The 1,153,433-nt window shown below is 35.2% G+C and overlaps 2 protein-coding genes and 1 pseudogene across 4 annotated transcripts; all 3 read left to right on the forward strand.

The window, feature by feature from the left end:
• The first annotated feature begins 57,370 nt into the window (after positions 1–57,370).
• Positions 57,371–63,199, forward strand: PCDH9 (protocadherin 9). Its single transcript, XM_087435995.1, has 2 exons — positions 57,371–57,897; positions 59,114–63,199. The coding sequence occupies exon 2, from the start codon at positions 59,249–59,251 to the stop codon at positions 62,345–62,347; it is 3,099 nt and encodes a 1,032-aa protein (XP_087292121.1). The 5' UTR covers positions 57,371–57,897; positions 59,114–59,248; the 3' UTR covers positions 62,348–63,199.
• Positions 63,200–283,766: 220,567 nt separating this feature from the next.
• Positions 283,767–946,850, forward strand: LOC101405925 (protocadherin-9). 3 transcript variants are annotated; one of them, XM_087435996.1, is made up of 5 exons: positions 283,767–283,957; positions 392,893–392,994; positions 642,665–642,740; positions 643,323–643,359; positions 944,663–946,850. In XM_087435996.1, the coding sequence occupies exons 1-5, from the start codon at positions 283,848–283,850 to the stop codon at positions 945,034–945,036; spliced, it is 699 nt and encodes a 232-aa protein (XP_087292122.1). In that variant the 5' UTR covers positions 283,767–283,847; the 3' UTR covers positions 945,037–946,850. The 3 variants fall into 3 exon arrangements, 2 of the variants coding, with proteins under 2 accessions (XP_087292122.1, XP_087292123.1); XM_087435997.1 differs by lacking the exons at positions 283,767–283,957; positions 392,893–392,994 and adding an exon at positions 558,694–558,838; XR_015553401.1 differs by lacking the exons at positions 283,767–283,957; positions 392,893–392,994; positions 642,665–642,740; positions 643,323–643,359; positions 944,663–946,850 and adding exons at positions 558,665–558,838; positions 642,539–642,601.
• Positions 946,851–1,081,724: 134,874 nt separating this feature from the next.
• LOC101394042 (elongation factor 1-gamma pseudogene) lies at positions 1,081,725–1,082,730 on the forward strand (annotated as a pseudogene).
• The last annotated feature ends 70,703 nt before the right edge of the window (positions 1,082,731–1,153,433 follow it).

Here is a 1,153,433-nt window from a genome sequence, read left to right on the forward strand (position 1 = left end):
TAAACAGAGAATAACAAACAAACAGAATAGAAAGAGGAACTCAACAAATATTAGAAAAACATGCAGAAAGAAAAATAACATTTTAATCTCAAATTAATACTATCAGTATTAGTTATCTAATGCTGATTAATAGATTATCTCAAAATTTAGTGGTTTAAAACAAAAATAAATATTGATTATCTCCCACTGTTTTTGTTAGTTAGGAGTTTGGAAGCAGTTTAGCAATGTGGTTCTGACTCAGGATTTCTCATGGTGTAACAGTCACGATGTTTTCTGAAATTTCAGTCATCTGAATACTTGACGGGCTGGAGGAGTCCTTCACATGCTTGGCAGGTTGGTGCTAATTTTTTTTTTAAATTATTTTATTGAGGTCATATTGGCTTGTAACATTGTATAAATTTCAGGTGTACATCACTATATTTCAGTTTCTGTATAGATTGCATCGTGTCCCTTTACCCCTTTCACCCTCCCCCCAACCCTTCCCCTCTGGTAACCACTAATCTGTTCCCTTATCTATGTGTTTGTTTATCTTCTGCATATGAGTGAAATCATACAGTATTTGTCTTTCTCTGACTTGATTTCACTTAACATAATACCTCCAAGGTCCATCCATGATGCTGCAAATGGAACAATTTTTTTTATGACTGAGTAATATTCCATTGTATGTATATACCACATCTTCTTTATCTATTCATCCATTGATGGGTACTTGGGTTGCTTCCACATTTTGGCTATTGTAAACAATGCTGCAATGAACATAGGGGTGTGTAAATCTTTCTGAATTATTGATTTCACGTTCTTTGGATAAATAGTAGTGGAATAGATGAATCATATGGTATTTCTATTTTTAATTTTTTGAGAAATCTGCATACTGTTTTCTATAGTGGCTATACCAATTTGCATTCCCAGTTGGTACTAATTTTTAATGAGAAGCTTCAGTTCCCCCCCATTTGGGCCCTTTCCCAAGGCTACTTGAATGTCCTCATGACTCTGGTGGCTGCTGTACCGCAGAGCAAGTGGTCCAAGAGAAGCCAACACAGAAATTACGACGTCTTTTATGGCCTAGCCTCAGAAGTCCTACAGTTACCTCCTCAATATTCTATTGGCCACACTGGCTAATCACTATTCCTTGTGGGAGGGCTATACACAGGATGTAGATACTAGGAGACAAGGATCATCAAAGTTCATTTTAAAGAATGCCTACTGCATCATCTGTAAGAGAAAAAGCAAATATTAAGCTGGAGAAAAAAGGGTAGTATACATACTCCAAAAAAGAACTTCTTAAAAATAAAAATGAATTCTTAGAAATTTAAATTTTCATGTCAAATAATAAGAATTCAATGGAAATTAAAATGTAAACAAAATTTATAATTTTAAAAAATTTTCAGATGTTAGAACTAAAAGACAAAGAATTGGAAAATTTGAAAGAAATGAATATTTTGATAAACTGCCTGGAAAGCTGCCTGCCAAGAACTCCTCCCATCCCTGTATGTACATGCAACTGCTCCAGGGATGTGATAGAGTCTATTTCCACTCGCTTTGAATCTGGGCTGGCTCTGAGATTTGCCTTGATCAATAAAATTTCGGAGGAGAAAGATCAGTGATAGGAAGGGGGAAAAAAGGTCAATTTTCAAGTTGGCCACTGATTTCAATAAACAACATTCAGTTGTTTGTTTATGCAAGGCATTTTGCAGAGGGTATGAAACTACCACACAGGCGTATGAAGATACCATGCTGTGTGGACTACTGGGGGAAGGAAGAACAAGTATTTATCTGCTAACTCCCTCCCATGTCCTTTCAGGGTTTGAAGCTTACCTCATGGGGTATTAACTTCCCTACAAGTCTAGGTTGTTAATCATGCCACTGGACAGTTACTGAGGAAGTCAGATTCCCTACCACCACCGCCACCCAGCAGAGAGGCACTTTATATGAGCCTGGAAATGGTGAGACGTGAGAATATCCATGGGTTCACTAAGGCAAAACTTGGCTGCTGCAGTTGCTCTGCTCTCCCTATAGAAGGTGCAGTGGAGGCCAGGTTATCACTTCAACGACCTCTGAGACAGATGGTGGTGTTAGGAGATTAGTGGACAATAGTGGCAGCTAAGGATCTCCATTTTGTGAGCATCTCATTTCCAGAGGCAGATGGGACTGAGCAAATCTGCTGGGAAAGCACATAAATTAGATTTCATACAGTCCATCCTTTGCACCACTCAGATGTGCTCACATTCTCCCATATTTTGGCCACACTTCTCCATCAAGAATGGAGGTACAAATCCAATCATTTAGCAGCCAGTTGCAGAATTCTAAAAAGTATTGTGGAGGGTTAGCAGACCACGCTACAGTCCCTATTGCTGCAGCTGCTCCTGAGCTATAATTGATATTCCTCTTCCAACCAATTCTAGATTCACCACCCACTTCTGCTTTGACTAATACTTCACCTTACTTAATGAAGTAGTGAAGTGACTGAGATCTACAGATATGAAGGGTCTGAGTGTAGTTGTCTTGCTCATGTCCAGATGAATTTGCTGCATAGACGCACCATGTCACCCAGATTCTCTTGCTAATCAAAGTTAACTATGCCAGGCAGTCCAGTAATTCTTTCTTTCCCAGTTAATGCCCTGGAATGAGGAGCCCAATATGGCCTAGTGATATTCGCGTCTTCCATTTCAGTGAAATTCTTACAATTTCCTCCGGTGGAAATTACCCCCGTAGTAACAGAACCTCTATTTCAGTAGTGACTGAGAGAAAGGCTGTAAAAGTTCTACAAGTTGGTCACTGGGAGCTATGATGAGGGAATCAAGCCTTTTTCTTCCTCTTGTTACCTGAACCCTTTGGGAATACAGCTCCTTATGTCAGCCATTGGATCAACTAATATACCATCTCCAAGAGGACAATGCATTTGAACTCACTGTATTTTCCAAAATGGCCACAATAATATCTCCCCTTCCATAAGCTCTTCTGCAATGTTACTTTGTCAGTCTCACATCAGGAGATGGAGTTTATTCCCCTCCTCATCCACTTCCATGAATCTGAGCCAGCCTTATTGAGTACTTTGACCAAAAATAGAGCCAGGGCTGATATTATAGGCTGGATCATAAGACGTCTTGCAGCTCCCACGTGTGTCTTTTAGAACATCCAGTATTGGAATGCTCACTTCCTGAACCTAGCCATCAAGCCTGAGCTACATGGAGAGGCCATGTGTAGATACTCCAGTAGTCAGTTCCATTTGAGCTCCTGACATCAGTCATGTGAGTGAGCTATCAGCCACATCAAGCCTTCTGCAGACCCAGCTATAGCCTCAGCCTCAGCCTCCAATGAGAACACTCCAGCTGATCTTAGTCAACCAACAGAAGAGGGAGAGATAATACTTCGTTTAAGCCACTTGGTTTAAGGGTGCTTGGTTATATGGCAATACGCTACCAGAAGAGTGCCCCAAACACTTCCTGTTGTTGATCCCATGTTGATACCTTAGGAGAGGCTTCAGTAGGCCATTCCATCACTCTATGGGAAAAATCATTTTGAATAACAGAAAACATTTAAGATCAGAAAATCTCATGGTCATACACCCATTATCGTAAGTCATTCCCATCATATGGCTCCCTTAGTTAGAGGCAATGTTGTGTGGGATCCTATGTTGTTAGATCAGGCATTCTAAAGATTATGGTCATCAAATGGTGAAGCTGGCAGGAGTAGAGAAGGCAAACCTACATCCACAATGTGTATCATTTCAGTGAAAGAAATCTCTGTTTCCTCCAAAGCAGAAGGTGCCTGATATAATATACCAACTAGATGGTTGCCCTGAGTGAGAGAGTCATATCTAAGAGCCACCAGCTCTGGTGGTCTAGTAGTTAAGATTTGGTGTTCTCACCGCCATGGCCTGGATTCGTTTCTTGGTCAGGGAATTACACCACCCATCTCTCAATTGTCATACTATGGTGGCTGCAAGTTGCTGTAATGCTGAAAGCTATGCCATCAATATGTCAAAGGCGGAGGGGTTTCAGCAGAACTTCCTGACTAAGACAGACTAGGAAGGAGGACTTGGCCACCCACTTCTAAAAAAAATGACCATGAAAACTCTGTGAATAGCAGACAGAGAACTATCTGACATAGTACCAGAAGGTGAGAGCATGGTGCAAAATGACTGGGCCAGGTTCTGCTCTGTTGCACACAGAGTCACTAGGAGTCAGAATCAACTCAACAGGACTAACAACAAAATTGAAGAGCCAGTACTGTTCTTTATTTCAGTGGTTGGATATTCTGCAGGAGCTAATTCAGCCTTTGTGATAGGTAACCCACAATTTTTGACAAATACATAGCTTCCAGCCACGCCACCATAGCTATTCTGTTCATAGGTCCATTTTGCAGGTAATGAGATGTTTGAGGGGAGAGATTTGCTAACGTGCACAGTACAGGTCATACTGTTACCTAGTTTCTGAAAGCCTGTTCCTCAGTAAAAACACACTGGTGGGCATTAATATGAGACACAAAGATCTTCATACTTTGTGCCCTCTTCCATAAGTCCTTCTGTATAACTTTTCTCTAGACATCCTTATCCCCAGTCAGTCTTCCATTCTTATTTCTTCCCAGTCATTATCCACTACAGAGCATTTCATGTATATCCATATATTAGATGTTACATTCTTCCATACAAAATGGATGACTGAGTATTTTGCTCACAGCTTTGCCCCCTGACATGATTTAATTTGACTAGTATCTTTCAAGACCAGCTATGAATGGGGCACAACATGGCAGCAGCCCTTTTCCTGATAATGCCAACATGTTATGTTGGTCTACCTGTGATTCAGGCCTAAGTCTTTTCTTGCTCTGTCAATTGGTCAAAAGTTACCCTCCATAAAGACGTAGTTGTGAGCAGAAGGATAAACATCAGATATACAGAAGTAAGTGACAAGGGAGTCTGGGCCATCTGTTCATTTAATTTACTTGTGCTTTCTGAATCTGCTTCAGCCTACTTCTAAATGTGTCACTTCCATTAAATATTTGATTGCTATAGCACTTGCCTAACCTTAGGACTAGCTGAATTCAAAATAAGTTAGTTCACGATAGAAAGTTCTGGTTACGTAATCTCTTGGTATTCTTTGGTCAGGTCTTCAGAAAAAAGCAGTTGCTCAGATAAAAACAGTAGCTGGCATATGCAGACAACACTGTACTTTTCAAATGGAGAGTCATTCTCTGCCATGGTGGGCATGGCTTTGCTCCAGGACCCCATGTGATTATCCCATATTCAGAGACCCAACACAGCATCCTTATCTATCACAGATTCCTCTAGCATAAATTGGTCAATGGAGGAAATGACTATAACAGCAGGGAAGCCCTCACTAAAGACTGGATCTTTGAACCTAATTCAATACTGACAGCTTTCAGAATCTCCTGATCAATGCTTTGGAGCTGTATTCTCAAGTGATGTACATGCTGCTTCCATAATGCAAAGAGACTTATCAAGTACAATGGTTCTTTCTTAGCTGTACATAGATCTATGAGCAACAATTTGTCTTTAACGCAGAATATCCTGAAATGCCCCAGATCTCTGAAACTCTAAAAATTTCACTTATCTAGCAGTCCTCCAGTTTCTACAGATTTATTACCACCTTCTGGCACTATTTCACTGTCACGTCTCTCATTTGAATATAAGACGCTTGTTGAGACTTCCACAAAAAAAAAAAAAGAAAAAATCACCCTTTTTTGCAATCCTAAGAATTCTATAATCAGATCTTTGGTCTGATCTTCAACGGAATCTGTCCAGTGGCTACAGAAGATAAAAGTCTTCTTAGAATCTGCCATAGAGGCTCCTTGGCTTTGACAGCCTACCTTAAGTTGGAATTAGCTTTTTATAAGGTCTGAAAGCCATAAGAAAGGTCATACTACATTATTAAATGTTTAATTATCATTGGCCTTATACTGGTCAACTGCACTTGCCTTACACTTACACCTCAGGTGAAAATATGACTAATTATGATGTTGTTGAATACAAGGGATTATTAACATCCCACTTCATAAGAAACACGGCCCTATTTCATTTAAACTACTCTAAAATCCCATCCCACAGATTGATTTTCCAGGGCCAGCCCTGGTCAGTTGTTGCAGCCAAGTTCCCATGAAATTGTGGCTGTTACTTTGTTGGTGGTTAAAATTCCAGATACTGAGAGGGAGGTAAAAACGAACGTGCAGCAAGGATGGAGAGAAAGAAAATACAAGGTTTGCTGCCAAACTGGCCCCAGCTTCACAAGATATCATATGTGGGCTTGGTGTTTGGACTTACTACAATTCTCACTGCAGTAGAAATGATGGAGAATGCCTAGTCCTTAATCCAGGAGAGGTGAGACAGCCACCACTGTTTAGAGGTTTATTGATGAGGCAGAGGAGGTTGCTGTGGTTGTATCCTCTATTGGTCAAACAATAGAGAAGGAAAATGAAAATTAATGAATCTAGGTACGTGAATAAATTGGACCAATAACATAAATCATAAAGTCTAAATATAAATTCCGGACATTGTTCTTGGAATTATATTTTGGTTTTTATTGTTAGATTACGCCAGTCGTACATGTATTAATGGTAGCAATAGGTGTCATTTTCTCCAGATATTCTGTGTACTGTACATTCACACACACTTTCCTTCATCCTTACAACTGTAATACAAGATCTTTATCTTCAGTTTATAGACACCATAACAAAAACTAAGAGAGATGAAACAACATCCTGCTATGAGATAATTAGTGTCTGTGATTCCAACCTAGGTCTGTCTGAGTCTAAATCCCATGCTCTTTCTACTACATTGTGACAACACAATAAAAACAAATTGCTGCTTGTTCATTGCTTTGTAGTATTAAAAAAAAGTCATGAAAATCTATTTTGTCCCCTTTAAAACTTGTAGAATGAATATGGCATAAGTTATTACTCTTATTTTACAAGTCAGAAACCTGCAGCTCGGAGAGGCTAGCCACCATACCCACGTTCACGTTCCCGGAGAGCATAAGGCTAAGGACACACCTCTTTCACCAATCTGAAAATTCAATAGGCCACCGCAAGGACTCTAGGAAACACAGAAACATTTTGAAAATGTGGCTCAACTTTATATTATGCATCACATTTTGCCAACGTTCATTCTTCACTTCTGCCTGGTGATTTCATTATCTTTTTCCTATGAAAAAGAAAGAAAAAACTTTGTGAAAAGCTGCCATAATATAGACTTTACTCAGAAGGCATTCCTACAAATGGAAAAACACAGAAAAATACAGTAATTCATAATGTCTAAGAGAAGGGAGTCTCTGTAAATTCTTCTGCAATTATTACTAAATCAGTTTTATCTTCCTTCATTAATAGAAAGTTCTAGAAGTAACAGGATGGTCTGTGGTAATAATATAGGTGCTTCTGGGATTTTTAGTGAGGTTTCCAAATATGAATACATGCTCCGAAGATAGACAGAACTGGTATCTAAACTTTGTACAGCCATTTAATAACTATGAAACTTAGGGGAAGTTAATGAGTCTTTCCAATCTCAATTTTCTAGTATGAAAAATGGAGATTTCTAACTGGCATGTAAAATGGAAATAAATATTCAACTTGTATCAGTGAAAAGTATCATTTGCAATGGGTTTAGTAGATGCCTAGTTGCAGATTTCTCAATACCCGGCAGTCCTGCGGCTTACTTTCAATGTTTAAAATTTCCATTTTATTGTTTATATATTTCAGAAAAGGCAGAGTGTTCATTCATTTTACTATCATTCCTCATATATTCCCACAAAGCTGGACAATAATAAGGTTAACTCTCAGTTGCTAACCAATTAATCTGAAATGCTAAATACTCACATGAATTAAATCCTTATTTTCATCATGAGTCACTCACTAAAAATGAAGAGCTGTTGAAGGTTGTGTAAAACATTGATTAATTATCTATCAAAAATAAGAGTCCAGGGATATTTAAACTCTGCATTTCAATAGTAGATAGTGTTTAACTCAAATCACTGAACTAAGTCATTTTATGACTGAGGATGCAAAAAATAATCTCTCGACTGTGAGAGAGGGATAACATGACACAGGAGAATGACCCTATTCCCCATTTTTGTGTCAGCATGTGAAGTGTGTTGCTGTGAAGTAAACAAACACAGTCACATAGGGAGAGAGGCAACAGCTGTCTCCATAAAGTCTTTGGCCTCCTGCTGCCCTCCATCCTAGAAGCAGACGTGGAGGTTGATGGCTGCCCACCATGCTATACTTTATTGCTTCATTGATTGTGTTGCAAATGCTGACAACAGTTTACCAGCCACAAAGAAATTATTTGGTTGACTCAAGTTCTTTTGCTACCATTTCAGAGTCTTGCATGTCCTTGGTTAAATGGTGCCCTTGTAAAATTGTGAGGCAAAAATAAACTGTTTTCTCCGTAACCAAATAGAGATAGTGCTGTGATGTGAAATTACTGAAAAAAAAATGTGATTTGCGGAAATTACAGTTCCTTGTTTAGTATGTCTTGTGTATGCCCTACAGCCTTCCCTAACCAGTAGCTCCCAATTTCATTTAAATTGTAATGATTTCCTTTAAGGACAATTAAGTTGCCTAAGAGCAGTGCATGCATACTAATGAAGCAGAGGCAAGGCTTAGTGTAGAAGAGAGTAATAACTGTTTATTAATATGATAATTAAGTGTTAATGCTTAGCAATCTAATGATATCTGTTAAATAACTTACATTTTGGAGCCAAATCCTGGCAAATGGAATTCGATTACAAATAACAAAATGCAGTGAATATAAAAATAAATGATGCTAATCTGCCATTAAATCACATATATTTTCCGATTTGCATCTCATAAAAGAGAAATCCCCTAGTCTCTCTTTCCTACCAAATATGCAAAACCAGTATAATTATCCTTGCCCATTTTGGAGTTTTTTATGTTTGTGGATGTTTATATATATTCCAAAGGAAGGAGAAGTAATAATAAGTAGAGATGAAGACGAATACCATTTTAGAATATTCTTTTTAAAACTATCCTTTTAAAAGTATGCATTTTCTAAATTTTCAAAAAATTCTAATATAAGAAAATGAAACATCCAAAATGTGGTATTCAAAATTTTAACACTTTCCATGGATCCTCATTCTCCAGCCTCAAATTAATCTTTCATCTTTTCACAGACTATTCCATAAATAATAAATACTTCCAGTTTCTCCAGTATTATCTGTATTTTTTCTCTTTTTAAAGCTCACTTGTAAATTTTAAAAGGTATATCCTTAATCCTTCATTATCATTACACTTTTAGCGACATATACATTTGAGAGTGTGATTAGCTATCCATTCTTAATTTAACAGAGTTCTACTCAATGTTTAACATTGGGAGAACAAATAGAAATTATTGTTCTTGCAAAATGAACAGGGAAAATTTGTTCTGCAAGGGTGAGGTTGCACTTCTATAAATATAATGAACAACGATTCATGAGTTGCTTCCTTTTGGAAGTTGTCAAACTACTTCCTAGGTTGAAATGAGACACCACAGTATCTTATTCCTTGAGTGATTGGTCTCTGATCTGCCATCTGAATCCAACAATCAAAGGAGGAAAATATCCCATCCAAAGTCACATTCCTGAGATCCCATTTTTTCTTGCACTCTCTCAGACATCTCCTGTTTTCACTGTTCTGCTGTCCATGTGGTAAAATAGACACAAACTGACTGAGCAAAGTCCTTTGAAAGAAGACAAAAAGCCTGGTGAAGTTCTTTCCAGAGAGTGACATGTATAAATGCTGATAGAAGTAAAAGAGAAGTCAATGCTCAGTGGATCAAATAAAAATGAGGAGTAGGAAAACTCATTGGATTTAATCACAAAGAACTCCTTACTGGCCTTTAAAAGGGCAATATTCTTAGAGTATTAGGAGATAGGTCAGACTGCAATGGACTGAAGTGTGAATTGGATTAAATTAAATCACAAAGAAATTAAAACAAAAAATAATTTTCACAAAGCTGGGCTATAAAGGGAGAAAGAGATATAGAGCATTAGCTAAAGAGAGAATATAGAATTGAGGACTATTCTAAAGATAGAGTATATGTTTACTTAAATATATTAGAAGTTAAAGAAATACTCAGGAGAGGTCGGTTGAAGATTACCAGGAAGAGAGCAAAAAATGATGAAACAGTCCCTGAAGAAGTAGGAGGAGATGAGACTCAGAGCACAAATGGAGATGTCAGCCTTGAATCCTAAGGAGCAGCTCTTTCTCCGAAACTGAAAGAAAAGGGATGAAGTGGTTATAACTGTATCGCGAAGGCAGGCACCTCTTACGGAATCATCTCAAACTTCCAGTGAAATAAAATAAAATAAAAAGCACTGTTATCTAACTTTTTCTTTACCATAAGTAGTTTTATGTTTAGTGTATTTCTCTTTAAAATACTAAGCAGTGGAGTTTTCAAAATACAGACTTTCACAGCACACCTGTCATTCTCCTTTAGTCTCCAGACTAAAGGTTGTAGCTGGTCTAGTTAGTCTTTTCTGTTTCCAACTTCTGGCCCAAGTTATCGTCGTGTGTCTTTCTTTGGATCTCTAGGGTAGTGAGGAATTCTTTTCTGTTTGGCCCCAGGTTCATCCCTTTGGCTCTGGTCAAAATTATACTGACATACTGTCTACCTCCTTGCAAACTCGGCTAACATCCATGATACTAACTGGAGAAGGCTTCTGTCTCTTGGCTAACTCTTCCATTCAGACAGGGGCATAAGCCCTGCTCCCTCCATTAAAGCATCCTACCTAGATATTCTGTTTTTCTGCCTGAGTTTGGCTATTCCTATCTTATCTTTTATCAAATGTAATACTGAAGAAAAATACAGATAGAAAAAGAAGATTGCTTTTGTTGTAAATGTTAGTTAGCTATTTATGTTGATGAGTTTGGACTTTCATTAATATTCCAATAGCTTGGAACTCTTTCATTATTTAATACATGTCTTCTGGGAAACAAGTAAAGAATAGAATCCAGAGCTCTAGAAATGGAGATTAATGGTTTGATTAATTTGGAGTTTAAAAACTTCTTTGATTTTATGATTGAGTAGAGTAGAATTTGTGTATAAGGGCTAGCCATGTGAAAGTAGTAAAAAGTAACACACTCCAATAAAAATATTTCCAAGGAAAATCATGGAGGGGGCCAAACGCACATCAGGAAAAGCTAGAACATTAAGAAGTCTGGAGATATAACACAAAAGTCTTCCTTATCAGCGTAATGAACAAACATGTGTCAATGGTCTGGGGTTAGGTAAATTGATATCTAACAAGTGCGTATACTAAGAGAGTCTAAGTGTGCACAAGAAATTTATCCCTCAATGCTAGGTGTTTGTATTTATTGTATTTTTGCTTAATCAGATTTCCTAATACAACTTTGTGTCAGAGTGCTTATAGAAATTTCATGCACTGCCTAGTCCAATGAGGTAAATTACTTTAGGTAGACCTAAAATTATAAAGATAAATTGTAAGACACAAAACCAGAAAGTTTCATGCTAGTGGAGGCATTGTGAATGCTTTATTTTTACAAGGAAACAAAGACAATAAACTATTGATTTCAAGATATCAAATTAAGCCCACATATTTACATTTCTTCCCTTTAGGTGTAATAGAAATTATCAAGTAAACATGATAAATTCTAAAACAAAGCTAGAAAAAATCAGTGCTATCAATAGAACAAAACTTGGATTCCTTTTTATAACAGAGGGATCAAACAGGATTGGATTAAGAAAAAAGCCAGTTGGTTTCCAAAACACTTGATTAAACACATCAAAAGAAGGACAAAAAGAAACAAGTGAAATTGTTTCCCTCTGGAAAAAAAAATCACCAGTTTGAACTACGAAGGAGTCAGTGTACCTGTGAGTATATGCTTGTGCATGTATCTTTAAGTGTGTGTGCACCTGTGTGTGTTTTGTGAGTGACGGGGATTGAATAAGTCTGAAAACTTCACCAGGACCAAAACTGATTGTGACTTGCACTCTTCAGGCTCACTTGGTGAGTCAAGTGGATGGTCCAAGGTGGAGAATCCAGTACAAAAAGACAAGGAAACAGTTTTCCAGTTAGGGGTGGGATTGTGACTACCCCAAAAAATACAGAAGAAAAACCTTCAGTAAAGCAGTGAAATCTCCAAATCAGACTAGTCTCCACATTTCTTCCTTTCCTATGTCCTACTCATAACTGCATGTAGACTGAAAGGCATTCTCAATACCCCACAGGCAGAAGATGAAAGAATGACAAGATTATTGAGCAGTGGATGGAGACTAGATCAAAGACTTAAGGAATCCCATTACCATCCTTCACTGAGAGCAGCCAGATTTGCCCACCAGCTTATATCATCAGAGAAAGTGTCTGCCCCACCCTATGACTCATTTGGAGGATAATTCTCCAAGCATAGGAAGAGAATTCAAATGATGAGCAGCCAAAAAATTCACTATGTTGCTCATGTCTTTGGCACAAAAAAAAAAAAACAGACTTAATATAGTTCCATAGTCCAAACTCATAAATGTCACCTTCTCTGATCCCATTATAATAAGACTAGAAATTAACAACAAAAAGCCAAACAAAACAAAACAACTAACCACTCAGAAATTTAACAGCACTTCTTAATAAATCTGGGATCAAAAACTAATTCAAAATTACCCTCCAGATGTACTCTACAAGGGGACTGCAGGAGAAATGAGAGCTAATCTACTCTTGAAAATCCCAGAGGGCCACTGAACTGAAAGTCATCATATACCACGTGGGCAAGAGTCAGAAGCAAAGCTGAAAACCAGAGGACTAATTGAAGATCTATAAAAAGGAACAACTGTGCACAATGCCTGTCACCATCCAACCAGTATACACACACACACACACACACACACACACACACACACAGCATAACTTCTGGCAAAAAGAACAGTGGCTCTTCTATAAAGAAATTGAAATAGAAATAAGGTAAAAGCAAAGGTCTCTAATGGTGTGTTAGAGTCTCAGAGTAAAGCCTTCTCAGTTCTGGGGATTTTAGATCCCTGCTTGACCTGTCTGTTCATCCTAAAGTGAAGGCTGCCAGTCAACCCCAACTTTTCCCCACACATAGAGGTCCCTGCAGACTTCCCAGTCGGGGAAGGTGAGAAATCATCCTGTATATACAACGGAAGAAGAAACCCATGCCACCCTTCCAGTGCTTAATTATTGAATATAAATGGATAACCAAAGATTACCAGATAGATATATAAAGAACACTGGTAGCATGAAAGATAGCAACCAAGATCAACAAAACAAAAGCTGATTCCCAGAGAACTGTGTAACTCAAAAGAGGATATTAAAAAATATCTAATTAATATATCCAGAGAGATTAGGGGGAAAAAGTTACATCATTAACACAAAAATAGAATGCCAAGGGACAGTAAAAGGGAAAGATTAGAGAACAAACAAATCATATGAGAATATGGATTTTATGTTCAAAACATGAGAGATTTATTATTTCACCCATTCAACAATTACTTATGGAATGTCTACTGTGTGTCAGTGTGTCTGGCACCTTCTCCCCATGTTCGCTTACATTTGAAAATTGTTTTGTGGAAGAACCATGCTGAAAATTCAGGCTTAAAATGCCATTATCATTAAGAAATGAAAAAAAAATTTCTAAAATGCCTCATAATGTGCAAATGATAAAAATCAAAATTTTAGGTGAGAGAAGCTAGACACTAGAGTGAGTAGGTAGGGCAAAATCCTCAGGCAAATGATAGAAATGAAATAACAGGCCAGCCCCAGTGGCCTAGTGATTAAGTTTGGTGTGCTCCACTTCAGTGGTCTGGGTTTGGTTCCCGGGCACAGACCTACACCACTTGTCTGATCCATCACTGGCCATGCTGTGGCAGCAGCTCACATACAAAAAGACGAAGATTGGCAACAGAAGTTAGCTCAGGGTGAATCTTCCTCAGGAAAAAAAGAAATGAGATGAAGAAGGATATTGGATATTGAAGAAATTTACCCACACCAAGTCAGTTGTGGCCCAGCTAAGAGCCATCAGCCTGGCAAGGCAGCAGGCTCTCTGTAAATTTCCCCACAGCTGGATAGTGTTTTCTAAATACTGCGTCTAGGCCTCCTTCTCAAGTGTACTGAACCAGAATCTCCAGGAGTAGGGCCCTAGTAAAAACCTAGGATCCAAAGGGGAACTGAGGAGAGGAAAGAAAGGGAAAGTGGGTGGGTGGACTTGCAGGCGCTCCAAATCTACACCCGGAGTTTAAAAGGGAAACTTCAGTTCAAGGAACTCATGAATCCCCCGGGCCACCAGCAGCTTCCGGCATCAGTGCTTCCTGGGTGCAGTGAATAGGCTCCTCTCTTTCTGCCTTACTTCTGCTCTCTTTTATACTATTAGTTTCTCTAAATGTGAAATTCAAACTCTCTGAAAGGAAGAAACTAATTGGGGTGATGTTGGAGCACACACCTTGTTTTTCTCACCCTCAGTCTCTTCTTTAGAATGGAGACACATTCCTTCACATAGTGCTGCCTTGAATACTTACTAAGATAGCAACATAAAGATTACCTGGCATAGTGCATCATGCATACTGGGAGCTTGCAAAAAGGGAACTATTAATGTTAGTGAATTTGTAGCTGCTACTGACAAATACTATAGCCATTTTTATGACTTTTCTCTACAAATATTCATTGCATTGCCTTTTTCCTGAAAATATTTTAAAATGCTATTATCAATAAAACTGCTACAGCTGCTGTTTTTATTTCTCTTAGAACTCTTTAGTCAGTAGTCAATGTTGCTAAATTTTATGGGGCAAAATGCTTGAGTTAAGATAATGCATAATCATAATTAAGGAAATTTTTCTTTAACCAATAGGAGAAACTGTAAGGAATGGTTGACAAAATTTAGAATGTACAAAAACCACCAGGAAAACTTGTTAAAAACGTAGGTCCCTCTCCCAGAATTTCTGATTTGGCCCTTGGAGTAATTGGTGCAGAACCCACAGTCCCTCGATTCTATACCTGGGGAATCAGCTCCTGCATTTGAATTGTTGAGAAATTAAAATATCTTCGTCTGTCTCTGAGTCAGCTATTTCTGGTTGAGCCATCTATTACATCTTAAACTATTAATAGAGTTTAATATCCCCATCTTTACTCTTACTTTAATTCAAAAGGAAGAGAGTTCTGCTGTAGGGAAGTCAATTAAACACTAATTACTATAAATATGATGAAGGTAGAAAAATTTTATATTACCATAATCCTGGAAGGTACTTTCAGGCAGATTTAAGAGAAAGCTTAGCAGAATATTTATAGTTCGTCCAACTTCACAGGTGTAACTGTGAGTAAATCTGCATTGGGTGTATTTGATTAGTGCTCATGCTGTGGCTGTGATGGTTCAATACACAAAAATGGGCTGGAATAAATTGAAGTGGGAAAAGGGCCCAATGTAGTCAGACTGTCAGTTCATGTTATTGTCGGGAGCTCTATAAAAGCAAAGTCATTTACTTTAACTTTCAATTGGTTGTTTTGCTATCCAGAAACCATTTGTTCCTTTGTTTATTCAATAAATAACTACTAAGTACCTACCACATGCTAAGGAATATATAAGAGATTAATTAATTCTTACACAAAGGCTTTCAATGAAAATTGACAGAGTTCAATATTGTCTTGACCTGAGAGAATAACACTGTTATTAGAAAGTAAAACTCAGTACGACTACTTCCATTTGAAACCTAGTTCAAATTATCTTTGCAAGTCTGTCCCCAGGGGAAGCAGGTAAGTAGACTGGTTCTAGAATTTTGCATTTATGAACCTCAGCCAGTTACATTCAAATTATCAATTCACCAGCACATAGACCCACACAAATGATTTCATTCTAATCTATAGTTTGATTTGCTTATCAAAGGATCCACTCCATTTTAAATCCTCAGCATTCTTTTACTTCTCCACAGGTCATTTTTTAAAGGGCTTCAGGGAAAACTACAAGTCTTCTCAAACATGTCCATTATTATTACTTACCAAAAGAAAAAAGCGTTTCAGAATACTTTGACCTAGTAAAAAATATTTATTTCCTCTTTATTTTTCCAAAATAAATATGTTAAAATTTAACTGGCAAAATATGACAACTAAGTCAGTACTAAGTAATATATTAAAATTGTATATGATTGGTAAGCTTGTTTCACTAAAACATTTGAAAAAATTTAGTATTCTGATTTTTAAAAATTATTCATACTGGTTTAAATATGAAATATATGGGCATTTGTTTAAAAAAAAATTCAATGTTAGGCCTCTCAGTCAGAAATATTTTACCATTATTTCTATAGGGAAATCAGATTTGATTTACATCATTTTGATTTAAATTACCTTTTATAGGTGTGTAACACATCTTATATATCAAGACTATGCTTGCCTCAGTTTTTTTTTTTTTTTTTTGGCAAATCCAACTCAGCTCAACATTTTTTCAAGGACATCAGCATTACAAGAGCTAGATCATCTGAGGAAAACAGAAAGGAAACTTTGAAATGGCCTGAAAAGATTACAACGGCTGTCTGAATGCAGTGAGGTGCAAGTAATAAAACCGGTGGAAGGAAATAAAACTGATCAGATATACAGATAGCAATCTGCTAATGAAAAAATGAATAAGTTCAAGGAAGATCTCAGAGATAATGGGAAATAGAGTGAAAAAGACGATCCAGACAGAAAGCCATTTTGATGACAAGTTGATTCTAGTAATTAGAAATTTTGACACTGAAAAAAGCAATCAATATAAACAAGGAAATGATGGCAGTTTGAGGGTTATGACTCACTTGCAGTGAGTACTGTGGCCCCCAAAAAGTCCTTGATTATATAATAGTCTAAATAACTACCCCATTTCAGTGAGCCAAGGATTAAAAACAAACGGATTCATGGAATGAGTCAATATGAAGAATGCAAAAAGTTTACAGATACTCAAATGGGTAAAAACTGTTCCAAAAAAAGAAATTCCCCAAACCAAGAGAATATATGATGGAAGGGTGAAGGGCATGATGAAAATAATATGTGCAGTATTTTAGGGAGCTGTACATTATTCAACCTCTTTTGTTTGGTCCCCACATTCATCAGGTAGGAGATGAGGAAGATAAAATCCCTTCAACAGATGAAAAGGCTTACACTCACAGAGGCTGAATTTTCCAGACCATCTTTGTATTTCTCAGATACACCCACAACTTCCAGCATCTCTTATTTTGTTCCTTTCTTTTGATTCCTTCTATTATGCCTTTTTTTTTTTTTTGAGCCAGAAAACAGTAAGTATCATGATATGATGATGATATTCTATGGGATCTCTTATGTCTTCCTTCCAGCAGAGGAAAACTGGATGGTATGAGCAGGTCTTACGTTTTCTACCAACACATGGTGGTGTAGAGGGGTTTCTAAACCAGAGTTATATGCTGTGTCTTTGTCTCTGAACTGCTTTCTCTCTGTACTCTAGACTCCCTTCCTTCTAAATTTTGAGATGAAGATTTTTTTCCCATTTAAACATCTGTTGGGGGTTGAGACTGCTAATAAATTACTCCCTCTCCTTCCTACCTTCTAAACTAATGGAGAGACATGAAATAGTGGTATTCCAAGAGAACATGTCACGAGCAGAAGAGCTGGACAAAGGAGTGCAGAGTGAACCTAAATTGGCTAGGCCCACAGTCTCGCCATGGCCCACTTGAGGATAAATTTGAGTCTACACAGCAGAAATGTTTTCGTAAACCACTGTCTCTTTCTGGTCCCAGATAGAGAGTAAAGAGGTAACCATTTTGCAATATATATGTATCAAAACAATGCGTTGTACACTTTAAACTTACAGCCCCTTCCACTTAGGAACTTTGATTGGTACATTCGATTGAGTCTCAGTTAAGAATGAGGAGTAAAATAGAAGACAGGAGTGTTACTGTAATTGAAGTCTTTCCACATCAAAAATGGGATTATTTTCAGCTATGAACGAATCCAAAGAAGTGTCTAAAACATGATAGAAGTTTAAATTCTTTATCATTAAATCCTGTAGGTAGTACAAGATTGTTAGGACAGCTCCAGGATCCTGAGGGATCTAATCCTTTTCAGCTTGAGTCTGTTTCATTGTTTTACCCAAATTCCATTTTGTGATTCAAGAAAACTGCTTCCTGTTGAGCCACTACATCCACCAGCTAACAGAAATGGGAAAAAGGAGGGAAAGATTATGCCCCCTCCCTTCAAGGAAACCCACCTACAGTTGCACACACCACTTTATTCTATAGCATATTGGTTAAAATTAAGTCACATTCACTACTTATTTGAAAGAAGACTAGAAAATGTAGTCTTTATCCTGTGTGCTCATGCTCCAGGCTAAATGTAGGTTTCCATTACAAAAAAAGCAAGGGACTCATAGAAAGCCAAACTCGTAGAAACAGACTTGAACGGTGGTTATCAGGGGCTGGGGGATGGAGGGAAAAGGGAGATGTTGGTCAAAGAGTACAAACTTTCAGTTGCAAGATGAATAATTGCTGGAGATCTAATGTACAGCATAGTGATTATAGTTAATAATACTGTATTATAAATACTTGAAAGTTGCTAAAAGAGTAGATCTTAAATGTGTCACCACAAAAAATGGTAATTATTTGACGTGATGCAGGTGTTAGCTAATACGATGATGGTAATCATTTGCAATACATGTGTGTCAATCAACACATTGTACACCTTAAACTTACACAATGTTATATAGGTCAATTACATCTCAATAAAGCTGGAAAAAAAGGCTTAGGAAATATTTTGCTTCTATAGGACACACTTGCATTGCAAAACTGTGGATTATCATTTTTTGTTGATTTTAAGCAATTATTTAGCATGAACTCTTTTGTTCAAGAGGATAGTTCTCTTCTCATTCCTGCCAGCTAAACAAAATATGTCATCGTGTACATTGTCAGGTCTGCCACAAACATAGTAAACTGCATGAATTAGAACAGGTAGGGGCATAAAGGGGAGAGATGAGTGCGGTGGGCAATAGTGATTTGCCTGCCCATTAGCCAAAACCCCTTATTGTGGTAACAGCACCTCAATTTTTCTTTCTCCCACTCTCAATTCATATGATTTAGATTTCTGCTCCTGTCACTTTCCCCCAGATTACAGGAATGGGTGAGTGACCAAGGACTGGTCAATTGGGGAGTTCTATTCCCCCTGGCCAAAGGGATGGGCATGGAGCACAAGACAGATCAATAGAATCTATTCAGAACTATTTAGGGAGCAGATTTACGTATTGAGGGGAGAACAGAATCCTGCCGGATCTACGATTAGGACAACTCTGAGACTTTGAGACTTTTTTGTTAAATAAACAAATGACTTTTTTTTTTTGACTAAAGCCAGTTTGAATTTTTGAATTGGGTTTCTGTAACTTTTTCCCTAAAATGTCTACACAAGGTGAAGATCAGACTGTTGGAGTCTTATTTATTTTAATTTACTATAGTCGAACAATAGCATTTAATATCAATGTGGTACCCAGCCTTAGGGTGGCTCCAATGATTCTGGCCTCTTAGAATTCACAATCTGGTGTAATCTCCTTCCCTTGAGTGTGGACTGACCCAATGACACTCTTCTAATGAATAGAAGGCAAGAGTCATGGGTTGTCCCTTCCAAGATTAACTCATGAAAAGTTATGGCTTTTGTCTTGCATGCCCTTTCACACTCTCTCATGACTCCCTTGCTCTGAGAGAAACCAGCTGCCATGTTTGAGCTGCCCAATGGAGAGGCCCAAGTGGGAAAAACTGATGTCTCCAACAGATAGCCAGCAAGGACCTAAGAGCTTGGAAGGGGCTCCCCATTCCAGCCTTGAGATTACTGTAGCCCAGCCTATACCTTGATCGCAGATTTATGAGACACAGTGAGCCCAAGGACCCAGCTAAGCTACGCCAACATTTCTGAACCACCGAAACTATGATGCAATAAATGTTTGTTTTAAGCTGCTAAATTTGGGGGTAATTTGTTATGCAGCAGTAGATAACTAATAGAATGGAATTAATCCCAAACAGGTTAACAATAAAATACTCATCCTTTAAAAAAAATGACAAAGAAACTGTTTAATTGGAATGATGATACTTATCAAGCACAATTTAGTAGTGGAATTTAAATTATTAAATTCATGCATAGTCTCTGGTGTAATATAAACACCTTGAACAGTATAAAAATTTTTAAAAACTGGGGGACTGGTTAGTGGGGACAACCAGCAATTTCTACTACCCTCACCACCAACTTCTTACACACCAACATGTTACTGGTAGGGTAGAGCAACATTCACATGTTTATTCATAGCTTTTCTTTCTCTGGCCAATAATTTTCAGACGTTCTGATATAAATTTTTACTCTTGCTTAGTTTAAGGCTAGTGTGTTTTCTGCTGTTTTTACTTCTTGTTTGCTTGTTTGCTTCATTAGGTGTAGAGAATAGGAATGTTATGACACTGTTTACTCTACCATCTTTTCTTTGTCAGCTTTCTTTTATTTATGCTATTATGCTCACTCAGGATACTTTCTAGTCTTTCAAGCACGTGAAGTCTTCTCTCACTCTATAGTTTTAAGGAAAGAAGTACACATGTAATAGATTCATCCTTATATTATCCTTCTAGTTGTGGTGGCAGTTATAAAAAGAAAATAGTATTTCCAGATTATTAATTTGTCATGATTGTCAATGAACTTTTAAAACGCATGCATCTTCTTTTCTCTTACTAAATTAAAAGCTTCTTGGGCCGGCCCCGTGGCTTAGCAGTTAAGTGCGCACGCTCCGCTACTGGCGGCCCAGGTTTGGATCCCGGGTGCGAACCGACACACCGCTTCTCCAGCCATGCTGAGGCCGCGTCCCACATACAGCAACTAGAAGGATGTGCAACTATGACGTACAACTATCTACTGGGGTTTTGGGGGAAAGAAAAAAAAAGGAAGAGGATTGGCAATAGATGTTAGCGCAGAGCCGGTCTTCCTCAGCAAAAAGAGGAAGATTAGCACAGATGTTAGCTCAGGGCTGATCTTCCTCACAAAAAAATTTAAAAAAAAAAGCTTCTTGTGGGCTGAGATCATGTATCTTTCTTAAGCCCCAAATGTGCACAGCTATACAAATATAGAGAATCAACAAATATTTGTAGAAATAAAGAAAACTAAATAATAACAAAAGAGATGAGAAAGCAGGTTCAGGTAAAAAGAAGGAGAAAAGGAAGGGGAAGGAAACATGGGTGAATAATTTATGCTAAGTTTCATGAAATAGAAATATTTGGTGCATAAGTAAGAACAGGCTAGACCACTATGGGAATCAATTAGGGAAACAATGAAACTCAATTTAAAGTATTGACCCGTGTTACCTATCAATTCACCATTATTCAAAACGTATAATTAAAAACATTACTAAGCCTGTAAATAGTAGTCAAAATAGGCAGGAAAATAAAAATAACACATTTTTATTAACTTCCATAACAGTAATCAATTGATGCATAAAATAATTGAATAATTGCCCTTGTAGGTCAATTTTTTTTTCTTTAACTAATATAAATAAATCCAACTCTCAGGCTTTTATGAAAAGTGCAAACCAAATACTACTGAAGAGAATCTTATACCTTAATACCAAAAGGCAAACCTCTGGCCAATATTAGGAGCAGACACACATTATTTATGACAGGTGTGGTTTGATTAACTCCAAGGCTCAATGATCAATGTTGTGTGGTCTGTTTTACCAAACTAAACATACCCAAAAAAGCAAACCTAGATTTATCAAAACAAATATTTTATTAATGCCTCCCTTGAAACTGCTTTTTCTCCATAAAACTAAGGATACTGTGCAAAAAAGGGTCTCTAACCTTTTGTGGTGCATAACCCAGGACAGGAAGATCGAAGATTTCTCCTTGCACCTAAATGCATTATTCAACAGGGTTATAGCCAACTTTATGAAATAGCATAGAGAATGTTAAATAATAATTTCTTTGGAAAGTGATATCAGGCAAATGGGTTTTACTCAATCTACTTTCTCCATGTTCTTATTCTAAACTAATGAATTTCTATTTTCTCTTCATATGAATGTAATTCTCCATCATATGTGCTAGGTACCTATATTATCAATTATTACTATCATCATATCATATTTGAGTGCTACTTGACAAAGGGAGGCTTAGATGCTATTCTTGGTCTCTAGGGTCCCGGCTACTAGAAAGGAATAATACAGTCTATAAAGGCATAGTAGATAAGATTATCACTATTAAACTATACAGATATACACACACGTATATATATATATGTATATGTACACTACACACACACACACACACACACACACACACACACTATATACATAAAAAAGCAGGCTACATAGTGTTGCACTTTCACTCTTGTTTTCAGTACCCCCTACCATAGCTACAGTGAAGCTTCCAGAGTCAATGAAGTGGGTTGGGTATGGCACATTTTTAATTCTACTTAGACAGGACTGGACATCTTGGTGCCCAAGATTAGGAAAGCTTTTTTCAGAATTAGAGTGCTAGGGGAGATGCAAGCAGGGTGATTGTCAGAATAGAAGATGCATGGTATAGTCATTACCATCTTATCGGAAATTCAAGATTGTGGCACAATTGTCCACTTAGAGTCAAGACTTTGTATAATCCTTGTTATCTGGTCATGAGATACACCGAGAAAACTGAGATATTTGTAAAGACTGGTTCCAGAGGTATATCAAGGCAGACTGGAAGCAGAGGCCAAGTAATTTGGGAATATCCATATAATCTCAGACAGTGGTGAGCAACAGGTTTTCTGTGACAGATAGGAAAGTTTAATATCCAAGGTTCAGACAGCCATGGAAGGCAGAACCCCAATGCTATAGGATTGAGGGGTAGGGAAGAAGCTTCAACCAGACAACCAACTTCAGGACTGCCCTCCTATCTTGGAGTGAAACTAGGATTCTAAGACATAATCTAGTTCCACCACTATAGAGGAAGTAGAAAACTGTGACTTGGGAACAAATGGACTCCTACCTGTTCATCCATGGGGTTCTAATCTGGGTCTACATATGAGTCAAGAAGACTAAAGGATAAGTGAGGAACACATTCCGTCAACGCTACAGTGACAGAGCATCAATAGTCCCAGATGGGGGAGTTTGAGGAAGACGTGGCCAGAGGAAATAAGGTAAAAAACTGAAAAGTAGGAGAAGATGATCAATATTCATCATTTGCTTTTGCATAGAATAAGGATGGCCAAAACAAAAATAAAGAGCTGAAAACAAGGGAAATGGAGGAAGTTTTCAGATTTAATAAAAATGTTAAAGGCAAATATTATATAGAACATCTAATTTAAACAACTTTCAAATTAATTATATGAAATTTGACATATATTGACATCAAGAATGAATTTAAAATGGAGGTGCCAAAAATGAAATTATAATGTACTTTGTAGCTGTTACAGATTTGGAGAGAATATGCTAATTGGGAGAACACTCTAACAAGAGAATATGATTTACGGGAAGGGACGTGTGATGTGCAAAAGGAGATACTGTGACATGACACTGTCAGCAAATTTAGGGCTATCTCCAACATTTAAGTTGCAATTAGAAGGAAAATTGTTAAAGATTTAGTATAAAGAGATCCAAGAATAGTTTGTTTATAAGGAGTAGCTGGCCTAGACCTATTTAGCAACTATAGGTTTTATTTTAATTTTCCTTACAAATTAGCCATCTAAATATCTTTTTCTACCTGAATAAGAGGCCAATCTTCAATATTTATCATTAATATCCAGCCTTGCTCATCTTCTTTAGCTATATTCAGGCTTTCTGAGCTGAGGAAATCTCAGCTTTGTAGTCATTAGTGATCATTATCCTTAAATGAAAATGTACTGGAAATAACTTTTATATCATTCTTATTGGGTAATTTAAGGGAGAAAATGGGAATATTAATGTTGAAAAAGTACAATGTAATAGCCAAAAAGCTTGTTGAAGAGAATATCAAACTACTAGGATGACCGGGAAAGAAGTGTCCTTGTCTGATATTTCATGTAAGGTCTCTACTATTCCATTCCCCTTACCAGAAAAAACTCATCCCTGCCTTCCAAAGCAAAGAGAGTGTCAACCAGTACAAGCTAACACCAAAGTGGCGCTCTTAGCTCCCAGTTACTTGAGATATTAGCATGCCTTAATAACCAGATTGAATTATTCACTAAAACCCTAATTCATGCTTGAATTCTCCATCTTTTAATCCAATAATTTAATATCACTTTTGCTCTCAATCTGGACAAAACATTCATAAGTATGAAGCCCCACTTGCCAGATGCTGCCTTTATTTTTCAGTGAAAACAGAGAACTCAGAATACTATCACTTTGTGGAAAGCATGTGATCTCAGCCGAAGAATATATAGGACTCAACAAGGCTAGACTGAAACCTTGGACACAACACAGTGACCAGCCCAGAAGACAGGAAGCAGCTCAAGACACTCAACACTCTTTTCCACTTAGACTTGAGTTAGGCAGCACCTGTTGAGATTGTGCCACCTGCCAATCTAAGCTGCCTGCAGATCAGCTCACCAGCACCCCCTCTGTCATAGGCAATGACATTCCACTGAGTCAGCCTTACAGATCTTACTATTCGTGGGTTGATTCCACTATATTTTGCACTGCTGTAAGTCTTGAGGCTCCTATACCCTCCAACTTGCCCATTTCTCCATTCTCTTATTCATATACAGATTTCCACTCCTTCTACCTCGTTGTATAATCCACCTTCATTGCATTTCAAAAGAAATTCTCTATAATTGCAATCTCTTTATAAGAACTTTCTATTTACTTCCTTCTTCAAACTGAATCCTGGATTTCCTCTAGAAATTTCTGCTGTTTCTACAGTCTCCAAAAGTGGAAATTGGTCTTTCTCTCTCACCTCACATTATTGACCATGAAGTCAGGAGGCAAAGTCAGTATTCTTCTCATTATGCTTTTCAAAGCTTGATCATTATTCTTTCACCCTCATGTAAAACTCCCTCCTTCGAATTCATACCGTCTTGCCCTCCTTTTCATTAGTGTCTGTTGATGGGTCATTTGCTCACATTCATTTAGGAGTTAAACTGAACTAAAGGACTTTCATCATCCTGACTCCTGCCCTAAGACTGAGAAATATGCATATCTATTTAGATATCCATCAAACAACCAAGTCTTTTTTAATTTTCTTCATTCAGTGACCTCTATTGCTATTCTATTTCAGCAGCTCACTCTCAAGAGGATACCTTAAACTTCTAAAAACTTAAAGTCATTATCCTAATTCCTCACCGCAACTTTCTATTCCTTTCATAACTTCAGTTTTTAAAAAATAGAATGCCTGATATATAGTGTATGGTGTAAAATACTTGATTTTGCAATGGGGAGGAAAGAGATGAGAAACATCTTAAACTTTGAGGATATAAATGTCAAAGAATTAAAATTGTAGAGAGGATATAAAAAAGAATCTTTTAAAAATTAATTGTTTAATAGAGATAATGAAATGTTAAAAATCTGATTACTTGTAATGTCAAATAAAACAAAGAACACTGGTGAGATTAATCCAGAAAAACACGGAAGGCACAATTAAAAGGAGATATAATCACACATTTTAAAAAGAGTTAAAATAAATGAGAATGTCATAAAATATATGCTATTAAATCAGAATCTTAGATAAATGAGCAATTTCTTGAATAGAGTTTACTAAAAATAGATTCAGGAAGTCAAAGACAATGGAGAAGTCTATAATTATTATTGAAATCGAATTTATAGCTGAAAATTTATGCCATGGACACAAATAAAATACACTAGGCCCAGATACTTTGTGTTCCTCTTTATCATGTGGTTGATTTTCAAACTTTTAAACAAGATTTTCTGAAATAAAATTTTAGAATTTTTTTGAATAGTTTTATTTTTCAGTGAAAAATGTTTCTGGGAAGACAAAATCCCCACATTTCACAAATGAGGAAGAAACCTAAAGTTAAGGTGAGCCAGGTGATCAAAGGGATGTAATCGCCATGATTGATACAGTCACTACAGCTGCAAAACAAACTAGCCCAGAATTTAGTGACTATTTTTAAAACAATAACCTTAATTTGGTTCATGATTCTGCTACCTGGGACAAATACCAGAGCATTTGCAGACATGTTCTAAAGCCATCACAGTAACTAAGAAGATGTGTTTTTCCAAGATGTGAACGGATAGAAGGAAGACGGCCACTTAGAACCTAGACTGTCTCCAAGAGAACGACCCAAAGAGATTGAGAACCTAGGAGTTTTACTGTCAATGAAACAGTCAAGACCAACCCAATCAGTAGGGAGAGAATTAAGAAACGTGTCTGTCTTAACCAGGATTCTAGAAAGAAAAAGAACTTGTATTTCCCCCCTTTAGATTCATAACTGATCCAGCCCTCACTTGAGTTTGGTTCTTGGTGAACCTGAGATCACAGTGTAACATTGCCAATAAAAATTGAAAAATATCTTCCTGAATGAAAGTAAAAAGTTGCTCCCAAATTTTCAAGAGAATAGTAGGGGAAAAAACCAATCTCATTTTATGAGATTCATATTATAATGATAAAGTGGCAATTTTCCATTCAATATTCTCTTCTCCTTCCTATTTACTAACAGAAATCCAAAGCTGTTGGAGTAGCACTATACCAAGATAAAGAGGTATATTCTTCAGGCTCCCTCAAAGACAGGGGTGGACGTGTGACTATTTTGGTCTAGGTACAGGGTACTAAATCAGGATCCTAAGAAGACCTCTTAAAAGAGAGCTGACTCGACTTCACTTGCTCTTTTATCCATTTCTCATCTCCTACTTCCTGCCCGGACTGTAGATGTCATGACTCTCGAAGTTGTTTTTGGAGCATGAAGATAAGGTTCACAATTATTGCCTACTTTAAAATATTTAATTTCCTCTGTCTAAACAACATGGATTTATTGTCTTCCTTCCTCTTCTCCTTGCTCTTCTCTTCTCTTTTTCTAGCATTGTATGAGAGAAAAGTATAGAACAAACATTGCAAAAGTGATTTATTTTCCTGATAGACAATAATCCAGAGCGAGGGCAGCGAACCTAAGATGTCGTCAGTGCTTCAGGCACCATCTACCCATGGGTCCTGCAATTTTTGAAATGTGACTTTTATCCTCAATTGCAACATGGCATCTGTGCTCCCATGCATCACAAAGACATTCCAGAAAATAAAAGGCGAAAGAGAAAACTAGAAGAGAAATGGCAGCTAAATCGGTCTCAATTAATCCAAGAATAAACAGCTCTCCTCGGAGTCCTGCTCTGTCTTGTTCCCCTTACATCTTATTGGCCAGAAATGTGTCACTTAGGCCACACCTCTGGGCAATAGCCTGGAAAATCACTTATTTACTAAACCAAACAGAAATGAATTTCTGTTAGTGGAAAAAAAAGAAGGGGAAAATGAATATTGAGTGGACAGCCAGGACTGTCTAATTACATCTGCTTTTTCCTCAACATTCTGATCTTGTTTGATTACATGTAGCAAGCCAAAGTCATTGAAATATTTAATATTTAGCCCAAATTAGACGAATGGATATGATTTTCAAGATACGAAAAAAAGTCATGGAATTTCAGTAATGATTTTAATTACTAATACATATAGACCATTTGCCCAGTCTTTTAAAGAGATTACATTAGTATATGTGGTAGCATTTAAATTATTGTATTTATTCAATATTAAATTGGTATTCTGCCCCAATTTATTAAAAGAAAACTAGGATAACTTTGTCTAACTTCCCAGTGAAAGCTTTCGAGTATTGCTATATTCTTAACCCAAATGTCCTTATTATAGTTTCCTCAGGCATTTAGCCATTTTGTTACATCTTACAGCAGCAATAATTCTCTATTCCATAAAAAATGGAATTTTACAAGCAGGACAAATGGTTCCATAAATTAGGAGGAATACCTGCCTATACTGAAACAATGCATTTCTTTCTTATTCACACTTTTGTGATGTATTTGTCTTGGAGTCACATTCTCATTTTTCTTAAATTTACAACTCCTTTTTATGGGTTGAAAATCTGGTGAAAAATTGGTTGACACCTAGAATATCAAGAAGCAAGGAATTTATAAATAAAATGCGTATTTCAGATATGAATGTTTTCTGAAAACATATATCTCATCCTAAAACGTTCCCGAATGTAATTAGTAAGTTAGTAAGGTTTTTTTCCTAACACACTTTCAAAGGTTAAGCTGTGTGTGTAAGCACATATATATACACACACATAGTTACACATGTAGTTGAGAATTTTAATTGTTTTTCCAAGACAAAATAATCTCATTGGAATATTCTTTTTTTCTGTAAGGGAAAATTTACTAGTATTAATTCAAATCTGTACATGACAATTGCTAAAGGAAATTAATCTGTATAAACAATAATATACAACAATAACTATATTTTGCATTTCAATTAATTTATTCCATCTGATTATTTTCTCACATGTTACAAGTGAGGCACCTGTATTAGAATGAGTAAGCACTTCTTATATTTTCACATTTGAATTATGTAGTTATTGATAGTCAGGAACAGAACCCAAGTGCTTTTCACAAGCCAGACACTTCAATAAACTATGCAAATACTGAAAATCACATTTGTAGAACTATGATTTTCTAGCATTTCTTTCCCTCTCATATATAAGTGCCTATTAAATTTCAAGAAAGTATAAAAATTCAAAAATTACTAAATTTCTTCAAAATGTATATGGTTTAAGAACTTCAACTTCAAAGCTCTGAAATATTTCTCTTCTGATATTCTTAGGACAACTCTTCACAAAAGCCAATACTCATTTATGTTTTCATAGATGTATAATTAATATCTCTGAACTTATATAGTTTCTTTGCAAATGGATCAGACTTCATTCATAAATATGTATTAAGCAACTACTATATGCCAAGTCCCGTGCTTACTGAAAGAAAGTTAATCTATAAATTTTAGTAAAAAAAAATCCAGGTTTGCAGGAGAGAAAAGTTAAAGCTAAAATTAGTAATGCATTTATACTTCATATGACTTCTTAAAAATAAAATGCTAAATGTTTTATTTCTATTTCAGACTAACTACAGAGCTAGACCTGCAGAGAACCCATAGAAAGCCATTTCCGTATTGCAGAATCATGAGTTCTCTCCAACAAGTGTTTTTAAGTGTCTCCTGGAAACTATGCTAGGTGCTTAGGTGCTTACACAGACATAAGAGTGAAAAAGACACATGATGTGACCTCCAACATTTAAAATCTAGCAGGCCAAAAAGTAATTATAGTACAAGTCAAAATGAGAGGTAGAATATGTTTGTATAGGTGTTCAGGAGAGAGGGGAGAGTAGAACAGGGAGCTCGAGAGAGAGAACAAGAACGTTCTCTTTGGGACATCACAAAAGTGCTTTATGTATTTAATCTTCATGACAGACTTGCAAAGGTGGACATTCTTATTTCCATTTTATTGATGAGAAAATGTAGGGAGATGAAGTAACTTGCAGAGTCTGCATCAATCTGTGTCTCTGAGAGACTTTGTGAAGCAAAGTCCCTCTGCCTACCTTCCCCGCATAAAAATATTTTCATAAAGAGTTAGCAAGAAATAAACTGTTGTTGGGTTATGTCACTTAGGTTTGAGGCTGTTCGTTACTGCCATGTAACTTATAATTAGATTGCCTTCAATCAAGGGCATCCTGGATAGAGGAAACAGTAAATATAAATGTTTAAATGAGCACATCAAGAGTGTAAAATGGTGAGAAATTTAGTTTGGCTAGAGCATTCCACCTGCGTAGAGTGCTAATGTAGGATGAGATTGTAAAGGCCAGTTGCGTCAATATTACAGAAGTCCTTCAATGCCAAATGGAAAGCAACATCCTCAATTCAGTAGGTGTAATTCAGTATTTAGGCAGCAGGCTAAACATATCGTATGAAGATGTGTTCACGCATAGAATAAAAATGCTTTCTAATCTAATGAATCTATTATCCTAATCTATATTTTGAAGCTCTTCTCTGTATTTTTTCCAAAGTGAACATAAACAATCTTTCTCTAAAATGATTTTACAAAAGACATGCAATGAGATAAGCTGAAGATAGTCATTTGGGAAATAATATTTAAAATAAATATATTAGCTATATTTATTGGATAACTAATAGACGGCAATAACAAATATTGTTAGAAACATAAATATACTAAGGCAGACACAGTATCTATTCAACTAACAGATGACTTGAAGAAATGCCAAAAGCTATTTTGGCAAAGATATGGTTGCTTTTTCTTAAATCATTTTTTTTAGAGTTATTGATATACTACAAAAAAACGGCCTTCCCATAGCTTGGATCCAATGAGCAGTGGCTGGTTACCATCTACAGCATAATATATATTAAATATTGGTCATCTCTCAAAGTGGAGCTACACAGGGGGATGGATACTGGGCCTAGAGAAACTGACATTACTGCAAACAAAAACTGACCTATGGGGAGCCTGGAAGTGAAAACAGAAAAGGCTGGTGTCCTATAGGTTATAGCAATTACAAATATCAGAGCAGAGAAGCAAATGTCCAACAGTAGGAAATAGGGATGAGGGCATTTGGAAACTCACATAGGATAATAGTGCACATCCAGGAAATTAGAAGAAAGGTAGAAGATCCTGCAACACACATCACGGCCCCCAGGTCTCCGTATTCTGGGATTATAGACAAAACTAATCTGTGAAAGAGTTACTAAAGATAGAAAATAAAGTTCCATTCAGGTCTGTGGAAATGCTATATTATATAATTGACCAGAAGAAGACCTGGGAAAGGAGGCACTAGCAGAACTGGTAAGAGTAGAACCTGATGCAATGTCTAACATGCATTTCCCTCAGCCCTAGCTCCTCCCCTGCACAAATAATTGAGACATGCATACGGTCTCTTCGCAAATTTCAAGTTCCAGATGCCCTATATATTATTCCAAGACCTCTATAATAAATGATCAAGAAGAATCATTGTTGAAACAGAGACAGTCTAAATTACAAAGGGTAAGGCATATTTTTAGTACATTTGATTTTGTTTGAAATTAGGAAGATGAACTCTGATTTTTTTTTTTAAGTTTACTAATTTGTACATTTTGCTAAACTCAATCCTAAGAAACCTTAGGATCAAAAAATATTAATCCAGGGGCTGGCCTGGTGGCGCAAGCGGTTAAGTGCGCGCGCTCCGCTGCGGCGGCCCGGGGTTCACTGGTTCGGATCCCGGGCGCGCACCGACGCACTGCTTGGCAAGCCATGCTGTGGCGGCGTCCCATATAAAGTGGAGGAAGATGGGCACAGATGTTAGCCCAGGGCCGTCTTCCTCAGCAAAAAAAGAGGAGGATTGGCGGATCTCCTCACAAAAAAAAAAAAAAAAATATTAATCCATTGGCCAATTACTGCAGAATTAACTCCTCTCCTGTAGCTTCCTAATAAGATGTTAAGATGTTAAAGTTTCCAAGATGTCCCACAGTAAAGAAACATCTTTAACTTGATTTAAATTAAATAACCCTACTTCCTCAGGGGAAGTTTTTTGTTTATTGTGTCTTTGAAACAAACCTAGTAACATCGATTTAGTGCTAGACTAGAATACTTAAATTATGGTTTCTCAAATTTGGTCCTATTGACATGTTGAGTCTATATTTGTTTTCTATTGTTAATCAACAAATGACAAATTTGGTGATGAAAACACCCATTTATTAACTCACTGTTCTGTAGGTCAGAAGTTCAATACAGTGTAGGTGGCTGCTTTGAGCACATCTGCTCTGGCTTGGGCTAAATTCTTACCTAGAGGCTCAAGATCTCTTCCAAGCTCATTTCTATTGTGGGAAGAATTCAGTTCCTTGTGGTTGTGGGAACAAACTTCCTGTCTTCCTGCTGGAGTCATCCAGGAACTGCTCTTGGCTCCTAGAGGCCACTTGCAGATCCTTCACCATGGGCCCCTGAATCTCAGCAACAAAGAACATCCTCACATCTGTCAAACCCCTCTCACATTCCAAATCTCTCTGATTTCTTTTTCTGTGACCATCAGGAGAAACTTTTTAAAGGACCTATATGATTAACCTACGTGACTATCTCCCTATCTTGAAGTCAACTGTGCCATACAACATAATCGTGGGCGTGAAATCAGATTATAATCACAGTTCAGGGATCATACAGGGTGCGTACACTGGGAGGGGGTAATAAATCTTCAGGGACATCTTAGAATCTGCCTACCACAAGGTGAAGATAGGTCTTTGTTGTGGGTGCTGTTCCATGCATTGTGGGATATTTAGCAGGATCTCTGGCCCCTACCCACTAGGTGATAGTTACACCCTCCACCCCAGTTGTCACAATCAAAAATGTCTCCAGACCTTACCAAATGTCCCCTGTGGGACAAAATTGCCCCTTGTTAAGAATCACTGGTTAATAGAAGATATACAGATAGCCAATAGGCACATGAAAAGATGTTCGGCATCACTAATTATTAGGGAAATGCAAATCAAAACTACAATGAGATCACCTTATACCCGTCAGAATGGATATAATTAACAAGACAAAAAAAATAACAAATATTGGAGAGGATGTGGAGAAAAGGGAACCCTCCTACACTGCTGATAAGAATGCAAACTGGTGCAGCCACTCTGGAAAACAGTAGGGAGATTTCTCAAAAAATTAAAAATAGAAATACCATATGATCTAGCTATCTCGCTACTGGGTATTTAACAAAAGAACATGAAAACAACAATTCAAAGAGATTTATGCATCCTTGTGTTCATCACAGCATTATTCACAATAGTCAAGACTTGAAAGCAACCCAAGTACCCATCAGTGGATGAATGGATAAAGAAGATATGGTATATATATAAACAATGGAAGACTACTCAGCCATAAAAAAGACAGAACTGTACCATTTGTAACAACATTGATGGACCTTGAGGGTATTATGCTAAGTGAAATAAGCCAGACAAACACCATATGATTTCACCCATATGTGGAAGATAAACACATGGATAGGGAGAACAGATTAGTGGTTACCAGAGGGGGAGGGGGAGGGAGGGAGAGTGAAAGGGGTAAGGGGCATATATGTACAGTAAGAGATAAAAACTAGACTATTGGTGGTGAGCACGGTACAGTCTATACAGAAACTGATAGATAATAATGTATGCCTGAAAATACACAATGTTATAAGCCAATATGACCTCAATAAATCATTAAATTTAAAAAATCACTAGTTAAAACTCTATTGTTATGAAACTTTGTGCAAAATAAAAATATACAGATTCTTATTTTTTAAGTCCAGTAAAATATGGATTTTGTTAATTTATTACAATGCTCTTAGTAACTTGGTGCTGATTTTTAAATACACTACTTATTCCCTACCCTACATCAGTATGATGATGGTTTTTACTCATAGAACTACAGCAGTGGCTTAGCTTTGCTAGTGGAATAGCAACCATGATAAACGCCAGTTTTAAAAAATTAGGCAGATGGGAGGCAGAGTAGCAGGAACTTCAAAGAAATTGGACACTGCTTAAAGTATTGAGATAGCTCATTAATAGAAGTCATAGGTTGGAGCCATATCGGCCTTCAAGTCCTAGTTTCCCTTTAATTTGTTCTGAATTTATCAAAATTGTTATGAAGTTTTCTCTACCCACTTCAAAGTTATTTATATATCTCCAACATGGAGCATTTTCAAGGTTTTAAGTTCCACAGTTTTACAACTAACTCTGTAAAATGGAAGTGTCTTTTATTAGTTCTAAAAAGTATCTTTTGTGAGTTTCTGGGGACAGCTTCTTCAAATGTTCTCAGATTGCTAAAAATTTTCATGTCCATCCTCTCGTAATATTTTTGAATTTATGGATTTTATAACATTCCTTGTTGACTTTTATTTCTCTAGGTTGAAGAATTCTAATTTTTTTTTAAATCTCTACTTATATAGAAGTATTTTTTGGCTCCATAATTCATGAGGCCTCAAGCTTTTGTGATGAAGGTGTAGTTTGCTTTTTTGAAGCCTCGCTATCAGCAGTATGGAGAGAAGGGTTGTGGGCTAACACTGCCAGAGCATACACTGACTAGCTGTGTGACTTTAGACAACTTAAACTTGGGTCCTCATCATCCTTATTCTAATCTAGAAATTATATCACATATCTTTTAGGATTGTTAAAAAAGAAAAGCTGTAATATAGGCAAAGGCCTAATATAGTACTTAGCTCCTACGTGTCACGAGTACATTTATTCTTTCTTTTAAGAATTAGGTGTTGAAAACTAGTCTGTGGTAATGCTGAGTATTCAGGGGTTGAAAACATACACACAGAACAGGCATGGCCCTGGTCCTCATTGGTCTAGTAACTGTTATGCTCATGTGAAGATGAGGGAGAAGAGGGCGAAGATGTTAGTTGTGATGTTCTTGCCCCAATGGTGGAAAAATTGAGATTTTTTGGAAGATGTTATGCAGGCCTAGGCACTAATGACAATTCTCAATCGTTCTCTTTTTCCACACTTTAACAAGAACTACTAGTAGGCAACAAACTAGTAGTTTATACCCTAACTATGATCATCATCTATGAGTGACTTTACAAAATACAGGCATCAAAGATATGGGCCACACCCCAAGATATTCTGTTTCATTAAGTTTCTAGTGGGGAATACTATCTGAATATTCCAAAAGGACACAGGGGAGTTTGATGCATAATTCAAGTCCAGAAGTTACGGCCATGTGGGCAATGATTTATGGCTACGTATAGCATCATTCATTGACCAATTGGGGGTTACTGCCTTAAGAATTTTATTACGTTGTATGGACTTTTCTCAGTGTGATAATTTCCTGCCTGAAGTGCAGTTTCCAGAAATGCACATAATATTTCAGGTCTAGATGCATCATTATTTTCTATTTTCTGTTTTCTAGAAGTGTACAATAATATTTTGTGTTCAATGCTTCTCATTAAAGATTCTCAACTTTCTGCCACACTGTGATGCTATCTTCTAGGCAAAGCTCACAGTAACTATTTTATCCTGGAATATGACTGATTAATAGAGAATCAAATTAAAAATGAAGTAATTCTTTTTTTTTTTTTTTTTTGGTGAGGAAGATTAGCCCTGAGCTAAAATCTGTTGCCAATCCTCCCCTTTTTGCTGAGTAAGATTGGCCCTGGGCTAACATCCATGCCCATCTTCCTCCACTTTATATGGGACGCCCCCACAGCATGGCTTCATGGGTGGTGCGTAGGTCCGCGCCTGGGATCCAAACCTGCAAACCCTGGGCCACCAAAGTGCAGCACGTGAACTTAACCACTATGCAGCCGGGCTGGCCTGAATAATTTGTTTTATATCTAGTATAGGTCTGTATATACTATCTACTATGAAGTTCATGTGCTTCTCCTTCCTCCATCCATATGATCTCTCCTGATCATCTTTAGATTTTGCTACTCATATGCCATTTCATTCTCCATAAATTCAGTGACATCTACAAATGTAGCAGGTTTACTAATCACTTTAGAAATATTGTTAAAAATAGTAAATGATGATGGCCTCATAAGCAATTTTTAGAACAGCTTTCCATCTATTTCTAATCTGTGTTCATTGACTTTAATTCAATTTTTTTATCCATAATCTACTGTTTCCTTGTTTCCCTTAATCTTTTAATTTTTCAAGATTGTGTTTAACTTTTCAAAAATTTTTGAATGTTGTTAGTCTGATTTTTCTATTTCTAAGAAAAAGTAAGTAAACAACCAAAAAAGACACACCTCCAATTATTAACCAAAGTGATCTCCACTTACAGAAGTTTTGCTTTCTTTTCCTCAATATATACAATTACATAAATGTCCTCTAAGTCTGTCTTTTATTGCATCCTACTAAGCGGAAATAAGTATGCAAATGAGACTTAACTGGGCTATAATTCATAAAGTTATCCAAGGAGCCCCTCTCAGGAATAAAATCAATTGGTATTCTTAAAGGAACTGCTTGTTAATTACATGGTACAATATTTTCATAATTTTACCCTGACATTTTTTTCTCCAAATTCTTAGTAATTGCCTATTTAGTAGTCTCTAGTGTTTCCTTAAAATGCTGGCTTTCAAGTGTTTTACCACAGCCATGCGTAACATAGCTGTAAGATATATATTTCACATGGTGACCAAAAAATGTCCAGCACAATGGTTTATGACCAGAGGCATCTTCCCAGCCCAACCTTCACACTTCCCTCCAATTTTCTTGGATAATAATAGCCCCAGATTAGTGTATAACCCAATGTCTATACAGGCATGTATATCATTGAGATTTTTGCTGACCTTTGCAAATGGACATCTAGAACTGGATTTGATTTGCTTGGCAGAAGAGAAATGTCACAATTCTTCCACTTCTAGTGTTTTGGAGCAATTAATACCCATTGCAAATGCAAATGCAAAGAAGCAGAACATTGGTTCTTTGCCGCCTTCTAGTACTGTTGCTTCATACTGATTCTGAAATTCACCTTTTTCTCTAGAGACTAGAGACCAGGTTCTATAATTGAGTAGAAACTGGATGTGATTTGAGCTTTCGTGGTCTTCTAGAAGATACGCATGTGAAGCCCTTATTATAATGGTGGACAGAGTCCTAAAAAGTTAAGAATTCTAAGATTGGTAAACTTTGCATTTTTTTTAAGAAGAGAAGTAAGGCTCTTTGCCTGTGACTATTTGCCAAAGGCACTAAAAATCATTTATTTTTACGAAGGTTATTCAAGGCAGGACCAGTTTGGAATTTTCTTCTTAAATATACAAAGGATCTGCTGCATTTTCTAGGGTGATGATGAATTGCTTCCAAAAATATATACTTTTGAATTGAAATGTCTCACAATTGAAGAAAGCCTAAAGGCAAGTAAAGTTTAGATATTTGAAATTACCAAGTTTTATATGCTAACATATCATCAACTGATATGTATGTTATGTTAAAAATGTAAATATTAGTAAAAGATTCTTTCTCACATAGAGGTTTTCTCTCAACTTCTCGGAATGTTATATTTATTTTTACAGTTAAAAATCAGGACTCATAAAATTAAGTTGACTACCACAGAAGATAAGACTGGAAAAATTAAAGTAATTTATAGGAATGAAAGTCACAGAAGTAAGGTGGAAATGTCACTGCCCAAAGATTAAATATTTGCTGAATTCTGTCATTAAGCAAAATATAGTAAAGGCTTCAACATCTTTCTAATCTACTTACTTATGCTATCTCATCACAGGATATCATATTTGAACAGCAGACATAATGAAAACACAGTGAGGTAGAAAAAAAGGGTCATTAAAATACATGTAAAAACGGGAACTAGGCCACAAAAATTCATTTAAATATTTGTATTCAGAACTGTGAGATTCTCTTTTATCTAGTACTTTGGTTTATGCAACTGTTTTTATTTGACAAACTTTTCCAAGTAATAAATATGTATCTTAGGCAGAGTGTTAAGAGTTTCAAATATTTTTTAAATGGGATAACTACTCTAGGAAATTAAAAATTTACTGAGAAACTAACATGTAGACTAATAAGTACAATATATTCAACTGATTGCTACAGATTTGGAAGAAAGTCTGTCTTAGAGAAATAGCCTGGGCTTCTAAACAAGAATACAATAATGTTGAATCCCTATTCTACCACCAACAAGCAGCCAGAATTTGTCATGGAACTTAACCTCTCTAAATATGATTGTTCATCTGCAAAATGAAGATGTCAGCGCCTAAATGCGTGAAAAGGTTTACATGAGACGTGTCATTTGTAAAGTACTTAGTGGCATGCCTAGCACACAGTAGGCATTCAATAAGGGTTACTATTATGTTCAACAGTGAGTAATTTTTTCCAAGGTGAAGTGAATGGGAAGACATGTTAGAAAGGCTTCAATGAGGAGATATTGTTGGAAATTAACCTCAGAGGATGGCTTTAATATTCTGTCTGCCATCAATAGCGTTAATTTGCTCTAAAGTTGTACTTGTCCCTGACCCTATAGAAAAAGGGTACAACATAAAACTAAAAACTTGTCTCTATGTTCATTTAAAATTTTAGTTGGATAATGGAGATTAAAATATGATAACCAGAAGCGGCTATTCAAAATACAAAGAGTGACATTGAATCAACTACTTTCAACATATCTAAGTCCTATCTCCTTTGAATAACACATACTTTCAAATAAACCAATGTTGACTTTATAAATTTGGTAGGGACCAGAACAACTTCAACTATGTTGTAACAGCTTTCCTGAAAGTATCTCTTGATATATCCAGTGAGTTGCCAGGAAGAGATTACTCAGGTTGAAAGTAGGGAAATATAGTTAATTTCCAAGTTGAAAACAGGGAAGGTCAGAGACTGCGGCCCTGCCATTTGGAAGACCTCCAGTCCTATCAACCCTCTTATCATACTGGGACCTTGTTATTTCGCCCTTTTCCAAAGAGTCCTGGAGAGAAACATTTGGAATAGGGACAGTGGTTATCACTGTGGTTTTGAGAAGAGGTTGGAAATGGGTGAAACTGTTAAGAAGGGCTGAAATCAAAGTAATGTAAAAGAATGATTAGCTCCTACTCTTTAGTTCCCTTTTCTAATGTGAGTTATGTATCTACTTTGCTGTGAGAATATTTGGAAGTGTTTACATTATTCACAAAATCATTTGTCAAACGTAATTACTAAGTGCCTATTAGGTGCCCAGGACTAAGCCAGAAGATACAGAGCATCCAAAAAAAAAAAAAAAACAGAAGAAAATGTAGCACACTCTCCTCACCTTTGATATATTAATTTATTGGGTCAAAAGAAACGCCTATTATGTGTTGATAAATATGTATACAAGGCATTCCATGAAATAGAAGAAGACACAGAATGAGAAGAGTACATGACTAAAGAAATATGTTGGGGCTAGGGGTACAGGGGAAAAAGGGATGCTACTCAGAGAAGGCTGAAGCCTTTCTAGAAGAAGGGACGCCTTAGCTGAGATTTCCTTGCCATGGAGGAGTTGAGGAAATGAAGAAAGGGAAAACAGTATTGCAGGGAAAAAATGCAGTCTTAGGGCAGGAGAGAAACATCTTTGATAGAGAGTTGAACTTTAAACTGATTAAGTAAATACTTAAAATGTACATTCTTAAATAAGAAAGACTGAGATACTTTTAATTGGCAAATTTAAGTCCTATCTGCCCTCCAACCATGTCCCTATCCATCACTGTTCAGTATAGAACACTGGGTGTTAGAAGACAAAGTTTGGATCAAACATAATTAACTTGCTTAACTGAAAGTACTGAGTGAATATACGCCATCACTTCTTGGGCACAGAGACACAAATATTGAGTGCAAATGTTGGGCTCCTGTACCTTTCACATCCCTTCTGTCTCTCTAGGTAGACAGAGTGGTTTTATAAACATTCTGCATGGCTGAAAAGAGAAGGTTGTCCACATGGATAGTTCAGATGATCTGAGCAAAGATTCAGACTCAAAAGACATCAACTCCACTTAACTTTCGGGGGGGTTAGACTAATGTCACAAGAGTCCATCGCAAAACAGAAATGAGAAGGACAAAGTAGTTTTTGGCCATATGGTTGTGGGTAGTGTTCACTCACATAGCGAAAGAGCTCTTATTCGCTGGGCTTCTGTGAAGCTGCCCAGTGCTGGCACTGGAGACATGCAGCGCTTGATCACGTGAAGCTGGCATAGACTTTTAAATGATGATTCCACTGGAGCTCACATCTAAGACCTCACAGACTTTGAGGGCTTAGCTCTCAAATCCAAGCTTTTGGAACTCAATTTTTGTTTCTCTCAAATTAATGCCTTTGAGATGAATATTAAAGCATGTTTTGAAATTCAAAAGATAAGCATCGTCTTTCTAGCTGTCTGAACTTTTCCTTTCCCAGAGACAGGCAACGTGGAAAACCAGAATTTCCCAGACTACAGAATAATCAAGTTAATGTATATACATATGCAAATATACAAACACACATATATCTAGATATATGTATTTAAGTCTTTATATATCTATATATACCTACACACATACATATATAGCAATATGTTTATATATAATATATATTATAAAACATTGTATCTATTTTGTTTTCTGAAACACCATTGCTGATTGGTGCTCCTTTGTGAAAGTGTTCCATCAAGAAATAAATTTGGTAAACATACTTTGTTTTTTTAGTAAGTGATAATACATATTACCATATGAAATGTTATGTGGAGCCCTGAAATATACATATTTTTAAATATAACATTGCAAACTTATTTGACTATGGAACCCAATTCTCTAGATCTATGTTTTATCCTCTCATAACTGCTGAGGAACACCTTATGGGAAATGTTGCTAGACAGTGTAGAAATCAGCTTTTTAAGTGAGCTTTTTCTTCTCTCCCATCACCTACCTCCACCTAACAGCTCTGAGTGGTCAGAAATGCTATCTTGTTTATCCTATATTCTCAACATCTGACATGTTATATAAGTTATAGTTGAACTCAATACCCACTTTGTTCAAATTTTCTTGATATATTGGATATTTTTCTGGTAAAAATGTACCAACAACATTCATTCCTTGATAAAATATTGTACAGGTTTAAAATTTGGCTTTTTATCATTATTACCATGTTAGTATAGCTTTCAATAAAGATGAAGGATAATTAAGTAAAATATGTTTAAAAGTCTGTAACTGCTTAATTAACAATTTTCTTATGATCTTGGGATAGGTAGAACTCTTGCAGCCATGAGGTAAAAACTCAGAATTGGAAAGAACACATACCAGATTTGATTATATTTAGATTTAAACTGATTCTATTGTAAAAAGATAAATTTAAGTTGAAAGATAAGAGACAAAAATAGTTGCATTATCTGACAGTCTTACTTTTCAAATGCATTATTAGCTCCTATATTTCAGTAAGAAATACATAAATTTGTTAGAAAACAAAATGAGCATCTATCAAAAGAAATACAAACAAAATGTACATTGTTTAAAACTCTCAAACTAATGATCAAATAAATGAAGAGTTGAAAATAATTTATCGTTTTTGCCTATCTGATGGATAAAAATCAAAAGGATCGATCACACTCAGTGTTAGAAAGGATTTGAGCATATACGATTGGTACACCTTTAAGTTGTTCTCTATCTGGAAGGCAATTTGGAAATACTTATCAACATATGACATGCATTTCCTTTGACCTAACAATCTCAGTTCTAGATATTTATCTACAGGGAAACAAAAGAAACAAAGATATCTGTATTGTGATGGCCAATATAGCATAGATTTTTAGAAAAAAATAAAGTATATAGCAATGGTTAAATTTCTAGAATGTTCTCATCAATATTGGTAAAGTTGATTTCTAAGTATTTCCATACAGAGATGTCTTTTAAAATAGATATAAACATCTAAAGCATATTTAATTGTATGCACTTGTGTGGTGGGAGTGAGAGTAGGGGGAGAGCCTAAGAGAGCCTAGAGTTATTGTACATCAATCTGTTGGTGGCTAAAGTGGGAAAATAAGGAAAAGGCAATGTGAGAGTAGACATTCACTCTCTACATTATACTGTTCTTTAAGATTTTCCTTTTCCCTAAGGAGTTTGTATAGCTTTATAATTTAAGAAGCTATTGCTACTCTGAAAAGCACTTTCATAGATGAATGCCGCATTGTGGTGAAGAAAGAAGAGTATTAAAACTAAGATTAAGGGCCGGCCCCATGGCTTAGCCATTAAGTGCACGCGCTGGGTTACTGGTGGCCCGGGTTCGGATCCCGGGAGCGAACCGACTCACCGATTCTCTGGCCATGCTGAGGCTGCGTCCCACATACGGCAACTAGAAGGATGTGCAACTATGATGTACAACTATCTACTGGGGCTTTGGGGGAAAAAAGGAAGAGGATTGGCAATAGATGTTAGCTCAGAGCCGGTCTTCCTCAGCAAAAAGAGGAGGATTAGCATGGATGTTAGCTCAGGGCTGATCTTCCTCACAAAAAAAAAATAAAAAAAACTAGGATTAAATTAAAAGTGGAATTTAATCACTAATATGAATAGGTAACAATTCTCTTTGAACCATACGAAATTAAATAATCATGTTACTAACCTGGACTTGTTAAAATATTTGAAACACACTTGCTTAAGTTATATGGGGAAAATACTATTTCTCAAACCATTGAAAGCATTTTATTAGAGGTTTGAATTTAGATGGATTATATAAATTTAAGCTCCAAAGTGCTAAACAAAGACGATGCAGCCTAACAGATTATTAGAATTGCAAACGGCAGGTATGATTCATACTTATAATATTTTAAAATATAAAAGAAATGAAAATACTATTGAAACGAAATCAAAAAAAATGGCCAAAATTGGAAAACAGCAAAATCCATGTAATTAAATACTCAATGTATGCGATCCTTTTTTTTAAGAATAAATTATTTCAGACTTGGCAATACCTCTATGAATTTCATAAAATACAAAGTGTCAGTAATAAAGTATATATTAAATAAAAATTACATATATTTTTTCAAGTATATATAATTTCCTGAATTCTTTTTCTAAGCCTTTAAAAAGATTTCCAGAGAAAAATGAACCATTTTCATGCTGGGTGATTTAGACCTCAAAAAAGTTAACAGAATGCTAGAAACCTGATCAGTGCATGTATTTGTTTCAGTGTAGGAAGCTGAATTTTATGAAAGTATATAATTCTATGCTGCAAGAGAAAGGTACATGGCATATAGACCTGCTGGCCACTGTACGGCAATGCCACATATGTCTTTAGTTGGGGCCCAACCCTGAAACCTCAGAAAAGTATCAACAATAGACCTCACAGTCAGGTGACACTAGCTCTTCAAATTGTGAGTAAGCTGTCTACAACGTATTGTGGTCTTTTAGGTTTGTTTGTCTAAAGTACAAAAAATTACCTTTTTTAAGTGATAAAATTAAAGAAAAAAACAATTAAAGAGCAAACCTTGTGAGAAGTATCTGTGCAGTAAGTTTAAAAGCCAGAAGAGAATGCCCTCAAATTCATTTGAAAACCACTACAACCTCAATAGAAGAGTTTTCAATATTTGTAAAGGGAGGGAGAGAGGAGGAGAGGAGGAGGAAGAATGGAGGGAGGCAGAAGGCGTGCAGGTGAGAAGGGGATCCTGTCAGTACCTGACGTTTAATCTGGTTGTGGGAATGTACCCCAGGAAGTGCAGAAGTGGGAGTGAGGGATGAGGATGAAAAAGGCAAGCATTACAAATGTTAACATCCAAGACAAATTGATGAATCTGAGTCCAAATCAAAACACGTAGGACACAGGATCTAGCAGGTCTGTATTTGGTGGTTGTAGTCCCTGCCTCATGAAGAGGCTCAGAATCAGGCCTATGACAGTATTTGGTTCCTCTGTTGCTCTATGAATTAAGGCTGACTCCAAACAAGGAGAGGTAGGGACAAGAAGAGACCCTAACACACCAGGAGGCAGGGATTCAGGATGCCTGACAAGGCAGGCTGGGATTCTGCACAGGTGTCAGAACTTGAGGGGAACTGAAGGGAAGACCAGGAGGACAGCCAGGGCTGGGCAGGCAGAGAGGGACAGTGGGGAGGCTGCGCTCCGAGGTGGTAATGCTCAGGGGTCACCCTGTCACTGAGGATTCCTGGTAAATTCTCAGGTAAGTGGCAGCGCCCGCCCCTCTGCCCTGTCCCATGACTGCACCACCACCCCACCCCTCGCCTTGGTGGATGGGCTCCCAATCTATTCCAGGTAATGCTATTCATTTAGGACTGAGTGGGCTGCCTGTAGCAGGAAGGACTCAGGTAGGAAGGAACTCACCCCAATCTTTTAGCAGAAACCCAGAGAGCTCATTGGCACTTCAGAGCCTTGGGAGGTCTTTCAGTTTGGTTTGTTTTTTGTTTTGTCTTGTTTTTGTCACCTATTTTCTTTGTATTTGTCTTCCCATATATTAGCAGTGATTATACACAACGTTTTCAACGCCGTACAGAAGCCTTAGCAACTAAAATGGCAGAACAGAGATTCCCTTTCTTCAAGTGGATTTGCATAGAAAGTTACCTAGCCTTAAATTCATTTGTTCAATTACAAGGTGACCTTCTTTCTTGTGTTTAATTTCTGCTGAACAGTAAAAGGAAAACTGTCTTATATTTAGGACTATTTTCTTCTATCAAACAACAAGCTGGATATCACTCTTCATCCTGGGGAAATGGCATGCACAAGAGCTATGGAGAGTGAGCAAGGGGCCATGACAGAGCCATGAGAGGTGACATTTTTAAAGTATTTTCTCTGAACCACACGTTCTATGTGCAAAGTGACAGAGAATTAGATCTTTGCTGAATTTATCCTCTTAAGGTAAAAATAATCAGATGACTGGGGTCTGTTCTAAGCGCAACCAGCACAAGTGATGCTGTATTTGCATTAATGTAAATTAAACAACTCCTTTCTGGGATATATTTCTAAATCTAATATGTTCAGATAGTATGTGTATATGTGTACATGCGTATGTATATTTCTTTTTCCAGATAGGATTGTATGTTTGTTTTTACTCCTCCAAAACCCATCTCACACTGACAGTAAAGAAATGAAATGGGGCAAAAGCCACACGAGTGAAGAGTACAGATGGAGGTCAGAAGCAGATGTGAAGTTTCAATAATTATGGAAGGTCAAAAAACAAAAGAAGCATATGTTCAGATAAAGTGGAGACAGCTGTAGTTCAGGATACAGGAAGTTTAGGGCTGAACCTAGAAGAATCCCAGACTCACAACAAGTTTAGGAATAAGAAAGACACTAGATGTGACTTTAGGTTTTGCTAGCTGAAGTATAAGAGAACCTTGAAATCTCAATCTTACCATTTCAGGTTCACTCTTATTGGGTACTCCCGATCAGGGCTTGGGACTCCTCTAAGCCCTGAATCCAGGATCCTGGCTGCTTCCATTCTGGCCCATCTTCATAATATGGATTCAAAATTAAACCAAATCAAGAACCATCTAGGACACAAAGAACAGTTTGGTAAAAATTTACCTTCAAGTAATATGAACATGATACTACAAAAAAGGAAGTCTCAGAGAATGTGAAGGAGCACTGGAATTTAAAAGTGTGATTGCTAAGGAATTATTTAAAAGTGATAGTAAAAGAAAAAGGAGAAAATTTCTTCTCTATTGAAAAGTGACATCTAATAAAAGAGGAAATGATAATATTAGAAAATCCCTATTTTGCAACATGAAATTATTGATTCAGGTCAAAGATCATCAATGGATGTTAGAATCATTTGTTGCCAGTTTATCAAGTAACCAAATATTCAAATAGAACCAATGCTTCTTCCCACAGATCATTTACTAATTGAAAGGAGAAACATCCTCTACATTGGAAAGGATTGCAGTTACTTCTTGCATAAAATGACCATACTTCACACCACGAATAGTACAACCGTCTGACGTTATGAGTCTCCTGGTATAATTGAATATGAGGAACACAACCTCATCTATGAAATATTATTACCCAGAATTTTCAGCTTTAATCAAGACTCTAGTCCTATGCTATACAATATATTGGACTCTGGACACGTGTGACTATTGAGAACTTGAATTGTGGCTAGTCCAAAATAAGATTTGTTATAAGTGTCAAGTACACACCAGATTTGATTTCATAGATATAGTACTTGGAAAAAAAAAGGTAAAATATATTAACAATCTTTTTAATATTGGTTACATGTTAAAATGATTGTTTTGGATATATAGGGTTGAAAAAATATCTTATTAAAATAATTTCACCTTATTTTCTTATTTTTTTAAACTGGCTATTAGAATATTTAAAATTATATATGCGGTCCAAATTATATTTTTATTGGACAGCACTATTTTAGATCCCAGTTTACAAAAATACAGGTCACAGAGAATCAAGTTAATGACCCAAGAGGAAGTAATTAAGCAAATTCAGATTGTGGAATAGTCTATTCTACAACTGTCCTAAATTCATCGGAAATAAAATGTCAAGGCAAAAAAACTGAGGGAACTGTTTTCAACTAAGAAAGTAAAGAGATAACAATAAAGGCAATGTGAACATAAATTAGATTGGATTGAATTTAGAAGAGAGAAAAAAAAATACAAATGCCTATAAACTTCTTTCTGGAAATGAGTATAAAAATTTGAATATAAACTAGATATTAAATGATGTTATGGAATTATTACTACTTAAGCATGATAATGATATTGTGGTTATGTAGGAGATTGTTCTTATTCTTAGGAGATGCATTCTGAATGATTTTGCAATAACAGGTCTGTATCTTTCAAATGGTTGAGCAAATACATGAGAAAGAGCTCAAGGAAATTGGACAAAATATTAAAAATTGATGGATCCTAGATAAAGGACTGTGCTATTTTTCTGCACATAAACATTTTCTTATTGAAAAGGCAAGAGTCCATGGGGCAGGCCCGGTGGTGTAGTGGTTAAGTTCGTGTACTCGGCTTCAGTGGCCCGGAGTTTGCGGGTTCAGATCCCAGGCGCGGACATATGCACCGTTTGTCAAGCCACACTGTGGCAGGTCTCCCACATGTAAAATAGAGGAAGATAGGCAGATTTTAGCTCAGCAAAAAGAGGAGATTAGCTCAGGGCTAATGTTCCTCACCAAAAAACAAAGACAAGGGTCCAAAGTTTCAAGTGGAAAAGGATGGCCAAAAATTTTACATTTTCTGTTCTTCTGTGGTATACTATTGTCTTTCATATGTATTTCTTACACTGATAAAAATAAAATATATAAATGTATAGTATCAAATAATATAAAAATATCAGAAGTCTCCACTGGAAAAGAAGTAATTATTCCTATGCACATTGATATTGATTCAATTCCTTCCTTTCTCATCAGTGATCATTTACAATTGAGACACCAGATGCAAAATGGTGATTATACCAGTCAGTGTTCTACCACTATCATTAACCCTGTAATTTTTACTCTTGTAAATGTAAAATAATAATAAAAGTGTATTGGACTCTATCATGGATATTCACTGTAATTAAAACATCAAATTAGGAAAAGAAAAATTACTTGTATACTAACTTCTCATAGATTTCCCCTTCAATTAGGTATCTCTACAGCTTTAGAGTAACTTTGCAGAACTACATTTTAATGCTATGTTATCTGTCTTGTTTTATTTGATTTGAAATTTACACTCTCTTTTGTCTTCCTAACAACAGAATAATCTCTAGTAGTTTAAGAGCAGATCTAACATAAAGAAGACACTAAAATAGAATTCTAGTCATCTCAAAAAATTGCAAATACACATAGTATGGTTACAAGTGACACAAAGTAGACCATTTCACAAATTTCATTAGCAACCAACTTGCAATTCAGGGAGCATATAAAAATAAATATCAGTAAGCAACATTTGCAGAATTTTTAACTATAAATGCGTATATTTGATAGCCACAACTTTAAAATGGATGCTATTAGTATTTGAAAAAATTGTCATAGAAAAAATATGTTTTTCCTTTTTTTAACCAATTTTTGACAATGGAAACTTCATAAGTGTTAAGGTGCTAATATTTCTATTTAAATATTTCTATTTAAAGAGACAACACATGGGGCCGGCCCCGTGGCTTAGCGGTTAAGTGCGTGCGCTCCGATGCTGGCAGCCGGGGTTCGGATCCTGGGTGCGCACCAACGCACCGCTTCTCCGGCCATGCTGAGGCCGCATCCCACATACAGCAACTAGAAGGATATGCAGCTATGACATACAACTATCTACTGGGGCTTTGGGGGAAAAATAAATAAATAAAAAATTTAAAAAAAAAATTAAAAATAAAAAATAAAGAGACAACACAGCAAGGTACCTTATTTTTTTACACCTTTTTAGGTCCTGAGTACCCCGCAGAGTCTCAGCCACCATTGATTAATGAGTAACTCCTCAAAAAGCAGACCTTAGAAATCAGCACATTGTGTTAGTTAATGAAACAGGACTGAGAAATGTTCACGTTAAAACTAACACACAAGAGGTAAGAAAGGAAGAAATAACAAGAATAGCACAGGTCATTTTATCGCTTCTCTGAAAGAAATATCTGTTGTAAAGTTTATATATTATATATTATCATTGTATGGCTAGTTTTTCTAGCCATTGATTCTAATATCTTTTGCAATAATCTAACTATAATTCTGATATTATAAATAGCTTATTAAATATCAAAATTAAATTACTATCTGACGAATATGAGTAAACAACTTAAAAACATCATGATTAATAAAAATTATTTCATTCAAATATCTGATAATATATTAGTATTCATACTTGAAATCATAGCAAAAAAATTCTTAATGAATTAATGTTTCATTAAATTAACTTCATAAAAGATAGAAAACTTTGTCATATTTATGAAATTTATAAAATAAAAATTATAGCAGAAATCCATACATTTAATATTTTTAGGTATTTTAGTTTTGATATGCATTACTGAAAAAGTCCTCTAGATGGCAATGTTTACCACAGTTAGAAATTATTTTAGCAATATTTTCTTATTTAAAATGATTCTCAAGTGAGCCAAATAGTGCATAGTTAAAAATTTATTTCTCGGGTACTCAATATTTCTTCAGCATTTTTGTTTTACTCTGAATGAAAGTTTAACTTAATTCAGCAAGTTTTTGCTCTTTTATTAGGTTATTTAATTTGCAATTTAATTTGCAAATTTCCGGGAACAATTAAGTTGACCCAAAAACTTTAGAATAAACATATATGTGATCTCTATTCTTTGGAGGAATTAAAATAAGTTATTGAGACTATGGTAATCTGAATGAAAGAAATCTTAGCAAGTAGTCAAATGAATTACATTACTTTTGTTTTTCAAGCTTGCGTATAATCATAGATGTAAATGGAGTGATAGATGGTTTATTGAGACTATAGTCTTATAACCAAGGGAGGCTTTCATCTTTTATTTGAAATAATTGTAGTTGTAATTTTTTCACCTGATTAACAACCCAAATAAGTCACAGATGTATAACAAAATGTAGGGCAATCATATTTTGTCAGAGAACTTGTGGGTGGGGTAGACTTTTTAAAATTATGAAATTGTAGAAATAATGATAAAGATATAATACAAAATTAATTTTTATGGTGATAATATTACACACTAGAAAAAATAATAAAAATGCCTTATATATACTTTGAAGAATCTTACATTTTCTGAAAACAAAAATGGACAGAAATTTAGGCCAAGTTTAGACCCAATGGTTGGTTTATCGATTTGCTGTGCCATCTATAAAGATAGAAAATTTGTCACTAAGGGTTAGGAGAGAGATTTATTTCTTCATATTTCAACTAGTATTTCAGAGGCACAATTTGTAATGTATTTCGCCCGTTTCCCTATAGGTCATCGAGTGAATTCCTGTGATATTTTAACTTTTGATTTGGCTATTTTGGAGACTTAATTAGATATAAATTTGCTTAAATAAATCATAATATATAAAAATACAAATGCTACTCATCTAAAGCAGAGTTCCTCAACTTTGGCACTATTGCCAATTTAGGCCAGAAATTCTTTATTGTGTGTATGTGTGTGGGTGGGTGGGTGAAGGTAGGCTGGGGAGCTAATCTGTGCATTACAGAATAATTAGCATCATCCTTGGCCTCTACCCACTACCTGACAGTAGCAACACTCACCTTTCTACCCATATTCCAGTGTGACAATCAAAATGTCTCCAGACATTGTCAAATGTCCCCTAAGGGGCAAAATCACCCTGAGTTGAAAACCACTGATATAGACATTTGATTTTTTTCCCACTCTTCTTATTTTCCCTTACAATTATAAAATGCCAATCATGTTATTACAGTTCACGTTTTAGTCATTCAGTGGATAAATTAATCAAAAATAAGGTCAAGCAAAATTACCAAGTTGCTATGGTTAGTTCTTATACTAGATAGGACTCTGGCTGCAAGTAACAGCTGTTATAAAGGCTACTAGGGTAACTCTTAAGAAACATTTGCAGGTACACGACTGGGTGGGTACCAACAATCACCCGGAACCAGATAATTAACTATCATAATGAATCCCCCCTCTGTGCATCATCTTCATTTTTCTTATTCTCTCTCCCTCAATCTTCCTTTGGTTTTCTGGTCTGTGTAATGAAAAACTGCTTCTAATTACACCTACGTATACATCACTTCCAGTTCACAGAGCAAATAGATTGATCTTGGAGTATCTCTGTTACAGACCCAGGTTCTTTGGTGAAGGGGTTCATGGACCATCTTGAATTCAGTAACTTCATAAATGTCATCAAGTGTTGGCAGAAACTGATGGATCTATCAATTTCTGGCAGGGTGGGAGGAGTCCACACCATGTGAAGACAGCTGCTTTGCTTCCATGTGGATGGAATATGGAAAGAAACATCTCAAAAAATGGAACACATGAGCTTTGGAGATGACCCATATGTGTCCACACATGTATTCTATCACCTTCTTGTCGACACCTTCTATACTCATCAGTGGCCTGGTCCCCTCACATTGCTCAGCAAGCGCCCTAAGCCCACCATTCAGTTCCATGCAGTCCCGTCTTCCCCTAAAGGGTGCCAAGCTCCAAATAGACTTCTTCCTCACTCCTAGTCCAAAGTAAAACTAAAATTTAGCTCAAGATATCTAATCTCTGTGAGGAAGAAAACAAACAAAATCAAATTAATATGTGAGTAATGTGTAAATTCCTTGAGCCTCCAAGCAGTACTTGCATCAAAAGAATACTTGGGGGCCCAGCCCCGTGGCATAGTGGTTAAGTTCATGGACTCTGTTTCGGTGGCCTGGGGATCGCGGGTTCAGATCTACACACCACCCATCAAGTCATGTGGCAGTTTCCCAAATACAAATTAGAGGAAGATTGGCACAGATGTTAGCTCAGGCCCAATCTTCCTCACCGGAAAAAAAAAAAAAGAAAAAGGAATGCTTGGTAACGGAATCAATCCCTGCATGGTACAATGGTAGGTACAATCCTTTCTCCAGTGTTCTCTTTTTGCTTTTTTTTCCCGTAAGCTATGTCACTTTGTATCTAAGATGCCTTTTAGGTCCTTGCTACTTATGTGGTCCACAGATCAACAGCATCAGGATCCTCTGGGAACTTGGTAGAAATGCAGGACCTCAGCACCCCCCAACCCCCGATCTAGTATATCGGAACCTGCATTTTAATTTAACAAGATCTCTGGGTAAAAATATTCACATTAAAGTTTAAGAAACACAGAACAGGTTAATTGTTGTTTAAATCATGAAGTCAACCTTAATATAATATTAGGCTTAGAATAATAAACTCAGTAAACATTCTGGAACAATATGAAGATAAACACAACTGGATTACTAGCATATTTATTTATGTATATTATCAAGAACTTGCTACTGAGCGTTCAAACTATTAAGATTAGTGTAACAAGGAAAATTCTTAAAATCTAAAATATAAAGGAGAGATATTGTGATGAGAATTAGCAAAGAAGAAAGGACTCATAGGATAGAATGCCTCTATGTAAAAAACAAACAAAAAATAGTAAGACGCCTCAGCTGAATTATACCTGAGATATGGATATTTAACTATCACTGTGCTGAGCATATAGGAAGTTTTAAAAAATATGATGGGTATTTTTTTTTTTACATACTATGGTTTTTAAAGTAGATTTTTGAATGAACTAATGAATAGACTTATGACACTAAATTTGTCCCCTATGTGTTTTATAATCATTTCATGTAATTCTCCCTTTCCACTTTTTCCCACTAATTGCGGTATTTACCTGAAATGTCACCTAGTCTTTAGGATCTACTTATCTGTTGTAATATACCAAAAAGTCAGCCTAGTTCCATAGTGAGGAACAAATATTACTGGGAAATGGTCTCATTACTCTCTGTCAGCATAGCCACTAAAGACACCTCCATTGGTATACTTACTTCCAGAAATTAAACAAAATAAATTTGCAAGTAGGCCACAGATATACTGATACTGCATTCAAACATGGGTGCTATTTACTCTCCCAAATCAGCACATTGTATGAATATTTTTGTGACATAAAGAAATATTTATAATCTTAAAATTATTACAAGAGGTATTTATTGCTTTTTCGTACATTTTATGAGTGATCCTTCTCCAAGGACAATTTTCCTAATCAGGCTTTCTTATAAACTCCACATATGTTTCTTATACTATTTTTAAAATAAATCTCTCTTATGAGGTGTCCTGGCTTACTTTAAGGATCGACCCCGTTCCATACAGCCAAGAAGTTTCTCTGAGGCTCTTTTAATCCTTTCTGAAAATTTCACCAATCTGCTTGTAGCTGGAGCACAGTAAATTCATAGGCATAGGATTGAAAAGATGACGTGCACTTTAGGACCTTTTAAAGGATTGTATTAGTGTGTATTACAGGATAAGATTTTCATTTAAGAAAAAATTATTTTAAATTATGTGTATACACACACACAGTTTTTGTAAGCAGTGTCGTATTGACTTAAATCCCAGACAAAGCATAGCAGTACCTTTTAAAGGCTGAGCAATCCCTATCTCCATTACTTGGGTGTTATCAGTGATATGGAATTAAGCCAGGGCTGCAAGAGTCAATGGAATATGCATAGTCTCCCTGACTCATCCTAATTCAATTAGAGGGGGACTGCGGGTTGAATTTGGTTCCTGAGAGGAGACTATAAGAGAAAAATGAGGCTTATCCATCCTGCCCTATATTAGTAAGTCTATTTATGTGCACATTATATAACAAATTGGGCTCCTACAAGAATATCATGTGAGTTTATTTAAAAAAAAAAAAAAGGGACGGGAAAAAATAGTCATGAAGTTGGGGGGCAGGGAATAGGGAATGAAAGTTCCTAAAATGATGTTTCAAGTAATATGAAGTTCTGTTTTCAACAACATACTCTTATTAATAAGAATGTACTGAAAGATAATAAAGAAAAACTCATACTATATTTATTTTAACTGGGGGAAAAGTCCTAATATCTAAGAAAATCATTTTTCTAATTATCTTTGGACAAATACTGTTGTGCTTGAAACATGGACTTATCTCACCATTTTTCTATCTCTATTTTTAAGTGTAAATAGAGGTACTTCCAAATAATGTGCATGCTATTTCTGCATCTTTGGACATTTATCATTTATATAAATATGAATTGAATAGATCATACTTAATATTCCAATCTAACAGTTCTTATCCACAAAAATATCATAGACACAAGAAACAGCAAGTTTTGTATGTTATATTTCACTTGAGACTGCATGACTTTAATCAAATTATTTAAGATTAAACATATATTTATTCTCTCTTTATCATCTTAAAACTACTTTTTCATTTTTTCCTGAGTGATTACTTGAGCCCTACCTGTGAGGGCGTAAACACTTGTCTATATATAACCTGAAGTCTTAAAAAACCAATAACGAAACTTGAAAATTCAATATTTTCTTTATTTATACAGTAATCATGATAAAATAGTGGTGCTGGAAAATGTCAGTTTATATTGTAATAACTGTTAGAGCTACAAATCTGACATCTATAATAGTTGTCAGTCATAAAAATACAGCAAATTGGGATAAATTTAGTTCCGTCATTCAAACAGAATGAAGCTGCTTGTCACCTGCTTTCCTTTGTGATTTGATTACCTTGGACTGGGTTTTCCTTAAAAAGAAAGAAAAGGGGGAAAGAAGGTATTCAAAGGAAAGAGCTAATAAATAGTGAAGCAAAAGAATTATTCAAAGAGCTTACTACACTTTGCCAGTTTGCACAGCCTTAAAAGGTGTTAATTTTCTTTTTGTGGTGTTAAAATTCTGCATTGTCATTTTCTAAGCAGTGATAATACAAATAACCCTTAGCATTTTTCACACAATTTTTCCCCCAGAAGTACAGTACAATAGTCTAGTCTTGTGTGAAATGGGGACAATAATACCTGCTGTGACATAAGAGCTCCTGTGATTGATTGATTAATGTCTTTTAGACACAATAAGACATCTGGATTAAAGGAACTTTAGAAGTAGAGGGCATAAAAGTTTTTATTTTTAACTTTGATTGGAATATAGAACTGGTATATCAGAGTTGAAAATATGAGCCATGAAATCTTTGAGGAGGTCATTTGATCATTGTAAATACCACTGTCTATGTCTTTTATATAAAATGTAACTTTAAAAAGCCTTTACAATCTTTGTGTGAAATGTAATTTTAAAATGCTGAGTGGTAACTAGAAAATCATAGATGAAAATCCAATTAACAAACTGACTACTTAATAATTTAGGTTATTAAATGCCATTACATGGAAATTATTGTTTAGGGTGCCCTAGCTTCACAAGTATCCCATGACCTATATAACCAGCAGAGAACATGAAGGCAATTTTACTATAGCCCAGAGGGCATAATTCCAAAATACTAATCAGGTACAACACAGGTGAGAATATCATAATTCCTTGCTGTAGCAAACATGCATTGACAAAGACAAATAAGGGTTAACTAAGGAGCTCTAAGTGGAAGACTCACATACGTATTGGAAGATCTCTATTGGAAGTCATATAATTGGAAATATATTATTAAATTCACTAAAAAAGGATTAAAATACAGAAAAAAATAGATGTTCCCCTACAAAAACTAAAATTAATGAATATCATTTCCCTAATTCATAATTATGCAGATGTAACTTTTTTAAAAAAAATAAGAGAGGCAGATTTTGAGCTGTTCTCATTATGCAAATGCTTTATATAGTGTTTTGGGCAGAAGCCTCAAGTTATGAGAGCAGAAGGTTAGGAATATGACCCTTTATATTTAATTTTCTTCCAAGAATATTAATAAGATCTCTAATAATAGTTCTCATTCTGGAAGTTAGCAGTTGGAATATAATAGGGCAAACCATAAGCTTCAATTGAAGAGCAAAACTGGTATGATTAGTTAAAGAATCCCAATAATTTAGATATGCCAAACAAATGCCTACAAGATAGAATGCCCCGAAGTCAGTAGCTCTATTTCTGTATTATATTCAATCTCCTTTGATAAGAATCTAGACGTACTTCATTTTGGGGCTTTGACCTTTGTTTTCTGTTAATTGAAGTCTCGTGGTCAAAAATTCAATCATGTGTGGATTCTTCTCTTCCCTCACCTTCATCTGTGTTCAAGCTAAGATTTCACTTACCAGCATAGGGTAATAATGGGCTCTGACTACAAGGAAAGCTATCCCTTAGCAAACAGAAACAATTCCACGTAGTAATAATGTTAAATAATTATTGCTAAGCTATGTGTTGTGACTACAACATGACTTTGAAATGACTGCAATATGATGAGAATAAGAATGTGAGAGACTGTGATGCTTATGAAACGAACTGGAAAGTGGTGGTGCTGCTATATTTATTGTAAATGTATCCGAACAATGGTTCATTTATGATTTTAAAGTAGTTCAGAGCGTAAAACAGATGACAATTGGAACAATGCACTAGCTTTAATTGTAAATTTTGTGAATGGCAAAAGGATCATTCGCTGTGGTTAGATAAAGGAATCTTCCTTTAATTCACTGGCATTATTGTATGAGGGAACTATTTTTCTTTTGACTTTTAGATACTTCAGCAGTCCTTTTTATTCTTAAATTTTGTATATTCTGATCACACAAAATACTACTATCATAAGAGTTGTTTGGCTATTTAAAAACAGTATCAACCTATTGCCTGCAAGAAACCTGTTTTTATACTTCACATATAAGGGATTAATGAATTTTAAAGTGGGCTTTTACTGTGAATACTCACCTGAAGAAAAGTTTGCATAAAAAGGAGCTTACATTTTCATAGATGTGGGGAAATTGTCATGTCAAATGAGTTGGTTAAATAATGGAATTATTTATACAATATTTAATTTGGTAGGTTTGCTTAGTGATTTTTTTTTTACTTAAATATCTAAAAGTAAGTATTCATATTGAAACTGAAAATCATTGTATTCAAAAACAAGACTTATCCCTGATCACACCATCATAGCGCATAACTAGGGGAAAAGCCTCGGATACATATACAACCCACTACAGAGCGGGGAATACGGAGATTTAAAATAAATGCCCTTTATCTCTGTAAGGTAGAACGAGTTACTCAATCATGAATTAAGACCTTCTCAGACCACCTTTATAGGTCATTCAAAAAATTAAATTTTTTGTTCCAAGTGAACTATTATTAATGCTTCAAACTTTACTCAGGTATCTGGCGTTGTAGGTACAACACATTGCACAAACCTTCGTGGTTTACTGATTTTAAAAGATCAATCAAATATAGATAGCACTTTCTGGGCCAATACTTAAGGAATAAGGTTAATCCTTTCGGGAGTCATTCCATCCGGCTCTTGTATGAAAATGAGGAACGTGTGTGCACACGCTACAGAACTGGAGTCCTAGAAATGAATTGCAAGGGGAAAGACAAGTATTACACGTAAAGTTGGAATCAGCAGAAAGTGCAAGGGGAAAGGAAATGTTCCGCAGCTTTGGGAGCAGCTGGAAGGGACTCCTTCCAGCCTTTAGCAAGAAAAGTTTGCAGTTAGGTGAGCTGGAAGCGGGTTTTGCCGCAGCCGCGTGTCCGGGCGAGCTCGGGTTCGCAGATTTCTGGGCGCGGCGGGAGCAGAAATTCAAGGACAGCCATGATCGGCCGCCGCAGCCCGTCCTGCTCCACCAGATGAGACTTCGCACCGCACAACCAGACCGGCCAGTGCTGACCAAGGCGATCCCAGAGGCTGCCACTTTCCCTTGCCCCCGGGCAGCTTCCGACACCCTGCATGTAGGGAGTGCTCAAATTAATTTTCTTTCCGGTCTCGACTGAGATTCAGATATTCTCTGCCCCGACCTTTAGCTATCCGCCCTCTCCGCCCTTCTCGCCAATGTCCCTGGCAGCAAAAGCCTGCAGTTGCAGCACCGGGCGTGTTGTCCGTTTAACGCGCTCCGGGAATCTGCTGGCCCGTGCTCCCCTCGGAGAAGCCACAATGCGCCTCGCGCCTCGGACCCTGGGATGACTCTCTGATCTTTGCATTTTGGCCCCTCCATTTAGCAAAGAGAAGCGCGCGAAACGTGCGCCCAGAGATGAGCCGCCTCGGCGTCCCCCATCCGCCCTCCGCCGCGCCCGAGGCTCCCTAGATCCGCGCCCGCACGCCTCGCTGGCCTCCCGCGCCGCCCCAGCTCGCCTGACTGCCGGGGCTCGGCAGTGCGCTGCCCCGCGCGGCCCCGAGCCGCCGGCCCCGCTCCCGCCTGCGAGAGACCGGTCCGCGCGGGCCCGGGGACAGCCGGCGCTTCCCTCCGGGCCGGACCCTGCTGAGCATGCTCAGTGCGCCTCCTGGAAGCCGGCTCTCCCGAGGCCAGGATCACTTCTCCGGGTTTTCACGGCAGCCGTGGGGGCGCTGAGGAGGGGAGGCTGGGAGACAGTCTGCGCCTTGTTCCGCGCCCCCTCCCTCGTGCCCGGCTGCGGCCGCCCGCACCGCAAGATGCGGGCCAATCAGGGGCCGGGGGCGGGGCCTATGCCGTCACGCCCTCCCTCTGGGCTTATTGAGAGTTATATCAAGAAATTCAGTTCAGAGAGAGGAAAGGAGAGGGAGAAGGAGAGAGGGGCAGAGGAGAAGAGAGAGAAGGAGAGCACGCAAGAGAGGAAGGAGCGCCTTAGAGTCTCTGAAGCACGCAAGAGATAACCAATTAGGAATTTTTTGGGCAACTGTCACCCAGGAGAGCAGCCAGAGAATCACCATCACCCCAACTCTGACGTTTCCTACAAGAAGTTAGAGACTTAAGCAGTATTAACATCGGAGGGAAATGATATGCTTGACGCTGTGGAAAATACCCCTGAACTGAAGAAGTGCAACTGGATGTTGTGTGTGTGTTAAATACCAGAAGATCCCAGACCCCGTGGGTAATAGAGACGAAATGTGGAGAGAATGACTAACGACAAATCTGTGAATTTGTTCTCTGGAGTTGCTAATTTGCCAGCCCGAAGCAACACATTTTACAAGGAGGAAACGTTTTGCTGCTTCTGATTTCTCCCCAAACTGGTGCTACCAGATGCATGGCTTTCTATGTGTTGGAACAAATCATTCCTAACTGCAGCATACCGGGAAAGGGGAAAGGTTGAGGCAACTAACGTAAGTGTAAAGTTTTGCATGCACAATTGTAAATTCTGTGTTTGGATATGTCCTCAGTGGAGACGAGGGATGTTTGTAATTGGGCAGACGGTTGGGGCAGAGCTCACCTACTCGGCTGTATCTGCATCCCTACCTGCATCACTCTGCCGGAACTAATCGCGGGCATCAGCTACCGTGCAGCCTAATGCAGATAAGATTAGAGCTTGGGAACTGACCAGTTCTACTCAAGTAGGAAGCTGCCTGGAGCCTTGCACCCATTTAAATTGCAGTTAGAGGAGCATCTAAGCAGAAACCTTTTTACCTGCATTATTGGTTTGCAGTATTTATGTGTGGGAGATGTTACTTATATTTTAACCAGAGATCAGGGTTAAGCAACTGCATTTTTTTTTTCTCTTTTATACTCAGTCGAAAATATTGTGCTGTTACATGGAAATGTTAGCTGCGTTTCATTTACGTCTTGACACTCTCTTCCACCTCTAGTATAAGGAATCATATATTATTCTACATTTTTAAAAGTTTTAAGGTATTTATTAATTCTAATGGGGATAATTTGACAATATGGAGAAGTGAGAGCAAGGTCTGGGGAAGAGATCTGAAGTCTTGGTATTGTGTTTTTAGGCGATGAGCATGTGTAGTGGCCGGTGACTATTGCCTCTGATGCTGCAGCAGCATTTCCGTGAGCTTGTTTCCCAGTAAGATTGTACTAGAAGGCAGTTGAAGGACTGGGAGGAAAGAAAAAGATAGTCTTTGTAGAAGAAAGAGATGACTCAGTGTGGCAGAGAAGAAAACACATCACATTTGACATGTGACAAAGCAATTAGCAAGAACCGTAGCTAAATACTTACTGTTTTTCACTTGCACCTAAAAAAACTGAGGGAGGTGGGTTAGAAGCCAGGAGGCGGGTAAGACGGGGGAGGGGAAGAGGAGAACAAGAATGCATGTTTCGAATTAAACAGTATCCTGAAAAACAGTGTGGGTGAAGACAGGTAAAAATAGCAGCTGTCCTTAATTCAAAAGTAGAGAATTTCATTTTCTCTGGGCAAATGCAACAAGCAGGGGATATTTAGTGTTCTTTATCCACAGAGTTAACTTGCAAACAGTAGCAGAGCAAACTGCCATGTTTACTAATATGCAGTGGAAAATGTGTTGTGATATTTTGTGACTGTGTGTTTTTGTTTACTGAAGAATAATATTGTCTATACGATTGTGTTGACAGTGGCTGTCTCCAAATAAGCGATGAGAGGTAATGCGTCCTCCAGTCCATGCACACTTCCTCTTGCAGTTCGTGCATCATTCCTCAGTGGAAACCTTTAAACGCTAAAATCCAGGAAAAGAAAATAAATACATTATCATGGACCTGAGGGATTTTTACCTGTTGGCTGCTCTGATTGCCTGTTTAAGGCTGGATTCCGCAATAGCTCAAGAACTTATTTACACTATTAGAGAGGAATTGCCTGAAAATGTGCCCATAGGAAACATACCAAAGGATCTGAACATTTCTCACATCAATGCTGCCACAGGGACCAGCGCCAGCCTTGTCTACAGACTGGTTTCTAAAGCTGGGGATGCCCCTTTGGTGAAAGTCTCCAGTAGCACTGGGGAAATTTTCACAACCTCCAATAGAATAGACAGAGAAAAACTCTGTGCTGGAGCCTCTTATGCTGAGGAGAATGAGTGTTTCTTTGAACTTGAGGTGGTGATCCTCCCCAATGATTTTTTCAGGCTGATCAAAATAAAAATAATTGTTAAGGATACCAATGATAATGCCCCCATGTTTCCATCTCCTGTCATCAATATTTCCATTCCAGAAAACACTTTGATCAACAGCCGCTTTCCAATTCCATCAGCTACAGATCCTGACACAGGCTTCAATGGTGTACAGCATTATGAATTGTTAAATGGGCAGAGTGTTTTTGGACTGGATATCGTGGAAACTCCGGAGGGAGAGAAGTGGCCGCAATTGATTGTTCAGCAAAACTTGGACAGAGAACAGAAAGATACCTATGTGATGAAAATCAAAGTAGAGGATGGAGGCACTCCACAGAAATCCAGCACAGCCATACTGCAGGTCACAGTAAGTGATGTAAATGACAACAGGCCAGTATTTAAAGAGGGTCAAGTGGAGGTGCATATTCCAGAGAATGCTCCTGTAGGCACCTCTGTAATTCAGCTCCATGCCACTGATGCAGATATAGGCAGTAATGCTGAAATCCGGTACATTTTTGGTGCCCAGGTCGCCCCTGCAACCAAAAGACTCTTTGCTTTAAATAATACTACTGGGCTGATTACAGTTCAGAGGTCCTTAGATCGAGAGGAGACAGCCATTCACAAAGTGACAGTGCTGGCTAGCGATGGCAGCTCCACTCCCGCTCGAGCAACGGTTACCATCAATGTCACTGATGTAAATGATAACCCTCCAAACATAGACCTCAGGTACATTATAAGTCCCATCAATGGCACAGTGTATTTATCTGAGAAAGATCCTGTCAATACAAAGATTGCCCTAATTACAGTTTCAGATAAGGACACGGATGTGAATGGCAAAGTGATCTGTTTTATTGAAAGAGAGGTCCCATTTCATTTGAAGGCTGTATACGACAACCAATACTTGTTAGAGACCTCTTCTTTGCTGGACTATGAGGGCACCAAAGAATTCAGCTTTAAAATTGTTGCCTCTGATTCTGGGAAGCCCAGTTTAAATCAGACTGCCCTGGTAAGGGTTAAGCTTGAGGACGAAAATGACAACCCACCAATTTTCAACCAGCCTGTAATTGAGCTGTCAGTTTCTGAAAACAACCGACGTGGGTTATACTTAACAACTATTAGTGCCACAGATGAAGACAGTGGGAAAAATGCAGACATTGTTTATCAGCTTGGACCGAATGCCTCCTTCTTTGATCTGGACCGAAAGACAGGAGTTTTGACAGCCTCCAGAGTCTTTGACAGAGAAGAACAAGAACGATTCATTTTTACAGTAACTGCCCGGGACAACGGGACACCTCCCCTCCAAAGCCAAGCAGCTGTGATAGTCACCGTTCTGGATGAGAATGACAATAGCCCCAAGTTTACTCATAATCATTTTCAATTTTTTGTGTCTGAGAATCTGCCAAAGTATAGTACTGTGGGGGTAATCACAGTGACAGATGCAGATGCTGGAGAGAATAAAGCGGTGACTCTTTCCATTCTAAACGACAATGATAATTTTGTGTTGGATCCCTATTCTGGAGTCATAAAGTCAAATGTCTCATTTGATAGAGAGCAGCAGAGTTCTTACACTTTTGATGTCAAAGCCACTGATGGAGGACAACCACCTCGTTCCTCTACTGCAAAAGTAACTATCAATGTCATGGACGTCAATGACAATAGCCCAGTTGTCATTTCTCCACCTTCTAACACTTCTTTTAAGTTGGTGCCCCTCTCAGCCATTCCTGGCTCCGTGGTAGCAGAAGTTTTTGCAGTGGATATTGACACTGGGATGAATGCTGAACTTAAGTACACAATTGTGAGTGGGAACAACAAAGGCTTGTTTAGGATTGATCCTGTCACAGGTAACATTACTCTGGAGGAAAAACCGGCACCTACTGATGTGGGCTTGCACCGTTTGGTGGTCAACATAAGTGACTTGGGATACCCTAAGTCTTTGCACACACTTGTGCTTGTTTTTCTTTATGTTAATGACACTGCTGGAAATGCCTCCTATATCTATGACTTGATTCGCAGGACTATGGAGACCCCATTGGACAGGAACATAGGGGATAGTAGCCAACCCTATCAAAATGAGGACTATCTCACCATCATGATCGCCATCGTCGCCGGCGCCATGGTGGTCATAGTCGTGATCTTCGTCACTGTTCTGGTGCGTTGTCGCCATGCATCAAGGTTCAAAGCAGCTCAGAGGAGCAAGCAAGGTGCTGAATGGATGTCCCCAAACCAAGAGAACAAACAAAACAAGAAAAAGAAAAGGAAGAAAAGAAAGTCTCCCAAGAGCTCTCTTTTGAACTTTGTTACAATTGAAGAGTCCAAACCCGATGATGCAGTTCACGAGCCTATCAATGGGACAATAAGCCTGCCAGCTGAGCTGGAGGAGCAAAGTATAGGAAGATTTGACTGGGGCCCGGCACCACCCACAACCTTCAAACCTAACAGCCCTGACCTGGCCAAGCACTACAAATCTGCTTCTCCACAGCCTGCTTTTCATCTTAAACCGGACACTCCAGTTTCCGTGAAAAAGCATCACGTGATTCAGGAACTCCCTTTGGACAACACCTTTGTCGGGGGTTGCGACACCCTTTCCAAACGCTCTTCCACTAGTTCAGATCACTTCAGTGCCTCAGAGTGCAGTTCCCAAGGAGGCTTCAAGACAAAGGGCCCCTTACACACCAGACAGGTAAACGAGCACTTTTACTGGTCTATAAGTACTGCATACAAGTGCCCAGTCAACCAGTATTAACGCGCCAGTGTGTCTATTGTTTTGGTCTAACTTTAGCTTAGTTATAAAGAGGGAAAAAAAACTTGACCCCTTTTTCTATTCCTCTGGGGCTCAGTCAAGAATTTTTAGAACAGCTTTGAAATTTCTGAGTTCTGAGAATTATTTAACCTCCCAGTTTCCTTCAAATGGCAAAAGATGAAAAGAGGAAATTATTCAAAAATGTCCCAAGATAATGTTTGCTGAAGAAGAAAACCTGTTCTGATATGCCAAATTCTGCTCCTGGGGTTTCCAAATTGACTGCTTCCAGATTTTCACATTACCTTTTGATCTCGAAAGTCACCTTCAAATCTCAAGTTTTAAGTGACGTTTGAAGGTCTGACTATAATGATGTCAGAGCTGTGGTTGCTAAAGGGGTTAATTTTTTTTTAGTCTCTAAACAAGATAGTAGAGTATGAAATGTACATCAGTTGTGAAGCACATGATTGTTGATAGATTGCAACTAAGCCATATAGGAAGTCTTCTCTTTGATTTCAGATGATTTTATTGTAATATAGTAGATTGGGTATTGAACAGAGAGGTTTGCAGATTGTCCACAATGGCCAAAGTACTCTTCCAAAAAGAAAAAAAAGAAAAGAAAAAAAATAGAAGGAATGCTTTCTCCCTGATATAACTGATTTATAGAGAAAAGAATGAATCCATTGTAAATATTCTCTCATCTTAGTAATGCATAAGTGATCTGTCATAACTCATACTAAACCGTGAAATATGCCATATGAAGAGGGATTAAGAGGCTGAGCAACTCATATTTCAGCCAAATCCAGAATTAGTTTTTCTTAGGTCTAATAATTCCTTGTTAATAAAGATTTAAATGCAGCGCTGTCTAATTTATTTCACTGGTGCTTGTCTGTTGCCACGGAAGTTGAGTGTCAATAATATCCTGTAGATGGCACTAGGGTATCATGTCGCTTGTGCTGGCTAGGTGCCAATCCTGCAGTAGCAAGGAGATGGGGGAGGGAAGGATCAAGCTGGTACTATAGCCAAAGATACCTTTTATTTAATGATAGTTGCTCTGGAGCAACTGTTTAAGTTCATTTGCTTGCTCTTTTGTGACTAGCTCTCACCACACCAACTTCCTAGGATTTCGTAGTCTAAGTTCTATCTTTGTTGGTATTGAGTCCACCTATGGTGATGACCCATCTGAATTTGTTAAAAATAAGGAACATATAGATTTCAGAAAATCAAGTAAAGCAAAATAAGTTTGCAGGATAGTATTGACAGTTGTTGAATAGTGTTTGAAAACTCAAGAGTTTTTCTTTTCCTTTCTTCTTTTTATGGAGGGTTGGGTGGGGGGAGAAAGTCTTATTGAAACTCTATCTCCTTCTCATCATCTAGTGTTTATTGCTCTGGAGTGACTTTAAGACTTTGTGGTAATAAGATATTTATAAAAATAATTTTGACAATGAATCACATAGGTACTCCCAGAACATTACAACTAAAGTCTCCATTTCTTAAAGTAAAAGATTAAATATCTTGGATATTTCAAAAGCACATATATTTAGAGTTTGAATGCACAGAATGAAAGGAATTAAAATAAGTCAGTCTAGAAGTTGTAGAGGAGAATATGATGTTATTAGACGTAAGTTGAAGTTGGAACAATTTATTTTCATGTTAACTTCATCAGCTTTAAAAGAGGTTGATTTAAAAATTTTGAAAATTTCCAAGCTTAGTAAAGGTTTGTAAAAGTTGGTAAATAGTTAATCATGGTAAGAAAAGTAATGTATGAAACTAAATGGATTTAAATATGAAGTTTCTATTTAATGAAAAGAAAGAAAATGGCCTTTTTTATTAGTTACTCTTAATGTGAATGTCACTCACAATGTACTGATTATATTTTATGATTTGCATAATATCTTGAAAAAACTAACATGATTTAAAACTTTTCTTATAAAATCTGAAATTTATTTTCCAAAGAAACATACTGATATTCTTCCACATTATCTTTCTTTTCAAATAAGTGTGGTGGGTATTAGTAGCGATGTGCAGACCCACTTTTTCTGACTTCTCCTCAAAAGTTGAAACTATATATAGTACAGTGACATAAATGTTAAGAGCATTTCAGCAAAGTATGCAAAAGATCATTTGTTGAGGCTTAGTCAGTCATAAGAACATTTGTTTGTATGATGTAATCTTTGAACTAGGATGCTGAGTAATTCTCTAACTGGAACTAAAGTGCATTTTAGACATTCCTTGAGACCATGTGTCACTGTGCACTTCTTGTAGGCATTTCGATGTTCAAATGTAGCTATAATTCACTATTATGATAAAGAGCTATTGAAATGGCTTTGCTTATACCTTTTAGAAGTTTTCATGCTGAGACAGAAAAATTGCGATGTTGGAGAAAAAGAATATTGGAAGTAAAAAGAGGTGATGGTGGTAACAATATGTACAGTTTTAGTATAAAAGAGGCATATTTTCTATGAATACAACCCTTTTATTGTTTTTTCACTGAAATATATGATTGTTATCTGAAGATGTTCTAGTTAAGCTAAAAAGTCAAAATTCTGTTTTTAGCTCCTTCAACTAGTGGCTTTTCTACAAAATGTGCTCCTGACACTGCACAATTTTGAAAAAATAGACTTTATTACAACAACAGCTTTCAAAGGAATTTGTAAACTAACATATAATCTGTGAAGATTTTTAGTTGAGTGGGCACGGATTGCTGTTTACAAGGACATCTTTTCACTTTATGGTGCTAGTTGATGTGTGGGTAAAATGCAAGATTCTTGAGTGGAGGGTTACCAAAGTTAAATATCATTAATTTGTACTGTCTATACAATGAAAACGTGATGTCTGACTTTTACCCCATGAGTTTGCTCGTAGTGCATTGATTCTTATTTTGTCTGACTTTCTTCCCCCTGCTGTTTTCCTTGTGTGCCCCTGCAAAGAACGTTATGAAGCAATTGTAAACCACGTTCCTCATCCACTCTATTTTACTAAGCTTTCATTTTCCTTGAATATAACAAGTCTGTCACTGAATTTTCCACAAATTATTTTTTATGAATTTTTGGAAGTATCCTTAACATTCACAGATTGAGTGAAATTTCCTTTTTTTTAAAGCAACATCATGTCTTGGTATTTATTCATAAATAAGTAAATTTCACTGTTATATAGTTAAGAGTATGGCAACATAACCAGTACCAGTAAGGCTTTAAATGATAAGCTCATCGGGGTATTTTCTCTAAAAGGAAAAAATATTCTTAATGGATGTGATTTTTAAAATATGATAATAAGTTCTCAAATTTTAAGGTGTCTCAGAATCACCCAGAGGGTTTCTTAAGATATGGGTTGTTGGGCCCCACTCCCAGAGGTTCTCATCTGCTACCACTGGAGTCGAGCCTGAAAATTCACATTGCTGACAAGATCCTAAGTGATGCTGATGCTGCTAGTCCAGGGTCCACACTTTGAGAACCACTGCCTCGGCATCTCAGAACAATAAATGTCAGCTCCTTTCCCTTTCAGATTATCATTTCCAGAGGACCTGTTTTTGCACAGTCCAACTCACAGCTCACTTATTGACAGCCGTTTTATTGTAGCTGGAGGCTTTATAGTAAGCTGTTTATTGCTGTTTCCCAACCCAGTTGACAACATTTAGGGAATTAATTTTCTTGGCCCCAGTGTGCTTTTTGTGGGGGTGTAAATGAAAATGTTAAAGAAAAAAAAAGTGACCTATTTACATTTGACAACTTCTTCCAGTAGTAAAACAATCTGTGATAGTTGTACTAGACTTTGGTTCTGGGTAAACAGTCATGTTTAATTTTTAAATGCAATGCTCATTTTAGAGCTTAAACATCCTTTAACTTTTCACAGTCTAGAGTATTTGCTCATATATACATTTGTGTGTATATTGAAGAAATTATACGTTGAAAATGTGATCCATGCTGTACTCCAGTGTATACATGTACTTTTACAATATAAAGGGAATTGCTTATATTCCCAATCATTTATAGACACTATATTACATTTATGATTACTTTTCATTTTTGAGTAATCCCACTACAACCACTACTGAAATGCTATGTCGTGTAAAATGAGCAAGACAGTTATAGAATTGCTATTTAGAATAGTGAGAAAGAAAAATACAGTTGAAAGTGAAGGGAGAAAATATTAACTAATGTGAGGCTGACAGAAACTTTAAGATATTTTAAACTACTAGGTTTTGGAGTATAAGGTGACAGTTAAACACAGGTGGCATGTGGAGAAAAATTGCTCCCCAAAATGCAAATTATATTTAAAATGTTATCAGTTGTGATTTTTATTTCTATCTCTTCCCTTTGGCTAAGTGTTCTATGATTGTGAAGTCAGTTTATGGTCATGAAGTCAATTTATGAGGTAGAAGATACCCAGACTCCTTAGATACTGTTTCAAGAATTTGAAATGAGAATGGGCCATCCATTCAAATTGGTTCTCTTTCCTCTTGGGTTTGTAGGACAAATATTTGATGACTTTTTTTCAGGTTGATACACCTAAGCTATAAAATTCAAGGTACATCTTAGCATTCATTGCTAATAACCTTAAGGAGGTAAAAATAAAAAGTTGCTGCTGTATTAAACATAGACATGTCTGCTGATTCCTGAACATTTGTTAACATAGAGAAAATAATTTCTGTAGTTAAAATATTCTATTATCTTATTTTCTAAATTTTGCTGCAATTAATTCTATATATAGAAACACTGTAAACTGATGTTCCCTTACTTTCAGATGAGTCATCCTCATAGTGTCACACAATAGGCTTTGGCATCATTAAAGTTACCTTGCAAATATTGTACTTGTAATAATGTTATATTCTTATAGTGTATGCATAGTCTTATTAGTTAAATATTTCAAGCTATAATTTATCTTCTCATAATAGCACAAATTAAATTATGATATGTGATATAGTAAAATAGAGAGAATTTGGATTTAATGCAAAACCTCAAATCTAAAATCAGATTTCCTCATAACAATTGTGAACTTATTTGAACTCTCAAAGTTTCATTTTCTTATTGAAATACATGAGATGTGTGTAAATTAACACTCCAAATATTAGAAGTGGCATCTTAATGAATTATTTTTCACATTACATTATTTTACGCGACAGTACCGAGGTATGAAAGTGACACCTTTAAATCACGTTTTCTCGTAAACTCTGTTCCTATAATTACTTTTATTTTATTATATAGATTTTTTTTTTGATTTCCAAAATTTTTTGGTTGGGGGGAATGCGGAAATCCAACAAATGCTAAAAGCTACGGTGGTTGTGTTGGTCCAGTTATACCAGACTAGGTTGTTTGGTTGTTTACAGGATTCCAGGCCATGCCAACTATATTGCTCTTTTTCAGTACTTTCTCAGTTTGACTTTATCAGAGTCGAACTCTTAACTTGTGTATAGTTAAAAAAGAAAAAAACAAAAATGTGAGTCTGGTGGATTGTTTAGCACTTTTACTTAAAATCCTTGGAGTAAGCTTTCTCTGAATTTAGTCTGGTGTTTTCTTGACAGGGATCCTTTATTAAAACTATAAATTACTCTCACTAATATTAACAAATCAGTTAATATCTTATATATTTAACATAGTTGGAAATTAAGTAAGAATTACTTACTGTGGATTTTTAAATTTTGGCTTTCTCAACAGGCAGAGTTAGGTTTAATATATTTTCCAGAATTTATTACATGCCAGAGCCCTAAATTTTATATCAGGTTTATTGAAATATGACTCTAATCACAGGCCAGGCATTAGTGAGAATTTGAAAATGCAAGTCAGTGGTTTGCTCTCAAGTTTTCAATATCTGGAGGCCTAGGAGTCATGTTCAGTAACTAATAATGCTAATGTGTTATAGCCTTTTTAATAGTTAGCACCCCCAAGATCTGCATCAGATCACAGAAGCAAATCCAAATGTAGAAATATAATCTCTCATGTACATTAGGAGATATACTCCACTGTTTAAGATTTCATCAGTTATTTCAGATAGCTGTTAAATCTGTCAAACATTTCATTTGAAAGGAACACATGCTTTTTGCCTTTGTTTGATACAAACCTGTAGGGCTGTCAGTCATCAGAAACATACAACAAGAAAGATATATTACCATGATTGACATTTTGGTTTTGATTTATATTCTTTTTTCCCTAAGCCAAGATTCATTAAAATGTGAAATTCCTAAATAAGTTTAACTACCCTTCCTTAATATAGAGTGATGGCAGGAATAAACTGAGAAAACAACCCATATTTAATCTTTCTCACTCATATTTTTGTCCTACAGACACTTTGGCTCCTATAGACAAGAATAGTGGCAGAATCAGTAAACTTTTCTGAGCCATAATATATAAGTTTAAGACATTCAAAACTCGAAGTCATTCATTAGGGATTTGTTTTTACATACTTATCCATTATTTAAATGGCATGTGAAAATATTTTCCCTCGATGTTTAACAGTTTGATTGATTACAGTGCCATAAGCACATATCACATTTAAAAAGAATGGACTTGGGACCACCTCTATAGCTGGCAGTTGTGAAGATACAAGGACAGGCAAGATCTTTAAGGCATATTTGATTGATTCTTTCTAGTCATTTTACGCTAATTATTCTGGAATTCCTTGAGAAAATATATGAAGTTATCCTTTCTAGAAAGGAGTCTACTACGCCTCACCACTCATTAATTTATGTAGATTTTTAATTATTAGGCTGCAGGAAAGAATGAAAATTTGGTCAATTTTACTATGTTTGTATAATATCTTCTATTTTAACATTCTTCCATAGTTTGTCTTTTTTCTGACGATGTCTACATTTTAGTATTACAGTGCTTTGTTAATATCCAGTCTCTGGCCTCTTTCAGTCTGTTAGCAGTTGATTAAGAAATACTCTAATCCCTTCCAGGATATTGAGAAACTGATGGATTGCAGAGTATTTGGGTCTTTAAGCTTCAGTTGTAAATGGTATGAAGAATTGTCATTGAGCTGATATTTGCATATATCTCTCCCGGTGCTAGTTACTTTGCCTCCCTTTTTGTCTTCCTAATCTTCAGCTTTCATTCCAAGAATATTTATTTTAGTCGGAAATAAGCACGCCAGTGATAGAAATTTGGGATTCACCTCCAAATGAATGCCATCACAGACAGGGAAGTTCTGGCACATTTTGCATAGATCTGTATGAACACAGTGAACCCTTCATAAGCTCTTAGATTGCAGGAAATCAGTGCTGAAAATTAAGTGGGGTTTTAAAGATTTGCAAAGTAGAGAGCTTTGTATAATGCTGGTATTGCAGGTGCCTATTAAATATGAAGTAAAGGCTTTGTAATACAACTAGCTAGCACATTTCCCTCCACATTAGAGTGATTTATAGCCTAGGAAATTAGTCTTGCCTATTTTTTTCAAATGCAGGAACATTGGATGTGCCTGAAAGAATAAAAATCTCAAAGACGTGCTTTAGAATGGACAGATTTACTCTTTGATGATTCTAGTTATTCCAGGTAGACGATGCAGGCCTGCTCACACTTACCTGTGGTACCTCTGACGCCTATGATCTGACCTTCATCTGTCTTGAGAAGAAACTCTCCATTGTGTGTGTAGACTCTCCTCTAAATGTAAATCAGATTAAAACCCTAGGTATCTATAAAGCTATAGCATTACTATAATGAAGAGGGCTGGCTACTAAGTGAGTACTTTGATCCTCGTAGGAATTGCTATTGAATCATTTCTCAAAGTGTATTTTTAGAAGTCGTCTTTGCTCCATTTGTAAATAGTGTGTATTTGTAGCACAGCATTTCATTCCAGACATACATGGTTTCAATATATTTACCTTCCTGACAGTGTTCAGTAAAATGTCTCCCGGTTCTTTAAAGCTTAGTGTCTTTGGCTCTGTTAGCTATAAATCGGTGGAAATGGCCATGCATATTTTTTAATGATTTCACAAATCCTATATTTTTGCCTACTAGAAAAAGTATATAATCCATGTGCAGTCCACAGTAGGTACAGTGGACTTGCTGAGAATCATCACAGATGATTGATTTTGAGAACAAAACAATTTTTGTGTAAGACAATAGCAACCACAATTCAGTGAATGAGGTTTTTTCACATTAAACAAACCTCAACAAGGAGAAGAATGGAAACACAGAAGGAAATATAAAATGAAGCTGTATCTTTTAGAGGAAGAAAATGTCTTCTGCTGACAGTAGTTCCCTAGTAGATCTTTTCTTGAGAAAAAAAATACTGGTGCTTTTTTGGATTCAGAGGATGCAACCAATCTGTGCCTCTGTGTGAGAGCAGCTGCATGCTGAGGACTTTCAAATACACAGCAACATAGGATTCTGCAGGAAACTTTTGTAGAAGGTGGGAGTGACAAATGGAGACAAAATGGAGTGAGTTCTGAGTTGTGAGTTGCTGTCCTCCTGTGTCATATATTCTTGTCATTGAACCGATTTTCATGTTGGAAGCCTAGGGTCACAATAGCCTTCCCTGTTTTCAGCTGTGAACACACCTGGGTTGGCAACTTTTCTTTGCTTCATTTCTTGTCGTTCACTAGGTGGACTATATTTATTTATATTACTTAATATACATCTCCTTTATTAGTTTCTTGATAGATTTTTAATGACCCAATTATTTCTGCATACCTTCCCTCAAAAAAAAAAAAAAATTTGGCTCAAGAAACATCCATAGAGTGTCAAATAAAACACCCACAGTGTGTCTTTTCTTCCTAGAAATAGCAAATCTCCATTTATGTTTTTCCTTTGCAATTTTTAAAATTGAGTTTTTTTAGCGATATCATTTTCAAAGTTAAAAAATAACATTAAATTTTAGCTATATGGATCAATAATGTTTTAATGCATTCCCAGTCCAATCAAATTTCCATTATAAAAAAGATGTGAGAATTTTTATGGAAAATTCTTTTTTGCTGCAAAATTGAAATGAGTATTAAAATTACATTAAAGCATAGTAAAAACAGACACAATCTTTAGGATATTTTAGTTTGACATGAACTCATTTTCGTTCTTGGTCTTGACAGCAAAAAATCTTCTGCCAAGCAGTAATGGCAAAATATGTTGAATTCATTGATTGATTTTTAAACATGGTAATAATTAAGCAAAATCATTTTGACACCTAAAGTCTCTGTTTTAGACACTTAAATTCTGCTTTAGCTAGGGGTTATTGACTTTTGGATGATACTGGGAGCAACACTCCTCAGGGTTTAAACTATTCCTGCAGGACCATCTGTTATTGGCAGGGCTGTGCATCCTCTCCAGCAGATACAGTGTCAACCCCAGGCGTATATTCAGGATTGTTCAAAACATGACTCTGGTTCCTCATGATCTTCAGTCTCAAATGGCAACTCAGTCAAATCAAATTCTGATATGTCATAACTTAAAGCATAATAATTACGGAGAATATAAGAAAGACCCTCAAAGTACAAGACTATGTCTTACTTACCTTTGTATTTCCAAGAGTAAACCTATAACATTGTCTAGAAGAGTGAATTTAGTAAATATCAATAAATGTTAACCTTACCTGAGAAATCAACTGATATTGGAAGCATGCTTTATATATGTATAATATTTCCATCGATTTAATCTCAATGACAACAATTTAAAGAAAACCTTATCATTCTTATTCAAGTTACATAGAAAATGAGAGTCAGAAATATAAGTGCTTTTTTCAAGTCACAGGGCTAAAGCCAGAGGCTTTTATTTCCAGAGCCCTACCTCTACACTGGTATTTCTTCCTCATATGTAGTCTACTTTTACTTGTAAAACACTGTTTTTAGGCCAGATATAAGTTTGAAACTTTTTTTTTATTAGGGACATTATTTTTGTTAGAAAAGATTGCAGCCCACGTATAAAAAATAAACCCATATTCCAAGGCAACTCATTGCACCAAAAATTGTTCTTCATGAGTTACCTCCCAGTAAACTAACTCTAGATCATAAGATTATATTAAATATGGTAGGCATATGACACACAAAAGCTCATCTGGATCTATTGCTGTGACAGAGGCCAGATGAATAAAGTGTATATGGAGAGCATTCTGAATGTCTGGTTTCAGCTGCCGTCTGTATTTTCCTCTACAACAGATGATGACAAAACCTCTAATTAGGTTTAAGAACGGTTTGTGGCTGAGGAGTCCCCATGCTCTCCAATACAAGAAATGACGACCTCCCTTGCACTCTTCCATATTTCTGGAGGTACAGTGAAGATTCACCTAACCTAACCTAGTCTTATAGATGAGCAAGTGTAGGCATTCTTAGACTTTGCATTTTGCCAGTTTGATTTTTTTAATGGGGGAATATAATTAATACCTCTGTATCATCTATTAGTGTCTTGACTCACTAATGATTTCTGCATATAGATCAGAGAAAGAAGCAGAGAATTAGAAAACTGCTGATTCTGATGTACGTAAATATACTCTTCTATCATTTAATCAGAGATATCTGTGGTTTCCATTTTCTCCCTCATTTCTTCCACACCACTATGTCTGCCCATCATAACATCTTTTTTCATGTTAGGATATAAGGGGAAGGGAAAAGGTGAACCAAATATACGGGATCAGATTCCATCTCTTTCAAGCCTCCACATCCAAAATTTTTTTTAAACCTTTGAATACGTAGATTATTGAGTGATAACTTCTAAACATAGTGATCAATAGATTAACATTGCTACCTGCTCGATAGAGACAAGTCTTGGAGGAAAAAAAGTCTCGCATTAAAGTTCCCTTAATAGACTTTTGAGCCATCCAGACAACACCCTAGAATCACGTATGAATTCTATAAAAAGAAGCAAAATAATAATTGAGTGGTGACTGAAACAGTGTCTAGCTACTATATTAATTTTAGAAAGGTAAATTTAGTGTCTAATAGAACTCATAGAATAGTTTCTCAAGACTCAAATGGACCTTTGAGATTATTTGGCCTATTTAATTCTTTTTCTAGATGGCAAAAAAACACCTGAGACCCAAGAAGTAGTTTGATATTTGGAGTAAGAAAAATGACTTGATGAACTGCTACTTAAAAACTTACAAAGCCCGTGTGACATTGGGCACATCATTCAAGTGTACTGGTCCTTGCTTTCCTCGTCTGTAAATAGATGTAATCGTGCCTAACCCACAAGGTTGTTATGAGATTAAGTGAGCAGGTACATGGGTACCTGTAAATGTCTGGCCCATGGTAGGCAGACTCAGAAAAAAAAGCTACGTTTTTTTCCCACCTCTTTTGTTCAAGGACACCGGGTTTGCCACTGACAGAGGTGCCTGATTTCACTTACTGTGTGCTCTTTTAGTTTTGCTTTTTGAATCTGAGTTTTATTATATCTTTTTAATAAGCAAGTTATCTCTGTTAATCTGCTTTTGGTTTAAAACACTGTTTTTGGGTTATTTAGGATTTCTGAAAAGTTGATCTTTGTAACAGCCTCAGAGTCCAGCAGATAGGATGTTATGTTTTCTTTTGATCTTAGTCTCTATTGTTTCACATTTGTATAATTGCTTCATTTTTCATTTTGAGCATTTCACCATTTTCATTTGCATGTTGTGTTTTAAAATTGTTCTACTTCTTTTAGTATTTGTTGTTAATTTACTTCCCCGTCGATTACCCATAGGAACTCACCCGTCTGGGGATTTTCACCTTATACATCATTCCTGTTACAAAACAACATAAGAGACTGAATCTGTTTCACAGTCAGTACTTAACACAGCTGGAGCCATTTGAAACCTGCTGGTTTTTGCTTCCAATTATTCCATAGACCAGAAAGCATCTCTGTTGAAGTAATGGCATGTATGGTGTAATCAAACTAGTTAAAATGCCTTGGAGTACATGGATCATATGTTTGGGATTCATCAAATGTGTGCCAGAATCATAATAACCAATAATGTTTTTAATGATTTTTCTTATTTTAAAATAATTTTAAGATAAATTTTTACTTTATGAATATATAACTTTATAATGTTTGAGTATGTGGATGACATAATAACATAAATGAGACCCAACCAATAAAAATATAACATAATATGACACTATCTTAAAAACACTTTTTCTCAATATCCTGGCGCCAAAATCATTGCCTTATGTTGGAATACCTGAAATCATCAAGAGAAAGTTAATGATTTGGATTTGGAGTAGAATGTAGGGGGGATTTTGCTACTATTTCAATTAACTTTATCAACTAAATAAGTAGATATAGTCAAATTTCAATTGGTCTCATTGTGACTTAGATTGTAGAAGTTAAATTTTTAATTTCTTCCTGACCTTTACTACTCTCTCAGTGCAATTCCATTGTTTTTAGATTGGCCTTTTGGTTCACTTCTAATTTCAAATATAGACAGTGGCTCAGTAAGAAGAAAGGACCTTAAAAAAAATCAAACAATGACAGGAAAACTCATTCTTCATTCCTGGAAAAATTTAATCAGACAGATAAAACATGGCAAAGTGGCATGGTTTCCTTTAGACTACTGCTTGTTTTATGCTATGATATCCATCTTATAGTATTGGGATACTAGGCAGGGTGGGACATAGTGTGGATATTGCTGTGAGTATCAGACTTCATGGAGTTGTTGTAAAGATTATAGCATGGCTTATAGTAGATGATCCATAAATTCTACTTAATCACAACACGGGGGCATACATGGAGATAATCAGGCAAAATGAGGGTATGGAACATATTTTAAACGGCAAGAATCAGGCTTTGAGAATTTGGATTCATTGTTTTATTTGAAATCTGTAGGCTTCTCGTGACATCAAGTACATATGCATATATACTGTAGATAGCTAAATGTAAATTAAGATGGCCACCATCTTATGTTGTCCATATCAGTGATATCCTCTATTAACTCTTATAATGGAGAAGTGATTGTGCATTTGAGGAAGACGATGCAAATTCTAGTTCAGACAATGACCAAATACTCATTCTATGAAGAGAATTATATTTCCTGTACTGCACCTCTCACATCTTTCCCTACGTGAACAGGGTTCACTTGGTTTTCTCATTTAGCAATGTGAAGGACTTTTTCTGCCTCATGAACACTTATCTTATTTGGGTGTAAGCCTAACAACTAGATAATATCCAGCCTGATCACTAGGCTACTTAACCATGTTATGTTTTCCTTAATGGATGTTAAAACTTATTCCAGAATTATATCCTAAAGTTTTAAATGTATATACTTTGTAATTCTCTGATTTATAATGAAATTTTTCTGCTGCCAATGACCTGTGATATGATCCACTGATAGATACACAAATTAATCTTTTTTTATTTTTCATTAGTTCTCTTATTCAACAGACATCTATTGAGTAACTGCTGTGACATAAGGACAGCATTAGACAATGGGAATTTTTTAAAAAATGAATAAGACATTGTCTTTGCTTTAAAAGATTCCAGTAGGTTTTAAACATGATACTTTTTTCCTTGGAATTCCTTTATTTTAAAAATATGAGTTCCCTCTCAGTTTTAAATTGATGTCATCATTTCCCTGAAATATATTTTTGAAGTCTCTCTTTTTTTAAACTAGTGCTGGAGACTTGATCTTTCAGTAGGGTAATAAAATTCTAAGATCTATTACTCTAATTATAAGGATGCCAAGTTTAAATTTATCTTTTGGTTAATTTAGGGGGAAATATACTTTTTCATCCTTAAAACCACACTTCTTCTACAGGCAAAGGTGTTAATAAAATATAGTGCAAGTAAAATTTCATTTTTGTAACTATATGAGATTAGCATATTTGCTATATTAAAAATCACTTTAAAAACATGGCACACATTGATAATATTGAGTAATAACCCAAGTTAAAAAAGACAGTGTTCTCTGAAGATGGAATGCCACTTATCTAGGGATCCATTTTGAAAGGGGTATTTTGAGTCATGATATTCTGGAAAAGAATATTCATCCGTCACTCTTCGAAAAAACATAATCTTAACATAGACATGGAACATAGATGTTAAACTCTGGGTAGAATAAATGTTTGATTTGATTGACTTTTACCTCCAGATGGTTCTGATTTGGGCAAGTCTATTTTCTTATGAATATTTATCACAATATTTCAAGGAATCAGTGCAATGACATAAACATTGAAAATAGAGACCTTTATTGTATATAATTTTTCTTAAATTGAGAAATATTCATATCCCGAAAAGTTGATTTCCTTTAATGAAAGAAAAAATGTCATAATTGGGCTTTACATTTTAAGCAAGACAGACTATGTTATTTTTAACATACTTAATCATTTCTAAAATGTTAATTTACATATGGATGAATGTTTATATGAGCAGGTCATTTCAAAATTTTAACATAATATTGAAGCAAAAATCTTTGTTTTTTTTGGAAAACAATGCATTTAATATCTCACCTGCCCATTTTTATGCAAATATATTTTTAAGATAAATTTTTGCTGCCAGCAAATGTATATTTTAATTGCAGTTAGGCTTCAGTGATAACCATCATGTTGTTGCCTAACTCCGAAAAGGTCTTTCCAACTTTTCTGTGGATGCTTAGGCAACTATCTCCAAGTAATTACTATAATGTAAATGAACTACAAAATTGAAACTTGGTAAACTATGTAGACCTCAGAAATAAAATGTGTAATATCACTTGTTAATTAAATATATTGATTAAAATCTAAACAATTTTTTGGGAAATCATAAATTTATTGATATTACCAATCACGTAAGTAAATGTAATCCACTTTTCAATAATGTGAAAATGTACACAGTTTGGCAAGCTTTTTTAGAACCAAGGAACAGGAAAGATTAAGCTTTGTATAATAGATACATTTAAGTAAAGGTTGACGTGGAAATCATATGAATGTTACCCTGTCTATAGTAACCAATTTCTACATAAAATTAGAAATGTGGCAATCTCACCATTACTCACAATGACAGTAAATTTGGTATTTTTACAGTTTTACTTCCTTTCTTATTATGATTTTTATAAGTCACTATGCATTGCTTTACCAAAGAAAATAACCAGTAAGCTTTATTAAAATAAATACTTAGATTTTCCCATTTTCAAAACTTTGAGACACATTACTTTCTAATTTTTGGCAACAATAATATCTATTCAAAACCATTTATAGTTTGCTAAAATTTCACTTAGCATCTTGAGAATTCAATTTTCTCCTCTGAAAATTAGATCATTGGATTCGGCCATTTTTCCATTTCTATTATTAAAAATTGAACTACAGCTTTTGTTAATTACTTAGGGAAACATCACTCTTTGGCAAGTTGCCTCTTACCACTCGACGTTCGTCTGGCCTACTTCTTTTTATCATCAGTTGATATATGTTCAAACAGTGCAAATCAGTGTTAACATTGGCTCAAGAAAAGCAATTACAAAGTAAATCATATGGTTCAGTGTCTCCCGACAATGAATGATTTGCAATATTCCCATTGTTTGTATTATCTCTGTTATTACTCTCTGCATTAGTGTCGATAACAGAGCATTGCCTTTCTCTTCTTTGAGGTCTTTGCCTGATTAATTTTCCCCTTCTGAACTAGAAAATTAATGTTTTCCTCCTAAATCAGAAATCACAAAACAGAAGGACTATAAAATCTCAAGCAAATTTTTGGTATTTATAGTGTGATTGGAAAGCTATCTACTTAAAATAGGATTTAGCTATCATATTTTTATCAGTAATATTACTCTAATTATGTTTGATTTTTGTCTATAGTAAGGCATTAAGATGAACTGAGTTTTTCAACTTTTGTGAATATTGGAGAATTACACATGGTTGTGGGATAATATGTAAATATAATTTTAAAAAGTCAAACAGTAGTAATTTTGATTGATGGTATCATTTATCAGGATAAGTCTTAGAAAAGCTAATTAAATCTAATAATGCTCATTGATTTTATTGGCAGCCTGTTCATTCCAAGACAAAATAAAGTTGAAGAAATAATGTAAATAATCAGAACTGTCAATCAATTGCTGAAGGAAAATCAAGTTTGAGATTAAAAAGACTAAATTACAAATTACCTGAAGTAGCCCCCAAACATACCACCTGAATGTCAAACAACAAGAGCTATTTGCTTACAAAAACGTAAATTAGAACTATGTTTTGCCATAGCAGAGCCTACCACATTCTCTCCAGAACACTGCAGAAACAGAGCTCTATAGGATGGTTCTGAAACCTTGGCAGTAGCCTAGGAATGCTTAATCTTCTAATATCTCAATGATTTCTGAATCTCAAAATATGTTTGCATTTATCACTACTTACTGCCCTGTGCTTTTTCATCTTATAAAAACTTTAGGAAAACTTAATTCTATCTGTTTTTGATGGAGATATTACAAAAAGACTATTTTACGTTGTAGGTGGGTGGGTTTAGGAGTTACTTTGCAAGTTTGGGAAGTTGACATAGATGGAGGAGGTGTAGTTCCAGAAATACAACATGTTGGCCACAAGACACTTTTTTTTGTTTTTCATCTGAAGCAACCTCATCCAGTGTTCATATTCTGAATGTGCAGCAACAAAGACACCTTCCTTAACCGTATGGCTGTATGGACATGATATATTTTCTACATGTTCATTCCACGGGTAAAGGTGATTTGAAGGTTATTCAAAATAAAATCCCAAAACCATTTAATGTTAGTAATGCAGGTGACAGCAAATTATAAGGAATCTGAAAGTAATATAAAACAAAAAAAAAATAGATCAGTGTCAAATGAATACCCTATGATTTTTGCATAATAGGCGCTTTAGTAATTTGGGGCAGCAATTGATGGAATGAGATCTAAGCTGTCTCTGGCAAGCTGAGAAGCTGGACCGGCCTAGACTTAAAACCCTGTGAGTTTTGGGAGCTTTCTGGGGACTATACAGGGAATCACACTATAAGATTAATCAAATCAGTTCTCTATTATAAAAGAGATGATGTCCATTGGCATCTGATTTGGAATTATTTGCTTGTAGATTAATGAACTTGTGTAGATTGTGCCTTCGAAAGTTTTGCCTGGAAAAGAAATAAATTCATTAGGAATTTGGACAAAAACAACATTAGATAACCATAATAGAGTTAGAGTAGTCTATATAGGGGAAAAGCTAATGTTAAAAAGAATAAAGTCATTAATCTTAATAGTATATTATTGAGATTGAAACTAATTATTGGGTACTTTAACATGATTAGTCATTACTTTACTACTAAAATATGTTAACATGCTTTTAAACATATATAAAAGAAACTGCCCAAAATAAACCACAGTAATTCAGCTAAATAAACAATTTCTCAGGAGAAACAGAAGATATTTGGGGCTCTGTAAACAGAAGATCACAATATTCACTTTGGCACTGTTATCTCTTTATTTCTAGAAACTTAGTTTGCAATGCTTTGAAACTGATTACCAACACCAGATAATGACAATAGCCAGCATTTACTGGAGTGCTCACTGTGTGCCTGGCATTCTTTTCAGCCCTTTACATGTATTAGCTCCATATAGGAACAATGACCTTGTGAGTTAGGTGCTATTATTAATGTCCCTCTTTTACAGCTAAGGAGAAGTTAAATGATTTGCTTAAGGTCACCGTTCCTGTAAGTGGAGAGTAGCCCAGGACTTGAACCCTAGCAGTGTTACACCAGATGCTTTACTCGTGGTTGCTAAGCAATTACTGCCTCTATGACTGAACTTTTATTTAAAAAAATAAAATTGTGGTGCATCACCAAGAGTCAATTGTGCCAAAAATAAATTCTTTGTGTAAAGGTGATAAAGGATAGCTGAAGTCTAATTTAACATATTTTGTTTTTAATTCCTTTAGTGTCTAAATTCTGCCACTGAGCACGTGGCATGATGATACAACCTTCCTGAGGAGTGTGTGGTTCTTTCCAGTGTACAATGAACACTCACAGACAGTACGTAGTGAGAGTAGTAATAGCATTTTTATTTTTTTATTTTTTTTTTTTTTTAAGATTTTATTTATTTTATTTTTTTCCCCCCAAAGCCCCAGTGGATAGTTGTATGTCGTAGCTGCACATCCTTCTAGTTGCTGTATGTGGGACTCGGCCTCAGGATGAACGGAGAAGCGGTGCCTCGATGCGCACCCGGGATCCGAACCCGGGCCACCAGCATCGCAGCGCGCGCACTTAACCACCAAGCCACAGGGCCGGCCCTGCATTTTTAAATGTATCTTTTAGGCAGTAGGATTCTGGGTACTTTTCACAAACAGTGGGTTTTAGTAATGAATTACAGTATTTTGCTCATTTCAAAATAGAACAAGAATTTTGTGATTATCTTTTTTTTAAAACTACTTGTATTGGAGAAGAAGGGATCTAGAAGAGGGGAGGGTCAAACTATAATGATAGCAAAAAGATCTCTCTTCTCCACTAGACTAGAATGATGCTTTCCTTTTTTTTTTTTTTAATTTTTATTCCAGCCTCTGTTCCTAAATAAGTCAGAAGTGCCATCCACCTCTGCACAAACTTGCCGGTTAAGATCAGCATGGGCCTTCTCCCAACTTATCTGTAATACACTGGCAGAACACATCTTCACCTCTATTTAGAAATATGTGTGTAATAAGTTATTTTATTATTGTTTATAAAATTTTAGCCCTTTTCCTAGACTAGGTTTTCCAGTTTTATCATCCACAATCACAAAAATTATCCAGTAATTTTATACAGTTCTATAAATACACCAGGTTTTATAACTGGCTTCTTAATGCCTCCTTGCTGAAAACTCTAACAATAGGTCGTAAACACTTTCAACCACATGTTGGACTTTCAAGATCCCCCTTAAATCTGAGAACTGGAGAGAACTATTTCAGCCATCTAGTCAAATAAAATTTGTTTATCATGGATTATTATAATGGATGCATTTGAATAAAACTTCTAGGTGAGAAAGTTGCAGTTTTAATTTGAGGTGCGTTTGAAGGTTAAAATGAGATAGCTGAGAGTTATGGATGCACAGCTTTCGCTATTCCACTTGGCAAAGGAAATTGATTCTTGGAACAACATGTTTACGTTTTTCGCATTGTATGTAGTGTGTGCAGATCATTGGATCACTTTCATGAATGCTATTCTTATTTAAAACATAAATTCTGTCACATTCCAAGAGAATAAAAAACATCTGCTCTTTCAAAAAGAGTTTCTTGATATGAGATAAGCAGATTGACTTATAACTCCAAAAACCTACAGTTTTGAAGCTTGCGTTGCTTACGTTTTGATTGTGGGAACCCAGTTATTATTTAAAGCTTAGTTTGATTTGGAGGCAGCAACTTTTTCTTGATGACACTTACAAATAAGCTTTAAGAGGCAGAAAAATTTCAATTATTCTACTTAAAGAGCAGAATTGAACATGTTGACCGAAAGTAGATTTTATGTTGTTAATTAGACAAGAAGAATTTGGCGAGGGCGTACTTTTACATCAACCATTAATATAAGAAAGCTAAGTTCACCTGTTAATTTGTCAATGAGCTAGAGTGGCAAGATTTTCTTAGTTTAAATTATTAAGGTAAGATATTAGAAAAGCATAATTCTTAGATATTAACTCAAAGACAAACAGGCAAGTTGACTTTGAACTCAATAACACATGCAAGGGTAGAAATGAATTTGTGATGTGGATGTGAGGAATAATTTTTGTCAGTATATTTGTTTAAGAGTCATTTTTTGAGAGGTAATTTTTTTAAATGATACTTTTTGATGGAAATGACTTACCCGGTATCACTTTTACAGATCCACTCACTTAGGCAATGGATTCTAGTAATTCATGGTATTGTTTAAAGCATGTTTTGTTTGTTTTTTTTTTCAATTACCTCTTAGAATAGTAATATTAATGCCAAAAGGATCAGGAATATGCCAAATTTAAGATGATCATTTGAAAAAGAAATCACAAACTTGTTAACCATACTATAATTGAGGTAATTGTAGATGAGTCTTTGATATATAGAATGGCATTAAAATATAATAAGTCTGTTAACCATAATGGTGGAGTTCTAGATGTAGATACAGTGAGTGATTGTCTTTAAATTTTCAATAAATTTGTTACCCAATTTAGGGATATTTGTAGCTTATGAAACCTTGTTTATTTTCATTTAACTTTTAAAGATTAAGAAGGAATTAGTTAAAGAATATTTGAAGTTCTATTATTTAGTTTCTAACATTCTGAGAGAGTGGTGAAGAGGCTGGAAATGTCTTAACTTAGTGTGAATGTATACATCCTTTACAGTGAAATGAATCATTGCTTTGCTACTGTCAAGAACTTAAGCCACAGAGTGCTGAGAAGGCAGCAGTTTGCTGCCTTCAGATTCAGGTAGAAGAGTGCCAAACTGTTTTGGTTTCACAATAGGTTACAGTCTTGATAGAGTTGCCATTTGGAGTTTGGAATCCTGGCATGCAGAAGTTAGTGGCCTAACCTAATGTGTTGAGTTAGCTTTCTGGATGACTTAAAATATACCTGGAGGTCTCCTTTATCTAGGGACTAAACAGACAAGGCTATATGAAAGACTAAATTAATTTTGCATTGACATTCTGGGTGTTGGTAATAATTTGTGGTGACATTATGCCTATTGGTTATGATTGTGACAGGTAGTCTCTACCCAAATGGACATTACAAAAGCCAAATTTAATAGTCTTAGCAATGGAAATTTCTGCCTTGAGGAGAGCAGAAGCTTTCCAGCATGTGCTTTGTTTTCTACCTCCACGGTTATGGATTAATTGACATCACTTCTAGGCAGCTGAGTAATGACATGAGAGGATTAATGGAACTGGACAACATTACACTAGTGGAGTGAAAATTCTGTAATGGTTTTTCTGCAGTGATGTGGTAGAAAAGGCAAATAGACACGAATTCCTAGCTTTTGCACATTCAGAATTTCAAGAAAGTGAATGAAAAGGGAAGCAGAAAACAACTATGAGACTCAAGCTGGTGTAAGTAATTTTTCTCGTCAAATACATAAATCATTTTTCACAAATATCAAGAATTGGTTCAATGGAGTGGCCCAACATTATATGTAGTGTGTGATTTTTGTCCATTTAATTACAACCACTTTTATCTCCGAAAAATACTCCCAGAAAAGATATGCTTAGTCTGTGATCAGAATAAGAAAATTAGATGCAATGAATATACACAACAAATCTAATATACAATCATATACATTTTGCTATATGAAATGTCTCTGAAGTGAAAAGATTTTTCCATACCTTACCAAAAGTTTTAATAAAAATGTTTTAACTACAAAATATTGAAGGCTCCCATAACTCCAGCTGTTTTTTGTTCCCCTGCTACAAAGCTTATCCATCATAGCAGTAGAATTATGGTAATATTTTCTTTCTTTTTTTTTTTTTGTGACGAAGATCAGTCCTGAGCTAACATCCATGCCAATCCTCCTCTTTTTTGCTGAGGAAGACCAGCTCTGAGCTAACATCTATTGCCAATCCTCCTCCTTTTTTTTCCCCAAAGCCCCAGTAGATAGTTGTATGTCATAGTTGCACATCCTTCTAGTCGCTGTATGTGGGACGCTGCCTCAGTATGGCCAGAGAAGCGGTGCGTCGGTGTGCACCTGGGATCTGAACCCGGGCCGCCAGTAGCAGAGTGCACGCACTTAACTGCTCAGCCATGGAGCCTGCCCTGGCAATATTTTGTAATACTAAGGCTGTGTATTTATTTTTTCAAGTTATCCGAGAACTTCTTAACTGTCTTTATTGCAAATTGATTGTTTCCTTAGTGGCGCTTTTAAAAAATTACTGTTTTTGGACTTTAATTTGGCAAGCTCTTGAATATATTTTTACATAGATTTCTGATGGGGTGCTAATCTTTAGATTTTTGACAATGTGATTTTTTGAGATATCTGTTCAGTAGAAGATTATTTCTTTTCCTTAACTGCATGAATCCTATTTTTTTTAACCACAAAGTGTATTTGAATGCTGTGCGCAGATTGGCAAAAATGAACTATAGCGATATGGAAATGACTTACCCGGTATCACTTTTACAGATCCACTCACTTAGGCATGGATTCTAGTAATTCATGGTATTGTTTAAAGCATGTTTTGTTTTTTTTTCAATTACCTCTTAGAATAGTAATATTAATGCCAAAAGGATCAGGAATATGCCAAATTTAAGATGATCATTTGAAAAAGAAATCACAAACTTGTTAACCATACTATAATTGAGGTAATTGTAGATGAGTCTTTGATATATAGAATGGCATTAAAATATAATAAGTCTGTTAACCATAATGGTGGAGTTCTAGATGTAGATACAGTGAGTGATTGTCTTTAAATTTTCAATAAATTTGTTACCCAATTTAGGGATATTTGTAGCTTATGAAACCTTGTTTATTTTCATTTAACTTTTAAAGATTAAGAAGGAATTAGTTAAAGAATATTTGAAGTTCTATTATTTAGTTTCTAACATTCTGAGAGAGTGGTGAAGAGGCTGGAAATGTCTTAACTTAGTGTGAATGTATACATCCTTTACAGTGAAATGAATCATTGCTTTGCTACTGTCAAGAACTTAAGCCACAGAGTGCTGAGAAGGCAGCAGTTTGCTTAATTAACCCCTGCTCATTTTACAGGGCAAGAAATAAGATTACTCTTTGGCAATCACATGTTGCTTGAATTATATTTAATCTTTTATTACCCTGAAAACATACCAACACACACACACACACACACACACACACACACACTCTCTCTCTCTCTCTCTCTCTCTCTCTCTCTCTCTCTCTCCCTCTAAGGCAAATATGGATGGAAGGAATACCCCCACTCGTAAGTGAGTACATTTCTTCCTAACAGAAACTGAATGTTAATAGCTCTGATGGCGTTTCCTCTCTGACAGAAAGATAAGGTGCCGTGGTTAGAAGGCAAAGCTCATGATTTACAGGTTTATGGCCTGTGCTAAAAGTAGATTGTCTCCATTTGCCTGTGTCCTCTACATAGCCTCCCTAATATCAACTGACTTCTTGCAGAAAACATATATGCTTTTCATTCTGACCAATAAACAGGCAACTTGGTGAGTTATAGAGATTGACTGGGTGCTTGACATGTGGTGCTGCTCCATTAAAACAGCAGATAATCTGTACTGGGGAGGTTTAGGAGAATTTAACTTGTTTTGCTTGCTTGTTTTTAGATATGCTTTTAGATATGTTGATATCCTAATATTCTAAAAATATAATAATGCAACATCAGTTCACATACAACAGGTTTCCTTATACTGCTTTTATAGTCCAAATGTAAAAAAAAAAAAAAAGATAAGTGTGCTCCTAGTCATGCTATAATTGTGTTCTGATATTACCAGGCAATTTTTGTAGACATAGATAAGCACATTTTTCATTACTTAAATGCAGAATGCATCTTTTTAATCATGATCGCCTAAGTAATTTTTAGAAAATGATCATTGAGTGGTACCTCTCCCCACTTCACCACTCTAAGACAGGTGGATGTGTTTGATTCCTTTTCCATTCTTTTGTTTGTTATCAAAAGAACCCTATAGAAAATAAAACATTTGTTTTCAATTACAAAAAAACACTGGTAATTTATATTTAGTTTTACTTGTGCAAAATAGCCACATTTTTACATACTGCAAACAAATTGTCATGTGTAACTGTATGCTAAAAATGATGAAATGTGGCTGAAAATAACTTCCCTTATCATGCTACAATGTATGAATAATTATAAATGTAAACACTGACATCACGTGTTCCTGTAATACATTATTCTGTAGGCAGCGTTCATCATACTGTATATTCTGTTGCTGCTTTGTGAAATGAATTCTCGAGATTCATAGTAAGGCACTACACACAGCATTTTTCTTAAAGAATTATAGGGAAAATTATCCCAATTGAAAACTGATAATTAAAGGTATTATTTAAAATAAGTATATTGCAGAGTAGATAAGAAGTACGATGTAGCAATATCTTTCTATTTTGATTTCAAATTAAATTTTTATATATTCAAAATTTGGCTCGAGAATTAGGTGATATATTTTAGAAGATTTAAAATAGCTTAAATAATGTTGCAGTGTGTTATATTGATAATTTATCAATAACAATTATTACCGTTAATAATTGGTCGAATTTTTTCCTCCCTGTGGTAGTGATTTAAGTTGAATGAGAATTTAGTAATATGTATAGGGATGCATCTTAATATCTATATTTGCTGAACAGTGTTAAAAACACAAAACTTGTCCTCATTACACTGGACTTTTGTACGCTATAATTTGAATTAAGTAATGAATATATGAAGTATTTAAAAGTTGTATATCAAAATGTATAACGTTCCATTTTTGGCTATATTTTGTAAAACATTTTTGGTGTAATCAGTATGACTCACATATGTCAAATCAAGTATTCTACTATTTATTTAAACAGATATATACCTAATGTATTTGGAAGCTTATTGCACTCATATAATTGTATATATTGTGGCTTCAAAAGTCTGTACTTATCCTTGCTTTAAAAAAGTAGTATGTGCATTTCTTTCCAATTTATTTTAATTAATTATATTAAGGAAAACATCCTTTACTAAATGTACCTTAAAATTCACAATAAAGTTTCAGAAATTGTTTTGTACAATGTTGAGATTTTGTGTTGAATTTGTTTGTGACCATTTTTTGAAATTGTTGTCTGGTTTTCTAATAAGGATTCCCTGAACTTAACCTTATTGAAAAAATGATGAGTTAAAACATATGGTGTGGTGAATAGCTAGCCCCCGTTTAATTGGGCAGCTGTTCTCCTAAGTGATGAATCGCTCACACCTGTAGAACCTTGGCTCAAAGACACCAAGTGGGCTCCCCCCTCAAATCTCTAGTTACTTATTATGTCCACTTTTCGGCATTGAAATTTCAAGCAGTTTGCACTTGGAGTGTTCTAGACTGTAGAGAAGCAGTTACATGGAGCTAATGTGAAGAAAATATATGCAGATCTGTTAGTCAAATGTTTTTATGCTCTATTTACAGAAGTTAAGTAGATATTTAAGAGTAAAAGTTTGGCATACATTACTTTTGACATCCCATTAAAATACAAGTTTAATCACTCAAATATATTAAATATAAATATCCATATTTGGTTCAGGTTAGCTCACTGAGGGATAGACTCACTTATTTTGCTAACAAAATACAGATTTCTGGGCTGAGGACAAGCCCCTTACCATTGTGAGTTCACCACAGTGTTTAATGTCACCCTTGAACCTTGGCGGGACACAACCACTTGGCTGTTTCCACAGAGAAGCACATGTGTTCCGCATGGCTGGGTAGGAATAAATATGTGTTTGCTACGTCTTTCATGTTTTGATTCCCTACAATAAGGAGTAGGGAGTTGAGTTAAATTTTCATAACAAATAATCTTCTCAATTGCAGATTGATTATTTTATTTATATACTTCTTAAAAACAAGCAAAAAAATTGTTGATTTCATTAAATGGTCCCAGCGTTTTTCATATGAAACGGTTCCAGAATATCATTCTGTAATGATATTCATTTGAACAACCAGGGATAAAAATTTGCTAATCATAAATGTGGAATTCCTCTTATAAAATTGCTGTTGGTCTTAAAGTTATCTTTATTTTAGCCCAGAGAGATTTAGCCCATTCTGCCATATCGTCCAGCTGTTTTGTTTTGCTTTGCAAATGTTTTTCACTTGGAAACAGTAAGTTGGTCAGGTCCATTCAACAAATGTAGTTGAATGACAATATTTTTAGCTTGCATTGGCATTCTGATGCTACATGCAAATCAGAACACTTTTTTACTCTCCACCCATGTGATGAAAAATATTTTGAGTGCCAAAGTAGTCACATGTGAGGACGAACAGGAGCTGGGCAAGTGGCTCGCTGGTATCTTAGTTAAATATTATACAACCAGGGATAACAAGGAGCTTTTTCCGTAGGAGGGGAGAAGTGATCCCAAATATGTATGTTCCCCTTTGATTAGTTCTTTGAAATTGTCTCCTGTTTTAATGCTGTCCAGCAGCTCTACCCACTCCTGTCTTCTGTCGTATTTTTTCATGAGATATAATTCCTCACAAAATTTTGCCCACATTTTTATTCATAAATAGTGCATGTTTTAATACATTAAAACACATTAATACAATACATTATCCAAATCTTTTTCACCACTTAATTTCACTTTAAACATGCATTCTGATATTAACAACTTAGAGGGTTAAATGAGTATTTTTAGTCACATTTTAGAAAAAGCATGTGATTTTTAAGAATTAGAGGGGAAAAAAATAATAAATATTATGCCTAACAAGATAGTCTGATAGACAGCACCAGCTAATTTAGTCTATAATTTTAATTTAATTATTTAAGGACTAGAAATAAAGTACTTAATCTTAGAGTTGTATATGTATGTATGTTCATATATTTATGTATACATATACAAATATATTATAATCTAAATGCATATATGTATAGAAGAATATATTTATATGCATATGGTTAGATAGATTGAGAAAGATTGAAATGTTAATTCTATGCAGTAAAAACCTAATTTTTGTTATTTATTAAATATAATGTTAATTAATATATAATCAGATTTTAACACGTATTTTAAGGCCAATAATTACTTTTGATATTATTTGAATAATGTATCAGCTTTCAGTTTTAAATTTTTTAATAGAGTCTTTGGAATTATCATCAATTAATATTCTTATTAACGTATCATAGGCTATCATTATTTTTACTATAGCTGCTTTTGATAGTTAAACATATTTCTTTTAGTAGACCACAACACCCACTTAGTTTTCAAAAATGTACAAGTAACCGTTTACTCATGTGAATATATAAATTCAGAATTCTCTAATTAGTGTAAATGAATCAGTATTTTAAATTTTCTTACTTTAAAACACTATATCAGAAAAAAAAGATGACCCCACATTTCATTTATTTAATAAATATTTATTGATCACCCATATTATGTTGTATATTTTTGCCAAGTGGATCTTTACTCATAATTTGATGTGTTTCACGTGCTGCACTTATAACCTACTGAATAGTAGAAGATTTATAAGATGATTGGGTTTTTTGGGGGGTGTAGGGGATAAAATTAGGAGTTTTGTATACCAAATGGGATTTAATAATATGTTGCAAATTCAAAAGAGACCTGGGAGAATTCCTGATATTTAGTAGACACTCATAAATACTTTATGGATAAATGAATGACTGAAGACTCCTAATGATGGAGTTGTTTTTATTAACGTATATTAGCAATTATAATTTATACTTTTTTCAAATAAAATTTCAATTAATCTTGTTATAGGGTAAGATGCATGCTAAGGTTAATTTTATTATTTCATTTTATTTATTTATCCTATTAACATACTTACAAGATAGAACAAAGTGTGTTCCCTATACAATGGGGAAAATAACTAATTTTTTGTTTTGTTATACAAAACCCATACTTGATATTTAAAATAAAAGTATATTGTTGTTTGAGTCCAGAAAAGTCATCGTCCAACTGTTTGCCATTTTAAATAGAAATATATATTTAATAAAATGGTATTCTATTTTTAAAATATTGAAAACAACAAATACTGGTGAACTTTTATATTGATAAGCATGTGTCACTTTGTATTATTACTTCATGTTTTATATAGAAGAGTAAGAGTGTTAGAATTAACTCATTATAAGTCATAACTATTAATTGGTACATTTAAGAGACTATTTTTAAATATATGTATTAAATGTATGCATTTAATATTGTGCCTTTTGGCAATTACTTATTTTAATCATTTTAGAAATGTGCAATAGTCTTAAGCATACAGATGGTTATTAATATAACAGAAATATATTTGTTACTTTAAATATTTCATTTTAAAACCAGCAGTGCTTAAACTTTTTGTGTTCTGGACTGCTTTGAGTGTCACCTAAAAGCTACAGGCCCACTCAGAAAAAGTCATATACCTGCATTTATTTTTTAAAAATCACAAATCATTCCAAGTTTCCACAGACCCCGTAAAGCCCATCTGCGAAATCTTCCAGGGGCCTATGGCCCTGGGTAATAACCAAATATATATAAATTATTGGACTTTCTATGCAACTTCCACTAAATATTCTTTGAAAAGAGTTTGAAGTATTTCAAATAAAAGGAATTTAATATTCTTCTCTCACCACTAGCTATTTTTTACAAAATGGACTCTCTTTTAGGAGTTCCTCCTATAATAATGGCTAAAACCTCAAAATATTTTTGCTTCCTTATCTTGTGCAGTAGAAAAATTAGATAACACATTAAAAACATACATTTTGCCATAGGACTGAATACATTGATCACATTAATGAAATGCTCTTCATCGCATGTATTATTGATGCTGTTAGCAGACATGCAAATAAGGAGCTAGACAGAGCCAAATGGAAAAGGGCAGCTTTAAATTTAAACTCGCTTTCATGTCTACAGTCCTCACTATTAGATTTGATTTCTTTTTTATATTTTGTCCATTGTTCTTTGGCTGCTGTAAGGTGCACAGACACTCCCTATGGAGTCACATAACAGAGGCGTAATTTCCTGTTCTTTCACATTTCCAACCTAGACTTTGCCTGACATCTTCTTTCTTCTCACAAAGAGAATAATAAAAACAATACTTTTTTTGCCTATAGCCATATAAATTTATAAACTAATGTCACATTAAATAGTGTGTTTGAACTCCACAAAAAATGTGTAAATTTGGTTTCCATCCTTTTCTGAGAAAATGAAAGATCAGTGTTTGAGCCTTTTTCAAGGTCACACAGCTCCTCTGTGACTCAGCTAGGGTTTTTCTTTTAATCTTCTAACACTAGTCCCAGTCATCAGAAGTGATTTGAAAAAGAGACAAAAGTATTTTAAAGGCAAGGAAACAAAACATTACATAAGGATACATCAAAATGTATGTGCCCAGAATTTGTCTTTGAAAATTCGTACACAACTTTAAACATTATTTATAATATTTTAGTAGTATTTGTCATATATGCAGAAAGACTTTTCACTCTACTTTTGCACTCGCTGTGATTTTCTCTAACTCATGATCAGAGACACTTCAAACTTGGTGAAGTAGCAAGGGTTTCTTGCTTTCTTGTGTGTGTGTGTGTGTGTGTGTGTGTGTGTGTGTGTGTCTGTGAACCTTCCGCCAGAATTGAGATGAGAGTAGTTTCTCTCATCACTCAGGAGTAAGAAGTCTTAGGAAAGAATTCCAAACAATACAAACCTATTTCCATGTCCTGAGTGCCGTTCTCTACCAGTTCCTTTCTTCAGGATGGGTTTCTTTATCCCTATCCCCTCCAGTTACGATTTCTCTTTAGTTTTGGCGAATTCATTTCAGTACCAGAGCTACTGTACCTAGTAACTTTTATGTGTTAAATACGTTCCACATATTCCTTTATTCGTGCATTTTTTTAACCCTCAAAACAGCGCTAAGAGGTAAATGTTATTCTTATCCTCATTTCACTGATGAGGAAACTGAATTTCATAGACATTAAGTAATATATCCAAAAAGTTTGCTTCAACTTCACAACAAACTATTACAGATTAAGTAGTAAAGCATTTCAGTTCTACTTCTCCTGTAAAAGTTAGCGATCCCTGTATTTTTAATAACTTTATTGAGACATCTTACATCACATAACTCACAATCTATAGTGTGCAGTTCTACGATTTTTAGTAAATTTAGCAAGTTGGGTAACCATGACTACAAATCAGCTTTAGAATATTTTTTACCACCCCAGTATGCCTATTTACTATTGATCGCCACTTCCCCCATTCCGTGGCCCTAGCAGCTACTCATTTCCTATCTGTCTTTATAGATTTGACTTTTCTGGACATTTCATATACATGGAATTATACTGTGTGTATGATTTTTTCTCTTGTATTTTGATTTCTAGTGATCATTTTTGACACTATTTTTGAATGAATACATCTTTATATATCATTACAATTATTACTCCTGTGAAAATATAATAACACACATCTAATTCTCCATGAACATGAATCATTTCCCTTCATAGCTTTTCTGGCATAGATTCTTATTTTTCTCAAAAAGATCCAGTAAAATCAAATTACTCTTCTTCTTTTTTTTTTTTTTTTGTGAGGAAGATCAGTCCTGAGCTAACATCCATGCTAATCCTCCTCTTTTTGCTGAGGAAGACCGGCTCTGAGCTAACATCTATTGCCAATCCTCCTCCTTTTTTTTTCTCCAAAGCCCCAGTAGATAGTTGTATGTCATAGCTGCACATCCTTCTAGTTGCTGTATGTGGGAGGCGGCCTCAGCATGGCCGGAGAAGCGGTGTGTTGGTGTGCGCCCTGGATCCGAACCCTGGCCGCCAGTAGCGGAGCGCACGCACTTAACCGCCAAGCCACAGGGCCGGCCCCTCAAATAACTCTTCTTGAGAATAACAAATTATCACTATTACACCCCAAACTGGTGTTTCCATCCTCCATTACTTATCAAATAATAGATTACCTATGAAATAATAGGTTAATTAATTACTTTTAAAGATCTCAAAATGTGTGAAAACTAACAACATTCAAAACAATATTAATTTAGCCAGTGAGACTGTATTTGTTACATTTTCATAAGCATTTTTTGGCAATGGTTTGGATGTGGCTCTGGTGACCTCTCGTTATGAAGATTTCTCAGTTGACAGAAATGATCCAGGTTTCCACTTTCAGGTAAACCAGCAATTCTTCCTTGACACATATCATACCCATTATAACTACAGCTGGCTCTCTTGGTAGACATTCCATCCTTTGTATTAACAGTGTCTCTTCATTATGCTTTTGAAGTATTTTGTTTTTTACTATATTTTAGCTCGTACTCTAACCACAGAGTGGTTCCAACTGCACCACTCTTGTCAAAAAAGTTACGGAACCATGCAACTTATCAGTCCTCCCATAGTAAATTAAATGAGTAGAAACAAAATACTTACCATTTCCTTGTAATTATTTATAGAGATCATTAGAAAACAAAAACTTCACGTTTTAAAAATAATCTAATAAAATAATAAATATGAATATTGTTGTAAAAGAGAAGCAATGATAATATAATCTGCAAAAAAACATGATCCAAGTTTTATTTGTTTTTATTTTAAGATGCCATTCCTCAGTTTTTGGTAGGGTATTTAATTCCTCAATGGTAATTTTTGAGCAAATATTTAAACAATTTTATTTTGTGAGCAAATATTAAACAGGTAATATGAGGAGATGACCAGACATGGTCACTAACTGAGAAATAGTTCATTGAAGACTCATCATACCTATGAAGAATGAAGTACATAAAGATAATGGAGATGAAAGTACAGTTACAAAGCTTATTTTAGTCTTCCGTGGTCACTATTGAATTCTTAGTCTTTGTCTCCTATGTTTTAATTTGGAGCCAATGATTTTGTGAGTGTCTCAACATTTGTGAAACAGAGAAATATGAAATGTGTTAACATTTCTATAGTGCTTATATGAGTGCAATAATCAATAAATTAACATTTGAAAGAGCTTAGACTAGTACCTGGGACATAGTAAGCATCATAAAGTGTTTGATAAATAATATTGCTGAAACTCCCAAAACAAAGTTTTCCTCTCAATTTAACTTTAACAACTATTTTTACCTGAATAGTATTCTGTCCAACCAGCTTTTTAAAAAAAAAATTCATCTTGAGTCATATAGAAGGAAAAACTAAAATAATCTAAATTTTCAAAATTTGGAAGTTACATTGTTTCTTGTTCCTATGTGTGTATGTGTGACAAATATTAGTGACACTGAAGTTAAATGTTAGCCCTATATATATAATAAAATATGATTTAACAGAAATATTTAAAACTAGTTTCACTTCCATAGAAAAATGGACAGAATTACCAAAAGGTTATTGCCATGGGGATTACAGGAGACTATCAAATTGAAAAATTAAAATAGCCTTTCTTTGAAACCTCCATAAACTCATAATTGTAAGCTTTCTCTTTAATCATTACTTGTAATTAAAGTATTTTTTCTTACTTATAAGGAAGTGAACTAAGAATATATATCCAAGGTAATCTACAGTAATGTAGGCTTTCCATGAGAGGTTATTTATTTTTATGATTTACTTCTTTTAGAAAAATTCATGTTTATCAGATAGGTAATATAGTTGGGATTCATGTTCATTTCTTAACTCTGTTCAGCATCAGGCCAGATTTGCAATACTGTGCTTTATTTTCTGCATTAATATTTATTATATTAAATATAATGAAACCTAAATAGAAGAGAAATAGATAACTGACTATGCAAAAAGAATTGTATGAATGGAAGAGATGAAATTATAAGGCTTTCTTTTTTTTCTTTTTCTTTTGTGTGCATGTGTTTTTAACCTCCTGTAGCACACAGCATGATTCCTTATGTTTAGTTGACCAAGAACTGAAGCCTCAAGGAAAGGGAAGATCTCATGATACTACCACTTTGGTATGGGATTAATTTATCAAATATCTTTATTTCAGTAGGCTAAAGAAATTTATCCTAGATGTAGTCTGAGTCTGGCATGTCACTGGATATATGTTTGATTACAAACAAATATGACTGTGATCAGGCATATATGGGCACAGTCTTAATGCTTTGTGCTATAAATGGGTTTTCACGTCCATATTTTCAGTTTGTCTCTCGAGTTTTTACAAAAGCAAATTGAGTGTTGACAAATAGAAAAAGGAACAACAGGAAGAAGGAGCTTGCAACATAATTGGGCAGAGAGGATGGTTCCTGTTAAACAGTCTTCCCTTCTGGCTACTTGTTGAAAGATATTAGACTCTTACATAGACATTCCTTACAAACACATGGAAGTTATGCATGCTTCTGGCAATAATTCAATGAACAGGGTATTTAAATTGAATGATTTTAAAAGTTGCAGCTTTGTACACAAAAGTAAGGAAGGGACTATCCCTCTTATTGATGATCTGTATTATTTTAAACATCTCCTGAGCCATCTGCTTCACTCACGATGCATGCTGCTTTTCTGAGTTCAGCCACCAATACTTAGTTATTCTGCCTCCTTCCATCTCATGAGATAGCCCAGAACACTTACATTTCTAACACTGCCCCTCTAGTTTTGAATTTGTTTTCATTAAAGCAGTCTGAGTATGTTCTTGCCATTTGGAATCAAAGGATCCTAAAAATATTTTATAAAAGCACTTATAAATTCATTATATCTGTATAAGGCAATATATATGCAGCCAACAGGTTCTATAGAAAAGTAAACTATTATTTATGACTGTGGTGGTTAGGAAACCTTCATGGAACAGACTGAAACATAATAAAAGTGTTTCAAAGTTTAAGTCAATAGTAACTTATATTTGTTTGGTTTTCAGTCTTTTCATATCGTTTTAAAATTTATTTTCTCAATTATTCACAAAAGCGTTATGAGTTTGAGGAGTCAGGTATTTTTTTCCCACAACTTATCATTGACAAAATTAAGACTGAATGATGGAATGCATTGTGGAAGAATAGATATTATATTCTTAATATGTACTAAGAACGGTGTTAATCTCTTTTAAGTCTTCTACAATCCTTTTATAGATTGATTTGCCCCAATTTTTATAAGAAATCAAAGTGGTAAAGTGACTTGCCTAGGTCACACGGAAAGCAAGTGGTTCAATTCCAGTAAGAACCCCTTGTTTCTAATTTAATTAAGATTTCTTTCCTTTTTTTTTTTTTTTTTGAGGAAGATTAGCCCTGAGTTAACATCTGTTGTCAATCTTCCTCTTTTTGGCTGAGGAATATTGGCCCTGGGCTAACATCCACGTCCATCTTCCTCTACTTTGTATGGGACGCCACCACAGCATGGCTTGATAAGCTATGTGTAGGTCCGCCCCTGGGAGCCAAACCCACAAACCCCAGGCTATAGAAGTGGAGTGCGTGAACTTAACCACTATGCCGCCAGGTTGGCCCCTGAGATTTCTTTCTTTCATACAGTTTCTTGAAGCAGAATTAGCAGAGTTTTAACAGAAAGAAAAAAAGAGGGAGCACACTCTTGGGAGCTGCCTGGGTCAGGGCAGGTAGAGGAAAGAGAATAGCATGCAGAAGAATATGAGGCAGGTCCAGTATGGGTGCTGCTGGTTTGACCAGGCAAAGATTTGTGCAGAAAGGAGGTTAGAAATATGTCTGAAGTGGCAGACTGGTGTTAAGTTACAATAAGGACATAATAAACTTTTAGATGTTTCCATTGTTTCCAAACTGAAGTATGGGGATATGTTTCTAACATTATATAAGATTATACATTGTTTTATTTAAAAATATTAGAAATAATTTTGACCAGTAGAAAGCAATTCAAGATAGTGAACAGGAAAGGGCATGAACAAAGTAGTAGATTGTAGAGATAAATGTTTCAAATTCATTCAAATACTTATCAAATATTTTCTGAGAGCCTATTATATGCTAGAATCTGGGGCAACAAAATAAGCAAGACATCCTCCCTATTTTCAAGGAATTAATATTTTTCAAGGAATGTATATTCTCCAAGGAATTTGCATTCTAGACACAGAAATATAATAGTTAAATAATGTGTTAAGTATTTATTTGTATTACTTATGGAATTAGGATTTAGCCCATTGTAAAAATTAAAAGCTCAAAGAATAAATTATTTTCCTAAAGGGAGTATTTTCAGAGCATTCACCAAAGTATTAGTGGATATTAAAGCATCAAAAACAAGTTTCATTGGGGGCCGGCCCCATGGCGTAGCGTTTAAGTGAGCGCGGTCGGCTGCTGGCGGCCCCGGGTTCTGATCCCAGGTGCGCACCGACGCACAGGCCATGCTGTGGTGGCATCTCGCATAAAGTGAAGGAAAATAGGCATGCATGTTAGCTCAGGGCCAGTCTTTCTCAGCAAAAAGAGGATTGGCATGGATGTTAGCTCAGGGCTGATCTTCCTCACTAAATAAATAAAGAAAGAAAAAGACTAGAAATGTTTAAAAAAACAAATTTCGTTGCTTTGAGAGATTCAGTCTTAAGAGATCTCATATGAGTAAAACGGAGGCCAAGGTCTCGAGCACTTCTTGTGCAATCATTTCTCAGTATTTTTCGGTAGGATAGAAAATGGAAATTACCAATTTGACTTTTTTCTCCCATTTTCTACTTATCTCTAAGAAGGTCAAATGAAAAATTAGCTTTCATTTGACATTTTAAAATATTACTGGGAAGGATCAGGAATTTAAGGGAAATAGAACACTATAAAAGCAATGTGTATCCTAACTAGAAGATAGAAAAAAATTTTTTGCTCTGTTTTAAAATATATCATTTAAAATTACAGAAAAGTTTGTTATAAATAGTAAAACTATTCATATTAGTAAAAATCTTTGTTGACAAATCTATACTATTTAATACATTTGAGTGCTTCTTCTATTTATAATTTAATTACTAATTTTACATTAACAGCTTTTACTGGATTCTGACCACCAGTATGCTGGATTCACAGCATTTTCAAAGTAGAAATCCAAAGTTCTATCATCTTGGAAGCTACATTATTTAATTTGCTAGTTCATGTTTCTCAAAAGGATCCATTAATTGCTCAATTTCCTCTTGATATTGAATTCATTATGGATAAAACAAAATAAAATTTTTCTTCTTAATTTAAGTTATCAAAGTCTAGGTGAACTTACCAAAAGAAATCTGTTAGTTTCAAATTTGGGAGAAGTAAAAATTAGCCCCGCTACCATTCATCCATTAACTCATTAACTTAACAAACATTGACATTCTGTTCGCAAGTAGTCTTCACCTGTCTTATTTTCTGCCTATCTAATGCTTTGACCAGGCATAGCACCATTATATGGCAAGTGGGACTAGATGTTGAAGGGCCTAGTGACAGGAATCAAGTAATATTTTTATGCTTCAGGGTCTTTATCTGTACAATCAGGAATTTTGAGTAGAAGTTCCAGGATTCTTTGCCTGTTAATGTTCAATGAGCACCTCCCCAAAACTTTTTGAATATTATTAACCTTATAAAACAAGATTGACAAGTAAGCTTTTAATGTCAGGAGTGGCATAAATGTTTGATGTGCTTTCATGACAGTATCTAAACTTGTATTACTTTTCATCATTTTATTTGGAGAATATTTATTTTATTTTAACAATATTTGTTTCAGTGGATTACATTCACTAATTGTATTTATATAGATAAATTAAAACCATGTTTATCTCTTGAAGCTAAGTTACTTTTTCCTTGAAGTATTAGCTTAGTTACACCTTTTTCTCTTGCTAAGTTCCTTATCTTTACCTGGAACATTCTTTTTCCTCACTTCACTCATGTCTCTGTTCAGTACCCCTCCTCCAATGCTGTCTATCATTTTAAATTGTTATCTTTAGTAACACTTATACTACCTGACCTTATATTGTACTTTTATTTTTTAACTGTATGTATTTTTATGACTATGAGAAATAAGCTTGATGAGGCTGATTTCTTTATTTACAGCAAAGCTACATGCCTATTGTTCAGATTTGTTATGCTGTTCAATAAAGTAGACCCTAGCCACATGTGGCAATTTAGTTCAAATTAGTTAAAAGTAAATAATATAAGAAAAATATTTCCTTAGTCACACTGGTCACATTTCAGCTATTCAATATGACATGTGGCTAGTGACTACTATATTGGACAGTGTAGACGTAGAACATTTCCATCATCCCTATGGACAGGTCTATGAACAGCACTACAGTGATGGACATACAATATGTGCACAATAAATAATGAGTGATCAAATCAAAAATCTTACACAAAAGTTAATATTTTGAATTAAGACCTATCATTTTTGCCTTCTTTAGATAGAATTATTCCCACGCAATATAAGATATTGTAAAAATTGAAAGGTGAAGCCTATTTCCCAGACTCTTCTTCACCAATAAAGTCAAAGATTTCCAGGGCAAATAACTAGTTTATTCCTCTTTTCAAGTGTGGTTCCAAGTATTTCACTAAGAGAAAATGTACATTTCTTTATTGATAAATAACTTGCTGAAATTAGCAGAAAATTAATTTGTTAGTAAAATAGAATTAATGTACCATACATGATCACATGAGAAATTACTCCTCCCTTGCCAATTAAAAAATGCTTTTAATAAAATTGTTTCCTATGATCTCATAAATAAGAGCACTGTCAAAATAAAGGTACCAAAACTTTGTTAAAAAATAAAACCACCTACATTTGCTTTATATTTGTAGATTCAGTAAAGATTTTGACAAAATTTAGAAGATAGGAATTGGGAAGGCTACGTATTTATGACAGAAAATAACCTCTTTTATAATAATACGAGCATAGCATTGCTGACACAATAATTAAATTATTGTCAGTAATTATTATCAGTCAGTAATACTATCAGTCAGTAAATTATTATCAACAGAACTATCATAAAGTCAGAAATCTCACATAGATGCATAGAAATTGGTATGATAAATAAAGGCACAGGTTTTTTTTTCCCATTTCTGCTTAAAATTCAACTTCATTAGTAAACTATAACATATAAACTGCCTTGTTAGTTTTATTACTGAATATTTCCTATACAATTTTTACTGTTAGATTTTACTTTTGAAATTGAGTTCCTCATCTGAAGAACATGGCCTTTGAAATCACTATATTGTGGAGATAGTTGCATTTTCCCTTAGCCTATATCAGTAAAATAAAAGTAGATGTGAAGTCTAAATTTCATTACAGTCAACGGACATATACGTGTGATAACATTTAGGATTGTATGCATTTATATATGAAAGTCGTATAAAATCTATGATGTACTTTAATGAGAGCATTTTTTAGATCAGTTGTACTTCAGAGAAACAGAATTTTTTAGATGTACCATTTAAAGTTACTAGAAGATCTGCTGCTGGAAACGGAAACTATACCTCAGAAAACCCATTATCTAATCTCCACAGGTTATAGCAAGTATAAATCAAATCCATCCATGGACATTTGGGGGCACGTTTCTATATGCTGCCTTCCCTCTAGCCCCAGAAATTCAACAAGACTCCAGCAAAGACAGCTATGATTGTTTTCATTTACTGAAGAATGTGGCTTTTATATTTACTGGGAGGATCAGAGAGGCGTCATGCAACCTGGAGAGCTCCCTTGACTCCAGGTTTTAAGTTGTTGAGGTGTGTTTGTTCTTTTGTTTGTCTTTCAGGGCTGCCTGGATTGGCATGACCATAATGTTCAGCTCTGAAGCCTCTGGGGGATAAGTTAGATACAAAACACAGTACAGAGAAAGACAGACGCTTGCTGCATTTGTGTGGAAAGTTTAAAGTAGAAACTTTTTAAAAGCGTTTGGGTTCACCTAAGTTGAAACAAATGAACAAACAAAAATACTTATAAATTGCTAGCCAAATTATCAATGGTTCCCTCTCTTTTACTTATAACATATACTATAGAAAATGGCCTTAATATTTCAGTTTTTGCTGTACAGTACTGTTTTTCACCGAGGCTTTAACAGCTGTGATTTACAAAGCCCCCAAATTTTCCATGTCTGAAGCTTAATGGGAATCTAATGTGCATGTTCGTTGTGCAGTTGTAGTAAACCCATACGTTAAAAAATGAACATTAGCATATCTAACTAGTATTACACATTAGTTAGAGTTATTATCCAGCTGATCTTTCACCAGAGAAAAATAACTCCCTTTACTCTTCCCTTCATTCATCTTAATCTTTTTCCCTTATGGTAGATCATTAAAACTTAACCAACTCTATTTAAAGTCTTGCTATTAAAAATGCAGTTCGCCCATGAAGCATAAGCATCTGCATTACCTGGGAGCTTCTTAGAAATGCAGAATCTCCATACCTACTGAACCAAAATCTGCATTCCAGCAAGATTTCCAGGTGATTTGAATACATATTAAAGTTTGAGAAAGAATATTTTAATGTATGCATTATATTGTAGTAGACATTTCCTAATCCTATATAAATTTTTGATTCCTGAAACGAAATTATGCTTTTCTATTATATAAAACCATCAAGTCATGAATTTTTAACTTCATTGTCAGGAAACATACTCAAAGGTGAATCAACATAAATTATTTTAACTTTACACTTATCCATCAGGATCCATATTGTTAATTTAGGTATATGCTCTTAGGATTCAAGAGAGAGTGAGAAGTATAATTCTTTCCAACCACAGATTGTTTCATATTTATTGGCACCTTAATTAAGTTTTTGTACACCATAACAAGTTTTAGCTTTTGAAAAATCTTAAATGCTTATTAAAAATATTTCCAACTAGTTGAAGAATATCAATGGTACAGTGTCCCCACAGTACTGACTTTAGTTGTTGTTAGTGCTGTGGAGTGGATTCCGACTCCTAGCTGTGTACAGCAGAGTGGAACCCTGCCCGTTCTTTTTGTGCCATCCTCTCACCGTCTAGCGCTATATCAGACAACGCTCCGCTGATATTCACAAGGTTTTCATGGCCAATTTGTTCAGAAGAGGGTAGCCGGGTCCTTCTTCCTAGTCTGTCTTAGCCTGGAAGCTCCGCTGAAACCTGTCCACCATGGGTGACCCTGCTGGTATTTGCAATACTGATAGCATAGCTTTCAGCATAACAGAAACATGCAGCTACCACAGTATGACAAGGACAGACCTCGTGGTCTGGACCATGGTGATGGGAGTGCTGAATGTTAGCCACTAGACCACCAAGGTTGGCTATTATACTAAGAGAGATTTTTTCAGAAGATTTGAGATCTATGATCTCAGTCTCATGTCTTTGAAAACCCTTAAAAATAGTAGATTAAATATCTGAGCAAATTGAAGATTTCAAATGATCAGTTATGGTTTATTAACTCCAGATTATATTAGCTTCAGGTGTAAAGATTTCTTGGCCTATTATAGGTGATGAAGCACATTGTTTTAATGTATACTTATTTTATACATTGTGATCAGTTATACCATATGTTACATGTTTGTATATTAACAAATTTTCACACAGACAACTATAATCCTGATTCATGACATCACATCTATCCTCTTACACCCAAAATATTATTTTTTAACTTATATTCATCCTCCTCTCCTAGTTCTACTTTTAACCATCTTATATAATTTGAGAAACACTTCCTCCTGTCATTTTTAACAAGTTTCTTAGTTAAAAAACTAGTTTTTTGAAGTCATCCATACATTCAACTGTTTTTAATCCCAGAAAATAACTTGTAAAGGAATACCATTCCAATTTGTTTATCAAAGGCCTCATCATTAATTATGAAACCTGATACATTTAATAAACATTTCTTTTTAGCTTAACCAATTAGCTTCTTTCTGGGCCATACAGCTTTAATCATATAAGAGATGCATTGGATTCTCAGATTACAATATTAGGTTGCATAGAAATTTTCAGAATGTCATAAAATTCTTCTTAGAAATCTATTGTATCTATATTACACAAAGTTCTATATTTTAAGAAGCTCAGTTATGAGTAGCTACTATATCAGAGCTACGTTATTAATATTGAGAGCTATATATATTAATATTAGAGCTACTATATTAATATTGAGCTACAACACTAGCTTAATATTAATGTATTTAATTCTAAGCAAAGACTATTTAATTTTTATGTTAGTCTACACTGTTTATCTAGAGTTAGTGATGGCTTTTCACTATTCCTCACTAAACAAATAAGATAAAGGAATGCTCAGAATTAAGCAATGCAAGTAAAAATCTATATTGCAGAAATATTGTTAAAGACAATGTCACACAAGTTGTCCTTGGTGGTGGTGTTTTCTTTTCTTTCTGTTTATTTGTATGTGTGTTTGTGGTAAGAACACAACATAGGATCTTCTCGCTTAATGTACAATTTTAAGTACCTAATACCTTGTGTCCTGTTCTTTTTTTTTTAATGAACTACAAATAATACATTTATTTTCATTGCCAGTCTCCCTAATGGATCAAGAATTTAGGGTAATATTCACTCACTCTGCTCAAGGACATTGCTAGATATAAGAGCTAGGAGAGCTGAATGCACAAGTAATTATCATAGAAGGTAGTATATGAAAATAACATAGTGAAAATCTTGACCATGTAGTGTGGACATTCTGAGGAAGGAGTTCTTATAGTAAGCTGAGAAGACCAAGAAGAGCTGCATTAAGATTTGGTTTGGAGGATGAATCGCTTTTGACAGGTCGGGAAAGGTCACTCTAAATGAATGGAAAATAGTGAAAAACTGTACTGTTTCTAGAGTTCATGGTTTTATTTGCAAAGATAATAAAATTACTTTCCCCATAACACAAGAAGTGAACTTTTCAGGGTAACACTGTCATTTACAATTTATCAACATCCCTCACCCTGCCCGTGCCTTAGTTTTAAAATCCTGTACCTCCACAAATTCAGAGATCTAAATGGATATCAAATAAGGTTATACATGGACAAAAGGTATAATGTTCAGAATTAGTACAGAATTCTTAACATCAATAGGACCTTGACCCCTTTTTCCCTTATAACCTTCATTTTCACAATTTTTGCTGTTAAAGAAGCTGTGAGACTTTTATTGCCAGTGTTGTTCCCTGTGTCACTTGATAGGAGGTTCAGACACGAGCCACCTGAAGGAAATTTTATCATACATTTCCACTAATCCAGTGTTTGTGAAGTAACCACTAAGGAGAGAGACACTGATCTCTTTCTTCTTTGGGAATGAAACAGAAAATTTAGCTACACACACAGATTACCAGATGTTTTAGAAAAAGTAGTATTAGGGCATTAGTTTTCTCATTAGCACCATGCGTTTAAGTAAGAAGAGAATTATCAGTGCACCGTAGAATGAGTTGCAAATGTATATGAAAAGATACTGCAAATCTATATCTTAAACTTTAATTTTTAATCACAATGTTATTTTTGTATATTTACTTGAATTATAATTTTTTAAATAAACAATAATCTTTAATTATAAAAGTTAAAATTAGTCAAATTGCTTAAACCACTTCTCTTTACCTCAAACATCAGTCATAATATCTTCATTTTTTCTTTTTAACTTTTGGAAAAAAGTATAAAATGTATGGAAGTTTTGTAATTGAAAGTGACTGCCTTTATCCTTTGAGACATTTCTCTTTTTTTTTTTAATTTTTTTTTTTTGTGTGTGAGGAAGATCAGCCCTGAGCTAACATCCATGCTAATCCTCCTCTTTTTTGCTGAGGAAGACCGGCTCTGAGCTAACATCTATTGCCAATCCTCCTCCTTTTTGTTCCCCCAAAGCCCCAGTAGGTAGTTGTATGTTATAGTTGCACATCCTTCTAGTTGCTTTATGTGGGACGCAGTCTCAGCATGGCAGGAGAAGCGGTGCCTCGGTGCGCGCCTGGGATCCGAACCCGGGCCACCAGTAGCAGAGCACACGCACTTCACCGCTAAGCCACTAGGCCGGCCCAGAGACATTTCTCTTTAACAATCCCAAAGACTCAAGAAAGATGTAATAAAAATAGCAATAGAGATGTTTAGGGTAATGGCTTCAGAAGAAAAGGAAGGAAACAGGCTGTGGATGCAGGAACTTGTAAGAGGTATAGTTCATACCAAGCTTTTTCAAAAATATATTTACCTACACTGCCCAAAATTCCACCTGACATGTTAACTGTGTATTTTTTCTTACTAGTTGAGTCCAGGCTTAGTAGCAGCAGAAGTGGATTTCATTCTGGCTAATTGCTTGCTCTCTGGTGTGGGGCAAAATTTTAGTCCCACTGATCCTTACTTTCTGAAATGCATCACAATGAGGTTCAAATGGAAATAAAAGGCTAGACACTCAATCCATAGTAATTATTATTTTTATTATCATTGATATTGGCTATAGTAGTAACAGTAAGTGTAGCAATCATTGAAGTCTGTAGATAAATTAATTGAATCCAATTATTTCCTCCCAACATCTAGCTAAGAAAGCTGCACTGAGGAAATAGAGACATTCATTTTGTTCATTTTCCTTTTTCAAGAGATCGAAAGGAGAGTAACTTTAGAATTTAGGTCTTTCCTGCCATGGCACCTTCTGAACCCTCTATGAAAGTTAAGGATAATAGGGAGGAGCTTCAGATATAAGGAGAGCACTTGAGGATGGGGACAACTAAAGTAGGAGGGTGCCCCAAAATAAATTTCATCTGTTTCCTAACTTTTCCAGGAAAGACTAGTAAACATTTTATTCTACTTCCCTTCCACCAATGGTTCCTTAGTTTGGGTGGTGAAAATTTACTCTCAACGTATTGAGGGATGTTGATGAACTGAAGAGTTGGCAGAGATCAGTTTATCCAAGGTCTAATTGGCAAAGATTTGGGTTGTATTTTGAATGGGAAGCAGAGTGACTGAAAGTTTTCAGCAGAGGGATAGGTTGATCTGACCTATGATTTTAAAAAATCATCCCAATTGTTATGTGGAGAACTGATTTGAGTGGGTAAAGAGTGAAAACAAGGATAGAGATAATGGTAGTTTGACCAGGTTATATAGCCAAAGAAGTGGTAAAGAGTGGTGACATTTGGGATATTTACTACATATATATAGTAGAGCTGATATGACATGATGGCAGGTTAGATATGGAGTGTGGAGGAAAGAGACAATTCGTGTCTAACCACTTGACTCCTTGGTTTTTGGCCTGAATGAGGGGGAATGGGGGAATTATGGGGCTGCAGTAGATTTAGGATAGAAACTAAGAGTCCTGTTTTAGTTAGAAGTTTAGGATGCCTATTTGATATCTAAATAGAAATATCAGGAAATAGTTCAATTTATGAGTCTTGAGAGGGAGGGAGGTTGTATCTGGAGATATGTATTTGGGACCCATCATTGTAAAGTTTAATGCCCTGAAACTAGATATCAATCTAGGTATCAGGTAAGAGAAGAAATCCAAAGACGAGGCCCTGAGACATGCTCACATTCAGAAGCAGGAGGAGGGGAGCTACCAAAGTACACAGAGAAGTAGCCAGTAAGGTGAGGGGCAAATCAGGGACAGTCATGTCCTAATACCAAGTGAAGAAAGTGTTTCTGGAAAAGTGAGTGATTAGCTGATAAAATTCCACTGAGGGTGCATGAGGGCATTAAAAGACAGAGAATTGACCACTGGAAGATAGAGACTGTTTGTGGCCTTGAGAAGAATGGTTCTAGAACCCATTTTTTTGTATTTTTTCATGTTCTACATTTTCAGTCACTTCCCCTTGGTGACTTTAAAGGAGACATCTTTTCAAGATTGACCGACATTACTCTGATTTTCCACCTACTAATAGAGCTAGCACCCACTGTAATTCTCACCACTTTTAGGATATTTATATGGAATATTCACTTTATTCTGCCTCCATTACACTATTACCTACAAAAATTCTAATGCTATCCCATCTTAACCAGTTAAAAAAACTATTTTAAATTCCAATGCTTTCTAGCTGTCTTCATATTCGTTTCACAAACATATTTTTTAAATGATCCATATCCTTTTTCTACCAGTTCCTCTCTATTCTCTCTCTCCCAAATCTCTTGCAATATGAATTTCTTCTACAACTCTCCTGAAAATGCTCTGCTTAATGACACCAATGATTTCCTAAACATTGAAACCAGTGGCTTTTTATGATCATTCTCTCTGTGCAGCTACTTTAAGTGGGAAGTCGAAAAAAAATTATTTGCACTATTTGCAAGTTTGATTTACCATGACTTAAATTTCAATAATAAATCCCCAGGAGCTCCTCTTTTGACTTAACGCTTTTCATAGACCCTAGTTTGAAAGCCACTGATCTAGAAAACGAGCATTATGTTAATGTCTTTTACAGAGGACAACACCTAAGGTAAAGGCCAAGCTGATTGTCTCTGGGTTCCTGCACATCTCCCACTGTTAAATTTTACATTAATTTGAAATTGATTTTTAGTAATTAAAATCACAGTTTTATTAGCCTCTTGACACAAATTTAAAATGAAGAGCTTTAACTTTATAAACGATAATGCTTATTGCAGTTGATGGTGCTAAGAGGTAACAATACAGCTCTGTAAACACATTTGGAGTTGCTGTCCCCGAACATGAGCTAGCATCATAATCTGCTCATCAGTGAGAAATGTTCAGGGAGTGTGAAATTCAACAAGACAAGCCAAAGAAAATTAATTCAGACTTGCCTCAGAAATGCCAATTGACCTAATCTTCCCAATCTATTAATTCTGAAGGTAGAAGGAGCAAATAGATAGAAAAGCCTAGGGGGTAATCATAATGACACAAGACTTAGGAGCAGCTCACAGAGTCAGCTCAGTTCCTGAAGACCAACCAGGGAATTTTGAGTAGTTATTTTAAATGTGCATAGGCCATGCAGAGTCTTAGAGGTCAAAACCAAAATCCAAAAATCAATAACAAAAAGTGAATTAGGAAACTTGAAGACATAAATAATGTGATAGGTTGATTTAATACAAGTGACTCTTAGAGTTGGAGGCATCCTATAATAATAGCAGAACCATGTCTTCCAGTGAGCCATACGGGAACCCAATAGTGAGCTTCACTGTCAGATTTGGAGATAATACAAGCTTTGAATCATAATGCTTATAAAGTGGTGTAACTGTAAAAAATGTTCCTGAAAACTAGTGCCAGTTGCATAGCATACAGATTGTGGTTGTGATTGTGCGTTAAAGTTTGGGCCGCACGCCCCATATCCTGTCCATTCTTTCATTCTCCATTAGAAATAATAAAGCAGAGAGCACCTGTAATTAAAAGATGAAACTGATCTTCTAGGATATACTATAGATTGTTAAAAAGCATTTCAGTATATCATACTTAAATCAAATATTCATTAGCTATTTCATCTAACTTTCCAAGCAATCAAATTTTGTAGAAAGAATTTCTAAGAAATAATATCAAGTGGTAGTTTGGAGATTTAAAAGAAGTTCTATTCTAGGTGACTAATTGAACATAAATACATGCAATGATAGATACATTTTAGTTTGGAGTTTTCTTGGGTGCCTGAAATATGACCATGGATTTCTTAGCAAACCATAGTTTAAAGTCTGTATTGCAATCAATATTTGCTTTTCTGTTCTACTTCTCTTTTCCCTTCCCTTTAACCTCGAGTTTGAAATCGTTTTTGAAAAGATGATAGAAACAGATTCCCATAAGAAGTAATGAGGGCACATCCAAGAAACTGGGCAGAAACATTGTACCCTAGCTTAATTTTTTATCATTTTTCTCCAAAATAACAACTCTTGGTTAAAGAAGATCTATAGAATATTTACTTCATAAATGATGACCTCAAAATGGCTTCTGGTGTTTTTAGCTTTAATTCTAATAGAGTATGACAAGCATAAAAACCAGATTTAATACCAGTAATTATTATAATTATTATAAATTAAACAAATAGCAGTTAACACTAGAAATCTGTTTTTGCTTAACCTGGTTTGTTAGGACATAGTCCCTGTAGTCTTGATTTGACCTATAATCTAGTTACTTTAACAACCTACTTCATAGTCATTTAGCAGTTGTGTATGGAACAGGCTCTGGTTGATGGCCTGTGGACAGATTGCAAAGGATCAGTCCCAGCCACTGACTCTTGTGGCAAGCACTTTCATCTACTTAAGCTTCAGAGACCCCATTATGAGGATTAATTATGCAGATGTTTAAATAAAAAAAATAAAATTTCTACATGGAATTTTGTGTCTGACAATTCTGAAAGAGAGTACTGGCTTTGAGAATTACTATGGGCATTGGACAATAACTAGGTGCTCTCTCAACCTCAGTTTTCTCTTCTATAAAATAGGGATTTTACTACCTAACTCATAGAGTCAAGGAAGGCAAACTCAGTACAGTGCCTGGGACGTAGTAACACATTCACTTACGTCTTCATGACTCAAAGCTTTATTGTGCAATTACTATGCGCCACAACTATGTCTAATTGGGTATATGGGCGTAAACACACAAATTATATTTAAAGTCTCTATCCTCAAAGACATCACAGTAGAACGGAAGAAAATTAAGCAAGCTGTTGCATTGGGCTATTTCTGCTAAGTATAGAGTACCAAAGGGTTTTATAGCCAGGATATCTATTTGTCATTCTATTTCAGCTCAGGAAAGTCTTTCTTTCTCCTTCACAGGATTGTTTTGAGGAATTTAAAAATGAAATTTTTTGTGTAAATCTTTACCCAGTGTCTGGCACAAAATAAGCATACAGCAAATGTTACCTATCATTAACATGTTTAAGATGAGATTTAAAAGATCTAAATCCAGTAGGATTTAACTGGCAAAGATGGAGGGAGGATGATTCAGGAAAATGCAAAAGCATGTGCAAAGACTTGGGGTGAATGAGAGTGGCACTTAAGAGGAGCTAAAAAAAAATGGATATGGCTACTGCATTCAGTAACAAGTTCAGACTAAAGGGGATAAAGTATTCAAGGCTAAAGTTATGAAAAGTCCAATTATAAACTAAGTTAGAAAATGTAGACATTATTCTAAATTCTAGTGGGAACTCACTGAAAGTTTTAATGTGAAGAGTTGACATAATCAAATGTAGAGAAAACAACGAGAAGGAATGGTTACTGAATGTTAGAATGAACAGTTTTGTGTGCTAAGTACTTCATATGCAATATTTCATTTAATCCTCTGAACATAAGATATTAATTGTCCTCATTTTACAACTGAAGAAATTGAGACACAAAGAAATAAGTAATTTGCCCAGGATCATACAACTACACTGGTGAAAATGGAATTCTAACCTATTTTAGTCTGACCTTTAACTTCTATGATACATTTTTTCCCATCTTAGTGATCTTAGCAAGATCTCTCTCAGTGTACAGAGAGGTAAGTTGGGAGTTGGCAGCAACAAGAATTCAAGAAATAATATCACATGGATTAAGACAGTGGCAGTGAGATAAGGAGAAAAGAACAGCCTTGAGCAATATTTAGAGTCAACAGCACTTTGTACCTGAATGTATAGTATTGTGTTTGAATGAGAAGGATGATTCAAAGATGACCTTCAGGCCTGGGTTGGCAATTGGGAGGGTGTTGCTTCTCTTTATTGAGCTAGAGAATATATGAAGAGGACTGATTTTAGGAGTGGAGTTTAGACATCATGGGTTCAATTTTGGACATGCTGAGGTTGAGACATCTGGGACATATCCTAGTTGAGAGGTCCAGTGTAATAAAGTATATCTTCCTGTCTGAAGGCGAAGATTTGACAACTGTCAGTGGTAAATGGTAACTGAAGTCTTGCCCTGCAAGACGTTATGAGAGAGAAGAGGACAAAGGAGAGAAACACCAACACTGGGGAATAAACACCAATATTTAAGGTTATACACAGTAGTAAGATTGTAGAGTTGTGTGTTCGGAGATGGACAGAGGAACTGGGAGAGGGGTGAAATGTAGAGAGAGTATTATCAGAGAGGTCAACAAAAGGAAAGAGTCAAGGTGTCAAATGCAGCCAAGATATTAAGTAAGGTAAGGGCTGGAAAATCAACTGGATTTGGTGAAAAGACTCCCGTGAGAGAAATTCCAGCCTAGTGGTGGAATCCAGGTGGTACTCAGGTGATGAGCAGCAAGTGATGGTGACAAAATGGATGATGAATGGGGACAGTTTCTTCAAAAAGATAGTTTCTGAAAGGGAGGAGAAGATATAGCAGCTTGGGTGGGTCACAGATAGCAGAGGATATAATTTAAAGACAGAAAGTGTTAATTATTTAATACTTTGATAAATCATAAATACCCAATTTTAATTTAAAAAAGTAAATCTTAGTTCTGAAAGTGGTAGATCAATATCTGAAACTTTGTATGACTTATGAATATTCAGAGCAATAATAAAGGCACTTTGTTAAATGTATACTATGGGCTGGACACAGTATTCCTTATTAACAATAGGTAGCTGAATTCTCCTAAAAACCTATGAAGAAAGTGTGACTGTTGCTCCCAGTTTTAGAGGTGAGGGAATGGACTATGAGAGATTACACAGTTGGTACCTAAGGTAACTCAATAGTTTCACTGTCTTTCCCCTCTGGCAGCAAATCAGTGTAGCATATTTTTCTTTATTTTTTTTGTAATAAGATCATAGGAATAATATCTTATGAGAGTAGATAAAAGTATGCTCACATGCTCTTTAAAAAAAGGAATGCTTATGTTAGTGGGAAAAAAGAGAAATCTCACAAAAGAACCAGGTGTGTAATGGAATAGATGAGGCTAGATAAAGGGAGAAAATAATCTTTTTTAACTTAATGTTGTAGATATATATTCATTTTTGCTTGGTCTAAAAATATTAGTACTACGGAATAAGTGAAGCTAGGTAGCACTGTCATTTGAAGCATCTCTAAATACGTTTTTCAGTCCTAATAGAGACTCTTTTTGTTTTTGCTTTGTGTTTTTATTTCTGGAAGCCACTCAAAAGATGCTTTAACAATAATACTTTGATAGTAGAATGATTTTAGTCAAAAACTTGAACATTGAACAGAAAGTATCTTTTAGTTGAAGAGGAAATAAGTGAAGAGAGTGGGGCAAGATGCATGTGCAAAGATCCAGGCAGATCATCTGGTTAAGCATGGGGGATTGAACCTGAAAAGATTTATGGAACCCTGAGCAATTTGCTTTATGCTGGTAATAATTGCAACACCACTCACTCCCTACTTGCCTTATTAACTTTCTCTGCATCACCGCTCTTTTTGAGTTCATCTATCTTAAGGAAACATCCATCTTCTGTCTTTCTTTCCTCCTTTACATTTTAGACCTTATAGGGGATTGAAACTAGTTTTCTCAGCTGGACACACTCACTAGCCAGAGGCAGACTTGGCTTCCAAGTAAGACTCTGTGCAATTTCCCCCATTAAGCATTTGTTTCATTGTCTACATGACAACAATAAAACTTATCAGCTAGCTCAATCAAACACATCAGCTGGAAACATCTTCCTGCTGTGAATGAACAGACCAGTTAAAAAAAAAAAGGTTTCTCTGGATTTTCTCGTTAGAACAGTCTGGATCTGTTGTTTGAACATTAGACATGGTTTCTATGTCTACACATTTGTGCATTTCCAAAATCTAGTGCTGGCATTTTAGAGAAGCTAGTACTATCATATTTATATACTCTTTATAATTAGTTAAGGCATGGAATTGGAGTTATGAGTTTTAGGTGAGTTTTGAGAGTCGGAGAAATAAGTATTTTATTCTATCTGTAATCAGTATGAGCAGATAACCTATTTCCAGCAACAGTTAAGTTTCCATTCTCTTTCTCATAATAAGGGGAAACGTATTTGTGAGATCTTTTTCACTCATCCAGGACACTCCCTCAGCCTTGAATGGAGGGATCATTGGTACAGATGGTACCATGAGCAAGTGTGAAGTGAAGGCTTAGGTGAAAATAGATGCAGAAGTAGGAAATTGGGTCTTACCCAAAGCAATCATCAATATATGTATATATACACATACATACAGGGGGCTTATTAGGATATAAATTTTTTTTCCATTTTATAGCCCCTGTTTGTTGCAGGCCTTGCATATGGTGTTCTCATGGATAGTTAGGGTGGTTTATATGTGAGAGTTCAGATAACTTACACATCAGGACGATTTATATCCAATGAATATTGAGTTGCGGTAGGTAGAAGCTAAACAAGACCCCTTTATTTCTGGGGATGTGAAAATTACTTTTCTATAAGTAATAATTACTTTTAGTCATTAAAAAGCTAATTTCTCTGAAGAATATCATAAATTTCTCAGGCATATGCACCATATTGTCCAAGCTTAGAGGTTCATTAAAGACGAGTCAAATAACAAAGGATGTTTACTTCTACCTATAACTGGATATTTCATGGAAAAGTGCTCAAAGGCAAATTTTCCTGCAACCTTTCTATCTGTGGAAATGCCTGTTTAGCAAAGAGTATTTAGCTTTGTTTAGATCAAAGTCAATGCATAAGTATTTTTCTGACATAAAAGATGCTTAAGTTGTTTTCAAATTTACAGTGACTCGTTAAACATAAATTTGACGTTAATACAAAATAAATAAAGACCAATTTAAGATGGAAATAAGAAATCTGTTATGAAAGCATTGGCCTTGTATTTAATGCTATGGCATCTCTCCCCCACGCAAGCCCAGCTCACCTCACCTCTTGTTTACCTGAACAATGTAGCTTTAGCTATTGGTTCAGTGAACAGATAAATTTATCATCAACGATGTTTATAATCAGCAATTCAAGCTGGGCTTTCTGTAGACAGGACCATTGTAATAATAAATTTCTTCCCTTCCCCATACCCCACCATGTATGGAGGTATGTCTGTATTTATCTGTCTGTCTATCTATCTATCTATCTATCTATCTATCTATCTATCTATCTATCTATTATCTAGCTATCTGCTATCAGTAGTATATTTCAAAATTAATATTTTATATACAAGTACACAAGGACAAATTGCATGCATATTTGGAGTGTGTGTGTGTAAAAGAGATATTTAATTTTCCCACAAATAAGTATTCTCATTAATCAATGTTTTGTCATGGAGATCATATAGTCTATGGCATATTAAATTTTCTTCCATCCAAAAAATAAAATAATAATATGAATAAATTAATTGTAAAATTTAATGTCTATAAATTACATGGATTGTTCATTTTTTTGCCCCCTTTAATGGAGGGTTTCATCCAAGTTGTTGAAAAGAGTTAGCTTTTGGTTTTGTACAAAATGATTTTTTTAAAAAGCACAAATAATTCATGCATGCAACTCTACAGATCAAGCCTCTTGGAGGAAGCTTATGGTTTGATACGAGGGTGGTGGGGTTCTGTTTTATTTTTGTCTTATAGCTAAAGGCATAAAACAGCATTTTCTGCCTGTAAAGAGTACTTAGAATTCGAAATTCAAAACATATCGAGGCACACACTTCCTGCTGCCTTGCTAACCTATTTTCCAGGGTCATTTTCTTTCAAGTGCAGTTAAAATTTTTCTCTGTCGTACTGAAGTACGTACCAGAGGCTCTTGGGATTTGAGTTCACCATTCCAGACTTTTATCTAGAGCAGGAAACCTAAGTGAATTTTGCATCTTGTGAAACTCCTGCAGTGAGGCTGCAGAGGGGAAAATGGAGCTAAGTACTGACAGATGCGCCATGAGTCCCTATTCTGTGAATCAGGGTGGCAGTGGGAAAAAAGATGTATAATTTCCTGATCTTAAAGGATATATCTTTCAAGGGGCTAAGCTATTCACCCCTACATTTGCTGCTTTAATACTTTTCACGGGAAGGTGGATTCAATACCTATACTTCTCAGGTGATAGAGTTCTCCACCATCCACTCCTGCTCCTAGTTCTTTTCATATAACAAATTGCAAATTCTATTTATTCAAGAAGATCACTGTGGGGGAAAAACAAGTCTTAAGGTGGGTAACTTTCAATCCTCCCAAACCCTGCTCCAATTTGTTGGTCTATCTGTATAGGTTAACCACAATGGTCTAAATTTCCCTCCTTTTGATTTATGCTTAAACAAAGATTTTTAAAATTATTATTGTTTTGAGTTTCCTGAGCTGTGAGGAACAGAGTTTCAGAGAGTTGAGTGACACTTTGCTTTCTGGATTTTAGCTGCTTATGGCCACAAAGGTATGAATTTGTGCCTGAGGTCTGAATATAGCTGGTAGATTTATTTGATTTGGTCCTGCAGTGTTTTAAATTTGAATTAGCTGCCAGTATTTAAGAATTGAGAAATGTTAGCTTCCCTTGACTGTTTGGATGAACCAGCAACACCATCTCATTCTTGAATGTTCACAAAAACCCTCTAGAATTTACCCCCAGCTACCACTTTAGAAAGCACAGGCTCCCTCAGATTTGAATGGTTCCTACCACTGCCTATTATTCCCTCGCTTGAGGCCAAGTCTCCATTGCCATTTTTCATCTTACTCCCCATTTAGCTTCACTTATTTACTTTAACTGCCTGTTCATTGAACTCATTTGAGTTTTCTGCTCATTCTATAGGAGGGAATAGATGTTACAAATTTTCTGCTAACATTTATGAATGAGTATGTGCTGCCTGGAGAGATATATTAAGAAGGAGACTGGGGCTCTGTCTGGCCTCAGCAGGAAAGTATGCCTTCAAGAATTGCACCATCTGCCAGGGGAGCCGTGAGAGCAATCTTGCTAGACATAGTTGACATACATTTGAGATGAAGGACGGCAAGGTTGACTGAAATAGTCCCATTACAGCAATTGGAAGAGTAGCTGAAGCTTACTGAACATTTTTTTTTAAGACAGATTAGCACATACTTGTTGATTTTGGCTGTGTAATAATCCTGTTAGCCCCTTTGACAGATAAGAATCTGAGGTTCAAGGTCCTGTCTGATGTGATAGAGCTAGTAAGTGGTGGTCTTAAGTTTTGAGTGTGCATCTCTGTCTATTATATTGTGCTTCCTTAGTGTTTTGAAAACTTCCACACTTTTTAGAGAAGCCAATGAAATCCAGATACTTATAGCACAGAATTAGATACTAAAAGTAAGGCCTGTTAGGGAAATCAATTCCACTGCTCTCATTTATTGAAGACTTATGACGTGTCTACAATGTTGCTTGGACCTTTATAAAGCTTATCTCATTTACCTCTACAATTTCCCAGTTTGTAGGAAAGTATTATAATCATCACTTTATAGAAGAGGAAACGCAGGTTTAGTGGCCTCAGGTAATATATCCAAGATCACATAACTAGTAAGTCACTGAGGCAGGATTTAAGTCCTGAGGGATAATTTCTTCAATGTCCAGTGTCTATGCACTACACCATTAAAGATCTTGGCTAAAATGTATAATAAAATGGGGATAAAACCATATTACCAAAGATAAATTACTGCTGTCACAATTTCACCCGGGTCTGGTTCCCGAGATTTTGGATGAGATCATAGGTAGCTCAGTGTTTCAGCTCAAGGGTCCCAGTTTCACTTCTGACACATATGCAAGAAGTATATTAACTTGAGACAATATTGAATGAAGGAGATTGAGTGTCTTAACGATTGGTGACAATCTAGTGCCCACACCGTCTTCTACTGTTAATGGGAATAGATCACCAAGTCCCACCCTGACCTGGAAAAGTCAACTATTACCCTCATTTTAAAGTTTTACCTCCATTTGTAAATATTTCTGCTTGCCTTTATTTAATGTAGATGCTCTGTCTTCACTTTTGTCTTTTAAATATTGTTTGGGTTGGAGTACATACAATTAATAACACAATTTATTCCCTGTAGGAAAATTTACTTGGAAAAATTAAAATAAAAGTGACAAAAATCACTCAGTGAGAATATGGAACCAGTTTACAGTAAATGGATTTTGGTGTGCTATATTTAATACAGGAGACATATTTTACTTGGGCTAAGAATTGTCAAACTTTATGACATCACCTTTTAATAGCTCCAAGGATATGGTGACCATATTTCTCCCTTAGTCATGATTACATATGACTTTTATCCCTGTGGTTCTCATTTCTTACTTTGGTAAGTATATTCCAATATGTACCCCCATTATTATTATAACATTCTAACGTTGTATTGAAAAAGTGATTCTTCAGAGAGGACCTCTCATAGAATCTCCTTTTTGCTCTCATATCAAATGGTATTTCTCACTTTAGACTTCCTGTCATCCTTTCTAGGCAGTCACTTTCCATATCTGGTATGGAAACAATCCTTTTATCACAGAGTTTACCCAATTTTTAAGTAACTCTTAGCAAATATTTTTTGAAACCTTATGTGAAATGCAGTCTTCTGTGTTAGGAAAACAATCATGATCTCCATTCACAAGCAGAGAGTTATTGATAGTCTACAGCAGTGTTATATGTGTTACTATTTCTTTATGGGGGACATTGGAATACATGACTATGTAAGTTTTAAACTTTCTAATTGAAGCATTAAATTCGAATACAAATACTGAAAAGAACTTTTCAAAAGAATGTAAATAAAAGCAAACTGGTGTTTTTACAATGCTATAGCATCAATACCTCTGAATAACATAAACCAGTTCTTGTCCTCAAAGAATGTATCATCTATAAGGAGAGACCAGCTTGTAAATAGGCAAGATACCTATTTTATAATAAATGATATAAAAAAGAAACAGGATTATAACAGGATGCTCTACAAGCATATGGAGGTATACTTAATCTAAGCATATGGAGGTATACCTAATCTATTCCTGGGATCTGGGGAGCTGGGTGTGTTGCCAGCATTGTAGTCTGACATAGTGAGATACAGCAGAAGAGAAGCAGAGACCTATGTGAGACTTTCAGCAGTGAGCTAATTGGTCAAAAAATATAGAAGAGGAAAATAAGGGCTAAATAGATCAATTCACTTGCTCAAGATCTCTTAAGTGGTTAGTAGAAGAAGGTTTCATTAATTTAGTCATAAAAGTGCCATTTTAAAATATTTTGTTACATAGACACTTTGTTGGATTTTTTTTCAGTAGCATAGGGTTGCTAAGATTCTATATGAGTTAACATTGACATGACAGTTTCAATAGCTCCAAAGTAAATTTAAAGTATTGTTTAGTTTACAAAATAATCTCTGAGTCTGTTGTAGAGCTTTTTGATGACAATAATTAAGAAATGAACACTTCAGAATCTACTATAAAATTCTATTTAAAAGAAGCCAAAAGAAACATAAACAGCAATAATTTTAGGAGCTAAATCTATGCCAGAGCTTTCTATTAAAAAAAAAAAAAAAAAAAAGGAAAGACTTTTCTATAGTAGATCATTGGAACACATGAATGTGTAAGTTTTTAATTTTCTTATTGAAGCGTCAAATTTAAATACAGATACCACATTGTAAAATATACATAAATAATTTGAACTGATGATTTTGGAATGTCATAGCTTTGATTTCCTTAAAATGTGAATTTTCAGTAATTGCGCAGTTCTTGTCTCATATTTGCCATCTTGGTTTTCATGTCACATGCAGTCATCTGTGTAACAAATAAAAGTGTGGTCTCCATTCATAAACAACCATTGATTTTCTACAGTGACACTGATGACTGCCAGTGTCACCAATGTGAATAGGGTAATGTCTCTACACCTCAAGATTTTGCGATGTCTTGTGAATATGTGAGGAGTAGGAAAGAGTAGATAAATTATTAATTTATTTTATTATTAGATTAATAACTACTTGTTCAAAAAACATTTATTAAACATCTACTGGAACTGTTGCTCATCCTTAGAAACACTAAAATGATCCAGACTTACTCATGAATGGTGCCCTAAAAGTCATTTTTAAAAGTGTTGTAGAAATTCAGTGGAAGTTGAGCACATTCAAGCTAGAGATAACAAAAGTTTAAAGATTGAGATAGCATTTTAAATGAACCTTGAAAAATGGCTGATAATTGGTAATCCTTTTTTTTTTTGGTATCTTCTGTGTTATTAATACCACTTTTTAGAGTCACTGAAGTCCTTTTTAGCCTTCTTGGTATGGATCTATTTCTCTCCCCGTATTTCCTCTTCTTCCCTATTTATTTCCCCATGGTTATGAACATTCTGTATCAGCCTTTAGAATCAATGTTCTTGAACTATAGCAATATAAGATGGTGATATGATGCTGAGGCTTAGCAGAGAGATTATATATTGAAATCCTTTCCATATCAGATATTTTACATTAGAAGAAGGCTGCAAGAATAAAGGTTTTGTCACGACTTGTCATAAATGTGAACATGGATTGCCACCTGCTTTGGATAACAAGTGATTTTCTAGAGAAGTTGTCTACAATGTGGTTGCCTTTATCAGCATGTTTTCTTCTCTCCCGGCATTGTATTTGTCATTTTTAATATAAGCTTTGTTATCTATTGCTGTAAAGCAAGCAATTTGTTTCTGCATGAAATAGTAGGGATGTGACCTCAAGCTCCTGAAGGCAGCTCTGTCTCCCTTTCCTTTTTCCTTGGGTATATTAGGAAGAGCTTGGTTTCTGACTTTTTCATGTAAATCTAAATTCCTGTATACATTAATTTTAACACTTTTGCTAATAAATTGAATTATGAATATAACTCCAGACAGCTGATCTGTTCTAAGTTTGGTCATAGCGTAATAACTACTGTCATGGCATAATCATGAAGAAAAGGAAAAAGAAAACCACTCTGATGTTTAGATGGAATGGGACTTAGAACTTCAGCATATTTAAAAGGCTGTTGAAAACAAGTTGGAAATGGATAGGTGCCGAAGCTGGGCCTCAGTCCGTTATTTAAAGCAGTGACTCAAAATGTCGATTTTCCTGCCACAGGGGAATGTCAACACTTGTAAAGAAAGAGATATTGACTTAAACCAAATGACTCAGAAGGCTACATCAAAAGTTTTTCTATGGTTAAGTGAAAGCTTGATGAAGAGTGGCTCTTCTCCTTATGAAACACTAAATTTGACTTTACGTACTAGAGAATTATATGATACAGTGCTTACCAAAGTCAGCTACTGTCCTTATCGTTTTTTATGTTAACATCTTAAATCTTCACAATCACACGATGAAGTAAATACAGCTATTATCTTCCTCATTTTAAATAAGAGGAGATAGAGCTCTAAAGCATTTAAGTAATTTGCGGAGACCTATGTAGTTATTAAGTGGGAGAAGCAGATTAAAACCTATATAGTCTGGCCTCAGATTCTCTTTGCTCCTAACCATTTCATTCTGCTGTTTAATGACACACATAGTCCCTTTAAAGTCAAATATTGTGGCCTAAATAGTTTATACTTAGATTGGACCAAGGATTTTAAAAAATCATGATGAATTCTTATGAATTTATAATTTTAAGATAGAATAATGAAGGGTATTGTTCTAAGGCAAGAAACCAGAATTAACTAATTTAATTACTAATGACACAGTATTAAGAACTCTTACATTTCAATGATCATTTTTTAAATTTATGTCAGTATTAATGTCAGGCAAAGATCTTTTCATGCAAAGAAAGGATATTTTCCACATAACAGAAATAATTATACACTTGTGGTCTTTTAGACAGAAACGCGTAAGAGATAGACATAGACTTTGACCACTGATTGTAGGCCATTTTATTTCAATATTATACATTTTTTTAATCATAACAGAGAGAAGGAACTTTATTTCTCCTATTACCACTATAATAATATAGCATAGAATAAAAAAGCACAACAAAACAATCAAGATCCTTAAAAATTCTTATTGATCGTGCTTCATGTATGGGTCTAGTAAGCAGATATTTTAATTTGCTAGGAAATATCAATTATGCTGTGTTACCAAACTAAAACAATGTCCTAACCAAATAATTTATATAAACTCATTACAGTCAGAGTTAAGGTACATATTTAAATGTCCACATTTTGTATAACATGAAACAGTTTTCAAAGAGGTTAAGTAACTTGTTCAAGGTTATCCAGTGTAGGGAAACTAGGCTTCCAATTCAAAGGGATGCTATGAATTCAGCCCATTCATGGTTATCTTTTGGATGCCTGTTCTATGTTATGTAACAGAGGTTAAGAATATAGCGCCAAGCTAAACCAAGACTCTACCCACAAGGCACTTATTCATATCTAATAGAAAATAAAATCTAATAACAATATATTCTATGTCATGTGCTCATAAAGGTATCAAAGCTGAATAAAGCAATATAAGGGGCCAGGGAGTTACGGTGGATGTGAAAATTATCATATGTGGAGTGGTCGGAGGAGGCCATGCTGATAGGGAGAATCCAAAGGAAGCCATTGCAAAGCCCATGGTCTTAACCATTCAGGCCAACTGACCTCCTACTACAGCATTTCCAACTAAGAAGAAATAGATTCAGAAAGCCTAATGAATCATATGGGTTTAAATGTGGTTAAATCATTACTTGTAATAAATATATTCAGTCTGCAAAATGGGTAGAGTTATGTACCTTCTAATTTACAGAGCATAATTGGCTGTTAAGACGTAATCATAAATCAACAAATCAGTCATTCAAATATGATTTATTGTGCTAATGAAAAATGCAGATGCCAATACATCTTGAAAAATTATTCAAATTCACTTGGAAAGGAAATTATATTAAAAAGATAAGATAATAATTAATGCCTTCCAGCTGTCAAAAATAAAGTATCCAAAATTGATTTTGTTTCCAAAAACAGACATTTCTCATAAAGAGCTGATGACAATATAAATTGGAATAACTTTTTTTTTCCTGGAATGCATAGATAGATGGAAAGAGAGAAAGAGAGAGGAAGGAAGGAAGGAAGGCAGGCAGGCAGGCAGGCAAGAGAGATAATAGATAAAGGAAGGAGGGGAGGAAGGGAGAAAGGAAGGATAGAAAGAAGGAAGGAAGGAAGGGAAGGAGGAAGGAAAGAAATGTTTTCTTTGTCCTGAGTTCAATCTCAATTCTGCCATTTAATCCTAAGGCAGTCTTGACAATTCATAAAATGGAGCAATATCAGAGTTACTGAGAACATAAATAAGGTAATTAATGTAAGATTTTTAACACATAACATAGTACAGTAAGCACCCACAAAATATTAGCTATTATTATTGTAAAATATATAATATTATATTCTACAGCCATAAAATTCAGCTTTAGAATTCAATGGCATGCCGAAATTTTTATTAATATATGTGTAAATAAAAATTGCAGATTGCCAAACAATATTTATAGTATAATGTCACTTTGTAAAAGTAATCATACATATTTTATCATGTATAACAATATTTATATTTAACTTACCATTTAACTCACTCAAACTCTTTTTATGCATTGTCACAGTTCACTAATGATAAAAATAAAGTGAGAGAAATAAATAACACCAAAAGAATTAACAGTGTTTTTTTCTGAGTGATAGGATTATATATGATTTTTAATTTTTTAATTCATTTATTCCTTCATACATTGTTTTCTAATTCACATTATCAAGTACCTATGCCTTGCTAGGGCCCTGTTTTAGATGCTATATTGCTGTGGTCAATAAGATGGTTAAGGTCTCTGCCCTGATGGGGATTTCATAGAGGTATATGGTCAACAGGTAAATAAATTCATTTGTAAGATAATTTCCATAGGGTTAGTGCTATAGGAACACAAAACAGAGTGATGAGATAGAAGGCGACTGAGTAGGGAGAGGGAGGCAGAAGTTCCTATATATAAAGCGTGGTCAGAACAGATTCCAAGGAGTTAAGAAATAAAGTGAGACCAGGATGACAAGTGGAAGACAGACACATGAAGAGCAATCTGCTCAAAGGCCTGAGGGAAAAAACGAACTGTGCCCACGTAACAATTGGAAAATGACCAGGGCAGGGTGCCAGTGGTCTGGAAGGGAGGTGGGGGTTTGACAGCACTTAGTGAGGCCAGTGAATGTTAATTCTTCTTAATACTTACGTTAATTTTTGAATTTTTCTATACTAAACAGGTTACATATTTTTGACTATTTTAACTGAAATATAGATCTATTTAAAAGAGGCAGAAATAAAAAACATAAAAATGTTTATAGATGAAATAAGAATAGCAGAACTTGGAGATGCATTATAATGGCATTATGCGCAAATGTACATGCATTTGGGCAATGACTAGAAGATATCAAAGCACATAATTGTGTTTGAGTGGATTAATAACTTTTTAAAAGCTAAATCCTTTAATCTTTCAGCTAATTAATTTTTACAATAAGGTAAGGGAAAAGTCATGTCAGTTATTCCCTTCACAAACTTCAGGAACCCCTTTTATCATTTACTTCAAAATTCCTGTTGGCTGTTATTATGCTTCTCTTTATTGTAATGGCCTGGTTTCAGATCACGAATAAACAAACCTGGACATGTTTATTAATCGTTTTCCTGACTATGTATAAGAAAAAAATAACAATGTAAGTCACTGATTATTACTTAAGAATTGTACATTTTGGCCACCTCAATATAAAGTTATGTGATGATACATCTTTGGGAAATATTACGCCATGTTTAAATTCAGTTACTTAACACAGCAAGTGTTGGGATAAAAATAAACATTTTTTGGTTTGCTTTGGCATATTAATAACTAAAACTAGAAATTATTATTACTGTCTGCATGTCTTCCTACAAGATATAATGAAATGTTACAATGATTTGAAGTTAGGGAGTTTAATGTTTTTGGTGTGATCTTGTTACAGAAAACCTGCACTGAAATTTTAAATGGTTAGAATATAATGACAGGGAAGCAAAATTAAGATGGAAAAGTTAGAGCACATATAGAAAATAATTTTAATAACTGTGTTTGACAAACGAGATTAAAGTGCTTGATCTATCTTCTGATAGCACTGCTCAAGATATTGTATTCTGTATATATATTTAAAAATATATTTAAATATATATTTAAATATTAGTTTTAGATATTTTTAATACACATTATCCTTGAGAGTAGCTTGATTCCTCTCCACTGAGGACTGATAAATTTATGACCATTGTTGTACAGCAGATCGCTACAACATTGTTCCTATAGACAACAATACTGTATTGTACCCTTAAAAATCTGTTAAGAGGATAGATATCATATTACGTGTCCTTACTTCAATACAATTTTTTTAAAAGAATATAAATAGATCTTTATAATACCATGACATTAAAATAATAAAATAGATTGATTCCAAAAAGAAATTATGAACAATTAGTGGAATTTTAATGGAAAGCTATGGTCTTTACTTCCACATTTTTATTTATCAGGGCTGAGTAAGATCTGTGTGAGCTTCTTTATATTTGATTCCTTTTGATTCTCATTCATGCACATGGAGTTGCTACAGTAACCAAACATTTGAGAGCCCAGACTTGGTTCCTTCTCTGATTTTATATGCCAAACATAAAAGTGTTACTATTTATATATGGTAACTAACTAGTTGTCCTGGCTATTTTGCGTCATGATATGAATGTGGGAGAATTGGATAGCAGTAAAGAATTGTAAAAGTACATACATGATTCTGCCCATATTTTCTTGGTTGCTTTTCTCAATTTCACAACTAAACTTAATGGCATACTTGAAAAAGATTTTCTCTTTTAGTGGCCTAAAATTGAAGTGCTATTTTCTCAGTTCAGAATAGTGCAGGTAGTTGTATATTCAACAGTTATCTTTTTTCTGAATATATTATTACTTAAACAATATGTCCAGGGGATGCACAATCAGTTTTCCTTTCTCTTGATGTGAGGAAAGATGTTAAAGACTCTGAGGCACCTTATCTTCTCCAGTCACTCAGGAGTTTTAGAAGAGCGCGTTGAAGTATGTAGTCTCCTACAGGCCAGATACTAGGTCAAAAATTTCTGATCCTCTTCTATGAACAGTTTCTTCTGGTGATCAGATAAGAAAGGCTTTTGAAAGTTGTTCTGTGAGTTAGGAGTCCAGCAAGTGGGAGTCAACACTGCTTGTGGTAGTTGGTATGTGAACTTTAATAAAAATATTTCACACTGAAATTCCCAAGAGAATATATCTAGTTCTCTTTAATCAACTGAAATTTTGAAACTAAAGTTCTAGAGAGAAGCTTTCCAAGAGGCAAATGCTTTGAAAGTTAACATGTATTTTGAAATACTTATGTTTTGGGAGAAATCTGAACTATAATTCAATTTGAGAAAGAGATTGGTATATTTTTCTATTTTATCAAACATTATAATCTGCAAACATTAGTTTTGTGCAACTGTATATTATTTAGGGTAGCTATGTAGGCCAGTAAGTATTAATAAATGGAAGGAATAAAGCCAAGGAAAATTTAGCCTGAATATGAAAAATTAATAACACTAAAAATTATTGGCTTTATAATTGCTTCCCAGAAGATGTGGCAAAATCTGTACTCCTAGGGTCATTTAAGAAGGCTGACTTGAACAAAATGCTTAGACTGTGGACTAGGCCAGCTAATGAGTTTTGGCCCTCGCCAATTCCCAAGCACTGTCGACTGCACATAAAATATCACAGTTATCACTTTAGTAAGTCCAGAGAAGGGCAAAACCCTTCATAATCCTTGGAGGAATTGTGTTGTTGCTATTATTACAACATCTTCTCTAGTTACAAACTAATAAGAAGAGGCACAGATTACAGACATTTGGCAAGGGGAAATAGTTTCATTTTCTACTGTTCTCCCTTATTAATTGCTAATTCTGTCTCCCTCCTCACGTTAACCCTGGCTGACAGTCCCTAGAAATTAAAGCGTTTTCAGGTCCTGGTCTTCTATACACTGTCAGTGGTACTTTCTACAATCAACAGTTCCCCACCATAAATAGTAGCTCTGCATGTGGGTCTGTGACCTGCAGAAAGTGACTTCCTCCTCTTGGAGTTCAGTGGTTCTCTTTGGAGCTTACCCTCAGATAAGCTGCAAGAGCCATGGGCTCTATGGATAAATTACGTTTAGAACAAGAAGGAAGAAAGATTTAGCTCTTCAGAGGAAGCTAGAGTCAGCGGGGGCTAAGCCAGGTGTTTCAGTCGCTGAAGATCTTTAAGCATGGAGGTAGCAAGAGAGCAGCAAATCAGGCCTCCTGAATAATTCATCATGGCCCCACACTCTTCCGAGGCTGTACTCTTATTTATGAACATAGATTATACTGTTATTGATTGCAGTCCTCACGGAGGCATTTCATTAACTGGGAGGTTTGTCTGTTTGCATATGCTTTGTTTCCCAGAGAGTTTCCTTGTATTTGAACAGAAATTTATAGCTGAAGTAAAATTAAAGAGAATTGTCGAACAATTCTGGCTCATTCTGCAGTCAGAAAGGGGACTGGAAATAGTTTCCTCTAGATACCCAGATTGTTAAATCATTTTATTCCATTAATTGTACTGTGATCTGAAAGTGTGATAAAAAAAACACCCAAGAAATGTACTCTTCCCAAGAATCTCTCTACCAACCTCATTCACTACTGCTGTTCTGGATAGATTATCTGAAATTTCAAATAAATTTTCCCATGGTACTTGGATTTCAGAGATGCTTAAAATATCTAAGTGACTAGAAAAATTGTTTGACTGTTCCACACACTAGCTCCTAACTACATTAATTCAAAAGGTATGATAATTCAATTGTATTTGGTGCTGCATGAATGTTCAGAGGGAATCCAGAATCTGACTCACTAGGACAAATGGTTCTCTTAGGTGCTTGTGAGCAAAAGTAACTTTCCGTTAAAGGGTTGCTGAATGATGCTCATGGCTCCTGACATTGCAGTAGCTGATTAAAATGAAATGCTAGTTTATATTTGATAAAAGGACGATGGTGTGAAGAGTGCCACAGCCTGAATGTGGTCTTGAATCATGGTATTCAAAACACAAACCCTAATATAAGAATAGCATTAGACTACATAGGATTGGGTTTTTAATCAAAACAGAAATAAGATAATTTTATTTTGCAGGAAAGAAAACTTATGAAACTTTTAGAGTATTTGTTTTTGTTACATTTTGTTGTTGTTGTGGATGATGATTTGTTTGTTTGAAATCTACAAGGCTGAAGAGAAATGAATCAGAAAATCTCAGAGGAGTCAGGATTTCCCAGATGGTAGTGATGTTCATCTGAGGAAGCTCTTCAGAATGTTTCTGAGCTGGAGTACTTTGACAATGGAAGAAATAGGAAAGAAGTTCATAGCAAGAGTTGATTCATTTCCGCAGCTGCAAAGAAGCCTTTAAAGTTCTAGTAACTGTGCAGAAATAATATAAAAAAAGAAAAAAGTAAGCAGGCAAAGGCTCCTGTCTAACAAAAATGAAAATATTTTGGTTGCATAGTTTAGTTTTTTATTACAGTATTGGTTTTCTTTGCACTAATTGCTATGTTTTTTCAGTGTCAGGTTTATTATTTTTCCTGAATGAATTGTTCCTAAGAGTCAGTTACTGAATGAATCAATTCTCTAAGAAGATACGTTGCCACTTGTTAGGCAAGATTTATTCACCACCTGCCCCTTCATTTCTCCAATTAGCTTAAAGTTTTTAATGAAAATGTTTAAATAAATTGCAAATATAAAATACTTTATTTTTTTTTTTTAATTTTTACTTTCACCTTCCAGAGATCAGTCTAGTTTCTCTGACCTCCATCATTTCCTACTCGAGGTCCAAGAACTCACTCTACTGCTTTTCCTTTTGTAAATTCCATTTGATTTCAAGAAGAGTTGTGAAAGGCCAAGTATGCCAATAGTGTGCCAGATATGACCACACTGGCTTCAAGTCAAGTCATTCCTGTGTCATTCCTGTGTTAAAACACTGCAGTGGCAAACCTTTTCCTTTAGAATAAATTCTGAACCCCTTGCCATGGTTTATATGTCTCTACAAGGGGTGCCCCACTATCATCCTTTGCCCACGACTGTCCTGGTTTAGCCAAAAGTCCTGTGTCTCAGTCAGTTCAGGACAGTTGATCACTCTATATGGCAACCTTCTTCTCTAACACCCTCCCATTCAAATCCCTTCCTTCCAACAGTTTCCAATTGTATGAGAAGAAATCATCTTATTTTGCTCATCTTCAATTTCTTCCCTTGTAAAATAGGAATGATGGTAACATTTCCTCTCATGGTTCTTTTGAAGATTAAAGATAGCGTCACTGGGCCGGTGTCTGTCTTATTGTCCATAAATAGAATGCTATCTTTCCTCTTTTGGAGTTTGATGTTGTTTTGGACCAAAGGGAGATTGTTATTTCCTCTTGCTGATAGGAGAAAAGCTCAAGTAGTGTAGTTTCAACATGGCAGCTTACGTATCTATTGTCTGTAATTCATTCAGTGTACCTAACATTAGATAGGTGTAGTAAAAACACCATAGAAGGTAAATCTCTTATTTCATAAGGGGTGAAGATGTATCAAAAACAGGTTATTTTGTTTTTGAAAGGCTTTGAGACCTTTCAGCCATTGAGATAAAAAACATTAAAGGAGCAAGCCAACACTTCTAATTCCTGCTCTCGGTTTGCAAGCTACATAAACATTCAAGCCAAGAAAATATCGAAATAAACAGACATTTTGTTTTATTAGCTTATATTGTGTGAAAAAAAATGAAGAGGCAGATACATTTATTTTCTTTGGGCCTCAAATAAGCACTAATACCTATACTCTTGTAACTTGTCTCTTAGGAATATTATAAGGTCTAGTGATACCAATTATATCAGTTATAAAAGCTTGCCTGTGATATACTACAGAAAGATATTGTAATTACCATTATTTAAGAAAAAAAAAATTATATCCTGACATTCAGTTACCTTTGTAAGAAATTTACTTTTAAAATTGCTCCATCTCATTTGGCATCTAAACTCACCACAGATGCTTTATGATTTCATGTTTTTAATTAATGTCAACCCCCAGGTTGCGGTGAGAGTTGTCCGATTTCCCTGCCAGAGCCCAGACTGAGAGAATTATGCTGGCAATGAAGAAATGAGGATGCCCATTAAGGTTTCAAACTCAAGTTTAAAACTTCTCGAAAATCTGTGTCTGTTTATGCGTTAGATTTAAGTTTGCCTTTTGCTAAGGGCCCTTTTGATTGCCACAGAAATATCTTTAATAAACATTATGACTAAAAATTGACCACATTCATAATTATATTACGATTTCATTAACTTACATGGCATGTTTTATTTCCTCTCCAGTTCCTATTCAATAAAAGAAAGTATTTGGTGGTATAGATACTTTTGCATGATCTCGCATGCGTTTGAGAGCCAGTAGGGTTTACTCAGTGTAGACCAGTGCTATAGTCATATATGTGCCATCTCAGAGACTTTCAGAAAACTGAACTTGTTTAAGCTGCTGGGTATAATAGAAATAATCATTCTTATACTTGCCAGTAATACAATTTACATTGATTCATTTAAACAATATTATTTGAACACTTAGTGTGCGTATGTCTTAAAGGCATGAATGTTTCAATAATGAATGAAAGAAACTCAACTGTCAAGAAATTTGTAGTTTAATAGAGGAAATTTTTAAATTACATAAATCCTGAGAGTGATAAGTGGCTGAGGTGAGATATATACAAAGTGTTGGGGGAAGGATGACTATAAAGAAAAAAGATATGATGCAGTTAAGATATATTAATACTCAGAAAGGAGTGTGTTTCTTCATTCATTCAATCAATTAATACGTGTTCAATATATGTTAGGTATTGGTGTAGGCACCAGGGATACAGGGTTATGAAAGATAAGCAGCTTATTTTATAAAGCAAAGAAAGAAAAAAGAGATAAAATACTATCAGATAATATTAAATACTCTGAAGAAATGTGTTAGAGAGTGAGGCTAGGGGGAATGTATTATATCGGCTAGCCTCCTTAAAGATCTGACATTCAAGTTGAAGGATGATATTAGCCACCCATATGAAAATCAGGGAGGTCAATGTTCCAGGCAGAAAAGAGAGCAAGCCAAAAAGTTGTGAAGCGGGCATAGGTTTGCCAGTTGTGTTAGTATTTGAGTTAGGTTTTAAGGTATGGATAGAGTTTAGACACGTAAGCAAAAGCCAGATGAGATTTATATTGCTTTTTTTTATTCCCACAAAGCGGCTTCCTTTTGTTGGTTATTTCAGAGTGAGTCCGATGTTTTACTCCTCTTTGTACAGCTCTTAGTATTCCGGATATTTCCTTTAGTGTATCTAGCGTCTGTCAACAGTGAGTAATTCCTCAGCAAATACAGTGGGAAGAAAGAGACTGCCCCTGGGACTTAAAGAGAAAATGACTTAAAAATAGAATCACCTAATGGAACACATCATGCATCTGACGTATGCTCTATTGTTATAAAAAATACAAGAAAATTTGTTTTCCATACATTTGATAATTACTACTTAGGATTATGATTCAATTTTAACATAAATAAATTTTGTTTTCTCCACCTCTCTTTCCCATTTGGAAACCTTCCCATGTTTATTGTAATGCTATAGACTCTGATACAGTAATATCAAGTAATCACTAAACCAAAGCCTTATAACAGATTTTAAAATATTAGAAAAGCCTGAAGCATTGAACTATCTCTGAAAAACCTGAAAGATTTAGAAATGATACTGGAATTACTTGAGCCTTCTGGCCTATTGCATTCAGTTCCAGACAGAGTTTTAGTTTGCTTCTGAAAAATAACTGATATAAGTTTTAAAAAGCAAGTTAGTGAGATATTGTGAAATATCTGATAACCTGGGATGGGATGCCAAAATACGAAATTGAAAATCATATGTATAGTAAGCAAAATCCCTTTGACAAAAGACATATGTTAAGAGAATGTGATGAAAATTAGGTAACAAGAAATCATTGTAACATTTCTTAACACAGTATAAATTACCAAAACAAGATAGTATCTCTTTCTTGCACATTCTAAACTGGTGGTGGATCATTTTATACACTTTTTATGTCTTATATGAGCAGGACTTTTTGTCATTTTTAAGTTTCTGTTTGTTTTTTATTCTCTTCTTCCTTACATTTGTTTCAATTCATGCACCAATTCTTTTTAAATTAGTTGCATAAAACAATATATGCCTTGAGCAAGATGCCAAAGTGTATATGTGTATTCATTGTGTGTCTTTTTAATTCTAAGGTTACAACAAGGCCAAATGAGATTGGTATTGCTTTTGTCAGTCACACAAAATGATTTCCTTTAGCAATTCAGTTATTTCAGGGTGAACTAAATTTTTCATCAGTGCATATTATACTGTAAGTGTATTTTTTTCAGCAAATAGTACATCTCCAGTAACTGCGGAAGAAAGCATCATAGAAGATTAGAAACCTCTTGGTAAGCAAGGGACGTAGACATTAAAGGGTTTATATATTTTTTTTCCAAAAAACCTACTTAATTGTATGACTTCCATCAACACATATGGAATACCCTAAATATGTAAGGCATTGCAAAGTATACAAGGATGAAAATGACACAGCTTTTATAGGTAAGAAGCTCACAATTTTACAAACAGAAAGTATGTTTAAGCCTGTTGTTAGGTATGTTATAAGAAATGCCATAAAATATATATATTTTTAAATATTGTAGAAGGGACAACTGATTCTGTTAGAGAAGGAAGATTAAAACGGGGAGCTTGGACTGAGTCATAGGGCCATGCAGGTACCCAAGGGCAAGCAGAGTAAGGGGAGAAGACAGCATGGCCACAAAGCCAAGAGATGAGAAAGAGCACAGCAGAGCAGGTCCAGGTGGTGGTGATTAGGGCTAGTTGGGGAAGTGTCTGGAATGAGCCCTGAGGGGTGAGGCGTGGGGCAGTGGCTAACCACATCCATTTAAAAAGGAAGAGACATAATCATATATGCATTTATTTTTTTTTCCCCCCAAAGCCCCAGTAGATAGTTGTATGTCATAGCTGCACATCCTTCTAGTTGCTGTATGTGAGATGTGGCCTCAGCATGGCCAGAGAAGCGGTGCGTAGGTGCGCGCCCAGGATCCGAACCCGGGCCGCCAGTAGCGGAGCGAGAGCACCCAACCACTAAGCCATGGGGCCAGCCCCATATATGCATTTAGAAAAAGGCTCTGATTCCTTGAGATCTGAGCCTCAGTCCTCTAATTAGCACCTTAGATTTATTCTTCCCAGGTATGTATAATGTAAAACTTTCTCATCTTCCTCATTTTCATTTCTGGAGTATAATTTTGAAAGAAGTTCCCCCAAATAAAGTGAGTTTTAAAGTAACATTAAATGTTGCTTCTTTTTTCACAGTGATCGATAGAAGGTTTTATTGTTTTTCTCTTGTTTGGAAAAAAAAGGCACTGTTTTTGTTTTAAGCGTAGAAAGACAAGACAACATGCCTTTGAACAGAGCTGATATTCCTTCCTTTCCGAAAAGGCATCAATCATTTTGAAGCGGCAGACATTTTGTTGAGATGCTTAAGTCTGTCATGTCGAAGGGGATTTAATTTAGTCAGACATTTAGAAATATTCTGTTATCTACCCAAAGAGATGCTGATTCCAACTGATTTACTGTTGTTGTTGCAAAATTGAAGAAATGTTCAAAGATTTAGCTTAGAAAAATATGTTCATAATTTTTTCTTTATCAATAAGGTAAAATCAGAAGTCTAGCAATGTCATGCTTTTTACTCTGAAAAGTACAGAGAGGCCTAAGGCACAAGTGGATTTCTGGAAGCAGTAGATTTCATAAATTTGAATTAAATTGTATCAGGCATGGAGTGCTGCCAAATTCTAATTCATTAGTTCACTGCTTGGCAGAGTTCCGTTTCCTATCAACAGTAAAACATACAGGTTTCTTCTGGGGGTATGGAATGTTCTCACTTCTAAAAGGCAGCTTGTGCTTTTATTTAACAGAAAAGTATAATTCTTAAAACAAGTATAACACAAAAAGGTCTTACAAGTTTTTAGTTATAAGAAGATGAAATATGGGGTAATTTGTGAAATATTGCAATTTCTCTCATGTAATTTTGGACGAGTGTTTTAACAAATGAAAAAGTATCCTTTAGAATTTTTTAATTCACTCTCATCATCTTGCAACAAAAGAATTACCTCTTTGGGCACAATGATGATACAGGAACCCTGAGTGCATCTGGGCCATGGTGCCTTAAAAATGAGTGTGGTCCAGAACTGAGTGGAGATGTTTGATTGAAAAGACAGAATTTTTTTCTTCATCTAGGTATTGAGCAAAAAGCTTTCTTAACTTCTAGAAGAAAAATATTCCCCATTGTTAGTCTCTGTATGAAATGAGGTCCTTGGATCAGATGAGGTCTTCCAGTTCTAACGTTATAGGATTTTAGAATGCAGTGCTTCCTCTTAGATTTCCTACTCAAGTCAGAATCATGCCCATTTCTTTAAAGTAGATCATCAAAGTGCAACTCTTGATTTACCAGTAGAACCTGACCCTGTTCCCTTTGCATTGCCCACATACGCCTACATCCAGCAACCTGTAAAGAGATCTGGCAAGGGAGGTAGGAAATAAGGTCATGTTCTTTCATTACATTAAATATTAATATCCCTAAAGAGGAAGAAAGGTTATTTTTTCTTCAAGTATTTTTTGGTCACCTGCTATATGCAAAGTATTGTATTAAGCTGCAATGGGGGAATATAAAAGTGAAAAAAGATTGTCTCACTTACCAAAAGTTTATCTGTAGTAGCAGAAAAGACACAACAATAAATGGCTCTATTTCAAGATAATACAGAGATAAAACCCACCAATGTGATATAAACAAAGAGCTCTAGATATTCATGGAAGGAATTGTTTTGAACAGAATGGCCAAAGAGACCCTGATAAACCCTTTCACTGGACTTTGAAAAACTTGGAGGACTTTTCTGGATCAAAATAGGTAAGGGCAGAGGACAAGGCAGTGTAAGGCAGAAGTCATATACAGTGAATGTTGAATTCAATTGTTCTGTAGATTGTTTTATTTGTTCAGTGGCCAGTGGGGAGCACTTGGAAGGTCTTGGGGATGGGAGAGTCACGATTAAAACTGGTGAGATAAGGTTAATCTGGTTGTAGCAAGTAAGTTGGATAAAGGAGATTAGTTGCTAACTCTGCTTGCAAAGAGTTGTGCAGCAGAAAGATACAGGCTTCCTGGAGTTCTGTTAGATGAGTGAACAGCATTGAATGCCTGTGGGTACAAAGGGTGAGTACTAGTTACTCTGTTTTCTAGTTTTTTTTGTTAAATTAAAAACAAGTATGCATTAGTTGTAAATAGTCTCTATTTACAAACCATTGTTCTCATTCCTGGATATAATTACAGGCATTTATTTTTGGGGTATTGTGTTTAAGAATCACATGGCTTAAATAAATTATACTTATTGATTTAGCAAAATCAAGGATGGGGGAGCAACGTGGGGCCATTGAAATAAACATGAAACCAATGATTATATTTCTGATTAACATTTGTTCAAGATATTTTAGTTATGCATCATTTTTACTTGCTAATGCAGTCAAAATATGGCTTAATAAATATAACAATCTCTCTTAGTTACAATTTTTTCTGACTTGTTTTGGAAAGCAATGCCTTGGACTTTTTATTTTGATTAAAACTAAAATTATGTTTGTAAGGATTTAATCCATTGTAAGGATTAAATATGCTAATTTGTGTGAAATTGTTCCACTAAAAGCAGAGTTTTTAAAACTCAAATGCTAGGGGCCAACTGGATGGTGTAGTGGTTAAGTTCGCACGCTCCACTTCAGCAGCCCGGGGTTCGCAGGTTTGGATCCTGGGTGCAGACCTATGCACCGCTCATCAAGCCATGTTGAGGCGGGGTCCCAGATAAAGTAGAGGAAGACAGGCACGGATGTTAGCCCAGGGCCAATCTTCCTCAGCAAAAACAGGAGGATTGGCAATGGATGTTAGCTCAGGGCTAATCTTCCATACAAAAAAAAAAAAAAACCCCAAAACAAAACTCAAACACTATACAAATGTGTTTTTATTACTACTGCCATTACCTAGTTTTAAAGTGAATAATCTTAGATTTATTACAGGAAGTAAAAGCTTTTAAAGTAATTTTTCTTTGTGGAAGTAGAAATTGCAATTTCTTTGTAATCTTAGGGTAACAAGTAATTATAAAAAAATCAAATAAAAATTTATGGCCATTAGTATTTATAATTTGATTTTTTCTTTAACGTTACTTTGTTCTATATTAAAGTAGATGTTTTGTTCAGGATTGTTTATTTCCTTTCTTATAAAAATAATGATGATGATAATCATAATAAAATTTATCAGGTCCTAACAGTGTGCTGGGCATTATGCTTAAAATAAGATATCTCATTGAATTCTCACCACACATGTAAAGTGAGCACTATTATTGTACATATTTCATAAATAAAATGAGACTTGGAAGTATTAAAATGAACATGTCCAGTATGACCGGACAGGGGAGTGAGGCAGAATTCCAGCTTGGGTGGTCAGCAACAGGAACCCATATCCTCGCCGTAGTGTGCTTGCTGTCTTCATACTGACAGGTAGGTATTCAAAGATCATAAACTCTAGGAGGATAGATCTGTCTTAGCACTTTTTCTACATAAGTTTTCATGGTAATATTCCTTCACAATACCTGGCATCATTGTTAGCACATAGTTGGTCAATAAATATAGTTGAAGGGTTATTGGTGCCATACAGTCCACAAACCTGAGGGTGAAAACCTCCTTTAATTTTGCCCCATAGATGCCTCACTTGCCTTATCCTAGTTGCAGCCCTGTAGTAGATGCTCAATAAAAATTTGTTTCATTGGGTGACTCCAAGATTAGATTAGAACGCCAAGGTCATGCAATAGGTTTACATCATAGGAATCAAAAACAATATAATACATTTTTTAAACATCAAAAGAACTCTATTATATTCATCCTTGGACAGTGTCCAGTGGCTGTATTTTTGCAACTTAGCGTGTAGATTCAAATCTTTAAGAACATGAAATCTCCCTGCCTTGATCAGCTTTTCTCAGGCTTTTAATGGTAAATAAAAATGTCTTTATGACAAGTGTAAAGAATGTGGAGAAGGACTTCAAAGGACGTGGAAGAAAAATATGACTGAAGCAAGAAATGCTAAGTTTTAAATGCAAATGAATATGTTGATTGATTCAGAAAAGTGGCAATTTTAAAGAGAATGTTGGCTTCTTTTGCCTTAATCTTTTCATTTAAAATTAAAACTCGCACGGACATTCTAAGCAAATGCTGGTTATTGCATATAACAAGGAACAACATAATTACTTTTTTCTTTTCTTTTTTTTTCCTTTCCTTTTTCTCATTGCACATGTGCATGCTGCTGTTACCTAGGAGAGAGATGAATGTACATCAGCTGTAAAATTCCAGAGAATATAGGAAATTCCTATAATCGGTCCTTAACTGTCTGGGGAGAGCTGCTTCACACAAAGAAATGGTCTTGAACAAATCTTATTTGGTAGTATGTTTCCGCCAAATCACAGAGGGGAAGAAAAATACAAATTCCAATTAATGTAAGTTTGCAGAAAGAAAAAAAACACATAGAAGGTATCCTTAACATCCTAGATATGCTTGTAAATTCTCAAAGCCACTGAGACTTCATGACTTGTGAAGATTTAAAGTATGTTAAAAAGATAGACCCACATTTAAATGCTGATCTCAACTTTTCACTGGGGACCACTAAAAAGCCTTTCAGAAGAAAAGACCAGGATCAGCAAAACATGAAATCGTTATAGCAGCAGACTTTCTAGGTCTGCTTTATATTATACTTTTGAAAGGACATTTGTTTAAGGATATGATTGTTTTATCCTGCATGTAGCGCATACTTACTTCGTGGGGGGCTGGAGAGGGTTGGAGGGGAAGGATGGAGTGCTTTGACAATGAGGTCACAGACCAAAAACCACAAGAGAACTGGCTCAGACCCCTGATGTTTCTTAGCAATTCATCTGCAAGGGCATTCTTCTAAGACCTAATGAGGGAAAAAAATAAACAGTGGACAGTCTCTGCTTATAAAAGTGCCCCTGAAATATAAGGCAATGATTTTGGCTATTGAAAAGGTGGCAGTTGTGGAATAGTCCCCAAGTGTCCTTGCCTTCTTTCAAAATTGCTCCATTGCCGTTATTATTCCTTTTGGTTAAAAACAAAAAAAGAAGAACTGATAAGGCACCCTCTTCAAGCTTTTTAACATGGCTGTGAACATTAGCCAAAGAGGTCACTTTAAAGTAAGGCAAGCACACTCTCCCTTCAGGAACAGCGCAGACTGTGTGGTTGGAAGAGACCAAACAGCTGATTGTTGCTGTGCTGGTAAATACACATCATGGTTTTATATTTGTGATGTGGGCTTCCTCTCACTCTTTCCTCTTGCCCCACTCTCACCTCTGCTTTTAAAAACGATACCATAAGTAGATTTGAATAATTGCAAAGATAAAGCCATTTTATTTTTCCAAAAATTATCATCTCTCATTCAGAAAATGCAGGTCTGATAAAAAGTTTAAGCATCCTACTTTCAGCTGTGAAATAAGAAATTGAATAAAAAAGAAGGCTAAATCTAAAAACTGGTATATGAAGCCTTTTCAGATGAACTGTAATACTTGCGGAATAGATAAAACACTGTAGGCTAGATGAGAGAAGCAGAGAAACGGTCCATTAGAGCATCTTTCCTACATTGTTTATCTACTTTGTATGTATAAAAATGCTTCCACTTGCCTCTGGGCACCTATATAGCAAAATTCAGAACCATGAAAGAATAGCTAAACTAAAAAAGAAAGGCAAAATCATAGTTGTTCCTTGCCAAATTAGATTCTCATTTCCTATCAGAAAAGAGAGAGGAGGGAAAAAAATGCTTCACTATGTACAAAAATGTTTAGGAAAAAAGCTGCTCTTCAGTAGAAGTTTGTTTTGACTGAAGTAGCCTTTTCTGGCAGAGTACTTTTAATAAAAGAGAAAGAACTTGCCAGTTATCCACAAGCATTGAAAGCATTTCAGAATTGGAACCCTTTCATAAGTCTTTAATGTAACCACCGTCGCTTCTAAATGTGAACAGTCGCAAAGATTCCTGGAAGGATCTATTTTGGAGAGGGTCATTTGCCGGTTTCCGATGTTCCGTGCATATTTTTTGTGCACTTTACAAAATTTACTGAGCAGATGATTTTTCAAGATTTCCATTGACATAAATAATGGCAGAAAGCCTGAATCAAGATGTCCATCAGAGCAAACCAAGGACAATCATTCTGTTATGTTTGTTTGTCTTAGTTTGGTTTGTTTTCCAGGAATTTGGCTTCAAAATTACACTGAGAAATTTCATTTGGAAGAGAGAACGTATGTCATGTGTGATATTCTCCAGTGTGTAAATCATCATATATCCACATATTAATTTATATGCACTTTATATTTGCTTAGTTTTGTAAGATCTTAATTAGCAAACTAAGTTATCATGAGCATGTAGCTTCATTACACGGAATCTTAAGAAAGGCTTTATTAAATACAGGCATTTCTACTGTTATTCATTATCAAATACAATGGAGAGACTGTTTAGCGTGAATTTCCTGGAAACATTTGAAGACACTTCAATGTCATTTTATGTTGACTGAAATGGAACGTGGACTATTTCCTCAATTACCTGCCTAAAATATTCAGCAAAAAGAGACCTATTAAATCTGAAGATTAAAGGCAAGCCAGCTTTATAGCAGACATAATTAATTCTTAAACTTATTGCCTTTCAAGTTAAGAGCAAAAGACTTTCTGATTATAGATATTAAGACACTATAATGTCATCCTTCAAAAGCACATGTTAATATAAAATCTTTATAAAATATGATTTTGGTGTCATTTTATTGACAGATATATCATCTATTCTGAAGTTTAAGGAATGTCATTGAAGCGACTTTCTAAACACTTTAGGACTTTTCATTCATTATACTAGTATATTTTATATCCTATAAAAAATAGTACAGTAACCATCAAGTAATAATTTGACTTTGAGCTGGACTAGTTTGTATTAATGCTGTTCTTAGTCTTTATCCATAAAAGACTCCTGTTACTTATTCCTGGATTTGAAAAGTTGTGGGATATAGCTCTGAATTTATGATTGAAACCTTAAAAGGTTTTCTTTGTGTAGTCTACTATTTTATACTATAAAACCTGTAGTATAAACTGTAGTGTGGATGATAATTTAATAGGGTAAGTTATTCTTTCCTATTAGGCATGAACAGTCTCTTCTTGTTATTGAGAAATCATATTTTGTCTTAATTAAGACTCTTGAGCTTCAGTGGTACTAAATGAGGTGCCTAAAATCCCTCAACATTCTTATCATGTAGGAGAGGAAGAACAAAAAAAATTGACAAGGTAAAAATAATTAATTCAAAGCACTTGGAAGAAACCTAAGAATCTTAATAGAGAGATACTTCATTTATAAGTATCTTGTTCAGATCAAATCATGAGTTCTTGAAGAATTCTGTTTCTTTGGTATTTGCTGCTAGTATTTAGACAGTCATCCAAAGAGGGCTTTGGGCAGTCATCATGCAATACACGTCGGGGTGGATATTTTTTGACTATCACCATTGCATGGTACAATGGTGTGTAATAGATTTTCCCTTTAAAAACAGTTAAGGAGACTAACGAATGTCTGATTTAATAGAACTTTCATTTTCCTGTTGTTTTTATGTCAAACACCAAAGATGATGGGGAATCTAAAAATCTGTTAACACTCCCAACTCCCAATTCAATCAATGGATGTACTTATAAAATAGAACAATTTATGTGATTTAGTGTCTAGAGGAGTTTTTCTTAGGAATTAAGGGGGTCAAAATGACAGGTGGGATTTGAATAATTGACAAACATAATTCAAAAGAATATGACTGCTGAGACTATTTCCCATTTCATCCTATTTTTGTATAAAAAAAAGTACGTAGTGAATTGCAGAACATTTGTATGTGCTCTTTGCATGTTTTCCTCCCTAATGCATATCATACTCACCTTCTATCAACAGCTTTAAAATGTAAGTGGAATGAATCATAAGCAACAGTGGATCTGATATACAAAGGTATTCTCTAGACACTCTATTAGCATTCCTTTACAGTGAATGATAAAAGTTGTTCATCCAGGGATTTAGGATCCTTGACATTTTTTCTCTTTCAATGTCAGTTTGGTATATAGCAAGTGCCTAATGTTTTACACACTTAATATGTGTACTTGTTCCCAGAACTATAGATATTTCCTACTATGAATATTTTATAAAATGTATGAATGTTTTGCTAATTAACTGAGGTGGTTCAAGATTAATAGACACTGGTTCTTTATTTGGACTGTATTTTCTTTAGTTTAGTAATAACATCACCAATAATAAGATATTATATACAGCAAGCTCTTCTTCTCACATGAACACTATTAATTAGGATGAAAAACAAGGATGGAAAAAAAGATCATTGTTCCTAAGAGATCGTTACAAATTTTTACAAAGTGGTAGCACCCTCTTTGTCCTTCCTTTTAAAACGTTTTCTTCCCTAAATTGTTCCCTGGCAAATAAACTCACTACCATTAGAGCAAAGTAAAAATCTCTTTTGGAAATGGTGTGGCAAAACCAGGAATGGGAATTTGTCGCTCTAATGAGTTCTATTTGCATTTCCTCTTTACACATTTTTATGTTAGAAAGCTCCTAAAATGCACCAAATTTGCCTTTCTTAGACTAAAGAGGGTTCTTCTATGATAGTTACTATTGCCCTTCAGGGAGATATAGGATCTGTTTCCTCAAGGGAAGAAATGGGAAGTGTATTCTCTGGCAGTGTCTACTCTCCCAAAATATACAGGTGAATAATGCTGATGACTCACCTAACTATCTATAAGGATGATTTCTTCTTCAGTTTCCCTTTCATAGCCTACTTGAGGCACGTTAACAGCCTTGATATCTTTAAATGGGTTTGAACTGAATAGGACTTGAGTTGGAACCCTCTGTCCCGGAGGAGGCCGTACGTGTATGATGAATCTCATCTCTTTCATCAGGTCCCTAGTGGTCTGTTGTTCTGTCCAGCTTCTTTTCTTACCAGATCTGCTGTGACTTTCCTAAATTGTAAGCCCAACAGAGAAGGAACACCTTCCCAGAGAGCTCTCCTAGCTTTTTCAATTCAAATACTACAGATGTATTTTATGCTAGATGTATTCATATTAAATCAATTTATAATACACTTTATAAATATCTGCATTATGAAATTAGTGTGACCAGAACCAATTTTTTAATAACTAGCAGAAGGAACACTAGAAAAAAACCCCAAAACTGGAGCAGATCGAACTTAACCACAAAGTGTCTTAATTCTAAGCCTTAGATTTCTTAATATTAAATCCTATGTCTGTCTCATAGCATTGCTGTGAAGCTCAGTTGGGGACATTTATGGAAAAGTATAAAGAGTAAAATTGTGTAAAAATTAATTATTGAAACAATTATAATCCTGTTACTGTCCATGATACTAATGATGTATTTGATGAAATAGTTTTATTTTTATCTTTTTGCTGAGGAAGATTGGCCTGAGCTAACATCTGTGCCTGTCTTCCTCTATTTTATGTGTGGGGCACTGCAACAGCATGGCTTGATAAGCAGTGCGTGGGTCTGTGCCCAGGATCCAAACCTGTGAACACTGGGCTGCTGAAGCAGAGCATGTGAACTTAACCACTATACCACTGGGCCGGCCCCTGAAATAGTTTTAATTTGATGTATTTAATATATATTTCAAGGAAAATAAGTCTAATTCTTCTATGTCTGTGTCCTCATTTCATTTACTCTCATAAAATTTATCAGTTATTTCTAAATTTTGCAAGGAATTCAGTTTCAGAAACTCTAACATACTAGTATTTATTTGTATTTTTTTTAATATTTTAATTTTACCTTTCCTTAATATCATTTTGCACTCTCAGAGCTTATGTTTTTTCATTCTGTAACATTTTCTTGAGCACACATGATGTGCCAAACACTCTTAATTGCCAGGTGGAGAGTAGTGAACTAGGCCATCACCTTCATTTTTATTTAAAGTTTGAACATTGGGTAGGAATGGGGCCATTGAAAGTGTTGCTGATTTAAAAGCCACAAAATCAACATGAAATATAAGCCATAATTGTTAAGATAGCAGTTTTTGATATACAATCAGTTTGAGCCCTTTTTCTAGGTCTTTGATGCAGAGCAATTTTTTTTCCATATTGAATCCATGTAAGATCTTCACTGAGACGATTAATATTGATAAATGGAACCATATAAAAGTTTATTAAAACTTATAAATTTACTAGACCATACAGAAGTTTAATTCTGTTTGATTTTCTTAACATTTACAGTACCAAAACAGTGGGATTAAATGAGATTAATTGTCCGTATTCTGGATTCAAATGAACAATATTCTGATATTTATATATATCTCCAGGCTTTCATATCAGAATCTTGTTTGTTCTATTGATGGTAACATAAAAAACCTGTCACCAATACCACCACAATATTTCCTAACCCAAGTGCGTTTAGATAGTCATCTAAAATTGTTTCATATAAAATTTTAAACCCCATATTTATAAATGATACACAGGCAAGTCTTACAGCCACTGAAAGTATGAGCCCTTTGTAAATAAAGAATTATTGATGCAGAATGGACTCCATAAGATGTTGCCAGAAAATAAGGAACGAAAAAGGTGGTGGAATCACTTTGTTGAGACTCAGGATCATGGTTACCCCATAAAATCCCAAATTGACTCACCATTCTGCTTCCCTATCTTTCTTATACCCACTACTTAACTTTCATGACTTCTGCTTTCCAATTCTTGTTTCTCCTTTTCCCACTCACTCGTAACACTTAGCCCACCATTCCTATTGTATATGTGCTCTTGTCTCTCTTTTTATTTTTTTCCGTATTAAAAGGTTTGTGGAGTTCCAAACAAAATATATGAAGGTATCCTAAACTTCTTTCTTTAGGACTCATTGCTTTTAATCACATATTTGTCTTCTCTTTTTCTCCACTGTTAGGGATCTAGTTCCTTATCTTTTCTGATGTCCCAAGCTGTTCTTCAAAGTTAGCTTCCAATAAAACATAAAATAGCAAAATAATAAATATTACAAACAAATGAGGAAAACAATGCAAAAGAAAGAAAAGGTAGCGCCATAACTGAATCAGAAAAGAATGTATGCCCTGGAGGACCATGCAGACACAGAGCGTTCACTGCAGACTTGACGTTAAGCTTTCCAGCAGCCAAGACAGCAAGAGAAATGTCACACATGATCCACAGTGTCCAGAGCATGTATTTCTCAAAACAAGAACAAATTCTTTCTGATACTAAGAGAAGAGAAACCTTTCAGGAGATATATGGTATAAATAAGGAGATCAAAGGAGAAGCTACGCTGGAATTAACCCGGGGGCTTTTAAGAAACACCAGTTATAGGCTCCACCCCAGATCAATTAATTCAGAAGCTTTGTGGTGGAAACCAAAGAATTATTATTTTTAAAAATCTCTGGGGGTAATTAAAATGTGCCCTCAGTGTTGAGAACACCTGACCTAGAGTAGAGAGGACTGGTTTCTAGACTTGAAGCAGCTAAATACCAGATGTGTGTGCTTGTCGGTATTATTTTTCTGGGTTTTCTAAATCAAAGAGTTTGAATTAGATACTTTAAAGGGTCTTTCAAGTTTGCAATGTAATGTTTTTCTCCTTATTCTTTCATCAGTGGACTTTTGCCTCTAATAGTTCTCATGCTGCACATTTTCCAGAAAAAGCTAAGATGTACATGGATTGCCACCTGTGATCATCATAATTAATGGTCAATTCTGGCAATGTGAGCCAGACACTGTATGACTAAATTCTGGACCCCAGGAGGTACATTTAATCTTTCAGACAATAATTGACTAAAAGTGCTCTTGTCATAAATCAGTAGCCATTGACGCTAGCAAGCATGTTCTTTTATGATTTATCCTTTCCTTAAACCTCAAGAATATTGTTGTTTTAAAAAATAAGGCAATGGGGAGTGAGAAGAAAATAGCATTTCCAGTAGTAGAAGAGAAACCAGCGTATGGAATTACCTTATGAAGGATGTGTTTCAGATAAAGAAAAATATTCAATCCTGTCATAAAAATAATCCCAAAACACCAAAAAAGACTACTTGAAAATAATTCAGATGGCTTAATTAATGACTGTATCATTTGTGACCAAATATCAGCTGATGGGAACTGTTTTGGAGTTAATGAAAGCATAATTACTTTATTTCAAGTGTTCGTAACCAGAGTCAGATTGGGTACAGTACAGCAGATGTCATGCTATGGTGCAAACTGAACCCATTACAACGATTGTCTCTCGACTGGATTGGGTAACCAGATGTACAAGTCATACACTTTGAAAAGCAAAACTGCTGATTGTCAAGATGCTTTTAATTTTAAAGTAATAGTTACATATTTGGGATATGTTCAAATCCTTGGTGATACTGCATATTAATAGCCGCTGCAAATTCAAAGAAATAGCAGCTTACAAATAAGTCCCTATCTTGTTTCATTTTTATTCACAGAGACTTGGGAGAAAAGGAGATGAAGTTAGAGAATTTTGTATTATCACTCTGTTAGCTTCATTGGTAACTTCTGTGCTGGAATCATATGGGGAATTTGCTCGGATTGCGATATCCAACTGTGCTGAATCTCTGAGTGATTAAGACTTGCTAATAGTGGTGAAGAGTCAGTGAGACTGCTCACAGATTCAAATGGCAACATTGAGCAGTCAGAACAAAAACCAAATTATTTTAATAGAGCAAATTTGATTCACACATAGTGTGACAGCCGATGTCAGAAGAAAGTCTTCTGTTAATGTTTCAGATGGTTATGTTATTACTCGGGTGATTTGACAGAATCCACCATGGCTTATGCAAAATAGGACGTGGCAGATGTCAGGGCAGAAGAAGATACACATGTGATAGCATTGACTAGAGTTTTGCCCTTGAGAATTGTGGGGAGTGGCATTTCTTGCCTGATACAGGTATTATCTTAATGATTTGGAGTCTGACGATGGGAGATCTGTTTCCTCAATCACACAGATACACATACTGTTGATATGGTTTCATACTATTTTACTTTGAACTACAACTGTTCCATTTTGTTTCCTGGGAGAATTTTGCATTATTTGATCAAAGTATTTAGTTACTGGATTTAGTTACTGGATTATCAATGATATATGAACAGATTACCATTAAGTTCAGCACTTTAGATCAACAGGTGGCACAGACTGTACATAAAGCATAAACACACAAAAGCCATCATAATCATATTTTAAACAGTTCATGTAATTTATGTAACTTGCATAAATAATGGACACCATGTATTGAGTGCCTATGATGTGCCAGACAAATATTCCATATGATTTGGTCCTCACAACAACTCAATGAAAAGAGTATGTGTTATTTTTGCTGTTTTATAGAGGAGCTACTAAGTCTCAGTGATACAAAGTACTCTGCTCGGAATCTCTCAAATAAATAGTAAAAATGGGATTCAAATCCACTTCCTATAATAAAGAAGTTCATGTATTTTCCATTGAGTTAAAATGGACTTCTTCCCAGTCTCTCTGTCTCATAGAAAATTTCCTTTTACTTTACTATATGATCTGCCCATGACTACTGAAAATAAGACTGGAATCAGATTGTTTATGGGCATTCCTTTTAGCTTCAAGAATTTTTAGAAATTTCTGACATGGAATTCAACAGATTTTATCTACCTTTTGGGCATTTTTAAAGTTGTGCTTTTCAGTAAAAGCCTAGTAATCGATTATGGACAAAGGAAATCAAATAATCCTTGTGGTTGATGACATTTTTAGGCCAAGCAGCTTTTTGAGTAGCTGTAAGAGACCACCGGTGAAGAAAGAATTCCCTTTTATTCCTGTATATTAATAGCACATAAGTAGCTTTAGCAGAATCTCTAACAATAGCGCTACCTCTCACTATTGCAGACAGAGCTTAAAAAAATGTGGATAGGTTAAATGCTCTAAAATGTATTATAAAATTACGTGTCATAGCAGCTGAAAGCCAATTTCCATTACAACATAGCTCCACTGTGCAGAAGTTGAGTCATCTCTATTTTGGTAACTGTTCTTTATCACTAAAGATAATTCACACTATATTTTCATCCTTGTGATGGAGGCAAGAGGATCACCCCAAAGTTTTGACCTACAAAATTGCACTTGATAAAGCAGATTGAGGAAACAGTGATAGATACTCTGGGGCTTTCATTGAGCTTATAGTTGGAGATTTCAATAAGGCAAGATTTGATTTAAACAGACTACCAACCACTCTTCATCCTCACATTATTACCTGAATATGACTTGGCTTACGTGTATCAGTCCCCGGCTCTTTATAGGCAATGATAAAATATTTACTGAGTAAAATGAATGAATGAGAAGTCCTTGCTTCTCGCATTGCTACACGATAACATTGCAGCGTAGATAAATATAATTTCCATAAGTCATTTTATGGAGCCTTCTATTTATAAACATATTGTGTAAAATTGGGGGACAGAGAAAACGGAGCTACAGATATTTTATGTTCTTCCCTATTATTATTCTTGCCTAATTTGTAAAATGTCAAATTAACGTCCAAGTGATTGATTCAGATGGCAACTTTAGTCTCCATTTCAGGATGTTAGACAGTGAAACTATCCATCTGAAACTACAGCATTTATGTAGTTTAGTTAGACTTCATTTCTTACGGGTGCGATTAAATATAGCATGTCGAATTCTCAAAGCATATACTCAGTCCCTCCTCCCAACCTTCGTCACTCTAGCATATGTGGTGCAGCAAACTCAAAGGACCAACCTCAGCTCTAGTCTATGATGCCATTTGGAATTCAGGTACTCTTGGAGAGGAGCAGGTGCTGCAGTGAAGGACTGATTCGTCTCTACCTTATCGCCTTGACTTAGAGTTTAAGAATGTGCAGCATGGATGCGGAGCAAGTAACAGCAGTTGAAGACGCCCCATAGCAGACATGTCAGAGAAGCCCTTTCTTGCTTTCTAGGAGGAGGAAATGTTATTGTAAACAAGGATAACACAGCTTCACTGCAGTCAACACTACCAGATCTCCAATTCTCCCACTGTCCAAGAAGGTATTATACTAGAGAAAAAATATGATGGCAAAATACGCCAACACCTTTCTCCACTTTGCAAATGTACTAGAATTTCTCCCACTTATATTTTTCTACAAGCTAAATTTTTTTTAAAAAATTGACTCGTGACAAGTTTACTGCATGCATTTTCAAATTCTCCTTGACTATTCTTATTGTTCATCCTCTCCTCGGAGCACTACTTTTTATAAATTACTAATTGTTTTTTTCTTCTAAACACTGCCCACCAGTGTTCTTATTGTGACATTACCCTGGCTACTGAAGTACTGGTATTTGGTTAGATGTTCCACATCATAATTTTAGAAAACCTTAAGCTTTATGTGAAAGTGAGACAGATTGAAAAAAAGAAAAAAAAATACAGGAAATACCCCTTATAAAATGCGATCTGTGGGAAGAAAAAGAAGGGAGATGTAGAAAATATAAACTGGATACACACAGCTGGAGTTTAGATTATTTTTTCCCCAGCTGAGCTCTGAAGCCAAATGTCCAGTTTGAGCTGAATATAATATCCCCCAAGTACCTCCACCCTCCCCTAAGTCATAGCATCATAAAACAGCAAATGAAATAAAAACTAAAATATTATTAATATATTTTAACAATTCACAGCAGACATCTTGATATTTCTGAAATTGTGCTGCATCTTGCAATCAATGGCATCTCAAAACAAATTGATAACACTTTTAGTGGCACATAAAATCATAGTGCGTTGTACAATTGATGGAATCTTAGAATTAATGAAATGTGTTATTATTAACAATAATAGTTAATAGTAATCTTCTCTGCCCAAGAATGATTTTCAGAAACCTATGCATATTATACAGGGACCCTGAAATTTCTCATTCCTCTTATTGTTTCCTCATACCTACAGCTTCTTTTCAGTTTCTGTGGCAGAAAAATCAACCAACGCAACATAATTTGTTTTCTCTTTAAATAATCAGTTGTTTAAAGAGTTTTAAGCATAAATTTGGATGAAGAGTCAAGGAGTTTAAATTGCCATCTCACCCATGCCAGATGCCACTTTTACATTGTTTTAGAAGGTCCTGGAGTATATTTAGAGATGGCTTGTTTGCTCTCATACATGTTGCTAGGTTTATATACGCTGCTGTTTGGAAGTATTTTCAGATGTACTGTAGCAGCAAGCCACCTTGCAATTCAGCTTTTATTCTTTTTTTTTTTTTATAATTTTATTTATTTATTTTATTTTTTCCCCCAAAGCCCCAGTAGATAGTTGTATGTCACAGCTGCACATCCCTCTAGTTGCTGTATGTGGGACGTGGCCTCAGCATGGCCGGAGAAGCGGTGCATCGGTGCGCGCCCGAGATCTGAACCTGGGCTGCCAGCAGCGGAGCGCACGCACTTAACCGCTAAGCCATGGGGCCGGCCCTCAGCTTTTATTCTTTAACAATGTGCTTTTGGAAAAAAAAAAAAAAAAAGCTTTAAATGAAGAAGCACGCATATGTTAGAGGAAAATGCAGCAAGAGAGAATTGGCTGTGGGACCAAAATTTCAGCGACTGATTCTCCAGGGTCATCTTAATGCTGTGTGAGCAGCAGGCTGGTGATTCTAGGTCCCCTTGGGGTGGCCATGTATACGACCCATGCTGAAGTAGCGTGCCAAAAAGAATGGCGTATTCTGGATTATTAAAACAGCTAATTCTGTGATAAAGCGTGATTTATATCACTTATATTACAAGTTTGTGTTTTTATCTAAATGAAATGACCTATATCTAAGAACCTCAGGGAGTGTTTTGAATTTTAAATTCTCCTGAATCCTGATCTTTGCTACATTGAAAATAGGAAAAGAAGAGGATACAACCATTAGGGCTTTTGTTTTTTAAATTGCCTGTTTTTGTCAACATTGGCTTTCATAGTTACTTTGAAAACACTTGGAGGCTGTCTTAGAAAATTTTATGAAAAATAGGCACTTTTATTAGAAGTTAAATTGCTCAACCTGAAAATATAATTACTGGATATAAATATTTTAAAATCATCAAAATGCTATTGATGCAAATTTCCAAGAGTGCAAATTTTTAAGAGTGGGAGTCTTTTTGTCTTGCTTTGATAAATTTCATTTCTACATCTTTTAAGAGACCTATCTGACTATGAACATTGATATGTATCTTTAGGTAGATGTCTTTCCCATACAGCCCTCACTGTGGACTATTTAAAAGAACACATGAGACATCCATGCATTCCTAAACTGAATTAGTCCATGAAATAGTCGCTCTTTCTAGCGTTGCTTTTAAATTAATTTATTGCAGGAAGAGTCTAAGCTTGACTATTAAGGTATTTTCTTAGCGATGTCTTTTTATAACCTTTCTTTTCTAGATGAGCAACATAAGAAGAGGTAATTCAATCATTTAGATAAAACACAAACTGCCTGCCACGGAACTGGGTTTGTTCCAATTCTCCTCTTAGGCAAATCTTTTATCTCCCTTTGGTATAGACCTGGGTTCTACAGAGCACTAAACTAATGAAAAGGGGTTGTCTTTTTCTCTAATGTTATGACCTAGAATCTGAATTTGAAATTATAGAATTGTAGAGTTGAAGAAGACCTTTCAGTCATGTAATCCAATCTTTCAAACAATGTAAGAATCCCAATTCAGAATTCCTTGCAGTCTCATTCAGCCTCTAGGCAAATGTATCCAGATGTATGAAACTCATCATTTTTAAAGGTAGCCTTTTTCACTATGGGGCTTCAGTTACAAGTCAAGCTAAAATCTACTTCTCTTGTTATTTTTATCTGTCATTCTTTTCTACCCTCTGAAATAAAAATGGATAAAGCAACTGTTTTTCCGACTTAAGACCTATCAAAATTTTGAAGCAACTTATTGTGGCCCTCTTCTATTGTAGATAGATTGAGATGTCTCATTCCAAAATAATTTTATTTTTTATTTTTTAAGATCTTGCATTTCTTGTTTGAAAATCTGATGTGCAGATTTTATATGGGCACAGAATTGCCTCTATATATGGTCTGACTGTGGGAAAGTCTTGTTTCTCATGATATGGTACCCAATCTATGAATTTATCTTTTGAGGAGCATCACTGAAATATCTTACAAGACAATGTCATCTTAAATTCTGGTACATAAAATGAGTATTGCAGGAATTCAGAAAACGCTTAATGTGGTCTGGATAGACTTCCTGGATATAATTGGATCTGAGTAGCGCCTTAAGAAATGCGTAGAGATTTAACTAGAAAAAAGGATTAGGAGTATTTTTCCTTCTGTCTGACACAATGCTTTGTATTGAATTCTTAAATTTTATTGACCATGTGATACATTAAGGACCTCAATCTTTTTGACATATGCTTTGTCAATCATATCTGTAATGATATATTTAAAGTCACATATTTTTACCGCTACGTTCTGTACTTGGCATGAATTACTATTAACTTTTATAAGTTCTTGTTGATTTTGACTGTTGACTAAAATAAAGAGTCCGGGTAAAGGTTAACTAAAGGAGTTTATTTGATAATCAAGGTGAGGAATTCAAATACTGGGAAGCTGTCCAACAGAGTATTCTGAGGAACTACTCTGAGGTCTACAGGTCTGAGTACAGTTTATATACTTTTTAACAAAGCTGTGTATGTGCAGGAAAGTGCTTACACTTCTAATAGTCATATACTTCAAGGATAACAAGAACTTTTTGGTTATATGTCAAATAAGGCTTGTAATGTCAGTGTTATCTATGTGTGGAGGGAGGCAAGGACCAGGGTCATCACTTTTTCCCTCAATTTCTAAGAAATGTAGTTAGATGTGAGAGAGAGGTATCCATTATCTCTTCCTGTTGCCCATTCATCCTGCTGGTGTCTTCAGTCATGGGACGAGGGGTTGCAAGGTCATTTAGACACAGGCTTATGAGGCCTGCATGGCTGCTTCACAGTACAGCGTGTGTTTTTATTGTACTGACTTTAAGCCTATGCAGCTCACTTGTTAGATTTGCCTGTTAGACCAGGGAGTGGGGTCCCTGTTTCATTCACATGACCCACTATTACAGCCTGTTAAAATTATCTTGAATGTTTGCAATCTGCCATTATTGCTATGAACTATGTGGTGCCTTCTGTTTGACATACATGCCTTCTATATCTTCATTGAAGTTATTCATTTAGACACGGTGAGAATAGAAGATCTTTAAACTGCACTTTTGGTTTGCATAGATAACAGAAAGTAAACTCAGTTGTGAACCCCTAAGATATTTCTGGCTGGAGAAATCAGGAACAATTTCTTGAAAGGTGTAATATTTTCATTGTGTATTGGAAGATGAGAGGGGAAATGGGGAAGATATTTCAAGTAATTCAAATATATTCCTGGAGGTGGGAAGGTGACTAGGTAATATGGTTAAATGGGAGCATTGGTTGCTAGTTGGGAAGAAATAAAAATTGAAGTGAAGTAATGTCCATTCTTTCTTTCCTTGTTTCCCCTGATCAGAAAATCAACTTCAATTTTTTAACTCTCTGATTCCTCATACTTTCATAAAACTTACCATTTGATATTTAAGTCATATCTATTGGTACATAAAGAAATTTTGTGGATAATCAAGCTGGACTAGACACTTGCATTTGTAATCCCTGTGAAAAGAGAGCACCTCCTTTCTAATATTAGCTATGGACATTCCAGGTAGGCATGGGACTGACTTGGTGTGGGATCACAGAACCAAACGAGCAGATGGTTGGATGGGCAGGGGTTGAGTTCTCATTGAAAGGTGGTCTTCTATTTTCAGAACAAGGATGGGGGTGTGCAGGCCATTACAAAGTCTGTTGTAACTGGAATCATGTGTTTATCATATCCATAATCTCTGTCTCAGAGGCACTTGTCCCAGGCAACATCCAAAAGCTCACACTGTACTTAGTTGAAGATGACTATTGAGGTAGAAACTGAAAGCTTTGTGAAAATAAGATAAAGACATGTACTTAGTTTCTTTGAATTTTATTTATTTCCTGAATTTTCACAAATTTTTCTGCTACATTTCTCCTTGATTGTTATTAATGCTTTCTGCTAAGCGATGTTGAAAAAAATCATGTCACCGAGATCGTGTGAATGTAATATTTTCTATCCTTATTTAATCTTAGAAGCAACAAATTGTAGGGCTAGCAATCAAGATGTCAACAAGTTCAGGGGCTGGCCCCATGGTGTAGTGGTTAAGTTTGGCACACTCTGCTTCAGCGGCCCAGGTTTGCGGATTTGGATGCCGGGCATGGACCTACACCACTCATCAGCCATGCTGTGGCAGTGACCCACATACAAAATAGAGGAAGTTTGGTACAGATGTTAGCTCAGGGCTAATCTTCCTCAAGCAAAAAAAAAAAAGAGAAGAGGAGGATTGGCAACGATGTTAGCACAGGGTGAGTCTTTCTCAGCAAAAAAAAAAGAAAGAAACAAAAAAGATGTCAACAAGTTCAGAAATGCACAAAAAAAAATTGGAAGGATTTGCTATGTTAAATAACACACACTCAACCTTTAAGTTTAGGAACAATGTTTGTAAAGTGTGCCTTCTTTTCCTTCCAAATCAATTCTATTTTCCAGGAGCAATAAACCAGTCATAGAGAGGCAAAGTGCCTCTAATGATTCGTGGAGATGAATTTATCACAGATGGGACTTCTTGATCCGGCCACTTCCTGGATCCTTTTTACAATCCCTGCTTTGTGATAAGTAATACATTGGAGACCAGAGTTCCAAATGATAGTTTAAAATGTAAGTCAAAATTTCACATTTAATTATAAAATATACATCTGGCCCAAACTATAAGTATTGCAAATAGGCTCCAATTTGAATTAAACATCTAAATATCCAATCTTTCTTTTCATTGTTCTCAATTGTTATTTCTGTATTTTAATCTGGCAGCATTTTATTATTTTTAATTATTATTTTATTCAGTTTCCTCACTGGAAAAAGCATCGTAGAAAATGAAAACTACTCTAACATGTCTTCAGCGGTATACCATTTTGGAGTATTAGATCTATGAGTTTTAGATAATTCATACATAAAAAACATGAGTGAAGAATTACTTTATTTACTACATTTAGGATTAAGGATTTATATTATACATGACAGCAATCTTATAGTTTGCATTTTTTTGTTTTGATTTTAAATGTTTATTCGTCTTTGATGTGTTTTGTTTCTAGTAGCAAGTTGGTATCAGAGACACATTGAAATAATCCTTTTCTGCAGAGCTAAGTGACTACATCTATCTCCTGTTTCTTTCTTTGTGTGTGCAGAAAGTGAAAATGCTCATTCATAATAAGAAAATGTAAGTCTGGTAGGCACCAAGGTTTTAATATTTAATTTTCTACATTATAAAGCAGACTCTTCTCTGCCTTCCCATAAATGCAGAAATGGATAAGATTAATTAAACATTAAACCATTATTCTTCGTAAAAGAAAAGTCCATTGCTAGTCATGTTTGATATACTTTCTTTCCAAGGTGATCTTTCCCAAATGTAGCTCTCATCCCTTTTTTAAATTTTTAAAATAATTAATAACAAGGAATGTAGTCATTTTACTGTCATTTTTCTTTTTTATTTTTTTCTTGTATTATTATGAAAGACTTTAATATGAATTGTGGATTGATTCCAGATAGATAATTTATTTGATATTATTAGACCCAGCACTTATTTTGTAGTAGAACTGTCTGGCAGGACAGAAAAACAAATTTCTTTTTCAGATCTTTTAGCTCTGGAGAATATATATATGTATAGATTTGATAAAGAATATATATATGTTTGATTCTAGGGAACAGCAGGTGTTTGAGCACTTAGCTGCCAATCTTGTTGAGATTTTTGATTATTCTATTTTAACCAGTGACTCATTCCTAATAGATTCACAAGGTAAAAAAAAGCCAAGAAATATTGGACCCAAATGTAGAGTTTAAATAAGGCCAGATTGTTGGATTGAAACACGCACACACACAATGTTTTATGCATATAATTTCTATGCATTGTTACCTTCTAACATGTATAAACATAACTCGTAATTGCTTGCACTTTTTAAACCATGGGCATAATTACCATGAACATAATTATAGCATTTGCCCGATTCCATTCATCACAGAGAGGTTTTCTTTCCCTCTCTCTCCTTCTTTTGTTAGGTAAGGTTATTAGCTATTTTCACTGTCAAATGATGATATACTTTCTGTATTTTACAATGATATGAAAGAGAAGCCATGGAAACATCAGCGTAAAATATAAATATAACAGAATTGCTGGTAACTATTGTTCATGGTTATGTTGCAGTTGTTCTCAGAAGCCTTGACTTCCGTCCTGAGGTGGCATCAAGTCAAAAAAAGAAAAGACGAGTTGCCAGTAGTCAAGTGGTTAGCACTAGGCAGGAGAATATGTCTGCCATTGGGAAGAGACAAAATGATTAGGTAAACCAAGATCAAACTTACCTCTACTGTCCCCTTTCTGACCCTTTCTTAGAGTATGTAGAGTTTCAGTAAGTCATTAAACTCATGCACTAGTAAAAGTTCTTTGAACAGGATTGTAAACTAGCTACTCCATCCTCCTCTCCTAGGAGGCACATCATATTGGAACCTAATTGTGGAAGCTCCAGATCTCCTAGGGGAATTCAAGCAATGGAAAGAGATGTAACACCTGCATTATCCTCAGAAACCTCACTAGTAACAGAGACTCTGCTTCCTCCTTTCTAAACAGTAACCAAAGCAAAGTTTACAACCAATAAGCAGACTGGGGTTTAAATGCTAGACAGAGAGAGTAGAGGGGTGATAATAAACCCACTGAGTAATGACTTAAATAAAATAAATAAATAAACTTAAGGGAGACCTTTGTTGTACCCAACTGCCATAACTTTGATTAACCCCGCTGTGTTTCAGCACTGGGTCATGCAACCCTTTGACACCTTTTCCTTGAGATGTCAGTCACATTTCAATAACTTTTCAGCATGGGCTTGTAAGTCCTGTCTCTTCATTGACTTTGAATGAGGCAAGTTGCTTATGAATGCAGTTTGAAGTGTCACTCAGCGATACTTGCATTGTATTATCTTTGATTGGCATGTCTGGGGTTGTGGAAAAATTCCAGCATATCCAAATGCGCTTCTCTAAACACTGAATATCTTTACACAAGTGTCTTTTCCCAGAGAGTCAGCTCATACCCTTGTGATGATAATCTGTTATTGCAGTGTTCCCTCTCACTACAGATGAGGCATATCCTAAAGGGTAGGTTCATGGGACTTAGGAACTCAGATTGTGTTTGCAATTCTGATCCCACAAGCCTTTGGGGCTACAATTTAACTAATGTTATCACATTAACTGCCACATGCAGAGCCTATCCAAAAACCTAATTACTTTGATGAGAATACCTGTGTAATATCCTCCTACTTGGCAAAAACAAGTGGTGTTAAAAAGATCCCAAAGCATCTACTTCGTCTAGAAAAAAATAATAAAAGCATTCTCTTCATTAACAAAATGCCAGACATATAAACAACTAATTTGCAAATGATCCTTATGGACAAAGAAGTGATCTTGTCCCCAGTATCCACTACCTTCAACAGATGACGTGAGCTGTTGGTATCCACAGTAGTGCAATTAGAAAAACTATGGCTTGATATATATATACGTATATATATACGTATATATATATATATATATATATATATATATATATACGTATATATAACTAAAACAAAAATCCTTGAAATACATAGAGGAACTGACTCCAGAGATGGCTGGAGTAAGGTCATGCTCAAAATACCCTTCCCCACAGAATGAGCCTTTGTTCTGTTGTAGTACAAAGAGGGCACTCACACACACACACACACACAAACACCCGACACACTAGCACCCTGCAGTGTATTAGGTTATCAGAGAAAGAGTCACTAGCAAGGTCCCCCAAACTCTCATCGTCCCACAGAGACAGATGCTTAGGCTGGGCATAGCTAGACCAGTCACTACAGGGAAAATGCTCCAAGAGGGGGTTCCCCACCCCAACAATGCTTTACATGTTAGAGACCATGGGACAGAAACATCTGGACAACTACGTTCAGCTAGAATTTCCTGTCAATGAGTGGTCTTGGAAGATGAAGCCTTCAGAGAACACCATGTCACCCTGCTCCTCCATTGAGCCTGTTGGGTCTGTTGAGCCAGCTTCTTATGAAACTACGCAAACCAGGGAGAAAATCTGCCTCCAGGGCCATTTGGATTTGTCTCTCCTCCTTTAGAGCCCAAATTTAATTAATTTACTCTTAATCTTGGTAAGAAATATCTTTTGGTAATACAAATATCTCTGGGTCCATCCTGGGACAATTGTGGTTTATATATTATTATTCATTTAAATTCCATGCTCGCCATCTAACACATAACGAAGATCAATTGACTTAAGGAAATAAAAAATCTTGATTGCCATGGAAATGAAATACCATGGGTTAAAATAGCTTGAGGACACTAGGGATATTTGGGAAGTATCAAAGTCAAATTTCAACTATTTAAAATTTTTGCCTGGAATCAGCCCTATTCCTCCTCAGAAAAAGGAAGAAACTTGCCTGTTCTCTTCTTTCCCATGGCTGCCTCCCTGCTGCCAGGATATAGGAACATTAAGGCCTTAATAAATAATTAGTTAGTTAATAGTGGATTAAACAGGTCTTTGTAACTATACTTAGCATCTAACCACCACTTATAATATTGTTTCCATATTTAAACAACTGATCCACACATTAAATCTTTTAAAAACTAATGCATTTATAAACTAATATCTTGGCTACACTGATCTGTTGAGCACTTATTTAAAACAGGTAAAATTTCAATCTATTTATAAGTGTACTAGAGTTGACTAGAGAAAAATGTTATTAGTTGATTAAGATAGTTAAATGAAAAGTGAAATAGCTTCAGTGTGGTAATTAACTTGCTACAATGTAGTGGCTAAAAGCCCAGGCTCTGAAAGCACATGGTCTAAGTTTGAATCCTCATCACTACTTACTAAACACATGGCATGTCTAAGTTTGTTGCCTTTTTTTTTTTTTTTACTGAGGAAGATTCGCCCTGAACTAAGATCTGTGCCAATCTTCCTCCATTTTGTACGTGGGTCGCCACCATAGCATGCGTGCCGATGAGTAGTGTAGGTCCGCGCCCAGGAACTGAACCTGGGCTGCCGAAGTGGAGCGCGCTGAACTTAACCTCTAGGCCATGGGGCTGGCCCCTCATGTCTAAGTTTTTTTAACCTCTTTGCACCTCAGTTTTCTCATCTGGAAAATGGGGATATTAATAGATCACTAGAAATATTAAATGAATTAGTACAAGTCATACACTTAAAACAGTGACTAACACATGATAAGCACTCAATAAGTGTTAGCTACATTTGATGTTAAATATTAGTGGAGAATTTGTAGATTATTTTCAAGAGTTTAATCAAGAAGTAAATGTCATATACTAATATATTAATAATACAAAGTTAATAATTTATACAAACTATATATATTTTAATTAAAAAATTAGGCTATTCATTTTAAACATAATACCTACTGTATTTTGTCATGTAAATCTTTTCTTTATCATATTTTGCAAAACTCTCAACTCTTTTATGTGTGAATACACGAAGAAAAAATGTAGAAAGAGATGCTTTGAAATTCTTAACTTAAAATACAAAGAATATTGCAGCAATAGGAGATTAGGGTACTTAAAATATTAAATAATATTCCCATTGTTCTCAACTCATTAGTATTAGTCATGCTTAACAATGTGGATATGTTCTGAGAAATGCATCATTAGGTGATTTTATTGTGCAAACATCATAGAGTATACTTATGCAACCCTACATGTTATAGCCTACTACACACCTAGGCTATATGGTACTAATCTTATGGGACCATTGTCACACATGAAGTCCATTGACCGAAATGTCGTTATGTGGCACACGACTGTATATAAAATTATACATAAACATATATAAACTTTAAGAGGAAACCTTCTTTAATTGCAATTTATTTGACATATAACATTGTTTAAGTTTAAGATGTACATGTTAATTTGATACATTTATATATTACAATATGATTGTCATTGTAGCATTAGAAGAATCTTTTTCTTTGTTTTTTTTTTTTTTTTTTTTTTTTTGAGAGTACAGAATTAGACCCATCCATATATGGACAGATTATTTTTTTTTAATTGATGTTTTAATAGTTTTTTACATTGTGAAATTTTGGGTTGTACATTTTTGTTTGTCCATCACCATATATGTCTCCCTTCACCCCTTGTGCCCATCCCCCACCCCCCTTGCCCCTGGTAACCTCAATACAGTTTTCTCTGTCCATGTGTTGGTTTATGTTCCACATATGAGTGAGATCATACAGTGTTTGTCTTTCTCTTTCTGGCTTATTTCACTTAACATAATACCCTCCAGGCCCATCCATGTTGTTGCAAATGGGACAATTTTGTCTTTTTTTATGGCTGAGTAGTATTCCATTGTATATATATATACCACATTTTCTTAATCCAATCGTCAGTAGAGGGACACTTAGGTTGCTTCCACTTCTTGGCTATGGTGAATAATGCTGCAATGAACATAGGGGTGCATAAGCCTCTTTGGGTTGTTGATTTCAGGTTCGTTGGATAGATTCCCAGTAGTGGAATGGCTGGGTCATAGGGCATCTCTATTTTTAATTCTTCGAGGAATCTCCATACCGTTTTCCATAGAGGCTGCACCAGTTTGCATTCCCACCAGCTGTGTATGAGGGTTCCTGTTTCTCCACATCCTCTCCAACATTTGTTGTTTTTTGTCTTGGTGATTATAGCCATTCTAACAGGCGTGAGGTGATATCTTAGTGTTGTTTTGATTTGCATTTCCCTGATGATTAGTGATGTTGAACATCTTTTCATGTGCCTATTGGCCATCTGTATATCTAGAAGAATTTTTTTAAAAGGACACTATAGATGGCCAGACTAAACGGAAGAAAAACATGTGAAAATGTCTGGTGAATCTAAGACAAATTAAGCAAAAATAAGTGAGACTATAAGAGAGACAAGCCCATTGGAATATATGAGAGGTTATTATGGATCACTTATTCTACATTTTATTGAGTTCAAAACTAAGAAGAAATAAATTCCAAGTACATCATAGACTGAATGATGGTGATATTTATTGATAAAGAATGAGATAAATAACATTGCTTCCAAAATTCCCACAATTATCTCATTTCTCCTTCTCCATGTATGTCACATCCGCCATTATGTTGTGATTTTTCTGTAGCTTAATATTTCTGCAAGAAAGGAGAGAGGAGAGTTTCTTCCTCTTTTGCCATATATTTGTTCCCTCCTACTCCCAGCCAGGTAAAGTCACAGAGCTTTTATTGTAAGCCATGTCCTCCACACCACACCCATACAAGGTGTGCGTAAGGGAGATAAAGATGAAGAATAAAGGATAAAGGAAAATGTTTAATCATTCCCTAGCAAAGCTGTATTATTCCATTGGCAATACTAATGCACATGCACTGCATTCAGGCTGCCAAATCACAAAGAAACTGCAAAATATCACAGGTCCAAATTCACGTCTGTATGACACCATGTCAGGAGACTACTGACACCATGGAGGCTATTGATCTAGGAGCTAGGAGGAAAAAGGGTGAATATTTTATGGATGTCTGCTCTGTGTCAGACACAGACACTTTACATCCATTATTCCACTAAATTTTCACACATCTCTGAGCATTCCAAATTTTGCAGAGAAAGAAACTGAGGCTCAAAGATTTGCCCAAAGTCAGAAGTTTCATGAGTTGTAGACCCAGGATTTGCACTCTGCACTGACTCCAAGCCCAGGATCCTTCTACTTCCACGCTACCTGGTTTCTAGTTCCAGGCTTGCCATTGGCTATGTTGACATAAACAAGTCACTTTCCTAATGTGTTAATTTGGGGAGTTGTATCAGGACCTACCTGGATCTTGGGAATATCTAAATTAGTAAAACCCAATGAGGTGAGACTAAATACATCCATGTTATCAACACAAATGCGTCACACAGAAGGTACACAGAAATCTCCTTCTCAACACCAATGAAATGGTTCTAGCCCCACAGGGATAAAGCTTCCTGAACAATTTATTACTCTGCCAGGTCAGCTGAAATCTACTCTAGACAGCAATAACCATAGGGGGGAAAAGATGTAAAATCAAAGAGAATCCAAAATCTGTCTTCTATACCCCCTTCTAATTCACTGTGTATTTCAAAGGAAGATTCCTTTTGCTTCTTCCTCCTCCCCTTCTTCCTCCAAAAATTCAAAATAAGAGAGAATTACTGCAGGTGATGTCAACGATTTACATCAACAAATAATACCACTAGAATGGTAGGGGTGATATGCTAGTAGATGTTAGGTTATTAAATTTAATAAATAATAATGTACCTTGGAAAGTGCTTTGGGTTTGTCATAAATTAATACTGGGCAGCCAACAATATGTTTATTGTTTTACAGCTAAGAACTGATTAAGAAAGCCCATAGGACCTTCTACCTTGTTACAGAATTAATTTTTAACATCCTTTTCTACTTCAGAAGATTGAAAGATGCTTGAGGAAAGAGAATGGATTATTTATATACTCTTATTTTTCATTACACCTATAATATTCTTGTACACATGTTGGGTATTCAGTAAGTGTATATTGAAGTCTTCAAATGAATATATATACCTACTATATCTGAGACACACTCCAAAGTCATTCATCCAGTTGAGTTTAAAGTTTTCATTTGTTGTATTTATTAGCCATGAATGGCAAAGACCTGAGCATGCTTAAAACTTCAGTTTGATCTTCCTTGTCTCCAGTGGATAGCAGGATGGCATACTACAGATGCCATTGCTTTGAAAATATTTGGTAGTTATGAAATGCATGCGTTTTACTCCTTTGAATCTGTGGATTCATTATTATTTAGTATTTAAAAACAAAAAACCCCACAAAGTTATGATTCACAATAATTGTGTAAATTACAATGAAAGTAAAGACTTGTATTCAGTCATGGGTAAGCATGATAACAAGAATTTTTGTTAATTTTTCCATTAACTCTTCAGATGAAGCATATTTTGAGATTTAAGATACAGTTTGGGGCAATTCTTTAGTATTGACTATCTAATTAGTTAATCTGAACCAATTTTGAGCAATATATAACATACATATAAATAACAGATGTTTTATAATCTACTGTGACTAGGTGTTTTGTGAAGGAAAAGTACAAAAATCAACTAACTTGGATTTTTTTTCATCACTTCTTGGAAACTTTTTATTTCTTCTTAATATTCAGAACAAGTCAGTTCTCTAATACCTTATATTTTCTTTAAATTAAACAAGAATGAGATAACAGATAATAAGTTTAACTGTAGACACAAATTCTCTCCTAATAGTATGTTCGTAATTTAATAATCATACTTACCAACGGCAGGTGGCATAAAATTGTTTAAGAAAGACACATATCTTAATAAAAGAAAATCAAAGTAGGGCTTCAGCTAGCACTCAAAATAAAAGAGATAGAAACATAAGTAATGGAAACTTTTCTTTCCAACCCAGTGTATGTTTATAAAGGATAGAGAGCATCCTTCTTCGCCTTAAACATGTGAATAGAAGTGCTATGTTGGAGCACAGCCTTGTCTTGATTTGCTCTACCTGGAGACAGGCTAGGAGAGGAAAGGAACGAGTTCTGGGTGGTTACATCTCTCAGCATTTCTTGCAGAAAATATGCTACCATAAATGTCCATTTGAAAGCAGCAAACGATGGCAGTCTTCATTTGCTTTATGCTCCTGGGAGCTTATCTTTCATGATTCAGGTAGGAATATAAAGATGAGTAGAAAGAGATCTTTTACTGCAACATGTCTATAAAGGTGAAGATTTTGTTCTTCCAAGTTTGAAGGGAGAAATCAAGCTAATTTAAAAGCAATTATATTAATACCTGAATGAGTAAATGAATGAATGAAAAAACCTAAAACAAAATTAGGGAATTTGCATACTAACTTTGATTAGTTCTATTGAGTAACTGTTTTCAATGTTTGTGTCACTAACAAAATCGTGACAAAATTGTTTCTTAAAAAGAATAAAATTAATTTCGTGAGTGAACTAATCTACACATTAAAAGCAATAGTATTTGCCCAACCTTCCTGGGTGACTTTCTGGTATGGTGAAGTTAACATTCAGCTAAATAGGGCCCTTGCTTCCTAATTATGAATTTCACACTGAGCCTCAACTTTCCCGTCTGTAAAACGATAACATATTCCTCATGAGGTTATTATTAGGAATAACCTAGAAAATATGTATAACATGCCGAGGAGCTAAAGGCATTTAAGAGGTATCGATCCCTTTTTGCAGGCATCTCTACTATCTAAGAAAAATGCTTGGTGCTTACAATTAAGTGCCATGTTTTATTTTATGTAGACATTAATTTCCTTTATCGCAGTTGGAACTGTCACATTTGTAGTTCAGTTATTCATAAATAAGAAAAAATAATCAGGAATCTAGACCAAATAATAGACATAGGGAGAGCCCTTGTCAATAAATTCAACTTGGCCATCTTAAGACAGGTGCAAGTTCTTCTTTAAGACAATGTGTTTAGAGTGTATTCATCATGATCCATATTTACAAAAGCAGAACAAAACAAACAAACAATCTAGAGCTAGGTGAAGAAACTGATGCCCAGGGCAATTACGTGAGTTTTATAAGATTACATACATTTATTTAATGGCAGAGCCCAAACAGTGGCAAGTCAGTTGCACTCTCAAATCCACTTTACAACAAAAGATTTTTCTTACAGACAGCAATATTCAAATGATCTTGCATCAAGAAGATTCTGTTCATCACTATGATACAAGTACTTTTTCTAACTAAAAATTCTGAAAGGGGTACATTTAAGTGGCATTTTCTTGAGATTGCTGATAATATGTGAGAAAGATTAGACAGTGTGATACAAAGTAATGTGGAAAAGGGCAGAGAAAAATAATTATTCTGTATGATGGGAAAAACAAAACTTAAGATACCACAACAAAGACATTAAAAGTTAACATTGCTCCAGGCAGCAATATGTTGTAATTCTCTGGCAGAACACAGAGCAGATTTCCCCAATCCAATACAGTAACTCATGGAGCCTGCATGTTCAACACATTTTAAAATGACGGCTCATGCTTATTGTTTGCTTGTGGGACAAATAGTCGAAGCTTCTAGGAGAAGCAAGAATAAGAGTCTGTATGTCCCAGACTACACTTAAGGCCAAAATAAATTATATTTGCAATTCATAGTGTATATTGATGCTTATATTTTATAACAATCCTTAAATTTTAAAAATAAATATTTATATAAAAGAATACCCTGAAAGAGATGAAGATTATTTTACAAGAACTTTATATATAGTCTGTCCCACAACTCAACTCCGAGTTGTTTGAGGGACGAACTTTGTCCTTAATTGGTGTCTTTAGAATCTTGCCGAGTATACGGTAGGAAGTCAGTAGTTGTTAAACAGATTAATAAGTAGATAGATTTTGTTAACGATGGAATGTTCCTTCTCAATGGAATAGTTACTCAAGGCCCATTTCCTCTGTGGTAGTCCAAGTAATTTTCTCAAAATAAATAGCTCCTTATTACAAAATCTATATTTCGTGTGTCATAATATATGGGAAAGTAACTTGAAAACTATAAAGTATTACATAAATGGGAAAAAATGACTATCAATTTATTTCAGCAAGTTTTTAAAGAGGGCCTAATACGTGACACTGAGGATTGAGATTTTAATGAGACCTACTCTTCGTCATATTGGATCAGGCATTCCTGTGACTAAACACTGATATGATGTAATTGAACTATGTGTAAAGTTGTGTGTAAGCAATAATGAGAGAGCGATTGAGTTTGTTGTTTGGGGAAGAATTAGAGATAATTACAGAGAAAGTCATACTTTAAATTGGATCTTTAAGATTGAGTGGTACAAAGATTAAAGGAGAAAAAGAGAGAAGCAAAAGGAAAAGGGTTGGGTAGGGAAAGCCGAGCTGTTGGGTGGCAGAAAAAGGAATTAAACACTCATCTCTATCTCCTAATTCCAGGTGTTCTAGCCCTGAGGGCTAGTGAAGAGTCACATTCATAATGTATAGTACCTGCAACCACAGGGGTGTCCTGTGTACAAAGAAAAATCTATATTGCACATTTCATTATGTAATTGCATGTAGACCCAGACTAAGAACTATGACATAACTATAAATACCTTTTCTGGATGTACCACCAGCCTTCTTCAGGGCATTTATGCAGACCCTTACTATCTCAACGCGTGGGCATGATATGCAGTAGAGTTTAGAAGACTTGCTTTTAATTCACACACCACATACATATATAGGCTTGGGAAAAAATAGAAAATCTTCTTAAATTCCTCATATATTTAAATATATTTTCTGTTCTTAGGGACAGCATGAGATTATTAAAGAAGTGGCATATGAAGTTATAAAGTTAGAGTAAGATGAATACATAATTGTTGTTGTTTTCTGCATATATTTACATATTTTCTGAGAAACATAAAAAGACAATGGAAGATCTGGCAACATAAAACAAAAGCCACTAAAGTCCTTAAAATAGTGTTCCCAGCCCAACTTACTTATGACTACTTGGCCCACTATCTTCCTAACCATTCTTTGCACCGTTCTTTGAGGTTCTGATGATATTTATCTGGCTGACTCCTCCATACCCTGTCCTACTAGTCGTTGAAGAGCCATTACAAATCATTGCTTAAGCATTTCTAAGACACATAGGTTTCCATCTCTCAGGGTAGAGTGCATCATTTGGCCAATCAATGCCTGAGTCTAACTTCCACTCCCGAAGCCTGAAGAAACAAGTGAATTTGTGTCATTTCCCTATGTAAGTCACCACACTTTCAGACTGCACAATTTTTTTTTGTCTACTGGACTCTAAATTTTGTTCCATGACTCTTTTCTGTGCTAGTTTATTAGGGAGTAGCATGTTCTGCATTTACCTATCTTATATTAGACGGTATAGACTAGTCTAAGAATCTGTTCAAAAGATATTTTTAATGGTCATATTTAATTTTTAAAAAGAAGTAAGATTGATGTGGAAATGAATAATCTTTCCTTACTTACTAATGCAATGGTAGTATTCAGGATGAGGAGGGCGTGATATGTTGATCCTAACAATTATAAAGTCTCATAGATGATTGCTTAGAGACAATGTAAGTGTACATCATGTATTTTATTCCAGGTTAAAGTCCTGGAGATCCAAGCCCAATTGATTAGATGATGATGATAATAACAACAACAAAATCAGCAAACAAACCCAAAAAGCAAAAAGAAAAAAAACAACCCCAAACTTCTAAGTCTTGTAAGGCTTTAGGCTCGTAATGGATTTCAGGATGTAGGCCTTTTATTTTTCTATCCACTACAACCTTGCTAAAAGGACATTCTGTTTCTTAGTTGATATATTCTAAACATGTTCTTAACCGTTTGTGCTTTAATTCACTGTTATAAACCACCTGCTACGGCAGAGAAGATGTTTTAAATCCCGAGCACAACTAAATTAACAATCATATGATGCATGCCAGGTCATATAGCTTTTTTCTGACCAAATAAACTAATATAAATAAGTTACTTGTTCTACATTTGGATGCTGACCCTGGTAAATTGTAGTGACATCCAGAAAATTACTTGTTAGGAAAAGGTATTTAGGATAAATAGGTTGCAGTGTGAGGTGCTGCAACGCCATAGATATAAATATTTAGGAGCTTGATTAGATTTTGATCCTGAGTTCAGGCCAATCTTGAGTTGAATACTATTCTATTCTATGGCTTCTTGCTTTGCAAAAAGCTATGGCCACTTGGAAAGTTAATTTAAGGCGTATGTTAAATTAAGGTGTATGTGTATATTTCACCTGCTTGGCTTGCAGGAAGTCACGTTTATAATACATCTTTCACAGACAAAGAAGAAATGCTGGGAGCTCACTTTAATGAAGCACAGATAAACAAAATCCACCGTGCCATATGGCAATTATGCCATACAATTGAATTTATTACCAAATAAAACTGTTGGCTTATGCGTTTCACAGTTTTTACTATACAGATCCAGTGTTTTTTACAGATTTTCTGTAGGGTTATTTGCCCAGACTTCTACAAAAATGTTAACAATGTGTCCTTGTTGCAGGAGGTGTAAGAAAGTGAAATCCAACTAGAACAGCGAATAAAATTACAGACTAGTTCCCTCCAAGTCCTGTTACAAGTAGCAAGAGATATGAAGACATTTAACCTAACGAATATAACATTCTCTCTGTTTGGTTATGGTGTACCCTTGTATCCAGTATCCACAGCAAAAGTTTCTACAGATTATAATCTTTTGTTCCTAAAGAGAAAGCAGATATTTTCTTACCTTAAAGTTATTTAACATTGCCCATATGAACTCGTAACTGCCAATTAAGCTGCTAAATTTTATCGAGTTCAGACAAACTCAGTGTTGAAAATTTAATGTCATTTTTCACTTATTTAATGATGTTATACTTTTCTTAAAATTTCCTATATTCTAACCCTGATAATCCAGTCAATTTACCCACATTCCTCATGGTAATTATACTAGCATGTCCTTTTCTTGGGGAGTCACTGAATAGTTCTTGCATTTTATGTGGGTTATCTTCAAATCCTCAAATAAGTTATATTTGAGATCTGACATTTTTATGGCTCAAAATCCTTTTTAATTTACACCCTTAATTAGGTCACATTAAGGAAAGTGCTTTTTTTTTTTTAAATCCATTCATCTATGAAAGTGGACATTTGTATTATTACTTCAGATAAGATTGCTCTCTGTGGTTTAGAGGCTCTGATGCATTTCACAGGCGCAATGTCATCGCATACGTACACAGACAACATTATAAATAGCATTCAGTGTAAGTTTTATTCGGGCTATAAATTTATAGTTTATTCTTTTTCCTTTCTCACTCTTACTTCCCTGTTCCTCATTTTTCACACTTTCAAAATAAGCTTAAAAAGTGATGCTCAGTGATGCTTAGGTTTAGAACCCATCCCAACCCCTCCCCCAAGAACAAAGCTGGATGTGAACTCCCCTTACTTCCACTTGGATATGTGGTTTGACTTTCTCAATGAAGTTGGCAGTGATCCTTAAGGCTGAAAGGGAATCCTTCAAGGAGGACAATAGTGCTTTTCTTTGGCAGTAGGAAAAGATGCAAGAGAACACAATTAATTCCCTACTCTCGCCATCAATGGCTCAATTCAGCTGGGCCCGTTCACCGGCATTTTCGGTGATTGGCATGGAAAGGAATACAGACAAGTGGATCTACAGAATTGCTCCTCAACAGAGACAACTCACTTATCTATAACCTGTCAAATTTACCACCAATTAGTGTCAGTATCGTAAATTCTTTACAAATTTGTCAAGACACTCTTTTTCTGTGTTCTCTTTTTTTAAGTTTGGTTCTGTTATCAGGGCATATCCTTAAAGTTCATCCTTCTCCGTTATATAAATTTCTTTCTTTTTTAGATGGATAATGTAAAATATAATAATATACAGTTGTGAATAATATTTGGCCCAGCTCATGTGGAAATGGAAATTCCCTGAGAAGCAACATTAATAATGGGTTGGCACGATAAATTTGCTGGAATGGTTTTGACGCCTTGATTGCATTTCTGAGGTGCATTTGTTGTTGCTTTGGGGAAAGTATGTATATTGGGTTCAATAGAGCATAGAATTTTAAATTAACCTCTTATTTTCCTCACCTTGAACATAATGATTTTAATAGTATCTTCTTGTCTATTTAAGGTGAGTGGAACAAAGAGTAATGTGTTTGCTTTTACCAGTATCGCTAGCCTTATTTCAGTCAGCTCAACTTAAAAAGAGAAAATATCAAAGACTGCTCATCCATCTGTTTTGTAAGTTGCTTGACTAAGCCTCATTCCCAAGAGGATTTTTTTTTTATGAAGTTGAATTCAACAGTAATTTATCCTGTTCAGGTCCTAAGAGTGGGAATGATCAGCACTTCATTTTTCAACTGGCTTTCCTAATCTTTTCTCCTCCTCCGCCTCCTCCCCCACTGGATAAACTTTTGAAGAAGCTGGGAAAATCATGAGTTGACTTTTCAAAGTTATACCAAACTTTATCACGATCTCCTTTTGAGATAAATAACATTTTTTTTTTTTAGATTGGAGTGATGTCATTAAAAGCAATTTATAAGAATGAAGATAATGTAACACTTGCATCTAATTTCCTCTGATTCTGTGTGGCTGTGGTTCTAGCATTCTCTGGTTGATATTGTGATCTATATTAAAATATCTGGGTTTGGGAGTTTCCATCTAGTGTTGGGGAGTTTTCACATACCAAATGAAATGACAGTCTTTGAATATCAGGCATATAAGAGAAAGGAGGTGAACAGAAGAAGTTGTGTGATTTGACAGATTATATCATTCCTCTCAGGAGATCAGCAATTTAAAGCGTGTTGGAATAAGGCAAAAAAGAAGAAAACCAACATTGTTAGTCAAAAATAAAGGGAAAAAAAAAGAAATGATAGCAACTCAAACACCATTACTTCTCCCATTGCTGCTCTAAGAAGTTCCTAATATTGGAGATAAATGTTATTACCTAATTTATCTCCAACCATTTCCCAGTTTACATTCATTGAATGTATTTTCTCATTTACTCTTCTCAAAATCACATGAGATAGGAGTTGATAGTATTTCCAATTTTGCTGATAAGAAACGAAGGCATATTGATTTAAAAAAATTATAAGAAAGTTACGTTATGCAACCCCTTTCTCTGTTGCTGAAATGGATACTTGAAGGATTTAAGTAACTTAGCCAAAATCATATAGCTGGCAGCATCTGGATTCTAACCCAGGTAGTTGGCCCAGTGCCTTTGGTCCTAATGACTATGCTATGCTGCTGCTCCTTATTTAAGCTGATAAAGGATAAAATTTAAAACAGGATATAATTATTAATCTCATTCAGATATAAAATGAAAACATGTCGAGCCAGCCCTGATGGCCTAAGCCATTAAAGTTTGGCGCACTCCACTTCAGCAGCCCGAGTTCAGTTCCCAGGCATGGACCACGCCACTCATCTGTCAGCAGCCATGCTGTGGTGGCAGTGGCTCACATAGAAGAACTAGAACTTACAACTATACACAACTATGTACTGGGGCTTTGTGGGGGGAGGAAAAAGAGGAAGATTGGCACAGATGTTAGCATAGGGCAAATCTTCCCCCACAAAAAAAAAAAAATGAAAACATGTCAAAGATTTTCTTTAATTCATTAATTAACATGAGAATCAGTAAGTTATTGCATTTGGTCCAAAGGAGAATCCAAAATTCCACACATTAAAGTCAAATTAGGAATGCTGAAATAAATTTACAAATGGATGCAAAATTGGCAAAACAGGTCAATATCCAGAAGGGCATAATCAATTGCATTGTGTTGGACACAATTTGTATTTTTATGGACAAAAATTATTTCTGTTACTAGCTGTGTTAATTACACATTAATCACCTTACATGTCCCATTGGTTAAAGGACTCACAAGAATCACTTTATTCTTATATGACACCTGTATTACAGGCAAAAGATACAGAACAGCAGCAGCAGCATATTTACATTGAAAAGGGTCCAGAGATGTCAGGAACAGACTCTTTTGTCTTCCCGTTCCTGAGTGGGTTGCACAGAGCCTGCATTGTCTCCAGGACCACCACTGGTGGTGAGAGAAGTGCTGTTCAAATAGGCATATCCTTGCTATAGGACCAGCATTAACCTTTGAAACCCCACCCCAGGCTTGACCAAAACTAGACGCAAATCATAAATCCACTCATTATTACTTAACAATGGAAGCAGCTTGATACATCGTACTCCAAAACAACATATAGACTCATGGTTACAGAACAGCATTTGTCTTTTGTTAATAGACTCTATAGCATTGGGTTAGTAGCCATGGAGGTCACCGTGTGGTCAGTCCAAACCAGTTGAAATTAACCCATGCAATGCACTATCATTTTTCTACAGTTTAAAATGTATCTGTACAGAGCTGTAAAAAAAATCGTGAACAAAAACAGTGAGATAACAATGAAGCAGAGATAACATAGATGGGTGAGAGTCAGGACACTAATCAGATTTTAAAGCCTTTACAATTTTTTCATATAAAGTGTACTCAAATGTAAGACAATTTCTATATAATATCAATCTAACCAGGTAAAACGTCAAAATTCCAGGTAATCTTCTTTATGTTTTTATCTAGAACCGAAGTTTCTGCCACACAGATATATTTATTACTGACTTTGTCTTTTCTCTTTTTTCCCCGCATACCCCCCTAACATACACACACCCAGACTATAGTTTGCAAAATTAGAATGCACGGGAAGGAACTGTTGCATAGCTCTGGAGTTAATTTAAAACTCTTTCTTTGTAAATATAGTTGAAATCTTATATTCAGCCATACCTTAGTCTCACGGAATACCTGTGCAATATATTGCTTTAAAGATCGCTACAAAAAAAATGTTTCTCTGCTTTTCTTCATTTCTCTTTTCTTCATTTCTTTCATTTAAAATTCTCTGCAAAAAACTGTAAGACCAGTTTAAACTATATAAGCTGGCAAATGCCTCACTGAAATTAAATGAAAATGTATTTTCTACAATTTGAAACTTTGAGCTTTGTCTACTGCATACATTCTCAATGGGAGATGTACCCAAAGGGGGCTAAAATTGGTTCCTGGAAGAGAGGGGTGAAAAAAATCTTACTGTTTGTGTGTATAAAGCACAGATATACATACATTATAGAAGCAGATATGCACTTTATCTGCAGTCTTAAAATTTCATGGGGTTGATAATTAAGAAAAAATATCTTAAAAAGCTACTTAGGAGAGAAATGAATAAAACAAATTAACAACACAACTCTACTGTAGTTCATGGAATAGTAAATTACAATATGGTCAATAGATGATTTTTTTACACTTTTCTTTTACATTAAATTGTCCAATTGTTTTCACTTTAAGCAGATTGAACTCAGACTTTTCTACTAAGTTATAATTATGCTATGTTACGTTCTCTAATTTGATTCAAAAAAATAAATAAATAAAACTTGGGTTACATGTATAAAGCATTACTCTCTGTGATGTACCAATTGAACACCTTGACTTTTAATTAGCTCTACCTAGCAGAACAAGTACATTTTATTGCCTACCTCAGTGATTGCTTTTCTCAGTGTGATCCAGGTGTTTGATGGGCAAAGTTTTGGCAGTTACTGTATCAGAAGGAGACATGATTTGGCAATACATAAACTAATGTACGGTGTTCTTCTTGTTACCATATGGAACAAAAGCAATTATTAATGATGAAAGGGAGAGCAATTTTATCACTTGCAGTTTGTTGAGGAATATTCCTGATAGCTGACAGCGTTGTGGTTGAAGTTCTAAGACATGGAACATTGGAAGTCACCTGCGTTAGGAATGTAAAAGAGATTTTTTTTCCTTTTTTCTAGGGACAAAGGCAGAAGAAATACAGTCACAAATATTCTGTGTGATTTTTGTTTGGATAAAGTTATGTTTATCTAATTAAGATGACAGGCTGATTTGATCCACTTCACTACGTTTGAGTATGATACTTTTACTCAGTATTATATTGTGGATTCAAAATTAATTCCAATAAAATTTCAACCCAAAGGCAAAATATTAGTGCGGAGCTAGAGTCTAAGAGTAGGAAATAAGATCACACCAAGGTCAGTAATTTGATTCTAACTGGAAAATTAAGTATTCTAGTGAGATTGGGCTAAAGTCATAAGGCAAAGGAGGTCCAAATTGATACACAACATTATCTTGCAGAGGCCTTACACATTTTTGCATTTTAGTCAAACAACAAGATGTTATTCAGTTTTTTTAAAAGTTTGGGAAATTTGTAGCTTACATTATTCTTTTAATTCTTTGATAGATACTTAATGAGTTAATGTGCTTTGTTAGGCTCAGCCGATCAGGGCAAACGAGAATCCCTTTCCTGGAAGAGCTGTGATACTGAGGATGAAACAGCAGTGTACACGGGGAGTTATCATGGAATGTACCTGCTGTGGATAAGAGTTCTGCCACCGAATGCAGTAAACGTGGCTTTAAATATGGATCCTCCACACAGTATCTGTGTGTCCTTGGACAAACGTGTTGTCTCACCCATTGAATGACAACCATGATAATAGTGTCATAAAGCTACTTTGAAGGTAAAACATACAATGTGCCAAACACCCTGCCTAGCACAGAGTAAGTGTTCAGAGAAAGTTTAATATAAGGGATGAAGAAAATTATCATGATGGGAAAGATATTAATAATAATTGTATACACAGTATTGTAAGGAATACTGAGCAGGGACACACGTGAAACTTGGGACCAGGCTCTACTCTAAGTTGGTTATGACTTAAGTGCAGAAAATGACAAAGGAATAATTAACTGGCATTATTCTGATGTCAAATTGCACTGTTAAAAGCATGTACAAAACTAATGTGCTTACTGTTAAGGCAAGAAGGATAGTGGAATGACATATCTAATGACTGGATCATCTAAATGCATCTAAAATTGTGTGTGAAATTCCTGAAATTTAGTCCCAGTTTAAGACAGTAACAGCATTAGTTATTTAAATTAATAATTTTATTATAAATAAATGACAAGAGCAGCATGGGAGGCTTAATTAGCATAAAGAGATGAAAGTTATATATAATCCCACATTTTTGTAACTATTATATTAATATATCTTATGTTATATATAAATATTTATAACAACATTAATATTATATATTAATAGCTATTTTGTAGCTATTACACATATTTTTTCTTGTTCCATTAGTCTTGTCACAGTCAGTCAAAAATAAGACTTGCCGTACTAATTTCCCATGACTGGTCCCACCCATCTCCATTGAAATAACTAAGAAAATATGCCTTTAAAAGAATGAGTGGCAAAAAAAACCTGTTAATTTTTAGTGGATAATTAAAGATAAGTAATGTGACAGTGAATTTTAAATTTCTCCCATATTCCTTAAAAAAACCTAAACAACTATTTGGTAGTGGTGACAGGAATTTACCATTTTCATGATAGATCACTGCTTGGCTAGTATTTATCTAGCTCTTGCAATAAGCAAGGGCATGTACATACATAGTACAACCAAAGAGTTGCCTTTTTAGCCTAGAGCTCATCTATCCTGAAAACAAGTATGTTTGTTTATTTGTTTATGTAAATTTTTATATAGCCCGTGGGGTCATTTGCCTAAAAGAATAACATGGAAATATTGTGGAATGTTAATATCTCAGACTGATAATAACTATATCTAAATTTCACATGTTCTTAGACTCATTACATCTCCTATTTGCTATCCCAGGTTTGTGTATTTCCCTGTTATGACTGCTTTACAAAAACGGACTTGAAAATATGATATATAGAGACAGAATTAGAATTTTAACTCACTTTGGTAAAAGAAGTAAAGAAATGTTATTCCAAGAAGCCATCTGAAAGAATGGCAAGACATATAATGAAAGGGACATGAGATTCAATTAGCTCAAGCTGTTTATTTATTTAGATAGTCAATCAACCAATATGCATTGAGTAGTCACTCTGTTCTAAATACTAGGAATGCAGAAGGTATTGACCTCATGGAATTTGCATTCTAGTGGATAAGACTATAAATCTGTAAATAAATTGTGTAATTTCAGATAGTGACCACTGCTATAAAGAAACTGAAGCAGGATAATAGGATAAAAATGGACTGAGTGAGAGTGCTTTATTGGGGGATAATATAAAAACAAGCATAGGCCTAGAGTCAGAGAGATAAACAGACATATGTATCAATCCTGGTTCAGCCATTTCCTGAATGTGTTTGTTACTTAGGCTCAGTGAACATCTGTTTCCTTATCTGTAAAAAAAGGATCACACCACCCTTGCAAAACTGTCATGAGATTACAAATATTATGTGTATAATGCCTGGTGCATAGGAGGCCTTCAGTAATTGTCAATCATGAAGAACCACATAACAAAATCCACAAAGGTACCTCATGTGGTGGTGTCTTGTCTGTAATGTCCCTTTCTCTTAGAATTGCTTTTTCAAAGGCCTCATAAACTAAGTACATAGTCAGGTATTTGTATTTAACTTTTAATTCTCACTGTAAATGGAGTAATTATTCTGTGGTCAGGAGTTTTGCTCCTCTACAAGGATGAAGAGAGGGTGGTCACATGCTCATTGGGTATTTTGGGAAATTATTTATCTCAGTGAACCTGGTTCAAGTGCATCACTACCAGCTTGCTTTTCAGGGGCCACCTGGCTTATCATCTGCACAACAACATGCTGTGTGACTTTAAAAGAATCATTTCCACACTTTCGTTTTCCGTAAATGAACATTTTTGCATAACCGTTTTCCATATGAGGAGCTTAAACCTAGATTACAAGGACTCTTAAAATGTGCACTTGCTTAGATGTTGCTTTGTCAGTCCATTTATTATTAAATTCTTTTGTGTGTGTGTAAAGTCTCCTCGACTAAAGTGTCAAGCCCTTGAGATTAAGGACTCATGTACTTCTTTAAAATATTATGGAAATGTAGTACACAAAGGAAGTGTTACGTACAAAGTAAGGGTCACTTGTTATGGTTAAATATAATTATGTTATATGATGCACTTCAAGAGGCATATTGTCATTTCACTAGGGATTCATCACAAAAGCTTTGATTTTTCACTTTATAAACAAGAAATCAAAGCTTCAAGATGCAAAATACCCTGATCCAAAACCAAATAGAGAAATATAACATTTGAACCAGCTTTTTTCATTAGCCCATAGAACTATTTTGATCTATAATAAAATATTTCACTATTTCTAAAATAGCATGAAAATCAATTTAGTCTTACTGGAGATGTTTTAAAATAATTCTTATGTCATGATACTAAATATTAGGATTTTCTAGAGACTTTTATTCAAATAGGTATTATAAATATTGATTGCAGGTTAGAAAGTATTAGACACAAATTTTAGAGAAACCTTTTAAAAAATCAGTAATGAAGGTTTATGTGTGCTTATGAATAGGGAAGATGTCCAGACTTGGACTGATTCTATAAGCATACCAATTAAAGACAGATGCATTTGAAAAATGAAATATGCCAAACTACATGATTAGGCTACATTATTGGCTTACTTAGGAAAATGAATTTGACCATTTTCATAACACACAATTACCTAAATTCCTTTGGCAAAATAGAACTTCAAAATAAATCAAGATCATAGCAGATAAAATACTGTTAGGTTATGGATTTAAAGTAGGGAGAGGGTGAGGAAGTATACAGGCAGGAGAAAAAGTGGCAAAATCAGAGAACTCGCTTTCAATAAAGATCACCTCTCTTTTTTTCTTATGAAACATGATTAATCTCCATTACCTCTTTAAAATTTCAGATGTGTGAGAGTTTTCAGTGTGTTAAGTATTAAAGAATATTTTACAAAATGTATATATTTTTTAATTTGCACAGATGCTTTCTAGACATAGGACTGAGACCACTTATCTCATTTCAAATAGGCCACATGATTTTTGACTAAAATTGACTGAATATGACATGGTAATGGTATTGGTCCCAACTTAAAATTATGCTAAAATATTTTGGTGACCTGATTAGCGGTTTTGTTTTGTAGGTCCATACTGCGATGTTATTCTCTATAACAGTATTAAAATGGAAAATGGTAAATATTTTGTCAAATATGCATTCACTGGAGTAAAATTGATGTATGTTTATTCAAATTTATTAAAACGTTCACCTTGTCCCTACCTAGTTATTTAATATAATACCCAGTTTAATTAAAATTGTGGATTTATTTGATAAAGAAATGATGATTTTCACATTTATATGTGTGAATTTAATTAGTCCCTGCTACATCCTTATGGATTATTTTTCATTCCTGTACTAAATGTTGTATCAGGCTATATGCTCTATAATAGAAATGGTTCAAATGGAAATTAGCTTTTCCTCTAAAAATGGATTTTACTATTGTCCTGAAGTGGGATTTTTCTACCTTGAAATTGACAAAACAAATTGTTTATTGCTTTGTCATGGGTGCCTTTTTGAGTGCATCTGCTTCATTCCCATTAACTGTTATGATTTAAAACATTGTATATTGCTTATTATCAATAATCTTCAGTTCCACATAATTATCCTATCAACTTACTGGGAAGTGACTGTGTGTCTCATTTAATTATTTTAAAAGATACTATCCTAAATCAGAACTGCATTACCCATAATATACCATATTAAAATTAGAATTGTAGTATGACCAAATTAACTTTCACCATAAAATGGAAAATAATCATAACTGATGATTAATCTTCTGCTTTTCACTTAAAGATGATATAATCCTTTGTTACATTAAATACAGAGCAAGTCCAGAAATACGTTAATATCTAAGATAACCCTGACAATCTTACATTTATCTTATATTTTATATAGAACATAGAGCACTTAAAATATCTAGCACACAATAGGTTCTTAATGTGTGTATGTTGGATGAATGAATAAATGGATGATCAGCAATCACATGTAAAGCAGGATCCCAAGAGTTTTCATAAATTACTCAATTTAATCCTCACAATAACACTGAAACAGCAAGGGTACGTTTATTGACTGCCTTCTACATGTGAGGCACTTTATATTCTCAATCTCCCTTAATTCTAACAGCATTATTTTCATTTTACTAATGAAGAAACAGAGATTTGAAAAATTGAGTGATTTGGTCAATGACATCTTAGTGGTTAAGTGGGTATTGATGTAAGTTCTAGCTGACTCAAGAGTCCATCAAAATTTCTTTCCCTATACCACAAACTTCTATATATACATGAGATTATTAACTTTAATGATGTATATAATTAAATATCATGTATCTGATATACTAAATATACTTATCTTGGGGCTATTAGTATATTTTACATTTAAGCAATTGTGAAAATATAGGCTTTAGAATTTAGTAAATATTATTCTAGATATGTAAAGAATAATAATAAGAAAATAAAATAAATAAAAGACAAAAAAAAGTATTTCTTCCCTTAGTTTTAAAAGATGCTGCATCATTCCTCTTCTCACTCACCTTCTAAGGAGACTGTTTTAAAACTGTAAAATTATGTCATTTCTGAACATAAATCATCAAAAATCATAATGTCCTTTCAAATTTTAATAAAGAAAAAAGTATAGATTTATTTCACAAATGGGCAAGTTTTATAATAGTTAATTCATGTGCTCACTTCATCTCCGAGTACACAGGGAATTTACAGCTAGAATTATTTATTTCAGGACTTTCCTGTCAATGAACCATTCTTTTCCAGTAATCTAGAATGCAATTCTCCAAACCTGTAGCCAAAGAATGTGGTGTTTTATGTTCTAAAATAAAGTGTGCTGTTTCTTGTGTTTTTATTTCTGAAGTTTAGAGTTCCTTTACCCAACATTATTTTAATTTACTAAATTACTGACAGATGAAGGAAGACTTACCATTTTATTTGATTTTTTTCTTAGAACAAAGAATAGTACAATCTTCTATATTTTGGTCTTTCGCCAAAAAGTGTAGGCAATTTCACATGATCTTCTTTCCACATGAATTTCTGATCCAACTACAGAAAAGAGACTTAAAATACTGAATGAATGAAACAGGAACTGCAGGCCAGCGGGTTTCAGTTCTGAAAGAGTCTTAGAGGCAAGATATGTGACTGTATATGTAGCAGTGTGAGTGATGAGCGAGGATTTGAGTTCAAGAGTAAGATAATCTTGTGAAGGAAAGTTTCAAAAGAACCTTCTAGGGAAGAGGAGATGGTTTTTATTTCAGTGAAGCTGAACTGATTTAAAAGTGATATTAAGGATTCTCTTATAAAAAGAGGGGGATCCTAAAGGATAAAACCATTTCATTGTATAACCAAATATGGTTTATATGGGTAGTAATCCAAAGGGATTATTTGTAAAGTGTCACGCTAAACAGATTTGCAATCAGTTTAAAACCTATAACCTATATTGTAACTGGGAAGGAAGATGGCTCCAAAGGCAGAGGTGGGGGTGTGGGGGTGGGGATGTTGTGACAGCCCCTATCATTGATAAAGCTAGTCTGACAGCTCTAAATATCTAAGGGCCTTTTACAAATTCCATGTGAATTTATTATTTTTGCCATAGAATTCTGAAACAGTTGAGTTTCTCGCAGTTCAGTGCATACACAGGCTAGTTAGAAGTAACAGAAATACGCATTTCTTTTATCCTCACAGTGAAATCCAAGCTGAACTCAACATGATATATTTAGAACTCCAGGACCCAGATTTTAGATGGCAGTGCTTTCGGTGCGTTCTTCATATGGATCACATGAAATTCATGCCATTCTTTTCAAGAGACAACTTGAGAGGAACACAAAGCCTAAAATGCTGCATCTTAGGGCAGTTGAAAGCAAGGCCTTACTTTGACTATCTCATACAAAAACTACATATTAGTGAAGTGTATTTGATTATCTTGAAGTGTCTGATGTTAGATCTTTTTTTTTTTTTGTGAGGAGGACTAGCCCTGAGCTAACATCCGATGCCAATCCTCCCCTTTTTTCTTGAGGAAGACTGGCCCTGGGCTGACATCCGTGCCCATCTTCCTCTACTTTACATGGGCCGCTGCCACAGCATGGCTTAACAAGCAGTGCGTCGGTGTGCGCCTGGGGTCCGAAGCTGCAAACCCTGGGCCGCCACAGCGGAGAGCAAGCACCTAACCTCTGCGCCACCGGCCAGCCCCTGATGTTAGATTCTTAAGACCACTAAACTCTAACCACACGGTAACTACTGTAATTTGATCACGATTGGCCTCATTGCAACTAGATTCAAAGTCATTCACTTAGCCCTGCACATAATCATCAAATTGACTGTGTGAATTCCCTGCTCAAAGATCTTCAATGGCTCCCCACCACCTACTCAATGACAGAAATTCCTTAGTCAGGCACTCAAGTCCCTATGCAACCCATGACTCTCCTATATATTCTATGTGTGCAAGCTAAGTTATCCTGTTGCTTGTCCGTCATACATCACTTCTGTTTCAACATGATTTAAAATACTTTTCCAGACTGTATAAGTAATACAGGTTTATTGTAGAAGATTAGGAAAAGATAGAAAAAGAAAAAAAAGAAAAAGAAAAGCACTTGTTCTTCTACCACTTGAAGAAAATCAATATTAATTACTAACATTGTTGGCAAGTTTGAAATTATATGGAATTTAGAGGTTTACAATCTTCTCTTAATGCTGCATATTTAACTTGTCACTTTTTTGTGATATTACACAATCTATACATTTTTTGTGGGCGTCTCTAATAATTACCTGTAAATAAATTCTTGACAGTGGAATTACTGAATTACAAAGTGAGAAGATTTTAAAGCTTTTCAATTTTTATCAACACCTTTACCTGCAGAGCAGTCACGCTGATTTAGCCTCCCAAAAGGGGATTTCCCCAACTCTCCTCACATATGTGTTAGTATTTGACATTTTCATTTTATGAATTTTTTAATGGATTTTATTATTTTCTCTGTACTGTTATTGTATTTTTATTTATTTTAAAGACCCCAACATATTATACGTATAACACTTTGTCATATATTGTGACATTTCTTTTCTTTTTTGATTGTTTTCTTTGCCATAATGCTTAGAAAATATTTCAGGTAAAATATTTAGAAATATTAACCTGAAATAATTACCTGACATATTTTCTATATATTTTAATAACTATTAAAGTGTTATTGCCCTACTCTATAGGGACTTTGTTTTTGTATGTGATAAGAGGTAGAAACATAACATTATTGTCTTTCAAACAAATTTATCAGTTGTCCAGGTACTATCTGTTTAATAAACTAATAGTTTTCGTTGTCAGTTTAATTATGAACTAAATTCATGGATATTCTAATCTGTTTCTATTATTTTTGTTTTATCACTTTCATCTGTTATTATTATTCTTTCAGTAGTACAGTGGATGTTATACATGTTATACATCCACTGTATGTTTTATATTCAATAGTTTAGGTCTAATCATTATTTCTCTTTCCCACAACATCTGTCATTCTTCATTATTTAACCTTTTAGAACAAATTTAGAATCTTTTTGTCATGTTCCCTCTGCACCTCTCTCCCAGGGAGAAAAACAAGCTTAGATGTGTTTTTTGTTTACTTTGAGGAGAATGAAGTATAAATAAAGGTGATAATTTGGATCTTCAATATGTTTCTTTTCTATTTGAAACTGTTTCCTTTCATCTTTTAGAACTTTTTTGTTATTTTACATGTAAAAACACAGATGTTAGAATGCAAAAATATTAGTCAGCAACACTAATATTTTTGAGTGTCAAGGTCTTATATTTGTGCATCATTCCATGTTCAGAATATGCTGAGTTGTAGGTACAGTGTGCCTACTTTACAGATAAGATCATTGAGGAGAAAGATCTCAAGATTGCAAAATCCAAAGAAACTAATGCAAGAGCCCTTGTTCTGCCTGTGTACAAAGTCGATAATTACTTTAGTTCATAACTGCTAAGAATCAAGAGACCTGAGGTCCAATTCTAGTAGTTTCACCATTACGCTGTGCAAAGCCCCTTATGTTCTTCACATTTGATTCATTTTAACTAAAGCTCTGGAAGACTCGCAATTTTTTTATCTTTTAATGTAGGAGAATGACTTTTGAAAAAGGATCTCTCTGCCCTTTTATGATAGAGAAGGCTCATTAAAACTGACAAAAATATTATGGCTACTATAGAAAGAAACATTCTCACAAAGACTCGGTATTGGGACTGAGATACTGTGGAGATTTAGAAATTTTCAATTATTTAACAGCATTGGTATTCCACTGAGGCATGATTCTATCAAGGCATTCCATTACATTCTATGACAGCACTGATATTCCTTTAAATAGTATTGGTTATCCATTGTCTGTTTTTATTCTTTTTGTTACTCTTTTTTTTCTCAATGTCACTCATTGATATTTACCCCTAAATAAAACTTATGTTATAACTGAAGATATTATAATATAAACCTAGAGTTAAAAATCACCTGATTATTTACCCTGGTTGAAATGCTTAATGAGTGATATACACAAAAATATTAGGATATGTACATCGACATAAAAACAAACAAAAAATTCTTACCATATTTTACTTATATTACTCTACATTGGTCTACAGTTTCAGTTCCGTTGATACACTTATAGGTATGATATATATATATGTACATACATATATATATATACACACACATATATATTTAGAGGATGCTAAATTGGTGAGACAAATTTATATCCTACTTCATTGGCAACCTACTTTTCAATTTTTTTAAGAAATCCTATTTTTAAAGAAATTGCTACCACATTGGATCTCAAAAGAAAAGCTGAAATATAAAAATCCCAGTGTATTTGCTATTCACACATAAAATAACTTAACTTCTTTTTTCCTAGCTGTACAGAAGCTGATTCAGTGAATGATGAAATGGCATTACACGTCACAACTACAGTTTTTGGATAACACATTCTTGCTTATTATTGGATGGCATCTAAAGTCTTTTTGTTCTGAAAGCATGAATGAAGAGGTAGGAGTTGGTGTTTGCTGTTTTGTTTTACATGAAAAACCTCCATTGCTGGTGGCAATGGCGGAGGATAAGAGAGAGGAAGAGCATTGCTCTGGGGAGCTACAGAGCACTTGGTATCAGTGGTTCTTGCCTTCTGCTGATAGGCAGTGCTGTTCCAGTCTGACAGACATGGTTAGGCATCCGCTGACACCCTTCATGGATAAATCATGATTCCATTCGTGAGGCACTTTGCACTCTAGAGAAATGTACCCATTTTTTGAATGATTACATTTCTTTCCTGGCAGTTTTCTCTCTTAGGTCCCTGTCTGTACTTTTCGCTGTGTTACTTCTTTAGTGGCCTTATTCCGTAGACATCCCCGGAGCAGCCTCAAGTACAGATGTTCAACCTCAACTAAATAGGATGAGAAGGAACAAATAGTTTAGAGTGATTTGTAAGCAACCAAGCCAAGAAGGAAATTCTCAAAGTATGTGCTGATATTAGAAGACAATAAGCAAGATAGTGAGAAAAGAAAAGACTGTGACAAATATCTCTGAGGAAGAAAGGAACAATTAAAGTTCTTTCTGGAAGAATTTTTGGTAGAGCTGAAGTAAAATAGAAACTGCAGTGATTATTTTTTTGGTACTTATTTCTGCAGTTACTTAGTATTAATTCTTACATTAATTAATAGTATTCCTTAAATACATACATGTAATTCAAAATAGCAATATTTCCTGCATTTCAGCAGGCTTTAATAAAGTTAGTATGAGTCAAGATATAAATATTTCCTATGTGTCAGTAGGCTGTGCTTTATGTATATATTTAAAGGTAAATTATTTTGTGTTCTTCAAGTGTTTTTGCGTTTCAAGAAAAAAGTCTAAATAATCCATGTAAAACAGTTCTTGGCACATACTGAGCACTCAGTAAGTTAGCTCATTATTATTTTTATTATCACCATGTGTACTATTATTTCTTAATCAATAGTACAATGAAGATCGAAAGAAGCCAATAGAGTTATAATTTAATTAATTAATATGTTGCAGATCGGCTGACCTAAAATGCATTAATGGCTTAAGCAACGTCAGGTTCTTTAGGGACTGTGAAGGAGCATTAACGAAGATGTCAGCCACTTCAGAGGCAAGGGCAAAAAGCCATGGACTTAGTGACATGTCTACTCAAATGTTTTTTTTATTTTCTTTTAAATGTAGTTCAATGATTTAAAATCACTAGGAAGAGCGTGTTTGAACTTCTAGAGATGTGTAATAGATGCTATATAGTGCCATGGAGCACAGGGACCCATTATTGTATTTCATTGTCTCTTTTATTACCTGAGGGTAAGTGCAGGCAATAGAACAGGGTGTCAAACTTACTTTTAACCTTTGCTAGAGGAAGAAGTTAGATGAAGGGTTGAAAGGTATTTCTAAGTTATTATCCTTAGAAACACCTCACTCGCTGCCCCTTTGCAGCTGCTGAGCGTGAATGTTATCCGGTCTGTAGTGTCAGCCCCTCGTATCGGGTTCTACATAGTCCTATTGTGTTCTCCACGGGGCCCTTCACCCGAGAGCCTCTGCTTTATCTAATGCATTGTAGATGACTTAGCTTTCCCCACTGTGCAGTCTAGTCAGATGAATTGTGCTTAAAAACACAATAAACTCCATTTCCGAATATTTAGAAAAAATTATTTCTTTACATTATTTCATTTAGGATATTCTGGTTCAAATGTCACATTTACTGACTGTAGTACATTCTCTTAAGTAAGATACATATGGTCAGCTAATAAAAAGTTAATATTGGAAATCATTGCTATGTACCTCACTTATTTGCATTTTTACAAATGTAATGGCAGATTTTTAAAAGTCCATTGACTTTTGACGGTTTGATGGTTGATGGTTTCATGTGGTTCCATGCTAGTTATTTGACATGTAGCATACATAAAAGGGTATAAAGAATATGATTATTTAGATCTGTCAAGCTAGCCCTATTCAGGGAGTTCCCCTTTAATCTTTCCTATGACCAAAAACAAGGAAAGCGGGGGCATCAAGCTAAAGTTCTAAAAAGTCTGAATAATGGCAACCAAGTGTTCACAGCATTTCTAGGTTTATGTCAATTGATTCTACCCCGTGACGACTTTGTTGTTGCTTAGCTGACTAGAATGATTGGAGTGAGAGAGTAAGGATTATATGAATCCACAGAATTTAATGTAAAATTTTAGATTCGGAGGATCCAACTTCGGATCATTCTTTACAAAGGATTACCTGACATGACATTTATCTAGTGCAAATGCTTTGTGATTTATTAAATGTCTATCTTACTTCTAGAAATAACTGGAACAACTAGTCTAGCCACTACCACCCACTTTCTTGTCAGAAATCAGTTCTTTTGTTATTGTTATTATTGCTGTGTTATTTTTAGCTTTTTTACTTTGTCACTTATATTGGTTTGTTTTCTTTTAATGCAATATTCAGGCCTCTTTATTTGCATTTCCTAACAAAGATATTTTAACCATCCTTCCCTATCACCCAACAATAAGAAATCTACTTCATCAAGTAAGAGCAGGTAAATTTTCCCATCGTCACTCTTGTTTGTATTCCCTTTAAATTCTTTTATGCTAACACTTTTGGCATAAGGTAGCCATGCAAACTACAAAGCTTAAAGAATTTAGGTTAAATTTAATCAGAAACAGGATTTAGACAAAGAACTTAAAAAATAACTGTGGATAATAAAATACATTATTTATAATCATAAGAAGAAAAAAATGCCACTACATTTAGGAGACTTTGAAAAAGATCATCTTCACTAAAATGACACCCTGATTTTTTGATTTACTTCACTTAATTTTAAGAGGTATTTCCCCTAAGCATTTAAACATTTTTTCAAACTATATTATTTAATCCTAGATCTTTAGAATTACAGAGCTGGGCAATGCTTCAGAGATCATTTAGTCATTACTTAACAGCTGGAATGCTCACAGAATTTCATGATTCAGAGGTGATATAAGTATTTTGACATTCTGCAAGTTAATCTTTATTTACTGCATTCTATTCTATAGCTCTGTTAGGTTTGTTTTTTAGAGCCATTTGTTCCTCTTGTGTCTTTTGCTGTTGTTGCTGCTACTCGTTTTGTTTGTTTTTAATCTTAGCAATGATACTATTTTTTAGTGTTTCAGTGATATGGAGCTTCAGGATCAAGTTAATTGTTGTGTGAGTGTTTTTTGTGCATGTGATTATATGCATGTGTGTGTGTGTAAGTATGTGTACGTATGTGTATTTAACCAAATCTGGAAAAGTGGCTTTTGAAGAACTGCTTTACCTTCTGCAACATTTTTTAAAATATTTTTTATTCATAAATGTAGATAACACTTATCTACTTCACCAGGATGTTGTTTGGGATTAGCTAATTAGAAAGCACTAAGCACATTTGTATAGTACTCTGAAGTCCTCTTCTGATAATGTTTCCTCACAACAATAAACTATTTAGCTCTTCATTGGTTGTGCTCCTTGTGTTTATCAGTTCTGGGTGTGCAGTTTTTCTTTATATCAAGAATTTATAAATCCTTTGTACCCCATAAATTTGCTTTAGTGTGGGCTCCAGGATGCTAAAATTAAGATAAAAATGAAATTACTTTTTTTCCTTTACTGAAAAGAGTAACTATAGATCAAAAAGTTACGACAGCAGAAAGTCCACTTAATGGTAGATTGTAAAAACTTTTTGCATAACACCTGTCCAAAAAGGCCCAGTTACTATTTTAGCCATAATGAGTTCCTTTTTTTTTTTTTTTGGTGAGGAAGATCAGCCCTGAACTAACATCCATGCTAATCCTCCTCTTTTTGCTGAGGAAGACCGGCTCTGAGCTAACATCCCTTGCCAATCCTCCTCCTTTTTTTTTTTCCCCAAAGCCCCAGTAGATAGTTGTATGTCATAGTTGCACATCCTTCTAGTTGCTGTATGTGGGACGTGGTCTCAGCATGGCGGGAGAAGCGGTGCGTTGGTGCGCGCCCGGGATCTGAACCCGGGCCACCAGTATCGGAGCATGCGCAGTTAACTGCTAAGCCACAGGGCTGGCCCGAGTTCCTTTTTTTCTAACAGTAAACAGCTTAGCAATTAAAGTATTTTTTCCATTTTAAGGAATATACTCTTGCTATACTTTGCCTTATATTTGACAGTTTATTTTCAAACTGATTCTCTAAGAATAGGTCTTAGAGAGGTCTCTAAGAATATAGATCATCTATTTTGTAATGCAGGTAAAATTTTTAAATGAAATGAAAAGAGAAATCTAAAAGGATAACTTTTAGTTAAATCTGCATTTATATTTTGAAAATATTTCAATTTTAAAAATTCTTAAGATATTTTTAAAACTGTGCCAGTCATGCATTTGATAATGAAAGTAAAGTATAGGAAAGTTATCTTATCATTTTAATTTTACGTAGTTTTTAAAACTGGACTTTATTTTTTAGAGCAGTTTTAGGTTCATAGCAAAATTGAGCAGAGAGTACAGAGTTCCCATATACCACCTGTTTCCACACTCGCACAGCCTTCTTCACTATCACAATCTCACACCAGAGTTTTACATACCTTTTACATTTACTATTAAAAGAGAAAGAAAATAGAGATGGATGAATAATGTAGTAACACAAAATCTACAGCACTATTAACTAAATCTGGTTGTTCTATTATATATTATGGTTATCCTTAGCCAGGAGTGTAAAAGAGAACCTCTGATAAGAGCAGTTAAAGAGATGTGAATAGCATCTAAAAGTTCTCTTTTAGCCAATCTCACTTAATTAATCAGAATCTTATTCCTTGAGTTGCTGAGGATTCCTGTGGTGTTGCTGAGAGCTGTATCCATCTAGGGGGAAATTATCTACAGAAAAATACATTCAGTTTTTCCATCTCTTAGCTGGCGCAATGAGAATATATTCTAGGGAGACAGGATTTAAATAAAATGAATATTTTTTAGTAAATTCTAAAACTCTTCTGGGTCTAGGAAATAGAATGATTTTCAAACGATTTGGTAGAATTTTACGGGTTGTGGCTTTGTTGTGTTGCTATATGATAATTTAGTTAGAACAGTGACAGTAATACTGTAAATGGATTAGGAAAATGCAATATAGGAAACCCTCCCCCCAACACACACACACATACACACACACATACACATACACGCACACTGTATTTCTTCTTTATTAATGGCTACACTATGTAGATGTTAAGTAAATGTTTTTCCCCAAATAACTAAAAATCTGTTATAGTTTCTTAAAGAAAATGTATTCTGTATAATATATTAACTATGTTTCAGCAAAAAGAAAACATTGACTGTTATGTGCTTGCTTATCTTTACCAATCTAGTGTGCAGAATAATAAAAGTTAGTTTTCTGTTCCTTCCTGGCCTTGAGTAACTACAGTTTCAGCTTTGGTATGAGATTTGCCTTTTAGTAAAAGGTATTTAGTTTCTATTTAATTGTGGCTTTTTTGTGAGTATAAAGATTCAAACTGCAATGTTTTGGACTATGTGTTGTTATATAACAAACCCAATAGTTCATGATAAATAAGGTATTGTCTGAGACCTTGTTTTAGATTCATTTAGCTGGGGAAAGGAATCAATCATCTATTTGGTGACAAAGACTCGGTAGGTAACAAGTACTATGATAGGTACTTTATATACATTATCTCATTTAATGTTCACAACAAGGAGCCCATTAAAATCAACTGAAGAGCAGAAAGCTAATAATGCTTCCAAAGTCACACAGCTACAAATGGCCAAGGCAGAATTTAGTAAAATTTATTGCCCTGATGACTAATTTGATGTCTCATCCTGGTTAAACACACACCCTCTCTTCTGTATTAACAGAGAGGCTGCCATCATGGGCTGTGTTATCTGACACTGGTTTTCTTTTGTCTGATTTACCCCACGTGTACATATGGACTGACCCTGAGGATCTTAAATATATTACCTTTTTTTAAATATAATACTTAAAATCTTTTCAGAATTTGGTAGTAATTTTATATAATCCATGACTTTGAAGTAATAACCAAGAAACACCTTGAGTCCAACTCCAAATTGTAATAGTTCACGTACAATCCTAGTGAATTCTATACCACGGTATATAGAGTTTTTTAAGAAACTCTGAAATACTTCTTGGACACAGCTGTATTCCACGCTGCCTGAGTAATTGGAATGCAAGTAACACTCGATTGAATCACACACAAGCCAAAGACTAATGCCTACTTCTGTGCTATTCATGCTTCAGTGAAGGTGGTAAAAATGAACAAAACAATTTGAAAGAATATTTGTCTTTTGGAAAAAAACTATCACGCTTTTAAATCAAAATATATATGTCATAAGGAGAGCCAAATGTTTCACAGTTTTCCCATCAGGTGAGGGAGACAACTTGATTTTCAACTAAGAATTGCTTTTCAATTCTTACAATATTATTGTCTCCTGATTTTAGTCTGAGATTTTGGCCAGATTCTGGCCTGAGAAGACAAATTGATAAAACATTTGAAGGGAATGGACCACTTTTAGTTGGAAAGGCAGTAATGGTAACATGTTTGGATTTCCCCAAGAATGGAATTCAGAAAATTCATAAGATTTAGAAACTGGATAGAAGAGATTCATGATTCTGAAGGGGAGGAAGACTATCCTCTACCCACTCTGGGTTCTTTCTGGCTGGGCTACAAATTAAATTGACGTGAGACTGAATAGCAGGAGAAAATCAAACAAAGCTTTATAACATGTATACACAGGAGAGACCCACTGGGTAACTGAGTATCTCAACAAAATGGTGGAGGTTTTCACCTTAAATAGCATCTTCAGCTAAAGACAAAAGAGGATGTTGGGGGTGGTGCAGAGTCAGCTATGGGAGATTACCAGAAAGCACAGTAAACAAGAGTAAAGTTAATATGCAGATTTAAGTCCTCACCTTCCGCACTGTTAAGAGTTTCTAGAGATAAGGTCATCCCTCCTTCTTCCTGGTACAGAGAGGGAGATACCTTTACAAATGGAAATTTCCCTTATAAATGTAAATGTCTCTTACAAAAGATAACTTCTACTTTTACTTGGCATGGGCTTAGCAAGGACCCTCCCAGTCTATCCATACCCAAAGTTAAATTCTTCTAGGCAGTTAGTGTGTGTGTGTGTGGGTGGGTGGGGGGAGGTCAAAGTTTCTTTCAGAGAAAATCATCCAGGTAAAGAGACATATTTTGAGATGGCCGATTCTGATCTCCCACAATTCGAAGAACTGGCTTAACATTATTTAAAAAAAAGAGAGAGAAATTCAAGCTTGCTTTATTAAGAGTGTTTATGCAGGCAAAAACAACAACAAAAAAACTAAGCTAAGGTCTTTCTTGGTAGGCAACACAACAATGCTAGACATGGGTTTGTATCTTGGCATTCTTATGTCACCTCTGTTACCTTGGGCAAGTTACTTAATCTCATTTCCGTCATGGGTAAAGTAAAGAAACACAGGTATCTTAGAATAGGAATCAGGGTTAAATGCTACAAAATATCTATAGCATAAAACACATTGAATGCCTTCCATAAATGTCAGCTTCATTCTTTCCTCCCCTTTTTAAACCATGACTATTAGCTTTGTTAGCAGAGATATTTAGATAGTGTTAAGCTACTTCCAGCCTGGGGGTGGAAATGATGACACTAACAAGAAGGATTTTGTGGTAAAATTTTCTAACTTACAGGAGTGGGAAATTGAAATATGAGAAGTAAATAGTGGAATGATTGAAATGCTTTTCACCAAGTAGTCTCACTAGTCCATGATTTGAATTCATACCCATGATTGCTACAGATGTTGCTTAGGAATGTCCTATTCTGCCCCTGAACACCCGGGACAAGTTCTGACTTCTTGCTTTGGAGTGTATTTCCTATGACTTAATATCACAGCTATAGATTAGTGGAGTATAAAGGCTTTTAGTTATATAAGCAAGTGTATTGTTTGCAGTCAATAGGAGTCCATGGAGTGGAAGAGTAAAAAAGTATTTGTTCCACTTTCTTACCAAACCTACCCATTCCCTATCTGGTACCTTTTCTACCATCTCATCTTCCAATTCCCTAAAACCAGAAAGTAAATTTACTAAGGTAAATTGCATAAATAATATTGGAACCAGATAGTAAAGTCATCTTATTGCCAATAGCTCCAAATATAAGGTTCCACTGTCTGTAACTATGTAGCCACCTTGCAAGCAGGTATTGACTACAGGGGCTGGAATCTCTACAAATCTGCTGTATTAAATAGATGCATTGGTCTTCTAGTGAGAAAAAGAAGCATGATATGATAATTTTCAGAGAAGTGATTAGCATACTTTTATCTGAAGTCTGTTATTCCAAGGTGTTTTTGTTGAGCTCAGAGCCCAGAGATTATAGTTTACAATCTTAATTTTGCTCTTTTAAAGACAAATTAATCAAATTTTACTAGCTAATAAAATTAGATTTCCCTTATAGCTACTTCCTTTGGGTTTCAAATGGTAACAAGTGACATTTCTCTTTTGAGGGTCAGAATATTCTTAGCTCAGATCTTATTCATGTGAGACTGATATTGTGTAATTACTTAGTTTTGAAGTTACTATAGATTTTTCCTTCCTTTGCCTAGTGGTCTAGTAGTCTACATCACTAAATAGCTGAAGTTCCAATCAGCAAGTGAATCTGATTGCTTATTGGGCCTCAGAAATGCTGAAGCCAATATGAGAAACTGATTCGTATTGCCCACATTATTATTTTTCTGTAAGAAATCTTACGATGTTATAAAACTGAACATTACAGTTGGAGAGTAAAAGCTCTGGCTCCTAGGATATTTCTCATTGTGCTTTTTATGGGAAATAAAATGAAATAACATAGGGGAGAAATCATGTGGTTTAGTGCTGTTGAGATGACAACTTCAGCAAACAAGGTATGCTACCATCAAGGAAGGCCAGAGCAGCATTAGGCATTGAAACTGTCTCCTCAGTGAGGGGGAATAAACTACCGGGAAAGAGTTATGATAGTGGCAGTGGTTCAAATCTCTCTGGGCACTTATAAAAATGAGATTTTTGCTTTTCTCCCTTAGATTTTTGCCTGGATTCTAATAGCTATACATACATCCAGGTACATTGTTACTGAGTCATTTTCTCTACAATTTGCTAGAGGCTTAATGAAGAAGTTAATAATAAACCATGCTACTGAAGTTTTGATTTTGCTACAAATTGAGTACTATTACTTAATAGAGTCAAAAGCAAAATACTTAAAATAAAAATCTGCCAGCGATGAAAGACTGGAATCACTTTATATGTATGTATCATAAGCCAGATATATAATAGATCCTTGATACTGATATTAAGAAATTTCAGGTCCCATAAAATAAGCTAAGAATAACCTAAGTAAATGGACAAAGAGGTTTTGGTTACCTTAAAAGTAAGATCAGAATGATCTTTACTTAAAACTCTGATAAGTTCAATGTAGATCAGCAAGTCAAATCACTGAAGAAACTATGGAACTGTTCTTGACATATGTCCAAAATCTTAAACCTTGTTTCTGTATTTTAGATATAAGTCAAGCATATTCCCTTTTGAAGTATTACATTATGCCCCAGAAAAAATTATAAAACAATCTGAAAAAGCATGAACTTCGTAGTTCATAGTTCATTCAAGTAAATAATAAGTAATACTTAGAACAAAGCCATTTTGTTGGGAACAAAAGCACATGATTATATTTATTTTTCATAAGTCATTTGTGGATTAACACAATAAATAATATCAGAAAAAAAGATGTCTATGTCATACCTGAGGCAAGTTTAACAGTAAATTGCTACCGCAGTTTGAACCATGCCAAAGTGTTACATAATCTATTGATTTTTTTTTTCATACATTTTGTAAGTTTAGTGCTTATATGAGTATTAATAGCCTCATTATGCAATATGCATTATGCAATAATGAGGATAGACCAGGATCAGCTTTGTGTGGCTTCAAAGGCAATGATCACAACAATATAGTGTGTCCTCGTAGGAGATTCTGAAGTCACAATTGTATTGGTTATAAAGGTAGAGAAATGATGTTTGAGGACCTGTTTGTATCTGATGTAAGTAGGACTTCTAATATGCAGAAAAGATAACCATGGTGTAATAAACAGCAGTGGGATTTTGATTCACAACTCCTAAGTTCCAAGTATTTCCCCTCAGGCTAGATAGCCTCAGTTTTCTCATTTGTAAAGAGACATGTTAATATCACTTTCTGATTGATGTATGATAGTCATAGAAGATGATGCATGTGTTTTGTCAATTACAGAGCACATACAGATGTTGATTTTTGACTGTTATTATACCTATTAATTACTCTAAGGAGGCAGAAGTCAGGAAACAATTTTAAAAAACACTCCAACCCTGACATCTAAATTTGAGCCTGTAGTCATTCTATTTCTCAAATTATTTCTTAGGATGATTGAAATGTAGGACATTTGTCCCTAATAATCTGATTAATGTGAATCAAAGTGAATATGAAGAAATTCAAACCTTGTGGCTGCCATCACAGATTCTCTTGGGCATGTAAGCTAAAATCCGTATATAAAAGTAAGAGAACAACGTTGGCAGCAAGTCATGGCAATCCAGATATTCAACAAAACGTGATAATATTTGTAGTTGGAGTTTTATAAACTTTAGCTTTTGTAGTTTCTAACAGTGCAGATTTAAATTTGCAAAATTTACACCATATTAGCTTCATCTCTTACATTTTTCATGAAGATTTTTGTGTAGATAAAACATAGATTTTATTTTGAATTTCAGTTTTATGTACTTTTGTAATATTTAAGTCATTTAAATAAAGAGCATATGTGATTTTAAATTTCATTGCACCAAAGGGATGTAGAATTTATTTAAATTAATACTTGAGTTCAAACATGGTGTGAATTTACAAATTCATTGGAGGAGGAAGAGAGTGAAGCATTTTAGGAAGCAGGCAAAGGAGAAAGAAGTTGAAACTGAGTCGTTTCATAACCACTGCCATATATAACATCAAGGGTTGAGGAAAAGTACAATGAAGTTCTAAAAATGATAACACACTTTTAGATCTACAGTCTCTCTACTGTTAAACAAAAATGATTTCAGTGAAGATTCTAGAATTAGACTTAATTTGAATACTGGTTCTACCAGTTCCTAGCTGTGTGACCTAGATCAAGTGATTTAAGCTGCCTGTAATTCCATTTCTTTATCTATAAAATAGTACCTGTCTCAGATTATTCAGAAGGGTTAACAAATGGGAGCATCTAAAATGTGGTTGCTTCATGCCTTTTGTGATTGAAATATGCCCTCAATGCAATAGCATGCCTTCTTTTTCTGGTATTTTCTACAGAGCTCAACAATTTTATTCTTTAGCATTTCAGAACTTGGTTGTAATTTTACACAACCCTTGCTTTTATAGTTGGTAATGGTTAATTCAGTCACTACTCTTTTTTCCTCTTTGTGTTGTACAACATTCTTTATTCACCCTTGAGTGAATTTATAAATTCCTAACTTGTAAAAGTGCCTGCCATGTGTCAGCAAGCACATGGTAAGCACTAAATGAAGAAACAAATATTATCCTTATTTTGAAGTTCAGTGTAGGATGATGCCTTCTAATAGCGTTTTAATCCAAGTGTTTATGGCCAAAAAACATGAATTCATTAATGAAATTTTACAGTAGTACTCTAAATTCTTCCTATTTGAAGTGTTGTCCAGAGACTAGCAGCAATAGCACCTGAAAGTTCGTTAGAACTGCAGTCAGGTCCCACTGCAGAAGTAATGAATCCGAATCTGCATTTTTACAAGTGCCCCCAGATGATTCATATACATATTAAAATTTGAGAAGGACTGTCCTAAAACATTTTCATCTAACTGTAGTCTTCATTAGTAATCATTTAATCTATTCATTGAACAGATATTGAGTCAGTGCCTATTTTGGTTTCTTGAAATTCTTCCATTCTAATGGTTTGAGGTTATGGATGCAAAGGGGCAAAGGTCAATTTGGAATGACCATGCTAAAATCTCAGTAGACTAACTAGCATCTTAGCTTGGGCTAGGGGAGGAGTTGCAGAAGCAATTAAGAAAAATAAGGGAAGACAATCCTGTGTACTTGGGGTGCTAATAAATTGGTCCATCAAGCTGTGGCTCATTGTACTTATAGGTACACTAAAAGCTCTAGGAACAAGTGGTGACAACAAATATGAACTTTATACTTTTTGCCCAGGCATAACTCTATGAACACCAGGAAAGGGACAAAAAAAATAATAGTGAAATGCATGTAAAGGTAGGCAAGAATATTCATGTCCTAGAGGATTTACTGTTTGACCAAACAGGTCCTTTATAAAAATGGCTTCCCTGGTGTATTTAGAAAAATTTTATTAATAACATGTGACTAAATAATTATATTTCGGGAGCTGGTTATTTGTCACAAGATGATAACTTTTTATAAAAAGAAATTACAAAATTTTCACAAAACTCTATATTGTTTGAAGGAAGAATGCAAATTTGTTTATCCTTCATGTAGTCATGGCCTAATGCAATACATGGGATATGGTACATGTTCAAAAAAAATGGCTTAGTAAAAATGTATAGAATGGAACTTGACTGAAGCCTTTGGATTCATTCATGAGAGACATAAACTTCTTCAAACGAATCGCTGCTCTCTTATCATTGAGGAACAGACCGTTGAGATTATATATCTTGGGCTTTGTAAATAAATAGCAAACTTAGAAAAAGTGAAATAAAAATACAACCTTATATAAACAGGCAATTATATTTCTGTACTTGTATATAGTTAAAGCGAGAAAAAAGACAAGTGATATTTGAATTTCTAATTATACATCCTCCATGCAAACAGTTTTTTCTTGTTATAATGTTGTGCTTCTGAGTGTGGAACTGGATACTAGAAAATGATGCACACATTATTAATGAGCTTTACTCTTCCTGTTTTTGGCATGTGTAGTCTGAAACAAGCTTAAAAATTCAGTAGGTGGAAAAATTTTGAATGAATGCAATGAATACACAAGAGAAATATAGAAGAAGATTGAGTACGTTTATTTACATGCTTTTATAGAGAGTAAATTCTATCATCTCTCTAGTTATATTTTTTAATCTTATAGCTACTGTTCTTAGCCTTCTTCCATACCACAAATTAAATATGATTCTCTTATTAATATTAGAGATACTTGAAATATTAATTCAAGTGTCAGAGACTTGCATGGAAATAATTTACTTCCTTACAGTGTTCTTTTCATTGAACTAAAACTAGGACTGTGTTTTAAGCTGCCCAGTGATATTTTTAAAACATGTGTTTGGTGATACAACAGATCTCACGGAGTTTAGAATGCCCAGTGCTCAACTCAAGCACTCTGAACCGTGATGTTGTGTGTGCTTCAAGTTATTACACACTTTCTTTTTTGCTAGATGAAGTGACAATTATACTATTTGTCCAAATCTTCTTAAGACTTCCTAAGGAAGAGTGGTAACTCTCCCTTCTTTAGGGGAGACCAAGTTGGCTATGGTCTGTCAAAAGTTTAAACATCATTAGTTCAGATACTAGGCTCATCATTAGAATTTTCTTATGACTTTTGCCAAAATGCTAGGTTATTTTATATCAACCTTATAAGGAAAAATCTTGAAGAAGATGTAAGAGGAAAAAAAATGTTTTGTCACTATTGAATTCTCCATGCAAGATGTATTACTGGAATATAGGAGATGCTTGATAAAATTTGGTGAATGGATGGATGGATGGCCTGCAGACTAATCCTGATTTAGAATATCCTTTGAACTTGTTTGCATACCCATTCCTAGAAGCTGGGTAAAATGGAACTACAGTCTTAAATGATTTGAGATTCAAGAGACATGGGTTAATGTAATGCATTAAACAACACTATGACCTTGTCCACAAAACTAGAGATAAATGTCACATCAAGCCATTCAAGCAGAAATTCTTGTTCTTTAGGCAGTAACTCTGAGAGGAAAAAAATCAAAATGATGAAATAGTCCAAATCCCCTATCTTTCACATTGCAGAGTAGCTGCAATTCCTAATAGGGAGGCTCAGCAGCTTTTGGGCTGATCAGGCTATTTTGGTGCTATATCAAGAGAAAATTTTGACAGTCTTGGCTCACAATTTAACCTCCTTCAGAACTGTTACAATCTGGTGGGGGAGTATCCACGGAATACTAAACATCTATCTTGTTTTAAAACCAGCCATTCTCTCATAAATAATAGCTGTATTTCATGCTTGATCCTCTTTTTGTTCTGTTGCTACAGAAGCAGCCAACTAGGCAACAGAGGAAGCAAAAGTAAACTAACATATTCCCAGTTCTCTTGGCTTCACTGATGAAAATGTCTATGATACTTAAGATGATCCAAAGGACATCAGAAGAAAAAACATGTTGGCTTGTGTGTGTAACAGGAGGAGGGAGCACGGACAGCCAATGTCTGCCAATTGAGAAGAACAAAGCTTGGAGGGAGAATGTGTTACAGCTCCGAAGCGTGCTGTAGTTCATGGAGACTAGGAGATGAGCATTTAAAATATTTTTAACACTCAGAACTTGCATTTACCATTTATATGCTAGTAATGATTGAATTACTTACTATATTAAAACTTATTTCTTAAGGAAGATTAGAAAGTATAAACCTTTCTCTCTGTAGATTAGAGTAAAATGGGGTTTGTGACATATTTGTAAAATTGGTACTAAGAAGATTTATTCTTGTATCGCTTTAATCTTTGCTCTCATGGAGCATATCAAATACTTTTCTAAGGCCTAAAACTCAGGAGCCTCGCGGCGGGTTTTAGCAGACATGTCTTCTAGAGGGAAGAGTAAAGTCCCTTCTTTGAAATAAGGCAGTCTTGGTGTTGCACCCTGGAAAAGGACCTTAAAAAAGACTGTGCAGGCTGAAACCGTGCGAAGAGATCTTAATAATGGGAAAAATTACAATTGCTCTGTCACTTTTTTAAAGTTTTTCCAAAACATTGAAAACTCTCTTCTTGCTGGTTATACATGCATAGGGAAATGAAGAACTAGTAAAACTAATATTTATTTAGTCGACTGCAATTTAAAACTTTAGAAACATTGAGGATTAAAGTGTTTTATTTGGTTGTAAAAAAAAAACTTATCAATAGTAGTTTAAACAGTGTTTGCCTTTTTCTTCTTATCATATAACTTATCGTATGGAATGGGCATATTTTCTACGCCTTGGTGAATTGTCAAACTCCTTTCTATGTTTGGATCAGCTGACAACTTTTTATCCTCTGAAGTTTCAATGTTTTGCAGTCTTTCTGAGAGTTCCATTATTGTGAAGTTTTTTGCCAGCATCACTTCTGGGACATCGTCATCATTTTCATCATAGCCACTTTGCTCATTTCTGTTGATAACTTTGCCTTCACTAAGTTTCTCTGGCTGCAGATCTAGAGTCTCTTGAACACTCGGCAGAATCAGCATTCCCGCACTCAGTTATTTCTTCTGTAATTCATTTATATTCTATCCAAATTTTACTTGAGATGTTATCATTTTGGGTCTCTTTGCTGCACTTTCATCTTTGTTGGCCAATTACCTCTTTCAATTATCCGTTTTTGTAACATGCCACGTAGCTTTATCACTGGGAGACAGAAAGCAACAGAAGCATATACTTTTCTGTCTGCACATTTTGACAGAAGTGCCAAGATTGGTCATTGATAAACACATAGTAATTTGTAGACTGAACAGCTAGCAGCAAAGTTTGTACGGTGTAAGGTTGCAAACTGTGTATCAGCCACTATTAATACACCATGGTAACTGAAATTTGAACCATGTTGTTGAGACACTGGTGTTATTTAACTAAATCATGCTAACTACAATCCATACATAAAAGAAATGTGCAAATGAGCCTGCCTATATAGTATGTAAATAAGTTGCATGATTTAAGATGCTTTATACCTAAAGAACAAGTTCTTTTAGGTTTTTATCAAAAAGAAAAATACTGAACAGTCTATAGGGGATATATGGTTTGTTTTTACCCAGTTATGCCTATATAGGATTTGCCTGAATAGAGTGTTAATATTTCCCTTAGTTATAAAGATGATTAGAGAGAAAACTGTAGGCTATATCAAGCTGGGTCTCACAAGATTTGCTGGGAAGGTCGTTTTGGGTCAATGGTTTTTTTCACCTTACAGATTCTGAAACAACATTATCAGGTCACCTGTAGAAGTGATGAGGTTCCAGAGGATTTATTCTTGTTAGCTAGGCTAATAAGAAAATACTAATTTATGTCGGAAGATCTGTCTACCTCAACTGGTTATCTGCATTTGGCAGTTCCTTTGGACAAGCTCATTCAGTCAAGAGGTGAAATCATTTGTTGGAATATTCTTTATTAGCCACAGAAATGGGACATAGTAAGAGTTAGGTCTCAAGGTATTTTTTTTTTTCAATAAAATGAGCACATTCAATAATTTGTCTCTCCCTATTTCAGGAATATTTCTCTTCATATCAAGGGTGCCAGGTATTAGAATAGCACTGCACCACCTTGTTGGTATGAAATGAATATGGACAAACTTTAAGCTTCTGATGCTTAATGATCAACAATACTTTTTAGTGGTCAAAATTAATTCATTTTATAACGCGTCTCTTGTAAATACTTGAAATTTACAGTTCATATGGCAATATTCTACATATATTTGAAAATGACCAGCACATAGTAGGTGCATATTAAATGCTTCTTTATCTTTCCTTTTTCTCCTATTAGTTATTTTTGTCATTCTTGTTGATAATCTTTCCTTAAGGACATACAGTATTGCTACTTGCAGAGATTGGAAAGCTCCTTAGGATTCTCAGGGCAATATTTACGGATTACTACCGTGTTTGATTTTGCATGGGCAATATTTCCATCAAGAAGCCATTTTACAATGCTGGTGTAAAGTTTCATTCATAGAATGAATTCTTCCCCATAAAAAACAAGAGAGTGAAATCTTCTAGTTTTTAACCCCCAAGAGTAGGAGTATGTGTTAATAAAACTTGTTGCCTCAAATCAGTGAATATACTCCTAATTATAAGATTAAATAACAACATATACCAGGAACTAGTTGGGCATACACTTTTAATACAGGTCTTACATTTAGATGAAATTTGCATGGGCTGGAAAATTAAAAGACTAAAAATCTTTTAAACTAAATGGTCAACCTGTTTCAAAATGAGTGTTCCCATGACATGTTAATAAATTGAGTTACACCACTTTTGTATGTGGAATCTCATAAGGGCAGGTTCCAAAACAGCCGTCTCTGGTGTACATGGATGCAGCTCGCAGAATGGCTTGTACTAACATTATGTATACGCCAACATGTTGCATTGAAGGAGTCCTTTGTGCTCTGTGCTTATTTTTCTGCTGACCATTCCCTTGTCAATTTTTTTCCTATTACTATATGAACAACACTCTGGATAAAGAAAAAAAAAAACATATTGGGCTCAAGAGGTCTCGTAAGGATACTTAGTAATGAAAAGCTGCAGACTGCAGAACTGATTCTTTTCCTGTAATTCTCTGTATATTTATTATTTTAAATAGTCAGATTTCCTTTTCCCAGTTGCAGGTTGATATTTTAAATCAGTATATAGACCCTCATGTCTTAATAATGCTAGTGACACATTTTTGTTGCTCTCTCTAATTACTTATTGAAGACTGATATGAGAATGCTTCCCACTAGACATCTCTAAATGTACCTAACCTAGTTATGTTTCCAGACTGAATTTTGTTATTGTAACATGATTAAAATACCACATTAATTATGTAAAACTCTATAAAATGGAATTCAACAGAGGTAATAAAGGCATATTAATAATACATGTTATTAATCTGTATATTCAGTTGAATGAGATGCAGAATATATTTTCAATTCATAAAGATTAACTGTACTTTTTATACACTTATTTTCTATAATCTTATTCAGCTAAAAAAAGAAAACTGTTTTCAGGGTGAACCAGGATTCAAGATCCTTTTTATTAATTTTATTTTAGCTTCATAATCTAAATCAAATAACTATTTGGTACACTAGAAAGTTCCAGAGGTAGTCTAGTATTTTTTTGGACTTGGATTTTTATTTAACAAAACAACAAGTAGAAATCAATATCTGAAAATATAGAGTTTCAGAAGTTTTATGGTAATTTTTATTTAAAAATAACACTGTAAAATTATTTGGTGTGTTTATTTAGGAATTTGTATATGAGTAGAGCTCTGAGAACACACATTGGTGATTTTTTGAAGAAGCAACATGAAGACATGGGGAGGATAAGGATTATCATTTGTAAATATGCATTTTTAGTTAGATATTTTTTTCTCCAAATGATTTCTGGAAAAAAACATGGAAATCTAGAATAAGGGATAGAAAAACATAAAGAAATAAATAACTGGTGAAGTTTTGATTTAAAAATTAAACTGTGAATCAGAGGAATATTAAGCAACATACATGAGTGTGCAGGACCTAAATTATATCTTGTCAGAGGCCAAACAAGATCACTGATTAAAAGAAAGTTAAGAAAAATCTCATAAAGGAAAATAGTGAACTCCTGATTCTTACCAGTCAGTCTCTAGGAAACTATTAAAAGTAGAGTAGAAACATTTTGCTGTTAGTGCCATCCAGTCAATTCCGACTCCTAGCAACCCTGTGGACAGCAGAGCAGAACCCTGCCTGGTCTTTCTGCATCATCCTCTCACCTTCTGGTGCTATGTCAGACAATGTTCTGCTGCTGTTCATAGGGTTTTCATGGCCAGTTTTTTTTGGAAGTGGGTTTCCTTTTTCCTAGACTGTCTTAGTCTGGGAGCTCCACTGAAACCTCTCCACGGTGGGTGACCCTGCTGGTATTTGAAATATCAATGGCGTAGCCTTCAGCATCACAGCAACACGCAGTACAACAAACGGTATGACAACCGACAGTGGTGTGGTACCCTGACGAGGATATGAACCCAGGCCATGGCCACGAGAGCACTGAATCTTAACCACTGGACCACCAGGGCTGGCAGTAGAAACGTTACATTTCAGATATTAATAATAAATTTAATACTAAAGATAGAACAGGATTTTACCAGTTTAAAAAAAGATTTGCAGTACAAGGCATTGAATACAGATTACATTTGTAGGGTTTCAACATACCCCAAAATTAACCATAGAAAACAACATCCAGTTCGATGAGACTGTCATTAACCATAGATGATACTTGGTTAAATGCATAACAAAACAAAACAAAATCACCACATTGTTTCGACTATTATCACCACAAATAACCATTTATTACATGTGATTCGCTCTGGAATTACCACTGTTCTCTATCTCCTTGTCTTTTCTTATCTTTGAGTCAGTCTCACTATTCCCAACATCATAAATTGAACAATGTTTAAACTATAGAACCATTAGATATAGGTATTTCCTTTTGTCAAAATTAAATCAGAAAGTTCTTTTACTATCTGTACTGCCTTAATATAAGAACACTTCGCGTTAAGTTAGAGTGATCGGCAAGGTTTAATGGTTTGCTAATCAAAAAGTTACTGTACTTTTTGCAAAATAATGACAGTTATTCCATTAGCTTTCATAACAAGATCACATAATTTCATGGGTTTGTTTATTACACACCAATACACATATCAGAGCTAATATAAGTAAATATTCTTCTCAAAGAGGTTAATTCACAGATTGTGCTTCTGCTGACACTGTTATCCACTCAGAGCATTGACTGTATTTGTTGCCTGCCATCCTAATAGGCTGTTAACATTGGGCAATTGATTCTAAGGGAGTTTGCTTAAACATTAATAATTCGCTTTTATTTTCTAACTCCGTCTGAAATCCCAAATTGTTTTATTGATTTTAATTTGCTAATACCCTTATTGCAGAAAGTAGTCACAGTTACATGACAACAGCATTAGACTGAAAACCAACACTTCACAGAAATATAGTTTAATAAATGGCTAATCAGAATGATACATAAAGAGGGACCTTTGAACATTGACTACTAGGCAAAAAATGTTGCTAATGTAGCATGTAGCCATTAGAATTGTAATTTTTGAAATTTTTGATTCAAATAGCCTTTTACACATTTCCTACTAAAATTCCAAATTTGGTGTTCTGAAGTCTATATGAAATATATGGATAAGAATTAAATATTTATCACAGTTAATTGGGTAATTGGTTAAAGTTTTGAGAGCTTTGACAATGATTTAGGACTGATAAAATCATGTTTTAAATTACTATAAATTGTATTAACTTACCAAGATAGTTTTTTTTTCATTTAAGAAAACACATTTAGAAATTATTTTATTTTTCATACATTTCACCATATTGTAAGTGATAAATAGGAATAGATTTCTGAATACTATAATTTCTAAATATACCTTTTCTTTCCTATGTGATAAATGTATCCTAAATGCCTTGCTTTTTGCGATCTTCAGAAATCCTTGGTTCCAAGCCCCCTTACGCTGATCTTTAGTGTTCATCTAACAAATTTTAGAGTCGTGGTAATTATACTATTTACATGCGGACTTCATTAACCACCCATGAGCCTCGGACTTTGTCTACTATTATAAAGTGACTTTTTCTTCGTTTCTTATTTGTGGATCAGATCCAGACTGGCCACTGCAGAACTGTAATAGAGAATTGCTTTCTGATTTATTGGAATGTTATGAAAGATTTAGATATAAATGTGAAGAGGGGCTCTACATCATAAATAGTACTTTATTTTGATATCCCAGCCTCACTCTCTTCTAATAAAGGACCTTCAGCAATCTAATTCATCAAATACTTATTGAATTTCTAGAACTTCCAAGGTGCTGTGTTTACACTTTATGAAGATAAATAAGACGTGGTTCCTGCCATCAAGAGGCTTGAAGTCCAATGGGAGAATGAGATATTGTACAGAAAGAGCTATAATAAAAGACTTTTTTATAAAAGTTCACAAGTTGGAAAGATTACAGAAGGATTATATATGAGGCACATTTGAGCTTTGAGTTTGCCACTTTATGGCCAAGTAAGATTTAGACAGGTAGAGAAGGAAGACATCGTAGGAAGAGCAAAGACGGAGTTGAAAAACATGAAACTTTTTCGAGGCTGTTGGTTCAAATCCTCCTAGAGAAGCAGGCAACAAATGGGGAAAGATCTACAGGAGATTTATTGAAGGGTGAAGGGGAGGGAGCTGGAGAAGATAGGGAGAGCCTGGAGACCAATGCAGGTCTCACACCTGTGAAAGAAGAGGTAGGTAAGGGAATTCGGACAAGAGAGGCTCAGGACTCAGTGCAGGTCTAGAAAAACTTGGCCAAGCTGATGAGGCAGCTGGGAGCCAAGGCACTGGCACTAGTGCCCCTGCCACTCTTAGCCTTTGGTGGGAAGCAGCCCAAGGAAGCATGGCTTCAGTACTGATGGGCAGCTGCTAGAGGCTGTGTGCAACCATGACTCCTGCAAAAGGTTTGAAGGAGATCTGAGTGGCTGATGTCCATTGACATCACAGCCAACTGCAGGAATGCCAAGTAGTTTCATTGGCTGCAACATATATAATGTAATGCAGGAAAAGAGCTGAGACTACATCAGGAGGCGCCTGAAATGTCATGCTCTGGAATGTTTAAATTATCTAATGCAAAGACACTGAAAAGTTTTAGACTTTTATATAGAAGTATGGTTTAGAAAGAATTACTCAATTCTATATATCTCAATTACTATACATATGGATTTTTAAAGGGGGGCAGGTTGGTTACACAGACCCACTCAGTATCTATTGTCCTAGTTCAACTGAAGAAATGATGCCCTAAATATTAATATTAAATGTTGATAGCTATGACTGAAGTGCAATGTCAGGAAACATGTTGACAAGAGAATCAAAGACTTGGGGAAAGATAACAAGTAGGATGAAAGAATGGGAGGGAAGAGAAGCAATTCTAAGTTTAAATCTAGATTTCTCAAAGAATGTTAATGCCATCCATTTATTTATTTGTTCAAAAAATATTTATTGAGCACCTACTATGTAGGAAATACTATTTTAGACATCAGAGATACGTCAGAGAACAAAAAGGACAAAAAATTTTTTTTTAATGAAGTTTACATTTGAGTGGGATGAGACTAAAAAAAAAGTAAGATTTTTATCAAATGGTGATAAGTGTTATGAGAAAAATTCAACAGAGTGCAGAAGAATAAGGAGGACCAGGGAGGTGAGGAGAGAAGTTGCTCTTTTAAGAAGAGTGATCAGAGACACTTCATCAAAATGACAATTGAAAAAAATCCCCACAGAAATAGCTTAGGAAGCAGGGGAATGGGTATGTGAAAGAGAGTGAGGGACTGAGGAAAAGCAATGAGGCAAAGCCTTGAAGTAAGAACACTGCCAATGTTCAATACACAGCAAGGGGGCAGGGTGATTGGGGAAAAGAGTGATGAGGAGGTTAATGGGAAACAATGCTAGAGACTAATGAATGATGATTGTTAGGGAGTGGAGGCAGGTATCTTTTAGGACATGACATGAAATTAAAGGTCATTGATATTTTTGAACAGAAGAGGGAAATGATCTCACTTCGATCTTCATTCTGCTTACTCTTTTGAGAACAGACTGTAGGAGAGCAAATTAAGAAACAGGACAGCCTCGTGTGAGGCTCTTCCAATATCAGACAAGGGATGTTAGCAATGAATGTGGTGGAAAGAGTTCAGATTTTGGATCTATTAATCAGACATAATCAGACATTAAACATTGCTACCCTGTCATTATTGTGCATATTTACTTCTCAAAGTTTGAAGCAGAGGTAATAAACATATGTCTTATGTTACTTTGAATAGGAAAATTAAACTCTATATAGTACATACATTGAGTGTTGCTAGTGATCTGTCTTGAAGAAATAAGATTTACTATCATTCCTCTTCCAGTAGTCTTCAGAAAAACAGCTTTGTTTCATGAAATTTTATGATCACTTCTATTAATAGTTTTCATAGAAACTAAAGAAGACTTTGCAGATGCTGATTCATCTGTCAAAAACACTATTTCTCTTCCTTACAGTTTAGCTCCTGGTTTAAATACCACTTCAGCTGAGAAGTCTTTCCTGACTGAGAGCCCACATCAGAGTTCTGTATTACCAATCTGTGCTCCCATAGCCCTCCCTATTTTGCCTGTTATGACACCTATGTTTTGTAGCGCTTGCTGATTTAAACTTCTGTCTTCCCCTTAACCAAGTAGCTATTTCCATTGAAGGAAATTTCTTCTTCTGCTTCACTATACAGCTATCTGCTTTACCAAATAATGATGTGTGTTTCTAGTTATTCACATATCGAAAAGGTATAGCTTCTCACAAATTTACTGAACCTCATCCATCTCCACAAATTCAAATGCCCCGCTATGCTAAGTCTGCATATATGAACTCTCTTCCAAATGGGAGATTTGCATTTATTCTTGTCTATACAAGATCGGTAACTGAAATAATGCAGGGAGAGTACTGAGAGCAGTATCTGGCACACAGAAAGTGCCCAACATGTTTCCCCCCATATTATAATGACTATACTCACCATTTCTTTTTTGAAATGGTTGGAAGAGTAGATGTTATAAGTGGTTTAGACAATCAACATATTTGCTGATTTTAATTGTTTTTTCTTTAAATTTTTATTTTAATTTCAATTAAAACTTTTGTGTGTGAAATTATATTAATAATACATTTATATCACTGCTTTGCCAATATTTTTGTCAATTCTTTCCAAATTCTTCCAATCTCTAAATTTATAGAATTGCATAAAAGGCTAGACAATACTTCACAAAGTAGAGTAGGATTTTCTTATAGTTTTGACATATTATGATATCTCTGTATTTTTATTTATTATTATTAGTAGGAATGACAGTAGTGTTGCCATTCACTCACTGTTATTTTTTTACTAAATAAAAAAAGCACATTTGAACAATTCTAACTAGAACATTCAGAAGGTGTGTTTTATTCTTGCTTATAATAAGGAAAACAATGGATATCGTTTAAAAGATTTTTAACTCTAAAGCAGATAGTGTATAAGGTTTCGTGTAAAAATATAGAAGAAAGGGCACAGAAAAAAGTAGAGATGATTGCTTGGAGTAGAGTAAGAAGGTATGATGGAATTTTAACTAAATGTGAAAATACATGGAGAGATTTTAGGAAACTTTCTGAAAAGTACCCATCATAATTAAGAAAGAAAACATTAATGATTCCTCAGTCCCTCCGGGAAGGATGAATTGTTACAAGAGAGAAGCTAGAGCTGGGGATGGCAAAGCAAGTTTGAAAAAGCTTCTTAGGTTCTTCATTCCCTTCCCTTATGAGATCCAGATTTTAAAAATCTAATTTTTTCTTTAAAACAATTGAATTAACTCAAATGTTATACTTTTTAAGAAAAGTAGGAATTTAAAAGTAGGAAAAGAGAGGAGAAAGGAATGCCCTAGAATCCTCTTGTACCCTACCCAGTGAGCATTAATAAAAGCTACATCTGTCAGGTTTCTTTTCACTTCATGTTTATATGTAAAATCAAAATATTCCCAGTTCCTTTCCTCTTCTTTCTTTCTCTTTCGTAACTGACCCAATAACCTTCCTCTTTACGCACCCACAAGAAAAACAATAATCTTGTTCCCCAAAGAAAAACAAATGTACTAAATTGACTGAGAAGTTTTGAGCAAGATGAACTACTTCAAAAGAGAGAACTAGATGTTGAAAATGATACATGTAGGTGGATTAAATTCCTTGGTGTCTTGAAATACTTTCATCATTTGGCTATCTGCCTCTAAGCGTTTTATTTGAAACAAGAAGTTTCATTGTTTTTCCTTGTCTATATAACGCTAATACACTAAGGGATTGCAAATAGAAGTACACATGACAACTGATCCATTCCCCATTGGGACAATGCGTGGTACCCAAAAATGTCTACACTTAGGACGAGCAAATCCTGGCTCTGGCTCAGGTTTACAGAGTGTCTGATCAGGTACCAGGGGATTCTCCTGTTCTCAAATATAAGAATAAACTAATATATGTTGAGAACTGTAGCCCCCATAAAAGCATTTTCTTTTCTTCTATTTTTGAGTACAAAACAATCTTTTGCATATTAATACTAGTAATTATACTCTTGCTTAATTTCTTTTTACTCAGATATTATAAATCACACATTAAAGACACATTAGATTATAATACATCCTCCAAAGATTTTCTCATTTTTGCTTGACTTTTATATTTTTACAGTTGAGTAGAACCATTCTATACTACTTGTCTTGAGTTTTCTTCTCTTGGATAACCTTATAAATGAAACTATCTGTAGGCACTTTAGGAAATAAATATCCTCTTGGCTGGGTTTCAAGACAAAACTGTTTTGTATTGAGTTTTACTCCATAACATTTGTTATTATAGGGAGATAGATAGATGGATCGATAGATAGATAGAGAGAGAGATAGGTAATTTCATTTCAATGAAATAAAATAAAGTATATGGACGAAGTCTTGCATCAGGAAGGCTACAGTGCAAAACTAGAACCCAGAAGGTTGAAGCCTCAAGCTTTCCCACCAGAAATTAGAAGCTCTTAAAGCAACTCAAGAAGTGGATTTTTAGTACGTCACTTTAGTGGAAATGAAAATACATTTTTATGTTGAAAACCAGGGTGTATAAACAATATACATATATTAATACTATAATATTAAAGATGGAATAGACATCCAGTTAGCATACAAGAAAGCTACGTATCACTTTTTCAGTCTCAAAACTATTCACCTTTAGAAAAGATATTTATTACACATGGAATAGTTTTGCATAAGATATAGCAGTTAAATAATAGTTATATTATTATAGCAGTTATATAATGGATAAAGCCGTTAAATTATAAAGGTTTAGAATGTGAGCAATGGTTGGCTGGGGTTTTTTGCCAAAATGTTTTATCTTTTAAAGATCTCCTGTGATTCTTATGTTCCAGCTTTATTGGATAGCCTTACTTGCATGTTATTGCACTTGTCATCAAAGTTTCTAATTGTGTCTAACAGTTTTCATCTTTTCACTCTTGTTCCTCATAATATGCAATGTCATGTTTTTCTAAACATATCTTGTTTTTAATCCTAACCTATAAACCCCTTGGAGGTCATAAGGAGTATTTTAGTCAACCATATCATAATCTCTAATGGAATAAAATAGGCGTTTTAGTTCTTCCTTGCAACTTCTCTGCAGTTAAAATAATGGGTTATGCATGTTTCTGTAATAGCACATATAATGTTATTGATGGCATGAACCAAAGGTAGCTTTTATTGATATGGGTCTTGATATTTACTGTCAGATCGTATGGCTCAACATCAACTGGTAAAAAATAAAATTATCTTTGGCAGATATTTACCAAAATTCAATCGGTCACTTTTAAACAGCCTCATGTACAAAATGAACTATTTTCATTACATTTGGGTGTGTCCCATAGTCATTACTTTCTGTTGGATTTTGGAACTGCTGCTTGATATATGACATTTCATCATAATATTATTGAGGATTTAGTACATTTGAGGAGGCCGTCAGTAATGCCTCCTAGGACAATTTTCCAGATCCGTTCATCTCAACTTTGTTCTGGGATACCCTTTCTCACATTGTGATTCCCAGACCACTTACATGAGAATGACATTCGATACTTTATAAAAATTGAAATCCTGAGGCCCCACCCCAGACCATTTGGGCATGTGTACCAGTGAATCTGCAACTTTAACAAGCCCCTTGTGTGATTATTGGGTACCTAAAGCCTGAAAATTGCTGCTATATGACATGAATTTCAGGGAATCAATTGAATATCTTTAAATGTGCTTGTGTAGAACAAAATAATTTTCTTCAAAAACATTTACAATTCATTTCTGCATGTGGTCAACCATTATTTCAAAATTTTCTTTTGTTGGAAGAACAAAAATGAACTAAAATTATTGGTCCCTGAGAATCATTTTATATACATTTTTTGAAACTTTCCAGTACTTAACAGCTATTTCCATTATAATACAAATACTGAGATTTATTTTTAATTTTAGTTTTTATTTATTATTACATAACAGGACACACTCTGCTGTGTAGAAATTTTGGAATATTTACACTACCACTATTTTTTGGAAGTATATTATATAAGAAATTCCCTTTCTGCCCCTTGGGTTCCAGCATGCAGAATCTTACCCTCCACTGTCACCAATCCAGGATTGATACTTTCATGTGGATAGATATATACAGGTCAGCAGACATTCCTGGTCTGCTCAGAGGAATATCTCACAATGGTCTGAAATAAGCCTTATGCAACACTCTGTGGCTTTCACTAGAACTCAATTGCATTAACCGTATTATAACCTTGGTAATTTTACTAAGATTTATGGGGTAAATTGAACCATATGTTTTTTAATCATTCTGTTACTACTGAATAGTTTGTCTTAATTTTTTCTTGATATACTTTTAATAAATTTGTGTTTTATTTCTGTAGGAAAAATTACTAAAAGATTGCTGGAAAAAAAGATTATGATGATTTTAGCTTTGATAGATACTACCAAATTACTCTTTGACCATTGTGTGACTTTAAATTCCTACCAAGGTTTTGCCAACACTAGAAATGATTAGTTTTAAATTTTTAAAATTTTGCCAAAGAGTCAAACATTATATTACACAGTGATAGCCATGGACTTTTTATAATATATAGTGAGTTTAGCCTTTTATATTTCTTCTTTTGTAATTTGGAGAATGGTAGTCATTCATTTTGTTTCAAAAGACCACTGCCAGGAGTTAGGCATGAAACGAAAATGGGAATGCTAATCTATTAAATGTGATCATTTTATTATCATTAAATAATTTGGCTTTTCCAGTTTTCTCTATTATGTCCTGGGATAGGGGGCTGGGCAGGGAGAGTTAATTTTCCTTGAAGAGAAAAATCTCTGAAGAAAAAGTGCCTTTTGTTTGGGAAGTTAACAGGAATGAATATGTAAATCTGAGTATTCAGATTATTGCCTCAATTTGCTAGAGTGACCTTTTGTCAAAATATATGCCGGACTACCTAGAGTTTAGGAGCTTGATAAAAATACAGACAACTGCTCCAGACCTATTGAATTAGAGTCTCCAGAAAGCGGGGGCATGGACTCCGGATTTTAACATTGCCCATACGCAAACTATAATTTCACTACCAATGCTTTGGGGAAAAAAAAAATAAAGAGAACCAATTTATATATAATTATTAGATTTTGCATTCAAGAGCTCAACTGAACAAATAATTAGAAATACCTACTACAGACCACAACGTTTTTGTAAAAAGGAGAGCTATTACGATGCATAATCTAAAGAGGAAATGTACATTGACTGAATACAATGATTCTCGTGTCCCCTGCATAATTTAATCAGTGGCAATCGCCATGCTTAGATGAAATAGGAAAGGATCAACACAAAACACTTGTTTTGCTTGTTCTGTGTAATCACTATACACAAGCACAGCAGGTGGGTTCCTGAAACAATTGTGAGCCTGAAGAGGAAAAGTTTAAAAATAGTTAAGGGCAAGTTTCATGCAAACTGTAAGACGTTACTACTTCTCACACTTAACAATGAAAGGCTGTCCATTTCTCTTTACAGTCTATGTTACTGATTTCAGAAACCTCATAATATCTGTTGACAGATTTAAATGAACTTTTTTTTTTTATCTGTGGAGGTAAAATGAGCCTTTCTTTTTCTGCACAGTGATTATGCCCGGCAATACCTCACATCAGGCGGAGGTTAAGTCTTTTTGGTGCCCTTAAACTTTTGTCTGTAGATTCACAAGGGGTAAATACTTCTTAATTTAGTCCATAATAAAACAAAGTACTAATAAGTAGCCGTTAAAAACTTCTACATGGAAAACAATTGTGTTATATTTAAAATACATATTTTTGTATTTATAATGCATTCCATCTTGTTTAATCTTTGTATAGTAGGTGGCAGGGCTGATAAAAATCAAGAACCTGCCAATTACTCAGAATGCCCTTGAAGCATTCTGGATCACAGAATGTCAAGAGACGGAGGGAAGCTTAACGATCTCTGTCAAAAGAGGTTCTTAGTCTTTTACTTGACGTAACTGGAATGATGGATGATATTCACATACCCAACATATTCCTGCGAATATACCCTGCTTTTGACAATCCCAGGATTCTTCTGAGAAGCAGAGCAATTAGCACCACAGATTCTTTATCAATCTGCTTAAATCTGTTCCCATTACTACTGTTTATTCTTAGCCTAAAAAGGCAACAATTTAATTAGAGGAAATTTCCTCACAGTAAATACATGTAATGATTTCTTTACCATAAAGAAGTTTTGTGGTCTGCAAAAAGCAAATTTAGAAAGAAAGAAGATGGTCTATTAAAGGGTGTGAAAAGTACTGGCATGAGATCAAGCTGCTCATTCTCAGAGTGGACCAGCAAGTGAGGAAGAGTTATACAGGCTTAAAACTCCCTGATCCTTCTCGTGTTGAGTGTGATCCTATTAACCTGTGATTTTGATTGAAGTTTTTTTTTTAATTAGTAGATCATTAGTTACAAAATATTTCAATATAATTTTAAAAACAATTGCAAACTGTATTTCAAATTTATTTTCTGTTAGGTGGTTATTTTCTCCACCACTGAACACCAATGCAGAAAATAAAGGTTGACCCTACATTCAATTCACTTCTGTTCTTTTGGGGTTTTGGAGGAATTTTGGGGATGGAGAAAGATACTACTATCATATATGATGCTCTTTTCGTTAAACAATATCTTTTTTGAGAGAAAAGATATTTGTAGTCATTCAAGAAATTCATTTGAAAATGATTACTAATATAACAAAGTTTTATGAAAATGTAGGTTAAATGCATTTTATTATATGTCAAAAAGTGAGCATTAAATGTGAATCAAGTGTTTTTATTGCGCTTTCATTTTTACAAAATATTACTATAAAAACATCCCCAACTTTAAAATAAGAAAGTTTAAAAATTTAAGGAAGGAAGCTTTATGCTGTTAAAAGATAAACTGGGTACATAGTTTCATTTTAGCTTAGGAGAGAAGACTTAAAAAAAGTTCCTGTCAGGCTCTGAATATCAGCTGCCAACTTGGCCAACTTCTGACCGTAGGGCTACTTAAAAAAAAAAAAAAAAAAAAATCCTGTCAAATATCTTGTGAGGTTTCATTCAGGACAAGCAGTAAGTATTCCCGGCAGCATTGAGCAACCCCTTGCAAGCAAGAGGCGTCTCTAAAAAGGGTGCAAAGGATGCTACTCTCCCAAGATCCAGAGCCACTCCCAAAGATAACCAAAAGAAAGACTTAGACAATTCTGAGAGCTGGCGACAGTCAGTAGGACCCTAACCGCAAATGGACAGCATCCCACATGTCTGTCCATCAGTACCTAGCCACAAACGGGGTATAATCCACATTTCTGTCTGGCCACGTTTTTTTCAGCCCCCAGCCGGATGATTGCAAGCCAAATTCTTTGGACAGAAAACGAGACAAACAAGAAGGCAATAGCTGGCCCTGGGAGAGAAAGGATCGACAACCAGTGGGTACTGGAAAGCAAATTCACAAGCCACAATTCAAAGAACTAATTCTTACAAATGTTTTTTCCTGTCAATCTGAATTTGGAAAGGAAGGGACGCCATGAAATTTTACCTTCCTCTCTCGACCAGGCACCACAGATAGAGATCTGGGAGAGCTGATTTGGTAAGAATTCTGACTCTTTGCCGGCTTCTGCCAGTTTTCCCAGGATCCCATCTGCCGGCTCTGGAGTGAGTGGAGTGTCCCAGCAGGTCTGTCTCATCCTGGTCACTAGACACTGTAGAGGAGGCAAAATAATTTTCCCTCTCTCCTTTATGGTGAGTGCGTGGTGAGACCTCTTTTACTCCAGGGCACCTTGTAAATAGACAAAGTTCTCCACTGGGGCCACTGTAATTCAGGATTATCTTTGGTGAGGCTAACCTGCTTGCTCAGGCTTAAAAGAAAATTTTGCTCACCTGAGGCCTCACACTGGCCCCAGTTCAGTTTCAGTTAGACCCAGTCTGACCTCAGACCCAGCCTGGTTTTTAAGTCAGAACCAGTCTGACCCCGCATCTAGTTGGGAAAAAGAAATACTCAAATAAAGTCTGAAAGCTCATAATACAAAAGCTGCAGAGCTAGGATTCTAGAGGGACTTACCACCACCTCCAGAGGCAGCGAGAAAGCAACGAGCTCAAGGGGCACCAGAGACACCTATGTCTGTTCACGGGATGCTCCTTGGGGCCGTCGGGGTCTCCTTTGTTTCCCCCCTCTTACACTAGAGCTGTTAAAAGATAAAATGAAACATATTAAAAATTTTGAGTTTATTTGACCAAAAATCAATTCGAATTGGGCAGCATCCAATCTAATAGATAGAAAGGAGTTCCGAGGAGTTGTAGAAAATGAAAGACTTTTATAGGCAGAAGGAGCCGGAACAAGGAAGTTACACCAGGCAAAAAAATAAACAAACAAACCAAAGTTTGGTTGTTGCAAAGTTACTTTCCTTTAGGGAATGGCAGGGGTCTATCAGGCAGATTACCTAACCAGTGTTGATCAGGTGATTCCTGATTGACTGGTTTAAGATTCTATTTCTGGGAGAGCTGAAATTCTAATTAAGTCCTGGTTTGGTGAAGTGGGGCTTAGCATAAGCAACTCCACTTTAGGCCTGTTGTCTTGTTTTTAGCAAGGCACAACTAAATTTTGTTTAGAGACCTTTCTAACTAGGTAGGATAAAAGTTTTAAATACTTACTATTATAGGTTCAATTATTTGAAGAAAATGACAAGAAAGTAAGACATGAACATATTCCGGTAGGATTAGTCCTCACTTCATATTTTCACATGTTGGGATAATTTAAAATGGTTGTATTTAGTGTTTTTACATGCATAGTTGTTGATGAGTTAAATGTGCCACTTTGGCAAATATTTGAAAGAAGGGTGTTTTTCCTTTATTTTTTCTGCTTTCAATTTTTCGCTAGATGATTCTAAACCGTAAGCAACATGCTGTTGAGAAAGGAGTTTGAGGTTTGGAATCAAATACACTGGTTCTAATGCTGACTTTGCCACTTACCTGTAGAAACAGGGACAGGCTATTTGATTTGTCTGAATTTCCGTTTTCTCATGTGTAAAATGGAGATAATAATGTCTAAACCTTAAAGGCATTGTGATTAAAAATAATAAATACAGAGCTACTACTTTTCTAAACACAATAACTATTCGTTCTCTTCCCTCCTATATCTCGAAGGAGACCCTGTATTAGGCATCTTTGTATATCCAGCTTTTAGCATAAGGCATATTCCATGTGGCATGCAAAGCTAACTTTTGTTGATAACTGCTTTTTGGAAAAATAAACTTTTAACGAATAAGCTTTACATAAATATCGTATTTTAGAATATCCTCTTGCCTAACACTTGAAGGATTTTTAAAAGAAAATTTAAATGTGGTAATATTTATTAAATATATATGGATTTTATTAATACTATTGTTTGACAGTGCTGTGTAAAATTAGAAAATAATTAGCATTGTTTTGTACTTACTATGCTCATTTTACACTACTGTCTTGGGTAATTCTATTGTAGAATAAATATGTGTTGCTTAGAGAGGTGTTTGCCTAGGAGCTATCAAAACTGAATGCTGTATCACAACAACTGATTCTAACCAAATGGAACTAGTGAAGAAATATGAATTTTGAGTGACTTAAGGGTGCCAGACCTCAATCTGAACTGACTGAAATCTTTTCTGACCAGAGGATCATTGAATTTAAATCTTGCAAAGACTTCATTAAAGGTTACCCTTGATGCAATCCAGGATGCTAGCTTTCCATCTTTAATAAGCATATCTTGCTTAAAACTGTCACTCACACCTGCCCCACACGCTCTCCCCTAATACCCACATCTAGGCCCAGTACTTAAAACCCCAGACTTCTTTCCCTAAATCAGTAAGCTACACAGCACACTTCTCCACTGCCAGGAGTTCCCTTGCTTGAGAAGTTAGGACGCTCAGATTTTTGTTTTTAAGTTCTCGCGATCTTTGTTTTATTCTTTAAAATTCTTTTCCAAAATAAGGTTAAAAGAAGAAAAAAATCACATGGCTAGAGAGAGCCTACTCTGGGAAGAGAGATGATCCTTTAAGTCAGTAAAGACTGTGCTATCCAACAGGGCAGCTATGAGCCACATGTGGCACCTGAGCACTTGAAATGTGGCTAGTCCGCATTGAGATGTGCTCTACGTGTAAAATACACAGTAACTCTGAAGACAGTATACACACACACACACAAATTGTAAAGATCTCATTAATAATATTTTATATTGATTGCGTGTTGAAGTGATGATATTTTGGATACAGTGGGTAAAATAAAATACATTATTAAAATTAACTTCACCTATTTCTTTTTACATTTAAAATATGACTATTAAAATATTCTAAATTACATATGTGGCTTACACACTTGTACCGGACAGTCTTGGTAGAGAACTTGCCAATTTTGTTTCTCTGCTCGTTAACACAGATATTCTTCTCCCATAATTAAATTGAAGAGCAATATAAAGTAGGATGGCTAGAAATATGAATGAAAAGATTTTGTGTAGAATCCTTGGCTAAAAAAAGAAAAGAAGAAGAAAAGCATCAAATGACCCTGGCAGGCATGACAGCCCTAAGTGGTTGTCAAGCCTTAGCCATTTATCACTTTGAGAAGCAGAACTCAACACCCTTAATAGGCAACAATGATATTGAGGATACAGATTTATACATTTAATATGGGTATGTTGTGTCTGCTCTGAATATAATAGTAAAGGGTGTAGGAGAGGAAAAAGTTTTCCTCCACTCTCTTAGCTGGATCTGAAAATTAAACTGACAAAGACTACCAAGGGAAAAGTACACAAATTTATTGAACATAAGTTTTACACGTGACGGGAGCCTTCATAAGGACATGAAGACCCAAGAAACAGTTAGACCTGTCAACCTAAATAAAGAGGTAAACCGAGGCAAGCTGGAATTACCAGAAATTAAGTTTATTTGGGAACAGCAAAGGAACTGCAATTCAGGAATCCCGAACTGGAGCAAGCTTCAGGCGAGTCCGTCGAGGGTTTGGGGGGGCGCTGTATTTACGGACACGGAGCGCAAAGAAGGGGAGTCCAGCTAGAGTCCAAACAGCAAGTTCATTGGCTTGAGAGATTCATGGTGGATGCTCATTGGTCAGGAGATAACTTCTGGTTTTCTGTGTGTGTGGCATTTATGGGAAATCAGCCTCTCAGTTCTTAGATCTCATTTTCTTGAGGGTGCGTGCATGAGATTCTCCGTTTCATATTCTCTGGTTCCATTTTAGATTGAAATCTTTTCACGGACCTGAGTATTTTTGTGCTAGGTTTAATGAAGAGTGGGCGGTCCTGGAGAAATATAATAGGTCAAGAAGTATGAGGTAAGTGTAGTAAACTGATGGAAACTCAACAAGGCCTGTTTGTTCTGATTCTTCTCGGCATTCTTGGTCCTCAGACATAAGGATGCTCCTTCCCTCAGGGTAGAGAGAGGGCACCTCTCACATGAGAGTTTTATAACCTATTTCAGGGAAAAGGGCTAGGGAAGGGCAAAGTGACCTTCCTGCTTCTGTGTTTTCTCAAACTCCTTCTGCTTAAAATATTCAATTTTAAGGTGCAATATTTTGTGGGTAGCATGTCCTGAACCCCATCAAGGGACATTATAAATGCATATCCTTATAAGTCTCATTAGAGATAAAAGTTGTAAGACCTCAAACAAATTGCAGAAAAATCGGGCATATTGAAATTGGTCATACAGGGAAAAAAATTAATAGGTGTGTACTAATGTGGAAAATTAAGAAGTGGCTTATTTTATTTCATGTTAGCCATATCTAATATTCCTTCAACAAGAAAAACACTGATAAAATCTCTAGAACTTCAAAACAATATAACAACTATAAAAAAGATTACTCTTTATGAAAGGCTTCACTTAAAATTTTTAAGTATTTATTCCAATCATTTCAGTCAAACTAAAAAAATAAGAAAAAGAAGCAGCAGCACACATGCATGCTTTTGCATATGTGGTTTAAGTTGAAGCATACATTTTCTGTGGGTTTTTTTTTTTTTTGTGAGGAAGATCGGCCCTGAGCTAACATTTGCCAATCCTCCTCTTTTTTTTTTTTTTTTTTTTGCTGAGGAAGACTGGCCCTGGGCTAATATCCATGTCCATCTTCCTCTACTTTATATGGGATGCCACCACAGCATGGCTTGACAAGCGGTGCATCAGCGCGCGCCCGGGATCTGAACCGGCGAACCCCAGGCCGCCACAGCGGAGCGCTGGCACTTAACCGCTTGTGCCACCAGGCCGGCCTCTTCTGTGGATTTTAAAACCAACTGACCCAAATTTATAATGACTGCTTTTTAATGACTGCCAATTATTCCACTGAATTGATAGGCTAAAAATGCACAAATATATCATTTCTATTTAAAAAATGCTGTAAGAACAACCCTTAACCCTCATGTCAATTAAGTATACATCTTATGTTATTTTTTAAAAGTAACGTTCCTAAGGTAGAGGTGCTTAGTGAAAGGAAACAGATATTGTATCGTGATTCTTAGAGCCATATTCTCCTTCAGAAATTTTGTGTCAGTTTGTACTTTTACCAGCAATATAAGGAGACTGACTCTTTTTTCTATCCATGACTTCTCTAAATTTTAGTCTTTCAAAATATATGCTGATTTTTTTTCCCAACTTGATGCCTAAATATTCAAATTAATATATGCTTTAAGACATGGACTTAATTTTTTAAAGTACAAATTTAAAGTACCACGAAAAGAGTGACAAGAACAAAATTCTTTTCATATCAAGTAAAAGAATATTGGACTTGTGTGATAGAACCTACTCGGCCCCCAACCACCATATGGCTTGATGATTTTCATATCAATTATTGAAGTCACAGTTTCCTCATTTCTAAAGCAGCAGTGGTGGTAGATAATATTTGCCAGTGGAATTTTTGAAGTTCAAAACTAAAATTTTGTTTTAAAGTTGTATCATCTACACCATACCATTAATCGGTTTTTAGTGGAATTTTTAGCCCTCACAGATTTCTGCTGTGTATGCAACATGATTAAGCAGCTTCCAAAATCAATTCTATCTCACTCGTTTGTATTGGAGTTGAAGTTCAGTTACTATATGAAACGAGAATATAATTTTAGACAACTGAATAGAATTTGTGAAAGAATAATTGTATCTTTAAGTGAAAGATTACTTGTTTTCAGGTATTATTTTAAAATTAGACGAATTAAAAAACCTTTTTTATTTTTCTTCAAATGAACAAAGCTAAATCCTTGTTCTCCTTTGAAAAAGCTCAGTTGTGGAGGGTGGGGTGGGGAGAGCACTTGCTTGTTTTTCTTTGCATTTTATCTGTCACCATTTAGTAGGCTTGCAATAAAAGAATGATAAAATGTGTGATTAACATCATGTAAGCATGCTTCATTCCAGTTTCCTGACAAGATACCAAATCCTCTGAGTTTTATGTGAGAAGTAATCCCAAGATGCAATGTCAGCATAATTCCCCCAAGACAGCTTAAATATTTATCATTCTCTCTTAAATCGAGTAATCTCTTAGGTTCATTCGGGTTCCATTTCTACAGATATACGTATATCTACCTATCTATAGATCATCTATCTCTTTACACAGGCGTATATACATATAGACAGACACAAAAACACACACATATTTTTCCCTTTGAATACCCTAAAGGATTGTTGAAATGTGTGCCATTTGTTTCTCTTCACAGTACTCTAATGAAATACATGAAAAAGTGTGCAAGGTTGACAAATTATACCTTTTGAGAAAGTCTAAACCTGAAAAAAAATAAAAACAGGAGAGACGTTTACCATGATTACTAGACTGCAGTCTCCGTAGGCTAGGATTATTGTAAGTAAAATTGATTTTGTCCATGATTTGATTTTAATCTAGTTTAGCAGAATCATATTCTACAAGGAACAGATATTTAATTTAGTACATTATGATGAAAAGACTTCAGTTCAAAGAAGTTGAATGCATTTGATGTGATAAAAGCACTAACTGATTATTAGGTTTTTAAAAATAGTTATTCCTTGTTATTTTATTACCATTTAAATCATTTCCTCTGCTTCTTATATACACTAAATCTACAAAATATTTTAGACTCTCGGACTAGTATTCTGGCTGATTGTCTCTGTAAAATACAGCAATTTAGGAAGGAATAAATAGGATTTAAAATTTGCTCCAAAGGTTTTTTGTTTTTTGGTGGTGGTTTTTTGATCTAGAGATTTTCAGAGAAACCACTTGCCATAGAATGAGTTGAAGCTGTCTAGTTACCAGCTACAGTTGTAAACAAGGGTCTATGGAAACCAATCTCCTGTAATTTTCCAGTCTAGTGTTTTCCAATATCAAGGAGTTAGAACACTTGGCAATTTTGACAATGCTGCTCAACAGAGGTCTCTAGCACTTTTAACGATTGGAACCAGGTGGGACTATTTTTGGAGGTTAACACTGAGGACAGGAGAACTATCCAAGCAAAAGAAAGAGACAAAAGGAGAAATTCAGAGGGTGGAGTATCATCTTTCTTTTTCTATTGAATAATTTATGCCAAAATGTTCTCACTGTGTCTCCATTTTTCCTATAGGCTCTTGATGCTGTATAAATATCATGTCAATTCATCATACTCCCTATAGCTCTGCAAACTATTTGTAGTAAATTTTTGAGTCTTAATAAATACAGAGTATCCACATTTCTTTTTTTAGTTAAGGCTGCTCTTTCCTTTTCTGTAAATAAATGATGAAAACCATCTTTTAGCTGTATACCATTAAGTTGCTTCACAGACATTTTGTTATATAAAATTACAAAGTCAAATCGAAATGGCTCTATGCATGCAGTATGCATCTTGTTCTTGCTTTTAAAGTGAAGAATTAAATAGTACCTGAGACCTAATGGGATAATCAGCTCTATGGTGTAGAGGAAAGGAGGGTGACCATTGTCAGACAGTAGTAGCTTTTTTGCTTTGAAAAGTTTCTTTAAATTCTATGAGCCTCAGGTTCATTTAGTAAGCAAATGGAACCTTAATAATGTCTACCCGCAAGAGTTACTGTATGTATTAAAATCATGCAAAGTAGGTAAAGCACCTCCCCAAACTTTGCACTTAGTTGGCCCTTGATAAAGGGTGGCTTCTTCTTCGGATATTTATGCTTCTTGCTTCCGTTGTGGTTAGATGGTCCCTTGTGAATAGTACACAATGAATTGTGGGCAGAAGTGAAGTTATCCCTCCTGGGCTGGAGCATGTAATTGCTTGTGTGAGGTTGTCCAGAACTCTTTATTTCTCTTTACCTTGGCAACCAGCAATGTTACTGGTAGTGGTTGCTCCATCAACTAAGATCCCAAAGTGGGCACAACATAGAGCAGAGTCTCTAGCTGACCTATGACGGACTTGTAATATAAGTGAGGAATAAACCTTTTTTTTGCTTTAAACTACTAAGCTCTGGGGGCTATTTACTGCAGCATACTCTAGCCTATCCTGACTTACATAACCTCTTAATAGGTGTAGAATATAATACTAACATTATTCCAGTTCTTTGAAACTACTTACCACTTAACGGCAAATTCTGACCTTGATTAGGAAACTTTAATGCATGTTTCATAGATTGCCTTTCTTCCCTCTTAAGAGAAAAGTAATGAATCTATCCTATTGTTCTCAAACACATTAGAAAAGACTGAATCTATGTCATCAGTTTAATTAAGCTGAAGCATATTACGCTAATTTCTCCACAATTGTTTTAGGACACAAATTCACTGCCAATACTTCTGATTTCAGAATAATTTTATAGTTTACTAGATTGCTGTATGAAATCTCTCTGTACAAAATTTTGCAAGTTTAAAAAAAAAATGGAACAGTCTTTTAAGACCAGCATTCCAGATGTTGTATGGAACACACAATGGTTCATAGATCCTGTTGATTATCTTTTTCTTCCTTTTCAACATATATCTGCCTCTGCAAATGTGAGCTAACAATATACAGTGTGCAATATGCAGTCATACAGTGAAATGGCAGAAGAGGCGCTCGCCTTTTATATTATCTAAGATGGTTAACATCGTGAAAGAAATCTTGCCTCCTCTGCAAATTTCTCTCTTACCATTCTTGGGAACTGCAAAGAAGGCTTTTCTTTTGTGAGATGGTTGTAGCATGCTTGTACCTATTCTGATAAACACTGGAATTTTTCCTGCAATGTGTTGAGGGATGTGAGGCGTAGGTGACAAGCTTCAATGTGTGGCATTTTTCTATTTTTTTAATCTATCTATCTAATCTCTCCAATTTCTTGTCTGTGTTTCACTATCTGTTTGGAGCAAATAAGATTGATGGTGGTACCTTGGATTCCTGTCACTTGGAGCCTGGTGAGACGGTGTAAGACACATCGCCCAGGCTGAAGCAAGGTAGCACTCCTTCGGCCTCTGTCTTATCAGTAATCTTTGACTTCCACCAGCTGAAACTGCAAGAATGCTTCACTCCATCTCCTTCTCCCTCTTCAAGATTCTGGAGTAATGAGAATTCCCCCGCCGTTACTGCCTACGCATCCTGCACTGAGATTACATCAGTTCATTTAGCGGGAGCTTTTCAGGCACGCCTTGGCAGGAATTGATTTCCTTATTTTGGTCCCTTTGCTTTTGGATTCTGCCCAAAAGACAGATTCAAGGAAGTGAATTCTGCCCTTACAAGGTCTGTTTCAAATAATTACCTGAAAATGTTAGAAAACGTAAGGCAGTAGGGAGGTTGTTTGTCTGTAAACCCACTAAAAACATGTATATAATGCACTTTTTAAAAAGTGTGTTTCTTTCTTGGGAGTTTGTTGGGAGGCAAGAGACATTAGGGGAAATGAGAAAGTTAATTGATTTGCCTTTCAAATTGATTCATTAGGAAGTTTCTAAAAGACAAAAGGTTCTGAAATAACAACAAAGTGAATTGAAAAAATATAGCATGTATTTTTAAACCAATCTTTTCTTCATCAGTCATGATGTCATTTCAAATATGCTTCCTGCCAGTTTTCAAATCATAGCTTCTTTGCATATGAATATAGTAATTATTTTATACCTATGCTTGGTATATGTACAGAAATATGATTAATATATTGTTCCTCCTCTCAAAGACCTTGCAGTTTAATGGATATTAGTTTTTCTGCTCATTTGACTGTCTCCATAAGTGACCTGTGAGATCTTTGTGGAGGCAGTCAAATGAGCAAAAAACTGCTATCTGTTGGTAACTGCTGTGATTGAAGGAAGCCCATTCTGATCTCAGTTGGCACGTCTGAACTGTTTCACCTAGGGGAAGGGAAACAGTGGGAAAGCTGGGGGAAAAGATAACTTTGTAGGGGAAGGTGTAATATTTGTTTCTGTTTTTACTGCTACTAAACAATAAGTATAATCTTTTTCTTATTTCTTCTGACATAATCTAACTTTACATGAGTACAAAAACAGTAATTAAATTTTAAAAAGTTATTTGACCTGTCAGCTATCAAAATGTATTTGGTTTATTTGGTTCTTTAATAATAATTGTGGGGGATCAGAATTGGCCACCAGAAAATGTGTTTCTTTGCCTTGATTGTTTTTTTTTTAGGACAAAAGCCTGAAAGAAGCTTTGACCTTCCCCTTAACTTCTCCTTCCCCTTCCCCTTGAATTCCAGAAGAATTCAAGATAGAAGATCTGTTCCAGGATAAGCCATCACCATAGATAACTCTGGGTTCTGGTAGACTGGGAGGGTCCTTGCTAAGCCCATTTTTATCAGAGTTCTCTCTTGGGTCACATTGTCTATAGATTGCCCAGCAAACACTTGTTTATCAAACCTTTGCTTTTCCATCTTCATGTAAATTGCCTTCCTCCCCTTTGTAGTCCCAACCACTACCTCCAACATGCCCCTTTGTCTTTAGCTGAAGATGGTATTTAAGGTGTTGGCTTCAGCCATTTTGGGAAGTTACTCAGCTTTTCCTTGGTTTCTCTCATGTCTACATGTTATTAAACTTTGTTTGATTTTCTCCTGTTATTCTGTATCATCTCAATTTAATTCTTAGCCAGACAGAAAGACCTAGAGGGTAGAAAAATCATTCTTGCTCCCCTACATAATAATATAATAATAATAATAATAATAATATTAATAAATAGGACAAACCAGATTTTATTTGCCAAACAAGATGCTCTTACTTCCTCCCCAAAGATTTTATGCATGAGTGTTCTAACGTAAGTGATCTTAAAGGAAGCCTTTATAGAGGAGACAACACAGAAGGCTCATATACTCTGATCCATGAGAAACTGTGGAGGAAAAAAATCCAATCCACATCATCTGGGAAATGATTCAAGGGTCGATGGAATTGATGTATATTATTTGTGATGCTTCACTTGGTTTTGAGTCAGTGAATGTTGCTCTCAAAGTGATTTAGAGAAACTAATTTGGGGAGAGAGGAGGAGTTGGAAGCAAAAAGGTTGATTTGAATGTCATCGTATTTCTATTATATGGTGATAATTGTCAAAATTGTGGTGCTGGCGGTGAGAATGGAAACAGAGGGATTGATAAAAGAGTCATTTCAAAACAAAACAAAAATAATACCCAGGCCTTGAGAGTGATTAGATATGACAGTCAGGTGAGAAAAAAGAATCGAAAGCGTTTGTTATTTGTGAACTGACATAGCAGACCGAAAAAAAAAAAAACTGTTAAAAAACATAATTCAGCGAGCGGAGTAAATTTCAAGATCTAATTGGCTTTATTAAGTGATTCATGAATTCAGCAGCATCTCATTTAGCATGCAGAGAGATACTCCACGGAGTTATACACCATGAAAGGTTTTTATAGGAAGGAGGGTGGAGCAAGGAACTTCTTAGAAAAAGCAAAACAAAGGATTATTTTGGGTCAGGACATCTTCTCTTTAGGGAGAAGGGAACAGCAATGGTTTTATCATGCAGATTGCCTCTTCTTCCTGGGGGGTGGAGAGGGTGGGATTCGGAGGGCCCAAGTGACAGATTATTTCATTGGTATTGACCAGAAAATTCCACACTGGTTGATTAAGATTACATTTCTGGAGAAGGACAAAATTGTAATTAGGTTAGATATTAAATCTGGATTTGGTATCATGGGCTTTAGCAGAAGTGACGCCATTTTGGGCCTGTGGTTTTCTCTTTAACCAAACAAACAAAAAACAAAACAGAAACTAAAAACCAAACAGGTATTTGTGGTTGTAAAGGTCCTAGATTGGAAGTGTAGCTCTCCGCTTCTACTGTGAAAGCTTGGGGAAATTACCTAACTTTTCAGGACTTCCATTTCCTCTCAGGTAAATTGGGCTATTGTAAAAATTATATGGAATAAAGCATGGGAAATACTCACCATCAATGGGCTCCTTTGTGCCTCTGGAGTGCCAAGCAGGTCTCATGCACTTTGTCTACCTGACCTCATGGAATCCTCCCAGCAAAATGCTAAGGATGTTTGCCTGTCATTATGACTTATAATAGTGAAGGTCAAGTGATGTAAGCAACCTACCCTGTCTTAGTCTGTTCAGGCTGCTATAACAAAATACCAGGGACTGGGTGGCTTTAAAACAAAAGAAATTTATTGCTCACAGTTCTGAAGGCTGGCAGTCCAAGATCAGAGTGCCAGCATGGTCAGGTGAGGGCCCTCTTCCTGGTCACAGACTTCTTGTATCTTCACATTGGAGAAAGGGAGTTAGGGAGCTCTGTGGGGTCTTTTTTCTAGGAGCACTAATCCCATTCATAAAGGCCTCCCTTTTCATAACCTAATCACCTCCCAAAGGCTCCCCTTATTAAACCATCACCTTCGGAGATTAGGATTTCAAAGTATGAATTTGGGTGGGACACAAACATTCAGACCATAGCATGGCTAGAGTCACACAGATAATGAATAGCACAATTAGAATTCATACCCAGGTCTCTGCGGCTGGCCCAGTGGCATAACAGTTAAGTTCGCATGTTCTGCTTTGGCAGCCTGGGGTTCACCAGTTCAGATCCCGGGCACAGAACTACTCACCCCTCATCAAACCACGCTGAGGAGGCATCCCACAAAGAAGAGCTACAACTCTACAACTATGATACACAACTACGTACGGGGGCTTTGAGGAGAAAAAAGAGGAAGATTGACAATAGATATTAGCACAGGGCCAATCTTCCTCAAAAAAAAAACAGGACTGGCTACACCATATCCAGGTCTCTAAATTCAGAGTCACACTCCCTGTGACACAGCTGGCACTCACTCAATGAACAGCATTTCTCTTCTTTGCAAACAGTATTTGTTATACTTTTTACTTTTTGAATATATAGTAAAAGTGGTAGGCTCTCATCCCAGGGGGAAAAAAGAAAGAACATATATAGAGAAACACAAAATGTTGGTGTTATGGATGTCCCTAAAACAGTAAAGACCTCTGAGAAACTGATAGCTTCAAAGTTCCTTTCTATAAAATTTAAAAATATATTAACTAGAAAGTCAGTGCAACACTAGACATAAATGTATTCTCTCATTCAAAATGATTTCCTGTATTAAGCCTCCTGTATTACTCTGATTAGGCAAATGTTGAGTAGCTTCATTATTGTTGGACATTATTGATAGGACATTTAGACCTACATGCACCTGGATTCTCTTCCCAAGAAAACCCCATGACTACACTCATTCCTGTCATTCAGGTCTTCGCTCAAATGTCAGAGGCCCTCCTTTTTTTTTTAATTGAAATACAGTTAACAACAATATTGTATTAGTTTCAGGTGTACAACACAGTGATTCCACATTTATTTACATTACAAAATGATCACCCTGGGCCAGCCCCAGAGGCCTAGGGGTTAAGTTCCTCACGCTCTGCTTTGGCTGCCCGGGTTCAGTTCCTGGGTGCAGAACTACATCACTCATCTGTCAGTGAGCATGCTGTGGTGGCGACTCACATACAAGATAGAGGAAGATTGGCAACAGATGTTAGCTCAGGGCGAATCTTCCTCAGCAAAAAGAAAGATCACCCTGATAAGACTAATTACCATCTGTCATCATGCAAAGTTAGTACAATATTGTTGGCTATATTCCCTAAGCTGTACATTAGATCCCCATGACTTATTTATTTTATGACTGGAAGTCTGTACCTCTTATCCCCTTCACCTATTTTGACCTTCCCCCACTCACCTCCCCTCTGGCAGCCACCAGATTGTTCTCTGTGTCTGTGAATCTGTTTTTGTTTTGTTTTGTTTATTTGTTTTGTTTTGTTTTGAGTCCACGTATAGTGAAATCATACTTATATGATTATAAGTATTATTCTTTTTCTGTCAGGCTTATTTCATTTAGCATGATACCCTCTATATCCATCCATGTTTTTGCAAATGGAAGGATTTCATTCTTTTTTATAGCTGAGTAATATTCCACTGTGTATATATACCACATCTTCTTTATCCATTCATCAACTGATGAACATTTGTGTTGCTCCCATATCTTGGCTATTGTAAATAATGTTACAATGAACATAGAGGTGCATATATCTTTTCAAATTAGTGGTTTTGTTTTCTTCAGATAAATACCCAGAAGTGGTATTGGTGGATCGTGTGGTAGTGCTATTTTTAATTTTTCTGAGAAAACTCCATACTGTTTTCCATAGTGGTTGCACTGATTTTCGTTCCCACCAACAGTGTACGAGGGTTCCCTTTTCTCCACATCCTCGCCAACATTCGTTATTTGTTGTCTTTTTGATAATAGCCATTCTGACAGGTGTGAGGTGATCAGAGGCCCTCCTTGACTGACCATGTTATCTACAATCACCCTCCATGACATATTGCATTCTACACCCTGCTATATTTTTCTTTATAACACTTACAATTACTTAACAGTGTATTACAGTTTCTTTTTTAAATTTTTTTCTCTCTTCCCAGTGAAATGTAATATTCATGAGGTTCTGAACTTTGTTTTGTCTTTGTTCTCAGCACCTAGAACAATGCTAGCACACAATAGCCAGTACATATCTGCTGCCTAAATGAATGAAAGAGTTACACATGGACGACCATGCAACCGTGCTTGCTGTTTTAGAATAACAAAGGAAGACGGAACAGGAAGGAAAGGGCAGAGTTGTGCCTGAACTTTTGGTTCAGGGTGTTTGAGTGACCCTGTGGGAGCTCAGACTCTCCTGGGGAATAGCTGTGTGAGAAGAGGAAGAAAAGAACAGCATGAAGTTAGGTGTACTTGGGATGCCCTCGCTTAGGCTGTGGTTATCTGCTAAAGTGCCCCTTAGATACTTTTTACTCAAAAAATGCTGAAAGACCCCTTCTTTAAAAAACTACACCTAAAAATAAGTAGAGCATGTGTGTTTATAGTGATTAGAAAGCGGTCATATATTTGGAGGTTAGCTGTATCCAGTTAGTTTCAGGATGTGGGCTTCCCTGTGCCTGATGATGCCTTCACCTCCAGCTAAAAGCCCTTTTCAAAGGTGTGCTAATGTATAGAAAACTATTAATACCATTATTTGTTACTCTTTGAGGGTCAGAGATGAGCCAGTTACAGTGTTACTATTTACCTTCGACCATAGGCATGCTGCTATTGCTATTTAAGATTACATCCCATTCTTCAAAGCATAAAAGTCTGCTCTCATTTATAGTAATACTTCTGTGGTGGGAGGAAAAGTATGTGTAGTTATAAGTTCAATTACAGCTCCTGGTTTATCGGTAGCACTGTCCTAGACTGGACCGTGGCCCTGACGAGGGCAATGCAGTGAAAAATGAGGATCATGTGGAGTACAATGGAAACTTAAAATGAGATTGGGTTTAAATTCACTGCTGGGACTTGCACACTTGGCACAGGAGAACATGGGGTCACTACAGCAAGATAAGGAATGTTCAATCATATCCTGCAGGGAAGCTAAGATACTGGTTTTGTAGCTCTTGTTTAAATGCGTAGAACTTTCTCTTGGAATATGTATATGTTTGTAAGTGAATTTGTATTTATATATACTTAGACACAAGAACACAGATATATATATGTATTGAACAAATAAGCTTTATTTGCATACTTAGAGATATAAATTATAGTCATAAAAAATTCTTTTTCCAATAGTGTTATTCTTTTACAGTGTTTTGATAAAAAAGAAAATATTAGACAAAGTAAAATATAAGGATTTAGAAATAATGCATTCTTATGATTTTATTTATTTATTTTTTTAATATTTTGTTTATTGCAGTAACATTGGTTTATAACATTGTAAAAATTTCAGATGTACATCATTGTTCTTCTATTTCTGCATAGATTACATCATGTTCACCACCAAAATACTAATTACAACCCATCACCACACACATGTACCGAATTATCCCTTTCACCCTCCTCCCTCCCCCCTTCCCCTCTGGTAACCACCAATCCAATCTCTGTCCCTATGTGTTTGTTTATTGTTGTTATTATCTACTACTTAATGAAGGAAATCATACGGTATTTGACCTTCTCCCTCTGACTTATTTCACTTTGCATTATACCCTCAATGTCCATCCATGATGTCACAAATGGCTGGATTTCATCGTTTCTTATGGCTATTGCATATATATTCTATGGTATATATAGCTTAAGGCTATATATACCACATCTTCTTTATCCATTCGTCCCTTGATGGGCACTTAGGTTGCTTCCAAGTCTTGGCTATTGTGAATAACGCTGCAATGAACACATGGGTGCATGTACCTTTACAAATTGGAGTTTTCAAGTTCTTTGGATAAATACCCAGCAGTGGGATAGCTGGATCATATGGTAGTTCTATCCTTGATTTTTTGAGGAATCTCCATACTGTTTTCCATAGTGGCTGCACCAGTTTGCACTCCCACCAGCAGTGTATGAGAGTTCCCTTCTCTCCACATCCTCTCCAACACATGTTGTTTCCTGTCTTGTTAATTATAGCCATTCTGACGGGCGTGAGGTGATATCTCATTGTAGTTTTGATTTGCATTTCCCTGATAGTTAGTGATTTAGAACATCTTTTCATGTGTCTGTTGGCCATCTGTATGTCTTCTTTGGAGAAATGTCTGTTCAGGTCTTTTGCCCATTTTTTAATCGGGTTGGTAGTTTTTTTGTTGTTGAGATGCATGAGTTCTTGATATATTTTGGAAATTAAGCCCTTATCAGAAGTATGGTTTGCAAATATCTTCTCCCAATTGTTAGGTTGTCTTTTCGTTTTGTTGATGGTTTCCTTTGCTGTGCAGAAGCTTTTTAGTTTGATGTAGTCCCATTTGTTTATTTTTTCTATTGTTTCTCTTGCCCGGTCAGACGTGGTGTTTGAGAAGATGTTGCTAAGACTGATGTCGAAGAACGTACTGCCTATGTTTTCTTCTAGAAGTTTCACAGTTTCAGGTCTTACATTCAAGTCTTTAATCCATTTGGAGTTAATTTTTGTGTATGGTATAAGGTAAGGGTCTACTTTCATTTTTTTGCATATGGCTATCCAGTTTTCCCAACACCACTTGTTGAAGAGACTTTCTTTTCCCCATTGTATGTTCTTGGCTCCTTTGTCAAAGATTAGCTGTCCATAGATGTGTGGGTTTATTTCTGGGCTTTTGATTCTATTCCATTGATCTGTGTGTCTGTTTTTGTGCCAGTACCATGCTGTTTTGGTTACTACAGCTTTGTAGTATATTTTGAAATCAGGGAGTGTGATACCTCCAACTTTGTTCTTTTTTCTCAGGATTCCTTTAGCTATTCGGGGTCTTTTGTTGTTCCATATAAATTTTAGGATTCTTTGTTCTATTTCTGTGAAAAATGTTGTTGGAACTTTGATAGGGATTGCGTTGAATCTATAGATGGCTTTAGGAAGTATGGACATCTTAACTACGTTAATTCTTCCAATCCAAGAGCACGGAATATCTTTCCATTTCTTTGTGTCTTCTTCAATTTCTTTCAGCAATGTTTTATAGTTTTCGGTGTACAGATCTTTCATCTCTTTGGTTAAGTTTATTCGTAGGTATTTTATTCTTTTTGTTGCAATTGTAAATGGGATGGTATTCTTAATTTCTCTTTCTGCTACTTCATTGTTAGTGTACAGAAATGCAACTGATTTTTGTATGTTGATTTTGTATCCTGCAACTTTACCATATTCGTTTATTACTTCTAAAAGTTTTCTGGTGGATTCTTTAGGGTTTTCTATATATAAAATCATGTCATCTGCAAATAGTGACAGTTTCACTTCTTCCTTTCCAATTTGGATCCCTTTTATTTCTTTCTCTTGCCTGATTGCTCTGGCTAGGACTTCCAGTACTATGTTAAGTAGGAGTGGTGACAGTGGGAATCCTTGTCTGGTTCCTGTTCTTAGAGGGATGGCTTTCAGTTTTTCACCATTGAGGATGATATTAGCTGTGGGTTTCTCATATATGGTCTTTATTATGTTGAGGTACTTTCCTTCTATCCCCATTTTATTCAGAGTTTTTATCATAAATGGATGCTGTATCTTGTCAAATGCTTTCTCTGCATCTATTGAGATGATCATGTGATTTTTCTTCTTCATTTTATTAATGTGGTGTAGTACGTTGATTGATTTGCGAATGTTAAACCATCCCTGCATCCCTGGAATAAATCCCACTTGATCATGGTGTATAATCTTTTTAACGTATTGTTGTATGTGATTTGCTAGTATTTTATTGAGGATTTTTGCATGGATGTTCATCAGTGATATTGGCCTGTAATTTTCTTTTTTTGTGTTGTCCTTGTCTGGTTTTGGTATCAGGGTAATGTCAGCTTCGTAGAATGAGTTAGGAAGCTTCCCCCCCACCTCAATTTTCTGGAAGAGTTTGAGAAGGATAGGTATTAAGTCTTCTTTGAATGTTTGGTAGAATTCACCAGGGAAGCCGTCTGGTCCTGGACTTTTATTTTTGGGGAGGTTTGTGATTACTGTTTCGATCTCCTACTGGTGATTGGTCTATTCAAATTCTCTACTTCTTCTTGATCCCGTTTTGGAAGGTTGTATGATTCTAAGAATTTATCCATTTCTTCCAGATTGTCGAATTGGTTGGCATATAGCTTTTCATAGTATTCTCTTATAATCTTTTGTATTTCTTTTTTTTTTATATTTATTTATTTTTTTCCCCCAAAGCCCCAGTAGATATTTGTATGTCATAGCTGCACAACCTTCTAGTCGCTGTATGTGGGACACGGCCCGAGCATGGCCGGAGAAGCAGTGCGTCTGTGCGCGCCCGGGATCCGAACCCGGCCGCCAGCAGCGGAGCGCGCGCACTTAACCGCCAAGCCACGGGGCCGGCCCATCTTTTGTATTTCTGAGGTGTCTGTTGTAACCTCTCCTCTTTCATTTCTGATTTTATTTATTTGTGCCTTCTCTCTTTTTTTCTTGGTGAGTCTAGCTAAAGGTTTGTCTATTTTGTTGATCTTTTCAAAGAACCAGCTCTTGGTTTTATTAATTTTTTCTATTGTTTTTTTGGTCTCTATTTCATTTATTTCTGCTCTGATTTTTATTATTTCCCTTCTTCTACTGATTCTGGGCTTTGTTTGTTCTTCTTTTCCCAATTCCTTCAGGTGCATTGTTAGATTGTTTATTTGAGATTTTTCTTGTTTGTTGAGATAGGCCTGTATCGCTATAAACTTCCCTCTTAGAACTGCTTTTGCTGTATCCCATAAATTCTGGCATGTCGTATTTTCATTTTCATTTGTCTCCAGGTATTTTTTGATTTCTTCTTTGATTTCTTCGTTAACCCAGTCGTTGTTCAGTAGCATTTTGTTTAATCTCCACGTATTTGTGGCTTTTCTGATTTTCTTCCTATAGTTGATTTCTAGTTTCATACCGTTGTGGTCAGAAAAGATGCTTGGTATTATTTCAATCTTCTTAAATTTATGGAGACTTGTTTTGTGGCCTAATATGTGATCAATCCTGGAAAACGTTCCATGTGCCTTTGAAAAGAACGTGTATTCTTCGGTTTTTGGATGGAATGCTCTGTATATATCTACTAGGTCCATCTGTTCTAGTGTGTCGTTTAAGGCCAATCTTTCCTTATTGATCTTCTGTTTGGATGATCTATCCATTGGTGTAAGTGGAGTGTGAAAGTCCCCTACTATTATTGTGTTACTGTCTATTTCTGTTTTTATGTCTGTTAATAATTGCTTTATATATTTAGGTTCACCTACATTGGGTGCGTAGATATTTACAAGTGTTATATCCTCTTGTTGGATTGTTCCCTTGATGATTATGTAATGCCCTTGTCTCTTTTTACAGTTTTTGTTTTAAAGTCTATTTTGTCTGATATGAGTACTGCTACCCCAGCTTTCTTTTCATTGCCATTTGCGTGGAGTATCTTTTTCCATCCCTTCACTTTCAGTTTGTGAGTGTCTTTAGGTCTGAAGTGTGTCTATTGTATGCAGCATATATATGGGTCTTGTTTTTTTATACAGTCAGCCACCCTATGCCTTTTAATTGGAGCATTTAGCCCATTGATGTTTAAAGTAGCTATTGATAAGTATGTACTTACTGCCATTTTTTAACTTTTTTTTTTTCTCAGTGTTTTAGTAGTCCTTCTCTGTTCCTTTCTTCTTCTATACAGAATTGATGGTCACTTTAGTTTGACCTCTGTCTGAAAGCTGTACTCTTTAACTCCCCTCCTCCCTCATGTTTTTGATATCATATCTAACCTCTTTGTTGTGCATTTGTATCCATTACGTTCTAATCATGGAAATAGATAATTTTTCCTATTTGTGGTCTTTTCTTTTCCCCTTAAATCAGTCCCTTTAACATTTCTTGTAACACTGGTTTCTTGGTGACAAACTCCTTTAATTTTTGCTTATCTGGGAAAATTTTGATCTCTCCTTCCATTTTGAACGATAACCTTGCTGGGTAGAGTATTCTTGGCTGTAAGTTTTTTCCTTTTAGCACTTTAAATATATCATGCCATTCTCTTCTAGCCTGTAAGGTTTCTGCTGAGAAGTCAGCTGATAGCCTTATGGGGTTTCCTTTGTATGTAACTTGACATTCTCTTGCGGCTTTTAGGATTCTCTCTTTATCTTTAATTCTGGACATTTTGATTATGATGTGTCTTGGTGTGGGCCTCTTTGGGTTTATCTTGTTTGGGGCTCTCTGTGCCTCCTGTACCTGGATGTCTGTTTCCTTCCTTAGGTTAGGGAAGTTTTCATCTATTATTTCTTGAAATAGATTCTCTGCCCCCTTGTCTCGCTCTTCTCCTTCCGGGACACCTATAACACGGATGTTAGTGCGCTTGATGTTGTCCCAGAGGTCCCTTAGACTGTCCTCACTCTTTTTAATTCTTTTCTCTTTTACCTGTTCCCCTTGGGTAATTTCTTCTAGTCTTTCTTCCAGCTCACAGATCCGTTCTTCTGTATCCTCTACTCTGCTTTTGAGTCCCTCTAATGAGTTTTTCATTTCCAGTATTGTATTCTTCATTTCTGATTGGTTCTTTTTTATATCTTCCATTTCTTTGTTGACATTCTCACTGAGTCCATCTATTCTTCTCCCCAGATCAGTGAGCATCCTTAACACTCTTAGTTTGAACTCTCTGTCGGGTAGGTTGCTCATTTCTGTTTCACTAAGTTCCTTTTCTGGGGTTTTGTCCTCTTCCCTTACTTGGAATGTATTCTTTTGCCTCTTCATTTTGCCTCTTTCCCTGTGCTTGTGTCTACGTATTAGGTAGGTCAGCTACGTCTCCTGCTCTTGGATAGGTGACCTTATGTAAGTGATGGCTTAGGAGGCTTCCAGTGTGCTTCCCTCAGTTCTCAATGTTCCAGGGGTGACCCCTATGTGGGCTACGTGTGTCCTTCTGTTGTGGCCTGTTTGCTCTCCCTGTAGGCGCCCAGGGAGGCTGCGTTATGCTCCTGGCCAGCTGTTGTAATGCTCAGCTGCTTGTAGTTGTTGTGGGCCCTTCAGTCTCTTTATCAGGTGTGGGGAGCCCCAGCACAGTTGGCTGCGAGTTCTAATACCACATTTGTGTTGCAGTATTTCTTTTAAGTGAGTAGGCCCCCACTGTGGCAGGTTGTTAGGCTCAGGGCCTTACAATTGCTGTAAGCCTCTAGCCTATTAGGTCTCTTGTCAGCTCTCTGAGGATTGCAGCTGGGTGGGGCTGGCCTCAGGCACAGGAGCACCCAATTGTTTCAGATTTTGGAAGGTGGAGCAAACCTCCTATGTGGGTCTTTGAGAAGCACAAGTCTTCTGCAGCTGAGAAGCCCTGCCGCCCACAGGTCCACACACACAGTCAACACAGTCCTGGCCCGTGTGAGTGCCCCGACCTCCCCAAGCGGACCCACTCTCTCCACGGCGGGAGCCCCACACACTCTGCCACCGCCCCACACTCTCCACCTGCTCCTTGTGCACACCCTGCCCCGCTCAAGTCAGCTCAGTTGCCGGGCTGCAGAGAATCCAGTCACCAATCTGTGCAGGCCCACAAGTTGCCTGAGGGCTTGTTGTTGGGTGGGGCCAGTCTCTAGTGTGGGCTGCCTGCCCTGGCTGAGCTGGATTAAATCCGTGCTCTAGCGGGTGGGGCAGACCCTGGGCTAGCAGGCCTCAGGGAGAACTCCAATGGTGTCTGTGTCAGCACGCCCACACCAGGCCACAACAATGGCCGCCGCCAATGTCCCAGTCCCTGGAGAGGTCTCACCCCTCACCGAGATGCACTCAGGGCCTATTAGGTGAGTCTCTTGTCACCAAAGCACTGTACACCTTTCTTTCTGGTGATTTTAGGATGCTTCCTGAAACGGGTGAGTTTGCGCGCGGGCCCTTTAAGAGCCAGTTTTAGTTTCTTTGTGAACCGGGTTTTCTGGGGGTGCTCCCCAGTGTTTTTGTAGCAGGCACAGTCAGATATTATGCCGCTGGTCTCGATTGTGCTGGGTCCACAAAATGCCCACAGCAGGGGCGCTCCCCGGCTCAGGGCCCCGCGCCTCCAGGGAGGGCTGCGGACCTGTGAGCTGCTCCCAGCGGCCGTGAAGCTGGCGGCTTGTGAAGGCGGCGTTTTTCCTCTCCAGAAGGGAGTCTCTGCCTCTTCCACCTCAGTTAGGATTGTCTGTTGTTGCAGGAGTGCCTCTCATCCAGTTTTCAGTTCTGTCTCAGGGGTAATTTTTCCACGAGTAGTTGTAAATTGGCTGTGTCCACGGGAGGAGGTGAGTTCAGAGTCTGCCTACGCCGCCATCTTGACTCCGCCTCGGCAAATGCCCATTCTTATGATTTTAAAAGCTATTGTTTAGGCATGCTGATATTTAAATAAATTCAATTTTGGGATTTTTATTTACACATTCATAATTACAGAGTTTCAGAGAATATTACTGAGTCATAAAAAAAACTCCATAAAATTGTAAGCAAGAAAGAGGAAAGGAAAAGAAAAACACCATTTTATTCGTGGGCTTATTATGTGTCAAGTATATTTATTGGCCATTTTTTGGGTAGTAATACTATTTATGCTCAGAGGTAATATAAAAGCTAAGTATCATCTCTATTTTTAGAGGAAAGGAAACAAAATTTATGAGACATTCTATAATTTGGCCACAGTTAAATTGGTAGTCATTGGTAGAACCAGGATTTAAACTTAGATCTTGCTGAATTCAAAGTCCATCTTTATTATTTGGGACTTACCCAATTTTCTTTTTTTCTCCTCTTTCCACAAAAGTAATGTAGTCTTGTCTTTATGTTTGTTTTGTCTGTTTTTTCTTAACACATAATTTAGAAAAAGGCATCAAAGAATGAGCCTAATTTAGTGCTGAGAATGCATGAAAATCCCTAAATACAGCAAATACATGGTTAATAGGTCTGGATTAAGTACATTTCCACTTTTGATGGCCAACTATGGTGCTGATGATCTATGATCTGTAAGATGCACATTTTGATTATTTCCAAGAGTTGTCATGCTGAGAATTTTATATCCTCAGTCATTTCCCTAAATCAGTTGCCAATGGATTAAAAAGTGGGTTTGAATCTAACAAAGAAAGATTAATTAAAAAACTACTGTGCTTCCCTTTGCATTTCTGTCACTCATTTATTCATTCATTCATTCAACAAATACATAGTGAATACTTACCTATCAGGTCTTGCCCTAATCCTTATAGAGGCTAAAGAGTTCTAGAAGGGTTGGGAACAAAATTTGCAGAGAGGTAATGTAAAGAAGAGAAGTAGGCGTATGGGGTCCATCTGTAATTACCCAAAAGACACCTGCTACATGTAAAAGAGTGTATCTGCTACTCAGCCCTTGCCAACTGTGGCCATGTAGTGATATAGTTCAGCATTACCTGAAATATAAGTTTTCAGGAGGAGATAAAAAAATTCCAGACTTTTATATGATATCCATTTTTAAATATTGGCACAGTTTTTGTTGTTGCTTAACTATGTGCAGAAAAAGTACATTCAGCCTATAGGCCAACACTGAAATGCATTGTCTAGAGAGATTAGATTGTTTAATATATTTCCCACCACTAAATAGTAAGTTCCTAGAGGTCTGGGATCATGTTTGCATTTGCAGAGTTTAGGAGGCGTTATAGGGTAGTAATTGTTTGTTTAATACGGAAGAGAAACTTATTCATTTAGGAAGTGATTGGTGATACCTAATAAGTGGGAAATAAGCCTCTGACCTAGATGGAAAGAAGATATTTTTAAGCACCTACCCATATCGTGGGTACCTTGAATTGGTAACGCCACCTAATGATCCAAGTTAATGTTGTCGTTAGTACTATCCATTTTATAAATGAAGCAGACGGCATAATTAAATAAGATGTATGAAGTTGCATCCTCCAATAAATACATGTTCAAAATAACTGGAATCTTGAGTCAAATATACCTGACTTCAAATTCTAGTGGTTTCAAATTATATTCATATAAAGCATTGTGCAAGATGTTTAACTCAGCTGATCCTCAATTTTCTGATATATACAGAGAACAAAATAAAACTTTATAAGGCTTCTGGATATTTATCTGAGATAATATATGTGATGTCTTTGAAGAGTGTGTGACATCTAGTTGGTTTTCAGTAAATGGTAGATAACATTATAGCTATCATTTTGTGTTAAAGCCTGGGTTCTGTCTGTTATACCTCCATGGGCAAGAGTTGCCATACAGTATATCAATGATATTGAATTCTAGGAAAGCAGAGCCGTGGCTTGTTATCCTTCCACATTTTTGCTTATTTCTAAGTAATCATGCGAATGGGCCCAAGGGCCACGAAGAATAAAGGTCATGCTTTCTCTGTGGAAGCAGAGTCAACTTTAGCACCTCTCTCTCAAGCTCCAGTCATTAAGATTCAGGCTGCCCAGTTAATTCCATTCAGCAATGAAGCAGCCACTATTCTAAGGAAAATACATATTGAAATGTGAATTTCAATCTGGAGCACACATCAGAATTCACAGGGTAACTTTGTTAAGCTACAAGTATTCCTAACCCCACAGAGGCACATCAAATAGTTGTGTCCTGAATTGAGAACCACTGATCTTCAAAGAAGTTTATATTCAACCAGAAATGTTAAAACAACAAGAATACCCATTTCATGGTGAAGATTTGTATCTTTTTTATTAAGTACCTATATGGTCATGAATTTGAGAGTATATGACAAATAGGGTAGTGATATGGTTATAGCATAGTTATTCATCTTTGTATCCCAAATTCCTTGCACAGTATATATAAAATAGTGCATACATCACCAGTACTGGCTTAAAAGCTTAGATTGAATCTGTCCTTCCTGTCTTTGTGATAGTGTGGACGATGATGATGATGATGATGATGATGATGATGATGATGATGATGCTGCTGCTGCTGCTGCTGCTGCTGCTGATGATGATGATGATGATGATAAAGCATCCACTGATACTTGTTGAGTACCAGGCCCTATGTTAAGTGCTTTACGTTTGATATCCCATATAATCCTCACAGTAACCCCATTACTAAGGTGCCATTTTCAGCCTCATTTAACAGACGAAGAAATGAACGGATGGAGAGTTTAATTAGCCAAGTTTTACACACTATTATAGAGCCACAATTTGAACTCAGGCATTCTGACTCCAGAACACGGGTTCCTAGTTTTACACTTGGTTCTCCCCTATGAAGAGCAAGAAACTCTAAGGGAGGCTAAGGATCTTCCTTAAATGATTCCCCTGAGACATAATTCTACCAAATAAAGCTTCTTTACCATCTGTAATATTGAGCCTCTGTCACCTCCTTTAGTGAATATAATTAACAAGTGACTGCATCTTATTGGGAGCAGGAAACCAAATAAACACAGAGATACAAAAATAGACATAGAGATACATAGATAGATAGTATCTGGTCAGCTAGCTAACTGGAAGAGATGTAGTGATCAGATCCAGAAATAATCACATTTTTGTTAATTATGCCCTCAGTGCTGTTTTTTAAGTGTCATCCATTCCTCTAAACAAATAAGTACTTGTCTCTTAAATAAGTAAATTGCAGCCCTGGCCTCATTTAGTACATCAACTGCCTTGTGAGAATTGATAAGACCTCTTTAAATATCCTAATATCCTGCAGCTTCTACTGTTAAAACAAAACAACACTGAGTTTTAAAGATTCCACTTTAGCAAATCCCTGCATTTTTGCATGGTGTTTCCTAATATATTCTATTTATTTGTTTCGTACTGTTTCTATTTAGACATTATTTTTTTAAGAATATAATATCCATCCTAATGGCTGCTCCTCGCTTCCCAGAGGTCTAGGGTACGTAATTCCATTTGAATCTAGCCAAAAATCCTAGGGGGAGTACTGCACACTTAAAGACACTCAGTGAATGTGAACGGGATGACTACTGATTCTGCTCAGATGACCCGTTCAGATACATGCATATTTATCTTAAAATCTCAACAAAGGTACCAGAATTTCCAGAAACACCATTTGACATTTACAAGCTCTTTGGAACTTCTTGGCGTTCACTTTCACTAATGCTTTCTATAGCAACTATTATTCATATTTAACGTTTCAACAAAGATACTATAATAATATCAAAAACCTCAGAGCAAAGAAGAATAATTTTTAGTAAGTGTGATATTTCACTCACAGGGAAAAAAATGCAGATAGGATCAAAATAGTTCGATGACTTTTAAGTGGAAATAATAAAATATAATCCACCAACGGGAAATTGAGTTTTATAATAGGAACAATGCAATGGTAAGAACTTTAAGCAAGAATTCAGCAACTCGAGATACTTTTAGAATCATATAGTTCTCTGATGATCTCAATGAATAGAAGGTGCTTACCATATAGATGCCCAAGCAAACACATTCACTCATTTATTCATGAAAAAATACATTTTTTTTAACATCTACTGAATATAACTTTCAGTGCTGAATAATATGACAGATGCTGGGATGTAAACTTTTCTGACATTAAGGATTGCGATTTTTCTCAAGGTGCATTTAGTCCTGTTATTTCTACTTTTAACCCTTCAAGCTGTTTTGATGATAACAAGTTTCTTAACATTAAAAAATCACAATGTTTTATTTTCTCTTTGAGGTCTTGAATGTTAACGTAATAGCTCCGTCAAAAACTTACATATGTTCATCGTATGTGCAATAGAGAAGGATAGCTAGAAAAGCTCTGAAATTTTACTAATACTAATTTATCTAACTTCTAAGGCTGTTAGTTGGACCTTTTAGGGCTCTTGGATAAATTATTTATTTTCAGATAAAAGCAGGACAGGTAGCAGAATCTACAGTAACGAATCCAACAGCTTTGGAACCACTGTGTGACAAATCTCACATATTCCCAGACAAAATAAGCAAAGTCTTTGCTCGTCTGTGGGTGTGTATATGTATACAACAGGATACATTTATGTTCTCATTTGCAAATTAAAATATATGAAAATAGAAACAATACAACTTCAAAATAGCAGATTTTTCTTTCTTAATGTATTACTCTGTTAACTAAGTTGTTTCCTTAAAGTGCACTATTATTGATATTTTGAAGAGCTTTTGGATGTGATTCTAAATACTTGGTCAGAAAGAAAAAAAAAAACTCAATGTTTTGCCCCTCCTCTTTCTTTTTTTCTCTATTTACTATTTTATCTGTTACAACTAGGTTTCTTTGTTTTTTCCCCAAGCTGGGTGGGTGAGTGGAGGGAATCAACAGTTTGTATCTTCCACTGATGATGGTTCAAAGGTTCCATAATTTTAAAGCATCTTAGAATGGAGAGGTTTCCTCCACTGAAAGGAGTGTAATAATATCTAGTTTACTGGATTTTTACGAGGATTCAATGAGTTAATAGTTGTAAATTGTTTAGAACAATACCTGTAATATAGAAAATGCTCATTAAATGTTAGCTGATAGTGGTGGTATTATTTTTCAAGTAATCACAGAATTTGTTTCCAACACGAGTCTTAATAAATATTGGAATTATAAACTTAAATTGTATCCTCTGTGTTGTCAAGATATCTAATGTAAATGACAACTTGGCCTAAAAGGCAAATCGTACATTATATACGTTATTTGACCAGTGACTCACAAAGATGTTCTGCCTTATTTTGTTTGTTGTTTTGGTGCACAACTATGGAAGGAGATGAATTCAGCACAAAGTCACTTTTTTGAGATAGCTTATGTTCTGGAGAGCGAGACTGAGAGACCTAATGTCTTTTATGTGTATTTTAGTCTCTGCCCCCCTTCCAATATCCCTTTTTCTTAATTTATGCTGGTAACTGAAATTTCCCACCCCAGAGTGCCACACTTTGTTCCCTTCCTTCTGTAACACTTTGCTGTTTCTTTCCCTATGTCTTGTTTTCCCTGTGCTATTTGTGGCTTCCTTATCCTTCTGCTCCTCTCTTCCATTCTGGGGTTCCTGGAGGATAGAGCGAAAGTGAAGTTCTAGACATATGTATGCCACTTATTTGGCACTTATTTTTGGACAAAGCTCTCGCACAAATTCCTTTCTTTCCCCCCATTTTTTATAAAATGGATTTGGACAACCTAGATGGATATGGAAATTTCCATTTTCTTTCACTTGTAAATTGTGCCCTAATGTAAGTTTTACTCAGATGATCTTTCTTTCCTCTCCGTTGGGATCTCTCCTGCTCCCACTGGCTTCTCTGAAATGAGGCACTCTATTGCACTCAACCTCTCCACTCTTTCTCAGACCATGGGCTGTGTCTCTACATCACTGCTCCCTTTCAAGCTCTGATAGAACTGCTTACTTATCACGTCCATATGGGCAGCACCATATGGTTATCTGCAGTGCATCAAACTCATCCTTGTCTAAAATGGTACAATCTACTCTCTGCCTTTGTAGCCTGTTTCAGTAAATATCATACTTCCTCAAACCAGGAACCCTGAATCTCCCTTCATTCCCCACCCTCCACCTCCACAAATAAGTCACAAAGCTCAGTTCTTTCTGCCTAGTACATATCATGTGAATTTACATACTTATATATTTCATTCACGCACATTCACTCACCACTTCTATTGGTGCACCTTCCTCTTACCTGGTCTTCTTGTATCCACTCTTAACCTAACCTACAACTGTGTTTTCTTGTTTGTTTGTGTTTTAAAGATGCTGCTAGGGTGATCTTTTATGATGCAAACTTTCCACAGATTTTCAGTTATCCTTCAGATAACCTCCCAAATCCTTAACTGTGCTTACTAGGTGATCTGAGAGCTGACCCCTGCTCCTCCCTTCTTTCAGTTCCTGGAGCCCGAAAGCCTCTTTTCCATCTTAGCCTGAGGGCATTCATATCCCCTGCCTGAAATCATCTTCCCTTTCTTTTCCCTAACCGCTTCTTAAAGAGCTAAAGCCTACTCTCTCTTCAATGTTGTTTTCTCAGGGTGTCCCTTTGGCCCCCCCTACTGGGCCCCTTGCTATATACACTGTACTCGCTGTTTGTTTACCCTCATTGTAGTTGATGCTCATTGATATCTCCCAGCATATAATAGCACCAAATAATTCTTGGGAATTTGAATTTGGAGTCAGAAACAGGAGAGCCTAATTCCCACCATATCACTTGTAGCTGAATGACTTTGTGTATGCCACTTAATTTCTCTGAGTTTTATTTCCCCCATCTATAACATATGGACTATAATATCAGCCTTGCATGGCTGCAGTAAGTTTTAATAATATCCTATGACATCTAACACAGTGCTTGGAACACTTAAAACACAGCATGAATTGTAGCTATTATCTGGAAATTTCCCAACGTAAGTTATTCAACTTTCCAATTAGTTTAGTTGTATAATCTATTCATCCTGCCTACCAAAGATGTGACCCAACAAATAATATGGTAGCTTAAAATATATTAGGGGAAAGAGAGAGAAATTGAAAGGCAGATGGTTTCTGCTTGCCAGAGTTATAAAAAATGACCAACTTCCCTTAAGTCTTTTCTTATTGGCCTTTCACTATTTGCTAATGGATCCTTGTGTTGTTTTACTTTTTCATTGTACTTCTTGCTTTTTAACCTTAAGAGCCACTAATCCTTACTCCAGATTGTGCAGACCCATCTCCCTGAAAAATAGAGACACAAGGATATATTAGCAAGTCAATGCTAATTTCAAACTAGCTTAATGTTTTCTTCCCTCTTTTTAATGTGTTTGCATTTTATAAGCACCTTCTGGAGATAAAATGACTTAACCCAAAGGCTGTAGGAGTAGGAATTTTTATGTCAAGATCAGTCTGGTGGGTAATTATTTTGGAGCAGGTTATGTTTAAGGGATCTTGAAAATTCTCTACTTTATCTGTGCTCTGACTGAGTCTGATCCCTGGTTCTACCAGATCTTCATTTGTGGCCATTCATACAACTCAATAACCAAGTGAAGAAATAAGATTTCTAATCCCCCAAAGATCTATATCTATTGCTTGTTGAGCTTTTAGTTGTATTTTTTTTTATTGCTAACTCCTGACATGTTTGTATATCCTGAAGATTTCAATTAAAATAGACAGCAGGGTGATACTGAATCAATACTTGTTGTTTTGTATCTAGGGAAAAAGAAGCAATATGAAATATGGAAATCCGAAAGAATGTAAATGCTCTAGGATCTGCTGTGAGACATACCCTTCTGCTTGTCAGACAGACATGATTTTTAGAGCAGAGAATTTGCTGGCTTAAAGAAAACAACTTGCCAGTTTCATTAGTTTCATATCTTTCGCTAGACAGAGTCACTGTTCCAATCATTAAAGTACCAATCCTAAGCTTCCATTAAGTTTGAGCCAAATGACAGCATATTTTAGAATAGCTTTGTACAATAACAATATGTAACTGAGTACTGCTTATCGATGAGTAAGCTTGTGATAACTTCACTATAAACCGGGTTCTGCTCTCTTTTTCATTCTTGCTCAGATTTAATTTTCATGAGCTTGCCAACAACATAATTATTAGTGCTTCTTACAAATACCCAGTGGAGATCACACTGAAGGAGAGTCATTCTTAGAAGAGTGGAAAATTTGCGAATATAAACTAGAGTATCAACATGGTAGGAACAGAGTGGGTGGAATCGCCGATTTTCATTATGGTCAAGTTGTGGGGTTTTTTCCTACCTGCTCAAGTGTATGTGGAGAGTTCAAACAGATTAGATCCAAAGAACAATGAATGACTTAAACACATTTAGGGAACACTTCAGAATAAATGCTATCAGATTATGGGTTATCTCTTGTAACCAAAATTAGGATGGAAAATCCACCTGCAAAGAGCCAATCTCTAGTGAAGAAAATAATATGTTTTTAAAACCAAAGTATTTCATTATTTTGTGCCATACTGAGCACCCTACACAGTATCTGCCTGGGATTCAGAAGAACCTGCAGGAAATCTTGTGACAAACATTTAAGGTCAACTAGATAACATTTTCATTCTCTGTGATTCCCTCTGAATTGCAATTGTTCATTCTGAATTCATTGTTCTCCAAAGGCAAGAAACAGAACAAACACTAACTGTTGGATATCTTGTCTTGCTGTCTATCTGCAGAATTTTCTGGCTGCATGCAGTTCTTCAAAGTATGGTAGAAAATAGTATTTGTATTTCTACATTTTGTGTTTTTCCTGAATGTATCATTTTCCTACAGACTCATTAAATTTCTTAAACTGCTAATGTACAAGATTTTCCCAAATTGACAGTTATTTTGTAGACTGGCAAGGTAAATATTTCCTTTGTTTGGTAAGATAACCTTGAAGAAAGAGATGGGGATACTCAGCCAGCTACCAGTAAGTGCTTGGTGCCCTTTTTAAAAGCATATGGCTTCTTTATAGTCATCTGCAGGCAAAGATTCCTACAAAAGGTGTTAAGTTCTTGATATATATACATATGCCTCTTGGGCGTCTGCTTCACCCACAATGAGGAGAGAACTATAATAATCTGCCCCTTGAGAAAACTCTTCATTGCTGGGAGGAAGAATCTGATTGCTTTTCCATAATGCCTGGAATATGTTTTATCCCTGTTGTTATAGATGTCCAAGTATGAAACATAGTATAGTAGATGGTTTTCCACAATTTACAGATTCCTACTGTTAGCAATATCATCCCTTAGTACATGCCTATAAGCGAGTTCATCAGGACCGTAGAAACGATATGCTTAAGATCTTTTTAAAGAAATGTGCTAGGCTCACAAAATAATTAGTTCTATATCATTCAAATATTATTGTTTTTACATTTGTGCATGTTTTAATAAGCTCAGAGAGCATAGTATTCAAGAAAGCCACTTTCCATTAAAACAAGAAGTACCGGGCCAGCCCTGTGGCCTAGTGGTTAAGTTCAGCGCACTCTGCTTCAGCGGCCTGGGTTCGGTTCCCGGGGGCAGATCTACACCACTCATCCGTCAGTGTCATTGCTGTGGTGGTGGCTCACATACAAAAAGAGGAAGATTGGCAGCAGATGTTAGCTCAGAGTGAATCTTCCTTAGCAAAAAAAAAAAAAAAAAAAAAAAAGAAGTACTAATTAGGGTACTAATTAGAGTAAAAGGGTAAAAGTTAAAGAGAGCAGACCATTTTGAATTTTAGACTATTAGAAATATCTGATTATAATGCACTCACATCTAAAAAGTAATTTGTCTTTTAAGAGTGACTAAAAGTTTTGGTCTTCTAAGGCCTTAAGCACATGTTACCACTGCAAACCCTGAAGGTATTTTAGTATTGCAATGTCTTGCAGTGATTTTGCTTTTAATTCAAGCTATAAGGGGTCCCCATGTTTGCCTGTCAGTATAATAGAACTATCCCAGCAGCAGATTTAATTCTAGAGACATGATATGAACACCTATTGTATGCAAAAACTGTGTGAGTCACTGAGCAGGACACGTGGTGAGGAAGGCGGAGGCCCTGCCTGTGGACTGCCCACAATCCAGGGCGAGAGGTACAGGCTTTACTGAGTTTTTATTTAAAGCCGAATAGCTTCAGAGTTAGCAGGCCCAGGGAAATTCCCATCAGCACACATTTGTTCTATCCTCCACCCACCCATTTACTGTTGTCTTTGTTTTACCGTGCAGTCTGATTTCTTTTATTTTGGCCTCTTTCCTCTGAGGCTGAGAATATACATCTGTGTGGGAGTAAATGCCCTGAGTCACTTCACAGGCACATGAAAACAAACAGAGCAGACAGGCAGCATGCTATGCTTTTAGAACACGGCCTTGTTCCCCTCCGCTCCTGACAGCGTCACCTCAGGCCCTGAGCATATGGGCAAGGGCTTGTCTTCAGAGCCACTTATGGCACATATATAAAATTTACTGTACCTTCCTGGAAAAATGCAGCATTTGCAAACCACTTGGGAGAGGGATGGATTTACAGAAGGGGAAAAATATGCCCAGTCAAGCTATTAAACACTGGTTTCCATGCCATTTTCAGTCACTAGGATATAAATGAGGAGCTCTCATGTTAGGCCATAAGATGAGCAAGTGTTTGGATCCTTTGTGAAACAAATTACTTGTCAAGATCTCTTTTAGGGATCAATTTCACTATTTATATCTTTGGAATCTTAGGTTTTTGAGGTCGATGGTCAAGGATGAGGGATGGGCAGCCCATGTAATGACAGGAGTAGCATGAAAGTTATTTTTCTATTACTAAAAAGAAATGCAATACCAGAAACAACCATGTCTCAGTTAATTAATCCCTCTGAATTGGTTTTTCAAAAGAATCTTGTTCATAAATTGTTCTGTACTTTTGTTGGTCGAGAAACTGGTAATATGTTCTACAGTGTTTTTGGATGAATAGTCTTAGAGCATCAATCCATGTAGGTCCTTAAATCAACCTTCCAATTTGGCATTAGCCTTCCCATTTCACTATGCATGATATTTTTAAAATCAAGAGTGTTGGCTTTTGGTATAGGTAGGCATACGTTAGAATACAATAGCTTGGTTGGCATGCCATTAGACCCTGTTTTACTTGGAATGGCATCATACATTTTCACTTATGTGTTTAATTTTACTTAAAGGCATTACACTCACTCCTTCCTGTATCTATCTGTGACGCTGTATTGAGAACTTCTCATGGTGAAATTGTGAACCCAAATTGATAGGCAGCTAGGGTGGGAAAGAGATAGAACCCTCATAGAGAAGACCTTCTGGATGTCAATTTCCAATGAACAGAAGGAGGGAGAGTCTTTTGTATGTAACTATGTATTTTGCATAACTTAACCTTTAAAGTGTTGTGTGATTTATTTATATATATGAAATCAAAAAGAAAATGCCACTCTTCTGTTGCAGATGTCATTTTGGTTAAGAGCTATAATTAGAAATATGTAACTTGAATATGTAGAAAGTGTTTTGTTTTTACTTGGGTGGGGTTCGGGGAGGGAAGAGAATGGCAAATGCACTTCAACAGGTGCTGCTTACTATTCAGCCCGAAGGTTTCATTCCCTTGGAGCCTGTAAGCGCCATGGCCTTTTGGAAAAGGCATGAGAGTGGGTGTTAAGAAATGTGGCTTCTAGCTGTTTTTGCCGCTAGTTATGTAATCAAGAAGACATCACTAGCCTTGTCTAAGTGCCTCTCCTTCATTCCCCATTAGCACTTTGTATGTTATATACATATTATAGCCCACACGTATCATGCGCTTACTATGTGGGCATGACGATAAGTCCTTTACATGCGTTGCTCTATTTGAAATGTCTTATCAGAACATGTCCTATCAGAATATTTATTAGATTATATTGAAATTATCTATCTGTTCATGACTCTGACCCTCTCATGTGACAGAGACTGTGTTTTATTGACATGTTAGAAGCTTAGGAAGGTTTGTTAAGCTGAACAGACCTTTTATGTCCCTCATTTCTCATTTGTTTGAGTTTTTATTCCAACAGATAAAAATAAGATCGTATTTTCTCCTCATCAAGAAAAGGAAGGTTCTCTTAATATTTTCTCTATTGTTGTTGTAATATGTTATGGCGTAGTATTTTTTTGGTATATGTTTCCTGTGTTAACATAGATCATTGCCATTTTAATTTTATTTTTATAGTTCAAATGACTCACTCAGACACAGTGAACTAAGTATATTCCCTCAATAGATTGTTCTGAGTGATAAAATAAGGGAAAATATCATAGATTCTCAGTTCCACAAGACACTAAAATCATATAGCAAAGCCACAGTGTTTGCCAAAATAGTAATCTTAACATTGATCATGGAGAACTTGACTTTAGGTCTCTGTAAAAAGCTATATCTTTTTATGTTTTTGTATTTGTTTTTATGATACAACTAGTAATATATTACTAAGCTTTATCAGTTTTATCCAACAGAAAAAACTTTGTTTGATCAACCAAAATTTGCTAGTCTGTCCCTATCTGTTAATCTAAAAACACTTTTAAGGGTTATTTTTTGAAACAGTCTTAGGGTCTATATCTTAAAGCTGCGTGTAAAATCCATTAGCAGCCTACACTGAAGCCTAATTGCTAGAATGTAATCTTGGCAACATTTTTATAACTGCTAGTGAAACCCACATAGATAAGAGGGTACATTATCCTATAATAATTATATTCTCAGGGGATTTTGTTCTTAACATATTATAATAGTGTGAATAACAGCATGGGCTACTGGCCAAGGGAGGAATTATAATCTGTTGAGATGAAGATCTACTAGTATAAACTATGTTTGAAGTATTTTCAGTTTATATTCGAGATGGATAGGATGAGTTACATTCAGTTAAACACTCTTCCTTTTTTTTTTCTCTTTGACCATTAAAACACCCTGGTACCATTCAGGAGGAGGAGAGGGAATAAAGAAAAATAAAAATAAAGAATAAGGAGAAAATAAAAACAAAAACATAACAAATACCAAAAATAATCAAGGGACAACAATTACTAGAGTTTGATGGAAAGTTTCTTTCCATGATTCTCTGGACAGCCAAAATGAGGCTAAGGCTTTATTCCTTTTGAAAAGCAACACTGAAGCATCTCATCATATTCAATTAAATTTTAGTATAAGGCATGATAAGGACATTAAAAACATTTAATTATTGATGCTAAAGTGTGATGATTTTCCAATTCTATGGCTAAATAGCTTATTTAACAATTCAGAATTTAGTGGCCTTTGAGGTCATTTGAAATATTGTTGTTTTTAAGTCACAGTACAGACTTTTCTGTTAATTTCCTTGCTGGGCGGTGCCGTTGCATTATCAAACAAGAAAGGAAGTGATGTAAAGCAGAGATGGGAGGCAGAGAGAGAGGCATAGTTGTTGAGTGACTGGGAAGGACCAGGTGTAGTTGGCTAGACACATTGAAATGAGAAGGGATAAGTGTTGAAAGTATCATAGGCTATGGGAGAGAAAGAAAAAAGCTTGGGAGGAAGTTGTACAATACACTATTTAGTTCTGCCTGAACAGCATTTATGTAAAGGATGGTGAGGAAAAAAATAGGAAAGGAAAGTTTGAGTTATGTTGTAGAACAATGCAAACTCGGCTGAGAACACTTACCACATCAGACATTAAAGTTGGTTATTAGGCGTTGAAATGATAAGGATGCTGAACAAAGGGCTCTGTTTCTGAATGTTATTTTACCCTGATCTCTTCTGTGGCTACTCCTGCCTCTTGGAGATCTGAGTAAACTTGTCCTGTCTCCCTAATTCCTTATATCCTGTGAATGTCTCAATCTTTCCGCACAATTTGTGAATTCCAAAAGGCTGGCATTTCCATTGTCTGCTCCATTTCTGCTCTCTCTGTGTGCACAATCTCTGCTTCACCCTATATCTGGAAGGATATCAGATTCAGAGTCATTTTTCCATAAAAAATCCATCTACAAGAATTTCACATTTTTAGTAATTTTGCTGAAGGTTTGAGAGGCCATATCCCTAAGTTTCTTCTTCTCCACTCCCTTCCTCCCATTTCATTGAGAGTAGTTTGTCCCCCTTCTCTGAAGCCCTGATACAAACCAACATCTATGCCCTTTAGGGACTTCCCTCCCATGAATTTGCTCATTTTCTTGAATTATTAATGTTCAGTTAGATTCAGTCACAGCCTTTTCCTATCTCTGAAACTGTAGTGTGAAGTCAGCAGTCTTTGGAAGATCTCAGGATATACTTTAACATCTGCCGTTCCATTTTTGATACTCTGCTGAAAGAATTAGACTTGTTTTAAAAGGGATGGCCTGGAGCAAGCTTAGGGCATAATTCTCTTGGGGCTAAAGAAACGAGTGAGTTATTGCACTTTGTACATGTGTGTTCATATATTGTGCACAAGCACACACTTTCATACATGAAAATAACACAATGAATACTTTTGAGAAGCACTAAGAATTCCATGTGGAATTGGCATTTTGGGTATCATTTTGATAGCCATACCAAATGTGATGTGAATTTTTATATCTTCCTCCTAGCCACACTAGTAATGGAAGGTTGTTATAAGATTACATTTCTTACTATTTTCTGAAGCACAGGGTATTTTAAGCCTTTCTTTTTGAAATGATCTTGCTTTCTTCCATTTTTCCCACTTTGAATGCAGCTTCAAGATAAAAGAGTTCCAGAAATTGGCCCAATTTCTTTTTTGAGCTTTGTGGACGTTTTTGGTTACCTGCCTATTATCTGTCCCTCCACTCCTCATTCCCAATAGAACCCGATTGTGTTTGGGTTTCTTCCTTGGTCCCAACCTCCACTTCAGGGCTGGAACTTTGTTCATGAGCTAATCTTATTAATACCATTCCTCTTTCCCTAAATTAGGGATGGATTAGCCCAAACTAGTTTAAATTAATTTGATGAGAGGTTTGCAGTGACCTGCTTGAAGTTTCCACGCATTTAAAACAGAGTATAGAAAGCCAGCACAACCCTCTTACAGGACATTAACCAGGTTACATATACCTAATCACGATTATTTTACTGGGAACCATCCCATGACCATCATTATGTGGAAGCAACTATGGAGCACAGACGTATAAAGGAATTGGTAATTGATGGCAGTTTTAGGGCTGGCCCAGTGGCATAGTGGTTAAGTTCGGCACACTCTGCTTCAGTGGCCTGGGATCGTGGGTTCAGATCCTAGGCGCGAACATACACCACCCATCGAGCCATGCTGTGGCAACGACCCACATACAAAATAGGGGAAGATTGGCACAGATATTAGCTCAGGACCAATCTTTCTCAAGCAAAAAGAGAAGGATTGGCAACAGGTATTAGCTCAGGGCCGATCTTCCTCACCAAAAATAAAAATAAAAAATAAAGGAACTGGTAATCAATGGCAGTTTTAAACCACTAGATCAACCAGTTCTGACACCTGCTTTAACTTTGGATTCTTGTTAGACTAGCCAATACTTTCCTATGCACTTTAAGCCATTTCTTGCCTCTTATTAAACCAGCCTAGATATTTTCCCATTATTTGAATCTATAATTCCAGCTATTGCATATTTTTATCTCAATGTCCCATAGACCCTGCAATTTTATTACATTATTTCCAATATTCTACTTCCTATATGTTTTATCCCTGTATTTGGTACCACCATCCACTTTGTCACAGAGAAGAAATCTTAGATTTTTTTCTTTCCTCTTCCCCTCCACTTCCCACATCCAACTGATCACTAAGTCATATGATTCAAACCTCCATGTATCTCTTAAATTCATACAGTCCTCCTATACCTACTTCAACTGGTTTGTTTCAATCCTTAATCATTCTTTTTTTTTTTTTTTTTGATGAGGAAGATTTTCCCTGAGCTAACATCCACTGCCAATCTTCCTTTTTTGTGTGTGATCCACCACCACAGCATGACCACTGAGAGACAAGTGGTGTAGGTCCTTGCCCAGGAACTGAACCCAGGCTGCCGTAGTGGAGCGCACCTAACTTAACCACTAGGCCACCAGGGCTGGCCCTCCTTAATCATTCTTTACTTGGACTGTTGCAATAGGTCCCAGTCACTCTCTTGGACTTCCATCTCTTCCTCCAATAATCCAATCTCCAAATTACTTCCAGGAAGGGCTTTCCAAAATAAAAATTAAGCATGTCATCTTCCTGCTTAAAATTTGTAAGTAGTTTCCTATCCCTTGGGGATAAAGTCCCATTCTTTTGCATGATATTTAAGACATACATACATTTTTTTTTCTTTTTCTTTTTGTTCATTTTCTGGCTTATTTCTGTATGAATCCCATTTCCAATTATACTGAATTTCCTAAAATTCTCTACATACAACTGTTTTCCTCACAACTTGATGGTTTTCCAATTCACCTCCTTCCACGTTCTCCCTTTAATTTATAATATTTGTGTATGGCAAACTCTTTTTTTATTCTCAAACATTGTCAGGAATCACCTTTTTGTAATTTCTACCCTAATACTCCTTAGGAAGCATTAGGTCTTTCCCTACAGGGCTCCTACAATGTCATTGCATACCTCTATTAGAGCACAACAAGGCAAATTCTAATAGTTTATTTTCTTGTCTGTTTCTCTACTAAACTCTGAACTCTTGGAGCTAAGCACTATTTGTCATTGTATTTCTGATATTCTCATTGTGCCTGGCACATAGTAGACAAGCAATGTTTGTTTTCGAATGAATAGTTAGTAAGAGAATTGCTAATGTAAAGACTAAAGGCTACCAGCATGTGATGTCAGCCCAGCTTGTTAAAAAGGAAAATTTCAGAGAGTTAATTGTTTTTGTTGTAATTATCCTTATGATGACATGTGACCAGTTTTATATTTGTTTTTGTCATTTCATTTTGTTTTTCACTTAGATGTTTGAGATTGCTTTGTAGTATAGTATTGTTTTTCTGCTATAGAATGTATTCAGTAAGGAGATAAGGTAGATTTGTCTTAAATAAGAATTTAAGCCACTAATCAGGAAAACAAAATAGACATTTTTGTTTTTAGCCATTTTTAACCAAAATTATATATTAATTACTTGATATTATGTGACTGCATATTCTGTTCGACTTAAGGGGAGACTGTAGAACTTGATAGAGTGAACTCTGGAAATGATCTTCTGTAGCTTATTTTGGGTGAAAATGTTGTAATTATCAGGTTAGGCTAGGTCATGTTGTGGTGCTAGGTCATGTCATAACAAAACAAAACAAAACAACCCACTCCTCCCCAAACCCCAAGAGCTCACAGGCTCAATGCCACAAAACTTTGCTCTCACTTTTGTTACGAGCCCTATGCACGACAGAATACTTCCGTTCTACACAATCACGCAGGGATCCCGGCTGACGAAATGTGCCCAACCTGAAGATGTACCCTCAGGAACATGAGGCCTTTGCAAGAGCAACACCATAGAAAGAGAATGGAGAATTGCGCGTGGTTTTTTGCAGCCAAAACCCGGAAGTGACACACTTCATTTTGACCACAATTCAGTGGCCAGAACTAGTCGCATGCCCTTGCCTAACGTCAGGGGGCTGAAAACATGAGGGAGCAAATGCGATTGTTAGTGAACGTTTCTTTCTGCTACAGTCTTATGGTACCTGTTTCATAGATGGGTCTATAGCGATGCAGTCTTGGGTAAGTTAGTAAAATTTGTAAGGAGGCAGGGAGAGAAAGTGAAGGCCTTTCATTTTTTCTTTCCAGTAGGCAATACTGCTTTCCATTTAAGACTTTTGTTTAGAAGTCCTCTCTTTCTTTCTCTCTCTCTCTATATTTGCATTTCTGTTGAATTGCATGTAGAACATTAAATGAAATACAAATAAAATTTTAAAAGTAATGCATCATTCTACTTTTTTCGTCAGAACTTTCTCACTTGAAGGTACAGTATCCAACTGTGTTTTTTAAACACAAAAAGGAACATATTGGGGGGCCCGCCCGGTGGCGTAGCGGTTAAGTTCACGCACTCTGTTTCGGCGGCCTGGGGTTTGCAGGTTTTGATCCCAGGCGCGGACCGACTCACCGCTTGTCAAGCTGTGCTGTGGCAGCATCCTATATAAAGTAGAGGAAGATGGGCACAGATGTTAGCCCAGAGCCAGTCTTCCTCAGCAAAAAGAGGAGGATTGGCAACAGACGTTAGCTCAGGGCTAATCTTCCTCAAAAAAAAAAAAAAAAAGGAAGATAATGGTTGATACTATTGAAAAGTCCAGGCATAGGCTACACTGACTTCAGGTTCAGCTGTGCCCTGTTGCTCTAATTGTGTCAGGATTTGGGCTCTCCTTTCGTTTTCCATCTCTAGATCAACTCGCCTCCATTTGGGTTTTATTTCTAGGTAGGGTCTTGTCACTTAGCGTTCCCTGGCCATCTCTATACCCTACCTACTCATTAAGAGTGAGGTTGTTAGGAGAATGATATTACTTACCATACGTAGTGTCTAAAAGAGGGCCTGGCACTTGGTACACATTGCATATATATTAGTTATTATGTCTTAGCCCACTGTTTCAGGAAGAGTCCTGAAAGAGAATTTCGTTACCCTGGCTTATATCAAATGCTCAAGTCTTAACTAATCAGTGTGATTAGCAGATCAAATATTGTGAATGGCCAGGCCTGTGTCATCTGCTCAACTTTGGAACAGGGAGGGATGTATTGGTGGCCAGCCCCACCTGACATCTGTAGGGGTGGAAAACTTTTCCTTTCTAGATTCTTTGGCTGGTCTAATAATTAAATTGACATAAGAGAGATTAACAGGAGAAGAACAAATTTGATTTCATATGTACAGGAGCCCATAGAAATATGAAACTCCAAAAAGTGACCAAAGCAGGCAGCTTCTATATCTTTTAGACAAGGAAACAATAAATTTGTGAAGAAGTGACAAAACAAAGTGATCTGGGCTTGGGGTAGCAAATAAGAGAAGAAGTAGTAAGGTTTGTTTATACAGCCTTCTCAGCCATGAATTCCCGGTATCTGGCGATAAGGATGCCTTTTACCCTCCAGTACAGGGAGAGTACCATCACAAGAGAGATTTATTTCCTGCTTTCAGCCGGACAAAGGAAGATCAGATTGTCCTTCTTGCACTGGCTGTTTCTTAAGTAACTTTAATTCAAAATAGTCAGTATGCCAAACTGGTATGTTTTAGAGTAGTATATTCTGCTCTTCTTCATCTTCTTGGACTGATTGTTGTGGAGGGGGATACTCTAGAGAGGAAATGGGAAGACAAAACAAACAAACAAAACGCCTACTATATTTATTATCCAAATAAAGATTGACATGTTCATTTGGAGTTGTCCATGTGCATATATAAGGTGTACTGATGAATTCTCATTTTCACCTAAAATATAATATCTATCAGTGTTTTAATACATTCTTCAAAATTACCAATTATGATAGATGGAAATATTCTGGAGTAACTATAGGATATGTAACTTAAATTTTTAAGTCTTAGAGGAATAGAAGTTTTCCTTCTGAAATAAAAATAAGTATTTTTATGACTTTAGTAAATTCTTTAATTATTCAACCAAACTGTAACTTGTTTTATTTGTATAGGTGAATCTTTATTGTTTCCCCCAAATACTAACCTTTTACCAGCAAAATTTATATGCAATTGGTTCCTGAAAAACATATTTCCAGGTTTTCAATATGATCTCAATGTTTATATTTATAAATGTCAAATTAATGTGATTAATATTGTTTAAGTGATTTACTATCATGAACAAGAGTGGATCTTTGACTAGGTGTTTTTTAAGTATTAACTTTGTAATTTCATCAGGAAATTGGATACAGTTGGGTTCAAACCTAATTAAATCAGATTTGGGGCATCATACCAGATTGCATTTTCCTAAAATCCTAAACACATACATGCACATTTAAGTTACTATACTTATCTACTGTAATTATGTTTATAATCACTTTATTCTTATTCTCTCAGGTCTATAGTGATCTTAAAATATCACTGAAAAAAGTCTGAAATATGTGGCTGTTCATAATGCAATCAATGTTATAGTATTTTCACTCTAAAAACATTCAGCTTAAATTAAAATTTAATTCATTTTATAATATAAATCCCCAAAGAAATTTCTTATACAGGCAGCCAATATCAAAGACTATTTCCTTGGATTCTAGGTAAATTCTTAATTTCAAGTGGAATTTCGTGAAACTTATTTTAAAGAATTTCTGGTTTCTGTTTCTGGTTTAACAGCTGTTTTCATCATTTCCATATGAACTGTTATTTATATCTTAATGTTAAGCTTCTAGGAATTCTTTTCTTTACTGGACTTACAACCATATTCTAATATTTACAGTCTTCTTCCCAGCCCCCTCACCACCACCATCTTTCCATCTCCATTGCAATGATCTTTTCACTATTTTTATTACCAAAAAAATTATTCTATATGCCAATATTCCAATATTCTTATCGCTCAGAAAGACCATTGGCCAAGAATTAAGGTTTATGGGGTAGATAAAATACCCCTCCACATTCTCAAGCTGGTCTTCTTTACCAGAAGTTCTCATTAATTTCATCTTGCTGAGATACTAAAATACAGCAGTAATATAGTTTCATTTATGAAATGGAACAATCCTGAACCATGACCCTTCTGAGAGTTTTCCTCTCTCATCCCTATGCTCTATGACAGTGTTGGTGGTCTAGTCGTTGCTTTCACTGCCGTGGCCTGGGCTTTTTCCTGGTCAGGGAACTATACCGCACATCTGTGGTCGTCATACTGTGGTGGCTGCGTGTTGCTGTGATGCTAAAAGCTATGCTACCAGTATTTCAAATACCGGCAGGTTCTCTTCTCCCACGGTGGACAGGTGTCAGCAGAGCTTCCAGACTAAGACAGACTAGGAAGAAGGACCTGGCCACCCACTTCCAAAAACCCTGAAAACCCTGTGAATAGCAGCAGCGGAGCATTATCTGATACAGCGCCAGAAGGTGAGAGGATGGCGCAAAAAGACTGGGCAGTGTTCTGTTCTGCTGTCACAGGGTTGCTAGGAGTCGGAATCAACTCGACAGCACTAACAACAAGTGACAGTATGCTTGGTGCCAGAGAAGAACTTTCAAAATATTTCTGTCATGTGAAAGCTACAATGTAGTTCTCACAGAAAGAACTCTCCTAGTATCTGTCAGATTTATATAGCATAAAAAGAATAGCATTGTGTACTCAACATAAACCTGAAAATTTCTGTGAAATGGTACATGTAGATCCAGAATCAAGACCTCAGAGTTTTGTATTTATATTTTGGATCATAAGAGTTCACAAAGATGACCATATTTATGAACAACAACAACAACAACAAAACCTTAATAATAACATTTTTAGAATTGAAAATTGATAGTAGATTTTTATATCTGTTCATAAAATTCCTACAGTGAAGCTGCAGAAAGTATGAATATCCCCAGGCTCATGGTCGAGGGTATATATGTGAGTCAAAAAGCCACGTCCAAAAATCATGTCTGCCTAAGCCAAGAAAGTAACATAACTTCATGACTTAACATTGATGAAGTGAGCATTTCTTTGCCCCAGTTTCACACTCCTTAATCAGGAATTGAAAGGAGTTACACAAAAATCCAAAACCTCTCTTGAATTGATTTGGACTTTTCCCCCTTATGAAACTGCAACCAGAAAATAGTGTAGGATTTTGTGGAAAGTTGAAGAGGATGTAATCAGGGATTGAGGGGTACTCTAAAGCTGCTTTTAACTAAGTCTGTGGGGTAATCTGAAAACTAGATCCTCCAGCCTAGTGTCGGGTGTGTGTTAAACCCCAGTTTTAATTTACAACCTGTAATATAGTTTCCTTGGCAGTGATTCATAAATCCCCATTTCATCCGACAACTGCTGCATGATAATGGTGCTTTCTCCAGAGCAGCTTCTATCTCTACTAAGCCTGCTTCTCAAGCCACGAAGCCTTCCGCTTAGAGAATACCACCCAATGCCAGTCTTAACAAATGCATAGCCTTATTGAAAATGTGCTGGTGCCTCACATTGTTATGCAGGTCCATGGTCATTAAAATTTTATCATATAAACCCTGCTGTCTGCACAGAAGAGGAACTGAAAATGTTGGCAAGGAATGATCACATATTTTATCAGAATCTCCTAAAAGGGAAAACCAACATGTTTAGAGCAGGAAGGACCAAAATAACATCGCCTTTAATTTAAATATAACAAAATGTCAAAAACTCTGAAATTGACATTTAACTACTACAGTTCATTTTCACATTTCCTTTGAATGTCTCAGTTTCCCCAGGTTGCATGACAGTTTGATCCACTTGCACGTGGTATGATTTTCGTATGTTTCTCTTGGAAAGCTGATATTAATCAAAGGGTGCCACTGAGACTTAAAGGCAGCATGCTATTGATTGCAGTGTTGACTTATGAAAGGGCTGAGAGATTAGTGGGTTTAGAGCTTTCTGTAGGAAGAGAGATTTGAATGGCTGGAAACCTGATTTTGGGAATGTGCTTTAGCTTATGAACACAGATAAAATATGAAACAGTGGAGGTAAAACCAATCCCACAGTAGCTACAACATTTTTGTCAAATGCCCATGCATTCTCCCCCAAAATATCCCTCCTTACAGTTGTGTCTGAATTGAATTTTGTTTATTGTGAAATGTGGCATTTTATGTTTTTCCTTTTTAGATTTAGAACAGACTGTGACTCTACTAAAATGTTCATGTGCTGTTCCAATTTCCGTCAATGGCATGAGTAATCTTTTCGAAAAGAGAAAATGTATCAAAGCTTTGAAAATATATAGGAGTTGTTCTTTCTTGTCGTATTTTAACATTTTATTGTTTGGAACAATTTTAATGACTTATGTCTGTAAGTTTTCAAGGTTAACATCAGAATGTGGTCAGATAACTTTTTAGCAGATGAGAAAATCAACTGAGGACAAATGTTAGATTATGTGTTAAACTTTTAAATATTTGTAGTGTTCTGCATATACGTAAGACAAGAGTTCTCATCATTGATAAGCAAGATCTGAATAGTGTTCTAGAAGTAGTGATAGATTTGTTCTGATTTATCTTTTCCTGTTCAGCTTTTTGAGATTGTTGTAATGTTTGGTGGGGAGATTTTTTGATTCCCAAGCAAAGGTAATTAATCTATGTTCAAATTTACCTTAGGTGCTTTATCATAATTACCATCCATTTTTTCTCTAACAGGTCAAAATTTAATATGTAATTTAATTTTAATAACATAATATTAATATGTAGTTTAATATATAATTATACATTATATGTATTTATTTGAAGCAGTCTTTATTGTTATTGAAGTCCAGTTTCTGAGCTCAGTTTTAAAAGGTTCAAAAGATGAGAGAAGCATAAGGTTGTGATGAACAATTGCAAATGTTCACTTAAGAAATTGAAAACTGTATGTCAATTCTATGAACATAATTCAGCCATCGTGGAACTCCTAAGTAAATACAGTAGAAAACTTGAAGTGGGGATTATATGTATTGATGTATTATGTACATGCATATACATGTTATATGTAGCACATCCCTGTAAGAATAAACCTTGATAAGGCATTTTGGTAAGAGATGCACACCCTCTAGGTAACTTGCACACCCTCTAGGTAACTTGCACTCTTTAGACAGTATATACCTGTCTGCCACTATATCCTGTGGTATACCTCTGGTCTGAAATCTATTTAAAAACAACTGAGCAAATTTTTCACCTTGGAACTTCATAAATGCCATGAGAAAATGACAATTATTTGATAATAGTTGAACCTACACTCTTTTCTTTTTAAGCATTATATAATAACACAGGTATACATATATACATACATAAATACACATATGCATAGTTACATACATTTACACACAACCAACAGACTGCAATATTTCAGGACCACTATATTTATGATATCATCATACAATTCTTTTTTGGTAGGAACGAAATATTATGCTAGGATTGACTAGGATAGTTGAACAAATTGCCCAAACTTTTAGCAGCAAGATATCCCTGAACTTATGTGCACTAAATTATAGTTTCAAATGTTTTGAATAGACCTAATTTTAAGAAATGGAAGAATATTCTAGCATGAAAAAAATATAGACCTAAATAACACCATGATATATTTTGCAAAAAAAAAAAAAAAATGTTTGCTATGTTTGTTCCTTCAGAGTTGGTTCTATAACATAGTTCCCTGTGCCCAAGGTAACACAGATGGAGCATAGATCTATATTTTACAGTGTACATTGGTCTTTGTTTTTTTTCTTTAACTGAACGTGCTAGAAGAGCATCAGTAAAATCCCACTTTACCTATGATGAAGACTTTGGTATGAATGTCATAGGCAGGATCAGCATATGGAAAATGTAATGAATTGGCCTTATATTATTACATATATATGCTATTGTTTATACTTCAAATAATACATAACATGTTTAAGATTATATCACTGTCTATTTTGTTTATAAAAATTAAAACAAAACACCATTCTTTTGAAGTTTGTAAGCTGTAATAGTGATTTTCTTATAAAATAATTTCAGTCTAAATTTCTACCTAATCTTTGCTGTCTTCAGCAAATAGATGTCTTGTTTATTTGTTTGTTTATCGTCACTGAATTGAAGTGGACATTAAGTGTTCAAAAGATATTGAATATCTTTCTTCATAAGATTGTCTCAGAAGGAATTTAAGTATAAGAATACTCAACCGTTTCTTAAGCAATAAAGACGTTTAATAGTCTCATATCACAAAGAGTGGAACCAGGCAGTTCTGGGGTTCAGAGGCTCAATGATGTTTCTGTAGCATTTGTGAAAGGTAGAATTTTGAATATTCTTTTCGCCTCCCCTCAAGGTCACAAGACGCCTGCCTCAGCACTGATCATCCTGCCCTCACACCATTGTTCCAGGCAGAAAGACACTCTTTAAAGCAACATACCCTCATTAGCAAAGTCTTTATATATAACCCAATATCCATCTTCTCACAAATTGAATAATAAAATTTTCTCCTATCAACATTCCACTTTTTTCCCTTCTATCTTTCAGTATTCCATCTGTGACACATGAACTCAGCCTCTCTCCAACTTTGCAAGAACACTTTCTGACCAATGGGTTAGCTCCTTTTTTTCTCCTTTATTTTTACGCTTTTCTTGTTTGTCTGGTGCTATCTATCATTCATATGAACATTGACTTCTCACTGCAGAGACTCAGAACTCTAACTTTGGAAAATATTTCATTATCCTCCTTCAACGTTCAGTAAAAAGATGGATGCATTATTTGATAACAAAGAATCACAGGGAAAAGAGGAGAAATTCTAATTGTCATTGGTGGGGGGGGACTGTTATAGCCTCTTTACTTGTATATCTTTGTGGAAGGAACGGCAGGAAAGGTGGACAGTCAGAGAAGTGAGTCCAGCTTGTATTCCAAGGATTTCCTCAGACCTAATTTTTTTATTTTTAACTACTCATCCCAGGCGTCAAGAGTAAGCAGTTTAGAAGAAAACTTAACAAGCAGACTAAAAACATGGGCCAATATTAGAAATCAGTGACTCAGATTTTGCAAACTATAAAAACCATACTGGTAGATCTGCAAATAATAACTAAATCTGATTGCTTCCAAACCCAGCAGTTGCTGTGCTTAGGAGGAAAGCTCTTCAAATTGTTAACTCAGTAACTTGCATGAAACACCATCAATCCTGTTATATATTAAGAACTAGCTTCTTAAATTTTGCGCCCTTTATATAGTATAGCTAATGAGACTCATGCTTCACAGTTTTAACTCAAACTAAAAAATAGCATGAACATTTGTCCAAACAGTCTTATGATGAGTCTCATTCAAATTGTGCTAATAACATGTAAAATCTTCCTGATTTTACATTTAAACCTTAGAACAAGGGAAATCTTTTTTTTTTTTCATTATTCAGCAGAGTTTTCACATAAATACAAACAATTCTAAACTTTGCTAAATTGGAAATATTTAACTATTAAATTTTTCTTATTAAAACTGAAGTTTTGATGCCAAAAGCTGTTTAGCAATTGCCTTCACACATACAATGTATGACTACTGGCTTTTCTAACGACTTCCACTGGAAGCTTAATGGCTAATTGCAAAATTCTTGTTGGTACAAGTGCACCTGTGCTCTTTATAGAATTGCTCCTCTTATTAAAGCTTTTTTGAACTTTTGTTTTGAAATTACTTTTTCCCTCTATTTATTACTGGCAAGTTTTGACAAAATCATATGAAGTCTAAGGAAAAGACCAGGAGGGCTGCGTCTCATTGATAGGCATAGTTTCCAAAGGTAGCTTCTCTTAATTCTGTAATAATAAATCAGAAACAATATAAAAATTTTTAATTTTCCAAAAAGTGTACTAGCAAGGCAAGTATTTCAAACATAAATAGCAAAAAAAGCTATCAAAATACCCAAACAGTGAAAAATCTAATATTTTGTAGATCAATATCTTAAACATGGAGTAATGTCATTTTGGAGGGATGCAAGTGTTATTTGAATTGGATTTTACAGGTAGAAAAAGAGTTAAGAATTCTGGAAGAAATTATTACTGTAAATTACAGAAAATATGGTTAATTTTTAACTTCATTATATATACATATATTTTAATTTTCTGAAATAACTTGTTTTTTTAATCTGTTTGCTCATTACAAAAATTATGGATGTTTCCAACTTTAGATTACACTGTGGTTTCATTATTGGTTCTTTTCTTAACACCTGCTTTCAAAGTAGTTTATGCCTGAAAAAAAAAAATGAGGCATTACAGCTCTCTCAAAGCTTTCTATAAATGGTTCACTTTTTTCACTCGTTTATGCTTTGAATACAAAGTTAGTATAAGCAGTAATTCTTTTTCTTTATTTTACTCTCAAATGTCACTTTTGAAACCATAGCATATAATTATAGGGCTAGTTATTCTAAGTTTTCGGTATCAGTGTTACTGGGAGTTTAAACAGATTACTGTGAATGACTTGTCCAAAATACTAAACAAACAAACTTACTTTTGGAATTGTAGATGTTTTAGATCTTCTTACCTACTACTTTTTAATTTTTTGTCAAAAATAAAAAATTTTGCTAAGTCATAAGGTAAGACCTTTAATCGACAATGAGAGAAAAATGAAGGTAAACTTGACTATGTGGAGTGAGAGACCCTCAACCTTCGGGGTAAAGGCTCTAAGGAAGTATGGAGGGCAAAGTATTCTTTTCTTGAAGAGTTTGTTGGGCAGAGGCACAGGATTCTGGCAGGAGTGTCCTCAATCTCAGCTGAAGCTACCTACTCCAGGAAAGAGCACTGGGTCTTAGAGACTCTTCTAAGCATTCTGAATTAGTAGAACATTCATTGCCTTCCACTCTGCCCATTTGTGGAAATGGAAACATGGAAAAACATGGAAAATGTTTTACTATTGATCTAAAGCTACAGGTCCAGGGCAGGGTATGCCTGGGATATTTCGTCTTGTACTCATGCAAGATAAAACATAGTCTCTTTCTGATAATGTGATCACTAAGCCAGCAAGAAAAATGACGGTCAAAAATTGCAAAGTTGTGAATGTCCCAAGGCCTCCACTTACTTTTTAATGGTTTTGACAGGAAGAGAAAGGGTTCTGACTTGTTTCCAAATATTCATTATTGAGACATTTACCTGGAAAGAATGAAAAAATAATAATAGAAAAACAAACTGAAATACTTTGAGTTTAGGAGTTGAAAAATGGAGAGTAATGAGAGGTTGCATTAGGTGAGTATTATTATTTATGTTTAAATGTTCTTGCCAGAATTTTGATGTGTTTTCCTGGTTGGAAAAAATGATGAATAAGCACAGTTCCATAATGCATATTGATCATTCAAAAGCACGTTGCAAACTAAAAGGCAAAACAACTTAGTCAAGGCTCTTAAAACACATGTAGGGAACTATGCCAGTAAAGGAAGCTGCTTTCTAGGGAACAGTGGGATGTATTAGCTTTTGAATGAAGAGGTTAACCACTGAAGAGCTATTTTAGAAGGGAAGGAAAAACAGCAGATATTGAAAAAAGATAGGTAATTCTCCATGACTGGGGACAGAGCCTCCATGAGAGTCTACACAGGATATTTTCAAGAACTAGATCATTAAAAGAGTGAAAACTTGCAAAATAGTGCATTAACATTCTATTAAAGAAGCCATCATAATTTTCTCATGCTTCTTCCTTTGCACAGCTTTTCGCACATAAATCCCATCTAAGGACAAATTAGAGGAAGATATAGTCCTTCTCTCTTTCTTTTTGATAAGAAAAAATTTCCAACAGCTTTTTAAGTATTTTATCAAAATTATTATTTCATCTGTCTTGCCTTGATATTATGAGTTCCATGACAGCAGATCATTTTTTTCTCATTCATTTTTGCATGATCAGTGTTTAAGTAAGTCAAAATATTTATTGAATAAATTAAGAAATTGATAGGAATATATTAAGAGATTTATTTAAAATTACAGAGTTCATATGGGTTACTTTTAGAAGCTAACTTGATTTCAGGCCAACATGATTTTTTTATCTTTCTGATATATTTCAACTCTAGTAGTTTACCTTAAGTTAAGAAAGAGTAAAGCTCTTCGAAGATGTCAAAATATGTCTAGCCCTCGTTTAAATTTGTAGGTAATCCATCAAGGTTAAGGTGTCATGTATTCTAAGTTGTCAGTGTGTGTGTATTGTAAATAGGTATTTAAATAACATTTTCAATGTAGAGAAGTAACACATAATAGTAAGATGTTTAGAAGAAAAACATATTTAGAATGAAAGTATAAGAAAGGAAAGTTTAAGTTGAGTTACCTAACTTTTAATAGTTAAACATCTTTTGGGCCAGCCCCGGTGGCCTAGTGGTTAAGTTCGGCGCACTCTGCTTTGGTGGCCTGGATTCGGTTCCCGTGTGTGGACCTACACCACTCATCTGTCAGTGGCCATGCTGTGGTGGTGGCTCACATACCAAAAAGGAAGATTGGCAGCAGATATTAGTTCAGGGCAAATCTTCCTCAGCAAAAAAAAAAAAAAGTTAAACATCTATCTTTTCCTCTAAATTGCACACTTTAAAAATTAATTCATTCTGTGTATGTAGTGTTTTGCCTGCTCTAAAATATAGAATAACTGTTTATCATAAAATAAAATGTTTGTTACTTTTTTAAAAGAACATAGCACAAAAGATAGAAAAAGTAGGCACAAAATCAACTACACAGTGATAACCCTGATATTATATAGTATAATACCATATATACTATGATACTATATAATAGTATTTTATAGTGTTATGTAGTATTATATATGTATACATACATATATTAAAAGCATATATATATGCTTTAATCTATCTTCATTCTAGAAACTTTTAAAGTTGATTTATTGAGATAAAATTGACAGGGAATAAAATACACATATTTAAAATGCAATTGGGGGGCTGGCCCTGTGGCGTAGCGGTTAAGTGCGTGTGCTCCACTGCTGGTGGCCCTGGTTTGGATCCCAGGCAAGCACCGATGCACTGCTTGTCAGGCCATGCTGTGGCAGCGTCCCATATAAAGTGGAGGAAGGTAGGCACAGATGTTAGCCCAGGGCCAGTCTTCCTCAGCAAAAAGTGAAGGATTGGCATGGATGTTAGCTCAGGGCTGATCTTTCTCAAGAAAAAGATAAAATAAAATGCAATTTGATAAATTTTGACATGTGACTATACCTGTGAAATCATCACCACAATCAAAATAGTAGACATCTCCAGCACCCACGAAAGTTTCTTCAAGCTGTTATAACTACTCACTGCCACCCTTCCCCAGTAATTTTTAATCTACTGTTTCAGAAATGGAATTGCTTTTAACTTAGTACATAGTACGTGTTCAACAAATGGAAATTAAGTGAATCAATATTAAGTTCATGCTCCAAAATGATTCCTTTCAGAGCATAATTGAGTTAATTTTTGATGCCAATGGCAAGATCATAATTATATACTTTTGAATGTGCCTCTGCAGTCCAGAGAGAAAAAGATAAAATAAGGGGGCTTTCCTCAATAGCAATAGAGACTTTTGAATACTTAAAGAAGAGTAAGGAAACATTCATACTAATTTTTCTTGGACAAGCCATGAATTAGGTTTGAAATGACTTGGTTTGATGTTTCATTATATTTGTCCAGTATTCTAATAAGGACCTAAAATAGATGGACTGGCTTTTCATAGGAGAGTTAAGATAAAACATACTAAACCATTTTTACCTGTCCATTTAGAAGAAAAAGTTAGACTACAGCACCACGAGTAAACAATAGCTTCTTCTTCCCTAGCATATGTACATATATACACAGTCATGCAGATACACACATGGTTTATTATATATTTTACTGATATCAAAACTGTGTAGCTCACAACTTACAAATAGTGACATATACTTCATGGTAAATTCCATGTAACAAACTTATTACTACAGAATATTTTCATTAATTGGTGGCAAATAACAAATGAGTATACTTCCAACATGCAGGTTGGTTGGTATTTTCATTTATGTTAATAAGTGAAACAGAAGCAAAACAAACAGACGTAAGACTTATTTCAGAAGTTCACTCATTTATCAACAATGTGAGCACTTGTTTGTTTGATCAGATAATAGTTTTCCAATACTGTAAGAGTATTTCATCAATTTTTTCTGCTATTTGCAATGTAATGGCTACAGATATGACACATTTTTAAGCTTATTCTGTATTATTAATATTTTCTCCATCACTGTCTTAAGGCTAGATAATCAATAAAGCCATATATCAAGCCCTGATGTATAGTGTTTGCCAGTTTCTATGGTGTAAGCACTTCTACCACGGCCAATTTCAAGCTACCAGTGATATTACAGAACACGGAGTTGAGAAGGGATGCACATAGCACATCATTATATACTATTTCCACCATACAGTTACAATAGATGGAAAAAACCTCAAGAGCATAGATAATATTAAAAGTTAGTAAAACAATTATTTTAACATAATTTATTAAATTGTAAATTCATATACATTAATTTTAAATAAAACGGCCAATGCCATTGAATATTATGGTAGTTAGCCTATTCTGAGACCAATTTTTGCTCTTTAGAAATTAATCACCCGTTTGGGGTTAATCTTTGCTAAAGTCAACTTAAATTTTCACCAGATTGTAAAATTCTACATCTCTTGATCTAAGCAACTAAGTGTTTTCCCATAGTCCCTTTACATTACAATATATTGATTTCGGGTAAAATACAAAAATCAGATTCTGCTGGTTCCTGATAAAGAATTTACGTTAATGGGCGGGCTAACAGTTGCATGCAAGTTTCACTTTTCTGAAGTGCCACGGCATGGAAAACAATTATGGCAACCAGAGCTATTACTGTTACTACCACTTCTCCTCCTCTCCATCTTCCTCTTGCTCCTTCACCTTTTTCTTCTTTTTCTCCTCCAGATAGAATGCCTTATAAAGTAGGTCATCCTTAAAATACAGTCTGGTCTGTTATTGTTACAATTTAATCTATTTTCTTTGTCTATTTTCTTTCTGATAGACTCTCTTTGCCTAAAAATTGCACTTAAATATGCATTCTTTCCAGTCCAACTTGTTTTTCTTTTAAGTGTTTCCCAACTGCCTTTTTGTTAAGTTAGGTCCCCCCGCACCTTTGGCTGCTTGTAGCCATGGCAACAGCCTGTAGTTAGCTGTTATGAGCCTCTCCATCCAAGAGGCTAGGAAAGGCTGGTGAAATGCCAAGGATATGTGTTGATTCAGAACTTTGAGAAGATCCATTTAGTTTTCCAGTCTTTGATCCAAATAGGGAGTTCTTTGCTCTGTTTGCTTCCCCTCAGGCAAACTTTCATTTTCTTGTTTCAAATTCTTGACTTGGCTATTAGGTCTCACTTCAAGTAACTGTTAAAATGAAAAGATTCACTTAAAATATGTCTTTATTTTACGTGCTTTCCTATTTCCTGGAAGCTGATTATGTTGCCATATAGAAGATGCAGTTTTACTATAGAATTTTTTATATGTCTTTGAAGCTTTGAAATTGTGTTACAAAGGATTCTAATGTGATTGCTTTTTTATGGTTAAAAGAAGGCAAATGACAGTTGCTGGTGAAGAGAAAAAGGAGTGTGGGATTGGAGTACTAATTTGGAACAGGTGTTGATCATTTTTGCCTAGATTAAGTAGTATAGCTATAAACAAATCATATTCTAGAATAAAGACTCAAAGTTAAAAAGGCTAAAAGAAAGGTCTTCCATGAGAGATTTCCTACACCCCTTCCTGAAACAGAAATGTTACTGTAAAACAGAAGTTTCAAAGTGGTTAAGAGTGGTTGGTTGAAAATAAGAGCCGAAAGAGAAAACTGCATTGTAGTGATTGGTTTGATTTGGTGAATAAATTGCAATTTCAGATTCAATTTGTATCAATAGACAAAGCTCTGTACACCTCCAGACCCTGTCACAGTCAGTATAGGGCGCTGAAGCAGCCAATCTTAAATAATCGGCCTCCCTTTCAACAATAATTGCACCCGCATTCCTGAAGCCTCAACCTAGGAGAGGAGTCTTTGATGTTTGATTGGCAAGCAATACTCTGTTCTATTTCTAATGGAAAGAACACCACAGTTTATAAATTTAGAGAATATCTCAGAAAATTCTGCCTCCCTGTTTTTAAAAGAGCTGAGGGTGTTGAACTGCTAGAAACATTCATCTTTATTAAGAATGACTAAACACTGGAAGTGTAAGATACTGTTTCCTGAAAGAAAGTAAAGAAATAACTTTTTGGTTTTTTACAATGCTCTCTGTAGCAGATTGAGTTAAACGGGTATTCATGGAAGTCATGCATAGATCCTGGCTAAGAAGAAAAGTAGCAAAGTAATTTTACAGACTTTTCACCATTGAGGGGTGAGGGTTGAGTGGAACACCCAAGTCCTACTAGGCTCTGATTCGGGTCCCTAACTAAAGACCATCTCCTTGTCCATCCTAGCACTTAGAGGCTGGAGAATTTTTTATGACATGAAGAAATCTTCCATTTTGTGGCCCTAATGTGTCAAATTAATTAACTCATAAATATTTTTTCTAACTTTCCACTTGGTGAATTAACAAAATTAACATCACTGCAAGTGATGTGTGTGTATGTATATAGAGACAGAGAAAGAACAAAAAATTTACATTTGAAAATGATATCATAATGAGTATAAAAAATGCCGCCTCCCCATCACTTAGTACATTTATAGTAGCATATAAACTTTTAAACCCAGAGGTATAAGAGGAAAAAAATATGTAATTTGTTTCAATGATAGTTTTCTAGTATCAAAAACTTTTATGAGGGGGCCGGCCTGGTGGCACAAGCTGTTAAGTGTGGGTGCTCCACTTCAGTGGCCCGGAGTTCGCAGGTTCGGATCCTGGGCAAGCACTGATGCACCGCTTGTCAAGCCATCCCATGTAAAGTGGAGGAAGATGGGCACAGATGTTAGCCCAGGGCCAATCTTCCTCAGCAAAAAGAGGAGGATTGCCATCGGATGTTAGCTCAGGGCTGATCTTCCCCACAAAAAAAAAAAAAAAAACTTTTATGAGTAATTGAATAAAATAAAGCGATATTACTTGTCATGTAAGTACGCACTCAAGTATTTAATGATTCCTCCTTTTTTCCTGTTACATTCATTTATTAAATATTTATTGAGTGTCTGGTATCAGGCACTGTGCTAGGTAACTATGAGTGGTTCCTGCCGAATTCCACTTAATCTTCTAAAGAGGGCTTTTAGGTATAGCAAAGTATTCTTCCTTGACTGCTAGTAGTTGTTCAATATAACAATATAACATAAGCAGCTGTCACTTTGCTTCGTGAGTTTGGAGCTTGACTAGCTCTGCATGGGGTAACATAGAAATGAGTTGTACACTGAATAACAAGAAATGTAAAGGGAGACTGATACTTCAAAAAAGGAATATGTTTCTTCTATTTCTCATAGACAAAGCAAAAAAGAGGATAGAAATGCCAAGCTATAATATGTATATATTTATAGAATGAAGACATTCACATTTAATTGTATACTTTGAACTGTTTTTATTTATTTATTTATTTATTTATTTATTTGGTGAGGAAGATTACTTCTGAGCTAACCTTGGTTGCCAATCCTCCCCTTTTTGCTGAGGAAGATTGGCCCTGAGCTAACATCTGTGCCCATCTTCCTCTATTTTATATGTGGGACACCTGCCACAGCATGGTGTGATAAGCGGTGTGTAGGTCTGCACCGGGGATCCAAACCTGTGAACCTTGGGCCGCCGAAGCAGAGTGTGAAAACTTAACCACTACGTCACCGGGTTGGCCCCAGAACTCTTTGGTTATACTTCAGTTTTCTCATGCTTATTTTTGCTGGTGTTTTAACTACTGTTGGAAATCTCATATATCCAGATTTTGTGGGCTCAAAGCATTTCATACACCAAATAAAAATTTTCCATACTCCCATATGATTCAGGTTAACAGATGACAGATGCATAATCCAGTTAAAACCAAACACATAACAAACCGGTGTTATGATGTTGCTTCTATTCTGATAACTGCATATGATATAGTATAACAAGCTGGATTGATTTATTTGACCTCTTGTCAGATATTCGTTTATTGATTGAAATCTACATGGCATTTTTTCCTGTGGGGATTTGGCTGGTATAGAAGAGCAACATGCCAGCTACATTATTTTACTCTTTTGATTTTTCCAGCTGCTTTCTTGATGGACAGTTTGTTCCTGATTTTTCTTTTTGTTTTGCAGTTGGTTTGGGGAGAAACGAATATCTGCATTTCCTCTCTCGATATGGGGATACTTTTTCAGGGGTTCAACCTTCCTGACCCATATTTTGCCTGCATAGTAATCTAGGCAGATATGGCTATTGCTTGGGTTGCTATAGATTAAACAAAGCTTTGCTTGAGCAGTGAATCTAAAAATTATTTCATTTGTCAATGTACTTCAGCTTCTATTTGACTGCAGCTTGTCAATGGCTGGTGGGGAGAAGGTAGGAGGTTGGCTGTGTTGGCATTAGTCACACATGACATAGCATAGTCAAACTGGGATAAGTGAGTATCACACAACCAAATAAAAGCCTTTTTTGTTGTTGTTTTTCTGTATGTTTTTTTTTTTCACAGATGGATTCTGCCTGTAAGCAGTACTTGACTTTTAGGGAAAAGGACACATACCGCAGACACAGACTAAAAAGAAAAATATAAGATAACTTGATACCCGTGCATTCTGAAATATAAGATATAATAGAAAATTAAAGGCTTCCTTGCGGAAAATTTATAAAAAGCATTGTCACTCAAATATAGAAAATTTGTTTATAGCTAAAGAATTCTTTCTTTGTAAATGATTGAGAGTGTGTCCAATAAAGCAAATTAATATATAAAAGCCACATTATCTGGCTACCGTACCCATCCAGCATCCAGGCACTCCTTTCTCCTGATTAACTGTCATATGGGCAAAACAATTTGCTCCTTGTCCCTGGAGTGTGCCTGGTGCTCCCCTCTCCTGCCCCTGAAGTTTTGCTCTATCCCCTCCAGGAGTCTCCTGCATCCTGCAGCTTCTTCTCTGCCTTTCAGACAATCCCCATCCCCGTTTTCTCTAACGTTTCCCTCCTTTACCCTAGCTTGCGGTTATCCTTCCTCTCCTTAAGTATTTACTGAACCCTTTCTATGGCCAGGGTAATGTTCAGGCCGTGGGTACACAGCAGTGAAAGAATACAGTGCCTTCTCTCAAGAGCTTATAGTCTTGTGGGAGAGCCACAAAAAGCAAACATTACAATGGAAATATATGCATAAAAAATAAGGAGCTTCTGACTGAAGGCGTCAGGGAAGATCTCACAGGCAACTATTTGAACTGCCATTTTCAAAAGGAGGAGAAGAGTCTCATGTGAATTTTGTGAGGGAGGGCGTTTCAAGAAGAGGAAAAAAAACATGAGAAAACAATGACGTGAATGTTCAAGGAGGCGTAATTACCTTAGTACTACTTAAGGGAAAAGAGAGAAACAGGCAGGGCAGGTGATGATGGTTGTTATGAGACTAGATATTTGTCAAGTCATGAAATCAGGAATGTTCTTATTTGCCAAATAAAGTTCAAACTTTAAAATGGTTTTGATTTCAGGGAGGGGATGACATGGTCATATTTAAATTTCAGAAAGAGAATTTAATCATCAGGATTGAGTTTAGAGGTGGAGAGACTAAAACAGGGGCATTGCAATGTCTAAGTGAGGGATGTGAGAGCTGATGAGTTTGAGAAGACTGTTAGTGTATGGAGCTTGATTATATATGGAGAATGAGAAAGAAGGAAGGATCTAGGAGAAGGATGGAAAATACAGCTGTGAGTGTGTCCCTCCCACCCCTGTATGCATAGGCACAGTGATAATCAATCCAGACACTCATTGTATCTAAACCTGGGTATGGCTCAAGAACATAACTCTTCAGAAACCCATCTCGAATCAGAGAGGCCAAGTAAGGGGATATATATTTGCCATTATTGAGATAAGATGACTCCTAGTTTATTGTTTCTTTTTGGGAATCTCATGGGAGAATTTGTTCAAATTATTTAGTAACTCATTATTTGGCCATCCCATTTATTGTCATCTTACGTCATACCTTTTGTTTACGTTTCTTTTGAAATGCAGTATGAATCTCTCATTTTTAATTAATTTTACCCATTTATGCCTTTTTTCTAACTAAATTGCAAGTTCATTTAGAACCCCCATGATGTTATTTCCCTAACATAACTTTTCTTATTCCAAACATAATTTGCACCTAATTAGCAATTAGTCAATATTTGCTGAACGGATTTGTGAGCCATTTCGGTTGTCACAAGGCAATGTCCAAAGAATGGTAACACACAATAACACATTACATGTTAGTGATATGTGAATTGCTCCAAATCAAAGAAAAATTTAGAAAACCAAAAAAAATAGAGTAACAACAAAGAGTTAGATTACTACTAAACAAAGGAAGGTATATGAATATATCTGTGTTCAAATATTTGTTCTTAAGTCCAGCTGAGCTGCATATCTGTGGGTCTTATTTTTCCCTCACCTACACATTAGTTCTAAATTAATCTTTACTTTCTGGAGCATCTATCTGAGATTATTGGATTTGTAATTTTTCTCTGTGCACGGCAAAAACTTTTAACATTTTTGTCCCTACTTACCCCTACTGATAAATTCCTGTGCACGAAAGTTTTAATTACTCATAGACTGTTCACAGCAATAATTTTCTTCAATTCCTGAAGATTTTGTCATTCTCGCTTTGGAGGAAGTTGTTAAAAATAGTCACATTTCACATTTGGGATATATTTAAATTCTGGAAATACTAAAATAGTAAAAATGTTTTAACTATGATTTATCCTATTTCCCCTTCATAATTGAAAAAAAAAATGTAAAAATAGAACTATCTCTTCAGTAAACCTGGGATTATGGGCACATACACAATAACAGGTGGGCACCTCTCCTTTCCCCTCATGCTGACCATCTGCTGGTACCCATCTGCCTTATCTTTGTAAACAGGGATATTTTAAACTGTAAAAGAATATCAATGTCTGTAAATTGCTTAGGGAGCAAGATTTATTTAGATTCCCAAAAGTGACGGTATAATTCACTTAAAGTGAAACTTTATTTATAGTAAATCCGAATGAACGTGCAGATATCTAAAATGTGTTGTTTAAATTGCGTTTTTGGTTTATACAGAGCCACTTTTCTTGGAGCAGGATTTACTTATGAAATCAAATTGAATTCTACTCTATTTCTGCTCAACAGATCATGATTCTTCCCTAAATGAAATCATTCCATTTTTCTAAACAGTGGAAGCCAGGACACGGCCAGCTTTGTCTGGCCTGCGTATAATTCACATTTGCCTGTGTATCAGCAACTTCTTCTTCATACGCTATGGCCGTTTCAATAGCATTCACGTTGTTAAGTTCAGAACTATTGGAAGTTGCATGGATTGTATTGCCCTTCTGAGAGTGCTAGAAATGCTCTCAAAGGACAAAAATATGTCTTGTTGAAAATATCATCGAGCGTTTAACGGGTGCGCTTGGATCCTATGTAGTAGGTACTATTATTGAAAAAGACTGCAGTGTAAGAAGTACACTCTTGAAGGCTTATGTGGTGATTCCCATGTAGAATCTACACATACATGTACTAATATGAAAGAGAAAATGCTTTTATATCAAATCAATATTATTATATGAGACTATTGCTAAAATATTAGCCGTGAAACAAATCAAATGTGCTGGATATTCTAGTTTTGATGAGTAGCAGCTTTGATGATGTAATGGGTCAGTGAAAACTATTGGAGAGACTATGGGGAAAGCACAAATAAAATTTACTGAATTGAGACCAAAACACATTTTCAAGAAGTTCATCTGCGGATCTCTTTAAAAGACTTGTACGATTGTAAAGCTTGAGGTAAATTGGCAAGATGATTGGGAAAATGACACAACAACTTCCTCTCTGTGGAGGCTTTGAGCCAATCCACTTATTTGTGAATTCAATTTATCAAATTCATCTCTTAAATTATATATCCTGCTTTTCCTGAGTAGCTCAAATTGTCTTACAGACATTATCTCATTTGTCCTCATAAAGAGCTGGAAGTTACTATTGAATGAATGCTTCATAGAATGAATATGTTAATGAATGGAAATTCAAAGTAAGTGTTTTTAATCTCTACTGTATCACCCACTGGCTTTTTGACAATGATAAGTAACTTAACCTTTATTAGTCTTATTTTCTTCATCTATACCATGGAGAAATATTCATCCTTTTTACTTAATATCACGAAGAGTATTGTAAGAAGTCATGTCAATGCTCAAGAAAATTCCTGGAATTCTTCTGAAGAAAAAACATGCACTAAATTTTAAAGCTACACTAAAGCATGTTTTCCTATTGCATTAACCTCATCTAAAGGCATCTTATTTATATAGATATCAGAATAATTTTAAATACTGAAAATAGTTTTAAAAACATTTATTGAGCCTGAAATATTTACCAGGACTTCTACTGGTGTGGCAGTTAAAGATGTGAATAATAGGGTTGCTATCTTTCAGGAATTTTTAATTTAACTGGAAGGACAGGCATGGTAAGAACTTAATAAAACAAAAGGAGTTGAGAGCTATAACTATTGGCATGAACAATGAGCCATGGGAGCATAGATGAAATAGAGATTCATTCTGTTTCGGTGGAATAAAGAGAACAATTATGCAGAAACAGAGATTAGAAAAGGAGTTTGGGGCCAAAATGTAAAGGATTTGAATAGTGGACGTTCACTGAATCCTGTTAACAGAAACATCACAGTGTTTAAGCCTCTTGAATCTGATCAATGTATTTAATCTGTTCTATGTATTTGAAAGGTAATTGTGATGGTGGGGAGAAAAGTAGATTAGAAATGAGTTGTGAAGAGAAACAGCAACAGAGTAGCATAAATCAAATAGATTTTGATGATTTCTAAGTTGAGTAACTGGGTGGATGGTGATACCATTAACCAAATATCAGAAATAAAGAGGGAAAGCGAGGTTAAATGAAGGGAAGAAATAACAAAGTATGATTTTTGTAAATTAAGTTTGATATTCTTCTGTATCCCACATTCCAATCTTCACTTAAACTTCAGGCTATATTTTTAATATCCATCCAAATATCTGCAGTTTTGATAGTTACCTGTGTTTAGATAACAGTAGAGCCATGGAGGCCAGGAGAATAGGGGGATGGAGAATACAAGTGGGTGAGGACCAAATTCAAATAACATTTAAGGAGTTATTCACAAAAGAGATGCCCTTGTAGACAGCAGGAAAAAGTTGTAAATGAAGAACCAGAAATGAATAATGCCAAAGAAACTCTAGAACATCTCAACAAATAAGGCATATCTTCTTGCTTTAGTGATGTCAAGGAAACTGGATTGAGACCAAAACTCATTTTGTAGGACTAGGAATTGATCTTTGGAATTGACAATTACAAATTCACTGTGGGGTGGGAGACAATGGTTATATTATAGTAAAATGAAGATAAAGCTAGACAATTAATTCAAGAAGTTTGGTAACTGAGAAAAAGAGAGATGGGATTGCTTTTTGAGGGGGAACTAGGCTCAAGAGAGATCTTTGACTATGGCAGATATTTTAACACATCTACACTCAAAGAAATGGTGGATGGAGGCAACGGAAATTCAGGAGGGAGAATATAGCATTCTTAGAGTAAAGCTGCAAGAAATAGGAGAAGAATAAGATCAAAAACACAGTTCGAAACTAATTGAGCCACTTCTTCCTAAGAGACTGTAAAGGAATCGTCTACCAGTGGTACCCAAAAAGGTTACCTGCTGAAAGGTTGGTTATGTGTGCGTTGGGTGGTGGGGGAGGGATGGATATTTTGAGTAGGGTGATTATAACTTAGAACTTTGTTAAAAGAAATGGGAAAAAAAAAGCCAAGTAGATGTGATGAAGTGTGCCTGGTAGCGCTGAGATAAAAGCAGTGATATTATCAAAGGAAATCCAGACTTCAGGTAAGTAGAACGATAGAATGTTCTGGGGGAAAAAATTGAGGATATCCATTTTTTCTTAGCAAGTGAATAAAAGTTCTAGAAGACACAGTCAACCTAGAAAGGATATTTTGCAGGGAGACATTAAAGGGTCCAGCAAGGGACTGTGCATGAGCTGCCTGTGGCAGTTCCTACTTCTGGTAATTGCCACTTCTTTGTTTATACAAAGGATATCAGTATAAGGCAATCTTGCTGATTAGCCAGGTCCAGAACAGCTGTCTGGGGATAGCACTCTAGCAACATGTATATGTTGGAAGTTATAGAAAGTGGTCCTTTAGTGGGGATGAATAAATTACCCTGATTCAAAGAAGGCAAAAGAAATTGTGCAGTTATGACTGGCTTCAAATTAGAGCAGGAAAATACATATTTTGATCTGGCTTTTAAGACCTCAAGTATGAAGCAAACAGAAATGTTTCTGAGGAGCAAGTAAACAGAGTCCAGAGCAGGCTGATGGCCAGAGCATTGGGTTACACACTGAGAATGAGCGCAAGAACGTGGGATCCAGAGAATGCCTGCCTCATGACAGCAGTCTTTTCCTTGTAGTGTCTGTCTTCCGCCCTCAGGGACTTTCCTCTCTTGGCTGCCTTAGCTTTTCTCATAGTTAAGGTCAACAATCTTATGCAAAACCTGGTTCTCCAATCCAAAATTGCTTTTATGCTGAACACTTTGTTTCTCCTACTTAAACTCTGATTTTTTTTCTTATTCACCAACTATGGGTAGAACTCATCCAAGGACAATCAATTAGGGGTGAGTGAGTCTAACATCTGAGGAATGATAAGGGAGCAGGCCCAGTCTACACACAAATCCTAGATTATGTTGTCAACACATGGGTTTCAATGGCATATATTTTAAAAACATTTGGTTGTAATTACAGCATATACATGTCAAAACCTTGATCTACTTCTAGGAGTTTTACCAATGAAAAAAATCAGAGATGTGGGGAAATAATTATGCAGAGTTTATCATAGATAGCTATATGGTTAAATATATATGGTATATTTATAGGATGAAATTATGATTTTTTACTTAACATTTAATGGTATTGGAAAAAATGCTTATGTTGTAAAGTTAACTAAACAAAAATAGGATACAAAAGAATGATCTATGTTTTTGGAGGAAGAAATGTGTATGTGTGTGTGTGTGTGTGTGTGTATACTGCAAGCATATATTTAGGAAAAATCCTAGGAAAACTACAATATGACTTTTGCACTGCTTATTTCTGACTAGTGGTTTCATGGGTGATTTACGCTTTTCCAATACATTCACCTAGATATGCTAAATTTCTTACAGTGACCATGTATCACTTTTCTAATCATAGAAATGTTACTAATGGAAAAGAATACTTACGTGATCACAGCTATAATTTTGTTACGCCATAATTTTTATGGTGTATGCACACACACATAAACACATACACACTTTGACACATTGTCTGGGTTTTAAATGAATACAGTGACTTCACCTAGTAATTGGGCCTAATTATCTCCTGCAGGTCTGGGAAGTGTGTTCTTTTTGCCACGGTGTCTAATGCCAGCCAATTTACACTTAGGTCCTCTACAATTGATCTTCTCGGCTTTCATGATATAATAACACTTTAGAATTTTCTCAACAGTGTGACTCTTTAATCTTTTTACATAAAGCAGGAAATATTTGTCTATTATCGAGTGTTTCAGTGTTAACCATTTGATTTAGCTGGAGGAAGGGAGCGCAGGAACCATCGCAATTAGGGGGGTAGGAGCAGGATGAATCAGAGGCTGTCTTTGCTGTTCATTAGGTGGAAAACAATGTAATTCACTAACCATTCAATTTATTTGTACTCTTCCTGTTCATTAGTCCATGAATAGTATAAACTGGATGAAACAATGATTCAGAATTTTCTTATCAGTGTTCATTCAGCAGGAGAAATCTTGAGGTCCCATGGTTTGTTTTGATTTTTTTCCTTCCTTCTTGCATCAATGATAAATTAGAAAAACTAATTAAATACTGTTGGTAATAACTTGCTTGTTGTACCTTGAAAAAGAATGTAACTCATTATAGAAGACCCTATGACCAGGTTTATTCTCATTCTTTCTCTCCCATGTACACATGCACATGCACACAAATATGCCACCAGATATTTAAACATTGGTTTGGTGATGTGACTACAGCCCAAATCTCACTAAGTTGCATAGCATCAATAATTCAACTATTATTAAAAATACTTTTAGAGAGAGAAGAGTTATTTAGCTCTAAATATGGGCCAGGTGCTGTGTAACATGCTATACACGAATCATGCTATACATAACTATTGAAAGTTGAGGGCTTTCAATATTCATTTGCTGGTATTTAACCTGAGTAATAATTTATTTTATAACTTTATAAAAGGGTTCAATTTTTTTAATTTCTCATAGCTTAATATTCTGTTCAACAATTAACAATAGAATCACTATTCAAAAATTCTATGAAATCAGTTGTTTCAAGATCCAGTGCTTTTTAAATATACTATATAAACAATAGTGTGATTTCAGAACTGTGAAAAGAAAGAAAAAAAGAAGAGAGGAAAAAAAGAAGAAAAGTTGGAAGGGAAGGAAGAAAGGAAGAAAAAGGCTTGCTGCTCTGCGTAGAATACTTTACCCAAAGCAAGGTCCTATATTTATTCCTAGTTTCGTGGTTTAATTGAACTGAAATATGTTCTTTTTATAAAACTATAAAGAAGAGTTGCTATGCTGAGTAAAAGAGAGATGAATTTGAAAATAGATACCTTGTTATTTTGAAGTGCAGGGTTGCTGATATTGGTAGCCACATAGACATATTTTCAAGGAACAGGAGATCCAAACATGAACACCTCTATTAAGAGCAGAAGATTTTTGCAGGATAATTTCATGAAGAAGGCCAGCAAAATTCAGCTCTCCTACCATCATGCATGGCTCTAAGTAAGTTTTTTTAAATCTGTTGGTACTGCTATTTTTCTATGTACATTCAATTTTATGAGTCTTTTAGAGGCTTTTCTGATTGAAAAATACCTCAGATCTTATTACAGTGGTCTAGTGATGTTTCATACGGGGCCGGTCTCTTGCATAACTGTGAAGGGTTGGTGTGGTACACAAGGCATTTAATTATTGGCACACGGAAAATACTTCTCAGTGGTAGACTCACCTCTAAGGTGTTAATTTAACAGATTATCTTTTTTTTGGGGGGGGGAGAAGATCAGCCCTGAGCTAACATCCATGCCAATTCTCCTCTTTTTGCTGAGGAAGACTGGCCCTGAGCTAACATCTGTGCTGATTTTCCTCTACTTTATGTGGGACGCCGCCACAGCATGGCTTGACAAGTGATGCGTTGGTGCGTGCCTGGGATCTGAACCTGGGCCACCAGAAGCAGAGCACTCGCACTTAACCGCCATGCCACGGGGCCGGCCCCTTTAACGGATTATCTTTTTTTTTTTTTTTTTTTTTTAATTTTTTGTTTATTGCAGTAACATTGGTTTATAACATTGTAAAAATTTCAGGTGTACATCATTGTACTTCTATTTCTGCATAGATTACATCATGTTCACCACCAAAATACTAATTACAACCCATCACCACACACATGTACCCAATTATCCCTTTCACCCTCCTCCCTCCCCCCTTCCCCTCTGGTAACCACCAATCCAATCTCTGTCCCTATGTGTTTGTTTATTGTTGTTATTATCTACTACTTAATGAAGGAAATCATACGGTATTTGACCTTCTCCCTCTGACTTATTTCACTTTGCATCATGCCCTCAATGTCCATCCATGTTGTCACAAATGGCTGGATTTCATCGTTTCTTATGGCTGAGTAGTATTCCATTGTGTATATATACCACAGCTTCTTTATCCATTCGTCCCTTGATGGGCACTTAGGTTGCTTCCAAGTCTTGGCTATCGTGAATAAGGCTGCAATGAACACAGGGGTGCATGTACCTTTGCAAATTGGTGTTTTCAAGTTCTTTGGATAAATACCCAACAGTGGAATAGCTGGATCATATGGTAGTTCTATCGTTGATTTTTGAGGAATCTCCATACTGTTTTCCATAGTGGCTGCACCAGTTTGCACTCCCACCAGCAGTGTATGAGAGTTCCCTTCTCTCCACAACCTCTCCAACACATGTTGTTTCCTGTCTTGTTAATTATAGCCATTCTGACAGGCGTGAGGTGATATCTCATTGTAGTTTTGATTTGCATTTCCCTGATAGTTAGTGATTTTGAACATCTTTTCATGTGTCTGTTGGCCATCTGTATATCTTCTTTGGAGAAATGTCTGTTCAGGTCTTTTGCCCATTTTTTAATTGGGTTGGTAGTTTTTGTTGTTGAGATGCATGAGTTCTTTATATATTTTGGAGATTAAGCCCTTATCAGATGTATGGTTTGCAAATATCTTCTCCCAATTGTTAGGTTGTCTTTTCGTTTTGTTGATGGTTTCCTTTGCTGTGCAGAAGCTTTTAGTTTGATGTAGTCCCATTTGTTTATTTTTTCTATTGTTTCTCTTGCCCGGTCAGATGTGGTGTTTGAAAAGATGTTGCTAAGACTGATGTCGAAGAGCGTACTGCCTATGTTTTCTTCTAGAACTTTCACAGTTTCAGGTCTTACATTCAAGTCTTTAATCCATTTGGAGTTAATTTTTGTGTATGGTGTAAGGTAAGAGTCTACTTTCATTTTTTTGCATATGGCTATCCAGTTTTCCCAACACCACTTGTTGAAGAGACTTTCTTTTCCCCATTGTATGTTCTTGGCTCCTTTGTCAAAGATTAGCTGTCCATAGATGTGTGGGTATATTTCTGGGCTTTCGATTCTATTCCATTGATCTGTGTGTCTGTTTTTGTGCCAGTACCATGCTGTTTTGGTTACTACAGCTTTGTAGTATATTTTGAAATCAGGGAGTGTGATACCTCCAGCTTTGTTCTTTTTTCTCAGGATTCCTTTAGCTATTCGGGGTCTTTTGTTGTTCCATATAAATTTTAGGATTCTTTGTTCTATTTATGTGAAAAATGTTGTTGGAACTTTGATAGGGATTGCATTGAATCTATAGATGGCTTTAGGAAGTATGGACATCTTAACTATGTTAATTCTTCCAATCCAAGAGCACGGAATATCTTTCCATTTCTTTGTGTCTTCTTCAATTTCTTTCAGAAATGTTTTATAGTTTTCGGTGTACAGATCTTTCACCTCTTTGGTTAAGTTTATTCCTAGGTATTTTATTCTTTTTGTTGCAATTGTAAATGGGATGGTATTCTTAATTTCTCTTTCTGCTACTTCGTTGTTAGTGTACAGAAATGCAACTGATTTTTGTATGTTGATTTTGTATCCTGCAACTTTCCCATATTCGTTTATTACTTCTAAAAGTTTTCTGGTGGATTCTTTAGGGTTTTCTATATATAAAATCATGTCATCTGCAAATAGTGACAGTTTCACTTCTTCCTTTCCAATTTGGATCCCTTTTATTTCTTTCTCTTGCCTGATTGCTCTGGCTAGGACTTCCAATACTATGTTAAATAGGAGTGGTGACAGTGGGCATCCTTGTCTGGTTCCTGTTCTTAGAGGGATAGCTTTCAGTTTTTCACCATTGAGGATGATATTAGCTGTGGGTTTCTCATATATGGTCTTTATTATGTTGAGGTACTTTCCTTCTATACCCATTTTATTCAGAGTTTTTATCATAAATGGATGCTGTATCTTGTCAAATGCTTTCTCTGCATCTATTGAGATGATCAAGTGATTTTTGTTCTTCATTTTATTAATGTGGTGTATTACGTTGATTGATTTGCGAATGTTAAACCATCCCTGCATCCCTGGAATAAATCCCACTTGATCATGGTGTATAATCTTTTTAACGTATTGTTGTATGCGATTTGCTAGTATTTTGTTGAGGATTTTTGCATCGATGTTCATCAGTGATATTGGCCTGTAATTTTCTTTTTTTGTGTTGTCCTTGTCTGGTTTTGGTATCAGGGTAATGTCGGCTTCATAGAATGAATTAGGAGCTTCCCCCTCCTCAGTTTTTTGGAAGAGTTTGAGAAGGATAGGTATTAAGTCTTCTTTGAATGTTTGGTAGAATTCACCAGGGAAGCCGTCTGGTCCTGGACTTTTATTTTTGGGGAGGTTTGTGATTACTGTTTCGATCTCCTTACTGGTGATTGGTCTATTCAAATTCTCTACTTCTTCTTGATCCAGTTTTGGAAGGTTGTATGATTCTAAGAATTTATCCATTTCTTCCAGATTGTCGAATTGGTTAGCATATAGTTTTTCATAGTATTCTCTTATAATCTTTTGTATTTCTGAGGTGTCTGTTGTAACCACTCCTCTTTCATTTCTGATTTTACTTATTTGTGCCTTCTCTCTTTTTTTCTTGGTGAGTCTAGCTAAAGGTTTGTCTATTTTGTTGATCTTTTCAAAGAACCAGCTCTTGGTTTTATTAATTTTTTCTATTGTTTTTTGGTCTCTATTTCATTTATTTCTGCTCTGATTTTTATTATTTCCCTTCTTCTACTGATTTTGGGCTTTGTTTGTTCTTCTTTTTCCAGTTCCTTTAGGTGCATTGTTAGATTGTTTATTTGAGATTTTTCTTGTTTGTTGAGATAGGCCTGTATTGCTATAAACTTCCCTCTTAGAACCGCTTTTGCTGTATCCCATAAAATCTGGCATGTCGTATTTTCATTTTCATTTGTCTCCAGGTATTTTTTGATTTCTTCTTTGATTTCTTCATTAACCCAGTCGTTGTTCAGTAGCATTTTGTTTAATCTCCATGTATTTGTGGCTTTTCTGATTTTCTTCCTATAGTTGATTTCTAGTTTCATACCTTTGTGGTCAGAAAAGATGCTTGGTATTATTTCAATCTTCTTAAATTTATGGAGACTTGTTTTGTGGCCTAATATGTGATCAATCCTGGAGAATGTTCCATGTGCATTTGAAAAGAACATGTATTCTTCGGTTTTTGGATGGAATGCTCTGTATATATCTACTAGGTCCATCTGTTCTAGTGTGTCGTTTAAGGCCAATGTTTCCTTATTGATCTTCTGTTTGGATGATCTATCCGTTGGTGTAAGTGGAGTGTTAAAGTCCCCTACTATTATTGTGTTACTGTCTATTTCTGTTTTTATGTCTGTTAATAATTGCTTTATATATTTAGGTGCACCTACATTGGGTGCGTAGATATTTACAAGTGTTATATCCTCTTGTTGGATTGTTCCCTTGATCATTATGTAATGCCCTTCTTTGTCTCGTTTTACAGTTTTTGTTTTAAAGTCTATTTTGTCTGATATGAGTACTGCTACCCCAGCTTTCTTTTCATTGCCATTTGCATGGAGTATCTTTTTCCATCCCTTCACTTTCAGTTTGTGAGTGTCTTTAGGTCTGAAGTGTGTCTCTTGTATGCAGCATATATATGGGTCTTGTTTTTTTATCCAGTCAGCCACCCTATGCCTTTTAATTGGAGCATTTAGTCCATTGACGTTTAAAGTAGCTATTGATAAGTATGTACTTACTGCCATTTTTTAACTTTTTTTTTTTTTTTTCCTCAGTGTTTTAGTAGTCCTTCTCTGTTCCTTACTTCTTCTATACAGAATTGATGGTCACTTTAGTTTGACCTCTGTCTGAAAGCTGTACTCTTTAACTACCCTCCTCCCTCCTTTTATGTTTTTGATATCATATCCAACCTCTTTTTTGTGCATTTGTATCCATTACGTTCTAATCGTGGAAATAGATAATTTTTCCTATTTGTGGTCTTCTCTTTTCCCCTTAAATCAGTCCCTTTAACATTTCTTGTAACACTGGTTTCTTGGTGACAAACTCCTTTAATTTTTGCTTATCTGGGAAAATTTTGATCTCTCCTTCCATTTTGAATGATAACCTTGCTGGGTAGAGTATTCTTGGCTGTAAGTTTTTCCTTTTAGCACTTTAAATATATCATGCCATTCTCTTCTAGCCTGTAAGGTTTCTGCTGAGAAGTCAGCTGATAGCCTTATGGGGTTTCCTTTGTATGTAACTTGACATTCTCTTGCGGCTTTTAGGATTCTCTCTTTATCTTTAATTCTGGACATTTTGATTATGATGTGTCTTGGTGTGGGCCTCTTTGGGTTTATCTTGTTTGGGGCTCTCTGTGCCTCCTGTACCTGGATGTCTGTTTCCTTCCTTAGGTTAGGGAAGTTTTCATCTATTATTTCTTGAAATAGATTCTCTGCCCCCTTGTCTCGCTCTTCTCCTTCCGGGACACCTATAACACGGATGTTAGTGCACTTGATGTTGTCCCAGAGGTCCCTTAGACTGTCCTCACTCTTTTTAATTCTTTTCTCTTTTACCTGTTCACCTTGGGTAATTTCTTCTAGTCTTTCTTCCAGCTCACAGATCCGTTCTTCTGTATCCTCTACTCTGCTTTTGAGTCCCTCTAATGAGTTTTTCATTTCCAGTATTGTATTCTTCATTTCTGATTGGTTCTTTTTATATTTTCCATTTCTTTGTTGACATTCTCACTGAGTCCATCTATTCTTCTCCCCAGATCAGTGAGCATCCTTAACACTCTTAGTTTGAACTCTCTGTCAGGTAGGTTGCTCATTTCTGTTTCACTAAGTTCCTTTTCTGGGGTTTTGTCCTGTTCCCTTACTTGGAATGTATTCTTTTGCCTCTTCATTTTGCCTCTTTCCCTGTGCTTGTGTCTACGTATTAGGTAGGTCACCCACGTCTCCTGCTCTTGGATAGGTGACCTTATGTAAGTGATGGCTTAGGAGGCTTCCAGTGTGCTTCCCTCAGTTCTCAATGTTCCAGGGGTGACCCCTATGTGGGCTACGTGTATCCTTCTGCTGTGGCCTGTTTGCTCTCCCTGTAGGCGCCCAGGGAGGCCGAGTTATGCTCCTGGCCAGCTGTTGTAATGCTCAGCTGCTTGTAGTTGTTGTGGGCCCTTCAGTCTCTTTATCAGCTGTGGGGAGCCCCAGCACAGTTGGCTGCAAGTTCTAATACCACATTTGTGTTGCAGTATTTCTTTTAAGTGAGTAGGCCCCCACTGTGGCATGTTGTTAGGCTCAGGGCCTTACAATTGCTGTAAGCCTCTAGCCTATTAGGTCTCTTGTCAGCTCTCTGAGGATTGCAGCTGGGTGGGGCTGGCCTCAGGCACAGGAGCACCCAATTGTTTCAGGTTTTGGAAGGTGGAGCAAACCTCCTATGTGGGTCTTTGAGAAGTACAAGTCTTCTGTGGCTGAGAAGCCCTGCCGCCCACAGGTCCACACACACAGTCAACACAGTCCTGCCCCGTGTGAGCGCCCCGACCTCCCCAAGTGGACCCAGTCTCTCCACGGCGGGAGCCCCACACACTCTGCCACCGCCCCACACTCTCCACCTGCTCCTTGTGCACACCCTGCCCCGCTCAAGTCAGCTCAGTTGCCAGGCTGCAGAGAATCCAGTCACCAATCTATGCAGGCCCACACGTTGCCTGAGGGCTTGTTGTTGGGTGGGGCTAGTCTCTAGGGTGGGCTGCCTGCCCTGGCTGAGCTGGATTAAATCGGTGCTCTAGCGGGTGGAGCAGACCCTGTGCTAGCAGGTCTCAGGGAGAACTCCAATGGCGTCTGTGTCAGCACGCTCACACCAGGCCACAACAATGGCCGCCGCCAATGTCCCAGTCCCTGGAGAGGTCTCACCCCTCACCGAGATGCACTCAGGGCCTATTAGGTGAGTCTCTTGTCACTGAAGCACTGTGCACCTTTCTTTCTGGTGATTTTAGGATGCTTTCTGGAACGGGTGAGTTTGTGCGCGGGCCCTTTAAGAGCCAGTTTTAGTTTCTTTGTGAACCGGGTTTGCTGGGGGTGCTCCCCAATGCTTTAGTAGCAGGCAAAGTCAGATATTATGCTGCTGGTCTCGATTGTGCTGGGTCCACAAAATGCCCACAGCGGGGGCGCTCCCCGGCTCAGGGCCCGCGCCTCCAGGGAGGCTGCGTACCTGTGAGCTGCTCCCGGCGGCCGTGAAGGTGGCGTTTTTCCTCTCCAGAAGGGAGTCTCTGCCTCTTCTACCCCAGTTAGGATTGTCCCTTGTTGCAGGAGTTCCTCTTATCCAGTTTTCAGTTCTGTCTCAGGGGTAATTTTTCCACGAGTAGTTGTAAATTGGCTGTGTCCATGGGAGGAGGTGAGTTCAGAGTCTGCCTACCCCGCCATCTTGACTCCGCCCCGTAACGGATTATCTTAATGAGAAGCATTTTAGCAAAACTTCAAGAGTAATAGGCTTTTGTTTTAGAAAACTAGTATTTTAGTATCACTATTATGTGAAGTGAATAAAGGCATTTAATAAATGATAAACTTCTAGATTAAATCTTTTAATAATATTTTGGTCTATTAGACTTTAGACTGTAAATGTAGATTATGGATGCAAATTTTTCTGTTTCCTCATGGTTATATTGAATATAGCATGTGCCTAAGAAGTATTGTGGATGACAACTCTGTAAGTACATATTTAATATCATTTTATCATAGAGCTGATGCTATTAACATCATGATTAAAAGGAGCAATAAAAAGTAATATATGAAGAAAAAAATGTGGCAATATATTAAGTAGAGTCAGAAGTTGTTTTTGCCCATGTTATGCGTATGTCATTATATTGATTTAGGGAATTGTATTAGTCACCTTCTCCCTAGGTCACATGAATATTATGAGGAATATCACCATGTCTGTGAAATTTTTTTGAATCTGTAGAAGGGTAACTGGCAAGGGTTAAGAACTAAGTATTTAATCTTTCTGATTCAGGAAAATGGAAGCCAAATAATCCCAGATTTGACTCTACCCACTAGTTCTACCTCCTGCCACAGGAGACTGATCTGAGTTTGAATTACTTTCCTTTAAATTGGTAAAGTCCAGTGGAAATGTTAATATACCCTGAGGTATATTTCTGTCATCAGGGACAAGGAATCTCTTCATGAGTCAAGAGTTGTCATAAATTGGGGAGCGCATACGCCAGTAAGGAAAAGGATATTGCAAATAGATCAGGATGATCTATTAATACAGCATTCTAAGTCTAATAGGACACTCATCAAAATAATAGCAATCATCACGATCTGTTAACTAGTATTTTATCAGTCTGGAAGCTATAAAAAATGACATTTCTGATATTCTTCAATGTCATTCTTCTGACTTCCAAGTGTACCTGTTCTGTTTGGAGTTTGTGTGGTGCTGTTATCCACGGGGCTGTTGTGCTATAATTAAGTGAAGTTAGTTTCCTGCTTCGCAGGCTTTTGTAGGCAATAGAGAGAAGAAAAATGACTGAAAGAATCTCCCCACACCCACTGCACCTCAACATAATGGATTATAGCTTGCACTTTAGCTGATTAAGAGTTAAGTTTTAGAGTCCTATAGTTTGGAGTTTGAGTCCATACTCTCTATTAGCTGAGGGACTTCAAGGAAGTTATTTAACTTTTCTATTCCTCAGTTTTATCTTAAAACAACAACAATCATTGCAACAATAATGGTAGCTTATTTTAGGGAAAATTTGAAGTTAGAAGGAAATAATATGTGTAAAACCCTTAGCATAGTTCCTGCCAGTTAGTAAGTCTTTAATAAACATCAGCTGCTATTCTTAGTTATTTCAATCAATCTGATTAACGTATCTGTCATATTTCCCTAACACCAATTAGTTAATTGATAGATATGTAGCTTGGCTAAGTAACATCCAAAAGACTTTTACATTCATTCTCTTTAGAGAGAAACACGTATAAAGAACTAGTAGGAACACAAAGCAGTTGACAGTTGATAAAAAAAGAATCAGATTAGTCTAGTAAATCAAGAAATGGTCTTGGTAGTCAAAGATGGGTGGGATTTGCTGTGGGAGGGAAGCAAGTGCAGAGTGAGAGCTAAAGGACTTTGTAAGTTAGGGGAACAGATCAGACAGGGTATAGAAAGGAAAAGAAGTTTAACATGCTCATAAATCAATGAAAAACCCTAGATCTCTAGCAGCAGGGGAGGATCCAGTCTTTGTGTAACTTAAAACATGTATTTTTAGGGCTCTCTTTAAGGAAAAGAATGAGAATTAATTGTAAGGCCTTTGAAGAGGCCTGTGTAAATGAGGAACCTAGAAGCTGATGTGTTAACTTAACTATAAATCCACATCTATCTAACAGGAGAAGTATTTACTAAGTGTAGTGAACTGAATAGGGTGGCCTCAAACTATGGATAGCTCTGAAATCCTGGAAGAGGAGTTTAGAACTGTGTGTTAGAACAGTGGTTCTCAAAGTATAGTTCCAGGATCAGCAGCACCAGCTTCCTATAGGAACTTGCTAGAAAGGCAAATCGGCCTAACCCCAAACCTTCTGATTCAGAAATTTTGAGGCCAGCAGCCTGTGCTTTAACAAGCCCTCCTGGTGATTATGATGCACACTAAAGTGTGAGCATCACCATGTGGGGAGATACACTCTGAGCTGCCTATAATGAAGATGCGTTAGGTAATAATGCACTGTGAATGAAAGAGGTTTAGACACGTTAAGTGTTTAGCATTGGCTAGATTAGAGGCAGATAGGCAAGTGATGATGCTGTTACATTGGCAGGTATATAATGCATATAAAAAGATATATAAGAAGAGGGGAACTGACTAGATTTGATTGCTGCATGTTGGGTCTGAAGGAGGTTTATTTCAGGATAAGTCTGAGTGTCCAAGTTGCTTTGGACAGCAACAAAGTAAGGAGAGGTGGTTTGCTAGAAGGAGAAGACGGGATTGACTGATAGGGGAAAGGATAGAAAATTCTGTTTGGAATGTAGTTAGAGACGCAGACTGAGACAAGTTCAGTGCGCATTATAAATTCTTTTCAGTTCTGTCCTGGAGGTGTCCCCTAAAGTCCCACTTTGACTGTGGGACCCCACCAGGGCTGACATCCTCCCAAGTTGATGTCCCAGGGAGAGGAGAGAGGAGGCTGTCAAGACTTGAGTTGCAGCAGGTGACGTGAAGATGCAAGACTAGATGGATGCAGGGGCTTGACCTCTTCAGATTCCTAGGGTCTTCTCCAGCCCTCAAACTGGAGATGAGTTTACACCAAAATTGGTGCTCTGAATAAACTGGGGAGAGGGAGGCACATCTGAAGATGAGTAAACCATAGAACCACTCAGAGGCATCTGAAAACAAAGTTTGAGGTTCTGCAACAGCACAGATTTTTTTTCTTGTTCTCGCTCATCATTTATATGTACAATGTAGAACAAGAGAAGGGGAATAACAGTTACACCACCCAGAGATGTATAGCATTTTCTATTTTTTCCCCAAGGTTTATTTTTAAAAATATATATTTTATTTTATTCTTTCAGCAATCCCGTAATATAAATAGGGCCCATATTATTATCCTTATTTTTGAGATGAGAAGAGGGAGGCCCAGCCAGAAAGGGGAAATGACCTCCATCAGGTTAAAAAAAAAATCTGTTTTGAACATCAATGAGATATTTAAGCAAAAAGTATCTTGTAGCCAATGGAGTAAAAAAGACTGGAATTAGTTGCAAGGACTAGAAGTATAGAGTTAAGCATATTTCCTGGATAACAATATAATACAGAACAGTATATAATTATGCACCCTCCTCACCCCACAAAAAATAAACCATCAATTTCATAGATTGTGCGCTAGCTGATTTCTCCTTGCTCAAATTGTTTACATAGAAAAGAAATGTGATACGGTTCTTTTCCCAGTGGGTAGCTAGTACTGAAAAGAAATTCCACTGTTAGTTACAGTGCTTTTTACTTTCCAGTAAATTTGAATAGACTCTAGCAATTTTAACTGTTATGAAGAATGCAAACAGAAACAAAGGATTTGTTGAGAGCTTTTCATTATTTTGTCCATATTATTATGGTTTTGTTTCATTCTCTTGTTCCAAAATCTACATATTATATCCGATGCTGATTGAGAATTATTTTAGCTTTAATAAAATCTGCCATTTTATTTGTACTTTTGCAGTTTAACACAATAAATGTATTTGCATTTCATGATGTATGCTAATATGAATGGTGAAATAAGCTCTGATTAGAAGCCTTCTCTTTGTGTACAGTCACACAAGACCAGAGGCATTTTCCATATGCTGGTTGTTTTCAAAGCAGCTATATAATTGCATGCTATGTCTTTAATGGTGTGAAGCTGATAAACTCGTGACTATTCTCATCACTCAAATTGGCTGTGAATGCGTGGTAGGAAAGACACCTGAATAAAAACGTTAGCCATAGGCACAAGGACTCAGAGGTGAATAGGTCCTGAGGGTTGGTCACCCAAGGTACTTACTGATCAGCACCAGCCAAAATGAAGAACACAGAAACAAAAGTGGACGTCACCTGCGTGCACACATCAGGATTCTTATTCAAATTCTACTGCATGGCCTGAACTTAGTATAGTTAGTAACTTTGGCTGAATGAGTGAATAGAAGTTATTTACTTCTCCTTCTCTATATCCCATGCTTCCAACTGCTCAGGAAAGTTAGGGAAAGAATAGGAGTGTTTTCAATCATGCCACAAATGACAATAGAGTGGAAAGAATTTCTCAGCCAAATTAATATAGTGTTTCTCTCTACAGGGAAATTTTTAATTTTAAAATCATTTCATTAACACATTTTCTAAGTTGATAAATTAAATAAAATTAATATTTTAAAAATTAAGTAAATATTTTAAACCTCTCATAATCCCACTCTTATCATGATTAATGTTTTAACTCTTTTCCTTTTGTTCTTTGTGCTCAGATATTAATATATTTACAGATTTATTGATGTGTATAAGAACCTGTTTGTTGTTGTTTACTCAAAATTATATCTTAACTATTTCCACAGGTTTTCACATTTATACTATATTATTTTGATGGCGCACAATATTCAATGTAATAACATTGAATCAATATTCTAAAATATATTTAGCCCTTTCAACTCTTGTCACAGATATTACTGCTATAAAAAGTTTTGGAGAATAGCTTTTTCTACTGTTATAAACTTAGGAAAATTTTCCAGAAAAAAAGATTTCAGAATAAGTTTTGATGCTCTCTGGAATATTTCAACTTAATAAACTCACATATTGGCAGTATCGTTGAAGCTTGAGTATATGTAAATACTTTGAGTCTTGACATTGGAGGCCAAATTAGGCTTAGATGGATTTTTTTTTCTTTAAAAAGTATGTTTCCCTTTGCAATTATATAATTTCCCTTTGAAATTGAAGTATATATTATATATTTAAAAAATATATGAAATTATGTTTCCCTTTAAAGTTACAAATGTTATTTATACCCTATTTAAATATATAATGTATAGTTATATATAATAATCAAATATAATATTATATATAGTAATATTTACCACATTATAGGAGCTAAATAGTAAATGAAAATTACATCCAAATTGATGGTCCCAAGGAGATGCTTTTAGAATAAATGACCTTAATCCAATTTACGAAGCTAAAATAACCTATTTTTAAATATATCCCTTCACTGATCTTCTAGGTTATTGAGTTCCAAATGATAGTCCAAGGACCAGTGTGGAAGGGACTGCATAAAATCACCAGGGATATGGCTAAAAATACTTATTACCAGATCTCATCAACCAAATCTTTAGGAGTTTGGACTTGGGAATCAGTATTTTTAAGTTCCCCAGGTAATTCTGATAATCTCAGACAGTTTTCAGAACCAATGACCTAGATTACCAGAGACGCCCACTCCATTGCTATTCCCATGTTATATTTCTTGCCTCCCTCCACAGTCCATCCTTCATGTTTCAGAGAGACTCCATTCTCTTTCGGCTTGGACTTAAGGTATTTTTATGTTTCTTCCTATAAGATCCAATTTTCGTAAAATTACTTAATGTTGCCTGCTACTTCTTTTTAGGTTTATCATCTAATCCTTATCTAAAGCCATTCTGGATATAGGGCAGGACTAAATACCTGTGACATAAGCAGAAAAATAGTATTTAAAGGAGGTTGAAATACGTTCATTTTTTGCTTTCATTGACAGAATGCCATCATCACCTATTACCTAGCTAAATTCATTCCTAGTGTTTGAAAATTTGAAATGTGCATATTGTCTCTGGAAGAGGTTTTAAAATGCACATATTGACATTACCATGGTTTAATTTAATTTGCTGGCCACTCTAGGAAACACAAAGGCCTGAAGAGGAGTTTCATGACAAGGAAACAGAAAGATACATTGGATATGGGGTGCCAACCACAGGGAGCACACATGGAATGTTTGAGGGAAAGGAAAGGCACACAAAGTTTTAAATTGGGAGTGTGCAGGAGGGGGTGGAAGAGATCTGAAGACAAAGTGATAAATAGTACAGCCAGAGTTGCACAGAAAAGCCCATCTGGCTCTGTTTTTGCCTAGGTTTACTGCTAGCCAAGCACATTTACGCAAACCCTCAAAATGGAAAACCAACAATTTAAAGCCAACTCAAATAATAAAAGAAAGTCCCCTTGCTTCACCAAATCAACTCCCCCTCCGACTCTTCTTCCTACCACTTTTTTCAAAGATTTCAGTTTTGAAAAGGTGAGTCTTCTACTTAACCAGGAAGGAAAGCAAATGGATGTTCCCACAAGCTGAGATGTCTGTGACCCTGCTTGCCTTAATTGTTCAGATTTCCTCCAATCTCCTGTGTGAAGTTTTTAAATGGGAAATACTTGCTGCACAATCTATTCCTCCCATGTCCACCTCTTTCCAAAGAGGATGTTCTTTAACGTCCACTAAGTTACAGACAGGAGGAAAATGATCCCACAAATAATTTGGAAAATAATATTTATTGTTAGGTGGACCATTTCAAAATACATCTTTTTTTCTTAGATCTTGACATTCACAGTTAGAGATAACTGACTTGAGGATGGGTTAGAAAATACTAACAATAATAATAACAACAACAGCAGCAGCAGCAACAACCTCTAAAGCATTTAATTGTTATTATTTGTCAAGAATAATAAGAACCTTAAATAAAATAGCTCATTTAATCATTCCCCGAATCCCATGAATCTACTATTATTTCCCTCCCCACTTTATGCTAAGGAAACTGAACCACAAATAATTCAAGAAACATCTACCAAATTACAGATTACCAAGTGAGAGAACCTGGACTCCATAGAAGCCTACAGTCTACTGCACACTGCCAAAATTTTTTAAAACACATTTGTTTTAAAATATGTTCTATGTAATGAAATGCTCATAAAATGCAGGGTACAAATCCCTTTTTTAATTTAAAAAACTGATGTTTTGTGTGAATATTTTTAAAGAATCTAATTCACGGATGGTATTGTGAGAATTTTTTCAATCTATAGTGAGGCTTTTAACCATATGTTTGCACTAAGCAAATAAATATATCAAAGAAAAAAAAAGTTAATTTTTCTCTCTGTGACCTACTGCCTTCTACGGAATAAATCAGGGCCCTGATAACACCGCACTGCAGAATAGGGGCATTTTTCAAAAGCATTTTTCTCTTCTCAGTTTCTCAAAGAACTTCATCAAAACTAATGGGACTATAGAGAAGATTTATCAGAGGCTCAGTCAGGTCTGTTGGATCTCCCCGCACATGGGAGCGGGCACATCCATCTGCCTTCCCTAGAGACTAGTAGGATAGAGAACTCATGACAGATAATATGCATTTTAAAGAGACTATTTTTTTAAATAAAGGCTTTTTCTTCCTATGCTATTCTCTAATAATGAGTAGCAATCATTAAAATAGTTCCTGTAAAGTGTTATTTAATTTTGTCTTTATAATGGATAGACTAGAGAGTGAAATATCTTGAGTGTATCATGACTAATTTTGCAACTGGGACAGACTCTTTGGCAGTATATGAAGTAATGAAAGTTCTTGTTTCATACTATATTGGTTCTCTTTTCATCTTCATTTAAATAACCAGATGTGATATTCCTAAGTATATTCCAAGTCCAGGAATATTAGGTCTATTTAATAATTTGTGCATCCAGGAAGGGCTGCTTATGCCTAAGAAAAACATCTTGTGTAGATACATTCAGATAAACAAGAGATTAAAATGTGAGAGTAAACTTCTGTCATTCCAGTTCCTTAAAATAAAATGGTGATGATATATGTTAATAACAAACATACTATAGAATGAGGAGATAAATCAATTGAATCTGTTTTTTTCCCTCATTTCTTAAACTGTTGTTCAAAGCCCAGAGTAAGGGGCCATAATGTGAAAGTTTTTGCAATAAAGACTTTTCAGAAGTCAGATAGTATCTTTATTGCAAGGAAGTTATTTGTAAAGTTGTTTTTAAAATATAACAATACTTCCAGAAATATATTTGCTCTATACAGTGGATTTCTAAATCATGTGCACTTACCATATATGTGTATATGTGTACACTTATAATTGTGAGAGAGCTCCATAAATGACCCAGGTCAATCAGTTTGACTGAGAAAATGTAGAAAACAAGTCTGGTAAAGGCCAATATAATGCAGCAGGTGGTCTCATAAACAGACGTGTGACTCTGTTAAAAACATCTCTGGCGGGGCAGGCCCGGTGGCTTAGCGGTTAAGTGTGCACGCTCTGCTACTGGCGGCCCAGGTTCGGATCCTGGGCGCGCACCGACGCACCACTTCTCCGGCCATGCTGAGGCCGCGTCCCACATACAGCAACTAGAAGGATGTGCAACTATGACATACAACTCTCTGCTGGGGCTTTGGGGAAAAAAAAGGAGGAGGATTGGCAATAGATGTTAGCTCAGAGCCAGTCTTCCTCAGCAAAAAGAGGAGGATCAGCATGGATGTTAGCTCAGGGCTGATCTTCCTCACACACACACAAAAAATCTCTGTCGGGGGCTGGCCGGGTGGTGTAGTGGTTAAGTTCGTGCAGTTCTGCTCCGGCGGCCCAAGATTCACAAGTTCGGATCCTGGGCGCAGACCTACTCACCACTCATCAAGCCATGCTGAGGTGGCATCCCACATAGAAGAACTAGAAGGACCTGCAACTAGGATATACAACTATGTACGGGGGCTTTACGGAGAAAAAAAGAAAAAGAGGAAGATTGGCAACAGATGTTAGTTCAGGGCCAATTTTCCTCAAAAAATAGATTTAAAAACATCTCTGTCTAAATGTGGTTGTTATATTTAACAGTAAAACAATAACCAAAAAACCAAAACCCAAACAGGCTCCATGTCCACACAAACTACAGAAAGGCCCAGAGGTAGATGGCTGAAAATAAAAGAACTAGATTGACTGATAATTAATGGACTGATCAATATACCACTTTCTAACACCATTCACAATATTTTTCACTAGAGACAAAAACAGCATAATAAACCATATAATTGAAAGTATAGTCAGATGGCAAATAAATAGAAAGAAGGGAGTTTATAGAAGATTAAACTTTTTCTTGGGAAGGCGAACTTTGTTTCAGTGAAAGTTATAAGTAATTAAATTTGGTACATCATTAGTCTTATTTGGAAACCAAACAGGGATAATCATTGGTCTCTAAAAATTGGTAGTTATCTTCTTAAAAAGAGAAAAAAATAAGAAATGCCAAAAAATAACTGGATATCTTAGACTCCTGACTAATTGTTAAATTTATTTCAAAAACAAAATAGTGACTTTTAAGGGTGACACAATACATGAAAAAATTCAGTTTTGAACATATTTGATTACCATTCTAACTCAGTATAAAATATGGTTTCATGTACAAACCTAGATTATACGCATTTTGACATAAATTTTGTAAACTTTACTGTATCTTTTTTCAATTGAGTTAAGAGGATATTGAACAGCTTATGAATTTATTATAGGCAACTTTAAAATCTTTTAGTGTGAGTTTATTGACATAGAAAATTAGATTTTTTAATAACAAACATTTCTCTTCATGATTGCTATGTTATCCATATTTCAGTGATTGATAGAGTGTGGTTTTATATAAAGCTAAATGTTTTGAATCTTCTACAAATATTTACCCCAAGGAATTATGAAGATAAAGACATTCTATAGGTAAATCTAACTTGCTTACTTTTTGTATTAAAGTAATTTGGTTATAGCTATTTCTGGGAAGAGGGGGAAACAATTTCTTAGCATTATTTTGAATAATAAATATTTATTCTACAAATTATATAATACAGGAGAAACCCACATTAATTTTGTATGAGATGTTTGAGGCATAGTAAATAAGCTAAAAAATCTTCCTGATAGTAACTGAATTCTTACCAGCATAGTAGTCACCTGTACTGATAGAAATTAAAAGTAGGAGAGCAAGCAGTAAAAGCTAAAAAAGCTTCATATATCAAATGCATCATGTTTTTGGAATGGCTAAGAGTTGTCTCTGGAAGATTCTCTTCTTAAGCAGAGTACTAGATGGGATTCACTATTACCACGGGAGACTCTTCTCTCCCCTCTGTCCCAGTAGGAGTACACGGCCTGTCTTTTCCTCCTACTTCCTAGATCCCATGTTGCTCTCTCGCTGTCTTTCAGTCACAGCCAAACAACTCTGGTCCTAATTAAACCAAGGGGATTGACATTCTCTCCTAGGTACTTAGAATGCTGTACCAAGAGCATTCTCAGACGATGCCAGCCAGGGAACAAGCCACGGCTTTTCCCATTTCGGGATTTCGCTACCCTTGTTTTGTTAGCAGTAAGAAACAAACTAAAACTTGGATTCCAGGCAGCACAGCATAGCTCCCTACTCTTATCCCTTTATGTCTGGTGAAATAATTTTCAGGGACAAAATTCTTAAAATTGTATGGCACAATTTTTCAATGTTTTACACAGTTTTGAAATTATCTTGCTGTTTTATTCTAACCAAAGTGATCAACACAAGCACAATAACTGTATATTTGAATCTTAGTTCAAACATCAAATCCCCCACTTTTACCTGAGTATGGTGATTATAATATAAATACTAGCTTCTCAGGTCTATAATTGGAAAATAAACACTTGAATGAGACAAGCCTAGTTGTGTGTTGAACTCATTAGCTATGTGACTTTGCCAAGATATTTTGCCTTTCTAAATCTTAGTTTAATCTTTTGTAAAATATGGGTAATTATAAAAGCTACTCTTCATCCATCATTTTGTAAATGACTAAAGGATGTTACGTACTTAGAAAAATGACAAGGTTATATGAGTACTCAATAAATGTAAATCAATATACTAATAAAGATATTATTTTATATAAATGTTTTTACTACTTTAAAAGTATCAGAAATTCATATTTTCAACTTCAGGAAATTTTGTGGTGTTTGTTTCCTAGCTTAAAACTATTTAAAAATGCTGTGAATAAAATCAATTGGTCATGACTTAAGTCTGAAATCCACTTTTTAGCACGGATAAAAATTAAGAATGTTATTAGTTTCCTTCCATACAAAGAGAATTTGATTCAATTCCTTGAGAAATTTTTCTCAGAAATATGATTGAAAAATGGAAATGATGTCAAGTTACTTATTCCTTTAGCAGTTAAGTTTCTTTAGTTTAGAAGTTCAAAGAATGTAAAAGAAATTCACAAGGATAGCATGTCTTTTAGAAGTATAAATGGGTTTGCTCATCTCCCTTCACTTCTTTTTTGTATGTACTTCCTTTGCTACTTTGATCCATTATCAGCATTTCTACTATTTGCTGCTGACTCTGAAACCTGTATTTCAACCTTGCTTGACATCTCAGGCCAAATTAATTGAATTTGAAGATTAAATGACATATGAACTGGGCCTTGAAGGATAAGTAGGAGTTTGCCAGACTGAGTCCAAAAAAAATAAAAGCCGTAGCCTGAGCACAGGCAGAGGTGGGACAGAACCCGGTTTGTTTGGAGAGCACAGAGTTCTAAACGGTGGTAGGCTGGGGAAATGGCTACAGTTTAAGGATGAAAAGGAGCCTGATATAGATTGTGTAGGATTCTGAGTCTTTCTAAGGAGTTGGTGGTTTACCTTAGTTTTAAGTTTAGTCAATAATGATTGATTGAAATCTTTTTTTATTTTGTTTTTACTTTAGCCCTAATAATATAACTTTTTTTTTTTTTGGCTCTCAATGAATGAATGGGTTTCTTTTGGATATGGCCCAATTTTCGAGTCCCAATATCATAATCCAAGATTAAGTCTGTGTTATGTCCTGCAAGAAATGTTTAAGAGCCTATTACCCATCTCCTGTATCTCCAGTCTCTTCCATATCGAATCTAATTCAGCCATCACTTCAAAGCACAGCTCTGTTTATGTCACCCCTCTTCCTTTCTCTTTTCCTCTCCACCTTGACTCTAGTTAAAACTTGTTGTTTTCAACTGTATACTGAATTTCCTATAAAATCATTTACTTTTGAATTTAGAATAAGGCCTTGGCCCAACTTCTTAGCTTTTTCTACCATGATTCTACCACAAACACACCACTTTCCAGCTAAATGGACTATTCACTTTTGGACAAGTGCACTCGATACTTTGATGATACTATAAGTTTGCTTATATATTTATTTATTCAGCATATTTTTGTGTACCTTTTCTATGTCAGTTTAGTACTAGGCTCTGAGGATAAGCCTAAAAATGAGTTATAATTTTGATGCTATTTCCTTCCGTAAAACACTCTCCACGAGCAAACGCTTACAAAAATTCTTGAAGTCTTTGTTCAAATGTCACTTTCTCAATGAAGCTTATTTCATCCACCCTATTTAAAATTGTAATCACTCACTGTCAGCCTGGGCACTCCGAATCCCAACTAATCTCCTCTGTTTTTCCTTTTTTCCTAGCACTAATGTTCTAATACGCCATGTAACTTACTTATTTGTTATGCCGATTGTCAGTCATTTGCCTCCACTCACTAGAATGCAAGGGCAGGGATCTGTGACCCTTCGCCAGTGTATCCCAACTGCCTGGAACATGTAACATTCGATAAAATGTCCAGCTCGAAAGACACTGTCAGTGAAATTTCCTCTGAGGATTCAAGCTATAGTTTCTATAGCACTTGCCTTGTGCCTCTTAACATTCTCTTTTGGCATCTCTTTGCAGTAAATAAAAAGCTTTGTGAGGCCAAACAGTGTTGTTTATATCTTTGTATCTTGCATAGCAGTTAAACTATTAGCCCAGGAAATAGCAAATAATTGTTTACTGGAAAAGAAACGAATGAGGATTATAAACTCTGAAGTATTATATTGTGAAGATATTTTTTATCTTTTTTCAAATAATGTGGCCCAAGAATAGTCATCTAAAAGGTCTAAGTAATCATCATTTTGTTCATTCAGGCTCTTTTAGTTTGAATTGGGTACATCAGAGCATTTTTAGATGGCAGTAATATGGATGATCTGTTATCTCTGACCTGGTTGCCTAGGTTTGCTATAAACTATTTTCCAATCATTGTATAGAATAAGATTGAGCTCTGCCTGGAAGGAGAAGAGTTCAAGGAGCTGCAGTGTTTGCTGCAGGAACACACAGTATAACAGATGTTCTTTCCTTCTTTATAGTCACAGAGAAGCGTCTTCACTTTGCAAAATTAAAGGGTAGAACTGTCACTTTGCAAAATTAAAGGGTAGAACTGACACAAATATTGAACAGTTCTCCTAACTTCTTAACCCAACCCCAAAACTTAGGGTTTGAAAATTGGTTACAGCTGTTCCTTTCTGTTTCTTAGGAGTTTTTTTTCCAACCTCAGTAGTGGACACATTTATACACCAGCACTCAAGCAGAGCCTCTGACTGCAGGTGCATTTACCATTGGGGGAACGTGCTGCCCTTATTTTGTTCGCCTCAGCATTTTCAAAAACCTCACCTTGCCTGTGGTGCTTGTGAATATATCATTGTCCACCTCTTTTGCCTTTTGTATTTACCGTTGTCTTATGCTTCAGCGTTTCCGATGCCCTTGAGAAGTCTTAACCATGCTTTACATTTGAAAGAGTGCCAGCTCATTTAATCAGGTGGAGTTTGAGAGGCATGGATGAATTTATTCTATCTAACATTTAATAAAAAATAAATTAAAAATGTGACTTATACCATGACATGCTTAGCATTACCCTTCCAGGTTTAAATTTGAGAGTTGTCAGTACCCTCCCTGGTCTGGAAACTGACATGTTATCAATCTAGTGCGTGGCTGACAAGGCCGCTGATGTCTTCCCAAGGCTCTTGTTTAATAATTAATTTTTCATTGCAGGCATGTTCAATAAATGGATTACAAAACTTAAGCCCGTTTAAAAGGTTTTAGAAATTCATTATTAGTTTTAAAAGATGAATGCACAAATTAACTGTCCCATGATAGATGGTGCATACCCAATATAGCCAGGCCCTATGTGGTTTTAGCCTATATTTATATACAGTACAGAGCAGGGTATCAAGTCAACACAGTTTTGTAGACAGTGTCATTGAATCACTGAAGAAGTAATTCTTTTCAAAAGAGACTCAAAAAGGGACATCAGATGACAAAATCGTGCTTTGAACATTTTCATCTTTTCTCTTGCTCTCAGAAGTCCTCAGCCACCTAATCTCTGGATACGCTCAGTGCTATTTCTGGAGTCAGTACCTCAGCTCAACTTTTTCCACAGAGGAATATTATGATTTAAAATGAAAGCAGTCTTATCAGTTATCCCATCTTAATTTCCGTGATTAAACTTCAGTGCCGGTTATTAAGCTGTTATCTTTCAGCTCCAAACCCACCAGCTTTGTGATTCCCAGGCAGGGGCTCTACAAACTGCGTTTCCCCTCGGCCATCTGGCTTCCTGTTAGAATCTGCCAACAGGGGGCGCTAGAGGGCGGCTGGCTGGCCTGGGAGAGCGGAACTGGGGCTTCCTTCTTTGCTGATTTCATCGTCACCGGAGCAATGACACTTCCTCGTGGTTGCAGTTCTTTTTTTTTTTTTGCATTCCCGGAATCAGTCTCGTCATGCTCCCTTGGGGTTACCAGGGGTAGCCGGGCAGTGTCCTCTCTCCAGAAGTCTGAGTCCCAATTCTGTGGTGCCCTCTGCCAGGCTTCTAGTTTCTGATAACCCCAAGCTCTCCCCTTTGTGTCCTAAGCTGTGTGGTATTCCATCCTTCCCATAGTTATTTATAACTATGTTACCTCAGTGTCTTATTTCTTTCCTTTTCTTTCTTTTCTCATTTTTTTAATTTGCATCTTTAGCCCTCTGCCACCTGATTTACAATTCCCTATGTTAAATTCTCTCTGTTAAAATGTCTAATATGCTTTGTGTTTTTCCAACTGGTCTTTGGCTGGTACAGGTGCCATAGACCATAAAAAATATATATATATATTTTTTTGTCTTTAGCTTCTAAGGGGACTCCATCTAATTGAATGGTTAGAGAATTCTGATCTCTTTTGTCTTGGGCCATTGAAAATTTTTTACATATAATTATAATATATACAATTTAAAAATTATAAAATCAGAGTTCTTAGCAGATTAGCTCACAGCTTATTTACCCATTGATTCCTTCTCTCCTGCCCTACCCAGTTTTCTGTTGTCTCTCTTGCATTCCAAGCCAAGGTATGAGGAAGAAGGACTGTAGTATGACAGTGGCTACGACTTTGAGAAATCTCTTTCCCTATTAGCTATTGTGTTAGTGAGGAGGTCTGATTTTCAGTCTCCCTGCTCCCCACCCCCTCAGAGTAAATAAGAAACTTCAGGTAAAAAGCAGAGAAGCTACTCACCTTCCATCAATGTTTTTCACCATCATACTAACAATTTTGCTTTCTGAAATGGTTCCTCTTACTTCATAACCATGCCTCAGATTATATTGAACAAAGGCAATGTCAGGAATTAGTCTAACTTAAATCTTTCCCCAAATGAAATTAAGCTAAAGATACTGGCTGAAAATGTTTATTTACAGAAATTTAGAATTATTGATGTTATATTTTTCCATATTCAGTATACAAAGTAAACATTAGGTAAATCAGGAAAATAAACAAAACCATGTCCTTGATTAGTCATTTTTCCATTTATTATATATTCATTCATTTTTTTAATAGACATTTCACAAATGGCTACTGTGTATTACACAACATACTAATATTGATTGAACATTTTTAATGTGAAATTCTTTGTGGAATTACTCTTCACTAAATAATTACTAGTATAATTAATACAGAGAAAATTATTTTATGAAGACTGAAAATTATTTGTTGTCCCCACTAGAGTTCACTTCATAGGAAATCTAAATTTTAGGGTCTAAACTTTAACGTAAAACATTTCCTTCATTTGGTGATGGCAGACATATTTTCTCCTTTGCTGTTATTTTTTGTTTTAGCTTTAGTCCATTCTGGACTTTTTTTTGAGTAAAGGTTCTAAGTGATCAGAGAATTTTACTCTATAGCTCTGATTTACATCTTCATAAGACAATTGATAGGCAAGAATAATGATATATCTTGGCCCCAGGAGATCCTTGATGCTGAAATTCATTGGCCTTCTTTCTCGATTATTTTGTCTTTTGCCTTTGGGGCATGCATTTCTATCAGTTCAGCTTGTTGTTGTAACTTGTCCAAAGTCATCTAGGGCTTTTCCTCTGGAATCAACCACTAATTAGCCAATGTTTCTGTACCATTCACTATATTCAACTAAGAATGTCAGGGAGCTGTGAAGTGGAAGCACATACTGGCTCTGAAATTAAAAGAGCTCATCTTCTAACAGGAGTGTGATGATATCTCAAAGAATAAATGAATTAATATGACGAAAGAAGTACAAGAGTCAAAGAAAAGAACATTACTTAGATATAGTTAAGCTGGTGCATTGTCAAGGAAAACAAATAGCATCTCTGATGGCTTGGTATGCATTTCAAGTTGCCTCACTCCACTGGAGGGCATTGTTTCCCCAGGAAGTGACAGAATCTTTCCTCCATTGTACCTCCACCCCTAGCATAAGATGTAAAATACAGTAGGTGCTCAGAAAATGTTTGATGAGTGAATGTGTCAGTAGATGACAGGTTTGTTTTCCTATGGGGATATTAGCCTCCTTTCTTCTCCTGAATCTCCGGTAATAATCTGCTTATTGATAGATCAAGAGTCATAAAACATTTATGTAGAGGTCACTGGTCACCATCTTAATATATTTCTCTAAAAATCTAGAGTTTGTGGCACTGCTTTTCATTGTAATATTAGGCGAAAACAAAGTTATTCTATCACATGGAAATTGAAAACTTCCATCAAATAGGAAGTGATATTAAATAAAAAATATACTTCAACATAATCATCCATCATTTTGTACCTTCTGAAACATTAAGGTATGATGTTTCCCCCAATAATCAAGAAGTATGTCCCAATGATTTTTATATTGCCTCTTTCTCTTGTTTCCATTTATATTTATGGTAGTGAAACTTATTATTATCCTTCATGAAAACACTATTATTTTCCCCTAAGGAAAATATTTTATTTCCTTCATGAAAATATGCCTTACTTCTGAAATAAAGACTTTATTTTAATTTTTGTTTTGGGTTTTATGTTCTTTTTGTTTGTTTTCAAGTCAACCTTATTCTTAATATTCAGTCAAATTATTTTCCAGGCTTGAGTTCAAGTGAAAATGTTAATGGAATTGAAAAGCAGTTAGTCAAGTGAAATTACAGTGAGTAAACTAAATTTGAGATAATCTGAAATAATAAAGGATGCTAAGTTTATTAAAGAGGAGTAGATCAAAATTATGCTTTTTCAAAAAAAGTATCTAACTAGAGAAAATAATTTTCTTCTGAAGTCGCTCATGATTCTCTGAGATATATATATTTTTTCTTCCTAGAGAGTATTCTTTCAGTAACATACAGGAGACAGTTAATTTTGTTAAGACAGCATTAATCGTACACTTTTGGTCTGGACATACATGATCAAATACTTCACAAGGACAACTAGCCTGCTCCTTGTCCACTGCAATGGGAAAAAATGTGCCTCATCTGTTTTTCTCTATTAATGGTTTCTAGATATAAATGGATTGGTCTTGCAAAATTGAGTTTATACCTGCTGATGTCTTGGAGCTCCATCGTGATTCTGTCGTATATCCAGATAAGTTATGGACCACAGACAGATCAAAGCACTGCCTCGCAGAAAAAAGAATAAGAAAATATATTACGAACTCTGGTCCAAATGATGTCTGTAACTGGCAAACTGGAGTCAGGGACATACTAAAAAAGAATACTAATATTGAAAATCTTTTCAGATGGAAATGAAAATTAACATTAAATAATAAAAAGAAAGCCAAACTTTTAAAGGTGAGATAAGTGCCAGATCCAATTTTTCTGGATATTCTCTGTAGTGAACTTATTCTTGACTAGAAAATGTACTTCTCTGTTGTAAAGAGAAATGGAAAATTTTAATCAAAATTAGGATGAGTAGGAGTTGGAAAGTGGAAATTACGTCAGTTATCCAATGGGTAACGAAACTATCGAACGTAAGTAAGCATAAATCTTAGTATTTTATCAGAAATCCAGTGTGGCGACAACTACTCTCTTCAGAAATGTGAATTCCCTTTAAACATGAATGAGAAATTGCTATCAATTTTGTTTGCTACTGAACTTGGTTTTGATATTGATTTGGTTCTCACATTTGCTTAACTGTGTCACAAATGCTGCATTCTGTGGAAAAGAGAAAGGAGAGGGAAATGATGGACTGTCAAGTGCTGTCACTTGAGTTTTCACGAATCCAGGCATAGCTAGCACTTGGGGTTTACTGCTTATCATTGTTTAAAATATTCTGCATTTTAAAACTTTATCCTATTTTACCCCTCAAGATATAAGGATATTCATGATTATTATTTTCAGCCTCATCCAGTTTAGCCTTTAAATTAATGGTCCCATTGACTGGACTACTATCAAAGTTTATTAAGGAGTTAGGAAACTTTGCAAACAATTACAGAAAAACAAAAGAAAACAAACAAATTAAAAAACAACACAACACCTTTTCTTACATTGAAAATAATTAATATCTTTTTTAGCTGAAAAAAAATTCTGATACATTTATTATATTGCTATGGCTTGAAAACTTATTTTTCATCGGTCTTTGAGATGTGCTATATAATAGAATGCTTTATTTGTTTCTTCTAAGGAAATGACCTAGGCATCTATAAGGGTAGTAATTTTGAATTGTTCTACAAGGCAGGTGAAAATTCTGCCAGTCTGAAGAAGTATTCCTCCTTGTTCAATTTTTTATTTCCCCATTGTGCTAATGGATCACCCTCTTCTTTAATATTCTGTGAGAGTCTGAGGAAGCGGCTGCTACATCAAGTGCATAGTCAATTAGACAGTCTGTCACATGAAGTGAGAATGTAAATTTTAACAATAATTTAGATATCTAAAATAATTCACAAGTACACAGGATTGTTAGTTCATTATTCATGAATAAAGTGATTTAGAGCTGAAGCTGAGATGAAAGTCTTTCTGGTAAAGAGGTTGAGTAAAAAAAGACTTAGGAGCATGGAGTAATTTCATAAAGTGCTATTTCTACAATCAGAAAGTGGCATTCATTTCTTGATAAAATTAGTTGAGGAATACATTTTCATCTGTTTCTCAAATAATTGTATTTGTAAGATCATAGGAAGCAAACTATTGGAAAGATGAAATTAAATTGTAGTCTATCTAATGGCTACAATCTCTATATTAAGGAACTTGTCTGTTCCTAATAGCAATGTGCCTCTGTCTTATCTCATAAGGTCATTTGGGATATTGGTGGATCAGATATGGAAGACATTTCCAACTAATTTAACAAGTGAGATCCATAAACTAATTAGAATATGAGTTTTTAAATATTCCACATTCTCGTTGCTCCATGTTATTTCAACTAGAATCACAATCGGTTCATAATCTGTAACATATAGAATATTTATACCAATACTTATTCACCATGATTGGGAAGCAAGTGTAAATCTTTAATTTTTGCCCCTCAAAAATCCATTTTCTAAAACTTACCTGTTCTCTTAGTAATCTCACTGTTGCTTAGTGTATATATTGTGCTCCAACAAAGTTTGCTGCACATGAGAGACCCTTTCATATGTCAACAAATTTGCACACCATTTATTTGCCCTGAATGGCTCCCCATAGTCTTCTCTACAATCTCTAGATAAGTAGTTATGAGACCTCTTATGTTTAGATCACCATTGTGCTACCTACCAGTAGGAAGCTGTGGACAAGCCATCTAACGATTCTGGGCATTCATTTTCTCACCTGTAAACAGAAGTAGGAATAGATAATTGCCCCTATTGCATCTAGCTCTGAAATTCAAATTCCCACTAATTCTTTCCTCATTCTTCCATTTAAATTCTTGTCCATTTCCTTCATTTACATTCCATATGGGAAATATTGTATGTGTTCTACTTTCTAAACCATTTTTTAAGCACTTAGAGCACTATATAGAACAATACTCTCCAGCAATGAAAATTCAATAAATATCTCAAAAGTCTGTGTCATCCTTTCTGTCATGGAATGTAATACCTTGTCCTACTTCTTTTTAGAATGCATAATGCACAAACTTGCCATTTGGTGCCTAGTGAGGGAGAAATTGTGTGAGGATTCTTTTAGAAAGTTTTTCTTGGTATTTTGAGGGTGGAATGGGAACGGAGAAACTTGCAAAACTGCTTTATGTGAGATTTTATTGTATTAACATCAGACCACGTGTTAAAAGGTTGCCTTGAAAATACAGAATTTTGTTTTCATCTTGCACCATAACCAAATTTCCACGGCCTCAATTAACTTATGTTCATTTACCAATCAGCTTTCATTTTCTTGGGAAGCATAGGACTTTACTCCCATTTACAAACAGCAATTCTATTTAAAAATATATTTTTGAACAGATATTTTTGGTATCATGAAGCACGTTCCTAATTCATTTGTTGTTTTTAAATAAAATCTCTAAACTGTAAGTTTTATAGGCACATCCCTTGTTTCAAACCATGAGTATATTGCTCAGCTCACTCATCTAGTAATTATTATTTAAAAGAAAATTACATTAAAAAATGTGGAACATCTTTTCTAATCATGAGGCTGTAGCATCACAGTTTTGCAATTATGCAGTTCTTTGCAATATAAATCTGCCTACCAATGATTTAGTTGATTAAAAAAATAATGAGGTGCATATCATCTGACTCTTTTTTCATTTTGTAAATTTATTGATATAATACACATTATGTAGGTTGTTGAATGTGGCGATTCAGTAGAAAAGTGCAAAACAAGGTCAAATTGGAATGCAGACGAGGTCATAAAATTTTAAAATAGTCAATAAAGCAATTAATGTATCAACAGCATGTGCTATTAAGCAGCAATGTAATGATGCCACTGATCACACCAGGGTCTTCTGAGTGTTTGTAAACAGGCGAGGAAGCTGGGCTCTGTGGACATTTCATGTGCATGCTGCAGAAAAATACCAACATGTAGCCTGGGAATCATTAAAAGAATTCTATTTCAAATGTTTCCAAGAAGCTCAGAAATACACATTTGACGAAGCACACTTGGAAGGAATAAAATGGAAACATACAAAATATAAATCACAGCCCTTTTTTTAGTTTAACTTCTTTTTTAACTGCAAAGCAATACAAATTCGTTGTAATAAATTTAAGTAAAACTGAAGTGTGGAAACTAAGAATCAAAATCTCTGCCCTCTCCAATGCCATTTGTGAAGGTAGGCTGTTAATAGTTTAGTCTGAATTATTCCTTCAATTTTCCTGCCTATGATATATATCTATATACTTATATAGATACAGATGCAGATATAGATATAGCTACATACCATGTATAATACATATATGCCTATCTATCTACTATTGTGCATTGATGTTATAATAATGGAATCATGCTCTGTCTGTTGTTTTACGTATTTACTTTTTCTCTATTTCACTCTATTATGTGATGGTTTTTGTGTTTATTTCGAACATTTTAGACGTTGTTGAGAACGAAGTAAATCGTCTCATGGAATAGTATGCAGCTTAATATTTTGTGCAGTTGACAATATCTTGCTTTCTGTTTTTAGACATCTCAAGCCATCATGGTTTTAGTACCCCTAAAACCTGTTGGAAAATCACTATGAAGATTCACTATAGAAATTTTAATAAGATGTTAGTTGCTTCAAATTCGTAGGATAAAATGAGTAGCTAAAGATCATTCCTCTCCCATCAGTTGTGCAAATGGACTATCTAGTCTTTGGACTTTATTTCCAATACCACATCTAAAAGGTAGTATCAGGTTATGTTGAATTTTTTTGCCCTGAATGAAAAACAGATTATTCAGTTGCATTCGTTTTGACATAATCATTTATTCATAAGGTGTCAAAGAAAATGCAGGAAATACTTGCGTTCCTATTTGGACTGATGTGATGAAGAGACTTTACCAATAAAAAAAAGACAGTATGTGAATTTACGAACTTTTACGTCATATTCTTGGCTAAAGGAATGGATATAGTGGCTACTAATCAGATGAGGATTTATGGGTAGGATTGGCTGTAATTTTTCTACACTTTTTTTTCTCCCAGATTGTATAAAGAGTGTGCAGCATTGCGTTGAAATGAAAAGCATAATATACCCAACTCCAACATACACACACACACGCATGTGCAGCTAAACATTTATTTTACTAATTTACATGCTTTTGCAGTAGAGAGATGATAAGCCGTTATCAGTCAGTCACCCTGCAGTTATTATCACAGAGCTTGAAGAGTACAGCAGCTAAGCATCGTTCAATGAATAAGTAAATTTTATAATCAGTCATGCAAATAAGCTATATTGATGCCGGATAGAAATCAAAAGAGAACTAAAGCCTGTGAACTTTGATACAATTCATGGTTGAAGAAGAAAACAACTCTGGTCTTGTTAACACCTGAAATTTCAAATAAGCTTTAAGAAGGAAAAACACATGTATAAGATTCAACTACATGTACAATGCATTTTACTAGACATAGCTACTTGTTCATAGGCCAAATTATGAAAATAATTTAAATATGTTACATAATCATAGCTTATTAACTGTGAATGAATTCACTTTGTATTATTTTAATAATCATTTGGCTTTTTATATGTGACAAATGCCCAAATGTACTTCTATATTCCTTCAGCGATGATAGGTTTTATCGCCAGGGACTGACCTTGGCCCTCTAGGAAAGAAGACAGAAAGAATATATATGCTTGTCAAGGTAAAGAAAAAAACAAGTAAGCAAATACACAAACAAAATGACTTCATCTTCTAATAAGCACCATGAAAAAGATAAACCTGAGAAAAAATAATAGGGACTGTAATAGATAATAATAGCTAGACAAATCAGAGACACGTTCGTGAGAATATGAGAGGTGAGCTGAGATCTGAATGATCTAGGCAAGCAGTGATTTTGAGAAGTGTTTCAGGCAGAAATAAGAAGTGCAAATAACCTGAGGCAGGGCCTCTCGGCAAGTTGGAAGAACAAGAAATAGCCAATAGGACTGGAACAGGAAGAGTGAAGTGGAGGGTCCACTTACATAGAAGACCTTCTCAAATCAACCTTTGAGAACAGTATAGAGAATTACTAAAAATCTAACTATCATTAAAAATAGTAAGAAAATATACACGTATGATATTTTATGAAATAATGTATCAATTATTGTTTTGCTAAAAAAATTCAAATTTTTTTGGTAGAAATAATTTTGATAATAAATTTCAGCTATAGTTAAATTATTCCCTTCATCATTCATTATAAGTAGATGGATTTTATTTCTATCATTTACTTTCTGAGTCCAACCAATGTGTGGTTCCATTTTTGAATTAGAGTGTTGAGAAGTATCTTAGCTTTTATCATCTCTAAATATTTCTTCGTTTCCCTTTTACAAATGGAGAGACTAAAGGCCAGATGGTTTCAATGATTTTTCCGAGGTCAATCAAGCAGTGCTAGGGAAGGCAGTGGAAGTAACCTTCCCCGAGTACTCAGGCCAATGTGTGTTTTCCTGCAGCCCCCCATGTGGATCTTTGTTATGGAAATACTCAAGAGGCGGAAGAAATGATGTTGTCTTGAAAATGTAGCTTATAGATATCTTAAAAACATATGACAATTTTCATAAGTACTTAAATGTCTGATTTAAATAGTTCTTAAGGCAACCCTAGACAATGGCAAATATCATTCCAGCCATTTTTTAAATAATAGTGAATGATTTCCTTGTTCTCACTGTTACAATAAACGGCATCTGAACCGGTAAAGAGGCTTGCTCAATTCTAGTCTAATATTTGATAAAGTTACAATTTTACTTACATCTGTCTTCATGATATTTTGAATTTTGTTACTTAGTATGAATATTTATTTGCATAGTATAAATATGTAGAAAGGGTACATAGGTTATAGCAAGATATCTACAATTATGAACAGTTATATGAGGCATACAGTTATGTCTCTTGTTTATTTAGCAGGTATTTATTAGAATATGATGTTCAGGAAGAGAACTTTTGCAAAAAGTAGATTTTCAACAGAATGAAATTCTTATTTACATTAGATTACATCAGCGAAAACAAGATTGAGTGTATAAAGTAAAATTTTATGATTTCTGTTGCCAGAGCACACACTAAACTCATGTTTTAATTTGAGAATATTTTTAAAGCCATCTGCTGCATCTCTAGTAATTCTGAGAACGCAATCAGTTCCCAATTACCTTCTCAAAAGAAGGATAAAGTAAAGCAGTGGTAATCCAAAAACTATTTATATTTGGCTAATTACCTTTCTATCTTCTCTTTCTCTTTATTTTTTTCTCTCACAAATTTTCCCACATATACATCTAACCTCTCACACACACACTTTTTTCACAAACAGGAAATGAACCTTTTGTTTTGTTTTGTTTTTAGTGACCCAACTCTGCTGGATAGTGAAGGGGAACAAAGCAGTCTATCGTAGTGAATAATCTTCAAATTTTATTCTACAAAGAGACATTTTAAAATTTGGTAGGTTTTTTTTCTTTAAAAGTAATGACAACTCTGAGCAGATTCTTTAGCACCCAAGGAAAAGATTAATCCGTAGGAATCAGAAAACATTCCATTAAAAACAATGGGGTATCTTTTTCTCCTCCATTACATAACACATGATTTTAACGTAAATATGTATGTATGAAGAAATGCAAATATGCTACCGTAGATGTACCTCTGTCTCTTACAGGATGGCGCTATTGACTCCGGCAGGAATCTCATTCAAGTCAGTCTGTAGTTCTGCAGCAACTTCTTAATTTACATATTTTTGAAAACACCAAGGAGGTCATGGTAATATGGTAGATACTCTTGGCTGCCAGCAGCATAAAACTCAACTCAAACTGTCCTAAACAACCAAACAAAAATTATGTTGTCTTTCCTATCGGAAAGGCCAGGATGTACAGGCTTCAGCTATGATTTGATCAGGAATTCTGCTCCGTACTTCTGCCCCTTTCTTGGTTCATCTTTGCTTTGTCTTACGATGTATCCTCTGGAGCCAGCCCTGATGTCCTAGTGGTTCAAGTTCAGAGCTCACCGCTTTGGCAGCAGAACCAAACCACCTGTCTCTCAGTTGCCATGCTGTGGTAGCAATTCACATAGAAGAACTAGAATGACTTACAACTAGGATATACTACCACGTATTGGGGCTTTAGGGAGGAAAAAATGAAAAAAGAAAAAAAGGATGTATCCTCTGGCTGGTTTCTCTCATCCTAGCAAAAGTGCTATAAATGTTCTTGACCTCACATAGTGTATGCTACCGGGAACATCAAGCCCAAGTCTTAGGCTTCCCTCTGATTGGACCAATTTAGTTTATTGGTCCACCCTGAAATAGTCACTGGTGTCCATGGATGCCATGAGTGGATTGGCTTATGCTCGGGTTATGTGTCTGTCATTGAACTACATAAGGAGTATGATTATGTGGATTAGTAAAGCAGCCAGGAACCACCCTTAAGGCCAGGAGTGGAGTCATCCTTCCTAAGCTCTGATAATGTGTAATGTACAAAAATACCAAATGCTATAATTTATCTCATTAAAGGACAGAGAAGCAAACAGAAGTACTTTTATAATGAGAATGAATCTAGGGAATTATTTTTTCTTGTTTTTGATTAAAATATATAATTTGCTTCATGGAGATATATATATATGTAAAATATATAATTTACTTCATGAATTTATATATATACACACACACATTATATTTTTAAAAGTGCTTCTATTACCATCAATGCTATGTTATGTTAATTTTATCATGAAATAGTGACAGTTTTATTCTTCTATTACTCAACAACATTTTTATAAATTAAATTTTTAATGATTATAAATTTTCACATTTTGCATGAATATCAATATTCACAGAATTTTTAATATTAATATTATGCTATTTAATATAGGCTATATTAATTCTATAGATTATTTTATATTAATTTTTTTCAATAATATTAATATTATGGAATGTTTAATATTCTCACTATACAATATTTAATATAAAACTATTAGAAGTGTACTTTTTCATGGAAGTTCTACAAATATAAATAAACTAATATTTTACCTGAAGGCATCTGCCAAATTCTGTTTTCGAGCCTGTGTAGTTCATTAGGATTTCTAAAACCTTAATGCCAACAAGGTTTATTAATTAATCCAAAAAATATTTATTGAAACACCCATATGCAATACACAGTCCAAAAGCAGTGTGAAAAAGTAGAAGAAAAGTCTCTTCCCTCTATTAGAGGGAGGCAAACAATAAACAGATAAGTAAATAAATAGCATGTCAAAGATTTTTAAGTGCTATTAAAAGAATAAATAAATAAAACAAGGTAAGTAGATAGAGACCATGGTAGTGGGGACAGATGTGCATAAGGTGGGTAAAGGACTCTGGTAAAGTGAAATTTGAACAGAGACAAGATAAGAGGAAGAAGCAAGCCAAGAAGATTGGGTTCATGGGGAGAGGCCGTTGGGGGCACTGGTAGAAATATTCAAGGTTTGGGGTAAAAGACCAATGCAATGGCCCAAATCAGGAGCTCACTTGGTTTGTTTCAGGAGCAAGGAGGGAGATAATTAGGGAAGAATGCAAGAGTTGAGCAGGGACTGGACCATGGGAATCTTTTAGGAGGTCCATATTCAGACTTTAGATTTTATTCTGAGAAAGGAAGCTATTGCAGAACATTGAGCATAAAGTTGACATGATTTGACATATTTTAAAAGGAATGTCTAAGCTGCTGGGTAAGAATTGGCTATGGGAGGGTCATGCTTTCTATTTTGTACTCAAATATTTTTGGCTTTCAACGTATCAGTCACTGTTTTAGCAATTACCTGAATTATCTCGCCTAATTCTTACAACAACTCTATGAAGTAGAAACTGTCTTCACCCCCGATTTACACACTAGCCTGTGAAGCTGTGAGAGGTTAAGTAAACCTCCTGGCACTAAAGCTGCAGAGCCAGAGGTTATACCTATGTGTGCCTCTGTTTGACTATGAAGCCCAAAGTTGCAACCATGATGTGGCCATTTATCATGGACCAGTTAGCCTCCCCTATACAGTTAATTAGGGACTGGTTAAGAGCATGTTGTACAGATTTAATTAAGGGACAAAGACAACGGTACTTATCTTAGTAAACATTTATTTTTTGGAAAAGCATTTTTTTAAATAAAACAGAAGACTATACAAGGCAAACTTCTTATCAATTTTGATTGCTCTTATTAGTTTAGAATTGTTTTCTTTCTTAGAACGTAGTAAAAATTGGGAAAATTGTGAATTTTCTAATTATGAAACAAACTATGTTTACCTGTAGTTAAATATCATCAAGTTAAATATATAACTATGCAATTTTAACCAACATAAAACAATATATGGCAAATAGTATCTAGATCATGTTTAAAGCTAGAAAATAAGATATAATTATTCAGAGAAAGCTAATAAAATATTTTCCATCTGCATTATCCTAAATATAAATTCTAATAAAATTATCGGACTGTGTTATTTAAGCCAACTACCAAGGATTATGGTCTAATTCATCTCAGAAAATATACTCTTTGCATCAGAGGCAAGGGGAGGAAAACACTATGATGCTCATGCCTGCCCAGCCCCCTTTTCAATGAAGCAGTAAGTGCTTTTTGCCTCACTTCAGGGTTGTAATTGAAGACATGCAATTAATGGTGGAAGGGGTGGGAGATAGATAGATAGATAGATAGATAGATAGATAGATAGATAGACAGATAGATAGACAATCTCTCCTACCATTTTGTAAATATACACACACGTATTTCTGTGTGAATTATTATATATGTATTTGTGTGTGTATATATAACATATAAAATATACATGAGTATAGTATAATAATATAATAGGTTAAATGACTGTTTCCCCCCAAAAAAAATCTCTTACTGAATATAAAATTATTTTTTAAATAAGGGAAATTTTTTACATGAATTCTTTTAACTAAAGTTGGAAATTTTTTCCATGAATTCTTTTAACTAAAGTTTAACTGTGTTCTTACTTTGAAAAACTTTATTTCTGGTCTTCAAAAGTGTATTTGTGCCCAGATAACCTATTAGGTAATTGAAATGCCAGTGGTGACTAGGGCATTTGGTCTTCCTGAGTGATTTTGTTGGGTCAATCATTTTCTTCACTTCTATTGACTTTCACTAGCAGAGGTTGGGATTGCATTTTTTTAGAGAAATTGTGAATGTTCAGAATAAAACTAACATTATGTATATGTATATATATATGTGTATGTATGTATACACACACCCGCACACACACACAACCACAGTAGGTTGTGAGTGTCCACGTAGTGTAACTGGTCATGTACTACAAGTTGCAAGTACCCACTGGATAAAAATATGTCTGAAAATATCCTTTATGGGAATCACTTTTTAATACCAATAAAGACATTGAAATATACTAGATGTAGTGAACAGATGTACGTTCTTCTACTTAGACATTTGGACAATTTATCCAGGTAAAAAAACTTAAAGCAAGGGAGAGAAATAACATAATGACTACTACATAGTAAACACTGAATAAATGAGCCAATAATTTTTGCGTGCTTCTAAGATCTCATCCAAACTTTTCAACAACCTGTGAGGTAGGGCATGTTGCCATTTTAAAAATAGGGAAACTGTTAACTTGCCCAAAGGATTTCAAACCTAAACCTATCTAACCTCAAAGTTATGATCTTCGATAATTTAAAAGCAATTATGTGAAGAAGGAAAGTACACTTTTCAAGTAAATTCAAGAGGGATATAGAGCTTCTATCTGATTTGTTATATGCAAGAAAGAAAGAGGATTGTATTTACCCTATTTGATTTGTCATATGCAAGAAATACAGTAATGAACCTTAAGTTGCTGAGAAAAAATGGGAGAAAATAGCAAAATCATTTGTTTCCTAACTACGAGGAAACATTGCACATTGAGTGGAACACCCCTATCAGTGGACTGCCCCTTTCTCAAAACCTTTATAGAAATCTTAGTTGATAAACATCAGTGAATTTGTCTCTTTTTCCATTAAGCTACCATTTGTCCTCTGATAACTTTTTCAACTCGGGAGGCTCAAGGAAAATTTCATTCTTGAAAAAATGTAACACAATGGAACATACAACAAATTTAAATGTACATCAAAATCAGGAGATCACATTGTTATTAATAAAAAACCCTGTTTATAAAATAATTTTGTTTGAAATTAAGAAACAGATGTTGCTGAGGAGATTGAAGAACCCAAGTGTTTTCTCTTTTCCCAGATTTTCTGCCTCAAGCATCAGACTCACTGTATCTTTACAATGCAGGATTTGGGGAGTGGTGATCAGAGAAGACCAGTTTTGATAGAGGTGATAGAAATGATCTAAGACATTTCTGAGGAGGAGGTAGATGGGGGCAGTAAGTGGCGTGGTCCTCCTTCCAGGAGACCCTGGGTGCAGGTAGGGCTGGAAGACAGCTTTCATATTTAACAAATTCAACCAAAGCAGAGAATAAGGCTACTTCCAATCCTACCTTTATAATTAAATATTGAATTATAATGTAGCTTTTATATCCTAATTCTTATTCATATCTACTTTTATATACCTTATAAAAGTAGGTATATCTTACTACTTGGTATATCTTGGGAGCACGTTCTACAAGAAAATGTGTATTTTATAGGACCTGCCATAACGGATTTATTTTATTGTAATTGGTAAATAAGTTACTGTTGGACTAATTTTCTGTTATAAATCTTATCTGTGTCATAAATTTTAGGCCAATGTTCCATGTTAATTTTTAACTTTTATCATTTCAGTTTACTTTTAAATACTTAATAATGTTTCTAATTAGAATTATGACAAATCAAGAAAATGGATGGACATATATTGCATTCAGTAAGTGAAGAGTTTTTATTTATAGAATAGCAAGAATTCCATTAATAAGTTAATCAACCAGGGAAGTTTTTTTTCTTTTGGTAGAAATTGTATAATTAAAGGATCTTGAATAAGATGTAAGAATTCAATAAGTTTAAATTGGATCAAGTTTTAGATAAGTAATTATAGTAGTAATAAAGAAAAATGAAATGTTTCTCAAGTATATTTTTTGAGTATAATTTACTGCTTTTTACTTTTTTATGTCTTATTCTTATTTTATCATATTCTGGAAATTTCTTTAAGGTCAGTACTTTATATATTCTGTTAATAGATATAACACCTAGCATATAGCACATATTTAAAATAGACTGTTAATAGCAAAACACATGGAGTTTACTTTAATAAGCACTGTGTGAAGGCTGACTATGATGGAACAAATATAGCTTATAAAACAGCTTGGAACCAACATGTGTGTTTTTATGCATTTTTGTTTATTTTGTTTTAGATTTACACTGAATTTCACCCTAATGCTCTTTACCGCTGAAAGGGTTTTGTTAAAATATTTGTTAATCTGGCAAATATTTATTAAGTACCTACCGAGTGCCAAGTATTAAGCAAAGGGTTGGATATAAAGTAGTAAAGAAAGCATATATAAGCGTGACTTTTCTGATTCTTAAAAAATAGTGATTGATATAGTTTTAAGTGTGAGCATGCAAAGGAATATATGATTACAATTGTGATAAGGATTGTAATGGAAAAGTAGAGAGGATGAGAAAGGATACAGAGACTTACTTGAGATCAAATTAGGAAAACCGTCTTATAGGAAGTAATATACAAATTGAGATCTGAAGGATGGATAGAAATTTCCAGAACACAGGGTAATGGTTGAAGTGGTTAGAAACCATAAGGAAATGTTGGCCAAGATAGTAAATCTTTATTTTATTTTAAATTAAAAGTCATTTTAGATACAGAAGTACGTGATCCTACTATACTTTTATAAAATTACCCTTGCTGCCTTATGTGAGGTGGACTTGGACTTGGCATGGACTTGGATGGTGGAGGTGGAGACGGGGTGTGTGTGTGCGTGTGTGTGTGAATATGTGGTGTGATTAAGATGGATTGGATGGGGCTGGTGAGAGGGATGGAGGTTTTAAGAATGCCCTCCAGTTTGGGAACATGAGCAACTGAATAATTAGCATCACCTTTTCTTGAGTTGGAGAAATGAGATAGAAACAAGTTGTTGGAAGAATCAGAAGTTAAAATAGATTAGATAGATAGATAGATAGATAGATAGATAGATAGATAGATGTAAAGATATATATGTGTGTGTATGTATACATATAGTTTACATATATATATATATTTATTAATGTGGATATCATTGCCAAATAAATGGTATTAAAAGCAATGGGAATAGAAGACATGACATTGCAGGGGAAAAAAAAAGAATTACTCCAAGCTGAGCTATTAAGAGTTTCAGTAGTCGGTAGTTAAATAGAAGAAAATGAGACAGGAAAGAAAATCAAAGAGAGACAGGCAGGGGTATAGGAGAAAATAACTATCAGGTTGTAAGTCAGCAAGGCTAAAGAGAGAGAGGGGAGAGGGTAGGGAAGGGAGAGAGAATGAGAGAGGGAGAGGGAGGGGGAGAAAGGTGGTTAGAAATTCAAGTATAATATGGTCAGTTGTGTAAAAGGAGCACTGAAAAGTATTCATATAATTTGACAGACAGGGAGGTTATTGGTTGTCTGAGAAATGTAGTTTTTGGTGTTGTAAGGGAGGGAATCTGGTTAGAAAAGACAACTCTTTCAAGAACTTTGACAATGATTGAGAGAAGAAAAAGTAGATGATACTTTGATGGAAATATGGAGTAAAATACAATTAGTTGTGTTTGTTTTCAAATGAGAGTCACTACAGAATGTTTTTGTATGTTGTTAGAATGATCCATTAGAGAGGGATGCTGAAGATTCAGGGGAAAGAAATCTTTGATTGGCTCCAGAAAAGATGGTTATATTAGCTTTTAATAGGAAGGTATTTCCACCATTATCATGAACAAGATGATGAAAAAGATAGATTCAGGACCAGGCACATTTACAGACTTTTTGGATAAATATGAGGATGTTTCTGTCAAATGGCTTTTATTTTCTGAATGAAAGGTGATGCAAGGTCTTGCTTTTTCATTGGAATCCACACAAAGGCATTCTGTTACAAAAGTAAAGAAAAGACCTAGTTATAAGAAAGTTTGCCTATGGTCCATTTTTGCATGGATTGCGTGTTTTATATAATTCAAAGACAGTGAAAACACCAAGGTTTGTAGTTTTATTTTTTGTGTAGGCTTTTATCTTTTTGCTCTGATAAGGGCATTTAATATCAACTCAACACTTACAGCACATAGTCAAAAAAAAATCAAATCATTCTTTGCTAACCAAATATGGATATTAGCCATAAAAGATCATTTATGTAATTCTTTATAAATACAAATATGTATGATGTTTTGGCCCTTATAATTTAAATAGCTGTAGATATATTCTCATAGAAGATAATCAATAGCTTAAAATAAGAAAAAAGCAGTCTATGTATGGGTCTCTGATCTATGATTCATTTCTACACAGGAAGACCGGGTAAATAAATATTTTATATGATGTGAAAAAATTAAAATAGGGACATATGTTAATGTCTCATAATAAATTTTACTTTATAAACAAATATATCTACACAATAGGTACCTTTCAGAAATTTGTAATATAGCATGCTAGGTAATATTATCTATTCTTCTTGTAATCATGCAGAAATTACAGTAGCTTTTATTTTGCAGTTGGATAATCCTGAGCAAGAAGAAAATCTGTGTTGTTGTTGTTTTTCCCCCATATTTGGTTCGCAGAGCAACTTTAAATATCTTACAAGCTATACCTGAAAATTATTATTTAAATGGACTCTTAAATTTGAGCATCTGATTAATAAGTCTCCTGTTTTCTCATGGTTAATAACAACAATAAGGGAACCCCAAAACTAATAAAAATAATAATATAAGACAAAAACATAAATATCAAATACCTGAATGTATACATCTAAATGATCATTCCTATATTTGGTAAATTAATCTCTAATATGTTAGTGAAAAAGTTGGAAATCTTTGGTGTTTTCTTTCCATTTATGTTATGAAAAAGTTTTAGAGTACATTAAGAGTTCAACATGTATAAACAAGGATTAATTTAGCATATTTCACTTAACATTATTAACATCTATCTGCATTATGTACTTCCTTCAAATATTGCAATTTTGCCTTTAAAATCAGGATTCTTTTAGTTGCCCTATAGCTATTTTCTATAGGAAATCTGGTGGCCTGGACCATTTCCAGTGAGGAGATCCGATTTCGCCAGAAGCACTATTTCCCAGCACTCCTTTGTGGCAGAAGCTGGGTTCCTAGTGGAAATGATGCTGCTATTAGGATGATCTGAAGTACTCTGGAGAGAGACCTTCTGCTCAGTTACCCTTCAAGCTGGAACCTGCTATGACAGTTGTCAACAGTTGCCCTTTCTGATGTCTCCCAGTTGTGTTCCATTTAGAATAAGTACTTAAAGAGACACCTGCTAGGAAAGCCAGAACAGAGAAGCTACATGATTCTGGCAAACATATGTAGACAATAATATCCTTTTCCTACCTTGGGCAATAACTTAATAAAGCCTTTAAGACAACAGAATCTTAAATAGTCATCCTTTTTGTTGTTGATGAGAAGGAGGGATCTGGATACCAGCATCAAAACTTTATGTGCCTACAGCTGCGATCTGGGCACTGCCATGCTTGCCTGCTGCTATGACTCTCCAGCCATATGCTGCCATTTAAGTACAGCCTATGACTCAGGCTGCGAAGCTTGTGAAATCGGCATATAGGCTGCCTTCGCTGTACTCTAAACACCCTGCAAGGCAGATTTTTCTTCTTCCTATGAAAATTAAACAAGATCCTCCAAGTATCAAGCTTATAGATGGTATCTATTCTAAAAATATAAAGAGACGTATACTAGTCAAGAAGAGTGAAATATTATTTATTAATTATTACCTGGGGGAAGTATAAAGATCTCAAAAATTTATTAATAGAATGAGAAATAAAATGACAAACCTATTATAGGTTTCCAGTGAATAAAGGAAAATGATACCCCCAACAAGACATTTAAACACGACAGCCTAGGCATTGGAATCATTGAGCTTGGGGGGCCATGGTCTACTTTTCAGAATTTGGGAAGTGTTTAAATGAAAAATTAGTTTCAGTTTTCCAATAGAGAAGTCTTATTTTATGTTTCTGTCTTTATACTCAAGAATCGTAAAATAAAAACGTGGTAGTGCAGATGGATCTATAGATAAAAACAAAGGTAAAATAAACTCTTCATTCCCTCAAATATTATATTTGTCCTTTTTCTGTTATCTGATTACAGATAAAGTATAATATCCTGAACTGGATATAGGTCATACAAGTGACAATGACAGTTTGTACTTGGCTTTCCGACCTTCCCTGACCTCCAAGTTAAGCGACTTGCCCCCAACCTTAGCTCTGTCGGCCTTGCCTAAATATTGACTCCTGTTGTCCATATTGGTCTGGAGCATTGTTGGGTTTACTTAATTGCTATTCGCAGTAAAATATAGTATGCACAGAGCAAGATGTGGTTCTTGCCTAGGGGGAGCTACAGTTTATTCATGAAGCCAAAAATCATTTGAAACTCGAGGAATTACTTTACTGGTAAAATTTCAGGCACTGAGTGATTTCGCAGAGAAAATGAGTTTTAGCCAAAGGGCCTGTCTAGTTTTCCTCGAATTATACCCATATAAGGGCTGCCTAGTAGAACTTTAAGTACATCTCTAGTTTATGTGTTCCTGAGATTGACTGTTTCATAAATGAGTACTATATCTTCTATACATTTCTTTCTGTTAATTCTTAAAGATGAATAATTAACACTTTTGCTTCAATATTTAAAACTGGAAAAAATAATGGCTTAAAACTGAAATGCAGTTTGCTAGTGAGGGAATTTTAGGATTGAAGGGTATTCATTAGATTGATTGAAGTAGACAGTAGGCAGTAGTCATTTTGCCTATTTTTCCTCAAAGGACAAAGAATATCTCCTGTCTCACTTTGTACATGCCCCATCTTTCGGAAGAAATATTTTTCTCAATGTTTCCTTTCTCTCTCTCAATCTCAGTTCCTCATCCTTTTTTAAAAAATGTAGCAAAACCTCACCTCTTAAAGACTGTTTCATGTAATTATATGGCACTGATTACTAAAGTACTCTTCCACACGGTTTTACTCAGAAATATATTATTTTTCATTCATTGTAAAGTTGCTTTTGGAGGGAGATGATATCACAGCACTTGGTATATAAATATATTGCTTCTTACCATATCTTATTGCAATTATTTCTATTTCCTCTACTATACTGAGATCTCCCCCAAGGTCAATTACACTGTTTTTGTATTCCTGGCACCTAGTTATCTAGTTCCAGGCACATAGTGTGCCCTTGATAAAGGTTTGCTGAGTGAGAACATTAATGAATACAGAAATGCCTGTTGAGTGATTCTTCAGTTTCCTTGTCCTCTCTTCCGCCTACCCCTCTTTATCACTGCTCTAAGTAAAATGTCCAGCATTGACTGGATTTTTTTTAACTTCTCAGAAATAGCTTTCAGCTTCCTAAACAGTAGTTATTCCATATCAGCAGAGTGGTTAAAAGCATGCTCTCCTAGCTGGATGCCCCTGGGCAAGATACTTAACCTATCTGTACTTTTGTTTTCCTACAGATAAAATGGAAATAATAATACCTATCTAGCTCCTGGGATGGTTTTTGGATTAAATAACTCCATACATATAAGGTACATAGGACAGTGTGGAACATGTACTGAGTGTTGAGTCAATGTTAGTAATTGTTATTGCCCTAACAAAAAAATTCACTGAGATAATTTGACATTAGAATGGATTGTCTGTTCCCTCCCCTGACAAAAAACTTATATTTTAAAACTTCATGATATTAGAAATAATTCTGATTGTTATAATTCAATAATTGGACGTAATTCATATTCACACTTTCTGTAGCATGACCTATCTCTTTTTTTTTTTCTTTTTTGGTGAGGAAGATTAGCGCTGAGCTAACATCAGTTGCCAATCCTCCTCTTTTTTGCTGAGGAAGATTGGCCCTGGGCTAACATCTGTGCCCATCTTCCTCTACTTTATATGCAGAAGGCCTGCCACAGCATGGCTTGATAAGGGGCGCATATATCCACGCCTGGGATCCGAACCTGCAAAACCCAGGCCCCCAAAGCAGAGAGTGTGGACTTAACCACTACGCCACCAGGCTGGCCCCCCATCTGTGTCTCTTTTGTTCATTATAAACTCCACTAGGATAGACAGAGATACTTTATAGGCATTCACGATGCTAGTTCATGGCAAAGATACGGACTTTATAATGGAAATTTTAAACCCACAATTTTCTTTTATTAGTTTAGTACAATGATTAATATTCCCAAAATAAACAAAGGAGTAAAAGCTTGAGCATCTCTAACCACAGACAGGCTTTTATTAGTGTCATATCAAAAGTCATTTAACTGCTATGTGGTTAAAACTGTCTTATTTAAACCAGGTTATGTCATAACACTGTTGCAGATAGGGTGAATAGTTCACACTGTATTGCATATTCAGTCGCTCATAATTAAACTTCACAATATAAAATTTCACTTTAGAGCTGCTTTAAACTTTCAATTGGCATAAGACCTGAAAATCTCTACGTGTGCAATTTGTCATTTATGAATGGGTTTTATTTCTAAAATGTGTAGTTAAGGTCAATTGTTTGACATTAGAAAGCCATGTTACTACAGCAACAATGTGTTTTAAGAAGTAGTTGGGTAAACAGGCTAGCCCACAAACAATTGGCCCATAAATTACCTCAAGAAAAAGTTCTGTAGAATGTTACTAATACATTACTGTTACGTGGGGAAATACTTTCAGAAGTTCAAAATGGGACGCTAAGATTGTCTTCCCCTCAATTTTGGACTTTAGTTTCCTTCTTCTTGTCTAATCTAATTTCTGTACAGGTGGATTCAAGCCTCCCTCATCTCAAGCCTATAGCTTACCACAGGACAAGGTAGGCGTCAGAATGGCTCTGAGAAAGGGGTTGTAACTGGAGAGGGAGAAAGAGAATGAGGTTGGCTTAGGGAAAACAGAAATGAGATTTTCTTTCCCATAGTCCCTTACAGCTACTCCTTTACATCAGTAGCCTCCAAAGTGGGGAGCACATTCTCCAGAGAGTAATTGAAATGATGCATTGTAGTATGGGAAAAAGTAGTAGAATCTCAATTTATTTTTTCTTAAAGAAAATAAATAAAATTTAACCTTCTAATATTTAACATATGGATTGAGACTTACCCCTGTCACCAAGGTCATCGTGGTCATCTACACCTTTGTGAGGTATTCTGAGGGAAGAGTGGGAGAACCATAATGAAGAAAAATGAAGAGTGGCATCGTTAGTCACACATTTGATTTCACTGTAATGTATCATGTTCCATGTGCACTCTTGTTATGTGAAATAACAATTATATTATTTCGTTATAACTGAGCTAATCCTCAGCAAGTTGGCATGTGTCCATTTTCAAGTGGACAAGGCACAAAACTGCCAGTTGAACATAATACAGGTATAAATGCAAGAAAACATCAGGAAAATGACATGTCTTCTCCTAGAATAAGTTTTATATCAAATACTTTATATTTTCTAAACTGATGATCTACCTTATGTGATAAGTCATACAAAAAACTGAAAATGTAAAAGACATTTACAATCAGATGTTACATCATCTATTATTAATTATGAATTTTACCCTAGGTTTTTATTGTGCCTTGATAGATAAGCTAACGGTGTAAATATATGGATATAATTGAAAGGGAATGGATACTCACATATAGTAGATTCATGTTTATATATTATTTTTTTAAACTTGTTGAAGTACAGTTTGATCAAAATAGTTTGAAACCACTGGTCTAGGTCACCATCCTGTCACCTCTTCCTTTTTCTTTGAAGACCTTCAATATCAATCTGTCATCTTCCTCTTCCACTGCTCCACTGTATGGCTCAGAAGTAGTTTCTCTCCTTGTGTGGCTGACTGTGGAACACAGCCCAATCTCATGAGCATTTCTTTTAATAAAATAGCCATGGTGTGATGTCTTGTTATTTGGGAGTTTGATTTTTATCTTGCTTGTAACAACTCACTTCATAGGAAGGGGTAAAAAAATAAAGATGAACCTTTAGATTCTGAAGGACTAAAGCAATATATTCAAAAGATCCCATAGCTTTTAGTACATGAGCGATGGAAATTAGGAAAAGAGCGGGTACTGAAAATGTAAGGACTATGCTCTAGGGAAGCCACAATGAAGAACAAAATGTGGGGTTACTCAGAGGACCAATTCCCCCGGTGATAATACATCTCGGTGAACTAGGACCCGAATCCAAAGGAAGTAAAGTAGCAGTTTCAGGGTATGGATATAGCCAGTAATGTTAGATAGAGTGTTGACTGGGAAGGAGATGGGCATACGACATGGAAATAGAGAAAGGAAGCAAGTTCCTGAGGCTACTTGTCTGTTTATTGGATACCAGATGAATTTTTATAAAACATGGACCAAGAAAAGACAGTGACTGGTCTTCTAACTTAGCTTTATTTCTTTGTCTTATTTGACCATTTTAAAGGAAGGATGGTAGAACAAGTATAAGTCATAAAGCTTAAGTTTCTATGAGAACTACCAGTGACTCAAGTTGATCTTGAGGCTTTTTGCTTGCCAAAACCAGGTTTTGAATTTCCGTTTCAATGTAACGGAGACTAGAGCTGTGTCAAATCATTCCTGTGAAAAATAAATGAGACAATGAACCCGGATTTCAGATGGATATTTTTAGAAATGGCCATAGATCTCAACAAAGAGGTCACAAATTAATGATTTCAGGACTTATTTTAAACTATGCTCTAGTACTTTGAGAAAAACTAAGTGTTGCACATATGCTTGGTGAGGAGAGAAGCAGAAGCCGTTTCTTAAGCAGGGGAATGACTGGAAACAGATAATTTGCGTGATTTCAGCCATGTCCCTTTCGGGATTCAACACTAGGTCATAGTGCAAGTTAAGGAAAGGCCTACTAAAAGAATAGGCATAATATGTGGGAAAAATACTTTTGAAAAAACATTATTACTTTTTTCGGGGTTTTATGGTAATCGTGTCTCACCTCCTTCTACCACTATTTGTGTCTGCGATTGTACTTATGTATATGGTGGAAAATATGATTAGTCTGTTTAATGCAGAAGAGAATCCAGGTTTGGATATCTTTTAGCAACTCTATTTCTAAGAACTAAAACAATTACCTTGTGTAAGTCATTTGATTTCTTGCAGTGTGGTATGTGTCTGTGTGTATATGTGTTTCTGTGTGTGTGTGTGTACGCGTGCATATTAGCAATACCTTCAGGTGGAGTGCTCCGTAATCAGTGTGGGGTAGCCTAAGTAAGATTAGGAAATAAATAGTCATAAAAACCTACTTTAGTTTTCTTCCTTGGTATTAAGAATGTTTGCACTCAATGAAGGTTATATACCTAAAACAAAATTTATATTACATCAATAGTATTAAGATCATGTTTAATGATCTAATGTTATTTTTGGTATCGCACACTATTGTTGAAGAGTAGCCTGAAGTCTTAACTGTGATGTAATTAGAATGATTCCTTCTGATATGCAAAAGAGCAAGGAGATGTTTATTTTTATTCCTTTTAACTAAAATATCTTTTGGACTGCTAAAGTCTCTTGGATATATTATTTGAAAAGGCTTTCTCCCATTTTATTATTCTTGTTTTGTTTCTGCTCTTTGTCAGGACAAACACATGTTCAAGGACACATCTGAAGGATGGAATTTATGGGCTGCCTGTTCCAGTGTGCATTAGATTTGCAGTCATTGAAGAGATTAGTTTAAGCAATTAAAAGAGACACCATATAAACCTTACACAAGCATATAATGATGCCAAGAGGCAGTAAGGGCCTTAGGAAAATATAAATCAAATAATCGGAATAAGATTATATTGTGGTTCCTTTTCAAAAATACGAGAGAGAAAGTATAAACTTTTCCACACATTCATTGTTGATCTTATTTAATGTTTTTGAGAAGACAGGAAAAATGTGGTTTTAAGAAAGGGATTCTTAAGGACACATCAGTAAACATTATTCTGGAGGTTTGTGTTTGGTTTTGTTTATAGTCATTTGCATATTATGGACTTCTGTTTGCATAATAAGACCACTGTTATTTCTAGTCAGTCCATGGATGATTACACATATGAATAACACAATCGTGTATCCTTTCTGATATACATTATTGTAATCTATGAAAGTATCCTGACAAGTCTCTGCACTGAAGACAGTGAACTATGCTCCAGAGTGTTAGATGACAATTCCACTGTATTATACTGCCATTTAAAAGGAGGAAGATTCTAAAAACACATAGAATTCATCCAAACGCACTTCAAATCTGCAGTGCTGTGATTAGAAAGCTGATCTCATGCATGGCCAACGATCAGACAATGTGGCCTCCTTTGATCAATATCTATGACTGACACGATGGTGCAGTGATCTGCATAGATAAGACGGTCAAACAATTAGACTGCCTAGGCGGCAATTCTGACACTGATCATTATAGGCTAGACAGAAGAATTCGATATAGGCTAGCCTCTTTTTTTTTTTTTTTTTTTAATAAAGAGACACCCTCAGAGACTTGTAACCATAATGGAGAAGGGGGTGGGATGGGGAATAATGTAAACCTCACTACCAGGAACAGTCCTGTTACCCTCTGGAAATATTAGGATCAGTCTCGTGAGCCAGAAGAGACCCAGAGTGAGAACTCAGGGGGAGAAAACTGGACATGTGGGAGAAATGGGGCTAAGCCTTTTTTAACTCCTTAATTTTCTTTTAAGGGCTGCCATTGTAATGCCACATGTGCTTGTTATATTCGGTATGCATGTAACTTCACATAATATGCACATTTCAACAAATTATTTTTTAGATTCTTCTGCAGTGAAAATTATGTGAGAGTAATAATCACCACACTATTTCTAGCTGTTATGCATCTAGATTTTCTGAAATTCTAATCAGAGTTTCAAGAAGTGTCAACCTGCAATAACTTTCATAGGTCTGAAATAATCTAGTTTTCCTTTGCAAAAATATCTTAGGCAAGTTTGCTTTTCTATTTCCTTCAAAGAGTATAATTGCTGAAAAGAAAAAGGGAGAATTGAGTCTAGAATGATATCTTAATAGTGAACATATATACACATACTTTGGACATGTAACCAGGAGCTAAAATATCATTATTATCAATATGATTATTTTAAGACCTATGATTTTTCCAGGAAACACTTTTGCAATTAACTTTTACTCTCAAAAAAAATAAAGTGTAGCTAATTATGCCTCAAGAATATGTACATGCCCCATTTCTGAATTATATAAGAAGAAGAATCTGATAGCTAATTTCAGAATAGATTTAGCTTCTGTAATTGATTCTGTGTATATCTGTGAAAATAGAATTTTGAGAAAAATATCATTTTAGATGCTTTAGGTCAAAGAACAAATAATTCTGAGATTTTTGGCAACAATGGCTAGAAAGTGAATCAATCAATGCTTATTAATGAAAAATGGTTTGAAACAGAGGCTATTTAATGTGTATGTATGATCCTGTTTCATACAGAAAGTGCTGGGCAAAAGAGTCAAATTTAGATTTCTCAACATACTATTGAAGTTTCAGAGTACAGTATTCTTTCACCTTTCAGGATTATGCTATGAACATAATTGTAAGCACTAGACTACAGTGATTTCAATTTATTTTTATTTTATAAGCTTCTGGATGTAACAATGAGCAATAAAATGTTGAAATGGAATGTGTCTACGTATCTCATTTGCTTTTGAGTGTCTGAAATTCATAAAGGGTTAAATGATGGATTTAAAAAATAAAGATTAGTGGGCTTAACACTTCATAGAAAGTGTGGGATAGAAAATTAGGTATGTTGCAAACATTTAGGAAAAGAAATGGAATCACTAAGAAGTACTTACAATAGCAAGAATGCCAAACAAAGTTCATTTTTAATTTTGAAGAAATAGATTGGCAGCTTCCTGGAATGCTATAGAAATAAGTTAGTGATGTCAGCATGGCTTTTGACAGTCCTTATTATATTTCAGGGAACAGATAGATAAACATGTTCTAGGTGTTAGATCTAAGGGGATGCACCTGTACTTGAAGGGGGCAATGTGTCATGTCGTAATAGGCAGGGTTTGGAGTGAGAAAGTCCCAGTGGGCATTTCAGCCCTGGGTGCTCTTGATGAAATCATTCACATTTGCTGTTTCTCTAACAGGGATAGTATATTAAAGGGTTGTTATAAGAGTTAAAGATCACATATGTGTGGTTCCTAAAACATCATAAGAGATCAAAAAATGGTAATATATATCATCTTAAAAAGAAGTTTCTGGTGTTGTGATATGGCCATTTGCCCTTGGACTATTTTTTTCAATGACTTTGATGTAGACATATAGGTTATGCTTATTCAATTTGCACTCAACACAAAGCTGACTTGATAGCAAGAGTATTAGATGATTGACAGAATCAAAGTTTAGAAAATCTTAACTGATAGAAACAACATGCCCAACCTATCAGCATGAAATAAAGTCCTCAACTCAAATATAAGAAATCAACTAAAAGAATCAAAGACAAAGGAGTCATGATTTGACAACATCTCATCCTACAGCCCTAGGAACTCTTAGGTGATTGTAAGTGGACTATGAGTCATCCTGCGATGAGAATGCCAAGAAGTTAATGGAATCTTGGGCATCGCTGATAGAACTATACTATACAGAGCACTGGAGGTAATTCTCACAGTTCTCTAAACTGATCAGAACAACTGGTAGATATTATAATGTTCTGGACATTGACAAAGATGTGAAATTAGAAGAGGACAAAGAAGTATCTGGAAATGATGCCTTATGAGGAGAGTTGGTAGGTTAAAGGTTATAGTCACCTGCAAATATTTCAAAGGCTTTTACATGGAAAAAGAAAGAAACTTCTTTCAAACTTTGATAAAATGTAGGAGTAATGGAAGTTATATAAGCAGGTAAATTTGGATTTTTTTGTACTGAAGAAACTTCTTTCTAACTGAACTGTTAAAAATGGAATGCTTTCCCTTATGAGGTGGTAAATCCCTTGCCAATGTAAGTGTGGAAGCAGATGCTGAATGATTTCCTGTTAGAACTGAGTGAGAGTCTCTCTCATTCCATAAGCATGTACTGACACATGTACTGACTGCATGCTAGATACCAGGGTTACAAAGATGGTAAACAGAGACCAGTAAGTGGCACAAGTTTTAGTACGGAAATACGTGCCAGGACGCAGCGAAGGAGCATCTAACCCATCTTAAGACCTCCAATTATCCTGTAAATGTGAAATTCTACAGTAAAATTTAACAGCTAAAAATAAAATGATCAAATTAAACTCTTGATGTCAAAGTATTTAGTTTGATTTACTTTTTGACTTTAGATAGCATTTATTATGAGGAAAACTGTTACATTTTCTTTGTATTTGTATTCTTTGTTTTTATATTGCATTTAGTATTATTATAGTTATATATTGGGCTTATCTATGATTTTAAACAACCCTGTAACTTATGACTATGCATCTGTGCCTCGGTATTTGGGAAAACTGTATTGCATTAAAGCAGTGCTGTCCAAAAGAACTTTCTGCAATGATGGAAATGTTCTGTGTATATGCTAACTGATACAATAGCCACATGTGGTTCCTGAGCACTTTAAATGTGACTAGTGTGATTGAGGAACTAATTTTTGAATTTGATTTAATTTTTGTTAGTTTAAATTTAAATAGCCACACGTGATTAGTGGCAACAATATTGAACAATGCTGCTTTAAACAACTGGATTAATTTGATATCACTAAAAACAATTGTACCTATCTATTAATAAGCATATATATATGTGTATATATATATATATATATATATATATATAGGACTAAAGGAGCTATTTATTTTCTTTAGAATTATGTGATTTAAATTCACGCTGATGTTGGAGGTGATGTTTCTCCTCCAACATAACTTGGACTCTGTCTCATCTTTGACAAAGTACAGTATAGTTGAATCTTAAACCTCACTTTTTTAATGTCAGATCAGGACCTGTCTTGGGATAGTTCTACCTTATTCCTTTTCTTTCACATTGGTCTGTAAGTTAGGCATTGAAGTTTGCATTTGATATATTTATTTATTCATATATTTGGGAGTCAGGTTATGTGTTACTTTTGGTTTATCCAGTTGGCTTCATGCATTTGTATTTTATTTGCTGACGTTTCCGAATTCTAAGTTACTAACAACTCTGTGCAGAAAATGTTTCCAGTTTCCTTCCGTTTTTCACACTTGGTTTCTCATTCTCTCACCTCTTCACTATAGAGTTCGTTTCTGAACATTCCATCGAACGGGCCACTGCATCTATGAACACTGTCACGCCCTCACAACCCTGCGGCAAAAGATGTAGGACACGACAATTATTGTGAATAGTCTTTACCTCACCATGAAGGCAGCTTAGAAAACTGTCCTCTAAAAATCATAGAAATTTGGAGCAAACCTGAATTTAAGAAATATTTTAATCTTTCTACTGATTTGAAATGAAACTGCTTTTGTTCTCAATTCTATTCTATCTAAGAAAGATCTCTTCATATTTCCTCATGAGTGATTCTGTTTTCCTCAGGAAACCATCATTATTGACAGTCCTCACTGAGTGTGTATCATTGTAACCACCACAGAGGTTAGCATACCGAAGAATATATATACATAAAATCACTTGTTTCTTATTCGGTTGAGTACCTTTACTTCTTAAAAAAATTTTTAGAGCGGTTTTAGGTTCACATTGAGGGGAAGATACAGAGATTTCCTGTATTCTCTCTGTCCCCACACATGCATAGCCTCCCCCATTATCAATCTCCCCCACCAGAGTGATATATTTGTTACAATTGATGAATATACATTGATACATCATAATCACACAAATTTCATAGTTTATGTTAAGTTTCACTCTTGTTGTTGTACATTCTATGGATTTGGACAAGTGTGATGACATGTACCCATCATTATAGTATCATACAGAGTATTTTAACCACCCTAAAAGTCCTCTTTGCTCTGCCTATTCATCCCTCCAAACTCCCCAACCCCTGGCAACCACTGATCTTTTTACTCTCTCCATAGTTTTGCCTTTTCCAGAATATCATATAGTTGGAATCATTCACTATGTAGCCTTTTCAGATGGACTTCTTTCACTTAGTAACATGCATTTAAGCTTCTTCCATGTCTTTTCAAGGTATGATAGCTTACTTCTTTTTAGTAGTAATTCCATTGTCTGGAATTACTACCCATTTACACATTCACTTACTGAAGGACATTTTGGTTGCTTCCAAGTTTTGGCAATTGTAAGTAAAGTTGACATAAACGTCCATGTGCAAGTTTTTGTGTGGACATAAGTTTTTAACTCCTTTGGGCAAATACCAAGGAGCATGATAGGTGGATTGCACAGTAAGAGTATGTTTAGCTTTGTAAGAAACTGCCAAACTGTTTTCCAAAGTGGCTGCACCATTTTGCATTCCCACCAGCAAGGAATGAGAGTTCTGTTGCTCCATATCCTTGCCAGCGTTTGCTGTTGTCAGTGTTCTGGATTTTGGCCATTTTAATATGTGTATTTTGGTGTCTCATTTTTGTTTTAATTTACTTTAATTTTTATAAAAGTATTTTTATGTTATCTCTTTTGATACTTGAAATGATGTAAATAATAAGTGAGACAGGCAGGGCAATCACTACTATCTCTGTTGGCTAACTGAGAAAACCAAAGCTCAGAAACATAAGGGACTTGCCCAAGATTTTGTGCGTGTTGAGTTGCAGAGATGGGAGAAGAACCAGACTTTCTCTTGCTTAATGCCCCGAATCCTCACATCAAGAAATAAGAAGGACCATGTGAGTATATAATAAATATTTTTAAAATATGGGATAGAATTCAGCTATTTCCTCGTTCATGACATAAATTAGTAATCAGAACACTTTCAAAAGAATTTAGGTGACCCGAATTCAATTCTTAAAAGTATAAAATAGTCTTTGACCTTGAATTTCTGGCTTCTTCTCCTTAATTTATAATTCGACATTGATTTGTATATTTTGAAGAAATGTATCTAAAATATGTTTTATATAAGAATTTACACATCTATTTTCACATATTTTATCTTCTTTTTAATGAAACAACTATAGCTGACATTAAAAATAATCAGAGGTTATTCTCTTAATATGGTAATGGTATTATCACCTTCACTATGTTATTAGGGCATAATGAGTTGCTGTGATTAAAAATAATCATTCATTCATAAGCATTACAATAAATAAATCATGAAAACTTCTGCAATCGATTAATAATAAATTTCTGATCTAAAGTGTGATGGCCCTGAGGGAGAAAAAGAAATAGAACAATTTAATAAAAATGGGAGAAATAGAGATTTGTAAAAGGTCACGATTGAAATGTTTGGCTGAGCAGGTTGCTTTTTGGGGATATATGGAGGAGGCTACCATAGCTCTGTGAGTGTAATCTGGAAGGCTTCCTAAGCATATGGAGTGGTGAGAAAAAGTGGCACAGAAATGCTGGTGAGGAAAGATAAAAATTGGATAAATCGAAGAAAAGCCGGGGGGAAGGGAAAAGCCTGAGAGAAGGAGATGAGAACAGATGTAGAAATGGTCACTGTATTTTTTAGACATCATGAGATTATTTTGAATATGCTCTTTAAAAGAATAAGTTACTATAATAATTCAGTACGAGGCTAAACTGGTTGGAATGATTAAAGAGGGTTTTACATGATAGCAGTTTCCAGTTGCAGTGTATTGATTAAAGTAGATTTTAGAATTAAGAATGTCCAATAATGGGTATACTGGAATTTTTAATTTTATACTTTGCATAGCATCACAATGACTTTATTTTATGGTACGTGTGTTGCTTCCCCTCTGAATATAAGGACATTTACAATGAACGAAAGATTTTAAATGCTTAATTTTTCTTTTATTTCTAAAAAGAAATATTTAAAAATGTTTCCTTCCAAAATGTGCAGAATTCTTTCTTGCTCTAATTATTTGATGCATTATCTCTAGTAAATGAAAAACATGAATATTTAATAGTCTTAGACTTTTCGTTGACGACTGTTAGGCGGATAGAAGATGGATAGGTCTGTGATGCCCTTGATTTTACATGTGCCCCAGATCTCTCACTCAGAAGAATTACAATGTTAATCAACTTTGAACATACACTTTTACTTCAAAAGAATATTTATATATAGATGCTTGTTCCAGATAATTGAAGGAATATTTTTGGAATGACATCTTGTCTATCATTCTGAAACTGGACAGAAATTTTGCCAAGAAAGGACTCAAGAGATTAAAAGGAAAAATTCCTTAATTGAAAGTCTGTTAGAATCTTGAAGAGCCTTTTTCATATTTTTTCCTGGGAAAGCATCATTTTCCAAAAGATTGAGCCATAAAAAGCAGACAGTAGGTCCACATTGCCTTAGAGCAATCATTTTAAGTCAAAGAGTTGAAGTAGAGAATTTGACAATGACCCCCCGTAAGCCAAAGCCAGGGACTACACTAGCTCCAGGTCAGTTGGATACAATTTGTTTGCCTTTCATTGCTAAAGTATGCAAAACCATAATCCATTTCCCTTATAATTTTGGTATTTAATAATATCATTAGATTCTTTTTATCTCTTTTTGATATACCTACTCTTGTCTCAGAGAAAGCAACATGTAAAACCTCGTGAGAAGTATTCCATTTGAGCCTAATCTTTAAATGCACCAGATAGCATTGTGTTCCCCAGAAAGTGATAGAGAATAAGATTTCACTACATGTCTTTTTAGTACTTACCCTATTGCCAATAAAGATATCCATATTACCATTGGTTTCCTGAATATAAGCAGCAATTGAGTTTGTACTATTTATTCAGTTCATGAAGTTGTAAAACTCATGAGTTATGAACCCAAGAGATTATGTTTTATTGTTTTCGTTATTAAATCTAGAAACTATTCATAGTATTACTAGTAGTTACACTACATATATCACTACAATTTTAATGTGTTGTTTAAGACACAGCATGAACAAAAACTCTCTCTAAAAGAATGTCTAGCATGTCATACCAGTTTCAAAAAAATGTTGCCTTACTCAAAATTATTACTGTGCCCAAGATCAGGAACATACAAAATCCTCTGCTTTTAGACTGATAAAATGAGTCCATGTGTCCATTGTATAAAGACTCAATAAAATGTGTTTTTTATTGATGCCTCAAAAGAAAAATGATGAACATTTGGAGTTTTCACATGAAGATCTGCCTCCAATCTTTGTCACCTTTGCCCAACAAATGTGTTTGTAAGATTATTAGAAAATTTTTTATCACATCATCTCTGCATTGTTAGAAAAAATGGGCAAATAAAAAATGCTGACACCAGGCATAAAGGCAAAGTTTTATTAATTTAATACATTTAGTATGGAATTCATTAAGAGTACTTAAGTCGTGAGTTTTTTAACCTTACTTGGATTCTCACTGGATTTAAACCCATCTACTAATATCCAATTATGAAAGGAACTAAACCAAAAAAAAAATATAGAATGCTAGAGATAAAAGATTGTACTTAAGAGCCAGGGTGAAATATAGGAATTCATATGTCACTTTACTTTTCTGGAAATTGAGTCTCCTCAGAGCACAATAATCCAATGTTTGACTTTTGCTGTAATTTTTCAGTGATATACATAAAAGAAGAGATCTGCTTATAATTGATGAGATTTTTCTTCTACAGTACCTGTAGTACTTGAGAAGCTGTTCTGACTCATATCCAGTTTTGCAGGTTTCTTCAAATATTTAGACAACTACTTATGATCCATATCCACTTTAATGTGTATCTAAGAGAGTGATACATATCTTCATTTAGAATATTAGAACTCTAGGTGAGCCCATCGCCAAACTTTATTCATCAAATATCCTTTTCATCATCCCTTTCTCCAATGGAACCAATTTTATCGAATGCATTATTAAGTAATTACTTGCATTACAATTTTTATTAACCAAAACCATCTACAATTTGTAAATCACAATTTTTGATCAACATAAAAAATCTAATGTTACTTTTCCCAGTTGATTCAATTCTATTCAAAAATACTGTGCAGACTTTCATTGAATAAACATTTAAATTACATTAATTTAATTTCGATATTTCTTAAATTTTGAAAAAGATATAGACTTCTATTTCTCCCTTTCAGAACCTTCTTAAGGATTCCATTTATTTTGTCAGTTCACTCATTAACTATTTAGCATCAGGCAATGCGCTTGGTATTGAGAACAATGTTGACGCTAAAGTGACTTGTTTCTTGCCATCATTGTGCTCAAAGTCTAGTGGACCTCAACTCAGGGATATAATCCCCATGTTACATAAATAAACACCGAGCTCTCTGCTTGCTTTTATAGTGGCCTGTAAAATGATACACCAATGAAGTATTTGAACATATGCTTTAAAATGTATCACAGGGTTTCTTTTTCAGTTCTACTTTAAATAGTATGGTTGTTTAAAGGAAAATAGAAATGGTCAATTTCTTGTACTATAGTCATGTCAACATTGGTGCAAAGCAGTTGAAGAAATAATAAGTAGAAGGTACACAAAAGTTTTAAATATATATATATGTTTATACATATGTACATATATATATCCATCTATTTAAATGAATTTTCCACTACTGCTACTTTTTAGAGATGACCAATAAATAGGGTAACAATTTGCTTATTTTTCCAATTTATAGTCTATACAGTTTAACCTTCCATAGAAACCAAGCCAACCATGGTTAAATACATATGGGTTTTGAATAATTTGAAAAAACAATCATTGTTTTTAGAATTTCATAAGTTAATTGAACATTATTATTAAGAATTGATTTAGTGATCCTGTTTTCCTTTGAAAAATAATTTCTTCGTTTTATGTAATGTGTTAAAACTGTAATGAAAGCTGCTATTTTCTTTTTTCTTAACTGCCCAAATATAAATTCTGTTAAAATAGTGACTGTAACATCAATGGCTAGATATTATAGCTTCTAAAGAAATATTATTTGTAATCTTAACTTCTGCTTCATGTAAAATCCAAAGAAGTAAATAATAATGTGAGCATGACCTTCATTATTTCTTGGGCAGAATTTAATTAACAAGAGGCCATCTCCCTCCATGAACCTTCACTGTGGCCCTTTGAAATTCTTTGGAATGATTGAATTCCTATCATAAATTCTTTACAGGATTTTCAAAATTACTGCAGAAAAGAAAGTAGATAAAATAAATCTAGATATACAACTTAGATGATAGTCAACAAAGTACTCTGATTGACATGGGGTCCAATGATATGGCATTACTTGGAAATAGTTAATTATATGTCACTTTTTAAAATTAAAATCATTCTTTTGTGATTATTTTCTTTTAAACTGCTTCTGTAAGATGTTTATAGAACACTGACACCTAATTTTGTCTGATCACCAAAAGCTCTCTTTGCAATTAAATATATATATATATATTTTTTTTGTGTGTGTGTGTGTGTGTGTGTGTGTGTGTGTGTGTGTGAGGAAGATCAGCCCCGAGCTAACATCCGTGCTAATCCTCCTCTTTTTGCTGAGGAAGACTGGCTCTGAGCTAACATCTATTGCAAATCCTCCTTCTTTTTTTCCTCAAAGCCCCAGTAGATAGTTGTATGTCACAGTTGCACATCCTTCTAGTTGCTGTATGTGGGAAGCAGCCTCAGCATGGCCGGAGAAGTGGTGTGTCGGTGCGCGCCTGGGATCCAAACCTGGGCTGCCGGTATTGGAGCGCGCGCACTTAACCGCTAAGCCACAGGGCCAGCCCCTAAGTATATTTTTTAAGTGGACGTGAGGTCAGCAGAGGAGTTTTGATTTCAATTCAGTTGCAAATATATAAAGACTGGTCTTTAATGTCTGTAAGTCAGTTCACAAACAAAACCTTTAGATTATTCTCTGAGACTTTATGCTTTATGCTTCCTAGTGTCAAAATTGCTCCCTAATAAGTATTTTCATATGTTACATGCTGTTTCAAAGTATTGAGTCACTAAGCAAATGATATAAAAGTCGCCAGTAAGTTAAATTTGTTCAGAAACCATGGAAAACTTTTGACAGTCTCAAGCATTTCAGAAAGTCTGTTGATGTCCATTTCATTGATTGAGACCCAATGACTTAAAAAAAAGGGCAACTTAGCTTGTTAGTTCTAGCTCTTAGACCAAAAGAATATCTTTTCTTACTTAAGTAATTTCTTAATTGATATTTTTATTATGGACAGTTTACAGTTGGCCAAATATATTGAGAATTTCTTTTTTATCGAAAGAATGTCCTTGTTGGTAGTTTACAATTGTCAGACACCTTTACAGAAAAGAGTGATATAGAATGTTATTTATTTTTTTTAATTTAAAAATCATATTTACTTCATAGCACCTGCTCTAGTATTCATTTAAGACTTTTCAAGGCTCTGACAGCTCTTATATGTGCCCCATATTATGTGAAGATTACTATATTCAAATAGGTGTTTTTATCATGCTCTTTAAAAAAATATCATTTGAATATTTTCTGAAATTTTTGTATACCTAAGGATGGCATTCTGTTATTTAAAGTTATATAACCACACATATGCTCTTACTTTGAAGTAAGTACTAACTTGCCACAGATTGGAATATTTGTAAATGATCATTTAATACTCAAGTTCTAAAGTGGAAGAAAAGATAAAGGTTGAGTTTAGGATAGAAACAGCAAGTTTTCAAAGAAAAACTAGTCAGAAAATAAGATGGGAAATTTAAATTGTTTCATTTCTGAGAAAAATGTCTAAGTATAAAACACAGCGTGACAAATCTCTGTAGAGAGAACCGCCTCCTCGCAAGCGTGGGTACTCCTCTGACTGACAATTCATTGGAAATGGAGAGATCGCCTATTTATGTTTAACTTAGCTTAAAAACAGCGGCACAGCTCTGTGCCTAATATAGAAATGCTCTCAGAAGATCTAGTTTATTCCGTGAAAAAATAAAAGAACAAAAGCTTAAAAAAAAACATCAATGAATAGCACGTCCTAGTTGTACTTGTAAGGGAAAAAAAATGAATGGAGATGTTTTGGGGTTTTTTGGTAATGTTGTAATATATGAGAAAAGAAATATGGGTCCTTAAATATTAACTGCTATATAGTGCATATTTATAAAATTCAAGTCACTTAAATCCATGTCACTGACTCATCTTTCTCTACTCGGTTTATCTCTAGCCCCATACAATTTAAGGCATGCCATGAAAAAAGTGAACAATTAGCCTTCCTGCTATATCAGTGCCACTCCCTGACTGTTTTGTCATTTGGAGCAATTTCTAGTTCCTTTGATCTTATTATTTTCAATCTGTGAAATTAGTCATAGAATTCCATGTTTTCACGCAATCCACCTCATTAACTCCCACTTTCTAAACACTCCAGTGCTAATACTCCATCTCCAGGAGTATTCTTTTCATCACTGGCTTTCATTTCAACCTGTTGCTCTCTTTCAGCTCTATTGACTCCATCATGTTCATTTTTCATTGATTTCATTTTTTCTGCCTTCCAACAGGAGAAGATCTCTTAAACTGGAACACACCTTCATGTATAATTCTTCCTCTTCTAAACACCAATCATATTGCTTCTTGGTTTTGGAGCTAAAATTCTCCAGTTAGATGACATATAACAAATGCTTTTATTATCTTATTCTTACAAATCTTATCATATTAATTCATCATCAAAAGTATAGTAACTCTTCTCAAGTCTACAAGTAACTCTGTTTTCATTTTAATTTGTATTAGTCAGCGCAGGCTGCCGTAACCAAATACTGTAGACTGGGTGGCTTAAACAACAGAAATTTATTTTCTTTCAATTCTGGAGCATGGAAGTCCAAGATCAGGGTGCAGCATAGCATGGTTCTGGGGAGGGCTCTCTTCCTGCTTGTGGACAGCTGCTTTCTTTCTACGTCCTCACATGACGAGAAGAGAGAGACAGCAAGCTCTCTGGGGTCTCTTCCTATAATGGCACTAATCTCATCCAAAAGGTTTTACCCACATGACCTCATCTAAACCTAATTATGTCCCAAAGGCCCCATCACCAAATACTATCACACTAGGGATGAGGGCCTCAACATAAAATTTTTGCAGAGACATGATTCAGTCCACAGGAACTTCTCTGAAGTATTTAACATCTCTGACTGAGCTTCTTTTAGGAGAGGATCTGTTTTTAACTTCATGACACCCCACCAGTATATCTTCATTTGCTTTCTCTATCAAAAACTTCAGTAAGGTCATCAATTCCTAATAGGCATCATATTTCCACATTATGGGAAAGTGGGAGGTGTAGTCCTCTGTTAGAAGGCTATCCTGTAAGCTGGACAAAAGTAAGGGTGAAAATAGAGTTCAGTGCAGCTAATGATTGAGGATTAGGAGGCTTATCAGCACATGTCAGAAAGATGTTGGGATTTTAGTTGCTGGAAGTCTGAATATTAGTCAATAGTGTGATGAGACTGCCAAAGTGCAAATGCAATTTTAAGCTACTTTAGTCAGCAAACAGCTTGCAAAATAAGGGAGATATAAACCTCATACTATCCTCTATCTAACTACAAAGCACTGTTACATTAAATTCTGGGTGCCACATATTCAATGATGTAGATTATGGTGAATCAAAATCTTGCCTTTTGAGTATCCCTTGTGGAAACATAGAAGATTCAGTCTAAGGAGTCACAAACTGGAATATAATGCTACCCCAAATAAAATTAATACCTGTTTTTCTGGGAAAACAAACAAACAAACAATGACCTATCTGACTGTAGAAACGTGTAGGGATATAAGAAATAATCAAATTTCTACTCGTGATATTTAAATTACAGCTATTGCTTTTTCAATATTACATTGCATCAAAAATTTTTTTAAACAATTCAAGCCACCTCATTGTCAGTGTCTTAGTCATCACTAGTGTCTCTTCGGAGGCCATCTAACACATCATCTCCGTTTTCAAGTTGCTAGAGAGAGAGTACTTTCTGAAGATGATGTTCTCGCTAGAAATTTTTGTTTCAAGCCACAATTAACCATACATTCATTCATTCCTTTAGTCAGCAAATGCATTTTGAACACCGCCATCAGGCACTGTTGTAGGTAATAGGGATGACTCAGTGAGCAAAAACAGCAAAGCCCAGCCCTTGTGTTCTTATGTTTGCATAACAAGAGAACAGTTAGTTTTTCATTCATTGCTTAGGTATATAGGCTTCATTGCCACAACAGCCACATTTTCTCCATTGAGCTTTTGAAGTGGTCTTTAAAATGTTTCATTACAAAGTTAAAAAACACTTGCAAATTTTAGTTCATCCCTAGACTAATCATTAAACAGTGTTAAAGTACTTTGTCATTTCTTTTTAGTGGTGACCTCTATAAGCATCCAAAACAGGAATTGATTCTTGTTCTCAAAGGCTGATGTGTCTTCCTCAAACAGGGCTCATAGCAAGAAAGAATTTTAAAGAGGCCGGACATAGTCTGGCTCCTGTGTTCTGAAAAATAGTTTTTGGAAGAAATGTCACCTACGTTCAAGCCTGCATAGTACTTGACGAATCTTAAAAAAATGGTATTTGGTGGTCAAAAGGTACAAACTTCCAGTTATGAAATAAATAAGTGCTAGGGATAAAATGTACAGCATGGTGACTATAGTGAATAATACTGTGTTGAATATTTGAAAGTTACTAAGAAAGTAGATCCTAAAAATTATCATCTCAAGAAAAAAAATTGTAACTATGTGTGGTGATGGATGTTAACTAACTTATTGTGGTGGTCATTTTGTAATATATACATATATAAAATCAGTATATTGTACACCTGAAACTAATATAATGTTATACATCAATTATATCTCAAGTTATAAAAAGGGGGAATGATGAAATTTCTCCAGCTCCAAAGGACCTACATTTGGGTGGCAGATTTTTGCTGATTTTATTTATTTGAATGATATTCCAATAACTATTCCTACATTTTCTAATAATTGAGATAACTTATTAGAAGAGCAAGTTTACTATCACTGGAAATCCTAACATAGAGCTGGATGTCCAAATTTTTTCTCTTTCTGTTTCCCTCCCTCCCTCTCTCCCTCCTTCTGTCCTTTCTTCTTTCCCTCCTTCCTTTCTCCCTCTTCCATCCCTCTCTCTCTTTCCCTTACTTTCTTTCTCCCTCCCTTTCTCTCTCTCTTTTTTTCTTTAAAAGTTTTACTATTGAATCTTTAATTTCCTCTGAATTCTAATTTGTTATATACTTTTTAACCTGGTAAGGGGCTTTGAAATAATCAGGTCATTGGTAGTCAATGACATGCTATTGATCAAGGAAAGATAGATGGCAATCTGAGTTGTGATTTAAGATGATTGATGTGAGGGAGAGGAAATTTAGGAGGAGGGTTCTTAACCTAGGTGTCCTTAGTCTGTGAGAGAGAGGGTGCAGCTGTGATGTTGCACTTTGTGCCCAGAGCGTGGGTGGGGTCCATGCATTGGGATCCGCAGTAAACTGCAGCTCGGAGGGTTCAGCAGAGAGGCAATGAAGAGGAGCCTAAGTTCCCTTTGCTGATCCCCTCCAGCACCCTTGTTGCGTCACAGTGATCATTCAAGCTAATGTTCTTCTTCCAACAACTCAGAAACTGCTCTTTCTGTCTGCTGCAGCCGATCCAATACTTAGGTTAAAAATTTGTAGGAGGCAAGGCAGCGAGTGCAGTGTAGTTGGCCTAGGTTTGAGTCAGTTTCTTCAATCACTAGCCTGGTGGCCTTGTACAAAGGACTTAATCTGTCTGAGTACCAGTTTTATGAATAAAGTCGAGAAAATAGCTTCCATCTTGCAGCACTGTTGTAAGATTATATATATATAGAATATGTACATACACAATTATGTACATATATAATTATATACATATAAACACAGTACACAGAGAGAGAGAGAGAGTCATAAGTTGCATAGCATCATAAGGCGTGGGTTAGCAGCAGTCAGGGATGTTAAGCAGATAATTATGTTATTTCAAAGTTGCAACAGCTCCCGATACTTGGCAGGTGCCACTGCCCAGCCCCACTGTTGTAGACTGTTGGCCCCGAGGTTTCTTCACTTGATATTGTGCCCTGATCAACTTGCACTGTTGGCTATAAGGCATCCTGGTCGTCACGTGTCCCTGAAATTTCAGGTGGTTTCCTGAACTGCAGAACTGCTGCCGTGGCGAAAGGTGAAGTCAAGATGACTATTATGCCTTCCAGTATCTCTGCAGGAAATAGAGTGTGTTTTTCTTGATTTTCTATGATTCAATTCCCTTATCCCCTATTTAATGTAAGCTCACCCAGTGGAATTCTGAACCCGAGGAGAAAATACATATACTGGATATACTAGATAAAATTACTGTGAAGACAGCCATTTCAAACATACGCTGCACATTGGGTCTGTTGGCGAGGGGAGGGGAAGTGGTAAATGAGAAATCACAAGGACTTCACAGTAACACCACCCACCGTTATTATGAATGAGTGCAAGGTAAAGGATTGGCTTGTGATGGGAAAAGAGCAGGCAAAAAGGAAAGGATGGAGACGCTGATGCAGTGAGAAGTAATTTGTGTATATTTTTGCAACAACAAGTCTGTACTCTAGAATATTTTCAAAGAAATGCTGGGAACAAGTTTATGAATATATATGTATATACATGATATAAAATAAATATTGCAATGACTAACCTTGTGGTTAAGAGACGTAAGGGAATGTTCAGTCATTGATTCAGCAAGTATTTTTTGAGCATGTGCTGTGTTCCAGGCGTTGTAGGCATTGGGGATGCAGGAGTAACAAATCCTACTAGGTCCCTGCCTTGAGAGGGTATATAGTAAATAATCACAGTATTGTGGCATATGGCGTCAATGCTAGCATTTTCAGGTAAAATTTAAAAAATATGTATTCTCACATATTGGTGATTATTCTTTACTAGTGCAAACTTGTAAGGTCTAGTGCCTACATTACATGCTTACACGTGTACATTTGTGCACACACATTACGGTTTTAACATTTTTTCCTCAAAAATCATAAATCTGGTGACCTGTTTTGGTTTTCCTGCTTTCATATCGGGGGATGGGATGAATAGCCAAGACAACAATGGAGGTTAGAGCATATAATTAATATCCCTTATATCTGTGGTCTTAGATTTAATACATTACATTTCTTTGGTTTCTCATTTCTACCCACCCTCTAGGTAAAATATTTCACTCTGTTACAAGAAGGATTTTATTTTGGATGAGATGAATCAGAAAACTCAAATATAAGAACAAAGCACATTTCTGGAACACCTAACCATTCACTTACTAATTTTTTAAACATGTCTGTGAGGCTGTCAAATAACCCTGTAGTGGGAAATGTCAGCTTGAATAATTAGGACAGTGTTGTAGAAGCAGGAGATTGAACATCACTCAATAAATACAGGGAAGCAGGATTTGTATCAATTATTGCCCAAGGTTCTTTCCACAATCCATTGTGCTTTTGCTGGAGAAGCATTTGTACCCTGCAGTGCGCTGTCAGCACCCTGCTATTTCATGAAGGAGAAACTAGCCTGTGCATAACCATGCGAGATGTTCATCTGTAGGAACGTAAGTTTAAAAGATGCCACAAAACACAGAGAAACGACTTGCAGTGTTACCAGGCCTTTTAGTAAAGCCAGCTCGCTTACCTTAGCACAGATGCTCACCCCTACTTTAGTTAAAATCGTCTCTAGTGCAGATGAAAGAAATCATTAGAACACACCCCATGTTTATTTTATAGGGAGAGGATTAACATACAAATTCACCTCTCCTTTGAAATTTTCTTCTAAACAGCTAGATCCCTGCAGGCATTTAGAATATAGAAACTGTATCTACATATAAAAAGGGAATTAGGAAATTAAGGTTGTTATCAGGAAAGCGTAACCCCCAAACTCTCGTCTGTTTAGGCAAATGCTATGGAAAGTCCAATGAGGAAAATCTAGATAGCACCATCAATTCTGTCTGGTTTTGGTGGGAGAGTTAGCTTTGGTGTTTTGACATCTGTGTCATTACGAATATTGACTCCATTAGGAAGTGAGGGCACAAAGAGAACATCTTGCTCAGACACACTCATCTTGCCTCTCTTCTTTCCGGTTCACTCCCTCAGCATTTAAAATGTTCACCCAAGTTACTTATAAGAAAACAAGATCTTTGGGGCCAGCATGGTGGCATAGTGGTTAATTTCAGCACGCTTCGCTTCCTCAGCCTGAGTTCGAGGGTTTGGATTCCGGGCGTGGACCTATACCACTCATCAAGCCATGCTGTAGCAGTGACCCACATACAAAATAGAGGAAGATTGGCACAGGTGTTAGCTCGGGGCCAATCTTCCTCAAACAAAAAGAGGAAGATTGGCAACAGATGTTAGCTCAGAAAGAAAGAAAGAAAGAAAGAAAACAAGATCTTTGATGACAATTTAATCTGTGACTGCTACTTGTTTCTCATTTGAAGTTATGAGTCTGATTATGTCAGCATTCACTCTTTCTGAGGTGAAAGAAAACTCCCCGTGGCTCAGCGAAATATGTTCCATTTTCCTCATCTTCCTGAGACACCTTCCAATCCAGGCTGCTTTGGGAGACTTTCACCCTGTGCACACTTAGCTGTGTCTCTATATATCGTCACTTCATTTGTAATGCCATTTGCCATCAGCATGAGCAAATGGTATATATTTCTGGTGCACTGAAAAGTGAAAAAAAGGAGAGGAATAAATTAGTACTTAAACCCAAATCCTTCATCACTATGAAGCATTTGTTAATAATCTATTTGTACGTGGTGCTGGAATGGAGGCTTGGCAGGTAAGTTAAGTGTTCATTGCATTGTGCACCACAGCTTTCCCCAGAACCAAGAAACAGGGCAGAATGGAAGACATTTCACCCAGTAAATGTTGAGAAAAATAAATTAAATGATAAAATTCAATATTTCCCTTGCTTACAAGCCAAGGGTTAAGTGTATCTGATAGAAAATTCACATTCAACCAGCTGTCCTTGGTAATGAGAAAAAATAAATACACAATGGGAAAACCTGTCCCAGGCCATATGACAGATGGATGCATAGATAGCTTGCGGAAGCAGAGCTGTTTGTTGCTAAGTAGACAATTTTAAGCTCTTCACATGGTTTTAATCATTTAAAAAAGTCCACATGATCACCTGTCTTGAGTTTTATTTTCCTTGTCAAGGTCCTGGCACTGCTGAGTAGATATTTTCTGGGGAAGTATTTTCTGTGTATACATACCTATGGTCCCCTGTTTTATATTACAAAATCCTCTCATGTATGATTATTAAACATTAAGAGGACAATCTTTCATTTAACCAAATATATACAATGACCTAGTATACAAAGAAAAAAGAATATTTTCCTAGAACAACAGTTGAAATTTTCATTTAAGTGATAATACTAAGAGTAAAAAATATCTGAGACACATACCCCCTGTGTTGTGAATCTACTATGTTCCCTGACCTTAGCTATTACATAAATTATCTCAAATTTTTAAAAGAAACTTACATGGAATAGCATAAAAATAGTAATTTTATAGATGAGGAAATTAACATTTCTGAAGGTTGAATAAAGTGCTACAAATCTCACTAGCAAGTGACAATCTGGATTCAAATCTTCTATCTGATTTTACTCCATTGCTATATGATGTCACAGACACAAGAGAGAGAACCACGTATTTCTGAAGGAATTCTGTGGATTAAATTGTAACATACACAATTATTTCTGAGCTATAGCCAAATCTGATTTTCTTTAAATATAGAGTTATTGTGTCACTATATACATCACCTAATTCAATATTTACAGAAATTCTATGTTAGGCATTATTATTTTCCATTTAATGTGATAATCTTGTTAACCTAGGTTAACTAGTGTTTCCATAAGTCTTTTATAATTTTTTATTTATTTATTTATTTTTTTCCCCCAAAGCCCCAGTAGACAGTTGTATGTCACAGCTGCACATCCTTCTAGTTGCTGTATGTGGGACGCGGCCTCAGCATGGCCGGAGAAGCGGTGCGTCGGTGTGCGCCCGGGATCCGAACCTGGGCCACCGGCAGCGGAGCGCTTGCACCCAACCGTTAAGCCACGGGGCCGGCCCTCCATAGTCTTTTAAAAGTAAACAGAGTTGATGTAGAACCTAGACCTGTTAAGGTCCAAAGACATTTCTTCTAACCACTGGATTCTTCTGTTCAGTATAAATTGTTGCAAGTTACTTGAATAGCATTTTAATTCTGAATCTAAAAGCCTTTCTGTGTCTTTTTCTTTCTTTGATATACATATACCCAGTTTTCTCAGAACTGGTGCCAGACAAAATTGTGACATATAGAATTTCCTATTTTAGGGTCTTCTATTTCCTGCCAGTATCCTTTTCCCCTTTATCTTGTTTCTCTACTCATTTTTCCAAAGCTCTATTCTATTTCTTGTTTCATTCCAACTAGTCCACTAAGATGATAGTTGATAAAAGATTAAGGCTCTGCATCTCCCAGGAGTATTTACATTTTAATAGGGGTCTCTTGCCGATCAAAAAAGCCTCCAAGATGCAGAGGAATAAATTCTAAAGGTAAGAGGAGGGAAAGATATTTTTAGATAGGAGCATCTGGCTTGCCCCTTTAATCACATCCCATAAGCTGCCTACTCCATTTATTTGTAAGACCTTGGCTTTGCTGTTTACAGTGAGAAGGATCCCTGTAATTGCACACACCTTTTCAAAGGCTTGAATCCTGTCTCAGAGATGGTGTGATATTGGTACCTCACTGTTTATTCTCTCTCCTACTTCCGTATTTGTGATGACTGGAACAAATTCTAAAAGGCTTTTTAACGATGATGTAAGGCCTTGAACAAAATGAAAATCTGTTGTTTTAGCATATTTGGAAGAGAATAATTCAGCTGTCACAGGATGAAAGACTTGTCTGGAAATGCCATCTTTCCTTCGCTGTGTTATGATGCACACCTAAAAGGGAAATACTGTTTCGTATAAATGCTAGAGCCTCTTATACCTAAAGAAAAGAATGCATAATAAAGCAGCAAACAAGCTTTTGTCATTTCACCTGCAGAACTCGCTCTTTAAAGCATATTTAGCCGAGCTAGTACGCCTACTTGTTTTAGCAACTGAAAGAACTGAAAAGATTGAGAGTTTTTTTTATTTCTTTTAAGCATTGATTTAGCATATATGCTAGATTGAATTGGGTGCTCTCACATAGTAATTTTCTATGCAAAAACAGACACCCTACTGGGTAGTTTCAAACCTAAAATGCTGAATAATTTACAAAAAGGCTTAGTAATTAAGTGTGATGATAATGCATTAAAAATGGAAAACAATTAAAAGAGGCTTTCAAACACATTCTTGAAGTGAAGAAAGTTGGGGAAACATCCTGAAAAACTTGGCCTTCATGTGGCCAATTAATTAGTATCCCAGTATTTGACTGGTGAGTACAGCATTCTTTCTTGACAAAATATTATCATTTGCTACTCATTTTAATATTTGTATAAAATTCTCTAGGCATTTACCTATTTCTTGCTTTACATTGTTCATTTTTCCAAACATTCTGAGGATACTTTTGTAGTATGGAGTTTACAATTAAAGATAAGCTGTTCAGTGTCATAAGTTTTTTTTTTTTGTTTTTCTGCATCACTGGACATATTCAAGAATTACGCAAAAAGAAAGAGCCATATAAATTTGGACCCTTAATACAAGTTCTGCATTCTGACTTCCTTCCCAAGAGCAAGCATGAATAATTTTGAGAAGTAAGAGGGCAAGACATAACTATAATAGCTCCTACAGGAACTGATTTCTTTCAGAAGTCCTTAACTCTTATTTTGGTTTACTGGTCAATCATCAATCACCAGCAATTTATTAAATTTCTGCTGTATGCTAGGAACTGTACCAGTATGAACTGCATCCGTTTCTCTCCAAATACATTTATGCACTTTGAGGTCCCTAGATAACCTGTTAGCATGTCAAAATGAATATGGTAAACCAGCCATTTCTCCAGAATTCTCAATTTATGTCAGCATCACCACTATTCTTTGAGTCATACAACTTCAACTTTTGGAAGTATCTTTGAAAAGTTCATTAGCCTCCATACTCCCTCATTTGTTAATAAATCTTGTTAATTCTACTTCTGTAACATCTCTCACATCAATTTTCCTCATTTGTTTATTGCCTAGCATACTTTATATCCCTCTAGGTTAGGCAGTTCCAGTAGCTACTTGACTGTCCTCTACATCCAGTGCTTCCTGTTCAACCCATCCAATTCACTGAAGACAAATTCACCTTGTTAAAGGGTACTTTTAATTATGTCAGCCCTTTAACCCTACTGCTTCCCAAAAAAAGCATAAACACATTAGCCTGGCCTTGCATGGTCCTGTACATTTTCACTCCTGACCTCCCTTTCTAAACTTGTTTCAGATGCTTCCCCTAAACATAACCTACTTTCAATGCAAAATGAATTATTTATTCTTCTCCAAAAAAGGATCCCATACTTTTCTACCTTTACATGTGTGCTCATGTTGATTCTGATCCTCTGGTTCGATCCTTTAATCTTCATTCAAATCTCTCTCCATGAAGTCTTTTCCCACCAACCCCCGTCTACCATCAATAACAACAAAAAATAAGTTGTGTCAATGTGTTGTTCTTTAAACTCTTTAGGGCTTTAACTTCATCTTTCCAGTGGCAATTATGTTCTGCTTTGTACTGCAGTAATCTGCATACTTGTCATACCACTCATAGTAGGGAGTATTTTTTGGAGGGAGGGCATGTTTATCAGTTCATTTTTACAGTAAAGTTCATGTTTTTACAGTAAAGTTTTTACTTACAGCCACTGTCTCTGACTCTGGGTTTCTTCATCTGTGAAATGGGGATAATAATTTGTTAATACCAAGTTTACAGTTTTGACAGTTAAATAAGATAACACTATGTGAAAGTACTTTAGTACAGGTGTGCTTATTTTAGCTCTCATTATGGAGTATCAGAGATGAATACGTATAGGATGAAAATTTCAGAAGAGTTATCTGATCTTGAATATTCTGGCCATTACACACCGTCCTGCCATCCTGCCAACCAGCTGCCCATCAGAGATGCGTCACAGCAGAGCAAGCTTGCAACTGAGCAGGGTTGAATTGTATGTACTAAAATCAATCTAGTTAATATTACTTGATTAGCATTTTATATCTTTATGCTAAAATGTGATTTCTAAACTATATTTCTCTTTGTTTTAAAGTTAAGGAGACTATTCACATTAAGGATAAAAAATTCATGGCAAAAACACAGCACATTTATTGAGCATATATTTTGTGCAAGGCATATGGTGGCTTCATTTTGCAGAAAAGTGTCATATTTTCGGAGCTATTCTTGAAAGATTTATATTAACTGCATATTATCCCCTCCAGGCTACTAACATTCCATTAGGACTTATTTCTAAAAGATATAGAATTTGTGGTAAGGTCAGAAATAGAAGAAGAGATATTTTTGCCATAAAATCCATAAAGAATTTATACTTTTGAGAAGGCCAGTGACTCCTGGATTCTCTAGTTTTCACAAGATGTTATAACTTAGGATTATATATTTATGGCCTTTGTTATGTTTTCTTTTTTACCATTATTGCCATTACATACTCAGTACCACTGTGTGTACTCTTTTCACAGGTGTTATGTGAAATAACATAACACCTTTTGCAAAATATTCTTAAGGCAGCAAATTGAACACAATATGTGCCCATAAATGTAATAATATGGTATTCTTTGTGTTTTCATATACCTTCAATGTGATTTAATTGTACCAATGTTAAATGAGTATCTATTTCATACTCCGCTGCTCATCACTCTAATCGTGATCGCTTTGCTTAGCATTTTATATCTTTATGCTAAAATGTGATCCCTAAATTTCCCATATGTTTTAAAATTAAGGAGGTAGTTGCATTAAAAGAAGAAAGATCTGTAAGAAGAACAGAGAATATTTATTGATACGTCTTTTGTGTAAGAAATATAGTGGCTCAGTTGTTGAAAAGTATTGCGATTTTGAGTAGTTCTTGAATTATTCGTGATAACTACTATCTGAATATTGCTTAATAATTTTCACAGTAATTTAATAGTCATTAATTCCTTAGATTCTCACAATAGCCCTGAGATATAGACATAGGATCATTATTCTTATACAAATCTGCCATTGAGAAGAATGAATTGTCAAGTTTTCAAGAGATAGGCCCAGGGTCCTGCAGTTTATACGCCAGAAGGCAATGACTCAGACAATTCATTAGTCTCTGCAACTCACGTTTTTGCATCGTCTCAAGCAGATTTTCTGGCCCACATTGGTGCCATTCAAAGCAAGTTCTTTAGTTTCCTTCTCCTCCTCCCCCTGCCCACACACAGTAATTGCTTGAGATCTTCTTGTATTCCTATATTGATAGCTAGAAAAATTACACCAAGAGTCACTCTTCTTTGAATACAAAGCATAAAGATAGATATGGATAAGTACACAGGTCCTTTGAGTACAGCAATCTATATCAATCTCTAGGAGTCTCTAGAGAAAGAAAGCTATAACGTGACAAGTCTATAGTCAATTTTAAAAAAGTTTTCAAAACCTTAGAGTAATTGTATTTGAATCTAATGGAAGTAATTTTCACGCAATTTCAAAATTTCTAAGTTAAGTAAACTGAAAGTTTCAAGGAACAAGAATTGTCATTAGGGAAATTATTGGTAATAGTGAAATAAAGAAATGTCAGTTCTCTATGATTTCCATAGTCCTTGATTATCTATCTGGAAAATTTAGGGTGGAACATCCAAATAATCTTTATTGATCTTTTGTTTTTTTGGTGAGGAAGATTGGCCCTGAGCTAACATCTGTTGCCAATCTTCCTCTTTTGGCTTGAGGAAGATTGTCCCTGAGCTAAGATCCATGCCAATCTTCCTCTATTTTGTATATGGGACGCTGCCACATATATATGTGGCTTAATGAAGAGTGTGTATGTCTGCACCCAGGATCCGAACCTGCGAACTTCAGGCTGCTGAAGCAAAGTGCTCGAACTTAACCACTACGCCACTGGGCCAGGCCTTTAGTGATCTTTTTGAAGATCAATTGAATTAATTCCATGAGGGCACAGTAGGGAATGGGGGGTAGGTAAAGGATGGAGTTCGTGACTAGCAAAGGAGCAAAAACACACTATTGTGAAATGACAGACTATTTGTAATGTAAAGGTAACAACTTGACTTATGATTTATTTGGTTTGCAAATGCATTATGAAGGCATATTGTGATAACTATGTTTAATATGAGTCAGTACTAGAAAATGATGCTTAACAAGGTAGAATGCTTAGTGTAAAAGAGTCATGTTAATACTTCTCAAATTAAACTATCCAATAGAGTTAATTAAAACCTCAAGGTTTTATTTTTCTTCTATTCATAAATTTGATATAGTAATGGGAGGGATATGTCAAATGCCATGCTGGGAGAGCTGTGAGGTTATGAGCACCTCTTTGTTCATCAAGATTTGCTCTCCAGGTGTTGTTAATCCATTACCTCAGTGGCCACTTTCTCTAGGGGTATTTATGTAGATACTTGGCTCAAGCTTCTTGGGAATTAAACCAGAAAACCAATTCCATCATTTAAATTAAGAAATGCAGATTTCATATTAGATCTTCACTAGCTTTCTTTCAGCTCAGAAATTGTGCAATTCTGAATGATTAAACATGCCTATTGAAAGAATAAGAATGATTTTTAAGAAGCTTGAGAAGGGTATCTCCAGTCTTGCTAAGGAAGAGGAAGCAACCAAGGCCTCTAGAACATATCCCTGATCTCAGGGGCTTGGTGGTTGAGGCACAGTACTTATTCCATTTCTTCATCCTCTTCACATAGCCTTGAAATGTGCATTTCATTGCACATAGGCAGAGCATATAGTATGGACTTAAAATATAGCTTGGCCAGTGAGGTCACTCAGAGTGGTTCCAAAAATAATGATGCAATAACTTATTATCCCAGAATGGTGAGGAAAAGTCAAATGAAAATTTCCAAAACTGAAATAGATAACGTTACTGTATGGAATGAATTGTATGCTCACCCATTCTCAACCTTCTTGTTCATTTGGGGGAAGAGCATTGAAAGGTGCAGGTTTATTGAATAAGAATCAGAAACACTATTCATCTGAAGTACACATCACAGATGCATGCGCAGGCATTGACACAAATGCTGCACTAATGCCCCATCTTCCTTGCAATTTGCCCAATTCATTGAATTATGCAGTGCTAATGAGGACAATATATTAAACATAGGATGTAATGTCATTGAATATATCATGTGTTGTACTATAATGTCAATAATCCATATATTATACATAGTCATCCATGTCTCCAATTACTGTTTTATATACTAAAATGTCAAAATTTTTTTACAAGATCTCTCCTTCAATACAGAAAATCCTTTTTATCAGAACGTATATTGAAAACCACTTTTTAAGGCAAGCTGTTTTATAAAAGAGAAATATTATAATTAGAGATTGTGTTCTTGACAAAAGAGTTAGAATAAACTATATCACAGATAATGACAAACAGTATATCATAAGGCATAGATACAATATCTATAAACTTCATTATAATTTGGAATAGAAAACTTATGTTCCAAGGCATCAGCATGGTTTTAAAGGAGTTTTAAAAGTTTCCCTCCCTCAAAATCTATAGTATTATATGAATGGACTCAGGACTAATGTGATAGGAGGTTGAGAGTCTCTAAAGTTTAGATTCCAATCTATATTTCAGCAAAATAATATATTTATAATTTATATAAATATGGTTTTGCTTTGCAGGTAATACCATTTGTACTGCTTTTTTTTTTCCTTTCAGACTCAATCTCTGCCGATCTCAATTTTCCTATTAGTTCAAATACAGATTAAATTTTCATGTGTGATATGTGTCTTGGTTTTATGCAATCATTTCTCCATTCTTCTAATCCCCATTCTTTATTGGTAAATCTTTATGATATATCTTCTGGCATATATTCAAGTTAGCTTTAGCTTATTGTCTTTTTATTAGATTAATACTTTTTTTGTTAAAAAAATCCAAGTAAAACATAAAAGATCTGGGTTGTATTCCCAAGCATAACTTCTTTAATTAACCACTCACTGCTGGAGTCTTCCATTTGTTTTATTATCAGTTAGCTGGATTTTATGGAGATTCTAATAACCAGGATTCCTTAATCTATTAGAATCTATTAGAATTAAATTCTAATTAATTAGAATTCTTGGTATTCTAAGTGATTTATTAATCATTAAAATTTCTTACTTCTGTAAGTTCATGATTCAGTTATTTTAAATTTATTTTATTTGCATAATAAAAGGTAGCCAAACATTTACACATTTTTCTTTTTCTCTAGATGAATTTGTGAGATCTCTGTGCAAAATCAGTCCATTGGTTTAGTAAATTTTCTTTGAAAAGGTGGCACCATTCCTTTTTAAAAGTCTGGATGGGGGCTGGTCCAGTGGCGTAGTGGTTAACTTCACATGCTCCACTTCAGCGGCCCAGAGTTTCGCAGGCTCAGATCCCATGCGTGGACCTACACACTGCTTATCAAGCCATGCTGTGACAGGCGTCCCACATATAAAAGTAGAGGAAGATGGGCACGGATGTTAGTCCAGGGCCAATCTTCCTCAGCAAAAAGAGGAGGATTGACAACAGATGTTAGCTCAGAGCTAATCTTCCTCAACAACCAAAGAAAATATCTGGATGTTTTCTTGTCTTTTGCTACTAAGTGGAACATTGGTGAGTTATTCATTGGATGAAATGCGATCATGATGGTAACTGCCTTTTTATCTATTGATATATTTCTATTTTGAGTACGATATTACCTCAAATAATTCCAGACTGATTCAGGGACATATGTTACTACCAAGAAGTAAAAAATATGTTCAAATCGTTCTTATTGTCTCCATGGATGATGTGCCATATATCATATGCAAAGGACAATGTCTGTCTCTGAATATTTTAAACTCAAAAAGAAGAAATTAACTGAAGTAATCTTCGTAGTATAATATTTATTAAATGTCCAATGTCAGGCAATGTTTTAAGTACTTTAAACATGTTTACTTATTAAATACAACTTTCATATGACATAAATGTATCATTAGTCATATTTTATCAGTGAAGAAATTAAAAAAGACAAAGTTCAATAAGAAACCTGGCTCTCCCTAAACCTGAGCATTAACAACTGCCTGTATGTATAGAGCAAAGGACCAGCAAGTTCCTCTCCGAATCCATGTCCCAAGATTTACTACATGGATAAGACTTTCTCAAGAATGAAGCAATAGAATGCTCTTTTCAGCATTTCCTCCTTTGAAGTTCATGCATATATTATCCTTTTTTTTTTCCTTAATGGATCACACTTCTGGTGCCACAAAGCTTTTCTCCAGTTTTCTTTTAGATGTAGTATAGTTTAGATTTTATTTTTAGGTCCATGAATCATACATTTTTGTATATGCTGTGAAATAAGGATTGAGGTTCTTCTATGCATATGAATATCGAACTATTCCAGCACCATTTGTTCAAAAGATCAACTTTTTTTTTCCTTACTGAATTGTCTTTACACCTTTGTCGAAAAGTAGCTGTCAGTATATATGTAGTTCTACTTCTGGAGTCTACTTCGTTCCATTGGTCTATTTTTCTATCTTTATGCCAATCCCACAGTTTTTGGATTGCAGCTTTATAATAAGTCTTGAAATTGATATTCTTGGCCTTCCAACTTTGTCCCTCTTTTTCAAAGTTGTTTTGCTTATTCTAGGTCCTTTGCATTTCCATGTGAATTCTAGAAACATCTTGTAAGTTTCTACAAAGATTCCTGATGGAATTTGGTTAGAGTTACATTAAGTCTATAGATCAATTTAAAAAGAATTGACCCCTTTAAAATATTGAGTCATCCTAACCCAAAACATGGTATATTTTTGCATTTACTAAGGTGTTTAATTCTCTCGGCAATGTTTTATATTTCTTTGTGTACAGGTTTTACACATATTTTGCCAGATTTATCCATAAGTATTTAACTTTTTAATGCTTTTTAAATTAAAATGCTTTTTTGAAATACCAGTGTCAATTGTTGGTTGCCAGCATATAGAAATACAATTGAACTTTGTATGTTTATCTTGTATCCTACAACCTTGCTAAACTCACTTGTTAGTTCTAGTAGTTTTTGGATTATTCTATTGGATTTTTCTACATAGATGATGATATCATCTATGAATATATATAGTATTACTTCCTCATTTCTAATTTGAATGTTTTAAATTTCTGTTTCTTGCCTTTTTGCACTAGGTAAAACCTCCAGTATGATATTAAATAAAAGTAGTGATGCTGGACATCCTTATCTTTTTCCTAAACTTAAGGGAAAAGCATTCAGCCTTTCATTATTCTCATTAAGTATAATATTAGTTATAGGATTTTTATAGATGCCCTTTATCATGTTGAGTAAGTTCTCCTCTATTCCTAACTTGCCGAGAGTTTTTATCAGTAATGTATGTTGGACTTTATATATGTGTGTGTGTGTGTGTGTGTGTGTGTGTGTGTGTGTGTATTAGTCAGGGTTCTCCAGAGATCCAATAGGATCTCTATACTAAGTGATTTATTGTAAGATATTGGCTTACAGCATTATGGAGGCTGGCAAGTCTCAAGATCTGCAGATTGAATCAGCAAGCTGGAGACCCAGGAAAGCCCATGCTTTAGTTCCAGTCCAAAGGCTAGGAGACTGGAGAACCAGAAAGAGCTGATGTTTTATTTCAAGTCTAAAGGCAGGAAAAAAGCAGATGTCTCAGTTAGCAGATCATCAGGCAGGAGGAATTCTCTAATTCTCTCTTACTTGGGGGAAGGTCAGCCCTTTATTTATTTATTTGTTTGTTTATTTATCTATTTATTTATTTATATTGAGGTCATATTGGCTTATAACATTGTGTAAATTTCAGGTGTACATTATTATATTTCAGTTTCTGTATAGACTGCATCGTCTTCACCACCAATAGTCTTTTTACCCATCATCATACATATGTGCCCTTTATCCCTTTCACCCTCCCCCAACCCCCTTCTCCTCTGATAACCATTAATCTCTTCTCCCTATCTGTGTGTTTGTTTATCTTCCACATATGAGTGAAATCATAATGCACAGCTTTCTCTGTCTGACTCATTTCACTTAGCATAATACCCTCAAGGTCCATCCGTGTTGATCAGCCCTTTGTTTTATTCAGGCCTTCAGCTGATGGGATGAAGCCCATCCACATTAGCGAGTACAATTTGCTTTACTCAGTCTACTGATTTAAATGTTAATCTAATCCGAAAACACTCTCACAGAAAACCCCAGAATAATGTTTGACCAAATATCTGGGCACACCGTGGCCCAGTGAAATTAACATGTAAAAATTAACCATCACAGTCATGATCTATTATCTTGTTAATGCAATATTTGATTCCATTTGCCATCATTTTGTTTGGAATTTTTGGATCTATGATCATAGGGAATGCTGGTTTTGGGTTGCCTTTTCTTGTTATGTCTTTTATACTATGTGGGCCACCACCACAGTATGGCCACTAACAGAGTGGTATAGTTCCGCACCTGGAAAGCGAACCTGGGCCACCGATGTACAGCGCGCTGAACTTAACGACTAGGCCACTGGGGCTGACCCCTTTTATGATTTTTGTATCAGACCAATTCTTGCCTTGTAGATTAAGTTAAGAAATATTCCTTCCTTTTCAATTTACTAGAAGAGTTTCTATAGAATTCATATTATTTATTCTTTAAAAGTTTGGTAAAACTGAATTTGAATTTATTGACATAATATTTTTTGTAATATTTTCTTATTATCTTTTTGACATCTGTAAAATCCATAGAGATGTCATCTCTCACTCCTGATATTGATAAATTATTTCTTCTTATTTTTTGCTTTTCTTCATCAATTTGGCTAGAGGTTTCTCAATTTTGTTCATCTGAATGAATAGATGAATTCATCTATTCATTAAAGAACCAACTCTTCGTTACTTTGATTTTGTCTGTGATTTCTCTGATTTCTATTTAAATTATTATTTTTGATCTATATTATTTCCTTTTTTGGTCAATTTCAGGTTTACTTTTCTATTTTTTTCTCTAGTTTATTAAAGAAGAAACTGTGGTGCTTGGTTTGAGACTCTTATCAATCCTAATACAGGAATTTACTACTATAAATGTCCCTGAAAGTACTACTTTTGTGGCATTCTACAAAATTTGATATATTGTTTTTTCATTTTCATTTAATTCAAACTAATTTCTAATTTTCCATTTGATTTATTCTTTGACCCTTGGGTTATATTGAAATGTGGTATTTAGTTTATAAATGTTTGGAGATTTACCAGAGATCTCTCTATTATTAATTTCTAGCTTAATTCCATTGTGTTCAGAGAACATACTTTATATGAGTTGAATTCTCTTAAATTTAAGACTCCCTTTATGCCTCAGAGTATCATCTCTCTTGGTACATGTTCCAGGTGCATTTGAAAAAGTGTATATTCTGCTATGTTGGGTAAAGTGCTCGTGTCTGTTAGATCAAGTTAGTTGATTACATTGTTAAAATCTTCTATACCTGTACTGATTTTCTGTTTACTTACAGGTTTATTTGTTTTCATTTCATGTATTTTGAAGCTGTTAGTTGGTGCATAAATGTTTAGGATTATTATGTTCTCTTAATCAGTATATCACTATGAAATGGTCCTCCTTATTCCTGAGGGTATTTTTTGTTCTGAGATCTACTTTGTTGTTAGTATACCCAATTTAGATTTCTTTTGAATAGTGCCTGCATAGTATATCTTTTTCCATGTTTTCACTTTTAAGTGATCTGTGTCTTTATATCTAAAGTGCATTTCCTATAGGCAGCATATTAGTTAGGTATTGCTTTCTATCTGTTATGATAATCTGTGCCTTTTTATTGGAATGTTGAGATCATTTACATCTATTGTGATTGTTTATGTCAGGTTTAAATCTGTCATCTTACTATTTGTTGTTGATTTGTCCCATCTGTGCATTTTCCCCTTTTTCTCTTTTTCAGGCTTCTTTTGGATTGAGTATTTTTAATGATTTATTCTTATGTCCATTGTGGGATTATTAGCTATAACATTTTGTTTTGTTATTTTTTTGGTTGCTTTAGAATTTATAGTATATATCTGTAAGTTACTATATTCTGTCTTCCAGTAATACTCTACCCATTGACATATAGAATAGGAACTTCACAATAGTATACTTCCCTATCATAAACATTTTAAACATCAATTTTATAGTTAGGAATTCTTAAAAGTAAAATTGTATTTTATTTTGGATTTGTGGGAAGCTTATCCACTGCTAGGTTGAGTATACCCTTTATAAACTTGCCCTTCAAGTATGTGACTTATAGATGAGAAGAATATTTTTCTGTAATTTGGTCAGTTTGTTCCTATAAGCTTCTGGATCCTGAGGGATAAAGAGAATCAACGTGTGAAAATATTTCCCCAGTGGCATATAAATATTATTATGTTGTGATTCTAACACAAGAAAAATAAATATGAGAAAAATTTATTACTAAGAAAAATTACTCCTTTTTTGCTATTTTTTCTCTTTTTTGTTGTTTTGTACTTCTACATTTTTGCTACTTGTACTCTTGAAAGTATACTACAGAACTTTTTATTATCTTGGTAATTATGAGCAATATCTCTTGCAGAAAACAAACTTATTTCAGATATATCTATAGAAAAGTTTTGTTACTCAGCTGTTTAACATACAGATTTCCTTTTTCATTCATTATATTTTTTAGTCCTCTTTATTTTTCAAAAATTGAACATGAGATATAGACCACACAAATCCATTTGAATACCCTAATGATAGTGATTAATAAGTTACTAGAATAATCAGAAATTTCAGAAAACATTTTTTTTTATTCTGTTTTATCATCACATCAAATTGCTCTCCATAAACAGAAAATGCCTGTTGGTTCTCTGAAGGAATTACTTACATACAATATGATGTTTTTAAACAACAATAAAAGGTTTGAGTGTAGGGGTGTTTGTAGCTAGAAATTCAGCTGATAAGATGATCCTTATTTCATGACTAGGTCCTTATTTAAAACTAGGTGTTAAGAAACTTTTGAATGAGTGGCATTAAATTGATCCAGTTTGTGAGGACCAGAGAGTTGAAAATGGCACCCAAACTGAGAGAAAAAGGGAATTGAAACTTTTGCGCAAAACATTTCAGTTTCACACAAATTGAAATGTAGGTCTAATTGCAATCATTTGTTTGTCCTTTTTAGCCTTCCTTTTAAGCATGCTTATTCTCTATTTTTACCAGCTATGTATATGCTTCATCAAAAAACCATAGGTATGGGCTGGCCCCATGGCTTAGCGGTTAAGTGCTAGGGCTCCGTGACTGGCGGCCCGGGGTTCGGATCCCGGGCGCGCACCGACACACTGCTTCTCCGGCCATGCTGAGGCCACGTCTCACATACAGCAACTAGAAGGATGTGCAACTATGACAAACAACTGTTTACTGGGGCTTTGGGGGGACAAAAAAAAGGAGGAGGATTTGCGATAGATGTTAGCTCAGAGCTGGTCTTCCTCAGCAAAAAAAAAAGAGGAGGATTAGCATGGATGTTAGCTCAGGGCTGATCTTCCTCACACACACAAAAAAAAACCATAGGTATTTTCAAATCTGAAGAATTTAATGAAAAATCTTTTTTAAGGAATGTTAAAAGAAACAAAGTTATAAATCATGAACAAGGTAAGTATTGTGAAACAATATAGAGAGACCTCTTCCACTCCCCAAAGACGTTGATTCACAGCTCTAAAAATGAATATTATTATCTGACTACATATTAAGTACCACTTATACGTAGAGCTTCTGTAGTCTAATATCAGCCATTTTTATTCATAATTTTTAACATCTGTGTGTTTCAGTTTCAATTTATTTAAATATAAAAAACTTTAAATTTATTTCACTTTTTTTGAGAATTTATTACTAAAAGTGAGATTATCTTAGGAGAGTCCTGCTTATTTATATTAAGTAAACATGTCTAGAACACATATACAGTTTATAAATGTGTTATCTTTTATAATTATTTAATTACACTTGACTTGATCTTGGACTCATGATGGGAGAAAATTCATCACTAATAAATGAAATATTTCTTAATTAAAAATAATAATATTTAAGAAATACATTTTCTAGTAATTATCATGAATTCTTTTGTTTTACAAAGAATCTTATACAGTATAGATGGCTCTAGTAAATTATGAATGACTCCAAATACAAGACAGCTTGAGAAAAATACATTGTGCCCAAATACAAGCAAAATCTATTATCTTACAGTAACTAACTCATCACATGCTAGTTGAATGTGTGAATCTGCTCTTTTTACATAGATTTTCTGATATTATGTCTCAATATAAAGAAATAAACTGATAGACATTTCCTCAATTAAATTGATAAATATATATAAACTTTTTTTAATTCTATGAGAGTTATCTTATGTTTGCACATGCAATTCAAATTAAAGTGATTTGGGTATATGAGATTTACATAGATAAAATAGATACACTCGAAATATATACATATTACTCAAAAGTAAATTGTAAGTGTTTACATTAATCTAACAAAAATAATTTCCTGGACTTTCTCACTCTTCCAATGATGCTATGGTGATGAGCTTAAAGTGAAAAAGAGAGAGATAAAAGATAAGAACAAAAAAAGAAAGGGGTAAAGGGGAGCATAGGTATGGTGACGGATAAAAACTAGACTATTGGTGGTGAGCACAATGCAGTCAATATAGAAACTGATATATAATAATGTACACCTGAAATTACACAATGTTATAAACCAAAATGACCTCAATAAAGTTTAAAAAAAGGAAATAACTTTCTCTTTCCTTTCTTTAAAAAGATGACATCAATGACAGTAGTTTCTGCATGAAGTTAGGAATTGCTGAAGAGAACTTTGAAAACACTAAACAACCATCACGTGGAAAGATTGCATTGTGATTTGGGGCTGCTGTAGTTTTTACAGGGTTTGCTACAGTTTATTTCTTGTACCTGAATTTGGTCGAGATCCCCCATTCAAAAAGAGCCATGACTCCAAGCTTCATAAAAGTTCTTATCTAAATCACTGAAGCTAAATTAATGCGTTACTTCATCTTGCAAACTTCACTATATTCTAATTCTATGGCATTTGAAAATCAATGCTTTATTTATTCTGGCCATGTAAAGGAAGTTATTTCACTTAAATCTTGACTTTGTAACTATGATTATTTTAAAGAAGCCCTATTGATATGTTCCTCTTTTATTTTTTCTAATGGTAACTAATTATATCTCTGGTACTTGAGGACCTCTAGTCAAACCATAAATTATCTCTGAGAATTAGGGCTAGGACACCTCTAGCTCTTTGGAAGACTGAAATGTCTACAACTTATAGAGGTTCATAAAATTTATTCTGAGCCATAGGAATGGGCCATATTTTTAGAGTATTGAGGGATGAACCACACACAATTCTATTCCATGGGTAAGATGATTCATTTACATATTTATTTGATAAATATTGAGTTCCTACATATACCGGGTTTATATCAGGTGTAAGGCATAAAACAATGAACAAGCAATATATTCCCTGTCACCATGGAGCTTAGAAACAAATTGGGGAGGCAGGCAGTAACAAGAATAAAGAAGTAAATATGTAACTTCAAGTAGTTATACAAACTATGCAGAAAGAGGAGGTTGATCTTGATTTTCTATTCTATATGTAACAATTTCAGATAAGAGTTGAAAGCATGCTGTTTAGAGTCAGGCATTCCTGGATGTGAAATCTGATGCTATTACTTTGCAAATTTCTGCAAGTTTAGTAACTTTACAAAGGTGAAATTCCTCATCTATGCAATAGGATAGTAAAACTGATTCCCTAGCGTTCCTATGATTACCAAATAGGATAATGTATGTAAAATGCAGAGCCAAATGTCTAGCACATTATACACATTCTAAAAAGGTTGTAGCATTAGTAGTTGTTATTACACGTATCTGACAAATAAAGACAGATGATTAAACTGGAAAAATTAAATTAAGAATCATAATGACTGTCACAAATATTTATATCCTATATCTTAATTCTCGAGGAAAAAATTTACATGATCTGAACAGAAATTGTTGTTCTGTCTTTCCAGACTGTGCACCCCATAGTTTTGTAAAATGGCGTATACATTTCAAACTATAGAATATTCAGTCTTTGAAACAATATACAATAGTGAGAGAGAATATATGTCAAGCAAATGTTAAAAAGAAAATATGCCTTAGATTTGTCTTGAAGAGAAAAAATATTAACCCCATTTTCCAGATAACACCATTAAAGTTTAAGAAGATTAAGGAATTTGGTTGAGAGCTCACTGTTATTAACTGGTAAAACATTGCAATTCAAACTCATGTGTCTTTGAATCCAAAGACATTGTTGCTTCTATTATTATATTATTGATATATATTTCTCACTTATTTAGTGGCCAGATAATGAAAGAGACATATATTAGTTCAGAGATTTCTTCTCCAACCACCATTTTACTTTAGTTTCAACATATCATTTCTACTTGTCTGGATTTCTTCTGAACTTTAATTTTGTGACTCAACATGATGGCATAAATTTCTTCTTCCAGAAATCTGGTTAAATATGACTTTTAAAAATTAAAACTTTTTAAAAATAGTCCTTAATTATTCCTTACTTACACCTGGTTTTTGGACTCACATTATTAATTGGAAAACATAACAAAAACTGAAGCTCAGAAAAATACTGTGCTATGTTGTCAAATTAAAAAACGGCTAACCTTAGAATGTATAGATTCCTGACGTTAAGATGTGGTATACGTGCTGTCTAAAAAAATATTCCAAACGATATTGAGTCTGCTAACACTTCAAAGAAGAACCTATATAAGACATTTAGGAGAAACGAGGTATCATTTTAGACCCAAAGAAATGTCTATCCATTATTAATTTTACAAAGTAAATGGTTCATGATACTTCAAAAGATTGTTCTGTGACTAATATTGAGAGCATTAAAACTTTTTTTGTCATAACTTAACATTTATTTTTGTTTTCTTTATTATTTATAGTTAAATACTCATTTTTCTACTGTTTCTCTGTTAAGGTCTACATTGTAATCAAAACAATGCACCTCCAGCTGAACAACCGTTATGTAATAATTATCCACAATAAAATTTTGCTTTCCATTATTTCACTGGAGTTAATAGTAACAGAGCTTATTTTTTCATTTATCTGTATTGTCTGTCAGTATGTTTCTATTTGTACAAGGTCCACCTAGTTTATTGCAGTATAATTAGGGAAGCAGAGTTCAACTCAGTATCAACTTAACTTTGTAAACCTTAAGCGCTCTATTAAAAAAAAAAAAACTGAATGAATTAGTGAAATGTAAAAATGCAAACACATGAAAATTGAGCCCAAATATAAAAAGGAATTGTTATCATCATAAAATATTCACTAAAAACTCCTCAGCATACAACTATCCTACTTTTTGCTTTGTCTGCTCCGTGCTCTTATGCCTCACTGAGCTTTTACAATTCTCCTAGATGGTGTAGATTGGTGAGGACCACTGTGTAATTGTCAACCTGGTGAAATAGCTGCAATGCCATGTTGTCAAGTCATTCAGCTGAGTCCATATCAAGTTGAATTCTTGGGCAGCAGTAGTTAAACAGGCAGTGGGCAAGCCGACCAGGCGCTTCAGGTGTATTTGTCAACCATGGTTTCTATTTATATATTTTCTGACATTTTAAAATTGACTACTTTTGGTCAGGATTATTACATTGTAAGTGAATCTTTGTCTTCTTTTCTTAGTTCAGTGGAAACCCAATGTCTCTTCTGCCCCAATATTTTCTGCCTAGCTTGTGTTTTTATAAAATTACTGGATTCTAAATGTTTGATATAAAAACAAATGTCATATTTTGAGCTGTTTAATTAGAGCAGAGGCAAATTAATACAAATTTTCTAACTAATATTTACAGAATCCAAGACACTTCACAGGATCCTAAGACTTGATTGATAACACTTTTTTCTGCCTTGTTTGCCTGACGTTCAAATTGCTGAAGATCTAAACAGGAGAACTGAACATTTTGTCTTGACAAGAAAACAACAACTGCAAATATCTCTTACCCTGGGTTGAATAAAGTACTTTTATAACTCTAATCTATGAACCAACTAGGGCATTCTTATTCCCAATTTAGATACTTGGGTCTAATAAATCTACTTTACTATGGTAGCAGGACCAAATCTTGAAAGTATTTTTCTCAATGGGTGCCAAATTTGGCTGTGTTATTTGGATTATGAAAGAACACCACCTACAACATGATATGTGTACTGTTGGCAAGTCATTCTAATCTTTCCTGTTGAGTTTTGCAAAACAGTTACTTACCTTATTTGGCTGAGAATCTGAGAAACTTATTTGCTCTAAACTGGTTTTTAATACTCTCTTTGTGGACAGTGCTGAAAATATACTGATGTCATAGATGAAAGGCACTTGAGATCACAGATTATTAAGAAAAAAGTCCTGTGTAGCAAGAGAGCATTTGCTTTCTGACAAAGACAGACTCACATACAACAAGAAATCACACATATCTCAGGACACAAGGGGCAGGACCTAGAAAGACAAAAATATTGTGTTAGTTTACTGTGAAATTGAGTAGTATTGTGATTCTCTGGGGGACAGAATATAAAGAATATACTTTATAATAAAAATGTTGTTATATTATTTAAATATACCCCTTACACAGCTTAAAGAATAAGATTCCCATTGCCTCAATAAAGTTAATTATTTTAACTATTTCTATATTAGCATATTATATTGTATAATATATAATGTGATATATTTCTATATCAATGCAAAAACTATACTATGTCTAAACAACTGGCTATTTTCTACATTTTGACACATTACTAGATATTCTAGAAATGGTTTTGTGGACTTATTATTTTCTCAGTTGTACTACTATAATTTTACTGTATTCTAAACTTGCAATAAATTTAAAAGCCTTATAAGTCTATTCTAAAAAAAATATTAGGGTATTTACACATTCGAGCTTAGACAAAAATGGAAGTTTCTCCTCTCATGAGTGGGAGTAAATAGGGCATTTAATTAGAATTTAGTACTCTAGAAATTATTTATCTAGCGAAGTCATTTTTTTCTTTCTTTTTCTTTTTGATTTTGTTTTGTTTTGCTGATATGGCTTTTGAATATTCATCTGAGTTGACAGTTATAGCAAAAATATTTTAGAAATCTCTTTGGAATCAAAGAAAAACAAAGGATTTCAAAAGTTAATTTCTTTAAAATGATTTAGGACTAAAGACAGTTGAAGAGATGTTGTAAGCTAACTGATACTATATGGAGGAAGAAACTGAGACACAGAAAAGCAAAGTGAATTTACTTTAATATTAAACACCTAGCAAGTGGCGGAGCCAAGAATTTTACTCAAGGCTTCTACATCCTGTGAATCAAAAGCACTCTGGTACTCTTTCAAGAGAGATCATGAATTATTCTTTGAGTTCTCCAGAACGAGAGACTCTACAATTTCCTTCCTGTTATGATAGTGGGTACTAATCTTCGTGTCCAGCTGACTACTGACTTCCCCTTCACTCATCCCTTCGTTCCTAGTACTAGAACAGTTTCATTCAAACAAAAGGAAGCAGACACATATATCCCCGCACACACACATACATACATGCATCCTAATACTCATCCGTTCTTATTCATTGCAAATATAAATTCTCTCAGCCACTCCATAGTTCTTGGCTGGTAGTCACCCATTTGTGGGGAGGGGGATGTTGGTAAGCATATTCAGTCACTTTGGGAAAATCATCATAAGAATTGAAATTATCAATAGCATTAAATGAGAGTATAATTACTTGGATGGAATCAACGGTTGATGATATTAGATGTTAAGGACTTGACAAAGGAAACTTCTCCATTCTAGGGATATACCACAGAGCAGAAAACTCAGGCCAGCTGCTTGGTACTTCTTACTCCTGAAAGCACTGCAAATACAATGCGTTAGAAACCCAATGAGTGACAGCATTTTTCTATTTGATTTCCATGTGTGTGTGTGTGCTTGTTCTCACCCTTCAAAAACATCATTAAATTCAGAATAAAATTAAATAGATTACATTTTTCTTTTACATCAAACACATTCATTTATACTTTCCTGAGGACACAGCAGAATCCTTCTGATTGACCATAGGAATTTTAACCACTGAGTAGAGTGAGCTGTTTAGAGGCTGGATTCTTATTATTTCTTATTCTTAATATTTTGCTTGTTATGAAAACCTCATATATTCTGAGAATATTTTTGTATCTTCTATTTTTTGCTACAATGTGGTTAGCTCATCTTTGAATATTAAATGGACAAAGAAGAAAAAGTGCAGTAATATTTATTAATAGAATTGAACTCATAAAGAAAATTTAAACACATAACATTGTATTCATAAATAATGCAACTTTTACAAAGCTCTAAGCTGATCCCTTTTCTGAAATAAGTAAGGTGGAGAAGGGGGTTCAGTGAGCTGCAGTCAGTCAACAAAACAGAGCTGGAAAACATTAGTGATGCGGGCAGAAAAGATAGGTTTCCTTTTTGAAAATTTTAAAACCCTGAGCACATTCAGTGTGTGCTGCCACTTAATGCATTGTCCAATATTTCCTGCACATCCAATTTTTATGAGAACCTTAAAAGGTTTCTAGTAGACAGTTTAATCACATTTCCTCTCACCACTTGTATGTGTGCTTCTATATGGAGGTCATTGTCATAAAAAGGAAACTTGTTTGGTTTCTCAGTATGCCTTTTCATTTTCATTTTTTGGGGGATGGGAGGAGGGAATGGAGGCTTGATAAATACATCAAAGCAGATAACATTTACAAATATGTGCCATTGCTTGATTTTGTCAAATATGAGCTATCATTAATATGTACAGAACACATATTTGTATGTCGATAGACTTGGCTCCACCTCCTCCCCTGCCCTCCAAAGGAATTAATGACTGTGAACATTAATAGATGAATGGCGGTGGGACAATTGCTCATAATCCCTATGATATATGTGTAGTCAGATGAAGTAATCTTTTAAAAATGGCTTCATAAGATTTTCATGCTAATACTTCCTCAAAGGCTTTGACACTAGATATCCTAAATTTACAGATGAAAGGCTACAAGGAATGAAAGCATAGCTCTGAAATGGAAAACCAAGCAGTGTCCTCCCCAGGTCTCCTTTTCCACCTGTAAATATTCTTTAGTTGAAGTTTTAGCTGCTGCTCTCAGTGACAGGGCCTGGGAAAGTACTAGATCACAATTACTCTTCTTGAGAGAGATTTTATAACAGGAACAATGGAGGAAATAAATTTTGGTCATTTTGTGAAAACTACTCAAAATGATCTTTAAGGTCACAAATGGTGTTAACGGTTTTGAATGACTGTATCCTTGGAATGAGAGTAGAATGCTAAATAGCATCACTTTTAGGTAAAATAAGAGCACATATTCTGTTGGTTTGATGTAGTACTCTCAAAATCTGCACAGGCGTAGAACATACCATAGGAATATAATTCAGATAAAAAGATTACGTCCACATACTGGTTTCTTATTAATATAGATAATCAGAAAGCAGAGACAAAATTCTCAGTTTAACCAGATAACCAACTAATAGTCTGAGAATATAAGCCACACTTTGTCACAAGACTAGACAGTACATCACTTAGGAGTGTGGTGGAACACAATATCTCTTTCAGTTGCCTATTTATTTCACTGCCAGGAATTATGAAGATTTTTGCATGATAAACTTGATGTGAAAATTCTCTGCTTCATTATATCCCTGAGTATGTCTCAATATTTCCTCTATTGTGAAGACTAGATAATATAAAATATAAATATATTGACACATTTCAAAAGGTGCACCATTATATTTTATCATATGAATATGTATGTGTGTACAAGTTGTTGCGGTATAGAACAGAGTTTAAACTATCAAAAATATAAAATTTTCTAAAGTTTTAATTTTCACATAAAATAAAAATAAAAGGTCAAATTAATATGAATTATTCAATTTAATAGTAAAGATAAGATTTACTGTCATAAGTTATAAGGCTACTAGTTATGAAAAAATGCCAATATAGTATATCTAGTAAATATAGTTTTTAAAAAATCAAAACTTCTTCCGTGCAGTTTGACCAAAGTATTTTGTAACTATAATTTTGATAGCATGAGTTTTTAAATTTTTTGTGTATAATATTGAAGAGGAAAAACAAAAAGTATTGTTCTTTGGTTAAAACGTAATCTGCTTAAAGGTGAATACATTTAAAACATCAGAATTATGTCCTATATTTTATATATTCAGTATGGAAATTATTCTCTGTTCAAAAAATATTTTTAAGCATGGAAGATGGAGTCAAGAGAATTCTTTTAACTGTACATGACTGAAACTATAGGCATACTTCCACCTGACATGGAAAGATCACGAACTGTGGAAACACGAAGCCATTTCTTTTCTGGTTATGCGGCTTTAGAAGCTTTCTTTAGTATTCTGAGCTTCCATTTCCATATCAGAAAAGTGGGAATAATAATGTTCACCTTGTGTATTGCTGTGAGAACATGAAATTCTGTACACAAAGAGCCAGACAGAGTAGAGAGTCTGAACCTTGTACTAAATACATGGTATGGATTATCATCATCCTCATCATCATCGTGACCCCACCACCTTGTTAAAATGGAGGCCATTGAAGTCTCCTTTAACTTGGAGAAATTTCAGAGTACTTCTCCTCCAAGTTTTATATGTTAAAAATGAGATCACTGAAACCCTAATAGCTAACCTGCCACGGCCATGCAACAAGTGTGTAGCAAACTGAGGAGGACCCCACGGCTCTTGACTTCCAATCTAGTGATCTTTCCATATGATTATAAATGGAGAGAGTAAATATCATATGCTTGTCTTTCCTAACATTTTCCCACCCCTGCTCCTGTGTGGCAAGGATACAGTTTAGGGGGATATGAATTCAAATAGGACTTCAAATTAAAGAATTTGGTTGATTATGATTACTTTGACTATTTATTTTTATTTTCTAGCTAACAAATATGCACTTACTAGGTGTTATGTACTGAATTGTGTTCCCCCAAAATATAGATGTTGAAATCCTGACCCCTAGTACCTCAGAATGTGACTGTATTTTGAGATAGGGTCTTTAAAGAGGTAATTAAGTTAAAATGAGGTCATTAGGGTGGACCTTAATTTAATAAGGATGGTGTTCTTTTAAGAAAAGAAGATTAGGACATAGATACATGCAGAGGGAAGACTATGTGAAGATAGGATTATGAGGACCATCTATAAGCCAAGGAGAGAAGCCTCAGAAGAAACCAGCCCTGCTGGTACCTTGTTCTTGAACTGCTAGCTCTGGAACTGCGAGAAAACAAATTTCTGTTGTTTAAGTCATCCAGTCTGTGCTATAACTTTGTTATAGCAGGTCTAGCAAACTAATACACTAGACACTCTTCTGAGAACTTTATCTACATTATGTCATTCAGAGCTGAAATTCAAAACTAGTCATTTCAACTCCTGTGGAATGGTTAAGATCATTTACCCAAATGGAGACTTTCTTCTTTTCCTTGAAAAAACAACTGTCTGAGAATGAAGAGAAAACAGTGATATCCAGGAATCACTCATTAGAACGCCATCCTAATGTTACTCGAACACACTTTCCTAGTCCAGTCCTGTGAATCTACTTAAGTATGTTTGTGTGACTTTCTCTTAGGAAACTCTTTATGCTGTGTTTTACTGATTCTTTGAGTGTCTTTCACTCCTAAAAGAATGTTAGGTTATGTAAAATAATGACTTTGTCCCCAAGCACCTAGCACTCAGCACAGTAAAGTGTAGTGTGTGGCCCATGTAGGTACTTGATAAACGCTCATGGAATTACACTGAAACCTCTTCATAATGTTGTTCTGAGTACCTATGCTGTGGTACTTGACTGCCTTGGTGGCGAAACCGTCTTATAACATGATCTTTTAAACAACCCCATAATTAAATTTGCTTGGATGGTCTCCAGGAAAGACTAACTCATGCCAATGTTATTATAGCGAAATTCCAGAATGGCAATTCTGGTTGTTGGTTGTAACGATCATCCTTGGTACCTAAATCTAATTAACATAACAGTACACATCTTAATCCACGTAGTTTACAAGTGGAAAACCCAATTAGAGTGATGTGATATTAATTAGAAGAAAATAAGAAGTTTACATCTAGAGCCTGGTGACACAGTATGAGTTATCAATATGGGGTGGGTGTGAGAGGGAGGGAGTGAAGGGGGTCCTGTCCACACAGGGCATTACAGCTTCAAACAATTACCTGAGATACTGTGAGGGTTATTTTGAGGGTATTTCAAACATCGTTTAACTCATCTAAAGAAGACAGATACAACATAAAAAAGTGGTGATTTATTCTTTTTTTCACAGACACTACACAGTAGTCAAGGAAGGGAACAGGGAACTGTATTCAGGGGAAATCAGTTAAAGAGCACCTGCTTCCCCGTTGCTCAGACAAGGTGGAAGCCACATGTGATGCTAAAGCCTTGTGACCGGACTAATGCTAAAGCCGTGTGACGGGACTAATGCTAAAGCCGTGTGACGGGATTGGTTTTTCTAGGGGAAGTTCATTATGACGGCATTTCTCTGGGAAAATACAGTTTGGAAAGCAAAATCATCTTTGGAAACGTAACAGTGTAATTCAGGTATTACCATTGCCATTGCTGTTTTATTCAGATGATTATGTGTAGATAATAAATAAACGAAACCCTGCAAAGAATGAATGATGATTAAATTACCATATCTGGAGGCAAAGATTTATTTTAATAATTATCATAGAAAATTGTTAGGAAAATATTTTTATGCTATTATCTATTTTATTACATGTTATTATATTATAATACATTTGTGTGTAATAAAAGATTTGATAAGGAGAATATAAATAATTTAGAAAGCAACCGAATATGCTGTTCACGAAAGAGGCATTGAATGTGTAGTAAGAATGAGGAGAGGACATACAAAACTGACTTAACAAGGTTAAATATAGGATCAACAAATAACAATTGATGACTATGTAATCGTGTCAATCTTGAACTCAGAAATGAATAGGGAATTGAAGCTAAAGACTATTGTACAAGGAAAAACAAACTTTTAGATTTCAGTGTGACTTAGTTCAATCAAATCTGTTCATCGTAGCCCTTCCACATAGGGCCCCAAAGGGAATACTTGCAGAGTTTGCAAAATATTACATGATTATATATTAGGGAAAACATTTTATGAGGTGCATGCTATGGATGTAGTAGAGAGACACAAATGTAAATGAAGGTTTTTAGGACTCTAAACATAGGAAAGTGAGTTATTTTCACCATTGGAAGCAATTTTTGATTTTTAAAATAAAATAGCTTGCACAAAGACTATTTGGAAATCATATATATATATATATATATTTTTTTTTTTTTTTTTTGCTGGGAAAGATTCACGCTGAGCTAACATCTGTTGCCAATCTTCCTCTCTTTTTTTTTCCCCTCCCCAAAGCCCCAGTACATAGTTGTATATTCTAGTTGTAAATCCTTCTAGTTCTTCTTATGTGAGCTGCTGCCACAGCACAGCTACTGACAGACGAGTGGTACGGTTCTGTGCCTGGGAACCGAACCCCGGCCGCCGAAGCGGAGCATGCCGAACTTTAACCGCTAGACTATCAGGGCTGGCTCTAGAAACCATATTTTAAAATTTCTGAATGAAAATCATCTATCTATCATTAGGCTATATTTCTTAGTCCATTTAAAATTATATGAGAATACAATATTAACAGTTCAATCAAATTGAAAGAATAAATCTAAAGTTTATTTGTAGGTCATTTATGACTTTTAGTTTTCTGATTTACTTTCTTCCTATTTTCTACTTGACAATTTCATTTCATTTGCTGAGATCTTTAATATTTCTTACAAAAATGTATATTTATATTTGTGCCATTCATTTATATATTCATGCTACTTTGTGAATTTTGAAGAGTATTAAGGGCTTATGTGCTGCATCCCAGTGTGCCAGTTTGCCAGGTGGGTTATTTTGTTTTACTAATTTGACTCCCTACAGACTGAAATAATAATATAACTACACCAGCCAACTCAAAATTCTAAACACTCTAACTCTGAGCAGTGAAATTCCTCTAACATTGAGCATACCTGTAGATATTTCTTTTTATTTTTCCTTCATGTGTGCATACTTAATGTATGTATCCTCATGTGTATGTACTTTTCTCTTTATGAATGTATTAATAATATAATTTTCAAAATGTTTATGACATTGATTATACACATTTTCTGATTATATTTTTATTTGTTTTTTATTAGTACATGATGAAATTTCCTATAGATTTTCTTTAAATGAGGAGCTTCCATAGTACATTTAATTATTGGTAGAATCTCAGAGCAACAACCCTACAACTATGATACACAACTATGTACTGAGGCTTTGGAGAGAAAAAAAGAAAAATAGGAAGACTGGCAACAGATGTTAGTGCAGGGCCAATCTTCCTCAAAAAAAAAAACAACTCTTAAAAAAAAATATATTGGTAGAATCTCATTTTAAGTAGCATTACTCAGAACATCAAAATTCTTACCTTGTGTTCAGACCTAATTATAAAAAGAAGTTGATTGAGAATATATACAAAATGCAGATGCTATATTTTTTTACGCTTTTCACATAAAGCACGTACTTATCTGAGTAATATATTTGCAAACAATAAAATAGTGGGGAGAATATTTTGAAATGAAAATATTTTATTATATTCGAAGCAGTACTACCTGAAAGGGTAAACATATATATTTTTTTATCAATCCTGCTCTGTCTGTGTTTGAGGAGTGCTGGAGATAAGATATAAATATGTATTATAATGTAACACTAGCAATTTGATTTGATGAAGGCTAAGAAAAGTGGCTTATAAATTACAGGAGTTTTTAAATGATACACTTCCTGTGAGAACCAGATGGCTACTTGTTCATGGATTGGTGGCCACAACTGAGTTCTCACCCAAAGGAATTTCCAAAAGGTTTTTAAATAATACGAGTTCAGAACTAGTATTGAATAAGGGAGCAATTAGGCAGTGGTCAAATATGCTCAGGATAAAATAGAATTTAGGAATGACTGTCTTTTTGGTTACAGGATTTGAAACTAGGTGGTCTCTTTTCTAATGTCACATTGTTTTCTTAACTCTCCTGCTTCCAGCTTTAATTCTGTGCCAACATGACTGGGTGCTTTTGGAATCTGACCTCAGGTTGAAAGCTCACTGCAGGGACTAGAGAAACAAGAGGATCCTATATCTTTAAACCTTTTTAAAATGTAAAATTATTAAATTTCATTGATATGTTAAATACTGTATTTAAATACCAAACGGACAACAGTTTCATGAAATAGGCTATAGCTAGTAAAATGGAAAGAGTTGTGGGGATATGCATTAATAACTTTTTGTTGGTTACTGGAATCCACTTCGTCCTCATTAATAAAGCAGTAACAGAACAGTGCAGTTGCCAACATTTGGGCCCTATAGCCATGCCAGAGAATTCACATCCCGGCATTTTAACAGATTAGCCTTGTGACATTGAGCAAATTACTTAATCACTCTGTGCCTCAGTTTCCTTATCTATTAAAATGGGGATGTAGATTGCATACATTCTATTGGGTGGTTATGAAGATTAAAAAAATAATATATTTGATTTACTTCAAAGTATATCTGGCACATAGTAATCAATGTTACTTATAATTATAAGCTTTCGATTTTAACTTGGATATTAAAATAGCCTCAATCGTATAGAACTAGATAAGTTGATTGTCTTGGTTAAGACAGAGTCTTTCTTGAATTAACAAAATAAAAATATTTGCATACAAAATGTTCAGAAATAACTTTGCTATGAAGCAGAGTTTATATATAATTATGTGCATAACTAAAAGATGTGCTGTGTTTTTCTCACTTCACTTCATAGTCAAGATTTGGTACATATAATTAGCTATAAAATGTGCCAATTATACAACTGCTTATATATATTAGCCAGGTGTAGTAGTCCTTAAATATCAATTCTATGAATCTGAAGAAATTGTATGAATTATGCCATTTTCTGCTCTTCAGAAATGGACATGAAATAACTTTTCAGATTTGTGCATATTCTTTGGTTATCTGGATCATTATACATTAACTGTGTTCTATCCTCAGTTTCTGACTTGAGCATAAATATTCTCATCTCTTTCATACTCTAGTGATGCCAGGAGTATATATAACTAAAAAATGATAAACATACACTTCTAGTTCTTTTTGTTTCTAGACATTTAATAATATATTGAGGTGGGGTTTTTTTTAAAGATGAAAAAATACATGAGTTAGAAAAACATGACTACTGCAGTAATAGCTGGTCTTGGTAGCATTATCCTTTTCCCAAGGAGAATGGAAGGGCGATGTATTTTGATTGGCTGTATCACCTGAAGAAAAGCTGAACTGTAAAATTGAGAAGGACTGTCAAGTTCCTCATATCTAATACAAGAGTGGCAAATTAGAGTTCTCTGCAGCACTAGCATAGGAGCAGATTACATTATAAATCATCATATCATTGACAGACAATTACATTCAAAACTTTCCAAGCATGAGGTGGTGGCTATGTTTGTCCACCAACGAAGTTATTCAAGCCAAAAGCTCAGCAAGGATGTGAACCTGAGGAAGTTACTTCCGCGTGAGTTGCTGGAATTAATTTCTCCTATTACCTTCCTCTCACACATCTCCCGTAAAATCAGGAAATGATAGAAAATGCCTATTAGCACTCATTGAGTCTGCTCTCCTGCCCATTCAGGAGCAATTCAAATGTAATATCTTTCTCTCTTTCTTAGGCCAGTGGAGAAAAAAAATCTTTATATAAAGAAGGCAGAGAGGTAGTTCTCCTGGACATGAAGAAGAAATAGCAGATCAATTTTTTTTTATTCCAAATGTGATACTTGACATTTACAACTAGATATATATCTTATATATTCTAAAACAATGGTGCAAAATATTAAATCAACAATTTTCGATAAATTACATGTTTGCATCACAATTTCTGCACAATCATTTCATCAGTGCATAGTAATTACAAGACTGAGTGTAATCAATTGAAGAGATGGGGTGGTTTTTTTCTATGAAAGGAAAACAAATATTAGTACCACTTGTACACAAAACAAGTCAACCCAAGTAGCAAGTCATCTCAAGGTGTAGTTGACAAAGTTTACATAATGTTTACAAAGTTGCAAAGTTTACATAAACATTTTTGTTCTCTTAATAGTGATATTCATGTGGCTACCTTTTGGCCTCAATTGTTCTACAAATTGGTTAGTTTATGAAAACTGCTACCAATAACCTGATTAAATTTCAGGACAGTTTAAATGACTGTTAGAGCTATTACTATTAGGATAGTGTTGTAGATTTCCCCAGATGTTTTGCTAACCACCGGACTCCACTGCACTCAAAATAGGAAGCATTCACATAACAACCTACTTTGTATTAAGTTACTTTTTGTACATGTGGTCTTCTCTTGAGGTCTGAGATTCTGAGAGATAGATACTACGTTTTATTTAGTCTTTTCAATTCTTCCAGCAGGTTTGAATATGTGCTTTGCTTCTGCTTTATGCAAAGATATATTCATGTAATATGTGTGTGTATTCATGTGGCAAATTTTAGCTCTGTTAGGTCTTCCTGAAATTGGCTTTGTCTTTTTACAGTTTTGGTAAAATAAAGATTACTTGCCTAATGTAAGAGGACCAGATGCAATAAATATAACCCTTCACCCTAGTTTTGTCAACTCGATAAACCAATAGAACTTGTTCAATGTGACTGAGTTGTCTGTCTTGTAAAGAGAGCTAGTGTGAATCTAACTCTGGTTTTTGTCTTTAATAAATATCCTTTTTTTCTTATGAAAATGCAATCTCTGCTTCCATAGTTACTATCATTAAAGGTAGTTAAGAATATTGAATTTTAAAACACTTATCCAATTATCTGAAGCCTTTTAACTAACGTTTTCTGGTTTACCAGAGAATTCCCCGACATAACTCTACTATCTGCTATAATCATAAGATTATATTTTTCAGGTAGAGATCTTTTCAAGTTGAACTAAGAAGGTGCATCAGTTTGTTGAGTATATGTTTTAGGGTCTTTATGCACAGTGAAATTCAGTACAAATATTCATCAGTCTTACTCAAAGAGGAATCCTCCAGTACTGAACTCTGAGATTCACTCTTACATGGTTTTATGTAAATGGAAGTCTTGCAGATTCCAAGAATAATCCTATAATCTGGCTTCACTATAATTGTTGAGGCATTCACATGAAAAGGCAGTTTTTAAAGACTGAAAATATATAAACATTCAGGAGGTTATTGTTTTAGGATGCCTTTGATTTTGGAAAGGAGTTATTTTTTCCACTGAAAATTATGGCTCACTGGAAACAGGAATTCTTTCAATAGAATTGATTTGGAACACAAAATGCTACATAATTTTCAATATACTCATGCGTCACTTAACGACAGGGATACATTCCGAGAAATGCGTCATTAGATAATTTTACCCTTGTGTGAGCATCATAGAGTGTGCTTACACAAACCTAGATGGTACAGGCTGCTATGCACCTAGGCTATATGGTACTAATCTTATGGGACCACTGTCGTATATTTGTTATATATATTTGTTAACCAAAATGTCATTGTGCAGGACATGACTGTATATCCATGTTACATAAGTGCAGAAGGCTGCATAATTTTACATTACATGGGTTGAAGATTGGGAATTTGTGTTTTGTTTCTGCTTCAACAATTGACTGTAAAAAGATGATGAATTGCAAGGTGGTTACAGGCTTTAATTTTTTGATTGAATGAAGGGATTGTATTTATAGAAGGTCATTCAGCTCCTGTGGGGAAGGTTATTAATATAAGAAATTATGTGCTGAGGTAAACCACCTCAGTCAGACAGTGAAATTCATCATTCAAGACTTGTTTAGGGACATGCAAAATACACTGTAAATTGAGTGTCTCCCTCTCAAGGAGATTAATGCTACAGCCCAGGAATTTTCAGAAAGTTGTGATAAGAGTCCTGAGGATTAGTGACAATCAGAATACAATTAATTTTTCCCTAATTTACCTGGAAACCAAATCCATTTTGAAATATCTCCTTTCATTCTTGTTCTGCATATCTTGCTTGAAAATATAGAGGAAAAACTGTCTATTCCTATCGTTCCGGAGTAAAACTTAAAAGTACACATCTTTAAATATGTAGGCTCATTAAGTCAAGTGTCTTACAAGGCAAAGAGTATATAAATAAATACAAACAGTGTTTCGATATCATGCTTATGTCCTTCTGAACAATAGCATGCCAATATTTATTCTCTGATTAGTGTTGTAAGAGTCACAAACAGCATATTATTTAGGTTATTCTAAGGAGCAGACATATTATCAGTCTTATGAATATGTTTAAGAAGTAAAAGAACGTTAAAAACATTGCCTGAATCTGTTATTTTGAAAAATGAACATTGTGCTAGTTTTAAAACTTAATAGGGAATAGTAGGAACCTGTTATATATAATTTTAAATGTTAATATTAATTAACAGAACTTGACTTTGTACAGCCCCTCATACTTTTCAAATTCTTTCACATCTAATTATCTCATTTAAGCCTCTTAACCACCTTCTCTGACAGCCAGGAGGGGGGTTATTATCCCTATAGGGACATAACTACTTGCTCATGATTTCACAGTGACTACAATGCTTTTTCCACTGGAACACTCTGAAGACTGCCTGCATGCAACCTGTCTGAATGAAACAATCCCAAATATTCAGTGCTTCCAATTAGCTGCAGCAAATATATGGAGTTCTGTGAATGCCAATGTAATGTGTTGTTCCATAGCAGAATTTGAAATTGAAAATACTGAATATTTTTATTCAAAAACAGATTTAAGAATCTACTGCTTGCTAGACACTATACACAGCACTGGGATATCAGGGGGAAAATAGACACAAACACACACTTAGTTATTCTACAGAGAAATCAATATTAAAACATTATATTCACTATGGATGCAAAAGGAAAAGACTAACGAGGGGCTGAGCCAATGACTTGGGCTTTGGGTAAGTTGGTTTTAAGATACGTGAAGGAATCTTAGATGGAATGTTTAGCAAATGTTTTAAAATGTAGAATGAAACATAGGAGAATAGTTGGTTCTCCTGTGAAGCAGTAAATTTGGGTGGCATCACTTAAAGGTGTAAAGGACATAATTAAAGGTCTGGAATTCCATGAAGCTTCCCAGAGAACTAGGAAATAGTGAGAGCATAAGCTGATTAAGAATATACACTTGAGAAACACCTATGTAAAGGATATTTTCAATGGGAAAGGAACAGTCAGGGATACTGAAATGAAGAGAATTATTGAGGAACAGAGAGATTAGCATTGTGGAAGGGAAGGGAAAGAAAGAAGAGTGGTGCTTTCCAACAGTAATTTTTGTCAAATGTTAAGGAAGCTGAGGCATAGGAAATAAGGAAGCTGAAAATAGAAGGTGCAGAATACTCTTTCCGAAGTACACAATAAAAACAGCAAGTTGAAAAAACCAGTGAGAGTTAGGTCAATTTTAGGTAAATTTCTTTTGTCATCATCAAAAACCATCCTCATAAGTATTTTACAGGAGAAATGTCAAAGTTATATCATCATTTAGATTTAAGTGCATTTGGCATGTTGAGAGTACACGAAAATCGTGACAATATAGAAACAGTGGAGCATCCATTTGATACTTGGGCATGTATTCTACTTCTCTGCTTTTTTTTTTTTTTTGAGAGGTGAAAATTATTACAATAGCAATTATAAAAACTGTTAAAATGGTAAATTAAGACACATTCTTTTTTCTTTTTGCCCTGGTAAAACTGAATTTGGAAGTCTGTTTCTCTTTACTTGTCTTACCCTTCCTGCAAAAAGCAGAGTAATAGAATCATGTAAAACACAGTTTAAAAAGATGGTCTTAATAAAGTATAATGTACACAATTACAAAAGTTGATGATGAAGACACTTGTGGTTATAAGAAACAGAATCTTACTTACATCAGCTACATTAAAATAGAGATCTCCTGGAATCCAAGGAGAGAAAATGAAGAACACTTCAGTCCTTATCTAAAATGGAGCAGAGAATGATAAACGAGGCACTTTTTCTGTGTATGTCTGTATGTCCTTCACTCTCTCTCTGTCTTTCTTTCCACTTGGTCCCTACCATCTCTGGAAACATCTGTTTACTTTCTTTTTTTTTTGCTGAGGAAAATTCAACCTGAGCTAACATCTGTTGCCAATCTTCCTCTTTTTGCTTGAGGAAGATTCACACTGAGCTAACATCTGTGCCAATCTTCTTTTATTTTTCTATGTGGGTCCCTGCCACAGCATGGCTGCCAACGAGTGGTGTAGGTCTGCACCCAGGAACCAAACCCAGGCCACTGAAGCAAAGCATGCTGAACTTAACCACTATGACACAGGGCCAGCCTTGTTTACTTTCTTTATACTGTTTTGTCACCACTTGTACATGGCTGCTGCTGGATGCTCATATACTCCAACCCTTCAATTTCAACTTGAATCACTAACTGAGACTTCTTCCTCTTAGTTTAAATTTCCATGAAAGCATTGGAGACGAAGAAGTCACCTTTAAGCATAGCCACATGTCACAGTTTTAACATAAGACACTGGTCCTCTCAGATTTTGCTTGTCTGGGTTTCTGAGACACACCACTTTCCTAATGTGTCAGGTCTGTAGGGGAGGGGGAATGAGAGAGAGATGGTTATGTCCTGTATGTCGGGATTTGAATACAGCAGAAGGAGATGGCTTGAGTACTTTATCATATACAAAATATTGAAGTGAAAACATGACACTTTAAACTTTAAGAATTGTTCACATAAATGTAGAGAATTATTACTCTGGGGGCATTTTGGTAAGGGAATATTTATGTTTTTTTGTTTGTTTGTTTTTTTACTTTGTAATGGAATTAAAAGGAATCTTCCGATAGCTTCTATCTTACACACTTTCTGTTTGTATTGGATTCTCACACCAAGTATTTTTCACTTCTTATCCATAAATTTATTTTACACTGAATCACAATGAATAACTATCATAAAAACAAATAGCATGTCAACACATTTATTTGACCAGAGCCCTCTTGAGATAATGTCCGAATTTTCATCAAGACTGCAGTGATTAGTGTTTCTGATTATGATAATCAAATAACTCATTAGTGGTTATGTTTCAAAAAGGATTTAAAATACAAAATGTTTCTAGAATATCGTGAGTCATTGGCTTCGAGCTGTTGACAATAGGGAAAACTGAAAGGATACTTTTGACCCTTAATATGATGTACAGTGAAATATACGTGAGGCGAGGGTGCCCTGCTTTTACATGCAACACATTCCCAAAGGCACCTAGTTTCATGGCAGTTAATTTTAAAGTGTACTCTTGTTTATACAAGAGGAATAAATTGAGCAAAAGTTGTTGCCTTGTCTAACTTGACATCAACATAAACCATCAAATGAGTGGATGAAGGTTTCAACAAGTGAAGTGTATGTTTTATTAGTTGATAGTCAATATATGAAGTAGGCAGTTGAAGTAAAGGGAAGCAGGTTGTGAATTTATTTTTCAAAGAAAACTTCATTTGCAAGTAGTTTCAGTTTAATGAGTAGCAGAAAATAAGGTTTTGTTATCTTTCATGTGTACTTTCTGTAGCTTGTTTAAAAGTTTATAAATATTTGCTGAATGTGCACTTTAGTATGTGTGTGTATGGGTTTTTCTTCCTTAGGCAACCTTCCCTTGTTGTGTTTAGCTATTTATTTTAATAAGACTGTGGACAAATTTCTATACTTCTCCAGGCTTTAGAGAGCTCCCTAGGGAATAAGTTTGAAAAGAATGTTCTGTATTTTGAGAAGATATGTATAGTGTCAATTGGCTTGAAAGCACAACATACAAGTTTGTAAAGTTCAGTCGAGCCTTGCTCACAATCAACCATTAACACAAAAGGGTCTAAGCTGTATGGGTAAATTATATATACAGTTGCTATACTCAGACCTACAATTTTGGCCTTATTTAAACACATATTTATTACAACATTTGGTTTTAAACTTATCAGACTTTCCTTTATAGCTCATATTTCAGAATATCTGATTGGCCCTTTCAACCTCCCAGGTTCTGAACATGGGATATTTTCAGTTGAACTGAGAAAGGTGTGTTTTATGAATATACTTGAATATTGAGTTAAGCAGATGGTTTCTTAAGATTTATTTATAGGTCTCTTCCAGGGAGATTTTTTTTCCTATTAAATTGAATGGCCATCTAGAAAGTGAACTAGGTAGGGGCTCTAAATCCAGTGTATTATTAGCCTCTTGCATGGCAGTGATCTGGTTAATTTGTGAGAATATTAACAAGCTAAGTTCAACGGTCCCTTTAAACTCTTTTTTTGTGTGTGTGTGAAGGAGAATGGCCCTGAGCTAACATCTGTTGCCAGTTTTCCTCTTTTTGCTTGAGGAAGATTGTCACTGAACTAACATCTGTGCCAATCTTCCTCTATTTTGTCTGTGGGACACTGCCACAGCATGGCTTGAAGAGCAGTGTGTAGGTCCGCAACCGGGATGCGAACCTGTGAACCCCAGGCTGCCGAAGCAGAGCACATGAACTTAAACACTACGCCACAGAGCCGGCCCCCTTTTAAACTCTTAAGCCCATAATTTAAAAGATGAAATTGAGAATATGGCCGAATTTCTCTTTGTTTCAATTATATTAAAAGGAACTAAGGTAATTTCTACCCTATGTCATCTAAATAAAACAAAATACATCACCCAGTGACCTCTAAATATTTGACCTTGGGTCCATCTCTGTGCCTTAATTTCCTCATTGATAAGAAAGGTTATGCCAGCTCTGGTGGTCTAGTGCTTAAGATTTGGCCGTCTCTGCCATGGCCTGGATTCGTTTCTGGTGAGGGAAACACACCACCCATCTGTCACTTGTCATACTGTGGTGGCTGCATGTTTCTGTGATGCTAAAAGCTATGCCACCAGTTTTATTACAAATACCAGCAGGATCACCTAAGGTGGAGAGGTTTCAGCAGAACTTCCAGACTAAGACAGATTGGGAAGAAGGACCTGGGCACCCACTTCGCAAAAAATTGGCCATGAAAACCCTATGAATGGTCATGGAGCATTGTCTGATATAGTGCCAGAAGGTGAGAGGATAGAGCAAAAAAGACCAGGCACGGTTCTGCACTGCTATAGACAGGGTCACCAGGAGTTGGAATGGACTGGATGGCGCTAACAACAATAGAGGTTAAGAAAAGAATCTCTAAAGTTCCCTTCAGCTCTAATATTCAATGAATCTTTCAGATGTTGAAGTCACCAAAGGGAAAGGAATCGCTACAAATCTTTACTTGCAAGTACAGTTTTCAAACCCAGATTCCAAGCTTTTAAAAGAGTTTCAGTGCCACAGAGGAGGATGAAAAAGAGACCTAATAGAACTTAAAATGAGCAAAGGCTGAAAGAAAGGCAGAGAGGGATTCAGAGCTACTGAGCTCCGTGTCAGGAGTATGAATCATATTTACTCTGATTTCCTATTTCTTTTCATGTTGAGTCTCAAAAGAAGCCAGCTACCTTATCTGGTTGCTTCCTTCTGCTTTTGCGCGCGCGCGCACACACACACACACATTCCTACCCCTGAGAAGCTGGAGAAAAGTTATACTTTGTTGTTTAAAGTGCCCCATGGCTGTTTGAATTATTGCAGAACATTGCAGGATTGTAGGATTAATTTAAACAACGTTGCACCACAGTGATGTAAGAAAACCAACACAAATTAATGTTGATAGTTCCATTCTCTGTTTATCTTACATCTCTTGGTAATGAAAATGATGAGAAAAAAATATGTGAATAGTCTAGCAGAATCTTTTTTGTTCCTTCATTGAAGAAGAGTGAAAAAGTCTACTCATTCTTGTCAGATCCTCATCATCTAATGTTGAATAAAAAAAAATCTTTTGTAAAAGAGCTTGAAATTGTAAAAGAATGCTAATACAAGATCACAAAGAGTCATGCTTTAATGGTATTGAATTTTAGTTAGGTGGCAATAATTAGTATTTCTATATATATATATATTTTTTTTCTCTTTCCTAAAATTATTTTCCTTAAATCATGTACTATCTTGATTTGAAAGTGGATTTCTATTATCGGTATTATTAAAATGAAGAGATATGTCTTATAAAATGTTCTCTCTATACTTTTTAATCACCTTTAAATATTGCCCGCCTTCTCCACTTCATAAAAACTATTATGAAATTTAACATTAATCCTTAGTTAGTTGGAGTAAATATATTTATTTTAATATCATTGTAGGACAAAAATACATTACTCTCTGACAGAGAGATATCATTCTGTATTCTTCTGAAGAAGACTGTGTAGGAAAAAAACCACAATGTAAAAATGTCACTATTTACTCCTATTCTCTTCAGATTTTATTCTTTTTTTCCACTTGATTTTGAGATATTTATACATTTGGGAGATGTAGACAGTTCATCAAATCGACCACTTTTAATGTACTATCAACTCCTTGAGGACAAAGATTGTTTCTGTTTTTATTCTTTTAACCAAATCATTAAAAAGTATTTGGCACATAGGGGATTATTAAGAAATGTTTATTGAATGAATGAATGTGTTTATTTGGGAGAATCTTCATAAGAGATACAGTATTTAATGTGCTTCTTGAAGAGAATATCAATCATGTTTTATCATTTTCTTTCACAGAAAATAAATGCTTTCCAGTTATGCTTCGTATTTATTAACATACATTTTCAAAATAGCTTTTTTACATATGTTTTTGTAATCTATTTCTGCTTCATTTTGATACCTCTCTTCACCAGAGGAACAACTTCATAAGGATAAGTCAGAGAAGTATTAGTGTTTTAGAGAGTCATCTAGATGTTACAGTTCTATGAGATAAACAGTAAAGTGGTTTGCCTGAAGTTATATTAGTTTGGAGCTTGGAGACAAAGAAATTAATTCAAAAGGTAGCCTCTATTAGCAGTGCCCACATCTCCAGATATTTCCTTCTCTGATAAAGTGCATTCTTGCGGGGATTCTCACCCCAAACCTATGTGAGGAACCATTTTTAAAGCTTTGAAAGTGAGCGTGTTTCTCATGTGACTTGGTTTTGTTTCTCCAAAAACATATAACTTTAATTTTAAAAATAGCTTTAAAAAACACTCTAGTCTTTTAAACAGTCACAGCTAGATAGATTCCAGACTTAGTGAAGAGTTTCTATCCAACGTCACTGTGATTAGTTTCTTTAATTTGACCCTAAATGCTCTAAACTATTTCAAAAGTTACTTGATACACAATTATTTTTCTGAAAAGAAAGTGGAAGTATAGTCAATAAACATCAGACCTTTGATAGTGGTGTTTTTCTCTTCATGATCAAAAAAATGTGTATGGAATATGAGAGTTAAAAGTTATACTTTGGTTTTAATAAAGTCACACATATTTTCAAAGCCATCAGCAGGATAAGAGTAAATGGTCATACTAAATTATTTACCATTTTAAAAAGATCTAAATTTTAGAGATTGATATTTGGGGAAAAAATCCCTACCTTAAGTTTTGGGGTAACATACCGAATAATATTAACATAACATAACATAACATAACATAATATATTATGTTAAAGGTTTATTTTTGGAAAGCATTTTTTCATGATATAAGGACATAGTCCTACTATTAGAAATTATATTCAGTCAGATCTTTTTTAATTCTCTCTTTACCGCAGAAACTTCAAAGTATAATTATAATTCTAGGTAAGATTATTTTTTCAGAAATATTTTATCCTAAACTCCAGGATGCATTTGTGTTAGATTTTGTATATATTAACGTAGTATAGTATAATATGTGGTTTCTTTACAGCACATTAAAAAATATATAAATATTTATATGATTTATCTTATAGTTTAAATCTTTTTGAAAAAATATAGTTTTTGGTGTAATAATAATGAAAGCAATTTTACGTAATAAAGAAATTCTTCTTCCTATACAAATATACGCAATTGTCTATATGAAAAAATATATGAATCACCCACATGAAGCATATATTCACAAGCATGATGTGCATGTGTTTGCGTGTGTGCACACACATGAAAATGCAATTCACAAATGGCTGCCTTTGCATAAAAGGAGAATATTTGCTGCATGGAAAGCCAATCACTGTATCTCTGGACTCACATCTTAGGCTCATATAACTTTTCTGTGCATTTTGATGCCAGTTAATGGAACATATTATAAACTAATATGTTGTTTTCTAATAAGTTAGTTTTAGCACTATATATTTGTCACTCTTTCAGAATTCCATGGAAATTTTAACCAACTCAAAAAATGCATTGACTTGTCTACTCTTAAACATTAATTACCTAGAATGAAAATGAAACTCATCATATTTCTTCCCTGAAGTCTTTCAATTCAATCTGGAAACATAACAGAAAGACTTCATCCTCAAATTCCATGTGAATATTTCTAAAACAGGACTCTTCTGTTATGTTTGGAATTTAAAATATTTTTAGTCAATCTATTTTTACTTGTATTGAGAAAATTTTAGTTTTCATTTCTCTTCAAGGTACAAATACAATTAAATGATAAATATATGAAAAAAGTCTCAGGGATTTTATAACAGCAAATAATAAAATAAAGTTAAATGAACTACGAAACAATTATCTTGAATAAAAATATAGCATGAATAATCCTGATTAACCCTGGTACTGAAAATGTCTGTTATTGTATTCCTTGGAGTATGTTTGGGCAGAAGTTAGCATCTCTCCTTAAGTATCTGTGGAGTTGCAAAGGCTGCATTACCTACATCCATTTATTTAAAATGCAAAATTAAGTTGCAATTGCAATGCTGACTGACATTAATAGGGCTTTGCCCAAGCAATATAACTTGTAATCCTTTTGTAATTTAAAACCTTTCAATGTATTATTGTTCTTTGAAATGGTAATACAAGGAGGGGCCCACTGGAGAAATTGTCAAGTATAGAACATTAGTGTTTGAAGTATACTTTCTGAGGAATTTTATTTTTATGCATGTGCATAGCAACTGAGTCAAAAGAGGTGCATAAAAAGCTAATATAACATCCATGAACCATTTAAAGAAAATGTCGTAATGTGCACAGAGCAGCTACGATTTGTGGTCTTCATAATGGTGGTTTTGCAATGCTCTTCCTAGGTGAGTAATGACCTGAAATTGTATCCAGTTTATCTATATTAAGTTAGAGAGCTTAGTAGTAATTGCTTATGAAGGAATTTACAGCTGGACATGGGAAAAATAGATGGGCTAATTCATGTGTTTATTTATTTAGCAAAATGATGTTCACTCTCGTGTACCCAGCACTCCAGTACCTCTGCCCTAAGGACTCTTCGGCACACTTAATGTTCAGTTCACAGAGGTCTGCTCTGTTACTGCACATTTAGAGGGAACCTACTGAGTAACTTTTGACGTTGGGTGCTGTTGTTTAATTATTAACTGAATTACCAAAAATTTTACAACATTACAAAATAGCTTTTTCCTCCCTCCACACTCTCATTGACCACTGTGTTGAGAAAAGCAGACAAAATTCAGCCTAATGTAGCCCTCTCAGGAACTGAATGATTATTTTTGGAATATATCTCTAGCTCTATCTCTATTTATCTCTATCTCTATTTCTGCATTTGTGAAGAGTCCCTTAAGAAAAGCCTTGAAGGCCATCGCATAAAGGGAAAATCAACTGAACACACATTCTCAGGAGATGGACAATATACAGAGTTGCTAAAACTTTATAACAACCAAAGATATTTATGGCAAGATTGGTCTCAAATACCACTTAAGCCGTAACACATCGAGAGACAGCTATTTCTTGGTTATGGTACTTGGCACTTATATCTTTTATTAAATTGTTACAACTGTTTGAAAAATGTCAGCCAACCTATGATAGAGATCATTAAATTTTGGAACAGCATATGACAGAGGAATTCCTAAACAAAGAAAAAACTAAAATGTTTCATCTGATACTTCAGCTTCAACCACTTACTGAATTTCCTGACTTTAATTCCACATTCTTAGATTTTTTTTCTAATCCTTTTTACTTAGATTTGTTAAGATTTTTCCTGGTTATAAAGTATTCCTTATATCGTAACTGTTTTGGAATAAATGGGTTTTATTTAGTGTATCATAAAATAGTAAATTGAGGTAAATGGTACACTAATGCTTTAAAAGAGACCTACTTGCAACAACAAAATGCACAGTAAGAAATATGTCTTTTCATCTGTTAATTTCACTTGATTACAGGGAACTATAATTGAGGGAAGCCAACTGGTCTTAATGTCCTGTGTCAAAAGACAGTATAAAATCAGCTTTTGTTTTCTCATAAATCCCACTTGGAATAGTCAACTTTTCTCTGTTCATTGAGCAGTGGTGACTACCTCCATCTGGCTAGTCTGTCTGCAAACCTGGATTAAAAATGGAAAGGCTTGTTGAGACAGAGGAGAAAGAAAGTGCTATTGAGGAAGAGAAGAGAGAAGGTACCTTTGAGACATCAATAAGGGAGAAAAAAGGGTGTCTCTAGACTGAAAGGAGATCTGGAGTGGGAATTGTGAGAAGGGTGGAGGAGAATTTACACAGTGAGAAGGGTTATTGGTCGTTCAGGGAGTTTTGAAGCAGATTCCAGTCAACTTGCGTACCAAAGGGGTCTGCTGCCCTGGAAGAACCAAGAGGGTGGACTTGGCAAAGTCTTCCGGGAAGGGAAATGTTTCAGGGCCCGGAAGTTGAACAGGAGCTAATTTGTTCATATATGTACTAGGTAAATTCAAATTTATCCACTTAGGTAATATATTGCTGTGAGGAAGTTGCTTCTTGCCATGAATTGCTAAGGGTCCAGTTGGAGAAACAAAACACAATGACTAAACCCACTGCTTTAATGTTTCTGCTACAGGTATTCTCAATCCATGGCACTAATGCACTGTATTTTTGTGATAGCATTTGTGATACAAAATGGTGGTCTTGGGAATGCTAATTTTGCAATGAATTTGTCTGTTGGGGGCAGGAAAAAAAAAGAAAACAGCTACAAAGAAATTATCTCCTAGAGAGAAGCCAAAACACTAGGTGAATATGTCATTGTAAAAGTATTACATTTATTCATTTATTCTTACATTTCAGTTAAAATTTTCACTTAAATATTTATAAAATACCTAGTGATGCTGCAGGCATTGTATTATATAACAGAGAAAAGTTGTCAACAGGAGGATCATGTTCTTCGACGAAGTGAAAGAAAACAAAACTATACGTAAAGGAAGTAGAGAAAGACGTTTAAACTGTAGTTCCATAGAAGGAAAAACTAGCCTCTTCCTCACCTGGCTTTAGAGAAATGTTCTCTACTGAAAAGGGGATGACTGACCCTGAGCCAGATAAGAGAGCACCTGACATCCGCATGGCCCCTTTACTTCTGAAGATGCACAATTGCAAGATTTTATGGCTTATCAGGCTCTTTCACAACCATTATTGAAAATCTTGTTGAGGTGGATGAAGCAGATTTTTAACAAAGCCATGCTAATTCTTGTTCTATGTGCTTATTCGTTTTCAGGTATTTGAAAAACTCAGAAAAGACAAAGAGAAATAAGAAAAATACCTATGTCCCTGGTACTCAGAATTAACATTATTTTGTGATATTTCTGTCTTCAATTTTTAAAGAAAAAATACTCTTTTTCTTTCTAGAGAAGAGAGGCAAAACAAACAATTTTTAAAGAATAAATAGACTTTCTGTACACTACAGGTACAGCTGATATTCCTTTGGAATCTTTTTATGGTCTAACTTTGTTTCTCATTCTGTGTAGGTAATCTCCACCTTGAAATTGATAGGCATTCTAGCCATCTGTATCTCTATGATTTGATTAGGTATTTATATGGCATTTGGTTTTAACATTTATTATACTGCATTTTCATTTTAAATCAAAATATATATTACCCAAGCTGAAAACCTATGGGTTCATCACAATTTGATGAGCATTTTAGCTTCATTTTCCAGTCATATTTAATGATGACAGGAAAATAAGCCAGTGGAGAAGGATACATAGAAGACATTAGAGAGAAGGCTCTAGATACAGGCTCAAGGCTTCCTGATTTGAGACAGAGTAGGTTTCAGGACATTAAGTGATTGGAACAAATTTTCAGAAATGATAAGAACCACACTGTGGATCTCTTAAACTATAAATTTTTTTAAGTTTCTAGAAATACTCATAAAAATATGTGCTTTGAGGTAAACATGTTTAGAAATGTTCTAAGAGTCCTTCCTTTGTCTGCTTATAAATAAGAAATTGTTAACGTGTCTGTCTGAGAAAGCAGTTTAAAGATTTTATTTATTCAGTTTTTTCCCCCCAAAGCCCCAGTAGATAGCTGTATGTCATAGGTTCACATCCTTCTAGTTGCTGTACGTGGGACTCGGCCTCACGTTGGACGGAGCAGCGGTGCCTCGGGGCTTGCCCGGGATCCGAACCCGGGCCGCCAGCATCAGAGCGCGCGCACTTAACCGCCAAGCCACGGAGCCGGCCCTGAGAAAGCAGTTTAGAGTCAGGGTCCATCGGAGAACATACTTTCTGAGAAAGTACTCAGGCCTCATTTTCTCTAGGTTTTTCAATTTTAACAACAACAACAACAACAGCAACAAGAATAGTTAAATGATACCAGAAAGAGAGCAAAAGAGGTAAGAAGAAAACCATGAGTGTGTGCTGTCCTGGAAGGCTGGTAACAGAAATGTGTCTGGAAGGAGTTATCAGTTGCGTCAAGTGAGATGAGGCCTGAGAATTGCTCCTTGACTTACTAACGTGGAAATCATTGGTGATCACAACAGAGCAGTTTCAGTGGAATGGGGGTGGTGAAAACCTGGGTTCTCCACAGGGATGAATGAAGATAAGTTGAAGACACCAAGTATAGACAATTCTTTAAAGTAGATTCTTTTCTGTAACTGTGAATTTCTTAGAGCTTTTTTTATCAAAAGTTTTCAGAACGTTTTATAATTCTTCATGAAAGGAATCCTTAGTTTCTTAAAATGGGTAGGAATAACATTTTCAGTGGGAGTTTTTAACAAATATAATTGTTATTTAATGAAACCTATAGCACAAAATACAAGGCTATGGCCTCTGTAATGATTGCACAAAATTTATAACAGTGCCATTGGATTTTAGCAAACAACCTTGATTTTGTAAGAAGGTTGGAGGAGTAATAGAATAAAACGGCATATTGCTGCTACTTTCGAATTGGGTGGAAACTGTAAAGAACCTTCTTTTTAGCAAAGAAAACTGCTGTGTCTTATTTATGTTTATGTGATTTTTCATAAAACATTTGTTGCTTTTGCTACTGTTGACATTTTTCTCTCGATATCATGGCTATGAAGTGCTTTGTTAGGAATTTGTGTCAAAAATGAAAGAGATAATATTTCTGATTATGAGGCAAGTGTGAGTATGTATTTCTATAGGTAGTGAATGACAATTTCCCCATAACTACAATGGGTGTTTTGGGAGGCAAGATTTATCTACATATTAAAATAGAGGCTATTAATTGTAGGTAGTGGAAAACATCAAATGGATTTTAAAGTATGAAACAAATGTATTTATAATGATTTCCATTTAATTTGATTGTTGTGATGGCATTCTGGACCTCTAGAGTTTGATTTACATATGTACCCTGTAATATTAAATCCGATTTAGCAAATTCATCTTAACCATAATTCATTATATAGTTATTCATATCAAATGTGGCAAACAGAAAAATTTTTTTGTGGGTGAAATCTTCAGACTTTTATAATAAATGTTCTTTCCATTTCAGGCTACAACTCTCCCTGAAATAGAAACCTGTTAGGAAGGATGCATAGTGATTAAATTGTTTTTCGCTTAAGAACTTGCTTCCTTAAAGTTTTGGCTATTTATAATGTTTGATCTCAAAATATTGTTTATAGTGTTATTTTTTAATTTCTTTTTTCTTTTTTGCTCTGATTCATAGATTTGTAATCCCCAGAGGCTATTTATATTATAACACTCAAAAATTTTTAAAAAATGAGGAAGTCACAGTGTGTTAAACTTTTCCTTTGATGCCATTCACTGTTCTATAAAGAAAGGTTGCTCCAGAATTAGACACAAGAGAGGCTTTGGGGTGAAATCTTGTTGTGATGGAGGGACTTACCCGAGTGTCACAGTCACATTACAAATGCACTCATTTTGCTCATATTGTATTTCCATAGGGAGGTTGATAGAGAAGGAATGACAGTTAAAGCTCATCCTTGGCACCACCACTGTATATAAAGCACCTATCCTATTATTTGGTAGTCATCCTTTATATTAAGCCCAATTCTATGACTTCTCATCATTGGATCCACTGTTAAATTTAATGCACTAACAACTTCCATCCCTATCCTCAAATCAGTCTTCACATGAACCATGGGTAAAGCACTGTCCAACTACTTGCAGCTCACAGGCCAAGTCACAAGAATTCATATCTTCCGGCCTTTACATATGCTGTTCAGTCTGTCGTGAATGTGTGCTAGCCATGATGCCCTCATCTGCCCAACTTTCAAGAATGTTTCCATGCATCAAACCCAAGAGTCTTGTCATTCTATCTTCTCTGTCCCTTAGCAAAGTGCATACATTTTCCTGTGGCATTTTCACATATCGTGGTGGTTATTTATTTCCATGTATGGTTTCACTGCTAGAGTGAGACTATTGCAGATATTAAATGCTGTATCTTGGTGAACTAGTAAAATCCTGACACATAGCATGCACTCAGCGATAGTCTGATGATCGAGTAAATGAACAAGTAAGCAGAATAGAATATGTGAATGTATGAGCAAATGGATGAACTCCTTAAGGGAGATACAGCAGAGGAGAAATAGCCCAAGCCTTGTCATACAGGAGTGCTATGATGGGGCAAATCCTCGCACAAAGGGCACTGAGTATATCTGAATCTCTGTCTTCCCCATCTGTTAAAGAAGGAGTATATTTTCTAACTCTCTGCGGAGGTTTCTTGTGGGTAATACATAAAATCTTGCATGTAAAAGTATAAAGTATTATACAAATATAGGATTTTTTTTCAGGTTCAGAGACATCATGATATATTCATGAAAAAAAATCACCCAATATATGATGGCTTAAATAAGGAAAAGGAAGAACAAATGCTAAGGAGCAGAAGATCAGATTGAAGGAGGAGAGAGGCTAAAATTGGCTATAGTGTCCTGAGGGCTAGACAAAGAAATGTTAACCTTAACCCAGGGTTTCTAAACTCTGGCTGCACATTGGAAATACCTGGGGATTTGGAAAATATTTTTGCCTGAGCTCTAATTTTACCAGTGTGAGGTGGAACTCAGTCATTGACAGTTTTTAAGGCTCTCCAGGTGATTCTAATATACAGCCAGGGTGAGAGCCACTGCTGGGCCACAGGAATTGAGGGAATGTTTCTAGGGAGAAAAATTGCATAATACATGAGATGTTTTAAAAAGATTAATCAGCGTGAACAGATATGAGGAGAGTCTGGGGACAGGAATTGAGTGATTAAAATGTCTAGGAACATCGCAGATGAAAATAACTGTTTAAGGCCAAAACTTTTTTTTTTGAGGAAAGCTAAGAAAGGCACTGTGGAGCGATATCAAAGTTAGGCCTTCATAATTAACAGTGAAGTTGTTTAGACAAACTTAGGCACAGTCCAAGAATTAAAAGTAGCAGAACAGCATTTTACAAACTAGACCTGAAAGTTACTTAGGTTGCAAGTAGAGGTTAAAATGGCAACCACCATTTGTTTAATTACCCATGAAGGGTTCCTAGAGGAGGTAAGTTTGAATAGGGTTGAACTGGTGTTGTTTGTAGAGAGATCAGGTATACAATAAGTTTTTTCAGGCCAAAAGTTTTCTTAATATGGTTTTGGGTTTGCCAGTCATGCCTTCCTACTCTGTCATATCCCTCTTTCTCTTAAACAAATAAGCAAAAATAAACAAGATAATTACTCAATACCTTTAAAATGTAATGAAGGGTATCCTGGAATTCTTTGTAGTATTTTTGCTCCTTTTCTGTGAGTTTAAAATTATTTCAAAATAAAAAATTTTAAAAAATGTAATGCAAGTGTTTTAAAATATGTTTAAATATATAAAATGATGGTCTTGAGAGGAAAATATTCTGAATGTAATATACTAAACTCTAAAACTCATTTGCTTTTTAAAATTTCTTTGGTAGTAATTTTCTAACAGATAGTTCTTTGGGATGGGGAAAGTAAAATTTCATTAGTGAATCAAAAATGTGGCATACTATTGAAAAAATATTATCTTCCCTATTTATGTCATGAAAATCTATGCATATGTTGCAGTCTTATGGGATAGGAGAGGGTATATACCAATGATGAACCCTTTTTGGAGGCACTTCATTATCTTTTATTACAGTATAAACCTTAGAAATCCTAACGCTATGTTTAATAAATGGCCCAACAGCAATGCTTATAAATATTCCTTGCCTTGAATCTAATAAGAGATTTAGGAAAGAAGGAAGCAAGGGTAGCAGGAACTGAATAATATCTTATTTTCACATAAATAACTCTTTTGAGGAATATGGAAAACAGTCATTTTAATATTTTCACAGAGATAGGCCAAGTCATAATTTAATATCTTATGTTCTACAATTCACATCCATTTACAAGTGAATTATTTTGGTTAACCTGCTTTTAAAAATACTTTATACTTGGTACAGTGAACTAACATTTTAAGGCCTTAAACTTTTAGTTTTTCAGTTTTATCTATTTCAAATGTATCATTTATAAAGGCCATGCATGTGGTAGATAAGGTATGGGGCATGGTCGCAGAAAGCAGGGGGGTAGGGGGGCAGAATTTTTTTTGATGCCTCATTTTCCTCATCTCTAAGTGAGAATAATAATAATATCTATGTCACAGGTTAATATGTGTATGATATATATCAAGTACTTGAATAATACTTCACATAAATAGTAGCACCATATAAGATTTAGCTACTAAAATCATAAGTGTAATAAGTAAATATTGCTTAGAAAAAGAAAGGGTAAAAATAAAATAACTACATCTTAGACTTCTTTAGTTTTAGTGAAAAAATTTTGACAATTTGTTTATCCTGGGGACATTTTTTATCTTTTTGGTAAAGGCTCAATACTAATGCATGTACCTATGAGAGTAGACCCTTGTTAAGTCAAATGGTTCTCCTTTACTAGACTCGTAGCAACCATGTCTCTCGAAAGACGTTCTAGATGTGGAGTAGTTTGTCACAATTATTTGGTAATCTCTTTCAGTGTAACTCACACAGCAAAAGTGACAATATTCCTGTCACTCCTCAGAAATGTCCCGGCTCTGCGGGTTTCCACATTCAAGAGAATGAAGAAAGCCATTACGAGGTATGCCATATCTCTGTTAGAGACCGTGTTAGTACTGAGCAATTTGCATTTTCCTAGTGATTTTAAATACTCTAAATTAACTATTATAAATATTGTCTCTGCTGACCTCTTTTAAGGTCATATTTTTTATACTAGTACCTTTTTTTAACAACTTTAAACAATTTTAGAATAAAAAGAGAACAATAATCTTTTTCCTTTTTGGTAATGGTCCAACTATTAAATATAATGTTCTTGTTGAATGCAAAGTGTTGAATTTTACATTTTTGGAGAAGGTAATGAGCAACTTTCTTTTGGAATTAAGTGTTCTTAGTTGATTCATTTTTATTAGTTGAGCTAAAAGGTACACACATTATTTGTTGAAAGATTGACTTACTTCATTCTCTATATTCGAGGAAGATAGAGAAGACAATGCAGCTTAATGTGAACAGGTTATATTGGAATTTTCATTAATCTCTTCCTTTTTTTTACTACTTTTTATCAGCTTGATCCTTTATTTCTCTGTATGTTTGAATTTAAAATAAAAATCATTACTTTCTTTCTTTTCTTAATGAGTTTATCCACTGTAAAATGTAGAAGCTCCATATTTTTTGTTCTTTTTTTCCTATGTTCAGAGAGCTAGTCCAGTAACAATTATTCTAACATGGCTGGATGCAGAAATCTGTTATCATTCATTTCATTTTTTTAAATTGTGTTATAAAACATAATATAAATTTTACCACTTTAATCATTTTTAAGTGTATAGTTCAGGAGTGTTAAGTATGTTCACATTGTGTAATAGAAGATCCATATTTTTAAGGAATTGTGTTTCAGTAGTTAACTCTAACATTAATGCATACATATTTATTTCGCCTATTTTCCACAGTCATAACATGTAGATTGTAGATAGATAATGGATAGATAATCTGTATGTGTATATATGTATGTGTGTGTGTTAGTATGTATTCTATTTTTTTATTGAAGCTAGGTTTTTTTCCCCATTCCCTTAAAGGTGTTGAAAACCTTTTGATATTACTAGCAGTAAAAGGTTTTTGCCAACTAAAGGAATCTATCATTCTCAAATGCCCCAGTTGTAATGTAGGTCAGGGAAATTACTTTGATTAATAGAAATTTTGTTGAGTAAGCAACTTCTTTTTGGAAAAACCATTAATTGGGTAGGAAAAGGATAAAGTGATATTTTGGACAGTTTTATCCGCTACGTTTTTTTTTTTTTTTTTGTGAGGAAGACCAGCCCTGAGCTAACATCTGTTGCCAATCCTCTTCTCTTTTGCGGAGGAAGATTGGCCCTGGGCTAACATCTGTGCCCATCTTCCTCTACTATGGGATGCTGCCACAGCATGGCTTGACAAGTGGTACATCCGTGCGTGCCCGGGATCCAAACCCAAGAACCCCAGGCCACCACAGCGGAGCGCGCGCTCTTAACTGCTGTGCCACCGGGGCCGGCCGCTCCCCTCGTTTTTTATTCACAGATTTTTCTTCTTTTTCTTTTTCTTTGTGTGGATCTAACTATTCAGAGACATCTGTCTAAACTACAGTATATATTCTTCTTCTTATTTTGCCTTTATTTTCTTCTTTATCTCTCTCTCTTTCTCCAAAATCTTAATAACTTGACAGTTCAGAGAAGAACCATAATTTTTTAACCCTTTGATTTTTCATTATCACCGTGTATGTTTCAAATGTCTAGAACACACGAGTTTTTCCCACTAGTCACCCTTATTTCATCCAATAATAACACACAATAACTTACAGCAGAAATAAATGTTTTATTCATAAAGAAGCAAGTAAATCTTTAAAAAGCCTACTCAGAATGTTCTGAAAACAATTGAAATCCAAGTGGATTTCAAATTTCTAAGACTTATATTTATATTTATTTTTATGACAGTTTCATGTCTATGTATTTTAAGTAAAGAATGCATACTTCCCAGACAGCTCTTTGACTACCCAAAGGGATAGAATGAGGAAATGTTTGCTGATGATTTCCTTATTTCGGATAGAGAATTTAAATGAGCTATAATTAAAATAAATTTTCTATGAATCATATTTTTTTCTCCCCTGGATATTTTATAAGACCCAACGGATAAGAACACAATTTGTAGAGGGTTTATTTGACTAAAGTTCTAGGGAACGTGGACAAGGGAAAATGATACTCAGAGTTATGATGTTAATTTATATCATGACTCCAATTATCAAAGAACAGTGAAAGTAAATCTGCTGCGCTATATTTATAAACAGAGGAAAGTAGACAAATTATTTTAGAAATTTTTTATCCCACAAATTCTTATTTAACCATCATACTCCAGGCCCATTGTAGTCTGAATGGTTTCAGACTAGGTCATCCATAAAGTCCCATCTCTCTCTAATGGTCTATGATACTAAATAAGGATGATGATGTCAACAATGGACACTTTTTTAGCATATACTTTGTGTCAGGGTCTGTTTCAAGCCCTATGTATATATTCAGCCATCATTTACATTTTGTCCTTGATCAATTTAAAAGGCTTTTGCTCATAATATGGTTAATTTCTTAAGTATACACTTTTTTTAAATGCAGAGAGACGATGTCTGATGTTTCTTATAAAATAAAACTTGAAAACAGAAGTGACACCAGCTTTGGGATTCTATAAAGCATTCTGAAAGATAGGGTTTCTGCATAAACGCTTAATATCTGTAGACTAATGACAACGAGGATAGTTTTAGTAACCAGTTCCTTAAAAAGTTATTAATCTAGTATTAATCATTCTTGAGAAGTAATAACAAAAGGTGATTATAACCTGCAAAGTTGGTGCCTGAGATATGCTATTATTATTTTTTTCTTTATATTAAATTATATGTTAAGCCTGGTAAATGTATGTATATTCCTAATTTTTAATTTTCTCCCAATTTATACTTCACCTCTTGAATCACTTTACTAAAGTGAAAAAGAGCATGTTTGTTCTATTTATCACAAAAACTATTTAACTGAAAAAAACTATACTGTTGTTCAAGTAGAAAGTCATATTTTGTGTCAACTAATGTTGATTAATCTGGATGAAGTTACTAAATTTGTATTATGACATTAGATATAAAATAAAACCAAGGCCGATATGACTAGCAACCTTTTAATCATTCTCAAATTATCATTCTTAACCTGTCACTCTTAACTTAGATATAGCGATTGTTGCTTACTTATAGAGAAATGTTAATAGCTAATGGGCAATTTTTGTACCATACACTATGCTAAGCACTTTATATGTATTACCAATTTTCATCTAATCTGGGATGTTACTAAGTACAAAACATGCTACAATTTCATGTACAACTAAGAAAAAAATGCTATCAATTAAACGCTAAGTGCTTATTTATGATTTCTTTAATATCCATCCTACTCTTAGATATGTTAAAATATAGAAAAATTTACATACTAGAATTGTTTAAATATAGCTCATTTAAACCCGACAATAACCCCATTAGATAGTATCAACCTTAAAAATAAAACAGCTAGTTATTTTACCAGCAAAATGATTTGGGAATAACCAAAGAATTGCAATCAAGATGAGCATGCTATGGCAGACCATAGGCAAAAGCAACAAACAAGGGAGAGGAACATTATTTTATAGAGAAAAAGGAGGTAATTGGGAGGGGTAGTTTTGAAGGAAAGTCCATTGGAGAAGATCAAGAGTTCAGGGTGGTGATGATTTCTCACTGACTGAGTTGCTGGGGTAGTCAATTTCTGTTTGGGATGCAATATGCGTGTCTTTCTGTAATTAAATGATTCTTTCCTGTTGACTGGCTTCTGTTGGGGTCTGTAATTGACTGTCTTTCCTGTAACTGACTTCCAGTGGTACTGTGTGGGAGCTCCCCCTTTTGGCCTCCTGACTCCATTTTAAATGAGGTTTCCCTTTATTAATTTTCACAATAGGTACTATTATTATTATTCCCATTTTACAGATGGGGAAACTGAAACATACAGAGGTTACATAATTTGCTCAAATTCATGCAGATAGTAATTAATGGAGCTGGAATATAACCATAGTGAAATGAATTCAGAAACTTCAAAGTTAACTACTCTGTGATTGTGTCTAAGTCAAAAAAAAATCACAGGCTATTTGACTGTCAGGGACCATAGAGATTATGTAATCACATTACTGAAGCATAGCTTGAAGACAAGAAAGATAGAGGAGCTTCCACAGGTCACAGAGCTAGCTAGAGATAGGACTAGGATTGATCCATGTTTCTTGATCCTGGAGTGATCTAATGACTACCTTCAGCTTGCATAAAAAGTTTGCAAGCAAATGTCAAAGAAAATAATTCATATTTGAAATTTTTATTAAATTAGATTTCAAATAAGGTGTGGAATTTAAACTAACTGTCACGTTTAAGTTTTCTCTTCCTGGCAGGCCTTCTGCCATGGGATACACAGAGAACCATAGTGCTTAAACTAGAAGCACAGAAATGAATAAGTGCATATTGTTTTCTTACCATAAATGCATATTACCTGTACTAAACATCTTTGATATATGAATTTTATTGTCATTTCCCTTCTCTTCCTTTCAATTCCCTTTACCCATGAAACAGCATAGAACGTAAGCAGACAGAGCTTTCAGTGTCTATATTCTGCAATCTGTAGGAAAATGTCTCATAGTTATTGGAATTCACACAAGACTGCATCTTGGTATGAGTAGCTGTTCCCTGTCACTGTTTTTGATGCTTGAGCTAAAGTATTTTTACAAAATGGTCCAGTGTTCAGTGTATGAGTTGTTGAGATAAGACTTTTCCCTTGTAGCAATGAAATCCGAAAATCAATGTCAGATGGAAATCTTAGCTCTAAGAGTTAAGGAGATTGGTGGAAGGGTTTTAAAATAAGTGTGAATTTTAGCCGCCAGACTTTGGAAATGTGGCAGTTATCACAAGTGCGAAATTCATGGGTCCAGATGGTTGATTAAGATATCCCAGGATGGACCACTGCTATAAATCTCCAGACCAAAATTGGGAAAACCATTTTGATAAAGGAAATATTTCTGACCTTTAACATAAATTTGTAATGCAAGTTTTGCTGGACTCAGAGATTCATAGAAGTTAAATTCTCGTTGGTTTCATGAACATTCCAATTGTGTCATTTGATGGAATATTTAATAGAATAGAAATATGTCAAACGGAGAGTGAGAGGAGTGTGTGGTTAGAGAAGAGAACTAAAATGTATTAAACTCTTACTATTACTATATGTCTTGCATTTCACATTCATAACCTTAGTTAGGACAATAGTCTTCCAGGTAGGTTTCATTTTCTCCCATTAGAGATGAAGTTATGAGTCCTCCTCGAGCTTAGGTCACCAACCCAAAGGCACACTGAGAGCCAGGAGTACAGCTGAGCTCAATGTTTGTAACACAGCTTAGAACACTCCTGTATAAGTTAACAATACCAAATGGAGTAAGAGCAAAATGGTAACACTATCCGCTACTTTCAAATGAAAAAGGAGATGTAAAGCCAAAACTCTTTGCTTTTGTCTTGATCTTCTTTCTTTTCCTTTTCTTTTCTGCACTTATCACAGATTAACCGTAACTTACTTAACTAACTAATAGTCTGGATCTAAATAAACAGAAGTTAACATGTGAATATTACACTGTATACTTACATTTTCCTGTTCTTGGTATATTATATAGTTATGTTACCCAAGTACATTGAGCTTTTAATAAATAAATGTGTTCAGTCCTTAGAATAGGGATTATAGTTGTTATCAGCATTTAAATTAAAATAATAGATAAACAATTTAGTGATAATTTTTTATGTGTTATAATATTTGGGAGTAATAAAGGTAATTGTAATTAATAGATTTTCACTAGTAATACTAAATTAACTCACAAGCCAGTTTAATTTTTTTTCTTCAGAAGGACAATCTTTTCTAAAATGCCAAAGGAAGAAAATATTTAAAGATGTATATATATACACCTACACACATATATATACATATATACATACACATATTGTATACATACATATATATATATTTTGGGAATAATTCCTAATATATCAAAATATTTAAATTCTCAGCAACATATAGAATTACCCTCCAAAATGAAATAAATTACAAAAATGATAACAGCTATATTACACCTATGTCACTTACTGTGAAACTTTACATATATAACAACTTTTAGGGAAGGTGTGCTGGATGACAGCCTGGCTCACTTACTAGATAATGACTTACTCCCTTTGCATCCTTTTATCAGGAGGGATCCAAAACTGTACTTTAGCAAAATAACAAAAAATTACATATCATGGTTGCAGCATTATTAGAGTTAAGCTCTCCCAGCAAAGTATCCATTTTCCCTCTGTTGGCCTTTTCCACAATTATGCTGAAACCAATCTATGAGCCATCAATTAACAATTCCTTCCTTCCTTCCTTCAATGCTCCCTTCCTTTCCTTCTTTCCACAAATATTTATCTAGAAAATATACCAGAGACATTGTTGTATTATACGCCAAGTACATCATGCTGAGCAGGCAAACATGGTTCTTTGTGTCTCAGATCTTACAGTCTGAGGGGATACACTCTTATATTCAATAAGTCACCAGAAAGTGTAAGCTTTGCTAAAATGAGAAATGTTTAAGATTAAAGAATGCATAACAGGAGAAATTTAACCTAGTAAAGGACAGATAGAATAAGGATAATGTAGGACTTGCAGGAATCTACTATGTGAATGATCAGGAGTGGTGTGATATGTGCCAGTGGAAAAATGAGAATGTTGCTCAAGTCAACTGTATGTGTGGAGGCAGATGTTAGGAGAAGGCATCACAAGTTTGAAAAAAGTTCCATTGGTTGTTTCTTTTCTCAGTTCAGAGCTCTTTCTGGCTCCATTATTAAGACCTCATCATGGTTCGAAATGCAGAACAACTGTAGCTATCAAACTTCACATTCTTAGTTAATGTGATATCTACATACGTTTTTAGTTATTAAGAACAATGACTAGATAGTATTTCTCAATGTGTGTTCAATATAATTGGCTTTAAAACTTCTAAACACTTAATTTTAAATTCAGATATGCATATTTATAGATACATTCCCACAGATTTGGATTTTTTAAATGAATTTTATATATAATAATTGTATATATACTACATATGAATATATAATTATTAGATAGAATAAATCTGATGTAAGGTTGTATCTGTATGTGGATGTGCAAGTTTGATTTTAAATATAATAATTAATAACCAATTCTTGTTAAGGAAAGTGCACATTAATGTTTCCAGAGGCTGAATAAATATATTTGAACAATGTGGGTGGCCTTGTGAATTGATCCATGAAATTAGTGGGGAAGTTTTCAGCTGGATTCCCTATATTCCAGCAACAGATATAAACCAGTTATGAAATTTTCCACCAGCTTGATATTTTTTTTTCAGTTACTTAACCCTATATAAAGGATAGCCATCACCTTCTTTTACTTTTTATTAAACACGTTCTGCCAGTTCCTTCTTCACCACAGAACAAGTGGGCTTGGTTTTATTCACAGGAAGAGCCGCATTTGACAGTTTTGCTGATGGTGTCAGCAGTGTTCGCCGGCTTGATGGACAGCACCAAACCTTGCCGTGGCCCAGCTCCCGCTAATTAGTTGTTTGAAGCCACTCTGTGTGCCACAGGCATAGACTTATCAGCCAAAGACATCTTTGCCATTCAGAATGACAGCTGTGATGCAGCTGCTCATGGAGAGAATGGAGTGTACAAAGAGAGAGAGGAAGAGCCTTTCAAACAAGTGACATCCATGGTACTTTCACTGAAGGATCCCGAAGACATAACATAACAACCAAAAGGTAGAATACAAAAAGGTGTAAATCAGTATCTGTTGGATCAGTGTGGAAACCACACATGAAATGACAATAATATCAGACAGTGAGAATGCGAGAGAAATGCAGCTGCCTCATAGTACTTTTTAAATCAACTGAAGTTACATATTCTTGTGATTGTATTAATACAGGTCAGCATTTGCTTATGGAACTAACATAGATGTGTGGAGTTTTCAGAAGGTTCTGCACATGTCTGTGGATATTAATAGGGAAGTCTGCCAGAAAGCCTTGTATTTAAACTCCTTGGAGTACATGGTCACAAATAATGTTTTGAGATGTGAAATATCTCAGGATATTGAAGACATTGGGAGGAGTAAAAGTAGTACAAATACACGTGAGATGAGTATAGAAGTGGAAAAGATAGAAAAATAGGAAGTGCTAAATTTTTTTTAGAAAAGTGTACTTACATTGAAATAATAACGAACAAAATTCTTTTCCACTCATTGATGATTGTGAACTGTGAAGTCTCTCTTTTTTTTTTTTTTTTGGTGAGAAAGATTGACCCTGAGCTAACATCTATTGCCAATCTTCTTCTTTTTCGCTTTTGGAAGATTAGCCCTGAGCTAACATCCGTGCCAGTCTTCCTCTATTTTGTATGTGGGATGCCTCCACGGCATGGCTTGATGAGCAGTGTGTAGGTCCACGCCCGGAATTTGAACCAGTGAATTCCTGGTGGCCAACGAGGAGTGCATGAACTTAACTACTATGCTACCAGGCCGGCCCCTGTGAGATCCCTTTTTAACTACTATTCAAAGGATTTAGAAATCTAATGGAAAGTCAAAGAATCTATTGTTAGAAGTGTACATTGACTAGTTAAATATTTTTCACAAGAGCATTTCATAGGATAAAGTCTTCATTCTGATTTCCAAATATCCACTCTATGTGTTTACATCTTAAAATTGTTATGGGGGGGGCGGGGACTGCCACTACATTCAAACATTCTTTTAAGAGTTTGTTCTCTAGCTGCAGAAAGTGGAAGATCCCTGCTTCCCAGGAGTCATGCTTTCCCAAAGAATTCCTCTCAGTGTTAGTTAAAGATTAAAAAGACAGTCAAAACAAAAACAAAAATCCCCTAATGTGTGTAGGTAAGTTTGATAATGAATTCTAAAATAATGAAGTTCATACATTTAAAATGTATAAATATGTGAGTTTAGCCCACATCTAGCAACAAGAATTTTTTTTAAAGCATACTCTAGGTTTATATTTTTTCAAATTGATCTCGTAGCCTTGTACCATCTAATACTCCTGTTCTATTGGTGTATAATTATTTCTATATTTTTGGCCAGGAAGCCAAGCTGCTTTAAAGTGTAATTTCTGGCTGTATTATCTCAATTTTGACTTGAATTGGTGTTTAGGACGTAATATCTATCTAAAACAAATGGACAGTATAAAATTTCAGCAAATCTCATATTGATATTTAATTTTAAGCAATTTGTAGCCATGCACTTTACCAGAATTTTACAGGAGATTTAGTATTGTTTTCAAAGTGATGGCTGGTTTGTTTATTCACTTACTGGCATAGTTATTAAATAAGAAGTTTTACAGTTGAGACCATGGAAAACCTCCATCCAGCCTGGGAAGGAAAAGCAAGAACCTTTTGGATGAGTCTAATATTGATTCAGAACGTATCTAGAAAACACAGTATGATGAGTATCATCTTAAGTAAGACAAATGTTGATACAATAGAGAGAGTCAAATTGAAAAAATAAATTGTGGTATTGTACAATGTAATACTATGCAGCAATGAGAAGAAGAAACCACAGATACATGCAATAATGTGAATGAGTGTTATGCTAAGCAGAAAAAAAAAGAGACATAAAAGGCTACACACAGTATGATTTAATTTCTATGACATTTTGGAAAAGGCAAAGCTATAGAGACAGAACTCTGATCAGTGGTTGCCAAGAGCTGAGGCTTGAGAGGATGGTATTAACTACAAAGGGGCTCAGAGGAAGTCTTGGGGTGATAAAGGTGTTCTATAACTTGATTATAGTTGTGGTTTGTCACAGAAAAATTTCACTGGATGGAGTTAAACAGGCAAAGGAGAGTTTATTCAAGACTACTGTAATATGGGAGACAGGAGGAACTCAACTCCTTTGAAACAAATGCAGGAGAGTTTTTAAGCACTGAGGTGAGCTAGTGGGAAAAGATTGGAGGATGGTAGTGGGAGGTTGTTCAATGTGATCAGATCATATGTGTTTGTTAATTGGCACTTATCAAAGTTAGGCTCCTCCCCTCCCACAGACACTAGAAGATATGGATGCTGTCTTTCTTGATGAGTACATTTCAAAGGGATAACCACCAGGTCTTTGAGAAAGACATTCCTGAGTTGTAAAACTGGCAAGAGAGGGGAGAAGATTTTCATCTCAAAAGGGCAGAGACAGAATTTACAATGGCCAGGTTTTTTAAAGTAAATGCTCTAAGAAGAGGAAGGTCAGGGGCCTAGGGTCAGGAAGAAGACTGTCTAAAGTTTGGTCAAGATGAGAGGAATGTTAAGGGCATCTTAGTCAGGTTCCATGAATGTGTGTGTTTGTCAGATTCATAGAATTCTATTCCTAAACAGGTGAATTTCACCGTGTGCAAGTTATTTCACTGTATGCTCAATAGACCTGACATTTAAAAAAAATGCAGCTGTGAAAAATGGGGTGGAATGAGAGCTGTAGAATCATGAGGCCATAGAGAAAGGAAGAAGTGAGATTATAACCCCACAGGAAATAAGTCCTTTTCTCTTCCATATATAGAACATCTGACATCTTTCATTAGTGACACGATAGTTCATAAACTTAATATATTCACGAGATAGCAGGTCTCTGCTGAGAAATACTAAATAGAGACTCTAGCTGCTGTAGATAAAATATATTTTCTTGCATATCTTTCTATTTACTCAATTGTTAAGCAAGAAGCTGTTACCCGGAAGAACATATTTGATTAAAATCAACATGCTGATATATCCAAACACTATACCACACTCACTATTCCACCTACACAGAATTGGAGCAATTGTCCTATTCTTTCAACAACTCATGTACATAGTTATGGTGAAAAGCATCTCAGCAGGAGTGAACTTGCTTTATGTCATGCACCTCTTCCTCAGAATGCAACAGTGTATTGGCAGAAAAAGAAAAGGGAGTTTCTGTACGTTGACTTCTATACTGCTGAATGCTTTCTTTTAATTCCAGAACCAGAGAGTGTCTACTCTCCTTGTAGTGGCAATTGGAGGGAAAACTTCTCATTTTCCCCAGGGAGAAAATGACAAGGGGGTAGGGATGTAAGGAACCAGGATCTCCAGGGAACAGCATACCTTATGTGTCTTGTTAACAGGATTCTTAAGTCCCTCTCTTTTCCCCACACTTTAGTCACTTCACTGAAAACACAAAAGCCTCATTTAGCAGCACCCTAGGCATAAGCATTACAGAACCAATCAATCAACACAAATACTTCCTCTCTGAGGCCCCCTCATGACCTTGAGAATTGTGATGAATGACTTAAATGATGGAACAGATGGAAGTTTCGTGATAAACCAAAACATTATGTTATACTGCATGATGAAGAGAAATAAAATGGAGAGAGCTAGATATACATTTAGTTTAAATAAGACCAAATAAAGTCTATAACTGCTTTGTGCAGCCTTGGCCCCAGATCAGAGGTACTCAGCCTGCACAGTAATCAGGACTTCCTCAATAAACCTCAGCCTGTTACGCTTCTATACCACATTTACTTTCTCAATACGATAATACTTTACAGCTATCTACTCGATTATGGCCCGAGTTCCTAGCAGTTATTGATAACCATACCACAGAGTTTATATCTCAACCAGTGCAGGCTGGAGGACGGCAATCAGCACAGTGAATTTCCTAACCTGGATATATCTTCCTGAAACACAAAGACGATGACTCAGTTCTACAATTGAGCTTGTGATTCTCACTGTGGCCAAACTTCTTATGTCATTTTTATTTTTAGCTCTTTGGCACAATTATAGAAAATTATTGTAGGAAAATCACAGCTTCCATCAGGAGGAGCTCTGACTGCTTTTAAGAGGTTCTAAATGTTGGGAAAACTCATAAACGGTGTGCAGTGCATTTCTTGGTGGGGATATGCAGATAAAGATTTGTTTACTAAAAGAATGAAGCAAGATTGCAAGACAGTTTCAGTTTATCTTTGCCATTCTCTACCTTCTCTTTCTGAACTCTGCCTTGTATTTCCTTTGCCATGGCGGCTATCAAAAATCCACACTCTTCTAAGACCTACCTTTCTTCAAAAATCACCTCTCTGTGATTCAAGCATCCATCCATTTCCTGTGTATGCAGCTGGGCTAAGTTAGGTGAACACACAGTTGATGACAATGACAGTTTTGAGTAGCTGCTCTTCCTCTTCCCTCTCTCTGAGATGCAAGTGAGTAAAATGAATTAGTTTAATAGCCAGAGGTGTTGGCAAGCTGAGTTCAGTAAAATCATGTCATCGCGATTTGATTTGTCAGAGTGACTTCAATACCACAAAATATTGGGCTAAAATTTTGGATCACCACAAAATATAATTGAGATAAGATAATCTTAATATATTTAAGAGCACCACCATTAATATAACTTAATGTATCATTATTATCCACATTATGTGAGCAATCACTTTTTATTTAAAAGCGGTATTATGACATTTAGGCCTGCAACAATAGAAATTTTAGACATTTTTGTTATATAGAAAAATGACATTTAGATTTTACAGTTAGAGTTTTTACTAGTTTTATCAATATGGGTATGCTTTTACTTCTAAGCCAGTGTCTAGTATACTTAAAATACCAGAGATGATGTGAAATAATGATATGAATGCAAGATCTAGGTAATATTCTATAACACAGCTGTTCCATAATGGTCACTTCTGATAGTTTATTAGTAATTAGTATATTAGTATTAATATGTCTAGTACCTAAGTATAGCAGGAGCCAGCACTAATAATACTCAATGATTTTATATTATTATGAATGCATGCTATTTATGAGGGCGCTCTACAGTTACAAATCAGTACATTCCTTATTTGAAAGTTTCAAATGCCTTTATTAACATCTCCCTATTGTACAAATATTCTCATACTCCCTTTCCTGCTTTATGTTTGTTAAAAAGTGTCTGCTGTAGAAATAGAACATAGCATTTTTTTTCCATGGCACAATGCACTTTTCCGTTTTTAATGCATGAGCAGGCGGTTTGGTTCATTAAGCTCAGTGGCACCGATAGTAAACTAAAGAGGAATGAAAGCAAGAGGAACTGAAATACCATCATCCCACTAATGATGCTGAAGCTGCTCCGCTTTATTGGGAGACTGCCCAGACATCCACTAATAGAATGCATGGTCCAGGATGTGAACTTGGTGTTGGAGTGCCAAAACGACAAACCCAGAAAAAAAAAAAGCATTGCCAGAAGAATGTCTGGAATAACTTAAGGAATTGTCCAGAATTGTAGTCTGTGTGTGTGTGTGTGTGTGTGTGTGTGTGTGAGAGAGACTGTATTTATTGGTGGGTGAGTTAGAGAGAAAGAGAGAGCGCACAACAGAAGAAATAATGGAAGCGGGAACATTCAATTACTTCAAGACTATATTGAATAAGGATAGCAATTTTATCACAGGGATATATGTATCACTAGATGCACGAATTGGAGAATATCCAGATAGCTCGGTGTCACTTTTTGATTAAAAGAATGTAGCTCCTGAATGTTAAATAATTTCTGATAAATGTGTACTTTCTTAAGAGGGGACTAGAATGCGTGGCTCTGCAGATACCCACACACTTCCATATCATAGTGCTATTTAAGTATTTACTAACACTCAGCGAAAATAATTAACACAATGATTTCTTTTATAAATGAATGTTATTGTTCCCAGTTCACCCCTGCACATGAGGAAGTATACAGAAATGTGCCCTTTGAAACAAGGGAAGAAAACAGATTCTCTGTTCAAACTGGGCAGAAGCCCAATTTGAACAGAGAATCACTCAGCTGGGGACGGCAGCTTTCGTGGCCTCTGGCTAACACAAACCCCTCAGTGGCTTTTCACAGCCACTTAGAATCAAGTCCCAGCAGACTCAAAGTGGAAGCTGCAGCTGCGGACACTGGGGAACACCTATGTGGTCCTGGACCCATGCTCACAGGCCCCCTTCTGGTTTTAATTCTGCTTCTGTTTTGTGCAGGAGGTTGGAGGGCAGGCAGAGAAGGGCCATTCCTCTCACCCAATTTTCCCTTTCTTTTTTATCAGCCCTCATAAACCTTTTGGAAATTGCTTAGGTATGCTCTGAAAAACACAGATCAGAGATTGGACTCAGTGACATCTTTGCCCTTTAAAAAACACAGAGCTAAACACGGAAGTCTCTTTTAGAAGTTGAACAGTCCCACAAAGGCAAATGAATCAACAGAACAGAAACAGTAAGAAGGCCAGGTTTGATAATTGCACCTGAGTTCATGCTGAACATTTAAACGTGGTATGGGAATGGATCCGTGGCTAAAGCCTTTCCTGCTGGAGGACTTCGCTGAGAAGAAAATGGTATGTTTGACGATACCAAGAGAATCCTAGAGGGCTGGGACGTGGAATATATGAAAGAAATGGAAAAAATCCAGCAGGATATCCTTAAATAGAAATGAGTTTTTAGATAAAAAGAAAAGACTTCCATGAGAAAGAAGTATAAGCTATTTCTCGGTCCAAGTTGTTCGCGGCCCAGAAGAAATCTCCATTTACTATCACTGGCTATAACAAATTATGTTATTACAATTCCTCCAATTTATTTCAATTTTTATTCCTATATGCTTCAAAGTAACTATAGAAGAGAAATTAAGTATTCTTACCAACTAGGAGACTAAAAGACCTTGGTAAAACTAAAAGTTCAGTAACATCAACTAGTGAACTGGCATATTGGCTGGTTTGGGGGTATAAATGAAGAATCCCTACTTTTGCTTGAACTCTCTTTCCTCAGCTTCCCTTCCATTAAATGTTGAGCCCAGGAACTTCACATTTTTAAAATATACCCAATAAAGGGAATATCTTGGACCTTAATGAGAGCAAATTCTTGAAGATATTATATAACATAAATTGTTGTTCTATAATATCATGGCTCAAAAATGAGTAAATACATTCAATTCAGAGTAGCCTAGTTAATTAAGCACATACTTTTAGTATTCAATTTAACATATATATATATTAGTATATTGCTTATGTCGGGGGAAGAGGAAGAATCTCCCTCTGCCCTTTTCCTTAAGGTTCTTATGGCTGGCCATATAATTAGGAAGACAGGTTAGCAGGAGAAAATAATACCAAGTTTAATAACATGTATACATGGGAGAAACTCAGAAATGAGCAACTTGTCCCTCTGTCTAAGCTGCTTGCTTAAGTATTGCAGCTAAAGGAGAGGAGCGTGTTGGGGGTGGGTAGTGGTCTGGGACTTCAGAGGGCAGGAAGACAATTCTTTTCAGGGTCATCTATAGATAATGTGGTCAGGGAGAGACAGAGTTTTTGATAAAAGAGGCTTGGTGCCTTTCCTATTGTAACCTCTATCCTACATTATCTTTACAGCCATCATGATAACAACTCTTTCTTGAAACAGATCTTTTGTTTTAAATTGTTTAGGCAGTTTGGGAGGGGAAACTCAAATATTCTTCCTGAGTTCTCTGAGTCCTTATTGTCTTCGGCTCGAAATAATCCGCATACCAGAGTGGTGCCTCCGGGGGTAGCTTGCCCTGAGCCCCATTACTTATCTACAATGCATAGATATTTTCCTAGGCACTTCAGGGACAAATATTTTAGCCAGTTCCTAACTTCTGTATCCAAGTTTTCTAGAGCTTGAGACAGGTCCTACACACACATCAATACTGCAACCTGGTTTGAACTGTATGCTGTGATGGGGCACATAAGGCGAAGAAGGGTGGAAGGTGAGATAGATTCAGGCTGACATATCAAAGAGTACCTCATCGAAGATGTGGGATTTGAGCTGAGCATCAGAGAATAGTAGAGCTAGAAGGAGGTTAGAATGTAATCAAGAAAGAATACTGTGGGAATAGTGCCGTCTAAACAAACGAGGTAGCAAAGTGAAGGGCAGAGGATGGGGAAATTTGGGGTATATTGTGGTACAGGGAGTACACTGCCAGGAGAGATAAGTTTTTACACTTGATCCTAGCCAAGAGGCTGAGAAGCGATAGAAGAGATAAGTTTGAATCAATTTTATTGCTGATATGAATTTGTAAACCAGGAATGGTATTCTGACACTAAAGACTTATTAAGATAGGCAGCAATAGAGTGCGAGATTATAAATGTTTTTGAAAATGTTTTTCAGAGAAATAGCATGTAGTCTGTCATTTTTTTTAATTCACAAATCTTATAATAAAGGAATCTTTTCCTTTCAGGCATTAATGTTTTGGGAGATGCAAAATAAGGGGAGATAAAAAAGACAAAGCATTTCTATCAATTACATGATGTGGCATGTCCTCTTTATTTTCTTCTGCCCTTCTTCAAAGGCGTCCCTTCTATTTGATGACCTAAAAACGTTATAAACTTCATCAGTCTACAAAAGCATTTATTTTACAACTATCAATATGATGTTACCTAATGAAAATATTATAATGAGGGACAGCCAGTTTACCTTTGAGATCTTTTTCTTAGGCTGTCTTTTCTTTTACCTTCTTCTTTCCAAAAATGATCATAAGCACCAACAACCAACTCTCCCAAGACATCCACAGAAAATCAACCTAATTCACAGGATTCTTTCAATATTGCAAACATTTTAGATCTCCTGGTGAGTGCAGGACATTACGTTCATCTAAATTAGGAATCAGAGACAAGCATAAAATAAATAACAATGATGTAATCTCTACTATATAATAGGTGCTGAGAGGAACACAAAGAAACAATTGGATTCCGATAGAGCCCAAGTGGAAGAACCAGCAGAGGGTGATATTTAAGGTCTATCTAGAGTCAGGATTAGGAATTCATGAAGAGAGCATTTAGGAGGAAAACCTCTCAAGGCGGAGCGGGGAGCAGATTGGAAAGGGGAGGAATAAAGGTGTAAGCATGCAGGTATGTTACAGGAGGAGCTGGTTATCTGCAAAGGCTGGAACAGCGCTTCCCAGACTACATCCCATGAGATGGTGTTGTGGGAAAAGCAACAACAAAACAAGCAAACAAAAAACCCTGGTATAACAATGGTAAATATATAAACTTCCAGGTTTCTTTGCTGGAGGACTTCTTTACTCCTCTAATAGGCTAATGTGTTTCATTATGCTCCCATAAGACACTACCTTTATTTCAGGAGGCATCTAATGTGATTCGTGTTCCATGGAACACAACTTGGGGAACACTGAATTAAAATATCCTCAGTTAGTAAGTAAAATATTTCTATTTTGTTAGAGGAGGGGATATGGAGGTATTTAAGATTCATTAGATGCTTGAAACTGAGACAAAATGTTTCAAACAAACAAATACTCACGTTAGTACATTACACACCTGGCAATATATCTATGGCATCATAGCATAAGAAAAAGATGAGTAAAGCACAATGTGTCTCTAAGTAGCTGACAGAGTGTTCAAGTTTTACAAAGGAATGAAGGATTATTTCCAGCTGTTGGATTAGCTGAACACTCCTGAAGTAGGTGACATTTGATCAGCGTCTTAGAGTGATGTAGATGTACATGAAGGGCTTTCTAGGCAGAGGGAACAGCATGAACCAAACTTCTTTCTAGAGCTCAGGGGATAGTGAGGAGCTCTGGCTCAACTGAATGTGTGTAGCACGCTTTGGAAAAAAAAAGACGAGAAAAAGAGTTCAATCTTATCCAGATACTGAAGGACACTGAATGTCATGATAAGGAGTTTGGAAGTCAACTTCTGGATAATATGGAGTTAAATTTGTGAACTGTGACATCATCATAAGAAAAAAGAAACTTCGAGAACTTCATGGGGTCAGTGTTATTTATCTTTAAGATAGTGTGGGCAGATAGAACTTATGCATTCAGATAATTTGTTGAAGACAATTTTGTTTTATGAGATTTATATATTTTTTCATGATGTCTCCTATAACTGGACAATTTTCCCATTCATTAGTGTTATGGTAAAAGAGTAGTTGCCAATATTTTGTATTGAAACCAATGAACCAATTGCCGTTGAGTATCTGCTTTTTGGATACGTTTTGAGGGCATACAAAATCAAACAAATATTTATCAAGTGCTAGTCTGATTGAGGGAAGTCATACCTACATCCATGACATTCTTTGAAGGCAATTATAGGCTATACTATATGAAATTGAAACATACATAAAATAGAGCACAGAAAGAGGAGTGCAGGTTGCCTCTCTTCAGTAAAGGAAATGAAAACTGGGCCACCCCTTGATGAATGAGGACAATTGGAAAGGTAGAGTAGAAGCATTGAGCTCACCTAGTAGGAGAAAGCATTAAAAGAATTGTACTATCAAGCTTTGTTGCAGCATTCGCCTGATATTTGAGAGGAATAGGCAGGATTCTGACATGACAAAATATATTATTTGTGAAGTAGAAGTACACTAAAGAAATAAAATGCACATTATGACAACCAAGACTTTCAATTTAGAGAAGAGTAGAATATTTTTAGATTTTTAAAAATGTTAGCCAGAGTTTCTCCATGGCACAGGAGATAAATGATAGTTTCAGAAATAATTATATTGCTGCCAAGAGAATTTTGGAGAAACTAATGTTCCATGGAGACAGAAAACTACCTTGTTTTTTAATTTGGTGACTTGGGGTTTTCTAGTCCAAATAAGCAATACAACAGTAAGTTGTGTTTTAGAAAAGTGTAAATTTGCTTTTGAAAATGGATTGTACTACATACAGATTTAGTAGATTATGCATAAAATACTACAACAACTGAATTAAGAGCAGGCCATGTATTTTTAAAGCATTGCTTAAGGTTATCTTAGATAAACCTATAAAGCTATCCTGCTTTACTCAGCTCTCACACTGGTGATATTTCCTTCCCATATTTCACATACATGGTTATTTCTTTTCTTTTGCCCCATTATTGTGGTTATGAATTCAAGAATATACACAACTTAAATATTTATAGAAGGCATTGCAAATAGTCCATGTTTTTTTAGAACTAGATCCTAAATCGAAATCCTAGTTTTGGGACTAGAAGCTTGAAAACTTATATGATATCCCCGTCCCTGTACAGAAACTCATTTTTAGATGTCTATCGTTATTTTATTTTATAAAATATCTTCAAGTAACATGCTTTGGAATCACATATTGTTATATATCTTTTACTAATATAAAACACTTCCCTAATCGCAAATCAAAATTGAAAATTATAATATTCTACTAATAGTTCAGTTAGTTGCATTAAATAGATATAAATTACATAGACGACCTTCTAACTACTACTAGTTGACAAATATTCTTGTCAGCCATGTCTGAAGTACTTTACATTAATTATTTCATTTAAAACTCAAAAATATTACTATCTCCCATTTTTTACAGAGGAAACTACTGAGATATAGAAAGGTTTAGTAATTTGTCCAAGGTCACGCAACTACCGTTAGTGTTGGGATTTGAATTGTGGCTCCAGAACCCACAATTGTCGCCACAACATCAAACTCAATATCATGAGGAATTTGTAAGTGGTAGGCAATTCATTGAATTAATTTATTAATGTTAAGAGAAATAACCAAATACATTCCATGACCCCACTGCGCATTACATGCTTTATATATATTGTGTCAATTAAATAAATACCCTGTCAGTTAATTTTCTTGTTTGGCAGATGGGCATCTTTCTTTCTTGTACAGAAAAGGCAATCAGACCTTGAGATAGTTTGAGACAATTAAGATTACGCATATCAAGACTATGAAATATTCGGTACAATAGAGCCTGGGAAATATACTTGAAAAAAATTAGATTTTTTGCTTTAAGTGTAAGTTTATGTTACTTTCCTCCCCAATAATGTAATTATTTGCTTTCCTACTATTTTTGGTAGTCCAATGAAGTTTCAAAATCTTTCTCCTCATGACTGCCAGCTTTCAATTACTGAGAGTGGACCATCCCATTTGAAAGGCACATGTCTCATCCCTCATCCATTCTCCTCTATATCAGAGCTGTTGCTGTCACAAGTGATGATGGCCAATGTTTGAACTTCATAGGGTGATTGTACCCAGGGGCTTTTTAGGCAGCTGTCTTTGGTGTCTTATGGACATTAAAAGGAATGCCCTCGCCATAGCTTCCTAACAAAGTACTAGTCATATAGTAAGTTCTATGAATCCAACGAGTGCTTTATCATTATTCTAGTTACTTTGATTTATTCTTTAGTACTTCAATAGCGCAATACAACCCATCTCTTGTTTGTTCTATTCACTGCCACTATGCATTGATTTGAGTGCTTTGCAGCTATTTTTTCTTCAATAATAACATCTCCTTTCTTATCCTGTATCCTGGAGCATTTTTGGATTTGTCTTTTGGCTCCAGGATTTGTTTGTATTCATTTGTACTAAACTACATTTTTTTATTTTGTCTTCAAGCCAAGCCACCTAAATTATCTAAATATGTCAGTAAGTTCTAAAGGATATCTTATTTCGTTTCCTAGCCTGCTTTTAGTTTTATAGTGCTAGTAATTGTGCAACCTCTTGTAAATCTAATTTGAATAATTTTTTAATTCAATTAGACTCTTGATGTGTTGTCTCACAAATGCATTTTTGAGATTTCCTTTCATGTTTCCTTCTGATTTCTAGGTCCAGGCAAAAAGAGCAGAGCTATCTTTTGTCAAAGATATCTTTTAGTTGAGATTATTTTTAAAATAAGCAAGGTGAGAAAATAGACTTCTTATATGTTTATGTTATTTACACATAATTAATCCTAAATTGCCATTTGATATTTGCAAGTGCATTAGCTTGTCTTCCAAAGCTACCATGCCATCTGCAGGGGTGTGTGTATGTGTATGTCTCACAAAGGAAAAAAAAAAAAAACAATAATTGGTGGCCAACCACCGGGACCAACCATGTTCATTCTGCTGGGCTCCCTCATTTCTAGGCATATTGGTTTTTAGCCACTTATTTTCAATTTAAGAATACATTTTAGGGGAAACGCTGGTTTATGACTGTTGCCAAAGCAATTATGTAGCCAGCTGTAAAATTAGCTTAAGATTTGTACTTGTTTGTTTTTCCACCACCCTGGAGAATGCCTCTACTAGTGGTTTTGATACTGGAAATTCCTGCTACTCAACATGATAAAATTCAAAATAGGAGAAACACAATTATTAACTGTGCATTAGGTTTTTTTTATTATTTGATTTGAAAATAAGTCACTGCTTTCTACTCTTTTCAAATTAGCTCACAGCAAATCTGTTATGTGTCTGTTTTCCAATGTGCCTGTCTTTCCAGGGGAGGGGCATAGCTTTTCACAAACAGCTTTACTGTTTCTATACTGATGCTTCCTCCTTGCTACACTGGATGACAGTGTATCACAGTCTTAGGTTATCCACACTCATACATGCATTCCCTGGTTTAATTGTTTTCTATGTACATGATGCTCTGTCTAATTTGGAAGTGGACATCCACTAGAAAAGAAAATAGAAAGACGCTGAAGCTATCCTTCCAGTGTTCTCGCTTGTCCTGTACTCCATTCTTCACCTTCTGATCTCTGTTTTATTTTACTTTGAAACCACCAAGATTCCTTCTTAATCTCAAATTCCTGACAATTCTCCTTCTTTGTAAATATTTTTGTTCACAAACAGATTTTCCTTCTTATACTTTACTTGTTTTAAGTTGTAAAATGTATAATTTGCCAACTATTCCTTATTCCACTTTCAGGACCACAGATGCTAAAACCAAATTGTTTATTTTGCCTCTCTATCTTGGTACCCAGCATCATGCTCCATAAAGATGAAATTAGGCTTTCAAGGCCCAAATATGAAAAAGCTTTCTCTTAATTTAGTACAACTGCTCTTACATTTAGATTCTTTGTGAATTTGAAATTGTCCTTCCTCCTCTCCACTTTTCACTCTCTGTATCTTCCACTTTCTCCTTTAGAATACAGTCCTTATTTTTGTATTTTTCATTATCTGTGAAACTATTTCTGAAGGTATTTAAAAGTCTCTTGGATTAAAGACTGTGCCAAATGCTAATCAAGGAAGAGGGAGCATTAGATTAAAAGCTTGTCTTCTCTAATTTTTGGTTTGTGATTAGCAAGTTAAAAGTTAATTTAAGCACTCATTACGGTGAAAGGGCTTGTGGGAGTCATTGAAATATGGAAGTGTTCCCTATTCTTATTGAGTTTAGAACACAGTCCAGATAAGGTACTTGAATTCACAGGAGCCACCCACCAGAAAAAAGAAACATGTAGGTTCTAAGGAGTTGAAGAATAATCTTTTTCCTCTATGAACATAAAACATCATGTACTTAAAAGGTGCAGTCCAAGGAAGATGTTGTTTCATGACTAAAGTGTTGGTTTAAACATAAAACTAACTGTATGATGCCTAAAGGGAGGAAATGAAGTGAAAATGATCTGAATGCTTTCACAAATATATGAAGCTTGGAATGGGCAGAATGCAGGCACATTTTCCCAGAGGAAACCCCTAAAAAATGTGTTATCTGAAGCTGATGACTCTAAGGCTTACAAACTCATATTCTTTAGTTCTTTGACTACTTCTGATTTGGGATTCTCCTTGAATTTAAACCACTTTGAGAAGCTTGCAGAGGTTTAGTGCAAAGTAGAAGCTGCCAAGAGAGAAAGTAATCCAATGGTACTCAGATTTACATTTCTTTAAATCTTGCTTCCTATTAATTCTAATACTATTATTTATTTATAGAATATGGTGTTATTTTAAATAGAAATCCATTTTTTATGGTTAAAAGGGCATATATCTGACTTTCCTGTCTTTCAATTAATGCATTTTTTTTCAATTTGGCTAAGATTAATTGAACATCAAGCATTGTTAGAAGCTTTCATACACATTGTCTTATTTAATCTTCTCAATTAAATCTATGAGGTAGGTATTATTATTTGAATATTTAGATTATAAAACTATTACAGTATCTAAGAAGGATCAAATATCAAGTGATAAGAGCAGTCTGAATTACATGACAGTGTTCCAAAGATTCTTATATAACTTTAAGAAATTGGGAAATATCATCATATCAATAAAAGTAGGATATGTGAAACTATCAAATTTTTCTTTTACTTTAAAGTCGTGGTGACATTTAAAATATTTTGATCTTTAGAAGTCTCTTTTCTCTGCTGATTTCAAAAATAACTTCTCTAACATAATTAGTAAGACCTCTTTTTATTATTCCTTTCAGTGTGACTACTAATTAGGTTGCACACACTTTGCCTTAAAATCATCACTGATGTCCACGTCCATAAAACAAAAACAAAAACCAAGTAATATGAAACACTAGAGAAACTCAAACTTTTCCTAATTCACTCTTGTAAGAAGTAAGTTCATTAGTCTCCTTGTTGACATACTGAAAGCGGGGAAATACATTTGAGTGTGGAGACAAGAAACCAGATTTGAACTAACAACGTTGATCTTGATGTGCTGTGTGTTTTTTTTTTTTCACTTTAGTCCTTCTAAGGCAACGCTATTTGTTATGCTGTGCTTTCTTTCTTTGTTTTTTTTTTTAGTTTTCTGTGAGGAAGATCAGCCCTGAGCTAACATCCATGCTAATCCTCCTCTTTTTGCTGAGGAAGACGGGCTCTGAGCTAACATCTATTACCAATCCTCCTCCTTTTTTCTCCCCAAAGCCCCAGTAGATAGTTGTATGTCACAGTTGCACATCCTTCTAGTTGCTGTATGTGGGATGTGGCCTCAGCATGGCCGGAGAAGTGGTGCGTCAGTGCAAGCCCGGGATCCGAACCCGGGCCACCAGTAGCGGAGCGCACGCACTCAACCACTAAGCCATGGGGCTGGCCCCTGTGCTTTCTTTCTTAATCAACAGTAACTGAGTATCTTATCTGTAGCCATGCTCTCATTTTTATACCGAGAAAGGCAGATGCACAATAAATGAGTCATATATTTTTTTATTTCCTTAGTCTCGGATTCTTGAGGCATAGTACTCACTTTAATTCACAGCACAAAGTCGAATCAGTTCTGGTCATTGGTTTAAGTAAGTCTTGGCAATATTTTAGTGAATAACTTGATCAACTACTGAACACTGTGGTCATTCACACTAGGCATCAATCAATTCATTATTGTTCATTTGATGACAACACAGGAAAGCAGAATTTACAGTGACAATATTTAATGCCTCGATGAATTGTTTTGGTGGTCAGCAATATCTAAATTTAAAATCCAAACTCAACATTTTATAACAAATATACATATTAGAATGGACTGTCTTTTAAGAGAAATGTAGGGCTTCAGGTCCTGGTATACTGCCTGACACATAACATGTATTTACAGTATTTAAGGAGAATGAAAGTATATATTCTAGGTCCCCCAAATTGTTCCAGTAATTATAGTAATCTCCTAATTCCAGTATAAACAAATATGAAAGGACCCATTGGCCCCTTTGAATTTATAGCCTTAACTGTAAATGGTTAGCAGTAAACTGGAAGTAAATTGGGAACAGATTACTTTTTAGAATGTAGATAAACATATGGTATTATATAGAAAAGACAGGGTAAAATGTGATTCTTACGGTAAATGGAAACTTTTCCCTGGTTGACATTTAAAAATACACAGTGCAGTTCTTTAACACTGGAATGGAAACTGCCCACATTCTCTGGTGTAGAAAAATAGGAAAATGTTTCCAGCAGCCTCTCACCCCTTGCTTTGTATGCTCTGTGTAGCTAGCATCATGTACTCTCAGTGAGAATCTGAATGTGTTGATGTTTACTAAACAGCTGGGTGCACAATTTCCTACTGCAGTGCATAGGAAGAAAAGCGGAACATATGCTTGAATATTCCAAATAATTTGTTAGAGGTTGCATGTGGATCTATATCTAATATGAAATTAATTTTTCACACACTGTAACCAGATTTTGACACAGTGGGTTGTGATATTGTAATCCCTCATTCAGGAGCCATGTGTTTGAATTATACTAGTTGAATTATCAAAGTCATTTTGCTGTTTGAATGCTGCTGGCATCATATTTGAAAAAAATTTATAATCAAGTCTATCTCCTCTAGGGGAGATGTTGAAACTATCCCTGTAGGTGGTACAATAGATGTTGGTTAGTGGCTTGAAGCTAATTTTCCTATTTCATATATTTATAAAACTTTGTTTCTCCAAAAGATATCAGAGTTCTGATGGACATTCCCCCTCTCTCTCTTTCTCACACACACACACACACATAAACACATGCACACTTTTGCACACACAATCTATTACCTTTCTCATCTCTAAAACTCTGTTGGAAAAAAAATAATTCAATGGATTTTTAAAAGTTTGAAATATTTCAACAATTTTATAGAGGATTTGATGCCTAGGGAAGTTTTCAAACCTCCAGATGCCCTGTCAAATGAGTCTTATTTAGTGAAATGAGTCTTACATAATGTTTTAGCCTCAAAAGAATCATACCAAGTATATTTTACTGAATACCTATCGTAAACCAAATATTTCCCTAGGCATCCTCATTTATTTCATTTCCTTCTGACAGCTTTATAATATTATAATTATTTCCATGTGATAGCTATACACAGCTGAACGAGTTCTATATATTGTTACGCAACACCATGCTGTTCTCAATCCTAGTTTAGTCTAGCCTTACTTTGTAACTGACTCTGATGAAGACCCAGAAAGTGTGTTTATCACATCTGCGCGTTGTGCGAAGTAAAATCTTCAAGGTAGATGACAGAATCAGGATAAAGAAAATTTTGGGGTCCGGAATAACAAAGAAAAAATGAACAGTTTTATGTGTGATGTTCTACATATGCATAAGAGCTAAAGAGATATATAATTAGAAAGTGCATTTGACCTAGCTTTTCAGTGAATCGAATGATGATTTGGAGTGTTAAATTGATCATAATTGATTATAATCTAGCAAGTTTAGATTGTTACTGAAATATGATAATATTTTCTTAGACTAGATTAAGAAATATTCTGGGTCTCTATTAAGGAATTTAACAATTTGATTTTCTATTGGGCTGGTCAAATTACATCTAGAGTTTTACACTCAGTTCTGGGCACCAAACTTTCAAGGATGCATTGCTAGAGTGGAGGTGAACTTGGACAGTGGTGGGCTGGACACCATTTCCTGTGGCAACCAAGGATGATATATCTGCAAAAAAGGAAGACCCAGGAAGGGGTAGGGGAAAGAACTGTATATGTTCCATGCATCATCAAATATTAAAAAGATGATCTTGGAGAAGTGGAGTGAACAAATCTATGGCATTCAATAGGACCAGTGAATTGAGATTAGGAGAAAAGCCTGCCACATTAAGAGGAAAATTATAAGGCTGCCAGCCCCATGGCATAGTGGTTAAGTTCGGCGCACTCCACTTTGGTGGCCCAGGTTCACAGGTTCGGATCCCGGGCACAGGCCTACACCACTCTTTAGCCTTGCTGTGGTGGCGACCCACATACAAAATAGAGGAAGACTGGCACAGATGTTAGCTCAGGGCTAATCTTCCTCAAGCAAAGAGGAAGATTGGCAGCAGATGTTAGCTCAGGGCCAATCTTCAATTACAGCAAGGAAAAATGTCCCACAATAGATAGATTGTAATGAACTTCTTGTCCTTGCCCTTAGAAATGAATTTCTTATATTAAAAGGTAAATTGGACTGTTTGGCATTTACTATTCCTTCCACTGTAAGTGCTTCAGACTTTATACCTAGAATGTAGAATGAGGTATTGGGAGAAAATAGCTTACGCATATCTTGAATATATAAAAAATGGCATTCCTCCAACTTTTAAAAAAATGTTTTTGTGGCTATTATGGTGACATTTCATAGCAGGCCATGATAACATAAAATAACCTAAAGAAGACTGACTCATGAATGTTCTTTACAAAAAAAAAAATCCTATTCAGACACAGGTTAAGTTGACTTAATTTTTTTCTTGACTTATCAAGATGATGTTTTTCAGAATAAATGAAAAAAAAGAAATGCTCTGTATTAATATATATATATTTAATGGTAACTTTTAAGAATGTATCTATATATACATTAAGGTATTAGATGTTAGAACTCACGTTTTAGACTTATAAATTAAAAACTGAGAAACTACATTTTCCCTATAATTATCCATTAAAAAATGGCATGATATATCTCTGTGTTTAATTAGTCTATATGTTGTCATCATCCCTTCAACCACGTCATACCAAGATTTACAGATATTGTGGTGAAAAATATTTCTGACTTTATAAGAGCACAATCTTTGAGTAGGTTGTAGCTAGAGAGAGGAGTAGAAGAAATAGCATTGGCCAATATATTTGAACATATATGCTTAATTTTAAAGGCTTGCGAGTTGAATCCCACAGAATTTGACCCATAACTGTGTTCAGATATCATGTTGGATTTCATATATGCTTTCTAATTAGCTTCACTGAAGAATGCACTATAAAGAAAATAAGAAGTAATATTATTAGGAGAATAAATAGAGAAAAGATTTTGATTTTATAAAAGACTTATTTTGTTTTATTAAACTCTCTTTCATACTGTTTATGGGCATTTTAATTTGCCACTTCCATCTTTTTTCCTAGAACTACGTGATTTTATGAAGAATTACCACATACTCAATGCTTCTCTAAACATTATAGCCATGCTAAATGTATGCTGGAGACATGGATATAGCCAGATATGGTAAAATTATTTCAGCTTTATTCATCAAAACTAGTATAGAAAAAGGCAGGTCAACATTCTAGAGAAAAAGAGAAGTAGAATCTTATGTTTCTGTATGAATTGATTCACTAAAGAGATGAACATAATTTATTTGTACTTGTCTAGACCTGGTAATAAAATAGTTGTGACATATAATGAAAGGCATATTTTGCCCTCTTGAAATCAAAGATTTACAATCGGTCAGCAGCATCCTTAATTTTTACACTGTCCTCAGATTTGGCCATACTTTTTGTCATATATCCTTTATTGAGAATCTTCAATATCTGGCACTATTTAAGACTGTTGTATAAGAATTCAAATTCTAGTAGTGGATAGGCATGTTAAAATAATCAAAACACAGTTTTACAAATATGCTAGAAGTAGGTCTAGAAAGAATTGTCACTCATTCTGACTGGGGGACTTAGAGAAGTCATTAAAAGGAGATAAATTTTGACTTGTGCCTGGAAGGATGAGAAGTTTGCCATGCAGTAAAAGTAGGGCAGAATATTTCAGACAAAGAGAATTAGAAATACAGGGAAAAAAGACAGATGAAATAGCACTGACTGGAAAAAAGACTTGATGTTGTATGAGTGTCAAGAAGTAGGTCTCAAAAGTTGTGCTAGGGCAGATCAAGATATGATCAGTATCAATATAAATAATATGATCAATATAAATAATGAGAAATTTAAGCTGACAGTGACATGGGCATTCAGGTACAGTAGAAGACCACTCTGGCAGCAGTGTGGACTGAGGGATTAAAGATTATCTCATCCTGATTCAGAAGGATGAATTAGGAGACTATCACAAAAATCTAGTTTTGAGGCAATGAGGAACAATGACAAATGGCAGTAAAACAGGATACCTCACAGAGGAATCAAAGAAAATTGTGTTTTAACTGGAATTCAGTTCCTCTTTATAACCCCAGCCTTCCTTCTCTTCTCTTCCTTCTTTCCATCCAAAAATATTTTTGAATCCATAGTCTACTCCAGTCTTCTAGACAAACAGTAGTGAACAAAGTAAGGAATGAGTGACAGGAGTGTGTGTAAATTTGTTTGTGCATGTTGGGAATTAACAAGTTTTGCATATTCAAGTAGAATGAGCATATACTTGACCAGCAACAAAATGTCAATCAAGTATATAACAGGTCTTGTACAAAAATTAAACATGGAGGTATGCAGAATAAATCCTCAGCTTTCTGCAACAATATTATCATAGCTCAAAATATTTCTATTAGAGGACAGCATATGAGCAAGAAAGATAGGATGGAAATGGAAAATTCCAGCCTTTACAGTCCAAGAAATCTGTGTTCAAATCTCATCTCTATTGTTTCCTAGCAGTAAAACCTTAGGTATTTTATTTGACCTCTCTGTGCTTCATTTTTTTTCCCCCTTGAAAGGTTGCAAAAATAAAACAAATAATATATTCAGTATCCGGCCCCTTGTAGGCCTTCAATAAATGTTAGTTATGACATTGATGATGATTAAGTCTCTGTTAGGACAAAGACACTATTAAAACTCCTCATTATTGTTACTACTGTTAATTGTTAAAATCAGCATTAATTTTGTCACCTTAAAAATCACCTCTTCAAATGTTCCATCTTCAGTAAGAGAGCTGGAACTGTGATGAAGGACATCTTAGAGTGGGCAGCCTTGGACCATGACTGTCAATTGTAGGTCAGGCCAGGAAAGGCACAGGATTTATGGCTACTTTCACCAAGTAAACTCGTGAATGAAAATATTATGTAGTTTGATTGAATCTAAACTTTTGTGTGTTGTCAGTTGATCCAGACCTATTTAATCACACATTTTATTCTTCCATAGCATAACATTTTTGCATATATTACTTTATTATATATATAATTTTAATAAATATTTTAAATGTATATTTACCATGCTAGTTTATGTTTTTCAAAAAGAACCTTATTTTTCTCATGTTTTTAAACTCTACAGTTCCTAGCATGGTGTCTGGCACAGGGTAGACATCTAATAAATATGTATTCACTAAATCAAATGTAAGCTTTATTTTTCCCAATTTCTCCTTGAAGTGAACAGAAGTTACCAACCGGAGTCAATCAATTCCTGCCATACCCTTATACCGTATGTCTCTTTTTTTTTTTTTTTTTTTGAGGAAGATCAGCCCTGAGCTAACATCCGTGCCAATCTTCCTCTTTTTTGCTGAGGAAGACACACCCTGAGCTAACATCTATTGCTAATCCTCCTCCTTTTTTTTTTCCCTTTGTCTCCCCAAAGCCCCAGTAGATAGTTGTATGTCATAGTTGCACCTCCTGCTAGTTGCTCTGTGTGGGACACCACCTCAGCACGGCCAAACAATCTACGGTATGCCGGTGTGTGCCTGGGATCTGAACCCGGGCCGCCAGTAGCGGAGTGCGAGCACTTAACTGCTAAGCCATGGGGCCGGCCCCCATATGTCTCTTAATCATTATACATAACAGCAAGTTTATTTCACAAGTAGATTTCAAATGTCTTGTATCCATCTATAGTCATTCACTCTGGATTCATGTGTCTGATGTTTTTCCCTCACACCATGACAGAGAAATAGTACAAATACCTTCTACAGAATACTCAATACATTTTTGTTCCTACACTTCTTAATTATTTTTTTCTTGCACACAGTTGGTATTCCTCAAGTATTTGTTAAATATATGTAAAAGAAAGTTATGTTGATATATTTGGGTTTATTCTTCTATAAGAGAATATGAAAACTATAGCCAATATTTTTAAATGATTGTAATATTCCGTATAATTGTACATTATTTTTTATAAAAAAATTTGATGATCACTTGAAAATGAGTTAGTTGTTATCGAAATTCACCATGTAAATAAATGTAATTATAAAACTAATTACAGTGTTTTATCATGGTAAAATTACCTAATTTGCCCAGTTGTACTGTTATCTTCATAGACTAATACTGAATTTAGCCATGCTAAATTTGTACTGCATATTACATTTTAGCAGCACTTTCAGGAACCCATTATTAACTGTCAGATGTCATATTATATCAGTGAAATTTGAATCACTCATTACATTTTGGCATTTATATTATAACAGTAAATCAGTCTAAGAAACCTATTGAGAGAGTGATTTTAACTTCAGCTAATTTATTACTTACATAATATCTTACATTTTAGCAATCTACCAATATATTTGTATGAATATATACTATAAAGTAAACTTTTAATTAATCAGAATCAAATTAATTGAAATCCACAAATATTTATTCAGCAATTTACAAAATAACTACAGACTTTTTATACTTGATTTTAAAAGGAAAAATGAAAGAAGAATAAAAACTAATATTTGGCTTTTTTTCAAAAAGTTGATAATACTTGGTAGAGTAAGGAAATATTCATCTCGATGTTCTTTACTTGACCCCACAGATTTACATTATAAATGATTTTTGAAATGCTTACTTTTTGGTAATAGCAAAATCCAAGTCATCAAAAAAAGATGATAGCTGGAAATACATCCCATGATAATACATTTTGGATATTTTTTTGAATAGCATGGCTTAACTAATTATTTTCCCCTCCACTTTCAATTATTCAACATATTTCATTTTTTTAAGCTTTAAAAAAATTGTAGCTCTTCACATCACACATCCGTACCTCTACTTTGTCTTTTACATTTTATGATTTATTTAAAAATATTAAGTCATATACTATTCAGTAACTCAGCATTGCAGTCTCCCTAAAGGGAGAAAATATTGCTTTTAGAGATAAGCAATTAGATATTTTAAATATTTAGATACTCAAATATCATTCTACAGTCTTAGTCTGTCTTATTGAGACAAATTGTTCCCTGGTTCTGCATCCATAAACATCACCAGAAAGAACATTAATAATCATTAAGGATGTGCCTCAATAGAAATTGGGAAATAGTTTAATGAGATTTTAACTTAAATGAAGACCAACCGTGAGTAACACTTACTTTACAATGCATCCTCGGGGTCTGAAAAATAACCACTAACGAGAAAATGATCACTTATCTTTTGGTTTGCTCTTTCTTCCTGTGTGAGTTCAAGATTAAAAGGCTCAAAAAGCAAAACTGGGATAGCAATCCAGCCCTGCTAAATGTTGAATAGAAAAAATGCAGCGTAAGAAACTGATTGGATCATTACCATAAACAATTTGGGAACCATACAGATCTAGTTTTTGAATTTCTAGTATTATTATCCATTGTCTTGGGAAAACGGTGTTTTGCCTTAGCCTTGCTGGATTTCAAAAATATCAGAAATTTAGTATATCTCTCTACTGCAAAGTGATGGTGTCCACATACCTGTGAACAAGTTTTTTCCCCGAAGGTTATGTATTCCCTCCCAATAGTGATATCTGTAGAAATGATTAAATAGAAACATGTTTTCATTTAATAAATACATTTATCCTTGTCTTTTCTTCTTTCAATGTTCTTGTTTCTCTTTCCTCCCATCGTAGCAAATATTTACCCCACATCTTTTATCCTTGATATTTTTTACTTAGTAATGGAAAGGTATATTTAAGGCCCGCTATTAAGTGAAAATTTGTGTAACACTAATGAACTTGAAACAAAATTTGGGGATAGACTTTAATTCTGCATAGGTCCCATAAATTTCCAGCTCACTCATTTTTGAAGACAGATATGGGTATTATGCATTTCCAAGGATATATTTTTAAAAACTCAATCAGGTAATATTGCTCCATATCAGTTCTGGATACAACTGCCAGAATTCAAGAGTTTACTGTGGAAGTAACTTGAAAGAAGCATACAGTGAAAATAGTCTCTGGCGCACTGGGATGAAGCTTTGCAACAGGATTTGAGAAAGAAATGGACATCCCAACACATCCCACATCCTTCTCTGTAATGTTCCACTGGCATCCCTAAGCACTAGGGAAGATATTTTGTGATACGTCTTAGTAGAGACCCACTGAAAATTATCTAATCTGTTTCCTCTGATCCTTCAGACCTTCAAAAAAGGCAAAAAATTAAAACTGCCCCTATAAAGAAAGAAAGCTAATAGGGATCAAAAGACATCATTTTTTCAATAGATTCTAATTATTCAAAATTATTGTCATTTTGGTAATAAATCATTGCAACTTGTAATGATAGTATTTAAAGAAATGTTTAAAATTGTAAAGAAAAATCTGACTACATACAAAAATAATGAGAGAATACATCATTATGGGATTGAATGCTCTATTAATATTTATATTCTTTTGTGAGGCAAATGCATCCAGATACCTGACATGTCCATTAATGGGCATAATGAGCTCAGAGGATTATGATGTGCCCATAACACGCTTAAGGGTAAATTATTTTAGCCATATTTAAAAATTAACTTTAAAGTCCTTTACCATGTTCCCAAGCTATTTAGACAATATTTTTTAGGAAACAGATAAAACTAAAGGAATAAAAAATATAGGAAGATTCTGTTTTAAGGACACATACTTTTAATTTTTAACATATTTGCAAAACTCAATTGGAAGGATTTGCTTTTAGGATCTTGGCTCATTCCTTTCCCTTGTATTTGTTCTTGTTCTGTAACTCTTGTCCTTCCTCCAGCTTTCAACACCATTACAAAGTGATTGAGAACATGTGTTGGGTTTTCTTCCTTAGCACTTTTGTTCTGCAACTGTTCTTTTTTGGTACTTTCCAGGCAATTGGTCAGCTTTCAAGTTTATTTGCATTTTAAAAACGACACACAAAATAAAACATTCTCGGATCTGATTAATGCTCACAGTTTAACTTCTAAAACACAAAGAAACAAGCAGTGCAGGCCAGCTACCTGCAAAATGCCAAAGGCGCCTCGTGATTATTGACCGAGAGCATTGCGTGAGAAATTTTGCGGGCAGGAAAAAGTGAGCAGCATCGGCTCTAGAGAAAATAAGTTTGCTCGCAAATTTTGGATAGGGTTAAATATAAATGAAAGAGATATTTTAAATGTCCAAATACATTTTGAATGAAAGTTGGTAGTGATATATCAAGAGTAAATCATCCATCATCAGCTTTTTTTATTAAGTGACTTCAAGTATGGCAGCAAAAAAGAAACGTACAAAGACTTTAGAATAAAATGGATCTCGTTTCAAAGTACCTAATGTCTACTTTTCTGTCTTTCCACTTTCCCCTTTGGACAGGAGGGAGGTGTGTAGAGTGAGCCTTAGAAACTGAATGGCTCGATAACCGAAGAATCTCGGACATATTCTCATTGTTACCAAGAAAATGAGAAATACCATACAGAATGTTTGCACTATAATTTCCTACAATATTCTAAAGTATTTTTTGTGTTATAACTTCCTATAATGTCCTATAGTGCCTAAAGTTCCCTGGAAATTTTGTATGTCAAATAGTTTATACAGTGGCTTATTATTATTATTATTATTTGGTGTTAGCCCAATAAGTCAGTTTCAGAATGTGCTTAACTCTATGTTTTATATTGGAAAACTGAAACTCAATAAGTTGATTTCCTGAGATTTGTCTCAATGATCGTTTATTATTTGCTAGGCAGTGTACTAAGTGCTTTTTGCCTGCATTATCTCAATTAATCCTCAAGACCAAATTCTGAGGTGGTTATTATTATTAGCACTGTTTTAGGGATGAGCACACTGAAGCCTAGAAAGGTTAAGTAACTTTCTAAGGGTTACATGACCAGAAAGGACAGACACAGAATTAGAATCTAAGCAGTTTGTTTTTAGATCTTGTTTTTTTAACCTTAAAACTAACCTCTCAGTAGAAATCTTTACATGTTTGAATGATACCAACTACTTTTAAAGGAATAGGACATTGTACCTTTGAAAATGCGACTTTCAACATCACACCGCTAAGACAAACTACTATATAGATATTCTTACTTGTGGTGGGCTGCTAAAAACAAATTAAAAAAAGTTATATTTTCCCAAATGTCTCAAAATATATAATAAATTTTAGCAATGTTTAGTTTTCCTTTCATAATTATTTCTCAAAATGTTCTTGCTTGCTGCCATTTTTTTTCTACTAGGGTATGCTTGATGACAACAAATAGAGAGTGAGTAGCAAATATGTATTAATTGAAAACCTTGGATACAGCAGTGATGTGAGTCATAGGAGATTCTTTCCTGATGCAGACATGCTCATTTCATGAATCTAGATTGCTCATGTCATATCATATTGTAATAATTTCTGTTGGCAAATTATTCCATCTTTTGTATTAAAAAGTACTGACTTTAAGGGATTTATAGAGCAGTTGGGAAGAAGAAGTATGGGAAGATCATTATAATACAGAGTGACAAATGCAGTGAAAGCTATAGGCAGGGAGGATACCCTGAATACAAATGAAGCAACCCAGTCTGGAGCATCTTAAGCGAGTTTTTGAGAAGGAAACTATCAACTGAAACTTAATGAGTTAGGGAAACAAAAAATGGGCTTCTTTTCCTTTGCTTACATTTCGTATATTTTAAAAGTTAATAGAAAGCATAAACAATTAATTTTTTTCACAGTGCTCTAATAAAAACCAGCAAAAGCTAAAGACTGCCTCCATATGAACTCCCAGTAAAAGATCTACATTTAAGAACCATTTGGGTGCAGGCTCTCTAAACAGCAGAAGAATATGAGATTCCATGATAGGCAGTGATGTAGTGAGTTTAAGTCCTTTGTTTCTCTATAACAGGAAAATGTGTTCAGTTTGCAGCAAAAGTTTCTTTTATTCTTAAAATCACTAAACTTAGCATGCTTTACAATCCTCATCTACTCACCATAAACACACGCCTCTGAATAGACTCTTTCCTGGCTTAAAATCAAAGTTTTTCAAGAGTGATTCATTTTGCATGCACTCCCTTTTCAGCTAATAGAACACCTACAAGATATTAAAAAAAAAAAAATGCTTAGATATACACTGTCCCTTTTTCTAGAGATTGTTAGATATTAGTAATTGAGGTTTGAAAACATACTATTTAAATGGCTACAAAGCTAACGTAACAGCAATAGAGCAATGCTGTTAATACTGTTTAGAGTAATATTGCTATGACTAATGATGGCCGATTGCTGTAAAGTTGAATGCAAAACAAACAATAGATGGAAATGTTAGAGACCATGATTGGTTATAGAATTCTCTTTTATAGAATTCTCCATTATAGAATTCACTTTTGCAGTCCTCCTTCTATATAATGAGAAATTGCAAGTTTGAAAGAAAAAGAATTCAATGACGCTTGTCAAAGATGGGAAGGCAGACTATATTCAGGACCGTCATGATAGGTATAGGGACCACTCCAATGGGATTTTACAGTGGGGAAGGGAGATTGGGCTCAACTCCAAACACAGCACGGGCAAGTGGGAATTTATAGCCAAGGAGCAGGGTAGGAGTCAGTGGATGGAAAATTACTAGGAGGAAACATCAGGGGAAAGGGGGACTCTGGCTAAACCGACCTTTCAGGATTCTTGGTGAAGACAGGCCAAGGTAACATACGTCACCTGGGGGAAGGTGAAGGATGAGGAACCTGATCAGATATCCAGGGTGGGGGATTCTTGCTAACCTGACTTAGCAGAGTTCTTGCTAAAACTGGGTTTTGCAAGAAAGTGTACAGTGGGCTTAGGAGAAGATTCAGGAGCCTGACTAAAGTTTGGTCAAGCAAAGAATCTTTGTCACAAGAGAGAAAGGAAATGATATAAAAGTGTACAAGGAATTTTTTTCACAAGTGCTTGAAATCCTTCAAATCCCATACAGATTTGAATTGCTTTCCTTGTTCTGTGATTTTGTTAATGATAGTGTATAAAGTATAATATTAGCACTATTTCATTTATTTAAAAGCAAGCCATTTTATTTATTTATAGATAAGTAAAGCTCTGGAAATAGTAAAATATTTTTCTAAGAGTTGAAAATAATGGGTGAATTGTACATAATGGAAACAACACGGCTCACTAGAGGCATTTAGTGTCCAGAGCAGAATAGCCTTTGACTGATTAAGTGGGCAGACTTTACTGACTACATTATTAAATATGAAATCTATTAAACTTAAGTACAACCTTTCCCCCCTTCAAATGTTAACATCAGTGCCAGTGCGAGAGTAAAACTCGTGACATTTAGAAAGGAGAGAGAATCAGATGAGATTTACCAGAAAGAGGATATATAAATAATTGAATAGGAATGTCTGTAACACTTCAGCTCTTTTAGATAATGTGTGACAAAATTTTCTCTATTTTCTGATGGGAAAAGGTTCTAATAGAGGGCTCAATCAGTTGTTCCTTAGGCGCCACAATCAGGGTAATTTTAGAGGCTTCCTTCCAAATTCTGATCTATCACCCCAGTGTCCCAAGGTCCCTCCATGTGATTGCCTTGGCACTGATATTTATGCTGGATGAACTCAAATTGCCACAATTAACTTGATATTATCCTTCTTTAGGTCACAAGAGTGCTATCTTTCAAGTACATCTGGGTGATTTTCACACCACCCCATATCTCACCAACACCGAAGGTATCTCTTCTTTGAAACTTAGAAGGAGTCCACTAGACCTGTAAATAAAATTCAGCAAGTCTCAGTAAACATTTCTTTTCCCAGCTGGGATGCCAGTTCACAGAAGAGGAAAGTCAATACGCTGAAGTGGGATAAATTAGTTCATTGGTTCCTAGTACCAGCTTTGCAGCTGTGTCATGATTTCCTTTAGGGGTCTAGGAAAATGTAGCTTTTCGTGCCTGATATTCTTTCCATTATTGTTATCTATCCTCTTCAGAGGTGTAAAAGAATGACCTTTCCCCTGGAAATGCCAAACTGATTCTTTCAGAGAGACGGCTGTTGCTCCTAAAGAGACAGGCCTCTGTTTCACTCTTTTGAAGACTGCCCTTGCAGTCACAGGTAAAGTACTTAGCGGGAAGAAGACAGTGCCAGGAGTCTCCAAGGTAGGTTTACTCTCACAACAGGGCATGGGGTTTGCCACTGCCTCCCGTGTTCAAGCTGCCAGAGCGCTTCTTGCATGCTGATATCTTTAGATAATGAGACCTTCATTGTCCTTGTTTACACTCTTAAAGTGGAGCTTTTCTTTCTGCTGAAAGTTTGCAAGCTGACAGCTTTGGAATGTGAATTTTCCCTTGTCTTTGTGGATCAAGTACAGTAGCACTGACAGGAGCTTCTCAACTGCCTCATGTTAGTTTTCTGCAAAACTTGGGCTGGAGACTGGTGTCAGCTCTGCTCACCAGCTAGCTAGACTTTGGGCCAAAGGCAGCAGGCCTTCCCCAGCCCAACAAGGCACAGAAGTGGCGTTGCACCACAGGCTGTTGCCAATGCCCGTATACTTGTTGATATAATGAGGTTTTACGGACAGTGGGTTCATTGATGCAGCTGAACGGTAGGAGTGAAAAGATTCTCATTTTGATTCCTTGTCAAAAATAGATGCCACTTAGGACTTACATCGTTAGATCAGTTTAGACATTGGCATTGTTGGGAAATGGACATTCTTTACTCTGGGAAGCTTGACACTATCACTTTCCTGTCATTTGCATAACATTAAATGATTGGCCAGCTCTTGATTTCCATATATACTTCTTTGTAACCCAATCTACCTTTTACTGAAATAGACAGAGGACTTAAAATACATCAGACCATAATAAAAGTAGGCTGTGGATGTTTGTAAGCTTTTAAAACTTAAAGCTCCAGTACATTCAGATGGCTCTGTGCATCTTTAAGTTATAACACCACCACACGTTTTATTAGTAGGACTGTATTTCCTTAGAGACAAAGGGTTACAAAGCAATCAGCAATTATCTGGCAATGACAACAGAATGTAGCCCTCCTTTCTTCATGGATTATATAGTTATTCTTACACTGTATTTTCTCAAAATCATTTTGAAATTGCTATTTTAGAAATGCCTTCACAATCAGGTTAGTAATTAACACAAGAAGAAATTACTTCATTTGGTTGCTTTATGTTATTTCTCCAGAAGCAATATTACATACCAATATCATCACCAAATTTCTTTTCTAAACTTTCTTCTCTAAACAAGTGAGTTTTGTTTATGCCTGAAAATATATGCAGATTTTTTGTTCCTGGGAGCATTTAAAGAGTGACTATAAAATTTAAAGATTTTTTTTATGAGATATTGCATAAAAATAACTAATCTACCTAATCTAAATTTTACTCTTAAATTGCCTTCTAAGCTAAAGTGTTGGTTAAGTGTTGGCATTTCAAAGGCTCTTCTTGTATAAATGCAGACATTAACAGAAATTAATACGAGGAAAATCCAGGCAAAGAAATAATGAATCAGAGTGCCTATCAACTACACCAAAAAGGAAATGTTAACAATGGTGGAATAGAGTTCTGGCCGCCCTGCAAATAGAAAGTTTTCTGATAAATGAAATATAGTTAAATTTTGGATATCTAATTCGTAATTTGGATAAGGAAGAGTTTTCTTTGTATTTTCTACTTTTAATTTTTATTTATTTATTTATTTATTTTCCCCCCAAAGCCCCAGTAGATAGTTGTATGTCATAGATGCTCATCCCTCTAGTCACCGTACATGGAACGCGGCCTCAGCATGGCCGGAGAAGCGGTGCGTCGGGGCGCGCCCGGGATCCGAACCCGGGCCGCCAGCAGCGGAGTGCACGCAACCAACTGCTAAGCCACGGGGCCGGCCCTGTATTTTCTACTTTTAAATGCATAAACTAGAAAACAACCCTTTGTTGTTCTTCATAAAAGTCATGATTTATCAAGCTCACATATTCAGGCAAGTGATATTGATAGAGCCAAGCATGAATACCTTTGTTTTGAAAAGATTTTTCCAAGTATCTGATATTCAGGGCACTGAGTAGCAGACTCCTCAAAGCTCATTTTCACCGGTAATTACTATAAATATTAAATAAATCTATGCAGTGATTATGTAGACATAATAAGACTGATATCGGAGGAAGTAGGAGAGAGAATGGGCAGGGCCTTATGAGACATTAAGTGTCTAATCTGAGCCAGACATTCTCTTAAGTGCTGTGAAACAAAAATCAATGGAGGCGTGAGTTGTTCCCTAATCAAGGAGGCAGACACGTAAACAAATAATTACAGCATGTGAGAATTATTAAAATAGAAGACAACAGAGAGCTCTGGGAACATCCAGAAGACTTGGCAAACTCTGTCCTGTGGAGACTGGTAAGCCGAAGGTGGCAGGGCAGAGAAAACTTCAAAAGTGTGTTGAAATTTCCGCTGATTCTTAAAATATAGAAGAGAACAGGCAAAAAAAGAAGAGAATTCCAGACAGAGGAAAAAGTATGCGCCAGCACTTGTAGGTTTAATATAAATGTAAGTCAGTTGCTGTGGCTAGATACAATGATGTTGGGTGTGGACATGGCAAAAGATGGATTTGGAAAGATAAGAATATAAGTCACATACAACTTCTATGTCCAATTTGGACATTTTATCTGTAACAAAGGAAGAAAATGAAAGATCTTAACCACATTTTATAAGGATCAAATTTGATTTCTGGAAAAAAAAATCACTCTAGCAAGTGTTTGAAAGTAACTATTCTATCATTTATTCAGGTTTATGGAGCTGGTTAATTAAGGGAATACCCTTCCAAATATAATCTCCTCTGGGAACCAAAAGAGAAAACAAATCAAGTGAAAAATGAATAAATTTACCCTGTTGAAATTTTACAAAGAGGCAGAGGTGACTTCAATACTTTAATTGTGCTATTCATCCCAGTAAGATTATTATTTTAAAGGAGCATTAACTAATTAGATTGAAAGAAAGGTTCCATACATTCTAGTTGGCCCAGGACTTTCATAGCATCGTGCTTCTTGGGTTATTAGGTACAAGATAAGGAATAAGCCGCTCTATTATTGAAGGGCTGTTTTCTGCTTTACCACCCACTTTGAGACTCCGGAGCTACTGCTGTGGGCAAGGCAGATATCATCAGTCTGTCTACGAGTTTGGAGGAGGAGATGCTGTACCGTCTGTGTGTGTATTGAGTGTATATGTCCCAAGATGTAACCACAGAAGAAAATGATCTGTGAAGCTTTAATGTTTGCTACATTTCTTTTCCCTAACATATAATATCTGATCTGAAACCACTTATCTATTTGGAATTGGATGGGTATAAGAAGAAGAAGAGGAAGAGGAAGAGGAGGTGGAGGAAGAGGAAGGAGAAGGAGAAGAGGAAGAAGAAGAGGAGGAAGAGGAAGAGGGACAAGAAGGGGAAGAGGAAGGAGAAGAAGAAGAAATAAATATACAGCCCCAAATGAAGACGGATGCATTTAAACTTCTGATGCATAATCTGTCTTTTATATTAGGGTATAAATAGAGCCATGTGAATAAAGGCGAAAGATTTATGCAATCTGAAGAGAAAACAGAGTATAGAGCCATATGAATAAAAGTTTATATATGTTCCCTAGTTACTTCCAGAAGTTGCTCCTTCTAACAGCACAATTTTCTGCAGTGTACAAGTAGAACAGCTGCTTTTTCACAGACTGCTTTCGGGTTACTTAACATCCTCGTTCCTCATCTCTTCCTTCCCCACCACCATATATATCTTTTTTGTGTGTGTGTGAGGAAGATCAGCCCTGAGCTAACATCCATGCTAATCCTCCTTTTTGCTGAGGAAGACTGGCTCTGAGCTAACATCTATTGCCAATCCTCCTCCTTTTTTCTCCCCAAAGCCCCAGTAGATAGTTGTATGTCATAGTTGCACATCCTTCTAGTTGCTGCACGTGGGGCGCTGCTGCAGCATGGCCGGAGAAGCAGTGCGTCCGTGCGCGCCCGGGATCCGAACCCAGGCCGCCAGTAGTGGAGCATGCACACTTAACCGCTAAACCACGGGGCTGGCCCCACCATATATATCTATTGCTATTCAATAAAATGAAAAAAAAAAAAATTTACTGCTCATTTATTTTCTAAGGGATTTAGAAATGTATAAATGGAACAATGCTTATTTGCCTCAAAGCAAAAGACTAATTTGAACCTCAAGAGTCAAGCAAACAATGTGAGTTTATGGTAAAGCTGAAGTCTCTCAATAGCCTCTGACCTTTTCCAAGACTTTGCTGTAAAATATCATTAACACGCTAAGATCTTTGAATTTAGGACACATGTGGAGAATTTAGCATCTAGGCTAGAGGAATTTAATTGGTATGATTAAATTCTTGAAAAATAGAAGCTTAAAGTGAACACATTTTTAAAGACTAAAATACTATGGAATTAGTTTAAAGTGAAGAAGGTGCAAGTTTAAGAGGTTTAATGTTTATGTAGAGACTGCTAAATTCCTTATATTCAATCATGTGAAGTTTTTAAAAGGAAAACCTTTATTAATTTTTATATGAAAAAAGAAATAAATCTTCAATTACGTATACCCCTCCGCCGAAGGTAAATCCCTCCCCTCCTGAGGTAAGGGTGCATGCACCTGGTTTATAGGGGAAGATGTGTTTGTAGAAGTACCTTTTTGGTGGGAAAACAGAATTAGAAAGGGGAGCAGGTGATAAGTATTATACTTCTGGCATAAACATCACTGATATCTATGTTAAAGATATTTACTGAATATCCATATTTACTGAATATCCATATTTACAATGAACATTCCATTCCCATAACCCCCTCTCTAGCTTACATCACCTACTAATTTCGTTGCCTGTGGCAGTGGTGCTAAATCAAAGGGATGGGATGGATAGACTTCATATGAAAATTTTAAGGGAGATTTATGATATTGTAGAGAAAGAGCAATGAGATAATATGCGTATTATCCCATCTCTAGAGAAACACTGGGAAAAAATTATCTATCATTGTTGCTACAGGTTTCAGAAAATACTTTCCCGGCACGAAACTATTATTTTCAAAAGAAGCTATTTATTGTGGTTGATAATCTAGTTTCAGGTGATCAGGGAAACTAATTACTGCTCTGTTTCATATTTATTCTCTAAGACTAGATGTCTTAAATGCATTTGAGCTCCATTGCTGTCACAAGTTAAAAGGAGATGACCTCCAACTTTCTCATACTCCCCCGGATGTGCAGTCTATTTTACTCTTCTTTTACCATCTCTAGAATGGTGATAAAACATTTAGTTTAAACTAATCTATCATCTGTCAAAACCTGCTTCAGTGTGCTGGAAAGTATCAAAGTAGTATCACTTTTTTGTGTTTCTATTTATACAGGTTACTGAAGTTAGTAATTTATTTATTTATTATTGTGGAAAGTCAAAGGACTGAAATGAGAAAATCTTCTATTCTTGAATTTGAAAGTAAAACAGTGTTTATTAAGCTAAGAACCCATACCTGTCATGTATTCAAATGATTCACCTTTTCCCACTCACCTCTCTCTAGAGAGAAAGAAACCGGTAAACCATTACCATCACTGTTTTGAGATTTATGATTTGATCTCTTTATTTTATTTTTAGAGAAACTTATAGAATTCCTAATGTTTCACTCTTTCAATAGATCTTATCTATGACAACAAATGTCTCACGTTTGCTCGAGTAAATAGGTGTATATGTGTTGATTTATGTTTATATGTATATAAATACACAAAATTTCATTCCCTGTAAAGAGAACACAAAGAACAGTAGACAGTCATTAACCAAGGGTGTGAATCCCCAGCTCAACCACTCACTCACTCACCTCATGCAAACTACTTAACTTTTCCAAGCTTCAGCTTTTTGTTGTTTTGTTTTTTGTCAGTAAGCTGGAATAATAACAATAATAATACCTGATTCATAGAGTTGCTCTGAGAATATATATACATACTAAATACATACATATATATCCTGTGTACCAGGATGTCTGAAATAACAGCTCAATTAATGTTAGCTATTGTTTTAATTGTATGTCAATTGAAAAGTTCTTTATATTTCTTTGAGAAAAAGCCTAGCAAAATCAGGAAAGGAGTGAAAGCTACACAAGCATAATTGTACTCTTTAATCACAGGGGTCCCCTCACAACACACTGGGAGATTTGCACTTTGTCAGCACTCAGCACATATTAAGGAAACAATCAATCAAGACATCCTTACAACACGGCAATCCCTGATCCATTATTCATTTATGAAATACTAGTTGTATGGCCAAGGTCTGTATGTTACAGCTGATTTCTCATCTTATCACGTGTTATCATTTTTTGGTGAATAAGCGTGACTTTCCCTCATGGACCAAGTCCCCACCACTGCTGAATAAAAGAGAATGAGAAGGACCTGATCTCAGGGCACAGACCAGTCATCTTTCCATTCACATTGGCAGCATGATGCCAAACCCACTCTTACTCCTTTTATAATTACCTCACACTTTGCCACCTATGAAGTAGAAGAAAGAGGAATTTAGTGTTTCCTAAATTTTCAAACTCTGTGTTTAGATTTCCACTTAGAAAGAAATATATTCTCTTTCTCATTATTCTCAATAATATTATAAAGTCATCTCAAACACTGAATTCAAGAATATTGGACCATTGCTCCTAAGGGAAATAAAGGGTTATTTAGGTTCCTGTGAGTCTCTTGTCACACATTTTAATATATGATCAATACATAACCTTGTTTTATATGTGTTTCTGTTTACAGGCACCTTATTTAATACATATTGTTGATTCATTAATGTTGAACTCATGGTCAACAACACTGTAACTCATGCCTGAACAACGCTTATCTAACATATTTTCTCTGTAAGGCACATTACAGCATTTTTGTGCTTAGGAACACTAGACAGCACCTCAGCACTATACTTAAAGTCCATTTTAAACAACAAAATCACTAACAAAAAGCACCAGGATGCAAAAAACATGGCACTAAACACACTGCAAAAAAGATGCTTGTTTACAATAAGAGAGCTGAATCAGGAAGAGAGAGTGTCACCCTATTTGACCTAACTGGGAACATGTGGGTTGGACGACTCAAATTTTTCAGAGCTCTGGGCATGTCCACAATGACCACAGAAGCGCTATGATTATTGACTTTGGGGTTGCAAATAAATTTCAGCAAGTAGGCAAATTCACAGATACGGAATCCATGAATAATGAGGATTGACTGTACCTATAAAATAACCTATAAAAAAGGTTTTTATCTTTACACTAGGATAACAATGGTACAGAAATGATTTATAATAATGATAAACATTTATTGAGTAAATGTCAGGTCAGGGTCTGAACTAAGCATTTTATATTCATTTAACAACCACGACTATGCTACTTTTTTACAGACAAGGAAATAAAGGCTTAAAGAATAAAAAGCCATTGTCACACAGCTAGAAGTGGGCTAGCCAGGATTCAAACCAGTGTGCTTGAGTCCAGAGACTACAAGCTCTTAACCACTATGTTGTACTTCTCATTATAAGGAATATAATGTTTAATTATTCACAATAGACCAACGTTAGTGGCTAAAAACCAGCATGTTCCATTTTAGTGCTTCTTTGATCTTTGAATCTTATGTTCAAGGCTTTGCTTCTTACCTTTGAACATGCTATTGAAATGTAAAATATTTCTCTCTGTATATTTTGTGAAGCCATATTCTTCTCTATTTTTGACTATCTAAATAATTTCATGTTTTTCTCTCTATATATTCCCATTAAAGATGATTCATTGATGAGTCGTGTTCCCAAGGTTCATTTGTGAGTCATTCAGAAGTTTCATTATTTAAACATAGTGGGTAATGTCCTAGACCTCCAAGCCTATTTATCCCATAGTGAAACTAAATTAGCAAAAGAACAGCAATAGTACTTTTGGAACCACCTTCTAGAACAATGTTTCCTTGGAAAAACACAGTTTATGGGTGGAATGACAAAAAAATATATCCCCAGTACAGTTAGGTTAGAAACTCATATTCACTTGATGAATGGTGGATGTGGAGACTCCCCCACCTCAAAGGCATTGCTTGTGGCCTGAGAAAATAATGGAAAGGAACTCCAGAAACTTTGGAACTGGAGAGAGTGAGAAGAAGGAAACAGATGGAGATCAGAAGTTTGGGATGAGGGAAGTCCTTCTAATGCCCTTTCTACCAGAGGACTCTGGTAGGGCCAGGACATTTTCTTTCCTAAATAGTGTCTCTTTTTACTCCTACTGACCTTGCATTTTGACTGGTAACCTACCTTTTTTACATCCACTATTTGTTGGTTTTGACCAGTCTTGCTCATCTCCGTGTTACCCTGAAGAAGATAACTCTACAGATTTTCATTTATATTCTTGTCCCTAAAGTTCAAAATTCACAAATAATTGGTGTATTCTTAGGGTATTTAGTGCTAATATTGAAAAAAATAATCTTTTTAAAGAATTCTCTTTTCTTCCTTCCTCTCTCACCCCCCTCCTGCCCCTTCTCTCTCTCAGCCTTCCTCTGTCTTTTTTTCTGCAATTGCTATATCTCTCAAATTTTGGTATAAATAAAAATCATCTAAGAACTGTGCTTTTAGAAAAATACAGATCCATGGATCTCACCTCCAGAGAGTCTGATCAAATAGGTCTGCAATGGAGTTCAGGAATCTGCATTTCTAACATGTGTCCCAGGTAGTTCTGATAGAGGTGATATGGGACCACCTTGAGTCCTGTGACTTAGCGCTTAAAAGGAAATGAAGTCCATACATGCAGGTTACTGAAGGATCTTTACATACAAATATGGGAAATTAAATGGAATTAGTATTTCAGGGAGCCCAGAAACAAGCTCTACTGGACATTTGATTACACAATTAGGAACAGGAGGTTGGTAACAATGGTGCCATCTTTTGGAAAGGAGGATTGAGAATTTGACCTGGGAGAACATATTCTTCTCAGCCACAATGGTCAAGAGAGAAAAATGAAAGATCACGCAGAGAGATTTTTTCTATTCATACCTTATCCTTTTCTTTCATCACTGACAATTTGATCATCAAATGAATTGCCTTGATTGGGTTTAAGGAGAAAATGAAGAGAGAAATATAGATTGAAGGAGAGTGTTTGGCAGTGCTTATATCAATAGATGGAGAAGAAAAGGAAAATTAATTGCCTTTTATCTACCAGGTCACATAGCTTGATGGCACTTTCTGGAAGGATGTCCCTCTATTAGTGGATGAGCAACATTGTCATCATCATTACCATTATAATAGCCATCATCATACATTGCTACCAGTTATCTGGGATTAAGGACTGCTGTGGACTGAATTGTGTCCTCCCAAAATTCATGTTTGCCCTAACCCCCAGTGTGATTGTATTTCGAGATAGGGCCTTTATAGAAGTCATTAAGGTTGAATGAGGTTATAAGGGTAGCGCCCTGATCCAATAGGACAGTGTCTTTATAAGAAGAGGAAGAGAGACCATAGTTCTCTCTCTCCATGCCCACGGACCTTGGAAGGGCAGTGTGATAGACTCAGAGAGAAAGTGGTGATCTACAAGCCAGGAGGAGAACTCTCACCAGAAACTGAATCAGCCAGCACCTTAATCTTGGACTTCCCAGCCTCTAGAACTGTGAGAAATGAATTTCTTTTGTTTAAGCTGCCCAGTCTATGGTATTTTCTTATGGTAGCCCAAGTGGACTAAGACAAGGACTTTAATATATTCTCACATTGTTGTCTTAGGAATTTGAAGAGAATTAGTATGATCCATTTTAGTGAAAGAGCCCAAGTCTAGAGAAGTTAGGTAACTTGTTCAAGGTCACACAGCCAGTAAAAGTTATTTGGATGGGGGTGGTGATATTAGATGTAACTCAGACAGTCTAACCCTAGAACCTAAAATCCTAATGATGAAACCATACATACCTCCCATAGCTGCATGTAATTTGACTTTTTAATTTTTATTATGGATACATAATTTAAATATTTTACTTTTTTTTTTTTTTGCTGGAGAAGATTTGCGCTGAGCTAACATCTGTTGCCAATCTTCCTCTTTTTGCTGAGGAAGATTTGCCCTGAGCTAACATCTGTTGTGAGTCTTCCTCTATTTTGTATGTGAGCCACCACCATAGCATGGCCACTGATAGACAAGTGGTGTTGGTCCATGCCTGGGAACCAACGCTGGGCTGCCGAAATGGAGCATGCCAAACTTAACCACTAGGCCACCGCAGCTGGCCCTATTTTACTTTTCTTTTAAAATCACTTTTCATCTTAAGTAATTTATTTGTTGAGAAATATTGCAATTCATCATTCTATAAACCTACTATTATATGTTGAATAGCTCCTTTGCCAATAAATTTATTATTATTTTGTTTTAAAGGGTTTGTGATTCTTTATGATACAGTCAGGAATTTTGTAATCTATTCAAAGGAGGTTTTTTTTCCCTAATAGGTTGAAATATTTCTAGACACTAACGCTTTTGTGGCAGACTTCAAAGGAAAGTTGTCTAAGGGCAGCGTGTATTTTGAAGAGTTTCTCAAATGCTTTCCTGTCCTTTGTTACACTTTGTATTTTTAAGTTCTTTGAAAGTAGGTACAATGCCTTGTATTCAAAAGATGTTAGAAGGACCTAAACTAGATTTCTATTGGTTTAATTCGACATTTCTTTGAAAACACGCAAGTTGGCAGAGACAGAATTTCCTCAAGGAGGTCCAAAATTTCAGTTCAGAAAAGACTGGTTTGTCTATAGTCACACTGTTTCAAAGCATTTAACACTGTGATGTAACTTAAGAAGAGCACAGGGCCCCACATAAGATATCTGAAAGATCAGCTGGGCGTATTTTCAAACAGAAGAATTTCCTGTTAAGGTTGACTCCCTTCTTTGAACTAAGAGCTTCTAATGTTTCAGCTCAGCATACTGTCATATTAGAATTTGCAATCACTGCAAATAAAAAAAATCAACAAATGTGGCTAATCATTGAAATATGATTTCACTTAAGGGGAAGGACTCATATGGGTTAAGTTAAGCTTCAGTAGCTATTAAAGTAACTTATTTTAAATAACTTCCTGAACAAAGGAAATGATAACCGTCGCTTGCTGTTTATGTCTTCTTCCTTTACTTTGGTATTTTAACTTACATCCTAATAGTTGTGTCTTACCATCAAGTTTCTGTAGTGATGTCACACTAACATTCTTGAGCAGTCCTGATTTTTGCATCTCCAGTGCTACTATCATATTTTGTGGTGCAAAATTATTGTCTTTCCTTGCCAGGTGGTAATATGGAAAGAACAGCTATCCTCTAGGAAACAGGAGCCCTTGGATATTAAGTGACTATTAGGGACTGATCCTCTCTTTCCTGAAGAGTTACTCAACGCTGAAGAACAGGTGTTCCCAGGCATCTAAACAGCCTGGTCCGACAGTCCATTTAACTCTAATGTGGCAGCACCATGGTCAGCGGCAGTTCTCAGCACCTTTTGTTAGCTTTGTCTCTGGTAGCTCTTCTTGAAGACTTGTGGATGCTAAAAGCAGCATCACCTGGCAGCTCCTTATGTTACTAGAGACTTCTTCCAATTTAATTTCTTGTTGGCAGCGAGTCCTAGTCCTAGTTCCATAGCTGTGATACCTGCTTAGCCTCTGCCAAAGGACTCAATCACATACTCTTCCCTGAGGCCATATATAGATTCACTCACTCTCTCAGAATCCATTAGCTTAGAATGGCACAGCTCCTCCATTCCACTCATGCCTAAAGGGCATTTCTAGGTAAGAGTTGAAATCTCTATCTATCTATCATTTCTCTCTATCATCATCTATCTGTATATATATGACATTATCCCTAAATATCTTATCATGTAGGTACCCTAGAACAGTTAGATATATACTAACCAAGTGCAAAATCATTCATCAAATCACTAAAGAAAACTGTCTTGCATGCCATATTTTAACAAAACTACTATCATTGGCATACATTGCCAGTGTTAAGTATGCTGTTACATTGAACTGAACAGATGAATGTCACCATATTCTTGTATCTTATTTACAAGAAGATACACAGTGGTAGTGCTGTGGTACTATTGGTCAAATAATAACATATTAACAAAATAGTACCATAGAAGAAACAATGAGTAACATAAATCCTTGTATATCCAATTATTGTTATTTGAACAGATGATGAAAGTAGCTACAAATGTATAATATACTAAACATGCTAATGTATTAGAACTTGCAACACATAGAATATTTGGTAATGAAGTTACTCTAAACTCTTTATAACAAATAAAAGAAAAATTAATTTTCTCTCCTTTCGTATATTCTAGAAATTATGTCCCCAAAGTATGTAGTTATCTAGACTGCATACTTATGAAAAGATTTGAGCTTTAGTGCTATTTATATTTAGCAGTTACTGACAGAGCATGAAGATTTATTAATACTCCCACATTAAACTAATTAAAATTATACATCCCAAGATCTGCTGTTATTGCTTTTTTAAGAGTAAATGTTTGATTAATGATGTCTCAGAAAAAAAATTAAAATCGCATTATTTTTTTCCTTTGGTCATGTAAGATAGCAGTAAAGGGTGATTGGCCACTTGAAGATCTCTTGCCAAGTTTCGGCACAAGCAGAGCAGAAAAATTCAATTAAGGAATTTAAAAAGTACGTTAGCTATTCTTAAATTATAAATGTTCATTATTTTAAATATAGCTTATTTTTATTAAGCTTAGTAATTTTAATATCAACTTATAATATAGCCAAATAGAAGGAGAAATATATTCTTTATAATAAAACTGACACATCTTTTTATTCAAATGTTACTTGATTTTTTAGGCACTGAATTTTGTTGATATGCCAAAATACTTACATAGGATTTTGGACCTGGCAAACCAGGGGTGGTAAGGTAACAGAGATGCTGGAACAATCAAACCAAAGACACAAGCACAGTCACAAACACATAAACACACATACATATAAAAATAATCAAGTTAAATACATACAAATAGAAATACAGTATAAAAATCTGTAGGTATGAAATAGTAAATTTGTTACTTAAAATGGCCTATAATCATAGTTGAAAGGGAAAACAACATATTATGGAATAGATTTTATTATAGAAAAAACTTGATTGCTTTAAAGGAATATTTAGGTGTATGAAAATAATTTTATATAAATCTTGTTTTGGAGACAACATCAATGCAAATCTTTTCTAAAGGCAAGGACCACTTAATAGCTTTAATGTATCAAACTTAGAAAATGAATCATTTAGACGTACTTTTATTTTTGTATATGTAGTTTCTAATATTATTTCTTTACCTGTTCAAAAGAAGTGATTCATTGGAATTTTGAAATCTACTCTTATGAAATTATTTATCAGGCAACAACTGGGATGTGTGGTGTAGTGTGTGTGTGTGCGCGTGCGTGTGCACGCGTGGAGGTATCAATGAGAGAGAGAGAGATTGGTGTAGTGCCTAGACAAAGATCCCATTGTTTTTCATAGCATCGCATACTATTATAGCATTTACATACAAAATCAAGAAGGAAAATACGCTTTAAACATTTTTGGTAATTTTATTCAGTGCTTAAAAGCTTTGCTTCATTCTCAGTAGTATTCGTATATTTTTCACAAATGGAAATTCATTTGATGTAAACGGATTCTAGCTGAATATAGTGCCCAGTAGTTTGATTTGTAAAAAGAAAGAAAAACAAAGCAAAGATCAATGAAATAGAAAAGAAGACGGAAAAGAAAAGAAAGAAAAGGAAAGTAACAACTCTCACAGGACTACCAACTTGAATCGTCTTTCCAAAAATAAAGTGCAAGGAAATATCCACATTATTTTAGGTGATAGAATTGTTTTCTATTTCTGGTATTTTAGGTGGATAATAAAAACAGCCTTTTTAGTGAAAAAAGGCATACATATACGTATCATTCAGCAAGACTGGAATCTGCTTAATTATTTAGCAAAATATGTTAACCAACAGTTATCTACATTTGAGAGTTCCCTGTATATTTAGAGGACACAAATTAAGTTTTAATGTTGAAAAGGTATTTACATGTTTAGTGATACTTTTCCCCAAGTTCTTTACAAATCATTTTCTAAATACATACCCAGTGCCCTGTATTTTGCTCCCAGGAAGCTTTTATGCACTGCTTGTGTGCAAGCTGATTTTTCCTTTTTTCTCCCCCCACTATCTATATGTGGGGGGGAGAAAAATAGATAGATAATGTGCATTATCTATATGTGTTTACATGCTCCACTGTAATGGCCCCAGAGGAAGTATTACGGTCCATCTCATTGATAATCCATGTTTTAAACTCTCTAAATACATGGATGGTATTATCAGCTACCATTGTACTGATCTCCATTTTAACAAGTATATCTAAATACATATTTACCAGCTTAATCTGTGTCTTGAAAGGTCCCTAAGTGCGTATTTATGTGATAAAGTGTACTGACACAGTGCAAACTGACCTTTTATGCACTGTTATAACTGGGTTTTTATTATTAAAATAAAACACAAAGCTATAGGGGACATTTAAAGCATACATTGAGTTGCAGAACTTAAAATTTTCCTTTTGGGGAAATTGTTCCACAATCCACAGTAAAAGAATGCCCATGGCTTTTGGACTTTCTCTTAATGTTTTGTGTTATAAGTGTCCTAGAATAAAAAACTTTGAATAAACTACATAAGAACCTATAAAAATATAAGAAATGCTTTGTGGTTTCTCTTTTTCTTCTTCTTTTTTTTCTTTGGGACTAAATTTATTTTTCTAATGCATGGATATATGTGGCAGGACAAGGTATATACTCCCCAATAACAGCAACAGTCATTGGAGTAAAATACAATTTTTAGATATTTTCCATTCCACAAAGAATTCCTACAGAATGGATACTCTTGATTAACATGTTACTTAGGTTATATGATCTTTTAGGGACTTTTATTCCAGTTAGTGTTTGGAGTATTCTTTTCAGTCTTGTTGCTTTAAAACTATCCCCTGATTCAAACTAGAAACTTGTTTGTATACAAACGTGTATAATACTGGATATGAGGAATTTGGAAAACATAAATACAAAATTATATAGTAATATGTATTATGTGTGGATTTTTTCTAAATTAACCAGACTGAAATCTATCATAAGGCAATCACAGATTTTCATCCCTCTGCATTACTCTCTTTGTCAACTCTCTCTCAGATTTATGCTCTTGAAAACATATACAGTCATGCGTCACTTGATGACAGGGACATGTTCTGAGGAATGTGTTGTTAGGTGATTTCATCATTCTGCGAACATCATAGAGTGGACTGAAGGGGAACCAAGTTCGCCACCCCAAACGTGTCTCTTTAACATGAGGATTCTTTTAGGCTGATTATTTTTAAGAACCAAAAGACTCAGAAAGTTTTTTGAGGTAGATTGGCCCTGAGCTAACATCTGCCAATCCTCCTCTTTTTTGCTGAGAAAGACTGGCCCTGGGCTAACATCCGTGCCCATCTGCCTCCACTTTATATGGGATGCCGCCACAGCATGGTCTGACAAGTGGTGCGTCGGTGCGCACCCGGGATCCGAACTGGCAAACCCCGGGCCCCCGCAGCAGAGCGTGCGCACTTAACCGCTTGTGCCACCAGGCCGGCCCCCAGAAAGTTTTTGTCATTGCCCCTTCCTTAACTGCCTAAAAGAATTCAAATAAAAAGGAAGCGAGATATCACCCTAGCATAACACGAACTAGGTAGTAGTTAGAGAGGAACCTAGAAAAGCCTGTTTGTTGGGGTCCCTTCTGTGTTCTTCTGTTTCCATGTGGCCAAATAAATAGGTGTTTTCCAAACATTTGCTCCTTTTCACCTACCTGTGAATTGCCTTCCTTCCCTTTGAAGTCCTTGACTCTCCCCATCCCCAACATCTTCTTTTGTCTTTAGCTGAGGATGGTATTAAGGCTAGGGCTTTGGCCATTTTGATGAGTTATTCGACTTTCCTGGGTTTCTCCCATGTATGCATGTTACTAAACTTTTGTTTGTTTTTCTCTTGTTAATCTGTCTCATGTCAATTTCTTAGACCAGCCAGAAAAAAATGTTAAGGGAACACAGTCAGATACGCAGCCTATTGTTGACTGAATTGTTGTTTTGTGGCACATGACTCTATATACAAACTATCTTCACAAAAGTACATTTATAAGGGCCTTTGTTAACTTGTACTTCGGTTGTACCTTCATTTAAAATCCAAGCAGTGGCATCAGCTACCATCTCATAATCCCTTTCCTCTGGGCTGTTCCACTGACAGACTCCTTCCTCAGGCCAGCTCATGTGGTTTCAGCGCATAGTCTTGTCCAGGAGTTCTTACATTAGACCTGACAGTCACCCTATCTCACCTGGGAAAACTGGGCCATGCTCTGATCCCTGGACAAATATCTGTGTCTGAGAGGATAGAGGTGCTGTTTTGAATGGCCCTTGCACCTGGCCTCAGACTTAGGGATTGAAAGTGAGGAAGAACTCTGTCCATAGCAAATTTGGGACACTATTACCAGAAGAAATGGAAGTGGATTCCAGTCTGAAAGCAATGACAAACATCCAATGCAAGTGGTCTCTGAGATTTTAATGTCTAACCTCTGTTGCATTCACCAGAGAATGTTATGTGTGTGTGTATGTGTGTGTGCATGTGCCCGCGCTCCTCTAATAGACCTGGTCTTCTAGAAAAAGTTCCACCAGATCAGGTAGATATTTTTGTTGGTGTTGTTAGGAGGTTTACAATATTTAGATTTCTCCATTCATCTCTGTCTGCATTTAAAACAACCACTTAGAATCTCAAAACAGTGAATGCAGTAGTACTCCTACTTAATGAAGGCTTAGTCAGAATTATCTTTGCTGAGGGCAAACACCTGCGTGTAGCTGGCATCTCAAACCTGGGTCTACCTGAAGTTCACTGCCGATGGTAATTGATTTCCTTCCTTCAGTCAAGTTAACATAGATCAAGAGTGAAGTGGCACTTGGCTACACACACAATCTCAGCAGCTGCAATTTTGCTGTTGCCTGTCAAACAGAGTCCGTCTTTTACGGTTTCCATAGAGGCCTGGCATGTTACTGAATTTAATTTTGAGGCACTGACTGATTCCTCCCTGTGCATTCTGAGTTAGGAAGGCATTGTACACTACCGGGTCTGAAAAGAAAATTTTCTCCTTTACCATCATCAGATTTGTACCTTTCTTTTTTTATTAAATGCTTATATTAGTTTTATAAAATTTCATCTCATTACCAAAACATTGGGAGATAATATTTTATTCTTATTCCCCAAATATTAGGATTAATAAATGGGTAATATCTTTACCAAAACATATGTATATACAAAATTGATCTTATTTTGTTGTTTTATGCTCACATTGGAAGTAGTTTTATGCCATCCTCAGTTTAGAAAAGAGATGAAGCTTCCTTATTTCTTTAATTTGAGGGAAATAACACACAGTCTTGGGGGATACAGCAAGTCAAAACCTCCACAGGACCTATACCGTTCCTTTTGGAAATGACATCCAAAGCCTGGAAAAGTTACTGAAGACAAGAGTGGAGAGGAGGAGAGGGGCCATGAATTGTCCTTCCCTGTTCAATTCAGGTGGCTTTAAAGAACTGGGATTTGAATCATATTAGAATTAATTTACTATGCATACACTGGGAGAAGGAGTGAGGGAAATATATTTTCTTTTTCTGGGACAATGTTTAAAATTAGACCCAGGTCACTGGTAAATTATTTTATGGCAAACACTGTCCTCAGACATAATGGTAACTATATGAGGATTTAGTGGTTCCCAGAAAAACCTATATATCATTCCATATAGAAAAGAATTAACATAATTGAAACATAATTTCAAACTATGAAGTTAAATGAAGCTACATTTGATGTTAGTAAAGTATCGCATTGTGTGCCTAGGGAGGTTCATGGTAATATTCCCATCTAATTTTCCTTCAACCTTCTCCACTCCTAGTTTCCCAAGTTAGGAATCTCAGAGTTCTTCTAGATTCTGCTTCCCCTCACCCTCACCTTCATTTTTCTCTAATATTCGTAATTCCTACCTTTAGGATGTCATTGTTTTCTCCACACTGTCCTAATTAAGCCCCTAATCATCTTTTATCTGAATTAATGCAATGATTTTGTATCTTCCCACATGAATTTCTAGTGAGAATAAGAAAGCAATAAAGAGATTTATTTTGGGGATACTCCAGATAAAACTTCAGGTCTATTTCAACCCTCCAAGTTTTTTTTTTTTTTTTTTTTAAATATTTTATTTATTTATTTATTTTTCCCCCCAAAGCCCCAGCAGATTGTTGTATGTCATAGCTGCACATCCTTCTAGTTGCTGTATGTGGGACGCGGCCTCAGCATGGCCGGAGAAGCGGTGCGTCCGTGTGCGCCCGGGATCCGAACCCAGGCCGCCAGCAGCGGAGCACGTGCACTTAACCGCTGAGCCACGGGGCCGGCCCCAACCCTCCAAGTTTGATAACAGGTGTGTGTGAGCTACAGGATAAATCTTGGAGTGTATCCATTAATATCTATTAAAATAACAATAATAATTGTTATTATTATTTTCTTAAACCCAGATATGTGAATTCCCAAAGAAAGTGGAGGGTGGGGTGGGGTGGGGGGTGTTACGGATTAGACAATTAAAATATGGCATGGTTCTAAACTTATTATTATTGTTGTTTTCATTATTGTTATGAAATATGTTGATTATGAAAACTACAGAGAAAATGTGCTGTTCTCTAACATTTTACAACCTGTGGCTAATTCTCAACTATATTGCTAGACTCTAACTATGTTAGAAAAAAATACTTAATTTATTTTCAGTAGCATATTATGCTGTTTTAATTTTCACTGCTTATAGTTCTTTTAATTAAACATAAGAAAAACAGGCTTAAAGGGGAAAAAAATCACATAATTGTCATGCAGTGTACATAGTAGAAGGATCCCTGATTTTTTCCTAAGACTAAGATGTTTGTCAAGAAGACTTTTATATGTGCCTATATTTATGCATTCCTTATTTAGGGAGCTGCAGGCTATTGCAAAAGTCATTATCATAATTTTCTTCATTTTTTTACTTTGCTACTTCTTAAAGCTACCCTGTCTTTTAAAAATATTTGGCTACGATCTAAATGCCTAGATTTAATCATATTGAATTTTAAAAAATGTTATCTTTAAAAAATAAGATATTTTTATGCTAGATTTTTCATTTAAGCTACTCATGAAGCAATAATTACATGAGAATTCAGACTCAGACAAGCCACCAAGGTACTGTTTTCAGTACCCAAGTGGTCTCTATGAAACAGCATCTAGGGGTATATTTTCTTTTAACTTGACTTCATTTCTCTCTAATTAGTAGTGTGCAATGTACCATTGTGATGCCTGCCTCACCCCCTTGGTTCTTGTACCTCCCCTTAGGGATTTCCCAGCTGTTTTGATCCCCTATTGTAATTGAATCTTACTTGTTTCAGCCTGTAATTGATAGTGAACCCAACCATTTTATGTTTGTCATGCAACAGATGTACAATAGAAACACTCAAACTGGCATATGGAAAAACTGCCCTACTAGAATGAAATCAGAGTCGCTCCTATATCACAATTCCATTCTCTCAACATTTTGTGGTTTTCTCCTTCTTACAACTGCTTTGTTGCTGCACAAGTCAATATAAAATCGTAATATTCATTGGCTGCATGGTGATTCTTCTTTAGCCTTGTTACATGATTCTATATCTATAATAAAGGCCTCACATAATAACATAGATTAGTTAACAAATTAACAGGTTTCTCTGTACACTTGTGTCAAATCTGGTCACCAGTTTTAAATAAAATAATTAACCTTACATAAACCCATAAATGAATCAAGAGGTGTTTGAATTAGTTAGCTATATTTCTTAAATTAAAAAAAAAACTACTTGCAAATGCAAAATGAACCTCCAAATCAATTAATTCTAATTATAATTACATCTGTAATTCAAGAGTCAGAGCCTTTGCTTCAAAAGAAATATTATCTTTCCAATATAATATAAAGGACCTTTGAGTAATTGATTCCATATTATAGAGTATATTATATTTTCAAAAGATGGTGCTGCATGCTTTGTAGATTGATAGGCTTTTGTGTGGATATGTTGGGCCTTCTGTGTCTTGACTAGAGTAGAAATAGACAGTATTTGGACTGAGTGGTACCGAGTCAAGGGGAACTGACCCCATCTTAGGACAGCAACACCCTCTACAGGTAGAATGAGATATCCAACTGCAATGTCTATTGCACTAAGACTTTTTAGGTAAGTACCTAATGAAGTCAGATCCAGAAGGAAAAATATGGAAGTAAAATGTTTGGGTAGTGCTGAATCAGGAAATATAATGAATAGCAATTTTATATTCCAAGTATTCTTTTCAATTTTTAGCAGAACCTCAGCCAATCTGTGAAAATGTTGAGGACCAGAATGGGAGGGAAAAATAATTGACAAGTGTTTAGGGATGTTCTAGGGTACCAATCAAGGGTCTTAGAATCCCAGTCAGAGCTCTGAACCCCAGTGGAGAGCTGAAGGATTAATTAGCTAACTGGGGCAGAAGACTGAATGCCTGATTATATCAGAGAGATATTTTGGAAAAATCATTGATGATATTTTAGCCAATGGATTTGAGGATAGAGAAGTAGAGGCAGGAAGGTGAGTTAAAGTGCTATTAAATTATCCAAGTAAGATACCAGAATTGAACAGAGGACCTGGGAGTGCCCACTACATAGGAAGACGCTTCAGAGATGTAATTGGCATGACACTCTGTGAAGTGTAAATGAAAGAAAATGTGGAAAATGGCCCAGGTATTTGTAGCCTGACTGACTGGAAACTGTTTTGATATTGGTAAAAGAGGAAGAAATCATGGAGAAAAAACATCTTTTGGAGATAAAGTAAAGAAAATAGGCACATAATATCTTGAAAATTCTATTGATATATCTAGATGCAGTGCAAAGTAATTATTTAGAAGCAGGAATCTGGAGAGAAGTCAGATTAGACGTAAACATTAAAAAGTGATCCTTGCCTATTAACCAGTTACGTAAAATTTTAAATATGTTTCAAAATCTTCTATAAGATTTTACTATATAGATTTGCTATATTTAAACACAAATATATAAAGAAATTAATAATATAATATTATTTTAAGCATTTTAATATCATCCTTCCTTTGAAACAAATTATGTTTATACAAAATGTATTAGATAGGAAAATGATTAAAAATCTCATTATTATATTTTGCAATTACAAAAGCACAGATTGGATAATCATTAGAGAAAGTTAGTTTTCTTGCACCAGTTCAAAATTTATTTTCAGTGCCCCTTTTTCTTGTTCTGAATTATTCAAATAAGTAGCATTATTTTTAAAGTGATCCTTTTTCCCTTTTGAATAAAAGTCTGTTACTAGAGATTAGTGCATCATACATTATAAACAGAATGGCGAAATGAGTTGCTCTAAATAATTCTAGTACATCACATTTTCCTTTTAAGTGAAAAAAAGAATAGAAACATGGCATTTATATTTAGCTATGTTTGTAATAAGACGTGGCTATAAACTCATACATTTTATTTCAATTGTAATATTAAAATACAAACATTCACATGGGTTTTTATGTACTCTAGTTTTTCACGCTAGTATGAAAAATTGTGTTAATATTGGTTCAATTTTAATGAAGCAGAACAAAAAGTTGTAAAATATATCAAATACATTATAGCTATTAATATCAGAGCAAGTTCTCTCTATTGAAAGCCTGGCTAGATTTTACATTATTCTTAAAGTCTGTATGAATATATATGAAGAATTTATTTTATTTATGATAAATTCCAAATCATCAACACATCATCAATGTGCATTTCAAAAAATGTGAATATTTTTTAAGATTAAATTAAAATACCTTAAATATAAAGTGCCTGGTATTACTGAGTTGATTTTACTAGCCTACATATGTCAGATGGCTAAAATGTACCTAAAGAAGGCCTTTAAAGGAACAAATGGAAATGACTTTCTGTGTAGACTCTAGTGAGTTGTAGAGATTTGCAGAAAAGTGAAAGATGAGAAAAAGATACTGTGGAATGAAATATATGTTCTGTAACATGAATATATATTTAGAACCCTGGAAGTGATGGTAATGAGTACAAAACTGGGAAATTTGGCATAGCGGATTAATTTCATTTTTAATTTTTTATGCTTTAATTTTAATTTTTGATGCTTAATTTTTCCTTTATGTTTCAGTGAAAATTTAGTATTCAATTTCATTCACACCATCTCCCTATCACTACTGCATTTTCTGGCACTCTTTGATTAAAATGGAAGCTGTAGAAGCTCTTCCCGTTGAGTCCCGTGGGTGTACATTTGGCAGTCTTGTAGTGTAACTGTATCTATTGCCTGGGGATTGCCTTTCTCTTCTTAAAGCTTATTTGATGAAAATATTACCAAACCTCATTGCTACACAAAAATGGTTTGGAAGGTTGCTATTTATAGAGAAAGTCACTTAGTAGAGAGTTGAAACATGCTATACTTTGTACATGTTTTTAGAAGGTTTTGAAGCAGGGCAAGGAACAGAACAAAAATTTCTATCCACTACGTAGGTTTGTTCTTCTCCTTTCCTTCCCTACTACTTGATTTAGAGAAAAGAAGCAGAACAGGAATAGGGAAGAGAAACAAAGGAAAGGCAGGCAGAACCAGCTTAGAAATGGGAGGATTTCTAAAGGGAACCGGCCCCACGCGGGGCAGAGGAATGTGGCGGTTCTGAGCACGATCATTAGAGCCACTTATTTTTGCCTCATTTTGTGCAAGTCAGTAAACTTCTCTGTCCCTCGCTTTCCTCCTCTATGAAAGGAAGCTGCTAACAGTATGTTAGTTCATGAGAATTAAGTGAATTAATACTTATAAAGCATTTGGAAAAGGACCTGGCATATTGGAGGTTTTGGGTGAGTATTTGTTAAATACAAAATAAAGGAAAACTCAAAAGAGTACTTGTTTTTGAGAGATTTTGGAAGTCAGCCAAATTAAAAAATAAAAAAGTATCACTAGATAGTATCTCAAAAGTATTAGCCTAGGCAGTTGACCTTCATAATTTTGGTCTGTGCTGTGACCTAGCAATTCCATCCATGGGTACGTAAAGCAAGGAAATCCTCGTACAGTTTCTATACCAGTGGTCCTGTACGTGGATGAGGAGGACAATGTTGATTGTTAGCAATTACTTGGGTACTTAGTATGTGCTGAACTCTTTTTTAAGAAGTTTTTGTACTTGAACACATTTGCCCCTTAGGCCAACTACATGAGTAGACTATATTATAGGTGAAGTATTGAGGCCTAGAAAAGTGACTTGTCCAGGGTTACACACGTGGTCCATCAGGAATCCAGAATTCAAGCCAAGACAATCTGACCCAGAATCTTGCTTTTACCTACCAGTCATAGCTAAGGGAAAGTTAGACACAAGGCAAGCCACTGATAGGTTCATTCAGAAACATTTACATACAGGGCCAGAAACTGTTTTAGAGACCAATAAAGCAAAAGTAGGGGGAAAAAAGGATGTTCCCAACCTCAAGCAGCTCAGCTTTTCTTGGATAAGACAGATATATAAGCAAAAATTACCATTTAGTGAAATAAGTGCTGTTATAGCTGCACAGAGAATAGAGTTAACTTCTCTGCTTGTATGTGTGGGGTCTAGGTGAAGACATAATAAAGAAAGGAAACTATGAATGGAATTACTAAGAAGGTCAAGAAGAAGTTTGATAGGCAGATAGGACTAGGTACCAGGATGACCTTCCAAACAAAAAGGAATAGTATATAACATTAAAAAAAAAATCACATAACGGGCTGGCCCTGTGGCCTAGTGGTTAAGTTTGGCACGTTCTGCTTTGGTCGCCCAGGTTCGGTTTCCAGGTGCAGACCTATACCACTCATCAGTGGCCATGCTGTGGCAGCAACCCACATACAAAATAGAGGAAGATTGGCACAGATGTTAGCTCACGGCAAATTTTCCTGAGCAAAAAAATAAAAAATCATATAAATATGATATTTAAGTATGAAAGGAATGTGATATAAGTATGAAAGGAATGTGATAAAAGAAAGAAGGACAATTTATAAAATTTGCATAACATAAAAATTATTGATACTCTAGTTCTCAAATTTAACTAAGCTATTGGGGAAAAGATCTCACATCAGATTTTCATTCTCTTTTATTTCTAAGTAATGTAGAGTCAAGAAAGAGAGGCTAAGGGTATAAGAGAAATAGTTTTTCATTTTGAACTTCAGTGTTCACTACCATGGACAATATCAAATTCAAACAAACACACAGCTTCTTTCAACTCTGTTTCCCCATGTGACTAAAGGTACTCTCACTTTTATTCCTCTCTATTCTGTACACAGCTGCTGTTTTCTTTGTTTCTTGTTGTTTTAACTTACTTAACGTTACTTGTATGCTCAAACCTCAGTATTTCTCACACCTGGAAAAAGAAATGCTGGTTCTTTTATATTCCAAATTGATATTGCTTTTGATTTTCAACTTTCATCTCAAATTATTAGATGTCTAGGGTCATATTCAAGCTTTTTTTTTCTCTTTGCTTTTTATAATTTGCGTAAATAACTTTTTTTGTCCTTAAAAATCTTCTTTAATAAGTATATGTTCCATGAATTGGGCAAGGAAAATAATTAAGAGCAATGCTTCCTTTCCAATTTATAATATATTGATAGTCTTCTGCTATTTTCTGTGCAAAAGAAATAAAGTGCATTGATTTTAAATTCATTATTCAAATGTTTATAGGCATTCAAGTGCAAAATATATTTGTTGTGAAGGCTGGGTGATTAGGAGAAAAAATTTGTAGCACCGTAGCAAACCCCCAAAGAAAAGTTAAGCCAGCCTCTAGCACAGATTCAGTGGGAAAAAGAGAACTGCAGATCATCCATCACTTTTGTGTCATGACCTCTGCTGAATCCACTAGCAAATTATGTGTTATTGAATCGCAATGACAGACCCAAATACAAATGTCACGACTTTGCTGTGTTCCCTGGGTCTTGCCACATCACCATCACCATTTTATATTCCCTTCCTGGGGACACTTTGGAAGATTTAGAGGCTTTCAACCTAATCTGACTGGCTCCACACAAACAGTTGGAGCTTTGCCAAAAGCTGAGCCCGATTATGTCAACAAGACGAACTTGTCCACAGGGGAGCTCCATCCGGGTGTGCGGGAGCTCTGGGAACTGCCATGAATTAGTTTTATATGCTCCAAGAGGCAATTTCCTATAAAAACAAACTTCAAAAGCTGCCAGAGGAAATTGTTTCCCATTGGAACCAGGCCTAGCTGGCAACTGTCTTTAGTGACACTGTCACTTTGGTAGTCAGTCCTCAGAACATACCATGCTTAGCCATTGGACTTCAGTTTCAAGACAAAACCAAAGCCCATTAACACTACATATGTCAAAACACTTCTGTAATAATTGTGGAGCTGCTGTTCTGCACCCAATCATTGAAGTTATTGTTTTTAAGTTTAAAGTAAACTAGCTAAACAGATATTTTCTGACCTCAACTTAAAGAGGGTTGCTCCTATAACTTCAAAGAGGTCATTCTATTAAATACAGTGCCCGGATTAAGAAGAGAAGCACAAAGCACTCTGCAGTTCATTAGCCTTTTGCTGAAGTGTTAAATGGAACAGTAGGAAGCTTCACTTACAGGTATATTTAAATATTAGTGGCATTTAAATAAGGATTATGCATTTTGACTCTTTGTTATATTTCTTTCCAAAAAGCGTTCTAGCTGAAAGACCACCTGGAAGGTTAACTCTTAGATTTCACAAAGTGCTGTGAGTTTGGCATCTTATAGCAACCAGTTAGTGTATAACAACTACATATGTGAGCAGCACAATATAATGACATTTTGTACTTCCTATAAAGCAAACACCTACAGAGTTGGAGAGGATTCTAGCGTTCTTCTGGGTTTTTACAAAATTCAGAAATATCTGTAAATGGTGATTTGGGGTACAGTTTTATAATATGTGTGCATCCAAAACTGTGTAAACACTTAGAAAGATCATTAGACATATAAAAATTATATTTAGGACAATGAATGGCAAACGTATGTTGAGGGGACACCATTAAAGACTATGTTTGTATAAAGAATGTCATATTATTGCAAAGGAATGAATTTGTAAGGGTTGAGTTTTTTCACTCTACCGAAGGTGTTCTCTGCTTCCATAAAAACAGATATTTTCATAGTTGTTCCGTTGAATTTAAGTATTTGTCAGCTAACGTCAGCTATTTAAACAGCACAAAGTGAAATAAGTCATGGTCAAGTCATTTCTTTCACTATTTTCCTACACAAACCAAAGAAGAATTTGTTCAAATTTCAAATTTATGAAAATGGTTTCCTCTCTCTGTAGTTTTAATTTGAAAGTCAATGCTCCTATGGACCTACTCTGCAAACATTATTTGATAGCACTTCACTCACACAATTGTGACGTCTTTTCTATACAAAATTGCTAACTGAAACTCAAAACTATAGGGAGAAATGTAGTAATCACAACTTGTTCAATCATTCATGTATTAAAAATGATCAATCAAGTATCCTAGTTAAAATCATCTTCCAGGTATTTTGAGAAATACAAAGGTAAGAATCAGTGACTACTCCCAATGTGGTTATGCTCCCTAAATAGGAAGGACAGGTACACTGTAGGCAAAGAAAAAATATGATTTGATGCTGGCCCAGAGGCGGAACAGAGTGTGTGAGGAAGATGAGATTGTGATCCCCTCTGCCTTGGGGTGGAGAGAGGATAGGCCAAGATGTCATGGAGGATTTGGCATTTTAGACAATGCCAACAAGCTGAATTTATACCTATAGAAATATGAGTAAAGGAAGGAGAAAATAAAAAGAGATTAGTATAAACAAAACAAGACCTAGGCTGCAGGGAAGAGTTTCAGTTCCATTTTGTTAGAAAGAAGGAAAAAGGAAATAAGGTGAGTATATTCTCTCAATGTTACTGTGAGGAATCAGCAAAGATAGTAGAGCACGAGGTGAGAGCATCACAGCTCTCTTCTGGGTACATTTACCTGGTGGTCATGGGCAGGATTGTTGGGAAGCGGAAAGATTGATCGGCTGGGAGACTACATGATAAAGTGTTTGATTTAAAATAGGGGCAATGAGAATGAAAAGAAAGGAAGACTTTGATATACAAAAGACTTGTAACTGATTCTTTTATGGTGTGAAGAGGCGGGGCATTAAGATTCTGACCCAGAGTGACTTGGAGCATGTTGATTCCTTCAATAAGTACAGGGAGCCGAGAAAGGATACCGGTGGCCTTAGAAATAATCGCAGTGCTGTGCATGATTGGTGCTGTGCATGCACTGCTAGAGCATCCCAGTCGCTTAACACCTTGGGAGAGGGACCAGGACCAGAGAAACATTTGGTAATCATCTGATTTAACCTAATGATTGAATGTCTCTTAGTTGATATTAGTAACTATTTTATAAGACTCCAATCATGGAAAAACACATCCATTTTTAATTTTATTTGATTGAACATTTGGGAAAGGCATTATAACCTAAATTTAACCAAATGGGAGCATCCTATATATAGAAAAATAGAGACAGATTGAGAAATGGATGACCATTACTCATATGTACATACACTCATTCATGTATGGTACCTACTCAATATACACATATATCAATATACGTGAATAATATTTCTATAAAATATCCAGATTTTCTGTAGATTTGGTTTTGCATGAATGTCTATGAAAAATGTTAGTAATTATAATTTATCATCATTACAGATAAAGCTTAGGAAAAAATATGGTATTATAGTGAATTAAAGTGTTAATATTTCTGCAAGATATTTTATATACTTCATTGAATCCAAGGATATTCTTAATTCTGTTTTTGTTATTAATCACCTTTAAATACAATAACCTCAACTTTATATAAGATTTTACATGTCATAAATTTATTATAAGTTCGGGTTCTGTTGAACATAATCAGACAATACAATTCTTATTTATAATCTTTAAAGAAAATGTTTTTGGGGGGCTGGCCCCGTGGCTTAGTGGTTAAGTGTGTGCGCTCCGCTACGGCGGCCCGGGTTCGGATCCCGGGTGCGCGCCGAGGCACCGCTTCTCTGGCCATGCTGAGGCCACGTCCCACATACAGCAACTAGAAGGATGTGCAACTGTGACATACAACTATCTACTGGGGCTTTGGGGAAAAAAGGAGGAGGATTGGCAATAGATGTTAGCTCAGAGCCGGTCTTCCTCAGCAGAAAGGGGAGGATTAGCATGGATGTTAGCTCAGTGCTGATCTTCCTCACCAAAAAAAAAAAAAAAAATTCAGTAAAAAAAAGAAAATGTTTTTGTATCTTGGGTTGGATTGTGTTCTTCTCAGCCAGCTGTGTCCTATATCCTTTGTGTACTGTTATGGTGTAAAGAGAATTTTCTTTTTGAGCTAGTCGATCAGTTGCTGTCATCCTTTAACTCTGTGAAAACTGTGGTGGCCTCCTGTGTTCTGATTGGAATCCAACGATACATTTAAGCAATTGTGTGAAAAGAAAACGAATTTTGAATTAAAAAAATATTTGAAATATTTTCCTATAATTTTATACCCTAAAAAAGGAGACATACAGGGAATTATGTGGACTTTTTTTAAGCTCTTGTTTCTTTCACTGAAGTTTTCATTAAACTACTCAATTGCCAGGCATCTGACTCTGTTAGCAATGTTGTCCCAGATGCTGAGTCATGTTCTTATGCTAGGGTGAAATCTGTGCTTAATTTTCCCCCACGAATTATAACTCCAGTATACTAACACAATGACTCACACAAATCTGAGGCTGAAAGCCAGCCACTCATCATGACAACAATTAATTTGGACACATCTTAATATACAGGCCCATTTCTCAGTCTCAAATTTAATTTGGTGCTTCAGATGAAATCCTATTTGTGAAAATCAAATAGAGGTTAACTGAAGATTAGGCTGTTCTGCTGTTTAAATGTTCTCAGCTTTGATATGGTGCCAATGTGACATCTAGGTTTTATTTCTGTCTCCATATCGGTTCTACCTCCCTGTCTCAGAGATCATTTCCTCATGCCTGTTAACAAACACAAGTGGTGCACAAGAATTAGTATGCTCATCACAGCTGCTATCATTTTGGAATTCGCTTGTAACAACTCAGAACATAAAAGGCAGGGAAAACAATGCCTGCTTAGTGTAGCTTCATTTCTAGGAAAGATTGGTGTCTAGCAGCCACACCTCATACTTTATACTGTCAATGTCAAAAAAGCATTTTTGGCTTGAAACAAAAAGAGGTCATGGGTGTATTTAAAAAATGCAAAATGCTACTCAACAGTCAATACAAATAATAATACAGATTTTGGGTCAACAACCTAGCTAGTATGCACCAAATATCTGTATGACAGAAAAAGATACCACTGCTCAGGAATTAGTACCCTCATTTGTAGAGTGCACCCATCTACAGAGAGCCTGATTCTCTATAACTCATGTGTCTCTGTAGTCTAGTAGAGTTTGTTTGTAACAAGCCGTGGTATAAACTCCCATCTTTGTGGACTGACCTACCCTAAGGGACTTGACTTTTGTAATAGTTGCAGCTGTTTCCATATTATGTATTTTCTATTAATGTTTTTACTTTGGTACTTGAGCCTCAGGCATAAAGTTTGTGAAAAGTACAATTTTAAAAGTTGAAATTTAATAAAAAATATTATCTAGCTCTAATGTGTATATATGTATGCTAATCACTTTGAATTCAGTCTCCTCTTCTCTTCCTAGAAAAAAAGTTTTTTAAAAGTTGTTCATGCAGGTGAAAAAATAATGAACTCTTTATTTAAGATATCCTGAGTTGGTATACACATTTATTGGCCATGGGTAAATCAAAATATCTAAAATTCATACATTTTGAATTTCATAGATGTGATATAATAATTTTACTATATTGACACCTATGACTAGGGTGTAGGGCCTTAATTTAAATATCCACTGGCTTATAACTCATTACTTAATCTCTTGATCTTTTTTCATAATATAATTATAAACAATATCTTCAATTATATATATGATACATACTTACAAATGTACATATATTACTATTTTGTCTTAAGTTCACATTATATTTTATTAGCACATATTTATTACTTAAGAACCCTGAGATGATGTTTATTTATAAAAATATATTTAGTGTAACCTGTTCTTTTTTGGAGAAGTCAATAATGGTGTATTAATGACCAGCGACAAAACAGCCAAATTGCCTCAGTAAAGTAACCTCCAGGCTTTCAAAAGGTCAATTTAGACTTTGAGCAATCATAAAGCTGTGAGACACCTGTTTAGCCAGTCAGTGTTCATTTCCTTTCATATCTGTAGTCCTATCTCTTTTTTTAAAATTATATATTAAATGTATGCTGCTAGTCACTGAGAAGCAGAATTCATGTTGTATATTTTTCTCTCTAGTTCCAATGATTTGCTTTGGCTTTATTTACGTTAAGGTTTTATTGATGTTTTTGTAATATTTATAACTTGGCTTGGCTAATTTGTTGTTGTTTTGTTTTGTTTTCTTCTCAACAAACTCAAAACCAAAGATAATAAAAAGTTGAAACAATTTCCCTTTCTTTTATATAACTTTTATATGTTTTCGCCTTAGGATTGAATGTTAATGAGGTATTTTTCAATATAAACTTTAGATTTCTGAATAAAGATTCGATAAGTTAAAAACAGACTGCAAAGTTATGATTTTGAAATAAGTTATAGAACCCAGAATTATAGAACAAAATCAATAGTTTTTCAACATTCCAAAAGGGATATCTTTTTCTTTCACATTTTTTTTAAGTCAGGTAACAGGTATAATTTCATACAGTAAAATTCACCCTTTTCAGTGTACAGTTGCTGTGTGTTTGACAAGTTTTGTAACTACCACCACAATCAAGATATGGAAAATTTCCATCATCCCCAATAATTTCGTCCTGCTCCTTATTGTCAGCCCTTCCCTCAATCCTAGACCATGGTAATCTCTTATCTGTTCTCTGTCCCCATATTTTGCCTTTTCCAGAATGTCATATAAATGGAATGTTACATTATGGAACGTTTTGAGTCTGGCTTTTTGATTGTCTTTCATTTTTTAATAATGTCATCATTAATTCTTTTATGGCTGTTAATAACATCTAACAAAGATACAAACAGCCTTATCAAGTGTGAGTATGGTAGGAGGTATACTTTTTAACTGGACAACATAGATGAGAAAGGAACATGTTTTGTTCTCCCCATGTTATTATTAATATTTTGATGTGTGGCTTACAGTGAAATTTAAGGAGCAATCACTGTGGACACATTTAATAAGTTATTCAAATTTCTTTTAAAAATGCTTTTGTTGGGGCCAGCCTATTGGCGTAGTGGTTAAGTTTGCAAGCGCCACTTCAGTGGCCTGGGGTTTGCAGGTTCGGATCCAGGGTGCAGACCTACCCACCACTCATTAAGCCATGCCGTGGCAGCATCCTACATCAAAATAGAGGAGGATGGGCATGGATGTCAGCTCAAGGCCAATCATCCTCACACAAAAAAAACACAACAAAAATTGCTTTTGTTAGTCTATATCTTCTCTCTGACTCCCTGCACTGTCACTTTTTCTTAATGTACTGTATTGTTTACTAAGAGAAGTCAGTGATTTATGGACATTTACATTATTTTAGATTTTTCTTACTGTTCTAAAACGTTGTATACTGATAAACTTTTAAAAAACAGTGATTTTCTTAGATGATTGATGATATGTTTTATAGTTTAATGATGCCCATGGTTTTACCTTAAAAAGTCGATTAAATAACATAATTAAGAGAGATATACATATTGGTTGGAAAATAAGTACTTTTAGTAATTGGGGGGTAAACTTTGTATTTGGTTCTGTTTTCAGTAATGCTGTCATTAATATTTTTTAAGAGTTTAATCTTGGTTGTGCTGTATTTATATTTCTCTCCTGAAATGGTTACATCAGTGGAATTTAGAAATTATTTTGCCTTTAGGATGAAATTAGTTACTACATAGAACTTGGAAGTCCCAAACTGTGCCTTGATTTACCTCTTTATTCTACGAGGTTACTGATTTTCACTTATGTTTTCATTTATCTTAACATCAACCCTATAAATTAGTCATTAGTACTTTCATGTTTTAAACCATCATTCTATGTTTTTTCTTTTGTTCTGTCTGCCAGTATTTTCCTCAGATGTTAGTTCAGATGTCGACTTGAATTTAATTTCTTAGTGGATATGTTTGCCATTTTATCTGTAAGGAAACTGGATAGAAAGAAGAGGAGATCTATTTTTAAATTCAGTAATAAAATAAAAAGGAATAATAGGTAGTTTTGATGTTTAGTTACTGTATATTGAGAACGTTTGTGATCTCTGAGGTAATCTTATCTTTTGTCTTTTACAATGTCCTCTAACTAGCCTGTCGGGGTTGGGAGTATAGGCGACTATCACCCTCATTATGCCTGGTCCTTCTCTTTAGTTGAATCTCTTTGTTACCCATTAGTTCACATTTAAAACACTCCACTGCTTAAAATGCAACATGGAGAAGATATGAACTCTTGACTCCTCCCCAACATTCCCTACCATTTTTGTGTAGATTCGGCTATCTCTCATAAGCGGTGCACAATCACCCTATTGCTGCAGGTTTTGGATGACTTTCTTCTCCACTCCACATATCCTAACCATCAGCAAGTCCTGTTAACACCACCTTCAAAATATAGCCCATATCTGAGCCTTTTCTCCACCTCGATCACCACCAATACCCAAGTCCAATTCACCACCATCTGATGATTAGAGTATTGGTAGAAGCTTCTGGCAGCCTTGCTTTCACTGTCATCCTTCTGCCGTGCCTCAAATGATCCAGGTCCTGCCTAGCTCTCTTATTTTCTGCCATTTCCCTCTGAGTTTCCTATTGTTGCTGTAACAAATATCACAAAGTGGATTAAAACAACACAAAGTTGTTTCAAGGTTCTGTAAGCCAGAAGTTCAAAGTCAGTTTCATTGGCCTAAGATCAAAGTGTCAGCAAGGTTTGTTGCTTTCCGAGGCTCTGGGGGAAAGTCTGTTTCCTTGCCTTTTCTGGCTTCCTGAATTCTTAACTGGTGACCCATTCTTTGCATCACTCCAAACTCTTGCTTCATATCTCCTACCACTCTTCTGTGGTCAAATCTCCTGTTGCCTCCATTTTATAAAAACACATGTGATTACGTGTATGTTCCACCCTGGTAATCCAGGATAATTCCCCCAAGAGAAGATTCTTGCTCACATCTGCAAAGTCCTTCTCATCATATAAGGTAGCATTCACAGTTTCCAGGGATGAAAACTTGCCTATTTTTTGGGGGTCATTATTTAGCTTACCACACCCCTGAATTGCTTTGCTGAAACCAAAGCTGATTTCTTAAACAAGCCAACTTTTTATCACCTCTGAGCTTCTTTGCTTGTCTCTACTGCCCAGAATATCACCTCTTCTCTTCATTTAGGTCTCTGCTCAAAAGCTATTTCCTCAGAGATCTTCTCTGACTCTATATTTTAAAACTCTTCCCATTCACTCTTTAGCTTTGTATTTTCTTCACAGCATGTATAACTCTGAAATTACTTTATTTGTTTATTGCCTAGTTGACTCTACTACCCTAAGGTAGTGTCTTTGTCTTGTTTATTGATATATTCCCTGGATTAACTCTATTGGCAAGAACACAGTAGTTTCTTAACTATGTATTGAATAAACAATATATTATTCTAATTATAAAGATGAAGAAACTGAAACGCACAGGGGTTAACTAAATTGTTTAAGATCACAGAGCTAGCAGTGGCAGAACTGAGATTTCATTTCAGATTTGTCTAACTTTAAAACCCACATTCTCTGTATTGCCTCTTTATTTTTGATGGAATTTAACTTTAACCATGACCTTTATTGGTATGCATCTATATTAGCCACAACAAGAAAACCAAACCCATAACAGACATCATTTGCATTTTTTCAGGGAATCCTGGAGAGTAATATGCTTATAAGTGCTGTTGAAACTTTTTGTTTCTTTCCTGACATCGTGCCATGTTGGAATCCATTCCATGACCATGTGGTGAATTCCAGCTCAGGGACTGATTTGTATAAGTCCTTGAATATGTTATACAATATGGTCTTTAACGTGCAAGTTATTTTTCTCATCCTAAAAATGATTCTGGAAAGTTAAATGTAATCATTCTTTGGACGGTTTTATTGAAATCCTTAAGGAGTTTGTAGGTTTTAATTCAACACAAAAAATGTAATTTTATGTATGTAATGCTTTCTTTTTACTTACCATTTCTTTAAAGACAAACATTAACACCTCACTCAATGAGTGCTTGTGATCCACATGCAAAAACTTACTGTAATATTTATTTTTTTAATGAGAATGGTTTCCTGCTATAGTGCCGTGTAGTTTGTGATTTCTTTCGGCACCATTTATTTTATCAAGCTGTTTGTCTATCAGCCAGATTCTTGAATCACTGCATTCATGTGGAGTAGTTGCTTGGGTGTGTGAAAAAACAAGAATTTCCTCATGTTGATTTTGTTTTGAGACACATCGACTTCTATCGCTATTTTGGCAATTTTGATTTAGCTAAACAGATAACCTAACAAACTTGCATTAACTTTTTAAAAAGCTTGTGCAACACTCTGCTTTTAGTGTTATTTAGAGTTAATATAATGAAGTTTAGGACCAGCCTCATGCTCCCCCAATATAGTAAGAAAAACATACAATGAGTCCACAGGAAGGAAATACATTTGCATGTGTTCCATGTGTCATTCTGCAACAGGCCAAGTGGAGTGAAAATATTCTGGAACCATTTTTCTCCTTCAGATGGAGAAGCATATACTAGAAAATGCTAGTAAAGTTTTAATTAATTAAAATTAAAGAACGACCTGTCATTGATTTTAACAATATGAACCTAAATGTCTTAAACTTATGGAAATATTTTATTCCTGAATAGTTTATCCTCTATTCTTATTTTATTGGCTATGCTGATGACAGACCTATCCTACAGTTTGAGATATCTGGCACTGGGACACAAAGATAGCTGCAAAAATCTATCCTCTCATGCGGGTTTACTCTTTTGGACAGATTTTAGACTTCCCCTTGGGATACTTCTGGAACATACTCCGTTCTCTCACTTTCATCATTTTTGTTGAATTGGAAAATTGAATATAATAATCCTGTATCTGACTGGAATTAATATTTTTGAACATTTAACTGTATACATATTATTTCAGGCAAATGAAGGTAGAATTAAAAATTTAGTCGAAGCTATCTTTGGCAAGTTAACAAGATTACATTTATACATTTTGTTGAAATGTATTGGTACGTTAAAGGCAAGTTTAAAAAAATAGATTTCAAAGAGATTCCATTTTGTATTAATAAGCAAACATTTTTAAATGGTCTAAATCAAATTGATTAATTTTGACTATATAATTAGTTAGGAAAGGAATTTTTGGATACAAAACAACTAGGGCCTTGTAAAAGTTGTTCAGGCTTCATTCATCTTTGGAATCCACATAGTGCTTTCCTAAGAAGAATGCTTTATAAATATTACATGTTTTATATGTATAGGTTGACTGGATGAACACATTCGATGACAAGAAATATGTGGAAAAGGAAATCAGTAAACCTGACATTTTTGATAACTGATGTAGGATAGTGTCAGAGAATCAGTTTTGTTCACTAAAACAAGCCATTTTATAGTCTGAAACTAAAATACACCACAAACATCTTGGGCAATTTTATGAGCTCTGTCTTAAATTATTTAGAATATTTAATATTAGAGCACAGTTGCTGAGATGAACCAAAATATGCTTTGAGAATAGGGTGAGGTTTTACCTCGATAATCAGTCTGTGTTCCTGAAAGATCAATACATTATCATTTGCAATTAAAATTATATTAAGATGCCTTACAGAAATTCATTATTTAAAGGAATTCATTGGTTACCTCTTTTTTGTGTGTGTGAGGAAGATCAGCCCTGAGCTAACATCTGATGCCAATCCTCCTCCTTTTTCTTTTTTTTTGCTGAGGAAGATTGGCCCAGGGCTAACATCCATGCCCATCTTCCTCTACTTTATATGGGACACTGCCACAGCATGGCTTTGACAAGTGGTGCCCAGTATGCACCCGGGATCTGAACCTGCGATCCCTGAGCCACCAAAGCAGATTGCACACACTTAACCTCTGCGCCACCGGGCCAACCCTGGTTAACTCGTTAGTATAAAGAAACAACTTGCAAAATTATTACTTTCATTCTATACTATAAAATCTCTACTTTTAATTATTTAATCTGTGTTTTTTGCCTATATATTCATGATTTATTTGTTAAAGTCTGCCTGTATCTAATTAAATATTTTGAAGCCATTATCTTTATACATTATACATTATACTTTATACTTTTTGCTTCTATATATAGAAGTTGGGCATGTGTGTATTTACTACTTTTTCTATTGTTAATGGTATATGACTCAATTTGCTGCCTTTATTGGATAATTATATAAAAATACTGTGATCATGAAAATGACAATTTTAGTACTTTAATATTTATGGAAAACTAAAAACATGTAAATATATATTGAAAGTAGAACTACTTTTTTCTGTTTAGCATATAAAGATATTTTCAAATTCCTTAATTTGTATAATTTTTGCTACTATTAATTTATAATCTAATGGAGAATATGAGATAGAATACAATTCTGTCTCTCAATAATTTTACATACTTTTGAATACTTTACACTTGCTTTACTAAATGTACGGGTAATTATGTGTTACAATCTCTAAAAAACATAAATTATTTGAAATGCATGTTAGAATTTCAAAATACAGCTCTATTCACAAATGTATTTAGCAATACATATATGGTGCATATGTGGGAGCTCATATTCATCCAGAATTCAGGAAATTCAACTGTCTTTATTTAATATATATCCTTTTAAAGTAATAATGAAGACCAATAATAAGTTAATGATTTAAAAAATCTAGTGTAGCACAAATTCAGACTAATCTGTTGTTCAGTACAGCTGTAACACTGCATAATGAAAACTTCTATCTGTATTTAAGACTCTGAAGCATGTCAAGAATTGAAAGTAGGATGTGCTTCATATTGAGGCAGGTTCTAAATCTTTGAATATTGGTAATCCATGAACCATGTACATTTTAACTTCCAACTAATATAATCAGAGATGTCCATTTCCTAACAATTATGGATAAATGTGACATTACTGAGTATGCTAAATACTCGAGATCTGCATGCCGAAAGTAAATACATGAAATAAGTAAATTTTATACATATGTCTGTGTAAGTAGAAAATCTTAATACTTATGTATATATGTTTGTGTGTGTGCGTGTATTAAGTGAATCTCATTATATAGTTAGTATCTGGAGGGCCTTATGTTAAGCAAAATAAGCCGGAAAGAGAAAGGCAAATATTGCATGGTATCACTTATATGTGGAATCCGGAAAAAAAAAAGAAGAAAGACTGATTTCATGGAAACAGAGAATAGAACTGAGGTTGCCAGGGGGTGGGGAGAGCAGGAAACAAGGTGATGTAGGTCAAAGGGTACAAATTTTCAGTTATAGGAAGTATAAATTCTGAGGCTAATGTACAGCATGGTGACTATAGTTAAAAATGGTATTGTACATTTGAAAGTTGCTGAAAATAGATCCTAAGCATTCTCATCACACAAACACATAAAAAAGAGTTACCTATATTAACTATGTGAGGTGACAGGTGTGTTAATTATCTTGATCTTGGTAATCATTCTACAATGTGTATGTATATCAAATCATCACATGTACACTTTAAATATATACAATTACATTTGTCGATTATTTATCAATAAAGTTTAAAAAAAAAGAATGAATAGCCAAGCGACTATTGAACCAAACCATACTACTTTATACTGACATGTTAAAAATTTTGATATAGGTTGAGGTATAAAATTCCATAATAAAGGAAGAAACTCTCAACGTTTTATAAAAGCAGTGTTCATATAGACTGCGCTTTTACAAGGAGTCAGTTGACATAAAATGATAGAGACAAACTCAATATGAAATCTGCAAAAATAAATGTTAAGGATAAAAGAACTATCTCCAGGCCAAATTAACATGTTTCTTAGCTAAATCTTCCAGACATGTTGCTAATTATTTCCAGTTATAGTATTAAGGCACACTGGGAATTGAATGCACCGCAAAAATCCTCACATAAGGCTAACAATTTCAAACAGGAACAGTTAACAGATGTTTTTATTTTTAAATTGGGAATTCTGGTCACAGACTTTGTAGAACTGCTATGAAATTAGGATGACTTAATAAAAAAAGTTCCTGCATCATTTACCACTCCAAATTTACTTCCTCCGGAAAATAAATGGTATGGCTTACTCTCTTAAGGATACCATTTAAAATACTGCTTTTTTCTATGAAAACTGACTAAGTACTGGTAGAAGATATGTTGTGCCATTGCTAGTGAAGTATGACTCATGAGTTTGGCTTCCAGAAAGTCTCAGAGGGATATAAAATGGTCCGTTTAGCTTATGTTTATATAAACCCTATTACTCTGTAAAGTTCAAAAAGGAATAGCTACTCTATTTCTGTGATTCAATTTTCCTCTTGTTGCCTATTTATTTCTGATCCTCTGAAGTGTCTTCATTTTTTTTTCCTAATCCAGAGGTCTAAGAAAGATCTGAGTGGGAAAACACGATTGAACTTATTTATCTAGTGTAAAATACTGCTTTCAGTGGAACCTAAAAATGGAGAGGAACATTTCCACCTTTAACTTTCAATTGTACAACAGAGAATTCAAGTTCAGTAGAGATATAAAAGGTTTACAAAACATAAATAACTAAAAACATATAGGTCAATTTGAATGTACATTATTATCAGAACCTGGTATCTATAGTTTATGAATGAAGTAATTTTATCAGAAGAGGAATACTTTTAATACTCAGTGAGTTGAACAGAGGCTAGAAAATTAGGAGTAGTGACAAGAAAAAAAATCCTACTAGGAGTAGAGCAAATAATAAATTAAATGTGTTAAAAATTATTAAAGAAAACAATTTAGATGATACAAACAAACTTTAACACTTCATATAGTGAACAGTCTCCTTTAGGAGAACTGCAAAATAGAGCAGATGCCAGAAAGCTTTTATGGGATAAAGAATAAAGAACAAGGAAGAAAAAAAATAGAAAAGTATCTATTGGCTGGGGCCACGTAGTCAACTTGTTTGGTGTGAGAGGGCCCAGAGATGGCTTGGCATTTGGGCACTGGCTGGCTGGATGTACTGCATTTCTGGTCAAGCAGAGCATTTCCGGTCAAGCAGAGCATTTCCAGGGACATGAAAGTTATCTAATTTTGGTTTGCTGACTTGGCACCCCAGGCAGGGGCACCTCCGTCTTGGGCCTAGAAACTTATTTCAACAAACATGTCTTCTTTTTATCTTACAATGGTATTTAATACTGTGCACAGCACATAATGTGAATTATGTCTTTGGTTTGTATATTTATGACTAAATTTATTGTCATTGAAAAGCAGATAAGCATTTTAACCTAAATGTTTACAAAATACCTTATTGGAATAGGTAAACATTAAAATTTGCTGATTATTCATAATATTCCTACTTATCCTAAAAATTACTTTCTTTGAATAAAGGGTAACAGGTAAGCATTATTTATGTTTATTTCAAAGTACCCATAATTCTCTTTTCTATTAATCCTTATGTTTGCACTTTCCAATGAATTAGAATGACGAGAAATTGCAAAGCATATTTTAAGAAGATATAGCAGTTACTCTCCCTAACATACTCGTTTTTAAGGATTCCATGAAAGTCTAACTAGAGGTATTGTCCTTTAATTGAATAGATTTTAAAAATAAGGAAATCTCCATTTTTTTAAAATAGTAAAAGTCATTAACCTTAACCAATTTGGACTACAGAGTGGGGACATAGTAGAATCCGAAGCCTTTCTCTAGGGTCCTTTCAAGAAGGTTGTTCATTTAATAAAGAAGGAATCAAGCAAAACACCTTTTGAAAGGTTGTTTCTCCTCTCTGTCAACTACTTTGGGGGGAAGCAAATGGAAAGCTTTATGTTGGGAAAAATAAATAATAAATCAGTACTTGAGGAGGCAGCTATGTGAAGAATCTAGAAACCAACAGAAGTTGGCAAACCAGTGTTTCAGGCAGCGTTCTCTTTTGTTTGTTTAAAACATGGACTCCACAACCAAACTCTTTATCTTTGCTATGCTCACCTGGAGAAAGTGATGAGCTGGAAGACGTCTCTTGGTTTTGGTTGCCCTAACGAACCCCTTCTTTTTAGGGTACTTGGTTGTAATCATGCATATTGACACCCATTTTAAGCTTTCTTTTAAACCCTTGGCTTTTCTTTTGAAATAAATCATCACACCTTTTTGACAGGGAACACTGATTCCTCTTTTCTTCTGCTTATGTTTCTGGCTTTGTCAGCATTTGCAATACGGAAGGAGAATACTATGAGTTAGTAATTAATATTAATTAAATTAATTAAATTAATATAATTTATTTGATATATTCTCAGTTTAGTTGGAATTTCCTTTTCTGCTGATACTGTGCCACAACATAAGAGTTATATGGTCATTTTTTATGCTTATTCAGGATAAATTAATTTTTATTTAAAAAGTTAAATACTGATTGAAACTGAAGTTGAAATAAATCCTCCTCTCCTAAGAAACAATAAAAAATATTTTTAATTATAAAAGTAAGCAACACTATAACTTAAACACCAATTAAGGGCAGCAATACAACTATAAAAGGGAATTTAAGTCTTGCTTATTTTTTTGACACATTTTAATCAAAATACATGTTTTATCATTTGCCAAGCTAGTGAATCTGCCCATAGCTAGGAGAAAATAATACATCTGAATTTATGAAGTCTCTGCTCCTTACTGGAGCAGTATGTTGAAGATAGTCGAGATTTCAAACCTTGATAATAGAAATTTATTCTCAAATGAAAATATTATCAATAAAGAAACCAAATTGAGACTCTGTCCTTCAGGAAGGAAAGGTCTATATATTTTATATTCGGCATCAATTATTCATTTGGATATATGTATTTTGATCCCTAGTGAAATAGTTCTCTAGAGTGTTGAAAAGAATTCTTGGGGTCAATTATTTATCTATATACAATTAAAAATCTAATTAAATGCATAATTTCATTGGTATGAAATTACTTAAGTAATTTTACTCAAAAATATCAATAGTATTACAATATTACAATAATATTCCATTAAAATGAGAACTTTAGATGCTAAGGTATTTAATGTGCTCATTTAGCTTCTATTCGTTAGGTAGTTTTATAAAACACAAGGTGGATTATTGTGATGATTCAATAGTTGGACTACGTTCAGCAATATCTATCAAACAGATAGATGTGATAGAGATACAGATAGATGTGTGTGTGTGAGAGAGAGAGAGAGAGAGAGGGAGAAACACATTTTATACAAACTAAAACCTCTAAACAAAATGATATCTTTTAAAGTGTTAGTCTTCTGCAGACTGCCTTTTCCTAGCCCAAATTTAGAAAGTGACAGTATATGCAACATGCATCTTTAAAGGAGTTAATAAATTTCCAAAACTTTGTGATCCCAACATGTTAACAATGCAATTGGTAATTACTATACAGTCTACTGAGTTCCTACTCTAACCATACAATACCACCAACACTCCAAGATTCACAAAACCATGGCTTGTTCCACATAAAAAAAATCTTTCTTTAATTACCCATTGGGATTGAAAATATTTGTGAAAGTACACCTAACCTTTTGAAATACCTACAGAGGAATTTCCTTTCCTCCTCTCTCCAGACTGTCCACAAACCTGGAAAGGAGGATTAATGCTAACTTAGGTAAGGAAAAGGGAATCCAGTTTAAAAAAATTGTGAGCGTGTGTGTGTGTCAGAGAGAGAGAGAAATTGTGCACGCACCCCTGCATCTGGCTGTATTATGACTTGATGATAATCCTACTGGTCTAGAACTGGTTTAGTTTTAGTTTGTTGGTTCTGTAGGCATTTTTGCCATCTTATCTAGGGCCAGAGCCTGGTGTTCTAGAAAGAGTATGCAGTTTGTCCTCAGATGTACATGCTCTGTTCTGCACACATAACATTTATGTGTATTTGGAGCAGTTACTTAATTTCTTCACATCTTAATCTTCCAGTTTGTGAGAAGGAATTACAGTCCCTAACTTACAGACTTGTTTGGGAAAAACACCTGCCATAATGAACAACAGTACTCAATAAACTTTTCCCTAAACTTCGAAATGATGTCATGGAAAATAACTGCATTTGTATCAGAATCATGTTATGTCATGAGGAAGTCAAGCCCAATATAATATGTGCTTCTCATTTAAAAATCAATTGATAGAACTAGTGCATTTGAAGGTGATCATTTCCTTGAGAGCCCAATAATGGACATTTATATATTTGTAACCAGATTGATAAATGTAAATATATTTTTTCTGTGCATCAAGCCAGACTTGCTCCAGGCATGGGTGACTAAAAGGCTTACATTATTATCTAATTTATTTCTGTGCAAATATAACACTTTAAAATAATAGCATAAACATTCGACTTACTGCATTTATGTGAATATCTCAGGAGATTTTGGAATTAGTTAGAAATTATGCATCTTTTCTCATAACCATCACCAATTAATGACAGCTTAGTAAATTTCTGCTAGAGAAAACTATAAGAGGAAAAGAAAAAAATTAAGCTACCAAGAAGTTACACGTGTTGGGGCTTAAATTTCCATGGCGATTATTTGCAATTACTCTCAGATAAATTGTTAAATACGTTCTGAGCAAGCCTATTTAGTTGGAGGGCACTACTTTCTTAATATTACAGCATCTTTTATTTTATTAACTAAAAGGAGCTTTAAATGCCTCCATAAAATGCTATGTGTTGACTTTTTAGAAAGGAATAGGCCCGTTGTCCACTTTTTCCTGTGACCAGTGGATAAGCTAAACATTAGTGGCATTTGTATGTTTTACTTCAATGCTATGTTTACACATTCATGTAACTGTGTTTTCCTAATTAGGACTAAACTGCTGGTAGCTTTCTTGTCACTTGCTCCACCCCTTCCTGCTGGTTTTTAAAGCCTGTGTTTCGGTAGTAACCTTCACTGTTTTTCGACTTGGCCTCTGATTTTTTTATTTAGATCGTTTTTTTAAAGAGGCTGGGCTATGTTTGAACCTGAACTTCACTATCATGTGTGTAATAAAGCCCTCGTCCTTGTTCTATTTTTAGGAACAGTTGAAGGACAATTTGTCAGGATGTAGAGCATGGTTAACAACAAAAATCTGCTATACTTAATAAAGAACAGAATAACAGGCAAAGTATACTCAGAACTATCTAAAAAGACACCATGAAATCAATACAATATCCAAAGATTTCTTTTTGTCTTTTGGGGTTTTATTTATATATGATAGGTAAATAATATTTATCTTCATTTTTATATCTTTCTTCTCTTCCTTTCATTCTTTCCTTCTTCCCTCCCTCCTTTCCTGCCTGCCTTCCTTCCTTCCTTCTCTCTTGGCTTCTTCATTCATTTACACACTCAACAAATATTTATTGAGTAGCAACCATGCAGTGGGAGTTGTTTGGCCATAATCTCTGTTTTTAATATTCTGGTCAAAGAAGAGGATAAAACTACTTTACTTTAACGCACGCCTCCTTTGCTTATGGTCAGATAAGATATTGTATTTTTATTGCTTTAGGAATTGCTTTAGGATTCGGAGAGAATGCCTTGAGGTGGTCATCTCTATTCTATTAATACCACCTGCAATAGCCCATGGTAGCAATCTTCTCATTTGTCATTTGGCAAGTGAAAAAATGTTGGTGCTTATGAAAAATCAGTGTCCACAACCATCACTGCCTCCATTCATCATGCTCCTGCCAGAAAAGGGGAACGTGAAGAGATCCATGTGAACAATCTATATTTATGCATATGAAGATTTACACTGATTATCTACTGATGGCCTACCCCCATTTAGGCTTAACCGAGTGACTAGCAAGCATGAACGCAACCACGGAATGGGGATAGTGTTGGAACCAACTGGTGTCTGTGATGGCTGCCATTGGAACTATAAATACAAATGAGTGGGGCCGGCTCCATGGCTTAGAGGTTAGGTGCGCGCGCTCCGCTGCTGGCGGCACGGGTTCGGATCCCAGGCGCTCACCGGGCTCGCCCCAACGCACCACTTCTGTGGCCATGCTGAGGACCCGTCCCACATACAGCAGCGGGAAGGATGTGCAACTGTGACATGCAACTATCTACTGGGGCTTTGGGGGAAAAAATAAATAAATAAAAAAACAGAAAAAACTTTAAATACAAATGAGTGGTGTTGCCACTTGGCCCTTATAGGAGACAATAAAGTTTAAGCCAAGAAAACATAATGGAACCGATAAACCCGCTCTTAATTATTTCCTCGAATATTATTTTTGATCCTGTAATAACTAAACCGTGGTCACCTAGTCATAAGATTAGTCCTTTTTACGTGTTACTGCTTATGTAAATGACATTCCACAGCTAGATGTAATGCTCTGCGCTAGTCTATTTTATGGTACTCCGTTGCTCTGCTTCTTCCACAGACTACTTTAAATCCCCCCAGGCTCCATCAGTGCCTTAGGCTGTGAAATCAGAATAGAAAATGAGTTGCTCCTAGACAAATCAGGTATATTTTATATGCAGATAATTTCTTCCTCAGTATCAGCAGAGTAAAATAATTTGAGTGTTTGACTTAGTGATTTATCAATGTCTATAATACGTCACCTAAATATTAGAGTCCTCCTGACCCAACAGGATTTGGTTGGAGCAGTGGTTAGACCTTCCTAGTTTTTCTTTTCCCTTGTTCTGTTTTTCCTTGGATGCCTAGTTTAGCACTATCCAATTCTTATAAAATTTATTGTATAGACGTTCGGGATTTTTGCTCCCACATTTTATATTTTGTCACCTTATATATTTTGCACCTCCTTTCTCTGAACTTTTTAAAAAATCCTTATAGGTATTATGCTTATTCTGAAGCTCTACACATAAGAAAATATTGAAAGAAGAGGCTCAATCCATAAGCAATTTTATTAAAACTTTCTTTATGCTTTACGATTTTCTCTTGGCTTGTGCAGATGTTTTGAGTTACAAACCTTGTAACCAAGAAAAAGAAAGAATGAAAGAGAGAGGAGGGAGAGAGAAAAGGAAGAAGGAAAGGACAGAGGGAGGGAGGAAGGGAGGAAACAAGGGAGGGAGAAAGGGAGGGAGGAAGGAAGGAAGGAAGAAAGGAAGGAAGGGAGGAAGGAAGGAAGGGAGGAAGGAAGGAAGGAATCTGAAGAATATTAAAATTGACTGCGAGGGAGCAAAAATATTTTCAACTATCAGCTATTAGTTTGGTGAAATATTCTAAGCATAAGAAAAATAGTATTATTATGGAACTGAATGACAGCATTCTGTAAAATGTCTTTATCAGTTAGTCCCCTCATGATTACAAAATCTTTGACAATCACACATCTGGTACACAGGAAGGTGCTTAATGCAGGACCATAGAGACCTCATTAGCAGATTCTTTAATACAATGGTTTTGGCCCCTGCGTCAGTTAGAATTTCTTTGTAAAATAGCAAGAATACTTCTTTCCACTTGTTTTCCCCTCTGGTGGACAAAAGACCCAAGAGGCTCCGAACTAATAATTGAAATCAGCATTCATAATATCTAGATGTTCACTGTTTTAATAAGTTTTTGTTTCTTTACTGAACTAAAATAAAATTTTATTTTTAAACAAATTTGAGGCAAAATTGATAGTAGGCATGATTTCTTTTCGACCCCAAAATGCCTGTACTAAAATAACATTCAATAAAATTGCAATCAATTCTCAAATGATGCTATTAAAAGGGGTTCCATTTCATTATCAGTGTTAGTTAAGCTGATCACCAATGATAAGTATGATGAAATAAAGAACATATTTATATTAGCTGAAATGGAATTATATATTTGTTCAGTTTCCTCATCTATAAAATAAGATAGCGATACATATCTGGTAGCGTATCTTGTAACATATCTTGTATGTGTCTGGCAATACCATACAAAGCTCTCATTTAGCTTCCATAATAATGCTTATTTTTCTTAAAGTTGGAGTATTTCACCAGAATAATATTTGCTACTTGCACTGAACTGGAAGTATATACAGACTGGTGCTAAATTGTTATAATCATTTGCTACTTGACAATGTTTTGCTCTCTGGCAGTTAGTTAAAAGATTCTTCAAAATTGTTTTGGTGTCTTTTGGATGTAGAGTTGCAGCCTAACATAAGTTCTCTTAAGATAGATAGAAATAAAGTGTATTAGTGTTAGAGGTTTAAATTCAATGTATCATTATACACTTAAGTGCTCATTCTTGTTTAGGTAAAGTGGCATAAACAATAATAATAGCTACCACTGATTGAGCGGCTACCTGCCCCGATGCTTTACATTCATTATAGTCCCAATAATATTAAAAACTATATATCTTTACCTACTTTTTAACAGATGAGGAAACTGGGACTCTGAGAAGTTAAATTACTTATCCATTTTGACATAACTTATAAGTGACAAGACTGAACTTAAAATCCAGAGGATTTGTTGGACTGTAAAGCTCCAACATTATTTTTGATTTATAAGTTATTAGAAATATGATGCAGGAAGAAGATATCTGTAAAAAATTTGTATATACTAATCCTCTGCTTCCAAAAAAAATTTTAAGTCCATAAAAAATGATTTCAAACCAATGCTCAAACCGTTTTTGTAAAGTTAACAGAAAAAAAGACTGTGATGTGGGGTGCTTACAATATAGGAATGCCCAATGAATTGTGTCTGCATGGTTTTATGACAGTAAATAACATGGTAATAAAATATATTTTCACACCATATAGTCACTTTTGGTTAGCATTTTCCACACATATTCTCCTTTATGCGTAATTCCCTTCCTATTGGTATTTCATGCTTCTTTTTTTATTGTTATGTCTTGTATGTTCTTCAATAATAGATTTATCATTATTATTGTTATTTTAATAACATTGCTTTCTTTAGTCATTAGGGTCAAGACCAAAACATATTCTTATAAAATTCAAGAAAGCTGCTGATCATATTGACTTTGTTGAATATATTTTCAGAGACACTCAATAAATATTCACTAAGCGTCTGTTTTTTTTTTTTTGCCAAGGACTAAGGTACTAGAATTATAAAAGCTAATAAAACATGGTCTCTGCTTTCATGAGCCTGTAAGTACAGCAAGACCTAAGTGTAAACAAAGAAATGCACTGAAATTAGAAGGCACTGAACTGGAAGTACATACAGATTGGTGCTAAATTGTTATAATCATGAACCTTTGCTAGATGCATATGCAAAAAGTGTCATCTTAATGATATTGAGCCTTAGAAACAAAGAGCCTTGTTACCATGTTTTGTGCCTCTAGAATTTACTGATTTCTTTTTCCTGCTTTGGCCACAGATTTGGTAATATTTTAAGCATTCTTATTCATTGTAGAATAATTTCGTGAAAAAAAAAATTGATTCCACGTATATCTTGTGATTTTTATCATTTTGCCTGATTTCTGTTATATTAAAGTTAAACAAATTTCCTGTAAACCTCAAGATGTATGCAGTGTATTGTCTACTTAGTCATTTTTGTACCAGACTCCTGGTACTCTCCCTTTAAAACAAAGTGATTGTTTTAAAGTTTTTAAATCATAGGAATACCTTTAGTGTGGCTTCTCAGCAGGTAATCTGCATACAAAACTCTTGGAGGTCTTGTTAAAACGCAGATCTGCATTGAGTAATCCTGGGGTAGGGCCTGAGATTCTGCATTTCTAATAAGCTTTTAGGTTTTGATGATGCAGCTGGTTTAGGGTCTGCACTTTAAGAAACAAGACGAAGAATAATCATGACATATCTGTATTCTGTAAGGCTGACAGCGTATTTCACTCCTGTGGTCCGTTAACCTACTAGTGCTTTATGGGGAATAGAAATATTTTCAGTAAACTTGAATTTAATCAGATTGAATTGAAAGACCTATCAGGCAAGTGTCAAGAACTGGGTCACACTACATGCTCTCAAATCTGTTAACATTTAGTGAAATCTGGTTTTTGACTTTTGCCCTAAAATAATCTGAGATTAAATTGCTCTGTATAATTGTTTTAAAAGGTGTTTTTATAAATGTGAAAATCATATGTCTTATATTTGCTATAAATAGGAGGAATCTTGCATGATACCATTACACCAGCGGTGCTGTTGTAAATAAACTCATATTGCCTATATTGACTTTTATCCGGTCTATATTGTTTATGGTATGTTGATGATATATCATCACACTACAGAAACTTGATTAACATCAAATTTCAGTGGGCCTGCCTTTGTTCAATATAAGAGACAAAGAAATCAAAATACACAAATACAATCTGTGTCCTTACAGCTGCCGATATTTACTTTGCTCAGTAGGATGGACTTGAGGGCTATGATCCTTCTCTATTTTTTTATTATTTGAATGTAATGTCTAGCTTTTCCTTTGGGTCTGGCCACTTGCATAACTCTGGATGCAAACTAAAGAGGAGACTACCTCAGAATACTCTTAAGTTGAGAAAATTTGTTCTCTCGTCTTGTCTATTATAGCACTACTCTTGAACTTTACCCAGTTCCTCTCCACCACACTCACCACTGTTCCTCCACCTCCAACCCTCCCAGGATACATCTAGAAAATGGAAACCAACTTGAAGGCTACCTCTCTACCTCCTTTACCTTTTACTGTTAAAGAGTTCAGAAAAGTTTACAAACAGTTTACAGTTATGAACACCTCTGCAGAGTAGAGAACTATTGATATGTTTAATTAATATTTATTAAGATTTTATGTATTTCTCTGAATAATGCAAAGGATTAAAAATTCTCAGAACCTGAAAAATATTATTTATTAAAAATAATACATTCCTTTTCTAATACTTTATACCTTTCAAAGCATTCAAAATTGTTCATAATAATCACAAATATTTATTTAGTGTTTTTAATACTGTGCATTGTGTAGTTCTTTACACACATTATCTCATTTAAAGCTCATTAAAACACTACTTATTATTCCCATTTCAGATAAGGGACTTGAAGCCTGAGAAGTGGAGTGACTCACACACCTGTTGAAGGATAGAAGTGGTTAGAAAGTTTTCTGATCCTAGCCCCTATTTCTTTTAGACCACTTTATGATTTTTGTTTTTATTTAAAGAATGAGGTAGACCAGAGTATGATGATTTTCTAATTTTTCAATTTGAAGCATTTGCAAAATAGTGTGTTTAAGAGTGTTGCCCAAATCCACATTTAGCTAATTGGTAATCATTTAAGCTTTCAGACAGTGCACTAATATATTTTTTATTAGATTTTGAAATCTATAGACTAGAGTAACTTTTTTCCATTTTTTGGTGTGGACGTTTTTGGCCCTGAGCTAATATCTGTTCCCAGTCTTCCTCTTTTTACTTGAGGAAGATTATCACTGAGCTAACATCTGTGCCAATCTTCCTCTGTTTTGTATGTCGGACGCCGCCACACTGTGGCTTGATGAGTGGTACGTAGGTCTGCACCCAGGATCCGAACCCACAAAACCCAGGCTGCCGAAGTGGAGCGTGCAAACTTAACCACTACGCCACCAGGCTGGCCCGTAGTGTATGTTTTTGATGAAGGAAAGGAATGATGGGAGAATGATAAAACTATAACTTTTAAGCCTATGATATAAAATAATCCTGGAAGTTACTGTATATTTGTATTTCTCATTATAGGAGAAAAATGGTTGAAGATGGTCTAATTTCATACTGCTAAAAATATTCCAAAAACTATTCCATAAATCTGGGATTCAGTTATGAAAAGGTTTGAGTATCTTAGTGGATTTGTATTTACATTATTAAAGGAAAAGGAAAGTGTCTGCTATGATACTTTTCTAATTTAGTTTGTAGGTTTTTGGGGTAGAAAGAAAGGGAGGTATGATGAGAGACATAATTAAAAATAAAATCTTTTTCATCATAAATGGATACAAAAGGCTTGTTTTCCTTTTGTAAAATGCATAGTAATTGCTACTATTTACTATGCACGTACTAATAGTTGCCAATATTTGAAAATTGAATGGATTGATTGATGAATGCTTGCATGTAGACACTGTGTTAAGCACTACTCATTTGTCTCACTAAATATAGCACAGCAGGGTACACTATTTCAAGCATATCCCAAGTTTATATAGAGAACTTAAGAGAGATGAAGTGCTTCACTTGAGGTTGCATAGCAAGAAACTGTAAACAGCAGAGTCAGACTACAAACCCAGAAACAAGTCTTCCTAATCCTTATACTAGTTATTTAATTATGCTAATGAGTATATGTGGGTTGCAGGAACTGTGTGTAGAATAGATGACTAGCTGTTTGCTTCCATAACAACTATGACAAAGGTAATCACATATAGCCAAGATTACACTGGGCAAAAGCGTTCAGCAGATGGGCCTGTTCTAACATAGTAACTAATAGTCTGATTCATGTTACTGTCTTGGAAACTTAAGTTTTCCGCAAGAGGTGGTTACATATACTTCAAACATCTTCTAGGCTGTGAGTTTGTCAACATTAAATCATACCACCTGGGGTTACAGTGTATTAGCAGAGCTCCAAACTGCTACTAGTCTGGTAACACTGAACTACCCACAATACCAAGCCTCAAAAAGGAAAGATTAAATCAAATTGTATGTGAGATTTAAAATAAGCTTTAACAGGGCCGGCCCCGTGGCTTAGCGGTTAAAAGTACTTGAGCTCCGCTACTGGCGGCACGGGATCGGATCCTGGTCGCACTCCGACACAGTGCTTCTCCGGCCATGCTGAGGCCGCGTCCCACATACAGCAACTAGAAGGATGTGCAACTATGACATACAACTATCTACTGGGGCTTTGGGGGAAAAAAAAGGAGGAGGATTTGCAATAGATATTAGCTCAGAGCCGGTCTTCCTCAGCAAAAAGAGGAGGATTAGCATGGATGTTAGCTCAGGGCTGATCTTCCTCAAAATAAATAAATAAATAAATAAATAAATTAATTAAATAAAATAAAATAAGCTTTAACATAAATATTTTTAGCTAGAATGTTTATACATAGATAAATACATATTTATGCGTGTGTGTATAGGTAGAGATCTCTTCACACATACACTCATACACAAGATTCTAAAATTTGACATTTTTTCCCTGGATTTGAGCTATTAAAAAAATACATTTTGCGTACATAAAAGACATGCTGTCAGCAGCCAGAGTCACATTGGCAACCCATTGAAGAAGTCATGTTTTTTCTAGAATTGATTGATGGTTTGCTGAGGAAAAGAACATTGGGCTTTGGGAAAAAAAAAAATGTCATAGAACAGAAAATAAATATGAACTACTGTGGTATTTGGCAACCTTTTATCAACTCTGCCAAGCCAAAAGGGCAGTCTGCCAAACCTCAAATATGATTGCATTGTATCCAGAGTGGATAAAAAATACTGTAGCAAAATAAATAAGGAAAAAGCTATAGTACCATCTTTATCTGAAGAAAATGTGAAAGCACTAGAATATTGACTACCTTTTATATTAACAAACTTATTAACTTGTTTTTTTTTTTTCTCCATAAGATATACAACTGAAGGGAGGTTAGTTATGCTCCCATTGGGCAAGTGTGTGGTTGGGTGATTCTGTGTCCCTTATTTAGCTTCAGTGAACTTGATGTCTGCCCTGCATAACATAGGGGAGATTAAAGTAAGTTGCCGCTCATCTCCTTCCAGCAATAAAAATCCATGTTTCTAATTTTATGGTTTAACGTAAAATTTTATTTTTACTTATTTTAGTTTAAAACTTGTATCGTTATTGAAATTCTCTGTGGGTACAGAGTTGTCATCCTTGGATTCTCCAAAATGTCCTCAAACTCTAAATTATTGTTTTTGGACCAGTGCTACTGAGTATCCTGAATAAGTTTGGCTGTAGATTTAATTCCCTTGTTTGGCAATTAGGACATAAGAATATTCTCCAGAGATCTGCTGTATATCCTGTAGGATTTCTGTAGTATGTGTACTTTAGGAAACACTGCAAAATTGAACTTTTAAAACTTAGAAGTATTTACTTTATGTAAACTGAGCAAAATTGGTGTTGTATGGTACTATCGAATCAAGCATTTAAGAGTCCTAAGGAACCTAAGTAAACAATGGCTTAAAAAATATCTGTTAGGTGTCTGCTGAGATAAGGGGGATGGTAGAATACATCTTGCATCTTCTCCTTGCATTCTTATCAACGTACCCCTGCCATGAAGTCCCTGTGGTCAGTAAGCTTAGCCAATGTGCTTAGAAATTCCAAAGACATGGCTTAGAGGTACCTTGAACATAGAGCCCAATTTGTCCAGGATTATGCTGGTTATCTTCATGTAGTTATTAACAGTATTCCCTTTCACTCTCAAAATATTTGAAATCGGGCAATTAAATATTTTGTCATCCTACCTATAGGAAGTGTAAGAAATCCCTACCAACTTTCTAGAGTTGAACTTTGGCTCTTCATAACTCTTTCTCTTACATTCCTGGGAAAACAGGATGTATCGATTATATCCCCAACTTTCCAGAAAAAGAAATAATAATTTTCATTTAGGAAAAAATGTATGATAAGCTCTGAATAAGAACTAACTTGACTATTATAAGAATTATTCAAATTAGTTAATAATAGATCTTTTGAGCAGTAATAGAGCAAAGGAGACTTTCTATTTATTTATGTTTATATATTAATTTGTTTGTGTATTAATACTGCTTCTCTTGCAATGCTGATGTCCTGCAGTGCTGGTGAAACCATGCAACCTCTATAGTCTTCATCTCTACTCTCTCTAGGAAACTTTGCCAAAATAATTTAAATTTTATCTTAAAAGTTAAGCTATTTAGAACTCAGGTAAAATGTAAGGAAATATATCTATTCACCTTTCCTATGCCAAATATCAGTCTCCTCTACTCTTTACATGTATAGTGACTGTGGGCATACATTCTTATGATCTAAATATTTAGTAATCTTCAGGAAAATAAAACACTGAAAAAGAGAGGAGGGGAAGGAAGAATTAGATGCATGTAAGTAAATTAGATAGTAAGTCTCCTGATTGATAACAGTAGTCACATACCCAAATGCTGCTATTACAGAAGAATTTCATTGATATAACCAGGAAAAGGCTTCCTGTATCAAAATCATATGGTGGTCACTCAGCAGTCTCTGTCAAGCTCAAGGGTGAGTTGTTCAAGTAGCCCCTGGCACCCAGTGAGCCAGAGACAACTGGTTATCACACCAGGCTAATCACACAGATCACTTAACAGCATGTCTGTCTCAGTTGCTTGCAAAGCACCTTTCTATTTTGTGGATTATTCCATAAGCCAGTGCAGTTTGCCACACGTTTCCAAATACAGTTTAAAATACTTTGCTAAACAAAAGAATATAGCTGACAGTTATCTGTAACATTATCCACTCATTTCTACACTGAGCAGTCTCTAAACCTGTTTGCCGTATGCATATGAACTGAATCACTATTGTAATGAAATTCGAAACACCCTAGAGTAATGGAGAGGAAAGGGAAAATAAAATAAAAACCTGCTGCCCTGATATTGAAGACAGCCAAAGAAAGGGAATTGCTTCAGAGAACATGTGGTTTTGTGATTTCAGAGAGATGCTGCAGGAGCTCTGGTGCAGCAGGTGGTATGTGCAGGTGAGCCTACAGGATACTCAATTGTAGACATGAAATGTGTGGTGAGGGTCATTGAGGTTTTGCCATCTACAATATTATGAAATTGTTGTGTTTGAAATTAGAGGTAGTTGAAAGTAGACACTGGTTTCATTTAGCTCTTAAATGTCACCTTTTGACCTAGTCATTACTGCACAGGCTTCCTCAGTAGCAATACACTCTTCCTCCCTGCATTTCATAGTTTTTTATTCCAGCCATTTGTTGTATTGGGAATTGCATGTCTATAGAAAGCAAAGAAGAGAAAAAGAATGCTTGTTTTATGGCATAGGGCTGAAAACAACACACATTAGTTATGTACCTCTAGAGACAGGATGCCCCCTCTAGAGAGGCTGACATCATAATTAATTACACTCATTTGTTTCATAGGAATGAAATTCAATCTTGACTCTACTGCATACGCAGAGTTGATTCCATTTATGAAATTATATACTGCAGTTTAATACCTCGAACTCTAAAAGTATATCATTAATTTAGTAACTTCTTTTTTACTTTATGACTAGATTGCTAAGTTAAAGACAACTCTGTTAGAGTCCCTAAACAGCTGTTTGAATTTGGAAGAAAAAAGATCCCTTATAATAATCTATTAGTACTGTTAGAGTGCTGGCGACCCCACTATCACTCTGCTTAATTAGCAAATCACCTCTTACTTTGAAATAATTGAAAAATAATGAAATGGAAAGAGAATGGCAAGAAATGGATATATGTTAAGTTTTTTGTTTTCCTCAATTGTTTTGTGATGCTACAGAAAGAAAAATTATTTTGTAAATCATATTTTAATAGTTTTTCTATTATTTGGATAGAATTTTTGAAGTTTAATGACCCTAGTGAAAGACAAATTAAGTACTTTCAAACTTGACAACAACCTACAGAAGTGGACATTCTTTATAACAGATTAGATAACCAATGAAATGGATAGCGCATGCCATATTGTATAGTTGAATAAGGTACTCCATTGTCTTTAACAAGTAGGCAGTACAAAATATGTCATTTATAATGAAAGTTATTACATTTCTGATTTCATCATATTTCTAAGGTAAAATAAGTGAATAATCTCTATTTTTTTCATTAAGGAAAATTATGCCTGGTATTTATTAATTAAAATTTTCATTCTTTTAAATATCCTATATGAATAAATAGCCTTCTGTGTGCCAGACCCTGTTCACAGAATATTATATTGCAGGGGCAGTATGTTAAAAAGGAGCTCAATCTTTTGAGAATTTTTGTTTTGACAAAAATTCTTTGCTTGACTAAACTTTAGTCAAGTCCCTGAACCTTCTCTTAGGCTCATCTGTACGCTTCCTTGTAAAACCCAGTTTTAACACAAACCCTGCAAAGTCAGTTTAACCAGAACCCTCCACCCTTTATATCTGATCACCTTGGATATCTGATCAGGTTCTTCATTCTCCACCATCCCCCGGATGATGTCTTATCACCCTGGCCTATGTTCACCAAGAACCCTCTGAGGTTGCTTTAGCCAGAATTCCTATTACTCTTGATGTTTCTGCTTAGTGATTTTCCATCCACTGACTCCCACCCTGCTCCTTGGCTATAATTTCCCACTTGCTCATGCTGTTTACGGAGTTGAACAAAATCTTTAACCCCCGCTGTAAAATCCCATTGCAGTGGTCCCTATACCTATCATGATGGTCCTGAGTAAAGTTTGCCTTACCATCTTTAACAACTGCCTTTGAATATTTTTTTAATGGTCTCTGTGATCTCTTAAGATTTAAATCAGTTATTAGAACTGTATTTTTGAAACTTTGATTAATATTGGCAAATTAATTTTTAAGAGCAGACTAAAACAAAACATAATAGCTCTAGACAAAAAAACTGACTAATGAATTCTGTGCATAGTTGTCATTTTGTTATATTTCGCTACAGAAAATTTTGTAAAAAAAAATCACCTAGTCCCCATGTTATGAAAATTAAGGATTTGAGGTATATATAAATGTATACTTTTGTTGTTGTTGTTGTCAGGAAGATTGGCCTTGAGCTAACATCCCTTGCCAATCTTCCTCTTTTTGCTGAAGAAAATTAGCCCTGAGCTAACATCTGTGCCCATCTTCCTCTATTTTGTATATGGGACGCCACCGCAGCATGGCTTGACCATTGCTGCATAGGTCCACACCCAGGATCTGAACCTTCAAACCCTTGGCCACCGAAGCAGAGCGCATGAACTTAACCACTGTGCAACCGGTCCAGCCCCTAAATATATACATTTTTAAATCTTGACTTAGAATCTGGTGAATTCTGTGGAAATATTCTGTTTAAATAAACTATTTTCTAAAATTAATATAGTTGGTTTAAATAATTTGTAGGGAAATAGGCTATATGGATTTTATTTTCACAATGTTCAAAAGAATTTCAAAAACCCGGAGAACTACTTCTCCTTTTGCTTAATAATATATCTTAACCTTTCTACAATTTGAAGAACATATGCATTGAATTAATATTTTTAGAAAAATAACAAAAAACTGGCATGGCAATTCTGAACATTCAGGAAGTATATAACATTTTCTTGCTTGAATTCCTGTATTAGTTTGTAGAGATATGTTTGATTTTTAAAAGCATTTTTCCCCTTAATCCTCAACCAAATAAAATGATAAATTCTGACACTCTGGTAATTTGCATAACAATTGGCTGCAAAGAGTAATTCATTAATATTCAATGAAGTTCTAATTTGCACAATGCCTGCAGCAATATGTAAACTTCATTTTGCTTTAAGATGGAAATTTGTTACAGTGCAAATATCAGTAAGTATAATTTTATTAATCAGTCCCAAAGAGCATTTGATTCTGTGACCTTGACAATGTCTATACTTTTGTCCTAGAACACACACAATAAAGGAAATTAAGGTCACTGTATTTTCTAGTTGTTGCTACTTAGCCACACATAGTTCTAGGTATTCGAACACACTGTAGTGCAAGGAGCCTTCAATATTCAAAAGAAAGCTAATGTTATTGGTTAACCTTCATGAAAAAAATTCAGACTTATTTTCAATCATGTTCATTAATTTAGTCAAGTAGCATTTGTTGAATGTCTATTGTTTTCCAGGCAACTTGCGAGGTGCTGAGGATACACTGAAACTTGCTTCTGCCTTCGAAAGCTTTCAGGCTACGCACTTTGAGTTAAGTAGGATGCATTTGCTATGGAATAAGAATGGAAATGCTGTAAATACATTTTGGTTTGAGCTGAACTAAATAATAATAAGAGGTAACATGTATTGAGTACTTTTGATGTGTTAGGCACTATTCTAAATATTAACTCATTTAATTTTCGCAACAACCCTAGGAAGTTGGTATTATTATCCCCATTTTAAGTTAGGACAATGAGGAATAGTGAAGTTGTTAAATATGTTTATGCAAAGAGTTATTTGACCTATATTGCAAATTAAAATCAAAGTTCGATTTCTACCAAGATTTTATCACTAGATTTAAGTGTACCAAGACATTAACCAAAATTAATATGCAGGTGATGCATCTTACTGACTGAAACCTTGTTCACAAAATTTGTAGATCAACAAAGTACTTTTCATTTATTCATTTGACATATATGTATATGCTTGAGCATCTATGACTGGTCCCATCTAGGCACTGAAAATTCATTGGTCGTTAAGACAAGCAAACCCTTATAGTCTTAGTGCTTACATGAGGGTGTAGGAGATAAATGATAAACAAGGAAACAAATATATGCATAATATTCTTTCAGGTATCAACAAAAACAAGCAGTGCAAAGCAATTGACAATGGAGGTAGGGTAAGGTTAAATTGTAGTTTGAGCAGTTAGGAATTGCTTACTTGAACAAAGACTTGAATGAAATGTGGAGAGATTCTCTCAACAATATGGAGCAAAGTACTTCAGGAAGAAAGAATAGACCCTGGGAGGAAAAACAACACTGGAAGTAAGAAGGAAAAGATCAAAGGGTAGAGTTGAGTGTTATGAGATCAGAGAGAGTGCAACAGCTGGATGACATTGTAAACTTCAGTGACTATGGAAAATAGTTTGGATTTTATTCTAAATATGATGAGAAACCAATGGAGATTTTGAGGAAAGAAGTCAAATGCTATGGATTATGATTTTAAAAATGCTATGGACTCTGGCTTCTGTATAGAAGATAGACTGTAAAGCAGCTGGAAGGGAAGCAGCAAGACAAGTTAGAAGTTCCTGTTCCCAGGTGACTAGGGCCAGGATGGTGCAGTAGAAGTGGTGGAACATGGTCAGATTCAGGAGACTTTTAAACAGTTGAGCCAATAAAACTTTCTGATGGGCTGGAGTTTTAAAGCTGTCACCCAGACTACCAAATGTCCAAATTTCAAGCAGACTCAAAAAAATGCTTCATTTTTTGACCTGGTTTCTAGTATTGTGAAGTGACATTTGAAAGAAAGTAGGGTTTTAATGAAAGTTATAGGAGAGATTTTAAAATCACTGATTGTTTCTTATAAATCAGTGGTTGTATTAAAGGGTAAATAGGAACAAACCATGTACAGGCATTCCTTAGTCTCTGAGAATAAAGTATGAATGGAATAAATAATGGTCTTTATATATCTTAGCAGATAATTATTGAGTATTGCTACCTATTAGGGAAAAGTAATTTTATCACATATTGAATGCCTTGCTAGTAAAGTCAGTTGTATACTCATAGATGACTCATCAGAGTAATAAGTTAATGGTGATATTCCTCCAACGCAGCAAGATTCCTCTCCCAGCTTTATTATTGAAGTATAATTGACAAATAAAATTGTAATATATTTAAAGTATACAACGTGATGATATGATATATGTATACATTGTGAAAGGATTCCCACAATGAGATTAATTAACACATCCATAACCTCATAGTTACCTTTTCTTTTTCGATGAGAACGCTTAAGATCTACTCCCTGAGCAAATTTCAATTATACAATACACTATTACCAACTATAGTTACCATGCTATACATTAGATCTTCAGAACTTATTCAGCTTATAACTCAAAGTTTGTACTCTTTTACCAACGTCTCCTCATCCCCCACCCCACAGCCCTTGGCAACCACCAATATACTCTCTCTTTCTATGCTTTGGACTTTTTGAGATTCCACATATAAGTGAGATCTCGTAATATACGGCTTTCTCTGTCTGACTGATTTCACTTAGCATAATGCCCTCCAGGTTTATCCATGTTGTCACAAATGGCAAGATTTCCTTCTTTTTTAAGGTTGAATAATGTTCCATCATATATATATGTGTTTGTGTGTGTGTATATATATGTGTGTGTATATGTCTGTATGTGTATATACATATATATATACACATAGGTATATATATATATGCCACATTTTCTTTAGCCATTCATTAGTCAGTGGACACTTAGGTTGTTTCCATATCTTGGCTATTGTAAACAATGCTGCAATGAACATGGTGGTGCAGATATCTCTTTGAGATCCTGATTTCAATTCCTTTGGATATACCTAGAGTGAGATGCTGGATAATACGGTAGTTCTATTTTTAATTTTTTGAGGAACCTCCATTCTGTTTTCCATAGTGACTGCACCAATTTACATTCCTACCAACAGTGTACAAGGGTTCCCTTTTCTCCTCATCCTCACCAGCATTTGTTATCCCTTGTGTTTTTGATAATAGACATCCTAACAGGTGTGAGGTAATATCTCATTGTGGTTTTGATTTGAAATGCAGCAAGATTTTTTAAGTCAGTAGTGCAGTCTCTGTTTTGCCAACCATCTGTTCTTGGCATGATGTGTGTGATGACAGGCTCTTCACAATAGGCTGACTGCCTCTCCTTGTGCGGTCAATGTGCTTACCTTCTTGACCATTTGATTGTAAATACTATCTCCTTTACTTTCCAGCTTAGAAAAGAGCAATATGTGGATGTAAACCCAGAGATTCAAGATAAGAAAGGAGTTTATAGTGGTAAAATGTCCTTGTGAAGTGTATAAGAGAAAGCATGGTAAAATATCCTTTTTGAAAAGAAAGGGAACAGGAATAAAGATCACATAGTCAAATAATTAAAATAATTTAGAGCCTTTTTCCTGCATCTTTACACTGCACGCTATGCCAGTGATTTCTGATTAAAAGCACCTTCCTTGGAAAGAAAATATTATAGGTCTAAGATTAATGTGTTTGCCATTGGGAAGGTGATGAAGTGAATGAATGAAGCAGCCCTGAGTTCTGGGATTTGTGTTGAGCAGCTGCCCAGGGCAGATTTCCATTAGGCAAAATTCCATTTCAGGATAACTGCTTCTATTGCCAAGAGATCATTTCAAATATGTCCACCTTTACACAAATGCAGAGGGAACCAACCTTCCCCTTTCTAATTTTGATGGAGGAGCTGGACTCTTTTCTCTGAGACATTAGTCTTTTGTCTGATTCATTGACTGTGCACACATATACCTGGTAACTAACAAAAATGCTTATACTCCAAAGAAAAAAGGAAGATGAAAGGAAAAGAAGATGGGATTAGAGATTCTCCTAAAAGAGCATTTGGTTCTAGAGAATCACTCCCCATGAAAATATGATTGTTTTAATTTTTAAATCAAATCCTGCAGAATATTTAATATTCAAAAATTAGTAGAGTATTATGGTTAAGTCCTTTAGAACTGATATTTTGAATTGATGATCATACATTTCACAGAATTATATCTGTTAGTAAAGAATTTAGTGAATGTCTAATTTAATTCTAGCATACGGAAAAACAAGAAAAAAACCTGATTCTGTTTAATTCCCAAGAATGACTCCCTTCCCCCTCCTCCTCTGCCTTTCTTTTCTCCTCCTCCTCCTTTTCTTTCTCTCTTCCTCCTTTCCTCTTTCTCTTCTCCTCCTTCCCTTTATTCCATTAAACAAATAAACAAACAAACAAATAGATGGAATGTTCTCTGTCTTTAGGGGATGAGAACACCATGTTGTGACCAGATACGATTGGTAGATGAGGCTAGAGAGAAATGTTCCGTCTAAACTGGGAAAAGACAATCAAGACCCCACTGAGAGTTACATTCTCCTGTTCTTGTCTATATACAATCATGCTCCTATTTTAAAAAGTCCGTTTGTGTGTTTATTTTAATGTACATGCTCTTTAAATGCAATCATATTTATATGGGGGACTTTATTATATACAAAAGAAAGACATGCCATACAGTAAAGGTTCAATGTTGTTATTTTGTAAGAAATAATTGTATCTGTTTTATTCCCTATAATATAGGTACTGACTTGGTGATGTCTTCAATTACTATTTGTGCAAAATTGTTTGGAAAATTATGATTTACATAGGTGGTTTACTTAGAAAGTTTATTACTAGAAGATTGATACATTATATTCTGCAGTAACTTTATTCCCTAATAAACTTGAAGCAGCCAAAGATTAACTTTTACAATTCAGAGAGCCATGTCATTATGGCAAAGTGCTAAATTCTAATTTGAAACCTTTATACATTTGGATTATGGGGTAAAAGTCAATTTTGAATAAATATACATCATTATCATCTTGCATTCTTAATTACTCCTTACCTCACTTTCCCCAAGAAATCTAAGTATGAGTAGATTGAATAAGTCTTTAAACAACACAAGACTAATGGCCTAGAGTACTAGAAAAAATAAAGCACTGCTTAGTTTGAAAGTCACCTCCCAACCAACAGATGCCTGTAACCTATGGGGTAGAGTCTTAATTACTCTACATGGCATAGAACTACCGCTTTGAACATTTCTTTGTTTACATCCCTGGCTCTTTCTCTCTTACCTCAATGTATGAATTAGCTATAATGAGTTTCTTGAAATTCCTCTAATATTTTTTGCATAGAATTTCTCCCCCACTATCCACCTTTTAACGTCTTCCTCTGCCATACAAATAAAAATTTCCCTGTTCTTTATAGCCTTGCCTAGCATTCTCCTACTTCTCCTACTGTGCTGATGATTCCCTTCTTGAACTGTTAATGTATTTCCACCAACTTTTACTATATCAATAATACAAATGTAGTATGATCATGTGTTTACATGTCTGTCTCCCCTAGACTTTATGCTTCTTGAAGGCAAGAACCATTTTATTCATCATTTTTACAAACAGTGTGTGGTAGAAGCTCAATAGACATTTGTTGAATTAATTCCCTAGAGCAAAAATTATATTCTGAATAATACTAAAAATCTTTGTGCTTGCTCAATTTATCATTTATGTCTACTTCCTATGGGGAGCATTGAATTATGTTTGCCTTTCCTCAATATCATCCAGAACTAAAAAATTATTATCTTACTTAGCTTTTCAAACTAGAGAAGCAGAGTTGTTTGAGGAAGCTGCCATTTTCTGTGGTAGACTGAGGTACTGCTTAAGTGACTGTCACTAATTGAAGAAAGGATACTAATGGTTACACGCAATAACACTGCAATAATGAGAACATTAGAATTGACATTATCATGTTGTTCCATGGTGGGCTCACGTGTTTTACAGACAAGATGTGCAACATCATCCTTCTCCAGCTTCCGTGCACATTACAAAAATGCCATAATGCCACATCAAAGTGTAGCTGGCTGAGGAAATAAGCTTCCTTCACACATACTCAAATGGATCAGGGGTGGTCATGACCTGTAAGTGCTAGCCAACTGCAGATGAAAGCCAGAAGTGCCCCATAAGCCAAAGGCTAGTAATAACTGGTAGAAAATGCCCCCAAAGGATCACGCTAATGTGTCACGGAAATATCATATAGCAGTGAAAGCCTAAACTATTTGTTTTGTTGAATAAATCACTGATCAACCTGCTAATATTGCCTATAAAATGGAGGAGAGAGCATGCAGACAGTCATCTAGAACATTACTGGGCAACAGTTACTGCTTCCCAGAGGAGAGAAGAGCTGAATCCTTCCAAAACCAATGAGCAAGCACACAAACAAATCAGTGGGGAAAGCAAGAGGATACAGCAGAATTCACCATTTGTAGTACAAAAGGATGCTGTTTTATAGCCACAGTAAAAGTTCAGTTGTAGAATGAATTGAACGCAAACATTCCTCCTTGTAATGAGCTGCTTTAAATTGACAGCATTACCATGTTTTCCCATCTTTGCAAAACATTTTTATTAGCTTGATTGGCAATGAATAAACAGAGCCCACTTTCTTTTCCCTATCATTTGATTGTGGAAGAATGCCTTACATAGAAATAATGACAGCCATAAAAATACAGGGGGCATAAAAATACCACTCCTAATCTGGAAACACTTCATATCACCAGTAAAGAAAGAGATTAAATTGAGAAAGAATGAGAAAATGATATTTTCCTCCAGTCATATGTTGACTAGAATTATTTGATTAAAGGTATTTATAAATTATTTGTCAGGTGGTATCTTTCATGAAAATGTTAGCAATAAGTATTTCTTAATCAATTTATAATATATATTATATACAATATTATTTTAGACTACAAAGGAAAAATAATTGATATCGTATTCAATAAGCTCTTAAGAAACTTGATTACCCTGTATTAGCTAGCTTTTAATACAATACTCTCCTTTTTTTCTTACTTCACTATCAGTGTGTGTGTGTGTTTGAGTTAATTCCATTTGTGAAACAATCTGATTAGTGACTCTAGAATTGAAATCTAATTAGGATTCATTCACTTTAAATTTATTTATTAAAAATACTATAGATGTAGCCTTGAGTGTTTTCATGAACTAGGGGCAGAAAAAGAACAAAAAGTGCTAATAACAATGCAAAGGCTTTTACACGGTTTCATTGCTTAATCAAGAACTTTACAGTGTAATATACACACAGGATGGAGAAGCAAGTTAACAGGCTGCAACGCAGTATTGACAGCAGGAGAGTTAAGGTCAAGCAAAGTTGAATGGCAACATTACTGCTAGTCATTCTTCCTCGTAGATCTGAACTTTAATCCACAGAGATTGTTAAAACCTCAGGTGGAGGTTGGGTGATAATGGTGGCTGTTATCCTAAGGAACAGATGGTAGAGTGAGTGACACCTATAAATGTGCAGGCTGTGTTGCTTCAGTGACAAGATGCTAAACCCTTCTGGCGCTGAAGTAAAAAGACAGGTGTCTTGACACAAAAAGAAGTATCGAAACTATGCCTCTAGCCATGTATAACAGTGGAGCCAATTCTTCAAGCCTAAGTAACTGAAAATCTAAATTGGGGTGTATTAATATGGAAAGAGTGCTCTTGGATCTTTCCCATCAATATTTCTTTCCTCCCTCTGTCTTCCTTCCTTTCTTTCTCCCTTCCATCTCTCCCTCCCTTCCTCTCTTCGTTCGTTCCTTCCTTCCTTATAAGTCGTGCTACCTTTCATCTAATAAGTTAGCAATTAATCATTGCAGTCTAAATTTCTGATTTTGATGGATTTGTGCATTTATGTGAAAAACCTCTATTTCTTATTTGTAAGACAAATAAAATTAGCAACCAGTTTTTCTTTGCTAGAATTATACATGACAGTGGAGTTCTTCAATTACCTTTATGTCTGCTTTAAGTGTAGTGTGAAGTTAATCACGTATACATATACCATTTATTATAATTGTAATTAGCAATGTCAGATTTAGAGATTCATGTAGCCAACAGGGAAACCACAATAGTGTAACAACCAATTTAATGAAATGTACTTACTTTAAATTCCATTATCACTTCAACAGATTACTTGTTTTAAAAGGTATTAAAGCTAATAACATTTAATCTACTTGCTTGAATGTAGCAGCATTTCTGTTGGAAGCCAATGAAAATAAAGCTTCAATAATCAAGTACAACAGATGTTAAACTTTTCAGACCAATTTTTTCTGAAAGAAATTAGGTTCTAATAGCCAGCTCCTCATACCTCTTTTTCTTCTCTTGGATTTTAAACAATAGAGTCACATACTTTTTACAAGGAGAGATAAACATGATGGAACAATAAATCATTTCATAATACTCCAATTAAGTGTTTTGGCACTAGTAATGAATAAATAAAGACATTACAAATGTTGAAAGACTATATGAGGATTGTTTAGCTATATTTCAGTGCAGTGGTAATGTGAATGAATGGTCGCACTAGAGTCAATTTAGTAGTGGTATTTAGAATTAATTACATCTTGGGCCCTACTTTTCCTCACCTGTAAAATCAATGACTCATCTAGAGTAGCACTAAATTCTTGTCTAGCTCTATTACTCCAGACTGTATCTTCTTAAATGAAATTTTCTCTTTCCATCTATCCATAGCAAAATGAATTCACGTCACCCACTCTTGCAATAAATCTAATATTTGATGAAAGATCATAGGTAAATGTATACCACGGTAGGCTTAAGGCATGCATATAATCAAGGTTAATTAACAGTAAATCAGTAGAGTCCAAGTTCACTGAAGATGAGTGCTGGTGCATTGTAGATATTCATAGACTAACTGTAGCCCCAGGTTCCAGGTCCTCTGAGTATCATATGACAGTGCATTATAAGGTGCCATGTTGCCCATTCTTTATATATTACATGTGCGGTATTGTGAAATTGTTAAATTGGTAGCAAAAGCCAATTTTAATCTTTTTTGTTTATTTATTTGTTTTGTTTCACAAAGGATCCCACCATGATGGAATCCAGTCTACTAAGGGGAAATTATTACTCATTCTTTTACTCACTGTTGAAATTATTTCTAAGTTATTTCAGCGATTCTATTTAACATTTTAGATACCAACACACTGTATGTAACTATTCAGAGTATTCTAATTTAGCGTTTGACTTGCTTTGCCATCCTACTCTTAAGTACAAAATCTACAGATATATGTATGAACAAAATTCTGATCACAAAATTAACTCTATACCTGTGTATATATGTTATACATAACATGTATATGTGTATATATAGCATATGTACCATATATACAACAAGGATATATGACCTATAATGCACATACAGGTGTATATATATATATATATATATATATATGTATATATATATATGTATGTATATGACATGCATACACGTGTATAAAGTCGATTTAGTGATCAGAAGTTTTCTAAGGTAACCTATATTAATAAAACAAGTTATCATAGGCTTCGGTTTTATAATGAGCCACATGTATATGGCCTGTTTTCTCCTAACTGCATAGAATTAATATATATGTATGTGTTACATATTTAATGAAAGCTTATGTTCACGTAATTTTTAACTGCCATGTCCTTGTAATAATTTACCCAGTTGTGTATATTAATACAGTTTCCTACTACTGAGGAATTCTTCATATGACCCTGGAATAAATCCTGAAGATGATATATTGACCAACAAGAAAAATATTTTCAATGACTGCATTACATAAAACCACATGCATATAGACCCTTGGAGTTTTGTGAAGCGAAATTTTCAGAGCACTTTGGTGGAGCAAAGTAAGCATTCTAAATAGAAAATTATTGATTTCCATTGTAAAATTCATAACCCAGGTCTTTAAGAGTCTTAGAATAAGTATCTATTGACTTTGAGTCACTAGAACAAAGATTTTTGGGGGCATAATTCAATATATTTGGGTGGTAATTGATACACTATAATATTTATATTGTAGGAAAGTCCACTTGATAGGGCAGGAGTTAAGACAGTGTGGTCTACATATGTTTAGAAAACTATTATAACACAATGTTATTATACGTGTGCATGTAAATCTCAAAATCTTTACAGTCCTGCGGAATTAGTTATTTTAACATTGCAAATAGCCTAAAATTATTTCACTGAAGGGTTTACCAGAGTAGCATAGTAACGAGCTGTCTTTTTAACATATACTTAACCATTTTTATAAAACACTGCCCAAGGTATAATATATGGTTTATTTCATCACAAATTTGAAACATAAAATAATTGTCAAACATTAAATCCTCTGTGTTTTATGACTCACCAACCTTGGTTTTGCTGTACTTATTTAAAATGTATTAATTTCACAATGTGTTTCTTTGCAAAAGCTTGCTCTCACATTATTGTAGATTAACAGAGCTACAATAAAAAGCGAAGTCGCTCCACCTACTCTCGCAATAAATCCAGTGCGTGGTGAAAGATGATAACTAACCTCACACAATAGTGTCTGCGTTGCTACAGGCTTGGAGCTGGAGAATTTGCATAGTGATAGTAAATTGCCTGTTTAGGAATTGTCTTGAATTTGAGTATTAACTTTCCTACAGTATGTTTGATTGATTATTTATTGAAATTTAGCTCCCACAGAGAGCCTGCATTGACTGGCTAAGATAAAATACAGTTTTAAAAACAGCTTAGGTGATTAGATTCCTGAGGGACATGACGTTTCTTCTTTAATCCTGTATAAGTTTTCACAGATTAAAAATATAGCTAAAGATTTTTGGCAATATGGAGGAATTTTGTTTGAAATTACATATGAGACTGGGCATTTGAAAAAGAAACAGGGATATTTGATATATGAGAGAGGTGGCATTGCATATTGTTGGGTTAAGGATAGAATTTTCAATAAATATTGATGGGAGAGTTGATTATTCATTTGAATAAAAACATTAAATAGACCCTTGCCTCACACCATACATGTAAATCAATCTCATATGTATTAAAAACCAAATATGTAAGGCAACTAGTAACCATTTTTTTTTTTTTGTGAGGAAGATCAGCACTGAGCTAACATCCATGCTAATCCTCCTCTTTTTGCTGAGGAAGACCAGCTCTGAGCTAACATCTATTGCCAAACCTCCTCCTTTTTTTTCCCCAAAGCCCCAGTAGATAGTTGTATGTCATAGTTGCACATCCTTCCAGTTGCTGTATGTGGGACACAGCCTCAGCATGGCTGGAGAAGCAGTGCGGCGGTGCGTGCCTGGGATCCAAACCCGGGCAACCAGTAGCGGAGCGCGCACACTTAGCCGCTAAGCCACGGGGCCAGCCCAAAACTAGTAACCTTTTAGAAGTCAGTACAGAAATATATCTCTGCAGTACAGGAATCTCTTTTAAAATAGACAAAAATTATAAACCGTGTAGAAAAAGACTAAATTCAACTACAAAAATAAGAACCTCTCTTTATGAGAAATTACTCCAAAAATGAAAGAAAAGTTAAACCATTGACTAGAAGATACTTGCCACTTATGTAACCTATGATTGAGTACTATGCAAAGTATATAATGAACTCTTATGCATCAATAAGAAAAAAGCAATAATCCATTGGGAAAAAATTGGCAAAATAATTTTACAGAAGTGAAAGAATAAAGGCTTATACTATAAGAAATGACGTCTTACTTTATTAATTACCAAGGAAATTCTAATAAAACGACAGTCAAATATCATTTCACACTTATCAGATTGGAAAAAACTTAAAAAGTCTGACAATGCCAAGTGGTTTGCATGTGCCTTCAATAAAATTCTTACTCATTGTGGAACAAAAATTGGTAGATCCACTTTGAAAACAGTTTAGCATTACCTAGTAAATATCCTACAACCCAGCTATTCTATTATGAGATAGGTACCCTGGATATAATCATAGTTGATAACAGTATGGTACACTTCAGCATTGCTCAAAATAAACGGAATTCTTTATGGAACAATAGACACATCTGTCCACTGTTCACTTGCGTTCACTCATTAATTTAGCAAATATTTGTTGAACACCTATTATATGCTAGATATTGCTCTGCATGTGGAGGATATAGCAGCAAATAACACCAACAAAAATCCTGTCCTCATGGAGCCTGCATTCTGTGAGGGAGGCCAGATAATGAACAAAAGAAGCAAGGAAATTATATGGTATATTAGAAGATGGTAACTGTTAGCCAGACCAATAAAGCAGGAAAGGGGGATACGGACTGGTAGGGGGAAATGCAATCTTAAATTTTGATTTATTAATGGAGACTACAGATTCAGAAAAACATGTGTAATCCATTTTGGAGTCTAGAAGTATCTTGAGTTGCTCAGAAAGTAGAGGCTAGGTTCTGAGCAAAAAACTTCCTAACTGAAAAAAAAAGCACTGTGGATTGATTAGTGCCTTACTGTGTGGAGACTATTTTGATAAGCTGGAGGTAAAAATTTAAGTTTGCCTAATTGCCAAGGAAACAATCATTTCAGTATCTCCTTGAACAGCAGGCACTCGTTGAAATAGAAATTCTTGCATTGTTAATGGTCTGGTTAATAGGAACTGTAAGCCACCTAGGAGATTGCCTTGAGATGGAAGAGCGCTGGTTAAGAGTCTGGGCTACAGAGTCACATAGACATTTGCACACATCTCAGCTTTGCCAGATGTCACCTAACTGATCTTGAGCAAGGTCCTCAGGGTCTGAATTACCCATAATCCATAGGGACTTTGTGAAGATTAAATGGGACAGCATCTGTAAATGTCTTGCTTCAGACCCTGATACATGCATGGAAAGCACCCATAAATGGGAGATGTTTGTTGTTGTAATTGTTGCTTGGATGCTTAGGATTGCTGAGCCTTCCTGGTGAAGACCAACAGAGGAAGAACAGAAAGATTTTAAAAGTCCAGTGGATTTATAGAGAACCAGGGGAATTCTGGATGTGCTACTCGGAGTGGAAGTCTTATGTCCAGGAAACTCTGCCTGTACCCTGTGTTGCCAGGAGAGAGGAAAGACTGAACAGGGAAAACAACAGGGATTAACCATTGCATACAATAAGACTACTGCGAGGACAGGAGTAGGATGAGTTAGGTTCCCTGGGATTTTTTGCTTTATTTTGTTTTGATTTTTCCCTCGAGTCTTTAAGATATTGACTTGAAGCCCAGGAAGAAAAAAAATACTGTTTCTGTTTGTACCCTGGGAAATAATAAACTAAAATTTCAACCTTAAATTCAGAATGAAAGTCAGTGAGCCAGCAAGCAATTCCAAAACTTAACATTAGAACAACAGGGAGACGCTGGAGGTGCCAGGCATCATTAAATGCCTTTACAAATGCTATTCAACTTAACAGTCACATCCCTATGACATGTAAATTATGGTTACCATATTACAGATGAAGAAGGTGACAGTCAAATAAATCATATAACTTACTCAAGGTTGCCAAATAGTAATATGGTAAACAGGGATTTAAACCCAAGACTGGGTGTCTTGTGCCCATACTGTCTCCTTGACAGCTTCAAGCATGAGCCAAAATGAAAAAAAAAATGAGATTGTGGATTTCCAAGTTCTGTATCTTTATATCTTGAGGAATCCTTTTATTTTTTTTTTTAAAAAAAAAAAGGAGATTAAGTTTTCCTAACATACCTTATTATCAAAGACTTTATTATGGTGCTTTGGTAATATACGAGGCATATATTCCCTATGACAGTAAGGAGCTCTAGCACTGAGTCCCTAACTGGTTGGGGAAAAAAAATCTCCCCAGGAGATTCTGAAGACTAGTTAGGTTTGAGAAGCACTGGGTTACAGTTCAAAAACATCATTCAATAATAACTAAAATAAAGCAGCAAATACAAATTTAGTATTTTCTTAACTTTTACCATTTAAAAGTCTTCACTTTGGAAAAATATTAACAATACAACATCACATAGAAAATTCTCTGTGTTCTTTACTGAGTATGTGTTGCTCCAACCTTGTATGTCAGGGGTAGTAGCTAAAGAGACAAGAGTTTCAACAAACAGCGCTGCATGTAGTTGAGAGTCAGGTGATTGACTACACACACACACACACTCCCACCCACCCACTCACAAAAGTGAATAGACTTGATTTATTTCTGTGGCAGAATATCACAGACTAGAAATCCATAATTTGCTCTACTTTTTACCTAAATTTTTCAGTCAGGACTTGTTTTTGACTAAACCTTTGTGGTTTGGAGAAGCTTGCTTAGAAAGTCCTATAAATATTATTATTTTAATTTGCTTTAAGAATCTGTTGCTTTCATCTATGTTGTCTTCTCTATCCTTTTTAATGCATTAGTTAGACATTGCTTATCATTTATCATTGGTTGTGATTTATTTTCCTTTCCTTAATATGTATACCAAAGTCTTTTTTTTTTAAATTTTGAAGTTTAATCAAGGTTAAATTTTCTCAAATACCAACAACTTTATTGTTTGTTTACTGTCTGTCTTAATGATCAGGGTTTCTAATTTAAACCACTAAGCTATTTGCTATCTTTAAATCACATATTTACCCAAATGGGATTTTCCCCTGAATGAAGCTAGCCCTACTTTCTGGAAGGATAGAGTGGTTGAAAGAGGATGATTGTTGACTCTGATAGGCGAGAGGAACAAATTAGATGATTTAGGCTGCAAGTAATAGAAAACTTGATTCAAACTGGCTTTGTAAAAAATAAGAAAATTTATACTTCACTTAACCATCTTGATGCAATCAGTTCAAGGACTCAATGTCACTTAGAAATCCAGAACTTTTGTCTCTATTTTGTCATCTAGCACCAATGTCATTCTACTTCTCCTCATTGTTACAAGATGGATGCAAGTAACAATTTGGATAGTTTTCTTCAGATGCAGAAGGAGTACGTAAAAGCAAAGCTCTTCCCCGAGCATGGACCATAAGCCTTCTCATTTGGTCCTATTGGACCAGCTTATATAATGGGTCTAATCCTTGATCAAGAACAGTCAGCAGAGCAATACCCCATGGCTGATTCTCGTGATGATTTACTTTCCGGAGCTTGGCCTTGTGCCCAGCTTCCCTTGATGCACGTGGCTGAATGTAACAGACAGAGGTAGACACCTCAAATAATACCAGTGTTCTGTAATTAAGTGGAGAGGGAGAAATGGATATTGGCCGTTCAACCGACTTACCATTGGGTCTGATTAGCTGTGTGACCAGTCGAACATTGATTAAGCTCTCAGAGCAATATGAATGTAGACAATAAGACCTTGCTTCATAAAGAACTTAAGAAATTAAATGAGATAAGATGACATTAAGTAATAGTATGATACCTGGGCAATGCTCTATAGTCAAAATTGTTACCTAGCTGTATTATAACAGTATTACCTTCATATCACTATTATTTCTAAAACTGCAAAATTGATCATTGCTGTGTCTTTCTAGAGCTATGAGCTAGATAAATGATAGTCTCAAGTAGGTAATTTTTTTTCTTAGAAACCACAAAGCATCAACGTAATCAGTGAGCAAAAGTCATGATACAGAATGACCCAGACATGGCCTATTCGATGATGCTCCTCAATTGAGGAAAATGGTGAAATAATCAGTGAATTAATACTCACATTTTGCCAGTAACTTTCCATTGGTTTACAGAATAAGAGGAGGTAGATCAGAATGGTAAACATGCTGAAATTTCACCTTAATGTTGCTGATGTCCTGTCACTTATCAATAGAATGAAATTTTCTGAAGCCAACTAAAACCAAAGATATTTTTCTTGCCTTGATAGATATAAGCTCTCCAAGGTAAATGCTTCTAAAATAACTCTACTTCTCCCATATTAGAAACCAAGAGAAATATAATAATCAAATAAATGCAAATTAAGTCAAAATTACTGTCAACAAAATAAAAATAATAATTAAGTGATCTATCTGGGCAAAGGCTCAGTGAAGGAGACCAAAATGATACGTTCTTCTAAGAAATCAATTTGAAAATATTCATCACTAGTATTAAAAACACTCATGTCTTCTGACTTAAAATTCCACTTATCAATTTTCCAAAGGTATAATTGATGATGCAGACATGGATTTATTTACTTGTTATCATGGTGCATTATAGTAAAACGTTAGATAAACCTACAATAAATTAATGGATATTTAAAACATGGTTAAACTGTAGATGGAATGTTATTTATCCATTTTTGGAGAATATTTAATGTCATGGCTAATGAAGCTGCTACAATGTTAATTGAATAAAGCAGGTGTAAAAAAAATAATTAGTGTCATCTCAGTTTTTTAAAGAAAAAATTACAATTACTAGTATTTTTTATGTGTTTTAGAATTATAACTTTTAATAATAGTGGAAATACTAAAGAGGAGTTTCAAAAATGAGAGATAAAGGAAAGATAGTATGCAGTAGAGCCTGTTAGAGTGTAGAAAAATTAAGATAGATGTTTACTACTTACAGGTTACCTATAGTTCATGAAATTGTGAGCATTGTAATTATGATTTTCCTCTTGGAAATAGTTTAAGATGCATCAACTTCAGGTATTTGTTTTAACTGACCTTGCCATATAAACATGCTATTTGCAGTCTAAATGTTTTGTATTGATAAATTATGTGCTTGTCTGCATGCAAATTTGCTTTTTTTTTGAAATACAACATTTATGGAGACACCTATAGAAGAGTTTTACATTTCTAAGTCTTGGAAGAAATGCCTATATGAGATAAAGCAGGAACATGACTATAATGTTAGTAATAGTCTATCAGTAAGGATTAGATTCAGCTGCATATAATAGAAAAATACAAAATAAGAGTCACTAAAAATATATCAAGGTTTACTTATCTGAACATAAATTAGGCCTGAAGATGGGTGGTGCAGGGTTTCTGGATTTCTTCATGGTGTGCTCAGAGATCTGCTGCCATATCCTGGCACACGGCTTCCGTTCTCAAGCTCACCACAGGTCCTAGAAGGTTATTAGAACTTTAGACTGCATTCCTTCGTTCCAGGTAACTGGAAACACAAAGGAAGGAAAATGGATGAATCTAATCCCCTTTACGGACAACTCCCCAGATGTCTCACACAACATTTATGCTGATATCTCATTGGCCCAAATTTAGGCACCTGGTAATACCTAGATGCAAGGGATACTGGCAGGTCTAGTCTTTTATGTGAGGTGGCAATGTGCTAGCTAAACACTACGGTACTATTAATAAGGTGGAAAAGAAGAGTGGCTGTTGGGGTAGGCAACCAGCAGCTTTTCTGCGTAACTAAATTTCTACTATTGATACTGCCTCTGATACTGCTCTCCTTTCCCTAATGAAATTTCTGTTTAATCTAAATTGTTTATGAAGTTCTTCTCAATGATATAATCCTATTTTTCCATTTTGAAATTGGAGATTTATTCTGTTATATTTCAGCCCGTAGACAAAATTAAATCATAATCAATGATACGGCAATCATTACAAACGAATTTAAAAGGAATAAATATGCAATCTTGCATACGGTTTGATAATGCTCAAGATATTTCAACACTGCTATGTTGTTCCTAAAGTAAGTCAGACAGTATATGGGGAGAAAAGAAGCGATAACTTTTGGGCGAAAGCATACATAATGTCAAATGAAAATATTACCATTGCTGAGAATATAGCAGTATGATTATCTCCTTTATTTTGTTTCTTCGTTCAGTAATATGTGTGGGGTTTTGTTTGTCTCTTTGTTTTTTGTTTGTTTCTTCAATATACTTGAATGAGTTAAAATAATAACCATTAAAATCTATGCGTGTTCTTGGTGAACATCAAAGATTCTGATTTTTGTAGAAGGCATTATTCTTTAGTTTCAATCAGGTTTATTTCATTTCTTCTATTGTGCATGACATTGTTCATGATATACCTGCCTTAGCATGGCCTTTTTGAGGGGAACTTTCCTGCTCATAGCCTGGGCTAAGGTATGATCTAGATGTTTAATTTTTTTGCTGGGTGCCCATGTCCCTGCAGCATATAGAGGATAGCCAGTCGCCTCTGAGCTATGGCAGAGCATGACAAGATGAGCAAGGAACAAGATTCCTTCTGTAGGAAATGTGAATTAAATAAAGAGGGAATTGACTGAGAACACTGGGAACAAAAGCAAAAAAATTCACATGCAGAGAAAAGCTGGAGGAACACCCTTTGGGGCCATGTAATGGCCAAAGCTGAGAGGGACAAGGAATAAAACAGTGCACGGAGTCAAGAAAACACGGACTAGAGAAAAAAGCCAGAGGCTGCATGCAGAGAGAAGTAGAAACCCAAGGAGTGATTAAGACCATGCATGTGTCCCTTCAGAGAGTTCAATGGGCCATGGAGCTGCTTTCAGTCTAGTCCTGAACCAGCCTTGCTGCTTTAGAAAAAGTTTGTGTTCTTGGCAATGGGAAGAACAAAACCAAAACACATAAATGCGAAATTGTTTAGATTAATTTATGTTAAATGAGCCATAGCTGTATAGTGGGTCATTAATTTAGAAATATTAATAATATCCATTACCATTTGACAGAAAAGAAAGCATATTTATCTGACTGAAGTTATGTGTAATTACCTCTTGCAGGACACACTCCCTATTTGAGATATTCTCTCTAAATAAATTTTAGACTAGTGCTGTCTAGTAGAAATATAATGTGAGCCCCAAATGCAGGCCACATATATAATTTTAAATTTCCCTGTAACTATGTTAACAAAAGTAGAGAGAAATGATGGTAAATGAATTTTAATCCATTAACTAAATAATTTTAACAATGTGTTTTATTTAATCCCATATGTCTAAGACATTATCACTGCAACATGAAATCAATATGAAAATATTAATGAGATAGATTTTTCTTGAAATCTAATGTATATTTTACATTTTAAGCACATGACGGTTTGGACTAGTCACATTTCAATAGCCACACGTGGCGACTGGCTATCCTATTGGGCAGCCTGGTTGTAGAGATTATCATGATTGACGTCATTAGCCCACAGTGCCCCCCCAAATAAATCAATCAGCCAGCTGACAGCAATCTCTCCTAAACTCTCCTTCTTTTAGTTCTTTTATTAGACTTGGAAATAATTTATGTTAAGCGTGCCTATGCCATTAAAATTCTTTCTAATTCCTAAGTCATAGGAATTAAGACATTTCCATTTCATAAATAGAATGAATATAAATTCTTAACATTTGCACTTGGTCGAGGGGGGATAATGGAGGTGGGAGGAAGGAGGGACTACCAAGGCAAGACGTAATGTTAAGAATGTAAGATGTAATGTGATGCAAGATGTTCATGTTAAGAAAACTGCAAAAAATTAAAATACCAAATTCTGAATCCAGAAAGTTAAATATATTGGGATTTACTTGAACAGAAGAATGAAAACATCTTATCTCTTTACTAGTTCTTTTCCATGTAGAAAATAAGCTCACAATAAGGAATCACAGGTGTTTGAGGCGAACTTTCAGATGGTGCCTGGAGGCTGCTGGTTGAGCCCTAGATGAAGACATTTTATCCTAAACTATGTGATTAATTTTATTGAAATAGTTTAATATGTAACTAAAATAAATTCATAACTTATGTACCAGTTTCATGATTGAAGTATTGCTTTTATAATTATGTTTCAGATAGGATGGAATTTTAAAAATCCAACCCCTGAAACACTTTTTTTTTAAAACTTATTTTATTGAGGTCATATTGGCTTATAACATTGCATAAATTTCAGGTGTACATTATTATATATCAGCTTCTTTAAGGACTGCACTTTGTTCACCACTAATAATCTAGTTTTTATCCGTCACCATACATATGTGCCCCTTTACTCCTTTCACCCTCCCCCCACCCTCATCCCTTCTGATAACCACTAATCTGTTCTCCTTATCCATGTGTTTATTTATCTTCCACATATGAGTGAAGTCATACTGTGTTTGTCTTTCTCTGTCTGGCTTATTTTGCTTAGCATAATACCCTCAAGGCCCATCAATGTTAATGCAAATGACATGATTTTGTCTTTTTTATGGCTAATATTCCCTTGTATATATATATACCTCATCTTCTTTATCCATTCATCCATTGCTGGGCTCTTGGGTTGCTTCCATGTCTTCGCTATTGTGGATAACACTGCAATGAACATAGGGATGCATAAATCTCTTTGAATTGTTGATTTCGTACTCTTTGGATAAGTACCCAGTAGTGGGACAGCTGGATCATAGGGTGTTTCTATTTTTAATTTTTTTAGGAATCTCCATACTGTTTTTCATAGTGGCTGCACCAGTTTGCACTCCCACCAGCAGTGTATGAGGGTTCCCTTTTCTTCACATTCTCGCGAACATTTATTATTTCTTGTCTTGTTAATTACTGCCATTCTGATGCGTGTGAGGTGATATCTCATTGTAGTTTTGATTTACATTTCCCACTAATTAGTGAAGTTGAAACACTTTATAAAATACACGAATTCCTATGTTCTGCCAGTTTCCCATGTTACTTAAGTTACTACGTCCTTAAATGGCCAAAAAATATTTCATGTAAAACCTGACATCATGTGAGCCTAATGTGTACTTTTTAATTTTTCTTCCCAAATATGTTTTCTTTACCTGCCAAGGACAAGATATAAGTGCCGAGCTAATGCACTCCTCAGAGACTAAGCCCCTACTAATTATAATTTCCTGTGCTGATTTTTAATTCCTTTGTAATATCAGTAACAGTTTTAACACCTTGTCAGGCATTCAGGAACTTCCATCTGTGCAGCACAGTGTATTCGTGAAATAAACCCATCTGTACAGCTGATTAAAAGTTGGATTAAATCCATGTTTTGACTTTGCCCTGGAAGAGGTGAATCCTAGTGCAGTTGTGCCTTTAAGGGCAGAACGTGGAGAGACTGACATGCACAGAGCTAATAGAACAAAAGTCGCTTTCTGTTTGATTGTTTGTTAATTTTAATTTAATCCTAATTTAAATAAAATCAAATAATATCTAAATGAAGTCAGTGTGATAACTTGACCCAATTAGAAATAGGAGATCTCTTTTCATGATTTCTTTGTAGTCAAAGATGTATCTCTAGCAAGTTCCACCCAGTTTTATGCTACTTAATATTGACTGCTTCATACAATGAGTTATATGTGGGCAAATTAGAATGACAAATTCTCTTCAAATACCTAGCCCTCTGCCATTCCTTAGCATGGCCTAAAATTCCACAATTAAAACCATGTAACTTCAATTAAGATTTATTGGTCTTTTAAACTGCATGTGTTGTGGCAAAAAGTAAAACAGATTTTTAATTCATTCAGTCAGGCAAAAAATATTTATTGAGAACCTACTATGTGGTAGGTACTGTTCTAGGTGCTGGGAATAAAGCACTGAGATAAAGAAAAATCATTTGTTTTCCTAGGACTATATATGTATAATATGTTAGAGGTTCATAAGAGTTTTGGAGAATTATAAGGCGAGGACATTGAGCAGGGAGTAGAGTGAGGGAGTCAATTTTAAATAGAATGGACTTGAATGTCACTGAAAAAATAGCTCTTCAGTGAAGATCCCAAGAAAGGGAGCGAGCTGGTCCTGTGGGTATCTGGGAGAAGAACATTCTAGTCAGAGGGAAAGAGGGAACATGCCAGTTTCTAGGTCAGGAGAGCACTTGGCATGCTTGAGGAACAGCAGGTGAGCATGCAGTCAAGATTTGAACTTGGGATTGGCAACGAGGGTCTACTCTCTTCAACTCTCTGCATGGCCTCCTATGGTCAGGTTTAAAGTATAAAGACATAGATGCCATTCCTAGTGAAAACCGCATCTTTAGGAAGTACCACTTTAAAAATAAAATTGAAAACAAAAGAGAGATTTCCTTTCATGGGCAACCTTTCTAAATTGAAATGCTACTCAAGGAGAATGGAAATGTAAGAAATGTGATTGTACTGTAGAATTATGAATAATCCCAGTGAGGAAGTGATCAGTAGAATAGCTACCAAAATTGAGGTGACTGCATAGGGAGCTCTCTGAAAAACTAATTTTCTTTACATGAAATATTGATAGAATAAACTGGAAGTGAACCAGAGATAAATACAAAAGAGTAACTTAATTTGTAAAAATGATATTCTTAAAGCTCAAAAATCCTAAATGTACTATAAGATGGGGAAATGTTAAGGAAACTAAAAATAACTTATTTAATCTATGTTGTAAATAAGAAGATAAGCAAGGAAGGCAAGGTCCACCACCCAGGGAAGATGGTTAGTATTAACAGAAGAGAGCAGATGGAGAACCATGCAGAGTTGCTGGTTATATTACCACATTTTCTTTAAGTGACAGGCCTGAGTTTGAATTTCAGATTGGTCAATTAGCAGCTCTGTGACTCAGGACATCATATTTAACTTTTTGAATCTCAGCTTCATCATTGGCATGTGTGTAGTTTAGACTTATGAGAAATAATATTTTAGGGTATTCATCACAGCTCTGGGCACATGGTAGACCGCCACTGGAGTTAGTAATATAACTATAGGGTATTTCTTGTGTAATTACCAATTTCCTCAGTTACCTTCTCAGTAATCTGTTTAATCAACTCAATAAACACTACGTGGAAATACTCTGTGACAGGCATCAAGGGAGTCAAACAAGGAAAAAGCACCACTCCTGCCATTGTGGAGGAATGATATGTAAATAATTAACTGCAACATGAAGGAACATACTTTAACTAAAATGAGAGGTAAAATGTAGTGTCCAAACCTGGAAGCCAAAGGAAATATTTTCACAGATGTTACAGGAGATGATATTGGAGAGAAAAGAATATGCCTTAGTCGGTTCAGGATGCTCTAACAAAACTACCCTAGACTGGGTGGCTTATAAACAACAGACATTTATTTCTCACAGTTCTAGAGGCTGGGAAGTCCAAGATCAAGGCACTAGCAGATTCATTGTTGGGTGAGATTCAGTGTCTGGTGAGAGCCATCTCCTGGTTCCTAGATGGCAATCTTTTTGCTATGTCCTCTCATGATGGAAGGGGCAAGGGAGATTTTGGGGTCTCTTATAAGAGCAATAATACCATTTGTGAGGACTCCATCTCCCATGAATCGCTTCTCAAAGACCCACCTCCAAATACCATGACATTAGGGCTTAGGTTTCAATATACGAATTTTGGGGAAACACATTCAGTCTATAGCAGAATATTTGAGTAGGAGCTTGAAGAATGGAGAAAATTTTGCACTGGAGTTTGGTAATGACATTTTAGAGAATACAGTGAACAGAGCAAGATCCTGATCCATTAATGGGAGTGTGCCAGAAGACTTGAGATAGAAACAGAAGTAGTATCAGGGGACCTCCAACATGGTAGACTAATGGACCCCCTTGTGACATAGGGGAGCTCAGGCCTCACTTCAGGAAGAGCTTGGATTTTTTTTTTTTTTTTTAAAGATTTTATTTATTTATTTTTCCCCCCAAAGCCCCAGTAGATAGTTGTGTGTCACAGCTGCACATCCTTCTAGTTGCTGTATGTGGGACGCGGCCTCAGCATGGCCGGAGAAGCAGCGCGTCGGTGCGAGCCCAGGATCCGAACCCGGGTCGCCAGCAGTGGAGCGCGCGCACTTAACCACCAAGCCACGGGGCCGGCCCCAAGAGCTTGGATTACTATATTCCCAAGGATTTGTCTCCATCTGAAGGGGAACTCCTGTGATATAGCCAAGCATCCTTAAATCCAGGGTCACTATATGCTGGTTTCCAGGGACAATCCCCATTTACACATTAATTATTAACAGTGCTTTATTTCACTCTCAAAATGATCCCATTCTGGACAATAAATTATATGGATATTCCACCCAAATCTGAAAGCCACATTAGGCATTTTTAAAATATAAAGTGATTTAATTTTACCACATGCATGCCCTGCTTCCTGAGACACTGATAAATCTCTTTATTCCACTTCTTATTCTTCAAAAGTGATCCTTTTTAAAAAGCAAACAAATGTTATGTCATTTTTGAAAGAAACACTGTTAGTTAATAATCCATAAATCAAAGCTGTTCAGATAAAAGGCTCTTCCTTTTATAAAACATTAGCAGTAATCAGCATTAAAAATGGGAACTTAATCATCACGCAGATAGAATCTGATAATTATAAAGGAATTTAATGTCATATACTTAGAAAATAATATACAAATTAAATCAAGTGAGGAGAAGTAACAAGCTAGCTGATGATAAAATGGAAAAATTTCCCAGGGAGCCAAGTACCCAAACTTGAGTAGATAAAACAAAGCTGTCTGATTGAAGGTGAATGAATATGAACATTGGCTAAAAGTTAGGAGGGCATGGGTAATTGTAATTATACACAATAGAATTATTGCCCATTGAGTACTGATTTTACTTGAATGTAGGCCACCTTAATGCTTAGGTGATAATAACAATACGTCATTTAGGGTATTGTAAATCACCTCGAGGGATCAATATGAAAACTCTAGGGCTGAGCAATGCCCAAGTGTTGGTACCTTGATGAAGCACAATAAATACATAGGCTTCTTTTATAGAACAAGTAGGACTAAAATATAAACACAGTGCATTATGTTTGGCACTGCATCCTTAATCTGTCCATTTTATATGCTTTGGAAGTATGTTAAATACCTTTTAAAATTTGCTGACGTGTTCCCTCCAGAGTTAAAATCTAGTGGGTGAGCAGAAAAAGGAAGTGATTCCATCATTTCCCCCCTCTCTCTTCTGCACAGCGATAAACCATCTGTTTGGGAGCTGCCTTCTTCCTCTCATCACAGAAGCAGACGGTGATTCACGTAGGGACAGTGCAAGCACGTTAGGTTTGCAAGGTGGCTCTTCATTCCCCTAGGAAATGACAGGGTGAGTCAGACATTGACTCTCATAATAGCAAGTCTGTCTCCTGTGATCTTTAGTCCCTTATGAATATAACTGAAGAGACTTAGGAAGAGTCATATTCTGCAACTTGAAGCAGATTATTATGAATATATTTGGACATGTTAGTCTTATTTCTTGACAAAAATGTTAATTTAAGAAATTGCAGGAATAGGTTCAGGGACAATTATTCAGACCATCCTCTTCCGTCCAATATGGTAGCCACTAGCTTTATGTGGCTGTTTAGATTTAAATTAATTAAAATTCAATGCAATAAAAAATCTAGTTACGGTAGGCACATTTCTAGGGATCAATAGCCACATGTGTCTAGAGGCTACCATATTGGACAGCGCAGACATAGAAAATTTCCATCATTGAAGAAAGTTTATTGGAAAACACTGAGTAAGCGTATCTTTTTATTTTTCTTTTGTATTTGATGCGATGAGAACAGTCATACATGGATGACACGCCAGCTGGCTCACTTAGAATCAGTCACGTGGTTGAATGGATACTTCATATTACCACAAAAAGTGAAATTCTACAACTTATACATTTAGTTTAATTTATTCAGTTCATGTCTAATCAAGCTAAACTTAAGAAGGTTGGTTGCATCCTTTTGTAATCAAGTAAATTTAAACGACTGAAACTATTTTTGTGAGACTCTTTTTTCCTGGCTTACTTTCCACCAGACAACGTGAATCTATGCATAGATAGTAGAGAAATAACAATGACTAATACACTAGGTATAAATGTTGATAGTCCCATGACATTGATATGTTTTGTAATGCTGTCCTAAAATGTTATATAATTTGATATTTGAGAATCAACGATAAAAATATAGTATTTCTAACTTATAAGATTAACTTGAAAGTTTTCATGGTTTTGTTTATTATTCTTATTTTATTAAAATGTTTTATTATACCTATGTTGACACCCGCTTTGTGACATTTAGAGATAGCATTATGTAAACCAATATTAACACTATGTTATGATTCATTTATATATGTTTACATGGTATAAAATACAGAAAAATTAAAAGATAATGTTTCTGATTGGTATAATTTTCTCAGGGACAATACAAGACAACATTTCAGCAACAGAGTCTATAATATAAAAGAATAATACACGGCTTTTACTTGCTTAATATTTACCAAATATAAAAGACTTAAAGAGTATTTTATAAATGAGGCAAGAATAAGCTAGAAATTGAACACTTCCATGTAAACAAGCCTTGCTCCTGATAAATAGGTATGACTTAACTTTGGATGGCAAATTAACCCTCAGCAGAGGCCACAGAGGACGGGAGTTTTAAAAATGTAAAGAAACATGATTTCTTCTCCTACTGCAGGTGTCTTGAGGCACACAGGATGGTTGCTAGAGCAAATCTGATCAGATTTATGCATGAAACATACTGTATTAATAAAGCTGTTTTAGTGCATTTTCCAGGTGGCTTCTTGTACGTAAAGCTATATTTCTGAAGCTAATATAATATTTTTTCAAATTCCTTATACCAGAATATTGGCTATCTTATGCCTTGTGCTTAAAATTAAATTGTTCCATGTTTTGGGGAAATTTTAATTATGGTTAATTTAATTGTGATAGTCTTCTAAAAAGAGAAAAGATATGGACTGTTTTTGATCTTTTTGTTCTTCCCTTTCTTACGAATCTACATACATAGTCCAAGATATCTTTGCCTTTCTAGAAATACTACCATAATGCTAGCTCTACTTGTCTATCATATTCTTTTCTTGATGATTTATGTAACTTTTTCTCATTTAATACTTACAGTAATCCCATAGGGGAGATTTTGTAAGTCTTACTTATAATTAGGAAACTGAGAATTGGGGAGGTAAATCAATTTGCCTTGTGTCCATAGGTAATGAAAGTCAGAGCCCAAAATTTGAATCCAATTAGAACTGACAGCACAACCAATGCTCTTTATCAAAACTCTATACTGCCTCCTTTCTTTATAGCAGGTCTATTATCTGCCAATTTCTGTTGTTTCTGATGTTAATGCTGTGAAGATGGTATATGATCTTAAACCTTGCCCCCCTAGCACTTATCACGATAATGATTAAATGATTAGTGCAATTAATGGTTTAACATTTGCCTTCTCTGTCAAAATGTAATATCCAGGAGGGCAGAGACCAAGATGAGCTCTTGCTAAATGTTTATGAAAGAATAAACTGAAAGAAAGAAAGACTGAATTGTAAAGTCTGAAGACAGGAAGGAAGGGAGGAAGGGAGAAAGGGAGGAAGTGAAGGAGAGAGGTAGGAAAGAAGAAAGAAAATGTTCCATATTCTCTTGTAAGTCAAAAGCTAATTAAACAAATTATTAAAATTCAGATGACTGCTATGAACAAGTACAGAAATACAACAGGGCTATGAACCTAGATAGAATGTGACATTTAGGCTGAGTCTTGAAGGATAAGTAGGAGGTAATTCAAGTGAAACTGGGGTGATAGGGAGAAGCCAGGACCTACTGTGTTTTGTAACTCAGGTTAAGAATTTAGGATTTATCAATGACTATATTTGTATTTTTGAAAAGTTTCTTTTGCTTTAGTGTTTAAAATAGACTTAAGGGGGCCAAGTGTAGATTTTTTGCCTGAAGGGCCAGGAAGGGAAGAGTTTGTCAGGATGAGGGAGAAAGCTATTGTTGTTACAGTAGGAGAAGCTCTCTGGCAAAAGCTGTGGTCTTTGTTGGATGGACATGGTGACTGCCAGGGCAGCCCTTTGATGAGGGATCCCTAGGGATAATTACCCAAACTTGTATCTCCATCTACCATCTAATCCCCTACTTATGTTCCTTTGGCTGAACCCAACAAGAAGACAAAGGACAGGAGGATCCTTTTGACACCGTCTATAGGGATCAGCCTCCTGGGCACCAAGCAGGTGGAGAAGGGAAAATATCCAGCACCTGTTATAAATTAGTCTTCTTGAGACAGAAGAGTGGATTGATCTAAGACTTGTGGGAATATTACTAAAACGTACAGATGTTAGATCCTACTAAATCTATTCTTAAAGCTGGCCTACTTGCTTACTTAGGGGATAGGAGTCATATTCTACTCTTTCTGTGACAAGAGCTGAATATTGTTTCCACCTTTTTACCTAGAAATAACTTTTCACTATTGAATGGTACAAGCAACCTCATTTCCCAGTGTGAATAGAGTGATTCTCAATATACCACCTCCACACTACCCTTAATAGAGATTTGTCTTTAAAATATTATAGAATCACAAGGTGTTGAAATGTATGCAAGTGACTGAATTTATTTTTAAAAGGAAATACGCTGCCTCCACCAAATGAGCCCACACACCTCCTAGTCCACAATAAAGACCTCGCTTTGTTCTAGAACTTTCAACCATTTGTCTTCAAGCAGACCCTTCAACTATAAAAATAGGGAGTTTGACCAGATAAATGATCAATAAGTTTCCCTGAGGCTCTACAATTCTGTGGTTCTGTTTCCTGGAAGATCATTTAATTGAAAGCCAGTGTTTGTTGCAGTGCACATTTAAGGATATCTTCAAAAAAAGCAGCCTATTTTAACTTCAATCACAGAATGATGTGATCTTGTTGAATTTCTAATTGCAAAGCAGCCACTTGTGGTCTGTAGGTCAACTTTTAATAGCATAAGTATATTTTGGTTGATAGAATTGTAACCACACTGTTATCAAAGTGGCTCTGAGAAACCTAGAGAATCGCATCTTTGAAAAAAATATATGGCTATTAATGATGCCAGAGAACTTTGAGAGATTGCCTTCCCAAATATTAATTTTTTAATGGCTACTTTCATTGTAGTGCTACACCCAATTAAAGCATCAAGCACTTAACCTATACTTGTGAAAAAAGCAGTTTATGATGGGTGTAATCATACTCCCATAGGTCCAATTATCTCAGTTGGCTCCCAATTAATCCATGGTGTTGTTAGGGCCTTCTTTTAATTAGATCTCTTCCTCTCAAAGAATAATCTTTTTTTTTTTTTCATATTTCACTCATTATTTCCTTTACTGGAACCCTGCGGGGTGGGGATACTACTTTAAAATGTACTTGTTTGTTTGATGGCTAGTTGAGATTTAATAAAGATGATATTTTTAACCAGAGTCTGCTTCTGAGTAGAGATATAAATGCAAGTCCTTCTCTATGAAAATTAAATCCAAATATGTACAAAGTGAGATGAGGCATGTCTTGTATATTTTAAGTTTAACATTTTTCTCATTAAATCCCATTGATCTTTTGCATTATCTGTCTGAATGTGAAAATCGGTATAGAATTAACTGGGGTTTTTTTGCTATCTGATTTACCTGTTAACTTTATTACCTTTAAGGACATTAATTTATGTTTTAAATTAAGATACAATAAAATGAGCTCTAGAAGGAAGACATTTGATCTCCAGTGACATTTTGCCTGTTAAATCTCCTCTAGGCCATAGATAAAGTACGAAGGATAAAAGGTTGCCTTGTCAGCAAGGGGTTTCCTTTATATTTGCTTTCTGGTAGCTGGTACACTCTTGTATTCATTTTAAAGTTTGTCAAGAAAATTCTTTGAAATTATAGATTAAAATCTAAAATTGTGTCATTCTTTCCAGCCAAGTTTCTAAGCTGTTAAAAATATCGTTTCATGTATGAGCAAAACTTTCTCATTAGATCCAGAATTGATACAACTTTATAGGAGTACTAGAATTCCCTTTGTCACATCCTGCATACTTTATTCACTGGAAAAGAGTGAAAATCATTTTGTCTTTAAATTTATTGACATTATGGGAATTTAGGAAATTATGTTTCATGAGAACTGAATTACCTCAAAAATTTTGTTATATATGCTTAGCTTTATATAAATAAGTATAAATTTAAACTTTTTTTGAGAAAACTTGGGTAACCACAAGAGATAATAAATTTAGTTCAATTTCTTTTATTATTTGTGTCTTTGATTATATCTACTATTGACACTAGGAAAAAATTTACACATTTAATGGGGAGCCATCTTTTTGTAGGAAGTCAACAAACAATAAAACTCATAAATATACAAAAAATACCTATAGATATTATAAAGATTTGTACTAAAATAGATCTTTTTTGAATGGGAAACTTTAGAATGATAACATGAGGCCTTGACTCTAGAATTTTCTCAATCCTAGTCTTTGCCACTGAAGGGTAGATTTGTCAACCCATATTTTCCTTCCTCATAACAACTATCACCCTTTGTTGCTATTATTACTTTTCAAGTCTGCCCACTCTAGTAGGCTGACTGGATGTAGGACTCAGCCTTAGGAATCTGCAGTTTCAGCTCTTTTTGTATTGCCTGGTATATTTACAAGGCTTTCAATCATTATGGAAGGAATGGAGAAGAGACAGAAGGGTCATTTTTAGTATCTATGTGGTAGGATTGCCTATAGACAGATTACTACAGACATTCTTTTGGTACTTTAGGATAAAACAGCTATATTGAACATGATTCAACAGAATTCACTTTATCCTGAATTCCACCCTCTCATGAATATTGTTAGAAAGAATCAATCACAGAGATTCTGACCCTTTGCTGTCAAACTGGTCAACATAACCAACTCTTTTCCTAAAAAGTACCTATTATGTATTTTTAGCAGGAGTTCAGAAGGATCAATGGATGTATTGGTCTTAGGGTGGGTGTCAGTTTTAATCTTCAGCTGATATGAACTAACAGAAAAGCATGTAAACCAGAGTCTCCAGTAATTAAGCTTAAATGAAAAATATCTGAACAAACATTAAATCAGGCACAATTCAGATTACCTTGATTTATCGTTTTTCTCAGATGGGAAACTGAATGGAGAGTAAATTGCCAGGATGTTGTCTAGTGATCAAGGAATTCCAACAGTGCGATCTCTTTAAAGGAATTAGGCTAAGATATTGCCTTAAATTTAATGCAGCTTCACTTTCCCCATAAAGCCTTCCCTTTGGTCTTATGGGAGACCATCTCCCCAGCACAGTGCCTGGAAGTCACTGCCAATGTGAGTTTCAATGACTCCTTTTCCTTCGCTGCTTTGTCAACCATCCCCCTTTCAGGCTGACACAATCTTTCTTTGCATAGATTTCTACTTCAATTATGTTTTTAGACTCTAGACCAACCCTAGGAGTCAGTTTACGTAAAGAGATTTGTAAACATCTCCATCCAAGCCATTAGGTGTTGATTATATAGCTTAACTTACTTGATATTAGTGATATTTTCCTTCTTTTTGATATAGAACCTTACCATGGCTTCAAGTGACAACTGCATTAGATGTTCAAAAAGCTTATTGAATGAAACCACTATGTGGTACCCTAACACTATGTTACAGCAGCTGATAGTTGTGAGACATATTTATTGAGGAAACTAAAATCTCAATTTGTATTTGGGCTTGCTGTTTCACAGAGTAATCTTCAGTCATCTAGCACCATTGATGACTGACCCTTCCCAATAATCGCATTTCCCAAACCCATGGAAGTTAGAATGTTAGAATATCTAATGCTGTCAAGACTGACCAAAACTATTTTTAGTGTTCTTCTCTCTCTCCTCCTTCCCTTTCTCCTCCCTCTTCTCTTTCCCGTTTTTCTTTCTCCTCCTCCTCCTCCTCTTCGTCCTTCTCCTCCTCATACTTTTCCTCCTCCTCCACTTCCTTATTCTTTTTCTTATTCTTCTCTCTGAAATATAAAGTACTTTCTAAACTCAGGTCTGTAGACTGCTGCTGCTATTTCTTATTAGAATTACCTACACAATCCAATTTTAAAATGCTTGTAAGGATTGTGTTATGATATATCGAGGATGGGATCTTGGATTATGTCACTTTTTCTTCTAATGCTCAGTTATGTTTGGAAATGATTAGGTATATCCTATATTTGTGTGTAAAGTGTTCATGAGTGCTCTTTGGCACCTCCCTTTCTTAGGCAGCAGCCTAGCCTCCCTTGGCAGGGCCAGAGTCTGGGGGATCTCTCTTTATTACTGACTCTCTCAACAGCTGCCATAGGGCCTGACCCTGTCACAATCTCTAGTACCCATCCTTGGAGAAGCTGCCACTTATAAACTCTCCTGTGCTTTTCTTAACTCCAGTTCTCTTCTCTTCTCTCTTCTCTCTTCTTTCTTCCCTCCATCTCCAGCAGTCAGTTATGTCTCTTGTCACATCACAACCTGAAAAGTCTCAGCAGTTGATGTGAAGCAAGTAGAATTACTATTATTTTATTATTGTTAATGAACTAACCAATCACCGTACATGGGGTAAGATCATTAGGGTCTTGATTTAATTCATTGTTGCTAGCCAGGGGCTGGTTGTTTTCTGGATTTAAAACCTGAGGATTCTGGCAGACTGGTCTCAAATAGATTATAGTTGTTATTATAAAACTCACATTGATATCATGACCTAACATTCATGGGCAGAATTCTCGGCACCAGACGCTGTTCTAAGCAATTTGCTGCCATGATTTTATTTTATTTTTTCAATAAGCCTAAAACATAGGTGCTGATATTAATCTCCATTTTACAAATCAGGACATAGAGGCTTCAAAAGATGAAATAATAAATATGAGATTTCTGAACAATCAACTAAAAACAAAATTTTAAAGTGTATAAATATATGTATTGAATTATATTTACATAGATGATGTTTGTTATTTTCAGTTAGAGGAACTGAAATGCAAATATTGAGATTTGTTCTGATTCATAACTAGAACTTGAGAATTCTGACTGAAAATCTCCTTGTCTTTCCATTACTCCATTATAGCCAATATTGTGACTTCAGTACTCTGTAATTATGAGTGTATTATCCATTTAAACATTTCTTTAGGATAATTTAAAATAATTTTTAAATGATAAAGTTTGCCTTCAATAGACTAAAGAATAGAACCAAGTCCCCTTAGTATTACTTTATTTAGAAACTTTTAAATAACAGTGTATGTTGTGCTTGCAAGTTAACAAATTTGTTGAGACACTAAGCAAGATAGTGCTTGTATGCAAGGAATGCTATTCTTTCTTTTGTTCTATACTCATAGTATAGACCTCTATCCTTGGTCCACGTGCCCTGCACAGGACTTTGAACTCCATTCCATAGATCTGCTTCAGAGGATGTAGAATAATTGTGTTCTCCTTTCTTTCATTTTTTTCTCTTTTTCGTCTTGTAAACCAGATGTTTTAAAGCTAAATTATAAAATGATGTTATGTTATGAGAATTCCTGTCACTTTCTTCAAACTATTTTACCTTTAGCTTAATAGAGGTGTATCTTAATGATATATGGTTGTTTCAAGGTCTGGAATTGGAACATCACATATCATCGGTATAGAAAGTTTTACATGCAAGTATTAATGGCTATAACACAGAGGAATTGAAGTGAGTTAACTCCTACCTGAGTCACAAGCTCCTTGTTGCCTGGGTCATATCTTTCAATTGACCTTGACTTTGTTTAACTCAAAATTTTCTGTAAAATGCAGACAGAAGGAGATTCAAGGGTTTGTGCTTGGTTTCGGGTGCACACGTGCATGTTTGTGTGTGTGTAATTGATTATTATGTGTTTATTTTCACTATATAGATATTGTCCTTATTTCCACCTCTTGAGAAATATAATATAGAAGGCCCTACATACGGTTGACTAGTTTTAACTGTTGAAGAGATTAAATTTGTGAGACCTACCATTAAGCAAAACTTCAGATCTAGGAGAAAACTTTGCCCCAGGAATCCTCGGAAGCATAGACTCTCATGATTGTCTTCTGCATGTGATCTTTGTAGTCAGCCTTGATAATGTCTCACCTCTCCTACTAAATGCCACACTTTTCTCTGCTTAGTGTGACAGCGTAATTTCTTCTTCCTCTCTTTTGGAATTCTATTTGAACGTCTCTGGGAAAATGGGGTGGAGGCGGGTCATAGGTGTAAAATATTTGGCTATATCAGCTATATTTTTAATCTGGAATTAAAATACTATTGACCTTAGTGGAATTGTCTTTATCTTAATCCAATCTTGTTTTCTTTTCCCTTATGCTTACATTATTCACATCCTTGCCACTAAATATCACCTTTTATTTGGCTCTGATTTTATCTTTCAATATGACTGCTACTAGTTAAATATAGCTTTTTGTTTGCATGTTACCCTGCCTGAATTGTATGTTATTTTCCACTTTTACGTGTATTTATGTCTTCCTTTACTCATGTAGAGATTATGGAGAAAATATATGTTATTTTATAAAATTCGTATGTATACATACACATAAATATATACACAAAAAAATTAAGTAGTCTTATAATTCTGAAAAATGATTTACCATACATTTAGTCTAAAGGCTGAACTCTAAATTTAAATGTGAACTGATTCATTTATTGAATTTCTCTTTCAGCTCCCAAGACTTCTAAGCTAATGAATTTGGATACTCATATTAAATGAACTAACCCAGTGACTTGCCATAATTATGTTTTGTAACATCAAAGAAATACATTTTAAGATATACATCTTAGAAACAATTTGTTTACTTTGCATATTCCTTATCTTTAGTATCGTGCCAATAACATGTAATAATATCGGTTAAGAGATAATTATTGACATTTAAATTTATGATCCATTTAAGAATACATTAAAGATTTCAGACTAAGCTCTTGAGCTATTTTAGTTTCTTTTTTTTATGGATGTTTTTTCTTTTATTGTGGTAACATTGGTTTATAACATTATATAAATTTCAGATGTACATCATTATATTTTGATTTCTGTATAGATTACCTCATGTTCACCACCCAAAGTCTAATCACAATCCATCACCACACACATGTGCCTAACCATCCCTTTCCCCTCTGGTAACCACCAGTCCAATCTCTGTCTGTATGTGATTGTTTGTTGTTGGTTTTATCTTCTACTTATGAGTGAGATCATATGGTATTTGACTTTCTCCCTCTGACTTATTTCACTTAGCATAATACCCTCATGGTCCATCCACATTGTCACAAATGGCTGGATTTCATCGTTTCTTATGGCTGAGTAGTACTCCATTGTGTATATATACCACATCTTCTTTATCCATTCATCACTTAATGGGCACCTAGGTTGCTTCCAAGTCTTGGCTATTGTGAATAATGCTGCAATGAACATACAGGTGCATGTAGCTTTATGCATTTGTGTTTTCATGTTCTTTGGATAAATACCCAGCGGTGGAATAGCTGGATCACATGGTAGTTCTATCTTTAATTTTTTGAGGAATCTCTGTACTATTTTCCATAGTGGCTGCACTAGTTTGCACTCCCACCAGCAGTGTACGAGAGTTCCCTTCTTGCCACATCCTCTCCAACACTTGTTTCCTGTCTTGTTAATTATAGCCATTCTGACAGGAGTGAGGTGATATCTCATTGTAGTTTTGATTTGAATTTCCTTGATAGTTAATGATGTTCAACACTTTTTCATGTGCCTCTTGGCCATCTGTGTATCTTCTTTGGAGAAATGTCCGTTCAGATATTTTGCCCATTTTTTTAATTGGGTTGTTAGTTTTTTTTGTTGTTGAGATGTATAAGTTCTTTATATATTTTGGAGATTAACCCCTTATCAGGTATATAGTTTGCAAATATCTTCTCCCAATTCTTAGGTTATCTTTTCTTAGTTTATTAATAGTAGAAAATTGGAAGAGCACAATTCATGTGCTCAGAGTTTGGTGAAATCCCATTTTCTATATTTTTTTACTGTTTCATCTACACAAAAACATTTTGGTTTAATTGGTATTGAGGTACTTGACACTCGATGTCATATGCTGGTGCATATGGAGATGTTGAACAATTACTGTTGGATATCTTCTTTCAACAATAATCTGATATTTCCTTTTTTGGGTGGGTGAGGTAATATTTTCCTCATACGTGCTATATAAGTTTGACTCCATATTTTATATGTCATGCTTGAATTTTATTCCTATATCTTGAAAGGTAAACTTTCTAGTCTATTTTCCATCATTTACACATTCTAGGAATTTTTCATTTTTTTAATGAGAACACACAGAAATTGGTTGAATGAACAGATGAATGAAACCACCCACTGATGATAATTCAAATAAACCTGGGCCTGAACTCTCAGAACTATGTTACTGTAGTGGTTAATTGAAACTAAGCCTTTAGCAAGGGACCTAAAAATAATTCCTTGACTTAAAGAATACAATAACATAAGAATAAAATAAAACAAAAAAGTTTATTTTAATGATCTGAAATAGCTATTGCAGGTCAATGAATGGTTGTGCTCTATGAAGTTATTCAGAGACCCAAGGTAAGGGCAGCTCTGCCATCTTCAACTGGTGTTTTCCAATGTCACTCTAGAAAAAGCAGGGGGAGGGAGCATTGGATGTAACATGAAAGTTGGTCCAGAAATCATCCACATGACCATACCTGTAGGGAGTGCTGGAAAATATGGTCCCTAGATGGGTAATAATTCCTAGCTACAACTCTATTATCATAAAATAAGCAGAGAACAGAATTTAATGTACAATTACCAGTATCCACCACAGTCCACTTGGCATAGACACAAATGTGATTTTTGAAAAAATGTATAAGGTTCAGAAATGAATTTTGGAAACACGGGAATTGGAATTGGCATTCCTATGATATGCAGCCTCAGATTCAGACTGGTATTGCATCAAAGATTATTCTATGAAAGACCTTATTGACCTCATTGATATCAACATCAAAGGTTATGGGTCTTTTAGCCAATATCTTCTTGTTATCTTTCATAATGAATGATGGTGTATCATCTAATAGAATTCCTAAAACTATTTACATAGTCAGAGTTTATAGCCTTATACGATAAATAATTTAATAAGTTAACTCATGGTTTACAAAATATTCATTTATCTTAATCTTATCTTATTCAAGATTCCTTGATTTTTCATTGTTCTGACATGCTAAGATTTGGTAAACATGTTCATATTCATCTTACTTATATTCCTCATAATTTTTTAAATATAATAATTCTGAACTTACAAGCTGTTTTTTTCCTTAAGCACTAAATACACTGCTTTACCCACAATAGGCGTTTAATTATGAGTTTATAGATCTAAGTCTAATTTTAGACAATTTCAAACAGCAGCCGTATCTTCACTCCTTTGAGCACTGTAGCTGTTTACTCTGTGCCTTCTACAGATCCATGGTATTAACCAATATATTACCACATTTTTTGGCACTTATTATTAATAAGGCACCATTTTGAGAGCTCTAAGGGATGCAAAGAATTTTGACATGCGCAGAAAGCCACTCAAGTGCAGAGGCCTCCTGATCCATAGCCGTGGGAACACATGAGTCTAGGGTTCAAAAGTATACCCTGGAGAATTTCTCTGTATGTGTCAATTTCTTACTCATTGGAATTTTTTCCTTGTGCTCTTCTATTGTTTTGTTCATCCTTGTTTTCCTGGACAACATTTCTAAATCTAGGGCATATACTTCTTATTTCCTCAAATGATAATTTATGGGATTCTTCTACCTCCATCCTCCAACTCCTTAGACCCTCAACTTTAGTTAGTTTTATGGTTTTTTTGGAGTAAGTTAACATGCATTTCAGAAAATCAAAATTGCTTTTTCACTTTAAAGAAGGTTAAGCAAGAGGGATCTGCAATGTGATGGACACATATCTTGTCACAAAAAAATTTATCCCTTTATACAGCAGAGTGTTATACAACACAGCGGAAAGATGATGAATTTTAATGCCAAAAAATACTCACTTATATTCCTGGCTCCAATACTTTATTTCAATTGAACAGACATATACTGCGTACCTACGATATGTCAGTCATTCTCCTAACATGTACAGTAGGTTCAGAAAAGGATAAGACAGTCCTACCACTCAAAAGTATTTAAAGTCTGCTAACTATGTGATATAAGCAATTTAGCTAATATTTGTAGGTACTAGTTTCCTTTTCTGTAGAAAGAGGATAGTATCTGCCTTATAAAAATACTATGAGAGGGGCCGGCCCGGTGGCACAAGCGGTTAAGTGCACGCTCTCCGATGTGGCAGCCCGGGGTTCGCCGGTTCGGATCCCAGGCACACACCGACGCACCACTTGGCAAGCCATGCTGTGGTGGCCTCCCATATAAAGTAGAGGAAGATGGGCACAGATTTTAGCCCAGGGCCAGTCTTCCTCAGCAAAAAAAGAGGAGGATTGGCAGATGTTAGCACAGGGCTGATCTTCCTCACACACACACACAAAAAAATACTATGAGAAATTAAATGATTTTATTTGACTCATAATTATAGTGAATATTAATTTTTATGTATCTTCTCTGAGATAAGCAAATTTTTGGTTTATGGATTAAAGTAATTTTAAAATTTTAACATTACAGTTTTGGGGAATATTTGAATATTGACTTTTCATAGAGGAAACAAAGAATAAATACCCTCAAAGTATATTACAAGCTTGAAATAAGTAATTTGTTGCAAATTCCTTCCACATTGTTATAATTCATTCCTCATTGATGAGGTTTCTTTACATAAAAATAAATTCTAGAGATATATCATTTCATATAAATTTCAGCCTGCCTTAGAATATTAACATTACATATACAAATATGTATTTGTAAATACGTACATGTAATTTCTTTGTTGGTTAGTATTTCTCACAAATAAGAGGAATAAATGGGTTACCAATATGATTAATGATCTTGATCTAGAAATGACTAAACTTTTCGTTTTACTTTCTATTATAAATGCTTGATGTATTTCCACTTATATCAGTTTTATCTTGGTAGTGTATTTATTACATAATTATAAAAATAGGTGATCAGCGTTTATGCTTCTTTATGAAATTCTCAAGGATTCAGAATTTCTAAAGCATGTGTAGATTAAGTATAGCACAATGTATTTTTTTCAGTATCTTCATAAAATGTTTCTTCAAAGCTCTCTACTACAAAATTTGCTTCTGAAATGAGGTTACCCCTTCCAGACCCCAGCAACATCTCACACACGCGCACACACACACACACACACACACACACACAGCTCTTCCAGTAAGGAGAATGAAGAAAAGGCTAAGAAGCCACATATCTAAGAAGAATAAGTTCAGAAAAAAATGAATGACAATAGCATGCTACCAGAAATTAGAAGAAAAATAATGATTAAGTTTAATTCACTGAAAATCAATGAATTTCTAAAACTAGCAGAAACATAGGAGGATTCAATATTAATGTTCTTCCAAGAAAGTATTTGTTCACAATATTTATTCATCCCTGTGTGTGTTTTTGACAGTTTTGATTGTCTGGATGCCTTATGTTTAAACAAAGTATGGCACATTTTGTGCCTTTTTGACATACTGATTAAAGCAGGAGTATATCCTCATTTATCTAGAATGATTAAGCAGTGTTGAGCTTTGGGTCAAGGCACCGGGAACTTTTTATAGGTAGAGCTGATATGAGAGTGGAAATATAGTCGGGACAAGGCAAGTAGAGAGAGTAGAATAGACAGCCTGCTCTGCTCACCTTATGCCTCCAGTCACAGTCCTCTGAGCTAGTTTTCTTAATTGGATGACATGGCCCCAACAATTTTTATTTTAAGTTGAAAATTCCTTTAACAAAAATTGTATTGAAAACCTCAAAAAAGTTTTTTGGTAATACAGATATGAAAAGTTTAAGAAAAAAATTTATAGTAGTTACAAATAAATGAGAAAGATTGGCAAAATATAATTTGCTTCAATGGGTTAGGATGAATTTTATGGAAATGAAGGCCTAAAAAGTGTCCCTAATTTAATCTGTAAATTTAAATCATAATGAAAAAAATCACAATCTCTGTTGAAGAAACCAAACTGTAATTCTCAACTCCAAACTTTTCCTTGATCCTCCTTCTGGCTCCAATTGCCTACTTGAGAGCTCCATTTGAATATTTCAAAGACGCATTAAAATTAACAAAATTAAACACGTGACTGGGCCCTGAACTTTGTTCTAGCTCCAGTTTTCTCCATCTGCCTGGGATTCCTTTACCCACACATTGAAGCTTCAAGCCTGATTTCTCTTTTTCTCTTAGTCCCCAAATCTAATCCATCTTGTGGGTGTCCTTAGATCCTCTGCCTCCTCCATTTCAAATGTTGGAACCTTATCACTGGAGACTGCTGCAACACCCTCCTAACTTTTCTCCCCTGTTCCCATTTTTGCTCTCTCTCTTTCATCCCACACAAGGCAATGAAAGTAAAAATTTAAACTCACGACCATAACAATATTTCTCTCCAACTAAAAAATGCAATAGTTTCTCTTTGCAGTTTAAAGAATACCCAAGCTCTTTAATCGTGCTCAAGGTCTGTCATACAGTAGACACTGCTTAATTCCACCTTGGCTTGTTCCTTTCTCCTTCTAACTCACTCGACTCCAACCATCTATTTCTTTCAGTTCCAAGGAAAAGCCAAGATGTTTAGGCCTTGGTTCCTGCTGCTCCTTAGTCACCAATGTCATTTCCTTGGGCTATTTCCTTGGTTAGACCTTTCCTGTCATTCAGGTTTAGGCCTAAAGCTCACACTCTCCCTGTGGTCTTCCCTGTCCCCCCAATTATAGTAAATCTTCTCTTGTTTTTCTTCTTATCAATTCTTATTTTATTCCTTTGCTTGTTCTTTGTCACCAGCACTAAATTATAAGTTCCGTGAGTTCAAGACTGGTTTCACTTTTCACTGCACCCTTGTCTAGCCAATCACCAGTTGGGAGAGTACAATTGGAACTGTGCTGTCCAATATGGGAGTCAATAGACATATGTGCCTTTTTAAATTTAAATTTTAATTAATTAAAAATTAAATAAAATTATGGGCCGGCCCGGTGGCTTAGCGGTTAAGTGTGCGCGCTCCGCTACTGGCGGCCCGGGTTAGGATCCCGGGCGCGCACCAACGCACCGCTTCTCCGGCCATGCTGAGGCCGCGTCCCACATACAGCAACTAGAAGGATGTGCAACTATGAAGTACAACTATCTACTGGGCCTTTGGGGAAAAAAAAAATTTAAATAAAATTAGAGTTTAATTCCTCCGTTGTCACTGCCACATTTGTGTTAAGTAGGCACATGAAGTTAGTGGCTACCATATTAGACAGTGTAGCATTGCATTGAAAAAAGTTCTATTGACCAATGCTGCTTTAGAATGAATAACATTTCAGTTGCTTATTTTTGAGAGATTGCTACGTCACTCTACTGAGACATAATTTTTAATATAACACAGAATTATACAAATCATACATTATTGGTGCATGAACTTAGTAAAACTTTGTCTTTTATAGTAAAGCAAAGATATTTTAATGGGGGAGGGTTCTTTTTAACTTGTTTTTGTTTTTGTTGGCTATTTTTATTAGTTAAAAAAAGTGAATCATTGTTATTTTATGTCTTGACTTTAAAAAACTTAGATTTATACATTACAAACCTTGTTCACATCTCCCAGACAAAATTTCTCTTCGAAGTCATTGGGAGATCCAAACAGGAATAGGAGATAGAATTGTGCCAGGGGGCAAAATGTTATTTCTTTTCATGTATCTATAAGAGGAAATAAAATATATTTGGTGAACGGCTAGTCTATTTGCTCTGTTTCAGAACTTGCAAGGTACCTATGGTATTATAAAACATAGATGCCAGGGAAAACCGGAGTATCTGAAGATGGGTGGAGAAGATTAGAAGTCAGAGGGGGAAACTTAGTAAGAATATAAAGGATTAGAATATTTGGGTCTATTGTTTGCTGTTTGTTAAAAGCTAGCGTTTTATATAGAATTAAAGTGTTCCCTGTGTTTCTGAAATTTCATGTCTTAGGAATCTATCTTCATAAAGTACACTTACTGGGTCTTAAACAAATGCTCTATACAGTATACTTATGAGTACTATAATTAAACACATCATCTGGCCTTGAAAAGTTTAAATATTAGCTTGATATTAATATAGCCATTCCTGTTTCCCTTTTGTTAACATTCTATGGCTATAGCTATGTTCATTTCATTTTTATATTTATTCTAAAATTTTCTTTCTAAGCCTCCTTATGTTTATTTTAGGCAAGACATATTTAGATTAAAAAAATTTAACCCAGGATACACTTTTTTATTTTAATGGTTAATGTAAGCTGATGATATTTGTCGTATTTTGCTATAGTAGTTAAATTTTCATTTGGCATCCTAATTTAAACTTTTATGATTTGTCCTTTTTTTTTATTACGAATTTTTGGGTGAGGCATAGTTTTTTATTGTCATAAAACCAAAAGCACCTTCCTTGATAGGAGGCGCAATAGAGAAAACAGAAATTACACTTCATAGTTTAGGCCTCTTTTACACAATGAGAAGATGCTTTCTGTACCCCTCCAGCTTCAATTAGCAGATTTATTCCCCTAATCCGGATCTGGGGAGTTATAACCCTATGTCAGGAAGTTTCCACTTTAACTCCACCAGCACAGATCCTGTGTCCCCATTCCCTCTGCTCCATCTGCCTGTGCCCACATGAACAAATGTGTGTGTCCGGTGTTAAAAAGTCCTCTCTCTCTCTCTCTCTGAGAGGGCAGTGGGGACTCCCTTGATTGAAAAGGGAATGTGCTTTGTTTTTCACCTTGGACTGAGAAAAAGAAATATGCGGTATTGTGTCTCAATGCCTGGGCGGTAAATGCTACACTTATCTGCAAGGCTGAGAAAGTCCCCACTTCTCTTCTGTAATCTCTGATAGGCAAGGTCAACCCTGGTGACAGAACACAGAGTAGACCACAGTGGGATGATTGCTTTCACCCTGCCCCAGGAGGCCAGGAGTTGGCCCCCCACCCACAGGCAGTACCATTCTTTTGGCAGTGCTGTGAGAAGTAAAACCTCAGCCCCACCAGAACAAAAGATGTACTGGGGAATGCAGGGCTGAAGAAGGCAGGAGGGTGCTATGCTCTCACTTTCCTCTACACACACACACACATACTCACACACTGACATGCGCGTGCGCGCACACACACACACAGATTTTCTGTTGCTAAGACACTGAGAACAGATCCAGGGATCTCAAAGAAGTCGTGGGGCTCTGCCATTCTCCCACAGAGCCAAGACCTCGAAGGGAGGTCTCTCCCCACTCTGGGGTAAGAGGCAAAGTTTGTTAGGAAAGGTCAAAACCGCCAGAGGTGGAAGAAGCCCAAATGGGGATAGAAGCGGAGGCTGTGTAAGAGATTCAGTCTTGTTTATCCTATTTTTCTAACGTGGAATTTATTTAAAATATCGGTTGACTAATATTTCTGACTTTTTTTCTTTTACTTCCCGGCTTTATGTTCCAGTAAATTGCTGATTTAGTTTCAGGACTGGCTTCATGGTCTTGTGGCCCGTGTGGTCGCAGAGGGACCTATATGCCTAAGGGCCCTATGTTTGTTTTCATGCTCTGCTGTTGCCATCTTGGACTCTTAACACTTTTGAACAAGATGCCCCACATTTTGCACTGGGCTCTGTAAATTATGTAGCCAGTCCTGATTAATCTTACCTGTAACAGCATTTACCTGATTAGCGTTAGAGGCATCTCTTATTTCTCTTTGTTCAACTTCCGCATTCCATCAGTCATCATTGCCTTGTGTGTTTACTCCTTAAATACCTTATAAATGCCTTTCTCTTCAGTTCTGTTGCCGCGTCCTCATTTCAGGACAGCATGGTCTCTCACCTGGACCGCTGTGGTAGTCTCAAGGCTCTTTTTGTTTTCTCTTTGTAGTTCAGCATTTACATTGCTACGAGTTATCATTTTAAAGCAAAGATATAATCAAAATTGCCACTTAAGTGATTGTTATTATTCGTGGCAAACCACTTTTTGTGAAATTGTTTTTCTATTACATATATATTTCCTGAGTGTACTTTGTTTCACATATGTAATGTTTTTTCTTGTTCATTTGTTAATTTGGTAATTTCTTCTTTTAAAGAATTTCCATCATTCTCTTCTTGTTTAATAGTAATGATGTCCTTCTTATTTATCTAAGAATAGATGATACCCGTTTTCATTCAATATCCTACCTCTTATTTGTGAATGGGTGAGTGAGAGAGAGAGAGATTGACAAAAGCTTTCTCATTGTACCTACACTGTTTTTATGCTTTTTCTTGATCCTTCCTTCTTACAGTGTATTTTTATTGTAGAATCTAGAGCCCTAGCATGGAAGTGATAGGTCAATGTCAGGTCTCTGTGATAATGAAGTAGATGATTTGTCTCCTAGTTCCCTCTATTCCTGAAGCAGAGCTTAAGCCAGAGGGTTGTGTTAGAATCTAGAGGTATGGGGTAAGGGGTAGGTGTCCATCTTTTAGTACGGACATTTGCCCTGATTTTAGGCATTGTGCATTTTCACTTAAAAATATGTTAGACATGCTTTCTAAATTCTAGTGTTGAGCTAGTGGTAGGAATGAGAAAGGCAACATTCTACTGTGGTTAAGATGACTGATTTGGGAATTAAACTGAATTCCAATGGTACTAACCCTTCTTAATATGATTGTCTTTGGTCCCTAAACCACAGTTTTCTCACATGCAAAATCAATGCTTATATCATATGCTTATATCATAGGGTTGTTCTCAGTATAAAAAGAGATAATTGCCTGGCATGTGGTAAGTACTTCAGAAATCATTGTTGATTATGATACAGTATTTGTTTTTATTGCTCCTGGGGTGGGTGCAGGAGGGTGCAGATAGATTTTGATCATCCTAGCTTCATAGCTGTTGATTGTCAAAAATACTGGCAGAATTTAAAACAGGTACAGTCACCGCTATATATAGCAAATGATGTGGAAATGCTCCCCACCTCCACATCACATTATTGGTGGAGAATGAGGTTTAAGATGAAACTCTTTGTGCTGCTAAAGAGTGAATAATCTAGAGGAATGTTTCATGTATCTGTGTTTGCATGTGTACCCTTCATCAATATTATGTTTTGATAATGATGACTGTAAATGAGAGTCCCGATCTCACAAATAACTGTTCAATTTTTATTATTGGTTTTTTTTCCTGAGCCACGAGAAGAAACTTTCAATGATCAGCATATGGAGTCTGCTCTGCTAATGCACCTCACCCCTGTGTGATCAAGTAGACACAGAGTGGCAAAAATTTTAAAGAGCGGCTATAGAGAATAGTCAAATCAGAGCAAATGCACACCAGCATTTGAAAATACCTGGCCACTTCTAGAGAATTATCTTAGTGATGCTTCAGTCCTTAACCCCTCTTTGTGATCTTCTATGGTTTAACTGCTGTGCATTCATCCATTTTAGAAATGAATTTGACTTTTGATGACTGCATAAACCAGCCAAGACAAATATAAAATAAAATTTATCTCATTAAAGTTGTCCAAACAATAATGAAACATAGTTCTAAAAGAATCCACTTTACATTCCTCCATCACTGTTGGTTTAGGTCTCTATAATTCCTAACAGCTGTTTAAATTGTTACATTAGCCTTGTAAATGTATAATCAGTACTCTAAACTATCCTACCTCTCAAATTTACAATATATTTTGGGGTAAATCAGCAATTCATTTTTCTGCTTGAATGCGCATGTTCGGTACCACTGAACCCAAAATGTGAAGGTCTAATGAAGTGGCTTTAACGGTTTCCTTACCTCCTTAAATGTTTTTGTTTTAATTGGTTATACCACAATATATCCTGAACTACATTGAAAAGTTCACAGCATTGATGCTAATGGTCTCTTTCTAATTACTGCATAATGAACAAGGTCTGAGAGTGCAGTTTTAGAGGTTAGACACCACAATTAGTGATTATCTTCATATTTTTATGAAGCAGAAATCTTAGGGCTCCATTATAATGTGGAAATTATATATGCATACGTGCACTTCAGTGTACATGTGTGTGTATGTGTGTGTCTATCTTAGATAAATGCCCAGCAAAATATACATTCAGGATATTTTATTTTTAGATTATATATATATGTATATGTATATGCACACATACGTTAGAGGAAAAAAACACTACTTAATAATTTAATTATCAATTTATTTGCCAAAAGCTTCATTTCCAGTTTAATATATTCTCTTATAAGTCTAGCTAGCACTTATGGATCGTCTCTCTTTCCAGTTTGGTGTTTGAACAAAATATTTATATTGGTCAAGATTAAAATACTCTAATGAAAAGAGCTGGGGTCATGCATGTATTTAACAGATTTAAGCATCCTGTTTTTCATTATAAATGCATCCCTCTGCATAAAATCTTTATGACATTGTTTTTACACTTTGATGCTTAGGGGGGAAAATGAGCAAGAAATCTCACAAATCATGAAAGTTGAGGAAGAAGGACAGTCACATTTAGCAATCCAAAGGACTGATTATACAAAAAGTGACAAATGTTATTATACTTACGACTTCTAATATTGGTTCTCCAAAACATTGATTTGTTTTTTCACCAAGATGGGGAGAAAACTTTGACCTGGTTTTGATTATGCATTTGATTTTAATTTGCCTTCCCAAAGTGAAAATACTATTTATTTTTAAAGAATTTTGATGCCAAATTCCCTATCGAAAAAGGAATAGATGAAATGTTAACGTTTTTGAAGAAAGACCCCTAAATCTCTTTTATACAAATTAAATTGTACATACTTATATTCATTTTTCTCAGTTTTTTAGGAATTTCAACCAAATTTTTATACTTGTTTGTTTTAGAGATATTTTACTAGTAATGACATTAAATCCTCTTTTGATTCTTGCTTCATTATTCCTTTCTCTCTTTATTCTGTTTATTGTTGTTTATTCTAATTATTGTTATTCCTAAAATGAACCTTAGTTAAAGACTTTCATACCTGAAAATTCTTTTTATTCCTTTTAGTAGCATTGCAATATTTTTAGGTGTTGTAAGCAAAGTACACTACAAAGAAACATTCCCATTATATTGTTTGCAATCTAAAATTAAAAGAACAGACAAATGAAAGGTATATGCCAACACACAGATAAGGCCAAGTGAATGGAGAGAAATTGAAATTTAAAGAAATGATTTAAATGAATGTATCAGTGTATTGCGGGAAATGAGCAGAAATGAATCAGTTAGTAGTAGTATTTCTGAGAGGAAAAAAGCTCAATATAGATATAGAGGAAACATGTAAATTTTAAACAAGAGGCGATTGAGAGCCCGTGAAAGGATCTAACGGGGCTAATAATGTGTTTGAGCAAAGTAAAAATGTTCTCCATGTTGGCAAATCTTAATCATTTCTTACTGTGATAATTAATCAGACGGCTAAGCACTAGCCACTCACCTGCTTCAAAACATAAATTTTACTTTATGTGCACAACAAATTACCCTTTCATGCACACATAAAAAAATATACAAATTCTCCGTGGGATGGAGGAGATGTTCGATATCTGCCTTTGGAGGAAATAATTATTATTAATTTAAGATTAGCGTACTCTAGACAGACTGTTAGCATTCCTATTTTATCTAAACACAGCCATGTGAGGGGCACAAGGCTGTCAGAGTGTTGGTGGAAGCTCTCCCACTGTTCCCAACAGCTGCTGCAATCACAAACATTTCAATCCTATTAATTCAACATGAAAAAATCATTAGCATTGTACTGAGGTGTTGGAACCAGCTCGCACCTGCTTGGTTGATCTCTCAAGTCAAACTAGGAAACCTCCTGCTTAGGAGCAATTTGCTATTTGTTGAATAAAGCCTATTATTCTGGTCACATTTTGAGACGGTGCTCCTTTTGCTTATCTTATAAGCAATGATGAATTTAACGCGAGGAGGAAATTGAGTATTAGGGGTTTGAGAGGAGGAGCTTTTCTGTCACTTATGAATCTCTTCACATATAATACTTAGAAAAGAATCAATAAAATTTTTAAATGACTAAGGCATCATATTCAACAACAATGATAACAGTTATTTTATCCTCATTAAATGCGAGGCATTGTTCTAATCGCTGAACATGTATTAACCCTCTTGATCCTCCCAACATCGCTATGAGTCAGGTGCTATTATTCCCATTTTCCAGATGGGGAAACTGACACACTAGAAGAAAAAGTAAATTACTTAAAGTTTTATAGCTAATAAGTCATGTAAGTGTGAATTTGAATCCAAACAGTCTGGTCCTAAAATACACATTCATTGTATACAGCTGAATGTAAAAAGAAAAGAAAAGAAAAAACGAAAAGCAACTAAAAACTTTTCTCTCTAGGATATTTATGGGTAATCTCATTTTATTCCTGGATGTGAGGAAGTAGCTAGTAAATGCCAGAACTAATATAAATTTGAGATGTCAGCTTTATGAAAGTCAATATGTCAGTGGTCCAACTGGGACTAGAAGCCATATTTCCTTTCGGTCTAAAACTCTGTCCATATTTACCTTGGAAGAATAACGTATTGAACAGAATATGATTTTTTATGTCTGGATTTCTTTCTTGTGTTTATGTCGTGTATAATAAGGAGCATAGGGGGTCAATATAATAAAGATTTGTTCTATTATATACATTTGTTTACTATACAAAGTAAAATAATGACACGACTTTATATGTAATTAAGCAAGTTTGGGGAGTGCATCTTCTTCTGTGAACATGTCTTGGGTGTGATGGATGGTGGAAGGTTAACACAATCATAATATTTAGTATAAGAGATTGGTTGTATGCTTTTCATTGAGTTTTGGACTTCTCAAAAAACAGTGATTCAATGATATTCCTATTAACTCTTACTTCAAAGTTATATTTTAGGATCCATCTTTATAACTTTGGGCATTTGATCCAAGTATATAAAGTGCTTAACTATTTCATAAATAGAATAGGAATTTTTGCTCTGTCAGGCCTACATAGTCTTCATAAAATCATAAGATATCTTTCTCCCAGGAAATAGGAATTGAAAATTATGAAAATGACAAATATGTGTCCCAAGAATTGATGACTGTTAAAAAAATGGTTTACAGTTTAGGAATCTCAGGTACAAGCATCAGAATTCCATTACCCAGACTTGTATGACTCCCTACTTCCAGTCACAGGACTTCAAATGAACCTGGGTAATACAAATAATCTTGTATGACACCTTTTGCCTGGCTATTTGTGCACTTAGAACCTCACATTCCTTTTCCTTTTGCATCTTTTTGTTTTGTTTTGTGGACATATCTATTTTCCCAGTAGACTTCAAGCCACTTGAGGGCAGGCACTATGTCTTTATTTACTTTTTTTTTGTGAGGAAGATTAGCCCTGAGCTAACATCTATTGCCAATCCTCCTCCTTTTTTCCCCTTTTTCTCCCCAAAACCCCAGTAGATAGTTGTACGTCATAGTTGCACATCCTTCTAGTTGCTGTATGTGGGACCGCCTCAGCACGGCCTGACAAGAGGTGTGTCGGTGCGCCCCCGGGATCTGCACCCGGGATCCGAACCTGGGCCGCCAGCAGCAGAGTGTGAGCACTTAACCGCTAAGCCATGGGACCAGCCCCGGCACTATGTCTTAAACATGTTTAAGTTGTATCTCATGACCTCACTTGGTTTTTGTTTGCTTCCTTACAGAAGATTTTTAAAATTAAGTCAATAAAAGTAAAATAAAATACCTACCTTGTTACAGCAATGAAATGGAACATGACAAAATGGTATCTATTGAATTACTTAATTGTAAGAGATGTCCTATTTTGACTTTTGCAAATTTCTGGGTGTTCTTTCAAGCTATTTCTGCATCAACATGAAGCCTTGATATGCTGAATGCTTAGGTCCTTCTCAAGCAGTTAGTATGTTCTCCTCAAATGGAAAATATTCTCACATTTCCCTTTCCTACCTGCAAGTAGTTATCTCCATCACAATAACCTATTAATCACTTTAAGGTAAGAGTGTTTAAGATGGTGCTCATAGACATGATTTGGGAAGTCTGTGAACTTCTAACATTGATTGCAAAGGTGTGTGTGTTTCTCAGTTCTGGGGCAGAAAACCTATAGCTTTTAATCAGGTTCTGAAAGAGATATCTGACAAAGAAAACTTCAAGAACCACAGATCTGTGGGTAAAGACTGGACAACTGTGTTCAGGCTAAATTTCCCCACCTTGAATCACTATGCTAACGGCATAGTAGGAAACCAGACAAATCCAAAGTATAAGCAGCTGTGTGTTTTTCTATGGCAACTGGAAATAAAGAGAAAACAAACAAGAATACTTGTTAATTTGTGAGTGTAACCTCTGTAAAACAATTATTATTTGATGAATGAAGACAAATTAAAAATATCTTATGATACCTTTTCACTTGTCAATATTTTATTAAAATCATTCGTTAATTCAAGTCCATGTCATGCTTATTTTATGTGAGGCGTTCTCCTGGGTCTTGTGTGAGATACCAAAAATATAGGCTCCAGTGCTCTTTTCTCTCAGGAAAGTGTGTTTTCTATTGCTTTATAAGTAAGACAAATGATCCTGAAAAGTTACCGGAAAAAGAAGGTGGTAGTTAAGGGTCAATTCACGGGGAAGATCTCTGAGGGATTGATTCATTAGTTATGTCTTTGTGGAGAGAGCTAGTTTTTGCATGACAGATTGGATTCAGATGGATGTAAAGGAACTGTGTGTTTCAGAAATGGGAACTCCATGAGCTCACATAGAAGTAAGACTCTCCTAAGTATCTTCAAGGTAAATAGACTAGATCTACCTACTGGTATTATGTAATTCATGCTTGGGTGCGTTGAAATCTATTGTAGCAGCGACTAGGTTTCAATGTCTGAACAAGCACTTGTACTGCCAATTAGATGTTACCTTGAAAATTTTTTTCTTCTTAGAGGGCTGTATTAGTTTGCTAGGGCTGCCATAACAAGATACCACTATAAACAAAAGACAAAATAAGACTAGGTCACTTAAACGTCAGAAATTTATTTTTTCCCAGTTACGGAGGTTGCAAGTCTAAGATCAAGATGTTGGCAGGTTTGGTTTCTCCTGAGGCCTCTCTCCTGGGCTTGCAGATGGTAGCCTTCTGGCTACATCCTCATGTGGTCTGTTTTCTGTACATGCACATCTCTTTCTCTTTGTGTGGTCAAATTTCCTCTTCTCATAAGGACACCAGTCAATTTGGATTAGCGCCTCCCCTAAGACCCAACTTAATCACCTTAAGGCTCCTATCTCCAAATATAGTCACATTCTGAAATACAGGACATTAGGGCTTCAACATATGACTTTTGGGGGGATACAGTTCAGCCCATAACTGAGCCCAAAGTTCAGGCTGTAAGAATATAAATATTATAACTATGTTCAACTATAATAGTATATTTAATTAATAGATCATGTAAGACATATGAATCAATTATATAATATACTCAACTTTTAGTGAGTAATTATAGTGTTTCAGCATATATACTGAATATTTTCAAATATATTACATCTCAACTCTGCAATTACTGCACCAGAAGATAGCAAAATCACGGTGACAAACTTCAGATTCAAACTCATGAAATTCTGGTTCCAAATTTATTGCCTTTTCTACCACAGCTTCCTTCATACCTTATACTTTCTCTATGTGCCTATACTAGAAGATTTGTGATTCTATTCAATTTAGTTTGCCTGAACCCCACGTTTCTGTACATATAAGTTATATATACATCTAAATGTGCGTGAACGTATGTGATACAGTATAGCCTTGTGTGTGTGCACAGAGGATACCCAATCTTTACTTTATGAGACATTTTCTGGTATCTCATAAACCTCTCCAGATTTTAATAGTCTGAAACCTCCTCTATCTTAACAGAATGACCTTTTGTTATACAAGATTTTGCAAGTGTTTGATGGTTAAACTTGATATTATATTTTGGAGCATCTTGGCAGTATGTTGTGTCAAATGAAGGTAGTGGAATCTGCCTGAGATTGCACAGCTGCCCTAACTAGCTGATGCTCTTTCGAAACTTTGAGAAGTCAGTAGTACAATCTGTTGTAGATATAATTTTGCAATGAACAAATATATGATATTTTGGGTTCACAGAAAGTGTCCAGAGCTATATTCATGTGACTAAACAAGTTATTCCTTGTATTTTAGCTAATCATGTTAATCAAAATTGCATACTGTTTTAGCCCTGAGATATTTCAGTCCTAATCAACTCAGACTCAGAATAGGTTTGGGAGCTGTGTTAATAAGGTGAGGCTGCATTTGATAGTCATTCTGTATGTGAGATTTGAAATGGAGCTGGTTTTGAATTCTGGCCATACCACACATTAGGTGTTGAATCTTAGAAAAGTTACTTATTTCTCTTCCTCTTTGGAAATGGGCATAACAATACGCATTTCAAAGACTGATATGAGATATCAAGCATTTAATACATTTGCAATATCTAGCATATAGTTAGTACTCAATACATAGGGCTGTTGCTATTTATTTTACCAGATACATATTTTAAATATTTTTCAAAAATTTACAACTAAGCAGAAGTAGATATCAATTAATGTTGATGTGTAGTATAGACTACTAGTGTGCTAAAAGATTGGCAAGCTGCCAAACTGAAAAGTCTGAGGCACAGTCCCCAAGACTGCCTTCACTTCTGACACCACTTGCAAATTTGATGGGTTCGCAAAACCACTTTCAGGTACAGTAACTCACTGGAGGAAGTACAGAATTCAATGAAGCTATTATACTTATGGTTATAGTTTATTATAGGGAAAGGATACATACTAAAATCAGCCAAAGACAGAGACACATAGGGCCAAGTCTGGGAAGGTTCCAAACGCAAAGCTTCCAATGTCTTCAGGATGTGTTATCCTCCCATCATTGATGTTTGACAATATGTAGGGAGTATTGACACCAGGGAAGCTCATTTGAGACTGCTGATGTCCAGAGTTTTTATTGGGGTTGCATTACATAGGCCTGCTTGCTTGATTGATTGTCCACATGGTTGAACTCACCAGGTTGACTTATACCATGTGACACAAAGCCCCCATACTAATCACATGGGTGGCCTTTCTAGCTTGACCAGCACACTCCCTAAGACTGTTGAGTGTGGCCAGCATCAACATAAGATCTGGTATGGACAGCCTCTGTCCTAAACAAAGACATTTCTATGAGATATGACATGGATTACCTCCCAGAAGCTGAGCGAAAAAGCCAGATCTCTCTTTGGGCCTGGCCAAATTATTTCCAACACAGTTATATTGCCTTAATTGTACAAATAGGTTGATTTGTTTCAGTTTATTTTGCATTCCTATTTTATAAAAAACTAGTAAGATGATTAGTGAAATAATATAAAATATGAATGTAAATACAAAATGTTGCTCTTATGAAAATTTTCAAAGTATAATCTCCAATAGTCAACATTATGATGATGTTCTTAATGTTATAAAGATACCTGCAAGCTACATTGACAGCCATATGGCCTTTAGAGTGTTAATGCTATGAAAAAGCCTACTTTTATACTTTTTCTATATATAAAAGTGTTATTAATCTTTAAAATTACTATATACCTGTGAAGATTAGAAGACTATATACCTATAAATTTTTTCCAAAGAAATTTATTGAGATCTGAATACAGAATTGAACTATTTGCCTTGACTATTAATTTATAGTATATGAGCATATATTTAATAGGTTATACCTGCCAATTTGGGAAATGAATTCTTGGCACCAGGTTTGTAGTTTGTGTGGTTTTAGTTACAAGATGAATAAATATATCCATCAGAAATGATTAGTGCGGAGCAAGGTGATCTAAACAATTAACTAAAGGTGATTGAGTAGCACTTTTTAAATTTAAAAATGTGAAAGAAATAATTTGTGGCTGCATCTGATAGAATTATAAGGAGGAGTTCTAAGTTTCTATCCTATTGATGTCATAGTAAAAGGGACATTGTGAGAGATGGAAATATCCTCAATAGGGTAATTATGTAAATGAAAACACTCTCTGATGACTAAGCTTATAAAATTATATGCAGAGGATTTTCAAGGTTAGATTCAAAGCCACAGAGCCAGGTCTCAAATCTATATAAAAATCATGGTCTACAACATGGCCTATAAAGTTTTATTTGTTTACTCGATGGTATAACCAACACCTATTTCTGTTAAAACATTTAATTTAGTGAAATATAAGCATATATGCTTAAATTGTAAGTTTCCATTTTAGTATCAGAGATAGTAAGAATTACACATGTCCATGTTGAGGTAAAGTGGGCTACAAGAACTAAGTAGGTAATATACCAACAAATAGTACTTGTTATAAAATTTCTCTCACAGATCACATTTCTTGGAAGATTTTGAACTTGTGAGTCAATTAGAAATCTTAGGCTAATTTTCATATTTTTATCAATGTGCAAATAAAAATGCCAATTTTCAAATGAGCTTGTCCAAAATTCAAGGACTCAGTTAGTCTTATATTAACAGACTTTGAAGACATAGCTAACCAGTTTAGCAGAAATCAAACATGAGTTCTTACTTAGGTATGAAAAGGAAACAAGACAATGAAGGTATTTGGTATATATCTAGGATTTGGAAATTTGGCTTTAATGACTTTGAAAAATAATTTTTAAAATGTTAAGTTAGTTTTGCTTTGGGGTGGTGATATTTTGTCTCTTACTTCAAATAGATGCTAATAGTTGAATAACTTTAAATTATTTTCCAAAATTGGCAAGGCCCATATGGACACATCTAGACATTATTTAAGCCAGATTAAAGTAGACATTAAGTTTTATATTACCTCACAGATGATAGTAGCAGGTTGACTGTTTTAGAATGTTATCGCTTAAAAAGCTAAAGATTGCATTTTATTGTAAAATCAAAAGTAAATCTTGGATGCAAGAAAGAAAATATATGAAAAAACATTGTTTCCAAATATATTTTGACTTTTCAAGGCAAAGATACTAGTTTTTATAAGCTTCCACGTATGGTGACATTCCTATGGTCCACAAAAATAATAAAGCAGCATCAAAAGTTTTAAGAAATATAGCAGAGTCTATCTATAATGATATAAAATATGCAAATTTATTTACTATTGATATGAAATATTTCAAATTGTGTTTTCAAGAAAGGTGTGGAAAAGAAATCTGTTGATAAATAGGATATATAATTTAATTTTATGATAGTACCAGCTTGGGTTTGGGCTATGGCATTTATAATATAGCTCTTTTGACTTACTTTGGGTTTTACTGCTTGTGAATTATTGAAACTTGATTCACTTATGAGATATGTTTATCTCAATTCAATTCAAAGCGAATTTCCTTTTCCTTTCATGCAAGGGCTCCTACTGAATGCTCAGTGGGACTACAATCCATCATGTTGTGGCTTGGGAAACACATTTATAAACCTAATATTGTACAGAAAATTTTCATTTCTATTGAATAGAAAACACAAAGTTTTATTTTATTAGGCTAATGAAACAATATGGATTATTATCTGAGTATATGATTCCAGAACTCCATAATCAGAAGTAAAATAAAATGGATTCGAAATTTAAAGGCTAAAAATAACCCTAAAAAACCATCTTCTCTGTTTTCACTAGAACCATATTCAGACACAAACTGGATACAAACTGTCTGACTTTGATATCAATCCTATATATAACTATGATGCTTGTATAGAAGAAATTCCGTGAATGTCTTTAGCAGGTTATTTCGATATCTAAAGCTTTTCTTTGGAAATAAACCTGGAATCAGGGTATTTTTCCTTTGGTTGCTACCATTTCCTCTTCCATAGACTTGAGAAATAACCAGTTGTTCTCTTGGAAAGATTCTTTTCTAAGCCTAAAGATTTCTGTTAAATCACATTTAACCATTCCTCTTTGGAGTTACACATATTTATTCTTTGAATAAGTAAATAAATAAATAAATAAATAAATAAATAAATAATTGTGTGCCCACCCATTATGTTAGTCGATATACAAGCTGCAAGATATAGAATGAAGAGATAATGTAGACGTATACCCCTGCCCTCATGGAGCTTAGAGATAACTAATCATACAACTATACAATTGTGGCTTTGATAACTGATGTAAAGAAGAGGTGCATGGTACCCTGGGACCCTGCTTATGTAAGAGGAATACAGCTCAAAATGAGGGCAGATGATATTTGCTTGAGGAAGAGGTACAGTGCTGAGATCTGCAAATTGTGTAGTATTTATCTAGACTAAGAGGAGAAGCAAAACATTTCTAAGAGTACTATCCAAGTTTTCGCAGAAACTTATGCAGCAGAGGTTTAAAATAAAGATTGATTTTAATGATAAAATTTATAAATGTGCTATGAAACGGTAAGAATATCAAATATTTTTAAATGACAAGAAGACTTCTCAATATCTCTAGTTTTAAAAGTAAAAGAGAAACAAAAGAATACAAAGAAAGATTTCAGGATGTAAAAACATAGAATGAATATATAAGATATTGTCAGTAGAATTAAATAGATATATGATTTGAATTTTGTAGAATATGTAGAAAATCAAATCTCTACAGAAAAAGTACACTGGAGCACTAGGTCCACTCTACTTGGTGAAATATGTTGAAAAATGAAATGAACACAAAGGATGGTTTGACAATCATTCAGAAAACTTTTCTTAAACATATATTATTCTATAGGCTTTGAGGGTAGAGGGACTAAGATGGAATAAGATGCCATGTTTTCTGCTCTAAAGCATTCCATAGTCTACTTGACAAGTCAGACAAGCAAAAGATCTGACACACTTTAGCACATTGTGATAAGTGTTAACATCTTGGTTAGCACAGAAGACCATCAGCGCATAAAAAGTCAAGAAGTTTCAGGAAACGCTTCATGAAGGAATTCAACCTTGAAAATAGAATAGAAGTTAGCCAAGCAGAGTTGGTCCTGTAGATGATTAAAATAGTTTTCTCAGGCAGAAGGAGCAACAATTGCAACATAAGTTGGTAACTAGAATAAATAGCAACTTGTTGAATGTGGCAGGAAGCAATGTGTGCAAAGGTTGGAGATAAGGCTAGGCAGCTGAAAATAAAGCCTGAAATAATCATCAGAAGCTTTGCATAATTTCTCTAAGAGTTTGGACTTCCTACTGAAGCTAAAAGGAAAGTTTGAAGATTGTTAAATAGAAAAGTAACACAAATTCATTTGCATTTTATGGAAATGTCTCTGAAAGCAGAAGAATAGTGAATTTTGAAGAATGCATACTCAGTCACATACATGCACATGACTAAAAGCAAGGAGAGCCCTTGATTGTCTATTATACTAAAACCAGAGTGAAACGATGAGAGACTGATCCAAGGGGAATTTGTGATGAATTGTGAGCCAGAGGGAAATAGAGGATTAAAGATATCTAGCAGGGTTTTAATTTGGGTGTCACATGACTGGGAAGGATGTGACACAATCTTATTTCACTCATCAAAGGAATACAAGATGAGCAACAGGTTTGAGGATAAGATGTTGAGTCTACTTTTAGGGATGTTGGATGTTAGAGATTTCTAGGACATCCAAGTGGATATTATATAGAAACCCAAGTCTGTGAAACAGTTTAATTTATAGCCTGAGAGCTCAGAAAAGATATCTAGACTGATGATACAAACATATGTCATCAGCAAGTAAATGGTAATTGATGATGATGTCATCTGTGAACAAAGATCCTTTTATTTCTTCCTTCCCAATTTGTATGCCTTCAATTCCTTTTCTTGCCTTGTTGCATTAGCAAGGACTTCCAGTACAATGTTGAAAAGGAGTGGTGGGAGGGGACATCCTTGCCTTGTACCTGATCTTAGTGGGAAAGCTTTGAGTTTCTTACCATTAGGTATGATATTAGCTGTAGGTTTTTTGTATACAGTCTTTGTCAAGTTAAGAAAGTTCCTCTCCTATGATACCTACTAAGTCTAGAGACTGATCATTTATAGGTTGAACAAAGAATCAAACTTAAAAGAAAACTTAGCAGGATAAATGTAGAGTACCAAATTTAAATCAAAGAATCAATTGTACAAATTAAGAATGGGCAAGATCTTGCTTGAAAAGTATTAAAACCGGGAAAATTGAATTAAGTATTATTTCCTAAGGAATAACAGTATAACGTGATGACAGAAAGAAAGAGAGAGAAAGCGAGATACAGAGAAAGAGAAAAAAAATCTGAATTAAAAACAAACAAAAAATCCCTAATGAAGCTTCTAGGTTTCATTCTTTGACATGTGTACATATTTCACAAACCCCACAGAGGTGAGAATACAGTGTAGTGTAGGAACAGAGAGTTATTTGGAAACTCCAGTGTACCAGGGAGTTGAGTAGTATAGAATTGTTGCCCTAAATTAAAAATATTGCTGAAAAATTGGGGTATCAAACAGAAAATTTAAAATAGTGAATTGTATGTATGTCATATAATATGAAGGACAGTTAACTAAACTGAGATATTTTAGGAAGGATGTAACAATTTTCTTTAAGTATAAGGGTTTATCATGCAAAAAAAAGAAATTATGTTTATTTTTATTATTCTGGGTGACCATGTAGGAATTATGGGGAGACATATTTTAAATTAATATACAATATAAATTTACAAGACTTATAGTTGTCAGTAAATAAAATGCTTGCCTGCTAAAATACTGAGTTCTTTGCCGCTATGACTATTCTAGAAGTGTTTAAAAGACCAACTACTAGTGGTTTTATAGTCTCCAAGATTATACAGGGCTTAAAATTCTTTAAATTCAATGATAAGGTAATGTTCCCTAATACTGGTACCCTACTGGAAAAATGAACCATACGAATACTTTTTCTTTTGTACTCAGTTTCCATTAATTTCCACATCAAGCATCATTTTTGGAAGGAAAAGGAAAATGATAAGATGAAAGAGAGGAGAGAGAGGAGGAGAATAATTCAGCTTTACCTGTCATACCTATATCTATTTCTATTTCTATATCCTTATAGCACACATTCACACAGCAAAATATCACCTGCAAAAGTATAATCTATTTTTATTTGACTTTCCTTTTTCCATGGTTAAAACTCAATATTTTGTAGTACATTCTAGTGGGAATTTTTTCCTCGACTAGTGTGTTAGTTTCAGCAAATCTCTTCACAGTTTTATTTTTTGAGAAATAGAGAACAGAGGGAAAGATAGACAACGAACAATAGAGGCTTAGATTTCATTCTTAGGCAGATGACAAATTGAAAACACTGAACCATCCTCTTTTACCATATTTAAACGAGGTTGTATGTTTAATGTGTAAATAATTATCAAGCATTTTAGATTTTTAAAACGATCAAAATACTTAAAGATAGGCAAGACGTGAGCTGAGCAAGAAGGCTGATATGTGAATAGAAGCTTCTTGTTATTCATGAATATATTTGAGACACTCAGCTGTCCCTAAAAGCCAGATTGACTAATTTTGAGAAATTTGGCTAAATTTGTTCAAGTCAGCTCAGTTCTCCAAACATTTATTTAACACCTACTATACTCCAGGAATTGAATGCTAACATGAATAGTGCTATATTTGGGGTCTTTGGTATGCAGGCAGGAAAAAAAAGACTAATTCAAGCTATCTCAAGAGCTGCAAGATTATTTGGAAGCAATTTTGGGAATAAGTAGAGCAAGAATCCCACCGAAACCTTGGAACAGCTGGGCCTCACAGTGATAGGACTGTATTTCCATAACCATGAGAGACTCAGTGACTCAACTGTGCTCTAGGGACTAGAGTAGCAAGTATTTTTGGATCCTCATCCTAATGTTATGCTTTAAAAAGATTCATTCACGCCTCCATTTTTCTTACTCTCTGTATTTGTACGCTTCTTCTACCATCTAATTGCTGTATCTTTTACCTTCCATCATGCAACTTTTCACTACCTTAAAGTTTTTGTCGAGCCTCCTTTAACTCAACTTCTGTTTCCTCCTATTGCAGCTCTGAATCTATTTCCTGGATTCTCACAATACATCTTTTCACTCTAGGTCTGTTTTCAACTTGTGTGATCTGTCTATGTTGCCTATTTCGAATTTTAAAGAAAAAAAATTCAACTCCCACTCCTATCATGCACACATACACATTCCTTCTCCTCTTTCTTTCTCTATCTTTCCTTCTCTCTGTCTTTCTCTCTCTTTCTTCCTTTTCCCAGGAAAAGTTTTCAAACTTTTTTTGTGTGTGTGTGTGAGGAAGATGAGCCCTGAGCTAACATCCGATGCCCATCCTCCTCTTTTTGCTGAGGAAGACTGGCCCTGGGCTAACATCCGTGCGCATCTTCCTCCACTTTATATGGGACACCGCCACAGTATGGCTTGACATGCGTTGGTGCGTGCCCGGGATCCGAACCCAGGCCTCCACAGAGGAGCACACACACTTAACTGCTACACCACCAGGCTGGCCCCATGAAACATATTTAAATTAAAAAAAAAGAAAGAAAAGATTAGAAGCTGTCCTATTTTGCTCACTCAGCTGGATTATTTCTGCGTTTCATTGTGTTGGGCTATTTTAAAACTCTGGAAGTTGTGAAATAAATGTGATAAATAAGATTGTGATAAAAAATAAAAAGTGATAATAATGGAAATTATCCTTATACATAGAAAATTAATTGTTCCTGTGGATAGTTCTGGTCTGCATCTATTTGTAAATTTATTTCAGAATCTCTTATTCTCTATATATGTTTCTATCCTTTTGATTCTCCTTTGAACCAAAGTTGTATCTTGCCAGTTTCCTCATTAAATAAGGAGGCTAATAAATTGTTTGACACAAGTTATTTTATATGAGAGTTATGAGTATATTCTCTTTTGATGTATATTCTTTAACACTTTTTTTTTAACCGGACTCTATCAAAGGTCACTGCCCAGCCTCTGGAGAGGTCGCTATAACAGTCCAAACAGCTGTGGCTGGGGGGTAACTGGGGAAAAAAGGATGTTGGTGACCAGGTCATGCAGGGCCTTGTAGAAAATTTTAAAACTTTGACATTCGTTCTGAGAGAAAAGGGAAGTGGAGAAGTGCCAAATTGATTGACACTTTAAAAGGCTCACTCTCGATGTGGTTTTGATAGGAAACAGAAGGTCAAGGATAGAAGCAGAGAAATCAATTAAAGGGCTCTTACAGTTATCTGGATGAGAAGTGATGATAGCTTGGACAATTAACTAAGTAGGTAATGATAAAATAGTGTAATTTAAACAGATTCTGGATATCTTTTGAAGGTTGAGCCAACAGGATTTGCTATTGAATTAGGTGGAAGGCATGTGAGAATGAGAGAAATCAAGTTATGTCAAGATATTGGACTTAAGAGATTGGAATGGTGGAGCATTTAGGGAATGTGTGGGGGACGGATATTTTTGCACATGTTAAGTTTAACAAACTCATTAAATTTTCAAGTATAGATGTTGTGGAGGAGGCCAGGCATTCAGGAGAGAAGTCTGGGTTAGAGATATAATATTGGGAGTCATTAGCATCTATATGGTATTTTAATCCCAAGCATTTGTTTGTGGAGCTATACAAAGACCACACAAATGAGAGCAAAGAGAGCCTATAAATTCAGAGCTTATTATATCCAGGGAATCAGCCACTGTCACTTGTGTTTGGCAGACTTCAAGGCAGGCAGGGGAGTGGGAAAGCTTTACAATAGGGGGAAAAAAGGAAGAATTCAGATATGCCCTGGTTGGAGATTATTGGCATGGGGAAGCTGGAAGTGGGCTAACTAAAAGTGGGGCCTCTTATGTGATTGGTTCAAGAAGGTTATTTGGCTTTCTCTTTGGTCTCCAGTTGGAAGGAAGGGGGGCAGTGGCAGAATACCAAGCATTTGTTGACAAAGTACTGACCCTTCTGGAACAATTGCTGCAAAGATTGTGGTTTGGCTTTCTAGATATCTTATGTGGGTCAGAGTTCTATTGTCATGTATGGCCTGGCCATTGTCTGTTTGGATATTTAGTCTCTCATATTAGATAAGATGACCACGGGAATAAATGTAGTTGGAAAAGATAAAGGTGGAAATATAAAGATTTGTATCCATGTCCATGTGTATAGAATTTTGTTGCTACACTGGATGAGGCAGGGGAATGATTTTCATGACTCCTAGTGGCAATTTCAAGGCCTATGCTTTTGTATGTTTTCCATGATGCTTCTGATTCAAGTTTAACTTGTCTCTGCAAGGACATAGCTAACTCAAATATTACTGTTGGCTTGTTTAAATAACACCTGTAGTGAAAAATAATCAAATGAATTGTGTGTAAATCCTAAGTATTAGATTGTTATGTGAAGATAACTTAGCTATGAGCCAAGGTCATTTGGAAAGAATAAGGAGTTTTTCTAAGGGGAAAAAAAAATTTCTGGGCGCTGTCAACATCATAATTGATTAGGCTGCTGCTATTGTAATTTTGCCCACTTTTGTCTTTCACCTCTTTTCTTCTTTCATTGCATCCTGTTGTCAGATTTTTCTTCCCTGAACCTGTGGCCTTCTTTTAGGGAATAGCTTCCAATTAAGCAAAGCCACATACTTTAAATTTTAAAGGACTCTCTGTGGGGTGAGGCTAGCTAGAAGCCCCCCGGCACAACGCTACATTTAAAAACTGTCCAACTGTTGTGTGGCCTTTTACTGTGTCTCCTTAGCTCTATGCTCTCTAGTGCTGCAGCTTTTCATTAGAATTCTGGGCATGTTGCATCATGTTGGCACCCTTAGCCTTCCCTTTATTGCTCTGCCCTTCCTTTTACCCCTTTCTCTTTGGCTTCTGCTTGGATCTTTTGTTATCCAGCTTCTTTTACCCTCCTTGCCTTGCTTCCTTGTCCTTTGTCTTCTTCTGTTATGATTTATGATGGTGCCCTGCTCCTTCCTTCTTCAGGCCATTGGTTTCCAAGTGAACTCCCTACCTTAAACCAGTCAATACTTTGCACAACTACTTCCCTTTATTTGCAGCTGAATTTTTAAATGGAGCACTGAGATAACTCTCATTTATGGTTATAGTAAATGCACACAAACCCTTTAGTATAAGTTTTTTACACCATTTCCCTGAATCTGTATAACCTAATGCTCTTCCCTTTTGAACACTTTATTCTAAAAATTTCAATTAGAAATGATATTGTGTCTCGTCGAGGGTGATTCCTTTTCTATAAGATGTTACATGTGGATCCTTTTCCTTTTCAGAGGTCCAGAAAGTGCCTTTTAACTCTTTTTTTTTTTTTTTCTTTAGGATGAAAGGCAGGGGAAGGAGATTTAAAGGGAAAGCCATGCAATATAGGGCAAGGAATCAGGCAGACTTAGAATGCTAGAAAATATTTGAATATTAGAAAATATTTGGTTGCGTATAATAGAAAGCAATGTCAAATTACTTATACCAAAAATAAAATTGTGAGGGAATTCATTATGAAAATGTATGGGTATGTCTTGCAACACAAGAGCAGAAATTATACATTTGCCAGAGTCAGAAATAGCAGTCTTTCATTGTTTCTCATCACATTGGTTTTATTCTTCTCTCTTCCACTTGTCTTTCTCTACAAGGAAGAAAATGGTTGTCCCACAAATCACACATTCAAAAGTTCAGCAGACACTGAGGCAGAAATCTCTCCCACAGGAAAATTTCAGAGGGAAGGAACTCTGCTTGGCCTACCTAAACCAACTGAGTCTAATTAATAATTGTTGGAGTGGAGGAAAGGGTGACTTTGTACAATTAATCGTGGCTTCCAGGAAGTCTGTCTCCGACACTTGCTAATTGTTTAATTTGGAACGATGTGCTCAATCTCTTTGAGATTTAGTTTTCTCATTTGTAAAATGGAGACAATAGTACCTACCACAATAAATAAGATGACCAATAAATGCCAGCTATTCGCCAAAAACAAAACATTAAACGCATCATAGTCTAACTATATAATTATTGTGGAGCACATTCTAATTTGGTATATTCATATGCCTAACATATAGTCTCAGTTTTAAGAAGATGCAAGCAGAACTTACCCCATAATATTATGAGGCCATTCACACATGGATGACGGTTCTGGCAAATGTCCATGATTATCTAGGTCACCCCAAGTACTGCAGGAAGTAAGGAGGGTATTAAGTCTTTCTTAGGCCAAGTATATTTGGATAATGGCTTAAGATAAATGACATCCAATAGGAGGAAACAGACTAGGATGTCCCTTTGGGATCTGTGTTCATAAATTTATTCACAAAGAAAATGATTAGAAACCACAGTAAGGTTATAAATTGCAGGCTCATATCTTTGGAGGTTTGGGGAGATATGAGGTATTTCTAGTACTTCAGGTAGAATGAGAACAGCACTGTGAGAGGAGGTGGTGCAAGAGCATAAGGAAAGATACAGACTTCATTGTTTTTAGAAAAATATTGGAGACTTTACTTGCTGACTAGGTGTGAATGCTATTGGCTATCAAAGATCCAGCTGTGGCAAAAGGGTTACTGAGTTCAGATTTGAGTAGCTGCTGTTACTTCAGGAGAATATTTCCAGATGAAATGCATTGTGAATGTTTTAAAAATATAAATTGTTCTATAAATTCCAGGTGTTTTTATCTGAATCAGAAGATGGTTGTTAGGGAAACATGAGTTCTGTCATGTAATAATAAGAAAAAACACTAAAATATCCAAGATCTAATATAAACATACTCAGAGAGCTTTAATAATTTAAATCATCATTTTGCAAAGCATATTGTACATTCCTTAAATGTTAATTTAAAAACACACTAGAATAAAGAGAGATAAATAGATATCTCTACTGCAGGACTTCACACAGACTTTAATAGGCCAATGTGCATTATGAAGTCCGACATGGGAATGTGTGATATGCTTAATTTCCAAAATATCCTTGATTTCAGTGTATTTTTCCATAGTACACTTTGTGAGACTTGGTATTCTGAGGACCCCACTTCAGGAAACATAAATTCTTTACATTGTTTCTCCATATTGTGTTATATCTGTTTCCAAATTAGTAAAGTATAATCAGCACAGCCCATATAACAGCAGGACGGTTTCATGCAAACTTCCTGTGTACAAATAATTTTTGTATTATGTTAATACTAATGGTGGCAAACCCATAACATTTGGAACCTTTTGCATAAATAGATTTTTTTCCTGTGTAAAATAGTCACATTAACACTGTGATATAGTAGCATTCAGTGTAGGTGCACAGATATTATAGACTCACTTATTGCTATTTATCTCATTCTACCATATGTATACCCACAATTCCATTTGGATTTTTGTGCCCATGATATACCATCATCAAGTTACTATTATATTGTTTAATTATTCTCATTATTATAATTTTCTCTCTTGTACTTTATTGCGTACCAGAATTTACTGCAATCCTAATGCTACTTATGCTTTGGGTTTGTTGTTGTTGATGATTCACATCTGAAAATTAAAAATCGTTCCACAGAATGTATTTAACATTTTGGTCTCCTGCCATATATGCCCCCTAAAATCCTTTAACTTTACATTTAGTAGCAGAAATTTGTGCAGTATATATGGCATTTAATTAGGATTCTAGTGGTTCTCGGAAGAAAAAAAAAAGTTTATGTTCTCAATTTTTAAAAAAACTGCTTCTGCTGTATCTCTAAATTGATGTTTGCTTTATTTTTATATTGTCTAATGTAAATGCTTTTTAATAAAATCTAGTAAATTGTCCTAAATTAAAGGTATTAAATAACATTATTGATTATTAATCAGTATTGATTATTCCCTTTCCTGCCTTTGGTCTCCTAAGAATTCAGACATGGTGGCTGGGCAATTAGGAATTAACTTGAAAGTTGGGACAACTGAGAAGGGGGAGGATGCAATTATAACTTTAGGTCTGCAGATGCCTCCTTATTCTGTTGAACTGCCATGCTTGTTTTTACTTAAACCATTGCTGCTTTCATCAATCTTGTCCCCTTATTTGTTGTTAATTATGTTCTGGCTGAACAACTTCACTATAGCTGCTTAGACAAAGATCTAGAATCATTTTCAAGTTATTATGTTGTTTGCCATCTGAAGCCAAACAACTTCACTATAGTTCTTTCGAGAAAGGTCTAGAATCTTCTTCAAATTATTTATTTAAACAAAAGTGATACAAATGCTCAACTGTCTTCATAACTATTATCACCTTTTATTGAGCACTAATCATGTTTCATGTTCATATTTAACCCATAATATCAGCATTTTTTTGGAAATGAGGGATATTATTTTTAAGGAAATGAGAGATGTTAAAGACTTCTCTAAGGGGCTGGCTCAGTGGCCTAGTGGTTAAGTTCAGCATGATCCAATTTGGTGGCCTGGGTTTGTGGGTTTGGATCCTGGGCGCGTACCTACACCACGCATCAAGCCGTGCTGTGGTGGCGTCCCACATACAAAATAGGGAAAGATGGGCACAGATGTTAGCTCAAGGCTAATCTTCATCACCAAAAAACAAGAAAGCCTTCTCTAAAACCATTTAGCCACAGAGTGATAGAGCTGGGAATGAAGCTCAGGTGTAGCCACCTCCAGCACCAAATTGAAGTCTACTAAACCAGCCTTCCTTTTTTTACATCTGAAGAATTTATTATAGAAATCTGCATTATATAACAGTTCCTGTTTGAAGATAAGAAATAAAAAGTTAAGCTATATTAAGTTTTGTAAATTTATTTATTTATTTATTTTATTTTTTTAAAAAATTTTTTGTTTATTGCAGTAACATTGGTTTATAACACTGTAAAAATTTCAGGTGTACATCATTGTACTTCTATTTCTGCATAGATTACATCATGTTCACCACCAAAATACTAATTACAACCCATCACCACACACATGTACCGAATTATCCCTTTCACCCTCCTCCCTCCCCCCTTCCCCTCTGGTAACCACCAATCCAATCTCTGTCCCTATGTGTTTGTTTATTGTTGTTATTATCTACTACTTAATGAAGGAAATCATACGGTATTTGACCTTCTCCTTCTGACTTATTTCACTTTGCATTATACCCTCAATGTCCATCCATGTTGTCACAAATGGCTGGATTTCATCGTTTCTTATGGCTGAGTAGTATTCCATTGTGTATATATACCACAGCTTCTTTATCCATTCGTCCCTTGATGGGCACTTAGGTTGCTTCCAAGTCTTGGCTATTGTGAATAACGCTGCAATGAACACAGGGGTGCATGTACCTTTGCAAATTGGTGTTTTCAAGTTCTTTGGATAAATACCCAACAGTGGAATAGCTGGATCATATGGTAGTTCTATCCTTGATTTTTTGAGGAATCTCCATACTGTTTTCCATAGTGGCTGCACCAGTTTGCATTCCCACCAGCAGTGTATGAGAGTTCCCTTCTCTCCACATCCTCTCCAACACATGTTGTTTCCTGTTTTGTTAATTATAGCCATTCTGACGGGCGTGAGGTGATATCTCATTGTAGTTTTGATTTGCATTTCCCTGGTAGTTAGTGATTTTGAACATCTTTTCATGTGTCTGTTGGCCATCTGTATATCTTCTTTGGAGAAATGTCTGTTCAGGTCTTTTGCCCATTTTTTAATTGGGTTGTTAGCTTTTTTGTTGTTGAGATGCATGAGTTCTCTATATATTTTGGAGATTAAGCCCTTATCAGATGTATGATTTGCAAATATCTTCTCCCAATTGTTAGGTTGTCTTTTTGTTTTGTTGATGGTTTCCTTTGCTGTGCAGAAGCTTTTTAGTTTGTTGTAGTCCCATTTGTTTATTTTTTCTATTGTTTCTCTTGCCCGGTCAGACGTGGTGTTTGAAAAGATGTTGCTAAGACCAATGTCAAAGAGCGTACTGCCTATGTTTTCTTCTAGAAGTTTCATAGTTTCAGGTCTTACATTCAAGTCTTTAATCCATTTGGAGTTAATTTTTGTGTATGGTGTAAGGTAAGGGTCTACTTTCAGTTTTTTGCATGTGGCTATCCAGTTTTCCCAACACCATTTGTTGAAGAGACTTTCTTTTCCCCATTGTATGTTCTTGGCTCCTTTGTCAAAGATTAGCTGTCCATAGATGTGTGGGTTTATTTCTGGGCTTTCGATTCTATTCCATTGATCTGTGTGTCTGTTTTTGTGCCAGTACCATGCTGTTTTGGTTACTATAGCTTTGTAGTATATTTTGAAATCAGGGAGTGTGATGCCTCCAGCTTGGTTCTTTTTTCTCAGGATTCCTTTAGCTATTCGGGGTCTTTTGTTGTTCCATATAAATTTTAGGATTCTTTGTTCTATTTCTGTGAAAAATGTTGTTGGAACTTTGATAGGGATTGCATTGAATCTATAGATGGCTTTAGGAAGTATGGACATCTTAACTATGTTAATTCTTCCAATCCAAGAGCACGGAATATCTTTCCATTTCTTTGTGTCTTCTTCAATTTCTTTCAGAAATGTTTTATAGTTTTTGGTGTACAGATCTTTCACCTCTTTGGTTAAGTTTATTCCTAGGTATTTTATTCTTTTTGTTGCAGTTGTAAATGGGATGGTATTTTTAATTTCTCTTTCTGCTACTTCGTTTTTAGTGTATAGAAATTCAACTGATTTTTGTATGTTGATTTTGTATCCTGCAACTTTACCATATTCGTTTATTACTTCTAAAAGTTTTCTGGTGGATTCTTTAGGGTTTTCTATATATAAAATCATGTCATCTGCAAATAGTGACAGTTTCACTTCTTCCTTTCCAATTTGGATCCCTTTTATTTCTTTCTCTTGCCTGATTGCTCTGGCTAGGACTTCCAATACTATGTTAAATAGGAGTGGTGACTGTGGGCATCCTTGTCTGGTTCCTCTTCTTAGAGGGATAGCTTTCAGTTTTTCACCATTGAGGATGATATTAGCTGTGGGTTTCTCATATATGGTCTTTATTATGTTGAGGTACTTTCCTTCTATCCCCATTTTATTCAGAGTTTTTATCATAAATGGATGCTGTATCTTGTCAAATGCTTTCTCTGCATCTATTGAGATGATCAAGTGATTTTTGTTCTTCATTTTATTAATGTGGTGTATTACGTTGATTGATTTGCGAATGTTAAACCATCCCTGCATCCCTGGAATAAATCCCACTTGATCATGGTGTATAATCTTTTTAACGTATTGTTGTATGCGATTTGCTAGTATTTTGTTGAGGATTTTTGCATCGATGTTCATCAGTGATATTGGCCTGTAATTTTCTTTTTTTGTGTTGTCCTTGTCTGGTTTTGGTATCAGGGTAATGTCGGCTTTGTAGAATGAGTTAGGGAGCTTCCCCCCCTCCTCAGTTTTTTGGAAGAGTTTGAGAAGGATAGGTATTAAGTCTTCTTTGAATGTTTGGTAGAATTCACCAGGGAAGCCGTCTGGTCCTGGACTTTTATTTTTGGGGAGGTTTTTGATTACTGTTTCGATCTCCTTACTGGTGATTGGTCTATTCAAATTCTCTACTTCTTCTTGATCCAGTTTTGGAAGGTTGTATGATTCTAAGAATTTATCCATTTCTTCCAGATTGTCGAATTGGTTGGCATATAGCTTTTCATAGTATTCTCTTATAATCTTTTGTATTTCTGAGGTGTCTGTTGTAACCTCTCCTCTTTCATTTCTGATTGTACTTATTTGTGCCTTCTCTCTTTTTTTCTTGGTGAGTCTAGCTAAATGTTTGTCAATTTTGTTGATCTTTTCAAAGAACCAGCTCTTGGTTTTATTAATTTATTAATTAATTAATTTATTAATTGTTTCTTTGGTCTCTATTTCATTTATTTCTGCTCTGATTTTTATGATTTCCCTTCTTCTACTGATTTTGGGCTTTGTTTGTTCTTCTTTTTCCAGTTCCTTTAAGTGCATTGTTAGATTGTTTATTTGAGATTTTTCTTGTTTGTTGAGATAGGCCTGTATCGCTATAAACTTCCCTCTTAGAACCGCTTTTGCTGTATCCCATAAATTCTGGCATGTCGTATTTTCATTTTCATTTGTCTCCAGGTATTTTTTTATTTCTTCTTTGATTTCTTCGTTAACCCAGTCGTTGTTCAGTAGCATTTTGTTTAATCTCCACGTATTTGTGGTTTTTCTGATTTTCTTCCTATAGTTGATTTCTAGTTTCATACCGTTGTGGTCAGAAAAGATGCTTGGTATTATTTCAATCTTCTTAAATTTATGGAGACTTGTTTTGTGGGCTAATATGTAATCAATCCTGGAGAATGTTCCATGTGCCTTTGAAAAGAACGTGTATTCTTCGGTTTTTGGATGGAATGCTCTGTATATATCTACTAGGTCCATCTGTTCTAGTGTGTCGTTTAAGGCCAATGTTTCCTTGTTGATCTTCTGTTTGGATGATCTATCCATTGGTGTAAGTGGAGTGTTAAAGTCCCCTACTATTATTGTGTTACTGTCTATTTCTGTTTTTATGTCTGTTAATAATTGCTTTATATATTTAGGTGCACCTACATTGGGTGCGTAGATATTTACAAGTGTTATATCCTCTTGTTGGATTGTTCCCTTGATGATTATGTAATGCCCTTCTTTGTCTCTTTTTACAGTTTTTGTTTTAAAGTCTATTTTGTCTGATATGAGTACTGCTACCCCAGCTTTCTTTTCATTGCCATTTGTGTGGAGTATCTTTTTCCATCACTTCACTTTCAGTTTGTGAGTGTCTTTAGGTCTGAAGTGTATCTCTTGTAAGCAGCATATATATGGGTCTTGTTTTTTTATCCAGTCAGCCACCCTCTGCCTTTTAATCGGAGCATTTAGTCCATTGACGTTTAAAGTAGCTATTGATAAGTATGTACTTACTGCCATTTTTTAACTTTTTTTTTTTTCTCAGTGTTTTAGTAGTCCTTCTCTGTTCCTTATTTCTCCTATACAGAATTGATGGTCACTTTAGTTTGACCTCTGTCTGAAAGCTGTACTCTTTAACTCCCCTCCTCCCTCCTTTTATGTTTTTGATATCATATCTAACCTCTTTTTTGTGCATTTGTATCCATTTCCCTCTTATCATGGAAATAGATAATTTTTCCTATTTGTGGTCTTCTCTTTTCCCCTTAAATCAGTCCCTTTAACATTTCTTGTAGCACTGGTTTCTTGGTGACAAACTCCTTTAATTTTTGCTTATCTGGGAAAATTTTGATCTCTCCTTCCATTTTGAATGATAACCTTGCTGGGTAGAGTATTCTTGGCTGTAAGTTTTTTCCTTTTAGCACTTTAAATATATCGTGCCATTCTCTTCTAGCCTGTAAGGTTTCTGCTGAGAAGTCAGCTGATAGCCTTATGGGGTTTCCTTTGTATGTAACTTGACATTCTCTTGCGGCTTTTAGGATTCTCTCTTTATCTTTAATTCTGGACATTTTGATTATGATGTGTCTTGGTGTGGGCCTCTTTGGGTTTATCTTGTTTGGGGCTCTCTGTGCTTCCTGTACCTGGATGTCTGTTTCCTTCCTTAGGTTAAGAAAGTTTTCATCTATTATTTCTTGAAATAGATTCTCTGCCCCCTTGTCTCGCTCTTCTCCTTCCGGGACACCTATAACATGGATGTTAGTGCGCTTGGTGTTGTCCCAGAGGTCCCTTAGACTGTCCTCACTCTTTTTAATTCTTTTCTCTTTTACCTGTTCACCTTGGGTAATTTCTTCTAGTCTTTCTTCCAGCTCACACATCCGTTCTTCTGTATCCTCTACTCTGCTTTTGAGTCCCTCTAGTGAATTTTTCATTTCCAGTATTGTATTCTTCATTTCTGATTGGTTCTTTTTTATATCTTCCATTTCTTTGTTGACATTCTCACTGAGTTCATCTATTCTTCTCCCCAGATCAGTGAGCATCCTTAACACTCTTAGTCTGAAGTCTCTGTCGGGTAGGTTGCTCATTTCTGTTTCACTTAGTTCCTTTTCTGGGGTTTTGTCCTGTTCCCTTACTTGGAATGTATTCCTTTGCCTCCTCATTTTGCCTCTTTCCCTGTGCTTGTGTCTATGTCTTACGTAGGTCAGCTACGTCTCTTGCGTGACCTTATGTAAGTGATGCCTTAGGAGGCTTCCAGTGTGCTTCCCTCAATTCTCAATGTTCCAGGGGTGGCCCCTATGTGGGCTACGTGTGTCCTTCTATTGTGGCCTGTTAGCTCTCCCTATAGGCGCCCAGGGAGGCCGAGTTATGCTCCTGGCCAGCTGTTGTAATGCTCAGCTGCTTATGGTTGTTGTGGGACCTTCAGTCTCTTTATCAGGTGTGGGGAGCCCCAGCACAGTTGGCTGTAAGTTCTAATACCACATTTGTGTTGCAGTATTTCTTTTAACTGAGTAAGTCCCCAGCGTGGCAGGTTGTTAGGCTCAGGGCCTTACAATTGCTGTAAGCCTCTAGCCTATTAGGTCTCTTGTCAGCTCTCTGAGGATTGCAGCTGGGTGGGACTGGCCTCAGGCACAGGAGCACCCAATTGTTTCAGGCTTTGGAAGGTGGGGCAAACCCCCTATGTGGGTCTTTGAGAAGCACAAGTCTTCTGCAGCTGACAAGCCCTGTTGCCCACAGGTCCACACACACAGTCAACACAGTCCTGCCCCGTGTGAGCGCCCCAACCTCCCCAAGCGGACCCAGTTTCTCCATGGCGGGAGCCCCACACTCTCCACCCGCTCCTTGTACACACCCTGCCCCGCTCAAGTTGGCTCAGTTGCCAGGCTGCAGAGAATCCAGTCACCAATCTATGCAGGCCCACAAGTTGCCTGAGGGCTTGTTGTTGGGTGGGGCCAGTCTCTAGGGTGGGCTGCCTGCCCTGGCTGAGCTGGATTAAATCGGTGCTCTAGTGGGTGGAGCAGACCCTGGGCTAGCAGGCCTCAGGGAGAATTCCAACGGGGTCTGTGTCAGCACGTCCACACCAGGCCACAACAATGGCTGCCGCCAATGTCCCAGTCCCTGGAGAGGTCTCACCCCTCACCGAGATGCACTCAGGACCTATTAGGTGAGTCTCTTGTCACCAAAGCACTGTGCGCCTTTCTTTCTGGTGATTTTAGGATGCTTTCTGGAACGGGTAAGTTTGTGCGCGGGCCCTTTAAGAGCCAGTTTTAGTTTCTTTGTGAACCGGGTTTTCTGGGGGTGCTCCCCAATGCTTTAGTAGCAGGCACAGTCAGATATTATGCCGCTGGTCTCGATTGTGCTGGGTCCACACAATGCCCACAGCGGGGGCGCTCCCCGGCTCAGGGCCCCGCGCCTCCAGGGAGGCTGCGTACCTGTGAGCTGCTCCCGGCGGCCGTGAAGCTGGCGGCTTGTGAAGGCGGCGTTTTTCCTCTCCAGAAGGGAGTCTTTGCCTCTTCTACCCCAGTTAAGATTGTCCGTTGTTGCAGGAGTTCCTCTCATCCAGTTTTCAGTTCTGTCTCAGGGGTAATTTTTCCACGAGTAGTTGTAAATTGGCTGTGTCCACGGGAGGAGGTGAGTTCAGAGTCTGCCTATGCTGCCATCTTGACTCCACCTCCTGTAAATTTAGATAAAAACAAAATCTACAGACAGGAAATAATTCAACAAGCTTCTTTATCACCCACCATAGGCTTGGAGTTTGTCTTAACCAGTATTTAGCCTGGCACCTGGAACAGTCTCACATTCATGGTTTTAGGGCAGCTGCCCCCTGCTTCCAGCCAGGTACTATTAAGGCTTTGGTAAGATAAAAATTAATTTGCTCAGGGGCCAGCCCCATGGCTTAGCAGTTAAGTGCGCACACTCCACTACTGGCAGTCCGGGTTCGGATCCCGGGTGCGCACTGATGCACCGCTTGTCCAGCCATGCTGAGGCAGCATCCCACATACAGCAACTAGAAGCATGTGCAACTATGACATACAACTATCTACTGGGGCTTTGGGGTGAAAAAGGGAAAAAAAGGAGGAGGACTGGCAATAGATGTTAGCTCAGGGCCAGTCTTCCTTAGCAAAAAAGAGGAGGATTGGCATGAATGTTAGCTGAGGTCTGCTCTTCCTCACAATAAATAAATAAATAAATAAATTTGCTCAAGGAAATATTAAAACTCATCTCTTATAGGCCATGCTTAAGCTCAGACCTTCTATCATCATAGGACGTGCTTAAATCTGGTGTTTATTTTGGAGGCCAACACTTTTTTTGGGTGCTTTTGTCTCATTGTAAAGTTTGAATCATCAAAATTATTTGTGGTTGTTTCCTCTCTAATTGCTTGTAATTCTCATGACAACTTAATCATAAGCTTTCTAGAAATTATCCTCTGATGATGGCTTTTATGCCTTCTTTTGCCTTCTAGCACTTAGCAATTTTAAAACAAGTGATAATGGAAAAATATTTTATTATCTTTTAATTTTGTTATTCATAGTTTGAAGATATACACATAAACATGAGTTATTTTTCTAGCAGCATGGTACACCGGATTATGCAATCAGATTCAACTACATCTCGAGCCCTAGGTTAAAGTCCCACCTTGGCAGGTTATAGAAGGAGTAATATTAAATGTGACTGACTTAATCCCTCTGAACCTGAATTTGGCACACCTACAAAAATTTGACACAACAGGATTGTTGTGAAGTATAAATAACACAACATATATGAAAGCACTTTACAGAGTGTTATATATAGTACCTTCCTTTGTAGTTTGAATAGATCTAAAGGTAAATAAGCTAAATATCAATTCTACCCCTTATACTTACCTCTTAGTTTTGCTAAATATATGAGACCCAATTTACTCATCTACAAAATGCAATTAATATATTTATTTCCAGGGTGTTTTGACCCTGAGCATATTTTAAATAAGCACAATGGTGAGAAGACAATTATTTTTCTTTCTTCCCATCACTTTATCATCACTCAAATCTAATTGATGTGTCCTTCTTAAACTGGTGTTTTTTTTTCCAATGTGAAGGACAACATATAGTTATTAAAGTGGTTTAACTATGAAAAGACAATTATTTGTGTTACAATGATCCTGACTATTTTGATCACTTTTGGGAATACCAAAATGATCTCCACTTTGCTCTATTTGACAAGCATGGGACTGTATAAAATTTACTTGTAAATTATGTTGGACATCTCAATATGCACATACAACACATTTAGGGATTTTTTTTCTGAGAATCAGATATAGGAAAAATAGACATTAACATTGATATAGACACCTACTTAGAAAATATCACAACAAAGCATATTCAAGTGGTTTTAGATGGAAAAATGACATAAAGACCAACTCAAGCTGATTGTAAAACTTTCTAGGGCATGTTCAAAATGGCCTGCATATATTAGGGCCATTTAAACAGCAGACGGTAAATAAATTGAGGTTGATAATACTCTTAAGCGAAGGTGCACTCATATGCCGGATATATCCTGCACTGCTTAAATTTTAGCTTCATTTTATTTTTAGAGTTACCATAAGGTGTAAGTAAGTGGAAAACACCTGAAGAGTCCCCTAAGAAGTTAAAATAAAAAAGTAAGATAATTTTATGAAACTTAAGCTTTAAGATCAGAATATACATAAGAAAAATTACCATGATATGACAAAATGGTTCCCAGCCTAGGGCTACCATATTTAACCATAACCAGGCACGGATTCAGATTTTGTGGAACCTGAAGTTTATATTGGGAGACCTTCTTTCAGAAATAAATATGTTACTTTTTCAAATTTTGATAAAAATATATTACCACGTGGACACTTTGTTCTGGTTTTTCCTCAGGCCTTGGAAGAGACCTGTGTGAGTGTGGAGTTTCTTTAGCTTCAGGGTTATTCTACCACTGAGTATAGCTGAGTGAATGGATGAGCATATATGAAAGAAGGACTTGTCAATAGGAAAAAAGTGGTCAGCCAGGGAATTGTATAACCAAGAGAATCCCTGAGATAAATACTGACATTGCCCATCCAAGCAATGCCAAGGAGAAGAATCATAGCTAATAGATTTGAGAATTTGAGCTTTGTCAGCAAAACTGCCTGTATTGTGAGATGGATCCACTTGGCCATTTTAGAATCTTACCAGGATCCAATTCCCCATTTATAAAGCCAAGATTGGATTAATTCCCAACAACACCTTTCTACTCCCCTCGTCCCTCCACTCCCATAACCCCATCCTCTGCTTATTGGAAGAGGATGAAAAGGCAAAGTGAATCAACCCCTCTGGCCTCTTCTGCACTTCTTATTAAGAATCAATAAACAGGCCTACTGATTATACATACTAATTTATCCAAGCCTGAATATTACTTAATTATCTCTCTGAAGGTATTCAGTAGACAGCCCACATGTTGACTAAGTAACCCAAATTTTTGCTTTCGCCAAGCAAACACAGCTACTTTCTCTAGCACTCTTTATATTAGCAGATATTTTACTAATCTTCCAGACAAAAGCAAATGCTTTCTCAAGATAAATGAAGAGCTCATCATCTGAAATTTGGAAAATAGCAATTAGAAATCAGAGATATAAATATATTCTCAATGCTTTTGCAGCCACCTTTTTGATTCCCTCTGATAGGATCCAGTATGTTATTTATTAATCCTATTTTACACAATACACAGTGACACTAATTTTTGGAGCAGTTTACATAACTATTGCAGGTAGGAATAATCCACTATCTCTATTTAGCTTTATGAAATGTTTTAAAGATTCCAAGTGCTCCTTCATGCTAGTATACCTATAAAAGCAGATGCTGAAAGAACAAAGAAGGCGAGGCATGAATGTGAAATGAAGCTTTTCTTTAAGTGAAACCACCTCTGAAATGCAGACACTAATGCACATTCATATTGATCTATTGGTTCTTAGTATCTGTTTATTGTTGTATTTATTTGTCTGTGCATTATTTATTGACACCTTTATACTCAGAGGAATTGGATAAAGACTAGACTTCTTATTATGAGGAAGTAGAATGCTCTGGAAACAGATAGCATATTACAGGCAAAGATGTGCAGAATGATGAATTAGGTATCATCTGTACTATAACATCTTGCAGTGCCATGTAAATTATTGAGTTAATGTATTGAGTTGAAACCCAATTATAAACTATATATGGCTCAAGCATCCTATAAATATAACATATTGACTATTAAATTATGTATCCTCTTATTTTCAGGTAAACAAATGTCTCATTATTACATGTTCTTATTAATCACCTCATTTTAAGTCATATATCTCTGAAATCCGAGTAAACCCATAATTAGCATTAGTGAAACACCAAAAAACCTGTAACTTTGAAGTGGGAAATATTGATGACTTTGGTGAGATAGTTTAATACTTCAGATTTGAAAGAAAAATATATTCAGGATAGCGGAAAATACAAATAGCAGATGCTGTTTCACAGGAAGTGATTTAGAATTTTAGCCATATACATATTATAAAAGTTGGAGTTCAAAGTATCTCCATCAGTCTAGAGAAACAGAAAGATGCCAAGGGACTGATGATTTGGGGCTGAAGTTAGAAGTGTGCTTGCTATGACAGGAACAATCTAAACATGTGTTCATTGTTCTTTGCTCCAAAGGTACTGATTGTTTTGTCCTTACATCCAGGTGTAAAGACTATAAATATCTTATTATTCTTCATGTCTCCAGTAGAAGCAGAATGATCACTGCTTCTGCATAAACTCAGAATCAATTGCTGATATGTAACTTAGTTACACTCAACGATACCCCCTAAATTATTGTGCTGGGTCTGAGGAGTGGTAGTAACAAAGGGTTAATAGAATTTAAATAATTTAAAATATGTGATGTTTCCTTGGTTCTCAAGAAAAGGTAATGCTATTTAAATTTCAAGGAAATCTTGATTAGAAGAAAAGTGGGAGTCTTTTATTTAACTGACTCAAGCAACATAAAATGGCAAAATCATATTTTTATTATAACATTTATTGAATATCCATTAATATAATTTCAATTTAAGTGGTGATGTGATAAAAACAGAAGCAGGTTGCATTAACACCTAGGTAAGCCAAATTAGATGGATAGATAGATAGATAGATAGACAGATAGATAGATAGATAGATAGAAAGAAATATAGTCACATACCATTCATTTATTGATTATATTAGTATTTTCATTTCCATTACTTATTACATTGTTGGACTGTGAAATTGCTCTTCATTCCAATAAAATAATGTGTAATGTGTTTTTAAAACAATATTAATAAGCAATATCCTTTTCTTTATGTACAACATGTATATCCTAATATAAAGTTATAACTTCATTTGTATTTTATAGCATTAGCATACTTAGCTATCCGTTACCTAGGAGTCCTCAATAACCTTCAAAAATATATTAATTTTATCACCCATAGAGTCAATTGTAGGATGGAGAAATGATAAACTAATTGATCAATCATTCACAAGCAGTAAGTAGAGTTCAAAGAATTAGGTACATAAAGAGTATTTAGGGGTTGGCCCAGTGTCGTAGTGGTTAAGTTCACGCACTCTGCTTCGGTGGCCTGGGGTTTATGAGTTCGGATCCCAGGTGTGGACCTACACACTGCTCATCAAGCCATGCTGTGGTGGCATCCCACATACAAAATAGAGGCAGATTGGCAACAGATGTTAGCTCAGGGCCAGTCTTCCTCACCAAAAAAAAAAAAAGGGTATTTAGCTGGGTTCACTCTCTATGTCCTTGCATTACACAGAAATGTGATGGGCTATGAGAATTTCAACAAGTTCCATGGACCTCTTACTTCACAGAGATTTAACATACCTCACTGCAAATTGATTGACACTATTAATTGGTCAAAGGCGTCAAAACACAATTATTCACACCAATGAAAAGAAAACAGTTGAGGATAAAAAAGTAAAATCTAATTTTATTTTGAATTCACATAGAATCATTCAGGTAACCTTAAATCTACCCATTCTTAGAAGCTCACAAATGTACCATCCATCTGTTCATCAAATCTCAAAAACTGTAATAAGCAATGGAGATACCAAGAGAGCATGCACTGTTTCTATTCTTTTCTTTTATAACAGTTCATATTTATGCACTTATTTGACGATATGTTTAATTTCTGTCCTCTTTCCTAAACAATAACTTACAGTAGAATAGGATTTTTTCTGAGAACAATGTAATTTGAGAACCAGAACAAAACTTCGAGAGAGGAAGTCTCTGTTGGGCAAAGAGCTTTGAACACAGATTTGGAGGATAAATAGAAGTCAACTGGATAAAACAGAGAGGTGCGTACCCTTTTCCTTGCCTCCCTTGTTATTGAGGAGGAGCAGGTTTACGGTCTTAGAAAATAGGGGTGGAGGGATCTACTCACAGTTAAGATTTGGTTATATTATGAAAAAAAAAAAAAAAATATATATATATATCAGAAATATTTAAAAGTAATGAGCCATTGCAGAGAAAATCTGAAAGAATAACTAATCCAAATATTCCAATATTAGAATTTACATGTGGCTTACAGGAATGTTATCTCCTCATTACATTTTTTAAACTAATTTGGACAATGATTTATATTTCTTGCAAAGGTATTGAACAATGATGACATCAGAAAAGGAAATATAAAATGATTGAAGGAAAGAAGGAAATATGTTACAAAATAGTAAACATAATAAAGAATAAAACTAAATTTGATATGAACCTTTTCCTGGTAGTAACAGAAAAATAATATTATCTATTCCCAAGTCGTTAAGCATCAATTCTATAAAATTTGGATAAATTATTTCAATTAAGGGTTAGCATTAGTTAATTTTATGTAACTAGTATATTTCTGTGAAATAATCAAAGACAGTTAATGAATTATAACTGGAGAAGATGAAATTTTGTCCTCGTATCTTCAGTTGGACATCCAATAAGAGAATAGAAGATGACATCATTGTCAACCCTCATTTTTGTAGAAAACATTAGTTTTATTCCTTTTGAAATAGTTCATTTTTGGTCTTCATATATTGCTTTAGATTTACCATAGTCACAAAAGATAAATAAAATAATTAATAGAAAAGACATTGGTGTATCTTACCATCAAAAATTTTAAACATTTTCAGGCGTCGTTACACTCTTGCTATGGCTGCCATAGGGTGATTATATTGAATTGTATTTGGCAATTTCAAATTGATCTTGTTTGGCTACTCTGTTTCTGTTTTTGACTATTTTAAGGCCAACTGGAACTTAGAATAGCCAGTAAATGATGTTAGTGAAATTTACAGTTTAGTTAGAAAGTATATTTTGACTCTAACATATTTAATTTTGCATTCATTTTTAAGTGGATAGTTTAGAACTCAAAACAAATTTTCTTATACGGTGAGTATAATGAATGGTTGATAGGTTCCCAGGCTGGATCATGAAACTCACTCATTCAGTCATTCATTTCTCTGAGTCTTTATTAACTGTTATCTCAATGAGACCTTCCTGTGGCACCCAATTTAAAATTTCAAACCCAGCATCAAATATTTCATATTTCTATTTTTTGCTTTACTTTTTCCCTAACACTTATCACTGTGAAATAGTCACCTATTTTTATTTATTTATTATGTCTATTGTCTTTTTTCCCACTATGAAACAAGATTCATAAGGGCAAGATTTGTGCCAGTTTTTTTTTTAACTACTGTTTTTCTATGGCTAGAATAAGACACATAATTGATGCTCAATGAATAAATGATAATGGTGATTCTTTATGCTCTCAAAGAGCTAATGTGCCTAATCCTAATGTGCCATTAGGAAACATACTGATGTTGGACTGCTAACACATTCACTGAAAGGAACAACAGACAACAAAGAGATCAGGAGATTTATTGGCAAACAAAATCTGAGCTCAAGTTGTTGGATAATCTAAAATGACATTTTAGTCATCCTCTTACTTTTGCAAGTACTTTCTCAACGAAACTGAATTTAATTATTTAGAATTTGTCATTGAGGGCTAAATTTGACCATTTGCTCTATGCATGTATTTAATATAATATACACCTTTCTAGTTATGTAGTTTATGTACAAAAAGCCAATCCAAAAGATTCAATTTTGTTATAATGTACTAGGAAATATAAGATGTGTATGCACCATCAATAGCCCCACAATTCTACATTCAGAATTAACAGCAATAGGGAAGAATTTAGATAATTATCTGAAGGTAAGATTGCCAGTACAGAACAATTGAAAAGGTTGCCCAAATGATTGCTGTCTTCAAAGCTTGGCAGTATCCATTTTCCTTTCAAAAGGAAATCATATTTTAAAATTGTAATAGGGAATTCTTCTATGTTCAAATGTATTAGTTTTTCATTTTGTTGTGTCCATTATAATATTTATTCTTGTGTTTATTTTTTTATTTTTATTTTATTTTTTTAAAATTTTTTGTTTATTGCAGTAACATTGGTTTATAACGTTGTATAAATTTCAGGTGTACATCATTATACTTCTATTTCTGCATAGATTACATCATGTTCACCACCCGAATACTAATTACAACCCATCACCACACACATGTGCCGAATTATCCCTTTCACCCTCCTCCCTCCCCCCTTCCCCTCTGGTAACCACCAATCCAATCTCTGTCCCTATGTGTTTGTTTATTGTTGTTATTATCTACTACTTAATGAAGGAAATCATACGGTATTTGACCTTCTCCCTCTGACTTATTTCACTTTGCATTATACCCTCAATGTCCATCCATGTTGTCACAAATGGCTGGATTTCATCGTTTCTTATGGCTGAGTAGTATTCCATTGTGTATATATACCACATCTTCTTTATTCATTCATCCCTTGATGGGCACTTAGGTTGCTTCCAAGTCTTGGCTATTGTGAATAACGCTGCAGTGAACACAGGGGTGCATGTATCTTTATGCACTGGTGTTTTCAAGTTCTTTGGATAAATACCCAACAGTGGAATAGCTGGATCATATGGTAGTTCTATCCTTGATTTTTTGAGGAATCTCCATACTGTTTTCCATAGTGGCTGCACCAGTTTGCACTCCCACCAGCAGTGTATGAGAGTTCCCATCTCTCCACATCCTCTCCAACACATGTTGTTTCCTGTCTTGTTAATTATAGCCATTCTGACGGGCGTGAGGTGATATCTCATTGTAGTTTTGATTTGCATTTCCCTGATAGTTAATGGTTTTGAACATCTTTTCATGTGTCTGTTGGCCATCTGTATATCTTTGGAGAAATGTCTGCTCAGGTCTTTTGCCCCTTTTTTAATTGGGTTGGTAGTTTTTTTGTTGTTGAGATTCATGAGTTCTTTATATATTTTGGAGATTAAGCCCTTATCAGATGTATGGTTTGCAAATATCTTGTCCCGATTGTTAGGTTGTCTTTTCATTTTGTTGATGGTTTCCTTTGCTGTGCAGAAGCTTTTTAGTTTAATGTAGTCCCATTTGTTTATTTTTTCTATTGTTTCTCTTGCCCGGTCAGACATGTTTCTTGAAAATATGTTGCTAGGACCGATGTCGAAGAGTGTACTGCCTATGTTTTCTTCTAGAAGTTTCATAGTTTCAGGTCTTAACATTCAAGTCTTTAATCCATTTGGAGTTAATTTTAGTGTATGGTGTAAGGTAAGGGTCTACTTTCATTTTTTTGCATGTGGCTGTCCAGTTTTCCCAACACCATTGGTTGAAGAGACTTTCTTTTCTCCATTGTATGTTCTTGGCTCCTTTGTCAAAGATTAGCTGTCCATAGATGTGTGGGTTTATTTCTGGGCTTTCGATTCTATTCCATTGATCAGTGTGTCTGTTTTTGTGCCAGTACCATGCTATTTTGATTACTATAGCTTTGTAGCATATTTTGAAATCAGGGAGTGTGATAGCTCCAGCTTTGTTCTTTTTTCTCAGGATTCCTTTACCTATTCGGGGTCTTTTGTTGTTCCATATAAATTTTAGGATTCTTTGTTCTATTTCTGTGAAAAGTGTTGTTGGAACTTTGATAGGGATTGCATTGAATCTATAGATGGCTTTAGGAAGTATGGACATCTTAACTATGTTAATTCTTCCCATCCAAGAGCAGGGAATATCTTTCCATTTCTTTGTGTCTTCTTCAATTTCTTTCAGCAATGTTTTATATTTTTTCGTGTACAGCTCTTTCACCTCTTTGGTTAAGTTTATTCCTAGGTATTTTATTCTTTTTGTTGCAGTTGTAAATGGGATGGTATTCTTAATTTCTCTTTCTGCTACTTCGTTGTTAGTGTATGGAAATGCAACTGATTTTTGTATGTTGATTTTGTATCCTGCAACTTTACCATATTCGTTTATTACTTCTAAAAGTTTTCTGGTGGATTCTTTAGGTTTTCTATATATAAAATCATGTCATCTGCAAATAGTGACAGTTTCACTTCTTCCTTTCCAATTTGGATCCCTTTTATTTCTTTCTCTTGCCTGATTGCTCTGGCTAGGACTTCCAGTACTATGTTAAATAGGAGTGGTGACAGTGGGCATCCTTGTCTGGTTCCTCTTCTTAGAGGGATAGCTTTCAGTTTTTCACCATTGAGGATGATATTAGCTGTGGGTTTCTCATATATGGTCTTTATTATGTTGAGGTACTTTCCTTCTATCCCCATTTTATTCAGAGTTTTTATCATAAATGGATGCTGTATCTTGTCAAATGCTTTCTCTGCATCTATTGAGATGATCAAGTGATTTTTGTTCTTCATTTTATTAATGTGGTGTATTACGTTGATTGATTTGCGAATGTTAAACCATCCCTGCATCCCTGGAATAAATCCCACTTGATCATGGTGTATAATCTTTTTAACGTATTGTTGTATGCGATTTGCTAGTATTTTGTTGAGGATTTTTGCATCGATGTTCATCAGTGATATTGGCCTGTAATTTTCTTTTTTTGTGTTGTCCTTGTCTGGTTTTGGTATCAGGGTAATGTCGGCTTTGTAGAATGAGTTAGGGAGCTTCCCCCCCTCCTCAGTTTTTTGGAAGAGTTTGAGAAGGATAGGTATTAAGTCTTCTTTGAATGTTTGGTAGAATTCACCAGGGAAGCCGTCTGGTCCTGGACTTTTATTTTTGGGGAGGTTTTTGATTACTGTTTCAATCTCCTTACTGGTGATTGGTCTATTCAAATTCTCTACTTCTTCTTGATCCAGTTTTGGAAGGTTGTATGATTCTAAGAATTTATCCATTTCTTCCAGATTGTCGAATTGGTTGGCATATAGCTTTTCATAGTATTCTCTTATAATCTTTTGTATTTCTGAGGTGTCCGTTGTAATTACTCCTTTTTCATTTCTGATTTTACTCAATTGTGCCTTCTCTCTTTTGTTCTTGGTAAGTCTAGCTAAAGGTCTGTCAATTTTGTTGATCTTTTCAAAGAACCAGCTCTTGGTTTTATTAATTTTTTATATTGTTTCTTTGGTCTCTATTTCATTTATTTCTGCTCTGATTTTTATGATTTCCCTTCTTCTACTGATTTTGGGCTTTGTTTGTTCTTCTTTTTCCAGTTCCTTTAAGTGCATTGTTAGATTGTTTATTTGAGATTTTTCTTGTTTGTTGAGATAGGTCTGTATTGCTATGAACTTCTATCTTAGAACTGCTTTTGCTGTATCCCATAAATTCTGGCATGTCGTATTTTCATTTTCATTTGTCTCCAGGTATTTTTTGATTTCTTCTTTGATTTCTTCATTGACCCACTCGTTGTTCAGTAGCATTTTGCTTAATCTCCACGTATTTGTGGCTTTTCGATTTTCTTCCTATAGTTCGTTTCTAGTTTCATACCGTTGTGGTCAGAAAAGATGCTTGGCATTATTTCAATCTTCTTAAATTTGTGGAGTCTTATTTTGTGGCCTAATATGTGATCAATCCTGGAGAATGTTCCATGTGCATTTGAAAAGAACGTGTATTCTTCGGTATTTGCATGGAATGCTCTGTATATATCTACTAGGTCTATCTGTTCTAGTGTATCATTTAAGGCCAATGTTTCCTTATTGATCTTCTGTTTGGATGATCTATCCGTTGGTGTAAGTGGAGTGTTAAAGTCACCTACTATTATTGTGTTACTATCTATTTCTGTTGTTATGGCTGTTAATAATTGCTTTATATATTTAGGTGCACCTACATTGGGTGCGTAGATATTTATAAGTGTTATATCCTCTTGTTGGATTGTTCCCTTGGTCATTATGTAATGCCCTTCATTGTCTCTTTTTACAGTTTTTGTTTTAAAGTCTATTTTGTCTGATATGAGTACTGCTACCCCAGCTTTCTTTTCATTGCCGTTTGCATGGAGTATCCTTTTCCATCCCTTCACTTTCAGTTTGTGAGTGTCTTTAGGTCTGAAGTGTGTCTCTTGTATGCAGCATATATATGGGTCTTGTTTTTTTAATCCAATCAGCCACCCTATGCCTTTTAATTGGAGCATTTAGTGCATTGACGTTTACAGTAGCTGTTGATAAGTATGTACTTACTGCCATTTTTTAACTTTTTTTTCTCAGTGTTTTAGTAGTCCTTCTCTGTTCCTTTCTTCTTCTATACAGAATTGATGGTCTCTTTAGTTTGACCTCTGTCTGAACGCTCTACTCTTTAACTCCCCTCCTCCCTCCATTTATGTTTTTGATATCATGTCTAACCTTTGTTTTGTGCATTTGTATCCATTACCCTCTTATCATGGAAATAGATCATTTTTCCTATTTGTGGTCTTTTCTTTTCCCCTTAAATCAGTCCCTTTAACATTTCTTGTAGCACTGGTTTCTTGGTGACAAACTCCTTTAATTTTTTCTTGTCTGGGAAATTTTTGATCTCTCCTTCCATTTTGAATGATAACTTTGCTGGGTAGAGTATTCTTGGCTGTAAGTTTTTTCCTTTTAGCACTTTAAATATATCATGCCACTCTCTTCTAGCCTGTAAGGTCTCTGCTGAGAAGTCAGCTGATAGCCTTATGGGTTTCCTTTGTATGTAACTTGATTTTCTCTTGCGGCTTTTAGGATTCTCTCTTTATCTTTAATTCTGGACATTTTGATTATGATGTGTCTTGGTGTGGGCCTCTTTGGGTTTATCTTGTTTGGGGCTCTCTGTGCTTCCTGTACCTGGATGTCTGTTTCCTTCCTTAGGTTAGGGAAGTTTTCATCTATTATTTCTTGAAATAGATTCTCTGCCCCCTTGTCTCGCTCTTCTCCTTCCGGGACACCTATAACATGGATGTTAGTGAGCTTGGTGTTGTCCCAGAGGTCCCTTAGACTGTCCTCACTCTTTTTAATTCTTTTCTCTTTTGCCTGTTCACCTTGGGTAATTTCTTCTAGTCTTTCTTCCAGCTCACAGATCCGTTCTTCTGTATCCTCTACTCTGCTTTTGTGTCCCTCTAATGAATTTTTCATTTCCAGTATTGTATTCTTCATTTCTGATTGGTTCTTTTTTATATCTTCCATTTCTTTGTTGACATTCTCACTGAGTTCATCTATTCTTCTCCCCAGATCAGTGAGCATCCTTAACACTCTTAGTTTGAACTCTCTGTCGGGTAGGTTGCTCATTTCTGTTTCACTTAGTTCCTTTTCTGGGGTTTTGTCCTGTTCCCTTACTTGGAATGTATTCCTTTGCCTCCTCATTTTGCCTCTTTCCCTGTGCTTGTGTCTACGTATTAGGTAGGTCAGCTACGTCTCCTGCTCTTTGATAGGTGACCTTATGTAAGTGGTGGCTTAGGAGGCCTGCAGTGTGCTTCCCTCAGTTCTCAATGTTCCAGGGGTGACTCCTATGTGGGCTATGTGTGTCCTTCTGTTGTGGCCTGTTTGCTCTCCCTGTAGGTGCCCAGGGAGGCCGAGTTATGATCCTGGCCAGCTGTTGTAATGCTCAGCTGCTTGTAGTTGTTGTGGGCCCTTCACTCTCTTTATCAGGTGTGGGGAGCCCCAGTACAGTTGGCTGGAAGTTCTAATACTACATTTCTGTTGCAGTATTTCTTTTAAGGGAGTTGGCCCCCAGCATGGCAGGTTGTTAGGCTCAGGGCCTTACAATTGCTATAAGCCTCCAGCCTTTAGGTCTCTTGTCAGCTCTCTGAGGATTGCAGCTGGGTGGGGCTGGCCTCAGGCACTGGAGCACCCAATTGTTTCAGGCTTTGGAAGGTGGGGCAAACCCCCTATGTGGGTCTTTGAGAAGCACAAGTCTTCTGCAGCTGACTAGCCCTGCTGCCCACAGGTCCACACACAGTCAACATAGTACTGCCCCTTGTGCGCGCCCCGACCTCCCGAAGCGGAGCCAGTCTCTCCACGGCGGGAGCCCCACACACTCCGCCACCGCCCCACACTCTCCACCTGCTCCTTGTGCACACCCTGCCCTGCTAAATTCGTCTCAGTTGCCAGGCTACAGAGAATCCAGTCACCAATCTATGTAGGCCCACAAGTTGCTTGAGGGCTTGTTGTTGGGTGGGACCAGTCTCTAGGGTGGGCTCTCTGCCCTGGCTGAGCTGGATTAAATCCATGCTCTAGCGGGTGGGGCAGACCCTAGGCTAGCAGGCCTCAGGGAGAACTCCAATGGCTTCTGTGTCAGCACGCCCACACCAGGCCAAAACAATGGCCACCGACAATGTCCCAGTCCCTGGAGAGGTCTCACCTCTCACCGAGATGCACACAGGGCCTATCAGGTGAGTCTCTTTTCACCAAAGCACTGTGCACCTTTCTTTCTGGTGATTTTCGGATGCTTTCTGAACCTGATGAGTTTGCGCGTGGCCCTTTAAGAGCCCTTTTAGTTTCTTTGTGAACCGGGTTTTCTGGGGGTGCTCCCCAATGTTTTAGTAGCAGGCACAGTCAGATATTATGCCACTCGTCTCAGTTGTGCTGGGTCCACAAAATGCCCCTAGCAGGGGCACTCCCTGGCTCAGGGCCCCGCGCCTCCAGGGAGGCTGTGTACCTGTGAGCTGCTCCCGGAGGCGGTGAAGCTGGCGGCTTGTGAAGGCGGCGTTTTTCCTCTCCAGAAGGGAGTCTCTGCCTCTTCCACCTCAGTTAGGATTGTCCCTGGTTGCAGGAGTTCCTCTTATCCAGTTTTCAGTTCTGTCTCAGGGGTAATTTTTCCACGAGTAGTTGTAAATTGGCTGTGTCCACAGGAGGAGGTGAGTTCAGAGTCTGCCTACGCCGCCATCTTGACTTCCTCTCCCTATTCTTGTGTTTAAATGAATTAGAATCATCATATTTGTGTGTAAGCTATTTTATGGAAAATCAAAACTCACAATTCAGACTTAAGTTTTAATAAGCATTGTTAAAATGACCCTATCATATTTAAGCTGAGTAGCAAATGATTAAGTACTGGGCCTTTTCGTTTGATTCCATTTCTCTTGACTATCAATTTTGTAGAATAATAACCTTTTTTTCATTCAATGTAAATTAGCAAATGCACTCTATCATATAATTTTAACTACATGTACGATGCCTATGTTAAAGCAAAGCCAAAAGAAAAATATTCCTAGAAATACTAAAATTGGAAAAATAATACCTTGACTTACTTTAAAATTAGTTCAGAATCTCAAAAAACACAAGCGAAATATTGTCCTTTAATTTTCCCAATATCTATCTATATAACTATTAAAAATTCAGATTCACAAGTAAGGATTTTAGTAGTACTCTTGCTCTATAATCCATGGAGGAGGAATATAATGAAAGAGAGAGGAAAAAAAAAACTCCATGAGCTGGAAAGGGACCATACAATGTCATAAACCTGGGAATTGGGAAACAGAGACATAAAATAAAAGTACTTTTTGTGAGTTTGAATCAAATCTCAGCAGTATGTTGCTGTCCAGAGCAGAAGTCAACAAGGACTGAAAAACCAACTAAGATTACAGCAGATGTTCCTTGAAACACTGAGCGTACAGCAGACTACAAAGAGCTCAAAGTTAAGAGTATAAATGATTCAGAAAATGTGACCATGGGTTATAAGAAGGATAAGTAATTTGTGGTAAAGAATCAACATATTTCAAAAATAATTTTAACTCCAATTTTCATTATTTCCAAAATTACTGACGTAACCCAGTGTCCACCAGTCTTGAATTTTAGAATCTTTCATGTGTAAAGCATGAACATCAAATAACGTTTCTTCTTTTTAAGTATAATACTACTGAATTTCTTCCTTATTTTTGGCACTTGATGATGCTCAAGAATAAGGCTGAAAAAATATACTCTCAACATCACAGGCGCCATGTGACCTTTTATAAAAATACGCTATAATACCTTGGTTGCTGTACTTCAGGTTAATTTCTTTTGCAATTTTCTCCTTCCTCAACATATGTAAATCCCTTTCTATAAAAAGTCAATATACAGACTTGGATCTGAACATGGATCTGAATCCACAGAGCCAAAAGTCTTAACAAGTATACTTGAGAACATCTTGCTTTTTGTATTTAATACATATTATTATCCAATTTCGATGCCATTATATAAGTGGCTGCCTTGTTCTTTGTAAGAGATGTGTAATGTTGCATTGCATTATGTATCACAATTTTCTTAGTCTATTCTCTGTTGATGTGTAGTTTCCAATTTACTGTGATTTAAAATAATTTTGTATATTTTTGTGCAGTAGACAAATAATGCTCCCTCCAGCAGTAACTCCATGTCCTAATTCCCAGAACCTGTGAATATGTCACCTTATATGGCAAAATGGACTTTGAGATGTTAATAAATTAAGGAATTTGAGATAGGGAGATTATCTTGGATTAACAGGGTAGGCCCAATGTAATCATCAGGTCCTTAAAAGTGAAAGACAGGTTCAGAATAAGAGAGTTGAGAGAGATGTGACTATGAAAGAGTGGTCAGAGAGATGCAACATTGCTGGATTTAAAGATGGGGGGAGAGAGTCGTGAGCCAAGGAATGCAGGCAGCCTTGAGAAATGGAAAAGGCAGGGAAATCTATTCTCTGCTAGAGCCTTGATATGAACCATCATCCTGACATCAGCCCAGTGAGAACAGTGTCAAACTTCTAACCTTCAGAAATATAAGATAATAAACCTGGATTGTTTTAAGCCACGAGATTTGTGGTAATTTGTTACAGCAGCAATAAAAAACTACTACATTAAGCTTATATAAATATTTCTGTAGTTACCCACTTCTGAAGTAGAGTTACTGAAATACAGAAAACAAGATGTTATAAGTGTTTCAGGAGGGGTATAATGGCTACCCAGTTGGAAAACATATATCTTTTACAGTAAAAGCAAATTTCATACATAGCAAAGAGCATTCCTGTCTTGTCATCTTGTATGCTTTTCTCCTTTAAAAGTTTAAAGGTTAGGTATTATTGTTTTTGGTACCAGGATAATACGATGCACTCTTCTGGTGCTCAAAATGAAATCAAATCAAGTCAATTGCTGCACCATAGCAATAAATAATAGAAGACATAAAACATTCTAGTAAAAAGTGCAAAGAAAGCTATATATTAATTTTCAGTAAGAAAAGAAAAGTATGCTAGTTCCAGTTATACGTTAAGTGGAACAGATTTCATTCCACAAGTCTCATCCCAGACTGTGTAGTGAATGTGTACAATGCCAAATCCAGTGACAATCGCTTTTATTAAACTTGTCTTAATGGCTGACCACTGGGCAATTTTTAACCCCCGGTTGTTTAAAAACACAGAAAATCCATTGATATTTTTAAATGACTGTGATCAATTTTATTTATTTTAAATGAGAAGATATTTCCTTTTCTGATAGTAATCAAATGATTTTACTTATCTATGTATGCAGGTATGCCTGCGTGTATTGAATGATTGATTGTCTTAATCCATATCTTTGGTCAGAATTTGCCTTACAAAATATAATGAAGACACTAATACTTTTCTTTGACATTCTGTTAACTTATCTGCTTCATCCTTCTCCTAAAATGCATATGTTTCCCTAGATGAAGGGAAATCTCAAATTTGCATCCACCCCGACTCTGCCAAGAATATTGTCCTTCTTCCACATCTTCCATCCTCCCATCCAAACATCCTTGTTCTGTATCATAGCCCTCGAGCTCCTTGCTAGAAGACAAATTGAATCAGTCATTGGCAATTTTTTTTTTTTTGTGAGGAAGATAAGCCCTGAGCTAATGTCTATTGCCAATCTTCCTCTTCTTGCTGAGGAAGATTGGCCCTGGGCTAACATCCGTGCCCATCTTCCTCTACTTTATATATGGGACACCACCACAGCATGGCCTGGTAAGTGGTGCGTCAGTCTGCGCCCGGGATCCAAACCCGTGAACCCCTGACCACTGAAGTGGAGCATGGGAAAATTAACTGCTACGCCACCAGGCCGGCCCCTAGCAATGATTTTTAATGTGTTATTCCCATGTTGCAAACATATTCATTTTAACATCAATATCCAAAGGCCATTGTCTTGACTCAAAACAAAATATTTGACAGTGAAATTTTCAGGCACCAGAAGAAGAAATTGATGTTTGTTTGTTTGTTAGCAAAGCAGCCTGGTAGTACCTCGCTAATTAAGCTCTGTTCTTTAATATCTATTAACTCATATGCTTACTTAGAGAATGGGACTTGAAATAAAATTTAGCTTTAGAAAAAATGACATGATAATTGCTAAGAGCCACAGAGTTTACCGTGTAACCTGTCCTGGATAATTGAAACTGGGAACAGAAGCAAATAACTGTTCCTGAATTCTAAATAATTATGTTCTTTGATACAATTGTGTTTAGTTATTGTTGGGACTAGGAAACATATTTTAAAATAACAATGTAAAATATATACATGAATGTAGTTTATTTTTAGAGTAAAATAGTCAGTTTAAGTGTGTAGTCTCTTGCTGTCCTTCACAGTACCATGATTCCCTCAGTCTGTAAATGTTAATAATAGCAGTATAGAAAATATTATGTTATTTTTCCAGTGAATTGGAAAAACCTCCTTCCAGGAAGTTGTGCAGTAAATCAATTGTCAAGTCATGTTTTCTACCAGCACGTCTCGCTACATCCTACAAATGAAAAAGCCTGAAGACTGTCTTATGGCTAAAGCTTTCAATCTCAATTCTGATCTTGTCCCTGAACCAAGGGTTTACTTAGAAGTGATATGTTTCCCAAGGATATATCAGAGCACACCATAACTACTACGACACTTTCGGGTGGTATAATCATCTCCCTAAAACCAAACCTCTGAAAATTTGGTTGGGGGCAGAATGAATGATCTCTATCAAAATAGCAGCTAAATGTCATGGATTTTGCTCTTGGGTGTTATTTTTGAAGCCAGGCATTGTTTTACCAACACCCTGTTTTTGAGATACAGGGTCTGTGGTTTAATTGCAAATTTGATTCTCCTCTCACCAGAAGCAGTGGCCGTTATTTGGGTCACATACTTATACTGAGGAAACCGTGCATTTTCAACATCTCTGTTTCTGATGTGGAAAATGACTTTATGATAGTGTACATTCACAGTCCTTTCTTACATTCCAAAGCCGGAATATTGACCTGACATTGTCATTAAGAGACATCTACATATCAGTCTATAGTTTTTCATAGCTTTTTAATTAATTTTCCTGAATACAATACTATGCTTGTGGAAACAGCATTTAAAGGAACATCTCCTGGAACATAGTTGTTGCCTAGCTGTTTCAAACTAAACCAGACAAAAAGAAAATTATCTTGGAACTAAATCATCGAGTACACTTCTAAATTTAAAAGGAGAATTAAAATAAAGGGGTTTCCCTGTATTTAATTTGAATAGTTTCCTTGAAAGTAAACAAGAAAATACAGAATCAAAAAGATAAGAAAATTCTAGTGTGAATTGGTATGAAGATTGGTGTCAAGAAATTGGTATAAACAAGCAGAATAATTTTCTAGGATGAACAAAAAGTGCTGACAGTAGCATATCAAGGAGACTACATTAAATCTTATAAATATTTTAACTAGTAAATTGTTATTACATTGCTTGGCAATTCAATACAGAGTGATATATTCATGAAGCATTCAATAAATGTTAGTTGATGACTGTTAGATAAAATCCTGCCAAACGTCCTCCTTACACACAGAAGATAAGTGAGTGACCTGAGCAAAGAGAGGAACATGTTTCTCTTCCATTGCTACTAATTTGTCATCCTTAAAATCTTGATAAGCTCTATGGGTTATTTCCATTGGTGAGTTAATTAATGTTTATTATCTGAGTTTAGTAAAAGAACCTATGTAATCTCATTTATACCTATGTTGATCAGCACTAATGAATAAAGGTGAAGAGTATTTCTCTGTAAGTGCAGAGTGAATTAAGTGCTGTGCACTTAGACAAGTTCATTTAAATTGCCAGCACTGGAGGCTTAATAGCTGACGTTACATGACGCTTTTTGAATCTGTCGCTTGTTCCTTTTAAGTGCCTCATCATCACTCTATCTCCTCATTCAACACTGTGATAAGTCAACAGCAAGAATATTTAGATTAAGAAACTCAGTCAAAGATGTTCTGTAGTGTTTGAAATGGCAAAAGAAGTTGAAATTGTCAACCTGATCCTGTCTTAAAGGGCAATTGCTTAGCTTCCTAGACCATGTTATTGCTACATGTTTTGGTTGAGAACCAAGTATTATTATGCTAAGTTCACCTCTTTCACATCAATGGTATATTCCATATCTGGAGTGGGGGGGGGGGGTGCTAAAATTAAAATGCTTGTTGAGGGAAAAAATTTTAAAGGAATCTAAGCACATATTATATTAATTTGAAAGATTCCTTGTTTGGATTTATCCTTACCTTTCTCTCAAAGCATTGACCTCAGCCCTATGATCCTACATTTGTCTTCCTAATGGCTTAGGACACTGAGCTCAACATCTGGGGACTGATGCCCCATAGCACTAAAATATAAGAGGCTCCATGACTGAGCTAGATGTCTCCCAACGACCCTATTTCTTGGCTTGACGGGCAGCACTGTGAGCATTTGATAACTGACTCTTTTTAGTCCTAGCCCTGACAACTAAATCTCCTGCCTCTTAACTCTTTCTATCTCAATTCTGTTTCCAAAGTTTTCACCAAGTAAGGAATAAAAGCAATGACTGGCCTCTTATCTTTCGTAGCCTTCCAGCCTTAACTCATCAGTCATAACTTCTCATCTGTTTCTCCTGTCTAAAACATCATTTGGCACTTGGCATTTGCTTTATTTCTTGGGTATATAGATATGTTTTTTCTATAGCTAATAAATATTACTGCCACTACTACTATGATAGCTACCAGCATTTTAATGTTTGTCAAGCATGTAACCAGATATTTTGCTAACCACTTTACATGCCTCAGTTGATGCAATCCTAAAAATACTCCTGGGATCTAAGGATCTCTTTACTCTGTATTGTTGAAAGAATGCAGTTTCAGAGAGGTTGATGAACTTGTCAAATTTGCACACCTACTAAGTGGTAGACTTGCATTTGAACCAAGGTTAAACTGAGTCATAAGAACTTTGAAAAAAGTCTCTGAATCTAGCCTAATATCTTTGTATCCCTCTCACCCCAAATAACCCATTATGGATGGGGGTGTTCTTGAAGCTGACAATGGTGGTGCCCCTGAGTTTCATGGTCTTGCTTTAACCCCCAGGTTTTTAAGCATTTCTAAGTTAAATTATTTTTCCTAAAGAGTATTTCTCCTATCCAAATATATATTCTAATCTTCATATTTGGGCTCAGCTATTTTTAATGACTCCTCATTTATGTAATCTTAGCTGTCTTTTGGCCAAAGTGTGCTTTTTATTCTTCCCTGATCAAAGTATTTCACTACAGCCACTTGAGTTGTGATCAACAGCTGATGCATAACTTCAAAGCAAATTGTCTGAAGTCAAATGCCTACAAAGCCAAGGAAAAGTAGCCACGAGATGAAGGACTTTTCTTTTCAATAATGAACAATCAAATATATTTATTATTTGGAAAGTCAAGTTTGCTATAGTCTTCATATGTTTCTGATTATATGTGGTTTATTGAATTAAATCCTCAGTTAAGTTTTAACCTTTCATGTAGTCTTATGATATTTTATTTTCTCCATCATTAGCATATGTACTTCTTTTGTAATTCTATGTTTCTGTATGTGGAGAGAGAGAGGAGTGAAAACTACATTTTGGTTTTTATTTCTTTGTATAATGTATTTTGATGTACAAAAAGAGGTTTGCTTGTCTGCAAAGCTTTAATATATATGGATTATAAATTTATTTAAGAAAAATGCCGTATATTACACCAATTTGCAGGCACTTGCAAGCTGCTTCTTCTAAAATAGATGAGGTGAACTTTATTTAAGGGTGATGGCAGACTGGGCAATTTGTTGTTTACCTCTAGCTAACTGTGTAATTTAGAAGGAAGTCAACATAAGCAACAAACATGTTGAATCAACATATAGTTAAGCTTGGAGAAATGTGCTAGCATCCTAGTTTGATTAATGCCAGTATGGAGAACAGTCTTTCCCATGTCTCCTGTAAACATTATTACAATAGCAGCAGTTTATATGCTACATATTTTGCCTTTGTTCTTCATTTTAGAAAACGGTGTCCTGGTTTGCACATGTGTTATGTATAATAGTCCTATGATGCAAAATTATCCCAAGAAACCTTATATATTTTCAAAAATAAAAGGAACTTAGTTATCTCTTCTATAAAAGTTTTATTGTATAAATCATCACTATGAATTTAACCCTTTGTAACCATTTCTAGCATAACTGTTTCTTTGACTGGAGAAAAGGTATACATTCTATAGCCCCAGGTGTAATGAGATATTAAAAGTCATAAAATAAAAGTTTCAAATTTAACTCAACTTTTATATTTAAGCATGAACACAAATTGCTATAAACTATAAAATAATAGTAAACTGTTGAGCATTAGAAATATGTTTCAGTGTACTAATATGTCAATACCAACATAATATTTACCCAAATGAAGAAAAATATATTTTGAGACTCTAAATAGAACAAAAGTGAGCAAATTAGGTGTCTTATGTCACTTACATTTTCTTTTTTTTAAACCACTTTATTGAGGCACAATTGACATACAAAAAGCCGCACATATTTAATGTGTACAACTTGATGAGTTTGGCAATGAGTATATACCCGTGAAGCTGTCATCACAATCTATGCCATAAACATATCTGTCACCAACAAATACTGCATGATACTACTTATATGAGGAATCTAAACAGTCAAACTCATAGAAGGAAAGAGTAGAATGATGATTGCCAGGGACTGGGAGGAGGGGCATATTAGTTAAAGGGTACAAAGTTTCAGTTCTAAAAGGTTAGTAAGTCCTAGAGGTCTACTGTCCAGCATAGAGTCACTTGCATTTTCTAAGTCAGTATCTAGAGAATGGCTTCTCTAGAACATGTTTCTGTACAACCTATCTGCCATAATGGCTGTGAGTTTATTTTCCTTTGCTAAAAGTTACACTTACCAGTCTCTTTTTCTTTCATGACATCATTTCCATTCTCATCATTCTGTCTTAGTGTATTACAATAATTTTCTCTAATTTATAAATGAATTGCAAATCCTCTCCCCTCTTCCCAACTGCCTTTTTCATTTACTTTAGTTTTCTCAAGTGCCAGAGTCTTACCTTCTTGTCATTTTTACCTTTTACATTTAGGAAAGAATAAATCCAACTAAATTTGCTTTTATTTAGACTCTAAATAAAACATGAATTATCTATGTAAGGCAGAAATGTTACAGAAAGAAAACAGCCGTAAGAAATGTCTAGTCTTATGGCTCATATCAGCTTAGCCTCAGGCAACTAAACTGCCTGTCACATATAAGACATCGGTATATGCTTTAACTATAGTGAAGGCATGTTACAGATTTGAAGCTATAATTTTTTTCCTAAATGTATAGTAATTTGATTTCATTCACAATTAAACATATCAAATTTCATTTCAAGAACATGCTTGTTGTTTTAATCAAGGTTAAGCATTTATTCAAAGTTTTGTTTCCCTGTGAGTGTTACACGCCTGAGTATACAAAAATAAATCTTCTGAAAAATTGATTTTTAAACTGTGCACCATGATACCCTAAGGGTAATGAAGCATTTTTAGTGTTGTTAAAAGAAAAAATAATCAGGGCAGATATGTTTAGTCTCATCAATTTTTATTCTTTATGGGCTGAATCAACATCAATGAATGAGAATGTATGGTCATAAAGATTTTACCAAATGGAAAATTCTTTCTTAATTTCAATTAATGTATCTGTCCATCAAATCTATATAGACTATCTGGGGAAAATAAGTGATCTCTTAAACCCATCTATTCTTCTGGATCCGAAGGCGAGCAATGCCAAGAGAGAGTTGGATATGATTGCTTGAAGGCTTTAATAAAAAGCTTGATCTATCCCAGACTATAACTGTCGTTCATTTGGTCAATTATTAAAATCCTGGCACTCTGCACAATTACTTATATAAACAAAGTGATATAGCCCATTATGTTCATGCAGAGTCAGAGCCAGAGAGTTATTTGTGGTATCGCTTGTATGAGCAAGAAAGAGGGAAGGGCAATTCCTAGAAGGAAGGAAGTGGGTCAAGTGTAACTGTTGAATAGAATTATAGACATTTAAGAAAAAATTCAGTGATAATATAATGCATTGCATGATAGTCGTAAACTGAAATTTTAAAATTCTGGTCAATTTATATTGGTATTTATTTTAGGACATTTTTAGTAGCAGTAATAAATCCGTTGGTTTAATTTGTATTCAGTGTGTAATTTCACTGTTTATGGCAAATTTCTCCTGAAAAAAATACACACACACACTCACATGTATACATATATTTTATACATACATGCATATGTATCTATACATGTGTAGATGTATATAAAAATGTTTATTTATATACATATATACACATCTAAATATACATCTATATATTATATTTTGGCATTTATATATACATATATACACATTTATATATATATTTACATATAGTATATTTTGGCATTTTGTTTCTCAAAACTGACTTAGTTTTTCTATCACTAGAAGTCTCATTTCATTATGATAGCGGTGATACTGGAGGTAGAAACATGCAATGAAATTCACATGACATACAATGTATTCTAAATTTATATTTTTTCTTGGACAACTGGAAGCCTTATCGATATCAGTTTGAATGTTTTTATTCATATTTTCTTTATTCACAGTATATTAGTGTACCTCTTTTCTAAAACTAAAAATCTGTATTCTGGAAGTCTTGCATATTTTTAAGTTTCCTTTTAAATATCTTTAGTGATAGAAATTTTAGGGCTAAAATTTAATTTTATGTGTTTTTTGCTTCATAATTTTCACATTTTCTCTTTTGCAAAGTGTTTGTTTTTTTATGTGAATTCATTTCTTAAGTGAAGTACTTATTCAAGCAATTGTAAAAATTTAATTTTATATCATCAAACTTTGTATGAGTCGATGCTGACTATGTTGCTATTTGAAAATAAAGCATAAATAAATGAAAAGAGAGTAGAATGCAAATGCTCCCTAGTCAGCACGTCATTCCAGTCAAGGGCATGGGCTTCAGATTCAGACCTGGGTGAATTAGACTTCAGTGTCCTCACCAGTAAAAAGAGAATAACAACATCTGCATCACAGGAATGGTCATTATCAGGATCAAATCAGAAAACGTGCATGGTGTTGAACACATAGCTAACCAGCATTAAATGAAAACTTGTACTATTTTCTTTACTCTATTTTTATATTGATTATTATGCCTCAACACAGAATAACAGAGAAATAAAATTCAGCTTACAAAAGCCTAAGAAATTATCTGTTACTAGCAAAAAATAAATAAAACCAATCAAACGTTAATAAGAACAACAAGCGATAGCAATCTCAGTTGTTGGTGAAGCCTTTTGAACCTGCCCTTAAAAGAACCCAGTTTTATTCTGTACATAAATAAATAGCGCAGTCAAACAAAAAGAAAATCATGGTAACTAGGAATTTTATGGTTCCTTAACTTCTGCTGAATTAATCTCAAGTATTGGGTGGCTTGAGCATTAAGAAAATGTGAAAATACACACACACACACACACACACACACATATATGCATATACATACACACAGGTATCAATAGAGATAAATATACCGTATTGCTGTTTACAGTAGCCATGATGCACAAGTCTGAGCAAAGAGAAACATGCAGCATAATTCTATTAGTGAGAAAAGTCTCACTGCCTGAGTCTGATGTTAGTCTTCATTTCAAGATATCTGAAGTTTTCAAATAAATGTATCATTTTGATGCAAGTCATAGACTGCAAATATCTCTAATTTTTACTCTAATTAGGGTGTATAGTTGTTTATTCCAGGCAAAAACTAACTTAAAAAAACAGAATTCCATGAAATATTTAAAATATGTAAGTAGAGAAAAAGAGGAGTCTAATTTAAGTCTATGCCTGTAAAATAGAAAAAAATATGTATATAGTAGTTTTATAGAAAGAGGATTTCAAAGCATGGAAAAGGATAGAAAGTAATTTGTCGATGTGTGAGAATTATTTCCATTGACATGTAGCTTTAAACAACTGTATGAGAATCTTGCTGTATACAAGAAAACAGCTTCATCGTTGGGGTAGGGCAGCACATTTTGCCAATTCAGCACTTTTGACAGAACAAATAAGTTTGCTTTTGAAAGTCTCGTCCTGATTTATAAAGAACACTTAATTTGTTTCCTTTGTTGAATTTCAGATTAATCAACCCAGTATTTTCAAGATGGCCTTTGAAAGTTCTTCCCATTCTTCCCTCAACTGTAATTACTTACTAGGAATTCTTGTGTTCTTTTGAGAGCTTGCAATGAGACAACTCAGAAGTTGTGAATAATGGTGTCAGACTGTTCCTGCATTCCAGCTCATCCTTTTCATAACATTTTGGAAAGCTTAGCATCCCTTGTTTTATCAGTGGCTTATATTAGTTTTAATCACAATTATGTCCTAAGAAGTCTTGTAACATTAAAGAAAGAAGAGAAAAGAATGACACTGATCTTTTCCGCAGGACCTCTCATAGGCTTCTGTCTCATTATGTTAACAATCTGCCAAGACAATGGAGTCAGATCTGGAGAGCAGACTAGATTGATTTACTTTACAGGCCTTTCCACCCAGCCTAATTATTGCATTACAAATAGCAGTTCTCTCACCCCGTGAAGGAGCACTTTGATTAGCGCCTACAATACAGGTGCCAGGGTCTGCTACGGTGAGTGCATGTTAACTAGCTCCCTGAGTTACAGTCAAATGGCCCTAACAGCACAGAACAGGAACAGACGCCTTGTTTTACATATTTCTGAGGTCTCTAAATGAACGTGTTAGAAACAGTTATAGACAATGCTGTGTGATACTTTTATTATTGGGTAAAAACAGCCACACTATATAGCAGCATTCCTTAAAAAAAGTATCATCCTAACAGTCTCTCACTATCAACATTATGTTTGAGATATGGTTCAACATCTTAAATCTTATTTTAGAGAAGAATGAGTGTAGTATTTCTAATTGGAAATTATAGTTGCCTTTTGTATTAGTTGTCTGTGGCTGCTGTAACAAATTACCAAAAGCTAGATGGTTTAAATAACAGAAATTTATTCTCTCACAATTCTGAGGTCAGAAGTCCAAAATCAAGGTGTCTGCAGGACCACACTGTCTCAGAAGTCTTTGTGCGGGAATCCCTTCCATGCCTCTCCCCTAGCTTCTGGTGGCTGTGCCAATCCTGGGCGTTCCTTGGATTGTGGTGGCATCCATGACAATCTTAGCCTCTACCTTCATGTCACCTTCTCCTCTATGAGTCTCTCCTACGTCTCTCATAAAGGCACTTGTCATTGTATTTAGGGCCCACCTCGATAATCCAGGATGATCTCATCTAAAGATCGTTAACTTTGCTACATCTGAAAAAGACCCTTTTTTCTAAGTAAGTTCACATTCACAAGTTCCAGGGATTTGGACATGAACATATTTTGGCAGGAACCACCATTCAACCCACTACATCCCAGATATGCCAGCAGGCCAGTGTGTTTAGTGATTTTTCATATATTTTCTAGTCATTAAGCAATTATTTTCTGTTGTACTAATTAAAGACTAATTTTAAAATGAAAATTGTTTCTCATCAAAAATGGGCTTGAAAGAAAAGTAGTACGAATCAGTTAAAAAAGGAGAAACTTTTTCCTTTATAAGAGAGGAGTTGGAAATATGAAAGAATAGCGTTGGCACTATGTGAAATAAAGTGATTAATTGATTAAAAATTAAATAGAATGTAAATATGTACAAACTATGTTTTAAAGCAGTGGTTGTCAATCATGGGTGATTTTGTCCCCTCAGCCTACCCCCTAGGGGACATTTGGTAATGTCTATAGACTTTTTTTATTGTGGAAAAATGTACATAGTGTAAAATTTGCCATTTTAATCATTTTTAAGTGTACAGGTCAGGGGCATTAAATATTTTCATATTATTGTACAAAGATCACCCCATACAGCTCTGGAACTTTTCCATCTTCCTGAGCTGAAACTTTGTCCCCATTTAACAGTAACTTTCCATTCCTTCTTCCCCACAGACCCTGGCAACCACAATTCTATTTTCTGTCTCTATGCTGTTGACTAACTTAGGTACCTTATTTTAGTACAATCGTACAATATTGGTGCTTTTGTGTCTGGCCTATTTCACTTAGCATGATGTTTTCAAGGTTCATCCATATTGTAGCATGAACGAGAATTTCATTCCTTTTTGAGGCTAAATAATGTTCCCTCGTATATATAGACCACATTTGGACATTTGGGTTGCTTCCAGCTTTTGGCTATTGTGAATAATGCTGCTGTTAACATTGGTATACAAAAATCTGTTTGAGTCCCTACTTCCAGTTCTTTGGAGTATATGCCCAGAAGTAGAATTGTCAGATCATATGGTAATTCTATGTTTAGTTTTTCGAGGAATCAGTATACAGTAGAGACAGTTTTTATCATCACGACTGTGGGTGATGGTGCTACTGGGATCTAGTGGATAGAAGCCAGGGATGCTGCTAAACAGGCTACAATATACAGGACACCTCCCTTCCCCGTAAGCAAACTGTTATCTGGTTCAGCATGTCAGTAATGCCCCTGTTGAAAACTTTGTTTTAAAAAAATCTTAAATTAAGAGTGATCTTAATCCTATTATTTTAATTCTTCCAAGTATTGTCAGAGAGATATGGAATATTGCATTATATAATTCTGTAAATTATGCTTCAACTACAAGACAGTGTGTAATACAGTTTCTCTTCACCTGTGTGAGAGCCCATCACCTTTCTTTCCTGTTGCAGTTGTGCTCTATCATATTGGTTTGTGAGGTGGTCAGTGAGGATTATGCTCAACTGCATGACTTTCCCTCAGGCTTTTTTTTTGTAAATTTCAGAAAGTAATTTATGAAATCATGCATGAGGACTACTAATATTAGTGTCTTAATATTATTACTAAATTATTTGTCATTTCCAAGAACATAGCTTAAAAACTTCTAATTTTTCCTTGTTTAATGAGCGTATTCTTCAAAGATAAACACATTAGGCCCTTCAAAACCTTGCAGGAAAAATTTACCAACCAATGATTAGAAGAGAAACTACTTTATAGAAAATAAATAATTTAAAACCTCTATTGGTCATAGAATTTTAGAGCTAGAAGAAATTTCAGGTTGTGTACATGGAACTGTATAACTATTACTGCACTGAATCCACAATACCTATTTCATTGATGAAGAAACTGATGCTCAAGGAGATTAAATCAGTTCCTCAAAGCCATGCAAGTAATGAGTAGTGGATCCAAGAGTAATTCTCTGCTCAGTTGGCTTTAAAGGTCCATCATAGTGTGCTACCACTTCAAGTCCCCTGATTCAACCTTCATTTTACAAATGAAAAATTTGAGACTCAAAGAGTCTTGATGTGGCTAAAGTTGCCAAACAAAGAACAAACCTAGTTTCCAATCTTGTGCGTTTTCTTATTACAGTTTCTATTCAGTCTGAATCAGTTTGAGTCTCTGCCATCCTCTGCCAAATCCAAACAAACTGGAAACTCTTAGCCAGACAGGTCCTATCTGCCTGGACAACTAGTAAAGTTTCTTCTTCCAAGTCAGAAATGGAAGCTTCCAGGAGATCATTTGGGCTACAAATTAGAGGTAAAAAATGTGACTACAAACATTTGATTGCACAAAAGTAGGGTTACATAGTATATTATTAATCAAAACATTTTCCCAGAGCAATCCAATTTTGCTGTTAGTAAGTCAATTACATTGCCCAACAAGAGTGATGGTTTGTGTAGACATAAACTAAGATATATGTTGTACAAGACCCAGTGAACGAAGGAGGAATATTTCTTTACAGAAAGGTTACAGAATGTTTATTTTGCTTGGCATTGCTATGAATATGGAAATTACTGTGAGATGGTTAGCTTATGTCTTTTCTAAAATAGATGGTTGCACAAAGAAAAAGCACAGATTAATATTTCAGTTATCATTTTTATAACAAACATTACATAATTATCAGAAAAGCACATCAATGATTCCTGAAATATTGAGTTGTTATAGCATAAATGAAGTTTCAGTGATCATTAATTTAGTACAATTGAAAATCATTTCTCCTGTTTTTCAGCGTTATACAGTCTGAGAAAAATGATTTTTTAAAAAATCTACCAGATTCACATATCACCTGTAGCATAATTCTAATTGCCAGTGAACTTTAATCAGTGCATAATGTTCTGCTTTTTAATCACCACAAACATAATTTATGAGTTTATATTATTTTCGATATAATAAAGATTTTTAAAATCCAAGATGGATAATTGGCTAAATCTATTGTTTATTCATCATGTCCATATTTTCTGAGTCATGATAAATGCAATGATAATGCATGGTAATGCAAAGAAATTTGTCTAATTGCTTTTTAATATTTATTCTCAGAATGTAAATTATATTGATTATTTAACCACTTATTGAAAATATTGAAACAGCCATAACAATATAACAAATATAATCACCTCATAATTAAACTAATATATGAACTACATTTAATCTCACATTCAAACTCAGTGAGGGCCATTAAAGCTGACATGTATATTTTTGTATTTACAATGCAATCAACTCATTAATAAAAGATTTTTGTGGAGCTAAAACTTAAAAGAAAAGTACTTGTGTCAATCAGGATCCATTAGGAAAACAGAAACTCTACTGGTTATTTCAACAGAGAGTTTTTAATATAAGTGGGAACACTGAGGGAACATTGAACTAGAAACTGCTGGAAACGGAGCAAAGGGAAGAAGCTCAGAACATAGAAGCTTGGGGGAGGCACCCTGTTTTGCTGGGATCAGATCTTTGAGGAGAGGGGTCCACCCAGCTAGTGCTGATCTCTCGAGAGCTTATAGGTCAGCTTCCATAGAGATAGAATCCAAACCCCAGTAGCTCAGATGAGGGGCCTCATGGAGTTTGAATTCTAAAGAGGGGGCACTAATGGTACATCTTCTGAGGCATGATGAGTCTGGAAGTGTGGAAAGAAGCTAGAATCTGAAATAAGCTGCGACTGGAACCAAATGCCACAATCTGGATAACAATGCACCATTGCTTGTGTGATGCTATCAGGAACTGATAGGAGCCCTCTGTCCTCAAAGGCGTGGGCTACATCTTCACTGGGGCGCTCTAGCACGCAACCATCCAGCAGCAGATAAACAGAACAACACCTCCTCCTCCCTTCCAGTCTGCTAAGTCCCCCATACTGGCAGCATCTAGCAGACAGCCAGTTGGCAAAAAAGAAATGCAGTTTGCAGAGTTCAGCCTCTGTATCATAGAGCAGAGACTAGAGGAGTAAGTTTGGATTGAAAAATAATCGCTTAATAATCAGTACAGTATCCCAAGCTGGTTTCAAATCCTCTCTTACAGTGTGATTGTAGAATAATATGTGTTATGTTTGCTTCTAGCATAGCAAAGTACCTTTAACTTACTAGTGAGCACACCTAAAATATTACTAAAGGAGAAAGCATGATTGTGTTTTATGTGTTCAAGGTACAGTCACATCATGTAAATCATTATTATTGAGATTTATTTTTAAATATCCTAGTCTTGGGAATATGGTGGTTTCTACATTAGACCCAGATTTCACTGAATCTACTGCTGAAAGAACCTAGATTAAAAATGGGTTCTATTATAGGAGTTAAGTCTCAGCTTTAGTAACAGAAACTGGAACCCACATATTTTTATTTCCAGTTTTAAACTGGTGTCAATATAACACAATTAGTGATTAAAATATTTATATGTGATGAATAGGTATTCCTTAAGAAATACTCACGTATTTAATTCAGCAAACATTTATTGACCAGCTGCAATGTTCCTGACATTGTCTAATTGCTGAATATGCAAAGCTGAATGAGAAAAGTCCTTTAAAATAGAGAAGTTTCTAAAATCTGTGATATATGTAACATTTGGCTATTTACTTTCACTCAAATGTCTTTTATAATATTTGTTTAAAATAATTAACGTATAACAAAGATTTTTACAATGAAATTTTTCTCTATATAGGTCATATTTTTTAACCTACTGGTGCATTTGTGTGAGAATAGCCCCAAATTAATGCCTAATATCACCTAAGGGTGTCCCTGATGCAATCAATATAAACCAAAATACTCTCCTGAGGAGTAAATGCAACCTCAGTTGTGTGATAATGCCTTTCCCTTAACTGACCTTAATATTAACTTGCCTGCAGCCCACACAGTTGTTTTCTGATATTTTGGTTTATGTTCATCATCTGACAGCCCCTTAGGCCAGTGCTGTGCACAGCCACTATTAGCAAGGTGTTTATGCTTTGGTAATGCATCTCTTGAAATCACATTATATACAAGATTTTATTACAGACATCCGTTATAGAAATTCAGACAAGATCCTTTCAACTTTGAGTTGCAATGTCACCCATAGACGACTTTTTGCATGTATAGAATATTTTCAGTGGATGGTCAAAAACATTTTGAAAAGAACAGGACATTGACCAGATTTCTCAGCTGGGATGTCCCCTATGCGTGTGGCTTATGCTCCAACCAGCAAAGCTGCTAAATGGCACCTGCAAATTTCACCTTCATTTCTTTTTAATTTTTTGTGTATTTCACAATATTTGTGAGGTCACGTGTGACTGGAGACATGCCAATGTGTTCTACTCTCTCTTCCCAAACTGTTAACTGGAACACTGCTGTTTGCCATACAAAGTGTCTTACAGATGGAAGCGGAATTCCTAGTCATCACTTTCACCTCATGTTACTGATATTAGGACTAATTAATTAGACCCACCTAATAACGTATTTGACATTTTTCATGTAGATATAGTACATATTTCTGTTTAGGAGGGCACAATTTGACTCATTCTATATACAATTTGGAAAAATACAAATCCTGCCAAAGCCAAAACAATTTTGTTATTGGGAAAACAGCTGACCAATCCTAGGGCATTTAGATATACAAACAATTGGCAAATTGTCCATAAAAAGTAACTTCAGGAAACATTGTGGCATTTTTAATTTAAAAAATAATGGATTTAATAAAATCTTGAATTATGAATATTTACTAAATAATTATATGACTAAGTGTTTATTGGTAGTTTCTATGCTCAAGTCACAATGATATACAGCTCCTTACAAATCCCTTTTACTTTCTATTCTTGGCTGTGGGTTCTGTAAGAATCTTAGATGAAAGCTTTTTTTTTTTTAGTATAATAATATAAAAAGCTTACAGAAAAAGAAAAATCTAAGAAATGATTTATAATCATTACGTATTTGAATGAAACGACAAACTTAAAACTATTCAAAGTTTATGAAAACAAGTATAATATCACAACTCTGTGATATAAACAGGAAAATGTTTCTTTCCCAATTACAGATGAGGAAATAAACGTTCATAAAGAGTAAACATTTTGACAAGATGACATGGTTAATGGTAGAACCCGGATTAGAATTTATGCCTCCTGCTATCTAGATAAATGCACTTGTTAACACACGACCCTGAATCTTCTCGAATCCTTAGATAAGTCCACCACGAAGAGCTTGATTTCTTTTGAACTCTCATAATAGGTTTTGTTGGTACCTTCTCATATTGTATTCATTGTTTCATATTTAGTTCCTTATATTAAGCATGTTTGTACAGTTCTCCTCAAATAATTGATTCCTGGTTTATATCACCTAGTGTGCCCCGTACAGTACCATCCTGGTAACTGGCTAGTGATAGATTAGCACACAATGCTGCTCTTCTTGATGAGAAATTGTATATAATTGTTTTGTCAGTACATCGCTGAATAATTCAATGATTGGAATATTTTACAACAAATTTAAAGGTAGAGGCCGGCCCGGTGGCGTAGCGGTTAAGTTTGCGAGCTCTGCTTCGGCAGCCTGGGGTTTGCGGGTTCGGATCCTGGGTGTGGACCTACACACTGTTCATCAAGCCATGCTGTGGCATCAACCCACATACAAAATAGAGGAAGGTTGGCACAGGTGTTAGCTCACAACAATCTTCCTCAAGAAAGAAGAGGAGGATTGGCAACAGATGTTAGCTCAGGGCCAATCTTATTCACACACGCACACACAAAAATTGAAGGTAATTCTAAATATGGTTTAAATGTCTGTAGTATCTAAGTTACATTGTTATACCATAACTAAGGGTGTTTGTCTAAAATACTATATGATATCTTACATTGAATGGAAACATAATGTGTAAATGGATGCTTATGGATTATTATGGGTTTGTGTGGTTGTTCTCAAATACGTTGGTTGCATTGGGATTGTAACCAAATATCTTAGAAAATAGCAATTAAATCTCAGGATATCATTTTCCTTAATCAATACCCAGTATATCAACTTTAATAAATACTTATAAACAAAATTATATTATTTCATCTCAGACCTTCTTTTAGAGTGTGTTATTGGAGAAGAAGAACATTGAATTATGTAAAGGTCTTCAAAATCAAATATGATGCTTCCAATCCATCAGAATTAAGAAGTGTTCTTTTATTTTTCAATAATTTATTTATTATAATCAAGGAAACATTTTCTCTCTGAAATTCTAACATGTTATACATTGATGATAAAATTATAGTTTTAAATTTCCTTCAAGGCCAACTGATGTCTCATTTAAATTTATAACTTAGAAGGTGAGTTGAAGATGAACATGATTACTCCATGTCGTATGGAGGCCTGTATCAAAGAAACTTTTCCACAGCTTGGGCATCATCTAGTCTATTTGTTAGAGACTTGTAGAATGATGTGTAAAGTTTTAAATAGAAATTCAGAAACCCAATGTTAATGCTCCATGGCTCAAGATAGCTTAGCCAGAGCTTTGGATGAATGATGGCAGATATTTTAAAATTTATTTTTCACGTGTATCAAACATTGCCCAGTTTAAGGAGGTGGCACAGCATCCTTTCCCCCCACCCCCCACCCCTACCAGTGGAAACCCTTACTTATATTTTGAAATATGTCATATTTTCACTTAAATAAAATATAACAAACATCTAACTAATGATAGGAAATAAGGATATTGACTATTATTTCAAATATTATAACTGTAACATGAAATTTGAAAATACATCATCATATTTTTAGTATTTGACAGCACTCAACACATTTTTACAAATGTAATGCATGTTTTCTTTCTCTTATTATGTTCTCTTCTAAAAAGCTTTAATTTCAATAAGTATAGAATATGTGGGTTTTATTTTCCCAATGGTGATTATAGTGATTAAGTTTATTTTTCCTCTGAGATATCAAGACAGATATTATAGTAATTTTCAGATGCCAAATCGTCTATGTTTAAGTAGTTTCTATTGCTTATCACATAAAAAGTTAAAATAATCAGAAAACATCAGATATAATTTTTCTTTTTTTAATCCTACATCAACAAAACACAAGAGGACAGATGTTTTGACAATCCACTGGACCAGGTGTTATTTCTTCCGCATACTCAAAGCACTCCATGATGACAGGAATTCAGTATTCTGTTATTGTAGCTATGTCAATAGAAGTACACAGCAGTTGAAAGTATTTAAATTTGGGTCAAAGAAATTGTTTAAAACAAAAAAATTGTTAATAATTTTTTAAACCTTGGTCCAATATAGCTCAGGACCAGATCCACGTGATTCTTTTTATAGTTCATGAAGTTTATCATTGAGGATAGATGTCTTGCTTGCATTCCAGCATCTGGTTAGACTATTCACTAGGACTCTTTAATTCCATTCTGAGCAGATACTAATATATGCTTCACCTAGAAATATGTTTTGTCGTAGAAAGAATTCAGGAAAGAAAACAAGAAAGGTCATTTCTGACCCTGATTTTGACACCTATCAGCCGTGGTATTTTGCCAACTCAGTTTCCACTTCTGTAAAATGATGAAATTTTTCTAGGTGACCTTAAAACTTCAGCTTAAGTGACTTTTTGAATTGCCTTTTCTGCTACACCACAGTGTTTATGGTTAGAGCTTTTCCCTCTGTTTCCATAGCCCTTTATACTGTCTGAAAGCCTTTGATGTGTCTGTTTTATACCTTAACTGTAAACTTCTTGAGAGCAGGAGATGGCTTAGATGATTCTTTCCTCCTAATACCAATGAAATGTAACCATTCATGAGTTACGTTTATATTCGTTGATAGGGTCAATGAATGATCACTGAAGTCTCTTCTAGCTCTGAAAATATGTCAGATCTTGTATGGATTATTACCAAAGTTTCTTCCAGCTTTAAAAGTAAACAATTCCATATTTATCTGTTCCATACTTAGATTTTCATAGGTAACTATGTCACCTACCCGCTATATATTGTGATGATGGACTATTTGATACCAAAAAAAAATTGTATTGCATCATAGAAAGTAGTATTTGAATACTAAATGTTAAATAACTTAGTGTTTCATGTTCTAAGTTCCCATTTAGAAAGGAATGATACATAGAGTTTATTTCTACACTATTGTTTCTTTTATAGTAGTCTCCCTTTATCCACAGTTTTGCTTTCCATGGTTTCAATTTCTCCTAATCAACCACTGTCCGAAAATATTAAATGGAAAATTCCAGAAATAAACACTTCATAAGTTTTAAATTGCACACCATTTTGAGTAGCATGATGAAATCTCATGCTCTCCTACTCCATCCTGCCCTGGATGTGAATCATCCTTTTGTTGGATCCCCAACCATCAACATCATCTGCTCCTGACATCCAACCAGCGACTCACCATGGCTTCATGCTCCTCCTTCTGACAATATATCAGAAGCACAATGGCAGCCTAACACTATGTCACAATGCCTACATCATTCACCTCACTTCATCTCATCACGTAGGAATTGTATCATCTCACATCAACACAAAGAAGAAGGGTGAGTACAGTACAATATGATATTTTGAGAGAGAGAGACCATATTCACATAACTTTTAATACAGTATATTGTTATAATTGTTCTATTTTATTATTAGTTATTGTTGTTAATCTCTTACTGTGCTTAATTTATAAATTAAACTTTATCATAGCTATTTATGTATAGGAAAAAACATAGTATATATAGGGTGAGTATTATCCGTGGTTTCCAGCATCCACTGGGGGTCTTGGAACGTGATCCCCAAGGATAAGGGAGGACTGCTGTATTCGTAGTCTATCCATATACTTGAATCACTTTTCACTGGAGTGTATCTCTATTTTTATATATGTAGGTTTTATGTGGTCCAATTTTGTAACTAAGATAGATAATGCTCATCAAGTTTTGAAGCTGTTTTTAATTTTCAGAGAATAGATTTAATTGAAAAGATAATACTTAGGATATGTCTGAGGCATAGTCCTTAAAAAAAAAAAGGAAAGAAGCATTCAATAAAACTCAAGTCTGTGCCCTGCCTTTCCTCAAGTGGATAGTGCTGTTTTGTCAATAGCTCCATCTGCAGACCAGGGACAGCTTGTGAATCTTGCTTAGTGATCAGGTTGTAAAGAATGAGCTCTCAGCTCACAGTTGTCTATTAAAATTTGATTTGAAAGGCAACACTCGAAGACACCTTTTTGAGGTTAATTTTTTAGCAATGTCAGATTTTATACGATTTCTGAGAGGATAGCTCTAGGGTCTGTCAATGGGAATTTATTGGGAGAGAGGGAGAGAAGGAAAAGGAAGCAATAACTATTGCTGAAGGCCTGCAATCAAGCATAATAAACTCTTCAGTCAGCTGTTTAAATAAGTACACAGCAAATTAATTTTTTTCCTTTTTTCCTGCAGAAAATTGATTTATCTGATCATTTTCCCCCATGAAGGCAGTTTCTAAGCTGTCATGTGCTGAGCACTCTTTCCCTAGTGACGTGAGTGAGAACAGTTCAGTTCCCACTGGTAATGCTATAATTTGAGTAGTTTAAATAATGTGTGCTCCTAGCACGGGTATTGTCAGCAGTGACTCCACATTAAAGAAGTTGGGTGAGGGGAAGAGTTTAGCCATGCTTGAATGTGTTTTCTGTAGGCGGTCTCTAACTTTGAAACACTAGAGGGCTGTATAAGTCTTTTTAGTAACCTGTAATGGTGCTGGATTCCCTGAGAAGATGGGGTTCCCATTATAAATTAAAATCAAAACTCAGTCTTTGAAAAAGCAAAAATACCAGCAGAATTTATAAGGATAACATATCCTAGTGGCTAGATACACACGTGTGTTTCCCTTAATATAGTGTCTTTCAAAGCATAATTACTATAGTTGAGAACACCTGTTTATTGAATCAATTGGTCTTCCATTCAACCTTCCCTTGATTTTTAAATGTCCATAGATTTTTCCCATACAGCTACCAGAGGCAAGATATTTTCTTACATAATTAATATGTTTATAGTGGAGCACAGTAACAGTAGGAAGCAAAAATATATGCATGTAGTTACAATGAATTTGCTACTATGTCTGCCATATACATAACAGCAGGGTTGTTATGAGACCGAAATAAGGAAATAGCTGAGAAAATGCTTTGAAAATGTGTAAATGCTATAAAAATATAAGGTGGCTATATTTATTGTTATTAATCATTAAGTTTCCATGGTATAATGACTTTCAGACAGTGGTTTCTAGAATATAACAGACTGAAATAGACTAGGGAAAGTTGCATTGTTGGTGAAGCAGTTGATTCAAAACCACATCACAAAGAAAGATAACTCTCACATAATTTTTTTTTAGCTTCAATGCTTATATATACCAACTTCTAGTTTCAAGATAATACAAGCCTTTCACTTTTACTTTCATGCTGCGTAGACAGCAATACTTTGTGTATGTCTGTACTTAAATACTCTTCAAAAAGTAGAAAAGCACTTTTACATAAGACATCTGTGCAAAAGGTTTCTATTCATCTGTAAAAACTGAAGAGTGGTGAGACAGATCAGTCTACATAAATAAATAGTAGATGGAGCACATGATGATCTAAATAGTTTATTTAATTCTTACAAAGCTAAGATTACATCAGTGAAGTGGAACAAAGGTTAGGGATGAAGGCAGTGAGCTTCCGGCATTTGTGGTAGAAAAAATAAGGCACATCTATGGAGTCGGGAGTATAAAGTCAATACGCAAATAGTTGCAAAAGAAGGCAGGCTGTGATAAATGTCTTAAAAGAGGAAAACATTAAGAGAAGAGAATAGTGTATGCAGATGAAAGGGTAGAAAAGCCTTCATAAACAAGGCGGCGTTTGAAAGAGAGGCTTGGGGTTTTGGTAACATGGAGAAGTACAGCTGAAGAAGAGATCATTAAAGATAAAGAAGAGCATGGGCAAAGTTTCGCAGGCAGGAAAGAGCGAGGCAATTGCACAACATAAACAAACAAACAACAAATAAATAAGATAAAGAATTTTGAACTTTATCCTCTAGGACCTATAGTATAGGCCACGGGAGCAAGAAAAAATCGAGATCCCTTGAAGAGAGTAATCTTACAGCACAAAATGAAAGATGTGAAAGGGGAACAGTCGAAGGCACTTTGCAACCAACCTCATTTCACAGTTAGGTTTTGAAATAGGTGGTGTCAGTAGATATAGGTGGGAATTAAGTGACCAAAATTAGAGAATAAGGGGCAAAAATGTGTGTGACTTTGGGTTTGTATATCTATTAATTCATTCAAAACCTATTGCTTGTACAAGGACTGGACACTAAAGTTCTAGAAGCCAATAGAGTACATAGTTGTGGATGTCCAATAGTAATTGGAAATTCAAGTATAGAACTTGAAAAAGGATTAGGAGAAATCTACATAGAATAATGATTGAACATAGAGTAGATGCAAAGTCTGAAAACACGTGAAGACATAATAAAGAAAGATGGCCCCAGGAAATGTATTTTTGCAGGATCTGGAAGAAAAAATTACTGTGAGACAAAGTAAAACAAAGAGAGGAGTAAGTGAAACAAAATAGAAAAAATAATGAAGAACTAGATGTCAATGAAGGAGAATTTTAAATAATGGTTACTTAACATTTCCAAATTCTGGAGAATGGAAAATCCTGATCTGAGAAAGCTCTGAGGGTAACTCATGGATGTGACTATGTATTCCTTTCTGAGAATTTCTGAGCTTGAATCAAGCATATTCTTCAGTTTGGCCATATAAACAAGTCCAGCTTATTGGAGCTGTGATTGCCTCAAAAGAATAACTCATACTTCTCTCCTAATAACCCTATGTCTCCTGAGTCACCTGTAGTTTCCTTTGTAGTTGCCCACATTGTATCTGATCCTACCTTAGTGGGAAATCTACAGGTCTTTCTTTGGGCACAGTTAGAGCCCAGGCCTTTTTTTCTGAATAGTCTTTTTAAAAAATTCCAGTTCTCTATGTTCACTCTCCTCAGATTTAAGTATAGAAGTTATAATTAAAATTATGACAATCTGTATTTCTGAGAATTTTTCTAAACTGAGTGATGCCCATTTTGCTAGTCCTATACCATGCCTGGGAACGTTGCCTCTGAAGGAAAGAATGAGGTCTCTGTTTAAATCCTGGGTCTACCACCTGTTAGCAAATTGCTCACTTATTAGTAAATGTGATCAAATGGTAGGAAGTAAACAATGGTTTCTCTACCACTTGCACTCTTATTCACACAGACATAGTGGATAAGATCAATGTATATTTTCTAGAGGATAAATAATATTTATTTTGTCCTATGATTTTTTTGCAGCATGTGGAAAAAGTGAGATTAATTTCTTCTTTTAATTGCAAACATTTTATTGAGCCTGTGGGTTGACTATGTTGGATGACCTCTCTGAGTAACTTGAAATGCTACTGAATTGATGGCATGCCCTTAAGGTATTAAATAAGCCAGTCATCTCGTAGTTATTTAATTTTGGATATTGATTTAGAAGATTATAATGAGTTTCCTAGAAATAAATGTGAATTGAATTTTAAAAAGAAATAAAATAAATTTCTATTAATAAACAAAGTATATTTCAAGCTCTCATAATTAGTACTTTCCGAACTGATACTTTTTCCTATTCTTAGATATGAAATGCAAAGCAATTGCTTTCTTCATATATACATAACCAGTGATATGATTTTAAAGGGACTATATTCACATAAGGTGGAAACTATTTGTGACAGAGCATGAGAAGAATCCTTTTCTCTTCCTTTGAGAAATTGTAAACTTCCAACTTTTAGAATTTCCATTGCAATAAATAAATTACAATGGCTTCCTAAAAATGAGATTCAAAACAAAAGTAGGTAATAAAAGAGAGTATATGTATCACCAGGTAACACTTACTAACGAGTGTGAACATTTTAGGTGAATAATTGTTGTGTTATGTTTTATTTCTTCATGGTAATTCATTAAAAGCTCCCTTGAAAAAAGTAGCAATGTATAGTAATAATGATGACCATAAGCATGATAATATTGCTTGTAACAATGATTAGGGATATAAACAATTTAGTGATGTATATGTAGCATGTATATAACTAAATTTACAAATGAGAACCTAAAAGTTGAGAAAGTTGAATTATTTGTCAAAGATGACAACCGTTTAGATGCAACCACATCTGTAACTTGTTTATTTTGGATTCTAGGTTGCCATAAATGTTTTTAAAGTATAGTTTCCCATCATTACTATTAGAGAGTCACTGTTATTCCTTTCTAAAGAGTCATAATTTCACACTACTGCTCTACTTGACGTCTTGATCTGCCTTCATATATGTGTATATATATATATATATATATATATATGCCTTCATATATGTATGTATATGTCTCTTCTTTTTCTATTTGGAAAACAAGAGAGAAACCAATAAGCAAAGTGACAAATGCAGTAATAATTTTGTGTGCCTGGGAGCTAAAGACCATTTAATTGACTAGGTCAATAACGATTTGGCTGCCGCTGGAGATTCTTCTGTTGCTTCTCATACTTGTGTGTCTACCCTTCGGATTTGACTTACAATCATTAGGAGCTTTCCATGAGATTCTATAATTTGTATAAAGAATTTCAAGTGTTTGTTCATGTATCGATAAGTAATATTATATAAGTAAGGTTAAATCAGAAAAATGATCAATTATATGGAATAACCAAGGGGCACAATTGCAATTAAAATGCAGGACTCTTAATTGACTATGCTGTAGGAGTCCAGTAAAACACTAGAGTAAGCTGTCATTTATTGTCTTGGAGTATATGGTAACTCCAGACATTTCCCAGCCATGAGTAAATCAAAGGATTTTTGGGTTTTTTAAAATAATTTCATACTAGGTATGAAGCATTGTGCTAGTCATTATAAAAAAGTACTAGAAGTATCAGAAATAGTCCCTCCCCCTAAAACCTTCTGATCTATTTAGCAATGATCTATTTAAGGCCTAGAATCTTGAAAAGTTAAATAGTAATACATAGAGTGACATCGATAAGTCATTAGTTTTTAAATTAATCATATGATTTCCTACACTTAAAATATCACTATTAACTATATTCCTTTAGAGATATTTCAGGTAGGAAAATGGCTTGGATTTGGATTTGAAAGATGACTAAAATTTAAATACATGTGATGAGGGGGAAAGACAATTGGCTGTACTTTACAATGTTGAGCAAGGAGATGCGGTTCAGTGTAAAGATTAAACCTGTGGGCTCTGTATGCTACCCTTAGACTTTAAACCTGTGATCTACTCTTTCCTGGCTGTTGACTGTAACAACAAGGTCTTTTTTCTTCTTGGCTTGTTTCCTCATCTATAAAAACAAACCAATAATAACACCTATCTCATATGGTTGGTGTGAGGATAAATGAAGTGAAGTACTTGAACACAGGGCCTGCCAACATAGTGAGCCAGCTGTTCATATCAAGATATGGGCTAGGAATGCATCCATTGGACTGGAGTAGAGTTCATGCAGTAGCAAAATGAGATATTATGATGCTTGTGGTCTAGTCTTTAGTGTGGGGGAAGGAGGAATTGGGAACATTTGGAAACTTCTCTCAATTTTGCTGTAACTAATGCCTGTTTGTTTTTGAAGCCAATGTGGTAGTGTTGGATGACTCCATTGAGGGCAACAACTAATGACTGGTGACAAGCATGACTTGTCAGTTAAACCATGTAAATTGACAGTGTGTCTAGACTAAACTGGCATTAGGCAGATAGTTTGTGTGTGCCTGCTGGGCAAAAGGGGAAAAAAAAAAACACAAATGGGAAGTGTCTTTTAGACTTGCCATCATCATTGAAGCTTCCTTGATTGTGGGCTTTACAAGCCACCCACCTTCTGTGTCACACAGGTTGTAACATTGTATTTAAATGACAACAGCCACTGCAAGTAGATTTAACAAGGCGGTGGTCCCTAGAGGCATTGTAAAATGTTCCCAGCAAACTCCTGCCATTTGTTTCTAACCACTCTGTGGACTAATAAAAGCCAGAGAAAGCAAGAAATAGGGCTACAATCCCATTCTCTCTGCAGCTGCTCATGTAAGACCACAGTTTTCCCTGCACTTGAGATGTTTGCCCGTAGAGTTATTTTTCAAACTGCCCGTAGAAACTGAACAGATCCTAACGCCACCAATAGCTTTCAAAGCTTCAACTCTGATACAGCTTTGAAAGTAATTAGATAAAGAAAATTAATTCCAGTTGGGAACACATAAAACATTTCATTTGGAAACTGACATGAATAAAATTATAACTATGGTAAATATAAAATATGAAAATCTAGAATTACAATACATTTTGACGTTAATATTTCCATACAAATTAATGTTTTGTTAACTCTCAGTAAAGTATGTAATAGCCAAGAGACCAACACAACAATCAGAAAGGGGGATGCTCTTTTTGTATAAAGCCTCTGGGCAGACCCAAACTCTGAGACTGAGTGGGAAACAGGGAAAGATTCTGCAAAAGCAGCTGAAGCGGTACATCAAAGAGTGCTCAATTGGGCATTTTCTCTCTCTCTCTTTCTCCCTCCTTTTTCTCTCTAGATAAAAAAGATGATAAACAGATGATAGATAAATGATTGATAGATAGATAGATAGATAGATAGATAGATAGATAGATAGATAGATACAGACAGACAGATAGGCAAGCATAGAAATAAAGATAGGTGATACATTCTCAACAGGGGCACTATTGCCCTAAGGGGTAAAAATTTATCATTAGGGGCAAAAAATTTTTAGATGTTATAATGGTTATGGACTCTTTAAAGGGCCACAGTACACAAACAGCTATACAGTTTATTTGTGGTTTTTAAATTTCACAAGGGTGAGGCAATCAGGAAAAAAACATTCTAAGAAGACTTACTAGAAGTACGATAATGGAAAAAAGACTGAGAAATACCAATACAGATGTACGGACTTTGAGTCGTAGGTAACACCTATCAGGCCGTCTGATATAAAGAGATAGGGATCACAGGACAGCCTACACCCCAAACAAACAAAGCCAAACCCCAAAACTGTAATGTGCATGTATTTATACTGATATGTATAGTATCTGATAAACATACCTTTAACTTCAGCTCAGCTCCACAGATATGTATGAACTGCCTACTGTGTGACAGACATTGTATTTCTCTGGAATGGAGCAGTAAATGTGCTCTTATGGGGAATATGAGCCAGATAAAAACAGATATCAAACTATTACTAGCAAAGAGGATGTGGGAGGGAAGAAGTAGAGTGCTTTGAGAGCATATAGCAGAGGGACCCTTGGAAGGTGACTTTTACTGAGAGACTTGAGTGAAAAATAGAAGGCAGTCAGGCAAAGGTCATGCAAGAGAGAGTTCCAAGCAAAGGTGCCAGCATGTCCAAAGGCCCAAAAGTCAGAGGCGGTGTGACATGTTCAAATAAACGAAAGGGATTCAGAGACAAGGAAGAGACCAGTGGAAGGTGATAAACTGAAGTAGCTTGGAGGTAGCTGGAGGCCACATTAAGTCTTGTTAAGTGTTCTGGAATATATTCCAAAAGAAAAGGGAAACCACTGTATAATTTTGAGAAGGAGAGTGATTCACCTGATCAGGATTGTGTGACTGAAAAACTGGATTAGGTCAAGTTAAGTTTTCAATGTAAATAAATGTCTAGCAACAGATTTCCTTCTAAGTACAAATGAATACTGTTGAAATCATATAAGGCTCTTGTTTAAAATGAGAACTCCCAAAGCTGGAATCCTTGCTTCACAATATACCATTTGGAAATTGGAGAAAAGGAAAGAAAGTAATGGTTTATTTAGTAAAATATACAAATAGTGCACTTACAGAAGGTAAAACTATTGTGACAAGTTTTTACAGGGCACGTGGGACAGTTTGAATTAAGATGCCTGTGATATTTGCCATACATTTCTGCAGTTAATGCGGCAGTTCACGCTGATGGTATGACTAGACATAGAATTTGAATACAAGTAGAAGTATAACCGAGCTGATTTTCCGGGACTTATAGGACTTCTATTCTCAACAACCTTGAGGAGTAGTTGGCGCCAGTCTATCAGTGGTCATGGGGAGCTGAAGCCCCTCTGTGAGCTGTAGTCAACTGTCTTTTTTTTTTTTTGAACAGCTGTCTTTTTTTAAAAGTAAAGTTTAAAAGGCATAAAAGATTTTAAGCCATTTCATTAACAGGGATACATAATCCATTAAATGATTCCTCCACCGGGTCAATGCTTTTTATTTCTTCGCAAATGGAGTGAATGAAAAAAAAACTTTACCTCAAAATATTTTCTCTAAAAGCAGGTGACAAATTGTGAGAATTTAATAACCAGAGCTTTTCTAAGATGTAAATAGTTCACATAGGAATACAAAACTATGCTGCAGCGAAGGCGCAAAAACAAGAAATCTATTATCTATTTTGTGTTATCGCAATGCATAGTTATGCACATATGGATAATATTTATTTTTGGTATATTAATTTTTATGCTATTTTCTCTTTTTTTGAATTATCTTTGGCTTCAGGAGTATTTACAACACAGTACATTTAAATTCATCATATTTGCTTGAATTGGGTGGCTTGTTGTTTTGTTTGCGTTTGGGGGAGTTTATTCTGGTACCATGTTGTGTACTAGTGTTCATTGGTAATAGCGCTGGGTTCATTTAGAAAGCGACAGAACTTTTGAAATGCCATTAATCAAAACAGGAAATTATAAATGACAATGCAATTTTATTTTATAGCAGTAACCCATGGATGAAAGTAAGACTTGAGAAAACTGTAAGCTTGTCCAAAAACACTTTGTGAAGTAGCAAACTCTTAGAAAACAAAGAACCTTGTGGAGTAAATGAATATAAGAATTGCCTTTAAATGTAAAATATTTAAAAAAATATGAAATATATTAACCCAAATAAAGCTACCCAGGTTATCTAGGGAATAAACTGTGCTTTAAGTATAATGGGGTGCAAAATTAGTTGATTGATTGATTGGCCGTATTCTCAACTGGCAAGATCGCATTAATCTCTGTCTCTTATCAATGAAAAGAAACTTTTTAAATTACCTATAAATAGGATGGTCATTAATTACAAAGTGAAGAAACACTGAATCAGCATTTAAATATATGTGTATTGTTTCTGTTGCTCTCTGACACGGATCAGTTTCACAGAAGTCCAAGATGATGTATAAAACTGAAAAGATCCTTGATGACAGCACACATCCATGCTGATATCAGCTTCCAAAGTGCCTCGGACTTAGTTGATGCTCCACAAATATTTGCCAAAGAAATCCGGAAGTTGAAATTGTAAATCTAAACTCTTAAACACATGTGCAGATTCTTACCAGAAGAAATGACGATAAAGAAAAAAATCTGAAAACCCTAGCTAGATTATCAGAATTCTTTGGTAGTATTAAAGAAGATGTTAAAAAAGCAACTTAATTTGATGGTTTATCCCATGAATCATCTGCCTTTATTTAAACAGAATTTTCAAAAGATCATCTAATTAAAGATGCATTCAAGACCTTGCCATGTATCAGGTGAGGTAATTTTCAAAAGCATTCGCATATAAAAATTATAGAAATTGTTCTTTTCAGCGTTGGAAATCTACGCATATTATATCTCTGAAAGCAATTATGTCTCTATATTCTTGGATAACATATTTAAATAATCTATTGGGAATTTTCTTTTTAAATTAAATTACTGTAACATTAACATTGCTATATTCATAGAGAAATGAAAGTTTCAGATACATTAATCCCAATTTAAACCTTTTCTTCTCTTTGCCTTTCATAGCAATGCAATAATAATTTGGAACAAAAAAATTAAACACACATGAGAAGGTTATGTTGAGTTGGGAGGATTGTAATCTTGAGCCTAAAAGCCTCAAAAAGTTCATTATTGGATGGAGTGCTTTTGCTTGCAAGCATTTGTGCCTGTGAATGCATGTGTTATTACAACGTGTAAAATGCAATGGAGTTCAACCTTTGCAAGGTTTTATTCCATGGAGCTGATATTATAATAATGTTGGTGTTTGTATTATGGTATAATGAGCGCTATTTTATGAATTTCTATAATTAATAAGGAATTACTAAAAGACCATACTAAATTTTTTTAAAGATGAAATTGTTTTTCAGAACCTGAAATATATGCGCAAACTGTTCAAGAATTTGACAATCAATATATTTAAATAATTTGAGGAAATACTGGAAGAGGACAATTAGCTTAATTTAAAGCTTTGTTTGAACATATATATTATGTATTTATACAATGCAATCATTCATCCAAAGTGATCACCATAGATTAAATATGATGAATACATACCTTAAAATATTTATTTTATCTTGGAACATATAATATATAGGCCACAGCCCTTTTTTGAGTGTTTACTGGAGCTCTGCCCCTTCTTTCTTGCAAAAACAACCAAAAAAGTACATTAACTATGAATTCTAGGTGTTGTTTTCAGAGTCTGAGTAGAGAATCCTTAGAGATTTTTTGAACATTTTCTACCTTTTCTACAATTGCTCATATCAATCTCAACAGAATTTTTTTAGCAACTTCATCAAGTTTTTCCTAAGTACTCAACTTAATCTCCATGGAAACAATATTATTTCTTTATCTTGCACTCATAGTTCACTGCAAGTTCATATTATTTCATAATAGGTAATTAATTTATATAATATTAGCAAAATTATTAGTGAAATAAACAGATTGGGAACAAATACAACTTAATGTTGGTAAGCACTTTATCCCACCAGTAGAAGTTCATGTGCACAGGCAAGTGGATCACAGAATGTCCTGTTAGCTCTGAGTCTTCTGACTGCCCTGGGCATCAGTCAGTATGGTTTACAAAAAGTATTATCAAGTATTCAAAGAACGTTAATCAGTTATTGGGATCCAGTTTGGAGAGATTATTCACCTGTACTCAAATTGTGGCCTGGAAATGTTTTAATTGGTATTCTGATGTCTGTACAAAACCCACAAAGATTCATGTAACATGCAATTCCTAGAGAAATGTCTCCCCCTACACATACCATATGTATATATTTATAGTTTAATTATGTTTATGTTTATATATCAGATTAATGAGTATCACAAAGCCCTCAGCACCTGAATGGTAAATATGGTTAAAGGGCCCACATTTTCTGATTCTTAGTTCAATTATTCACCCTATTTTCTTCATAAGAAAATTCTCTTTCTCCTATTAAATGTTCCTCTCATATAAAGGAATAATCAGCACCGTTGATAATGCGCAGAGCATACTCTTTCTATGGACAAATACAGTTTCCAGTCTTGGCTTTGCTGCTTAATAACTTTTTGGCTTTGCACATAAATAAATTATTGAGTATACAGCATATGCTTAGACCTGGATCACAATAAGTACTATGTATATTAACTATTACTAAGTTACTCAATCACTCTGAAAGTCGGTTTGTAGATCTTTAAAATGGGTATTTCATGAGATAATGTATATTAGAGACCTCAGTGATTCTCTTCTGTAATACATAAGAAGTTTTGTGTTCAATTTTGACTCACGTATTTTAAATTAGTACTAAATTTTGAGTTTTCCATGCTTAGAGTAATGGAGATGAGATCTAAATGCTATACTTCTGTGTGTTTCTGAAATTCATTTCTTTAATTGCATGAATTTATATACACACTTAAAAGCACAGGATTTACCATGACAACAATTGACTGTAATATTTATTACAGTTTTTAATGGACTTTTAAAAAAATAAACCACTAGTGAAAAATAAAGTAAGGATAAAGGAAACCAAGAAATCACGCTAAGGCAAATGTTTGTACAGTAACACCAGAAATAGGTGGGAAAGAAAACGGGAACCGTAACATATCAACTCTATAAAATAATCAATCATAAACTTTCAAAATTTAAGGAATAGTTTACAATAATACTGTTTATGATGGTCTAGTTACAGTTAAAAAGAGAAATTAGCGTTGTTAATTTTTAAGTAAACCGAAGTTCTTTTTTAAACAAATATTCAAATACAAAGCAAATATTTTAAAAGGAAACCAAACTATCACTGAAGCAGAATATTAACTAATACATATTTTTAAAAATTTCTCCAATATTGTATGTGCTATTTACTTTAAAAAACTTTTAAACGTGTTTATTTACATTTAAGACAGCTTACTTACTAACCTAGAGCTTAAAATTATAGAATTCATAATGTAACTAAAAAAATAATAAAAACATTGTTGACAAGTGACTTTTTATAAATTAACCTACACATGCATTTCTTCTCATTTCAAGGTACTTTAAATGAAATTTCACATTGATTATATAGCATTTTTAAAAATTTTATTAGCTTAAAATTGCTGTCTGGGCATTGTGTTTACGGTTTTCTAAATTGCTTTATAAAGAAGTTAAGATGACAGGTACCCTGATGGCTGTACACCCTTTAATGATTTTCTAACCATGATCAATCCATTAACCTTCAAGACATTCCTATATCACTATCTATATCTTCTTGAGTTTGATCTAAAAGAAGTTTTCATCCACATATCTACTTTGAGTAGTTGGAAAATGAATCAATATTGACATGTAAATAGATGTTCATACCTTAATAGTATAAAGGCAAACAAATATATAAATTATGTTATGTTTGCTAACCTCAGTGCCCATTTTACAGTAAATGATGCTTCTCTACCCCTGAGGATCTACAGTTTTATGATTTTCTAACAGGGTATAAATGATCTGCACTCCAAATCAGGCATGCCAATCAGTTATAGAATGAGACAGACCTGTGCACATTTAAATACAGAGTTGTTTTCTTTTCCTTAGCTAGATTTTAGATTCATCACGAGATAGATGATAGCTACACATCATGAATCCTTAATTTCAATAACAATAAGTTATTTTTGAAAAATGACATAATAAATTAAAAGAACCTTGATGTGTGAAGTAACAGACCTAGGTGAAGATCTTAGCTTCACCAAGAACTTATCATATGATCTTTAACAAATTTACAACTCCCCCACAACTTTCCAAGTTTTAAGCATATATTTTAAGCCACCTGAGAACTAGGAGCACTATTTTTGGGCAGATGTATTTAATTTTTCTTTTAATATTTTTGCAATGTTTCAAACAATTCTTCGGGACTGATTAAAAATAACTAATGTATAAGCTTGGTCCAATGGAATAGGATTTGATTACTAAAATCACGTGATATGTTTCTATTGGGCTGCAACGGTTATTTCTTTTGTAGAAGATGAGTTATTCGGTGAATCATATTGAAATATTAGGCAAATAGTTTCTCATTATTTATTTATTTTTTTTGTGAGGAAGCTTGGCCATGAGCTAACATCCGTTGCCAATCTTCCTCTTTTTGCTGAGGAAGCTGGGCCCTGAGCTAACATCCCATCCTCCTCTATTTTGTATGTGGGATGCCTGCCACAGCATGGCTTGATATGCAGTGTGTAGGTCCGCACCCACGATCCGAACCTGCGAACCCCAGCTACGGAAGCAGAGCATGTGTACTTAACCACTATACCACCAGGCCAGCCCCTCTCACTATTCTTTAGAAGCAACAGTGCTAAGGTGAGAGTTCACTTGGGATGCCAAGCTAACCAGCATGAACTGAAGTTCCTGAAATTGTTATTCTCCATGCTGTGAAGATTGAGATAAAATATACGAAAAAAATAGCACAGAGACTGACAAATGATAGATATTTCTTAACAAAATCTGGAGCTACAAAAAAAGCATCTCTTTGTGAATATTAAAATTGTCTAGATGCAGTACTAAGTTGTTATACAAGGTTGGGGGCTGGAGGGGAATTGAGCAATCTGCCTGTTTCAAATTGCTATGTGTAATGCTTGAATGTAGACCGGAATAGTAAACGTAGAGATGAAAATTACAGAATTTGTGGGAAAGAGAGCTAAGAAGTTAAACCACTCCTTCTGCAAACAAGAAAGCTGACATAGAGTGCTCAACTGACTCGTACAAGAGCAAGACCTTCTTGGTGACAGAGTTACTATCGAAAGCCAACTAACCTGGTGCCCGTTCTTACCATTCTGAAGAAAAATAAAGAGTCAGGAAAGGAAGTAATATTTGCTGGGTACCAGCTAGAGACTCTGAACTATGTAGTTTAACAATACTAAATCATTCCACAGTGTAGATGTTATTATGACACCTGAGGTTCAATTAGGTTCAGTTATTTGGTCCCTTGTCCTATGAGTAACTCCAGATACATGGATGAAAGATTTAATTATCTAAATCTAGGTCCTGATGTGGATCCTGATCTAAAGTGAACATTTTTGACTACTGTACTTTGCAGGAGATATAGCAGTGTTTATCACCAGAAACATGCAATAATTCACAAAAGAATTTTCAGCACAATTCTCTGCAAAATCTATCAAATTTGCAACTTTGAAAGCCAGATATATTTGCATTTCTTTTCCCTCCTTAAAAACATTATTCAACATTGCATGAAAGTGATGTTTATGTTTTCAAAAAAGAACCATAGGCAAAGACACAAGCAATAGGCTTCTGAAAAGAACACACAGCTTTCTGTCATTTGTGTTTATTGAATTTTATTCTTAGCTTAGAAAATTGAAAAATTTTCTCTTAAAAAATCTACAAAATACAAATGTGAGAATTTATCTTAAAATCTTCAGTTTATTTTTACAGAAAAGGCATGTGAGGCATCAGGAGTTTAAATATTTTATTCCCACAAATTCTTATCTAGTTTGCCAGGAACATTAAATAACTCCTACAAAAATTAAGATTGGAATAGTAAGTGGAAACACAAATCATGACAAGAGTTAAATTCAAAGATTATCAGAACTGATTTAAAATTAAATATGCTGGGGCCAGCCCTGTGGCTTAGCTGTTAAGTGTACGCATTCCACTACGGTGGCCCGGGTTCAGATCCTGGGCGCGCACCGATGCACCTCTTGTCTGGCCATGCTGAGGTGGCGTCCCACATACAGTAACTAGAAGGATGTGCAACTATGACATACAACTATCTACTGGGGCTTTGGCGAGAAAAAGGGGAAAAAAAAAAAAAGGAGGAGGATTGGCAATAGATGTTAGCTCAGGGCCGGTCTTCCTCATCAGAAAGAGGAGGATTGGCATGGATGTTAGCTCAGGGCTGATCGTCCTCAAAAAAAAAAAAGAAGCTTTAAAATTAAATATACTGAGAGATATAATTTAATGGTAGTTCCCCTTATTCCATTGGAAGCATCAGTTAACTACACTTTTACATCTAAACTCAACGTAGGTTTTCATATCTTTGTAATAGAAAATTTTTTTGTTGAGTTTTTTCTAAATAATGTTTAGGGCATCTTAGAGAAGTGAAATAAATATTAATTAAATTAAAGTGAATTACATTATAGGCAAACATTTTTTGTAGCAGATAATCGATTTGAACTCACATATCCACAATTGTGGTACAGTTTTTCTGAATAAATATAAAAGGAAAATAATTATCACTTTGTTCTAATCCTTATTGTTAATTATATTTCTTTGAAAACCCTGAAATTTAGTGAAAAATTCCTGTATTCAATTTTACAGTATGTAGAAATAAAACTACAAATGGCAGTATTTTTATAGGTTATACAATTTCAGAGTATTGCACAAGCTAACATAATGGTTTGCCCACAGGGCCCATTTATATTAGTATTAAACTCTACTACTAGTTTTCCATCTGCAGTCAATCATTTTTTTAATCAATAAGATGTAAAATGGAAATTCTTTCTACATACATAAGTGTGGTCGATATAAATTGTTGATAGGTAGTTCTTTTTAGTTTATGTTATACAGTCAAGCAGAATGTGCCTTTTTAAGGTTCAAGCAAAATAACTGTGAAAATTCCTTTGAAAATTGTATCAGACAACATTTATTTTAGGATATTCATTTACCATGAATATAAGTAAAGATTTGTAATTCACTCTCATAAAATTTGTTCCATAGACTTTGAAAATATTATCTGTTTTCCTTATACTAAACATTTTGTTTGATGGTAGGAAATCTGTTGTCTGATATTTGAAGAGGATCCAAAAATTATAAATTAACTCTCCATATTTTTATTTGAAAAATGTATTAATATTTAATTTTATATACTCTATAAATAAATCTCAAAATAATATCTCCTGATTTTAGGCCTTATTATAATTTCCCTAAATGTGTTGATGGCAACAGAATGGTACCATAAACTAATTTTATAGCAAGAGAATGCTACAAGGAACACAAATTCATTGCAACTATGTAATTATTTAAGTAAATAAATTATTAAATTGTGTTATTAAATAATGTAAACCATTTAAATGAATGATGTGTAACATAATAGGTCAATTGAGCCAATAACTAGATATATAGATATTGGGCCTATGTAGTGATGTCAGTCATTGAAGTTGAGAATGGATGGTGTGTTCATTTGCTAAGGCTGCTGTAACAAAGTACCAAAATTGAGTGCCTTGAACAACAGAAATTTGTTGTCTCACGGTTCTGGAGGCTAGAAATCTGAAACCAAGGTGTCCGCAGGATTGATTTCTTCTGAGAGTTGTGAGGGAGAATCTGTTACAAGCCTCTCTCTTAGCCTCTGGTAGCCTCAGGTGCTCTTGGCTTGTAGATGGTGTGCTCCGTGTGCCTTCACGTAGTCTTCCCTTTGTGTGTATCCTCATGTGTGTGTCTGACTCTGTGTCCAAATTTCCCCTTTTTAGAAGAACGCAGTCATATTAGATTAGGGCCCACTCTAAAGATCTTGTCTTGATCATCTGCAAAAAAAAAAAAAACAACTTGATCATCATCATTTTCAAATAAGGTCATATTCACAGGTACTACAGATTAGGATTTCAACTTTTAGGGGACACAATGTAAGCTGTAACATATGGATATCGTATGAATTCATTATATGACCAAGCTTTTCCAGAAATCATGGTAAATAGTGATTGATATACGTGAATGTATGAAAACAGCCAAAATTAAGTGGAATATGTTTTCTGTTTCAGTTAGTGTCATATAATTTCCATCTTTCCTTATACATCCCTCATTCTTCCCACTTAACTGAGTACCTATCATATGCTACGAGATATATATAAAAAAAATCATGCCACCAAGTTGGTAAAGGTTAAATATTTTAAAAGATGCTGCTCTAAATGTTTGGATCACAACCCATAATTAAGATAATGATGTTCATGTAGCTTTTTATGTCAAATCTCCATTTTTTTCTTCTTTCAACATACATTTATTGAATATCTACTATGTGCCATATATTTTGTTAGGGATATGTCATTATGAATTATTTAAATCAAACATACAAATTATTTAAGTTGGTTATTTTATTTCTAAGCTTCATTTCTTTTATCTTTTAGCAAATATTTATTGATACCTCGCAACATCCAGCATTCTATTAGATACTGGTGAAAAAAGACCAATGAAGCTACTCCCCTCATGGAACTTATATTCTAATAATGAGACAGATTATAAAAAAGCACTAAATAAATCATTTCAGATAAGGACAAGTTATAGAAGGAAAATAACACAGGATAGTAGGAGAGTTATGTTAGGCAGAAGTTCGAGGATGGGACCGCTTTAAATAGGGCCAAGGGAGTCCTCTCAGAGGAGGTGCACTTTGGCTGTTTATAAGAGAAACCCAGTAAAAACCTTTGAACAAATATGATTACCCATGTTTAGTGTTCTCATTTACACATTACTGTATAAAGTAAAAATTATGTGAGAGGGATTTTTTTTTTTTAATGTGTAGTTAGGAAGAGTCACACTTTTAAAATATGCTGATGGTTAAAAAGTCTTCACTATCTTTGGTCATTTCATGTAGCTATTGCAGCTTAAGCAACTACTAGTTAGCTCCAAATAATTATCTTCTTATATCTTTGTTGTCTTCTTGCTTTTCTCCTTACTTCCACTTTCTTACCCTCCATCTCTGGTTCTGAGATGTTGCAGAGTGATTCAGGCCGCTGGTTAGGAAATACGGCTGTAACACCTCTGAGAACATGGGCTCCATTTCTGTCAACCTGGCACAATTCACACATCTTCAATTCGCTTCATTATTTATTGTTTTGTGGAACAGTGACAGGATACTTGGCTCTGTTAAAAAAAAAAAAAAAAAAAAAAAGGAAGATAGAAGGCCGCTCTCTGCCCCAAGGACATGCAATTTAAGTTAGACAACTCAGACATAAAACACAATGGCTGAGAAACTGGTTCGTTTTCAGAGTGAAAACAACCTGAGTTTCCATTCTCGTTTGCGGTGGTGGCAAATTTACTGTGGGATACTTTTTTCAAGAACAAAGAGATACTGAGAAATGGAACTAGATAAGCAACGCTATCTTTAAATTTTATTCTTTATTTTTCAAACTTATTACCAGCTGAATTTCACCCCTATAGTGGAATGCTAGAAACAAAGTCCATGATGTAGGCTTAGATGGAAAAGGGTGCATGTAGCTATTCCATTTGCTTACTGTAGGACACAAAACAACTGAAATTGATTCAGTGACGTAAGATCAAATCCAAAACCAAATGCAAAATGAGATTAAATAAATCAATTATTACCAAAATTATAGGTGAAATATTTCCCTAAGGAGTATGAAAATGCTTCAATGAGGCAGAAATTATTGAAAACAGATGTGAGACCATACTGCTACAGAAAGAGTAAAATCTGTTAAATATACTAGATTAAAAAAAACTGAGCAAACAATATAAATTGATTCTTCGTTAACAATGAGCTAACTTATACATATTAGATGCTCAACAAATGTTTTTGAAAAGAAGGGAGGGAAGGAGAAAGATTCTTCGGATAAAGAGTGATTTTCAATAATGAGTTGCTTCTAAAATTTTGGTTTATGAAAGCCAGGTGCTCTGAAAATTCTTAGAGAGCTTTCCCCATCACCACTCCATATTACCATATACATTTCACCAAGAAATTCATATCTCACTATGAATTGCTTAAATTAAACAAATGGGTTACTTACAGTGCATATTTTTAAGAGAATGAATGACGTTTGGATGAGAGTAGTCAAAGAAATACCAAGATTTCAGGGTTCAGGGCCCTACTGTATAGAGCAGTTGTGGGTAGGCTGCTACCATGTATGTGAGATGGATAAGCAAAAGGAAAACATGTAGGATTTGGGATCTTGGCGGGTAAGAGAGATGAGTGGAAAGGGAAGTTAGACAAACTCGCAGGAAAAAAAATTACTATGCACCAATTTTGTTGAAGGCCAACAAAAACCATGTATGCCACCAAAAAAACAGTGCCTTTTAGTTATAAAATAAGGTTGCCAATGTTTTGGTTACATAATTATCACTCACCTTTTAAAACTGTTTTAAAAGAAGAGGCAGAGAAATATAATCACCCTAATCTGCGTGACTGAATATCGGCCGCTAGGAATTATAACTCTAGAATATACAGAGACAGGGAAACAAATAAGAAATTTAATTCCCAACCTCCTGAAACTCATATCTTTTCATATCATTCAGTGGGTTTTATTTGTTGTGCTCATTCCACTGTAAAATTATATGTACCAAGAAATACATAATTCTTTGTATTTGCTATTGGTTATAAATCTTTAGCACAAGCTTAGGCTACAGTTATTTGAAACTATGTATCATGACCACATTTTCAGGTTTTTTCCTAATATTTAGTTAATACTACCTAGACAGATACTTCAGATTCATCAAATTGTGAGGCTACATACAGCTTGCCTTCAAATTATATTGGCGAGGTATAATAATATATAATACAACGTTGTACATAGTACTAGATACGTGTTCTATTTGTCAGGAATAAAGTAGTTAGGGGATTATAATGGTGGCCTTCTACAGCAAAAGAACAAATTCAAACATGTCCATTTAGGAGTAGACAGACCCTAGACTTTCATAATTCAAAAGGAAATATAAAAGTTATTAGGTAATAACATATCATAAATTTGGAGTTCTTAACCCATGATCTGTAACTCCACCAGATCCATGGGCCTAGGTTCAATACTTCAGGGTTCCTGTAAACCCCAATATGTACATGGTTTGAGTTTTGCTGGAAAGATTTCATTAGATTTTCTAAAGGCACTGAGGAAAAAGAAAGAAACAAGCAAAATTTAAGATCAGCATAAACAACCATTTTGTAAAATTTTATTCCAGTATATTTATATTTCCATTAGTGTGGATGCTTTGTAAAACATCTAAATGTTTGGGAATAATAAGGCTCTTATAAGTAATAAACCATCACAATCTGTCCTTGACGGATTGCCAAAACCTTTCACATGGATAACACACTCCCAACTTCCTCCATCCCTTGCCACCCTCTCTCATCCCCTTCCCCTTCTTCCTTACACAACCATCCAGCCAGGCACTATCTTAGGCACGGGCACATCGTGTCCCTGTTAGATTCATTTTGCCAGATCTTTTCTCTCCCTTTTTTTTCTCAGCTTACTCTGCTCACTTTTTTAGATAAAATGTGCTGACAGTCACCCTTACTAGTTCTAAAGCTTGATGTCCCTAAATAGATGATTTATATTTTGAGTCTAAGGCTGGCATTATAACTTTCTTCTTTTTATCCTGGTTCCTCTTCTTATTTGGTTCACAAGTATATCGAAGTTGCAGTTTCCCTAACTATAAAAGAGAAGGAAGGTAATAATAATAAACCACCTCATAGGTTTCTGTGAAAAATAAAACCGATATTTCACATATTCAAATATTTTTGCTAATACCTGGAATATTGCAAGTCAAAGCAAGCATCCATAATTTCCAGCCATTACTAGGAAGTAGTTCATGCAACATGAAAATCTCTGCGTCTCACAATACAGTCTATTTTGAATAGGAAACTCTGATCACCATTATTAATAACAATAAAGAAATAGGTGTTTTCCTGTGGAGAATCTGACACATTGTAGAACAATTCTCCTGGAAGCTCATTCTGGAATCTGCCTGGCTAGCATGATGAAAATTCTTGAACTCTTTTATTATAGTACGGAAAGATATACTGTATCGTTCTTGGTAGTTTAAAGAGAAAAACCTATCCTTTAACTTACTTCTGGCATTTTCTAAAAATGGGGTCACCTTACGGAGCTTCTGGCAAAATAGCTTTATGAGGCTGCTTCGAGAGCATCCAAACATAGAAAACCATAGAACGTCAGAAGCCAGTTGGAAGAATCTGTGCCTAAGGAGTAAATGGGACCCGGAGCCAGCTGGAGCCGTGACTAGACATCCAGCAGAATTCCATCTGGACTCACGCAGGAACTTCCCTTGCAGCCTGTGCAGCATGGAGCGTTCCCTGGCTTCGATCTGGTCTGGTTCTCTGGCCCTCACCTCTCTGCTCTGACCAACAGCCTGTTCCACGTTTGACCTGCTCTGATTTCAGGCTTTGACTTCTGGATGTGCCCCCGTTGCCATGACTACTAGTCCTTGGTTTTGACTCAGCCTGGCTTCTGGTCACACCTTCTGCATTCACACACAGCCGGGTGCTCAGTTCTTAGCTTTGGATTCATTTGCAGCGTTATTTGTACACTTGCTTCAGGCCTCTAATTCAGCCATCACCTCCTTGGTTTCACTCATTGGAATCCGAGGTCTAGACCCAAGATCCCAAAAATGAGCCTGAAGGAGAAGACTTCAGCTTGATTATTTGATGTTATTTGGGTCCTGCCCATGCCTCTCTTTAGTTGGTAGCTTTGAAATAACACTTCATTACTCACCCTTAGTGGGGAATACTTCCCTCCCCTAATCTAATATCTCTTGAAGCCATAAGTAAATCAATCCTGTCAGCATGCATTTAGTCTTCCGTGAATGGTGCAAGTGGTACCTTAAATGAATTTATATCAACAATTCAATTTAAAATTATATTGAACATATACAAGGGGAAAACACATGTAGAGGACAGTACCAGACATAAAATAATCACATAAATAATAGTCAGACTATGCCAAGTGCCCCAGAGGTACATTAAAAAATGTACAACAGCAAAAACAGAGTAAAGGGAGATTATAGGTGGCCGAAATGATGTATATTGGGGACTTCGAGGAAGTCTTCTTTGTAGAGGTAGAATTTGGTATGAGTCTTAATGAACTAGCAGGATTTGGGCAGAAAGTTGAGTAATATAAGTAGACCTAACAGGATGAGAGAACAATAAGGGGAAAGAATGTGGAATAGGTAAAATACGAAACATCATCAGGAAAGTAGCTATCTTTCTATTTTGTCAAGAGGATAATATTGGTATAAGGAAAATAATAGAACAAAGTGAACTGGTTGGCTGGGGTTTTCCACTGAGGGCTTCAAAGCTTGTGTGAGAAGGCTACATTTTATTATGTAGAGTCTGGTAAGACATTGCATGTTTTACTTACAGCTTAGAAAGATTGTTTTTCATGTTGCAGGGGAGAAAGACTGGTAGTGGAATGGTAGGGGTAGAAGGAAGCCTTAGAAATATTTCAGGTAAGAGGGTATAAGTGCTTAAATAAAGGTAGAGAAAGAGAATGTAGAAAAAACAGTGGGTAGGAGATGCATTGTATAGAGTAGAGAGAAGAAAGCTAAAATGTTTATAACTACACCTGCCTCTCTAAATATATTATCCTCCATGAGGAATATAGATCATGGTTTAAAGGAGAAACAAGTCACATTTCTCCTTTTAGAAAGTAAACTTTGAAAATGAATTCTTTCTTGAACTTCATAGAAGTTTTTAGGAGTCATAATCTCATCAGAGTGGTGATTCCTAAACTTGATGGCATATTAGAATATTTTGAACAACTTGTTAAAATTATTTTTTTAATTTAGTAAGTATTAGGTGAGATATTTGAATCTTTATTTTGAAAAAACAAAAAACCAAGTAGCTATTTGGGAAGGGATCTGAAAATTGCTGATTGCGGGACGAGAGTGTCCACGCTCAACCTCCAGCTTTCCCAGAAGTCATAACAAACTGCCACTAATGCTCTCTTGAACTGATGGCATCGCTATAAGTTGTTTTAATGGCAACTCAATAAAATGAATTTCGTATGTGTCCTTATCCCAACACAAATAAAATTGTACAGACTGTAAATGGCATAATTATGTATGCATGCAGGCAAATTGTTCAGAAGATAATTTCAATAAAATAAATCTTGAACATGTTTAGAAACACTTTCCTCATTTTTTAATGGAAATTACTGTTGGCCAATTAGACTAGATCATATTTTTTTATGTAGCTAAGGGGCTAGTAAACTTATCCCACAGTGGTGCAGTTAGATGGACTCAGTGTGTCCTGCTAGCAAAATTACAGTTGAAAGTCTGTGGTTCTTTTTTTATCTTGTGCCAAGCTCCATGGTGCTCAGCCAAGCAAGAATCTCCAATTGCCTTCAAAGATGGCTATTCACTTGAATGAGCACTGTGGGGTGCAGAGCAAGATGAGAGTCTGGCCTTGTGTAGGAAGCTTTAACATATGCTTCATTTTAGATCAGGATCGACCTAAAAAGGGTCCTATGGAACTTCCAAGGCATGTACACATCTCTAATTCACGACAGGAAATTATGAATTACAGAATAAGCCAGAGTGACCCTTATCTTTGAGAGACACAAGATATTAGGATAAAAAAAATTAAAAGATTAAGTAATTTTCATGTCTTTATTCTCTCTATGCATCTAGTTCATATGTCAGAAAATATAGTAATAATTTATAAGTCAGTGGTGCCAAGGTGTTTGCAGATAAATGCATATGCATATCCATTTATTCTGTGAAAAATAATTTACATATTTTAGGATATAGGCCACTTTTCTGTGTTAGCAAAGATACTTGCAGACTTTATGAAAACTTTCATCTTTATTTCTCAAATCTCTTTTTGTCACTGACTACCAAAGACGATAATATATGTTCTATTCCCCAAGGCCTTCTCAGACGGTGCTAACTCGGCAGCATTTTTCTCTCATGCTGTCAGGTTCTGCCCAGATTTTTTTTTTTCCTGACATTTAGAAAGATCCTGCTGCCTTCAGAGCTACGGAATAATAGTGATGGTTAAAGGGTTTTCTGGGAATTTTTGTTTTTATTTTTGTTTTTGTTTTGCTTTGGATAAATATACATCTTAATTAAGACATCAATCTTCTAAGTAACATAAATGAGAACTCTGCCAAAAAATGAATGAAATATCATAAGCCAATAAGTATCCTTCGGTACTACAACCTAACCAAGAATGGGATAATTTACTTATATTTTTGTTTACCTCCCTTCACATTATTTAGGCTGTGGTTGTTAAGATTCTCCTTCAGAGACTAGTTTGTCGTAAAGATGAAGAAAAAAAATGATATTGAATTGTGTCATTTAACATTAAATATACAACATCGTTACTTATTTGCTTTTGAAACTATAAGTGAACTCTTGACATTCCATGATTATAGAAAATGACAACTGAAATCTAAGACAGAAATATTTCAATTCAAAATTAATTGTAAGTCTTAGCCACTAATTCTCTCTAAGGTAGTTTTTCTTACTAATTCTCACACAACACCCCATGTTTCAAAACTGAGTTATTTAGGTCTTACTTTCTTTGTCTTCTCTAATTTTCCCTTAACTGGTATTGAGCTGAGGAAGAACAGACCAGAGCCCTGTACCAACTCCTTCCTTGCCCCATTGATCCTCCATCTGCCCAGGCATCCATTCCCACCTACCTCCTCACACATGTCTGAGAGTCTGCTGCCTGCCAGTGCTTTGCTGGATACTGAATATGCAATATCTTGGACAATCGATCTAAATTAGGAGAATTGTTTGGTTCATTGACATTTAAGTCCTGTTTCCCATATTGCCTTTGAATCATTTATTTTACTAGTTCTTTTGGGTCTCATCTTTTATATACTTGATATTTTCTCTCAAAGTTGCTAGCTGCCCTGAAGGAATCCAAGTTTCTCCAAGCCTTCCTGTCCCCACTACCTGCCCCCCACAACACACACACACACACACACACACACACACTCACAAAGCACACACATGAACAATAACTTTTCAACGTCTAATAGCATTAATCTAATGTGGGAAAGTAAGCCTGAGCTATTTTATTGGTTGGCTTTGAGTGATTATACCCTAAAGAGTATACGTGTTAATTAATGTGAAAGGGTTGTGCTATTAGAACTCCAGAACTGTATGGTTAAGTATAAGTCAACCAGAAAATGCAGTTTGTTCAAAGTGCACCCTTCCCTTCTTTATAAATAGCATATTTGACAGTCATACAGCTCCATTGGTCCATAGACAGGATTTGCTTTCTGGATCAGTTTGTAGATCTGTGCATTTATTTTGGTTATGATGAATCTCATTGTATTTGTCTATGAATAAAATTGTGAGCCAATTTTATTCATTTATTTCCAACTTTTTCATTTGAATTAGCAAAATTATGGTCCTGGGGTTGGTTCAACCATGATTTCATGGTCTAACCCAGATAAACAGGGTTAAACCTCAGGGGACCTCTCAGTGGTAAAGCGATTTTAATTAGTCAACGATCCTGAAACTGCACATTCAAAACAAACTGGTACTCAGCAGACAATATTGGTGCCATTAGTCTGAGTTCTCATTCACAACTTGTGAAAGGCAGAGAGCTCTGAGAAAGAGCTGGTGAGGGGTAATGAGAAGTGTCACTTAAAGTTAGTTCCTGGAAGTAAAGATCAAAGTGAAGGACACTCATCCTCCTGTCACTAGAACTCATATCAAAGCGTCAGATTTCAGACTTATCGCAATTCCACAGTTCCAGCCAGAGAAAGGGAGCTGCTTGGTTAACTTTCTACAAGAAATAAGATTCTTCATCTTGACATCCTTAGTTCTTAATTCTTATTTCCTGTTAAAGGAAATAGGAAATGGTGGAATAATTATGGCTATAGTAAACCAACATGTCACCAAAGCTTAGTCCTCAAAAGAGTAAAGATTGATACATGGGCTTGACTTTTTACCATTTCGTTTATAAATACCAAGTTGTTAAATTTTGATTTTTTACTGATATCTTCACTTCTATTTTCAAGAATTATTTTCATTTAGTACTCTCTATGCACTGTTTTATGTTTCAGTTATTCATAATAAAATACTAATAATATATTGTGAATAATAAATTGCTAGATATATTTCTAGAACGCATCACTAAAATATTTGTATTGTGTAACCTTAAAACTTTTGCTGCAGTTAGAAATTGAATATCAAAGAAAAACCTCATAGCCAAGAAATGTTGTTTTTTGCTTCAAAGAGGTTTTACATTTAAATTTATTGGGCATTTGAAGTCAGCTACGTGAGTAGATTGATCACTATAATCAGTTGGATAAGTCAGGAATCAATATTTGAACGCACCTCTTCTTTCATATTCTCAGGTCACATTATCTAAATGCAGCCTTATTACTCAGATAATGGAATTATCAATTAATAAGGCCAATGACGACCAAAGAAAAACCCTCAAGGTAGAAAGAGGTGAAGAAATAAAGACTTCAACTCCATGTACTGCAAGTGGCTGGGACAGCTCTTTCTTCTCCAGGTAGATAGAAGCTGGTGCTGAAGGCATTTAGGATAAAATACATGGTCCCATGTTTCCAAGGAACACTTAGCAGGCTAGAAAGTTTCTCTTCCTCCAAATTTCTTCTTCCATATCCCAAGCCCCAACAAGGTATGATTTGCTCAACTGCATGGTGGTGTGAGATCATTTTCAACTAACAAAGTGGAGAGGAGAGAGAGATTGAGACAGGTCTAGGCATTCATCTGGCTCTGAACATTGGGGAGATTTAAATACTTCCCACTTCTCAAGCAGTGTAGTTTAGAATCCCCCAGCAGTCAAGTCTTGTTTCAGCATCGGCAAAACTATGGCACGTTAAGTAGTGCCATCATCTGCTCTGTAGTTACTTGTTACAGGCCATTCTTTTAGGCTACTTGCCCATTCACTAGTGCTAGGTAAACATAAACTAAAATACACACCATCCCCCCAAATCAGCTCACTTTTGTGGCGCGTGTCAGACTACATTTTTAATGATTCCATAGATGGAATTAAGTTGAGAACAGAAGAAGAAATTGAGAAAGAAGAGACTAGGGCTGGGAAGCAGAGGGAGTGGGGAGGTGGCAGTGGTAGTAGTGGGGGGAAGGCAACAGAAGCAACAATAGGAAAGAAATATTTTAAAAATCTCTCAGTGAAAATGCACAGGATGCATGTGCTTTAAAATTGGAGAACAAAATTAAAACCTGCTAAAGGGTAACCAAACACTCTTTTCTCTGCTTCTTCTGCCAAACACACAAAATACATACCCTAAATGGAGGCATAAACCACATTAAAGTGCATCTGGTTTCGAATGATCCAAGGCCTGTTTTAGAGTGGTTATTTTCCCATAAGTCATTCTGGAATGACTTGGAGCACTGATGCTCCCCAAGGATGTAAAACTTAGAGAGACTTATAATTGAGTCTGTGAGTCTGAGGTGTTAGACCTCTTTTTGGATGACTAGTGCATACACAAAACTAGCCTTTGAGACTGAAATTCTATGACTTGGTCAATACCTATTGAACACTGTTCTAAGGCGAGGGATATATTGGACAGTAAAACAAACATAACCCTGTCTTCATGGTGCTTATAAACTAGTGGAAGAGTAGCCATTTTATCATTGCATGGCCATTTTCTATATTTTTGTTGTTTAAAAAATTTTAGTGACTTTTCTCATCATTGGGGATAATTTAGGGTTTGTGTAAGTTTGTTTTGTGCAAATGGAGACAGTACATGCAATTAACAATGAGCAAGATATTTGACCCTGACAATTACACTTAAAAAATATGACCTGAGGCAGATTAGTTACTGGACCTCTTTATGTCTGTTTCTTCCTTTGCAAAAAGAGGATATTAGTTCTTAAGTCAGAGTTTGTTGAATACGATCATTAGTGTAAAGCAGCTTGTATAGAGACCAGAAAACAATAAATGCTCAAAAAATATTAGTTCCATTTTTTTCCTCTCTTGGCTATTAATACAATATTTCATAAGTTCTGAGAAGCCATTGATTGTAAAGTACGGAGTCTGTACATTATTTTATGTAGTGTTAAGAAAGTAATGCTGACAGTTAAGTTACAAGATAATACTTTCTTAGCACATTGATTATATGACACATTAGAATGCATGTATACATTTTTAAGAAAACTTTGTGAATAAACAAATGGGTGTTTAAATTGTGTTCGTAAGATGTAATGGTTTCGGTGTTTTAAATGTGAAGATAACTCATGTTAATGACATAGAGAAAAGATAAAATTGATTATTATATGTACACACATTCATGGATGTATTGAGGAAGGGCGTGGAAATAAAAATATAAACCAATAAAGGATCATAACTAAACATTACCCTTAAGAATTGCTCATTCTATAGTTTAAGCAATGATCTGGAACAAATGAATAAATAATCTTTAAAAACTATAGGTACCTCTTAAGCTAAAATAAATTTGTTTTTATTTTTACTTGGGAAATTAGAATATATATAAGAAATACTTGCAAATTAAATATAACTCAAAGTAATAACGTTTCTTCTTATTGTATTCATTATTTTTTAAGTGGGAAAAAATTTATTTCTAAATATATTGAGTGATACTGGCATCAATCAACCACCTTGTCCAAAGATGTTATTTCCCAAAACAAATTTGATTATTATAAATAACTCGAGAAAACTCAAATCACTCAACATAAAAATGCAAACAGTCAAAGTCTAACAAAGGTGAGGTTTTCCTAATAGATTTCTTTGATGTGGAGGCACTGGAAGACTAACCTTAGGCTTATAATAAACACCATGATAGGTAATCCATGTAGGTGGTGGTCCTTCACACACACAAGTGTGCCCAGAGGTTGTCCTGCCTTTCCCTGCTCCACTGGCAAGAGGAGATATTATGGCATGTATTTCCTTGAATTCTTGGAATATAATACACACACACACACACACACACACACACACACACACACACACCCCATTCAGATCTACTGGATTCCAAAGGATTACTTCAATACTGGATTTCAAATTGCTGTAAAATGTTGCACAGAGAATGCGAATTTGTAGTCAGAAAGTGCATAGCTGTTAATCTGGCAAAAATCATCCTTGTGACTTAATCTGGGCCACCAAGGGGCTCCTTGTCTGCCAGTCTCTTTGTTCTCCTCCTAGTTGGCATCCTTCCTGAACTGCTCGGGATCATAGCGATGTGGGAGTCTCATATGATTAAGGGACTTTCTGTGCAGGTGGACTGAGGCCAGACGCCTTTCTTTCACTTGCACTGGCCCTTCACCTACAAACAACAGATGCTGCAGTGACTCAGTGAGAGCGTTTACAGTAGGAGAGGCTGAGGGAGAGCTCATTGGAAACTAAAATGATCCACACAAATGAGCTGAGTCTTCCCTGACTTGTTTGGAGCTGGAGTAGAGTCTCATGTAAATGGCTATCACGTTTTAGATCCATTGATCTCTACGTCCCTTATTCTGGGCCCTGAGACATCCTAACAAATCTTAATGTAGATTGCCCCGTGGCCCGGGCACACGAGGGTAATTAAAATGCGCATAGGACTTTGCTTGAGGAAGCTCCTTTCTGTTGCTTTCTTTTTCTTATTCCTCCTGCTCTGGCTTGCTCTTCTGGGGCAAGAGGTAGTTCTCCTTTACACTCTTTAGATGTTCAAATGCTCTTGCTTCCTTTTGAGGATTCAAGAAAGCAATAGCAGCTGTCTTGGAATTCACCAGATAGATGGCCAAATCTGTCATTTGCTTTCCTCTCTCTGTATAAGGGAGATCTATGATGTGCTCAACCATCATAAAAAATTTCAAACTTGGAATTTTATAAATATTCGTCTACTTCCTGTCACATTATTCTCCTATTAGTGCAAAGCACTTTTACAGGAGTATTAACTCTTAGACGCTCCCCTTTCAAGGGACTATGGAGGAGGGGATTTTTAAAATGCCCCCTCCCCAGCCCCCCAGTGCTCTTAAGCAATGCATGCACCTTTAAATGTGTGCAACATGCCTAGAAGGAGTTACTTTCACAGTAGGAGAATGACACTCACTAGAAAAAGAAAAAGTATCATTAGCTTTCGTAAGAAAATTGTAGAATTTTTTTTCTTTTCAAAGAGAACACAGTATAAGGTAACCAAATTTGTTTTTCAAAGAGTAGCCTGAATGCAAAGAAGAGGGAACTTTTCTAATTAGAATGTAATTCTAGAAACCTCTGATGGTGTCTTAACTCTACTGAATATGGCAATTTTCAGCCTTCTCTGTTAATTAACTCAATTCACTTACATTGGGATGGACAGGGCTCCTCACTTCTAAGTTTTTGTATTACACTTTGAAAGCAGTAGGTCAGTGAGGCTTCCACAACTATGCTTGTGTGCACAACTGGCTTTAGTCAGTGGCAGGCTGAGCCAAGTAAATGGCCTGCTGACAAGCATTTTGCTTCCGTTTTGCTTTTTTTTTCCTCCTCCTTTTAAAATCTTTCATTTGTTTTGCCAACATTCCTGCATTTCTGGCACACCTGCTATCCTCCTTAGATAGTTTTAGTTCTCTCAGAATCAGTTGCGAGCAGCTTGCAACCAAATGCCTGATTAAAAAGTTAGCAGACCTTCAGTGCAATTACTTCAGCTCTATAGCACTCAGGCATTAAACCTGGTGTTAATTGTTTCCCATTTTTGTAATGATCCTTATAATAGGATAAAAACAGAAGAGATCATTTCTTATAGTTAAAACAGCAGAAAATAAAGTCATTCACTCTGATTAATCCTTGCAATATGAAATTAAACAGTATTAGGAGTAAATACATTTTAGGATATTTTTTGATTCCAGTGAAAGTCATCATTCCTGTCAAAATGTATCTACAAATTGCCACTGCAACAAATTATTCACCTAAGGAAGAGGTTTATGTAATAAATAACTTTTAGTATAATTATTTAAGAATTTTTATATTGTTTCTGAGCATTATTTACCTTAATTAATGTTCATCATAAAGACATATTCCCCTGATAAATCACTTTATGATCAGAGTGGCTTATATTTTCTTATGCATTATAATTTTTAAAACATTTAAACTAAATATTTTTAAAGCATTGGTTTTATATAAAGAGAAGGCACGTTAAGAAGGTTGCATGAAAAAACCATTCTAGCCAACAAGGCTTTATTCCAGCATTTCATAATATTGAAAAGATTCTTTAAGATTTAGAATTTTATTATTTAAAATTCCTAACATTTCAAATGTTTTCTGCATGTGAGAATAAAGAAACGCTTGAAGGCACTTACCTCTTTTCTACTTCTTATTCTGTACAGCTATTTTGTGTCTTTTTTTTTTTAACCTGTTGTGAGGAAACTGAACTTCATCATTTGTCACGGAGGTACTCATTGGGCTTAACCACTGGTTTTGATTGTTGAGACTCAGGCTGTGATTCTGTATTTTCTTTCATAATACAAGGGTCATCCATGGCAGAGTCCCCTGAAATTCCCAGAGAGGAAGACATTGTAGGCAGGGACACAACTTGCTGAATGGCCTTCAGAACCAAAATGGTGGGAAAATCCGCTGAGACAATCAACACTTCTATAGAGTCCATTTCACTTGCTTTTAATTGTTAAAAAAAAATGCAGAGCTTATCTATTTATCTTTTTTGTTCCATATGTCAACTCAGGTAAATTTTCAGTATTATTTTCTGAACAGATAAACATTTTCTTTCCATGTTTAAAAGAAAACTCAGTCAAACTAGTTCTTTTATTTTGATAGTTTCATTAAGGAAAATAAAGCTTTGTGATTATGTAGATGGTTATATATTTTCATTCAATACATAGTTTGAATGGTGTTAGGTACTAAGGACTATAGTAGGTTCTAGATATAACAAGTCAAGTAAGATATGGTTACTGACTTTGAGGAATTTCTACTTCTAATTCTGCTTGGGCATAATTTTCTTCATGTATGATTTTGATCATAATTTCAGATAATAAGCTGAAAATATCACCTATCCGGAGAAATCCTGAAACAAATAATGGAGAGTGTATCAAGGTACCATTATTCAGTGCCCAGCATTATTTGGACCTAATAATTAAATCCCCGGAAGATAAACATCACTACTTCCATGTTTATGTTAATGTATTTAGGTGCAAGCAGTAAAAATCAAGAGATCCTCAGAAGCATTAGGAACGGTGTTTCAATAGCATCTAGAATTTTTAATATTTGCTTTATTTAGGGGATATAGAGTTTGCGTTCCTCAGAGGAAAACAAAAAAAGTGGACAAGAGGCTGATTCTGGAGAGTTATTATTTCATCTTTTTTGCATAAAATTATAAGCTATTGGGACTATGAAGTGTAGCCTCCCAGTGTCTTCCAAGTGGCCATGCATGAGCTGCCATATTCTTTATAGGAAGACTTCCCTGGTGAGTTGGATCCTTCTATTATATACTTCTAGTGTACCTGAATTTCTCCTTCATAACATCTAACACATTTGTAATTACTTGTTTCAGTCCATTTCTTTTACTAGATTGTAAGCCTTACGAGTGGAGAGAATGTGTCATTCTTGATCGACATTGTCATTCTTGATCTTAGATACTGAGGAGTATCTAAGAGTATCTAAGAGTACCCGATAGAGAGTAGATGATTAACAGTTTTTGTTAAAGAGCTGAGTAAAGAACTCTAGGGAATCTCTTAAATCTTAAACTATTCTATTTTAGCATGTATTCTCCACATTTACAAATTCTCCTAATGGTATAGTTTCAGAGATGTCTGTTTTATGAGGACTCATAATTTAGATAGTTTTCCTTTTACTCTATTTCGTTAATGTGCACATCTCTTACATGCATTTGAAGTCTAGTAATGAAATTAGTGAATAGAACAAGACGGAAGATTTTTAACATACGTTGCCAAAATAGATTTAAATCTCAAGTTGTTAATTTTCAATTCTTTCTTTTACTGGAAACACTCGGATTCTACTATTTGTTCTAACAATATTGCCCTACAGACATTAGGAGAGATTATTATGTGCATGGGAGTCAAATGATCATGCTTTTGTGCTAAAAGAACTTTTTTCTATCAGAGTTTCCCAGGAACTAAAATTGGTTAGCTGCCATGTTTGATCAGTTATCATCCAAACTGCAGTTCCCATGAAAATCTTCTAGATTTTCATATCTATGAAAAGTTAGCGATCAAACAAAGTATCTGAACTGCATTCTCTGTGTGCTTTGTCAGTCTGTGAAACCTGAGATAAGATGCCTTCTATAGACATTAAGCTCTATGATCTATTCCAGGAAAGATAATTCGTTAATTCTCAAAGTACCATTATCTATCTTCTTCCGTCTGTCAAGCTAGGACATGAACTAGATCAGAATTATTTTCTGATATGAGGAACATTTCATTTCATCTTCATGAAGTTAACTCCCTGAAATATGTCCCTAGAAATGTCAAAATTGGTTTATATCATTGTAAAGTATGAATTAAAGTGTCTAATGCAGAACACTTAAAAGTTTATATTGTTTCAAAATTTTTAAAAAGGAACAAAGGACAATTGTAGACAACAATCACAAATTTGTGCATACAGAAATATTCTTTTTTGAAATGCATATAATTATATAAATATAGAAGCTTTATTTATCACTTATAAAAGACGAATCAGGGCTAAATATAAGAATGATGATACATGAGCATTTATATCACACACACACACGCATATACACACACAAACGCAATAGAAGTAAAACTCAACATAATACAAACCAAAGCTATCATCTTTTAAATTCCTTGAAAATAGCCTGAAATCCCCTTCACTTTCACTACAAAAGTCTTTGTCTTCTTTTTCTCCCTGTTTAAACTTTGGATTTTTTTATAAATAGACTTTATTTTTAGAGTAGTTTAGGTTTACAGAAAAAATTGTGCACAAAATAGAGTCCTCATATATACTCTCTTCCTGAACAGATTTCTCCTGTTAACGTCTTGCTTTAGTTTGGTACATCTGTAACAATTAACGAACAATATTGGTGTATTATTATTATCTAAAGTCCATAGTTTACATTAGTGTTAGCTCTTTGTGTTCTAATCTTTTTTATATATCCTAGATAAAGAAAAATTTTTCAAATATTATTTGTACTTTCCTCCCATTTTATTTATGTATACATGTTTAAAGAATTGCTCACAATAATAATTTCATTGAAAATAATTTATTTCTGACTAGCAATTTGTCCATCATTTTTAATATTATGTACATGGGATAATATATTCCTGACTTTCAAGATGCTAAATATAAACTTTAGGAAATTTAGTATATTTTTTTCAAATTGCAGTTTGCCTTACTGTTCTTAAATTTTAATGCAGAAGCCAAATTGTGCCATACAGTAAGTTACTCGGCTGTGGGAAATTTTGTAAATGTTTCATTCTGAAACCATCATTCCATCTCTGCCCCAGACAAATATGAAGGCATTTCTGGGCACAAGTGTTCAATCTTAGAGTCAAGAGAACTTACAAGTGTTTACTCTCTTATCTTCAAGAAAATATTATTAGTATTTTTGGGTCTTTACCTTCTGGATTTCTGTGTTCACATTTGGAACATATTTGGGAGTTTTTTTCTTCAAAAGTAACTACGTTTTTCTGAGTATAGCTCATTATTTTATAGATGCTACTTAAATCTACAGAAGCTTTTGACATAACAGAAGTTTTTGACATATGTTTGAATTTTATATTTGTATTCAGGGAAAACAAATTATCCCCAGTGCACAAATAACTGAGATTGGTGACTTGGTAATGTTTTCAAACGAAAGACTAAGAGCCACAGGGCAAGTAGCGATTATCACTGAGATATAGGAGTGATTTTTGTTTCAAATATCAGGCTCAAAGTCACAGTGACTGTCTGTAATAATAGGTGGATATTTTTTTGAAATAAAGTTCAGCCACTTTGACTATTCAGAACAAAGGCTGCTTTACCCAGGAGAAAAGAGATATAAAATCTCACTCATGTTTATTCCAACTGGTTTAGTTTCTCTGTTTTCTTAAGATCATTATAAGGGCTCTGATTCTAGCAGAGTTCAGTAGGTTGTTACACATTACATTTTTCAAAGCAATAGAGGCTTAAAACATTTTCCTGCAGAATATCAGGACATCAGTGTTTTACATTCTACTGAATAATGCTTATTAATACTTCCAAAAATATTTTTATATGATTTCCATATCCAAATGTTACTGCTCAATATGTATGTAGCAAACTTGTTTCATAAGCTTTTTCTCAGATTTCTGTAATTCAAAACCCCTTATGAAGTCCACCACCGTTTATCTCATTCTTTCATACATACCGTCTTCACTACTCTTTCTAAATTTATGATCCAAAAAGAACATTCCTCCATATAAGTTGAGAATAAAGCTGAGACTGATCTTTTTCTAAGGAAGAGAAATTGTGCACTTAGATGAGTGATATCCTTCAAATGTGCCCTTGTTTGTTCCTACGCTTAGTATTGTCATTTCTCAAAATGTTTTGGAACTCCTCTTTTGTAATGGTCCTCAAAGATAGTTTTTAAGTCACTGAAGAAAAGTGCCATGTTATTTTGTAATCTCTCTTTTCTTTTTAAAATGCTATTTTTCATCACTACAGATGGTGTTTAGTTGTTTCAAAAAGTAAAAATAGATCATAAAAGGCAAACAGTTGACACCTTGAGATTGTGCAATATAATGTCACGCAGGCTCTCAAAACAATTCAAAAGCACAAACTCAAAAATTTTAAAAATGATAATCACTGGTAAAGTATTTACATTATTAAGTACCTCCTCCTAGAAAGGATTAAATAGATGATTTATATAATTTCTGTTTATTTAAAAAATGTTTTTCTTCATCTTATAATCACAATTTTATATGGTGAATTCTACACTCAAAGTATCATTGCTAAACAAGTAAATTTTTGTCACCAAGTAAGGCTATATTTTTTACAGCATTAGAAGAGACTGTTTTTGGAATATAACTTGTAATATCAGAATTTGTCTAGATTAATTCAAGTTTTCTAAGATTCAATTAATAAAGTTTGGATTTCATTTTTAGCATTAATAAATAAAGCAAATACCTCAGATATATTTGACAATCTCCTTGTCTAAGAATAGGAAAATTTCACTTTCTAAGACATGTGCAGTATGTCTCTCTGTATTGCAGTTTGCTCATAAGTTTTGTATCATATATACATATAAATACATATACACAAATTTATGTATATATTGTATCTGTTTTTTTAAAGTATCTTCATTTTCTTCCTAACTTACTCTGAAAAAAAATATGATTTTAGTATTACACATTCCTAATCAAAATTTTTCAACTACAAACAATATTTTCATCAATGTCCTTCGAGAGAACTAAAGGAAGACAAGGTTAGAAAGTGCTTGTCTATCACAATACAAGTATTTTTCACAATACAAAGGATAAATGATATTCTTAGTAAATTTTTTTTAATTTGCTAGCTAAACCACAGTTCTTTAGAGGATAGTCATCCTGCATCAATATATCTATCTATCAGTCTATCACCTGTCAGATCATTTACCAAGGAGTCTAAGATTTCAGATGGAATTCCAAGGATGCTTGTTTCTTTTTTGTGTACTCCCTATGGCCAAAGACAGCCCCTTCTCTATCTGTACTGCTCCTCCTTTCCCCACTCTGGAGAAACATTTCTCAAACATGTGTCCCGTTTATAGGAGAGCCTAGAAGAGAAAATTGAATAGTTGATCAATAGTATCATCACGATGCTCTGTGCCTGTACACACACATTTCCATATCCTGTAAGTGTACCTTGGATCTTTCCCTATGGTTTGTAGATTACATCCCACTACCCACTTTCTCCATGCGAATTAGCCCCCTCATTAACCTGCCTTAAGGATCAAGTTCTTTATCATGACTGATGGTTTTGGTGGCTCCTGTGCTAATTAATAATTATATGACTGCCTCCGTATTTGAATCATATGACTCATAGACTAGAAAGAGGCTCCTTCTTCAAGAGGATTATTTCCATTGTTGTTTTCCCTTTTTGCTGAGGAAGACATGATGGATGGCTCAGAACTAATTGTAATCCATGGGCTGCCAGTGATAGATATCCATTACACGTGCTAGGACTAGTTCAAAGAACTTTTTACTCCTTCACTGCTTCTAAAAAGAGTTTTAACATTCTTCTTTATACTACAAAAATAAGACCGGAAAGTTGAATAAATAAAATCAAACTACAATCTGTGACATAAGGTCAATTAAAACAGATTATACCACATTTTAGGTGCAAATTAACAGTACTTCATGAGGAATTTTAAACAACCTTATTGTACAGTAATAGTATGTCTTGGAGGATTTATATAAATTGCTTCTACCCCTCTATTTGTGTTTCATTCTCTAACTTAGAATAACATGATCTGTCCTCTAAAGCCTTGAATTACTGGTTTTCATTCTTACTAGATAATTATGATCTTATGCTTGTTCAGCAATACACAAGGGAAGTTTAAAGTGTGTTTGTGTGTGTGTGTTTAAACTCTTCTCTGAGTCAAGTGCCCAGGGTCTGAGATTAATTATAACATAAAATCAGGGCTACCTCCTAAAAGATACTACTTATTTAAGGTAAATATGGCCTATTTTGGTTTTACAAGTCTTATTTTGTATTGAGAATTACTAACAGAGGGGAACATAGGGAGATGCCTATCACCTCTTTTGTTAATTCTGCTAAAACTACTTGAGATGAATTCTTGAATCCTAGACACCAAATCAGACTCTACTTCTATTATTAATACTAACAGATCTGACACACACTTTTTTAGAGAGTTTTCATTATCCAAAGAAAGGCTTACTTTTTTGTGTGTGTGAGGAAGATTAGCCCTGAGCTAACATCTGTTGCCAATCCTCCTCTTTTGACTGAGGAAGATCTGCCCTGGGCTAACATCCATGCCCATCTTCCTCTACTTTATATGTGGGACGCCTGCCACAGCATGCCTTGATAAGTAGTGCGTAGGTCGGTGCCCAGGATCTGAACCTGTGAACCCTGGGCCGCCAAAGAGGAGTGTGCAAACTTAACCACTATGCCACCTGGCCGGCCCCAAGGCTTACTTTTTGTTAAAGACCAATGCTATGTCAGTGGGTTCTATATACTTAGTTAATAACCGTGATAATTTAGTGTAATTTCTAATTAAATTACTACAACTATCATGTATGCTGCTTTTGAAAATATGATCAGGGTAAATTTCTTTGTCACATGGATTTGTTTACACTAGAAAACTAAATTGGAAAGGACTCTGGCTGAGTCGTTCCTTCCCCATTTCTGTGCATATAATTTATAGATGCAAAAGTTCTGCTTGCAGCTTCAGGAACAGCTGCTCCTGTTTAATGTAGTCATTTTATATTTTGTATGCTCAGATAAAGTGCTTCATTCCTACTGGGCAACATTTAACTGTGAGAAATAGGTTGAGGGTGTTTCTGATAGCAAGAACTGAATAAAAGTATAAGAAGCAAAATAACCAACAATGCTGACAATTCTTAATCCTCTCTGCTGGTATTGGACCCCAGCGGAACCTTAAGGGATGGGGTGATGCTACCAAATCAAAGAGAAAAGTTGATTCAAACCCTTTTCCTTTCTCTGCTCTCCCACAGGGGAAAATGATGTAGGGCGGAGATTCCTCTTTAATGTTTGTTCTTAATTTTTTAAATTCAAGTACCAACGTTACACCCAAAAAGAGTACAAAGAATTTACTTTTCCCTCAAGTTTCTTACAGCTTTAAATTGTTTTTTCACATGAAGAGAAACGCTACCTAACTTTCTCACAGCTCATGCTGAAATCAAAAAGAAGCAAAATACAGTTATTTTTAAAATTTCACCCTATGTCATTGACATGAGTCTTCCAGCCATAAGCAGTTCTAAAAGATATTCAATGCACTTTTACTTACAAAGCACAAAAAACGTGGGTCCTTACTTTGAGGTAGTTATTTCACAATAAGACATTTACAAACTAAAGTAAACAGGCTAAGTTTAAGTTAACGTGAGCTTCCCATACACACTGAAACAGGGTTCCTAAACTAAAGGTGCAGTGCAGCAGTGAAGGTAGAACACAAGCTGACAGCTCATCTTGAAATGAAGCAGTTGCTTAGCAGCAGATGGCAAACTGGTTAACAGAGCAGCAAGCATAGTTCATAAGAACACTCCCCATGTCCCCTGAAAATGCTACTCAACTTTAAATGGCCACTTATCACCCACACCCTAGTCCTTTTTTATATAACATAGATAACACTAGGAATCAAAAAATCCATTTTAAAATTGCTGACACCTTTATATCCGTCACCTATGTTCAGGGAAGATGTTACCCATCTTTCTCAAAACACATACTGAATCTTCTCATTTGCCTCCAAATATTCCAAAACGTAAACATTGAAAGAGGAAAGAAGGAAAGGCTGAGAGCTAGTGAAATGTTATCATGTTTCACTTTGCTACTTTTAAAACAGGGCAGCACTCGCTGCAAAGTTCTTGTAGGGGAGACAGAGAGCTTTGCCCATGGGAAAGCATCTCTGGAGGATAGAGAATGATACTTCATTTCTACTGTATCCCCTTAGATCTCCTAGTGAAATGCTGAGCAAATCATCTTCATTCAGTAAATATTCATTATAAGCTCACAAAATGTCAAGTGTGTACGCTTCTCAGAACAACTTGCTGGTTTTGATTTCATCAATTCTTATTTTAGGTTGTTAACATTTCTCTAACTATCTCGATGAAAACAATTGCTCAAGGATATTACGAAGTTGACAACGATTCTGTATCTGTGCCAAGAATAGCCTACTCTAACAGTCTCAGTTACTCTTCCATCCATTTTATTTTTTGTTGTCACAAATTAGCAATGAATTCCAATCTGAGAATGGCAACAGATCTGGAGATTGTTTGCCATGAACTCAGAATGCACTCCTATTCTTTCTTTTTTCTCCCTAGGTTATTGCTGATTAATACAGGGAAGGTCTCCCATTCATGCACTGACCTTGCCTAAGTCTGCATAGTTTGCAAGAATTAGAAGGGAATCACATTATGTAAAGGTGACACACAGCTGCTGGCCAGAAACATTCCTCAGAACTGAGAGAGAGTAGCTTAATGAAATTCTACCTTTTAGGAAGTTATGGGATATAGTTTTTGTCTTGTTCACCGTTATATTCTTAGCAACTAGAATGGTGTACAACATAGAGTACGTGCTCATAATTATTTATGAAATGAACAGATGAATGAATAGTGTTTTATGTTGAAAATCAGAAAATGTGGGGTTTGATTCCCACTGCAGGTCATTTTACCTCATTTCCTCATCAAGTGTAACAGATTAAAATAGAACAGAAAAACCCTAAATAATATCCAGCTTAAAAAAAAAAAAACTATAAATTCTACATTAGCAGAATCATTTTTGTTGTTGTTGTTGTTTTGTTTTGTTTTTTGTGAGGAAGATCGGCCCTGAGCTAACATCTGCCAATCCTCCTCTTTTTTTGCTGAGGAAGACTGGCCCTGGGCTAACATTCATGCCCATCTTCCCCCGCTTTATACGGGACGCTGCCACAGCGTGGCTTGACAAGCGGTGTGTCGGTGCTCACCCGGGATCCGAACCAGTGAACCCTGGGCCGCTGCAGCGGAGCGCGCGCACTTAACCGCTTGCGCTACTGGGCCAGCCTGCAGAATAATTTTAACGTAAGTACTTCTAATAAACAGGATAGGAAATTAACTCAATTTAATTTATTAAATAAATAATAAAATGATTCATTATAAAATAATTCTGTGCTCAAAATATTTCATTTATTACCAGTCGAAAAGTCCCTTATAATTTTCTGCTTTAAAACTATTCCTTATTCTTGATAATGGGCCCATTTTTACTCATAAATTACTAGTAATTTTCCTAAATCATAAATCCAGAAATCTTTTCTTCATTTACTACTTTAGTTCTCATCTCTAATACATGAATGAAGAAGAATACGTGTATTAATATTAGTTCCCTTCAGTTGAGCCTGCGAGTATTGAGTAATAGTAAATTAAACCATAGATTGCTTTTTGGGTCACATTTACCTTGCCTTCTAAACCACTACGAGCTTTACTCGATTCTGGATTTTATTAAGAGGAAGAGTGTGCATTGATTTTAGATGGCAAGAAGCTATTGAGCTACTTACCATTGAATCAAATCAGTGGTTTTAGCTGAAAATGTGTTTTCTGTCATTTAAAAATTCCTCTTTCCATACCTTGCAACCTACAACTATAGTCAAGATTATTTTTAAAATCTCAATTAAAATATGTTCTTAAAAATAATAAAGATCAAAATGTTTTTAATTAGTATTATAAGAAATATTTGCACTAAAATGCAGTTTCCAGTCTCCAGATTTTTTTTAACCCTCTTTGAGATGATTTCCTTTGTTACTCTGAGAAGAGATATATATGAAAATATTATTTCAAATAAAAATCATATCTTCATTGGATTTAATGCTGAGATAAAGTGAAAACAAGGCCACATTTGGAACTTTAATATAGTTTTGTCCCTTACTTTGTCATAAGTAATTTCTGGCTGATGTGTGTTTGTGTGTGTGTGTGTGCGTACACTATTTAGAGATTAGATAAATAGATGATGTGTTATTTCTTAAATGTGCTTATAGGAACTAAATCATAATTAGGAATATTTCCTTGAAAAGATATTTTAAAAATTCTCTACAAATAAAATCATTTTTAAACAATTCTAAAGCACTTTTTTCTACTTCCATAGTATCAATTTATAATTTTCACGAGAATAATTATTTTAAATGTCAGTCATCAACTGGTAAATTTGTCTATTTGACTTGTAATAATTGGCTTAGTGCTAGACTCATGTTGTTATTTTGTGATTTGAGGAGAAAGCAAGGATCTTTAATTTCACTGATTAAAAAGCTTACGTAAAGAGTGTAAAGAACAGAATTTAGAACAGCAGAGGAGGAATAGGAAGATTGTTGGGCATTCCTTAGCTCAAGAAAGCCCATCTACTGTCTACCAGATTTTTCCCTTCTCTTGGATTAAGTTCCAATTTGCTATAAGTGATGAAGAGGAATACTTAAAAATTAGGATATGTTTTAATATTACAAAGATAATGCATGGAAATTGTAGTGTAGTCAAAATAATAAAGTTTTAAAACACTATGATTCCATGACCATAATACCACTTTAAACACTTTGTGTATCTATATTCACAAACAAAAACACATTTAACAAAAATGCAATTCAACTAAGTAAAATCTTTACCATCATGATTTATGTACTTAACAATAGATTATAAATATTTTACATATCTATAAACATTAGCATAATTTTAAGTATTGTGAATTATTCAATTACATGATATTACATAATTTATTAATCACTTATTAGACATTTCACTCTTTTCTACCTTTTTGCTATTTCATGCAAGGACACAATGAACCTTATCACCAAAACTTTGCACATGGGAATATCTCTCGGTTAATGGGACTGGGATTGTAGGCTTGAATATGAGTCATTCATGGATGAATATTCTACACCAGTAAGAAACACACAAGAGAAGCATTCAAGCAATGATTGGGATTTCTTAGGTGACTCATTCTTTCAGTGAATTTTCAAGAACAGTGCCCGGTGCAGCCAATATGTGGATCTTCCCAGGGCATCTTGAATTTTCCCTTTCTTTCCTGTCTACTAACCTATAAAACAAAAGTTGCCAAGGTGCTTGGTGATGTTTCTCAGATCAAACCAGTGGCACCTTCCAACTTGCAGGATTCTGGACCTACCTATGTGTGTATGCACAGCCCTTTATGCTCGCATAGAGTACAGAGTCTCTGATGAGAGCTTCGCCTGGTCAGAATCCATATCAGCAGCCCTGACATAAAATAACATGAAGCAGTCTCAGTAGTTATTTGTTCCCATCTTATTCTTTCTCAGGGCAGCCAGGGACCTGGAGCTAACCTGTCAGTGATAAATCAGATAAACAAATGTGACATTCAAACCATCAACCAGACATAGCCAATAATAATAATAATATTTCCCGTGGGAGAAAATGAAATGGATAAGAAATAGATTTAGGAAAACAATATGTAAGTGCCCAGCTTTGGAAAGTCTGAAGTAATCTCATGATAACACGTGTTGTCCCAGTTCAGTCAGGCAGGGTTTGACTGTATTTATAACCCAAATTGGGCATATTTCCACGGGGATAATCTGAAAGCAAAATCCCCAGAGACAGTAAGTAAAAAACTCTCCCTCTTTCCCTCTTGGAATATACACACAATTCTAAGTTTCTTGAAAGGATAAAGAGAAAACCTTCACTTTCTCTAAGGAGGAATCATGTATTGTAAACTGTTGGTTTTCTTCATTCCTCAACCCCACTCAAGAGCAGCTTCCCTTCAGAGAGGCTCTGACCTGACATTATCTACAGACACATTGTGGGCCATGCCAAGATTTGGGGGTTCAGGCAAAAGAGCAATACTTTCTTGCTGGGGTGAAGGAATCACATCTTTAAAACTAGCTAAATATTGATAGCCCCAGAGGTTAAAAGAGAATATGTAGCTATAAATTTCAAGAATTATAGCTACCTTTTATTGAGGACCTACTATGTGTCATGTATTGTATAGCAGGAACACTTCTTATTATATCTATTTGGGCCTTAACAACACTCCTCTGGTGAAGGCACTATTTTCTCCATTTTACAAAGGCAGGAACTCCTTCAAAGAGAGAAAGAGCCTTGCCCGGGGCCAATCTCTGCTGAGCAAGAGCTCCCAGCCGCGTCTGGTTCTGGCTCCTCACCTGGTTCTCTTCAGCAAAACCTGAATGAGCGCTACTGAGTCCTTGACGACACCTGAAACTCCTGTTTCTTAACAATTCATGGATCCTCATTTTTCTGCATTTCAATTTATTCAAATCCTCTCCTTATACCTACCGTGATATTTTGAACATTCATCTACTTGCATCAGTCATTATGATGATAAATTAAAGATTGATTTGCTTGATCGATTTGCTTCGTACCATAATATCCGTGTCCTAATTCTTAATCCATATGCATCACCACTCCCACCTCCCATTAGACTGATGAATTGTGCACAATTTTGCCAATTAAGACTTAAACATCTTTGAGTCAAATTAATTAGGAAATATTTCCATAAGGCACAGCAGTTTAAACATTATGTTACTCTAATTTACAGTGTCTTATTGCAAATAAATTACACTAGATTTATATCTTTTCTTATGCTCACTTATAAAGTGGTAAAGAAATATCATAGTTTAGTATATGTCAGATGGAATCTAATAAGTGGTATTTGAAATAGTTTTCAAGAAAATATTTTCCTTGTTATTCTCAGTGTAATTATAGTACCAGGCTATGTACCAGTAGGTGCTCAATAAATGCTGGTTCTAATGACCATACTGTGAGAACTCCTGGATTCAGGTGTAACTGGTATTGCAGATTTGCACATTTCTTAGGAAGGAAAAAATATTGTAATTGAAGCAACATTAACTACGTTTAGAAGAATATCACAGATACAAATTTTCCTTTTTTCTTCTGTCTATGAAACATATACTTTATAATGGTTCATGAGGCTTCCGGAAATGCTTTATAAAGATTGCAGAATTATCTGTTCCATTGTCTTTCTCCTGTGTTTTGACTTCTTTTTTACTCATTTGAGCTATAACTAAGAGATATTCCTCCAGAGAAAACGCCAAAGATACTATAATCACTAAAACTACGGACTTTTTAGTAGGCCAACCACTTTAAAAGCTACCTTTGACAGTCATGTATAATGGGCGGTCTGGTCATTGTCCTTAATGCCTAGTTTATCACAAAAGGATACTGATGAATTAAGGGTGTATTGAAACAAAAAATGGAAAATACTTATTATTGGTTTTCCCTAAAGGGTAAATTCACATGAGAGAGGAAACACTACAATAAATAAAAATGGTAGCATGACCTTTCCTATACAAGGAGAAATACATTTTGGATATCAATATTCAAATTTTGCTTGCATATTGTATAGCACTTACCTAGGCACATTTCAAAGCCTATCGAGAGAGAAATGATGATACTGAGATAGTTGTGCATGAAGGTGAAATGTGCTACAATAGACTCAATTAGTATCATTTATGATTATAGTTTATGTGATGTTGGCATCAGTTCATTAAAAATGTACTGAACTATCAAATCATTTCACATAGGTCATCAAACAGCAGTAAAGTGATATCAGCTCTTCTCCATTATGACTCTGAGCTGGATTTGAACCAGTGACTCATAGGAAACAGGCTATGTTCTGTCGTCAGTCTATAAAAATACACTGATAGAGTAGCGGTATTTCTATTTGTAGCGTTTTGTCTCTAATTGTATTTGTTTTGCTTTGAAATGGATACAATCTATAAATTGTCTCTTGAAAAATAACGAATTTTAGGTATTATAAAGTGATTATATTATACATTATATATTTTATTATTTATATATGCATAGTTTTATTACATCTGAGTAAAGGTGGTCACGTGTGACATGATATTGAAAGGTCTTTTGTCTGTTAAAGCAGAATGAAAATTAGGTGCAGTCAGACATATAGCACAAATTTACTACTCTCCTATAATTCATAAGGCATAAATCTCCACCCCACATAGCTGTAAATATTGTCATATCTCATGGATTACATCAGCTAAGAGAATATTTACCAAGAGAATTAAGCAGTGATCTGTGTCGAAATGTACAATTTTATTTTATTAAAACACTAAAATTTATTCAAGTACTGTATACATATTTTAGGTCACTTCTGATAATGACATTCTGCAAATAGATGCCAAAGTAATATTCCAGGCACCTTTCAACTGGGATATTCTATAGCCAATGGCTGATAGTAATATCTGGGCCGGTGGGCAATAATGATTTCATTGCAAAACCTACCTTAAAACCATCCAGTAAACACAATGTCTGGTCATTCAAAAGAAATGGAGTGTCTCATTATCTATGTATTTATTCAGATCTATGGAACAAACATTTGCACATTTCTGCTTATTTAAAATCTTTTTGTATAACTTCAACAACTACTATAGATATTCTTTTTTGCCTTTCTTGCTACAATTTTTAACTGTTTACCATTAGTTTTTTGTTCTTGAATTATACAAGATTGAAATTCTTTCTCGTATTTTGCAAGTTGGACATTACATACTAAATGGCAAATAATAAATGTTTGTTCCTAGCTTTGTTCTTTTCTTTTCTTTACTGTCACATTGTATCGTTTGTTGAAAATTGCTTAGCATTTTTGTTCCGCTGCGCCTGTTTTATTGGGGAGGAATGTTAATCCGCGTGTCCTGTGGTCTTCTTTGTAGTCGCAGCGCCGCGTTACGTTTCACCTGCCTGATGGCTCCCAGGAAAGCTGCAGTGACAGTGGTCTAGGAGACCACGAGCCGGTGGGTAGTGGAACCCTGATCTCACACCCTCTTCCTCTGGTTCAGCCACAGGACGAATTCTACGACCAGGCCTCTCCGGACAAGAGGACGGAAGCAGATGGCAACTCTGACCCCAACTCTGGTGAGTCCCCTTAAAAACTTCCACCTCTTGGAGTTCTTCTGGTTTTCTGTTGTGCTCTTGAGTTTTAACAGTAATTTTGGGGAACAAGTAAATAGACATTTGGTTGGTTTTTGCTGGCTTTATTGTTGTTATATTCTTTGAAATATATCAAGTCTAATGTGCTTGATGTATTGGTTGTTAAATTGTGTGATGCATCTTTATTTTATGAACCATTAAAAAAGAAAAAAATGCTACAAATATAATTGCAAAAAGCCATTTGTTGCAAGACATCCTGTCAAAGATGTTAAAATGTGAAGACATTGTAACATTTTTTTAGAATTGATAAAATACAGTTAAGGAGGACATAGTCAATGAACAATAAGAAAAAAAATATATATATAATTGTCCCGTGAAATGCTATTTTCCAATGAAGACTTAATCAAAAAGATAAAACAGTGATTAAAACAAGCATGAAGAGGGGTGATAATGATTTTTGGATTTTACACTTTTTGTCTATTTCAGTTTTGGATGATTTGGTTTTAATCAATACTTTGACAAGTGGAATGAGTGGGATGTAATTGGCAAAAACTTTTTTCTCCACAGACCCACATCCCACCTCAGAAATCATTACCCATTCAAAGTGAGTCCTGTGAGTCTGCTTCTTCCTCGGCCTTTGGAGGAAATTTTGGTCAAGTGCTATACATTTTTTGGTCATGCTATTATTAAAAAAAAAATTACTGACTAGTTCACTTTTATTAAAAAATGAAGAGTTCAGTTCAATAATTGTTATGTCCAGTCCAGAATAATGAACATGACTTCTATTTGATTTAAAAGTTTTTTCTAACTCATCTTGAACTTGCTTCAAACTGGTTGCCGACAGTGTGAAATGAGGATAAGGTGACTTTTTCCCAATTTTCCAGTTACTTCCTCTCCTACTGCTTTAGACATTAAGGTGCCTCTGGCAATTTCATGGCTGGAGTAGAAATATCAAGAGGAGGTAAAAAGCACGAAAGGGATTTCTTAACTAGTCCTGTTGTGGTAATCCAGCATTGGTGTTCTCTGACATCTAGGATTTTAAACTAACTGTTTCCTGGGTGGGTGGGTGGGTGGGGGAAATTTTGTACGTATCCTCCCCCACCCCAAGCTGTGCCCCCATCTCTGCATGTGTCTCTGATACATGGTTCCCTTCTCGTTGGCATTGGAGTTACATTTGCATCTTCTTTCTGCTGTGGTTTCTCCCTATTCCACCCAATCTTTTAGAAAGATCTAAGTAAATTCCATACCGACTAGGGTTCTTGATATTTCCTGTCCTATATCTTGGCCTCATAAGGAAAACATAAGTGCATCTTTTGACTTCAAGTATCCAGAAGAGCAGGCCTTAGCCAAAGAGGCAAATTTCTCATCACACAGCATTTGGGAGAGCTGGCCAATGATTCTCCTTAGATTCCTTGGTTTTGATTAGTCTTAGCACCATTGAATTTAAGTGGTTCCACTGAATCAACCTTTGCTGGACTTGTGTGAAGAGGTCACATAGGTAGGACAGCTCTTTCTAAACCGATTTGCTGGTCTCCAATTTGCCCCTCTGCAATTTAAACCATCTGTTATTGGTGTTAAATTAAGAGTCTCAAAACTGGTTCCTGACCACCTCCTCGGCGTGTGGTAGTGGTTGGCATCTCTTGTCTGTGGGTCTCAGCGAAAACCAAGACAGAAAGACTCCATTTTAAACATTCTGGTGCCAATGGTTTTAGGACTTACCTACATAGTTTATCCAAGTTATTTTTATAGAAATAAAGGCAAAAAAAAAAAAAGGTATACAGAAGTACAGTTAACCTAAGCTGCCCTAGGCCAGACCTTTATCCAATATGTGCAACACTCACCCAATGACTTCTTAGACCTGGGTAATAGCGCTGGGCAGGCCACCAAATGGGAGAAGATAGAAGAGATGCTGAAGCCAAAAAAAAAACCCTTTTAAGCCTGCTTCAAGAAGTCCCCGGAGTTTTTACCAATCTAGTCACATGGGAACAGAGACCCAAGGGATGACATACCCTTGTGCACTCCAACATTCAACTCAACACGGTGACTTTACTCAGGAGAATCATGGTCAATAAAATGCGTTAAATCGAATAGTGCTCCTTGGTGGAGACAGCATCCTTATTCATCATTGGGAAAGAAGGAGAGGAGGCAGGTAGGGAAAGGAGGAGCCCTGAGGGCCCCTGGAGGCTAACAGTTCTTTTGACATTTAATGGGACTGAAAATTTTAACCTCCTTTGTAATGTCTAGAGCAGAATTAATTAGAATAGCCTAGAGATATTGAGAGATTCATAACTAAACGGTAATTCATAGTAGAATAGTATTATGATATATTATCTTAAAATTCTGCAGTCACATTTTTGTAATTAACTTTGAGGAATTTGTGAAGTGAGGTATAGTATAATTGAAGCAATAATCTTCAATAGTAATAATCTTGCTATTTAGATCTAAACTGTTTCCTTTGTCTTCAGTAGAGTTTTCTGTCTATGGTCTGATAATTCTTAAAGAGCCGTGATTTTATAGCAACCATGCTGTATCTGTATAAATCATGAATATCAGTATTACCTATGGAGTTATTAAGCATTGCATCTGCGTGGATTCCTATATTTTTCAAATATAATGCTTCTCAATACAAAAATCATTAAAAATTTAGGACTAATTTCATAGTACCTTTTTTCATCGTTCATTTTTTCAAAGAAATTAATACAAATGATGTCTTGTGGGGAGTTTTTGAAAACTTTAGGCTTTAGTATAGGTGTTGCTTCTAAACACACACACACACAGTGGCATTGATGTAAAATATTCTTCCTCATTTCCAATTTTATATTTTTGGGTGTTGACATCATCAATTTTGTATTATATCAAACTCTTGATTTTTGAAAAAAAATAAGGAAAAGATGAAGATTTTTACATGCAATGTCAAAAGTAAAGTTTGAAAATTAAGGTATAATTGATGGTTTTTGTAAATGATATGCAAAATCTGGAATAGTCTTTATCTACTGTATCAGGTATGACTCATGCCAATAATTTAGATGTGCTTTCATTTTTTCTTTCATTTATTTTTAAATTTCTAATCCCCGTTTCACCAGGGTGGCAGCAACTTCACTTCTTTTTTCCTTCAATTCCAGGGAGTCTATATCAAGCCACAGAGAACTGAGATATTCTGGTCCCTGGGTCATCTGCCTATTTCCATGTCCACTGACATGCCCCCTGTCTCGTTAGGTCCACGTAGGTCTCAAATGACACTGCCTTCGTTCCAGTCCTCCTGGCTCCTTCAGGAAAATTGCTGTTGCTCCCTGCCATGGGAGGGCAAAGGAGTTTGTGCAAGGCTGTCCCTGCGTACGTGTGCCTAGATGCACAGCAGAGTGCATCACTTTCTAGCGTCTTCCTGCCTCCTTGACTCTGCCATGAAATTCAGCTTTAGGACTCTCTAAATCTAAGCCTCTAGGTTTCTCTGAGTTCCGTCCAACCAGCACGATGTGGAATCTCTCCCCTTTCTTCCTATCCCTTTCATCCCTCTTCTTCCCAGCCGGACTGAGTAAATGTTTTTAAGGTCTAGGATTGGGGATCCCCACTGTTTTTCTTGATAGTTTCCCTCAAAGATACAATTCCTCTTTTATTTTTGGCCTCAGTAGCAACTGAAAAAATAATCTCCATGGTAGGTTTAGAACTTTGCAAAATAACTGAATGCTTTTTTACTTTTCTCCACTCTGTCTCATCCTCATCTATTCAATGAATCTAAATCCAATATCTGTTTGAAAAAATTGGGATAGGTAAAGGGATATATACAAGCAGAAAAAAATATATATTAATATTTGAAAATTATTTTCACAAATGTGTAAAATGATAGGTTTTTTTTGCTAAAACAATCAGAGCATGCTATTAAATTTTGCAGTGGATGGATATAAAAATGATAGACAAAAGAAATTATTCTTTTTTAACAAAGTGGTTTTAAAAAATGTGTGGTGAAGAATTTTACCCCATTAATCGTTGACTACCATAAATCCAGTTCTCACAGGAAATCCAACATGTATGCTTGATTAGTATGTTAATTTATGTAATGAATTGGTGGCTTAAAAATCTCCAATGGATGGGGGCCGGCCCAGTGGCGCAAGTGGTTAAGTGCATGCGCTCCGCTGCAGCGGCCCGGGGTTCTTCAGTTCGAATTCTGGGTGCACACCGACACACCGCTCGTCAAGTCATGCTGTGGCAGCGTCCCATATAAAGTAGAGGAAGATGGGCATGGATGTTAGCCCAGGGCCAGTCTTCCTCAGCAAAAAGAGGAGGATTGGCAGATGTTAGCTCAGGGCTGATCTTCCTCACACACAAAAAAAATCTCCAATGGTGATGAATAAATTTGGTTCTTTTTTCAGTATCAGTATCACACAAAAAATAAATTTTTGAGAGAATTGTAGATATACGAGTATGGACTGGGTTTTAAATGATATTAGGAATTATTTATTTTAGATGTGATAATGGAATTGTAGTTTTATTAAAAGAAAATCCTTATTGGTAGTGATAGATTATGCAGAATTTATAAGAGAAACAATATGATGTCTGGAATTTGTTTTAATAATACTTCAGCAAGATAATAATAATGATGATGAAAGTAATGGTAGGAGTAAATTAAACAGTGAAATGTTAGTAGTTGAGGTTGGATAATGGCTGTATGGAGGCTTATGATACATTCTCTCTAATCTTTTATGTTTTAAAATTCCCAAAATAGAAAGTTTAAGTATATAGTGGGAGTCTGGTATAAAACTCAGAATCGATATATAAAACATATCTGTTCTTCCTATTTCTATTAATTGTTTTGATCCAGAGAGATGGTTTAGTTTACAAAAGTATAGCCAGATCTTTTTGTATATAGCAAGCATATTTTATACATTGGAGTATGTTTCAAATACTGAGACTACAATTAAACAGAGATTTTCAGCAATTATGTATATGTTTGGAATACTAGAATGTAAATTAGTATTTGCCTCCATTAAAGACCTTTGGAGTAAAATAAAGTCTTTGAAAACTTCCCTTTAAGATTTAGCCATAAAATCACTAAGCACAAACCTCAGCCCTGAACTGTTGTATGACACTTAGGAAGAATTTAAGGGCAGGGCAAGACAAGCACCCCTCTGGCAACCAAATAGATGGTGTCTCTGTTCTAGGTATCTCTGAGTCTTAGAGTCGACTAGCCAACTGCCCCGAAAATGGCACATACACGTGCAGTATTTCCTGCACTGAGTTTTCTGCATACAAAGATTTATCCCATTCCCAAATAGCCAAGTAAATCATATTTACTTAAGAAGTTAACTCATTAATGTGATCATACACTCCATGTAAAATTCAATAAAACAATTAATTCTAAGAAAATAGTAAGGGGATTTTCAATTGAAGATTGCTATTTTTAGCAAATATGACTAGACTCATGAAAGAATTTTACTAAATTAAAGCAAACAAAAACAATTATGTGATCTGCTCAGGGGCCACTTATTACCACTAATTCAGCATTAAGTCTTAATCTTGTCCCATTAAGAATTATGAATAGAGTTATTTTTATATCTGATATTTCTTTTAAGTGTTATTTTAAAGGATTTTCTGCTGTTTAACCATGTGCAAAATTGCAGGTTATATTTAGTTTATTAAAGCCCTGTTTGTCATTTGCTTCTAACTCTACCTGGACTGTGTATGGATCAATCGGTGAACGTCTCACTAAGAATGATTTTGATACTTGATGATATGTATGGGTAGTATTTATCGAGGTCTACTTATGAGTCAGGATTGCTAGTAAATGTTTTAATATATTGTTTATCATCTCACACCAATATCGCAAGTTAGACAGTATTATAAGTAAACTGAATTTCAGAAAATTTAAGTTATTTGTCAAAAACTACTTAGCAGGGAGCTGAGGCAGAATATGAACTCGGGAGTGCCTGACTCCACGGTTGATGCTTTTGCTATTCAGAGAAACCCCCTTTAACGTATACACTGTTTTAAGGCAGTGTGTAACTCATTGAGTTTTAAATTTGGGGAGACAAATCTTATTTTTATGAGGAAATTGAGAAATTGAATGTTATGGAAATGATTGGTTGAACAGTCTGCTAGTAAGATGAACAACTTGAGGGAGGGCTATGGGATTTTTTGGGCATTGGGTTTGTGAAATGAATGACAGAAATCTCAATTAAATTGGAGTCAGGAAGGCCTGTAGGGGGAGCTCTCATGCCCTATCATTCATAGTCAATTACTCCAACTATGTAGAGATATATTCTTGCATCTTTGACAGGAAGTACAACTACTTTACTACTGAAGGAAGATTTCTCTCCCCTCCTGGCAACAGTCCAGCTAATGAGAAATGCCACAGCTCAGCCAATAAGAAGCTGTTGCTACCCTAAGTATCACTTTCCTCCAATGGACTTTTGTTTAGGATAGTGCCTCCCTGAGCCCCCTTTTTTCTCTATAAAAGCAAGCTCGACTCCTTTGTTCTCTGGATTGCCTACGGTTCACCATAGCATGCACACTTGGAATTGCAATTTTTTTGGCTGTTCCCAAGTAAACTTGTTTCAAGGGTAAAATAATAGGTGAATATGCTTTTTGAGCTGACAGGTTAATGAAAATTTAGACCTTAGTAGGACCCTACAGGTCATACAGTATAAATTTATTTTATATAGAGGCATAAAAAGGGAAATGCTTTGCCTGTAGTTACATAGTTTGTGAGTCAAGAATAAAACTCATATATCCTGACTCTTATTTAGTGCTCTTTTCTGTGGAACAATTTTTTCTTATCATGACTCTTATACCTTTTCCTCAAAGAAAATCTGTATGATTATTTGATTAAAAATGGTCTCTCCCTTAATCTCTAAGGACTATTTATTCACCTCTCTATTCTCTATATGTAACAGTACCTGGCCTATAGTAGGCCAGCAGTGTATACAGTCATACTTCATTAAACGATGGGAGTATGTTCTGAGAAATGTATTGTTAGGTGATTTTGTGTGAACGTCATAGAGTGTACTTACACGAACCTAGATAGTATAGGCTACTACACACCTAGGCTATATGGTACCAATCTTATGGGACTACCATCGCATATGCGGTCCGTCATTGACTGAAACATCATTCTGCGGTGCATGACAATATTTGTTGACTGAATGAATAAATCAGTATTTCACAAATACGTGAAAATACAGACAAACTAAAAGTGTTCTATTAGGATAAAAAGTAAACAAACAAAAACTAGAAATTAGTGCATCATGTTAATGCTGGTTATCTTTGGGTTGGAGTATAGCTTTCTTTTTAATTGTCTATATCTTCCACAATTTTAATAATTCAAAATTACATTTTCATTTTTGTAACGAGGTAACATACATGGAAAGCACCCGACACAGAGCTGAGAAAAACATTCCTTTTCAGTATATATACGTTTTGCATCAAGTAAAAAATTACATTAAAATATTCTTCCTGTTAGTACTAAAGATACAGGAGTACATGGTAAGAAAACTTGAAAATTTAAAATATTTGGGCATGAGAAACAGGCTGTCATTTTAGGCAGAGAAATCAAGTTAATAAAATAAAAAAGACTCCAGAAATAGTAAAATTACTCTATCAAATTCCAATCCTAAGAAATTGTGCTAATTCTAAACTGCAGGAAAAAAATCACTAATGATTATATGCTTTGAGAAACATGAATTTGATTTTTTGGGCACAGTATTGTATTAAATAATTTTTGTGAACTGTGTTTATAATTTTTATAAGTATCCTGGGTTAAGCTAATTACATAAATCTAAAGAAAAGTGTTCAGAGGTTTCGTATTGTCACCTGTTGTGTTCACTTCCCCATGAGATTTTTGTAATCAATTCAGGCTGATCCTACAGTAGCGGCCCCTGAGTTCATGAATCTGAAGTTCCTCAGAGAATAGCATAGAGAAAAGGTAATCAATCCTACTGTGATTTAATTTTAAGGAGAAAAAAATGTTCCAAAAACTCAGTAATAAAAAAACCTAATTTGATTACCTTTTTTATCCTGAGATTATAATTTTTTGCTTTATTCAGTATGTTTCTCTAAATCTAAGTTCAACTTATCCATTGTTAACTATTTTTACCTCAAAATCAGAGAGGGAAGAACATCTTCTAGATTAAAAAATCTAGATTATAAACAAAATATATATCTACCCATCTATTATCTATGTATCTATCAATCTATCTGTTTATATATGAATCTATGTATCTATCTATCATCTATCTATCTGTGTTCTGTTGCTAATTACCATAAATTTAGTGCCTTAAAATAACACATATTCATAATCTCACAGTTTCCTTATGTCAGGAGTCTGAGCATGGCTTGGCTGAGTCCTCTGCTTAGGATCTCAAAAGACTGCAATCAAGTTGTCAGCCAGGGTGCATTCTCATCTGAGGGCTGAACTGCGGAAGAATTAACTTGCAAGATTTTTCAGATCATTGGCAGAATTTATTTCATGTCAGTTGTAGGACTGAGAGCCCCAGCACCTTGCTGGATGTCCACTGGAGACTGCTCTCAGCAGCTAGAGGCCACCCTCAGCTGCTAGCCACCTATGACTCCCAACGTGACTGCTTACTTCTTCAAAGCCAGTTAGAGAGAGAGAGTCTCTAGGGTGAGTTTGTAGCAACATAGAATCTTATATAACTTAATCATGGGAGTGACATTCCATCACCATTGCCGTATTCTATTGGTTAGAAGCAAGTCTCAGATCTCACACACACTCAAGGGAAGTGGATACATACAGCCATGAACACCAGGAGGTGGGGATCCTGAGAGGCTGCCTAGAGTATGTCTGCCACAATTTATATAAGACTTAGTCATTCTGATATCTCTTAGTATTCAAGAGCTTTTGTTTAAGGTCCTTTATTCACTTGGCTTTTCCATGATTCACTGATTTATTTGTTCATTTATCTATTCATTCTATAAACCTTCATACAGAGGCTACTATGTGCCAAGTACTATGCTAGGTTCTGGGGACAGACTTTTAAATCAAGAGTCTCTAAACTTAAAAAAACTCAGTTACTACACTGCAAGAGCAAGAGCTCTTCATCTGACTTCTTTGGTTGGAGAGGCCCATGGATAGGTTTTTGGGAATCTGGGAAGTTCCTGAAATTGTTTTGCAATTTTTTTTCCTGAGGGGAATGCTATGAGCATTTAACAGACCATATAAAAAGGACAAAAAAAGGGGCCGGCCCGGTGGTGCAAGTGATTAAGTGCGTGCACTCTGCTACGATGGCCCAGGGTTCACTGGTTCAGATCCCGGGCGTGCACCGATGCACTGCTTGTCGGGCCATGCTGTGGCAGCATCCTATATAAAGTAAACGCAGATGGGCATGGATGTTAGCCCAGGGCCAGTCTTCTTCAGCAAAAAAAGAAAAAAAGAGGAGGATTGGCAGATGTTAGCTCAGGGCGGATCTTCCTCACCAAAAAAAAAAGAAAAGAACAAAAAAGAAAAAGAAACTGATTTTTGTAAGAGAGAGGATACTGGGTACCAATAACGTTCATTAACTGAATAAATGCTAATGATAAGTATATAAAAAAGTATAAGGTTTTAGAATAGAGTAAATCTTGAATAAGGAATCAATAGAGATTCTGCAGAGTGATACTTTAAACAAGTGACATTGGATGAATAGAAATTGTCTAAGTAAATAAAATGTATGTGTGTGTGTGTGTGCACACATGTGGGCAGTGGGCTTCTTGGTGCTATGGAAGGTCATGGGCAGTTGGGCAAGTGGTGAATAGGCCAATATCTTTGCAGTAAAGGCAGGTATGCTTAGCTCCACCACTTGGTCTCAGGCTCCTAACCACCAAAATGGGGCTATTAATATCTATGAGAATATTGTTATAAAAACTAGTTATTTTGGGGCCAGGCTGGTGATGTAGTGGTTGAGTTCACGTGCTCCGCTTCGGTGGCCCAGGGTTTGCAGGTTTGGATCCTGGGCGCAGACCTACGCACTGCTGATCAAGCCATGCTGTGGTGGATTCCTACATACAAAAAATAGAGAAAGATGGGCACAGATGTTAGCTCAGGGCTAATCTTCCTCAGCAAAAGAGGAGGACTGGCAATGGATATTAGCTCAGGGCCAATCTTCCTCAGGAAAAAAAAAAAGAAAAAAACCTAGTTATTTTATGTAAATAATCACCTAGCACAGTGCCTGAAACATAGTAGATACTCAACAAATGGCTGATATTAATCTGTTCAAGTATATAATGATAAATGGAACTGGATTGAGAGAGAGGTTGGGACCAGATTTTGAATGATGGGGATGATAACGATAAATTCTAATTGGATATAACAGATAAGGGAAAAGAAAGACTTGATGGTGTTTCCAAGATTTTAATTTGGGAGACTTACTGGAAAAATACACAAGTAACTTAGAGATTATAAGAGAAAAACTCAGGTTAAGAACTAACAATTTTTTCTTTAATTTTAAACTTTGAGCTGCTGGACAAGGTAATCTAGGAACTAAGAATATGATTCTGAGTCAGAAACTGGAAACTAACAATGTAGATGGTGAATGAAATTCTGGGAGTAAATAAGATGATGAAGAGAGACAAGGAGCCAAAGAAAGAAATCATGACAAACCTCAACATTTAGGGCAGGCGAAGACCACGGTGGGGCGGAGTGAGAACAAAAACCACAAAAATTAAGCTACATTCAAAAAGATATTCGAAAGCTTCAGGGAGATTTGAGTCCTGTACATAGTTAATGGTGGTGTTTTTTTTGGAGGCACTGTGGAATTGTGGTTAAGAACACAGACTGTGGAATCAGAATAACCTAGGACCTAACTCATTGACCTTGGGGCGACAGGGTGGTTGACACATAATGCAGGCTCAGTTTACAGGTATCATTTTTTTATTGTTATTATTATTATCAATAAATAGTGAAAAGGTGTAGAAGTAAAACATGTTATCTTAATTATTTAGCAAAAATTTCCACTCAAGTTTTAAAAATTATCGTGGTGAATTTTGAAATGTGAAATTATTGTTCTACATTAGAAGAAATAAAGAAAATTCTAAAAAAGTGTTCATTTCAAATTCTAAAAAGTTTATATTTTAAATTCTTTTCGTGTGACTTTTTTTCCATATTTATCCTATCTGATAGTTGGTTCTTAAACATCACGGTTTGCTAAAGACTAATAAAAATGATATAGTAGAGCATATTTATGCTCCAGTATCTTCACTGTTTTACTTTAAATAAATTATGTTATTTATGATTTTAAAGTATTTATTATAATATTAATTATTCACAATACACTTTCTGTTTTATTACCATTTTACTTTTAAAAGAGGTACAATGAGATGATTTTATATATTCTTACATAGAGTAGTTGAGAGATGGCTGTAAAACACGCAGGAGCACAAACTTTCTCTGCTGGAAAGTTTTAGATGCCATCAATTTCAAGTATGACTTTAATGCCAAAAAGAATTAGTTTGAGTACTCATTTATTATAAATATTTAAAAGTTGTTAGTAATATTCTCTTGCATTTGAGCTTATTTAAGAGGTCACGACTAGTGTGTTTATTATTATAGTAGAAAAATCTGTAGGGACAATATGCCTCCTAGTGTAAAGTAAGGGTAATGTCAACTTTCATTGGTGTGCTGCCTGGAATAACATTTCCGTAGCTGCTTACTATCGTGTAATTCATTCTTCTAAGGATCCGTAAAGAGAAATGACATTACTTAACCCTGGATGTGTGGTCTGCCCTAGAGGAGAAAAAATTATTCTTTGTATATCTGTGTTTATAATAATTTAAGCGTGTTAAAAGTAATATATAAATAGATAAGCAAATCAGTACCCATATCTAAAAATAAGGAGCTTACTAATTTCAGTAACTTTTAGAAGCATAAAATTAAGTTTTTTTTTTAACTTCCAAATAAAAACATCTCACAAGAGAAACATGGAAACAAATTACTGATCGTAAAGGACATATAAAATCAAACTAATATCCTTTATTTACCTTAATATGTAAAAGTAAATAAATAAAAGAAATTGTCTAGAAGTTTAAAACAATTTGAAATTTTTGAAGAAACCATATTTGCTTGTCTAAAATGTCCCAAATTTACCTTCACACTATTTTGACACATATTTCTGCTAGTGGATTGAGAATTATTCAGATTAGTGTGACTGACAAATACATGGAGGCCTAGATTTTAACAACTGTAAAGTCAGGTTGCCAAATAAAATACAGGATGGCCAGTTAATTTTGAATTTCATATAACAATGAAATATTTTTAGGTCTAAGTATGTGTCAAATATTGCAATCTTGAAACGTTCCTTGCAATATTTGGGACATACTTAGAATAAAAAAGTATTCATTGTTTATCTGAAATTCAAATTTAAGCAGCCATCCTGTATTTTATTTTTTCTAAATCTGGCAACTCTCCCCTAAAAATATGGTGTTTTAATAAAATGGCATTAAATCACGTCATTCAAGTATTATAGGGAAATCTACCCATGGTATACATTTAATTACAATTAAAATTCAGAGTGAATATTAGTCAACCTATTATTAGAATTAGTCATGTGACACTGCCCCATGTAGAGATATTATTTCTGTACTTTAAAGAAGCATCAGTTTGTAGTATAGTTGTTTTCATGTCCAGAAAATAATCACTTCAAAATTAGAAGTTCAGTCTGTGCTTGCATTCAACAGTGTAAATGCATTGGTCCATCATTGACTGATGACTTTTATGCTGGTCTTTTACTGATTGATGGAAACAGAAATTCTGGTTCAAGTTTTTGATTCATGATTTTATTTTGGTTTAATAGTCCTTTAGATAAATTATATTTTAGGAATATTTATGTATTCATTGACTTTTACATACTTTTAGTTACTTTCTTTGCTTTCAGGATCTAATCTACAATTTTTAGTATCTAACCACTTCCAAAGGAACCTATGTCAACATAGAGGAGGGTATCGGGGAGAGAAAGACAGGAGAAGGAGAGCGAGAAGGGGAGAGACAGTGATTCAATTTGTTTCTGAAATTTTAAGCCTTCAATTGCATATCTTAGTAAATAGATCCACCTAGAATACACAATATACTTTTTTTTTTTTTTTTGAGGAAGATTAGCCCTGAGCTAACATCTGTTGCCAATCCTCCTCTTTTTTGCTAAGGAAGATTGGCCCTGGGCTAACATCCTTACCCATCTTCCTCTGCTTTATATGGGATGCCACCACAGCATGGTTTGATAAGTAGTGCATAAGTCTGTGTCCAGGATCCGAATCTGCAAACCCTGGGCCACTGAAGCAGAGCATGTGAACTTAACCGCTAGGCCACTGGGCTGGCCCCCACAATATGTATTTTAAGATCTCTTAAGTAAGATGCTGAGAGGAAATGTGGTGGTTAATTGCCGTGGAGCTAGATAGACTGAAGACAGATCATGCCCCTTCCATTTGCATGACCTTGGGCCGGTTACCCTGCCCCAATGACCTCATCTGTAACATGGGAGGATTGTAAGACTATTTACCTTATAGACTTGTACAGATTGTGGGTTAACACGTATAACTCACTTAGAATAGTTCTAGGTTCATAGTAAGTTTTCAATTATATAGGTATTATTGTAAGAATTAAATCAAGCTAAGCAGTTATCTAAGCAAACTTTTTGCTTCAATTCTGTCCCCATAACTAACATACAAGGAAAGAAACATGAGACCTATCTTCCCTAAATTCCAATTTCTTGCCAGCTAGTTGAGGAAAGATAGGTATTGCTTTTTAGTTTATCTTGAATCAACAGGATAATATCTTAGATCTTTATTTCACTTTACTTGTGTAGGCAGTCAAATTTTGTTTTTAAAAATTGTTTGATTTAGCACCAGTTGTTTGAAATGTTACATAGATTTAGTCTAAAAAGAGCTTTTGAATAATAACATGGAGGAAATTAGATATTTCTATAAATAACCCAAGCCTCTACAGATCTGTTTAATTGGTGAGCATTTAGTGATATACAAGGAACATTAATGGAAATCTTATGATATTCCAGACCTTAATCTTCACTTAAATTTTGGACTTTTACAGATCTATTCCTCCTAATTGGCCAGTAAACTCTTTATTTCTTTGTAATTAGTAATAACCTAACTCACAGTCAGATCGGCAAATAGGCAATATACTGTACTTTGGGCAAATTTGCCAGTTAATCTCTGCAAATCAACAGCGCAGTTAAAAATAACATAATAACAATTTCAATTTAAATGCTCATTGGAAGGAAAGAATTAAACCATAAACTTCCTAAAGTGCAGGCACCGGTTTCATTGATTTTTTTTTTTCATGTTTTTGTGTTTTGACATGAACAGGTATTTTATCATTCCTGAGCATTCAAATGAAAAACCCTTTCACATTAGGAATAAAATAAGAAAACTTGAACTAGCTTTTAAAATATTCCATGAATGAAAAAAGAAGTTGCTTTATTCAAGGAGGGAAATACATTGTATTTTATGTTTTTTAAGAAGCATTCTTAGACTAAGCACAGTATGACAATTGGGAAACTCTATCTAGGGATCAAAAATAAATGTAGGGACCCCACAAAACAACAAGCCGAGGCATAGGAAAGGTACCATCCTATCATAGGAAGAGTGGAGTCTCATTGGAATATTTTGTCAAGGCTATTTTTATTAGGGAAATATATTTTTAAATGAAGTCAAAGAGGGTTCCTCATTCTGAAGAGGATGTTGAGTTCTGATTTAACCTCCCTAAGAAATAGCTATAGAATATCTAACAGTAACTCTTCAGTAATTTCTCCTCAGTCAAAACTATTGTGCAGTAGAAGATTATGATTTAAAATAAGAAGTTCAGGTATTTTGAGCCAGAAATATCAACACTCCATATGCAGTAAAATCTTGACGTAAGGACAAGCAGCATAAGAAAGAGGGAAGGGAAATTAGTCTATAGTCTATCAATTTTATGTGATGCTAGCACAGTCAGAAGGCTTTTTGGTACTTTAGTTCATTCATTGTTCAAAAAAGGTATGGAACGTGAAGATGTTTTTTGATCTGCCGGACCCTGGGAACACATACTTCAGAATAAGGAAAATTGAGTTTGACACTGGCCCTGTATTTTCTAGTCATGCCATGAAGTCTTATGTCTTCTCTCTCAATCTCTCTGTCTCTTTCTCTGTCTCTCTCTCCCTCCTTTCCTTTCTCTCTTTCTCAATCTCTTTCTCTCTCTTTTTCTCTCTCTCGTTCTTGCTTTCTCGCTCTCCGTCTCTTTAAGATAATAATATAACTATCTTAAAGAGAAGATGTTAGGAATATTAGAAATAATATACACAAAGTATCCTGACTAAGATCTGGCAGATAATAAGCTCAAAAATGTCAGTATTACTATTACTAAGTAAGAAATGCTATCTGTCCTTAATTGTATCAGTGTCCTCATACCTAGTCCTTCCAGTATGATGCTTCTAATCAGATTTGTGTGATAAACTCAAGAGACAATTTGAGTAAGTAAATGAGGAAAAACCTGTGGGATATTTCCATGAATGATGTTCCAGTATTTTTACATGAACATGGGGAAATTTATGTTGACTGTTCAGACAACATTTTTATTTACTCTCTAGTTCTCAAAAAGAATTATTTTAAATGATTTTTTTCAAATATAAAATCAGAGGAAAGGCAATATGCATGATTATGATAGTTTAAATGGTATTATATAAAGAGCCTTAAATTCTCAAATCGTCAGCTATTCAAAATAATCTGCCAAATGTACATAGAAAGTATAAATTTTCATAAAGAGTTTTTAAAACTAAAAACCTGCTGCTGTCTTCTATTGTTTATCTTCATATGATAAAAATTCATAAATTATTGATTTATGTTACACTAATAGACATTTAAGTTATAGTAATAGTAGCCTATAGTGAAATAAAATTGCTATGAAGAGATAACAATAAAATAAAACATCCACTTTTATGATATATAATATTTTTAAGTTAAAAATGATACATTATATTTGTAACGATTTGCTTTATATATTGTAATCAAATACTTTGATACAGAAATCAAATTTTCTATTTCTTTTGGAGTGTGTTTTTCTATTTTCCTCATATCTCTGAGTTGCTTATTTATTTGGCCCCAAATGAACTGCAGGCAGACATTCCTGATTTGTTGTTGGAAAGCCTGGTATGTGGCATTGACTTTCTGATTTTCAGTGAATTGCACAAGCACCTGGAATAGAGTGTTTCTTTTCTCCGTGACCAAGCATCCGTTTCCTCCTTGTCATTAGCTATAATGTGATCACCTTTGACACACACTCATCACACTGACACACACTCAGATATTTCACTTAGCACACACCAAGTTGGGGTCTCCACGGAAAGAAAAGGCAGACATAAAAGAGACCTTGAGAGGTCCCTTAGCTAATTCCTTTGCTACAATTCAAGGTTATATTCTATAGAGATCATCTTCTTTCTGTTTTCCTTATTGACAGAGAAATTTTTCCTCCTCTTACAATTCAAGTTGCTGATTTTGATCCCAAACATTTTAAATCTATTTCCCAACTATTTTAGGAACCGTTACTTCCTTTCTTGTCCTATGGTGGCGTGGAGCTCAAGTGGAGCAGCACGCCTAAGGAGTCCCTCGGTTTGATTCTGGGCCTGAGTACAGCTCAGGGCATCTCCTGCGTGGAGGACTTTGACAGAACTATCTTCTATTAGCCTTTAGGGTGAGGTTCAAACTCTGTCTATTCCCTTCGCCTCTTTCCTAGCACTATTAGTTTGGGGAATTGGAGGTTTGAGTGAATGACGTGACTTGTCCTCTTAGTCCAAGCAGCTGGAACAAAACATTAACTATAATGCTGCCTCTCTGTACAGTACTAAAGCAAAATGAAGGAACTTTTTTAATACTAAATTTTTTTTCCTACAATGTTTATTCAGAAGAAATGTGTGAGATTATAAATATGTGAAACTTTGTAATTATTAAAAAATCAGTATGGCCTCCTTGAAGTTTTAGGCTTTAGAATGTTTTCCCCAGGCAATAAGAACAACTTATGGAAATTACACAGTAAGTTGAAAGTTTAATCTTAACCCTAATGATACTATGTAAACTCTTGATAATCAGTTATCATAGACATCTAACATAATTTTACCGAATATTTTTATCAGCTTTTATCTCTCTCTCTTTCTTATGTTTTAAAGGACAAATATACCAAAAATTCACAGTTATGAAATACCTTCTGACCCAGATTGTTCCCAAAGAAGCGACTTTCTTCTTTGCACACTGCATTCATTGATTCATTCTTTCATTCAAACATTTTCGTTTATTTCAAAAATTATTTCATTTGTTCCAAAAATTTCATTTTTTCATTTATTTATTCACACATTTGAAAATTTTTACTGAATGCTTACTACATTACAGAATGTTTGAGGAAGCACTTAAAAATGTGCTATATTTTATCTGCTTTTGTCTACTTAGATAATGCTCATTTTATTCATGCTTTCTGTGAAAAAGATGATTATATACAAAATATGTAGTCACATAATAGTTAAATAGTCACACAAATGATCAACTCCTTCACCTAAAAATTTCCTCAGTCATTTTGATTATGATTTAGGTGTATACTAGTTGAAAAATTTACTACATTACAGTAGCCAACAATGTGTATAGTATTCCTTTTAGCAGATGTTTTGATTTTGGACTTATTTGCCTATAATCAATACAATCAAGTAAATTTTAAGAATGATTCATTGGTGCTATGAGAACACAGATACATACATATATAAGATGTTAATCCAGTGTCTTTTTGTGACATAATTAGGACAGCATAGAAATTAGGAATAACTTTGGTAGAATGCTGTATTTTATGTCTAAGGAAGCTTTATTGTGCCTTTACTGTGGGTAGTTCCATTTGTAGAGGCCTCATAATTTTTTACCTCTAAGAACTGTGATTACTACCATGTTTAATGAAAGAAAAGTAGAAGACACTACATAATTTGTAACACAGTTTGGACTTTAATAATAATATTTACCATTTATTGAAGACTTACAATGTGCTAAGCACTATGGTAAATTCTTTTTCTGGCTGAAGTCATTCTATCTTCATTACAGCCTTATGAATGAAGTCTCATTTTTCCCATACAAAAATAAACATACCAACTGAGGCTTAAATTCACTAAAAATTGCCTCAAGGTCACAATGCTGATGAGGGGAGGATAGGGTGTTGACTTTCGATTTCAACTACTAAATTAACTGCCTTCTCAAGATACTCCTTAACTAATATTTTATTTTTAATCTTAATGCTTTTGTATCTAGCAAATAGTTTTTCAGCGGAGATATTTAGTGTTTTAACAGACCCATTGAAAACCAGTCAATTTTGGACTCTTTTGAGTAAGATCTGCCATCTCAGATTAGTCATTCACTAAAGGATTTTGTCTTTCATATCACACAGCACACAGGGACCACCACGATTTTAGTTGAACAAATGACTTGAACATAAATGTGTGGGTTGTAAAGACGTTAATACAATGGCTCTGATTTCTCTTTAGCTTTTGTTTAAACAGTGTTTAGATGATTTTGATATTAATTTTTAAGCTTCAAATAAAAGAGAAAGGCTGCTACTTAGGCTAGGATGGCCTACCTAAAGAAAAAAAAAATGCCACCTAGTTAGGGTTTCAAGTTGTAGCAAATAAAAACACAGGCCACCCAGTTAAATTTGAATGTTAGATAAACAATGAATATTTTTTTAACTGTACCATGAATGAACTGTGATATACTTATACTAAAGCAGTATTTTTGTTTGTCTGAAATTCAAATTTAACTGGGTATCCTATATTTTATCTGGCGACCTTACTCCAAGTAGAAGATACCAATATGCCTTGCTATTATTAATTTTGTTGATAACAGTTGCAGATAGATCTGGACCACCATTACAATGAGAGCAGAAATAAGACCTATTGATGTATCCTACCTTCCTACAGAAGCAAGCAGATTTTACTCCAGAATGCAGGCACTACTCCTTTCAGCATATTTTGCCAGCACTTGTTATCATCCAACATGTTTATGAGCTGCTCCTATTAGAATGGAAGCCCCATCAGAAGTTTTGTTCAGTGCTGTATCCCCAGTGCCTAGAACAACGCCTACCACACAGGAGGCACTCAATGGATACGTATGGAAGAAACAGATGAATGAACATGGAAAGTTCTCACTGCAGTTTCACTCATGTTAGGTATTCGGCACATATTCAGGAGGGAAATGTGTACATTTTTCTTACCACTGATGGAAACAAAAAATGTTGCCGTGACCAGAGGGAGTGAACCAGCCATTTGTTCTCACCGCCTGTCCTCCTAATTCTGATTTTGTGTGGGAAAAATAAGTGAGTGGGTGAGCCTTGTTTCTCTGCAAACTCTAATCCCAAGGACCATTGATAGATGAAAGGGCTGCCTGCAGCTTAAAGAGCTGCATGAATGCTGAAGGCAGCTCTTTGATTTCCATTTCACTCCCCAAAACCGCACTTTAGATCTTGAGAATCTTGGCAGACCCTCGAGGAGGTGGATGCCCCTGTTATCCAGAATAATAAATTGTACTTGAAAAAGTGAACTCAGCCAATGTTACTATTGGAAGAGAAATGGTCCTAGCACATGATAAATGAATACTTCTATCCAATACTGGGAATTACAGAAGAAACACTGAAATCATTTGAGCCACCCAGGACATTGTGTAATATTGTCTTTGCATCATCAAGTCTATTAAGATAGTTTATGGAAAACATGTCTATTCATCTGGCAAAACTGATAAATAAATAAAACTGTTAAATAAATAATCAGAGTGCCAGTTTTCCTGAAGCGTGTGTCATGTGGACACTTCATTTACTGTTTAGCTGAAGGCTGAACAGGACAGAGAAGGAGCCAAATAGACAATAACTTTTAAATATAGATGAGGCTCTATTATTAAGCCTACAGTTCGATATTTGTAAGAGCTGCTTATAAAGTCATGTATCGTCCTTTGGTATGTTCTCCTTTGTTGTTTCCTTTTGTGTCTTTCCTTTCAGGACTTTAATTCTTAACCTTTGTATTCAATACTGTAAAATATCATAGAAAACACATGCAAGGAGTCCTCTGCATGCCACAAAGAGTTACACATGTATTACTTGTTGATTCTCATTACTACCAATATTAGCTTCTCCATAAATCCAGTGAGCTTGTCCTAGGATAGCATAACTTGGGTCAGTTCTAGTACAAATACTACTTTGGTCAAGTATTTGATCAAATATTTAGAAAATGTTGCAAAAGAATTTGCAAACAACTCCAGTTCATATATATGTGTGTGCACCAATTGTAGTAAATTTGAGCGGGAGATATATTTGATTTGTCATAAATATTCCAGTAATCAATGTTATTGCATTAATATAGGAAATTTCAGAGAGAATAATATTTTGAAATAGAATATAAATCTCAAGGATTCTGATGTCTCACTTTCTCTCAACACCCAGAAACCTAGTAAATGTCATGGTTTGATCGATATGGGGCTACCTCATCCAGTTGGAACTTTGCAGCCTTACTTAAAAGCAAGTCGTAAATCGGGAGAAGATATTATGGAAAGTGATGTAGCTGTAGCCCTGTCAGCAGAGATATCTTTGGGAAAAATTGTGCATAGAAAAATATTTGAAAATCATATTTGCTAATGGATGGTTTCCATTGAATGATGGGATTGAGAAGGAATTTATCATTTGATCTATTTTTCTATATATTTTAATTTTGTATTTCAAGCCTATGTTCATTTCTCATCAAGGAAAATAGCCCTTGTTAACAGTTTTTTAAAATTGCTTTTATACACTGGGTTAACAGTTTTGGTAATCGTGTTAGAATAAATCAATTACCCATCTGGTCGTTAACACTTCTTTACATTCATATTAATTAGGAAAGATATGCTAATTTTGGATGGAAACAAAATGTATAGTAATATATAATAATTTACCTGAAATCATAGAGATTTCTTTTTTACATTTAGATAGCAGAAAAAATAGGTTGAATAAAAATAGTTATTTGTCCCATTATCACAACAAATTGATGAAAATAAACTTGGACATACATAACTATCTATCTATATACACATTTAAATTCTTTTTGGAATATTCTACTCTGCAAAGAAAGATTACAGTATGAAAAAATCATACGTTGAGTCAGGTGCATTGGAAAAACATAGATTTCAACCTGAAAAAGAATCTCTTCCGTTGAACCATGAAGAACTCTGAGCTGCAGAAAGAGTTGCTGATAGAGTCAAAGAAACCATCAAATAACAAAGTGCCAGAGACAGGGAAGTCTGAGAGTGAGGATGAATGGGGCCAATATTGGGTGTTCACTTTCAGAAACTATATTTTGGAATATAAATTTGACAGCCTAAAATGTAAATTATAACATAAAAAGCAGTATTTATGTTTATTAGGAGGAGTCAAAATCTCTATCATAAATGAAAAGGAAATGCAGAGGTACAGCCACATGTAGTTAAAGAGAATTTTACCAGAGAAAATCCGTAGAATAAAAAACTACACCTAAGTTTAATTGAACAGGCACATATTATGATTTTATGTTCTTGTATTTATGATTTATTTGGAAATATCATGTAATTTTTAGTTGATTTTGAACTGCAAAATTATATTTAAAAAGTCTTAAATAGGAGAAATTCTATAGGCAACTATAATATAAAACTCTTGGAAAGAGAGGTGAGGCGCCAGAAACATCTCACACTTTTTTTTAAAAACCCTTAACTTATAAATAAGTGTCACAATCTAAAAATGGAATATGAAAGTGGCGAAAGGGGGCCTGTTTATAGTCATGAAAGTGTATTAATTAAAGCTCAAATATTCCTTAATACTTTATTTATGAATTTCAGTGTATAACTTGTAAATGCATTCAGTCATACATTTCTATGAAATTTCTTGAATGTACATTAAATACATTGAACAATTTCTCAATGACTAAAGTATCACTACATTTTGTACGTGGAAGAAATCTCTTTGATAGTATAAGCAAGGAAATTTAGAATTTTGGAAGAATGATGCTGAGTACATCTAAAGAATTATACTTTCTTAAAGTCAAATTAATTTTAAGTGAAAAAGTTAAAACCATTTTAGTTTGATGTAGTCCCATTTGTTTATTTTTTCTATTGTTTCTCTTGCCCGGTCAGACATGGTGCTTGAAAATATGTTGCTAAGACCGATGTTGAAGAGCGTACTGCCTATGTTTTCTTCTAGAAGTTTCACAGTTTCAGGTCTTACATTCAAGTCTTTAATCCATTTGGAGTTAATTTTTGTGTATGGTGTAAGGTAAGGGTCTACTTTCATTTTTTTGCATGTGGCTATCCAGTTTTCCCAACACCATTTGTTGAAGAGACTTTCTTTTCTCCATTGTATGTTCTTGGCTCCTTTGTCAAAGATTAGCTGTCCATAGATGTATGGGTTTATTTCTGGGCTTTCGATTCTATTGCATTGATCTGTGTGTCTGTTTTTGTGCCAGTACCATGCTATTTTGGTTACTATAGCTTTGTAGCATATTTTGAAATCAGGAAGTGTGATAGCTCCAGCTTTGTTCCTTTTTTCTCAGGATTCCTTTAGTTATTCGGGGTCTTTTGTTATTCCATATAAATTTTAGGATTCTTTGTTCTATTTCTGTGAAAAGTGTTGTTGGAACTTTTATAGGGATTGCGTTGAATCTATAGATGGATTTAGGAAGTATGGACATCTTAACTATGTTAATTCTTCCCATCAAAGAGCACAGAATATCTTTCCATTTCTTTGTGTCTTCTTCAATTTCTTTCAGCAATGTTTTATATTTTTTCGTGTACAGCTCTTTCACCTCTTTGGTTAAGTTTATTCCTAGGTATTTTATTCTTTTTGTTGCAATTGTAAATGGGATGGTATTCTTAATTTCTCTTTCTGCTACTTCGTTGTTAGTGTACAGAAATGCAACTGATTTTTGTGTGTTGATTTTGTATCCTGCAACTTTCCCATATTCGTTTATTACTTCTAAAAGTTTTCTGGTGGATTCTTTAGGGTTTTCTATATATAAAAACATGTCACCTGCAAATAGTGACAGTTTCACTTCTTCCTTTCCAATTTGGATCCCTTTTATTTCTTTCTCTTGCCTGATTGCTCTGGCTAGGACTTCCAGTACTATGTTAAGTAGGAGTGGTGAGAGTGGGCATCCTTGTCTGGTTCCTGTTCTTAGAGGGATAGCTTTCAGTTTTTCACCAATGAGGATCATATTAGCTGTGGGTTTGTCATATATGGTCTTTATTATGTTGAGGTACTTTCCTTCTATCCCCATTTTATTCAGAGGTTTTATCATAAATGGATGCTGTATCTTGTCAAATGCTTTCTCTGCATCTATTGAGATGATTATGTGATTTTTATTCTTCATTTTATTAATGTGGTGTATTACGTTGATTGATTTGTGAATTTTAAACCATCCCTGCATACCTGGAATAAATCCCACTTGATCATGGTGTATAAACACTAAAAAGCTTCTGCACAGCAAAGGAAACCATCAACAAAACGAAAAGACAACCTAACAATTGGGAGAAGATATTTGCAAACCATACATCTGATAAGGGCTTAATCTCCAAAATATATAAAGAACTTATGCATCTCAACAACAAAAAAACTACCAACCCAATTAAAAAATGGGCAAAAGACCTGAACAGACATTTCTCCAAAGAAGATATGCAGATGGCCAACAGACACATGGAAAGATGTTCAAAATCACTAACTATCAGGGAATTGCAAATCAAAACTACAATGAGATATCACCTCACGCCCGTCAGAATGGCTATAATTAACAAGACAGGAAACAACATGTGTTGGAGAGGATGTGGAGAGAAGGGAAGTCTCATACACTGCTGGTGGGAGTGCAAACTGGTCCAGCCACTATGGAAAACAGTATGGAGATTCCTCAAAAAATCAAGGATAGAACTACCATATGATCCAGCTATTCGACTGCTGGGTATTTATCCAAAGAACTTGAAAACACCAATTTGTAAAGGTACATGCACCCCTGTGTTCATTGCAGCGTTATTCACAATAGCCAAGACTTGGAAGCAACCTAAGTGCCCATCAAGGGACGAATGGATAAAGAAGCTGTGGTATATATACACAATGGAATACTACTCAGCCATAAGAAACGATGAAATCCAGCCATTTGTGACAACATGGATGGACATTGAGGGTATTATGCAAAGTGCAATAAGTCCGAGGGAGAAGGTCAAATACCATATGATTTCCTCCATTAAGTAGTAGATAATAACAACAATAAACAAACACATAGGGACAGAGATTGGATTGGTGGTTACCAGAGAGGAAGGGGGAAGGGAGGAGGGTGAAAGGGTTAATTCGGTACATGTGTGTGGTGATGGGTTGTAATTAGTATTTGGGTTGTGAACATGATGTAATCTATGCAGCAATAGAAGTATAATGATGTACAACTGAAAATTTTACAATGTTATAAACCAATGTTACTGCAATAAACAAAAAATTAAAAAAAAAAAGATAAAATAAAAAACCATTTTTATTGTTATCACAGCCACATTCTCCAAGTTAACAGGCAGTTAACCCCCCTCTCTAAATTAACTAATCTCTATTGGATTTCTACAGGTTTAATACTTCGTCTGGGCATTGTCATAACTAGCACTAAGATAAGTATTTGTCTTAAAACTTTTTAGCTCTGTTTTCCTTTTTGAACCCATATGGCCTATTTTCTTGAGTGTGCTCTTAGGATATTTCTATCTAGTAAAACAATCTTCTGAGAAAATGTAAGTACAAATAACATGCTCCAAATGTTAAGATATTTGACTTGATTTGATTATGATGCTAATGATGACAGAGTAGTGAGAGAGAATTTACTAACACAGTTAAGTCAATTACAGTTCCCATAGGTTTGTGACCTGGTTAGTTAACTCTTCCCTCACTCTCACCAAATTAAGTGAAGCCAATTTTACAGTTACCCAGTGAAACAAATATCTGTTTTTAACGTCTGCATTAATCAAATTAACTAACAAATGTATTGCACTTGTACTATATGAGAGTAGCCAATGTCATTCTCTAGCAAAAATTCTCCTAAGAGTTGTATGTATGTTTGTGTATGTGCATGTGTGTGTGCTTGTCTGTGTTTTAACTAATAGACCAAAATACATTTTAAGAAGATCTGTAAAAGGCACTGAGAAAAGTTAAATATCTTTTTTTAAAGACAGACAAAAGGCACCAATATCTTTTGCAAGGGATATCTCTCAAAATTCTTTCTACCAGTTGGGTATAAAATCCAGAAGTCTTTAGATCCAGCCCAGAGCTATCATCTAAAGAATATGATTCTCCATATGACATTTATGCTTTGTGAATGAAATATTGTAATTCTAATCTGAGTTTAAAAAGACACTTAAATATAAAGCAATATTTTCTTATAATATAACTTCATTGAAATGTACAAATGAGTCTCAGGTGTGCCCCTGGGAAAGACTTGTTTAATTTGTTCATGAAAACCACTGGAAATGGAATTATATAGTCTCTCTCTCTCTCTTTCTCTCTCCTTGGAATTTTACAATAATTAAGAATAGAAACATGAAAAAAATTGTAAAGTTAAGTGTTCTCAAGTAAATTAGAATGCTCTCTGGGACTTGTGTGTAATTTCAATCTTAGCACATAAATCTAAAGGAAGAAAAAAACAATTATAACATGGTATAAAGTTAGGTCTCTTAAAAAAGAACGCAGACTTTTAATTTGTTTGTCTAAAATGTTATTATACAGACACTTTCTTGAACACGTAAGAAAGAGTTCAGGCATAAACTCTGATGCCAATGTCTATACCAATATCCATAATTACTGTTCATAAAATGTAAAGCACAAAACAGATATGACAATATAATACTCTACTTCTGCAGAATATGTAACGGGCCCAGCTCCTAATTGCTAGTATAGGGCAATTAAGTATGTTATCATGCACTTACACAAAATGTTAGAAGAAAAATGTATAATTACAGAATTGCTTGAAGTGCTTTTAGTTTGTATTTATCTTTTTCAGCTTATTAGAAACATAAGAAAACCAGTCACCAGAAATAATATCAGCAGAATAAAATAATGATTTTTTGTTTTCTAGAAAAACCATAATTGAAAATAGAAAATATCAAACTGCTAGACAATTCCTCAGAAGACTCTGTGGTACTAAAATATTTTGTCTTTGCATTGTCTCACAGTGAATTCTAACGCAATGGTTCTGATCATGAATCTTTATACTTGATGTTAAATATTCTGGAATTCATATCACTTTGGAAACCTACACAGTATATTTAATAGTCCTTTCTTAGTCTATTGGTCTAATAAATTCATTGAAAGTAGTTAGGTGTAGAGGAGCTGTTTAATTCCATTTCTGGAATGCATATTCCACTCATTCATTTGTACTTTTATTTATTTAAAATTTACTGAGGGCTTATATGTAACTGGGAAAGGAAATATAAATGAGACATGGTCTCAATTTGAAAGGAGCTATAATTGAGGTAATGGGGCATTTGCAAGCATAACATCATGTCAGTCAGGAGGCTTATCATTGTTAAACATTAAAATTGAAACCCTATCCTGAAATCCCTCTTTAATAAAATTTCAAGAAAATTATATTAGGGACAAAATCAATCACAGAAAAAATTGAAGTACTTAAGTTTGTTTCTGGCATTTCTCCTCTCTAGTATATATAGAGCATTCAAATAATTACATTGATGGCATTAACATAATTAAAATGATAGTGCATAATTTAAAAAATAAAATTGTTAATTAATGATGTGTAATATACTTAAATATTTTTCAAAAAGTAAAAGCAGTTGCCAAAATAAACAAAATATTTATATTTCATTTAATAACTTCTAATAGTTGGCAAACACTGTAAAAGTAACCCACTGAATGATATACAAAGCCCTTAGGAGTTCTAAATATTTCCAAATTGGGATTTTAAAGATTTATGTTTTTGTTAACTCAAAACCTCCTCAATCAAAGCAAATTCTCATTGAATTCCCAGAGCAAAAAAAAAAAAATGTTTTTGCTTTTAAAGGATTCTCATATATTTCCTAACTGCATCAAGTAGCGAAATATAGAGCTCAATTTATGTATGGACAGTTAGTGAAGATAGTGGTAAATGAAAAAAACATACATATGTTACTACATATTAAAACAGCCTAAAAGTTAAGATACTTTTAAATGATCAATAAGATGGTCTTGCAAGAGAGATCATTCTAAGTTTCCAGTTAGATGTAATAAGAAAAATAAATCACATGATTTTAAATTGTTCACTTGAAGTAATTATTATAGTAGGAAAGGTTTAAGGAAAGCCAGTATTCTCTTAATTATACGCTTCTTTGATTATCACTGTCTTTCTTTTAGAGCAGTTTTATAGATACATCATACTAATCAAAGCTATTTCAATTTAGCAATATAAAGTAAATCATTACAAGGTCAAATATCTGAACTCCTTCCCTCAAGCTCCTGATACGGTTCTTTTGAGGCATTTACGAAAGATCTGGTAATTGTTCCTTCTCCCCTAAAATACATTTTAAATTTATGAATACACCTCTAGTCTTTAATCTCCAGTAATGTGTCATATGCTAAACAAATTTAAGCAAGCACAGAATTTTTCGTGTTTAGATTAATTAAATCATTAAGCCAGTAGTTGCTACACTGAAAATACCCATTTGGCCTTGTTGAATTTATTATCTAATATCTGTGGGCACTGATTAGCCGTTTTGCTCATTATTAAACTGAACTTGTTGCATAAATCAAGGCCCTAAAACGTTGCTTAGCATGGTTGTTCCCTGAGCTATTTTTAACCTTCTGGCTCAAATACTTCATTTTGTTTAAAAAAGATAAATATGTATTAATTTCTTGAGCATAATCTTGAATATAAATCATTACAGTATTTGAACAATTTTCTCTCACCTTATGTATTGTTTCTATATATCCTCTACATTTAATTTTTCATTTAATATAGAAACAATTAAAGAAAAAAACAGAAAAAAATTTAGTCTCTTTTGCGTAGCCATGTTGTGATACAGTGTGAACTCTACCCTTACATTTTAAAGTACGCCCTCTTTTTTGTTATAAAAGTGATTACTTGGGGAAAAAAAATTAATCAGAGCAAAGTATTTTTATTTCTGGTAAAGTAATGAATTATTAAATAGTATATATGGGAGTTCTAGCACATAGATTTCATATATTTCTATTGATTTTTTAATTGTTTGACATATTGTGATTAAGACAAAACAATGATCCAGTGATGGAAAACATTATTTCTACATCTTTACAAAGTCTTTGACTCATCCATTTAATTAACATGGTCGTGTGTAAAATTCCTAAAAGAAATGCTGCAAATAGCAAATATCTAGCAGTATTTATTACATATAGGAGAAATGAAAATATAATGTATCTGTCCCAAATTTACATATATGTGAATGTGTATATATGCATATATCTGTAAACCTATATATTTGTGTCAGTACCCATATATATGTAGATATAAACATACAACCATCTTAGTCTCTGTATTTTATTTTTAAAATTCAAAAATTTTTCTAGAAAAAATGGACAGTGTTCAATTTGTTAATGTCTGCATTAAAGAATCATTTGGGAAATGGGACAAAGAGTAGATAAATTTAATGAAGACTTGATATAACAATTTTTCCCCTGCCTGGACAACTAGGTATATGGTATTAATCATTTTTTCATGTGTGTGAAATAACAGGAATCTCTACACAATATGGAATTAAATTTTACATTCCTTATATATCTTCAATATTGGATCAAAACAATGTGACCTTCTTTTGAATCATGGGAATATATGTTTTGCTTGTAATACATTATTGCATATTGTTGTTGCATGATCTTATGATTAAAAATGATTATTTTTTAATGTTTGTCAGCAGAGTCTATGACCTTGTGCATTTAATATACTATCTAATCCAATGGATTCTTAAAAATCCTATTCTGCTGGAAGATTATGCCAAATTTTACCTTGTAAGGTCACAGTCCTTCTTGTTCGCTTAATTAACAATGGCGTTTATGTGCTAAGAGAAGAATCTTACACTCTTTGGAGAGTTTATATTTATTCACTTTCACTCAAAAAAAGAATGCTCCTTAGATGTTAGTACATTGTATTTAGAAATGTGATTATCAGTGACTTCATAAATTTATTCTAATTTATGCCACTAATAATAAAAAGTTGACATATATTTTCTCTCTGGTGCAAATATCTGGAATTCTTTTTTTCTAATTTTACCATTGTTGGGGATTATAATTAAAAACAAAATCTTCTCCCTACTCAGAAATCCTTTCCACAAACATAGGACAGAAAGAAACACTTTCATTATTGAATAAGCATTAAACCAGAATGTGATGAGCACCATAGGCAATCCCCCGAGAGAATGCAAAAACAAAAAGGAATCTCGTTCCCATATATAGCCAAGCAGATACAACCTATTACAGACTTGTCTTCAAGATAAACAATAATCAGTCCTCAAGTAAGAGGATTTGGTAGCACCATTTATCACGTATATGTTCAATTAACTTTACCTGGTAATAAAGGTGACCGTCTGAGTTAGCTGACTGGCTTTACCAAGAGGAAAAACAAACTTCTGATCTTTATGATAGCAGGTAGTTTTGCAACCTGGAGCACAGTGCCCACTGAAGTTAGGCTGCTACCCTCCCATGGAAACTGGGATATAGGGGTGCTATTTCCCTTGACATTTACATTTCAGAGAAATGGCTCCCAGGTTCTTGAGAGAGACGTTCCTGGGTTATAAATCTGACAAAACTCCTATCTAGTTTTCAAAAGGATTTACATATTTTTCACACAGATGAGAAAGTACTTACAATTCTAAATTTTATAAAATAAATGCTCTAAGAGAAAAGAAGGGAGGAGACTCTCTTCCCTTATTTTCAGCAGAGAGAATTAAGCCTCACATTTTTAATTTTCATTTTTCCTTTTACCAACAAAACTCAATTGTTTATTTAATCCAAAACAACCTGATGCTACATTAATTTTGGCTATCTTAAACAATTATAGTCTGTGTTCTTCAGTATTGTCCCATCCCCCCGAGAACTTTGTTTTCCTTAAAATAAAGAATTGGAGTGGTAGTTTCACATTGCTTTCATGTAAATTATCAATTGGATATTTTTTTCAGAGGACCAGGGTCAGAGGTCACTCCTTGTCTTTGATTTAGAGGATTATGTTCAAATGTTGTGACTTGCTAAGTAGAATATTGTTCCCCTGAGAATATTATGGGCATATTGTTTCTCTCTTCCCTCATATCCCACATCTCCTAGTCATATTATTCTGACTCCAGAAAATAGTTTGCCTTGATGCATCATTTCTACATTAGCTTAAATTTAGCAAAGCCTTATTTATAAGTAGATGTTTTGTGTTGTTCTGCGGTATGTTACATTAATAAAACATAATTGCTTCAGTTATGTTATACCATCTGTTGTCTCAAACACCATTACCCTTGAAAAAAAGTCATGATTAAAAACTATGTAAAAATACTTTGTATATAATAATGATATTAATTCCTCCATGTGCCAACCTTGATAAAGAATGTATTGATGTATAGAAGATTTTGATGTCATTTAGAAGAAAATTACTTAAGAGTTTAAGGGAAGAAAAATAATTTTCCCTCTACCCTTCTGAGCTCTTGGTTGACACTCCTGTGATAAAAGACAGATTATCAAGAGAAAAACAGGCAGAAGTTTATTAATACGTACACCTCATGTATACATGGGAGAGACCCAGGGAAAAATGAGCAACTCCTTGAGGTGTTACCCTTCAAGAGTATAACAAATTCAAGTCTATTTCATCCTTGGAAAGAGTATTCTTTTTCCTTTGTTTTCAAATGGAAACTTAGAATTAAAAAACAAAACTATTTTCCCCTCCCTGCCTCAAAAATAATGCTAGCCATGGCTTATTTACAATTAGACTACTGACTAATGCTGTTGGGGTGTTAGAAAAATAATTTTTCTGGCTCTATAACCATTGTCAAATAAGAAAGCCACTGCGTATTTTAATGTTTTCTCAGTGTTATAAATGATTTTTTATATGTACAGAATAATACAGACGATCAGAAAGCAAGATCCCTTACAAATATAGTACCATCTATATTCATTGTTTTAGACCACTGGAACTGCATCAGAACCACTTTCTAGGGAAGGAAAATATATCTTAAGAATTCTATCCCATATCGTCTTTTCCTGAATTTGTTTTTACATTTCTGTATATTAATTTATTGCATTCCATGTCTTCCAGGGGTATCATTAGAATTTCTTTCTGTACACTGCATGAAAATCTAGCTCTGCTTAATACAACACCATTAGAATTACCTTATACAATGACTAGAAATGCTCTGAGAAAGATGGTCTTCAATCACAAGTCTACATGTACACATTGGGTGCATATAAGCACTGTATCTAATAAGATACCAGAAATATACCATGGAATTTTAACAGCTCTTGACAACTACTTCCAAATTTAGATAAGGTCTCAGAACTGACGATGTAGATTTGAGGATTCATGGTCCACTGTATACTTGAAATTTCATCTTTCCTTGGGCTTTTGTGGTTGTTGCCATCACCTTTAACTTTAAGGTATGGTGGAAAATAAGTGTCCAAATAATGCTCATTTTGTAAGTAAACTAAGAGGAAACCAACTACATTGAAGTTTTATCTTTTTCTATCTTCATTTTTATTTTTCCTCTCTCCTACGTTAATTATTATATCTATCCATGTGTTTCACTTTCCAAGCAAACGTGTTTATATAAAGTAGTTTTAACCCTTCAATAATCAACTACTGTTATAACTTTTTTTATTCTTGTCATTATCTCTTTGTTCCATGTCTTTTGGAGTTTTTCTTAGTCATGTCCCCAAAAAGATATTACAGCAAATTAAGCTGTTTCGTCTCACAACAGACAAAAGAGATTAAATGAGAAAAAATTCAAACAACTCACAACAGTAAAAATATAAGTATCTAGAATAAAACAATATAAAATCCTCAGTTCACTGGATTTTTCTTTTTCTACATTTGGCTTTTAAGAGAAAAAGAAAACTCACAGAAAACAAAGGGAAATTACAATGTTTTTGAAAAGCACTATATGTTTCCTTTTTTTTTTCTCCCCAAAGCCCTAATACATAGTTGTATATCATAGCTGTAGAGTCGTAGCTCTTCTATGTGGGACGCTGCCTCAGTGTGGCTTGATGAGCAGTGAGTAGGTCCGCGCCCAGGATCCGAACTGAGGAATCCCAGGCTGCTGAAGCTGAATGGGTGAACTTAACCCCTACGCCACTGGGCTGGCCCCCACTGTATGTTTCTAGTATCAATATAGATCCAGTTAATTTCTTTTGCTTTTAATACCTTGTATATCTTTATATCTTGCTTTTAATATAAATAGGACCACATTCCCAAAAGTTCTGAACTATCAATTAACTATTATGAGGCACAAAAGCATTAAATAGTGTATATATATATATATTTTTTCACTTTGTATTGCCAGCTCTTTATTTTATTTTATTTATTTATTTATTTATTTTTTAATTTTTTGTTTATTGCAGTAACATTGGTTTATAACATTGTAAAAGTTTCAGGTGTACATCATTGTACTTCTATTTCTGCATAGATTACATCATGTTCACCACCAAAATACTAATTACAACCCATCACCACACACATGTACCCAATTATCCCTTTCACCCTCCTCCCTCCCACCTTCCCCTCTGGTAACCACCAATCCAATCTCTGTCCCTATGTGTTTGTTTATTGTTGTTATTATCTACTACTTAATGAAGGAAATCATATAGTATTTGACCTTCTCCTTCTGACTTATTTCACTTTGCATTATACCCTCAATGTCCATCCATGTTGTCACAAATGGCTGGATTTCATCGTTTCTTATGGCTGAGTAGTATTCCATTGTGTATATATACCACAGCTTCTTTATCCATTCGTCCCTTGATGGGCACTTAGGTTGCTTCCAAGTCTTGGCTATTGTGAATAACACTGCAATGAACACAGGGGTGCATGTACCTTTGCAAATTGGTGTTTTCAAGTTCTTTGGATAAATACCCAACAGTGGAATAGCTGGATCATATGGTAGTTCTATCCTTGATTTTTTGAGGAATCTCCGTACTGTTTTCCATAGTGGCTGGACCAGTTTGCACTCCCACCAGCAGTGTATGAGACTTCCCTTCTCTCCACATCCTCTCCAACACATGTTGTTTCCTGTCTTGTTAATTATAGCCATTCTGACGGGCGTGAGGTGATATCTCATTGTAGTTTTGATTTGCATTTCCCTGATAGTTAGTGATTTTGAACATCTTTTCATGTGTCTGTTGGCCATCTGTATATCTTCTTTGGAGAAATGTCTGTTCAGGTCTTTTGCCCATTTTTTAATTGGGTTGGTAGTTGTTTTGTTGTTAAGATGCATGAGTTCTTTATATATTTTGGAGATTAAGCCCTTATCAGATGTATGGTTTGCAAATATCTTCTCCCAATTGTTAGGTTGTCTTTTCGTTTTGTTGATGGTTTCCTTTGCTGTGCAGAGCTTTTTAGTTTGATGTAGTCCCATTTGTTTTAAATAGTATATTTAAAACCTTTCCTTCCTTCCTTCTTTCCTCCTCTCCTTCCTTTCTTCCTTCCTTCCTTTTCTCCTTCCTTCTTCCCTGTCTTTCTCTCGCTTATACTTTTCTTTCTTATTAAAAGCTTAATGCTGATCTCTGAGTTAACAAGGACATTAGATTCATCACAATGGTTCACACATAGCATTCTAGTTAACTGAAATTGTGTTCTACTCTTTTTCCTGTTGTCGAACACAAAGCACTGTTTGACTGAATCTTGCCTTTCCTTAAAAGTGAGTTTAGTCCAATCACGTTCAGGATATAAATAAAGCCTCTATCTTATTGTGCTTGTTTGTACTCCATGTATTGAGAAGTACTTCTACAAAGAGGCTCACCTTAAATTTAGACTCTCTGAAAGTCTTTCTGGATGATGTACAAGTCATTAAATAGCTGACCTTCTCATATAAGCAGCAGATGTTTTCATTGTTTTCTTTTCATTGTCATATTTTCAGTAAATACTTTTCTCTCTTAAGATTGTCATGAGAACACACTTTATTTGATGTTACTATTTAATGTTTAAAATAGTGCAGATATTTTTCTTCAATATTTTAAATTATTTTATCATCTTGCTTCCTTTCTGCTGTGAGTCTCTCCCCCCCTGACTTTGCATTGAGATAAATAAATCATGAGAATTTTGTACTATTTCAGTATCATAAAGCCTATAACCGTTGAAGATCTTTTTTTCCAGCTTATTTACAATTCATTGTTGTTAGAAAATTACAAACTAAAATATGTTGTAGGCCTATTGTAATTCTGTCTGAGTCAACTCTTCTTCCCTTGAAGCTTAAATCATAGCTGATCATTACTTGTTACATGCTGATTGATTTCTGTTTAATTTGGTTTCTCTGTATTGCAGTAGATCAAACTACTTGACAAAACTCCAAAAGTGAGATTTTGCTTTCAGTTTTTCTTTTAAGACAGTTACCATCTGTGGGTAAGAGTTTGACTCATATTGGCTTAATTTTCATACTAGTGTTTCTGTTAATGTGATTCATCTTAAAGTAAATGCACTGTTAGAAAAATCTAGATTTAAATGAGAAATATATTTTAGGCCAAATATTTTATTTACAAAATATTGACTTGCAAAGAGCTGCATAAAATATATGATAGTCTGGATAAACCAGCATATCACAGTTGCTTTGTTTTAGGTAAAAAGCAACAAACTAAGTCTAATATCAAAGTAATTAGGAAACAGAAAAATAGATGATGGATTGATAACAATGCCTCCTGTGGGATGTTAGCACAGAATTCCCAGAGAATTTTTTTTATCTGAAATAAATATAGAAAACAAATTTTTGTTTGATTATCATAGAGTAACATTAACCTCTAATATTAAATAATAAAGAGCAACTGAGGTACATATTATCTTTTAACATCAAATAAATATTGCCTGTAGTTTTAATATAATTTTGTATTTTTTAAAATTATGGTTTGATAGAACCCAATACACATTTTGGGGTTAATTTGGATACCTATATTTAAAAAAAAACCTTATGTTAAATTATATATTTTATTATATTTATACAACATATTTAACAAAAAGAGAACAAAGCAATCTAAGGAAATAAATTGAGATATAGAGTTTTATGTAAAGGAAATACTATTTTAAACTAGAGAGTTAAAGACGTATACTTCCACTTTAAGATTTAGTTTTGGGATTTCTGATTGTGAGAAGGAAAAATAAATTTTAAGTGTTTTCAATCTATACCAAGGCTGTGCAACAATTAACAGAAGCAAACACTGAGTAAAGCTTTCGCTGAATAATTGTATATTTCAATTGACAACTTCCAGTCATTTTCTGAAAATGGTAGATGCAGATTAGATTTAGATTCCTTAAAGGGAATTCTCATTCTCTGCTAAATAATGTGTGCATTTGTTGTCCCCAGAACTTTATACGTCATACTCTGCATCTAGTTTTCACTTGGTTGAGTAGTCAACCAGTTCATGATTTAATGTGAATTTAGATAGCCTTGAAAAAGACTTTGTCTCATGTTTATTATATTAACTTTTTTTTTTTTTTTTTTTTTTTTTTTTAGCAGGAGAAAATAATACCAAGTTTAATAACATGTATACATGGGAGAAAGCAGGGACACTGCGTTTCTCAACACAATAGCAGAAATTCTCATCTTAAATACCATGTTCAGCCAATGACAAAGGAGGATGTTGGGGGTGGGGGGAGTCAGTTACAGGAGATTACCACTAAAGCACAGTAAACAAGAGTAATGTTATTATGCAGATTTAAGGCCTCACCTTCCACATTGATAAGCCTCTAGAAATGAGGCCATCCCCCCTTTTCCCAAAACAGAGAGGGAGATACCTTTACAAATGGAGATTTCCCTTATAAATGTAAATGTCTGTCTGGCAACTCCTTGCAGGACCACCCAGAGAATGTGGCCAGAGAGACATAAGATGGGCTTGTTGATGCCTTTTCTATGGTAACATCTATTTTACACTATATTACAGCCATCAGATAGAAGATCTGTTCCAGGAAGGAGCCACCATGTCAAATTCTTTAGGCAGGTAGTGGGGGAGGTCAAATGTCCCTCAGAGAAAACAACCAAGGTAAAGAGATAGATTTCAGGGTTGCCAAATCTTGATCTCCCACAAATGTTATCTGTCATCAAAATTGAGGCTCACACTAAACATCAGGCAAGTGCCCATAGCTGCTATTATATTAACTTTTTAAAAAACAAGTTCAAGAGAATATTTTTTGTTTGTTGTTTTTCTCCTGCTGCCTACATAGAGTTTTTAGTAGTTCTGAAGGACTAGATTTCTTGTATGCATCCCCACTCTCTGATGTCCAGAACAAGAATAAGAGGCTTAAGATATCTGTGAAATTATTGTTAGTTTTTGTACATTTAGAAGTTTTACGGTTAAAAAAATCCATGCTTAGAAGTTTTGAGGTCAAGGGATCTTTAGGATTTCTGGTGTTTTTTCACTTATGTTTTCTTAAATATATCTTTAGAACGTTAGTTAGAGATACTAATCATATTAATAAATTTTTAAAGATTCAAGAATTTCTTATGTAAACCTCAAATTTGAGCATTACCACATGTTAGTTAAATAACCACTGTGGAATACAAATGTAATCAATTTTGTTGATTGGTTTTAACATAAAACTGTATAAATGTGTAAAACACAGGAAACCTTAAGCAACACAAAACAAATTTACATGACATCTATAGAAAATGACTGAGAATTTATTTTTCTTTTGGAGTTCTCCCTATTTTTCCCATTTGATTAGGCATTTTTATATGGATGAAATCAATAAAACTCAGCTTTTAACTGGCCTAGAAGGCATGCTGATCACTTCTTGACATGACATAATATATATTTGATTCTGCTTTCTTAAATAGCTGTGTGCAATTACTGCAGTCACACAATCTCCCCAGATGCAAGATTGCTCAATTTGACTATAATATGTATTCTCAAACTTTTTAATTTATTCAATTATAAAACTTTTCAATCATGTGCGGTATTATTTGTAATATAAAACAGCTGCTGTAGTTGAAGACAGGATTAATCGACATAGAGCCCAGCCTGTTGCCCTCTCAGAAACAACCCCAGCTTCCACATCACAATGACGACCACCTCGCCAAGGGACCCCCAGGGACCTTTGACCTCCTAGGGATCCATGGAGCACTAGATCTGAAATCATGCCATCCTTCATGACTATCCCATACAGCTGCTTTAAAAGTAATCTTTTAGTATGTTTGTGTTTCCATTCTGTAATTTTGTTATAATTGACAGAACTTGTCAGAGGTTATTGCTTTATTTCACCTACACTGGCTCTACCAAATATGTACATACCAGTAAGGTTAAAAAGACAGCTAAGCACAGCCATACTTTATCTATGAGGTCATACAGTAATTCTTTAGTTAATTGGGTTTAAAAATTAGGACATAATAAAACCTTTTTTGGAACTGGTGAGTGATAGCCAACCACTAAAGCAGAATTTCTTGTTTAGGTAAAAGTGAACATTTAATATAAAAATCCATATTAAAAAAGAATGAAAACAAAAAGGAAACATGGGAAACCTTTCAGAAGTATTGATTATTAAGTAATTTAAAAGTCAACTTTTGTTCTTGTTCTTTCCGTATGACACAATGGAAAGCTTAAAAAAATGTTCTTATAACAATAGATTTGTCTTTTCCCTGGAAAAATAGAGTTTTTCTCTGTTTTTTCTTCATCTCAATGTACTGTCTGCATTAAAATCCCAAACCATACAATTATATAAAGTATATTATGCTGTCAGCTCTATTGAGTTTCCATGAATTATATTCAAGAAAAGAACTTGCTTAATAAAGCTTTCAATGTAATCCTTAGGAATTTTATGCTGTATATCTTTCTCGAGTGAACATACAAATGAAGGACAAGGTGTGGCAGATTTTAGGGCAAGGAATTTATTTAGAAATTTTCATGCGCATGGACTTTCATTTTATTTCAATTTTCAACAGTTTAATAAACATATGAAACATGAGAATATATATGTATTGCATGTATATGTATATATATATTATTATACACACATGTGTAATAGGGGTTCTCTCCTTCGAGTGCAAAATAAAATAAAAAGTAATAACAGTAAAAAGCCGATGGGCAGAAATTGATTCATAAATGAGCTGGTGGCATTCATCTCAACGCTCTTATTGGAAACCTAAATCTCAGTAAATTTGTAGCCTAAGGATACAATGAGCTTAAAGGATTTCTGTCTCTGAAGAAAAATTAGAAGGCCTTTGAGGTGAGGTAAATGGAAAAGGTTGTTTGGGCAAATGTGGAGCTCCAGCACTATTAAATGTTAAGCACCATCAGGGGGTATCTCAGTCGTTAAGAAGAGTGGCATGTGGGAGATTGTTTCAAGCAGGAGAAAAATTATAGATGGCTATCTGAAGGTGGCCCAATGCCATAGGGAAATTCTGTCAAGCAAGAAATTAATTTTTTTTACAAACTTATTTTTAAAAAAACATGAAGAGGTTGTGACCATTTCTTCCCTTTTTTTGCTCAGTCTCCCAGAATATGAAAGGACAAGATAGTTGTGAGAGAGAGGAGAGAGAGAGAGATCTTCTAGGTGAGTGGATCGCTCAGTGGCATTCAATAAAAAACACGAGGGCCACTAAAGATGTAAAAATTCGAGAATTATTATACTCCAGCTGTTTAGCATTCTGGATCATTTTGGCAGCATTTCATTTGGTTTGAAAGCTAGTTTTATGCATGATTTAAAAATGCCCAAGACTTTTTTTTATGATATTGCAGGTTAACTTCTGCTGTATTGCTGCAACATGCTTTCACTGGAGAAGGAATCATTTAAGATCTAATTCAGGAATTTTGTCTCTGACCATAGTAGAAACCTGAACACCACATACACACATGGAGTACTATGTTTTTAGGCAGCTACTTTCACACAGCGCTAGGCCATCCGTCTGCCAACTCTGAGAAATACCCGGAGATTCAGAGCTCTGGAAGAAGACATCAATATTCTCCCAGCTGGAAGTGTGTAGTGATGACAGTGGTTACATAAATTTCTTGAGAACTGAGGTGAGTTTACCTTTAGAGTGCTAACTCAATATTACTCTTGGATTTTCCTTAAAGAATAGCTCAAAAGTTGGCAGCCAGTGAAGGTGATACCTGAAATCATCTTTTTTTTTTTTTTTTATGAGGAAGACCAGCCCTGAGTTAACATCCGATGCCAATCCTCCTCTCTTTTTTGCTGAGGAAGATTGGCCCTGGGCTAACATCCGTGCTCATCTTCCTCTACTTTATATGGGACGCTGCCACAGCATGGCTTAAAAGGCGGTGTGTCAGTGTGGGCCCAGGATCCGAACCAGCAAACCCCGGGCCGCCCCAGCAGAGCACGTGCACTTAACCTCTTGTGCCACTGGGCCAGCCCCTGAAATCATTTTTTTAATTTAATTTAATGCTCATTTTTTGTTGTATGTTTGTATTTTTTGTTTCTCATTCGTCTTGATTTATACTATATTCTAAGCAATAATACATTAATTTTATTTTCAATTTTCCTTTAAATAAGATTTCCTTATCTGGTCATGGAATTAATAATGATAAAAACTGTTGATACCACGATGAGATTTTTTTTTTTCAATCTATTTTTTGAAATAACACATTATGTTAACCAGGAACTTTGAATTTATTTCCAGATTTACCATTTAAAATTTCTAGTCCTGAGCATGTTATGTAATAATTTTTTGGTAGTTTTTTTTCTTTAAGCTGTGATATTTTGTAGCTCTTATCATAAAGAGGTGGCAAAGTGTTGACATTTTGGGATTTGTTCTGTTTTGCTGCTGGTGAGCTCTGTGACTTCCACACAGAGAAGCTTGAGCTAGCCTCCTGGAGGATGAGAGACCCAACAGTCCTAGCCATCCCAGCTGAGCCCAGACCCCTGCTGATCCGCCAGGTGACTTACAACAAAGGCTAAGGGCTACACATTGAGATCTGCTTTCCTCAGAAATGTATACAATGTCATAATGATTACTTTCTTCCAATTGAAATGAAAATTAGGGTCAGTTAGGAAAAAAATCTTTAATTTAATCTCAGAATTTTAGCTAATGTGTTTCTTTTTTGTGGCTATTACATATTATTACTTTGGTTCTCTACCAGTTTTCATTTTTCTGAATGTGTTGTCATTAGTAAAGTCTAATCTGTCATTATGGTAGCACTTTTCCAGCTTTCAGTTCATTTATGTTTATTTCTCCCTGAATCTATTGGAGAATCTAAATAAAGTCATCAATGCATTATCTCCAGTATTGACAAGTGTATGAGCTGACACTCAGATGTGAATGCTTTCTCTTGATGCTATCCCACAGATAGAATTTTGTGCTAAGAAGTCTGTTTGATGTGGTTTGAAATGGAGCAAGTTTGTATCTCAAAGTATGGTGTGTTAACCCAATAGAGTTGACCCAAGATAAATCACTCATTTAATGGCCTCAGCTTGAAGCACAGAGTGTTGGCCACAAAAGAAACAGAAGACCTCTTTTAGTCTCCTTGTCTCAGGTCAAAATTGAAACTGAATTTGTTGGACATGTATTCGTTTTCTAAGATCATTTGTGCACCTCTATGCACTGCAATACACTTCAAGGTAATTGCTGAAATTGTTTAAAAGAATAAAAGGGCCAGGGGCATGACAGGCCACTTCTGAGATTCTCTGATAGAATGTGTAAGGTCATGTTCAAGTCCCCTGCCTAGTGTCAGTATCACTAGCTTTGTTTTTATGACAATGCAATTATTTTTTTAGGACAAAATAATGAATAATAGGGAATATTCTAAAGGATTTGATTTCTGAAATACCTTTTTAAGATCTTAAATGAATAGAGAAAAATACTCTTCAAAGTAACATTTTATTTTAGAAAATTGATAAGACAAAAAAAGCAACCTTGCTGAATCTCACCTATTCAGACAGTTCTGTCAGAAATGCAGAGATAAGAATCTGTTAAGTATGTATATAGACAAGGAAATACACATTCAAATGAATTTTAATTGGTTGCACTTGATATTTACATAAAAGATAGTAAAAGTACTAGTTACACTAGAACACTACCTAATTAGTTTCAACTTCTCACTGATAATCAAAACTTTACACGGTACAAGACAATTTATTTTTCTTGTGTTTCATATTATACGCTCTCCCAACAGGCACCCCCATATTCTAGTTGCTCAGAGCTACTGATTCTGCAATTCATGTGTTTTCCTGATTATCTGACTTTGTATAAACTATTTCCTCTAACTGGAATGACCTTACCACTTTTACATACATAATGGAGTTTTACTTTTCCTTAAATTAAAGACAACCTTCTCTTTGAAATTTTCTTAGCTTATTTCCAGTTGGAATTAAGCCGTTTCCCACATATTCTTAAAACAGATGTTACCACTTTAAGCATTTATAAAACTACCTCCTATTTCAATTATGAGCCTCAAAGACAGAATTTCATTCTTCCCTCTATCAACTATCATGCCTTGTACATATTTGAAGTTAAATAAATACTGTTTGAACTGAATTTAATGATACTTTCCTGTCAGCTCTTAAATAATGAAGATAATTCTGAAAAATAGTCAAGATTTTTTTGTGGAGTTAGAGATGATTTAGAGATACATGAAGTATATGCGTGAAAATTAATATTATAGCAGCATAATGAAAGATTTGAGCCTGAAGTAACTGAAACTTTTAAATGAATCACTCATTTAAGAATTTCATGGTAATAGTATCTAATGGTTCTCTGCTTTGGTAACTGTTGGTTCTCAACAAATGGTTCTCAATAATTTGGTAACTGTTGGACCTCCTAGTAATCAAAATGGAAATGCCTAGGTTGTTTGGAGCAGCAATATTTGGTTGCAATCTAGGATTTATGGGCTTTCATGACAGTCTAGAAATCATGATTATTTCTGTACTCAAAAACAACCCTGTTGAGTATATATTTTGTTAGGATTGCTTTGAGAGGTAGCTTTCTTAGGCTTTTCCATGAAGTGTTTTCTACCTAAATGGCATAGTTTCTCTCTAAACAGATAAAATGATTAAATAGAGCATAGAATGATAAACTCTTGAAAAGTTTTAATCCTAAATATTGAGTCATAGGCAGGTAAGTATATGCATTTATTTTTCTGAAGAAGATATCCATTTCTTTAATCAGATTACCTAAGTGGTTCATGACACCAAAATGTAAAATACATATGCACATACTCACAATTTTGCATACAATTTCAAGAACATTCGTAAGCCCATGTACAGATGTTGGTTAGGCAAGGACAAAAATGAGACGCGAGGAGAGAAAGTCAGATTTACACAACAAGAGGGCAGCCTAACATAATGGAAATTAGACCTATAGAGCACTAAACTTGGTGTTGGTGCCCAGCTAAAAAGAAGAATCTAAACTAAATGAGAGAGAATCACAGGTGTTTGGGTGGAGAGTAAATAGAGGATTTATGTCTGGAGCACAAAGAAAATTTGGGTAATGTAAAGAAATATTAACAAGAACTGATGGAAGATTTCTGTCTTCAGAAGAGTATTAAGATGAAACCAAGATCTTGCTTCAGCTTTTATAAATTTCTTCTATTACTGAGAAATAGTATATATATAATGGATAGTATAATGGATCCTGCCAGTGGTGAACCAGGGCTTAGAGAGGACAATCATTTTATGATTCCAAATCTGGTTGTCTATTTATGCCTCGGTACTACTTAGGTAGTTTTGACCACATCGAATAGTTTTGCACATCACTGGACTTAATAGTATTGTCAGCATTAGAAATTTTTATGAAATACAATTTTAAATCATTACACTGAATGTAGGTCATAAAGAGTTGTTTGTTAGTTTGTATTAAGAAATGTTGAAAGAACAAGGCTCTCCAGAAGTAGCAATTATCAGTCAATCATTAACATTTTATCCTTAATATGAAATTAATAGTTTCTTGAGATGAGTGAAATATCAGGATGATTATTGAAATGGCTTAACGACATTTTAATTTATCCAGATTGTTCTTAGAATAGAGAAATAATCTTATCTTATAATATGGACTATAACTGCATGAAATTGCGATGTAAGCCCACTTTTTTTTAAAATGTAGCAGAATACAATTTTTTGTCCTTCTTTTAAAAAATAAGAGTATGTTTCTATCTCAACCTTATGATAGTTTAGGCATGTAATGATAGACACTTTGGTCTCAATACATTACCCAGAATGACGATGGAGCATTGGATTCTCACTGGCTTTCAAGAGAAAGATTTAAATTTGAGACTGACTGAAAGAGAGCATGAAGAGAAATGGATTAGCTGATCATATGTTGCATATCCATATGAATAGTTATTATGCTGACTAGATGAGGTACGTTTTTCAAGATCTAAATAGGATGACTGGTGGACAGTGTAAATTTCATATTATTATGTAGATCTCTGAGGCAGAGCTTCAAGCAGTAGGCGTTTGAAAACACAAAGAGATTGAAGAAGAAATGTGGGACTGCCATTGAGTTGCTGGTTTTCATAGCAGCACCTGGCACACTTCACTTCTTGGGCTCACATGGACTATAATTCAATTTCTGTGGATGAAATCTAAATCTTTTGAGGAAATCTTAGAGTAATTAAATGATTCTGCTTCATGAAGAAAACTTTTTAAGTTTGAAGTAATGTATTTCCTTTTACCAGTCTTTTATCTGCGTGTTTCCTTCCAATGAAAGTTTGCTGTCATGAGGAGTAGGAGTAAATACTATGGAAGCATCTCTGATAACATTGTACTTCAGGGAATTCACTTTTGCTGTGCATCTTTTTGGAGACAGAAAACCCACAACAGATGGTGTGTTTAATGCTAATCTCCTTATTATTCACCACCCAGGATTGCAGGAAACCTTCACATAGCAAAATATGGCCTGGCTTAATAATCATGCTATCTTGATGCTTATTTTATCCCATCCATGGAATGATAGGGACTTGCCAGCTGCAATAAAGTGTTAAGACTTTGATTTGCTTATTGAAATTTGTTCTAGAAAGCTAAACCATTTTCCAGACATAATCTATTTACAACTTTTCACTGTCTGGAATTCAAGCATTACAACTTCGTGGTTTCTATTTGTGGCAAATATGAGGCATTACTCATTTTATGGTAAAGTTTAGTAGCTCTCATAGCATTTTTGAAAATGGAAATAAAGGCATTTAGTGTAAGAATTAGGGCTTCATAAATGTAGGAATATTTATGGAAATAAGGATTGGCAAGGCTGCAGCCAGGAGGTCACACTCACTGACCACCTCTGTGGTCAGAACTCCGACCATGCTCAGCGCTAACTGAGAAAAACCCCACCCTCTGGAATCTTCTTCCATTTCCACTTATGTCTTCTCCTTCTGTTCTGATTCTTCTCAATTATTTTCAATATCAGCTTAAGTATACAGCAGAAAAATTGTCAAAATTGACATGCCAATTATTGAGTTTGTTATATTTTAACAATTTTATTGAGATATCATACGCCTACTATAAAATACACTCATTTGAAGGGTACATTTTCATAGTTTTTAGTATATTCATAAAGTTGTGCAATCATCACAACACTCTCAATTTTAGAATATTTTCATCACCCCACAAAGGAACCCAAACCCATTAGCAGTCACTTCCCAGCACCAACATGCATGCGTTAGAATTTGACAGCATTTAGCACTTCATGAAATGTTTAAGGACGTTTTCCACTCATGCATTATGGTGAAATCAGACATATACTTGTTTAAGAAGCATTTTATTGATTACCTTTCAAGTGCCAGACAGAAGGGTAGGTATTGAGGATAGAAAGATGAATATAACTCTGGGCCTGGGCCCTAAGCAGGCTAGAAAGTAATCTAGTAAGAAATAAAGTCGTGTATGCCAATAATTCTAGAAAAATGTGAGAAATATTTTAACAAAGATGTTTTAAATTGATATGTAATTTCAAAGGAAGATATGGTTAAATTTACCTAGGGTGGGGAAATATAAAGTTTATGTACATATACTATAGGAAATTATTTATTACCTTTTAATTAAAACATTCATTTTATATAATACTGACTGGCATAGTTTATGTCAGGCTTGAATCTGTGGTCTTTCGAGATGTATAGATCCTATTGATCCTGGAACTTAAGAGTTCAAAGATACACTTTAAAGAAAGATATTTGAACATCTTCAAAAATCTTTTTGTGGTTTAGATCTAATTTTGACTCTGGAAATATTACCTAAGTTTTTAAAATTATCTCCAAGATCAACTCACTTAATGTGTTCCAATGAAGGCTCTTTGAAGATTATTTTTTCTTAAGTTAGTAGTTAAGAACACTCATTTTGTCAGACAGATCTAATATAAATCCTACTTTTGTCACCATTCTTTCTTTCTACCTTCTTTTTGTCTTCAAATATTTGAGATATTTTAAAATTTGTGTGCCAGGCACTATTTTGGTTTACTGTTCAACAGTCAAGCTACTTCAAACCATTTTTGGAAGAGGATGGGCATAAACAAATAAGCCCAATCTAACTGATTGATATGCCCATTTTTTATCACGTTTTTTATTGTAACAATGTTTTTGATTTATAACTTCCTCTCACTTCCTTTCTCCACGTGGTACCGTGATATCTGATGTCGAGGTTCACAGCAAAATCTTCTGCATAGAGAATCCATTTCCACCACCGGTCTGTATTTCTTATAGCAGTCATTTTCTCATTCATGTTTTTGACCTTCAGTAAATGAATGTGGCAGTATTTTGTTTGGTGATGATTTAACATTCCTTGTCCCTGTTGCAATATTTTTCCAGTTCGAAGTTTAGCATTTTGGCTGCTGATATACTTCAGTATATTTATACGAAGCCATTTTATGTAGTAGATTTTATGATCTCCATTATGGAACACTTATTATGATTTATACGTTTATATTTTAGTTGTAGTTAATGGCTATTGCAGAATGAAACTAATAGAAGCATCAATTTCAGAAGAAAGAGTTCCCTATTTATTATGCATGCCGAAACTACAGACAAAGCAATTAAGAGACCATGTTCCTGTAGAATGGAGGGGCTTCTATTAAATATGCAGATTCTGTGGTTATTAAAAAATGGGAGGAAGTTTATTCTAGAGGTCCCAGCCCCTACTAGTTGATTACTAACTAAGTCTCCTTGACCTACACTGGCAGGAAAATAGAGGCCCATAACGAGTGTCTCAAGTAGAGATCAATGATAGAATTACAAGTTACCTTGCCTTGCAGAGATAGTTAAGCAACACTCAGATTTTCAAAGATTAAAGAAGCTGACTGGAAATTTAAGGGAAGAGGAGTGTGTGGCTAGTTGGCAGAGAACAATGTGAACTCAATTGGTTCCCTCAATGCTTACTAAACTTATTTTGCTACCTCATATTATGTGCCATTATGTTATTATCATTGTTGTTTTTAGTATTGTTTTCACAGAAGAATATATGCAAGAAATAGGATGTTCAATGGATCATTCAAAGGTCAACTTTCCCTTTTTTCTACTTAAACTCACGGACTATTGGAGACAATATAATTTCTAGTTCTGGATGTTTATTTCTTTCTCATAAAATATGTTTGCCTGAGATTGAAGCATTTGAAATCACTGCTTTAGAAGTTGCTATTGTAAACAAGCTTTCTAGTTTTTCTGTCCCCTTGAGTCAAACCTACAACCACTCAATAGACATCCAGCTCTTATCCGGTCCCTCCAGCAGGCCGACTACAAGCATTTCATCCTCTTACTACCCTGCAGAGTGAGTCGTTATTATCCTCTCTTTAAAGATGAAAAGACTGTAGCTCATTAAACTTAAGTAATTTCTCCAAAGTCAGACAACTAACAGCATTCAATTCAAAGTCAGCTCGGCTGGTTGAAAAGCCTCACTAGAGATGTTCCTCCCCGGGTGTAATGAGCACCACAATCTGATAGGATAATGTGAGCCCAGGTAGTGTGATGTCTTCCTTGAATCTGAAGAACATTGTAACAAATTGTCTAAGAGTACATGTTTTTAGTTTATGTGGATTTTAGTGATATTTGTTTTTACATATGCTTCAAGTGTCTTCATGGAGGATATTGAATACATTAGAGAAATATTCAAAATATCAAACTTTTAGATAATTTATATTATCTCTTGATAGATATGTAGTATACCTTTTACACAGAGACAGATATTTAACTTTGATCTCATTCTGATCACTGGTTGTAAGAAGAGGAAAGCACCAGAAATTAGTTTGTGATCCCAGTTTTCACCTTTACTTTGGCATCAGTACTTTAAGAAATAGTAAATCTCTGATGGAAGTTTATCAGCTGAGCTTAGAGTTGTGTGTCCTATTTTTCAACTTTTCATGCATCTGTCACCTTCTAGGTTTTAGCCAAGTTTGCTGAGCATCAGAATCCTCGGTCAACAAAGTGCTAAAATCCATAACTCTGAAAACCCTCTTTTAACCAATAGCTAATGCTCTTCAACTCAAGTGGAACTGCGAACCTTAAGAAAATATGAAAGCAATCCCCTATCTGTGAACCAGGCTGCTTCTCTTTCAATTTCTTTAGGGATACAAAAGTAATAAAAATATAGATATGAACTGTATATCCTATGCAGTGTATTTCAGGGCTACTGACTAGGAAAAAGGTCAAATCGGTCAAATTTTCTGGCAGTATTTTGCACTCCAAATGTAGAATTCTTATAATATTGATAATGTAAGTATTATTCCAAAATGTCATTAGTGAAACAAAATTTAAATTAAAAAAAATGCTTCCATTATCTACTTCTGTTTCTATTATTTATTTAATAATTCCTGTTCCTGAAATCTAGGGTAGTTTGGTAGTCGTCACCCTTAAGATGAATCAATTCTGAAAAGAAAATTTTTTTTTTTTTGGCCAGGAAAGATTCGCCCTGAGCTAACACCTGTTGCCAATCTTCCTCTTTTTTTTTCCCTCCCCAAAGCCCTAGTGCATGGTTGCATATCCTAGTTATAAGTCCTTCTGGTCCTTCTATGTAAGCTGCCGCCACAGCATGGCAACTGACAGACAGTTGGTGTGGTTCCAGAACCAGGAAGCGAACCCCGTCTGCTGAAGCGGTAAAAGCACCAAACTGTAGCCACTAGGTCGTCAGGGCTGGCTTGTAAACTTTTGTTTTTTAATTTAAAGATCCATCTTAATTTTATAGCATTGGAAAAGATTATATGTGATAATATTTTTAATTTTAATTGACTATATATTTGTTGGTAGACTGGTTCACTGAAGAAATCAATACCAATAATTCTGATTTCTTACAACAATGACAAAGACTTTTGAGATTAATTTTAATTACACAAGGTTATTTCTGAGTGAGATAGTTTGTCAATTACTTGTTCCATGAAGTTATGTGCTGTTTTTAATTCAAGCAGCTGTCTTCATAATTTTATATATACGTATAATTACGTATATATTATGTGATATATATATATTACTGCTCTTTAATGTAAATTTACATGGAAAAAAACAGAAGAAATACACTGGAGTGATAGAAATGTCTTCCTCTAAATAAATTCACTGATGAGTTATACCTGTTTTTATTTTAATTACCCGTAGAAGCTATTTCTCAATCCCTTGGCAAAAAGTATTGCATCCAGTTTTTCTATAGCTTATTTTCTCCCAGGATTTCATTCCATGCAAGAAAGGAAAATTGAAAAGGAGTGAGATTGTGGCAAAATAATTGATGTCCCTTTAGGTTTTCCCCATGAGAATGCTCCCATAATAGCTTAAATTCCCCTGATTGAGGTCTCACAGTTTAACTTGTCAATATATAATTATGATTCCAAAACAAAACAGATTACTTTGCAGTTACAGTGTGGATGCTGCCATGCTGAATAAAAAAGAAGCATTGGCTAGACGAAGGGAATGTCTCATTAGTAGTTTCTTATTTAATGATCTACAAAGGTTAGGACTCTGTGAATGCTGTCTTTAACAATCTTAAGCAAGATTCCTCCAGAGGCTCTATAATAGCTGTAAGAGTTTGTGTCTACAACCTTAAATGTGACTGCTACGATTGTGGATATTATAAAAAGAAATATATGTATACATAGCTCTATGTGCGTGTCTGTGTGTGTGTAAAGAAGTCTATGTATTAACATATAAGACCTATTCACACAGAGCTACATACTTCATTTATACTGAACATTTTTGGATTATATATTAACTCTGAAGTTCTAACGTAATGAACGTGACAAAGCAATAAAACATACATATTTTAATAGTTGATTTGGATTGACAAAATATTTCTAACCACATAGCTGCTTTGGACTGTTGAGGACTTTTTCTTTTGCTTTTTTTCTCTGCCGTGATGTTTTATGGTAATTTCTCTTTTTATTTAGGTTAAAAATAATACAAAGTATTTAGCTTACATACTCTAATCCAATGACTTTTGTGTACTACACCCATGAGTTAGTTGTAGTACAAAAACATAATTAGTGTATTTATTGAGCAGTCACTATCTACAAGACCATGCTAAATATTGGGTATAGAATGTGTGATATACATGGTTTCTTTTCTCATTGGACTTGTCTGGTGAGGAAGTCTCATATAATGAATTCATTTACAAAACTTACAGTAAATTAAATTAAAAAATTACCGGATGTTTTGCGAGTGAATAAAAGAGAAAGTTGATATAGTTGGATGGAAATAGTGGTCAAGGAATGTCTCTGAGGAAACAATATCTTAACTAAGACCTAAAGAATGAAAAGGTGTAAATGGATGAAGAGAGGCTACCACCCAGTGAGATCAAGGAATGCTAAGGCCTGGAAGGAATTAAGAGCAAGGCGTATTTGAGGAACTGAATGAAGGCACTGTGTTTGGAGCATACTCATTGAAGTGTAGAGTGCTAGGCAGGAGGAGCTCATGCAGGGCCTTGTGGACCCTTATTATTCCAACAGCAATGGAGAAATTTTGCCAGATTGTAAGTAAATACTGATGGAACTGCTGTGAGGGGGATTCAGGAGAGATATCAGTTAAGACACTCAGATTTTTGACTCAAGCAACTGGGTGGATCATGGTTCCATTTTCTGAAGTAGGAACCACTGGATGCATGATAGACACTTGTGAGAAATACAATTGTATATTTCTGTGTTAGGAACCAGTTGAGAGCTAGGGCTGAACGTGTAAGCATAACTATTTTCAAACACAAATATCCCTGTTGCTGCTAGGCCACTCCTTATTTCCTCTTCTAAGGAGTTTAGTCACAAGGGAATCATTTATGGACAGAGCAGGGCCAGCTTCTATGCAGTAGTCAAGGGCAGAAACCACACGAGTTTGTTGAAGAATAAAGGACAACAGGATGGAAAGTGTGAAGAATGTGACTTTTTCAGGACTCATCGGTGGAAAGAAAGAAAAATAAAGTGGTAGCTGGACACATTGGCTTGAGGAAATTATTTCTGAAGATGAACATGATTTAATCTATTTGAAAGACCTACAAGAGAGTGGGAATTTGAAGATACAAAAGAGATTGATTCAACAGCATTTAGGTCTTGAGAAAGCTGGAGGGATTGGAATAGAGAACCCAGAGGAAAAGATTAAGGAACAGACACTCCATTTTAAAATAAGCCTATGAAAAGAGAATATAGCTTGCATATTATCAATTTAAGATAATTCTCATCTGAAGACTTCTGTTTTCTCTTTATATTAGTAGGCTAGATCATTTGCATGGGGGTTGAGGCTGGTTCAGTAAAGAAAGGGAGAAAGAGAAATAAGATTGTGGAAGGAGGGAGCAGCAACACAGGTTTGAGGAAAATGAAACTGGTTAGAAAAAGTGGCTGTGGAAAGGGTACTACAGAATGACCAGAGAACCAATGTGGTTGTTGTGAACTGATGTTCAGCTTCTACTTGAGGTGGTGGCCACAAATACATAGTTGAACCATCCTGGTTGTGTGACGTGATTTTTCTCCAGCAATGGTTAGCAGCTTGAAGATAGGCATGTAGGAAGCAAAAAACTGAATTTATTGAGAAGTGGTGTTTTCCTGGAGTGATGAGGGCAGTTAGGCTAATGACTAGAGGGATTTTATCAGACTAAAGAATTTTAAAACTAAAAGCAGGGGAGAAAAATAATGGTGGAGAGAAAGAAAGAAAAGGAGAAAATTAGCCTGAGACTCCATAAGGTAAAAGAACAGTGTACTGGAATTGTTCAGGATTCCTGTGCCCATGCATAAGTAATGTTGACTGATTAGTTGCACTGCATTTCAGTTGACTTTATACCAAAAAAAAAAAAGAAAAAAAACCCATCAACACTCAGTTAAATACTCTTAATTATGTGACTGCCACTTGATAGCAATAATTATGAAGATGTAAGTCTGTAAACCACTTTTTAGTTTATAAAGCATTGCACATACACAATCTCAATCTGGCATCTCAGGTTGATGTCTAGCCAGATACTGTACTAGAATCTAGTGATACGAGTTGAGCAAGATATGATCCTTGTCTTCAAGGAATTCACATAAGGCAGTGGGGAATTCTATCTAGGAGGGTTATACAAAATTATAGGTAGAGGTCGTATTTGAATTGGATCCTAATTGAGAATAGGGAAACTCAGTGCGTTTATGCGATTTTCCGAAGTTTTTAAGGTCAAAAAGAGTCAGAAGTCTAAGTGGAATCCAAGTCTTCTGACTCTAAATCCTATTACTTTGTTTTTCCCATTTTGACATATTGTCTGCAAAAGCACATATATTTAAAAGTTAATGTCACTGCCAATTTGCTACAGGAGCAACTAGAGCAAATTGTAGATTTTTATATGTAATCAGACATTCATATTAATTCAGGCATACACAATGACACATTTGTTTCCAAGACCCAGCCAAGATAGCCAGGAAAAAAGTGTCAGATTGAGATACTGGAAAAAGAAAAAAATGTTATTTTTATGCTCAAACATTTGACTGTTTTACGACCTCAGAAGAATTATTTGCCCATTTGCTGTTGAGATTTCTCATTAGTAATTGCATATGCAATAGACTTATCAGTCTATCTTACAAGCTTTTTATGAAAAATGGCTAATAATAATTATATAAAAACAGCAATCTTTTAGCAGTTGAACTGTCAAGTGATAATGAGGATGGTAGCTGGGAGTACAACTGAGATGTAGGGCAGAAGAGGACAATTATTTCTCATGGCAACAAAGTAAAAAAGAATATCAATGCCATTTAATTGCTATTTTTAGCCTAAATAGAGTTTGCTAAGTCTTTGATAATGCCCTTCTATTTTTGCCAGAACATTCAATCTCTGGCTATTATTATTTTCCATATACAGTTAGGTGAGCAAATAATCCTGATAGGTCTATATATACCAAGTGAAGGGTCAATGTTTTTAAATTACATGTATTTGTTGCCTATAAAGAGGCCTCTGAATGTATTAGAATATTGTTTGAGATCAGCCATAACAATTCACAGTAAATGCCAGGAAGGACCAGAATTATAACTGAGTATCCGACATAATATATGAGTATGCTATTTGGGTAGGATAACTTACCATATCACACTGAATATTCTCTCATAGGAAACATAATTCAAATTTTATTAGACCTCATATAGTATATTTTGACAAAGCAAAGTTCTTGAAAAGTTACTTTGAACCAATGGTAAGATTTTGATTCTGTTATGCTTAATAATCTTAAAAATATTACTTGTAATATAAAAAATGATGTATTTCCATTATTGAATAGTTCATTAATATAGGTGTTTATGTATTCTGGTCAATTTAGCCTTCTTTTTTTTTGGATACATAATATTCAATCATATAAATACTGAGATTGTTATAAAATATACATCCTAGACTTACTAATTTTCCTCTGTTTTTGAGAGCCATGTATTTAAATGTGTCCTCTAACTCACAAATGAAACAAATACCTTCTTATTTTATGTCCCATAACTGGCATATATCAATACCGTAGTCTTCAACCTCTACAATTTTGTATTGAAAATGCATTGCCTAAATCTAACCACTTTGTGAAGCTATCCACTTACCTTTCCTTTTCTAAAATCTCATTTGTCCTTACTTCATTTTCCCTGTAAATCTTCTTCAGTTAATTTTTAATGAAAATACTTATTGAGGTAATTGAAGATTTAGATGAAGTTTTAAGAAATAATATAGAGAGATCCTAGTCCACTTTGCCCAGTTTAGCAAATGGTAATTTTTTACAAAACTATAGTGCAATATCACAATCAAGATACTGACATTTGTACAATCCACCCATCTTATTCAAATTGCACCAGTTTTACTTCTACTCATTTGTGTTTGTTTGTGTGTGTGTGGGGGGGTAGGTTTAGTTCCGTACAATTTTATCTCCTGAGTAGGTACATGTATCCACTACAACAGTCAAGGTACTGAATAGTCCCCACAACACAATCTCTCCTATTGACCTTTTATAACCATAGACACCTCCTTCCCATGACCCTCTTCCCTCCCCAACCCATCCCTAACCCCTGGTAACCACTAATCTGTCCTCCATTTCTTAAATTTTGTCATTTAATAAATGTTATGTTGATAGAATCATACAGTATTTAACCTTTTAATATCAGGTTGTTTCATTCAGTATAATTCCCTGAAGATTTGACAAAGTGATTGCATGTGTCTGTAGTTTATTCCTTTTTATTGCTAAGTAGTATTCCATGATAAAATCAGTTTGTTTAATTATTCGCTCATTGGAGGACACTCGGGCTGTTTCCACATTTGCCTATTAAGAATAAAGCTGCTACTGAACATTTGGGGACAAGTTTATGCATAAACATAAATGTCTGTTTCTATGGAATGAATGACCAAGAGTGCAATTGCTGGGTCATATGGTAATTGTAGTTCTAATTTTATTAGACTTGAAAAGTCTTAGTTTCCAGGAAGACTGTGCCATTTTACATTGCCACAATAATGTATTCAATGTAGGAATACAGTTGTGAATCTAGTGTGATCCACTGTCTCCACATCTTCACCAACATTTGGTGTTGTCTTCAATTAAGTTTTGATCATCCCATCCCTTGTCTAATAAACCTACAAATTCCCTGAATAGTCTTCATAAATAGAAACATCCCCTAACCAATTAATAACCCAAAAGCCCATAGATGGTGATTTGACTACACAAATTTTTGAGTATGGAATGGACTGTGTGGTAACCTTAAAAATTATATTGGGTAAGAATGGTATATAATGCCATTGAAAAATATTCATGGTATATCTTTAAATGGAAAAATTTTACATTATTGTATGTATTGTACCTTATATATAGAGAAAAACATCAAAATACTAATTATGTTTAATTTTGAGTGGTAGCATTACAGGTGACTTGATAATTTATTTTTACTCATCTGCATTTTCTAATTTTTCTAAAATGGTAATTTATAGGGAAAAGAAGCAGTTAATAGAAACTCTAAGTATACCAATATTTCATGATACATATTCATTAGTATTTGCGTATCAAGACCCATCTCTCCTACATCCAAGCAGTGTGAGGAAACCTTCTCCTTTCCAGAACCCCCATTAATTTTCACCTTCCATTCACAAACTCATATCCCTCCTTTCCTTCGGAATGTCCCTCAAGATGTACCTATATAGTTTCATGAATACAGTGATGTGTTGCTAAACGATGGGGATACGTTTTGAGAAATGCTTTGTTAGGCGATTTTATCATTGTGCGAACATCATGGAATGTACTTACACAAACCTAGATGGTATAGCCTACCACACACCTAGGCTATATGGTACTAATCTTATGGGACCACTGTCATATATTTAGTCTGTCATTGACTGAAATGTTATGCGATGTATGACTGTATACTTTGCTCTTTCTGTCTTTGACTTCCATTAAATGTTAAAGGGATATTTGAATTTCTCCTGTCCGCTTTCCCTAATATACTTTGCATATTCCTTACAACAACTTTGTGTGAGTATGTGTGTGTGTGTGTGTGTGTGTAAATATCTCCAGGTCTTAATTGTGCAGTGTCTTAGTCTGCTTGGGCTGCCATAAGAGAATAACATAGACTGAGTAGCTTAAGCAACAGCAATTCATTTTCTCATAGTTCTGGAGGCTGAGAAGTCCAACATCAGGGTGCCGGCAAATTCAGTTCCTAGTGAGAGCTCTCTTCCTGGCTTGTAGATGACCACCTTCTCACTGTTTCCTCACGTGGTAGAGAGAGAGCTCATGTGTCTCTGCTTTTTGTTATAAGGGCACCAGACCTATCAGATTAGGGTCCCACCTTTATGACCTCATTTAACCTTTATCAACTCCTCACATGCCATATCTCCAAATAGAGTCACACTGGGGGATTAGAGCTTCAATATATGAATTTTTCAGGGAGAAGGAGCACATTCAGTCCATAACATGAGGATAACATACGGTAGGTCCTTATTAAGCAATTCTTTAGGCTTTGCCTAAAAACCAACCAAAATGTAATATAAGCCAGAAAAACATATTTCAACTAAAATGTAGTTCTAAACTAGGCTAGCATGGATGCAACTGTATGTGGTTTATATAATAAGAATTAAAATCTCACAGCAGAAACCCTATAAACACTACAATTTTGGGGGGTTTACAAAGATAATTTCTTACTAGTTACATAATTTGATAATAAAAAGAAAAGTAACTGAGTGTAATGTCAATTAAATTTGGTTTTGTATTTAAAATGATTCTTTTGACAGTTTCAAAGAAAACTATCTGTTGAGTTGTTGATATTGGTGGTAAACTGTTTCACTAAAAATTGTTCCAAACATGTCCTCTTGGCCAATTATGCAAAAGAGAGAAGCGTAAGGGCTTAAAAGGTCTATGCATTTCTTTGTTAGGATCATGGATTTGCATTGTAATATCATTTGTTGAGATCAAGACTGTTGATTTATTGGCTGAAGGATGGATTTATTCAGTGTTGTAAAAACGAAAGAAATTGAAATAATAATTGAAGGTCAGTCAGTGATTGACATTCTGGTGTAATGGATGGGGAAGGGAAAAAGAAGACAAGCGTCAAGGGAAAAGGGAACTGATTAAAACACCAATGTAAAACAACTCTTAAAACTACCTAACCCATACCATGTAGTTTTTATTCAAATCTTGTTTGGTACTTCATACATGCAAACTCTTCCTCCCTAACTAGAAAGCGAACTCCTTGAGAAAGAAACAGTGATGTAGATTCCATCATATCCTGTGTAGCTCTCAGCACAGTGCTCTTGCCAGAAAAATACTCAACACACCTTCTGAATGGAATTGACTTCAACTGAACAACACTGAATTGAAAAGACTTTTCCCTTAGGACTGGCTGAAGTTTCAGTAAACAATTGAATTTTAAGGATTTTTTTAATTGCGAGAATAGAGAATTTTTCCCCCCACTATTTCTTCCATTCATGTACCATTTTTATTTTACCTATATTTTCCACATAATCCCAGTGGATTTCCTGTGATCCTGTCATCCCCTTCCACATTTACTAATTGTAGTTTGCTTGTATAACTGTGAGTGTCAAAATTGTCTCCACTAACATCTAAAACAGTATGTTTTACTCTTGGTACATAATTAAATGAATGCATCAAAAATCTGAGCATGATATTTTTATAAGATGCTGTCTAACAAAGTTATAACTAGATGTTAAAATTATGACCTAATTGACCATCAAGACTAGCCATTAATTTGGTTTCTAAGACTTGAAAGACAATTCCACTTCAGAACAACTAATAACAGGCTGAATCACTTTGACATATCAACCATTAAGTCCCCGACAGGCAATGCTACTGTTAGTAGAAGAAATGCATGTAAAAGATATAGTGATTTTGGTGTCGTTGTTTTACTTTCTTTGAGTTTTGTGTTATATACTCTCTTTCCTTTTCACTGCCTAGTTGTTTAGTGTGAAGAAAGGGAGAGGCCATCTACTCAGACCCTATTGCTATTTCTTTATTAGATAAGGCATGTATAGGTAGAAAACAGAAATCATGTAAAGCTGCCTTGCTTCTTGATGTAGAGGTAAAACTGGATCAACATCCTTGGTTACCTTGTGGACATCTAAAGCTCTCCTTACATTTCATGGATATTTACAGTGGGCTGGTATTCTTACGGCTGCTCTACTTCTAGAACTTTGCTTCTTTAGCCCCGTTATACTGTCCCAAAGGTGAAGCACCGCTATTCCCTCCTTTTCTTTTTATTTTGCAGAAACAAATATACACTCCTGGAAAGTATTTTTCAATATAATATGCTTTTATTTATTTTATTTTTAATATTCTAGGATGGAGGGCAATCTGAAGAGTACATCATGATCAAATAATTTCAAATTGAACATTAAGCTTTTACATTTTTAAAAGTCCTTTTAGGGACTCTGCCACCTTGACTTTGTCCCAAGCCCAGCCCCACCCTGAAGCCTGATTCTCAAACTCTCTTCTTCTCTATTCTTCAAATGCCTCCCTTCTCTTCTATCCTCACTTCCTCCTCTCTCCTGGAGCCAAACAACTAACACACAAACCAAGAATGTCTTTTCCCAGGCAGAGCAGGGGAAGGATTCTCCATTTTTGCTTAGGCTCTTGCTGTTACTGTCTACTGTCTGAGCGTGCTTCCCAAGCAGAAGAACTGTGGGGCCAGATGTTAAGACAGTGAATAGATTGCCACTTTATATTCATATTCCGATAGCCCAATGTTCTAGAAGGAATGTATATAAATATAAAGGAATATATGCAAATGTCTGTATATTTTCTTAAGGAATCTGAGTCTGGCCATAAGGTTTTATCAAGACATATGTGCTTTCATAAAATAACATTTTTAGCACACAAAGAAATCTTATAATTGACTATGAAAATGTTGAATGATAGAAGGGCCTGAAGGTGAGATCACTAACTACATGAGAGGTGTAAAGCAGAGTGTGAAATGTAAGATGGCGATAAATTCGAAGTTTTCTCTGTACTAGCATTAACAGCTGTTCTGTCAAAATCTGCCACTCTTACTTTCTGTGAGCCCGGGACTGAGAATGTTCATTCCAGGAATTTGTTTCACTGCACTTTCTAGGCTTCTCGTACAGGTTTTCTGTATCATACCCTCCTGTGAATCTTGAGGGCACATACGTTCATGAAAACAAAAGAACAATCTTTATCACAAAACTAGATAATTATTCTTTTGCACTTAAGTTATCACTGTTTATTTATTTGCATGCTGTTATGTTCTCCACACAAGGGTGAAAACTTTGTACATCAGCATTAGGATCAATGTGAGGTTACAATTTCAAGACAGCAATTTACCAACAAAAATGATTTATATAGCATTTTAGCACCAATCAAACATGAATGAGTATATGGTATTCAGAATGTACATTTATTGATCTGACACAGTTAAAAGAATATGTACAAGTTTTATGATATTGTATTATATTTGCATAGCTTCCTAAGGGAAGAATATTCTCCACATGGTGTGTGTTAGAGAGAAAAGAGGCTACATCTGTGTGGATGAGTATAGCCTTTCCACTGATTTATGGACAAAAAAAATCCTCAAGATACCAAAATAAAAAAAAACCCCTACATTATGTGCCTGATGTGTCTGAGTGAGTTTAATTTTTTATTTGCATTTCTGAGATGGATGAAAGATGCGGAAAAAATCACTTGTGAGAGAGAACTCTCTGACTGTGCATCAAGAAAAAAGTAAAGTGTGTTGGTATTTCAGCAACTAGATGGAATGTTTTTATTATTAATATACTAATTTCAGAGAGGAGAAGTCACATAACTAGAGGATATCTTGCATTTTCAGAAGACATTATTTGTTATTTTAGTGCCATCACATGTAGTAATCATCCCACTTTTTCTTCATCAGTCTTTTTTGCCATATTTAAAAGTCAAGTTTAAAGTCTCTGCCAAGCCATTGGTAAGAGAGTATCAAAATTTCTCATAAAAAACATTGAAACAGGATGTCAATGCCATTGTTCCTTTTAGATCTGCCAGCTTTTAAGATTGTATCTGTCTGGCTTAATGTCAGCAACAGAGCCCTTTGATTCATCCCATAATTGTTTCTTAAGCACGGACTACGTGCCAGGCACATTTTAGCCCCTGTGGATATAATGGGCAATAACAGACAATAACAGACAAAAAACAGCCTTTACTGTAAGGGAGCAAATAAGGGAGGGTAGAACTAATAAATTTAAAAATATATATATAATTTTATTATTTCAGTTGCAAAAAATGCTTTGATGAAAATAATACTGGATAATGTGATTCAAAAAGGGAGGTTGGTGGGCAGTCAAGCTGCTAATCTAGAATAACTAGATAGGGAGTCACTTTCTAAGAGGTAAAAATTAAGCCCAAACATGAAAACAGAAAGATGTTAAGAGTAGGACAATGGTTTTGGCAAAGAGGTTTCCAAAATAGGGCCATGTAAATGTCTTGAGGATTGAATGGGCTTTCTCTTGGAGACCAGAAGGAAGACCACTGAGGGTGGAGACTAGTAACTGAGGCTGAGCAGGGTGGCTGATAGAGCGGTGGACAACAGTCAGATCACGCAGCACTTTGTTCTGAAAATAGGAGTTCAGGTTTTATTTTAAGCACAAGAAGAAGACAGTGTGAGGTTTAAAGCAGTAAACGACAAGCTCTCATTTATAATTTTGATGGATCACCCTGGCTGGAGTGTAGAGGTGGATTTTCAGGAACACCTCCACCATATAGAAGCAGGGAGAACAGTTTGGAGTATACAGCAGCTGCCCAGGCAGGAGATAGTGGTTCGGCTACAGTAGTAAGGGTGAAGAGATAGGGGCTAAATGGATGTGCAGGATCTATTTTGGAGACAGAGCCAACAGGACTTGCCAATAGATTGAATTTGTCTGTGGGGAGGGAGATGGAAGTGGAAGGAAGTATGTCTCCTAGGTTTTTGGCCTCACAACTGTGTGAATAGTGATGATATTAAGAGAACTGGGAAATGGAAAGAGGGCAGGAACAGGTTTACACAGGGAGTGGTGGGAAAAACCAACAAGAGTTCTGCTTGGGAAAAGTAAATGTAGAGGAACATATAAGATATCAAAGTTGAGATGTCCATCTCTGATGTCTAATTCCTCAGGCTTGAATGGTGCCTAGCAAGACCATGAATATTAAATAAATTTCATCAAGTCAATGAATTTGAATAGAACAGAAAGCTTTTAGAGGACATGTTAAACTGAATTTTGTTTAGAGCATTACTACATACTATACATATATATATATAAAAGCATATGTGTATGCAGAATATATACTTCAGATACACTAATATACATACTCTATACCCCAAATTTCACTATAAATGAGGAGTGTAGCAAAGAACTGCTAGTTGTGTTTTATTCTTTCTCATCTGGGATGGCTCTATGAGTCCCTGTGACTCAGTTTCACAACTCTCCATCTACTTACTCAAGGGACACAGCTTTGCTCCGATCACTCATGCATTTAGTACATCTGCTTGGCTGAGATCTCTTTGTGTATAAAACTAGGAACTCTTAAAGGCTTAATGATGTGGAAAACACAGCAGCCTACATACTAGGCTCAAAAAAATATATATCAGGAATGATGATGTCATCAGTGATAATAGATTTACATTTTATTGTTAGTTTAAATATTTCCTTTTTTTCCCCATTTACATACATTTCAGGCTTAACTAGTTCTTCACATGATTCACGCAATTCCTAACCTCACAATCCCTGACTTCTGGACCAGTGTTGGATCACATTTCTATGGGTAGAGTGGAGCAGTGACTGGGCTGCGGTAGAACTGTGGCAGTGGTAGTAGTTAGACAAAGTAGAAGTTAGATAAGGTGGCCTTAAATCAAAAAGATATTTTAAGTTATATCCCAAAGACAAAGATGTCTTCAGTTAAATCTTCACTTTCCACTCTGCAATCCAAGAGTAACTTGCAGTCAATTTTATTAATTGACCATTTATTTGAATTCATATAATTACCTACTATGACACCCAGAGCTGAGTGTTTTACCATTCCCTGGGTGGCCAGGCTGTGTGGCCACAAGTAAAAGGCAGATAAGTGCCACTCAGAGAGGAGACCAGTGCATAAGTCAGTGTTGCTAGGAACAGAAAACATGACACAGGCTTAAGTAGTACAGCCTTTACTTACAGCGAGGAAGGAGCGAGTGCATGAGATCCAGCTCCTTGCAATGAGTTGCTCCCTCCTGACCAGTGGATCCACTCAGCAGCCGAGGCAGGCAATATAGCTGCACAACCCCCACTAATGCTGCAGTGGAAGGACTCCAACCTCTCCCCTATAGGGTCTGAAATACTACAGAAAGCTGAGGGCATGCCTGAGGACCAGCGACACATGTGCTTAAACAGAATAAAGAAATATACATTGTAGGGGAGCAAAATTGCCACCCCAAAATGTATCTCTTTGGCTTGAGGATTAATTTGGGCTTTATCTTTTTAAGAACAAAAGACTCAGAAAGAAACTTTGACCTTCCCTCTAACTGCCTAAAAGAATTTAAGATAGAAGATCTGTTCCAGGAAGGAGCTATCACCATAGATCACTATAGTAAAATATGAACTATGTGTGGTAGACAGAGAGAAACCTAGCAAGGCCCATTTGATCAAAGTCCTCTCCATGTCTCATTGTCTCTGCAAGGCATGGTAAACATTTGTTTACTAAACATTTGCTTTTCCATCTCTATGTGAATTGCCTTCCTCTCCTTTGAAGTCCCAAACCACACTTGTAACATCCTCCTTTGTCTTTAGCTGAAGATGGTATTTAAGGTGATGACTTCTGCCGTTTCTTAGACGAGCCAGAAGAACCTAGAAGGGTAGAGGGAAATTTCTTCCTCCCCTACAATATCAAGCCCAGAACGTGGAAAGATATTCCTAAATGAGGGGGTAAACCCAGCACAGGCTGAGGGCTCTTCATGTCTTGGTAAGGAAATGTTCCCAGCTCAAGGTCTGTTCTTAGGTGGTCCAGCAGGGGTTGAAAGACTGCGTGCGTGACACTGCCTTTCCCAACACTGAGAAACAACAATTATTTTGGGACTAAATAAACTCAATGCTTCTAATTTTTAATTTTTGTTGTTTTTTTATGTGTAAAAATATGATTTTCCTTAGCTGTGAAGAGGTAGTATATTGAAGTGAAAAGAGAATGGGCTTTGCCTCAGACTGACTTCCATTTGAATCCTGATCTACCCTTTCAGTTACTGGATATCAAATAGTTACTTAAATTCTATGAAGTACAGTTTCATAACATTAAAGTAGAGATAATGTCTGCCTCAAGATTTGTAGGATTAAATGAGACAACAATAATAAAATATTGGTCATATACAACGACACCATGTCCTCTAATACAACATCAAAAGGCAAATTTTCCTAATTTGTGGGCATAGGAAGGAAGGGTTCAAGAAATGTGAGTTCTTAGATGCTTACTTGTTTACACAAATTTTTTCTAGATCACTGAGCTTACCAGGTACCTGGACCGTGAACGTATTAATGGTTTCAACAGGATGTATGGTAGTCAATAGAAGAGTAAGGTGTGTTCTCTTTACTCTCCTGACAATTCCTTTCTGGTTCTGACCAAAGGCAAATCTTGCTAACAGAAACAACAGGTTTCAAACTCACTGCACAAAAGAAACTAAGTGGAAAGTCTCTACTCCTAGCCTTTTAATGATTCCTTCTGACCACACTTTTCAAGTGCTCAAAACTCTGTGCTTGTCAGCTTTGTCATTGAAACACAAATTAAGAACTCTCAACTACCATCAGGTAATTTTGTCTCACTTCGTTGACAAAGTCTTCCATTTGGCTTACCGAATTTTAGTTCCCTTAATTACAACTAAAAACAAGCCTAGGAACAACTTATAGAATAAGCCATTTGAACCTTTGCCCTAAGGCATCTTGAGATCCAAATTTTAGCCGCTGGCTGACTGCGTCCAGAGTGGTCTGAAGGGAATCCAGCATTTTCCAGACTAAGCCCATACTTTGCATCACCGAGTTCTTTGATTGTTAGCGCCTGCCCTCTCTGCTTGAGGCGCTGACTTCGGCAGTTGCTCCAGAGGAGCTGACTGTGTACTAGGGCACTCTCTGAAAGTTTCAGGGAGGGAAGAAAGGTTTTTTATTTCAGTCTGTGCCAAAGAGGGCCATGGGGGTATTTTCTTCCTCAGCAACTCTTTAACTCTCCCCTTGTGAAACCTCTTTCTGTGTACTTTGCAGAGAATAGAATCTCGCCAGAGGCTCTCTGAAATGACTTCAGAAAAGCGTAGAGAGGAGTCGAGTGCACTATCACCTCCCCTTCACCCCTCACAGGGCAGATGCAGGGCAGAACTTTTGACCTCTTTTTTGACTATGCTAAAATTTTTATGTCATAAAAGGCTTTTTTTTTTAAGTACAAATTGGTGTAATAGTATGTAAAATAATTTCCAAAAGCAGAGTCTTTTTACTTAAACGGATTTTCATGTAATAATGGTGCCATTTAGTAATAAAAGTGAAAGAAATAGTGGCATAGCTGGCTTATTATCATTCATCTCTTCTTTACCCAGAATTTGATCATACTTCTGCTGTTGATCTTTGTATGCAATTCTATCATAGTCCGGATGTGTACTTTTCATATATCTTTATATATATGACAAAGCTTTTCTTAGCATATCTTCTCCTTCGTATATTGGTCAGACCCTTAACTTTAAGCCTAACAGGTCACTATAAACTTATAAACATTTATCGTATTATAATAGACTAGATTTTCTTTTTGCTTTCAGTCTTCCTTTTTAAAAAAATGCTTACCAAATTTCTAGAGGAATTCTATTGTAACTATTGCAGAAGGAAAGAATCGTTCCCGGATAGGAAAGGGAAAGCAATATAAATCATTGTGTTATCATGTACATGGTGATTTCTATGATTATGAGCAGATGAGAAGCATATATTTCCTTGAAGTTTTCTAATTTTCTATGAAAGGAATATCCTTAATGATAAAATAGTTCTAAAATATAAATTTTTAGAATAGACTACACTTAGCATTATATTTTAAAATGTGTATATTTGATGACTATATAGTTTTTTATCAATAATTTTGTATACTGAAAGAATTTGCAATGTCACCTTTTTGGATTAACCAGGGAAATTCTTCTAAATTTCTAACCAAATTCTTCCTGATAAATAATTATCAGCTTCTCTTACAATGTAATTATCTCAATAAGATTTTTTCATGGTTTATTCACAAACAAAAAATACATTCCTTTTCCACGTCTGCTGGCAATTTTTTTATCCTATTACATTCTTCTCTAATCCATTTGAGCTTGAAAGGGTGGACTACTTCCTCAGCAGTATTTGGGTGTCTCTCATCCATAATCTTATTGATGGGCTCCTTTGTAATCTGTAAAGCAAAATTAAAATCGACCTGTAATCTGTTAAAACAGTGCTAAGCATTCACATCAACCATTAGCTCTGATAACTCCTTTATCTTTGTGAAGAAGAAAAGGCTCTTAAGCATTGATTTTATATAACAAAACATAGCTGCCAATCTGGTTTTACCTGCCACACACTTAGGTTCCTGGGTTTTGTTCTGTCTACTTCCTGGTTGTCTTTTTTGTTATGAAACAATATGCTCTTCTGTCTCAGGGAAGCATTGTAGAATTGTTTCTTCCCCTATAAAACAACTGTAGTTTGAGTGTATGCCACAATAGAGACTTAAGTAAAACAATAATTTAGGATTTTTTTCTCATTTTTACTTTTTGAAATTTTCATGATTAAATTATGCGCTTCAGGCAAGCATCATAAAAATACTGGTACAATTTGATCAGCATATTACAATACTATTTACAACGTATTAACTATTGGGTACTGTGATGGAAAGAGTAACCCTCAACAAAAATATTCCATCTGGTTCCCTATATTTCAGAACTCCTCTGAAATTAAGCAAGATCATCTGACTTGTTCTAGCTAATGGAATGTTGTATATCATTTACAAGCTAATGAAAAGCCCGATTCTCCAGTCTCTCTTTTTCAGCTGAGATGACCTAGAAGGTTTCGTGTTCCAGATGGAACAGCTGATTAAGGATGGAGTGTCAGTCAGTCTAGTCCCTGGATGACTTTGTAAAGAAACACTTACCTGTGAAGGTCATGTAAAATTAGTGAGAAATAAACTTTTAATTGTGTTATGACAACAGATTTTCAGGGTTAATTTGTTATCACATCATAACCTAGCCTATCCTGGATAATATAATTTTAGATTAATTCATGTGGATAAATTATAAAGACATCACCTACACTGATATGTCACATGAAAATCCATTGCAAAACTTTCAGAAATAGCTGATTAGAATTATATTTTCTACATTAAATTGAGGAGTTTCTTAATATTCCATTCAGCCCCTTAAATGTCAAGGGTAAGAGTGAGTGAAAAACTGGAAGAGAGAGAAATTGTTCTTTAGCAGAAAGAATTGTGTTTGCTATAATTCAGCTTACTAGAGAAGATTCAAGGTCAGAATATCTCTAGAGTTTTTGAAGACGTTATAGGCCAGTTCTTCCAAGAAGACAGTTTTTAACTTACTTAAAAGTCCTCCTACATTATTAGTATGCTATTTTCTCAGGTTCAGTTGTTAAATATCTTCAAAAGAAGTTCAAAATGTGATTTCTTTTCATTGAATTATATGTGATTTGCGTCTAATTATCTCAGTCTCAAATCATATACTAAAAATCTCTTAAAAAAATACTAAGGACTGTTTATATTTTATTGTTTTAATAGAAATTCATATACAACGTGATAAAGCTTTTGATCTTAACACATTGATTTATCTAAAAGTCAAATTATGCTTTTAAAGTTCTGAAATGTTTAACTACCAGTGAAGAAAAAGATTGAGTTGCTGTTATTTTTTGAATGTTGTGATATATTCTATACGTGGAAATGGAAACTACCTAAGTTTGTTTCTTTGAAGAAAATCCACCTAAAAGTAAATCACCTTTTTATACACAGAGAAATGGAGTTTATACCTTAATACCTGAGTAACAAACTATTTATGTTATTATAGCCAGTTTACTCAGTACTCACATCTTATACTGAAGTTCTAGGAGAAACAAACAAACAAACAAAATATATATATATACACACACACACAATTTATATTATACATATATATATTCTATTACTATCTATTAGTATATTATATTGCTATATATAATATATATTATATTATAGAATATAGAATATTTATGTATATAAATTAATGTTGCCATTACCTACAATTTGTAAAAATTTCATGATATATTTTAGACTAGCTCTCTTGTTAATTAAACTGCTATTTTAGGACTCAGTGGACAAATTTACAATGGCTTTCACTTTGCATTCAAAGCTTAATATTGGTAGCCAGTGCTCAGAATAAGAGTCTGAAACTAATTTCATTCAACTCATATATTGTTTTAGATGATAGAGGCTAAAGAAATGAGTATGTCACAGGCCTAGCACTGTAGATCTACCAGCGTAATGAAGAACATCTGTGTGGAAATGAAAAACTTCAATACAAGTTGATTACTGTAATTGTTACAATATACAGCTAATTGACTACTTTAATATACAAAGAGAACTTCAGATAGTTTTGGGAGGGGAGATTAAAACAAATAATGCCAATATGAAGTAGGAAAGTAGCAATGGTAAGAAAAAATGAAAAATACATTTTGCAGATAATTTTTTCCTGAATTTGGCCAGCATTTGGATGATAAAATGAACAAAGAAGTTTAAAATTGCTACCTAGGTTTCTAGCATAAATGATCCAGTAATTCCCTTAATTATATTAGAGAATCTATAAAAACAAACAAGAAACTTTGATAAAAAGTACATTTTTGTTTTTGTGGAATAACTTATGTATCTCCAATGCAAGTATGTGGCCTAGCACAGAGTTGGAATAGAAGAAGCTTTTTTTTGCTGAGGAAGATTCACCCTGAGCTAACATCTGAGCCAATCTTTCTCTATTTTGTATGTGGGTTGCTGCCACAGCATGGCCACTGACGAGTGGTGTAGGTCCACACCTGGGAGCTGAGCCCTGGCTGCCAAAGCAGAGTGTGCCAAACTTAATCACTAGGCCACGGGGCCGGCCCCAAAGAAACATCTTTTGAAATGGACACACGTCTACCTTATATTGTGAATTATATTCTACATCTTTTTCTGAGGTCATCATTTAGTTTAAACTTCTTATTCACCATTAATTTGCTAGTATGTTGTTTGTTTTTCCTCCAAATTTCTTATTAATCTTTAGTAACTCTTCCTTTCTGAAGCTCTAGATTTTCTTAATACTTTCTGTTAACATTGCTAATGATGGTGTCCTCTATCTATTCAATAAAATCCACACCTGAGCAATTTTTCTGTAAGCCAACAAAAGTATCCAACAGCATATTTATTTGTCAGGCTTCACTTTTTTATGTAAACTACATGGATTTTAACTATTAATGCATTTGAAATCAGAATAAATGTCTCATAGTACATTTATAGATATATCTAGTTATCCATTTAATATCTATATGCCCTTATTCAATAAAATTTTGAGGCTGATTAGAAATGTTTTATTGCTTTACTCTTTCAAAAAATTATGATTTTTACAACTACTTTCTTAGAAAAGATCTTATTTCACTTTCTATTGCTGAAAATGGTCCTTCTAAATGTTGCAACAGAGAATACATTATAAATATCAAAACTCAAGTTATAGCTACATATTTAATGTCTAGAAAATAAGTGTATCACTTTCTAAAAACTTTCTTTTAGGGGTTAAAGAGTACTTTTTAGGTGGTTGGAAAAAAAGTAATTACTATTGATTAGCAGTTGGCTCAGCTTCTCTAGAAAGGTTATTAAGGTCCTAAAATACAGAACAGAGTGTTATAAACAATACTGTGTTCTCCCCAGTCTGTTTTGGACCAACCATTTCTTTGTCTGAAATGTCCTTTTGACATAGCTTATGCATCTCAGGAGCTTTGATATAAGGAGCAATTTAGAACTAAAGTCTATTTCAGCATTTAAAAGAGAGAATGCTCAGAAACTCCCCCAGAAGCCATATAAACTCTGAGTGAATGGAATGGAATAATTATAGCACCTATCGATAATTACTCATTGTATATAAAATTATTTTATGAAACTAAGTATAATATTTCCTCTGTAGTAGTTAAATAGTTAAATAGTTCTTCTGGATTTATATGATTATAATGTAAATAGAAATGGCTCTAAAATGTGTAAAAATGGGGATATTATCAAATTACAGAGGAAGTAAAATGTCCACATTATCTATATATTTTTTATATACAGGAGAAACATGATATTACTAAGGGATACCCCTTGAGACCTTCATAAATTTCCGAATGATTGAACACAGAATTGTTTGTGTAGGCCCCTGGCATTCACCCAATTCACATTTCTATTGAGGGTCAGGTTTTCTCCCCCATGTTTGTTTTCCTATCTCAACACAAATAACCAACTCTTCAATTTTCTACAGAAGCATTCTCTCTCTTTGTGGGCAGTTTTTGTCCTGATTGAAGTAGTATGTAAAGCCACCTTACAAATCAACTTTATATGCTACAATTTAGTACCTGTGGTATATACATTTGAGTCACAGATCTAAATCAGTGAGAATTTCACATGAATCTATTTAACTTATCCAACAATTGAATTTACTGTAAGAATAATAATTTATTCATTCAATAAGTAATTCATTCAACAAATATTTAGTGCATTTCAACTATGTACTAGGTTATATTTTAGGAATCGGGGTTGCAAGGATACACAAGGTGCATTCTGCTGTTACATTGGCTCTGTCTTCAGCCTTCTTCCAAATTAGTTCAGTGATTTTGTTTTAGAACTGGACTTTCTTTTTGACCAGTACAGATGCCCATCTTTCCTCTTTTAGCTCTTTAAAATTATTAAATTTCTGGACCCATCATCAACATATTGAATATATTATGTTGATTTTCATGTGTATGATTTTCCCACAAAGATACAATCAATATCTAATTAATTTCAGTAGATCCAGTGCCTGACACATAGTAGGTTCTCAACGTATGTTTGTAGAGCTGAACTGAACATAAGACTGACTATCAACAATGCAAGGGGAGTTGGGACAGGCATCAGGCTCTGGCACAGGACTCAGTGAATACATCAAGAGTTATTGAGATTATGCCCAGCTGATACCTGAGAGGGAATGACACCATCCAAATTTTCATCTCCTATTAGGCACATCTGTACTGAGAGTCCAAGGTGAAACTTACTGGTGTCCAAAGAAAGAGGTGGCCTAGTAATAGAGAAGGGAAGTATGAAGTAAGCATTCAGAGAGGCAAATATTGAGCCTATGAGACCACAGGAAAATAGCTCAGAGGTGGACTGGCTGTGAACCTCTTCACAGAACTAGCCACCAAGGTAGCGTAGGCTGAGATGGTGGAACAATCTAGAATCCAAGAATCAATATTAGGAAATTTCAACCAAGATCAGATGTTTGGGGTGATATGGATAATACCTCACTGTATTGCCGTGGTCTGTGTTAGGGCAGAGTTTAGGGCAAATTCTGCCTCAAACCAGATTGTGGTGGAAAGTGGGTAGGGCCAAAGTGGCCTAATAAACAAGGTACCTGTGGGCTCATCTTGGTGAACTGGAGACAGGACTTCCCGGGAGACTGACAACTATAAGACACTCGGCATTAATATTCTTTGTGTTCAGCCTGTTCATAAATGGGTTCATTTTACATTTAATGTTCAGCAATAGGTAACAGAAAAATCAGACACTTCACTCATTAGGATAAAATCCCCTCATAAAATACACTATTTCTTCATTCATAAAACTGAATAAAGCAAATATAGTTTATTTGGCCCCTAAAATTGCATCCTATGCTCTATAATACATGTTTTTTCACTTTTTGAGGTAGAGAATTGTTCCACACTATTTGCAATGTAAAAAATGAAAATTTTACAGTCTAAAAATGTATATCGATAGTTGATTGTAGACTTGGAGCTCAAGTTAACCAAACTTATTTATCCTTGACACCGAGCTCTTTTAAAGAACTTCATTCTTCTATATCATTAGGGCATCAATGTTTATATTTTCACTCTCAGGTAGATAATAGAGTACATGAGAATTTTAAAAATTGATTAGGTGTCACTATGAGTGTGCCTTAAATTTGACGTGAGTTCTAGAACTCTTTCATTTCCTGTTACCTCGTCTCTTCCAGTTTTCCCCTATGTTGCTACCTCCTTTGTAATTCTTTCTAGTTTAATTCTTTCTAACAGAGAGAAAGCAAAGAAACGGCAGAAGAGCATGTGATTCCAGGTGCTTTTTCCTCACTTGGTGAGCTATGGATGCTATAATTCATAGGAATTCTAGGATGCTATGAATCAAATTCTCTCTCTATCTCTTCTGCAGTGAGATGCATTGCATTTCACGTCTGTTGCTGGAAAAAATAACCATCTAGTCTCCTTTTGGCAGACAGGGCTTAAATTGGATATGGTCCTTTGGGATCTTAGTTCCAAGGTCATTTTAGGAAAGTTACACATCAAGTCAAGGAAAAGACATTGTTGGCCAACATAAAGGGAAGAATTTGTTATAGAAAAGCTCTGCTTCCCTTGGAAAATGAGAAATTGAAAAAACAATTAACTGCAGAGTCACCCTGAGCTTGAAACCCCAGCTGACAAGCTTGTGAAAGTAGATTAGCTACGTTTCTGAAAATGTCATGAATTACTTTGGCTTTCCCTCAACTGAAAATACTGTCAGGGGGCTAATCAAACAAGTTGTAGTAGAGGAATCAGGGGTATTAGTCTAGAGCATCATTTGTAATGTCGTAAACATTCAGTATACGATGTCTCTCTAGGGTGTTCGTGAATCACTTAGAAGGTAAAGAATGATTGTTTTTTGATAAAAATGCCAGGCTGTTTAGTCTGCATCATCTCTCTTCCCTCCAACAATTCTGGATAAGTTAAGGTGAGGTTTAGCTACAAGTGAAACAAAGCTCAGAATAGCATGTGGCATTAACAAAATAATTTATTTTTCACTTGTATAAAAGTTTAGGGCTGGTATGGGGCTTTGTGCTACAAGGAACACAGGCTTCTTTTTACTTGTTGCTTCATGATATATTGTCTCTAACTTGAGGTCCAAGACAGCAGCTCCAAAACCCAGGCAGGAGGATGGTAGAGGGGATGCAGAGGAGGCCAAAAGCATCCTATATATACTTCTATTTTGAATTGACTTACAATTATTCGACTTTACGATCGTGCTAAAGCAATATGCATTCAGTAGAAACCATACTTTGAATTTTGATTTTGATCTTTTCCCAGGCCAGCAATATTTGGTACAATACTCTCTCGTGATGCTGGGCAGCTGCAGTGAGCTGCAGTTCCCAGTCAGCCACGTGATCACGAGGGTAAACAACCAATACACTTACAACCATTCTGTCCCCATATAGCCATTCTGTTTTTCACTTTCAGTACAGTATGCGATAAATTACAAGAGATATTCAACATTTTATTATAAAATAGGCTTTGTGTTAGATGATTTTGCACAACTGTAGGCTAATGTAAGGTTCTCAGCACATTTAAAGTAGGCTATGCTAAGCTCTGACGTTTGGTAGGTTAAATGTATTAAATGCATTTTCAACCCCACAATATTTTCAGTTTCCGATGAGTTTATCAGGCTGTAACCCCATCGTAAGTCGAGGAAAATCTGTACTTACTAAGAATTTTATAAACTTTGCATGATATTATATTACTTGAATTTACTCCTTAAGCTTAAATCATTCAACAGCTACTATAAAATACAAATACAAAAACAGATTAGCTAACAGTAGGCAGATGAGATGAGCTTGTATATAGCTGACAGTAGGCAGATGAGATGAGCTTGTATATAGCTGACAGTAGGCAAATGAATGAGCTTGTATATAACAATAACTCAAAATTAAAGTGTTAAAGTCTTCTGTGTTGAATTTATCCCTGTGCCTTACACTCAAAAATGTTTTTGAATTATAGACTTTTAAAAAATTAGGATTGCTTTTTGCTAAATATAGAAGGCAAATTTTTAGATGAAAATTTGTTTTTTCTTTCAATTAATGTTATTACATTTGTGTTCTACTCAAGAATCTCAAGAAAAAAGGAGTGTTATTATGTCCATGCATCTTAAGTGACATTTCCCATAGATTCACGTATTCTTTCCTTTAATTAGCACCATATAACCAAGAAAATTAGCTTTACAAGTAACCCTAAGGTTATACTTAAAAGTTAGAAAAGATCTTTGATCATCAAAGTCCTACAAAAAGTAATTTGATTTGTCGACTATCTTTAAAACCTTTTGTGCTAAAGTATCCTTTGGACCAATGTTTGCAATGTAGTATGTTCCTTGTAAAACTGATAGTACACACAGATATACACTTACACACACATATATATTTGTATGTATGTGTTGATTTATTTCCCTGGTTTATAACAATGTATTTAATTCCATTATCTCATACTCGAGTAAGTTTGGAAGTACTAGTTTTAACAAAATTCAGCAGAATTCTATAATGAAATACTTTGAAAATCTTTTAATATATTACTCTGCATTGTACTTCTTCCAGGGAGTAAGGTGATATATAAACATATTTGACCACAGATCCTCTAAAATCAATCAGTCAATTAATCAATCAGTCAATCTTATAGGACCAGTATTCTGTGGAAGATGTTTTAAGAAATGATGAAAATGATTGATTAATATTTAAATGGTTAGTTTGTATATTTATTAAAATTGAATCATGAATTCAAAATGCAACCTGGTTTACCATAACCCTGGAGAGAGTCTTCACAGGGGAGGTACCCATGTTGGTCATTTCATTTCAGGAGCGCTAAGAATACCTAAAATGGAAAATTCATTTGCATAAAAATTATCTAATTTTGCCAGGTTAAATTTTTTTTTAAATTGAACTCTATTATGAATAATAATTCTATAGAGTATAATCATGTATTCATTATTTTACTTCATCTAGGCTAATCTGCCCAGTAACAAGCAATTCTTTTGAATGACTTTGTTCATGGCTTTCCTTTTCATGGACATCATTTATTTACCACCTTTATTCCATTTCACTACTCATAGATTAAAAACAAAAACAAAAGCTTAACATTTATTATTAAAAGCCTATCATGTAGCAGGAACAATACTTGGTACTGGGAATACAAAGTTAAGATAATTGTGGACTATAATAAGTTTACATTTAAATACAGAATAGAGATAAAAACTGACGCCTGTCCAGAATATGACTTAAAATCATGTAAAACTCTTTAGAATTGGCTAGAACAATTGTCTAATACAAAAAAAATGAAAATTCATGTTGTCAAACCTTTAATCACCTTTAAGAATGCCAACAGCATGTTTATTAGTTGTTACAAAGACCAGAAAGATATTTGCATATAAACCATGTAAATTTTGAATTAATTTATCTGTGAGTGACAATAAATATGTGTAAATTCCAAAAAGCAGATATTGTGAGTGCTGGTTTTCTGACCACAGTGCAGTAAAATTAGATGTTAGTAACAGGGATTGAATAACTCCTGCATGAGTGATGCACTTAAAATGGTAGGCCATTTTGAAAATTACAGAAATTTAAACATCATGTAACAAAAATATATATATATATATATATCATGTATATATAACATCATGTAACATGAATATATATATATATATGTATGCTATAAGTATATTTAAAAGTCAATTCACAGACCTAGGTCCTTAAATCATTAAACTAATAAATAAAAAATAAAATTAATAACTGCTCATTCAATTTGAGAAATTAGGAAGAGTAATCAAATCCAAATAATTGAAGAGGGAGAAATTAATAATTAATTAACTTTAATAAATAAAAGGGAATATCTCTTAGAAAACATAAAAATGGTAGAATGGATAAATATATATACACGAGCTGGAAAACTTAAAAAGAAAGTGAGAAAACACAAGTAGGAATAAGATATAAACAAAATAATGGGAAAAATTAAAATTTTAATACATTTTATAAGGATTTAGCTTTTCACTTGTTGATTAAGGTAATTCTGTAAATACTAAAAAAAAAAAAAAAATAAAAACCAACATGCGAAGAGTGAAAGCTTGAATTATCTGAGAGGTTACACAGACTTGTGATCACAGCCTCTACAGTCAGAATATCTGGTTCCAAAACCTAGCTGTGCCAATTATCCATTGTGTGAACTTGAGCAAGTATGGGAGCTCCTAAGTGCACTATTTCTCTCTTCTATTAAATGGTAATAACAATAGAGCCTACTAAATAATATTGTTATAAGAGTTAAATAATTTAATATATATGAAAGCATCTGGTATAATTTATGCACCATAACAAGTGTTTGCTAAATCTAAAATTGCACCTTTCTATTTTAATCTGCATTATATAAATCTTTCCTGCTTAAAATCAAAACAAAAGCAAACATACTGCCTTTTTTTACTAAGTAATATTTTGCGTTCTACTTGTTACTTAATTTTGTCCTCATTATAGACTAAAAACAATTGTCTGGCGTAATGAGAAGTCATATATCAGCAGGCAAAACCTTTAAAAAAATGCATCTACAAATATCAAAAGCATTCTGAATATGTTTTATCTTCACGTAAAAAAAAACAAGCCTGATTTATATGTGGAAAAATATTCCCATGTAAATTCACACAACTCATTCTTTCCCATCTAATGCTCTTATGTACAAATACATATGTATATAAATTTCAAAAGCTATTTAAGAGATATAGGTTGGAAGAAAAGAGTGTCTTGCAGATAGAATAAGACTTATGGCAATGAGTTGAGAAAAATTGACTCTTTTATCATTTATGGTGGCATATTTTTCCCTGAATTAACTATCCAAACCAAAGGAACTTTTAAAATATATTCCTGATTTTTAATCCTATAATATTTTAATTAAAAAAGATACCAATGTCATTGTTGATAAAATTAATTAAAGATCCTTTACAGTTTTTGGTTACTTTGGAAGAGTATTTCTCAAATATAAAAGGGGAACCTGTCGGTGTCATGAGTACTATTTTTAACCACCTTTGAAAAGCTCAAATAAATTTTTTCCATGAAAATTAACATCTATATCATTCAAATTTAGACCATTTAAAATGGATATCACTATTGTTATTGTGATTACAACAAAACACAAATCCAAGGGCAGGAGTTTCATAAATTATAGAAAATGATTAAAATAAAATTTAAAAAAAAAGAGAAAAGAAAAAACTAGCCTTTATAATTTTACAAGAATAGATTTAAAAAAAAAATAGCATAATGTTTTGAATTATAAGGCTCTAATATTGCAAACTTAAAAACATCTATTTCACAAGGCATTACCTTTAAGTTTCAGTATACCACATCTCATTACACAATGAAGAAGATATAATTGTTCTTCCTAACATTAAGACAGTGGAAAACAGGCACTAAAACACACACACACTATAAAGCTTCCTATAAGTTATAGTGTCTTTAAAGTCATCATTTTGTAATTAAATATTATTTAATTAGTTCCACGAGTTAATCTGTATATTGACATACCTATTTGACTCTTTGGATTGTTTAAAAATATGCATTCTATGTTGCATGCTTAGTAATCTTGCACTATATGGATAGGGAAATAGGAAAATCGCTTTTTAAAATTATAATACCTCCAAGAAAATTTCCTTTCACAAATAATTAAAGATAAATAGCAAAATGGTAGTTCTTCGTTAGCCTTTGGTAAAATTGGTGGAAAGATATGCATGGGCACCTTTATCTTCTATCAGGATTAAAGAGAAAGATTACATCCCAAACAAATATAGGCGGGATGTGGGAAGATTCTTGCCAATACAGAAGGTAGTGCAGAATGCAGTCACCTGTGCCCATAAGAAAATCTGCTGTGTGGTTCAATGGAAGAGTGTAACGATGGTTCATAGAAAGTCAATTTAATTAACCTTAATGTCCCAACAATAGCCTTGTATATACTCTGTTGATTTGAACAAAGAAGAAGAAACATTCGGTTATCAAATGGAGAATGTGAAAACACTGTTTTTTTCCCTTTCTGCTAGGGCATATAATGCCCTCAAATTGAGAATAAATGCTTCTAAGGCACTCTTGGCTCTGCAAAGTCCCACACAGGAGATGCAAGCCACAGCTTGATCTAAATAGTGAATAAAGTGATTTTTGGCAAGTTATGCTTACATTGCAAATAATAACTGATTAGTTTAAAAGTTATCAATTGCATTTCTTTTCTATAAAGTTGGTGCTATGAGTAACTGGGTTGAAGAGTGAAGTAATTACAGGATAATAAACCTATATAATTTACCAAATTGTAAAAGCCCAATTTTATCAGATATAGAAGTGAAACTGATATAATGATCATCTAATTAAAACAACCCTGATATTTATTACATTTCTTGAAATCTATTATTAACTAATTTTGTATGTTTTTATTTTATGTATATTTAACCCAGAGAATAGAAATTTCAGGGAAATAGGTTAATCAATATCAGAATGTTCTATTCTGGTTCACTAAGGGAAAAAGAAAGCACGAGATTTCTCAATGAAAATGACTATTGTGTTGTTTGTCTTGATTCTAAGTGGCAACAAAACAAACATAATGAGAATCAGTATACAAATCAAGTAAGGAAATTAAATATACTTTATGTTTTTCTTATTCAATATAATCATATAATCTTATGGTAACAATGTAAAGGACATCTAGGCTTGCTGGAATCATTTTTATATTTAATCTGCATTTAAACTAAACTGTCTATTATTCAAATTTGTCTGGATCTGCCTAAATAAAAATGAATTAACCTTTCATATATATGTATGTGCATGTGAATGTGTGCATGTATGTGTGTGTGTAAAACCACCCTTACTAAAGTTGATTGAATATGTTTGGTTAATTTGGAAGTTTATAAGAGGTTAGCATGTCCCTTAGTCAATATTATAAGTGTGAATTATCATTCATTATTAAGCTTTCCCTGGTAATAGAATTCTGGATCCAAGATCGTGATAGGGGCTAAAGAAATATTGGTAATAGAGAGACCCTGTCCCTGTGGTCATGGGAGCTTGCTGCTGTTTAAAATAAGGCATCAAAACCCTGTATAAACCAAGTATAAAGTTTATTTGTATCTGAATAGGAAGAAAATTATTCAGTAGTCTTACATTTCTAATTCTATGTCTAAACAATGAAATCAAGAGCATTAATATACTGAACTTATGTGTATTTAATTGATGGAAAGAGAGGAGCTGTTCAAACTGTGTAGACTTTCCCAACAGACATAAACACGAGGTGAAGGTGTGGTAGGAGGGGAGAGGTGCTGTGTCCCCATTCTCTCTCATTCCCTGCACACCTCACAGAGGGTGACTTGAGTCTAGATGGTTTTTGATTAGAGACAAAACTCTTGTGTCAGGATACCACTGTGTTTCATTTCTATATTTTATTTGTATTATTTGTTTATACCACATGTTGTTTGGAAAAAAAAGATATTAACAGGTGTCTTTTATTAATACCTTTAATTCAACTGACTTTTCTCTTTTCCTTTTTTAACTACCTTACAGTGTGCGTAATAAGTTAGTGGGACAAATATTCATTTCTCAAACTAAGAATTTCACCACCTGACCAGATTACATATATATGTTTGAGGTACAAATTACATATACTGCTGATTATTTTATCTACTATCTAGTGATATGAAAGAATAATGTGCCAATGATTTTCACAGTCTAATGTGCAATTGATTTAAAATTGTTTAATCCTCTTCCTCAAGAACACCATTATGGTGATGAGTATGTAGAAATGGAATAAAAAGGAAAAATATAAAATTATTTGAAAGTAAAGATATTCTGGTCTACACTCAGTTACAATTAGCTTTGTATATATTTCTCCTAAGTTGAAAGTTACATTTTATAACTATTGAACTTGCTACATACATATATTAATCTGAAAATTGTAAATATTGTAAATTTTCTCTATCATGATGACTATATAACTCACCCTTTTTATTAGTAAGGGTTCTCTAGAGTAACTGAACCAATAGGATAAACATATAAAAATTTAAATGTAAATATAAAATACAGAAAACTTTATTTTAAGAAATTGGCTCACATGTTTGTGAGGCTGGCAAGTCTGAAATTCCTAGGACAGGACAGCAGGCTGCAAACTCAGGCAGGAGTCAATGTTTAAGTCTTGAGGCAGAATTTCTTCTCTCCCAAGAAACCTCAATTTTTGCTCTTAAGGCTCTCAACTAATTGAATGAGGCCCTTCCACATCATCTAGGGTAACCTCTTTCACTTAAAGTCAATAGATTATAGATGTTAACCGCATCTGTATAATACCTTCACAGCACCACCTAGATTAGAATTTGATTATGTAACTGACTGCGATAGCTTAGCCAAGTTGACACATAAAACTAACCATTGTACTCCTCATTGGTAAAATCTGATGGTCAAACCTAATTTAATTTTACAGCCTGGTGTCATTAATGGAAATAATCTGTTTGATACTTCACATAGTACCTTATGTAAAGCAGGTATAAATGATATAATGTAAGGTGAAGATGATCATTAGTCTAAATCCACCAAAAACTTTCACATCACTTCATTTAAAGTCTTCTCATCTACTATTTCCTATGGGAGAGCTCTCGGCACTTCTCCTGAACTCACTTTACCTGTATGTGCAAGCCTTTAATATGCAAACATTGCAGGAACTGAACACTAGAAGGACATATATATTCCAAGTCTGTCAATTTACAGATGAAGAAAACTCCTATGAGCTTCTCTGATTCTCTGCCTCAAGTACATGTAGGACCACATTTTTCTAGTTCTTTCTGTGCTTTGTCTGTAATTGAGTACTTATTCTGTAGTGAGTTGAATAATGTCCCCCTAAAATTCATATCCCTGTGGAACCTCAGAGTGTGACCTTATTTGGAAACAATTTCTTTGTGATGTAATTTGTTAAAATGAAGTCATACTAGATTAAGATGAGTCTTAAATACAATGACTGATGTCCTTATAAAAGAAGAGAGAGAGAAACAGGGAGGAGAATATCAATACCATGTGAAGACACAGAAATACACAGGGAAGAGGGCCATATAGAGGTGAAGGCAGAGATTGGAGTTATGCCGCTAGACACCAAGGAACACCCGAAGCCACCGGAAATTGGAAGAGGCAAGGAAAAATTCTTCCCCAGTGCCTTCAGAGGGAATGTGACCCTTGTTGACACCTCAGTTTTGGACTTCTAGCCTCCAGAACTGTGAGACAATACATTTCTGTTGCTATAAGCCACTCAGTTTATGGCTTATGTGCCACTCAGTTTGTGGTAATTTAATGTGACAGCCCTAAGGCACTAATACACTCTCATTACAATTAACCATTGGAGCTTTCTCCAACTTCCTAACATTACTTTTGAAAAGAATGAAGCTTCCACAGAGAAATCTTAAATGTCTTGTGTTAAATATAAGAGATCCTTGGGACTCTGTATATAGAGCAATGCCCCATTTTGGCACTTCTCTTCAGAGTCTCACATGGTAGAAAAAGTGGTGGAATGGATTTGGCTGCCATTTACACCGATAAGAGGAAGGCATTCTTCATCAATGGAATGTGTTTAAAATACCACATTAGTTGAATTGAATTGAATTCTATTGAATCTAGTCAAAATTCCTTTCCCAATCCAATTTATTTTTCCCAAGAGAATTCACTCACCTAATCTGTTGTGTGTAGAGTACACTAAGTTACTTCCATTAGAGTAAGAATGAGCAGCCAGGCTGTCAAAGACGTGGCCTTTCAAGGTGTGTTGCTCAATTTAGAGCCATGCTGCAACCAAAGACTCATTAAGCTCATCTAATTAAATAAAAACAATAACCCAAATAATTAAGGACAAAGTCATGACCTTTAATGATCTCTTGGCTTATCACTGATACAAAATGAATTTTAATTACCATTAATGGTCTATGTATATCTAAGGTATGACGCTGTTATAATCTACCCAAAGGGAGTCCTCAGTTCCTTTTGTACATGAGGTACCCTTTTGGGAATGAGTATTAATTACTCTTACACAGAAACAAACCTACGTTAAGTTCTCAAGGCATTTTCTGACAACTGTCAGCATAAGTGTACATAAAATTTTAATTGTGTCCTGGGTGACTTCTAATATAAAATTATCCTTGAGAGCTTTTAGGATAACTTTAAACTTCAGTTGCCATGTAGAGAAAGCTTAATAACGAATTTTCTGATTGTGTTCGTGCAGCACAAGTTACATTTAATTTACATGAATAGAACTGACAGTTCGATATGTGGTTCAGATCAAATTTAATTTCCTACTAAAATTACTAAATTTGCAAAACCAGCATTACAATGTACTGTGTTTATATGAACCTACAGTTTGTTTTGCAGTAGTTCCTTCATAAATATGTGTGTTTAAACAGCTTTTTGTTTTTTTCAAAATTCAGTGTATTATTGCTCAGTTTTATTTAGAAGGCTATTCAGCAATCAGTTGTTCATGTTTTAAACTTTGGGTCCCATTTTAGGTATCTCTTAGAAATGACTTTTGGAGAGGCAGCAAGACAAAGAAGTAGTAAATGTTAAACTTTTATTGTTTATAAGAAATAACTTAAGGGTGTATATCAGTTATCTGTTACTGTGTAAAACCAAACCAAACAAACAAAAAACCCTAAAGCTGCATGATTTAATGCAACAATCATTTGTTTGGCTTATGATTCTGTGGGTCAGCAACTGGGGCTGAGCTCAGCTGGATGAGTCTTCAGTCTACGTCTGAGCTTTGTGATTGTGTTCAGCTGCCAGTCATCTGGTGGATGCGCTAGAGGATGATTGGTCTAAGATGACCTCACTCACATCTCTGGTTCTTAGTTCGCTGCTGGCTGAGGTGAAAGGGCAACTAGGCCACATGTCTCCCATCATCCCACAGGCTAGCTTAGGCTTGTTCTCAGGGCAGCTTTGCAGGGTTCTGGTGGTGAGAGTGGCAGTGGGAAAGGCCTCCTGAGTCCTAAGATCAGAACTGGCACAACTCCATTTATTCCACCTTCTGTTACTCAGAGAAAGTTACAAACCCCATTAAGATAGAAGGCACAGGGGCCAGCCTGGTGGCATAGTGGTTAAGTTTGTGCACTCCACTTCAGCAGCCCGGGGTTTGCAGGTTCGAATCCTGGGCACAGATCTATGCACTGCTCATGAAGCCATGCTGTGGCAGCATCCCACATACAAAATAGAGGAAGATGGACACAGATGTTAGCTCAGGGCCAGTCTTCCTTACCAAAAAATAAAAAAATAAAAAGATACAAGGCGTAAATAAATAGACTCTACATATTGATAGCAGAAGCTGCCGTGTCATGGTGCAAAAAACTGTGATTATAGAGTAAGATGGAGAATTGTGATCATTTTTGCAGTCTATCACAGGATGCTTGTCAAATATGAATGGTTTAGTCTCTACACAAAGATTCTACTTTACTTGGTCTAGAAACTACTTCAGTAATCTTTATAGAGCAGAAACAGCCCATAGTGACACTCAGAATAGCTATATTCTCATAAAGTTGGGGTATCATAATTTTGTTAAGTATTAATATCCCCACCAATGAAATGACGAGTTAGAATTGATAATACCAAGTGCCCAATCAATTCTGCAAGTCTTGCCATCTAACTTCAGTTATCTAGGAAAGCATTTCACATTTAATCCAATGTTATTAAATGTTATATTACACACAGATTTTTAAAATAATTTCCTCATTTACATAGAGTAATTTATATCGTTATTTAAAAAACCCTTATACAGTCCACTCAGTTATTTTATACTTATAAATCAATGAATCAATTTAAAAAAATGATGTCCTTGTCTATAAAATTTTAAAAGTCTTTCTATTATAAGGTTTTTATGTTGTATAGATTATAGACTTTTTTTATATGTAGGGAACATCTTCCTTTATGCTTCTGTGTTGAAATAGTGCTTATTTCAATGTCATATACTTCATATGGAGTGTCTTATAATACAAAAAAGAGCACAATTTCATGGTTGAGGTATGTCAGAATTTTTATTTCTCTGCTTCATTCAATAAGGAGCAAAGAATAGACATAACACACCTGAGTGTGGTTCTTAGGAAGAATCCCTAAGGAGGTGCTATTTGAACCAAGTCTTACTGATGAGGAAGGAATGTCAGGCCAGTGGTTAGGGAGTGTGAAGCAAGTAGTAAGACAGAAAAGAGGGAAATAAGGCAGTTTGCACAAAGATGTTACGTGGTGATCAATGTGTTGTGGACAGCAGAAGAGAGATGAAGTTGAGTCTCTGTGCCAGGGAGCCTGGAATGCCATGTAAGGAGATTGGATATTACCCTGTAAAATATCTGGGGGTTTCAGGAGATGAAAGGTAAATTTTTCCAAATTATTAGAAATTTCAAATCATTCCAAGTGAATGATACTGACTTTGGAGTCTGTTTAGAAGGAGAAGGGAATCTGCAAAATCCTGGGATGATCAGAAAATAAAGAACTCATGAAGGAAATGAAGATCATGGACTTTGAGAAAGTCATGTTAAGTGTCAAGAAGAAGGAGGTTGTAAAACCCATAAGACTGAAAAATGCCCATTAGCAGCAAAGAAGTCATTGGTGACTTCAGTGAAGATGGTTCCAGCAGACTGTAGAAGGGTGCTGAGTGATGTTAAATGGAGGCACTGGATGTAAACTATTGTTCTGAGAAGTTTGAACGTAAAGGAAGAAGGATTTTTTTTTAATCTTACTATGAGCATATTAGACATAAAAATATTTCAATGTGTCTTCATACATATAATAACCTCTCTATATATATAGTCTAAAGTTTTGCTTCCATTTTCTTTAATGGCTTTAGGATCATGAGATACTGAGTTGAAAATTACACTTCTCACTGAAGAATAATCTTTTGCCAAATATTTTGCTGAGACAAACCTCTCACACTGTCTAGGGAGAAACATACTCTGCTCCAGACCTATAGGGGACTTCATCCCATATATGATGGTTAATTTTGTGTGTCAATTTAGCTAGGTCACAATATCCAGTTATTGATCCATTTGATAAAACTTTATTCTAGATGTTATTGTGAAGGTATTTTTAGATGAGATTAACATTTAAATCAGCGGACCTTGAGTAAAGCAGATTATCCTTCATAATGTGGTGGGCCTTATCCAATAACTTGAAGGCCTTAATAGAAAAAGACTGACCTTCATTAGTGAAGAGGGAATTCTGCCAGCAGACTGCCTTTGGACTTGAAGTGCAGATCTTCCCTGGGTCTCCAGCCTGCCAACATGCTCTGCAGATTTTGCGCTTAACAGCTTCCACAACTGTGTGAGCCAATTCCTTGAACTAAATCTCTCCCTCTCTTTGTACACACACACACACACACACACACACACTATTAGTTCTGTTTCTCTGGAGAACTCTGACTAATGACCAGTGAGATGTAAATATTGAAAGATCAGGAACCGTAAATTGGTGAAATGCTCCATTCTGGCAAAAATAATTCCTCCGAACTTTCCAGTTGTGGGCAATGTTTGCTGAACATTTGTATATAGAAAGATATTGAAAAGAATTAAATCATCACCTTCCAGTGATATATGCTTTTTTTGGATGTTTCCCCCACTCCTAATTGCAAATCATCACCTTCCAGTGATACATGCTTTTTTTGGATGTTTCCCCCACTCCTAATTGCTTTCTAAATATGTATTTTAATTGTTATCTCATCACCTTTCATTTTATCTCCATGAATAATATACAGAAACCAAGAGTACAAAAGCACTAATTAATGAAAATATAAGTGAAACATTTGTATTGTCTGAACATCATTAGCATGAAAGATTTTTTAAGAGTATCCTTGTCACTGAACTAGACAACTGAGGTAACTCTGATGAGAAGTGTAAAGAAAAAGCTATTTTACCTTCTTGTATTCCTGTATTGTATTTTTGGTTTTCTAGTGGCCTTGTCAAACAGCATATAATGATCCAAAGAAAAGCACATTAGTCTTTGCGTAGGAACAATTCACAATGAGTAACTTGGAGGGCCCTTTTAGTGTTTAATGAAAATTTTACTGCATAGCTTTTAAGACGAACCCATAACAGAAATGTTTACCTCACTTTGGCCACTGAATACCCAAAGCGTAGAGGACTTCCTGTTCAGTGACTAAGTTATTCAGTGACCACATAATAAAATAAAAGATTTATTTTAATTAAAATAACTGTTTGAATGACTTCTGTGTTAATCTTTACAGCGTAAACACGAAAGACTTTCCAATAGTCTACATCACTCTACATAATCTGGCCCCTGGCTATCTCCTTGACCTCGTCTTCCCACACATTTCTCTTATTTCTCTCTGTGTCAGCACTACAGGCCTCCTTTTATTCTTCAAATTCTGCAGAACGCAAAGCAAATTCTGCCTGAAATGCTCTTCACCAGGTATCTTCAAAATCCTTCACTCCTGTGAGGTTTTCTGTTCCAATGTCATCTTCTCAGTTGGTCTTCTATGCTATATAAAATGTCAGCTGACGCTATCAGTCTTACCTATTTATTATGTATATCAAAATTGGTATGCTAATTAGTTAATTAAATAGTTAATATGGACAATATAGATAGATTTCAGGTTCACTACAATCCAGACCCTGTATCCACCAAGAGTGATGTGAGTGTTCAGCACTCGGTGGGCATAATGCATCATTAGCTGACTAATGATCCTTGAAGGCACATGGATGCTCATAACCAGGGTGCTCATGATCACTGTGTGCAGTGTGACTAGCGGTTCTCATCTGGGCAGATAATTAGAAGTATCTGAGTACACTCCTAGCCCTCCCACAAAATACATGTTTGATACAAGCACTATCTCCATACTTTATCTCCGTGCTTTCTTATCTCCATGCTTTCTAAAATTTGAAAGAATCTATTCTTCAGAACAATAGGGTTGAGAGCTAAATAAGCTAATTCATTTAGATTTGCAATGTTAATAATTCCACGTTATACCCCCCAAATATTTCAAAGATATTTTTGCGTTTTTAGCTCTTAAAATTCATTGACTCAGTCATATGAAACTCACCAATTGGATGCAATTCTGTAGCATGTTTTTGTACTTTAACTTGTCTATTGTCATTGATAAAATTAGTTTTTTATCTGCTTTTAAAGGCCCACTGATTTCAACTTCAATTTATAACTATTTTGGCACATTTCCTTTGATGATAGAAAAACATAACCCGACAATTTAAAATCAGTATTTATTTAACATGTATCCTCTTCAAAATATTACATTTATACATATCCAATTTTTAGGAGTTGCATCTATTCATTTGGAACTTTTCGTGTGGTTCGTTAGCATTTTTCTAATTCCCCCAACTCATTCTTTATGAATTGTTCTTTTATTGTCTAAAATATATCAAAATACCAAGGCTTTCTTCATTTGTGCCCAGCAGCAGGAGCCAAGTTGATAATAGGAAGACAAGGCTTCCTTTTTAAGTCTTATCTTTTCCTCACAGACAGGTGAGGATTGAATGTGGTAACACGTGGGACGTGGGACGCATTCAGAAGACTGTAAAACGAGAGCACAACAAAATTTTTCTAAAACCAAACAAATAATTTGTTTTTATATTGAAAGATATTGTGCTAAATGATTAAACTAGTTCTGGTAGTCATTCATTCCTTCCCTCCTACCTACCTTCCTTCCTTCCTTTTTTATTTATTTGTATTTTGGTTCCATTGCATCCTTCCTTGCATGCTGTAAAGGAAAGGGCACTAGGGGCGGTGTCAGAAGACCTTTGCTTGAGCTTCTGTTACCTTACTCCCTAAGGCGTATGACCTTGAGTAAGTCACCTAACGAAATCAAATTGCTTATTATCTATAAAATAGGAATAATACCTTTCTTACAATTATATGAGATAGTGAGGAGAATCAAGTGAGATAATAGTTGAAAAATTGCTTTCTAAACTTAATGGGTCATACAAATATATGTCTGTGTGTGTGTGTGTGTGTGTGTGTGTATGCATGTATACACGTATATACATACACACATGTGGTCGTAAAGATACAATTTTATAACTGGTTACCTCATTTCAATGATATTGTTACAAATATAGCTAGAGTTCTTTTTAAAAATACTTTATAGTGAACATTTTGGGGTTATTCTTTGAGTCTTTCTTTTGGTAACTAGCATCATATTCTTGGGGGGAACTGCTCCCTCATACGACCAGTCCAACTCTGTGATTAGTGATATGGTATCATTGGCTCTGGGAAAATCAGCAGGAAGATACCCAAGTAGTGTCGATTAGAGCCCTTCTTGAGCATGATTTTAAGTAGATGAAATTAAGAGAATTTTCTAGGATCCACTGACAACTATAATATTTGCTTTCTAGATAGACAAGGGTAGCTTTTCACCTGTTGCATTCTGAATCAATCAAGTTTAGTGTGAAATTCTGGCATATCATAATTTAAATTAAAGTGATACTTTGTAAACAAAGAGGCATAAATTGTTGTATTTGGGATTATTCTTGCTATTGCTCTTCTCACATTTGGCCCATTTAGTGGAGGGCTGGGCAGAGAAAGTGCTTAAGAGCTTATTATTCTAAGAGAGTTTCAACAAGAATATTTGTGATTAGTAGTATGGTATTTTGAACTTAAAGATGTTTCAAAAATATTCATTTTGGGCCAGCCCTAGTGGGCTAGTGGTTAAGTTTGGTGGACTCTGCCTCAGTGGCCCAGGTTCAGTTCCTGGGCACCGACCTACACCAGTCGTCTGTCAGTGGCCATACTGTGACGACGGCTCACATACAAAAAGAGGAAGACTGGTGGCAGATGTTAGCTTAAGCTGAATCTTCCTCACCAAAAAAAAAAAAATTATTCATTTTGTGTTAGTTAAAAGGGAACATCTTATTCCATGTATAACTCAGAGCCTAGTGGTAATTTGCTGCAAAGGAAACCAGGCATACCAAGAAAATATTTTCTGTCTTGCTAACGATTTTTAATGTGCCCTATACACAGTTTATTATTTCTACCATTACTAAATATTGAAGTGGCTATGTTCTGGTTTTCAATGTTGTGTGTTCTGAAGAATATTATTTAAATATTGTTTTGTTACCATCTTTTTACTAATCAGAATGCCCAAAAAATTTATTGGGTCGCTGGTTTGGTTTCCATTCATGCCAGTGTACATACACAAACAGATTTGGATCAAACTGCTCAATAGTACTTCTTTATTACAGAGCAATTTTATACTTTGAGGTTCCGGTGTATTTTTATATAATAAATTGAGAAAAAAAAGTAAGCCACTGTTTTATAATAAAACATGCCTGCCAGGTATTAATAACTGTAGCTTTTGTCACACTTGACAAGAGCTATTTTTGAATTTGTTATGAATTTCAGAATCTCTAACAACAAATTATGCTGCCAGTACTTATAAGGGTACTAGAAAGACTGTCAGCCTTGATGTATGCTGCATTCATTAGACAGTTACACTGAATGAAGAGTTACCGGTTAGTATAACTCTTATAGGAATGCATGCAACTAAGGCCATTATAAAGAGACAGTGTGTATGAGAGAGAAAGGAAAAGAAACATACAATAAAAATTTAATGCATCCTTTAAAAAAAACTATTCATCTTTATAAAACTAGAGTTTTCAGATTCTTCTGACTTTTCTCCAAAACTTGCCCTGACTCTTTTAATTATGTGGTTGTATCAAAATGACATCATAGAGTTGAGACTGGCTGAATTTTCAATTTTGAATTCATCTGGTTCTTTCTCTGAAGTTGAAATATTGATATGCATTAATAAAAATAGCACTTCTAAAAGTGAGAGTAAGGAAAATAATTGAATCCAAACAAAGTGTATGTGCTGCCATGATGATCATTTCATAGTGTTATTGTCAGTTATACTCTTAAATTGTATAACTGGATGAATTTCTGCTGTTCATAAACATGTGGCCCAAACAGAACTCCAAAAGTCGACCATGACACTAAAATTGGATTTGATTAAATAAAATGAGTTTTCTTGTTGTTCTTTCTGTGTCTTTATATTTGATTGCATTTTAATCAAAACATGTTGTTAGATTATATAGTCAATTAATAAAGTAGTTGGATAGCCATGCAAAGTACTTGTTGATTTCTCTCTAAGCTTATGTCTCTTCAAACTAACAGCATAAACAAATTAAAATAATATTGTGGTTAAATAAGTGCATCTTGCAATGAATAAGTAATGACATTTAGTCTATTTAAATTCAGTGACATGAGGAAAAAAATGCTTAAAGGCAGATGTTTTCATCAGTGAGTGTAAGATTGGGATATAATAGTTTTAAAGTAATGTAGATTTTAGAGTCCGGCCTGGTGGTGCAGTCGTTAAGTTCACGCACTCTGCTTCAGCAGCCTGGGGTTTGCAGGTTCAGATCCTGGGCGCAGACCTAAGCACTGCTTAGCAAGCCATGCTGCGGCAGGCATCCTGCATATAAAGTAGAGGAAGATGGGCATGGATGTTAGCCCAGGGCCACTCTTCCTCATCAAAAAGAGGAGGACTGGCAGCAGATGTTAGCTCAGGGCTAATATTCCCTACCCAAAAAATAAATAAATAAAGTAAAGTAGATTTTAGAAGTATTTTGATCGTGAAATTTGCAGAACACTGAAAGATAAATGCTTAAATTTTAAATAATTTACCTCTTTTTCTTAATTGTAATATATTGATACTTGCTATATATAGTAAAATACATGAAATAAGGTTTAGAAGAATTTTCAGGAAAAAGTCTTCCTTTTTCTTTGGTATATTTTAGTTTTAATATGGTATATTTTATTTGATTAATAAAGAAGGACTTGTTTTCTTAAAATAATTTAGTGTTTTTAAAATAAGACTTTTTACTTTAGTTTGGCTTCTAATAGAAGCATATAGGACCCATGTCATTAAACAGTTAAATACTTCTAAACAAATTGTTACAATCTCAGTAATTTTATAATTACCTTAATAGGAACATTAAAAATAATTTTTAAACAGCCCATGGATCCTTTCAATAGCATTCGTTCTTCTTTTCAATTTCTTAACCATCTTTATAGAACATTGATCAAAAATGGTGTTTACTCATCAAACATGAAAAAAATATAGTTATACTTTTAGGAGATAAAATTTTTCCTATTAGTAGCAAATGAAAACCAGAATTACTAAATAATTGTGTATTTTATAAACTTAATCTATGGATTCAGTATTTTTACTGTTATTGTAATTGTAACATTTCTCCCGGTTTGTAAGCCAATGTACTTTTTATTACTTTTTTTTATTTCTGCACTTCTCACTTCTTTTTAGTTACTTGACTACCTAGACCTTTATATAGAAGTTAGAACTTAGAGGTCTATATGGAACTTATAGACCTTTATATAGAACCATTTTAAAAGCACAGTATATTTTATCACAACTTGGAAAATAGTTAATAATTTAACTCAGTAGCTACCTTATATTTCATGTTCAACTAAATTGTCAAACTACTGTAGATACTCATTTTATTCTCACAGTTTTCACATACTCTTTAAAAATATTTTTTATTACCAAAAAACCCATAATGTTTTGGAAAAAATAAGAAAGAAAAAAGTCAAATATTACAGATATGTAAATATAGAAAGTAAAATTTTCCGTAACTTCACGTCTCAGGCTTTAATCTTGTGTGTATTTCAAGATGCATAAATAGATGTAGATGTAGATATAAAAGAAATCAAAGTCACCATGCTGTTGGCAAGTCTTTTTTTTCTTTTCACAGTATATTTCAGACAGCTTGCACATTCTATCTATCTGTTCTGCTGACTTCAACCACTAAGTTGACTACTTGCTACCAGAATTGACTCACAGCTTTGTATCTAGCTAAAAAAGAATCTTAGGTTCCAGGGAACAATGATTTTTTTAAAAAATTATTTTCTCAAAGTAATTATTATACATAAAAGCAAAGGGAGTCTGATTGTTAATTTATGATGAGCATCCAAATAGTTTTGCACATTCTATTTATTTTTACATGTCCTCAATATTTGACTAAAAACCAGGATAAACTATAAGATGTAGAAAGAGGTTCAGTAGTTCATTATGAGAAACTAAAAAGTGAGTTAAGTTCTAAAAAGGAATAGATTAATAGTCTGAACATATCCACAATTATCTGGAAACAGCTGGTGCCCTTTCACCATTGCTTCAAGTCAAGGCCTGCCAGAAATAACATCAGTCCAGAAGCCATGAATCCCAACAGCACAGAACTGCCTGAGTGCTACAGAACATGAGCGCACAAGTGGCTTCCTCAGCCTACACGAAGACATGCTGCTAAGACCATGTAATAACCTTTTAACTTCTCCATAGATGTTTGGGTTACGCATATCTTTAAGCCACTATATGGTTTTTTTTTTTTTTTTTTTTTTGCATATCTTTAAGCCACTACATCTTATCCTTGGTTAAATCATTTTTAAAAACTATAATTAGTTCTCATGTTGTCACTTAGTTTTAAATAACTGTATTACTCCGCCCAAAATGCTCTAATAGCCAAGTACTAATAACAGATAGAAAGAAAAGTGAAAACTCAGGAGAATGGCTATTATGATATGAAAGTGAGCCATTAGAAAATAAAATCAAAGAAATATTTATGTATTTGAAACAGAAAATAACATTACAAGTAATTGCTAAGAATTTTTAAAAACATTTAAATTTGTTTTTCCATTTACAACTCATTTTCAATGTCTTAAATATTAAAACTCACTGGTCTAATTGTAAATCTTTTCCAATCCTTATTCAGACAAATTCTATGCTGATATACTTATAGGGCATGTTTGAGCATAAAGATTTGATTTAAGGATTTTCAGCTTATGAAGTAAGCGCAAATAACATATGTTAGGATGGAAGAAACAGAGCAGTTAGAGATGTGTAGACAAGCTTCTCATTTTACAGGGGAGGAAATTGTAACCCAGAGAATTTCAGTTAGTGTGAGCATGCTGCCCAAGTCTCTAAATTCCTTTTTTATTGTTATCAATGATTAATCATCATATGATGGAAATCTAACTTAAAATTCAATGAACATGTGTGTTTTAATGCTTCATTAATTAAAGCATATAAACAGTATTTTCAAATGAATATTATTTAAAGACTCAAATCAAAATTAGTTCCACTTGTTTATCCAGGAGCACTCTTGCTAAATTTTACAGATTTAGGGAAATGGATAGCCACCCCAAACAAATCTCAAAACATAATCAATGTTTCTTAGAAGAGCTGTTAAAATTTAGATGAGGCTTTTCTTCCTTTAGTACAGATTCTTGACAGTAAAGAATCTCAAGGTGAGTGGAAAAGATTCATACCATAACAAGAAGACTGCTTCTTGAGAAGTTCATAATACACTATCCTTTTACTTTAACATTATGTCTTGTTGATAACAGTGCTTTCAACTGCCAGATTGAAAACAATGATTTTTAATCAGTTTTCCATATATAACTTTTAATGAGTACATCACAGCAATCCATTGAGATTAAATGGGGGTAATGACTGTTGTTTTCTTGTACTTGATAGGAATAAAGGACAGCATCCTCCCAGGCTCAGACTAAATGCAAACGTGGAGCCATCTATTATCAGCAAGTTCTCATTTGTCTTTTGTTCTTTAGACCAGAGTTCTTATCTCACCACCTGAGTCTGATAGAACCAATATTACCAAGAAAGCAGGGGACGAAAAGAATCAAAGACCAAAAAAACAAAAAGTTTTAAAACAAAACAGGGATTTTGTTTTTACCTCCAACACTGTTTTAATCATTTAAGGTTATTTTTAAAATCCTTTTTATTAAGGCACTCCAGTACTATCATGATAATAAGCATGGGGAAAAACAATGGAGGATTAAAAAAAAAACAAAAAGCCACAGACTCTTTTTAACATCAAGCATCATGGCCTGGCCTGAGGAAATAGGAGAAAATAGTGGTGGAAGTCAGTGAGTTTTACATAAAGATATGCAAACACTTCAAAAGAGAAAGTGATTAGTAAAGGATTTCAGAAGGCAGTGTTCTCCCCAGAGTAGGTCCTCAGAATCATAAGGCAAGCAACATCAGCAAGGAATTTAGTTGTGCTCTTTAACTGGATAAAACATCTTACCCCTCACTATCGGCTTATTTGCTGGTGAAAAGAGAGGGAAAAGCTGTGCTGCTGATATTAAACATATTTTTATGTTTTCATTGGATCAGCAGGCACATGGAAATAGGCATTAATAATGTATACTGAGGATTGTCCTAATTTCTAAATAGCATTTTTTTAGCATGTACTGTGATACTTGATTGATGAAAAATGGGAGACTTTTTTTCTTTTTCGTTTTAATATCCTAGTTCACTTTTTTAAAAAAAGATACTACAAAAGACACTTAATAGAAGGCGCAGAAATAAAAATCTTCAACATAGAGATATGACTATTTAAATAATCTACCTCAATTAATGGATATCTAATACTCAAAGCACTGCAGTAAGAGAGAAGTAAAATGTTGAAGTCAGCATTAAGTTTTCATCTCATTTGAGATAGTTTCAGGAGATAAGCCACACACTGTCTAAAAATAGTGAAGTCTGAAAGGTTGGCCATTGGGAGTCCTTGTCACAAACACATCTTCTCATGCTCTGACAGTATTAATAAGTCCTTTCCATAGACAAAAGACCTTCAAATCCCTAGACCATATCAGAAGGAAGTAGAAGAAGCTTAAAAAGAAATTAAAATTAAAACCTGCACTTAAGTTTGAAATTACAGGCAGAGAAGTTATACCTTATAAAATTCCACTGGTAGTGATTGACAATACAAAACACCAATATACTTAACTACTTATGCAGGGAGATGTGTGTGTGTGTATGTACGTGTTCATGGTATGTAGTGTGAATATGTTGTCTGTATGTTTATGACTGTAACTCATCATAAAAGTTGTAGATCATTACATTTCTGGGAAAGGAGAAATTATTTTCCCCTGAAACAAGTAAAGTTCTTTTTTTTTTTTTTTTGCTTCCGAAGTATGGTAATATAATTTCTTTCTGGTATGCAATACTACCTTGTGTTTATGTGGTATTGATCTATATGAGAAGTCTTTTGCTTTATATCCTTATTTTGTAACTGTGGTGTGTATCATGGTTTTATGTCACAGATATATACTACCTAACCTATAAAAGAGTTATAAGAAAGAAACAAAACAAATCAGTTTGATCTATCAGATATTTTTGCAAACAGAAAAAAAAAACTTTAAAACAGACTTCTTATAATAAAAAGAGATTGCGTAATATTCAGTTCCAATATGGTTTTATTCAATTTTGTAGAGACAATAAGATTTCATTACATTTCAACAAACAGTGTAGTTATTAGTTTTTGGAACAAATATGACTCTACCGATGTGCAAACAAAAAGAAAAAGAGATACAAACCTTTTTGTTGCTCAAAAAACTTCACACAAATAGTAATAAAAGGCAGTTACTTTTCCCCCGAAATAGTTCACTTTGTGCAATAGGTTCTTATTTTCTCAGCTGTCAGTACTATTATTGGCATAAAGACTGAGTGTATAGCTAGAATTTTCCAATTCCCTTAAGTGGGGAATCAGTTTGTGTCTGAAGAAATGGTGCATTTGAAGTCCTTTTCAACCTGTCAGTATTTGAGAGTTATTAACTTCAAATTCCTTTCTGCCTTTTGAAACCTGACACAGATTTGTCCCATATATCCCAGAGGCCTCTGTGTGCAATTAGCCATTGGATTCACTGAGTAATTACTTCATTTTTCATGTAAAATGCTCTTGATTTATTATATACTTGGGAAGCAATGGCAGAGATAGGTCAACAGCAGTTAGAGGAGATTAAAGGAGATATTCTCCTTAAGTGTGGAAGCAATCAATCCCCATAGGGCTGCTAGAGAAGAGTAAGAAGGGTGCCACTCAAAGTTTAACAGTGGTTTTCTAGGGGAATTTGCCACTGCTTTGGAAATTAACTGAATGATGGGAGGTCATTTTTTTAATCCTACCTTACAGACGTATCCAATTGAGTACTAGAATGACATATCAGGACAAATTCAAGAAAAAATATTTTTAATTATCAATTTCACTGCTCTTATAAACTGTGTAAATCAGCACAGTTCTACTGTTTAAAAGGAAAAAGGAGACCATTGTTACACTCTTCCTGCCCATCCTTTTAGGAGAATTTTACTAGCAATCACTGTGCTAATGTAATACTTTTCTAAATGGATTTTCCCTATCTATGGATAGGTTACTCTGACTTAAATAAATGATACTTTGCAGGGTAATACAAAAGGTATGACTGGCTTAGAATGAAGAAAAATTGTTTCCTTTTGACTAGGTACCACATTTTATGTGTAGTTTAGTGGTTGGTACTGTACAGCTGAAAATTACACTTCGGTTGCTTGGGAAAACACATTTTAGCAAGATGCCACTACTTTGTTTCTGTTTGTACAGTTGCACGATCACTAGTAGCTTCCTCAGTAGAGTAGTTTCCTCCTGTGGGGCTGGCATCCGAAGAGAGGATAATTGAGTGACCTTGTATCGCTGAGGAGGAATGCCAAGTCAGAAATGGAAGACTCCCCTATGAAGGGAACTGCTGAGAGTTTTCATTGCACAGGATAACAAAGCAGGAGTGGATCTTGCCGAAATTATAGCTAGCTCCAGAGAGACCAGACCCTCTTTTCCTCTGCCATTTCTGTTTTTGTATTTCTAATTCTAGTCAACTGAGAGATGGTGAAATTGCAGGAAGGAAAAATAAAGCTATTCCTTCAGGGTTATCAACCTTTACTTTAAGAATATATTATTTATTGTTTGTACAATTTAGGTTTTTTTCTGTAATAACATCTTCAACCCTATTACTTTAGAGACTATGGTGTAATTACTCACCAGCATAACTACGGTAATTTGATTCTTTTTAGTATTTATTTATGGACATATATGGGTGTCTTTGTACACTTGATCAATATATGTATAATTAGTGTCTTTGATAATTTATCTCTAATGAATGATCCATTCTTTTATATATTCTTTTATCTTCAACTTTCTTACACATTTTGGGCCATTGTGTCAAGGTATGTTTAAAAATGTAAGAAGGCAAGCAGGTTTCCTAATGTAGTTTCAACTGTATTGAACCTCATCCGCACAAAGGGTACTGTCCAGTCTATGGAATAAAAAGTCCAGAAAACTGAACTTTCTACTTTGGAATATCAGAACTATGTCCACATAAACTCTTTAATATTATCACCTATTTTATAAAATTAAAAGATAATGGCAGAGATGAATGTAAAAAAAGAGAAACCAATCCTCTGTAGGTTAAAGTAGTAGGGAAATTTATATCTAACATACAAAGTGATGAATTCAAGGAGAAAATTCTATCTTTTAATTTAAAAAAATGACATGACAATATTTGCTGCTCTAGAATTCTTCTTCTTTTTTAACAGCTTGAACAAAGCAAGGTGGCCAGCTATATTTCACCCTGATGCTTACTTACAGTAATTTGGGAGTGATTACAGCATGGACAGATGGACAAAAGTAAAAATATAAGTTTTACATAATCTGATATTTTCCCCAAGGAGGGTCCTGTAAGACTGATACAATGTTTTCTTAAAAGCTTTTGTAGAGGATTAGTGCTAGTTAGTTTTAGTGTCCCCAAAACAAAGCTGGCCTAGGAATGAGGAAATCTCAAGAACATTCCTATTCAAATCCCATAGCCACTGCATGGCCTACCTGATCATATTTAGCTCAACCAAGCATGGAATGTCTTTTTCTACCACTTGGGCAGTTGTGTGAATTCAGTGATATGCTCACAGGACTTTCAAGCAATTTTGCTTGCACCAAAGATAATCCTGTAGGCTTATGATCTATAAGTAATCCAAAGGACAGATTCTCTTATTCATAGAGATTTTGTTAAAAACAAAAGTAATCTTAACATTTCAAATTTAGGTCACTCTGAGATACTCTTGCTGGGGATGTGGTAAGTTCCTTTGGAACTTCCATTGATGTGAAATTTGACATCATTATGTTTCAGATATTCATTTCAGATATTTGTTTCAGATATTATTTCAGATATTCAGAGAAAAACCAGAGTATCAAAAGCATCTTGTGTGTCAACTCCCAGTGCAGTGAGAATTGAACTCGTTGTAAGTACTCATAGAATAAGTTATGGCAAGTTAACAAATATTAGTGATCTAGAAGGAATTGTAAAGCTGAAGGAGTAGGGGGAGAGTGAGAGAGGGAGAGGGAGAGGGAGAGAGATTTCAAAGCATTACATGAGTTAAAAAATAAACGGAATTTAAGATTGTCATGATTTTTAGGCATTTTAGCTCAGCAAAATTTCTGAACTTTGAGCTGTACAGACTTTCCTCTTCTGGGGAATCTTCATTCTGACAAAATTGTTAATCAAAATATTTGTACAAGACTCAGTACTCTTATTTTGATCTTTTATTAGCACCACAGGATCACAGTCACTTTACACAGCATTTGTAACTCAAACCTCAGGCGTTCTTTCTTGGTGCTTGTTCAGTTCATAATTAAAATAAATAGCATTATTCCTCTTCTAAAGCGCTTGAAATGAGGAGACTCCAGTAGTGGAAGCTTTCTCCCCTTCTTGATAGAAATGGAAAGGTGGCTTTACACTCACAACTATTATTTATTTTTATTGAGCACCAATTATGTCCAAGCCTGGTGCTCAGCCCTAAGACTATAAAAGGAATAATAGTCTCACCCCCTTCTCCTGGGGGAATCAGACCAATACCCAATTAAATAGTGCAGATAAGTGCTTTGAATGAGAAGCTGTGCAGTGGAGATGGAAATAAATGAAAGAATTTAAATGCTATTTAGGAACTGCCATCTAAGGATTAAAATGGGTGGGTTGAGGGAGGGGGCTAAGTCAAGAATAAGGTGCATGGTCATAGCCTTGGCAACAAGGTGAAAGTTTGGGCATTTGAGAGAGAAGATGATAAGCTTCATTTTGGACATGCTGACTCTGAAGTACCTTTGGACAAGGCAAATGGAGATGTCTGAGATGCAATTGAATGTATGTTGTGGGCAGATGCCAAGTTACAGTAGCTTGAAGAGCAAACGAGTGATAAAGATTCAGAGATATTCAACGTAGACAAATGTGTTTAAAGAAATTTGACGTAAACCAGCAAGAGTGAGTGAGCAGGCTGAAGATAAAGTTTTTTTTTTTTGCTTTGTTGTAAGATGGAAAAGATCTGGAAATATGTAAGAACTGATGGAGGAGTGCCTGAAAAGAAGGAAACATTGAAGATTGAGTAAAGGAGCCATAATTGATAGTATTTAGTTCCAGGAAAGGAAAGAGGAAATTGGATGCAGAACACATAGAAGGGCTAGGATGTGACAGGAGACTGGCCAACTTTAATTTTAAACATATGAAAGCAGAAAAAGGATAAGTGAAAAATTATGGAGGATTGTAAAGAGATGGAAAATTGGATGAATTCCCTGCTGATGAAGTTTGTTTCTGAGAATTGATACAGCCTTTTTAGAGGAGGAGGGAGATTGGTGGAGATGAGGGATTAAGAGAGCAGGGAAGATTTAAAATGCCATTGTGGAGAAGGGGAATGAAGGAGAAAGAGAGAACTAGGAGTACCTAGCAATACTAGGAGTACACAGCTCAAATTAGAGCCACAAATGAATAGTGATACTAACCTGTGGAATTCTGAGATTTTTCTCCTGAAGCATGCAAGCACGCACATGCACACACACACACTCACTCACTCAAGATTTTTAATAGAGATTTCCTCTGAAAGTTGCCAGCTATATTAAAACAGGAGCAAAAGATGGCAATTTTTTCAAGATACTGGAGGTATCTATCTATTTTTATTGAAGAATAATATTCACTATTTTAAGAATGAATGTTCTCTACTTTTTGATTTCCCAACTTACATCATTATAAACTGCCACATATTGGCTTGTATTTGCTTTACTAGAAGCTCATATAGTAATTTTAGTCCTTTTGCATATCTCAACAAAGGCTGAGTTAACATTTGGAGATATGGGGTGGAATAACTAAACATTCTCACTCCTGTTCCTCCCCCTTTGCGTTGCCCTTTTTAATAGCTCTGCATTTCCAGATTTCTCCATGTCATTTTGCAAGCCCAAACTGTAATGTTACCATAAATGCTCCCCTTTAACCGAAAAGAAGAGCGTTCTTAACAGGTCTTGAAATTTGTCAGATTTACCTGTACCCTCTTTAGAATTTCTTGAGTAAATGGATGCTGGTTACTTGTTCTGGAATTATATATGCAAGTTCAAGACACACAACATTCACAAAACTAAAATCTTAGTCTTCCATGGCAGAATAAAAATAGAGACAAAAGGAAGAGTAATAAGAAAAAATCTAATACTTCTAATACAAATGGAATTCATATTTCAAAGGAAATTAATAACTATTTTGTATGATTATAAAGCTAGGAAGGAAGATTTATCATACATAATAAAATACTTTCAAAATATTTTTATTACTTTTCAATTTGTTTGATTTTAACTGAATAATTCCTACAATTAGAATATGATAAAAGATTTTAAAAACTCATCTTGGCAAAAACAACATTAACTCATTAAAGCCCCTTCCACTATTTGTTTATTTTCTTTCCCTCACTTCTCCACCTGAGGTCTGAATGATCAAGAACATTAATCATTATTTAGCATCACTTCATAATGGGCTATATTTTTGATTATCTGCATATCAGTGGAAGATTAATTGGTTTATGTTGAACCTAAAGTATATGACCCGCATCAAAACTTTATGATTGTTCTGTTAGGTAAATTATTTTCTAAGTGTCCTTCAAAAGTTGAAATTTCTAAAAACCATAGGATAATTTTTTTTCCTACGATGCGTGGTTTTTTTACTTTTGTACCAACAGAGAAATCCAGGTTCTGAGAGTGATTCTACAGATGCTATCTATCATTTAATCCAATCATCTTATAAGTAGTTATGGTAATAATAATAATTAAAAGCATCCTTATTTAATCTCTTCTCACTCTCCACTTTTCCTCTTTCCTGACTCTAACCCCTCCACTCTTATAGAGCAGTCTATATGTGCGTTCTTCCGTTGAGTCACTGTGCACAGAGTATTCTTCTTTTATACAAATTAAGCTCATCTGAACCCTAGTTTGGAGAAGGAACTATGCTCTTAGAAGACACACATTATATGTTGCTTGAACAAATGAATTATTATCATTATCTGTCACAATATCACCACTGGACAGTTTATTTTTCTCTTATAAACTCCCTTTCTTCACTTCACCTTTGGGCAAACACTCAAGCTCCATTTTTTAGTTCCTCATCTGCAAAATGGTCAGGATGATACTGCTTATTTATAGGGTTGCTTTGAGAATTAAATGAATTTTCTTATAAAATATACTGGCGTATAGCGAATGCTGTGTAATTGTAAGTTATTGCAATGATGGTGATGATGACAAAGGAGGAGGAGGATGATGGGGCATTTCACAAAAAGGCAACGGTGCAGGAAAGGCAAATGAGAGAGTGAGCTAACTTTCAACAATGCTGATGATTCTTCCCTGAGCAAATTGCTATGAGAATTACTTACCTAAAACCACCCTTGCCTTAAGGTCATTTTGAAGAAACACCCTACAAGTAAGGGTAACACGAGGTACACTCTTCTGAGATGGCAATTTCAATCCAGTGAACTAAACTGATGTTATTATTATCCTATCTACTAATACCTAAATAAGAATAAGATATTTTGTTGGTGTCCTGTGGCTGCTGTAACAAATTAGCACAAGCTTGGTGATCTAAAAATCCAGAAATTTTTTCTTTCCTACTTCTGGGGGCCAGAAGTCCAAAATCAAGGTGTTGGCAGGGCTGCACTCCCTCTAAAGGCTGTAGGGGAGATCGCACTCCTTGTATCTTCCAGTTTCTGTTGGAAGGCACATGTTTCTTGGCTTGTGACTGCATTACTCTGATCCCTGCTTCCATGCTCAAACCACCTCTTCCTCTTTGTTTCTGTGCATCTCTTCTCTAAGTATCCTTTCTAAGGACACTTGTCATTGGATATAGGGTGTAAAATCCAGGATAATCTCATCTCTGGATCCTTAACTTAATCACATTTGCAAAGACCTTTTTCCCAAATGAGATCACATTCACAATTCCAGGATTTTGGACATGAATATCTTTTGGGGGCCACCATTCAACCTCCTACAGATATACTTAGGTTATGTGATAGTAGTGTTTCTAAATAATGGTGGGATTGTCCTTCTTAATCAATTCTGAAGTTATTTAATCTATTTTCTTAATTCTGAAGGCATCCTCAATTTGATGTCTTAGTCGAACCTCTTCCTGGAGGTCTTCTCTGACCCCTTAAATTTACGTCAGACTCCTGTCTTCCATATGTCAATAGTGTATACTGTCTGTGTCACTTATTTTGGTTCCTGGCAGTGTATTATCTTAAGATTTGAGGTATTTAAAAAAATTCCATGCCTTGATTCTGTCCCTTGATATTCTCATTCAACTCAGTTTCAGAAGAGTTTCTGGGATTGGTATTTTTAAAAAATTCCCTCACTAATTGTTAAAGTATGGCCAAGGTATAGAAACACTGCCTTATGCAATAATTCTTAAAAGTTTGGTATCAAATTTCTCTTTCAAAATCTAATGCAAAACTATAGAATCTGTCCCAGAAAAATGTATATATGTGCACACTCGAAATAATTTATTAAAAATATATATGTGGGGCCGGCCCCGTGGCTTAACGTTAAGTGCACGCACTTTGCTACTGGCGGCCCGGGGTTCGGATCCCGGGCACGCACCGACGCATGGCTTCTCTGGCCGTGCTGAGGCTGCGTCCCACATACAGCAACTAGAAGGATGTGCAACTATGACATACAACTATCTACTGGGGCTTTGGGGGAAAAAAGGAGGAGGATTGGCAACAGATGTTAGCTCAGAGCTGGTCTTCCTCAGCAAAAAGAGGAGGATTAGCATGGATGTTAACTCAGGGCTGATCTTCCTCACAAATAAATAAATAAATAAACAAATAAATAAAAATGTATATGTGTACACACACGTCCATGCAAGTCCTTTTGCAGATGTCCTAAGGTTAGAGAAACTTGGATTAAGAATCTCTAAACAATGAGTTTATTTTGTGAATCGTTTCTTATATCAAGTTTTTCTAAAGCAAGCCCCACCAATTAAGTTAACTCTTCTTGGACTGATTATGCATTTTGAGGCTTCAGTCACATTTTCAGTTAAACCATGCCTCTCTGTATATAAAAATGTCTCACCATAACACATACCTCTGGTGTTATCAGTGTCCTGAGGCCTCAGCAATATAGTGAGTTCTACCGTATTTTTGCTTAGGATAACAATATCAATGTTCCTACTGAAAGGTAGTTTCTTTTGACAATTTTTACAAAATTGAAATTCTATGTTAGCCACTTGTATGATAGGATCTGTGATGTTCCTAAAAGCAGTTTTCTTATTCCATCTTCAAAGAGGTGACTGTTTTTTGAGTGACTGACAGAGAGCAAGATTCTACATCATGTGGCGGAAACTACTGACCTCCTCATGGCCCATTTCCTTTCAAATTGCGCAGGAAAATAAATGATGAAAAAATGTGAAGGAAATGTTTCAGCAACAATCTTTCACGTTTCTAACCGCATTACACAACACATGGAAAGGCTAATACTGTATTTTATCTCCGTTAGCATAACTCATAGCCACGCTTTCAACAGAGGAACAAAAGATTTAAATGCAGGTCTTGGTTTAATTTAGCACTGATTGCTCATTAATCTTTGGAATAGGTATGCAAGCTGTCTTCCAAATGAAGGGGAGGCTGTTGGCTGCTTACCCTAAACCCTACTGTGCTGTTTTCAATTTGTTTTTCCGTATGATATTTAGTCTTTCATTCAGTGTTTAATACTAAACATTAATGGGGAAAATATTGCTTAATGAGCTGTTGTGTTGGGCAGAATGCAGTTAAACACGCCTCCTTTGCAAGAGCTTGCCAGCTTATGCCAGTATTTAGATAGTGTCATTAATCACGAAGCATTTCATTCTCCTCTATCCTGGAAGACAAGGGTTTCTCGCTGTCATAGAAACAGGCTTTTTTAAAACTGGGCATGAATTAAGACATAAGATACTTAAGTATAAGACATCATATGGTTCGATTACTGTGAGGCAAAGATACTGTTTATGGTTCATAGTGATTCTGTGTGGATTTTATTAGCCTTAACAAGTAAAAGTCCAGAGTTAAGAATTCATCCTGGAAATGCATGGGATTTGAAGATTCTACCGTTGGAAAAGATCAGCTAAATCATCAGATATTTGATACATCAATTCTAAAGGCAACAAGCATTAAAATAAGCTTGACTGGCCTCAGGGAGACTGCTTTGCATCACAGGTTTACATGTGGCTTTGGACCCACCAGGTGATCTGCAGGATTCGCGCAGGAAAAGTGCAGCAAGCCATAGTAGATGGCAATTTCTGACCTGATATTGTCTCCCACGTAGTGTTAGGAAAAAATTAAGTGTATCTAGTTTATGTTCAGATTACTGGTTTCTTCTATTAACAGAAAAGAAGACCTAAGGAATTTCAGGACAATTTTAAATTCCAAACTAAATGAGAGAGAGAAAAACATTCTTAATACAAAAATCGTCCCATTTGCAACAACACGGATGGACCTTGAGTGTATGATGTTAAGTGAAATAAGCCGGACAGAGAAAGAAAAATAATGTATGATTTCACTCATATGTGAAAGATAAACACATGGATAAGGAGCACAGATCAGTGGTTACCAGAGGGGAAGGGGGGGAATGGGCAAAAGGGGTAAAGGGGCACATATGTAATGAGATGGATAAAACTTAGAATATTGGTGGTGAGCACGAGGCAGTCTATACAGAAACTGAAATATAATAATGTGCACTTGAAATTACACAATGTTATAAACCAATATGACCTCAAAAAAATAAAAAAAATTTAGAGAAGTCTGTTGTCAATGACATTTTATTACATAGTCCTTATCAGCTTAAGAACTTAAAGGAAAAAGATGCTAAAAATAAATAATAGTATTGGGGATAAGGAAAGCACATAAAGAGGACAAAAGCCACAAACCCCCCCGAGGCCTACTGACTGTTGGGAGGGATATCGCTCCCTCTCGTCATTCCTAATAGTCAGGAGAGGGCAAGGCCTCCTTGCTTTTTTATCGTGAACCTTTTTAGATTGCTGCTTTGGCAGCAAAGGACAATCTGAGTAGTAGGAAATATGTGTCAGTCAAAAAAGTTTTATTTGGTGTAATCCCTTGTTAGTAAAATGTGAAAGTGTGGATTCTGTTTTAATAGGACTGCCACTGATCACTCAAAAAGAGAAGCTCAGAATCCGTAAATGCTAGTCATCCTGGCTTTGTACAAGATTGTCCAATGGCCTAAAGATGCTTTGGTCTGCAAAATGAAAAAAGTACTTAACAAAGCTTATATAATTGAGAATGTTATTGTGTTGTGCAAATGTGGATTGAAAGGCTCTTGGGTCACATCAGGATCATCACCTCCTATAGGGAATGGAACTGGAGTGTGTTTTGTCTTTTCTCTCATAATGCCTAGCAAAGGTCTGAAGATGTTAAACTAGCACATTAAGAGGATTCGTAGACTAATAAAATCTTAGGGCCAAAAGGACCTTAGGGATTCTCTAGACTAACTCATTTTTTATTTTTCAGGTATGGAAATTGAGACTCCGAAACTCTAAGTGGTTTACCCAAGGACATACTGCTAATTAGAAACAAGCTTGAGATTATAAAAAGTGTTCCTCTGACTCCTTCTCTGTTGATGGTCAGTTTGATCATCACAAAGCTTTTGCCCCTTCTATCATCAGTTACATACGTAACCCAATTCATGGTGAATCCACCTTGATAAATATGGCCAAACGTACAGATTGGCCATAATAATAAGCAACTTCTCGTATAGGTACCTGATTTTTTTTAAGGATTTACGTATATTAACTTATTTAATCCTTACAGAATCCTAAAAAGAATGCACTATTGTCACATCTTTTTTCAGAATAGGATACCAAAGCACTGACAGCAGAAATAAACCATCCACGTTTACAGAGCTTGTGTACTCAGTCAGCTTTCTCAAAGCACAATATTACTGCCAAGTGGCTGGGTCCTCAGAGGTTCTCAGCCTCAAACATGAACTATGCCCAGAAACAAGCCATTCCCCATGAACTCTGAGAAAACTTTATGTTCTGTCTTAGTCACGAGGCAAGATTTCCACCATTTAAAGCAGTTTTATTTCAGAGATCTTGTTGCTTTGTGTGCCCTTGGGCCTTTGTTGGCACCACCGTGTTCCAATAAAGCAGTCTGCCTTGGTTTCAAATCATGGGTTAGGGTTTTGTCCCTACCCTAAAAGTTTTAAAATCCTTCTAATATTGACTGACCTTCCCTTGAATTCCCTTGCCCCTCCCTGCCCCCTCCCACCAACAGCACTGCAGACCAAAGATTTTGGAGTATGGCAAGTCAAAAATTTTATCCTCATGCCCCCTAACCCACGTAGATTCAAAGTAACTTCATTTTTCTCCTAAACTTATATATATAATTTACAACCCTCAGGTGTTTGCTCACAAAGCAAACATCTGCTTTGAACTGACTGTCTTCTCACCCCTAGATGGTAAATAGACTAGCACAAGTTTTGAATCTCCCAAAGTGTGTCCTTTTAATCCCTGCTTGAAGCACTAGTCTTGCACATATAAAGGTGTATTTCCATAATATTTAATTAACATTTAATATTCAATTATCTAATATTTTAGATAGATTAGTAGTATTAGATTGGATTAACATTTACATCTAGTGTTTATTTGGGAAAAGGGCTTCCCAACTTAGCGTCAAGAATCAGCTATTGTCTCTAAATTTCACTATTGAAACTCTTTAAAGTATTGCCCTGTTGTGACTTGCTTTGATGATACAGGAAAATAGGATTGGATAGAACATGCCAATTTATCTTATTGAGAATAGCGGATGTTGTAATGTGGAACATATTTATTCATCCATTTAGTTATTTATTTATGCATACATTCATCATTTTTTGTCATGCCTACTTACAAATGATTTTATTGTACAGAAATTTTAAAAATTGTAAAATCATTAAAAGGAAGAAAAACAAGAATTATATATTAAAAGTGTGGAGTGCAAAAGTGTGGAGTGCATGACAGGCAGGGAAATTTAAGATTACCTGTTAAACTTGAGCTTAAATATTAGCTCTGCATTTCCTGAAGGCCAATTTTAAAAGGGAAGGGCAATGAATTGGGTATCTATCACCGTCTAATAAAGGGAAACATAGCTGTTCACTGGGAAACACACACTTTTCTTTATTGTTGTGTTCTGGGAGGAACTTCATATGAGCTTTTAAGAGGGGCTTTGGAGAATACAATGGATATTGTCCTTGATGACTTTTTTTTTTTTTTTTAAATTACGGAGACTTCTAAGAATGCCTATTTCATTGGGAAAGCTAAAAGCGTAATTATTGTCAAAGGTCCTCAAAGCTATCTTTAATCCCACAGTTATGCAGCCCGGATGTATAGTGCTCTGGTGATCTCAGTAGATAAGGGGATCAAGCTTAGAGGAAATGTAGTTTATATCATAATTGAATTTCTTGATCTACAATGATTTAATAAATCAATTAGATATCAAGTGCCCAATATGTTCCCTGAGCAGTGTGAGGTACACTGAGCTCATACTCAAAATATGCTTTTAAAATTTTTTCTTAATCTCAAGTATATTTCATTTTAGTTGGAAAAATAAACTTAAAGGATACTGGAAATATAACAGTTAAATTATATTTTCTATGGTCTATTCCATATTATATACAGTTTGCCAGGGGTTGGCAAACTTTTGCTGTAAAGGCCTAGATGGCAAATATTTTAAGCTTTGCTGGCCACATAAGGCTTCTGTGACAGCTACCCAATCTTGCCATTGTAGGGGGAAAGCAGCCATAGACAATACTAAACAAGTGGGCATGTGTGGATCTGGTCTGTTGGCAGTAGTTTGTGAACTATAGCAGGTACAGAAAATAGTATTTAATTTAATTCTAAACCATGGTAAACTAACTACAGATACTAAGAATTCAAGGGAAGAGAGATCCTTAGGTAAGGAGATAGTTGCTAAAGGCTTTGATGACAAGGATAAATTTGAACACATCTTGAGTAGATAAAATGACAAACATACACAGAGTGTGTGTGTTGAGGGTGGATAGATTTAGGAGGGTGGCAGCCTGTATGTAGCTGCCTTTAGGTATGTAGCCAAATGGCTAGAGACAAGGAATTGGATAGTCTTTGAACAATAACTGGATCCATTAATCAAAATATTGAATTGCTCACAAAGAATGTGTGGAAAATGATAAGCCATGCTAGAATGTCTTACTACTCTACCTTCATGAACACGTTTTTTTTTTTTTTTTTTAATAATTTTATTTATTTTCCCCCCAAACCCCAGTAGTTAGTTGTATGTCATAGCTGCACATCCCTCCAGTCGCTGTATGTGGGACTCGGCCTCAGCATGGCTGGAGCAGCGGTGCATTGGTGCGCGCCCAGGATCCGAACCCGGGCCACCAGCAGCGGAGCGCGAGCACTTAACCACTAAGCCACGGGGCCGGCCCTGAACATGTTTTTTTTAATCCCAGAACTTTTCTAATTTAAGATATTTTTAATCTGGTTAATAAATATTAGAGTGCAAATATCAAAGGCTTAGAATACTATTTTGGCTTTTTTGCCTTTACAGAGCACTATAGAATAACAAAAAGAGGAGCACATCTTCTAGGATTATTATTGATAGTGTTAACAATATTCAGTAGTTCTCTTGGCTTTGCTTGATGGACTTGTAACCATTAAACCATCTTGAACTGCTGTATACATGTCTTTGTCTTAATATTTTTGCCAGTTGTATCCATTGGATATCATTTGTATTCTGTAGACTCTTACTTTGTAAAGTTAATGCATGTTTTATCTATTGAATTGAGGAAAATAAAATTACATTGAATTATTACACTATTTTTATATTGATGAGAATTAACAGGAAAATAATGTTATATGAGTCAATATTTTCTTTTAAATCTGAAGTATTTCAAATGATGTTTAGAAGAAATTCTGAAAAAATATTTCACTTTCAACAAGAGCAAAATCAGTGAGTATGGGAGAAAAATGCTCTATTGTAAACTTGTGAATGTAGTAGTCAACCTCCTTTGTGTGCAAACACACACAAAAAAGCAGGTTCCTCAAAAGTGTAAATGATTTTAAGGCTAAATCAATATAATAAGACACACTCTATAGGTTTAATTGATATGAATTCATTCCTATACACACAGAAAGGTAATCTCTTTTTGTATCCTGATTTTTGTATTCTCAAAGAAACTTTTATTGTTTACAGATTTGAAATTCATTACAGAAAGGATTCTAAATTTGCTTCATTGAGAATTGGAGAGAATCAAAAACAAATTTGCATTTGTGCAAAGTTTGTATAGAATGCTTCTACATGATCCATAATTTTCTATCAATTTGACTACTCATGTTTTTGTTAAATAATATATTCAATTTATCCTTTTATAATTATGAAAGATTTCCAGTATAGAGAAAAAATGAAATGCCTGTGTACTCACTACCTGGACTTAGCAGACACTAACACTTCACTCCATTTGCTTCTGGTGGCTTAATTTTTTACGAAAGAAATGAAACGTTATAGATACAACATTCTTTCTCCTTCTTCCTGCCCAGGCATTTCATTTTCATGTATGTATGGTTTTATGATTTTTCTACATAGGTATGTATTTCCCAAACAGTATATGAAAATTATTTTCTTATTTTAAAATTTACCTAGATGATATCATGTATTTATCCTTTTACAACTTTTATTTAAAAATCAAGTTATCTTAAGAATATTTTAATGACAAGGAGTTTGATTAGCTGAAGTTATTCAAATAGAGTTTACTAAAGATATTAGTAACTTTCTCTAATTGGTTAAATAATAATCAATTTGAATTTGTTCAAGCATCAGTCACATTTCGATTTCTTATTCAAATATAATATGTTGTGTTCCTATGAGCAAAGCAAGGCTAATATGAGTACCTTGGCCACCATATAAATACATTTATTTATACAAACCAAAATATAATGCAGTATCTAGAGGGAAATTCCCCACAACTCCTTTCTGAATCTTCTCTCCTTTATTCAGTAACTGTGTTATTTATTTTAAAGCGAGGACACTAAAGAACCCAGAATGAGATTGGTAGCTCTCACACGGCACTTGCAGAATCCCAGGTATAATCAAGGAGCTCATATAGTTTTATGATGATGAAAACACTGTACTTATAAAACAGAATGGAAATAAGTAGATATTTGGGCCCTGAATTTAAACTGAGACAAATGTCTCTGTATGAAATGGACTATTACGGGTTTATCTTCAATTCATTTCAGAAATACACTACAGTAGACCAGTGGACCAGATAATCACATAGAGTTGAACGTGTGAATGACGCGTTACCATTCATTCCTTTTACATTAAGTAGCAGGCAGAAAATTGGTAAGAATTCAAAATGCCTATAAATAGCAACCTCTTGTGAATAGAGGTTTCCAGACTGTCTACTAAATAAGACAATGGAAACTTGTTACATCAACTGGTCTTCTCATGTCAGCCACAGAAGCACACCTGAAGAAGAAATTCTTTCTGCATTGAATTTCTGAATTCTATGTAATACACTTAAAAAAATTTTAATATAAAGTGTTGCCTAAGGCATCTCCTACCTACACTCAGCAACCCGTTTTACGTGTCTCTCTTCTTTCTGTATCTACTTCATTTTCCCATTCATTAATTTTTAAACTCAAACGATTTATTCTTTAGGCACACTGCCATTCTTTGTCTGCATATAAGCATGTGCACCTACGCCATGTCTCCATCCCACTACTAAATGAATGCTGTATTATACAAACTAGGTCTAGGTCTTTGAACAAGGTGAATGTGCCAATAAGTGTGGCTAATTTAAGCCCAAAAACCAGATTTTATTGAATCACATTAGGGACTTGGGATATGCCAGGCAGCAATGTCTTAGCGAAATCAATTTGAGAACTTTGATTAAGTATACAGTACTGTGTATGCTTAATCAAACTTTATTTTACTCAGACCTATTTAATCAGGTTTGCAAATATAAAGTCCATATTTTTTTCAAGAGAGAAATCTCCATTCGGTCTGAATCCGCCTAGTGTTTGCCAACTGCTTACTCTACTCCCTAATATGTGGATGTGGACTCGGGGTCACAGAGCAGAATTTACCCAAGAGTTGTTGATTCAGCTAAAACAAAAATGCCATGTCAAACCTCCTTTTTCAGTTAGTGTTAGTCACTGCCAGGAAATAGGTTTTTTAAACGGAGTTCTTAAATTTAATCTCCACTTGATTCAATTAAACGCACATGTCTGAAAAAAGAATAAAAGAAAAAAGAAGTTATCTCATTGCCAAACTGTTAAAGCAAAGAATGGATGAACCTTTTGAGGAAAAAATACCCCAACTTCAACTTATTTCAAGGGCATAGTCAGGGCATTTTTTTTTTAAGTTAAGAAAGGTTACACATTTGTATTCTGTCAGCCTTTCTATTGTTTTCATTAAAGACTGGAGAATGAAAGACCCTGAGAATATTCAGCTGCACCTGATAAGATTTTTTTCTTTAAAGATGACCCCAACCTGTGGAAGATGATTTATGAAATCATGGTTTTCATTATTGGACTTGGTGCTGACTGTGTTGTTTTTGATTGATGGGCCTGTAGTTTTCGTCTTCCTTTGTCTTCAGTAGAGAACAAGGGCATAAGAACACTGCTAGCAGATGGATGAAATTGTGTACAAGGTAGCAATATTTAGGGACAAGTGGCATGAAAGAAATATAAAGGAAAGCATTCAAATAGCTTAGATGCATAATAAAACACGAGGCTTTATTTTATGTTTTTAAAATAGATTATTATTTTTAAGGAAGATTACATAAATTACGGCAGACAATTTGCACAAGTTTTTATTTGCTGTTGATGAAAATCATGCTAAAATGGAAGAAAAGGGGCATTTTATTCACTCTGGCACATAAAATGTTCTGACTGACAGAGAAGAACATCTGTTGTTTTATAGGCAAACAGAAAATAGATTTGTCTGTTTTTATAGTATATATATATATGAATATGTCTTTTTGCTAGAGTTAATAGCTTTACAGCTTAAATTTCAGGGAACTTCTCATCACATAAACTATATCCAATGTGAAATAATATGTTTTTTTCTTATTTTTTGTAAATCTTGACTATGTTTGTGTATGTGTGTGTGTATGTCTTTGTTGTCTTTAAAACCTCAAAATAATACAGGCAAGCCCACAAATTGATAGGGATAGACCTTCACAGCAAAGCCTTGGTCCACAGCATCTGTGGATATTGTGGAGGTCCAGCCAGGACTACAGAAAGTGAGAAACATCTTCATTTCCCTCCTTTGAAATATTTTCTAGTTACTCTCAGAGCGTATTCTCATTTAATATTTTGTTCATTCCAATTTCTTAGTTAAAGGAAACTTTAAATAAAGTTGTTTAAAAGCCATATATATTTTATAAAGTACAAGTCTTTATGTATAATTGATACAACCCATTTATTAATGATTAATAGCTCTTTTCAATTAAGCATTCTTACTGTATGCCTATAATTCTTAACGTATTCATATATACATTTTTGTTAGATAAATTAATTATTTTATGTTTCTCTGAAAGTTCATTAGAAAAGTAGGCAAGCATGGATCCAGGACTAAATATTATAAAAGTTGTGGGACCCTCTTTAAGAAAATAAAATAAAATTATGAATACAGACATTGCTTAAGGAAGTAACTATTAGTTAAGAAGAGACTTGTACAAGTGAGAATCCCCAAAAGTTAAGCTTTATTAACAGGTTTAACTGGTAAACCTGTCTCTGCATGTCTTTTCAAAATGGAGTGGATTTAAAAAATGATCAAACATAGGGAAAACTCATGAGTTATGACCAATCTATAACACCACCACAACCACCACCACCACCATCTTCATCATCATCAGTTACTGAGCATTTACAACATGCCAGGCACTATGTGAGGTCTTTGCATTAATTATCTCATTTAATTCTCACAACAACCCTATGAGGCATGTGTGATCTTCTTTTCTGCATTTTAGAGATAAGGCAATCAATATTCAAGGAGGTTAAATAATATGCCCCAGGGCATGCAGCTAGTAAGTGGAAGAATAAAAATTCAAATTCAAGTTTATAGGGATTTAGAATCAGTAAAATTCAATAGGATGCTTGACTATATTATGTATATCCAATGAAAAACAACTACAATGCAAAACTAATGTAAACATTTTCATATTTATTCAGAGCAATACTCAAATTTATGGTAATTGTGTGCTTCATAAATACTTGACGAATTTTAATGCGACATATTTAATATCAGAATCTTTCTGGATATTAGTCCTGAGGAGCACTGGAATGTTCAAAGCTCATCACAATTTCAGGGCTCATTGATACCATTTATCCTGTGCGTTATGGAAAGAGTGGTTTTCTTTAATGAACAAAGGAAGCATTGCCAGGACAAATTTCTTGGTTTTCGAATTTTACCTAGTTGTTTATAGCTAACAAAAATTTAACAGCAATTCAATGAGAAATTTCAGGGGTCATCTAAAAGGTCTGGTTTTGTATACATTTCATCCTCTTAAAATTCAAATATAGTAGAAGATGTAGAGTATAGATGTTAAAAATATGTTTTTCTAATCAAAATACACAATTCAAGACTTGGCTGCTTTATAAAGAGAAAACAAAAACAAATATTATTAAATCCCTGAGCAGCAGGCAATGCATTTATTTTAAAAATGAGGCACATTAAAATGCAAAGCATTCAATAGTTTGATTAAACAAAAATGTTTTTATTGAAGATATAGAAATTGTGGTGTATATTAATAATGCATAATTCAGTATAGCTGTTAAGTCCTGACGGCACCGCTGATAAACTGGAAAGATATCTTGAGACAGAGCTTTTCAAAATTTTCTGCTGAAATTTGCACAGGGAGAAAAGAGTGAACATCAAAAAACATGGGGGCCTATAAGTTCGGACCAAATTTATCAGTCCTTATTTGTAAATACGTTTTTAATTTCTTTACTTTATAAGTATATATGAAAATTGAATTCTACCCCATAATATACCCATCTTTGTTTTCATAGAAAAATGTTTTAAGTGTCCAGTTGAGTCTCGTTTTTCTTTCCAAATCTTCATGTAAAATGTAAGTTCCAGGAAGATGTCACTTGGTTCTGTGTGAATTGTCAGAGCAAAAATTACACTGGCCAGAATTAAACAGGCAAGGAACACTTTATTGAAGACTATCGCAACAGAGGAGAGAGATGGAACCACCAGAACAAAAGGTGAGAGGATTTTCATACACTGAGGTGAGCTAATGGGAAAGTACTGGAGGATGTTGTAGGGAGGGGTTGACCAATGGGATATGTCAAGCCCATTTAGTTATTCCTGAGTTTGCAAATGTTTTTTCCATTGATTAGGCCATCTGTATTTGCTAATTGCCACTCATCTGAGAAGTTAGGCTCCTATGCTCCCACGGAGACTGGGAGATAGGGGTGCTAACTCCTTCAGTGTTTATATTTCAGAGATGGTTCCCTGGTCCCTGAGAAAGACATTTCCTGGGTTGTAAAACTGGCAAGACACTGGGGGAAGATTTACAAGCATCTCGTAGAGGCAGAGAAAGAATTCACAATCTCAAGTTTTCTAAAGGAAATGCTCTAAGTAAAGGGAGTTCAGGGGTCTAGAGTCAGGAACAAAACTGTCTAAAGTTTAGTCAAGCTGAGGAGAACTTGGAGGTCAGTCACAGTACATATATAACACAGTTTGAGAATCTACTGGTTTCTTTTTGTCTACTACAACATACCTCTACCTATTTTACACCTAATGTTATATGATAATCTTTTTCAACAGGTACATTTATAAGTGCTCATTAGGTGCCAAGCAGAATTCAAAACCCATTAAGTTCATGATCTCATTCAATCCTCACAACATCCTGAGAAGTCTTTCTCCCTATCACAATTTACCTATGAGGGAAGAGAAGTTTATAGGGCTAATAAGTGAGGGGGTTGGGATTTGAACCAAGGTCTCTCTGACTCCAAGCAGCAGTTATACTGTATTAACACCCTCCCCCCAAGAGTTCCTCAAAAAAAAGTAGCTTCCAGTTTCTTCATTGCAAGCATAAACATATTTTCGAACGATAGATTGGATGTCACAACATCTGTTATTCACTCTTGCCATACTGTGTAAGAGAGTATAAATTAATAAGACAATAATCTATTAGGCTGATGTGATGGATGGTACTGAGTAATGGTATTTGGTATGGGCTTTTGTGAATATCGCTGGGATGCCAAGATTTCCTGTCTCATGAAGGTCACGGTGCTTGTGAAATGTTGATTAATTGACTACAAAGTTCTTAATATAATTTGTACTCACTTGACATCTGTATTTCCAAGTATGTGTCCAATCTTCCATGTTATGGTTACTAGTGAACAACACAAAAGTGAAGAATTCGATGTCTGTTATCTGACTAGCACACTTTTCAATAAAATATTTTGTTAGAGAAAGATACATGGAAAAGAAAGAAAGCTAATTTGCTTTTGACAGGCATACAAATCAGTATTTAGGCCATGGTGGGAACCAGGCCCACAGCCCGCAGGCGATATATAGAGCAATATATTTCTACTCTGAGCATGTGGCTGAGAGACCTTGGTTCAAACCAGGATCATGTTGGGTAACCTATTTGGTATCCTGAAAGTGAGAGGTGAGATCTGGTGTTCTCTAAAGATCCTTTACTGCTCTATGATTCAAAACTTTTCTTTTTGAGAATGATGGCCTTCGTTTTCAGAAAGGAGGGTGAAAAAGCTATTTCTAGGTATGCCTATCCTCAGATGACAAAGGATTCTCACTCTGTACCAAAGGTTCATGACTCTGCTTTTAAATTACCTGAGGACCTTTTAAAAATACAGCTACCGAGGTACCACTCTAGAAATTCTTACTCAGTTGGGCTGAATGGTGTTTGGGCTTCAAGAATCTTTGAAATCTTCCCGGATGATTCTAATATTTAGGCAGAGTTGATATCCACAGCTCTACGTCCTCATGGTTTATGGTAAGACAAACAAACATGAACCCATCTATATGAAGTCAGGGATACAAGGTTAGCAATTTGTCATTTCCATGTGAAAACTCATAGTCTTGTAGATGTCCAGGTATTGTCAAAAGCAAACCATCTCAAGCCAGCCCTGATGGCCTAGTGATTAAAGTTCCTCACTCTCACCGCTTCAACAGCCTGGGTTCGTTTCCCGGTTGCAGAACCACACCACCTGCCTGTCAGTTGCCATGTTGTGTTGACGGCTCACATAGAAGAACTAGAATGACTTACAACTAGGATATACAACCACGCACTGGGGCTTTGGGGAGGAAAAAGAAAAAAAAAAGGGGAAGGTTGGCAACAGATGTTAGCTCAGGGTGAATCTTTCCATGCGGGGGAAAAAAAAAAGCAAACTATCTCATCAAATATCATGTTCCTAGAAGCAGCAAATAGTTGGTACAATATTTTTTTCTGAAAAGCAGCATGGGATAACGGAAAGAGAATTTGACTAGATTTCTAAAGATAAGAATTCTAGTCCCAAATCTACCACAAAATAGCCTTGAGGACTTATATCAGTCAATTAACATACTTAGCTTCAGTTTCTTCCCTACATATGATCTTCCCTTTTTGATCTTTTACTAGGTGTTTTATGCATCTAGTCTTTATCTTCCAACAATTCAAGTTAGGTATTATTAACCCCATTTTAAAGATGATTAAATTATAGTGAAAATCATCTTGGTGATTTGCCCAAGGTCATACCTTCAGTAAGAAACAAGAATTCCATTCAAGCCCATTTGGCTTCGATGCTGAATAGGTTAAGGTTCATTTGCAAACAAAACTCTAAGTTATTTAAACAGAAAGATGTCTTGCAAATTCAGTGAATGAACTGGAGGGACAAGCTCTAAGCTCAGTTTCCAATAATGATTCCCAGCTCCCAGGGTCACTGCCTTGCCCCTGATTGCCTCATTGCCCCAGTTCCCACTGCCTTTGTAGGGGCCATTGAATCAAGAAGCTGCTAACAGAGAGACATGCTGTTAGACTCCACACCAGCAAAATTGCTTCATGGTGCTTTGCCTGGCATTCACTTAATTCAGTTCTGAATGTATATCTAACATAAGTACATTTAGGTGAAAACCTAAATTTAATCCAGACCATGGTTGCAAAGGCATCTGGGAAATGTAGTTGTACCTTTCCAGATTCTTCAGTATAGAAAGGTACACAGGGAGGTAGAATGGATGTTGAATAGCCAATGTACAACATTCGCCTCAAATATGTGTGCTGTTTTTACCATTTGTGACTATATTATGTGATTGTTCTTATCATGAAATGAGATCATATGTGAGGAGTTCCTAAAATACCTAAAATATCAGGTCCTTTTTAAATGTAAGTTATCATTATTAAAGGGTCCAAATAATAGGTAGCACTCATTTAGAGCAACATTTATTTAGAAGGTACCATGTCCCAAGCACTATTTTCAATGCTTTATAGCAAATAATTTATTTGACCTTTACAGCAACCTTATAGACAAACTAAGGCATAGAGGTTAAACAGCCATTACAGGAAACACAAAGTAGAGCCAGATTTGAACCCATTTAGTCTTTGCACATTTACCGCTGGGTAATCCTGTGTCTCTGTGGCAGACATAGACACAACTATGCTTTCACTGAATACTTAGATGCTTTACAACTTGATTAATGCTAGAACATGACACATACAAAAAAAATCAAACAAGAAACAATACCCACGAACACACACATGCAGGTTTCCTGACAAAGGAGATAAATGGGGTAGGCCTGAAACAGCAGAGGGGTTACAGAAGGAAAAAGAAAAGCACAACCCTCCCCTATGTAAAGTTCAAAATAAATTATTATTTTGCAATTTGTCCCCCCATGATACCCATTCTGACTTTTAGCTGCATAAAAATGAAGAAAAATGCGTTTCAACTTAAGTACATTTTGCCTTAAGGAGCTGCAGACAGTTTGAACTTGAAATGCAGCCCATGAATGAATATTTAATTTCACTTTCCTTATAAGTGAAGTTGAATCACTTTTGCAAGTCTGAGGGTGACAGTTTCAAATTTCAGCTCAGGCAGGCAATCAACAGAGAATAATATTACAGCAGGGGAAAAAGTGATTCAGTAATGACATTTTAATGTTACAGAACAGTGTATTGGTATAGAAATTTGCAATCCCTTGTGATAGCTTTCTGTTGACTTAACAATCAATACCATCATAACAATAAAAATATGCAAGTCTCTAGCTATAGGCAATGCCTAAAAATGAGAACTTGTCCATCATTTGTTACAACCTTCCAGGTTTTCCTACACAACAAAGAATTTTCCATGCATTTAATCTGGTGTTATAAAGCAAGGCATAGACATTTAAAGATATTGAAAAAGTCTTTCTTCCTTTTGGCTATTATTTACTAAAGCAAAGGTGATTTTACAGAACACGTTTTAAAGTTAGCTTCTGAAAATAATTTGCATTTTTATTTTAAATTCAAATAGGTTCAAATGCAGTAGATGGTATCTTATCATCATTAAGCATTTATTAAGCTTCCTTGATGCTTGGCGCCATAATCAGGATTTAAAACAGACATGGTCTCTGTCCATTAGAACAGAGCGACCTATAACCTGCTCAGTAACCGCAGAATGGACTCCAGCCCCCTCAGTGTCTTTACTTACTGAGGTAGAGAATAACGGCTATAAAGGTCTGATCTTTTCTAGTAATGATGTTTATAAATTGATCTTCTTTCTTATTATGATCCATGAGCATTTTCTGAATTCTGACGTTTTTCTGTTTCTAGGGAAACTTGAAATAGACTGTTATTATGCCCATCTTCCAGGGTGGGAGGAAATCATGAGAAATAGCAGGAATTTACAGCTTTTTAAATTTTGAGTTAGGGAAATATGACCATGGAATTTTTCCAGACTTGTTTTGTGGGGTAATTCAACTCTATCTATAAAGAAAACATGTGTAAATTTACAGGCTCACAAAAGACAATATGAATATTGGATCACCCTCCCACGCCAAGTACTTCTAGGCATTATTTGTTCACAACTGTTTATAGTGAATATCTATCTGCCAAGGATAAGGGAGACAATGAGACATGATGTTCACCCTCAAGGAACATATAATTTTGAAAGAGAGAAAAGAAAAATAAGAAGTATTAAAAACTTACTCTAAGACCATTGTTAGGAGATACACTCTATGTATGTGCAAGAACTATATGAGTACAGATTACTCTCCTGCTTTAGTAAATGAATCTCGTGAGAGATGAAAATAGAAATAGGCTTTGAATTCTGGGTAGGGTTATCCCAGGCTGAGAAAGGTAGGAAGGGCACTCTAGAGAGATAAAATAGCTTTAGGAGAGGTGCATCAACCTCAAAGCTCACAGTACGTCTGGAAGTGATACATAATCTGTTATGGAAAGAATGTAGAATGTGTAGTAGTGGAATTTCTGAAGATAACCCTGAAACAGAATACAGACACCAGTTTTTTGCTGTTTTTTTTTTTTTTCCTGAGGAAGATTGGCCCTGAGCTAACATCTGTTGCCAATCTTCCTCTATTTTGTATGTGGGTATCTGCCACAGCATGGCTGCCAATGAGTGGTGTAGGTCTGCGTCTGGGAACCGAACCCGGGCCACTGAAGAGGAGTGCACCGAACTTAACCAGTAGGCCATGGGGCCGGCCCCAAGACACCAGTTTTTGAAGGATCGTATTTGTTGTCCTAGGGAGTTTGAATCTATCTTGATGAAATTAGCAGCCATTGACGGGGAGTGAAGAGAAGATAACCACGGAAATAGACGTTTCCTCAGTGAGTGTTTCACCTCATAAGCATTACTTCTCCAGTCTCAGATCCTGTATGAAGTGCTGCTGGTACTTTTCCTGGTAGGCAGTTTGTCAGTCCACTCCTTTTTCCAGTCGTCTCTTTCCTCATGTATTTATTGAACACTTATTATGCTAGCCATAGTTCTTGGCTCTGGGGACACAGGGATAACCAATATTGACAGTCTCTATGCTCATAAAAGTTTAATCTATTAAAGATGTATGAATTAATTACCTATAAACCAATCATCTGAACCTTAGGGGTTTAAGATGGTAACCATTTTCTTTCTCACGATTTTGTGGGGTGACTGGGCAATATTGTACTGGTCTAACCTGGGCTTACTCTTGGAGCTGCATTCAGTGGAAGCCAGCTGGAGTTGGTAGTCTATGATGGCCTCACTTACATGGCCAGGCCAGATTCAAGTGATAGAAAAATAAACTCCATCCTTGAAGGGAGAAGCTGAAAAGAAGTAAGGGCATAGGATCAGAGGGGGAGTTAAGATTAAATAAGATAATTATAAATATCAACAAAATGCATTGAAGGAAATAGACCTAGTCATGAGATAGACATGGGTCTAGCAGACCATTTTACAGAGAAGAATCAGCCAAGGGCTTTCTAAGAAGGTAATATTAGTCTGCAATATGAAAGACAAAACGAGCCAATAAGTACTGTCAATGCAAATAATCAATAATCATTCTATTGCAAAAGAAAAGAAGAGAGTTTTATTCGAACCTTACTGAGGACTATAGCCTAGGAGTCACAGCCTTCACAAGGGAAGAAAGCACTCCAGAGAAGAGCAATTTCTAGCATAATTATATACCATTTCAAAACAAAGATATATATATCAAGCATGACAGAGGTACATTCCTTCAAGGGTCCAAAGAGATGTTTGATATAGATTAGCATATGCACAGTATTCCTTTAGCACGATCCTGGTGCCATAGGAAGGGAGGCATTGATCCCTATCTTCAAAGAATACCTTCTTTACCTCAGGTTAAAGCAGATGTACAATGTATGTTGGACAGGCTGTAAGTCAGGCTTCTTTGGTTCAAGTAAAGTTCAAGCCAAATCAAGTTCAAACCAGAATGGCTTCCCCATATACTTGAAAATATAAAAATTTTCGGGCTGGCCCCGTGGCGTAGCAGTTAAGTTTGTGTGCTCTGCTTTGCTGGCCCTGGGTTTGCAGGTTCGCATCCCAGGCGTGGACCGACGTGCCATGCTGTGGTGGCGTCCCATATAAAGTAGAGGAAGATAGGCATGGATGTTAGCCCAGGGCCAATCTTCCTCAACACAAAGAGGAGGATTGACAATGGATGTTAGCTCAGGGCTAATCATCCTCACAAAAAAAAAAAAAAGAGGAAATATAAAGATTTTTTCTTATATCAGTACAATGGCTCATCTTGGAGAAGTAGGAGAGAAAGGCATTTGAGGAGCAGAGATGAGGTCAGTGTGTCTGAGGAACAGTGAGCTCAGGGGCAAGTGGCTTGAAATGAAGTTGGATATGTAGTTAGGAATTATTCTGGCTAGTGCATCTTGTGGATTATGGTAAGAAATTTTAAACTTCTGTTTTGGCACTTTATCTATCTCTTCTGTTGACTTTACAGTTTTTTAGAGATATGATATCTTATATCCCTTCATATAACACGGTCCTACCTAATTTTTGAATATAAAGGATGATCAATAAATGTGATCTGAGTGAAAAAGATAATAAAAATTTGGAAATATTAAGATTTAAAACAGCCACTAAAAAATGTACATACTTTACAGAGGGCTTTTACTTTATGATCTTTTGGCTCTTAAAATAGGATCGGATCGATAAGATTATTATCCCTTTTGGAAAGATAAAGAAAATGAAACTTAAATAAATCAAGTTACTTGCTCAAATTCACCCAGAAATTATTAGTGGATCTAATTATCCTTATCCAACACACTAAATCTCCTTTCATGCTTTGTTTTTCATAAAAGAAAAAAAAAGGAGAATACATCAATGAAAGCAGGAAAAATTCCACATTAGTATTTCCTTAAAATAATATTTTTAAAGTATCATTTAGGTCTACTATGGAAGAGAATCATCTTGTGCATTTGGTAAAATGCAGATTCTTGCTAAATTAAACAGTCCCCATGCAGATTCTGGAAATAAGTATTTCTAACCTCCGCCCTCAAAACACTGATATATGTACACTATATTTTGGAAAACAGTGTCTCAGTGCTTCTTCACAGGGTAAAAACATTTCTTCTGAAAACTTTTGGGAAATAAGTTATTCCATTGCTTAAGAATTATGTGATATTGGAGATTAAGCACACATTTATGAAGATAAATTAACAGTAACATTCAATGCAATTCCAAATTGTAGATGATAAGCATTTTTGTGGAAAGAATTGACTGGTTCTTAAAGGAACATTTTACAGTGGGATTTTTTTTACCTTTCCAGTATTTCAACAAATTGCCTTGAGCATTTACTTTCATTTTATTAAAAGTTTTATTCTTTATTAAGTTAACTCCTATTCGGATATCTAGACATTCCTCATAAACATATACTTCCTTATTCTTCACATCCTTTTACAATACAGGGGGAAAACTATTTAAAAGTTTTGGCAGATAAAATTGCTAACCTCAGGAGATCATTATTTTTTCTTAATGTGTTTTTATGTAGTTTTACTGTTTATAAAAAAAATAAATCACTTGTGTGTTTTTAAATCTAATAAAATATATTAGAAAAAATATTTTGATCATAAAAAATAGACCATAATTTTTGGAAGTAGTCTGTTAATAGAGCAGCCCTGTCCAATAGAAGTATGTGAGCCAAATATGAAATTCTAAAGCTATGTTTTCTAGTAGCTATGTTTAAAAAAGCGTAAAAAGTACATGCATACCACAGTAATAATACCTTATGCAATGTGACAGTTAACATGAATTGAAGTTTTTCTAGGACAATCTTGTGTTTAACAGAAAAGTATTTTACTCTGCTTTGGGTTTTTTTTTTTTTTTTTGTGAGGATGATCAGCCCTGAGCTAACATCCATGCCAATCCTTCTCTTTTTGCTGAGGAAGACTGGCCCTAAGCTAACATCTATTGTCAATCCTCCTCCTTTTTTTCCCTTTTTCTCCCCAAAGCCCCAGTAGATAGTTGTATGTCTTAGTTGCACATCCTGTTAATTGCTGTATGTGGGACGCCGCCTCAGCATGGCCCGACAAGCGGTGTGTCAGTGTGCTCCCAGGATCCGAACCCGGGCCGCCAGTAGTGGAGCGCAAACACTTAACCACTAAGCCATGGGGCCGGCCCCTTGCTTTTTAAATTTAAGTGCTAATTAGTTAAATTTGGCCCTTAGGCACACTTCCAATGCTCAATAGCCACATGTGAGTAGAAGCTGCCATGTTGAACAGTGCAGAGAGAGAATATCAAAGCTGGCCATTTGCAAAACTGCAAAATGCTGCTGTCTCTCACCTGTATACTAATTAAACCCTTTATATCACCTTCTGGATGCCTAAGACGCAACTCTAGACCAGAAAGCACTGAAAGGTTCTCAGACGTTATGAATTATTTTATACCTCTGCCTTCTTTTCTGTTAGATGGCACAGCACTTTGTCAGAAAAAGTCACTTAGGCTCTGCTTTCTTTATCCTTACCAGAGAGGTTAATGCTTCCATTTAAGTAAAATGCACATCCTTCATTAAAAGGTCCTCAAAAGCGAGTGTGCTGTTGACTGGTGGAGGGGAGATTTTTTGGGTCAGTTTGATTTTTCAGTTTTTTAGGATGCGTATTACTACAATGGTAAATATATCTTGGGATTTTCATTTATCTTAATTGTTTAATATGCCTGCATATTTGAACCTATTAGAATTCACAGGGATGATTATTGTTGCTAACTATTGAGAAAGTAACTTTTCTTATTCTAGGTCAATTTTGCTTAAATATATAAACCTGCGATTGGATTAGAAGCATTTGGATTAGGAAGAGATCATTCATAGATGCTGGGAGAAATTGGGATGGGAGAGAAATAATAAAGCTCGTAATGAATAGGAAAATTTCCTAAAATCACTGTTCTTTTCTCCTATGCTGTTTAATGAAATTCTTTATGACACAAGAGAATATAGTTGACATTTGAGAGTCAGCAAAATGTTTAATGATGATTCACCACATGACGGAATACTTAGTCTAAGACTGCTTTATCCCTGGTGGAGAAATGGTAGGTAAAACACTGAAGTTCTTGAGTCTCCCAGTCAAGGAAGAGATGTCACCCTCACGGGAAAGCTGAGCACAAACTTGACAAGTCGCACAAATATTAATTTCAAGCTTCCCAGCACAGAACACTTTTAAGAATGTGTATTTTAAATTTTAAATTAAATGAGATTTTACTTTTAGAAGTTCTTAAGTTTGGCCCTCATGTTTTTGAGATTTCTTTTCTTTTTATCCTCCAGATTTATTGAGATAAAATTGACATATAACATTGTGTAAGTTTAAGGTGTACAATGCAGTGATTTAATATATATATATATATTGCATAATGATTACCACAATAAGGTCAGTTGAGACATCCATCACCTCATATAGTTACAATTTTTTTTTTTGGTGAGAACTTTTAAAATCTACTCTTCTATGTAATATAGTATTGTTAACTATCGTCACCTTGCTGTACATTACATCCGTAGAACTTATTCATCTTGTAACTGGAAATTTGTACCCTTTGACCACCTTCACCCATTTCCCCAACCCCAAGTGCCTACCCCTGGCGACCACCAATCTGTTCTCTGTTTCTGTGAGTTTGGTTTTTTAGATTCCACATATAAGTGAGATCGTATCGTGTGTGTCTTTCTCTGTCTATTTCACTTAGCATAATGCCCTCAAGGTTCACCCATGTTGTCACAAATGGCAGGATTTCCTTCTTTTTTATGACTGAATAACATCTCATTATATATATATATATATATATATATACACATATGTACATATTTTCTTTATCCATTCATCCATCAATAGATGCTTAGGTTGTTTCTATGTCTTAGCTATTGTGAATAATGCTGCTATGAACATAGAGGTGTAGATATCTCTTTGGGAAAGCAATTTCATTTCCTTTTGGTATATACCCAGAAGTGGGATTGCTGGATCATATGGAGGTTCTGTTTTTAATTTTGGGGGGAATCTTCATACTGTTTTTCATAGTAGCTGTACTAATTTACATTCCCACCAACAGTGTACAAGAAATTTCTTATGTTTTCATTCAATTTAAAAGTTCCTGGTGGTTCTTTTACTATGGAAATATTACAACTTACCAGTTAATTCAGCTATTAGAAATATACTTAAACCTAATAATGTTCTTGGAAATGTGAATTATGGTATTTAGGTATTAGCTTTGTCAAGTATTTTTTGTTATTGTTAATCTCAACCAAATAAAAAATGCTATGTGGATAGAGGAAAAAAGAGCAAGTAATTGCCATATCATACCAGAGTATATCTCATTTGTAATAAAAATGGTGACGTTAGAATATTAATTTAGGTATTAATGAAATATAGACTGCAAAAATAAAGTAGGAAATATATAAAGAAACCTAGACACCAAGAGTATAATGTAGTCTTTTTTTTTAAGTGAACTATCCCTTTTTGGGAAACTGATAAACGACAAATTATGTTAAAGTTGCAATTTTCACGATGCAAAAATCTTATATTTCAGATTTTAGATATTTCCAAGAAAATAACAGTAACCAGCATTTTTTGAGCTCTTCCTAGGAGCCAGTTTTCCTGCTAAATGCTTCGTATGCATTATCTCATTAAAAACTTACCCTCTTAGGAAATTTTATTTTTCCTGTCATATATTTGAAAAAAAAAAAGGGAAGCATAAGAAATCCCTGAAACACACATAGGAATTACAAGCTGGAATAACAATTATTGTAACAATGTGATTACTCTCTTTTATGACATACATTTAATAGTTTATTAATCCTACACAATAGAACTAGAAGAGGAGATTAGATTAGTGGGTTGCCTACCATTTATGTGTCACTATGGTATTCACATAGGTAGCATATTTCTATCGGTGCTATTACACTCAATAAGTTTCAAAGGAAATGATTAATAACTGTTCTGACTCAGCACCCACCCCCATGGGCTACATGGTGTGAACTGGTCTCCTGGAGATTTTGATAACATGCCACCGGCAGCACTGCCTCCGTCACCACTGACTTGAGGATCACGGCTTGTAGCTGAGTCACAAAATTGTTCAGATTTCACAGCTAGTTAATTGTGACAACAGTGTTCTTTACACCATGCTGTACTGTTTTGGACACATTTTAAAAAATGAATTAATGTGTATTATATTTTTCATCATTATTCAAATGTATATGGCATAGAAATTGTTTTTTTCATATATGGGCATTTTTTAAATACAAAAATCTGCTTCAAAGATTTAGTATGAAGGAAAGAATAAATAAAATAAATCATATAACACTACCTTTTCTTTTTTTCCCCACTTAAATATTGCCTTTCTTTTCATTTCAACTAGCAGTATTATGTTTAAAACATAATATATTTATGTTTGTATGTATGTATTATGTTTTAAACATAATACTAGGATGAAATGCATGTGGTATGAAGATTTTTCTAGTTCCAAAATCTATAAGCTTTTATTTTGTCTCTCTCATCCACATTTGCTTTAGGCATTCAATTCTGACATATCCATCAGAATATAAGTAAACAATGGTGAAAAGTAAAATGTTCTTTTAACACTTCATTCTGTTTGTTCTTTAAGTAAACTATTGCCATGTGACATTTGAGAATGACATCCTAGATGTTTACATCTAAAAATTGCTCTGGCCTTGTATTTTGATTCTGTTGATGAAAAACAACTTTTGGTGTAGCTGCCAACCGACTTAAGAGCCAAACTCAAGGCTTAACTGCAAGAACTAATTTATCCAAAGGCAAGAGGAAAACTACTTCTCTGTTCTTTTATCTCTTATCTTTTCCCACATGATATGGGATATCAACATTTCATTTTGTTCCTTCTTTTTTATGTTTTCAGGGCCTTATTGTTAGAACATTCATTTAATATTGTGGAGATATTTCTTTGACTAAACTATGGCATGTTGTACTTGAAAATTTGAATATATGTGGGAGTTAGGAATGAGATATGACATGTTCATATCATATGTAGAAGATAAGTTCCAAAAAGTTATAAGTTCCTTTTCAGACCACAGGGATGTTGAGGAAATGAGTAGGTTAGTAGTCACTGCAAAGAGTCATCTCCACCAACACTTCTTGCCTATGTTCTTTCAACTTGAGGAAGAGGACTTTAGGCTGGGAATACTGGGTTGCAATTTAGGGAGGGCAGAGTGTCAAAAACACTAAGAATGCCTATAGCAGTTTTTCTCCATTCTAGATACTTTCTTAGCTATTGGTCCCTTGTGCGGAGCAAATTGGTGCTATGTAGGGAACACCTACTTACAGGTCTGGGAACCTGGATTATCAACCCCTCTTACTACCACCTAGAAATGCTACAAATATCTCCTAACTTCTTTTGGTCTCCAATTTCTAACTGTTAATATGTGGCATTTGAAGCATGATCTCTAACATCCCTCTCAACTGTAAACATGATGGCTTGAGAAAGGGAGAAGAGATAGCTGATTTTTGAGCATAAATTTAGATTTATATTGATTATTGGACTTTTGGGAAAGTGAGGAATTCAATTGAAATTATATCAAACTAAGCATAGTAAATAAGGTTAGGCAGAAAGTAAAACAAAGCGTAACTTATTAAATATATATGGTTTATGAGTGCCACTCGTTTCTTGATATACTTCTAGTATATTTATTGAAAATAAGTAGAAACTTTAGAAAATCCATTGCAAACATAAAAGTATTGAAACAAAAGGCTGATTTGTGGTTTTCAGGTGTCAACAGGAGGAAAATCAAAGCTAATGCATCAATTATGTTGCCTTGTGGAAGCAGGTAACTAATCACAGCCAGTTATGCAATGGATATAAGAGCCTTAAAAGAATATCCTAGATAAATAATCCCACATTGCCTTGGGATTTTAATTAAAAAAAAATGAAACCCTTTTTTTGGTTTGTATTTGGCCTTGCCACTAATTGCACTATTAAGAACTTAATTGCTTGTGATATGAGGTCATGTTCACTATTAAATACAGGACAAGTAGCTAATTGTTGGTACCAGTATGTGATTATACCTCACTGAAGAATTATTGATGTTATGTTCCATATTGTTTCCAAATTACCGACTGGTATAAACCTGTATAGGCCATCTCAAGACAGATGTTTACATTAGATAATTGGCATAAGGAACATTTATTCATTTAACCTATATATATATGTATAAATATAGAGACACATATTGGTTGGGTGAATATCAGTTGAATGAATATATGTATTTTTTAATTCATAGCACTGAGAGGGCAATAATACATATCACATTTGAAGTAATAATTTTTACTGGGGGTTTAGTGTCAACAATGAGAGGAGGAAATCAACGTACCAGTGCAAGAAACATTTAAAGAATGGAAGAATGGAACATTAGAATTTATTATCTAGAAGAAAATGTGCCTGGGGATTTGAGAAATAGAAAATGAAAAAAGACCTGGGATATATAAGATAGAAGACATGAAGATAGTTTGGATATAGTGGACAAGATTGAAATGAGTTAAGGAAGTTAATGGGCTCATTTAGTTTACTGGACAAATGTTAATTTTTCAAAAATGTGATCTAGTTTGAGTAGCAGAAGAAGAGTACTATTTTGAAAATGGGCCAACCAATATGGGCCCATAAGTTAATGTTTTTCGTAGCTAGGGAGGAATGAATGAAGACAGTATTGGAGATACTCTAGATATTTGAGTGTTTATTATTCCATGAGGAATAATAAAAAATAAATATCAAACTTTCATTGCTATAGGACAGACACAGTCTTAAGCACTTTAAACGTATAAACCATATAATCCCCTCAGAAAGGCAATGTGGGTAGATATCACTATTACTTCTGTTTTACAGAAGAGGAAACAGAGTCACAGAGAAGGTGAGTAAAGTGATTTACCCAAGAATACTCAGTAAGTGGTAGAGACAGAATTTGAATCCAAGCAGTCTGATTGTAGAGCACATGCTCTTAGTTACTAGCAAGGATTAGTGCCTAGTGGATCCTGCACAGATCAAGGGCTGAACCTTTGGTGGCATAGTAATTTGGGTTTGGGAGGTGGAAATGCAGCCAATAGAGGAGGAAAAAGAGTCATCATTGTGATCTCTAGGCAGTGCTAAGTGAAACAACTCTGTCCTTTTATAATGCTCTATTTCAAGAAAGAAAGTTTTAGACTGATCACCTATAGACCCAGAGTTTTTCTCAGCAAGCAAATATTAATTGAACACCACCTGTTTCCAAGGCACTATGTTGAATCAGAAGCATCACCCTAATGCTAAACAAGGAAGGACTGGATCCTGATTGACCAGGGATAACTCCCTCCCAATCCCCATCTTGCCATGAAGGGGGTGCCTTTGAATAGAATAACAGCTGAAAGTACTTAGCAGCGTTTAATGCTTTATCTCAGATGATTTATTCTAGAGAAAGCAAATCTAATTCTCTTTAGTGTTTCTCAAAGTGTCATCTGCTGACCACCTGCCTTAAAAAGATCTGACGTCATGTCATTTCATCTTACATACTTCAATACACATAGTTAAAAATGTGGATATTTTTATATAACCAATGACATTATCACACCTAATAAAATTTACATAATCCTTTACTATCATCCATATTCAAATGCCCACAATTGTCAGAAGAAGAATATTTGTATGGTTGTTTTTTTCTAACCGAGGACCAAACAAAATTCAGACATTGCCTTTGGTGTTATATATATAATAAGTCTCTAAATCTAAAGCAATCCCCCACCTACTTTTAATTTTTTTTTAATATAATGGATATGTTGAAGAAACCAAGTCAATTTCCTATGAAATCTCCCATAATCTGGATATGGTTCCAAACATTTTTATTAAAGACAATTTTTATATGAATATTTGAATATACATATCCCTTAAAGCCTGATAACACCAGAGTATTTGTTTTCTGGTTCAATTGTTTTCAGAAGTAGAGCAGGATGGGGAGTAGTGGTGTATAGATGGAGGATGGATAGATAGATGATAGATAAATAGATAGAGACATGCACACATATTGTCGACCTTAAACAAATAGACAGCTAATTATTTCTCCAGCAAAAATGGGTTTACTTGGCATCAACAAAGGATGACAATTTAGGGTCTGCAACCATGGTGAGCCACGTGCAAGTGCTCAGAAGCAAGGGGACAAGAAACTCTTTTTGTAGTGGGGAAGAGTAAATTGGGAGGGCTTTTGTAAACAAAGAGTTCATTGGAGGAGACTGGGAGTTCAAAGTTTAGTGGCTTTTCATTGGTTGAGTTGTGACAGTCTCTCATTGGCTGAGCTTCTTGCTGATTAAGAGGAGGAAGTCTTTCTTCTTCCTTTTGGGGTATTAATGTAGGGTGTGAGAGCTCCCCTTTTTGGCCTCCTGACTCCATTTTAATGAGGTCTCTGTTTATTAATTTCCACAATATTTAATCTACTTAGGTGATTCTTATGTACGATCAAGATATAGTTATGTCCTCAAATTCATGGCAAATTCAAGACAGCTATTTCAATCATTTAATGATTTATTTACAAAATTGAAAACTACCTCCACTAGATTGCATCTCATTGTTTATTAGGCTTGGTGGATTGTTGTCTATGTCAGCATCATAATATTTCGTGCTGTGTTGGAATGTCTCAGTATCTTGACAATTATCATCAGTTAGTACAATTTCATGCCCTGAAAGCCGAGAGCTTACTGTTTTCTGAAGGTCTGCCATCCTAAAGGCATGCGAGTCTCTGAAAAGAAAATTCATTGGAAAAGTAGCTCTATTGACCTTATTCTGTAGCCAACCAGATTCATTTTCTAGTAATGTTTCACATCTCTGCATTCTCATCAACAGAATGTTTACATTCAATTTCCTTTCATTTGTTATGATTTCTTTCCTCATCCATAAATTAACATAAAATTATTTTTAACTCATAGGTCTTACAAATGAAATTCAACCAATTATTTAGAGTGATCATGGTTGTCATTGCCATTGTTATTTATTAGTGACACCTCATACCATCATAAATATTTTACTATTGTACTGGAAAATGTTGTTAAACCTTTTAAGCATTGCAATTATCATTAATAATTATAAGTTTGATTACATGGTATACCATAATGTGAATATATATGAAAAGTAAATGTACTGAAAAAATGAGTTATTTTTATAAATCAGCCAATTTGTCAAACTGCCTACATCAGTGGCTGGTACAGAGTAGGAAACTAATCAACATTTGTTGAATGAATGAGTGCATATTTTGATAATAAAAGCGTTTTTTAAATATATGTTATGGCATCTCCCTTGGTTATGGCAACTCCTTGGTAACTGCAGATACTTGTGTATTAGGTTATTTACATTTGAGAAATCTGGAATTAAGCTACTTTGTTTTTGACCATTCACTCTTAATGGTTTAAAATACTTTTTATGTTAATCAGTTAAATTACCAAAGTTGTATGAAACACGAGTGGACAATTTTGCTTGTTTAAAATGAAGCCACTTGGATTATTATTTGCTCAAGTATGTCAAATAATGTATAGATATGTGCTAAATTTGCTAACACAACTGTTGTTATAATAGAAGATTTGATTATTAGCAGGGGAACGAAGAGAACAATCTACAGTAGCTTTGGAAGTTGGAGTTGGGGACATAATTTGTTGCTTTGTCTCATAAAGGAAGACTTACTAGCTAGTATTCAAACCCTACAGGAATATATTTGCCACACTAATATAAAATACAATCGAGCTTTTCTTCCAAATACTAAATATGGGATTTACTAAAAGTCTGCAAAAAGATGTAAGTGTAAGAATTCCTGGAAATTTTTGCAATGTTATAAACCAATGTTACTGCAATAAACAAAAAATTAAAAAAAAAAAAAAAGAATTCCTACAAATGATTTTCCTCTGAATATTTTGCTTGCCTCTGGAATATGCTCTAATAAGTTTATAATCACTTAGGAAACATATCTATTATTTAATTTGTTTATTCTGTAGCATTCTACTCTAGATTGCAGTTTAGGGTCATCGCATAGGTAGTGAGAATTCCCTCTTAGGATATTTTTAATGAGGCATGATTTTCACTTCATTAATAAAACATTCAGTAGGACTGAGTTCCAGGATCACACTTAGCTCCAGCCTGCTCACCTTTTCTTTGAGATAATGTCTCTAATTTTTTGTATTAATTTGTATATATTTTATGTATTCACCAGAGAAATTCATTTAATTTGATCATGACCTTATTATTCAAAGTTTAAATGTGAAACATAACCTTTTCTCCTCAAGTGGTGTCACAAAAGATTGCATGTTAGTCATGCAGCAGATCAATGACTGTCATGCAGAATGAGGCTTCCACCAGCTCTGAGTGGCAGCTGGTGGTTATTTATAGCATGACCAGCAAAGCCATCTATCTTTTCTGACAGCTTGCAGTGTTACTAACCCAGCATCATGTTTTCCTCTAGTGCTACTTGCAAAATATTCACCCATCTATTCATCATTCATTTATTGAAATCAGCTTTAAACAAATGTATATTGAAGACCTATTGAATGCCTAGGATAGGATGGTCAACAAGATACCTCCCTACCTTCAGGAAGCTTTAATATATTCTCTTTATTGATTGCAGGACATTTGAATGGAATAGAGATATGTAGATTTGCAAGACAAGGCCCCTAGACTCAAGGACCTTACTACCTTATAAGAGAGTATAATCAGGAAAGCAAATAACTGCAAATCAAGGAAGCTAATAATAAATACTGAAAAAGTGATATCACAGTAGAGAGGGCAGAGAGTAAATGTCTCTTCTGTTCTGTCTCTCTCCAGGATATTTCTTTTAAGGGAGGGAGCTTCTTTCTCAGAAGCCTTGGGATGAGTCTTCTCTCTCATTGCATTGATCCAGGTTGGGTCATATATGCCCATATGAGAACCAAACTTGTGGCTAAGAGGATGTCATGCATGTGTGGCTTAGGTCTGGTTTATCTGCATCAATGACTTTGACATGAGGTATATAGAATAGAGGATGGAACCAATCAGTATACATGATATGAAATCAGCTTAACTCAAAGCACGTGAGCTACAAAAGGAAGGCATGGATAATAGAACATATGTGTATAGGAAAGGGAGAGTGGGTATGGATGCTGGTAAGTAATCAACAGTTGTCAAAAAACTTACCATACTAGAATTTTACCTTTCTTATGAGAGAAAATACCATTATAAAGCAAACATACATTATATTAAAATTAAGTGAGAAAATGATATTATGACAAAAGTAATTGTATTTATATGATATAGTATATGAGTTGATCCCTTAAATATCTGAGCATTAAGCTGAATAATTCAAAACAATGCCAGTTCCTCAAGAGGAAACCAGATGCCTTTTGCTATCTTACTTTCTTGAAAGGATAGCAACTAAAGAAGAAACAATTAATCAGTTTTCCAAGTATTGACCTTGGAAACCAACATGTCACTTAACTCACTAATATGGCACATTTGGGAGACCTTAATTGGTACTAGATCAAAAAAGGTTTGTATTTTCTACTGGATCATAGTAGGTCCTCACTAAATATTTGCTGACTGAACACACACACACATGCCTGTGCGCGCGCGCGCGCACACACACACACACACACCATTCCTTTGGTCAAAACTTGTTTAGTTCCAAGCATCAAAATTTACCTGAGAATTTCAATAAAAATCAGCTTCTTATTAAATTTCCCTATCGTGTTGGAGCCAAATGATTCTTAATCATTGTCTAAAAAGAAGAACTATGGACTAATCAAACTCAATCCATGTAGCTGGGTCCTATCCAAGTTTGCTTTCATTAAACAAGGAAACGAAGAGGCAAAAGAAGTGTCCGTTTTGTTAGGGGCAGTGAAAATGTTTAGTGAGGTTTAGTTTCAGTTTAAAATAGATGCTGATGAGAAGCTGAGAAGAACACTGTAAAACTAATACCCCAAAGTAAAACTAATACCCCAAAGTGAGAGAATATCTCATTTCTATAAACTTAGGGCTTAACTAGCTAAATGAAAAGGTAGGCTTGCTTTCAGACAAGCTGTGATCCTCTACATGGTAGCCTGAAGCAGGGACAGGCGTGCTGGGCAGAGAAAAGCCACGGAAACTTCTGACCAAAACAATAAATTTTAGAGTCAGCCCTGATGGCCTAGCAGTTAAAGTTCGGCACAGTCTGCTTCAGAGGCCCAGGTTTGCTTCCTGGGCGTGGAATCACGCCATTTGTCTGTCAGTAGCCATGCTGTGATGGTGGCTCACACAGAAGAACCAGAAAAACTTACAACTATACGCAACTATGTACTGAGGCTTTGGAGGGGGGAAGAAAGAAAAAAGGAGGAAGATTGGCAACAGATGTTAGCTTAGGGTGAATATTTCCCTGCAAGAAAAAAATAATAATAAAAAAATAAATTTTATACATGTATAATTTTATAATGTATTAAAATTTATACATCTTATCTATGAGAGAAAAGCTTATTTGGATCAGGTGTCAGGAAGATAATTGCCCTACCTTTGTTCAGAGTTCTTTGTGTTAGGAATTATTTTCTGAATTTTATGTGCTTTGATTTATCTATTAAGCAATAGTTAAGCAAGTTATAGATTTATACAGTTGATAACTCTCTTGCTTGAAATACTCCCTCCATTGGGCCACCACCTCATCCATTAAAAACAGTGTAACATCACAAGCTGACAAAAAATAATCCCTCCAAAAGCAAAAACATAAACCACAGAAATACATGTAATAGATGTAAAACAAACAAACAAAACCACCCCAAACCTATGCAAATACCATGAACTACACCCTCAAAAGATCTTCTCTTCTTGCCAGCTTAGTTATTTGGTTTTAAAGCGCACAGATGATTAAAGAAGCAAATTCAGAGGAGAAATGGTTAGCTACAGGCTGAGAAACTGAGAGCAGTGCCAAATAAGGTCACCAGCATGCCAGCGTGGCAGGACCCAGCACGTCTGCAGACAAAGCGTTCACATAAGCCTGAAGGTACCGTGCAAGACTTTGGTAAAAAGGCAAAAACCCTGAAAAACTCAGGAGGCCTTGATGGCATTGACACTCCTCACAAAGGACAGGCATTTCTATCTCTCATGATGACCCTGGGTTTATCTTTATATTCAACATGTCTCCTTAAGCACTCAGGAAAGAGGATACAAGATTTACAAATAGTTCTAACCACTGCTTGAGTTTTTGTGTTTAGAGAGAAAACAGGAAATCATTAGCTTACTCAGTTGCTGAGAGTTCTGTAATTTAAATGGTTTTCCTCTTCGAGGACAATAAAGACTGAAACTGGTTATACTTTAAGCTAGTAAGAATGTAACTGTGTAATTGTTGAGGATTCTCCACTGATTTTTTTCTCTGTATATTTGTCTTCAGTGGGATCAACAAAATTACACTAAGCACTGAGCATAAAAAATGGAATTTTCCTCATGGGATTCGCAGTGGAGTAAATGGACATATAAACAGTGGATATATAATTGCATATTAATAAAAAATATGCTGAGGGAATTTCGGAGCAAGAAGAAGGGGCAAAAACCCCACCTGGATGGGCTCATTTGAGGAGTAGACAGATTAAAACAGTTTTTCAATGCAATCACATAGTATTATATAATATACAACGTCAGCTGTCAATCACGCCACAATTAGGAAGAAACATCATGACTAATTCAAAAGAGCAAAAAATAAAGTTAAAGACCATTTAAATTTAGTTTGAAAAGTATCTACCTATATGATGATTCTGTAGATTAAAAACTTTGCAAGTTGTTAGAATTATAAAACCACTAACAAATAGCAAAGAATTTACGTGCAAATAAAATGCACTGTGTGCGTGTATACACACACACATAACATTAGTTTTATATATTTTACATTTTATATATTCTGGCACACTCACCTGTGGGAACTAATTAATAAGCATTAATGTTTTTATTGTTTGGTTTGTTTTATTTAAGTGTTTAATCCATTGGAAATACATTTGCTGTAATGCAATATAGGGATTCAATTTTATTTTCCTCAAGATGGATTACCAGCACTTTTTATGCCAGCAACTTTTATTAAATAATTGATCTTTTGCACACAGAATTGAATTATCACAAATATCATACATTAAATTCTCACAAACATATAAATTCCGATGGTATATATATCACAAACTTAATCCTTAGAAATGAACCTTACCTACCATCCCATTTTCAAGCCTAGTATGTGAAGTAATTTGCTTTATGAATGATGAAGCTCCACAAAGATCGAGGTTCTATTTTATTTCTGTAAATTATTTTTCTACCAATGTAAATTTTATTACAGTGAGTCTATAGAATTTTGTGATATCTGTTAAAGCAACTCCACTCTTCTTTTCTTTTCCTATTCTGGAGTATTTATTTTTTTCATGTAAAATGCTGGGTTTTTGTATTTTTGCTACACAATTACTCATAAAAATTTCTTATCTTTTCCTATGATTTATCACTTTTTAGCAATAATTATTGATCTGTGCTTTATGACGCCTCTTGCATTTGATCTTCTAGGGCACTCATTTGGTCCTCACGGGTGAGCATCCCTTTATGAATTCACACATCCATTGTTAACTGGGACATCAGGTTTGTTAGCACCAGAATTCTCCTTGGTATTATATTTGAATCTCTATTGGCCGTCTCTCCACATGAGCAATTCTCTCTCACCGGATCTGTTTTGTGTTTCTCTGAACTGATCTCCCTCCAGATGTTACATTACTACATTAGCTTGATTTTTATTACTCAATGTTAGCTTCTTCCAGCTCAGAAGTTGTTGCTGGAGTTCCCTAGTGTCAGCGGTTTGGTTGCAGTATAAAGCATCCTAAGTGGTTTGAAAACAAATATCAGATCTCAGTTAAGAAACCTATTGGATGCCGTGGTTCTGCTGCAGGGCAGCTGTGGCTCTATGCCACATGCTTTGTCCATTTCAGGACTTGGCTCTGATGCTGAACTTGCTGCAACACAGATTTCTGCCAGCAGAAAGACCTTCCAAGATTGTGACACTGTCTAGTCTTTACCAAGAGGTTTTCTGGTCCTGGCCTAGAAGCTTACCCAGTCAAGTTCTCTCCAGAGATCCTTAGTCCTCATTACATCCAGCTGGCTTATCTATCACTTTGACTTAACAGAGACAAACACTGGAGTTGGCAGTAGAAGGGAAGGGAGACTTTTTCAGGTATGTTCCTAGAATTTACCCAATAAAACTGTCCTTGATATAGATTTGAAATGGTAGCTCATTTTTCACAGAGATAGAATATTTTTGATTCTTCATACAACGAACCATTTCACTATCTTTATATACATTCCTAAACGGTTTATGATATGGACATTGACAAAGTAAGCTTGGCAAATGATGGAAAAGCATTTTACTTTGTAAAATACGCAGGCTATATTGAATTTACAGGCACAATTTCTATAAAAAAGAAAACATCCATGAGGAGGAAATTTAGTGAGAGACACATATGTATTTTTAGTAACTCAATAACTGTAAACTAAGGCTTCTATATAAATGAGAATTGTTCTTTTTTTCCTAGATAATATAAAACTAAATTGTACAGAATTAGACAATGCTTTGAGGAATTATTTCATGTTACAAATATTTGTACACTGTAGTTTATACAATGAGGTCAATCATATGCTTAGTTCATATATTGAGAACATGAAATTATTCTCTAAACATTCAAAGTACAACTTGATTCATAAAGGAAATCTCCGGCACCACATCCTGGCACAATAAGAGAATAATTGTCAAAATCTTTTCAAATGTGTATATTTAGTGTAACTTGATATATTACTATTAAAAAATATGATAGTATGTTCAGTGTCCCTTTAAAAATATATAACATAGGCAAATTAAGCTTAACTAATTGTTAAAGCCACTAGTTTTGTGAAAAATTTTTATGTGTATACACACTATTAATGATTCTACAAAATTTTACTTTAATGAAGTGCAGTTACACGTGTGTACTTTCTAGATTTCTTCTGAAATTGCACTACTAGCCAACAATCTAGTGGTTCATTATGTGCTTTGTCTGGCCATACACAGTTGCCAGTGCCAATCTTATTTGATTGGTATAAACCTCTGGCCAAGTTGTCAGATTAAGATATATATGTGTGTGTGTATATATATATACACACATATATATATGTATATGTACATACATATACATATGTACATATATTTATATGCATATATATATCATATATAGACATACATGCATATATTGCTTCCTTTCCTATTTGTCCCTTGAATATATGAATTCCTGAGTGCAGGGACCAAGTCTTATTTAATGTTGTTAAACCTGAATTCAGACCTCACTGGCTGATATATGCATATGGTATATATACAGACAGTGTTTGCTGAATGAAGAAATTAGTTTACTTTAAACTGTCTAGCATATTATTTTGTAAATTTAATGGTGCATAATTTCAAAATAAGTCGTTCTTGCATAAGAATAATTACAAACATCAAGAAATAATACATAAACCTTTAAAAGTAAATTTTAGAGTGACTAGTACATGAAGAAATGCAGAGAAGTAGCCTTGATGAGGTTATTCTGTCAGTTTTAGACATGTTTCCATGGCATAACATTTTACTTTTTTAAAAGAAACCAACAGAAAACAAAAGTAGTTTTAAATTTTCCCCAAGCTATGCTTCCAGTTTTCAAGAATACTATTTAACTGTCAGCACTGAACACCTTAGAATTTATCATCCATCTTTCTATTTCACCTTCTTGCAGAATGGGACAAAAAAGTGACAGATATCAGTGTTTTAAAATTGATTTTGTGAACACATAAATAACTCAAATTGCAGGTACATTTTATTATTAATACTAGAGCAGAACTTTAAAGGGTACATGTGTATATCTGTACATCCTTTATCCAATACATAACAAATATTTTTAGAGCTCATCTCATCTTACAGAGCACTAGTACATGTTTTATTCTACTTGATTTTTACAACAACAAGCAAGTGAAATATTCACATAATTATCCTTGTTTTACAGATATGGAAACAAAGTCTCAGAGCAGTTAAATGATATTCCCACGGGCAGAATTTGAACCCAAAGCCATATCTGAATTCAGAACACACTCTTTCTATAACATGAAGCTCGTGCTCTCTCACTGTACTTACATGTTTGTGTGGTTCTAAACTTTTCCTGGCAATGAATAACTGTTCCATGTGGGTATCTACATGAGAGTTTCTCAGTATCATTGGCAAAAAAGCTGGGAAATAATTGTCATTTAATCATAAAACTCAGTTAAATTACATGTGTGGTGCCAAGGACTGCCAAGGAATAGGCTCTTTTAGAATTTACTTTTCCTTCTCTAATTTAGGGTACTTTATGAGGAGAATACTGGTTAAAATTAACACACTGTGTTGCCATTTCCTGTTAGAAATATAGATACCAAAGTTACTTTTAGAACAGAGGAATGTTTTTTCCATCTTTGCTGTAATATAATTGACATATGACATTGTGTAAGTTTAAGGTGTACAACGTAGTGATTTGATATGTGTATATACTGTGAAATGATTACCACAATAATGTTAATTAACATATCCATCAAATCACATAGTTACTTTTTTTTTGTAGTGAGAACATTTAAAATCTACTCTCTTAGCAACTTTCAAGTTTACAATACAGTATTGTTAACTATCGTCACCTTGCTGTACATTATTAGATCCCCAGAACTTATTCATCTTATAACTGAAAGTTTGTACCTTTTGATCAACATCTCCCTATTTCCTCTACTCCCCGGCCTCTGACAACCACCAATCTGCTCTCTGTTTCTTGAGTTTGACTTTTTTAGATTTCACATATAAGTGAAGTCATACATTATCTATCTTTCTCTGTCTGACTTATTTCACTCAGCATAATGCCCTCAAGGTTCATACATGTTGTTGCAAATGACAGTTTCCTTCTTTTCAATGGCTGAATAATATTCTGTTATATGGATATCACAGTGTCTTTATCTGTTAATCTGTTGATGGACACTTAGGTTGTTTCCATGTCTTGACTATTGTGAATAGTGCTGTAATGAATATGGGGGTGCAGATATCTCTTCAAAATAGTGATTTCATTTCCTTCAGATGTATACCCAGAAGTGGGATTGCTAGATCATATGGTAGTTCTATTTTTGTGTGTGTGTGTGAGGAAGATGAGCCCTGAGCTAACATCCGATGCCCATCCTCCTCTTTTTGCTGAGGAAGACTGGCCCTGGGCTAGCATCTGTGCCCATCTTCCTCTACTTTATATGGGACACTGCCACAGCATGGCTTGACAAGTGGTATGTTGGTGCACATCTGGGATCGGAACCCACAAACCCTGGGCCTCCTAAGTGAAGCACGCACACTTAACAGCTACCCCACCAGGCCAGCGCGGTAGTTCTGTTTTTAAATGGAACTTTTTAAATGAAATGAGTTTTTCCTTTCTTTTGTATGTGTGCATGAACATAAGTATGTGCTGTTGACGACAGCTTTCCCATGTTGGTGGTGGCATAAAAGGAACTTACTTCACTCCACGTTTCAGGAAATTGATATATCGGCAAAGCTATGGTAATGATAAATTTGACTCTCTGGCTTGCCTACCTCAGTTGTCACTTTAAATAAAGGTACTGACACAACTATGCTTTTCTCTGGCTATAATATGTTTGAATCCATAATTCCTGTGGGGTGTATACTTGTTTTCTATAATACAAAAGTACAAATAAGGCAGAAAGAAACAATACAGTGTAGTTTTGAGTATGTTCTCTAATCAGAGAAGCTCATAACTACTTTCAAGCAAACAGTCAAAAATATTTGAAGGCAAACATTCAGATATAACTTCACATCTCTTCTGTACATTTCTGTGCATTTCAGATGAATTAACAATTTCCAAAATAGATTGTAGACTCTTTAGAACACGAGTCACAAAGAACAGTTTTTCTAGCATCAATCATCTGGTTGAAATTCTTCCTTTTAGCAAAAACTCTGCAGTGTCCATGAATTCCAGAGCAAAACACAGCAGGGCTTGGTATGTGTGGGCTGAAGTGGACACTGATGGCCAGGGGAAGTGAGAGAGCCAGAAGGCCCTTACAATGTTATCACAGAACCATTCATTCTGCTAATTTCATGAAAAGATGTTTCAAAATTATTTCATATTGTTTACCTCTGTGATGCCAGTTGGATATTTAGATTGACTTTGTCATAATTAGGATAATTTTTTGCCCAGAAGCATTGGAGAATTCTCAGAATTAGTCTAATATTTGGAGAGATTAAAAGTAGAAGAAAAATAAGAGAAAAGTAAATCATGTCATAGTGATAAAAATGCTGCTGCTGCTGCTGCTTTTGAAAGAACTGTTGTTGTAGATCCTTAGAGTTGCCCAACCGATATCCATCCCACCACGTACCTCCTTCTCTTGCCTTCAGAACATGATTCTATTTTGGGTGGCAATATACCCAGCATCACGTGATAAATCACACTTTGTACAGACCTATCACAAAAATTTGATTTCATTTTGTCAGACACTTAAGTTCTCAGCCTTCCTGTAGCTAGCGGTGGTAGAGTGACCGGCTTCCGATCAGTAAGGAATGAGGAGAAGTCTACTGGAGAAGGGGTTGTGTGTCTGGGAAAGCACACAATGGACAGCAGTAGCTGAGACTGCTTTCAGATGTTATCCCTGGAGCTGCAGTAGCCACACTGGGAGACTAAAATGACAAACATTAGGTCAAAAGACAAACTGCCAAAAATGGCAAAAAAACGTGTAGAAAGGGACTGGCCCTTGAAGACGTTGTTGAACTGCAGCTCCGTCATTTGTGTTCCTATCAGCAGCCATCTCGTTCTGTGGGATAGTCCTCTGCTTAGGTCAAAGTTAGAACTGTTATTGTTGCTTGCAGCTGAGAACATTCCAAACTAATAACCTCCCCTACCACTGCAAGTGGATGAAAGATTCACATCAATAGAGTTTATAGATTTTGGTTCACACACTGGCTTGATTCATTTATGAACTTTTTGTTTTATTTTGCATTATTGTGTGTGTGTGTGTGTGTGTGTGTGTGTATGTGTCTGTGTGTGTATGTGTCCCTCTAAATGACTTGTGATTTTTTCTCAATATTTCCTGAGGTGCCTTTGTTAATGACTTTTGCTTTGGATATCCTTCAAATCTCTTATAGAAGTGGAGATTTTAGACTGTGCTTAATTTTAGAGATTCGGTAGGAGGAGGTAGATTATGATTGTCAATTACTTTTTCCGAGACAGAACATTTGTAATTAGATCTACAATTAACTTTGAATAATTCAACATTGTGCTGTGCTGTTTAAACTGATTTAACAAAACAGATGTTTTAAATGACAATATATAGTTTCTCATAATAACCTCTTTGTAGTTTCACGGTCATGTAAGGTCATGCTAGAAAGAATTATGAGTTTATGCAAAATAATCCAAGTTTTTGCAATTTAAGAGAATGGATAGAGTGTGATTTTTTTTGTTACCTTATCTTTTCTTGTTGCTAATTATATATATTGTCTGTTGGAATATAGATTTAAGCATGGCTTGCATATGATTTACATTAATAACAGTAATAACAATAATAATAATTAACTTTTATGGAAAACTTATATGCCAGGTGCTGTAATCAATGTTTTACATAGTAATTCTTTCAATCTTCACAAACAGCCTTAGAGATAAGTACTATTATTATCCCTGCTTTTCAAAAGAGAAAACCAAGGCACAGAGAGATAAAGCATTTTGCCAAATGTCCTGCAGCCAGTAGCAGTAGGGACAATCCAAATCCAAGATATCTGTTGGATAGCTGCCCTTTGATATCTGTAACCTCCCCACAATCCGTCTCAAATATCATATAATTTAGGTAAGCATAAATTCCCATAAGTCAGATCATAGTCATAGCTAATCATGAGTTTGACATTTATGAAGAGCACACTAAGCACTTGAATGTATATGATCCATTTAATCCTCACAGTAATCCTCTTAATTAGGTATTGTTATCATTCAGTTTTATAGATGAGCAAACTGAGGTTCAGAGACTAAGTTTGCCTGAGCCATGCAGCTTAAAATTAAGTGACATCCAGACCTTTCAGGTGTGTTTGACCACAGAGTACGTAAATAAATATGTGTGGTCCTAGTAAAATGTGTGGTTTTATTTCACACACACACACACACACACACACGCACACGTGCACGCACTGAACCATCCTCTCTACTCATGTCAAAATTCATACTTTAGGTTCCTTCCAATGACTGAAATAAGTTAAATACAATTAATTGTTTAAGTAAAATGACCACTGGATTATTCACTCTATAATTCATATTATTGAATAATCAACAACTCTTAGGAAAGTTAACAAAACTGAATTATCCATAATTATATTTCACCTGCTTATTTAAATGGGTATAACCTAAGATCTTTACATCCTAAGAAGTAATGTTTTAAACAGAGTTATTTATTTGACAAGATGAGGACTTGAAGTAACATCAATATCGAGTTAATATTGTACTTTCCTTCCTGATAATATTTTTGGGTAATAGTCTCCAAAGGACACTCCTAGTTTGTGATAATAAAACAATGTCATCAACTCCTAAGAAGATATTTTCTTTCTTACGTGATATGAAAGAGAGGCAAGCATCCCATTTGTTAGTCTTAACAGCATTGACATATCAGAAGTATACGTTAAGTCCACTTTGCAACAGAGATGTTGTTATTGAAATCGTTTAAAATATTGGAAATATATCTCTACTCCTGAGAATTTATACTCATCTCTCTCATTTATTTATATTTATGATAATGTTTTTACTTAATCTGGTAATAGTTTAATATAATAGTTAATTAGGATTGCAGACCATCAAATGTAACAAGATTGGAACATCTCACTGAATCCTTATAACATTAATTCTGTTGACAATTATCTTTATAAGGAAGTGATGTTTTATCTATCTCTGTGTAGCAAAGCCTAATAATATGTGTAATATTAATGTTATATAATATTTTAGTGATTTAAAAAAAAAAATGCAATTCTCCTGTTGGGGAGGAGCTTTCAGGTAAATAGTGATACTATTTTGAATTTGTTCCTGAGAGTGGACAGACACAAAAACTCCCAGGCTACATTGGGAAGACTTGAGCAATGAACCAATTTTTCGGCTTTATAAAGGTATGTGGGTGTTATGAGTGAGGTCAGGGTAACATTCTAGGACGTTTGCCTTAGGAAAATGTTTTGAGAAGATCTTTAAAGAAAGAAGGAGAACCCAGTTCACATCAAATAAAGAGTGCAGTGAAGAGGGCTGAATACTGAAAGGGAAAAAAACAACATTAAACCTAAAAGAGCAGAAAACTAAGAGTTAACTCAAAGAATAATCAAAGATAAAGGACAAGGGAAGAGTCAGGAGACAGGGGCTCAGTTAGGGAGGAGACTTGGAGGGGAATCAAGGAGCTCAAATTCAGAGAGAGAGAGAAAAAGATAGTGAAAGACCATCTGGTGCTGATGCTTTGTGGTAACATTCAAGTTGAACCAATGTTTGCAATTCATTGTGACAAAGTAAGTCTTAAACCTCCCTTTCTGGGCATACGGCCTTAAAGCTTTAGTGGTGATCTGAGTAGCATTGTCTCTTGACAGGAGACCATTTTGAGGGCACATTACTAAGTAGAACTCATATCAAATATATGTTTATTGCATTTTCTTTCATCTCCTTTCTGTGGACATAGGAGGAATAAAGATGAGAAAATATAGTGAAAGGGAAGAGAGGGGACGACAACTTAGAAAAGGATTATATTCATGCAGGAAAAATTGGAAAGCTGCAAAAAATGGTATGCTAGTTCCAAACACTTGGTCTCGGAAAGGATGAATTTAGGCACCTTACATATAAGAATAGACATTTTAAAAGTTGTTGTTTACGAACTGAAAAGTATGTAGTAAAATATCATGGTAAAATCTCTCACAAGGAAACATATTTTCTGCAAAGCTATTTTCAAGTCACAGTGACAGCAGGGGTGTAAGAAGGTGATTAACATATTTTGTGCATCTACTATGTGCCAACAAGTGTGCTTTATACATATGGTCTCTTTTAGCAAAACTGGCAGATATTTGCTAATCTTGTTTCTAGATAGTCTCCACAACCAACAACAAATGCTTTTCTTTATGCTGTAAGCATATAGCACTTGTATAATGAAAAAAACATCTCGTTATATTCAGCAATCTCTTTTTCTTAGAAATTTTATAGAATTCATCTCTTCCACAAGTCTGGAAGTCTTCACATATTACCTAACTTGGTTGGTTATATTTTTTACCTATCTATCTGTTGTGACACAGTGTCCCAAGATGACATTTACCCATAGAAAACAATTGTGGATATAGACACAGTCTCAAGTATTCTTTGGGATGACAATGAAACTAATTCAAGGAGAATCTAGTAACTTCTTCTGCTCCACCTCAGAATCCATTAACACTAAGAACAGAAACCATAAGGACAAAATATTAAGAACTCTGGAATTTCAACTCTGGATTAAAAAAATAGAGGGCTGGTTTTGATGACTCCCACTCTAAGAAGCACATGCTGATTCAGTGATACACAGTGATAAGAGCCAAGAAATATCAACCTCATTTACTTTTCATGTCATTTAAATAATCTTATTAAAATAAAATTTCTGCATATTAAACAGTAAGTTTATGTTATATGTTTTTAAATTATAATAAACTATGAAAATAAAAATCCTACTCAATAACCAATATTGATATGTTTGTATTTTGGTATATTTTATACCATAGTTTTTATAATTTTTAGTTTACTTAGCATTTTCTTGTATGAATAGTAATTAAATATTGACTATATGTACTTTTCAAAATTTCACTTCAGCAAATATTTATTGGGTGCTTCATATAGCTTTTACTGTTAGTTACAGTTCAGTCTGTCGTATTCAGCTACAGGTCAGCACATTAGATGGTAGAAGTGAATCTCGTAGTTTTTCTGTGGCTTCCTCATTTTATCTATTGAAATCATGTCTTCAAAATGGCTAGCATCTGTATGAACTCAGAGAAATAAGAGCCATCTTATTCACTGGGGACCATGTTTATGTTCTATGTGCCATGGAATTGTGTTTCCAGATTCATACTGTGGTTTCCCTGTGAGGATAGATAAGCCAAAGTGAGAAATGGATGTAAACTTGTGGGTTGATTAAATTTGGTGATGGTCATAAAAACATCCATAGGTTATCTATGCCTAGGTTTATACCAATATATTGATACATTTGTTGTCCCCTTCTATTTCCTCAAATGTTGATGTTAAATAAAGCTAAATAAATGGCAGTTTTATTTTGATCTTTGAGGTTTTTGATAGACATTAAACCTTGTGATTGATACGTGCATATTAAGATTAAAGAGTTAGGATTTTTACATCTTTTATTAAGACAGCTATTAATGGCAATGCTTGTTAAAGGCAAACTTATACAAACATATGGAGATCTACATATCCATAGGAGATAAAGAGCCAGATATGTTTCTCTTGTGGATATTATGTGAATGAAAATTTGCTTTTCTCTTTGCAGCATTATGGAAGAAGCTTTACTAGTCCCCAAGGAAAAGTCAAGATCTGCATTTAAATAAAGATATTAATAACTTGAGCTTGGGCTTTCTTTAGAAAGCTATTAAGTGGTTTAAGATATTTTCTATAGGTAAGAATGTGAAGTGAATTGCTAATGACACATACAGAATGATTTTGAAGGGCTCATCTTTTGTCATTTATCACATTGTATGCAGTAAATTACTAGTTACATTGTAACCTGAATTCTAATAAATGTATTATTCAGGAGTTCTTGATAGAATTTTAATAGAGATATATACAAGTTTAGTTTCAGTATGCATTTATTAGTAGTATTCATTGTAATAATTCTAACGTTTCTAAGTGGATTGTATCTATATATATGCACCAATAGAAATTGTAAAAAATATAACACTTTCATATTATTAATATATCATTCATATTTATATTAGATTGTTGAAAGTAAGACTGGCAAATGTTAATACTTCAATTCCCATTGTCTGATAATTTTTTTCAATTTTTGCTATGTATCTGCTTTATTTTTTTATTAAATCTCCCCCAACATAACCTTCAAAAATTACCATATAGATAATATTATAAAATATATAATTTCTTCTGTAAGACTTAACATCTCTGTGAAATGCAAAGGAAGTTTAAATAGACTGCCATGGTTTACTACCTTGGATTGTATATGAAACTACAATTGTCAGTTGGAACCTGCTCTGGTACCTGTTGAAAATAAATTGAACAAAAAAAATGCATAAAATCTACTAAAAGATTTTGTAAGTTCGTGTCACATATTAGTATTTAAATGGAATAAATATAACTAGACATCACAAAGTTTCAAATATAGTAATAATGCACTGATCTTTTATACTTTTGGAAATGATTCAGTATTTCATTTAATTAATAACAGGATAATTTTTTAAAAATATGGAGTATATACATCCTTGGCTCTCAGATTCTTTCCTGTCATCTAGTGCTTTCTGAGTTTGAGAAGATTCTAACAATAAGACAGGCTTGGATGCTGAAACCATAAAACCTGATTAGAAGGTTCTTAACTAGGAAAAAAAAAGATTTTTAAAGATGAGAGCTCTGGCATCATTTTCAGTGTTGAGACTTGGACACGGATGCTCATAGTTAGTCACTTCAGGTAGGAAAATCAACAAAGCAAAATTGGTATAGTATAGATTCATTTTTCTTTCTGACAAAGAAAACTATGTTTCTATTTTAAATCAGTGAAAATGTTATATGAAGAAATATAATTTGGGGGAACCACAAAATAACCCGGATCTTGACCCAACACAGGTTCCCTTCGGTTATTTTACAGGTTCATCTGACAATAGCAGGATGGTTAGGAGGATTCTCTGGAGCTAGATGATCAGGGTTCAAATTCCAGCTCTGTCACTTAGTCACTATGTAAATTTGGACAAGCAACTTGAACCTCTGTTGCCTCAGTTTTCTCAACTGTGAAAGGGGATAATAACAGGGCCTTCCTAGGGTTGTTGTGAAGGTTAAACATGTTCAACATAAGTAAACTGTTTTGCGTTGTATCTGGCAAATATAATGTGACATATGTGTTAGTTGTTATAAAGTAAAAATATATCAATGGTTTAGACATATCGAAGAATTATACATCCACAAGTTGATCAAATTGGGATCCATTATAATGAAGTTAAAATTATTGCCAAGTTTTCTTTTTGCAGATTCATTTAGTAAATCTCTGCAGCAGTAATCTTTTTTTAAAAAAATAGCAACTCTATAAGATCAATTAAATGGAATTGACTGTTTTTAGCTAAACTTGTGGGAGCCGAGTAACTGCTAAGAATGTCTTTTTGCTTATTTCAGGATTGGTTCTCTTTGTTGTCAAGGTAACGATTTAACAATCACCTTTTCTCATTGTCTCCCTCCTCCCTGAAAAAAGGCATGTGCAAACTGATCAGTCCTTTTAAAACTGTAGCTAAAAATATGAAGTAGAAAACATAGATTGATTTTTGTGCAAGTAGCAATTTTTTTTAGACTCTAGGCAAGTGTTCTATGGTGGTCTGGTTTACAAGATACGGTATCATTTCCCCCAGGTGCTGAATAGAAGTACTTTCTTCCTACCAGATATTAACAGTTGAACATTAATAAAGGCTGCCTTTTATTGAGTACTTACCATTTACCATCCAGGGTGCTTTAAGCACTTCACATGCATTTCTTTAAAAAAAAGTAATAATTCTTCTAAAGCACGTAAGGGTCAGATATTATGTCTCCATTTTATAGCTGAGAAAGTTTAGACTCAGAGAGACAAAACCTTTGTCGAAATTTGCAGCGAGAAGTAGAGTTGGTAGGATTTGAACCCTGTCATGTGTCTACACAGTCTTTAATGTTAATTCCTATATAAGCTTCCAAAAGTCTTTTTGGATTTCAAGGCTTGTGTCTGTACAAAGCCACACGCAACCCCCCTTGGTTTTTCCTCTAGTTATTTATAAGATTTCACATTTTTAGTATTTTGTACCTCGTCATAGAACATAGAGACGTGTTTGGATATAATATTGAGTGAGGTCCTGCTTAGGTGAGCTTTTCTTCACGGTGAAGCTGACCCAGATTGTTGTAAGTCACCAAACACTCTTTAGGAATATTGCACTTTTCAAAGATGCATTAACACTTTCAGACTTCCAGAGTATTTTAGTGGCTGGGGGTAATGTACTTAGGGAATTGAGTTAATGCATCTTACATAAGTCCCTACATTTTAGGGAGTAGGCACTGGATAAATATGGCACACCATGTGTTGGTTATGCATATGTACTAAAATTCAACAGAAGGATATATATAATTCTAAGTATAAAAATACCTTAAGTCATTCTGTTTCTTTTTGGATTTTATTTTCTTGTTATTTTCTCTTTCTCATCTATATGTATATATCCTTACCTACAGATGTCACAACTCAAACTAGCAAGGAGGGTCTGTCATATTCTTTAATTATGGAAGTAATTATACTAATATAGAAGTGACATTAATCAGTACTTGCCCAATCACTTACAGAGAACAGAAACATTCCTATGAAACAAAAAAACAGGGAGAGGGAGAGAAAGCTGGAGCTGGTGTATTTCAGGAATTCACCAGAGACCACAGTAGAAAGTGGACAAAGTCCAGAAAGACAGGCAGACAGTATAATTCACAGCATCACCCCCTCTGTCATTAGCTTTGAAGGACGATTAAAGTGCCCCTGTCCCTGAAATGCTGTGGCTTTCTTTATCAGTTACAGACAGAGCAGATAAAATGTCCCTGATAGAAGGATAAAAGAGAGAGGGGGTGAAACCAGAGAGCAAAAAAGCAAACCATTAGGGAACGAGAAGCCTGCAGAAAGCCGTACTGCATAGCTCCATGGACAAATAAGAGATGATCTGAGATACTACATTTTCCATATTTCCGGTACACTATCATCACGCCTTGAAGAAATGTTTTATAATTTTGAAAGTAAAATATAATAAAAATGCTCAGTGGCATAGAAGGAATTACATCAATATCTGCTTAGTCACGGAGAACTTGTAAGTCAAGAGAGAAAATGGATCCAGTTTGAAGTATTTGGTTATAATTTGAGCAGTTCTTTCCTTTTTTCTTTTTTCTTTCCTTTTCTTCTTTCCTTTCTTCCTTTTTCCCTTCCTTCCTCTCTTCTCCCTTCTCTGTTTCCTCCCATCCTCCCTTCCTTTCTTCCTAGTTTTCTACAATTATTGCCTTTTGTAAATCAATATTAATATACCATATATATTTAAGAAAGTATAAGACAACATAATATGCTTTTGTCATAGCAAAATGTTTCTTTTTGTGCAAACAGGTATGTTACTATCCTCATTAAAACAAATTAAACTGTCAACTGTAACTGCATATCTAATTATTAAATTTATAAGCAGCTTTGAAGTAATATGAAAATAAATTATAACTAGATTTAAATGAAATGGATACAATGCAATCTCAAAATGATAATGAGCATGAGGAAGACATTAATTAGCTTAGCAATAGAGGTATTTTTGACCCAATTTCTTTTTAGGCTCTGTAAACATACACCCAAACACATACACGACACACACACACACACACACACAAATACATAAACAAGGCCTTTAGAAAGCATCCCTACTTACATTATGTTTTCAGAATAATGCTTTTACATATATTTTTGCCCACTTTTGTTCCTTAAACCTGTCTCTTTGGGAGCATAAGGACCAGATCTGAGTGGGCATGCTTGTAACTTCGGTATTTAAGCCTCTTTAGAAAGTACATAGAAGGATGCTTAGAAAATTTCTCTATAGAAGGAGTATACTCAGTGCTTAATCCAACTCCTTACCAATGTAAGATACTTGTAGATATGGAAACAATGTGTTCCCAATGTGTAACCTAATAGCTAGCACAAAACAAATTTTAGATACACAAGCCATTGAACAAAGGATTATTTTATCATCTATACTTTATCCATGAATAAATTGGGACACTAGTCAAAAATATATATGACTAGTAATGTGCCTTGCATTTGAGAGACATTTTATAGATAGTATTACCATTATCACTGTATTGCAAACAGAGTATGTATTGTCATGAAGTGTAAGGGGTAATGAATTTTCTTTTCAAAAACTGGAGTATAAGAGTGGTTAATAAAAATTGGGCAATGCTAAGAGATTCATTACTAGGTGAGTTAGAGAAATGACAGTTATCTCTCATATGTTTTTAGCTTATTCTAGATTCTGTGTTGAGAATAGACTAGGTCAGTAGAGAAGCCTCTGAGATGATGGTGGTTTGGACCAGGGTGGTGGCAGTGGACATATTGAGACGTAGACTGATTCTCAATTGATTTTTAAGGCAGAGCATTTGCTGACAGACTGGAGGTAATGTATAAGACAAACAAGCAAGGATGATCTGAAGGCTTTTGGACTTTGTTTCCGAAAGAACATGGTGGTGCCATTTCCTGGGATGAGAAATATTACAGGGTGAACAAGCTGATGCTTAGAGAAGAATATAATGGAAAAGTTTTGGACGTGTTAAGAAACCTATGAGACATCCAATTGCAGATGTGGAGGAGGATAAATTGGATAAACAAACCAGGAGAGGACAGTGAGCAGTACAAATTTAGATTTCAGAGAAGAGAGGCAGAGGAGAAAGTGTGATTTGGACTGAGAATTGACTGTGGGATTTGGTAACAGAGAGATCACTGTTGACGTAGATAAGAGAGGTTTCAGTGAAGAGAAGTAAGCCTGAAAGCTTATTAGGAAGGGCTCATGAGAGAATAGAAAGAGATAAATTGGAGAAACAAGTATAATCACCATTTGAGAATTTTTTGCTATAAATCAGAGCAGAGAAATATAACTGGACTGGCATGAGGGGTCAAGATAGATTTTTGATTTGTTTTTGTTTGTTTTCTTTTTGTTTTTCTAATTGATATGATCCATTCAAAAGAAAACATAGATGGTACTGGATAGAAGGATAATTGCTGGAACAATGTTCTTGAGTTAGCAACAGGGAATAGTTACCTAGACCACAAGGAATGGTATCTAGAGCATGTCCTTAGACAGAGGAACGGGCAATTCAGTCATAGAAACAGGAGGAAAGACTGAGGATATGGACACAGATGTAAGTTGGCTGGCAGATGTGGGGTGCTTCTGCTGTCTCAGTGAAGTAGACAGCAAAGTCATCATCTAAGAATGAGGTTGAGGAAGAAAATACTGGAAGTTTGAGAAGAGAGAAGATATACAATTGCTAGTGAGTAGACTTGGGCATTTTACTAGGCATGGGGGATCTCTACAAGAATTCACAAGAAACCAGAAACAGAAACAGTAGTTGTCTTTGTGGAGGAGACCTGGTGAGGCTGAGAGTTGGGACTGAGGAGACACCAACAACTTTCTATTGTGTTAAATTTAGTCTTTTCATGCTGTTTGAATTGCTTTTCCATGTGTACCTGCTAAAATATATGTAAACATATAAAAGAAAAAATGAGCTTAAGCATTATCTCTTTTGTGAAGACTTTTGCTGTATTCCCTAGGTGTAATTAACTTCTCGGTGCTCCCTTAGAGCATCACATGTTAAACTAATTAGTTTTAAAAACAAATGTCCACTTCTCCGTTGGATTAAGAATTCTTCCATGTTAGGGAGCATCTCTTATTAAAACTTTTTTAACCATCAGCCCCTCTGCAAATCCTGAAACAGAGTCAGTACCAAGTGGTGAGTGAGTGAGAGACATCTTTTGTGGAACTTGGTGCTTCTTTAAGTCATCTCAAGGGCATTTAAATTTAAGAAAAATCATGAATAATTTCAAGCACTCATAGCCATGTTGTTCCTCTTGGTTTAAAGCAGTTTTTCTAAAGTGTGTTTCCCAAACACCTATATTAGAATCACCTGAGATACGTGCTGAAATGCAGTTTCCTATCACTCTAGGTATATTGAATCATTATATCCTTGAACACAAAAGTTTGAAAACCACATTTTTCCTTAATAGGAAGCCATTAAAGGAAAAGTAATGGTAATTAGGTATCATTTTAGAAAGACTAACTTTGAAGTAACGTGGAGAATGAATTCATTCCATGGGAGTGGGATTTTTTTAGAAGCTATACTGTCTGTCTTAGTGTGGGGTCCTGAATCAAGGCAAAGAGAATAGAAAGCATACATAAGGTCTGAGAAATCCTTAAGGAGGTCTTCGACTCTATATAGGAGATATTCAGTGGGTGAGAGAATGGAAGACTTGAAGGAATCTCCTATTTACTGGCTTGAGGGAATTCTGGTCCCATAAACCGAAATAAGGGATCAGGACAAAAAACTGAGTTATGGTGAGATGGGGGAGGTGGGAGGTGAGAAGGGCATTAGAACTAAGGAATGCATTTGTTGAACTACTAGTACATCCGTGGATAGAGCAAGATAAATATTTATAATAAGAATATTTCTTCTTCCTCTCTTATCCATGGTGGGGGAGGGGGTGGAGAAGAGGAAGAAGGATGAGAAGGAGGGAGGGAGAAAAGTGAATTTTATAGAATTGAACCGAATTAAAAATTTTCTCAAGAGATATAGTTGCATTTCTGTGAGGAAAAAAAGAAGAATTTGCAAATATTTGAAAAAAGTAATTCCGGAATCTAGGTTCTATATTTCCGATTGTGAGAATTCCTTATTTCTCTTGGTGAACTTGGTGATTCTTGAGAAATATAACATTTGACTTAAGGCAACCTTTCTTTTCTTACCAAACTGTAAGGACTTTGCATAAGAGTCTAGTACTATTTCCTTCCTTTAGCTTGAGTGAGAGCTTATTGAATTAATTATATTAATTCATTTTAATAAAATATTTTATTGGCTGATACAGAAAAGCTTTCACTTAAAAACTTTTACATATACTTTATGAAAATAAATGTAGGCATCTAATTTCTATGAGATTACTTAGACAATAAAAGGTAATTCAATAGTTTTAATAATAATTTCACAAGTGAGGAAACTGAGGCACAATGAGACTAAACAACATGTCCAATGTTAGAGTTAGTGGAGGACCCTAGTTCAGTGTTCATTCTTCTGTAGTATTTTGGTTACTTTAAGCTAACCAAAGCATGAGAAGGATTTTTGATGTGAATAAAACTAGACGGTGTACTGCCTACCTTAATAGTATAATTATTTTGAAGTATATAAATCATACTAATTGAGCTGTCACATATACTTACATTTTACTTAAATTAATCTAATTTGTGTTTAACTGGCAATTTAGTTGTAATCCAAAGCTCAACTACTTAGTCTGAATCATTATAAATACTGTTAGATTCAGGTTATGACAAGATTTAAATGATTTATAATGCATTTTTTTGTCATCAAAATTTCTATGTTTAAATTTCTGGATTTACTCAAACATATTTTGATCCCCTATAAAATGGTTTTCATCATTTGAAGTTTGGTAACGTCAAGATTGTATTAAGATCATCCAAGGTTACAATCCCAATACTTTTGATTTTCACAGGCTGTTGTTCTGTTGATGCGGCAGTGCAAATCAGGGTTCCTTCTTGCTATTAAATCACTCAAGTCACATTTCCCCCAAGATGCTACAGATGTATAAATTGCTGCTGCTGAAACTTCACTTTCCACCAGATGTTCAAGAAAGGCTGATATGCTTTCACTCTAAATAAGGCTTAGTTGTTGCCTTTCTATAGGAAAGATGTGTTAGATATAATAAGATGGTATCCTTAATGAAGGTGAAGTTTCATGTGGCAAAGTGGAAGAGGATGAAAAATTAACTGCAATAAATTAGACATATCCTTTGTAACTATCTCACGTGAAATAGAAGTTAGAATCTTTGCACACGAGAATCAAATTTCCAGAAGACACACCGACATTAAGATGCTTGTCCCTTTCTAAATCTTCCCTTGCCTAAGAGTGCCACCCAAATTTAGGAAGCTGTGCCAAGCACTTTCCTGCAAATAGTCCACTTGCGGTCCCTTATCTGGAGTAAACGGAAAAGTAACAGATTTGTTCCTTTAAGCATGTCCAAGCCTTTGATTACTTCTATTACTGCACAGTCCCTATATCTGGCTATTAAATTGTGCAATTTTCCTTCATCACAGAGTCGGGCTGCTTCAGGTTGAGCACACTGTACTCTGTCTTCTAATTCCAGTAAAGTCAATTATATAAACTCTTTTGCTTTTACAAAATGCTCTTTCGCACACTGGTCCCCTCGTAGCAGGCAGAGCCAAGCAAAAGAGAATTGTGAAACCTTTTCAGGTATAGCTGTGTTCTGCTCAGCAGGTACATTTATTACTAATGGGTAAAATAGTCTCCTTTTTTAGCCACATAATGCTTCTGAAGCCTTCCGTTTTCTGGTTTTGATAGACATTCTGGTTACAGTGAGAGAGGAAGGTGAATACCATTGATCAAACTATGAAGCTGCCGCAGAAGCACTTGTTTTTTTTTATCATTCGCTTTGCTTCATAAGTCAGTGACTACACTTGTCCTAATGGGCTGATTTGCATGGTATACTGGGGTCCTCCCTGGCTTAAACGCTTGAATCTGCTTGCTGGTCTGGGCGAATACTTATAATGAGAGGAGAATCCAATATTTTGGTTTCATATTTACAAAATAAGTGTTGGAGCAGAAAGGATGCCATCGATCACTTTGGTGTATATAGTGTAGAACAGACATGCTCTGTAATTTTGGCATCAGTTAAATTTAAATTCTTAATGTTGACAGATTGTTTTGCCTTTTTCCCCCTGCTGAACACCTACTTATATATAAATAAATAATGTAGAATCATATGTAGAGTCATGATTAGCTTAAGCCAACACCTGATAAGACATTCTTTGCTAACAATGACTAATTGTACGTTTGAGGAAAATGTGATGACTTTAGGGGATAGGGGAGAAGATGGTGTCTTCTGCTGTGTATATGATATTTCTGCATCTGAGCACAGTCTTTTCATGAACACAATAAGAATAGAAAGGGAATGAATCCAATGGATCCAACAAAGTTTTTATTCTGGGCATTTACCATTTTGCTGTTCAAAATAAAGTGATTGAGCCAATAAACTTAACAGCATCGGTTTCCCCTGGGAACTTGGTGAAAAAGCAGAATCTCAGCCCCAAACGTACTAAATCAGAATCTGTGTTCTAAATGCACATTAAACACTGGAAATCCCTGGTTGGCAGACCCTGTTTCTGCCTTCTCTCTCTCTCTCTCTCCCTTTTGATATATGGCACAATTGCATGCGGCAGAGCGTGATTAGGGTAGGAAGGACATTCAACAGATTTTAAGTAATATGTTCTAAGCCATTCTGTTTCCTTAAACAATCTGGAATTCTACCTGCCATTCAGAAAAAGAAGGAGTGCCCTTTGACTCCTGAGAGAAAGCATTCTTGTACTCTCTTGAATTCAAAGGGTAGAATCAAGCTGATTGTTTATCATCTTAATGAATTCTCTCTATGGGAGAACGTATGCCTAAGGAGGTAATTCTCTTCCTTACCAAATATCATTTAGGAGGTGATTGAACTACTTCTTCCACCACGATTACAAACATTGTGGTATTATATTTGATGAGCTAGACATGCATCATGCAATGTATAAGGCATTTTATTTTGGATAGCTTGTATAAGTGGTGACATCACATCTCAGTTTATGACAAGAACAACTATTTTCTCACGATTCCTTGACTACCAATTGTTAAAATTTGGGGTAGTGGAAAGCCACTGAGTACGTTTTACTGAACTTCTCTTACGTAGTAGAAAATAGGAGTGTCTTTCTCCCTCGGCTCTGAGTGATGGCAGTACCTAGCACACTTTGAGGCTGACCTGCAGGGCCATAAATCTTGTGATGTCTCCATTGCTCTCTGTGTTTCAGGAATTTAAGGCATTAAAAGATTTATAAATTTTTAAATCATAGACTGGTGTTTCCAAAACTTGTCTGCACATTAGAATCACTTAGCATCTTTAAAATGTTTCAAAGCTCAGACCACATTCCAGACCAATTAACCCACAATCTCTGGGGATGGTACACAGACATCAGTATTTTTTTAGGTTCCCCAGCTGATTCTTATGGACAGACAATTTTGGAAACTGTTGTCATAGATGAAGATGTGGTCATGGATGATCTGAACTCTCATGTTAGCTCCATTGATCATTCTACTGAATTTAATCCTTAGGTGAACAACTCATGTCCCAACCAAACTTCCTAAACAAATGTCCCTCCTGAATTCTGTGTTTCTGATAATGGCACTTTCATTCTCCGAACCGTAAAGATTGAAACTGTCGAAATTATCTTTGACTCTTTCTCTTTTCAGCTTTTAAGCTGCATCTCTCCAATCCAATCCCTTCAAATAGGTATGTTAAGAACTGGGGTTGAGTTTTAATTATTATTTTTTGCCCATGTAGCGCTCTGCACAGATTTTTCTAGGTAATTACAGTAGTGTATTAGTAAAGGGACTGGGGAGAGGCATGATATATACCATTTTCCAATTTCCATGGTGTAAATTCTCACATCATGGCTGATTTCATGGTACTGATGGCTTGGAAAATTCATAATATTTAGCAATCAGCTCTTGCAAGCTGGTACTATTTGGCTCCAGAACACCACTGTGTCAGGTACTCAAAAAATACAGGTGTTGGATAGGATCACTGAGTAAGAAATGGGAATACTAGGATAAGGGCTCTGATTACACATGAATTTTGACATTAACATCTGTCACTTATATGTTAAGTTGTTTAACTTTATAATCCAATATGGTCATTTATTTAATAGCAAAAAATAGCATTTGTTACTACTATATTTTTCTTCACAATTTACCTGGTAATCACATATTGCTTAATGCAATTGATGTTGTATCTAAAGTAGCTACTGAGTAATTCTTAAGGCACTGTATGATAACATTTCTCTCAAAAATGAAAGGAGTATACATACACATAAAACAATAAACTTCTCAAATTATAGGCCTCACATTTTGAGCATATTGCTTTAATGCCATCATCTTTACTGCAGGTAAGCAAAATTACAATCTATGTTAAGCATAATAATTTTTTTTGCATAGCTGATTATATGGACGTTCAGTTTTTTAATGGATTAGAAGGTGTATGCATTAAAAAATGTAAGTTATTTAAACTAAAACCATTAGTCTGCTGACCTATTTTTCAAGATCCATATTACTTCTAAACATTTTTGTGCATTCAACACAAAACACTAATTTTAATTCAGTGAAGTCTGAGAAGAATAGAAATGTACAGTATCCCAGAGGAACTTGAAGATTAAAAAGGATTTTTTGGCTAAAGATGATTTATTTAGTTTTGATATAACTGAAACTATGCTAAGGGAATTTTCTAAAATGTAACAAATGTGATTCGTAGTCTTAAATTCCACATGAATGAGTAATCAAAGGAGTATATGAGTGAGGCATAATCTTTTAAGAAGGTTTAATGCAATAGTGATATCTTAGGAACTGACTCCTGATTAATTTATTTTAGCATTTTGAGACGATCTCTTGGGGCTTTCCTTAGTGATGGGTGGGTAGAGGACATGGTCAGTCTAAATTGTCGACCAGCATTAACCTTCCTTGGTTTGGCATCTAATAATTTGTCTGAACAGATATGAAAAACCCTTGGCCAATTTCTCTTGTGGTATTCCTTCCATACATGCTAAAAATCTAATCATTATTATTTTTAAAAATGAAGAAACAACCAGGGTGTAGGTAGACGCTTTCAGTATTGTCACCTCTGCCGAGATTCTATAATGATTAGGATGGTGTCACCAGTGAAGGGCTTACATGCTGGAGTAGTTTAGGCAATTATGCAGATGTTGTATGAAAGACGAGTCTACAGCTTCTGCTGTCTCTGTCACTCAGCAGCTATACCTGTCTCTCCCGCTGATTCATCTATGTGACCTTGGAAAAAGTCACTTAAAACCCCGGGTATCTTTATCCCAATATCTTTAAAACAGGAAGATGCTTTAAATTTAAACATCTCATACTAGCATTGGTACAACATCCATTCAATGCTTTGCAGCCCCCGTGAGAAAAGGCCCAGGCTTTTTACAATTTGTTGTTATCTCTTAGTTGTGTTTCTACTTTTAAAATTTGAATTTCCTCTCACTTGGCAGAGTTTTTGGAATAACCACCATTTCTATCCACAATTATTGACATCTTACTGTCACCATGTAGAAAATGCTCGTTAAGTAAGCCGTATTGGACAGGCATAGAGTTCATTTCCCCATAGTCTCCTATTTCTTGTTAAAGTAGCTTCAGGCTGATAAAGCTCTTCAAATTAGAAAAGGTAGCAGTCTTGCATTTAGATATTTGTATTATATTTATAAATTATAAAACTGCTTTCCTCTATCTTCCTTATCTCTCCTATTAAGTCTATAATGCAGTATATTTTTACTGAATTATATATTTTTACAGTGCCATTGATTTTCTGTCATGCTAATGTCAATTATATATTATAAACAATATTTATATTTTATGTCTCTAGCTGAGAGTCAATATCTGTCACAAAATCTGTAAAAATTAAATAGTATAAGATAGATATTAAAATGACACTATTGATTTGACAAATGAAACAGCACAAATTTCATGTTAGTTTTCTTATGGTTGTTATTTTCCACTTCTTTTGTCTAGAATACAGATGCTTTTTAAATAAACAGACTGTAGCTGTATACTGGAGGTGGGGTTTAGATACTAGTATTCTGTGTGAGAAGAATAATTGCACACCTCCTGACCAATTGTTGTGTGCTGTGTATGATTTACATAATCTGTATAAGCATTAAAGGATTTAAAAGCAAGCCCAGAGCTAACTTTGAATCTAGAATCCAATTTGATAAGCAGATATTTATTAGATGCAACATTAAACATTAATGCATAGCTTTAAGCATGACAATACATTTTGTCTTCAAGTCATTAGGAACGGGAGGCAAACTGGCACCAAAGTGGTTGGATCCGAGGTGGTAATCTTCTAACGGCCCTTCTGGTAGTCCTCTAAGAACCAACTATTTTTCTAGTATTATTTTCTTGTAGTTGTCATCTATTTTAAGGTTTACATTTTTTGGCTCTCCAGAACTTTTAGCTCAATTCATTGTAGCTCAATGAATATACCTTCAATATATTAACTCAAACACAAAAGTTATTAAGCTCCAAAAAGTCTTTTTTTTTCAATGCAAAAGTAACACCTTGTGCCATTGCAATCAATAGCTTCTACTCGGAAGACAAAAATGAACATCTTTCTATTTTTCACCCAGCGATGATCCCCAACATCACAAATGCTGTCAATTCTCCATTCCTCAGCACTATTGCACTAGGTGACAGCTGTGGTTAGGAACTGGACCCTCCAAGATGTAAACAGTCCTGAAACAGAACCCCATAAATATACATGCTTCTGTGACTCAGCTGGTTGGATTCTTTTCATCTCAGTCAACCTCTTCACAGGCAACAGCTTACCGCAGACTTAATATCTTCCACCTGAAACATCAGGCCCCTGAAAGTAGTTTTCCCTGCAATTTCAACCGTAAACAAGCAACACTGAATTACAAATTGTTATTTTCAAGAGCCAGAAGCAGCGTATTTTGATCTTTTTGAAATTAAAGTACCCCTACATCTACCCTCCGAAGAGCACACTGCTTTGATTTCATTTAATGGCCATGATATATTTGTCCCTAGCCTTAAATTTTTCTACCACAAAACATCACTACCTCCTGCAGAATGTCATCTTAGGGGAGAGCAATGAAAGGTTGACATAATTTGAATTAGAGTTATTTAATTTTTAAACTAAATGTCTAGATCCACTTTATTACAGTAATCTTACAGTACATTTTCTCATGGGAAAAATTTGGGAATGTCACAATTATTGTAGTGCACGGTAAGTTTTTGTACTCTTTAAATGTCACCATTTGTCTTCTCAATAGAAATGCAAACTGTCTTAAGCAAGATTTTGGACAGGATTAAGGTACTTTTCCTATTGTACTGGTGGTGTATGCAACCTGATTACATTTTGTCGCAGTTCCAATTAAATTAAGTATACATAAATTAAACAGTTTATGTTATTTTTTAGAGTGGTGAAGAAAGTCAGAGAGAGATTGAGAAAGTGAAGAAAGCAGTAGAAATAGGCAAAATGTGGACAACAGAAAAAGATGTATTCTCCTTGTACTTTTGCTTCAGTTGGAGATGTTGTGGCTTCTTTAGTTAAAGATGAATTCAATACATAAATTTCTTTGTGCTGGAGATAATTCTCTGTTAAAAAATAAAATATTCTTTGGAGCATAGATTGTTGGCTCTACATCTAAATACTGTGTAGTCTATTTAATTTAGATGTGATTATATTTAAATAAATATGAATAAAATTATGATCTGAAATAAGTTAAGCAGAAAATTATTTAAATAGCTGCATATAATGTGTAACGTTGAATAAAAACAAAGTCTAGACTAAAACAGTTCAAGTATTATGTATGATTTAAGAGACTTGGTGCCACATTTTAGAGAGTTATAGTTTTTATTCCGTGCGAGATATCATTATCAGAAAAAGCATGATTTGTCTCTCTGCAGGTGGTAGTTTGTTAGGTACTGTACAGAGCTAGTTACCTGACCTGTTTCCAAATCCTTAGGACCTTGAAATGTACAATTGATAACAATAGAAATATATACAAAGGACTTAAAAGCAACAGAGAGTAAACCTGAGAGCAGGATGAGTTGAATAATTTAGGGTATATCATTCAGGGACTAGAGCAGGTAGTTTTAGGAGTTACATGCGTAAGGAAAGTGAGCCCCACCCCCGCAAAAAATCAACACTTTCTCAGGGAAAACTTCCTAGAATAGAGGAAGGTAATGGGAGTTAGTCAGTGTGCTTGTGGCTACGAGGAAGGTATTGAAATCTCAATACTTTAAATAAAAATGGCTCAGCATAACTCACTGGTTGCCAACTTTGCTGTACTTTGCAATTACCTGGGGATATCTTAAAAATATTAATGTCTGGCTCTCCCTTCCAGACATTCTGATTTGATTATTATGGGGTGTGAGCTAGGCATTGGGATTTTCAAAAGCTCCCTAGGCTGTTTTAATGTATAGCCATGTTTGGGGATCACTGGCATGAATATGACACCCTTTAAAAAATAAAATATATCAGGGAAGCTATTTTCTTTTTTTATAAGCAATAGCTTTTTGTATTTCTAAGCTTTTATTTACATTTGTATTTGTAATGTTTTCTTAATTGTGTATAAATGTAAACATACGTTTTATTTAAAATTGGAAATGTTCTCTTTAACTAGATTCAACAAGCATTGCTGGTTATTTGGGTTGTCAACAACTGGTAGATGCATTCAATGAAATTCTATTTAGCATTAAAAATGAACATATTAAAGCTGTACATATTAATGAGGATAAATATCAAAATAATAAACTTTATTGGAAAAGAAAACTCAGGAAACCTTCATACAGTTTGATAACATCCATATAAAGTATAAAAAGATATAAAATAATGGCTTTTGTTATGTAATAAACATAAAACACGTAACATTCACTAAATTCAGGATAGTGATTATTGTTGGGAAATGTGGGAAGAAATGGGATATCTGCACTCCCATGTTTGTTGCAACATTATTCACAGTGGCTAAGATAGGGAAACAACCTAAGTGTTTATCCACAGATGAATGGATAAATAAAACATATATATATATATATATATATACACACACACACACACAATAGAATATTATTCAGCCTTAAAAAAATAAGGAAATCCTGCAATTTGCCAAGGCATGAGTGAACCTGGAATACATTATGTTAAGTGAAATAAACGAGATACAGAAAGGAAAACATCACATGATTTCACTTGTATGTAGAATATTAAAAACAGTTATGATGAATAAATTATAGAAACCTAATATAAAGCATGGTGACTATAGACAATAATAATGAATACTTAAAATTTGATAAGAGAGTAGATCTGAATTATTCTCATCACGCACAGGCAAAAGGCAACTATGGGAGGTGATGGATGGATATATTAATTAATTAGATTGCGGTAATCATTTCACGATGTATACATAAATCAAAACATCACGTTGCACACCTTAAATATATAAAATTTTTTGTCAAAAATAAGTAAATTTAAAAAACATATTCCACAACAAAAATGAAAGATTCTTTCCAATTTTACTGTTACTCAACTACACAAGAAGGAATTAGGTTGTGATAGTTAGAAGAAAAAAAGGGAAAAAATCCAAACTGAATAAGTTATGACATATTGTTAACAATTTAGCAAGTTGAGAAAGTGTGAGAATTGGGATGCTGCAGTCCTCTCAAAGGAAAAAATGAAACTCAGACTTGGGTTTTATATACAGTAGAACTGAACCAAGAGGAAACTCTACAGAGCCAATTGGAGCTCTAGGTTTATCCAGTTCTTTGTTACCAGAATGTAGGTTTTAAAATTTTTGGCTTGAATTTTTCAGATAATTTTTACTTTTTTAAAAAAAATATTCCACCATTAAAAATACACTTTTTACTTAAAAAGCATTATAAAAATGTTTTTTATTTTTAAAGTTTTCAGATTATTCAAATATATTATAATATGTTCATTTAGAAACTTTCCATAATATTTTCTTTGGAGTTCTAAAGTCTCTTTTTTAAGAGATCTCGATGAGATGGGGCTGGCCCCGGGCGTAGAGGTTCAGTGCGCACGTTCTGCTGCTGGCAACCCGTGTTCGGATCCCGGGCACGCACCGAAGCACCGCTTGTCAGGCCATGCTGTGGTGGCATCCTATGTAAAGTGGAGGAAGATGGGCACAGATGTTAGCCCAGGGCCAGTCTTCCTTAGCAAAAACAGGAAGATTGGCATGGATGTTAGCTCAGAGCTGATCTTCCTCACACACACAAAAAAAAGAGATCTCTATGAGACATTTGAAGATCAGTGGGCCCTTAACACAGAAAAATGAGTATATATATCCATGCAACATTGTTAATACAATTTCATAGCCTGTGTACACCTCTCTGAAGTTTCTACATGGGCTCCAGGCTGAGTCTCTTATCTTTAGAATAAAATAACATTGAAATTAGTCTTTTTCTTTTTTAGCATATGAAAATTTAACATAAAGCATTATATTGACTGGATATTTTCACTTAAAATGAATAATAATTTAAAAGGTAAAATATTACTTTCCAAGTTTGTGATACTCTATAAACTATCCTTTAGCATCCCATGCACAGATTTGCTCTAAAAATATAGATCTGGTAAATATGAACGGACACCCTAAACAATTTAAAATGGAGGAAATTCAATTTGGAAAGGTTATCCAACTGGAATTAACCAGAATTTATTCATCTATTCTTTCATACTCTCATTCTTAAAACATTTATTGGGAGTCCAATAAGTGCCTCATGTTGGGCCAAGACTGAAGCTTAATGGTTTCCCTTTGGAATCTGATACATTAGAGGATCAAGAAAGAATATTTTCACTAGAATTTTGTGTTTCTACTCCAAAAAATGATTAAACACTATTGTGGGAATGTTGTTATGAATGGAAAAAATGAACATTTTTTTTTTTTTTGTGAGGAAGATCAGCCCTGAGCTAACATCCATGCTAATCCTCCTCTTTTTTTGCTGAGGAAGACCAGCTCTGAGCTAACATCTATTGCCAATCCTCCTCCTTTTTTTCTTTTTTTTTTTTATTTCCCCAAATCCCCGGTAGATAGTTGTACGTCATAGTTGCACATCTTTCTAGTTGCTGTATGTGGGACGCAGCCTCAGCATGGCCAGACAAGCAGCACGTCCACGTGCGCCCGGGATCCAAACCTGGACCGTCAGTAGCAGAGCATGCGCACTTAACCACTAAGCCATGGAGCTGGCCCCAAATGAACACTTTTATGGGGGAAAAGAAATTTGTAAAAAAAACAATTCTATTTTATATAACTTTTTAGGTTTTAAAGTATAGAAATATATGAGTGAGAAGGCAAGAAATATATGGTCAATATTGATCAATGTCAAAACAAGAATGATAACTTAGAGTGGGGTTAAGAGAATTAAAATGAATAAATACGAACAGAAAAAATTATAATAGTTTATTTTATAATCAAATTATTAAATTTATAATTGAATTAGCTAGGTGATAATATTACCTTCACTTTTTTGTATAACTGCAGATATATGTGAAAATAAAATTGGCAAACATTTCTACAAGACAAAGCTATCCAAGAAAATCAACACAAATAATTTCTATACTAAAATGCTTATCTAACTGGAAAATAATTCTCATTGTTCCTCAAAAGGATTCCCTCATATTAAGATAGAAACTTGATAATTTTTACAACCGTACATTCAAGAAGATCAACTAATAAACTCTTATGACTAATTTATACGCTTAAAATTTCCTTTGCCTACATCTTGCCAAAAATGATATGCAAAGATGATGTTTTCTAGGAAGAAAGAAAACTTTACCAATAATGCTCTGGCAAGATTTCATTCCTTCTCCCACAGAAGAAGAGATGTCTGGGTCTCTTCCCTTCAAATCCTCTGTGACTTTAGCTAATACATCTTTAAGAGATAGAGAGCACAGCCTCCCATATGTCCTTAATACACATCCCCATTGGCTAGGAAGGAGGGAATGCCTTCCTCAGCACTGCTTTCCTTCACGGGTTATACAACATTGGGAAGGTCAATTTTATTTATGTTTCAGATAGAGAAGAAAGAACCCTAGGACCTTTTTCATTACTGTTGTTTGATTTGTATGTTCAATGCATCTGTGAACGTTCTTAAATATGATATGTGCTAATCAAAAATCTGATAGTGAGGAAATTCAAGTTTCTGGTTTTTTCTCCTTCATTCTAGCTCCTTATATTTTATTTGCTCGGAGATAAACTTTTATGTAGCTGTAAGAATAATGTTTTTTTAAAAGACTACCTCATAAACTGCATATTATTTTTAAGAAGAACATACATTCCTTTAAAGAAAAAATCTTTATTTGGAGACTTTTTTCCCCCAGACTAGTGGATATATTTTGGTTTGGACTGAAATTGTGATACTATTCTTATGAGAAGACAAAAAAAAGAGAGTCTTGGAAAGTTTTTAGTTCCAAAGCTATAAATTTAGATGTAAAATAAATTATTTACTGTGCAATAAAAAATCATAGTTATTATTCCAAAGACAAAGATCATATTTTCATCTATTTTTTTTTTTTAGCGCAAGATTTTTTTTTTGAGGAAGCTTGGCTCTGTGCTAAAATCTGTTGCCAATCTTCTTCTTTTTTCTTTTTTCTTCCCAAAGCCCCAGTGCACAGTTGTGTATCATAGTTGTAGAGTTGTAGCTCTTCTATGTGGGATGCTGCCTCAGCATGGCTTGATGAGTGGTGAGTGGGTCTGCACCCAGGATCCAAATGAGCAAACCCTGGGCCAGCGAAGCAGAACACCTGAACTTAACCACTACGTCACCGCGCCAGCCCATCATCTAACTTTTAAAAAGTATTATGAGTACTTTTTGGATTGAGCTGAATTATGATGGAGAGATTTATTTTGTTTATTTTTATTCCTGAATTATTACTAATGAGATATATGGATATATTAGTAATAATTCAGAAATAAATAATTCAGGAATATTCGTAATAATTCAGTAATGAAAAAAACCCAGCTTTGACCAACGTAGAATCCATTGATGTCTTAATTTCAAATTCTCAGAAGGAAACTGATTTAGCGCAGCTTGGGCCCTATACTGCAGCAGAAACATGGCTGCTGGGAGCCTCCAAAATGACATTTCCACAGATGTCCCTGCGGGTGTCCATAATGGCCAGAGGATTACTGGGAAGAGAAGCTGATTTAATTAACTTCAAGAGTGTTTGTGTTAGCACAGTTAAAAGTAATTCGTCATTATAATAGGCACTGGTGCGAACAAAGAAGAACAACCAGAGTCTGCCTTTGAAGAAGCTAGTGATTTCCTGGGGATAGAATATAATTCTGGGGCCTTACAGAAAGGAACTGTTAGAATACAATATGACGTAGACTATCACTACGTTGAAAATGCATTCGACAGCTAGTAGGAAGTGTAGCTCTCTAGGTTGAGGACAGCTCACTTGTTTGAGGACAGCTTTATGTAGGAAGTTAGACTTGAGATTTTCTTTGAAAGAAAAAGTGGAGTCAGATTTTTTTTAAAGGCAAGATTTTAGATGAGCAGAGAAAAGAGGAAAGAAAATTCTAAGATTTAGGTTAGATGTCACCTCTTTCTTCTCCTGACATTTGCAGGCTGAGTTAAAAGCCCTTTCAAATTCTCCCATAACATCATGTCTTATCTGTAGCATACACTGCCATGTAATTAAGTAATTTCTGCTCCCAACCTGACTGGGAGCATCCTGAGGATAGAAAAGGAGTTAGTCTGTATTTCTAATATCTAGCACAGTGCCAGGCACCTTTCTTAAATGTGGGTTATTTGGCTCGCTGGCTGGCCGGATGGGTGGATGGATTGACAGACAGATGGGATGGATGGGTGGGTGGATGGATGGATGGATATATTCTAACTGAAAAGACTTTCTTGGTCAAAGTCATGTAAGAAAGGATACCTAGAGAGTGGTCATAATTGTGAGGGAAATGTTCTGTCTGAAACAATGTATGTTTAGATAAAGTAATATATTTGGTTGTATAGGCAGGGTGAAATCTATTTATGGAGCTTCTCAGAGGCCAGTGATTTGAGTCTGCACTTGACCTAATAAGCTTTGGGAAAGTCATTGAGAACTGTTAGTCAGGAGAGTAGCATCATGGAAGTAGTCATTCAAGTGGACTGAAAAGACTAGAGACCAAGAGGTTATTGCAGTAGTCTAGGCATGGAGCAATGAGGTCATGGAGCAAAGGAGTGACAGTGAGGATGCAGCAATTCAGGCAAGTCCTAAAACACTCAAAAGAAAGGCTCTCCAAGAAATGCATATATATTATACGTGGGGATGAATAAGAGGGAACAGTCAGAAATCCATCCAAAATTTTGAGGTTGAGTTCTTGGGAAAATGCTAAAATATTGGCAGAATTGAAAATTTGGCAAAAGATGATTTGCTTGAGGGAGGTGGGTAAAAAACTATGCTTTGGACCCATCGAGCATAACACATAATGCATTTTAAACAATATAATTTAATAGCAGTGACAAAGGCCAGTTATGGGCCACATTATTAGAATAATTAAGATACTCTTTTCCCCTCCTCAGAAAGCATCCTTTTCTCCCCGTGCCTCTGCATGCCGCTCTCTTGCAGTCTTGCTGTCAGCTGCAACATCAAGAAATTTTCTCTATGATATCAGCTGATAGAGTTGTTATCCATCACAATGATATGTTCACATCCTTCAGAGGATTACTGAAGACATAAGAGTAGTCAAGCCTCAAAAGAATATTTCAGAATTTAGAGTCCCCATAACAGGCTAGGCTCTTGCTCAAGCTTAAAAACAAACAAACAAGCAAAAATGCTGAAGGAAATATTGTTAGCATTATCAAAATTATTGCAAAATATAGTTATTGTCATTCTTGTCTTTGAACTCTAATCGTGTGTAAATTCATTCTAAGCTCCTTAGTAGTCCAGTGAAAAGAGACTATCATAGGATCTCCAGTTTATAACTCTAGATGAATTTACCACATGTTGATAGTATACTTTAGATTTTTGTATATTCTTTTTTTAATAGAGTCATCACTAGATAGCTAGATATCAAAATGCTTAGTTTTTAGTCTTGCAAGTCTCACTTGCTAGCTTTGTGACTTCTGGGAATTGATTTAGTCTTTCTGAACCTTAGATTTCTCATTTGTAAACAGTTCTTTGAATGTGCACGTGTATTGAATATAAGACACACGATGTGAGTACAAACAATTGCTAGTATTATTTTATATAAATATTATTTAAAAGTTTATTTTGTTTAATTATAGTAGCTTTAGAAATATTAAGTAAATAATAATTGAGTAGATAAAGGTATATTTAAATTAATCAAAGTTGTTCTTATGCTCAGGTTCATGTTAAAATGTCACCATAGCACCTGCTTTGGAAATTTTAACCTGAAAGAATGGAGCTACCTATTACTTTTCAATACCTAGATTAGGTAAATTATATCAAAACACATTCTGTATAGGGAATTCTGCACACTATAAAAAAATAGACAGTTGTCTAAATTAGATTTATATGTTTGCTAAATTTTATTTTGTAGAAGTAATTTCTTGCATTCATTTTGTGCAGCATAGACCTGGCATAAGAAATACAGTTTTTTGAGTGAATTTTAATACTCATTACTTTTATAAACTATCAAAAATTTTGACATAAAAATTATGTAAAATATAGATTACTATTGGATGATATTGACAATGTCACAACTCTGCTTGAAAATGCTATTGGTCACTACCTGCATTCTTCAAACATGCTCTAGTATGTTTAAATGCTTGCTTTTTCTTTCCTCTCTACTGGTCTCCAATTGAAATGTTATAGATCTTTCTACATCCTTCTAAATGCTCAATCTTCTTTCAAAGCCTCAGCAGACACCTCCAGCCAATAGGACAGTCCTTTCCCTCTGACTCATTATTGCTCTTTAGTTATAGTTCTCTAGAAAATATCCTATTATTCATTACCCTTATTTAGTGATTTGTTTTCTCATGTTCTTAAGAATGAAAGATTCTTAAAGACAGAGACTCATTTTTAATGATCTCTAAATCTTATGGCATATTGCGTGATAGCATATGTATAAAATGTGTTCATTAAATGTGCTTTGTTAAATTACTGCAAAATGGCAATTAATTTGTTTATGGTGGTATTAGCTAGTTGTACACAATCTAGATTTTGTACAATTTTGAAATATTATGAATAAAATCAACTGATGGCTACTGAATTTTTCTTGGATCAAATTTGGATGTCTGTATTTTTCACAGTTTCTTTATTCTTTGAAAAAATTAATTCCTTTCAAGTGAATGATTGGAAGTATTGAAGTTGAAACTTCCACTGCTTTATTTTTTATTTACTTCTTATTTTTTATGATGGCAATTTCCAAAGCAATATTCCTGTTTATTGTGTAGAGGAAGTAAGGCTCATAAAATATAGTTTATAGAATATTCAACTATTTTATGTTTTAGAAGTCACTTATGTACAATTAATATAATTAGTACATATAGGAAAACTTCGTCTAACCCTTAAAAAGAATCATGTATAGATGCATGATAACCATATTTGTTAAAGCAATATTGTAAGTAGTATGCCTACAATCATGTAAAATTGGGGTATTGGAGTTTGATAAACTTTTAGAAAGGCAGTATGCATAAATTTAAATGTATGTTTTGATTATTTCACTCATTCGGAAAACCGTGCCAAACAGGTCTTGATACGTATTTGTTTATTTATTTATTTATTTAATTTCTATTCAACCTTACACTTTATTTGTAAGATATGATTTTCTTAACACTTATGTGAGGTGGCCATGGCAGTATTAAAGTCTCTATTATACCTATAACAATGGAAGATGATAAAGGTCAGGTCACAAGCCCGTAGTCCTAAAGCCAAGAGCGCCAGAACAGAATATCAAGTCCGGATCACTGCTTTCTCTCCAAAAAAAAAAAAAAAAAAATCTGCATTCTTCTATTTTTCCAGTAACTTTATTGAGATCATAATGGTTTATAACATTGTGAAATTTGGGGTGTACATTATTGTTCATCAATTTCTGAGTAGACTTCATCTTGTTCAACTCAAGTAGTCTAATTATTGTCCATCACCACACATATGTGTCCTTTTGTCCTTTTCACCCACTCACCACCCCCTTTTCCCTCTGATAACCACTAATCTGTTTTCTTTATCCAAGTATTTGTTATATTCCACATATGAGTGAAATCATGTGGTATTTGTCTTTCTCTTATTTCACTTAACATCATACCCTCAAGGTCCATCCATGTTGTTGCAAATGGGACGATTTTGTATTTTTTATGGCTAAGTAGTATTCCGTTGTATATATATATACACCACATCTTCTGTATCCAGTCATCAGTTGATGTGCACTTGGGTTGCTTCCATGTCTTGGCTATTGTGAATAATGTTGCAATGAACATAGCGGTGCATAGATCTCTTTGGATCATTGATTTCAAGTTCTTTGGGTAGATGCCCAGTAGTGGGATAGCTGGATCATATGGTATTTCTATTTTTAATTTTTTGAGAAATATCCATACTGTTTTCCATAGTGGCTGCACCAGTTTGCATTCCCACCAGCAGTGCATGAGGGTTCCCTTTTCTCCACATCCTCTCCAACATTTGTTGTTTTTTGTCTTGGTAATTATAGCCATTCTGACTGGTGTAAGGTGATAAAGACCTGAAACCACAAAACTCCTAGAAGAAAATATAGGCAGTACACTATTTGACATTGATCTTAGCAGTGTCTTTTCAAATAACATGTCTGACCAGGCAAGGGAAACAAAAGCACAAGTTAACAAATGGGACTACATCAGACTAAAAAGCTTCTGCAAAGCAAAGGACACCATGAACAAAATGAAAAGACAGCCCACCAACTGGGAGAAAATATTTGCAAATCACCTATCCAACAAGGGGTTGATCTCCAAAATATATAAAGAACTCAAACTACTCAACAAAAAGCCAAACAATCCAATCAAATAATGAGCAGAGGATATGAACACGCATTTTTCCAAAGAAGGTATACAGATGGCCCACAGACACATGAAACAATGTTGAACATCACTAACTATTAGGGAAATGCAAATAAAAATCTGCATTCTTAACTGAATACAGTAGAAGAAACAGGAGGCAAGAAGGCGGACAGGGCGACGTAATAATGAGAAATAAAAGCAAGAAGAAATAATCACTTTGAAGTTATATCTTGCAATTGCATGGCAAATTTAAGCATGAAATGATATTTTTCTTACTCTTGTTAATTTTCCTGTTTGTCTGAAACGTTCTGAAGGCCTTTTCCTGGTTACGTGTTCAAAGACTAGTGCCTAATTGGGTGTTTAATATTAAAGTACCTTAAGATATAATTTTTTTTCCTTTTTTTAGTTCCAGTCATTTTTTTATAGAAGATTGTATAAGCGCACTAGGAGGGGCAGGTGATTTCTTCCCTTGCCTCTTGCTGAGCTGAATTAAGAGAACTGTCTGGACTATAAAATTTTTTTATATCAAAGGCTTCTCACTCTTGTTGGAGACTGAAAGGTTGACTGAAACTAAGAAAGAATTGGACAGCTGCGAGGACCAAAAGCACCAAAATGTGCCTGATAAGGTTCCATGATAGATATATTTTCAGCTAGAATTATTTCATGTTTCAAAGACGATCTTGCAGTATACTTAACTTCCTGAAACAAATCTACTAACTTGATTGTATGGCTGAAAAAATTATTTGTGACTGAGAAATAGTAGGTAGCAAATGTCTTAGTGTGTTTTAGTTCTTTATGTATAAACCAATAAATTTTCCCTTAGTTGTATTTCCAACTATTTTCCTTTCATTAATGTGGTACTTTTAATATGTGTTCTGATTTACCTTTGTTATTCCACAATTTAATCTCTGTCCTAGTTCCTTTGAGGTAGTATTATCAAAACTGCATGTGCTTTTATACATGTCACCAGGATAGGTCAATACATGGAATTTCAAAGATTTTCCTTTTACACTAAGATTTTTAACCTGTCCTCATAACTCAGTCTCTTTAATCCTAGGATTGACCTAGCTACAATTCAATAGATCTTTTCTTTAAAGTGTTGCAATGTCTTTTTGCTATGTAGTGAAAAGAACTAACGCCGGACTCCAATTAGGGCCTGACCCTTACAATGTGAAATGCAGCGTTCACTCAGTTTATCTCACACCTGCATGTGTACTGCACATACACGTTCACTGCACACAATGTACGACTATGTCTCTGGGGATGTAATTGGAGTTCTGTGGGTCTGAGCTATCAAAAATATAGTTCTATAGCTGCTTCTCACAAAACTATGTGAATTTCTGGCATTAGGTCATCCATAAATACAACACAATATAGATTTTCACATCTCAATTCCACTCTTCTCTTGGACTTGAATTTGTATCTATTTTGGCCTGAGAAATTCCTTTCTAAAGAGCCAATAACTAAATTTCCCACTAGCTTTTTATTTTCTTTTTTACTGGCTAATGAGAGAAAAGAAAGGAACTTAGCCAAATATCCCCCAATTAGGACCTAACTACAGTGTGATAACTAAATGATTAAGGCATAAATGACTATGGTGAGGTTCATATAATGAGAAAGAGGTAGGATTTTTGTAGTTCTCTAAACTGATAGAAATGACCCAGATATAGTGTCACTACATCATATTTTTTCAGTACTTGAAAATATGTAGAGCTGAATTAACGATTTGGTAAAGATACAGGCAAGATCGGTATCTAATCATGTTTTACTTTGTTCTTGCAACATTAAACTTAATTTGTTAAATACTCGGCTTTTACAAATCAAGACAACTCTTACTTTATTTCACTCATTAATTTTTCAAGTAATTCTAATAACAAATTAGCTTTACCCTAGATAACCATGCTTTCTGTTTTTGTTTTATTAAGTTTTGTAACCTTTAAGTACCTAGTATTTTCAAAGAACTACAATAAGTGGCAAACTGATAAAAATGAATTCAGTCCTGATCACCTCATAGAGATTTAATTGGGCACAAAATATTAAAACATTAAGTAGAAAGGAATGTGAAATTATTATTATTTTTTTGCAAAAAGAAAAAAAGTCACAAGTAAATTTCTTGGGAGAAGCTGCATCAGCATGGGCAGACTCCTCTGACATAGGCTCATAGTATGTGGTAATTATTCCCAGTTATATTTCTTAAAGCATTAGCAGTTTATCATGAACACAGGGCAATTTATAAGCCTAATATTAGATTCAAATCTCCCAGGCTATAAGTTAACTCTGAATACACATGTTCAAGCAGAATTGTGTTGCAAATATCATAAAATGAAGGGTCCATTGATAAAGGAAATTTATTTTGCAATTTAAAACTGTATTAGAACCTTTTCAACAAATTTAGCGTGGCTTAGAATAACACTTGATAAAATTCATTAAATATTTATATTTGTAAATAAATGATGAATATAAGTTTTCTATCCCTATTTTTTGTTAAAAAATCTTGCTATCAGAGTGAAGCGAAAATGCCTTAATTAATTGCATGCTCATTGTCATGTCCATAAACTTATGAACGAGCTAAATGTTTAGAAAGAAAATGTTAATTTTATAATTTTAGAGCCCAAATGCCTAGATACATTTTAGGGAATCTTTTGTTTTGTTTCTCTGCACTTATTTATTTATAGAATATGTTATTGATTTATAAATACATTTTTTATCTATTTACTTATCTTTTAAAAATAATGTCAGAAAGTTAGAAAAATTAAGGAATTCTATTTTTTAAAGTTCACAGCTTTACTAGATAAAAAGAGTTCGACATTTAACCTATTCCACAATTTTAAGATTTCTGAATATTAGAGACAACATCAACATCCTTTCATTTAATATGAACATATTATTTCTTGATCTTTAGTCATTGCCCAAAGGAATCAAAAGGAAATTGGCATTCACCTACGTCACCTTAAGTATACAATGTGCTTTAACCTATAGAACAGAAGCCTAGCAACATTCTTTTTTGTATGTACCATGGATCTTTTATATTCCTTATAAGTCCTTACAAGGACTTTTGATAATTCTAAGGTCCTCTTTTCCTACCTATCCTTCAGAAATTCCAGTAACACTTATTTTTAACTGAATCACTAAACATTGGAATTAACTTACAAATCCATAGTGCTTATTTTATATCATAATTTCCAGCTGTCTTCTCTTCCTTTTTTTATTTCCAAGTGTGGATTTTGCCTTTACTATAAGGATTAAGTGCTGAGCTGGCAAGCTTATCAAATTTTGACTACTCTTTTTCTAGGGTTACCAGCTGGACCCTGGAATAAAACTCGGCTAATGGGCTTCCTGTTCAAAAATAAAAAGATGCAAATGTTTTCACCTGCAACAAACACAGAAATATATACTTACATACTCCATACACACACACACACACACACACACACGCACACACACACACACACACACAGGAACTCTGAGCACTTCTCTTTTAGTATCCATTAGTTTTGACTGTTACAATTCTTTCTAGTACACTAATATTTTCTAAAATTTAAGCTCTCTAGGATTATAAATTATTTTTTTCTATCAGTACAACAAACTTTCAATGAAATTCTCATTATAAGCATACCACTCTTGGCTCCAGTTCTTATAAAAATCCTTTTCAAAATATCTTTTTTCTAATGCATAATATTCTTGGGAGGGGAAAAAAAAGTCTTATTAGGAGAAAGCAAAATAATGTCTTTCCTTGTGGAAGCTTTCTGATAGTTAAAACTCATAACTTCATTTCCTGTGCCTCTGAGCTACACTATGTAGAAGTCAGTCCTGGTAAATTATAATTAGACATGTAGGATAATTCTAATGATGTCTTACAACTGATGAAATCAGTCTCAGCCCTGTCTACCACCTGATTACCATGGAAACCAATGCTGGCCAACCGAGTAATTCCGATCAAAAGGAATTATTATTAATCCTCCTAGTATATGTTGGATAGGGATTTGCACAGCTTTTGTTAAAGTTTCTTGTGGAGGCTGAAAGGTCCAGTAAGGGTAAATATTAATTCTTAATGTGCTGGAGAGCAAGAATGGCTTAGTCTCTGTGGGGCACAACTGGCTTTCGGTAAATCAGATATTAACAGATTATAGGATCAGTCTTGCACTAGCCAGGGATTAGAGATAAAAGGTGAATTTGTAGGGGAGGAAAATAATTTCTAAAGCTGACTTAACCAAGTCATTGCCTTGTCAAATCGGAATTTAAACAAGGAAGAAAAAATGTGCAAGAAATTTGAAATTTGTTAAATGTTTACAATAATTTCCGAGAACTTGGATGATAACATTGAACAATGATTTTTCTCCTTTGCACAAGTACGGGTATGAGATGTGGAGGGTGATGACCAAATGTCTGTGATGAGAAGCATAGTATTGCTTTAGGATCTTTTTATCTATCTTTATTTAGATAGTTACCATACTAAATTGTGCATGTAAAAAATTGTTGAGAGGATAGATCTCATTTTAAGTGTTCTTAACCTGTTAAAAAATGCAAATCCCCAAAAAGAAAAGAAAATTCAAAAATTGTGAAAGCAGACTTGACATAATAAATACTGCCAAGAATTACTGACAAGCTCTTAACTAAAAGAATCATCATGCAAACTCATGTTATATAAAGTTATGACAAAACCATATGTGTTTTCCATACTTTCAGTTTACATTCCAAGACTTAAAAAAAACATGAAAATCGGCACTATTAGTTATATTAGCATTTGTTGCTATTAATCATGAACATTTTAAAACTCCTTTGTCTTCCGAGTTTCTTGGTATTATAATGAGTATGCAGATGCTCCAGATTAACAAGAACGTAGGAACTAATTCATTCAGCCCAATGGAAACTTAAAACTTTGAAAAATGTCACACTTTTTAAAAGATTGTGTCAGAACTAAAAAGCTGCATCCTCTTTGACAAATTACAATCCATTACCAATACCAACTAAAAAATGTTTCAGTATGTTGGCCAAGGGATGAATGAGTGTTTTGAAGTGCTCATTGAGTATGTGGCTTTGTCTTAAATCTGTTTATTTTATGAAAGATAAAACAAAACCAAGCCAATATTTTCTGAATTACTTCTTGGCCACTCTGACCTTGTGTTACTTAGTATATATCTTGTCTGTTTTAGTTTTCTGATGTGTGTAGTTAGCTTCTTGCTTTGCTCTTGTTTTGGCATTCCGAAAGAGTCAAGAGGTTGACTTGGCGCTTGTGCCATGTATTTTTGGCTTGCCCTGATGAAATGTGTTAATTTTTGCAGCTGTGTAAACTGAAAAAGGAAATATCATGTAGATATGCCTGGAATTAGGAACTACCATTTACACATTTTGCTAAATTAATAAAGTTAATCATGAAGATAAATTATGTGTATTTTAATATTTTTTATCAGTGGTTAAATCTCAAAAACCTGAAAAGAAATAATATTATGATGAGCAAATAGATGCCACTATGTGATATGAGAGTCCAAACAGTTTCAAAATCAAATTAATCATTTATTACTAAATTAATATTTTATATTAACAATATCTCAGATGTTCATTCCAAAATGATTTAGATCAGATAAGACTAAAAGACAGCAAACTAAAAGTGAATTTGTTCTTTTAGGCAATTAGAGTAGTTCTTATTAGTCTAGAACTTAAAATTTATTTATTTGAATCATTAAGGTGTTTTACATATATTAATAATTTATCCCATTCTTTGGAAGAGCTCATTCATTTGTTCATCATAATAGATTTATTTCATTATATCCCTTTTCAATGAAAAGAATGCTGATCCATGACCTGATGAACAAGAGGAAAAAAATCATTTTCTAACATTTCTCCAACTAATTAATTAAAGACCTAGTTTAACAGTAACCTTTGACTAGAAATCTCTGCAATTTATATAAAAAAGGAAGAATAAGTATCCTCTCTTTGAAAGACTCCAGTATGCTATTTTACCCCCACTTTCTCCCATGCTTCTTTAAGAGTGCATTTATGTACCCTGATATTCTCCAGGGACCTTGTGGTGATCCCTAACCTTTTAGCTATTTGCTTTTCCATACAGCCATTGCAAGGTACTCACAGGAGAGTCAACACCGACTACTGCATGTAACAGCCAGCTTTGATACAGCCATGCTTTGTCACTAGACAGGTAACCTTATAGAAGCAGGAGGTAGAATCCTCCCCATCCCTTTATGTGGATGGAAAACATAACATGTAAACTTATGATGTGGATACAACGAGATAAATTTGTCTAACATTCAGTTTAGATTAAGAACCCAACTAGATTATTCTTCTGGAGTAATGGGATTCAAATTCTATTTGCATACATAACCTGGCAACTAGGTGTAGTCTTAGGGTGTATAAAGAAATGGCTTTAAGATTTATAATGTAGCAACCTAGAAATTCTGTAGTGGAGAAGAAATGTAGTACTGAGAAGTCATAAAACATGTACTGCTCTACTCTGTTTCTTAGATATTTTTAGTGTTTTTCATTATTTGCCAACAGTTACTCTTTTCCTTTTAATTCATTAAAATAAAAGCCCTAAAGAATTTATTAAAAATATAAATAAAAATATAAAAGAACTAGCTTAATAGTGGTTTTTGTTCTGAAGATGATTAGTATTGTAAAGATAGTTTATTAGCTTTGGAAACTCTGTCCTGCATTTAGGAATTTCAAAATAAACCACTGAGGTTAAAACACTCTATGCATATATTTTTTTTTTTATATCATCAATTATTTAAGAGAAAACAATTCTGTTAGAATAGAATTTATTTGATACTTATCTTGCTTTTCAAATTTACATTCTAAAAACAATTTTTTGCTTCAATGTATTTTCAGGTGGTTGTCCTAATAATTTCTCTTGTCTCCTTCACGACATAGAAAAATTAAAAGCAAAAACCCCACCCCAGTCTCTTTTCATTGCTTTGAGAATATGAAATTTGTCTCTAGCTTTGGTGGACAAATTTGTGAAAACATTGGCGATCCTCAGACTCCTTAATGCAGCTTGTCTGCCCAGGCCCATAGAGAAAGTGCTCCATCCGCCAGAGCTCTTATAGATAACACACTTCGCTTCCTGGTGAAGTCACATCCAAAGAGTGGTTTTAATGTTCTAGAGATGTAAATGGAGTGTATGGTAGAATGGCAATAAAAAAGCAATTTCATTTAGGAAAACTCATTTCTTAGTGTATATCCTGTGAAGGGATATTGTTTGATTAAAATAAAAGACATTAAAATTCAATAAAAACAGAATGATCATGGTTGAAAGAAGTTGAGTCATTTTAAAGTTAATTGTGCTTGTGGTTGATCTTGTGGTTGTGTATCTGATATATGTGATATAAAATCTGTATGTATCCATGAAATCGTATCTTGAAAACAAGATGAGTAAAGTCTCTATGTTAGACGCATGGAGGAACATGCTGGCAAGTAAGAAAAATAGAAGAAAAGAGGCACAGAAAATAAGAATAAGAAGTCTTCTTTACAAGAAAAAAGGTTGAAAATTATGTTTTGTTAGATACGTTTGTTGAACATTGGCATTAGTGAGAGAAGAAATGCAATGGGGCTTATGACCCAGGTTGTAGAAGACTCATCTGTCTGAGTCCCTGCTTTTTCCGTTTGTTACCAATGTGCCTTTAGACTTGACTCCACACCTTTCTGAACTTATTTTCTCATCTATAATTTGGAGCTAATGATAGCTGTTCTACATGTATTGCAAAGAATATAAAAACATCATGTACTTTTTAAAATTAACATAGTTTCAAAATATCTTCATTAGTAGATGTAGTATTTATAAATATAATATTCAGAAACTGATCTAACTCTTGAAGGCTCCAACCAAAATCTAAAAAGCGTTTCCAGACATCAAATACAACAAGTTGATAGTAAATTAAGCAATGGCCTAATTTCTTTTGGCAATGCTTTGTGCAATTTCCTCTGTAAATAAAAGTGGTAGTGACATCAGCATTGGCATACATGCCTCCTGGATCAAAAATATAAAGGCGTAAGGGAAATTCTGAGACTTTTTTTTGTGATTAAGCTGCAAAATTTCCCCATAGAATTGTTGCTGCGTTGGCTACAGTTGGCCTGGTTACAACACATGGAAGTGCTTACTTATACTGACTATTTAATGGAAAAGCTCACATCACGTGGAGAGAAATTAGTTTCCACCTTTTGTTCAGTGAAAAGAACTACCATCAATTATGTTATATATTTAAGAATCCTTATTGTTTTTTCTCTTAATACGATTAGGCATTTTACTTTGTGTGATGCATGTTTAGTTCAAGGTAAACTTTAATTTGTTCAGCAAATATACACTTGAGAAATTAAGGATAAAGTATGGGTTCTTATGAACTTACAGACTATAATGGGTTATGGAATAGAATGTTGAAAACAATTTCTTCTACCCCTTTATTAACTCCTCTAACACAGTGGAGCTGTTCTGGGACTACAAAACCAATTAGAACCTCATGAAAGCCGTGGACAACTTCAGAAGAGGTAGTGAGAAGCTAAAAGGAATATATATACAATTTCGTATAATTTATAAAATGCCCTGAGTCCTAGTACCATGAATAAATTGTATGAATCAATATCGTGAACAACAAGCTCTTATTTTAAAAGATAAGCTCTAGCTAGGTTCTCTTAATAATAATGAAAACACCAACAGTAACATCTGTGACAGCCACTATTTATTGACTGTTCACTCCATAAGAAGCAGCATGCTTTACATGTATTTATTTTTTTAATCAACTAAGCAAATATACTATTATATTGTTAACCACATTTCATAGGTGAGATAAGTAAATGCCTATATACGTTAAATTTCATCCCAAGTTCACTCAAATAAGAAGTAACTATTTCTGATAAAACTCAGGTGAACTATGAGAAGTGAATTAAGGCAATTACTATTTGAAGGCACAAGATTGGGCCAGGAATGAGCAATAGCCATGTTCCTAAGGACAAAGGCAAGCTACATACTCAAAATCCAGAAAGGAATGGTTGTTTAATCCTGTGCTGAATCACAATCTTTGTACAGAATTTTCTGTATGAATGTTTCTCCATGATATTGGGTTTCCACCAGACCTACTTACTTTTGTCTAGATCAGACTGTCCAGATTATAAGCGTGATGGAGTATATTGGACCAAATGTTGCAGCATTGGGAAAAACTCCTTTTCTTTTTCATCCTCCTTGACTATTCATAGCTACCTTTGCTTACTGAGTTGTCTTCAGTGCTAGTATTAGAGTAGGCTTGCTGCCATAAAAACCCCAAATCTCAATGATGAAGCACAGTACCATTTATTTCGTCTTATATCACTGTCCAGAGTGAGTCAGAGATGAGGTTCTTTGTTGTTACTCTATTTGCTAGGTCTCAGACTCCTCTCTTGATCCATTGACTCTGCCAGGCAAAAAGAGAGAGATGAGGAGGTTGTATGGGGCTTTCATGGGTTGGGCCTGCAGGTGTGAACACTCGTGCTCATATTTCATGGGTCACACCAGTCACATACCTGCTATCCACCACCAAGAGAGAACAGGACATATTTTCTTGATGTATGTCCAGGAGAAAAAGGGAAATTGTTTTATAAATAATTAACCAGTCTCTGCCATTTTGCCCTAGAACTGTTTACTGATTCATATAAGCTATCAACAATTATTCAGCACTCCTTCTTTTACTCGTGTCTAAACATGTATGATACATGGTGGGAATGCCCAGTTTGTTCAGATAAAATGATTTGCCTCTGATGTCAAAGAGTGCCCAGGATCCTTTTTTATTTTTTAATAAATAAACTTTCTGTTGAAGCATAATGTAGTTAAATAAAAGTACACATATCGTAAGTGTACTTTTATAAACTGAAAACAACCATATAAGTAGCACCCAGATCAAGAAACAGAACATTACCTATATCCAGAATTCTTCCTAGAGCTCACTTCCAGTTCCCTTTTAGTACACGTGTTTTGGTGTACATATATACGGAATTATTTTAGGTATATACGTAGGAGTGAAATCGTGGGGCATAAGACATGTATTTTTTTTCAGCTTCAGCACATACTGCCAAGCAGTATTCCAAAGTTGTTATGCCAGTTTATACTCCCACCCACAGTACATGAGACTTCTGGCTATACCATATCCTCTCCAATGGTTGGTATTTTCTGTCTTTTTCGTTTTAGCCATTCAGTTGGCGTGTAAACTATTTCATTGTGATTTTGTTTATATGTCCTTGATGGCTAATGTTATTAAGCATCTTTTCAGCCATGAAATTTTCTGATTTATGTGATAAGAATCTCACTCCTATTTGCTAAGTTTTTCTGTTTATTTTCAAATTATAACTTGAAATTTCAGAAGCTCTTTTATTTTTTTCCCCTTGTTTTCAACAAGATGAGAATGCAGGAATTATCTGCATTCTAGACTCCAGCTCTCTCATCAGGGAGTGAAGTGGAGGTAGGGCCCTGATCCATTTGATGGTAATTCTTTTACTGGACACAGAGGGAATCGCCTAGGTCTACTCTCACCTGAACTTGGCAGGAAATGTTTTTATTATGACTTTTTTGTGATTTAGAAAATTTGTGGTTTCTGAAAACATGTTCATTTTGAAGATATCAGTAAGAAATATCTAGCACTCTATTGAATGGAAATTGCTCATGAAGTTTTCTCTCAAAATTTTTAAATTCAAAAAAGAATGCGTTCTTATGTTATGTGTAAGTTTAAGCAATTTAAAGGGATGGAGCATAGACGTATTATCTTTATGTCAACATTTATGACAATTTAACTGAAATTAAGGCACAGTCTCGGTTTCCAAAGTCAACTCAATATGGAGAAAATGACCTCAAAGGTAAAGTTATTATACCATGCTGTGTTCAGAAAGAGAGTTCAGGACAGAGAGAGAAGTAGAATTGAACAACCCAGAAGCAAAGCTGAGAAAACTAGAGTTATTTTTAGTAGATTAAAGAAAAATTAAAATCTTTAAACAATATCCAACACTACAGAGATTATGGTGACCCTCCCCATATTCATGTAATTTAAATTAAAGTAAAAATAAATCATACAGCAAACATAAGTCTAGCAAAATGAGATTTATTCTTATGGTTACTAGGCAATGATTTTTTATGTATCAAATTATTTGAAAAATAATGCCCTTTCTATGCTGATATCCTCACACTGCCAACTATGTGAACCATTGGAATGAAGAATAAGAGAGAATCATTCATATGGAGGGTCCCAAGATAATACTAAGAAGTTAGAGCGCTAAATAAAACCATTTTCTCTCCCCAGACCTTGGCTCCCGTAATAACCCCCAAGCATGGATCTGCTTTCAACCCTGGGATCCTAATACAAGATTTTTTTTTTCTTAGCTGTTCAGCTTTTTGTGAATATCTGTAGATAATTAAAACAGACATTTTGTAGTCCACCATTAAAGGCAACTTTTTTTATTCTCAGGCAATATATAATATCTCTAGTCTCCACTTTGTCTTGAATTCAATTTTAATGAATATTATTTGAAAGTACTTTGCTATATATAATATTAAAGCCTTAGCGTGTGAGGGAACATGAAATGAGTTCATCTTAGGAAAGTTATTAATATATCTTAAAGTGTTATCAGTGCTTTAACATATAGCGACTTTCATACACCAAGTTGGCTCATGTGATAAGAAAGCAATTAGTATACTACCAATGGAAATATTATGATAAGAGTTTTGTATTGAATTACTAGCTTTGATAAAACCCTGGTAGTTTCCATTTAATAACTGATCTACATGCTCTAGATAATGTACTAATATCCACTATGGACATGACATTTAGGGAGTCATATATCCTGTTTTTCTTTTTCCAAATGGATTTCCACTTAAAAGGAACTAGATATAGACAGAGTTGCTTGTCAAAGGCACAAAAATTTACAGTTTTACGTAATTCTTCAGTCTCAAATAACAATAATTTCATAAGCTACTTTTCCAGACTTAATTGCTGTCATTTCTCCCAATATATGCTGCAATACAACTTATTGAAAAAACAACCAGTTTTCCCTAGGCATATAATGAATTCTTTTACACTGTTGTCATCTCCTTGGAAGGACCTTCTCGATTTGTGATTTCTACTCTCTGAGTCATCCTTCTAGTCTTAAATGAAGCCTCACTTCCAATGCAGCCTGTACTGATTTCTAGGCAGTTAGACATCTCCTTCCTTGGGCTCTCTTCATGTTTTTTTCACACTCCATTCTAGCATGTTTACATTATTGTTGAGTTATTTTTATACATCATTCTTCTTTTTATGGACTCAAAATGTGACTTATAGACTCCTAATATTATGGCTGGCATAGCATAGAAACTTTCACAAATATTTTTGTGAGTGAATGAATGAATTATAGTTTAGCATTAGAAAATAGCTTACAAATTAAGTTAAAATGTGTGAACATTATTTTCAGTTTATATGCATGCTATTTTAAAAACTACATATATTCGAAGTTAATGGGAATTGTTTTTAAATGATGACAATTCTTACTACTATTTCAATTCTTGGCCTTATTCATACTTTTATCTAGTCAACAAGCATTGATCACCCATATATGCTACACATTGAATTGTACTAATGATGCAACAGTGAACAAAACATAAATTCTCCTCTTTAATGTACCTTACTTTAGAGTCTGGGAAGGCAGAACAGAAACAAATGAATATGTGATATATAATGTAAACCCAAGAAATGCACAACCGTTTGATTAAGTTTAAAGGACAGTTCATTTGTTTTTTTGTTTTCTTGGGGTTTTTTTTTGTGAGGAAGATCAGCCCTGAGCTAACATCTGTTGCCAATCCTCCTCTTTGTTTTGTTTTTGTTTTTTTTTTTTGCCGAGGAAGTTTGGCCCTGGGCTAACATCCATACCCACCTTCCTCTACTTTATATGGGATGCCGCCACAGCATGGCTTGACAAGCAGTGCATCAGTGAGTTCCCGGGATCCGAACCTGCGAACCCCGGGCCGCCAAAGCAGAGTGCGCACACTTAACCGCTGCGCCACCGGACCAGCCCTGGACAGTTCATTTGAATATACCTTCTAAATACTGAAATTCAGCTGGGAATAAGAAGAAAATTACCTGAGATGTGTTTTCTGTGTAAAATCCAGAACGTGTACAGATCTTCAAATGCTCCCGGTATTTATTTGTCAGTTTAAAGAGAATTGGAGAGATTCATGTGAAGACCATGTCGTAAAAATGAACTGGTGTCACCTAGAATCAAACTGGCTTCCTTACAGATTTTGATACAATTCCTGAAATTTCCAGCCATTTTAACAGACTATCTTGATAATTTTGTATTTTATATATTTCTATTTTTCATATCCACTTTAAATTAAAGTAGCATTGGATCCAGCTCTTTCAGCATTTCTGTATTTAACTCTTAGGTCTAGAAAATTAATTATTGCCTCTTGACCATGGGTAATATCTGAGCACTCTATTGGTTTCAAGCAATATTATCCAAACGAAAGGTCAGTTAACATCATTGAAATACAGATCCAATTGTGAAAGTCTAATTAACACTCTTTCTTCAGTTTTTACCAGGGAAAATGCTTATTTGACTAGCACTAGTTTAATAAATATTACACTTACAAAAAGAGAGACTTCTAATTTGAGAGTACGTATATAAAAACAACAAAGTATATTTTATCTAGCTTAAATATGGGCAAACTTGAATGGGACCAATCTTTAAACTGTATTTTTCTTTTGCTCAGGAAGATTCACCCCAAGCTAACATCTGTGCCAGTCTTCCTCTATTTTGTATGGGGGTCACTGCCACAGCATGACCACTGACAAGTGGTGTAGGTCCATGCCCAGGAACTGAACCCATGCCGCCAAAGCAAAGTGCACCAACCTTAACCAGTAGGCAACAGGGCCAGCCCCAAAACTGTATTTTTAATACCTGGCATATTAATGCATGGAGTAGGATACTTAATATCAGGTAATAAGAATTTTAACATTAGATTGGAGCTCAGGTTCTCAACTACCATAAACCAATTGAAAGACACTTTAATATGAATTCATACATGTGTTTAAATGGATGTGAAGAAAAGAATCCATTTCTGTAGCGTATAAATTGTTCATATTAGCATGCAGACCTTATTCTCTGATCTCTAGATTTGTTTATGAAATAGATAAATAGCTTGAAAAATAGGGAAGGTTTTCATTAGTTCTAAATTACATGTTAATTAAGATAATTTATATGAGAGCATTTTTTGTATGTTAAGATTAGTTAGATTTAAGAAATTGATGAAAATAAGGGAAGATTAATTGCTTAGTAATCATAAATATAAAATTTTGAAAACTCCAAAGGCACTAAAATTAAACTAATAGTTAACGTTTATTCTTTTAGTTAACATTTGGCAAGCTTGCTATTGCAAGTTAGTCTGATATAATTTAGTTGATGAAAATTCTAATTGACATTTAATAAGTGTGTTGATTAAAATATATGATGTTTTGTCTTCCATTTCAAATGACAATTACCTGCTTAAGCATCCCTTTCATCACACAGATTAATAAGAACAATAGAATTTTAATACCCCTCTAGCCCCAAGACTGTTATTTATATGATTTAGACTTTATAGGATTTTCCCAATACAGAATTTACTTCCTTGTAGTAAGTTAAGCATCTTCCTAAGGGCATTGAGCCATATTTTTCTGGTGTGCATAGCTATGCCCTGGGAGTAATTGAAGTACATTGGGAACTGTATGAACTCTTATAGGCCAGTGGGGTGCTCTTTAGTAAATAACTACTTAGACTAAATGGTATTCACCATTTCTTCTTCATTCTAAACTTATTTTTATTTTCTAACTACTGCCTACAATTCTGCCTTCTTGGTTTCTCCCATGTCTCCAGTCCCATGTTCATACATCATAGGAACATGTAGTGGACCAGAAACTGTTAACAATGAGAGGGTCCCAACAGCTGAGAAGGACAGGACCTAGTCTAGGAATTTCTCCTCTATCCTTTTCTAACTTTACTTCTCTCTATCCAGCCTCTTTCCCTCTTCTCTGGTTTTCTGTAAGAATTGATGAAAAATTATAGTTTTCTTACCTTACTCAGTACTCATTTCTCTCTTCTCTGGTTTTGTGTAAGAATTGATGAAAAATTATAGTTTTCTTACATTACTCAGTACTCATTTCTCTGGTAGTCTGCATTTTTCTTCGTGCTACATCCTGTTACTTAAAGAGGTCTCTGCCCAGTTCGCTTTTCATGACAAAACATTAATTCCTCTAATTTTACTAAATATTACATATTGAAAAAATTCTAAGTCATCAGATAGCTCTCATGAAAAGGGATTTCATTTAAGGACATCAAGTGTGTTATCATATTTACAGGAAAAATTGTGGATAAGTAACTATTGCTTTAACTATTGTGGATAATTACCCATGTTCTGCTTTCCTCAAGTAAATTATCTCAAGTCTCAGACATCATGTTGTTACAAATTCCCAGAGGTAGCTTTTAAGCAGCCTTCTCATCTCGTATGGGGCCTGTTAGATTGTTGTATACATTCGACATTTAGACCTGATAATGCCGTAATATTCCATTTGATTCAAGGGTCCTATGTAACTAAGCTTTACCTAAATATAAACATTCAGATAAAAATATTATCTACTTTATTTGCTAATATTTTCTTCTACTATAACAAATAGAAAAAAGTTGTTTAAATTAGGCAACTTTTGCTTTAATGTAAAGGAAATTTTACACAGAAGAAAAATTTGTAACATCAATATCATTAAAAACACAATCAGCAGAAATATCTTGCCATTTGAAGCATCTTCCTAGAAACCATTTAGAAATACTAAATTGAATATAGTAACTAGCATTGTTAATAATCAAAAACAACAACGTTAGAAATCTGCTCATTGACTAAATTGGCTTGTCATTCTACTTGTCTTGTTTCAATAGTCTATGAAACCATATCAGAGAGAATGATGAGACAAACCCTAATGAATCTCAGAAGCCATTAAAATGTAATCGCCCATGTTCTTTCAAAGCTTTTCTTTTCAAACCTCTTTCCATATTGCCAATGCTTTTTAAATAATCACTTAATGTGTTTGTGGGTGTCTTGGTTTTGAAATATAAGACATTGAAATGAAAGCCTTTTAAGTCTACTTTTATTTTGATGAAGACTGAGTCAACACATATTGTTAAACCCTTGTATGTTAACGTTATGCAGTAGAAAACTGGTATTTGAGTAGCAATATGGAGCCTTAAAAAGATATGTTAATATTACATATGATGCATTTCCTTTGTGGACTTTCAATTCTAACAACTATATTGTTGATAAATCAACATAAAAACTGAGCAGTTTGTAGAAGAACATGGGACATAGAATGAAAACAGATTCTTTGAGTTTCGATCTCACCTCTGCCATTTGCTAGCTTTGTTATCTTGATCAATTTATTTAACCTGTTTGTTCACTAGTTTCCTATTTTATAAAATTTGGATAGTATAACTTACCTTGTAGCATTTCTATGCTAATTAACTAAGCTAATGTATAGAGAGTACTTTGTGTTGATCCTTACACATAGAAGGTGCTGTGTACATTTTAACTTGTTTTATTATTGAATCAAAAATCAACTCTTAATTTTGCTCCTTTAAATAAGAATGTGTAGTAAAAGGACTTTATGAACTATTATAGACACATATCTGAACTAAATGCAAAATTACTCTTCTCATTTCCTTGGACCTTCATACACATACACTATCATCAAATTTCTTGAGGAGGGGTCATGATTAAGATGTACAGATATCGCAGTTTTATTGAAACAAAGTGTTCAAAGATTTTTAATGAACTGATACTATCCAAGGAATGCCTCATGGCTAAACTGTAGATCTGCAAATTTATTTATGAATGTATGAATTGCCACATTCAATCTCTTGACGATTTGAGAATTAACAGTTCACATTTCTCTCCAACTTTGAGAAAGAAGCTTCTTTTATGCCTACACTCCAGACATTTTGTGCCTATGCTGCACTTTGAGTCTGCACTGCATTTCTAATGATTGTTTACATGTATGGCTCCCTTCAGTTCAGTTCATTTAGCAATATCCCAAGACTCTGCTGTGTGTTAGTGATAAAATGAATCAAAGATGTTTACTGCTATCACAGAGTCGATAGGAGGGTGAGGAATCAGGGAGAAACCCTTGATGGCAAGACTCTGTCATCGTGTGGTGTCCCTTAGCTACTAACATAGGGCCAACACCTGGTTGCCACTCAGTACGTGTTTGCTGAATGAGTAAATAAATATACTATGTTATTGCCTTACTGGAAGGATTTAACAACATCTTTAAAAATGCATCCTCCACTCTCCCTCACAGGCTACCCGGAGCCAAGATTTGCAGCTGTGAGGAAGACAGAGGAGCTGGTTTCTCTCGTTCTTACTCTCCTTTCAGCTTAGCCTCTTCTTATTTTCACCCAAATTTATTATATATATTGATGTGGAAATATGCCCTTGATGTATTAAGTGAAAAAATTAGGTTAAAATGAGCTGTTTAGCATGATCCCATTTTTTAAAAATGTCTGAGTGTGTCTGTCCTTAGTAAAAATTTAAGTGAATATGAATCGCAATGCTTATAAGTAGCTGTCATTGTGTGGTTGGATTAAGAGTAATCTTTATTTCTCTGAATGTTTGTAGTAAGCGTGTATTACTTTTATAAATAGAAAAAAATAAGCTATTTTAAACAGAGAAGCAACTTTGACTAGAAATAGAATGTACAATGGCCAAGGGGTCTGGATTTGAGTCCACCTACATACAAGAGGACTCTTTTGGCCCCTTGTATGGTTCCTGGACTATGGTTCCTAGAAATGTTACCCCCTTATACACCTGCCTCATGGGTGAAGGGGATGAGTCAATGACGGTATGTTTGCTTTGTCTCACCAGCATTTGCATTCCCCTTAAAGAGCTCTGAATGCTAAGGATGATCCAGATCCTAACTGGCCAACTTTATCGTTGGTGTAATACCTTTAACAAACCGTCCTTGACTATCAACAGCAGTCATTGCTGTGTGCTTGTCCGCTAGTGATTGAAACCAGTTGACCTCAGTCATAACAACTTTTAAAACAACCAGCAAAGGTTTTTTTCTTCTTCTTCTTCTTTAGCTGTAGGCCATTGTTCTGTGTCCTTCTATCTTCTGACATTATGAATGATGTCCTTCCCTTAGTGACACGGTTACCTTGAAGATATTTATAGACCAAGTGCAGATCCCTCTGAGGGAGCCCTTCAGTTGCACTCTTCAAGCTCAGTGTTTTGTATCCTTCAAACCTCCTTTTCTAACATATTTATTCTGGCAAAAATTTATGTATTAGGAAACATTTTTTGAGGGTATATTCTTCTTACTCACTGTGGGTGCAAAATATAAAACTTTAAAAAGGAAATGAAAAATTAAAAAAAGAAGAAACATCAAGTCACACCAGGAGATTTTTGTTGTTCATATAGTCATCATTACATACTGCATAATTTCTCCCCCCTCTCCTATTTATATTGCTTGTTCTTCAGGAAATGACATTGGCTTGTGTCTCCTAGTGCACTGAATTCTTTTGTGTACATTCTTATTAATCTCTCTTGCTTTTCTCAGATATGTCAGTCTTGAAATGAAATTGCAGTCACGTCAGAGTGAATTTTACTGTATAAACATATTTTGCCACAAAGCAAATAGGGCACAGTGTGTGTTCTTTCTTATTTCAGGTCACTATTGTAAAACTGCATGTGCTAGAACTAATTTAATATGCAGGCTACAATAAAACTGAAATCTCTTCCCTCTTCAACCCTTTCTTTTAGACTAACATCCTGTTGTACACCATGACAATATGTCATTAATCCACTAAATGTTAAGTTATTTGATTATTTATAGATTTATATTACTTCTAGCAAATTTAACTTTCTTAAGGTTGGGGTATATCATCTTAAAAAGGTTGAATATGTTCATTACTGTCAGGTATGAGCTAATATTCCATTTTTATTGATTAAAATGATTGACAAGTCAAGAGCTGAATTTTAATCCAATTTATGAAAAGTAGGGAGCAATATCTGGGAATGATCCATGTCTGTTAACGCTAGCTATTCCAATCATTCAGCATGCCTTCTGTTGCTATATATATATATATATATATATAATATATATATTTTCATTCAATCCTTATAGTAACCCTATAGTGTCGACATTTTCCCCCTGCTTTATAAATGAGGACGCTAAGGATAAAAAGATTAAGTAACTTGCCTGAAGTGGGTTTTAGCACTCCACAATCTTGTACGTTTCTTATACATTAACACTCTATGATCTTATACATTACTACATTTGCAGCTAATATTTGTCAATGAAAAGATGACACGGTTCCAATGCCCATCCTGAGGGAGTTCAGAAGGCTACAATTTTATATACATTGTACACAGTTCTTTGCCAGAACCTTAAGCCTAGTCTTATGGGGCTGCAAGTCAAGCTGAAGGTACAAATTTTGGCAGTCTTTTGTACAAAGGTTCTGCAAGGACACGTATTGTTTCTTAAGACCTTTATTAATATATCCAACATTGTCTTTACTTATCTAAGAGAAGTTTTCCTGACATTTCTGGATTCATCGATTGTGATATATTTCCTTTCCTTTATGCATTGGGTTATACAGAACAAAATCAGATATTAAAAAAGGCTTATATAGAAGCATGATTCACCATCTAATACAGTCTGCAAAACTTCCATTAAACTTTTTCAAAATATCAGCAAAACAGTACAGATTGTTGCCCAAAACACTACTACTTATAGCCTAATATGGTTTCTTTAAATAAAATATTTTTATAATCAAGAAGAAAGAAAAAATATCAAAGCCTTAGTTTGCAAGCTTGCTTAATATTTCATTAACTGAAAATCTATAATGCTAATTCTCTAGTTGCATTATTTATATCTTTTGGCATTTTATTGAGCTCAGTTAATTTTCTTTCATCATTATCAACATGAAACACTAGAGTGATTACCCTTTGTGATGACTGAGCTTACTGTGAATAAGACGTGTGAAATGGAATACCTGGTGCCAAAGACCCCTAAACTTGGTTGATGCAACTATGTGAGACTTCTTCACATGACTAGTTCAGCCTTTGCTTAATCCTTGATGAACCACACCTAAGAAAAAGAAAAGTGGGTGGAGGAGTGGCTAAAAAGGTTATATTTTCTGTCGTGAAAATTTTCAGTCAATAAGAGAAGCCATCCTGTGAGGATGCAATTCAAATAGAAATGAAGCAGTTGCCCAGATTTTATTCCTGGGCCCCTGACTTCCAATTTATAACTGCGACAAGAGCAAACTTTCATATCTGGAGCTAATACAAAGCATGAGTCTAAGTAAACCTGTGAGGTCTTAGTTTCTCACACTTGAGATTAAATGGATTTGAAAGGGCATTCATTCATAAAAGAAAAAATGCAAACATTGAAAGAAAATGGAGAGATATCTTATCAATAAGTCAAGTAACTAAACAGGCTTCTGTTCATTCCGTCAATGAATGTGCAGGCAAGATGTACTGTAGGAAATCGAGGATCACGTAATTAGGATTTAACTGTTATGGTAGTAATTCAGCTTTGTAGTCAAGGGTATTTACCAGATATATTAAACAATTATTCCTCACAGGTTCATGGCATGTTCTAGTAATTAAAAAATTAGTATCTTTAGAGATTTTTGCGTTTTATTTTATTCATGTAGAAAACATTTTATGAGTCTTTTCAAAGCAACAGCATCAAATTTTCTAATGTTAACACGAACTAAAACCTACTTACTCCCTTTTTTGTTTTTTCATATGTTTGTATGCCATAAAAATGACAGCGCATAGCTCATTGATTTCAAATTCAATGTAAAACATCAGAATTTATCAAATAGATGAACTAGACAATAATTATTCTAATATAAGAGGCTGTGACAAAATGTTCTAATTAAAAGTCATGTTCAAGAATTATTTTTAATGTGGAACTCCTCTAATATATTTATTACACAAAAGAAGGATATCCATTTTAATAAATATTAAAGGAGTAATTAATAGTAAAATATACATGATTTCTTTAAATGTGGTAAATTTTATTAAGATAATGGTAATAAAGTGCAGAAAATCTCTTAGAAGGTGTTGGCCTTTAATAAATGCCAGATAATTTCAATTCAATTAAAGGTCTTTTTTTTTTAAGTTGGTACCATGAATTTCCAATGAATTAGAAATGCGTTGTGTTTAGTTTCCACATATTTTCTCTTAATAATAATAATAAATAATGACTTGTAAACGGGCTTTTAACATAACATAGTATAATTTTCTTCATGTTTACAAATAGTCTCAAAGGAAACCTAAATTTGCACTGTTCAAAGGTCAAACCATAGTCTGGAAAATAAAATGTCATAAAATAGATGCTCCAGCAAGTTAAAGGATTACTTAAAATATTAACCGCTTCAGTGGAGATTTTCTCTCAGGATGTGATGTAAATTCAGAGACTATACTTATGGGTCACATAGTCTATGGAATATTCTGTGGTTGAAAAAAGATAAATAGAACTATGGGATCTACTGCTCTTGTTAGACTCTATTAACATTCATTAGTCCCAATTTTCTGGTAACGGAGTTTTTCTCTTTCATTTGTGTGACGAGTTAAATAGAAAGGAAGAATCATTTTACTACTACCCATTGAATGGACCTAAAGTATCCATGTGGCCAATTTTATCACTTTCTTCCATAATCAGTATTTAGTACAAACCAAGAAGCTTTTTAATCCTAACTCTCCTTTTTCTGTCATGAATATCAGTCCTGATCAGCTTCTATCATTACAACATTACGTCATGATGGACATGTTTATAATTAATTAGACTATAACTTATCTTTCATTAATTACATTTTAGATGGATGTCTTCATTTCTTGTCGCTGATGGGATTTGATGGAGGTTAGAATTCTTAATGAGCTTCAGAAGTCACCCTTGTCTCTTCAATAAAGAGCACATTTACCAGGCCTTTCTTATGGTACTTTTTCTCTTTGGTATACCATCCACAGGATGTCCAAATTCATCCAATTTATGATAAATACTAGTTATTCTAACCAGAATGATTCTGTATAAAAAGTATTTCCCCAGAAATTTGACCTGTACATACACAATGTAAAATGCTATGGTGGATAGTCCTGGTGAGCTGAACATATACCTACTCAGCTCCCTCCTCTATTCCTAAAATGTAATTTATGCCTTTGGAGAATTAAAGAGAACTCTTGGAGAACAAAGGCACATCCATGGGTGAATTTTTTTTTCCATTTTCTGAAAATCAGATAAACTCTGAAGCCATTGGGATGTATTTTCTTCCCCAAAAAGATGGACATAAAGGTATTTGATGAGATTGGAAAATTAAAAAATAAACCTGCAATTTATTAGCTATGTTTTGGTTGTATTCTTGCTTTTTTTTTTTTTTATTTTTTAAATTTTATTTATTTTTTATTTTTTCCCCCAAAGCCCCAGTAGACAGTTGTATGTCATAGCTGCACATCCTTCTAGTTACTGCATGTGGGACACGGCCTCAGCATGGCCGGAGAAGCAGTGCGTTGGTGCACGCCTGGGATACGAACCCCGGGCCGCCAGCAGCGGAGCGCACGCACTTAATCGCTAAGCCACGGGCCGGCCCTCTTGCTTTTAGTATTAGCAAACCGTGGGGAACTGAATTACACACTCATTGTGATAGGAAGTCACTGAGTCAGTGTAAACTATATGTCTGCTGCACCGTTAAATGTTAACTTCAGAAGGCATTGGAAATAAAAAGTTGACTGTGACCAAAGTTGTCAAAACTTAGTGGTCTTTATCTGTAATGTCTTTCACAAAGCTCTTTCAGCAGGAAGAGAGATCTAGTGTTACTTGTTTGATAGTGGAATATATTCAAACAAGATATGTACTGCAATATTCATCATTCTTTTGTATCTAACTGTAAGTGCCATAAAATGAGGAACATAATAGAACTTTTGATTTTTGATTTTTCATTCAAATTTTGCAAAAGAAATTCTTGATGTGCATTAAAATATTAGCATTTCATTTGTTATGATTTGACCATTCTGGTGCAAAAACATTATTTCTTTAGCAAATGAACTGTGATTGTATGTGTTGCTTTTAGATATAATTGCAAGTATCATCGATGAATTTTCCAGGTAGCTATTTCTTTACTTTTCAATATAATGTAAGTAATTAAAGATTGACTAGTATAATCCCAGGTATTACTAAAATCTTATAGAAGATTATACATAGATCTAGGCCTGTGCCTCTTACCTGCAAACTCCAGAAAAGTTTACTCAAAGGAAAATTAAATAAATTGATGAATCTGATAATCTGATGACCTTTTCTTTCTCTTTTTTTAGTCTTAGTTTTTTTTGGAATGTGTGTGTATTTGTTTTGGTAACGTAAACCTTTGGCCACTGTACAAGGAATGTGGTAATAGGACTTCTTCAGGGTGTTTCTAAACACTTCTGGGCAAATTGGGAAATAAGCAGTGTTGTCACCCCATGTACAAATTCTCCCTTAATTCATCTTCTTTTGTGTATGTGGAGGGAAGATTAGCCCTGAGCTAACACCTGTTTCCAATCCTCCTCTTTTTTGCTAAGGAAGATTGGCCTTGGGCTAACATCCATGCCCACCTTCCTCTACTTTATGTGGCATGCCTGCCACAGTGTGGCTTGATAAGTGGTGTGTAGGTTTTCACCTGGGATCCTAACCTGTGAACCCCAGGCCGCCAGAAGCAAAGCACGTGAACTTAACCACTATGCCACTGGGCTGGCCCCTCACTTAATTCATCTTAAGTTTACATTTTCTGGTCTGTTGCTCCTATAGATGATAAAGTCTCAGGGTTAGAGGAAACCATCTGTACAGGTTACTCAAAGCTTAGATTCCTTCTATACTAGTCGCAAGTGGTCTTCCACATCATGTTTGAATAACTCCAGTGAAAGGAACTCCTCCTTCCTCTTAAGAAGCTTAATTTTCTTAGACTCGCTCAGATTAAAACTTTTGTTTTTTTCAAAAATGAAACAAAAATTCATCTTATCATACACTTATCCCACTCAGGATCATACAGAAAAAGTCTTATATTTCATTCACATTATAACACTTGAAATATTTGATGACATTTCTTTTCTCATGATGCACATCTCCTCCTTCTGATCTTGATCTAAGTTTCTACACCAATCAGGTTGTTTTCGCAGAATGTGTCTCCAGACACCTTCTCTGTGTTTTCCCTTTCTCACTCAGAGCTGAGCACAGTAATCCCAGTGGCTTCTGACCAATGCAGCGGAGAAGCTAGACTATCAACTTCATTGCTGCAGGTAAAATTCTAAGTGTGAAGGCTACAACTTTGTTGATGGATGTTGCCTCTGCCACCCAGGCCACATTCCTGTTGGGCTTCCTGCCTGCCTAGACCTATACTAACTGCACACTCATGATAACTCCCTGCTGCAAAGTTCTGCTTGCCAAATTTGGTAAACTAATACAGATTCAGGGCAATGTTCATTGTAACTCTGATTTCTGAAAATAGCATCCTATCTTAGGGCATTTGTTACTTTAATTTTAGAAAAATATTAAATTAGATATTTGGAAGAAGGTATGGATGATAATATAGCTTGAGATCTACTGCCCAATCGGTAGACTTTTGGAGAGCTTAATATGATCTGAAGCAGAATTTGTAGGAATTCCTGTGATTTCTTTTTTTAGTTTTTTTTTTTTTTCTTTTTTTCATAAGCTTTTCTTTTTTGAGCTAGTAATATGCACTGTCTGCCCAGTGCATATAAACTGCCAACAGTATGCAGATGTTATCTCCTTTCAACTTTGACTCACACCACTGAAAGAGAAGATGGTTTCAGAATTCTCAGGTCACATTGCTTTCAGAGTGCCCAGAAAAACAAAAATATACAAAAGGTTGTATTCTATATGCCATTGTCATTCATTAAAAAAAATATCCTCCCCTCCATCCCAATGAAATAGCAATATCTATTGAAACAGCTTGGAATTCACTGAAGCAACAACACTTAGAATTTAGCAATGAGGCATTCCTCTGGCTTCACATCTGTTACCATTTTTGCTGTAGTCTAAATTTCAAAGGGAAACCAATAAAAGTTCCTGAGAGTAATCAGGAAGTATTCTGAAGAGCTTACACATTAGAAGTCCATTCTTATAATAGTTAATTTTTAAAAAAGAGAGGTGCTGTGTGAGCTCATATGAATTAATTTATAACCTCCCAGTATGTTAAGACAACAATCCTATATTTATACTACTTTTATGTTACTTGTCTTTTAGAATCAAAAGGTGAGATATAAAAGTGATGCTTCTTTCACTTCCCTTAGTTTTTCCTATTATTCTATATCTCTTTTACTTTTTGTGTCTCTATTTTATCTTCTTAGCATTCTTATCTATCTGCCTTTAAGATGATATGTCCTTTATTCTTCGAAGTAGAATGAGGGTGGGAGGAACTGGGAAGTGGCTTCTGAAGAAAAACAACGAAGGATAAGGGAATGGCAGACAGCAGTAGTCAGCAAATGGTAGAGCATTCTGTAGCAAAACAACCTGACAGTTGTTATGCTTTGGATGCTACCTAGCCAGTTAGAGTAGAATTCATTTGTGGGTGGTGAGAAGTGATGTGCAGTGGATTCTACCCATGGAGAGATGGTATTTATCCATAATGTGGACAGATTTGGAAGTGTGGAAGTGTAGAGTAGGTGGTCAATGAATCTAAAATGTTTTCTGGAACAGATGGATTTTGGGAGGCATTTTGGCAGATACTGTTTCCATTATAAACACTCTCTTAAGCTTTTAGTTCATTGCACAGCTATTTTCATTTAAAAAGAAAAGCATAGTAATGGGAAATGAGGGGGGAGAGGCAGAAGGTGAAAATAGTGTTGGAGGGGAAACTGAGTTTTGTTTGATATTTAACGATATCTTTCATCAGAATACTAGTTTCTTTTTCAAAAATTGTCTTCCAAAATTTATTCAGCCTGCCTATTTTAAAAATTTTAATCCCAAATGTTACATTTGGCTCTACCCAATATCATCAATTTCTCTCATTCACATTTTTAGTATCAAAGTTTTCCTCTGTTAATACCGTATAGATAGCTAAGAAGTTATGAGCATCTTCCTCTGAGCAATGCTAGCTTTTTAAAAGTATATTATTTTTATGCTTTTGGATATCATATTTTGTCATATTTTCATAAGTCTAGTCATTGACAAAGGAAAGTGGATACGCATTTGGCTTTGTTCATGCATCCATAACATCTCTACTATTTTGAAATTCAAATCTGTTTATTTTCTGGAGGGCAAAATAAAAAGTATGACATAATAGTTTTCATGTTGAAATATTACACATCAAAGCTGACAACAGATTATAGTGAGAAGAATTGTACTAGTAATTTGATCACGTGGGCAAATCTTACCTCTCAGAAATAACATATGTTCCACATTTTTGGCTGTATTTAGTGGCATCCTGCAAAAACTCTAAGCCTTTAAACTTATTTAACTCCTGGACTTCATTAAATACTTTCACAAGCCATACAGAGCTCAAGTGCACAAAGCAAATATATCTATGTTTCCATAAAGTTAAAATAAGATCTTCCTCAGCATCATAAAGTAATCCACACCCCTTGGTGGCTTTTGTTATGCCAAATGTTCTCTAACAAGAAAGGGAAGAGTTATAGAGAACTATTTTCCTTTCTATCCAAAGGAGGCTTTGTTGATGTAGTGAACCTGAGGCCCCTCAAGAGTTTCATGTAACTTTGGATAACCAGACACTACTTTATTCTATAAGATCTGTACAGTGTGACATATGCCAAAGTAAATGACTGTCACAGTTAAGTCAGCATCTCCACAATTTTGTAGAAAACCAAACCCATTTGTTTATTTTCATTGCAGTTGAAAAACACTGACACATGAAAGCAAGTTGATCAAATCTGTTCCAAATTGCGGAGTGAAATTTAAAGTGTTAGGAAAGAGATGAAAATAAATGAACTGCATAAAATACATGTCTAGTCTCTGATTTTTTTTCAATGTAGTCTTCTTTTTAATCTTTTAAGATAGAAATGTAATTTTTTTCTTTCAATTTTCAGGTGTTTGAAGAAAGGCCCCTTTTCTATTAATCTAGACAAGAATTTTACATAGGGAAAAAAACACATTTTAAGATTAGATACCAGTGCGACCAGTTGAAAATCTGAAATTGAGTATGTGAAGCTGCATTAGAAGATACTTTGGTGACACTGTTTAGAGGGACATTTGGTTTTTGCTGGTTTGCCCCATATCACAGGTCAGTACTTAGTTTAGATATACAAATTATAATTTTTTTCCCCTCAACTTATTACAGCTCAATCTGAACAATGACTTTTTCAAATAAAAAATAGTCAAAGGTCTGAGAATTCTTGGAATAGATAATTTCATGTAAAACGAATATCTATATCTTTACAATGGCTTATATGTTCAATTTGTGGCATATAGGTACATGGACATCATAGAAAAATGTGTGACAATAATTATGAACCCATTAAAGTTGCAACGATTTCAATTTATAGTGCAGTTAAGTACAATTTAAGTGTTTGAAAATCAAGAACTATATCCTTGATATCATAAGTAAGTGGGCATATGGAAAGATGATGGGGAGTGAATATATACACTTGCATTTTTTCCTTGTCTTGTGACCGTTTAAGTCAAACTTGTAGGTGTCAGCTTTCAGAACGATGTACTTGGAATTAGGAACATGATGCTTGTTAATGGTAGCAAGGCTTGTTAATTCAAACCTCTGCAGACCCCATTGAAAATATCATTTTGTGCATAAGTGCAGCAAATAATGAACATATTCTTTGTGTATGTTTGTTTAGCCCAAGCAGTGCCTTCAACTTTCTCTATAAAACATTCTAGACATCTAGGGCAATTTACCACACTGTCTTCAGTTCACTCAACATCATGCCAGATTATTTTTATTCAATTAACAGGACAAAAATTGGGTAGGGTCCAAAGGGAAGAAACTAAAATACTAAAAGTGAATACTAGTTTGGACACCAGGATTGGTATGGAAAGATTGTTAGCCTGAGGAATAAAGAATGCGACTTAATAGCGTTGTTCAATTATCTGACTGTATCTTATATTCAGGATACCAGTTATCTATCTCTGCTGAAGAAAAAAAAATAATGTTTATAATTAAAAAAGAGATTACTTAGTTTATCATAAATAAAGAAAGGCTGTAAGAGTTCTACGATAAATGTAGTAACAAAATAAATAAAATCTTTTTTCCAGAGAAAGGTGCATTATAGAAAAATCCTTCTGTCTTGCCTGTCTTACATTTATGCTAATAAGGAAAGAATCTTTTAGTGATGTCCCTTTTACTATAACTCTGAGTTTTTAATGTAATTTGTACAGGGTCCCAATCATCTCTGCTATCAAGCTGGACTTGAAAGTTCTATATGTACATTCTCCCAGGAAAAGTTCAACAGCAGAGAATTATTTGATACATGTTCTTATGCTCCCTGTGAAGATCATGGAATTTGTTTATTTGTTGTTTTTAGGGGAGAAGTAACTATTTGATAATACTCTGCAGGGTGATTTTTCTGTTTCTATGGGACTGCCCCCCCATTCCAGTGAATGATACTGGATTTTGGTATTCATTGCCACATCATAAGTAGCTGTCTACATCAATATTGAAATAAAACCATTCAGAAAAGGTTGACCTTACAATGAATAAAAGTTGTACACATTTCAGAATCAATATCCATTTCTTATATAGGTATATATTGAATTTATCTTCCTTACTGCCTCCAAGGTGTTTATTTTATGATATCGATGTATCTATCTATCTATCTATCTTCACTGATCAAAGTCAAGCACGTTAGCTAGGTCTTCAAAATTGCAGTAGCCAGCATTTTAGGAATTTTTCTGTAACATTTTAGACAAAGATAAATGATATTTCTTTAAATCACTGCACAGAATTGATTATTCAATTTATCCAATTTATGGAAAGATTTTCACTGACATGGAATGTCAGCTTTCACGTAGAACTCTCTAGTGATTAAGAAGGTCAAAATATTTTTTCCCAATGATAGGACTAATGAATACCAATCATATAAGTAATAATCTATGTTTTGGACATTTTAAGGATCAGAATCAAAAGGGAAAATAAAATAAAATATATAATATATTACTGATGAATATTATGTCTTTTAAATATTATTTATTACCATTGCAGAGGCTAACGGAAGCAAGTGTTGAATTTGTTCGAAGAACTCTGTCAGCAGTTAAGTATTTCATTGTTTTTTGGATCTTGTGGGTTTTAGACCATCTTATTATTCATACAGCCCATTTCTTAGTCAGCAGTTTTTCCAGATCTTTGGCAACAGAGAAACAGGAAAAAATTTACTTAAAAATCTTTCGTCTTCCTTAGGAAAAAAATCAGCATTTTTTATTTTCCATTAAGATAGCTGATGCTAAGCTTGTGGGCCAAAAGGAATTGTATGGTTTCAACTGATAATCTGTTCAGAAGGTCCCCCATTCAGTGAGCGATATTCAGCTTCTCATTTACCTCTCTACCTCCTACGCTCAGCAACGTTTCTGTCCTGCAGGAGCTACCTAGTCAGGAAGAGGTTTAGCTAAGATTACAGTGGCTGGTGAGTTTCCCTATCTCTGGTCTTCTACATTTCTGGGACGCCAGAAATCACTCATTTTGAACAGTAACATCTGGCTCTGAAAGTGGCCTTAATAACTAAGCAAAATAATCAGACAGTGACATTGGCACAAGCTGTAGTTTCCAGTGGCCACTCAGGAATATTCAGCGTTACTTATGGGATTATATCTAATTATTAGTTACATGTGATTATAACATCCTGTTCTACACTGTTTCAGAAGGTATGAACAGGTTACAGGTTTGGGTATTGTAAAACTATGTGAAAATGCTAATCCTTATGTGGAAAACCATGTTTCTACGTTGTAGCCTTTCTAAAAATGTCATTCTTTTAATGCCGTTGAGCGTCTTTTTTTTTTAAAGAATAAATGATTTCAAAAATACAATTTTATTTTTCATATTTCCATTATTATCATTGCATATGAAAATAAATGCAGAGGCTACTTTTCTCATACTTGGCAGTTGTAGTTTATTACTTGATATCCAAGTTAAAAATCTAAAATTGATTTCCCGTGTGAAGTGAGTTTTAGCCAACCATCTGCTTAGGAGAGGGGAAAGGCAGACAAAGCTCATTCTTTCCTGCTGCTGCTTCTCACTGCTGTTAGGTGGCTACTGGGAACCTTAAAATAGGATTGCCAGGTTTAACTTTCTGGAATATGGAGTAGGCATATGTGTCTACCAGGGATTTGAGGCAGGGCGGGTTTTATGTAGACCAGTGGGACTAACTAACTTATTAGATACTGACGCTGCTGAATACTATAGATAGGAGCACAGATGTCACAACCATGTCCAGCTTCCCATCTCGAATTCATGATTCAGCAATAAAAAATGGGATAATCTTGAAAATATGGATCACTGGGAACCTAGCTCTAGACTTAACTGTTATTATAATAGCTAGATTGCTTAATCCAGTGGATTGTAATTTTCAGGATGCATATATTAGAGAAAACTAGTTTTGGTGTGGGCTACAAATTAGAGGAAGATTGAGGGAAAAAGAGAAATTCTGGAGCTGAAGAATTCGTGATGATGTTTAGATGTAGAAAATCTCGGAAACTTTACTCTTCACAGTGAGCCCAGTTGTGGAAAAGAATTTCTGGCATTACCAAGTTTGCCATTGCAAGATATACTTTAACAGAAAAAATAAGTGAAAACAACTAGTGCAATACCAAACTAAATACTTAAATTTGATATATGAAGCTACATTTATTTTTTGCTGAGGAAGATTCGCCCTAAGCTAACATCTGTTGCCAATCTTCCTCTTTTTTTGCTTAAGGAAGATTAGCCCTGAGCTAACTAGCATCCATGCTAGTCCTCCTCTATTTTGTATGTTGGTTGCCGCCACAGCATGGCTGATGAGTGGTAGAGGTCTGTTCCTGGGATCCTAACCCACAAACCTGGGCGGCTGAAATGGATCGCACTGAACTTAACCACTATGCCACGGGGTTGGCCCCAAAGCTAGATTTTCAAATACAGCAAATACTTAAATCACGTTTCAAAAGACTATGGAATTCATGAAAGAGAACAAAATGTTAAAGATGTTTTCTGTTGAAATATAAAAAAAACTTATCTTAAGCTTTGTATTTATTTTCTCATATTTATGGATATTTCCTTGGCTTCCTGGCTCTTTTTCTTCATTTATCAAAGTCTGTGTGGTATTCAAGCATTAAATCTCTCTGCTTCTACGCAATTCAGTCACACATGTTTGCGCTCATCCTCATTTTAATCTCTTCCTCTCTCTCTCTCATTCACCTCCCATCCTATTTCTTTCTGTCTTCCTTTCATTATATTACCTAATCCTTACATATAGAGAATTTCTACACTGTCTGCTTTACCTCACAGGATCTCTTAAATGTGTTTCTGTAAATTTCGAAGTAGGAAGATTTTCTTCCTTATACATGAGTATAGAATTTTTTTTTTCCAGAAAACCTCAAAAGCTAAAATTTATCAACTGAAACAGAAATAGTAATGTTGAAGCAGGAAAATGTTTGCTATTTAATGCCGTTTAACTTAAACCTATTCAGTGATTATCGTGCATGACCTCCATAATTACCATTTGAAAAAAAGAAAAAAGGAAGAAGAAGGAAAGGAAGAGGGAAAAAGAAAAGGAGAGTAGGGGAAGGGAGGAGGGAAGGAAGAAGAGAAGAACATATGCATTTGTAAGTGACCTTGAATAAGGTCAAGGCAATTAGACATTCACAAGGATGTATCCAAATGTTTAAAGTAGGTTCTACTATTGAGTTAAAGTAAAGCAAATTAAAATCAAGATTCACAATTATTTTACTCTTTCCAGAGTTTTAAAGAATGTAAGCCAAAACCATATCCATGTGTTTTCCCGTTATTCTGTTTTCGTCCCATGTATGCCTATGTATATCCAGAAAAATAGTTCTTTGTGTTACGTTTACCAGCGTTTTAAATTCTGTACTCCCTGTCAAGAGAATGGTAAGTGTGGACAATTCGCAGCAAGCCATACCTTGCTTCTTGCTGCTTCTCTGCGCTTCAAAAGTGAGCCCTGCCGGTGAAGGATCTGTTTCAATTCTGGATATTTTCACTTGAATTTTGTTTAAAGTCTCCATTATACAATTCACTGTGGTCTGGTGAACCTGACTTTATTTTCTTTAAGAATGCTTAAAATACTGAAATATGATGGACTACTTAGATAAAATTTCATTAAATAAGTGCCTGTAATTTAAGGGTGTCAAGGGATCCATCTGAGGGATTTTTTGTTTGCATGGCTACAAATGTATTCTGTTTTATTTTAAATTGTCAGGAATCTCAGGAATACCAAAACTGAGAGATTGCCATTTTTCATGTTAAGCACTTAACGTAGTAAGCTTTAATATCAATAATTGCTGCTGATGACGGTAGGCTGTATTTCCAGTACTTTGGAATGAGATAAAATGAAAACAATTTTCCCATGAATGTTGTAAATGCTGCAATGAAATATTTAAGGTCTGATTTGTTGAAATGTTCTAAAATATGTTTTACCTACACAGAAATCACACTTCCAGCAACAGCATTAAAACATCCCATAGCTAGGATTAGATGAATGCTGCCCAAGGGCAGGCCACACAATGGGCTCCCCTCTGCTATGGTGTTACAGAATAAATTTTGAACAATAAAGAATGTCTGTCTATTAGTGAGTCCAAACCTGTGTCCTTTATTGAACACAGTATTTAGCATGCAAGGGTGACCATAGACTAAAAGGAATAGATTCTGTTGAGGAGCGTTCCTAAGCTTCTCCTTGGGAAGTTTTCTTTTCTCTCAAATATATTTATGCTTGAGAATATTTATTGCTGCTTTTTTCATTGCCTTGTTAGTATTACTAGCACTTTAAACTTTGAGAAGTTCCCCATCTCTGAGGAGAAATGACGGCAGTCATTTAATAGGAGGACATCGCTCCAGTGGAAAAGTTTACCCTCTAACGCTTTTTAAGTGTGTCTTTTGGGGTCTAAGTGAGATCTGCACCCTGTTTCTGAGCTGAGCATATAAACTACTTTGGTAAGGCATTGCTTTTCTTTACCTGCCTCTTGGGTGCTTCTTTCTTTCTTTTTTTTAATTTTTTGTTTATTGCAGTAACATTGGTTTATAACATTGTAAAAATTTCGGGTGTACATCATTGTACTTCTATTTCTGCATGGACTACATCATGTTCACCACCAAAATACTAATTACAACCCATCACCACACACATGTACCGAATTATCCCTTTCTTGGGTGCTTCTTTCTAAACCACTATATATGGTTTTGCTGAATCATGGAAAATAGAAATTTTCCTGTAGCTAAAAATCTCATATATATTTTAAACAAAAAGTTGGTGACATTAGGTGAAAAATATAAGAACCTACAACTTCGTGGCATTTATAGGTATTATATCTATGAATTTTACTGTCATTAATGCTTATGTGGTTGATTTTCTTTGGTTTGGTTTGGTTTGGTTTGGTTTTTGCACTGTGCCAGGCACTGGTGATACTGTGGTGAATAAAACCACATAATTCTCCTTAGAGGGTGTACATTCTAAGTAAATTAGAGATTAAGAATATAACTTTGGATTTAAACAGGCCTCAACTGTGATCCTAACTTGACCAAATTACTAGCCCCATGAAGATGGATTTGTGTTGTAAATTCTCTCAGTCACAATGTATTCATGAGTAAATAACAGATAATAATCACTCTTTTGAAGCTTATGTTACATAATTAAAGCGAGGAGCCTGAGACAGCATTTAACTTTCAGGAAGTATACAATAAATATTAGCTATTAGTGGTGTTTTACATGTGCCAAGATTTTAATACTAGCGGGAGCAGTTTGTACATTGTGTGGGTCACAAATATTGTCTGCAAACTTGACAGCAATCCTGTAAGGTGTGTATAGCTAGCCTGTTTTACAGCTGAAGAATCTGGGGCTTAGGGCAAGAGTCTAATTACAAATCGCCCAAGTCTCACAGCTGCTACTTGTCAGAACAAAGGCTTGAACCGCGCTCATCGGATGCCAAAGCCCATGTGTTTCTACAGCATTAATCTGATACTTAATCCAAAACTTGCACTGCTTGAAGCAGCCGTTCTTCTCTTTTTTTCCTGTTTGGGAGAGAAACAAATTATACCCTTCCCTATCCCCAAGTCTGAGTTCTGAAAGCAGCAAGACAGTCAGCTAACTTCCTCATAAAAACAGCACTATGGCTGCATAACCTTGGAGCAGATTTTGGCCATCCACTATTAAAATAATCTCTCTTTAGTATCACCTCCTTCCTAATTTATTCTATTCAGAATCTGTCCCCTTATATGTAAACTCTCCATATAATTTATCTCCCAAACTGGGACATTTTGGGGAGTAAAAAGAAGCACTGAATGATAATTATTCTGGGTTCACAGTGGTAAACCAGCTTCATCCTGGAGAAACCAATATGTGTGGTTACTCTGTTTATGAGTCCAAGGTTTAGATTATGTGTTAGACTAGGAAAATCTAATCTGAGCATAAAAGGGGGAAACATTCTTTGCCCTGATATATGGATACATAAACATTTGCCCCTTAAGGCCAGAGTGAAGTCACTACATTATTAATGCAGACTTCAACCCATACTCAGTCACCTGCTATAGCTGTGTGATAACAACTTCCGCCTTTCTTTGCTTCTTCAAACCAAGGGGAGATGAATAACTGGCACCTTCTCCTTATAACATGTAAATAATCTACTTTCTGTTCAGGGGATCTATGGGCAAAAATATTTTATTTTCTCCCTCAAACCCTTTGGTCAGTGCCCAAATACACCACCTATGTATTTGGGAGGAAATGTGCTGTGTAAAATGGTTTGTTCAATCGTAGCTAAGTATCTCTGCAAAGGAAGAGGCATTTGTAAACTGTAATGTAGATTTTGCTATCACAGCAACCACCAGTTATTTGTGGCAGTTTCTAATTGCAACCAACATCTTGGAAACTGACTGTGAGGTTAAATCTTTTGTAAAGGAATAATAAAGAGAAATGAAGAGATGGTAAGCAGAGTTCAGTAGGTGATTGAATTCTGGAGGGAAGGGGGGAGAAAGGAAAAAATAAAGCAAATAGAAATGAGACATAAAATAGCTATTACAATTTCTCTCTGATTTTACTGAGTTTTAGGTTCTGTTTAGAATCAGTGAATTTACTGAAATCGGGACTCCATCTTTACCAGGTGTCTGGTCTGTGATGAAAGCAAATACAGCTGATTTCTTTTAAAACATTTTTTTGTATAGATATAACATTTAACATACAAGCCATAAATAAGTGGAAGGAGGATGGACTATAAATCTGGTTTTACAGTATTGTAGTTATAAGCGGGAATATTTCAACAATTTACCTTAAAAATCACACAAAACTTGTGGCCAGCCCAGTGGCATAGTGATTAAGTTCATGCGCTCCGCTTCGATGGTTTAGGGTTCACAGGTTCAGATCCTTGGCGCAGACCTATATACTGCTCATCAAGCCATGCTGTGGCGGCATCCCACATACAAAATAGAGGAAGACTGGCACAGATGTTAGCTCAGGGACATTTTTTCCCCACCAAAAAAAAAAAAAAAATCACATGAAATTCATAATTGACAGCAAATATATCTTAATCTGATAGGAAACTTAAATCAATTCAAGGTAGAAAGAAAAAAAAGGCCATTGAAGAGAAAGATGCAAATAAAAATATTAAAACATAGTTTAGTTTCCAAAAAAAACCTTATTAAAACAGCATAGGCCAATTATAAAGTTTACAATTGAGTTGTGATTTTCAGTGGTGTATGTAAACAGAATGATTCATGTCCTGACCCATAATTTTTTTTACTTTCTTTTCCTTCCCTCTGTTCCTCTTTCTTGCTTCATTTTTTAAAAATTTCGTTTTGTTTGCTGACAGTTCTGAGATCATCAGTGTCTTTCTGAATCTAATTTCCTTAGAAGAAGTCTTACCCCTCCTTCTTCTTTATTAGCTCTCTATATAATTATACTACTACATTTCCATTTTTAGGGACTCCCTCCCTTATTAGTCCTACTTTTTAGAAATTCTAGCAGTAAAACCATAAGTTTTTATTCTTAGAAATGTTGGACTCTGATCATCTAAAATTCCCGCCTGACTATAATTTCTTTTCTTTATTACTTAAAGTATGAGTATCTCATGTCTTCCAAGGATTCCTATCACTTACACTTAAACAAACATCAGTTTTTCCTTATTTATCAGAATTAAGCCAGGAGTAAGCAGTCCGTCTATTTATTTCTACTTTCGGGTGCCATAAAAGTGACTTTAAGGCAGGTCTTAAGTTTTATCAGATATTCTACTTTTAGCTAACTGAGTCATCTAGCAGTTTTCATGATAGTTAATGTACCCATAAGCACTGCCAGCTACAAACTGAATTAGAAAAAGGACTTTCCACATTGCAGGCTTTTTGGTAGGATATCTGCCTTTGTCTTTCTTCCTCCAATCAGTTGTTCTCTTTGAATACTTGCCTGAAAAACAACGCACCTCCCAGCACTTGTGTCTATTCATTTTGCTCCAAGTTTTCCTCCTATTACTGAGTCCAATAGTTATCAAAGTAAGGGGGCTGGGGACTCCTGGGGGTCTGGAAGATCAAAACTATTTTCATAATAATGCTAAGACCTTCTTTGCCTTTTCCACCATAATTCTCTCACATGTAGGGAGCAGTTTGCGAAAGACTACATCATGTGTGATGGCTTTATTGCTCTGATCACTAATTGGATGTGTGCTTGGTATTCTTGTGTTTTAAGTTTTGCTGTTTAATTTCTAATATGGTACATATTGATAGATATAACCCACATAAACAAAAGCTCTTTAGGGTCCTCAATATTTTTTAAGAGTGTAAAGAACTCCTGAGACCAGATGTTTGAGAACTGTTGCCGGTCCAGTCATGGGTAGTGATTTACCAAGTCGCAATGATGACTATAAAATAAATATAATTTGTGTAAAATTGCAAGTATATTTTGCTTATTTCTCAAAGTTCATGAATTTAAATTGTACATCTTAAACTGAAGTGGTGTTACCAGCCTTTTCTATGACAGTTTCTCTTAAGAATTACCAATATTTCTCCAGCAGTTTTTTTTGTTCTCTAGTACAACTATTATATCTCTAGAAGCCTCTTTGCCTGAGGACAGTGTGCTTTGTTTGTTAAACAGTATTTAAAGAAAGAGACATTCATGTTTATTTCATCAAAAGATATTAGTGGTAGTACAATTTTAGTCAACTGCCATCACCCTTTCGATAAAAATAAACAACTGGCATTTGGAAAGCTGATTTAAAACACATAAGGGCATAATGTAAACTAACTTTTGCCTATTATCTTTGTCATTATTGTGTCCATGTGGTAAACCACTTTTATTTTTCATTGTCTACTATTATGTCAAGTACATTTTGCATGACTAAATTAAGATACAACATGATTTTAGCTTAAAATGCTGAGAAACAGAAGTTTTCAGCAGAGGTAAATTTAACATATTACACATTTACATGGCATGTCAGCATTAATAAGAATTTGAATTTATAACAAAATTAATAGTGACATTTCTGCTGCATCCATTAAGATGATTTAATATATCAAAGATCCAGGTCAATCAATAATCAGATTGTGATCATTATGGTTTCAAAGTCTTAAATTAGGAGGATGGATATAAATCTTTAATCTAAGTTATATTGACATTTGCTTTATGTAACCAGTAATAATATATAATAATAATAACAACATAGATATTAGGTATGTTAATGAACATATTCTTATGTAAACTTTTAAATTCAGTAATTCTCTTATCAAAGAAATATATGCAAATAAAATAAATCAGATTTCCCTAACCATAAAGAACACTTCTTGTTTACTTAACAAGAACTCTGGTCATACTCTGTTTCAAAATTGGTTTAATGGCAGTTTAATGATGTCATCAAGGGCTGAGTGTTTTCTATTCTTCTACTGTGTCACCTTTTTTCCTCTTGTTCGATTCAATATGGCTGCACTAGACTCAAGTTTCACATATTAACTCTGGCTGCTAAGGCAGAAAGCAATCTGTGAGAAAGAGAGAAAATTTATTTATTAATTTTTTAAAACAGGAAGGAAAGACCCTCAGAAACCCTCTGACAGACTTCTCTGATTGTCTCCCTGCCCAGAAGTGTGTCATATGGCCATCCTCTAGGGCAAGCAAAGCTTGGAAAGTGAGTATCAGGTGGAAAAACTAAGACTTGAATAATTGGTTTATAACTTTCAGTTACCTTCTGCATTGGGCACATTGATATTCTGGAAAAAAAATGCTAGTTCTATAAGGAAGGGAAGAGATCATTCCTGTTGAATGGGAAACGAACAATTTTTACCATAATTGATAAGTGATAAAAACAGAGGCATGAGCAGAATACTCAGAAACCCAGAGGGTCAGGAAGCCCAATCTGAGTAGCTGAGGTGAGACACAGTAAAAGGGAGAGTTAGTGATCCAAATCTAGAAGGCAGAGTAAGAGGTAAAGATATGGAAAAGCAACCCGAAAGATATTATCTAGGGCCTTAAGTGGTATAAAAAGTCTTAAGTGATGAAGACCAGTTTTCATCCTATAAATTGTATTTGTTAGAAGGCAATTACCATGCATTTCTCCCCACCCTAGCATGGGTATGTTTCAAGACTCAAGCAGTGCTGAGATTAAACCAGTAGGATGCATGTCCACTTGGTCATATCATTGCACTAGGCTAGTGAAGTGCTGTCACATGCTTATGATTTCCCCTACACATTTAAAGTGGTGTGAGGAAGCTGTGCCAGGTTTTTTTTTTTCTGTTAGTTCTCCAGGGAGGCTGGATTGCTTATTGCATTCTGTGAGATTACATTATCAATCCCTAGTGGGATCTTCTGAACTTCTAAAGCACAAAAGAATTGAAATCACTGAGCAAAGAGTCTTGGGACTCACTGGCTTTTTTTTCCCCCTCAAAAACCACGCTCTCAAGCTGAGCAGTTGAAATCAAACACCTTTCTTTTTTCTACACAAATTTGCTTGAGAGTCAATCAATTATTTGTCAAATCCTTCAACAACCTTAGTTAGCCCACTGCAGTCTACCTGGAAAATAGAAATTCCGTGAATTTGCTTCCGGTGGAGGTGGAAACACACTAATAGTGACTGGGCTGTGTCTGTCACTCTTGCTATTCATTACTGCAAATGTAAATTTATAAACTTATCTAGATACACTATGATTCTTTTCAGTAGGGAAAGCCATAATTGGAGAGCAACTGCTACCTATGGATAGATGATGATCACACATTTTTACCCTTAGAATTTATTATATAGATAAGATCTATTATTTATGCATTGCCTTTGATTAACATTTATTTGTAAGGATTTAAAAAATAGCTTTTATTCTACCCTTCCGCTAATAATGCCTCCTCGCCTAGGACTGATACTCATTGTATGTATCAACAGGTTTCGTCCTGGCATTGATAAGCAGACCTATATCTTAAGAGACTTGTATAATTAGTTGATTATTACAAATAAAGTGGATAGACTTCCTGCCAAAACATGAAGATAGAACAATACTTTCTCTAAATCCAGTTTTCGTTTAGATGACCTATGACAGTAGGTATTTCTTGCAGGGATAGGATAGGAACAGGCTGCCTTGAGCTGAAGTGATGGCAGAGTGTGAGCGAGTATGTTCACCTTTGAGCTGTTCCAGGATTCACAGCATGTTAGACTGCACTGGGAATGACTTTGCTTAATGAATTCCAGCTTTCTTCTCTTAAATTGAACTGGAAAATCAGAAAATAAAAATATAAGACAGTAAAGTATAACCCAGGGTCTAATACTGACTTTTTTTCATTTAACTAAGCAAATTAATTTGAAGATATTTGAAGATATCTGTATATGAATAGATACTTTTTAATTTGCTATGGATGGCATTTTACTTAAGAATCCAGCTTGGTTTTAGTTTTTTGTTTCTTTTTTGCTTCACTGTCTCTTTTTCCTTTTAACAAAAAACCATTTTCTAGAGTAAATAGATAGGGGAATTGCAGTTCTGTTTTATTTTTGAATGCTGTTTTAAATTTGAATGCTTTTATTGATATGCCTCAGGAAAAAATGGACAAATGACCATTTGGCTTAGGTACACATCTTACCTTACGAGACTAATCAAATGTCTTCTCACATTTACTTACTCTGACTCTCTTATTCTAATTTCCACCAAGTATCATTAACATCACCAAACTTCTTTTCCCAACTTCCTACTTTAAGCACCACCTGTAGAAAACAGGGGAAAATCTTCACTCTTGTCTAAACCACTGGAACATCAAAAATAAGCTACTGGCAAGAGATGGAAAGATGTAGGCCAACCCCAGGCATGACACACACCTTTCAGAAGTTTCTTTCTAGCACAGAAAGTGGCATGTCCCACCTTGGGTGACCTTATGGATATGCCCAGCTCAGATAGTGGAAGACCAGAAGAAGAGACCAGGCTGATTATTCAGGAGAGAAAAATAACTGGATAAGTATAGTGCTGGCTCTATTCTCAAAGCATTCCAGTGCGTGCTCAGTTATACACTGTAGCTCTAGAGGACAGGGATTATTATTCCCAATATTTGTAAATAAAAAAAGCAAGGCTCTGGAAAGCATAATAACTTGTCCAGGGTCCACTATTTGTATGTGGTTGCACCAGGATTCAATTACACGTGTGCCTAAATTCCGAGCTTTTTCCACTGCGTAGCGCAGTGAAAAGCTACTGTCTTAATGATGGGTGGGATTCAGTACTGCCTTATCCCTTGGCAGCATAGTCAACAAATCTCACGGCATGCAGTTAAAAATTATTTTGTCCAGGTGCATGCTATCTATGAAAAATGTATCACTTTTGTTATTTGTTATTTTCTCCTTCTTATCAGTTTGTTGTATTTAGTGGATGAAAATCACACTTTCATTTATAATAAAAATTATTCTCATATGTTTCAGTACATATTAGCTATAGTCAATCACATTGATAATGCATTGCTCTTAGTTTTTTACCTTTCGTACTAGGTACCAAAATGTTATTTTCTTATATATTTAAAATTTTATATGTCAACTCCAGAGCTCAGTTTAAAATTCACTTAAATATGATCTATAAACTTTTCCTGTTTTCTTCTTTCACATTTAATGAGGATACCTCAATTTTACATATTTTTGAGACTCAACAAAAGAGAGAGTAAGGAAAATCTAATGGGGATATAGATTTTTTAAATAGACAAATCAAGTCCTAAATTAATTAAAATATCTCTAAATCTCCAAGGTCTTTTGTGCTCTTCACTTTTATAAACCTAAACCCAAGAGCCTATTATTTATAAAATGAAGTCATAATCATGCCAACAGTAGAGTTTCTAAATACGTTTATTGAATACAGTTACAATAATTCAAGAAATATCGACCCCCAAAAATTCTGCACTCTCTACTGAAAATTTATCCTTAATTTATACGTATCATCTAAGCTTACAGAGCTATTTTCTTACTGCTACACTCCTCACTCCGTATTTTGATTTAAAGCACGGGATGTGGTATCTGGTGGCCTCACTTCTTCCACTCCTAACTCTGCCTTTCATGTACTATATAATGTTGGACAAATCATACAATCTTTTGGAATATCAGTGTTCCATTCTATAAAATGACGGGTCAGAGTATTTTCCAGTTCTGAATAACTAAGATTATATGAAATGAAATATATGTTGCCATTATTAATTCTATAATTTGGGTATATTTCATTTCTCTGTTTTCAAAAATCTTCATTATTTCACAAAGGCAATAATAGTTTTAAAGTTTGCTATATGCAATAACAGTCACTTCACACTGATAATTTTTGTTGACATTCATATAAGAAGCTTGTTGTCCAGTTATCTTCTTCTTCCACAGAGCATAAAAGAAGATTCTTAGAAGAAAGGAAAATTAGTTCACTAATTACTACAGAATTGTTTAGCCAGTCAGTGATAGCAAGGAAACATATAGAACACAGTTGCACAGATATTTTAATAAGATGTTTTTAAAAAAAATCTTTTTATGGTTTGCTGTTACTTGTTTAGAAACAGGACTGATTACTCCCTTAATACATTTCAATCGGTGATTACATATCAACCATTGGTATCCTCTTGGAGTGGGTGCGCTTCCTAAATTCAAAGCATGTTTATGATTCCAGAGGTGTGGCCATACATTTTGCCAGTAGGCTGAAATTATTGATCCACCAAATGATTTTGGCTTTATTATCAGACAAATAGAAGATGTACATTTACTTGGCTCCCTACTTTCAGTAACATTTGCCTTTTAAGTAGCATCATAGAATGATACCAAAATGTATTCTCCATGACTCACCCATCTCCTTTTTTCCATTCCTTTGTATTAATATTTCTTTCTCATTGATTTTTCTCATGCTTGGTCCTATATCACTTATAGCTCTTTGTTAACTTCCAAATTCAGATTCTATAATTATCTACTCAGGTGAAAGCTTATATATGCCGGGCCCCATGATTAGCATTTTCATACACATTGTTTTATCACTCACAACAACTGTATGAATAAAGTGTTGCTATCCACATCTATGAATTTAGTATGTGGCAAGGCAAGGAATTGAACTGAAACTCTTTCACTCCAAGTCTGGTCTCCCTTCCACTGCAGCAGAGCTTCCCCCAGACCCACAGATCTTTGTTTGTTTCCTTGTTCATTTGTTCATTCATTTATGATTATGGATAGGAATCAAACATTGCAGGTTGTAATGACTAGTGCTGATGAGTATTTGGAACATTTGGGATCAATGTTAGAGTCACAATGAATGGTAGTTAATAGTTTGTGTAAAGTAAACCTCAAGTCAGGTCTTCAGCATGGGTTCATCACCTACTCTATCAAGTGGGTTCATCACATATTCTAAAGAAGCTACTATGCCTTTGGGGGATGTTAGGCTCCTGGTAAAAATTTGAATAAAACGAAATCTGCTCTTTGAAGAGCTTACATCTTATTAAAACGGTTATCAATGAAGGAGAAGTTGAGGGAAATTCTATCACAGAATTCTCGCTTCTCCCCTGGATGGCCCCTCTAATATCGTGATATTCCACGAGAGACAGGAAGTGTTTGGTATGTGTACTTTGCTCAAGTTCTCAGGGTAATTCTGATTCTTAACATTCCTATCCTTAACCCCTCCTCTCCATTATACTAGTTTTAAACCCTTAAACTAGTTAGATACATACTATATACAAGCTCAGCCCTCCTACCCATACTTTCTCCGAATATTTTTGTTTATATATGGCTCCCTCAATAGATTTAAATCTTCTTGAGAAAAGAAATCCTTATTTTTCATCCTCATTCCATAAGCTATACTTGAGTAAGACTATACTAGAGTGCTTTTCACTTGGTAGGAAATTTTTAAATGTTTGGTAAATAAATAGTGAATAGTGTAATGAGACTTTAGCGTTAATATAAATATACCATGGAAAAGATAACTTAAGAGCTTTTTTTTTTGGTATTTTTGAGGATACGAATTTTTACCTCATATTTTACCCCATAATGATGAAGTGCCTAGTGACTTTTTGGTTTAAGATAAACCAGCAAGAAGAAGGGGAGTATTTTGCTAATACAAGATATTTTTTTCATTATATTAATATGTTCTGTGGGTTCTGTATGTGCTCAGTCCTGTTTATTTCAAACCTTCCGTAGAGTTTTATTTTTCAGTCATTCTTCCTCTATTTTGTATGTGGGTTGCTACCACAGCATGGCTTGATGAGTAGTGTAAGTCTGTGCCCGGGATCCAAACTGCGAATCAGGCCACCGAAGCAGAGCGCACTGAACTTTACCACTATGCCACCATGCTGGACCCCAGAGTCATTTTTGGGGAAGCATGAGATTCTTGAATACGTCAGTGGTGCTCAAGAAGATCCATCAATTCCATATTGAATGGAAAGACTAAAGGAGTATCCTTTACTTTTTCCAGTCCCTTGAGACCCAACACTAAAATTTAGAGTTTTATTGAATGTTTCATTGGCATTTGAAGCTGTTCTCATATATGAGGACTAATGTCATGTTTCTCTTTCCCAAGATGCAGAACTGCACAAACAAACAAATGCACCAAAAAGAACATTGGATATGACCTATATCGTTTTGCGAGAATATTCCATTGACTGCCACTTTTGGAATTTCCCTTTTATTGAAAGACCACCAGAATTACTTATATATATATGCTCATGATCTGACCATTGACATACATTGCAATAATTTGTTTTTATTCAGTGTATTTTATTCAGTATAGAATAGACTCCTTTTATTTTCTGATTGTCAGCTACATTTATTTAAAATTAACTATGTTATATCCTCTACTATGCATAATTTTCCTTTTTAGTCACTTAAAAAATAGTGAGTGCCCATTAAAGAAACATTATCATCTATTCCACTCCTTTTTATTGTGCATTTCTCAAAGTTGTATATCAATTAGGACATTTTGTATTTAAATAAAACATCAAATTAGAAAGAGGGCAATTGACATTGTAAAGATGATGGCTCCTTAATATATTTTGAATGAGATGGAAGTTTGAAAATTATCAGTCATTTTCCACAGTTTGCAAAGAAAATGTAAATGCAATATGCCCAGGCCACCCATGAATAAGCATATTTGATTCTGTTATGGGCACATGGTTATGTTGTTGTAGGTTTTTATGTAATCGATTATGGTTGACTATAAAAAAAAGGACCACAAAACATGGAAATATTTATTAGTCTCAGTCTTTCAACTCAGGCTTTCTTCTTCCCATCCCCAAGTAAATATGTAGATCTGTAAGTAATCGCCATACAAGTAAATACTAACTTCTTTCTGGAAACAATAGGAGGTAATGAATTCTAATAGAAGGAAGGCTGAGTGTTGATATTTCTTAAACTAAGGTAACTTCCTTCATACTTTACCAACGAAGATCTGTTTCACTGACATGCTGTGGAAGTAAACTTTACAGTTTATCATTTAGCCCAGTGACCCATGAAAATCTGAGGGTTCTCCACTGTCACTCTGTTATCAGATACCCATCATTCTGTCTAGATAATCACAGGACTTTTCTAACTGTACTCCCTGCCACCAAATCCCAGCCTGCTGAATCACTTTCCACATTTCTACAAGATGAAAAGTGAAATAGTGTTTTATTCCTCAGCCTCATACCCATCTATTTCTCCTATCAGCTACAGTATAATGTCAAATGGCTTAGCATTGTACCAGTTAGCCTCTAACAAACTCTGTGGATTCATTTCTTGCCTCGTCATCTCCCTTCTCTCTTGTTCAGTAAATATTTCCTAACTACCTAGTAGGCTCCAGGGGTAAATGAACCTCAGTCTTGTCATCAATAACTTACAGTGTACTCTTCATTTAAAATTCAAGAGTCACCTCTGGAAACACATCCTTACCTTCAGTTAACCTGGTTCCTTCCCCACTACACCTAACCACAGTTCTGTAATTCTAGAATTATTTATGTATACTTGTTTTATTTATTTATGTGACTTATTCATGACATATCTTTAAAGTTATTCACTCATTCAATAAGTATTTATTCAGCATTAATTATGTGTTAATGACTGGTTATTGCCCAAAGCTACTTTGGATTCCTGCCAGCCTTCCCCAATGGCATGAATCTTCCATGCCTGTCAACATGTCCATATTTTGTATTATTTTCAATGTTGCTGAGTTTCTGTTCCCCAGTCAGATGTCAGCTCCCTCTACCACTATGCCAGCTCCTTTCTCTGTAGGGCTTTGAAGACACGGTGCCAACTCAGCTCATTACATAAAAGGAGTTAGCAGTGGTGCTGTGCCCGTGTATATGTTTACAGGTCTTTTTTCTCCTTATTCTTACAACATAAATCATTGCTTGCCTTGTCTGAATGGACAAGTGGCTATTTGCAGACACGAAATGCCATCTACATTCTGACTTTTCTATCATCAGTGTGCAGATTTTTTTTAGAAGAAAAAAAATTTAGACCTAGGATTTTAAACACCAACAAATAAGAATTATATCATTTTAAGACTAGAAGGAAATGTACACTTGGAATAATCAAGTCCAAACCCTCTGAGAGCCCAGCTCAAGGTCACACAACAAGTCAGATAAAATATACAAAAAACAATGAAAGTGAAGGTGTGGGACAGTGTTTTAATTTGCATCTAAAAAACACCCAAGATTTAAGGAGCTATCAATGTAATAAATGTTGTTTACACAGGAATAAATCAATTATTCCTCTTCCAGTGGATTTTTAAAGTCCTGCTGTAGGAAAGAAGCAATGCCCATGTTTTTACCCTACTTTGCTCATTTGCAAAGAAGAGCAATGTGTTGCCTGAAGAGATAAGAAGGCTCCTCCTAGCTCAGTCATGGTGGGCAATTCAGAAACAAAGATGCGACCTTTATAGCATTTTTTACACAGCTTAACCTGAAGTAGTGTTGGCTAATTTTATCTCCATAAGATATGAAAGTGTGGAGTTCAAACCCGGAAGTATAGACTGCCAAGGAAAATATATTTAACCCACTGACCCATCTCTGCTTCACTTTGTGCTCTGTAGACTTTAAAGTTTTCAGTTCCAGAGGCAAACAACTCTGTTTGAATTTTAAAGAATAACAGAAAACTGCACTGCAAACAAACTGAGAGGAACAGCTTAAGGAATAAAGAATGTGTTGTGGGAGAAAACAATATATGATATTATTATTACTTTTAATTCAGAGAGTACTAAAATGTGTTTGGGATTTATTATAAAAGACATGACCTGAATTATACATCCAACTATATAAAAATTTACAAAATTAACTTAATATTTATTAACTTAAATATTTTGAAAATTATGAGATAGCTAAGTAATTTTTGAGAATGTAATGAATAATAATTCTTTTGTGTTGTTGCAACTTTTCTTCTGTCACTAAAATATGTATATTTAATACTTTCATCTTAGATATATGTCTAAATTGGCTTAAAAATTATTTACTCAAATTATTAGCTTAAATAATTTTATTTATCTTGGAAAAAAATATATGTTTTCTTCAGTGAATTTCTATTTTAGCATTTCAATTTAGTTTCTTTTGACAAATGTATATTTGGTACCTATCATGTGTCGTGTAGTACTTAAGTTATACAAACTAGTAAAACAAAATTCCCTGTTCTCAATGATTCAAAATTTGTCTCTAGTTCCTAGCTTTATATAGCAGTAGGTTTTGAAAAGATTGCAAATGCGTCGGTTAATATATTGCTTTCTCCTGACAGAAGTTACCATGTAAACTAAAAAACCCAAACTTATGTATGTGTATATATGTGTGAGTGTATGTGTGTATGCGTGTGTATGTGTGTGTATGTATATATGAAGAAACTGAAGTGTATTTTTACAGTAAATTGTACATCAGACTTATTTTGAGCAACCTGACACCATACAGGGCAGATTGGACCTAAATTGCTTTCATGGCTGTCATAAACTGAGTCCTTTAAACTGAATACATGATAAATTCCTTCTCTAAGACTTCCACGGTGTGAGCTACCTTTGAGCTGTTCATTCATTTATGAAAGTTTAGCTTTGGTTCTCTGAATTGGGGAAAAAATTGCAATTCATGATACCAAGAAATGAGCATAGACTTCTTGCCATGCAACATTGAATTTGTGAATCTAACCTGAATATATAATGTGAGTTTCCTAAATTCGTTGGCAAGTTCCTCTTTTATGAAATCACTGAAGCTCAAGGCTCTGTTAGATACACTTGTTGACAGTTGGGTGCCTTAAAAATGTACCTGTTCACTGAAGAAAATGATAAAACAGACTTAGCGTTTGTAGAGTTTAACAGTATTTGGAGCCTCCTAGTTATATTGTACAACTTTCATTAGGAACTTGCAAGACATTGGCATGAAGAATATATTTATAATTGCATAGCTTGTCAGCAGACAGTACATATGCAGGACCTAAAATCTTTAACAGGTTCTGATCACTTACTGTAGCACAATTCTTGCTCATAAAATTATTGGTTGTTATTTGATGCTATTTTTTTTGTCATTTTACTCGTGATAGTTTATTTTATATTACAACATTCTACTGAAATAAGGTAAAAAAGAATTAATGAATTACAGATCACTGTTAAAGTAAGGGATGATACTGGTAACATAACATATTACATGCTGCTTTACGATGACCGTGTTAGTAAAACATAAAGCTGTCATTTGAGTTTATTTTCCCGAAGGACTGCAAACCAAAAACTGTAGTTGTTTTCCCATTTGTTCCTTTTCTCATGGTAGTGTGCTGGGTTGGGATAGAGGGGATGGTGCTAGGAAAAATACCTCGTGTTCTCCACTCTCCACTTAATAGAGATAAATACTAGTTTACGTAACAGTGTGGGAAGCCTTGAAAGGAAAAACAAAGAAATGGCAGCCCAAGGTGTAAGATAAATGAGGATGTGAATGGATGGATAACCTTGGAAGCTAGTCCCAATTCTCCATGATAACAGCTTCTCTGCTCATCATGTAGACTCCATCTGTTTTCTAGCATGTGACAGTGGGAGGCAGTAAGACATAAGACATGGTATACGAAGCAATGTTGTGGATGGGATGGTCTTGCCCAGATTTTTAGACAACTACTAGGTATCCCATTTGTTTCTGGCTGCTTTCTCCCCGGGAACTGTTGTTTACTCAAGACATCTAGTAGAGGATGTGATCTAATCTTAAGGTCACAGGGTGACTTCTATTTTTGGATCAGTATGAAAAAAAGATGGAAGGTCATAAGACAGACTAATGGCCCAAATTGATTTCTCATATCAAAGTTAACTCAGATTTAGTCTAGCAAGCTTGCCACTTGTCCACAGAGTTTAAGAGGAGAGGAAATTAAATCATTTCATTGGGGAAATGTACTCTTTTTTGGATTAGCATTTTGAAACAAAGGAATGTACATATTAGACATTGATTGAATATCAACCAAGTTTTATTCCAATGGAAAATTATCTAAACAAACGTCTTTAGATGTAGTCATATGCCTGGAATTTCTCTCTGTCTCTTTGTCTCTGTTTCTGTCTCTCTCTCTCTGACTATGAAAAATCTGTGACTATGAACAGAAAATATTTTTGTTCATATGGTTGGCAGCATTTTCTACCAGGGAAGACAACATTAAGGAAATAGCACTTTAATTAAAATAGATATGTATGTCTGTATAAAAGGCAAATGAAAGCCTTATAAAATACTTTTTACTTTTTCAGTTGAGGTAAAGATCACTATCTGGAAAAGAAGAACTTTCATGACGAAAGTCATTGACTACCTTTTTGAGTCTGCAGGAAAGTGGAAGATTAGCTTCTAGGAAGCAAAAGCAAATCAATATGGCTCTGCTTCTCTGATATTACATTTAGGCCCCTCTAACCAGTCAAGGGAGTTGAGATCTCTTTACTGGCTAAGTTTGAGCCAACTGACAACGCACATAAACATCAAGTTTTTAAGCCTTTTTTTGGACCCTGTCTTCATATACAAGGGAGATGCTGTTGAAATGAATGTGTATACCATAGAATTTATGTTTAAATATCAAAGCCATTTGGTTAAAATTCTTCTTTCAAGGTCCTAGAAAATTAAACAATTTTTTGAGTTATGTTATGGTTTCAAATGGTCACCCTTAATCCTTCACTCAGAACTTGGCTTATGTATAATGGCAGAACATGCTTGTTCATGTGTTTTTAGAAATCATTTTTCATGAACAAATTCCTATGTGCATCCAGTACAAAGAAAAAGGTCACATTTCTTCAGAGATCTTTCACATTGGATTCAACCATTTTGAAACAGAGTTTGAGAAAGGGGAGGAAACTGAATGTTGGGAAATACAAGATGGTAAATAGGCCCCAAGATGATACTTTAAAACACATTATAAAGATCAAGATTAGATGCTAAAATGTGAAATGCATATTTCTTAATCCAATGATTTTATTCATAAAATAAGGAGAGTTTACTTATTGCATGATTTTCTGTTACTATAATGATTTTACAAATGCATGTTTTAAGAATGTGAAGTATAATAAGGAAAACACATGGACAGAAGAAATGTGATTGTTTGCACACACAATTTAAAGAAAAATTGTGCATCATAATCTATTTTGGAATAATTTAAAACATAATAAAATATAGCTAATTCAATACAGAATATTTATATTTGTTGTTGCTAATTTCATTTCTTGGAACTGTGATCTGGATGTATATGTAGGCTTTACTCTGAGAGGCTACATCTTGACATATTTATGAAGAATGGCCTTTTTTCCAAGACACTTGCATGATCACATGTTTGTGAAAATATATGTTGGTTAACAAGATTTTGAAACAAGTATTTGTGATATCCAACAGTATAAATAAGAGTATCATGTAAAGTGGAAATGTCTGCCCTCAGATTACAATGAACTTTTAAAACTTTTCCGTATTGACTTTTGTAAATATAAAATCAGAACACTTGGATCAAAGATATGAACATTTTTCTTTTAATTTTTGAAAAAAAAATTTGTCCACAGTAAACTATCTCAAATTCTCACAGTCAAAACTAAAACGCTTAAGTCTTTAAAGCCACCATATATAACCATTAAATATTACTGAAAAATCTAGTAGAGTAGTTGTGGTGGGGAGTAGAAGGGAAAAAAACTTGATAAAATCATAAATACCACATTGACTATCTTTGAACCTTGGTGACAGTCATTGTGAAATCTATACTAATCCAACAAATTCAAAGCTAAAATCAGTTTACTGAAGGTAAAATCATTATCCAATATAGACTAATTCTATTTCCAGTGAGCAGGGGGTATAACTCTTATGAGTGTAAACATAGTCATACACCTCACAGTTTCATAAATGTAAACGATGTATCCCCAATTTCTTTTAGTATAGAAGAGATCATTCTTTTGGCAACCACAATTGTTTAAGGGAAATATATCTTTACTTTGAGTGGTCATGGATAAATATTGAGACAACTATAAATTAATGAGATCCTCTGATAGAAGACTCTTTGAAAATATGTTCACAATAATCACTTAGATATGTATTCCAGGGAATTTGACTGGCATCCAGATAATAGCAGGCTGACTTTTTAAAACTGCCCAATATCAGCTTGAGGGAAAGAGCCCTATTTATATCTATTTAATTCATTCAATTATTTATCCATCAAATAATTGGTGCAACCAGGCACCAGGCACATAGTAGGCTCTGGAGACTGAGACATAAATGGAACAGAAGGCTGCATTTGAGAACCTCTTGGTGAAAATCACAAAAGTAATAATTGCAGTAAAGGAGGTTCAGACAGTAAACCTACCCAGGGAGCTCAGAGGAGGAAGCAGCAAGCTCTTCGTAATTTTATGGGAAATTTCACGATGGAAATAACTTTTAAGATACATTTAAGGATGAGTAGAAATCAAGCAGAAGGTGGGGACTTTTGTTGCTTAATTGGTTGGCAGGAGAAGAAAGTCTTACAAGTGGTAATAGTGTACAGCCAGGAGAAAAAAACAAGGTAAGATAATGCATTGTGTCTGAGATTTTTTTGTTTGTTTATTTGTCTGTTTTTTAAAGGAGTATATCCATGAAGACAGTTTCTCCGAAATAGCATATTATCTTTCGAGTGCAGAATGATAAACGGTTATTTCAATATTGAGTATTAATTACAGACTTGATTTTTGTGTCTCAGGGACCATTAAATTGACATGTTACGATTTTTCTTGGGAGAAAGTAAAATACTTAAGAATTATTAAAACCACAAGTATAACTATCTTGCCGTTACTACATGAGTTGAAGAGCAGAGGAACTGTGACATTGTGTAGCAAAGCTGATGTTTAGTGATATAGCTTAATAACTTGGCCTATTTGACAGATCTCCGGTGTTTTATTCCCAATAAATTAATGTTAATATTTTGTTAATATTAGTAGGTAATGTTGCCGTGTAACATGTGCGTGATGGTGTTTGAGACCACTCAATTTTGTCATTAGTTTAGGATTAAGTAGCCCTCCACTTCTGCCAATCACTAAAGCGTATTTCTATGACACTGTAATTTTTGGAATCCATTTGCAAAGTAGAGACTATAATATAATTAATCTATAACAGATTACAAATCATTTTATCACTATTAGTAAGGCTAACCTGTGTGAGTACAATGAAATAAATCATTGTTTTAAAGTTATATTTAATAAGCACTTCTTTTATTCTTTGATGGTATAAAACATTTATCCAACTCAAACTTAATTCATTATTTCACCCCAAAAAACTAAGGCATATTCATTATATATTAGTCAGGGACTTCATGGGGCAGAGTGGAGTGGAAATACAAAGAAGTAAAAGGTATGATATCTGACTTTCAAAAAGTGAAACAAAAAAACAACCTTCAGTAATGGAGAGGGGAATCCGTTTCACAAGATTTTCTATTGAGATGGAAGATTTAATGTCAGTTTCATAAAATAGTAGCAACTTATAATGTTAAGAGAAAAATGTATAATGGCATAGTATTATTTCTTGAAGAGTGCAGACACACTGCTGTTTTGGACTAATGGATAATATGCAACATTGTTGCAAGAATATATAATTTGTATATGTACAAGTGAAGAATCTTATGGACCATTAAACTGATTTATTACCAACATTTTTTGACTCTGGTTAAAAGATACCTTTTCTTCTCTTTCTTTATCAGACATACTTCTTATAACAAAATAGAAAATACAGTTGTAACATCTTTCATTTGCTGCATTAAACACAGTTAAGTGCCTGTCCACCAAAGACTTTCACATTCCATGCTTTCTCTCAAGATTGACATATTATTCCCCAGAGTTCTAAACCTGATTTTGTTTTCTATTAAACCCTACCAGACAGGTTATATCTGAAACCACTCTTAGAATTAAGTTGTAACTGAACCCATTTAACTCTTATTACAATGATATCTGGCTGCCTTCTTGTAATCTTACTGTTAGAATCCTCTAAAAATCCATAACCATTTTATCACTAGCTATAAATTTAGATTATAAGTAAGAGTAATGAAAAAGAAGACAAAAGCTCTGAGAAGCTGTTGATCATATCATCTTAAGTCTGATTATTTCCATGGCGTCATCAACACCTTGTTTAGATAACCTGAAACAGCCGTGGTTAATTTCTTGGACTGGAATAGGGGAAAAGGAGCATTTGAATGCTGAGTCAATGGTTGGATTAGAGGTTTTGAAGCACTCATATTTTGGGGGGGAATAAGGCAGGGTGGAGGTAGGCATAAGAAAAAATTACATAATGGATTCCATTTATATTTACTGTTTTTTTTTTTTACCTTTTCTGATAACCCAGTATAAATATTCTTCATGTTTTCTTACCCAAAAATTAGTCACAATTCTTTCTCTGCGCTATCAGCAGATATACACAGTTAACATAAGATTTTATGAAATTTTAAAAGAGGAGGCTTAACTATCGATCAGAGTAAGCTTATAAATGTTAAAACCAAAGAGCAAATATTCATAATGTCCATAGCTGGGATGCATGAATAGAAAAGTCTTCATTTATATGTTAATCATTTTTATAAGTTTCATGTTGTCAAAATAACCATTTATAGTTTGATCAGAGGTAGTTTTACTTGAATATAGTGATTTAGTTTAAATTCTGTGTGAAAAATCTAAGTCCTGAAAAACATAAGCATATTTCAGTGAAAAAAAAAACAAGCAGGTATAGTTAATAATGGTCATTAATCATCTATAAACAATTAATATAAATAATTAACACTTTTCAGTAGAAATATTATATCCTTGAAATGTTGCTATTGCTCCTCTGTTAGAAGATTATCTCGCTAAGGAAATTTTGTCATAATTATTCTAATTTAGAAACCTTTTACAGTGTTTGTAGTATCTTAATATAGTTGCATATGAGGAAAATGAGAATTTGGAAAATGAGTGACTGTTAAAAATTCCCAGGAAGTGAAAAGGCTGATATTACGTCATAAATGAAACACTGGCAACAGCAAGATGTATATATTAGTTTCTTTCCTATTGAACACCATGGTGACACTGCCTTTTTGTTATTTTTGCTGATAATCTGGATGCCAAGTGATCAGACTCGCTTCCCCTAGAATTGCCGCTGGAATAACTAGGTGGCATTCCTAGTTCTCGGAAAACAACTAAAACCAATTAGCAAATTGACTTTGATGTGTGTCATCCTTGAAAATGACATTGCACTTCCCCTGAGGAGGTATGGTATTTCTGAGCATTTCACATGAAACGAACACCAAGGACTCAAATCTTCTTAGAAGAAAGGCAATGAGATACACTGCTTTTAAACCAACCGTATGGGGGTGGAAAATACAACGAAATAGAAGTTGAAAGATCCTTCTACTTATATTTTGGTGAAGTCCTTATAGAAGCATACCATTTTTTTGTGCTCAAAGCATTTCATTTTCCTCATCAGATAAATGTTCAAAATGTAGTTTTCCTTCTTTTCTGACAGTCTTATTGATCAGCAGAAATTAATGCCTAATAGCATTTAATGTGAACTATATTATGCTTTATAAAAATAAGGTACATTTTCCCTCATATAGGAAATAATTAAGAATATTTTATTATCCTTAGATTATAGTTGAAGATTATCTTTTAGTAATAGACAAATTACAAATCCTCTCTATTGAATAGCAGCTTTCTGATAAATGTTCACTTCATCTTTGAAAATAGTTCTGTTTCTAAAAAAAAGAAAAAGTAGTTTATTAAATGACCAAGTAAGTTCATAAAAATCATTCAAACATAATCATAATTGAAACAGCAAGGATGTCATATGTATTTGCTTCTATTTTAAGTTTTTTAGTAGCTAGGGAAACAGCAATTGGTTATTCCCTTCTTGTCTCAAAGAGTATGCTGTTTTTTGTTGGTTTTTTCACTGAACAACTATATTGTGTGAGTAGCCACCAAATCTGCCATTCTGAACATTAATATCATCCCGATTTTGAGGTCTCATCAGATAGCTTCCCTTACCCATGGGCTAGGTGACCTATTCTTGCTAATTAGATTCATTTCAAAGAATTTGACCTATCGGTGCACATTGGATTTTAATTAGGGTCATTTTTAAGAAGTACATTTGTTTTCACAGTGTATTTAGAAGATGAAAAGTTTAACAATTAATAGATTTCCTAGGTAAGAGTTCACTTTTAAACATAGCTTTAAAAGGAAAGGTTGTAATATGTTTCCTCTATTCACCTACCCTTTCTGATCTTCATATACGTAATAACTTCTTTTTAGAAATTATTGGAGTGCCTAACCTGCACCCTTTACACAGGAATCTATGCCAAGTCACAGATTTTCTTTCTTCTTTTTTTTTCCTTTTAATAATTCTACTCTTTGGCATCCCTTATCACATTGAGTTTACCTTTGGTATAGATTGCAAAGCTCTAAGTGAGGATTTAATTATAGCCATTTAGAGACAACTTAAAAACTCTTGTCTAAGTTACTGCAGTTCTAAAGTAGAATCTGGTTGAGAATTTGAAAGTTTTAAAACTACTATTAGATAAGATACTTACAGGGAGGTTTGTACAGTTTGAAATTTTTTTCAAGAAGAAATGAAAGAATCAAGAGACTTTTTCATAATTAAAGTCACGTGACCAGGCCTGGCTTAAAATTATAACTCCTTTACTTGTGCCTTAGAATTTGATGCTTTGATAGACTAGCTTTATGTTTGTCTTTTCTAAGATGGCATTCTAAGAACCGTTTGCTATAATTCTGATTTAGGACTTTTTTTGTTGTGTTTAGTTTTTTTAAAGAAAACTGCTTTAAGTCGTAAAAATTCAATATTATTTAATTTCAGTACTAAAATGAAACCTTAGAAAGTCTAACAAAAAGAAATTCATCTTGAGTTATTTTTAACTCGTATAGAAGCTACTTCAAATACATATGATATGCTTTATACACCTGTTTTCTCTTATTACTTGAGAGCACATATTTTAAGTCACTATAAAACAAAGAAATAGATTCTCCAAATACTTGCCCTGTATGTTTTCTTTACTGTCAAATGCTGAAGCTCTAATTTTTTCCATAATAAATTCTAATCTTTTATAAATTGTAAGATGTATGTTTGTGTCCTGAAGAACAGCAAGTTAAAGCCCAGATTGAGTTCAGGATGGGAAACACTATCCCTAAGACAGAGGCTATTGCCAAGACAGTGGTCTTTAGAAGCAGAAAAATTTTAACTGCTATTTTAAAAATGTAATTTCAAGTTCTATTCTTCAAAGAAATAAAATGAGGTTTTTTTTTTTTTTTTTGCTGGTGTAGAGATGGGGTAACTAGATAGTTTTGCAAGCGTTGTCTACACAGATAGAAACACTTTTTTGTATTTCTCTTACTGAAGGTTGACATGAATATTTCTTTCTCAACTTGAATCAAGGTTACATTTCTGGGTCCCAAAAAGAAAAACAGATGATATCATATTTTATAGACCCTGGAGGAAAATGTGATTTTCTTCCTTAAAACCACTACAATGTCTTCTCCATCTTTTTTTCCCCTGCAATATGTGTCATCTCCTATACTTATTACAACGTCGATTGTCTGTGGAGATTTCTATTGCTTACTTCTTATCACTTCCCAAGTTCCTCAGATTGCTTACAGTTGTTTCAGTGTACAGTTTAATGAAATCTCTGAAATAGGAAAAAACTACGTAATATCTTCAGGTGACACTAGAATGGGCAAGAGTTTTTGAAGTTTTTGTTGTGAACTTCCAAACATGGAGCTATCGTGTTATCTAGTTTGACTCTGTCTTATTATCCCAGTGTTAGAAAACTACTTATCATAGGCCCATTAATTCATCGAACCCTATGTATTCCTTAGGATTAAAATCTTTGTGACTGCTTCTAAATTGTTTATGACTAAAGAGCCAATTTGTTTTGAAAGGAATTATGTATTTTTTCTATATGCTACACATGAATCCCTTGATCTCAGTTATGTGTTTGGATGACTTTTGGTTTCACTAGGTCCATATATATACTAAATGTAATCCTTCTTGACTGATCTTTTTCTCTACAAAGAAAACAATGACCTCATTTTTGTGTTTTGTTTATTTTTTGTTTGTTTTCAAGGCAAGGGCATTTTCCCCAACCATTCAGAACTCTTTTCTTATCAAACAACCAAAAGTAGTTTCTCCTCTTTAAGAATAATTCTGGAAAGCTAATTGCCTGCATCAGCCTTATATATACCTGCACAAATATAATATAGATATGATTTTAAACTATTTTATTTAGAAATGTTCCAGTTCTCCAAGTAGATTTTCCTCTCCTCCTTTTCCTTTTCTTTCTCCCTCTCTTTCTTCTTGTCTTCCTTCTCCCCTCTCTTGCTTCCTTCTCCTCCTTTCCCCTCTCTCTCTTCTTCCTCTTCTTCTTTCTCTTCTTTGGCAAAGTCACTCTGGCACACAGTGAGGTGGGTTATGCTCTGAGCCTGTATACAACTGCCCCATCCCCAGGGATGAATCTCAGTTCCACTAAGGCCTATGGCAGCACTCACTAGTCATATCTATCACCCAAATGCTGCCTCTCCATGCCACCTCCCTATACATCAACGAAACGATTTTATCTTTGTAATCATTCAACAAAGATTTTTTATCCAGTTACGTGTGCCGGAAGCAGAATTTCTCTTATCCTACCTTTAGGCTTTGAGAGTAAGGATTAGTTAATATAACACCTAAACTATGTTAAAATATCATGCTTAGTTCTGACCTGATGTCAACACTAATATGAGGGTAATCCAGCAGTATAGATACCAGACCTCTTCAGCTCAGACCTTTGTAAGCATTAACTTGGTCTATGATAACCTGCAGCAGCTCCTCTCAACCTTCGTTTCATCCGTATCTGCATAATGGGTGTCATATGCAAGAAACTGTCTGATAACGTGACACTAATTTATTTTTTATAAACATATAATACTTAAAACCTTTGGCTCTTTAAGTAACATTAGCAACACACTCCTTGCAATATCAATAAAAACCTTTATAGTCCAGTGTCACATTGCTGTTGAAAGCCATCAAATTGCCACTCTGAAAAATTTACTTGTAAGTTGCACTCAGCTGTCCACCCTTCTCACATCCTCTTGTGATGTGCAGCACTCACGGTGGGACAGATGGCCAAAGAGAGGTGTGTTATCTGTGCTCACGCAGCACTTTCTCTGTGCGTCTTTACCATCAGCATCTGAGTCTTCTGCCCTTATTTCCTTTGTATGATCGTGTTAAGTGAAGTAGTCACATCTGCTGTACAGATTTTTAGGATCCTTGCTGCTAAACAATTAGGTAGAGATTGCCTATACAGTGGAAAAATTCTAAGTGTCTGTTTCTACATGGTTCCCCTTGAGAGGCAAAGGCCATATATTGACAGCTTGAAGGTGACTTGTCTGGTGAACTTTTGTCATCTTCCTAATTCAGCAAACTGCAGGTTCACAGAACTGAATAACTAATCTTTTCTTTATTTTAAGACCTCTAAAATTCCTAACCTTACATGTTAGTCTTGGCTGTGAATTAGAGAATAAAACCTAAGCCTAGTCCTCTTAATATGTAAATATTCAGCTGGTTAACACACAGAGAGTTATAGCAAATTCTAAAAGCTACAAAAATAGCAGTCTTCTAGATCTTCCCTTTTTCATATTTAATAAATACTTATTTAGGAACAATGAATACGATGAGGATATAAAACAGCATTTCCTAACCTCAAAAAGTCTCATGCCTAGTTGAAGAAATGAAAACCTATAGCTTCTTTGAAGTACATACTATGCTTGGGGATGGGGTGGGTGGAGGGGGGATATGCTTTTACTTATCTGAGAAATACAGAACCATAATATTACACTTGTCAAATACGGTGCTTTAGGGTAACGCTGTACATTGTGATATTTTTCTCTTTTGGGTAGCATGGTATTCAAAATGAATTAGGTTTTAATGTCATACAGTAATTGCATTCAGTGATCACGTTAAAATCCAGCGTACACAGCATTTACTTAATATTCTATTGAAAACTCCTTTTAATATATACTGTTTTTGTATTTAATAAAAGTAATATCAAAATTTAGTTTTCTGCTGTATCTGTTTACAAGCCTAAAGCTGTGATCATTCTCATTTACTTTCTGCATATACACAGAAGCAATTTTCATATGTCCATTTTGTACCTGCAGCATATAAAAACAGTTCTGAATAAAAAGTGCACACCCCTTATATAGCAAAGCATAGTTGCATTCTAGAATCATAGCTCTTTAGTGCAGCCCCTAAAAACAGAGCTTCAGATTGTTTTCAGGTTTCTCATTTAGCCTTGAAAAAATGACACCCCCCCCATGACATAATAACACTTTCTGATGGAGTCGGTATGAAAATGTATAGTTTTAAACAACACACATACATAAAGGTTACTTGTTGTCCCAATCTCAAACTACTATTTTACAGAGAGCATAATTTCGGATACAAGGCAGGCACTTACCTATCTCCAGTTAAGGAGCTAACAACTGTAAAATGAAGTCAGGATGGATTACTTCTCACAGAAACCCAGGGTTCGGGCAAGAGGGTATAAAAAATTATTACATCTTTGAAATGTTGAGCGAAAATAATTCCAGCACAGTTCGTGTGATTAAATCTATTTTCATTTAAGCACACAGTTTGCACTTCTCTTCATCCTCAGGGCTTTTCAGCAGAGTTATTTCTATAATCAATCCTTTAAAGAGGAATAGAAAATGTAACCTAGAGTCTCTCTGTGAATGAATTTTCCTTCCTCTCCACAATTTAAATTTCTTTGAAAAATGTTTTCCAAATAGATTTTAATCTGTTATAGTAATGAATAGAATTTATCTTTAGGGTCAGCTTGTGTCACAATTGGAGCTATTACTGAAATATTGACTTTAAAAACCTCACTTTTGATGGTGACTACACCTAAAATTACAGAGAGAAAGAAACATTGGGAAGAGAAAAAGAGAATATCAAGCAAAAAAGGTGAAGTGAAGGAATGATAGGCGTTTAGATATGAGGTTTTTTACTACCCTCTAAATTGGGTAGTCAAATTTTAAGAAAAGAGACAGATATAATTTTGTCAGTTTGCTTTCAAAATATTTCTTAGCATATGCTAAGTCACATTTGTTTGTTCCTACAAATAATCACTCTGCTTTTTTTTTTTTTTTAAGATTTTATTTATTTATTTTCCCCCCAAAGCCCCAGTAGATAGTTGTATGTCATAGGTGCACATCCTTCTAGTTGCTGTATGTGGGACGCGGCCTCAGCACGGCCGGAGAAGCAGTGTGCCGGTGCACGCCGGGGATCCGAACCCGGCCCGCCAGCAGCAGAGCGCGCGCACTTAACCGCTAAGCCACGGGGCCGGCCCAATCACTCTGCTTTATTCTTTGAAAGGAGAAGATTTTCTGGCTGATTCCTTCCAAATCCTCTATGTCATTGACTCTAGCCAACTGTGAGACGCATCAGTGGAAACCCAGTTTGTTAATTTATATATTGAATTGTGTATATTTGCCTTGCTTTTTGCATGTGATTTCAGCCTCCCTGAGTTTTTTTTTAGATTGCAAAATTTTGAAGACTAAGACTCTTTTGTTCTGTTCTGTTTTTTAATATCCTGAAACAGCAGTTCCTAAAATGTGGTCTCTCAACCAGCAGGAGCAGTATCACCTGAGAACTCCTTCGAAATGTGATCCTGGAGCCCCATCCCAGACCTCTTGAATTAGAAACTCAAGGTGTGGGGCTCAGCAGTCTTGGGTGGCAGGAAGCCCTCCAGGTGATTCTGATCTTTCTAATTGAGAACGGCTGGCCTAAAACATGCTCATTGCATAGTGAGCTGGCCAGAGTAGATGTCATTAAAAATGACATGATTGTCTTACTTCAGTCCATGTGCATGGAAAACTAACAATTCAGGCTCAGTCAATCACAATGATTGCTTACAGATGGCAAGATAACCATAGCAAAGTGCAACATCCTCTCTATGCCTATTACACCCTAGGAGGGCACCTTGATGAAACTGGTTTCTAGTATTGTTTTCAGCAAAGCTATTTTTCATTATTTTGCTACTATTTATAATTATGTACAATACGAGGCCTCAAAGCTCATGCTGTTGGCCCAGGTAGGTGGTTGATTATTTAAATACATTAAAGTAGAAATAATATAAACATTTTGATTTAAAACATGTAAATGTATAACCATTTGCCAATCTTTTTATGTAATACTAGGGCCATCTTTTGGTTAGTCTCCTTATGGGACTTGTATTATTTTCTTGATTAACTGATACTATAATTCATCCATTTTTGTAGTATTTTACATACAAAATTCTCTAGAATTTAAAGATACATGTAAAGAAAGAAGTTTTGATACAGAATTTTTCTGGATTTTTGTGACATTTCTCTCCCAACTTTCACACATTTTACCCACACATAATTCAAAAATGCTTTTGGTTTTGTTTTTATTTGGGTAACCTGCTTTCATTTTGCCTCTCAAGAGAAATGACCATAGTTTGCATAAAAAAAAATACTTTCTATTTTACAGTTAAACTTTAATGATGTATAAAATATTTAAATTACATATTTATAAGAAGAACAATTGCAATAAAAAGATCATATTGATTGAATTGGATAATTTAGAAAAACAATGACAATATTATGATCAAATTCAAGAATAGCCAAAAGAAAGTTGGTAAGCAGGCAACCCAATTGGTGAGAGCTGAAGTCCAGGCACCAGTGAACTAGAGCAGCTTCAGCCATAAGCATGTGAGGGAGTTCCGTCTCCAGGCTTTAGAAAACAAGGGACATCCTTTATCTGGTGAGTTGGTTAAAGGCGGGTGATAAGTGACCTTCTATTGTATTAGGATCTGGGCTAATATGCTAGGTTCTTGGACTCAATTAACCTTGTTCTATTGCTTCCATTTTAGGTGATGGCAAATTTGGGGGCATGCCACTTTTTTTCCTTCATTTGTGTATGAGTGATTCTAATCTTTAGGAAACTGGATGGTCTAACTCCATGGGAAGTCAGTTATGAGGATGCTCTGCCTTTATTTATGCTTATTTTTTCATTGTAAATTGCACATCTGTTTCTCGTTAGATGCCCAGCACTCACATAGGAGAACCAAAGCATGATTTTTTTTTTTTAAATATCTCATGCAGGACTTTGATTCTAATGGAGGCTCAAATTATGCTATGGGATGATGGAGTAGTGGTGATGGGGGTTCAGGGGGTCTTTTCCTGGCTCCAAAATAATGATTTTAAACTCTAAAATACTACATTTATTCAAATCATATTTCATTTTAAATAATAAATTCCATTATTATAAACTATTCTCAATTTGCTACCGGCACGTTCTTAATATTGCATATAGCTCAATGAGTGTTTCCTAGCATAGCTATATTCACCTTACAAGCCAGTAAGAAATATTGCGAGATGAACTTTCAAGTCCTGAAAGTCACACTCACTAAGTATTGAAGAAGCACAGTTCTGTTACTTGTCCTGATGTTTCTTATTAAAATCGTCTTAAAATATAAGATGTTACTTGTAATGAAAGAGAATAGAAGGGCAAATATACTGCATACTTTTTCTTGTCATGTTGATCAAAACAAAGCAGTAGCCTAGTTTTAGGGAGAAGTAAAAGGAAGATGAATTTAGGAGGGAGTAATAATATCAGGAAAACATCTGATTCACTGCAAAGATGGGAACTAAGAAGTGCCGGGGTTGCTAGGCAAACCTACCTTCTACTGATTACGAGTAATAGTGTGGGGTTACTTCCGAGAATTTTGGTGATACAGTTGAGAATACCACTTATCACTAGGCACCTGAGTAATACTATGGAATTACAAATAAATAGTCTAACTCCATCTGGCAAATACTGACAACTTTTGCTAAAGTACCTATGCCATTGGCAATGAAATTGCTGTTATCGTTTAGTGACAAATTAGATGTTTCTAATAGAATTAATCACATATTAGCCCTGGATGACTTTAGAATATTCGTAAGTAATACTTAGCAACTTAAATCTGTTTTCCTAAAATCGCCAATTTTTTGTGAAGCAGCAGCATAGTGTACAGGGAGAGTATCAACTGGCTGAGCGCCTTTGGACAAATTCTTTCATTTCTCTGGGTCTAATTGTCCTCAGTGAGAATGTTAGCTGTGATCTCTGAGCATTCCTTCTGCTCGAAACTACTCTGACCTGTCTGTCCTCATTGAAGAAATAAATTTTGTTCAGCAAAGGAATATACTCTATTTTATAGACATATGCCCTCCAGTTAGAGACAGTTTAGATTTAGAAGATGAAATGCCATGGAGGTGTGATCTTTCTGGTAAACCACCTGAGGGCATTTTGAGAAGTAGAAGTTTGGTCAAATGGTGTTATAGAAAATGCCTGGGCACAGGAGCCAGAGAGAATTTTCTGGAATCCCACCCACCATTTACTACTTGTGTGCTTTGAGCAAATTATGTACAGTGTCGTCATCTAAAAAATGAGGATAAAAGTCTATCTTCTAGAATTGTGAAAATTGAATAAAATAAAATGTGTAAAGTGCTGAGCTCAGTGATGGAAACTGCTGCTCCCTCTCTCTCCAGCTTCCTGTCAGCTGAAGTCTAAACGAGTGAGAATTCCCTAATCAAATTTTTAAGAGTGGTATTATTCCATCACTTTCAGTTCCTCCTTGATGCTCGTTTTTCCTATCAGTTTTTCATGTTCTGTCAAATTCATGCAGGTCCCCTGTTCCCTTCTCATTCCTTCCTCTTTATTGCTGTGTAGAGAATTTACATGAAAGATCAACACTTATTAACAATATGTAGCAAGGGGGAAATAAGAGCTGGATTTTTTTAAGTAAATTACATTAATGTAAATAGACAGACCTGGTAAATGAGTCTGAACTTTTGAGTCTAAATTATCTAGTTTGTTCTCAGCACTGACCACAATGCCCTGTGTGATATTGGTAACTAATAATGGTCTCGCCTGCCTTTGACAGTCTCTGGCAATTCTCTCTGCAGCAATTAACCTAGAAATTGCTATCATTGTTTACACACAACCCATCAAGGAGGTCAGCAGACGATAATAGCATTTGCCTTTCCTGTACACCAAGCACTAATAAATGCATTATTTAAATCTCATAATAAGCCCGTGAGATAAGCAGCTATTATTATTTATGAATTATTTGTTTTCACTGAGTCATTAAATGACTTTTCCAAGATCTTATAAATAGGAAATGTCAGAAGCCAGGGCTGGAAGTTAGGCCTCCTATTACATTACATTATTCTCATATTCACACAGAGCAGACTCTCTGAAAACCTTTCTTCCAGAGGTCCCAATAATTAATTCCATCCATCTGTTAAAATAGTACCACCTACACTTACATAAACAAACAAAATTGTTTCTGCCTTATTCATGTTGCTCTTAAATAGATACTGGTAATTTTTAAAGGCCATTTCTCTTTGAAATTCTCTTTCCACTATGCACTGTATCGAAGAAGTAATTCTGATTAAACATATGTGATACTGCCCAAAAAGGGGGTTCGTCTGCCCGCCACAAGATATGCCAATAGTCAAGAGGAAAGGTGGTATGAGAAAAAGGACTTTTTATTACAGCTTGCTAGCAAGAGGGAAGGTGGCTGAGTCATGTCCAAAAGAACTATTTTAAGGGGCACAAAATCTTACAGAGTTATATAGGCTGCTGGGTTATAGGGGAGGGGGTTAGGAATGTTGACCTTCTGGTGTTACAGACTGGGAGTGCCACACCAGATCTTTCAGTTTTCACTGATGATGACTATCAGCATAGACTCTCTGTTTGGGTGTCGTCACATTCCTAAGGAACTCAAACGAACAAAGTTATCGTCTTATCGCAGCTGGGAGGTCCGTGCACAAGCAGGGATTATAAAATCTACAGGGCAGTTAGATCTCATGGAGGGTGCATATCCGGCTGAGTTAGTTAGTCAGAGGTCATTCAAAGTTACAGTAGAACTTCTTTTCTACAATATGGCTTCCCTCATGTCAACCTTGTCTTGAGCCGGTATCATATGTATATATGACTGTGTGTTTCTTTTCTTTCTTTGTCCTTCTTTCTCTTTTTTTCTTTACTTTCCTTTTCTTTTTCTTTCTCATTTTAAATTTTTAAAAAATTTTAATTGAGATAAAATACATATAACATAAAATTCACTGTTGTAAACATTTTTAAGTGTACAGTTTAGGAATGTTAAGTATATTCACATTGCTGTACAGCCAATCTCTAGAACTTTTTCATCTTGCAAAGCTGAAAGTCTATACCCATTAAACAGCTCCCCATTTCTCCCTCTTTCAAGCACCTGGCAACCACCAATCTACTTTCTGTTTCTGTAAGTTTGACCACTGTTAATACCTCACATAAGTGAAGTCATACAGTACTTGTCTTTTTGTGACTGGCTTATTTCAGTTAGCATAGTGTCCTCAAGTTTCATCCACATTGTACCATGTGTCATAATTTTCTTCCTTTTTATGGCTGAATAATATTCCATTGTACACATATGCCACATTTTGTTTATCCATTCATCCATTGATGGATATTTGGGTTATGTCCACCTTTTGGCTATTGAAATAACATTGCTGTGAAAATGGTTGTACAACTATCTCTACGAGAACCTACTTTCAATTTATTTTGGATGTACACTCAGAAGTGATATTGTTAGATTTATGGTAATTCTAATTTTTATTTTTTGAAGAACTGCCATACTGTTTTCCATAACAGTTGTGCCAGCCATCGATAGTACAAGACCTCCTAGGAACCAGGCTAAATTAGAGGCATCTAGGGTTCTGTCAGCTCTCTGCCTTATTCTTCACATCCAATCACTTATCATGTTTTACAAATTCTACCTCTTCAACATATCCTGATGCTTCCATGTTTACAGACCAAATCACCTTGTACCCAAATAATTATAATTATGTACTTAGAAACTTGTCTTGCCAATGGTCGTTTTCTCCCTCCAACATGTTTTTAAAACTCCTGCAAGATAATCTCTGTAGAGTATAGCTTTGATGATGTTCTTTCTTTGCTTGATATTTAAATGTCTCCCCATTCGTTGGCTACCATATAAAATCAAAACTGCTTAGTCTAGTAATCAAGATTTGCTGTAATTTTAACCTCTTTTTCCGTCTAGCTTCCACTATTTCTCTTTACCAAGCCTGGGTTCCGGGTAGGTTAAATTACAGACATATTTTGTGCACTTTTCATTTTCTGATCTTCTTGTCTATTTGTATGTTGTTCACCATCTGGAATGTTTTTAAATATACTTTCTCTCCCATCCAAATTTTAAATGTCCTTCAAGCCCCAGCTAAAATTCTGAAATCATCTCTGATTTCATGGTTTTATATAACCTCTCCAAACCCAGGACGCTGAGATCACTTTATTGATTGTTCTTCTATGACGTTTATCACTTCTATATTGTACAATAGTTATTTATGTGCTTTAAATTTTGTATAAGATTTAGCTTCCAAACTACAGCTTGAGGGCAGATATTGTGTGTGTGGTTTCATCTTCTTTTCTTCTCCAGCACAAGACAAAGTACTTTGCAGAAAATTAGCAAGCAATGCATATGTTTTGAGGGAATGAATCAACAAGTAAATTAACATAAGTTTTGTGGAATGGAACAGACAGTTTCTTCAGATTCTTAAAAGTGGTGAAAGCTTTATATTTGCTAAGCTGTGAGGAAGCGGGGAGAGAGATATTCAAACAGGGCTGGCATTTGAACCTGAAATCACCAATCTTTTAAGGCCAATTACTTGCAACTTTTCTGTGCATTGAGGAGATCTTTGGGGAAACAAACAAACCAAAAAGTTTGACTTCTGAAATACATCTTTGAGAAAACATTGTAAGTAATAGCAGTAGTATTTTCCTTATTGGCCAGAGCAGTATTTTATTTAGTGGTTAGCATCCTGATTTTTAAAAAATTATTTATTGTTTCTTAGTTTATTAGCCTGCAAACTAAAAATTAGCTCAATTTAAAATCAATTTAAGAACTACTTTAGTCTGTTAGGTGCTTCAAGTTATATCTCCATTTTATTTTAAGAGTATTAAAAAATTGAAGGAAAAATACTTTAAAGAGTTTTATTGTAGTCAAGTAGATGTAAAGAATATATAATTTTGAACACACTTAAATTTTGCCTTAGAAACACTGCAAAATACATCTCAATACCCATCCTTCCTATACAGGGCAAAGCTTGAATTAATTCAAACAAACACACCTCCTTTGAAATATAGACAAACTTTTTTTCTATACAGGCAGAGTATACAGAAAGTCAAGTAGTGTTGTATGGATGTCTGAATAATAAGAATGTGTGATCCCCAAGTATCAAGTAAAATCTCAATATTGTGTTGTAATGACAAGTTAACTGAAAAGTCACTGAACTAATTCCCTAATGTTCCTCATGTTGATTGACTTTGTTTCTGGGAAATACTTTTTTATAATTAATAACTTGGAAAAAATTTTTGAAAAATACAATTTATGAAAGATTTTCTCAAATATAGAGAACAATTTTACCACCTTTGTACTATCTTTGAATTCATGACATTACTTTTAAAAAAATCATCTTATATGATCAAGAATAGTGATATAATCATAAAAGAACATTCATGATTTTCTCCAAAGCTCATTAAGCTATAATCAACTAAGTCTGTGTCATTATCACTTCTATAACTTTCTATTAAATGCAGCAAAATATTATTTTGTGAATTTATTCATGCCCAGAAGTTTCAAAATTACGAATGAGTAACATGATTCTAATCCATAAATTCAAAGAAATAGTGACAGTTGTAAAAGAAAAATTGTACTAGACGCGTGTTAAAAAAGACAAATAAGACTTTATTCAAGACTATTGCAATAGGAGTCGAGACTATTGGAATAGAGGAGAAAGCTGAACTCACTCTACTGAAACAAAAGAGGGGTGAGCTAATGGAGAAGTATTTTAGGGGGGAGGTTGGTCTAAATGATTAGTTCATTTGTGTTTGTTAATTGTCCCTTATCCAACTTCTTCTCCTACCCTCCCACAGGCAGTGTGAGACAGGAGCTTTATTTTTCTTGATGATTATATTTCAAAGAGACGACATCCAGATCCTGGAAAAAGACATTCCTTGGTTGTAGAAGACTTATATCTCAAATGGGTAGATAAAGAATTTACCATTGCAAATTTTCTACAGTAAATGCTTTAAGAAAATGGAGATCAGGGGCCTAGAGTTAGGAAGAAGCTTGTCTAAAGTTAACACAAGCTGAAGAAATGTTAAGGCCTTCTTGGTCACAATAGATATTTGCTTTTTAGGACTGTTAGCTACTTAGCAAAAATATCAAATTTGTTCTTTGCTACACTTTTCCCTGGGGTAATTCTGACCCAATATGTGACAAGAATTCTTTCCAAAGAAGGTACTTCCACTGTTCTCTGTGGAAAGTTAATTTCCAATACTTTTGACAAATAAAATGTCCTACCCAAAGGATTAGAAATAGACAATTTTTAGGCCTATCTGTCAACAATTTCTAAATACCAGTCTTTCTACCAAAAATATTTCTTGCTGGATCATTCCCAGTCCACCCCCACCGTATACCATGCTTACTTACTTGCTAATTCAGAAAGAACTACTGTTATTTCTACGTGTTCATGTTCATATTCTTTGACTAAAAAGTTTCTCTATATTCTTTCATCCATGTTAGAATTATTTATATAATCAGACAAGTAAAATAAAATAATTTTCTTTTTTAAAAAAGTGGCATTGTACTTTCCTAGGTAGCATGTGATTTTAAAGCCAAAGTGATTATCAAAGAGTGCGAGAAAGGAAGATCTCTGCTCTCTATCTCAAAAAACTAGCATTTACTGAAGAAAAGAGAAATGAAGGAGATCTTAAGTTTCCTTCTCCCCAACTCAAAATCCCAATTAAAAAAAAAAAAACTGATCTGATTCTAATTTTATCTTGTAAACTAATTATAGAAAACAAAATTGTGTTAAGGGTAAAGTGATGTCAAAGTGATACATATAAACCTTTAAATATTCCTGATTTATACTAAACAAAGTGAATTAGCAAGTAAGTAGGGTGTACAAATTTAACCACATATTCTTCTTGGATAACCATCAAAGTATCTACATAGTTGCAGAAAAGGGCACAGATGTTCACCCTAAAAAAACCTGTAATTAAGGCACATTTATGCTCTGCAGATGCAGCCATTTCTAAAGACTACCAAGTACTGTTGTAAACACACCCAAACCAAAGAAAAATCTTTTTGAACTTTTAGTTTTATTTTAACAAGAAAACCAAAACAAGAATCCTAATCATACAAATGTGTAAGTTTAATTAATCTACCATTTGTTCTCTAGCCATATATATTTTACAGGATGTGTAGAACTTAAATTCATGATATTTAATGTTTTTTTCCCAGACACTGTTTCTGAAATTTACTGGGAAGATTTATGTCCTTCTCATGTAATATAAAATTAGAGGTGTCACTGATTTTAGTAAACACAATATAAATCAGTATTTGAACACTAAAAGGAATTAACAAACACCTACTGTAGGAAAGAGGGAGATTATCTTAAAATTTTGCTTTGATAATATATTCAATAATTTGGACACACATTTTGATTTTAGGTTGAAAATACTGGAAAATAATTCTGGATACATCCATTATCCAGAAGTGAATAGTGAAAGAAAGACAAGCTTGCGTACTTTCAAATTAATTTTTGCTTTAAAATTTTAACTCATGTAGGAGTGTTGACAAGGACATTAAGAAAATGTTCATTATCTGTTCTAGAATTGTTAAATTTGATTACTATCCTTACAGTAAAGAGTCCATTGTTTTCTCTTTCCTTTTTAAACTAAATTTTGTATACTTTATTTTGCTTCAAATATTTAATTTGTCATTTAAATTTCTTAATTTAAATGTTCAATTTGCATTTCAAAAATGTATTGACATCATGACATCTTGATTACACTTTACGAGATGTAGAGTTTTAATATAACTTCAAAGGATTGCGTGGAAGTTGTGCAAAAATAGATTTCATTTCTTGGGTTATATCCTGAAGGCATCTTTTCCAGCCTTTCTAGGCTTTACAGAGTTCCTGGAGTTATCTTTCTAAAACAAATTTTACTACATTTCTTCAGATTTTATTACATTTCTTCAAAAGTATTGCAGCGGCTTCTTCCCGTCATCGCACTAAAGGCCAAACGCCTGACCAACATGTAAAATCCCCTGAAGAATGGCCCCTAGTTTTATTTTCCCAAGTTTTCTACCATCAGCCACCCTCAAACATCTGGGCCTCTGTAGTCCAGTGAATTTCCCCATGCACGCCGTTTCTTTCTACAGGGTCGCGTGGAGCCTTTTTCTTTCATGAGCTACCTTTGAATCCAGAATTTTTCTGTCTTGATGTTATATTGCAATTAAACTGTCAAGAATGCTTTTTTAAAAGTGCTTCCTTGGAGAGTGACTTTTGAGTTTTAAGATTCCGTCCATAACGGCAATTCCAACACAATATTTAAAATTGAAGCCATAGTTTGGTTGACAAGGAAAGGTTATTAAATGTGTGTTTATTTTAAATAATTGTTTCTTGACTTTTGTATGTGGTAGCCTCTATTTAATGCTGTAGACATGGGCTGTGTTTCAGTTACCATGGTAAACATGTTCTTTTTCTTTCTCTTGGTTACTTCTGGAATTTTTTTTTTTTTTTGAAGTGAATGGATACCCAATAGAAAAATAAAATATTAGTATAGGTGAAAACAAAACAAAATGGATGTTTGGCCTACACAATATTTAATGTTGGAATTGGCTTGGGTAGACATGAATGATATTGAAAAAATAAATAAATGTTGCCCATGAACAGCACAAAAGAATATGAAAATAAGTTCTGTTAGACTTTATGTGTGATATCAAAAATACAAAATAAAATTATGATTAATGTTAAACCTTGTTGACCATAACCACAGTTTATGAGAATTGCTGGAATTTAATAAGCATGTAATAGTTGAGATGGATTTTATGCTGATGGACAGTTGTGAGTTATACTGTTTTTACCATAGACTTTAAAAATAACTTAGGGTGAACCAGGCTAATTTAATTATAATCACATGCACTATCCAAGTACATTGTATTACCATGAAATCAATTATTTATTGAGTTCCTGCAATTTTTATCAGCTTATATTTTTTAGATACTGACTATATGTCTGGAAGCTTTGTACACATTTAGTCCAAAAATACGCAGTGTTCTATGAGAAATTATTAAAAGTGTGACACCTTCACTTCCCTCTGGAGACGCGAAATTTAATTAGTAAATAATATACTCATACATAAAAAATTTAAAAAATAGTCAAGACATTAATAGAAATCAAATAGTTCATGACTAATTTTAGAATGAATAAATGCTATTAGGAGGTTTTAAAAGATAGAGAAATCAATTTTGATATTGTTTTACAGAAAGATGGAGTCCGAGTTAGGGTGAATTGAAAGATATTGTAGTGGAAGAGAAAAATACCACAGATTCTTGAGAAAAGATTACTTTAGTCAATAAATTTAGGTAATATGCTTATTTCATGGAAATAATCTGTGGCATTAGATGATACATAAATAGAATTAAATAATGATTATAAGCAGAAAATAAACTTTTTAATTCTGCAAATGTCAATTTTGTGATAACAAAAATAGCATATTTGGTAGGAAAAAGATTTTTTTTTAACATGAACTTATGGATTTGGAAGGAACATTGTAAATCGTCCAGGTTCAATCTGAAGCCCAAGGAAGATATAATAGATTTTCTGTGCTATTGTTTTATCCCCTCATTTTAATTTGGTGAATCCTAATATTAATATAACTTGATGGAACCTTTTCTACATGTACATTTTAAGTTATTTTGAAATTTTTATAATAAATCACAAAGTGATACTTTTAAAATTTGCAAAAAGAGTTTTATGCTAAAACTCCTACTACTGCTCCTATATGATTATATGACTTCTATATATTAATTATATTAATTTGTTTTACGATAATTGATTAAATTATTAAATAAACATTTATTGGACCCTTGTATATATCAAGAGATATACTAGGCACTGGTGATTCAAAAAATAAAAAAAGTTTGTTACTGCAAAGAGAAAAATCACAGGCTAGTTGAGAGGGAATCTAAATGATTTTTACTTGTCACCCACATAACTAAAAAAAGACCATTTGATCATTTTTCTTTATGTTTTAATTTAACAAGCCCATTTCTCTCAGTCATCTCTAGCAGGGTGCAAGAAAGACAAAGGAAATACAAACATAAACATAACTGATTATCAACTAACACAATAGTCACACAAGTAAAGGAATAAAAATGACACCTAATCTGAAGGGGTCTGTTTCCAGTACTCTAATTCGTATTTGAGTTGGAAGTCAGTTTTCACAGCTACTCAGCTTTTCCTTATTTGATGTAGCTGGTGACAATGTGCCAGTTAAAACATCATTTGCACGTGTTGACAAGTGTCTAAGGGAGAGAACCAACTGTTTCAAATAGACCAAGATGACTCAGAAGTAACTGTCAGACAACCATGTTCTCCAGAGGTGGCACATCACTTGGACTACAAGAGCCATTAGATGACATTTCTCCAAGAAGGGATCTTGTCGTTCTGCTCCCTGCTTGTTGTAGGGGCTTCACTCTTGCAGTGTGATGAACCAGAAACCAGAGTGAAGGAAGGTACTGAGGAAGTGTAGGAGAGAGATGTATTTTTACTCCAATGATGTGCAGTATAAAATGAAAGAAATTAAGTTCATTTGTGTTACTCCCTTTTATGGCGAAGGAAGGGCCGATGCTTCAAAAAAGGCAGTCATGATAAAAACCATATCTGAGGATGCACCCATCCTTTCTGAAATGCAGAGCTACAGAATTAAAGGAATGGAAGAGTTTGTGAGAATTACCTCCTGAGCCTTTCTCTGGTTTTGAATCAGATAGCATCAGAGCCTCTATTCGACTTGGGGCCTCAATTCACATTGGCAGTTGTACAATTACATTCTCTCCTGTTTTCAGCATAATCTTTGCATCTACTTTGCAGAATGCAAGAAAATCAATCTTCGACACATATTGGAAGGATGTAGCAGTATCTAGCTATTTCCTCTTTCCAAAATTTTTTTCTTATATAGAGATCATTTTTTCTTTCCTTAATCTGCAGTGGGGTTTCATTCTCTATTTCATTCCATTTTCTCCGTACACTGTTAATATATTTCTAGCTGTCAGAAAATTAGGCAATTTAATGCAGTGGGTAGAAAGGAGATATTCCTAATCATTTCCTCATATAGCCTAAGTATATTAGTTCTGCAAAGAAGACCTTAAAAAAATAAACTTACTGCTGGGTAAGATCATGCTTCAGACAGCTGTTAAAATGAAATCACCTTCTTTTCAGTATACACATCATTATGTTTATCAATAATCATCAGTATTAAAGTTCCAATGATGGAAGACTTACTGAGGACTTAGACTGATCAAATAGTCAACCGTGATGGAAGATTTGGGGCCTCTTCCTCCTTCCAGCTCCATGGCTAAAAGTATATTTGTAGAAAATTGAATCAAAGATAGTTTATCAAACCTGCTCCACTGTACCAATATGTGTTTAAATAAAATAAACACAAAAGTAAAAAATAAATGAGCAAATAAACTTCAATTCTTTAGAAACTGCAAAAGTAGTAGGCCCAACATCATTATGCCAAGCCTCAATGTATGTACATGTAGATATGTACACACTGACATGGGGAAAATAATGCATTATGCATGAATAGAATATGTTCACATGTACAAATATAGTTGCTCATATTTAAGTACATTTTCTCATATGAAATTCGGCAGAAATTGAACTCTGCCATCTGGATTTCCCATATTTTGGTTACAGAATTTACTGTGAAATTTGTCTTGAATCTATAAAATAAGCAAGGGGAACTTGGAATAATCTTCATAATTTTTCCTTAAATTTTAACGGTGTACCTTGCAGGGTAAACTCCCCCCAAATATTATTTGAATACCAAACTTCTATTTGATAATTTTCTTTATTCTACTTTCATGGCTTATCTTTTTATTTCCATTGAACCTGATATGTATAGTTCTCAACCGATTTGTGGCTAATGCTTAAGCTGGATATTCTAGTGGACGGTCTTAAGCTTGATCCTTTTCTTTTTTGCTGAAGGACTTAAAAGATACATGAAAATATATTGTCTTTTTCATTTAACCAATGGATAAAAATCAAAAGATCTGATAAAATGAGAAGTAAAATAAATCTAAAAGATGTTTCAGTTGTTTAGTCACAATGAGAATCACACACAAAAAATAAAGATCTTTACCTAATCATCTCCCTTTATAGATGAAGGGAGATACAAGCTAGATAGAGTATGTGACTTGCATAAGATATTGCTCGTAGTTAGCGTAAAAGCTGCAATTAGAACATGATGTGGCTGTCCTTTTATTACACTTTGTGCCTCAATTGATCAGTCTTGATCAATTTCCAAGATCACACACACGCACACACACACACTTCAGCCCCCTCCATGATCAAACCCGAGTATAGAGAGAGAGGCAGAGAGAGAGAGAAAGCAAAAGAGAGAGAGAGAACACGACAGAGAGAGGGGAAGAGAAATGTGCATACATACGTCCCTCAGTTCTGGGAACTTATAAGATGGTAATCATTTTATTTCATACAAAGAAAATGTCCAGAAGGACACATCCATGGACAAAGGCTTCTCACAATGGATAGAGGCTTTCACCATCATACATTCTTATCCAATTCTTATTCACCCCAGAATCCCATACAATGTTGGGATCATCTGGTGATAATGACTTTGAGAATAGCTCCCTGAAGGGAGGGCCCAAAATTTGACTAATGCTTAACCTAGATATTCTTGAGATGTAGTTCTCGCAAAAGAGTACTGTGTGAAACAACAATTTTGACTAAAAGATTGATTTCCATTGTGTTCACATATCATTGGGAAAGAACTTGCTTTAAGTTGATAAACTGAGTTTAGACTTCTCATAAAAGGTTTTAAATTATTGTTAAAACACACAGGTACTCTATTTATTTGAAAATGTTATTGATTGATTTTACTGAATGATAACACAGGAAATGCCCATCACATTTAAAGCGCATTGTAATGACATTTAGTACTCTATAGCAATCTTAATAGAAATTAGTTAAAATTTCCTAAATGATGTCAGAGTAAGAAGATAAATCCAAAATCTTGACCAGGGATTTAAAATAAAACTCTGCCTAATTTAATAAAAATCTTATCAATTTAAAAATCTGACATTGCAAAATTGATTATTTTCTTCTAAGTTTAAAAATGTTAATTTTAACATAAGCCAAGAAATATAGTATTGCATTAGGCAGCTAAGTAAGAAATTTTGGATAGCTGCTCAAACACTAGTGGAGACAGTGGTTATCACTGCACATAAACCTACACATTTTTAATAAACTTGTCCTATACCATATACCTTCTAAAAAAATCCAATACTTTGAGTTATTTATAGGTTGAACCCTATTTTACCTTAAAATATGTATTCTGGTGATCAATAGATAAAATGAAATGCATTTATGTGATGGATACTTGTTTTTTACTCCTTTCTTGAGCATAGCAAACATCTTGAAATATATGCTTTAAAATTATTCCAAGAACTCAATTTTGAAATTTCATCTTTACTATGATTTTCCTCACACTGGAGATGTCAAATGAGTAACATCTTAGAAAAAGAGAATCCTTTTCAATAAGAAAAACTAATGACATGAAAGACTAATGTATTTATTACTACCTAATTACATCACATTTTTTACCTATTTCTAGCTCCATATGAATACTACTCTGTATTGTTTTAGATACATTTGTATTAAAATGCATTAATTTGAATTAATAATTATTTACACAAATGCAGTCCACATAGCATACACATGCAAATAATTAGAACAGTGCATTTTAACTCATTTAATTAGAATTATACTTGGAATGATACTTATAGCCAACAGACAAAATTTGAACTGAGCGGAGGAGTAAGGGATATATTTATGAGATTAGTGCACAACTCTTCCTGTCGGATGAGTAAAGTCATTGTGGGTCTGTAGATCCAGTCGGCTTAATAGATGCCAGTGGTGCTTTTGTATATAGTTAATGCCCCATTGACTTAATAGAAACACACTAGGGTCATGTTATTATGCAGATTACCTCATCAGCCATCCAGCGCTGGGCTATTTGAGAGCACTTGAGGAAACACAGTGGTAGCCCCACTTCATTTGCTCTCAGTGACCTATTGTTCTCAATGGTGTTCCATCAAAAATTAGCTCAGCTGGAAAAAGCAAAGGTTTAAGAGATTATTAGGTACTCAGACAAATTCCGTATCTAGTGCTGGGTAATTGCTAGAGATTTGGTTACTCTTAGTTGTCCCTCCAACTCAAAAAAAAAATTGATGTATTAGAAAAGTATTGATGAGGTTAAAAAGAACCTTCATTTAACTTTTATTTCAATTCACCTTGAATTCCACTACTGCTTTAATGCAATCAATCATTGAGACTCTGGAACATGAATTATGGCAATTTTCAGTGATTTTCAGAGAACCTAACATTACTTTCAATTTTAAATGTACAATTGACTCAAGCCACATTCATTACTTATAGGTAGAAAATTTAAATAGCAGCATAAAAGGAAAGCAACTTTTATAAATATTGTCAAATAAAGACTCTAAGTAGTTGCTCAAACTATCTGATGTTTCTTTTAATTAACATTCATAAACACCTAAGAAAGAAAACCTCTGAGTTTTAAATTTAAATTAAAAGTCAAGCTGTTTTAGTAGAGGGTAGGCATATTGCACAGCAAAACATCCTTTGAGAATCACAGTTAAGGTTTAATAAACACTCTCCCCATTTCTGCTGTGGTGTGAGTTTCATTTTGCATATGCCGACCTTGGTTTAGGATATGGAAAGTTTGTTATGAAACCACAACCTGCCATCAAGGTGGGCATCAGCTTTTTTAAAACAGCCCCATGCACATATTTCTCATTTTAGCAGCATGTCTTTTCAGCTGCCTCACTAATATCCAGGGCATCAAACAAGGACATATGCAAAACAGGACTCTTAGTTCTTGTGCAGATGAGTTTCTATGCAGTAGGTCTGCTCTGCAGGGCTCTGTGGGGTCCTGCCCAACATATCCTACCAGCTGCCAACATTTCCCGTGTAGATCAAGTGCCCTTTCACCTGAGACAAAAGCACTTTTGCTTAGAGCTAGCCAAACAAACCTCAAACTTATTTTCCCATCACACCTAAAGATATTTGAAAGAGATATAAATAAGTGCCATCACCCTAACTCATATTCGTCTATTTTGTATTCAAAGTATACATACTTATACCTTTAACACGTGGAATTATATACTGGTCTTTATGAGCTCAAAGATAATACAGAGAATCTGAAAACTAAGTAGTCCAAACAATGGCCAGATGAGTGAATTGAATGGTTAAGGAGATAATTTCTAAAGATGGTCGTTTGTTTCCTTTAATTCATACCTTCCTGTTCTGACACCTTCAACTTAAGACACAGAAGAAATAGTTGTGCTTTGTCCTCACTGTAGCAGATTTGCCACTATGTTACCAGACAGTCTCAATGTTTCCCCTGGAATGTAATTCATCTTCATTGTTTCTGTGCCGACAGGATGGAACCTGCTTACAAATTTTACAGCTAGCAATACTTTTTATTGTTGTTCTGAAAGGGCTCCTGAGGGCTTTCTATTTTATTTTTAGGAACATTCTGAATTTTTTTCCCCTTTATGCTATACTTTTGACTATTATGAGTGATGACCCTAGAATACTGGGGAGGAAAAAACAACCAACACCCACCAAACTCTGTAACTGTCATAAGTTTCAATGCAGTCTTCCAATACTTGGATATATTGCAGGTGCTACATTTTAACTATGTTACAGCTAATGAAGAATATCCATAGCCTTTGTGGAATGCTGACATTCTTTCAAACTAAGAAACCTTCAGGATGGCTTAAATGTCTTTCAGAGGAAAAATGATATAATAAGGAATGTAATGTTTTTCTTGTGCTTTTAGGTACTGAATTAAAACTTTGGCCATCTAAACCGTAGTCAATTTTATGATGAAACTGTGAAATTATATCACTCAATGTGAACTATTCCTTTAAATGTTTCATTTTACTACTATGATATCCCTCAGGCTTGATTATAGTTAAATGTAGCCAAAAAAAACCCCAAGAAGCCAATATGGTATGAAATCACCATTGACAAGTATTTTTTGCTTGAATTTTAGGACTAATTTATATGACTTCAGAGAAAAAAAAAATTATTTACCAAACAATAGTGGTGAAGGAAGCTTTGTCAAAAAAAACACCAAGTTCGTAGCATTTAAAATGAAACAAAATGAATGTGGCATTTTGTATGTTAACATTTTATGGACTTCTATTTATAAATCACCTTGTGAGAGGTCATTTGTCCTTATATGAAAAATAGCATGGGCAAACAAACAGACACTGTGAAACTAATGGACTAATGGTTAGGTTGAAGATGGAGGTAGCCCATAATGTGCCAGTACACTTATTCAGTGTAGAAGAGACAGATTTGTTCTCTTATTCTCTTGCATAATCAGATTTTATACTAATGTTGAAATCCAGTTGCCAACTGATTTGTAATGGTTTATAAAAAATAGATTCATTCTGGGCCAGCCCCAGTGGCCTAGTGGTTAAGTTCAGCATGCTCTGCTTTGGTGGCCTGTGTTCAGTTCCTAGGCATGGACTCACACTGCTTGGTAGCAGCCATGCTGTGCTGGTGGCTCACATACTGAAAAATAGAGGAAGATTGGCACAGATGTTAGTTCAGGGAGAATCTTCCTCAGCCACAAAAAAAAAAAAAAAAAAAAAAAATTCAGTCCAAATCAGCATTCATAAACATCAATGCGCATCATAAAAAAGGAAGTTTCCCGTATGTATTGATTACTATTTTCTATTATTTTATTTATTTCTTTTGTGAGGAAGATTAGCCCTGCGCTAACATCCATTGCCAATCCTCTTTTTGCTGAGGAAGACTGGCCCTGGGCTAACATCCGTGCCCATCTTCCTCTACTTTATATGCGGGATGCCTGCCACAGCACAGCTTGATAAACAGTGCATGTGACCGCGCCCAGGATTCGAGCCTGCAAACCCCCGGCCTCCAAAGCAGAGCTCTTGAACTTAATCACTACACCACTGGGCCTGTCCCGCTATTTTTAATTTTTATTTATTTTTATTTATTTATTTTTTTTGGTTAGGAAGATTGGCCCTGAGCTAACATCTGTTGCCAGTCTTCCTCTTTTCACTTGAGGAAGATTGTCCCTGAGCTAACATCTGTGCCAATCTTCCTCTATTTTGTATGTGGGATGCCTTCACAACGTGGCTTGATGAGCAGTGTGTAGGTGCACGCCAGGGATCTGAAATCACAAACTCTAGGCCGCCGAAGCAAAGCACATGAACTTAACCACTACACCACAGGGCTGGCCGTTGGTTACTATTTTTTAAATGAGAGTTTGTAATTGTCAAGTATAGAAAAATGAATTTAACTACTTTTAAAATCATTTTTGAATTTATGAAGGACTTTTTCCACCATGCAAGCTGTGGAAAAAAAAATATATATATACACCTTAATATAATAAGATTCTGTCTTATTTCTATGTAACAATAGCTGTATGAAATGTGGTAAATTAGTTCAAACATTTTAAATACATTATTTCTAGAGAAAGGGTAATAAAAATGCAAAAAATAATTAAAATCCTACCAAAGGTGCCATACGGATATAAAAAGACCATGCTATTAACATTTGGTAAAACTGATATTTTCCTTTAATTAGTGGTTTTGTTTAAATTAAAATTATTAATAATTTACTGTATGTTGGATTAGGGAAATGATAAAATTATATCAAAGTATTATCACTATATAATCAACCTAAACTCAATTTTGGTAAGCAATTTAAGTATATTGCTTACATTTTATCAAATTTTAATTTTAATTAGAATTACAATTTATATTGCATTGCTCACAGTATAGTACTGATGAATATTTTTATGCTAGTTATAGAAGCAATACATTTATTCCATTAACTATGACAATAAAATTAAAAATCTTGTGAGCTTTCTGCATTGATAAACTTATTCAGCAATAACCTAAAAGTATATATTATAAATTATATTTGAAGGGCACTTGTGCTACTATTAAAAGGTATGTGTCCAACACAGAAATTGTTTATAGTTATCTAAATTTTGTTTTCTCATTTATAGAGAAATTGTGGTGAGAGCATACAAATGAGTTTTAAACAAAGGATATCCTCAATGATCTAATAAACATTGATCAGGCAATAATTTCTATTCTTTGTGGTCTTAAGGTGTAAGGAATAAACATCTGAGAGGAAGTAATCATGTGAGGTTGAATCTTTGCATGCAATTTAGCAACTGGCCGTTTTAACACATACTGTCAAATATGCACCTATGTTTATGATTTACTGTCTTCCATGAAGAGTCTGAAGGTGGCTGTAACGGATTTAAGAGCATGCTTGTTTGAATTACTCAAAGAATTAATTGATAGATTGTTTCACTCATTTTGGCATCTGTGGCTAATCACTGTTAGAGTAGACAATGTACCTCCTACATTCACCCAGAAACGACATTCACTTTTCCGAACAACTCTCCTCTCAAGGTTTATCTCCCTAACATTGCCCTGAGGAAATCCTCTGATTCAGAAAATCTGATTTCACCAATGTCCTCATTCAAGCCTTTTACTTTTCTGTTTGTATGTTCCAGGTCTCTCCACTTCTCTTGATAGAAATGCTATCCACATTTCTTGTTACCCATCAGAATCTTGCCTACGCACCAAAGCCCCTCTTCATGCAACCTTCTTTATGACAGTTTGAGTGGGGCTTCTGAATTTATTTATTTTGCTTAATTCATCTGAAATCCTGACCATGTTTTGCCTGTCATACTTTGTGCTTTTCTCTGGTCTGAGAAGTTGCAAGTTCTGCAGTGGCAGGAAATATACCTTACTTATCTTTCTATTTTTTTTTTTTTTTTCTGCACAGTGGGACAGAGGAATGGAAAGGTGGGCCTTGGAGTACGCACCAGGCTTGCTTTCCAGCACTGCCATGTACTAACTCTGTGACCTTGAGAAATTATCCAAGCACTATGTATCAGTCTCCTCATATGATGGTCCTGTCATCATAGGAATGTTGTGAGAATTAAATAAGATACAGGTGCTTAGCATATATCTGTTCAGTGGGTAAGTGATTTGGCTATCATTCTAGGCTCTCTTTTGGCTCTTAAGAAATAGTCCTTAATTTACTCTAACTGGACCCGATACATTACTGTTATGGTCCTGACACAACCCTCTTTGCTTTTGTACTTTGTCTCACTTGCCTTTTGTGAAGAAGTTACATTATTATCTTTGACACAATGATGAATTTTAAACAACTTCTTTTTTTTTTGTGAACAAAAAAGACTGACAAAAATAACAAAGTATTGGTGAGAAAGACAAAATTGTAAAACAAGAGATGTGAACCTATATAAGGAGTATGTAGAAGAGGTTTGAAGAAAATAGATTTTGGTTTATCAAAGACAGGAGTTGGAAGAGGACATATATTGTAGAAATTGATGACCTTGTCAAATAGTCAAATACCTAAACAGGAAGATTCATTTAAAAGAGTGGTTTTCAAGCTAACCTTTAAAATGCAAGGCTTCTGTAAAGGTACTTCAGGGATTCTGTAAAAGTTTAATTGACATTTCAGTTTTAAGTGTTTTACATGGTTTTTAGGCTGTAATTTTAAAAGTACCCATTCAAACATATTGTATTTTCAAATCATTAATACATTGGAGCCCTCCAATACTTTTTTGTTATGGTGAATTGGTTTTTATTAGTAAATATTTTAATTTTTAATTCATAGAATTTATTTATTCTAATAAAATTTCACTTTGCCTGTGGTATTTGTTGGTTTCCACACAACTTTTCATTTAATAAACTATTTTTTACTGCTTAAAAATAGTTTGAAAATATCTGGTTTGAGAGTCAGTTGGAGTGGACAGCCAAAAGGGAATATTAGTCAGAGGGGACATCAATTTGGAGTCTATGTTTCCATTGGAGTTTTCTCCTGAGAATAGTCCAGAAGATATCATCCATTCTTGTTATTTGCAGTGGTTTTGTTCTATAAAGTCACCACAAACACTGAATTAGCCAAGACTGAATCATTGCTCCTTGGGGAGATACAAGGTTAGGTTCCTGTGAGCATCTGGGCACAATATTTTCATCAAACAATCAATGCATAACTCTGCTTTATGTGTGTTTCCGTTTAAAGGCACCTTATTTAATATATATTGTTGATTCATTAACACTGAACTCATGGCCAGCAGCACCATAACTCACGCCTGAACAAAGCTTATCCAACACATGCGCTTTTTCTGTAAGGCTCATCACAGCTCTTACTCTTAAGAATACTAGACAGCACTTCAGCCCTATGCTTGGGGTCATTTTATTTATTTATTTTTTTTTTATTTTTTTTAAAGATTTTATTTATTTTATTTTTCCCCCCAAAGCCCCAGTGGATAGTTGTATGTTGTAGCTGCACATCCTTCTAGTTGCTGTATGCGGGACTCGGCCTCAGGATGGACGGAGAAGTGGTGCCTCGATGCGCACCCGGGATCCGAACCCGGGCCACCAGCATCGCAGCGCGCGCACTTAACCACCAAGCCACAGGGCCGGCCCTTGGGGTCATTTTAAACAGTGAAATCACCAAAAAAAAAAAGCACAAAAATGCAAAACATGTGGCAATAAATAGACCTCAAAAAGACAGTTGTTTATAATATAAGAGCTGAAACAAGCAGCCAGAAAGTCACCTTGTTGATCTTCAGCTGTGAACAGGGACATCAGGCAACTCAAATTTTCTTCTGCTCTGTGCATAAGCATGTCCATGACTGAAAAAGCTTGGTTATTGATTTTTGTGGCTACAAAGAAATTTTAGCAAGTAGGCGAATTGGCAAATACAGAATTGGGAATGAGGGGGATTACCTGTTTCCTAATCAAACTGGGGGTTAAAAAACAGTGTTCACCTGTCTTAGGTTGTTGCTAAGGTGAGAAACCACTATGCACACTTAAGCAATGACACATCTATAAATGTGCTGATAGACTGAATTGTGAAAATTTGCCTTTGGCTTGTACTCTAGCTTTGTCACTCCAGTGCCATCAATGGACCAGCAGCATTGACATCACGTGAGAGCTTACTAGAAATGCAGACTCGCAGGCCCCAGACTTACTGTAGCAGGATATGCATTATAACAATTTGTATGCATATTAAAGTTTGAACAATATGAGTCATAGCATGTAGTGAATTAATCTCTGATCAGTAAAATGGTGATAATAATGTCTGCCTTGTGTGTCCAGGCAAAAATTGAATGAGGCAAGTTTAAATGAAAATTCAAGGTCAGCTCTTAAATGCTATAGAAATATAGAGGTGGATGCAGGGGCCGTAATGATGGTGGAAAGAGGGAAGGGCACTTTTATTACATAGCTAAACATCTTTGGCAAAATGAAAGCCTTTGCACTTTTGATTTTGTTTTATAGGTATGATTTCCTTAAAATCCATTTTTTTTCAGCAGCTATAGTTCTTTTCCATTCTCTTTTTTAACTTTTATCTCTATTCTAAAGTGTTTGTCCCTTTCCTCTTTTCCTTAATTACATTTAGGAAAAAACGAGATGTGTCGATTTTTTTTCTAAGAAGCTTTGCAACTGATAGAGGAAATTAGATTTAAAAATACCACTCTCAGGGCTGGCCCAGTGGCGTAGAGGTTAAGTGTGCGCGCTCTGCTGCGGTGGCCCAGGGTTCAGATCTGGGGCATGCACCAACACCTGGCTTGTCAAGCCATGCTGTGGTGGCGTCCCATATAAAGTGGGGGAAGATGGGCACAGATGTTAGCCCAGGGCCAGTCTTCCTCAGCAAAAAGAGGAGGGTTGGCAGATGTTAGCTCAGTGCTGAACTGCCTCACAAAAAAATAAAAATACCACTCTCAAGATCTTTGGGGCATATAATTGTTGTCATTAAAAACAAAACAAAAGAAATAAACAAAATACAACTCACCTTTACCTTAACAGCAAGAGATGGCCACAGGAGAGTTTCTTTAATGGATTACTGTGGTGTTAAATACCTTCATATTTTATCTCAGCCTCTTTGAAATGGTTGAAAGAATGTCTCTCTTTTTAAAAATATGTCAAAGAGACTTCCAACTACAGAATAAATCTCCTGGAAAATCAGAGGGAACCTGATATTTAAACTTGTATTTTCCAACTTTTCTTTGGGCAAAGTTAAAAAAAAAAGAAAGAAAAGAGAAGAAAACCCTCTCAAACCAAGTTCAAAATGCATGTGGTTATGAAGAAAGCAAAACAGAGGAGTAAAAAGGAAAGGAGTGTTGTTTCCATTAAAACATTATCAAAGCTACTCAAAAAAAAAATTTTGTTTCCATGTTAACATGGAGCTCTTATGTGCTGCTGGATTCTAACGAGAGGATTTTCCTTCTTGGCAGTTATTTCCATTCACAATACTTAGCCACCTAGTGACTGCTTTGTGCCAGGTGGAATTTTTCCAAGCATGAGATATTTACAATTCTCTGTTTACTAGTTCCTGGAGACAGTTAGATAAAAATGCAGCAATAAATGGTTCTATCTCCAGACAGGGGAATGCACTTAAGTCTCTGAGAGTCAAATGCAGACAGAGCCCTGAAATGCCTTGTTTCACCTACAAAAAACATTTTATTACGTTTTTATGAAGATGAAAAATATCATTGTATTAAATAAGCATGGAAGACTTGACTTGACTTTAGATTATGAGATAAAGATCTAAAAAGGTTATCAACTGTATCCAGTGTCAGTAAAAACCAAAAGTGGTACAGAATAAATAGGAAAATGTATATAAAATTTGCTTTATGAGCACCGAGAGCACTTTCAAGGAATAACCTGAAGTTGTGTCAAAAATCAGAATTGAATGAAGAGTGATGCTTAAACATGTCATTAACAGTCTCCTCATGTTGTTTTATTTTCAATACTCGCAGATACACTGTAGAAGTTGTTTGTCTAAATTGATGTATGAACTACCTACTTCCTGCTAGCAATGGACGTCTCTTAAATTCTACTTCTTAAGTATGCTCTTGAAGTTTAGGCATTAATATTTTTATTTTTCAACCTTTTCATGCCTTCAAGGTTTTACAACACTATTGATTTCAGTGCCAGTGAATCATTATGTTTTTCGAGGACCACTTGCTTTCTACCAGTATGTAAGTGCAGCTGCCGTAAAAATGTATTTTGAGGAAACCATACTTAGATCACAAGAAAAATCAAAAGAAAGGAAGGTAAAGGAAGGGATTTCATTGAATCTTGAATCAATAGTATTTGACCCTATCCAGCATTTAATTGATTGTCTCTTCATATCTGTAAAATGGAGGATTACCCTCCCTGGTTAGAAAGGCTGTTTTACAGCCAATATGTACCTTTGTATTGATCATGACTGTGCATTAGGTCTTGGTTATCATTTAATGGATAGATCTGAATAGAAGAATCTATTTAAGTGTTGCACAGCATTGTGATCTGTCTGTAAGTTGCCACACGTTTGTGATGATCAGTGTCAACTAGCAGTTTTATTTTGGAACTGTAACCTCCTGGAAACACTTTCAGCTATTAGTTATAAAACATGTTATGCAGGACCAGTGACAAGATGGACTACTGTTATGGACTGAATATTTATCTCCCCCTCAAGTTCATCCATGAAGCCCTAACCCCCCGTTTGGCTATACTTGGAGATGGAGCCTCTAAAGAAGTAATTAAGGTTAAATGAGAGCATAAGCATGGGGCACTGATCGATAGGATTAGTGTCCTTATAAGAAGAGACACCAGAGAGCTTGTTCTCTCACTCTCTCTCTCTCTCCATGGGAGCACAAAGAAGTCTTGTAGCACATGGTGAGGTGGCATCTGCGCATAAGCCAGAAGAGTCCTCAGAATGAAACCCACCTTGTCAGCACCTTGATCTTGGACTTCCCAGCTTCTATAACTGAGAAATAAATTTCTGTTGTTTAAGCTACCCATCCCATGGTAGTTTGTTATGGTAGCCCCAGCAGACTAATACTGATATATAGGGTATAAAAAAGAATAAGTGCATGCTCAGGCCTGGATGATGTCAAAGAAAGTTCAAATTAGATGATTTACAAACAAAGGGACAAAGAAGGTATCTTTGGTTGGAATGGCTATTAATTTGTCATTAAAGTTAAGAAGCACTTTTAAGAATGTGTCCCTGTATAGCATCAATTCCAACTTTGAGGGAATGAATGCAATACAAAAGAGGAATGTATAAGGGGGAGTGAGCTTTTCATTTTGCTATAGTGAGGAATTGCAGTAGGCTGAAATTGAGAAGATATAGCTTGGAATATTGATTCAGTCAATTTTATGCTTTATGATCCTGGGTGTGTCATTTAATCTCTTTAAAAGGCAGTTTCTTCGAGTGTAAAATCTGGATAATAATATCCAATATGGTAGTTGTGAGGATTAAATGAGGTAATATCAACTAACTCAGCTCAGTGCTTGGTACTTAATAGCACTCAAAAATATTTGAGGATTTGGAATGCTGTTCCCATTTTCCATTATTTCATAAACGTTACCTTATTAAAGAAAATATTGTGTTTTTCTTTTAAGATAACTGTAAATCAAACATACATGTTTCTCATTTTACTCATTCCCTACTTTAGATGATAAGTAACCAATTTCTTAGAAAGAACAGAAGTAGTCTCATGACTGGTAGTTTTTTGTATTGTTAGTGGTAGGAGATCCCAGGCATGAAGATGTAAAATGGATCGTTACTTTTCCATTATTAGTTCCTATCATAATCCCATTTTATTCTAGTACTCTAAATGAACTTGCCCAAGATACATCTAGCCAAGCTGGCCTCATCTGCCAAAATTTGGCGATGCTGCCAAAAAAGATAATTTTAATAACTAAATTATGGGGCTGTAGAGAGGAGTAAATGAGAGAATACATGTGAAGTGTGTAGTATCACATCTAGTCTGCAGTAATTCCTTCATAAATGTTTATTACTGATACAGTTGTTATTAATTTCTATCATTATTAATATTATAATGTTTATGCTATGGGTTACACAGTCCATCTTCTTGGTTATGTACAGTTGGTCCTGTATTCTTTGGAACAAAATAAATGAGAAAAGATTAGGCATGAATTTTGGTAAGATGGCAAATGGCACTTTGGTTTATAATATTATTTCTAAATATATTAAGTAACATAGACATTCTCAATGACCCAGTGATTAAAGTGAGATGGAAGCTATAGGAGACTTGTGAAGAAATGAATGATATAATCTGACATAAATATTAAGAGATTCACTCTGATTTTGTTTGAAAAATAGATGCAGAGAACAAGAAGCAGGAAAACCAGTTAGAAGGTTATGGCAATAACCCAGGGAGGAAATGATGGCAATTTGGACAAGGTTGCTAGGAATGGTGAGAAGTGTTCATATTTTTGGGTTTCTTATGAAGATCCACAGAATATGATAGTGCATTGAGTATGGGGTGGAGTAAAAGAGAGTCATATGAAATAACTACAAGATTTTTGTCTTGAGACACCAGAATTGATTTTTCATTGACTGAGAGCCAGATAAGGGAAAAGTAAGACCAGATGACACTTCCTCTGCAATGACTATCATTATAAAAAGAGACAAGTTCTGAGGAATAAGGACTATGGCCTGTCATGGTCCAATGCTTAGTAATTGTAACAAAGAAATTGGAGAAAGAGTGGGCAATGATGTCAGAGAAGAACTCCAAGAGAGCGTTTTCTTAAAGCCAAATGAAGAAAATACAATATTCCAAAAAAGAAGAAGTGATCAACTGTGTCCAATGCTGTGATGCAAAGGGATGGAATTACGGGAAGATTTCAAGCCTATATTATTGTGAAAACAACGTTGCTCTTTTTTTTTTTTCTTTGAGGAAGATTGGCCCTGAGCTAATGTCTGTTGCCAATCTTCCTCTTTTTGCTGAGGCAGATTGTCCCTGAGCTAACATCCATGCCAATCCTTCTCTATTTTTTCGTATGTGGAATGCCACCACAGCATGGCTTGATGAGTGGTGCATAGGTCTGTGCCTGGGATTTGAAGCTGCGAACCCTGGGCCTCCAAAGTGGAGCAGGTGAACTTAAGCACTATGCCACTGGGCCAGCCCCAAAATAATGTTGCTTTTAAATAATGCATTAGGAGTCAGAAAGAAGAGGTTTAGGGCAGAAGCTAATGAACTTGCTTTAGGACAAGTTGAATTCATGGTATGGGTGAAACATCAAGTCAGATATATTTGACCTGAAATGAGTCTGGAAGTCAGAGCTAGGTCAGGACTGGAAGTAATAGGTTAAGCATCGCGTGAATAGAGATTATGTCAAAGCTGTGGGATTGCGTAATATCAGTGAGCATGTAGAGTGTGAAGTGACCAATGGAATTATCTTGGGAATGCCTAACATTTAAGGGTAGGACAAAGAAGATTTAAAAGGAGGGAGGAGCAAAGAAAGCAAAATGAACAGAACCAGGACTGTATAATATTTTTGAAGTCAAAGATTTCCTTTGACTATACAAATCAATAGCAAAAAGGTAATCAGGTTAGTAGTAAGAACCAGTAGTTCCCCAGCATTAGTGCTTACAGCCTTGTAAGACATGCAGCTTCCATGGGCTCCATTCTCTCAGGTTGTAACTGGTGTCTAATCTTTTCCTTCTTCAGCCTTCTTCTGTTAATCCAGTTGGCAAAGCTTCTACCACGTGCTAAGCCAGGTAAAGGTAGCATGACTGCTGTTGGGAACTGCTATTGGTAATGCTCTCTCCTATTGCTCCAAAGCAACTGGTACTCTCATCAGCGGCTGTTGAAGAGGTTGGCACTTGGTGCCCCTGGCACATCCGATGCTAGGAGCCCCGCCAGGGCTTTGGGCACACTGCTGCGCAAAGAGTTCTGGATGTGCCAACACTATGACACATTTACTGTCTCCTCCAAAGCACAATGCCACACTCTGAAACAAGAAGGAAGAAATCCTCTCTCACCTTCTCTACATTGATCACAATCATTTCTGCTTTGGGTCCCAAATATCTAACAACAATAACTTGTCATCCATGAGAAAATGGGAACTGAGCAGAAGACAAAAAGAGTGAAAAACACAGGATTATCGTTTAAATCATTACTTCCCTCCAACAACCGAGGCAGGCATTCATAAATTCATTTCTTCCGCAAATATTTATTGAGAGCTTAATATGGGCCAGCATCCTTCCTCCAGCAAGGGCCACCTGCTGGTGACCATACATGAGGTGTTTTCCTCAGGTAGCTAATCTTACCCCAACAGATCTCTGGATCCATGCTTGACAAACTCTCCGTACCTTAGAATCGCACCACCGCAGTTTCTGATCTAGGAGGTCTCGTGTGAGCCCAGGAATATATTTTCCAGATGGGTCTGATGTGCAGGTATGTTTGATCACCACTGCTTTTGGCATCCCACTTATGTCTGAATCATAACTGTGCTCAAGGCTCAAATCCCAGGCTGAAACTCCTAATGCACAAGGAAAGAGGAAACTTACAAGCATGATGGGCTGTATGAGTGCCGGAGGGAGGGAGGAAAAAGAACACGGCTGCCAGGAAACAAAATGTAATTGGTTGACATGGACGTCAGATGTGACCTTGAAAAAATAATTTCAGTCAGGAGGAGGGTGCTGATTGCAAGAATTTAAAGGGTGATACGGAAGTGGAATCTATTAGGCATTAGGCTATTAATCATTAGAGAAACTTGGTAGCGAAAAGAAAGGTAAATTGCAACCACGTCAGGACTTGAGAGAGACAGCAATAAGGCAAGGTGCAAGTGTTTTTTGTTGTTGAATTTCGTTTCTTGGTTTTTGATTGGGGGGGCGGGAGTTATTGCACATTTCTGCAGTGGGAGGAGCCTACAGATGGGGAAATTGAGTGGAACTGTGTCTGTATGGTTGGGGAAGGGTGTGATAATTTACTGACCAAGATCCAGTGGTGTGCTAGTAAACCAGCAAGACCCCAGGAATGTGACAGGAAAAGAGGTAAAAGAAAAGAGACGAAAGATTAGGGGCAAAGCTGCGGATAGATTCTTTCTCTGAGAGACTAACGAAGAAAAGGAATGATTGTAAAAGAGAAGAAAGAAAGAAAATGAGGGCTTCAGTAGTCTCAGTTCAATAACAGATGGTGTCATTTGCCAAGAATGAGGTGTTCAGGCTGGAACTGAGGCTTGAGGAAAAGCTATCATGTTGAATTCTCCTGTGAGTAATTCGATAAGCGATGATTAAAGGAATTGTTGACCACCCTTGAGGGTCGAGTTGAGGTTGAACAGCACAGATTTGTAGAAGAGCCTGTCAACACCAGTTTCGGAGTTGCTCCAGCAATAGCTGGCAACTCAGGAGAGAAGCAAAGAAAGCAGAAGGGTGAAGGATTAGCAGCGAGGGCACAGCTCAAGGTCAGCAGAGCTAGGATTTATAAGGTCCTTGCAGGAGCACCTGAAATGGCTGAGCCTGGGGTGAAGGCTGGGCAGGAGGGCAGGTGGGGCCAGAAGGGAGTTAATAAGCCAGGGAGCTGGAAGTGCCTAAGGTACTGTAGGTCTCAGTTAGTTAGGATGAAGAATACATTCAGTAGGCACGAGAAAGAGGACAGGGTGAATTTTGTTTGTGGATAATTTCAGAAGTCAAGTTTTTTAGGATTGGTGCAATACTGAGCGGTAGAATCATTTTTGCCTGTTTTGACATTTGTTTTGGTTTCTAATTTGCAGTCTCAACCATAGCCTAAGGCCTGAAACGCTCATACAAGTTAAGTACACTGAATGATAAGGAAACTGTAAGTGTTAAAGATATTTTTTTCCATCTATGCAGAGCGACTCACTAAAACTATTAAAATTCAAGATGTAAATGCAAAATACTATTGCATTCTATTTGTGTATTACATATGTTCAGAAACATGAATATATTAAAATGCACTTGGTATGCAATTGAACAGGAGCTTTAATATATTTTTCTTTGGAGACATTCTTAAATTTCCTGTGCCAGGTACATTTTATATCAGTGTATAAAATGTATATAGCTAGCTGTAACTTATAATTGTAATACATAATACATTTTTAGTTGCAAAGATGTGTTCTTTTGATACAAAACCCCTCAAGTCCTGAAAGAGTTAATGTACCCCCATAATCCTAAATTTAGTGCAATGAAATGACTTTATTTGGGGAGAATTAGCATTTTTCTTTTCACTATTGTTATTAGCTTTTGTTATGAGCCTTTCTGACTCCTATGCATTCATTTAGAATTAATAATAACATTTCTTAGGGTGTTTGTGATTCATAGATTCCTGGAGTTGGGAGGTGCCACGTGCATTTGTCTGGGTGAATTCCCCATTTTAAGGATGTGTAAAGCCACACCAACACAGGTTACCTGACACATAGGCAGGCAGGGGAAGAACTGGCACTGGAAGCAAGGTCCCCTAGCCAGTACCTTCTGGACTATATAGTGAATGCATCCTGTCTCACTGAGGAAGGGATTTTAGAAATAAAACTCCCATCTCTGCATTTCCATAAGTAGCCTTCCAGAGACTCAGGCTGCCCCAGCAACCTCATGGGCCATTTTGGGAGACACTGTTATAATTGCTGCATTGTGATGGATGGGTGTTAACCCCCATACTGATTCAGAAGGTTTCGCCTCTCACACAATAAGCCTCTTCACCTTGCTTTCAAAACTGAAGGGGAAAATGCCAAACATGTATCACAAAAGGTTATTTCAACAACCACATTTTCTAAGCTCTTGGATCTCGCACACACAGTGTGGACAGTGCATATGCACAAAAATACCTAATCAAGAATGAATCTTGCAGTGGTCATGTGCTCATCATGGAAGATAACCAAAGGTGAATACTGACAAGAGGCTTGTAATTCTTGCTGTTTGGGGATGTTGGAGAGCAATCAAGAAATGTCTGCTGCTCTGTTCCTACTTCAAGAAAAGGAATATACTCCATATTAATTGAATGCTTTTGGCTCGGCAGTGTAAGTGTGACAAATAGAGATGTGCCAAACTGCCTGAAAATAATTTGGGTCATCTGCAAATTGCTGTGCCTACCAGTTTGCAGACAATTCCTCGTCCTCGTGGTCTGTCACATTCCTTTTCCATTAGCTATTTGCCATACGACGAGTGAAAGAGTGCCCAGATTTATTTCTTGAAAAAAGATATCCTGTTTCATTGATGTTTTTCTCCCCTCCAAGCTTGTTGTGTGTCCTACACTTCAATACCTTTGCAAATAATCACTAGGATTTTCCCCCAAAACACGGAGTGTTATAGTAAGAGAGATGGAAAAAAAAATGTTTTAAGTCAGCCTTGTCTGTTTAACATATTGAAATGACAATTGTTTTTAGATTAGCTCGTACCCGGGATATGCTGCAAGACACCTGAAGCGGTATTTACGACAGTGGACATAGCACATCTCTGTGGATTGGACAGCAGGCAGCTTTCTTGCTCTGTGACTGAGATCCAAATCAGCCTTATGTTCCTGAGTTTACAGGAAATTCAGAGTAAACCTTCTATTTACAAACAGGGAATACTTGCCAAGATGAAATAAAAAAGCAACTGATTAATCAGCATGCAGCCTTCATCTTGAAGGGCCTCGCTGACCCGCCCTTTTCAACGTTCAGGAGATTGGCCTCGTGTGAGAGGGATGTAGTGTGGAAATGCCTTTGATAGCTCAGTGATTGAGTCTATCATGCTTTGGAAAGAGACAGGACTGGGTTTAAACAACCCTGCCTGATAGAACACAGAGAGTGCATGGCTGGAAAAAAAATTACCTCATTATAGCTCAGTGCTGTTGCCCTTTGGAGTAAAATGAGAGAAAAGCTTGCTCTGGTACTTCTGCTGATAAAATTCACTTTCTGGAACACAACCAAATCCCAGCATATATCATCTGAGAGAAATAAAGCAGTCAAAAAACTGTATTCCTAAATAGCCCTGGAACATCTTGGCAACTGCTAAAGCAACACAAATAAAGAACAGTGCCCTACTAGCTCGACCCTTAAATTATGCAGCTGTTCATTACCCGAATTATACATCTCAGGCTGCCCTTTGGAAAAAGGCATGGAGCACAGAGCTGGAACAATCCCTGAATTATAGTACAATAAGAAAGACCTCCTAAAGTGTCACATGCATGTAGTGGAAGATAAGAAAGGCCAGCTTAAGTTCTTGGCATTTTAAAGAAGGCAATCAAGAAAGCCTTTGAATTCCTGTTTTCTTTCTCTGCAATTCATTTGCATTTTTGTGTTAGTTAGACAAAGCATCCCATTCATGTGTCAGCAGTCCTGTGTCAGTCTTCTGCTCTGGAGACGTGCATGTGTGTTTTGGTTTAAGCTGCACGGTATTTACAGATGGGACCCTTAAAAAACATTAATAACCACAGCAGCAGGCCTGCTGCATTTAGCAAATTAGTAATGACAATATTTAGTATCTCAAACAGTATAGACATCATAAAAATGAAGCCGTCATAGAGCTTAAGAGCAGGACTCCAAATTCACTTTGCCGCCTGTAGCGGATTTTACATTTCTGCAAGAAATGAAACATATTACACTAGTTAGCTTGAGACTTGAGTACCACAGTTGGTTTATATTGTTGTGATAAGATTCTTATTTCTTCCCTGTACTATATTAGCAATGCTTACATTTGTGTCCACTTGGTTGTGTTAATAATATGTGGGTACACTGTTGAACCGGTTGAGTTAAAGATTTTATTTTCTCATCCAGTTTGTAAATTTTGGACAAAAGTTAATGAGGATACTGACACTTTGTATCAGATTTTTTACTTGAATTACATGGGAAAATTAATTTTTTACAATTCCCTCTTCAATGAATATTTGGTAAATGATTTAAGACATTCCCTTGCATAAAGCAAATAATTAAAGGTTATGTGTGAGAGGTGAGCATTACATTAGGCAAAATTAGGCTATTGCGAAGTTTGGTTTTGGTCCTCCAGTTAGGCTGTCGGGCTTCCTTAACATCCTTTGCTGCTTCCAAACCTAGTGTCAAAGGCAGAATGCCCTCTTCCAAAGATGTCCATGCCCTAACCCCTGGAACCTGTGAACATGACTTTATACGGCAAAAGGGACTTTGCACATGTAATTTTGATTATGGACCTTAAAACGTGGAGATTTTCCTGGATTATCTAGGTGGACCCAATCTAATCACATAACCCCCTAAAAGCAGATAACTTTCTCTGGCTGAAGCTAGAAGATATACGACAGAAGGAGAAGTCAAAGAGATTTAAAGTGGGAGAAGGACTCATATGTTGTTGCTGGTTTGAAGATGGAGGGGGCAATGGGATGAGGAAGGTAGCTTAAGATGCTGAGCATGGCTTCCAGCTGACAGTTGTCAAGGAAGCAGGTACCTCCACCCTACAACCATTAGAAATTGAAATCAGCTAACAACTTGAATGAGCTTGGAAGCCGAGTTACCCCCAGAACCTCCACAAGGGAATGCAGTGCTGCTGATACGTTGGTTTTGCCTCTGTGAGACCCTAAGCAGAAGACCCAACTCAGTCACTCTGTACCCAGAATTCTGACCTACAGAACTGTGAGCTAATAAATGGATTTTGTTAAGCTATTCATTGGGGGTAATTTGCTATGTTATCAATAGAAAATTAGAGCCAGCCCTGATAGCCTAGTGGTTAAAGTTTGGTGCACTCCACTTCAGTGGGCTGTGTTTGGGTCCTGGTCACGGAACCACACCACTCGTCTCTCAGTAGCCATGCTGTGGCGGTGGCTCACAAAGAAGAACTGGAAGAACCTACAACTGTACACAACTATCTACTGGGGCTTTGGAGGGGAAGAAAAAGGAGGAAGATTGGCACAGATGTTAGCATTGGATGAATCTTGCCTGCAAAAAAAAAAGAAAAAATTAATACACCTGTCCTCTGATATTCTTTCGGAAGTTTACCCTTCCTGAGAATATCTGCAGTTTAATCATTACTTTTATTTATAGAATTAAAAACTTGTTACTAGCTATAGCAATTACCGATACCAGTGAAGTTGTTGTGGGTTGTTTGTTTATTTGTTGTTTGCTTGCTTGCTGATTCGGAGAGCGAGAATGACAAGATTCCTGATCACCAAAAACGTAAGACAAAAGGTTGTAGAGTGTAATACTTGATTAAATGGACTCTGGAGAGAGATCAAAAGGGTTTCAATCCTGACTCAATCACTTATTTGCTGTGTGACTTCAGGCAAGTTATTCAACCTCTCTGTGCCTCCGTTTATTTATCTGTAAAAGAAGAATAATACTTGTACCTATCCTGTTATGTGGAGTAAATAAGTTAATACATGTAACATCTCACATATAATAAGTGTTTTAAAAATATTATTTTGATGATTATTATACTTGTCCATCTTTATAGCTGTACAAAATGTATTTAACTATTTCAACAGGGACTCTTAATTTAAACTAGGAATTGTCATGTTTTATTAATTTTCTAGTATGTTTAAAAATATAATAGTAAGAGTCCTTGAGCTTAAAACTTTGAAACAGAATTGCTATTTCTTTTAAAATTGAAACATGTCCTTAAGTGATATTGAGTCAACCTTGGTGTGAGAACTGGGCCATAGTATGGATATTTAAAAATCTATATGTTCAGATGAATTTCAATTCCAGTGAAATAAGAGGTAACAGTTTAATAACAGTTCTTTCCTTTTTAGGAATAATGATGTCAAGTTTCTCCCTTTGAGTGTATGAAGTCATTAGTAATAAGCCCGCTGTCCCCACCCAGCTCACAGAGGAAGGGGTGAGAGTCCCCTTTTTTATTTTTTCAGTTTTACTGAGACCTAGATTTAACTAAGGTGGACATTTGCAACCTGTGCAGCTGCTAGCAAAGCGTATGTAAACCCACACTTCAAGTGTGCATATTTACATCTCCCTCGAGCGCAGTGGGGCCACAAGCTTTCCTCCACCCTGCCTCTGTTCTGCCCTGACCGTGCCCTCATTCTCGAGATTTATGACCGTCGCTGCACTAAAGTCCTGTGCCTGTTAGAGTGGGAGTCATTCTAGCAAGCCAGCTCGGCGCAGGCCTTGTATCCCAGAACACACATAGACATAAGATGTTTGTTTTCTCTTTGGGTCACTTGTGCAACCAAAAATCAACAAAGTCATTAATTAGCTTAGTGCCTCTCAAGCTCCATTGTGCATGGGAATCTCCAGTGGGTTTGTTAAAATGCAGATTCAAATTCAGGAGATCTGAGGAGAGGCTGAGGGTCAAAATTTCCAACAACCTGCTGGATGATGCCACTGCTACAGCTCCTTGCACCACACTTTGCATAGCAAAATTAGAGCACCTTTTAAACTTTAAGTAATTATCTTCTTTTTAAGCAAGTCATTGTTGCCTATGAATAAGAGACAGTATCTTTGAATATGCACACTAGTTCTTAATCATCTCAAAGTATTTACATTTCACTATGAGAATATAGCTTTGCTATCTGCTCTTATGTCGGGACAACTGTAATCAAGATAAAGTCTTCTATATTAAACTTGAATAATTTCCTTTGAAATAAAGTATAAATCCCACAAGGATTTGGTATTTGGACTTTAGTATTAATACATGCAGAAAACCTAGTAATAAAACAATCTCTAGTAATTGAGATTTTGGAAAAGAATAAATGTAAGTCTACCTATGAGCTACTTGTGGCAAGTTGGTTAATCACTTGGTGGTCTTGAGCAGGCCGCCTAAACTCTTTGTATAAAGGGGCCTATAGTTGCACCTGTGACTAGAGCTTTTATGTAAGAATTAAATGAGCAAACTTTACATGTAAAAAACTTAGCAAAGTGCTTAAAAAAATAAACCCTTTTCAAGAAGTTCAGCAGGTCTGAAATAGTATATATTTGGCAGATCCTTATTGAAGAACATCTTTAAGAGAAAGTTTAGCTGTCATGGTGGAGAAATCATTCTATGGGCGTAGCTAAAATTTGGAAGGAACTGTTTGATTTGTCGTTAAAACTCTAGATCTAGCCTTGCCAGTGATTTATTCTAAGGTTTATTAAGCCCATTGTTTTGGGGCAGGAAAAACAAGCAGCACAATGGAAAGGTATCACGATGAAAACTATTCCCTCATGAAAAAATACGGGATCTTTTATATCACCCAATTCTAAATTTCTGCTAGCTGAGAAAAGTTGCTACTATCAAACTAGTTGAGAACGTGATAGAAAAGATCCTCAGGACTTCTAAAACATTAACTAATTCTTACCAAATGAGTTTCGGTTTCATATATAAGGAGTTTAATTTGAAATATTTGAAAATAATATGGTGTCATCCCATTATTTATTCATTTGGGTGACTGGATATTTGCAACTACTCTGGAGTTTTTAACTGAGGAAAACAATGGATAAGCTTTGATTTAAAAAAGTTTCTCTCTCCTCATCTTTTCCCTCAAGTAGAGTTACAGAGGGAAGCTTATGCCCATGGGTTACAAGAACAATAGATTTTTAAGAGGTGGTAAGGGAGTTAGTTTCAAAGAGAATGAAAATTATGTGCCAAGAGAAACAAAAAATGAATAAACAGCATTTTTGATATGATGAAAGGGTTGAAGAAAACCAAAGAAGTGAACTAGAAGAAGCCACAGGTTGCTATAATATTCCCTTTTGTAAAAAGTGCCTCCAAAGGGTGGATAGGGCTCTCTTTTTCCCATTCTGCTATTTGAGTCAACCACAATAGCATGTTCAGAAAGATTAAAATTAAAGCAAAAATGAATTTTGTTTGCTTTCCAATGTTTGAAAATAAAGCATTGCATACACTTAACAGCAAAAAATATAATCATGATATGATATATTTGCTTAGCATCTTTATTCTGTATGTCTCATTGAACTTATATATATTATCTCAATACCTTTTTGTTTTTTTGCTGGGGAAGTTTAGCCCTGAGCTAGCATCTGTTGCCAATCTTCCTTTTTTTTTCCTTGGTGAAGATTGGCCCTGAGCTAACATCTATGCCAATCTTCCTCCACTTTATATGTGGGTCATGCCACAGCATGGCTAAGAAGTGGTGTAGGTCCACAACTGGGATCTGAACGTGCAAACCCAGGCCGCCAAAGCAGAGCACACTGAACTTAACCACTACGCCAGGGGGCTGGCCCTCATATATTATCTCAATAATTTTTAATAAATTAAAGAGTTCTCTTAGAATCAACCTTGTGTTTCTTTTTGTTCTTATTACTATATGTGATAGAAAATTGCAATGAATACCTCCCTTAGTCTGTTTCAGCTCTCCTGTAATCACAAAGGCTATAACGGTAGCCACCCTAAGAGTGGAAGTTATGTTTTCTCTCTTCTGGCCCAATTCACTTTTAGACTACTGCCTATGTGAAAAGCTCAAGTCTCCTGAAACTAAAATATGTGCATGTTTGTGCTGAAAGTTTTCATTAATAATTTCAAATCATATGCTGCCAAAGATCTGCTAATGTTTCAAGTTATGGCTATTTGGAGTTCTTGTGTTTTTCTGCTAATGTGAAAATTGGTTTTGCCGGATTGTTTATTGCTACTTCTTTACTACTTCTTTTCCTTCTTCCACCAAGAGAATACTTCTGTTTTGCAGAAGCAATGGGAGCCTAAAAAGATAGAACGTTTTCATGTCAGAAAAATTAAAGTCATAAAGGAGATAGATTTCCAGAATTAAATTAGAATTGAACAAGTCAGTTATGTGTACATCCATCAGCCCAGTGGTCAGGATCTCATTTCCACTGAAGCAAACTTAGCTAGAGGGCAGATAGAATTTCTACACAGAGAAACCCCCACATCTTTCACAGCAAATTATGCTGAGAAGAGCAAGTACTCACCTGCCAGAGAGTGTAATGTCTTAAAAAAGGCACTCTCCTATTTAAGAATACTGTTAATTAAGTTTACTGAATATTCTAAATAAGTATGAAACCAGGTATTAAAAAGAGTTTCAGGATACATTTACTGACTCTATCATACCCAAAATATAACGTTGATGCTTGTGCATCCATGTCTGGCCATATTAAAGTTAGTAAAACCCCTCATTTTGATTATTAGTTATCAAAAAATGAAATGTTATGTACTAGTGTTACTAGATAATGTTTATGCTAAATAACGTTTTTAATATATCAGGTAGATGTTCACATATATGCGATTCAGTAAGGACCATTATAATTTTGTCCTTCAACCGAGTGACAAAGGAGGATTTCCCTTTGTCAGGAGCACAGATTTCCCTCCCAAGGTCATTCTACAGATTTATTTAATTAAATTATTTTTAATTTTAAATAAATGTTTCTCAAATAAATTGGAGATCCACTGCCCTTTTATTTACTTTGTGCAATTATATATAGTATAATGTCCAGTATTCTATTCTATTCTAGTCTAGTGTTACGTGCCTATAATGTATTGGTCTATGGTTAAGGGTTTTCTTAACCTTAAGGAAGGTTGAAAATTTAAAATGTCCCTAAGTGACTTCAACAGTCCTTGACTTAGATTCAGAAATTAAAGTCATTAACAGACATTAATGGCCAATTAGTCTGTATTTTTGTTTGCTTCCTTTTTTGACAAGTATCCCCAGGTATTTATATCCAATGAGGACAGTTAAAAATACTGAATTGCAGGGCTAGCCCAGATGGCCTAGTGGTTAAAGTGCGGCTCACTCCGTTTTGGCAGCTCGAGTTTGGTTCCCAGGCACGGAACCACACCACTCATCTGTCAGTGGCCATGCTGTGGCGGCAGCTCACTTAAGGAAAAAAAAGGAAGATTGGCAACAGATGGTAGCTCAGGGTGAATCTTCCTGAGCAAAAAAAAACCAAAAAAACAAAACTGAATGCAGAATTGCAATTCAATAACATAGGTTTCAAGATGAACCAAAGTTTTAAGAGGGATATGACCATTTTAAAAGATAATGCTAGCCTCCTATCTCAGTCACCAAGGGCTTTCCAGGATGGAAAACCCTTAACTTTAGGCCAAACAATAGTGGACCTTTTAATGAAATCCCCTAGTTTTTTACAAGAGTAGTTACCTTTTTTTGTGTTTGCATTTCTCTCCAGAGACCAAATGAAATATCAGGAAATAATTTTCAGAGCAATCAAGTTTCTAAGTATATGTAAATTGAGTTGAAAGTCATAATTATTTTGAGTGTAATTTTGACCCCATGTCATTTTCAGTATTTTTTATAAAGTGCTTTTAAATTTGATGTTGGAAAGAGACCAAATATTACTTTATTGTTATTACATTCTGGTGATGATTTGGTATACATAGCCCTTGAATCCTCTATTCACTATTTAATGTTCATTTATATTCAAATGATCTTCAGGCTTTATTTTAGGAAAAAGAATATTCCCTAAGAAAAAAACCCTAAAAGAATAAAATTGTCTGATTATGACACTGTATCTTCTATAGGTGCAAAGGAGAATTCTATTATTTATTGTTTCCATTCATTTCAGTTTTTTAAATTTTTAGATAGTTTTTATATAATATAATTTAATCAAAGCTGTCTACATTTAGTTGCTAAGAGATATGGAAGATTTGGAATTAGGAAGAAATTAATTCTTACAAGACACGAGATAATATTCTGGGCTAATGTTAACAAAACAATTTAAAAATACAATCTATATTGACTTACTCCCTTAGGATAAAAAAAATGATGATGAAGCACCGCAAATTACCAACATGTTTTTTACCATTTACAACTTAGCAAATATATACATTTTCACATTTAACTTCACCCTACCTGTGTCTGAATAACAAAGCTCATTTATTTTTCTCTTAAAGCTACAAGAACATTAAACTATTTTTCTCGGTTTAGTTTCCCTCAAAGGTTATTTAGCACTTTTAAGAGCATCTAAAGGCTATTTTATATTAACATATTTCTCATAGATTATTAATTTATATTAAACTATTTTTATTCAATGATCTTTATTATTAAAATAATTGAGATAGCTTTGCTTTTTCCAGAGTGTTCTGTCATCCCTCTAACGCAGTCTGACCACCTCTGAAGTGCACAACATAGGCCATATCAGGTCTAGATTGTGATTTTGCATTTGCAAACCAAATCTCACCCCACTGCTGGCAGTCCACACATGTGTTCTCAGTTGGTATAGGTCTGTGGATTTTGTAATCAAGCAAACTTCTTGCAACTTGAAGCCTTTGGATGGGGTCCTGAAATATAGGAGAAATTGTTTCATGTAGTTGTTTTTTAAATGGCACTTGTAATTTGATTGTATCAATGAGATCTCAAGCAGTCCTCTCACTCTTGCGAGTAGGGAATAGATTCCTATAGACCTCCTAGCCAGGGCCTTTCATATCTACTGTGTTTGGAGGGGTTCTCTTTCCATCATGTGCCCATTACCACACATGATTGCTTATCTTTAGAAAGGGCTGCAGCCCAGAGGATGTTGGGGAATGTAGTTGGACTATCTATTCTTAGAGGATTTTGCAGTGTGTGCTCTGCCAAGGCCAGGTCATTGCTTCATCACTCTAACGTAGCAAACCTTACTTGACAGTAACAATATAGGCATCCATGCTTTCAAATTCAGTAGAAGCCCCTTGTACGTTTTACTGGCTTACAAAGAGAAGAGTCAAGTTCCTCTTGTTTATTGTTAAAGATTATAAAAAGCTGCCAAGAAGAAGGTTGTAGGGTCAAACCACACTTCACAGTCAGGGAATATTTCATCCTGCTTACCACTGTGGCCAAAAGTATGTTTTGTAATCAGACGACCCTGGGTTTAAATCCTGGCTTGGACGCTTGTTAGCTCGGCTATTTTGTACAAATTAATCTCTCTTTCAGTTTCTTCTTTGCTAAAATAAGAATAAAAAGGCTCACCTCACAAGGTTATTAAGAATTTTAAAAGATAACGCATATCAGAAAGTTGGCATGGTGCCTGGTACATAAGTACTAGAAAAATGTGAACAATTTGTTTTCATTTAATTTGTTTTATGTTGGTGTTGCTTATTATCGTTGTTAATGTTATTGCCTAACAAGCTGACAAGCTAGGAAATACACAAATATGAGGTGGATCAAGCACGTACAAAGGGTCAGAGCAGGCTCTGTGTTAAGAGGAGATAAGTAAGAGATGAGAAAATGTTCAAATATCAAATGAGGAGGAAGGAATTAAGATGCAGAAATTTAGTACTTTGAAGGAAGCAGAAGTGAGGTTCTCACCTAATGCTTCTTTTACATGTCCTGCTGGGCTAACATGTGATAGCAGCCTGAAACAAATAGTTAGGATTTCCAGAGTGGATGCTTTTGACTTAGATGATGTGATGTGATGGAAAAACCAAGGGTTTGAAGTCTACAGAGGTGAATTTCAGTCCTGATTCTACCACATTATTTTATTTCTTGAGATAACTTTAGGATGCCTGGATATACTCCTTGGTTTTGAATCCCAGCTCCAATCCTTAGGTCTGGTACAGGAACTGTGCTCAAGAAATGATTTTCTCTCTTTTCTCCACTTGAAGATTTGGGCAGACTCTTATCCTCACTTATTGTCTATTAGATAGATGTAAAAACACCTACATCTTAGGTTTTGTGTGTGTGTATATGTGTGAAACTCAATAATATGAAATCAATGAATGTCAATGTGCTATAAAACATTAAATTATTATTTGGAGGAGTTGCCCTGATTATAGGGACATCCTTCGATGTCCTATACACAACTACAGGTTCAAGTATAAGGGGTCGTGCCAGTATCTGTTCTTTATGAAATAGCAATCAAAAGAGAAATTTTTGTTGTAAGAATAGGAGTTTGTATCCTGATCACAATCATTCCACTGAGTGAACATCAAAAGTAAGTAATGAAGAAAAATTAGTTGTATGGTATAATCTGACAAGGAAACTTCTTTTTTTTGTGAATAAAGAAGACTGACTTACTATAAGGGTTTGTATTAGTCAGGATTCCCTAGAGAAATAAAACAATAGGATGTGTGTATATATATATATATATATATATATAGAGAGAGAGAGAGAGAGAGAGAGAGATGGAGACAGACACAGAGACAGACATAGAGAGAGACAGAGAAACAGACAGAGACAGAGATTTATTTTGAGGAATTGGCTTACGTGATAGTGGAGGCCGGTGAGTTCAAAATCTGCAGGGTAGGATGCAAACTAGAGACCCGGGGAAGAGTTGATGCTGTAGTCTGGAGGCAGAATTCCTTCTTCCTTGGGGGACATCTGTCTTTTTCCTCTTAAAGCCTACAACTTATTGGATGAGGCCCACCCACATTATGGAGATAATCTATATTACTCAAAGTTTACTGATTTAAATGTTAATCTTACCTTAAAAATATTTTCACAGTGACATCTAGACTGGTATTTGTCCAAATATATGGGTGCTGTGACCCAGCCAAACTGACACGTAAAATTAACCATCATAGGATTGTGTCCATTATTTTTCAGAATTGAACTTAAATCATTTTGTTAATAACTAATCGTTCTATTACTAATGTATACTCCAACCACCAGAGGCAAACATGCAACGACTCCTCAAAATCTATTTCTGAAACAAATATCTTTTATTTAAGCTTTCTCTTCCCATTTTAAAACCTGATGAAATTTTTTTGACAAAAAAGAAACAAAATCAGAAATAAAGATCTTTGCTGTTAGATCATTCCATTTTAAAATTTCCATCAAATGTAATTTTTCTCCTTCACAGAAGTGTCTGGTCCTTGGGGACCCCACTGCTTACTTCAAGACAGAGGAGAAAGAGCACTGCAAAGGGACAAGCTGCTTGTGGCTATGTTGTGAAGAACATGGCACCCCTGCTGGTCTGGCCTTCATGGGGAGGTGTCTAGTCCATCATTTTTACCTCGGTGCTATATTAGTATACAAAGGGCATTGCAGCTTTCTGACGTCTCCTGCAGTTAATGTCTGCGACCAGGTTAAAAATAAAATCTCCGTCTTATCCTTTGACAAACATTCTGAGATTATTACACTATTCTGGTTCCTGAAAATTTACACACATTATGTGCTTATTTCTCTTACCTAAGATAGTAGTTCCTGATTCTTGTCTTTTTTAGTTGACCTTGTATTTGGTGTTTTAAACAGAAACGTAGTAGTAAGAAAGTCTTCCTTGTAATGGGAATCCTGTATGTTTTCAATTCTAGCATAATTAAGAGTCTTTGCAGTTGTAAATGCCACCTTTAGGTTAAATATAAACCAAGCATCTGTCAGCATCAGTGTAAGAGAGCAAATAATGCCATAAACGCTGGGAGAGTAAAATGAAACTGCATTGAAATGAGCTTGTCATCTCAGTGAGCAGTGACAAACACATCCCTGTTTAGTTCTGTAAAAGAGCAGAGTTAATAAGTACATATATTTTCACGTATAGTGATATATATAAACCTTTCCTTGGAGCTGTGTGGAACAGTGTGATTTTCCATTGCACGCTGCTCTGTCCCCTTCCCCTCCTTTCCATAGGACTAGTCCCAAGAGCCCCCTCTCCCAGGAATCTTTCCCTGAGCATCCCTCCCCAGAGAGGCTAGACCTCAGTGCTCTTATAGCATGAGTGTACCAGCATCATCACATTTGCCGCCTTGCCTGTTGATTTGTATGCCTCATCCATGAGACTTTGAATCCTTTGAAGGTCTTTCTTTCCCTAGCACCCAGCACTGGGGTCTGCACAATCAGTATGTGTTGAGTGAAGGGATTAACATAAAGTAATAAACCAATAAACAACTGGTGAGCTCTATTGACTCAAGAATTATAATAAAACTGTGTAGGGTCTATTAATAAAAGGGCTTGGCAGCATTTTCTTTGGACAAATTGGAGATAGTCATGGACAGACCACTGTCAGTAGCTTATCAAGAGTTGATTAAGGGCCCTTTCTAACACGGTGCACTCTGCCCCTCATACAACTTCGTTCTTTTTGTTTCTGGTCCCCTCTATCTCCTTTGAATGGACACAGCGGTTCTCTCTTCATAGTAGAGAGTTACTTAGCCCTCCTGAATGCCTTGGCAATTTGGAAGGCACTTCTTTCCTAAGTGAGCCGAGGAGGCCTGGAGAGTTCGTTGAATCCTCTTCTTAGTGGGACCACTGAGAGAAGCCTCCTCTTTGCTTTTTAGAAAACACCTGCTGGCAACTTTGATTCTCTATTATTCTCTCTCACTGTGTACTCTTCCTTTGCTTTACAGCATTTATCACCACCTGTAATTACTTTAAGTGTTTGATTACTTCACTGCAGTGCCAAAGAAGCAATGGAAAATCCTCCCTTCTGCCTCTCCCCTTTATTTGCATTACACCATTCTAAAGCTTACCCCCTAAATAAAACAGAAATTAAATCAATACATTGTTTCTCAGGCGAAGTCCCTTAGCTTGCTTGCCAAGGAACTTGTTGCTCCAAGTTCCCATATAGAGAAAGTCAGGCTTGTTTACTCATTTATTGCCACTAAACTACAGTCCTCATGAGGGTACATTGTCTTGTTCCTAGCTCGATCCCCTGTACCTAGCAGAGTGTCTGGAACAGCTAGGGGATCACTAAAGATCTGCTGAATAATAAATCTTCTGCCAATTCATTTGAGTTGGTCACCAGTTTAAATAAATTTTTCAGTAAGTCATAAAATATTTTATACCAGTTTATGCTACTTTTTAAATTTCATCAAATCCTCAGAGAATTTTGGATCATTTATATGATTGTTCCTTAGTGCACATAGACATGCCCAATGATAAATTCCAGCAAATGTTAATCTAAATAAAGAGATTTATTGTAAGCATCTACCATTTTCTCTGGAACTTGTGTAGTTTGGGGCCGGAGAGCTCCCATGATAGTTTTTCAATATGGGTTGGCCAAACTTCATCCCTTCCATGAATGGATTTGCCAACACTGGGCATTTTCCAGTGACAATCACTACTTGAATTTGAAAAGTCTCCTGAGTTGTCTGGAAATCACGAGGCCTTGTTTACCCTATATTTTCCATGCAGAATAAATACTTGTTTTAAATAACTATGTTCCAGGAAACACAAATGTGCACAGGCAAACTTTCTTCTGAGCAGAGTTCAAAGGTCACGTCTACTTTTCTGGGACTGATTCAACCAATTCCTAATCTGGATCCTTCTAACTACACTTTTCTCTGAAAATGGAGAAGTGCATTTGTGAGACATTATCTCAAACATAAATAAAATATCCCACAATACACAATTATTCCCAACACACTACCTAGCCTTCAGATGTGAGTCTAATTTTTTCTAAACAGTATCCTCTTTGCTTAAAATACAGTAGTCAGTTCAAGAGCTATCTTATACTAAGGCTGGATGTGATGAACATAGGCCATTTGTACTTGAACATGTAACATACTGAAGGCATTTGTTTTATACAGAATTGTGTGATTATGTGCAGGGTGTTTTTTTCCCTCAAGTGAAAAATAAGTCTCGAAAGCCTTAGAGGTCTATACTCTACCTCTACTATACGAGAAGAATCCTAAAGAACTTTTTCTGGAAGTTATTTTGTCCTTGATCTCTTCTTTTAAGGTCTGATTTTGTTTATCACATTTCTCTCCTTTTGCCTTAGCAGGGAGTGGGGCAGAAAAACAAACCAGCCCTGGCAACAAATCTGTCCAGTGGGCCATAGTCGAAGCTCAGTAGGTGTTGGCAGAAAGGATGAGTGTCTGAAACATGGTAAATATGCAGCACGGGCAAGTGCTTCTGGTGTTGAATTTTGCTGCAGGACATGCTGAGGCAGACACTTGTATAGACAACTGCTTCTAAATATGTCACTATATCAGCAGGAAACAGAAGATCTCCCCACTTCTATTTTTCAATTCCGAAAATGGGTCCCCATGAGCAATTACGTGGTGAATTAGCAAGCATCCTGAATAAGCAGCCAGTGCCAAGCTCTTGGACAAGAGGATTTTAAAAAGCAAAGAAAAACAGGAGGAAACGATCAAAATAAGCACTAAACAGACTTCCATATGATTCATGCCATGTGTAAGTGGCATGTAAGGGGAAGAAGTGATGGAGTGTAATGTTTCTCAGGCGGTCCTGCTATCGAGCACTTACAAAGTGTTTTTAATCCTCTAACTGGGTTAAGTTCATTTAATTAGCACTGAAAAGATGCAGTTTAAGTGTTGAATAAAATGTTTATATTCAGAACAGCTACCAGATGTTTTTCAGTGTAAGTGTGGTGGAGTTACGCATTTTTTTTTCCTAGAAAATCAGTACTTTCATATTATAAGAAATACCTGTTTTGCTCCAGTAGCTGGTGGCTAAGCTGAGAAAAGAAAATTCCTGTTTACGGTGTTGTGACTATCATTTCAGAAAGATCTTTGTTTTTATACTCTCTGTTCGGCCCACCTGTGTACACTTACATTCACACTTCCTCCACAATACACACATGCGCACACACAGGCACACATTATTCTATCAAGAGCTGAGCCACAGCAAGTCTTCCTTTGGTTGACAAGAGTTGAAAAGGGATCCCTGAACATTTTATTAAAAGCCCATTCCATGTATTTGCCACAGGGAAAGATGTTAGAAAGCATCATGAATCATGACGTCCTTCATAGGCTGGAGACATCGTCCTCAGCGTGCTACACTCTCTCAAGGAAAAAGGAGCTGGAAAAACATTGAGCATAGATTCCTTTGGGCAACAGTGCTGGGAGATGAGGGGGGTGGTGAGCGGAAGTGGGGTAATAAATTGAAATTATAAACTTGAGTTGAATGAATCTTCACGTTCAGTAACTGAGCAACTCCCAGAGACAGTAGATAGTAACTTTTTTTCACGCTTTACAATGTAGCTTTTCTATGTGGCAGTACAAATCAGAATAATTGTTAAGCATTCAGAATCTACCAATCATGCATCCATGAAAGCAACTGCTATGGGCTTTGACTCCAAGTTACAGTTATAAAAGTACTGAAATTACCCAAATTTAGTTTGTAGAAAACCTCTCTTGATTAAATGATATATGCTTTATGACTCACTAACTATTCTCTGTCTTCTTTCATTATTACGTTACATATTCCTAAATTCCTCTAGTTAAAGAAAAAATATAGAATTATCTCCAAAAAGAAACTACTTTTAAAATTACTTTCTTGAAAATGAGAAAAAGAAAATAGTAAGAGGAAGTGTTGCTAGATAATGACATGTTTGAATGATTAACTGAAAGCTGACAAATTACAATATTAACTAATCTTTTAAAGTGAAGTTTAAGAATTCCTTCTGTAAGTTATGTTCCTGTTTAAAAAAGAACGTTAAACTTTTAGGGCCAGTCTCCAAGAAAATATGCCTTGTTATTTCTTTGAAGCTCAATTCAATATCTTTGTCTAAGGGGAAAAAAAAATCACATCTTGACTGTAGAAATCATATTGAAACTCTAAAGTGCTTACTTGGGCCGCAGCTGTCAGTCATACTCGTCACACTCGGTGATTGTCCTCAATATAGGCAGAAGACCCATTCTCAGTTAACACAGATCAATTGGAAAAAATATAAACCACTCCACTGCCCTTAAGACATACAGACGTCAACTCTTGCACAGGTTATTTGAGTGCTCAATAGGAATGGATGGCAGCCCAGGAGGGTTCCTGATACACGGGGAGGTTGGATCATAATACCACATTGTAAATTTTCTGTATTTTATCTGAAAAATAAAATGAAATAATTGAAAATGATATATTAATGTCCTACCTTAACTATAGCCTCATTTACTGTAAATGACAATTTCATACTTCTAAGGCACTTCTTACTTTTATACTATTTTTCTTCTGATGCTGTCAAGGTGCTCATGAGTTTAAATGGCATGAGCCCACTGAATCACAGACAGACTTGGGCTAATATTATTTATGTCTGAAAAATATCCTTATTTTGGTTTCTGTAATTACAAATCCAGAGGATAAAAGTAATATTTGATAGTACTTTGGTAAAGCATTTTGTTCAATGGCTCAAGAAATATTTTGGAGGAAGAAAATATTTCTGGCTTTGATGAGAGTAAACCTTAAGAAGATTAAAAATTGACTAATGAATTTCATGCAACAACTAATTATAAAGTATCTCAAATGCATTTTTGATACCTAATGGGCTCTTTGAAGGGTCAATGATATTTTTTATTTATATTTTCAATATTGATATTTAATAAGTAACTAAAGGTTTGTTAATTAGATGTCAGATGATGCCATATCAGTTCCAAGGATTGTGGAAAAATACAAATGGTTTTAGAGAGATTAAAGATGCAAACAGGGATAAACAAAATTAAGTTCATTCTAGGTTTCATGGTTGAGGAAGATAGAGTATGAGAATTTGGATGCATTGGCTATATATCTTTCATTTTATTTTCATAGTGATTAGTCCCAATTTGCACCTAATACATTTATCCAGTTGATTTTGATGCTCACAATACCCTCATAATGAATCAGGCATTACAGGCATACAATTGTATGCCACAATTGTAGACATGAATTTAGGGTACAGAGAAGTTAGATAAAGCCCCCAATGTCCACTGCCTTTGATGACACAGGGATTTGAACCTTGGTGCTCGAAGCAAGTCCAAAGTTTTTTCCCTCACACTATGCTCCCTTTCATGAGAATATTTACATATTTTTATTTGCAGTAAAGTAAGTATTTACATTATTTTACATATTTACATAGTTCTTTTTGTGTGTGTGTGTGAGGAAGACTGGCTCTGAGCTAACATCTGTTGCCAATCTTCCTCTGTTTGCTGAGGAAGATCAGCCCTGAGCTAACATTTGCGCCCATCTTCCTCCACTTTGTATACAGGATGCCGCCACAGCATGGCTTGACGAGTGATGCATAGGTCCGCACCTGAGATCTGAACCTGCAAACCCCAGGCCACTGAAGCAGAGCGTGTGAACTTAACCACTGTGCCACCAGGCTGGCCCCTACATAGTTCATTTTTTTGGTTACTTCTGGGTCAATATTTTTAAAGGAGTGACTAATATGGTACATTTAGGAAAAAGGGAAGACTTGTGAAGAACATAGTTCAGGACAAAATAATTTCTTTTGTTTTTCAAAGTTCTGTACCACATGGTCTAACATTCTCTTATTCAGAGAGGTGATCTCCCCCCAAATTACAGTAAACAAAAGCAAATTTAAAGAGAGTAGTTGTCTGTTACTCTCCTTTCCTCAAATAGAAAACAAGGTGCTGTGGCTTTCTGGTGTAAGATGAGGGATTCAGGCTAGACAAAACACCAAAAGCATCCCTGATATCAGAAGTTTAACTCATACTGATCTGGTTACAGGGTTGTTGTGGGGTTTTTACTTAGCATCCAAAGCAAACGTACATACATTCCGTTCTTAGAACTGTGACTTGGTGTGACTATTTCAGAGTTTGGTAAGGTGACTCCGAAGGCTATTTCTAAGACTCGATATACAGAAGAGTGTCTTAATCTTTTGAAGATAATTATATAAAAAAAGACAATTGTGATGGCCTTGGAGAGAAAAAAGTAAAAGAAAGAAAGTCTTTGTGGAGACAGGGAGCGTAGTCTAAACGTACTGCAGTTCTCCAAGTGAGAAATGGCAGATCTTAAACTAAGGCAGTGTGCTTAGGTTGGGTGGGGGAGGAGAGGCATTTGTTTTATAGTTTTAATAGCTTATTTTTTCTTAAATTCCATACATTTATTTTTATCTATAAGGTATAAAAATTGAATAAAATTTCATGATGCCTTTGTCATTAATTTCACCCACGGGAGTATAATTATCATGCATTAAAATGCATTATGCATCTACGGAATTGCCCTGGTGTCTATGCGTCTTTATAAAATTGTGTAGAGGACATAGCTGTTAATTTCAGAGGATTTATAATTGGGAAAATGAAAGACCAAGGAATACTCAGCCAAGAGAACATCCGTGGAGTTACATACACGTAAGTGGGAAGGGATCGATAGTTATTTGTTTTATCCATCCATGCTCCGATTTAAACCATATGAAGATGTAATCAAAGGAATAGAGAAGGAACATAATTTTGTTGTCATGGTGTTTGGACCAGACTAGCCAAAAATGTGAGAATCAGGAGGCTGATGAAAACAAGACTATTCGAGTTTTCTGAATGTGAAACAATCAGAAACTGGACAGAGGTTTGATAGAGTAATGAGAAGAATATTGTCCCTGAGACATATTACAAGGAAAAAATAAGCCACAGTTCCTGTCAGATTTCTGAATAAGAGGTGGGAATGATCCGCCAATTTTGCTTCATTACCATTGTAATGAACCTCTGCTTCAAAGCTATTTCATTCTAATTCAGTCCAACTCCGTGGACACAAGATCGCATAGTTGATCTTATTCTGTGACTTTTTTCTCAGTATCTTTTGAAAATACTTGTATTCGTTAACAGCAACCAAAAGCATTAGCTTTAACAATTGTGAATAAAATGAGTGACCTCTCACAAATGTATTCTTAGATTAAATATAAATAGCAGGAACAGTGATCCTATAGAAAATATATACAGTCTGTAAATGCAAGTGCCCAATGATCATTCTTAAGTACGATTTTTCTAAGTAAATTCTAGAATAAGAAAAAGGAAGACATCCTTGTATTTCTCTGAGTGCTGGCTTATTCAATAAAATAAAATCAGAAATTTAACCTTGTCAGCTCTAATTGTGGAATAGACTGACATAGTTTAACTCAACACAAATGTTATCCCTGGCCTTATAGTTTTTTTGGCTTCTGGAAACTTTTTTTTTCCATCTCATTGGCTAAAGACAACTCATCACAAGTTCCAGAGATGGCATACGTGGATTTAAACCTTAACCCATGGAAGCTGGAAGCAATCTGTCACAAACCTGAAGATCAGCGCTTATCCTTACAGTCTTTATAATAAAGACTAGCTTTCTGAATAATGATTCTTCCTTAACAAAGAACACAAAATCCAACCCTGGACTGGAATGGCAAATATTTCTTACATAGAACTAAAAGTAGCTAGGGACCACATTGTAAAATGTGCATGAAGTTTGTACTATAGAAATTCTACCTGTTTTGTTGTCCAGAATTTGAGAGATGTAGGAGATTCTAATGATAGGTTTTGTTTTTATCATGTTAATAAATGATATTTTTTTTTCTTATTTTTGGCGAGGAAGATTCACCCTGAGCTAACATCTCTGCCAATCTTCCTCTATTTTGTATGTGGGGCACTGCCATAGCATGGCTGAAGAGTGGTGTAAGTCTACGCCCGGGATCCAAACCCGTGAACCCAGGCCACCAAAGCAGAGTGCACTGAACCCAACCACCAGGCCACAGGGCTGGCCCCAATAAATGATATTTTTATGAGCTATACTAAGGCACAATATTGGTAACTTAAAGTGGAGATACTGAGGTCTAGTTTCCCAGAATGGGAGTGAGAGATCATGTATGCTCTAAGTTTGTATGTGTTCAGATTTCCTTCTTTTCAGCAGGAGGTTTTCAAGGTTTGGATGACCAACCCAGAAATATTGGTGACAGGCAGAATTCTGTCACTTCCAGTCACTTGGTGAATTATATTTATCTAAGCATTCTGAATAATTTTAGTTTACAGACAGCATATTTCTGTGCCTATAAAGTTACTTTATGCTATTTTCTTAGGCAATTTAACTTTCTGTAAAGGTTTTTTCACCTTGTGATCAGTTCTTCTGTGCCATCCTTACACTATTATTCTACCTTTTCAAATGTTTTTATCCCATAGAATGAGCGATGACTGCACTTGCACTTTAGACTATTTTAATTGGAAGATATAGTTTTATTTTATTCTGGTCATGCTTGTTTTAATTACCATTATTTACCTAAAATTAATGTCCTCTGTTAACAATAGAGAAGCAGCAGCATGCAGCACTGTTTTTAGAATTAGAAGCTCTAAATCCTGACCAAGCTCTAAAAAGCTGTGTGACTGTTGGCAAATCACTTTACCTCTCTAAACCCATCTTACCAATGAAAATGATGGGGCTAAGGGAAATGCTTTCTAATGTCTCTCTCTGGCAATTCTAAAACATCTAGTCTTATCTATAATATTCACCAATATATCTACTTTTTTCCTTCTTGTGGAGAGGAGAACATGGCAGGATAGTGGAATGAGATAGTGCATTTCGTAGCCCCAGTGGTATTCTCTCAGATGCAAAAAGGAAAACCCAGCCTCACATGTTTCATGTGGTCTTTCATAGTTGGCTGTTCTATTGTACTGTACTCTGCACAAGTCTCTCCCTTCTTCCTCTCCTTTACAGTCCTTCTTTAGGGAAAATAAAAAGAAAGAAGAGAGGAGTTAGGGCAGAAATGTGGCCAGAAAGTAACCACTATTTTATAGAGCAAAGTCCCGCCATATGTATGTTATGTGTGTGCATTTCAATGATACAAATTCAACTACACTTGCTGGACCAAGGTAGTGAAACAGAGAGGAGACAGTTAAAATAGCCCCGATGATTCTGCCGGTCATTCCTCCTGGAAGGGTAGGCAAATGCCCCTGAGTAAATTGCTGTGGGTGACATGAATACCTATTCCTCCAGTTCCTTCATGCTTTTTATAATTTGAACAACTTGACATGCTGAGTGTGCGTCAAGGGTAGCTCTGACTATACCTGAATTTTGCCTTAAGCACTCACTTTAAAACAAACTTAAGATATGATGCCACCACAGATGTCAAAAACATAAGTTTTAAATCAAATCAAAACCAATGAAAAGAAGACTTGAAAATCGGTTTATCGTGAAAGAATCTCCATGCTGCTCATAAAATCTGTGGTTTAGAAGCAATAATTCAAACTGCAAGAGAGAAGCCAAAGAAACAAAATTCTTTAATTCCTTAAAATGAAACCAAGCAACACTGTTTCTTCAGTGACACAATGGTTTTTTATTTTATTATTTGTGTTATTGTTATTCTTATTTTGGAATCTGTCTACATACACACACACATACACACACACTTCAATTGTCTGCTATTGCCTCTAAAAGACTCAATGTTCTGGAATTGTTTCTTAATAATTTAATCTACCAAATGCAAGTGTAAGTAGCTAGTTAAAGTGTACCTGTAGGTTCCCTCTCAAAAACATTTTTATAGTTGTTCCTTTCCTAAAGTTAATTTTTGAAGTAAGTCAAATGTTCTGGAAAGGTATTGGGGAGAAAGTGTGAAGACTCTCATTTAAAAAGATTGTTAGAGATCCATTTCCTTATTCTCCTACATGAGCCAGTCATCAAACCCCACAGAGTACCAGAGGGCACAAAGACCAAGGATTTTACATGTCTTGAGAGTCATTCTATATATCATAATTAACATCTGCACTGCTATTCTTGTCCAGAAAGGGAAACACTGAATATGTTAACGCTGGGAAATGCAGTAACTCTTTTCCTCCTGATCTTAATAGTTCTGTTAAAACTATATTTTTGCTTTTAAAAATGGAAACTCATAATATATCATAATTCACAGTGGAAGAATTTTCCTGTTAAGTAAGATTGGAAGAATTAAAAACAGAAAGAGAGCCAGAGAGATTTACCAGCCCATAGTTTTTGTAATCCATTTGGACGTGAAATATATAGAGATTTTTCATACATCTAGTTCTTTTAGCAAAGCTTAGAATGAACATATGTGCATATGCAAATGAAACCAGAATGTCCACTAAATACTAATTATGAAATCATTGGATCTACTTCAGAAAACTTCCATGTTATTGGTTTCTAGAGTATATAATTTCCAACGTTCATATAGCACACTTTCCTATATGAAGATACAAGTTCTTGAATTAATAAAGATTGTATGCATGCAACAATCTTTGCATACTTGCAACACCAACAAGTATGCTGTTAGATGAACAGAGGAAGTGTGGCCTGTGCTTTGTTCTCTAATGATATGAAGGCAGCCAACAGCTCGAAAAAAGATGTGTCAGTCCAAGCTGGTACATCATAACAGGAATAGATTGCCAGCTTCCCTCAAATCCAGCCTGTTTCCCAGTCCCTAAAGCTCACTAAGTCCTGCCACTCAAGTTGAACTTAACCATGTCAGATTTTTGATTCATGTCTTCAGATACTTAGGGAGTGTCTATATGTGACAAACTGAGTTGTGGCCATTTTCACAATCAATACCAATCATCCCAGCCAGCATGATCATAGGTTACTTTACATCCGTCGTTGAGATAACCAGAGAGAATGGAATGGCTTGGCTTCTCTCCATTCATTTGGTACATTGCGTTAGGTACTTGAATACTATGACCCAGGAATGTCTCGTCATGGAAAGAAAAAAAAAATAAACAAAAAAACCCATCATGTCCTTCTGGAAAAGTGTAAAAATAATGTGACACCAGTTTAACATCAATTCCAAATAATAATAATCATACCATCCATACTCCCCAAAATACAACATATAGTTAATTTGGGTCATTTTATCTGTCTCACTTATGATTTAGATTTAATAATAGTTAATGAGGCGGTAACATCATAGGCCTGGAATATTTCTAGTCCACTGGCACTGTAGCTGGGTACAAAAAACACTGTGCTGTTGAGCTAGTGAAGAAACAGAGAAAGGATAACAAGAAAGAAAACATCTACTTCGCAGTGAGCTACAGTGAAGAAACTTTAAACAGCCTAGAAGGAGAAAACACTAAGTAGTAATTTCAAGCCTTATAGGAGTTCACAAAAACCACACATAGAAATTGCTTATCTTGTCATGTAGCAATTAGAGACAATGAGTTTTTTTTAAAAAATTAATGCTTTATATGTTTACAAACAACTCGTTCATCTATAGTGACCATTTTAGTTAACAAATAAACAAATGAAAACTACTTTGAATTTCATGTATTGACCTGACCATCTTAGGGACTCAAATGGCTCTTGCCTAGGCAGCCAGCCAATCAACACACTTTCAAACAGCATTAGCGCCTAAGATAGTAGTGATGGCCATTAACCAAAAATAATTTGTATAAATACAAAAATGTTGTCAATCTCACATCAACTTCCACCAATGCTCACTCACCTAGATACCAACTTCAAAAGTCTGATCTTTGTATCAGGAAAATATATTTCACAGTTGTTTTTTCCAGTTTACTTTTTTAAATTAATTAGAATATCAAACCTTCACCCTCTGCAAACAAGCAGATTTTTAAAAAATCATTGAATCTTTATTTTATCATGAGCAGAAAGACCTGACGGCAAATTAACACCCTCCATCTGAGGAAAATTTGTGGTATGTCTCCTGGTTCATGACTTTGCCTTTCTTCAACTTTATGCTATAGAATTTGAAGAGCGGTTTGTAATTTTGGTATATATTTATAGGAACCCAATTAGGCACGATCGGGTAGCAATGCCAGGTATATGTCTTAAACTCTGTGTAGGTGTTTGTGGCATATTCAACTGAGAGGAGAATACATTTTAGTTGCTGTAATAGTAATTACCAAGAAGCAACATTTTTGATTTAGTGAAAAGCACTCTGAAAGGGAAAGAAATTTGGTTCACTGGCATTGCTTAAAGGAAGAATGCTCAAGCTATATGTGATCTTAAATTATCTATTTAATCCAATAACACAATTTTATCTTCTCTCAACTATGTCATCTTTTAGTAAAATGAGGCTTGGAGACTATAATTAAGACCTACGTAAGATAGTTATTTTAACTAAAATAATGCTACTGTCAACTTGGTAACTCTAAGATAGTGAGCTTATGGATAGATTGATGGATACACATACATATCTATTCCCCAAGTAATAACTTCAAGTAATTTATTAGTTATAACATGGTTGTGAAATATGCTGTTTGTCAGAATTCTCTTTAAGTTCCATTCTGACAAGGAGAATATTTTGGGGTATTTCAGCCAGATGAAAAATACTCTCGATGATTGATTTTGAACCAAAGCCATACCAATTGTTCTAGATGACAGCTTAACTTTATAAATCTTGCCAAAGGTTCACAGATCTCGAAACCTTTGACTGTCATCTAGATTAAAAAGTAAAGGTTCACTGTGCAGTTTACTTCTATTAGAGAGAAATGAACTGACATCCTAAGCAGTATTGATAATATTTGGCAAGGGCCAGTTGTCTTGTGATTTTATTGATGTGGTAGACTGAGGCACAGAGGCCAAGTCATGAACTCAAAACAGGAACCAAGTGCTTTAACAATACTTTACTGCATAAAGTTAAAAAGACACAGAAACGGTGATTTACAAATTTACTAATAATTTTTATTACCAATGAAGATATACTAGGTTGGTTATTTGCAATGATCCATGTATTCAAAGAGCATGATGTTTGGCAAGTATATAAAGTGCAGCATTTCAAGAATTTTTACTAAAATATTAAAAAGGCAATGGAATATTTCTCTTTCTCACTAGCTCTCTTTTGAACTCACATGGCAGCTCTGAAATTTTTAATAATATTTATTCTGAGTTATCATCTTTATAATTGGTTTACATATTACCTATAGTTAATAGGAAGTATCGTTTTCAAACTGATTGCACTTGTTTGGATCAGTGGTAGATGACTATAAAGGATTTTGAGGTTGTGTTTAGACCAGTTAGGCCTTTAAAATCTGCATTTCAATTGGAAGGCCATCTCAAATGACATTTACTGGCTTTATATCTAGTGATTTTCAAAAAAAAAAACAAAGTAAAAATCTTTCCCACATTTGCTCCTATCTTTTATGTTACAAGTTCTCTTGCCTGTTCATTCTCTGGTTTCCTGCATAAATTCTTTTGAATCTTTGTAGTTCCTTCTAGATCCAGGGACATGGCATACTCCTCTTGCCCCTTTAGGCCTAGTAATATTTTCCTACTTTTTCAGTTCCTTGCCTCCCTCACCACTCCTCATTTGTTCACTTTCCCCAGCTCACACTCCACAGAGTCCCTCCATTAAATTCTTTCCAGTTAATTCTTTTGAGTGTCATCTCTTTCATGCCAGGAATTGAAAGATGCCCAAGCTATGCCAGCTCATGGGGATGCTTACTTTCACATTGTGATTTGATGGACGTCTCAAAGCCTTCTCTATCTCAAAATCGCATTCATCAGTCATCATGCCTCAAGCATTCATGTATTTGGATTGAAGCAGCTCTATAAGGCTCTTATTGAAGTGTAGATATTCTTCCAAAGGATAACAGTTAGCAATTTGGTCAATAACATTGTAAGATTAATAAGCTTATCTGAGTAGCCAACCATAAATTATGCCCAAGAGACAGGTCATTTTGATGAGACTGATTGAAGATAATAAAAACATATTTAATTGCAAAGGGACAGCAGATCTAGATAGGAAGCAATAGTGATTAGCCATAACTCTTGCAGAGATGTTACTGAAATAACCCAGAGGAAGAAGAAAGACAATCGCTCAGAAGATAAGGTCAAATTTTGCTTACCAAGAATTTTTCTCCTAGATAGAGAGTTAATGGCAGTCCCTTGCTCCTATTTTGTTTTCTTCAATTCACTAAGATACTTTATTCTAAGAGTAGTACTAGTTGTCCTAAAATTTTGCAAGTAAATGTCAGCTTAATCTTGGGAAATTTTAAACTATTTTCATTAAATGTTAAAGTACATTGACGTTGCAACCAAATTTTTCTATCTTAGAAAAATGATAAATGATTCATGTCTCATAATATAAAATCATAATGACAATTAATGAATTTTTCATGATAAATATGGCAACACTGTATTTATCGAATAGTTGGGAATTATGGTCAACTACCAATAAAATAGTGACATACTAAAGAGATATAACTTGTCTTCTATCATCAGAAAATTGTAGTCTCTGATTGGCAATAGGCAGAGCAGAAAATATTGCAGGAAACCTCAGCCAAATTTATATAGATGTTATAAAATTCAATGTATTACTTATTTTAAGAGAGAAATTGATCTTTCAAAGACATATATTAATGAAGTAATTTCTCTGGATTTGCAAGGTGCGTTCAGAGATAAACACACATTTTAGTTTGGAATGGTTAATCCTATGCATCACCCTGAGAGGACAAGATTTCTCTCCATAATACTCTATTATACAGGCCATTTTCAATAATGGAGTAATGGCATTTTCAATAGTTCCCTTAGGAGATTCTTTCAAAATATAACATTACACTTCTCATTTTTAAAGTAGTTTTTCTTTATGTACAAGTGAGTTTAAGCAATGAATTTCACGATGATATTCTATATGTAATCTAATGTGGCATATTAGCTTCTTTTAAAATCACCTTTTCCCCCTAAAATTTGTGAAAAGTTATTTCATCCCTTATAGTTGTAAGCCTGAGTTTAAGCTACTTTTAAGTTTTCAGTACATTCCCTAATCAACTTATTTTTTTCTAAATATCCTGCAATTTACATGAACATTTCTGTACCACAGGGCTAAATCCTGCATAGTTATCCACATCTCTTTAGAGCTCTTCTTTAGAATAATTGCTAATACTTTGGTGTTTTCAGGCTTTAAAGAATTGTTTTGCTGTGAATCCTGTGAATCTGGATTTCTGAAGACATCTGAAGAGCTCCACTGGGGGACTGGCCTGGTGGTGTAGTGGTTAAGTTTGTGCACTCCACTTTGGCAGCCTGGGGTTTGCAGGTTCGAATCCTGAGTACGGACTGACTCATTGCTCATCAAGCCATGCTGTGGCAGTGTCCCATATACAAACTAGAGGAAGATGGGCGCAGATGTTAGCTGAAAGCCCATCTTCCTCAGCAAAAAGAGGAAGATTGGCAACAGATGGTAGCTCAGGGCCAATCTTCTTCACCAAAAAAAAAAAAAAAGAGCTCCATTGGTTAAAGGAATTATGAGCTTTCTGGCCTGATTAAGTAGTTCAGTGCGATATAGGAAGCAACCTAATTATGGTTCACTTTGGGGCATTCCCACTTGCTTCAACTTCAAAGTAAGGTAGCACATAAGTGCTTTTGAATGCAGCTATTTTGCCCTTATTAATACCATTTGTATAATCCAAATAGTATCTTACTGAAATTTTATGCTATGAACTCTTAGTAATGTTTCTTGTGTACAAGTGAGAACTATTTGATTATTAACTATTTTCTGGATGTAAATTACTTGTCACATAATATTTTACATACAGTGTTAATGTTAGCTCACTGAGTTGGGCCTCAGCACAAACTTCATTTATTTTTTTCTTTCAAAACATATCTAGTAATTATCTACATTAGGCCAGGCTATGGTAACAGATGTTGAGGATGCGGTTATCAAAAAGCAAATTACCTGCCTTTGTAGTACTTACATTCTAGTGTGAGAGCTAGGCTATTAACGAATAAATATAACGTGACAAGTAGTGAGTGCTATCAAGAAAAAGACAGCGGGTAAGGGGATAAAGAGTGACTAAGTAGAGGATACTGTTTTTTTATAATGTGGTCAGGAAATGCCTCTATGAAGAATTGAATTTGAGGAGACATCTAAATAAAGTGAGGGAGTAAGTTACTCTAAGACCAATGAAAATGAGAGTCCAAGCACAAATAATGGCAAATCCAGAGGCCCTAAGACCTCATTAATCTTGGTGTGTTTGAGCCACAGCAAGAAAGTCAGTGTAGCAGAGCCGAAGGAGTAAGGGGAGTTGGGGAATTGAGATGGGGGATATGAGATCAGGAGTTGGGGAGGAACCAGATCATGTGAGACTCTCTGGGCCATGGAGAGGACTGGGCCTTTTACTCTGTGATTAGAAGCAGAGGAGTGAGGTGGTAAGCTTTAAGCATTGTGTTAGGCTGCATAGCCTCTAAATATATCCATATCTTGGTCCCCAGACCATGTGACTATGTTATCTTACATGGCAAAAGGGACTTTGCAGAGGCTACTAAATTAAGAATTTTGATATGAGGAGATTATCCTGGATTATCCATGTGGGCACAATGTAATCCCAATGGTCCTTATAAGCAGGAGGAGTTAGAGGAGGGGATGTGAAAAAGGAAGAGGATATTGGAATGATGTGCTTTGAAGTTGGAGGAAGGACCCAGAAGCCAAAGAACACAGATGGCCTCTAGAAACTAAAAAAAGGAAAGGGGATGGATTCTTCCTTCAGAGTTTCCAGAAGGAATCACCCCTGTTGACACCTTGACTTTAGCCTAGTGAAATTGATTTAAGACTTGAACTCCAGAACTGTTAAAAGAAAAAATTTATGTAGTTTTCAGCCACTAAGTTTGTGGTAATTTGTTACAGCAGCAATAGGAAACTAATATAAGTGTGTTAGTTATATACTTATAACTATATATATGCCTCTAGTTAACAACTGGAGACTAGAATGTCAAAAGAGTAGAAGAAAAGAGTCCTGTTAGGAAACAGTAGCTTGGGCTGGTGGGTTTGCAAAGAAGTAGATAGACTAAAGAACTTGATAATTGGCTGTGTGACAAGTAAAAGACAGATATTACATTAGTTCTCTATTGCTGAGTAATAAACTAGCACAACTTAACAGCTTATAGCAATGCAAATGTATTATCTCATTTTCCATCCATTCATTACTTCAGGAGTCCAAGTGGGCTCGGCATGCCTAGGATCTTGCAAAGCTGAAATCAAGGTATCAGCTGGTCTGGATTCTTCTGTGGAGGCTTTGAGGAAGAATCAATTTTCTAGCTCCTTCAGGTTGTTGGCAGAATCCAGTTCCTTGTGGTTGTAGGACTGAGATCCCTGTTGTTGTGTTGGCTGTGGTTGCTCTCAGTAATTAGAGGCTGCTCTCAGATCCTTTCCATGTGGTCCTTTCCATCTTCAAAGCAAGAGCATTGAATCCTTCTTGTGCTTCTATTCTGAGTTCCTTTCTGCTACTAGCTGGAGAAAACCCCCTGCTTTTCAAAGGCCCATATGATTACATTAAACCTACTTGATAATCTCTCTTTTGATTAACTAAAAGTCAACTTTATTAGTAGATGAGTAACTTTATTACATCTGCAAAAGCTCTTTTTCGTTTGTATTAGTCAGTTTGGGCTGCTATAACAGAGTACCATAGACTGGTGACTAAACTAAGGAACATATATTTCTCTCTCAGAGTTTTGCAGGCTAGGAGGTCCAAGATTAAGGTGCAGGCAAAATTGGTGTCTGGTGAGAGCCTTTTCCTGGTTTTCAGATAGCCACCTGCTTGCTATATCTTCATATGGCAGAGAGAGAGAGCTAGCTTTCTGGTCTCTTCTTATAAGGTCTCTTCACTAATCCCATCATGAGGACTCCACCTTCAAGACCTCAACTAAAGATAATTAACTCCCCAAAAGCCCCAGTTCCAGATACCATCCCACTGTGAAGTAGGTTTCAACTTACGAATTTTGAGGCAACACAAATATTCAGTCTTTAGTAGCCATATAATTTAACACAATCACTTGTGTGATATCCTATCATATTCATGGTCCCAGAGATTAAATTGGGAAATATTTAGGGGAGGGACATTTTAGATTTCTGCCTAACAGGTGCCAAGACTGACTTCTTTTTATCTATTTTTTCTTTCTGAATTGAGCAAGCAGGTATCACTGTGCCATATACAAGGATGGTAAATGCAGGGAGAGTAGCTGTTTTGAAGAAAGGAAAAGTAAAGGAAGAATTATGTAATTTTGAAATGCCAATTAGAAATCCAAACAATGCCAAGGAGCTGGTAGTCAGATTGACTGACATGACCCCCAGAGAAAAATGTGGGGCTAGAAATATAAATTGGAGAATCACCAGCCTACGTATGATATGTAAGGCCACATAATTATGTGAGGTCACTTAGAGGGAGTGTGAATAACAAGCACTGAGCATTCCAACATTTAAGGGTCTGAAAAAGGTTGTGGTGCCATCAAAGGAGACTGAAACAGAGAAGCTAGCAATGGACGCTGGAGAAATCAGGAGAATGTGGCAGCACCAGGGAACTTGTTAGAATCAAAAATTCTTGGGCACCACCCGAAACCTACAATATCAGAATTTCTGGATGGGGTCAAGCAATTAATGTGTAAAAAGACTTCCAGCTAACTCTGATTTCATGCAAAAGTTAGAGAACTTGCATTGTTTAGACCACTGGGAAAGGACAGAATGGAGAGAGTTAAGCCCTCAATATCCTTCACCTCAAAGTGGACTTCTTGACCAGAGCAGCAGCAGCAGCATTTGATTGTTAGAAATAAGGAAACTCAGGACCCACTCCAGATTTACTGAATCAGAATCTGCATGTTAATGATTTCCCCAGGTGGTTCATATGCACATTAACATTTGAGAAGAACTGATCTATGCTACATGAATTCAAAGTGATGGTAAGACAATCCAGGTGTCAACATACATACACCTACACCCCCTACAGGTGACATGCACCATAATTGATGTTTTATTTCCTTTAAAACATTCAGCATCTTTTTAAATATAAAAATTAAGGCTTGGGGCTGGCTCCGTGGCCAAATGGTTCAAGTTTCACCCGCTCCACTTTGGTGGCCCGGGTTCACGGGTTCGGATGCCAGGTGCGGACCTACTCTGCTCATCAGCCATGCTGTGGAGGCATCCCACATACAAAGTGGAGGAAGATTGGCACAAATGTTAGCTCAGGGCTAATCTTCCTCAAGGAAAAAAAGAGAAAGATTGGCAACGGATGTTAGCTCAGGGAGAATCTTCCTCACCAAAAAAAAAAAAAAAAAAGTCTTTAAATCCTTAATAACCTAGGAAAGTATTTGCAAATTTCCCAAGATTTAAATCACCTGGAACAAGTCTCTATGCTCTCTGAAGACTGTGAGAAGTAGAATCTCTAGCCCAGAGACTAGGAGAGGAATGAGGTTGTAGTTATAAGTATTGTTAGTACCGTTGAGTTGCTTCTGACTCCTAGTTACACTGTGTACAGCAGAGCGGAACCCTGCCTGGTCTTTTTGAGCCACGCTCTCACCTTCTGGAGCTATATCAGACAACGCTCTACTGCTATTCATAGGGTTTCATGGCCAAATTTTTTGGAAGTAGGAGTCCTGGTGTTTCTTCCTAGTTCAGGTTTGTTTTAGTCTGGAAGCTCTACTGAAACCTGTCCACCATGGGTGACCCTGCTAGTATTTGAAATACTGGTGGTATAGCTTTCAGCATCACAGCAACACACAGCTGCCACAGTATAACAACTGACAGACCTTGTGGTGTGGTTCCTAGACTGGGAAACGAACGCAGGACATGGTGGGGAGAGCACCGAATCTTAACCGTTAGACTACCAGGGTTGGCAGTTATAAGTGCCCTAGGTGAAAATTATCAGAGAGCACTGGACAAATGAAAATTAACTTCAGTTTTTTTTTTCCCCATTCTAATTAAATATACTTGAAATATGGGGAACAGTGGAAATTGACTAAAGACAAATTACTTCACAGTATTGTGTACTACTGGCCTGGTTTCAGACAAGCAACTGGTACTTTTTTAAGGGGACATAAGATTATATAAGTAGCTTCTTCATTTTTAACTTAGATTGCAGCCTGGAATTAATCTGTAATGCATTACTTCATTTCTTAACACTTTAGATTTGCTTTTTAAAACTTACTGCACATCAGACAAGACTTACCATTTTTTTAAAGATACAATGCAAATTGCAAGAAATGGAGAATAATTTAGGAAATATCAGTATGTGAATGAGTTTTTAAAATGAAAGACATCAAATATGATTAAAAAATGGTGAACCTTAGAGGATAAGATGTTTTACATCAAGCAATTTGGTCAAAATTTGAAAGTTAATTTAAATAATCAATGAAAGTCTATCTTATTAGACTATTGTCATTCAATTGATTGCAACATCAAATACTAATGGTGAATAAATAAAATTATCAAAGATAGTTTTTTTTTCAGCAATTAGCTTTAGCAGATGAGAGAAAGGCAGCTAATATTCACGCCATACAGAGGAAAGCTAAAGATTTATAAGGAAGTGCTCTCCATTCTTTGTGAACTATAAAGTGTGTCCAAATAACAATATCCTCTCCGGCAGAGAATCTGCTGCTTGGGCTGGCCACGTGTTATTGTATTTGGACTGTCTCCATCTGCAAATGTTGACTTTTCATCTGTGACCAAGGAAAAAATCTGTATGAGGAACGTGTAAAACATTTAATCCTTGTTTACTTGTTAACCAAAGGTTTTGTCAAATCCTGCTGGTGTGGGTTTTTGCGTTTGTTTCTCAAGGTGACTGTAGATGCATTCACAATGTTGCGTTTAAATCTGAGCTATAAGCTAAAACTCTGATTAAACCATTAGATTTTTACTTAGATTTAGAAATGTAAGTATTTGTTCTAAAGATAGTTTCACATTCCAAAACATAAATGTGACCTTAGTAATAGAGTAATCTAAAGGAACAATTGATTCACAATTTCTTTGCCCTGTCTTGGGCTTCTCATTAGTAAAAGGAAATCTGAAAAGTTTGATTATCTATGACAAACCACAGTGATATTTAATAAAAGAATAAGAGAATCATAGAGATCATACATCAAAATCTAGCCTTTTACTCTCAATTTATAGATGAGAGACTAGCAACTAGAGTATTTAAAATTACTTTCACGAAGTCCATACTAATTCATTGTTTGACTGGGGCTCGAATTCATTTCTCTGTTTGCCCTAGCTATAATGATCACATGACTTGAGATTTCTGGATTAGTTCTGATTTTAGATATTCTATGCAACAATCTCTTGAACCTAACATGAGATCAAACAAAATTCATCGAATGAATTAATAAAAAACATTTTTCCCATAAGCATACATACTCAAATTTGCCAGATCTATTTTTGGATTTAGACTGTCCACACGACTATGCTATACTATTTCATATACAAGTCTGAGTTACAATGGCAATGAAATTTATACCCTTTGATTGTTTTTCTGTATAATAAGAGCAAAGCAATAACTGATATTTATTCCCACGTAACATTGATTTAAAAATATCAATTGGGCACAGTATAATGCAATGTGAAATAGAAATAATGTATCAAAAGAGAAGTGCTGGACAATTTCCTCTGTTTATCGTGCCAACTCTTATACGGGAAATTAATTTTGCCATATTTAGATTGGAAGCAAATTAATCGATTTGATGTGTAATAGCAACTATTTAATAAATACAGAAAATGATGATCAAATAGTGGATATTAGGGGTGACTATCAAGTGAATTTGCCTGACATTTTTTCAGGTTCCTCCACATTCATATAAACGTTTAGCTTTAGCTTTCCATTCAAGGTAATCCACAAAAAGATAAGAAATTGTTATGCTGTTATACTTTGTCTCAAAAAAACAAAAAAGAACAGAAATAAACTGAGGGTGAAAATGAGGTAGTAAAAATACTAAATTTTTTTTGTATTGGTCACCTAGAGATACTAAAATTAACTTAAAATGTAATTAGAATATTTGCTTCTCTAAATTTTATTATAGAAAGATTGATTAAGGCAAGGAGAAAGTATGAAAATTAAGATTTTCTCAGTATATTAATAATAGCAAGTGCAAAGCAAAATTATAGGATAAAGGCCTACATAACATGGAAATTTCTTTAAAATAAGTAAAGTAATTTCATTACTGTGCCTAAATATCAGGAAAACTGCTTTAGCAAATCCACATCAGTGGGTGCATCTTTCACTTGAAAGTGTTTAGTGATGCACAATTCTTTGCATGCTACACTCCTGCTAGTGTAAAATCTTGGGAAATACAGCAAAATGGAACTTAAGAGCAAATGTTTTGCATAAAAATAGTGATATATGTTCTTTCCACCAAAAGGCCCGTGTAACGTGACAATTTGATGTATTTTGCATGGGAGAGGTATTTTTCTATAATAAAAATCAAACAAAATGAAAAATTGAGTGAGATGTGATGAGTTTGATCCAACATGATATAAAAATGACTTATCTATTTTACAATTCAATTTTGGCAGTCTGTTTAGTCTTATTTTACCCAACAGTAAAAATTCTAAGGAACATTCATTCACATACAAGGCCAAACCTTCATACAGTATGAAACCTAACCAAGAATATGAAACATCTTATTTTTTAATAAAAATATCAATTTCTAGCTTTGGAATTAAAGGATTTCAAATCATCAGGTTGAAAAGCAGGTGGTGAACATGCCAGAAGGTACTTGTTAATTATAGCAGTGAGTTAATCAATGAAATAACAATTCTGCTTCCAGGTACAATAAAATGAGATCAAGGCCCATTCATGTATCCTACCATTTACGTATAGCTGGACATCCATTAACATGGATAGTCTCACATGTTACACCCGTATCTTTAAAAGTCAGCAATTCAAGGGCCGGCCCTGTGGCTTAGCGGTTAAGGGCGCACGCTCAGCTGCTGGCTGCCCGGGTTCGGATCCCTGGCGCACACCGATGCACCGCTTCTCTGGCCATGCTAAGGCTGAGTCCCACATACAGCAACTAGAAGGATGTGCAGCTATGACATACAACTATCCGCTGGGGCTTTAGAGGGAAAATAAATAAATAAAAAATTTAAAAGTCAGCAATTCAAGCAGCTCTCTGACAGCTGTTGATGTCTAAACCACAGGTGAAGTATTTTGTTTGGTTTTGAGTGAGTCGGTGAGTTGTACAAAGATGGCGAGGGAAATATGCTGAGACCTGATATAAATATCAACTGAGACAACTTTCAAGAAGCTTTTTGTTATATACTTTTGTCTTTGCTTCCAACACTGAAACGCAGAGACAGATGGCTTGTACAGTTTATCAACACGTTTCTTTATACATTCGAAAACCAAAAATGATAACCAAACACATAGATTGAGGATTGTGAAAGAGAATAAATCATTTAGGTTTTAAAACATTCAATAAATGTTTCAGTGTTTAAAAAAATCATGATGAGCGATTTTAATTACTTAATTTTTAAGAGAAAGGAAACAAATTTGTCTAATGCTGAAATTATAGAAAGTATTTATAAGCAGTTTGGAATCCTGATCTGAATTCTAAATAAATATTGTATGATGTACCACAAACAGGACATTAGGGAGTATATGAAAAAACTGGGGAAACGTGGAAAACACACGCATGCGCTCACACACACACACACACACACACACACACAAACACACACAAATGCAAGAAATTTATTAAGAATCCAGCACAGTGTCTGATTCACGAGATACGTGTTATTTATTCAATAAGTACCTGTTAAGAAATGTATGAATGAAAAGTAAATATAATTATTCATCGGTTAAGACAATTGCTTATATTGATAACATTAAAAAATAATTATATGTTGAAGATAAAGAATAATATTTTAGTGCACATACTTTTTGCAGTATTAGCACAAATTTCCAGATATTTTAATTGCTATATATTTGATGGAGTATCATAGATTACTTTCAATCATGTTTTGGGAAATGACAGTATTCAACATTATTGCTTTTTAAAGAATGTTTGTCTCCTTTTTAAGGGCATAAAAGAATTCAGACAGTGGTTTTAAAATTGAGAAAAAAGAATTAAAAACTATTGAATGTTGAGCATGCTTCAGATTCTAAACTTTTAAAGGACAGGGGCTGTATTAGGAAACCAGTAGAATGACTATGTTCCTTTTAATAATTCATCATCAAATTAAAAAAATGTTCTTTTTTCTTCTTACCAATTCATGACACAAACTTTATGGAAAAAAATTTGGAAGCATTGTTATTTCCCAAAATAAAACACATTGTGTTGTTGTTTTTTTTTCTTTAATATCAGGGCAACTATTGGAAATTATATGTAGGGCCAAATAAAAAAACTAAAATTTTCCCTGTTTAATGTCATGTCCCAAAATAAAAATTTACCAAAGCATAAAGCAAAGTATATTCTCTAATAATATAGCTCACACTATCTCAAGGACATAAGAAAATTGGCATAATGTAACTTTTTTGATTTTTTTTTTAATGCTGTCTTGACCCAGTTCTGAGGCCCCGGCTACAGGCTGGTCAGTTCCCCTTCTTGAGTAAGTCCACACGCACCACTGCCTTTCTGGAGCTCTCAAACTCCTGGGTCACTAGGCACCTGCCCTAGTTGCCCAGGGATCAGGTTTACCAGGTGACTTGGGACAAACCCCTATGCCCTGGAGTATGAGAAATTTCTCAAATCAGTCAATCTACAGAGAACACTGGGAACCTAGCTATCCCCACCCTGCTTGCTATACGTGGGTTGTCCCTTACAAGTCCAGCCTGCTGTTACCCTATTCTTGGTGCAACCCTGTGTGGTCCTGCCTGATGGTCTTTTCTCCTTTGGAGCTCTAAGTAACAAAAACTTCCACTTTCATCCCAGTGTCATCGTGTCGTGTCCCACCTTTTGATGGATCTTTAAATCCTATACAATGATCAGCTACCTAAAAGACTTACATAACAATCTACAAAACTTCTATAAGTTGATTTATAGACTTTATCGAAAGCCTTCAAATTTATTTACACAAATGAATCATAGGAAGTACAATTCTCAAAGAGCAATTAATAATATTTAATGAAGAAAAACTCATTGTTTTGCAAGTTAAAGATATAGTACACACACATTTTAACTGTGAATGTTTTAAGCTGTCAATTATCTGTAGGAAGAACTTTCGGAAAATGGTAGAAGTTATATAATTTGGAACAAAGTCCATCTGTTACTTTGCAAAGCGACATGCGCCCCTAAATCAGTTAACTGCCTCCTATTTTTTCCCAATGACACCTATTTCTTCTCACTTCATTGCTTTTAAGGCAATTATTTATTTCCCAGGATAGACTAAGCGCTCCATGGGGTAGTGTTGACAGTTTTATTCACTGCTCTATTCCTGGTGCCTGTCACAGTGTCAGCATATAGTACATGCTCAGTAAATATTTATGGACTAAATAAGTGTTATCGGTTCTAAAAAAAAGAGAAAACTGTCTACTCTACTTGTTAAAATGTGTCACTCAATACTGAAGACTTAGGGTCCACATATGCACACACACACATTGTTCTCAATCCTTGGTTAATATTTCTTAATTTAATAAGATGGCAATGTATGTTGGATAAGACTATTTTAAAAATAATCTTGCATATTGTCCCTTTGTTGATGTACTCAATAAAACCCTGATTCTATTGATACTTCTTAAGTAGCTGATAATTTATTTGTTTTTATTTGGAGATATTAACAAGAAAGGAAAACTTATTAATTGTGCTGGAAAAGTAAAGATTAAGGGTTGGTTTATAGTGCTTAAGATAAGTTACATATGAAATTGGTGATTAATTTATCTCCATTGATGTCTAGAAAGGAGTGAATATATTTAACAGAGAAGTTAAGTAATTCATTTATTAACTGTCACAAAGTATTGCTAGGCAAAAAGATTTGTTGTTGAGCAAGATTTTGGTGTGATGTTTGTGAAATCAGCATCTTCTATTATAATTACTTACGGTCTGCCTTTAAGCAGAGGATATCTTTAATAATTTCTCAGAACATTTTCAATCTCATGAAATTTTAAATAACAATTAATAATTTTCATAGATCATCACTATTGCTTAGCACTATGAGGAATCAGAAGACTGATAAGTCATTTTTTTTTTCTATCAATGGATTTTAAATCTAGTTGGGAGAAAGCAAAAATAAAAACATATACTCATGAATGTACAGAACCTCCCCCAAAAGACAAAAATGACGTTAAGTAAGAGTTGAGGGAGCTCAGTTAGGAAATTTGTTATTTATTGATAAGGGAAGATCTGTGGAAATCTTCAAGGTGCATATGAGACATGAACTGGTATAGTTGTGGAAAAGTTGACCATTGAAAGAGTCAGTAATTAAATGAAAACAGGCAAAAAGCATCTTCTAAGCGTGTGGTCCTAATGCAGGGAGCATGGACTGGTTTGAGCAAAATGTGTTAGCTTTGTGGATACAGAGTTACTGAGCACATCAAAGTGAACCTAAAAGGGAGAAATTAGTCTGAACTTTTGAAATGTGGGCAGAATTCAGAGGGCAAAGAAAGGCTCATAGACAAGTTTAAATGAAATATCCTCGGAAATGAGTAATCATTGGAGGTTTGTGAGAGAAATAGTTTAAAGTAATGAATGTGTGTTTAAACAAAATACAACTGTTTGCTTTTGAGGGGATGGGAATCCGGTTTGGATGGGAAGGAATTTTAAGGTTATTCTGAAGAGCAGATTTTAGATTTAAAAAATGACTAAAATTTGAGTTTGTATGAAAGAGTACATTTTAGCCACATTTTTTTCACATCCAGTGTCCATTCTGATGTAGCCTGTGTTTTGTCGTCTCAGGTATTTGTCATTGACAGTTGCCTATCTTAGCTGGCATTTTTTCGCATGCTAGAAATAAATAGAACATTATTAGGACAAATAGATGTTAATATAAAAACCCACAATTATTGGGCACTTATGTTAGTAGTACTAACTTGGATTTTAGCGAAGACCTATGTTCAAATTGTATAGTTATTTTAATTGTTGACTAGGCAAATATACAGGTATATTTTCTTCTACATTTTCATTCTGATGATTTTTGCTTTTGAAAATGCTTTATGCTTCAGGCATTCTTGCCTATCCACTTAACCTCATTCATAAAATCAATTCCTAATTTCCAAGCTATCACTTATCACTTGACTGTTTAATCAAGGGGAAAAAAACAACAACAAAAAACCAACTTTTTTCTTTACCATTTGGCAGTTGTTGTTTTTCAGTGAAGGGCTGATTTCCTCTTTGCACAATCAGAAAAGAGTTTACTTTTGAAATCATAGATAAAATGTATGTTTTAGATTTCCTGCTGGCAAAAAATAAAACAAAATAGAAACATCTATGATGACTTGTTTCCCTCTAAATATTAGACTCCATGTGATCTAATTTGCAGCTTAGCTATAGTTTTATACCCTTAGAAATCTAGAAAATAGGGTAAGCTTGGATGGAATCAAATGCTGTCTTTGGATGCAAATGGCTTCTTTATTTATTTGGAGTTCAGAATGCTTGCAGCATACTAGGTGTGCCTTTAATAATATACTTTAGTTAAAATACTCTTTAAAATGATTATTTAATATTTAAATGTTGCAAAATTATTTTTATGTGATTTCATATATGAACAAGTATTTATATGAAAACACAATATTTTACATAACCATTTAGAGTATTTATTTTTAATGGTATTATATTTTAACTAGTACTTTTGCATTTTGCTTTCGTGGGATTGTAACGTTTACATATTCTTCAACATTGCACATAAAATTTTTCTATTTCTCATAATTTTGTTGAGCTTTTTGTTGAGAATTAGGACAGACATCAGTAATAATATATATGACATAGAAAGACTTGATCAGAAATAATATATCATAGGTATATCTGTTTACCGATGTCTGTCTATCTATCTATCTGTCTATCTATCAATCATCTATCTCTCTGTTTTTCTATCTGTTTATGTTTCTGGATGTAAAGGAAGGCTTAAGGAAGAAAAGAGATAGATGTTATCTCCATAACAAGGAATTTGATTTCTTCTGTGTTACTCTTTAAAAGATGGGGAATAATATCTTTGAATTCCTTAACTTAAAGTTTTCGTGAGAAAAGGAGATCACCAATGCACTTTTTCTCTAAGAAGATAATTTTAAATAAAATCTAACCACTTTCCTTTCTTATTTTCTGTCTCTTGTCCTCTGCAGATGGGCCTCTGGGACCCCGAGGGTTAGCTGAAGCTACGGAAATGTGCACTCAAGAGTGCTTGGTTTTGGGTCATTCTGATAATTGCTGGATGCCACCTGGCTTAGGTCCATATCAACACCCTAAATCTCCTCTCTCAACCTTTGCACCCCAGAAAGAATGGGTCAAGAAAGACAAGCTTGTGAATGGGCACACCCTGACCAGAGCCTGGAAAGAAGATAGCAACAGGAACCAGTTCAATGACCGTAAGCAGTATGGCTCCAGTGAAGGCCATTTCAACAATGGCAGCCACATGACAGACATTCCTCTGGCAAATCTGAAGTCTTGTAAGCAAGCAGGAGGTGCTATTGAGAGTCCTAATGAGCACCAACTCTAAAAAAAAAAAGGCTATATGGGACCTAATAACTTTAATCTAAATAGATATGCTAATACCATGTGTGTCAGAGCTTTATGTATTCAGTAGATCTCTACAACTATGCCCCTTGTAGCAGGGATATCCATAACTTTGTGTTAGCACCATGGAGGATACAATGTTTTACAACGTAAGAGAGAAAATAGTTCTACTAGCTATGTGATCTTGTTTACTAGAATTAATTAAACTCTTCAAAGATCTCTCCATTGTGCAGATATCCTTTTTTTTTTTATTAAATTGCATTTTATTTTGACCCTGGACTGCTGCTATGAACAATAGAATATGCATTTGGAGAGTCAGAAAGTTCCATGGATTAGAGTGACTGACAAACATATCCAGTTAGAAAATTGTGCTCTTTTTGTCATTGATTTGTGCTGGGATTGCTATACTTGACATTATACTTCAAACAAAACTTAAAAAGATAAGCATTAAACCTATTGTGCTGTTAACAACGTTAGTGGACACTTGTAAGTCAATCAGTGTTAAAGTATTTGTAAATAGAAGCAAATTATTATTAACAACTTTTGTGTACTTATGACATTCACCTAAAAAATGTTGTAGCATAATTCTGTTTTATGGTTGCTTCTTTCCTTTTTTTATTTGCCTCTTTGTCGTTATTTTTGTTGTTTCTTTCAGTGAGGTGTTTCTGCATTAGTAGTCTGTCTTGACACACATTGTTCAAAGGATCTCAAACACTTCTGTTTAAAAAAAGGTTCTGGAATCTTGCTTCTTTTACGATAGCTTATGATGCTGGAATTATGTAAAAAATAAAGATAAAAAATCGAAACTTTATATAAAAAATGGACTTGTGCAAAAGCTTGGAAATTCAGAACCTATTTTCTTGACATCCTTATTTTCAAAGTAGGCAAAAGCAAAATCACTTAATTAGTAGTATTAAGCAAGAGAGTAATGGGAAAGTGTTATCCTTCAGAAAATGATATAATATTCTATACTTGTCACTCATGCAAAACTAATGTATCAAAATTAGCATATCTTGAAGAAAAATTACTATTCAAAACTAGTTTTAATTGGGCAAATGTGTGTCTACAACTTTGTTCAAATGGCAGAGTTTGTGTTAATCCTCATATACAATAATGTTGTTGTAACACGAGTGTTAGACCATAGCCACAAAATATTTAATGTGTTGTGCCTTCATGATGTAACAGAACATTCTCCAGGTAGGCTAGTTGGGGGAAATAAAGGGATAAATCTCTAATTATTGCTGTTTAACTGTTTGTTATCATAGTTGGTCAATGCCTGGCAGGTACCAGCGTCTCGTCACTTAGGTCAAACCAACAGAGTGACAGCTAATGTTAATAAGATCTCAGTTGCACGTGCAAACAAATCCAAATTCGAACATTCTTAGGAGGTTTTTGTTAAGGCATGACAGATGATTTAAACAAATAAATAGCATGCAACAAAATGTCTTTATTGAGAGAAGTGAAAGTTATCTTAATGCCACGGTTCAACATCAGTTTAAAAGTAAAAAAATAAATAAAATAAAAAACAAAAAAAAAGGTTTGCTAATCTGATAGTTAATTTGTTCATACCAAAAATAAAATTACTTTGTAAATAGCAATTCACATTTTTCCACAGTATAATGGAAAATAATGGGTAGGGGTGCATTGCTTATTGCAGTACATTTTTGTCGGTTTGTGAGGGGTGTTTGATGACTTCGACAGAATAAATATCTAAACAATTATCCTTGTTACTGCTTTGCCAGTTCTACGTTATTTACAATTATTCAGCTCTTGCAATAAATGTTCTGAATTCCTGATTGTAGTGTGTTAATTCTTGGTCAACATCCAGAGTGATGATTTCTACTCTAATTGTTAGATAAATATATGTTGATAAAACTTAACTTTTAATTTGAAATCAAGGAAGATTTGTTAGGGGTTTAATACCTATGTTCTGAAAATATGGATCCAAGTTAGAGTTCAATTCCCCTAATGGTCTATGAAATCATTTTCTAGGAAAATTCATAGAGAAAGGTGGCTCACTTTCTAGTCAATATTCATGCAAGTTTCATCAAAGTGAAATCCCAGGTCAGAAACTGGGCAGGTAGCGCTGGTTGGTTAGTGAAGTTATCTTCTTGACTCTTCGTCTCTTTACTAAGATTTCATGAAATAAACTCTCCTATATTTCATTGCTGGCCATGGCAGAAGAGGACTATTCTATCATTAAGGCCTTAAAACAAGGGCCAAATCTTCATCTATATTTCTTTCTTTTTTTTTTTTTTTTGGTGAGGAAGATCAGCCCTGAGCTAACATCCATGCCAATCCTCCTCCGTTTTTTTCCCTTTTTCTCCCCAAAGCCGCAATAGATAGTTGTATGTCATAGTTGCGCATCCTTCTAGTTGCTGTATGTGGGACACTGCCTCAGCATGGCCGGACAAGCTGTGCGTCGGTGTGCGCCCAGGATCCAAACTTGGGCCGCCAGTAGCGGAGCGCACGCACTTAACCGCTAAGCCGCGGGGCCGGCCCCATCTATATTTCTTTTAGGTTAGGAAAATAAGCACAGGAAGATGCTATGGATAATAAGACCCCCCCCACACACACACCATGTGTTCATATTCACCATAGAACAACTGGATCAGTGTTCACCCGTGTTCGAGTTTTAGAGTAAATAAGCAAGCTTGACTCTATGTCTAGAGCTTTTTGAAGAGCTAGGAAATGAGACTCAAGAGACATGGAGGTAAAGATATTTGCTTGGACCAGTGGCTATATGTGAAACCCTAACACTCCATTTTTTACCAGATCAGTTATTCCCCTCCGCCCTGAAGAGTTAAGGCTGAGAGAAACTAAAATAATTTCTCTCATACTTTTTTCCTTCTCATAAAGAGTGGAATAGAAATGCCCTCCTGTCTATGAACAAATGAGAAGTTTGGAAAAGAAAGTCCCCTTCTACACCATATTTCTTCTAATAAATACAACAATATCTACTCTTACCAAGCCATTCAGTTATATGATCTGGGAAATTATTATTATTATTATCATTACTAATATTTTTTTTTTAGTGAGGAAGATCAGCCCTGAGCTAACATCCATGCCGAGCCTCCTTTTTTGCTAAGGAAGACTGGCCCTGAGCTAACATCTGGCCCATCTTCCTCCACTTTATGTGGAATGCTGCCACAGCATGTCCTGACAAGCGGTGCGTCAGTGCACGCCTGGGATCGAACCCCGGGCCCCCAGCAGTGGAGCACGTGCACTTTGCTATGCCATGGGGCTGGCCTGCTCTGGGAAATTTTAAGATTCATAACATCACAAAGCAAACTGAAGAATTTACTCATCAAGTAAATAAAATAACACATTCATAATGACTATTCCTTAAATATCATCCACATTGTTTTATTGTGTAGACATTGAATATTATGAATCATTATTTACCTGGAAATCAAAGCCATTTACATTTCCTAGGAAACCACTCATATATGAAATATATAAAAAATAATGACGTTTAGCGTGCTTATCAAATATTACAGTGCTATATACTAACACATTTTCTAAGACAGGTATAGAAATAAACTTTATACAGCTGAGTATGACCTATTTAAATGAACATTTTTACACATATGCTAACATAAAATATATATTTCAATAACAATCATTCATTAATAGATAACTGAGTAGTCATTTTGTTGCACTGATGCTATTCAGCAAATCTCATTCAGCAAAAAGTAGTGTTCCCTCCCCCCATCATTCCTTAGCTAAAGCTAGAAATGCATGCAGCTGAGGCCCAGAAACCGTTCTAGTATTTATTGAACTCTCTTGGATAGAAGCCAGGAATGGCTAATTATTATTAGTGAGGCGTTCTGGCAGCCAGGGATGAAACGGATGCCTTGTCGATTTCAATTCTAGTGTGGATGCCAGGGTGTTACTTTGTAAGAGGGCAAACCAAACTACGAAAAGGAGGAGCAGTGCTGAGAGCCTAAAAATGCTTCATTGTTCTTCTTTGTTTTAAATAGAGCTGATCTTCTCTCCATAAAGGAAGCTCCTTCATTGGTTCTTTTGAAAGAGGTTGTGTTGAAATTCTCACAATATTCTTAAAGGCACCAGTGATCACATAATGAATTCTCTATATACTGTTCGTCCTCTTCACAACTGCCAATGTAAATTTTAGTAGATATATCAACCAGGCTTCTCACTGTTAAAAAATGTAAAATTATTCTCTTGGTACTAAAATGCCTTTATAAGGTATACACTATTGAAACATAGTTACATGACGATATTTCATTCATATTTAGTTCACTCAAAGTATAAATTAATGCCTATTCCAAAGATAACAGTTTTCTATTGTCTTGATGCCATCATCATCTACTTTGAAATGTTGAATAAGGACTATATTTTCTACTTCTATATACACATTTTATTTTCTTATGTCATAATTCTTAAATGGTGCACCACATTGAAATGAGTTCTCTCCACAGTTTTGTTATCCTAACATATTACACTGTTCTTGAGACTTTATTTAAAAATCTCTGTCTAAATAAAATCTCTCATTTTTTATTCTCACATTTTCTTTTTAAAGTCCTATGGTTGTGTTCTTATTAGCATATATACAACACAATTGTTATTGGACTCATTCAGTGCTGGATATTATGAAGTCCACATATTTGCAAATATGTTCAACTAGAGAAAATTTTCAAATAATATTATGGTACTATTTAAATTCAAACTCTATATTTTCTGGATCTTTGTGATTTTTTGATTGAGATATTATTGACATATAAAATTACATTAGTTTCAGATGTACAACATAATGATTTGATATTTGTATATATTGTGAAATGATTATATATTGTGAATAAATCTAGTTAACATCCATCACCACCCATAGTTACAAATTTTTTTTTCTTGTAACTTTTGAAATCTACTTTTTTTTAGCAACTTTCAAATATACAATACATATTACTTACATAGTCACCATGCTGTACATTATCTTTATGGTTCTTCGATTCTAACAAGAGTTTATTTTTTTTACCTCTAAATTCATCATTATATTTGGCATCATTGACATAATCCTGAATAATGATACCCAATAATAATAATAAAAAACTTTAGCTTGGAGCTCTAACACACTCAAGATTTCCTATAATATAATATTAGATGATTCTAAGTAAAATTATACTTTTTTATATTTAATGACATTACATCTGTTTCCTTTTAATTGACTCTTCACATAAGCAGTTGTGGTCCAAATTATATGTGAAGTTCTTTTGCTTTATTGTACAAAAAATATATGAAAAGATTTGAGGTACCTTTAAATTCATTCACTATTAAATTCATACACAACCAAACATGCCTCAATGTCAGTCTGACAATTTGGTGTTGGTGATGGGCCATCAAACCTCTTAACTGAGGACAAACAACTGAACATTCCCTCCTCCTGGAAATATTTTCTTCTCCTGGCTTCCTGGAAACCACAACGTTTTGATTGTGCTCATTTTCATTCATCTGTAAGTATTTTCTAGTTTCCCTGGTGATTTCTTCTTTGACGCATTGGCTGTTTAAGAGTGTGTTTTTTAATTTTCACATATTTGTGAATTTTTCAGTTTTCCCTCTAGTATTGATTTCTAGCTTCAATCCATTGTGATCAGAAAAGGTCCTTTTATGATTTCAAACTTTTAAAATTTATTGAGACTTGTTTTGTGGCTTAATATATTTGACCACCCCATTTTAAATTTGAAATCCCTCCTCCAGCATCCCAATCCCATTTATAACCAACTTTATTTTTTTCTCTATAGCACTGACCAACTTCTAACATAGCTATGCTTTACTTATTTACAATGCTTTTTGTTCATTGTCTGTCTTCCCCTACTAGAAGATGCGCCCCACAGAGGCAAAGATTTTGAACTCTTTTGTTCACTGATGTATCCACAGCCCTTAAAATGATACCTGGCACCAAGATGCTCAATATGTATTTGATGAGTGAAGGAATGAATGAACTATCACCCTCTCTCTCAGCCTTTTCATTTCTACAGGCTGTATACACATAATAGAGAAAAATTGACCTTACTTTATCAAGCTCTTAGTTTTCAGACAGACAACAAGGTCTTCAGTAAATATAAACTAGAAGCCTTTTAAATTACATGATGAGGAAATTGTAACAAAATGCATTATTTGCAAAAAAATGAAACACTCCACTCTCCACATTTTTCCTCTTCTATTCCCTTCAATGTACTTACTGGAATTTGTCTGTTTTTCCCCAAGGGAACTCCAGACTCTTTTTTCAATAAGTTTCAAGTACAAAATTATTACGTTTCTTGGAATTTGCTGGCTTGGAAGAAACTACTTATGAAGCAAATAATTTTCATTTTACTTAGAATATTTTCTTCATAGAATCTATTTTCTCTTTTGTACCTCTTGAAGTCTTCACACTGCATTGACTGTGGTATGTGATTACTGCTTATATAGGTTACTGTTTCCTCCTTGACGCTTCATGACTTGAGGTGGCCACCCAAGCCTCCCTCACACTCTGTTGCAGTCACTGTATGTACTCCACCCCCGTGCTGTCCACCTCCGCCAAGGAGATGCCATTTGTGGCCATCAGCTCATGGAAAAGGCTAAGGTTATAGCAGCCATTATTTTTAAACACATCTTATTTCTACCACAAACAAGTTTTAGATTGCATTTTTTTCCAAAATCCTGTATAACACAGAAAAATAAAAATAGCAGAAAAATTACAAAAAAGTAACAGAAAATCAAGGCTAAGGGAATGTGTGTGTCAGTATTATATACACTATATATATATATAATACATATTTTTTTTCATAAATTCATGTCACCAATTCTGCATGCTTTCCAGGAATGGGCCATATATTTGTCTCTGAGATTATTGGGAGCCAAAACAAAACAAACAAACAATCAAAAACACTCCATTTACCAGTAAAATATGTGTTTAAATTTCAGTGGATCACATTCTATGTTTGTAATTTTCTCCAAAAGTCTGATAACAAATGGAGCATTAGAAACAATATTTTTAAGTAGACTCATTTTTTCAAAGTTTAGCATTGTTTTAAGTAATAATTTGTGTAAAGCATGAATATCACTATATAAGCTATATAAAATACATTTTTTATTTCACTTATAATAATATTTTTTAAATACTCAATTATGTATTACTTAAATTATCTTGCTTACAAGTTCCACCTTTTGGAAAACATCATAATAATGGTGTCTATGCTGCTCCACAGACAACTCATATCACCGAGTTCTCTGTCACCATCTAATTCTCCCCTCTGCACTATAGAATGGACTGCTTCTCTTAGGAGCCCCTAGAATTTCAAAAGGAGGAAATAATTTCTTTGGCTGCCATAGCCAGGAGGACAATAATTCCTGTAGAATGAAACATATCCAGCCTCAAGAATGGTCCTCATTCTCGCCCTTGTTTAAAGGATCTCTAATAAAATTCTGTTCGAGAATTAAAGGACCATTGTCCCTGAATATGGCAGAGGTTATGAAGGATTGTTAAAATTTTTACTGACAAGTGCATGTGGGTTGGATGGCCTTTAGTTAAATTTCGTAATATAACAACTGATGTACAGTATTTTTTAAAATTAGGGTTTTATTTACCTTTGGTAGGGATTGTCCCAAACAGCAGTGGAAATAGTGGGGTCTTTAATCAGGGCCCAGAGATCTTCAGAGTAACCAATAGAGAAGCCTGACATACACATCATAAGATAGAGTATAATTTCCTGGGAAAATCTATCTAACTGCGCAATTGTCAGACTGAAACTCGAATGTGTGGGAAACTTATTTGCTGCCCTTTGTTTTTCTAGAGCATAGAGATATCCTTCAATGAGGTTTTGTCCTATTTATTCATTAATAATTATAATTGCACTTATATAGCACTTACTGTGTGCTCAGCACAATTCTAAGGATTTACATGTATTAACATTGAACGTTCTCACGTACTTTTTTTTTTAGGTATGTGCTGCTTATATCACGCTTTTACAGATGAGGAAACTGAGATACAGGGAGTTTAAATGAATCTACTCTAGTTCCTAGAATGAGCAAGCAGCAGCACCAGGCTTCTGGTCTGACTGTAGTCAGGGCCCTTAACCGCTATACAATATCACCTTCTTATGAAAGATGTAAGCACTTTTAGATTCTGGGACTGAATAATAAATTACCTCTTTTTTTTTTTAAACAACAGCAATAAAATGATTTATTAATTTGTTCTGAGATAAATATCCCCCTTTCACTTACAGTTTGGTTTACCCAATGGATGATATATTTTATTGATTAAATGTGTAACAATTGTGCTATTTAGCCTTGGAAGAAAATAGCACAGTCTAAAGTGGCATACAAGTTTAGAGTGAATACAGCTGAAACTGTGTTACTGGGAAATCTAGCTAACGTTCCGACTGCTAGATAAAAATGCTGAATTCCTTTTACATGCCCTTGGTGTGTCTATTCACAGTTCACATCTTTTTACATATAGCCCTTGCCTTCTTTTCTCTACCTTGGAAAATGAGGTGAGGAACAAAGTGAGCCTCATATCAGACTTCCATTGCCAATAAACAGGGCATTAAAATGAGACCAAAATCAGTCTGATAATTGACTTTAGCAAACCTATTTTCTTCTCGTCACGGAAATGCAGATCCCATTGACATCAAGGGGAGCTACGCACTCACATGGAGAAGAGAATGGGCTCCCCAAGCATCATGGGGAAAGCCATATGTCAAGCTTCAAAGCATAAACGCCCTCTCTTACTGCACCACCAATTTTAATCAACTGTTCTTACATCTACAGTTTGGCTTATTGTCCAAATGGAGAAGTATTTCTTAATTTTACAAACAAGAATCCCAGATTACAGATATGAAATAACTTACTTAGAATGCCAAGGTCATACCATGCGGTAGTACTACATTAGTCTTCTCCTTCCCCCAGGAGAAGATGACCATAGATTTTAAATGTCAACTCCCCATAGTTTACAATCTTACAGTGCACTTTTTTGTGTGTGTGTGTGAGGAAGATCAGCCTTGAGCTGACATCCAATGCCAATCTTCTTTGTGCCAGGGAAGATTGGCCCTGGGCTAACATCTGTGCCCATCTTCCTCTACTTTATATGGGACGCCACCAGAGCATGGCTTGACAAGCGGTGCGTCTGTGCGCGCCTGGGATCCGAACCTGAGAACCCTCTGGCCACCAAAGCAGAGCACGTGCACTTAACTGCTATGCCACCAGGCGGGCCCCCAGTGCACTCTTTTGTAACAGTGTGATAACAAATGACATAAAGTATTAAATATAAGTATTCAATTAATAGTACTTTAATAATATCATTCAATAAGCCATTGCTCCATTAAGCCACTTGTATAGGGTAACTTTTCATTTCTCTTTTATATTTTGATCTTTAATTATTTGCCATGACATAATTGCTGATGTAAATAATTGGACATCGAATGCATAGAAAATATATATCTCTTCATGCACACACAGTAATCAGTGTGAGAAAACCAACATTTTGAAAAAGAAAACATATATGGGCATTTCCTTTAAGAATGTTAGCATGAGAATCTTTGAAAGTCTTATCATTTATACATAGATAGATATAGATATAAGGACATATAGTTATATAGACTGTTGTATGTTCTTTTTACTATTTATTACTAATAACTCATATGGTTATTCTTTGTGTTAATTTGGTATTGCTTATACAATTTCAGAATTCTAAGCAAAGAAGTTCATCTAGCACAAATACCCATTTCCCAGTGAGATGGTATTTAAACTACCTAGTGCAGATGAAATATCACTAGAGAAGAGATTGCTTGGTTATGCATTCTAGGGGCTCGTGAATTAATTTAAACTTAGATGGGGCAAAGTAAAATACTTAACTATTTAGCTCATGGTTGATGCCTTCACTGATATTTAGTGGTAGTAAAGTTCCTTAAAATATTTCAATATTTATTAAAATTAATAATGGAATGAGGATAAGGAGGTTTAGCTTATAAATCCTACTTAGGTAGAAAATTTTAAAGGAGATAATGGTCCTGAATCTCATCAAATTGAGAAATTTCCATTTTGCAGTGTAATACCTGCCATTTTATATAATTGACACAATCTTCTTTTAATAAAGTAAAATGGGGAGAATAATATTCACTTCATAGGCTTATTGTGAAGATTAAATGGAGTGATTCATTTGTAGAGCTTAGAATGGTGCCTGGAATACCATAAGTGCTCCATAAATGTATTTATTATTATAATTATTACTGTTAATAGTAGTAATAGTTTATTCAAAACGTTTTCCAATTACAAAACATTTAAAATATATTAATTATACAGAATGTCACAAATGCATTTTTCTTTAGTCCTGCACTTATATACTAAGTGTTATAATCAAGATTTTCACTAATGAGCTTCCTTCTACTCTCAGAGACGATTTCTGGCCCTGACTCAAGGGAGCAGAGATGCTGTTAGTCAAGAATTATCTCAACTTTTTACCCAACAGGTAGAAACTTAGCTGTGTCTCCTTGCTTCTTTTCTTTCTTCACTTCCATTAAAATTCTTCAATTTTTAGGAATCCGTGTATTTCAGCTCTTTTAGGCTTATTCTGTAATTATTCTATTGGTATTCCATAGTTGAGCCTGCACAAATTCAAACACAGAGGCCAATTCAGGATAGATAAATGAGTTGAGCAGGAAATCAGACCTCCTTTGAAAGAGATACTGGTGGCTATTTGGCCACTTCAACCATTTCCATACAGAATAGGGGGCCCAACAGTTACCAGATCTTCTAAATTTTCCAGTGAAGCATAAATTCTGTAATGTCATGGGAAATTTCTCTTTAGAATACATTATAGACTGAAAACAAATAAATAAATCTGTGGGCCAATCATGGCCCAGGGTAGCAGTTTTGCTAACTTAACTGCTCAGAAGTTCTCTCATTTTATTTTTGCTGAGGAAGATTTGCCCTGAGCAAACCTCTGTGCCAATCTTCCTCTATTTTGTATGTGGGTCACCGCCACAGCACAGCTGCCAGCAGGTGGTGTAGGTCTGCTCCCAGGAACAGAACCTGAGCCATCAAAGCAGAGCATGCCGAACTCAACCACTAGCCCATGGGGCTGACCCCTCTCTCCTATATTCTGTAAGTTCAACCTCTCTTTTTAAAATTGGTCATAAGCTTATGCCTTTTCATAAGCGTTTTGAAATGCTCAAGTCTCTCTAATTTATTTATTTATTTATTTATTTTTTTTATTTATTCATTTTTTTCCCCCAAAGCCCCAGTAGATAGTTGTATGCCATAGGTTCACATCCTTCTAGTTGCTGTACGTGGGACTCGGCCTCGCGTTGGACGGAGAAGTGGTGCCTCGGGGCACGCCCGGGATCCGAACCCGGGCCGCCAGCATCAGAGCGCGCGCACTTAACCGCTAAGCCACGGAGCCGGCCCCAAGTCTCTCTAATTTAAAATAAACTAGAAACAACAAACAAATAAATGGAAAATCCTTTTTCCATTCACTTTGTCTGCTGCCTTAACTGTTTCACCCACTTCACAATCTTCTTGAAAGTATACCAATCCATCAACACACCACAGTCTTTTTTTCTACTTCTTACAACTCCAACAAAATTTCTCTTGCTAAATTCTCCAAATTCTCTTGCTCAAATTTATCCCTAAATCTAAAAGTCGCCTCTCAGGCTTTACTTTGCTCAATCTTTTAGCAGCATTTCACATCTTCTTAGAGCCTTCTACTCCTTTATTTTTGAAACAGGAAACTCTGCTGGGTTTTCTGTTATATCCTCAAGGCATGTCTTCTTAATATCCTGTGCAAAACTCCTTCCTTTTTCCAAGTTTTGAGTGTTAGTTTTCCCCAGCGTTCTGTCTTCTCTTACTCCGCATACTCTAGGTTATCTCACTCACACCAATGGTCAATTACATGTGCCTCAAATCTACAAATGTAGTTCAGCTTTTTCTCCTACACACTAGATCCATGTAAACAACTGGCCAATAAAATATCCCAAAAATGCCTCAAACTCAGTTTCACTAAGCATCTCCATACACCTTCTAGGGAAGTCAGATCTCATGCTTCCAGACTATGTCTGACTTGGAGTAAAGAAAGAACCAGAGCCTCTGTGTGCCTGGGCACCAGAGCTGCTGTGGGTCCTGCTATAGCTGGTAGGAAAGAGGTGTGTGAGAACAACCTCACAGGGGGAGGCAGGTATAGCTGATCATGCTGGGACATGAGGGGTGGTGTGACAGCCCTTTCCACTGAACCCCCAAAAGCCACTAAAGCCACTAACCGCTAAATCCACTGAGGGCCTGGGAGTTAATTGATACTGAACAAATTTGAGGCATTGCTTAAATTGGATCTGATACAGGCACCATGGTGGGGGTAGTCAGCTCTAACGTATACTTCTCTGCTTCTTGACTGAAGTCCTGAAAATCTATTCTCCACAAGTAGCCAGTGTCTTTTGTCTAAAATAAAATCTTTTCATATCACTCTGAGTTAAAATTGTTCAATGTTTCTCTATGACACTCAGTCTAAAAGTCCATACGTCTTAAAATAGCCTGCAGACTCCAGCATGCTCTGCCCTCTGATTGCTCAACCAGCCTCTTTGAGCTACCCCAAAACACGGATCACTTGATGATTCAGCTAACTTGAACTCCTTTAAGTTCTTTGAAAACACCATGATCCTTTTTGCTTCTGGGCCTTTGTGAGTGTTCTTCATTCTGCTGGTATATTCTTTCTCTTTATTCTCTCCCTTAGAGTGGCTAACTTTTTCCTACTCTTCAGGTTAGACCTGAAATATGACTTCCTTTAGAAAGGCTTTTCTGACTGTTCCCAAGTAACCAGATGCTATTGCCCTATCATAGCACTTACACTGTATTTTAATTGTTCATTACTTGCCAATATCCCTCATTGGGCTCTAAACTCCTTGAGAACAAATCTTATGTCTCTGTTATTTGCCATTGTGTTCACCGAACCTTGGACATAGTAGGGGTTCGATAAATGTTTGTGGAATCAATAAATGTTTGTAGAACCAATTCATAACTGTAATCCAATTGTAGGGTCCTTTACAAAGTAAAGTGTTTTGAGTCCTTGCAAATGCACATTTGGAACTGTTCAAAGAACTTGGACGACAATCCAAGTGCTTGTTATAGAGGTATTACAGGTATTATAAAGGCATTAAGGTATTATTAAACCAATTGAGGGGGACTGTTCTGCTTTCTTCTTCTCTGATATACCATGTGTTTTAGGTTTTTTCTTTATTCCTTTTTTCTATCTGAGGAAAAAGTAGACCTAGCGTTTGACAGGAGCTGATATGGACCTTATTGCTTTTGCCGGGTGTATCTGACACAAAAAGGCAGGAGCAGAAGTGATCATGCCTTTAGTAGGCAGGTGCTATAGAGAAACTGATTGGTTCCCTCTTGCCCAGGTGCCCCTCCTGTGCATTCTTTTAGTGCCTTCCTTTTCAAAGGATTATCTCATTAAATTGTAATTGTCGATTTATTTGTTAGCCATTCCTACTAGCTGGGAACTATTTGAAGGCAGAGACTGACTTGTTAACCCTGTGGAATAAACATCTTCTTTATTTTATAACATACAGAACTTACAATATGGTAGGCATTTAATGAATGTATAGTGTGAAATATGAAATAAAACTCTTCTGCTTCTAGAAGTAGCAAGCTACACTTTCTATAAATATGACAACTGTCAGAATTTTGAAAAGATATATACATCACATATGCATGTGATTAAATGGTCTTTGAGTATAATTTCTTCCAACTGGATGTTCTATAACACTTTGTAACATAATAAGTAGTATATATTTATGGAGAAGTATATAGGATAATGTAAGGCTGGAAAATAAAGATCTATAAACCAAAGCAGAAAATTGATACCCAAAGTTGTCTGTTCTTAGAGGTGTAATTATTTCATTGGAAGTTTTTTTTTGACATGATAATAAAGCAGACATTGGACTAATTTATTGCATCTTGAAGTAAAAAAACCTCCTGCTCAAAATTCGTTTTTGATTTCCCCTTCTTCAACTTTGTATAATAGTATAAATAATTCAGAAACATTTCAGATTTTCAAATTCAAATATGAACTATTCAAGAATTATGCCTCAATTGCTAAATGACACTATAAAATAAAATGGTTGGGCTGTGAATATGAAAAGACTATACTCAAATACTATTGTTCAAAGTTTCATGCATTAAATACTGAATTATGAGTTATCATTCTTAAAAGATGCATTTTATTTGAAATACTAAAAGACATTCCATAAGAGATAGTAATTTGCACTTACTCAGTGCTCCAATATATAGAAGCAATAATCTTTATGCAGTGGAGATAAACTGCTATTTTACATTTACTGACTTTCTCCTATTGCTCCAAGTGGAATCTGGATTTTAAAATTATGGAAACTGACAAAATGGCAAATATGGGATTTGTAAACAGATTCTGAATTTTAGATTGGACATTGGAATTGTGCTGAGGAAATACTCTCTGTTTATTCTGGTCATATTGACTGGAGAGCAACATTGACTCATGCAGATGTGATGCAATCTTGAACCAGTGATGAAGTCTAGATGAAGACAATCAGAATTGTTGTGATGTCATTATGGCTCAATTAGAGCTAAAAAAGATTACTATAATGTTTATTCATCCTTTCCATATCCCCACCCTCCCCCTCACCAAACAGGCACAAAAAGAGAGACAGTGAGAATTTAACTGTAAGAGTGAGGTCAGAAATTGACCCTAGGCAAAATGATTAAATGAACAGATGGTCCTAGAAGTGAAAAGTGCTGGGTTCTAAGACTGTATTATCTGATACCCATTTTTAAGGTATCTCTTCCTGCATATAATTCTTGGTGTTCTAGTCAAACTTTAGCAAAGTTGTATTACATACTACAAATAGATATTAACTGTGCTGTGCAGTAGTAGTGTGGAATAATTCCCATGTCTGAAAAATGGTAGCATTTGGAGAAACAATTGAGAGACAGGAGGTAACAAAGAGAATCCTGGTAGGACACTGCATGAAGACGTGGCAAAAGGCAACCAGGTTTGATTTGCTGTATTAGGGAAGCGTTTCTCGGGAATCCTCAGGAATAATCAAGAAGGTAAATCTATGAAAGACACATATTTTCTGCAATCAAATAGGATTGGGGCTTGGGCTATGTTATTTTGGTCTTACAGGAAGAGAAACTGCTTTGACTGAAAAACTTGGGAAGTGGAGCTCTGGATTTGTGCATAGTATAGACTCAATTAATTTACATAAACTAGCACTCATACACTCTTAAATAGGTTACACTCCGAAAGTTCGCTTGGATATTGAATGTTAGAATTCTGGATCATTTTTCTCAAAGAGGGAGAGAGTTATATGATAGATAAATATGGTAGTTAGATGCCTCAAAATCCTCTTCACCTGATTGATTTTTTCTCTAATCCTCAATGCTTGGGTACCACATTGCTATCTTTTTCATGGCCACAGTCTCCTACTTCCATACAAAATTTATTGACACAACATGGATCAAAACACTGTCTTGATTGCAAACCAATTGCTTTTTCGAATTTAAATGTTTATTGACAAAAAGAATAAAGAAGAAGCTCTTTCTTATGACTCACTTCCATCATGACATAGGTCTTTCTTCCCCTCTTCTTTTTTTTTTTACCTCAACTTTGTAGGAAAATATAAAATTACGATGAGTTGCCACTGGTGGAACTTTGTACATTGAGAGCAGCATCCGCAGCAGACCTTGGTTTTCCTTGATAATTTAAAAAAGCAGAGAGTTAGGGATGTTAGACTGGGACTGACTGGTCAAGCCAGTAGCACTACTGTGGAAAAGGGGAAAGGTCACTATTGGACCTCTCCTTGGGTCATAATAAGAAGTAGAGCTGGGGTGGGCAGAGAGGCAATGTTAGGCTGCAGCCATTGGAAGGGAATGAATGGAAAGGCATTAAAGAAAGAAAATTCCAAGTATTAGCTCCAATGCTAGAAAATTCTAAGAAACTATTTTGGGATCATGACTTGCTATTACTTATACAACTGACTTAGCTTTTCTCTTTCAGCAAAAACTATTTATTAGAACACTGCTCTTAATGCTTGTTTTACGTACGCTGAGCTGAAAAACATTTCTCTAACAATTTTAATTGATCAATCACACTTTTGTTCAAGTACAATTTCCACTTTTTTACTAGAAAACTTATTTTAGTACACCAACCAAAAATACAGTCATTAATTTTGGTTTGTGCAATTTATTTCATTTGGAAAATTAATTCTGTATCTTATCTCTGTGATATTTATTATTTAAATGTTCACTGTAGTTTACATTTCTAGAAACTTATACTATACCCATTCCTTTAAAATATAATCTTATTTTTTATGTGTAATTACATATGAAATATTGAAAAGATCATCTATAATTACTGACCACCTGTGGTTTTAAATCTCCAAAAGCAAGTAAAAAAGAATAGGAGGCAATCAAGTCAAGATTATTTTATTTAAAAGAGAATGTTCAGTAATACAAAGCTACTAGAGAACCACTGCCTACTTAATCATATTAACTATACGAGCATCTGAGAATAACTCAGCAGTCTAGTAGTTATCTTAGATTTCACGTCATATTTATTAAATTAAAATTAAGAAATGTACCTTGCATAAATAAAATATGCATTGACTTATTAATTTTAAATATTGACATTTAAACATTTTTACTAAACAAACCAACAAAATAAGACAAAATATTTTTAAGTCCATTTTTATTTTTTGTTTTAAATTATTGTGCTATTTCTACCCATAAGATGTTGCTAAAAATAGCAGGTAATTATAAATTTTCAAATTCCATCTTTACTGTTATTTTTTTCTCTGCATGATATGCTTCATAGTTGCCATATGTTCAATTTTCTAAAGATGGACTTTGCCTTTCAACAAACTTAAGTCTTTTGTTATAAGTTCAAATGAGCTAAGTGTTTTCTTAATTCTAGGCATGAAAGCTTCTCTTTTATTACAGAAATACATTCTCATAATATTTTTGTTAAATTGACTGCCTGTATGGTTCTTTTTATTACTGAGGCTGAACTAGTCAATAAATTTTGAACTCTTTGCTGCACAATGAAATCAAGCCATGATTCTATAACATATTAATTAAATATATATAAAATATGGTTCAATAAGAAATGTTTTTCTTTGGTTTTAGGATATGTGTTTAATGTATGATATTTATGATAGGCTTACATATTTAAATTGTATAATATTTGGCCCTGAACCAAATTCAATCATAATAAATTTATGTTTTCTTCTGTTTTTAAAGCGAATTAAGAACTGATTAGGTTTGATCAATCACTGTACTTTTAAAACATTTTTTTCACAGATACTCCTGGATTTTGATACAGAAGTTATTTCCCAACTTTTTCCTTATTGTTATAGGCCTGATATTGTTCAGAAATTGAACAGGTTTTCTTTAATTACTGAAGGTGAGACTAGTCTCTAGGATAGGAGTGAAAATGTAACAAAGTTCAAGCCAATGATACAGAAAGGAAACCTTCTGGGGAACCTCTGGGAATGTTTTTTGTTTTTTCTTTGACAAAAAAGATGTCTTGATTGGGTGCAGCTCTCTTGTTATGATGAAGAGAAGGCCAAGGGAATCATCAAGATGCTAACCCAGAGCCCTGAGCATATTGAGTCTATGTACTAACACAGCAACCACCAACCTTGAGACTTCCTCATAGGTGAAAAATCAACATCCTATGGTTTAAGCCACTGTCATATGTCTTCAATTAATTATAAAAAGCGTATCTCACAGACAAATAGCTTCACACACATGGCTTAGATAAAGCTCCATTTTATCTGCAAATAGATGTAGACTCAGCTTCTGACAGTTTAAAAACAAACAAGCAAAACCAACGGGATAGAATAAAATAGGCTCTTTTCCAAACCAAAGAGGGAGCTCTATGAAAAATGAATATGCCATATGGGTGCAATGAATATTAGGTGCCTTTATTATTGCATCTGACTTTCATACTGTGATAATCCTAGCCTGGGGCAATTTCACTTGCTGTCCAGTGAGAGACTGGGAAGCCAGTGTGATTTGGCTAAAAGAAGGTGGAATGAAAGCCAAGACACCAGAAATAGGTATTGGTTCTAATCTGATTTTTCAAGAATAATATAATAGTCTTTAAGCAACATTACACATACAAGACAGTTAACCTATATTAGCAAACACAATAGACATATTCTGGAAGTACATTAAAATAAACTATGTATTCAAATTAGCAATTCTTTGTTCAGATGAATCCTGGATATTAAATCTACATATGGTCAGGAACAACACTGTGAAAGCGACTCATTGCTTTTAAATTGGGAGCTACATTACATTTTAGGTCATTGGAGTGTGGTAGAGTGAAAAAGGTAAGCAGAAACCCATATAAAAAGAGTTAAATCGTAGTTAATTTTATTAAGCCAGAATCCTCATAATAATAACAACAAAAAAAGCAATGATCCAGAGTGCTCTTTGCCCTCCTTGCTGAGATGCACCAAACTGCAACCCTGTGACCAAATGGGTGCTAGTAGACCATGAAGAAAATGTGTCTGTTTCTCTTCATCTGTGATGCTTATAAACTCTTTTTCTTTTCTCTTAATCTCTCTAATTTTTTAAAGCAATTTTGTCTTTTTATCCTCTGTGCTACGCAATGCATAGTACTTGATTAATAACAGATTAATAACAGCCTAATAAATCTTTCCTGATATACCAACATATTTCCAACCTCATTAGAAATAAAAATACAAATAAAAACAATGAGATATAATTCTTTAAACTATCAAATTGGTGTTTTTTAAAGGAAACTGCTCAGTGTTGGAGAGGTAATGATGAAATTGGCTATTTTTATCTATTGGTGGAAGGGGAATAAATTGGCACGGTTTATAGTAGTTACACATGTTTCCTCATCTGTAAGATAAAGAAAAGAATACTTAATTCACAGATAGGGATTAAATGAAATAATACACAGAAGCATCCAGCAGGAAAAAAAGACATAGAAACAATAATTGGACACCTTTTTGTATTTCTTATAAATTTTGTGCCTCCCTCTTGACTATAAACTCCATAAGATTGGGTATCATGTTTATCATATTTACTGCTGTACCATGATACATCAGGCAGTGCCCACCATATTGTCACCCGGTAAATATTTGTTAAATTCATAGAGGTCATTTAGCTACCCTAATTATTAAAGAGAATTTTCATATGCAAAACTGTCCTGGCTATCAGTGGGGAAATGTAATGCATTTTACTTTCAATGACTGAGCATACATAAGAAGTAGTGTGACATAGGAGGAAAGCACAGGCTCTGAATTTGGAAGAAATGCATTGAAACTCTAATTTGCTATCCACCATGCATATCTTATTCAACCTTTCTAAACCCCCATTTAGATTTATGTGCCTCTAGAGTGAAGATGATCCATCTTATGGAGTTTCTGTTACATCAAAATGAGAATATATGCACATAGAGGTGTACACTTTACACAATCACAGTGACACAGTGGGTTAGGATTCAGCTGTACAACTATTTCACCTAAATACAAAACTTCAGATTGGGAGAGACTTTTAGAACCTCTTTAAATGTTCTAGACAAGGCCATTACCCAGGCTCAAAACTAGCATAATTGTAAGATTCCTGTCACATAGTTTGTGCTCTTTTCACTCTCCCACACTCTTTTTGGGTTCTCTTTTCCTTTAGTGATTATAATGCCTGAACATTCCATGTTGTCTGTTTTCCACAGGAACCCTATAGTTTATGTCAGGGAATGAGTAAGAACAGAATAAGACAAAGCCCAGGAGAGACACTAGTGTGTCTGGTTGGGTGTTTGGTTGGCACTGTGAGAGTTGAAGAGCTCCCTCTTCTCAAAATAGCAAACAGCCAGATACTGTACATTCAATTTTTGTCTACTCTGTCAGGGAAAAACATATGTGTTCTTAGGAAAGCCTTTGTGTAGTTGTGTTTGTGGTTTTAAAGAAAAGTTTAAAAGAAACAGAGAGGAAGCAAATACAGGAGAATAATTTTTATTTGCAGGTTTTCCCTCAAAGTTCACATGTATCAGAACATTATAATTTTCTAGGATTATGAGTAAATGTTATTATTACCATTAATATTTTTCTATTGTCTGTCTTTAAGAGTGTTTATAGCAAAATGTGGTCCATGCTGTCATAGATTCTAGTATTTACATAACACCTTTTACCTAATTAGACAATGCTCAAATGTGTTACCTCGTTAGTCTTGACAATTTCACTAGGAAGTCAGGATGTGAAGATGGAAAATTTAAGCAAATAATAATAATAGCAAATCATTATTGAGCATTTCATATCTGCTAGACACTATATTAAGTGGTTTACATCTACTAATTTACTGAATTCTCACAGCAACTTTGTGAAGCAGAACCATTATCCCATTTTACAGATGACAAAGTGAAGGCTGAGAGAATTTGTTATTTGTCCAACATCACACAACCATCAGATTACAAATTCAACAGCCTGGTTCAAGAAAGTAAAATCATTTACTAAATGTAAGCTAATGATAATATTTGATCTAGAAATAAAAATACTGGTTTTTATTCAGTAGATCTCTTTACCCAAATTGCAAGCAGACGTTATGTGAGTTTTCGAAGTTACCTTTTCCAAGCAGGAAACCAAGACCCCAAACTAATAAAATATGTGCAGTGATACTTTCATTCCGTGGAAAAGAGAACAGGAGCCAGAATTGTCAATCTCTCTTCTATTATTCCAACAACTTTCATGGTTTCATCTGGCAGTACTGTGGGCTGCATTGTTAACTGAGTTGAGTCTTCTGATTTTATGTCTCTTTGGAGTTTTTAATATTTCCTATTTTCTGACAATTTTTTATAAACAGTAATTTTAATTCAGCATTGTGGTGATTGTTTATAGAGTTTAGTTTAGCTGTAGATAATGGAAATGTCTTTCGTAAAACATATCATTTTGTTAAGCTGAAGGTGGGCTTTGTTCCCTTGATAACTTTTTGACATTGAGGCTGCCACAAGAAGATGGATTTGTATTTTAAATGCTTTGAAGTTGGCACAATGTAAATGAGGGAAATTTCAAACGACGCATTGAGACAGAGCAAATTCCTTCATTGTCTAAAGCAGATAAAGAAAAAAAAAGTCTGACTTACTTGAGTTCTTCTTCTAAAGCTGTTTTAAAATTGTAATGATGAAGTGTTTATACTTGTTGGGAGTTTTAAGGCTTAGTGATATGATTAACTGAAAACCAATAACAGCACTGGTTGATAATATCAATATTTTCATTAGGTTTTAACTTTTTGAACAATGTCTATAAGTTGGAGTTTTGGGAGGTAGGTCTTGGAAGAATATTTTATTTAGCAGAATGATCCCTAGAGAGCTGCATATTTTTTTTAAAAAGATCTTGTTTCCCCTATTTCTCTCTCAACATTTTATGCAGGTGAAATCAGATAAAAAGCAACATTCAGAAAACACTTAAATAAAGAAAAATGTCGTAAGATACAGCAGGAAGGAGAATATATAGAAAGCGATAGGGCCTATTCTTCCCCACTTTCATTTCGAGACCAATTAATATTCAACATTTTTTACTTCAACCCACAATAAAAAATATACATATTTAATACCACATTTCATTTTATTTAAAACAAAATTCTGGCTGTCACCACTAAATGAAATTTATGATCCACTACTTAAATTTTTGAAGTTTTGAAGAGGAAACTGACCTTCCTTTATGCCCAACCTGTGTCATTGCTAACCATCTTTGTAGCTGTGAAAAAGCCATCACTACAATTTTGGGTCATTTAATAGTTGTATTCTCAGATGATCTATTTTATAAAACACTTAAAGGTTCTGTTCAGTTAAAAATGTAAATTTTGCTGTGGCCTGATTTTAAGGGGTACAAGTTTACCATGCCTTCCTTTTTCAAACACTTTTCAAATGCATTTAAATTTAATACACTTGAAACCTGAAAACAATTAACTGATTCAAGTATTCTTTGCTGAAAAACATGACTATTTCCAGATGGCTTAAGGTGTGTCAAGTTGTGTTTGTTGAAGGCAAAAATTCTTTTTACAGAGGCAAAAAAAAATTAATTTTTCTGAAAATATACATGTTTAAGATTTGTTCATGAATGCTCCACTTGTTAACGTTTCTTAAGGAATGAGATTAAACTATTTATTCTCTCTCACTACTTTCTTCCCATTTCTTAAGAAATCACTTCACCCCTATTGATCAGCCATAAACTTAAATTAGCTGAAGCTGACTGAAGTGTAGACACTGTGAAGGTTTGCAGAACAGCTGCAGAGCTGCAGGTTTGTACCTGTGACCAAGTATAGCCTCAGGCTCATCTGTTGCCTGCCTTAATTCTCTGGTATTTTAGCCCTGCCTTTGGGCCCCTTCCCACAACACACACACACTCTCTCTCTTCTCTCTGTCTGTCTCTCTCTCTCGCACACACACACACACACACACACATACACACACACAAACACACACACTTCCTCCCTCCCTTTCCAGGATGTTATTGTGACCTGTACCCTGCTTGGTTCAACTATACTTGATCTCTCTCTCTCTCTCTCTCACTCTTTCCATGGCACTGCATTTTTTTTTTTTTTTTTGGTGAGGAAGATTAGCCCTGAGCTAACATCTGTGCCCATCTTCCTCTACATTACATGGGACACCATAGCGTGGCTTGACAAGCAGTGCATCTGTCCACCCCCAGGATCCAATCCTGTGCACCCCAGGCTGCCAAATCGGAGTGCGAGAACTCAACCACTGTGCCACCGGCCAGTCCCACCGTGGCACTGCATTTTATTCATAGAGTCCAGCATTTGTGTCCGACTCTATTCTCCCCATGATGATTATATTTCAATGGATGGCTCTAGATCTAAGTTTTTGTCCCTTGTTCTCAAACCTTGTTTCCCTGTTCTCAAACAAGGTTTGCTGCTTGCTGCAGCCATTTCTTCCCTACCCGTTTACATACTTCCCTACATTTTTATTTTATTTTATTTATTTTTTTTGTGTGAGGAAGATTAGGCCTGAGCTAACATCTGTTGCCAATCTTCCTCTTTTTGCTGAGGAAGATTGGCCCTGGGCTGACATCCATGCCCATCTTCCTCTATTTTATATATGGGACGCCTGCCAAAGCATGGCTAGATAAGTGGTGCATAGGTCCGCACCTGGGATCTGAACTTGTGAACCCCAAGCCACGGATGCAGAGCGCTCAAACTTAACCACTACACCACCTGGCCAACCCCTTCCCTACATTTTAAAAATGTACAAGACAAATATTGACCTGACTTATGCTCCATCTCACCTTCTCCCTTATGTCTTCTCCCATTTGCAATTCCTCTCTATGGATTGTCCACTACCCATCTTACTCTTTAGCAATCAGCCATAAAGTAAATTTCTGGAAAATGAATCACAATTTTCCTTTGAATTATATTTAAAATGAATAGACATGTTCCTTTGGAGAAAAGTCTAAGCTGAAAAACTTGGCTCTTCATCTCCTCCATTATATACTGGAAAATGTTATTTACAATTATATTTTGTATTAAATTATATTTTGTATTATAAATGTATTATAATTTGGATTATAATTGTAAACAATTGTATTTTGTATTAAATTAAAAGATAATTTAATACAATTATTTAAAATGAGTAGTGTGCATGCTGAGAACTTCCAGTGTATGTCAACCTTGTTCATTTTAGATTTTTAGAATCCGGCACAATGCCTGCGCTTAGAAGTTTCTGAATATATGTGTAAAATAAATTAAATAACAAATGGTCAATTCAAATGCCAAAAGTAAAACAGACTTAAAGAGAATTTATTTGTCAGTATAGGTAGAGGAATTCATAATCTTCTTTTGCACAATAAACTATCATGTTCTGAAGAAAAGAAAAAAAGAAAGAAAATAATTCAGTAGAATAAGTAATATGTGCTAAGTAATGCTAAAGCTCCTCTTGTTTTAGTTCATTTTCCCTTAGAGTTTTTAACTGTTACAAAAGATACTGATAATAATTGTTCTAAAGCAAAGTTTCATTTTTCTTCCAGATATACAGGATGCTTCCATGAACACAAATTGGAAAGCTTCAAAAATATTTATGTTAATCAGTAATGACTTGAATGCACATTCAGCCCTGTTAGCTCTTTGATTTAGGAGTATGCTGGCAAGGGGGAAATGACCCTGCACGCTCCATCTCAACCCTCTTTCTCCACATTACCTACTTCAAATACTGCTAGTACTACATCGTGTGTCTATCTGTGGGGTATCTTACAGACGTCTCTCTTTCCCACCTTTGAGGAAAGGATGGGGCCAACCATTCTTGTCTCAGTTGGCCTTCTTCCATCAGGGGTCACTGTAGTGGAATAACAATCACAGTGTGAGAGTTAACACAAGGAAACAGTATGCAAGAGGATGAAACAATGAGCTAATTGTTCTAAGGACCCGCTGGATTTTTCCATGTAAATCTTCCTCCAGCTCCCCTGAGAATATTTGAATAGCTTTTCCCTTAAAATCTTTGCCATCCAGCTAGATGCTGGGTCAGGTTCTCTGCAGGTTAAAGAAAACAAGTTCTTTGGAAATAGCACTCAGGTTGAACGTATTTTTGGTGTTGGCCTGCGAGTGGCCTGGGCATTCCCACACAACAGAGTCTCTTGGTAACGCTTGTGAGGAAAGGAAATTGTAAGGCTGCTTCCACTGAGAGACTCTGCAGGCAAACTTCTGGACTTACTCCAGTCATTACACATTTGGAAAGGGTTTCACACAAAGGTATTTTGTGCATGAATGGTCTAGAGGAATAGGTTTCTGGACCAACTGGTGTGTAGCTAATTTTAAAAAGTCAGTTTACCATAACAATTATTTTATGGGCTACAGAGCAGATCTCATTAAAGAAGGAAGAGAATCGTAAATTAGAGGAGAAGCAAACACATTAATACGGCTAATGCTGTCTCTCTTAACGTGAACATTACAAATAGGATTAAGAATACAACTTTATTTTCTCTTTATTTAAAAAGTAAAAGTGACTGTTTAGTGAAGATTTTCAAATGTGGTATCTCTTGCTTTCTTTATTTGGTTTCTTGCAAACTTTTACCGAATACCTACTAGTTTGTCCAAAAACTTCTCCAAATGTGTCCTAATTATTTTATTAGTTGACTTCACTATCACAGCCTCTTTTGTTTTATAGAAATATTTGCAAATTTCTTGTATTATTATTTTATTTCTCCAGTGGCCACCCATTTTCTTCTAAAGTCTGCTTTGGAATTGGAACAAGTTGCTTAAGGCTGTTCTTGATAGCTATTAGGGAAAATAAAATATGTATACTCCATCACATCTTTTGAAAAAAAGCTCAATATTTTCGGTCTCATTTATTTGATTTATTTAAATAAGCAGGATTTGCATGTATTTTTTCAAAGTGAGGTATTTAAACCATCCATTTTTCTCTCTCGTTTGTTCCTCTCTCCTCTCACAAACTTTCCCCCAACATTAATATATATTCTCATATTTTTTTTTCAGGAAAAGATTGCAATATACGCCAACTGCTGAACACTTTTAAGATGCTTTTTCCAAGTTTTAGGGATAGTTCTAGAGGTCCCTTCTTATAAATCTTACCATTCAATCTCTTTTTTATGCATTCAATAATCCCATAAATATTAATTGAATATCTACTATATCTTAGGCAGTGATGGACTCAGAATTTTGGAGGCTGTCTTTAATAAAAGACTATAGAATAAAATATTTTATAAAGTGACAAATGTTTAACAGAAACAAATGAACTTCTGAACACATTGCTTGGGGCCTTCCCAGGGCCATGGAAGTTACCTATGCAAGGAATGGACCCTGAAGCCTAAGGACTATGTTATCTTTATGGGAAATCTGCCTCTAGTTTCAAAACACTGTGACTAGTGCTGGGAGTTCAGAGAGGAAGAAGATACATTAGGATCCGATTCACAAAGTTCAGAGTCTAGAGGGAAGTAGTGGCTTTAAACAAACCTCATATCCAATCAACCTTCCTGTTCCTATTCTGCTCTGGGTGATCTATCTACTGATTGAGCCTCTCTGAACTCCTTTCCTGTTCTGTGCACCATGGCTTCTGATATCCAGCTCATTGTATTAAAATTTCCCTACTTTTCCCACCACATCACACATTATTCACTCCAACTTTAGCCTTAGTTAGAACCTAGCTTAATCCAGCATCAGCTCTTTGCTTGTGGGTAGCTCATTATTCTGCTGCCCTTGACAAATTCTCTAGAAACAGAACTATAAGCATTCTTCCAACTTCATGGATACTTAAAATAATTATTTATAAGCATTGATTCCTTAGTCACACCAGGTAAGGAGATACAATTTTATAATCATAAATCAGTATTTTCATGACTGCTTCCTCAACTTTTCTGGAATTCTGGATACTGTCAGATTCCTCCAAAGAGATCTGCATGCCTTCAAGGGCATGTAACAAAAGTACTCTCCAGACTAACCTCTTGGCTCCTGTAATAGCTTCTCTCAGACGCTGGTTTGTTGTGTTTATATCTACAGTCACTGCCCTTGTCAAAGGCCACTGCTCCTCCACAAGATGCCACCATAGCTGTGATGCCTGGTAAAGTCTACACTGAGGCTGTAATGCTCAGTCAAAGAAGCTAAGATCTGAACCAAAGAAATCGTCCAGAATTTTGACAAAACAACTGGAATTTTTTTCAATACTGCAGAGGTTTAGACCCTGAATGTACCAATGCTGTGAACAGGCACGTCCCAGGTCTGCAGTGGAACAAACAAGAAAACGTAAATCCCCATCACCATTCGATCTTTTTTGTTTGTATGTTTCCAACATTTTATAAGAAAGTTTTCAAGCGTACAGAAAAAATGAAATAATTTTTAATGAACACTTGTATAACCATTGTTTTAATGTTACTATTAATATTTTACTATATTTGCTTAACCACATCTCTATCCATCAATCCATCATCATCTTGTTTGTTGATGGGTTTCAAAGTACACTTTTCCTTAAATACTTCAGCCTGCATACCACTAAAACTAGAGTTAATGTGTACATTTTTGGAGACAAGGACTGTTAAAATAGAAATTCTTCTCTTTTAATTCTTACGCAATAAAAATCTTGTTGTATGGTTATTGCTTTCTTGTTTTTTTTAATCCCCTCCCCCCCCGCCCCCCCGGAACATTTTGCTGTACCTTTCTGTTCTGGGCTTTCATCATTTATCTTCAAATTCAGATTGCTCTTTACAACTCATTAAAGGACTTGGTAACCTTATTCATAGTCTACTTTTTTATGTCAACTTCTGCTGTTATTGTAGGTAACTCTAATGTTTATTAGCAACTCATTTCCATGGATACAACTTAGAACTTGTTATCACCTGGAAACAATCTGATTGTGAGATTATTGGGAGGCAATACTCTATGGCATTTCTATGCATCAATTTCTCTATCCTGTCGAAGACTTTTGAATAGCAAACAGCCTTGGCAGCTAGAGACAGCCTATCCCTCAGCATTTGTTTCTTGACAAATATACCATAAACAGAGAACATGTCCATCCCCCAAAACATTCCATTGTAGTAAAGTCTTCTTCCTCTACCCAGAGGATATTGCTTACATTGCAGAGTAATTAGACATTCCCCGGGGACAAAGGTTAGACAAGGTTGCTAGAAGCCCCCTTTTAGACTTGGTGTTTCCTAAGCTCAGTGTTCCTCAGCATCACTCACACCAGCTCTTTTAACCTCATCCAGACCTACCATCCTTACTAAATTACACTTCAGTGTGTCATCCACCCCTGCTTTCTCTTTCTTTCTTCTCGTGTACTTGACTCACATCTCTACCTATTCTATTGCTGTTATCTTAAAATTTCTTGAATACCTTGTTCAACCCTATGAACATTCCATTCAATTCTACAAACTAATGTCTCTATTCTTGCACTTGAAATATTTTTTTTTTTTTGCTGAGGAAGATTTGCCCTGAGCTAACCTCTGTGCCAATCTTCCTCTATTTTGTACGTGGGTCACCACCACAGCATGGCCACCAACAAATGGTGTAAGCCTGGATACTGAACCTGGGCAACTGAAGTGGAGTGTGCCAAACTTAACAACGAGGCCACAGGGCTATCACCTTGCATTTAAACTTTTGAATTCTGCTTTAAAAAAAGGGAGAAGAGTCTTAACATCTTTAAATATTTAAAGAATATAACTTTAGCTGGGTCATTAATCCTACCAGCAATTTTTTTTCTTCTGTTTTAACTCCTTTTTTCTCCCACTCCACGTCTAGTGTGTAGAGTCCATCAATGTTTTCCCATGACTTTCATGATGAAATCCAGACTTCTGAGAATGGTTAGCTTTCTGAATGATCTGGTTCCAGAATGCAAGTCTAATCATGGTCTCCTCATACCAAACAGCTTGCGGGTCCCTGAGTAAGGATGGTCTCTTATTTTGAGGCTTTGCAAATGGTCTTCTCTCTCTGGATTGCACTTTTCCTCTCTTTCCACCCAGTGGGGTATACTAATGCTCCCAAACTTGGTGCAGATATCTCCAACTCTTTTGACTTTTCAGAAGGAAAGAAAATTTTATTAGAAAGAACATGGCTTTGGAGATTGACTTGCCTGGATACAATTCTTTGCTTAGCTTGGACGTGCTACTTAACATCTATAAATCTTGTATTCCTATAAAATGGACGTAATCATGTTTTATAAGTTTGTTGTGCTGGAGAAGAAAGAGGTGAGTTACACAGGTAATAGGTATGTTCCCCCCAATGTCACTATGTATTGTAACTTTAGCCTTGTGTCAAGTCAGAGCATGAGGAAGCTTGCTTTCACTCTTTCACTGAGTATATTCTTCACAATAGTCCACACAGGGAACAGCTGGTTTATGAACATTGATTCTCTATACACAATACCTTTTAAAGTGAAAATGAAAGACTTTTATTTTGCAAAACAATATTCACGAAATAGGTGTCATATGACAAATATTTTGGAATTTAGTGCCTTGAAATTGTTTTTATTCCTTAGAAAATTGGTATACTTTCCTCCATCATAAAAAATGAATTATGTAACTCTGGAGTGTCAAAAAGCTCAGAATTTAGAACTAAAGTTAGTGTTATAATAATGGTAACTATATTCCTTTCACAGACACTTTTTTTAATTTCTTTTTTCCATTGCTTTGATTTTTCTCTATTTTAATAACCCTTTATTTCAATCCTCAACATTTTTGGAAATAGATAGTCACAGGAAATAAAAAGGAAACAACTCATTATACTTTAAAGTACAGTACATAACTTCAAGCAATTTGTTATTCAAAATGTTCCAAATCAGGGGCCAGCCCCATTTCATAGTGGTTAAGTTCATGCCTCACTTTGGCGTCCCGGGTTCTCAGGTTCAGATCCTGGGCACGGACCTACATCAGTTGTCAGCCATGCTGTGGCAGTGACTGACATACAAAATAGAGGAAGATTTGCACAGATGTTAGCTCAGGGCTAATCTTCCTCAGCAAAAAAAAAAAAAAAAATGTTCAAAATCAGCTTACATTAAAAATTAGTAAAGTAAAAACACTAAACTTGAAAATAAAATTTCAAAAAAAGGATTACTTTTATGAAAGGATCTAGTTCTACTAATTACAAGAAGATGTGTATACTTATTATATGCTTTCAAATAGATCATTTTATTTGAGCCACAAAACACCTGTCTTAGTCTGTTAGGGCTGCTGTAACAAAAATACCATAGATTGGGTGGCTTAAACAACTAACATTTATTTCTCACAGTTCTGGAGGCCAGGAAGTCCAAGCCGAAGCTGCTAGCAGATTTTGTGTCTGGTGAGAACCTGCTTCCTTGTTCACAATCGTCTTCTCACTGCATCCTCCTAGGGTAGAAGAAGTGAGAGGTCTCTCTGGGGTCTCTTTTACATGGGCACTAATCCCACTCTTGAGGGTTCTGCCCTCATCACCTAACCACCTCCCAAAGGCCACACCTCCAAATACCATCACCTTGTGGATTAGGTTTCAACATACAAACTTTGAGGGGACACAAACATTCAGTCTATAGCAATACTCCTGTGAGAGAAGTCATAACAGGACCCTACCCAATGGCACCCAACAGATTTCACCAGAAACTTCAAAATCGCAAGGCTTCTTATCATCGGAACATCGTATATTTGAGGAAACATAAAGCAATAGTTAATTGCTCACTAGTTTGGCTTGAAATTCTTACTTAGCAATTTACCTACTTTGGGGCCTTTGAAAAGTTGTTTAGGAGCAATTTACCTACTTAGGAACCTTTAGGTTCCTCCGTTGCTCCATCTTTAAAATAGGGATAATATACTACTACTGAATAGTGCTGTTATAATAATTAAATAAGGTAACAGGTTAAAAAAAAACTTAGAAGAGTGCCTAGCATGTAATAAATTTTCAATAATGTTAGTTACCTTTATTTTACATTCTGAAATTAAAACTGTCCTCAATCACTAATTTCTGCCAAGGGCACGAAAAGGGAGAAGTTATTTATTATACCTGCTCTAGAATAATGCTAGGGGCAGAGAGGCTGGTAGGGAGGATGTCACTGTGAGGCAGTATGGAGATTATTACAAAACATTTGCTTTGGGGAGCATAAGTAAGTAATACATATATGTGATTTTTATGAAAGAGTAAAATAATGACAACTTTCTGGGCCCTTTACAAAAATCTATACAAGTTTGCGTTTAAAGACTCTGTAAGAAATATCCGTGTCTTTAAGAGTTCGAAAAGGCAAAGAAGCTGCTGTGAGTATCAGCCATCCAATCTTTGCTATTTTGCAGCACTTTTAGTTCAAGGTATCTGGAATGCGGAATAAAATCAGAGTCTGCGTTGTAGGAATAAGAAGGTAAGAGTGGACGTGATTCAAGATGATGTAGAAACATATGAGGTTAGTGAAAACTCTGGTCCAAGAGAGAGAAGATAGTACAGGGGCAAAATATAACCCCCGAAAGGCTTATATTTATTCAAAAATATTGCTCATTGAAATAAATCTCTGGAGTGGTCCACTGACTGATTCCTTGACATCACAAGTATGAGATATAATAAGATATGATCTACGCAGTACAGAAGTCAAGGAGAAAGAGAATTTAACATTGATTAGTTATTTTTCCCAAGAAGATGTAATTGGAATACAGGGATCGTATTTTAAATAGAAGTCAAGTGGAAAAGAGGTGTACTAGAAGTTTAGGCTAATATGAACTAACATCATATATAATTAGCCCTCAAAATTGAAGTTTGCAATGTAAATTTTATTCTTTCCAATTTAAGGATTGTAATTTATTATTTTGTGTAATTATTATTATGCTAAAGTTAAAAACCAAAGCATGTCCACGAACCTCTATTTAGCACTCCATTCCCAGCATGACTACAGCCAAACTGGCTACTGGGAGGCGCGCTGGTAAAACAGGAAGACCTGTCCTGCAGCCAGAAAATCTGAGTTCAAACCCTTAAATAATGTAGCTTTGGATGAATAACCATGATCTCAGAGCGTCTGAGTCCTTATTTGTATAACGAGGATTATGATCCATGTCCACAGGCCTGCTGTAATTGAAGGTCATTGTATAGAATAGGAGCTCAATAGATGTTTAAAGATATGTATTACACAGTGGAGCCATTTTTGTGCAGTGGAAAGAGGAGGACCATAGAGCCCATTAAACCTGTGGCCTCAGGAAAATTAATAAACTACTCAACTTCAGGTCTCTCATCTGTAAAAGCAGAGATATTCATGCTGACATAGAAAAGGTATTGTGGATATTAAACAAGATAATGTGTGTAAACCGTCTAACACAGCCCTCATCATAGAGTGGGCTCTCAAAAGATGGGAGCCATTCTTGTTATTAAATTACCCAGTAGAAACTCTTCTAAGAGCTTGCTTATGCATGGTTTTAAAAGTGAATGTAAATAAATGTTTAAGCATTTAGCTTTTTTTTATTTTAAATTATAGGTATGCATGAAATGTTATATATCAGAGTATAAAAATTTCAGTTATGTTAGCCAGGGTTTGCTTTTCCTGTTTTTTAACAGTATTTTTTTTCCCTTCAAGAAAGAGTCAGGGGAGATTTCTCATTGTGTTCCTAGGATGGGGCCTCTCTTAGCCTGAAAACAGGTTAAACAAGTGTTTGTGATACTCTGAGTAATAATAACAATAATAGTAATGATAATCGTAAAATAATAAAAAAAAACTATAGGTGCTGTCTTAAGTATTTTACATGTATTACCTACTTTAATCTTCTCAACAAACCTTATGTTATCAACTTTTATTGCCCTCATTTTAAAGATGAAGACTTTAAGAACAGAGAGGTTAAGTAACTTGTCTGAGGTCACACAGAGTGTAGTTGTCTGACTCTAGTGCGAAAAGTGAGGGTTAGAAGAAAACGCTAGTAGAAATCTAGGAAAAGACTGAGAAAGAGAAGAATAGGGGTCTTCTAACTACCATTTTTTGGTTCTCTTTCACAAGAAAATCCTGTGTTTTAATTTGTTTTTGTATTAACCATCATCACCATCTTCACTTAGTCATCTCAATTCTCTTTTCTTCAGTCTCCATCTGGAACTTGGACCTTATGATTCTTGCCCATCCTCCACACTATGCTCAAGCAAGGTCATTCAATCACAAGACATCAAATATTTCCTCTATGAAAATAATTCTGAAATATAAATCCCATCTTAGAGTTCCTACCTGCACTGAAACACACCAACACTTTTATCTCCAGTCATCTATAGTTCAGATAATGGCACTATTGTCTATCCACCTGTTTAGGTAAAAATTCCAGGAGTCATGCTTAATTCTGCTCTTTGCCTCACATCTACTCTCAAGGCTAGTCACCACTATCTTCCAATTGTAATTTACATCTAACCATTTGTAGTATCTCCACTGCTGTACCCATAATGTTGCCCTAGGTGCTGGAATGGTCTCTCCACTCGTTTCCCTGCATCCTCTCTTGCTCCTCTGTAATCTATTCTCTACATTGCAGCCAGATCATCTTAGAGCAGCTCTCAGATCACATTGCAATAGAACAAAATTAAAACCCCTTACCTGGTCTATAAGTAAGGAAACCATGTGCCTCAGATTGCCTGAGAGAGTTGTCATTTACATAGGTTGTCTTAAATTGCTCTAATCTTCTACTCTCAATGCTCTTTTTTATGTCTTGTTGATAGTGTTCTTTCTACTCTAAAAATTGTCCAGTTAAAACAATACATTATGTAGCCTCTCTAACCAAAAGCTCCAAATGTCTGGGACCCTGCATACCTTTCTGTCCTTATCTCTTACCCTTCACCTCCTCTCCCACCCCTAGCTTTGGTTCACTCTTTTCCAGCTGTACAAACTTTCATTTTACCCCCAAGGTAGTTCCTGCCTCGGGATCTTTCACTTGCCATTCCCTCTGCATGCAATGTCTTGTCCCAGATGTTTATGGTCGCTGTTTATTTCTCCACATTCAGGTCAAATAACACCTATAGAGATGCCATTCTTCCCCCACTTTAGCTAAACTGTGTGTTCCCTTTATTTATTTATTTATTTGTTTGTTTGTTTATTTATTTTTGGTGAGGAAGATTAGCCCTGGCTAACATCCATTGCCAATCCTCCTCTTGTTGCTGAGCAAGATTGGTTCTGGGCTAACATCCGTGCCCATCTTCCTCTACACTATATGTGGGATGCCTGCCACAGCATGGCCTGATAAGTGGTACGAAGGTCCGTGCCTGAGATCCAAACCTGTGAACCCCAGGCCGCTGAAGCAGAGTGTGCGAACCTAACCACTATACCACAGGGCCGGCCCCTATTTTTTAATAACACTTACTGCAATCAGATTATAAATATATTGCTGATCCATTTACTGTGTATTTCATCATTGTCCATACCATATTCTCTTTTTTAACCCAATAACCCAAGTAACCCAATTGACTAGAGCTTTCTGAGGCTATTGGCTCCCCTTCTGCCATCCTTCACAAACATCTTAGTCATCTGCCAGACACCTGCCAGTGAACCAACTATTCTTTCTTCAGGCATGCAAGAGTCAAGAAAAGGAATCTACAGTGATGGGATATTTATTTTATAGTCACAGGTTCTCCTTTAGATATGGGCAACTTATTTTTCCTTTTTCAGTTTTCTGTAGGGGAAGGGCATCCAAAGAATGCTTGAGAAAATCTTTCAAGGGTCTGTAAAACTAAGGTGCACACTACAGAGAAGTGATAAAATAAGCCTGCTATTGGATACAAGCTTTTATAGATGGATGGATAAATCCTGTCTGAGAAGTTTATAACATGGCTATAATGAAGCCCTGCCATAATAATTGAACTGGCAGTTTAGCTGAAGTTTGCAACTTTTCATTAGAGATGAGGGACTGTGAGTCGATTAAGAAGAGATGTCAAGGAAATTGCTGAACGATTCTTATCAAGTTTTATAAAGGAGATAAAAAGCATAAAATGGGTGTCGTAGGTAGAATAAGGGTGCCACAAAGATGTCCATGTCCTCATCCCTGGTACCTGTGGGTACTTTGTAGCCGTGATTAAGCTAAGGACCTTGAGAAGGGGAGAGTAGCCCGAGTTATCCAGGTGGGCCCAATCTAATCCCATGGGTCCTTAAAAAGTGGAGAAATCTTCCCGTCTGTAGTCAGTCAGGGGAAGATATGACTATGGGATAACGATCAGAAAGAAGCAACATTGCTGGCTTTGAAGATGCAGGAAGGAGACCACGAGCCAAGAAATATGTATGACTTCTAGAAGAAGTTGGAAAAGCAAGGAAACAGATTCTTCCCTAGAGCCTCCAAAAAGGAACAACAGCCCTGTCAACACCAGAATTTGACCACAGTGAGATCCGTGGTAGACTTCTACAGAACTATAGAGGAAAAATACATGTGCTGTTTTAAACCAATAAATTTATGCAATTTGTTATAGAACAACAGAAACTTAATTCAATGAGGGAAATGGTAGAATTACAATTTTTCCTTTTCTCTATCATTACTAAGATTATGAGCACAAGGAATTTTATTTTTCAGTTTGTACCCTTTGCTCAATATCTCCCTGTTTGTCACCCCCCACCAGCCCTTGGTAACCTCCATTCTACTCTCTGTTTCTATGAGTTACATGAAAGTGAGATCTTACAATATTCGTCTTTCTCTGTTTGGTTTATTTCACTTAGCATAATGTTCTTCAAGTTTATCTATGTTTCACAAATGGCATGATTTCCTTCTTTTTTAAGGCAGAATAATATTTCATTGTGTGTGTGTGAATGTGTATGTCATATTTTCTTTATCCATTCATCTGTTGACAGACACAGGGTGTTTCCATTCCTTGGCTATTGTGAATAACGCTGCAAAGAACATGGGAGTGCAGATATCTCTTCGAGATAGTGAATTTATTTCCTTTGGATATATACCCAGGAGTGGGATTGCTGGAGCATATGGTTCTATTTTTAAAATTTTGAGGACTCTTCATACTGTTTCATAATGGCTGTACCATTTACATTACCATCAAGAGTGTACCAGAGTTGCTTTTCTCCACATCCTTGCCAACACTTATGTTTTAATTTTTTGATAATAGCTGTCCTAGCAGGTGTGAGGTGATATCTCGTGATTTTGATTTGCCTTTTTCTGATAATTAGTTATGTTGAGCACATAACTAATGTGCTCTTTTCGTATATACCTATTGGCCTTTTGTTATGTCTTATTTGGAAAAATATCTATTCAGATCTTCTATCCATTTTTAAACAGATTATTCAGGGTTTTTTTGCTATAGAGTTATACAAGTTCCTTATAGATTTTGGATATTAACTCCTTATCAAATACCAGGTTTACAAATATTTTCCGCCATTCCATTTCTCCTATTCCATTTCATCCCATTCCAAAATGCCTTCTCATTTTGTTGATTGTTTCTTTTGCTGTGCAGAAATGTTTTAGTTTGATGTAGTCACAGTTGTCAATTTTTTGCTTTTGTTGCCTGTGCTTTTGGTGTCAAATCCAAAAAATCATTGCCAAGACTGATGTCAAGGAGCTTACCGCCTATGCTTTCTTCTATGTTTTATGGTTTCTGGTCTTATGTTCCAGTCTTAATTCATTTTGGGTTGATCTTTGTGTATGGTACATGATAGTGGTCCAGTTTCATTCTTTTGCATGTGGCTGTCCAGTTTTCCCAACACCATTTATGGAAGAGATTGTCCTTTCCCCGTTGTGTATCCTTGGTTCCTTTGTCATAAATTAACTGACTATATATTCCTGGGTTTATTTCTGGGTTCTCTATTCTGTTCCTTTGATCTATGTGTCTGTTTTTGTGCCAATACCATACTGTTTTGATTACTGTAGCTTTGTAATGTAGTTTGAAATCAGGAAGTGTGATGCCTCCAGCTTTGTTCTTCTTTCTCAAGATTGTTTTGGCTATTCAGGGTCTTTTGTACTTCCATACAAATTTTAGGATTATTTGTTCTATTTCAGTGAAAATGCCATTGGAATTGGAGAGGATTGCATTGAATCTGTGGATTGCTTTGGGTAGGGTGGACGCTTTAACATTTTAATTCTTCCAATCCATGAGCATGGAATATCTTTCCATTTATTTGTGTCTTCTTCGGTTTCTTTCATCAAAATCTTATAGCTTTCACTGTACAGGTCTTTCACCTCCTTGGTTAAATTTATTCCTAGGTATTTTATTCTTTTTTGATGCTATTGTAAAATGGATTGTTTTCTTAATTTCTCTGTTTTATAGTTTGTTGTTAGTGTACAGAAACACAACTGATTTTTGTCCCCTTGTTTTCTATGAGCATGATGAATTTAAGCTCCTGAGGTCAGTGACTGTTCTATTCACAGTTTTATTCCAAGACCCTAGAATGTGGCCCTGCACATATTTGGATCAATGTGCTTGATATTTAGATGCCTGCACCGCCACCTGAAATGGCGAGCTTCCATTGATAGCCTTTTACCAAAAAATGTCACTGACAGCTGATTTAGAGATCTGAGAGGCACTCAGGAGGTCAGGAGTTGTGTTGGGACAGACACCTGATTGCAGTATTGGCTGTCCATGTGGTCGGTGAAAGAGCAATGCTCCTTGGGACTCAGGACCCAACTTGTGACCATCTAGGCATTGGATTCATATGTCTGCCATTCACCTGGGATTAAATGCCTCATGCAATGCTACCAGGCTTTGAATCTCCACACCAAACTCTTCATTCACTCCATTGAGTTGAGTTCCTATAACACCCTGGGATGCTTACAAGCCCTAAGAGACCCACTGTACCACCATAACAATTAAGTGTATCTCCCTATAGTGGGGGAGCATGCAGAGGCATTTTGAAACACCCTGAGGAAGCGAAAAAGAGAGGAGACACTCCTGATATAAATGATTACATGAGAAAATTCCAAAAAAAGTTAAGCAATTAAAGGGATCACATTATTCTTCTCTTGGATATTTTTTAAGTCACTCTAAGTCAGGATACATATCTATCTGTATCTGCCACTTTTCATGAATCTTTGCAAATCCTTCTGTGCTGCTCTAGCCCTCTTGAATCAGGAAATTTAGATTTTTTTTTGCCTGATCTATTGTTAATAATATTCACTAGCAATTGACTTCTCAATGTAAAAATTTTCTCCAAGTTTTACACACATTTTACCCAATAACAGAAGAAATCTTAAATCGTATTTCTAAATTTAATTTCTTCCATTAGTTGATTTTAAAAATTGTCCATAAATATACCAAGATGCTCAGATTTGCTTTTTTAATGAGGAGTAGGGATTAGTACTCGCCTCCATGTTCGGTCACCACACAACTTACAAGGAAACCATTTTTTCAGTGTGTAATGCCTATGTCAGTTCAATCTTCCTTGAATTATCAGTTAATTAACTTCATGGAATATTGCTTTTCTTAATAATCTTCAGCCTTCTACATCACTTTCTCTCTCCCCCTCCCAAAATTCAGCACTTCTTGAAATAGCTGAGATGTTTGATAAGTATAATTTAACCAAATTCTTGCTAACACACTTTCTAGAAAGTATTTGGAGTGTGGGGTTTTTCAGAGTAGATAGATGTACCAAATATTAAACCAATAAATTGTGGGTAAATTTTTCCAAACCACTTAAACCTCATTCTTCTGTTTGTTTTTCTCTGTACCTGGTAGATTAAGAGTGAGTGTTCTTCATTTAGACTTCTCACTGGTTTTTGTTGCCTATAGCGTGGGGCGGTGATGATTGGGTTAATGTGAATGAAAAGAGGGCAGACCCCGGGAGATTCTTAGAAAAGCAGAAACTCTGGGATCACTCAGACCTACTGAATCAGATTCTGGATTTGAGTAAGATTTTCAACTGATGCGTACATATGTCAAACTTAGAGAAACACTGCTCTAGAACACAGTCCACTCAAACCAGTACTAATAGGACTGATTCTTTGGAAACACTGAGACCATCATAACTCTCAGTGCTGTTATTCTCAGTCACCAAACAGTAGGTAAACACCTACAGGAAACGACTTATCTTCTCACTCTCATCCCTCCACTTGTTTTGCTATCTTCCCTGAACCACCCAGCCCTGTTCCCTCACTCTCAATCTTTTCAGCTGGGCCCTGGTCAGACTAACAATGGTTATAGTAATAATAACAACAACAAAAATGATGATGATGATAGAATGCTTCGTCCACCATCAGTGACTATAGTGACATGCTCTAATTCTGCAAACAAAGATGCTACTTCCCTACAGCCTTCTCAAAATGTTGTTGCTAATTCTACTCTCCCTGGTATACTTCAGAATCTTGAGAATACACTTTTTGCTTTAAGATACAGTTTCTAGAAAACTCTTCTTTCTTTCACTCTCATAGAAAAGGTCCCCGTCTTTTGAAGCTTATGATGTCAGGCTAGTCAATCAGCACTTCTTCTCATTATTACTCTTTTTTTTTGTTAAATTATTTTATCGAGGTCATATTGGCTTATAACGTAGGATAAATTTAAGGTGTACATTATCATATTTCAGTTTCTGTATAGACTGCGTCATGTTCACCATCAATAGTCTTGTTTTTATCCATCACCATGTATATGTGCCCCTTCACCCCTTTGCCCTCCTCCCACCCCTTCTCCTCTGTTATCCACTAATCTGTTCTCCTTATCCATGTGTTTGTTTGTTATCTTCCACGTATGAGTGAAATAATATTTGTCTTTCTCTGTCTGACTTATTTTTTACTCATCTTCTTCCTTCTCTGTCACTCTTTCTTATTCTTCTAAGGCTTTGAAACTGAGCCTCTGTCTTCACTGATGGTTAGAACTCTGCCATCCACGTGATTCAACAGCAGCATTGTTTGGCCTCGATTTTAATTAATTTTATTTCCACACTTTTAAATCTCTTTTTCCCAGACACAACTGGACCTTGGTATTATCCAAAATTATTACACCTCTGCAATCAGTATGATTTTTAAAGAAATGACTCTATTGTGTTAGAAAAATCATTCAGACTTCCCTCCTAATTTTGCTCAATATTCAAGGTCCATTATTATTATCATTTTCTTGCAAAAACTTTTAACCATCTTAATCCTCTCCTTTTGTCAGACATGCCTTGTAAGATCCTAATTCTGCTTGACCCAACTTTGTGCCTTCTCAGCAACTACGTCCAAACAAGTAAATATTGCTGAAGAAAAACTACTCTAGACTGCCTGGTTTCACTTTCAATTCATTACCACAGACTTCAAAGGGTCACTCAATTGCTCTGAAATTCCACACGGTTTTTCACTCTCTGAGAAAACAGTTTTATAGCTTCTCTTCTTTGCTCAATGTTCCTACATTTTCCCTCTACCTCACTCTCAGCTGATGACCTTACTGAGATAAGAATGAGACCATAAATGTCTTCGGAAAACAACAGTATTATCTTCCCACCCCAAACTTAAAAACAATACCCAAGAGCTACTGACCACTGAATTGTGCCTAATACTTCATATATCATCTCATTTTATCCTTACAATAAACCTATAAGGTAGTTTTCTTATTATCGCAGATGAGGAAACAGGAACAGGGAGATGAAAAAACTAACTGCAGTCATACTGGAGCCTTGAGTCAAACCAGGTGGTCTGATTCTAGAGCCAGACTTCAATCTGCTTCCAAACCATATACTGATATGTACAGGCTTGTTTTATTGCTATCACCTACTCAGCAACTGCTATGTGCTAGACTGTGTTTGTGGTGGTGTGGATAATAGTTATACCAGAAAATAGTAATCATTATCAATGTATTTCTGTTCAAAGGGTACTGGACTTTGTCAGGAGCTCAGAGTTCTAGTTTCTGCTCTGAATCCGATCAGCTCTTTCATCTTGAGCAATTCCCTTGTTTCCACTGGGCTTTAATTGTACCATTTTTAACATGGAGAGGATTGAATGAGCACTAAGGACCCTCCCAGCTCTAATGCATTAAGATTTTTGATGACCATATGCACCAATCCATTGCTGGCTATGTGTTGAATTAAAGATAATCAGAAAATCTTTGATGCTCCATTCATTGAAATTTCGGCTCTATGTTCTTGCTTCCTGAATCTGCTCAGGCTCTGTGACTACTCTGACTAGTAGAATATGACAGAAGTATCATTGTGCCACGTTCTGTCTCTTGGAGCACTCATACTTGAAGCTCTAAGCTGTCATGCTAGATGTTTGACTATCCTGCTGGAGAGACCACATGGAGAGGCCCTAAGAGCTCATGGTGAGGGAGAGTGGCTCTTGTGGGGCCACTGTTCCTGCCAAGGCACCAGAAATGTGAGTGAAGCCATCTTGGATCCTCCAAACCAGCTCAGCTGCCAGCTGAATACCACACAGTAACCACATTGGGTGCCATTTAGCACAGAAAAATTACCCAGCTAAGCAGGGACTGACTTCCTGGCCCAAAGGTCATGGACACGGTACAATGATTGTTGTTTTAAGCTGTAAGTATGGTGTAGTTTGTAATGTAGTAGATAACTAGAACAGATTCCAGTTCTACTCATGGGCTTAGAATGTCAAGTTTGCTTTCCCGCCCAAAACAATTGCAGATAGAGTAAAACAACAGCTATAAACAAAGGGAGTGATTGAATCTTCTACAAATTTGAGGGAAAAAAACAAGTTTGCAGCTGGAAATGGAATGTGAGACCCTCAATGTCTGTATATGCCTCGGCCCAATTAAGAGTATACTTAAATGGGAACAGGTAGGAACCTCAACAGGCATCAAACGAAGGTGCTGACAGAGCCAAAAGAAGGCCTCATAATTAGAGACCTCTCTTAGGAGGTTGATCTGTGAACTTAACATTTCTCACACCAGGTTTAGTATATGCTGAAACAATATAATCAACACAATTTATTCTTTTGTTCCTTCCCTACTGGTTGAATGGTTTTGTTTCTCTAACTTCGAGAAATAAAGTCTACTCTGATGGTGGCGGTCTGAATTTGAGGATATGTCTAGGCCTCACTCAGGGACTATATGACAATTAATTGCATGTAAACAGTAGAACTAGTTAATTGAATATTAAAACCAGTTAATAGAATATTTCATATAGAGTGAGTTTAGTAATTAAGAGAGTAACTCTCTCTACCTATTCCACAATTTTCCAGTGAATGAATGCCCAAGAGACAGAGAAATAGTAATACAAGTGAAAATCAATAAAAATATGATGTGTGTGGGTCAGTGGGACTTGCAGAGGACTCTGAAGAGCCAGACATACCTGATAACTAAAGTTAGACGTTGGAAGGAGTGCTCCTAGAGGAATTTATTGGAACTGCAGGTTCTAGAGAAGCGTAGCTACTCCCACTACGTAGCTACTCCCAAGCAGGCCACAGCCAAGTGCCTGATAGTCAACTTGGGGCTGCCTTGGTCAGCAGGACCAGCACTCAGAAAGAGAAATGGGAGAGCAAGGACCAAAGGAGACCCTCTGGCCACCCACCCTGTTGGTCTGTCACTGTGTCTGCTTGTGATGATCTTCTGAGAGAATGACTTTCCTTTCAGTTTCCTTTTTACTTCCCAAATCTCTTATAATTCCTCTTTTGGTGAGTTTAACTTAGAATCTCACAGAGTATGGGATTCTGGGAAAAAATTGCCAGCCTTAGCCCAGTTAACATCACATAATCCAGGACCACGTGGCATATACAGTTTAGGGAAGTTGAAGATAACCAGTTATTCTCTGACTGAAACAGTTCATTCTTCAGGGCCTACTCTCCACCCCCATTCTATACAGAATATTACAAATAAAAATTAGAGGAGGAAAGGATCAGTCAGATTACTTGTTAAAGCTAAAGGACACATTTACATGTTTATGATATCAGCTGGCATCATGAAAGCAATCAGTATGTTATACGAAAGGCATAAATCTTCATTAATGTTTGTGCAGATTATAACTTCCTCAAGAATGACAAAATTTCCTCTGATATTAGCACTCCCCTTACTCTAAAACTGTAGTATGTAAAATTCAGAGCGGTTTTGTGAGAAGAAAATAGAGTAAAAAGTTTTCAAACTTGAGAACTTCACCTTTAATTTGGAGGTGTCTGTATTCAGAGGGATCTAATCTTTATTCTCATTTGATGACCTGATCTAAATCTTTTAGATTCTTGGGATCTTGCTACATCAGCATCTTTTTCTAGCCTGGAAAATTAGACAGATGAACCTTGACTCCAAAATGTTACTTTTTCATTATCTAGAATCAGACCGTTAAAAAGATTATATATATCCTAAGATCTCAGCTCTATCTAATTTTGCAATCACAAAAGGATGAGCACTCAGGATGTAAGAGGACCACAAGAGTTTCTCAGGGAATCAAAGAAGGGGAGCAAGGGCGAGTTCTGGCCAGACTGTGGAATTTGCCACTGGGTGTATGATAGAGCTCATTTTAAACCTTTTTTGTTGGTCCTTTAAACCTTGCTTAAGCCAAATCTAACCAAAAACAAGGTGTAACTTTATGAAAAAGGCCAGAAGTTAAGAATTGTTTTAAAAAAATGATACCTATAAGGAAAGGTTATTTTAAGACTTTTGAAAAAGACCTAGGGGACGCCTAGAATTTTGCCAATAAAATATGGTCAAGTCATTTCAGACAGGCATAAATACATTTAACTTAGATGTATGTAGAATTTTGACCCCTCTAAAGCACTCTGAATTCCATTAATCCATTTATACATAAAGGACACTCTTTGGACCTCCACTTCTAAGTCAGAATGTTTGCTGAATTGACCAGGATTGTAGGTAATCTACTACCTTCCTGCCCCGTGGGATGAGGCAGGATTCTTAGCTTCAATTTCGTCTCTACTGGATGCAGGATTTTCATGGTATCTATTCCACTCTATCTTTAGAGAGAATGTAAATCTTCTTAAAGGAACTAGAATCATCATTTAAAACCTTGCGCTTAGCTACAGAATGATTGAAACAGAGACAGTAACTCCCTTACCAGTGATCCTTAATTTTGACTTACAGGTTTTGGCTCTATAGAGACATTTCTGTGTCTGTGTATAGGTAGTCCCAGGCTTCCCTGATGAGACTGATAGAAAAGGCATTGACTTGCATCAATTGTGATGATAGGTTTTATGGCTGGACTGAGATCAGAAATTCATTTTACAGACCACTGAACAATTGCTAAATGCCTGCTCACCTCAGTTTCCAACCATTCACTAATAATTTTAGTCCTGGGGTGGATTTTATGAATGCTGGTCAAATGCCACAAGAGTGAAAATTTGAATTATTGGAAAAAGAAGGATGATACTGCTTTAGTATGTGACCTCATTGTCCTCTAAATTTCCTTTTCAATTTGTTTGTTGTGAAATCTCTTCTTAATCCATAAAAGCAACTAATTTCACATATTAACACTCCCACTACCATTTTAAATAAAGGACTTTATAATGGATTGAAATAAAAATTAATTTACCATATATTTTATCTTTTCTCTGGCTTTCCCATTTTTACATGTTTAGACCATTAAAAAGAAAATCGTCCTCTACAGCTAGCATTTAATAGAGATTTTAAATGTAATATCTATTTTGAATAATTATAGACACATCATCAAAATTATTAGTCTACTATGTCAATTTGACCTGTGTGAATCATAACATGGCCACCAGCTAAATATGAATTATGAAAATATGTTGATAAGTTAGTGATGGTAGGCTTAATTTTCCCCGAAATTTCAGTAGTTTAGAAAGCAAGGAAGTTACTTTTTTTTCACTTGTGTAACAGTCCAGGGTGGGAATTTCATGTCGACTCCATGGTTAGGATCCCAGGCTGCCGTATATATTTGCCTTTCAAGACATTGACAAGTGCAATTAGCTGGAAGGGGTAGAAAGTATGGAGCAGTATATTTGAAAGATTATGGAGAAATTTTAGAAGAAAGAAAGGAGTTATGAACAAGAGAATTCAAAGATGGGAGAATATGTTTGGTAGAGTCTCTCTTGTTAGGACTCTTGATTGCAGATGACACAGAAACCTGACTCCAAGTGGCTAAGAGAGGAAAGGGAATGTGTTGGTTTATGAATCTAAACTATCCAGAGATAGACCAGCTTCAGGTATGGCTGAATACAGGGGCTCAAAGAGTATCATAAGGTCTCATTTTTTCTCTATCCCTGGGTTCTACTTTCCTCTGTTGGCATTTTTAGTAGGCTCCCTTCTCATAATCACCCACACAGTGCCAAGGACACATCCTCACAGTCTCACCGACACCATAAAAAGAACATTTATTTTATTATTATCTCCCTCCCCACCAAAAAAGCCCTTAGCATTTGGTATCCTTAGCTCTGTCCAACCACGTCTGGGTCACATGCTCATCTCTGCAGTCAGGGCATATATTTTAATTCCGTCAGAACCACCTGGACAGAGAATGATACAGGGAGGTTCCCAAGAAATGTGGGTGTTTTTACCTTATGAAAACATAGACCATGCAGCCATAATCACCAAATGTCCTGTACATATGAGGAAAAACATATTTGTGAGGTAATATGTTAACTCTTTAATATGAAAATTATCCTATTACTGTACTTTTGTTTTGCAGTCAAATATAGTGTTTTTTAAACCATGGATTCACTTGCTCCCAGTTATGATTAACGGTCTCTCTGTGTTTCAAGACTGACCTGAAATCTAGATTTTGATATGAAATAATGTAACTTTCAAAACATGGCTTAGGCCACCCCATAACACTTCTGTGGCTTGATTTTGGTCACTTAGGCTACTGTTTTGCAACCTCTGCCCTAAGCCCATTAAGGAGATAAATTGTAAATTTCCCCTAGAATGGGAGATCTTGAAAGCCGGTTGTACGTGCATAAGAAAGGTGAAGATTCCTCAAATTGGGGGAAAAGAAGAATGCCAGAGTCTCACAGTGGCAAAGAGCGGCACCAGACTCGCCATCAGCACATTAAAGGCTGAGGGGCTTGGATGGGAGCAGATGGAGAATGTCTGTGGTGATTTGAATTCCAAGAACTCTAATCTTGGGAGGTTGGTAAAAGTCCCTGTGGCCCTGGTCAAGGAGCATGAGCAACAGTGGTAGCTATTAACTGAGAGGTAATGGACTCCATTTTTCCTGGACTATGGCAGCTACAGCTTTCTGGTAAAACTCAAAGGAAGGAGAGAGAAGCATGAGGTGTGATTAATATTGGACCTCATACCGGTATTGGTGAGTAGAGGATTCAAATCAAATTTTTAAAAATAAAACAATGTGATACTTCTTTTTACTATGTCATGGAACATTCATACCTATCACATTAGCGTAGCTCAGAGATCTGAGGATGCCACATGGACAGATCAGGTACTGTGCTAGTGCTCAGTGCTAATAGCACCTGCTAAAGAAACATACACAGACACACACACACCAGTGAAAAAGATAGAACAGACGAAAGTGTGAAATGAAGTGCAAATCATACCAAATATTTTTGGTAGCCTCAAACAAATAGAAAAGTGACAATTGAAGATTGGGATGCTATAGTAACGTTAATAATAGAAGAAAATTTAAAAAGTGAAAAAGCAAGACCATTATCCATTATATTGTCTTAAAAATGAACCATTTAAAGTAGATAGTGTCTGAGATGAGTGACATTCCCAAGAGACATACTGGCTTCTTCTACTAATGAGGAGCTTGATTCTACTTTGTTTTGAAAGGCATGTTATTTCATCTCTCTGGAATTACCTGGGGCAAAGGTGCTATAAACACACTCAAATCACCATTGCGCACTAGTTAATGACAACTCTGCCTGACACAGACCTGCACCCCTGACCTTATCCACCTTCTGTATCAGGAGACAAGGAAGATCATTATGGTTATTTTTTCTACCTGCTTTAAATCCTCACCGAGTGATAGATGCCACGTTTACAGAGGAGAAGATCGGGGTGGGCACAGGGGTCGGGAATATTTTGCCTCAATAATCTTCTAGTTTTAAGCCATTCACAAAGAATGTATATGTAGTTTCATTCTCTTTTCTTTCTTTTTCTCATTCAGAAACAAAAAATTTGTATAGAAGTAAATGGTTTCTAGTTATACATAAAAAAAGGAAGCAGAATATTGATTATATATTTGGAGGGCATTCTTATGATTTGATAAAAAGGAGATATAGTGAAAAGAGATGCTAACGTGAAAATTATGCTTGAATGATCAAATATACACATTGGAAAACATAAAAATATTTGTATCTCTTTGAAATACCCTTTTTATTATTTTGCTAGACTGGGATAAGAAATATTATGATATTTAAATGAAATGGTATTATGTAGGAATTAAATTACATTAAAAGACTCATACTAGATTTTGTCTTTATTTTTTAACCATAAATTAAATAATTATTTTATGAATAAATCACTTACAATTTAGGCAATTTTGTTCTATGCTTTCCGGAATGAAGATTTTATAAAGTTATAAATAAGGCAATAGTCGAACAATTTAAGGCAAATAAAAATCAATTTTTAATATATGTGGTTTTGCACTCATGAAGAAACATGCATTTCTCACCTCAAGCCGGAAGACTCAATTAATAATTATGCTGACAGAAAACGTTACATTTATTTTTGAAAATTAAAATTAAAACATGTCATCTTCTACCTCCAAATGCATTAACACTTTATTAATTGAAAAATGGAGTTTGTCTTTCATTTATCTTTCTTCCTGGACGGAGGTCATGGTTGTTGACCTCTACCAGCAGCAGCAGCACCGCTGTGTGACACTCTCTCGTCCCCTCCTGGCAACACAGCCATGTTCCCACAGCAGGAGTTCCAGCAACTGGAAGAAGAACTTAGGACTGCGTCTGCATCTCACGTTTTTAGAAAAAGAGGCTTCTGAATCTTGACTGAATAATGGATCAGTTGTGAAGTTACAGGTCAGATTGCTTTATTAAACTTAGGAACATACTGTTTTTAGTTATTAGAGCAAATAATTAGATTTTGGTTTATTTTAAAAAAACACAACTTTTCATATCAATTCACATTGGTTGCTTTTTACTTTTCTCTTGTTTTGTCCAGTAAAAAGAGTGAGTTTTCAAGCCAATTAAAAAATGCAGACTTCATAGGTTGTAACTGTTCGTTCACTGTGTAACATTTTACCACATCCAGACCTAACGTGCTGCCATCCTGAGGAAGGAGAATCAGCCGTGTCGTTAAACTGCTGCCTGGCTAAGTGCTCTGTGAAGAAAAACTTGGCTATGAGCAGCCAAGGGCCATTATGACTTAAATGCTCACGAAGGTCATCTAAACTCTGCTTAATCTTTTCCCCCATTTTCCACAGTCTGTTTAACAATCACTACTGTTGACATTCACCCTTTCTTCCACCTTTGTTCAGGCTTGGTCTGACCTCACCACAGCAGAGCAGGCCTGTGGCAGTGCAGCCAGGGAGGGTTCCTGTCCGACTCTTGAGGCCTTAACCAGCTCTACCAGACATTGAAGAGTGATTAGTTTAACAAAAATAAAGGAAAGAAAGAAACAATAATCTTTTGCTTGACAGAGCAGACTAAGAATGCTAAGCAATTTACTTTAATGAGCTTCTGAAGAGAACTCCAGCAAACTTTTAAATATATATTAATCTCTTCTAGAAATTCTGTAATATATATATATTCAGATTCCATGGCACTTTTCTGATCTTGAGTGAATTTTAGTTAATTAGTTTATTTATTTTGCCAAGATAACAATGTGTCAAGTAAAAAGCAAATCTGGGCTTAGTAAAGAGATATGTTAGGATTTGGTAAGCACAGAGGGCATGGCATAGTGACTGAGTGACCATTACAATAGGGAGAGCTCTCTGACTACAGATCTGCAAGTACCTGAAGGGATAGGCAAGAAAGGATTTTTCTTTTTTAGGGCTGAGTAAACAAGCCTACAAAGGACTGGGGGGAAGTGGGATGAAATGGTGGCATTATAGGATAGTAGATGAGAGAATGTTCTTCATTAAGGTCAGCATATTCTCAGGAGGGGCTGTATGCTGGCTCTGGCCAAAGGTGGGTCAAAGATCCTCCTGGGGAAGGAGAGGGGCTTACAGAAGTTTGGGTAACAAGCTTTTTGTTCTGATTGATTAGTGGGGACAGAAGACTAGCTCTGTGTCTGGCCTTGTCATTGGTAAACAAGGACGACATCCAAGTTTTTAAAGGTTGTAAATATCACCAAGTTCAAAAACCTGCTATAACTTTAATATAAAGAAGGAAAGAAAGGAAAATAATTTATAATAAAATAATATATATTTTAAAATGTAAATACTCAGATAGGAATTTGCCAGAAGTCAAAATGAAGTAGATGAGATTCTTGCAACTGCATATGGAGTCACTCAGAGTGGGACGGCTACAAAAAGCAGACTTAAACAGGTGTTTCTTTGGTGATTTAAAATCTGTGATCAGCAGGGCCATTAGTGACATAATTTTCTATAATGAGGAACAAATCTTGGTCATGTTCCAAAACAAACACAAAACAAACAATCTTCCCTAAATTTAAAAGTTAGCTGCATTCCTGGATGATGTGAAACCATGTGAAAATATTTGTGTCCATATATAAAATGCAGTGGGTTGCCAGCCTCACATAATTATAAACAATTTTCCACTTATAAAAAAGCAGGAGATGGGAGCATTTTTTTCTTCTTGTAGGACCTGAAGAAGATGGCTTTAATTTTCCCCTCAGCTTGACTAGACTTGAGACAAGCTTCTTCCTGACTCTGGGCCCCTAACCTCCATTTTCTGTGAGAATTGACTTTAGAAAACTTGCAATTATAAATTCTTTCTTTGCCCCTTTGAGATGTAAACCTTCTTCCAGCTTCTTGCCAGTTCAAAAATCCAGTTTCTCAAGGACCTAGGAGCCATCTCTTTGAAAGATTACATCTCTTGAAGATTACATTCAAGAAAGACAGAGCCCCTGTCTTTCATTCTCTGTGGGAGGATAGGAGCCTAACTTTGATAAGCAATAATTAGCAAACACAGATGGCCTAATCACATTGACCAACCAGCCAATAATCTCGCCCAGCACTTTTCCACTAGTTCACCACAGTGCTTAAAACCACCCCTACTTTTTGTTTCAGGGAAGTTAAGTTCAATCTCTCTACCCCATTGCAAAAGTTTTGAATAAAGTCTTCGTCGCCTGTTTAACTGTTCTGGTGTAATTTTTCTTTGACTGACTCTCCTGCACATGGTAATAGATTCACATTCTAGGCACCTGCCCTCTAAATGTAAGTGACATAGCCTAGTTACGGTAACCTTCCACACACGGTATGACTCCCTGGAGATCCATTGATTTAAAGTTTAAGTACTATATCTGAGACTTGAAGACCAGAGTTCATAACCTATTTTCATACCACTTATTTGTATGTGACTCTAAGAAAGTTACTGAAACTCTTTAAGAATTAGTTTTTTGCTCTTTGTAAGTACATAGTAATGATACCCACCATTTTATATGACTAATCAAAACATGCCTTAAATTAGAACCACTATATAAGTAAATTACACAGAATTATCACAGCACGCTTGTTTTCAAGTTATCTCAATTCAACGACATTTGAGAGAGAGAAGGTGGCTGAGAACATTCAGTGACTGGCTGGAAGCAGGTAGTTTACAGGTTTCCTGGGCCTCCTGTGGAAAGCTATTGAAGAACTAATTAAGGGCCAAAGAAAACATTGCCCAACAAAAATTTAGATGTAGCTGGGAGACACAGGTAAAACAACAAACAAAAAAAAAGGTGAAAGCCTGGTGATTTTACTGAAGAATTCTAAGCACTGAAAAGCTTGAATAAATTAATTTCTAAATATGATCCTTCCAGAGAATTTAAGATAAAATATATTAGTAAATACATTATGCATTTATACATACTAAGATCCCTTTAGAGTTGTATGGAAAAAAACCAGTTTACTATATTTTATAGATGAGTTAAGAGATTTTCAAGAGTAAATTTGGAAATTACTCATGAAAATTTTGTGTGTTTTGCTGCATGCACTGACTTTGGATTCTAACCCCTCCAGATAATGCTTGATTCCTCCATATAACAGACAGAGGAGTCTGTATAACACACTTCAACAGCCAAGAGTCATTGGACACTTATTGTGTTCTCCATACAGTGCTGAGCCCTTTACATTCATGAATTTATTTAAATCCTGCAACTCTTTGATCTAAGAACTAGTTTACGTACACTTGATAATTTCTCCTCCCTCTAAAAAATTTCAAAACGTATTTACTGGTTGCCTGATATAGGATGTAGAGGGTACAAGGAATAAACATTAACAGATTTGCCTCGAGAGAGTATAGTCTGTAGAAAAAAGGAGAGAAGACAAGAGAAAGTCAGCGTCACAGGAAATGCAATAGAGATAAAATCTTATATAGCACTTTAGAAATCATGCAAAAGAAAAATGGCTGCCAGTTAGGGAGGTCACAGATGTGGCCTTTGAGCATGCTATATGTTACACTAGGTAACAAGGTCCAGATGGAGGTGAAGTGTGCCAACTGCACTAGTTTTGGCATCTGAAGATCCAGTTTCCAGTACAAAGAAGTCACTTAACCTCCCTTGAACTTCATTCTTTTTTTCATCTGTAAAAAGGATATAAAATAAAGGCTGGATCTGGATCCAGGGCTACTGTCTAGCCAGCGTGTGCTCATTCATTATACTGGTTGTTTGTGACAGCATTTGCTCTGATATTTGGGGCATTCATTCTGGTTGATCAGTGCCCACACTGTACCAGTTGTTAACTATTCTGAATATCACCTCTCTTTACATCATAGGAGTTTTGAGAATATACAATTCGTTTATGTTAAAGTATTTCATACAATTATATATTTATAATATGTATAATTATATAAATGACATTAGCTATGTTTGCTCAGTAAGTATTTTGTCAGTTTACAATTTGAAACAGTTTGCAAGTATATTTCATGAAGTCAAAAACCCTGTCTTATTCATCTTTGATTCCCCAAAGCTCCTCTGCCCTAAATGGAGAGATTCTCTACCTTGTGACCCCATCTACCTTGGCCCCAGTTGATTACAGAAGGGTGGATACAGACGTGAGAACAGTGACTTGAGACTTGTAGTATGGTCAGGGAAGTGATTTGTATAAATCAGATTCCTGTTCTTGGCAATTGAACTAAGAATATTAGAAGGAATTTGACAATTGGTAGAGAAACAAAAAGGAAAACAAAAAAATAATTAAAAGAATAAACAAAACCAAACCCAGATTTCTGTTCTGTACCTGAGTCTCTTTTAAAGGCAGGACACTAGAAAGTCCACACATATTGCTAAGGCCCCAGGGCTTCCTTGAGTCTAGAGAGCTTCCTCAACTTCATCTTGATTAAGTCCCAGCCTTGTCAACATTTAGTCCTTGAATTTGTGTGGACTGCTCCTTGTTACCTCTGACAACATACTTTCTCAATTTGATCTATTTTTGATGAATCTTTTATCATTACAGCAAAATTATCCTAATTAAAATAAATGACTTACCCAATTTTGTATCCCAGTGTCTAGCAAAGTGCTTTGCACACAACAGGCAATCAATAAATATTTAAAAAGAAAATATCTCTACCTAAGAAAAATCTTCTTCTAATGAGTTTTTGTTTGAATTGTCAATACTACCTTTTGATATATGTATATATGAAAAATAAATGTATGAAATACAGAAGAATCTTAAAAGCCATTAAAATGAAAATTTTCTCTTTTCAAAATGGTTTTAGGTGATATAATTTTCCCTAAAGACATATGAATTGACCTAAAAACTTCTCCTTTTCTTACTCTTTTAAAATACACACCATAAATAGCCCTTAGACAGCATTTGTATTCCTGTTTGACTTGATAAAAACCTTTGTAGTTCACTGCCATCTTCATTATGCATGAAATGTGACTATATGGAATATACTGTGACTCTAGGAGCAATAATGTATTACCTTGAGGCTCACATAGATCAAAATCTGATGGCTAGACTGAGAGAGAGGATAAAATGCAGGTTGAGCAAACTTATTTTCAGTTGAGGTTTCTTGACAGAATAAAGGTTTTTATGACTATCTGGGCTATTTTTAGTGAGTATCATGTATTCCTCCAGAAGGCTGATGACCAACCTACTCCACTATGGGCTCTAATATTGTGTTCTTCTCTATTTCTCATAATAATGTTTTGTCATTTTAAAATTTCCCCTTTATTAGAGTGCATCTAAGCATATTTTATCACCACAGTACTTCTCTCAAGGTCTTGTTTGTAACTTATCTCTAATATATATTTCTTCATTAAGTGATTCACATTCTAGTCCTGGTAATAGCCCAAGGAAAGTAAATTGTGGATAAAATAATTTAAAGACAAAGTCACGAAACTAATTGTGAACTAACAATTAGAACTATGCTTATATGGATTTACTATTTATTCTGACTAGGGCTAGTTTTCCACCAATGCCAATTCTCTCTTTTTGTCTTTAATAGAACTCTTGAATTTTAGGTAGGCACCTGGCTACCCAGCAAATTACTGCATTTCTCAGCCTCCTTTGAAGCTTGCTGTGATTGGAGTGTGGGGGATCAGAACTGGCCACCACAAAATGTGTCTCTTTGGCTTGATTGTTTTTAAGAACAAAAGACTCTGAAAGAAAATTTGACCTTCCCCCTAACTGCCTAAAAGAATTTAAGATAGAAGGCCTGTTCCAGGAAGAAGCTATAGTAAAAAGTAAAATAGGTATGATAGACAGAAAGGCACCAGCAAGCCCATTTTTATCAAAGTTCTGTCTCTCAGGTCATATTGTCTATAGATGGCCCAGCAAACACTTGTTTATCAAACATTTGCTTTTCCATCTCCATGTAAATTATCTTCTTCCCCTTTGAAGTCCCAAACCACTACCCCCAACATCCTCCTTTGTCTTTAGCTGAAGATGGTATTTAAAGTGGTGGCTTTGGCAATTTTGGCAAGTTTCTCAGTTTTCCTGGGTTTCTCACATGTATACATGTTATTAAACTTTGCTTGATTTTCTCCTGTTATTCTGTCTCATGTCAATTTAATTCTTAGATCAGCCAGAAAAACTTAGAAGGTAGAGGAATTGTCTTCCTTCCCTACAGAAGGTTTTTTGAACCACTTCTATTTGTCCCCTTCAAAAGAGATTTTGGGGACCAGCCCTGTGGCATAGTGGTTAAGTTTTGCGTGTTCCACTTCAGCGGCCTGAATTCGCAGGTTCGGATCCTGGGCGCAGACCTACACCACTTGCCAGCTATGCTGTGGCGGCAACCCACATGCAAAATACAGGAAGACTGGCACAGATGTTAGCTCAGTGCTAATCTTCCTCAAGAAAAAAAAAAGAGATGTTTTGCCCCTTCTTCCCTCTCCCTGAGATATAGACGTGATAGCAAGAGCTAGAGCAGCTTCCTCAGATCCAGAAGTTAGAATCTGTATATTGTGAATGGCAGTGCTGCCACGTCAGCCAGCCAAATTCTTCGGAAACATACTATAAAAGAGAGAGATATGGTATTTTAAAGCTTCTATAATTTTGGTCTCTTTGTTATAGAAACTCAGACTATTTCCTAATAGTACACTAAGATGTTAAAATACAACTTCCAATTTATATCTCCATTAATTTATTCATGTTCTTTCCTGTTGAAGAGATTATTCCCCCTTGTCCAGCTGAGAAAGCCTTAGTTACTCTTCTATTCCTATATCATTATTGCCTTCCATCCTCTCCTCTGGGCTCTCTTCTACTTTCCTAAGCACCATGGTTACCCCATTTTCTGCAGTGATTTATAAGCATTTTAAAATCAGCCTATAACCCTTACTAATTTGCATATTTCTAGAAGTCAGGAATGTAACTAATATTTATATCTTCCTCCTCAGCCCTTAGCTCATTGCTTGGCACACACCATGATTCAAGATATGTGGCTTGGGTGAATGAACACAGAAAACCTCCAAAAAAGGGAACCCAAACTGGAGAAGAGCAGCCGGGGTACGTTGGGATGGAAGGGGAGTAGCTGCTTCTCTGCAGGGCTTCCCTAAAAACCGAGGAAGAATGGAGAACACCAGGAATCAAGGCTTGATTGTTATGCATGTGTGCCTCAGGTTGTTTTTTTCCCCCTTAATTTTAATTTTTTAGCGCCAGCTGGCAGAGCCCACTCCTCCCCTGCCAGCTGCCTGCCTGAGAGGCTGGCCAGCTGCCAGCAGCTGCGCCTGTGGAAAGAGGGGTCCCCCGGATATTCAAGGCAGGCCACTGAATATCACTCCTTTAGCTTTCTTGATAGCTTGTACTTTTTTAGCATCTAATCATTAATCTAGTTATCTTTTGAACAACTTTCTTCAAGAATTAAAGTGGTTGTGGTTCTCTAAAGAAATGTTTAGCTCATATCAACTTTATTTTTATGAAATCATTTACATATTCTAGACACACTTTAGATTTTTGTTTGTAATTCTCAAGTGTACAAAGATGTTCCGAGACCTAAATATCATAACAAAAATAGGTACTTCAGTTGAGTGACTGCTTCTTTCTTTTACTTTTCATTGCTTTTCTTGTCTTGGCAAGTGAGATAGTTCAAAAAGTTCTTTTCTTTTTTCTTTTTTTGGTTTCAGGTTTGTGTTCATGATCCTATATGTAGTGACCATAAGTTGTCACCTAATGGAATCAGTTCAGTGACCTGTACAAACTAAATTAGCAATCTCTGTCTAGTTTCTACTAGATATGTGTCTAAATCACAGTTGGCTATCTTGTTAGCTGCTTCAGTTAAAAGTTCAGTGAGAGAATGTACCAACCTAGCCTTTCATCCCTAAGGGATGTCCCTTAGCATATTGGAAGCTCATTAACAGACCTTTTCTACTGAGACTGACTATAGTATACTTGTTCTAACAGTTTTTCTTGCTTTGAGACATGGTAAACATCTATTGCAAATCCAATTGACGTTTAATTTTTAAATTATCTTCTGTATTTGTTTGAAATTTACTGGGGAAGTATGCATAGTTCCCATCTGTTGAAATATTGATTCTGATTTATGATTTAGTAAATTAAGAAATGGTTGGTTCGCATATTAAACTTCACAAGTGACTCACAGTATATTACATTTATATTGCCCTTTAGAGTTCTACAAAGTCCTTCCATGAATGCTATCTGTGAGCATACTGGGGAAAAGAATCATGTTTAATTCATCTTTATATCCTTTGCATCTAACACAATGCTAGCACATGGAAGCTACATGATAGAGGGTTTTTAATGAACTCATTTGAGTCTCTCAGCAAGCCAAAGAAGACGATGAATGTGATAGTTCTAAAACATGTCCACAAATTCTTTGACACTCCTTGTATTAGTTTCCTATTATTGCTATATAACCAATTACCACAAAGTTAATGGCTTAAAACAACACAGATTTATTATCTTACAGTTCTGGAGGTCAGGAGTCCAAAATGGGTCAAAAATCAAGGCAAGGCTCCAGTTTTTTGGAGGCTCTAGGTGAGAACCTGTTTCCTTGCCTTTTCCAGCTTCTAGAGGCTGCCCTGTCTTGGCTTACGGCCCGACCTCACTCTGACCTCTGCTTTGGTCATCACATCTCCTTCTCTGATTCTGACTCTCCTGCTCCCTCTTATAAGGACCTTTGTGATTACATTGAGCCTGCTTGAGTAATCCGGGGTAATCATCCTTTCTCAGGATCCTTAATTTAATCACATCTGCAAAGTTTCCTTTGCCATGTAAGGTAACATATATACAGGTTTCTGGGATTAGAAAATGGACATCTTTGTGTGTGGGGGGCAATATATAGCCTACCCACTCCTCATGAGGAGGAGTCTAATTCCACATCCCTTGAGTATGTACTGGCCTTAATAATTTGTCTATAGAATAGAATGCAATGGAAGCGACACTGCATTAATTTCCAGGCTAGGTCATATGAGTGAACACAGCTATACAGCTTTTACCTGGCTTTCTCTCTTTCATCTGTCTCTCTTGGGAGATGGGTTTTGGAACCCTAAGCTGTTTTATATATTAAAAATAAAAATAAAAGGTCTGGTTACATTACAGTTATTATGTTAGAGAAATAACCTAGTGTTTTTCAAGATGTAAGAATTCTACAGATCTGCTGTACAATAGTTAACAATATTTTACTGTGCACTGAAAATTTGTTAAGAGGGCAGTTTTCATGTTAAATGTTTTTAACACAAACAGAGAGAATGAATTTGGAACTAAAATTTGGAGGAAAACATAAACACAAAAGTTAACCCCTCTTGAAACCTCAGCAAATTTTGGGAACGTTTTTGACTTTTATAATTATAGAAGATGGGGTCTCTAGCATTTCTCTGGATGTTAAAGGGAATGTTAATTTAAGAAGTCTGGAAGAATTTGGTTGTAATCCCAAATTTTTATCCCTGTCTAGATGTTGCTCCAAAGCCACAACTTAGAAAAAAAATTCCAAAACTGAATTCAATGTTTTCTCCCATAATTATTTACTTCCTTCAATATTCTCTATATTAATAGCATCTGTACACACCTGGAAGTCATCTCTCACTTTACCATATCAGTTCTTACATGCAGCTGGTCATCAAATTTTAAAGCTTCTACTTCTTAGTAGCTTTCAAATCTCTCTCCAACTCATCAGCCCTCACCATCCTTCTATCCATAGCTTTAATTCTCAGCTGGGTTACATCCACAGCCCCTGGATGTTCTTACCACCTCTTGTTTTGTCCCTCTCTGAGTCATTCTCCATCTTCCTTTTAGAACGATCTTTCTATAGAGCAAATTGGATAATGCTGTCTTAGTGTTTGTTTCAATTTACTGAGTTCTTACTATGTGCCAGCCCCAGTGCTTTGCCTTTTGCCTATTGTATTAGTCTGCTTGGGCTGCCATAACAGAATACCATATACTGGGCAGCTTAACCAACAGAAATTCACTTTCTCACATTTCTCAGTGCTAGAAGTCTAAGATCAAGGTTTCAGCCCACTCAATTTCTGGTGAGGGTTCTCTTCTTGGCTTGCAGACAGCTGTCTTCTCTCTATGTCCTCACATGGCCTTTCCTTGGTGTGTGTACGTGGAGAAAGAGAAAAAGAGAACCCTCTGGTGTATCTTCTGATAGGACACTAATCCCATCAGATCAGGGCCCCACTCTTATGACCTCATTTAATCTAAAGTATTTCCCTAAAATCTCCATCGCCAAATTCAGCCACACTGGAGATTAGGGCTTCAAAATATGAATTTTGTGGGAATACAAACATTCAGTCCATTACATCTATATAAGTTACTTAATTTTTTCATCATAACTAAGCTATGAGGTAGGTATTACTGTTACCACTTTATAGGAGAGCATATCGAAACCAAAAGAAGTAACTTTCTCAATTAGTGTTTCAATGCAGAATTTCCTGATTATAGCATTCATGATTGAAACCCTGAGCAGTGATACTCAATCATTAAGTATACTACCTTTTGCTGGGTTCTCATAGATTTTACAAATAAGTCCCTTTATAATTTCTCCCACTGACTATTTGCCTCTTCCCTTTTGCCATTCCAATTACCAGCTTATAGGCCATAGTATGTAAGCTTCTGCGTCTTTGTAAATGATGCTTTGTCTAGCCAACTTTCTACTCATTTTCTAAAGCTTCATATATTTGTCACCTCCTGGAAGAAACTAACATTTACCCATTTTCAACTGTATATTTTGTCAGGAGTAATTCATTTCCTATGACCTTCCACAGCATCCCTTGCCTATCTCTTAGCACTCTGGGTGGGCATTGTTTTCTCTGCTGCCTCTCCAGTTGTTTCTGAACTCTTCAATTTTAACGACTGGGTCTTGGCATTCTCTAGCAGACAGCACAGTGCCTGACATATAGTTAAATTTCCATAAATGTTTGTTAACTGAATTATCTAAGGTTCTGTATAGTATCTTTGGGTCTTTCCTTCCTAGCATTAGAAGCTGTAGTTTGTCCTCCAACCTGTTCCTAGTTACCTTGATGACTGGAAAGTTCAGTGTTCCAACAATTTTTCTTGCCTAAAAGGTATAATATCTATATACAGATTTAGAAATCTTTTTTGCATTTTATCTAACAGTGCCCATTCTTTTGGGACAAATTTTACCTACGCCTCAAGTCTTGAGAATGTGGAACTTACAGAAAATTTCATTCTGCTATTAAACTTGGGAATGTAATTTTTAAAGTGCCAACAGAATCCAGGAGTTATATTTAGTTTCTAAATTGGCATTTAGTTGGAGCATAGTATTGAAAATTGTCTTTCAATTTTCTGTTAGCTTGTCAGCTGGTATATTGTTCAACAACTTCAAGATATAATATCTGCTACCGTAGTAGCCTAAGTACCTTAAAAATGATCTGTGACTAGTGGAATTAAATTTTGTATAGAATAGGTGTCTTCTTATACACTAATGATCATAAAATACTGTTCTCTTATATCAAGAACATAATAAGAAAAATCCATGGTTTTTTTAATTCCTAAAGGAATAAAGAGTTTGACAAAAAGCTTTAGGCTTAGGGTGTATTAATAGATAACAATATGTTCATTTTGTTTATCTGAATAATAATCACATATTTTATGAGTTCGATCACCAACCTAGGAAAACTCATTCAGAAGCAATAACTGCAATCATGTATTTTCATTTTGCGTTAATTAAATAATGCCAGTTATAACACAGGTTGCCAAGATAAAGACATTTTTCAGCTGTTAAATTTCATACTTACTTATAAGATGGAAAGAACTTCAAAGTTTCTTAACCTGGTACTTATCATTTTAATTGTAAAGACCAAATGTCAAGTTGTCTTTAAAATGATATTTAACAAAGCAATTTTTAAAACTCTTGCACCTTATACAGTCTATTTGTGTTTCAATATTCTAGCATAGGTTTTGAGATGAAAGCCTCTCCTTCCCTCATTGTTATGTTTTAGTGCTAAAGTAAATGCTTTAGGGATATATTAAATACAGTTACCATTTTTTTTCTAATTTTGGTGTAATACACTCAGATTAGTGTTTCTATGAGACACAGGACAGAGCAGATTTGTGTCAAAGTAAAAAAATAAAGGAGAGAAAAAAACAGTACTAATATGAATAAGGATAGACCTGAAGTTATGCATCGTTTATAAAACTGCTTCTGAGAAATATTTATATCATCAGCAGTTAGTTTTTTTCTTTCATTTTTCAAAGAGAAGTGTGTTAAGTTCTTTTCTTTTTTAATATTGTTGTCATCATGTCCTCGGTAGTATGGAGGGAGCATTGGACAGTGTATTAGTTTACTAGGGTTGCCATAAAAAAATACAGCACATTGCGTGCTTAAACAACAGAAGTGTTTTTCACAGTTCTGGAGCCTGGAAGTCCAAGATCAAGGTGCTGGAAGGTTGGTTTCTCCTGCGGCCTCTCTCTATGGCTTGCAGACAGTCACTTTCTTGTGGCATGGCCTGTACTCTGAGCATGAGCATCTCTGGTATCTCTCTGTATGTCCTAGTCTCTTCTTCTTATGAGGACACCAGTCAGATTGGATTAAGGCCAGCCCTAATGACCTCATTTTAACTTAATTACTTTTTTAAAGGCCCTATCTCCAAATATAGTCACTTTCTGAGGTGTTGGGTGTTAGAATTTCAATATATGAATTTTGGGAGGACACATTTCAGTCCGTAATACGTAATGTCAGTAGACTAACATAAGCCATGAGACCTCTTTCCCTTTTAAGTTTTGCAATTTAAATTATTTTTGTAAGAAAGAAGGTTTGAGAGGTCTGTAGAAATCTATATTGAAAGAGTTATTGTGGTTTTCTTATTCAAAGCCCACATAGGTTTGACTTATTAAGGGTAACTGATCTCATTTAAATAATTTTATTGTCATATTCTCTAATTTTATGGAATTAGACTTATTTATTGTGATTACTGTGTAATTGTTTGTGTGTTACAAACCCTATTTGTTAAACTGTCACATGAGATTAACCTTTCATTCTGGTCTAGCATAATGGAAGGAAAAAGAAGAAAGAGTTCAATGTGATTATTACATTGAATGATATTGTTGGGAAAATATACATCTCAAGGAGCAGAGCAGTAGAACAAGAAATGAAAAGCTTTCCTCATATGAGGTCTTTAAATATAAATCTGAGTGCTATTAAATCTTTTAAAACTAATTTCCCAGAAAAGTGAGGAAAAACTATAAAGGAATGAGATTTCTTTTTAATGAAATAGAAAATGTAACAGACCACTGGTTTTTTAAAACCCTATAATGTGTTCACTATGTAGCACATTTAAAATTGGATTATTATAAAGTATATAATTATCTATTTACTTAGTAATTGAATTAAATATCTTCCATCAAAAGTGATGACAGTAGTTGATTCATTCAAAGAGTATATCCACGTAGAACTACATAAAACTTAAATTTGTGCATTAGCTCAGTGTGAAACAGCATATTTATTATAAAGTGGCATCATGGAATGCCTGGAAAATACAAATGTAACTCAGTATTTGACCCACCTGCCATGACTAGACAAAGACCTCCTATTGTTCTTTATTTCCCACACTGTTAAGGGATTGCCACATCATGATTTCAGATACTATTTAGTCTGTTATATAATTTTTATTCTACCAAGATATCTAGTTTTTGGCATTAATAGTATCTTGAATAATTTTTCTTAAAAATACATGTAATTCTATTACAAATTATTGTTCTTGGTTGAACCATCAATTGGGTACCACTCGATAGGCATTAGGGATACAGACAAATTAAAGGGAAACCTCTTGTTCTCAGTTGCTGAGATCTACTTGTGGAGACAGAAAAGCAAACTAACTTTGCAAGACAATGTGATAACTGCAAAATTAGAGGTAAACACATGGCACTTAGAGGCAAAGGCTATAGATAATCAGGCTCAGGAGGTGGTTTGATGGATGGTGTCATGGAAGGTTCACAGAAGATGAGAGCATCAGAGTGAATTTTGCAAGTGATAGGTGTGGGTGCAAAATGAGGCATTCTCAGTGAAAAATTGTTCAAAGGTTCTGATGTACACTTAGAGTGTGTTCCAATTTTGAAGAGGAGAGTTGAAATAGCTTGATACTAACCAAGAGGGACAAAAATTTGTGTATTGAGACTACAGAAGGAAGCAAGACATCTTTCATAAAAAGCCTTATATGCCCTACTAAGGTGTTTAAGTTTTATCTTGTAGGCAATAGGAGCTTTGGATAGGTTGACGCTGGGATAATATTTTTAGAACATATTGTATTCAATACAAATTACTACAAATATTGGAGCTTCAAATAACACACATTTATTATCTCACAGTTTCCGTGGGTCAGGAGTCAGCCATTGCTTATTTAGGTCCCCTGCTCAGGGTCTCACAAGGCTTCAGGAAAGGTGCCAGCTGGACTGTGTTTTCTTCTGGGTACTCAACTGGGGAAAAGTCTGCTTTCAAGCTCCTTTAGGTTGATGACCAGATTCATTTCCATGTGGTTGTATGAGGGTTCTAGCTTCATAATGGCTGTCAACTGGAGGCTGCCCTCAGGTCTTAGAGGCCACCCTTATATCTGTGCCATGTGGCTTGTTTATGGGCAGTTCACAGTCACAACATGGCTGATTGTTTCTTCAAGGTCAGCAGGAGAATTTGTCTATCTCTTGTCTGCTAAAATAGAGTCTCATATATCGTAATATAATCGTAGGAGTAACGTCTCATTACTTTTGCTATATTCTATCGGTTAAAAAAAAATCATAGACTCCTCCCACACATAAGAGGAGCACATAATACAAGGGTTTGCAATAATGAAAATAACAAACAGAGTATGGACTAGATCAGAACTATTCCTGTGGCCCACGCCAGCAGCATCGGCATTTCTTGGGAATTTGTCAGAAATTCACATTCAGGTCCCACCCCAGACCTACTGAATCAGAAACTCTGGGAGTGGCACCCAGTATTCTCTGTGTTAACAAGTTCTCTAAGTGATTCTGATGCCTGTTAAATTTTGACAACCACTAGGTGGTAGGTCTTCTTGCTCTCCTAGGAATCAGGTTTGATGTATCACCTGATGAAACTAGAAAATAAGCTGGGGAAGGTTTTCAAAATCAGATTATCTCCTCCAAAATTAATAAGAATTGTAGTGGTGAAAGAGAACAAAGAAGAGAAACTGGAAAACAAGAAAGTGTGAAGCTAGGATCAAGCAGTTAAATCATTTACAGCAGTATATGATTCAAGAATGGGAATTTGAGGAAGTGGGTGGTGAAAGCAATTCCTGAATTAAAGCACAGGATGATAGAGTGAATTTTTATCTGTTTTCTATATCTAGGGGCCTGGCTTGAACATTAGTGATACAAAGGGGAGTAAGACAATGGATGTTGGTGTTTTTATCCAGAGAGAGTCTATTGAATGAAATGACAAAGGGCTGAGATGTACCCGCATTCTGGGGGCAGATACAGAAAGAAATCAATAAATGTAGTATTAAAAAATGCAGGAGAGAAAACTAGAGAGATGTATCTTGCAATTTAAAAAACAGAGGAGTATTCAAGCGTACCATGCACCACAGGACAGTTAGAACACTCTCAGTTATGAATGACAGGACCCTAACTGAAATCATTTCAAGCAATACATACCTGCATAAATGGAATAATTTTTTTCACCTTCATGGGAAGTCCAATCCAGGGTTTTAAAACATGTTATCAGGAGTTACTTTCTCTTTCTTTTTATCTTTCTCCCTCTCTCTGTCTGTCTGTCTGTCTCTGTTTTTCTCTATCTCAAACCTTTTTCCCAGCAGTTCCAGGATCATCTTTTATTCCATAGTGGAGGAGGGGGAACATGACTCTCTCCTCCAGCATCCATATAAATTCTGGTAAAGGACTCTGCTTGGCTCACTGGACTACTCCAAGAAAATAAAATATGTTGCCTGGCCAGCCTGTGTCGTGTGCCCATTCTTGCAAAAAAGCAGAAAGGACTAATTGATTGACAGCCCACCAGAAACATTACTGCCAGTGAGGTAAGTTCTGAGAAATGTCCATTGGTTTTGATAACCAAAAGCTCATTATACCAGAGCTATTTTGGTAGCTGGGCTGCTACCAAAGCAAAATTGCAGGGGTTTAAGAAGTATAAAGAAAAGGAGGCAGTGGTAAATGCTTCATGTTCTGTCCATGCTGTCATGGCCCCTGAAATGGCTTCTTACAGAGAAATTCATCATTCAGCCCCCAGCCAGAGTTGTCCAGCTTTCAGTTCAGTTTTTACCATGGTAAAATGAGAATTTAAAATTATTCCTATGTTCTCATCTGAAATAACCACCATGAGATTGAAACAAGAGTTTCTCTGTCCTGGTCCTGTGTTCTCCAGCTGCACGCTTATCCAAGGGGCAGAAAGTCTGTGTGGGTCAGGGGCCGGGCTCCAATTTCTATATCGTGTCCTGGACTCCAAATTCTCTGCTCAGATGACCCCAAGACCACTTACAGGGCTTGCAAAGTTCTCTTCTCCATGTCGATCCTCCAGAAGAAAGACCATACCACAGCTGAATACAACCCTAGGCCCAACAGGTGCTTTTCTTGCTATCTGAAGACAAATAAAGAACTCGGAAATGTGGACTATGATAAACAAGTGCATGGGTCTGAGCCTTTTTACAGTGCTAGAGCTGGGGCAAGAAGCACAGAGAGGTATGCTATGGAGCAGCTCTCCTACGCTTCCATATTCCAGCAATAAACTCCAAGAAATCCAAGAAATTTGAAGTTGGCCCTCTAGGTCACTATAAATGTATATTTGTCAAAGTGCGAGACTTGTCTATATTTTATTTAACACTTGTTAGCTTGATTTATAACTTTTAAATATTTAGACATATGTTATACAAACCTCGATTTGTATTCTGGCTTCATGCTCTACAACTGGTAAGGGCAGATTGTATACCTGAAGGGAACAAGGGATAGTATACATTGTGATTCTGGTCCATCAGTTAGTTATAAATTAATAAATAACACATGATGCCCTGTGTTATACAGTTTTAGTTCCTTGCTCTAGCAGCTTGTTTTCAATAAATGGCCATAATAAGGCCTCTACTTGTATCCACGCTCTTGGATAATTCCTTCCCATACTGATTCTGACCTTAGCCACATGAATTGGTTTGCGTCTACAGCCATACCACCCTGAATGTGCCCGATCTCATCTGAATTGGTTTGGACAATGGGACAATATCAATGTAATGTAAGCAGACACTCAAAAATTGTTTTGGCATTGGGCTTGTCTTCTTCTTGCTACTCTGATATTTCTATCATGTGCAAAAGCTTGAGCTAGTCTGTTGGGTGTTGAGAGAGGCATGACCAAGCCATTCCATCACCACAGCTGACATCAAGCTCTATCAGACATATGAGTGAGGCCATCTTAGGCCATCCAACCCCAGCTGAACTGCTCACTGACCATATGGATCAATTGAATTAGACCAGATCAGAACAGTCCACCTGATATACAAAACCAAAGAAGTGATAAGCATTTGTAGTTTTCAAATTACGAAGTTTTGAGGTGATTTGTTACACAGCAAAATTTCCTGAGACATAAACCTAGGATTTTCACTCTTAAGTCATTCTTCGCTTCCTTTTAATATATTCTAAGCTCAACATGATATATGAGACCCTCTAAGATCTAATCTATGTTTGCTTCTTCAACTTTATCTCTTATACCTTTCTCCATCTCTAATCCTTGCATCCAATCTTAATGCCATTTATAGCTGCTTGCCAGCTTCCAAGCATCCCAAGCTCTTTCACAAATCATTAACTTCGTTTTTTCCTCTTATCCTGCCTGAATTGCTCTTCTGCTGCATGTGTTGATTTCCTTCAAGAGGTAAATAACTGCTCACTTTGTCAACGGCCATTTTCTAACTTTGAATTCTTTCTGATCCAGTGCCATAGAATAGTGCATTCTCATCTTTCTCCCATTGCACTATAACATTTCATTATACCTACTTATTTATATTTATTGCTCTCTTTCTATTACATTATAAGCGAGGCTGCCCCTTGATAGCATAAACTCTTACCTAGTTGTTGCTGCATCCTCAGCTTCTAATAGAGCTGATGATATATTTACTCAATGCAGATTTATTAATGTCAGATGAAGGAAGGAAGAGGGGAGGGAAGGACAGACAAAAAAAAGAAGAGAGGCAATGTGCACAGATTTCTTCTTAGTTTGTTGATAGGACTGAGATGGAAGAAAGTCATGACTCAAATCAAGAGAAATGTTTTTCTTTTATTTAATTTTCTTTTTGCGGTTGTGGACTTTTTTTTTTTTGTCTTTTTGAAAGTTTTCTTGAGAGGTTATCTTAGAGCATGTTTTCATTACGACTAAAAAGAGTCAAAATAGAGGCAAGGGGATGAGCTTTTATATTAAGAGTCTTGAAGATGGCACAATTGGCTGTATTAGGCTTCCTAGCAGTCCGATAGAAGGATACTTCTTTTTCTGATATAGGATGTGAGGATATTGAGGTGTGTGTGTGTGTGTGTGTGTGTGTGTGCATGCGTGCAGGCAAGCAAGTAATGATATAGGAAGTTGAGTGAATACTCTACCACGTTGTTTCTACTTACACCATGAGGTTTTAGGCAAGCAGGGAAGATCTACTGTAAATGAAAGGGAAAGAGGGAGATAGAGGAATGGAAAAGTCCAGTAAAGGTCTGAAACAGCCAATGAGTTGACATTGAAAGAGAGTGAATCAATGATATTTAAGGAATACCTAGGCAATTTGAATTTTTTATTACCCTTCTTTGTTAGCAAACTTATTTATTGTGCTCTCTTTTTTTTAAAATCAGTATCCTCTTTGCCAATCATACTTTCTCATCTTGTTCCAGAACTTTTCTTGTTTTTTTCAAGGATAGAATAATGTCTTTGTTATATATAATCCTTATTTAGGTAAAAAATGGTTTTATAGTTGTAAATCTTTTGATTTTAATATGATACCCAAATTTCCCATAATCATTTCACTTTTAATACTTTTATCCATTTTCTGCGAGAATCAACAGTCAAGGAGATTTATTCAGTTTGAGTTATTTAATATCTGGAAAGATTAAGTTGACAGAGATATTGTGATAGAATTAATATCTCCTTTACTCCTTGGCATGAAAGATATGAATAATTTGAAGTCTGACCCTCATCCCTCCTCTTCAGTGTGAACATCTTGTGGCTTCTCAAGAAAAGATCTACTTGTTTCAGAAATGGCTTATAAATCTCTCATTAGGGTATGATTGTGTCAATACATATCTCTGTAAATATCGTAGTAAAACAGTTTTGGGAAGAATCAGGGTGAAATGAAAAACATCCAGATGTTGGAGTTAGAAAAAGACCTGGGTTTAAATCCTGACTTTGCTTCTTACTAACGTTGTAACGAGGAACATGTTTCACACTCTCTCTTAGGGGCAGTTTCTGGATTTAACATAATAGGATTACTGTTAACACTAACTGAAACAGCACTTCTAAAGTGGCAAGCAAAATGTGTGGCATATAACAGGTTCTTGATAAATGGTTTGCTCCCTCTGCCTTTACTACTCCCAACAGCAGCAAAATAAAAATTTACAAACTTAACGGTCATTTTTTAACGAATAGGTATTTCTTTACAAAGAAACAGAGGTTTGCATGAGTTGTGCCACATGCAGGGGATGTTTAACTTTATATATTATATACAAATAGTATATAATTTATGATAAAAAATGTTAAATGGCTTTGAAACTTCCTTAGGAGTGTTTGCTTTTGCAGGGCCTCATTTACTTCTCTGTTCTACGTCTAATAAATTCATAACAGGTATTGGCATCTACTTGGGGAGACAAAATATACAAAAGCCGTTCAAGTGTGTGAACACTCTTCAAATATATTTTGTCCAAAATGAAGTGAGTAGTGGAAAATGTGTGCAGAAAATTTTTTTATGGTAAAATCACTATATATAATATATGTATTTCAACCTGGAAGACATTTGGGAATGGAGTTCCTGGTTATTTTCAGGACACCATAAAGAGAGGAAGAGAGAGAGAGTGAGCCAGTGAGAGAGCATGTGCAAGTGTGAGCTGGATCTAATCACCAAGCTTAATTGGCATTCCTGAAGTCATCCTATCAACCACTCCTGCTTCCTTCCAGCCTCAGACAACACTCTGCCTTTCAGATCTCCTCTTTCTCCCCAGCACATAGACAAAGAAAGTGTCACATCAGTATCAAGAGAGACCTCTTTAAGAACAGGAAATCTGACCAGACCTGGCAGGTGTGTTTGGACTGTGTCAGCATGAAAGGCAGTGGAAAACCTTTGGGAACAGTTGGAGCAGCTCTCTCTTCCTTAGCCTTGCTTTTTGGTCTCATGGAAGCAGCTACTCTTTAATTCTGTATTCACTTTTCAAACTTTGATTCTGGATCCCTGAGCCACTGCCAAGAGTTGCCTGGACTCAGATTCTAGAGCAAGAAATTGCTATTAATTGCCTATTGTGGGCCAGTGACAATAGGAAGGCAGGCAGAAAAGAAACTAAATTTATACTTGGGAATTTAGAACTTAGTGGGTGAGACAGACTAAAAACCAAATAAATATACTGGCAAGTTAAAATAAGAGTCATAAAAGAAACAATGTTAAATATAAAATAATGATGCAATTCTAATTGCACTATCTGGATTTTTCCATGATTTTGACTAAGCATAATTTATAACTCTAATCCTATTCCTTAGATGCTTAACCTTGTGAATGCATAAAATTTATTTCCCTGAAGAATGTGATTTTGATGGTCAGAGAGGGAAGCAGATCCAGGGGTTTGGATAAAGATCAGTAGTGAAGGTGAAGCCTTCTTTTTTTGTAATAATAACTGCTTCTCTAGTATTTGGGCAAATATAGAAAGCAGCAGATCCTGTGAATTTACAGCAGTCAATTCAGCAAGGAAGAGTCGAGAAAGCTGGATGAGGTAGGACCAAAGATTTCAAGAATCTCAAAGCCTGAGTTTGAAGTTCAGCTCTGTCACTTACAGGTTGGTGATTTTTGACAAGTTACTAAACTTTGCTAATCTCCAGTGTCTTCATCTGTTAAAATTGTTGTTATAATAGTACCTACTCCATTGGATTGAGAATTAAGTAAGGTGGTCCACATACAGCACATAGCACGTTATATTGTCTGTAGATATTAGCCATTTTTGCTAATAGGAAATATGTTTTGATAACTGTAGTAGTAAGATTATTTTTTCATTTATTCCATCTATAAGTATCTCTGTATGTATATACATGAACATACACAGTTTGCAATATATAGAGTATGAAAAATGTTGGAAATATAAATAAATTTGTTTTTAAAAGCAAACACATTACTAATATATATAAAAAATATAAGTCCATTTCTTATTGATTGTTGTTGCCCTTTTTTTTGAAGTCTTTATTTCAATTATTTTTTACCTTGACTTTTATTTTCCTTGGACTGTTGCTTGCATATAATGCTGTATCTGGAACATAGTAAGCACCGAGAAACCCCTTGTTGAATGAATGAGCAGATGAATAAATGAATCACTAAAGTATGAGATAATGGTCATCACTACAATAAAAATACAGAAAAGGGGTGGGTTCACAAATTCTATAGTCCAGAATAATAATTGGCACAACTATGGATATCCAGAAAACTACATTTTGTTCATGATACTTCTTACACTATGTTAACGTTATCAACATTCATGAAGTAAGTACTTATTATGGGGCCATGTGCAAAGAGTTATATACAATTCAACTTAAGAATCTCTTCAGTCCATCAATGGATGAATGGATAAAGAAAATGTGCCATATATACACAACGGAATACTACTCAGCAATAAAACAGAATGAAATCTTGCCCTTTGTGACAGACAACATGGATGGACCTCGAGGGCATTAAGCTAAATGAAATAAGTCAGACAGAGAAAGACAAATACCATGTGGTCTCACTTATATGTGGAATCTACACAAAAACAAAAACACAAAGCTCATAGATACAGAGAACAGATTAGTGGTTGACAGAGGTTGGGGATAGGGAGTGAGAGAAATGAATAAAGGGGGTCAAAAGGTACAAACTTTCAGTTATAAAATAAATAAGTCATGGGATGTAATGTACAGCATGGTGACTATAGTTAATAATACTGAATTGCATATTTGAAAGTTGCTAAGAGAGTAGATCTTAAAAGTTCCTATCACAAGAAAAAATTTTTTTTCGTAACCACGTAAGGTGACAGATATTAACTAGACTTATTGTGGTGATCATTTCATAATGTACACAAATATCAAATCATTATGCTGTACTCTTGAAACTAACATAATGCTATATGTCAAGTATACCTCAATTAAAAAAATAAAGAGATATCATAAAAAAAGAATCTCTTCAAAACATAGTAAATACACATAATTATGAAAATTAAGTATGTAATACTTGCTGAGGTAGATTGATTACAAAATGGCACCAATTCGTCAATCCTTCCTGTATCCATACACTTTGCAAGGTGACTTTGCTGATCCCCTCAACAAAAAGGAGATATATGTCCCCATCAGGGATAGCCTTCATACTTGCTTTTGCCAAAAGAATGTGTGGAGGGTGACCTTGTGCTAGTTCCAAGCCTAGGCCTTGAATGGCTTACCAGATTTCCTCCCTCTTTTGGAACCCTGATCCTATCATGTGACCAGATCCACTATAACCTCCTGGATGATTAGAGATACATGAACCGTGCCAGTCAGTTAATCATCAAATCCGTGAGCCTCCAGGTGGACTACCAGCTGACGGTAGAAACATAAGCAAAACCAGACAAAATCAGCGAAGCCTGGATTAGATCAGGGAAGTTGCCTGAATGATCCATAAACCTAGCTGCAGTAACAAATTCTTATAATTTTAAGACGCTGATTTTGGTGTGGTTTGTTATACAGCAACAGGTAAATAATTCACATATATACTCATTTGGAATCAGTTATATGATATATGCATAGTCATTCACACTTTACATACGAAATGTCTTTACAAACTTTACACAGATATGTACATTTATATACACATATATAAATATATTTATATAAACAGAGAGGGAGAGAGAGTGTGTGTGTTTGGGAAACTCATTTTTTTCGTCTCTCCTTGAAGAACACCATTGGCAACAGAGAAAATTCTAGCTTTAGCTTTAGGTTAGAGATTTGCTACTATGAATCTCTTTCCATAAGTAGTCTTAGCTCATAAATCTCCTATAAGTATTAGCTGCCACTCAGTAGTAGTGCCAACTATAGCAAATAGGATAGGAATAGGAGAGAAGTTTGAATCCCTCTGAAGGCTATCAGTGAAGCATCAGTCTTAAAGCCCTAATGGGTAATCTATTCTTGGTCTCAAAAATGTAATCTTTAGGGGCTGGCCCCACGGCATAGTGGTTAAGTTCAGCGCACTCTGCTTCTGCAGCCTGGGTTTGTGGGTTTGGATCCCAGGCGCAGACCTACGCCATCATCAAGCCATGCTGTGGCAGCAGCCCACATACAAAATAGAGGAAGATGGGCACAGATGTTAGCTCAGAGCCACTCTTCTTCAAGCAAAAAGAGGAAGATTGGCAACATACATTAGCTCAGGGCCAATCTTTCTCACCAGAAAAAAAAGAAAGGAATCTCTAGCAAATGAAGAATGTCTAGGGTCCGTAGGATGTCATAATTTTAGACCATCTTTTTATCCTCTGAGAAAGAGATGGCTGGGCCAAACTTGTCAAGGAATTAGTTTAGTTATAAACATAACAAAGCCCTCAATTTTTCTTGTTTTGTATTATTCCAACATTCCAGTCCAACTCAGACTGTTATTTCTAATACTCTTCTAATATTCTAACGCAAAATATCCTTATATAGTTATAATTGTAAGATTCTTTAATCACTGGTTTGTGGGTCTTATATAGAAGCTTAATTCCCAGTCTTCTTCTTTTATTTCAGTGTATATATACGAAACACAGCACATAATATTCTAAACACTTCTGATTTGGGTTACGGCGCGAAGTTATTGGAAAAAAACTTTCAATTAAAAATGCTGCATTAAATAGAATGATTTAAAAGCATAAAATATATGAAAAATAGTAAAGAAATTCAGGCAAATTGTGATAAGTGGAGAGACAGCCAGAAAATATGAAGACCTGAGGGCACTTGGCAATCAAGACCCAATCAAGCTGCAAATTGTACCTTAGTTTTGAGGCCTTACAAAGTAAAAGTCAGAGTATCTGGTAGATCCTTCTGCTCATTAAAATGAGATCAGAGTAAGAGTGAATCAGAAGTGAACCAGCCTCCCTTATTTCACCCAGGAGACTACAAAGGAGAATTGCCTTGGCACTGACCAGAGAGAAAGAGAGAGAAAAAAGAAACGAAGGAAAATCTTGTCAGCCCTATCAACAATGTGCAGCCAAAATTCTCATCATTAAAGTAGTCTAGGGAACTATCTCATAGTAAATTGTGTTTTAAGTAATTCTGTCCTGGTCACCTGGCAACAGACAGAGCAAACGCTAATCCATAATGGAAAAGCCATGTTTATTGTAGACCTCTAGAAATACCCACAAAAATAATATTTCAAAAGCAATAAATAATGGAGTGGTTGAGATGTTTTAAACTTGTCATTTGAAAAGGGTACAGAGGAAAACTCTGGGGGAAGAAAGAGATTCTAAGTTTCTGTTAGACTGAGAAGTTGAAGGTAAGGACTAGAGAAGAGGTTGAGACTATAGAGAATTTTATGATGATGAACACTAAATTCTGGAGGGCACAAAAGGATGCAGGAGTTGGAAAGAGGTAGGGGATGGGGTCAGGAAAGAGATTAGAGCAGGTATTTGCAGTGATGACTAGGGAATCCTGGGATTCTTGTAGGAAGTGACATAACTCCAGGATTTAAGATATTCTGTGATTTATGAATCTTGGTCTCAAGGTAGAAAGTTATAGTGTCTATGAATTTAGAGATTTTTCTAGGGCCATGTAAGCTCCTGGGGATGGGCTCTCACCTGACTGCCACAGAGCCAAGATCAGAGCATCTTATACCCAGTATTTCAGTACTGACTCTTACCTCTAATGATAATGGCTGGAGTGAGGGTGGGAAAGAATGGAGGGTGGGATGTCCTCCTCATGTTCTGAGGTTTCTTTTTTTACTCCTAAAGATGAAGATATGGCATGTCACCATAAAGTTCTCTAACTTTAGTGGTCTCTAACCTCTAATTGGAACTCTAAAATATATTCTAGATATCTTTTTATTGCTCTTATAAAAATATTTTTAAAATTATATTTTCTACTATTTTTGCTTATGTGTAAAAGCTCAATTGATTTCTGTACAGTAAAGTTACTCTCACAATCTTTTGTAGATCTTCTTGGAATTTTAAAATGTATATATGTACTGTTTGAAAACAATGCTATTTTCATCCTGCCCAGTTTTCATAAAGTCCATTTTCTTGCCATATTGTTCAGGCTAGCACTACCAGTAAAATGTTGAAAATTAGTAGTGATAATGAACATCTTTGTTTTGTTTCTATTAAGAGAATGTGACTCTCATTTCATCATTATACCTGGTTTTCTTTTTTTGGTAGGGTTTTGGTAGATACCTCTTAGCCACTTAAGGAAATTCCAAACTGTTTGGACTCAGCAAGACATTTTATCATGAATATCATTACTTTACTTCTGAAAGTCAGACAATCAGGGGATGATTTATTTAAATAAACTTGCTTCTGACAATCAACCAATCAACAACACTTTCGCCTCTGAGTAACCAAGTTTTACCAAATGATGAAACCCACCATACCTGCCTCTAAAAGTCCACGAACTCCTAAATTCCCCTGATTTTAAACACTCTATGGAAGATTAGCATTCTTCTCTGTCCTGGGAGACTGTGACTGACTAGTATAGGTCTTCTTTACTATAGTAAGCAATGAATTCGGTTTCTCTTGTTATTTCAAATACTGAAAGATCATCGTTTGAAAATTGCCTCTATTGTGATGAGCATACTTTAAGAAAATCTTTTAACTTGTTGATATGATGAACTACATGAGGTTTTTCTTTTTAATGTTAAACTACCCATGTATTTCTGGCATAAATGAAACTTAGTAATCATGGTGAATTGTTTTGTAAATAAAAATTGATGGATTCAAATTGTTAACATTGTCATTAGGATTTTGCCTCTATATTTGTGAAATTGGCATGTAGTATTTTTTTTTTATACTCTTCTTGACAATTTTTGTTATCAAGATTTTTCCAACTTTATAATTTGAGTTTTTCTGTATTTTGGAACAAATTACATGAAATTGGAAATATTTGGCACAAGTTATCTGTAAGGACTGGTTTGGTTGGTGGATTTATAACTACTTACTTTGGTTATCTCTTATACACCACTACAAAATTCTCTCAACCTTAACACTGCTATTCAGATATTGATTTGCTTTATGCAGGGACCATTGAGCAACCCATCACCACAAACCACTCTACGTACCTCTCATTTTCTACCATGAGGCCACCTTCAGAACCACTCTTCACTCATTCATGGATAAACTGGAAGTGCAGAGAAATAAATGACCTTTGGGCTACACTTAACCAATGAGGAATGACAGCAGATGAATATATGCTCCCCTCTCTTTTCCCCTGGGTGAAGAGTTCTGAGATATTCTCTTAGATCCAGTAGTATTTACCTAGACTTGAGGACAATTTGATAAATCCTTAGGCTGGCTGTGCCTCTTTTCTTGTTTCATTCTACCTGTACTGTACTCCTGCTCCATGGAATCACATTCTCACATAAGTACCACATGCAAAGCTTTATGTCTGGTTCTAAGGAAACCCAGGCTAAAGCATTTTTCTAATATGTCCACATAATTTTTCTATCTTTTGTGTTAATTGTGTTAGTTATATATTTGTAAATAAGTCAATTTTATCTAAATTTTCAAATTTATTGTCATAAAATTGCTTGTAGTGCTTTCTTATAATGATATTTTATTTATAAGATGCACCACAAATTTACATTCCTTTAAGTAAAAAAAAACCTTCACCAATTAAACTATGACGTATTACTGATTGTAATGCATCCTGGTGTTAAAATATAAGAAAATGAACATTTTTAGATTTCAAATCCTAGCATTGATTTTTGTGATTTTAATCCTTTCAATCCATTTGTCCATGTATTTTTTTAAATCTTTAAAAAAATGATCTTTTGGTTTTATTGGTCCAAATTTTTTATACTTTTGTTTTCTATTGTCGTTTTATGTCCATTAATTCCTTTCTTATACTTTCTTGAGATAGTTCTTCAGTTGGTTTTCTGGCTTCTCATATTATACTCTAACCTGTTTAATTGTCAGTCATCTTTCACCTGATGTAAGCTATGTAACTAAAATTTCTCTTCTAAATACTATTTTAGCTGGATCCAACAAACATGGTATGTAACTTTGATTACAAATTGGTTCTAAATTTTTATCTATTATCACTTAGTCTTTGACCTATGAGCTATTTATATATTCATTTAAAAATTTCCACATGTATAGTGATTTTTAAAATTAGTTTTTAAAATGGAATTATAACTTCTTTATATTGTGATTAGGGAATATGCTCTGAATGATATTCTTTATTTGTCATTTGTAGAGAGTCATTTTTGTGAAATTTAGTATATTATCTTTTTTTAATATTTATAAATGTTCCATGTAGACTTGAACATATGTTTATTCTCAAATTTTGGGGCATAGAGTTTCACTCTCTTATTTTTTATGATCTGTCCTTTTTAAACTTCTATTAGATATATGTTGGACCTTTCCTATTTTCTACCTCTTTGGATCTGTTTGTATTTTCTGTAATATCCCAGCTATATCTTTTACTTCACTAATTCTCTGTTCAGCTGCATCTAATTTGCTATTTGATCAATCCATAGAAGGGAGTTTTTTTTTAGTATATATTTTATTGACAGAAGTTCAATTTTGTTCATTTTCAGCACTGCTTATTCATTTTCAAAATGTTTTTGTATCTTTAAGCATTTTATTCATCATTTAAAAGTCTGTGTCTAATAATTCTGTTACATAAAAATCTTGTTTGTTCTGTCTGCAAATTCGTGCTCTTGGAAGACTGTTTATACAAGTATTGTGCCATCTTGGGTTGTGAGTCCACATTCAGTGAGAATCATCTATGGAAATCCTCTCTAATCTAAATTAAATATCCTTCTAGAACACTTTTGTCATTTTTCTGTCATTTTTGGTCCCATTTGAGGTCACTTTTTATATTAATTTTTTGGCTTGGGTGTTCCTAGATCACACAAGAGGTAAAATACTCACTCATGTGAGGTCACACTCATATTTATTAATCCTCAGGGGAGACTATTTTCATTTCCCCATTAATCCCAAGCAAACACAGATGAGTTTCTATTTTTTAGTTGTCAAAGATTGATTTTCTTCTAACCTACCTGTTCAATGATAATGAACTCCTTTGACTGTCAAAATAAATGATGACTTAACCCTTTAAATGCTCTGAGTTTCAGTTACCCACCATATGAGGGCCCAAGCCTTACCTGTTGTATGGCTGTTAAAAACAAAATCTTTTGTTACTGAGACTGCACTACCCAATCCCACCCCATCACCTCTTCAGATAGCTGCAGTCTTTGATTTTTTTCCTTACAACTCTAGTTTTCAGTTTCTTTTTTATATTTGACTGATCAACATTTCCATTCCCATGCTATAGTTTTTAAATAACTTCTTTAGCATGTATGTGGAAGGGTATTCAGGACATTTAGTTTACCTAAATGTTAAAAAATAAGAGCCAGCCTGGTTGCATAGTGGTTAAGTTCACATATTCTGCTTTGGCTGCCCATGTTTCATTGGTTCAGATCCCGGATGCAGACCTACTCACTGCTTATCAAGCCATGCTGAGGCGGTGTCCCACACAGAAAAGCTACAACTCTACAACTATGATACACAACTATGTACTGGGACTTTGGGGAGAAAAAAAAAAGAGGAAGATTGGCAACAGATGTTAGCTCAGGGCCAATCTTCCAAAAAAAAAAAAAGTAAAATAAAATCAAAATTCATTTATTTCTTAAGTTCATTTAAAAGTTCAATGAAATAAAGTCCTCAAATGCTTTATTTTTTACCTGATGTGGGGGAAAAAATATCTTAATCATCTCTCTCTCTACATAGCAGAACTTCACACATATATACATATTGGACATATAGATCTCAGAAGCAAGCTACTCCAAATCATTGTACAACATGGAAATCTTCAATAGCTTTGCTGGTAGAAGAGAATATAATTGTAGGCCTTCCTATCCAACCAAAATTAGCAGTTGCTATTTTTCTACTCCAGAAAAATGCATCTAATAGCAGTTTACTGAAACTCCATCGATGCAAAATGTCACTAGTATAGGAAAAAAAAAACTCACTCATATAAGCAAACACTATGTTTAGCTCATTCTCCAGCCTATCAACTTCTAAATTTAATAGTTTTTAAGTATAACTGCAGCAATGAATTACGAAGTTATGAAGAAATGATTCATTTTACAGGCCTTTGATTCAATCACTGACACTAATGACTGTAGCCACACTTTAAAGTGTGACTTTGAAATAAATTTTTAGATAAATATTATAAATGTGTAATATTATAATGTGTAAAAATCCTTAAATAGAAAACAAGTGCTCACTTGATTCAAAATTAAACATACAAATACAGAATTGGTGATTTAAGCAGCTTTAAAAATAGTTGCTTTTACGATTTTGTTCAAATGAGGTATCAAATCATATTTTTACAAGATATCTACAGTGAATACTCACCATGACAGTTACTGATTTATTATCTTTCAGCTCCAAATCCACCCTTTCTTGCCTTGTCTTGTATAATTGGAGCTGCTCCACCTCCGGCATTTTTTCTTTGATACCTGGTACAATGTTTATCATTAGATGGCATTAAAAGGAGTCTGGAAGGAAAAGTAGAAGGAGCTTTTCTTCCTGGTTCTCATGTGTTTTATTCTTCCAGCCTCTGACAGTCAATAGTTTGAGGGACACCTGTTGGGACCACACCTTCAGCAAGATTCTCCAGTATCCCACTGGGCAGCTCCCTTGCTGGTGGTATGTGGGAGACCCAGTGGTGCACGCCTTCTAGCAAGTTCACATCACTGCAGAGTAGAATTCCCGTATTTAGCAAATAAAGATACAAGACACCCAGTTAAATTTGAATTTCAAATTAAAATTTTTTTTGCAATATTTGGTATATACTTATACTAACCTTTTATTCATTATTTACCTGATATTCAAATTTTGTCCTACATCCTCTATTTTTTCTGGCAGCCCTATATCCAGTGGGAGTTTTCCGCTTGCCAGCCCTGGACAGCTGACATCCTGTTTGCGCTCAGCAGCTCTGGTCTGCAGAACCTCTGAGAATTTTGTTATCCAGTAGACCACAACCACAACTTCCACAAAGTCTGAGTCAGCCTGGGTTGTGGTAGGCGGTCGTTCTTCCAAGTTTCTTTCCTCCTTGCATACTCTCCCTTGGCCTTAGATGTAGTAGCTGCTCCCTACCTTTGCTATTTCCGTATTTTTTAAGACTTGTCTTTGGTTCAGTAATCACCTTTAATTAGTTAACAATTCTTTATATTAAATTTTCCCTGTGCCAACTACCATAATAGATTCTATTTCCCAACTGGATCCTGACTGATGCAGAATTAGTACTGGAAGTGGCCCTAGGAGATAAACCTTTAAAGATGAGATTTAGGGATTGGTTTGGTCATGCCCATGGGCTTGAGCACAGTGCTGACATCCTGACCACCGGGACGTGGGATGTTAATCATTCAAGGCATACAGTGGCATCACAATTAATCAAACTACCACCTGAGGTTGATTCTGATGAAGTGCCAGCTGAAGCACAGGCATTGTAAGCCTAAATAGCTGTGGCACTTGACCATTAAGCAATCAGGATACGTATATGCATTGTGGTGTGAGAAGAATCTGCTGAGTGCACTGGAACACACACAAAAAATAAATGACAAGCTTAAGTCCTTTAACCTTCAGTTCAAATCATGATTTGAAAATCGGAGAGCTTTCATGACAGCCCTCATAGAATCTCTTATTTTTTTAGCCATAGAGCTGCTATTGCTCAAAAATCAAACACAATAATTGTGCAGGTTGCTACATAATGTCAATTGAATTCATAATGTCATCATGTGATACAGTTTCTCATGTGAACGTTGCATTGATTGGGAAAGAATTGAACCTATCTTGGAATCGAAAACATTTGTTTGGACTTAGAAGAAATGGACAGGTCAAACTCACAAGTCAATCTGAGTTCCCCTGCAAGTGGAAGAAGCTTTTCCTCTTGTGTCGGAGAGGACTAGCCACTTCTTGTTTGAAAACATTGTGATAACCTCACCTTTTGCAGATGGCTTGAAAGAGAATGCTTTTTCTCCTAAAGGCCCATCACAATCACCCCTTGATGCCGCTAAACCCACAACTAGAGTCAAATATCAGAATGCTGCCAATGGTATGAAGAAGACCCAGTGGCTCCCACCCTCCAGCATATTTCTAGCATCTGAATGAGTAGTTTCCTTGTTAGTACTGTGTGGAAGACACAGTGGTAACGACCCTCCAGCAAGGTTTACTGGCATTTTATTGAGGGGCTTCTTAGTGTGTTTTGTTGGTGCCCCAGCAGGTGGCTTCCATAGGAGAAGTGTGCTGGGGAGCCCATGGTTTTCACCTTCCAGGGAGTTTGCCAGCACCCCAGCATGTGGTTTCCTTGCTCTCGATGTTCAGGTGAGCCAGGATTGCACACCTTCCAGTGAGCATCATTAGCGGCCCAGCAGGCATTTTCTTACTCCCAGTTAAAAGGAACTGCTATAAATAGCATTTTACTAATGTGGTGGTGAGGAGTAGGGGGAAAGGAAGCGTTCTGTAGTCTTGTGATTAGATCTCAGTCTTTCAGTGAGTCTCTGCCTCTGGACTGTGAACTGTACAGGGTTTCTCGCTCTTTTTCCCCCCTGTTCAGCGGAACAGGATGGCTAGAGTCAGCTGGAGTTGGGTATCTTCCTTCCCCAGGTCAATTAGGCTCTGATATCACCCCAGCAGGTTGGGCTCTGGTTAACTAGTTTCTCCTGAGGGCAGGCCTTGTTAAAAAGAACAGAGAGTTCTTGAGTATTTAAAAATGGTTCCTTTTCCCCTCGCCTTGCCGGAAGCAGAAGGGAATTTTTCTCTGATGTTTACTGTGGGAACCTGGTTGAGTTCCTGGAAGTAAATCACAATATTGTGGAGGCCCCTCCTATGCCTGGGTCTCCCTGGAGTTTTTAACTCTCAAACTTGTCCACCTGGAGCCTCTAGCAATTCATCAATTACAGTTCTTGTCTTTCTGCCAGCACTGATTCCAGAGGAGGTTTCTGCTTGGGAGTATCAGCTACTTCCTGTATTCGTCTCTTGCCAGTGTTGGGGCAGCAGTTTTCCCTGTGTCCTCCACACAGGATCTCTTACAGATCCAAAAAGAGTTGTTGATTTTTCAGTCCATTTAGCTTTTTACCTGTTGTTAGGAGAGGGTGGTGACTTCCAAGCTCCTTACATATGGAACAGGAAACTGGAAGTCCATACATTCACTCTATAAATATAATACTGTTTATAGCTGTATCTTCTAAAGTGTTCTTTAACTACTTTTAGTAATCACTTTTTACTAGTAATAATTTTTTAGATCAAATTCTTCTCCTTCAGATAATTGGTGTGTTTTCTGTCTCTTGACTCTAATACATTTATAATTATATTCTGCCCAGATTTAAACACCCTTGATATCTGGGAAGCAATTTGATGGCTCTGTATTCCACCACGAGTTTACAATAAACAATTTCAATTAGATAGTATATATGGTGGCTCCATTGTTTGAGGCTCTGTAACTACTGCAGTAGAAAAGCTGTAAATTTACAACAGCTGCTTGGAGTTAAACTTATAGAGACATGGAAATAAGTATCCTTAGACCTCAGAGACCATTCCTGTGGTAAGTTTATGCCCCAGCAAAGTTTTTCAGCCACTCACTGAGTGTATGACCTTTTTGACATCAATTTAATTAATTCTCTTTCCTTTTACATTAACTAAAGTTGGCTTTTATTGTTTGCAACCAAACCCTGACTAGTATAGCACCAAATATCAAGGTAAATGACATAAGTTCTTTAATAATTAGTTGAGAAACTTCTGCTAGACCAGTGATTTAAATCTGTCATTGATTCAACATCCATTTATGATAAAGACTCTCAACAAAGTGAGTATAAAGGGAATATACTTCAACATGATAAAGGTCATATATGACATATATGGGCCATATATTACCCACAGCTAGCATCGTACTCAAGGGTGAAAAGTTGAAAGTATTTCCTCTAAGATTACAAACAAGGCAAGGATACCCACTCTCATCACTTTTATTCGACATAATATTGGAAGTCCTAGCCACAGTAATTAGGCATGAAAAAGAAATAAAAGGCATCCAAATCGGAAAGGAAAAAGTAAAATTGTCACTATATGTAGATAACATGATACTATACAGAAAACCCTAATATTCCACTTAAAAACTATTAGAACTATTAATGAAGTCAGTAAAGTTGCAGGATACAAAATCAATATACAGAAATCTGTTGCATTTCTGTACACCAGTAGCAAACAATTGGAAAGAGAAATTACAAAAACAATCCCATTTATAATTGCATCAAAAAGAATAAAATACCTAGGAATAAGTTTAACCAAGAAGGTGAAAGACCTGTACTCTGAAAACTATAAGATGTTGTTGAAAGAAATTGAAGATGATACAAATAAATGGAAAGATATACCATGCTCATGGATTGGAAGAATTAATATTTTTAAAATATCCATACTACCCAAAGCAAGATACAGATTCAATGCAATCCCTATCAAAATACCAATGGCATTTTTCACAAAACTATAACAAACAACCCCAAAATTTGTGTGGAACAACAAAAGACCCTGAATAGCCAAGCAATCTTGAGAAAGAAGAACAAAGCTGGAGAAATCATGCTCCCTGATTTCAAACTATACTACAAAGCTATAGTAATCAAAACTGTGTGGTACTGGCAGAAAAACAGACACACAGATCAATGGAATAGAATCGAAAGCCCAGAAGTAAACCTATGCTTATATAGCCAATTAATCTATGACAAAGGAGACAAGACTATACAATGAAGAAAAGACAATCTCTTCAATATATGGTGATGCAAAAACTGGAGAGCTGCATGTAAAATAATAAAACTGGATCACTTTCTTACACCATGTACAAAAATGAACTCAAGATGAATCAAAGACTTAAATGTACGACCTGAAACCATAAAAATCCTAGAAGAAAACATAGGCAGTAAGCTCTTTAACATCAGTCATAGCAATAAGTTTTTGTATCTATCTCCTCAGGCAGAGGAAACAAAAGCAAAAATAAACAAATGGGACTATATCAAACCAAACAGCTTTTATACAGTGAAGGAAACCATCAACAAAATGAAAAGCCAACCTAATGAATGGGAGAAGATGATATTTGCAAATGATATATCCAATAAGGGATTAATATCCAAAACATATAAAGAACTCATACAACTCAATAGCAAAAAACAAACCATCCAATTAAAAAATGGGTGGAGGTGGGGCCGGACCGGTGGCGCAAGCGGTTAAGTGCGCGCGCTCCACTGCGGCAGCCCGGGGTTCGCTTGTTCGGATCCCGGGCGCGCACCCACGCACTGCTTGGCAAGCCATGCTGTGGCGGCGTCCCATATAAAGTGGAGGAAGATGGGCACGGATGTTAGCCCAGGGCCGTCTTCCTCAGCAAAAAAAGAGGAGGATTGGCGGATGTTAGCACAGGGCTGATCTCACAAAAAAAAAAAAAAAAAAAAAAAAAATGGGTGGAGGACCCAAATAGACATTTTTCCAAAGAAGACATACAGATGGTCAACATCACTAATCATCAGGGAAACACAAATCAGAAGCACCACAAGATATCACATCACACCTGTTAGAATGGCTATTATCAAAAAGACAAGTAACAAGTGTTGGTGAGGATGTGAAGAAAAGGGAACCCTCATACACTTTTGGTGGAAATGTAACTTGGTGCAGCCACTACAGAAATAGTATGGAGTTTCCTCAAAAAATTAAAAATAGAACTACCATATGATTTAGCAATTCCACTTCTGGGTAATATCCAAAGAAAATAAAAACACTAATTTGAAAAGGTATATGCACCCCTATGTTCATTGCAGCATTATTTACAATAGCCAAGATATCAAAGCAACCTAAGTGCCCCTCAATAGATGAATAGACAAATAAGATGTGTGTATATATATACATATATATAGAGAGAGAGAATATTACTCAGCCATAAAAAAGAATGAAATCTTGTTATATGCGACAACATGGATGGACCTAGAAGATATTCTGCAAAGTGAGATAATTCAAATGGAGAAAGACAAACACCATATGATTTCACTTCTATATGGAATTTGAAAAAAAAAAAAAAAAACAGAAACAAACTCATAGATACAAAGAGCAAATTAGTGGTTGCCAGAAACAGGAGGGAAGAGGGGGAGTAGGGGGAAGTGGTGAAAAGGATTAAGAGGTACAAACTTCCAGTTATAAATTAATAAGTAATGGGGGATGTAATGTACAGCATAGGGAATACAGTCAATAATATTCTAACAACTTTGTATGGTGACAGATGGTTCCTAGACTTGCTGTGGTGATCATTTTTTAATGTATATAAATGTTGAATCACTGTTGTACACCTGAAACTAATATATTGTATGTCAACCACACTTCAATAAAAAAATAAATCCATCATTGATTTGACATACAATTAAAATCTTGACTCAAGTGACCAATTAATTTTTACTGTTACTAGATCTAGCTAGATTAAAAAAATAAACCTAAGATCTGGCTACAAAAGTTTTCTCAATGTATGGGTAGCCCTATGTGGAGAGTTTAGTTTTAAAGTTTCAGCCATCTGACATATCTTATAGTGGTCAGGAGCCAGCAAGAGAGAAAGATAAGCTGATCTGTTTAGTAAGTTGTTATAAATTTGATAGCAGGGAATTTGGGTATGTATGTGTGAAGGGCTGTTAGACGGTACAGGTGGATGGTGAGAAGTTTGTTGACAGTGGAGAGAAACAGAGAACAGGGAGGAAGGAGCTGTGCAACATGGAGGCGAGCAGAAGAGTCTATAGTACAGATGTTAGCCAGTGAAAAATTCCTGATGGCAGGGAAGCTTGAAGGATTTTAAGAACAGAGATGTTGAATATCAAATTGTAAGTTTTTTCCCCCCCAAATGGATGATCTCATAACTACTAGTATATATTTAAAAGGTAATTGTTTGTAATATATTTTATAGCTTTACTTAAAACCTTTTAAATTAAATCTCCCAATTTATCTTTTTAAAATTTGGATATAGTAATAGTCCAGACCACTCTAATACACGTAATTATTAAATTATCCAATTTTCTTTCCTGCGACCCAGAACTCCAATTGGCTCCCCTCCTTTCGTATTCTGGAACAGTGGCCATTTTGATTTCCATATACACATATTTAATAGGTGACCATTTACTTTCCAAATGATTTCTTCAGTGTGCTTCTCAACATTTTGTCTCTCCATTTCCAGAATAATGGAAATAAACATTTAGGCATAGAAAATAATTTTAATAAATATGGACGTTGATTAACAATGTATTTGTGTATTTATGTTGCAAAACTTGGACAAATTAGCATGTTTATAGATTTGGCATTGAGAAATTTTTCAATTGCCAAGAAAATGACACCATAAATCCACAGTAAAATTAACCTCACTGTCTCCACTGTATGCTCGATTGCATAGTCTGAATTTGTTTCACAAACAAACAACTCTTGTATGATCAGTACAGGGAATTCAGTGGGAGTTTTGCCCAGGAAACAATGAAGAATATAAAAGCTGTTTGTGTAATACAGAATACACTCTCAAAATAAAACCAAAATTCTAACCATAAAAACACAAAAGGATTTTGCTGTTCTTTATAAAAGTTGAAATTTTAAATTCACAAAGTATAAAAATATTTTTTGATCATATCTGAACATGTGGTGTGTATTCCGAAATAAAACTATGCTTTTCTAGCGACACTAAAGTTTTTAAATGAAGTTAATGCCCAGTTATACACAGCAGAGGGGCAGAATTTTTGGACATAGTTAATTGATATATATTATGCATGTAAATGAGAGTTCTCAATGCAAATTTAAAAAATACATAGAAACTAATCTAACATTTGTATGATGGAATGATAGATTGGAGACCAGTAAAAACAATTATATCATTTAGAAAAAACTAAAAAATGTTAGCTTTGTTAAGAGATAGACAACAGTGACAAGGGGCAGTAATAAGAGACTGTCTATTTATTTAAAATAAGAGGAAAAATTGTCAACTATAAATTAACCTACAAAATTCATACTTAATAGATGCAATCAAAGTTATCCAAAATCACCTCAAAGAGACTGGATAAGGCAAAGTTTTACAGTAACTTAATGGATGAATTAATTTATCTGCAGAAGATTTAAACTTGAAGTGGGAGTTTGGTTAGAAGAAAGAGAAGAAAAATGAGTCAGCGAGATTAAGGTCAGCTGGGCCAATCCCAGCCCTTTTGGTTAAATCAGTGGTTTTGAACTAGGGTGCATCTGTTTTTTCCCAATACACACAGCTTCCTACATCTATACAGTGAATAAGAATTCATAGTTTGGGGAAGTGAGATTTGAAACAACTCCCCAAGTAATTCTGATGCTCATGACTTGAAAAAATTATTGACTTAAAGTATTTGAATATTTAGGGGGTGGGTTTCAGTATGTTGTAGATGGATTCATTTAGTTAATTGACTAAATTTGCTAATAATTTTTCAAATATTAATGCTTAGTCCTTATTTATAAATTTAATCTAATCCAAAAAAATGTTTACAAATTATCTGCTATGTGAAAAATGAGAACCCATATTTGTAAAACACGTTTTGAATTTTCTCAATACTTGACTGTGAACCTATTTTCCTCTTTCAAACAAGAGACACAAAAAAAAGGGATTCAAGACTTTCAAACAATCATGCTCTAGCCAACAGGATTGTCTAGGTTTATTTTATGGATGATAAATGTTTCTTAAAAGAAAAAAAATGTATTGGCGTACTTTTTATCCAGAAAAAGAAAATTAATAATTATCTTATTAGCATCATTAAATCAATATTTTGATGATAAGGAATATAATCCCAGCACATAATACTAGGGATTATGTATTTAAAAATATACTCAGTGTGCTCATAAATCCAAGCTTTAATCCTCAAACTCAATTTCTTCCCTGAGCTCCAGTTCCGTATTCCCCACAGTTTAAGTGACAATTCTATTTGAATAGGGTTCTCATTATTAATATGACCAAAAGATTATTTTTTGTGAAAAACTCTTCCAGCCCCTGTCTTTCCCATCTTAGTAAACAGTACGACCTGTACTCAGGTGCTTAGGCCAAAAACCTAGTTGTCAACATGCCTCAAACCCATATCCAATCCATCAGGAATTTTCATTTACTTTCCCTTCAAAATATACCTGGAATCCAGCCATTACCTAGCCATCCTACCCTAAAACATATTTATATCTCTCTGAATTGCTACAACTGCCCCCAGTTTGACTTTCTGCCTCTACCTTCCACCTCCCTTAAAGTCAATCCTTCAGGAAGTTGTCAGTGTGATCTCATAAATCTTAAAATTAGTTCATGTCGCTCAACTGTCCTAAACTGTGCAAATGGCCTCTAGAAATATTTAGAATAAAGCCAAACTCCTTATCAGGTCTACTGGTCTACTGGCCTTACTTGATCTACTCTGTGGAGGTCTCCAACCTCACCACTCTTCACTCTTTTCTTCCCTCTGCTGTTCCCTTCACAGTCAAACTTTGACTTAGGGGCCTATGCTCGCTATTCCCTCTATCGGGAAAGTATTCCTTTAGATATTAGTGCGGCTCACTCCTTCTTGTCATGCATATGTATGTTCAAATGTACTTCCTCAGTGAGGCTTTTGACCACCCTAAGTAAAATAGTCCTCCCTGAAGTCACTGTCTAACCCTTTATTTTGCTCATTTGTCCTTTTTTTTTTTTTGAGGAAGATTGGCCCTGAGCTAACATCTGTTGCCAATCTTCCTCCTATTTTTTTTTACCCTTTTTTCTCCCCAAAGCCCCAGTAGATGGTTGTATGTGACAGTTGTACATCCTTCTAGTTGCTCTACATGGGACACCGCCTCAGCATGGCTTGATGAGTGGTGTGTAGTTCTGCACCCGGAATCTGAACCTGTGAACCCTGGGCCACCGAAGCTGAGCACGCAAACTTAACTGCCATGCCATAGGGCCGGCCCCTGCTCATTTGGCTTTATTACTCTTTTCATTACCTGAAATTACATGTTTCCTTGATTACTTGTTTAAAATCTGTTTCCCTCGTGAGAGTATGAACCATGAATCAGATTTTTTTAAAAATCAGATTAATTTTAATATTTTAAATTTTATTTAATTTTTAAATTATTGCTGTAAACTCAGAATTTAGAACAGTATGTATACATTAAGTAAATAATAAAAATATTTTTAAATGAATGAATTGGAAATGAAGAATATTGTATGACGAGTGCTTTCCCAAAATATTAGTCACCTCTTTCACAATGCCTGAATTGCCCAAAACTTGTGAGACCCTTTTGTCCACTCTGCATTACTTTTCCTTGTTTAAGAGCACATTATCTACAACGAGAGGATAGAAGCTCAAAATGCAGTCCTTCAATATTCATTCTCTCCTATCAAATCCTGCTACCACTCACCTGGGCAAACCTATGTCACACTTGATTTCCTAGACTGTTTTTGCTGTAACTGATGACAGGTAAGTTTTTAAAAGGCATTCAATTTTTCATTTTACACATATTAATTGAGTGGTTTCCATATATTTATAACTAAATAAAAACCCAACATTCCATTCCTCACTATGTCCCCCAACACAAAACATGTTAAATTCAGCTGACATTCAAACTTTCCCTAGTTCCTGCCTTTCAAGTCTTACCTCTGAATATTCCCATATAGATATTCTAGAATATCCAGATCAGAAATATTCTCAGATATTCTAAGATAACCTATCAGAAAAGTTATTTAGGTATCTAGGAAGTAGAGAAAGTCCTAGATACAAGATGAGGGTTTGATGAAAAGAAATTAAAAAAAACTTTGTGTTTTTATAATCCACTAGGTTGTGAGGGAAATTGTGGTGACATATATGAAAAAGACTGGTCATGAGACGATAATTCCTGAAGGTGAGTGATAGATATATGAAGGTTTAATATTCTATTTTCTCTACTTTTTTATATATATGGAGTTAACTGGTTCTCAGTTCTCTACTTGTTGTGCAATCATTCATACATTCTAAATGTTAAAATAGAATATGTTTTAAAGTCACTAAATGTTCACTTATATCTAGACAATTGACTGGATATTTGTCTTTGCATCTGTATCTTTTAAGTTAGGTAGTCCTTGAAACTCACTATTCATCAGGAGACATGTGCTTTTGTGTGCTAGATGGTTTGTAGAGGAAATGTAAGAAATCAGGATTACTTTATAAATAGTTTTAGGTGTTTGCCTGAGGCATTTCCATTCACTTAAGAGGAGAGTTAAATCAAAATATTGTCTCAGAATGTTTTAATTTATTTTTTATTAGACAACAATTGTTGTTAAGTCACTGAAGCCATTTCAAAAATGATTAAGACGTTTAAAGACATTAAAATGAAATTTTTGTCTTTATTTGGTTTATGATGGAAGTAGGGTAAAGTTTATATTAGTGTGTTGAAATGGGAGGAGAGGTAGAGAAAAGAGAAAGAGGGAAGGGATATCCATATAATTATTGTAGGATAATACCTATAACACAACAGGGAATTGATTTAGTGGCTAAATTGATTAGTTTCCAAAGGCTTCCTTAACAAAGCACCACACACTTGGTGGCTTAAAACAACAGAATTTTGTTGTCTCATAATTCTAGAGGCTAGAAGTCTGAAATCAAGGTGTCAGCAGGGCCGTGCTCCCTCTGAACCCTGTAGGGGAATCCTTCCTTGCTCTTCAGATGGTTTACTGGCCATCTTTTCTGTTCCTTTGCTTGCAGTTGCTCTGCCTTTGTCCTCACCGGGAGTTCTCTGCACGTGTCTGTGTCTTCCCTTCTAAGAACTCTAGTCATATTGGATTAGGGGCCTACCCTACTCCAGCATGATGGCATCCTAATTTAACTACCTCTCTAAGTACCCAATTTCCGAATAAGGTCACATTCTGAGACACTGGGAGTAAGGACTTCAGCATATCTTTTTGGAGTGGGACACCATTCAACAATAATGGTGAGTTATGAGAAATATTTACACAAGTGTATTAATTAGATGGAAACATTACATGACAGTAGAGATATAATGAAAGGCTTCTCAACTGAGTAAAAGAGTTGAGATGTATCTTGAAGAAAGTGAGAATATTGACAGTTGAAGAAAGTGGAGATTGCATTTGGGAAACTGTGAATGTACAATTAGACTGGAGAATAAACTGTGTGTGAATATCAAAAGGGAAAAAAGCAAAAAACTAGGTTGGGTCTATTTTAGGAAGAGGCTTGATTACCAGACCAATGAGCTTGTATTGAGTTTTCTAGACAACATATCGTCAGCGCACACCACATCAGAAGTTGATGTGATGGGCTCTGTGCATTAAAAGTCATGTAGTAGAGTTTTGCTGGTTAGATTGGAGTAGACAGAGTGCAGACAGTCTGCACTCCCTGGACTAGTAGAAATGAGAATGAAAAGGAGGTGCTGGGTTTTTTTTCCAGGTTTGAATTTCTTTGTAATAGAATACAAATAAAGTGTAAGATTCATTTTTATTCCAAGCACATTTTCCTTTTTTGTTTAATGACAAATGACAGAACTCAGAAGTCATCCCCCGACATTTGGTGTTTATATTGTCTCTGGAAAGTTTGGTACCAAATTGCATCAAAGCAGTTAATTTAAAATTATTCCAGATTTACTTTATTTAGAGAACACTTTATTAAAATTAATCAAGTTCCATCTTTGTTTATATTGTTATAATTTATTTCGTAAAAGTTATAGTTTAAAAATATCTCTTTGATATTTATAGGAAGCAAATTGTATTTCTACTTCCTTTCCTACACCTAAAAGGTTTTCTTCTCAGGAACAAGCATTCCAAAAATACATGTCAGGTAACCTTTTATCAAGTCAAGAAAAAAAAAATCTATTTAACCACAGCTAAGGATAAACTTGTGCAAATGAAAACCACATGCCAGACAAACAAAACCTTATAAATTTATTCATTCATTCAAAAGAGTTTTATTGATTATCTATTATAATTAAACCACTACATCAAGCAAAATGTGGAATAAAAAAGCTTTTCAATGTGGTCTCTTCTTTAAATTTACTTATATTCTATAAATAAAAATAAGACCTACAAAAATAAGTATAGTTTAAGGAGAAGAATGGTCATTGCAACAGATGTGGAATAAATAAAGTGTGTGTCAGACACTGTGGTGCTGATCCAACAGCATCACCAGCACCCCCTTTGTCGTTACGATTAGAATTCTTATATTGTTCGGGTAGCAGAAAGTCATATGCTTGCTGATCTTAATTAGTCTAAAGGCCAAGCAATAGTGGTAATACTATTCTGTCTTTCTAGAGATAGGCATGTGAATGGCCGTGTGACATGATTCTAGCCAAAAAGATATGACTGTGCTAGACACATCTGGGAAAACTGTCTTCACTCTTAGAAAGGATCATAAGGAAGGGGCATGCCTTTTTTCATCCTTCTGGTTTTTCAAAGGCATCATTTTTCCTTTACACCTGGAACAATGACAGCCATCTTAGAATCATGAGGTTCGCTCACACTGTAAGGATGGCAGACTGGAAAGATGAATCCAGAGAAACTGGATTCTTGATGATTTGAGCTAAGTTTATCAACCATAGAAGCACCTTGTGAATCTCATTATGTGAATATTATATTTTGATTATTTAAAAACTAGTTCTATTTTGTGGAGAAGGAGTGACGTGGAGCTGAAAGCAATCTAACTAAATGAGAATTCAAGCTAGATGGCATTGAGGTTAGTTCTTAAAGAATCATTAGGTTTTAATAAATGCTAAAATGGCGGGAGATACTGAATGGCAGAAGAGCTGAGATGGAGAAGTAAAAGTCCAGCTAAGCCTTACATTAGAGAACCTTTCAATGTCTAATGAATTGTGTGGAAATACCATCCATTTCATTGCTAAGTCTAATTTCAATTGGAGGAAATTACTGTCTTCCATTATTATTTATATATATTTTTTTGATCGAAAACTTTCAAATTCACTTAAATTTAAAAACCAAGCGTGGCCTTATAAGTGTTCTTTGCATGGTGAATGATACATGTAAACTCTAATAAAAACGTCTTTTATCTTGTTCTTTCTTATTTCTTTAACTACATTTCAAAGCCCATCATTTAGCACTTTACAGAATGTCTTAAAACTGCACAAGAAGGCATCACATACAGAGGTATGAAGCATAAATTCTATTATGGAAGAGGATTAAATAAGCAATAAGCAATAAGCAAGCAAAATCTAAAGTTTATTTTCTGGGTTAATTTTTATTAAGTCTTGAAAATAGTTATCACTGTCAGGTCAATTGCTTTATTCTGTGCTTAAAAACATCTGCACCTGTTTATTTGGAACTCTAATGTTCTTTATATATGGACCTCTGAGAAGCCCAGAAATCCAATTAAATTCCAGGAGAATGAAACGAGATAGTAATCTAAGCTACTTAAGAAACATGAGGACTAAGCCACACTTTTCTGACAATACTTTCCAACAAAGCTTACCTCTGTAAATGATATACATACCCTGCAAGGAAAACTATTGTGGAGCGTGAAAGGGGTTTAGGGAGACTGAGGTGGGGCATACAGGGCGGGTTGACATTCTGGTAACATTGGATCAAAGCTGCTGATTATTTTTGTGGGGCTTTCAAAGTCTCTCTTGTTTTTAGTAAAGCCATGTGTGCCTGCAAACGATGTATAATATGTGTTATTTCTGGATGAATGCACTTAATTATCTCTAAAAATCATTTCACTAACAGATGTCTCCTCCTCCTTTTCCTTGTACTAATCATTCTCTGCAGTTGCAAACTTTTTTTTTCTGAGTCCTTGTGTTCCCTCTCTTCTTTCTGAAGGATTTCTCCTCCAGGGCAATTCTGCCTCTCAAAACCAGAATGTGTAGCAGCAAAAAAGGCACCCATAAAAGCCTTGAAAATGTTCCCTAGTGCATATTTTAATATAACTACCAGATTTGTCCAAACAAAGAAAATGAACTTTCATCATTTTAGTAATTTTTGCAATGGCACCATAATCCAAATTTATCAATTTATCTATCTCTTATTTATTTATCCATGTAAGTGCAGTCGTACTTCATTGTTATGACAGTGATTAGAAAATGAAAAGAACTATACAAAATTTTATTGTTATTCATTTCCATTTCTATATCTCATTTTGTGAATCACACCAATTAAGTTGTTAAGGTATTAGGATCACATAGGGCTTATTGGGATGGATCCCAGCCCAGGTTCTAAGTCTCTAGAAAAACAAACAAACATCACCTGGGTTTAGAGATGCAAAGAAGACCAGTTGTGATTGCACATATATTAGAGTTTTATTAGGCCTAAGGCTATTATTACCATCACGTTTTAGATTTCATAAGATCTTGGCTCACTTAAAGTGATTATGGTAGACATATTTGCCTTCTAATTTCTTATTCAACTAAGGATTTGATATGATACGACCAAATTAAAGCCACGTAAGTGTTCAAAAATGACTGAATGAAAATAGAGAGCTCTTTATGTATGAAGATCACACACGTAAGCCTGCCAATTTTTATAGTTGTTTTAATTAAGGATGAGGTTTTAAATTTCACAAATCTAAATTTTATCATTTTAGTCATTACTTTAGGTCTTTTTATTCAATTGGTTCTTAAGCAGAAATGTCCACCCTTTGCTCTGAGAACTTTTCCTTTCCCTTCCTTTTTCTTTGCACATATCAAGAGCCTACAAGTGATTCTCATCTTGGAATTAGCCTTGCATTTTGAGTTTGACAAATCTCCTGAGATGATGGTTTTGATATGTAAGCCTGATGAAGAACCACTAAATTGCATGATTATAATAGAGTACATTCTGGCCTGGAAAGTTATGAGGAGGGCAGATCTGTATTTTCTCAATAGAATACTTTCAAAAATTCCCTTAGATTTCAGAAAGGATACAATCTTTTCAAATTTGAGCCCATTCAAAAAAGTACTCCTAAAGTATCAGCCAATTTGAAGAATAAAGATCCAATTGGAAACTCTAAAGAAATTCAAATATATTATACTAAGTTAGATGTGACATACATAGAGAGGAATGTCACCTTGAGAACATAATTTAAAATTTATAAGCCTTATTTTACTTCTCTGTGCAATTACAGTGTTTACCTTTGAGCGCCAATATTCTTTGATATGTTGATACTCTATCCAACAGATTGAATAATTATTTTATAGTACTTTACCCTTTTTTAAAAAGGGTATGGAAAGACATACAAAAAGGAACAGTTTATTAAATTAAAAATAGGACTTGAGAAAATGAGGATTAGAGTTAAAGACTAACATTGACAACATCAAGTCAATAGTTTTTTTAATTGGGCATCACCACTCCCTCCGGGCTTCTCACCTGTCATTATGTATGAGAAATGAAATGATAATGTCTGGAATAATGATGTTCATAGCGGGATGCTGTAAAAATATTAACATTCCTAATTATATCTTAAATGCATATTTTAATGTCCATTTTTGTGTATGCTTTATGATATACATAATATATTTATAGAGGTTTGATAAAAAATATATATATCTAGGCATGATTGGTCAAAAAAAATTTTAATGATACTGTAAATGTTTGGAAGTCACTGATATAGGGGAAAAAATACCATTTCTTTAGCAAAGACAAAGTTTTAGTAGTCCCAAATGCTGAGAGAAATTCAACGTGAGAAGTAACACTTAGAAATATAATAGATAAGGCCAAGAAAGCACAAATGCCTTCAAGAGTCAGCCAGGAAACACAAATGCTTAAAGCAGCTTGGTTTGAAATAGCAAAGTGTCATGGTCCTGTGCAGATATGGACGGTGGCCTACCTAAAAGCATTCAGATGTTATTTGTATATGTAAGTGAATATATAAAATATTATTTTATGTATATAATATATATATAAAGCTTCTCAAATTTTGATTGATATATGTATAAGTCAACAGATGTGTTTGGTTTCTGTGTGTATATGTGTATATACATATTAAAATGTACATATTTTGATATTTAAATAAGTATATTTAATATTTATATATTTCCTATTTAAATAGGTATATTTAAATGTATGTATTTTAAATATTTGGTATTTAAATTATATACATTTAAGATATACATTATTTATATATACACCAAACACAACATCTGCTTAAGTTTTAGATTTGCTATTCCTTGAAATACATAGTGCCATCAACAATGTTTTCAGAACAAATAAGGAGGAAATCATAGGCTTTTTAGTTTAGTGACCTTCAGTCAAAGTTCAAAGAACAATATTGAAACCCAACTTTGTAAACATAATTTAAAAATATAGAATAAATACTTTTTTTCCCCACTGCGGTTTTAATAGAACCTAGAATATAGTTAATTAAAAGTTATGCTCTCTATTGTGGAGCTCAAGTGAAGGTATCTTGCACCACTATGTAAGACGAGATTTATAAGGAAACAAGTCAAATAAAAGCTAAGAAGAAAAATTTTACTGTGAACATTGAAGATCCTAACCAATATTATTAACTGAATATGTAAGTTCATATATTCTGTACCAGAAGATAGATTGTAAAAGTGCAAGAACCTCCTTAAGAAGGAATATTTTTATATGACCTATGAGTTGAATCAAAACTGGATTGATATAAAAACAACTCCACATAATAAGCTACAGCTTTGAGTCTGAGCAGTTTTCAGGGCAAACGTTGCTAGTACATTGAAAGAGGGCCACAAGCCACAGAATGCAGGCAGCTTTCACAAGCTGGAAAAAGCAAGAAAATGGATTCGCCCCAAGAACTTCCACAAAGGAATGGAGGCCTACTAACATCTTAGTTTTAGCCAGTGGACCCATTTCTGGAGGACTTCTGACTACCAGAACTGTAAGATAATAAATTTATGTCGTTTAAAGCCATAAAATTTGTTGTAATTTGTTAAAGCCACAGTAAGAAAGTAGAACAGTATTTTTGAGGAGCTCTGATATAACCATTTCCTTTCATTTGGATTTCTAAAATAAATCTGTTAAAAGAAGCAGTCATATTTTCTATATCTCTGTACCTTTCTATATAGTGCTTTCTTATCCCTAGGCAGTATTATAACTACCTGTTTATGGAAAACTGATGTCTCCCATTATTACTGTTTGGCATACTTTTTATTTTTATTTTACTTTTCAGTTTTTAAATAATAGTACATATTTTTCTCTCAAAGTATACGTTTTGTTTTTTAATAACAAAAATTCTTTAGATTATTACATAGTGTTACTTCATTTGTCTGGTAGATTTTTATGTCACTGTTGTAGATGACACTCATATGTAAACCAATACCTTTTGGTTCCCCATCTTTTCACATTCAGTAACGTGCTTATTCTCTTTCTTCTTGGTCATCCAGTTGCCAATAACAGAAGATGTTCTTTTTGATTAAACTTAGATTTATTATTTAAGTTAATGAAAACTCTCAAAATGACTGAATAAAAAATGTACCTAGTGATATGAATTTGTCAAATACTTTTTTCTGAAACTTGACAGTATTTGTGTGATGTAATTATAAAAATTGTAGCCCTCAACGATGACTCTTACTAAAGTAGTTCATTCTTTAATTATAGTATTTGCATATAGACTAAAAATGTCATATGAGAAGAAAAACAAAACGATGTTTATATGATGTTGGGTCTCAAAAAAGGGCGTTCTAGGAATGTTTTTAACCTAGTGAATTGAAGTTAGAAGGCTTGATCAAAGCCATATCACTCTTTATTGGAAAAATGAAGATTCGTAGCCTTGTCACCAGAGAGAAGCCTGGAGGTAGTCACCGAGAGCTAATTGTGTGTGCTGTGTTTAATAAGGTTGCTGCCTAACGGACTTCATCACAGGGAAGTCTTTATTGCCCAAGAGACCTTGACATTAGGAACGTTGTTGAAAGGGTTTCTGTCTACACTTGTATCCAGCTATTTACCCGCCCAGAGTTAACATAAGATTTTTTCTAAAGGTTGATTGGTTCAGCCATCACTTTGATTTCCTGTCTCCTGTCACTTTTTGCAGTAATCACATAAGTAGTCTTCGTTGTTGTTTTTTAAGCAACCTGGATTAAGGAAATAGTTTTTCACTTGTACTAAGAGGTGTTTTTCATTAAACAACCTGATCAAAGTTGCTATTTTCAATTTATATGCTAATAAAGTGTACTTTAGAACTTATAAACATGCGTTACCCAATGGGACTTTATTTCTGGATCCAACATAATCTATGGCCCCTGAGGATCTCTTCAAGTTGTAAGAGCAAGAGAAAAGTGGCTGTCAACTGAAAAGTATGAGGCCATATTCACAGTGAGGTAGAGGACTAGAGCAATAAACAATAAATTTAAGAAATATTAGAAAGAAATGTAGAAATAACAAACCACATATAATTTTTTTAGCATTAATTATTCAGGGTTCTTTTTCCTAAGAATATTATACATCATATTATTGCTTTAATTGTATGTTTATCTCTTGATAATTCTCTTTCTTTGGTTTCCAACATATTATAGTAGTATAATACTAACAGATATTGCCCTGGTCATATTAAGTCTCTTAAGATCAGTGATGACCACAAATAGCTATGACCACTGTTTCCTTTTGTTATGATCACTGATTATGATGTCTGCTCTCAGGAGTGAACCTAAAAAATTCCTCAACTATAGAGGATCATGTTTATTTGTATGTGGCTGCTCTTCTGAGAAAAATCTGATGGGCCCAATGGAAGAAACTGATTCAAAGGAAACCAATATACAGGTCAAAAAGTTTTATATAAAGAAGCTTAAAATTAAGGTTCTACCCAAATAGGCATAACGTAGTTAACTGGTTAAATCATATCTTTTCTGAGAAATTTAATTGTACAACACAGAAAAACATCATTTGATTATGGAAATACCACTTGAGGAGACACACAGAGACTTGGAGATAGCAGAGGCAGTGAGTTAGAAGCTATGAGTAAACTAAAGCTACGAGGCAGCACAGTTAGTAAGTAAATAAAAATCAGAAGTGATGAGGAATCAGAAACCAAAAGACATATTAAAAGTTGAGGTTGCTAGAGTTTGTTCACAGCTGCAGGGACTGCAGAAAAATAGAAAGAGAGGAGTTGAGTGTCCAAAATAAAGTTCTCCAACCACCTGCTGCTGCTAGAATAGGCCTGAGATAGTTCTGGGTGTGGGGGCAGATGAGTGAAAGACATAATGTATCATAGAATTCAGTGATTGAAAGCAACTGATGGAACTACTCTATATATTGGTGCCTTAAACGGAGATTTATCTTCTCAATTTGATGCATTAATGGTTTGGGAAATGAAAGTGAGAAGCCTGTGCTTTCAGATGCAGGTGAAAGACTCATCACTCAAGGTGGATAATCTACTTTCTTTTTGTTCTAGAACCCCTTCTTTTAGATTATTCTTATTTAAAATTGAAATTTTTTTCTGTGCATTCTTAATCTTATCAAAAAAAACCTTGTGCATTCTGTTGCTTTCTGATTTATACTTAAGTAATTGAGTTAACTGAGGCCCTCATTGCCATCTTCTTGGGTAATTTACATAATTTGGGCATGGAGTGAGTGCATGTGTGTTTATGTGTATGAGTGTGTGCTTGGATGTGGTATGTTGAATATTATGAGCAGCAAAGTTAATGATTTTCTAACTTAGATTACTTAATAAAAATACTTTCAAAGCATTCCAGTGGTAGACACTTCTACTATTTAGTGATATCTAATTTTCTTCTTCTGGGCAAACAGGTAAATTGCACTTACTCATCTCCTTGAAGAGTGATGAGGCTCTATGACTTCTTGTAACCAATGACATTTGAGCTGAAATTACATGTGTCAATTCTAGGTGGAAATATTTAATCATCAAAGATCAACTCTTCAATTTGTTGTTTCTTCTGCTGCATGAGCATAGAGTTACATGTTGACATATAGGTAAAACAGCCAACATATGAAGAACAGCTGCAAAGAGCAGTAGCAGGCTGCGTGAACAAGAAAGAAAATTCTGCTGTTTTCAGCCACTGAGATTTTCAGGTTGTTTTGCTATCGTAACATATTCTAGTCTATTCTGACACAGCCATAAAGGATGAGAATCATCACAAATTCCGTAGGTATTAAAGATAGAGATCTTTAACAAGTAAGGGTTATTCCCCAAATGTTTCCACACTTCAGGGGGAGAATTCAAAAGATGCAGACTCACGCTCTCTTAATCAGATAAAAATCTTTAATGATACATTATTTTAGAAGTAATGATAATCACTTGTGAACTAACTCTTCAGAGCAATATGTTAAAAATAATCTCATTTGTAATCAAGTGAAATCTTTTTCTACCTAAAATTTATGATTTTATAAATAGATTGTATATTATTTCTTAAGTAATATTAAAGCATTAATTTGCAAATTCAAGTTTAACAAATCAGATATCTAAAAAGTTTCCATGCCTTACTCTGTCATTTAACCTTTTATTACATATGAACTTCTAATATTTGTGGCTGGAAATGTTCAGTAACTAACTTTTGCGTAGTTAAATTATTATTAATTTGATTATTTATGTCAGTTAAATTATTTTTTATCTACTTTGGATGGTGCTAAGATATCTTCTTTTTCTATCCTCCTGTATCTACTTCTATAATTAAATTGACGAAAATAAAAGGAGCAATATAACTGCTTTACCTGTTTCTGAAACTGACTTGATTCTGACTTGATTCTTTTTAATCAAATTTGATTAAAACAAAATGTGGAGCAGTGTCCAAACATTGCTCCATTTACTAAGAACTAGCTTATAGAAAATCATGTAGGTATACAAGTTGCCATGTGACTTGTTCTCATTTCACTGGCCAAAGCAAGTCAAATGCCTACTTGCACTGATTATATTCAGAATAGTAATAAAATATAGTGACAAAAGTGTGTATAATTGCCTTGTTCTTGAGTTTATGGGAATGGCACATAGGTTTCCCTGTTTTGTATGATGTTGGCTATTAGCATGAGAAAATATTAGTTTAATCGTGACAATTTTTCTTCCTTTACTAAAAATTTTCGTTGGGAATAGTTGTGGATTTTACCAAAAGCTTTTTGGATTCTATTAAGAGAATCAGATAAAGTTTTTTTCATTTTTATCATGATTAATTATATAAATAAATATCTTTGTATTTACCCATCCTAGTCCTCCTTGAACACACTATATTTGATAGTGGTTTCTTTTTTTTCTCCTTCTACTTAGCTGCTCTTCCTCTTCTACCTCTTTTTCTTTTTTCCTTGTTTTTTCTTCTTCTCTTTTTATATCACATTCTACAAGTTCAATTTGCTAGCATTTCACTTAGGACTGTAGTATCACTGTTTGTATAAGTGAATCAAGCACAGTCGGGTCTGGTAAATAGAAACCATACCAGATATTTTAAAAAGATAATTTTATATAGGAAATTGATAATGCAGGCACTAGCAAGGAAAAATAAGAGAGAGAGAGAAAGAGAGAGAAAGTCCAAAAGAGAGGTAACACAGAGATAGCAACTAAGGAAGCAGCTATTACCCTTAGGGCAGAAGGAACAAATGGAAGATACGGGTGTTATCAGAAGCTAGAATCTACTGTGGTAGGAGGGGCCCCACAGAACTGGGACCTAGACCTCTGAGGAGAGATTGATTGTACCTCATGAACTTGGAGGAGGCCTCTTAAAGAGCCAGAACTCTGAGGAGTGGCGACTGGCCATCTGCTCTTGGTACCTCTGAAGTTCGCAATTGAAACTGGTTTTAGGATCCTGGAAAAAATAAAATAAAAACATAAAATTTGAAGTATCTATTTCTACTGCAGTGAAAACTACTGCTGAGAGGATTATGACAGGGACAGCAAGCAAAGCAGAGTGAAGCATGCTCCTTCTCCCTCCTGCCCACTATTCTCCCTTTGACACCGCTGATTGCCGAAAACTGATAGGCAGCCAGCTGACAAAGAAATGTAGTTTTCAGAGGCCCAGCTCCAACAACAGGAAAGTGTATAGAAAGGTGACTTTAGAGTTGAGAGACAACTGCTTAATAAATGACCCAGTGGAACTGGTTTCTAATTTCTCTTTTAAGTATTATTAGTATTGTATTATAGATACCCTAGGTTTGTAAAATGAAAAAGTAAACTTTGTATTTTCTTTGCTCTGGAATAGTTTGCATAACATGAAAATTTCTGTCCATTGAAAGTATAAATGCAATTTGAATCAACTCTCCGAGATCACTGCCATTGTGGAGGGAATTTAGGACAATTTATTTCATTTCAGCCATGGTTACTAGCACGTATATGTTTTCTACCTTTGCTTAATTCTTGGCCCCTTTCTGATACGTTCTGGAAAAGCTTTCTGTTGCCACTCTCATTTGCATTCCTTCTACTTTGGCAAAACATTGTCACATAATATATAGTGTGGTATTGATCTTTGAAATTATGAGATAAAGCGTTAATTTAGAACAAAGAGATGATTTATAATGCAATAACAAATACACCTATAGAGAGAGACTTAAACACACATGTCAGAATACTTATAAATTTACACAATAACATTTTGAATAGCAAAATTTTAATGTAACACATTTCTCAAATATATATGGAATTTTAGAATAAAGTTCATTGATCACTAAATCATAGACAATCCTTTAAATATGGTTGTCCTATATGGGTCCCTTCTAGCAGGTGCTTAAAAACCTTGCTTAAATTGGATGCCCGAAGATTTGAGGATCAATATTAACCTACTTTTGAAATAAAGTCTGATCATACCTTGTTTAGTCAATGCCATTTATCACTGGACTTGAATAGGGACTGTTGTTGAGATAACAGGAACGTAGGAAAACTTCTGAAAATAATTAGTTTCCTTTCTTTATCTCAAAGATCTTTAATGCTCTGTGTCCCTTCTGGGACACTTGCCTTCACCGATCATTTGTGCCATGTTATCTAGGGATGCCAGGCCATGCTGCCTTAGAAGAAATCGCTCCTTTCTTTTTAGTTGGCAGCTTCCTTTTTCCAAATTTTTGGTTCTTTGTTGAAAAATTGTATTAATTTTACAATCTCCAATATGAATCCAATGATAGTGGAGTTAAACTTTCTAGTGCTTTGAGGTTGCCACATTTTATTCCTCTTGGTTTCAGGTGTGTTTTCAGAGTGTATCAGGAAGGAAAAATTTGTTTACTTCTTTTGCAGAAGAGAGTGTGAAAATGTATTCGTGCATTATCATCCTTTCCCAAACCCTTCCTGGTTTAAAACAGAAAAGCACTATTCAAAAGATGTTTTATCATGATAAATAATAATGTAAAATTAAAATATCAAATTTATTTATGTATATAAAATATGTTCCTCAGGGAAATAAATATGGAAATAAGAAAGGAAGAAATCTTTCTATATTTGATTTTATTAATCTTTACAAAAGCATAAAAACATTTGCTTTTAAGCAGTTAAACATCAAAAGAGGAAATTTGGTTTTACCAAGGGTGTTCTTGGAAGAAAATTTTGCCCTTGACCTTGTCTTTTATACTCATGCTTTGGATCTGAGAGCATTTTCCCTGCTCTACCAATAGAATTATTCTTTTCTTTTGTCTTTACTAGTAGTGTTCCAAAAACATGACTAACTACAAAGCAAATCTCCCAATGCATGTGTCAAAACAATGTGATACATGCCCGAGTGCAACACCGGAAACAAAGTTCTCGTGATATTTCTAAAGCAACACTTAATTAAGTTGTTGTTCATGCAGTAAATACAGCATCAGACTCCGGGGTCCAGCATTCTGAACCAAGGGACAACACAGCTTCACAGTCTCTGATAATAGAACATGCTTTGAGCAGAGCAAAAATACTCAGCCAGAAGGAAAAGCAGAAATTTTAGTAGATTATATGATAAAAACTCATTTTACAAGCCCATTTTATTTTAGAGGCAAAGTTAGCAAATGGGAAAAGTATTGTGATAGTTGATAAAGGTGTCAAATTTAGCAAAATAATAATTGGAAGGAGTCATCTCACTTTCAGCTTAGAAGATTAAGCTAAATTATAATTAGGATGGGCATAATCTTACTTCTTATTTTGAAATCAAGTTTAACCCTTTACACTAAGATAGGACAGTATCAGCCTATGTACAGTGAAAGCAGATACAGTGGAAATAAAATTGTAGTAAAAATGACTAGAAAAATGAACTACATTGGTTTTATAATGTAAATAGTTCTTGTCTTCTGGTTTTTTTGTTATCATTTTTGCTAGCTTGTCTAAAATTAAAACAACACAAACTTAAGGTCCATGATGTTAAATAAATGAGAAAAGTTTTCCAAAAGTAATAATTGTCTTTTCTCTTATTTAAAAAATCAATTTAGGAGCTAGTTAAAACTCAAAACACTTGTCTGTATTGTCCACCTTAGGTCATATTAATCATTCAATAATTGTACATTTTTATTAGACACACGAATTATATTATAGAAGTAACACTTGTTTAAAAAAATTCTGATGAAATAATGACAGTTATCTCTAAGCTATAAGTTATCTTTAAATAAATGAATAATTGTTTAAGTACATAAGTTCTGACTTTAACTTTATAGTGTGTTTCTTCCCTAAATTGTAGAAAACTGTTCCAAAAGTTGAGTTAATGATACAGCAAATATGCCAGGTAACAGCAATATTATAGAAACACAAAATTGGCTAATGTACTTACACAAAAGGACAGAAATGAGATTTAGCAGGGTCAAGGGAGAGGTAAGCTGAATATAAGACACAGATTTAATAAAAGCCATGAATAATATAAAAGGACAAGTATAGGCAACAGTTGGGAGGTTAACATAAATCACTAAACCAGCTTGTCATGGACATTTGATTTGGCTCTCCCAAACTCCAATCCAGCTGCATTCAATTTGGAGATATTAGAAAGCTGAAACAACCTCTCCCACACATTCTTATAGATAGATTCTGGATTAAGGAATCCTAATAGTTGCTCAGGCATAAGGCTTGGAAGGCAGAAGTGAGACAGAAATTGTATCCTGCTGCTGTTTTCTCTTGCAAGCAAAGTCATGAGACGTGAGAAAGTGTGGTGACCAGATTCAACATTCCGACACCTGGTCTCCAGCTTCCTGGGCACTGAGAAGCACTGTTGGCCAGTCTTGGCAGCTGCAGTGTCAACAGCATCTTCTTACATTCTGGATCGGAGCTAGACGATGGTACTTCATTTATTTATTTATTTTTAATTATTGCAGTAACATTGATTTATAACATTGTCAAATCATTAGTAGAATAATGGCCTCCTGACTGCAGCACCTCCGTGTCTTCCAAGGATTTGGTAATTCTCTGCATTGAATTCATTTCTGATTGAAATAAGTAGAAAAGTTTCTATTTTCTGCACTGGACCTTGAGTAATACATATAAGGCTTAAAGATTTGACTACAGTGTTAGAGATATAACAAATGAAGGAGGAAATAAGGTTAGGAAGGAAGGATGTTGAAAAAAAAAGAAGAGAGGGAGGAAATGAAGTTTATTGTTGATTACTGATCACCTAAAATACATTGGTAACTGTCCTTGTCGCTTTCATATGTTCGAATTGCCTGGATGACAGATATGAACTTGGAAAGAACAAAAATAATAAATCTACCAGTGTTCTGCTGCTTACCTCATTTATAGGTTCAGGTCAGATAATAGCAGAAGCAATACGTAGCCTGTCCTTCTCAAAATACACACACTCAGACGCAATCAGAGCTAACATAACATCGTTAGAAGCAAACAAACCTTGGAAAACGAGTCCCTTCCTCATGTATAATTTTAAAATTAAATTATAATTTAATTTTTCATAATCCAAAAATATTCTGATTTTGCCATAATGACTACTTTCATACTTTTATGAAGGTTGAAATATCAAAAATTTCTTCCATCAAAATTTTCAGATTCCTGCTAGCTAATGCCTTAAGGAAATGCTGATATCCTTATTAGTTATCTAGTACTGCTTTGGACCCTCACTCCCTCTCCATCTCACTCCAGTCCAGTGGGGCTCACTTCTTCATCTCCATATCAATCACACTTAGAATCCATTCTTCTACAGGTAAAACAGTCTTCCTACTGAGCCAATCTGTGTTGCCTCTTCTTGGTTCTCTCTGTTTCTAGTTTCATTCAAAGACTAGAGTCCTAGCCCATGTACCTAAGACTCTGTTTACTTGCCCAACCTTGGCCAGTTTCATTTCCTTTGGAGAGCTCCTTCCCCTATATTATTGAGTCTACTGACTGGAATCTCCAACATTTGTACATGCTAATCAGAGTGCTACTGCTTCCCATCAGCCTTTTATATTCATTCTCCTCATGGCTTTTCCAGTGCCACACTCTGAAGAGATATTCTGAAAACCATCCCTGTTCACTACTGTTATTCACCAACCACTGGGAATGACTATTTACAGAGCTCATTAGGAATGACACAGCCATACTCCTGTCTCTGTACCTTGGTATGAAATCTCAGCTCTCTCTCCATAACAGCCTTTGTCTACACGTGCTCCGCCATCTCCACCCACAACTCCATCCTCTTCTGTCCTAATAGGTGGATGTATATTTTGTTCTAAAACAAAATAAAAAATAATTGGTATCAGAGGGAGTTCTGGTTCAAGATGGCAACAAAGGGAGATCCTTAACTTACCTCCTCCCACGGGCATACCAAGTCTACAGCTGCATACGGAACCATTTCCTCTTAAAAAAACCTAAAGCCTGGCTGAGTGACGACTATGCATCAGGCAAACAAGAAGAAAACCACATTGAAGTGAGTAGGAGAGACTGGGACATAATCTTGTCATAAACCCTACCTCTGGTGTGGCGACCTACAACCAAGAGAAAATCCAAAACCCAGAGCTTTTCCCTGAGAAATGTAAATAACCAAGCTATGAAGTATTTATAATATCCAAAATTCTTTCCACAAAGTTATTTTATTTCATACTTTATTTCATTTAGTCAAAGAAGTTTACTTCTAGAAGGTGAGATCTGTGAGGATATATATTCTATTTTAGCAATTACTGTATCTCCAGGTCTCAACATAATGCTTCATATGAGGTAGCACATGTTTAATAGTTTTTACATGAATAAACAAAAAGGAATTAATGATTTTGACTTCACTCAAAGATAATTATATTGACAATATATGTTAGTATAACTTACTATTCACTTATCCTTGAACACTACTGGTTATAGGCACACCTTCAGTTTTTCCACAGGAAATGTAAAGTTTTTGTTTAATGCTGAGAAATATACTGCATATTCAACGAATTGCTACTGTGGATCACTTTAAATATTCTCAGTTCGAACAAAAATAAGACAGAAGACAGTGAATTACCTAAGTGTCAGTGAAAAGAAAATCTTGTCAAAATCAAGGAAATGGGAATGCATCTAATAAAATGAGGTAGTAAGAGAATTGTGGCATATCTTTTACCTACGGATCAGCTTCTTCTTCCTCCTAAAGCTCAACATATTTCTCATCAACTAAACTTACAGCTCACCTGGTAAGCTGTTTTCCTTGTACACAGGAAATATAAACTAATTTGAGTTTTTGCTTAAGTCACACACAATTAATAATGTGGTTTTGTTACCACAAAAGTATGTCCCCAAATTGGACACACATGCCTTCTGGGTTATTCATAGTTTCGGATAATGCATGCTGCTGCTCTTGGTTAGCTGAGAATTATTTGTAAAAACATTCCAGAAATGTGCTAATTACTTAAAACAAAAATAGATCTTTTCTATACTTATAAGCATAATTTTGATATTTATACTCTAGATATTTATGATATAACATCTGTCTAAAATTTCATGTGCTATCTAAATTAACTATGATGGATTGAATAAAATTAGTAGAAAGATTTTTATTAAACTAGAATAACAAAAATGAGGATGTTTAAAAACAAATAGCATCTCTACATTTTCTGTTATAACTTTGAAAATGACATTATGTAAATACAGTTATTCCTTTTTCTCAAACTCAACCCAGTGAGAAATCCTTTGACCTCTCTGAATAGTTAACTTAATACTTGGATCTTTTCTTACCAAAAAGTTGCATTCACCTAATATTTGCTTACCTAGTTGGAACAAATAGTCACTCTAATATCTGATATATACTTTTTAATTTGGAAAAAAGAAGAGTGACAACATTTTTTAGAGTTCTTACCTTTTTCAAATAGCTGGCTTTGTTCCGTAAAGAACACAAAGGGATGACAGAAAAGTTTTCCAGAGGGATATTAAGTATTTTTATAGATGAAAGAAATAAATTTCAGTGTGATTTAGCATTAAAAAAAGGTAAATATGTAAACCATATCAGTCACTGTTAGAAATTTTCAAAGTTCTCTCACAGACTGACTTGTTATCTCATTCACTTACTGCTTCCAGAAGTATTCATCGAGTCTACTATATACCTAGGATTATGCTAGATACACCTACTTATAAACAGATGGTCACAGTACTTTACAGTAAGTTCCATGATGGAGGTGAGCACAGGGTGTTATGGGAGCAAATGTAATGAGCTTTGCACTGGGGAAACCCCTGGGATTCTGAGTGATTAGTAAGATTAAGCCCCTCCTCTTGATTCTCTCAGTCTTCCAATATATTCTTCTCAGATTAGCCAAAATTAATTATTTTTTATAAAAATGAATCTCTTGTTACTTTTCAAATTAAAATCCTTCCTAGTGCTTTCCTGGCAAAATCCAAACTTCTTTCATGATTCACAAGACTCTTCATGATTTTCCTCTGCCCACAGCTATAGACTCATCTCTAAATATTCCTTAAAATATCCTACACCATAAAGCCAAACAACATGAGTGATATTTTCTCAAATTCATCCTTTGGTTATTATCCAACTTGTTTAATCTTACTCATATCTTTAGACTCATATCTTTAGACTCACCTCAGGTTTCACCAAAGGAAGAGAATTTTGCCACATCAGTCAGGCTGTTTAGATGGCCCTCTAGGGTGTTCCCTTATGATCTGGTACTTTCCTTTGAATATTTTTATCTTATTATCCCATAAAAGCCTCTACCAAACTGGACTGGGAAATATTTGAAGACAAAGACAGTTTCAGTTTCATTCATTTCTCTATTTCTAGGTTAGCACACTGTCTGACAGACACATAGTAAGCAGTCAATAGAAATCTGCTAAATGAATTAAATAATAATTGATTGTGGAGCAGCACTGAATTGCTTTTTTGTCTTTTTCCATCAGAGAAATTTATCCCAGGGACAACGAGGATGGAAATTGATAAGTTTTGGGGATTAGTATGACAATACCTCTCTACTTCCTAGGTGATGTTTCTATCCCTTATGTTTTCCCCATTAAATTCAACCTCAGGCTGTGTTTGGAGATCCTCTTTTGACACTTATATTCACCTGAGCTTAACTGGGGTGAGCCTGAGCTATCACATTATGATATGTTTACACATATATGTGCTTATGTACCCACAGTTTCCATGTAGTTTTTTGCAAATCCAGTATATAGTACAGTACCTGGGACATAATATTTTCTCAATAATTTTTTCCATTCATCTATTTACTCATTTAGCAAGTATGTATTTAGGAGCTTCTATTGAGTGGGGAAGATAGATATTAAACAATCACTAACACAGTGTTTGCAATATTACAAATTGAGATAAGCAAGCAAAAGGAAAGAATACAGTCATAGAGGTCCACATGATACACGAACCTGGCCTAAAAGCTGGGGCACCAGGAAGGGTTTCCCCAAGTGTTTAGGTGGGAGAAAAACGTAAACGTTGAATTGGAGTTAACCAGGTGAAGTTAGGCAGAGGGGAGGGCATTCTAAACAGAACAGGAGTACGCAAAGAACCAATGGTGAGAAGAATCCGCCAATCAAGGAATGAAAAGAATGACAGTATGTTTGACTCTTAAAGAGCCAGCAGATATGTGGTGTGAGATTAGAGGAAAGAGGTAGGATGGTAAAGGTCAGACCATTGAAGCCTATCGGCCACAGTAAGGATTTGAGGTTTTTTTTAGAAGCAATGAGAAGCAATTAATGGATCTTAAGCATCTTAAGCAGAAGATGACATCATATTTCATTTAGAAAAACACTAAAATGTGAAGAACAGAATATAATAAGGCAAGAATAAATATGGAAGACTAGCAATCCATACAAGAGATGAAGGTGCCAGACCAGGCTGGAAATAATGCATAGGGAGACAGTGAAATGGATATGAGGAAGTAAAAGTAAAATCAATAAGGTTTAATGAGAGATGGGATGTTGAGGGCAAGAGAGCAAGCTGTGTCAAGTCAACAGGGTGGATATTGCTCCATTTTCTAGTAAGATTGGAAAAAGAATAAAGGAATGAATAAGTGAATGATATGGTAAAATTCAAAAGCGATAATATGGTAACAGTGATAATTATAATATTGAGATATTTGAATAGAAATATAAAGTTGAAAATGAAGTCAAGTATAATTTGAAGAGGGTTGATGAAAGGGAGTTCATAGTAAGGGCTGAAAGAAACAAATGAAGTCTAATAATTTTCAAAGGTCATTATAAAGGGGAAAGTCCTGTTTAGGTTTTTGAGGTTTGAATTGTGCTATGGGATGACCAAGATGAATGTGAAAACCTAAAGGGAAAGGGGAGTGATGTAAAGTTAAAAGTCAGTTGATTAGAAAGGACAGAATTGAGTGATAATGGCGACTGGATTGAGGAGTTCAACGAATCATTGACATTGTTATTAAAGGAACTATAAATGATTAAGCATGAAGAGAGGAAGCAAGTGAGCCAGGTATTGAAGTCACCAAGAAAGATGGAGGAATTGTATCGATCATTTGGGAAAGATGCAAAGTTACATGGCATGACTTCAAATAAACGGTGATAACTAAGTTGAAAACGGGAAAACTAATGTTTCAGTGTGAGGTGGCAGCAGATCAATAGTCTGAAACCTGTACGGTAGCACATGGGCAGAGTGGATACAACTTCACCTTCAGGTGAGTCCAGGAGAGCGGGAGATAGTAATATTGCTACTTTTGTGCCACACCAGCATCTTATGTTTTAGCACTCTTGATTGCAAGTTTCAAGTATACAATTGAAATTAACATTTCTTTTTAAAAAAGGGAAATTTTTGGCTGTCATCATTGAAAATCTACTTTTGTGCATATCTTAGTACAGGTGTTCAAGTGATGAGTCAGTCTCTCTCCCTCTTTGCTCTGTGAAACTGTCAATAACAGGAAGGCTCTATAACATGGTGGCAAAGATAATTTTGGCATCTTGAGGTCTACATGGTACTTAGTTCTCATATCATTCACTCTTCTCAGATACTACTAACAAAAATTATGGGCGAACTTCTACTGGCCCTGTTGTATCATGTATTATCCTCAAGTAAATCACTGTGACCAGAGGGATGTTGCACTCTGGTTGGGGAGACCTCATTCATGTATCCACCCTTTTACTAGGAGTGAAGAAGGAGTGATCCCTCTACAACTACATAGTATGAGGTTCACTTTTGTTTTTATTTTTTTTGGCAAGGAAGATTAGCCCTGAGCTAACATCTGTGCCCAACTTCCGTCTATTTTGTATACGGGATGCTGCCACAGCATGGCTTGATGAGTGGTGCATGGGTCCACGCCCGGGATCCAAACTTGCAAACACCAGGGAGCCGAAGCAGAGTGCATGAACTTAACCATTATGCCACCTGGCTGGTCCATGGGGTTCACTTTTGAAAAAAGGGTTCTATTTTCAGAGAAAAGAAGAGTGTTCCCAACATTTATACACAATAAACTTCAGACTCAACATTTATAAACTGAAGTCATCTTTCTCTAAAAATCGATTTCTCCTTCTTTACATTATTTCTTAATCAGTGACCTCTTCATTTTTTTTTCTGTTGCCCAGGCAGATCATCTGGAATTCATCCCTGACTCTTTCCTTTCACACAGGAAAAGTAATTTGTATTTAGTTAGAAAAGCATTAGAAGGAGAATATTTAGGTGTAGTTAATGTTTATGACATAAACAAGGAAGATTTTTGAAATATTTAAACACTACCATGATATTAATGGTTTTCTTACATTTAGGGACAAATGAATCCCAGAAACATTTATTACTTTGTTCTTTAATCAAGTCATTTTGACATAATGGTTAAAATGATAGGATATGGAGCCAAGAAATTGAGTCTGGATCTCAGTATGTTCTGACATTGGACAAGTTGATTTATCTGTAAATGGAGACAATTATAGAACCTTATTCAGAGGTATAATGTGAGAACAAAATGACATAATACATAACATTTTCTCTATATGGTGTTTGGTTCATGGTAAATGTTTAATAAATGTTAAATATTACTATGTTACTATTAGAACTTGCCTCTGCCTTGGGGTTTGGAGTTTTTGTTATAGCTTTAAAATGAGGAGTATACTATTATTCTCGTCTCTTTTAAGAAAGGCATATGTTTCTGTGTGGATGAGCTGGTGGTGTCAAGGAGGACAGGTGCCCACTTTAATGTTTAATAGTTTTAGCTAAGCCTTTAGATTATTCTATATAGACATCAAAGCAATGGAGAATGGAAACCTGCTTGGCATCTGACTGTAGACTAAAACCTTTAGGGCATTACCCTCTCTTCAGGCTCAAAGAAGGAAGATGGGAAAAGGGAAAGCTGACGTGTTTCAGAATATAAAAGTAGCAAGGAGACTCAAAAAATAGAAGTAAATTGGAAGAAATCTTTTGGAACCCATCTTTAGTTTTGCTCCAGCAACCTACACCTCAATTTTTCTGGTGATTCAAATGGCTTTGCCCGTCTGCCCTCCTTTTCTGCCTCTCTCCCGTTTAAATTTAACAGTAGGGCTAATTAAGTGCTTCTGGGACATTGCAGTAACTAGTCAAACCAAATTTAAATTGTTTAATCAATAAAGCAAATATGCCTTCTGCAAACTATATTACTTTTGCTTTTTTCCTCCATCTAAGAAAAATCTATGTATGTGCTTAAGCAGAGCTTAAAAAGATAGCATAGATAAAAATACCCATTGCGATTGATCACTTCTTTCTTATGTGATTGACCTAAATACAAATAAAAGGTTCATTATCCTTCTGAGCATGAATTAAAGAAATGTATGATACAAAGTCAAACTACGTTCAAACTATCTTGGTCCTATGCCATGAGAATCAATTTAGAAAATGTGAACAAATCACATTATATAAATAGGTATTAGAGTGGGGGAGTCTCCTTTCTCCTTCCCTTGTGTTTCTCTGTTGAAGGACAGTAATTAGTCCTTGGTCCTCTTAGCTTCTTCCCTTTTTCCTTACTAGGGCAAGATGAGTGAATAATTTTGAAGCAGGAATTGGATAAATGTAGTCAGTAGCATCACTCTTCCTTCTCTTAGGGATCTGCCTCCTTCCAGAGAAAACGCATTCTGCTTCATGCCTGTCCTTTCCAAAAACTTTGCTCAGGATTTCTCAACCACAACACCACTGACAGTTTGGCCCAGATAATTCTTTGTTGTGTGGACTTTCTTGTGCATTGTAGGTTGTTTAGCAGCACCCCTGGCTTATACTCACTAGATGCCTGTAGCACTCCCCCACTTGTGATGACGAAAACTTTCTCCAGATATTGCCAAGTGTCCCCTGGGGGTGAGGGGATCACGTCCAATGAAGAATGACTGCTTTGAGGCTTGCCTTCCAGGAGCACTGCCTGAGACTGAATGGGTGACTCAGCATAATTTTAATTAACCTGAGCCGAATTCTACAAATTCTACTCTTTCAGTAACAAAGTTGGTACTTTAATTTCCCTCTTTGTAACTCCTTTGTCTCTCTTAAACAGTCCAAACTTTAGAAGGAGTGTTGGTTATCGGCCTTCTACAATTTCAATTGTGGAGGACAGAATTAGGTTTTTTTTTGTTTGTTTGTTTGAAAAAATTAACTATAAATGCAGTATGAGCCCATTGATAGGAGAGAAGAGGTAAAATATTTTAAAATGCTAAAATATAATCTTAAGTTCTCCATCAATATTAATTTGTCTGAGAGCCACGTTTTTGGTTACTAAGCACACTCATTTCTTTAGATATGGAATATGATGGCAAGTTTTTGAAAGAGGTAAGAACATGGTCAGGGAAAGGGATATATTTTTCTAGTCGCACTTTACCTGAGAACTATTTGTCATACAGCTGAGACTAATTGACACGAGTGTAGACTCTGGCGTCAGACAGGCTTGAATCATTTATTAGTTCTGTAAAGTGTATTTAATATAAAAATTTCCTCTCATCTTGTTTTCTCACCTCTAAAAGAGGGTGATAGCACCTCCTTCATACATTTTTATTTTTGAGGACTACTTTAGATTACATAAGTATATTAGTGTGTGTCAAGTACTTATCACAGTATCTGGCATATAGGAAGCACTAAAAATAATTTCTAGCCATTATTGTAATTCACACTCAAAATGATGACAGCAGGGCAAGTGTATATTTGTAATGCGCTCAGAGCAGAAAGCAGAGGGATCATTGAGACTCTGGGATCAGCAGAGATGAGAGAGACTATTTAGGACATCAGTCCACAGAGTGTAACTCAGTTGCTCAGCAAGTTTGGAAGGATGAGGCAATAAAAAGGACCATGAGACTGTAGCCTCAGTGCATAGCACAACACAGTGAAAATAAGCAAACTCAAAGAGTGGGAGAAGGACATTTTCCAATCAAAGAAAAAAAATCACAAAAAACATTGCAATCATTAGTTACCTCAGTTGGGGAGAAAAGTTCTTGGTTGTTAGAAAGTACATTTTAGATTTCAGTGAGTGGAGAACGTGTCAAAGCCCTGCAGACAGCCTACTTCTGAAGGTCTTCTATTTCATCGAAAGATAACCGAAGAGGACAAGAGAATAGGATGACACACAACAGACAACCTATGTCAGGATTTAAATATTTCCTCTAACCACAAAAGATTCAGAGCTCCATTGATTCCGAAATGATTGTTAAATAAAAATCATGATTGCTGTGTGTATTGAAATTATCAATATATAGAATATATGCTTTAATTTTATAGTAACTGTTTTGGTGGCTCTCACTTAACTAATTTTTGAAAAGACCCTGTTCAAGTGTTGTTAAAATGGAAACAGATAAACCCAAGTGGACACAACCAACCATGTGAACACGGGGAGTGTGCTTAGGAAACAATTTCTCCTAATTGTGTCTGACAGCTGTATTGATTCTAGTTGTACAAGTGGTGCCTGAGCAGGGATTGTTACCAGATAGCCCATTCTTGCAGTAGCAGGTTAAAGAGACGTTTTCACATTATGCTAAGTGGGATCCATTACACTTGGGGTACAACCTTTCCCCTACCTGCTCAGCTGGTAAGGCATTGAAACAAAGGTAGATAATAACCAAGGAATCAGGTGGGGGGATGTGAGGTAGAGTGCTGGTATTCTGCTTTCTATCTCTGTCTGCATCGAGTTTTACTTGGTTACACTAACTCATTTTGAAAGTCCTATTTCAAGGGCAGTAGAGAGCTGTCATGGAGAAAATGTAAAATAAAAATAAATCATAAAACTTAAGAAATTTTCCTATATTTTCTACCCTGTGAAGAGTTTTTCAAGATGAGAGAAAGTGACATCTTTGATTGTTTAATTTTCAATTTTCCCAATTCTTTCTCAATTTACCTTTGATTACCTTGCAATTCAACACTCAAGCACAAAGATTAGGCCCTTACAACTTCCTTCTGAATAGGAGTTCTGCACTCTGTGGAAACAGGAAAGGCAATGTGATTACCCTTCTCTTTTCTCTTAAGACTCTTCTCACAATTTGAAGAATTCAAGGTACTATAGTTCAAGTTTAACATAGTCACTTCCCCACCTTCATTTTACATGAACAATGTTACACAGAAATCTAGCAAGAAGCTAAAATTTAGTCTTAGGAAATGTTTTTTACTTTAAACAAAATCCTTAAAAATATAACGTAATATATCAGTAAGATAGAGATCTTGTTTTATGTGTATATCAATTTCATCATTGTCCATATAAATTCGTAGTTTTGAGGGAAACTGTCATGCAAAACAGCTGTTTCACTATTACAATGTCACTGTGATGATACGCAACTATTCAAATATGAAAAAAATTATTAAAATACTGCACTTGGGGAGTAGTGAACTATATTTTTAAAAACTCTAAATCATCTTTGTCAAACTGCTCCGACCTGGTTTGATAGCAGAGTTTCTCAAAGGACTTTGAAAATGAAAATTCTATGTCGTTATTTTAATATTATTTACACACTCCGTGTAAAACGGAGAAATGAAGGCAAAACTCAAGCTCAAATCATGTCTTATCTTTTTGACCTTTGGAGGTTCAATAGCTTGACTTGATTTTTTTAACTCAGCATTTCCTAGATTTACTTCCCCTACAAAGCACACTATATCTTAAGACATAGCTGAGCACTACCCCTGCTTAGAGAAGGATGAAGAGTTAGGGAGGGCTGGAACCTGTAAATTTTCCTAATGTAACATGCTCTTTCTGGTCTGTATGGGCTTGCATAGGCATTCCTTTAGTTAGAATGTCCACTACTCACTTCAATACTACTTGTTCTTCAACGGAACTCAATTCAAATATCATACCTCCTTTTGAGAAACCTGTCTCTGAATTCCAAGGCCAGATGATAAGCGTTTCCATAGCACTTGGTGAATATGTAAAGCATGTCAATTTCCCTGGTTTAAATACTATCTGTCTGACTAAATTGTCTACTAGGTCTTATGCATCTTCGTGCCTGTCTGGTTTTTTCTCCTATTATTCATCCTATGAATAGTTGCTAAATAAATGCTGAATGAAAAGTTTATCCATCTTGGATGGTGAAGTTGACAAAGAATAAGACTCAGCTACTGATTCTGAAAGAAAGTTTCATCTGTTCATCCAGAAGATAGGGCATGACAAACGAAACAGAAAATCTTGATTCATGATACTAACATTTGTTCAGTCATCCATCCTAGAATTCATCCTATAAAGGCTTCTCTTAATTTATCTCTTGTGTCCAAACAGTGATGATTCTGACAATTCTACTCTGACTTTAGTTCTGTCCCCTTCCTTAGCATGCCAAATGCTATGGCCTTAGTTCAGGACCTAACTTGCAATTTTACCAAGAAATTTGTTCATTTTACACATAGATGTCCAATAAACAAAACAGATGTGCTTATTGCCTGTTTGGTTGAAAATGTAATACTTATCTCATATCTGCTTATAATTCCATTTTATCGTTTTCTTAATTAAAATGTTCTTATTAAATTCTTACTCTGTATCCCATACTATGCTAGAGAATATAGGAGATATAAAAACAAGTTTATATCACCAAATACCTATCCTTGAGGTTCTTATATCTAAGTAGAAAGAAAAAAAGCAAATATAAGTCAAGGACGACTGTGATATGATGAAAACTTTATAAATAACTGTGGAATGACTGAGTAAAGTTTAGCTTTGTAAGATAAAGATTATAAGCACAACAGTATTGTAGAAAAGAAAGCAATCACTGCATACTCAAGTACAGAAAGGCGATGCCATTACGGAGGTAGTAGACATCAAAGACTTGGGGTAATTTGGGGAAAAAGGTAGTGGAAAATATTCTAGATGACAGAAATAGTGGCCTCAGATGTTAAGACCTTTAAAAAAGAGATATAAACAGAAGCTGAGTCTGGAATTTTCACAGAAACTTTCCAGAAATGATCATATTGTATAAAAATGCTTTAGTATCTTCCAAGTTCACATACTTTGTTTTCTTCCTCATGGCAGCTTTCTTCCTTGGATTTGTCTATAGATTGGCTCCTGCATGCTTACTAGGACTGAGTGCTGCTTGCTCTGATTTCTCTGTACCTGACCCCATCATGTTTCTCACTCACCATTGTTTTCATGGATGAGATTTTTGGTCTGCATTATATGCCTTTGGCTGATGTGCCATAGGTATACTGTGAATACATTTTCTAATTTTGATAAGGATTGTAAGCTGGAACATGGGCTGCAAGCTGGTGGCTCAGTTTGAAAAGCACAAACCTTGTACAATCCAACAAGACATATTTCCAGCTAAAAACAAAGCAACAGACCTTTTACTGGCTGGGTCAGAAAATGGCATCTGTTAAGCTCACCCGGCAGAATTGTTGCTTTTGGTCCACAAGGAAGCTGATGAAAAGGAAAGTGCAAAACACACACAGAGAACACGGGCCTTCATAGAGAAATGTCAGTAATTAGGGGAATTTGCTTGTGTGCTACAGATGGCAGGTGCCAGAACCATACAATGTGAATGAATCTGTATTATGTAGTTGGTTTCTTACTAGAAAAACTATGACTGTTCTCATTTTCTGAGTGTGGCTGTGGCTCCACGTTTATTCAGTGGTAATGGTCTGTATTCTGATATGAGCAAGAATAGACATCTCCATTCACGAGTAAGATAGACTTCTGTTTTAAAGAGTAGAACTGAACTGCCTTTGGCAACACATTTCTAGAAGATGTTCATTTACAACACAGGGGAGTTTACACATGATTACTTTGCTGATACATTCACTTAACACTCGTGGGTGGACATGAGTGGGAAAATTGCCCAAGTTTAGTTTTCTGTTAAAAACTGAGTCTGCTGGATATGCTCATTTATAACAGCTAGATTCAAGCCTCTGAAATAGTTAAGAGTGAACAGAAGGGTGAAGAGGTATCAGTGGAAAGTGACTAAACCTCCTAAACAGTGAGGAAAAGTGGGGAAATTGTCACCTATATCATGTCATATTTTTCTTATCTTTTTTTTCTAGCTGAAACTTTGAGAGAACTGTATTCTCTACCCTAGATCTGTGCTTTATCTTGTGTCTTTATTTTCCTCATTACTCTCATTTTATTTTAAAGCTATTGATTGACCACTGGCTGTAGAAGAACCTTGGCCAATAGCTCTGTTCTAAATTTAAACTGATACTGTTTGCTCTCTTGCTCTGCTTCATTATATGTTATTTGTATAGTCAAAGAATAGACAAAGATGCAGTGGAACCACGATATAGTTGCAGATACCTTATGGGGATTTGAGATAATCATCATATTCGTTATATCTAATAGTGCATCCAAATGAGAGAATAAAGGAAATAAAGGATAGTAGATAGAGGAAAAAATAATATATACTTAATATTTTCAGAATATATTTTATGGAAGAGTTAAAAAGCATTCAGAGCCGGCAGCTGCATGCAGAATTTAGCAGACTGTTCAAATGGAGAAAGATGGATTTGTACATCTGTATCTACTCTGGCTGCAGTCTAACTCTAGTGCTTATGACTGATATCCCTTAGCCTCTAGGGCAACATTCAAACGCATGGGCAGAAACAAAACAGAAATGGTTGAGCTCGGCAGAGAGCATTTATGAGAGCATTGCAAACAGCTCATTTAAAAGGTTTTCAAAATATGGTTGTAATATTGCTCAGTGACTTCATTCTGAAGACTCTTAAAAGGCACTCGCCTCAAAAATTGTGAGCTCATAAACACTGTTCTTTCTGTCTCTTTCCTTTTCAGTTCTACACTGTTAGTTTCAACAGTGAAAAATGGAAGTGAACAAGATTGGCCTTTATGATCAGCATGGGCCTCAAATCCTACTTTGGTATCCAGGAACCAAAATCATTAAATGCTGATATATCTGTCTTTAAAAAAAAAAAGGCATTAAGATACCTAAAAAGATGTCAAAAATTTGTTTTGATGCTATGGAGGTCTCTACATTTATCACTGGGGTCTGCAGTAAATTTCCCTAATTGCTAACATCCCTTGGTTTCTATGTACATGTTTGTTTTGCACTTTCCTTTTCTTCAACTCCCTTGTGGACCAACACAAAAGAACATGGACGTTTAACATATGTTTAACTGTCAGAGTGTTTAATAGATGTTATCTTCTTAGTACCTGCTTTATTTAGCTCTTCAACTAGAAGTTTCTGTTTGATGCATCATTGCTAATAATTGCAGAAAGAATAAGGATGGTTCTCAGCTTTGAAACTTTGTGATATGTCTATTTGTAATGCTATATATGGAATTTTTAACTTTTATTCATTTTTTATTGTTTTTATTTTTATTTTTTTTGCTTAGGAAGGTTTGCCCTGAACTAACAGCTATTGCCAATCTTCTTCTTTTTGCTGAAGAAGATTTGCCCTGAGCTAATGACTATTGCCCGTCTTCCTCTATTTTGTATGTGAGCCACCATCACAGCATGGCCATTGATAGATGAGTGGTGTAGATCCGTGTCCAGAAACCAAACCCAGGCTGCCAAAGTTGAGTGCGCCAAACTTAACCACTAGGCCACCAGGGCTGGCCCAGAATTTTTTGTTTTTTATTTAAATTATTTGATAGGTTATCATTAATATGGCTCAAAGATACAAATAAAATAAAAATTTACTCAGTTGCCTTCCCCATAGAAAACTACCAATATTACATTTTTTCTATGGATGACCTTCTTAAGAAAGATACTTTGTGAATTCATAGACATATGAAAATAAATAAATAAATGAAGTCATCTATTTTTACATAAATGGCACTATTATATAAAATGTGTTCTGAACTTTGATTTTATGATATTCATACTATAGTTGCTAATATATTGACAAACTACATAAAAAATGCATATGTTTCTTCCAGCATATTTTGAAAAATGCAACAAAGTCATACCTTTGAACTATGTTGTGTCAACTGTGTCATTGTGATGGATAGACTTGAAGATGGCCCCCCTTCTCTGTCTTCTAATATTTACACCTATCTGTAATCCCCTCCCCTTGAGTATGAGGGGTTACTGTGATTTTCTTCTAACCAATAGCATATGGAAAAGATAATGGTATGTCACTCCTATGATTATGTTACATATGTCAGAATCTATCTTGTTAGCTGACTGGCTCTGGAGACTCTCTTTGCTAGCTTGATGAGGAAAGTAGCTATATTAGGAAAGATTACATGGAAAGAATCTGTGAACAGTCTCTAGAAACTGTAGGCAGCCTCTCAGAGTTGAGGACATCTTTCAACAATAGCCAGCAAGAGACCAGGTTCTCAACCTTACAACCATAAGAAAATAAATTCTACAATAATCTGAGGGAAATATGGAACAATCTGGAAATGAAATCTTCCCCAATCAGACTACCAGATGAGAACACAGCCTGTCAAACGCCTGGATTACAGCTTTATGAGACCCTAATCAGAGGATCCAGCTAAGCCGTGCCTGGATTTCTGACCCATAGAAACTATGAGATAATAAATGTATGTTGTTTTAAGTCTCTAAGTTTGTGGTAATTTGTTACTCAACAGTAGGTAATTACACAGCTATAAGTTCATATTTAAAGACTTGACAATGTTAAAACAATAATGAGAAAGTGGAAAATGAAGATGAGTGTAGATTAGCATGAGAGAAAAAAATCATTAACAGGAGACATTAGTTTGAATTAAGTAATACAATAAAACACATGTTGTATTGTCACAAGACATACTTCCTAAATACAAAGTAGTATAATATGGTCATTCTTATGTAAATGTCAACGTATGAGGCCAATGAAGTTACAAACAAGAGCAAATATATCTCATATGGCTTTCACTGTAATTTTCCTTAAAGTTAAAAATAAGAGCCGTTGCTAAAAATTATGCCATATATAACTATGTCCTAAACTCATGATTATACTTTATTAGCTCTTTAAAATGTATCATTTTTGATATCCATCATATTGAAAATTTATTTGTTGTTTTAGTGGCATACAATAAATGTTGTGTTAGTATTTTAGTATTCCCTTTCTCTACAAGGAAAAATGTTATGATGAGGATGAAGGACACTGATGATCCTTTGGTGCTTGGAGGTGGACAGGAGAAAACGTGGGGAAAGAAATGAAGAGACTATACATAGAAATGTACTCTGGCAAGTATTCCTTTGGCCATGACTTGTATCCTCAGAATTTCATACACCTGAGCCCCTGACACTTGCAACAGCTCTCCTGCTCTTGATAAGCCCACCAGATTGAGAGTTGGATCCAAAGCCTAGGAGTAGGACTTCTTTTCTCTGTTTCTCTTTCCTTTTTTTAATTTTTTTATTTATTGCAGTAACATTGGTTTATAACATTGTATAAATTTCAGGTGTACATCATTATACTTCTATTTCTGCATAGATTACATCATGTTCACCACCCAAATACTAATTACAACCCATCACCACACACATGTGCCGAATTATCCCTTTCGCCCTCCCCTCCCCTGCCTTCCCCTCTGGTAACCACCAATCCAATCTCTGTCTCTATGTGTTTGTTTGTTGTTGTTATTATCTACTACTTAATGAAGGAAATCATATGGTATTTGACCTTCTCTCTCTGACTTATTTCTCTTTGCATAATACCCGAAATGTCCATCCATGTTGTCACAAATGGCTGGATTTCATCGTTTCTTATGGCTGAGTAGTATTCCATTGTGTATATATACCACATCTTCTTTATCCGTTCGTCCCTTGATGGGCACTTAGGTTGCTTCCAAGTCTTGGCTATTGTGAATAACGCTGCAATGAACACAGGGGTGCATGTATCTTTACACATTGCTGTTTTCAAGTTCTTTGGATAAATACCCAGCAGTGGAATAGCTGGATCATATGGTAGTTCTATCCTTGATTTTTTGAGGAATCTCCATACTGTTTTCCATAGTGGCTGCACCAGTTTGCACTCCCACCAGCAGTGTATGAGAGTTCCCTTCTCTCCACATCCTCTCCAACACATGTTGTTTCCTGTCTTGTTAATTATAGCCATTCTGACAGGCGTGAGGTGATATCTCATTGTAGTTTTGATTTGCATTTCCATGATAGTAAATGATTTTGAACATGTTTTCATGTGTCTGTTGGCCATCTGTATATCTTCTTTGGAGAAATGTCTGTTCAGGTCTTTTGCCCATTTTTTAATTGGGTTGGTAGTTTTTTTGTTGTTGAGATGCATGAGTTCTTTATATATTTTGGAGATTAAGCCCTTATCATATGTAGGGTTTGCAAATATCTTCTCCCAATTGTTAGGTTGTCTTTTCGTTTTGTTGATGGTTTCCTTTGCTGTGCAGAAGCTTTTTAGTTTGATGTAGTCCCATTTGTTTATTTTTTCTATTGTTTCTCTTGCCCGGTCAGACGTGGTGCTTGAAAAGATGTTGCTAAGACCGATGTCGAAGAGCATACTGCCTATGTTTTCTTCTAGAAGTTTCATAGTTTCAGGTCTTACATTCAAGTCTTTAATCCATTTGGAGTTAATTTTTGTGTATGGTGTAAGGTAAGGGTCTACTCTCATTTTTTTGCATGTGGCTATCCAGTTTTCCCAACACCATTTGTTGAAGAGACTTTCTTTTCTCCATTGTATGTTCTTGACTCCTTTGTCAAAGATTAGCTGTCCATAGATGTGTGGGTTTATTTCTGGGCTTTCGATTCTATTCCATTGATCTGTGTGTCTGTTTTTGTGCTAGTACCATGCTCTTTTGGTTACTATAGCTTTGTAGTATATTTTGAAATCAGGGAGTGTGATACCTCCAGCTTTGTTCTTTTTTCTCAGGATTCCTTTAGCTATTCGGGGTCTTTTGTTGTTCCATATAAATTTTAGGATTCTTTGTTCTATTTCTGTGAAAAATGTTGTTGGAACTTTGATAGGGATTGCATTGAATCTATAGATGGCTTTAGGAAGTATGGACATCTTAACTATGTTAATTCTTCCAATCCAAGAGCACGGAATATCTTTCCATTTCTTTGTGTCTTCTTCAATTTCTTTCAGCAATGTTTTATAGTTTTCTGTGTACAGAATTTTCACCTCTTTGGTTAAGTTTATTCCTAGGTATTTTTTTCTTTTTGTTGCAATTGTAAATGGGATGGTATTCTTAATTTCTCTTTCAGCTACTTCGTTGTTAGTGTACAGAAATGCAACTGATTTTTGTATCTTGATTTTGTATCCTGCAACTTTACCATATTTGTTTATTACTTCTAAAAGTTTTCTGGTGGATTCTTTAGGGTTTTCTATATATAAAATCATGTCATCTGCAAATAGTGACAGTTTCACTTCTTCCTTTCCAATTTGGATCCCTTTTTTTTCTTTCTCTTGCCTGATTGCTCTGGCTAGGACTTCCAGTACTATGTTAAATACGAGTGGTGAGAGTGGTCATTTTTGTCTGGTTCCTGTTCTTAAAGGGATAGCTTTCAGTTTTTCACCATTAGCTGTGGGTATCTCATATATGGTCTTTATTATGTTGAGGTACTTTCCTTCTATACCCATTTTATTCAGAATTTTTATCATAAATGGATGCTGTATCTTGTCAAATGCTTTCTCAGCATCTATTGAGATGATCATGTGATTTTTATTCTTCATTTTATTAATGTGGTGTATTACGTTGATTGATTTGCGAGTGTTAAACCTTCCCTGCATACCTGGAATAAATCCCACTTGATCATGGTGTATAATCTTTTTAATGTATTGTTGTATGCGATTTGCTAGTATTTTGTTGAGGATTTTTGCATCGATGTTCATCAGTGATATTGGCCTGTAATTTTCTTTTTTTGTGTTGTCCTTGTCTGGTTTTGGTATCAGGTGAATGTTGGCTTCGTAGAACGAGTTAGGGAGCTTCCCTGTCTCCTCAATTTTTTGGAAGAGTTTGAGAAGGATAGGTATTAAGTCTTCTTTGAATGTTTGGTAGAATTCACCAGGGAAGCCGACTGGTCCTGGACTTTTATTTTTGGGGAGGTTTTTGATTACTGTTTCGATCTCCTTACTGGTGATTGGTCTATTCAAATTCTCTACTTCTTCTTGATCCAGTTTTGGAAGGTTGTATGATTCTAAGAATTTATCCATTTCTTCCAGATTGTCGAATTGGTTAGCATATAGCTTTTCATAGTATTCTCTTATAAGCTTTTGTATTTCTGAGGTGTCTGTTGTAATTTCTCTCTTTCATTTCTGATTTTACTTATTTGTGCCTTCTCTCTTTTTTTCTTGGTGAGTCTAGCTAAAGGTTTTTCAGTTTTGTTGATCTTTTCAAAGAACCAGCTCTTGGTTTTATTAATTTTTCTATTGTTTTTTGGTCTCTATTTCATTTATTTCTGCTCTGATTTTTATTATTTCCCTTCTTCTACTGATTTTGGGCTTTGTTTGTTCTTCTTTTTCCAGTTCCTTTAGGTGCACTGTTAGATTGTTTATTTGAGATTTTTCTTGTTTGTTGAGATAGGCCTGTATTGCTGTAAACTTCCCTCTTAGAACCGCTTTTGCTGTATCCCATAAATTCTGGCATGTCATATTTTCATTTTCATTTGTCTCCAGGTATTTTTTGATTTCTTCTTTGATTTCTTTGTTAACCCAGTCGTTGTTCAGTAGCATTTTGTTTAATCTCCATGTATTTGTGGCTTTTCTAGTTTTCTTCCTATAGTTGATTTCCAGTATCATACCATTGTGTTCAGAAAAGATGCTTGGTATTATTTCAATCTTCTTAAATTTATGGAGACTTGTTTTGTGGCCTAATATGTGATCAATCCTGGAGAATGTTCTATGTGCATTGAAAAGAACGTGTATTATTCGGTTTTTGGATGGAATGCTCTGTATATATCTACCAGGTCCATCTGTTCTAGTGTGTCATTTAAGGCCAATGTTTCCTTATTGATCTTCTGTTTGGATGATCTATCCATTGGTGTAAGTGGAGTGTTAAAGTCCTCTACTATTATTGTGTTACTGTCTATTTCTGTTTTTATGTCTGTTAACAACTGCTTTATATATTTAGGTGCACCTACATTGGGTGCGTAGATATTTACAAGTGTTATAGCCTCTTGTTGGATTGTTCCCTTGATCACTATGTAATGCCCTTCTTTGTCTCTTTTTACAGTTTTTGTTTTAAAGTCTATTTTGTCTGATATGAGTACTGCTACCCTAGCTTTCTTTTCATTGTCATTTGCGTGGAGTATCATTTTCCATTCCTTCACTTTCAGTTTGTGAGTGTCTTTAGGTCTGAAGTGTGTCTCTTGTATGCAGCATATATATGGGTCTTGTTTTTTTATCCAGTCAGCCACCCTATGCCTTTTAATTGGAGCATTTAGTCCATTGACGTTTAAAGTAGCTATTGATAAGTACTTACTGCCATTTTTTAACTTTTTTTTTTTCTCAGTGTTTTGGTAGTCCTTCTCTGTTCCTTTCTTCTTCTATACAGAATTGATGGTCTCTTTAGTTTGACCTCCGTCTGAAAGCTCTACTCTTTAACTCCCCTTCCTCCTTTTATGTTTTTGATATCATATCTAACCTCTTTTTTGTGCATTTGTATCCATTATGTTCTTATCATGGAAATAGATAATTTTTCCTATTTGTGGTCTTCTCTTTTCCCCTTAAATCAGTCCCTTTAACATTTCTTGTAGCACTGCTTTCTTGTTGACGAACTCCTTTAATTTTTGCTTGTCTGGGAAATTTTTGATCTCTCCTTCCATTTTGAATGATAAGCTTGCTGGGTAGAGTATTCTTGGCTGTAAGTTTTTTCCTTTTAGCACTTTAAATATATCGTGCCACTCTCTTCTAGCCTGTAAGGTTTCTGCTGAGAAGTCAGCTGATAGCCTTATGGGGTTTCCTTTGTATGTAACTTGACCTTCTCTTCCGGCTTTTAGGATTCTCTCCTTATCTTTAATTCTAGACATTTTGATTGTGATGTGTCTTGGTGTGGGCCTCTTTGGGTTTATCTTGTTTGGGGCTCTCTGTGCCTCCTGTACCTGGATGTCTGTTTCCTTCCTTAGGTTAGGGAAGTTTTCATCTATTATTTCTTGAAATAGATTCTCTGCCCCTTTGTCTCGCTCTTCTCCTTCCGGGACACCTATAACACGGATGTTAGTGTGCTTGATGTTGGCCAGAGGTCCCTTAGACTGTCCTCACTCTTTTTAATTCTTTTCTCTTTTACCTGTTCAGCTTGGGTAATTTCTTCTAGTCTTTTGTCCAGCTCACAGATCCGTTCTTCTGTATCCTCTACTCTGCTTTTGAGTCCCTCTAGTGAATTTTTCATTTCCAGTATTGTATTCTTCATTTCTGATTGGTTCTTTTTTATGTCTTCCATTTCTTTGTTAACATTCTCACTGAATTCATCTATTCTTCTCCCCACATCAGTGAGCATCCTTAACACTCTTTGTTTGAACTTTCTGTCAGGTAGGTTGCTCATTTCTGTTTCACTTAGTTTCTTTTCTGGGAAAAGGAACTTTTCTTTGTCCTGTTCCCTTACTTGGAATGTATTCCTTTGCCTCCTCATTTTGCCTCTTTCCCTGTGCTTGTGTCTATGTATTAGGTAGGTCAGCTACATCTCCTGCTCTTGGATAGGTGACCTTATGTTAGTGATGGCTTAGGAGGCCTGCAGTGTGCTTCCCCAGTTCTCAATGTTCCAGGGGTGACCCCTATGTGGGCTACGTGTGTCCTTCTGTTGTGGCCTGTTTTCTCTCCCTATAGGCGCCCAGGGAGGCTGAGTTATGCTCCTGGCCAGATGTTGTAATGTTCAGCTGCTTGTAGTTGTTGTGGGCCCTTCAGTCTCTTTATCAGGTGTGGGGAGCCCCAGCACAGTTGGCTGCAAGTTCTAATACCACATTTGTGTTGCAGTATTTCTTTTAAGTGAGTAGGCCCCCAGCGTGGCAGGTTGTTAGCCTCAAGGCCTTACAATTGCTGTAAGCCTCCAGCCTTTAGGTCTCTTGTCAGCTCTCTGAGGATTGCAGCTGGGTGGTGCTGGCCTCAGGCACAGGAGCACCCAATTGTTTCAGGCTTTGGAAGGAGGGGCAAACCCCCTATGTGGGTCTTTGAGAAGCATAAGTCTTCTGCAGCTGACAAGCCCTGCCGCCCACAGGTCCACACACACAGTCAACACAGTCCTGCCCCATGTGCGCGCCCCAACCTCCCCAAGCGGACCCAGTCTCTCCACGGCGGGAGCCCCACACACTCCCCCACTGCCCCACAGTCTTACCCGCTCCTTGTGCACAACCTGCCCCACTGAAGTGGGCTCAGTTGCCAGGCTGCAGAGAATCCAGTCACCAATCTATGCAGGCCCACAAGTTGCCTGAGGGCTTGTTGTTCGGTGGGGCCAGTCTCTAGGGTGGGCTACCTGCCCTGGCTGAGCTGGATTAAATCAGTGCTCTAGTGGGTGTGGCAGATCCTGGGCTAGCAGGCCCCAGGGAGAACTCCAATGGCGTCTGTGGCAGCACACAGGCCACAACAATGGCCGCCGCCAATGTCCCTGTCCCTGGAGAGGTCTCACCTCTCACTGAGATGCACTCAGGGCCTATTAGGTGAGTCTCTTTTCACCACAGCACTGTGCACCTTTCTTTCTGGTGATTTTAGGTTGCTTTCTCAAACGGGTGAGTTTGCGTGTGGGCCCTTTAAGAGCCAGTTTTAATGTTTTTGTGAACCAGCTTTTCTGGGGGTGCTCCCCGATGTTTTAGTAGCAGGCAAAGTCAGATATTATGCCACTCGCCTCGATTTTGCTGGGTCCACACAATGCCCACAGCGGGGGCGCTCCCCGGCTCAGGGCCCCGCGCCTCCAGGGAGGGCTGCGGACCTGTGGGCGGCTCCCAGCGGCCGTGAAGCTGGCGGCTTGTGAAGGCGGCGTTTTTCCTCTCCAGAAGGGAGTCTCTGCCTCTTCCACCTCAATTAGGATTGTCCTTTGTTGCAGGAGTTCCTCTTATCCAGTTTTCAGTTCTGTCTCAGGGGTAATTTTTCCACGAGTAGTTGTAAATTGGCTGTGTCCATGGGAGGAGGTGAGTTCAGAGTCTGACTACGCCGCCATCTTGACCTTGATCTCTCTTTCCTTTTTTTGTGACGTTTTTCTCTAACTAAATGTAAGAGCTCAGTGGTGTAAGAGCTCAATGACGTAAGAGTTCAGTGGTGTGGACAGGAGAAAAATGGCCCAGAGTGGTCACTTAGGCTGCTTTTAGTTTAGAACTTAATTTAATGGGTCAAAGGTAAAAAACATGTAAGCTTGGCCAGCTCAAGGATCCCAAATATAGTTTAGTTTTTTCAAATAACCTTTTTATTCTAGAATACTTTTTGCTTTACAGAAAAGTGTGAATACAGAACAGAGTGTTCCCATACATCCTACATTTAGTTTCCCATATAATTTACATCTTACATTAGAATATTGTCACAATTAATGAACTGGTATTGATATATTATTATTAACTAAAGCCCATATAGTTTTTTCATATTTCCTTAGTTTTTACATAATGTCTTTTTTCTATTTCAGAATCCCATCCAGGATATCACATTGCAATGAGTCATCATGTCTCTTTAGGCTCCTTGTGGCCATAGAATTTCTCAGACTTCCCTCATTTTTGATGACCCTGACAGTTTTGAGGAGTACTGTTCAGATGTTTTGTATAATGTCCCTCCACTGGGATTTGTCTGACATGTTTCTTATGATCAGACTGGGGTACCCTTAAGATTTTTGGTTGGAAGATTGAACAGATAAGTTCTGTTCTCAACAAATCATATCAAGGGTACATAAATCAACATGACTTATCATTGTTGATGTTAATCATGATTACATGGCTGAGACAATGTTTGCCAGGTTTCTCCACTGTGAAGTTATTCTTTTTTTTTTCTCTTTCCAAAGTGTACTCTTTGTAAACAAGCCACTATGCATCCCACACTTAAGGAATGGGGTGTTCCATATAGAGTTTTAACATTGGTAGGTATCAGTGTAGAATCCTTATTTGGGATACAGTAAAATGATGAAATGATAATATAGGCATATTGGCATAGACATACATATTTTTCTCAACTGTCTATCTAATTTATTTCTATTTTATCTATCTACCTATATCTATCTATCTATCTATCTATCTATCTATCTATCTATCTATCCACTGAAAAACTCTACTTTTTTCCAAGTTGTGTACACTTTAGTGATAGGAATAGGGTCCAGAGACCCTGAGAGAAATAGAAAGGTTTTACACGGCTGTAAATTTTCAAACTAGTCCATGAAACTTTGTTAAGTCAATAAGATTGCAGAAGCAGTAGGATAGACTGAAAAGAAGGAACATAATGAAAAGGAAAAGGAAGAAAATTGATGAAGGAGCTTAGGAGCAGGAAAGAGTCTCTGGACTGGAAAGGTCTGTATCAAAAAAGCTGTAAAGGAAACTATCTCAAGAGCTGTATATAATTAAGGATAGCAGGCAAATAAACAAAAGAAACTTGTTATATATAATATATATAATATGTATATGCATGTATGTATGTATATATGCTAGAGACTTTGGTGTTTAACCATAAACTCATACCATTGTAGAACAAATGTCCAGTTAATATGACAAAAGGTAATTATAAAATTTTACTTGCCAAATTAGGGAAATTAATACAATATATCTGATATGAAATCCATCTCAAACAGCAGAGGAGATGTACTGGATCATGTATCTGGGTAGTGTAGAACTAAGGAAGGCCTGAGACCCAGTTTGATCAAGGATTCATCTGTTTCTTTAAGATGTCTTCATTTTTGTCCTCTTTTTTGTCTTTAGGCTGATTTTCTCACAGTTAAAGGTAATTAGGAATAACAACTTTGTTTTTCTGTAGGTAGGAAAAAAACACTTCCATCCTAGCTATTCAAAGGATAGTCCTATAATTCTCTCACAGTTGAACTGATAACTTTGACTAGGGGAATGGGATTTGTTGATTGGTTTAACAAATGTTTCTACCAAACTGTTCTTACTCTCAACATCCACCTCCCCAACTCCATCTGCTGGTGGAGTTTTTCCTGAAGCACACGGGCTCAGTGCGTGACCTACGCATACCCAAACAAAAACATGGCAAGTGTCAGGAAGAAGGAAATATAGTGGTCAAATACAGCAAACCTTCTATGTCCTGAAATATTAGGAGCATATTCTTCTGCCTATACTAATGTCCTGTTAGTTATGAAAGAGTTAGCGTATATGTTCTGCTTATCATCCAGAGAATATGAATATGATCCATGTACTTAATTATAATTTAATGATTAATGGATTACATGATTTCAAAACTAGATCTTGTCATATACTGGGTACGTAATTATTTTAGAAACTTTGAAAGGGGTCTCAAAACACTGAAAACATATCAGTTTTGATTCTTTTATTATCAACAATATAGATACTTTTTGAATTAAGCAAATATATGGTTCCATGAGTGGATTGTGAAATCAGGTGTGTAACTTTTTTCCACTGGAAAGATTTTCAGCTTTGAAGGCAAAAATAACATTTTGGTGTTTATTTTCCTCAGGGTCCAATCTGTGAAATATTTTCTAGTGTATGATTTCTAAGACAGAACTGGAATGAATAATTAATTTAATACTGTCTTTAGCAAAATATAAATTTAAACTATTCCAATTTGGGGCAAATAATGGTTCTGGCAGTGAGACAATTATATGTTTATTTAATTTGTTTATCATTTGTAAGGGTCCATTGATATACTACACCTGACGTTATTGTTATCTTTATTACATAGCCTTAATATAACACATTGAATTTTCAAAATGCTATAATCATTAATTAGTCATACTTCATAACACTCTTGTGAGCTACTCTGGTGATTATACAAAATTAAGTTACAAATAATGCAGGTTGCTGCCCTGAAGGAATTATTACTTACAAGTAAATATATTACAAATTGTAGGTTAGTAATCTGTGAAATTTTTGAGTTTCTTGCATTGAATATGCAAGCATAGATAATAACTCAAAAAGTATATTTATTACAGCTATGCCATTTGTGCCATGTTATTTAATGTTACAACATTTGGATACTCTGTTGTGAAAAGTTTGCATATAAATTTGCTTAGACTTTTCCATTTTTCTTGAAATCACAGATTAAAAGTCTTGGCAAAAACTTGGATAAATCGTCTACTTATCCATCTGCTAGGCCTCACTTTTGTTACAGAATTTATACATGCTCTTATTTATTTTAAAGATTCCTTAGGAAACCTCCAACAACTTCCCGTTTCCAGTATCTCTATTCCATTTCTAATAAAGTCTACCTCCTCCAAAAAGTCATATTGTTTATGGCCTTTGAAATACATGTCACAGTTATTTGCCAGAAAATTCTCCTTAATCTTAATAGGCTCTGTTGATCCTTACCAAACTGTCAAAAGGAAGCAAAGTGGAGTTTCCAAGTAGATTCAAGTAGCATAAAGATAAAGAGGAGTTTCCATATTGATTTTAAGAATTATGTTAACATGAAGTGTCCTTTTTATGTCTGTCTGATGCCTTCCTTCTCCACTTCTCACAGCAATTGAGAATCTCTCCAAGACATAGATCCCCTAATTTGCCATTTTAATGGTGAAAGAAAGCCTAAAAATACTAATATAATTTCTTCTTCTTCTTTTTTTTTTTTGTGAGGAAGATTAGCCCTGAGCTAACATCTGATGCCAATCCTCCTCATTTTTGCTAAGGAAGATTGGCTCTCGGCTAACATCTGTACCCATCTTCCTCTACTTTATATGGGACGCCGCCACAGCACGGCTTGACAAACAGTGCGTTGGTGTGTGCCCAGGATCGGAATCTGTGAACCCCCGGTTACCACGAAGCAGAGCATGTGCACTTAACCTCTATGACACTGGGCAGGCCCCCCTAACATAATTTCTTAATCTTTTGTTTGGCTAAACTCAAACGTTTCCCCTAGAAATGGAAGACTCTTAAAGAAACTATCTTACGTGAACGATGTAGATTAATATTTTCAAATGTGTCTTCTTGAAAAACAAATTCAAAATGTGCGTATTGTAATGGGAGTGGAAAATTTCCAAGGAAGGAACTAATTTGTTAAGAAGGTTTTTGTAAGAAGAAAAAAAGGCGTCATCTAGAAGAGAGTTTTCTTGCAGGCAGACACTAAACATAGTACATACAACTTGGTCTTTCTCAGACAGATGAATATTCAAGTAAAATATTTTTAATAAATTAGAACAAATGGTGCAGGAATTGCAAAGAAAATAATGTGTTTTCTCTTTGTTCTCTAAACTTTCACAACTCAAATGGGAAATGTACTTCTAAGAATACGTATATATACATACGTGTGTGTGTGTATTTGTATGTGTATGTAGTCTTGCATCACATAATGACATTTCAGTCAGTGATGGATCGCATATACAACGGTGGTCGTTAAGATTGGTGCCTTATAGTCTGAGTGTGTAGTGGGCCATACCATCTAGGTTTGTGTAAGCACGCTCTATAATGTTCGCACAATGACAAAATCGCCTAACAGCACATTTCTCAAAACATATCCCTGTCGTTAAGCAACGCATAACTCTATAGGTATGTATAGCTCCATAGAGATATATCTATCATATATAGATATATCTGAATGTACACAGATCTACCTGTATATATATAGATATGTTTAGATAGGTCTATCTATCTATCATCTATATCTGTCTATTTACCTGTCTTTATGGATGTATGTATGTTTAACTATATGAAATTGCCGATATTTGATTATTTTTGACCTGCAGAAAAGGCAATTGCATTGCCCAATCAAATAGTAGTTACTGGAGAAGTTTGGTTAGAGGTATAATGGCAACACCTGGTGTCATGGAATTAATACTGTGCTTGGCAATTTGGCTTCTGGTTTTAATTCTGTGATTCACCAGATTTATGATTTTGAGAAGGCCACCTTTCTAGCACACAGTTTCATCACCTGTGACATAGGGAAGGCTATCTAGGTCCTGGATCTTTTCTCCTTACCTTCAAATTTGTTTATGCTCATTCATTAATTCACTCAACAAGTATGTTGTATGGTTTTTTTTTTTAGTGAGGAAGATTGGCCCTGAGCTAACATCTGTTGGCCAATCTTCCTTTTTTTTTTTTTTTTTGGGTTGAGGAAGACTTGCCTTGAGCTGACATTTGTGCCAATCCTCCTCCACTTCGTATGTGGGATGCCACCACAGCATGGCATAACAAGCAGTGTGTAGGTCCACATCCAGGATCTGAACCGGTGAACTCCGGCCTGCCAAAGTAGGGCATGCCAACTTAACCACTACACCACTGTGCCAGCCACTTGTGATATTTTTTTGATACCTAATATGTTATGGGCAATTTTTTACTCTTTGAGAGTATAGTAGTGATCAAAATAGGCAAAATTCCCTTATAAATTATAACTAATACTGATTTATCCTTCATTCTCCTAGATTAACAGAAATATTCTCTCAAGAAAATACACTTAATACACCATCCAAGACCCTATAGTCATTCTGAATAGGAGGATTATTCTGTAAATCCTAGGATATCTGCTGAGTACTGGATGTACAGCGTTGCCTTGAACTATGTTCTATACCAGGAAAGTTGGAGAATATGCTCAGTACTGCCCCTTTTGAAGTCTGCATTTCAAGATTATTTTAAAGTTGGTCTGCAAATTTTATCAATTTCAATAGAAACGCAATGAGTTGGAGCAGCAGATATGAGAAGGAAGTAGAAGAGTCATTACTAAATTTTCATTTGTTTTAAATTCAGGACATGGCTGCTTCTCAGTGGTCTCTAAAGATTTGTATATAAAATTTCCTTGTTTTACATACTATTGAAATACTTTACCCTCTTGTGAATATCAGGTAATACCAAGACATTTTTCCATAACAACTAAAGTTATTGAATCTAGGTTTGTATTCTTTGGGCTTCCTCATTCCATTGATCTTTTTGCCTAGCAACTGCATTCATTGCCTGGAGTGTCCAGAGAACTAGCAGGAAACACATTCTCTTCAAAGATTGTATTAAACATATTCACACTGATTGTTTTTCTTACACTAATTCTGACACCAAATGAGAGGATTTTTTTCTCTCCTGTCACCAAACACGTGGTGTCATTTCCACCATCACTTCTCCACTCTCTAACACCAACTGGCTGTCCAAGATTTCAATTCGATTCTGACAGTATCTACTTGGAATTAACATCAGATCCCACAAGTTAAAGTCCCACAAGACTGTCCCCACTTCAGATGCCATTCACAAGTCCTGGGCCACTGGTATTTCTGACCGATTGCCTATAAATAAATCAGGGGTTCCCATTATCTCCTCTTAGGTTTAATAATTCACTAGAAGACTCACAGAACTCAAGAAAGCACTTACTTACTATTGCTAGTTTCTTATAAAGGATACAACTCAGGGAAGGCAAGTAGAAGAGATTCATAAGGCAAGGTTTGTGGGGGAGGAGTGCAGAGTTTCTAGGCCCTCTCTGGGTACACCACCTTCCCAGTGCCTCAACATATCCACTAACTGAGAAGCTCTCTGAACCCCATCCTTTAGGATTTTTTTTAATGGAGATTTCATTATGTAGGCATGATCAACGAAATCATTGGCCATTGGTGATTAACTGAATTTCTAGCCCCTCTCCCCTCCCTGGAGGTTGAGGAGTGGAGCTGAAAGTTTCAGGTTTCTAATCAATGTTTGGTATTTCTGGCAACTAGCCCCTATTTTAGAGATATCTAAAGGCCCACCAAAAATTTCCTTATTAAAACAAAAACAAGGTCCTATCACCCTTATCACTCAGGATATTTCAAGGGTTTTAGGAGCTGTGTGCCAGGAACTGGGGACAACAACATAATATCTTTCTGTGATGCCAGAAACATATGCAGAAGGCTTTTTAAGACTGTGTAAGTGATACAGTCATAGCTGCACGAAAAGAGAGAATATAGTTTTGGAAAAACTGAGATTCATATTTTTCACTGTTAAATCTAGGTATAGTTGAAATGTAACTCTAATAATTGTCCAAATTGGGAAAAACAATTAGGGAATATGCAGACTAGTTAATAATCCTTGTGTAATAAAAAAGAGTATGGGGCCAGCCCCAGTGGCCTAGTGGTTAAGTTTGGCCCGCTCTGCTTCAGCGGCCCAGGTTCGGTTCCCGGGCGTGGACTTATACTTCTCATCTGTCAGTGGCCATACTGTGCACTGGCTCACATACAAAAAAGAGGAAGATTGGCAACAGATGTTAGCTTAGGGCAAATCTTCCTCAGGAAAAATTAAGATAGTATGAATATACTTAGGTTTCCATGATTCTTTGAAAATTATATACTAGTAATTTTACCTTGATAAACTACAAAAATGGCTCTCCTATCAATCTCGGATATCATTCTCAGGAACTCTTTTGTTTTTTCTATTCACATTATCATGTCAATTACTTTACTTGGAAGAATATGGAATTATTCATATTAGAATAAGAGAAACTAGTAGTTTTTAATCTAATTAAGAAATTTTGGATTCTAAAAATGTTCATTGTATGGTTATCAATCTATTCCTACCCTGTTATAAAATGCTATACCTTTAAAATGTAGTGTTTATAACTATTCTATATTTACATTTTTAAAATGTCTAAACTTACTGTTACAGAAAAATTGGTATAATTTTGTGGATGTAAGACTAAATGCATGAAGATTTTCTTGTTATGTTAGGTGTATAATGCTACTTAACAAAAGTACTAAGGGCCTTCTTCCTATTACAGAAACAAGAACAGTGAAGCCAGATTACTTGAGTACTGAGTTTAATGATAATGAGCCCTGAGCCCCGGGAATATTAGTATGCCTACATTGTTTCTGCTGTGATCACCAAATAATTTGGTTTTAACCTTGTTAACAGTACTATTTCATGTTCACAGTGTTAAAAAAGGTTATAAGACCACAGTCTTGGCCACTTGTCTTTAGTGGAATCATCATCCATTGATTCATTCGTTCATTACAGTTTTAGCATACTCTGCCAAAAATTTAATTTTGCATATGTTTGGTGTTTTTCTTATTCCCTGCTTAACCAAGTTCTCTGGCAAAAGAGACACTTTAAAGACACCTTTGATCACCCATAAAGGAATAAATCATCTTTGAGTTACCAGAGGTAGCTTTGCTCTAGGATAGATGGTGATGTATAGGATCATTTAAAGATTGAGAGAAGACCTTAGGAGGATGGATGGGTTCTTCCATCACATGAGAACTTTTGTGCTGTGAAAGTCTGAAATGAGAAGCTTCCAGACCTGGAAAGAGACTGGGGAAAGTGGGGGTGTGGGGGGTTATTTGAGACTTTGGATATAAGAAATGTTGGTCATAAGAACAAATCATAATTCAGAATTTTAGGGCCTGCTGAGAGCCTTGAATTTAGGGGGAAGTTTTGGGAAAACGGGAAGGTTTTGCAAGTGGGCCTTGTGAGAGTGCTCATTTCAGTAGCCATGCTAGATGTTCTAAGCTCCTATTGTTCTCTGGGTCTAATAACCAGCTGCTTTTACTGTCTTCAATGTTCCCCATTGTGGTCACTGCGGGATGTAACACACCCCGAATTGCTTGTTCATGAGTCAGGAAGTTTGCTCTTCTAATCTTTTTCAGACAGAATTTAGTTTGGCCAGCTGCCCAATCCCCAATCCCTCATGGTAATTACTATAAGAAATTGTGCACTATAATATTTTCCTGGTTGCATTGAATTGGCAACTTATAGGATAAGCAATAGAATTTTGGGGACAGACTGGAGCATGTTAATGGTATCGAGCACTGGCGAAAGGGAAAGTGCTTACTGTGTATCAGAGATATAATGAGAAAGATGACAGTATCCTAGCCTGTGTGAAATTCACATTATGGTGGGAAAAGATGTTCTATTTAGGCTCTTGTGGTTAAAAGGAGAGTGACTCAAGTTACTTCTAGTAATGAAGAATTTATTTTAAGAGTAACTTTCACCCAAGGAAAAAAAGTGCATAATTAGGTCATAAGGAGATAGAAATCATAATATTGGAGGCCAATGAGAAAACTTAGAAACTAAGTTTCTTTGGGGATCTAAGTTGGTACTGAGAACACTAGCTGTAGAAGATTGGACAGAATCATTAAAGATTATGTGCTCTGCTATAATATGACTTGACCATCCAAATTTCTGCTATTTCCTCCTTTTGCTACAAGCTCACTTTGTCTTACTCTCCACTGGACATAGATATTTGATTTGCCATATAGCTCCTGTTTACTCTTAACTTTGCTTCCTCATAACTTTGGCATGCCATGAATGTTTATGAACCTGGCTCTTCCTTACTTGTTGTAAATGACCTCAGGGTTTTCTTGAACGGGTCTTTCTAGCTTTATTCCCTGCTAAAAACTACCTTATCGGTCCCACATTTTTCAGTTCAGATTCCTGAAAGATAAAATATGATCAACTAGTTCATCTGTGTTTTATGTTCATTCTATTGAACAGATAACCTTGGGCTTGGTACGCATCCATATTCTGATTTTCTGTGACTTAAGGAGTGGGAAGTCAAGTGATTAAAAATATGGATGTTTAGATTTTTCTTTAGGAGTTAACAGTAGAAAAGCTTGAAATGATTGACTTGTCTCATACAAAGGAATAATTTCAGCACAGTGTCAAGAATATCAATGATAAGATACTGTAAAACATATAACAGGAATACAAGGAGGTAATAAACAACAAAAACTAGGAAATCAAAGACCTTTTCATACAGACAATATACTTGAGTTAGAGTTGAGTAGCCTCTTTCCAGGTCATTCAGTAGGTAGAAGAGCTTTTCAAAATGAGAGAACATATGCCAAGACACAGAGACAGGAAACTTCTATATGTATGAGAAACCATAAATAGTTTTGTCTGGTGGAGTAGAAGGTAAAGGTAGGAAATCTGTGAGTAATCATTTGCAGTAATAGTTAAAAGTCACATAATGGAGAGCTGATGTATCAATGGAAATGCTGACGGATTTTATTCAACAGGTGATATGGAAATAGAAGTGTTTTAAGTACATATGTGCTATAATTAGATACACATGTCAGAAAGAGCATTCTGGCAATACATGAGAGAGCACTGAAGATGGACTAAATGGGTGATCAATTAGGAATCATTTACAACATTGCTGTGAAGAGACTACAAGGGAATGCCATAGCACTGATGGTTGGAATGAGGATGTAAGGAGAAATGCTAAAGCTATTAAAGAAGAATCAATGGCACCTTTCTTTGAGAAATCACCGTGGCAGCTGGGACCCTGTACACATATCCTGAAAACTGTAAGGCCTTCAAGGCTCTGATAGCAGCTCAGTACAGCAGAGCTCAGGTCTGTGTGCTCTCCGTACCACCCCACTTCCACTTTGGCCAAACCAACCAAACCCCTGAATTTCTCCATAAATTTCCTGCCAGCGGTAAAGTTCTAGCATTTGAGGGTGGTGACGGATTCTTGTGTTTGAGAGCAGTGCCATGGTCTATGTGAGCAATGAGGAGCTGCACTGAGGAGCAATGAAGTGCTTCAGATGCAGCAGCCCAGGTGGTGCCTTGAGCTGACATTTGTGCCCAGGTGGTGCATTGGGTGGTCTTTGGTGATAGTGACCTAGTGCCCCCAGCCAGTACCTGGGTGTTCCCCACATGGGGCATCATGTGTCACAATAAGCAGGCCAAAGAGAATGCAAAGGAAGATGTGAGGCGAATTCTGGGGCTGCTGGATGCTCACTTAAGGATGAAGACTTTTCTAGTGGTGAACATGTAACACTGGCTGAGATCACAGTTGTATACACTCTGCTGTGGCTCTATAAACAGGTACTGGTGCCTTCTTTCTGCCAGCCCTTCCCCAATACCAATTGCTGGTTCCTCTCCTGGGTTACCAGTTCCGCTTCCGGGCTGTCTTGGGGGAGGTGAAAATCTGTGAGAAGATGGTCTGCTTTGAAGCTAAAATGTTTACAGACAGCCATCCTAAAAAAGACAACCCATAGGAAGAGAAAGCTTCACTGGAAGAGAAGCAGAAGCCCCAGGCTGAGCAGAAAGAGGAGAAAAATGTGGCTGCCCCTCATTCCTGAGGAGGAGATGGGTAAATGTGTGGGCTCTGGTTGCTGAATGAAAGGCCAAAGACCCCTTTGCTCACCTGCCCAAGAATATCTTAGTGTTGGATGAATTTAAGTGCAAGTACTCCAATGAAGATACACTCTGTGATACTGCTGTATTTTGGGGAACACCTTGATAAGGATGGCTGGTCCCTGTGGTACTCAAGTACTGCTTCCCTGCAGAGCTCACCCAAACCTTCATGAGTTGCAACCTCATCAATGGAATGTTCCAGTGATTGGACAAGCTGAGGAAGAATGCTTTGCCAGTGTCATCCTCTTTGGAACCAACAATAACAGCTCTATTTTGGAAGTCCAGGTCTTCCGTGGCTAGGAGCTTGCCTTTCCTCTGAGTCCAGATTGGCAGGTGGGCTATGAGTCATATATATGGTGGCAACTGGCTCCTCACAGCAAGGAGACCCAGATGCTGATTCAAAAGACTTTTCCTGGGAGGGGGCCTTCCAGCATGTGAGCAAAGCCTTCTATCAGGGCAAGATCTTCAAGCGAACATCTCTTGCCATCGCCAAGCTGCCTGCATCTGCCCTTCAGACAGATGGGCGTCATTAAAGAAATTGAAAATTGAAAAAAAAAAATCAATGGACCTCAGTGATAGGCTCTTGATTTTAAAGCTAATGATAAAACATTAACAATTTGAATGTTATTGTTAGATTATTATATTTAAATCATTATTACTTTTTATTTTAGTTATGGGATTTAATAAGAATGACTGCTGAAATTTTATGAACGATGTCTAAAAGCACCAGGCGCTTTTCATAGAAGAGGAGATGATTGAAGGCTGAGAGGTCATTTATCGGATTGCTAAACCGCAGGTGACAAGTGGTGGGGAAGGGTATTCCAACATCAGAACCCGCAAAACAATATTACTTCCTCTGCTTCTATAAAGCTGGAATTCAGCCTCAGTTATTGAAGAACTGAAGTCACCTTCACAGTCAAGGGGCTACAGAATTTGTCATGAATTCATTGTAACTTCATGGATGTATAAAGGGTAATGTTACATATAGACATTTAATTCATTTTTCATTTATAAAATACTTATTGATAAACTGTTCCCTCTAGCTAGGCACATAAATTCTGTTGAGGGTGATAAGCACAAAAATAAAGTAAAACATATACTGTTAGCTAGATACTGATAACTACAATCAAGAAAAATAAGATGGAAGTCCCACTCGGAGCACTGGCGTCCCTCAGCTCTCCTTTGTCTCCTGCCTATGTCAACGTAAGGTCCAGAAAGAGACAGTTACTTCTTCATCCCTGGAAGGAAAAAGGATCTAGAATTTCAATCAGACGCTATCCCTTTTGTTCTTATATCCCATATTATCAGCCTCATTTGGTTGCTCTCCAAGTTTGTTGCATCTGTATTGAGTACAAAGTTTATTAAAAATACAATTGCTTTGGCCTCTACAACTTATTTTCTAATGTGATAGAGATGTGGTGCAGTTCAGTAATATGCCTTTTTAACAACACCCCAGGTGATTCTTATTCAAGTGGTCTACCGAACACAATTTCACAAATACCAGTATAGTTATTCTCGTTTCCAAAACAATAAATTAAAGTGAAGTCAAGTGATTGGCCTGAAATGAGCTGGTAGAACAGGTATCAGAAATAGATTTCACTGTCTGTCTCATACACAAACTTTGAGTTTAGCTGCCAGGTGGAATAAAACGTCCTGAAAGCCGGCCAGAAGACTTCCAGTATTTCATAGACCTGACTGGGCATGGGAGGACATCTCTGCCAAACAATTGCCATGTCAGGAGGCTGTCGTTAATTTAACTCCCTGGAAGGTGCCGTTGGTGGGCATAGCTTAACCAACCTGCATTAGAGACAGTTTCGTTGATTTATTTAATTTAGGCTTAGAAAATGATTTCCCACTTAAAGGATCAGAAACAACCTTGAGGAAATATACAATAGCCTTGTCTATATCTTTAAACACAAGTCTAATTGAATTTCAGAAGTTTTTACTCTATATGTTGAGAAATTTGAAAATTAAAGCCAAATGCATAATTCTTAAAAATTCAATAATGCATAATGTCAACTTAATCTTGTGGTCTTTTACATGTTTCCTTTAAATATATTAATTTGTATTCATGCTATGAAGCAAAATGTTCACTCTGAAGTAGTACCTAATGCAACTATCTCAGCCACATTCTTCCTGTCTTTGAGGTGATTAAGCTATGTGTAAAGTATTTATGTTTTGAATATTGGCAATTTTTTCCTTCCTTATGGCAAGAAACTTGTTAGTATTTTTATTCTCAATAGGGAAAGGAGTTGCAATTTTTATACTTTAATAATATTTGGGTAACTAAAAGTCATATGTGTATGGTATAACTTGGCAATTTATTATGAATGAAAAGGCAGCTGGCTAGCTTCAGCAGTAATTTCAATTAGGAGCATATTTGTTATGCCTTCAAGCTTTTATTTCATATGTATGTTTGGGGATGTACGTGGTATTGTTATAGATCAAAGAATTTTACTATGTTAGAAATATTTAGAGGCTTCTTTTCCTCCTAATTAATCTCAGAAAGTTCACCGATTCTCTATCTTCTTTGACTTTCTATTTGCAGGAAAATGGAAGCACTGATAATAAGCTTAGATTAATTAGAGTAATGGGCTAAGACTGGGCTTCTGTAACAGCTGGTGGGATTTAGACTTTGCTTCTGGAAGTGCAATGCACATAAACATTAACAAGAAAGGCTCATATGTATCCAGTATATATCAAGTTCACTTTATTTGTAATACTTCCCAGCCTGCCAGTCAGTGTTCTAAAGGAGATTGTTCCATGCCAAGATGTATATATCAAAGGACATTTTATTTTTCTAAAAAGAAGAAAGATGAGTTAAAGACAATTTTTAGTGTTCCTCTGAACTAATTATTAAATGATTAGAAGTTTACATGAATTTGAAAATAATTTAAATCGTTAGCTTAATTGATTTAATTAATTGATTGCATTCAGCTCATACTGGCATATATGGTGTAGAACTAGATAACTTTAAAATATAGGTGCTAAAGAAATTCAATAAAATTAAAGACATAAAATGGAGCTAAAAACAAGGTTATCATAAAAATAGATACATAAATGCTGTACCTTTGCCAGGAATGGGCCAGAATATTGACATTAATCAGTGAACATAAGGAAAGAAACCTAGTTATTTACAAAATTCTTAAGATAAATATAAAACAGTTGTTTAGGAAATATACAGATATTTCTGATAACGAAACACAGAAAGTGATACATTAAAGTTAATGCTCCTAACACCGTGAGAGAATTGTGTATGTAAAATTTATAAAGGTAATAAAAAATGTTGTATAAAATAGAATATAAAAAAGCAAAAAAATGCTGGTATGAGGTAATGAATGGTATTCCAAGGCCCAATGCCAAATTTAATGGTATTGTTTTTTACAGCATCCTTCAACATGCGGCCCAGCTTGATATTTTACCTATGTTTGTCTTACAGATTTTAGTCCAAGACTTTAAACTCCTAGACTTGGGATTACAACTGAAGGATGTAAGTACGATTCCATTACAGTCACGTGTCTCTTACTGTTGAAGCTACGTTCTGAGAAATGCATTTTTAGGCGATTTTATCATTGTGGAAACATGATAGAGTGTACTTAACGCAAACCTAGATGGCATAGCCTACTACTCACCCAGGCTATATGGTACTAACCTTATGCGACCACCATCATATAGGTTTATATGAAGTTTTATAACAGGGAAAATGAAGCTATAGTGATTTAAATCAGAACCAAGGTTGCCAAGGGGAAGGTTGTCTGAGAAAGGGCATGAGGAAACCTTTTAGGGAATAGGAATATAGAGCTTGGAATGATGGTTACATGGATGTATATGAGTTGTCAAAACTCATCAAATTATACAATAACAATAGGGGCATTTTAATATATGTAAATTATAGCCCAATAAAATAATTTAAAAACACAATTACATATAAATTAATTTAATTTTTATTTGAATTATTTTCTACTATAACACTATTTTTCCATCAAAAATGTATTATATTATATTGTAATTATGTTGTCCTCTTCACATTTAGAGGGACAGAGGTGTGTTTATCTTGTTTACCATCATATTCCTAGTGACTCATCCATAATTCATATTCAAAAATATTTTTTAAATGAAAATAGATTATAAGATCCCAAGAATTCTTCTTCATTGGTAAGCTTGAATCATTTGAGCTGTTAAAAATTTCTTTGTTTAGAGATTAAGATACTATAAAAGTCCTGCAACCTAACTTCAAAGCTCTCTGATTCCTAGATGAGTGAAACATTTACAGTATTGTAACTAAACAGCTGTCTGTATATCTATCTATGTTGCATGAATGTGTGTGTTAGTGTATCATATTATTAGCTTAATGAAACAGGTAAGCTTTATGACACTGTAATTTTATATACATATAAACTAGCTGGACTATATTGACAATAGTGCCAAATTGCAGATAATTATATTGTTAGTTTAAAAATTTTTTTATCAATAGTTTGTGTATTGTTATTATAACTTTTCTATCAGTTTTTATTTGATATTGAAATGAGAATAATTTATAGCTGAACTCAATGGTACCTTAAACATTTACATGCCCTCCACTTTCCCACTATATAGGAAACTGTGATACATTTCCAAGGTGACAGGGAGTGGTGTATTTCTAGGCTCTCCAGGCAACTACCTTAGACCACAGAGCTGTTCCATCACATGAGTAGAGCTAAATGTTCTTAAAGATCTCATTCAATTCTAGGTCTCTATAATTCTGTGATTACCAGAGGATTCTTTTTTTTTAAAGAGCTCGCCCTGAAAATTAGAACATGAGATGAAATATGAAGACTGGGATTATCTTTTAAACATTTAGGATGACATGGTAATGACTTTTAGAGTAACTTATTTTCTCATTATATTCCTCAAAACTGTTGTATCTCCACTGAACACACAAGTAACAGCCAGAAAAATGACCCATTGACATAATTTTCTCTCAACCTCACAGACACTAAGTAAAATGAAGAATTATGACTTTTCTTGATGTTACACATCTTCGACTTCATATTATACTTAATGCTGGATTTCAGATCCAGCATAATATCTACAATTTAGTAATTCCTCAGTAGCGTTTCATCATCATAGGAGAAGACATAATTGAGAAAAGATGTATCATTGTCGTTTATGCTATTAGATCATAATTACCTCTTTTGTGACCATTTTGTAAGCATTTTAACATTAAAAACAAGGAATAAAAAAACTTATAGATATTATTACTTCAACCCCAAAGTCTCTCCCTCATGTTTTATATAAGGCGTTCAATATTAACAGCTTGCACACACACACACACACACAATTCTTAGCAGATGGGTATCCTGTACAGTATTGAGTACCTTATTAATTATTCAGGAATTTGTAGGTCTAGTTACAGGATCAAAAATGTCATTAATCATTAATACTGTTTGCTTAAATGCATTAGAATAAGCATTTACTTCTCACAACAGAAACACCAAATGTATAGATTACCCCTGTTTAAAAATTGCTTTCTCATTTCATCCACTTAAAAGTCAGTTCATGTTTAGTCCTCAAAGCTGTGTTCTATCAAGGGGATATTGCCTTCATTCTGTCCTTTAAATGAATCAATATAAATAGATATTTAAATTACTTTCTAACTTTTTATATATATTTTAATTGGAAATTCTGTCCAAACCTAGTGTCTTGGAACTATATTGTTTTTAAAAGTAGATTTGGCAAACCACTTAGCATACTGTAAATCTGTATACACTTTAAAATAGAATAAAAAAGTCAGGAATTTAAGGCTATGATCCGGGAGCTAACGTGAAGTGAAAACTGAGGTAAACATAAGGTATTAGAAGCAAGAAACATTGATATAACTTAGCCCAAGGGCTTCATTTCATAGGTGAGGAAACTGAGGCCAAGTGTCAATGTGACTAGTTCAAGCTCACACATTTTATTAGAATAAGAGCTAATGCTAGAAATAAAATTCCAGACTCCTCGGCAGTGCTCGGCTAAAGCATTACCCTGTTGTATAATCTGTATAATGTAATTTCAACCCCACTCTGCTTGAATTGTGTAATTATCTAAAATTACTTTGTTTATGAAGACATAACCTTAGGGTAAATTGTTTTGCCCTTTTCTAGATGTATAATCTATGCTTCTCAAATGCCAAGCCAGACACAAAAAGCACAAGACTCCTTGTGGCCACGAGGAAGAAATTTTGTGCAGTTTGTACAAAACTTCAATTGAGTAATTTTATTTTTATTTGCATGGCAATAGAAAAATGCAACAAAATAATTTTAAAAATACCTGCTACAAAGTGTTTTTAAAAAGTATTTTCACATTAAGTCAATGGTAAGAATGATGAGGTCTATATGATTTACAAAACTTTGATCAATTTGATTCTCTGGAAAATCATGAGATTGAATATGTTTCTGGGAAAATTAATTAATAAGGTAATTATTTTCTCCAGTATTTTTTCTCCACATATTCTGACTTATTCATACTGCTGGTGGGTTTCTCAATGGTATTTTTCTCATTACTAACCACCTCTTTTCCTTCTTTAATTTCTGTCATTTACTAAATATCCTAAGGTGCATCCGTGGGTAATTACTGATCACCTGTAGGAAAAGTCAATAAGGGATCATCAAGAAATGAAGCAAATTCTTCAGAAGTTTCCATATTATCACAGGAGTTTGATAAGATGAAGTAAATATGAGTGGACAAAACTTACACACATGTAGATAGAAGATGATAGGATAGATTTAAAAAATTGTGTGACTCAAAAACTTAAGAAAAAAGGAAAAGTAATTTGACAGAATATTAGTAACACATAGACAGGGTTGAGAAAGATTTGCCTGAAATACTTTTGCAAAGAAGAGGAATCTGATTTATAAAAAGAGCTAAAGAGAAACTTGAGGAATGCCCAAGGTATTACACAATGTCTTTTCTGGAAGCACATAATATATATGGGTTATCTCAGGATATGGTTTATTTCAGCTAGTGAAAAATGCTTAAAAATGGGAAATAGGAACTAATGTTAAATTCTGCTTGATAGTGACCAATTAGAACAAGACATACTAAATGTTTAAAAATCTTCTTGAATTAATCAAACATAGGGAACCTCATCAGATTTTGAAGTACTTAAATTTCTCAGCAGCGTTCACATAGTAACATAAAAATCATCACTTAAGTTGCTTTGAATCATTTATATACCTCTTTTGATATAGTTGTGTTTTAGTATGGAAATTCAAAAAGCATTCTGTTAATGAATTTTTATTACTTATTTTCTGTATATTATCAATGGACAAGTCATTGAGTCAGGGTAACGGTACCATCGTTTTTACTTCTGGAATTCCCACCAGGCACCAGGAAGATACTGAAAACTAGTTCTTTGACTAGTTAAAAATTATGTGAGTCTTTTGAGCTTTTACCAATCACAAAAACTTAGTTACTATTTAGCTACTAGTAGTGAGTAAGTAGCTTAGATTCAGGTTTCTGTCCTTCCTGCTGTCAGAAATCACTCCACTGACATGGTTTCTCTCTTTGTATGTGGTTGAGTCCTAATGTAGTCTGCAATATATAACTCAGAGCTAATGTGTTCAAAACATTTAAATTAGTTCTAGTCCATATTTGCTGGGGAATCGGAAATCATGTTTCCCATATATCGGTGTTTCATATTTCAGTAAAAGAACTTTTCATTGTTTAGATTCTTCAATAAAAATTTTCAGTTTATTATTTCACAGACCAATAAAATAAGTACATTTCAAAGTTTATATTTCACTTTAGCTGTATGCTTTATTATAAAATAAAATGTCAGAGTTGCTGAATTCTAATAGTATGTTGGAATTTGGGAATAACCAACTGCAGTGATGACGAATAACTAAAGATAAGGTCCACTGGATAAGGAGAGCCTCTGAGCTTTTGCTAAGCACACTCAGTGTGCAACAGGTCAACTTGCTGAACTTTATCTGCTAGCTTCACTGGACAGTCAGGCTGGATAATTGGCACTGTTGGTTACCTTAAGAACCCTTGCCTGTCAATTCCTAGGTCTCAAGATAGCAGGCAAGAGTGTTCATTGTACACAGTTGTTATCAAACTGGTAAGTAAAATCTAGACGTCTAGAGAGTTTCTCTAAATTAAAACACACACATACACACTCACAATCAGAAGAAATTAGATACCGTGCCTTCTGTTTGTTTTAAATTGGGGATGAAGAAAAGATTTGCTTACATAAGAAACCCCTCTGAAAACTTTCCTTTTATGTGCTCCAGAAAGTTAACAGTATACTTATATTCTGCAAAGAAGTAATGTTACTCAAACTTTTAAGACGCTTCTATCTGGGTGCTTCCTCTAAGAAGATAATGGAACCAGGCTTTATTTTGCAATCAATATTCTTGTTAAAAGACATTATGGCCTCATGGAACTCAGTTAAAAGAACCTCTCAGAAAAGTAACTGAATAAGAGCTGATACCTTTCTTTTCTCTTAATTTAAGCCAGAAACATCAAAGTTGCAAGCCCTCAAGCAGTAGCAAAAGTCAAGTGTTGTCATTAGACTACAAAGCAGTCTGTAAATTATTAATTTTCCAACTGCATCATCAAGCTAGCTTCTAAGTAAAATCATAAATGTTAATCAGACAAGGAATTATTTAACACATATAAAAATATTTTAAAATATTATTTTAAGTGGCTGCAAAGCATGCCTTTTGAGCTTTTCTAATTTAGAATCATTAACCATTAAAAATATTCGCTACAGGTAACTATGGGATCCATCAAGTCACTGGAGTAATTTTCAGCTTTCTCCATTGCTTGGATTAGCCAAATCAAGGAAGCATTCACACCCAGGAGGGGTAAAGATTCCATCCTCAAAGATCTCCAACTACCACATCATAAGCGTACGTAACTTGAGTGGTATCATGTTGCATGTGTGGTGATGTGAATTTTTTTCTAGACATAAAGAGGGAAGGGATCTCTGTTAGTCTCCTACTCCTGTGAATGATTCTGAGTCCTTAAGGATTTTAGTTATCTTGTCAACCTGTTTTGTGGCATTAGACTTAACTTTTTATACTACGTGAAATAGCCCAATTGGGAAGAATATAGAATTCCTCATTAAATGAAGCATTAGGTTCTCTTCCTCCCAGGCTCACTCCCCTCTTTACTTGATTAGCATGGATTTAGATGGTGGCAGAGAATTATTTTATCTTCAGGGACATTACACTTTTGTATGAGCAGCTATCCTTATGATTTTCTAGAGCATAGTCCCAGGAGTAAGCGTCACTGTACAGCAGCCCCTTATGTAAGATTTCTTGTGTCTTTTTTTTTTCATGAGAAATCTTTGAGGAATCCAAGAGATCATGAAGGTTCGTCTTCTAACATATTGTTTTCCTGTTGCATTTCTTTCTTCTTTTCTGGATGTGAAAGTGAATATTGACTTCATGAGTTCCACATTACTTGACTTTGGTTGACACGTGAGATGATACACATAACACCATGGGAGTGAAGGTTATATACAAGAATCAAATATGCTTTCTCTAAGCTTCAACATTTTTTGTACTATGTAACTGGATCCTTTTAAGACTGAGATTGTCAACTTCATGTTTCATTACATTAAGAAAAATTTAGTATTTATTTTATGAAATTAAATATTTATATTTTAAAGAGATACTTTTTACAATTTTAACTAGTAAAAAAACTTGAAAATTTTATCAATCTGGCTCTCCTACAAGCAATGTCATGTTAGAGAAGTTGGATGAGTCTTTGGATGATATCATCAAAATTCAGAAAAGATTGGCTTCTATTTCTAATGACATTTATTTACCAATTGTGTGACCTTGGATAAATCACTTGTTCTCTGAGACTCACAGCTTTCATCTACAATATTAGACCTAAATCTTTGCATTACCTCACAGAGCTAATGAGTGGACAAAAGACAATACTGTATTAGTAATATAACAAGATAAACACTTTCAAAACAGTAGGGAAGAGCAGATAAAAGTGTTCTTATGCTAGATGATATGAGATCTGATATATGTTATGTTATGAAATACATTTATATTTTTAGAATTATTTTGCAGTTTGAAAAGAAAACAGTTACCAGTTTCTTCATTGTCAGCCATGTATGACAGGATTAGCATAAATGGTTTCTATGTGATTTGACAGAAGTGACACTTTGTGGATTAGACTGAATACCATAGCATGAGAGTATCCATTGCTTTCTTCTGCTCAGCTAAACCACCCTGAGGAGCCACTATTGGAGAAGATATTGGATGAACACGTACGGGGTCACGCAAGAAATAAAAATACATGTATTGATACCATTAAAGATAAATGTATCAAATCCCAGACAAAGCAAAAGAACATATTATTTCTGCTACTTCATACAGCATGACAAATAGTTCCATTAGTCTTCAAAATATCATGTGGAAGATATCAAATGATTACATACGCAGAGATACTGTAAAGTTGTGAAGGGCTTGAGGCTCAATTGATTTTACAACCTTAAATATGAAAATAAATATATAAATCCAGGCTTTGTGTGCCACATATATATGAACATAAAGGCAATCTGTTTCTATTTTTCAAAATCTTATTATTTTTGTATCAAGAAAAAAAGAGAGTTTTTTTTCTCTCCTATAGCCTAGGAGAGAAAGTTTTAAATTGTCTAAATCTCTTCTTCAAAGGTAAAGCATAAAAGATTCAGTCCGAGGTGCAGGTCGTTTGATAGCATAGTTGACACCATCATTATTCCTAATTATTCTTGACGTTTTGTCCCTTGTACCATGAGGGTCCTCAGAGGATAGAAATAATCAGCTGGAAGTGAGGACTAGCTAATTATCTATACTGTATTTAAAAAGTTGTGGTATTGTAGATGAAACATCAGTTATGGAAATTGGTGATAAACCCTGACAGTAGAAATATATCTTGGAAATGACTCTTAGCCACAAGTTTAGATAGCTTGTCATCATCTCTTTCTTCTCCTCTATAAACTAGTAAAATCTCATTTGCAACAAGAAATATATACAAGAATAGTTTAAGTGAATCATGTTATAGGGAACTATTTTATAAAATATAATCACCTTTTAAGCATGCCAAAATAGTGGTTTTAAAAATTAATTATTCATGTGGGATAATTATATATATTGTTCCTGTCTACATTGAAAAGCAGTTGTAATCATTATTTAGATTTTCTTCCTATTAAACAAGAAAACATAGCTAATTTTATAAACATAGTTGTAAATTTTTGTATGTTCTTAACCCAGAATTTGGACTATATTGTGCTTTTAGATCTGAATGTGTGTTGCTACAAAGGTCATTTGCATTGGAACTTTACCAAGGCACCCTTAGGCAAAGGGTAACTTATGAAAAGAATTAGCTTATCTGTAACACTGGAAATGAGATTGGTGTTCCTATATAATCCTATTACAACAGATTGGAAAGTGAAGATTATCCTTGTTTCACTGGGAATTTTTTCTATATTTCACAATTTTTAACATCAACATTTTATGTTCCTTGCTTACAATCCCCCTTGAACTCTTTTTTGAATTTATAGGTTATGTTAGTGAATGCAGCAAAGTGCCAGGTTTTTGGAGAACTCTGTAAATGAAGGAGAATGTAAATCTCATTAACTGGAACAATCCCATCAACCGACTATATCTACACCTGGGAAAATAATAAACCAAGTATGGTCAGACTGCCAGGCCCCAGCCTGTTCTCTGGAGCTTTAGATCAGTGTTAGCATCTGAACCAGATGGAGTACTGCTAACCTAGGGAGCATATAGACATTGGCAGTGTTTTTGGTTGCCTCAGTGACTAGATGGGAGAACCACTAGGATTTAGTGGGGCACAGGGGTACTAATTTGTGGGACAGTCTATAAAATGATAATTTGCCCCATCCTAATTAACTGCATACCAGTGCTAGTGGGTGCTCAAGACAAATTTGACATACAGAGAAAACTCTGGAATTTCAATTTCTATTTACTTGTATCTAAAAATGAAAAAAAAGCTTTACAATATGGATATACAGATTAATATAATTACATATGAATGATTCATAAACTAAATAAATATGCATATACTTCCATGTATTCTCAAATTTACTGATAAGGGTTTGCAATAAAATAATGCAATAAAATAATGTTTGAAGATCTCTGCTTTAGAAAAGCAAATATCTGTTAAGTTATACATGATAGTGAGCACACTCTCAAGATGATCAGGAGAGCTCATGATGGGTCTATCAGAACATTTCTTTGATTAGCTTCAGAATGAAAGAAAAGTAAAGGGTTTTGTTGCTGTTTTTGAAATTTTAGTTTCTTTTCCTAGAGTCAAAACCCCTTTTTCTTGACTTGTTCAGGATAGTTGTGTCAGTGAAGTTTCAATCAGAAAACAGACTATATATATGTGTGTGTATATAAACACACACCCACAAACAGAAACAAGTCTTATGAAGGGATTTGACATTATGCAATAGTGTGATCTGGCTAATCAGTCTCTGTAAGACTGTTGTCTTCACATCTGATGCTGGAGTTTAAAGTCTGCAGAGCAGGGTGACATATTACAAAGCCAATTCACTAGTCATTGGGAAGATGAACTGTGTCTCCCCACGCTGAAGCTTAAATCATGTATACAATTTATTCTCATAGAATAGGGATATATTTTAATAGGAATGGGTTGCATGATTTGTAATAGGCCAATGGCAAGGCAACGTAAATATGACCTGAGTTGTAAATGGTTACACACTCTGAGGCAAATATATCTTCAATTCTCAGATATACAATTAATATCTATAGAATTGATTCCTTAGGGAGTAAATTAATTTAAGGCAATGTGTTATTTAGATTCATTTAAAGTTTAGTGACTAAACTAATGTGTGGAATACTTAAGCAAAAGAACATGGCAAGCAATGCAGTAGTTCTGAATAATGCACTTCTTTGGGGCTTCCAATCTACATCAGAAGGGCATTAATCAACTTGACTTTGTGGGTTGCTATGCCTTGTTGCGATTATAAAAGGATTCATTATTACTAACATTTTAGAAATATTAATAATAATGTTTGTATTCTCATTGGTAAAACTATACCTAACACCTGAAAATCTGCAGTTAAATACATTATTAGATATCCACATATATTTATCTATGGTAGAGACCTCTATTATCAGTTATGCAATTCAAGAATTTTAATTGGTAGTGTGTGTTCCGTATAGTCAAGGCTAAAACCCAAAGTTGAAGTAATAAAAGTGAAAGTGATTTTAAGTTGAAATACAACACACACAGACACAGCCACACATATATGTGTGTATATATATAATTTTTAATTGTAGATTTTAGTTACAACTATAAATGGCACATTTAAATTGACTTCTCTTATAGAACTTTGAATCAAACTGCTACGTAATTGTTTACTTATTTGCATCCGCCCCTACCAAACTGCAGAAAATAATAATTGAGGGCAGTTTGTACAAATATGCATGTTTGGTGTACAAAAACTTTAGTGAAAATGTAGTACAATGTTTTGGAAAATAAAAGAACAATTTATAGTACCTTCTCTAAAATTTAACTATACAGGTTATCAAATCCTTCATCTTTAAAATAGGAGACCTAAATGAGATAGCCTAAAAGTACATTCTTCTCTAAATTCTTGTGAGCTGTGATTCTACTTCAGCTTTAACTTTCCTTATCCTTTTTATTAACTAAACATGGGAGAGATACATAAGGATGAATTTCATATTTTTAAAGAGGAGGAGAAGAAAGAAGCATGGACAATGTGACAGCTTTGCCCAGTGGAAGAAGAGATCATTCTGTGGATCTGCAGTGATCCCCTTGTAGTCACCCGAATTCTACGAATCTTCTCTAGAAGGCCGTTGTTCTCTTGAATGATTGCCACTTTTCTCCCATATTGCCATTGTGGGCAAAGCTGCTAAGTAAACCCCTCTTGCCTTGTTGGATTAAGTAAAATCTGTAAGGGGAGAGAAAAACCAACATCTTTCACATGCTTAAGTAAATATTAGATTATATTGAATTTTGGGCAGAGAATGGTGCTTGTTTCCTCACCAATACATTCAATCATAGAATAAATTAGATTTTTCCAGGTAAGATTGAAGCATCAATCCTCTCTTAGAGTTTGCTGGACAGGCCTCGTCTCAGTGTTTCTTTCTAAACAGACTGTGAGAAGGAGATTAGCAGGCAGGAGGAATTTTAGCATGCAATCCAGAGAGTAACACTGAAAGAGTAGAAGGGAAGGAAGCAGGATTGGACAGAGGGTGGAGCTGAGCTGTGATACAGTCTCAGTGATGACATCAGATGGTCCACGGGGAGCTCTGAAGCTGAGATGGACCTTTGGAGTTCTGAGTAGGAGCAAAGGGGGCAGGTGGCTATATCTGCACATGAATTGGTCATTGGCTTCAGGCTGTCCTGGGAAAGCACTAGTGACTTTGAGGGGGAGAATGTGATTCAGGCAAGGCAGTTCTAAAGAGGACTGTCAGCTGAGAGCTCTCAGTTGGCAATCTTCCCATCAGCTGGGGGAATATGTCCTTCAGTCCTAAAGGGGGGGGCATGAGAGAATCTACCAGGGAACGTTGTGACCTCTGCTTCATGCTTGTCACGCCTCCTTTGGAATACCTATTTTCATTCCCTTTATTTGGAATCTGAGCAAACTAAACTAATTGATAAAGACTACTGAATTTTGGATTCTGTTTTCCAAATTAGTAAACGATATTTGATTCATAAAAATATTAGACTAAGAAAATGAATATTTTAATGGCAATAAAGAAAATAGAAGAACAAGAAAAGGATCCAAAATCAAATCAAAACAACCAGAAATAATATGGCAATATTTGAATAAGTCATGAGAATATTATCTGATATTCAAGATGAGAGATTTCAAGAAGAAAATATCTTCCTCCTTATTGATTGTCACTGAAAATTTTAGAAAAATATGATTTGATAGAGCCACATGCAGGAATGCATCTTGACCAGTCCACCATTGCTTGGCATACCCTGGATGTACTACAATTCATGCCAGAATAAGCAGATTCCATTTTAACAGTCTAAAAATACTTGAAAATAATGAGACATAGTATTAGAATGAGACCAGGCATGTCAGTTTGTGAATTACAAGTTAACATTCCATTTTATCTTGATATAATTTTAAATTAAGACGTTCCACTCATATAAGATGGGAAAGAATCGATTGTTGCAAAAAAAAGTTAAAACTGAAGACTTCTCTGTAAAATATTTTTAAAATGTTTGGAAAATGTCCTATAAAAAAGTCAATAAATGTTAAACTTAGTGGAAATACAATTCTGTTGATATCTTTTTATAGTAAATGTTGCATTAAAATTGGTCTATGTATATAAAAGTCATACAGTCACTTAGCCCTATTATAGAACTTATCAAATCATAGCAAAATTAGTTGCTTATAGATACCTCCTCACAAAACTGTGCATTCATTGATGGCAGGAATAATGTCTTTATAAATGTGAGTCAAAGATAATCTTGAAGAAATCTTTTGATGTTATTCAAAGTACTCATGTTTAAATAATTCCTAGTAAGTAAAATGGGCTTAGCTTTTTTTTTTTTTTTTTTGGTGAGGAAGATCAGCCCTGAGCTAACATCCATGCTAATCCTCCTCTTTTTGCTGAGGAAGACCAGCTCTGAGCTAATATCTATTGCCAATCCTCCTCCTTTTTTTCCCCCAAAGCCCCAGTAGATAGTTGTATGTCATAGTTGCACATCCTTCTAGTTGCTATATGTGGGACATGGCCTCAGTGTGGCCAGAGAAGTGGTGCATCGGTGCGCACCCGAGATCCGAACCCAGGGCCGCCAGTAGTGGAGCGCGCGCACTTAACTGCTAAGCCATGGGGCCAGCCTGGGCTTAGCTTTTTTAAAAATTTATTTTTGTAGAAATTTTTCTAAAATTATTTTTTCTCTCACTAGATCTTGAACTCCTGGAGGGCAGGGGCCATATGGGATTTGTCTCGGTACCTGCTGTGCCTAGCACAGCACCTAGCCCGCCATAGGTTCCTAGCCAATGTCTATGAAACTATCCATGAATTAATAAATGCATTCTGTAATACCTAGTTAGAGAAGCAAGATTTTCCACACTAGGAAAGAAAAGAGCATAGTGTTTTTCAGCTCCTTTGCAACCAAGCACACTCCAGAACATATTGTCTTATGAGGATGTACCCCTAACCCTAACCCCTCCAAGAGCATAATGACAAGACAATCTGGTATTAAGAATAGTCATATAAATATCATAGGAACTTTGAGTCTTATCTGAAGTAACAAATATATTTTTTCTATCTATGTAATCTTGATATACGGAAATAATTTAAAAATCCTAAGATAATAATTTATTCTTGCCCCTGAGGAGGCCCATGAGAGAGCTTACACCCTCTCTAATATGGATATAAAATTTGTCTTTGGTATTCTTTCAAGATAATTAACTAAAATAAACTCAGTTTTGACTCTACTAGTCTAAAGCATTTCAGATTGGGTAATATAGAGTTAGTAAAGATATACTGTTAAAACCATATTGTACAAGGAAAATCTAGTTCAAGCATAATGGAAAATAAAATACAATATATTAACAGAAGTTCACATTAAATTGAAAAGATGTATTTTTGGATGACTAAGAAACCAATCAAGATACAGAACTTGTTTTCCACATCGAATGTTTCCTCATTCTTCATTCAAGTTAATCTCCATGCCCCATAGGTGAACACTGTTGTGATTTCTATGAATGATTGAATTTTAACTCAGTTTACCTCTGTCCTGATAAATTAGAAACACTGAGACCATAATATTGGTGTAACTGATTTTTATATACGTTAAATAAACAAAAGAAAATGTTAGGACATGGTGGTTTTTTTCTAAGTAAAAATTTTAGGACATGGTAGTTTTTTTCTATGTAGGTGTGTATGTATGCAAAAATATCAAAGATATCTGTAAATTTTAAATAAAGGATTAAGGCAATTCATCAAAGTATTATCTAAAAATCCTTTACACGGATTAGATTTAATATTTCAACCATTTTTATATTCTATGGTCTTACAGAATAAATGCAAAATTTTTTAGAAGCAACTGGGTTACATTAATGAAAGAAATGTTTAAGGGTAGAATGGTTGATAAATTAAGACTATGCAGTGGTGAACTAGGCATATATAAATAGAATAATACTGGAGTAAATAATGGAATCTGTTTATATTACAACCACAATGCATTAATAAATATAGTGCAGGGTGGGAAAGATCAAAGCAGTGGAAACTTTCTTATGAAGAGTCATTTATTTTTGCAGTTAATAGGAGATTATTTTCAGATGTTTTGTTATTTATGCCACTGGCTAAGGCATTTTATTAGCTCTCATATCAATCATGTAAGAGGTTGCTTTTTATATTTGTTCAAAATGGCAAGCACTGGAGTCAGAAGACGTGAGTTTTTATCTTGACACTACCATTTGCTAAATGTGTAATCTCTCTGTGTTCAACTGCCTTATCTTAAATTGGGGATAATAATTGTACCCACCTCAGAGGATTGTTTTGAGCATTAAATGAGATAAATAATGGATGTAAAGCTATTATCATGGTACCTAGCAATAGACAAGTCCTCAATAAATGTCTGTTGTTTTTGTTTCTGTTGTCATTGCTACAAGGCATGCAATAAAAAATAAAAGGAAGATTTTACCTGGATGAATTTATCTTAATGCCTAATCAGCGAAAAATTCATTCCGTCGTTCAAAAAGGGTTGTTGAGTGTATGAGACACTGTGCTAATGGAGTGCCAGAATGGATGCTATATTGTCCCTATTCTGGAGAAATGCCTGGTCTAGTGGGAGAAGCAGGCATGTAAAGTGTTATTCTAATGTAATAAGATAAATGCTATAATAATAATATATACCAATTTCTATATATTGCAATATAGTATACGTTGGCCTTGACTTGCGAGAAAAGATACGTGGAGAAATTTTATTTGATTTATGTCTTAAAAGGATAAGTGATCAAGAGATTTCCAAACTTGGGGATGGGGAGAAAGAAGCCAGGAGGAGGATGTTCTTGGCACAGAATTCAATATAGACACAAACAAGGAGAAACGAAAGGGTCTGGTCCATCTAATCGATGGCAAGTGCCATGTGGAGAAGTAGGCGGAGAAGGAAAGGGAGCTGGAGAAGTAGTTTTGGATGCTATCATGGAGGGTCTTGGGTGTGAAATTCATTTTGTTGTCTCGTTGATTTTTGTTAACACAATAAACACAGTTATTTCTCCTTATATATTGATTTCAGAGAAGAATCTTGTATAATTAATGAATCTAGGACTTCTTTTACTCAAATAGAAGAATGGACATTGAATATAAAGGAATGAGAAATTCATCTAATATTTGACAGACTTCAAGTGTGCTTCTCAAACTGATTGATTTTGGCACAACTATATTTGACACTTTTAATAATTAAGGACAACAAACCACATATTGCAAGCAGCTGAGACTTTCACCAATCTTTTTAAAAATCTATTTTTACTGCATAATTAAGGAATTTCTCACTGCATTTTGAAAAATATTCATCTATGGCAAAAGTGATTGGTTCAATGTGGATTTTACCAGTGTTCGAAAAGTTCCCAGTAGGGTCTACTGTCTGAAACAGAAATATCTTGCTTGCTTAGCGTCAAGACAAATGTAAACCTTTCTCTTATAGCATTTATGGTGTTCTATCATATATCGTAGTCATTTGTTGTATTTGAGAGGGGCCCAGGAAACTCAGAATATCTATCACCATGTGCACAAAACTCCTTAGGAAGTAGGTAGCCGAAGACATTTCCTTGGGATGACTTGGACATACTTTGTCTCCTTTGATCCTGCAATACTAGTCACTCTCGATTTCACCAGGAAAGATTGACTCTTAACCTTAATGATTAAGCAGATTTGAGTAAGGGCCTAGATTCTACATTTTCAACAAGCTCTGGTGTGATGCACCATACTGGTCCTGGAACCATATTTTATTAAGTAAAGTTTTAAAGAGGATACGATTCAGCCAGTTCTAACTGAAGCTTATTTTCAAATATAGGGATGGGAAAGGAGATGTGAAAGGTATTAAATTATATAGCAATCCATGCTAACCCTTGTTGAGAATAACTTATATTAATGAAGAATGTCACAGATGGGAATGTGTCAATGTAATTCTTGTGAAGAATGTGGAGAGAGAAAAATGTGAAAGTCCCTAGCATAGAGCAGAATGTTCTTATGTTGGTTCTTGTGTTGGTTCCACAATGCACCGGAAGAATAAGGCATCAATGGGCCCAAATGAACGAAAACAACAACTTCATGATTACTTACATTAAAAGAATAATATGTGATACAGTTATTTTCAAAAATTAAATTTTATTTATCTAAGAGCGTCTAGTATTTTGAAGAACTTTTGTTTTCTGTTTTTCATCAGCTTTTCTTCTGTAACGGCAATTTAATTAACTACTAAAACCTCTAAAAAATTCAGACAGTTAAAGACCAAAATGTCTGCCTATCTATAGCATTGTTTCTGGAAAGCAAATTCAAATTGAAAAGGCGGAGAACACATATTTAAGTAATATGCAACAATTGTTCAGACATTTTTTTCTCAAAATTCTAAAGTTACCAATTTATCAATTCAATTTCAAATGTTCAAAATAAATGTTTTTGTTTTTCATGTAACAAGATGATAGCAAGGAATGTATAAAAAGTAGATAAGCAATGCAGTGATTAGTGTCATGTAAAAACAATTGTAATGAAGACCCAAATAGATGTTCTGGATTGTTAGTTATATGGTGTTTCATGTTGGACCAGAATGATTGATCGAGGTGTTATACAGTTCAGCCCTTAAAAATATCATCCTCATAGTCCATACGTGTATCTACTTCGGAAAATTCAGTTTCATATACATTCGTAAAATCAAGACTTTAAAAAAACCTTTACATATTAGTTTCTCAATCACTTGTAAATCTATTTCAATCTTCTTTTTCCCCTATATGAATGCCTGAGAGCTAAATAGCTTACGATATGTACGTTAATAAAATGTGAGCCTTCTTTCCTCTAATGGCAGAAAGATAAGGCTCACTGAATCTCTTCTTCATACCCAAAGGAAGAAAAAAACAATTTCAGTGTACTGTACTTCCTTAGTAGATGCTGATGTTTGGAAAGAGCACCAGAACTGCTTGTATAAATATAGAAACATATTGATTTATCATTTAGGTGGCTCTCCTACTTTAGTTCATTATAAGCTTAAAAATGAAATCATCTAGTTGAGGAGTTGGAAAAGCTTGATAGGTGAATTAGCAATACATGTGCATTAAATTCATGAAAAGCTCTCACTGGTCTTGAGATGGCATTTAAAGTTTTGACAAAGTTTGATCAATCTTTTCTTACATGCTCCATACAGTCCGATTAGTTTCATTTTAAGTTTTGCATTGAGTTCTAGCAAGGTTTTGTACCGCTGTTGGGTGTTTTTACTAAGACCCTTTCTTAGCTTAAATTTTCAACATATTAATTAAAACAACCACATATATATCTGCTGATATCCATGATATATTATATAGCATTTTCAGTATTAAAATTAATAGTTATTATATGCCTTCCATTTTTATTACATTTTTATTATATGCTTCCTATTTAGCTACCCCTCAGTAAAAAATAATTTTGGTTGAAAAGAATGTCTTTTAATTCCATTCAGAAATTAGTTTTCTAATTTCAGTTTTGCACGTAAAATATGTGCATGGATGTTAAGTTCACATTCAAAATTGGTGGTACTTAACTAAATCCGACAATAGGGAACTGTTTGAAGTGTGCACATTGTAATTATTTAAAGCTCTGTACATTTGGCACTTACTTTGTGAACACGTGCCCTTCACAGCGTGAATGTTTCCTGTGAGTGGTGTGTGAGTACTTGTTGATAAAGCTTTGGTGGCACTAAGGACCTAATAGAGGTTTGGGGTACAGAGACTATGAAGTGTTTTAATGAATCGTGAGATTTTTAAAAGTAACATTGATGCCAGGCTTTATATCTGTGAAGTGATTTGCATTCTCATTTTCAGATAGGAGAACTTGAACCCTAGAGTGGTCAAATGAACCATGAATGACTACTTCAGAGAGTGAATAGAGAGTAAAGTATATTTCCCAGCACACCATTTACATAGAGATGTTTCTAAAGTAAGGGAATTCAATGGGGTAATAAATACCAAAATGTTCTTGTATTCAGTGAAGTTTTATCAAAAATAGATTAAGTCTAGATCAAAATAAATGCTTTCTTGGTGGTAGATGCCATTAAGGGCATTTGTTCAGGGCTGGCCAGATCTATTTCTTATCTCTTGAGTTACCTAACAGATATAGAGCATTTCTCTTTTGGTGATTATGTGTTGTTTGTCTCATCCAGCTCTACACTGAGTTCCTTGAGGAAAGGGACAATGGTTTATTAATCTTTGTGTTCACATAAAGTGCCTCCACATAATTGATAACAATTATTTGTTGAATATATATATACATCTTGATGCAATTTGTCTATTCTGAAAAGAATTCACCTATGGTGAAAAAAATCAATGGATTTGAAGCTTGGATAATTAGAATCCCATAGAAGATTTCTTAAGTAATCACCAGATAGTATTAATGGCCCCTAAAACACTGAGTACAATTTATGTCCCCTATAGGTGGGTCTCTTTGTACCCTTTGATAATGAGGGTCATTTGTAGGGGTAGAAGAATGAGTTGAATCTCCTCCTTACAATGACACAGCATGTTCTTAGCTGACCCCCAAGCCAAGAAGCCACAGGTGGTAATATGAATTTCCTCTTCCCGTTACTCGGCTATGTGGATGTGCCTTGTGCATAATTGCAGTTAGATGCAGGTGAACGCCAGTAGTTTTTTGGTAGCAAGTCATAACTAATTACATGTAGCTGCCAGGTTATTTCCTTTTGGTGAAAATAGAAGGGAATACTGACAAGAATCTTAGGGAGAATAATAACATAACTATTAAATTCTCAATTTTATGTACTTAATAATATGTATTGAAGACCAACATTATTTGTTCAGTTAAATAAAGGTATAACCTGATGTTATTGTGAAGTTGCTTAGACAGTACATTTAGTATTTCTTTCTTAACCTTTCCCTTCTAAGAGATAGTGTTTGTGTGTGTGACATGTTTTAAGCTTGTCCTTAACTGAGATGTCTATTCACTGAATTTTTAAGGTCCAGAATTTTGTGATGCAGATTTCCCAGGAACGTCTATTTTCTGGAATTCCTGTTTCAAACAGCACACATGTACAAAGAATTGAGTTCTATCAGACAATTAATTTGTAATGGTAGAAGATACTTTTTTAGTCTGATCATTTTTACTAATAGGAATTTAGTGTTTACTAGGGGTCAGGAAGTGTGCTTGGATATGGACACCAGGATAATCCCTCTCACTCTTAAAGAGAATCCTTCATTTCTAGAGCAATTTTTCCTTTTCAAGTACCTGTAAAATAACAATATGATCCTTTTTGAGTTTGAAATCTGAGTTTCATAAAATATGAGAGTATGCTGAAAATTTGAAGTATCTATACCCTGATGGACAATTTTTAACCTTTTTTAGAATGAATCTTTATATAAATAGATATTCAAAACTGCCAGACATGTCAAGCCTGGCCCAATAGCATAGGGGTTGGGTTGGCACGCTGCACTTCAGCAGCCCAGGGTTCATGGGTTCGTAGCCAGTGCGCGGACATACACACCACTCATCAAGCCATGCTGTGGCAGTGACCCACATACAAAATAGAGGATGATTGGCACAGATGTTAGCTCAGGGACAATCTTCTTCAAGCAAAAAGAGGAAGATTGGCAACAGATGTTAGCTCAGGGATAACCTTCCTCACAAAAACACAAAAACAAAAAAACTGCAAGATATGTCTTTTTACTTAGATAATTTGGAATGAAAAAGTGCAGGAATTTTCCTAATTTCTTCTAGTTGTGCCTAAATAAATGTATTATTGCAACTGTGCTTATACCATCACCATTCTATATTACTATTTTATTTTACAGTAATTTTTGAATATATAGGTTATTTTATTTTTTAAAAGTTTAAATTGCAGCTTTTAAAATCAGCAACATGTTATATCCAAGGAAATTGGATTCCACCATAAGAATTCAAACTCCTCTATAGCACATGCAATTTTCCTCAATAATTGCTTATGTTTAATTTTGGGATCCGTTTTATCTTTAAGCTTTGTTCATTTTCTGATGTACTAATAAAACTATTGAAGTGATCTTTATGAATGCTAGATATAATCATCCAACCAATTTTATTCTTACCATCTAAAAGAAAGGCTTCTAAAATAAGTTTGTTTCTGAAATATATTGGTTTTCCTAGTTGTCTTTATGTATGTATTCATACATATACCAAATTTCAATTAGAGTCAAGTCCCTTAAAATTTTGATTCTTTTCATGACCTCAATTAATTGACTATCAACTATTTATGTTCAGAATGTCTGCATGATGCAAAGATTAATATGCATCCTAGAGTTAAATAGCAAAAAAAGGAAAAGAAAAAAATTTGAATGTTCAACAATTCATAGTTATACATTATGGATATTAATATAATGGACTGTTATATATGGAAGATATTTGTGACAGAATGTTAATTGAGAAAATCTGGATATACACACACACATATGCACATGTATGCCTCAAGTTTGCTATGTGTGGGTGTAAAAAAATTGGAAAAAATATGTCAATATATAAAACAGCTGTCATCTATAGATGGTGCAATTATAGGACTGTCATTCTGTGTATGGCACACGATTGCTGCTGCCAAGATCCTAAATATTTAGTGAATTCACATTCAGGAAGAAGAATTATCTTTATATTGTTTCACTGTCCCCATCTGCTCTACTTTTTCTATAGAGAAAAGCAAAAAGACAGATGTATAAGCAAGAACCCACTCCAAAAACATTAAATATTTAACAAAAATTGGATGCCAAGTAATTTATGTAGAAATTTGCAGTTTACATGGCCTTAACCATTCTTTATTTCTCAGCTACAATTTTTTTTTTTTGTCTTGTGTGGATAGGCCTTTAACTATACCCATATGAGTGAATTTACTTTATATTAAACTTTGTCCTTAAATGACACACTAAAATAATTTCAGTTTCCCTGGATACCACAGGTTCCTGATTGTTATGTATGCCACTACAAGGCATAGTTTAAAATCATAAGATGTTATTAATTAAACAGATATACTAACATTTTAAAATTGTATAGAAAGATGAAATCACAATTGAACGTTATTTTTAAATTTATGTCTCAGAATTTCCTTGGTCCAGTTTATTCCTTTTTAAATATTCATTTAGGTATGTATTTACATAAATGATAACTTATTCTACACACATTTACACAGATTTACATTACTTAAAATCCACCTGTAAGAAAAATTGTAAGAAATAGAAATCAGACAATGAAGTTAAAAAAGGAAAACAAATGTGCAAAATTTTATGGACAAACATTTTTTCTCAAACAAAATAAAAGTTGTTATTAAGATTCTTGATAAACAAATGAATAGCAATATATGTTCCTATAACATAATTACTTTTTCCAGAATCAAAGTCTATCTAAAAAATATTTTTCATGAAGCAAATTTTAATGGTGGAAATTTATATATACTGAGAAAACTGAATAATAAGTTGGGTAACATTTTTAGTTAACGGTAAACTCAGACACAGATTTCATGTAGTAAACTTCACAGATATTATTAATGAAATGTGATATCATCGTTACTTAAAAATGTTTTCCAGGTACCGGGAAAGCTCCATCAAAATTGAAGTCTGGGAATTCTCGTTCCCCTTGTCCAATAAAAAAGAGACTATGTGGGCCAGCCCAGTGGCGTAATGGTTAAGTTCAGCGTGTTCTGCTTCAGCAGCCCTGGTTCCAGGGTTCAGATCCCAGGAGCGGACCTACACCACTAGTCAGCCATGCTGTGGTGGTGACCTACATACAAAGTAGAGGAAGACTGGCACAGATGTTAGCTCAGGGCTAATTTTCCTCAGCAAAAAAAAAAAAGAAAGAAAGAAAGAAAAGAAAAGAAAAATGAGACTATGCCTGGAAAGGAAATCTATAACTAATAAAGATGCTATGGAATTTACTGATTCTTTACTTTCTATTGACTCAGGAAATACGGCCTAGTGGTTGCCAGCATGGGGTTTGAAATTGAAAAAACTACATTTGAATTTGTGTTGTTCTATTTGTCTTGGGCACTTTAAATTCCTGGAAACTGCAATTTCTGTGTCTTTAAAATTCCTGCTAATATATATATAATAGTTCATACCTCCAGGATTGAAAAGAAATTACCAACTTATCTGTCATTTTGCAAGTTTGGTTCCAGGACTAAGTGTTCATTTTTTAAAAAAATGGTTTCTGGTATCCTCTTGTCAATTAAAATTTATTCACATTACATAGGTATATTTTACTTTCTCAAACAGAACTTTTCACAATGTTATGCATGTGACTATAATTGAAAAAAATTTAAAAATTTTAAAAATAAAAAATCCACAAATTAAATAAGGCCATTTTAAAACTTAAAATTATTGGTTTTTTAATTGTTGGCTTTGGTTATTTTGGGCTTTTATTATCCAGATTTCCTTAAATATATGTTATATTATTCTTTTGTTTTAAAAATGTATATATTGTACATGTCTTGCATTATCTATAGCAGACTCATCCTCAGTCACCAATTTTGCTTAACCCATTTCTTAAGATGGTACAAAATTCTATTTAATCTAGTAAATGAGTATTGTTCATTGTAATATCTCAAGTCAACCCTAAACAACATGTTCACTCTGTGTAGCTTAATTATTTATGTATGCTATATAAGAAGAAATTGATAGCCAAGGAGGGTAAATGCGTAGTCTTTGAGTGGTTTGGGGGTTTGAGGGTGGACAGGGAGAAATAGGCTGCTAATTATCAAAGAACATAAGAGAAATGAATGACAGCATGAATATTCTTACTTTGGCTGCAATGACATTTTGACAAAAGTCACAATTGTTCAAAAGATCAAAAAATGTAGTAGGCTGTCAGGACACATATTGAATTAAATTAATTCTCTGGCTTTCCTGGTCTTTAAACACAGGCTGGATAAACACTTGTTGGGTATATGGGGAATTTATGTTTGATTAAAGGGCGGAACTAGATGATCTTAAAAGCTTCTACATTCTTATATGTAACTCTGCACCTGACTACATGTAACTCTACCCTCCAACCTTCGTGATGAATTATCTCAAAAGCAGGAAAACATCTCTCTTGCTTGCAGTCTTGTCCTTGCTTCAGTCCATTTTTCATGTTGCTCTCCATGTTGCTACCAGAATAATCTTTCAAAACATGAATTTGATTATGTCACGACCCTTCTCCTATCCTCCAAATGTTCACATTCTACTCTGTTTCCCTGCTTATAGCACAAATGCATAATTTGAAACACGCCAGATAAAGATTCACCATTAAGAATTCACCTTAAGGATTCGCCAATTTTCCACCGGACCATAGGCCCTTATTACAGCCATGCTAGACTACATGCTATTTGCCAAAATTGTCATATTCTCCAAACCTCAGTGCCTTTGCTAGAATGTTTTTCCTTTTTGTGTATTAGGCAAATTCCAAAGGAATCTTCAGTGCATTACCAGAATGTCACCTCTCTGGGAACCTTCCATGACCACTTTGCAGGCAGTTAGGCCTTTCTTTTGTAAGCCCATTAATATTCTATATATGACTTCTTTATAGCACTCATTACACTATAATCATGTATATGTTTATTACTCTACTTAAATATCAACTTTTGGAGAGTAAGAACTTTAAAAAAAAATCCTTCAGTTTATTTCTTCAGCAGAATGCCATGCATATATAGCAAGCTCTCAATAAATATTTGGTGAACAACCAAGGTAATTTGTCATCCAAATTCTTACGAATCTTCATGTGTTTTGCTAATAATTAGGATTTTGTGTAGGCAATAGTTATGTATGGAATGGCTATGCGACTGTAATGTATAACTCAAATAGAATTTTGATCTATGACTACTGTACAATCAGAGTAGTTGTGTAAGATAAAGTAGAATTTCTTTTAACATTAGGACAAACGTATGCTTGGGGACAAAATGAGTGACTACTCATGAAATCATAAGACTGAGTACACGAGGTGCTTTTGATAGTTTGCTAGAAGTTGTATGCGTATGTGAAGGTAGTGAGCAGGAAAGTCTGAATAAACAAGAAAAAAGAAATTAATTAGTTTCTTCTGGAAAATAAATAGAACAAATTAGGAGAAAAATGAGATGGTTGTTAACTAGATCATTTTCGTAGGCTTATCTTCTAAAAAGGTTGTACTTTGATTCTGTCCATCATCTATCTAATCATCCATCCATCCATCCACTCATCCATCATCTATTTACCTATCTCTACTGATTATGATTTTTTAAATTGAAAAGTAACAAATAAATATGGTGAAAATTGCAAACAATTTTAAATGATATACAAAAATAACCTTAAGTCTTATTCCATTAGCACACCACCTTAATCCCTATTCCAAAACAACACAGCAGTTGTTATATGTATAAATAATTCAAGAAAGTTTCTAGACTAGAGGAAACAGAATTTTTCTTTCTGCATAAATGAATGCATATCATGCATATTGCTTGTTTTTTTAGCTTAAGAATGTATCTGGAGATTGTTCCATGCCAGTATATTGTGATAGAGTTTTTTTTTATTTTAATCAGCTTAATGCTATTCTCTTATATGGTTAGGACTGTAATATATTCAATTAGTCCTTTACCAATGAAAATTAACTTTGCTTTCTGTTGTTCATTCTTATGAAAAATGCTGCAAGGTTCCTCCTTCTAAATGTGTCTTCACATATTTGTGTGATATATCTGTAGGTGCTATTTCTAGAGGCAGAATTTCTATGACTTACAGTTATTACAACTTCCTGTAAGCATCTTCCAACATTTTCAATTGTAATAATATGTTTGTTCTTGTTTTTTATTCTTTGTTCTACATTGTTATTGTTCACATATATAAAAAAAATCTATAAATATTCATATAGTCATTCTGTAATTCACCATATTACTGAGTACATTTTGTTTTTTATAACTTCTAGTTTTCCTCTTGAGTGTTAAATGTGTACAATCTTTCAATACTAATTTTGCCTTATACTTTCCAATTATTTTTTTCTTTATTTTCTTGTTCCTGATTTTAATGCAACTGTTTTGTTGTTAAACATGATGCTGTGCTTTGGTTTTAAAATTATGTTAAGAATTACTCATTTGATCAAATTCTATGAAAATATGTTTGAAGGGATGGTCTGAATGTGACTGAATGCTGTGACCTTTTGTTCCTTCTGAGGCATTAGAAAAAGGTCCTCCAGCCACATCCTTGGCTTTCTCTGTAGAGCATGCTTTTTTGACAGTGAATCTCCTAATTTTAGTGTCTTTTGCGATCTGGATAGGCTGAAAATTCCCCAAATCATCAAGTCCTGGTTTCTTATTACTTAACAGTTCTTCCTTCAATTTATCTCCTTCTTCTGCCTCATTTTACTGTAAGCAGCAAGAAGAAATCAGGATACACCTTCCACTCTTTGCTTGGACATCTCCTAAGCTAAGTATTCAAGTTCATTGCTTACAAGTTCTGTTTTCCATGTAACTGTAGGACAGAATTCAGCTCAGTTTTCTGCCACAATATAACAAGGATTCCCTTTCCTCCAGTCTCCAGTAATATATTCTTCATTTCCATGAGTCATAACTAGCAGCACTTTTAATGCATGTTTCTAACTGAGTTTATTTATGATGATTTAGACATTCTCTAAGATGATGTAGGTTTTCTCCACCAGGAACCGCACTTCGTTCTCATTCTCATCAGCAGGATTTTAATGCCTATATTTCTATCAACACTTTGTTTTTGATGATTTAGCTTTTCTCAAAGACAAGTAGGTTTTCTCTACTATGTCCCTCACTTCCTTCTGAGCCCTCACCTGCAGAGTATTTAACATGCTTATTTCTACTAACAGTCTGTTCAATATATGCTCTTTAAAATTCTTCTGGCTTATACTAAATACTCAATTCCAAAGCCACTTCCACATTTTTAAATTATTTTTACAGTAGCTCCCCAATTCTGGGTCCAAAACCTGTACCGTACCAGTTTCCTATTGCTGCTGTAACAGATTACCACAAACTCAGTGGCTCAAAACAAAAAATTTATTATCTTACCGTTCTGGAGGTCAAAAGTCTAAAATGGTTCCACAGTGCTGTATTCCTTCTGGAAGCTCTAGGGGAGAATATGTTTCCTTGCCTTTTCAAGCTTCTATAGGCTGCTTATGTGGATTGTGGCCCTTCTTCCATCTTCAAAGCCAGCAGCATAGTATCTTCTTTTCCCTCTTGGCTTCCCTCATCACATCACCGTCCCTCTTTTTCTGCCTCCTGCATCCTTCTTAAAAATACGCTTGTGATTACACCGAGCCCATTCACCTCAAGATCCTTAACTTAATCACATCAGCAAAGTGTCTTTTACGTTGTATGGTAACATATTCACAGGTTTTAGGAATTTGGATATGTGCTTTGGGGGTCCATTATTCACCCTGTCACAAAAGAGGAGAATTTATTGTGATTACCCTGTCCATATTTTATCCCTATATTGGGAGTGGGGCTGGGCAGCAGTGAGGATAGGGACAGATAACTTATTTTATTTGATAGATTTCCTGGCCACAATCTGTACTTGAAAGAGGAGAAGCCACATCGCCTGGAGATCCTGGACACTGAAATAAATGCATTGACTTCAGTAGGTCTTGAAGGTTTTTCCTGAAGAAGGAGGTTGGTGAATTCCATATGTGGAGTAAGAAGAAAAAATAAATATTGACCCCTATCATTACAATTATTGTGGGAGAATCTACTAGATGACCAGAAATCCCTTTAATCTTTCTAGGCATATAGGAATATTACAATTCCAAGACTTCCTTGACGTGATATATGTCACTTCCAGGCTCGTCCTTAAACTATCACTTTGTTCATTGCTTGAATGAATGTAGAGATTCAGCAGAGAATTCTGAGGAAGTCCTCAAAGATGATGATGCACAATTGAAAAAGAGGCAGGGTGAATTCAGCTTGCAAAAATATCCATGGAACATCTGATTGAATTATTGTCATGAGTGAGAAATAAATCTTTATTAAGTTAAGCCAGTGAGATTTGGGAAGTTGATTGTTACAGAAACTAACATTACTTACCCTAAATAATATGCTATATTTTGTTTCAGTATCCAATTTTTGTTGTTCATATATAGGAATCTTATTGATTTTTACTCTAATTTTAATAATTATATGTAAAATATTTGGGAATTTCTATGTAAACTATCATATTATTTGAGAATAACAAGAGTTTTGCGTATTTCTTTCCAATCCTTCTTCCTTTCACTTCTATTTCTTGCCTTATTTTGCTGGCTAGGCACTCCAGCACAATGTTGACTAGAAGTTCTGAGTAGTAATAGCATTCTGCTTTGGCTTATTACTGATGTTAAATAGAATTAATATCAGTGTAAGATGTCTGATGTAGTTTTTTGTACATAGCTTTAATAAGATTTTTTTTCAGGATAAGAAAGTTCCCTTGTAATTCTAGTTTGATAAAAAAATACTTTTAAAAATAGTAAATATATATATATGTAATTTTACTGACTGTTTTCTTCAGCATGTATCGATGTAATTATGTGTTTCTTCATCTGTTGTGGTGGTGATTTACATTCAGTGATTTTCTAGTGTTTTTCCAACCAACTTGCATTCCTGGAATAAACTCAACTAGGTTATGATGTATTATTTTTTCATACTTGGCTGGATTTTATTTGCTCATATTTTATTTAGAATTTTTACATTCAGTATCATGAGTGTTTTAAGTTAATAGTATAATTTTTCTCATAGTATTTTCTTATTAACTTTTAACTTTCTGAGGCATCTGGCTATATTCCTTTTGCTCATTGTATCCTCTTAATAACTTTTTAAGGTCTGAGGAATCTGAGTTATATCTCCTATTTCATTCTTACCATTGTTTATACTTGCCTACTTTCTTTTTTTTCTTGATCAGTCTCACCAGAAGCTTGTCAGTTTTATTAGACTTTTCAAGGAAACAACTTTGGCTTTGTTGATAGCAACCATATGTTTGATTTCTGTTTTATTACTTTCTACTGTTATCTTGACTGTTTTCCTCTCATTTCTTTAGGTTTGTATTACTGGTCTTTTATCAGTTTCTTAGGAAGTATACTCTGCTAAGCTTATAATTTTTCTTTTCTATATAAGCATTTAAGCCAGGGGTCAACAAACATTTTCTTGTAAATGTGTAGACAATAAATATTTTAAGTTATGTGGGCCGCATATGGACTCTGTTCAATATCTTTGTATTTTTTCACAACCCTTTAAATGTATACAAAAAAATTCTGGTCTCAATAGTTATATAAAAAGAGGGGCAGGCAGGATTTGGCCATAATCCATAGTTTTTCAACATCTAATTTGTCACAAGTTTCCCTTTAAGTAATATTGTAGATTCAGCTAACAAGCTTTGAAATATATTTTATTAATTTCAATTTGTAAATATTTTCTAATATCCAACAGCAGTGTGACTTTCATTCATGAGTATTTGGAATTTTTTTCTTAATTTCTTAGTATTTTTTTTCTGGTAATCATTTTATTTTTACTTTCTAACTTATTCACATTCTATGTAATATTGACTGTAATGACCTGCCAAACCCTTGAAATTTGTTGAGGCATGCTTTATAGCAAGTGAATATTCAAGGTATATTCGAAAAGAGAATGCATTTTCTAGTTGTTAGATTCAGTGTTCTATAGAACATTTAGAACAACCTGTAAAATTTTCTCAATCAATTTTTCTAAATATATAACAAAATCTTTGAGTATTTGTTCTACCAATTCCTTAAATAGGTGTTTTAAAATCTCCCACTATGATGATATATTTACTTGTTTCTTCCTGTAATTTCTATAAATTTTGAAACTATGCCACAGTTGTATGTAAATCAAATTGTTTTGTTTCATGATGAATACAAATTTTTATCATTTATGAAGTAATCTTATTTATCTCTGGTAATTCTTTTTTGCTTTAAAGCCTTTCTGCCTGGTATTAATATTACTACAACAGCTTTTGTTGTTGTTTTTAGCATTACTTTGTATTTATTTATTCCTTTTATTTTTTAACCTTACGGCATCTTTATGTTTGATCTTTTTTCCTTCAAAACAGCCTATACTTAGGCTTTTTTTCTTTATCCAATCTCAAATTATTTCAAAATTTAGTTAATTTACATTTATTTTAATTAGTGATATGGATTGTTTATAGCATCGTATTTTATACTTTTCATTTGTTGTGTTTATTCTTTGTTTCTGGGTGTAGATTTATTCTACTTTATCCTTCTTGGGATTAGTTATACTTCTTGAATATGTAGCTTGATATCTTTTATTAGTTCTGGAAATTTTTCAGTCATTATCTCTTCAAAGATAACGTTTTGGAGGAAAATGAGTAAGAGTATCAATGAAACCAAATTGAATATGAGTTAGTTGTTAAACTGGGCAATAGATAAATGATTTATTAGACTCTTCTATTTTGTATATATTTTTAAAATTTCACAATAGGTTTTTCACAAATAATAGGTTTTTAAAAATGTATATATAACTAGCTACCCAAATGTCACTTCTTGTATATACCCATAGAAGAGTTTGAAAGCTATTTTTTCCCCCAGCTTTTTACCAGCAGTGGCTTGGTCATTTTGACTGGTAAATATATATATATATAAAATAGCTCTTTATGTATGTATAATCTCAACACAGAAAGGTACAAAAGTCTTAAGTATAAAGCTCAATGAATTTTACAAACGACACACTTATGTAACCTGAATTAGAATAAGCACCCAGAAGTCCCCCTGCTGCTGCCCTTGCATATATTAGATCATCCTTTCCAAGGATAACCAGTATCCTGATTCCTAATACTATAGAATTGTTTTATCTGGTTTTAAATTTATTTAAAATGGGTCATGCAGAATGTGCTTTTATGATTCTAACTTCTTTAGTTTAGCATTGTCTTAATTTGAGTTTTTAATTTTAGTAATTATATTTTTCATTTCTAGAGTTCTCTCTTATTTTTCAAGTTTGCTTGCTATCTATTAACATTTTACACCTGTCTTTTATTTGTTAAAAACTTTATAGTACTAGTCATATAATCTCCTACTGATTGTTCCAATATCTGGAATTTTTGTGGTTCTGCTTTTGCTGTTGTTTTTTTCTGTTGATTCCAATTCATGTTACCTTATGTGTATGTGTGTGTGTGTGTTTAGTGATATTCATTTATTTACTCTATATAGTTTATTTTCTAGAAAATTTACCTGTGGAAATACACAAGATGTGAGATGAAGTTGGGTTACTCCAGGAAGGAAATAATATTCTGAGACTTTGGACAATATTCTGAGGTGGAGATTTCTCTGGCCACTTAGTCACAGTGAATTTGAGAAATATCCCTTGTGAAGTCTAGCTCTTTATTACAAATTCTCACAGGGCATTTCATTTGTACATATCAGTTTGAGGTAGTGACACTGTTTTTATGTTTAGTTTACCCTTAAACTGAAGCCATGAATATTTGAGGTGCCATCTCTTGGTCTATGTTGAGCTACATCTGTTCCATAAGCCTTAGGAAACTAAAAAACTGATGCTTATGTTCACTAAAAGTTTGGAAAATTCCTTCAAGGAAAAATTGACTTTAGTGCTCTACTCACTTCTCTGAGTTCCTGTCTTCAGATGATTTTTGTCTGAGGATTCTTCATATTTTTTGCTAGCTCATGGTTACATAAAGAGATGTTTTTGCATGATACTGTGCTTTTTAAAAAGATATCAAGAGCCTCTGTCCAACCATCTAGTATACCATATTTATAGAAATGGAAATCACCACAAATATTTCTTAGTTTTTTTTTTGATCCTTACATTAAATTTTCCTTTGTTTGAAATATCTATTTTTATTAATTTCTAGTTTTCCTTGGAAAAGACATAATGTTTATTCCAAGAAGAGTTTATATTTCTACTTTTTATAAATTATTGACTTTTTTGTGACCTAAATTGTAATTTTCTTTTTGTAAATCAAGCATGGCTATGGGATCCACAGAGAGAGTTGCATATAATACACGTGCAATAGATTCACCTCCTTCATTATGATAGTCTGGATTTCTATAGGCTCACTCATTTGTTTTTTAAAGCAATACCCTATTTATTTCTTGGAACACAAATAAAACTGACTGCCTTAAGTTCACAAGAGGTTGAATTGTTTTACTTTTGAAATACTTAAAAATGTTCCATGTAATGAGTAACTTAGTAGAACAAAACAAAATTTAATGCTTCATGCTACAATGTCAGCATCTCCAACTTCTATTTTTCTCTCTTATCTATTTGTCCCAGGCAGCTCTACATTTTTGGCTAATTTCTTGGAAAGAAAACTATGTGGGGATATCTGTATATGGAATACTTGGGGTAGGTGGAGAAGGGGTGGGTGGGAAGGTATGCATGTATACTTTTTTAATTAAAACAATATTCCTAGAGCAGTTTTAGATTCACATCGAAAATGAGGGGAAGGTACAGAGATTTCCCATATAGCTGTTGTCCCCCAACATGCATAAGCCTCCCCCATTTTCAACATTCTGTATCACAACAGCACATTTGTTACAATTGATGAACTGGCTCACTTATTTTTTATCTACTTGATCTTCATGTCCTGAGAGGGATTAATTACAACCACACACTACATTTGTATTTTTCTATATTTTTGCGTAGTGTTTTTCTTTTTGAATTACGATAGACATTATTTGATGTGTCAAGACTCACGACTGTTCATTAGAGATAGAAAACAGTATCGCTATGAGGTCTCCAAATATTTTTAACATTTTATATTGGGACCAACTTCATCTGGTAATGATAACCCAATCCTCTGTATTTTTCTTTCTTGCACACATCAAACATCGATCAAATCGCTGTGACTAAGTGTCTGACTAGTCAGCTTGAGACTAGTAAAAACATACGTGATGGTGAAGTGGGGATCTGGAGATGCAGTAAGAAGTACAATTAAGTTTGACACTAAAAAAATGATGTTTTTTCCCAAAGAATGTGTATAGGATACTTGATAGACAAAAACAATACAATGTTGGGGCTGGCCCCTGTGGTGTAGCGGCTAAGTGCACGGGCTCCGCTGCTGGTGGCCCGGTTCAGATCCCGGGCGTGCACCGAAGCACCGCTTGTCAGGCCGTGCTGTGGCGGCATCCCACATAAAGTGGAGGAAGATGGGCATGGATGTTAGTTCAGGGCCAGTCTTCCTCAGCAAAAAGAGGAGGATTGGCATGGATGCTAGCTCAGGGCTGATCTTCCTTTAAAAAAAAAAACAAAAACAATACAATGTTTATTAAAACATAAGATAACTAAGGCCAGGTCCTGCAACTGAAATTGGGAAACATTTGTAAGTTTTGTTGGAAGGAGCACTAAGGAAGGCATAGAGAAGGGAATAAGGTTTGATATCTAGAAAGAAAAAAACAGAAAATTTTTAAAAAGCCAATTTCTTAAAAGACAAGTATCTATATACCAATTCAGTCAATCCACTTATTTTTTTAAACTATTTTATTTTATTTTGCGATGTTGATTACATCTTCATAGCATAGTTTTCAAAAAAGTTCATTTTGTCTCTGCCTAAGATTCCGGCTCTGTACTGGGAAAATGAGGGCAAAAAGACTGCTATATTGAGAGATGGTACATAAGAGATGGAATATTGAAAGAGGGCTAAGAAAGAAAAACATAGAAACAGCTAGAGCTCTTCAGTTCTTCCATCTTTTTGTCCATCAGTATACCATCTTTTGCTTTTTCTTTTGTTTTTCTCCTCAGTCTACAACTCCAGCAGCAGGACACACCGGCAAAGCTGAACATTTTTCTAAATGCTATTATGCAGTTCAAATGAAATCCAGTTGTAGTTATTAGTATGATAGATAAGCTGCTATTACAAAGGCCAAAAGGAAGTAGCTAATAAAGGTTAAAGTTGAATTTCTCTCTCAATTAATAGCTCAGTCCTGAAATGACAGTGGCTCCGTAACGTTACCCAAGATCCTTCTATGTTATTAATTTGAGACCCTCAACACATTGCTTCCATTTCATAGTCAAGAGAGGCCATGGTTTCATTTATCGTCTATATTTCAACCATAAGAAAGGATGGAAGAGACGTTGGATGGCATCGCCTGGCCTTTAATTACCATGGCATGGCGGTTAAACGCATCACTTCCTCCTCAATCCCAGTAGCCTGAATATAGTCACCCGGCTCAATATTGCTGAAATGAAGGCTGAGAAATGTAATCTTTATCTGTGCGGCCATTATACAGATAAAATTTAGAGTCTTTATTAGTAAAAAATAAAGAGGGATATTGTAAGCAAACTAGTTTCTGATTCACCAAATAAATCTAGATATTATAGATAGATCATTAGGTGAATTGATCTGCTTCTAAGGAGCTATAGGGATATTTAGAAATTATATGAACATAAATGCCAGCTAGTACAGGGAAGGTGTACAACACATTTTGAATGACTGAATGAATGAATGAGTGAATGGTTTAGCCATCAAGGACTGGGTTAAAAATGACAATAACAGAGCATGCCAGATTCACAGAGTAAATTAAATAAATATTTACTAAAGGACTGTAGGCCAAGATTTTTTTAGGTACGGGGTTAACAAACATAAATAAGACATAGAACCTGCTGTAATGTGCTAAATAATTGTGATAAGAAAGAAATATAAGACTAATTCTATTAAAATATAATAAATTTTTAATATTCTTGAATTCTCACACATCAATATCGCAACTCCTCTGCAGGGTTTAAATCCTATTGGCTTACCTCCAAGAAGAATCACACGTAAGTGTGATGTAATGCATGCGCCTCTTCTTAGCCTTGTGCAGATCCATACATATATTATTAACCAAATTCATGAGCCTGATGCACAAGCAGAATGTCAATGTATTTCTTTGCAATAAAACATTCTTGCCACACAGACAAGACTGAATAGTGACATGATGAATGTCTTTTCTCTCTAGTAAACCTTTGCAGGAAGGCAAGTCATAATAAAAGGTTTCTTGATGAACATGAAATCTCAAAACTGTGTGAGATAAATTGAACATGTAATATCTACAATAGTCAAATACATTCATTTTGCCCTAGACGTTTCCTCACCAACGGGACTGGAATGTTTGTAATATATTGGCAAAAGCTTCTCCCATGGGTGCTTTGGAAATGGTTTCCTCCCTCATTTAACTCCCATGCTCTATGTTTTTTTTGGAGCACCACTGGGAAACTCTTATTTTTTTAAGTCAGACCAACACCGTGCCACCTCAAACCCAGCTCTGAGTTTCTGATCGATATATATTTTGCTTAGATCTCCTAATGTATTTTCCAGCAGGTAATTATGGAACCATCTTGTTTCCTTTATGTAATTTTGAATATTTAAAAATCTTGCTCACTGTGTTAACTTCATCATTAGTATATTCCTCACATATTTAAGATATAATGAAAACTGGGCAAAATACTATATTTAATGTACAATAAAATACTATGGAGGGCCGGCCCCGTGGCTTAGCAGTTAAGTGCGTGCGCTCCGCTGCTGGCGGCCTAGGTTCGGATCCCGGGCGCGCACCGACACACCGCTTCTCTGGCCATGCTGAGGCCACATCCCACATACAGCAACTAGAAGGATGTGCAACTATGACATACAACTATCTACTGGGGCTTTGGGGGGAAAAAAAAAAGGAGGAGGATTGGCAATAGATGTTAGCTCAGAGCCGGTCTTCCTCAGCAAAAAGAGGAGGACTAGCATGGATGTTAGCTCAGGGCTGATCTTCCTCACAAAATAAATAAATAAAAATACTATGGAAACACAAAGGAAGGGAATAAATTTGATTAAGGACATCAAGAAAAGCTCTCTATATAAACAATTATATTTGGACTGGGCTTTGAAGGATGAGTAAGATTTCAAAAGTGGAGAAATGGTAAAGAGCAGTTTACATCAAGGAATCTGTGCAAATAAAGAGGCATAAAAATTACACTGCATGTTTCTAGAGTGGTAAGCAAGCTGATATGCCTAGAGAATAGCAGGGTTTTAACATGAAATTATGTTAGAAGAAAATTATAATTATTATGTGAGATACCATGATAAAAATATTATTTTTTTACTACTATAATTTTAATAATGATTCAGGACATGGATTTTTATTAATTGACCAGAGACAAAAGACCATAGAATGAATGAATTAAACATTCTGAATGTGTGTGACAGAAAAAGCAGAAAATAGAAAATAACCTAGCCAAAGAGTTGCCTATCTAAAAACATTATAGAGCATCTTGAGTTTCACTTTCTTTTTTTCTTTCTCTTCTTCATCATCAGGCTTCCTGAAAACAGCAGGATGTTGACAGACAAAATTTTCTAGATCCATCATATATATGTCTTTATTTCAGTATAAAATGTATTGGAGTTAAAAATAATCATCCTGGGCCCAGCCCGGTGGTGCAAGTGGTTAAGTGCGTGGCACTCCGCTGCGGTGGCCCGGGGTTCGCCGGTTCGGATCCCGGGCGCACACTGACGCACCACTTGTCAGGCCATGCTGTGGCAGAGTCCCATATAACGTGGAGCAAGATGGGCATGGATGTTAGCCCAAGGCCAGTCTTCCTCAGCAAAAAAGAGGAGGATTGGCAGATGTTAGCTCAAGGCCGATCCTCCTCACACACAAAAAAAGTCATCCTGAAAAGCAGACTTTAAGTCTCCTCAATGAAGACAGTACTGTTCCTACACATGAACTCCTAGATCTGATATTAAACTCTCAGTAAATGGCATTTCTCTGGGGCATTTTATCAAACTGACAACTGAAGTCGCCTTTGTTGGGGCACTCTTTTATTACTGGCTCATCCTTTATGCAGAGGAAATATTGTGCATGTGGATAAGAGTAAGAGACAAAGAGAAATATAGACTGAAACATTTTGATTAAAACATTGTTAAAAATTGAAAATTGTAATGCATCCAGTGGTAATATGTCTTAACATTTGTCTCCCTAAGATGTTATATTGCAAAAGCAATCAGTTGTTTAATTTAAGATTGGTTTCCAACATGGTGGCTCAGAAATATATCATAGGGATATGTTTCAAAAAATATTGATATTATGTAAGAGATCAAAAATCTTTATAGTTTAAGAAATGTCCCTGGGCCTGCCCAGTGGCATAGCAGTTAAATGCGCACGCTCTGCTGCAGTGGCCCGGGTTTGGATCCCGGGCGCACACCAATGCACCACTTGTCAAGCCATGCTGTGGTGGCATCCCATATAAAGTAGAGGAAGATAGGCACAGATGTTAGCCCAAGGCCAGTGTTCCTCAGCAAAAAGAGGAGGATTGGTGACAGATGTTAGCTCAGGGCTGATCTTCCTTACAAAAAAAAAAAAGAAATGTTCCTATATCTCTTCTTTGCCACGCTCCTTGGAGAAAGGTCTTATGTACACGTGAGCTCAAGCGGCACGGTTTTACAGCTTAACCTCCACAGGGACTCGCAGCAGCTAGTTACCATGTCACTTTCTTTCAGGTGCCAGACAAACACAGAGGTAAAACCCCAGCCCGTAAAACCACTTCCATTTTGACTTCTCTGGCCGATTGTAAGGTTACCCGCCCTCAGATACCTCAACAAATTTTATCTGGCAGCAGATTAATTCTGGAAGATTTTTATCCATAAAAAAGGCATGGGTCATTTGTAGTTCTGAAAACTTGAATAGAGCATTATCTCTAGGCTTGATTTACAGAAGCTTCAAGAATGTCACCCTAAAATATTCAACTTCCCTAGGAATCTCATTTTAGCAAAATACAAACACAGGAAAACTTTCTTCAAGTGTTAGGGGGAAAAAAAGACTATTCTACTGAAGAACAGATAGTGATTTCCCAAGTTTCAGGTCCATGTACAGCCACTTGAATATTGAGGGTCGTTAGGAAGGAGGAGAGAAGCTTCGTAGTCATTTCCCATCTTTATATGGCCTGCACCAATGGCCGTCTTTCAGAACGGACAAAAAGAACCCAGGGAGCTGAAGAAGATGTAGAAAACAAAAAGTTAAAAAGTAAATAAATAAGTAAAATAGTAAAATTTTTAATAAAAGTGCCATGTAAATTTGCACCTAGATTCCCAAAATACCTGAGGTGATTCTGTTTTTTGACTTTTCACCTAGGTATGCAAAAATCTGCATTAATATGAATGAGAGATTAGAGGGGTTAGACAAGGGTGTGAGTTGTAGATGAGTCTAGAAAAGAAATAAGCAAACACTGTGGAAGTCCTTAGAGATCTGGAGGAGAGTCCTATATCAGCTCTAGATACTAAACACTGCGTCAGTTCAGCAAAACAATCATATTCAATAATTACTCTCTGATCATTTCTTCTTTCAATTATAATGACCATATTTTGCTACTGTTAGTCCTTTGAAGACTACACAACAGCTTTAATCACCAGTTTTTGCTCTGCGCTTTTAAGTCCTTTCCATTTTTAACAGGTTTACTGATAGCTCTGTAAGGAGTGAGTCTACACAACACCATTGTTTGCTTAGAAGTCAACATCTTTGGTCGTACCAGCAATGCAATAAATGAAAACTAGAAGAGGAAATTGCTTCTTTATGTCTAGGTTTATGATAGAAGGATGGTACTGAATCATTAGGGATACTTTAATAATAATAATAAGCAAATATTTCCTGAGTACTTATGCATGCTAGGCATAATTCTAAGTGCTTTGTTTCCAATACTCACAAAGCCATTTGGGTATTATTATCATCAAAATTTACAGATTAGGAATTTGGTCCCTGGGAGTGCGAGTAGCTTGCTCACAGTCACACAGATAAGTGGTGGAGCTGAAAAATTCAACCCAGACATTCTGAATCTATAGGCTTTACACCTTATTGCACAGTGAAATCCTCTGACACCTATCGCTATTATTTCTGAAGGCAATTTTATAAATAGAAATACTTCAAGATTTTTCACATACAATAAATACTTTCATTTAAATACTAATTTAGTCTCAATACAAAGTAGTCTTTTAATCAATGAATTTCAAGGCAGTAAGTGCCACTGAATTTTAAATCTGTATTTATGTCTATTGTGTTTTACCACTGACAACAATCACCAACTATGAAGCAAGCTTTAGGAAAAAAGTATCATTTCTGTATGTGACTACTTCAACTGTCTATGAATACAGTGCAACTCATCTCCTGACCGTTAAGTTTCTTGCTTTCAGATGGCCTTTTTTCCAATTGATTTTATTTACTTTCAAAGTGACATTTCAACAGAGGTATCCACTCTCATTTCTACTCTCTTTTGACATTTCTGTGACTTAGAGTGCAAGGAGCTGCTTGCCAAACCTTGCTAGATTGATGTTGGGAGGAAAGGAAAAAAAAAAAATCTGCAGATAGCAGATGTTTCTTTTCTTCTTGTTGTGCCTATTACTTTGAAAAACTGACACTGCTTAAAAACAGATTTCAGATGTTCTGTCTTTTTGGCAGCAAGAGCCAGTGTGTTGCCCAACTAGGAGAAATGTAAGTATTGTTTAAACAGGCAAATTGAAGATGGAAAATGGAGGAATGCATAAACTTTCAGAAATTGCTTGCTTTTTTCTCTCTATCTGCAGCAGATAAAGCATCCATGAAAGTATGCCACTCAACAGCAGTACTATGGGATAGGGAAAGGAAACAGCAGAAGTGGATTTATCAGACAAAAAAATGTCTCTTTTCTTGGTGTATTAAAGCAGTATAGACCTTCACTTTAGATTTGGTAACTCAATCAAGGTGTTTTTTTAAAACAATTGAGTAGGAGCAACTCTGATGAGGAAAATACCATACTTCCTGCTAACAAGGCAGGTGATGGCAAAAGTGATTATTTGGAAAAACAAGAAGTGTGACTATATTTTACCCCAGGTTAACGAACAAGTCATACCAGATGTATAAAACATTGATCATTATCTGTATGAATTGCTGTGCTTTTTAATTTAACCCCCTATTCTGTAGGATCACAAGTAATCATGTCTATCCTCTACTATTAATGTATACTATGTTATTATAAAATAAAATATACAACTAGAAAAATATTTTTATTTTTGATAATAGAATCACTTTTTATTCTTTTCACTGCCATCCTTTCCACTTCACCCCTATGTCTCTATTCTACAAAAATAAATAAATCAGTCAACAAATGAAAGATTTAATGGAGTCTAGTTGTCAATAATTTTTTCCCAAAAGTTTCCGTTACGAAGTAACTTAAAGTGAAATGCTAAAACATGTGTGGTACTCTTCTTGAATTTAGGTTTGCTAATTATTAGAGTGGGATATTCAAGTAAAAGACCAAATAATTTATTTATTGATAGCATTAGATTTTAAATTTAATCCTAACAGACTGTAAAGCACTGGACGTGTTTCAAGAAAATGTCATATTAACATTACATATATGTGTGTGTGTGCATTTATGTTTGTATGGACGTATTATGTTTACTGAAACTTATTGCCTTGATGTGTGGAATAACAATTGTAAAATGTACAAACTCTCAGTTTAACCCTGTTAAGCTTTAAACTCAAACAAGTCTGTTATATCTCACATATTTTATTAAGTCACGTGTAACAGTTGGCAAGATGGCAATATATCTTTAATGTTATAATATAAAATAGTCTATTTTGGACATATTCCAATTAAAGACTAAAATACAGTATATATAAAAATTAATTCAGACTTCTGTGGACTAAATTCCATTTTTCAAGAATTGAAATATTATCCAACTTTGACCTAGACTCACACTGTTACTTAAAGCTAATTCTCGCACTTGACAAAATACTATGAAAATTAATTTTTACACATGTAAACTAGAAAATAAAATCCACTTAAGTAATAGTACTATATGTATTGCCGAGGACAAATCAAGCAGTGCATATTTTGCTGAAATTTAATATAGATGATATAAAAATAATATTCATAGATAATTAAGGATTTCTTTAGTCAAATACAAATTGAAACAATACAAACAAATCTCCAATGAAAGAAGTATGGCACTAGATAAAGATACTGTAGGAGTATAGATACCAAAAATGGTAAACTGAAAGTCTGTATGTTTAAAAAGTTTAGTATAGTAATTTTGTAGGAAAAAATGCATTGCATATCACATATCACTGGTCCCTAGCTCAGCAGTTGGCACATGGTTGATGTACAGTAAATGTTGGATGAGTAAGTGAGTAAAGCTAGTAAATCAAAAAATAATTGAGGCCTTCATATCTGGTGGAAATCAGAGATGACCATGGCTGGAACTAAAAGATAGAGAGTTAGATGTTTTGTGGGAGGCAGTAGGAATAGATAATGGCAGAAGTATTAATTTAAAAATAGATTATTGGGAAATTAGAGATAAAAAAGAAGTTAGGTTAAGGAACTAATGGCATTAAGTGGTTAAACTTTTTTTTTTTGTAATATTAGGAAATGTTAGGCATTTTTAAAAGGCCAAGGAAAAGTTCCCTATGGAGAAGCTGATGTCCTAGAAGGAAGAGATTAAAAAGTAAAAATTTATTTGAGCTCAAATATCTTCTAAAATTAATATTTCACCAGTAGCACAAAAAAAGCTTTTATTTTTGTCTTGGATACTGAAAATAACCATTTGCTGACTTCTTGATATCTTATTATTAGATTGGGTTTTGGCTGTTAGAAGCATGGAATTTGAGAAAAGCATGAAATAATTCTGAAAGAAAGACCGAGTGAAAGAAAGGAAGGAAAAATAAACTACCAAAGTATATGGATTGGAAAGAAATGAGTTGATTAGTAAGACACCAGGAAACATTTTGAAACATGCCACGGGTACTCCATAAATACACATTGTAAAAAATTAAAGTAAACTTACTCTTATTATACTACTCCATTCCAAAACTACACAAAGAAAAACATTTTTTTCTTTAACTTGCCCGGCTTCCCTTGTTTGGAGACATAAGAGCGGATAAGATGCTTCGAGGTGTGGCAACCATCTAGCAATTGTGAGTGAGGCCATCACCCACGTGCTCATGGTATCTACTGGAAGAACGGGGTATATTGGGAAATTGGTGCTTTCTCTCAGTCACAGAATCAACAACGGGACCACTGACTTAGGAAATTAAGTGAACAATGAGTGTTCTTATGATTTAAGACAACTTTAATTATGTGGTCTCTTATTTGTAGCCAAATACTCCAGATAATCTACATAATAATTATATTTGCATATTGTTTCAAAATTACAGGTTGTTTTTTGGCTCTTATGGAAAAATATCTTGAAAAGAACTTGTCTAAAATGTAATGCTGTGAGGAAGACAACATAAGAAAATTTAAAATGAAAAAATTGAAATCTGTCTTAAGATAATTAAAAACCATTCACAAATTACACATTTAACCATACATATTCATGAAGCACCTACTTTGAGCCAGGCTGTCCTTGTTTACTGGAAACAGAGTACTAAACAAGGAGAGAGAGAAAAACTTAGTTAACCATATATACATATATATTTAAATAGGGATCTGCACTATATAGAAAATGTAATTTTCTTAAAATACACTAACCTGAATAAGATATACGCTAACATATTAAAAGAACAAAACTCAGTTACCAAATCAGGTACCTTAGAAAATTGAAAGAAGACAAAAAAATAATCTTTTAATAGCTGGGAGTTATATGGTTTTAGTAATTGTAAATATTATAGCTGCTATTATAGTCAACCTTATTTCATTATTAGCCTTGAGTCAGAAGTTTGATAGAGTGTTAGTGCCATTTCAGATTTTGTGTCATTATGCAATTCAGTGTTTGAACACACACAGTGTCAACATGATACATATCTGTAAATATGGAATACAGCAAAACACTTATGCTGTGAATAATGATAGCATTGAATTATATTTTTCAAAATCATTTATTCAAATCATAACAAAATATATGCTTTAGAACCCATAAATGCATTGTTGATATATTAAAACTCTTAAGAATAATAAACACAGTAATAAAAATTGACATAAAAACATTAAGCTTAATAGCAAAATAATGAATTAAACCATAGCCATTAATCCTTTCATTGGATATTAAATATGAGAATATTAGCTTATTATTAGTAGTGTTCGCTTTAGTAATTAATATCAATTTTCTAATGTCATTAACTGCTGAGCTAAAATAGATTGTATTTTCTAACTCTTCAGAAGTCATCATTCACAATACTCATAGTAGCAAAAATGAAATCAACAAAAAAGTGATAGGAGAGCGTACACATATTTTATTCTCGCTTTGAATTGATTTTCATGAACAACCATGGGAAAGTTCAGTTAGCTTATTAACTGTTCTGTAAGAGTAACCGACCTAATTTGTCTTTTAGGATGAGAGTAAAAGTTACCCAACCTGCAAGGACAGTATGGTAACTGTATTTTCCTCACTGATTCTCTCAACTAAATTTTGGTCTTTGTCCAGACATTTTTTGTGGGAGGAGAAAAGAGCAACCACTGTTAGGGCATCTAAAACTGCCACAGACCAGCTGCATGCCTTAGGTGGAAGCATTGCAGAACCATTATGGCACACAGATCACTCTAGCCACTCTGAAATTCTTGAAGATACTCTTATGCCTGCTTCTCTAAATGATGCTTCCTTTGCTAATCATGTGTCTCCCTTCCCTATCTGATAATCTCCTATTTGTCTTTCTAGGCTCAGCTCATAAATCATTTCTGTGAGACTTGCGCTAATTTTTGGTTGAGTTGACTGTGTCTGTTACTACACTTCCACAGCCCTTTGCTCAACCTCTTTTCACTACTGTATTCATTACATTACTCTGCTACACTTACTCTTCTATGCTCTGTGATGTAAAATATTCTTTATCCAATTTAAACTTATGAATCTCCCTGCTCCCCATCACACAAATGAATATCCTTCAACTCCCACTTCCTCCCCGAAGATGACTTGACACATATTTCACAGAGAAGTTTGATGGTATTAGGTGAGAGCTTTAAATTTCCTGCTGCAAGATAAAACAGCCTATCCACAAACACACCCATCCTCTTCTCTCTGCCTTTTGTAAAATTGAGGAGCTGTCTTTTGACCTCTAAATGCTCAGTCTATGACCTGCACCTTAGATCCATCTGCTTTCAGGAACCCTATACTATTTCTTAATTCTTTTTCTCCTTTGGGAATGCAATTTAGCCTCTTACCTTGATCATTTGTATCATCATTTAAAAACGCTTTTTCATAGCTACCATTTGTGCCAATCACTATGCTCACAAATATATTTTTGTCCTCATATTATTTGACCTCTGAAGAATATTCAATATTTTTCAACATTCCTCTATCTTGAAAGATCTATTTTCCATCAACTTCTATGGCTATGACATCACACTCTTCTTATTCTTCTCATGCCTTTTTCGGCAACAAGTTCTTCATTTCCTTTTCAGGTTTCTAGTTCTGTATGCAGCCATTAAATATTGGAAATACCTAAAGTTCTCTCCTAAACTCTCTTCTCAATCTGTACTCTCCTATGGTAATTTCTTTTATGCCCTCTAGGCTATTTATTAAATTGCTCCAAGCCTAATCTATGAAATAATCAACTACCTTCTTGACATTTCCACTTGTGTGTTTCAAAAGTACCACAAACCAAACAAGTCCCATAAAGTAACTAATAATCTCCCTTTTCCTTGCCACTCCTCCAAACATGGCTTTCCTCCAATCATTTTTATCTTAATGAATAGAGCCACTGTTCATTCGGTTTCACAAGCCAGAAACTTCAAGGTTAACTTCTCTTTTTATGTTTACCAACTTTATTATAAAGGATACAGTTGAACAGCCAGCTGAAGAAGTACATAGGGTGAGATTGGGAAGGGTCCTGAGGGGGTCATGAGTGCAGGAATTTCTATCCCTGTGGAACTGGGGCGCACCACCTTCCCAGCACGTGTATGTATTTACCAACCCAGAAGCTCAGCCAATCTCATTGTTCAAGGGTTTTTTTTGTTCTTTGAAAGTTAACTTTGATATCCCCCTCTCTCATCTCTCCCTATTTTAATCTTTTACCAAGTTCTATGGTTTTTCCATGACAAATATCTCTTAATTCCATTCACTTCCTTCCACCTCATTCCCCTTCTATAGTTTAAATAGTTTTCCATCTGGTCTACATACTTCTGTAGCCTCTTTACTGGTCTTTCATTTTCTTTTATCCTCTTTCCACACTTCAGACACAATGATAGTTTTAAAAACCTGCTAATCTAACCATGTTAGTTCATATTTAAAATCTTCCTGCTTTCTATGACCCAGGAGAAAGTTCAATATTTGTAAACTGGTGTATTCTGTCTTGTTTGTGCAGTTTTTTTGTTTTGTTTTGTTTTATAAATTTTGATGAATTTGAACATACGCATACACCCATGATAACATCACCACAATCAGGGTAATAAACATACCCATCACCTCTAAAAGATTTCTTGTGTACCTTTGTGTTTTTTTTCTTGTGTGTGTGGTAAGAACACTTAACATGAGATCTACTCCCTTAACAAGTTTTTAAGCTCACAACACCGTGTTGTTTGACCTGTCTTATCCTGATCTCTCAAGCCTCGTCTTGTACTACTTTCCTTCAATTTGTCAGAGCTCTCCTCACACTGGACTCTTTCTGCTCATTAAATGTGCCATATCTCCTCCTACCACATGCTGCTTCTTTTGTCTGGAACGTACTTCTCTCACCTTTCATTCAGTAAATCCCCACTCATCCCACACATATCAATTCAACTGTTTTGTCTTCATGAAAGCCTTTCCTGAACCAGATTACTAAGTCTCCTCTGCAGTACATCTCTTTTATTTGTGGTTCTTATCACCTTTGACATTTTATATTTTTCTGTGTGATCATTTAATTTATGTCTCTTTCTTTCTATATACCCTAAACTCCATGAAGGCATAAAATATATCTACCTGTTTTCTCCATCAAGTGCAAGGGCCCAGCATAGTGCTTGAAATGTAGTAGGTAATCAATTATATCTGTTGAATGAATATTATTTTGAAATTTTTAATTTACGCTTTTTTATTTCTTCCTTCCTTAAGGCCAGAGATGATGAAATTATTCATCTTTGAATTCTCAGTTCCTTAAACAGGTCCTCAAATCTATTAAGAAAAATTCATTTTTTCATAAAGGGGGGTAGGTTGGAAATGTAAGGGAAAAAATCTATTAGGGAAGATGAGAGAGTTATTGTAAATCCTTCAGAAAACGTTGTTTATTATAATTGTAATGGCATCTAATAGAACAAAACTGAATTTGAAATGACTCCTTTTTCCCTTCGTTTTTACAAGTGCCTTATACTTTGATTGATTTTTCCGTTCCCCCCATTTTTATTTTCTGAAGAAATTTAAATAACTTTCATAGAGATGGTGATGCAAATAAAAGAAAGAATTGGGGCCAGCCCGGTGGCGCAAGTGGTTAGGTGTGCGTACTACGCTGCAGGGGCCCAGGGTTCGCCGGTTGGGATCCTGGGCGCACACTGACACACCGCTTGTCAAGCCTCGAGCCGTGCTGTGGTGGCGTCCCATATAAAATGGAGGAAGATGGGCATGGATGTTAGCCCAGGGCCAGCCTTCCTCAGCCAAAAAGAGGAGGATTGGCAGATGTTAGTTCAGGGCCGATCTGCCTCACAAAAGAAAAAAAAAAAAAATTGCCACACGGAAAGCTTATCAATTTCTGGTATCTGACTCTTGTAAATAACTCATTTTCAAACTGACAGCATTGCCTTGTACTCTCCTGAACCAATTCCTAATAAAATCATTATAAAGAATTCAAGGAATTAATCTATTTAATTTTCAAATTTTAATTTCTCTCTTTGAACTTAAAATGATAATACTTTTGTCTATTTAATAATGCAAATTAGGAAACAATTGTGATTCTATTGTAAACTTTTACTTAATCCCTGAACTATAAAACAACCTCATATCAGTAGTGCACCATTATAAAATGGGACCTGTAATATGCCACATATGTACATATTAATATCATGAGAATTGCCATTCTACTTAGGCTAAACTATGTAATGTTTGAATTGAAACACTGAATGTCAAAGTTTTCTCAGATATTTGTAAATAAGCCTGAGAAAATATTTTGACAGTCTGGACTGAAATGTGTTAATTAAAAATCAAATACTATTCCATGATGTAAAATATTATTTTCACTGCTTTCCGTTGCTATTATTCGTTTTCCCAAATATAGTCCTTATTATAAGTGGAGAATAAACCAACTGCATCCCTGCAGCTTGTCTGGGAAAGATAAAAAAATGTTCCCCAAGTGTGCATTAGTCAGGCAGAGTTAATGGAGCTATCTATCAGTTCCAGCTCTCCTCTGTGAGCAGGGAGCAATAGATGACCCAGCTGACTCAGCTCAGCTAGTTTGTTATTCATAGGCTGACTGCAATGCCATTCCAGCGGACTCGTCACAGAGATCTAAGGCTAAGTTGGGCAAAGGTATCTGAACTACCATGTCAACTCTAGAGGTGATTCTTGCAGATTAGGTCTTATTCAAATAAGTCAGAAAAACTATTAATTCCATTTGAGGATAGAAATAAAAACCTTTGAGCTGACATTTTATAGCATCAAACTCCAAAATGGATTTAGATATTGCTCTTATAAATGGGGAGAAATTGGGGAAATCTCCAGTAGTTCCAATCAGTCTCTGACATAAATAAGCAATCAAACAAGGCAGACAGACAAGGAGAGCATAATCAGTAGTTGCTGAAAATGTCTTGGATAAAATTACAAAGACAAAATTATAAAAAAGAACAATTAATTTAAAACCTTAGACACAAGATGATTAACATTCCCTAATATATTTGTACACTGGTTTTTACTAATTACCAAAATCTTCACATCGAAAGATATCACTGACTACAGAAGTTAAATGCCAAAAGTTTGTCTTATCCATCTTTTCCCATAATTTCTCAAATTTGAGAAGTTTAATGAATATGTGAAAAAGGTGAAAAAAAGATTGAATAGATATAACGATGTATACTGCCATATTCTCGTCCTCCATGCCCAATCCAACCCCATATGTGTTATACCATTTTTCGCTTTTGAAGTATTTAATTCTTGGGTATAGGACTTTGCGTCATTTCTTTTCCTTTCCCTAGATTCCATCACTATTGAATAATGTAGAGATCCAAGCATGTACCATCTTTGACATGTCAGAATGATTATTTCTAGAGAACTGTCAAGTTAGATCAACTTTCATCCCTATGTTAAAGCTTGAACTGGAGTATTTAATTCAAGGACTGCCTTTCTGAATTTGACAGTATGACACTAAGCATCTAGTGATAGATGTGAGATATACACCTGGAATTTGAATGATTTCCCGAATGTTTGGAATCTTAATATGAATGTTACTAAATATGTTAGTTCTAATAATAAATTAACATAAACATTATTTTTGGTGTATAGTGAATGAATTTTTGAAGCTTTTCAAATTGATATTTTCTCATAGACTGTTTTTAATATTTGTGACATTATTTATTTAGTCTATGTTAAGAGCAATATACAAATCTATATTCTATATTTTACTGTGTTACTGTTAATTATTTCAAAATATATGTTAAACAAAGCAGGCTGTTTAGAACTATTTTAAATATTCTTTTAAACTTTATATGATTTTTAAAAATCTGTAGGGTCACCATTTTTAAGGTGTTTTTTCCCCCTCCCCTAAGATATGACATATGACAGAACTAAATGCTAACTTCAAAGAACTCAAACCCAAATCAGCTTTGTAGGATGTGGGGCAATAAGAGGAAAAGTAGCAATTTTTCCATTCAAAGATATCTGTTTTTTTCCTTGAGAAAAGGCTTAAATATATTTTTTAAATTATGAATACAACCACCTAAGCTGACAAACTGGTCACTACATCTCAGAACACTGAAATAGAATATTTGCTAACCAAATTCCTAATACATTATAGAGATATAATAGCTCAGTCTCACAGCATATATTTGTTGTAATTATTAGTTTGCATGATGGATTAAAAAAATACTTCATAATGCACACTATAGAAAACACTTAGAAATCTAGGAAAAAAAAATATTAACCAACATTTCCCAATAGTAAATTAAATGAGAAATATATATAAGTTCCCATATATATCAGGATAAATTAGGTACACTTCCATGATGCATAAGTTGAATTTTTAAAACTTTATTTAATTGGGAGCTTACAAAACACAGATAAACCTAAATGTACACGTTAACAAGTAATTGTAATGAAAAACTGTGTAACCACCACTCAAATCAAGAAAATAAATATTCTCAGCATTCAGAGGCCTCCATATGAGCCTCTTCTAGGCTACAATAATCTCATATCCTGACTTTTATCATATTAATTCTGTGCTCTTCTTTATAGTTTTATTACCTAATTATGCCTGCATAGCATCTGTATGCATCAGTTAGGCTTCAAACAGAGAAATAGGCCTGGTATGAGATATATATTAAGAGTTTTATTTCAAGAAATTGGCTTACGAAATTGTGGGAGTTGACTAGGCAAGTCTACAATCCGTAAGACCGGCCACGAAGAGGGTAGGTTGGATGAGTGGAAGTTGTTAATCACAGGCATAATTTCTTCTTCATCAAGAAAACCTCGATTCTGCTTCACTTAAGGCTGTCCAACTGATTGAATCAGGACACTCAGATTATCTAGGATAATCTCCCTTACTTAAAGTTAACCAATCGATCATGGACTTTAACCACATCTACAAAATATGTTCACCGCAACACCTAAATTAGTGTTTGATTGAATAACTAGGGACTATTTTCTGAGCAAGTTGACATATGAAAGGACCATCACAGTATGTAAGCCTATGTATACATCATTTACTTTTACCTATTTTTTTAGCTTTGCTTGAATTTATTTTTACAAATTTTATTGTTTTCTATTTACCTTCTCTTAATATTATTCTTCAGGATTTAGCCATGTTGTTGCTTGTAATTGGTGTTTCTTTATTATTATTATTTGAATAATCCATAACATATTTATTCATGCTGTGGTTAATGTATATTTGGGTAATTTTCCATTTGGAGTAATCACAAACAATACTTCTATGAATGTTCTTGAATATTAGTATCTTGGTACATATAAGAACACATCTCTGCAACTATATAGCTAGAAAGGAATCTCTAGGTCATAGGGTATGCAGATCTCTTACCTGACTAATGTTAAAGAAAAATTACCTTGACACTTGTTAAAACAATAAGAAAACTTTATCTGAGATTATTGTAATAGGAGTCAACTCTATTGCAATAGGGAAGAGAGATTGAGCTTAACTCCAAATACAACAAGGACATGCGGGGATTTATAGCCAAGGAGCAGAGAGTGAGGGGTCAGTGGATGGAAAATTACTAAGAGGAGACATCAAGGTAGGGGGATTCTTGCTCATCAGACCTAATAGGATTCTTTATAAAGGCGGGTGAGGGACTTAAATATCAAGGGTGGAGGATGAGGAACTTGATCAGATATCAAGGGCGGTCATATGTTAAGGGGGAGAAGATTCTGCTAAACTCACTTAGCAGGATTCTTGCTAAAGGCAGGACAAGTTTAAGGCCTAGTCCAGAAGAAGGCTCAGAAGAGCTTGACTAGTTTGGTCAAGAGGAGAGTTTTTGTCACTAGATAACGCCAAACTCTTTTCCAAAGTGAATGTACCAGATAATACTCCTCTACAATAGTGTATGAAAATTTATTTTGCTGAGCAAACTTGTCAATAAACTTACCATTGTGATTTTCTTTTTCTTGATTACCAATGAGGGGTGCCACATTTCCATATGTTTATAGGCCATATGGATTTTAATTTTTATAAAAGTTGTATTTAAGTTGTATTTTACGTATTGGTTTTTGTGTCTTTCATTTATTGATTTTGGGGAAGTACTGTATATAGTTTGGATATGAGCCTCTTGTCAGTTCTTGGAAATGTCATCTCAGCCTCCCTGTGGCTAAATTTACCTTCTCTTAATGGCTCTTTTCCATGAACAGAAATTCTTAATTTAATGCATTCAAGTTTATCAATCATTTCCTTTACTGGTTCTGCTTTTTCTGTTAGTTTAGGATGTCTTTCACTACACAGATGTCATGAAGTTGTTCTCTTTTATTAGTTCATTCATTTTCCTTTGCACCTTAAAGGCAAGTTTATTGTAAGTCTAGTACCCATATATCTGTAAACTTGTTTCTAGTTTCTATTTGTTCTATTTCAGTGGTTAATTATTCTTTCCTTGTGCCAGTATCACAAGGTCTTGACTAAATAGTTTTATAATATGTCTTACTATCTGAAGGAACAAGTCTTTTCACCTCTTTCTTCTTCTATAATAGGTCTAGACTCTTTTTGACTGTTTGAATTTCCATATAAATATTACAACAGTGTGTTTAATTCCACAAATGACCTGTTCAGATTTTGTTTGGCATACCCTGTGACTTACTTCTGAGTTTGAGACTTGACATTGGATTGGTGGATGGGTCTCACCACTGACTAAGTAGACTTCCACTAAATAATCACTTTTTTATTCCCTAAACCTCCTCCCTCTGTTGTGCCTACCTTAACAATATTGGCAGAAAATAATTTTTAAAAATAATGTCTTGTAGCACTCAGAATCTTTGGAAGGAGTAGAGAATGAAGTTTGCAACCCAGAACATCTCTGATTTCATCTGCTAAAGACTTAAATGCTGGATTAAAAATAAAAATCTAGGGGGGTTGGCCTGGTGGCATAGCAGTTAAGTGCAAGCGCTCCGCTTCGGCGGCCCGAGGGTTCGCAGGTTCAGATCCCGGGCAGGCACGGATGCACGGCTTGTCAAGCTGTGCTGTGGCGGCGTCCCATATAAAGTAGAGGAAGATGGGCACGGATGTTAGCTAAGGGCCAGTCTTCCTCAGAAAAAGGGGAGGATTGGCATCAGATGTTAGCTCAGGGCTGATCTTCCTCACACACACAAAAAAATCTATATTTAGGCAATTAGAGAATTAAATCAGGTGTTTGTCTTAAGGAATTATCCCTTTTACACTACAAAATTATAGTTCTTTTCATGGTCTTTGATGCTTTTCTTTATTCCAGTCATCAGCTACAGACCACACTGCTCTCCTATATGATTCAGGTAAACATGAGCCATCAACCTTCCCTCCATTGTCTATTAATTGAAATGTTTTCTACTCTATTGTAGGATTTCCTTTCCAATAATACTGTGACAGACTCTACGGGTAGCATTAGGTGAAGAAGTTTCAAAAGAGTTCAGTAAGCTCAAGTGACAGAAGAGAAGAGAAAAGAGTAATATTATCACTCAAGCTACAAAGGTAGTAGAAATAAAACAATTTGAGACTAGTGAAAACTTAATCACATTGATAAAGTGTTAGGGATTACATGCTCTACAATTTACAAATCAGTAAAAACAAGTAATCCTGCTATAAATAATTCAAATCTTGAAGCATATGCTTACTCTGAAATTTATTTTGTAAATGGTTTTGCTATTAAGATTTTTAAATGTCTGTATAATTATCATTTTCTCTCTAATACATATTTAAATTTTCTAACCTTGATTTTATCGTTTAAATTCTCCAGCGGCAATTTTTACTTTTGATAAAATGGGAATTTTAATGCTGGGAATTGGTATAAAGCTGGATTTGATTAATAGAAATCCACCCTCCATTAAACAATCATGAAATGTTTCTAATCTGTTGATAGAGCTTGGGGTAAGCCAGTTAGAAATATAACTATGTTTAGTATTTGTTATAAATTTCTATTTCCTGACTTTCCAATTCATTATAAAATAACTAGCCAATTTATTTTAAAAATGTAGAAATAATTATTTCGTTTCAAAGAGAATTATTATTGCTCTTATGAACTATTGTAAATTTAAATGACACAATAAATGAGCAAGCCCTGTAGTAACCGCCTTATTCTCATGTATTTTCTAAGAATATTATATTCAGCTGTGATGAGGAAGATGGTCATCTGAGGTATTATTTGCAAAAAATAGCAATATAATATTCTCAAATGAATGAAAAATGTTCACTCTTTTTGTGGTGGGGGACTTCATATTAATTTAACTGGCAAATTATCAATTAACTGAAACATAAATGCATTAAATATACATCTTAAATTGCAGAATTACTTTAAAGGTAATTGCATCTCTTCAGGGTGACTTTAACTGTAGTTAATTACAGTTGTAATGTGGAGTTAGGATTTCACTGCATTTTTAATAAGGGTCCAACACCACCTTTGGAATTTGCCCCCCTGTGTGTCTTCACCGGATATTTAAATTGTTTTCTAATGACATGCATTATAAGGGGTTTAGCAACTAAGGCAAAAATCATTAAACCTCCATTTTGATTTACAGGCCTTTCCATTTCTAATCAGTGCTTTTCTTCCCACACTATTTTAACCATTTGTTTTCTTCCTTTTGACTTTCACACATCCTGGAACGAATCTTGAAGAAACACTTATGGTTAACATTTTAGTCACTATTTTATAAAAATTATATTGTCTTTTGCTCAAGGCTTTACTTTAATAAAGAGATAAAAACAGGAGGAAACTATGCTTCCTCTCTCATCCCTTATTAAACGATGTTCTCTATGATCACTTGGGCTGTTTCAGTACCCACTGAATAAAATGAAGCAATAGGACGATCTGAGGATAGATCCAGTTTGCAAGTTGCTTCAAGTGTACTCAATTCTAGGAGGCGTCTTTAAGATAATATGCAAACAGAAAATTTATATAAGTCTTGTTAGGACAAGTAAAAATTTAAAATAGGCTTAATTCTCCCTGTTGAAAATAAGGGAAGAGACTTCTCCCTCCTCCTTTTTCTTAGAGCATTTACTTTAGGAAATGTGTAGGTACTTTCTTCTCTCTTTGACATATCTATATATCCTTCTGAAAGGATAGAAAGGCCTTTTGTCAGCTTTATGTCCCAGGAAGGTCTTCACAGGGACGTGGGAGCCATCTCTTTGAAATATAAACATCAAGGAAGATAGAACCCCTATTGCCCAGTTTCTGTGGAAGATTGGGAGTCTAACTTTCTGAGTGCCTTGCTGCAAGGTGCAAAACTACCTCCTGTCATAAGGATATGTACCATTTATTTATTTCTGTATTTGTTTCCTGCTACAAGAACATGTCCACTACAGCCAAGTCAAAATTTTCACGAACTAGCTCATGCTGATTTAAAATCATTTACATCATGTTAACAAAAAAATGACTAATGTAAAGTATATGAAATTACTTCAGTTAAAATGTGAATAGTGAAATCAATGTAAACCTATCTATATGTTCTAATTATACATGCATAACTCTAATGAATTGGTATCTATTGGGCAAATCGTGTGTGTGTGTGTATATATATATATATACGGATTTCTAAATAACATATTACACTCATCTCTTAAGCAACTTGATATATATTTATCAATATCAACAAAAAAAGGTTGAAGTTTCTAGTTCAAGACAGTGGACTTAGCATACATATGTTTCCTTTCCATACCAAGATGCCACTAGAATGACAATATAAATTTACACCCAGGAAAAAAGCTATTAGCACAAAGAGGAAATGAGAAAGATGATGAACTGTTAAGTTGATTTTAACAGATTTTGGAACTAGAGTTTTTGCCCGTGAAAAGTATTGATGACTATGACAGAGGAGAAAATGTCTCAGCCCAGGGTATCTACATGAGGGATCTGCAGTGAAAGGAAGAGCTGCTGTCCAGGGGATCCTAGAGAAGGGCTGGACTCAGGGCTAGGGTGATCAAGCATTGAGGACTAGAGTGAGAATGGGAAGAAACAGAATTTCTGTCTATAGCATCCGTGTCTATCACCAGTAGCCTCTCCTCATCTCCTCTCATCACCTTCCTGTACAAATATGATAACTCTCACATTCAAAAAGTGACTGAGAGCCTGGTTTTTCTCTGAGGCAAGAATGAGAAGGATTTTCTCTCAAGAAGTGAGTGCTACTGGACTGCAAATTTTCTAGGTCAGATATTGGCCTAAGTAAACACAGATGTGTTTGCCTTTATGATGTTCCTGCTTTCACAGCCTAGGGTCTCAGTTCATAAGCTCAATCTACATCCCCAGATCTTCCTCTCAACCTTCCTCATCAGAAGAAACATAAATGTGGAAACAGATCCAATAACCCAGCAGGAGAGAGAGTGCACATCCTTCACTTCAAATCATCAACTTCTTATTCTTTCATTTTTTAAAATGTAAATTTTCAGTGAAGGACTTATATGAAAAGTTAGCAGTTATTATAGAGAAAGATCAATATAAACAAAACAGTTGGCCTTGGGACAAATGGTAATTTGGAGAAAATATTAAAAACATTCTAATTGTCATTCATGGAGAAAGTTAGGGGATACTATATCAATTAAATTTTTAAAAAAGATATGAAAAAGAAACTATTAGGGAAAAGAAAAAACTATCAGCTGTGACAAATACAATGAATAAAATTTCTAAATAAAAATTGAGGAATAAAGTCAACATTATCAAGGAAAGCTCAGCAAAAAGAAGAGAAAATTGAAAGTGGCAAAGAATGCCAATCTAGCAGATTCAACATCTCCCTAAAGAGAAAGATAAGACAAAATGGATCAAAAAATAATTATAACATAAAAGCTTGCAGAACTGAAAAAAAGATGCAAGTAAAACAGATCAGAAAGCCACATCAATGTTGAACAACATAAATAATTTAAAAATCCACAAAAACAATCCATGAGAACTTTTATAATATCACTATTGAAAAGGAAATCTTAAAATCTTGGCCAATTAATGACCACCTTTAAAGGAAACAAATCAGACTGGCATCAGGTTTTTTATCATTACTAAAAAAATATAGGAAAATAAGAATGCAAATCCTTCCAACTTCTAAGAAAACGATAATTTGAGTCCCAATTTCAGTGTTGTCAACTTACCAATTAATTATGAGTAACATTAAGATCATTTTGACAAGCATGTACTCAAATAACTATTCCATATGTTATTTCTGAATTTACTCAAGGATGTACAGAAAGAAAACATATGAGAGAATCAGGAAAAATTGACTCTAAATATATGGGAATTCAGGAAACACTGATTCTAAAAATATGATATCTGAGCAACAATCCTGCACAGTAATGAGTCTACAGTTAGAAAGCTGGTTCAAAGGCAACTGAAGAAGGGGGAGTGGATTTTCCATTTTAAAGTATGACTGTAAGGTGGCTAAATTTAGGATATGTTGAATGCATGTTATTCTATTATCAACATAAAAAATAATTAGACACTTCTATAAAAACAAACAATTGAAGAAAAAAATTCAATATTTAGTAGATTGGAGTATGGCAAATTTTAAGGCAATTGATGGAGAATAGGAAAAGAGAGTGTGTTTGACCTCGATGCTAGAAATATTATTCAAGTACACAGTGTTCATGATATTGAAATTTGGAACTATTGAATTATATTAGAATGTAAGCCCCCTGAGGACAGGGGCATTTTTGTTTCTTTGTTTAGCTGTTGTGTTCTTTGCTGAAACATCTTTGAGTAAAATAGTGCCTGGCGTATGGTAGATGCTCAGTAAACATTTATTGACTAAGACAATGACAGGCAAGCTTAGCATGCCGCAGGGATCTTCAAAACATTTTCATTTTCATATTTAAACTTGAATTTTAGGAAGTTAGGGTATTATTCCACTTGAAATATGACTGTTACTTGTACACTACGATTTCTCCCTCTTCCTTTTCAGAGTTCCCTGAAGGGATATCTACGCAAAAAGAATAATATGGAAAAAAATTATTCATCTATTGCTAACTGTATGAACCCAATAACATTCGCCGAACCTCGAGTTTCTCTGGCTTTTGATGTTGAGTGTGAATTTAGGCCTGTAAACCTAAGTGAGCTGTTTATTCCTCCGTTTACATTCTACCCTGCTCCCTCGAAAGCAGACGTCAGTTTACCTAAGCAAAAAGGAACATAGGTGAGGAACTGGAACTGACAGGTCAGGCCAATGAGACCAGGCAAAGTACAGGGACTTCTTACATCATGGGAGACAAAGCCTCTGCCTCTATGACCAGGAAATGAAAAGGTTGTGTATGACCTATGTTTGTTCGGTGAAGGCAGAGTATTTCACATTCTTTGCCACAAAAAATGGAATGAGCCCACTCACAGAACAGCATCATCCTTAATTGCAGAATTCTTTCTTGCTAAAAGTGAGACTTAACAATTGGCATGCTGAGACTTATTAAAACTGCAACTTTCTGTGATAGCATTAAAATGGAGGTGAAGAGAGGTAAAAGCTTGAATGGATGCATCTCATCTCTACTAGATGTGTTGGACATAAGAATACAGGGGTAGAAATATCTACCCCCTTCTCAAAACTGAGGACATATTATGTGCCTAGCTCTGGGTTAGAAGCCAAGTTTACCTGCCTGTCCCCTCTGGCAAGACAATAGTACCTGCTCCTAAAAAAAAATTGTATCTAGTTAGTGAAAGAAATACTAAAGAAACAATGGGAGATCATGGTAGTCAAGATCAACAAAGCATGGTGGAAGTGGTACTTCAACTAGCTCTTTAAAAATAGCCAAGATATGGAAACAACTTAAGTGTCTATCAAAAGATGAATACATAAAGAAGTTGTGGTACATATATATACAGTGGAATATTATTCAGCCACGAGAAAGAAGGACATCATGGCATTTGCAAAAACATGGATGGACCTTGAGGGTATTATGCTAAGTGAAATAAACCAGACAGAGAAAGAAAAATACTGCTTGGTATCATTTATATGTGAAATCTAAAAAAAAAAAAAAAAAGTCAAACTCATGAAAACATAGAGAAAATTGGTTGCCAGGGGCTGGGAGGTGGAAGAAATAGGGAGATGTTGGTGAAAGGGTACTTTCAGCTATAAGATGAATAAGGTCTGAGGATATAATGTAAAACATATTGACTATACTTGATAACACTGTATTGTATAACTGAAATTTGCTAAGAGAATAGAACTTAAATGTTCTCACCAGAAAAAAAAAAAGAGAGAGGGAGAGATAAATATGTGAGGTGATGGATCTGTTAACTAACTAGTTGGAGGAATCCCTTCACAATGTATACTTATATCAAATCACCATGTTGTACACTTTAAATATATTACAATTTTCTTTGTCAATTATACCTCAATAAAGCTGAAATAAAAAATTAGGTAAGATATGAAAAGAGAGTAGGAAGGAAAATGTAGACCCATAGATTTGGGGCAATAGCACAAAAAAGAGCTTAGAGTAGAAATATTTTCAGAGGGAGCAAGAAGCTCTACCTCAGCTCATGCTGGGAAGCAGTGAGATCTAAAATTGCATGTGTAGAACAGAGACGGGGTTTGGAAGAGACAAGTGAGTCATGGCAGTGAATACCTTATGGGTTCTTTTCTGCTCTGAGAGCCGCTCATCTGTTATGATGAAAATGTTCTGCGTGTGTGTTTTTGTATAATCCTGCTTGTTATGTTTTGCAGATTGATGTTAGGTTTAAAACAGGCTCTTTGTGAGAAGGAAGAGCATTATGAATCCAAGTGTTAAACTGCCGGTGCTCTTTAGTAAAATTACAACGCTAATCCACACTCTGAATTTTGTAACTCTTCGTAAACCCTAAAGTGGGTGATTTAGAAAGGAAATTTGAGAATAATTGAGGAGAGCATACCCAAAGTGCGATAATCTATTCTCATAGTAGCTGCAGAGTCTCCACATTTGGGGAAATAATTGTTTAAACAAGTGTGTAAAAGTGTGCTTGGGAATCTGTAGCTGGTTAAAAGAAGAAAGGAAGTAAAGGTAAGTTCTGCAGCCTACCTGCATTACAGGAAGTGAGGGCTGTGATTCCCAGCCATCTTCACTGAGCAATCACAAGGTCTTCTGATGCTTCGAGAGAGAAGCGATCAGCTCTCACAGAGTGGTGGTCTAGACCAGAGGTCACAGGACCAATTATAATTAAAAGGACTTTTCACGAAAAGGACTTTTCATGAAAATGAATCCTTGTAACTCCAATTAAACCTGGGAAAGCAAGGATAGATTGCTTGAGTTTAACCCTAATTGAAAATTGCTTTAGTAGGAAGCAGATTATTCTCAGAAGTATTTTAGTACACTTTATTCAAAGAAGAAAAATTTGGATGTATTTTAATAACCTTAAAGTATCTTCACATGGCAGTAGTAAAACATATACTGAACTATTCATTATTATTATCATTATTATTATTACTATTGAAACATGATTCCTGGTAGGATCTTAGGAATGAGAGCAATAATGAAACAGTAATATTTATTTACTCATCTGATTTTATACATTTGCTTATTTCATCCTGACAACAATCTTAAGAACAAGATATAATTATTTTAGTATTTAACTTATTCTCTGGCATAGAGAAATAGCCCGATAAATATATATTAAGTGAATCCACATCTCACCATCGATAAAGCCAACACTCAGAGAGATGATGCCACAGAATAAGTAAATGGTAGAGTTGGGATAAGAATGCAGGTCTTTCCGATGCCAAATCCCATACACCTTCTGTTATGAAATATTTCCTTTCTCTTTTCTCTGTATCCACTTTGAAGTGATATTCAATTATTTTCTACTCAAGGCAGCTTTCTTGGCTGTCACTTCTGTCAGGTGGGTTATAATACCTCTCTTGGTTATCCATTTTATTTGGAGCACTTCTCACACTGAGAAACAATCTAAATTCTTTTTGGATGACTTCAAGATTCAGTGCCCTAACCTTTCAGTTTTGTGATTTTCTTTCACCTTTAGTGACTTTTATCTTTACTCAATATTCTCCTACACTGTATCTGATCATCACCTGGAAGCTCTCAAACGATTAAAACTTGAGTTGGAACATTCCTGTCCCAAATCACAAACCAGCTTATTCATCTCAGTTAATATCAAGATACATTTTCTTCAACTTCGTTTAGTCCTTCTGTTGCTTGAACCCTCCATTTTCTCACTCTTTATTCCCCTTTTCATACTCTCTTCTTCCTCATATGTCTAAGATTCCAGTCCATCATTTCAAACACTCTTTGATTCTTCTTTTTTCCAGTTCCTTTTTTCCTATTGTTATTTAATCACAATGCCTGAAAAAATATTTGTTCGTCTTCTCTACACACACATCCGGCTACTAAGCACTGCTGGAGACGGCTGCAAAATGATGCAGATTTGTGCCACTATGAATTTATGACACCCAGCCTCACCTGGAACCTGAATCATGACGTAATCTTTTCACAATTCCTCCTTCAGTTCTTACTCCCATTCTTTAAAACAGCTATTTAAATATTTTGCATGTCTCTATAAATCCTCCTAAACTCTCTTTAAATTCCTCTCCTCCCTTTTCTCTCACATTTAGTAACATCTACAATAGTGTAGATAACATATTTGTTCAATTAATAAAGCTTCACATTAAAATATAAATCATTTAATATCTCAACCTCAACTTCTGCTACCAAACCAAAATTCTAATCTGCATCTAGACTGTTCTTTAACCCTCCTTTGCCAATGGAAGCAATGTTACTTCTCAATGTTATGCCATTTTTCCTCTATCTTTTGTATTTTCATTCTTGCCCTTCTGGCTGACTCCTTTCCATTAGTATAAAAATATCAAGTTACCAAGTTATCCCATTAACCCCCCTCAATCTGTTGGCTCTCTAGCCTCCACCAGAGCTTTCTTCTCTTTAAAGCATTTCAAGAGTTTTCAACACTGTCACTTTCTCCATTTCCTCCTTTCCCTCACTCAAACCACAGCAACTTGTTAAATACCTCCCCATTGCAGTAAAATGTCTTTCAATAAAGTTCCCCCAAACTGTCTTATTACCAATAGAAAAAAATTAATATTCTTTTTCCTTGGCCTACTGGCAGTATTTGAAATTGTGGATACTTTTCGTACAATGAATTATTTGTCTTCATTCTACTTTTCTTTCCAATTATTTCCCAATTTCCTCTTTTGCTGTTCTTCCTGTGTATTTTGTAAATGGTTCTAAAGACTTTTTTTTTTTAATTTTTATTAATGCTTTTCATTTTCAAACATAGAATATTTACTGCTACATTCACATCAAATAGCACAGTGTCTGGCATATGGGAAGCATGTGGTAAATATTTGTTGAATGAATGAATGAAGATTATTTTTGTCTGTTAGGGTTTGCTGTGTGCAATGCCAATGTGGTTCAGAAGATTTCTAATGCTTATAATTATATTTTAGAGATAAGTTTCTTTCTTTGAAGTATATGAGGAGCTGTGTTTTTCAGACTATTTTGATACGCTCAGCTTATTTTCTCCCCTTTTCCAGTAGGAATAAAAGAATATAAGCAGGACTATAAGCATCTTTGTAAAAGGAGAATGTATTACAAAAATTTATTTTCTTTCTGTAATACCAAAAATTATACAAAAATATTAAATGGGCATTAGACTTGGCTTTGTTAACATATAGATAAATGCGTGCATAAAATTTTATATTTTGACCTAATCAAATTTATCTAAACTCACTTGAATCTCTTTTCTTCAATATCTTTATAGGGAAACATCTATTAATGATCATTTGTAACAAGGAAATTCATGAGGCCAAGGTAGAATTTATTGTTTACCTTTTGATAAGATTGAAAATTTAAGTATATTTAATTTTAGCACAACGCTAGAAACAAAGGTAAATTGATCACCGTGGTACAGGGAGATTTTCTGAAATGCTGATATGCTGTCACATAATAAATATTATCAATATGTTTCTCAAATCTCTTATGAATTAAATTACCATGAGATGCAAAACAAAACAAGAACAAAAGAAATGACTCCAGCATATAAATGCCTTCTTCAAATGAGCCTTTGTTCTTCTACAAGATCATGGATTAATTATCATCCTTATTCTAAGCATCTGGTTCACTGCTTTGATTTAATGAAAGGTTAGTTTGACCCCACACTCAAAGCATCTTTATAAAGTACTGGAAGTAACAATTATTACCTGGAGATTATTTATCAAAAGCAGAATTTTCAATGATGAAGTGATCACTACTTATCAAATAACTGACCTTGACAATCTAGATAAAGTTGACCTGAACTTTAGCTACTGTACATATGTTAAGGATAGTAAATTTTTCTATTCAAGATAAATGCTCAATTGCCCATTAAAAACATACATTATTCCTTTGAAGTGCTTACATATTAACTTGATAAAGTGAAAGCTTGAAGGTTCTGAATATGGACTCTAGTAGTTCCTTATTTCCTCTAGATTAGTATTTATATAGTAAATGCCATGTTATTGCCTCTCTGTTGTCATTTTAACGCCTTAGCCATTTGTAAGAAAGAGGAAGTCATGGGTTAGAGGGTGCCTGAAGAGAAAACTTTATTGTTAATTGTTCAAGATTTGTCTTTATTTGAATATATCTATACATATATACATGCGTGTGTGTGTGTATGTTAGAAACAGGTTTGAAAAGATTAGTGGAAGAGAATCACATTAGAAGAGGAAAAGAATCAAACTGACATTGATTGAAATTACCTACTATAATGAAGAGATGTGTTTACTAACCACTGCCTCCCTCCTCCAAAAAGAGAGAAAAAAAAAAACAGATTTTGCAAAAGCTCTTTGCCACATTTTTGATGTGATAATCTGATCGTGATTAGGAGGGAAATACCATGAAGCTGGATCAGGTTTACATAAACTCTAGAGTAAGGAGATTTTGCATTTTTTCTCCCCCTCCACCCCCATCAATCTTGCTTGGTCTGGAAGTAGAAGGATTGAGGGATCAAGGCTTGGCAGGGAGAAGCCAGAAGCAAGGTACTGTCCCTTGTATCATGCCAGATTAAGCAGAAGGTATTCTCAGATAAGAGTGTTAGCTAAGGTGTTAGGAAAATCAGCTAATTAACGATTTCGTGTGTAGTGGAAGGGGGCAGAGCCTTACCAAGCTCTTAAGTGCCGGAATAGCGAAGCTTCCAAGTCCTGAAACACCAGAGGTTATCTATTAACAAAACTGCCAACAGCTAAAGGGACTGCTTGCAACTCTAAGTCCCAGAGTAAATGTTGCAGTTATAGAACGGTGAGAGCTGGTGTTCTTATTCCAAATGAGAGAAGAATGGCTAAAAATATACGTAGACTGAAAATGCCCCAGAGGTTGAAAAATCTATTTATTTGCTCATGTTTTAGGTAAATGTTTCAAAATCTGTTTCAGAATCTGTTGCTCTAAAGGGAAAGGTCTATTTCTAGTAACAATTAAGAACTGCCTTTCTAACTTGTACTTGTATATTTTGCCACTAGCGGTATGATTTCTAAAGGTGGTGACAGCCCTGCATTCTCCAGACATCGCTTACAAGTTAAGCAGGCCATGAAGCCACCAAATTGTCTATCTATATGAAAACATGCACAGCTGGGCTAGGTACTGGTGTCCACAGAATCCACATTAGGCAGGTACCATTCTGATATTCAAGCATTCCTTCTTCAATCAGCAAATGTTAGTTGAGGGCCTACTAAATGCTAGACACTGCTGTCACTCACAGAGAAAGCCCCCTAAGATGCCACCTAGGCAGGACTTCGTTATGTGAGTTTGACCACTTCTCTTCCATTGTGGCTGATTATCTTGGCACTGTTGTATGAAAGACACTGGAAGTGGAGAGGAGCAATTGGAACAAACTCCCCTTACGGTTCTACCTCTCTAGAGATTGTCTAGATATTAACAACACAGGCGAACAGTAACCTCTGATGACTACATATATTCACAAACAGAAAAGAAACTCTTTAGGTTAGCTTTAAACGCAATGTAAGGAATGATAAGTGTTAGAAAATTCATTGATAAAAGAGAAATACAAGTTTTAATACAAGAAATAAAGAGGCTATGAGTTGTGATGATTAAGCCTTGACTTAGAATTTGTTTTAAGTCTAGTTTAAAAAGAAGTGAAACAAATGATTAAAAGATTTTAAAATATAATCTCCTACAACAAAGAATTATTCCATCAAAAATGTCAATAATACTGAGATTGAGTAACCCTGAGTTAGAAGAGGCATTCACACCATTTGGGACCTCAAAGTAGGGAATATAAGAATTGGTGTCTAATAGTAGAGCCTTAAAAGTTCTCTTCCATAGTTACTGATGGCAGTGACTAAATAAAAGTATTTTCATATTTGTATATCTATGTTAAAAAAATTCCGGAATGTCTCATGCAAGTTACAAGTGCAGATGCTGGTATGTGAAAGGCTTTCAGTCCATATTTCATAAGCACTCATTCACCTTCCCCTATTCAGAGGTCACGTTGGTTACCTTAGAAAATTAACTTATATATTCTATCTCTAGGGAGTGATCTTTGCCTTTGTTATGGTTGTTAGCTGTTTTAACAAATAAACCCCAAAATCTCAGTGGCTTAATTTAATAGATTATTTCCTTCTCAGCCAAGAGTCCAGTGTGGCTATACTTATTTGGGAGTAGCTTTATTCCATGTGATGATACAGTGACCTAGATCCACTCCATTTTATGGCTGCACCATCTCTAGAATCTCAGAATATCTATTCCAAACTTACAGAAGGAGAGAGCACAAAGGACTTGCTTTTCAGAAGCCCTGGCTCAGGGACTTCCTCATCATCTCTGTTCATATTCCGTTGATGAGAAGTAGTCACCTAACCACACCAGGATTCAAGAAGTGCTGAGCAGCCGTATTTCACTTTATACATCATTTGTTTCACTTTCTACAAGGGAGAGGATAAATTTTCTGTGTACAGTTGACTTTTGCTACCAGAATCCAATTCATTTATTCCACTATCAAGTTTTAAAATCCTATTAATTGCTAAGCACCCTACTAGATCCTAGAGACACACAAAAATGAATTGTTCTTATCTTTGAGGGATGTGGAATCTGGTAGGGGCCTTTAATCATCTCAGAGGTAATTCCTCTGAACTGAAACCCTGTACTTGAAGAAACTCAGCATAGTATCCTGAAACGTTTCTATAGCTTGGTTAGTGTAAAAATTTTCTCAGTGCGTGTTATAGACTGAATGTTTGTGTCCCCTCCAAAATTCTTATATTCTTATACATTACCTCCTTTGGGAGGTAATTAGGATCAGATGAGGTCATGCAGGTAGAGCCCTCGTGAATGGGATTGGCATCCTTGTAGGAGTGAGAAGAGAATTTGCTTCTTCTCTCTGCTCTTTGCCATGTGAAGATACCATGAGAAGTCAGCAATCTGCAACCTGGAAGAGTTTCTCATCAAAACCCAACCATGCTAGCATCCTGATCTTGGACTTCCAGCCTCCAGTACCCAGTCTGTGGTATTTTTGTTATAGCAGCCCAAGCTGACTATGACAGTACCATTCATAGTTATCTCTAAGTGCATTTAACTTCAGGGGAAGCCTATATGGCAAACTGCCTTAATCAGTATCTTTGAAGGAAAGATCTGGCAAGAATTTCTAAAAACAAAGAATCTTATTATTAATAGTGGTTCCCTCCTTACATAGGGGAAACTTTGGATTCTGAGTTACTTCAAAGAATTTACACAAGCTGCTTTCAAATGTTTAAATATGCAACTATCCAAGAAAATATGTTTTGTTCTAGCTATTTCTCCTTTTCTTTGGACATAGTTACATAAACGAAAATGAAAACAAATGAAATAAGACTTGAAAATATGGCCACTTAAACATGTGTTCCACAAAGACTGATACTACATTTTAGTATCCTCTATGGTTACAGAGACTTTTATTCGTTTATGCCGTAATCAGTTCTACTCTTCCAAATGGATGTTTCTCAAAGTTAGGTCATTAGTGACAACCAGTTTGATGTTTTCCACTGTGGCAAAGAACTTACCTGCCTATAACAGACTCTTTTATCCTGTTTCAATTAATAACAGACTCTCATTTTTAACTTGGTACATTACTTCTCAGGAAGAAGGATTGTGTTCTCCAACCTCTTCACAGTATAACTGTGGCCATGTGACTAATGAGATATAAATGGGAATGTGGCTACTGGTAGACAATACTTTAAAGGGAACTGACTCAGCTTAAAAATCCATTTTTTGTATGTGCTATTTTTTGCTTCCTTCTTCCAGTCAGCCATTTGGCTCTGATAGCTGCCTCTCTAGCAGTCATATTGGACCACGAGGAACCTGAAATATAGCCTGACACCACTGTGATGCAGTGGAAAGATGCGAGTCTGGGTGTCTGATGAATGCTTTGAATCTGCCATACCTCACCTGAACATATCGCTAAACTTCTCTTTTAGTGAGAGAGAAATACTTTTCTATCTTGTTTAAACTACGCTGATTCATCTGTTCAAATTTCGTCTGTTATTTTTAGCTAAACTTTATTCTAACCAATACTCCTACCAAGATGAGTTATGAGTGATTACGCCTATACTTCTTTCAAGACTCCAATTAATCCTCATGTTTTCCACAAGCTCTTGCTCAGCTGCCCTAGGATTGAGTGAATCCTTCTGTGAACTCATGTAGAAGTTGCCATTTTTAATACTCCACTTTATGGCTCTTTTTCTGGTTTAGGTAAACTATTTTTTGAAGGATAACATACAACCCAAAAGGTGTACATATCATCATTGCACAACTCAGTGAATTTTCAGAAAGTAAATATATCCATGTAACCATTACCAGTACATATAGAAGAACACTTTGTAATCACTTTCAATTTCCATATGCCATCAAAGGGTAACCATTATCCCGGCTTTTAACAAAATACATTGGTTTTGTCTGAACTTTATATAAATAGAACTATACCATACATATTTTTTTGGATCTGAGTTTTTTCCTTCAATATTATGTAAGTGAAGCTCATTTATGTTTTTGTTTTTTGGGTCTTTTTGGTGGGGAGCATTGGCCCTGAGCTAACATCTGTTGCCAATCTTCTCTTTTCTTAAGGAAGATCGTCCCTGACCTAACACTTGTGCCAATCTTCCTCCATTGTTTGTATGTGGGATGTCACCACAGCATGGCTTGATGAGGGGTGTGTAGGTCCTCACCCAGAATCCGAACCCACGAACCCCAGGCCACCAAAGCGGAGCGCGTGAACCCAACCACTACGCCACTGGGCCGGCCCTGAAGCTCATTTGTGTTTTTGCATCTTGTATTTATTTTTTAATTGTCATTACTTTATAGTATTTTCTAGTATAGTATGTCTCAATTTATTTTTAAAATTTTACTCTGACAAACCCTTGTGGTTGTTTCCAGTTTGGACCTATTATAGTGCTGCTTTTTTTTTTAACTAATCCTTGGCATAATTGTTCATGTCTTTTTTGTTGTATAGCAGGAAGTGAAATAGCTGGGACATAGGATATAGAGATGTCTAACTTTAGTAGTAATGCCAAATAGTGTTTCAAAGTGGTTATGCCAATTTACACTCCCACCAACAGTCTAAGTAGTACCCTGTTGTTTATCATTAAATTCCTATAGATATAGATATGACTAACTTAGATATTATTTGTGTTTTCTCACTATTACTTAAAGCTTTTTGATAAAAGTATCCATAATTTCTATCTAAATATGTTTTTAATCCACCACTAATGGAGTATTCATCTGTGATAATAGTTGTTACTGTGTTACACTGAAAAAATGTATTGGTTAAACTCTTAAACAAAGATATTACTAAATTTCATAAGTTAAAATGAATTAGGTAATTTTCTTGACACTCTGAGGCAATTTAATATAGTCTGTTATTGACTGTACAGATATATCTTAGTTTGTTAATTATAAGTAAATATATTTTTACAAATAAAAATATGAAATTCCTGAAAGAAAATTAGTAGCATTTCAGAGAACTAGGTAATGCATGTTTTGACACAGCATACATGCTAACTAAAAATATGTGGCAAACACTAGGAAAGTTTGGTGATGAAGGTATTTATGTATATGACTGTAAGTAAAGGAGAATCTCCTACAGTATAAACCATTCTTTACTGAGCTATGATCATAACTGATCTCAGCTGGCATAACTTGTCACTGGCAACCTTCTAGGCTTTACCTCAGCCCTTGAGACACATTGTGGCTTATATTACCTAGCCACCTTTGCCTTCAACACTTCTGGCTTTTTGTGTGTGTGTATGAGGAAGATCAGCCCTGAGCTAACATCCATGCCAATCCTCCTCCTTTTGCTGAGGAAGACCAGCCCTGAGCTAACATCCGTGCCCATCTTCCTCCTCTTTTCTTTTTTTTTTTTTTAAATTTTTAAACCTTTTGTCCACTTTAATGAAAGCACAATGAAATATATATAAACAAGACACACACTAAAGAAAGAATGTTGATGTTGTAAATATGATCTCAGTAAGAGTTTAATGTTGAAAAGCAATTAGATCTTTTCAAACGATTATTTTTTTTTTTTTTTAATTTTTTGTTTATTGCAGTAACATTGGTTTATAACATTGTAAAAATTTCAGGTGTACATCATTGTACTTCTATTTCTGCATGGACTACATCATGTTCACCACCAAAATACTAATTACAACCCATCACCACACACATGTACCCAATTATCCCTTTCGCCCTCCTCCCTCCCCCTTCCCTCTGGTAACCACCAATCCAATCTCTGTCCCTATGTGTTTGTTTATTGTTGTTATTATCTACTACTTAATGAAGGAAATCATACGGTATTTGACCTTCTCCCTCTGACTTATTTCACTTTGCATTATACCCTCAATGTCCATCCATGTTGTCACAAATGGCTGGATTTCATCGTTTCTTATGGCTGAGTAGTATTCCATTGTGTATATATACCACAGCTTCTTTATCCATTCGTCCCTTGATGGGCACTTAGGTTGCTTCCAAGTCTTGGCTATCGTGAATAAGGCTGCAATGAACACAGGGGTGCATGTACCTTTGCAAATTGGTGTTTTCAAGTTCTTTGGATAAATACCCAACAGTGGAATAGCTGGATCATATGGTAGTTCTATCGTTGATTTTTGAGGAATCTCCATACTGTTTTCCCTAGTGGCTGCACCAGTTTGCACTCCCACCAGCAGTGTATGAGAGTTCCCTTCTCTCCACATCCTCTCCAACACATGCTGTTTCCTGTCTTGTTAATTATAGCCATTCTGACGGGCGTGAGGTGATATCTCATTGTAGTTTTGATTTGCATTTCCCTGATAGTTAGTGATTTTGAACATCTTTTCATGTGTCTGTTGGCCATCTGTATATCTTCTTTGGAGAAATGTCTGTTCAGGTCTTTTGCCCATTTTTTAATTGGGTTGGTAGTTTTGTTGTTGAGATGCATGAGTTCTTTATATATTTTGGAGATTAAGCCCTTATCAGATGTATGG

This window comes from Ceratotherium simum, chromosome 10 (assembly GCF_057802395.1).
Source record: "Ceratotherium simum simum isolate JZ-2026a chromosome 10, ASM5780239v1, whole genome shotgun sequence".
Taxonomy (NCBI): Eukaryota; Metazoa; Chordata; class Mammalia; order Perissodactyla; family Rhinocerotidae; genus Ceratotherium; species Ceratotherium simum.

What these genes read in the sequence shown, in the direction of transcription:
- PCDH9 (XM_087435995.1), top strand. Translation starts at nt 59,249, where the DNA reads ATGGACCTGAGGGATTTTTACCTGTTGGCTGCTCTGATTGCCTGTTTA.
- LOC101405925 (XM_087435996.1), top strand. Translation starts at nt 283,848, where the DNA reads ATGGCGTCTGTGTCAGCACGCTCACACCAGGCCACAACAATGGCCGCC. An exon ending in ATGCACTCAGGGCCTATTAG is followed by an intron (nt 283,958 to 392,892) that starts GTGAGTCTCTTG and finishes AATCTCTTTCAG; the next exon opens with TGTAACTCACACAGCAAAAG. An exon ending in CAACTCTGACCCCAACTCTG is followed by an intron (nt 642,741 to 643,322) that starts GTGAGTCCCCTT and finishes TTTTCTCCACAG; the next exon opens with ACCCACATCCCACCTCAGAA.